Here is a 1,035,232-nt window from a genome sequence, read left to right as displayed (position 1 = left end):
GCTGGAGACACAGAGGACAAGGTGAGAAGAATAGCAGGTACCTATTCTTTATATGTTCCCAGCTTTTTTGAAATATAATTGACAAATAGAATTGTATGTATTTAAAGTGTACAATGTGATGATTTGATGACTATGTATGTTGTGAAATGACTACTACAATTAACACATCCACCACCTCACATAATTACCCTTTTTGTGGTGGTGTCTTAGTCACTAAGTTGTGTCCAACTCTTGCGACCCCATGGACTGTACCAGCCGGCCTTCTGTCTATGGGATTTTCCAGGCAAGAATACTAGAGTGGGTTGCCATTTCCTTCTCCAGGGGATCTTCCCAACCTAGGGGTTGAACCTGGGTTTCCTGTACTGCAGGCAGATCCTTTACCGACTGAGCTACCAGGGAAGCCTGTGAAGTTGCTCAGTCATGTGCAACTCTTTGCGATCCCATGGAATGTAGCCTACCAGGTTCCTCCGTCCATGGAATTTTCCAGGCAAGAGTACTGGAGTGGGTTGCCATTTCCTTCTCCAGGGGATCTACCTGAGCTGGGGATTGAACCTGGGTCTCCCACATTGCAGGCAGACTCTTTACCCTCTGAGCCACCAGGGAAGCCCAACTTTTGGTATATGTTTTGTAATAATGTTTCTCATCTACTGATGTGTACAATACAATCTGATTGATCCACAGAACCATTCCTCTTACAACTGGAAGTTTGTATTCCTTGACAAACATCTCCCCATGTCCTCTACCCCCCCAACCCATGGCAGCCACAATTCTCCTCATTCTGTGTGTTTAGATTCCACATATGAGTGAGATCATATAGTATTTGTCTTTCTCTGTCTGGTTTATTTTCACTTAGCATAATGTCCTCTAGGTTCGTCCATTGTCACATATGGGCAGAATTTCCTTGTTTTTTATGGCTGAACTATATTTACACATATATATGTATATATCCTATACATGTATATATGCCTCTCACATTGTTTTTGTCCAGTCATCCATGAACAGACACAGCTTGTTTCCATGTCTTGGCTATTGTGAATAGTGCTACAGTGAACACAGGAGAGCAGTATCTCTTTGAGATACAGATTTTGTTTCTTTCAGATGAAGGCGCACATTGAGGATTCCCAGATCACCTGATAATTCTATCTATCTTTTTATGCACTCCCCCAGTTTGACAATAACATCATATTAATAATATTCCACCTTCCTAGTAGAACAAATACTGGTTTCAATTTATTGTTGACACAGTTTAACCACTTACGAGTCCACTGAGTCGAGACAGAAGTAGGAGCTGGGTTTTGACGGTAACAGAACATGCCTTGTGCCTGGTCTTACTTCAAAGAGTATTGAGAACTCTGATCTGTATTAATTGGAGCACACTGAAATTTCCTTTAGGCACCTTAAAATGCCCTTGTCCTAATTTGGTGCTTCTTTTATTTCTTTGGCTGTGCTGGGTCTTTGTTGTGGCAAGTGGGATCTTCAGTTGTAGCATGTGGACTCTAGTTCTCTGACAAAGATTGAACCCAGGCCTCCTGCATTGGGAGCACAGAGTCTTAGCCACTAGACCACCAAGAAAGTTCCCTAATTTGGTGCTTCTTAATCAGGGGTGATTTTCTCCCCTCCCCTGAGGATAAAAATGTTTGAAGACATTCCTGTTTGTCACAACTAGTGGTTCAACTAACGTTCTAGTGGATGGAGGTCAGGGATGTTGCTAAATGTTCTATAATTCACAGAATGTCTCCGTGACAATGAACAGTTATTCTGCCCAACATATCACTAGTGCCAAGGTGGGGAACCCTGTCCTAACCTATGCTGCTTATTTTCTCTTCTCCTTCAAATTACTTTTTTGGAGTTAGTATGATCTAGACTCTAGAGTGCTACATCATTTAGCACAGGTCTGTAGGTAGCAACTCAGAAGGAAACACACCCTGAACAAAATGGAAATTTTGATGCACAAGAAGTGTAGTAAATATTGATACTATATGTAATATAGATAACTAATGAGAACCTACTGTATAGCTCAGGGAACTCTACTCAGAGCTCTGTGGTGAACTAAATGGGAGGGAAATCAAAAAACAAAGAAGGGATATATGTGTATATATAGCTGATTCACTTTGGTGTACAGCAGAAACTAACACAACATTGTCAAGCAACTATGTGCCTGCGTGTTCAGTCATGACTGATTGTTTGCAACCCCATGGACTGTAGCCTACCAGGCTCCTCTGTCCATGGGATTTTCCAGGCAAGAATACTGGAGTGGGTTGCCATTTCCTACTCCAGAGGATCTTCCCAACCAGGGATCGAACTGGTGTCTCCTGCATTGCAGGCAAATTCTTTACGATTTGCACCACCTGGGAAACCCAAAGCAACTACACTCCAATAAAAATTAACTTAAATAAATAAAAGCCAAAGAACCATGAAAAACGTAGACCAATTTGGCTGAAGAATTAGTTTCCATCAGACATCAGAGGTTAAGTAAATAAATAGTTAATGTAAACACAGAACACATATAATTAAAAAGTTAATCAGTCTACTTGTCCCACAACTGATGCTTATTATTGTTCTGGGCAGTCATCATGTCCTGAACCATCTCTAAATCATCAAGAAATATCAAATGATGAATGGTCTAGTTTTACTTCTAGTTGTGTTTATTGTTTCCCAAAGACCCTGATGCTGGGAAACGTTGAGGGCAAGAAGAGAAGGGGATGACAGAGGAAGAGATGGTTGGATGGCATCATCTAATCAATGGACATGAGTTTAACCAAGCTTCAGAAGATAGTGAAGGACAAGGAAGCCTGGAGTGCTGCAGTCCATGAGATCTCAAAGCGTCAGACATTGCTTAGCAACTGAACAACGACAAATGCTTTCAAGTTAACCGAATTCATTTGGAATATAAATAACTCTTGAAATATTAAAATAACTGAAACTCCTCACTTATAAGGGCTTCTTTATTATAAAATGGATTGAGGGAGAAATATCACTAACTTCAGATATGCAGATGACACCACCCTTATGGCAGAAAGCAAAGAAGAATTAAAGAGCCTCTTGATGAAAGTGAAAGAGGAGAGCGAAAAAGTTGGCTTAAAACTCAACATTTGAAAAGCTAAGATCATGGCAACTGGTCCCATCACTTCAAGGCAAATAGATGGGGAAACAATGGAAACAGAGCCTTTGTTTTTGGGAGCTCCAAAATCACTGCAGATGGTGACTGCAGCCATGAAATTAAAAGACACTTGCTCCTTGGAAGAAAAGTTATGACCAACCTAGACAGCGTATTAAAAAGCAGAGACATTACTTTGCCAACAAAGGTCCATCTAGTCAAAGCTATGGTTTTTCCAGTGGTCATGTATGGATGTGTGTGTGTGTGTTATCGATCAGTCATGTCCAACTCTTTGTGACCACATAGATTGTAGCCCACCAGGCTCCTTTGTCTATGGGATTTTCTAGGCAAGGATACTGGAGTTGGACTATAAAGAAAGCTGAGTGCTGAAGAACTGATGCTTTTGAACTGGGGTGTTGGAGAAGACTCTTGAGAGTCCCTTGGACTGGAGGATCAAACCATTGAATTCTAAAGGAAATCAGTCCTGAATATTCGTTGGAAGGACTGATACTGAAACTGAAACTCCAGTACTTTGGCCACCTGATGTGAAGAACTGACTCATTGGAAAAGACCCTGATGCTTGGAAAGTTTGAAGGTGGGAGGAGAAGGGGACAACAGAGGATGAGATGGTTGGATGGTGTCACTGACTCGGTGGACATGAGTCTGAGTAAACTCCAGGATTTGGTGATGGACAGGGAAGCCTGGCGTGCTGCAGTCCATGGGGTCGCAGAGTCAGACACAACAGACTGACTGAACTGAACTGATTATAAAATGAGTCTTTGGCCCTATAACTATTTATATCACTGCTATGACATGAAAAAAATGAAAATGTGACATCAGTGTAGGCCAAAGTCAGAAAAAATAACACCAAACTCTTACTGTTGGATATCTCTGGGGAAGGGGCGGGTGAAGAGGAAAACACTACTTTTTACATTTGTAGAATTGTTTTAAAAGTAGTGAGCTTCTTTTCATTTTCAATATTTTCCTAATAATTTAAAAAATAATACTAAGATTCAAAAGGACAAATGTTTTTATACCTTGAACTCCAAGGGCGATACCACGAAGAATCAGTTTCTATTATTCCCAGACCTTGGTCCCTATTATGGGAACAAATACACAGGGAGAATCCTTTCTGTCTTATATTTTATATCAGAGTCCACATTGGTCCCACTTTTCTGCATAGACTAAAACTTTCACAGTTTTGAAATCAAGTTGGAAGAGAAGTTTGAGTCAGGGGACGTCTACTCCGAGAGACCGAAAATAATGCCTCTACTTCTTTCTCTCTTCTCACTTTAAGGCTATTTTCACAACTCAACAAGGTAGGAAAATAAGATGGTGGTTTGGCCATCTTCCCAACTCTGCCACTTGGGAACAGGCTGAACCACAAGTGTTGTATTCTATTCCACCTGTTAGGAAGAGAGGCCCATGGGATTCCAGAAATGAGCCCTGATTAACTTGATGAGGTCAAAGTGAAGAGAGTGGAGAGTGGGCCCCGGTCTACTGCCAAGATCCCTCCGCAGAGCTTTGTGTCAGTCAGGCTTCTAGCAATAAATGAAAACACACTTGGATACAATTCTGGATCGTGTGTTTATAAGCAGAGTTGTCTCATCTATTCATCACATCACAAACTGTTCCCCAAATTTAATGTCTTAGAACAATAAGCATGCACTGTTTCTCTGTGGGTCTCTCCTGGGGTGTTACTCAAGCAGCTGCATTGGCTGATGGGTCAACTGGTAGGTCTTCCAGGGCCCAGGATTGGCTGAGTTACTGCTCCTCTCTCCACCGGGTCTTTCAGCTCAGGTTGCTTGACAGCCTGGTGGTTACAGGGTTCCATTAGAGTGAGTAGAAGGCACAGGCTCTTGAGGTCCAGCAACATTATTTATTCTACTTTCTGTTGGCCCAAACATCTGGCAAAGAAAGCTAGACCTGGTTTGAGGGGAGAAGGTATAAATAGGCTGTATTTCTTGTTGGAAGGAATTAGAATAGAAACACAGGAATTAAGGGCATCAACCAAGGGTGTGGAGGTCCTGGGTGACCATCAGAGAAGCCACTAGCATCCCTGAAGGAGCCACGAGAAGCAGGAGTGTGAGTGCTGGAAAGCAGCCCTGGGAACACCAGGGCAGAAGGGAGGAGGCCGCCTTGCAGGAGCTGGACTCAAGAGATGGCAGAACTGCCAGAACCCTGCTGCTCCCCAGGGATGCAATCTGCTCACTCCCCTCCCCCCGACCCATCACTTCTCAGAACCGCCTGGCAGCCAAGTGTGAGTGAAAGCCAGAGGTCAAGGGAGCCAGGTGATATCATCCAGGGAGGCTGGCTTTCCAGGACAGGCAGGATGGGGAATGGATCTGGTGGGGCAAATGAAGAGTATCCAGCATGCTCTTATTAAATTACTTGGTAGAAACACCAGGATCTATTAATATTTTCCTCTTAGTACAAATAGTCTTCTAAATGCTAAAACCCCTCTTCAATCCCAAATGGCCTGTATGTGAAAGTTTCTAGTGATAGAATGCTCATCACCTACCATAGCAGCTTCTTAGTCTTTGAACTGCTGTGACTACTAGAAAGTTGTTTTGTTTTTTTCTTTTTTGGTTGTGCCTTGCAACATGTTTGATCCTAACCAGGGATCAGACCCATGCTCCCTGTGTTGAGAGTGTGGAGTCTTAACCACTGGACCACCAAGGAAAGTTCTTCATATTCAGACAAAATCTTCCTTCATGGAGCTTTCATGTGCTGGTTTTATACTATGTCCTCAGGATGACCAAACATGTACACTCCCCTTTTCTGCTCACAAGTACTTGAAAATAGCTATAGTACATGTCCTGAATCTTCTTTCTCCATTTGAAACATAACCAGTTAATTCAACTTTTGTCCACAAGCCTCATATTTCTTCAGCAATCTAGCTTGTTATTCTAAACACATGCTGCATGCTAGTTTGACAATAACCCCAAACCAACTGAGTATCCACATGTGATACAACCAAGTGAAGTGAAACACTTACTTCTCTTTTAGAAGTTCCACTAAAGAAGATCAGTTTCTTTTCTAAAGGCCACCTCACACTGTTAACTGTAGCTCTCTCTACCTCTTTCATCTACTATTGTATGAGCTCCTGGTTAGGGTTTGCTATAATTCCCAAGTATTTATTGAATAAAGAACAGATAAGTAAATGCTTGAATGGATGCATGCATGGATGAATTCATGGATGGATGTGTGGATGGATTTATGTAATCATAGATGAGATGAAAGGATGGATAAGAGTGAAAGGCATTACTTTGCTTTTACTGTTCAGGGACTTCAGTATCAGAGAAGAATGAAGAAATGTACATGTTTTTAAAAATGTCGTCAGGCTTTTTCACTGAAAAATTTGGAAGCCCTAAAGTGATGGGAACTTGTTTAAAAAGCGAAGTTAAAATAGCAAGAATAAACCTTTGGAAATACAGCAAGTCACTGTATCAAACCAAAGCTCATCATCTCTCTTCATTTCTAATGAAGTCTATTTCTCTTTAGACAAAAATACCATTTATCTGCTGATTTGAGTGAAAACCTTGAGAAATCTGGTGAAAATAAGTGATTTATGCATTGTATCAAACCACAAAACTAAATATGCCCTTAACTGACATATAAATCCCTGTGTTTTGTATGATGGGAGTATCTAGGAGTAATCTATCAAATAGAAAAATATCATTTAATCCATTTTCTTTTTTAATTAATTTTTATTGAAGTATAGTTGGTTTACAATGTTGTGTTAGTTTCTGCAGCAGAGAAAAGTGAATCCATTATACATAAACATGTATCCACTCTTTTGCAGATTCTTCTCCCAAATAGGTCATTACAGAGTATTGAGTAGAGTTCCCTGTGCTATGCAGTAGGTTCTTATTAGTTTTCCATTTTATATATAGTAGTGCATTTACGTCAATCCCCATCTCCCAGTTTTCCTTCTTCCACGTTCATCCTTGGTATCCATGCTTGTTTTCTACATCTGTGACTATTTCTATTTTGTGATTCCACATATAAGTGATATCATGATATTTGTCTTTTTCTGACTTACTTCATTCACTATGACAATCTCTAGGTTCATCCATGTTGCTGCAAATGACATTATTTCATTCTTTTTTATGGCTAAGTAACATTCCCTTGTGGGCTTCCCTCGTGGCTCAGTGATAAAGAATCTGCCTGGTAAAGCAGGAGACATAAGAGATGTGGGTCCGATCCCTGGGTTGGGAATATCTCCTGGAGGAGGGCATGGCAACCCACTCCCATATTCATGCCTGGAGAATCCCATTGACAGAGGAGCATGGCAGGCTACAGTTCATGGAGTTGCATAGAGAAAATTGCGCAGAGTCAGACATAACTGAAGCGACTTAACACACACACTTGCCAATGCAGGAGACATAGTTTTGATCCCTGGCTCAGGAAGATCCCCTGTAGAAGGAAATGGCAACCCACTCCAAAATTCTTGCCTGGAAAATAATACGGACAAAGGAGCCTGGTGGGCTATATAGTCCATGGGGTTACAAAAGTTGGACAACACTTAGTGACTAAACAACAACAACACTCCCTTGTATATATGTACCGCATCTTCTTTATCCATTCATCTATTGATAGACTTTTAGGTTGCTTCCATGTCTTGGCTATTGTAAATAGTGCTGCAATGAACATCGGGATGCATGCATTTTTTTCAAATTGTGGTTTCTTCCAAACGTATGCCCAAGAGTAGGATTGCTGAATCAAATGGTAGCTCAATATTTAATTTGAATGGAAGCCCCAAAGACCCCAAATAGCCAAAGTAATCTTGAGAAAGAAAAATAGAGCTGGAGGAATCAGGCATCCCAAGTTCAGACTATACTGCAGAGCTACAATAATCAAAACAATGTGGTACTGGCACAAAACCAGAATTTAGACCAATGGAACAGGGTAGAAAGACCAGACAAATCCATGCACCTATGGTCACCTAATCTATGACAAAGTAGGCAAGAGTATACAATGGAGAAAAAACCAATCTCTTCAATAAGTGGTTCTGGGAAAACTGGACAGCTACATGTAAAAGAATGAAATTAGAACATTCTCCAACACCATACACAAAAAGAAACTCAGAATGGATTAAAGACCAGAACGTAAGACTGGATACTATAAAAATTCTTAGAAGAAAACATAGGCAGAACACTCTCTGACATAAATTGCAGCAAGATCTTTTATGATCCACCTTCTAGAGTAATGAAAATAAAAGCAAAAATAAACAAATGGGACCTAATTAAATGTTTCCTCCATTTTCTTCTTTAAGATTTGGAAAAGAAGATCCAAGCTTTGAATCTTAATAAACAAGAAAAAGCTGATCAGCTGAAACAGTTGGAAGATCAAGTCATTGCCATTAAAAATGAAATTGTTGACCAAGAAAATAACTATGCTACCTGATACAGTTAGGTGGAGTTAAAGTGCAAAATCATGTGAGCCTTCATTTCTGGCTTCTGATGAGCAAACCTGAGGAGCTGTGCTGAAGCTGAGAAGCACAAATGACCAGCCTTTTCTGCCTCCTCCTCTCAGCCCTCTACTTGCCCAGCATGGCTGAGGAGTGAAGTCTGGCCAAAGAAATGCCACTTCATATGGAATAGAAATGGAGTAGTAAGGAGATCATCTCTAGTTTCAGAAAACTTTGCTTTTGCCTTCCTTTCCTTTCATAGCTTAAAAATGATGACTTGCATGTTACAAGTGTAAATCTATAAATAAGTACGTATTTATACTCATTTCAATCCAGTGGCCTAAGTGTTAAATAAGTTGCCAGCATTTGGGGTTGGGGGAATGGGGAGTTCTAATCAATAGGCAAGATGTTTCAATTAAGCAAGATGAGTACGTTGTAAAGATCTATTGCATATTATAGTCAGTGATAAGAGTCGGATACAGCTGAGCGACTTCACTTTCACTTTTCACTTCATGCATTGGAGAAGGAAATGGCAACCCACTCCAGTGTTCTTGCCTGGAGAATCCCAGGGACGGGGGAGCCTGATGGGCTGCCGTCTATGGGGTCGCATGGAGTTGGACATGACTGAAACGACTTAGTAGCAGCAGCAGCAACAGTGATAACATATTGTATATTTAAAAAGCAAAGTGTAAATCTCATATTAAATGTTAACACAATAAGATAAAAATAAATAAATTTAAACAAATTAAACCAATATCTCTAATACTAGAATGGCATAAATATGGATGGCATGTACTAGATTGTCCTATATTTTATTTGGATATGCTTTGTCTGTAAAACTCTTATTCTATTCTAAATAAATGCATACAATTCAAAATGTAACTTGTTTTTACACCCACTTTCCTATGTATTCACTCTCTCAACCAAAGGATTCTGTTTTCCCCAAATGGCACTAGAACAATATTCTAGTGTTGGAATATTGAGGAAGGAAGATAAATATTGAGCTACTTTTCATAAGTTGTCTGCAAGCACATTTGCTGTAAAAATCTGCTTATTTTTAAAAGACTAGTGATCATGTTATGTTTAGTATAAAAGATCAGATTGTTTCATTTCAAAATGGATCTGTTATTTCATATTAACCTGTTTTGCATGTATGTTATATAACAGAGCACATTGTGAAAGCTCTCCTTCAGAGGAATTATTTTAAGGGAATTTGGTCCCACATTTGTGAAACAACCATCCCAGAAATCTCTCTTGAAATATATGATTATAATCCTTCACACATTTAGCACTTGGACTTTTGGAAATTTCCACTAACAGCACACAGAATGAGCCAGAGTCAAAGAACACAGCTATTACAAAATATCTCTATCCAATAGAGAGAGTGGAACATGCTCCAACTTTCCCACTGGGATACTGACTTTCAACTTGGTACAAATGATAGACTTAATTTTGCAAGCATGGTGATCTGTTTGCAATAACCACGTCAATTGCTCTACCTTTTCAGTGGGCAGACTGTACAAGTAATAGACCACAGAGCAAAGAAAGGATTAAAGAGGGATGAGCTTCTATCCTCTGACTGGGGAGGCTGTTGAGTTCTGGAGAGACTGAAAATTCCCCAGTCATGACAAAAGCACTGTGATCTGGGGAACCAAGTGTGAGTGCAAAGGCAAAGATAAACCCATCATCTCTGTGGGCCTCCAGGGAGTGCAGCTTGATGAGGTTAGGAATTATGTGATGGACTTTAGACAGATTGTGATTAAAAAGTGGTTATGCTTTCAAAACTTTGGTGTTGAAAATAGTAAGTTTGATTATCTTTTTTTAAATGTACATTGGTGGAAAATCTCATTCCTCAGTTGCTGCTGCTGCTGCTGCTAAGTCGCTTCAGTCGTGTCCGACTCTGTGCGACCCCGTAGACAGCAGCCCACCAGGCTCCGCCGTCCCTGGGATTCTCCAGGCAAGAACACTGGAGTGGGTTGCCATTTCCTTCTCCAGCACATGAAAGTGAAAAGTGAAAGTGAATTCGCTCAGTTGTGTCCGACTCTTCACGACCCCATGGACTGCAGCCTACCAGGCTCCTCCGTCCATGGGATTTTCCAGGCAAGAGTACTGGAGTGGGGTGCCATTGCCTTCTCAGTAATGTCGGATAAATCATCTTCACTTCTATTACTTGCTGTATCCATTGTTCAAGATGTGACCAAAGCAAAGATTCAGTGAAAACAGTATCTCTTATACATTGCAAAGTAATTTGACAATGCATAGCAAGATCTAACCTAAGACCAGTTAAACTTGTATATTAAGAAAAAAATCTTAAACACAAGGGTGGGAGGGAGAGTTTTGTGGATAGTCCACTGCAGCACTAATGGTAAAATGCAATCCAATAATTAACAGCAAAAAAACCCAAATGCTCTGATATTTTCCAGTCTGAGTTGCCTTGATCGCAAATGCTGAAAACCAACGATAGTTTATCAAGCAGGAAGAGAATTTTGCCGAAAAGATATAGCACAGAAAAATGAAGAAACAGCTGGAGAAAATATACCCAAGGACAATTATCATCTGGACGTACATTCAAGATCACACTTCAGGTGACTCTCAGGTGAGGATGCTCAGGCTGGCCCTGATAGACACTCTCCACCATCCTGTTCATTTCCAACTGTCTCTGCACCTTGAGTCACTTTCTCATGACTCAGCATCCCTGGTGGAAGTGTCCAATTGGCTGAGCCTTTTCATGTGCCCTGGCTGCCACGGAGTGAGAAGAGAAAAATGTCTGCCCCCTTGGGCTTTGGTAGTAGAAAAGGAATTTGGCCTCCATGTCTTTGAACTCTTCCAGAGTAAGAAGAGTTTTGCTGCCAGGCAACAAAGAATCACAACTTTCCATTCTCAGTTCAGTTCAGTTCAGTAGTTCAGTCGTGTCCAACTCTTTGCGACCCCATGAACCACAGCACGCCAGGCCTTCCTGTCCATCACCAACTCCCAGAGCTTACCCAAACTCATGTCCATTGAGTCGGTGATGCCATCCAGCCATCTCATCCTCTGTCGTCCCCTTCTCCTCCTGCCTTCAATCTTTCCTAACATCAGGATCTTTTCAAATGAGTCAGCTCTTCGCATCAGGTGGCCAAAATATTGGAGTTTCACCTTCAAAATCAGTCCTTCCAATGAACACCTTTCCATTCTAGCTTACCTCTTTGGCTTTCTAATACAATCATACATTCTTCATCCCATCTTTTCTTCTAAAATACAAGCATTTGGACCAAACACAACGTTACATTCACTCAGCCGTCTGAAAGTACATCCCATGTCTTCAGAGGAACCAACCCAAGGTCCCCCATCATGCATTCAGTGCATCCAGCTCTCAAGTTGGGTCTCCAGCTGAACTCCATTTCTTTTCCACTTCTGTTATAAGTCTGTCTTGAAGTACTGAACTCATAATCAAAATAACAAATTTCACCACCAACATATGCTAAGTACAGAATAGCAGGGGTGGGGGAATAGATTAAAAAGTTAAATATATTTCGTATTTTATTATACAAAATACAAGTATTTATAAAACATCACATATTGAGAAACACAGATTGAGGTCACAGTCTTCATTTTTATAACTACTCAAGAAGTTGTAGTTGGGATTTCTGATTTTTCTTTATGTTCTGTCTTCAGCAAACATCTCTTTGCCAGGTAGAATCACCCAAACCTTCTTTCCTGAGGATTCTGAGTCTTGGAAGGTCCGGCATGAATAGGGGAGAATGCTCTTATGTTTTTCTCTGGGACAGGGCAGGACTAGACTGTCCAGATTCTAGCCACTGTGTCCCAACAGCTCTATTTCCCTTTAAAAATCAAGATCCAATTGAAATTATTATATAATCCACCCCCAACCCACCCCCATTTTTTGCAACCTGTTTATCATTTAGCATGAGGAGCATGAAAAACTGGAAATTGATATGCATTCCAATTCAGTAGAACAACTATTATGTTATTAAGTGAAAACATACTTCCTTAGAGACAAGAGCCTAATGTCATGGGTACAGAAAGTAAAATTTTGCCTTTGAGTCATTTAGGCATAATTGTGAGGAGCATCACATATATTTCCACTCTTGATTTTAGATCCATGGATTCTGCCTAAGCAATGCTTCATCAGCTTTCCTGGTAAAAGGCATGGCTCAGCCTCCTATCTAAGAAAGATAATTCGATGTAAGTACCCAAAAAAGAATTAGAGTGTGTAAAGCACCCATAGGTGAAAATATGATTAGAAGAAGATACATTTTAATCCTTCCTGTAAAATGCTTACAGGCATCAATATGTATCAATTTCCTTTGCTTCTATTATAATTTTTTCTTATACTTTCCTAAATCATCCACCCAGCACTTGGAGGTCTGTTGATGTATGAGGGACCAACATAGAGAAAGCTAGGCTGAATTCTGACATCAAGAGGAGGGGTTGGAAGAAGGGCGGGAGCTGGGAGCCAAAGTTACTGGGAGTATTGACCAGATTAGTAGAGACAGACTGGAAGATTCAATAGCAGCGGTGGGCAGATAGGATCTAAGATGCTGGATATGGGAGGTAAGGCAAGGTGCTGAACCATGGACTGGGTGGGTCACACAGGACGTGGGTGGGCCAGTAAGTGTGAGGAAACCTTTTTACCAAAGACCAGCTGGAAACACTTATAGCTCATCTGTGAGTTCATTATGAAGATCACGAAAATCATTATGACGATCAGGAGAAGACTGATGATGAGGTATCCGATATGGTCCATTTAGGAAATAGTTCTGTGTCTTCTCCTAAATTAGAAACTACAATTCCAGGTAAAGGCTGGCTCAGGGCCTGTAGGTGAGTGCAACTAGCCAAAGCACCAGGGGGCAAGATGAAGTGAAGGGAAACGGGAAGTAGAACCTGGCAAGAACCCAGGAGCCTGATATAGGGCGCAGGCTAGAGAGTGCTGTTCATTACCCCACTTCTTTCTTTTGGTAACAGAACTCTCCATGGTTTAACCAGACCCAGGGCTGCCTACTTAGACTATATTTCTCAAACTCCCTTGGAGTTCAGTGTAACCTTTGGACTAAATTCTGTCCAACAGGATGTTGGTCAGATGAGTGTGATTTCAAGGATACAGCCGTAAAAGGAAGCTGTTTAGAAATAGACTCACAGACATAGAAAACAAATTTATGGTTACCAAAGGGGAAAGGGAGGGGAGGATGAGATAAATTAGGAGTTTGGATTAATAGATACAAACTACTATGTATAAAATTGATAAACAACAAGGACCTACTGTATCACACAGGGAACTATATTCAGTATCTAGTAATAACCTACACTGGAAAAGAATCTGAAAAAGAATAGATTTATGCATATATGTATAACTGAATCACCCTGCTATATATTTGAAACTAACACAACATTGTAAATCAACTACAATTCAGTTTTTAAAAAAGGAAGCTCTTCATCCACTGATAGGCAGAATAGGTTAGGTTAGTTAGTGAAGTCTCTCAGTTGTGTCCGACTCTTTGCAACCCCATGGACTGTAGCCTACCAGGCTCCTCTGTCCGTGGGATTTTCCAGGCAACAGTACTGGAGTGGATTGCCATTTCTTCCTCCAGGGGATAGGCAGAATAATGACCCCCAAAAGATGTCCACATCCTCATCTCTGTAACCTGTAATACATATATTATATGGCAAAGAGAAATTAGGAGTACAGTTGGAATTGAGGTGCTAGTCTGCTAATCAGCTAATCTTGACACGGGGCAAGCAGCCTGGATTACCCAGGTGGGCTCAATGTAATCATAAAGACTCGAGAGAGAGAGAGAGACGCCAGCTGGGGAAGGTCTTGGCTGACACTGGTGGTTTTGAAGCTGGAGAGAAGGCACCCTAGAAGCTGGAAACAACCAGGAAGGGAGCTCTCCTCCACTGGTTGCAGAAAAGAACACAATCATGTGACACCTTGACTTTAGCCCAGGGAGACCTGTCTTGGACTTGGAACCCACAGAACTGCAAGGTAAAGTCATGTTGTTTTAAGCCCTGTGTTTGGTGATTGGTTACTGCAACCATAGGAAATGAATACAGCTTCTGTTTATTTTTTCATTTGGGCCAGAATATGGTGAGTCAGAAGTAACCATGTAGATGAGGATAACACTGGTGAAACAAAGTAGAAGCGGTGCGGGTTCCTGGAAGGTTGTGCTGGTCAGGATCCCAGCAGGAGACAAGGGTATGAGCCAGACAGTTTAATAAGAAACTGCTGACAAAGATGTGGACAGGGAGGAGGAAAACCATAAAGGATAGCATCCCACATCCAGCACCAGTCAGGGGGCTCTAGCCATCTTTGGCAGGGCTGAGGGACAGAGGGTGAAAACTATAGACTAAAATGGAGTGTGTAGAAGGGGCACTCAACATGACCTATAGGGACTTCCCTGGTGGCCCAGTGGTTAGGAATCAGCACTTTCACTGCCCTGGCCCAGGTTCAGTCCCTGGCTGAGGAACTAAGATCCTGCAAGCTTGAAGGCATGCACCACCAGCGCCCTCCCCCACCCCCCAAAAAAAACAAATCAAAAAAGAAAGAAGGGCCTGTAATCTTTGATTAAAGGATGCAGCCAGCTGTGACAATCTGCAGAGGGTCTTGGGACACAAACACTGCAGTCACTCTCCCCTTATCCCAAGTCTAATCTGTTGCTAGTGCTTCCCATTAGCTGAACCAAGGGACCAGGTTGATAGATGTGTCCAGATAGCCCAGCCTCCTGGGGCACAGAGAGGGCCAATGACCTTGTGGATTACAACTGCCTGTACCTGACTCCCCTGGACTACCTGCCAGCTTGAACTTGTGTGCAATAGAAAAGCAAAGTCCTATCTATGGCACTGGGGTTTTGAACTCGGTTAAAGCAGCTGAACCAACATCCTTATTAGTATCTTAAGGGTCCTAAGTGAAAGTGAAAATCACTCAGTCATGTCCAACTCTTTGTGACCCCATGGACTGTATAGTCCATGGAATTCTCCAGGCCAGAATACTGGAGTGGGTAGCCTTTCCCTTCTCCAGGGGGTCTTCCCAACCAAGGTATTAAACCCAGGGATCAAACCCAGGTCTCCCACATTGCGGGCAGATTCTTTACCAACTGAGCCACAAGGGAAGCCCTAGATGAATTCTTTACCAGCTGAGCCACAAGGGAAGCTGTAAGGGTCCTTTAAATTCTGTCTAAACTGCTACAACTGCCCCCTCTCTGCCCTGTATTATGGGGACAGGGGACCAAGAGTCAAATGACAGATGCAAATCCTGATATGTCCCTTACATGACCCTAGGCGATTCATAGTCTCTTGAATCTCAAGTCCTCATTTCTTTCATCTTTAAAAAGTCAATAAATAAACCTGGCCTACACCCTCCCACCCCAGGGTCACAGAGTCAATTCACATGAAAGGGCTTTGAGAAGAGTGAGATGTGACTGAAATCCTCTAAGACTCCAGTCCCAAATCTTTTGGGCATCAGGGACCAGTTTTGTAGAAGACAATTTTTCCATGGACTAGGGGGTGGAGGATGGTTTCAGGATGATTCAAGTACGTTACATTTATTGTGCATTTTGTTTCTATTATTATGACATCAGCTCAGATCCTGAGACGTTAGATCCTGGAGGTTGGGGAGCCCTGCTCTAAGACAATCTCTGCCATATTATATGTGTTACATATCTTTTTCCCTTCCATCATTGCTCCTATAGTATTGCCCTCCTTGAAACCTCAATTGTTCTCTCTCCTCCAAACCTGACATTGCCTTAAGGGAAGCTCACTTTGCCCTGAAGGTCTCTCTGTTTCTAGTCTGGTTCAAAGCCCTTTCTCTGAATTGTTCTCTTATTTTGCCGGTTGGCTGATAAATTCTACCTGTCTAGCCAGATAGGAAGTTCCGTAAGAACACAGAGTATATCTTCAGTCACTTCTATGTCCCTCATAGAACTTGGCATAATGCGGAACACACTAATTTGTCCACTTACATGTTAGTTCCATAAACTGACTCCAAAGTGTTGCAAGTCAAGCATTCTGTAGACCACTGCTGAATTAGAAATTTTTCAACCGTAATATGAAACCAGCTCACCATATGGTTCAACTCTCTAAACATGTATTGGGTTGGCCAAAATGTCGTTCAGTTTTTCCATGCTATCTTACAGAGAATAAGTCAAATCTTTGCTTCCATATTTGCAGGGGAAAGTGTCACATGGGAATAGAATACATAAGACAAAAGAAATCTTTTCCGCATCTCTACCACTCTCATTAGGTAACCCACCTCCAGAGCAGCTATTGAAAATCCTCTACAAACTCCTCCCCCACACCAAGCTCACAAGCTCTCTTATGAACCCTTCTTTTGCCTCTCAAAATCTAGTCTCTTCACCTTGCAGTTGGTCACGGTCCTTTTCCTCCTACCATGTACGTGTGTTTACAAGACTGTTGCCATTTTCCAAGTCACAGGGCCTGAAATGAGGGTGAGCCACTCCCAAATGAAGGTCATGGCCTCGCAGACAGGCAGCAGCGCACTTCCCAGGCAGAGCCCACTCAACCAGGGAGAAGGACAGCCTCCCCTTTTCACTTGTTCAGGCTTTGCTCAGAAAAATCGATTGCATTAAGTGACTAAGCATAAAGCACTAAAGGACACATTTGAAAACATAATTTTATAAATATCAAATACTTGAAGGTTTATACATTTATATATGCTTAAGACATATGCAAAATTTATATATTAATAAATACAACTAGAATTGGTAAGTTTCTGAGTAATCCTAATCAAACGAGTTTAATCAAACCCTCCTGCATACAAACCCTTCCCCCTGCCCCTACTCTCTGACTCCCTTATCCCCACTACTCCCTGACACCTCCGACCCTCATACACATCTACAAGCCCATGCTTCTTTCCCCCTTGCCACACTCCTCCCAAAACAAGCTTGAATAGAACTTTTTAAAAATTCACTATGTTTCTAACTAAAAGTTCTTTTCCAGCCTTGATTCTGATGCTTCAGAAAGTGAGCAGTTTTTAAACTTTGAGCAAATTTCTTGCAGGCATTTTCCATTATAAGCTTTAAGGATTTTAGTAAGGAGCTGCCAGCTTACAGTTTATCAGAAAAAGGTCCCCTGTTTCTTCTTTCATGTTTCCTGCCCTCAGCCCTCTGCTCTCTTGTGAGAGTGAAAGAAGAAGCACTTTATTTTTTATGCTCCAACATAAAGCAGCCAAAACAGAACTTCTCTTAATACTTGCTCATCTGCCAGCACCTAGCTTTTTCTTCTCTGGGGAATAAATTGACCCTATATATAATCTTTTTTAAAAAATGAAGTATAGTTGATTTTACAGTATTTCAGGTATACAACAAAGTAAGTTACTCATATATTTGGAGAAGGCAATGGCACCCCACTCCAGTACTCTTGCCTGGAAACTCCCATGGATGGAGGAGCCTGGTAGGCTGCAGTCCATGGGGTCGCGAAGAGTCGGACACGACTGAGCGACTTCACTTTCACTTTTCCCTTTCATGCACTGGAGAAGGAAATGGCAACCCACTCCAGTGTTCTTGCCTGGAGAATCCCAGGGATGGCGGAGCCTGGTGGGCTGCCGTCTATGGGGTCACACAGAGTCAGGCACGACTGAGGTGACTTAGCAGTAGCATGTATATATTCTTTTTCAGATTCCTTTCCATTATAGATTATTATAAGATACTGAATATAGTTCCCTGTACTATACAGTAGGTTCTTGTGGTCATCTATCTTATTTATAATAGTAGTGTATATCTGTTAATCCCAAGCTCCAAATTTATCCCTCCTTCCTCAGCATTTCCCCTTTGGTAAGCATAAGTTTTTTTTCCCTGTCTGTGAGTCCATGTTTTGTAAGTAAGTTCATTCAAGCCTACATATAATCTTTAACCTGACTCATCAAATTCTATGAGTGCCATGGTAGAAGGTTCCTACTGCTCTACCAGCATACTTCTGAGTCAGCCTGATCACTGAACAAACTTTGTTACATGAAGCAACTTTCCACAATCTATATTAAACATATTAATCAGAAAGTATAGGAATGTAAAGTGTTTTCCTCATGGTCATAGAATTTGTGATTTACAGTGATATCTCACTTAGTTCCATGCCCAGCCATCATACTTCTGTTGATGACGGTTGGTTGCATTTTATCTTATGTTTACCATGTAGTAATAGATTAAGGATAATGCATTTCAAAGCTCTCTCTATTCATCCCAACGTGACATTAAGAATTAATATCTAATCTTTAGGACTGGTACTTTCTTGCAATGAAGACTTTGAAGTATTTAGCCCACAAAACGTTCACAGTAGTGTTAAAAAAGGAATCAAACTAACAGCAGCTAAAAAAAAAAAAAACCCTCAAACAATAAAATCTACCAGTGGAAGAGATTACCTCTTGTGTGGAAAGATGTAAAATGACTGTCAGGAGTCTACCCTGGTGGTCCAGTGGTTAAGACTCCATGCTTCCACTGCAGGGGGCATGGGTTCAATCCCTGATCAGAGAATTAAGATCTTATGTGCAAAAAACAAAAAACAAAAAAATTTACTGTGATATATATTTTAAGAATTCATTTAATTATGTAGGAAAATAAAGTAAATCTAACTACTGAAAGAACTACTTGTTTGGGAGCATTAGTTCTATGTGATATAAAATTTTCTATAATTGTATAGTAACCAAATAGCCATCCAGATTATTACCTTTGTCAAAGTGACTATCTAAATTAGTCCATGTTTTTTCTTTTTTAAATTGATTTATAATGTGTTAATTATTGCTGTACAGCAAAGTGATTCTGTTATACATATGTGTACATTTTTCTTTTTTATATTATTATCCATTATGATTTATCATAGGATATTGGATATAGTTCTCTGTGCTAAACAGTAGGACCTTGTTCTTGTCCATTCTATATATAATAGCTTACATCTGCTAACCCCAACCTCTCACTCCATCCCTCTCTGAACCCCCTCCCCCTTGGAACCACCACTATTTTCTGTGTCTGTGATTCTGTTTCTGTTTCACAAATAGGTTCATTTGTGTCATATTTTAGATTCCATGTATAAGTGATATCATGGTATTTGTCTTTATCTTTCTGACTTCACTTACTATGATCATCTCTAGTTGTATCCATGTTGCTGCAAATGGCATTATTTCATTCTTTTTATGACTGAGTAGTATTCCATTGTATATATACACCACATTTTTGTCCACTCCTCTGTCAGTGGACATTTAGGTTGTTCCCATGTCTTGGGTATTGTGAATAGTGCTGCTGTGAATATAGGGCTGCATGTATCTTTGAGTTATAGTTTTGTCTGGATATATACCCAGGATTGGGATTGCTGGATCATGTAATTCTATTTTTAGTTTTCTGAGGAACTTCCATACTACTTTCCATAGTGGCTGTTCCAACAGTGTAGGAGGGTACCTTTTTCTCCACATCGTCAGTATTTTCTTGTAGACTTCTTAATGATGGCCATTAGAACTGATGTGAAGTGGTACCTCATTGTAGTTTTGATTTGTATTTCTCTAACAATTAGAGATGTTAAGCAACTTTTCATGTGCTTACTGGCTGTCTGTATGTCTTCTTTAGAGAAACATCTGTTTAGGTCTGCCCGTTTTTGGATCCAAAAGCATGGGATATCTTTCCATTTCTTTTTAAATTTTTATTTGTTCATTTTTGGCTGTGCTAGGTTTTTGTTGCTACATCTGGGCTTCCTCTTGTTGCAGAGAGTGAGGGCTACTCTTTGTTGTGTTGCTTGGGTTTCTCATTGCAGTGGCTTGGTGCAGAGCGTGGGCTCTAGGCACACAGGCTTCAGTAGTTGCAGCACGTGGGTTCAGTAGCTGTGGGGCACAAGCTTAGTTGCCCCATGGCATGTGTAATCTTCCCAGAGCAGAGATCAAACCTGTTTCCCCTGCATTGGCAGGCAGATTCTTAACCACTGGACCACCAGGGTCCATTTCTTTGAATCATCTTTAATTCTTTCACCTCCTTGGTCAAGTTTATTCCTAAGTATTTTATTGGGAGGGGTGTGATTTTTTTATTATTATTATTATTGTTTTGGAATATTTGTTTGGCTGCACCAGGTCTTAGTTGTGATATGAGAGAGCTTCCCTGAGGCACACAGGATCCAGTTCCCCAACCAGGGACCAATCCCAAGGCCCTTGTGTTGGAAGGTAGATTCTTAGCCACTGGACCACCAAGGAAGTCCCGGGAGGGCAGGGTACAATTTTTAAAAAAGATTGTTTTTTATATTCCCTTTCTGATACTTTATTGTTGGTGTTCAAAATGCAACAGATTTCTACATGTTAATCTTACATCCTGCTACCTTGCTAAATTCATTTATCAGCTTTAGTAGTTTTAGTGTGGTGTCTTTATGGTTTCCTATATATAATATATGTCATCGGCACATAATGACAATGTTGCCTCTTTCCTTCCAATTTGGATACCTTTTATGTCTTATCTGATTGCTGTGGCTAAGACTTCCAATGTCATATTGAATATAAGAGATGAGAGTGGGCCTCCTGGTCTTGTTCCAGATTTTAGCAGGAGAATTTTCAGCTTTTCTTTTTCTTCTTTTTTAATATTTATTTATTTGGCTGAGTTGAGTCTTAGTTGTGGCATGCAGGATCTTCATTGCATTATGTGTGTGCTGAATTGCTTCAGTTGTGTCCGACTCTTTGTGACCCTGTGGACCGTATATCACCAGGCTCCTCTGTCCATGGGATTCTCCCGGCAAGAATACTAGAGTGGGTTGCCATGCCCGCCTCCAGGGGATCTTCCTGACCCAGGGATCGAACCGACATCTCTTATGTCCTTTGCATCGGCAGGAAGGTTCTTTACCACTAGTGCCACCTGGGAAGCCATGCAGGATCTTTTGTGATGGCACATGGACTCTCTAGTTGTGGCACACAGTCTCCGGAACGTGTGGGCTCAGTAGTTGGCAGTGCATGGGCTTAGTTGATCTGTGGCATGTGGGATCTTAGTTCCCCAACCAGGGGTCAAACCTGTGTCCCCTGCATTGCAAGGTGTATTCTTAACAACTGGACCACCAGGGAAGTCCGTTTTCAGCTTTTCAACACTGAATATTATGTTGGCTGTGAGTTTGTCATAAATAGCTTTTATTATCTTGAGATATGTTTTCTTCTATACCCACTTTGAGAAGAGCTTTTATCATTAGTGAAGGTTGAATTTTATCAAATGCTTTTTCTGCATCTACTGATGATTATGTGGGTTTTGCCTTTTCTTTTGTTGGTGTGGTATATACATTGATTCTGGCATATGATGAACCATCCTTGTGAATGTGGGATGAATCTCACTTTGTCATTGTGTATAATCTTTTTTATGCATTGTTGGATTCAGTTTGTTAATATTTTGTTGAGAATTTTTGCATCTATTTTCATCAAAGATAATGGCCTATGGTTTTCTTTTTAGTTGTTTCTTTGTCTGCTTTTGGTATCAGGGTGATAGTGGCTTCATCAGTCTTTGGGAGCGTTTCTCCCTCTTCAGGTTTTGGAAGAGTTTGAAAAGAACTGATGTAAGTTCTTTGTATGTTTGGTAGAATTCACCTGTGAAGCTATCTGGTCCTGGACTTTTGTTCATAGGCAGTTTTTTTTAATTACAGATTCTATTTCGCTTTTAGTGATTGGTCTGTTCAAATTATTTCTTCTTTTTTCAATTTTGGTGGGTATTTGTTTCTAGAAACTTCTGTATTTCTTCTAGATTGTCAAATCTGTTGACATTTAATTGTTCATAGTATTCCCTTACAAATTTTTTGTATTTCTGGGGTATCAATTATGTCTTTTGTGTGTCATTTCTTATTTTATTTATTTGAGTTCTCTCTTTTCTTCTCAGTAAGCCTGGACAGAGATTGTCCATTCTGTTTACCCTTTCAAAGAACCTGCTCTTGATTCATTTTTTTTTTAAACTATGGTTTTTATGTATGCATGTACGTATGTATTTATTTTGGGTTGCGCTGGGTCTTCGTTGCTGTGTGCCAGCTTTCTCTGGTTGTGGCAAGCGAGGGCTACTCTTTGTTGCAGTGCACGGGCTTATCATTGTCGCGGCTTCTCGTGTTGCAGAGCATAGGCTCTAGGCACACAGGCTTCAGTAGTCACAGCATGTGGGCTCAGTAGTTGTGGTGCATGGGCTTAGTTGCTCCAAGGTATGTGGGATCTTCCCAGATCAGGGATCAAACCTGTGTCTCCTGCATTGGCAGGCAGATTCTTTACCACTGAGCCACCAGGTCAACCTCTATAGTGTCCTTCTTTATCTTTCTTTATGGCCTTTGTTTAAAGTCTATTTTGTCTGATATGAATATTACGACCCTCACTTTATTATCTTTTCCATGTTTGCATGAAATATCTTTTTCCATCCTTTCATTTTCAATCTATGTGTGTCCTTTGCCCTAAAGTGGGTCTCTTGTGGGCAGCATATTGTAGGCTCTTGTTTTTCAATCCAATCTGCCACTCCGTGTCTTTTGATGGGAGCATTTAGTCCATTGACATTTAAGGTAATTACCGATAGATAGGTATTTAGTGTCCATTTAAACCTCATTTTCCTATTGATTTTACATTCTTCTTTGTCCATTTCTTTTTCCTTCTGTGGTCTGATGATTTTCTTTTGTATTATACTTATGTTCTCTGCTTTTGGGGTTTTTTTTCTCTGCCTTTTTATTTTTGTGACTCGATTGTATGTTTCTGATTTGTGGTTACCCTTTCAAGTATGTTAACCCCTTCCTATCTCTAATTGCCTTCAACTGATAGTTTTATAGGCTCTAACTGGTAGTTTTATAATTTTTCACATTCTGGGGGAAAAAAAAATCTACATTTTCTTACTCTCTTCCCCCACATTTTATGATTTTGATGTCCTCTTTTACATCTTCATATTCATCCTTTTACTGTTCAATGTTTTTTCTTGATCCTCAGTTAACTGAGTCTGTTAAAGTTATCACCATCCTGTGAAAATTCTGAAAAGAGTAGAATTGGAAGTTAAATGGAGCCTGAAAAATCTAGCAAGCAAACTCATGTTTGAGAATTCCAGGGATTCATACCCTGGGAAGAAGCTCAGATCTTGGAGAAGCTGTATAAACACTGCATATCTAAAGATAAACACTTAGGATCTTATGACCTTCAGGTTTAGGTTTGTGTTGGCCATTACTGCATTATGACTCATCTAGGGAAGGCAAAATATGAATGGGAAAAAACAGATATCCAGGATTAAGGGAATAATTGCTTTCATTTGAAAAGATGACATATAACATTTTGTATGAATAAATAAATGTAAAAAAGCCAATCTATTTCGATATGATTGATATGTTAAGTTACAAGTTTTTCTTTTTAAAATCCTGGTTTTGCCACCATGAGGTACCATCTCATGCTGGTCAGAATGGCTGCTATCAAAACGTCTGCAAACAATAAATGCTTGAGAGGGTGCAGAGAAAAAGGAGCCCTCTTACACTGTTGGTGGGAATGCAAACTAGTACAGCCACTATGGAGAACAGTGTAGAGATTCCTTAAAAAACTGGAAATAGAGCTGCCATATGACCCAGCAATCCCACTGCTGGGCATACACACCAAGGAAACCAGAATTGAAAGAGACACGTGTACCCCAATGTTCATTGCAGCACTGTTTACAATAGCCAGAACATGGAAGCAACCTAGACGTCCATTGGCAGACAAATGGATAAGAAAGCTGTGGTAAAAATAAACTAATTAAAAAAAAAAAAAGTAAAAAATAAAAAGAAAGCTGTGGTACATATACACAATAGAATATTATTTAGCTATTAAAAAGAATGCATTTGAATCAGTTCTAATGAGGTGGATGAAACTGGAGCCTATTATACAGAGCAAAGTAACTCAGAAAGAAAAACACCAATACAGTATATTAACGCATATATCTGGAATTTAGAGAGATGGTAACAATGACCCTATATGCAAGACAGCAAAAGAGACACAGATGTAAAGAACAGACTGTTGGACTCTGTGGGAGAAGGCAAGGGTGGGATGATTTGAGAGAAAAGCATTGAAACATGTATATTATCATATGTGAAATAAATCGCCAGTCCAGGTTTTATGCATGAGGCAGGGTGCTCAGGGCTGGTGCACTGGGATTACCCTGAGGGATGGGATGGGGAGGAAGGTGGGAGGGGGATTCAGGATGGGGAACACATGTACACCCATGGCTGATTCATGTGAATGTATGGCAAAAACCACCACAATATTGTAAAGTAATTATCCTCCAATTAAATTTAGAAATAAATAAATAAATAAAAAATAAAATCCCGGTTTTGGGAACTTCTCTGACAGTGCCACTGGTTAAGACTCTGCACTCCTCTGCAGTGGGCCAGGTTCCATCCCTGGTCAGAAAATTAAGATCCTGTATGCTACACAGCATGGCCAAAAAACATTAATTAAAATACCGTGTTCTGTTCTTCAATCTGATACAGAAAAATGTGTATCTAAATTTTCTCCTTATACTCAGTTTCTTTAAACCTACTTTGGGAGGCATATTTACTATACAGACAGTTTCAAATATTTAAACTTTGATGTAAACAAAGTTCTGATTTTTCTCTAAGAAAAATCAGCTTATAACTGGGAACACAGTTCACCATACTTTGATTAGAATGTAGAAGCAAAGGAAGTAGTTAAAAAAGTCATCCTGGCTGCTGTAGCATTGCATTCAAACACAGGCAGACCATGACACTTCCTACGGAACTCAAACTCAAGTTTCTATCAAGTACCTGCATATTTTAAGGGATAGTCACAAGGTTGATTTGTTTTGCCTCAGTCTAGGCTGGTCAGAAGACAGGCCCTTTTCTTCAATGTGAGCATTGTCCAGTATCTTCATCTAGGTTGGAAAATCTGTTAACAAGAACATATGTCTAAACATAGAGTCACTCTTTTTTTGTGTGTGTAATTTATTTTTTTTTAATTTTAATTGGAGGCTAATTACTTTACAATATTGTGGTGGGTTTTGCCATACATTCACATGAATCAGCCATGGGTGTACATGTGTTCCCGATCCCATCTCCCTCCCCTTCCCATCCCTCAGGGTCATCCCAGTGCACCAGCCCTGAGCACCCTGCCTCATGCATCAAACCTGGACTGGTGACCTATTTCACATATGATAATATACATGTTTCAATGCTATTCTCTCAAATCACCCCACCCTCGCCTTCTCCCACAGAGTCACTCTTTCTTGCAACCACAGGAATGCGACTACTGTAAAATATTTTAAAAACTGAATTTTTAGAACAAGGCTATGTACATTAATAATGGAGAAAAAAGATGAAGCTATCATCTAATATTTGAGGCTGTATACACAGATAATTCCTGAACGATAGCTCTTCTTAATCTCAAGAAATAAAGCATATGTATACTTTTTTCATAATTGGAGCCTAGTTTTTCGTTCAGGTATAAAAATCAGTTCAGTTCAGTCACTCAGTCATGTCTGACTCTTTGCGACCCCATGAATTGCAGCACGCCAGGCCTTCCTGTCCATCACCAACTCCCGGAGTTTACTCAAACCCATGTCCATCGAGTCAATGATGCCATCCAACCATCTCATCCTCTGTCATCCCCTTCTCCTCCTGCCCCCAATCCTTCCCAGCATTAGGGTCTTTTCCAATGAGTCAACTCTTCGCATGAGGTGGCCAAAGTATTGGAATTTCAGCTTCAACATCAGTCCTTCCAATGAACACACAGGACTGATCTCCTTTAGGATGGATTGATTGGATCTTCTTGCAGTCCAAGGGACTCTCAAGAGTCTTCTCCAACACCACAGTTCAAAAGCATCAATTCTGTGGCACTCAGCTTTCTTCACTGTCCAACTCTCACATCCATACATGACCACTGGAAAAACCATAGCCTTGACTAGACAGACCTTTGTTGGCAAAGTAATGTCTCTGCTTTTAAATATGCTATCTAGGTTGGCCATAACCTTCCTTCCAAGGAGTAAGCGTCTTTTAATTTCATGGCTGCAATCACCATCAGCAGTGATTTTGGAGCCCAAAAACAAAGTCTGACACTCTTTCCACTGTTTCCCCATCTATTTCCCATGATGTGATGGGATCAGATGCCATGATCTTAGTTTTTTGAACGTTGAGCTTTAAGCCAACTTTTTCACTCTCCACTTTCACTTTCATCATGAGGCTCTTTAGTTCTTCTTCACTTTCTGCCATAAGGGTGGTGTCATCCACATATCTGAGGTTATTGATATTTCTCCCGGCAATCTTGATTCCAGCTTGTGTTTCTTCCAGCCCAGCGTTTCTCATGATGTACTCTGCATATAAGTTAAATAAGCAGAGTGACAATATACAGCCTTGACATGCTCCTTTTCCTGTTTGGAACCAGTCTGTTGTTCCATGTCCAGTTCTAACTGTTGCTTCCCGACCTGCATACAGGTTTCTCAAGAGACAGGTCAGATGGTCTGGCATTCCCATCTCTTTCAGAATTTTCCACAGTTTATTGTGATCCCACAGTCAAAGGCTTGGCATAGTCAATAAAGCAGAAATAGATGTTTTTCTGGAATTCTCTTGCTTTTTCGATGATCCAGCGGATATTGGCAATTTGATCTCTGGTTCCTTTGCCTTTTCTAAAACCAGCTTGAACATCTGGAAGTTCACAGTTCACGTATTGCTGAAGCCTGGCTTGGAGAATTTTGAGCATTACTTTACTAGCGTGTGAGATGAGTGCAATTGTGCGGTAGTTTGTGCATTCTTTGGCATTGCCTTTCTTTGGGATTGGAACGAAGACTGACCTCTTCCAGTCCTGTGGCCACTGCTGAGTTTTCCAAATTTGCTGGCATATCGAGTGCAGCACTTTCACAGAATCATCTTTCAGGACTTGAAATAGCTCAACTGGACTTCCATCACCTCCACTAGCTTTGTTCGTAGTGATGCTTTCTAAGGCCCACTTGACTTCACATTCCAGAATGTCTGGCTCTAGGTGAGTGATCACACCATCATGATTATCTGGGTCGTGAAGATCTTTTTTGTACAGTTCTTCTGTGTATTCTTGCCACCTCTTCTTAATATCTTCTGCTTCTGTTAGGTCCTTACCATTTCTGTCCTTTATTGAGCCTATCTTTGCATGAAATGTTCCCTTGGTATCTCTAATATTCTTGAAGAGATCTCTAGTCTTTCCCAATCTGTTGTTTTCCTCTATTTGTTTGCATTGATCGCTGAGGAAGGCTTTCTTATCTCTCCTTGCTATTCTTTGGAACTCTGCATTCAGATGGGAATATCTTTCCCTTTCTCCTTTGCTTTTCGCTTCTCTTCTCTTCCCAGCTATCTCTAAGGCCTCCTCAGGCAGCCATTTTGCTTTTTTGCATTTTTTGCATTTCTTTTCCATGGTATAAAAATAGGTCCCATCTTTTTAGGCAACTGAGTATTCCATTACAGGGGTCCAACATGATTATTTAACTAATCCCCTAGTGAGGACCATTAAAGTTATTTCCAGTTTTTCTTTTGTTACAAAGGGTGTAAACATGTTTATATGCTTAATTTGAAATATTTTTCCAGAGTCAATTTGATATATATATTAAATATTAATACACATTTCAAATATTTATTTATTTGGCCCCACTGTGTCTTAGCTGCAGCATGCAAGATCTATTTCCCTGACTAGGGATCAAACCCAGGGCCCCCTGCAGTGAAAGTTCAGAGTCTTAGCCATCAGACTACCAGGGAAGTCCCTAATACATGTATACTAGTGCTCCAGAAAGACACAATTTTACCTTCCCAATAATCACTTATACTAGTGCCCTTATGAGCTTGATGATAGATAAGACTTGGGGACATTAACTCAACCGTCTATATAATCACCACCTTGCAGCTTCTTGTGAAAGTCACTCAGTCGTGTCCAACTCTTTGCAAACCCATGGACTATACAGTCCATGGAATTCTCCAGGCCAGAATATTGGAGTGGGTAGTCTTTCCCTTCTCCAGGGGATCTTCCAAACCCAGGGATTGAACCCAGGTCTATCCACATTGCAGGTGGATTCTTTACCAGCTGAGCCACAGTGCAGCTTCTTACATGATTGTGAAAGTGCAGTCACTTCTTGGTCATCCTTGTGTAGGTTTACACTCTCCACATAATGGTACAGAGCAAGTTAATGTTGAGTTAATACTGTACATTGATTAATTCTTCATGTATCTAGATCACAAACCACTCACTTTTGTATATTTCCCATGGAAATGAAACATACTACATGCTCTTTTAAGTACTAATGTGTATTGGATATGATTCATTTTGCTAAAGAACTACCTGTGAATGATTTGGTCCTCCCCCTTCCCCCCGCCCAAAACACCATGGATTAATGCCAGGTGTTTACTGAACAAATACATGCAGCAAACACCTGATGGGGTCTGTGCTCAGTGCTGGGAAAATTAAGATGCTCTGAGGGCACTTGGAATTCAATCTACACAGAATCTATTCATGCACTAACCAGTTACTTCCTTAATACTCTTTATGCACCTACTGTGTGCTCTGTGTGGTTCTGGTATTGGGGGTACAGTAGTGAGTGGGAGAGAGGGTTGCCTGACCTCAGGTGTGGCACATCTATTCTAAAAATCTAGGAAGACCTCCTCCATCCAATAGGCATATGTCTAAATATCATACCTAGAGAATAGAATTGAGAAACTTCCACTGGTGAGCTATCATCACGTAAACTATGAGCATAAGTAAAAGCTGGCTTGGCAGAGATGAGAGAGAGGCATTGCAGGCAGAAGGAATGGGATGAGTCATAAATTAGGGTGTGGGTTTGGGGAATGGTGTATCTATGGAGGCTTAGTAGGGGTGGGAGACTGATATGCTGAGAATGCAGAAATGAGAGAGATTGTATAGGAGCCAGATTACAACGAGCCTGAATAGTGTGCTAAAGCATCTGGACTTTTTGTTTTTTTCAGTCTATTTGTTTGGCTGCACCAAGTCCTAGTTGCAGCATGGGGGACCTTTGATCTTCATTGCAGGATGCAAGATCTTTCAGTTGTGACTTGTGGGATCTACTTCCCTGACCAGAGACTGAACCCGGGCTCCCTGCATTGGGAGCTTGGAGTCTTAGCCACTGGACCACTAGGGAAGTCCTGGCACCCAGACAGTTTCAAAAATTTTTTTAAACTGAAGTGTTTTTGATTTACAATGTGTTAATTTCTGCTATACAACAAAGTGATTCAGTTATTTATAGATTCTCCTTCATATTCTTTCCATTATGCCTTACTACAGGATATTGAATATAGTTCTTTTTCCCTGTGCTATACAGTCAGGCCTTGTTATTTACCTATTCTATATATACTAGTTTGCATCTGCTAACCCCAAACCCCCAGTTAAGTACCTGAACTTTGTACTCCTTTTACAGATAAGGAAATTGAGGCACACAGAAATGTGATTTATATGGTCCCAATTTAAGAGCCTTGTAATGTCATTCGGTAAACTCATTTGTGAGAAACAATTTTAATTCTATAAGTCTTTAATTCTATAAGTCTATTGAATCATATCCAATACACATTAGTACTTAAAAGAGCATTCTATAAGAATATCTTCTTATATTTCAAGATAAGAACTCTGACTTATTCAACATTTATAGCACATTTTATTCAAAATAATAGCACTTTGTATGTCAAAAAAGACTTTTGGTTAGGTCTGTTTTTTAATTATGCTATTGATAGTTGTACAAATAGTCTCCTTATTTTAAAAAAGAGTTAAAATATTACAGATAATGCAGAAATTCTCTTTAACTCCCAAACCAAGTACTTGCCATCAAATTACTCACTATTATCTGTTTGCTCGGCCTCCATCTGTAACTTCATCACTGTCTATTCATATGTATATATTTTGCTGATCTTTACCAATAGTGTATACAATTTAGACAACCCTGGCCTCAGAATGTAGAATATGTACCATTAGTGCATAGCAGTGCTTGGCACATAGTAAATGCTCAAGAAATCTTAAAGAATAAGAGAGATATGTTGCTGCTAAGGCTTAAGGTACTAATTAGGCAGATGGGGGAGTTGCCAAAGTCAGAGGTCAGCCAATTAGTGGGGATTATCACCACCTGGATTAAAAAGTCCTATGAGTTTTTAACTCCATTGTCAGCTCCATATTCCACAATTTCCAAATAGGATCACTGAGAAATCCATGCAGTCCTAGAGGTTAATAGCAGTATTTTATTAGCTATCTTGAAAAGGGCAAATGCATGCTGCAACTTCTTTGTCTGGCAAAAGGCCAATTCGTGAGACAGCACCTAATCCTGGAGTGAAACCTAGTGCTAACTTACCTCTGATGTGATAAAAAACGCAGCCACTGCTCTCTGGGTGGGCTGGCCTTCATAAATCTGATTAGCTGCTTTGGTGGTAAGAGCACAACAGCCATGATGAGATAAATGCTCTCTTTCCAGAAGAGCAGGCTTATTCCTTTAGAGGAACTGCAGTCGTGTTAATACTTCTAGAAAGCCAAGGGCACTGGGGTTGGAGAGATGAGGCAAGACTGCGTGTCTTGGAAAGGAGAGATGGCTTTTACTAGCTTTTCCATCACTTCTGAAATGTGCTCAGAGCAAAGACCCCATTTTCCCAGGGAGAAAATACTGAATAGAGGACTTGGAACCGTTCCTAGTACAAGCCATGAATATTAGTGGAACATTAAACTAGCTAATTAAATCTAGTTTCTTGGATCACCCTATATAATAATTAACAACCCAGAACTATGAGATAGGTTTGCACCCAGGCTATTGGTTCAAACCTCTGGTAGCCTGAACCTGCTAGGTTCAAAATATAGGTTAAATAAGAAGCGCTTTGTCTCATATTGATGTTTGGCAGAAACCAACACAATTCTGTAAAAAATAATTTAAAAATTTTTTAAAAAGCACATTTTCATTCCATAAGCATTTTCGTAAGGACCCACAAAATGCCAAGTATAGGAACTCATGGGGAGATGTAGCAAGGATTTAGGCCCACTAGGAGCTGAACTTGACCTTTCTTTCTTTTTTAAAAAAATTATTTATTTATTTGGCTGCATTCAGGATCTTTCATTGCGGCACACAGACTATTCAGTTCTGGAGTACAGGCTCTGTGCAAGCACAGTAGTTTTTGTGTTCCAGCTTAGTTGCTCCATAGCATGTGGGATCTTAGTTCCCTGACCAGGGATTGAACTCCTGGCCCCTGCATAGCAAGGATGATTCTTAACCACTGGACCACCAGGGATGTCCCTGAACTTGACCTTTCAAATGGAGAAAGAATCTGAGGTTTTTTTTTGTCTGGCTACTCTTGATTTAATGTTTATGTAAAATGGATGTGGTTTTGGATTTCTGACTCATCAGATACAATTGAAATATTGAAGTAATTCAGCCTCTCAAAGATCCAACCATGAAGTCTGAAATACCAGTGTTCTCAGGGCATCAGGATTAGCAGCCTCTACCTTCTTAATGAACTGATATGCTGTACTTTCTCTGGGATAACTTCTTTTCTTAAGCTAATATGATTTTGTCTCTTGGAAACCCAAAGCTGTGGTTGTATTCTATTTCAGGATATGACACTGGAGCATGCTTAGTCGTTCAGGCATGTCTGACTCTTTATGATCCCATGGACTGTAGCTTCTCTGTCAGGCTTCTCTGTCCTTGGGATTCTCCAGGCAAGAATACTGGAGTGGGTTGCCATTTCCTTCTCCAGGGAGAACCTGAATTTTTTTTAAAGAGTAAAGGAGAATTAAAAAATTAAAATATTGTAATACAGAAAGTGCTTTTTTCCTCTTCTGGCTACTGGTGAATTTCAGCATCTTTAAAAGGCCGAGGAAGTAATGCCACCAGCTGAAATAAAAGTTTCAAAATAATTTTTAAATATGATTTTAGGTGGATTGCTAGAAGAGGTGAACTTTCAGTTCAGTTCAGTTGCTCAGTTGTGTCTGACTCTTTGTGACCCCATGGACTGCAGCAAGCCAGGCCTCCCTGTCTATCACCAACTCCCAGAGTTTACTCAAACTCATGTCCATTGAGTCGGTGATGCCATCCAACCATTTCATCCTCTGTCATCCCCTTCTCCTCCTACCTTCAATCCTTCCCAGCATCAGGGTCTTTTCAAATGAGCCAGCTCTTTGCATCAGGTGGCCAAAGTATTGGAGTTTCAGCTTCAGCATCAGTCCTTCCAATGAATATTCAGGACTGCTTTCCTTTAGGATGGACTGGTTGGATCTCCTTGCAGTCCAAGGGACTCTCAAGAGTCTTCTCCAACACCACAGTTCAAAAGCATCAATTCTTCAGTGCTCAGCTTTCTTTATAGTCCAACTCTCACATCCATACATGACTACTGGAAACACCATAGCTTTGACTAGATGAACCTTTGTTGGCAAAGTCATGCCTCTGCTTTTTAATATGCTGTCTAGGTTGGTCATAACTTTAAGGAACATTTTTCTAAAACTTAGTAACCATCAACCACTGAGTGTTAGTTGCCTTCTTAATTTGACACTGATGACTTTCAATACAAATTTATTTTAAAGCACATTTTTATTGGTGTGCTGGGTCACTTGCTGTGTATGGGCTTTCTCTAGTTGCAGCAAGAGGGGGCTACTCTTCCTTGCAGTGCATGGGCTTCCCTTTGTGGTGGCATCTCCTGTTGCAGAGCACAGGCTCTAGGGATCCTGGGCTTCGGTAGTTGCAGCACACAGGCCCTGGAGTTGTGGTATGCAGGCTCTAGGGTGCGAGGGCTTTAGTAGTTGTGGCGCATGGGCTTAGCTGCTCTGAGGCATGTGGACTCTTCCCAGACCAAGGATCGAACCCATGTCTCCTGCATTGGCAAGTGGATTGCTGTCCACCATACCACCAGGGAAGTCCAAAAGCACATTTTAGATGCCAGTGTATTTTTGTCTAAGTATCTACTATAATATATCTTAAGTATTTCTATCGTAAATTGTTGTTGTTGTTCAGTTGCTAAGTCATGTCCGACTCTTTGTGGCCCCATGAACTGCAACGCACCAGGTTTCTCTGTCCATCACTATCCCCTGGAGTTTCCTCAAACTCATGTCCATTGAGTCAGTGATGCCATCCAACCATCTCATCCTCTGTCTCCCCCTTCTCTGCTTGCCCTCAGTTTTTCCCAGCATTAGGATCTATTCCAATGAGTCAGCTCTTTGCATCAGGTGGACAAAGTATTGGCACTTCAGCATCAGTCCTTCTAATGGATAGGCACGGTTAATTTCCTTTAGGATTGAGTGGTTTGATCTCCCTGCTGTCCAAGGGACTGTCAAGAGTCTTCTCCAGCATTACAGTTCAAAAGCCTCAGTTCTTCTGCACTCAACCTTCTTTATAGTCCAACTCTTATATTCATACATAACTACTGGAAAAACCGGACCTTTGTCGGCAAAGTGATGTCTGCTTTTTAAAACACTGTCTAGGTTTGACATAGCTATTCTTCGAAGGAGCAAGCATCTTTTAATTTTGTTGCTGCAGTCAAAGTTGTAGTCATTTCTTAAACTTCCACTTATACAAACAAAAATGTTTGAATGTAACTATTACAGGTGACAAAAGCTGACCAAAGAAACAAAAGCTGTTACTTTTGATAGCCTTGAATCTTATCTGTGAATTGGCAAATATTTGCATTTTTAAAATTCTTACCACTCTTTTTTTTTTTAATTAATTTTTTGGAGTATAGTTGCATTATAATGCTGTGTTAGTTTTTGCTGTACAGCAAACTGAATCAGCTATATGTTTACATATATCCCCTCTTTTTTGGATTTCCTTCCCATTTAGGCCACTCAGAGCACTGAGTTTGCTCTGCTGAGTAGTTCTCATTAATTATCCATTTTATACATAGTATCAATAGTGTATATACCTCAATCTCAATCTCCCAGTTCACCCTCTTGTTCCCCCTTGGTATCCATATGTTTGCTCTCTATGTCTGTGCCTCTATTTCTGATTTGCAAATAAGATCATCTATATCAATTTTCCTAGATTCCACATATTTTACTGCTCTTCTTTAGCTAGGGCATTCATGAATGAAGGTAAAGATAAGATACACCAGAAAAATGAAACTTGAACTCATGACTAGTATTCAAGTCTTAAGGTGAACTACACTGAAGTTAATCCTGCTATAAATCTGATTTAAAAAAAAAAAATTAAAAGCTTTCTTGAGGCTCTGTAGTTTTCCCTCAGACATTAATCTCTCCTACTCATTTTTAAATGAGGTTAGCAACCAAACATTAAAATCCACAAACAAAAAACAGTGAACTGAATCATCTTGCTCTGTATTAGGAGGTAAAATGCAGTATGTGTGCAGCCTTGCAGAAAACCTGTGATGAGCGTGGATGAGGCCTTCTTACACCTGTTTTAGTAACTATCTTAAAACACTCAAATATTGACTTGGGTCCTCTCTTACTTGTGACATTTCTTTTGCTATATTTGAGAATAGATGACTATTTTTAAGACCATATTGATAAAGACCTGCCTGAGCCAGTCAAGATAAACTAGGCTATGTTACAGTCAAAACAAAAAGACAAAGACCTCCCAACTCTCAGGCTAAAAACAACAAAGGTTTATACCTCCTCTTATACTACAGATCCAGAAAAAATTATTGACGAAGGTAATATCTGCTGGCTTCAGGCACAGCTGGATCAAGAAACTCCAAGGTGGCTTTTTTCTTTTGTTTGTTTTTTATTTTTGACCACATCAGGTGTCAGATGCTGTACACAAGATCTTTGTTGCGGCATGCAGGATCTTTGGCTGTGGTGCGTGGGTTTCTCTCTAGTCCTGGTGCACAGGCTCCAGAGTGCAAGGGCTCTCTAGATGTGGCACATGGATTCCAGAGCTCCAGGGCTCTATAGTTTTTAGCATGCGGGCTTAGTTGCCCCACAGTTTGTGGGATCCTAGGTCCCTGACCAGGGATCAAATCCAGGTTCCCCTGCATTGGAAGGCAGATTTTCAACCACTAGGCCACCATGGCAGTCCCTTTAAGGTGGTCCTTAAGGATTTGCCCTACAACTTCCCTTAGTTTTGCTTTCCTCTGTGTTGGCCCCAATTTCAAGCAGCCTCTACTAGTTCTGGGCAGATGTCTAGAACTCCAAATCTGGAAGAGATATTCTTCTCTTCCATGAAAATCCCAGTAATTCCCACAGAAATCCCCAAAGTCACCCTAACTGGAAAACTTAAGTTCCATACCCATCCCTAAACCCATTAGTGCGAAGAGGGAAATGGGAACTCACTGAAATCCATGGAGGGATGATCCCCATCCAGTGATGTGGGCTGAAAATATGGTTGGACTAGTCACCTCAGATCTAGGAGCTGTTTTCTGATAAAGGAATGTTAATGTAAGCCTAAGCAACAGTTTCTATTGTATGGGTCCCAGACTGGAAATACCTGACTCAGGCCCTGATGTTTTCTGTTTTACTTTACGTTGCTGGTGACAGTAATGACCCCTTTGTGCTCTCTTAATGGTTATTCAATTTTAGTTACTTATCCACATTCCACTAAAATACAGTCTTTACCCTCCAGTAGCTGGTGGGGGATGGGGATAGAGTACACTTGAAACTATTGATACAAATTACTATCCTGTATATTATAAAAATATGTAGAAAATACTGTGACTTTTGTCCTAAAGTTTACTGGTCATTGAACTTGCTTTTTTAGACGAATTCTGAAGCTTACATTTCTTTTTTTTTTTAATATAATAACTTTGAAACTTGCTTTGTGAAAAATTTATAAACAGAAATGTCAATAAAATAGATTCAAAAGACCAGGGGAATGGAGTGGTTCTCACATCAGGTAAATGGAATACTTATCTCAATTGTTATTTTAAGGCCTCCCAAAGTGATCAGGAGTGTAAAATTGCCTCTCTGCAAAATAAAAAATTAAGATTAACTGAGGCAACAAACTATTAAAGAAAGATAAAATGACTCCAAAAGCCTCAGCTATTCTTTCTTGACTTTGTCTCAGGTTCTGCCTTCAGCACCATCTTGTTTCTCTCCCATGACTCTTTTTTTTTTTTTAATTAGTTTATTTATCTATTTTTTAACTTTACAATATTGTATTTGTTTTGCCATATATTGACATGAATCCACTCTGGGTGTACATGTGTTCCCCTTCCAGAACCCCCCTCCCACCTCCCTTCCCATCCCATCCCTCCGGGTCATCCCGGTGCACCAAAACCTGGACTGGCGATTCGTTTCACATATGATAATTTACATGCTTCAGTGCCATTCTCCCATATCATCCCGCCCTCACCCTCTCCCATAGAGTCCATAATACTGTTCTATATATCTGTGTCTCTTTTGCTGTCTTGCATACAGGGTTATCTTTACCGATTTACTAAATTCCCTATGTATGTGTTAGTATACTGTATTGGTGTTTTTCTTTCTGGCTAACTTCACTCTGTATAATAGGCTCCAGTTTCATCCACCTCATTAGAACTGATTTGAATGTATTCTTTTTAATGGCTGAGTAATATTCCATTGTGTATATGTACCACAGCTTCCTTATCCATTCATCTGCTGATGGGCATCTAGGCTGCTTCCATGTCCTGGCTATTGTAAACAGTGCTGCGATGAGCATTAGGGTACATGTCTCTCTTTCAATTCTGGTTTCCTCAGTGTGTATGCCCAGCAGTGGGATTGCTGGGTCATATGGCGGTTCTATTTCCAATTTTTTGAGGAATCTCCACACTGTTCTCCATAGTGGCTGTACTAGTTTGCATTCCCACCAACAGTGTAAGAGGGTTCCCTTTTCTCCACACCCTCTCCAGCATTTATTGCTTGTAGACTTTTGGATAGCAGCCATTCTGACTGGCGTGAAATGGTACCTCATTGTGGTTTTGATTTGCATTTCTCTGATAATGAGTGATGTTGAGCATCTTTTCATGTGTTTGTTAGCCATCTGTATGTCTTCTTTGGAGAAATGTCTGTTTAGTTCTTTGGCCCACTTTTTGATTGGGTCATTTATTTTTCTGGAATTGAGCTGCAGGAGTTGCTTGTATATTTTTGAGATTAATTCTTTGTCTGTTGTGAAGCTTACATTTCAATACAGCAAGAACCTCGTAATTTTCATGAGAATAAATGTTACATAAATAGCCAGGTTTAGGACTTAACGATGAAAGTCTAGAATGTGACATCCTTGTTATATCACTGTCAACTCAAGGATTTAAAATGAAACACATAGGTGGCATTCTAAGATGATAAAGGTGATCTTGAAAGCATATCTTGGATTTTTTTGAACAAAAAATAATGCCACAGGGAGACAACTATCACACATTCTTTTGAGATGGAACAGCCAACAATTGGCAATCCCATCTGTCATTCAGAATGCTGTAGAACTCTCCAGAGAAACCTGCCTTAGGCTGAAGCAGGTAGCGCCAGGTATGTACAGGTAGGGGACAAGAGGCTTCTGTCAGCAGGAGTAAAGCATTGACAGGCTTCACTAGCAAATGGGATTCATTTGCCCTAAGCTTATAAGATCTTCAGAAATCAGAGGAAGTTGTATGAAATATAACAGAGAGGAAAATTTTGTTCAGGAGTGAGATTGGGAAGCATTCAAGTCTGGTTGTGATTATTCTTTTTGTCTTGGATTAGAAATTTGTTAGGCAAAAGTAGACATTTAAGATTTAAGAAGGTTTTTACAACATGGAAACAAGTCTTGATTTACTTTGATTCAAGAAACATTTATTGTGCACCAAAGACGTCACATGAGACAATGTTTTTGCACAAAGGAACGTTACATAACACTGGTATTTGTCTCGATGTCTATTGAGGGAGATAAGGGGGTAAACAAATAGTCACAGGATTATGTCACGTATGCTGTAACAGGCTTTTACAAGGTGCCGGTAGACAGACTCGGGTTTGCAGAAGATGGAGGGGAGGAAGTCATGTTTAACTAGAGGCGTCAAAGATGTGTGCCAGCTCACTAAGTTGAGGTCAAGAAGGGCAGAGAAATGAAGGTATAAGTAGTATGTCGTATCTAGGGCTTCCCTTGTAGCTCAGCTGTAAAGAATCCACCTGCTGATGCAAGAGACATGGGTTTGATCCCTGGATCAGGAAGGTCCCCTGGAGAAGGAAATGGCAACCCCCTCCAGTATTCTTGCCTGGGAAATCCCATGGACTGAGGAGCCTAGCAGGTTATAGTCCATGGGATCACAAAGAGTTGGACATGACTTAGTGACTAAACAACAACATGTCTAGGGAACCTCAGGAGGCTAACATGGGCAGAGGGAAACCATCAAAAGCTTTTGAACAAAGGAGCAATGTGATCAAACCTATGCTTCTGGAAAATCCTTCTAGCCATGTTATGGGGTGTTAGACTGGAGTAGGGTAGAGTTTGGCAGTTGGAACACCAGCCAAGTGGGTTTTCAGGTCATACTAGAAGAGAGACGACTAAGGCAGGACGATGAGGTTGGAGCCATGGGGCCATGATGGTTAGTTGCTAGTAAGTAGAAATAATGGCCCAAGTGGTGGTAAGAGATGAAGATGGAAATGTCCAGTGTGATTCCCAGGCTGAGCTGGCTTCAAGGGTATTTATGATGTGTAGCCTCACGAGGCCTCCTCCTCAGAAAGATCCCATGATTGGTTCAATGCTCTATTGGCGTCAATGTGAAATCACTGAATTTGTAAACAAGGGGCCCAACATAACTCATTTTCATTTTGCATTGGGTCTGCGAATCATATAGTTTCTGTATGATGCAGTATGAGCTCTGTATGAGCTAAGGGGGGAAATCAAGGTAGAAGTAACTGCAACTGGAAACAGAAGAGATGGGTAAAGCAATGAGCTCAGTTTTGTAGCCCATGCATCTATGGTCATCAAAGTAGTGATATTCAACAGGCTGTTAGAATCTGAGTGTAAATTCCAAGGAAGGTACATGCTAGAGTTATCGATGTGGGGAATAGCAAGTCCAAGGTGGTAGAGCCCAGGGATGTGGATTATGGTGGGTAGAGAGGAAATCAGCTGGAAAAGAAGCATAATGCATAAGGGATCAGAGAAGGCAGAGAGAAGTGGAAGGATGGGGAATTGAAGTCCTGTGGGACTTTTTAAGAGAGACTGGTATTCTGGAAGCCAAGAAAAGGTCTCAAGAAGGAAGGAATCATGAGGATCACATGCCACAGAGTAATCAAATACAGAGAACATCCGTTGCATTTGGCAGTTAGAGGGTGGAGATGGGAGCTGCTTTCCAGTGGGATAGAGGAGAAGCCAGGAGGAAACAGAGTGAGTGCAGACTATCCTTTCAAGAACTTGGGCTATGAAGTCAAAGGGAGGAATGGAGTAGAGGGTGTGCAGAATAAAGCTTCTTGGTTTTGTTTTTGTTTTGCCTTTAAGATGGGGGACTTGAGCAGGCTTGCGTGTGAGAGAGCATTGCTCTCAGGAAGTGAGAGGAGGACACACGTTCCAGGGCAGAAGCACAAAAGATAAAGGTGAGAATGAAGACAGACACATTCATAGATCAAGTGGTCAGAATATATGCATGCAAAAACAAAACCCAACAAATCTATTTTTTTGAGTAAAGGTAAGTCTCCTACTGAAAGTGAAGTAGTAAGGAACACAGGGGGCTTTAGAGGAGTGTTGAAGGTGTCTGCCCTCTAGCAGAGGACACTGACCAGCGACAGACAGAACCACCAAGTAACAAGGAGGGGCTCCCAGAAGAGGCAGAACCAGAGATGCCTGCAGTTTCTACAGATGAAAAACTAATAAGCAACTTCGGCCCAGGGTATCCAAAGTTCCACAAAGGGAGAAGGCATTTAGCTGTGAATCTTTTTAAGTTCTGAAGACCCTCCATCACAATATTAGACCCTCACAAGAGCACCAGCTTTCTGGGTGCTTGGGGCTGCCCAGAAAGCACCAGGGATCCTAAGCATCAGGTAGAGGCAGAAATCTCCAGAGGCTACAAGCAGGGCAAGGTGCTGATTTGGTGAATAATTAACGTATCACCACAACCTAAGGCTCCCCACCTCCCTCAGTGGAAAAGGATGTAGATAAACTCACAAAGCAGCTTACTCTAGGTCTAATGATTAAACTTCCCAGAGCCCTATTTCATTTCAACCAAGTTAAAAGCTGACCAACTGGCCACTTAAACCCTTCTGCCGGGGTGATTAATTAGAAAGTAAAATCTCCTGACTGGACTAACAACTAACATACTCCCCTCATTTCAGGGGGCACTTTTGCCCAGAGGACTAAAGAAAGCTCAAGCTTTGATTCCAGCCATTGCTAAGGCAGCAGAACTGGGCTAGTTTACCTAAAGGGGGGGACAAAATGACACCACCGGCTTCTGTTCCCTCCCCAAATTCCAGGGTGAGCGTGTATTTACACCTTATTTAACCAGACAGGTCACACTCAGGGCTGCTAGAGACCCGACATCAGAGGCCCTCTCTTCCACCCCACCATTTGTACGCCATGTTATTCCTCCGGAGAATTTGCGAAGTTGTGCTTTTGTGGAGATTGTTAGGTGCGTCTCTTGAGAGACTTCCTTTCGCGGTGAGATGGAGACAAGTGTCAATAAACCAACCTATATCGTTGTTCGAGAAGTTACCCGAATTCGCACCTTACGTCTGCATTTGGATTTAAAAGTCGATTTAAAAAAACAATTAGATGGGTAATTCAATGCTGTGGCCACCTGGGTGGCAGGCCCCACAGGCAGGTCCTGAGTTGGTGCGCAAAGGCAGCGGAGCGAAGAGCACTTTGCTTCCTTGGAATGAAGACATCCGAGGTCGCGCCCAGTCCGGGTTCAGCAGTACAGGGTACTTCCCCGCTTTCTCGGCAACAAACCTGCCAGGTGACCCTCTTTCTAAAGGGTTAACCAGCCCTCGCCTAGCGCTAGAGTTTACAGCCTTGGGCACCTCTTCGTGACTCACTCCTTATAAATGCAAATGCAGGAGCAAGCGGTAGGTCCTGACCAGCCCCCTTGCCCGCCAGGCGATCTGAACACCTACCTCCCAGACCTGCCCGAACGCCTCCCGCACCCCAGCGCACCGCTCAGGACACGCACTCGGCGGCCACCCCGCAGCCCCTCACGGAACTGGAAGAGCTACTACCCATCGCATCCGCGGATGCAGCCTTAAAACAAAGGAGGCGCGGAGGGAGGGTGGGTGGGACCGAACCTCACCCCCTCCCCGCCAAGCAGGGGCCGTCCGGCCCCCTCCGCCCTGACTCCCCGTGTGCGCATGAGCAGAGGCGCCTCCCTAGGTTCCTCCCAGGGCGAAACTTTCTAATTCCCTTCTTTGGGCTCGGGGGCTGCCAGGCGCCGAGAGAGCGCTCGTCCCGCCGGGTGAGCGGGACACAGTGGCGGCGCGATTTTTCCCTCCCCACCCTCCCACTCTTCGCTTCCGTGGGAGCGGCAGGAAATGCGAGGGCCCCCTCTTCTCTGAATATTTGCCTCTTTTCTCTCCACCTCTCTAGAAAAGAAGACTGCGAAAAACAGCCGGCGTCTCGGTGGCCGTGTTCCCTGGGCTGCAGGGACTGGACATGGGGCGGCTCCAGGTGTTCGCGTTCAGTTTCTTAGGTAATTCGGAGGAAAAGGGGCGGGGAGGGGGAGGGGAGAGGTGTGGGCTTGGACTTGCAGGAAGAATAAACCAAACCGTTGGACTCAGCTTTGGGGGAAGCCTGTGGGGAGAGGGACTTGATAGAAATCTGCGTTGGAATTAAACGCCAGCGCCCTCGGTGGTGGCCGGGGACCGCATCCTGGGGTGTTTGTGCCCAGAGCTCCGGGTGCTCCCGCTCTGGGCTTTGCCTCTCCGGCCCTTTTTCGGTGGGTCTCTCCATCTCTGGGGTCAGGCTTCATGGGGTAGTGGGCTAGCCGCGGAGGGCTCCTCAAGCCCATCTGGGGGAGTGCCTGAGCTGAGTGCAGGCTTCATCCTGGGAACAAATTGGGGCCATGTGGCTTTAATTAACCATCGCTGTTTGCCCCCGGATGGCGCCAGAAACAGCTAGATCACGAGCTTCCCTGGAATGACGAATCACTGAAGCCAGTCCAAAGCCTCAGAAACTGACCACTCGCCCCTTGTTCGGGACAGTGGCGTTCCCCGAGAACCCCATGATCCCTCGTCCCCGACGAAGCGTAGGCGACCTCCGAGTGTGTGGACACACACACTTACGCGTCCTCATGCTTACAAATTTCCGCGCACACACTTGCACAGTCACCCAAGGATGCACAGGCTACCGTGTGCGTGAGAGTTCACCTACAAGCGGGTGTGCGGCGTTTGGCCACCTGCCTCCCAGCGCCTGGGTCCAGGAACCTCGAAGTGACCGGAGCTGCTTCCCAGGGCTGATCAGGGTGGGCACCGAGGGTACGTGGGCTTCCCAGGAGTGATACTCTCAGTAGCTGGACAAACCTGCTGTATCTGTTTCTTTCTGAATCCTCTCCACGTTCTGCCTTCCCGGCCTCACTCCATTGTGTCTCTTTCCTGTGTATCTTACGTTTTTCCCCCGAATCTACTCTGTCCCCTCCCCCTGCTTATTCTCTTTGCCTACTCCCTGCTTGTGCCCTACGCTGTCCGTCTTCCCCTTCCACAGCCCTGTGCGGAGTCGGAGTGAGCGCTCAAGAACCCGATTTCAGCTACGGCTGCGCGGAGGGCAGCTGCTACCCGGCCACAGGCGACCTTCTCATCGGCCGAGCGCAGAAGCTCTCGGTGACCTCGACCTGCGGGCTGCACAAACCCGAGCCTTACTGTATCGTCAGCCACCTCCAGGTGAGGGCAGAGAGATGGCTCCGCGCACACCTCTTCCAGTCCCCACCGAAGGGGAAGGCCTAGGGGACCCCGTATCCTGCCAGCTATCCAGATAGGAAGCTCGGCAGCCAGGGAGTCCCGGGATTAGGCTGGTAGCTCACCCTTTTGCCTCATCTCAGTTTGCACAGTTGCATCCGCCAAACATTTCCTGCCGCCACTGTATAGAAAAGCAGAGCTGCAGACAGATCTTGGGGCCCCTGCCCCAGGGTCTCCAAAATCCCATGTTTTTTTGGTATTTTTTCTTTTAATTTTGTTTTTCAATCTTTCCCCTTTGGAAAATGTGTGTAAAAGGCAGTTTATCCTCTTCCTTTTTTATATACCAAGTGGTGATCTTGGGCTTTCCCTAAGTCTTTCACTTGGATAAAGGGTATTCCAGCCCTAACAAACACCTTGCAAGGTCACTCCAATCATGGAGAAAAGCACTCCAATGTTTTTCTCTCCTCATTTGGTGCTACTCCCATCCATCTCCATTAGATATCAGGATAAGATGCTTGCTTTTTCAAAATGCCCTGGTTGCCATGGTACCCTGATAGCGGAGGACCAAAATGAAATATCAGAGTGTTTTCTGTTTCTAAAAGTGGATCCAGATCGTAGATTTCAAAGGTCACATTTTTAAAAAGACTAATTTTGAAAGAAGGTACAAAACATAAACTACCCAGAATCAGAATCCGTTCCCTTGATTTTTTTAAAAGACTGATATCTCTGGCCTCTAAAGCAAACAAAAGAGTTTAGTCTCCTGTACAGGGCAAGTTCCAAGTCAATTGCTCTGAATTTGGTCACTCCTCCTACATGTAGATCTGCCCTTCAGGAGTGGGACAGAATATTGTGTGGTTTGCATACAGATGCCTTCAAATGGAATCACTTTTAAAAAACAGAAAGAGAGCCCATTCTGGAAACCTGATAAATTAAACCAAAGGAATGTGGTAAAGTGGATTCCACTTATTTGCTTCCAGGTTTATACAGAGATGTCTAGACTGCTTCCTCCTGATTAGAAGGGAGGCTATAATTACACTTTTTTAAAGTTCTGGTAATTGTTCTCTGGTATTAGTTTCCTTGACTACAAGTCACCAGAGGCAGTTGATGTTACCTTTTCTAACATTAGCATGTAAATTTCACCTAAAATATTATGCTAACATTTACCTCCAAGGCCAGGACATCCTGTAAATGAATGCCAGATCCTGAAAATGGCTTTGACTAGAATGAGAATTGGACTGTTTGTTTAAAAGCAACTAGAGCCAGACTCTGTAGTTTATATGATTAGCCATGAAATTGTGGGGCAGTCTTCAGATATCAGGGTTTCCTGGTGGCTCAGTGGTAAAGAATCCTTCTTCAGTGCAGGAGACACGGATTCGATCCCTGGGTCGGGAAGATCCCCTGGAGGAGGAAATGGCAACTCACTCCAGTATTGCCTGAAAACTCCCATGGACAGAGAAACCTGGCAGGCTATAGTCCATGGGGTTGCAAAGAGACACAACTGAGCACACGTGGAGGCATGCTACGCTTCAGATACAGAGCCTAAAGAAAGGAGCTGGGCGTGTAATTCTCTCAAACACTGAACAGGTGTAAAACTTGAGGCAGGAATCAAAAGTATTGTGTCCAGGGTTGCCCTGCATTCCTGACTCCTGGTTTCTGTTTTCTAGTTAGTATATCTTGCCAGTCTTAAAATCCCTTTGGGAGGAAGGTGATAACTATTAGCTAGCTGCTGCTGCTGCTGCTAAGTCACGTCAGTCGTGTCCGACTCTGTGTGACCCCATAGACAGCAGCCCGCCAGGCTCCCCCGTCCCTGGGATTCTCCAGGCAAGAACACTGGAGTGGGTTGCCATTTCCTTCTCCAATGCATGAAAGTGAAAGGTGAAAGTGAAGTCGCTCAGTCCTCAGTCGTGTCTGACTCTTAGCGACCGCAGGGACTGCAGCCTACCTGGCTCCTCCATCCAAGAGATTTTCCAGGCAAGAGTACTGGAGTGGGTTGCCAGTGCCTTCTCCGTAATAGCTAGCTAAATACATACAAATGTAGTATCGTCGGTTGATACTTACAAGGATATCACCTTTGCTTAATGACTTGCTGACCGGAGGTCCAGAGACATATTAATCCATCCTTCATTACCCAAACATTATTGACTGGAGTGTTTCAGTATTCACTTACGTAACAAATTGCCAACCACAGGCATTACTTGCTGCAAAAATTCATAGGTGGATAATGTGTTAAATGTTGTTTGTAAGATGTGTATAGGGTCTCAACAGATTTCTGCTTCGACATCATTTTCAGACTTAATAAGCATTTCAGAAAAACTTGAGTAGAGAGCCCAGCCTCATGTGGAAAAGGGAACCATTAAGTGATCCTGCTGTTTACAACTCACCATGATGGAGTGCAAAGAAGGCTCTTTTGGCCGTGACTCACATTTTAGGTAGAAGGAAAATGTTAAGCCAAAAGTACAAAGCTGCTCTAAAACTGAAAGTAGTGGTAGATTTTTCAGTTCAGGTCCTTGGCATTCTTTGACTTGGTCCCAGTTTTCAGTGCTCCCAACTTGACAGGACAGCCTGGTGTCCCCTTCCTGGATGTTCTGAGCAGTTTGTGAGCTAGCCTGCACGCTGCTACCGCGAATTCACTGTCGGGGCTGGGGAGAAGCTAAGAAGTCTTGATCTGTAGTTCCCAAAGCTTCTTAAATATATCTGACTAATACTTGGTTTCTGCCTTATATAGGTTTTGGAAAATCAGGCCAGTTGAATTGTTCTCTTTTTATTTTCAGTTTGCTTTATGTCAGCAAAAATTCTCTAAAACCTCCTCTGCATTTTGCCTCGAGTAAGCTTTTCCAGCTACTCATTGAGATTAAGGCTTAAGCCTAGAAATTTCATTTTGATTAAATTAATAGCTTGTGGAAACAATGCCTTCTTTCACTTTTGACCTTGAATTTGCAAGAGAAGAGGAAAATTTCAGGAGTATATCATACTCCGTTAAGTTAAAAAATGAAAGACATGTGCTAGGTCATTTAAGTAATTTTGGCACATTCATTTTTCTTGAAGAAAGTAGGTTTGATTTTTGTATTGTGGGCTTGATTTTTGGTGTGCATGTGAGTGTGTGATTGCTTCCCATACTCGTGAAACTATCTTTGCTTTCAGGAGGACAAAAAATGCTTCATATGCAATTCACAAGATCCTTATCATGAAACCCTCAACCCTGACAGTCATCTCATTGAAAATGTGGTCACGACATTTGCTCCAAACCGCCTTAAGATCTGGTGGCAATCCGAAAATGGTATGTGTGGTGTGGGAATAACTTCCATGGAGTGTGATTGGTTACCTGGAAAGTGTTTACAGGTGCCTGGGTGTTTGTAATTACGATTGGTTTCTCTATCCTGGTATTATGGCCTTTGACAGATTTACTGCCCAGAGCACTGACTTCTCTTGGTAAAATCTGATCCTTCTTCTTGAAGTATGTACTTCATATAAGAAAAAAGTCTTTCATGTGAAACCAAAGGAGGATTTCGTGGTCTTCATCCTGAGGGGCCCTTGGGGAGTGTGGCAATGTGCTGGGGCAGTCTGGGGAGGGCATGGGAAGGCCTTGCCCCACTCAGGCCCTTATCCTTCCACAAAACAGCCATCTTTCATTTTAATCAATCCCAAAAGAAAGAGCAAAATCAGCACCCACCACCTTCCTTCCATCTAGAGAACATTTAGTAATAGTACTGTGAATACACACTAGACATAATTTCTCAGACACTCAACATGGATAATGACCCTAAGTCACCTTTTCCAGTGAGTATGTGAATCCAACCCTTTTTCCTTTCTTTGCCGTTTGGGTTGGGATTTAATAAATTCATCAGATATGATGTTACTATTGCGATGCAACTAAGCTCAACTTAGTTTTACATTTGTTTCCAAGTCAAATGCTGAAATTTGGGGACTAACAGTAGAGTTAATGTGTTTGTTGTTAATAATGAGTTACCTTTATATCTTTTTTTAAAAAGCATTTGTTAGAAAGGACTCTCAAAGAAGTGAATCTAAACTTGGCCAGAGGAAGCCTGGGCACTACTAGATCCCTTTATTATGTGCTCTATGCCCAGGAAGCTTTGGGGTGCTTTGCAGTTATTTATCAGTCTATAAAAAGGAAGCATTTTTTGTGCCACAAGGCTTTCAAGATCCTAGTTCTCGACCAGGGATCAAATCTGGGCCCTCTGCAGCAGAAGCATGGAGTCCTAACCACTGGACCCCCAGGGAATTCCCAGGTGGAAGTCTCTTCGCAGACTTATTTCTAATTGATTACGAAAGTATACATGCTTTCTAGAAGACTATTGATTTCTAGGGAAGGTTGATTATTCATTGGTAAGCTTTGGGACTCCATTGGTTATCAACTTGATAGAGATAGACTAGATGTCAGAAAGCAATTTATCAGTTAGAGCCTTGTTAATTCTTATAGGAGGGTATCTGAGTTGAGAGTTCAGGGTAAAAGAGAAGTTTCTGTAAATCTGCTCTTAAGTCACAGGGGCCTTGTGAAATAGCATAGATCTGATTACAAACGTGGGACCTATCTCACTGTCCACGTTTTTCCAGTGACACCAAAAGACAATCAGAAGGATGCCTTGGGACTTCCCCAGCAGTCCCGTGGTTAGGACTCCATGGTTTCACTGCTGACGGCACGGGGTTCAGTCCCTAGTCAGGGAAGTAACATCCCTGCAACTAGGTGTAGCGTGGTGCGGCCAAAAAAAGAGAGAGAAGGGTGCCTCGACATCAGTATCAAGTTGATAGACAGTAAAATAGCTCATCAAATCCTGTAGATCTCGAGGAGGGTTTTTCTTGGTTACATCAGGTGATAATCAGTTTCCATAACTCTGAGTTTGTGGGACAAGAGAGGACAAAGGCCGAAAAGAAGGGATTTTTAAACTGAGGAGCTTGAGGGCTCTGTCACTGTTATAAGAGATTAGATAGGATTAGATGGATGGAACTTAGTCTTTAGAAAGTCAGACGGATTGTTGCTGTCTCCTATCATCTCTCTGCTCTCTGATAGTTCACAATTGAAGAGTTTCTTGATGAATGTGATTTTTATCTATTTTCTGTGTGTTTTATCCAAGTTGAGCTTTACATGATGCATTAAATTATCAGTGCTCAGGCCCAGAAATGGGCTTGGAATGTGCAGCTGCTTTTAACTTAGCCCTCACGATGCTTTATTCCCAGGTCTGACAGAAATCAAATGCACCATAAAAGAATGATCTTGGTTCTTTTATCCATGGATTTTTCTTCCCATATTTAAAAAAAAAAAAAACAAAAACAACCTGTAGCACTTTATCAGATTAGGAATCTAAAATGGAATGTGCTTTTCAAGCCCACATCGGCAGATACATTCTTATGTTACAGAACTGGTCCTAGTCTTGCTCTGACTTCACATTATTTTGTTATCTCTTCATTTTAAACAAATAGTGCAGGTACTTAAAAGCCTGGGAAGGGAGAGACAGACAGTTGCTTAACTACCGTTGCTCAGAAAGAAACCTCGAGAGTCGGTTTGTAATATGGCTCTTTTTCAGAAGTTAGATAAGGTTTGTAATATGGTTCTTTTTCAGAAGTTAGATAAGGTTAGTTAGCATGACGATACTGTTTTTCTTTAACATTCCAACTAACTCATATCCGTTCCAGTGACTACTTTCCCTCCCTCCCCCACCCCCACCCCCAATTGACTTGGCAGTTTTCCAGTGGGAGAGTTTATTTCAAAAGTCTTACTGATTTCCTGAAAATACACCAGCCTGTGACATGATTCATTCTGACACATTCCTGTCTTTCTGCATTTAAGACTGTTCTTGCTCCGGAAGCTGAACCCCCAAAAGCTCTCTGGAGCACAGGAAACATGGAAAGGTCTCTTTCACCAAACCGGCAGGCTCGAGGGCCCAGGGGATTGTGGAGGAGGTGCTGTCCATCCCTGGAATTCCAGTGGCCTTTTTAGCCTTTTAACGTGGGATGACTTGACCCCCAGGGCATAGTGCAAAGGCTCATTTGTTTGTTCAGGCTTTCCCCTGAAAGGGAAGATGTTAGTATTTGTTCTGGGGCAGTTTATTTATTTGACCCATTCTTTGTCTCTTTGGCATTGTTTCTCCATTGTGGCAATGCACCCAAAGGCTTCTCCATCAGGGATAGGTTTTTCTAAATTGGAGCGTAACTCACATTCGTGGTGGACTCCTGTTTTCTTTGCTGCTGCATAAAAACAAAAAGGAATATTTGTGTTTCTCGACTGGATTGTGTCCCTGTGCTTCAGACTGCAGAGCTGAACCCCTACTGTGCACAGGAAATGCCCCCTCTCCTTTCCCCTTGGAGAGTCCGTTAGCTTAGAGAGTTGGAAAGACTTTTCAGTTTTTACTAAGCAAAGGATGTCTTTCTTGACAGCAGCTAAAGGCATTCCTCCAGATGTCTTGTTCCAGGGAGCACATTCAATACGTTGAACTCCAGAATGATTTGTGACCAACTGAAGAGTCATCCTGAGATGTGCTTTATCACCTCAATCAAGCCAGGGGGTTATTGTTATTATCTTATCTTCAGATTGAGGTGGACTGCAGAGAGAATTTCTATGAGGAGCATAAAGATAGCTGAAGAAAATAGACTCAATTGTTCACAAATGTTCTTGTTTACCTTGCTATTTCCTTTTGTCTTTTTTAAAAATATCCTATAGGCGTGGAAAATGTCACTATCCAACTGGATTTGGAAGCAGAATTTCATTTCACTCATCTCATCATGACCTTCAAGGTAAGGAATGCCTCCCTTTCTCACAAATGAGAGCATTGTGTAATTCCCCCTTTCAGAAGGGATGGCTGTTGTGAGTTGGCCTAAGTGGGAACCTAAACATTATTTATTGTTGCTTAAAATTAGGATAATTGAGCAGCTTTTAAACATGGGCATGGATAACTACACTTAACAGATACTGTATCTTTGTGGCAATAAGTAGAGAGAGCCACTGTTCTATGATTCAACTGTAAACTTTTAATTAGATATCTGTTAATTTCCCCATGGAGAGGGACAGCTTTGACTCACTCCCAAACCACAGTAAAACATCTGGAGAGTAAATCCCTGCTCCCTTGGGTTGATGTTTTAATGCTGACTTTGGTAACTGGAAAGGAAGTGTGTTATCTTTAATTTTCAAGGTTTTGCAAAATTTGTGGAAACGGTTTTACAGTTCTTTAAGAAATGCGCCTGCTTTCTTCAGTGTGGATTTTTTCCCATCCTTTCTCTTTGAGAGATGTAAAATGACTCCAGGACTAAGGAATGGCTCTGTACAAAGTCTCTTTGTTTCTTCATAAGCAGCTGCCTGGAAATGATAGGCTTCATATGGCTTGAAGTACATGTTGGTGCACTCAAAACCCATAATTTACTTATTGCTTCTCAGATTAAAATCACTTTTGAATCGTTTTCTGTTGGGCATGGGGGCCTTATCTCCACCCTTGCAGGTTTTGGAAAAGGTGCCCAGGGTAGATTTGATTTCCGCTGTAGGCAGGTAACCACTAAAGTCTTGCTTGTGTCCTCTGCCTGAGCCTAGGAGGCTGAGGGTCAGGGGTGGGCACTGAGGTCAAATGTGACTAGGAGAGATGCTGGGCTACCTGTCCCCAGGCCTGGGTTCATGCCCTTGCTTCTCCCCAGGAACCCTCTCTTGCTGCTTGGAGAAAGGGTAGGGTGAAGGTTTACACTGTGACATCTGCTCCTATGAGGCGGGGGAGGACTTCCCCTAAACCACTTTGTCCCTTCATTGGCCATGAGCTCAACCTGGCAGTTAGAATTAAGACTCAGCCTCAGATGTTGCCTGCATGTTGTTCAGTTGCTCAGTTGTGTCCAACTGTTTGCGACCCCATGGACTGTAGCCCACCAGGCTCCTCTGTCCATGGAATCTTCCAGGCAAAAATACTGGAGTGGGTTGCTATGCCCTCCTTCAGGGGAAATCTTCCCAACCCAGGAATTGAACCCGTTTTTCCTGAATTGGCAGGTGGGTTCTTTACCACTAGGGCCACCTGGAAAGCCCAAGGGAAGAAAATATACTTGCAAATAACTTGATACAAGGCAAGATGTACTTATGGCTATAGCAGAAGTTCAGACAGTGTACATCAGCATGGAGGATGAAGAGATTCATTTTAGCCTGGAATAAAGGGGAAAGCTTTACAAGGAGAGGACTGTGATTGCATTTGACCTGGGTCAGGAAGAGTAAGCAGGATTTTAGGAGGAAGAGGTAGAAGAAAAGTCCTTCTTGACAGAGGAAACAGTATGAGAGCAAATCCCCAGTGGTGGGACAGTTTGGGCAGAGTTTGTTCAGCACGTACTATGTAGACATGCCTTGAATGTCTACACTTGGGCTAGTGAAGGGAGCAACAGGAAGTAAGACTAGCCAGAAGGACCTTGCTTCCTTCCTGAGGAGTGTGAACTTCATAGGAGATGGGGAGCCGTGGACAGGAAACGAGACCTGTGTTTCAAGAAATGAGGGAGCCAAGCGGAAAAGCAAAGGAGGGCCTGGGTCATGGAGAAGAGAAGGCATAGAGGCAGGAGGCTCTCAAGGTCCGCGGTAAGGGGGAGCTGACTTAGGCAGGGCTGTGGTTCTTAACTAGGAGGGAGCCACCTCCTGCAACTAGTGTCCCGTCAGACTGACGGGGAGAGCTTTTTCTAATCACACATCACCCCTTGCTGCCATACTCTGCTACCCTCTGCGACTGCTAACTTTGAGAGTCATTGCCCAGAGAAGGAGCCTCTGTTTGCTAAGGGAGTCAAAGGCTGAACCATGAACTGGAGAAAGATTAGAAGCAGAAGTCAGGGTTAGGAAAGGGATGAATCAAAGATTCCTGAGATGTCCGAGCTGGGGAACCTGGAGGCTGCTGATAGCATTAAGAGTGGTGAGGACAGGAAGGGGGTGAGGAAGAAGAGTGTGTTTATTCCTTTTTAAAATTTATTTAAAAAAAAATAAAAAAGATTTATTTTATTCAGCTGTAGTTGATTTACAATGTTGTGCTATATAACAAATGACTCAGGTATATATATGTATACACACATATATATATACACATTATTTTTCATATTCTTTTTCATTATGGTTTATTGCAGAATATTGAATATAGTTCCCAGTACTATATAGTAGGACCTTAGTTATTTGGGTAGCATTTCCCTTTTCCACTGGCACCTTCCTGACCCAGGGATCGAACCTGGGTCTTCTGCACTGCAGGCAGATTCTTTACTTTTGGAGCCACCGGGAAGTGTGACAGTGAAAGTGTTAGTCACTCAGTTGTGTCTGACTCTTTGTGACCTCATGGACTATAGACTGCCAGGCTTCTCTGTCCATGGAATTCTCCAGGCAAGAATACTGGAGTGGGTTGCCATTCCCTTCTCCAGGGGATCTTCTCAACCCAGGGGTTGAACCTGAGTCTCCTGATTTGCAGGCGGATTCTTTACTGTCTGAGCTACCAGGAAAGCTGAGCCACCAGGGAAGCCCACATAATAGCTACATCTGCTAATCCCAAACTCCCAATTTATCCCTCCCCTACTTGCCCTTCCTTTTGGCATCCAAAAGTCTGTTCTCTATATCTGTGAGTCTGTTTCATAGATACGGTCATCTGTGTCATATTTTAAATTCCATACAGTAAGTCATCTATGTACCAACAAGTTCTGTTCTGAGAGTTCATAGGTCCAGTTTATTCGTAAGTCCAACAAAGTTAGCCTAAGTACCTAACTAACACAATCAGCTGTGTAGTACTGTACTATAATTGGTTTATCATACTTTTCACACGAATAATACATAAAAAACAAGCCAACACAAAAAGTAAAACATTTTTAATCTTACAATACTTTGGAAAGTACAGTAGTATGGTACAACAATTGACATCTAGGGGCTGGCATCAAGTGAATAGCAAGAAGAGTTACCAACTGGAGGAGGGAAAGGAGGTGGGAGATGGTAGAGCTAAAGGATCATCAACAAGGAAGACGGAGGGCAAGCTGGAATTTCACCCACGCCTGATGTTGATGGCACAGGTTCTGGTTCCTTGATGGATCCAATTCTGTCTATTCTCTTGAAGAAAAAAACGATCCAGTGATGTCTGGGTATTAACATGTTCACATCTTTGAAAATTCAGAACTTGAAGGTTCATATGTGGGGGACTTACTGTGTAAGTGATATCATATGGTATCTGTCTTTCTCTGTTTTACTTAGTATGATAATCTCTAGGTCCATCTGTGTTGCTACAAATGGCATTATTTCTTTCTTTTTATGGCTAAGTAGTATTCCATTGTATATATGTACCACATCTTCTTTATCCATTCATCTGTAGACTGACATTTAGGTTGTCTCCATGTCTTGGTTATTGGAGAAGGAAATGGCAACCCACTCCAGTATTCTTGCCTGGAGAATCCCAGGGACAGGGGAGCCTGGTGGGCTGCCATCTATGGGGTCGCACAGAGTCGGACACGACTGCAGCGACTTAGCAGCAGCAGCAGCATGTCTTGGTTATTATAAATAGTGCTGGTGTGAACATCTTTTCAAATTATAGTCTGCATACATGCCCAGGCTTGGGACTGCTGGATTAAATAAGAATGTTTTCAGGGAGATAGATGCTTACTAAGTGGATTGGATTTTCTTAGGCTTACATAATCTAGTTAGCATATCGACGGTGTGTTTTTGTGCATAGCCAAACGTTTCCAAGCTCACAGCTTTTTTATTTAGTATAAATTCAGAGACAGCTGTGCAACAGTGTGAGGCCTGAGAAGGTCAATGACTCAGCAAACAGCACAGAAAGGCTTCCCTCCTGTAGGTAAAATGACTTGTCCTGGTTTCCAGCAGCTTCCTAACCTCACAGGAAATTGGCCTTTTGGGACTTGGAAGGTTCCAGAAGGGAGGAATAAGGAAGCACAGCCAAGACGGCTGTAAGACTCCCTTGCAACATAGAGACATCAGGCTAGTCTCTCTCCAGGTGTCACCACCCAGGAGGTATGTCCCGTGGGAGGGTTTGCTGTGGTTCAGTTAGTTATTGGGGTTTTTTCCCCCTTATTTTAAAATTCTTAGCCTAATACTCGCTCGGGTTTAATATAAAGCATCATTTCCTTATATTTTTGAATAGGTAAAAAATAAATTAAGCCTGAACAACTAGTAAATGTATAAGTCAAAGAATCTATCAAAATATGACTTTCCATTTCCTTATCCTTGCCTCCTTTTATCAGTGAGAAAGACCGTCAAGATTATTAAGGAAGGTGCAAGGGGATCTGGGCATATACTGCTTTTCACTTTAGTTGTCACCCAGATTTCTGTCAAGTTGTCACCCAGATTTTATTTTTATTTATTTATTTTTTATGATCTTGTTCAAGTTCTTGGTCATCTTGGCCTGCAACATTTGATCTCTGTGAAAAAACTTTTCACTTCTATATAATTTTTAAAGGTCACTCTCCAGTAACAGTTATTACAAAATATTGGCTATATTCCCTGTGTTGTACAATACATCCTCAAACCTATCTAACACCCAACAGTTTGTGCCTCCCAGTCCCCAGCCTCTACACCGCCCCTCCCCTGCTCCCCACCGGTAACCACTAGTTTGTTCTCTGTGTCTCTGAGTCAAGCACTGGTTGGAATTCGGAAGTGTCTTTGTTCAGATTCTGTTTGCTGAGTCAGCTTACCTTTCATTCATCACTGTTGAAGCATTTGCTTATTTTTAATGTTCATTTTGTTTCATCTCATATTTCCAGTTGTCCCTATTCACCACAACTTCCTAAATCTCCACCCTGCTTGTTTCCAGAATTCTTGTCCTTTTCCTCCTTCTGACATCCATTTTTCAGGCTGCTATTACACCAGTAACCAGAGAGGCAGAAAAGATCTTCATTCAGCCTGGATTTGATAGGTCTTCATTCAGGCTCAATTGAAGTCTCTCTGCCAATAGCTGGTGAGTTAGGTGATGTTGCTGAGCCTTCATTTCCTCATCTGTCAGACAAATGTGTTGTGAAGGTGTGTTAGTGTGCTAGGACTGCCATAGCAAACTACACAGACTGGGTGACTTAAACAACAGAAATGTATTTTCTCAGGGTTCTGGAGGCATGTAGTCTGAGATGAAGGTGTCAGTAGAGTTGGTTTCTTCTGTGACCTCTTTCTCTCCTTGGCTTTGTACATCACTGTCTTCTCCCTGTGTCTTTACCTCTGTACCTATCTATGTCCTAATATCTTCTTTAAAGACATCAGTCATATGGGATTAGGACCTACTCCAATGACCTCATTTTACTTTCAGTTCAGTTCAGTTGCTCAGTCATGTCCAACTCGTTGCAACCCCATGGACTGCAGCATGCCAGGCCTCCCTGTCCATCGCCAACTCCTGGAGTTTACTCAAACTCATGTCCATTGAGTCAGTGATGCCATCCAACCATCTCATCCTCTGTCGTCCCCTTCTCCTCATGCCATCAATCTTTCCCAACATTAGGGTCTTTTCCAATGAGTTGGCTCTTCATATCAGGTGGCCAAAGTATTGGAGCTTCAGCATCAGTGCTTCCAGTGAATATGCAAGGTTGATTTCCTCTAGAATTGACTGGTTTGATCTCCTTGCTGACCTAGGGACTCTAAAGAGTCTTCTCCAGTACCATAGTTCAAAAGCACCAATTCTTTGGTGCTTAGCCTTTTTTACAGTCCAACTCTCACATCCATACATGAATACTTGAAAAACCATAGCTTTGACTAGATGGACCTTTGTTGGCAAAGTGATGTCTCTGCTTTTTAATATGCTGTCTAGGTTGGTCATAACTTTCCTTCCAAGGAGTAAATGTCTTTTAATTTCATGGCTGCAGTCACCATCTGCAGTGATTTTGGATCCCCCAAAAATAAAGTCTGACACTGTTTCCACTGTTTCCCCATTTATTTCCCATGAAGTGATGGGACAAGATGCCATGATATTAGTTTTCTGAATGTTAGAGCTTTAAGCCAACTTTTTCACTCTCGTCTCTCACTTTCATCAAGAGGCTCTTTAGTTCCTCTTCACTTTCTGCCACTAGAGTGGTACAATCTGCATATCTGAGGTTGTTGATATTTCTCCCAGCAATTTTAATTCCAGCTTGTGAGTCATTCAGCCTGGCATTTAGCATGACATACTCTGCATATAAGTTAAATAAGCAGGGTGACAATATACAGCCTTGATGTACTCCTTTTCTAATTTTGAACCAGTCCATTTTACCATGTCCAGTTCTAACGTTGCTTCTTGATCTGCATACAGATGTCTCAGGAGACAGGTAAGGTGGTCTGGTATTCCCATCTTTTGAAGAATTTTCCACAGTTTGTTGTGATCTACAAAATCAAAGGCTTTAGCATAGTTAATGAAGCAGAAATAGATGTTTTTCTGGAATTCCCTTGCTTTCTCTATGATCAGATATTGGCAGTTTGATTTCTGGTTCCTATACCTTTTCTAAATCTAGTTTGTACATCTGAAATTTCTCTGTTCACATACTGCTGAAGCCTAGCTTGAAGGATTTTGAGCATTATGTTGCTAACATGTGAAATGAATGCAGTTGTACAGTAATTTGAACTTTCTTTGGCATTGCCTTTCTTTGGAATTAGAATGAAAACTCACCTTTTCCAGTCCCGTGGCCATTGCTGAGTTTTTCAAATTTGCTGGCATATTGCATGCAGCACTTTAACAGCATCATCTTTTAAGATTTTAAATAGCTTAGCTGGAATTCCATCATCTCCACTAGCTTTGTTCAGAGTAATGTTTCCTAAGACCCACATGACTTCACAGTCCAGGATGTCTGGCTCTAGGTGAGTAACCACACCTAGTAATGTTTCCAAAGCTCATCCATGTCATAGGAAGTATCTGAATTTCAATTCTATTTATTGCCGAACAATAATAGTCCATTGCTTATGTGTATCACCTTTTGTATATCCATTATCCATGGATAATGATGAACACTTGAGTGATTTCCACCTGTTGGTGATTACGAATAATGCTGCTCTGAATGTTTATGTATCAGAGTCATCTGAGTCCCTGCTTTCAGTTATTTTGGAGTGTGTAGCTGGACTTTTGGGATTCTCCAGCTTCTTGTGTTAGTAATTCCTTCCCCTTGTTTTTCCAAAGCATACTGCATGTGACTCTACTATAGAGTGTGATGGATATTTTTGTAAATGATTTCTACCCATTCCTAGGCCTTATTGGACGAGTTACAGCACTTAGACCATTGTCTGGTACTGAAGTAGCTGTCATTACACAACTACTGAATGATTAAGGAACAAGCACTCAACCTCAGCTGTCATGTCATGGGTATGGTGGCTCGATGCGCCAAAACTTGTCTGCACTAAGGCCTGTTTATAATCAGCTCCTAAAGAGAAACAACTTACTAGTCTCTAATAGGGTGGGAGAAAGTGCAATATTTAGAGACAGGACACTTTCCTGCAAGAAGAGGCTCCGTGGAACAGCTTGAAGTATTTGAAATCCAGCCACAGTGAAATACCAACCACATGCAGTCAGGGTTTGTGGCACACAGTTGAGTGATATTTTCCTCTGGGATTTAAAAAAATATAGATAACCAATAAAAGCATGCAGTGAGTCTCTTCCACCCTGCCTTTAGACATTCCGTCCAGCTGCTATGCTGATAGAACGGTCGTCCGACTTTGGAAAAACCTGGGGTGTATACAGATACTTTGCCTATGACTGTGAGAGCTCATTTCCCGGCATTTCCACTGGCCCCATGACGAAAGTCGACGATATAATTTGTGATTCCCGATATTCTGACATTGAGCCCTCAACGGAAGGAGAGGTTTGTTTATACTTTTTATTTTCCATGCTATTTACAAATCCAGTTTTTGATCATAACAACAATATCAATTACTCTTATGTCTATTTTTAGGTGATATTTCGTGCTTTAGATCCTGCTTTCAGAATAGAAGATCCTTACAGTCCAAGGATACAGAGTAAGCCTGTTTTCAAATAAAAGCTTGGATGGAAAACAGCAATCATGGGAGAAAGTTTACCCAGAATCTAAATACTCAGTGCTAAATCCACCCTCTTCATTTCCTTCTTTCTCTGCAGTGCTCTACCAGAAGCTCTTGAAATTGGCAATAATCAAAGTCCTCACTGACAGGAACATATTTTGATAAGAGTAAAAGGTTGATGTCCTCAAACCATTATGCTGGTCATATAATACCTTATTTACTTTTTTGTTCTATATATATGTATGTATATATAAAAATAATGTATGTGCTAAGTTTCTTCAGTCATGTCCAACTCCTTGCAACCCTGTGGACTGTAACCCACCAGGCTTCTCTGTCCATGGGGTTCTCCAGACAAGAATACTGGAGTGGACTGCCATGCCCTCTTCTAGGGAACCTTCCCGGCTCAGGGATCAAACCCAAGGCTCTTAAGTTCTCCTGAATTGGCAGGTGGGTTCTTTACCACTAGCACCAACTGGAAAGTCATATATGATATGTGTGTGTGTGATACATTAATATATATCCTATATATTATGTGTATACATATATATAATTATGTATATGTATAATTAAGGCTTCCCTGGTGACTCACCTGGTAAACAATCTGCCTACTAACGCAGGAGACACAAGAGACGTGGGTTCAATCCCTGAGTTGGGAAGAGACCCTGGAGAAGGAAATGGCAACCTGCTCCAGTATTCTTGCCTAGAAAATCCCATGGACAGAGGAGCCCGTCGGTTTGCAAAGAGTCAGACACCACTAAGCTCACATGCATAATTAAGGTACAGGTTAGCTTCCCTGGCAGCTCAGTCGGTAAAGAGTCTGCATGCAATGCAGGAGACCTGGGTTCAAACCCTGGGTTGGGAAGATCCCCTGGAGAAGGGAATGGCAACCCACTCCAGTATTCTTGCCTAGAGAATCCCATGGACAGAGGAAGGAGCCTGCCTGGTGGGCTATAGTCCATAGGGTTGCAAAGAGTCGAACATGACTGAGCAACTTTCCCTTTCACTTTTAGGCTGTTGCTAACAAAGTGTCCCCCAAAATGCAGTGTCTCAAACAAAAAAGTTTATTTCTCTCTTACGGAATCACCCAGAGGGATTTCCACATAAAGTACTGTTCACCTGCCACAAGCAATCAGTCTTATCAGATAAAATACAGGCTGAAACCTTGTTCAGTATGAATTTTCAGATAAATGATGTTATTGTTTAGCATAACTATATCCCATATAATATTTGTAACTAGTATGAGCATATTTCATGCAATATTTGTGGGTGGGGATAACCATGTCTCATGTGGTATTTGGGACATAATTGTACCAAAATGATTAGTTTATCTGAAATTGAAATGTAACTGAGCACCTTGTATTTTTATTGCTAAATCTGGCGCTTCTAACCATTAGATCACCCAAGTTCCCAAGTTCCTTCTGGCTTATAGTCTGTGTCCACATGGTTAGACCTGGATCAACCCCACCTTGTCCTTGTACCAACCTGCAAGAGGGCACAAGTAAAAGGCAAGTGGCTTAGAAGCCATACATCACATCTGTTCACACACCATTGGCCAAAGTAGTCCCCTGGCTACACTGCGGGAGATGCTGGGAAACCTCTCTAGCCGGTGGCTGTGTGCGTTCTCAAACTCTTGACCAGGGCTCTTATTGTCAGAGGAAGAAGAAAAGAAAGAATCCTGGGGGAAATCATAGGTCTCAACCTTGCTCAATATGCTCAGTGAGGGTTGTAGTTCCATTTTCCAGATGAGTTAACTGAGGCTCAGAGGGTTGGACTCACATGCATAAAGTGACTTGGCTATATAATGTCGGATCCTAAACGTTCTTGTTATGACTGTCAGTTCAGAGGGCTTTCCATCATTCAGTAACCATGCTTATGTCTTCACAAAAATACATTTTGATCTTCTTGGGAGGCAGAATGTGCACTAATTAAAAGAATGGGCTTTGGAGTCCAACAGAGCTGGGTTTAAGTTCTAGCTCCAGCGTATTCTGTGATCTTAGGCAAGGAATTTATTTAAAACTTTTCGTAGTCTTTATTTTTTCATCTGTAAATGGAGATAGTCATATTGACCTTATGGTTGTTGTGGAAGGAAAATGAGTTAATATGTATAAATGACTCACCAAAGCGCCCGACACATAGAAAGTGCTGGATCCGTGAAGCTGCTGCCACTCTTGGCGTTGTTGCTGCCTTCAGCTGTCACTCAGACCTTTACTAGACTGGGTCCCACACCTCAGAGCGAAGGTGAGGCTCCCTCTCTCCAGCTGCTGAGGTGCAGTCAGTTGAGCAGAGGTGGGGCAGGGTCTTGCTGGTCTTCCCCTAATTTGAACCAAGCCCCCGTGGCACACACACACACCCCCTTACCCCCCAGCTCACAGCATGAAAGAGTAGAATTGAAGGACTCCAGGGAAGATTGCCAGAAAAGTACTGTTTCCCCACTTAAACTAATTTTACAAGTGGCCCAGATCATCTCTGGTCCAGAATTTATTCATCCTGTTGTCAAACACATTTTTTTACATTTTAAAATTTTATTTAAAAAAAAATTTTATTGGAGTACAGTTGGTTGACCATGTTTTATTTGTTTCAGGTATACAGCAAAGTGTTTCAGTTATACATATGTTCATTATTTTCCAGTTTGTTTTCTCATATAGGTTATCCTAGAATATTGAGTAGAGTTCCTTCTGCCATATACAAGAAGTCCTTGTTGGTTATCTATCTTATATACAGCAGTGTTAATCCCAAGCTCCTGATTTATCTCTCCTTCCCCTCAGCCCCGTCCCACCATGTTTCCCTTTGGTAACCATAAGTTTGTTTTCAATATTTGTAAATCTTTCTTTTTTATAAATAGTTCATTTGTATTATTTTTTTTAAATTGGTGGTGGTGGTTTAGTCACTAAGTCGTGTCTGACTCTTGCGACCCCATGGACTGCAGCCTGCCAGGCTCCTCTGTCCACGGGATTCTCCAGGCAAGAATACTGGAGTGGGTTGCCATTTATTAGGTTCCACATATAAGCGATATCCTATGATATTTGTCCTTCTCTGTGTAACTTCACTTAGAATAATATCAAATATTTAATGACACGTTCAGCCTTGTGTCATTTCTAAGTGTGCTCTGGGAGACCTGTGCTCCCTGCTCTCAAAATCCAGTTGGGAGAAGTGTCCACACAAGTTCCTTGACCAACACCTCCTGGATCTCTCAAAGGACTCCAAGTCTGTTCCTTTTGGGTGGTACTTGTTTTACTTGGGGAATGTGCTGCCATTAGAATTCTATTGTGTTTGGCTGTCCAATGGCATCAGAAAACCTATTTCTATATTAAACAAGCATCCATTGTAACAGATCACGCTTTGGATTTACTTTGTGATCAAGGGAACAATATCTCTTTAGCTGTCCCTATTGTTTGAGTCCTCTGAGACTCACTTCAAAAGTGATTGTGCCTCTTAAAGCAGCAATCAATTTGAGGCTTAGATGTCATTAAATATGGCAGGAGAGCTCAGAGGGAGCACAGTTGCTCTTCTGAGGACTTCCACAGAGATCAGCTCAAGGGTTTCTAAATACTCAAGCTGCTCTTCAAGTTTGTTTTTTGGCCTCTTGTCAATAGGCACTTGTGCTCATTCTGTGCAGAAGAAAATGCTGGCATTCAGAAATGCCATTCAGTGTAGTAGTACCACAATTTCTCTGTTTAGTTTTTGATTTTACAAAGAGCCTAAGTTGAATGCATGGCCTCATAGACTTTCTCTTTCAACCCACAGCTATTTCTATAGTCTTCATTGTACGCTGTACATATGTTATAAGTATTTAAAATTGTGTCTAGGCTTTGAAAGTATCTGATGTGTTGGGCCAATGCCCCATTGTCCTGTGTTGTAAATTGTAAGAATCCATCAACAGAAATGAAAGGAAAGCTTAGAAGCAGTTTTAGGCTATGGAGCTAAAAGGAGAGGGCAGGTAGACTGTTTAATAATTAATGTTTAGCAACTTAGTGATTAATGAAAATACTGATGGAGAAGGCTATATGACTGTTGGTTTATCAAGTTACTAGAGAATGTAATTGACAGCCCCACTTCTGTAATAAGCATTGGTCTATAAACCCAGGAAAAGGAAGGAAAGTTCAAGTAAGAGACATTTCTCTACAAGAACCTCTATTTAGGAAAGCAATCTGCCCCAGCATCCCAATACTAAACTCCTCTATCTTCATGCTACTGTATTATATTGGTAAATTATATTGTAAAACAAGGACCAGAAAAGTTGTAGATTGTAATGGTGCTTCAAAACTTGGTTGAGATAGTCAGTCCCTTGATTATGGTTATCCTATCATGTCAAATCAGTTTTAGTAACTTGTATTTCATCTGATTGGTAGGAAATTTCAGGTAGCTTTTTTTTCCTTCAGAAATAAACACAAACATGTTTTCTAACTATTTTATAATAATAATGACAATTAGGGTGCTTTGATAAATTCTTTCCCACCTGAATGGAATTTTCTAATTTTGAGACTAACACTAATTGCTGTGGGAACCAGATGGTATTGCAGTAGTTTAGATTAGTGTGTGCCAGTGGCTTCTGGCAAGCATACAACTGCATTCTTAAATTTCTCTACTTTCACACTTCTTTCTACAACATCAGTCTGCCACCAAATCCATCACAGAATAGATGTTCTTGTTAAATGGTGATGAGAAGGGAGTAACCTTTCTTCCAGAGACTGTCACATTAGGCTAAACCTTATTATTACATGCATCTAGATCATGAAAGGGAAGTAAACTTTACATAAGCTATTTTTATTTGTCATGTGTTTCTCTAAAGAAGAAAGGTGTTGTCTTAACTGCAAACAAGGTCTTGCTCCTTTGATCAAACTTTTCATCTTCTTGGTGACCTTTGTAGATCTCTTAAAAATTACCAACTTGAGGATCAAGTTTGTGAAACTACATACTTTGGGAGATAACCTTTTGGACTCCAGAATGGAAATCAGAGAAAAATATTATTACGCAGTTTACGATATGGTGGTTCGAGGAAATTGCTTCTGCTATGGCCACGCCAGCGAGTGCGCCCCGGTGGACGGAGTCAGTGAAGAAGTCGAAGGAATGGTAAGTACTTGCCCCAGGCAGTCTTCTCCTTTGTACAGATGATTCTTAAAAGCAAATTGAAGCTAGTCTTGCTGTAAGCCTTTTTATTTTGAGTTTTATTTGTCTAGAATTCCCTTTATTTAATAGCCTTTTGTACCATTCCAGTGGTTGATTTTTTTTTTTCACTTTGTTTGCTGATTTTCTTGGACTGCAAGAGTGTAAGGACTACTCATTTCACAAACACTGAATGAATTTTTGAAAATTGTGGCTGCAGGCTGCCTCTGTGGTAGACATTTTATACAACAAGGATTAAAAACTTTTCTCAACTGACAGTCCCATCTTCCTTCACTTGAGGGAAGATTAAAAACCACAAGCATTCCAGCCTTCATGCCAGAAAGCATAAATTGATACCAGCCCAGAGAAACTGGAAATTTGAACCTAGGACCATGGGATACCATTTAGGAGTCAAATGGACTTTGTATCTTGATCTTCTAGTTTCATTCTTTTCCCACTTTTATGTTGTGTTTGCAAATTTTTAAAATTAGTTTTAATCAGCGTTTACTTGCTTTTCAATGTTGTTCTACTGTGCAGCAAAGGGCATCAACTATATGTACATATATACACGTGCATGTATGCTAAGGTGTTTCAGTTGTGTCAGATTCTTTGTGACCCCATGTGATCCTCTGTCTGTGGAATTCTCTAGGCAAGAATACTAGAATGGGTTGGTATGCCCTCCGTGTGTGTGTGTGTGTGTGTGTGTGTGTGTGTATCTCCCCTCTTCTTTGGATTTCCTTCCCACTTTGGTCACCACAGAGCACTGAGGAGAGTTCCCTGTGCTATTCAGTAGGTTCTCCTTAGTTATCTGTTCTATACATAGTATCAGTAGTGTATATATATCAATCCCAAACTCCCAGTTCATCCTACCACTCCTCCTTGGTGTCCATACCTTTGTTCTCTGCCTCTATTTCTGTTTTGCAAATAAGATTATCTATACTATTTTTCTGGATTCCACGTATATGCATTAATATATGATAATTGTTTTTCTCTGTGTTTTCAAATTATGTAATTTTAAAAAGGGGGACTTGGATACTTGCCAGCTGGATAAAGTTAGGGTGTTTTTCCAGTTTCTAAATGAATTGATAATTCCTGTTAGAAGAGACCAGAGTTTCAGTCTTTTGCCAAAGGGCCTTGAGTAAGTACATGGCAAATGGAAATTCACATCTCGCTCTCCTGACTGTGCACTAGGGCCTCCACTGGACCATGGGCCTCACTTCTGGATGAAAGGTGTGCCTTGCTTAGTTGCTGTTGACCTTTTCAAAGAGTGTTAGTCCTCACCTAAGAAGGTGAAGATGCAGTATTGAGTGTGTTCAATTGTCTAAAACTTCTGCCTTCCCTTTCCTCCAGTTAGAACCTTTATTAGACAGAAAAAGTTGAATTTTTAACAGAGCCTAAAGGGAGAATAGGTCCTTCTGATCTTATTGTTCCATCTTACAGAGAATGCCAGGTAGATGATAATTACTCCTCAGTGTAACAAATCCTGTGTGTAGCTAACCTCTCGTAGTCCTGTCACTACCATGCGTCTAATGGTACATTGTACTCTTGATTCAGATGCTATAGGGTCCTGTGGTATGGGCTTTGGGACTTTTTTTCAGTCTATGCAAAACCACCTTGTAATTAGAGGATTTTAGTCTTCTGCTAATTGCACTCCTGTCAAGGTGGGTTCAGGGTGGACCTGTCTGTCCTGTTTCTGAATTCCATTCTGTAAAAACTAGTGTTAGGTGAGGGAGGGGTGTACGTGCATATGTGCTGGGTGAGAAGAATTGATTTATCATTGATGTGCCTCAGGGGCTCAAGTGTGACAGGTGGTGTGTGCAAAAGAGCACACTGAGCCCTTCCTCAAGCAAAATAATGTGCTTCTTTTTCTGACTTTTTTTTTTTCCTTGAAAATGTAAATATGGCAACTGATTAATTCTTAAAATCTCATTTTGGGTTGAAAAAATGTTTTTTAAGTGCTGAGCCAGAAGTCAAAAACCAAGCAAAGCAAGCAGAGAAAACCTGTCTTTTGTATGATGTGGGGTAAAAGTTGCAGGAAATTGAGTTGGTGTCTGGTGATGTGTGCACATTTAGTTATCCATTATAACTTTTGTTGAATTCTATTATAATAGTTTTTTTAAAACTTGCTCTTCTGTGTTTTTTTAGATTAGTACTTCAATAAAAATATTTATTGAGTACCTATTATATAGTAGAAACTGTTCCTAGAGATGGGAATTAAAGCCATCAAGACAGGACTCACAGTGGGAAGGGACAAAATAAAAACAAACCAGGACTTTCCCTGATTGTTCAGTGGTTACGACTCCATTCTTTCACTACAGGGGACATGGGTTTGGTCCCTGGTCTGGAAACTTAAGATTCCGCTTGCCTTATGCAGCCAAAAAATAAGGGGGAAAAAATTAAAACTGAAAAAGAAAATTAGAAAATAAAAACAAAGAAACCCTCATTGTAGTGAGGTAGGGATGAGTATGAAAAAGGTATGATATTTATGAGTATGATATTTTCCACTGCTTGTGGGGAAGGTCTGGCCATTAGTGTATCTCTTACTTGGCTCTTTCCTGTTTTTGTAACTTTCAAGGTTCATGGACACTGCGTGTGCAGGCATAACACCATGGGCTTAAACTGTGAACAGTGCACGGATTTCTACCATGATTTACCTTGGAGACCCGCTGAAGGTCGAAACAGCAATGCCTGTAAAAGTAAGTCTCAGGCAGGGAATTCCCTGGTGGTCCAGTGGTTAGAACTCCAAGCTTTCACTGCCAAGGGTGGTGAAAGTCCCTTGTTGGGAAACTAAAGTCCTGCAATATATGCAGCAGTACCAAAACAACAAGAAAAAAAGAAGCAAGTCTTAGGCAAAGGGATGTTTTGAATCAATTCAGACCCCAGTATCCATCTTCTGAGTAGAGGTGCTATAATAGTACACTATTTTGCAAAAGGAAGAAAAGTTACTACCCTTTTCCCATCCTCACCCTAATACTCCTAGGAAGCCATTATCCACTCAAATTAATCAATTAGCATTTATTAAGCAGCACCCATGTGTTTGGCAGACATGTGCCACCCCTAACATTGCACTTTTTTTAAGGCCAGATGACTATGAGAGAAAAATGAATGAAAATGATGGTGTGGTGGATCCATAAGGTCTAAGAGAGATGGAGTACTTGTCAGCCTTGTTCTGTGCCAACCCAGGTTCAGCCTGTAGCCTCCTTTCATCCATCCATCCACCATCCCTCTGGTGCTGTTCTCTGGGCAGAGGGGATGTTTGAAAACCACCACCCTCCCCACCTCACACAGTGATTCTGATAGATGATCATCCCTGCAAGCAGGCCTGCCTCTGACCCCACTGAGGACAGTTCTAGGAGCTCAGAAACCAGTGAGGGCTGGAGTGGTCAAGGTTTTTGTTAGTAGGGACAACCAGCGAGGCCCTAGCAAATAGTTAGGATTGTTTAGGTAAAGAGAAGAAAGCAGGGGGGAGGTGGAAGGGAGTTCAGATAAGGAGAATACAAAAAACAAGTCTAAAAGGACATTCTCATGATACCGTGGTTTAATTCATGATTCCATGATTCCAGAGTTTAATTAAACCAATGCACCCAAGGCAGGATGACACAGTCCCTCCCTTTAGGATGGATAAGACCAGTTGTAGAGCCCTTTGAGAACCCAACTGAATTAAGCTTCCCTGTGAGAGGACAAGAGGAGTCGATGAGGATAGTTGAGCATGAGAGGGAGATGGTTAAAGCTGGGTTGGACCAAGAGAACTCTGCCAAGCAGGCTAGAGGAGAAACAGACTGACCCAAGAAGACTGGCTTGATGGCTGTTAAGGGTATGATTCATAGAGCCTGGCCTACTGTGGTGGTAGGAATGGGGAAGAAGAGAACCCAGCCTTCATACCATGTTCCTCAAAGCCAAGAGCCCAGACAGGCTTCCCCGGGAACATATCACCTGGAAAACCCTCTGGAGTGATGTATTCCTGTCCCACTCTGTGCATGACCCAAACGTGCCCGCCGTGCAGTGCAGCCTTCCTGTGGGTGAGCCTGCGAGGGGACTTCCCTCAGAGCTTTTACACTTTTTATAGCCCATTCTCTTCCAAAGAGGGCAAATGAGGTTATTTCATAAAGGTCACACTTGGAAGGTTTCCAGCATGATTTAGGATTTCAACTGATGTCATAAGCAGATGTGTTTTTTTCACCGCCAGTGCCTTCTTGTTAATTGCCGTTTTGCCTGAACTTCATCCCCCGTTTCCAAAATGAACTTTCTTCCCACCAGTCCCATCCTCCACTGGTTTTCTTCTTCAGTCCCTTAGTTGTATCTGACTCTTGGCGACCCCGTGAACTACAGCATGCCGAGCTTCCCTGTCCTTCACTGTCTCCTAGAGTTTGCTCAAACTCATGTCCATTGAGTTGGTGAAGCCATCCAACCATCTCATCCTCTGTCGTCCCCTTCTCCTCCACTGGTAAGCAGATTGAAAAGGTTTTTCCTGATGTAGGTCTTGTTTTGCAGGGTGTAACTGCAACAAACATTCCAGCTCATGCCACTTCGACATGGCAGTCTACTTGGCCACTGGCAACGTCAGCGGAGGGGTGTGTGATGACTGTCAGCACAACACAATGGGGCGCAATTGTGAGCAGTGCAAACCGTTTTACTACCAGCACCCGGAGAGAGACATTGGAGATCCTAATGTCTGTGAACGTACGTGGGAGAAGGTCACGACGGGGCGGGGAGAGAGGCGGACCTGTTTGGGTCACCTTTCAGCTTGAATAGTCGAGTAGTAACCATCCTCCTCTCAGGACTCAGACCTAGCCTTATTTTAGCCGCTATATAGGTTGCTGGGAGTGGAACTTAGTTGATAATCCAGCCTTCTTTAGTCTATTTTTGTGACATTTGGAGGGATGAAGGAAACATAGGTATTTCTGCAGACACACACATTGTGTTACCTGGTGCTTCTCATCCTTCTTAGAATGTACATGTGACCCAGCTGGTTCTCAGAACGGGGGAATCTGTGACAGCTACACGGACTTTTCTGCCGGTCTCATTGCTGGTCAGTGTCGATGTAAATTATACGTGGAAGGAGAACATTGTGATATCTGCAAAGAAGGCTTCTATGGTTTAAGCACTGAAGATCCATTTGGTTGTAAATGTAAGCACTTGTGTTAAAAAGTTTGGAAGTTCTCATGTGCACATAATTCCCATTTTACCTGGTAATTCTTTATCATGTTGATGACTACAGACTCACTTGGCTTGTGTTTCTTTGCTTCATTTTATCTTTAACGAAGCTTGTGCTTGCAATCCTCTGGGAACGATTCCTGGCAGTAATCCTTGTGATTCTGAGACTGGTTACTGCTACTGTAAGCGTCTGGTGACAGGACAGCAGTGTGACCAGTGTCTGGTAGGTAAATCCTAATTACATGGGATGGGTGGTTTGTGAATATGGTGTTCCAATAGAGAATGATTTTCACAGTTGTTTTGTAGGTTCTGCCATCACCCTTTTATGTAAATAATAAAAGCCACTAGTAGACAATTCACAAAAGAGAAATTACGAATGAATAATTTTGTCAAGATATTTACCATTGCTGCTAGAACTGTAAAATAAAACCAGAGTGAAGTACTGTTTTTACAGACAAAACTAACAAGTGTTTTTTTTAATGGTAATGCTGACTAATAAGTGAAGTCATAGTGAGAGGCTGGTACTCGGGTGCTGCTGATGGAAATACAGATTGGCTCATACTTTGCAAAAAGCATTTTGGAGACGTGTATCTGCTGCCTGTAGAAATGTGCATACCCTTTGACCCAGTAATTCCGCATCTGGGGATCTATCCTAATGAAATAATCAGAAAATTGGTCAAAGGTGAATTCACTAGAAGACTCATAGCATCTTTTATTAATAGCAAAAACACTTGGAAGCAACAGTAGGAAAATAGTTAAATAAATTTGGGGGTTTCTATAGAGTGTGATGGTTTCCCTGCTGGCACAACATTAAAAAAATCCGCTTGCCAGTGCAGGAGACACCAGTTTGATCCCTGGGTTGGTAAGATCCCTTGGAGGAAGAAATGGCAACCCACTCCAGTATTCTTGCCTGGGAAATCCCATGGACAGAGAATCCTGGTGGAATACAGTCCATGGGAAAGCAAAGAGCCAGACAGGGCTTAACAACTAAGCAACAACAAAACAGTATGATATTTTGTTGCTATTGAAAATGACCATAACACAAGGGGGAAATGCTTATGCTGGTGTGAAAAAAAGCCACAGGATGTGAGTAGTATCTTGATTATGTAGGGAAAAAGTTCATCAAGAAAAACAAAATCTGGAAGGAAGTAGACCAAAAGTTCACTTTGGTGATCTGGAGAATATTTATGAAGGTAATTTTTAAAATTATTTTATGTCTTTTAAAACATTCTTGTGATTGCTTTCATAATTACTGACTTACTGCCAGAGTAATTCTAATGAAGAAAATTGGCACATTTGCTGCCAGCTCATGTTAATTTTTGGATGAAGGTTATTTGCAGGGCAAAGAAACCGCTCTGATCTGGGGTTACCGTGTGGCCCCCAGTGACCTGCAGCTTGGGGTTCTTTATTCTAGAATACTCATGCCTTGTGTAGGCTTTCTGCTTTCACAGTACAAATGAACGTTTGGTGGAACATCCAAAACACGCCATAACTCGTCTCTTGCTGGGTCCATTGTGTAAATTACAGGAACCCCTCTTTAGATGTTTAATCTTTTGTTCCGCAGCCGGAGCACTGGGGCTTAAGCAACGACTTGGATGGATGTCGACCTTGTGACTGTGACATTGGGGGAGCCTTGAACAATAGGTGAGTGGAGCTGCTCGGTCACCCCCAGGGTCCTCATGACCTCTAGGACAAGGGTGACGCTCCGTGTTTTCCTGAGAGACAGAGTGCGTTTATCTTTGCTTTGAATGCCTGATAATCACTTTCACCTGTGTTCTAAAGGTTTTTAAAGATTGATTCATTCCAAGAGTTAGCTTTGACGCCTTCTCTAGTCTGTTTATGTTTCCTGGTTTTTAATAGTGTTACTTGTTTTGTATTTTACTTTTCTGTTTTTTTTTTTTTTTTCATTTTTATTTTTGGTCACACAGCTTATGGGCTCTTAGTTCCCTGACCTGGAATTGAACCCAGGCCATAGTAGTGAAGGTATTGAGTCCTAACCACTGGACAGCCAGGGAACTCCCTTATTATTTTTTAAATTATAAACACAGCACATGCCCATGGCTTAAAAAAATTCAGACAGCTCATACAGGTATCCTGCCTTTTTTCTCCACTGAGTTCCATTGCCTTAAAGTGCCACTGTTAGCAATTCCTTGTGTGTCTCTAGAAAATAAAAATGGTGCTCAGAGTACCTCTTAAAACTGACAATTTCTTTTCTCTCATTTCTTTTGAAATAATATGTTGGGTGTTATTTTTTAAATAGACAGTACAAAGGAATAAAAATAGTCCAGGATTTCGTACTTAGTTGTACAAACTTTTTTTATAAATCAAAGTAATATGGGTATGTACGTTACTCTGAAACTTGCTTTTTTAATCTAGAGATCTGTTTTTCATATCAGCATCAATTTATCTCCTTTTTTTTGTATTCTGTCTTGTGATAGTGCTATGATTTATTGATTTTATTATTATTATTATTTTAAATGTTGTCGAGACTTCCCTGGTGGTTCAGTGATTAAGACTGCGCTTCCATGGCAGAGTGTGTGGGTTTGATCTCTGGTCAGGAACTTAAATCCCACATACCACGTGATGCATACCAAACAGAAATGTTTTGGTTAATATCCTTATGGATAATCTTGATGAATGTTTGTAGACATGTCTGTAGATTGGATTCCCAGTGATGGAACAGCTAACTCAAAGTACATGTGTATTTTCTATTTTATTGGAGATGTCGGGTTGTTCTCCAGACAGATGGTGCTAATCTGTTTCCTTCTCAACCGGTTACAAAGTACTGTTTTCTCCCATCTCTACCAGCAGCTGGTATCATCAAATCTTTTATTTTTCACCAATCTAAAAGACAAAAAGTAGGGTCCCATTTTGATTTGTGTAAAGACTCTTCATTTTCTTCTTCACTATTTCATTTTTTTTTTTACAACTTGCAAGTACAGTAATGAAAATTACATAAAATAATTTTAGGGACTTAAATATATTGGCATTCCTTGAATCAATGAGATATGATACTCTCCCCCAAATGATCGAAATACACATTTTGGCGAGATGTTAAATTTGTGGGAGTTGGATTTATTACCTTTGAGTCAGAGAGAATTCTGGTCTCTGTGTGTTACTGGATCAGATTCAGAACATCTGGTAAAAATAGTGTAAGTGACTGTTGGGAGGATAGACAGATGTTTCCTTGTGGCCTTGAATCTTGCCTGGGAGAATGTGCTGAGTTCATTGAGTAAGCCTCATGGATTCAAAAATTGACTCTCTAACAAGAAGTTTTCCCAACACTGTAGTAGTCTGCTTGGGAAAGAATGAGACTTTAGGCAGCAAGAACATGTTCTGTTTGGCCTCTGTAGTTGACTTGTTCTGTTCCAGATCATGTAGTAAACTCAGGACAGCATGTAGCCTCCAGAACTCAGAGTGAATGTCCATTCTTAGAAAACCTCCAGAGGGGAGGAAGCGAGGATAATTCCCTAAAAGCGGAAAGAGACCAACTGCTCCCTCTGTTAATGAAATCACTTCTGACTTTCCTTGGTGACTCCCAGAACACATGCTGATAAATCATTCCTTTAGTAACCAATTCCTCAATTCAAAGCTGTCATCACTACGAAAATCCTTCTTAATTAGAGGAAAGCGGCATACTTAGTTCTCCAAATTATGTCCTAAACTCAGGAATGTCCTGTGTTCCTTTATGTCCTGTTCCTAATGTCCTGTCTCTGTCTCTTCCACACCATGCTTCCTGTCTCTAAATCCACCCACACACAGCCCGTGGCCTACCCTTCCAGTCTCCTGCGAAACTGTATAAAAACAAGAATGCGCTAGTCAAGAGTTTGTGAAGCAACACATTTCAGTTAAGTTTTGTTTTTGTCTTTTTTATTGGAGTATAGTTGATTCACAGTGTCGTGTTAGTTTCTGCTGTACAGTAAAGTGAATCAGTTATACATATACATATATACTTCAATGAAGCTTTTAAAGCGGGTAATTTGATCTTTCTAGGGTGATGGATGAGATAGCTGCCTTACCTTTTGGCATCACTGGTGGGGAAAAAAGAAACTTTAAAAAAGCCTCTAGTCTTGTGATTCTTCAGTATTTTGTAGTGATCCTGTTCGTTTTTTAAATTTATTTATTTGGCGGCGCCAGGCCATAGTTGTGGCATGTGGGATCTAGTTCCCTGACCCAGGGTTTGAATGCAGGCCCCCTGCATTGGGAATGAGGAGTCTTAGCCACCCAACCACCAGGAAAGTCCCTGTAGTAATCCTTTTCAAGGCTGTTTTTCCCCACAAGGACTTGAAGAATCTCACAGGGGCGATAGAGGCCCTGCCTTCTAAAGCATGCACTCGACTAGAATACTCAGTGCATAGTGGATACTCAGAATTATACTTTCTGAATTGTTTTGTTACAAGCACTCAAATATATTCCACCTGACAATATTACTTTGCTCTGCCTCAGACCCATGTTCCCATGTTGAATAAACATTGATCGAGTCAAAGAATTTGAGAAACAAAAGATTTTTATGATATAAAAGTTAAACGCACTCTCCCTGGGAGAGGCAGTCTCTAAATCAATCCCAAACATTCCTTAGTTACTTTGGCCAGGGCCAGAGTAAGTGTAAAGTCATGAAGTGGAAAAAGTTTTTAAATGTTTTTGTTTAATGAGCCGAATGACTTTTGGTAGAACAATAAAAGTGTAGTAATCCATGTCTATTATGTTGACAGCTAGTCTCAACTTTTGAATATTTTAAAGTAAGATCCAATTCGTTTAAATAATGTGACTCAAGCCAGGTTAATGACGTTTTGCCTAGTAGATAACCCGCTTTAATGAATAAACAAGAGTGCATGCTAAGTAAATGCTACTTGTAAATGTTTAAAAACACTGAAAAATATAAATATCTTGGCAGCATCCTTTGTAATTATTTCATCAGTGTAGTTTAGGACTTTGGTATCTGGCTTGAAGCCCACCACTTTTTTGAAGACCTCTCCTTCCTAGGCTTAAGTCCTCCAACCTTCCTCTGATGTGAAAACATGTTACTTCTGTATCTGTATTAGCACTAATTCTGCTTTGTTATAGCTGCTTGTATTTAGAAGATCTCTTTGAACAGGGATTGTGTCTTACCTGTTTTTGCATCTCCTTTTGCCCCCAGCATAGTGATACGTGCTCAGTAAATGAAAAACTGAAATTGATTGTACTCTGAAACCAGAGCAGAAGTCAGTAGATGTTTTCATCAGTGTATTGAATGATCCTGATGTATTAATTAACCCTTTGTTAATTGCTATGGCAGCTGGGCATAGAGAGGTTATAGAACACAGCTCCTACTCTTTAAGAAAGTATTCTGTTGGGGGCGGGGATTGGTTGAGGGGGTAGGAAAGCTACTCGGGATAAATGTATGATGCTGACTGCTCATCACTGTGGAACCAGTTCTTATTTGTAATTCGAATTTTGGAGGAGATTTCAGTGTTGAACAGAGGAGTGGTACTTATGAATGATGCTTTTTGTCATTTAATGCTTTTCTTTTGCTTAACTTCTTAGTAGTAAGGTTGAGATTGCACAGTATTTTCCCTGCTCATCACTGTTTAAATGAGTTTTCCTTCTACTAGTCCTTAATTTCTACATTTATGAGAAATCTGTGTTTTTGAGAAGTGATCTTTTAAAAAATTTTTATTTTATTAAAGTATAGTTGATTTACAATGTTGCATTAATTCCCACTGTACCGTAAAGTGATTCAGTTATATGTGTATATATACACATATATATACAGACTCTTTTTCATTTTCTTTTATGGGATATTATGGTGTATCCCAGGATACTGAATATAGTTCCCTGGGATACAGTGTGATCTTGTTTATCCATTTTATATGTAATAGTTTGCGTCTGCTAATCCCAAACTCCCAAAGCATCCCTCCCCTACTACCCTCTCCCTTGGCAACCACAAGTCTGTTCTCTATATCTGAGAATCTGTTTCTGTTTCATAGATAGGTTCATTTGTGTCATATTTTAGATTCCACAAGTGATATCATATGATATTTGTCTTTCTGTCTGACTTACTTCACTTAGTATGGTAATCTCTAGGTCCATCCATGTTGCTGCAAATGGGATTATTTCATTCTTTTTATGGCTGAGTAGTATTACATTGTGTGTATATGTGTGTGTGTATATATATATATATATATATACACACACCACATCTTTATTCATTCATCTGTCAGTAGATATTTAGGTTATTTCCATGTCTTGGCTATTATGAATAGTGCTGTTCTGAACATAGAGGTGCATATATCTTTTTGAATTATAGTTTGTCCAAGTATATTCCTAGGAGTAGAATTGCTGGATCATATGGCAACTCTATTATAATTTCCTGAGGAATCTCCATACTGTTGTCCATACTGGCTGCACCAATTTCCATTCCTACCAACAGTGTAGGAGGGTTCCCTTTTGAGAAATAATCTTGGCCTTTATCCTTTGAGGAAAAAATAGGGCTTTATTAGGTTTCTGTTGGTGCCATAACAAATTCACCACCACCACGTAGTGGCCTAAAGCAACATAAATTTATTATCTTTGTGTTTCCACCTGAAGGCTCTGGGGAGGCTCTCCTGCTCACTTGCTCTATTGGCAGAATTCAGTTCCTTCTGGTTGCAGGATGCAGTTCCCATTTTCCTTCTGGCTGTCAGCTGAGGGCCGTTCCCACCTTCTTGAGGCTGCCCACATTCCTTGACTCATGACCCCTTTCTTTCACCTTCACAACCAGTGAAAATGGGTCAGATCCTCCTCGTGGGACAGCTCTGACCTTCTCCTCTGCTTTTAAGGATTCATGTGATTCGCTTGGGCCCACCTGGGTAACCTAGGGTAATCTCCCATCTCAAGGTCCTTAAGCTTGGTCCCATCAGGAAAGTCTTTTGCACCACATGAGGTAACATATCCACAGAATCCAGGAGTGAGGACATGGAAGACATGGACATCTTTGGGAGCCATTATTCTACCTGTCACAGGCCCTGATTTATTCCGTTTTATGTCATTATTCTACCTAACTGGCCCAATGAATTGCATCTGTATCTAGTTGCAGAAAAATTGGTGAAGGGAACTTGTATAATTATCAAGTGTATATTTCTATCTGAAATGATTTTTGCTTGAACACAGGAAAGAACAATGACACATAATAAATCTTTGTCTCCACTCTGGAGGAGGTGATATTTGAGCTTCCAATGAAGGCACAGATGGGATGAGTGTGGTGTGGTCAAGACCTGGTCTGACCTTGGCCGTGTGTGCTCCCGTTCCTCCACTACCCCTCTTGGCTCCCATCCTCCTATCTTCTCTGGGCCACCTCTGTCCTGGTGTCAACTCGGCTCCTCACTCAGATGAGCATTGTCTTTGCTGTTAGCTCTGGGTGGGCACTTCCTGCATTTTATTTTGCTATATTGGTCAATTGCTCTTTTTTTGTCTATACCACCAATTAGATTGGAAGTTCTTTAGGACAGGGACAATTTTTTCTCCCCTTTTTCTTTCTCTGTTTCATTTTGAGGGAAGTAATGGACTTAACAAGCAAGGAAGGATTGGTTCAGAAGAGAACTGACAGGGGCTTTCCCGGTGGTGCAGTGGTTAAAACTCCATGCTTCCATAGCAGGGGGCTCTGGTTTGATCCCTGTTCGGGGAACTAAATCCCACACGCTGCACAGTGAGCCAAAAAGAGAGAGAGCTGACAATGAACTAAAAGGGGAGAGAATCAACACCAGGAAGCACAGCTGCCAGGGCTAATATTTGCTCAGTAAATATTTATAAAAGAGTATGAGGAGTGTGACTCGGCAAAGCCAAGGACGGGCACAAGGAAGAAAAGCAGTTGTTTTCAGAGGAGAGGTTATAGAGGCTGCTGGAAGTCAGGTAGAGACCCCGTGACTTGGTAGAAGAAGAAACAGTGGTAGGCTTTGTGTTATGGGCTTTTGTGAAGTGATGAAGGTGGGGCTCTGGGAAGACTGGTTTGGCTGCGTAAAAGGATGGACTGGGCGGGGGAGAGAGGAGCTGGAGAGGTCAACTTGGGAGGTGAACAGAGTGGCAGGTGTGGAACAATGACATAGGGTACTAGCATAGCCACGGTGACAAGAGGAAATGGCCGAGTCGAGAACCATCTTGAAATAACATGTGTTGTATTAAGGATAAAGGAAAGGGAAGATTATGTCTCACCTACATCAGACATTTTTTTAAATTGAAATATAGTTGATTTACAGTATTGTGTTAATTTGTGCTGTACAGCAAAGTGATTGTTATACATACATACAGTCTTTTTCATTATGGTTTATCATGGGCTGTTGAATCTAGTTGCCTTTTCTATACAGTAAGACCTTGTTGTTTATCCTTTCATGTAACAGTTTGCATCTACTACCCGCAAATTCCCAATCCATCCCACCCCACCCCACCCCCCCTTGGTAACCATAAGTCTGTTCAACAACAGAGGAATTTTAAATCTGCTGATAGAAATAACAGAGCTGAAGGTAGATCAGTGTGTGAGGGGACAAATAGTTTGGGACAATATGAATTGGAGGTGACAACTGGACAAATCATGGAAATGCCCCATACATGACTGAAGATGTGCAACCAGAGCAAAGTTCTGAGGAGGTGAGGGCCACCTGCATGGGGGCAGGTAAAGCCTTTGGCGAATGAGTTCACCAAAGGAATGAGTGTTGAATGGGAGCCACACCTGCTGGTGACAGGAGTTCAAGTGTACAGACACAGGCGTGTGGCTGTGGGGCTGACATGAGGGGAATTCCCTTCACAAGGTCAGGTTCTCATGAGTTGTTTCTTCTTTAGAATTGTGCTGTGGATAAAAGTACTTCAGGAGTGTTCCACCTCTCTATCCTTACCTTCATTTGCTTGTTCTCTAGTGATGGATAGCATAGAAAGGATTTGTGTGTTTTCTTGGGTGGTTCATGTTTGAGACATTTGTTCCCTCAGTAAACATCTGCTGGGAGGAAGGCATTTTCTTTTGTCCGTATGATGTCATGTCTGATGCCTGAATTTTGGAAAATGGATGTTGTTGGTTGGATTATGTTGAAAGAGGGTTAGATCCTAATTGGAACAAGCTTTCTTCCTCTCTGGGAATAGATTTAAAGTAACAATTCCAAATCGCATCTTGATTTTAGTGAAGTAAAGATGGATCCATGTAATTCAGGGTTTTTTCCCTTTTTTTATTGAAGTATATTTGAGTTACAATGTATACTGCAAAAATGATCCATATATATATATATATATATATTCTGTTTCAGATTCTTTTCCATTATAGGTTATTACAAGATAGTGAATATAGTTCCCTGTGCTGTAGATTCTTGTTGTTTACCTATTTTATATATAGTAGTGTGTATCTGTTGATCCCAGACTCCTAATTTATCCCTTCCCCTCCTCTTTCCCCTTTGGTGACCATAAGTTTGCTTTCTGTGTAATTCAGTTTTATCTTGCACACAAAATCCTGTTACCAGGAAAAAGATAGACAAACATAGGCTGAGGACAAAATGAGTATGTTACAGTTGAGGCCTTTATTACCTAAATAATGACCAATAACACAAAAGCATTGCTTCCGTTAAATAGTATTTTTCTTTTTAAAATTCAGAACACCTATCTTTCATGCATTTATTTCTTGAACCAATGTTTGGGTATGTCTGTGTGCTGAGCACTGGGCCAGCTGGGGGGTCAGGCAGGGTAACTGAGGTGAGTCAGGCACAGTCCAGGCGTTCAAGGAGTTTCCTGTCAACTCAGGGGTTAGGTAGGTCTATCAATAATTGTACAACAAGAGAGAAAGTAATAAATGTCTTAGTACAGAGCACAAACAATTGAGGCCTCAGAAAGCACCATTTGAGAACAGTAGAGGGAGGGAACCAAACAAGCCTTCATGAAAGGATGATGGTTGAAAAATTAGGAGAATTTGAAGACACAGTACCTCACATGTAATGAACCCTACTTCATGACCAGCTTAGTTGTTGAAGTGGCGAATATATGGTTTCTCCTGCAAGGAGGTGATGCCATGAAGGAGAAGGTAGTTCCTTCTATGGGATGGGGAGTGATAATCAGGAAATATGATGCGTGAGCTGAATCTTGAGAGAAGAATGGGTGGATCTTTGCTGGGTAAATAAGGGAGCAGGACATTCCAGGCTGCAGGAACAGTAGAAACAAAGGGAAAGGGTCATGCGTCCCCCAATGCACTGGAGAAACTCAGTCGCTCAGTGTGGTGGGAGAGGTGAGGAGAAGCCAGAAAGGTAGAGAAGGGCCAAAGTGGGGGCAGGGGACAGCAGGGCCTGGTGCACTGCCCCAAGGCCATTGTGCCTGGAAGTGTTATGGTTAATGCATCTCAGAAAGGTCATTTGGGCAGCTCTGGGGAAGGTGGAAGTTCTAGTTGAAAGTTGGAAGACTGGTGATAAGGATACCAGTTAGAAGACTTTAACTGCTTTTACCATGAATGAGAGAGGGAAGAAAGGCATAGCCTAGTCAGTGGGAAGTGGGGAGAGACACCCAAGATGCTAGGAGGGACTATCACAGAATATGGCCCTTGACTGGCTACAAAGAGGGAATCTAGAGAATACCTTCTGATTTCTGACATGGCTAATGAAATGGGGGGTGGTGTCTTCTCCCAAGGCAGGGATTGGGTGCTGCCCTCTTGGATCCGTGATTAGCCTCTAGGACCGCTAAGTTGGAGCTGTTCTTCTGAGAGTTGGATATTTAGATGTCAGGCCCAGGAAAGGGGTTGTATTTGCCAAAGACAGAAGACACCAATGCAAAAACATATGTGATAGCTACAGAAACACCGCCATGGCACATATGGAGCAGGGTGGAGAACAGGGGAGATAAAACTGAAAGGCCAGGTTACTGAGACCTTTCAACCTCAGGTGCTGTGCTTGGTTACTCAGTTGTGTCCAACTCTTTGTGACCCCTATGGACTGTAGCCTGCTAGGCACCTCTGTCCATGGGGATTCTCTAGGCAAGAATACTGGAGTGGGTTGCCATGCCCTCCTCCAGGGGATCTTCCTAACCCAGGGATCAAACCCAGGTCTCCCGCATTGCAGGCAGATTCTTTACCATCTGAGCCACCAGGGAAGCTCAGGAGTTTGGGGTTAATTTGTAGGCAATGTTTTTTCCATGTACTTACTTTCAGAGTGGAGTAAGGATACCCTCCTGAGTATTTCACCCCATTTACCGTTTAATGGCAAACATGGATCTGCTTCCAGTGGGCTCACTGATGGATGTGGTGAGCACTGCTGACCCTCTCTGCTTCCTTGCCAGTTGCTCTGCAGAGTCGGGTCAGTGCCTGTGCCGACCCCACATGATCGGACGTCAGTGCAGCGAAGTGGAATCTGGCTACTACTTCACCACCTTGGATCACTACATCTATGAAGCAGAAGAAGCCAACTTTGGGCCTGTAAGTAGGGATGTGCTTGCCAGGTGGGTAAAGCAGAGTTGGGGGAGGGGGCAGTAATGTGATATACACGTTTTGTAGAGAGACTAGGTAAGGAGCATCTTATCAGTGAGCATGAAGCAAGGATCAGGACCAGGCCTTCTTGAGAACAGTCCTATTTAAAACTAGGTAAATCCATCACTCAGGAAGACTTCAAAACATTCAGTAATAAGGCTATTGATGTTTTTAAGGGAGTTTGTTGGGTTTTTCTTCTTTTTTCTATTCTCTACTGACACTCAAAAGTTATTGAGCTAGTATAGTTAACATTCAGAGTATATTGCTTCAGTTTTCTGTTGCTGTATAACAGCTATCCCAAAAGTTAGTGGCTTAAAATACATGTCTGGCACTTCAGCTGGGGTGGCAGAAACAGCTGAAGGCTGGTGAGCACCGTTCTCTGTCTTGAGCTTCTTCACAGCATGAAGAGTAGTGAGACTTCTTCCATGGCATCTGGCTTCCAAGAAGGAGGAAACGGAAACCTCCAGGTCTCTTAAGGTCTGGGCTAAGAAGACCCAGAAGGTCATTTTTTCACGTTTTGCTGGTCATAAGTCACAAGGCCAGACCAGATTTGATGGCAGGGGAACATAGTTTTCACCTCTGGATGGTGAAGCTACACACACGTTCATTATAAGTGATGACAGACTTCATCTTTGGAGGTGACTAATCACAGGTATTATATGTAATTCTGTGAATACACTCAAAGGCACCCTTGAGTTAAGCAACTCACATTGATCCATTCTCAATCTCAGTGACCAGAATTCACTCATCAGAAGTGAACATTCATGACTATTAAATTTCCTCATTTGTACCTGGAGCTTGAAAGAAATGCCAATGAGGATGACAGAAATGCATCCATAGATATTGGCCCAGTCTTGTAGAAATGCAGGATATACCTGGTCACTCCTAGCCTTGCTCATAACAGCATTTGGGATGTTCTCTTTCCTTCCTTCATGCTCATTCCCCTGGTTGTATCATAGAAGGTATATCCTAAGCCTTAAGCCCATCTCCAATGTCTCAAGACTACTTCAACCTAAAAACTAAAAAGAATCAAAATTACCTGTTTATATTCCAAAAAATTATAGAATCTACTGGGAAAATGTGTTTGCAAAAAAAATAGGTTTCATATCTACAGTTTTGGACCTTTGGGTGCCTTCAGATTTCTTTGACTGTTAACATCAAATTCCATTTCAAGTAAAGCATCGCTCCTGTCCCCCTGTCCTTAGGGGGTCAGCATAGAGGAACGGCAGTATATCCAGGACCGGATTCCTTCCTGGACTGGAGCGGGCTTCGTCCGAGTGCCTGAAGGGGCTTACTTGGAGTTCTTCATCGACAACATACCATATTCTATGGAGTATGACATCCTAATTCGCTATGAGCCACAGGTAACCCCTCAGTGGACTAATGGGGGTTGGGGGATATTGGTAAAAGTTTTTCTTCTAATGGATACTGTGTCTTTGTGAAATGTGCAGGCTGCCTTGGAATAGAGGAACCTCTCTGACTTTCTGTTTTCCTCGAAAGTGAAAATGTACATTTTTCTTAAATTCAGTTTCACAAACATTTAGTGATCTCTTTGTTAGGCACTTAGTCTTGCTGAGAACTGAGGTGGTGATAAGAACGTGCCAGGTCCTCTTCTTGCCCTCATGGCCTGCCCTGCCCTGCCCATGGACACGTGTCCCTAACTGGCATCAAAGGTGGAAAGTGTAAGAGCAGAGACACAAGCATTGCTGCAAGATGAGAGGTTCATACCAGCCAGACTGCCCAGGGGCTGCCAGAATGTTTCCTAAAGAGTCAGTTGTAGGTGTTAAGATGGAGACAGAATTTTGACACAAGCGGAAGTGGGGAATAGTATGAGCAGCAGACAGAGGGTTGGTTGGAGTGTCCTTCCATATAGTCAGGAAAGGGTGATTGGAGATGCTGTTAGGAGAACTGCTGGGATCAGTAAATGAACTTGGAGTCTATATTAACAGGAAGCTTTTGAAGGGTTTTGGGCAGGGGATTGTCATTATCTAAGCTGTGGGTTTGGGTTTTTTTTTCTTAATCTTAATTTTTGCTTTTAAGTCAGAGAAAGACAGATAGTCATATGATACCATTTATATGTGGAATCTAAAATATGGCACAAATGAACTCATTTGCACAACAGAAATAGACTCACAGACAGAGAAAACAAATTTATGATTACAAAAAGGGAAAGGGAGAAAGGATAACTTAGGAGTTTTGGATTAACAGAGGCACACTGCTGTATACGAAACACTGAAACAATAGGACCTACCATAGAGCACAGGGAACTATATTCAATATCTTGTAATAACCTGTAACAGAAAAGAATCTGAAAAAATAGATATATGCGTATGTATAATTGAATCTCTTTGTTATATCCCTGAGACTAACACAACATTGTAAATCAACTATGCTTTAATAAAAATAATAATAATAAGGTGTGTTTTAAGGTGGATGGAAAGGGATATTGGGAGAGGCAAGGAGAGCTGTGGGAGGCTGTTTCAGTGTCCAGGTGAGAAGAGATTTGGACTGGAACTGGGGTAACAGCCAAGAAAATGGTAAGTGGGAAGGGAAATGCAAGCGAGTGTTTCCCATTTAAACTTGGCAAAAGATAGGTGGATGGAGACTTCCAAACAAACAGGCAGCAGCAGTCCAGCTCAAATCGTCCTTCTGATCCTCTGCTTCTTACTCTAGCTCCCCGAGCTCTGGGAGAAAGCTGTCATCACGGTGCAGCGGCCCAGCAAGATTCCAACCAGCAGCCGGTGTGGAAACACTGTTCCCGATGATGACAACCAGGTGGTGTCCCTGTCACCTGGCTCCAGGTCAGTGTGGCAGTGGTTTGCAGCTCAGTAGAACCAACACGCAGATTAATTATTTTGCTGGTGTCTCACCTTGTGAGTTGTACAGTAACTATTTCAGAGCCAAAACCAGACACAGACTGTTCCTTCCTTCGGGATCTACAGGGAGCTTTGATAGATTGGATGCTTAAAGGTTGACCTTTGGTTGTTATTTTTCTTTTCTGTTTCGGGGCAGGTATGTGGTCCTCCCCCGCCCCGTGTGCTTCGAGAAGGGTGTGAACTACACCGTGCGGTTAGAACTGCCCCAGTACACCTCCTCGGACAGCGGTGTGGACAGCCCCTACACCCTAATTGATTCCGTAAGTGGAGGTCTTTTCCGATGCGAGCAGGGAGGACTGGGCAAACAACATGCATCTGCTTCCCTAGAGGGCTTTGTGGAGGATAATGCTGAGAGGTGAGGCAGAGTCTTTCCTGCCTCCAAGGTTACTTTGCTTGTTTACTTTAATAAAACACCCTCTGGAAGAATCTACTCAAGCTGATCCTTCCTGAAAAATAGGAAGTGTCTGAACAATGACATTTCAAAACCATCAAACTATGTAAGGGGTATCTATACTTTTTCTGGCAAGAATGTTTTAAGAATGAAAAGATTTCCACTTGACGCCATGAGTCTGGGTTTTTTGTTTCTTTTTCTTTTCAAGAATCAAAGAAGCACTTGGGGTTTTTATGTGTTGATTTGTGTTAATTGGTGACCCCAGACAGCCACCTAAGAACTGTGTTCTTATGGTTTCTTCCTAGCTTGTTCTCATGCCATTCTGTAAGTCACTGGACATCTTCACCGTGGGAGGCTCAGGAGACGGGGTGGTCACCAACAGCGCCTGGGAAACCTTTCAGAGATACCGATGTCTGGAGAACAGCAGGAGCGTTGTGAAGACGCCGATGACTGATGTTTGCAGAAACATAATCTTTAGCATTTCTGCCCTGTTGCACCAGACAGGCCTGGGTAGGTATCACTGCTGCTGCTCCTGCCCCTTCTTTCTCAAAAGTTCCGAGGACACTTGGCATCATGAGATACATTGGCAGGCATGTCCGATGGTTCTGTGTTAGGCATACAGCACAAAGGAAAGAGTCGCTCAACTGCAGTTTATGTTTGTTTTTTTAAGAGTGTGTTAGTGGTAAAGCATCTCTGACAGTGGACTCAGTCATCGAGAAATACACAAAGAATAGGGGATGAGGGAAAGGTCCCTGAGACTTGCCATATGCAGGGCAGGAAGTGGAATGAAATCAGGAGCATCCCATAACTGAAATTGATGTTTTGCTCTTTGAAAGGTCACTGGCCTTTTGTTGAAGGTTCTATGATATTTGAGCTTTGAAGGCAAAGAGAGAAAACATTAGTGACCTCCTTCCTAGAAAAACTGCTTTTATCTGTCAACTTGCTCCTGCTGCTTCCCTCACACCCACCTGGGAATTCTGAATCAGCCAAGGTACCCGTGAGGAGTCAGGGAAGAATCTGAGCAAAAGGACAAGCCTGTGCAGAACTGGACGGGATGTGCTGGGCTTATCGCTGTGGCAGGCGTGGCTGCCCTGGGTCATGGGCTCTTGCTTGTCTTCCCTGCAGCTTGTGAGTGCGACCCTCAGGGCTCCTTAAGTTCCGTCTGCGACCCCAACGGAGGTCAGTGTCAGTGCCGGCCGAACGTGGTGGGAAGAAGGTGTGACAGATGTGCTCCTGGAACCTTTGGCTTTGGGCCAAATGGATGCAAACGTAAGTTGATGAGAAGAACTGTAATACAGTCATTCACATCATAAGTCATGCGGTGGGTGTTCCATAGCTTCAGAAGACGTGCTGCACTCTGGAAATTGATCACAGAGGCCCATGAGCATTCTGCACTGAAAGGAGGGGGCCGGCCTGTATAAGAGATGTGTTTGCATTTAACCAGTTTCTCAACGTGGTCCCTTGGTTGCCTCTTTCTTCAGCTTGTGAGTGCCATCTGCAAGGATCTGTCAATGGTTTCTGTGACCCCATCACTGGCCAGTGCCACTGCTTCCAAGGGGTGTACACGAGGCAGTGTGACCGGTGCTTACCCGGGTTCTGGGGCTTTCCAAGTTGCCAGCCCTGCCAGTGCAATGGCCACGCTGATGACTGCGACTCAGTGACAGGGGAGTGCTTGAGCTGCCAGGACTACACCGCAGGGCATAACTGTGAGAGGTATGTGCCGCCTCTTGAAAGAGAACAAGATTGTTTTTGACTGAGCAAACAGCATCTTAGACAAACCGCAGAATGAATCTCTACCAGGCTCCAGGGTTGCTCATTCATTTCTAATCACCTTGGTATTTTCTAGGAACTCATTCATTTATCCAGTACAGATTTAGTTTATACATTCTGTGTGCCAGGCATTGTTTGAGGGCAGGGGAGATACAACAGAGAACAAAAACTGGCAGGAATCTGCCCTCTTGAAGAGTCCTTCTAGGCTGTACAGGAATCATCTCTCTGGCTTGGCCAATTCTGGCCTAGGGTGAGAGTTGTGAGATGTTAATTCCTAACTTGGGTCAAAGTAGAAACCAAATCCAAACGGGGATTAGCCACTTTAAATGGCTTTGTTGGTCGCAACGCTTTATGCAGCTAGCGTTTCCAGGAGCCCATGTAAAATGTGCACAAGCAGATCTGTTCTTCAGTTAGGAGATGTTAATTGAACAATTATTATGGATGTAGTGCAGTGCACCAGGGATAGGAAGAATGGGACATAGAATGTGCCTCTAATCACATTACAGCCCAGCTCAGTAGGTAAGAAACAATCTGTATGAAAAAAATTACATCCTGACTTACATCATTATTACTAATTTAAAAAGGCATACATGCTCTTAGAATCTGCTGTTTTTGGAATACTAGTCTCCACCTTTCAAGTCAATAAACCTCTCCTCATATCCACACTCTATGAGACTTTTGTTTTTTAAAAAAAATATTCAGCAAATGCTTCAGTTAGTGCAAAAGTTGCTCATCAGATGAAAGAAGTTTTTAGTGAAAATTGAGTATGTGATTACAGCATGAGGATGTGCAAGGCAGCAAATACATGGCTCTTGGTTGTATGCTGGATGGTATTCAAGAATTTGGAGAGTTCATTGACTACTCCTTAGAGTAAAAGTCAAGTATTTCCAACCATAAGATTGTGCTGTAGAAAGATAGGAGGCAGTTATACAAGATTGAAAGGAAGAAATTAAAGTACTGGTGTCATTTTTTGTTTTCTGCAATTGATTTTTCATTACCATTGTTTCAGTGGACATGGAGAATAAATTCAAGACAGACAGATGAGAAAATCAGATGAAAAAGGTGAAGAACGTGGGGAACACCAGTCAGCAGAGGTGGTTGTCCACAAGGCCGATGTGAAATCATATTTCTAAAGCATTCTGATTGCTTGCAGGAGAACTCAAAAGGGTGTAGGAGGAGGAAAGGTTTTCAGCCCTCGTTTGGATGACAGAATTTAATGGAAGTATTTCAGATGCCACTACTTAGTTTGAGTTGGTTTCCCATTCTCTTCCTCTTCTTGAGATGATCAACTCCAGTCCTGTGAATTTAAGAAGCTCTAGACTCAGATTACTGCCAAGGGGCTTAGAGAAGGAGGAGGCAGGAAGTGAGCTCTCAGTTTCTATCATGTGTTTGGACGCACTTCACCTAGAAAAGCCTCATAGGAAATTTTCTCAAACTGTTGCACAGAATTGCTTCATTCCTGTTGATTTTCCAGCATGTAATTGGGACATATGTTCTTGTATTGTGTCTGTGTCTAATTAAATAGAAGGTTAATGTCCTCTGAACAACTTTCCCCTTCTAATTCTTCATCCTTCCCCACCCCTCATTTAAAATAATCCTCTGCCTCAAAAAGAGAAAAAAGAAAAACAAACTGAACTAGAAGTTCCAGACAATTCTGCTCCTGACCTGCTCTATCTTGGGTGATTTAGCTCACTTCTGTGAGTATCCAACTTTATAATAGTAGGATAACTAAGTTGGATTAGAGATATCCAAACTTCCTTCAAGCTCTTATGCTATAGGAAGTTTAAAAAGTAACCTAATTGCCAGTCATGTTGAAAAGCACCTTGGCATACTAAAAGAATTCCTTGCTGAAAGTCGGGAAGCTGAATCCAAATCGTCGCTTATTACTAACTATTTGTTTGAGCTTTGCAAATCATTTCAACTCCATGGCTGCCTTATCTGTAAGGCAGGGAGGTGGGACCTGTTGGGTCTGGGAACTGATAAATACCATCTCTCATCCCTGAGAGAGAGACACAAGGGGCATGCATCTAGGGAGCATCTTTAGCTACTTTTCACTGTTAAAGGCTGGATTGGAGAACAAGCCACCATGGGCTTACTGACATATCGCCCCTCCCAGGCATGGGCAGAGACCAACAACTACAAGCTCTCTTTCCCCAAAACTCCTTAATGCACAGAAGGAGCTGACCAGAATGCCTAGGACAGGCAGCTGTTAGATAGCATGCGCTTGGGCAGAGGTACCTCTTTAGGGAGGAGTGAATGAGAGTCCAGGTGAGGCCAGGAATGTAACTTTAATGCAGTGGTCCTGCTGTGGGATCCCCAGACCAGTGGCAGCAGCGTCACCTCCTAAATCAGGAGAGGGAACCCGGCAATCTGTGTTTAAAAGCCCTCCAGGGAATTTTGATTGAAAGGAGTGTTTAAGCCACTGCTCTACTGGAAAGTCCTTCATGTGGAAACATGAGGAATCAGGAATGATGTTCCTAAACAGAGAACATGGTTTCTTAGACTTTTTCTTGTAACATATTTCTTATCACTGTGGTTCATGACCATCTCTCTCCTGCATCTGATACAGGTGCTTGGCTGGTTACTATGGAGACCCCATCATTGGGTCAGGAGACCACTGCCGCCCTTGCCCTTGCCCAGATGGTCCCGAGACTGGACGCCAGTTTGCCAGTAGCTGCTATCAAGACCCTGTTACTTTACAGCTTGCCTGTGTCTGTAATCCTGGATACATTGGTAAGTGATGTGCAGACTCTCGGAGGAAAAGATGTGTCTTCATGAGGTTAGTGGTTAAGAAAGAAGAGAAGCTGAAGAGTGAGCCAATTTAGTTGCTTTTTTTTTTTTTTAAATCTTTATTTAAAAGTGAAGGGAATCTGAAACATAGATGTTCTTTTCCTGTTTGGTATGTGTGACAGACTCAATTCTCATGTCTCTGATAAAAATGTTATAATACAGAGCACAATAACAAGTTCATTTCAAGTCCCTGTGAAGTCTAATGTTCTTAACCAGTTCTGTTCCTAACCAGTAGAAAGATTAATTTATATTTCACTTCTTCTTTCCCTTACCCAACGCCTAGTAGGAGAGTCTCAAAAAGTAAAGTAGCCAAACAGTGGGCAGAATGAAGAAAAGAATACCATTATGAGTCCCAGACAACAGAATCGATCAAAGCTAGAAGTATTCTTCATTATTTGTTGTACTCACATTATCTGCCAGCATTCATGGAGTGTAGCAAGTTGTACATACAGACTCCCTTTATTTCATCCTTGATGCCACTGTTTCAGATACTCCTTATGCTTATACACAGCTCAGCCAATTTGCACTTTTCAGGATTTTTTTTCAATTTATTGAAGTGTAGTTGATCTACAATGTTGTTTATTTCCACTGTGCAACAAAGTGACTCAGTTATACATATATTTATCCATTTTCCTGTTCTTTTCCATGTGGTTTATCCCAGGTTATTGAATATAGTTCCCTGTGCTATACAGTAGGAACTTGTTTACTCTTCGAAATCTCTTAAGAAGGGAAATTGGTCATCACAAAGGGCCCCATTTTTCAGTTTGCTCAGGGAGGAGCCAGAGTTTTTCAATGAATATAATCCTTGGGTTAAGAATTAACATCAAGCTAAGCTTTTTGCTGTGAAACCATTATTTCGCTCCTGATCTGTCCATCCCTGTGTAATGAGCTGAGTCCATGGGATGGAACTCTCCTGACTGTCCCTCCCCGACCATGACCGCAGAGCTGAGGCTGCAGCACCATCACTGCAAAGAGCCTGCTGCCTTTCACGACTGACAGCCCGTTCCCTGAAAGCGTGGCCAGCCTTGGCCCAGTAACTAGCACCCGGGGGATCGAGGCACCACCTGGGTGGGCTCTCTGGTTGGCAGGAATGTCGGGGGACCCAATCTTGCAGTCAGCAAGCCAAAGGCCCCATGCTGGTTTTATTGGACAACAGGCTCCAGATGTGACGAGTGTGCCTCAGGCTTCTTTGGCAATCCCTCAGATGTGGGGGGGACATGTCGGCCTTGCCAGTGTCACCACAACATCGACACGGCGGACCCGGAAGCCTGCGACAAGGAGACTGGGAGGTGCCTCAAGTGTCTGTACCACACGGAGGGGGAGCACTGCCAGCTCTGCCGCTTTGGATACTATGGCGACGCGCTCCGCCAGGACTGTCGCAGTAAGATGCACGTTCCCTCTGCTCCGTCCTTAGAATGACTTTCACTCTCCTGCTCCTCCTCCCCTGCCTCCTTCTTGGGGGATTTTATTCTTAGGGGATTTATCTCATCTGTTTTAGTCATTCAATTCATGTCTGACTCTTTGTGACCTCTTGGACTGTAGCCCACCAGGCTCCTCTGTCCATGGGATTCTCCAGGCAAGAATACTGCAGTGGGTTTGCCATTCCCTTCTCCAGGAGATCTTCCCGACCTAGGGATTGAACCCATGTCTCCTGCATTGCAGGCAGATTCTTTACTGACTGAGCTACCAGGGAAGCCCATATCTCATCAGGTAAAACACTTCTCAGAAAGAGAAAATTTCACTAGCCACAAGAGAAAGATAAGGATGATTTTTTTTTTAACAGCCTCGTTCCTGGCACTGAAGTGTTGAGCTGTGGCTCAGCACCTGAGAAGGAACCAAAAGCTCTTCCACTGTCCCCATGATAAATGCCATCGATAGGGCAGATTGATTTTTTTTTTAATTGGAAACAGTTTTATTAAAATAAGCACAGTGCGTCCTTGCATTGCATAAACATCTGACATATGCAGGTCGATTTTCTCAGGTAACCAAGCAGCTCAGCTATCTGAGGCTGGATATGCCTTTGTGCTCACCAGCAGCCGGCTCCACGTACCTCAGACCAGAGTGGCCGGGCAGCCTCTGGGCCGGCTCCACAGCAGGCGCAGAGCTCCTCACTGCCCAGACCCGCCCGAGGGAGGAAGCAGCAGACACACTGTCTCCATCAGTCTAGAGTGGCTTGATTTTATGTTCTGCCCGTGGACTTGTTGATGGGCTGAGACTTCTGCATCCTAAATACACACTTTGGTCTACCCTTTTGTCAGTGATGGATAGAGCCTTCCAGCTTAAGGAAAAGAAAGAAGTAACATCTCTGAAATATCTCTTTCAGAACTCATTATTTCTCTCTTATCGCGAGATCAGCCAGTATTTCCTGCTGCCCCTGCACGGCCCCCAGGCCCCTGTCTTTGTTGATACAAACACGTGCGGAATGTTGAGGACCAGCAGGACTGGATTCCTTCAAGCCTTCCTAGTTTAAAGGGCTGTACCTGCCATGGTTCACACAGCCGTGACTGCAGTTTCCTGCCAAGAGTTTGAAATCATTAGGTATCTCTGCTCCCACAGCCTGGTTTTTATTTCCAGTTAAATCCTCAATCTTATAATGATTCACCAGCCACTTATTAAATCAAGTATTTTTTGAAAATACATGCCAGCCATTTTGCATGTCTGCCTGAGAAATGTCAGAGCTGTGTGGAACATCATAAGATGAAGAACCACAGTTTTAGAATTTCTTTTTTTAATCCCCTCCATTCCTTTCTCTTCTTGTTTGCATTTCCAGGCTGAAATCTAGAGAAAGTGGTAGTTGTTTGATGTAGCTGACTTTCGCATTGTCTGTGTATCTGCTGAGTGGGCCTCTGTAAGTACACCTGACCAGGTTGTTCTTTTTCAGAGTGTGTCTGCAATTACCTGGGCACGGTGCAAGAGCACTGTAACGGCTCTGACTGCCAGTGTGACAAAACCACCGGGCAGTGCCTCTGCCTCCCTAACGTGATCGGCCAGAACTGTGACCGCTGTGCGCCCAACACCTGGCAACTGGCCAGTGGGACAGGGTGCGACCCCTGCAACTGCAATGCTGCTCATTCCTTCGGGCCGTCCTGTAATGAGGTGAGGCACTGTCGCCCAGGGCAGCCATCACAGCATAGGGAAAGAGGACTTTGAGTCCACATGACAGCTCTTTGGTGGCTGGGCCCCAGTTAGAGAAAGGGACCCCTCCTTGTGGTTACAGCCTTGCACCAGGACACACAGCTTGGCACACACAGCACAGACTGGAAATCCGCCCTCACTTGCCCCCGTGGGCTGGGACAATGTAAAGTAATGTGCACAGAGTCCTCACTGGATACCACCGGGGCACAGCAGCCTAGGACCCCACCAGCAGTGGGAGCAGCTCACTTTAGAATGGACCAGGGGGGCCATTTTTTCCAATACCTGGCTGCTGAATCAGACTTTTTTTTCTTAGCCACATAGCCTGAAATGGGCCACATAACAGTAGCCAACATTATAGAAAGTTCTCCTATTCCCTGACACGCACAGAACGGTGTGTCACACACAGTCACAGGTGGTCCAGGCTTGTGAGTGATGTATGAGGATACGAGTGAGGAAACATGTCAACAAAAGGGAACATATCTGGGCCTTCCCAGCCCCACTTACAGAGGAGCATTTAGGAGATGCAAGCCTGGGGCCCTTAGCACCCACGATCGGGGTGAGGTTCCCTGTTCTCGGTCAGGTCAGGTGTGAGGCCTTCTCGGGCAGACCCTTAGGTCTCCTGGCCTTGCAGCTGACCTGACACAGGTCTGTCTTTGGCCTCAGTTCACAGGGCAGTGCCACTGCATGCCTGGCTTTGGAGGCCGCACCTGCAGCGAATGCCAGGAGCTCTTCTGGGGGGACCCCAGCGTGGAGTGCCGAGGTGAGCATGGGCGCCGGACTCGCGACTGGAGGGGCCGGGTGTCTGTGGGAGCTTTCTGCCAGTATAGCACAAATGAACTTGTCTATAAGAACTAGGCTGAATTACAAAAGAAACGCATGCTTATTGTTTAACAACAACAAAAACTGGAAGCTATCTAGCCCTAGAGACATGCAGGTGGTGAAAGTGCACCTGCTGACTGCTGGCTTCGCTCCCCGGGGCTGAAGTTTGTCTGCTTCAGCACAGACAAGCATACATACACACCCTAGATCACACAGAAGGGCTTTATTTTTTACTATTTTTTAAATTGAAGCATAGTTGATTTCCTTGGTGACTCAGACGGTTAAGAGTCTGCCTGCAATGCAGGAGACCCGGGTTCAATCCCTGGGTCGGAAAGATCCCCTGGAGCAGGGCATGGCAACCTACTCCCGTATACTTGCCTAGAGAATCCCTTGGACAAAGGAGCCTGGTAGTTGTTTGATGTAGCTGACTTTCATAACCATGGGGTTGCAAAGAGTCGGACACAGAACAACATACATGTAGTTGATTTACATTATTTCAGATGACTATCATAGTGATTCAGTTATATATATATTTTTCAGATTCTTTTCCTTTATATGTTATTACAAGATACTGAATATAGTTCTGTGCTGTACATAGGTCTTTGTTGTTTTTCTGTTTTACATAGAGCAGCGTGTATGTGTTAATCCCAACCTTATAATTTATCCCTTCCCCACCACTTTCCCCTTTTGGTAACCATAAGTTTATTTTCTCTGTCTGTAAGTCTTTTTCTGTTCAGTAAATAAGTTCATTTGTACTGTTTTTTAGATTCCACATGTAAGTGATTCATAGTCTTTGTCTTTCTCTGACTTAGTATGATCATCTCTAGGTCTGTCCGTGTTGCTGCAAATGGCATTATTTCGTTCTATTTTATGGCTGAGTAATCAGAATGGCTTTTTGAAATGCTTTTAAGCAAAATGAGCTCATATTCAGCATCAAGTTCTGCACATTGATTCCCCCCGAACAGTATTTTGGGGTAAACTTCCTTGTCGGCACAAGCAGAGCTAAACGTTCTGGTAAGATGGTTTGATCCCGGTGAAACAAGCAGATGGTGCTGACGGTTAAAGCCCTCAACTGTCACTCCCCACCAGTGGGAACTTGGAGGGTAACATCCTAGAACTCTCATGTGCAACAAAGGAGCAGGTGACGGGAGCACCACATGTGTTAAATGTGATGAAAACCCCGATTCTCCCTTAGGCTTGTGACTAACTAGGACTTTGAGGGCAAGCTTGATGTCTTCTTAAGAACAAGATACTGCTACAGTCATGTGAATCAGAAGGATTGCTTAATTTTTATCTGTTGCAATATTTTACCTGCCAGGTTATTTTTCAGATCTTAAACTAAAAGCATTCTTGGAGAAGATTTTAGTAGACTGTTCCTATACTGTTTTCCTCTTCTTTCTTTCCTACTTGGGTTTTCTTCCTTATGTTTTAAGTTTATAACTATGGATAAATGTCTTCTGTACTTTCTTATTTGCTCTTTGATATATTTTCTTCATTATACATATGACATTCTGGGTCCCTGTTAGACACTGCATTTTTAAAATATCTCTTTTTTAGAGTGAACTGTAGTGAGAAATAATATAGATTTTTAGGTTAGCAGTTCATTCAGAATCTTCTGTTGAAAGTCACAAATCTAGAAACTGCGTGTTGTTTCAGAGTCAGCTCATATGTTCCTTAACAGTCCAAAGACTCAAGCAGTAGACACGACCAGAGCCAATGGCCTGTGATTTGTTTCTTTCATCCGCTGTGTAGCCAGAAGGATCTGTGCCAGCATCTTAGATGAGATGAATGTTTGCTCCACAGAGGAGATGACGAGGGCTGTGTCGATACACAGATGTACTCGTATACATCATTCTTCAGTCCCCGACATTGGTTCTTAATGGGATCTGATCTTCTCACTCCCTTTAGAAGGTCCATGACGTTCAGTGGACCACTTGCTCTAGGAGGTCCCCTGCGAGTAAAATCTTGCTCAAAATCTGGTTTCTTCAGGGCTCTCACCACTATTCTGTTAAATTTCTCAATCTTATACTGCCCCAGGGGCTTGATTTTCTCCAGATAATGGTTCTATCATGCTTATAGCCTGATTCTGTCAGCATGTGTCATTGGCAAAATAGCTTTGACTGCCAAAGCTTTCTGACCTTTTGCTCCATCTAAGCTTTGTTAGCTAGCATGAAAAGCCTGTTTCCCAGAGTCGGAGTCAAACAGAGAATTGTTCACTTAACACTCAGAACTTTACCCCTTACCCTTTAATCTTTAAACTTTCACCTCTAAATCTGCCAGAGCAATTGTGGCTTATAAGTACAGTATCAACTTGTTTAGGTCAAAAGTGAGATCATGTTTTAGAAACTTTGCAAGAAAAGAAATCCATGGCATTGATGTTCGCCAACTTCTTTTGTTTGTTTTACGCAGAGGAAAGGTCAGCCTGTTACATAAGAAACTGTGGGGACCCAAATGCTTTTGACACCCCATGAAGGAAGTTCATAACTGACAAGGCACCTAGAAAGGGCAAGAATTGACTGCAGCCAGCAGTGGGGGAGTTCTGGCCAGCCACAGGCCCTGTGCGCACAGGATAGCCATTGGAGCAGGACCAGAATAATCTGATGAGGGCAAGGACAAGAATGCAGGAGCAGATCGAGCTCAGGAGCACAGTCACCAGTGGAAATGGGAGGGCAAGAGTTTGAAGGGACAGGGTCCAGCAACCAGCGGGAATACAAGTAGGTGTTATCTGAAATTAGAATGAACCATGGGGAATGAAAATGTGAACAGTCTTCTCAAATTAGGTCACTCACTGCCCAGGAGTGAATTTCAAATCTTTCGGTTGAACAAGGCACAAGTTCAGACTTTCTGGAGCCACCTCGCTAACAATATGCTTATAGAAAGACTTAAGTCATAGCTAAGTACTCTCCTTATGGAAAAAAATGGGGTTATGTCAAAGACAAACGAGCTGAGCCTCCAGCTCGTGAATTGTTGAATGTGCCCATTGTCCAGGCGGGTTGGGGCTCTTGGCCGACAGGCCTGAGTCTGAACAAGCCTATCACTGTGCTGGTTGGAGAGGAGCTCACCCACCCAGTCCTGAACGTGCCCGAGAAAAACCTCGGCCCAGAGCTCTGTCCCGTGCCCTAAGGAGTCAAAGGGTCACAGGAGGAATCTTCTGTTGACTGGCAGACTGCAGAGGCAAGGCCTCTGGCTCTTGGGAAAGGCCAGGCTGATTGGAAATATGGGCCATAGGTGAGAGGCTCTGGCTGTTTTTTTCATCCTGCTTGTTTCTCATTTCCAGTAGTTTTTGGTAGAAAATCGAAATACATTTTTGCTCAGACATAATTTGTTTTTTTAATGCTTGTCATCTTTTCTCAGGCTGGGATTACTTTATAATCACTCACTTTTTTGCTTTATTTCCAAGGTGGCTCAGGAAGTCAGATTTAATTTGACTCTTTAGAGAATTGCAGATATTCTTGTTAGTAGAGGGAGGGCTTGTCCATAGCCATGTACCAGATCCAGCTCACAGCCCACTTCAGTAAAGTTTGACTGGAGCACAGCTATGCCCAGTGTGTCCATATTGTCCGAGCTCCCTTTCTGCTGCAGTGCCAGTGTTGAGGAGTTATGATGGAGCCTTTTATAGAAAACATTTACCAACTCCTGGGCCAGACAGCCAGCTCATTTCTGCAGGAGAATACTATTCATTCTCCAACTTCCGTTTCAAAACTTGAAACTTCCATTTAAAATCATACTACTGAGGCCAAAAAAAAAAAAAAAATGTGGGACTGGAGGAGGTTAGAGAATTTACAGAAAAATAAAATCACATTTCAGAGATTAGAAAGTACTGAAATTTCCCTTAGAGCAAAATAGAAATGCCGAAGTAAAGCAAGAATTAACCTTTGGCGTGAGAGCACATCCCTGGGGATCTATTGAGGCAGGTTCATGACAAAAAGGAGTAAACCCTGTCCCCTGATTTGAGGAGAGCACTCTCTTGGTCCCCAGGCAGCTTCAAGTTTCAAAAGGAAAGGTGCGGGGACCAACACAAGCCTGAGTGACTGCCCAGTGTGCCCAGGGGCAGTGGGCACTGTGGAGGAGAGCCGCTCCCCGGTCGGGGCCCCTTGCAGGCTCTGGGGGGAAACAGCCGGTGGAGCAGCAGAACAGCAGGAAACAAGAGGTGCTGAGCTCTGCAGGCATCAGAGGGGGAGCCAGGAGGGACCGGAGGCCTCGGCGTGTCATGGGAACTGTCTTCATGGAGAGACAGAGGAGATTCAGTGTCATCAGATGGTGGAAAGCCCTTGAGGATGGACTTGCTTCGGGGGCAGAGGAGGTCTGCAGACAAGAAGGGAAGGATACGAAGAAAGCAGAAAGTGACACCTGCTAAGAAAGAGGCACGTAGGCTGTTTCCCATTCTGCTATTTCCTTGCTGACATTTTCCTCCAGATCTCAGAGTCTGTAAAATGGGTATACTATTTTTCATCTACCTACCTCTTAGAGATCATGTTTTATTAATTTTTTAGTTGAAGTATCACTGCTGTACAATAGTATATAAGTTACAGGTGTCCAATATAGTGATTAACAATTTTTAGAGGTTATACTCCATTTATAGTTGTTTTTTTTTTTAAATAGTGGCTATATTCCCTGTGTTGTACGATATATCCTTGTAGCTTATTTTACGTACTTATTTATTTGGCTGCGTCGGGTCTTAGTGGTGGCAGTCTTCTTCTTTGGGTCATCTGGGGTCTTTCGTTGTGGCATGTGGGCCCTCCAGCTGTGTCATGGTCTCTGGTTGCTCAGGCTCTGTAGTTGTGGCGCACGGGTTCCAGAGTGCGCCAGCTCAGGAGGTGTAACACACAGGCTCAGTTGCCCTGCAGCATATGGAATCTTAGTTCCCCAACCAGGGATTGAACCCATGTCCCCGGCATTGCAAGGTGGATTCTTAACCACTGGACCACCAGGGAATCCCTCCTTGTAGCTTATTTTATACTTAATAGTTTTATACTCTTGTTTTAAATGAGGAGAAAACTTAGTAAAAATAGAGACGACCCACTGCTCACGTAACCAAGAATATATTTGTATATGAAGGTGGAATTCTCATGGCTCATTAAAATGATGACAGTCTTGTTTTTAGAATGCTGTTCTTCATCTTCATGATTTGTTCATCTTAAAAATCAGGCAACAACCTTCACTATATATATTGCTTTCCAAGAGAAAGTTTTTGGTCCTCTACCTAATAATGCCATTCTTTAAAGCCACACTGAGTTTCAGGTCCCCTGGACTCCTATCCCTTCCTCTGAAAAGAGGAGAAAACACAATGGCCCTGTCGGAGACAACCGGTACAATTACTTCATAAATTTTCCCAGTCCCAGTGAATGTGAGGTTGGAGAGTCTCCTTCACAGCTTTAGTGTCTGTAAAGTTTTAAACTGTCAGGTGAGAACCAACCTTTCTGCTTCAGCAGAAAGGAAATACTCTTAGAGGGTATTTTTTACAAGGTCGTAAGTTTGGGCCTTTTAGTACTTGCCTCCAAGGTGACCTCATCAGAGAAGCAGTTCTGGAAGCTTAATAAAAGAAGGAAGCACATGTCTACTGGTGCTTTAACAGTTTCCCAGCTTCAGTTTGAAATGAAAACCTGATGCGTTTTGGGGTAGTCAGACTTTTTCAGTGATGAAACTGCAATCCAGCCATTTATGAAATTTGACTCTGCTTTTCAAATGGAAGAGAGGAATGTGGTCGGCAAACAGCTCCTGGTCTCTGGAGGTGCCGGAGCTCTGCCCGCCCTCTGGGATACTGGTCTTGAGGGGCAGGGTCCAGAGATCAGCTGGGATGAGAATTAGGTAGATTTTGGGGAAAGAACATGACCGCTTTTTTCACATTATGTAATTATTTGCCAAATATGCCTTCCATTGCTAACCTTTCTGTTGAAGTGACTTGTTGGAGGGCACAGTTTTAGACTTTCTGCTATTGTCTCATTAGCAATATGCTTCTGGAAAGACTTAGGTCATAGCGAAGTATTCTCCTTATGAGAAAATACGTAGCTGTGTGAAAGACAAGGAAAGTCTTAATGAGAGGCCACTTGCCTTTTAAATCCCGCAGTCTGGGACCAATATTTTCCCCCTCAAAGAGGCCATGACAGAATGAGAGCAAGACATGCCTATTCCAATGACATAAATGAACAATTGTTAGAGAAATTAAAAATAAACCCAATATATGCACACATCCCTTGCCCCCAGCATGAATTCAGTGAAAACCTCTTTGACTGTACCTTTGCATTATCTTCGGGAAAGAAAGATTTTCTAAGCAAACTAAAAGCATATGCACCATCTGGCACTGTTGTCCCCATCCTAAGCATAACAGTAAAGCAGGACAGATCTGGGGCTTCCCTGGTGGTCCAGTGGTTAAGATTCTCTGCTTCCAATGCAGGGGGCTTGGGTTTGATCCCTGGTCGGGGAACTAAGATCCTACATCCTATAGTGTGGCCAAAAAAAAAAAAAAAGTAGGACAGATCTGCTGGGCCACGTGAAGCCCCATAGAGGGCTACCCACTGGGGCCTGCAGGACAGTAGCAACTGACAGTCTCATTCATTTCCAATGACATCACGAAGGCCCTCTATTTACACAAGTCCTTAGGTCCATTCATCAGCTTACATTGGTGAACTTGAAGGTCATGATTGCTCCACCCCTACCCCCACCCCCCACATACACATACACTTAACATGCAAAAGGCAGGTGAACAGCTGGGAAGATAATATGGTCAGTACTTCTCAAAATGGGGTGTAATGACCCTCAATATCAGCATTTCCTGGCAACTACTAGAAATACAAATTCTCAGGCCCCACTCATTCCAGATCTGTGGGGAGAGATGGGGGGAATGTGTTAACTGAGCCCTGTACGTGATTCTGATGCCTGCTGGAGTTTGAGAGGGTAGGACTTAGATGACCTAGGTAACTTACAGCTTTTTGGAAGATGACTAAATTCTATGAGATGATATGGAAATCCGTTCCTGAAGGCTAAACAACACAAACCTTCCGATACAAGCATTAGCCGAGTCCTTCCCAGTCTCTTTGATTGTAGAAACTGATGGAGGCCGTGGTTTTCCCAAGTCTTTCCCTTTTTTAGGGGGGAGGAGGCGTTGTTGTCATTAGGTATTCTGCTAGAAAAAGATCCCATAGTCTAATGAGTTTGGGATATGACTGGGTAAAAAAAAAAAATGGAACAAGATTTTTAATGCAGAATTCTTCTGAGTCGTTAACATGCTGTTTGTTTTGAATTTTCAAAAGGAGAACGTAGAATTTCCCAAACCTACTTGATCACAGAACTCTCATTTCATCCTGAAAGCAATCCTAAGAGTGGCTAGGTATAATCATTATCCCTTATAGACATGGAAAGCATGACTCAGTTTTTGTCCCACCTAGGTTCGAGTAGCTGGGTGTGGGGAAGACAGGATTCACCAGCAGGCAGCCTGAGTTTTTATTACAACACCATTATACTCAGACTTGGTGCTTGAGATCGTGGATTGTAGTTGGCAAACAGAGGCCAGGAAAAGCTAAAGCAACAATACAAAGCAAGGTGTGAGGAGAGTCAGGTGAATGGTCCAGGCCACAAACACACATCTTTCTGGCTTCGGAAGGTAGAGTATTTTGTTTCTCAGGACCATCCATGAAATTGGTTCTGGAAAACGTTTCATTAGAAAGTCTTTTGGAGACAATACTATTGACTCAGGAAGGATTTTTTGTTTTTAACTGAAATATAGTTGATTTTCCAATGTTGTATTAGTTTCAGGTGTACAGCACAGTGATTCAGTTATATGTATATTTTCAATTATGTATATTTCCTACTATGCGTTATTACAAAATATTGTATAGTTCCCTGTGCTATATAGTAGGTCCTTGTTGGTTATCTATTTTATATATAGTAGTGTTGCAGTGAACATTGTTGTGCTTTGCCACAATTAACATTGAGTCCTAGGAAGATTATTTTCTTTTGTAGGGGTGTGTTGATGTCTCTTGTGTGCCTGTATCAAAAGTGAGGGTAGAGCCTCATTTGGCAAAGACAGTTGAACTCCAGTTTGAGAATTAACCCTGTACACAGAGCTGAGAATAGAAAGAGAGTTAAAGGTGTACCTCTGCCCTTGGAGTCCACAATCTACTTAGGGAAATAGGATCTTTGTTTTTATTTTTATTCCCACCTTTTTCCAGAAGGGGTTTAAGGCCAGGGATAAGGGGTGTGTGTGTGCGCATGTTCAGTTGTGTCCAACTCTGCAATCCATAGACTGAGGTCCGCCAGGCTCCTCTTCCATCGTATTTTCCAGGCAAGAATACTGGAGCAGGTTGCCATCTCCAGATCTTCACGACCCATGGATCAAACCCAAGTCTCTTAGTTTCCTCCATTAGCAGACAGGTTCTTTACCCCTAGTGCCACCTGCAGGCCTTTTGTTATTCAAACACTGAACAAGTACAAATGTCAAGTGTTGATAGAAAACTAAGTTAGTCAGCTGAGCTTTGGGACTCTGAGCCAGGGTTCGATGGCACAGGCATTGTGGTAAGTAATCTCAGCCACAGTCCACTGACCAAGAACACAGATTTCCCCCTTGTACCATTTGATTCTGCTTCAGATGCCAACCCTACCGGGCCAGCGAGAGGTTGGGACTGAATGGGTCCCAAGGCCTCTGCACTTCAGATGTTTTATGAGCCTGTGCTCTTAGTGCTAGGGGTGGTTATCACAGTGGCTGACACCCACAAGTTAGATGATACTTAATTGAAAGCCTTCTAACCAGACACTTAGAATTCCTGAGACTTCCTTCTCATTTAGTTTTCTCTTTATCAACCTTATTGCATTTCATCAACCATTCACTGCTCTGTGACCAGGTAGAGGGATGTTGGTATGTTGCTTGCTCATTACTGCTCTATCTTAGGCCAGAGGCCTCACATCTTCAGGGTGTCATCTGACAGAACCTGTCCTGCCCTGATAAGATCTACAGACAGATAAAAAAAAGGGGAGCAGGGGCAAGACAGAGCTTAAAAGCACCGACTCTGGAGCTGCAAAGTGCTGAGTTAGACTCCTGGCTTGGCCATTTCCTTGCTGCAAGACTTGGCAGTCACGTAATCTCTCTAGACCTCAGTTTTCACATCTATAAAACTGATGATCATAACACTTGGATCCCATAGGGTTATGTGAGGATTAAGTGAGACGATACATGTAAACCATTTGTACAAAGGCAGGTACAATGATGCACAATGGTGTTCACTTAAAGAAAAATTTATTATCACTATGATTGTTGAGCAGCGGTTAGCCAGAGTTGAGGTACCACGTGTTGTGGAGGGAGCAGCTGCAGTCTCTGGGAGGGTCATTGGTAAACTGTCGTAGGCCATTTACAGACCTTCCTGTTGTAACAGTGGCTGAGGGTTAGGCAGTTAGTGTTTGGGCTCTAGTGGCTCAGCCAGCATTGCTGTCTCCCTTCTAGCCTGTGACTGCGACCCCAGGGGCATCGAGACACCGCAGTGTGACCAGTCCACTGGCCAGTGTGTGTGTGTGGAGGGTGTGGAGGGTCCACGCTGTGACAAGTGCACCCGGGGCTACTCGGGCGTCTTCCCCGACTGCACACCCTGCCACCAGTGCTTTGCTCTCTGGGACGTGATCATCGCCGAGTTGACCAACAGGACCCAGAAGTTCCTGGAGAAAGCCAAGGCCTTGAAGATCAGTGGTGTGATTGGGCCTTACCGGGAGACTGTGGACTCAGTAGAGAAGAAAGTCAATGAGATCAGAGACATCCTGGCCCAGAGCCCAGCTGCCGAGCCACTGAAGAACATCGGGAATCTCTTTGAGGAAGCAGAGTAAGTAGTTGATAAGCCAGAGTAAAACAGCTCACGATCTTGTTTCAACTTGGTGAATCAACAGCGTGGTGCTTCCATCAGGAGGGGTGGTCAGTGCTGTGAGTGAAAATAGATGCTGGGCATTCATTTTCTGGCAGTCACTGCTCTGGGCTTGGGGGCGAGTGGACACTGGTGCATCACTGGGCCCACAGTTGCAGAGACTGCAGTGCAGAATGTGTGCACATTATATTCAGCACTTTTCTCTGCAAACAATAACTCATGGGCAGTAGAATGTCTCTGGATCCAGAGACAAAGGATCCCTAACAGTCACAGCTGGGTTACTTGCTAGGCTTGTGAACTAAAATGACTCACACACTTCCAAGCCTCCCTTCTCGCCTGCGGTGGAGGGGAGGATAATCTTTACTTTTCCCTTACAGAGTAACAAAAGGATTGATCTATGAAATGGTAATGTAATTGCAGAAAACATTATAAATATAAGTTGTTGTCATATGTTTTGCTACTTCCAGGGAAATTCCATTACCACAAGTTAAGACTCCTATTTCTAGGTTATTTCTACTGCTCAGCTGTTGGTCCACTAGAGCCGTGCTTCATTCATCCAATTTTAGCAGATTCCCTACGATGAAAATTCCTCTTCTTAGTCCTTCTCTGGGTAATCATATCTCTGATTGGAGAGTGTGTATTTTGCCAGTGAAAGCAGAGAGAATTGAGCTGAGTGATGCTGAACTTCTATGAAATGAGATTATTTTTCTCCCATTTCTCCCAGTTATCTTCCCTGTTCTCAAACATTCCAACTCCCTTGGCCAGAAAGGACCCCCAAAACAGCAAAATAAGATCTAGGCTAAAGGACAAAACAGGAAAGGATATGGAGCATATGTGCTTCTCCAAATGCTATGGGTTTTTATTAGAGACTCCCCATTTGGCAGGAGCAAGGGGGCTGTTTCATGGCTAAATCCTATACATTCAGGCAATAGTACATCATGCCAGAACTGCAGGAGCATTTCTGTGTGATGGGACTTTAATCAGCATCTCGAAGAAGTCAGACGGACTTTTCATTGATCTCCACACTGTGTATGAGAAGCAGGAAGCTAACAGCTGACATTAGCTCAAGTACCTTGTAGGAGGTCCTTCCTACAACTTCTAGATTGAAAGTAACTGGTCCCTTGACTTCAAGCCTCAGATCTTGTGCCCAAGATCATGTGGTTGATCAGGGTGCTAGGAGATGTCTGATGTGAGGCGATAATGCATTTAATGAGGAATTTTACCTCATTAAAAAAAAGACCACAGTACAGCTCAGCCTTCTTACATGTAGCGATAACAAGCCTTAAAAGGCCCTGGTCTGAATGCAACCCCACTTAAGAAATGATTTCTTGGCCTTGGTGTCATGCATCTTAAGGGAGAACAGAAAACTCGGGTGTCCTTCGGGAGCCTGCCAGAAGAGCGATTGCCTTCCTTCAACAGCTCTGGTTCTACCTTCACTCTTCATCTAATCACACAGATTGTAATCATCTCAGGAAAACTAATTTCATTAATCTTTTTTCAACACAGTATCCAAGGATGCATGTTCTAGGATCCCAAGTGGCATTATTTAAAACTCTACAATGTAAGGTTTGACTTTTTTTTTTTTTTAATTATAACATTGTACGAGACCTGAGGAGAAATGAAAGCCTTCTGGGAATCAACAGATTAATAAAAGCAAAGCACTGGAAAAAAAGAAACTAGCCTCAGGTCAGGAAAAAAAGCCATCAGGTTTACAAAATGTAATTTAACCCACAAATCCTTTTAAGCACATTTCCTTTGAGTTGGGTCATGGTATTATCTCAGCCTTAAATATCATTTTTCGAATGGCCCCCAACCTTTCAGCATCTCTACATTTTCCCAGTTTTTTATATGATTATATCCCTGAGAAGACAATTACACTCCATTAGGTGATACCCAGAGCTGAGGTCTTCTTGATTTGTACTTTCTTTGTGATATGTACACACATGCACACTGTATATGCGAGTAATTTACAAAGATGCCGAAAGTACAGCTTTGGAGACAGGAAGATACAGAACAAAGGCAGTTGGGTTTGCGTTCCAAGTGAAATATTGTGCAAACTAAATGGTTATCATATTCCATCCTCAGTGATGCTGCTTTCTTTCTCAGGAAAAGTGAAAGGGTTGCTTTGTTGGTGGAAGGTGGCTCCTTTGATAGGACTTTGTCTGAAGGGGGGTGTGTATGAAAAGCTTCTTTGCCTTGTTTCCACTGTCTTCCTGGTGGCCATGGGGCTTTCTTTCTGCATGTCTCTTCTTGAAGGAAATCCCTGAAGTTCAGATAAGAGTATTTCTGGCAGGTGGCTGGGAGCCATAATTGTACATGGGAGTCACTTATGTCTTTTGGGTTTGTGGAATTGTATGGGCTTGCAGCTGCTTATGTTACACAGTGGGACGCATGCTCTGGATGTGTGCTCCTGTTACATCAGATAGTCTGACTCCCTCAAATAGCCCATCTGTCACAACACAGCTGAGTGGAACTGCTGTGTTTTCCTTCAAAGCGTTGAAGAAAGAAAAATCATTAGATTTAACATAATCTCTTAATGATAAGATTAAAACCAGTACTTGAAGATGAACTGTTACAAACTACTGAATTGGTTTGAAATTACAGAGTAATGAATACAGTATTAGTGGAAAATGTAAAAATGAGACTTCAGTTTCCCTTTAGTTTCTTGCCCTTAAGTTCATTTACCTTCTCTTTACAGGAAACTAACTAAAGATGTCACAGAAAAGATGGCACAAGTAGAAGTGGATTTGTCTGACACAGCTATGCAAAATAACAGCACAGCCAGACAACTAGATGCTCTACAGGCAGAAGCAGAAAGTCTAGATAACACAGTGAAAGAGCTTGCTGAACAGTTGGAATTTATCAAAAATTCAGATATTCGGGGTGAGCATTTTTTTAATGCAAATACTTAATCCTAGACAATGGATTTTACTAACTAACCTTTTAATGGAGCACTTTCAGAAGAAAAGTAAGTGCTTTGTAATAATTTTAAAGCTTTTCCTCATTGAGTCTCTGGCACAAAGGAGGATTAAAGTCTTCATTTTATCAGTGTGGGATGTGGGGCACAGAAGAGATTGCATGGAGTGGGCAGTGGTCTTTGCGGTAGAATGGCATCCGTTTCCTGATTTTTTTTTTTTTTTTTTCCATTTAGTGGTTTACCTCCTTGGTATGACTTGAAAAGGGACTCTTATAAAAAGTTAAGAAATCAAGTTGATACTTCTGCAAATCATTTTATATTCAAGAATGTTACTTGACCAGGAAATCACATTTGCAAATCATTTATTGGTATCGTAGGCCATATTATATAGGACCCTCTCCCCTCAAAGCAAAAGAAAGTAAAATATGTCAGATCACTCTATGCATCATGTTTTATGCATGATTATTTTTTTTTTTTAGCTAGTTCCTTAAAGCCAAAACATGTCAGGCTGTTTTATGTATATAACATTAGCCATTTGAGTGGATATAAATAGTTAAATGAGAAAAGGGAAAACTCATCTGGACATGTAATCTACAAGTTGCTTCATACCAGCTATTTAGAAAGAACTGGATGCTTGCCTGTGTAGGAACAAAATCTTCATGATTGATTTAATTTTTTAATCCAGATGTTTGGCATCCTCCAGAGCCACAGTTAGGTGCCAATGGAACAAAGTATATTCATTGATCCTGAGAAGAAAGTTATATTTCTTTAAGGTTTTTATTCTTTGAATTTTAAAACAAAACCATATGGTCAATTTAGGGAGATTGGGTACAAGGGGATTAACTGTGGGCAATTTCATCTCATGCTCTAGGCGCCTTGGACAGCATTACCAAGTATTTCCAGATGTCTCTAGAGGCTGAGGAGCGTGTGAATGCCTCCACCACAAATTCCAACAGCACGGTGGAGCAGTCGGCCCTCACTAGAGACAGGGTGGAAGATTTGATGCTGGAGCGAGAGTCGCAGTTCAGAGAGAAACAGGAGGAGCAGGCCCGCCTTCTGGATGAACTGGCAGGCAAACTACAAAGTCTTGACCTTTCAGCTGCTGCCGAAATGGTAAGGTTTGAGAGTGTGGCCCCCAGGCTGCCATGCTACAAGAGAAAAAAGACCCTGCTTTGTCTTTAACACTGTCCACTTTGCAGATGAGTCAGCAGGAGGGAAACCGGTCTCTGGCCCAGTCTGGGGTATCCGTGACCAAGCCATATTAAAAACAGCAGCATGTGAGTTTCTCTGTGGTACAACCAAAGAATCAGGACTACTCTCCCATGCTGCTGAATTGACTCACTTCTTATCTAAATGGGATTATTTTTATACTGTGGACATTTTTTTTTTAACTTTGCTCTGACTTGAAGTGCAAACTGCATCCCAGTGAAGCAATTCAGAATCATTCTTGGAGAGACTTCCTAAAAAAAATAAAGGGAGCTAAAGAATTTTTTTCATGGATAGGTATTAGTTAAAATATTCCTTTGTCCTAGTAACTTTACCTAGTTAAGATTAACCTGAGACCAGCCTAGAAAGTAAATTTATTTCCCAGAAGCTTTTAAAAAATAACTCTGGAGTCAAATGAAATTGAGTAGTGGGTTTAATGGAAATCAGGCAGAAAGCCAAAAAAAAAAAAATCCAAACTAAGTTTTTCTTCCTCTTGCTCCCTTATTATTTTTCATAGAAGAATACTTATCTGAGAGAAGCTGCAGGGTGTTGTTTATATACCTTTATAAGGCTTCTGCTCTCTTGGCTTTAGAAATAGAGGATCAGTACAAGAAGGGGTAAAGTGGATTCATGGGAGGCTGGGAGTTCAGACTTCATTACAATTTTGTCTTGGTGACAGTCCTCCCTTCCTGAAACAGACAGAAACACTGTGCTGTATTATGACAAATTTAATTGATGCCTACAAGATTATGTTTTCATTACCTTAGGAAACTTGATAGCACCTAATGGAAAGTTAGGAGATTTCTTACCATTGGTTTAATACAGAAACAGTCCTAGAGCAATACAGACTTGCACCTAACATAAGACAGAGCTGCCATACACAGGCATGAAACACCAACTCTCAGCCTTTCTTCAGTATCGACTCCTTCCTTATAAATCCTAATTAAAACTAGTCATCACCAATTTCTCCAAACTAAAATGAAAAGCAGCTAAGGATGCTAGAGGATGTCTGCTTTGCAGCAAGGGGCATCTTGGGAATAGGTGGCCTGCGGCAGGTTCCTCAGGCTGTTAAGAACGGGAGCCCTGCCCTGAGCTGCTTTCCATCAGGTGAGTGGCCTAGACACTTGCCACCTTCTTCCCATCTCTCATTGTATGTGCTTGTTAACAATCTTGTGAGAACTCCCTTTTTAGGTTCCACACCACCAATTTTTGCATAGAAAGATTTTTGCTCCTTTGTGTTTTTCAGGGACCTTTGGTTCTGTCTTTGTGTATATTCAGTTAGACTGACGATGTTTTTTTCCAGGCTTGCCAGGCTGATGAAATAAAACAGATCTTCTGGGGTGTTAGAATGTTTTTAGAAAGTATCCCTGAGGTCTTAAGCCTTCTTGATTAAGGCTTGTGTTCTTGTATAGCATGCAGAATAAACTTTATTTTCTGAAGATTTTTATGTGCTATAAACCAGATACATGAAAGAGTATTATTTTAAGAGATAATGTGATAATTATCACAGAACTATGAAGTTAAGAGAGTAGACTGTATTTTGAAAAAACTACTCTTTTACTTCTTAAAAGAAGTACTTGCTTTGTTTGGGAGTATTCTGTTAACTATTTTTCACTGTAGTATAGCTTTTCCCTCTTTTCAACGTGAGCATTTTCAACAAAATAGCTCTAAACACAGTTTGTCTTCCTGCTCAGCCTTTCCCATCATATAGCAAACCTGTAATTTAGCAATTTGCCATATATATTCTACAACCAAGCCTTTGGAAGTTTCTGGCAGGTGAGAGAGGATGAGTCTGGCAGGCGCTTTGGGGGTTATTTGGAAAAGTTATACCCACCTTTATTTTCTCTCTTCCTCTCCCATGTGGAATGTTCCCCACTTCTCCTGCTAAAAATCCCACCAGCCCACTCCTCAGTAATCTCCGTCTACTTTCCTTCTTTCTTGATCTGACCTATTTTTGGCTGTTTTCCCTAGAGTTTTCTTGTCTTCCTAACTAGACAGAAAGTTACTAAAAGGCCTGATTATGGGTCTTTCATATCACCCTTTTTACCAGAACAGTTAGCAGGCTGCTAGGTCTAAAGAAGGTTCTTAATACCATTTTTTCTTTTGGTAAATTCAACCAGTTAGGAGAAAGGGGACGCATTCTTTGGCTTTCATATCAGCCGACTTCAACTTGATGGAACAGAGCCCCTATGGTATTAGGGCAGAAGGTACTGAAAGCATTGATGCAGGGTTAAATCACCATTTCCTTGGAAGGAAGCAAGCTGGCTTATCCCTAAGCTCTTTGCTTCTCACTCCTAAACACTTTTCCAAGCACCCTTGCCGAGGACCACCTACACACTCTTGGGCCACACAGGCCCTGCACAGCTGTTGGCTACCTCGGACTCACTCTGCACCCCGTGCTTGTTCCTTGGCTTTGTTGCAGACGTGTGGAACGCCTCCAGGGGCCTCCTGTTCCGAGACTGAATGTGGCGGCCCAAACTGCAGAACTGACGAAGGAGAAAAGAAGTGTGGCGGGCCTGGCTGTGGTGGGCTGGTCACTGTTGCACACAGCGCCTGGCAGAAAGCCATGGACTTTGACCAAGATGTCCTGAGTGCCCTGGCTGAGGTGGAACAGCTCTCCAAGATGGTAATTCAGTGGATGGCCTATTTTTGTTTGATTTCAGTTATGGAGGACCTGAAAGGGAGAAATCAATCTCAAATGCTGAGTAATAAGAAAAGGCAAAAGTTTTTGTGAGGTCAGGGATATGAGGTTTTATTCATAGGTGGGCTAAGAATTTGCTTATTTCTCATTATGATAATTTGAAATATCCATGTTAATAACCATGGGTCCAGGGTTATGAATACATCCAGCTTTTATTTCAGTTGAGCCTTTATTCTTCTGAAGTGACATGAAGTATTAGCTTCATGTTAACTGAAGTATGTATGTCAGTACCTGAGAAAAAGACTAAAGAACATCTTACAGGTCAAAAAACTGGGGGAAAAAATTGTATATGCTAGCCCTAGCTATGTAAGACCGCTGTTATAGGAATTGATATACTGATTACTCTGTCTACACAGTAGTATGGTTGAATGGGAGACGTTTCTAAAACCCATGGTTCCAAATACTTAGTTTTTCACCATCTTCTGAACCATTTATAGTATTCTCATCTGTTTGAGTAACATTGTTCCCATGCCCATATATAGGTCTCTGAAGCAAAACTGAGGGCTGATGAGGCAAAACAGAATGCTCAAGATGTTCTGTTGAAAACCAATGCTACCAAAGAAAAAGTGGACAGGAACAATGAGGATCTGAGAAATCTGATCAAGCAAATCAGGAACTTTTTGACCCGTAAGGAATTTTTTCGTTTTACTTTTAGACATTTCTTCCTATCTTGGAATATAAAACAATTTTTAAAGAGTGTTGGAGAGGCCATAATTCAAATCTGCAGTTTTGATAAAATCAACTTTTTGCAGGGGATAAAATACTTCCAAATTTTAAAGTATTTCCATATTAAGAAATATTTTCATTTCTTAACGTTTATGTACCTGTATGTAAATAATCTCTAATTCATGCAGATATAAGACATACTTGATGTGATACCCAAGTAGTAAGTCAAGAAGTCACACATGTACTGTGAGAATTGAATTTGGAACTTGTGTTAGAGAATACATGTAATGTCATTAGAACCTTAATTATAAGGATTTTTTTGGCATTGTCCCCAAAGCTTTGCAATACTGTTGTTTTCAGGATATTTTATTTATGGTTAGATAGCTCTATACCTTAAGCATTCTGTACAGAAATAGAAAATCTCCAGGATTTGTGGTCCAGCTCATAAATGTTGCTGGTCACAGTTTGAGTTCCATCAGTGAGGATAGTTGTGGTCGCAAGTTAAAACTCTCAACTGAAATGGACGTAATCAAAACAGAGATGTCTTTTATAATACATAAGTTCAGTAGTAGCTCCATGATTCTGGCATCCATGCATTTCTCATCTTTTTGCCCTGTCATTTTAATTAAGCATATCAACTCTTCTCAGGCTAGCTCCTCCTCATTACAAGGTGGCTGCCAAAGCTCCATAGACACAATAATAGCTAATGGAAAAAGACACCAGCTATTTCTTTATTGTATCATTTTTAAATAGAGGAAATCTTTCCCAGAAGCCTTTGAGAAGTCATTTCCATAAATCTCACTGGCCAGAAATGAGTACCATGTATAGATGTCACTAATACAGTAATTCCATACAGTAATGGGATTACTGTAATTGGCAGGCTAATCAGTATTTAACTCTGAGCTGATAAGCTTACCTTAACTTACAGGTTAGCACCTGAACAAAATCAGTATTCTGTTAGTAACGAAAAAGGGAGAACAGCTTAGTAAGTAAGGAGCCAACAGTATTTGCTAAGAATATCTTATGGAATATTATGTGATGGTCATCATTCAACCATGTATTTCCCTGGGCTTTATAATTTTAATATTCTTTTAGTTTAAAAAAAAAAAAAAGCTTAAAAATCAATGACATACTTAGACTATGGTATTTTTTCCTCTCTTTTCACACTTGACATTTGAAACTCCTTGAAGACAACTATATTGACTCTCGACTAGATTCTCTAATTCCCTGAGTCCAGATAATTCATTAGAGATTTCAACACTTAAATCTGCATTTACAGCAGTAGTCTTTCAACTGAAAGTTTTCATTACCTTTTAGGATCAAGTTCCAGCTTTTTACCTTTGCCTGTACAGTTTTCTACAATCTGAACCGTTCACTTCACTCAACTTCCACATAACGTGCTCTGCCCATCCTGTCTCTCCATCCAGAGATGTTCTTTCTTCTCTCAAACCCTATCATCCTTCAACACCCTCCAGAGTCTTCCCTGACAACCCAGCTTGTCACCAACTCCAGTAGTATGCACTGTCTGCATTACTTTTCCTGTGTGTAGGTCTCATATCCCCAACTCAAATTTAAAACCCTTAAATAGGAAGTACCTTTGCTTGGTATAATCCCACCAGGCTGAACACACAGTAGCAGATGACCATTATGGTTGAAAGAGTGAACCATGTTTGCTTTTTACTTTTAACAGAAGATAGTGCTGACCTAGACAGCATTGAAGCAGTTGCTAACGAAGTCTTGAAAATGGAAATGCCTAGCACTCCACAGCAGTTACAGAACTTGACAGAAGATATTCGTGAACGAGTTGAAAGCCTTTCTCAAGTAGAGGTTATTCTACAGCAAAGTGCTGCTGACATTGCCAGAGCTGAGCTGTTGTTAGAAGAAGCTCAAAGAGCCAGGTATCTGAACACAGTATTATATGCCATTTAGCGGAGCTCATTTTGTGTATCTAGCATGGAGTAAAGTCTTTTCTTTCATCAGTGACATTTCTCACTGAGTGACCCGTGGGAGTCTCTCTGCATCACTTCAAGAAAGCTGGTCTTTAAAAGAAAACCAAGTACTTTTTTCTTGTTCACATGTATCAATAATATATCACCTTGTTCTTTTTACTCAGCAAAAGTGCAACAGATGTTAAAGTCACTGCAGACATGGTAAGGGAAGCTCTGGAAGAAGCAGAAAAGGCCCAGATTGCAGCAGAGAAGGCAATTAAACAAGCAGACGAAGACATCCAGGGAACCCAGAACCTGCTCACTTCGGTAAGGGACTGCAGTCCTTGTTGTGTATGGGAGAAAACACACAGACATACACTTGTCAGAAAAGAAGCACGTCTGACAGTTACCTATGAAAATTCTTACAGCTGAACATCAAAGGAGTCCTTTAATAAATCTGAACTACTCCCTTAGCACAGATGCTAAAAGTCTTGTTTTCTAGGGGAAAAAAGGAGCCTCAAAACAAACATTAAACCCCCTTTCATTTGCATCCCCATAAAAAGCCTTAAGAAAGATAATAAGAGTTTCCAGTTCCTTCAAGGAATAAGATTCTATTTAGTATGAAACATACTATTAATTAATTTTCAGTTTTAGAACATCTCCAGATGGAGAGACAGGATGGGCAGAGCAAGCTTTTGCAGCCCAAAAGCAACTACATAGTTAAGACTAGATTTATGAGGTGATCATTCACAAAAACTTTACTGTAGTTTTGAAAACCACTGGAAAGCAATGAAAGCCAAAATGTCTGCTTCTAATACCTAATTTTAGATGAACCTGATAGATCTCTTACTTCCCAGATGGCGCAGTGGTAAAGAATCCACCTAGCAATGCAGGAAACATAGGTTCGATTCTTGGGTCAGGAATATCCTCTGGAGAATGAAATGGCAACCCACTCCAGTATTCTTGCCTAGAAAATCCCACGGACAGAAGAGCCTGGCGGGCTACAGTCCATGGGGTTGCAAATGAGTCAGACATGACTTAGCAACTAAACAACAATAGAGCTCTTACAGCTAGACAATCTGTTTTATGCAGAATGCATGGGAAACTTACACGCAAAATGCCCTTAGAGCCTACCAAATATTAAAGACATTCACTAAAAAAAGAATTATTCACAGCCTTAAAAACTTAAACTCTGAAATTAGATGCTTCTCTTACTTGCTGCCAATTCCCCTTCTCAAGACAACAACCCATATTTAAAACCAGGGAGATGGTTTTTCAATCTGCTTTCCCTACCATTAGTTAATATAAGCCCATCTTCCTCTATTCCACTACTCTCAGTAAAATGAAGCCAGACAGTTCCTCAGCCACTTTGAGTATATATATAAGGCCCTTTCTTCGGGCTACTTAAGTTTAGAAAAATTATGTTTTCCCACCAGATTATGTTCTAACCCTTTGCTTTATCTCTAGGTTTTTCATTCTTGTCAGTGTGTTGTTAACATGTAAATGAACTTTTAAGTGACTTTTTAAAAAATGACTATTTTGAAAAGCAAAATGGAAACTATTAATCGAATTGTAGGCTAGATATTTGGCTTGATGATGCAATTTATTTAAAGATGAAACCTTGGAGGATAGTTAAGTGTTTCAGGTAAACAGTAAGAAAGAGAACCTCTAAACCATACTAATGAAAGCTTGACACAAACTATTCACTTACTTACTCTAAGGGTTATCTTCTAAGAATAACTGCTGCTGCTGCTAAGTTGCTCAGTCGTGTCCGACTCTTCACGACCCCATGGACTGCAGCCTACCAGGCTCCTCCATCCATGGGATTTTCCAGGCAAGAGTACTGGAGTGGGGTGCCATTGCCTTCTCCTAAGAATAACTACTCCCTAAGAATTGTTTTCTAACTAATGGGTGAACTCTCAGATCAAGAATCATTTGGTTTGAAATAGTTACAACTTTGAGCATATGTGTATACTGATCCATTAGTTATGACATTATTCTTCAGAGTTATTCTACAGAATAGAACCATCCTTAAAGATCATTTTTAAGAAAAATTAGATGCTCAATGAAACTGGTTCTTCTGTCATGAGTCACGCTTACTTTGGCTAGCTTTAAAAAAAAAAAAAATCAGTGTTTATTGATTATACTTTGAAAAGAGATCAAACATGGACCCTCCCCAGTTGCCCAGATGAGATACTTTTTCCCTAAATAATTCTTGAGTACTTACAGCTTCCAGTTGTAACTTTCCCGGATCTATGCCACGTCACAATCCTATAGTAATTTTTCATAGTTTTAACATTCCTCCAGCTCCCAGAGTGCTTTAATCTCCACTACTAGAGCTTAACATTTACAGTTGATAGAAAAAAAACTAAAATTGACTGGAAGTTACAGTTTCCCCACCCACATTAATTTAGAAAGTTATGTGGCTATTCCTTTGCTTACATCAGCTTCCTTGGGAACACTGTTTAGCTCACAGAGTTTACAGGTGTCCTTAAAATGCTTTCTTGACACATCAAACTGCCTGGGAGTGGTTCAGTAAGAAAAAGTTTACATAAATTTCAGCCTAGACTGTCAGAAGTACTGAAAGAATAAAATATATGAGATGTGAGATGTAGCAGAGACTATTTTGAAGTTGGGCACTTTATATCAGCTTTCTTGAAATTTTTAGTAATTACTTCTATTGTTCTAGAGCAATAGAACAGCACAGCAGCCTTTTAAATCTTCCTCTACACTTGAATTCATAGCACTTGCTACCGCTTCCTGAATTAATGGCTTGCTGAATATAATCCATTATATACTTTCAGATAGAGTCTGAAACAGCAGCTTCTGAGGAAACTTTGTTCAATGCCTCCCAGCGCATCAGCGAGCTAGAGAGGAATGTGGAAGAACTTAAGCGGAAAGCTGCCCAGAATTCTGGGGAGGCAGAATATATTGAAAAAGTAGTATACACTGTGAAACAAAGTGCAGAAGATGTTAAGAAGGTAAGAAAAGCTTTGTTACTGCACAGCTGTGTGGACAAGGGAGCAACTGCTCTCCATCAGAAACATCTTGGGTGACCTGTTTTGAAACAGCAGTCTTTAGAGACAAAGATGGAAAAGAATGGGAGTGGATATGAAAATATCCATACATGAGATGTAGGCCCTCAAATCCAAACTTGGATAAGGGTTTAGAAAAATGAAATTAATTTAACAAGCATAGTGAACTTATATTTCAATTAGGAAGAGCTTTGTGGCAAACAGTAAATTACCTGGCCATTTGAGAATCTTTAAAAGCAGGGTAGAAAATGCTTAACAATCTCTAACAGACAACAGCTAGTAGGGAACCATATCTCACCTCTTCTGTGCTCATTTGGAATTAACCACCCCTTCCTTCTCACTGGAAGGTACTATATTTTGCAGAGAAAAGTCTCAAGCCCCAATTTTTCACTAGAAGCCACGTAATCACTGAAACACATTTAATTTTTAAATTTGTGTCAGTAAATATTTATCACTAAAGAAACCTTTTTAAACTTTTCAGGGGAGTGTTGAAACTCTTAATAGTAGGAAGCTATAAACAATGAAATCAAGACTTTTCCGAGAAGCTACTGTAGTTTTTAGGCAGTACGTACAGGTAACTTCCCTATACCTTGACTTTGGGAAAGAGAACAGTAAGTTCACTGCCACATCTTTTTCATTGTGGGCTAGTTTCCTGCAGGTCTAAGAACATAAATCAGCCAAGTAGTCATCTTACAGGACATTCTGCATAAATAGCAAACTTGATTATGTAAACAGTAAAACCCTGACAATGAAATTCTTCTATGAATAGCTATTGTTTGAACAGTGTTCCTAAAAAGAATGACTAAAATCTTGCCCTTCTTTTTGTTAAATCTGCCTTTTCCCTCTGGTTTCCTGGTATCAAGTGGGGTGCCATTGCCTTCTCCGATCAAGTCACTATCAACCCTAAATTAGTCAATGGTCCTCCCACTTTTTTCTGATGTCTAAATATTTGGATCTCAGCACACCTACCTTTGAGAAAATCTATTTCTCTAACTCTCCTTCCATGAATTTCTCCTACAACACCTCCAAAGAAAAAACCAGTCCCCCAGGGACCTACAGCAACTCCACCATGTCTCTGACATCTTTTCATTTTAAAAAATCATGTCAGGAACAAAACTCGGTCATTTGTGGAGACATGGATGGACCCAGAGACGAATACAGAATGAAGTAAGTCAGAAAGAGAAGAAAAGAAAACAAAAAACGTTGTACATTAACACAGATGTGGAATCTGAAAAAAATTGATATAGACAATCTTATTTACAAAGCAAAGAGACACAGATGTAGAGAACAAATGTATGGATACCAAGGGAGAACGGGGAGTTGAGGGTGAGATGAACTGGGAGATTGGGATTGACATGACATATATATATACTATTGATACTGTGTATAAAATAGATAAGGAATGAGAACCTGCTGTATAGCAAAGGGAACTCTCTACTCAGTGCTCTGTGGTGACCTAAATGGAAAAGAAATCCAAAAAACAGGGATATACACATACATATAGGTGATTCACTTTGTTGTACAGTAGAAACAAACACTGTAAAGCAACTATACTCCAATAATAACTGAAAAATATATAAAATAAAAAATGCTGTCAATGTTATATCTAATTATACCATTTCAAGTTAATGTTTTCAGTTACTTACTATTGTGTAGCTTGAAACCTGAGTACCCGTGGTGATGGCCTGTAATTAATTCAGAATGCTAGCTGTGCAAGTTAGCATCTACATGATCTAAGATTGCCACAGTTACATTACTGACACTAACATTGTTACCTTTTTCTACCAAAATGTGGAACTGCAGACTCTGGACAATGAACTTGATGAAAAGTACAAGAAAGTAGAAAATTTAATTGCCAAGAAAACCGAAGAGTCAGCAGATGCCAGAAGGAAAGCAGAAATGCTACAAAATGAAGCAAAAACACTTTTGGCTCAAGCAAACAGCAAACTGCAACTCCTGAAAGGTAGATTTTTTAATTTTTTTTAACTTGTTATTTTCTTAGAGTTTTTATTTAAAAGGTCAAGTACCATTCACTCTGTCTCAAGCACTTAAAGCCTTATAATAAAAGAGGATTAGTCTTTGATTTTGAGATCATGATAGTATAACTGCTCAGACCTTTTATTTTTATCTCCCATAGATTTAGAAAGAAAATATGAGGACAATCAAAAATATTTAGAAGATAAAGCTCAAGAATTAGTAAGACTGGAAGGAGAAGTTCGTTCACTCCTAAAGGATATAAGCCAGAAAGTTGCTGTTTATAGCACCTGCTTGTAACAAAGGAGGGGGAGCTGTAAGTAAAAGATGGCTGAGGTGACCAAAGCAAAATCATTACCTTTTAAAAACTGACTTAATGATCTTCAAAATAAAACTCAACCTATTTAATGTTTTTAATCGCCACATTTTGTATGGAGTTAAATAAAGTACAAAGCTTTTATATAAATATATATTGAGTATATTTTTCCTGATGTAGTATTCATGAATTCCTTTAACAAAGAAGGCTATTTTCGCTGTAAAGATGCATTTATAAGCTCACTGATTGTCTCCATGGAGATGCTAATTTCTGTTATGTCTATAGGCCAGTATCACTCATCTGTTTGGGTCAATATCCTCCACAAATCCACCCCAAAAATCACCTCCCAGTTGGATTCCCAGATAGAAAGGAAGGAAGCACCCTGAGCTACTTTCACCATTTCAGTGGCTGCTCAGTTGATCCAAATCTACTGTAAGTATTCCTTACTCTAGAAAAGAGAACAAAACAGCAGCAACTTTTAGGGAAGTGTAGAAACTAGAAAGGCATGAATCTAGAAATCAAGCACAGAAAAAGCATCAAGAAAAAAACAACTGCATGCAGACTAAACAACATACTGAAAAAACCAACAGGTCAAAGAGGAAATCCAAAAGGAAATTTAAAAATACACTGAGAGAAATGACAATAAAAAAAAAAACCATACAAATCTATGGGACGTAATAAAAGCAGTTACAGAAGTTCCTAGTGATACAGGCCTTCTTTAAGAAACAAGAAAAATCGCAAAAAAACTTAACCTACAACCTAAAAGAATTAGAAAAACAACAAACAAAACCTAGTCAACAGAAGGAAGGAGATAATATAAAGAAATCACTACTAATACCACAGATTTACATGCTAAGAACTATGAAATATTAATAAAGGAAATTATGATTCAAAGAAATGTAAAAATATCCCAAGCTCTTGGATTGGGAGAATTAATGTTAAAATGGCAATACTATCCAAAGCAATTACAGATTTAATAATAGTGGGAGACTTTAATACCCCACTCACACCTATAGATAGATCAACTAAACAGAAAATCAACAAGGAAACACAAAGTTTAAATGATACAATAGACCAGTTAGACCTAATTGATATCTATAGGACATTTCATCCCAAAACAATGAATTTCACCTTTTTCTCAAATGCACATGGAACCTTCTCCAGGACAGATCACATCCTGGGCCATATATCTAACCTTGGTAAATTCAAAAAAATCATTCCAAGCATCTTTTCTGACCACAATGCAGTAAGATTAGATGTCAATTACAGGAGAAAAACTATTAAAAATTCCAACATTTGGAGGCTGAACAACATGCTGCTGCTGCTAAGTCACTTCAGTCATGTCCGACTCTGCGACCCCACAAACGGCAGCCCACCAGGCTCCACCGTCCCTGGGATTCTCCAGACAAGAATACTGGAGTGGGTTGCCATTTCCTTCTCCAGTGCATGAAAGGGAAAAGTGAAAGTGAAGTCGCTCAGTAACATGCTGCTGAATAACCAACAAATCCCAGAAAATCAAAATATGCGTAGAAACGAATGAAAATGAAAAAACAGCCCAAAACCTATGGGACACAGTAAAAGCAGTGCTAAGGGGAAGGTTCATAGCAATACATGCTTACTTCAAGAAACAAGAAAAATGTCAAATAAATTAACTCTACACCTAAAGCAACTAGAAAAGGAAGAAATGAAGAACCCCAGGGTTAGTAGAAGGAAAGAAATCTTAAAAATTAGGGCAGAAATAAATGCAAAAGAGACAAGAGAGACCATAACAAAAATCAACAAAGCTAAAAGCTGGTTCTTCGAGAAGATAAATAAAATTGACAAACCATTAGCCAGACTCATCAAGAAACAAAGGGAGAAGAATCAAATCAACAAAATTAGAAATGAAAGTGGAGAAATCACAACAGACAACACAAATACAAAGGATCATAAGAGACTATTATCAGCAACTATATGCCAATAAAATGGACAACTTGAAAGAAATGGACAACTTCTTAGAAAAGTACAACTTTCCAAAACCGAACCAGGAAGAAATAGAAAATCTTAAGAGACCCATCAAAAGCACAGAAATTGAAACTGTAATCAGAAATCTTCCAGCAAACAAAAGCCCAGGACCAGACAGCTTCCCAGCTGAATTCTACCAAAAATTTAGAGAAGAGCTAAATAACACCTATTCTACTCAAACTCTTCCAGAAAATTGCAGAGGAAGGTAAACTTCAAAACTCATTCTATGAGGCCACCATCACCCTAATACCAAAACCAGACAAAGATGCCACAAAAAAAGAAAACTACAGGCCAAAATCACTGATGAAGATAGATGCAAAAATCCTTAACAAAATTCTAGCAAACAGAATCCAACAACATATTAAAAAGTCATGACCAAGTGGGCTTTATCCCAGAAATGCAAGGATTCTTGAATATCCGCAAATCAATCAACATAATACACTACATTAACAAATTGAAAGATAAAAATCTTATGATTATCTCAATAGATGCAGAGAAAGCCTTTGACAAAATTAAACATCCATTTATGATAAAAACCCTCCAGAAAGCAAGAATAGAAGGAACATACCTCAACATAATAAAAGCTATGTATGACAAACCTATAGCAAACATTATCCTCAATGGTGAAAAGTTGAAAGCATTTCCCCTAAAGTCAGGAACAAGACAAGGGTGCCCACTCTCACCACTACTATTCAATATAGTTTTGGCCACAGCAATCAGAGCAGAAAAAGAAATAAAAGGAATCCAGATTGGAAAAGAAGCAAAACTCTCACTGTTTGCAGATGACATGATCCTCTACATAGAAAACCCTAAAGACTCCACCAGAAAACTGCTAGAGCTAATCGATGAATATAGTAAAGTTGCAGGATATAAAATTAACACACCAGAAATCCCTTGCATTCCTATACACTAACAAGGAGAAAACAGAAAGAGAAATTAAGGAAACAATTCCATTCACCAATGCAACAAAAAGAATAAAATACTTAGGACTGTATCTACCTAAAGAAACATAAGACCTATATATATAGAAAACTATAAAACACTGATGAAAGAAATCAAAGAGGACACAAATAGATGGAGAAATATACCATGTTCATGGATTGGAAGAATCAATATAGTGAAAATGAGTATACTACCCAAAGCAATCTATAGATTCAATGCAATCCCTATCAAGCTACCAACAGTATTTGTCACAGAACTAGAACAAATAATTTCACAATTTGTATGGAAATATAAGAAACCTCGAATAGCCAAAGCAATCTTGAGAAAGAAGAATGGAACCGGAGGAACCAACCTGCCTGACTTCAGGCTCTACTACAAAGCTACAGTCATCAAGACAGTATGGTACTGGCACAAAGACAGAAATATAGATCAGTGGAACAAAATAGAAAGCCCAGAGATAAATCCACGCACCTATGGACACCTTATCTTCGACAAAGGAGGCAGGAATATACAATGGATAAAGGACAATCTCTTTTAACAAGTGGTGCTGGGAAAACTGGTCAACCACCTGTAAAAGAATGAAACTAGAACACTTTCTAACACCATACACAAAAAATAAACTCAAAATGGATTAAAGATCTGAATGTAAGACCAGAAACTATAAAACTTCTAGAGGAAAACATAGGCAAAACACTCTCCGACATAAATCACAGCAGGATCCTCCATGACCCACCTCCCAGAATATTGGAAACAAAAGCAAAAATAAACAAATGGGACCTAGTTAAAATTAAAAGCTTTTGCACAACAAAGGAAACTATAAGCAAGATGAAAAGACAGCCTTCAGAATGGGAGAAAATAATAGCAAACAAAGCAACTGATAAAGAATTAATCTCAAAAATATACAAGCAACTCCTGCAGCTCAACTGCAGAAAAATAAACGACCCAATCAAAAAGTGGGCCAAAGAACTAAACAGACATTTCTCCAAAGAAGACATACAGATGGCTAACAAACACATGAAAAGATGCTCAACATCACTCATTATCAGAGAAATGCAAATCAAAACCACAATGAGGTACCATTTCACGCCAGTCAGAATGGCTGCCATCCAACAGTCTACAAGCAATAAATGCTGGAGAGGGTGTGGAGAGAAGGGAACCCTCTTAACTGTTGGTGGGAATGCAAACTAGTATAGCCACTATGGAGAACAGTGTGGAGATTCCTTAGAAAACTGGAAACAGAACTGCCATATGACCCAGGAATCCCACTGCTGGGCATACACACTGAGGATACCAGAATTGAAAGAGACACGTGTAACCCAATGTTCATCACAGCACTGTTTATAATAGCCAGGACATGGAAGCACCCTAGATGTCCATCAGCAGACAAATGGATAAGAAAACTGTGGTACATATACACAATGGAATATTACTCAGCCATTAAAAAGAATACATTTGAATCAGTTCTAATGAAGTGGATGAAACTGGAGCCTATTATACAGAGTGAAGTAAGCCAGAAAGAAAAACACCAATAAGTATACTAATGCATATATATCGAATTTAGAAAGATGATAATGATAACCCTATATGTGAGACAGCAAAAGAGACATAGATGTATAAAAGTCTTTTGGACTCTGTGGGAGAGGGCGAGGGTGGGATGATTTGGGAGAATGGCATTGAAACCTGTATATTATCATATGTGAAATGGATCGCCAGTCCAGGTTCAATGCATGAGACCGAGTGCTTGGGTCTGGTGCACTGGGATGACCCAGAGGGAAGGGATGGGGAGGAAGGTGGGAGGGGGGTTCAGGATGGGGAACACATGTACACCCGTGGCGGATCCATGTCAATGTATGGCAAAACCACTACAATATTGTAAAATAATTAGCCTCCAATTAAAATAAATACATTTATATATTAAAAAAAAGGATGATTCAAAGAAATGGAAAAATATCTCAAGCTCTTGGATTGGGAGAATTAATGTTAAAATGGCAATACTATCCAAAGCAATTACAGATTTAATGTGATCTCTATCAAGATTTCCAAAGAATAGCAAGGAAAGATAAGAAAGCCTTCCTCAGTGATCAATGCAAAGAAATAGAGGAAAACAATAAAATAGGAAAGACTAGAGATCTCTTCAAGAAAATTAGAGATACCAAAGGAACATTTCATGCAAAGATGGGCACAATAAAGGACAGAAATGGTATGGACCTAACACACGCAGAAGATATTAAGAAGAGGTGGCAACAATACACAGAAGAACTATAAAAGATCTTCATGACACAGATAACCATGATGGTGTGATCACTCATCTAGAGTCAGACATCCTGGAATGCGAAGTTAAGCGGGCCTTAGGAAGCATCACTACGAACAAAGCTAGTGGAGGTGATGGAATTCCAGTTAAGCTATTTCAAATCTTAAAAGATGATGCTGTGAAAGTGCTGCACCCAATATGCTAGCAAATCTGGAAAATTCAGCAGTGGCCACAGGACTGGAAAAGGTCAGTTTTCATTCCAATCCCAAAGAAAGGCAATGTCAATGAATCCTCAAACTACTGCACAACTGCATTCATCTCACACGCTAGCAAAGTAATGCTCAAAATTCTCCATGCCAGGCTTCAACAGTACGTGAACCATGAACTTCCAGATGTTCAAGCTGGATTTAGAAAAGGCAGAGGAACCAGAGATCAAACTGCCAACATCCACTAGATCACAGAAAAAGCAAGAGAGTTCCAGAAAAATATCTACTTCTGCTTCATTGACTACACCCAAGCCTCTGTGTCTATCACAACAAACTGTGGAAAATTCTTCAAGAGATGGGAATCCCAGACCACCTGACCTGAGTAATCTGGATTCAGGTCAAGAAGCAACAGTTAGAACTGGACATGGAACAACAGACTGGTTCCAAATTGGGAAAGGAGTACATCAAAGCTGTATATTGTCACCCTGCTTATTTAACTTATATGCACAGTACATCATGTGAAACACTGGGCTGGAGGAAGCACAAGCTGGAATCAAGGTTGCCAGGAGAAATATCAATAACCTCAGATATGCAGATGACACCACCCTTATGGCAGAAAATGAAGAAGAACAAAAGAGCCTCTTGATGAAAGTGAAAGAGGAAAGTGAAAAACTTGGCTTAAAACTCAACATGCAGAAAACTAAGATCATGGCATCCAGCCGGTCCCATCACTTCATGGCAAATAGATGGGGAAACTGTGGAAACAGTGACAGACTTTATTTTGGGAGGGCTCCAAATCACTGCAGATGGTGACTGCAACCATGAAATGAAAAGACACTTGCAGAAAAGTTATGACCAACCTAGACAGCATATTAAAAAGCAGAGACATTACTTTGCCAACAAAGGTCCATCTAGTCAAAGCTATGTTTTTTCCCGTAGTCATGTATGGATGTGAGAGTTGGACTATAAGAGTGCCAAAGAATTGATGCTTTTCAACTGTGTTGTTGGAGAAGACTCTTTATGTTTTTACTTTACAATATTGTATTGGTTTTGCCATACATTGACATGAATCCGCCATGGGTGTACATGTGTTTCCCATCCAGAATCCCCCTCCCACATCCCTCCCCATCCCATCTCTCTGGGTCATCCCAGCACACCAGCCCCGAGACTCTTTAGAGTCCCTTGGACAGCAAGGAGATCCAACCAGTCCATCCTAAATGAAATCAGTCCTGAATATTCATTGGAAGGACTGAAGCTGAAACTCCAATGCTTTGGCCACCTGATGCGAAGAAGTGACTTATTTGAAAAGACCCTGATGCTGGGAAAGATTGAACACGGGAGGAGAAGGGGACGACAGGATGAGATGGTTGGATGGCATCACTGACTCAGTGGACATGAGTATGAGTAAAATCTGGGAGTTGGTGATGGACAGGGAGGCCTGGCATGCTGCAGTCCATGGGGTCGCAGAGTCGGACACGACTGAGAGACTGAACTGAACTATCAAGTTACCCATGACATTTTTCACAAAACTAGAACAAATCCTAAAATTTACATGGAACCATAAAAGACCCAGAATTGCCAAAGCAATCTGAGGAAAAAGAAAAAATCTGGAGCTATAACCCTCTCAGACTTCAGACAGTGCTACAAAGACACTACTACAGTAGTCAAAAAGATATGGTATTGGTACAAAAAGACATATGGATCAATGGAACAGAATAGAGTCCAGAAATACACCCACACAGCTACCATCAACTTTCGACAAAGGAGGCAAGAATATACAATGAGAAACCAGTCTCTTCAGCAAGTGGTGTGGGGACAGCCACATATAAATCACTGAAGTTAGAACACAGCCTCACACCATACACAGAAATAAAATGGCTAAAATGAAATAATGCTATTTGCAGTAATATGGATGGATCTAGAGATTATCATACTAAGTGAAGTAAGTTAGAAACAAATACCAAATGATTATCATTTACATAGGATGAGATGGTTACAGAGGATGAAGATGGTTAGATAGCATCACGGACCCACTGGACATGAATTTGAGCAAACTCCAAGAGAGTGGAAGACACAGGAGCCTGAGGTGCTGCAATGTATGGGACAGCAAAGAGTCAGACACGACTTAGCAGCTCAACCACCACCACCACTTACAGGTGGAATCTAAAATAGTATACAAATCAGCATATGAAACAGACTCAGAGATAAAGAAGAGACTTATAGTTGCCACAGCAGAGGAGGCGTAGGGAGGAAAGGAATGGAAATTTGAGATTAGCAAAGGCAAACTATTATATATGGGATGGATAAACAAGTCCAACTGTATAGCACAGGGAACTATACTCATGATCCTGTAACAAGTCATAATGGAAAATATGTATAGGTATAACTGAGTCACTTTGCTGTACAGAAGAAATTAATACAAATTGTAAATCAACTATACTCCAATAACATTTTTAAAAAATACAGGGTTGCCACCTAAAACAGGGCTAGGGTTGCTGAGGGGAATGTTTAAACTGAGCCAACGTTTAGGGACACTGCTTATGCCAAGTGGGCAGGGCTACTTAAAAGTACAGAAGGATGCTGTCATTTTTCAGATCTTACATTGTATTTTATTTAATTTCACAATCCAGTAACAATCACTTATTCCACAGGACAAAAAAGATATATGGAACACAACTGTCAAGGCTTTGTCAACTTTACAGCTGAGTTAGATGGAAACAGGCCTGGCCCTAAGTGACTTTTTCACACCTTCTCCTTAGAGCAAGGCTATTATTCTGTGTTCCACTTAACAACCACCCACACATCTAACACAGCTGCATTTGAAGCTGGGCCCAAACATAAGTTAGTTATGTAAACAGCTGTAATTTCAACAATAAGGCAACTTTCTTCTGGTTCCAGGCATTTGTCACTCTTATTTAGGTAGAAACCCTAATAATTAACAAAGTGGTTGTACCTCCTTATCTACTAGAGCATCTAAATCTTTTTCCCCCTTGATTATAAGTATTTTACTTACAATTAAGTAGAAATCTTCACTACTCCTCATTCCTTTTCAGCCAAATGACTAAAAATCTCACTTTGAAATTACTCATTTTTTTTAATTGAAATTACTAATTTTAATCAGCTCAATGAACGGGACAACTAACAGCCCCATCCTTCACAAGTCAAGAGAATACTTAGAACTTAGGACATAACAATAAGTGAACACTTAAAATTTGTTTTATACAGGACTTCATTCCCAGATATATTTTCATTCTCATATTGAATGGGAACCTTTAAAGTTGCATTTAACTATTATTTTGTGTCTCTACTGCTAGTAGTCCATATTAAATTATATTTCACTATTCTTTAATCAGATCTTTTTACCTAGAGTAGAGGACACATTTGAAGTTTAAATAAATTAGCCCTTCACAGGATATTGGGATTTCAGATTTTAAAAAGATTCAGAGTTCATTACCAATAACAGAGAATAGCACATTCAGACCAACACTCCAATAGATTAACTGAAAACTATGAATAAAATATATTTTAAAAAAGTAAAGTTACTGGACAGCAATCATAAGCAGGTGGGGGTGGGGTGGGGGAGTACCACTCAAACAACAGCTCTGGGTGGACTTCTCATTTTTAATAGCTTTTCACTTAAGGGCAAGTCCCAAGAAGTGGCAACTTGAGCAGAAGCCAAGTTTTACTGTTTAAGGAATCGGAGGACAGAGTTTGGGGCAACCAACAGCAACTGAAATGAGGGGAAGAACCCCAGAAAAGACAGGTATAATAAATTCTGCATATTCCTTGTCCAACCTCTGACTCACCTGTACACTGAACGTGCATGGTGCAAACTTCAAGCAGCCCAGGTGAAGCTAAAACAATTGAGTAGAGATTTCAGCTGCCTTCCCCTCCACCCCACACGCATAAAGACAACAAGACTTTGGCGTTCAATCAAGACAACTGCTCACTAAAAAATTCAATATTTTCCAGAGGTAAGAGAATCCAGTCTTTAGAATGTATTCATTTATAATGACCATAATACAATTCAAGACCACTGAACATGTGAAAAAAAAGGAAAATGTGACCCATATGTAAATAAATTAAAACCTGAAGGTTATTAAACATTTTCCTTTAATCTCTGATCAACTGATATCTTATTCTGCATAGCCTTCTGCTTATAAACTATATTCTCCAAACTTTCCTTAATATATGTACCCTTTAAATTGCCATCAAGTGCACTGCAATTTGATGAATAAATGTGAAATGGCTTATAATATGCAAAAGTCTCTTTAGTATTTAACACTTATTTAAGTGTTTTAAGAAACAGTCATTTTAAATATTTATCCATAAATATTACTTTATAGCACTCTTTAAAGAAAAAGTCAATTTTACCCAGCCAGGATAAACTGGAAATCCACTTAGGAAAAGAAAGCCAATTAAAGATTCCCTTACATTGTTTCTCCAAAAATAAATGCTTAGCATTTAGTAGGTATTGCTAAAACAGATGAAAGGATAATGACCTTTTAAATACCTTAGTATTGTCCTACAATGTGGAAAGAAAAGATACATCCCGGTCTATAAAAGCAATAATAAAGAGTAACAAAGCAGAATATACACTAGAGGTAGTCAAAAAAAAACTAGGACCATCTTGACATACACTCAGAATAACCAGTAAATGAATATTTAAGACATATTTATTTCCATGTCTTCATTTTCCACTATAATACATTGCTTCTCCAACTGATATTTGATTTTTGTATATACAGTGCCTTACTTTGGTTAACTGTATAACTTTACTTTAGACCTCAACAGAACCTTAAAAATCTAAACACAAATTTTACCTCTAACCACCAAGACACTGGGGATTAAAATAACTGAGATCATCATTTTTTATTTACATCAGTTTATATATGTTTCCAACTTATTCTAATGACTGTTTCCAATGTGAAAACCAAGTTTCAAATAACCTGATCACCTTGGTTCAAACAGAGCTGTTCACATACCATACTCCAGCTGCATCCATGTAAGTAAATCCTGTATCAGAGGTAAAAGCTACTTAACATAAATTCAGTGATGCTGAACCCTTCATAAACAGCATGAAAATATGGGTTTAAGAAAATTTTCCAGGAAGCTACTAGAAGTAGCTTTTTTCTGCAGATATTAATGCAGTGAAATAATATTAAATTTATTTAAAATATAGATAAAGAGACTATTCAATTCTGGCCAAACCTATTAAATACCTTCCAAAAGTTTCATAATTCAGTCCTAGAAATTTTTGCAGCTGTGAGCATTTCCTGTTGAGAAATGTGACCTCTACAAAAGTCCCCAGGAAATTTCAGAAAAATATAATCTTCTAGTTTAAAAGTTGATTGATTTGCCAAATGATGCAGCCAAGTTTGCTTCTCTAAAAGCTTCTGATAAGGTCTGAAAGGGAAGAAATTTAGAATTAAAAACCAAGTATTGTGGGTCAGAAGAAAATTTAGGTAGCCATTAATTGTGTGTGTTGTTACCGGATGTGCATGACAGACTCTAGCTATATCTTCACAGGATGCTCCATATTCCAATGCAAGCGCAGCTTCATTTATCATTTCACCGGCACCCTTTAAAATAATAAATCAAGGAGTAATTCTGTTTCTATGGCAAAACAACTACCATCTAATAGGAGAGATTAGAATAGTTAACTGCCTCCAGTTGGAAAAATCCCAACAGAAAAAGTAGCACAGAAGAGCTTGGACACAGCTCTTCTCAAGAGAAATGGCCTGGATTCAAATCCTACCACTTACTACCTCAATTACTCACTGATTCCGTGCTTCATTCCATTTACTCACCTCAAAAATGGGATAAACACCACCTACCGCACAGAGTCCTGAAAACTCAAGTTAATGCATGTATTTAGGAAAAACTGTTACAGAGTAAGCACTCAAATGTTCTATTATCATCATTGACACATCAGATACCTAGGGGAGGGCATACTTAAATGCAGTGGTAGGAAAGGCTTCTCTTAGAAGGTAACATTTGAACCAAGCTAAATAAGCCAGTCATACAAAGATCTGGAGACACAGGATTCTAAACAAAGGGTCTATAGGCATGAAGGCTTTAAAATGGGAACAAGTTTTGGCCTATTAAGAAATTGCAAGAAGGTGCTCTCACTTTCTGAGATGGCCTACACTCTGTGGAGTATGTTTCTCTCTAAATAAATCTGCTTCTTACCTATCAAAAAAATACAAAGAAAGAAAAAAACTGAGAGAAGGCCCATGAGACAGGGAATTAATGAGCAAAGAGAATGAGTGGAAAGAGATGATGTCAGAAAGACAGTCAGGACCAAAATTCAGTGGAGCCTTGGGTGTAAGTCTTGAAGTGGAAAGGACCACCAGAGAGTTTTAAGCAGGCAAGTGGCCTGGTGTGTGTTTTAAAGGGATATCTTAGTCGCAGCACAGAATACAGATGATATGATAGGCAAGACTGTCAGTGCTAGAAACAATGCACAAAGAGGCTATGTTCAAACTTCTGCTAGTAAATAATAACCTCAGAATGTAACCACTAGGTGGTTTTAAATTAATGTACTAAATAGCAATGCTTTCCAGAAATCCTAATGGGATTTCTGGCTTTACAATACTCACTGGTCCTAGAATATGTGCTCCCAATACTCTGTCTGTTGATTTCTGCCCAAGAATCTTCACCATGCCATCTGTGTCAGCGTTTGTCTTAGCTCTGCTGTTAGCAGCAAATGGGAATTTCCCAACTTTGTATTCAATACCCTGTGAGAGACAGAAATTGAGAGCTTACATAAATTCTCAAAAAATTCATTTCCATTTGCTGAAATCATCTACCATTTATCAGAACTAAATCCCCAAAAGGCAATTCTTCACAAAGCATAAAAAGGAAAGACCAAAAGGTTTATCACAGAAAAATATTTTGGAAACAAACACAAGTAAATACAAGTGTCAGCCCACCTGGATATACTTCAAAGCCAAATATAAGACCTCTAGAATTACTAATTTTTAAATATAGGCAAGCAAATACTCTCCTTTATGATACTAATAAAGTAAAAAATTATTCAAACTTACCTATAATGTTCTACATAGTTATTAAAATGCATTAATGCAATAATGAAAGGGTTCTTAACCACCATTGTCATTAAGTCAAATCACACGTTAGAGTAAAGCCACCCTCATAGAGAATTACCTCTTCTTTCAACTGCTCTTCTGATTTGCCAACCCAAGCAACTTCAGGGTGTGTGTAAATCACCGATGGTACACAGTTGTAGTCAATGTGTACAGCGCCACCAGCCATCCCTTCAATACAGATAATGCCTTCATCCTCTGCTTTGTGAGCCAGCATTGGACCAGCAACCACATCACCAATTGCATAGATACTGCCACAGAGACCAAAAGAAACCGTGAACTTCTGAAATCAGAGACTCTCATCTTCTGTTATGTCAGAGTCAAAAACTATGAGTTTCCAGTTAGTAAATCACTGAAAAATAAATACAGCTCTTCCAAGTTCAAGTTCTACACTTTGGGTAATGAAAAATTCAATTAATTATTTTTCTTTTACAGGTGATAATTTTACTATTCCTCCCCAACTCAATGCATTTTTAAAGCATGACACATGTTTATCTAAAATTATTGAAAATGTAGGTAGGTATGAAACTTACTTTGGAATTTTAGTTTGGAATCTGGTATTCACTGGAATTCTACCTCTAGGATCCAGCTCAATTCCAAGCTCTTCTAGTCCCAAATTCTGAGTAAAGGGTCGTCGGCCAATGCAAACCAGCAGTACATCGCAAGTGATAACTTCAGCTTTACCACCAGAAGCAGCCTCAATACTAGGTAATTGTAAAACACATCTACATGAATATCTGACAGATATTGGAAACTTAAGACCAGACATTACTCAAGTATTAATGACACTTCTGACAGTCTATTTTATCATAAATAAAACATAAACAGGGTCAGGCAATGAAAAATGTGCATATCCTCTAAAGGTCTATCATCTGAACCTCACAGCAAAAGGCTGTATTAACATGGTTTAAGAACATAGATCCAAGCTCAAGTAGTGCTTCTGCCCCCACCAGCTATGAGACATTAGGCAAGTTGCTTCAGTGTTGAATAAGTAGAGTATCAGGCACATAGTAAGCAATCTAATCAATAATCTTACTGATTTCCCCATGCATCTGTCTAAAAATGATTTTACTGAATGTTGAGAGTTTAAATTTTTCTGAATGTATACTATGAAAAAGTACATTACAAATGAGAACATTGGATTAATTTTTCTATCATCAACGCAATCATGAATTTCAGTGGGTTGACTGGATAAGCAATACTGAGCTACACTACACAATAAAGTGGTATTAAGTTGAAAAAAAAATCTGATTCTTAAAACTAAATGTTTTTCTTAAAGAAACACAGGATACCATATCAAAAACAAATGTAGCATACTTACAAAACATCAATTTTTCCATCTGATTTCTTAGTAGCACCAGTAACTTTTGTGTTTAATTTAAATTTAAATCCTTGTTTTTGAAGGATACGTTGAAAGTTTTTAGATATCTCCATATCAATTCCAACACCACCAACATGACCCAAAAACTCAACTGCTGTCACATCTGCACCAAGCCTTTGCCAAACTGAGCCCTGCAAACAATAATCATGCAAATAAAAAAACAATAATCATGAAAATAAAGGCTTTGATAACAAATGTTTAAAAAATCATCTTAAACAGTTTATTGTAAGGTATTTTCCTAGGTTACTATGTTCCTATTAGAAACTCTGAGGTTTAAAGTTAACACTGTGACAAACGTGTATAACTTCATACATTTATTCATTCAGCATTTACTGAACACCTACTATATGCTAGGCACCATTTTAGATGGCAGGTATACGTCAGTGAACAAACCTCTGCCTTCAGAGACCTTAAATTGTGACAGAGAAGACAAGTAAGTAGAATTTATGCAGAGGATAGTAAAGTGTAATGAGAAAAATAAAGCTGAAGTAGAACCAGGGCTACTGCAATGAGAAGGTCTGCAATTTTAAATAATGTGGTCAAGGGGAAGCCCTCATGGGGAGCAACAACTGCACAAAGACTTGGGGAAAGAATGAAATATACTGATAACTGCTTCAGAAAAAGGAAAGACTGTGAAAAGGAAGGCTTTGAGGGGAAAGAAGTAACCTCTTTTTGCTAATTACTGATGCTTGCAAAATATTAATCTAGCTTCATATTTTATTTTCTCAAGATAAATGCTTACTTTTTTCATTCAAATTATAATTTAAATTTTAAATATAATTTTAAATTTTATTTTAACAATTATAACTTGTGAATACTTATATGTCAAATTGGCAATATGAAGATTATTTTACAGCATTAAATAAACTATGAAAAGCTATGAATATATCCTTTGCAAGAACTTACATTAAAATCACCTAATAATTGAAAATTCATTTTAAGACTTTCTTATCAACTAAATTAAGTTCATGGATTTATTTTTACAATTTCATGAATTTTGGGGGTGAGAACTGAGTTAACTAGAGGCAATACAGTGACACTAAAAATTCAATAACAAGCATATACAAAAAATAACTCCAAATTATGGACCTAAATGTAAAATCCAAGACTGTAAAACTTTTAGAAGAAAACAGGAGAGAATCATTGTGACATTGAGGTAGGCAAAGATTTCTTAGCTATAACACCAAAGCACAATCCATAAAAGAAAAAAGTAAATGAGACTTCATCAAAATTAAAAACTTCTCTTTACAAGACAGTATTATGAACACAAAAAAGAGAAACCACAGGCTAGGAAGAAATGTTCCCAAAACAACTATTTGATAAATGTTTGCAAAACAACTACTTGATAAAAAAAAATATTTGCAAAACTATTTGATAAAGAAATGTTTACAAAAAAACTATTTGATAAAGATTCTATAAAGAACTCTCAAAACTCAGTAACAAAACAGATGGACCAAAGAAAAAACATACAAAACATTTAAACAGGCACTTCAAGGATATAGAGATGGCAAAAAGCACATAAAAATATACTCAACACTGCAACACTAGAGAAATGCAAATTAAAACCACAATGAGATACTACTGCACACCCATTAGAAAGACGCAAAAAAAAAAAAAAAAAACACACCACCAACTACTGGTGAGCAAATGGAACAACTGAAACTTACAGTGCTTGGGGAGGGAGTTATAAAATGATGCCGCCCTTTTGGAGAACAGAGTTCCTTGAAAGGTTAAACACAGAATTATTCCTAGGTATATACTCATTTGGAGAAGGCAATGGCAACCCACTCCAGTATTCTTGCCTGGAGAATCCCAGGGACAGGGGAGCCTGGTGGGCTGCTGTCTATGGGGTCGCACAGAGTCGGACACGACTGAAGCGACTTAGCAGTAGCAGCATATACTCAAGAGAAATGAAAACAGATGTCCACACAAAAACTTGTACAAAAATGTTCATAGCAGCATTATTCATGTTAGTTCTGAAGTGGAAACAACCCAAATGTTCATAAACTAAAGAATGGATACAGCACATTTTTAAAATTCATTGAATGGAAAATTATTTGGCCATAAAGTGAAATAAAGTGTACCTGAATGTTGAGAACATTATGCTAACTGAAATAAGCCAGACACAAAATGCCATATTGCACGAATTCCATTTACATGAAATGTTCAGAATAGGCAAATCCATAGACATAAGAAGCGGATTAGTGTTTTCCAAGGACTGGGAAAACGGAGAAATACAGAATGACTGATGGTTCAGATGGTAAAGCATCTGCCTGCAGTGTGGGAGACCCAGGTTCAATCCCTGGGTCAGGAAGATCCCCTGGAGAAGGGAATGGCAACCCACTCCAGTATTCTTGCCTGGAGAATTCCACAGACAGAGAAGCCTGGCGGACTACAGTCCATGGAATCACAACAAGTCGGAAACGACTGAGCAACTTTCACTTCTTTCTGGGGTGATGAAAATGTTCTGGAATTAGATACTGATGACAGATGCATAACTTTGTAAATACACTAAAAATCACTGAATTGTATACTTTAAATGGGTGAACTACAGGATATATAAGTTATATCTCACTACAAAAAAAGGAATCACTCCTCTGAATCTAAATCAGAATAGTAAGAAACAGTTAAGAGTAGAAATGATAAGAAGCAGCAGCATTTTGAGAAAATAGTGAGCATAGCTAGACAAGTGCCCTATTCTTTAGGAAAGCTGATTTCAAAATCCTTATATAGGAAAACTCCAGTAATATCTACCATTTATTTAGAGCTTATTAAATGCAAGGCACTAGGTGTTTTAAATGTATTAACCTTATTAAATCTCAACAAAATCTTATAAGGCAATTATTCTTATCCTCATTTTTATGATGGATCAATTAGTTCAGAGAGGGTAATGAATTTAACAAAGACATAACATCATTAAGAGACAAAGCTAAAATTCAATTTTAAATCTGATTTGAAAGCACTACATTTCACTGTAATGGAAGAAAGAAAATGAACTGTAAAAAATAAATCATATGAATAATCTTTATGAGAAAGTAGAGAGATATGTATGTCGACACAGTAAGTTCTCCATAAACCTAAATTTTTTAAATGACATGTAAACATTATTTTAATACAGTAACAGACACCTAAAACATTGTGTCAAGATGTTTAAATGACTTGAAGCTTGCAAAAAATCTAATGCAAAAGTGCAGAGATGGAGGAAACAGAATCATGGTCTTGGGCTATTATTATGCTAATTAACAAAAGGAAGTAAAGCTATATGATTCCTTTTTGTTTGTTTGTTTTATCCATCAGTGAGAACAATTTTCAATGCGGTGTGAAAAGAAGAAATATCATTAAAGAAGTGAAGCCCAAAATAAGAACTACTAATTGTTTTGGATGAATTAACTCCCAAATCGAATAAATTAGATCACAGAGTTCAGGTAACAGAGGGTCAGTCAGTGAACTCTGGGAACTTAATTAGCCTAAGAGCACTGTCAGAGGTGGGAAAGAATAGATTCTAAAAAAGAACATTCCTGGAGATTAGCTCAAGATGGTGGAGTAGGATATGAGTTCACTCCTTACAAAAACACATCTAACTGCTAAACAACCACTGACAGAAAAAAAACAAACTCTGGAACCTTCCAAAATGACAGCCTACATCCAAAGATAAAGAAGAAGCCACAAGGAACCAGAGGAGAGGCACAACTGCGATAAACTCAAATCACAAACCAGTTGGGTGGGCAACTCACCAATCTGAGGACAATTATACCATGGAAGTTATCCCACAGGAATAAGTTCTGAGCCCCATGTACACCTTTCCAGCCTGGGGGATGGGAATGGGAGGAGTTCCCAAAGAATCTGGCTTTGAAGGCCAGTGGGGTTTGATTACATTACCAGAGTGGAAGGGTGGGCAAGAGGGATAGTTATGAAGTTTGGGGCTGATATGTACACACTGCTGTATTTATAATGGATAACCAGTGAATAAGTTAGAAAGAGAAAGACAAATACTGTATATGAATGCATATATATGGAATTTAGAAAGACAGTACCGATGATCCTACATGCAGGGCATCAAAGGAGACACAGATATAAAGAACAGACTTTTTGAACTCAATGAGAGGTGAGGGTGGGATAATTTGAGAGAATAGCATTGAAATATGTACACTGCCATACGTGAAACAGATAACCAGTACAAGTTCGACGCATAAAGCAGGGCACCAAAAGCCAGTGCTCTGGGACAACCCAGTGGGATAGGGCAGGGTGGGGTGGGGGAAAGGGGGGGCCGGGCCAGCACACATATATACCTGTGGTCAATTCAAGTTGATGTATGGCAAAAACCATCACAATATTGTAAAGTAGTTATCCTCCACTTAAAATAAAGTAACTAATTTTAAAAAATGTTTTTAAACAAAACAAAATGGATAACCAACAAGGATGGTCTATATAGCACAGGGAACTCTGCTCAATATTATGTAACCACCTAAATGGGAAAAGAACTTGAAAAAGAAAAGATACATGTATATGCGATAACTGAATCACTGCTGTACACCTGAAAATAACATAACACTGTTAATCAACTATACCCCAATATAAAAAATTTTTTAAACAAAAATAAATAAAAACTGAAAAAGAATAGATTCTGAAGTGTGGAACAGAGGTCAATCCCTGTTAAATACTAGAAAGTAGAGATTTTTAAATAGCCGGTTTGACAACCATTAGACACTACCACAAGTGTTTCAAACAGGTCATGTAAACTACCCAAATTTTATTTCTGAAAGTTCTTCTGGGCTGGTTAATGCAGTATATTTTGATATTGGAAAGGTAACCAGTTATGTTCGTAACTGGTAAAAGACTGTAGTATCAGGGACCTCCCTAGCAGTCATCCAAGATTCTTGCTCTTCCATGGAAGGCGGCGTGAGTCTGATCCCTGATCAGGTATCTTAAGAATCCACATGCTGTGTGGTGTGGCCAAAAAAAAAAATTTTAATTAAAAGCTTTGTAAAACTAAAAAAAAAATAGATTGCAGTATCCGATGTTTTTAATATTTTGCATTGACAACCTGAATAACACTAGAGAATGCTTGATTAACCAATTTCAGATAAGATCAGATGATGGACCACACGCCTTAGTTAACATACTTCTCCAACTTATAAACAAGACAAAGCAAGAAAGAACAGTTAAGTGTAAAAATGACAGAATCAAGACAAAGAACTAGGCTGGAAATAATGAGTGCAAGAGAACAATATTAAATTAAAAGCAAGGATAAGGTTCAAAGTCCTTTATTTAGGTTTTAAAAAAAAATTAGAATTGCTCAAGCAAAAGATGTGAGGTTTTCATCTGCCCACAAGCTCAATACGTGCTAAAAACAAATGAACAAACAACAAAAAAACTGATCTTAAAGGGTTACACGAAGTATAGTATGCATATCAGAATACTAAAAGACATTCTCTCCAAAACCCGGACTATTTTGCTTAGTTTGGAACATCATTTAAAAATGACAGACTGGACTGGATCAAAAGGATGATGATGAAATAATGGATCTGTTATCTAAAAAACCTAAGTAAAAGTCATTAAGAAAAGCAATGGAGATTTAAATGTAACTAAAACTCAGTCTCTGCCTTTCAGGAGCTTATGATCCTATAAAGAAGAGAGACATAAATAAATGCAATATACACTATTATCAGTAGATGATGAAAACATGTAGACAAATTATACTAGACTCAAAGAAGGAAGGACCAGAGTTTTCTTAAACAGAAGTCTCCACTAAAAAGGTAACTTCTTAGCTGACATTTGAAAGATATTTATTATACCAACAAAAGTTTATTAAGCAATAATAACAAAAGCTAATATATGAGTACTTATTATATATCAACCACTATGCCAGATGCTAAAGACACACAGTAAATGAAACAGACGGCATCTCTAGCCTCACGGAGCTTATGATTTAATGAAAGAGAGACAAGTGAACAAGTAGTATCAAGAAAGTAAGATAAATGCTAGAACAAGGACAGGGTGCAATGGAACACTCAGCAAGAGTACCTAAGGACATCCACGGTAAGCAGGGAAGGGCTCAGAAAGCGCAGAAACTCACAGAGGGATGAAATGTTTCAAACAGAAGGAAGGCCTGACTACAGATAAAATACAAAATGCAGCTTGTTCAGGAACTGCTATCTCAATATCTGATCATAGTTTGAGAGGGAGAGGGCTTAGAAATGAGGTTGGAGACTTGAGCCAGCACCAAACAATATTTAAGAGTTTGTACTTATCCTAACAGAGGATATACTCATGAGTTACCTAACTGGTAGTATCACCACAGACTGACTTAATATGGGGCACAAAGAAATGGGAGAGGTCACTTACAGTTCCCAAATGTCTTGTTTAGGCCTCTAGATAGATGGCAGTACCACTCACTGAGGTGGAAAATGTTAGAAAATAAACAGGTTTTGTTTTGTATTTTGGTAAGTGAAGGAGGGAAAGACAGGTTAAGTTACACATTCACTGAGTGCCTGTGAGACCTACAAATGAAGATACTGTAAGCATTCACATACAAAAGCTCAGAGGCAAGGCGAAAGGATTAACTGCACATATTTATATAAAGAAAGCTGAGCGCCTAAGAATTGATGCTTTTGAACTGTGGTGTTGGAGAAGACTCAAGAGTCCCTTGGACTGCAAGGAGATCCAACCAGTCCATCCTAAAGGAGATCAGTCCTGGGTGTTCATTGGAAGGAGTGATGTTGAAGCTGAAACTCCAATACTTTGGCCAACTCATGCGAAGCGTTGACTCATTGGAAAAGACCCTGATGCTGGGAAGGATTGGGAGCATGAGAAGGGGACGACAGAGGATGAGATGGCTGGATGGCATCACCGACTCGATGGACATGGGTTTGGGTAAACTCCAGGAGTTGGTGATGGACAGAGAGGTCTGGCGTGCTGCGATTCATGGGGTCACAAAGAGTCCGACACGACTGAGGGACTGAACTGAACTGACGAGTCTTCAGGTAATTGAGGTTAAGAGTGAACAGAATATTCTCTGAAAAGACAAAAAAATCTAGGAGAGAACCTTAAGATAGAATCTAGAGCAATAGTAACAATTAAAGGGTAGGCTGAGAACAGGAAGAAATAAAATCAGCCCAAAGGGTAGATGGAAAATCCAGAGTGCTGTTTGCAGAGAGGGTAAGGGAAAAGTTTCAAAGGCAAGAAAATCAACAATGCTGTTTGCTACCAAAAAAGCAGTGAAGAAAATAGTCCACTGGATTGAGCAATAAATCCATACATGCTCCGTCAAGAGCAATCTGATGGCACAAGAAGCCATGGATGAAGAGGTTAAGTGAGAGCTGATGAAACAAGAGTGTGGGCATCTTGTCCAAGAAGTTTGGCTATGGAGAGAAGGTGAGAGGGAAATCAGGAACTTAAAGAGGACACAGGATCAAGAAAAGGCTTATGTTTGTGTACAAAGTCTGTGTCTTCGAGTACAAAGGCATCTTAGCATGTGTGAATGCACACAGGTGCCCTCAGAGAAGCAGGTTTAAATGTAAATGAGAAGGAAGCAAAAATAGGAGCGGCTAAAGGCTAAAAAAAATACAAAAACAAAAATCACAAAACAAAGTCACCAAGAAGGCAGGAGACAGTACACTACCAAGCACAGGTGAAAGGCTGAGTCTCAGGGAAAAAACCATGTACACAGATATAGCAAAGAAAGTTAAGAGAACAAGTATAACAATGGGTAAAAATATTTTCAAATCTAGGGCATCGGGTTGAGGGTGTGTGTCTTTCTCCTGGTGTAGTCAATACCCTGGGTGTAGCATAAAAAAAGGAAGTTGAATTCAACCAGGATAGAGTTTTGCCAAGCAGATATGACAGAACAGCAAGGCAAGGGACTCAAGAACACTTGTAAGGAAGTCGTTAGTGACGCACTATGGAATCTAAGCTGCTTGGGAAAGCAGCCAAGATGGGATAAGGGCACAGAGCAAAAACACAGAGGAACCTAGGGACTAGAAAACATGATAAACTCAGCTATTCTTCAGCTAGATAGGCTCTCTGAGTAAGAGGAAAGGAGTTTATGGTTAGAGAATAAAATGTCTGGATTTGTGATTTTAGAAGGAGAGGTAAAATGGCCCTGGGAAAAGACTCCTAAAACAGAAAGAAGAGGTCACTGGACAAACATAAAAGTTGCCAGATGGACAAGAAGGGAGAACAAGATAGGCAAAAGGTATGAGACAGCACAGTATTCAGAGAACGCCAAGTAATTTGCCATTTCTAAAACTTGAGTTAGAGGGATCAAAATGAGGATGGAGATGCAAGGAAGAACCACATCATGTAAGTCACGTCTTTATCTGAAATGCAATTCACTCAGAATGCTGAAGGGCTGGAAGATTTAAATATCTGAAAGGCTGGTAGATCTTTAAAAATCAGTCCAATTCTAGGGAATAGGAAAGCTGGAAGATACAGGGAAGCAGATTTCAAACCAAAACAGAATGTTCTAATGAGTAACGATGACATAAACAGATTATCTTGAAAACTATTACTAGACAATATTTAAACAAAACTCAACGCTAATCTGCCTGTGATGTTATACAAACAATAAGAGGAACGCTAAGTACTTTCCAACTCCACGGAAGTAATAAGGGACAGAAAAAACATCACTCACCAATTCTACACCTATTACCCCTGCACCGATGACAACCAATTTTTCTGGAACTTTTTTTAAAGACAAAGCACCTGTAGATGACACTACTGTATCTTCATCAATCTGCAATTTAAAAGAAAAAAAGAGAGATAATCAAAATTACTCAAAAAAACCTACTGATTTATAAACTGTGATCTTAATCCCTAAAAATACTAAGTAATTTATTTGCTTTGAGCTATTTATGACTTTTATCCATAGACTTAATTTTATCAAAACCCATTAAAAATGGCTCACTTAAAAGGTTATCATGTAGCATCTCAAAATAGAATGGTCAACGTTAACCTCATATTGAATTCAAATATATCATCATCTAAAGTGTTCCATTTCTGGTCAAGATCACTGCAGAATAAAGACAGGCAAATTCCCAAAGCTGAATGACTGTCGACATACAGTACTTCAGTCAGGTATATCTCATTCGAAGTTCATAAAGAACATAAAATATATTTAAGCAGAAAGGCTGTATAGTTGTAAAACATGTAAATACCGTAATTCCAGGAAAAGGAGTGACTTCTGAACCTGTGGCTATAAGAATGTTCTTTGTATCGATAACCTGAGTGCTGCCATCAGCTTTCGTGGCGGTGACCTGATTTTTCCCAGTTATCTTTCCATATCCATTTACATGAACAACCTTTATAAAATAATGTTTAAAAATTCACAAAGTTTAAAAATTATTTTTTTGGTAAACAAATATGATTTGTAAGAAAAAACTATTAAATAATTTATCCAATACAAAACACTTCCTTGCTTGGTAATGCTACATATGGAGCAGCAAAAATTTTGTTACATGCATCGGGGAAATCTATTTTAGGCTAACATATTGTTTCAAATTAAATATCCTCCAGCAGCCAATTTCTAACAGCATCACTGTCAACATAAAGCAATGTTTATCGTGTATATAAAATAATGAAAAAATCTGAACATAAAACGCACTAACCTTATTCTGTTTGAATAAGTGGGCAATTCCACCCGTTAAAGCTTTTACTGCATTACTCTTCTGCTCCATCATCTTCTCTAAATTCAAACGAACTTCAGACACTGTAATTCGTTAAATAAATCTTTAGTCCATAGCTAAATTCCTGAAGCAACAAGTGATATTTTTCACTAATCAAGGTCTGAAAAATTGCAGCCTAAATGCATATAAAACTGTATAAAAGGCTGTATTAAAATTTTGAAATCTAATAACTGATATAATAATCATAGCTGGCAAAAGGCCAAGAGCATCCTATCACAATAACAGAACACATCACACAATGTAAAAAGTTCACCTTCAGGAAAAATTAAGTCCAAAATAAACCATTACATTCCACTATGGTAATACATTCTTTAAACACTTTCTGACAATTGCATGTCTGGAAGAGACTTAAGTAAAAATGACAAAGTAAAACATCACTGGAAATTTTAAACCAAAGAAAATGCTAAATTTCATGAAACAAAAGCTACTAAAAAATCACATTTGAAAACTTCAAATATAGTTTAATATATAAGAGTTTAATCAACTAGATTTTACTCAGTCATTTAATTCACAAGAAAACTCTGAAGCAACAATATAAGAAAATAAAGAAACTCAAATTCCAAAAGAACTTCAGAAGCAAGAAGAGTATGTCAGAAATCAGCTCATGCAACCAATACATATATTAGAGATGAGGAAACAAAGGCCCTAAGAGATGTGATCTACTTAAGGTCACAGTGCCAGAACATGAAGCTTTGCCTACAATGCACATCTCTGATTAACCCCGTCTCTTCTTTCCTTAGTAGGTACGGAAAGTAAACTTCGATTCTACTTTTCATCTAGTTTAAAATATTTGCTTTAATGTATATACATCACTCCTATACCTGTCTGCCTATACTACAGCCCAAGCTTTCAGAAACCTACTACAAAGAAATAAAAATCAAATTAGCCTCCCCCCATCACAAGGTGTGTTTTGACCTTTCCTAGGACTATTCTCCTGGATGTATCTGTAAACAACAATAATTGGAGAAAAAGGACAAAATGAAAACAGTCCAAAAAGAATGATAGGAGATAGGACATAGCAAATTAAAACTATGAAATGTCCAATTCCACTATGCCACATCCTTCCCCCTCTCCTTTCATCTCTTTTCACTACCAACAACTCAAGTAGACCTTCCTTCCTTCACCACTATTTGTCCATTGTACTAAGGAATCCAGCGCCCCCCTAGTGGTCTCTTAGTGATCTCTAAGTTTTAAGGAAACAAAAACTGAGTCTTCATACACACACACTCTGTCTCTCTCACACACACACACTCACACATGCGTTAGCAAAGGAACAGAAGATGCCATAGTAGAAATATGGATTTAAGCCTTTTTAAATAAATCTCACATTGTTAAGATCTGTCTCACTCTTCCCTCGCTAACCATATATTACACTGTCATTAGACACAAGTCCTCCTTAGCCAAAAGAGCCAAGTGATGATATTGCTAAATATGAAAGGTATACATACTTTCAATTCCCCTAGATGCAAAATCTTTTCCATGGGCCAAATGGTAAAAGTGAGAGTTATTCAATAAAGCCTAAAGGAAATAAAAAGACTAAATTATCAAATTTCACAAACTATATACATGCAAAAACCACTTACAAAATGACATTCTCTACACAAAATAGCATACAGGACTACACCAATTCAGTTTCCGTTCTTACATATTTAATGTAAGAAAAACAATAACAACTTAACCGTTCAACAAAGAAGAATGAAAAACAACTTTACTTTCTTTAAAAGCAAAGGATTAAGTATACAACTTCAGAATGGCAGGTTAAAAAGGCAGTCATTTTTCATACATAAAGGGCTTAAAAGAAGAATTTACTGCCTATTAATTGTTTCACTGTAGAGGAAAAGCCAAAAAAATGGAATCAGATTCTGTCATCAGAGCCTAGCTCAAAGGCTAGACATTCTGAGACAAGGAAGTTATTTCAGGAATGTATGGCAGAATAACGACAGTAACCTAAGTTTTTACAAAGGAAAAAATGTGTTTTTATCATCTCTGGGTTATTTTTTAATAACTGTATTGGTTTAACATTCTAATCTCAATATATCCCTCCAGTTGGCAGCTAATGAAAAAAATTTCTGCACTGTACAAAACATATGCTCACCTTAGAAGGAATACAACCAACATTCAAGCATGTTCCGCCGAGTGTTTCATTTTTCTCAACACAGACTGTCTATAAGCAAAGAAAACATTATTTATTGCACATAACCTGCAATGTTTCAGTTCACTAAAATTTCAAATGTATGTCTTAATTCTTCTACAAAACATGCTACTGAAAGTGTTTGTGAGAATGAAATATATAGACTCTTTTAAAATTTATTATCTGCATAATACTAACACAAAAGTGAATCATTCTGAAAGCTATTTGTTTAAAAACCAAATCATGTTTTTATTTAGCTCTATTACTCTATCTTCCAAACGGTGTGCGTGTACACGCTAAGCCACTTCGGTCACATCCAACTCTGTGGGACCCTACAGACGGTAGCCTGTCAGGTTCCTCTGTCCATGGGATTCTCCAGGCAAGAATACTGGAGCGGTTGCCATGCCCTCCTCCAGGGGATCCTCCTAACCCAGGGATTGAACCTGCATCTCTTAAGTCTCCTGCATTGGCACACAGGTTCTTTACCACTAGCGCCACTTGGGATTCCCAGAGTGCGATTAGAAGCCAAAACAAAACAAAAAGTATGGGGGGCTGGGGGGGTGGCGTGCAGCGGGGAGGGGATAGTGACTCCACTTTCCATTTCACGAAAACACTACAACCGAATAAATACTCTTTCTTCATAAGTTTCAGATCTAAATATAATTTATAGAATTAGGAAATTATTTATCATTATTAATTACCTGCAAAGTATTTTGTGAATGTGCTCAACCCTTCCCAAATAAAAAGGAAATCAATGCCTAATCTGAGCTTAAACCTTACCTTGAAGCCTAACTGGGCAGCTTTAATAGCAGCAACATATCCTCCAGGACCAGAGCCAATTACTGTCACATCAGCATCAACTACAATCAAAGCAAATTGATACAAAACAATAAATTGCTTATTACTTACCAAAAGCACTACAGTTAAAAAAAAATCTTACATTTTATACTTCAAAAAGGTGCAAATAACCAGCATTTTCTACACAGTACTATTCATTCCGAATTACCCGACATTCTCTGACATAACTGAAAATGACACAGATTTTTAAATTTTGTTTTCTATTTATTGATCATGGTATATCAAAATATAACTGAGTTCTATACCCACTGTATCCACTGACTCTGCTAAATTCCATAGTTTTATTGAATGTTAATGGACAGACATTTAGTGACATATCTATATGAAGGAAAGAGCCCGAGCTTCACAATCTGTCATACCTGGCTTCAAATCTCAGCTCTTATCTTTTATTAGCTGTGTGACTAAGTGACTTCATTTTTCTGTCATATAGGAACAATAACACTGTCGTAAAGGACTGATGTTTAGATTAAATAAGATAATTTCGTATAATACCTTAGTTCTTTCAATAAATTTAAAACCGATTATATCCTTTCAAGGTACTTAACTTCTAAAATAACAGGGGGAAAATTCTGCTTCCCTATAATACTCAGCAAATACATTCTGAACTATTTGAATAATGATAAATTTTGTATAGTTTAATAGGCTAAACAGAACACTCAATGAACTATTCTGGACATTTATCATATAAAGATAAGAAGCTGAAAAGTAACTTTGACCAGTAGTCTTAGGAGTATAATAATTATGAAACAAATCTAAAAATAATTATTCCCAGTCTTCTCAATACAACAGCAAAGCAACAATAACCATTAAGAGTTAGAGACAGTCTCCCTTTCCCCCATCCACTGTCCTTACAGTCTCAGTGACTCTAAAACTTAGTAATTTTAACACACTTTCACATATGTTTTTCTCAGAACTTCCTAGGAGAAAGGTAAAGATGGCATATATATATATATATCACAGGTAAAAAAACACTAGGTTAAAAAAGAAAAAACCCACTAGTTTCAGACAGGTCAATTAAACTTGCCCAAGGTCATCTAGCAGCCATGTGGCAGAGACAAAATTAGGCTTTTTGTCTCTCCTTCCAGTGGTCTATTACTTACTACTACTCCGTTCCTTAATTTCAACTACCTCCAAGAGCAATGATCAAGCTGCATAATTACTAGCTATCTAACCTTAGGTGAACAATTTAATCTGCTTCACCTTCAGTTTTCTCATCTGCAAAATAAGGAGCACACACAAAAAAATCTACCTCACAAGGCTGTAATATAGAACAAATAACATATGCAAATAGCTTAGCACAGTACCCAAATGTATACAGTATTTGCTATATAATAGCTATATTCTGATCTACAAAGACAGCAATTTTAATTTCTTATCATCCCCTTCCCCACAAAACACATACCCGCTAGAGGATGGGAGTGGAATATCCTTTAAAAGACTTTTGCTGACCTCAACAGAATCACAGGAGCTATGTTGCAGGACAAGTAATAGGTTATCCAACCCAGTTATCCACAAAATCATAAGAATCACCCTACTGAATAAATTAAAGTACTGATTATCCTTGGTAATAATTTGGTTACTCAATACACGAAAAAAATATAGCTAGACCAACACACGATAAAAAGCATTGTATCAATTCTGATCCATTTGTGCTTTTGGCCATACTGCTTAGTTCACTCATTTATGTTCAGAATTAAGTATATAATAAAATACATTTTGATTTTCAAATAGAAATTTCTATAAAATACATTTCTATTTTCAAATCTTGAACCAAATGAGGACCTAACCAACATCCCTTAGTTTGGGTCTAATTTTTAATTTCACAGTAATCTAAATGCAAGCTAAAAAACTTGTTTCTTGCCTAAATTTTTAACGTATTTTTAATTATAATATACAGGTTTATTGAATAAACAAATACAAAAAAGTCAAAAACTTGTATTTTCCCAATTTACTATGTGATCTTAGGTCTTTTTCAAAGCTACAGAAAATACCAAGAAACTGTTCAGCTTCCCGGAGAAGGCAATGGCACCCCACTCCAGTACTCTTGCCTGGAAAATCCCATGGACGGAGGAGCCTAGTAGGCTGTAGTCCATGGGGTCGCTAAGAGTCAGACATGACTGAGCGACTTCACTTTCACTTTTCCTGTTCATGCACTGGAGAAGGAAATGGCAGCCCACTCCAGTATTCTTGCCTGGAGAATCCCAGGGATGGCAGAGCCTGGTGGGCTGCCGTCTATGGGGTCGCACAGAGTCGGACACGACTGAAGCGACTTAGCAGCAGCAGTAGCAGTTCAGCTTGCAATGAAGATATTACATGTTCCATTCCATGAGAAGTCCACTAACATGCTAAGAAGCACAAAGATGAAAGGAAAGAAGAAAAATCTTCATCTAAAGATCTGTCAGCTGAAGTACAGGAGGGCATTCAGTTCGGTCACTCAGTTGTTTCCCACTCTTTGTGACCCCATGGACTGTAGCACGTCATCATATGGATAGGATTCAGGGCAAAGATTTAAAAATAAGCCATTATTTAGGTAAAGTATACCAATGGCTGCAATTTACTTTGAAATGCATCAGAAAAGTAAGATGAGTGAATGGATACGTATATGAATGAACAGACATGTGATAATGTAAGTACAGAAAAATGTGAAGAATCCATGGGTATTCACTGTAAAATTTTTCCAACTTTTCTAAATATTTGCAATTTTTCAATAAAATACTGGAAAAACAAGCCAGCTGGCATTCATCTTTAGCAAAGGCTGCTTGCAAGTGAAGGGTTACAACACATGATTCTGACTCACCATCTCCTTGTCAAAAAGTATTTCTCAATTTGGTTCCTACACATAGTTTTAAAAATTAGGATAAGGAAAAGTAGTTAAACAAAATACATTAATTCAGAGAGCATTTGACAGAAAATTTTAAAACTAGCTTCAGCCTGTAAAAGTGAAAAAGAAAAACAGAAAAGGAAATACAAATTGATAGCCTAAGAGAAAGATGACTAAAGCCAAAACAGCAAGAGACAACTGGATAGTAATCTGCATTTCAGGTGGCAGTGACATACCAAGGGGAGGCGATCAGGCTGATACTTTAAACAAAAAAATACTGGGTACAATAAGAGGTGACCACGCTAGTCAATACCATGAAATGAATGGAAAGAAAAAGCAGGCAACAGTGCTCTAGGAGTTACAAAATATTGCTCATTACACCATTAGGAAGAAACTAAGGATACCATGTAAAATAAAGGTGTCGGGTTACAAACCAATTATAATCATCAACAAATTGCTGATACAACGTGTGTTAAAAAGTCAGTCTGCAATATTATTTACCACTTGGATAATTTACTACATGCCAGGCAGAGAGCTAAATGCTTCTGGTTGTCTTATTTAAGGCTAAGGACATCGTTACATAACTATTACTGCCATTTAACAGGGAGAAAATAAGGCTGAGGAGAATTAAATAACCTGCGTAAGGTTACACAACTAGTAAGTGATCCAGCCAGCATTTACGCCAAGTTGTTTAGATTCTGAAGTCTATGTTCCTGTACCATTATGCCTTTCAAACCACTCAGATGGTCCCATAATCTCCAGGGCAATCAGGAATTCCAACCAAAATGACAAAAAATTCTTCATTATCAGAATGAAATCAAATTTCATGAATGCCTACCCTATGAGGAAATCATCACTATCTTCAGAAATCTCACAGTATAGTTAGGGAAAACAGGTACATATCAAAATGTAGATTAATCAATTGTAGAAAACAATTAATAATTGTTTTTTAAGGAACAGGAACAAATATCATAAGGCAGTAATCATTAATTGCCAAATTCACTAAATGAATATAAGAGCTACATGATAAGGTTTATCATGTTTTGGTGTGTGTTGTGGGGAGAGAGACTTTTTTTAATGTATTTATTTTTTAATTTTTGGCCACACCCACAGCACGTGGCACCTCAGCTCCCGGACCAGGACTCCATTGGAAGATGGAGTCTTACCCACTGGACCTCTGGGGAAGTCCCTGTGTTTTAAACTTATCAATAGCCTTAATCTTCAGCCTATTTCCATAGTCACATTCTATACCTTCATCACCCAAAACTGCTCGGATTCAAAGAAACTCTTGAATTTTAATACTTTACTTTCTGATCATAACCCTACAACCTCCTGGTCCATGAGGAAAGAGAAACACAGTAAATGAAGAAAGAATGGTGAAGTAAAACAAATCTGAGTTCAAATATAAGCTCCACCATCTCTTCAATTCTTGGGCAAATCATTTAATCTCCCTGGGCTTTGATGCAACATACGCATAATAGTGACAGTGATACCTACATCTCAGGGTTGAAAGGCCAGAGATAAAATATGTCAAGACCCTGGGAGGATGCCAGCTACCTACTGGGCACTCAACAAATGTTTCTTCTCTTCTCAGATCCATCTCCCATCTTTGGTCTTGCAGCCTCCAGTCTCATCCCCACCCTCCACAATACCCTACATAACTACCACGGTATTACTTCCTGACAAAACCCAACTCAGACCTTATTCTTTTGCTTCTCAGTGGTTTCCCTATTTCTTGTTAGATAAAGTTCAAGTTCCTAAGTACACATCCAAATCTCTTCAATAACTTTCTCCAGCCTCATCTCCCATCACATTCTGCTCATCCACCAGTATCATGTGGTTTATGCTTTGGCAATAATGAATTACTGGTACCTTACACCCAGACTTGTGTTGGTCTACCCACATACATTCTGCCCCACCTACCTGGAAAACAAACGCTGACAGCATACACTTCACATTACAGACACTATTCTAAGCTATTGCGCTACCAATAGATGACAGAGCCCTGGTTCTTACAGTATAATGAGAGAGAAAGAAAAAGTATAAAAACTCCAAATGTGCAACCAGAATGAGCTTTAAAAACAAATATGATTATATTATGCCCCTGCTTAGAACACTTCAGTGACCTCCAACAGCCTTTAAAACAGAACGTCTTTTGTAACCTGGAAACATCAACTCTCAACTATCAACATATTTCGTCCACACAGGCCCTTTCAATCTCCTCAAATGCACTATACTTCTCACATCAAAATATTCCCACATGCCATTTCTTCTACCTGGAACACCTCCTTCCACACATGCTCCCACAACCCTTTTCAAATATCAACATTAATTTCCTTAGGAAAATAATTGTGACCAGTTTCAATCCATACATAGCTATCATATATAGCTATATGCTCCATCAATGGAGTCTTCATCACAACTGTAATAATTTGTTGGATGTTTATCTTCCCCCTGCCAACTATAAAGCTGCATCTTGTCTGTCTTATCCACTAGTGTATCCCAGCAACTAGTACAATAACTAGGACATAGCAGAGACTTCATATCTGTTGAAATAATGAATGAGGAAATGAACAGATGAGTGTAACAAACGTGACTAAGTGCTGTAAGTATCTGTCATGAAATGGGTCATACTGATAATAACACAACCCGATGAACTTGGCCCATATTCAGAAATCACCCAGATGCTGTAACGGGGACTGTATCATAATAAGCTCGAACTCCTCAGGCTGGTCAACCAATACTCATCTAAGGAGACAGGTCAAATAGATCAGTGATTAAAAGTGTGTAAGTTCTAGAGTCAGAAGAATTTTCCCAGCTACACAGCTGGGAAATGACAGATTTCCTAGCTCAGCTCTCTAAACTCAGTTCCTCAATTTCATAAATGGAGAAAACAGCAGTACATAACTGGTGGGAAAGGCACAAGGATTAAAGACTGTGCTTGAGACAGAGTAAGCACTCAATGCATCAGTTAATATCACTGTTGTTGCATCAGTTAATATCACTGTTGTTTCTGGAAACTTACTGTGTACCAGGCACCATATTGGATGCTTGTGATGGAGCATAATTAAAACAGACATGATCCCAGGGTTTATTCAGTAAATAAGAACTGAGTACCAACTGTCTATTTTTGGTGATAAGCAGTCACATTCAGTCCTTTCCCTAAAGAAGTGTGCACTCTTGAAGAAAGGTCAGCCATTAAATAAATAACTCAGACAAATATAAATATATGTAGACGTATATAAAATGCTTGTTACTTCATCCAACCAAAGACTTTATACACAGTACCTACACGAGTACTAAGGGATTTATAATCTACTCAACATGAATGCTTAGTTATGTCTATATAACATTACAATATAAGTTCCTGCTCAGGGACTGCCTAGCAGATAGAAGGTACTAAATGAATCTTTGTTGAATATGTAACACCAAAGGTGCAGAGTGAGCCATGAAAAGTCTTTACTTGCATGTTTTGGAAATGAAAATCCCCTGCTGAATTAAGAATTTCCATTTAACAAAGAAACAAAGAGTGTATACCAATTATATCTCAGTGAAACTGAAAGGGAAAGGGGATATAACGGGTTGAACTTTCTCCTAAACCAAATCTGTATTTTTTAAAGGACATTTTGACCTGTTTCAAAGCAAGCGTAAATCACCCACTGTTGGTCGTTAGTGACCAGAATCCTCCTCCTACCCTCTCTCCTAAGACTAAAATATACACAATGACAGTAGTCTGACAACAGTTTAAGGATACAGGATAAAATTATTTCACGGAATGCAGGAAGACCAATGGTCACAGTCCCCTCGGGTAATGGTTTCTATAATGAAGCTTTAAGACATCAACATGCAACTTTACTTATGATTATATGAGAAATTCCAAAAAATGTCAAAACATGATTTCAAATAAATCAATAGTCTTGGTACTGGGAAGCCAAAGTATCTTATTATAAATCCAAGAACTTCCTGTTTTAAATTTTTTTTTAAGTACATATCCTTTATAGAAACTTCAAAAATACAGAAAAGTATAAAAGAAGAAAGTATTCATAATCTATAGCTTCCTTTCAGGGTACATTCTTCTAACCTTTAAAATGCGCTTTTGATAAGCCCATTAAGATTTCCATTCAGCACAGAAAGAAATGTCTCATCATTCTAAACAGTGTTAAGCAACTAACACACTCAGTCTTACCAGAGGACAGAATTAACTTTTTATTTTTTTTGCGCAATATGTGGGCTCTTAGCTCCTAGCCCAGAGGCTGAACCCATGCACCTTGCAGTAGAAGTACACCACTTTAAAATGGAAACAGAAAATCAGTCCCCTTGCCCAGCACCCTTCAGAGATTTCCATTCACACTTGGAGTAAAATCCTGGCCTGGCTTACAAAATCTGCCATGATCTGATCTCTGCCTACCCTCTCTGATTTTACACTCTATGGGTCTCTACTCTAGCCACACTAACCTTCTTGCAATTCCTTAAACTGCACAACTGAATTCTTACCTCAGACCCTTCTCATTGCTGGTTCCCTCTGTCTGAAATAACCTTCTCATACCCTCACTTTACTCAGGGCCTTGCATAGAAAAGGCCTGATAAACTATCTAAAATAGTCTCCTTACCCTCAGTTACCAGATTTCATTTTCAATCACTTCCCAAATTATTTCCCTGTTTCTTGTATACTGTTTGTATTTTACCATGAGACTACAAGTTCTGTAACAGCAAGGCTTTTTCTTGTTCACCACCTGGAACACACTAGGTGTTCAACAGAACACTTAAGTGAACAAACAACATTTAAGTGAACAAACATTTGAACAAATGAATTCTACAGCTAATTACTTTACTATTAGTTACTCTTAACATTCACTTGCTTTTATATTTAAATATACAGGAAATATGGGCAGAACCTGTTTTACTAAGTACTTACTTGGTTGATCTGCATAAGTTCTTAGTGGCACTACAGAAACTCCTTGCAGACCATGAGATATTCGATTGAAATGGCCTTTCTGAAAAAAGGAAAGAAAATGATCCTATTATATAAAATATGAATTCAAAACATAGAACTACTAGAGATCCATGAAATCAACGATGAGGCAAATGTATCCAGCAATGATTGCTAATGTATCTTCCACTGTCACAGGGAGGTTACACAATTTCTGCTTTTGTAAAAACAATCAGCTTGCCACACTTTTTATTATAAATGTTTTTTTACCTAACTAAAACATGTTATTAAATGGTGCTTATGTTTTATTAAATTTTCAGAAGGCATGGCTAACTTTTGGGGCCAGAGATCATTTTAATGTCATTAACTAAAGCATTTAAAGTTCCAGCTTAAGTACTTGAATAATCTACATTATGATAATCCGTTTACATGTAATTATTGTTTCCTAAAATCAAAACTACCATGTACAATCTATGGAGATGTACCTGAACCATACAAAAGGAACAGAAAATTAGACAAGATGTCTTAGGAAAATGCACCAAGTAATGTACTCAGATACAAGAGCTACTAGTGTTACAAACTGCATCATAATCTCCACAACAATCTCTAAACATGGATGGCTACTATTTTCCTAAGAACAGTGAGGCACAAAGGAACAATTGCAAATAGCTCCTATCAAAGTAGGCAGTGAAAAATCCTACACATTGATCTACCAACGTTGTCTACTTCAAGGCAAGGCTTGCACCTGAGGTCAGAACAGCGGACCAAAGAACAGCAGAGTAGAGATCAGCGCTGAGTTTTAGTCCCAAATCTCTCACTGAACGTACAACTTCTAGCTTGTTACATTAACTTCGCAAAACACAGGCTACTCATCTTGAAACAAAGGAGTCTAACTTCTGTATTACTTTTAAGGTCTCCGACAATACTGTATTCAGTCACAAACCCAAATACATACGATTTGGCGGTATTCGGTACATTGATGAAAAGGGAAGACTATCTTGATAACGCGCTACAATTAAAAATACAAGCTCTAAGAGGGAAGTCAATGCAAGCTCGCTTAAAGCTGCAAACACTAAAGGGACCTTTGAGGAATTCCCGGGGCTAAGAGTTAGGGCTCAGTCTGAATCTTCCAAGCGGTGGCCCAAGATTAGCTGTCTACTGCAAAAGGCCACTAGGGCCGGAATTAGAACTAGGAAAAAGTCAACTACAACGCGCAAGGGTGACTCCTACTTTCTCCGCGAGGGTCGAAGGGCCTATGCGGGACCCCCAGGCTCCAGGCCCAGGTTTGGGAAGGGACTGTGAGACTGCTGGCAGTCACACAACCGGCGGAGCCTCTCCACGGCCCAGGCTTCTGCCTCCAAGCCGCCGCCCCTGATGAGCGGGTTCAGGGGTGGAGTCGCAGGTGGTCCCGGCCTGGCCGCCGGTCTGTCCCACATCCACACTTAGGCCGCGTCCCAGATCCCGTCAGTGGGCCTCTATGGGCCTGATTCAGCACGACCCCACCCAGTCGACTCTCACCTTGACCAAGGAACAGTACACACGACTCCAGCTCTGCATCTTGCCGCTACACTTTCCTTCCTGCCAAGGGTTTCACCTCCGCTACGCGTCTCCGCCGCCTCCCCAAGGTCTCCCCGCCCTGCGCATGCACAAGCGCGGCCTACGTCATCGGTCGGACGCCGCACGATTGGCCCGCGTGGTGCGCGCCTGTCAGGCCCGGCGTCGTACACTGTCGTAAAGAGCGTAGTGCTTTGTGGCACCGGGGAATATGGGACTTTTTACGGGTATGGAAGTGGGCGGATTTGCAATCCAATCTAATACTTGAAAGGCAGTACAAATAAACAAAACTGTTGTTTCTTTAAAGCACGCAACAGAAAGTATAGCTTCACCAGTTCTTGACTGTGCTAGGCTGAGGAATCTCGGCACTTTCTGGGCATTATCTCACTTTATCCTTAAATTATATGAAGGATTCCAAGTATTTACACTTCTTGGATGAGATCCTAAGAGGTCAAACACCACCTTCAAAGTCTTACCAACAACAGATAACTGGAGCCCTGAGGTTAAATCCTTTAGGCTTATTTACTGCTTTATAATCTCTCCCTCAGCTCAAAAACCCTATTAGTGATGGGGTCACAGACTTTGGTATCACCAGCATCCTGCTCTAAGTAAACTAACTAGCAATATGTAGAAAACACATTATCTTCTGTCTCCTCAGCTGGTTAACACACCTCCCTGTTAGAGTAAACTAGAATGTGTGTGGTGGTGGGTGAAATTATAGGTTTTTATAAGAGATACTGAAAAACAATGTCTTCAAAATTGAGCACAGAGACTTCCCCCACAGTTTGTGTGCTTGTGCTTAATCACTCTGTCGTGTCTGACTCTTTGCAACCCCGTGGACTGTGGCCCGCCAGGCTTCTCTGTCCATGGGGATTCTCCAGGCAAGAATACTAGTGTGGGTTGCCATGCCCTTCTGCAGGGGATCTTCCCAACCCAGGGATCGAACCCAGGTCTCCCGCAGTGCAAGCAGTTTCTTTACCGTCTGAGCCATCAGGGAGGCCCTCCCCCGCAGTCTAGTGGTTAAGAATCTGCCTTCCGATGCCAGGCACGTAAGTCTGATCCCTGATGGGGAACTAGGCTACCACATGCCAGAGCTGTGGGACCAAAAAAACAAAAATTGAGCACAGATTTACAAAGTCTGATCTTTGCTTTGTAATAACTATTTAGCATGGATAAAACTTAATTCTACATTTCTTGAGTTTACTACCCAGGCACTGTGGATTTAAATACTACTTAGAAATTACTGAGAATTCCCTGGCAGTCCAGTGGTTAAGACTCCACACTCTTAACTGCCAAGGGTCAGGGTTTGATTCTAGGGCGGGGAACTAAGATCCCATAAGCTTTGTGGCACAGTAGAAAAAGAAAAAGAAATTACTCCTTGCCTCGCTAAGCTGTTTTGGGAGAGAAGATAGGAATGATATTTAGCGTTTATTTCTAGAGACTGCCACTTCGCATTCAATGTCCATTTTCCCTGTTCTTTCCTCTGTACATGAGCATTTTGGCCATCTTAACCATTTTCATGCCTTTAGCACCCACCTACATACACTGAAGGACCCAACTTAGCAACTAAACAACAATGTACACTGATAATTCCTAGATCCTTAGCTCCTGTCTCTACATCTCTCCTGGTCTCCAATTCCATATTTTCAACTCTCTACTGAACATGTCCAAGTGGGTGATTCTGCCAGCACTACAGTTTTAATTATCTAATATCTAAAATATTAAATACATATTAGCTTCCTTATACTTATGATTCATGATACCTGCAGTCATCCATAATGAAAAATATTACAGCCATTCTCAACTCCTCCCTTTATCCCAATATCTAATTAGTCACTGTTGTAGTTGACTACAGCTAGAAGCAGACCTGGAGATAAGCATTTGAGTACAGCAAGTTTGTTGGAGAGATTATCCAAGAAAACATCAGTAGGGGATGGAAAAGAGATGGAAGTGATTTCAGTTACATTAATGAGATTGTTGGATGGCATCACCCACTCAATGGACATGAATCTGAGCAAACTCCAGGAGATAGTGAAGGACAGGGAAGCTTGGCGTGCTGCAGTCCATGGGGTAGCAAAGAGTACGACACGACTGAGTGACTGAACAGCAACAATGAATAGATTACACATGTGGGCAATTGGGTCCCAGACACATTGGAGACCTCTGGAGAGCAGCATAGAGCACGCTTCAGAGTTGTTCTACCCAAAATATATCCATCAACTTCCATCAAGCTTTGGTTGAGGACTGCTCCCAGGGATTTTTAACTACATGGAACATCTGGCCTGTCCTATAAGTGGGCTGTGTGAGCACTAACAGAGAAATCTCTCAGGCAAAACATCCCTAGTGCTTCCAAGAAGGCGGCTTTGGGTGAGCATGAAAAGAAAAAGTGAATGCTAAAAGCATACAGGTGAGACACTAATAAGGTTGGCTATAATCACCAAGTTCTATCAATTCTGAATGTGAGAATAAGACTGAAGGGAACACCAACAAAGAGTCCAAACTTTTACCTTAGATGGTGGGGTGTTTAGTGAAACCAGTACAGAAATAAAAGGAAGTACAGCTCTGGGGAGAAATTGGAGACAGACGGCTCCCCTAAGAAAAACAAATATCATATATTAATGCATAACTGTGGAATCTAGAATAGTACAAATGAACCTATTTGTAGAGCAGGAATAGAGACCCAGATGTAGACAACAGACACAGGAACACAGCATGGGAAGGGGAGGGTGGGACAAACTGGGAGATTAGGACTGATGTATATACAGGCTTCCCTGGTGGCTTAGGCAGTAAATAATCTGCCTACAAAGTGGGAGACCTGGGTTCAATCCCTGGATCAGGAAGATCCCCTGAAGAAGGGAATGGCTACCACTCCAGTATTCTTGCCTGGAGAATTTCATGGACAGAGGAGCCTGGCAGGCTGAAGTCCTTGGGGTTGCAATGACTCGGACATGACTGAGCAACTAACCCTAACATACTACATGTGTAAAACAGATAGCAGGTGGGAACCTGTTGTTTAGCACAGGAAGCTCAGCTCAGTACTCTGTGATGACCTAGATAGGTGGGCCAGGGGGTGGGATTGGAGGGAGGTTTTAAAGGAAGGGAATATATGTACACATATAGCTAATTCACTTCATTGTACGGCAGAAAGTAAAGCACAATTGTAAAGCAATTATACTCCAATTTTTTAAAAAAGTGATGCTTGACCTAAAATCCAAACCATTCAAAGGAGTGCTCCAGGCAGTAAGCATTATCATCATACCCATTTTACACTTGGGAAAGAATGTAGTGAGGAGAACTAGAATAACAATCAGGAGACCAAAGTTCTAAACCTGAATGCTCTTCACTCTCTGTGTAACCTAGCGTAAGTCATGTCTTGGGAACTCGGTTGTCCAGATTTTCAAATGAGGGGCTGCAAGCTCCTTTCCAGATATAAAGCTATTCCACTGAGTTGCAAAGAGTTTGCTTCCAGAGAACCACAATACAGTCACATCTGTAACAGAAGTTCGTTACTTTGGGGACCGTTGTCTAGTGGAACCCTCATTCCATGTTTGAGGGATCTAGCACAGCGTGAGATCACATGGCACTAGGAAGCCCACATGGCCAGCCCTGGCTCTTCTGACCCCAGCGGGAAGAATGGGCACAAAACCTAAGCCAAGCAGACGCTCCCGCCAGGACCACCATCAAAAGGGGTGGCACAAAGAAACTGACAGCTTAGAATCCATTCCACTGGCAGCTGCTGCGCCTCCAGGGTCAGTGGCCAGTGGTGACAGTGGCAGTGCCCCATTCAGATGCTTCCTGTGGAAAATCCCAGCTGGGGCCACCTAGCTGCTTGCCGGCTTCTCAAAACCACATTGGTTGTTTCACTATCAGATAACCTTGCCAATAACTTCTTTTTCCGAAAAGTGAACCAGAGATTATTTCTCGGAGGTTACTTTCAATCCAGAAAGTTGAGGTGCACCACACACCTTAAATGAACCTAGTAATCTTATAATATTATATGAAAGGTATCATAAACTCAGTTTTTTTTTTAAGCAAAGGAAACTACCTCAGAGAGCTTAAATACTATACCTAAGGTCAAGCAATCAATCAGCGGTAAACCACAGTGAGTCCCTGCCCTTTGCACAATTCTGTGCTACATCTGTTCATGGTGGATACAACACTAACCAGGAAGGAAGGGAGTTCCTTGGCTCTTTCTTTGTACCACCTCATTCTCTTACAGAGAACACCTCATCTCTGGTGTTGGCTGGCCTTGATTGTTTGCTGGGGTTGAATGTCTCCATCTGTTAGAACACAACGCTTCCCTCATAGCTCAGTTGGTAAATCATCTGCCTGCAATGCAGGAGATCCAGATTCGATTCCTGGGTCAGGAAGATCTCCTGGAGAAGGAAATGGCAACCCACTCCAGTATTCTTTCCTGGAGAATCTCATGGACAGAGGAGCCTGATAGGCTACAGTCCACGGGATCGCAAGAGTCGGACACGACTTAGCGACTAAACCACCCAACTGCCCACAGAGCCCTTTCACCTGGGTATTTTGTGGGTTTACTGTAGCCAAAATTCGGCCTCTGTGCACAGTATCGAACTGTATCTCAGAGACAGAGTTTGGGGGAGGTTGCAAAGAATAGCTTTATTGCTTTGCCAGGAAAGGGGGCCACAGCAGGACAATGCCTTCAAAAGTGTGTGTCTCATCTGAAGGGGGTAGTGAAGAGTTTCACAGTAATGGTTCACAGAGCTCCTGGACGTTCTTCTGACTGGTTAGTGGTGAGATACTTGGGAGGCAGCATCATCAGCATGTAGACCTTTGGTCTGGGGTTGATGTACCTCTGGGCAGCAGACTGCTGCTGCTGCTGCTAAGCCGCTTCACTCTGTGTGGCCCCATAGACGGCAGCCCACCAGGCTCTGCCATCCCTGGGATTCTCCAGGCAAGAACACTGGAGTGGGTTGCCATTTCCTTATCCATTGCATGAAAGTGAAAAGTGAAAGTGAAGTCGCTTCAGTTGTGTCCGACTCTGCAACCCCATGGACCGCAGCCCACCAGGCTCCTCCATCCATGGGATTTGCCAGGCAAGGGTACTGGAGTAGGGTGCCATTGCCTTCTTCTTTTATCCAGTAGGGGTTTGAGTATCTGCAGAACTGCTTAAAAATAATGTTTTGTGTATCGCTTGAGGTGGGGGTGGGGGGCTTCCCTGGTGGCTCAATGGTAAAGAATCTGCCTGCCAATGCAGGAAATGCAGGTTAAAGCCCTGGGTCAGGAAGATTCTCTGGAGAAGGAAATAGCAACCCACACCAGTATTCTTGCCTGGGAAATTCCCAGGACAGAGGAGCCTGGAGGACTACAGACCAAGAGTCTGACATGACTTAATGACTAGAGACTAAAAAACAACAACCCCTTGAGGGGGAACCAGGACCCTGCCCCCAGGCTTCACTGTTGTTCCTTGACTGCTGCTCTCTGTCTCCACAGTTACCATTCACTCTGAGATGCCTTTTGAAAAAGAAGGAAACTCCAGAAAAGAAATGTATGTGTTGGGGTACAGATGACAGGATATACCATCCTCTGCTTCAAAATGACTCTAAATACAAAGATATTATAGATCACTGATGTGCAGAATCAATAAATCAACAGTTACCAAATGGTCTTTGTTGAAATATTGTGCAGGATATTGAAAGGAATACAAAAATGTTGTCAGCAAATCTCTGTGATCTCAAAAGCTATTTAATTGAGGAAATAAGGCATCTCCTGCAAGCAGTGAAGAATATGTGACAACAGGCCAGCTCAGGCTGGGCCCTCTGTTCATACTTTTTCACCCCAACCACAATTAGTCAAACTCACACCCTTGCCTCCTCTGAGTCTTCCATCAAAAGTCACTTTCTCAACTAAAAATAAAATTACCATGTGATCCAAAAATTCCACTTCAGAGTTTACATCCAAATGAAAGTAGAGTTCTAAAAGATACATGCATCCCAGTGTTCATAGCAGCATAACTAACAATAGCAAACATGACATCCATGGACAGATAAGAGGATAAGAAGTCAGTTTAGTTCAGTCACTCAGTCATGTCCAACTCTTTGCGACCCCATGGACTGCAGCACGCCAGGCCTCCCTGTCCATCACCAACTTCCAGAGTTCACCCAAACCCATGTCCATTGAGTCAGTGATGCCATCCAGCCATCTCATCCTCTGTCGTCCCCTTCTCCTCCTACCTTCAATCTTTCCCAGCATCCAGGTCTTTTCAAATGAGTCAGCTCTTTGCATCAGGTGGCCAAACTATTGGAGTTTCAGCTTCAGCATTAGTCCTTCCAGTGAATATTCAGGACTGATCTCCTTTAGGATGGACTGGTTGGATCTCCTTGCAGTCCAAGGGACTCTCAAGAGTCTTCTCCAACACCACAGTTCAAAAGCATCAATTATTCGGCACTCAGCTTTCCTTATAGTCCAACTCTCACATCCATACATGACCACTGGAAAAACCATAGCTTTGACTAGATGGACCTTTGTTGGCGAAGTAATGTCTCTGCTTTTTAATATGCTGTCTAGGTTGGTCATAACTTTTCTTCCAAGGAGCAAGTGTCTTTTAATTTCATGGCTGCAGTCACCATCAGCAGTGATTTTGGAGCCCCCCAAAAATAAAGTCTGTCATTGTTTCCACTGTTTCTCAGTCTGCCACAGGGACAGGGGCTCTGGGTGCAGCAGACTTGGGTATGGCATAAGCCCTCTTGGAGGAGATCGCCATTAACCCCGCCGTAGAGCTGCCAGGACTTACACAGGACTGGGAAATAGGCTCTTGAAGGGCACAACAGAACCTTGTGCACCAGGACCCAGGAGAAAATAGCAGTGACGCCACAGGAGACTGTCCCAGACTTGCCTGTGAGGGTCCAGGTGTCTGCAGCGGAGGCGTGGGTTGGTGGTGACCTGCTGCAGGTTGGGGGCACTGAGTGTAGCAGTGCATGCATGGGATCTTTTGAAGGAGGTCACCATTATCTTCATTACCTCCACCATAGTTTGGCCCCAGGTAAATAGCAGGGAGGGAACACAGCTCCACCCATCAACAGAAAATTGGATTAAAGATTTACGAGAAGGCACTGGCAACCCACTCCAGTACTCTTGCCTGGAAAATCCCATGGACGAAGGAGCCTGGTAGGCTGCAGTCCATGGGGTCACACAGAGTCGGAGAGGACTGAGCGACTTCACTTTCACTTTTCACTTTCATGCATTGGAGAAGGAAATGGCAACTCACTCCAGTGTTCTTGCCTGGAGAATCCCAGGGACGGGGGAGCCTGGTGGGCTGCCGTCTATGGGGTCACACAGAGTTGGACACGACTGAAGTGACTTAGCAGCAGTAGCAGCAGAGCATGGCCCCACCCATCAGAACAAGACCATGGGGTCACAAAGAGACGGACAGGACTGAGTGACTCAACTGAACTGATCGTCCATGGGGTCGCAGACACTGACTAAGTGACTTTTACTTCACTTCTACTGAGATTGAACCCTATGCTACTGCAGCTGTTGACTTTCAACACTCCCTAAGGGAGTTCAGGGTGGAGTGAGGCACTCTGTGCTCCAGGGAATCTAGTGAAGCAGGTCTTTAGATAGTTAGGTATTTTCAGGAACTGATTTCATGATCCCAATCCCTGTATCTCTTCATATCTAAAAAAGCACTAAATCCCTTCATGATGACATCAGCTCATGGACAGGGAATCCTTGAGTGCTGCAGTCTGTGGGGTCACAAAGAGTTGGACACAAATAAGTGACCCAACAACAACAAGCTTTAATATATAGAATGGATATACAACAAGGTACTACTACATAGCATGTGCGTGCATGCTAAATTGCTTCAGTCATGTCCCTCTCTTTGCAACCCAGTGAACTGTAGCCCGCCAGGCTCCTCTTTCCATGGGGATTTTCCTGGCAAGAATACTGGAGTGCGTTGCCAGGCCTTCCTCTAGGGGATCTTCCTGACCCAGGGACTGAACCTGCATCTCCTGCATTGCAGGCGGATTCTTTACCACTGAGCCAGTGAGGAAGGACAGGGAGCTTTATTCAATATCCTAGGATGAACCAAAATGGAAAAGAACATTCTAAAAAAGAATGTACATGTATATGTGTGTGTGTGAATAATTTTGACGTACAGCAGAAATTAACAACATTGTAAATTAACTAAATTTCAATTAAAAAAAAAAAGGGTCATGTTCTCAGTGAGGCTTGTCCTGACCCTAATAAACACCATCCGGGCCCTTCATTCTCATTCTCCCTGATTCCACGTTATTTTTGTCCACAGCACTTACCATCTTCTAACATATGCTATAATTCCTCTAGTGTGTTTATTTTATTAAGTTTTCTGCTGCCAGGATCTAAGCTCTATGAGGGCTGATTTCTGCTTTGTTCACTTGGTTTCCAAAAGCCTAGAAGAGTGCCTTGCACATAATAGACACTCCAGAAAGAAAAAACAAAACAAAAAACTGTTGAATCTGAGAAATGGAATATTTCCTGCCATATCCAGAAACAAGGATGTCACAGTCATCCGTGATTACAGCCCTTCAGTGTGAGCCATGAGTCCTGAGGGTTCACAGGAAGGCAAAGAATACCTGACATTTAGCAACCATCAGACTACAGCCACTCCCTACAGTGAGGCCCAGGGAAGCTCAGGATTTGAAAAACACAAGACACAGTCCCCAGATGGCTGAGATGCATATCCAAGGAATGATTTCGGTGAGCCCAGACTCTCGCATCTTCCCACGTGTAGTAAACGGCTAGCTAAATTCCCTAACTTGGGTCATCTGGTTTTCTTTAATTAACAACAATCTTTCAATGTTTAGACTACCTGCCCTTTGCCCTTTGCTGCAAAACTTCCATATAACTTGGCTCCTCCTCTTGCCTTCTCCAGAGCAGTTCTCTCAAGGTAATTTGAGATGCTATCTCCCAGGCTTGAAGTCTCAAAAATATCTGCCTAATAAAATGTAACCCTCAACTTTTAGGTTGCTTGCACTTTTTTCAATGGACAAATTTATGAAAGTAGACAGAAAAGGTAGTAAACGCTGCAGGAATGTTAATGGGGAGAGGTTATAATGAGCTGAGGACCTGAGGGAAATCTTTATACAGAAAAACAGTTATTTACACTATTGTTTTCCGTGTGCTTCCTATCAAAGTGTTCGGTTTCCGGGAACTAAGATCCCACAAGTCACGCAACATGGTCAAAACAAAAATAATGATAAATTGATGTTTGAAAAGTGGATAGGATTTTAACAGCGAAGAGTAAAAAAAAAAAAAGGAAATGTAATTTCTGAGTCATGAAGACTTCTAGGCAAAGAAGATTAAAGGACAGAAAAGCATAATAGTTTACAGAGTGCTAGAGGGAAAAAGGTATAGACTTTGTAGTCACCAACTCTCCTTTGGCAATTCACTTGCTCAAGTCCTTGGAGAAGGACTAATCTCTCTAAATCTTTTCCTCATTTGTAAAGTGAAGAGAATGATACTATCACTGAAGACTATGTAAAGGATTTTTAAAAACTTAAATGATGCACCTGGCACATAGTCGTTCCTTAGAAAAACAAATTATTACACTGTTCTTACACATTGACATTTATCAAACATACAGTTGAATTCACTTTCAAAATAATACAATTTGAGTCACTTGACCTAAGCCTCTACAGGTATGCCACTGAATCTTCCATAAAATGGGTTAGGGTGGTGCTCAAGCAGTGTGGTGGAGAAGGGAATGGCAACCCACTCCAGTATTCTTGCCTGGAGAATCCCATGGACAGAGGAACCTAGTGGGCCACAGTCCATGGGGTTGCAAAGAGTCAGACATCACTGAGCAACTGATCACAAGTAGTGTGAAAAATTCCCTCTCTCCCACACACACTAGCCATCGTCTGCAGAGCGACCCTGTGTTAGTATCATCAATTTGGATGATAAAAAAAGAAATTCCTGCTCAGTGAAATGCAGTTATTTGTCTAAGTGAGCAAATCTATGAATTGAAAATGGCACCACGCATACACAGGATTTCTAATTCCAGGTCTATTACTCTTTTCAATAAATTCTCTATTTCTAACCATTTTTATGGATTTGAGCCACACAATTCTATTGCTGATCCATTCAGTCAATGAAAAACCCCTGATGTTTCTGAAATCTGTCATTGAAGAGACTTCATTTGATACTTCTCTCTCTCATCGAGAGACTAAGATAAGAAGAACGGAATTGCTGGAGTGTACCTCTCAAGGCCACTTTATGCAGCTTATTGAAGATGTCCTCTACGTGGTTTTTTCTTAAAGAAGTTGAACCTCTGCTGGTGGAAACAGTACTTAAGGGGAACTGAGCTGGAAATACCCTTTACTTGATTTCACTCCACACATTTATGTAATGATGTTTCCAGTTTAAAAACAATTTACACTAGCCATTGAGAAATTGATAGAAAAAGAAGTTCAACGACCAAAAACACTTAAGATATGTGAATAAATACACAGTGAGGTGAAAGGGTTGTTGCCACATCCAGGGATTAACAGAGCAAGAAATACTGTGGGAGAGAATGGTGGGAGGGCACTAGGAAATCACTTAAGCAGAGAACACCTGGATCTACTTCTGAGCATGACAGGGTACGAACAGGGACACAGGACAGCTCTATACACAAGCTTGATCAAATGGGCTTAGATGAAGAGTTGGGAGAGGGGTGATTACTGGAGAAATACAGTGATAACTAGATTAAGCATTTACTCTGAGTAACTGTGCTAAAGAATATAATCATTGTCCGTGCAAAATGGGCATTTCTTTGTTACTGTCTACAGGCTAAGAAAGATATATTTTTTAAAAAAAAATTTTTAACAGAATCAACAGAAAAAGATACTCCAAAGATAATATCCGGAATTCACATTTCTGCATCTCTTAAAGAACTGCCAATTTCCATCTGCTGAAGTACTCTTGCCTGGAAAATCCCATGGATGGAGGAGCCTGGTAGGCTGCATGCAGTCCATGGAATCGCTAAGAGTTGGACACGGCTGAGTGACTTCACTTTTCCTTTTCATTTTCAAGCATTGGAGAAGGAAATGGCAACCCACTCCAGTGTTCTTGCCTGGAGAATCCCAGGGAAGGGGAGCCTGGTGGACTGCCGTCTATGGGGTTGCACAGAGTCGGACACGACTGACGTGACTCAGCAGCAGAAGGTATTATACTTTATAATTATTTTTTCTGCAAAATGAATCTTAGTTGTTAGACTGAAACATGTTTGTATCTAAGATATTTTAAACAAAAATATTTATCTTTTAATATTTTTCTTCAAATGAAGAATATCTGTTTTCTGGAGGTATGCACTGTTGATCCTTTAGAAATCTTTCCTTTTTTTTTTTTTTCAGATTCATCTTTTTAAATAGAATTTAAAAACTAACAAGAATAAACCAATAACAAATCTCTCCAAAATAAGCCAAACTTCTTTGCCATCATACTAGCTAATGATGAATGCAAAAAGTATGTTTAATCCACATGCTAACCAAATTTCACTACCCTGTAAGGAGAGCCTTCCCAGGAGAAGCAATTCATCCAAAGTATGAAGAGTTAAGGGAAAAAAATATACTTGCCCTTAGGTGTTTATTCTGGCACAATCAACTCTCAATGACAAGCCACAGACAGGGCTTTCACTAGGCTCTGGTGCCACAATACCCAGAGGATAGTGGGAAGGAAGAAATCCTGCCACCTTGTGACCATTGATTTTTCATAACAAGAACTGTTAAACCTATAAATGTGGCGACTTATAACTTATAAGGCCTGCAAGGCTGTAAGTGACTCCTGCCCTGAAAAACTGGCCTGAAGTCCCTTATCAAATAAGAGTATGAAACAGGCAGGGTTTCAAGAAGCAAATTTTAATATGTACATTTAATTCACACTGTGATTTAAAAAGGAAGACAAAAACAGACAAAAGCTTATAAATAGATCCTCTTTAGATATAATGTGAGAGTACCTGAAGAACAATGGACAGAGGTCCATAAAATTTTACAGGAGGTAGTGAACAAAACCATCATAAAGAAGAAGAAATGCAAGAAGGCCAAGTGGTTGTCTGAGGAGGTCTTACAAATAGTGGAGAAAAGAAGAGAAGTGAGAAGCAAGGCAGAAAGGGAAAGGTATACCTCAATTAAGTGTAGAGTTTCAGAGAATAGCAAGAAGAGACAAGAAGGCTTTGAATTGCAAACAAATAGAGGAAAACAACAGAAAGGGTAAGACTAGAGATCTCTTCAAGAAAATTGGAAATATCAAAGGAATCTTTCATCCAGAGATGGGCACAATAAAGGACAGAAATGGTAAAGACCTAATAGAAGCAGAGGAGATCAAGAAGAGATGGAAAGAATACACAGAAGAACAATACAAAAAAGATATTAATGACCCAGATAACCACAATGGTGCAGTCTCTCACTCAGAGCCAGACATTCTGGAGTGCGAGGTCAAGTGGACCTTAGGAAACATTGCTGTCAAAAAAGCTAGTGGAGGTGATGAGAATTCCAGCAGAACTATTTAAAATCCTAAAAGATGATACAGTTAAACTGTTCCACTTAATACGTCAGCAAATCTGAAAGACCCAGCAGTAGCCATAGGACTGGAAAAGGTCAATCTTCATCCCGATTCCCAAGAAGGGCAGTACTAGAGAATGTTCAAGCCACCAGACAATTGCACTCATCTCCCATGCTAGTAAGGTTATGCTCAAAATCCTGCAGCTGGGCTTCAGTATCACATGAACCAAGAACTTCCAGATGTTCAAGCTGGATTTAGAAAAGACAGAGGAACCAGAGATCAAATTGCCAACATTCGCTGGATCATAGAGAAAGCAAGGGAATTCCAGAAAAACATCTACTTCTGCTTTATTGACTATGCCAAAGCGTTTGACTCTGTGGATCACAACAAACGGTGGAAAACTCTTAAAGAGATGGGAATACCAGACCACCTTACCTGTCTCCTGAGAAACTTGTATGCAGGTCAAGAAGCAACAGTTAGAACCCTGTATGGAACAACTGACTGGTTCAAGATTGAGAAAGAAGTACAGAAAGGCTGTTTAATGTCTCCCTGTTTATTTAACTTATATGCAGATCACATTATGTGACATGCCAGGCTGGATGAGTTACAAGCTGGAATCAAGATTGTCAGGAGAAATATCAACAACCTTATAAATGCAGATGATACCACTCTAATGGCAGAATGGGAGGAGGAACTAAAGAGCCTCTGGAAGAGGGTGAAGGAGGAGAGAGAAAAAGCAGGGCAAAAAATCAATATTAAAAAATTAAGATCATGGCATCTGGTCCCATCACTTCATGGCAAATAGAAGGGGAAGAGGTGAACGCAGTGACAGATTTCCTCTGTCCCTCTAAAATGACTCTGTGGGCTCTAAAATCACTGCAGGTGGTGGGAAGGGGGACTGCAGACATGAAATTAGAAGATGATTGCTTCTTGGCAGGAAAGCTATGACAAACCAAACAGTGTGTTAAAAGGCAAGGACACCACTTTGCTAATAAAGGTCCATCTAGTCAACGCTGTGGTCCTTCCGGAAGTGATATACAAATGTGAGAGCTGGACAATAAAGAAGGCAGAACATCAAAGAACTGATGCTTTTGAACTGTGGTGTTGGAAAAGACTCTTGAGAGTCCCTTGGACAGCAAGGAGATCAAACGGATCAATCCTAAAGGAAATCAACCCTGAATAATTGTTGGAATTAAATTGAAGAAAATAGGGAAAACCACTAGACCATTCAAGTATGACCTAAATCAAATCCCTGATGATTATACAGGGGAAGTGACAAACAGATTCAAGGGATTCGATCTGATAGACAGAGTGCCTGAAGAACTATGGACGGAGGTTCGTGACATTGTACAGGAGGCAATGATCAAGACCATCCCCAAGAAAAAGAAATGCAGAAAGGCAAAACGGTTGTCAGAGGAGGCCTTACAAATAGCTGAGAAAAGAAGAGAAGCGAAAGGCAAAGGAGAAAAGGAAAGATATACCCATCTGAATGCAGAGTTCCAAAGAAGAACAAGGAGAGATAAGAAAGCCTTCCTCAATGATCAATGCAAAGACATAGCAGAAAACAATAAAATGGGAAAGACTAGAGATCTCTTCAAGAAAATTAGAGATACCAAGGGAACATTTCATGCAAAGATGGGCACAATAAAGGACAGAAATGGTAGGGACCTAACAGAAGCAGAAGATATTAAGAAGAGGTGGCAACAATACAGAGAAGAACTATACAAAAAAGATCATCATGACCCAGATAACCACGATGATGGGATCACTCACCTAGAGCCACACATCCTGGAATGCAAAGTCAAGTGGGCCTTAGGAAACATCACTATGAACAAAGTTAGTGGAGGTGACAGAATTACAGTAGAGCTATTTCAAATCCTAAAAGACGATACTGTGAAAGTGTTGCACTCAATATGCCAGCAAATTTGGAAAACTCAGCAGTGGCCATAGGACCGGAGAAGGTCAGTTTTCCTTCCAATCCCAAAGAAAGGTGATGCCAAAGAATGTTCAAACTACTGCACAACTGCACTCATCTCTTCAAATTACTCTGCAAAGTAATGCTCAACATGAACCATGAATTTTTAGATGTTCAAGCTGGATTTAGAAAAGACAGAGGAACCAGAGATAAAATTGCCAACATCCACTGGATCATGAGAAAGTCAAGAGAATTCTAGAAAAACATCTACTTCTGCTTTAATGACTATGCCAAAGCCTGAATATTAATTGGAAGGACTGATGCTGAAACTGAAACTCCAATAGTTTGGCCACCTGATTCGAAGAACTGACTCATTGGAAAAAACCCTGATGCTGGGAAAAATTGAAGGCAGGAGAAGGAGGGGATGACAGAGGATGAGATGTTTGGATAGTATCATCAACTCAATGGACATGAGTTTGAGCAAGTCCAGGAGTTGGTGATGGACAGGGAAACCTGGTGTGCTGCAGTCCATGGGGTTGCAAAGAGTCAGACATGACTGAGTGACTGAACTGAACTGAATCTTTGGAAGGACCGATGCTGAAGCTCCAATATTTTGGCCACCTGATGTGAATAGCTGACGCACTGGAAAAGACCCTGACACTGGGAAATCGAAAGCAGGAGAAGAGAGCGACAGAAAATGAGATAGTTGGAGGCATCAGAAATTCAATGGACAGGAAATGGGGAAAATTTCAAAAGATGGTGAGGGAAAGGAAGGCTGGTGTGCTGTAGTTCAAGGAATCACGAAGAGTCAGACACAACTAGGCGACTGAACAACACACTGCTCACTTGATGTTTCTCTCGTTTCCTGAGGTAGGCTTGTTTTTGTATGAAGTTCTCTCTTACCACTGCATTTACTGATACTTTGGGTGATTGTGTTTTTATCATCATTTGTGTCCGTGCAAACTTTGATTTACTTCTTGATTTCCTCAGTAATCTGCTCCTTGTAAACTGGAACAACTTTCGAGTCAGAGGGTCTCTCAGTCTCCCAGTGGTGTAGATCGTTCTGCCAGCTTCCTCCTAAAGACTGGCCTCACTAACAGAATACAGAACCCAGAGCAGGGCAAAATTCAGGGTAGGGGTTTGTGAGAAGGGGAGTTGCGGGAGGTTAATTGGTAACACGACTTTAACCAAGGCCCTTGTGTCCTGCTGGGCACAGCCGGGAAGGAGCAAGTGCTGCTACCTTGTGGACATTTGTAGTAACTACAACCTGAAAACACCTGCTCAGGGAATTTCAAACTCATAAGGCCTGTGGGGCTGTAAAGGACTCCTGCACAGCAGAAATGGCCTGGGTTAGGTAACAGAATAACTTTTCCAAGTAGGGCAGGCTTTCAAGAACCCAATCTTCAAAGTTCAATTTAACAGACTCTCTAACACCATTCCCTGCAAAAAACCCAGCACATAACATGGCTTTTTATTAGATGAACTGAAATCAAAATTACTAGGAGGCAATACCTCACATTTGACCTGATGGTCACCATCCATAGTCTGCAAAACATGGAGGACAGAGAGAGCATGGAGAAAACCAAAACCTCCTTTGCCTCTGTTGAGAATGCAAATTAGTCACAGGCATTGTGGATTACAACATAGAGGTTTCTCAAAATCCGAAAGACACAGAGAGCTTTCCAGCAGGGAATCATGCCTTTTAAGCTGCAAGTCAAGAAAATAACAGGTGAGAAAGACACAGGCACAGACGGTTCACTGCAGCACAGCTTACAACAGCCACAACACGTAAGCAACCCGTGACGTCTATCCACGGATGAACGGACGGAGAATACACGCTACACAGATACAAGGGAAGGTTCCTCAGCCTTTACGAAAAAGAATAAATGCCACTTGCAGCACCACTGATGGATCTAGAGACCGTCTGAGGGAGAAAAGTCAGAGAGAGAAAGCTAAATATCCCGGGACATCACTTATAAGTGCAATCGAAAAAAGAATCCTAGCACTGAACACACTGAGCGAACCCTAGAGACTCACAGAATTACAGAATGCACGTGTGCCTGCCTCGGGGGAATGTTGGGGAGAAAAGACAACTGTGGAGGTGGGAATCGACAAGCCCACACAGCTATATTTAAGATGAATGACCAACAAGGCCCTAGTGGATAGCAAGGGGAGCTCTGTTCTATGTTAGGTGGTAACCTGAATGGGAGGCAAGTGTGGGGGAGAGTAGATATGCGTATACAAATGGCTGAGTCCCTTTGCGGTCCTGAGGTTCTATCACAACATTTTAATTGGGTCTCTTCCCATATAAAATAAGAATTGAAACGAAAATAAAAACACTACAACTGAAGATCACCACCCAGCCGACAGAATGGGCATCATCCACAAGTCGGCAAACAGGAAAGCTGAAGGCCTTCAGAAAAGGGAGATTCCAGTGTCTACCCTGGGAAGGTATTAATAAAACTGGTTCCCAGCCACTGTCTTTAAAAGCCTTGAGGTTCTTCCACACCTAAAGAAAGACGGACTATGAGAGGGCACTCCCACCCTCGGCCTCTTTCAAGTACAAACCTCTACTTGAAAAGCAGAGGTGCACCCCAACCTTTAGTGCAGCAGTGCTTCCAGGCGCCAAGGCAGGGAAGCAGCTGAACATCCATCCACGGCTCAGGGCACAAAGAGGAGCTGATACTTATATTCAAGGGAATGTCACTCAGCCACAGAAAAGAAGGAAAGAACGCTATTTGTAGTAACATGGAAAGACCCAGCAAGGACCCCAGGAAGCCAAGTAAGGCAGACAGAGGAAGATGAATCTCATCTGGGATCCTTTAGAGGAGGAATCTCAAAATGGATACACAGGATGTCATTTTCAAAACACACACAGCTTAGAGACTTGACAATCAACTTGGTGTTCCCGAAGGGGACATATCAGAGAGAGGAATTTAATAGGACCTTGGGATGATCATAGACACATAAATATAAAAATAAACCATAGATCCTGAATGAGGACCTACAGAATGGCACAGGAAACCCGACTGCACATCCTCATACTAACCTAGACATGCAAATTGTCTGCAGAAGACTAGATACACATCCAGGGATACCTGAATCAATTTGTTGTTTCCTTACAACTCACACCACCTGGGAAATCCACTATATTAGAAAATACACACTATCTTGCACGTTAAATGGAAGGCCAACGTTATTCACCTCAAGCCTGGGTGACTGGGGCTGCGGTCCCATCCCTGGAGCCTGAGCTGCCTTCGGTCCCAGGGCTGCACCATCCTGGGGCTGAAGGTGCTGAGAAGGATGTGCCAGCCAATGAGCCCCAGCTGGACCTGTCATGTTTGTCTCTATTGGATAAACCCACAGTTTCCAGACTGGAGCCGGCCTTGCAGAGCTAAAGCCATCTCTAGTGCTGGTTCCTGGGAACTGGAAGAGTCTTCCAAAGTCAGGGCGCCTCCCAGTTTCCAAGGGGTGAGGTTTTTTCCGCCAACTTCCTTCTAAAGAGTGGCCTCGCTTAGACAGCACAGCTCTCAGAGCAGGGCAGGACACAGGTCTGGGCTTTGTGAGAAGTGGGCAGGGGAGGCTGAAGGTTAATGGGGCACGTGACTTTTGCTAAGGCCCTGGTGCCCTCAGGAGGCAGGCAGGAGGCCTCCTGCCTCTTGAGAAACCTGTATGCAGGTCAGGAAGCAACAGTTAGAATTGGACATGGAACAACAGACTGATTCCAAATAGGAAAAGGAGTGCATCAAGGCTGTATATTGTCACCCTGCTTATTTGACTTATTTGCAGAGTACATCATGAGAAATGCTGGGCTGGAGGAAGCACAAGTTGGAATCAAGATTGCTGGGAGAAATATCAATAACCTCAGATATGCAGATGACACCACCCTTACGGCAGGAAGCGAAGAAGAACTAAAGAGCCTCTTGATGAAAGTGAAAGAGTTGAGTGAAAAAGTTGGCTTAAAACTCAACATTCAGAAAACTAAGATCATGGCATCTGGTCCCATCACTTTATGGCAAATAGATAGGGAAACAGTGGAAAGAGTGGCTGACTTAATTTTTGGGGGCTCCAAAATCACTGCAGATGGTGATTGCAGCCATGAAATTAAAAGATGCTTACTCCTTGGAAGAAAAGTTATGACCAACCTAGACAGCATATTAAAAAACAGAGACATTACTTTGCCAACAAAGGTCCATCTCGTCAAGGCTATGGTTTTTCCAGTAGTCATGTATGGATGTGAGAGTTGGACTATAAAGAAAGCTGAGCGCAGAAGAATTGATGCTTTTGAACTGTGGTGTTGGAGAAGACTCTTGAGAGTCCCTTGGACTGCAAGGAGATCCGACCAGTCCATCCTTAAGGAGATCAGTCCTGAATATTCATTGAAAGGACTGATGCTAAAGCTGAAACTCTAATACTTTGGCCACCTGATGCAAAGAGCTGACTCATTTGAAAAGACCCTGATGCTGGGAAAGATTGAGGGCAGGAGGAGAAGGGAATGACAGAGGATGAGATGGTTGGATGGCATCACTGACTTGATGGACATGAGTTTGAGTAAACTCCGGGAGTTGGTGATGGACAGGGAGGCCTGGCATGCTGCAGTCCATGGGGTTGCAAAGAGACACGACTGAGTGACTGAACCGAACTGAACTGGTGCCCTCCAGGCACAGCTGGAAATGAGCAAGTGCTGCCGCCTTGTGGACATCCTTGGTACCTACAACTTAAAATCCCCTGTGCAATCGAACTTCAAACTCACAAGGCCTGTGCGGCTGTAAAGGACTCCTGCGCTGCAGAAATGATATGGGTTTAGTAACAGAATAACATTTCCAAGGAGGGCAGCCTTTCAAGAACCCAATCTCCAAAGTTCAATTTTACAAACTCTTTAACACCACTCCCCGTTAAACAAACAAAAAAACCAGGCGTATAAAAAGATGCTTATCGTGGCTCTCTATTAGAGGAACTGAAATGAAAACTACTAGGACCTAACACCTCCCAGCAGACCTGATGGTCATCATCCATATGTCTGCAAGCCATGAAAGTGAAAGAAAACCAAAACCTCCTTTCCTCTGTTGGGAATGCAAATTAGTTCCAGGCATCCTGGAGAACATAGAGGTTCCTTAAAATCTGAAAGACACAGAGAGTTGCCTAGCAGGCAGTTACGCCTTTTAGCTACACTGTAAAACCACAGTTGAGAAAGACACAGACACCCAACCAATCACTGCAGCGCCACTAACAATAGCCATGACATGCAAGGGACCGTGATGTCTATCCCCAGATGAATGGACCGAGATGTGGTACATAGACACTGGGAAATGCTCCTCAGCCATTACAAACAAAGAATAAATGCCACTTGCAGCATCACTGATGGATCTAGGGATTGTCTGGGTGAGAAAAGTCAGACAGAGAAAGCAAAATATCCTGGGACATCACTTATAAGTGTAATCGATAAAAGAATCTTAGCAATGAACAAACTGAGAAAACACTCACAGACTCACAGATTTACAGAATGCACTAGTGCTTGCCACAGGGGAATATCTGGTGGAAGGGAAAACTATGGCGCAGGGGACTGACAGTCCACACAGCTATAAGTAACATTGACCAACAAGGCCCTAGTGTGTAGCTAGGGGAACTCTGCTCTATGTTCTGTGGTGGCCTGAATGGGAGACAAGTGTGGGGAGGACACATGTGTGTATACCAATGGCTGAGTCCCTTTGCTGTCCTTGAGATTCTATCACATTTTAATTGGGTCTCTTCCCATATAAAATAAGAATTGAAACAAAACCAAAATCACTACAACTGAGAATCACCAGCCAGCAGACAGAATGGTCATCATCAACAAGTTGGCAAGCCAGGAATGCTGGAGAGGGCCTTCAGAAAACAGAACCGTCCAGTGCCTTACCCTGGGAGTGTACTAAGAAATGGGTTACTTATCACTGTAAATAAAAGCTTAGATGTTCCCTCCACACTTAAAGAAAAATTGGCTACATTGGGGACTCCTACCCTTGGCCTATTTCCAGAGAAACCTCTACCTGAAAAATACACATGCACCCCAATGTTCATTGCAGCACAGCTTACAGGAACCAAGACATAGAATCAAAAATAACATCCATCAACAGATCAATGCAAAAAATGAGGTGATATTTATATACAAGTGAATGTTACTCAGCCACAGAATAGAAGGAAAGAATGCTATCTGTAGCAACATGGAAGGACCCAGCGAGGATCCCAGTAAGCCAAGTAAATCAGAGAGGAAGATGAATCTCATACGGTATCCCATATAGGAGGAATCTCTTAACTGATACTCATGAAGTCATCTTGAATATACACACTGACTCAGAGACTTTGCCAACCCACTTTGTGTTCCACAAGTGGAAATATCAGTGAGAAGAATGAAACAGGAGCTTGGAATGATCATAGACACATTCAACTATAGATATGAAAATAGATCCTAACAGGACCTACAGAATAGCACAGGGAACCCTACTGAACACTCTTGTGATAACCTAGACGTGACAGTCGTCTGCCAAAGACTAGATACACTTTCATGTTTCCCTGAATCAAGTTGCTGTTTCTTTACAACACAAACAATATGGGAAATCAACTACATTCTAACACAAAACACACACTGTACTGCAAGTCAAATGGAAGGCCTTCTGTATTGACCTCAGGCCTCAGGGACCCAGGCTGTGGTCCCATCCCTGGAGCCCGAGCAGCCTTTTTGCCCAGGGCTGCACCATCCTGGCGCTGAGGGATTCAAGAACGATGTGCCAGCCAATGATCCCCAGCTGGACCTGTCGTGTGTGTCCCTTCCGGATAAATCCACAATTTCCAGATGGGGCCGGCCCTGCAGAGCTAAACCATCTCTAGAGCATTCAAAGTATGGTGGTCCCTGGGGACTGGAAGAGCCTTCCAGAGTCAGAGGGTCTCCACGTCTCCCCGTGGTGGGTTTCCTTCTGCCAGCTTCCTCCGAAAGAGTCATCTCACTTACACATTACGGCACCCAGAGCAGGGCAAAATCCAGGGCTTGGGATTTTTGGGGAGTGGGAGCAGGGGAGAGTGAAGGGTGACGGGGAACACGACTTTCAGTAAGGCCCTGGGGTCCCAGCGGTCACAACTGGGAATGATAAAGTGCTGCCGCCTTGTGGACATTGTTGGTAACTACAACTTAAAAACCCCTGTTGAACGCAGCTTCAAACTCAAAAGGCCTGTGGGGTTGGAAATGACTCCCGCGCTCAAGAAATGGCCTGTTAGGTAACCGAATAACATTTCCAAATAGGGCAGGCTTTTGAGAAGCCAATCTCAAAGTTAAATTTTACACAGACTCTAATACCACTGTCAGGGAAGAAAAAAAAAAATATGGCATATAAAACAATGCTCCATGTGTCTCTTCATTAGAGGAACTGAAATCAAAACTGTTAGGAATGAACACCTCGCAGCCGACCTGATGGTCATCATCCAACAGTCTGCACACAGTGAAAGACAGACAGAGCCTGCAGAACACGGAAAGCTCCTTTGCCTCTGTTCAGAATATATAGTAGTCACAGACATCGTGGAGAATAGCATACTGCTAAGTCACTTCAGTCGTGTCTGACTCTGTGCGACCCCATAGATGGCAGCCCAGCAGGCTCCGCCGTCCCCGGAATTCTCCAGGCAAGAGTACTGGAGTGGGGTGCCATTGCTTTCTCCGGAGAATAGCATAGGGGTTCCTTGAAATCCTACAGACGGAGCGAGCTGCTGATCCGGCAATCCTGCCGTTTAAGCTTCAACAGGAGAAAACAATAGCTGAGAAACACACAGGTACCTGACAGTTCACTGCAGCACCGCTTACAATAGCCATGACATACAAGCAACCATGATGTCCATTGACCTAGAATGGACTGAGAAGATGGGGTACATATACAAGGGAACATTCCTCAGCCCTTACAAAATAAGCATAAATGCCACTTGCAGCACACAGATTGACGTAGATAGACGTTGTGATAATGAGAGAAGCCAGAGAGAGAAAGGTAAATATCCTGTGACATCACTTTTAAGTGCAGTCTATAAAAGAATCTTAGAAATGAACACACTGAGCAAACACTAGCAGACTCACTGAATTACAGATTGAACTTCCTGTTGCCATAGGGAATAATAGGTGGAAGGGGTAGTTAGAGAGCTGGCGATCAACAAGTCCACTCAGGTTTATCTGAAATGAATGACCAACCAGGTCCTAGTTATAGCCTGGGAAACTCTGGCTCAGTGTTATGTGGCAGCTTGGATGGGTAGGGAGTTTGGGGGAGAATGGATACGTGCATATATATGGCTGAACTCCTTCTGGTTTACCTGATTCTGTCAAAACATGGTAATTGGCTCTCTTCCAATATAAAATAAAAATAGAAAGAAAAAAAATGCTACAACTAAATATCACCTTCCCGCCACCAGAACGGTCATCATCAACAATTCGGCAAGTCAGAAAAGCTGGGGAAGGCCCAGAGAAAAAGAAACTCTCCTATCCCTTTTCTAAGAATGTGGATTGGTTAACAGTCATGCTAAAGAACATTATGGAAGTCTGTTAATAACCTAAAGAAAGAGATTGCCTATGATCAGACCCTCCCACCCTTGGGCCTATTTCCTGAGAAAACTCCCCTTCAAAAAGACATGTGCACCTGATGTTAATTTCAGCACTACTTATAAGACCCAAGACATGGAAGGAACCGTAATGTTCATTGACAGAAAAATGGACAAAGATGATGTTGTATTCATATACACGGGAATTTTACTCAGCCATAAAAAAGAAGGAAGGAATGCCATCTGCAGTAATATATATGGACTTAGCCAGGATCATAGGAAACGAGCAGTCATAGGAAAGCAAATATCCCACGCTGTCACTTATCAAATGATGCTATAAATTGATACACATGAACTCATCTAGGAAACAGAACAGACTCAGATCATTAGAGAACCCACTATATGTTTCCACAGGTAAACCATGGGGAAAAGGAATAAATCAGAAGGTTGGGCTTAATATAACCACACAGATTTTACAAAATCAGATCATCAGTAAGGACCTACTCTATAGCCCAAGGAACCCCATTGGACACTCTGTACTATCCAGAGGGGCATAGCTCCCAAAAAAGACAAGATAAACATCTACACCTACCCAAATCACTGACTGCAGCAAACACATCCTTTGAAGTCAGCTATGGTGGAGAGTTCTGATGAAACGTGGTCCACTGTAGAAGGGAATGGCAAACCGTTTCAGTATTCTTGCCTTGAGAATCCCATGAACACTATGAAAAAGAGAAAAGATATGACACTGAAAGATGAACTCCCAGGTCGGTAGGTGCCCAACATGCTACTGGAGAAGAGTGGAGAAATAACTCCAGAAACAATGAAGAGATGGAACCAAAGCAAAAACAACACCCAGCTGTGGGTGTGACTGGTGATGGAAGTAAAGTCTGATGCTGTAAAGAACAATGTTGCGTAGGGACCTGGAATGTTAGGTCCATGAATAAAGGTAAATTGGAAGTGGTCAAAGAGGAGATGGCAAGGGTGAAATTGATATTTTAGGAATCAATGAAATAAAATGGACTGGAATGGGCAAATTTACTTCAGATGACTGAAGTCTATCTACAACTGTGGGTGAGAATCCGTTAGGAGAAATGGAGTAGCCCTCATAGTCAGCAAAAGAGTCCAAAATGCAGTACTTGGGTACAATCTCAAAAGTGAAGACTTGTCATCATGAACAATAATGTTTATAGAGTACTTCCTGTATGTCAGTCACTGTGCCAAACATTTTACAAAGAGTATGCAATTCCATCTTCATCATGACACACTGTAGGAGTTAGTGTTATCCTACATTTTACAGTTGAAGGAACTAAGGCTTAAAGGTGGCAAGAAATGTGTTTTGGCCATTGGCTTTAGAAGACATACAAGAAAGAACAGCAAGAGAAACAACCTACAGAAACAGAAAGCAAGACCGATTACAATTGATAAAGATAGATAAGGATATAAAGGAGGAGAAAATATGTGTGCCATAGCAAATGAAAAACACATCTTAGTAAACACAGATCTGAGAATCCATCAGACAAACTATTAAGACTTTCCATGCTCTGGTATGAATGGACATTCCAAAGTCATTTCAAGATGCACAATTTGTATGGAAATACAAAAAACCTCAAATAGCCAAAGCAATCTTGAGAAAGAAGAATAGAACTGGAGGACTCAAACTGCCTGGCTTCAGACTATACTACAAGGCTACAGTCATCAAGACAGTATGGTATTGTCACAAAGACAGAAATATAGATCAATGGAACAAAATAGAAAGCCCAGAGATAAATCCATGCACCTATGGACATCTTATCTTTGACAAAGGAGGCAAGAATATACAGTGGAGAAAAGACAATCTCTCTAACAAGTGGTGCTGGGAAAACTGGTCAACCACCTGTAAAAGAATGAAACTAGAACACTTTCTAACACCATACACAAAAATAAACTCAAAATAGATTAAAGATCTAAACGTAAGACCAGAAACTACAAAACTCCTAGAGGAAAACATAGGCAAAACACTCTCTGATATAAATCACAGCAGGATCCTCTATGACCCACCTCCCAGAGTAATGGAAATAAAAGCAAAAATAAACAAATGGGACCTAATTAAACCTAAAAGCTTTTGCACAATGAAAGAAACTGTAAGCAAGATGAAAAGACAGCCTTCAGAATGGGAGAAAATAATAGCAAATGAAGCAACTGACAAAGAATTAATCTCAAAACTATACAAGCAGCTCCTGCAGTTCAATACCAGAAAAATAAATGACCCAATCAAAAAGTGGGCCAAAGAACTAAACAGACATTTCTCCAAAGAAGACATACAGATGGTTAACAAACACATGAAAAGATGCTCAACATCACTCATTATCAGAGAAATGCAAATCAAAACCACAATGAGGTATCATCTCATGCCAGTCAGAATGGCTGCTATCAAAAAGTCTACAAACAATAAATGTTGGAGAGGATGTGGAGAAAGGGGAACCCTCTTACACTGTTGGTGGGAATGCAAACTAGTACAGCTGCTGTAGAGAACAGTGTGGAGATTCCTTAAAAAACTGGAAATAGAACTGCCATATGACCCAGCAATCCCACTGCTGGGCATACACACCGAGGAAACCAGAATTGAAAGAGACACGTGTACCCCAATGTTCACCGCAGCACTGTTTACAATAGGTAGGATATGGAAGCAATATAGATGTCCATCGGCAGATGAATGGTTAAGAAAGCTGTGGTACATACACACAATGGGATATTACTCAGATATTAAAAAGAATGCATTTGAATAAGTTCTAATGAGGTGGATGAAAATGGAACCTATTATACAGACTGAAGTAAGTCAGAAAGAAAAACACCAATGCAGTATCAGTTCAGTTCAGTCTCTCAGTCGTGTCCGACTCTTTGCAACCCCATGGACTGCAGCATGCCAGGCCTCTCTGTCCATCACCAACTCCCGGAGTTTACTCAAACTCATGTCCATTGAGTTGGTGATGCCATCCAATCATCTCATCCTCTGTCGTCCCCTTCTCCTCCTGCCTTCAATCTTTCCCAGCATCAGGGTCTTTTCAAATGAGTCAGCTCTTCGCAATAGGCAGCCAAAGTCCTGGAGTTTCAGCTTCAACATCAGTCCTTCCAATGAACACCCAGGACTGATCTCATTTAGGATGGACTGGTCAGATCTCCTTGCAGTCCAAGGGACTCTCAAGAGTCTTCTCCAACACCACAGCTCAAAAGCATCAATTTTTTGATGCTCAGCTTTCTTTATAGTCCAACTCTGACATCCACACATGACTACTGGTAAAACCAGAGCCTTGACTAGATGGCCCTTTGTTGGCAAAGTAATGTCTCTGCCTTTTAATATACTATCTAGGTTGGTCATAACTTTCCTTCCAAGGAGTAAGCACCTTTTAATTTCATGGCTGCAGTCACCATCTGCAGTGATTTTGGAGCCCAGAAAAATAAAGTCGGCCACTGTTTCCACTGTTTCCCCATCTATTTGCCATGAAGCGATGGGACCAGATGCCATGATCTTAGTTTTTTGAAAGTTGAGCTTTAAGCCAACTTTTTCACTCTCCTCTTTCACTTTTGTCAAAAAGGGCTCTTTAGTTCTTCTTCACTTTCTGCCATAAAGGTGGTGTCATCTGCGTGTCTGAGGTTATTGATATTTCTCCCAGCAATCTTGATTCCAGCTTGTTCTTCATCCAGCCCAGCGTTTCTCATGATGTACTCTGCATAGAAGTTAAATAAGCAGGGTGACAATATACAGCCTTGACGTACTCCTTTTATTAACGCATATATATGGAATTTAGAAAGATGGTAACGATGACCCTATATGAGAGACAGTAAAAGGTGGTTAAGAGCTTAAAGCGTCTGCCTGCAACGCGGGAGACCCGAGTTCGATCCCTGGGTCAGGAAGATCCCCTGGAGAAGGAAATGGCAACCCACTCCAGTGCTCTTGCCTGGGAAATCCCATGGATAGAGGAGCCTGATAGGCTACAGTCCACGGGGTCGCAAAGAGTCAGACACGACTGAGCAACTTCACTTTCAAAAGAGACATAGATATAAAGAACAGACTTTTGGACTCTGTGGGAGAAGGCGAGGGTGGGATGATTTGAAAGAATAGCATTGAAACATGTATATTAACATACGTGAAACAGATCACCAGTCCAAGTTCGATGCATGAAACAGGGCACTCAGAGCCGGTGCACTGGGACAACCCTGAGGGATGGGATGGGGAGGGAGGTGGGAGGGGGGTTCAGGATGGGGGACACATGTACACCCATGGCTGATTCATGTCAATGTATGGCAAAAACCACTACAATATTGTAAAGTAATTAGCCTCCAATTAAAATTCATTAATTAATTTTAACAAAAGATGCTGCTGTTTATTTGTTCAGATGTGTAGGTGTCTGCAATGTGTCTTAAAACCAACAGATGGCAGCAACATGCAAGCAACAGAATGTCACTCATCCTCTCCTTGTGCTAACCAATTGAGCTAACTCTGCCTTCAGTTCTTAACTGCTCAAATTTCAACAGATCTCTCAGTATTCCACCATTACAAGTATGATTTGAGGAGCACAAATGATGTTTCATAGACATCCCTCCCCACACATTATCACCATATGGAAGCCTTGTAAGAATGCTGACTTTGAAGACAACAGAAGAATAGAGTACAAGAGCAGCTCACCTTTGGAGAAAGGAAATTCCCCCAGTGGACCAGATTGTGCTTATGGCTCCTTCCACCAGCAGTACTGGCTGGATGGGAACATCATTGCTGTGGGGGTGATTGACACCCTTCCATACTGTATATTGTCTGTATATTTGTACTACGATCTGGATTATTCATTTCTGTCTTTGAGTGTCTACTCTGCACTCCAAGAAATTGCTTTTACTAGGCAACTTCACGGAGAAGGCAATGGCAACCCACTCCAGTACTCTTGCCTGGAAAATCCCATGGATGGAGGAGTCTGGTAGGCTACAGTCCATGGGATCGCAAAGAGTCAGACAGGACTGAGTGACTTCACTTTCATTTTTCATTTTCATGCATTGGAGAAGGAAATGGCAACCCACTCCAGTGTTCTTGCCTGGAGAATCCCAGGGACGGCGGAACCTGGTGGGCTGCCGTCTATGGGGTCGCACAGAGTAGGACATGACTGACGCGACTTAGCAGCAGCAGCAGCAGGCAACTTCATGATCAGTTCAGTTCAGTCGCTCAGTCGTGTCTGACTCTCTGCGACCCCATGAATTGCAGCACGCCAGGCCTCTCTGTCCATCACCAACTGCCGGAGTCTACCCAAACCCATGTCCATCGAGTCGGTGATGCCATCCAACCATCTCATCCTCTGTCGTCCTCTTCTCCTCCTGCCCCCAATCCTACCCAGCATTAGGGTCGTTTCCAATGAGCCAACTCTTCGCATGAGGTGCCCAAAGTATTGAAGTTTCAGCTTCAACATCAGACCTTCCAATGAACACCCAGGATTGATCTCTTTTAGGATGGATTGATTGGATCTCCTTGCAGTCCAAGGGACTCTCAAGAGTCTTCTCCAACACCACAGTTCAAAAGCATCAATTCTGCGGCACTCAGCTTTCTTCACCGTCCAACTCTCACATCCATACATGACCACTGGAAAAACCATAGCCTTGACTAGATGGACTTTTGTTGGCAAAGTAATGTCTCTGCTTTTAAATATGCTATCTAGGTTGGTCATAACCTTCCTTTCAAGGAGTAAGCGTCTTTTAATTTCATGGCTGCAATCACCATCTGCAGTGATTTTGGAGCCCTCAAAAATAAAGTCTGACACTGGTTCCACTGTTTCCCCATCTATTTCCCATGAAGTGATGGGACCAGATGCCATCATCTTAGTTTTCTGAACGTTGAGCTTTAAGCCAACTTTTTCACTCTCCTCTTTCACCTTCATCAAGAGGCTCTTTAGTTCTTCTTCACTTTCTGCCATAAGGGTGGTGTCATCCGCATATCTGAGGTTATTGATATTTCTCCTGGCAATCTTGATTCCAGCTTGTGTTTCTTCCAGCCCAGCGTTTCTCATGATGTACTCTGCATATAAGTTAAATAAGCAGGGTGACAATATACAGCCTTGATGCACTCCTTTTCCTATTTGGAACCAGTCTGTTGTTCCATGTCCAGTTCTAACTGTTGCTTCCTGACCTGCATACAGGTTTCTCAAGAGACAGGTCAGATGGTCTGGCATTCCCATCTCTTTCAGAATTTTCCACAGTTTATTGTGATCCACACAGTCAAAGGCTTTGGCATAGTCAATAAAGCAGAAATAGATGTTTTTCTGGAACTCTCTTGCTTTTTCGATGATCCAGCGGATATTGGCAATTTGATCTCTGGTTTCTCTGCCTTTTCTAAAACCAGCTTGAACATCTGGAAGTTCACAGTTCACGTATTGCTGAAGCCTGGCTTGGAGAATTTTGAGCATTACTTTACTAGCGTGTGAGATGAGTGCAATTGTGCGGTAGTTTGAGCATTCTTTGGCATTGCCTTTCTTTGGGATTGGAACGAAGACTGACCTCTTCCAGTCCTGTGGCCACTGCTGAGTTTTCCAAATTTGCTGGCATATCGAGTGCAGCACTTTCACAGCATCACCTTTGAGGATTTGAAATAGCTCAACTGGAATTCCATCACCTCCACTAGCTTTGTTCGTAGTGATGCTTTCTAAGGCCCACTTGACTTCACATTCCAGGATGTCTGGCTCTAGGTGAGTGATCACACCATCATGATTATCTGGGTCGTGAAGATCTTTTTTGTACAGTTCTTCTGTGTATTCTTGCCACCTCTTCTTAATATCTTCTGCTTGTGTTAGGTCCATACCATTTCTGTCCTTTATCGAGCCCATCTTTGCATGAAATGTTCCTTTGGTATCTCTAATTTTCTTGAAGAGATCTCTAGTCTTTCCCAATCTGTTGTTTTCCTCTATTTCTTTGCATTGATCGCTGAGGAAGGCTTTCTTATCTCTCCTTGCTATTCTTTGGAACTCTGCATTCAGATGGGAATATCTTTCCTTTTCTCCTTTGCTTTTCGCTTCTCTTCTCTTCCAAGCTATCTGTAAGGCCTCCTCAGACAGCCATTTTGCTTTTTTGCATTTCTTTTCCATGGGGATTTTCTTGATCCCTGTCTCCTGTACAATGTCACAAACCTTTGTCCATAGTTCATCAGGCACTCTGTCTATCATGATAAAACACCTCAACTCAGCTATTACTGTTAGGTAGTTAGAATAGGAAATAGGAGTCCAGAATGGCGGTGGCTAAAAGACAGAGAAAGGAAAAGCCCACAAAAATAGAACAAAGAAAGGTCCGAGGACTGGAGTGAGGACCTCAGGTGAAACAAACAGTCCTCCTGGCTAGCCCAATTTACACAGGGCAGGCTCAGGGGGAGGAGAAAAAACATATAAAAAGAGGCGCCAAACTTGAGCCGGGGGCCTCTCTCCTCTCCATCTTTTGGGTTGGCCCGCCCTCACTCCTCAAGTGTGTACTATAGTTTGTTTTTCCTAATAAAACTGAGCTGTTGTTGTAGCCACGCGTTCTGGGAAACAAACTCACTCAGAAGGACAATGTAGGTAGTGGAGTGCAGTTTATTACACCAGCGGGCCCAAGGCAGAGTCTCCTCTTAGCCAAGGACCCCGACCAGCATTTGTGAAAATCTTTTATACCTCATGTGTACGTGTCTCAACCCCCCACCCCAAATTCCTTGAGACTTACATAAACAAAGGAAGGGTAAATACAATCACAATAACCCCATCATTCATGTGTTATAAGACTAGATAAACAGTGGACATTTATCAATAGGCCTGTGGTCATCCTGATAAACATAATGGAATTTATGACTTTGTTCTGTTACAGAGATAATTAGCATATTCTTTCAGGCAACGAAGCGTCCAAGTACAAGTCCTAAGGCTGTTTTATCTGGGGGGATCTGGTTTTCCATTGGTATGCCATTTCTATAGACCCCGGGCACAAAGTTCAGAGTCCATTAGGAGGGTGACTGTGCGTGTAGCCTAATGTTCACAGCCTGGGCTAGGATGGAGTCCAGCTCTGTCTGTTTCCTCCTTCCCTGTAACACGGAGCCGTAACACTGGTCTGTTCGAGGAAATTTAACAGGGCTGTAACGCTGGTCCATCCATTGGTTCAAATTTTTGTTGTGATGAGATAGAACCGAGAAAATCACAAACTCCCCTGACATCTACAGTGCTTTCTCAGATTTAACTTGGCTGAAACAACCTCAGCTTGGCCCCCGCGAGCACAGCAGAAGTACAAGTCGGCAAAAGCTCCCACAGTGGAAGCTGAACATGAAGAAAACCAGAGCAGGGGAAGCGACAAGAAGCCCAGGGTGCTGGAAACCAGGACAGCAAAAACAAACTTTGCAGAAAGCTCACGCGGCTCAGTCTCAGATTCCAGAAGACCTCCAGTTGGGGTGGGAAGTCCTCGCTCCTATGGCTGGAAGGACATATGGCTAACAAAACCTTAATTCCTTTACAACCTCTCATTTCTTGTTTCCTTGAAGCCCCTACAAACAGGCGAGCGGCAGTGGGTGCCCCAGGATGTCCCGGAGGCTCTACCATCTGCTGTGCCTTAGTAGCTGTTGCCCAAGTGTGTATGGGTTCTTCTGTCCTTAACTTCTTTGTGCCAAGGATCAGGCCAATGAAAACTGTGAGCACAGGTCAGGTATTTAGCAGATTTTCTGGCAGGTTATGAAGGGGATTCCTCAGCACGTTTTTCCCACTGTTTTTTTCCTCCCGTCCTTCAGCTCCTCTCTCCATCTGTGCTACTGCTTACAAAGTATTGGGCAGGTTATCATCTTTCCATTTCTGAAAGTTGTGCTTGAAACCGTTTACCGAAGATTGGGACTCAAACCCACGTGGTTGGGACTCTGTGCTATGTTTAGTCACTCAGTCATATCCAACTGGGACTTGAGCCTGGCCAAAACCCATGGAGCCTGGTTTTAGGACCTAATGAGGCTCAGGCTCTTGATGTCTCATTGCAAAAAATTCAGTAAGAGACACAGCAATAGGTAAGAGGTGAATTTGTTTGGATTTAGAGAGAAGCACAGTCAACAGGGTGTGGGCCATTGCAGAGGGCGATTGCAGCAGCCACAGAATGTGGTGTGGTTATTTCCCCGCCTCCCCCAAATCTGGGTGATTTCATATGCTAATGAGTGGGAGGATCATTCCAACAATTGGGGAACCACCCAGTCCTTGGTCTTTTGATAGTGCCTTGGAACTGTCATGGGGCCTCTGGGTGTGTCCTTTAGCTTGGAGATTGAGGATCAAGGTTTAGTTGAATTTGACTTGTCATCTTGGATCCATCTGATTTTAATCAGTTTATGTTATGGCCTTGGGCTATGCCATTCTTTCAAAAGTTGTGCCCTGCTCCCCTCCCTCCTGTTTCATGCTCTTTTCCTGAGCCCCATCCAGGCCCTCAATGTTGCCTCTACAATCTTCTGGAGGGACAACCAGAAAATAGTTGGCCTTTGGGAGAGAAATGCCATACAATATCCAATCCCTCTAGATATTTAGACCTTAATCTTTCATGTTTCCTACAACATGTACAACAACAGCATCTCTCAGTGAACCCGCTGGAGTGGGTGACAGGCACACAATGCCTGCTAGAAGTCCATCTGTTGGTGGCATTCCTTCAAGGGCAGTTGGCTTCTGTGGATAATGTTTGCCACTTTGGGAGTTAGCTCTGCAGGCCATTTGGCCCAAACCATTGACATCCTTCTCCTAAAGTTACAAACATATCCCCGGATCAAAACTCCACTCCACTTTTATGGAACATTTGGTCTGTTGCCTTTTATCAATTTGTTCTTAAGCCACTTACTAACTCCTATAACCAGGACCCTGCCCCCTTATAGGCAACATTGCTCCACCCTGCTTATTATTAAAATACTCTTAATGTCCCTAACCAGTAATGCTGAAGAAGCTAAGTTGAATGGCTCTATGAAGATCTAGAAGACTTTCTAGAACTAACATCCAAAAAAGATGTCCTTTTCATTATAGGGGACTGGAATGCAAAAGTAGAAAGTCAAGAAATACCTGGAGTAACAGAAAAATTTGGCCTTGGAGTACAGAATGAAGCAGGGCAAAGGCTAACAGAGTTTTGTGAAGGGAACACACTCTACACATGGACATCACCAGATGGTCAATACTGAAATCATATTGATTATATTCTTTGCAGCCAAAGATGGAGAAGCTCTATACAGTCAGCAAAAACAAGACTGGGAGCTGACTGTGGCTCAGACCATGAACTCCTTATTGCCAATCTCAGACTTAAATTGAATAAAGTAGGGAAAACCACTAGGCCATTCAGGTATGATCTAAATCAAATCCTTATGATTATACAGGGGAAGTGACAAATAGATTCAAGGGATTAGATCTGATAGATAGAGTGCCTGAAGAACTATGGATGGAGGTTCATGATATTGTCCAGGAGGCAGTGATCAAGACCATCCCCAAGAAAAAGAAATTCAAAAAGGCAAAATGGTTGTCAGATGAGGCCTTACAAATAGCTAAGAAAAGAAGAGAAGCAAAAGACAAAGGAGAAAAGGAAAAATATACCCATCTGAATGCAGAGTTCCAAAGAATAGCAAGGAGACATAAGAAGCCTTCCTCAGTGATCAATGCAAAGAAATAGAGGAAAACAGTAGAATGGGAAAGACTAGAGATCTCTTCAAGAAAATTAGAGATACTAAGGGAATATTTCATGCAAAGATGGGCACAATAAAGGACAGAAATAGTATGGAATTAACAGGAGCAGAAGATGTTAAGATGAGGTGCCAAGAATACACAGAAGAACTACACAAAAAAGATCTTCATGACCCATATAACCACGATGGTGTGATCACTCACCTAGTCAGACATCCTGAAATGTGAAGTCAAGTGGGCCTTAGGAAACATCACTATAAACAAAAGCTAATAGAGGTGATGGATTTCCAGTTGAACTATTTCAAATCCTAAAAGGTGATGCTGTGAAAGTGCTGCAATCAATATGCCAGCAAATTTCGAAAACTCAGCAGTGGCCACAGGACTGGAAAAGGTCAGTTTTCATTCCAATCCCTAAGAAAGGCGATGCCAAAGAATGCTCAAACTACTGCACAATTGCACTCATCTCACATGCTAGCAAAGTAATAGTCAACATTCTGCAAGCCAGGCTTCAACAGTACATGAACCATGAACTTTTAGATGTTCAAGCTGGATTTAGAAAAGACAGAGGAACCAGAGATCAAATTGCCAACATCTGTTGGATCACAGAAAAAGCAAGAGAGTTCCAGAAAAACATCTACTGCTGCTTTATTGACTACACCAAAGCCTTTGACTGTGTGGATCACAATAAACTGTGGAAAATTCTTCAAGAGTTGGGAATACCAGACCACCTGACCTGCCTCTTGAGAAATCTGTATGCAGGTCAAGAAGCAACAGTTAGAACTGGACATGGAACAACAGACTGGTTCCAAATTGGGAAAGGACTATGTCAAGGCTGCATATTGTCACCCTGCTTATTTAACTTCTATGCAGAGTACATCATGAGAAACACTGGGCTGGAAGAAGCACAAGCTGGAATCAAGATTGCAGGGAGAAATATCAATAACCTCAGATATGCAGATGATACCACCCTTATGGCAGAAAGTGAAGAAGAACTAAAAAGGCTCTTGATGCAAGTGAAAGAGGAGAGTGAAAAAGTTGGCTTAAAACTTAACATTCAGAAAACTAAGATCATGGCATCTGGTCCTATCACTTCATGGCAAATAGATGAGGAAACAATAGAAACAGTGAGAGATTTTATTTTTTGGACTCCAAAATCACTGCAGATGGTGACTGCAGCCATGAAATTAAGGACGTGCACCCATGGAAACAGAAGGAAGCCTATTAGTTGTGGGACTATGCCTGGTCTCAGCAATAACTCGGGAGCCCAACAAGAACCCCATTGCCTTTCTGGAAAGTTTAAAAGAGGCCCTCCATAAGTTTACCAATCTTGACTTAGACTCTTACAAGGGACAGGTGATTTTAAAGGACAAATTCCTATCCCAGTGTGCATCAGACATCGGTATAAAGTTACCAACAGCTACAGCAGCAGGATCCTGTTGCCTCTTTAGATGAGATGGTCTCGAGAGCCACCAATACTTTTTATAACAGAGAACAGGAGAGGGAGGTGAAGGTCCAGGAAAGGGAGAAAAGGAGAGAGACAAGGCATGCCCAGATGCTGGCCACCCTCCAGGGAAGCCCTATGGCAAACCCCAAGTCCTTGAAGGACAAGGTACAAGGCAAATGCCTAATGTGTAGACAGGAGGGATATTGGGCCAAAAGTGTCCAAACCGTGACAAGTCTTCTAAAATGGCTTGCTACAAAAGCCATCAATTGGGACCTTGGGCAGCACTCTGCCCTTGGGAACCAAGAGCCTCATGGTGAAGCACCAAGCCTTCCCTCATGATGGTTCAATAAAACTGAAGCGGCCCACTCCAGCCAGCCCACCGGTCACAGATAACCATCACGGAGCTAGTGCAACTGGATGTGGCAAGTAGATCTGAGAAATTTCTTGGTTGACACAGGGGCTACCTACTCTGTCCTGGCCTCCTATTCCGGAGCCTTCTACTCCCAAACCTGTACAATTTTGGGTCTACAGGAAAAACAATTACAAAAACATTCCCCCGTGCACTTCTATGTTGCTGTATGGACAAATATTTTCCCACCAGTTTCTGGTGGTCCCTGAGCTTCCTACTCCCGTATTGGGAAGAGATCTTTCCCTGACTTTGAAATCTTGCAGCTATTACAGTCCTGATAGAAGATGCTTTAAAACTCTCTCTTGGGGGCAAACTATTTTTACCAGCCACCAAGTGAAACAACTCCTGAATGGGAGAGGCCATTTATGGATGTCTGATAAAAGGATCCTGAGATATCAAGTAGTACTGATGGAAAATCCAGGCCTGACTATATCCCCTTGTGAGGTTCTTAACCCAACTACCCTCCTGCCTACCCCCAAGGACTCTCTCCCTTTTCATTCTTGCCTAGAAACTTTGGACCACTGGACAAAAACCCCGAGAGGGATTGTCAGAAGATCCTCTAACCGATCCTGAGGAAATCTGGTACACTGATGGAAGCAGCTTTGTCTTGGATGGAAAAAGAAGAGCTGGAGAAGCAGTAGTCTCCAATTTCGAGACCATAGAGGCTAAACCTTTGCCACCAGGTACTTTAGCCCAATTAGCTGAGCTCATAGCCCTGATTTGAGCTTTAGAGCTAGGAAAAGGAAAAAGCAGCCATTTACACCAACTCCAAGTATGCCTTTCAGCTGCTACATGCACATGCTGCTATTTGGAAAGAAAGAGGCCACTTGACCACCTGAGGGTTCCCAGTCAAATATGGTGATCAAATCTTTAGGCTCTTGGAGGCAGTCCATCTGCTTGCTGAGGTTTCAGTCTCCCACTGTAAAGGACACCAAAAAGGGAGCTCGGAAGTGACATGAGGGAACCAAGCAGTGGATCAGGCAGCTAAAAGAGCAGCATTAGAGAACAATGACCTAATAAGGGTTGCCACCTTAGTTCCACAGACTAACTTGCCAGAAACTCCTTCATATATTGAAGGTGAGACTCTTAAAGCTAAGAGTGAGGGCTTTCAAGATCATATGGGGTGGTTCCAAAAGGAAGGACTCCTTTTTCTGCCTGGAAACCTCCAATGGAAGTTAGTTAACTCCTTACATGCCACCACTCATTTAGGGGAAAAGGCCCTCCAAAGATTACTAGAAAGGTCCATCAGAGGAGCAGGCCTCCAAACGACTACAAGGCAAGTGATCTCTGCTTGTCCCACTTGCCAATTAAACAACCCCCAAGGAGCTCAAAGACCCCAGCTGGCCCAGCCTGTCCAATGACATGGGACCTACCCAGGAGAGGAATGGCAGATGGACTTCATCCAGATGCCAGTTTCTCGAGGATATAAATACCTATTAGTCATCATAGATACATTCACAGGATGGATTGAAGGCTTTCCCACCCGGACTGAGAAGGCTGAGGAGGTGGTAAAAAACTGCTCCATGAAATTATTCTGAGATTTGGTCTGTCCAGGTCATTAAAAAGTGACAATGGGACATCATTTACTTCTAAGGACACCCAAGGGGTCTCTAAAGCATTGGGCATTACTTATTATCTCCATTGTGCCTGGAGGCCTCAGTCTTCAGGAAAAGTAGAAAGAGTCAACCAATTCTTAAAATCAGTGATAAAAATGATAACCCAGGAGACCTCCCTGGAATGGAAGGAGGCTTTACCAATAGCTCTCCTCCACACCCGTATTGCCCCTAAGGAACAGGTTGGTCTTAGTCTTTATGAGATACTATATGGGAGACCTTTTGTTTATGTCAATGACCACTTCCTAGATCCAGAGGCTTAGACCCTCTAGTCTTATACCATGGTCATTGTACAACTCCAACAAGATATACACTTTTGGAGTGTCAACCAGGACGCAAAAGATTCTAAAGAGCCACCACTATATGCTCCAGGGACTCAAGTCCTAATTAAAGTCTGGAAAGATGAGTCCCCAAAGGTTCAATTCCAGTCCACATAGAAGGGCCCCTACCCTGTAATACTTTCTACCTGCACAGCAGTAAAGGTATCAGGACGTGACTCCTGGATTTGCTACTCATGAGTCAAGCCACGGAAGAAAGCAGAAGAGGACACTCAATACACCTGTGAGCCCCTGGGAGATCTCAGATACCTATTCAGGACTACAAATGAGTGCCATTCTAATGAACACCCACAAAATTAAGTTTCTGGGGATAAGATTTCTCAGAATAGCTCTAAAGAGCCAATGCAGTTTGGCAGGGGTTGTACTCCAAAATAGACAGGAGATAGATCTTCTGATCCCTGAACAAGGAGGGACTTGAGCATCTTGAATGAGACATGTTGTTTCTGGGTAAATACCTCCAGCTAAGTTTAAAAACGTCTCATAGTCCACAAGAAAAACATTCAGATCCTACTGGATCTCAAAGAACGAGCTAGAGAGTTCTCAGGGTGGCTACAATCTCTCTTTGGGGGATCCTTCTCCTGGTGAGGGGAAATTTGGAGTTGGCTAATGCCCCTACTAATCCCTGTCATCACCATATTGATGCTGCTTATGACTGCTCCATGTATTATCAATTGTCTAACCCGTCTTGTCTCAACATGCAGTGCCAATTCAACAAGGATATATAAAACTACAGCTGACCACAGGAAATGTCACTCACCCTTAGAGAGACACCGCTATAAGGGCTCTGAGGCTTGAGACCAGCAAGAGGGGAAGGACCAATGCCCCTCACCATCCAAGTTCAGCAGGCAGTAGCCAGAGAGACCTCAACGTCTCTATTCCCAAAGAATTGGGCCTCTCATCTCTTGAGGGAGCAATGTTAGGTAGTTAGAATAGGAAAAAGGAGTCCAGAATGGTGGTGGCTAACAGACAAAGAAGGGAAAAGCCCTCAAAAATAGAACAAAGGAAGGTCTGAGTACTAGAGTGAGGACCTCCGGTAAAACAAAGAGCCCTCCTGTCTAGCCCAATTTACACAGGGCAGGCTCAAGGGGAGGAGAAAAAACATATAAAAAGAGGAGCCAAAATTGAGCTGGGGGTCTCTCTTCTCTCTGTCTTTTGGGTCGGCCCACCCTCACTCCTCAAGGGTGTACTATCCTTTGTTTTTCTTCATAAAACTGAACCGTAACACAGAGCTGTAACACTGGTCTGCCCAAGGAAATTTCACAGGGCTGTAACACCGGTCCGTCCGTCGCTTCAAATTTTTGTTGCAACGAGACAAAACCAAGGAAATTACAAACTCCCCTGAAATTACTATATGGGTTTCTACATTCATTCGTGTCCCAAGATGAAATATAAGATAATATTGCAGTCAACAAAGATGTGCATGTATCTTTTTGAATTAGTACTTTTCTTTGGAAAAATACTCAGAAGTGGAATTGTCAGATTGTATGATGGGATTACAAGATGGCAGAGTAGAAGTATGTGTGCTCATCTTCTCCTGCAAGAACTCCAAAATTACAACTCACTGCTGAACAACCATCGACAGGAGAATGTTGGATCCCACCAAAAAAGATACCCTATGTCCAAGGGCAAAGGAGAAGCCCCAGGAAGATGATAGGAGGGGCAAAATCACGTTTAGAATCAAACCCCATACCCACCAGAGATGCTCAGAGGGCTCAAACAAACCTTGTGCACAGCAGGACCCAGAGACCACACAGAGACTGAGCCAGAACTGTGTCTGAGTGTCTCCTGTGGAGGTATGGGTCAGCAGTGGCCTGTTGCAGGGGCAGGGGCTCAGGGTGCAGCAGACCTGGGTATGGCACAAGCCTTCTTGGAGGAGGTCACCATTAACCCCACCACAGAGCTGCCAGAACTTACACGGGACTGGGGAACAGGCTCGTGGAGGGCACAAACAAAAGGTATGTACCAGGACCCAGGAGAAAGCAGCAGTGACCCCTCAAGAGACTGACCCAGACTTGCGCATGAGTGCCCAGGGGTCTCTGGCAGAGGCATGGGTCGGCAATGGCCTGCTGCAAGGTTGAGGGCACTGAGTGCAAGAGTGTGTGCACGGGACGTTTTGAAGGAGGTCGCCATTATCTTCATTACTTCCACCATAGTTTGGCCTCTGGAGAAGGCGATGGCGATCCACTCCGGCACTCATGCCTGGAAAATCCCATGGACGGAGGAGCCTGGTGGGCTGCAGTCCATGGGGTCGCGAAAAGTCGGACATGACTGAGCAACTTCACTTTCACTTTTCACTTTCATGCACTGGAGAAGGAAATGGCAACCCACTCCAGTGTTCTTGCCTGGAGAATCCCAGGGACGGCGGAGCCTGGTGGGCTGCTGTCTGTGGGGTCGCACAGAGTTGAACACGACTGAAGCGACTTAGCAGCAGCAGCAGCATAGTTTGGCCTCAGGTCAAATAACAGGGAGGGAGCACAGCTCCAATCAACAGAAAACTGGATTAAACATTTACTGAGCATGGCCCTGCCCATCAGAACAAGACCCACTTTCCTCCTCAGTCAGTCTCTCCCATCAGGAAGCTTCCATAAGCCTCTTATCCTTACCTATCAGTGAGCAGACAGAATGAAAACCACAATCACAGAAAACTAACCAAACTGATCACATGGTCACATGGAACACAGTGTTGTCTAACTCAGTGAAAAAATGAGCCATGCCCTGTAGGGCCACTCAAGATGGACGGGTCATGGTGAAGAGTTCTGACAAAACGTGGTCCACTGGAGAAGTAAACAGCAAACCACTCCAGTATTCTTGCCTTGAGAACCCCATGCTGCTGCTGCTGCTGCTGCTGCTAAGTCGCTTCAGTCGTGTCTGACTCTGTGCGACCCCACGGACGGCAGCCCACCAGGCTCCGCCGTCCCTGGGATTCTCCAGGCAAGAATACTGGAGTGGGTTGCCATTTCCTTTTCCAGTGCATGAAAGGGAAAAGTGAAAGTGAAGTCGCTCAGTCGTGTCCGACCCTTAGCGACCCCATGGACTGAAGCCTGCCAGGCTCCTCCGTCCATGGGATTCTCCAGGCAAAAGAGTACTGGAGTGGGATGCCATTGCCTTCTCCGGAGAACCCCATGAACGGTATGAAAAGGCAAAAAGATAGAACACTGAAAGATGAACTCTCCAGGTCAGTAGGTGCCCAATATGCTACTGGAGATCAGTGAAGAAATAACTCCAGAAAGAATGAAGAAATGGAGCGAAAGCAAAAACAACACCCAGTTGTGGATGTGACTGGTGATGGAAGTAAAGTCTGAGGCTGTAAAGAGCAATATTACATAGGAACCTGGAATGTTACGTCCATGGATCAAGGTAAATTGGAAGTGGTCAAAGAGGAGATGGCAAGAGTGAAATTGACGTTTTAGGAATCAGTGAACTAAAATGGACTGGAATGGGTGAATTTAACTCAGATGACCATTATATCTACAGTGGGCAAGAATCCCTTAGAATAAATGGAGTAGACCTCATAGTCAACAAAAGAGTCTGAAATGCAGCGCTTGGATGCAATCTCAAAAACAACAGAATGATCTCTGATCGTATCCAGGGTAAACCATTCAATATCACAGTAACCCAAGTATATGCCCCAACTAGTAATGCTGAAGAAGCTAAAGTTGAATGGTTCTATGAAGACCTACAAGACCTTCTAGAACAAACACCCAAAAAAGATGTCCTTTTCATCACAGGGGACTGGAATGCAAAAGTAGGAAGTCACAAGATACCTGGAGGTAAATTTGGCCTTGGAGTACAAAACGAAGCAGGGCAAAAGTTAACAGAGTTTTTCTAAGAGAACGCATTGGCAATAGCAAACATCTTCTTCCAAAATCACAAGAGAAGCCTCTATACATGGATATCACCAGATGGTCAATACCTAAATTAGATTGATTATATTCTTTGCAGCCAAAGATGGAGAAGCTCTATACAGTCAGCAAAAACAAGATCAGGAGCTGACTGTGGCTCAGATCATGAACTCCTTACTGTCAATCTCAGACTTAAATTGAAGAAAGTAGGGAAAACCACCAGACCATTCAGGTATGACCTAAATCAAATCCCTTATGATTATACAGGGGAAGTGACAAATAGATTCAAGGGATTAGATCTGATAGAGTATCTGTAGAACTATGGACGAAGGTTTGTGACATTGTACAGGAGGTGGTGATCAAGACTATCCCCCCAAAAAAGAAATGCAAAAAGGCAAAATGGCTGTCTGAGGAGGCCTTACAAGTAGCTGCAAAAGAGGAGGAGCTAAAGGCAAAGGAGAAAAGGAAAGATATACGCATCTGAATGCAGAGTTCCAAAGAATAGCAAGGAGAGATAAGAAAGCCTTTCTCAGTGATCAATGCAAAGAAATAGAGGAAAACAATAGTATGGGAAAGACAAGAGATCTCCTCAATCTCCTGTGGATATCCAACCATTCCATCCTAAAGGAACTAGCCCTGAATATTCACTGGAAGGACTGATGCTGAAGCTGAAACTCCAATACTTTGGACCCCTGATGTGAAGAACTGACTCATTTGAAAAGACCCGGATGCTGGGAAAGATTGAAGGCGTAGGAGAAGGGAACGACAGAGGATGAGATGGTTGGATGGCATCCCTGACTCAATGGATATGAGTTTGAGTAAACTTTGGGAGTTGGTGATGAACAGGGAGGCCTGGTATACTGCAGTCCATGGAGTTGCAAAAAGTTGGACATGACCGTGCGACTGAACTGAACTGAACTGAGAGATCTCTTCAAGAAAATTAGAGATAACAAGGGAACATTTCATGCAAAGATGGGCACAATAAAGGACAGAAATGGTATGGACCTAACAGAAGCAGAAGATATTAAGACGAGGTGGCAAGAACACACAGAAGAACTATACAAAAAAGATCTTCATGACCCATATAACCACGATGGTGTGATCAATCACCTAGAGTCAGACATCCTGGAATGCGAAGTCAAGTGGGCTTTAGGAAACATCACTACAAACAAAGCTGGCGGAGGTGACAGAATTCCAGTTGTGCTATTTCAAATCCTAAAAGATGATGCTGTGAAAGTGCTGCACTCAATATGCCAGCAAATTTCGAAAACTCAGCAGTGGGGACAGGAATGGAAAAGGTCAGTTTTCATTCCAATCCCAAAGAAAGGCAATGCCAAAGAATGCTCCAACTACTGCATGTTTACACTCATCTCACATGCCAGCAAAGTAATGCTGAAAATTCTCCAAGCCAGGCTTCAACAGTACATGAATCGTGAACTTCCAGATGTTCAAGTTGGATTTAGAAAAGGCAGAGGAACCAAAGATCAAATTGCCAACATCCATTGTATCACAGAAAAAGCAAGAGAGTTCCAGAAAAACATCTATTTCTGCTTTATTGATTATGCCAAAGCCTTTGACTGTATGGATCACAATAAACTGTTGAAAATTCTGAAAGAGATGGGAATACCAGACCACCTGACCTGCCTCCTGAGAAATCTGTATGCGGGTCAAGAAGAAACAGAACTGGACATGGAACAACAGACTGGTTCCAAATTGGGAAAGGAGTACATCAAGGCTGTATATTGTCACCCTGCTTATTTAACTTCTATGCAGAGTACATCATGAGAAATGCTGGGCTGGATGAAGCACAAGCTGGAATCAAGATTGCCAGGAGAAATATCAATAACCTCAGGTATGTAGTAGATGACACCACCCTTATGGCAGAAAGTGAAGAAGAACTAAAGAGCCTCTTGACGAAAGTGAAAGAAGAGAGTGAAAAATTGGCTTAAAACTCAACATTCAGAAAACTAAGGTCATGGCATCTGGTCCCATCACTTCATGGCAAATAGATGGGGAAACAGTGGAAACAGTGTCAGACTTTATTTTGGGGGGAATCCAAAATCACTGCCGATGGTGAGTGCAGCCATGAAATTAAAAGATGCTTGCTCCCTGGAAGAAAAGGTCTGACCAACCTAGACAGCATATTAAAAGTCAGAGACATTACTTTGACAACAAAGGTCTATCTAGTCAAAGCTATTGTTTTTCCAGTTGTCATGTATGGATGTGAGAGTTGTACTACGAAGAAAGCTGAGCGTCAAAGAATTGATGGTTTTGAACTGTGGTGTTGGGAGAAGACTCTTGAGAGTCCCTTGAACTGCAAGGAGATCCAACCAGTCCATACTAAAGGAAATCAGGCCTGAATATTCATTGAAGCTGAAACTCCAATACTTTGGCCACCTGTTGTGAAGAACTGACTCATTTGAAAAGACTCTGATGCTGGGAAAGATTGAAGGTGGGAGGAAAAGGGGGTGACAGAGGATGAGATGGTAGGATGGCATCACTGACTCAATGGATATGAGTTTGAGTAAATTCTGGGAGTTGGTGATAGACTGGGAAGTCTGGTGTGCTGCAGTCCATGGGGTCACAAAGATTTGGACATCATTGAGTGATTGAACTGAACAAGAATAGAGTAGAAAATATTTCATTAGTAGTTTTTAATACTGATGAATGTTGAAATGGTAATAGTTTGGATATACTGGGTTAAATGAAATATAGCATTACCATTAATATCTCCCAGTTTTGCTTTTTTAAATGTGGCTACTAGAACATTTAAAATTACATTTTTAAAATTACATATATGGCTTCCATCTGTGTCTCATGTTTACAGTTCCCGTTGTATTTCTACTGGACATCTGTGTCCTGAATACTAGATATTGAACATGTGACTCAAGCCTGGCCAGTCAGAGCAACCTACTCCCTTGGCCACAGTGATTGGTTCAGGGACATAGGATACCACTAGCAAGCGAAACACACTCTTGTACTTCCTAGATGTCTATCTAAGTGGATATAGGAACTGGGCCCGTTGCAACTGTTCTGATCCCATGCATGGCCCTAAGATGGAGCAAACACAAGGACCTAGAGACAAGACAAGGAGAGAAATGACATTTCAGTGACATTTTTTGAGCCTTGGGTAAAAAACCATGTCTATCCTTTGGACTCTTCAGTTATAGGAGCTCATAGATTCTCTTTTTTGCTTAAACCAGTTTGAGTTAGAATTTCTATCACTTGCATCAGAAAGGTTCCTAGCTGTTACACCTTTGTATTTGGCACTGGAGATCTTTGAGAGCAAGTTTCAGTCAAAAGAGGCAGATATCAAAATCAAAGGACTGAAAACTGGAATGGTAAGGAAACGGAGGAAGAAAATGAAAATATGATATATTGTGGTAAAGAGAGAGAAAGGTCAGGTTCTACTCAAAGAAGGAATGGGTGAAGGGGGCCGGGAATTCTGTCCATTTGGGTGTAGTTGCTTGGTTTGGCTTGGAGAGAACAGGAATATTCTCACTGCCTGGTTTCCCTGGCTTTGGGGTCAACAGGAACTGGGAGCTTCCGCCCATCACTCTCTCAGAAGAGCAGCCTTAACACGGGGGCTCTCCTCACCCCACAGGAAGGACCTCTGGAAGTAACCCGAGCAAGAGGTGATGAATGCTTGAGGTGGAAAAGAGAAAAAAGAAGGAAATAGTAAGAATACAGAACTACAGTGCTAGGGGTTGATAGGATAAAGGAATGAAAAAGGAAAAGACGATCATGATGCAAAATTTCATTATCTGGAACATGGGGTGGTTTGTGGTGATGCCTTTCACCTATGAGGACACATGGGAGACGGAACAGGTATGATGGAGGAGGTGATTTCAGAGGACAGAGGCAACAAGTGTAATGGAGGAGGGTGGTTTTAGAGGATGCACAGGAGAGGCAGCAAGTACGATGGAGGAGGTGGTTTCAGAGGACGCACGGTAGAGACAGTAGGTACGATGGAGGAGGTGGTTATAAAGGATGCATGGGAGAGGCTGCAGGTCTGATGGAGGAGGTGGTTTCAGAGGATGCCCAGGAGAGGGCAGCAGGTATGATGGAGGAGGTAGTTTTAGACACGATAGTCCATTTCTGTGCTCTTCAAGAACCACAGGAACTAGGGTGAGGATGCTCCCTAACATTTCCCTCCCAGTCATACCCCACTAGTCCCTTCTTGTTCTTCCCAAAGGCATCTAAAAAGGTCTCTGCCTCTGGAGATCTTGAGACAAGAATCAGACTCCCATCTTCCTGAGACAGGAAACCCCTCACCTTCGGAGGACTCACCAAGAAGGCTCAGCTAATGCTCCACCCACCACCGCTCCGGAGCCGACCTCACGCTTTGCTATCCAGCCAGTGTCAAGCCCGGGATCAAGAAGCGGGTCTCCTCATCTTGTGGGACTCCCAGTCTCTGTGAGTGATTCTCTTGGAGCCCCACAGCACTCTGCTTGGGAGTGAGGTGGGGAAGAACCTTCCCAACAGGTAGAAGAATAAACTCACCAATCAAGGCTAAGAACTCTATTTTATTTTGGGGCACACCACAGAGCCTACAGAATCTGGACCTTGCAGTGAAAGCACAGCGTCCTAACCATGGGACCACGAGGGAATTCCCAAAGCTAAGAGCTCTTGGCCCTACTCTTCTATAAATCATCTCCCTTGCCCCCACCTTCCCTTATTTAGAGGATGGGCAGTGTAGGAGTCAGTGGTGGTTAATAGCAATAGGCTGATCAGGCTGCCTCTCATTACACTTACATAAAATTATGTATATGTATCTATAAACATTTATTTATGCACTGAAAGCTCTCTAAAGTTTATTTACCAAAATGCTTACCGTGATAATACTCCTAGATAGCTTTAAAAAAAATTCCTTTGGAAACAAAGGTTTTAGATATAATAGTGTAAAAAGTGTTAGAAGATATATAGGTGCAATATATGGAGGTATTCTTATGCCTTGTATGCTTAAAAAACCAAAATCATATACGAATAGATTGAAAACATCAACTTTTGAAATTTCTATACAGGATAAATATCATAATCACCATTGAAAGGCAAATGGAAAGGTAGGAAAGATATTTGCAATGCATATGACAAAGTTTTAATATTTATAATATTGAAAGAATCCTTAGAAAACAACTTGAAAGAACAGAACATACCAACAGAAAAACTGGTGAAGGCAGTTTACAAAAGTAAGGCTATAAATGATGAGAAAATACATGAACCAAACTATAGACTCTATCATCCATTCAAAGTTATTGATTGGGACTTTTTTTAAGCTCATTTAAAGATTAACTCATTTAATCCTCAAAACAAACCAATTTAATGTTGTTATTTTTACTACTTATATTATGATTATATGTCATAATTGTTATTTCTCCCATTTTATAGACAAGGAAGTGGAGATACAGAGAGATTGACTACCTTCCTAGAGGTCACACAGGTATTAAGTGATGGAGCAGGGATTTGAATTGAGAAAGTCTGGCTCCAGAGTTCATCTCTTAAGATTTCATTATTTGTAAGCACAGATCACCAAGCAACATTTAATAACACTGCCTACCCCTTCACACTCATCTCACTTCATTACTCCCCAGTTCTCTAGCCACACTGGCCTCCTTCCTGATCCATGGACATGCTAAGATCTTTTCTACTGTGGAATCTTTGCATTATTGGTCCTTCTGCCTGGAATACTCCTTCCTCACTTCTAGTTTTATTCATTCATTCGCTCATTCTTGCATTCATTTATAATACATTCAAACTTTGTCCCAGGCATTGTTCTAAAATCCTGGTTCTGTCCCATGCTGTAGGGCTCACTTCAGATGTTACCTTTTAGAGATTTTTAAGCAAAGTGTTCAAGGGGGCAGCTTGGTTTCTCCTGATCACTTACAGTGACATGCAAAAGGAGATGAGTCGAAGAAGAATGCTGAGACTTTGTTTAATTAACATTTGTTAAGTAGTGCCCAGGGGTGTCAGATGGTGAGCCCCAATGCGAAATACTGCAAGGAAAAGTGAAATAGACAAGTTTATTACTCAAAGGTCCTTGGGGACGGACACAGCACGTGTTGAGGAGCCTCTTGGGGAGGTCAAGGCAGAATGTGGGTAGAGACCCCTACAGAACCTTGAACTCTTGCCTTATTAAGGTGGAGGGCTTTTAAATTCTCGAGCTAAGGTCAGATTGGTCAATTCAAACCAAGAGTGAGGTTTTGGTAAGTTTTGCAGGAGTCTTATCTAAGGGGTGCACAGGATAAGGCTGTGGGCTATGGGGGCGAGCGTTTATCACAAGGGTTATTGGAGAGTCATATCAGCAACTTCTCACATTTACTTGACTGGAGGTTGTTATCTAAGGAGGAGCTACTATCAGTACAAGCCCTGTTCAGGCCACGCAAAATGGATGCTGAGTCAGCAATACTATGGAGCAGTTTAAGCTCTGGACAACGGAATTGTTAAGCAAAAAAGAACCAGAATTTAAAGACTTAGAAAATTCTCGGTCTGTCTAGATGGCAGAGAATGAGAAAGTTCATTGTTAAAGAGAATGCTAAGGGTGTGGCTGAACAACCGTTTGATAAACTTACCATGACCATGAACCATGATTTCATCACCCATCTCAGCAGAAGCTAGGAACAGAGATGAGGCCTTACCAGCAGAAACCGCAAGCTGCGATAAAAGGAAGCCGAACAAAGGGGAGGACTGAAGGAAGGCTGCAAGCTCTGTTATCTTTCAAGAAAAGGAAAGAATGAAACCAAAGGTGATCATGGAGTTGCCACTCCCACCACAGCCCCAGGGAGCAAGGCTGCTTCCTTCTACCAGAGGCCCCAGCAGGGACTGCAGTGTGGGAGGTGGGAGCCCTGCTGGGCAAAAGGGACTGGGTGCCCTGCTGAGCCCTGGGTATGACGGTGCCACCCTAATGAGCCTGGATGACAGAATATTGAACTAAAATGGATCGTTCTTGAGCCTTAAGACCTAATGCAACTAATTTCTTCCCATTTAGGTAACCACAGAGTCCTGAGTTGAGTTCCCTGTGTTATACAGTAGGTTCTCCTTAGTTATCTATTTCATGTGAGTGTGCATGCATGCAAGCCCACTAGGTTCCTCTGTCCATAGAGTTTTCCCAGGCAAAAATACTGGAGTGGGATACCTTTTCCTACTCCTTTATACGTAGTATCAATAGTATATATATATGCCAATCCCAGTCTCCCAATTCATCTCCCCACCCCCCCTTCCCTTTTGGTATGCATACATTTGTTTTCTATGTTTGTGTCTCTACAGTTTAGCAAATAAGATCATCTATACCATTTTTTCTAGATGCCACGTTTATGTGTTAATATACGATATTTGTTTTTCTCTTTCTGATTTACTTCACTCTACATGAGACACATTAGTCAAAAAATGTATATATGTAAATACATAGCTGATTCAGTTTGCTGTAGGGTGGAAATCAACACAACATTGTAAAGCGATGATACTCCAATAAAAATTACTTTTTTTTAAAAGATTTAATGGGATTTACATATCTAAGTTTTGGACTTCCTTGGCACCCACCACTCTTTGCACCTACCACTCTGTCCTTTTCCCCCAATTTCTCCCTTTTTTACAATGGGAGTGTCTATCCTATGTCTGTCCCACCACTGTATTTTGGAAGAACATAGCTTGTTTGATTTATACATAGGATGGATAAACAACAAGGTCCTACTCTATAGCACAAGAAACTATATTCACTATCCTGTTACAAACCATAATAGAAAAGAATATGAAAAAGAATATATATATATATGCATAACTGAGTCACTTTGCTGTACAGAGTAAATTAACACATTATTGATCAACTATACTTCAATAAAATTTTTAAAATTAAAAAAAATAACTTGATTTTACACATTCAAAGTGAAGAGGAACTTTGCCTGTGAATCAATGTAGCTAGACTCTCACCCGTACCTGATTTAAGTGATATGAAGATAAGACTTTGGACTTCAGGTTTCTGAGTTAGTTAAGACAGGGGGAGCTGTTTGGATAGAATGAATGAATGTATTTTGCATGTCAGAAGGACATGAATTTGAGGGGACCAGAGGTAGAATATTATGTACTGAATTGTGTCTCCCCCAAATCATATAGTAAAGCTAAAACACCAGTATGATGGTATTTGGAGATGGGGCCTTTTGGGAGGCACAGTGTTTCCACCCTATTTGGAGGCTTTGTTTTCAGTAGCTTCAGTTACCCAGGGTCAACTGTAGTCCAAACACAGTAAATGAAAAATTCTAGAAATAAATAATTATGTTTTAAAGTGCACACCCTTCTGAATAGGATGATGAAATCTCATACTGTCCTGCTCCGTCCAACCCAGAACATGAATTGTCTCTGTGTCCAGCATATCTACCCCTTAGTCACTTAGCAGCCACCTCAGCTATCAGATTGACTGTTGCAGTATTGCAGTGCTTGTTTTCAAGCTACCCTTATTTTACTGAATAATGGCCCCAAAGCACAAGCACAAGAGTTGTGGTGCTGGTAATTCTGGTATGCCAAAGAGAAGATTTAAATGCTTCCTTTCAGTGAAAAGGTGAAAGTTCTCAACTCAATGAGGAAGGAAAAAACAATTACAAGCTGTGGTTGCTAAAATTTAAGATAAGAATGAATCTTCAATCCATGAAACCGTGAAGAAGGAAAAAGAAATATGTGCTAGTTTTGCTGTTACACCTCAAACTACAGAAGTTATGGCCACAGTGGTTGATAAGTGCTTAGTTCAGTTGGAAAAGACAGTAAATTTTTACAATAAGATATTTTGAGAGACAGAGATCACATACAATAACCTTTATTACAGTATATTGTTATAATTTTTCTATTCTGTTATTTTTGTTAATCTCTTACTATACCTAATTATAAATTAAACTTTATCATAGTTATGTATATATGAGAAAAATATAGTATATCTAGGGTTCCATACCATCTGCAGTTTCAGGCATCCCAGTGTGGGGGTTCTTAGAACATATCTCTCACACAAATGGGGGACTACTGTGATTAAGTTTAGATGAGGTCATAAGGGAGAGGCCTTCATGATGGGATTAGTGCCCTTATATGAAGAAATACCCAATCCCTTCTCCCCAACCCACTGTGTAAGGGCACAGTGAAAAGGCAACCATCTATAAGACAGGAAACCAGCTCTTACCACTAGAACCCGACCATTCTGACATCTTGATGATGGAATTCGAGCTCCCAAAACTGTGAAGAAATAAATTTCTGTTCTTTAAGCCACCTAGTTTAGGGTATTTACTTATGGCAGTTCAAGCTGAATAAAGCAAGGGGTCTCCCCTCTTCCTCTTTGTCACATAACCTCTGTGTTTTCAAATTAGTTATCATTCTCTGTAACTATCTTATTTGTTTTTACTTTATTATCAACTTCATTAGGATAGGAGCTCTAAGATGACAGGGACATTTTCTGTTCTACCCCCCAAGCCTAGAACAGTGCCTGGTATGTAACAGCTGTTCAATAAATGAATGAGTAAACAAGGAAAGAGAAGAGCTGAACACTTGCATCTTTACTTTTTCAGAAACACCTGCTGAGCTTTTTTCTTAGGCTGTAGACTCCCTATGAGCCTCACTTTCCTCCTTTCTCCCATTCCTTTCTCTTCTGCTTTCAAGAAAAAATTTAAATCAGATTCATTTGGAGTGCCTCCAACTGGAAAGCAGAAGGAAATAGAAGGGTCACTGTTATCCTTCTCTGTTTGATTTTAATTAGAAAAAGAATTTTTTCCCCCAGTTCTGAAGAAAGAGAACAAAAGTCAAGAGTCATGAAAAGGCCAAAGGTTACAAGTTATATAAGCTACAGCACAGTGTAGTTTGTGTTTATTGCATAGTTGTATTTGTTAAATTAGGATCAATAAACAATCATTCAAAAGTGTATTGTTTACACTTTGCACTAAATACACACAGGCTAATTATAGAAAACACAATGATGTCTTGGAAAGAAGTCAGAATTCAGAACTATTTTTTCATCTGGGTCAATCTTGGCCAAAGGCTATTCAAAACAAATGAGAAATTTCTGTGCTTTTTCCAATGAAAGGTCAAGAATGAGCAAATTGGCAGCCCTTGGGCCACACCCAGCCCGGACAGTTGTTTTTCCAAAAATCCAAATTTTGAGATTCTTTTCAGTCTGCATTCCAATGGCAATAATCTGCTGGAACTATTTCAGTGCTATCCTCTGGGCACGATTTTTGAGCTTTAAAACCTGACTGGATCTCACTAGTTTGTCTTACTCTCAGCTCCCATCCCTTATTTACATCATTTGCTTGCTTCCTGTATGTGTTCAAGATTAAAATCTCCATCTTAAAATAGAAATCAAAATGTCCTAATTTATACCAACTAAAATTAAGCCAGTGTTCATCCAGAACACAGCAGAGTGGTTGTATCTATTATTTATGGCCAATTATCATTTGATAGGTCAGTTCTCATACTGTACAAATTGTTAACTTTTTTTTTTTTCTGCAGAGCTGCCAAGCTTGTGGGATCTTAGTTTCCTGACCAGGGATCGAACCTATGCCCCTTGAAGTGGAGTCCTAGCCACTGGATCATCAGAGAAGTTCCTAAATATTGTGATTATAATTCTTGCCTAAAATTTTTCTGGAAAAAAGCATTTTTAAGTTGGAATTATATATATATATATATATATATTTAGGTTGACAGTTGTTTGAATTGGTATTACAGATATTCAAAAAATGAAAAGCTATTAATATAATACAATGGAGGCAAAGAAACTAGACTTGTAGGCAGTCAGGTTAAACTTTGTTAGATCTGAACTTAAAAAGAATGTCAAACTATGGGTCAGTAAAAAATATTTATTAAATGGAAATAATCCAATAATATATAATTCTTTAGGTGAATCCTGTGCACATTTATCAAGTCAGTAAATGTTACAATTAATGGTAAACTGACAACTCATTCTTGAAAAATTAATCTCATAATCACAAAATATTTGCAGTAATACATAGGAGTTTCACCTACTTAGTTGGGTTTCATTACTGTGATGAAACTTTTTCATGAGCAATAAATTTGTGCCTGTCTCCCATGTCTTTGCTTCCCTTGTGGCTCAGCAGGTAAAGACTCCACCTGCAGTGCGGGAGACCTGGGTTCGATCCCTGGGTTGGGAAGATCCCCTGAAGAAGGGAAAGGCTATCCACTCCAGTATTCTAGCCTAGAGAATTCCACAGGCTGTATAGTCCATGGGGTCGCAAAGAGTCAGACACCACTGAGCAACTTTCACTTTCACCTACATCTTTGCTAAATGAATTGGTGAATGATTTATGTTCCATGTTTTTGTGGAATTAACTGGTTTCAAAGCCACAGATACTCTCAGCACTGCAAGTGCAGGAGTCACCATAATCACAAGACAGATTGCAGTGCAAATCCCAGAAAAAATATTCTAATTAACCCAAGACAGTCCCAAGCGATCCCTTTCCATTTTGTTGCATGCTGGGAGCCACGGCTGCCCTAAGACGTTTGGGTAGTCTGTCTTTTTAGCAGGGAAACTGGTGATGATCAGCCCTGGAAATGGCTTTAGTGGCCATTGGTATCTTAGCCCTGTGCCTCTTTACAGCCTGGTCCACTACAGAAATCCAATCACTCTCCTTTTTCTGTTCAGTCTTGTCAGAAGAAGCAAACAATTCAGGGTGAGTGGTTTGGACCTATTTACAAATGGGTACAATCATTGAATTATGGAATATTATGGAAGCAAGGAGCCTTTCTAGTTGATTAATCTCCTCATCTCATTTATGGTGGAGGAAACAGAGGTTCTTAAAAGCTGGTAAACTGCAGTCAGTTTAAGAAGTTATCCCTGTTGTTTCTGATGAGCATAACAGCATCGCTATCTTGAACTGTAGTATCAGCACAAGGAAACTTCACAATGGTAAATATACTATATTTCAGAAAAGCTATACTTTTCACTCTAAGATATCACATGTCACTGTCTTGCTAAGTAACTTGAAACTGAGAAAGTGAAAGTCTTTCAGTCACGTCTGACTCTTTGAGACCCCACGGACTATGCCGCCCGTGGAATTCTCCAGGCCAGGATACTGGAATGGGTAGCCTTTCCCTTCTCCAGGGGATCTTCCCAACCCAGGGATTGAACCCAGGTCTCCCACATTGCAGGTGGATTTTTTACCAGCTGAGCCACAAGGGAAGCCCAAGAATACTGGAGTGGGTAGCCTATCCTTTCTCCAGCGGATCTTCCTGACCCAGGAATTGAACCGGGGTCTCCTGCTTTGCAGGCAGATTCTTTATCAACTGAGCTATCAGGGAAGCCCCTATTTTTAAATAACAGGATTCTCATTAACATGGTACTCAGGTTTGATGTTGAGAGTCAAGACTTCTGGCGAGATTTAGGAGAAATTTCAACATATGCCCAGTGTGATATGAAAAAGAAAACAGGAGCCTGGTGGTTGACTGTGATCAGTGTGAGCCTCTCAGAGGTGCACCCGACACAGGAAATGCCCCGTTCCCCTCTCTTGGATTCTGTGTGGATCTTGTTTCCCATCCTGTCATCTAGATTCTCACTCTGCCTCTAGCCTAAACTCCAGACTCGGGCATCATCTCTGGACATTTCTAGCTGCATAAGCATATTAAAAAACCAAAGGGCTCCTCAACTAAGCCCATGCACCACAACTGTTGAGCCTGTGCTCTAGATCCCAGGAGCCAAATATTAAGTACACATTCCGCAACTACTGAAGCCCACGTGCCCTAGATCCTGTGCTCCACAAGAAAAGAAGCCATTGCAATGAGAAGCCTACCCACCGCAACTGGAGAAAAGCCCCGCTCTTGCCACAACTAGAGAAAAATGTGAGCAGCAACAAAGACCCAGCACAACCAAAAATAAATAAAATTTATTTATTTTTAAAAACCCAAAGGGCTCAGCAGTTCTTAAACCATGTCTACCATTGTCCCCATCAAAGATACACTCTACTATCTGTGAAACAATTTCAGTTGACTGTTCCCAAAACACATCACACAGAACTTAAGTCCTATTCCTGTCCACCTTCACCACAGTCCTGCTGTTCCTCCTGGAAATCTCTTCCATCCCAGTGAATGGCTAAACCAGCCCTCTAACTGCTTGAGCCCCAAACCAAGGAGATAGAATCCATGCCTTACCTCCTCTCTGCTTTCAATCCTTCAGAAAGCCTTGATAATTTTAGCTCTGACTGTAACTCAAATGCATCCACCAGCCTGCCCCACCTTGAGCCCCTCCACCTCACTTCTTATCTAAAGTGCTATAAAGGCCTCATTTATGTGTTCTCTCCTCTTCCATTCTTGCCTCCTTTTCATTTCCTTCACAAACCAGCACTAAGAGTGACTTTCTTCAAACACAAGTTAGATACGGTTATTTCTCTGCATAAAAATCCTCCCTGGCTTCCTGTTGTGTTTAGAATAAAGTCAGTGTCAAACTCTTTACTATGGCCCTGAAGGACATCGCAACTATCCAAACTTAATTAAAGCCACTCTTCCATTCACTCACCACTCCCAACTCCAGTCTCCCTCCCCTTCCTCAATATGCCAAGCTCATTCTGGCTCAGGGCCTTTAGACACACTGTGGCCTCTGCCTGGAACTCTCTTTTCCTTCACTATTCCCATGGCTGACTCCTTCTCATCTTTAAGTCTTGGTTTAAATGACACTTTCTCAGAGAAATCTTCCCTGATCACTCTTTTAAAAGTATGATCCCCTCTTACACTCTATCTCAGCACTCTGTTTTCTTTGCAGAATTTGTACCATTTATAATTATTTTATTTGTGACTTTCTTTGTTTTCTCTGTTTTACTAACCTGTAAGCTCCAAGAAGTCTAGGACCTTGACCATCTTGTTCATCCATTTATCTCTGACTCTAAGCAGAGGGCCTGACCCACAGGAAACACTCATCATGTGTGTATTGAATAGACCAATGAATGAAAGCCTGTTTACTTCTCAGCATCCCCTTCCCGCCCAGGAGAATGTAAATTCTATTGAGGTAGGAGACAGATGGGCCCCTGGGCTGAGTTTGTCAAGTAGAGTAAAACTAAAGCTTTATTCTCACCCAGACATTCCAAGGACAAAGCTAGTGGCAAAGCTGAGCTCTGCTAAAGCAGAGCGATAAGGTACCTATTTCTGACTTCAAGAAAGATTTCCCTGTCTGCACACATGCAGGAAGGCTTTTGGAGGACTGAAAAGGGGAGGGGCCCCACCCCATAGTAAGTGTGGACATGTATCCATAGGCCTCTGCGGTGGAATCCATCTTAGCAAAAAGATGCGCATGCATCTTGGCAAGGGTCTTAGAACCAGTCAGGTATGAAGAAAGAAACAAGATAACTGGCCACATGTAAACAAAGACCTGGAAGGACTGTCCTATACAAGTGATTTAAATCGCCTCCTTACTGTGCTCTTCTTCATTCAGGATGCACTCTTCTCTGGGTATGCATTTCTGCCTAGCTTCTGACTTCAACAAACTGTTTCTCTGTGTGCTCCCCTGTGCTGTGTCTCTAATAATAAACTTTGTACCCTTTTACCTCCTTGAAACATTCTTCTTTCAAAGAAGGGAATGAGCCAGCGTCACTTTGCTTCTGGCCTCTAGCACCTGGTGGTCTAGTGGCTAAATTCCCAGTTTTCATTCAGGCTGCCTAGCTTAGGGAAGTAAGATCTCTCTTCAGGACCGCTCACTGCAGTCTCTCTGAGATCACTGTGGCAACTCTATCTAGCCTGTTGTCAGCACCTCTATCCCCAGAACCTAGTATGGTGAATGAATACTCAATAGATATTTATTGAGTTACAATGAAAAACAGGAGACCAGTTAGGAAACAGTGGGAAGAATCTTCATTGGAGGCAATGGAGAATGAATTAAAAAGGTGGAAGGCAAAATAATTACATTGCTATTTTTGGTACAATCACCTGTTACATGTGTCCTTTACTATAAGTATGCAAATATTATGCATTGTTGAGTTAATATTAGCCTATGGTTACATTGCCTTTATTGTCTTTTTCTTTTTTCTGAAGCTAATAATTTTTCTTTACATAGCTCTCTGTGCAGCTATCATTAAGTTCTTCCAAAACTCTCTCTCTCAGAATTTTAAAGCACCTCTAAATACTCTTTTCTTTACCATGTGCTCAAATCCATCAGATGACCATTAGTTCTGGGTCTTCCCTTGCCCCCTCCATCCTCCTGCTCCTCTCTGCACCCTCTAGTCTTGCTGCCCAAGATTTCCCTTTGCTTTTCTTCTAGCTTGGATCTCTTATTTCTAGGATCCTATGTCTTCTCCTTTCTTAGTTTATCCTCTCTTTTGGCAAAGCATCTCCTGCAAAAGCTTCTTGAGAGAGAATGGAAGGGAAGTCTCCTCCCTGCTAAGAATACCACTTCTCATTTCTAAGGATTAATCCTGCTCCCTTACAATCTCCTTTAAGGCAGGGGCTAGGAGTTATTTTTCTTTTAATCTCCTAGTCTGCACACGACTATTCCCCTACCAGTCCCTGTTCATCACAGATCCTAAAATTATCCTAGTTATTTATCTGTTTACCAGTATATTATCTTTCCACCTTACTCCATCAATGTATCTTCAGCACATTAAAGTTGCTGGTCCCACTAAAACCACTGAATAAATAGACAAACGAATTAAAAAAAAAAGGGGGGGGGGTGGAAGGGAGAGTGGAAAGTCGAGGACACAGGCCACCACTTACTACTGGGAAGACTACCCGGGTACTGGTTTTGCCTTTTCTAGGCACTATTATGTACAGAGTCAGACAAAACCAGCAGAATTACAGAATCTAGGGAAGGCTACAGAAATGTTTCTTTCTTTTAGAATAATTTTAAACAACAGATCTCAGTGTGTGGATTATCCTGTAGAGAGAAAACGAATGCTGATTCTAGAATACAGATGCTTACAGCACTAAATCAAACAGGAGAATTGTACAAGTACACATTTATCTTGGTAACTGTGACAATTATTTCTTTCTACTCTGTGGCCCTGTGATGTTGGTGTAGACCAGGAGAACTCTGCCTAGGCAGGAAGAAGTTACAACCTCCTGTATCCCCCTCACCTGACCCTTCCTACTTCCATGCTATTAATCTCTTTAGGTTAGAAAATGTTCCTGGATATCTTTTGACTGTTTAAGTGTCCGATTCAATATGTTTCCACAAGTGTACAAAGATGTATGTTCAAGGATATTCTCTGCACTGTTGCCTCTATTAGCAACCGTCTGGATACCCACAGTGGAGGCTGGTTCCTTTATACTTCCCAGTGCTAAATCCATGTGGGAAATCTCTGTTGATGAACTCTGCTGATTTGAAGGCTACCAAGACATGCTTGTAAGTGAAAATAGCAAGATGAAGAATGATGTTTGTTCCTATTTCTATAGCTACAGAGTTTGTGTAATTTAAAATATATGTCTCATGTATAAAAAGTTTAAAGATTCTTAAGATGCTGTTAATGCTTGCCTTTAAGGAAGAAAACATCTATTTCTGCTTTATTGACTATGCCAAAGCCTTTGACTGTGTGGATCACAATAAACTGTGGAAAATTCTGAAAGAGATGGGAATACCAGACCACCTGACCTGCCTCTTGAGAAACCTGTATGCAGGTCAGGAAGCAACAGTTAGAATTGTGTCGACATGGAACAACAGACTGGTTCCAAATAGGACAAGGAGTACCTCAAGGCTCTATATTGTCACCCTGCTTATTTAACTTAGATGCAGAGTACATCATGAGAAATGCTGGGCTGGAGGAAGCATAAGCTGGAATCAAGATTGCCGGGGGAAATATCAATAACCTCAGATATGCAGATGACACCACCTTTATGGCTGAAAGTGAAGAAGAACTAAAAAGCTTCTTGATGAAAGTGAAAGAGGAGAGTGAAAAGTTGGCTTAAAGCTCTACATTCAGAAAACTAAGATCATGGCATCCGGTCCCATCACTTCATGGGAAATAGATGGGGAAACAGTGGAAACAGTGTCAGACTTAATTTTGGGGGGCTCCAAAATCACTGCTGATGGTGATTGCAGCCATGAAATTAAAAGACGCTTACTACTTGGAAGGAAAGTTATGACCAACCTAGATAGCATATTGAAAAGCAGAGACATTACTTTGTCAACAAGGTCCATCTAGTCAAGGCTATGGTTTTTCCAGTAGTCATGTATGGATGTGAGAGGTGGACTGTGAAGAAGGCTGAGCGCCGAAGAATTGATACTTTTGAACTGTGGTGTTGGAGAAGACTCTTGAGAGTCCCTTGGACTGCAAGGAGATCCAACCAGTCCATCCTAAAGGAGATCAGTCCTGGGGATTCATTGGAAGGACTGATGTTGAAGCTGAAACTCCAATACTTGGGCCACCTATTGCGAAGAGCTAACTCATTGGAAAAGACCCTGATGCTGGGAAGGATTTTGGGGGCAGGAAGAGAAGGGGATGACAGAGGATGAGATGGCTGGATGGCATCACCAACTCGATGGACATGAATTTGGGTAGACTCCGGGAGTTGGTGATGGACAGGGAGGCCTGGCATGCTGCGGTTGATGGTTTCGCAAACAGTCGGACACGACTGAGCAACTGAACTGAACTGAACTGAAGGAAGAAGACAGGAGTCATATTATTTAAGGTTTTTTTTTCCATTGGCCATGTATTACTTTTTTTTTCAATAAAAAATACTATTTAATTTTTGAAATTGACAAATACTCTCTCATGAATTGTAGACTCCAATTCTTATCAAGCTTAGAGTAATTAACTAGAATAACTAGAGTAATTAACATCAGGTCTGATTCCTTCATGATTAATTAAAATACTGATAATATTAGGGTGGTACTTTGCAGTTTCCAAAACACTTTCACATATACAATCTCATAACAGCCCACTGAAGAATGCATTAGCAGTAGTAATACTAACCACTTTTATCAACAGAAAACAAAAACAAAAACCACATTCAAGGTAAATAGGAAGCTGTGAGTTCAGGACTTGAATGAGGTCTTTGAACATCAAATGCTGTGATCTTTGCCTCAAATCCAACTTCTCCTCCCTTAACCAAATCATTTTCTAAAAGAACAACTCTCTACATCAACTTCAAATTATAACACAATTATTGGGATGTTTATCATCTCTTTAAAATGCTGTTAAATTTTAGGTTTCTTGGAAAGCCTGAATAAGAATTTTTCTATTGTTGATGGATGCCATTTTCTGCTTCATGGGAAAAAACATATGAATAATGTAAGACTTTTTTCTCTCTTGTTTATCCATCTATTATCAATATTTTATTGCAGGCAGGAATAGGGCTATGGGCATAATCCTGATGTTGATCCCAGAAAATTGGTTCTTATGAGCTTTTCCATAGCCCTGATGGGACCAGAACAGTAAAAATATACACTTGACAGAATTCTAATCATAATGATATAAGATAGAGGAGGGAGTTCCCAGGATTCCCCTCCTCCATGTTGATCTGAGTAACTTAACATAGCCTTTTGATGAGCTGACTAGATGGCTCTCTGTTGCAATAAGTAGGAAAGGGGCCTCTCTCTTCCCTCCTCACCAGAGATTTTCAATCTTGTATGCACAATGCAACCATCTGGAGAACTTAAAAAAATACTGGTGCTTCGGCCCAACCCCCAGAGTTTTATGGGTTAATCAGTCTGAGCTGGTGCCTGGACATAGATATTTTTTAAATCTCTGTAGGTGATGCAATATTAATAGGTGTTGGGGCTGTGTTTAGGAGCTGTCTTCTCCTGGATCTATTGGGATGCAGCTTTCCCCTAAAGCAAAGAGCAGCCCCAGCCTTATCAAGGTCCTTAATGTCCCTCAGTGGGCTTGGCCAGCACCATCTCTCTCACTCAATGAGGCTGAACTCCGAGCTTCCAGCTGAGAACTTGTTCAGGCATTTGAACAGATTCCAGACAGTCTCTTAACAGAACACTAGCCTTGCCTATATCCTCTCACTGTGCCCTGTATGATGTGAGAAGGCTCCAGATCCAGGCAAGAATTCAGGTCTTTTTATTTGTCACAAGAAGATATAGACTTTACCCACTGGAATTTAAGCTGGATGGATCTATTTCAAATCAGTAACAGAATTTCTATATTTCAGGACTTGCTAGGGAATACAGCCTGGTACTCTCAGCTCTGTCCAGTGCCTGAGAACAAGTCTCACTGAAATCTTAGAGTTCAAGGTCTGTGCAAATCACCTTCTTATCTAGAGTCTATATGTTCCATCCTTGCCTGGAGCAAACAGGGAGTGTCAGGCTTGCACACCATTACTTTATTTTTATTAAAAAATTTTACTGAGGTAGAGTTGATGTACAGTATTATATTAGTTTCAGGTATACAACAGTGATCCAAAACTTTTAGAAATTTTTTTATAGATTATACTCCACTTAAAGTTATAATAAAATATTAACTATAATCCCTTATTGTATAATATATCCTTGTAGTTTGTTTTATATTTAATAGTTGTTCCTGTTAATCCCCTACCCCTATCCTGCTCCTCCCCACTTACCTCTCCCCGCTGGTAATCGCTAATTTGTTCTCTATATCTGTGAATCAGCTTCTTTTTTGTTATATTCACTATTTTGCTGTTTTTAGATTTCACACGTAAGTGATATCATACAGCATTCGTCTTTCTCTGACTTATTTAACTAAGCATAATACTCTCTGAGTCCGTTCATGTTGCTACAAATGGCAAAATTTCCTTCTGTAGTATTTTCATGTACCTGTTAGCTATCCCTTATGTCTTTTTTAGAAAAATGTCTATTCAAGTCTTCTGCTCATTTTTTAATCCAGTCTTTTTTTTAAAAAAAATACTGAGTTGTACAAGCTGTTTATATATATTGGACATTAACCCCTTGTCAGTCACATCGTTTGCAAATATCTTCTCCCATTCAATAGGTTTTCTTCTAGAAGATCTAAATGTAAAACTGGAAACCATAAAACTCATAGAATGAGTTCAAGAGTGTTCTTTCATCTGCAATTTTTTGGACTAGTTTAAGAAAGGTAGCGTTAATTCCTATTTAAATGTTTGGTAGAATTCACCTGTGAAGCCGTATTGTCCTGCACTTTTGTTTGCTGGGAGTTTTTTTTTTAAACTGGTTTAATTTCATTACTGGTGATTGGTTGGTTTATATTTTCTATTTCTTCTTAGTTTAGTGTTGAGAGATTGTACATGTATAGGAATTTGTCCATTTCTTCTAGGTTGTCCACTGGCATTTATTTTTTATTGGAATTTAGTTGTTCATACTAATCTCTTATGATCCTTCATACTTCTGTGGTTTCAGTTGTAACTTCTCCTTTTTCATTTCTGATTTTATTGATTTTGGCCCTCTCTCTTTGTTTCTGGATGAGTCTGGCTAAAGGTTTATAACTTTTGCTTATTGTTTCAAAGAACCAACTCAGTTTCATTGATCTTTTCTATTTTTCAGTCTGTATGATAATTTATTTCTGCTCTAATCTTTATCATTTCCTTCTTCCTACAAATGCTGGAGAAGGTGTGGAGAATGAAATCTTCCTACATTGTTGGTGGGAATGTAAGCTAGTGTAGCCACTGTAGAAAACAGTATGGCGATTCCTCAGAAAACTAAAAATAGAATTATCATATGATCCAGAAATCCTACATGCTTCCCAGGTGGCCCAGTGGTAAGGCATCCGCCTGCCAATGCAGGAGACACAGGTTTGATCTCTGGATCAGAAAGATCCCTGGAAGGAGGAAATGGCAACCCACTCCAGTATTCTCGCCTGGAGAATTTCATGGACAGAGGAGCCTGGTGAACTGCGGTCCATAGGTTACAAAGAGTCAGACACCACTGCACACTCATGCAATACAGTACACAACAGCAATACCACACCTGGACATATATTCAGACTAACTATAATTCAAAAAGATCTATGCAACCGTATGTTCATAGCAGCACTATTCACAATAACCAAAACATGGAAACAGCCTAAATGTCCATCAACAGATGAATGAATAAAGATGTGGTACATATATATAATGGAATACTACTCAGCCACAGAAAAGAATGAAATAATGGCATTTGCAGCAACATGGAAGTAACTAGAGATTATCATACTAAGTGAAATGTCAGAAAGAAAAAGACAAATACTATAGGATATCACTTATGTATTGAATCTAAAATACAACCCAAATGAACCTATCAGTGAACCAAACAGAATCATGGGCATAAAGAACAGACTGGTGGTTGCCAGGGGGGCGGGGGTTGGAGAAGGGATGGAAAGGGAGGTTGTTGTTAGCAGATGTAAGCTTTTAAATAGAGAATGGAGAATGGATAAACAACAAAGTCCTATTGTATAGCACAGAGGACTATAATCAATATCCTATGATTAAACCATAATGGATTAATACATATAAATGAATCATTTTGCTATACAGAAAAATTAACACACTGTAACATTGTAAATCAACTATAATTCAATTAAAAATATTGATTAAGAAAAAATAAAGTCTATCTTGTCTGATATAAATAATGCTACCCCAGCTTTCTACTGATTTTCATATGTGTGGAAAACCTTTTTTCATCCCTCACTTTCAGTTTATGTGTGTCATTATATCTGAAATGAGTCTCTTGTAGGCAGTGTGTGTGTATATATATTGTTTTTATATCCATTCAGCCACTCTATGTCTTTTGATTGGAGCATCTAATTCATTTACATTTAAAGTGATTATTAAGAAGTATGTACTTATTGCCATTTTGTTAACTATTACTTTAGATTTTTATACAAATGTCACTACAATGGTAACATTGAATAATATAGCTTTGAGTTTTTATGGCGATTTAATAAAAGAAATAGCCATTGAAATACCAGTCTTGATTTCAAGTAAAAGTATATTTGAAGATAGTTCAGTTCAGTCACTCAGTCGTGTCCGACTCTTTCCGACCCCATGAACCACAGCAGGGCAGGCCCCCCTGTCCATCACCAACTCCCGGAGTCCACCCAAACGTATGTCCATCGAGTCGGTGATGCCATCCAGCCATCTCATCCTCTGTCGTGCTCTTCCCCTCCTGCCCCCAATCCTTCCTAGCATCAGGGTCTTTTCCAATGAGTCAGCTCTTTGCATGAGGTGGCCCAAGTATTGGAGTTTCAGCTTCAGCATCAGTCCTTCCAATGAACCCCCAGGACTGATCTCCTTTAGGATGGACTGGTTGGATCTCCTTGCGGTCCAAGGAACTCTCAAGAGTCTTCTCCAACACCACAGTTCAAAAGCATTAATTCTTCAGTGCTCAGCTTTCTTTATAGTCCAACTCTCACATCCACACATGACCACCGGAAAAACCATAACCTTGACTAGACGGACCTTTGTTGGCAAAGTAATGTCTCTGCTTTTTAATATGCTGTCTAGGTTGGTCATAACTTTCCTTCCAAGGAGTAAGCGTCTTTTAATTTCATGGCTGCAATCACCATCTGCAGTGATTTTGGAGCCCAGAAAAATAAAGTCAGCCACTGTTTCCACATCTATTTCCCATGAAGTGATGGGACCGGATGCCATGATCTTAGTTTTCTGAATGTTGAGCTTTAAGTCAACTTTTTCACTCTCCTCTTTCACTTTCATCAAGAGGCTCTTTAGTTCTTCTTCACTTTCTGCCATAAGGGTGGTGTCATCTGCATATCTGAGGTTATTGATATTTCTCCCGGCAATCTTAATTCCAGCTTGTGCTTCTTCCAGCCCAGCGTTTCTCATGATGTACTCTGCATATAAGTTAAATAAGCAGGGTGACAATATACAGCCTTGACGTACTCCTTTTCCTATTTGGAACCATTCTGTTGTTCCATGTCCAATTCTAACTGTTGCTTCCTGACCTGCATACAGATTTCTCAAGAGGCAGGTCAGGTGGTCTGGTATTCCCATCTCTTTCAGAATTTTCCACAGTTTATTGTGATCCACACAGTCAAAGGCTTTGGCATAGTCAATAAAGCAGAAATAGATGTTTTTCTGGAACTCTCTTGCTTTTTTGATGATCCAGTGGATGTTGGCAATTTGATCTCTGGTTGCTCTGCCTTTTCTAAAACCAGCTTGAAGAGTAGCCTATATTTTGTTCAGTGGATGAAATAGTAACTTTTTTTTTGCTCATTTTATTCAATCAGCAAACACTTATTAAGCGCCTCCTTTGGACAGATAGGTACTGGCCATTTACAGATAAATCAGGTAAGTGTCTGTATCTCCAAGAATTCACAGAATAGTGTAGAGAAAGAGTATAAACAAATAGTTACAAAGCCATCAGCCAAGTGCAATAAAAGAGTTTAGTGCAAGGTGCACAGAGGGGCCCCGGTTTCAGCCTTGTCTGGGCAGTCAGAGAAGCAGGTCTGAAGGGAACGACTGAGGTTCCCCCAAGTTGAAAGTGGATGTTTAAATTTTAGAAAGATAATTCTGGAAGCTACAAGGAGGTAGATGTATTGAATAAACATATATTGTGTAGCACTCACCATGACCCACACACTCTTCTAAGTGCTTACATGGAGTAATACGTTTAATCCTCATAACAACTCTCTGAGGAAAGAACTGTTATCCCCATTTACACATGAGGAAACAGGCACACAGAGATTATGTAACTTGATTGAGATTGTATGGCTATTAAGGAACAAAATCAAGATTTAAACTCAGACTGTTTGGCTCCAGAGTCCACACACTTCACTATTACGCTACACTGCCTCAGGGAGAGAGACAGAGCAAATGGGAGACAAGTGGACCAGTTACAAAACTGATGTCAGGGGGAAATGGATACCCTGTATTTAGCAGGCAAAAACAACAGTAAAAATAGACTGAAACTCACTCTGTGGTTTCTAGCTTGGGGAATTAGGAAAATTAATCAGCCTTTGAGTAAACAAATGCCAGAGGTATACGTTTCAGATAGGACAAAAGTTAGAGGAAAAGGGAAACATTTATGAAACAGAATTTATGTTCTAGGAACTCTAAATATTCAATAGACTAGTTAACATGTTTAATTCTTATAACTTTAAGAGTTGGTGTTTAAATATGAGCAGACAGAAGTTCAGAGAGGTTAACTGAAGTCACACAATACATTAGACATTTGCTGGTCTGGGCTGCCTAGAATCCTAACACCCTTCGGTTTTCTCTAGGGGAATCACATCCCTCCCATTACATGTAGTCTTCTTGGTGGGGCATAATCTCAGGTACTCACCTCCCAACAAAAGTTGAAAAGCTGTGTCATTCCTCTTTCTGGTTATTGGTGTACTCAAGGGGAAGACAGGCTGGTCAGAATTGATTTTGTTTGCTTGACGCTAAGAAATCCTAACTGAAATCCACAGTAATTGTCAAAGCCAAAATTGTCAAACCCTGGTCCCTCTAATGCCCATCTAATGGACATCTAATGTTCATCTAATACTTTTAGATTGTAGAATGATACCTTGCTGCTCCCAAGATTTCTGCAAGCGGAATACATGGTGATTGTTCACTACAGGTTCAATATGAGAACTTTATTTATTTATTTTTTTTACAAACCATTAGGTGCTTATTCCAAGTAAACTAGTGAAGCAACCATGGAAAACATTGAGCTGTATGGAGTTCCTCAGAAAACTAAAAACAGCTCAGCCATATGATTCAGCAATTCCACTTTTGGGTATTTACCCAAAGAAAACAAAAATACTAACTCAAAAATGTATACACACCCCCATGTTTGCTGTAGCATTATTTACAATTGCTGAGATATGGAAACAGCCTAAATGTCCATCGATAGATAAATGTGGCATATTCCATATATGGAATATTATTCAACCATAAAACAAGAGTGAGACCTTGCCATTTGCAACAATATAGATGGACCTTGAGGGCATTATGGGTAAGTGAAATAGGTTGGACAGAGAAGGACAAATACTATATGATCTCACTTATATGAGAAATGGGCTTCCCTGGTAGCTCAGAAGGTAAAGCCTCTGCTTGCAATGCGGGAGACCCAGGTTTGATCCCTGGATTGGGAAGATCCCCTGGAGGAAGAAATGGCAACCCACTTCAGTATTCTTGCCTGGAGAATCCCATGGACAGAGCAACCTGGTAGGCTACAGTCCACAGGGTTGCAAAGAGTCGAACACAACTGAACAACCACTTCACTTCATATACGATATATGAGAAATACAAAAAGAAATCAAGCTCAAAGATACAAAGAATCAGTGGTGGTTGCTAGAGGTGGAATGGGAGATGGGCAAAATGGGTGAAGGGGGTCAAAATATACAAAATTCCAGCTATAAAATAAATAGGTCAGGGGACTGTAACGTACAGCATGGTGACCACAATTAATAATATTGTATTGCCTATCTGAAGGTTGCTAACGCCTTTTTAAGTAGATCTTTAAAAGCCTTATCACAAGGAAAAAAAACTTTGTAACCATGTGTGGTGACAGGTATTGACTAGACTTACTGCTGTGATCATTTTGCAATATGTACAGATATCAAATCATTACTTTGTACACTTGAAATTAATCTCAATTACACCTCAATAAAAATAATAAAAAGGTGCTTATTCCAGGGTGAGTGAAGAACTTTATCAGGCAATTAAAATAAGGCTTATTGAGGTATAATTGACATACAACAAAATTCATCCTGTTTAATGAACAGGTCTATGATTTTAACATATACAGTTGTGTAATTCCATCAAAATCAGAATTCCCTTATATAGAATTCCCTTATACCCTTTTATAGTCAATTTCTACTACCCCAACCCCAACCCCTGGTAACCACTGATCTTTTAAAAATCTCTATAGTTTTCCATTTTCCAGAATGCCACGGAAGTGGAATTTTACAACATGTGGCCTTTTGAGTCTGCAAAATGAATTTAAGTTATCCATGCTGTTTCATGATCATTAGTTCACTTATCAGGTAAGTTTTACTGAATGTTAAACTTATTAAGTTGTCAGACAATTAATAAGGAGTTCTTAGCCTAGGCACTATCCCAGGTCCAGGGAGTACAGCAGTGACCAAAAGAATCTTAAGTTCCTGCCTTTAATGAGCTGATATCCTAGTGCTGGGTAGGGAGGCAGACAGGCAATAAATACATAAACAGGGCTTTTAAAAGAATTTAATTTCAAAGATTTGCAGGTGCTAAAATAGGATAAGGATAGTGTGGCAGAGGTGAGCATAGGGGTGCTGATTTATCTAGGGTGAGCTTTTAAGGTCTCTGTAAGAGATGGAAATTGGGATCCACATAAAGAGATATGGGCATCCATGAAAAGATCTGGGAAAAGAGCAAATAACCAGAAGAACAGTAAGTGCAAAAGCCCAGAAAGGAACCAAGCTTGATGTGTTCAAGAGACAGGAAGAAGGTTGAAGGGACCAGTACGCTGAGGACCAGGAGCAAATTGTGGGTTAATTGGGAGAGCCAATCAGGAAGGTTTAGTAGCCTAATGTGAGAGTATCGGTCTTCTTCTAGTTGCAAGGGGAAACCTTGGGAGAGATCTGAATCAGAGTGATGTGCCATGATTTACACTTTATAAAGATAGCTCTTGTTGCTATGTGGTGGATGGACTGTGTTGGGTGGGTATGGGTTAAGAGTAGAGGAAGGGAGATGGGTCTGGAAACTTTCTCAGAGTTTCAGAGACAGTTGGCAGTGGCTTGAACCAGGACTGCAGCAGTGCAGATGGTGAGAAGTCTTGAAATTTTCCACTTTTGTGGAATGGTAGGAAAAAAGAACAAAAATCTCCCAACCTGTCACATTTTAATATATCTTTGACCTTAAAAGTCTCATAGATGCAAATTTGGAGAAATATACAAAAGTTTAAAGCATTCAAGGTAACATAAAATAGGCTAGTGACTAATCTCTATGTGTGCGTGTTCAGTTGCTCAGTCGTGTCTAACACTTTGCAACCCCATGAACTGCAGCCCACCAGGCTCCTCTCATCCATGGAATTCTTCAGGCAAGAATACTGGAGTTGGTTGCCATTTTCTTCCTCCAGGGGATCGAACTTCATCTCTTGTATCTCCTGCATTGGCAGGCAGATTCTTTACCACTAACACTACCTGGGAAACCCAATCTGTACAGTGCAAGTAAACTAGTCTTGATGATTAAGGTCAATATATGCTAAATGGGGGAAATTCGTTTGATTCACTATGGGCACTGATGAAATCAAGCCAGAAGCTCACCTTGATCTACTCTGTTGTCATAACAACAGGCAAAGAACTCACAAGGGCCATAATCTAAATACATTCACATGAACCCCAAATTTGAAGAGCTAACTATGTGGGTTGGATTCCAAAGTAAAAAGAGTAGGAAGAGATTCATTGCTGAGGCTGTATCTGGTCAAAGTCCCATCACAGTCACACTTCTCAACCTTTAGGCTTAGAGATGAGAAACATTGTAAAGTTGAATCAGAAATATAGTGATCCTCTAACAATAGTAAACTGAAAAAAAAAAATCATGTTTACCTACTGCTTTCAGTTTTTATTTCTTTATATCCTCCATTCCATCAGGACATGCAGGTCCTCAAAAGGCACTTGGTGCTATGGTCTGAGATCATCGTTTGGCTTTATCATTTTGATCTACAACTGATTGCCACTTTTCCAGCCAAGACCAGCCTCCATTATAAACAAAGATCTCAACTTCAGAGAGAATGAAGAAATGTATCTTAATGGAGTGTTCTGTTCCTTTCACTGTTCAAAGGATTTGAGAAACTTGTGTGTTTTGAAACAAGTAACTGGCCTCCTCCACCTGCATATTACTAACCCCCCGGGGGCATGGTGCAGACATGAAGAATTGAGTGACCCTCTGTTGTCATCCTATCCCATTCTTGCCCTGCTTCCTGTTTACTTATTTGGTTTTGGTTTTAAACTGAGTTTATATCTGACATCAGCATCTTCTATTCACCCTCAGACTTTCAGTTAGGGTACAATATACGGCAAGTGTTTGCCAGGGAGGAGATACAGTGTGTTAGTTAATCATCACAGAAATGCAAATTATAGCCACAATAAGATATCACCTCACACCTGTCAGAATGGCTATCATCAAAAAGACTACAAATAACAAATGTTGGTGACAATGTGGAGAAAAGTGAACACTTAAGCACTGTTGGTGGGAATATAAATTGGTGTAGCCACTGTGCAAAACAGTATGGAGGTTTCTTAAAAAATAAATAAATAAAAATAGAACTATTCAACACCATGTTGTTGTTGTTTTACTCACTAAGTCATGCCTGACTCTTAGTGCGTCATGGATTGGGGCCCGCCAGGCTTCTCTATCTGTGGGATTTTCCAGACAAGAATACTAGAGTGGGTTGCTATTTCCTTCTCCAGGAGATCCTCCCAACCCAGGGATAGAATCCATGTCTCCTGCTTGGCGGATGGATTCTTTACCACTGACCACCTGGGAAGTTCAGCCAATGCCACAGGACCCAGCATTTCCACTCCTGGATATGTATCTGAAAAAGTCGAAAAGCACTAACTGAAAAGATAGACACACCCCAATGTTCATAGCAGTGTTATTCACAACTGCCAAAATATGGAAGGAAGCAACCTAAGTGTCCATCAACGTGGATAAAGACAATGAATGAATAAATACTGCTGCTGCTAAGTCGCTTCAGTCGTGTCCGACTCTGTGCGACCCCATAGATGGCAGCCCACCAGGCTCTGCTGTCCTCGGGATTCTCCAGGCAAGAACACTGGAGTGGATTGCCATTTCCTTCTCCAATGCATGAAAGTGAAAAGTGAAAGGGAAGTCACTCAGTCGTGTCCGACTCCCAGCGACCCCATGGACTGCAGCCCATCAGGCTCCACCGTTCATGGGATTTTCCAGGCAAGAGTACTGGAGTGGGTTGCCATTGCCTTCTCCTGCTTAGCCATAAAAAAGAATGAAAATTTGCCATTTACAACAACATGGATGGACTTGAAGGATAATATGTTTAGTGAAATAAGCCAGAGAAAGGCAAATACTGTATAATATCACTTATATGTGGAATCTAAAACAAATTGTGCATGCTAAGTTGCTTTAGTTGTGTCCAATTCTTTGTGACCCTATGGACTGTAGCCTGCCAAACTCCTGTGTCCATGGGATTTTCCAGGCAAGAAAACTGGAGTAGATTGCCATGCCCTCCTCTAGGGGATCTTCCTGACACAGGGACTGAACCCACGTCTCTTACGTCTCCTACATTGGGAGGTAGGTTCTTTACCACTAGTGCCACCCGGGAAGCTCCAAAAGAAACTAGTGAATATAACAAAAAAAAAAAAAAAGAAAGAAACAGATTCACAGATATAGAGAACAAATGTTACCAGAGGGGAGGGAAGGGGGAGGGGCAAGATATGGGGAGGGGATTAAGAGGTGCAAACTACTATGTATACAATAAATAAGCTACAAGGATATATTGTATGACACAGGGAATATAGCCAATATTTTATAATAACTTTGAATGGAGTATAACCTTTAAAAATTGTGAATCACTATGTTATATACCTGAAATATATATATATAACATTGCACACAACTATACCTCAATAAAAATTTTTCTTATTTAAAAAAAAAAGATGCTGTGTCAATGGTGTTATTCAGTCAGGAGGCAGGAAGGTGGAGGATGGGAGCAGAAAATTAAAGAGGATCGTCTCTACAGCCTTCTCCTCCTTTTCAGCATGAATCTGTTCCAGGGGAAATGTCTTGGCCAAGATTCTGGACAAAATCTGTGGGGCTTAGGAAACCCCAGAAGAGGGCGTTTCAGAGAAGATAGCACAGATGTGAGAGCATGGTGGCAGCTTCTCTCGCTCTTTTCATACAGTTACACAAGTATACTCTATCACTGGCTCCTGTGTCCACATCATTAAAAACAAATATGGTCAACCATGTCCACAGGGAAGACTTCATCCTTCTGAAGCCTATTCATACCTTAAGAAGCGTTTTTTGAAAGGCAAACACACTTGTAACTAACATCATACCATTGCTAATCATCCTTCTTTGTATAAAGTAACATCTAGCTGAGGACAAGAGTGAACTGCAAGAGATAACTCCAGAGAAAGAAAGGAGAGAGAGAAGTATTATTACTTTTTATTATATGTCTCTTTAAAAAGAATTTATTGTATTAATTTTTACATTTATCTTTTTTAACTATTTATTTTGTATTGGGATATAGCTGATTAACAAACAATGTCATGATAGTTTCAGGTGAACAGCGAAGGGACTCAGCCATTTATATACATGTATTCATCCTTCCCTAAATCCCCCCTCCCATTCAGGCTGCCACATAACATTGAGCAGAGTTCCACGTGCTATACGGTATGTCCCTGTTGGTTATCCATTTTAAATATAGCAATGTGTATGATGTCACTTTTTTTTAATTGGAGGATAATTGCTTTACAATGTTGTGTTGGTTTCTGCCCTGCAACAACATGAATCAGCAATATCAACATATCAGTATACATATGTCCCCTCCCTCTTGAATCTCCCTTCCACCCCCTACCCTATCCCACCCCTCTAGGTTGTCACCAAGCACTGGGTTGGGCTCTCTGTGTTACACAGCAACTTCCCACTGTCTATTTTACATATGGTAATGTATACGTTTCAATGTTACTATCTCAATTCATCCCACCCTCTCTTTCCTCTGATAGTTCCACAAGTCTCTATGTCTGCATCTCAAGAAAGGGTATTATTGATGAAGTAAGATGCTACTAAGGTTTCTGCTGGGTTGCCTGAGACACATTATTCAAAAATATATTGAGAACAGCTCTTGGTATACATTCATCTGTTCATTAAATAAATATCTCTTTTGTACCTGACAAGATAATGTAGCCGTTTGGCATGCAGTAGGTGCTTATAACTAACTGTTAATTATAAGCATTATTATTACTATCCCTACTGGTATTAGTACTACTGCTACTATTACTCTTTGGCATGTTAGACATTATACTGGATTCTGGGAACAGAGAGGAGCAAAACCTAGCCTCTGTCCTCAAGGAACTTACAGTCTAGGAGAGGGGACAGATGAGTGAGCGCAGGCTGTGACACAGTGTCACTAGTGCTGAGGTGGGGTGGCCAACACACCTAGGAGACCGGCACAGGATGGAACAGGGCTGAGTACTGCTTCCAGAGAAAGTTGTAACTGAGAAGGGTCCGGGAGGATAGATAGAAGCTAGTCAGGTATAACAGTCAGTGTCTTAATTGTGAGTAACAGAAAATATCTCTGACCAGAACCTTTGGAAATGACATCAATTAGTCACACAGTTTCAGGGAAAGCTATGGAACAATTTGGCAAAGTGGTACCGATGTGATGTGGATGTTGGTGGTGGTGTGGCTTCACAGACGGTCCCAGGAAACTGCATGCCACCCCTGCCATGGCCAAGTAGGGTGTCTTCCCTATTCTGCTTCTTGGTGGCTTTACTTCCAGAGTCCACATTCCAGATCAGTTCAGCTGATAGACCAAGGCTGGCTACCTGTCCACTCCTCAGGTACCAGGGTAGCTGGCAAATTGAGTATTGGGTCCTTTCCACTTCTGTCAAGAAAGACACTTCTTGTTTCCTGACAAGACTCATAATGTGAGGATTGTCCTCACATAGGCAAAAGGTTTAGAGACTGTGAGTCAAAATGCATCAAACGTTTTCTGTTCCAGGTAAAGCAGGAAGGAAAGGTCACTGTGGCAGAGGACCCAACATATGCAAAGGCCTGATCTGGGGTGAGAGGTGGTACTATGAGTTTGCAGGCCTATGATACTCCAGTTTGACTGGAACATGGACTGGGGTAAGGGAGGTATCTAAAGACAGAACCAGAAAGGTAATCAGAGTCTAGATCAAGGGGAAGCCTGCTGTGTTTTGTGTCCCCTAAGGACTTTTGTCTTCAATTTATGAATGAAGTATGGTAAGGTTTTAAGTTTGGGAGTGAGGGACAGGGTAGTTGAGATGGGATGGGGACTGGCAGGGAAGATCAGATATTTGAAGTTTGAGCTGTGTATTCATAAGGCTTTTCAGAAAACATCTTCTTTATAGTGTTAGATCAGAGGTGTCTATTCACTTTTGCGTCATCTGGTCAATCACAGCTCTCCATTCTGCCTTTCTGTGTCATAAATTAGGTCCACTTATCCCAAATTACAACTATCACAGAGGACATTTCTGGGTTGTAAATTCTTACATTCAAGCACAGTGTAGACACAAGCAGATTAAAAACTGGCCAGGCTTGCAAGAATTGTGTTTAGATCCAGTACAAACTCCCAACTATAGTAAATTTTCCCAATGGTATAAGCAATGTGCTAGATCATGGAGGCAAATCACCAAAATCAGACATCCTTTTAGTCACCTAACCCACAGGAGATGTTTTCTTCAGATAACATGGAGTAAACTGGAGGTGTGATGATAATCTGGCCAATTCAGGGCTAATGGTCTGATGGAATTTTTTGGCTAGTGTGTAAATCAGGAGAAGGAAAGAAGTTTCCAGGCATCTGGAGTGTTGCAGCTCACTGGCTCTCCAACCAGGAGAAACCATGAGAATGAATAATGCCTAGGGGAGGTAATACTCTGGGTGACGTGCTGGGAGTCACAAAGGGGAAAACCCATTTCTGTCCTTACTTCTGGGGTGGTAGGGAGGAGGAAGACATAGAAATTCAGACTTGGTTCAACTTGCTTTTCCAGTTTACCGTCTCTGCCCTACATCTCCCATCACACCTGCTTATAGAACAAACTATGGCAGCAATCTCTGCAAAATCATCGACAGCCCCTAGCTCTTGAGAAACAGAAGTTCTGGGGTATGTCGCTAATGGGCACAGGGCTAAGAACCCAATCCAATGACACCTTCTCATCGAGCCTTGACCCTTAACTAGCAAGTTGTTTACCAGTGAGAATGGCCACACTAGTTAATACCTGGAATTCATTTGAAGTGTGGATGACAGGATTGCAGCAAGTGACAATGGTTTTTACACTGTTTTTGGCAGCAAAAAGATACCAGGACTATTGTCAATTTGAATCTAGAAAACTGTGTGATTTGTTGGTGAAATCTCAAAGAAACTTACAGTCAAAATTCTGTGGATAGTTATATGACTACATATTTTTGTATGATTTAGTGTTTATGAATTTTAAAGGAATTTTGAAAACATAAACCAGGATTTTAAAATAATGAGGCGAGTCTTCCCTGGATGAATGTCTTCAGGTCTGATTGAATTATCCAGTTAACTAATGTATGTAGCTAAGATTTCAAATGTATTCTGGGGGAGTAGGGGTTGAATCACTTGGTTTCTTATTAAACCGCATTCTCTAGATAAATGTCAGATGTGCACTTAAATGTATCTGTTGAGAAGCACCTTGAAAAAACATACAGAGAGGGTAAAAGAGGCCATCATGATCACTGTTACTTATCATCAAGGGTAGAGTGGGGCTTAAGGAAATTTTGATCCCACTGTCAAAACACGTTACAGTGACCTTGAGGGAATATGGCTTGTGTCATATTCACTCAGGCAGTTTTACAGACACAGGCACAGCTACATGAACAGAGCTGTTTCTTTGTTCCATCAGAGTAAGAAGCAATCACTCCTCTGGAACATTCTGAAGAGAGGAATTGCTGAGCTTTGGGGCGATTTAGACAACAAACCACCTCTGGGTGCTTTTTGTCATTATGCAATTTTTTAAAAATATACGTTTATTTTTTATTGTATACTTTACATTGAACACTTCAAGAAAATAATTACAATGATTTCCACATATAGTCCTTAAACTCAATAGGTATTCTTTATAATTATACCCAATCAATATCTAGAAATGTAGAAGACAATGTCTAGGAATGGCAGTAAGCCAATTAATGAATAAAAATAAGCAAATAACTATATAAACTATAAATCTTGGGGATTAAAATGAACACTATCAGTTAAGTCAATTTGCCATTTCCCACTGTGTTTTGTTTGTTTGTTTTTGGAAACACAATTCATGGATTTATGTGCGTATGTGTTTCAATCACATATACATCCAATGCAAGAGTTAAATTAGACCATTAATGTCAACAACTACAAATTGAGCCTCAACATAATGTTGATAGTAGCATTATTCAAGATAGCCAAAAGGTGGAAACAAGCCAGCGTCCATTCACAGATGAGTAGACAAACAAAATGTGATCTACATGTACATTGAATATTATCCAGACTTAAAAAGGAAATTCTGACACATGGTAAACCTTGAAACATTATTCTAAGTGAAATAAACCAGTCACAAAAAGACAGATATTTTAAGATTTCACTTTATGAGGCACTGCTGCTAAGTCACTTCAGTCGTGTTCAACTCTGTGCGACCCCATAGATGGCAGCCCACCAGGCTCTGCTGTCCCCGGGATTCTCCAGGCAAGAACACTGGAGTGGGTTGCCATTTCCTTCTCCAATGCATGAAAGTGAAAAGTGAAAGTGAAGTCGCTCAGTCATGTCCGACTCTTAGTGACCCCATGGACTGCAGCCTACCAGGCTCCTCTGTCTATGGGATTTTCCAGGCAAGAGTACTGGAGTGAGTTGCCACTGCCTTCTCCTTATGAGGCACTAGAGAAGACAAATTCAGAGAGACAGAAAGTAGAATGGTAGTTGCTTGGGGTTGGGGAGACAGCATAGTAGGGAGTTATTTTTAATGGGGAGTTTCTGTTTGGGATGACAAGGAGTTCTGGGAATGGATTGCGAAGGCCACATAACAATATGGATACATTTAATGCTACTGAATTACACACTTAAAAATGGTGAAAATGATAAAGCATGTTATGTGTGAAAGAAAGTGGAAGTGTTAGTCACTCAGTTGTGTCCAACTCTTTGCAGCCCCATAGACTATAGCCAGGAGAAGGCAATGGCAACCCACTCTAGTACTCTTGCCTGGAGAATCCCATGGAGGGAGGAACCTGGTAGGCTGCAGTGCATGGGGTTGCTAAGAGTCTGACATGACTGAACGACTTCACTTTCACTTTTCACTTTTCACTTTCATGCACTGGAGAAGGAAATGGCAACCCACTCCAGTGTTCTTGCCTGGAGAATGTCAGGGACAGCAGAGCCTGGTGGGCTGCCATCTGTGGGGTCACACAGAGTCAGACATGACTGAAACAACTTAGCAGTAGCAGACTATAGCCCACCAGGCTCCTCTTTCCATGGAATTCTCCAAGCAAGAATACTTACCATTCCCTTTTCCAGGAGATTTCCTGTGCCAGGGATTGAAGCCAGGTCTCCTGCATTGCAGGCATAGTCTTTACCATCTGAGCCACCAGGGAAGCCCCATGTTATGTGTGTTTTACCACAATTTAAGGCAAAAACAGGATAGAAACCCCAGAAATAAACCCACATATCTATGGTCAATTAACCAACTACAAAGGAGGAAAGGCTACACAATGGAGAAAAGAATCTTCTTCAATAAGTGGTTCTGGGAAAACTTCCCTGGTAGCTCAGATGGTAAAAGCATCTGCCTACAATGCGGGAGACCTGGGTATGATCCCTGGGTCGGGAAGATCCTCGGAGAAGGAAATGGCAACCCACTCCAGTACTCCTGCCTGGAAAATCCCATGGATGGAGGAGCCTGGTAGGCTACAGTCCATGGGGTCGCAAAGAGTCAGACATGACTGAGTGATTTCACTTCACTTCACTTCGGATGTTGAGCCACATGAGCTGTTTGTAAATTTTGGAAAGAAATCCCTTGTAGTTTGCATTATTTGCAAATATTTTCTCCCATTCTGTGAGTTGTCTTTTGCTTGTGGTTTGCTTTGCTGTGCAAAAGCTTTTGAGCTTAGTTAAGTCCCATTCATTTGTTTTTATCTGCATCACTCTGAGCGATGGATTGAAAAGGAAATTGCTGTGATTTATGTCAGAGAGTGTTCTGCCTGTGTTTTCCTTCAAGAGTTTTGTAGTATCTGGTGTTATATTTAGTTCTTTAATCTAATCTGAGTTTATTTTTGTGCGTAGTGTTAAATAATGTTCTCGTTTCTTTCTTCTTTTTTTTTTTACACGCAGCTGTCTAGTTTTCTAAGAACCACTTATTGAAGAAGATTCTTTTCTCCATTGTGTAGTCTTGCCTCCTCTGTAACTGATTAATTGACCATAGATGTGTAGATTTATTTCTGGGCTTTCTATCCTGTTCCATTGATCTTTATTTCTGCTTTTGTGCCAGTACCATATTGTTTTAATGACTGTAGCTTTGTAGGATGGTCTGAAGTCAGGGAGCCTAATTCTGAGAAGGAGAACTTGAGTGACACCTAAATATAAATCAAGATGGAAACAATTATGTGAGGTGCTGGTTAAGAGTATTTCGGGATGACAGAAGAGCAAGTATTAAAACCCTGAACCAAAAGAAGCCAGGTGGTATTGAGCAGCAGAAAAAGGGCCATCGGGTTTGGAATCTTCTCATAAGACTCCAGTTTTGTCTTAGTAGTGTAGTGTAGTGAAGTCGCTCAGTCATGTCTGACTCTTTGCGACCCTACGGACTGTAGCCTATCAGGCTCCTCCATCCATGGGATTTTTCAGGCAAGAGTAGTGGAGTGGGTTGCCACTGCCTTCTCCAGGGGATCTTTCCAACCCAGGGATTGAACCTGGGTCTCTCGCATTATAGGCAGACGCTTTACCATCTGAGCCACCAACATCTGAAAAACAACCCAATCAAAAAATGGACAGAAAACCTAAACAAACATTTTTCCAAAGACATACAGATGGCCAAGAGACACATGAAAAGATACTCAACATCACTAATTACTAAAGAAATGCAAATCAAAACCACAATGAGGTATCACCTCACACGAGTCAGAAAGACTATCACCAAAAAAACTACAAACAATAAGTGCTGGAGAGTGTGTGGAGAAAAGAGAACCCTTCTACACTGTTGGTGGGAATGAAAATTGCTACAGCCACTATGGAGAACAGTATGGAGTTTCCTTAACCTAAAAATAGATCTACCATGTGATCCAGCAATCACATCCCTGGGCATATATCTGGAGAAAAATGTGGTTCAAAAGAAAACACGCACCCAATGTTCACTGCAGCACTGTTTGCAGCAGCCAAGATATGGAAACAACCTAAATGTTCATCAACAGAGGAACTGACAAAGAAGATATGGTACATGCATGCAATGAAATATTACTCAGCCAGTAAAAAGAATGAAATAATGCCATTTGCAGCAACATGGACAGACCTGGAGATGATCACACTAAGTGAAATAAGACAGAGAAAGACAAATGTCATGTTATACATTTATATGCAGAATCTTTTAAAAAATGATACAAATTAATTTACAAAATAGGTTACCGGGGGGAAAGAATACCATGATGATGTGATCACTCACTAGAGCCAGACATCCTGGAATGTGAAGTCAAGTAGACCTTTGGAAGCATCACTATGAACAAAGCTAGTAGAGGTGATGGAACTCCAGTTGAGCTATTTCAAATTCTAAAAGATGATGCTGTTAAAGTGATGTACTCAATATGCCAGCAATTTGGAAAACTCAGCAGTGGCCACAGGACTGGAAAAGGTCAGTTTTCATCCCAATTCCAAAGATAGGCAATGCCAAAGAATGTTCAAACTACTGCACAGTTGTACTCATCTCATATCCTAGCAAAGTAATGGTCAAAATTCTCCAAGCCAGGCTTAAATAGTATGTGAACTATGAAATTCCAAATGTTCAAGCTGGATTTAGAAAAGGCAGAGGAACCAGAGATCAAATTGCCAACATCTGTTGGATGATCAAAAGAGCAAGAGAATTCCAGAAAAACATCTATTTCTGCTTTTTGATTACGCCAAAGCCTTTGACTGTGTAGATCACAACAAACTCTGAAAATTCTTCAAGAGATGGGAATACCAGACCACCTGACCTGAGAAATCTGTATGCAGGTCAAGAAATCACAGTTAGAACTGGACATGGAACAACAGACTGGTTCAAATAGGGAAAGGAGTATGTCAAGGCTGCATATTGTCACCCTGCTTATTTACCTTATATGCAGAGTATATCATGTGAAACGCTAGGCTGGATGGAGCACAAGCTGGAATCAAGACTGCCAGGAGAAATATCAATAACCTCAGATATGCAGATGACACCACCCTTATGGCAGAAAGTGAAGAAGAACTAAAGAGCCTCTTGATGAAAGTGAAAGAGGAGAGTGAAAAAGCTGGCTTAAAACTCAACATTCAAAAAACTAAGATCATGGCATCTGGTCCCATCACTTCATGGCAAATAGATGGGCAAACAATGGAAAGAGTGAGATATTTTATTTTTTTGGACTTGAAAATCACTTCAGATGGTGACTGACGCCATGAAATTAAAAGACGCTTGCTCCTTGGAAGAAAAGCTATGACCAACCTAGACAGCATATGAAAAAGCAGAGACATTCCTTTGCCAATAAAGGTCTGTCTAGTCAAAGCTATGGTTTTTCCAGTGGTCATGTATGGATATGAGAGTAGGAGTATAAAGAAAGCTGAGCACCGAAGAATTGATGCTTTTGAACTGTGGTGTTGGAGAAGACTCTTGAGAGTCCCTTGGACTGCAAGGAGATCCAATCAATCCATCCTAAAGGAAATCAGTCCTGAATATTCATTGAAAGGACTGATATTGAAGCTGAAACTCCACTACTTTGGCCAACTGATGTGAAGAACTGACTCATTTGAAAAGACCCTGATGCTGGGAAAGACTGAAGGTAGGATGAGAAGGGGATGACAGTTGATAAGATGCTTGGATGGCATCACCGACTCAACGGACACGAGTTTGAGTAAGTTTCAGGAGTTGGTGATGGACAGGGAAGCCTGGCGTGCTGCAGTCCATAGGGTCGCAAAGAGTTGGACACAACTGAGTGACTGAACTGAACTGAACTTTATGGTGAATTTTAGTTCATATTAAATAAGAACACTCCAGGAACAAAGAGGGTGTAATGAAGTAAATTCCTTGAGCCAAGTTTTTCCTTCTCCAGTCTGCATCATTCTATCCTGTTATTCATGTTTTTCCCTGTCATTCATTTACTTACTTATTCTCTGTCTCCCCTCACTACAATGTAAACTTCCAAGAAAACTCCATCTGTTTTGTTCCCTAATACTTAGAGTCTGACCCTGAGTTGGTGCTCCATAAATAATTGTTGAAAGACTGAGTGACTGAACCAGTGACTTAAAGCATGTTTTCTATAAACAGACCTTATTTGAAGTCAAGGGCAACGAGTCTTCATCTTTATATTATCTTTTCCTTCCTATCCTCTCCTCCCAATTTTCCAAACCCTAATTCCAGTTTAATATCACTTGAGTGACTAACACCAAGCCTCTACACACTAACCTCACCCATGTTAATGTCCATTTGGTCCACACCCGCCATTCTGCCCTGCCCATACTGGAGAGGCAGGGTCTTTTGAGGGGTGTAAGTGTTTTGAAAGGTGACAAAGTCAAATATTACAGTACACTGGGCCTTGTGGGAGATTCTGGACTAAAATGAAGAAACAGCGAATCTTCCTTCCATACTCACATTTTATTATAGTCATCAGCTGTTAAAAGCCTCACTTCTAGCTGTGATGGGCCAAGGAAGCCATCAGTAGGAAAAACCAGGAGCCATCTGACACTGACATGCTTGCATCTCCAGAGCAGTGCATTAATTACCAGGCATGGGGCTTCACCACTGGAGATGTACCTGAGAGCTGGGGCTGGCTTGGGAAGACCCAGGGGACTCAAAAGCTCTGAGTTACTGGAAGTATTTTTGTCATTTGCGCTTAATTCTTCAAGTTTTACTGGCAGAAAATTCTATTTATCTATAGCAGCTATTATAATCACAATCACCAGGTACCCTATGTAAGGTCAAAGATGCAGATCTCTTCTGCCACCAGTGAGTGATAAGTAGTAGGTAATGTGAGTGAGAAATGACATTTAGTTCTTAGAATATACCCTTCTCTGACCTAGGGGTTTTACCTGATCTCATTTAATTTACCTATGGTCTTCATTTAGTTCTTTAGCCAAGACTACAAATCATCTCTAGCCAGACACACTGCAGATATAGGTTCTTTGTCACATATAGTAGTAGAAGAAATATGAATTCAAATGTATCGCTCTTGAAAAGAAACTATCCAAGGAACAGACTGGAAGAAGAAATAAACAATAACACCCATATATTTTTATTAGAGTAGTGAAAGAATGGTATATGATGAAAACATGTGTTTTTGTTTCATTTTGCCCTAAGGTGTGGGATTACTTAATGTATTTACTCATATACAACCCTTCCCATAACTGCCACTCATCTTTCTGCCTCTTGTTTGTTTTCTCCATGAAGCAGGTTTCCGTGACTATTCAAGGAAGCAGGAACTGCCTTGAACTTTTGCTAAAGCACTTGAAGAGAGAAAAACAATCTAATTTTTTTCTGAAAAATAAAAGCAAGTACTGCCTTCTCCTCTTCAATCACCTTGACTGAGCCTTCTCTACTTCTGTCAGCTTCTCTCAGTTTGGGATCCAGTTATTATATTTTCTACTGTTAGTCCCAAAATATACAACATTCTCTACCCACATCCAAACAACATAGAATCAAATCTAGAAGTGAATGCTAAAAATTGAGTGAGATAAAAAAGAAAGAGAATCAATTATCTTTCAACAAAACAAACTCAAAAAAACTTGTGCTCACTGATTTGTTCCTGTGATGACTAGAACTTTCCCATGTTAAAAGTAGGAATGTAAAATGGTACACTATTTTGAAAAACAGTGCAGTACTTTCTTATAAAGGTAAACAAAATACTACCATATGACCTAGCAATCCTACTCCTAAGTAGTTAGCCTAAAGAAATACAAAAAATAAACTGGGCAGAAATGTTGACAGTGGCTTTATTCGTTATTGTCAACACCTAGAAACCACCCAATGACCTTTGTCAACATTTAAAGCAAAAAGGTAAGTGGTTTAGCCAGCAAAACCCAGTTTGTTTGGGAGTAGCAGAGGAATTGCAATTTGGGATATGAGAACTATGATGAATCATAGGCAAGTCCAGAGGACAAAGGAGAGGAGCATTTCTTTTATAAAAGAAAGGAAGTTGGGAGGAGCTGTTTGAACAAAAGTTTATTGGAAGAGAACAAGAATTTGGGGTTGTGGTGGCTGCTCACTGGCTGAGTTGTTGCTAGGATAGAAGAAAATCTTCCTTCTTCCTGTTGGGCTATTTAAAGTAAGCTGCCACACTGGTACATGAGTGACAGCTTCCCTTTCAGGGCTTCCTGACTCCATTTTGAAAGATATTTTTCTTTATTCATTTTTACACCTTCAGTTGTGGAATGGTATGAAACATGATACATCCACACTAAGGAATATTACTCAGCAATAAAAACGAGTAATCTACTAGTACATATAAACATGAATAAACCTCAAATATGTTATGCTAAGTGAAGAAGCCAGACTCAAAAAGCGTTATGTGGTATATAATTCATTTAGGCAAAAACTGTGGGAACAAAGGGGCTTCCCAGGTGGCTTAGCAGTAAAGAATTTGCCTGCAATACAGGAGACATTGGTTGATCTCTGGGTCAAGAAGATCCCCTGGAGGAGGAAATGGCAACCTATTCCAGTATCTTTGCTAGGATAATCCCAAGGACAAAGAAGCCTGGGGGCTACAGTCCTTGGAGTCACAAAGAGTCAGACATGACTGAGCGAAGGAGCACACAGGAACAAAAAACAGACTAGTGGTTGCCAGGAGCTGGGGGTGGAGGAGGAAGTCACTACAGAGGGAATTCTTCTGGATGATAAAACCATTCTTAATCTTGACTGTGGTGGTAGCTACACACCTTACGTGTCTGTCAAAACTTACAGCTCAGATAGTAAAGAATCTGCCTGCAATGCAAGAGACCTGGGTTCAATCCCTGGGTGGGAAGATCCCCTGGAGAAGGAAATGGAAACCCACTCCAATATTCTTGCCTGGGAAATCCCAAGGACAGAGGAGCCTGGCAGGCTATAGTCCATAGAGTCAAAAAGAGTTGGACACAACTGAAGTGACTTAGCACATTAAAAAACATACTGTATGTATATGACATTCCAATTAGTCTGACATAAAGAATATCTATATATATAGATAAATATATATATATATGTATATCTATATAAAGATAAAGATATCTATATATCTTTATATAGACAAAGATATCTATATAAGAAAAAGGCAGTTTATCTTATTCTTAGCTCCTGCAAGTACTTTTGTATCTGTGTGACCCAGACAACCAAAGGAACACTGCTGCTTTTGGTGCTTTTATGAAACAGCAGTCATGTCATTCTTTGCAAGCTCACTGCACTCTGCTCATGCTGGCCTCATGCAGTCCTAGACACACTGCAGCCTCCACACCACCACCCCTCTGCAACACCAACACCCCTCCACTAGGGCTGCTCTGCCCCAACTGCTCCCCGCACTAGCTCCTTCTGATGCTGTAGGTCTCTGATTAAGCATTACCTCCTTAGAGAAGCTCTCCTTGATTCTTTCAAGCTAGAGAATCTGTTATTCTTTGTCACCATGCCCCATTGGTTTGCTTTGATAGTCATAATCTTCCACTTTTTACTGTTTATTAATAAACTTTTTAAAATCACCTAAACAGACCTCCCGCAACTTATGATGGGGTTATGTTCCAATAAACCCATTGCAAGTTGAGACTATCATAAGTCGAAAATCACACCTCACCTACTGAATATCATAGCTGAGCCTAGCCTACCTTAAACATGCTCACAATGTTTGGGAAAAATCATCTAATGCAAAGCTGCTTTTATAATAAATTGTTGAGCCTAATCCCCAGTGTTATGGTATTAAGAGAAGGGGCCTTTGGGAGGTAGTAAGGTCATGAGAGTAGAGTCCTCATGAATCGGATTAGTGCCTTTATGAATGAGACCTCAGAGAGTTCCCTCTCCTTTCCAGCCATGTGAGGACAAAGCTAGAAGACCTCCATCTACGAATCAGGAAGGGGTCTCAGACACCACATTTACAGGCACACTGACCCTGGATGACCCAGCCTTCAGAACTGTGTGAAATACATTTCTGTTGTTTATTAGTCACCTGGTCTATGGTAGCTTGTTATTGCACTCAGAACAGACTAAGACAACACGTATTCAATAAACTTTTGTTGAACCCCGGAGCCTAGAGACCCTGCTCAGAGTGAGCAAAACCAATCAGCAGCAGCAGCAGAAGTCAAGAGAGTATTATGATTACCTATAAAGCCAAGAGCTGCTATTATCTCCTAGTCTAGAGGCATAAGATGTCTGTACCATATTGAATTACACTGAAATCCAAGCTATATAAAACAGTTCATCCCTTCCTCACCAGTACATTTCTTCTCTTCATTGAAAACCTTCTGGGGTGAATTCCCTGGAGTTTGGGCAGAACCAAATCATGTCTATTGTGCATTGGACCATTATGATGATAAGCATGTGCTTACAATACACCTTTGCCCTGTGCAACACCACGGCGAGAACTCAAACACAATAGGAAAGGATCAGATTTGATCAATATGTGATGCAAAAACCTTCTCAAACTCAGTAAATTATTAATTGTTAAGCTAAAGCTTTTCCTAATGAAAACGCAATTTCAAAGGATCATTTCCTACTTAAACCACAGTCCAAGATTCAGAGATTGATTTCTTCTCTGGTAATAATGGACCAAATGCTTAAATTGTAGGCTCATATAGTAACTACATATTTTTCCCCCTGAATCAAAATCTATGTCTGCAGAAACCACCAAACAACTTGTTTACTTGGGGTTTTCTTAAACATGTGTCATTAATGTTTTAGGCAAATTTGGCCTTGGAGTACAGAATGAAGCAGGGCAAAGACTAATAGAGCTTTGCCAAGAGAAGACACTGGTCATAGCAAACACCCTCTTCCAACAACACAAGAGAATACTCTACACGTGGACATCACCAGATGGTCAAAACCGAAATAAGACTGATTATATTCTTTGCAGCCAAAGATGGAGAAGCTCTATACAGTCAGCAAAAACAAGACCAGGAGCAGACTGTGGCTCAGATCATGAACTGCTTATTGCCAAATTCAGATTTAAATTGAAGAAAGTAGGGAAAACCACTAGTCCATTCAGGTATGACCTAGATCAAATCCCTTATGAGTATACAGTGGAAGTGACAAATAGATTTAAGGGACAAGATCTGATAGACAGAGTGCCTGATGAACTATGGACAGAGGTTCATGACATTGTACAGGAGACAGGGATCAAGACTATCCCCATGAAAAAGAAATGCAAAAAAGCAAAATGGCTGTCTGAGGAGGCCTTACAGATAGCTGGGAAGAGAAGAGAAGCAAAAAGCAAAGGAGAAAAGGAAAGATATTCCCATCTGAATGCAGAGTTCCAAAGAATAGCAAGGAGAGATAAGAAAGCCTTCCTCAGTGATCAGTGCAAAGAAATAGAGGAAAACAACAGATTGGGAAAGGCTAGAGATCTCTTCAAGAAAATTAGAGATACCAAAGGAACATTTCATGCAAAGATAGGCTCGATAAAGGACAGAAATGGTATGGACCTAACAGAAGCAGAAGATATTAAGAAGAGGTGGCAAGAATATACAGAGAACTGTACAAAAAAAGATCTTCATGACCCAGATAATCATAATGGTGTGATCCCTCAGCTAGAGCCAGACACCCTGGAATGTGAAGTCAAGTGGGCCTTAGAAAGCATCACTACGAACAAAGCTAGTGGAGGTGAAGGAATTCCAGTTGAGCTATTTCAAATCCTGAAAGATGATGCTGTGAAAGTGCTGCACTCGATATGCCAGCAAATTTGGAAAACTCAGCAGTGGCCACGGGACTGGAAAAGGTCAGTTTTTGTTCCAATCTCAAAGAAAGGCAATGCCAAAGAATGCTCAAACTACCGCACAATTGCACTCATCTCACATGCTAGTAAAATAATGCTCAAAATTCTCCAAGCCAGGCTTCAGCAATACGTGAACCGTGAACTTCCAGATGTTCAAGCTGGTTTTAGAAAAGGCAGAGGAACCAGAGATCAAATTGCCAATATCCGCTGGATCATCGAAAAAGCAAGAGAGTTCCAGAAAAACATCTACTTCTGCTTTATTGACTATGCCAAAGCCTTTGACTGTGTGGATCACAATAAACTGTGGAAAATTCTGAAAGAGATGGGAATACCAGACCATCTGACCTGTCTCTTGAGAAACCTGTATGCAGGTCAGGAAGCAATAGTTAGAACTGGACATGGAACTACAGACTGGTTCCAAATAGGAAAAGGAGTACGTCAAGGCTGTATATTGTCACCCTGCTTATTTAACTTATATGCAGAGTACACATGAGAAACGCTGGGCTGGAAGAAACACAAGCTGGAATCACGATTGCCAGGAGAAATATCAATAACCTCAGATATGCGGATGACACCACCCTTATGGCAGAAAGTGAAGAAGAACTAAAGAGCCTCTTGATGAGAGTGAAAGAGGAGAGTGAAAAAGTTGGCTTAAAGCTGTAACATTCAGAAAACTAAGATGATGACATCTGGTCCCATCACTTCATGGGAAATAGATGGGGAAACAGTGGAAATAGTGTCAGACTTGATTTTTTTGGGCTCCAAAATCACTGCTGATGGTGATTGCAGCCATGAAATTAAATGACGCTTACTTCTTGGAAGGAAGGTTATGGCCAACCTAGATAGCATATTTAAAAGCAGAGACATTACTCTGTCAACAAAGGTCTGTCTAGTCAAGGCTATGGTTTCTCCAGCGGTCATGTATGGATGTGAGAGTTGGACAGTAAAGAAAGCTGAGCGCTGCAGAATTGATGCTTTTGAACTGTGGTGTTGGAGAAGACTCTTGAGAGTCCCTTGGACTGCAAGGAGACCCAATCAGTCCATCCTAAAGGAAATCAATCCTGGGTGTTCATTGGAAGGACTTATGTTGAAGCTGAAACTCCCAATACTTTGGCCACCTCATGCGAAGAATTGACTCATTGGAAAAGACCCTAATGCTTGGTAGGATTGGGGGCAGGAGGAGAAGGGGACAACAGAGGATGAGATGGTTGGATGGCATCACTGACTCGATGGAAATGGGTTTGGGTAGACTCCGGGAGTTGGTGATGGACAGAGAGGCCTGGTGTGCTGCAATTCATGGGGTCGCAAAGAGTCGGACACGACTGAGCGACTGAACTGAACTGAACTTGGTATCTGACATTCCCTCTGCCCAGAACACTCTTCCCATATATCCTCATGCTTTACTCCTTCATCTCCCTGGAGACTTGGCTCAAAATTTATCATATCAATAGGTTCATCCTAACTACTTAATAACACACCCATCATCTTCCCCATCCAGCCTCTGCATTCCCCTTTCCTCCATGGTACTTATCCCCATCTGCCATATGGTAAATGCTATATGTTTTGTTTATTGCATGTGTTTCCTCATATTTATTGATTATGGTATCCCCCTGGCCTAAAACGGTGCCTGGCATATGTAGGTGATCAATAAATATGTGTTGAATGAATACTAAATAGATCGTTATACTATCAACCATTTCCCCCTAGAAGATATATATTTACTTTCTCAGTTGCCAGGTGGGAGTTCATAGCTCAGGAACTGCAAAGTCCAAGGGAAAACTAACATTTCTTAGGCTTTATGGGGTTCCCAAGCTATCCTCACTGATGAGGACATTTCTCTGAAATTCTCAGGACAAACCAAGCAAGTCTCAGGGAGAAGCAACATGATGGAAAGACCAGTGTCCTGGGCTCCAGGACTCACTAAAGCCATGGTGTCAGCCAATTCATGTGACTCTCTGAGCCTCAATTGCCTCCACTATAAAAAGGAGACGTGCTTGCTTCCCTTATCAGGCTGAAATGTGGGTGAACTGAGAATCTTTCCCCTCCCAGCCTCGTCTTCCCCTACTTCCCCATGCTTCCCTGCCTACCTTACCTTCTGGGCCCTATTCCATTGCAGAAATGTGATAAACTAACCAGAGCTGATAAGTGTTAATGTGCCTGGATTTTTATTTTTTTAATTTTAAATGAAGGTTTAGAAAGTCTTCAGCCTTAATCTGGATGAACAATTTTAGATTAAATCAAGAAGGGAAGAATTTCAGCTAGAGTTGGGGGGGTTGTGGTTAATCACTTAAGGACCAATGTTCCTTCTGGTATGCCCAAAATAATAGACTTCAAAATGATTCAGGAAGCAACAGCTACAGGCCTTGGAGAATTATTCCTATGTCTCCAGTACTCCATGAGCAAGAGGCTTCTCCTGGTTACTCTACCTTAGGTACACACATGCTTTCTAATGGAAAAGTTTGTAGTAGTTTCCAGTTCAGTATTCTTTTGCTGCAAAGCAAATCACAGGGCACGTAGAGAGAGGAGCCCTGCCCTGCCCTGCCCTCAAAACCCCCTCAGCATTGTCTCTAAATTGATAGATGTTCTGTCTCCAACCCTGATGAGTATTACTGCTGTCCACATGTATACGGAGATCAGTGGTTAAAATTGACTTAGCAGCTTCTACATTCCTGTCCTTTGTGTCATGTCAGCATTCCCCTTTCCTTCTGAGTGTTTTCCTCCTGTGTCTGAATCTAGGTTGGTGGTTGATTAATGCTGGGACGAGTGTGGTGGTGGTGGTGTAGAGGGGGTGTTTAAAATCACTGTACATTGTTTCCCTGTGTGCCTGGTAAAATCCAGAACCTTCGTGTGGTGCTGGGTTCAGGGCTCAGCTTCTTGCATTCTTGGCCAGTTCAGTCTGTGCTTCATAAGGAATGTACCAGATGTGGGTTTGTGATACATGTCTTTGCCCTTTATTAATCTTCCCCAGAATATTTAGTTAGAGCCAAAACTTCCAAGACTTTCCCTGAAAGAAAAGTTTAGGAGAAAAAAAAAAAAAAGAATGCAGTGTCTCTTCCCTTAGTCTGTAATATTTTTGTTTACAGGGGGAAAAAATTTATTTATTTTTTTAGCTATAAACCTCACTCTATCCTGGCTTTCTGGCTGGCACACACACACACAAATGTAATCTTTGTATACAGAGCCTCAAAATCCAAGTTCTTTTGTTCACTCAACAAAAATTAATTGAGGTCTTCCTTTGCACACGCAGAGGCTTCCCTGGTGGCTCAGATGGTAAAGAACCTGCCTGCAATGTGGGAAACCCAAGTTCAATCCCTGGGTCGGGAAGGTCCGCTGGAGAAGGGAATTACTACCCACTCCAGTATTCTTGCCTGGAAAATTCCAGGGACAGAAGAGCCTGGGGGGCTACAGTGCATAGGGTTGCAAAGAGTCTGAGATGGCTGAGAAACTAACACATGCAATTGAGTGAATAAGAATGAAAGGCAGCCACCATCACCCTAATTCCAAAACCAGACGAAGATGCCACAAAAAAAGAAAACTACAGGCCAATATCACTGATGAACATAGATGCAAAAATCCTTAATAAAATTCTAGCAAACAGAATCCAACATCATGTTAAAAAGATCATACATCATGACCAAGTGGGCTTTATCCCAGGAATGCAAGGTTTCTTTAACATCCGCAAATCAATCAATGTAACACACCACATTAACAAATGGAAAGATAAAAACCATATGATTATCTCAATAGATGCAGAAAAAGCCTTTGACAAAATTCAACATCCATTTATGATAAAAACCCTCCAGAAAGCAGGAATAGAAGGAACATACCTCAACATAATAAAAGCTATATATGACAAACCCACAGCAAACATTATCCTCAATGGTGAAAAATTGAAACCATTTCCCCTAAAGTCAGGAACAAGTCAAGGGTGCCCACTTTCACCACTACTATTCAACATAGTTTTGGAAGTTTTGGCCACAGCAATCAGAGCTGAAAAAGAAATAAAAGGAATACAGATAGGAAAAGAAGAAGTAAAACTCTCACTGTTTGCAGATGACATGATCCTCTACATAGAAAACCCTAAAGATTCTACCAGAAAATTACTAGAGCTAATCAATGAATATAGAAAGTGTCAGGATATAAAATTAACACACAGAAATCCCTTGCATTCCTATACACCAATAAGGAGAAAACAGAAAGAGAAATTAAGGAAACAATACCATTCACCATTGCAACAAAAAGAATAAAATACTTAGGAATATATCTACCTAAGGAAACAAAAGATTTATATATAGAAAACTATAAAACACTGATGAAAGAAATCAAAAAGGACACAAACAGATGGAGAAATATACTGTGTTCATGTATTGGAAGAATTAATATACCCAAAGCAATCTATAGATTCAATGCAATCCCTATCAAGCTACCAACGGTATTTTTCACAGAACTAGAACAAATCATTTCACAATTTGTATGGAAATATAAGAAACCTCGAATAGCCAAAGCAATCTTGAGAAAGAAGAATGAAACTGGAGGAATCAACCTGCCTGACTTCAGGCTCTACTACAAAGTCACAGTCATCAAGACAGTATGGTACTGGCACAAAGATAGAAATATAGATCAATGGAACAAAATAGAAAGCCCAGAAATAAATCCACGCACCTATGGACACCTTATCTTTGACAAAGGCAGCAAGAATATACAGTGGAGAAAAGACAATCTCTTTAACAAGTGGTGCTGGGAAAACTGGTCTACCACTTGTGAACGAATGAAACTAGAACACTTTCTAACACCACACACAAAAATCAACTCAAAATGGATTAAAGATCTAAACGTAAGACCAGAAACTATAAAACTCCTAGAGGAAAACATAGGCAAAACACTCTCCGACATAAACCACAGCAGGATTCTCCATGACCCACCTCCAGGAATACTGGAAATAAAAGCAAAAATAAACAAATGGGACCTAATTAAAATTAAAAGCTTTTGCACAACAAAGGAAACTATAAGCAAGGTGAAAAGACAGCCTTCAGAATGGGAGAAAATAATAGCAAACGAAGCAACAGACAAACAATTAATCTCAAAAATATACAAGCAACACCTGCAGCTGAATTCCAGAAAAGTAAAAGACCCAATCAAAAAATGGGCCAAAGAACTAAACAGACATTTCTCCAAAGAAGACATACAGATGGCTAACAAACACATGAAAAAATGCTCAACATCATTCATTATTAGAGAAATGCAAATCAAAACCACAATGAGGTACCATTTCACACCAGTCAGAATGGCTGCTATCCAAAAGTCTACAAGCAATAAATGCTGGAGAGGATGTGGAAAAAAGGGAACCCTCTTACACTGTTGGTGGCAATGCAGACTAGTACAGCCACTATGGAGAACAGTGTTGAGATTCCTCAAAAAACTGGGAATAGAACTGCCATATGACCCAGCAATCCCACTGCTGGGCATACACACCGAGGAGACCAGAATTGAAAGAGACGCGTGTACCCCAATGTTCATCGCAGCACTGTTTACAATAGCCAGGACATGGAAGCAACCTAGATGTCCATCAGCAGACGAATGGATAAGGAAGCTGTGGTACATCTACACAATGGAATATTACTCAGCCATTAAAAAGAATACATTTGAATCAGTTCTATTGAGATGGATGAAACTGGAGCCCATTATACAGAGTGAAGTAAGCCAGAAAGAAAAACACCAATACAGTATACTAACACATATATATGGAATTTGAAAGATGGTAACAATAACCCTATATGCGAGACAGAATAAGAGACACAGATACATAGAACAGTCTTATGGACTCTGAGGGAGAAAGTGAGGGTGGGACGTTCTGGGAGAATAGCATTGAAACATGTATATTATCATATGTGAAACAGAACACCATTCCATGTTCGATGCAAGAGACAAGGGCTCAGGGCCGGGGCAATGGGATGACCCAGAGGGATGGGATGGGGAGGGAGGTGGGTGGGGGGTCCAGGAAGGGGAACACATGTAAACCCATGGCTGATTCATGTCAATGTATGGCAAAAACCACTACAATATTGTAAAATAATTAGCCCCCAACTAAAATAAATAAATTTATTTAAAAAAAAAAAAAAGAATGAAAGGCGGGGATGAGGAGAGGGGGTAGAGTGAGGGTGTGTGTGGCTGGAGAAAGCAGAGCAGCGTCAGGTGAGGTGGAGCAGGCAGGCTCTCCAGAGATCTGCCTCTGCTCACCCCCACCCTCCCCAAGCTACCATCACCAACTTCCTCCCAGGGTCTTTAGATGATGGCAACTGTGGTGAGACAGAGAAGTATCTCCTGTCCCCATTTTTTTTTTAAGGCAACATTGATCTCTTCCCTGCAAATAAAGTTTCCATGATGACACATCCATTTGGTGAGAATATGAAAGGAATACAGGGCACAGAAACAAAGGAAATGTGCAAGAGGCATATTTTTTAAAATATTTATTTATTTATTATGTGGTCACACCATGTGGCTTGTGGGATCTTAGTTTCCTGACCAGGGATTGAACCCGTGTGCCCTGCAATGAACCTGCAGAGTTATAATCACTGGACCACCACGGAATTCCCTGCAAAAGACATTTTGATGCATAAAATTGAAGCATCAGTTCAATTCCAATTTCACCTCACACATGCATGCTAAGTTGCTTCAGTGTGTCCGACTTTTTGTGACGCTATGGACTGTAGCCCCCCAGGCTCCTCTGTCCATGGGATTCTCCAGGCAAGAATAGTGGAGTGGGTTGCCATGCCCTCCTCCAGAGGATCTTCCCAAGCTAGGGATCAAACCTTGTCTCTTATGTCTCCTGCATTGACAGGAGGGTTCTTTAACACTAGTACCACCTCATTGAAACCAAAACACACCGTTAGCCTGGTAATATATCCTATCACCTGAATTTCCACTAACTCTACTCCCCCAGACTCTTTCCACACCTCCAACAATTATCTTTTTATTTCCCCTCTGACTAGATCTTATCTCTAAATGTGGTGTCAGGAGTATATGAAGTTAGTGTGGCTTGCTGAGGTCAAATCCCTAAAGACCTGACAATTCTTGACTACTACCACTCCTACCTCACCTGCAGGTGACCTTGGGATATCACCAGGAGAGAAGCAGAAGCCAACTTTAAGAGCAAGGAGACGCTCTCCTGGCTAAAGGCTTCACTAGTCTGTCTGGAAGGCAGAAAAGTACATGGGACTGAGTAACACCCTACCATCTCCCACACTCTAGTTTGGACTTGGCAAGTGTTAATAATCCTCCTCTTTGGAGTTTGCCTCCAGAAAATGTCAAGGTTCCTCACTCCTTCTTTGGACAGCTCAGGCTTCCACTTGGAAGATGAAAGAGACAGATACTTACTAAAATGGTTAATCAGTAATTCCAAGCTAATTGACATGTGACCTTGACGGCAATTCATGAAGGATAACCTGGCACACAGTAAACACTTAAAAGAGATAGCCATATCCTATTAAAGTCCACGTGATTAACACATTGCTACAGTTATGACAAACTCTATTTCTCCTGCACCTTAAGAAAAGTGTTTACCCATACCAAAGTAGGCAAAAGACTTTCTGCACAGTTGGCCTTCACCTCGAGCTATTGAAAACAATAGCAACTAGGTATTAACTGGCAAGCGTGAGTCAGAGCCTGGGCTAACCTCTTTGTCTCATTTAATCATCTTGCCTACTCTACACAGTAACCCTATAAGGTAGGTTCTATCACCATTTCTATTTTAGAGATGAAAAAGATGAGACAAGAAGAAGGTTTAAAACTTCTGCATTTTATATCCCTAATAAGTGGTGAAAGTGGGAATCAAACTCCGGGAGTTTGATGCCAGATCCATGTGCTCATCCCCTTTAAATTACCTAGTGTCATCTATATTTGCTGGCACTAGAGGGGATCTGTTATGCTTTCTTCCATTCCCCTGAACTCAGGGCAGGAGAAAGTAAATGGGATGCAGCCACCATGGAAAACAGTATGGAGGTTACTCAAAAACAAAAACAAAACAAAAAACTAAAAGGAGAACTACCATAGGCTCCAGCAATCTCACACCTGGACGTATATCTGGACAAAACTATAATCCAAAAAGATACATGTACCTTTATGTTCATTGCCACACTACTGACAATAACCAAGACATGGAGACAACCTAAATGTCCATGACAGATGAAAGGATAAAGAATATGTGATACATATTATACATAATGGAATACTTGTTGTTGTTGTTTAGTCGCTAGGTTGTGTCCAATACTTTTGGGACCCCATGGACTATAGCTCACCAGGCTCCTTCTATGAGGAGGATTTCCCAGGCAAGAATACTGCAGTGGGTTGCCATTTCCTTCTCCAGGGGATCTTCCTGACCCAGGGATCGAACCCATGTGTCCTACATTGGCAGGCAGATGCTTTCCCACTGAGCCACCAGAGAAGCCCATAAAAAAGAATGAAATAATGCCATTTATAGCAACATGAATGGACCTAGAAATTATCATGAAATAAGTCAGAAAAAGAAACACAAATACCATATGATATCACTTATATGTGGAATCTAAGATATGACACAAATAAACTTATCTATGAAACAGAAATAGACTCACAGACATAGAGAACAGACTTGTGGCTGCCAAGAGGGAAGGTAAGTCAGAGAGGGATGGAGTGGAGTTTGGGATTAGCGGCTGCAAACTATTATATATAGAATGGATAAACAGCAAGATCCTACTGTATAGCACAGGGAACTATACTCAATACCCTGTGATAGAGACTTCCCTGGCGGTCCAGTTGTTAAGATTCTGCACTTCCAATGCAGGGGGCACAGGCTGGATCCCTGGTCATGGAGCGAAGATCTCACATGCCTCACAGCATAGGCAAAAAAATAGATAAAATAAAATAAATGCAAATTGTTTCACAAAAAGAATATCCTATGATAAACCACAGTGGAAAAGAATATGAAAAAGACTGTGTTTGTGTGTGTATGTGTGTGTACAACTGAATCACTTTGCTGTGCAGTAGAAATTAGCATAACATCATAAATCAGCTATAATTCAATAAAATAAAACATTTTTTAATTAAATGAAAATCACAGGAGAGTAGAGGTGATCCGGAGACTGGGAGAAGTGGAGGGAGGACTCGTGTTTTTCCCTCATGTACAGCTCTCCACTGTCATTCATGGATGTTTCTCCACCCAGGATTTATGCCTGTCCAATTTTTGACTTTTGGATGGTAAGCATTGTGCCAAGCATGGGAAGAATAACTTTTTTAAAACCATGAAGTTTGGTTTCATACAGCTGATGAATTGTGTGAAAAGAAAGGGTGTGTTCCACCTCCATTAGTTTGGAACGGGGCAAAAACACTTGCCTCACTCTTACTCTACACGCTGCACTCAGTTCATACACAAAAGGATGAACATGGCAGTGACTTTCCAGTTCCTGATCTTCTACCAATCCTGAGTGTATTTTCTGACCCCCTTAATCTCTCTTCTGGGTTACTGTTTTAATCAACATACCAAGCATATGCCACATGGACATTCCAGAAGTTTTGAGCTTTGGAAGCTGTTGAAAAGTTAACTATGAAATTATCAGACCATTTGTCACTACTCTTAAGATTATTTTAGAAAAAAAAAAAAAAGCTTTTTTGCTTTGGTGAAAGCAGACTATGAATGAGGGATTGGAAGAGCCTAGTCCAAGTGGACTTGGATGCACCCTGATGGAAAAAGAGGAGCTAAGGAAACAGTCATTCTTCTAATCTGGGGCTTCTGAGGAGTTGAGACAGGAGAAGATGATCCACAGTTTATGAGTCTCTCCATGAGCCAGGCACTGGGCTAGGAGCTTTTACATGTATTTTACAACCTAATTGTTTATAATTTTATAGCTAAAAGCTACCACCTTCTAGCACATTCTTCTAAGAACTTTACAAGTATTAACTCATTTAAGAGTCACAAGAACTAGATAGAGATTCTGTTATCCTCACTTTAAAACATGGGGAAATCAAGTCATTAAGAGGTTAACTAACTTGTCCATGGTCCTGCAGCTGGTATGTGTTAGAATCAGAGATTAAACCTAGTTCCAGAAACACAGCTCTTCCTCTTTGGACCACATTACCTCTCAGGATGCTCAGAGAGGTTACCTGGTTCAATGTTGCACAGCTAGAATGGCAGAACCAGGGCTCAGACCCCAGGTTTGTCTGGCATCAGAATGTAAGTTTCCTACTATACTTCTCTGCTACCTACGCCTACTACATCTTTCCTGTTTGGTCTTGTGATGGCAGCAAAGTTTCCATCCTACCCTCAAGGAACAAATTTAGATACACCACTTCCTCTTTTGTTTCTCTTCTCTCTACTTCATCTTTTCCCTCCACTTGCCTCTCCCCCTTTCTCTTTTTCTCTGGTATTTTTTCCTTTCCTTGGTTTTCCTCTTTCTTTTTTTTCTTTCCTGTTTCTTGCTCGAGTCTTCCAGGTAACACACAGAAAGGGCAAGGAGGACACAAGAGGTTACTAAGCTTTGACCTCATTAGTTTAAGCCCAACTTACCAAGGTTAAGAGTAATTGCAATCTGACCAGAAGCTAAAATGAAAAATTAAATCCTTATCTCAAGAAACATGTACATGGAGAATTGGTCCAAATGTTGTGACAAACGGGGCATTTTGAATTTTAATATGTTCAACCTATTGACCAATTAGATGGATCATTAAGTGTTCACTATATTAATTGTTTAATGATTCTAGCAAGGGTTTAGTTATTGATGTTGGTGTTCAGATTAACCGAATTACACAGCCTTACCCTTAGGCTAGATCCTAGGAAGCCAGCAGGCTCAGATGTACAGAATGCCAACAAGTTTCCAGTTTATTGGCCTGGAGACAGCTACAGTTTCTGAGACATCCACAAGTGCTTCAAATAAAGGCATTTATAGAACTCATTAACACCTCAAAGACTCCATAATACTCATTCATATCATTACCTTTTTGGTATATTATACAGTGTGTGTGGATCACAATAAACTGTGGAAAATTCTGAAAGAGATGGGAATATCAGACCACCTGACCTGCCTCTTGAGAAATCTGTATGCAGGTCAGGAAGCAACAGTTAGAATTGGACATGGAACAACAGACTGGTTCCAAATAGGAAAAGGAGTACGTCAAGGCTGTATATTGTCACCCTGCTTATTTAACTTATATGCAAAGTACATCATGAGAAATGCTGGGCTGGAAGAAGCACAAGCTGGAATCAAGATTGCCGGGAGAAATATCAATAACCTCAGATATGTAGATGACACCACCCGTATGGCAGTAAGTGAAGAAGAACTAAAGAGCCTCTTGATGAAAGTGAAAGAGGAGAGTGAAAAAGTTGGCTTAAAGCTCTAACATTCAGAAAACTAAGATGATGGCATCTGGTCCCATAACTTCATGGGAAATAGATGGGGAAACAGTGGAAACAGTGTCAGACTTTATTTTTGAGGGCTCCAAAATCACTGCAGATGGTGATTGCAGCCATGAAATTAAAAGACGCTTCCTCCTTGGAAGAAAAGTTATGACCAACCTGGACAGCATATTAAAAAGGAGAGACATTACTTGGCCAACAAAGATCCGTCTAGTCAAGGCTATGGTATTTTCAGTGGTCATGTATGGATGTGAGAGTTGGACTATAAACAAAGCTGAGTGCCGAAGAATTGATGCTTTTGAACTGTGGTGTTGGAGAACTCTTGAGAGTCCCTTGAACTGCAAGGAGATCCAACCAGTCCACCCTAAATGAGATCAGTCCTGGGTGTTCATTGGAAGGACTGATGTTGAAGCTGAAACTCCAATACTTTGGCCACTTGATGCAAAGAACTGACTCATTTGAAAAGACCCTGATGCTGGGAAATGGATGAGATGTTTGGATGGCATCATTGACTCAATGAACATGAGTTTGGGTAAACTCTGAGAGTTGGTGATAGACAAGGAGGCCTGGAGTGCTGCAGTCCATGGGGTCACAAAGAGTCAGACGCAACTGAGCGACCGAACTGAACTGAACAGTATGTATTTCTTCTCCTATTCAAGGGTTAGATCTGTCCAGGGCTCTGATGGGGATCTTCTCTTCTCTATCTGTTCATGCTCTTTCATGCCTTCAAGTCCCATCTCCTGCTGATGACCTCTAGATCAGTGTCTCTAGACTCTCAATAACTCTAATTATCTCTCCGAAGTCCCTAATTAGCTATCCTTCTGGCATCTGAAATTGACCTAGAACTAGATTCCTAGGATTTTCTCCATACAAGTCTGCTAATAGTATTTCTCCACCACACAGCTAAAATCCTTCATTCGTCCTGAGTCCTCCCTCTCCTACATTCCATATTCAGTAGGTCTCCAGGTTCTGTTAGTTTAAATACCAATGTCTTCCAAATATCTCCACTTCTCTATTCCTACTGTTATGGCCTTTGATTTTCATCTCTTCCAGGATTACTGCCACAGTCTTATGCATCTGGGACAGAGTGTGTCTTTGCTTCCCTGTATGTTTCGTCTCACAGTCTCTAAGTTACATCTGTCTTGTGCACCTTGAGATACAGTTACAAGCAGAACTGAGCTGGCCTCACCTCACTCTAGTCCACTGTTCATGACACTGCAGAACTTTATTTCCCACACACAAGTTATCCCTGTATTTCCATTAGTTTCCTATCAGTTACAGAAAAGGTAAAGCACATTGATATGGCATGCAAGGCCCTTCACAACTTGCTCACAATTCTCTCCCTCTCTCCTTGTTTTCTATCATTCTTCTCCATCTACCTGACATTCCAGATGAATGAACCCAGATGTTCCCTGAACATGCTGCTGGGGCCAGTAGGTGACCCCAAAACATGCCTCAATGGCATATTGATTATTCCACATTAAAGTTACTTAAGAAATGGTCAGTGCAAGAGGGACACTCTGACCTTTCCATCTCCCCAAAAGCAGGAAATCAATCTCTCATGTGAAAAGTACAGTCACTGTATCTGGAGGTAAAATGATACCCTATCACCAGAGGTTGAGAACTCAGGCCAAAGGGACTTACATACACAAAACTTGCTACTTCTTTAATTTATTAACCCATTCCCAAACTCTGTTTGGATGCTTCACTAACTGTATACCCCAAACTTAAGTTTCTTTGTCCTGTCAATTCCTCACAAATGCATTGTTTGTCTAAAAAGTATAAAACCTGCCTGTTTTGGCCAGTTCTCAGGTCTCATTTCTATAATACCTCTGTATGCATGAGTTAAAATTCATTTCTTTTTTTCCTGTTAACCTGTCTTGTGTCCACTTTATTAGGTCCAGCTACCAGAACCTAAGAGTGATAATGGGGGATATTTTTCCCCCACAATAATGCCATACTCTGTGTATCCTTGGGTCTTTTTTTTGTGTGTGTGACTATTCCACATGGTATATGAGATCTTAGTTCCCTAACCAGGGTTCAAACCTGTGCCCCTTGCAGTGGAAGTGCAGAGTCTTAACCACTTAACCCTGGCAGTCTTCCACTGCCAGGGAATTCCTATCCCCAGGTCTTCACACATGCTGCAGTTCTGCCAAGAATGACATCCCCTTGCTCCAGCCCTAGCAGTGCCTGGAAAATGCTTATCTTTCAAAACCCAATTCAATGTCTCCTCTTCTGGGACACCTTCCCAGACAGCTCTTTTCTCTGCAAACATACACCACCTGGATCTCCACATAAGATGCTGTTTTTCAAGGATTTATTTAATTTTGTCACCATTTATATTGATTTCCTGGGGCTGCTGTACCAAATTATCACAGACTGGATGGCTTAAAGCAACAGAAGTGTACTTTCTCACAGTTCTTGGGGCCAGAAGTCCAAAGTTCATATACCTGGACTAAGGTAAGGTGTCAGCAGGGCCACACTCTCTCAAGAAGATCTAGAGGAGAATATGTTCTTGCCTCTTTCACCTTCTAGGGGCCGCTGCCACCCCTTGGCTTGTGGCCACATCACTTCAATCCCTGCCTCCATCTTCACATCACCTTCTCCTCTGTGTGTTTTAAGATCTCCCTCTACTCCCTCTTATAAGGATAATGTGATAGCCTTTAGTGCTCACCTCACCTGGACAATCCAGGCTAATCTCCCCATCTCAAGATTCTTAATCACATCTGCAAAGACTGTTTTTCTAAATAAGTTAACACTGAAAGGTTTGAGAATTTGGGTCTAATATTTTGGGGACCAACATTCAGGCCACTACACTGTCCCAATAGTCTTGGACTTCAGAACAGGTAAAGGATATGTTTTATTCCTTTTTTATTCCCAGCACTAATAGAAATTCAATACTTGTTTACTGGATGACTAGGGAATAAACAGAATTCAACATTCTCATCTTACAGATATTGGCTCTTTATTCATTCAACAAAGCATTTATTATTATGTACCAGATACTACACAGGAGGTACAGTGACAACACAAAACAAACATGACTCGTCTCATAGAGCATATATTCTAGTGGAAGAAATAGGCATTCTAAAAAGGGCAGATATTGGGACTTCCCTGGCAGGTCAGTGATTAGGATTCCAGACTTCCATTGCAAGCATCATGGGTTCAATTCCTGGTCGGGGAACTAAGAATATCAAGCCACACACTGAGGCCAAAGAAAGAGGGTCAGCTATTACAAAATAAATAATTATGGAGTGTAATCAGGGTCAGGAAAGGAAAGAGCAAGGATCAACAAGAAAGAAAAAGGAGTGCATATCAGCAAGTGTTTGTTTATGGAAGTAACATTGTAAGCTGAGATCGAAGGATGGATAATTGGAAAGTGAAGAGTCAGGGGTGGGGTGCAATTATTCCAGGCAGAGGGAACAATATATGCACAGTTGTTTTTACACTGTAAAGAGCTTGGTGAATTCAAGAAACAGGATCCAGAGAGGCTGGAATGTAATCATCTAGAGGCAAGAAAGGGAAGATATTGGCAGGACACATCATGCAGGCTTTGGGACTGTCTTAACAATTTTGAATTTATCCTTGAGGCAGTAAGAATTTAAGGCCAGTGATGAAATGACCATATTTTAGGTTTAAGAAGTTGTCTCTGCCTGCTGACTTGAAGACTGATTGGAACAGTCGAGAAAAGAGAGGGAAAGCATGTGGTGAGGCCACTGGAGGGGTTCAGCGAGAGCTGCTGCTGGCTTGGACTCAAGTGATAGCCCCTGGTAAGGACAGAAGTACACAGACCGGAGATATATTTGGAAGTACAATAGACGAGCTTCACATGTTAAACCAGAAATGGTGTGTGTGTGTGGTTTTTGTTTTTTTTTTGAAGGTGAAGTTCCCATGTCCCTCTGGTCTGGGTAGAGAAAGTACAAGACTTAATGAACAATATATTTAAGGCCTGTTGATTTTTGGAAAGGGTTTAAATATCTTCCAGGGGGGAAAGAACAGTCTTTTTGACAAAAAGTGCTGGCACAAGTGGATTTCCATAGGTGAGAAAATAAAGTTGGACCTTACATTATACCGCATAAAAAATTTACACAAAATAATCAAAGACCTAAATGTAACAGCTAAAACTACAAACAGAAAAAAAAACTCAAGGATAGATCTTTATAACCCTGGATTTGGCAATGGATTTGTAGATATGACATTTCAGGCATAAACAACAAAAGAAAAAATAGCTAAACTGGACTGCATCAAAATTAGAAACCTTTTATAAAATGTTTTACTTTGGAACCCTCAAATTTCTAGTTACATTGAGAAACAATGATGTCATAAAATGGCATGAAAAAATCTTAGGAAAGAATAAAGGGACTGAATATAGAGGCTGGTAGAGATAAGAATTTGTTGACTTGACAAAAGAATGAGAGCATAATATTCCAAACTGTCAATGGAGGGGGGGCAGGAGAGGGGTAGTAGTCTGCTTCTGTTACCAAATAAATACACAGAAGTTTCATTGCTTAAGGGTTTGGGATGGGGGAGTCACAGGGAAGAAGAGCTGCTACAGAGGAGGGCCGAGCATTGAAGACAGATGCTTACTTGTTTTTAATTCTATAATCTTCTCAACTGCTCAAAGTCATGTCTAGTTCAGCAAAGTTTTAAAAATAGTTCAGTTTAGTTGGGAAGTCCTGTTCAACTCTTTGCGACCCCATGAACTGCACCACTCCCACCTTCCCTGTCCATCACCAACTCCCGGAGTTTGCCCAAACTCATGTCCATCGAGTCGGTGATGCCATCCAACCATCTCATCCTCTGTTGTCCCCTTCTCCTTCCGCCTTCAATCTTTCCCAGCATCAGGGTCTTTTCCAAGGAGTCAGTTCTTCACATCAGGTAGCCAAAGTATTGGAGTTTCAGTTTCAGCATCAGTCCTTCTGATGAATATTCAGGACTGAATTCCTTTAGGATGGACTGGTTGGATCTCCTTTGCAGTCCAAGGGACTCTCAAGAGTCTTCTCCAACACCACAGTTCAAAAGTATCAGTTCAGTGCTCAGCTTTCTTTACAGTCCAACTCTCACATCCATACATGACTACTGGAAAAACCATAGCTTTGACTAGATGGACCTTTGTTGGCAAAGTAATGTCTCTGCTTTTTAGTTTGCTGTCTAGGTTGGTCATAGCTTTTCATCCAAGGAGTAAGTATCTTTTAATTTCATGGCTGCAGTCACCACCTGCAGTGATTTTGAAGCACCCAAAAACAAAGTCTGTCCCTGTTTCCCCATCTATTTCCCAAGAAGTGATGGGACCAGATGCCATCATCTTAGTTTTCTGAATGTTGAGCTTTAAGTCAACTTTTTCACTTTCCTCTTTCACTTTCATCAAGAGGCTCTTTAGTTCTTCTTTGCTTTCTGCCAGAAGGGTGGTGTCATCTGCATATCTGAGGTTATTGATATTTCTCCCTGCAATCTTGATTCCAGCTTGTGCTTCTTCCAGCCCAGTATTTCTCATGATGTACTCTGCATATAAGGTAAATAAGCAGGGTGACAATATACAGCCTTGACGTACTCCTTTTCCTATTTGGAACCAGTCTGTTGTTCCATGTCCAATTCTAACTGTTGCTTCCTGACCTGCATACAGATTTCTCAAGAGGCAGGTCAGGTGGTCTGGTATTCCCATCTCTTTCAGAATTTTCCACAGTTTGTTGTGATCCACACAGTCAAAGGCTTTGACATAGTCAATAAAGCAGAAGTAGATGTTTTTCTGGAACTCTCTTGCTTTTTCAATGATCCAATGGATGTTGGCAATTTGATCTCTGGTTCCTCTGCCTTTTCTAAATTCAGCTTGAACATCTGAAAGTTCATAGTTCACACACTGTTGAAGCCTGGCTTGGAGAAATTTGAGCAATACTTTGCTAGCATGTGAGATGAGTGCAATTCTGTGGCAGCTTGAATATTCTTTGGCATTGCCTTCCTTTGGGATTGGAATGAAAACTGATCTTTTCCAGTCCTGTGGCCACTGCTGAGTTTTCCAAATCGCTGGCATATTGAGTGCATCACTTTAACAGCATCATCTTTTAGGATTTGAAATAGCTCAACTGGAATTCCATCACCTCTACTAGCTTTGTTTGTAGTGATGCTTCCTAAAGCCCACTTGACTTCACACTTCAGGATGTCTGGCTCTAGGTGAGTGATCACACCATGTCGTTATCTGGGTCATGAAGATCTTTTTTGTATAGTTCTGTGTATTGTTGCCACCTCTTCTTAACATCTTCTGCTTCTGTTAGGGCCATACCATATCTGTCTTAGGACAAATGCTCAGTCTGATTTTTACTGAGTGCATAAAGAAAGACAGCAGAGCATAAGCAAGATGTGGGGCCAATCTAAGAAAGATTTCCAGCAACCCCTTCATTCATTATTTCTGGTTCAGTAATGAAAAAGGATTAATCCTGCCTTCAGCTATTTTTCTAACTAGTGAAAACATTTGTCAAGCACTTATTATATACTCAGGCATTATACTAAATATTATCCATACAATATCTTCTTTTACCCTGTCAAATCTCCTTTTAGGTAGATATTAGTTATAAGCTCACTTTATTTTATTTGTTTTATTTGTCTGTTTAAATTTTTATTGAAATATAATTGATTTACAATGTTGTGCTAGTTTCAGATGTACAGCAAAGTGATTCAAATATATATTCATACACATATATTCTGTTTTAGACTCTTTTCCATTATAAGTAAATTGGACTTCATCAAAATTAGAAGACAAATTACAGTAAATTACAAGATATTGACAATAGTTCCCTGTACTATATAATAGGTTCTTGTTGGTTATCTATTTTATATACAGTAGTGTATATATGTTAATCCTAAACTCCTAATTTATCTCCCTCCCTTTCCCGTTTGATAATCATAAGTTTGTTTTCTATACAAGCTCATTTACAAGTGACTAAAGCAGAGCAGTGGGTAAACAGCTTGTTGACAGTCAGAGAGCACAGCCTGAATTGGAACCTGAGAAGCAGGATTTTAGAGCATTGCTCTTAAAGCCACTTCCCTGTATGGTCTACTCTTTACTTTTCAGTGATTTCAATTTTACTTAGCTTCTCTAAAGAACACTAAGATATGTAATAACAAATGAGAAAATATCTTTTCTCTCAGAGATTCATTAAAATTCTCCATTTCAAAATTACTATAGAAAATTATTTAAAATAATCAGTTTATAACCCAAAGAATAAAAGCATGTGAGTCAATACTGATATAAACACTTGGATGACTGAAGAAATGGAGGAGAAGGACTAGCTCTTCCTTACAGAAGATTTCAACTAATATTGTAGGACAAATGAGGGAAATAGAAAATCATCATTAGAATACCAGAGTAATAAATACTATTATTTATACCATAGGCAAGATCCACAAATTGATACTAAATTAACATGTGCAGGTCAAGAAGAAACAAGATATTTGCATAGTCTCAAATTATCTCCTTCCCAATCCCAACGAAAAGTTATTAATTATGAAGACAAAAATAGAAACTAAATGATAACTATACAGTGGAGAAACCTGGCAGATACCATCTTAACCTCATGATCAAGGTTAATGTTATCAGTAATAAGATGTATCTGTATCATGTACCCCAATATGATACAGAAAGAGACATTACTTCTATGGTAGTCTCCCCAATAATGCATAACCTCAATCTAAGCCTAATATCAAACAATATCAGAAAATACCAGACAAACCAAACCAAGGGACATTCTGAATAACTGACCAGATGCTTTAAAAGTCTCAAGGTCATGAAAGATAAACTATCACAGATTGAAATAAACAGTCCTTATGGCAGAAAGCGAAGACAAACTAAAGAGCCTTTTGATGAGAGTGAAAGAAGAGAGTGAAAACGTTGGCTTAAAACTCAGCATTCAGAAAACTAAGATCATGGCATCTGGTCCCATCACTTCATGGCAAACAGATGGAGAAACAATGAGAGATTTTTTTTTTTTTTGGACTCCAAAATCACTGCAGATGGTGACTGCCGCCATAAAATTAAAAGATGCTTACTCCTTCAAAGAAAAGCTATGACCAACCTAGACAGCACATTAAAAAGCAGAGACATTACTTTGTCAACAAAGTCCATCTAGTCAAAGCTATGGTTTTTCCAGTAGTCATGTATGGATGTGAGAGCTGGACTATAAAGAAAGCTGAGTGCTGAAGACTGATGTTTTTGAACTGTGGTGTTGGAGAAGACTCTTGAGAGTCCCTTGGACAGCAAGGAGATCCAACCAGTCCATCCTAAAGGAGATCAGTCCTGAATATTCATCGGAAGGACTGATGAATATTGAAGCTGAAACTCCAATACTTTGGCCACCTGATGCGAAGAACTGACTCATTTGAAAAGACCCTGATGCTGGGAAAGATTGAAGGCGGGAGGAGAAGGGGACAGCAGAGGATGAGATGATTGGATGGCATCACTGACTCAATAGACATGAGTTTGAATAAACTCTAGGAGTTAGTGATGGACAGGGAGGCCTGGCGTGCTGCAGTCCATGGGGTCACAAAGAGTCGGACACGACTGAGCGACTGAACTGAACTGAATATTTTGTGACAAGTGAAAATTACATGACATTCAAATGTTAGTACTCATCAATAGTTTTATTGGTATACAGCTATGCTTGTTCATTTGCATATTGTCTATGGCTGCTTTCAGCTCCCACAGCAGAACTGAACATTTGTAAAGGTGACCCTATGGTCCACGAAGCCTAAAGTATTTATTATCTGCTCCTTTACAAAAAAAGTGTGCTGAGCCCTGGTATACATGGTTGTCCACATCAGCTCCTTACAGGTATACAGTTGTGCATCAAAAACACTTTTCTTAGTGCTACAAAACAGGTCTGTGTTAGTCACAGAATCATAATTTCATGCCTGTTCTATAGAAACTTGAAAAATTTTAAATGAATAAACTATGTAAACATCTAAATTGTCCATTAAAGATTCCCACAATAACCACACTGCCTTCACATTATGTGTAGAAGGATGTTTTCTACATAAGGATTACAGCAGTCTTCATACTTGTCAATCAAGCTAGTACCAAAGATTGTAATAGATTATGCAGTTTGTGTCTACCTCCTTTTCTCCTTCCCTTTGTACCTCCCTCCATTTCTTCCTTTTTCCTCCTTTTCCTTCCATTCTAGCTTCTCCACAGCTCAAAGAGGAGTACGGCCACCTCCACCTGACAAAGATGTCCCCAAAGACGCAGAGATCTCATTATGCACAGTCTCTAAGTATTGTAAGGAACTGTTAGGAAGCAAAATGCTTGAAAAAGTGGTTTAATAAATCACAGAGTAATATTTTCTTATGGTATCAACTTAACCTAATCCCGAGCAGACACTACATGGTTAACTCAGGAACAATATGTATAGAATCACCAACATATATGCTCTTGGCTGAAGGGTGAGTACATAAATGGGATTGGCAAACAAGTGATAAGCATGTGCACCAATAATATACTAATAAACATTTATGGAACACCTACTATGAGTTCCATAAATGTGATAAACATATGCACTAATAATACAGTAATAATTAGTATTACCCTCACAACAAATCTATGAGGTAGATACTGTTGTTTTCTCTGCACAACAAATAAAGAAGCCAAAAACTAGAGATGTCAACCTACCCAAGGGCACATAACTCATAGGTAACAGAGTCAGGATTCTAAGATAGGTTTGTCCATGTCCTGGGACAACCTTATTAACTGTATGAATGTGTCCCTTCTCCCCCTACATACGTATTTTCATGTTGCATACTTTTCTCTCATATGTATACAACCTTCCTCCTACAGTACCTAGGGCATATCAAGGGCATGAATGAGTAGGTGAGAATGTGAGTTTGGGATTGTTATACCAGAAAGAAGTCCAAAAAAAAGAGAGAGAGAGTTAATATTCAGCTTCCAATACCCAAAAATCAGATTTTCAATTCCTTAGCACAACAAGAGGTTTAAAGGCAGACTTTGCCAAGAGAAAAGTATTTTTCTAAATTATCTTACCTCTTCAAGAACCGTATCTGGAAGACTTAATCACAGCTTTAACAGAGGGGTAGGTAAATCAGAAAAGCCTCCTGTCTCTTCTCTCAGTGGCCTGTGGAAAGAAGAGCAGAGTTATAGAGTCAGGGAAAGATGCTGCAAAAGACCCTGAAGCTGGGAAAGATTGAAGGCAAAAGGAGAAGGTGGGCAGCAGAGGATGAGATGGTTGGATAGCATCATCCTCTCGATGGACACGAATTTGAATAAATCCCAGGAAATAGTGAATGACAGGGAGCATGGCGTGCTGCAGTCCATGGGATTTCACACAGTCAGACATGACTGAGTGACTGAACAACAACAATCTTCCCTCTCTGTGCCAATGCCCCTCCCTGTGAGAAGAGTAATAGTAGATAAGGTGAAGGGAAAGCTTGGATTTGAGAGTTTCTGCTTTCTGCTGAGAGCGCTGAGAGGTGGAACAGCCTATGAATTGCCCTGTAGCTGCGTGGAAGCCACCATATTGAAATAAATTCAGGAGGTGGCTCGGTTAGACAGCAGGAAAGCTGCACTCCACTTTCCACAAGGTTGTCAGTTCACACATGATATTTTTGGGGTTGGGGGACAGGGATGTGTGTTATGGATATGAGTTTAGAGACTGGTTGAGGAATTTGCCTGAAGTGTTGGTGTGCAAAGGCCCCTCAGCCCAGTGAAGACCAAGGCAGGGTCCAGGTGTTAGCTGTGGTAAGGGCTGCCTAAGCAAGGCAAGAGAGAAGATCCCTCCCCCACTTCAGCTCCGGACACTGGCGGAGTACTGGGGTGCTGGTCCATCACCCTTAGCAGTTGCCAGTCCAGGATGTGGCTCTGAGGACCCCTTCTCCATCACAGACACTCCCTCACACTCCACACTCAGTCACCCAAAAGACTTAGCACCATCTGGAAGAGGGGGGATAGAAGTCTGACGGACTGAGCACCATTTCCAAAGAAACAGAATGTGTAAGTCTAAAGAGACTATTCAATGTGACTAAAATAGTTTTGTTGAATGCAAAGTAGATTTTTCCCCACTAACGTGTATAGTATGGGAGGTTATAAAGGCTAGCATACAGGTTATAGGTTAATCGTGAGGGATATCAAGGATCTCAAGTAGGTTATTTTTCATCATGAAAAAATCTGAGCATAGTGTGAGTAAATTTGTCCAACCCCACAGCCTGTGCTCTGAACCATCACATTTTACTGCTAGTATATGCTAATGGTAAAGGTTTCGTCAAAATTAGGAAAGTGAAATGTTTTAATTCTCCAAGTATATTTCTTGGCTGAAGTGGAGACAGAGGGTGTATAATCTGTTTATATAACACATATTATTTATATAATAAATAATAATACCTTTCTCATTGAGCAGCTATGAGAATTGAGGTTTAGAACAGAGCCTGGCAGGACGTGCTACATGTTTGCTATCATCGTCATTATTATTTTCTATGGTAATTATGATGAATATTGTTGGCTGATTCCCTAGCATCTGTATGTCCCTTTCTCCCACTGAGTAGCAACCACACAGTTTAAGTGGTATAAAACCCAACCCCAGGCATGGGTCCTGATTACTGAATGCATCAGGGTAAATGAGCCCCTTCTCAGAGTGATTGGTTTAAGAGTAGGCAGAGATCCTAAGTTGGTTCAACCAGAGTAAAAGTTGGGGCTTCTATCTGATGTTTTTTGGGGAAAGTTCTCTCTTTTCTTTGTATAGTATAGTGAATGAATTTGTGATTTAAAAGTGCACCAGCCAATTTTGGTACTATATTATTTGGGATCTGTTAGTGGGTCTCAATATTTTTTGGTTTAAGAATCACTTTGAATCCTTAAAAGCTGAGAACCACAGAGAGCCTTTTTATGAGAGTTTTTATGTGTGTGGATTACATTTATCAGTATACACTGTATAAGAACTTAAAACTGAGAATTTGAGAAGTATTAACTCACGTAAATAACAATAAAAATATTTCTTCGAGATTAATGTAAAGAACATAGCTTTAAACTTTAAAAAAATGAAATTTCCAAAACAAAAAAATCAGTGAGAAGAGTGGTGTGTTTATATTTTTTTTAAACGTCTTTAGTATTCAGCTTAATGAAAGACAGCTGGATTCTCATAGCTGATGCACTCAGACTGTTTGATAAGATATCTATCCTCTGGAAAACTTCACTGTTTGCTTAGGATAAAGGCAAATAATGTCTAAGCATTTCTGTCAGTTTCCTGTGGTTACTGTAACAAAATAACATAAACTTAGTTGCTTAAAACAACAAATTTTGCCTTCTACTAAGTCCAAAATCAGCTTTGCTGGGCTAAAAACACGATGTCATCAGGGATGGTAACTTCTTGAGGCTCAGGGCTCCCCAACTCCTGGTTAGGAAGCCTGCCTGCAGAGCAGGAGGCAAGCAGCGACCTGAACCATCGTTGGCATATTACTGCCTGCACCATACCCCCTATTGTTCGCATTACTGCCTGAACCTTCCCCCGCTCCACACCTCTGTCCACGAAAAAATTATTTTCCACAAAATTTGTGCCAAAAAGGTTGGGGACCACTGCTCTAGTGGACACTCCACTTCCTTACCTTTGCCAGCTTCTAGAGGCTGCCCACACTTCCTGGCTCGTGGAGCTCTTCTCCCTGCTCCAAAACCAGCAACTCTGACTCATCACAGCATCTCCTCCAACTCTGCTCTCTTGTGTCCCTCAGTGATTATATATATATCCCACCTGGATACTCCAAAGTAACTGACTCAGCTTAATAGCTTTAACTTAATAACACCTGCAAAAGCCCTTTGGTCATGTAAAGTAACATAGTCACAGGTTCTTAGAATTAAAATGTCAACATCTTTGGGGGAATCATTATTCAGCCTACAACAGCATTATTACAAAAATAGACTTGACCTCAGAGATCCACTAAAATGGTCACAGGGATCCCAGGGATTCTAGATGGCTGCTCAAAATAATAATAAGGGTATAAACCATGGGTCTCCAACCTCTGGGATCTAATGCCTGATGATCTGAGGTGGAGCTGATGTAGTAATAATAGAAATGAAGTGCACAATAAATGTAATTTACTTGAATTAATCCTGAGACCATCCCCACCCCACCCACATTCGTGGAAAAACTATCTTCCATGAAACCAGTTTCTGGTTCCAAAAATATTGGGGACCACTGGAATAAACAAACACCCCATATTTTAGTTAAGGCATAAGCAGTTCAAAACTTTCATGGAAGTTCCAGTCCCAGGGACCCAGGATCTTTTCCTCTGATTCTGTCATAATCTGTAGGGTTCAAGATAGTTTTGTCCTCACAAGTGTTGCCTTCCTCTGTATTAATTCAGTGACTTGTTACCACGAAGAAATAGCTATCCATTTCCCCACTCCCGCTTCTGAAAGTAAGACTGAGAATCACCTACATCACTTCTGCTCATATCCTGTTGGCCAGATCTCGTCTGTTCATGTAGCCACACCCAGCTACCAGGGGGCTTGGAAAAGTCGCTATGGCGGGGTCATCATGGATCCAGCTAAAAATTCTACTAGAATCGAATAATCTCTACTTCAGTTCTCATAAGGAAAATCTAACCTGAAGATGAAGGACAGCAGAGCCAAACAAATGAAGCCAGACCAAACCTTAACTGGGTCCTACCTCTGAACTTTTCAACTACTTGGGCTATTACTTTTTTTTTTTTAATGATAAAATCTATTTGACTTGGGGTTTCTATAATTTGCAGCCAAGAGTTATCTGCTTCAGTAACTGCATAGTATTTTCCTAACCAAAAAGTGGGAATACAGGATTTTATAGTTTTGTCTGCACTACAAGAACAGTGAGACAGGTGATTTGAAATTGGAGTCATGGCAAAAAAAAAAAAAAAAAGATTCAGGGGTAGAGGATGGGATACTCACTAGTTATTAATCCTAGTTGCAACACAGGCTCCTCATTAGCTAAAACCCCAACCTTAGAATTTTTTAAGATGATTTGAACAGCGTGGATTAGTGAATCAAACTTTCTTTTACCTGGATAAGCTGTACAATTATAAAGTGGCATCATTCAACATAAAACTAAGGATGTCATTGGGGCTGATGCAGTCTTGTTGTGGTATCAGGAACCTGGACTCCTTCCATCTTGTTCTACTTCCCTAAAGTAGCTGCTGTTATCCACATAATCCAGACCAGCTCACCATCACATCTTAAGTCTTCCCAGCAGGAAAAAAGGAAAGGAAAATCATTCCCTGGCCCTCTAAGGGGCATGAATCATTGTCAAGGAAAATCATCTATCACTGCTAGTCCTTTAGGTTTGACTGGAAAATACATAAGAACATAGATAAGGATGATCACTTACATAATTTCTTTTGAATTTTAAAATACTATTTTATTCTCAAAGCTATAAATAAAATATCAAATTACAATAGATACGGGTAAATGTTGAGACAAAGGCACATTTTAGGCACTCAAACAACGTTGGATAATGAGATACAACATTGGATAATAAGAGACAAATCTTAGCAAACTTACTAGAAAATTGCACCCAAATAGTGAGATTCTGATTTCTGTTAAATGAGCCGCAGATCTTGAATCTGGTACCCATGAAACTCACAATAGATATGGGGATGTCCAGTTCACACTCTTGGATGTCAAATTTTTCCCTGTACAGACACAGAGAAAGAAAATGTCTAAAAACCTAAATAGGAGAAAATAAGTTTTCTCAAGTTAACAAGGAAAGAAAGAATAAGGACAGAAATGAACATTTGCAGGCAGGCAAGGTTAACAAAGTGTCCTTAACCTTCATCCCTGAGCCTGGTCTCACTTAATAGCCTTCTTTTTTTCCCCCTTTGTCCCTCCCACCTGAGGCATGAGGTATCTTAGTTCCCAACCAGGGGTCACCCTGCACCCCGTGCAGTGGAAGAATGAAGTCTTAACCACCGGACGGCCAGGAAAGTCCTTCATGTTCCTCATTGAATATCTATTAAGATAGCATGCTCTGGGAAAGGGACCACATAGTCAAAACTTCTTTTATGACAACGCTATGTTGGAGAGTGAAAAGAGAAGCCAGTGGGACCAAACACAATTTGGAATTTTTTCAAAGCTTTATAAATGTTCAAAGAAGTAGAAGATGATGTTTGGGGTTGATAGCTAATTTAAACTAAATGTAAGCTAAATAATTTTTGAGCTAACAGTTATGTCTCTATGGTTCACAGTAGTCTGTCCTCTGATCATGGGCTGTGATATGTGCTGGGTTAGCTTAGATCAGAAATGTGTAAAATACATTTTAATGTTACTGGAACAAAAGACAAAAGCCGACAGGAGTCCTGTTTCCTATTTTGAGAAATAGAGCAATGCAGCAAAGTCAATTATTAATTAGGACTAGTGAATTTTGTCAAGAAAAGACCTTTTTCAATAAAAGAAGTCGTTTTTCCTTCCCTTTCATACCCAGTTGCCCATGATTTATGTGTTCTTTCCGTCTGTTTCTCATATGTTGATTACATGGTAAAGAACACAGTCAAGTTGGCAGTACTTGCCTATTCAATCTCTTCATAATGAGCTCAAAAAACATCCAATGGTGATAAATACTAACCATGCTAGAAGCAGTTCTTAAACTTACAATGGGCTGTTTTACTCAGAAAGGCATAATAAATGAGCAGATTGTGAATCAAATCTGATTTTCTCATAGGAACAATGCTGTAAGAGCAGGGTTATGTTTGTAACCAGATGCCTCATGCTATACATTATTTTTTCTTTTAAGGAAATGACCCCAGTATCACATCTAATCAATTCTGAATCATAGGCTTGTATACAATACAATGGTACACTTTAATGTGTACATATATCAGTTGCCATTGCAGTCCAATAACCAAAGTATCAGATTTGTATTTATTCATGAAGTCCTATGGAGAATTTTGGCAAGATGAGCAAGGAGGCTCTGACAGAACAGTTGAGCATGCCTAAAAATGATTGTTCTTGGGACTCAGGAGACAGGCTCCTGAGAAATGAGCTATGTCCAGTGAGGTAAGCCTCTCACACTAGAATAGGGAGCATGGGTGGGGGAGAGAGAACCCCCCCTCATGTGAGGTTCTCACCCCCTCTGGTGAGGGGGGCATGAGAAAGGGAGAGAGAACCTGAGGTCTTAAATACATGGTCACTCCAGATGGTATCTCCTTTCACTCAAGCATTGGTTGCTTTTGAGAACCTCCCCTATAAAGCTTCTCTGCTTTATTCTTTTTACCTGCTACTGGGTCCTCTGTTGGGCAATAGAAATAGCCACGTCTGCCTCTGCCATGAGCACATGTGGAGGAAAAATGCAACATTTGCATCACATCCATGAAACCCTTTAAAAATTTTCAAAGGTCAGTGCTATTTAAACAGATACAAAAGGTAAAAGGTTCTTATAGTTTCTCTTCTTATCTAAATCCATCGACAACAAAAAATTCCATCTTTACTATCTCTTGATTGCCTTTGTTTGTTAACAAGTAAACTTGGGGTTGTGGAAGGGGACTAGCATTTTTATTCTGTATATTTCCATCAACTGTATATTTTGTTTACAATGTGCATGTGTAACTTTGTGCCACAGGAAATAAAAATAAAAGATGAACCTGAGAAGGACACTATAGAAATGGATTGACTAGGGCCAAATTAAGGGAAAATTTAAAAGAACATGATATAGATACGATAAAGCAAGATTTGTTTCCTTGGAGTTTTATTGAGATGATGTATCAGTTTAAGGGATACAGCAAAATGATGTGACTTGCATACATCACAAAATGATGACCACAGTAAGTTTAGCAACATTATCTCATGTAGATATAACGTTAAAGAAATAGAAAAAAATTGTTCCTTGTGATGAGAATTCATGATTTACTCTCTAAAAACACTTTCATATATAATGTATAGCAATATTAATTATATTTACTGTGCTATACATTACATACCTAATACTTATTTATCTTATAAATGGAAGTTTGTACCTTTTAACTACCTTCATCCAATTCAATTTCCTCCCACTCCTACTTCTGGTAACCCCAAATCTGATCTCTTTTTCTATGAGTTTGCTGATTTGTTTCTGAAGCACAATCGACTTACAACATTATATTAGTTTCTAGTATACATTTCAAAATTATCACCATAGTAAGTCTAGTTGCCATCTATTACTATACAAAAATATTACATAATTATTGCCTAAATTGCCGACATTTCAGACTTGTGACTCATTTATTTTGTAACCGAAAATTTGTACCTCTTAATTCCTTTCCCCTATTTCTCTCCTCCCCCAATTTCTCCCTTCTAACAAACACTTTATTCTCTGTACATATGATTCCATTTTTGTATAGTTGTTTCATTTGTTCTTCTGTTTTGTTTTTTTAGATTCCACATATAACTCATACAGTATTTTCTTTTTCTGTCTGACTTATTTAACTCATACAGTATTTTCTTTTTCTGTCTGACTTATTTCATGTTATCACAATGATAGGATTTCACTTTTTTAAATGGCCAAGTAGAATTCCATTATATATATGTACCATGTCTTCTTTGCCCAATTCATCTATTGATGGACACTTAGGGTTGCTTTTGTATCTTGGCTATTGTAAACAGTGCTATAATGAATATAGGGGTGCATATATCTTTTCAAATTGGTGTTTTCATTTTCTTCAGATAAAAACCCAAAAGTGGAATCCTGGATTGCATGGTAGTTCTACTTTTAGTTTCTTGATCAATCTCCATGCTGTTTATACATATATAAGTATTAGTTTTCATATTCTTTTCCATTATGGTTTGTCAGAGAATATTGAACATAGTTCCCTGTGCCATACAATAGGACCTTGTTGTTGATCTGTTCTTTATATAATAGCTTGCAACTGCTAACCCCAAACTGTCAATACATCATTCCCCCACCTCAAACCACCCCCTTGCTATTATTGTCTGCAACTACACAACATTCCTGCAATGCAAATTCTTGTATGCAATTATTTTTACTTATTTACAAACACATATCACTAAGCTAAGTTCTTAGAAGAATTAGGTCAAATAATATTTTAAAATTTTAATAATCTTTTAAATGTTGATAAGTACTGCCAATAAATAACACGTACTAATAAACACCTGTATTCACAGAGCACTGCTGCTGCTGCTGCTGCTAAGTCGCTTCAATCGTGTCCGACTCTGTGCGGCCCTAATTCTCCACACTCTCATTAGAATGAATATTTTCAAGCTTTTTGTCTTGGCAGACTGATGCAGGAATAATGTGACTGTATTATAATTTTAAGTTCTGCATGAAATATTAGACATTCTGAGTTTGGAAATCTGCAGGGTCACTTCAAGGGAGCATTCATGTAGGTGGCTAGGAGTACAGGATCTGCATTTGAATGAGTGGGAAGTCAGTATAAATGTTGATTTTGGAATCACAACCATGCAAAGAATAAAGTTCTCTCCAGACCTGCAGTTGTTGGAAGGGAAGGTGGTGAGATGGAGTGGGAGTTTGGACTTACCATATGCAAACTATTATATATAAAATGGATAAACAACAAGGTATATATGGGCTTCCCAGGTGTTGCAGTGGTAAGGAATCTGCCTATCAATCCAGGAGATGCAAGAGACGCAGTTTTGATCCCTGGATCAGGAAGATCCTCTGGAGTAGAATCCCCAGTATTCTTGCCTGGAAAATTTCATGGATAGAGGCACCTCTGTCTGATTTGACAGACAAATGAAAATGGATTAATTCAGTCTTATTATTATTCAGGTGTTGTAACTCTTGTGGACAAGTTATAACATTTACTCTTTACTAGAAAATTCTAGTGTTAGTTGCTCAGTTGTGTCCAACTCTTTGCAAGCCATGGACTGTAGTCCGCCAGTCTTCTCTGTCCATGGAATTCTTCAGGCAAGAATATTAGAGTGGGGTAGCCATTCCATTCTCCAGAGGATCTTCCCAACCCAGGGATTGAACTTGGGTCTTCTGCATTGCAGGCGGATTCTTTACCAGCTAAGTCACCAGGGAACTTTGATGAAGCTGGTACAAAACCCAGCCAGCTCTTTAAACGCCCCTAAAGATAAAGTTGACTCATATTCAAAATATTAAATAATGTTGGCAATAAAGTAGAATATAGTTTCCAAATGACCAGTTTGGCCATCCCATCCCAATATACTGTGCACACTCATTCTTTTACTGGGAGTCCCACCTTGGAAATGAAGACCAGCCATGGGAGGGAGGTTGAAAATGATGAGGACGCAAGGTTGTAATGCTCTATTTAAACACATAAAATGCAATCCTCCAGTCCAATATTGCTGTAAGAAATCTTATACTACCACACATAATAAAATGAGTTGAAATAACAATAAACAATAAAGGAAATGTGACTTACGCTTGAAATGAGAGTCATGAACCCTAGGTGACTCTTCTCAAATTTGTACAAAGTGTACTTCCTGCAAATGTTTCAGAATCACCTCCCACTCTCTTTTTCTACCACCCCTTCCTCCCCTCATTTGTATCTGAGGATGACTTTGCCTCCACTAGGTCACTCTAATCGAAAATCTTCCAGAGGATTATATTCTACAGGATTGCTTCTTGTTTCCTTCTGTATTCTTTTCTAAATCTGATTGGTGATCACTGGTTTGTTTTATTCTTTTCTCTCTGTTTTAAAATTTGAGTTTCCCTCCGGGGTCTGTCTCATCTTGACACTAAGAGGAATAAATAGAGATTCATATTGTATCAGGAATTATTTTCCTTGATGGACTGGAATCCTTTTGGGGTCAATCTTTATGAAATGAAAGACAGTCTCATTTCCTAACTCCTCAAGGAAACAGAAAAAGATGATCTGCATGGGCTAATTGGAATTTTGAAAAGGCAGCCTGGGGTTCTATTAGAATCAGAATGATTTGATGTCTAGACATAACAGTAGATCTCAGGGAGGTGAACTTTTGTTGTTCTCTCCATGACCAAGAGATTTGCCTCGTGGTAGAATTTTTTTCCACTTTATCAGTGATGACTGGGGATGCACCTGCACTTTGCCAGGGAATTTGTTTTGATTTATTCAGGCAAACACGTGAATGGCCAACTTAGAAGAAGAATAATCGAATTAATTGCTTAATGTAACGAGTCAACTCACTGCTATGCACATACTGACATCACTGACAAGTCAATGCAGCCACCATATTAATTCTATTAACTCTGCTCTGTAATTTTTCGTGTTTCTTGTCTTTTGAACATCTGATGTAAACTGGACAATCTTCCCTGAAAAATTCACACTCACACACACATACACATTTCTGTAGAACTTTAATAGGATCCCTGAGTTCTAATCACAGATCTGGAGGTATCACCCAGAGCACTAGGATTTAGATTGAGTTTGAATCATGAAAATTTTATCCAGAGGTTTTTACCTCTTGTAGAATTCAATACAGCTGGAAGATCATGCCTTTTGGTGTTGTAGAGTCAGGTGACTCCAGGTTACTAAAAATAATAACAGCCATTTAAAAGCATTGTGAGTCACAATATATCAAACCTGAAACAACCTTGTGGCTAGAAAATGGATGGTTTAGGAGAAGATGGACATCAAATCGCTGATTTTTTTTTTTTTTTTTTTTACAAATACTAATTTTCTTCTTACTGGAGAAGGCAATGGCAACCCACTGCAATATTCTTGCCTGGAAAATCCCATGGACAGAGGAGCCTGGTAGGCTCCAGTCCATGGGGTCGCCGGAGTTAAACATGACTGAAGCAACTAAGCACGCAATTTTCCTCTTAAGCAATTTTTTTTCCCTTTAAATGAGAAATAGAATAAAAAATATTTTGCTGCTGCTGCTGCTGCGTCGCTTCAGTCGTGTCCGACTCTGTGCGACCCCATAGACGGCAGCCCAGCAGGCTCCACTGTCCCTGGGATTCTCCAGGCAAGAACACTGGAGTGGGTTGCCATTTCCTTCTCCAATGCATGAAAGGGAAAAGTGAAAGTGAAGTCGCTCAGTCGTGTCCAACTCTTGGCGACCCCATGGACTGCAGTCTACCAGGCTCCTCCGTCCATGGGATTTTCCAGGCATATTTTATCTTAATCCAAATTTGTAGCTAAGGTCAAACTAAGATTTAAGCACAAATTTGAAACTGGCTTTCTATAAAAACAGAGGTAAGTATTAATAATTATTATATAATACTATAATTGTATAATTAATAATTATTATACATTTATATAATAATAAAAATAATTATAATAATTATAATATTACATAATATATGGGTATATTATATAAAATCAATATATAATACATATATAACATATTAATATATTATATATTATTATAATTTTATAATAAACATTATATTATATAAATATAATGAATAATATTATATATTTAATATATAATAAAATTATATATAATAAATACATGCATATTATATATATTATATACAATATATGTTATATATAATATATAGTTACACATCATTATAATATTATATATTAGATATTTTATTATATATAATAAATAGATATATTAACTATATAATAAATATTATATGTATAATAAATTATTATAAGAAATATATTATATATTATATTATCTGTGTAATAAATAAATATTATATATGTTTAATATATAATAAATATTATATATATAATGAATATATATACATATTATATATAATATATATGTTGTATATATCATATACAACATATATATTATATATTATATTCTATATTATACATCTGTATATTATATATAATATATATATTCTATATTATATATAGAATATGTTACATACTTACATACAATATATATTATATATTATACATATTATATATTATATTATATCGGAGAAGGCAATGGCACCCCACTCCAGTACTCTTGCCTGGAAAATCCCATGGATGGAGGAGCCTGGTAGGCTGCAGTCCAGGGGGTCGCTAAGGGTCGGACACGACTGAGCGACTTCACTTTCACTTTTCCCTTTCATGCATTGGAGAAGGAAATGGCAACCCACTCCAGTGTTCTTGCCTGGAGAATCCCAGGGACAGATGAGCCTGCTGGGCTGCCGTCTATGGGGTCTCACAGAGTCGGACACGACTGAGGTGACTTAGCAGTAGCAGTATTACATTATATATGATATATATGACATTATTTATATTATATATATTATTTATATTATATATATCCTGTATTATATTATATATATTATATATTATGTATATATTATATATTATATTATAATTATTATATATATTATATTATATTATATATTTATTATATTATATGGTATTATATATAATATCATATATAACATAATAAATATTGGATATATATTATATAGTTATACATTATTATAATATTATATATTATATATAATAAATAAATATTATATATAATATATAATAAATAAATATTATATATTTAATATATAATAAATAAATATGATATATAATAAATTATGATAATATATAATTTATATATACTTTATATATATTATTATAATAAATTAATATATTATATTATATATAATAAATGAATATTATATATGTAATACATTATTATAATATATATAACTTATATATACTATATATATTATATATAATAAATAAATATTATATATATTTAATATATAATAAATAAATATTACATATAATAAATATATGTATTATATTTATATATTATATATTATTTGTATTATATATAATTATATATAATATATATATAATCTATTATATTATAAGAAATATAATAAATTATTATCGTGATTGTAAAATATTAATATATATTAATATATAATATAATAATATATTATATAATTAATAATTATTATGTTTATATAATCAAATATAATAATCATGATTATTATCATTATAACTGCTTAATTATGATAATATCATATAATAATTCTAGTCTTTCAACCTTATACTTTACATCAGTATGTTTATTTACTTGTTTATGCACTCAACAGCCTGAACTGAGCACTGTGCTAGGTACTAGAGATAGAAAGACAAATAAATAAAACACAGCCTATCTTTAGGAAGTGGACGAATGTTGAAAAACCAGGAGAAGTATTTAATTTAAGGCATCAAGTCAGTCAAGAGAATAAAATTTGACAGGAGAGAAAAAGGTTCATTTCCTAAGATATATCTATATCAATACATTTGTTATGTTAAACCTCAACTGTTATTTATTTTTTAAAGACTGCCTCTATGTTACAATTATACAATGGCTATAAAAACAGCTTGCTAATATATACTATTAAAGGTTTACGTAATGAAACTTGGGCAAACTTTTTGAGAAATATTCCTTATTTTGTTGTTTGAGGGGGAAACTTCTGCTCCTTTTTTTTCAAGATATAACTCACCTAATGGCTAAAACTGAAAAGATCGATTATACCAAATGTTGGCAAAGATGAGGAGTAGCTGAAATTCTTATACATTAATGATGGGAGTTTAAATTGGCAAAACCAGTTTGGGAAAACAATTTGGCAGGTTCCTATAACGTTAAATATATTTCTATCCCCTGACTCAGCAATTCACCTAGATTTTTACCCAATAGAAATTAAAACATGCATCCAAAAAAGACGTGTACAAGAAAGTTTATGATTTCCCCAATCCTGGGAAAAAAATGCAAATGTTTATCAAAAAACAGAATGTATAAACAAATTCTGGTATATTCATACAATGGAATATTATTCAACAAGAAAAAAGAATGGGCAACTGATACATGTACAACATAGATGAACCTCAAAAATATTATGCAATGAGACAGAAGCTATACACAACAGAGAAGATACTGTAAGTCCCACTTATATAAAGTTCTAGAAAAGGCCAATCTAATTGAAGATGATAGAAATCAGAACAGTGTTTGCCTCTAGGGGTTGGTTGGGGTTGACAATAGAAGAAAGAGCAGAGAGATGTAACATTGCTGGCTTTGAAGATGAACTAAAGAGTTATGAGCTGAGGAATGTGGGTGGTCTCTAGAAGCTGGAATAGGTAAGGAGATAGATTCTCCTCTAGAGCCCCCAGAAAGGAACACAGACCAATCAACACCTTGATTCTAGTTCAGTGAGCTCTATCTCACACTCTGACCTATAGAAGTATAAGGTAAGTTTGAGTTGTTTAAGCCAGTAAGTTTGTAGTAACTTGTTACAGGATCACTAGAAAACTAATACAAATGGGTATATGCATTTGTCAAATCTCAGCAAAATACACATTTTAGATCTGTATATTTCACTGCATGTAAATTATATCTTGTGACGGATTGAATTGTGTCACCTGAAAAGATATGTTCAAGTCCTCGCTCCCAGAACTTCAGAATGACCATATTTGAAAATAGGATAATTGCAGATGTAATTAGTTAAGATGAGGTCACAGAAAATAGGATGGACCCTTAATCCAAAGTGAATATCATCCGAATAAAAAGAGGAGAAGGGACTTTTCTGGTGGTACAATGGTTAAGAATTTCCACTTCCAATGCAAGCGGCATGAATTTGATCCCTAGTCAGGGAAACTAGGACCCCACATGACATGGCCATAAAGTAAAAATTTAAAAAACAAAGAGAGAAATTAAAAATAAAAAGAGAAGACAGAGACACACAGAACACCAAGTGTTGACAGAGGGAGAGACTTGAGTGAAGCAGCTGCAAGACAAGGAATGCCAAGGATTGAGGTCACCAGAAGCTGGAAGAGGCTAGGGGGAGTTCTATCTAGAGTTTCATAGGGAACAGAGCCCTGCAACACCTTAATTTCAGACTCTTGGCCTCCAAAACTGTAGGAGAATAAATTTCTGTTGTTTTAATCTACCTAGTTTGTGATGCTTTGTTAAGGTGGCACTAGAAAACTAATGCATATTTTAAAAGAAAAGAAAGAAATCTGCAGCAAAAAAATAAAATATTACAGATTCAATTGAAGCCCTCTTCATAGTCCTCCCTGCCCCCGCTGTGAATTTCCTCCCCCTTGCCACAGAGTTAACCACTATCCTTAATTTCTTATTTATCATTCTATTGTTTGTTTTTATATATTTCCCACGTATCTATGAATCATAAGCATTCTGTGTGTCTTTTAACTTTATATGAACAGAATCATATTGTATTTATTCTTTCATACTTTTTTCCACTTGATTTGTGCTTGTCAGATAAGTTTGTGTCATCACGTGTAGCTCTGATACATTAATTTTTATTATGCAGAATTCCACTGTATGAACAAAGCATAATTTTTTATTCATTGTCTTGTCAATAGACTTTTGCTGCTATGCACATCTTTGAACACGTTTCTTAAAGATATATACCTAAGAGTAGAATTGCCAAATCTTAGAAATTGTGTATCTTTAGCTTGATAAGACAGTGCCAAGTGTCTCTCTGAAGTGATGCCCCAATTTACATTCACACCAGTAGTACAAGAGTTCCTGCTGCTCCACATTCTCTGTAACCTTTGGCATTTTTAGGCATGTCAGGTAAAAGAGATCTCAGTTCAGTTCAGTCACTTAGTCATGTCTGACTCTTTGCAACCCCATGGACTGCAGCATGCCCACCTTCCCTGTCCATCACCAACTCCCAGAGCTTGCTCAAACTCAGGTCTATCGAGTCGGTGATGCCACCCAATCATCTCATCCTCTGTTGTCCCCTTCTCCTCCTGCCTTCAATCTTTCCCAGCATCAGTTCAGTTCAGTTCAGTTGCTCAGTCGTGTCCGACTCCTTGCAACCCCATGAACTGCAGCACGCCAGGCCTCCCTGTCCATCTCCAACTCCCAGAGTTTACCCAAACTCAGGTCTATTGAGTCGGTGATGCCATCCAACCATCTCATCCTCTGTCGTCCCCCTCTCCTCCTGCCCTCAATCTTTCCCAGCATCAGAGTCTTTTCAAATGAGTTAGCTCTTTGCAGCAGGTGGCCAAAGTATTGGAGTTTTAGCTTCAGCATCAGTCCTTCCAATGAATATTCAGGACTGATTTCCTTTAGGATTGACTGGTTGGATCTCCTTGCAGTCCAAGGGACTCTCAAGAGTCTTCTTTCTCCAGCACCACAGTTCAAAAGCATCAATTCTTCAGCTGCTGCTGCTGCTGCGGCTAAGTCGCGTCAGTCGTGTCCGACTCTGCGCGACCGCATAGACGGCAGCCCACCAGGCTCTCCCGTCCCTGGGATTCTCCAGGCAAGAATACTGGAGTGGGTTGCCATTTCCTCCTCCAGTGCATGAAAGTGAAAAGTGAAAGTGAAGTCGCTCATCGTGGCTGACTCTTCGCGACCCCATGGGCTGCAGCCTACCAGGCTCCTCCGTCCATGGGGTTTCCCAGGCAAGAGTACTGGAGTGGGGTGCCATTGCCTTCTCAGAATTCTTCAGCACTCAACTCAGATCTACCATGAAGCTTAAGCAAATGAAGCTTAAGGACCTCCCATTTGCTTAGACTCCTTCAAGATGTGCATAATTAATTTTATATTTGTAATTTTATATTCTTTTTCTTAAAATGAGCCTCATAAATCACATAAGCTTCAGATTCCACCAAATCTAGCTCCACCCCTACTGATTACAGATATGAAATGGATCTCATTGTACTTTTAATTTACTTTTTCCTGATTGCTAGTGAAATGGAATATCTTTTCATATGTTAATTGGCACTTCAAGTTTTCTGTAAGTTGACTGTGCTGGGTTTTTGGGCTTCCCAGGTGGCTCTGTGGTTAAAGAATCCACCTGTCAATGCAAGAGACACAGGAGACACAGGTTCCATCTCTGGGTTGGGAGGATCCCCTGGAGAAGGAAATGGCAACCCATTCCAATATTCTTGCCTGGAAAATTCCATGGAGAGGAGCCTGGTGGGCTACAGTCCATGGGGTCACAGAGTTGGACACGACTAAGCACACTGGGGTTTTGCCTTTTGTCTTATTGACTTGTAAGAGTTCTTTATATATGCTGACATTAATCCTTTTTAATTGCCCATTTTGGAGTTTGTCTTCACTATTGTTATCGTGTCTTTCATGTTTTAATTTTAGTGAAGTAGGATTTATCAATCTTTTTCTTTATGATGAGCACATTTTTGTGACTTGTTTAAGAAGTACTGCTAGCCCAAAATTATAATGGCATTCTTTTTTCTTATAAAGATTTTCAAAACTTGCTTTTTACATTGAGATCTTTAGTCAATTTGAAAAATTTTGTGTGTGTATGGTGTGAAATTTGACCTAAATTTGATTTGTTCCATGTGGATCACCAGTTGTCTCAGGAAAAATTATTGAATGCTATTTAATAATAATAATCTTTTCATTAATAAAATACATCAATTGTATATCAAATTTCAATATGTTTCTAGGTCTTCTCTTCCACTGGTATATTGGTCTTCCATAGCACAAGAGAGCACTGTCATATTTACTAAAGCTTTGTAATAGGACTTTATACCTGCCTTAGTAAGTCTCTCTGCTTTTTCTTCTTCAAAATTGTCTTGACTTTCTTGGTTCTTTGTACTTTTATATAAGTCTTATGATGAAGATTTCCTATTAAAAAAAAAACCTTTAGATTTTCATTGCAATAGCATTTAATATAATTAATTTGGGAAAAACATCTTTGTGATACTAGGTCCTCACATCCATGATGTATGGCTTCGTATTTTTCTCAGATTTCCTTTTTGTGTGTTAATGATGTTTTGCCATTTTTGTCCATAAGGTTCTTATATGTCTTCAGATTAAAATTTATTCGTACTTATCTTCGTATCTTTTATTGCTATTATCAACGGTATCTTTCTATTATATATTTTTTATTTGGTTATTGTTAGTATATAAGAATGCTTTTCTCTTAATTCTTTTTTTAAAAATTTATTTATTTTTAAATGGAAGATAATTGCTTTACAATATTGTGTTGGTTTCTGCCATTCATCAACATGAATCAGCCATAGCAATACCTATGTCCTCTCCCTCTTGAACCTCCCTCCCACCTCCCACCCTATGTCACCCCTCTAGGTTGTCACAGCACCAGGCTGAGTTCCTTGTGCTATACAGCAACTTCCTACTAGGCATCTATTTTTCACACGGTAATGTATATATTTCAGTGCTACTCTCTCAATTCGTCCCACCCTCTCTTGCCCCAACTGTGTCCATAAGTCTGTTCTCTATGTCTGAGTCTCTATTCCTGCCCTGCCAATAAGTTCATCCATTTTTCTAGATTCCATATATATGTGCTAATAAACAATATTTGTTTTACTCTTTCTGCTTTTACTCTGAATAAGAGGCTCTTGTTTCATCCACCTCACTATAACTGACTCAAATTCATTCCTTTTTATAGCTGAGTAAAGGAATTCTTTTGACTTGTCTTTGTTCAGCTTGTATCCAAAAACCTTACACAACTCTTATTTGTTCTGAAATAAATAATTTTTAACTAGATCAGTGGTTCTGAGATTTTATCTTTACATGCAATGTTTTCCAGTTCTTTCAGCAACCAAACCTAAAAACACAATTTGATCAATGCACAATAGTTCTGAATAAACACCATACATTTTTTATTGAAGTATAATTGATGTACAATATTATATAAATTTTAGGTGTACAACTTATTAATTCAATTTTTAAGGGCTGTATTCCATTTATTGCTATAAAATTGGCTATATTCTCTGTATTGTACAATAGACATATTGTATAATATAACTTATTTATTTTATACATAGTAGTTTGTACTCTCAGAGAAGGCAATGGCACCCCACTCCAGTACTCTTGCCTGGAAATCCCATGGATGGAGGAGCCTGGTAGGCTGCAGTCCATGGGGTCGCTAAGAGTCGGACACGACTGAGCGACTTCACTTTCACTTTTCACTTTCCTGCATTGGAGAAGGAAATGGCAACCCACTCCAGTGTTCTTGCCTGGAGAATCCCAGGGACAGCGGAGCCTGGTGGGCTGCCGTCTATGGGGTCGCAAAGACTCGGACACAACTGAAGCGACGCAGCAGCAGCAGCAGCAGTTTGTACTCTGTATATTTTTTAAAACAAAAAGCAGTATTTTGTGTTTTAAATAATGCCATAACTAATTCAGTTGCACCGTTAGTGCATGTTTGAGCCAAAGTTAAAAATACAGGTTAGATTAATTTAGAATAAACATTAATGATTTGTTCAAATTATTTTGGAATTCAAAAATTGTACCACATATAATTCATTCATTTAACCGTCATTCAACCAGTTCTGTGGTAGATTCATTCTAGGTATTGGAGATAGAGTCGTGAATGAGATAGTCAAGATCACCGCCTGTATGGAGCTTTTACTCTAATGAGGGAGCCAAACACTAAACAAGCATTCACACACACAAAAAAAACTGCTTATTTTTTAATTACGATGCTACATTAGGAAAGTTGGTTAGTCACTAAGTCGCGTCTGACTCTTTTGCAACCCCATGGATTGTAGCCCACCAGGCTCCTCTGTCCGTGCGATTTCCCAGGCAAGAATACTGGAGTGGGTTGCTATTTCCTTCTCCAGGGGATCTTCCTGACCCAGGGATCGAACCTGTGTCTCTTGCATTGGCAGGCATTGGCAGGTGGGTTCTTTACCACTGAGCCACCATAGAAGCCCCACATTATGAAAGTATAAGACACTCTGAGAGAACATCATGAAAGGAGTTCACTTAGATGTGGGAGTCAAGGAAGTTCTCTTTGAGGAAGTGATGTTGAAGCTAGTTAACAGTCAGACAGAAAGGAAACAGCCAGGCAGAAGCGGAAGGGAAGGAACACTGAAGCAGAGGAAACCATGTCTGAAAGTGGCGGGCAAATTCAGGGCACTGAAGATGTCGCTGTGGATGGAGGGAAGAAAACAATAGCCAGAGCAGAGCTAAATAGGGTTGTGGAGTTGGGCAAGAGTTATCATGCAAGACTTTGGAGGCCTTTTATCCTAAGTACCACCATTAGCTCTCTGATGAGACCTAGTATGAAAAAAATCAGTCTAACTATTGGGTAGTGAAAGGGCTGGAAGGGCTAAGAGAGGAAGAGAGAAGTGCAGCACAAGTCTATTGTGAGAGATGGTGGTGATTTAGGCTAGGAGGCAAGAGTGAGATGAAACTTTGTAATATATTTTGCAAGTAGATTCAGCAGGACTTGGTGATGATGCATTGGCTAGGGGTTGGGCAAGTGTTTGCATGAGAAAGTAGCAACATGACTCTTGGACTTCTGACATCAGTAGCGAGGGTGTTCTTTACTAGAATGTGGAAGATTAGAGATGAAGCAGATTTAGGAGGAAAGATCAAGGGTTCAGATCCACATGCGTCAAGTGTGAGATGCCTGTGGGACTTCCAAAGAGAGATACCGGGTACACAGTTTAAATATGTGGATCTGGAGGGCTGAAGTTAGAAACATGAAAGTCCCTCCAAGCCATGGGACTCTTATTTAGTGTCGAGAGAATGACATGGGGTGGGGCGGGGGAGGACCTGGAACTCACTACAGAGAGCTTGCCCTTGCATCTGAACAAATGTCTCCTCGAGTGGCAGAATACAAAGAAACTATAAGGAACTAAAAATAAGTACACACATGCACAGTTGGGGCAAATTATGAACAATAAGATACAAAGAAAGGCCACAAACCAGCTGCCACTTCCAAGGTTCTGGGAATAAAATCAGGGTACTACTAGGCATGATCCCTGCAATAGCACTACCAACGGGGTGGGCAGACCACCTAAGCCAGCCCTCTGGTCTGACCCAGATGCATCAACTCACCCCTACCTTCACCACATTGAAGGAAGCAGCCCACCCTCCTCAGGGAGCAAGCAAAGAACCCGTTACTTGTTCTCACTCCCTCGTGCAGCAGCACGAATCCCAATAAAGCTTGCCTGAATTTCTCACCTTGACTCTTATCAGTTTCTATTGATTCCAGAGTCCAAGGACTCAAACTTGTAACAATAAGAAAAGGGAGTCTAGGACAGAAGGGAATGCCAAGCAAGGAGTTGGATAAAGGTGGAGTTGGCAAAGACGCATCAGGTGAAAAATGGAGACAGGTGTGATGAAAAGAACTAACATTTTAAAAAGAGAGAATTCCTTGGAAGAGTAGTCAGCACAATCAAATGCTAACAGGTTGAGTAAGATGAGGATTCAAAATACCCACTGGGTTCAGCAACATAGGGTTTGCTGCTCTTAGTAGGAGCAATGGGCCGGATATATGTTAGAGCCAAAACAGAGGCCTGTTGCCTGGAATTAGAGCTTCCTAACAAGGGCCTTTATCACACCACAAGTTAGCCTGTACACCACTCTCTTGCAGCTCATGAACATTCCATGGAGTGATCCAGCCAAGAAGTAATACCTCTGAACTCCCATCCAAACTGCTAGGGAAAGTGTCAGGAAGATAACCCTCACTGAGATTTTTTTTTTTTTTTTTTTACTTCTACATACACATCTGCTGTGCAAATCTCTGCAAACCAATGAAATGCACACACACATACAAGTGCAATGAGAGGTATAATCTCACAAGGAACTTGAGGAAGCTGTTGTAATCATCCCATCTGCTGATCAGAGTCTCAAAGGTCAAGACTACACTGGAGTCTTTTCATTGTTGTAAAAGTTAATGAAAGTTAATTATTAAAGCTGACAGAAAGGTGATTTCCCCACTGCCTTACATAACCTATATATAGTCATCAATATACATATGGATGCATGCAGAACCTATAAAACTAAGTGGATGGACACTGCCTCTTAGAACTGGGCTATATTTCACCATCGCTGAAGGGCCTCAATGACTGTGTATCAGGTAGGAAATATATTTATGATTATTTTACTCAAATTGGTTTCCTGTTTCTTGCAAATGGTATATTTTCTTACTGAAACATATTCAAAAGTTAGGGGGGCATTCTTGAGTTTATTCCATGATCAGGAATATTTTAAATCATACCTAATAATAGGCTTATGGATAAGGAAGTGGCAACCCACTCCAGCATTCTTCCTGAAAAATTCCGTGGACAGAGGAGCCTGGTGGGCTGCAGTCCATGGGGTTACATGACTGATTACGCATGTATGAGGAGGGTGGAGGTAGATGGGTTGGTAGCAATAAACTGGAAGAACTAAAAAAAAAAAAATTATACCTAACAATAGGCTTAAAATGTAAGTCTGGAGTCATAGCAATGTGATGTAAATATTTGAGTAGATTTTGATATGACATTTGAATAAATGTTTGTATGCATTTTTAGGATTTAAAATAGCCCTTTCAATGATAGCAGGGTTTTTGTATTCGTTATTCCCATATTCCTTTTATTCTATACCCAAATCTGATTTTACTAGTAGATCATCTATTCTGAAGTTTAGCAAATAAAGCAGGCTTTTAGGAAAAGTTCTTCCAGGAGATAGGATGATCTATTAGAAGATGTTGAGAAAAGTCTTTTGGTCCAGAAGTGAGGGATTTAAGTGCCAAACTCCCCAGAAAATCCAAGAAGGTAAAATGGGAGTGGAGCTTCTGCTGCTGCTGCTAAGTCGCTTCAGTCGTGTCCAACTCTGTGCGACCCCTTAGACGGCAGCCCACCAGGCTCCTCTGTCCCTGGGATTCTCCAGGCAGGAATACTGGAGTGGGTTGCCATTTCCTTCTCCAATGGGAGTGGAGGGGGGGTGGTGCAAAAAGGGAATAGAAACAAGTAGGACAGATTGTAAAAAGGAAGAGAGAGAGAAAAAAAATTGCCATTGGAAAGCAGCAGAGTGTCATATGCCACAATTAATACTATACTGTGCAGCAGTATTTTTCCTATGGATTACCAGCCCTAACAAAAAATTCATTTCATTCTTTAAAATGTCAGAAGATTACACAACATTCTCCTAAATATGAGCATGAGAAACAACTTATTAAATTTCTGGATTAAATAATTTTCTTTTCCAAAGAAAATCTGTCATTCAGAAAAACAGTGTAATGAAAGTTGGCCACATAAAGATCATTTCTACTGAGAAATGAGGAAGCAACTATTTGATTTCAGACAAAAGTAGTTTTAGAGTGGGTTAGTTTTACAGTGGGTTAACACATATCTTGCCTCCTCCATCTTGATAAATGAATGAGTAGGTATATAAATAAATAAACAAATGTCTCAATGTCTATTAAACAGATTATATTTGACTACGGAACAAAATTCACAAAATCAGAATGGATGTTTTTAAATTCCTGGAATAAATGAGTAATAACCTGGTTCAGCTTCTCTCCATGATGGAGGTCCTTGGTTCTCCAAACAAGAAGAAAAGAGCCTTCCTCCAGCCTCTGTTTCACTTTATTGGGTAGTAATGGGGAGAATAATCAGGTTCACTTCAATGAGATTGAACTCCAGGCTACCTGGGCTCACATTTTGTGTATGTGATATTGAGAGCAGGAGCGTGGCAGAGGGGCTCTTCTGCACAAGGACAAGAGCACTGTATGTTTCTCATCTGGAATTATGTCCTATTGTCTCTCAGGGATTCAGGGCTCATGGGCGCCCCTACATCAAAAGGCAGAGAAGAGTACATACTGGAAAGAATTGTTTACAAGACCTGGCTTCTTGTCCTAGCCCTGTCACTTGCTTAGCTGTGAGACTTGGGAAAGTCTTCTATCTTCTCTGATCTCAATTTCTTAATCTGTAAGTTAATGATAATAATATCTACCTTCTCTGCTCAATGGAGAAAAGTGAAAGTGCTTAGAAAAATGCAAAGCCTTAGAGAAAGTCAAGGGATTCTCTTTAATTTTGTCAGCTTCATGGGTCTGAGATGCCTTCTTAACAACTTAACACTTAACATTTTTCCTAATAGTTCAGCCTTTTGGCCAACAAAATCCTCTGTTTCGGTATTTGTCTCACTAGCCTTTGAACATGATGTCTTAATTCCCCATTGCTTTCTTATCTCTTTCAAACTTATCTGTTCTTTAAGGTCTAACACAATTCCTAGATGAAATCTTTCTCAATGCCAACCCACACTCACATCCGTTCTTCTTACAATTTGTTATCTGTATCACTCATATTGGGCGCTCCTTCTATGCAAGTCAATTTTGGAATTTAGAACTACATCATTTCTATATCTTTTGTTTATAGTTCAATTTATCTCAAAAAATCTTCCTAAGTAATGACTACTTTACAGGTACTCTGCAAAAGGGAAAGAAATGATTAAGTTTGGGCTTTGTCCTTGGGGAACTGAGTCTTATTGGCAAGAGAAACTTATAAACAAATAATGACAATACAGTATACTATGGGAGAGAAATGCATACCAGGAAGTTTTCCTAACAAAAAATAGATTAATAAATGCTTGTTGAAGGAACAAATCATTGGTCATTGACAGCCGAGTATTTTAAAGGATGAATTGGAATTTACCAGGTGTTGGAGGAGAAAAACACAGATAAAGGAAAAAGTGCATGCAAAGGAATGGGGGGGAGGGGATGTTAAATATCACTAGTTTGTTAAGAAACTGCTGTAATTAAGAAGGAGGAATGAAGAAGCTTGTGAGATAGGCCAGAGCCAAAATATGCAGGGTCTTGTATACCATGCTAGGAAGCTTAGATAGGTAGACACTTTAACATTACGTTGAAATAAATGGGTGAGAATGGAAAACTGCCAATTCTGGAGAAGTTCAGAATAAATATGAAGTCATAGAAAAGATGGTAGCACTAATGTTTTCAGACAGGTTCCAGCTGACTGGGTCATGTAGAGTCTACTGGTCAATATTAAACTCAGTCCTGAAACTGTTACCTATGCAATTAAAGCTAAGAAGTCTCTCCTTATATACCTCAATTTCAGTCTGTACAATGGCCCTTTGTTGTTGTTGTTTAGTCGCTAAGTACTGTCTGACTCTTTTGCAACCCCATGGATTGGAGCCCATCAGGCTCCTCTGTCCATGGCATTTCCCAGGCAAGAATACTGGAGTGGGTTGCCAATTCCTTCTCTAGGGAACCTTCCCCACCCAGGGATCAAACCTGCGTCTCCCACCTTGGCAGGCTGATTCTTTATCACTGAGCCGTCTGGGAAGCCCTTACAATGCCCTTACAAAGAAGGTAATGACATTCCCTTTCACCATGAGAAAAACTAAGGATTGAAGCACTTGCCCAGAGCAACTCAAACTATGGCCAAGTAATGATGTGAAGGCAGGTCTACTTGGCTGCCAAATTCTCACTCTTTTCTGCTGCACCTCCTGACTGAATTAGGCTTGACTTAGTTTCTCAGGAGTAAGACTGATAATAATGATTGCCAATAAATTGAGCTGTCAATAATAATAATGTTTATTGCCTGAACTAAGATGAAAACTGAACTAAGTTCCTAGAAGGTGTTATAAGACCACTATAAATCAGTTATATAAACAAACTTCTTGACTTGGCAATACAGGATGCTCTTACATTCTTGCCCACTGAACTAGAGTTGTGTGCATCATCCATATTATTTTAGCAGAAAAACATCCAAAATATTTTTCTATAGCCATTTGCTTTGGGACTCTTTAGAGACACTGCCCCATACCCTCAGGATCCTCATTCCAGTCCCATCGCCTTTTTTTTTTTTTTAATAATATTTATTATTTTTGTCTGTGCTAGGTCTTCACTGCTGCGTGTAGGCTCTCTCTAGTTGAGGTGAACAGGGAGCTATTCTCTAGTTGGGGTGCAAGGGTTTCTCACTGCAGTGGCTTCTTTTTGTTGCACAGCACAGGCTCTGGGGCATGCAGTCTTGAGTAGCTGTGGCTTAGGATCAGTAGTTGCAGGGGCTCCAGATTGCAGGCTCATTAGTTCTGGTGCACAGGTTCCTCTTTGGCTATGGATTGGATTCCCTCTGAAAGTGTTCATTGGACCCATTATTCTGCTTATTCTCCCACCTCTCCCCCAGGTGTAGCTATTAAGACATAGCTATATTTCCATTGTCCAAAGACCAATTCATAAAATAAGGTTGGCTTCCCTCTGGTTTTCCGCTGACTGGCACAGCGGTATTTTGAGATCCGGCACAGGGGTGGAGTCAATGACAGCCAACCTTGCGCAAGGGTGGTGGAGGTATCTGCCGTGACTGGGGAGAGGCCAGGAAATATTCAGCACACCTGCTTGCCTCCTGGATTCAAATAACCACCAATTAAAGAAAAATACTAGCATCACTTATGCCTATCTTAGTTCAAATTAGTTGCCCACAGAAAGGGCAGACGCTGAAAGACTCAAACACCAAATGGATAAATGGATAAGTGCTGAGCTATGCAAAGGTTAGGGCTATGGACACTTTTCAGAGGAGCGGGGCAGGCAGAATGGAGGTGCCCGGGTAGCTGGAAGCCCGGTGGTGACAGTTTTGCACAGCCCATTGTGGATGGGTGGAGTTTAGGGGGGTTGGAGGGGAATGGATAATGTACACGACTCTCCCTAATTCCTATAAATATCAAAGTGTTATTACTAAATCAAAATAGTTAAATTGGAAAAAACTGAACTCTATAAAATAATCCCAGGACTAAATTTGTGCTTGGGGCGGGGGTGGGGTGGGGTGGGTGGTGGTGGCGGGGAAGCAGAGAAAGACAAACTTGTATGCCTAAGTCACAGGACCAAAGAATGGAGGTATATGTATATATGTGTATGTGTGTCTGTGTATGTAATCAGTATGAAATAAAAGCCGAAAAATTAAAAAGAACACATCATAGGAAAGGAGGTAGGAGTGGAAATGTATACAAATGAGACTTAAAGTTCAAAAATCATTAGGAGGAAAAGTGCCTGAGAATGAATTTCAATCCCCCAAAACCTTAACGAAACACCTTAACGAAACCCAGAGAAAAATCTGAGGCATGAAGATAAAACAGAACATGAAAAGGTTGTACATTAATATGGGTGTCATATTTGAAACTCGAATTGTGACTCCAGGAACCAAGAAAAAAGTTTTCCAATAATTTCTGAGGTAAAGGTAACATGTTCAGGTTGTTTTGTTTTTAAATTAAGAAAAATCACTTTTGAATTCCTAACTAAAGTAGGTCATTCTCAAGAATCCCAGAAATGATGGACTAGGGAATGACATTAATTTATGTGTCAGGAGATTTTTTTCAGCAGAGGCACCTTGGGGGGAATGATTCAGTGGCTCAGATGGTTGGTTACATGTGGACTGCGAGGGAGCTGCTTTCGGGAGCAGTGATAGCGGCCTAGGGAAGAACCACAAGATTGGAATTGTGGCCCTCAAGCTCTCTCGCTCTAAATTCTATAAACATTTCTTAAGCAACCCTGACTCCTGCCCCCAAGCACTCCCTTTGTAGTCTGCGCCTTTGACCTACAAAAGAGCCAGACATGGTCCTCCTCAGGGAAGGAAGCTTCATGGAGATGGAGATGTAATCATATCTGCCATCCTTGTCACTCGCAAAAAAGATTAGACCGTGAGGTAGCAGAGAGAAAATATATAGCAGCAAAAGGAAGGAAAAAACAAAAACAAAAACAACTAAGGAAAAGAACTAATGTGCTTCCATCAACAACCTGGTGAAAATATGAGTAAAGCAACAAAATGGTGGCTTTTTTCTTTTTCTTTTTGGTCCATGGCAGCATCTATCATAAATAGAATGCACAGTACCTGAGTCATCTTCATTCTAAGGTTGGCTAGATTGGGGACATTCCTGGCAACCCAGTGGTTAAGACTTGGGGCTTCCCCCATAGGGGATGTTGGTTCAATACCTGGTTGGGGAGCAAAGATCCCACATGCCTCGTGGGACAGCCAAAAAAGAAAAAACAGAGAAATTTTATTTATGGGACTTCCTTGCTGCAGTCCACGGGGTCTCAAAAAGTCAGACATGACTGAGTGACTGAACTGAACAGAACTTGGCTGTCTAGTGTTAAGACTTCAACTTACAATGCCGGGGCGCGGGTTTAATCCCTGGTCAGGAAACTAAGAGCTCGCATGCCTTGCAGCCAAAAAATCAAAACATAAAACAGAAGGAATACTGTAACAAATTCAATAAAGATTTTTTTAAAAAAAATCTTTGAAAGAAAAAGAAAGAATAGCGAAGAGGGTCTCACAGTCATAACAAAGTTCACAAGGACCCAATGCTAGAGGTCAAGCCAGAGTTTGGGGCAGAAATGATAAGAAAATAACTTAAATGGGCAATATGCTTTTAATTTCACAGATTAAAAGCATTTTAAAAGATATTACAAAAATTCTGATGGATAAAATGGAATAGCTTTGGCTAGAGTTAGCAGTAATGAATAAACTTTGATTTAAATCTTATCTGTCCCAGTACCCACAATGCCATAACTTTGGAAACTTTATTGAAAAAAAAAAAAAGAGTAAATTCTTTTCTTGAGATCTCGCTTTACAAATCAAAAATGCACCGACTGGTTAGTAAACTGAGTCACTTCCTATTGTTCTTTGGCAATCTCTTAAAAATCAATCAATCAAAACCCTTGTTTACTTTACCCAATGAATCCATGTCCAGCTCATTGCAGTAAAAAGAGCTATCACTGTCACAAAACACAGTCTAGGTCCCTTAATCCAGCCTCTTTTGATCTCAAAAGGTGGTAACATTCAGTTCAGAGCTCACTCATCTGTAAATTGCATCACATTATCTCTGAGTTATTTAAGAAGCAAGCTCTGTTTGGTTTCAGGCATTTTAACCTGCTAAAGGCAAGAAGGGTTTGCTACATAGTTTCAAAGGTCTTCCACTTACTACAACCGTCAGAGAAAGCAAAATGATCGAACCCATCGGGAATCAGTATGTTGTGGCCAGGCCAGTGTATTCTGCAAATGCTTTTGGGGAAGAACATAAGAAGAAAGACAGACATCATAAGACACTTCTGGATCATCTCAAAAAGTTGTGCCGGTAAGATATTTTCTAAAGTACTGGCATTAGAAGTAAATGAAACACTTTATCTGAAATTTTTAAGCTTCCAAGTTCTTCTTTCTAGCCCAGTCTCCAGAGTCAGTCTTTTCATCTTTGATTTCCAAACCTCCTACTCCAGGGCTAGAAAGGTAGTCTCTAAAATGAATACCATCTCAGCTCTCAACACAATGTTTCCAGAAAACTGATAGATGAGGGCAGAGGAAAATTTTCCATCAAGTGTTGTACAAGTCAAGCTGAGGATGACAAATAAGTTCTATTGTGGCTAAAGAAAAGAAATATTTTTCTTTAAAAAAAAAATCCTTTGGTGGTAGTCAGGGCAGCTAGTATGTGTAAAGAGATGAATATTAGCGGGAAGATTAGTGAAACGATATCATCTTTACCAAATTTCCATCTACAATAGGTACTAAACTTAAAATTGGATATTAATTAACTGACCTGTGGTTTTCATTGTTTCAGCTGTTCTGCACAAAAGGCCAAGAAAATTGCCTTCTCTTTGTTCCCCATAGCATCTTGGTTGCCAGCATATCGCATAAAGGAATGGCTCCTCAGTGACATTGTTTCTGGAATCAGCACAGGGCTGGTGGCTGTACTGCAAGGTAACTTGTTTTTTGAGATGTAATTTATATATCACAAAATTCATCCTTTTGATGTGTAAATTCAGTATTGGGTTTGTTTGTTTGTTTTGGATATTTACAAGGTTGTGCAACTATCACGGCTAAATAATTCTGAGACATTTTCACCATATCCATCCCCCCAAATCTCTTGCAAATCACTTCCCATCCTCTCTCCACCCAGGCCCTTGGCAACAACTTTCTGTCTCACTGGAGTTACCTATTCTGGACATTTCATGCAAACAGAATCACAAAATGTATCAATCTTCTATGTCTCATTTCTTTCACTTAACATAATGTTTGCAAGTTTCTCCCGTGATGTACAAGTCCTTCATGCACTTTTATGTACAAGTCCTTCATGCACTTTTATGGATGAATAAGATCCTACTCTGTAGATAAACCACGTTTTGTTTGTCCATTCATGAGTTGATGGACATTGGGTTGTCTCCACCCTGTGGCTTCTATGAATAACACTGATACTATTATGAACACTTGCACACAAGTTTTTGTGTGAACGTATGTTTTAATCCTCTTGGGTATATATCTAGGAGTATAATTGCTGTGTCATATAATAATTCACTAGCAATGGTGAAGATTCAAATACCTCCACATCCTTGTGAACACTTGTTACTGTCTGCCTTTGTTATTTTAGCTATCCTACTGAGTATGAAATGGTATCTCATTGTGGTTTTGATTTGCATTCTTCTAATGACTAATGATGCTGAGCATCTTTTCATGTGCTTACTGGCCATTTGTATATCTTTGGAGAAATGTCTATTTAAATCTTTTGTATATTTCAAAATTAGGTTATGTGTCTTTTATTTTTGAGTTGCAATGGTTACTTACACATTCTGGATAATAGACCCTTATCCAACATATGATTTGCAGATACTTTCTCCCTTTCTGAGGGATGTCATTTCCCTTTTTCATAGTATCTTTGAAGTACTCATTTTTACATTCTGATGGAGTCCAGTTTATCTGTTTTAAATTTGGCCACTTATGCTATAGGTGTCACTAAGAAACCCTTGCTTAATTCAAGGACACAAAGGTTTATAGCTAAGTTTTCTTGCAATAGTTTTATAGCTTTACTCTTACATTTACATCTTTGATATATTTAATTTAATAAAACAAGTTTTAAGGTGCAATCTTAAATACTAGAAGACCCTAATGAAAACTTCTATGATTCCTTCGCACAAAATAAAAACACCGATGCTTGTATATTTACAGGTTTAGCATTTGCTCTGCTAGTCACCATCCCCCCAGGCTATGGACTATATGCAGCCTTTTTCCCAGTCATCATCTACTTTTTCTTGGGCACTTCTAGACACATATCTGTAGGTAAGTGAATTACTGGGCTAATTAATGCTCATTGCTTTTTCTTTATGAATGACGTTAGCCATGCATTGTGTATGCATGTTAAGTTGCTTCAATTGTGTCCGACTCTTTGCAAACCTGTGGACTGCAGCCTGCCAGGCTCCTCTGTCCATGGGATTCTCCAGGCAAGAATACTGGAGTGGGTTGCCGTGCCCGCCTCCAGGGGATCTTCCCAAGCCAGGGATCAAACCCACGTCTCTTATGTCTCCTGCACTGGCAGGTGGTCTCTTTACCAATGGCACCACCTGGGAAGCCCCAGTCATGAATTGTATCAATTCCATATTGTGCAGCATCCAGTAGAGGAGTCATAATTTCTTGTAATTACAAATTAGAACTGGGGCTTGAGAAGGAAACCAGAACTCCAGATGGTAGTCTTTCTACATGCTTCATTTTGGTTGAAAGACAACTGTGCTATGGGGAAGCATAATGACTACAATTCACCCTCTCTTTCAGGTCCATTTCCAGTTCTGAGTATGATGGTAGGAGCGGTAGTCGTGAGATTAACCTCAACAGCTGATACCGCTGACTCAACAATCACTAATAGCTCAGTGACTAATGATTCATCAATAGATGAGCAGAAGGTGATGGTGGCTGCAACAGTTACAATTCTTTCTGGAATCATCCAGGTGAGCATTTTGTCAGATAATCTACCCTCCCCAATCTATATGTCCTGACTGGTACACATCTTTCTGGTTTTTCTCCTTCTTGCCCCCCCCCCAACTCTTCCTGTTAGTTTGTGTGCCTCCTTCAGTGGCCCATTGGAAATAATTTAAGAAGAGTCACTCATGGCAACCATAAGAGGAGGGACAGATCCACTTTGCAAAGAGGAATGAATGTGGGTCTGGAGAGTAGGAAAAATGAGAACATGGAGGCACATGGGATGACAAGTAAATGCTGAATTCAATAAAATACCTGGGAATTGGTACACTCACAGTTCTTACTAAACAGAACTGCATGCAAGTAATAGAGAAACTGGCAGCTTGGAAATTTTTTCTCATTTCTCATTGTGTGTGTGTGCTCAGTCACTTCAGTTGTGTCTGACTCTGCCACCCCATGGACTATAGGCTGCCAGGCTCCTCCATGGGATTATCCCAGCAAGAATACTGGAGGGGGTTGCCATTTCCTACTCCAGGGGATCTTCCCAACCCAGGGATAGAACTGGTGGCTCCTGCATTGGCAGGCAAGTTCTTTACTACTGAGTCAACTGGGAAGCCCAATTTCTTATTGAAAGTGAAAGTGTTAGTTGCTCAGTCGGGTCCAACTCTTTGTGACCCCATGGACTCTGTCCATGGAATTCTCTAGGCAAGAATACTGGAGTGGCTTGCCATTTCCTTCTCCAGGGGCTCTTCCTGACCCAGTGATCCAACCTGGGTCTCCCACATTGCAGGCAGATTCTTTATTATTTCAGCCACCAGGGAAGCCCTGCGCTTACCATATGAGCCACCAGGAAAGCCCCAGTTGGTAAAGAATCTGCCTGCAATGTAGGATAACCAGGTTCGATCCCTGGGTCGGGAAGATACCCTGCAGAAGAGAATGGCTACGCGCTCCAGTATTCTTGACTGGAGAATTCTATAGTCCACATAGATTAGGGAGGGGCTTAAAGACTTACTCCCAAGCCACTCCCCCACCACCATGCTGCTGCTAAGTCGCTTCAGTCATGTCTGACTCTGTGCGACCCCATAGAGGGCAGCCCACCAGGCTCGCCCATCCCTGGGATTCTCCAGACAAGAACACTGGAGTGGGTGGCCATTTCCTTCTCCAGGAGATCTTCCCGACCCAGGGATTGAACCCAAGTCTCCTGCATTGTGGGCAGATGCTTTACCGTCTGAGCCACCAGGGAAGTCCTCAATATGGGAGTGGGTAGACTATCTCTTCTCCAGAGGATCTTCCCGACCCAGGAATCCAACCGGAGTCTCCGGCATAGCAGGTGGATTCTTTACCAACTGAGATATCAGGGAAGCCCCCACCACCATGACTGGATTGTAAAAAATGTCCCTGTTCTCAAGATGTTAGATAGTGATAATATCAAACTCCTCAAGGTGTTGCCTAAAGACAAAAGGGTAAAAAAAAGTCAATTCAAACCAAGACATAGTGGTATGTCAGTTCAATGATGGGGTCTGAGTGCATCTCCGATTCCAGCGCTTTTGCAAACTCACAGCTCAGGCTGCATTCTGGTGACAGGAGTGGAGAGTCAGGCTAACTTTCTGTATCCATTTACATTATTGCCAAATCCTAAGGCTTTGGGGGAACGAACCAGTTTTGCTCTCAGTTAAAATCAAGCAGTTTTGATGTCATAAACAGTTATGTATTTTCCAATAAAAGTCGACCAACTTGTTTGAGGGAACCTGAATGGATACTTGCCCACGCATGCAACAGAAACCAAAAAAAGGTAGCTGACAATTCCCTGGAAAAATTTATGACGGCTGATGTTAGATAAAATTCTGCTATGAAAAGTTTATGGGTGAGTCTCCTAAAAACACCTTGCCTTCAAAAGAGAGAAGAAAAGAAACATGCTAGTTCTTGGAGGGGTACTGAAATGATGTGCTATTTGAACACCATGTAACATTTGGCGCGGGGTGGGGTGGGGGGGCGGGAAGCAGAAGGAGGTACCTTAATGGGAGGTGTTCCAGGAGGCTGAGACACTTTTTTCTTCCAGACCCAAGAGTGGAGGCTGAACCTCCACAGTTTGAACCATTTCGGTGGTTGATCTTTCAGATTGCCGAGGTGTATTGTGAATCTACACTAACAAGGCTCTGCCCTCTCTTTGCAGTTGCTGTTGGGGGTTCTACGGCTGGGCTTCGTGGTGATTTATCTATCTGAGTCCCTAATCAGTGGCTTCACCACAGCTGCCGCTATTCATGTTTTGGTTTCCCAGCTCAAATTTATGTTTCAGCTGACAGTCCCGGCACACACCGATCCATTTTCACTTTTTAAAGTGAGTATTCTTTTTGCTTCAAAGATAAGGAATACACGAAATTCACTATCATGTTTCCCAGAGAACTTTCCTTTTGTACCTTTGCTGGGGGGCTTACTTAACAACTTCCAGGAAATCAACAGGCTGTGAAATGTATTCACAGGAAGAAAAAGTTAGTGGCAAAGAGAACAACACTGAAAATCTATCACAACTCCCATGCAGCTGATGTAAACAACAGAAATTAAGTACCACTTCTTTTAGATTTGACTCTTCAGTATATTTTAAAAGAAAAAAAATGATGGTGCACATGATGAAAAGCTTTGTCCCGAGTTTTAAAATCTTTCTCAAAATCTTATGTTGAAAGAAATGTGCTAATTGGATGGCACTGCTTCCCTGTTTCTAAAAAAGCAGGTCTTGATTTTTAGAATTGAAATTCTTCTGACTCATGTATCCTTGTTCATAAAGCAAAAGGAAATTGGCCACTATGTAAATAGAACAGTGGTTCTTCTCCCCTCTAGAGGATGTACTATAGAACAGACAATGTTCTTAGTGCCTCTGAATTTATGTATTTAAGTCCTCACTCTTTTTTTCTTTTGTGAGTCTAGCTAAAGGTTTGTCTCCTTTGTTTATCTTTTCAAAAAGCCAGCTTTTAGTTCCATTGATCTTTTCTTTTTTTTTTCTTTTAGTCTCTGCTTCAATTCTTTCCTCTCTGTTCTTTGTTATTTCCTTCTTTTTCCTGACTTTGGGGCTTGTTAGTGCTTCTATCAAGACAGTGTTTGGGAGTCTGAGACAAAACTTGCTCCAAGTTGGAACCAGACCTCTCTCACTCCCATTCAGAGCTATTCCAGAAGTAGAGTCTTTCGGGAGTCATTTGGGATCCAGTCTGGGCCTTCTTGAGCTGTCCAGATCCCATAGATGTGGAATCAACTGGCCTCAAGAATTAAGACTGTAAACAGTGCACAGCTAGCCAGGAAACTATTTTCCAAAGTGACAGAGGGAGTCAATGAAGCAATATAAGTGGTCTGAACCTTAAAAAAAAAAAAAAAAAAAAAAGCCAGGAATTAAGGGGATACATGCTAAGAAAAACTATCAGAGGTGAAAGATGGTTCCCTGGACAGCAATAGTGTTGATTATGAAATGAAAAACGAAGTATACATATAGCTGATTCACTTCGTTGTACAGGAGAAACTAACACAGCATTGTAAAGCAATTTTACTCCAATAATAAAAACAAGAAACAAAAAAAAAATGATGGCAATGAGACCTAAGAGTAGAAGAGACCAGTTACAAAAATGTGAAAAGCATCCCAGAAAATTTGACACTAGATGAAGAGCATCACTAAAGCAGTGTGATGACAATGCTATGCTAACTTACTCTTCTCATATCTCCATGCTAGTCTCTACAATTACTAGTGTTTAACATGAGCAGAACAGGCAATTGGTATCCATCTGTCAGTCCTTTCATGTCTTACGTTTATTTTTATGTATTTGGAATTAAGTGTTGTATCCAAATTACACATTAATATAGCACTTGGGTTTTTAAATTTTTATACTTTCAGGTCCTAGAGTCCGTATTCTCACAAATAGAGAAGACTAATATTGCAGACCTTGTGACCTCCTTGGTTATCCTGTTGGTGGTATTTGTGGTTAAAGAAATAAATCAGCGCTACAAAGCCAAGCTTCCAGTGCCCATCCCAATTGAACTCATTGTGGTAAGTGATCATCTTCAGGTTTCCTTTCATAATTCGTTTGCCTTGTGTGTTTTTTTTATTTTTTATTTTTAAATTAATTAATTTATTTTAACTGGAGGCTAATTACTTTACAATATTGGGGTGGTTTTTGCCATACATTGATATGAATCAGCCATGGGAGTACATGTGTCCCCCATCCCGAACCCCTCTCCCACCTCCCTCTGGGTTGTCCCAGTGCACCGGCTTTGAGTGCCCTGTTTCATGCATCAAACGTGGACTGGTGATCTATTTCACATATGGTAATATACATGTTCCAATGCTATTCTCTCAAATTATCCCACCCTCACCTTCTGCCTTGTGTTTTTATGTTGAAAGCCGTTCCCTCTCTGTAAATTAGGAGGTTTTAGTGAGATAGGCAATTTCTCTGCAGTTTCAGGTATGACATTTAGTATGGTATTTCTCTTCATTCATACTTTAATAACTTGCTTTGATGATTTGGGGTTTATTCTTTCCATGTAAGGCAAAAGAGCAGACCTCTGAGAAGCCTGGTGATAGACTCATTGGAATGAAGCTGTGGTTCTGTTTCAGCAGTATATTAGAATTGCCTTGGGACTTTTCAAAAAGTAGCCAAACCTGAGCTTGAGATTCCTATGTAATAGGTCAAAGGGTGGCCTTTGGCAATGATACTTTTTTTTTCAAAGCAAGACTCTTAGTGACATCTCCCATTTCTAACTTGGGCAATTTGCAACTTTCCAGACTGTGATCGCAACAGGTGTGTCCTATGGCTTTGACTTCAAAACCAGGTTTAATGTGGCTGTGATTGGGGAGATGAAACCTGGGTAAGTGTCTTTCTCATGATGGCATCTCCAAGCACCAATTAGAGAGTTAGCAGTAGTGACAGAGGACTCTAAGCTGAAATGCATTAACCCAGCTCAGCACTCTCCCTGTATCTGGCATCCATCACACACCCAGGAGGAAGGCTCACTTCTGTCCTTCTAGGAATAAGTCACGAAGGACATCAGGTCTGCAGTTCTTAATATCAGAAAGTGTCTCCATGTGAAAGAACTCACAAATCAGAGAAGGGACTCACATGCAGGTAAAAGCGAGATAGTAGAAGTAGAAAAAGAGGTTAAACTTGTTCCTTCTCGTAAAAAAGAACCGAGAGAAACCAGATTTCCCTGACCATTAATTACCATAAACATTATGTAGTGTTTTGTTTGAAGTTACTGGAGCCAAGTTCCAATAGTTCAAAGGAGACACTGAAGGAATACCTGCCACACACTGCTTGAGCAATCCAGATAGGCACACTCTGTCCTTTCTCAAGATCAAGTTCAAAACAAGCCCAGAGCAACTCTTACCACTCCAAAAGTCTGGGAGGTGCAGTTTGTACAAGGAGTTTGAAAATGTAGTTCATTGCCTTTATTCAATTGTTGAGGGAGATCCAGTTTTGTGCTCTTTCCTCTCTCTGCCTTCTGACCATAGCATCAGTTTCTTCCAGCTTGCTTACCAAGGAAACATTGTATTCCTGGTAATGAAACAAAATGAAAACAAAACAAAAATGAAAACCTTCCCTCCATCCCATACCTAGGAATATTTAAGAATTATTCTAGGAATAAGAATTTATATGCATTGCATTGTTGACTTAAAAATAACTAACTTCTAACAGATAGTGAAAAGTGAAAGTGAAGTCGCTCAGTCATGTCTGACTCTTTGGGACCCCATGGACTGTAGCCCACCAGGTTCCTCCATCCGTGGGATTTTCCAGGCAAGAGTACTGGAGTGGGTTGCCATTTCCTTCTCCAGGAGATCTTCCGGACCCAGGGATTGAACCTGGGTCTCCCGCATTGTAGGCAGATGCTTTACCATCTGAGCCACCAGGGAATTTCTATTAGAAGCAAATATATATTTTTAAGCAAAAGACATTTTTATCACCAGATATAAATGTGTTATACTTGTGATATTTAGATCACAAATATCACTTTAAATGGTAGAAATTAGGCTGAAGTTGAAAGACTATTTCTAGGGTTTCTCTCCACTCTGCAACTTTCAAGTGATTATACTTTATCTTGTCAGAAGGATTTTGGAAATAAAAGATAAACTTAAGATCACTGAGTTACAGTGACATTACTTAGTAAATGTATTTTAAATGTCAACGGACCTCTCTCCACAGTATGTGTGAGTGAAGAAGGGGGTGACATATTTATAGATCGTCACACCCTACAGAGAGGCAGTGTAGCCCAGTAAGCAAATTCATGCTTTCTAGAGGCAGAGTACCTGGAATTTACTCCAGACTCACTTCCTGACCCTGGGCAAATAATTAAACTCTGTGCCTTAATATCTTTGGCTGTAAAAAATGGGGCTAAAAATAGTAGTTATTACATAGGATTCTTGTAAGGATTAAATGAGTTAATACATGTGATGTCCTGAAGTGCCTGGCCTACTGTAAGTGTTCAAACTGCACTACTGCTATTCTTAATTTATCACTTAAATTACTGTACCAGACACTTTACATGCTTTTTACACTCCCACTTTTTCTGAGTGATGATTGAGTGAACATTTTAAATGCCCGCTGGTGTTTGCAAATAGAATATAAGTGAAAGATAATGATTATTAATTATTGCTAATCTGCTATTAATGAATATGACATCTTAGAAGTGACTTTGTGAAGTCATGTACACTGAACGGAAATACTTGGCTAAAAGAGAGAGATCATTGAAATAGTAAACAGAACACAAAAGATATATTCAGATTCCAGAGGGACACTGTAATAGTAGCTAAGAGGCACTTTGTACTTTACAGTGTGTGAATAGTATTCACATTCATTGTTTTGTTTGACCCTTCCACAAAAATTATGAAGAAAAGAGAACAAGTGTTATTATCATCACTTTAGAAATGAGGAACCTGGGTAAGTAGCATAGCCAGGAAATCAGTCCAGTTTTCAGACTGCAAATCCCCATCACATCATTCTGCCTGTGACGTTTAGAGGCTAGAACAAAATAATAATAGCAGGCTTCTGGGTATTTTGGTATAAAATGCAAATTGTATCACTCATTTTATATTTTACATATATAATATTCTTAGCTAACTTTCTGATTTATAAAAGCTGCAGAATACGAAATAATAGTATTCCTTCAAAATTATAGCTAAATCTGTATTAACACTTACAAAACCTGAACAGCAATTAAAAAATAACTGAATGGAGCCAGTTAACCCAGTTGTAATAAGTTTTACATCAGAAACAGATGTTTATAGGAGCTGAATATTTTAGTAAATGTTATTTAACTGCTCTAAGTCCATGTGGTATAAACATAGACATATCCTCTGTAACTTCAATGTTTCCCTGACACAATCTCACTTTAAATGGAAACCCGCTCTCCATCACAGCCACAGTTGGCTCTAGCCGATAGTGGAGCTCAGGGCAGAGTCCAGTGCTTGTTTGCTAAGAGTTTCCCATGAAAGGTTATTGTTATCAATGGAGGCAAGTGTATCTTGCTTTCCTTGTCTCAGAACTGTATTTGCTCAAAGAGCCTTCATCCATGGATAACTATTGGAAGCATCATGAGCGATGCTTTGTAACCCAATGTAACAATACAACTGGGATCTGAGATGTTTTGCAGGAAGCTTATATTGATCTAAATGTTCACTGTAATGTAGCTATACTAGCAAAATCATATCAGATTTATCACTATCATTGGACTAGTTTTACAATCTTATATCAAATCCAGGCAGCATTGCTTTTCAACATTAAAATACCATATTGCAAGGTATTCAGTGGTGCTAAATTCTTGCTAGTCATACTTGAAAGGCACAACTCAGCCTAGAATGCATTCATTCATTCATTGACTTGCTCAACAAATACTGACCACCTGATATATGCTGTGAAAAGCATTTGGTCCTGGTCATAGAGCAGTGAACTAGTCATTGTCCCTGCTCTGGGTCTGGGTGGAGAGTTTTCGGTTGGGAGGGAGGATAGAACCAGGAGGTATCAAAAACTGGAGAAGCAAAGACAATCCTGCCTAACCCTGACCTTGGGGATGAAAAACGACTTCCTGGAGGGAAGGATGGGAATGAAGGGAATGGTTCAGGCAGAGGGTACAGCAAATTAGAAGCTTCCAAGGTGGGAAATGATGGGTGATGAGAAACAAAGAAAACTTGGTATAGCTGGAGTCTAAATTCTGAGAAATGGTAGTAATTAAGCAAGATGTGGGGGAAGGGGCCATTGGAGCCTTGCTAAGGAATTTGGACTTTTTCCTGAGGATACGTGGATGCTGTTGAAGGCTTCTAACCAGGTGGGCAACATTCTGACTTGGTTAATTTCAATTTCAGGTTTCAGGCCCCTATCACACCTAGCAGGCAGACTTTCCAAGATACCATCGGAGACTGCTTTGGCATTGCCATTGTTGGCTTTGCAGTGGCCTTTTCTGTGGCTAGCGTCTACTCCCTCAAGTATGATTACCCCATTGATGGCAATCAGGTAAGTATACAACCAACAATAGGTCTAATTAGGCAACTTGAAATATTACTTTGCATACATAATATTGATGATGCTGCCTCTAAAAAAGATTCCTCCTTGCTCTCCTGTCAGGAGTTGATCGCCTTAGGAGTGAGTAACATATTCGGTGGATCGTTCAGAGGATTTGCAGCAAGTACCGCTCTCTCCAGATCGGGGGTCCAGGAGAGTACAGGAGGCAAAACTCAGGTCCTGGAGGGTCTTTGTTAAGAGGCCCATCCTTGCATGAGTCACTGGGGATTCGGAACCCTGGGGGAAAGTTGAGTTTGTGATGAGAATGTTCTCCTCTCCACAGATAGCTGGCCTTATCTCTGCTATCATCGTGCTGATTGTCATCGTTGCCATCGGATTTCTCTTGCAGCCTCTACAAAAGGTAGCACTCTTCCCTCGGGCTGACATCTCTCTCCTTTGGGTGATGAATCGAGAACCCTGGTTCTTAAACTCAGGAGGCATAAATTAAACTAGGGAAAATGAGTATTTACAAACTCTCAAGTACTCTTAGCCAATATTCTATGGGCCAAAAATATTTCTTTCTCTCCTGGCACTATTCTATAAATGTTAGGAATGCAAATACTCAACAACGCTACTCTTAAAACTCTACACTGCCTTATCAGTTCTACTCTGCTATTCAACTCTACTCTGCAGTCTCTATGTGTTTACCCCTGATGTGATTAATGTTTAGATTGGAAGGCACCCTGGCACTGAAGCTTCCATATGGGTTGACTAAAGTGAAGAGTTTCTTAAAGGTTGATACCATTGAGGCCTGTATGGAATTCAGGGAATGGTAGTACCAACCACACACCTTGTTCTTAGGAGTACACCCTGCAGCTCCCAGAGTGTGGTTTGACTCCAAGACCAAAACTGTCAGATTGGTGGGTGGGAGCAAACGGCTAGACTTGACCTTGCACCTTTACCCTCATGCTCCTCTGCCTACCTCTCCAGAACTGTAATTTTTGAGGGTGTAGTTTTATGCTTTGTCTACCACTGCAGTACCCAGGTTACAAAAATAACAGTGGGCCCTAGGAAACACAGGATCTGTAGGAAACCAAATGATGGTCACTATTTTGTTCTTTGCGGTGTTAATGTGATTTTGAGGTAGTACAGAGGGCACTGGCTCTAGTCCTATAGACCTTCTTCCAATCTTGTTCTGCTGCTTATTATCTCTGTGCTTTAGGCAGATTACTTAACCTCTCTGAACCTCAAGTTGCCCATTTGTAAAATAGAGAGGGAAATAGTACCCACTTCACAGAGTTGTGAAAATTAAATGAAATAGGGCATGTGAAGTATTAATATTTAGTCCAGGGTGTGGCACATGATAAACACTTAACCAATGATACCCTTTATTGGGAAGATTATTATTGTTGTTATTCTACAAACATCCAATTATACCTCTGACTACAGAGGACATAGACATAGGACACAGTCCACCAAAGTCTGTTGGTTTTTATCTAGGCCTTTTTATTTGTTGGTTGGTAGCAGCTGGAACATGAGTTTTATCCCAGGTTTCTGGTGTCCTGATATGATTATCCCAAACCTGGCCAAACAGTGCACAGTATTTATTGTCAAAATTATGCATTCTTACTATGCTAACCTGATTTCCAAAGGAATGGCATAAAAGGAGTCAAAAAGTCACCACTGAAGAAATACTATATGTAAAAATGTATATCTCAATAAAAATAAATGCACACACAACCCCCCTACATAGAGAATTCAGCCCTGTGTACTTCTTCCTGTGTGTATCCTTGGTCTCTACCTCACCCACTTCAATTTGGAGAAACTAAAAAAAAAAGCAGTTGCCACTTAAAATCCTATCTCTTTCATGAATAAACGACACCAACCGCACTGGCCAGGATGTTAATCAAAGGCCCTACTTTGTAAAGGATCCATCTGACAATTACTTCTTAGATCATTGTATCTATAATGTTTTTGTTTCATCTAAATAACTGGTCTGCTTTTATCATATGAAGGCAAAATAACCTTTCATGATAGCTAAGAATGAATGCTCCTTTAGCACTTACAAAGTATCAGTGGAGTTCTAAGCAATTTTTTTTATAGTTAATCCTTCGTATCAATTACAGTCTGGATAGCCAGTTCCTGGTAAAATGATCCCCCTTTTCTTGTTTATAGCTTCTCAATGCTCTGTAATCTTTATTTTTTTAAGGGTGTTATTGTGTACGTATTTCATTGTAAACTTACAAATTTTTTTAATTAAAAAAATTGTAATCGAAGTATAGTTAATTTACAATGCTGTGTTAGTTTCATGTGTACAGCAATGTGATTCAATTATACATAGATATTCTTTTTCAGATTCTTCTCTCTTATTACAAGATACTGAGTATAGTTCCCTGCGCTATACAGTAGGTCCTTGTTATTTGTGGATGTTTAGTCACTAAGTAGTCACTAAGTAGTTTAAGTCCAACTCTTTTGAGGCCCGCATGGATTGTAGTCTGCCAGCCTCTGTCCATCGGATTTCCCGGGCAAGAATACTGGAGTGGGTTGCCATTTCCTTCTCCAGGGAATCATCCTGATCCAGGGTTCGAACCTGAGTCTCCTCATTGGCAAGCAGATTCTTTGCCACTGAGCCACCAGGGAAGCCCCTTTGTTATTTACCTAGTTTCAAATTGTTTTTCCATGGAATACTGACTAGGTGCAAATTAATGAAAAGAAAAAAATAACATTTCTCTTCTGCAAGTCGCACTTGCATTTCCCAAAGCAGGAGGCTTATTGTACAGAGTTCTATGAACCCTTCATCCAGCTCCCACAGGGGTGGCATCTTAGACAGCTACACTGCAATATCAAAACCAGTACATTGACACTGGAAGGACAGATGCTGAAGCTGAAGCTCCAGTACTTTGGCCACCTGATGCAAACAACTGACTCGTTGGAAAAGACCCTGATGCTGGGAAAGATTGAAGGCAGGAGGAGAAGGGGATGACAGAGGATGAGATGGTTGTATGGCATCACCAACTGAATGGACATGAGTTTGAACAAGCTCCAGGAGGTGGTGATGGACAGGAAAGCCTGGTGTGCTGTAGTCCATGGGGTTGAAAAGAGTTGGACACAACTGAGTGACTGAACTGGATTGAATTGAAGCTTTGAATTCTATTCCAAGACCCCCAAGCTCCCTGAGTTTTTTTTTTTTTTTTAAACAAAGAGCAACACCCCTCTCTACTACAGTAAATAGACATACACTAGACTATCTCTGATTAGGAAGAATTGCTTTCAGTCACAGGTCTTCAGATCTGCCTTCCTCTGTCCCCAGGTACAGATGAGTAAGTGCTATCAGATGGCATGTCCCTGTCACTGTGGTGGAGCCAAAATCATACCTGGGGACAGGTCAGAGTTCCAGGGCTTGCTGTGCTATGCATGGCATTGCACACCGGAAAAGGGTGTATCGTTTGATAGGCTTTGAGGCCCTTGAAAGGATTCACTTATCTACAGCCTTCACCTTTGCTTCTATATGGTTATTGGATTATCTCAAAGTACATCTGCTCTTCATGTTTTCCACAGTCTGTCCTGGCAGCTTTAGCCCTTGGAAACTTGAAAGGAATGCTGATGCAGTTCGTGGAAATACGAAGATTGTGGCGAAAGGATAAGTATGATTGTGTAAGTAGAGGTGATATTATCTGAGAGAGGAATTGGAATCGCATTTTAATGCTGATGTAAAATGTGTATTTATATTGTAAACAAAGGGAAATTTTGTTTCTATCTACCTGTGCAAATAACCTGAGTTTGTTTTATGTGCTGTCTTGAAACTGCACACTCTGATGATTATTCTCTGGGATTTTAATGTAAAAGGATGAGTTACTTACAAGTAGGAAATAGCCCATGAAGCACAAAGAGAGAACTTCTTAGATCTCTTCTCAAAATTCTTGTAGTCATCTCTAATGCCACAGAAACTCTCTGAATCTTAGGGTATTCTTTGCTCCTGTTCTTCATTACCTCATATGGCAGTGTCCAAAGAATCTATGAAGAACTCAAATTCTGAACATTCCTTTTGGAAACACTTTGTAAAGGCTCCCCTCACTCTCAGCAAGCCTTGCTCTGAGAAGCTGTGTCCCTAATCATATCAGGGTCAAAGTCTGTGGTGTAAAAAGGCTTGTTAACACAGTCTATGGTTCTTAACAAGCATAAAGTAATAAGCCAGGTTTAGTTTTGCTGCTGCTAGATCAGTGTTAGGGACTTTTACACTTTTTGGGCATGCTAGGAGTCTGGTAGAGATGAAAGTGTTAGTCGCTCAGTCATGTCCAACTTTTTTTGACCTTATGGACTATAGCCCACCCACTAGGCTCCTCTGTCCATGGAATTCTCCAGGCAAGAATACTGAAGTGGGTAGCCATTCTCTTTTCCAGGGCATCTTCCTGACTCAGGAATCGAACACTGGTCTTCTGCATTGCAGGCAGATTCTTTACTAGCTGGGCCCCCAGGGAAGCCCCTGGCAGAGATAGTAGCCTTTAATTAAATCAGCAGACCAAAAGTAAGAGATTAGTCCAGATTCTACTGATTAATAACAAACAGCAACTGGTTCTGGAATTTTAGCTGGGACAGATTCAGTCATTTCCTTAACTGGTTCAGGGATGGGATTAGAAAATGAATACACTCTCTTGGAATTTTTGAAAAGATTTGCTTGTGCTTCTGCGGCTTCTGAACCTAAGCCAGCAGAAATGACCAGAAGGCAGCTCCCTTCTACTGTGTACTCCTGACCTCTGCTTTAGGCCCTAGAAGTTCATGCTTTCTTATAGCTCTCAACCTAGGACACTGTATTTGAATCAGAGTAGTAAACAGTAGTGTTTGTGTTGCTTTTTTTTGACAGCTCATTTGGGTCATGACCTTCATCTTTGCCGTTGTCCTGGGGCTCGGTTTAGGCCTGGCAGCTAGCGTGGCATTCCAGCTCCTGACTATCGTCTTCAGGACTCAGTTGTAAGTGCTCATTGTGGTCTGCATCCTTGCAGGCTTTGACTTGCCCGGGTCAGAGGAGAAAAAAAACCTGTCACTGGTTAGGGGAAAAGCAGTTTAGTTGATAGGTATGCAAATCTATCAAGATTGGCCAGACTGGGACTTCCCTGGTGGTCCAGTGGTTGACTCTGCACTTTCAATGCAGGGGGTGTGGGTTTGATTCTTGGTTGGGGAACTAAGATCCCACTAGCCTTACAATGCACACCCCACCCCACTAAAAGAAAAGAAAAGAAGATTGGCCAGTCTATTCTGCCTCACTCCAAGGCCTGAAGGCAAAAGATGGCCCAACCTTACAACATCAGCCGAATCCCACCAGTTGTTGGTCTGCTTCCTTCTTTGACAATTCAAAGAAATCATAAATCTCTGAGTCTGTTTACCTAGCTGTAAACTGGAAGTAATTCTGAGCAAGTTTACTGTCTTTGCCTCAGACTTGTTCAACACAGAGCAAGTGTTCCTGAGAAGATTCTGAGATTCTCTGTGTCTGAGGGAGGGTTTTTCCTCTGGGCAGGTTGTTAGATTGGACTCCCACCTGGAAATCGTGGAGCTGGATTAGAGATCTTTTCAAAGGCCCCTTTCAACCTAAAATGCCACAAAAGCCACTTAGAAGTCTTGATTTTTTAACAGAATTCAAGCAGATTTCCCATCCAAACATCTTCTGGATTCTTAAATCTGTTATATAATATCACCACCATGTGGTCACTCACCCTTTGATGGATTATATGACGTGACAGAGAGAGAAGGCTTCTTGGGATCTAAGGTGTTCTAGAACAGAAGGTGTCATCATACTTAAGTTTGATGGACTGATGGAATACATTTACATTGAGATGTTCCATACTCTTCTATTCACTTATATTTTCATTCATTTCTTGGTGACTTACCAAACATAAGAGACAAATTGAGTGGTTGTAGGCAAGTCATAATACTTCTCCATGTTCTCATCTATACAACAAGGTGATTGTATCTGCCTTATTTCACTCAATAACTGTAATGTTCACAATCAAAATGGCAAAGGCATATGGAAGTGCTTGGTAAACTGGATGTGGGAGATGGGGAGGAGGCACAGTTTTGGAGCTGTGGGAGGGTCAGTCAAACAAGGTGTTTGTCCTCCAGAGCATGATGGCATGAGAATTCTCCAACCTTTAAATTTTGGATAAGTGAGCCTGCTTTGGGATGCTAGGAAAACACCAGCGTTAGCCTTATAGGCCTAATAAATATACATGAATGATTCACTTGGTGTTGATTTTCCCTACAGTCCCAAATGCAGCACACTGGCTAATGTTGGAAGGAGCAACATCTATAAGAATAGAAAAGATTATTCTGAAGTAAGGTTCATTTTTTTACTCTTATTTGCTAAGTAATATTAACATAAATCTAATGGGCACCATCTAACATGATTTATCTGCCTTACAGATATATGAACCAGAAGGCGTGAAGATTTTCAGATGTCCATCTCCTATCTACTTTGCAAATATCAGTTTCTTTAAGCAGAAACTTATCGATGCTGTAAGGTTTGGGGTTATTAATTTTTTTTTAATTCCACTGATACCTAGGAATGAAATGCTTGTTCTATAACAAGGAGGAGGGTCACTGATTTCACATATACTGCAGATGGGTAGTGTTCACATTTTTGTATCCTTTGTCCCAGGTGGAACTACCTTATAAGGGGCCCATTAACATGTTAGGAAACGAGTCTTTATAGAAGGTCCGATATAGAGACTCTTTTTATTATATATTGCTGTAAAGTAAAAAGATTTACCATAAGATAGTTGGTCTCCTATAGAGTTTCCTTGGGAATCAACTTCAGAAACAATAGGAGTCTTTAATATTTGACTGCATCATTGAAGAGATTCAGGATATCAAGTGAATACTTATAAGAGACATGAATAAGTAAAATATAAATGAATATTTAACACTAAATAACAACTAGTGTCCCTGGTGGACTGGAAAGAAGCTGACATAAAAGCAGACTTTAAGGTTAAGAAACAAACGCTCAGCACTCTTTCACGTGCCTTCTGGTCCACTCTGTCCCTTGCAAAGAGCTTGCCTTAAGCCCTAATTATTTTTAGTCATCTGTTATGCATCAAATATCTTTCTACCCAACTTTTTTTTTTTTTTACAAAAATGGGATCAGATTGTCTATCTGGCTTTAGATACTGTTCTTTTCACTTAATCTAGTATCTTTTTATCTCACTACATTTTTTGGTCAAGGGTTTTTTATTATATAATTTGATCCTCCTTATTACTCTGGGCTTCCCAGGTGGTGTTAGTGGTAAAGAACCCTCCTGCCGATGCAGGAGACATAAGAGATGAGGATTTGATCCCTAGGTTGGAAAAATCCTCTGGAAGAGGAAATGGCAACCCACTCCAGTATTCTTGCCTGGAGAATCCCATGGACAGAGGAGCCTGGTGGGCTATAGTCCATGGCGTCGCAAAGTCAGACAAGACTGAAGTGACTTAGCATGCACACATGTACTTATTACTCTGGAGCTAAATATTACTGCAGTAAGAACACATTTGTTTTGGAAAGGGAAAAATGAAGGTTACCCTCAGATCTAATACTAAAATTATAAAAGTCCATATAATAGATATTATAAAGTATAATTATATAAATTCTAATAGAATAAAATATATCTAGAAGCAGGATACTAATTAGATGCCACTCATATTCAACAAATGGGAAAAAAATTAAATGAAACTCCCTAAGGGTTGTGTGGAATAAACACAAAAACTTCAAATACAGTTTAGATCCATTTGTGGTTACTCTAGGGATTAAAACCTGGATGGTACAGAGGTTTTTGAATGTTAGTAACTGCACACAGAGTAGCAGACCATAGGTCTGATACAATGCCCTCAACAATGATGTTAAATTTTGAATTTCAATGCAAATTTAAATTTTAATTTTAATGTAAATATCTTTGATATATGTCCCAGTCCCTCAACCTATCCCATTTAATTATGCTATAATTATCCCATTTAATTAAGTAGAATTATGCTATAGCTAGAATTAGGTTATATAAGTAGAATTATGCTATACAAGTAGCAGAATATCCAGCATTCTTGTAACACAGCAATGGGTTTTTCAGATTGGCTTTCGTCCACTTCGAATTCTTCGCAAGCGCAACAAGGCTTTGAAGAAAATCCGAAAACTGCAGAAGAAAGGCCTGCTACAAGTGACACCAGTAAGCTTCTTTCCCACATTTCTATGTATTACGGCTAAAAGCTTAGTAAAATGTAGTTCGAGTGGTTGGTTCCATTCCTTTTAATGAAATGGCAGATAAACAAGGTACTTCGTGTGTCGATTAGTGTCACTTTTTTAGGGATCTCTTTAAAATTGTATTCTCCAGGGAAAATTTTTATTCTCCAAATAAAAGAATTTATAATTCCATCACTTGATCCAACTTTGACTCTATGCTTCAGAAATTCCCTGGTTAACCTTGACATTCAGTGCTTTTCTTGGTCAGAGTTCTTATGCATGTTAGTATCCTCTCTTGCAGAAAGGATTTATATGTACTGTTGATGGCTTTAAAGATTCTGATGAAGAGCTGGACAATGATAAGATAGAAGAGCTGGATCAACCTATCAACACCACAGACCTGCCTTTCCAAATAGACTGGAATGCTAATCTTCCTCTCAACATTGTGGTCCCTAAAATCAACCTCCACAGCCTCATTCTTGACTTTTCAGCAGTGTCATTTCTTGATGTTTCTTCAATGAGGGGTCTCAAAACGGTAATTTCTTTTTTTCTGAAAGAAAACAACTAATCAGTGACTAAAGGTTAAAAAAAAAAAAAAGTTGTATTTGTGGACGGATGTCCCTTTAGATAACACATGCTTAAGCAGAAGTAAATTTTAATCTTAGAATATTTCATGGAGGGAGTGCAGGTGGGGCATGTTTGGAGAACTCTTTAAAAGTGCATTTCCCATGAGACTGCATATAATTTCTAACATATGCTTACAGACATTACTGCTCACAATCCTATTAAATTCCAATTCTGCTGTGCTTCAGATCCTTGTGAGTGTTCTATCTAAATTGTCCTGAAATAGAGATCTTGCAAGAAAGTAGAATAGTGGTCCTTTTATTTTTATCCTCATCTGTCATAAGCCACTTAGCTTTAACTTGGCTATGTAACAATTTGTCTTTTTTTCTTAAGTTAGATATATGAAAGAATATGTGTCACGTATGATTTTAAAAAACAGAACTATAACCATCAGGTTGTAGGCTGTTTTCTTACCACAGGTTTGTCAGCGTTGCTAAGAGTTTCTAACAGAAATGCAGAAACAGATGCAAAGAAAATTTAAGAATGCCACATCCCCCTCTCTTGCTTTTTTTTTTAAACAGGAATCTGCCTACATAAAAACTGAGCTAAGATCTATTAAGTATAGTGAACTGGATATAAAATTAGAAAACAGGATTAATTTCATCTCCTTCAAACTTAACCTTTAAAAAAAAAAATCTTAGTATCACATGACCTTTGAGACTGCTTTTTCTTTGCTTTGTTTGCTTTTGTCTATTTATTTTTGTTTTGGAGGAGAAAATACACATAACATTTATTTTTTGATCTTGGCATATAGCACAAAGGACAGGGACTCTGCCTTAGGTTTCCTGAAGGTCCTAATTCTTACTTCAGCCCAGTAGAGCCTCCAAAAGTTTTTACTGATGATAATAGTGATATTAATGATCACTATTGATATTAATGTAAATGGGACAAGCTACTTTCCTTACCTTTTATGACCTTACTCACATCACTACTGGCATTTGTTCTGAGCCTAGAGACCAGGAAAATGGATAAAGATTCTTTGGTGCTAGACACATTCAGGCACTGTGGACAGGAATAATGAACAACGCATGGGTTATGGGTTTTTTAAAACTTTTATATAGATAGAAAGCTCTAGTAAAGATCATTCCATAGAAGAAATTGTTTAAAAATTAAATCAGAGTTCCTCTTGTGAGTCAGAGCAGACATTTTTTCATTATACTTCCTTCGAGAATGATCATCTTTAACTTTTTACTGAAGAGGAGAGTTCTTCCCTTTAGATTTCTTTTTGTCATAGAGTCTTGTTATTAATTTTAGTATCTCTATAGTATTATCTCTTTTCAAAATGTAAAGGGCTCTGAAACCAACATATTACCATAAGACACAATTATGATAGTTTTCTTTACGTTTCTGACAAGTGAAACTGTTCCCTAAGGAAGATCTGTTTTCTTTTTAACAGATTCTGCAAGAATTTATCAGGATCCAGGTAGATGTGTATATTGTTGGAACTGACGGTAAGTTGTTTTATTTTTATTTTCTGACAATCCCTTTATTGCTAGTTCTCAATCTAGACAGCTTCTCCAAAGAACAGGCATTTTTTATGATCACCAAGGTCTAATTTGCAGATTTCCAACAGGAATCTGCAGAGAAACAGCATCTTTATATTTGACTTGACACATAACTAACTTTACGATTTGAATCCTAGTTTAACAGGCAGCAAAGGAGTGAATATGTAACCACAGTTTACTCTAAACTTCCTAAAAAAGTAGGTTTGTTTACTCTCTTCCTTGCCTCATTGAATCAGCAGCCGATAATTACCTGGTTTCTGCTTCACTTCACTGATGAGGCTGCCCTTGCCAAGGTCATCAATGATATCCCGGTTGTCAAAGATCAACCACCCCCATCCCAGCCTCATTCTCTTGGAGCTTTAACAGCGGGCTCTTTCTTTGGCCTCTGTCTCCCTGACTTTTGAAAGACCTTTCTTCTGAGTCCCTTCCCACCACTCACAGAGCTCTGCAGTATCTCACATTGGTTCCGACCCACACTGCTATCTATATGTTAATGAATCCACAAACTGTATCTCCAGCTCAGGCCTTTTTTCTGAGCAGCAGACCCATGTATTCAACCATCTGGATGTCCTCCAATTACCTAAGATACACATATTCAAAACTAAATATATACATCCCCCCAACTACTACTCCTTTTCTATCTTGGTCACTACATCACCACATCCCCACCCAGTTGCCCAAAGTACAAATTTGGAGCCATCTTTAATCTCTCCTCCCCATTCCTCTATATTCGGTGAGTCACCATAAATATTTCATATTGAATCAGTCTCTTCCTCTCCATTTCTACAGCCTTAATCCAGCTCCTTATCATTTCTCATCTAAGTCCTCTGAAAGAACTAATCAGTGTCCTTGTCCATCCCTAGAATGTTCTCCCATCCCATTTTCTGACTCATTCCATTAATCTTTCTAATGAAGCTGAAAATAAACAAAGCCTGATAATAAAGCTATTTCAGGTAATGATAAATGCTGTGAAGAAAAAATCAGGGTTGAGACATAGAGCAACAGGGGTAATGCTATTTTACACAGGTCATCAAGGATGTCCAGAAACTCAACATTTGAGCAGAGACTGGAATGAAGTGAAGGAATCAGTCTTGACAGTGTCTTGAGAGAAAGCATTTTAGGGAGGGGAGGACCAGTGAAATTGAGGGAGGTGTGAAATTGGCATTAATTTTTGCTCTGTACTGGCTCCTGTCCATAAAATCTACAGATATACTCTAGTTTCAAGTGTTCCTTATAATTAAAAATATCCTCTTAATCTCAGTAATCCTTTAATCTTAAACAATTTTACTCTTCCATCATCCCAGGTTTCTTGAAAGCATCTCATTCTGCTGCCTCTGCTGCCTGGCATCCCTCTAGGTCCTTAACTAAATCATCACCCTTGCTCACTGAGTGCCACCTGCATCCTGACAACCACAATGCCCTCATCTCCCTCTACTGCAGCTACTGCTAGGTCTTGTCCATGTTGAAAATTTGCCTATGAACAGACTTCCCCACCTCCACACTTTCATACCTTCTCTTTCTCCTCTTTCTACAAATCCTAGGCATTCTTTTAAATGGTATCTGCTTCATTAACTTTCCCAGAATCCTGCCAAGAGGAAACAATCTTTACCCTTCTCTCTCTGAAATTCCATAGCACATGATCTGTGCCCCTCTTATTCATTCGACAATGTGAAGACCTACTATATGCTAGGCATTATTTTAAGAACCAAGAAAACATTAATTTAAAAAATTAGATTGCTTCCTGCCTCTATGATTCTACAACACTTTTCATTAAGATAGTATATATGTGCTCTGTCTTCTTCAAGGGCAAGATTCATGTCTCTTTTATCTTTTGATCCTACCCAGCCAGAGCTTTGCATATAATAGACATGAGGCAATATTTGATTGACTGATCCTTGCCAATGATGCTGGTTAGTTCTTCCAAGAACAGTAATTCCTCAAAGATTACTGGAGAGGTAATGGAGGGAGTCAAAGAAGATGTTTTCTGATGGTACCCAGAAGCTTTGGTAAAATGGACTACAGTAAGCTAATTGGTAAATCCAGAACCATGACATTGGTTCATGACTATATCTTCTATTTTGGCAGAATCTCCATTTTTAGTAATAAGCCACCTTTGAAGCTCCAGTTATTTAACAAGAGAAATTAACCCACAAGGCCCCTGCCTAAAAGTGTTTCTCATTTGATCCTTTTTGTTTACATGAAGGTATTCTACATATAATTTTATTAGAAAGATGTCCTTCAGTTCCAGAAGACATTGTACTAATGGTACACTAATGGTACACTAATATTGTACTGCTGCAACTCCCAAACATTTAACCAAACATCAGTGAAATGCACGTTTGCAAATAGAACTTCAAAGTCCCCAACCTCAAGGAAAAACCCATGGTCAAACACTTAACTTCTTTCTGTTATTCTCTTTCCTCTCTTCAGATGACTTCATTGAGAAGCTTACACGGTGTGAATTTTTTGATGATGAAGTCAAGGACTCAATATTTTTCTTAACAATCCATGACGCTGTTTTGCATATTTTGATGAAGAAAGATTACAGTACTTCAAAGTTTAATCCCAATCAGGTACCAACTTTTTGGCAACTTTCACGTTTGTATAAACAATCACCTGTACTTCTTAAATTTCTTTTTATTTTTCAACATTAAAAAGCATATTCCTAATTCTTAATTCCATCCTGGTTTTCTCAGGAAGTAGAAGCAAAATCTGATGATTTCACCATCAATACAAATGGAGGATTACGTAATCGGGAATGTCAGGTAAGAATCTTCAGCAGGTTTATGTATACATAGACAGTATGACGAAGAACTTCCAAAAATGCTGAGGCCTCTTTCAGCACGCTACAGAAAGTCCAGCACCTGTTTGAGCCTCTGTGCCTCATTCCTAGAAAACCGAAGCAATCCCAATCTAACAGAGACATTACGGGAAAATAAACTCAGATCAATACAAAGAGATGGAAAACAGTGATACTAGACCTCTTAGTGAAATACTGAGCATATAGAGAGAGAATGTTTTATGTTTTCCAAGTATTTACAACCAAGATCTTATTCTGGTCTTGTCATAATCCATGAGGCAGAGAAGGAAATACTATTTCCACCTACAGATGAATTCGTGACGGAGCTGAGAAGCAAAGTACACCTCCTGACCCCTAGAGGCATGAGAAGCCCCTAGCCAGTATCTAGCTCAGTGCTGAATGTTAGGTTCCTTCACTTCCTTACTAGAAACAGTTGCCAAATCATTTAACTGGATAGTGCCATTTCATTCTAGAACATTCATTTCTAGAATGTTCAGTCCTTTAAAGGTCTGTCCCTAGTTTGGGAAAAGCAGAACTACAAATCAAAATGAGTATCCCCTATAAAGCAAGTATATGGTAGGTGCATTACATTCATGATCTCAATCTTTACAACAACAGGCAAAGAAGGTATCTTCATTTCACAAATGAGGAAATTAGAAGGGCTCATAGAGTTAAACTAATTTGCTTAGGGTCATGCACCAAATTGACAGCAACAGGATTTGAAGCAAGATCTGTCTGATGTCAAGATCTATGCTCTACAGACTATATTATACTGGCTGTATCCTTTGATGAAAAACTATTGGAAGTGAGGGTCCCAAGGAAGAATCCAATGCTTGTCTTCTTCTCTCATATGAAAAAAGGTCTAAGAAGAGTATCAAAAAGGAATTTAAATTAGAAGCAATGTATAGCATAAGATAACCCTGTGTGATTATTAAGAGTTCAAATAGAAAAATCTTAGATAAAAAAGCCATTCCAGAAATTTAGATAGACCTGAGGGGTGAGGGGAACCATGATTCTGCTTCCCAGGGCTGTTTTCCAGCGAAATGCACACCTAGCACCTTGTCTGAGGACTTATCAGAAACCCTCTGCCCAGCAGCTGGACTCAGAATTGTCACCAAGTTTTAAGGGATAAAGTAAAGAAACAGAGTTTCAATCCAATGTCTGATCAAAGCTTTAGAACCAACTGTCAGACAGAATGTAGTCAATACCATCCTGTATGTATTTCCCTATATTAAAAAAAAAACAAAAGCAAGCATTTAACACAAGCCCCTTGCAATACTTAGAGGAAGATAAATTGGCGGTTGTGGTTAGGCCACCTGTGGTGATTCATGTAAAAGCTGAGTGTCCATGGCCAGCATACATAAGCCCTTGGAGTTTGTGTGGCCCCTGAAACAAATGTGAAGAAATAATTACTACAACACATTATATTATTTTGGTTAAATTAGGCCTTTGAAAAATACACTTATACTACAACATGGTATCACATGGGTCTACATTAACCAAATATCCCTAGAAGATGTTTGATCATTAAAATTGAAGACAAATTTGTTGGTGAATCTGGTAAATTCTAGCTCCCAATTTTAATCAGATTGATCATGTTTACTCCTTTTATTTTTTTTTTTTTTATTTATATATTTATTTTATTTTTTTATTTTTTTAATAAATTTATTTATTTTAGTTGGGGGCTAATTACTTTACAATATTGTAATAGTTTTTGCCATACATTGACATGAATCAGCCATGGGTTTACATGTGTTCCCCTTCCCGGACCCCCCACCCACCTCCCTCCCCATCCCATCCTTCTGGATCATCCCATTGCCCCGGCCGTGAGCCCTTGTCACATGCATCGAACATGGAATGGTGCTCTGTTTCACATATGACAATACACATGTCTCAATGCCATTCTCCCAGAACGTCCCACCCTCACCTTCTCCCTCAGAGTCCATAAAATTGTTCCATGCGTCTGTGTCTCTTATTCTGTCTCGCATATAGGGTTATCGTTACCATCTTTCAAATTCCATATATATGCATTAGTATACTGTATTGTTGTTTTTCTTTCTGGCTTACTTCACTCTGTATAATGGGCTCCAGTTTCATCCATCTCAGTAGAACCGATTCAAATGTATTTTTTTTAATGGCTGAGTAATATTCCATTGTGTATATGTACCACAGCTTCCTTATCCATTCGTCTGCTGATGGACATCTAGGTTGCTTCCATGTCCTGGCTATTGTAAACAGTGCTGCGATGAACATTGGGGTACACGCGTCTCTTTCAATTCTGGTCTCCTCAGTGTATATGCCCAGCAGTGGGATTGCTGGGTCATATGGCAGTTCTATTCCCAGTTTTTTAAGGAATCTCCACACTGTTCTCCATAGTGGCTGTACTAGTTTGCATTCCCACCAACAGTGTAAGAGGGTTCCCTTTTCTCCACACCCTCTCCAGCATTTATTGCTTGTAGACTTTTGGATAGCAGCCATTCTGACTGGTGTGAAATGATACCTCATTGAGGTTTTGATTTGCATTTCTCTAATAATGAGTGATGTTGAGCATCTTTTCATGTGTTTGTTAGCCATCTGTATGTCTTCTTTGGAGAAATGTCTGTTTAGTTCTTTGGCCCATTTTTTGATTGGGTCGTTTATTTTTTGGGAATTCAGCTGCAGAAGTTGCTTGTATATTTTTGAGATTAATTGTTTGTCTGTTGCTTCATTTCACCAAACTCCTGGCCGCCTGGGCAGCTCCGACCGGGAATGTTTACTCCTTTTAAATACAAGATATGATTATTAAAAGGGATAAAACTTAACAAGTTTTTTAAAACAAGAACTTTCTCTCTTCTTCCAGGTACCAATTGAAACAAAATTCTAAACAAAATATAATTCAGAGGGATCCTCATCTGTCACATAAAGATGAACTTTATACCCAGAAAGTTATTGATAAGTTCATACATTGTATGAAGAATATTTCTGACAGAAATTATGTTTCAAACTTTGGAACGAGATTGTTCTAGCATGGTATATTTTTCACATATCTGGTAACCAATTATGTAAATACTCTTAACTTTCTACCTTGTAGATTAATCAAAAGAAAATTATTTTGTAAGTATTTTTATAGCACCGACAGATTTCCATCCAAGTCACTACTTTTGTGCATATTTTGCAGTGCATTTGCACCATTGCTTTGAATCTTGTAATTTATATAGTTCATACTAATATATATTCATTTAAAAAAATCAATCATACAATAGGTGTGTCTTGCTTTAAGTTTCTTATTAGCTTTCTGAAACATGCTCGCTGAGTCCTCTCTACAGTGATCTGACTGGAAACCTGCTACATGAGAATTCTTCTAACCTTTCTGCAATGAGACTTGTATTTTATAAATTTGTTATTTATTGTATGTAACAGAAATTAAACATCATCACCAACAGTAAAAGATTCATTAGCCTCTGTTCAACATAAAGCCACTCTGTTAATGAGAAAAGTCCCAATTGTTTTAGATCTCACTTCTAAATGTTTATTGTCAAAGTACTCTTTCATCCTTTATTAATAGTCTTACTGAGAGGGCTTGTCTACTTGACTTAAAACCAATTACAGAAAGATAAAGGCTTATTTACATATCTTCTCAATTAAAAACTAGAATCTCAACACTCTTTATAGCAATGTATCTTAAACTTTTTGAGTCATGGACATCTTATAGAGCCTCATGTACCCTATGAACTTTGGGGAAAAACACATACACATTTGTGTATGAGGCTCTATGAATCTCAGGTTAAGAGCTCTTCCTTTATAGAGGGCAGGGAGTAGAAATTGAAAACATGAGCCTATTTAATTGATCATTTGCCTTGGGAGTGGGACAAATGCCTTACATAGAATTGACATAATGTCTGCATCTTCCCAAGCAAAGGTGCCCTCTATGCTCTTCTTGCCAACCAAAATATCATAAGAGCAGGAACAAGCATTCCAATTACTGCACCCCCATCACAGTCCATTCAACCATAACATTTTGAGGTTCACTTACCTCATCCTTAAATGTTTTATTTTCTCTGGGGCCTCTAAGGTGGATATGCTTTGAGTAAGGAGTATGCATGGAGCTGGGCCTTGAGTTGCCTGCCTCAGAGCAAATACTGGAAATTGATTAGGGCAAAAACTCTGATCTTTGACTTAGGAAGAGGCCAAGAGGTTGGTGCTGGGAGATAAAAATAAAACTTACACAAATCAGAGCAAGACTGAAGGGGAGAAGACATCCAATGATCAATTAGGAGACAGATTGTCAACCACTTGTCAAGAAGCAGCTATATTACTGAAATTAAGAAAGGTTGGAGCTCATACATGTCGAGCAGGTTTATCTTCAAAATCATTTTCTAATACTAACTCATGCATGTGATACATATTCTTGTTTAAACACAGTAATTTCTCACTAAGAAATGTAATGTCTTAAATGCAAGCTTGACCACCCACTGCATAAACAAGAACAGAGAAGAGGAATATTTCATATTTGCCTGCCATCTTCACCTGGACATCTATATGCCAAAACTGATCTACTGATCTTCTCCCCCTCATTAGATCTACTAGCATCTTTCCACCCCAGTCAATGCCAACTCCACAGTCTTCCAGCTGATCAAGCTGAAAAATCTGTCAGGAAATTCAACTGACTCTATCTTATATCTAGAATCAACTCATTTAACTCAAAAAAGTCCCCATAAGGTAGGTTCTATGTTATTGTCATTTTTCAGAAAAGCAAAATAAATCAAGGCTTAAAGATTTAAGTAATTAGTCTAAATTGCATATACTTGCTAGTTCTATAGGTAGTAGAACCAGAATTCAGTCCAGACAGTCTTGACTCCAGAGCTCATGCTCTTAATCTTTAGGAAATATTATCTCTCCAGAGAAACAAAAACCTATCTAAAATCTGATCTAGCACAAGGCAGGACTAAACTTAGGAACAATATAGATGCATGCTACAGATATGTTCCAAAGTCACTTCTTTAGCATTGCACAATATAAATATTAATTTATATAATTTATAATTAATCATATAATTTATACATATATAATTAAATTATATATAATTTACATATATAAATATTAAATATACCCAGAAAAGCAGTTCAGTTCAGTCACTCAGTCGTGTCTGAGTCGTGTCCAACTCTTTGTGAATAATATAGATACATTCAACAGATATGTTCCAAAGTCACTTCTTTAGCATTGCACAATATAAATATTAATTTATATAATTATATAATTTATATACATAATATACAATTAAATTATATATATAATCTATATATATAAATATTAAATATACCCAGAAAAGCAATTCAGTTCGGGTCAGTCGTTCAGTTGTCCGACTTTGTGACCCCATGAATAGCAGCACGCCAGACCTCCCTGTCCATCCCCAACTCCCGGAGTCTACCCAAACCCATGTCCATCGAGTCAGTGATGCCATCCAGCCATCTCATCCTCTGTTGTCCCCTTTTCGTCCTGCTCCCAATCCTTCCTAGTATTAGGGTCTTTTCCAATGAGTCAACTCTTCACACGAGGTGGCCAAAGTATTGGAGTTTCAGCTTCAACGTCAGTCCGTCCAATGAACACCCAGGACTGATCTCCTTTAGGATGGACTGGTTGGATCTCCTTGCAGTCCAAGGGACTCTCAAGTGTCTTCTCCAACACCACAGTTCAAAAGCATCAATTCTTTGGCGCTCAGCTTTCTTCACCATCCAACTCTCACATCCATAAATGACTACTGGAAAAACCATAGCCTTGACTAGACAGACCTTTGTTGGCAAAGAAATGTCTCTGCTTTTCAATATGCTATCTAGGTTGGTCATAACCTTCCTTCCAAGGAGTAAGCGTCTTTTAATTTCATGGCTGCAATCATCATCTGCAGTGATTTTGGAGCCCCCCAAAATAAAGTCTGACACTGTTTCCACTGTTTCCCCATCTATTTCCCATGAAGTGATGGGACCAGATGCCATGATTCTAGTTTTCTGAATGTTGAGCTTTAAGCAAAGTTTTTCACTCTCCTCTTTCACTTACATCAAGAGGCTCTTTAGTTCTTCTTCACTTTCTGCCATAAGGGTGGTGTCATCTGCATATCTGAGGTTATTGATATTTCTCCCAGCAATCTTGATTCCAGCTTGTGTTTCTTCCAGCCCAGCGTTTCTCATGATGTACTCTGCATATAAGTTAAATAAGCAGGGTGACAATACACAGCCTTGACGTACTCCTTTTCCTATTTGGAAATCTGATCAGATGGACCACAGCCTTGTCTATCTCAGTGAAACTAAGCCATGCCATGTGGGGCTACCCAAGATGGGCAGGTCATGGTGGAGAGGTCTGACAGCATGTGGTCCACTGGAGAAGGGCATGGCAAACCACTTCAGTAGTCTTGCCTTGAGAACCCCATGAACAGTATGAAAAGGCAAAAAGATAGGACACTGAAAGATGAACTCCCCAGGTAGGTAGGTGCCCAATATGCTACTGGAGATCAGTGGAGAAGTAACTTCAGAAAGAATGATGGGATGGAGCCAAAGCAAAAACAATACCCAGCTGTGGATGTGACTGGTGATAGAAGCAAAGTCTGATTCTGTAAAGAGCAATATTGCATAGGAACCTGGAATGTTAGGTCCATGAATCAAAGCAAATTGGAAGTGGTCAAACAGGAGATGGCAAGAATGAACATCAACATTCTAGGAATCAGCAAACTAAGAGGGACTGGAACGGGTGAATTTAACTCAGATGACCATTATATCTACTACTGTGGGCAAGAATCCCTTAGAAGAAATGGAGTAGCCATCATGGTCAACAAGAGAGTCCGAAATGCAGTACTTGGATGCAATCTCAAAAACAACAGAATGATCTCTGTTCATTTCCAAGGCAAACCATTCAATATCATGGTAATCCATGTCTATGCCCCGACCAGTAATGCCGAAGAAGCTGAACTGGAACGCTTCTATGAAGACCTACAAGACCTTTTAGAACTAACACCCAAAAAAGATGTCCTTTTCATTATAGGGGACGGGAATGCAGAAGTAGGAAGTCAGGAAACACCTGGCGTAACAGGCAAATTTGGCCTTGGAGTACAGAATGAAGCAGGGCAAAGGCTAATAGAGTTTTGCCAAGAGAACGCACTGGTCATAGCAAACACCCTCTTCCAACAACACAAGAGAAGACTCTACACATGGACATCACCAGATGGTCAACACCGAAATCAGACTGATTATATTCTTTGCAGCCAAAGATGGAGAAGCTCTATACAGTCAGCCAAAACAAGACCAGGAGCAGACTGTGGCTCAGATCATGAACTCCTTATTGCCAAATTCAGACTTAAATTGAAGAAAGTAGGGAAAAGCACTAGACCGTTCAGGTATGACCTAAATTAAATCCCTTATGATTATACAGTGGAAGTGACAAATAGATTTAAGGGACTAGATCTGATAGAGGTCCTGATGAACTATGGACAGAGGTTCGTGACATTGTACAGGAAACAGGGATCAAGACCATCCCCATGGAGAAGAAATGCAAAAAAGCAAAATGGCTGTCTGAGGAGGCCTTACAAACAGCTGTGAAAAGAAGAGAAGCGAAGTTGGTGGGAATGCAAACTAGTACAGCCACTATGGAGAACAGTGTGGAGATTCCTTAAAAAACTGGGAATAGAACTGCCATATGATCCAGCAATCCCACTGCTGGGCATACACATCGAGGAAACCAGAATTGAAAGAGACGCGTGTACCCTAATGTTCATCGCAGCACTGTTTACAATAGCCAGGACATGGAAGCAACCTAGATGTCCCTCAGCAGACGAATCAATAAGGAAGCTGTGGTACATATACACAATGGAATATTTCTCAGCCATTAAAAAGAATACATTTGAATCAGTTCTATTGAGATGGATGAAACTGGAGCCCATTATACAGAGTGAAGTAAGCCAGAAAGAAAAACACCAGTACAGTATACTAATGCATATATATGGAATTTGAAAGATGGTAACGATAACCCTATATGCGAGACAGAATAAGAGACACAGATGCATAGAACAGTCTTACGGACTCTGAGGGAGAAGGTGAGGGTGGGACGTTCTGAGAGAATAGCATTGAAACATGTATATTATCATATGTGAAACAGAACACCATTCCAGGTTCGATGCATGAGACAAATGCTCAGGGCTGGGGCAATGGGATGACCCAGAGGGATGGGATGGGGAGGGAGGTGGGAGGGGGGTTCAGGATGGGGAACACATGTAAACCCATGGCTGATTCATGTCAATGTATGGCAAAAAACACTACAATATTGTAAAGTAATTAGCCCCCAACTAAAATAAATAAATTCATTAAAAAAAAAAAAGTGAAACGCAAAGGAGAAAAGGAAAGATATTCCCATCTGAATGCAGAGTTCTAAAGAATAGCAAGGAGAGATAAGAAAGCCTTCCTCAGCGATCGATGCAGAGAAATAGAGGAAAACAACAGAATGGGAAAGACTAGAGATCTCTTCAAGAAAATTAGAGATACCAAGGGAACATTTCATGCAAAGATGGGCTCGATAAGGGACAGACATGGTAGGGACCTAACAGAAGCAGAAGATATTAAGAAGAGGTGGCAAGAATACACAGAACTGTACAAAAAAGATCTTCACGACCTAGATAATCACGATGGTGTGATCCCTCAGCTAGAGCCAGATATCCTGGAATGTGAAGTCAAGTGGGCCTTAGAAAGCATCACTACGAACAAAGCTAGTGGAGGTGATGGAATTCCAGTTGAGCTATTTCAAATCCTGAAAGATGATGCCGTGAAAGTGCTGCACTCAATATGCCAGCAAATCTGGAAAACTCAGCAGCGGCCACAAGACTGGAAAAGGTCAGTTTTAATTACAATCCCAAAGAAAGGAATGCCAAAGAATGCTCAAACTACCGCACAAATTGCACTCATCTCACACGCTACTAAAGTAATGCTCAAAATTCTCTAAGCCAGGCTTCAGCAATACGTGAACTGTGAAGTTCCAGATGTTCAAGCTGGTTTTAGAAAAGGCAGAGGAACCAGAGATTAAATTGCCAACATCCGCTGGATATCAAAAAAGCAAGAGAGTTCCAGAAAAACATCTATTTCTGCTTTATTGACTATGCCAAAGCCTTTGACTGTGTGGACCACAATAAACTGTGGAAAATTCTTAAAGAGATGGGAATACCAGATCATCTGACCTGTCTCTTGAGAAAAGCAATTAGAAAACATTAATTCCAGAATCCAATAAATTATCTCTCATTATGGTTGTATATATGTAATATTACATTTTTGTAATACTTTAATTTTTTTTTCCACCTGGCCACTGTATTTTGAAAAAGAACATAAAATTTTTGAGGAAAACGTAAGGGCTACTAAATTAAGGGGTTAGAATATAAGCTAATTGGCAGGGATCATATTTTGTTCATCATTATATACCCGTGTTCATCATATATGTGTTTAATTTACATGTAGAAACTGACCCCAATCATTACATTCCTTTGCTCAGAACCTCACAATGGCTTGCTATGTCAGAGCAATAAGGTCCAAGTCTTTACAATGGCCTAGGAAGCCTGTGATCTTTCCATTCCGCTGCCATTACCTCTCTGACCTCTTCTTACTACTCACTCATTTCAGTCCAGTCTCCTTGCCATTCCTCAGATAATGCCAGGCTTCTTTAAAGCCTTCATAGACTCTGTCCTCTGCTTGGAAAGTTCTTCCACACATAATATATGTGGTTAACTCTTACCTACTTCAAATCTTTCCTCAAATGTCAACTTTTCAATGAATTCTATCCAGACTGCTCGATTTAAAATCGCCAAGCTATCAACACATTATTCTTACTTTCCCTTTATTCTTATTTTCCTGACAAGTGTGATTTTATCACACTTCTAGCATGTTATATAATTTAACGAAATTTATTGGTCCTCTGTCTCTAAAGACTTGTGTATCCCAAGTGATTAGAATGGTGTCTGATCAAATAGCAAACATATCATGTATCACTTATATGCAAAACCTAAAAAAAGAAAAAATGAATTTACTAATCAGAAAGAGAACAAACTTACAGTTACCAGTGAGGAAGGACAGTGAAAGCTGCTCAGTCGTGTCTGAGTCTTTGCTATCCCATGGACTATACAATCCATGGAATTCTCCAGGCCAGAACACCGTGAGTGGGTAGCCCTTCCCTCCTCCAGGGAATCTTCCCAACCCATGGATCGAACCTGTGTCTCCCACATTGCAGGCGGATTCTTTACCAGCTGAACCACTAGGGAAGCCCAGGAAGGGTAGGGGTATGTACAGGCTGGGAGCTTAGATCAACATGTACACACTGCTATACTTAAAACAGCTAACCATCAAGGACCTACTGTATAGTACAGGAGCTCTGCTCAACATTCTGTAATAACCTAAATGGGAAAAGAATTTGAAAATGGATATATGTACATATTTAAGTGAATCACTTTGCTGTATACTCAAAACTAACATAACATTATTAATCAACAATACTCCAATATAAAATTTTTAAAATTTGAAATGGCATCTAGCATATAAATGAATGAATATATTTCACATGGTGGGTGTTCAGAACATATCTGAGTACAGACCACAAAACACTACATTTACCATGGATTATTAAGGTGCTTAACCAGAGCATGAAGCCTATTATTTAGTTGTCAGCTCTGCAACTAACATGATTTGTACACCAAAGTTATAACAGTGGTTATCTCTGGAAGGGAAAATTATGGTAGTGGTCACGGGGATCTTTACTTGTAATATGACATATTTCTCCCCAAAACTTACTGCTTATATAACTGAAATGAATACAAATTTTAATACAAAAAAAATTATAAGGTTTTGAAAGCAACACATAGGAAGAAAAGTAAAAGGGAGTCAGATTTTTCAATCTGAAGACAGAGAACAATTTCAAAGGTAGATTAATAGGAAAAAGTGAAAGTGTTAAGTCACTCAGTCGTGTCCAACTCTTTGTGACCCCACGGACGGTAGCCCACCAGGATCCTCTGTCCATGGGATTCTCCAGGCAAGAATACTGGAGTGGGTTGCCATTTCCTTCTCCAAGGAATCTTCCCAACCCAGGGATTGAACCTGGGTCTCCCACATTGTAGGCAGACTCTTTACTGACTGAGCCACCAAGGAAGACTAAATTAATAAGAAATGGACTTAAATACAGTATTAAAGTTGGTGCTTACAACTTAGAATAGAAATAGGATATTCTGAAGACATAGGCTAGATTTTTAGAAAGACATGGTCCTGCCCAAGTGATAAAAACTCATGACCCACCATTGTTCATTTAAATCCTGTGATTTTGTAATGCCTAAAAATTCAAATGGGAGATGAGGAAATTAAATACTAAAATATTGCTTTAACAATTCTGCCTTAACACTTTTCCCCTCAAAGATAGAAAACTGAAGGGGCATGAATCAAAACAAAAAAAGTTTGAAAATTCAAATATTTTTATTAGTATCATTACCAAGTATTTTAACTGGCTTACCTCTCTTTCCCCTGTAAGTCTAATATACCCAATATTGCTTTATTAGATTGTGCATATACTGTAGTAAGTAAAGTCTGCTTGGTCTAGGCCACAACTGAACAGATTACAATTACAAACCAGTAAAGAAAAATAAATCCACTTCAATTAGAATATAGTATGATTATGTCAAGCTTCAATTAACATCAATATACCAATTTGATGGTTGATCTAATAATCAGAAAAGTGTATTTTTGTTTCAGGTACTTGAGATTTTTCCACATTTTTTCCTTTAACGCTTTTTCAAAAATAAGTTGACATGGTTTTTCCAAAAAGATGTATGAAAGACACTCTTCCAGTACATCAGAACAAAGCCAAAAGCAGCTCTGTATATGTCATATCATAAAATGACCTAATTCAAGTTTAAAAATATGGTCAAATTATCTCTTCCATTTGTATTTTAGTGTTAGACTCTTATACAATAACTTGAGCAAGTGGTTCTTTACAGGGCAAAATGAATACTAAGTAGTTTCTTACAATCTTTCCAACTGATAATTTTCCCCAATACTATATATTATACTCTAAACAAGCATGTCACTTTAGAAATATTAACGTTTACCTTGCTGGTTTTAATCTCCAAAAATGTGAAATTTTGCTGTAAAAGTTGTATCGACGTGAAAAATTCTGCATTCTCCCAAATGTGTTATCATTAGATAAAAATTCATCTAGGCAAAATAGTATTTATGCTTTCATTTTATTGTTTTTAAGAATTAAACTGCCACCTCAGTAGTCTTTTAAGAGCAATATAATGAAACATACATACATTTAATTTAGACTTATGTCCATCATAGCTTCAAAGGCTTCCCTGAAATAAGGCTGGGATTCACATCTTTTTCCTTAAGGAAAGAAACACTAACAGTAATTTTGTTATCCTTCTACCCACCCACCCTCATTCAAACAATAACTGGATGAATTCAAGTCTAACACCATTAAAAAAAAAAAAACTGTCTGCTACAACACATTCATCTGAACTGCCTCCCTGCATAACACGTATTTCTTAAACCTAACCAAAAAATTTTAAAGCCTACGATACTTAACATGTGGAATTTTACCGTGATAACATTTTTTTGTTCAATACATTCAATTCTAGTGAATTTCAATTAAATCAGGTGAGCTCTTCATAAATAGCTGAGAAGCTTTAAAGTGAGTTTTGTTATTTCCTATTACATGAAACCAAAATAATGGTACTGAATTTTCAATAATATTTTAACAGCTCCTAAAGAGGGCCATTAAAGGTAATCAAGTTTGCACCAGTCCAAGTACCTACAGTAATATGATAGACACACTCACCACCATTTCACACTATTTCACTCCTATGCTTCTAATAACAATTTCTCATTAGAAACACCGCATTAACACTGAACTCTCAAATTGCTAGGTGTGAAAAATCACGTACTTTCACTTAAAAAAAAAGTGTATTATTTTCAGCTGGTCATGGTTGAAAGGGTCATTTATATTATTTCAGCTCTAAATTTATAGATGACTTTGCATCAGATTATCCAAAGTGAGAAACTGCTTTGCCTGTTCCTGACAGAATTAAATGGTAAATTAGCCATCAGTTCACCTCTTGTCAAAAAGAAATGTTCTAAATTTATACACTACGAACTATTTAATAATAAATGGTATCTGTATACTACACATTTCATGTTTATGTTGTGCACCATTTTAGGGGGGAGGAAGTACTTCACAGGGGTGTATTCAAAGGATATATAGTAATATCCTAAGAATGTTGATTTATACATATGAATTCTGTATAAACTGTAAGTGGTCATCTTAGCTGGACTGTAATAAGCCCCTATAATGCAAAAGCTGACTCTGAAGGCACCTTATAATGCACTGAAATTCACAATTTAGACATTACTTTTCTCTTCAATACAAAATCATCTGGTAGTCTTCACTGTTGACTCTATGCTAAAAAAATGTTCCAAGTTTTAGACTGCTTAACCAATAAAAGAAACAGGAAGTCAGTAATAGTTTTTAAATGTCAAGTTAGAGAAAAACACCTTATCATACAGTAATGAAACCTGAGCAACGCAAGTATGTGATTACAAGAACATCCTTCATTAATACAGTATTCAAATTCCTCCATGGCATCCAAATTATACTTTAAAACCCAATAAACAAGAATCCACTTAAGCACAGGATTAAATTCTACCATGAAATGAGGAATTACATAAAGCCTATTCAGCCCTAAATATTTAGTTTCAGACAATGAGCAGAGAGGAACACACTTCATCTAAAGAATACCACTTACACAGTTCTATAAAATGTTACTTAAGGTTAATAAGTGTGATGCATCATGTGACTCCAACCATTCGGTAAAAAGCATTAATGAGTTAACAGCATCCCCAACAGCTTGGAGCCTATAGAGTTGATTACTTTGGCCCTATCTTCCAAAAATACAAGCAATGCCTCTTAACATTACAGACATAAATATTCTTAGTACTGGAATTTCAATGTATTTTGGTGCTCCTGAGGCTGCCTATAAATGAAAGGCATCCAAGTGAAGTGCATTATATACCTAATATACCTCAAAATTTCAGTGCCTAAAATGTGAAATAATTTTCTACCATTTAACAGTCTGGCTTACAGTAAATTCTATTAGATTTTTACTTTTAGGATTTTATTGTAACTTTGGGAAATTAGTGGTAAAACATATGGTTTAAAAAACAGTATGTGGCTGCACTAAAGTTCACATAAAAATAGCGTTTTTACAACCATATTGAAATTTAATCCTTTTACACAGGTTAACAAAATGTATCACAAGAAAAACTTAAAACATTGGGTTTAACAAAAGACGTACTTTTGAAAGTGGAACGATGGAAAAACGTTTTCATTTTTTTTTTTTTTTTTTTTACAAATGGTCACCTCTGGGTCAATTTACCACACTAGGGGAACAAAGTTCTTAAAATATAGCTGTGCTCAACTGAGCCACTTAACTGCACTACAGTATAGTACTTGAAATCAATCCTAAGGTCAAGATTTAAAACCATTTTAAGAGACAAGACCCTAAGTGTTGTACAGCCACCTCAGTAAGAGGCGCTTTTTCTTCCCCGAACAGTCAAAGCTTAAAGAAAAGATTGACTATACGTGTAAGTTTTGTTTCCTCATCATATCATCAGTTCAGAATACTATTATCATTGGTAATACGGTCTGTATCTTGTCTGATCTGGATGATGTGGTCCAGGAAGTGGGGTTTGAGAAGGCGGACCCTGCATTCGTGGAGGAGGAGGTGGCCCTCTTGGTGCAGGCCATATACCAGGACTCATTCCCCCTGGTTGTGTAAATGGAGGGCTCAGAGTTCCTTGATCTTCAGTGAACTGGGGTAAAGAGTTGGGGTTGTAATGGTGAGGAGGGGGTGCAGTTACAGGTGGACCACCATGTTGAGGTGGGGGAGGTCCTGGAGGAGGATGATTCATATAAGGTGGCATCTGGGCAATAATATGTCCAGGGGGAGGGGTAATTGGTGGTGGAGCAGAGGTCATTGGTGGAGGTGGAGCTTGGCTATACACCAAGTGAGGAGTACCTGCAGCCTGGGGAGGATGTGGCATTGGATGGCTTATTGGTGGTGGAGGAGGTGGGGGTGGTGCATAATGTTGCTGTGGAGGCATAATATGATGAGGGTGCGAGACCACTGGTTGACCCTGATATTCAGGATGATGGTGAGCAGGTGCAGGGGCAGGAGGTGGTGGTTCTCTAGCACCTGGATTTGAGTCATCCTGAATAGGGACAGTTATTAAATTGCTGTGTTTTCTTGTTGAAATACGAAAGGTTTCCTGACTGACTGAGCGAGGTGGAGGTGGAGCCATGGACAATTCAGCTGGAGGAGCACGAATATCCTCATGTGGCTGATTATAGTGCTCGTGGGGCACATGTTGCAAAGGAGGTGGTGGCATCATGATGTGCTGCTTTGGCGGAATATGGCTCATATGGTGCTTGTCTGGCGGCATGATAAAACGATCGGGGATTTCAGCTGGTGGTGGGGCAATAGGAGGAGGATGAACATTTTCAAGTGAAGCCCGGGTAACAGGTTTTCCAGCTCTCATATGGCGGTGGTTGATATGAGCCTGTAAGTCTCTCTGAGACAAGTATGTTCTCTTGCACCCTTGAACAATGCTACACATGAAGAGAGAACCTCGTGTACACTGCTCAATTCGCTGCACAGGATCACTACAGCTAAATTAGAAGGGGAAAAAAGTTTGATTTACTAAAAACAGACTATAAAAATAATGCACTAAATTTCAAAGATATGACTAGTTTTAAATTTTATTATGGAAAACACTGCAAAAAGTTCATAATTAAAAGTTATAGTTAATGTAAGTGAACCTTTAATCTTTTCCACTTTGTGGTCTGTTTGCTATTAAGCATCAGCATTTCTGTCAACATCAAAACTCTTAAGAAAAAAATTTAAAGTGTTTATCAAACAGAGTATGTTTGAAGCAAAGACCTTTTCTTACCAAGATTTAGAATTTATCTGATTTTCACAAACAATTCTATGTTTTGCATCTGTGTGCAAAAAACCCCCAAAATCCAGGAAGGGCAAACCAAAGGATCTGTCAGCATCACAGAATGCAAACTTGTAGAGTATTTATTGACCAGTAAGCAATTTTCTGAGCAAATAATACTAAGTAGAAGATACTAAGTGAAAGGTGTTGTAAGAACTACAAAAATAAACAGGATCATCCTAATCATCAGGTTCTTAATATTAAACAGTATTTTAAATTCAAACCATGAATGCCAAGAATCCTTTCAAGGAGGGGGTCTTCCTGAATTGTCAGACAAATTTACTACTACAAAGTATTACACACTCCTACTTTTCTAAATTATAAACACTAAATTTAACTCAATTATTTTCTTAATGAGTCAGAGTCAAATTGTAACTATTCTTCTTCATTCACTGTCTTTTAATCCACTTTTGCCTTTAGAAGGCTTCTTAAAACAGTAGAAAGAAAACTGAACTAGGAATTGGAACTGGGATCTAGTATTGGCTCTGAGATCTTGGAGAAGTCATTTAAACTTTGTTTCTTTATCTGTAAAATGGGTTATAACCTCTAATCTAACTCATAATGTTTTTATTTAGACTTCACCCTACTTAAAAGAACATTTGAAACATCAATGAAACAGTGAAAATGACAGGACTTAATGATTAGTTAAGCACTAACGGTGTATAAGCTATCATCATTGAATACGTGGGTCAGGTCATATGACCTGTATCAAATGGCTCCATATTCTTGATTTTGAGTGGTGGCTGGTGTTCCTTCCTCACTGTAGGCTGGTACTACTTCTTCATACTTAGGAGGCTTCCCTTTAGTGGCCATTTGGCACACTTTTCATTTTTTGCTTCTAATTTGCTGTAAACTCTGAAATAGCTCCACAGTAACAGGATGGGAGGGAGGGCATTTCTTTGGGTGATGCTTAAGCATTAGTATATAATATTTACATTAATTTGGATTGTCATTTCTTCACTTCCTGACCCAGGTCTGTAAATCCAGATAAGCTTACGTTTTAATACACCTAATAGCCAACCAGTGATATGCTTACTGAAGTTACACTGAAAAACTTGAAAACTAAATTCTCTTTTTTAAATATTAACATCAAAACACTTACATAAAAGAGAAAATCTTTGATGTCCTCTACATGGTGTTTTACAACATCCAAAATCCCTTATCTCAACGAGGCAATCAAATTTACTATAGAATTTAAGTGGATGTACACTGTGTTGGAAAATCGGGCACTACAGAAAATGAGGCAAATAGTGAATATGCACTTTTAATTTCCTAATGCTTCTGAATTATAATTCTATTGAGAAAATATTCTTTAAACTCACACTGTAAAATTTATAATATCTGACTTTAAAGGGCTAATAAAAATATGCTAAGAGAAGAACTAATTCTTACTGGTTTGTTAATGAATCATTCATTCTTTCTCACAGATGCCAATCTTCCTACACCATAGAAGAAAATTATCCCTTACAACTGTCCACATTTTTGTTATCAACTAATACTACAACCCTTGGGATAGGTTCTAACTTAGGGAAAGCCTACAGTTGTTCCAAATAAGTTTCTAAGTTTTTCTTAAATCTTCTATCAGGGGCTCTGAATTGATATAAAAATTCATAGTTTATTCTGGATCCTTCAAGACCATCCCCAAATAGATCACTATCGATCAACACCTCCCAATGTCTTAACTTGTCTGAGCCTGTCTTAGAACACGAAGGGGTTCTAAGATGTACTCAAGACATTATCAGATTTGAAGGCAATAAATAAGAGTTTATACTTAAACAGTACTTGCTATCTGCTACTCATTTACTTCTAATAATAACCCAGGGAGGTAAGTACTATTATTAGCTCCATTTTACAGATAAAGAAATCGCCTATGTGACATAGCTAATAAATCACAAAATAGAGATTTGAATCCAGGAATTCTAATTCCAGAGTCTTTGCTCTAAATCACTACGTGATACTACCTGTCTAGCATCCCATTAAAATAAGAAAATATTTTTTGTTTATAATGCTAACTTTGTGATGTATTTATTATTGTTATTTTGGCCAATGTGAATTAACTGATAATAGCTAATTAGCCCTATCCTAAGAAGGTTACGGTCAACTCGAGGCTCACAGAGAAACATTAGCCAGGTCTACACACTTGGCATCTTGCCACTGGTCTATATCATATCCTCACCTTTAACCTAGATTATAAGTCATTATATTACAACCCTTATTATTTAAAAATTTAATGATGATCTTACCCTGGACACATCTTATCTCCCTTTTTTTCATGTAAAATAGCACAGTCATAGCAAAAAACATGCTTGCATGGAATCTGTGAACAGAGACATGTTACAGTTAAGTATTCTAGAACAAATTAAAATACTTCTATAAAAAGCAACAGTAAGGGCAGTGACCTAGACATAGAAGGCACTTGAGAACTGTTCGTTAAAATGAACATTTATTAAGTACTAATTACATAAAAGCAACAGTTAACCTTTTTCAGTCACAAAGCTCTTTGTGAGAATGTAGTGAAAACTTTGGCCCTTTCCCCCAAAAAACATACACATGCACGTTCATGGTCCCTACAGGTTAAAAGCTCCTGAAGAATCTAATCCTGTTATCTCCAGAAAGTATTTCATGGCAGTGAAAGAACAAGTATCTTCTACATTTAATGTAAGTAGACTTCTTCCCTGGTAGTCTTAAGTTAATGAACTCACAAATATTTAAAAATAAATCAGAAGGACATAGTAAAATAATGTTACACTATTTTAAAACTCACAATTCATTACTGTTATTTAGTTATGCCACACAGCAAAGCAACAATGCAGAATCCACGGCTTCTACCACCACAGATTTAACAGTGAATTTAATTTTTTTCCAACAAAAATGTAAAACTATCTTTTTATATATCAAAATTACTATAAAATTACAGTTAGGGCTGTATTTTAAGTGCTTAGAATTCAATTCTCAGAAATCATAATAATATTTAATTAAGTTTTATATTAAAAATTTTAGCCTTTAGAAATAATTGATTTCTTCTGTTAAAGAAAAAAAAAATTTTTCCTTCAGGATCAAACCATCCAAAGAAATTAGTTTTCAGAATTAGTTTAATTAATATTTTACAAGCAATCCAAGAATCTGTGAAGATAATTTTATTAAATGCATATTATCCCCACGCTTTCCTTAGCTATTTTATACTTATTTGTTATAAACTTTATTGTTAAACAATAATAAATCTATCTACTTAAATTTCAGAGTCCTAATCTCTACACAAATATATAAATTTATAAAAACAGAATTTAACTTAGTTATACTTACCATTCGCCCATAAATTTTAATAGGTAATCCACATTTGTCACAGAAATGAACTGGAGTATCATCCTTTTCACCTAAGATGTTTATCTGTTGAAACGATATAATTAAAATTTCCTTAAGCATTTCTAAAAATTATATCTATAAATTACACGATGAATTGGTTAGTATAAAAGTTACTAAAACAATTAGAAATGAAGGTCTCGATATAATTTCCACATATGCCACATTATTTGGGCCACCATCAGTTTGGGGTTTTTTCCCCCTTTGACAGTGTTATTACTTATTCATTTTACTTGACGTCACTGAAAATTACTTCAGATTATTTTTAGAAACAGTGAAATAGGGCATTAACAAATGATTTATGGGTACTGAAAGATATAATTATAATAGAAGTTCACACTATTCTTTATGCAATCTAAATTGTCCTAATAAAGTATTTAAAATGTTTTATTGTTCTAATAAATTTTTTTATTTTTAGTTATACCTGAAAGTCCCAAAAAAGGTGTCCAGGAAATCTTCGTTGATTTCCAAACAGTTCACCCCCTTTACAGTCATACCGTTCTTCTTCATTATAATCAAATCCTTCTGAGAAAACAAAATGTTACCTATTAGCTTTTCACATCTCAAATTTCATTTTGGAAATACAGGTACATAGACCTGTATTTCTATTTTGTACATGGACCTGTTCACTGACACCTTTCAAAGCTCCTCTAAGAACAGCATAATCAAGTCTTAATAAACAGCTGCTAGAAATGATCCTGGGACCCATGTAGTCCAATTCTCATGCCTGAGAATACTGCAGTACTGGAGACCATAACAACACACAGAGGCGGAGCTAGGAAGGGATCTCCGATCTCTCCACTCCTATTCAAGAGCTCATATTAACCCACCAGACTATTTCTGGTATAAAACTACTAATAATTATCATCATGATTATTACACAGATTACTGATTGTCATTTATTCTGATCACCTATAAAAGTGGTATTACGTTGTAACTGGTATTAGTGCCAAAGGATTAACAAAGAATTCTGAAGGCTTTCTTCTTATGACTTAGAAAATTAGGTAACCTCTTCTTCAGCTTTAAACTGAACCTGATTTTAGAAACCTCAACATACTTATACATCATCATTTCAATTAAGACCTTTCCCTGGTTATTCACCCAAACAGCAAAATTTATATAATATCTACAAGTCTCCTCCCCTATAACGTATGTATCAATATCAATAAACTTCAAGATGAAGATCAAATGGGCTCAATTTCTCTGACCTGATTAAAAAGTTGATGGCAATCCTCTCATCTTATACAAAAGAAAAGAAAGCCAGTGAACAGTCTGATGGGGATTCTAAGTAGAATCCAATTACCTAAAGTAAAGCTGAAAAGACAAATCTATCCCTTCAATATGCCAGGCTTCTCATGACTTTTGGCCCTAGAACTGGTTAACATCTGCAGACAGACACACAGGAAGAGATGCAATAATGTCTTGAAGCTGATACTGATACACCAGTGTATTGCTATCTAATTACCTGCAACACAAATACAGAGTTCTTCTAAGTTACATCTGAGTGACCCTAGGCTCTTATATGGCCCATTTATATCTTATAAAAGCTGCTGTCATCGAAAACTCAAAATACGGAAAGTTAATTTTTCTACTCATCTAAAACTCAGAAAATTATTGAGCAGAACAAGAGCCAAGAAAATCATGAGCACATTATCATTATCCAGAGTGGTTCAACCTATACTCCCATCATTAAACTCTACATGTATCTGTATAGATAACAAAGCAGCAGCTGCTGTTCCATCAATAACCTAGGGTACTCCATCTCTGGCCTTTCTAGTTTTAAAATAATTTTTTAAAACTATACAGTAATGTATAAATAAATTATTGTGTAACAGTAAAACAATGCAAAAAAGCTAAAATCCCCTTTCTAGCCCTTTCCTCTCAGATCTCTCTTCATCACCTCCCACTTCAAGTCACACCCTATTTTTGTTTTAACAACCAAACATACATCCATAAAAGTTCCAAAGCAGCAAACTTTATCTGCCTAAAGACCAATTAAGTAAATATTGCCATACCTGCAATTACTCAACTATGCCAATATAGTGTGAAAGCAGCCATGTGTTGTGTGCCCTAAGCTCAGTCATGTCCAACTCCTTGTGACCCCATGGACTATATACAGCCCATCAGGCTCCTCTGTCCATGGGATTTTCCAAGCAAGAACACTGGAACAGGTTGCCATATCCTACTCCAGGGGATCTTCCCAACCCAGGGATGGAACCCGAGTCTCCTGTATTGGCAGGTGGATTCTTTACCACTGACCCACCTGGGAAGCCCGAAAACAGCCAAACAATACTTAAAAGAATGGGCAGGCATGTGTTCCAATACAACTTTATTGATAAAAAACAGCACTGGATTTGGCCCATAGGCCATAAAAACTGTTTTATACTCACAAAATGGTGAAAGGCCTTTCTAAGGATGACATAAAACCCAGAAGTTCAGTAGAAAAGACTGAATGTCTGACTACAAGAATTGTCAAGCTTCTCTACAATAAAAATTTTATACATAAAGTTTAAAAGACAAATAGGGAATATACACAACATATAACAAAAGCCAATTTTGTTAATCTACAAAGAACTCATAAAAATCAAGAGAAAGACAATCAAACAGAAAAAAATGGGAAAAGAATATGAACAGATAGAGCCTAGAAAAAAGAAATGACCAATACTATGAAAACATACAGCACCACCCTAAATTAAAGAAATGTATATCAGTACAAAAATCTGTAAAGGATAATAGTACCAACATTGGTGTGGGAGTATAAAGTGATATACTATTTTTGAAGAACCATTTGACAACATCTATTAAATTTTAAAATGCATAAATTCTAAATCCACCAAGTTCTAAAATGCCCAAATTCATGCAAAATTTAAATTTCAAAATATACATACTAGGGTGTGTAGTCTACAAAATATACATACTAAATAAATAAGGACATTTACTGCAAAATTGTCTTTAACAGCAAAATGTTTTTAAAAAATTGTTAAAATAAATTATGGTATATCCATAACTGAAATTACTAAACCCATTTTCTTAAATAAGATACACCTGAATCTACTGAGAAGGCAGAATCTCACAAGCATCTTACAAAAAAAGGGGGGGGGCAGTTTTAAAGCAACTATGAAAAAGTCATACCAGGGATTATTTGAGGGGAGAATAAAAATGGGAGGAGGACAATTTTACTTTAGCGTTACGTTTTCTGCAATATTGTTTAGATTTTTCTAAACAATAGTGTTACTTTCAACAACAAAAGAAAATAAATCAAAAACATTTATAAAGGGATAGAAAGTAAAATATGTCAAAATGACAAGTCAAAAGACTGAAGAAGAGCATATTTAAGATAAAAAAAGAGGTGGCTAAAAGTAAATAAAATCACATGGCTTATTTGGTGGAATCAGATATAAAAGACTTTTGGACCTGTTAAACACATTACCTTCATCACCAGCTGGAGCCTTTGCAGGCATCCTGTTTATAGTCCTTGGAGTTCGAGGTGAAGCTTTGGCTTTGTTCCCTTGTTTGGAGATGAGCTTTATAGGAATTCGTCTTCGAACATCAAGACCACCCAATGATCCAGAACTATTAGTGCCTTGTAACTCATTGTCTATGTTAGGGAAAAAAGTTGTAATTTCTTTTAGGTTTTCTTTTTGAAGGTTATTCTGCCACAGGTATTAAAAAGCAATATACCCAACATTATGAAGGGCTGAGTATCTGATTTTAAATACTAGGCTATGTAAGTTCAAGTACTAATTTTCTCTACTTTGGATAAACTCTTAAAGTGATGCTTTTTAAGACATGGAGCCCTTTAAAAAGTTGACAAAGGTTCTAGAACCTCTCCCTAAGAGGATGGACAATAAAATTTTCCATGTAATTGCAGAGAGGTTTATAGAAACATAAAATCCTTCATGAGCCTAAGGTAAGAAACTCTGTCTAGCAACTGTAAGTTTTTTTTTTTAAGAAGAAATAAAAGGTAAAGAAAGAACAGCAGAAAGAAAGAAAACTATCATTTCCATCAAGCATGCAAAGTAGGCACTCAATGAATTTAGTCATCTGCATCTACAGGACAATCAATAATACTGGAAACACAAAACTAACACTGACAATGGTAGAATTAAATAAATAATGCCCTGAAAATGAAATTAGTTTTAGGGATGTGATTATCCTCTTCGGTGTAAAACAGTTTTTCTAAAAAGCATTCAGGAACACAGTAAAAATTACCACACCTGCTGCTGCTGCTAAGTCGCTTCAGTCGTGTTCAACTCTGTGCGACCCCATAGACAGCAGCCCACCAGGCTCCCCCTTCTCTGGGATTCTCCAGGCAAGAACACTGGAGTGGGTTGCCATTTCCTTCTCCAATGCATGAAAGTGAAAAGTGAAAGTGAAGTCGCTCAGTCGTGTCTTTAGCGACCCCATGGACTGCAGCCCACCAGGCTCCTCCGTCCATGGGATTTTCCAAGCAAGAGTACCAGAGAATTACCACACCATTTAGTAGTAAACACACACACTAATGTACTTGTACTATAACATTGTACAGGTGACTGCATTATTCTTAGTCAGCACTGTAATGGTAAACTATAGGTGAGGAGGATGCAAGATTTCTGTACTTCAACTAGGCCTAAATAACTGATACCTTCTATGTCTCTGTTATTAGCTTACGAAATAAATTTACTCATGTCCTATGAGTAATAGGAGCATCATTTCATACAACTGACTCTATTTTAAGATTAAAAGCCACTTTTTTCAAGTCCATGACGACATATTACAATCCAGAAAATATTTACCTTTACTGCTAAAAACAGAAAGGGAAATGCCCTAAAGTAGGAAATGCAAATAATTTAAAATAGTAATGTTTTAAACATGACAATTAGTGAGCAACGCTGTGTAACTGCCACTGCAGGACAGCACAAACATAACCAAACTATCCACATTAAATTCACTAAAGCCAAATTTGGAAGTAGTATCCTATCCAGCAGTAACGATTTCCAAGGATACTAGAATTACACATCAGTTTGCACTCTTTCTCAATAATACACAGAACAAAATTCAAAATCGTTCCGTAATTATTTACATATCTTTCAGTCTGCTTTCTATTATTATTTTCGTAACTGCTAATCTGCAAAAAAAAATCATGGGAATGGGAATACATGGACAGTTAAAAGTCTTAAACTAGGATAAATCCATCTTGATTTAACTCTCAATACTTCACAAAATGTATCAACAATCATAATGTATTTCATCTGCTTCACTCTAGTTGCTTATTTAGTTGCTAAATATCTACAAGCAATGAAGTAGCAAAAAGATAATAATGTATTTCATCTGCTTTGACTCTAGCTGTTTAAAATACCTACAAACAATATAATAGCAAAAAGGTATGACAGAATGAATTTTTTTTTGCTTAGAAGGTATTCCTGATTTTTCAATGAATTAAAAAAATAGCAAGTTATCAGAGACAGTTCAATGTCGTCTTTCCGACAGTGAAAGGACTCTGAACGGTTTTACGTTGGTGAACGACACTTCATTACTACAAGTCCTTTTCACACTACCCTAGACACCTGAGGTCAAGATTATGACTTTCGAGAGCCTGCTGCCCTCTAACATCTTGCAGCCTGCCTCAGACCCCAAGCTCATAAGCAAAGTACAGCTGTTAACAGTGACATCACTCTGGGTTTATCTTGGGGCTTGGGGGGTTTATTAAGAGTCAAAATATACAGCACAATTTCCTTTTGAATATCACAACTAAAAACCCTAAAGCCCCTAACAACGAAAGTCCTTGGATATTACAGAAAGTGAGAATTTAGGATATAACCGCCCATATGAAGTGAAATCCACTGTAAAAGGCCTAATATGGAATATTGTATTATATAGGTTTTTAAAAGATTTGTGCAGAATTTTATCTTGAATTAAAGGAACCAAGAAATATTTTTACAAAATTTAAGTTACAGTTACAACTAAGTGCTAATTTTTAGAATGGCCAAAGACTCAATTAAGTGTTAATTAGGAGTTTCTTGGAGTAATTTTGTTACAAAACTACAGGATAGCCTTCATTTTATGACTGACAATTTCAGCACGTTCACAAAACCAGTCATTTTTGCATAACATTCGAGAGTTCCATCAATTTCCCTAGGGGCCTCATTTAATCCTTTGATATTAGAATTTTCCTTTTGAGATGCCTATGCTGACATAATGTCTTCAATTTACTGCCTATCTGGCACTTTCTCATTTCCCAATGATTTTACTTGTGATTCAAACAATTACCAAATTCACATTTATGAATTTCATGAAAACTTGAACATTTTGTAAGGTTTGTAATCACAATCAGTGTACAACATTTGATACCATTTTCTGACATGAAACTGGTAAGGACACTGCCTTATAAGGAAATTAACTAAAGATAAAAAAAATAGAAAAGAGGCTCATGTTAAGCAGCAGGGATATCTGAGCAGGAACTATTTTTTCAAGTGGTCAGTTCATTAGTGAATATTTCCATGTTAGGATGAATTTTACTTTGTTAGGCAAACTTTTAACTTAGAAAAGTAGAATAATAAATACTCAGATACACACCAACCCACATTACAATTTCCTAACGTAACATTCTTAAACTGTGAAAAGTGCTTGACTCCCAATTCCAATAACAGGCTCAAACGAGAAACATTTCGCTAACGTGGCACGTTTGCTACTCTAACACCAAGATTTCAGGGTTTCAATTCTATAAAACTTCCAAACACTAGAGTTCCCTAGAGCCTGCTGCTAGGCCCTCTTCTCTACTGTTTTCCCTTTCCTTAAGTGATCTCATCCATCCTCATGCCTTAAAATCATCATATGGTACCAAGTCCCAAACAAACTGCCCTATGATTTCCACTTGACATCTCCCCTTCTATGTCCCAACACACACCTCATACTTAGCAGTCCAGAGTCTTGTTGCCAAATTCCCACTTGGCACCTCTACTTCATTTAAAAAAAAAAAAAAGGTATTTTTCTCCCAAGTCTCCCAATAAAGGACACCATTCAAACTAGAACCCTATGCACCTTTCCTTTCTCTCACATGCCTCCAAACCAATCCACCAGGGCCTGAGTTCTACCACCAAAAGATTCACTGAATCTGCCCATTCCTGTTTTTACTAAACCAAGCTTCTCTTCTGGTCTATTGCAATCACTTTCTAAATTTTCTGTTTAACTTGCCTCTTCTCTTACACCATTCTTCATACAACAACCTATTATCCTTTTAAAAAGAGATTATGTTCCTCCTCTACTTCTGTTCAACGGCTTCATATTGCACTTAACAGTCAAATCTTTACCATGGACTTCAAAGTCTTGCACCACCCGACTCCTGCCTTCCTTACCAATCTTATCTTAGGGCTCTTTCCCTCTACCTAAGCGCAGCTGATTGCTTTTCTCTACATTTTCCTCCCTCAGAGTCTTAGTACGTGTTATAAACACTTTCCACGTGATTTATGCCAAGCTGGATTCTTCTCATCCATCAGATCACAGCTTACAAATCTTACTTTCCTAAAAAGACTCTTCCTGACCACCGTCTCTGAAGCTTCCACCTAACAGTCTTTGTCACAGCCCCATATGTCTTCTTCAAAGCCCTCATAATAATCTGTATTTCTAAAAACTTGTTCATTGTGGTTTTCCCAATAGAACGTAACCTCCATTAGGACAGGGACTCAGTTCATCTTGTTTACCATTCCACCTCCAAGCCTAGAAAAGTATCTGTATATACATATATATGAAATTAAGTAGACAGTTGATGACTGAGGAATCCTAACTAATACTTGATACTGGAAAAAGCCTTTTATCACCCTACTAGTAATACGGCTGATACAACTGAACGGAGCAGTATCTAACTCCAAATGCACTCATTCAACATCAAAAAACTGCAAGGAAGCAAAAGACAAAAAACACTTAAGAAAGAGTGGAGCCATTCTTACTTGGATAAAGTGATGAGAATATCTTGGTTTTAAGCTCAAGACTGGTGGTTAAGGACCACAGCTGAAGCGCGGGGCCTGCTATAGGCTTAAGCAGAAAAGCTGCTCCCGGTATCATTCCCAAAACCATATCCGACTCCCTTCTCCCACTTCTAGTCCAAGAAAGACCGGAGAAACAACAACGACAGGCAGTGACCACCGCAGCACCCGCCCAAAGCTGACTGAAACAGCAGGAAGTCTCTAACCCACTCTAGCACATCGACTCCCAGCGTAAGAGACTTCCCAGACTCTCTAGCCGCCAGTCCCCCTAACATAGGGCAGAGCAGCCAAAATGAGGAAAAAACCTGCCGGCGCTCTCTCCTCTCTGCGAAGCCCGCGCCCCCCGCGGTGCCGGCTCCGGGCTCAGAAGGAGCTGCCGTTGCCGGCACCGAGGCTGTAGGTACCACATCGGAGAGTAGGCCAGGAAGTAGCAGGCCCTGGCCGGACACGGGAAGGGGGTCTGTGAGATTTCTTCCTCGCCGCCACACCCCAGTGCTGTAAGGCGAGTGTAACCCCTCTATGTTCGCGGGGCGACTAGTCCCAGGCCGGCCAAGGGGGCATGGAACCTGGACCCCCACTGCCTCCGCCTCCTTACCAGTGTGATCCATGATTCGACTCGCAGGGCACAGTGGGAGCGGAAGTCAACCGCGCCGGAGTCGCAGGGAGCGCGTGCGCGGTACCTTCCGGAGCCCGGGAGGCGGAAGTGTGACCAGGTGGCCCAGGTTGGTGCCTCCGAAAGTTCCCTTGTCTTGAGTCCGCTAGCCGACTCCCATGAGGGAGTCAGGCACAGTTCGGGCAGAGAGAGAAAAAGCGAGTACGCGGGGACGTCAGTGTAGAGGTTGCTAAGGGTTCCTCTCATGTGCTTCCAGAGGAAGTAGCCTTTTAACGCGGAGAGGAGACTGACGAGAACGGGGGAGGGGGAGAGCCGGTAGTAGCCGGAGGACTAAGCTCGCGGCAGGTAAGGCGGCCGCCGCGCCCCCCCCCCCCGGCTCCTCCACCCCGCGCGGAGCTTTGCCTTCTGGGACTTGTAGTGCGCCGGGACCCTGGTGCCGACCTGGCCCAACTGCGCAGGCTCAGCCGTTGGGCTTTCCCCACCCCGGCGGGCGGAGTAACGGTTTGGAATCCCCCAGAGTCCGCGAGCGATATTCTCCGGCACCCCCGGTCCAGGGAGAGTGTAAACACGCGCGCTCCAGAAGGCGTCCTCCAGCGGGAGGTTGCCTAAGGGACGGTTGAGCTGTGTAAGGCTCCCAGCTAGAGAGAAAAGCTCTGTGCATGTATGTCTACATTTTGCTTTGTCGTGATGAGCTGCACAGACCCACGCAGAGCTGACTTGGGTATCTACCCCGGTTCTCACCTCTCAAGTTGGTAACAGTTGAAACCCATTGCTAACGCTTGATTACCGTTCATGTTCTAGGGAAACCTCCCCCTCCCCCTAGAACACCTGTCCTAAGGACTGTACGCGGGGCCAGGTGGAGGACGGATGCAGCGCAGCCGCCTTTTACAAAGGTCAGCGGGGACTCCAGTGCGGAGTAGAGCTGAGGATGGGGAGAGAACGTTAGGGCTGGCCGCGAGGGAGCCGTGAAAAGGGGGAAAGGCCTAAAATGAAGAGACAAGTTACCGCCACGGGCAGTACCTAGTTCCAGTTCTTGGTCCCAAGGGTTGGTGGTTGCTGCAGCTTTCATCGTCCTCAGCCGAAACAAACGACAAGTGCCAAGGAGTGATTCCTGAGGACCTTCTGGACTGTCTCCACCTTGCGACCCTGGCGCATGTGTCCACTCCCTTCTCCAGCCCTTCACACTTGATGCTCTCGAATGAGTAAAAGGAGCACAATTAGTGGAAAACACAAGCTGGGGAGTCAAGGGATTTGGGTTCTATTCTTGTCGTCCCTCGGTGACGACATCATTACCTTGTGTTATGCACGCTTTCAGTGCCAGAGTTCCTAGATCAATTAAAGATTATTGTGTCGACCTCTTAGAGAAGCGGTTTCATGGTGCTGAATTCGGAGTGAAGTATGTGTGTAGCGATGTGCTCTATCTGTATAGTTAACCAGTGAGAGCTTGAAATAATAATATGATGAGTAATACTGTAAGTGTTCTGGGTTATTTGGTGAATGTTTTGGTGGGATCTTTCAAAAGACTTACCGTTTGTGCAGCTTTATAAACAAGTTTTTAGGTGCATTCACAACTAAGGACAATTGTAATTCAAAGTTACTCCTGCTTTTGTTAAAATCTAAGTTTCTGTATCCCTAAGTGGTTTGCAAGATGCTTTCAATTGCTGGGCATTTTTTGTGTTTTGCAAGTTGGGAAAAACAACCTTTCTTCCATACCTTCCTGTTTCTCTAAATACAATACTCATATGAAAATCAGGCATTTTCCACCAATTTTGTGTATAAAAGAAAGTTTTCACCTAGAAAGTGTTTTGTTTTTTTTTAAATTTTTTCGATCCTCATATTTAGCCTATCAACCATCCTTCAGACAAGGTCAGTTGCATTCAGGGTGGTATGGCCGTAGACTCAGCCATACTTCAGATTGATGCAGATCCAGGTTCAGAATAATAATATTAGTGTCTGCTGATTCTAATATTTAAAGAATTAAAATTTAAAAAAAAGTCTTCAAACTGTGTTTTATGTAATTTAATATGTAAGTCAGAAGTTATGTCAGCATTTTATGGTGCATCAAGTTATGAAAATTTACTAAAAGGAAACTCACATGTTTAGATTTCTTATTGCTAAAATGTTAGGTAAACATTTAAATTATTTGATTTGACTTTGTGCTTTTATGCATTGCTATAAGCATCTGTGCTCTCTATTCACTTCCCCTTAACTATAGCCTCACTTTACTAGTACAGTGGCAATATGACAAATTAATTTTTTCCCCTAAAATGATAAGAGAAACTGTATGTAACATTTTATTACTGCCCTCGGGTATCCATTGTTGCTAACCTTTGTGCTGTAAGCAGTCACAATTTTACTGAAAGTCAACATTTATACTTAATTTATAGCTTGGTACTGTCCTAAGGTTTATAAAAATGAAACATCATGGTAATGGACAATCAGAAGCACCAAGGTGTATATCATATTTTCATCTTATTGACAGACATCTGCTAGTCAGTGCTCTTCAAGGTGTTCTGATGACCTTGAATTTAAATACATAGCATTATTTACTTACAAAAAAATAGGATGGGTGTCAGAGAGCTTGAGACTCCTCAATACCAGATCAAGGGCAATAACTTTCATTTCTTTAATGCTTTTTTTTTTTTTTTTTTTGCCCTCACCGCACGTCTTATGGAATCTTAGTTCTGGAACCACATATCAAATCCGTGCCCCCTGCAGTGGAAATGCCAAGTCTTAACCACTGGACTACCAGTGAGGTCCCTCCTTAATGCTCTTTTAATTGTAACACTGTAGTGCCTAAGACCACAGGAGGAAAAAAACGTATAAATAATGGTTCCTATATGCAGAACCATATAGCCTAGCATTTATAGAAATAATTAAAAACATGGAGTTACATTCTGTGCCTTTCAGGAGAATGCAGTGCTACCTACATTCAGAGAAAATTATGAGCAGTAGAGCTGAGGGCAGTTAGGTAGACTGACTTTATCTTGATGAACAGGATAGTATTTGAAGGTGAGGAGAGGAATGAAAGAGGCACATCAAACCAGAAAGAGCAAGGTCATAGATGTCATAGCTTCTATAGAGAACAGTGATCAGCTTCACTTGTCCATGTTTGGGAATACTGAAAAATAAGGTTTGATTATAGAGAACCTTAAAGAGAAGATTTCATAGTAACAGTTCAGAAAGAGCATATAAACAAAACCTATCATGATATGTTTATGAAAACAACACAATTCAGCAAGGTAGATTCAGAAACAATGAGCAGATCTTAAGTGTGGGTAGGAGGAAGTCAATACTATTAACCTGTAAGAACAATTGACCAGGAAGCCTGAGACTCCCTGTGATGGCCAAAATGCCAGCAAGTGTGAGTGAGCTGTTAAGAGAACCAATCAGGACAGTGTCCACTAAACGTGAACAAGTTTGATAAGTAGATATGAATATGAAAATTAGTGGACTGCAGTGATAGATATATGGACTTGGGCATTAAAAACTGGGTTCCAAGCCCAACACAGCTGTGAGACTTGAGGCAGATTACCTAATCTCGTGGCTGGCTGGCTTCATTTATAAAGTGGGGATGATAATAGTACCTACCTGTAGGGCTACTTTGAGAATTAAATATTAGGCACCCAATAAGCCCTCATAAAATGATAGTTGTCATTACCAGAGTAGTTACTGTAGTCATTGCTTGAGGAGGTGGTTAAGTGAGATAACAATATAGCACCTGGCCCATTATTAAATGAATGTTAAATTTTAGCTGCAATTTCATTATTGCCTATAAATATGGATTGGAGATAGGTTTTGAAGGTAGGGTCAGTAGGGCAGTTTTAGACCTCTTAGCATACTGATGCACACACAAAGCAAGCCTGATGTTTAGCCAAGGCTCTTTGACTTTCGTTTCTTGGAGTAAATTGAGTGATTGGCCTTCAAGCATCATTAGCAGACTTAACTAACTCCAGCCTCTCATGGTTCCAGCTTCCTCCTCTCCCTACCAGCTGCTAAAATGGCCCAAACATGTTACCACATCTGAGTCTTATTAAATTAAGTATGGCCCCCAGCTTTCCAAAAACCATCAAAAACTGGGCAAGAGACAGATTTGGGGAATAAGAAGGAAGCAAGACTACAAGGACTGAACATTACTGATTGAAGGCACTTCCCCACTCTGTCCTTTGAAGCCTGGTGATGTATTTACCCATTTGGATAGGAACATTTGTTCTAGAGAACCCCTGCAGCCTTCCTTCTCTTCTGAGGACAGTTTTGCAGTGGATATCCTTTCAGCTTATAGGCCTGCTCCTCTGAACCACTCCTCTACTAAAAGATTCTTGTCTTGTTTTTTTCTCTCCACATCTCTGTTCAGCTCACACCTAAAAGAGTGTTTAGCGGTTTTACACTACTCTGAGCAGTGTGTCATACTGTTTCCTAGACTTGAACAGATCGCCAGCTGCCACCCCATGCTGGTTGAAAGGGGCCTTCAGGCCTCCCTGGTATATTTGGTTTGTAAATAGGCCCTGTTGCAGTTAAAGAAATGTCCCTCACTATCAAAAATATATTTTATACCATTGTTCAGTACAGAAACTTACACGCATATACATAACTATGTGTCATGAAACTATACTTACCCTTACTGTATGCAATTTTCTCTATTTCTATTCTGTCCCTTTTTTAAAAAAGTTGGTTATAACTCACTGAAATGTCCAAGTGCACTGATGGCATGGAATTTAAGTTTGAAAACCACTACTTTATATACTCCATTGTGTTTTGTAGAGCTTACTTTTCTAGAAATGTCCAAAAGGAAGAGTAACTCTGCATCAGAAGATTTAATCCTTGTGTGGCTGCGCTGAGGGTAATGAGGGATTAGATATCCAAGATCAAAGAAAACCAGATCAAGATCAGGCACTACGCTATGTGGTATTTGATATTAATAATATTTGATATATCAAATATTTCCAGTATTTGATATTAATAATATCTACCCTCTTCAGATCTAAGTCTCCAAGTACATGAAAACAGTTTTTTGACAGTAGATTTGACACCCACCTGTCCCTCAGTTGAGAAAAATACTAGGCATGAATTTGCAGTTCTTACTCCCACCTTAAAACCTACCTACCTATCAAGGCTTCTGTTCATATGCCACTTTCCCCATCAAGGCTTCTCTGACTCATGCTTCCAATAGGTAATATATGTAGTAGAGAAAGAGCATGAGCTTTGGAATCAGGCAAAATGGGGTTCAGATCTCAACTCTCACTGTGTGATACTGGAGGGTTACTCAAGCTCAGTTTCTATGTCAGTAAAATGGGGACAATAACATTCCTGGCAGAATTGGTCTGAAGATCATAGGAGATACATCTGAAGGCTCCTTATTGCTTGCTAAATAACAGGCCCTCAATAAATGTTCATTTCCTTCATTCCTCTTGGTAATTACTGCTCTTTCAGATCTACATTTAAGACATCACTGTCTTAATTCATATTTTAGAAACATATTTTATCCAAGTATGCCCCTAGAGGATAGCATCCATTAGTAGTTGATATTTGTATAATATACAGTATTTAGCAGAAGGCGCTCACAAAAATATTTGTTGACTTACTGAAGAATGCCATCAAACATAATATGACCCTGTCAAAAAAAATTTAAACTTTTGAGCACAAATGGATGTGGCCAACAACTGGATAAAACCTTGCAATAAAAAAATAACTGCAATAGGATGGCAATGACCACTAGAATTGTAAAGAATTAGTGACAATTTATTACACCAATTTTCACAGTTCGTTCAATAAATGAGCAAAGAACATTTAACGCCAGAGGACAACAACCCATATCTGCCAACATGAAGAAACTCAAGCAGTACAGCGAGCCTGAGGTTTTCTTGAGTGAGAAAAAAATATATTGAATAGTAATGCATATATGTGGAATCTAGAAAAATGGTACAGTTAAACCTATTTGCAAAGCAAAAATAGAAACATAGATGAAGTATACAAACATAAACACCGGGGTGGGGGGGAATGAACTGGGAGATTGGGATTGACATATATATACTATTGATACAGTGTATCAAATAGATAACTCATGAGAAACCACTGTATGGCACAGGGAACTCTGTTCTGTGGTGACCTGAATGAGAAGGAAATCCAAAAAGAGGGGATATATGTATTCATATAGCTGACTCACTTTGCTGTACAGTAGAAACTAACACAACATTGTAAAGCAACTACACTCCAATAAAAATTTTTAAAAAACAAAACTATGTGTAGGTATGTGCTTGTTTAAACATATACATGTTTTGTTGTTCAGTCGCCAAGTCGTGTTTTAACTCTTTGCAACCCTGTGGACTGCAGCATGCCAGGCTTCCCTGTCCTTCTCTATCTTCCAGAGTTTGCTCAAACTCATGTTCATTGAGTCAATGATGCCATCCAACCATCTCCTCCTCTGTCGTCCCCTTCTCCTGCCCTCAATCTTTCCCAGCATCTGGGTCTTTTTCCAGTGAGTCAGCTCTTCACATCAGGTGGCCAAAGTATTGGAGCTTCAGCTTCAGTATCAGTCCTTCCAATAAATATTCAGGGTTAGTTTCCTTTAGGGTTGACTGGTTTGATCTCCTTGCTGTTCAAGGGACGCTAAAGAGTCCTCTCCAGCACCACAGTTGGAAAGCATCAATTCTTCGGCACTCTGCCTTGTTTATGGTCCAGCTCTCACATCTGTACATGACTACTGGAATAATAGCTTTGATTATACGGACCTTTGTCAGCAAAGTGATGTCTCTGCTTTTTAATATGCTTGTCTGTGTTTGTCATAGTTTTCTTCCAAGGAGCAAGTGTCTTTTAATTTCATGGCTACAGTCACCATCTGCAGTGATTTTGGAGCCCAAGAAAATAAAATCTGTCACTTTCTATTTTTCCCCATCTATTTGCCATAAAGTGATGGGAATGAATGCCATGTTCTTAGTGTTTTGAATGTTGAGTTTTAAGTCAGCTTTTTTACCATTAATTGGTCCTAGCTATATGTCAGTTGGCACAGGAACCAGGGGAAATGCAGTGCTGATGGAGCAAAGGCAGGACAAGAAATGGACACATAGGCCTTGCATTGAATATAGGCTACTGTATTGTCTTTATGAAAGTATTGCTACTGATCTACTAGGTGTAGAGAGAGATAGCTGAGCAAGCTGTTCAGCTGTGTTAATGATTATTTCTGTATAGACTGATATTGCTGCTGCTGCTGCTAAGTCGCTTTAGTCGTGTCCGACTCTGTGCAACCCCATAGACGGCAGCCCACCAGGCTCCGCCGTCCCTGGGATTCTCCAGGCAAGAACACTGGAGTGGGTTGCCATTTCCTTCTCCAGTGCATGAAAGTGAAAAGTGAAAGTGAAGTCGCTCAATCATGTCTGACTCTTAGCGACCCCATGGGCTGTAGCCTACCAGGCTCCTCCGTCCATGGGATTTTCCAGGCAGGAGTACTGGAGTGGGGTGCAATTGCCTTCTCCAGACTGATATTGAGTGATTCCCCCAATTTTGTCCTTGTGTTTCTTTTGTTTTGTTGGAAAAGTTTTAGTTGGAATTTAAAAAAATTTGTCATCCATATAATTTGGTGAGCTGAATCATTAATGAACATAAGTTGAAAACTATGGCAAATTTAGGCAGAGTTCTAGAATTATGAACATACAGTGTTCTTTAGTATTATCACCATATCACAGTATGTTAACTACTGCAGTTGATAAACCTTCTGATTCCACTCAGGTAAGAAGTTTAAATCTGTGGTCCATTAATTATACACTGTATTTTTGTAACAGTGTTCCCCCATTGGTCAATATTTCTGTACAAATCTCTAAGAGATGATAAAGTCACAATGCCATTATCACACCTCAGCCTCTTGAGAAAGTCAGTGTCATGGGGAAAAAAGGGATAGGACTTTTCTATATTTATAAGATTAAGGAACTATAATAACTAAATGCAATTCTTGCAGCTTCATTGGATCCAAACTCTGGAAAACAGCTATAAAAGATATTAGGGAAATTTTAATATGGATTGGCTGGAATATGACATAAGGGAATTATTTTCTTCAGAGTAATAATGGTATTCTGGTTAGGAGATGCATGCTGTCATAGTTGGAGGTTGAATATCATGTCAGCAAGATACTTTAAACAAAATATATAGCTAATAAGCACAGAAGAACTGTACAAAAAAGATCTTCACGACCCAGATAATCACAATGGCGTGATCACTCACCTAGAGCCAGACATCCTGGAATGTGAAGTCAAGTGGGCCTTGGAAAGCATCACTACGAACAAAGCTAGTGGAGGTGATGGAATTCCAGTTGAGCTATTTCAAATCCTCAAAGGTGATGCTGTGAAAGTGCTGCACTCGATATGCCAGCAAATTTGGAAAACTCAGCAGTGGCCACAGGACTTGAAAAGGTCAGTTTTCGTTCCAATCCCAAAGAAAGGCAATGCCAAAGAATGCTCAAACTACCGCACAATTGCACTCATCTCACATGCTAGTAAAGTAATGCTCAAAATTCTCCAAGCCAGGCTTCAGCAATACGTGAACCGTGAACTTCCAGATGTTCAAGCTGGTTTTAGAAAAGGCAGAGGAACCAGAGATCAAATTGCCAATATCCGCTGGATCATCGAAAAAGCAAGAGAGTTCCAGAAAAACATCTATTTCTGCTTTATTGACTATGCCAAAGCCCTTGACTGTGTGGATCACAATAAACTGTGGAAAATTCTGAAAGAGATGGGAATACCAGACCATTTGACCTGTCTCTTGAGAAACCTGTATGCAGGTCAGGAAGCAACAGTTAGAACTGGACATGGAACAACAGACTGGTTCCAAATAGGAAAAGGAGTCTGTCAAGGCTGTATATTGTCACCCTGCTTATTTAACTTCTATGCAGAGTACATCATGAGAAATGCTGGGCTGGAAGAAACACAAGTTGGAATCAAGATTGCCGGGAGAACTATCAATAACCTCAGATATGCAGATGACACCACCCTTATGGCAGAAAGTGAAGAAGAACTAAAGAGCCTCTTGATGAAGGTGAAGGAGGAGAGTGAAAAAGTTGGCTTAAAGCTCAACGTTCAGAAAACTAAGATGATGGCATCTGGTCCCATCACTCCATGGGAAATAGATGGGGAAACAGTGGAAACAGTGTCAGACTTTATTTTTTTGGGCTCCAGAATCACTGCTGATGGTGACTGCAGCCATGAAATTAAAAGACGCTTACTCCTTGGAAGGAAGGTTATGGCCAACCTAGATAGCATATTGAAAAGCAGAGACATTACTTTGCCAACAAAAGTCCGTCTAGTCAAGGCTATGGTTTTTCCAGTGGTCACGTATGGATGTGAGAGTTGGACGGTGAAGAAAGCTGAGCGCCGCAGAATTGATGCTTTTGAACTGTGGTGTTGGAGAAGACTCTTGAGAGTCCCTTGGACTGCAAGGAGATCCAATCAATCCATCCTAAAAGACATCAATCCTGGGTGTTCATTGGAAGGTCTGATGTTGAAGCTGAAACTCCAATACTTTGGGCACCTCATGCGAAGGGTTGACTCATTGGAAAAGACCCTAATGCTGGGTAGGATTGGGGGCGGGAGGAGAAGGGGACGACAGAGGATGAGATGGTTGGATGGCATCACCGACTCGATGAACATGGGTTTGGGTAGACTCCGGGAGTTGGTGATGGACAGAGAGGCCTGGCGTGCTGCAATTCATGGGGTCGCAAAGAGTCAGACACGACTGAGCGACTGAACTGAACTGAACTGAACTGAATAAGCACAAAATCATATAGATAAAAATATATAGCTAGTAGGCATAAAGTCATGTAGATAAGGCAGATGAAGCAATTAATGAATCTAGGTGTGGTGTACTACTGTCTTTCAGTTTTTCTGGTGTTTGAAATACTATGTAATAAAAAGTTGGATAAACGCTCTGTAAAGACTCATTTGCAATAAAAATAAATGTACACAAAAGAAATTAAATATCTGGTACTATGGACTGAATGTTTGCATCTTCTCAAAATTCATATATTGAAGCCCTAAACCCCAGTGTGATGCGGCCTTTGGAAAGTAATTAGGATTAGATGAGGTCATGAGGTTGGGACCCTGATAATGGGATTAGTGCTCTTATCAGAAAGAATCCACTCGCCTATGCCAGAGATGTCAGTCCTTGGGTTGGGAAGATCCTCTGGAACAGAGATGGCACTTCACTCCAGTATTCTTGCCTGGAAAATTCCATGGGAAGAGGAGCCTAGTGGGCTACAGTCCATGGGGCCTTAAAGAGGCAGACATGACTGAGCGACTGAGCAAAGAGCTGAGAATTCGTTCTCTCTCTATTCACGTGCACACCCCAAGGAAAGGCCATGTAAGCAGACTGCAAGAAGGCAATGAGCTAGAGATCTCTCAGCAGAATCCAACCATGCTGGCACCCTCAGAGACCTCAGAGGTCCAGGTTCCAAAACTGTGAAGAAATAACTTTCTATTGTTAAAGCCACCCCATCTATGGTATTCTGCTATGGTGGCCCAAGCTGACTAAGACTGAATTTGGTACCAATGAGTGGGGTGCTTCTGTCACAAATACCTAAAGTTGTGAAAATGGGTGATTGGAAGAGGCTGGAAGAGTTTTGAGATATGTACTAGGCATACAGATATTAAGAAGAAATGTAGAATGTTATTGCAGAAACATGCTTACAGGAAAAGGCAGTCCTCATTATAAATTGGTAAAGAACCTGGCTGCACCGTAATGCTTTGTGGAAGGTAGAACTGATGTTTAGCTAAGGAGATTTCTAAGCAAACTATTGAAGGGACAGCTTGGTTCTTTCTGACTGCATATAGTAAAATGCAAAAGGAAAGAATTGAATTGAAGAAGGAATTGTTAAGCAAAAAAAAAAAAGCCAGAACTTGAAGATTTGGAAAATCTTCAGCCTATTCATATTGCAAAAAATGAAAAAGCTTGTCCTGAAGAGAACACTAAGGCTATGGCTGAACAACCATCTGGTAGAGTCATAGACTCAGTCGGCCATCTCAACAGAAACCAGGCAGAAAGATGGGATTATACAGCAGAGACTGCCAGTTTGAAGTAAAATGAATACAAAAGATGGGATGGAATGAAGGAAGGTTGTTGGACTTGGATTTCAGAGGGTGGGACCATGGAACTATCCTTCAAGAAGCAAGAAGGACTCCTAAGGTGACTACACAGATCCTCAAGGCTGCCTCGCCCATCACAGATCCAGTGCACCCAAGGCAAGGCTGAACAAGGCAGCAAGGCCGCCTCCATCTTGGTTTCAAAGGGCAAGGCTGCTGCTCAGCAGAGCTGCATAGACAGGTCCCTCCCAGAGAGCCATGAGGGCAGGGCTGTCCTGCTGAGCTGTGGGGCTGGAGGGCAAGAGCATCAAACCAAACAGCCATAAGATCTAATGGAGGGAATTCCCTGGTGGTGCAGTGACTAAGACTAGGGGCTCTCAATGCAGGGGGCCCAGGTTCACAGTGGCTAAGACTCTGTGCTCTCATTGCAGGGGGCCCAGGTTCGATCCCTGCTGGGGGAACTAGATCCCACACGCTGCAACTAAGAATTCTGCATGTCACAACGAAGACTCAGGACAAATGGAATTTGCCTTGTGGAGTTTTGGACCTGCTTGGTCCTGCCTTCTTAACTATTTCTCCCTCTTGGAATGGAAGTGTCTCTCCTATGCCTGTCCCACAATTATATTTTGGGAGCACTTGTTTGGTTTTACAGCTGGAGAGGAATTCTGCCTCAGGATGAATCCTATCTATAGTTTCACTTAGATTTAGATGATATTTTATTTAGATGATATTTAGGTGAGACTCTGGACTTTAGACTTCAGAGTTGAGAAGTGTACTGAACTTCTCACTAAGAGGTTTCTCACTAACTTCTCTCACTAGAGAGATATATACTCTTCCTTCATCAGGAAAAAAAGAGTCCAGATGGTCAGGGTAGAATCTGAGCTTTCTAATTGGATATGGGGGGAAGGAAGGTGCCAGTCTTTGCCCTACTTCAGCTATCCCATTTATTGTGTTTGTTTATCTCTTGGAATGAAAGACGATAAAAGTGATGGCCTGGCCCACCTGTGTTCTTGCTTAGCGCACCAGAGGAATTCAGAATGAATCCTGTCTGCCCAGTGTCCAGTGGGGGGCATATCTTTGGTCTCTTTGTATTGCCCCAGGGGATAGCTGAGCTGCTTTCTTGGAACCTATCTGTCATCTCCCAGGTGCTAAATCACACCACCAGCATCCACTCACCTCCCAATGTATTAACACCTCCCTGAAATTTATTTCCTGAGCAGCCTCAGTCTCCATAGTCTGCAAAATGGTGTTGGCTGTTTCCAACTAATAGATAACAAGCATGTAGTGAATGTTATCCAGATCTTCATCACCACCTTTGCCAGGTAGATAAAAATCCTGAACTCAAAGCCGTTTCAGAGATGATGTCCACTAGATGGCACTATTCACAGGTAAATAAAGTCTCACATACATTGTCTTCCATCAAAGGTTTGGAAGTCCTATGTGAAGAGAAATAAAAGTGTGGTAATAATAATAAAAAGTGTGGTAATAAGGCAATGTGCATATATTGTGCCCCCAAAACTAAGCATTTGATCCATAATAATTATTAAAGCAGTTGTCCAAAATAGTTACAGGTCAAAATGTGTTCTGGTTTTTGATTCCCAGACTCCAAGAGATTCTGATGCAGTGTATCAAATCTAGACCATTTGAAAGATAATTCTCTCTTCATTTAGCATCTTGTAATTGCTATCGTCTCCTTTCTTCCCTTTGCAGCCACGCTTCTAGAAAAAGCAGTCTCCCTGGCTCCCCTTCCTCTCCTCTCTTTCTGTGCCCTTCCTGCAATCAGACCATTTTGCCAACACCCAATTGCAAATACCCCCACGCAGGTTATCAGTGAAATTCCTCATGTCAAGATCTTTGGGTGGTTTTTGGCGCTGATCTAAGGAAGCCAGCTGCAATATTTGCAGCTGTTAGCATTTATCCAATAATTACCTAGCACCTGCTATGCATTTGACACTGTTCCGAGCACTATGATGTATAGCTAGATAAGGCTCTGTCTTGAGGGTGCAGCCAGGTTAGAACATTCATCAGAGATATCAGGCCCCGGGCTTGGGCAGATGAGCCCCACTATTTGGATGAATAGGACAGCAAGCTCTGATAAAGGTGCCCACTTTTGACTCACTTCTCTGCTTTGCATTGCAATCTGCCTTTCAGACCACTTGCTCAAATATTTTCATCATATTCTTTTTAATATTCCTTTTATTTATTTATTTATTTGGCTGTGTCTGGTGTTAGTTGTGGCACACAGGATGTTCATTGCAGTCTGTGGACTCTTAATTGCAGGATCTAGTTTCCCGACCAGGAACTGAAGCCTCCTTTCCCCCCATCCCTGCATCAGGACCATGGAGTCTTAAGCCACTGAACCACCAGAGAAGTCCCTCATCATATTCTTAACAACTCTCCTATCAACATAGCATCTTAAAATTGCTGAAAATATGATATTTTAGGAGGAAATGATCACTCCTTAAAGAGATCCCTTTGCCCCTTCCCCCATGTAATGACACAGTGAAAAGACACCTTCTGTGAGCTGGGAAGTGAGCCTTCACCAGACACTGACTCTGCCAGAGCCATGATCTTTGACTTCCCCCTCTCCAGAACTGTGAGAAATGAATGTGTGTTGTTTACAAGTTACTGAGTTTTTGGTGTTTTTGTGACAGCAGCCCAAACAGACGAAGACAAGCACCTATGGCATAGGGAGAGCTGCTTTACATAGTATGGACAAAGAAGGCCTCTTTGAGAAGATGCCATTTAAGCTGAAATGTAAAAATTGCAAAAGAGGTAATCTTTAGAAGACCCTGGGAGGAAGCCTCTAGGCAGAGGGAACAGTAAGTGCAAAGGCACCACAGAACTTGGAATGTTGGGAGACTGAAATTTGCCTAGCCATTTGCCTAGAGGTTTGTGATGACAGTGGCTAGAGAGGAGGCCTTGTTTTATCAGAGGGGAGATCTCACTGGAGCATGTTTAAGAGCTAACATAATCGATTCAGTAAACAGAGGAATCGAGGTACAGACGGGGTGGGGCTCCATCATCAAAGTGGAAGCATTTGCTTTGATAAGAGCAGAAATGTGCATACTTTTTAAAGCTTTTAGTCTCCTTTCCAGACCCCCCTTTAATTTTCACTGTCAGCAGGATTCTATCCATGACTGTCTCCCAGTCATCCTCTCTAAATCTTCCTCATGTAGACACCCTCGTGCCTACACCACTCTCGTGGACTTCTCATATCCAACTGCAGGTATATATATTTTAATCTCTCAAATTATAGCTCCAGCCCAGACCTGTCCTCTGACCTGATTTAGCTGTTTATTTGACATTTCCACTTGGATAGAGGTATCTTTAATGTATGCAAAATACATTGGGGTTCTTGAGTGGGTGGGATCTTCTCCATACACAAAACACAGCACACTACAGAGGGTCGTAGGTGCTCATTGATGACCCAAGTTCCACCTCTCCTCTGATCTCTACCCCTATTCTTCAATACAGATCTTTGAAGTGTTTTTATTCTTATGTAAGATATAATAGTAAGCATTACTAGAGTCATCAGCACTTCTGGATCTCCTTCCTTTCCTAGACATCATATTTATTTATATAAAAGGATTATGTTTATCTACCTCCTTGAAGGTAGGCTTAGCTCCGGCTCTTATGTTAGCCACTGAAATGTGGTTGAAAATTACATGTGTTGCTTCCGGGTGGAAAATATTTAAGATTAGGTGTTCAATTCTCCTTACTGTCTTTTTTTCCCCTTCTTTATCATTTGTTGAGATAAAGATACCTAAGATTAAAGCAACCTGGAATGCTGAGCCATCACGTGGAAGAAAATTGCCCAGAGAGTCATTTGGACATACAGCAAACTTTGAGCAAGAAGGAAAACAATAAAAACAACAAAAAAAAACCCAAAAACCTTTGTTATATAAGTCACTGAGGTTTTGCTTTTGTTTTTTTTTAGTTCTCATGTGTGTGTACCTGTCTGTATCTTGGGGTTACTATGTATAATGTGACATACCCTGACTGATTAAAAAAAAAATGCTATGAAAATTCACTGTTTAAGGCAAATCTCTTCTAGCTACTACTTCAACCAGCTGGACACTCCTAAGCCTCTTTTAACTAGAAATTCTGGAGCTGCCAGTGCTCCCAAACTGTGCATCTTCAACTCTCCCCAATTTGTTATCATCACCATCTACTTTGTCATTCAGTCCTAAATCCAAAAACACAGGATCAGCTTAATTCCTCCCCGTTCCTCACTCCCACAGTCTCATCACCAGATTTTTTTTGTCTGTCTCAGATTTGTCCCAGACATCTGCAATAGCTTTCTTCCTATTCCTGTGTCTAGTCTTAGAATATATAATACTTTCAAAATCAGAAGTGAACAAAGGGTCTACAAAACTTCTTCCTCCTGCTCTTGCCCCCAGTCACCCCTAGTCCCTCTTCCTGAAGGCAACCAGGATGACCAGATCCTGTGTATTCTGAGAGATACTCTCTGCACATGGAAACAAACAATTCATCCAGAGTAATCTTCTGAAAACAAAGCTGGCCATCCCTTACCCAGGTGAAAGCCTTCTATTTACAAACTCTTGAGTATCTAGGACCTTCCTCCATCCTGCCGATCTTCTTTCCGTCCCAAATGACCGTCCCAAATGACCGCTTCTCAGCTGAGATCAATCCTGCCTCGGGGCTTTTCTTGACCTGTTCCCTCCGCTTGGACAGTTTTCCCCCAGGTCTGTGCTTGCTAGTTCCTTCCTCAAGCATTACCCTCTTGGAGAGCACACACAGCCTTCCCAAGCCAGTCATCCCCCCACGACAGAAGGCCCTTTGTGTGTCGCCTTCAAGCCTCCACCACAAGTAAAGCTGTCAGCCTCTATTTACCAGGCTCTTGGCCTGGTTATTGACCATCTCCCACATTAGACTTTAGCCCAGGAAGATAGAGATGGGCTCAATTTTGTTGCCCACTGAATGTCTACCCAGCTGCTAGTTCCGTACATGTCACAGAAAAGGCACTTGATGAATAAGGAGCTGATGGAAAAGCTAGTACCCTGAACAAAATAAAGATGAAACTAAAAAGAAAGTAGCCTCAGCTCTTTAAGCAGGCAGATCAGGCCTGCATGCTGTTTCTCCTCCAGATCTTCATCCTGAGCATCTTCTCGCTGAGTGGCTGGCCGTATCTCTGGTTGGGCCACCACTCAGTGTAGAGGAGAGGTGATGAGGGAATAAGAAAGGAGGCCTCATCCCCATAGCTTGGAAGCCTTAACTTCTTCTGGAGCAGGTAACAGCTAGCACAGAGTACTTGTTTGCCACCCTTGTATTTTGTCACAGACATTTAACAACTGCTTTAAACAAATATTAAGCAATCACTTCCTCCTTTGTTTTAGGGACCAAAAGTTCTTTTTTTTTTAAAAAAAAAAAAAAAAAGCAGGTTAAACCAGAAAATACAGCGACTCCTGCATAGAAACAGCAACATGTTTATGAGGAAACATTGACTCCTCAATCTCAAATCAGTATCTACTTCTGCCTTAAATGTTTTAATATAGCACATACCTTCCTAATCATAAAAGTAATGCCTCATATCATTGTAGATGATAGAATTCTGAAATTGTCTTAAAAAATCACTAAGGTTAATCCTTCATCTGTTACTCTGTCTTTGGAAACCAACAACAAAAGCTTCATTCATCTCTACTTTAATTTCACCTTCTGAATTTATTTCCAGGTATCCAGGTCAGCTGATTGGATTAGCTAAGTAATGTAACCCAGCCATTTTGCTTTTATCTCTTACCAGAGTTGAGGATAGATAAAATCCAAGCTCCTTAATGTGGTATACGAGGTCCCTCGTAATCTGGCCCCAGTCCACCTCTCAGCCTTATTTCTCACCACTTCCTTCCTTTACCCACTTAACTGAGAGCTTACAGGAGAAAGGGCATGGGCACACCAATTGTTCTACTGGTCCAGACCGTGCCTATTCACCTGAATACTTCTGTGCCAGGGAATCGAAGGATGCCCAGGCCTCCTTTTGTATATGTTGTAAGCTTGGGGGGAGTGGGTTAAAGGATCCTGAAGTGCTATACTCACTGAATTGATGAGCTCAGAAATGAATTCACCTGGAAGGGGTCCGGCTGACTTCTCTGATCAACACACAGAGATCAGGACCCATCCTCAGGTGTGTAGCAATGCCACCGAGTTCACAGGTCTCTTGAAGAGAGCTGCAATGAACTGAATGTGTCCCTCTCCCAAATTCAGTTGTTGAAACTGTAGCCCCAGAGTGATGGTATTTGGAGGTGGGACCCTTGGGGGGTAGTTAGGTCAGGAGAGTGGAGCCCTCATGATGGAATTAGTGTCTTCCAAGTAGGGAGCTAGCTATGTGAGGACACAGCAAGAAGACAACCCCCTGAGTACCCTCTATAAACCAGGAAGAAGGCATTCACTGACCATGCTGGCACAAGATCTCAGACTTCTAGCTTCCAGAACTGTGAGAAATAGAAATAAACATTTGTTGTTTAAGCCACTCCATCTATGGTAATTTGTTTTAGTAGCCTGAACTGGAGAGGGTTGCCATGCTCTCCTCCAGGTGATCTTCCCAATCCAGGGATCGAACCCAGGTCCCTCGCATTGCAGCAGATTTTTTACCATCTGAGCCACCAGGGAATCCCAGACAAAAGAATACCATTTAACAATGAGAATTAATGAAGATTGTTATATACAATAACATGGATGAATCTTATATTTGTAATACTGAGTGCAAGAAGACAGACACAAAAGAGAAAGGGAAACAATCTTATGATTTTGATAGATATCTTTCTATTTTGATTCCATTTATATGAAATTCAAAGAACAAGTGTTAGAAGTCAGGACAGTAATTATCCATTGAGGCAATTATGGGGAAAGAGCATGAGAGGGCATCTGGGGAGCTGGCTATTTCCTGCTCCTTGATCTGGGTGCTGGCTGCACTGGTGTGCTTATTTTGTGAAAATTCATGCAGTACACTAGGCTTTGCATCATTTTGATGTGTATTTGTACCAGAAAGAAAAGTTTGCTTGAAATAATGAAAATCATTGCACAGAGCAAGCTGGAAGTATTTGGGTAAGAATTATAAGATTGAACTGTGATATTTATGTGACATTGTTTATTGCATCAATAAGTCTGTTACAAAAAGAAATTACACACAAAACAAATGGAAGTAGAGCTATGAAGAATACATCAAAATGATGACTGATAAGAATACTGGCACACTGCACAGCACAAGAAACCATTGACAAAATATACTTGCAAATTCTATGATCAACAGGAATTATTATTAAAAATATATAGACAGTTCATACAACTCAATATCAAAAAAACAAGCAACCCAATCAAAAAAAAAATGGGCAGAAGGGTTTCTCTGGTGGTCCAGAGGTTATGAATCTGTCTGCAGTTGCAGGGGACATGGGTTTGATCCCTGGTCCAGGAAGATCCCACATGCTGTGGGGCAACTAAGCCCATGGGCCACAGCTACTGAGCCCACTCATCACAATTACTGAAGCCCACATGCCTTAGAGCCTGTGCTCTGCAACAAGAGAAGCCACCACAGTGAGAAGTCTATGCACCAAAGCTAAAGAGTAGCCCCACTCGTCGCAACCAGAAAAAGCCCATGCACAGCAATAAAGACCCATTGCAGCCAAAAACAAAGGAGGGAAGGAAGGAAGGAAGAGAGAGAAAGGAAAGAAACTGGGGTCTCAAAGGTAAATATTTTTTAAAAAAATGTGCAGAAGACCCAAATAGACATTTTGGCTAACGAAAACATGCAGATGATCAATAGGCACATGGAAAGATGCTCAGCATTGTTAATCATCAGAGAAATGCAAATCAAAACTACAGTGAGATATCACCTCATACTTGTCAGAATGATTATCATGAAAAAGACCACAAATAACAAATGTTGGTGAGGATGTGGAAAAAAGAGAACATTTTTACACTGCTGATTGGAATGTAGAGAAGTGTAGCCACTGTAGAAAGCATTATGGAGGCTCCTCAAAAAATTAAAATTAGAACTACTATATGACCCAGAAATTCCACTGCTGGGTATTTATCTTAAGAAAATGAAAATACTGATTCGAAAAGAACATGCATCTCAGCGTTCACAGGAGCATTATTTGTAATAGCCAATATGTAGAAGCAACCTAAGTGTCCAAGAATAGATAAAGAAGACATGATGTGTGTGTGTGTGTGTGTGTGTGTGTGTGTGTGTTTGTGTATAATGGAATACTATTCAGCTGTAAAAAAAAAGAATGAAAAAATGCCACTGGAGCAACATGGATAGACCTGTTAGGTATTGTGCTTAGTGAAATAAAGTCAAAGACAAAAATTGCATGTTACCACTGAGATGTGGAATCTAAAAAATAAAGCAAACAAATGAATATAATGAAACAGAAGCAGACTCACGGATAAAGACAAAAAAATTAGGGGTTACCAGTGGGGAGAGTAGAAAGGTAGGCAAGATAGCGGTGGGGACTTCTGAGGTAAAAACTACTAGGTATAAAATATATAAGCTGCAAGGATATATTGCACAGCACAGGAAATATAGCCAATATTTTATAATAACTTTAAATGGAGTATATTCTATAAAAATTTTGAACTAGTATATGATATACCTGAAACTAATATAATATTGTAAATCAACTATATCCCAATTAAAAAAAAGTATGGGCATACTTAAAATTTAGCATTTTTATTATATTTAATAGTTTTGTTCAGAAGGGACACATCAGAGTAGTTTAAAAGGTAACATTATTTTTCATAAAAAACATGTGCAAATATTTCCATATGTACATGATTTGACTTTTTCACTTGTTGAAATTCATATACAATAGTAGAATCTTATCCTATAGGTTAAAAACATAACAAAAGCTTCAATTTCAAGTAAAATTTCTACTGAAAATATAGAATTAAAATTATGTTTACTATTCACAAGATGCATAAAGAGACGAAATTACCAGAGTGTGCTTGGGAAATAAGTCAAATAGACTGTGGTCTTATATAGCCACAAATGGACCCAAGATCTTACAAAACTCTAGCCTTTAAAATATAACTTTGGTATTTCCTTTGACTAAAAAAAAAAAAGAGAGAGCAGTGCATATTTCCTCTATTGAACAGAGGTATTCATCCATTTTCTGCAAGACTATTACATTCAGTCTTTAGAGCTATGACTTGTTGCCATTATAGAAAAGTATTACTGTAAAAATGAGATAACATTACAATCCTGGTTATGTTGTACCCAACTAGGTGAGAAATCTGTTCCCTATCAATTAAAGACAGTAAAACTCATGAGCATCAAAGACTATTGTAACATCACAGGCCACTATAACTCACTGAAATTCTAATATGTAGTGGGGGTAGAAGGAAGAGAAGGATGCTTTTTAGTCAGCCAATTTGATCTGATCACTAATGACATTTCTTCAGAAGTAGATAAGAGACCTTATTTCTGGTTATATTTAAGAAGAAAACCAGAGATAAGATATGCTGCCATTGGATAGCCAAACGCCTTTAGGAACTCCACACATCTGTGCCAGAGGTACAATACCATTCTCAGTCAAGACATTATCTCAGTTAAAAACCTGAGTATTTTTTTCTAGAAATGAAGTACAACTTCATTCAGTCCAGTGTAAAATGCATGCAACCAGTCCACAGGACCAAAGCCAATATATTATACACAATGCCTAGAAAATTGTTGGCCCTCAGAAAAGATTAAGTGAAAAATATTTTTTGGCTGAACATATGGATTTTTAAAAACATATATTTTCAATGTGTATATTCCAAACCAACTTTTTTCTTTGATACTGAGCTCATTTAGAATGCTTTGCCTTAATCAATATGCACATATATATACACATAAGCAGTTCACTTTTTAGATTTTTTGAAAGGTGTTTAGAATTTAGTTAAAGATCACTTCACATACTTTCTAACATTTTAACAAAAAATATAAACTTGTTTTAGTCACTACAGTCTTATGGACATATTAAAATTGATTTTTGTTCAAAATAACACAGTTTTTCTGTTAGATTTTAACTAGACCATACTTAAATATACTCTACACAATGCTCATTTCTATAAACTAAGGTAAATTAAAACTGCGTTTTTCAACTAAAGATAGTGTATCATATATTTTTACTGGATCTTATTTGTGAGCTTTGCTTATTATATCAAAAAATGATATCAATAAACCACAATAATCTTATCACTTCACTTACCTGAGTCAATTCTATAGCTTTTAAGTGAACATTTCCTTTATTCTAGTTACATATCTGGTCACATATAGTAATACTTCATTAACCAAAGTATTTTTAAAACTTTTTGGATGCATTTGCCAAAAGGGATTTCTAAAGACCTTTACTGATAAGTACATTAATAATTCTATTTCAGCCTTTACTCACTGTGACCTTACACTGTGATCAGAGCAGCTCATAGGTACCAAGGCCAATCAGAAATAGATTTACAGGATAATCGTTCCTGACTCACCCTGCCCACAGAGACTGTTGGGTGACCCTTACCCCAGCTGCACAGAAGTACACATGTACCCACATGAACACTCCTAGTAAATCTGTTGTAGGAGCAGCAGCATGGTTCCCTCAGATCCTGCAAACTGCTAAACCCTCTTGACCATGTTGCACATTTTAGAAGTAAGCTATTCATTTTATAAATAAAGCCTAGAAACAATCTTTGTGCTTCTCTTTCAGTGGTTAAGAGGTTAAAAAAAAGATTTTTTAAAGTCTACTGGAAAAAGAATGAGTGTTTCAAGTTCAAAGAAAATAGTCAATGCAGAAAATATTTGCATAGAATTACATGGTGGGGAAATTCTGCCATGCAGTCAGTCTTTGCTTAGAGTGACCTCCTGAGCTCAATTTCAGGAAGCAAGTCTTCGCATAGCCTGTGGAAGCAAGGGGAAAACAGTGTTGATATAACAGAATTCTCCTTAAGTCTACCTTATCTTTTTTGCAAATATGTCTTTGTAGTGTTGGTTGCTTACATTTACTCAGGCGTATAGCACCACAATAAAAGTAGGGTAAAAACTAAATTTTGTACCTCATCATACGCTAATTGGATATAGTTTAAAAGCAATCATTACTATTTCTTGAGCACTTACTATGTACAAGACTGTTTTATTCCTTTACATGTACCCATTAATGGTCACAACTCTGTAACGTATTATTTCTATTTTACATGAAGAAACTAAAATGAAGTCAGGATAAGTAAATTGTCCCAGGCTACTCAGATGGTAAGCTGCAGAATCAGGGCCAGCACTCAAGTCTGTTGGTCTAAAGTTCAACCTCTTAAAACCACTCTGCTTTACAGTTTCCTTATCTACAGGAGCCCTACCTGAATGATGCTTTTATGTGGCATCAAAAATACTTCTATATCATGGCAACTTCTTAAGTTCCAATTGTGATATATGAGTTTTCATTCAACTAAGTTGTTCCTATAGCCTTAATCATAAACTAGTAAGCCGGAAGGACTTCACAACTTCATAATGACATTCCTGGGCTCATTAGGCTGATGGGCTAAAATGCAGAACCCCTGATTTTCACTCTACTTAGTGATTTCTTCCCTAAAAATCTTCTCTGCCTGTAATCTAGCAGAAAATACGTAGTTCTGCATTAAGGTCAAAACCAATTCTATAACTGTAAATGGGGCGCCCACCTAGACCACAGTTCATGTGAAAATGCTCAAGTCTTTAGTGGACCCCTGCTCAATAGAAGCAAAAAATTTGATGTAGCTGTTATGAAAATAAACCCATTCTTAAGTCACAGTAATGTAAATATCTTGATAAGACCAAAGGACATCATAGTTGACCCTGTCTGGGATTTTGTATCCCCTTCTTGTTCAGAGAAGAACTAACAAATTTCTTATCTGTAAGGAACAGTAAAGAGAACAGAAGGAGTCTCACCCAGGGTAGAGTCTGCTGTAAACATGAAAGCTGCTCTCAAATAAAGACTGTTCAGAGAAGGCAACCAGAATGATCTCAGTCCACTGGATGATTCTTAGAGAAAGGGTGAATCTAGTTTGCAAGCACAGCTGACACCTGGGGACTTCCAGCTGTGTAGCAAATCCCCTTAAAAAGCTACTAGCTGCCAACGTCTAGAAACATTCACACAAAAGCTGAGAGAACATCCTTAGAGATGGGGTAGGAAGGATGTCTGCATAGCTGAGGATGTGGGGCTACTTGATTTTGAAACATCTTTCAACTTGAATCAGTCTCTTTCTAAAGCCATCATCAGTCAGAGGAAGGGGTTCCTACTCTTCACATACAATTAAGTTGGCCAAAAAGTTCTTTTGGTTTTGTCCCTAAGAGCTGGCAAACTCGAACTAACTTTTTGGCCAACTCAATATTTCTGAGGCTTATGACACTCCTGGTTTAAAAATTCCCTCCATTCACCTTTCTCCTATCCCATTGGCCTTAGATCTCTGAAAGAGAAAGTGTGCAGAAGTTTAGGTATAAAATCAAGACAAATGTGTTGGCTGCTTCCAGTTGCTGATCACATCTGTAGGCTTGGGGCAAAAGGCACCTCCCCATCCCCTGGTACTTAATGTCTTCAATGGAGAATCCTTGTTTCCCATTTTACCCTCTTGGTATTTTCTTAAAATTATTTTCCCTGGATAGTTTTTATCAAATATTTTTAATACTACAAGTATTATTCTGTTAAATTCAAATTCTTTTCTTTGAACAAAAATAATGATCATACCTCATCTTGGACATCAAGTTCTTCTTCGATCATTTCTGCTTCCATTAATTCAAGAGGATCTTTACAGTCTTGGATGAGGGTGATCTTGACAAAGAGAACACAGAGACTATTTATTAGAGGCCTAATACCATCAACCTACCTGGTTCTTCACTGAAAATGATTTGCAGCTTTGCTGGTGCCTCTCATCTAAAATCTACATACTTCAAAATCCTTTTCAGCTTTCTTGTTCTTTCATATTTCCCACTTAGAATTCTCCCTCCACCATTTTTTTCACATTCAAGTGCGAACTGGTATAGTTTATTGTCTAACCTCCTTCGCAGCTCTCTTCCCCAGTCTCTGAAGTGTACACTTAGCAAGTCATCCGGTCCGTCTAAATGATTCTGCAGTCAATGGTCATTTCTTTCAATAACCAAGCTAAGAGCACTTAGTAAAGCATTGAGCATTCAAGGAACTCGAAGTGAAGGGCTCCTGACTGACAACAATAAACAATCTCAAGTTGAATTGAATGGGAATTAATTTTATTGGAGATAGAAACCAACATCTATGGACCAAGTAGGTTATTCAGGAAAATTCTGCTTTTTAGCCGTGATGTGTAATTTAATCTATACACAGAGGAAACCAGTAACAATCTTGACTTTGTCTTACCCATAAAGCATATTCCCAAAGCAATGCTTAATGTATATCAAGGTAAGAGTAACATTTCATTTTAGCTACTTTTAATCTCACAAATAAATAACTCAATTCTCTTTGCACTATCCTGCTTTGTTGTTGTTACCTACAGGGAAGAAGACAATAAGTCAATTCTCAGTTAGATTAAAAACATTTTTTTTCATTAATTTATTTATTTGGCCACATCGATCTTAATTGTGGCTCACCAGCTTCTGGCACAAGGGCTCAGATGCCTTGTGGCATGCAGGAGCTTAGTTCCCTGACCAGGGATCAAACCCATATGCCCTGCATTAGAAGGTGGATTCTCACCCTCTACATGCCTGGGAAGTCCTTAGACTTTTGAAAAATGTTTACAAGTTTTCAAAGCTGAGCATCTTGAGTGTAGCACCTTTTTATTTGGATTTAAGATCCACATCTTGGTATTTAGAAGTAGTATTTTCTCTAACAGCATTAAGTAGAACAATCTTTCTACTAACAATAGGTGAATTGAAAAATGTACTATTGTTTTCTAAATTAGTTTCACTTCAAATAGTAACTTTCAATCTACACTAAGAATCTACTTATTCTACTTTTAGAAAGTTCAGTTCAGTTCAGTTCAGTCGCTCAGTCGTGTCCGACTCTTTGTGACCCCATGAATCACAGCACGCCAGGCCTCCTTGTCCATCACCAACTCCCGGAGTGCACCCAAACCCATGTCCATCGAGTCAGTGATGCCATCCAGCCATCTCATCCTCTGTCGTCCCCTTCTCCTCCTGCCCCCAATCCTTCCCAGCATTAGGGTCTTTTCCAATGAGTCAACTCTTCGCATGAGGAGGCCAAAGTATTGGAGTTTCAGCTTCAGCATCAGTCCTTCCAATGAACACCCAGGACTGATCTCCTTTAGTATGGACTGGTTAGATCTCCTTGCAGTCCAAGGGACTCTCAAGAGTCTTCTCCAACACCACAGTTCAAAAGCATCAATTCTTCAACACTCAGCTTTCTTCACCGTCCAACTCTCACATGCATACATGACTACTGGAAAAACCATAGCCTTGACTAGACGGACCTTTGTTGACCGAGTAATGTCTCTGCTTTTAAATATGCCGTCTAGGTTGGTCATAACCTCCCTTCCAAGGAGTAAGCATCTTTTAATTTCATGGCTGCAATCACCATCAGCAGTGGTTTGGGAGCCCAAAAAAATGAAGTCTGACACTGTTTCCACTGTTTCCCCATTTATTTCCCATGAAGTGATGGGACCAGATGCCATAATCTTAGTTTTCTGAATGTTAAGCTTTAAGTCAACTTTTTCACTCTCCTCTTTCACTTTCATCAAGAGGCTCTTTAGGTCTTCTTCACTCTCTGCCATAAGGGTGGTGTCATCTGCGTATCTGAGGTTATTGATGTTTCTCCCGGCAATCTTGATTCCAGCTTGTGTTTCTTCCAGCCCAGCGTTTCTCATGATGTACTCTGCATCTAAGTTAAATAAGCAGGGTGACAATATACAGCCCTGATGTACTCCTTTTCCTATTTGGAACCAGTCTGTTGTTCCATGTCCAGTTCTAACTGTTGCTTCCTGACCTGCATACAGGTTTCTTAAGAGACGGGTCAGATGGTCTGGTATTCCCATCTCTTTAAGAATTTTCCACAGTTTATTGTGATCCACACAGTCAAGGGCTTTGGCATAGTCAATAAAGCAGAAATAGATGTTTTTCTGGAACTCTCTTGCTTTTTCGATGATCCATCAGATGTTGGCAATTTGATCTCCGGTTCCTCTGCCTTTTCTAAAACCAGCTTGAACATCTGGAAGTTCATGGTTCACATATTGTTTAAGACTGGCTTGGAGAATTTTGAGCATTACTTTACTAGCATGTGAGATGAGTGCAATTGTGCAGTAGTTTGAGCATTCTTTGGCATTGCCTTTCTTTGGGATTGGGGTGAAAACAGACCTTTTCCAGTCCTGTGGCCACTGCTGAGTTTTCCAGATTTGCTGGCATATTGAGTGCAGCACTTTCACAGCATCATCTTTGAGGATTTGAAATAGCTCAACTGGAATTCCATCACCTCCACTAGCTTTGTTCGTAGTGATGCTTTCTAAGGCCCACTTGACTTCACATTCCAGGATGTCTGGCTCTAGGTGAGTTATCACACCATCGTTATTATATGGGTCCAGAAGATCTTTTTTGTATAGTTCTTCTGTATATTCTTGCCACCTCTTCTTAATATCTTCTGCTTCTGTTAGGTCCATACCATTTCTGTCCTTTATCAAGCCCATCTTTGCATGAAATGTTCCCTTGGTATCTCTAATTTTCTTGAAGAGATCTCTAGTCTTTCCCATTCTGTTGTTTTCCTCTATTTCTTTGCATTGATCACTGAGGAAGGCTTTCTTCTCTCTCCTTGCTATTCTTTGGAACTCTGCATTCAGATGGGAATATCTTTCCTTTTCTCCTTTGCTTTTCACTTCTCTTCTCTTCCCAGCTATCTGTAAGGCCTCCTCAGACAGCCATTTTGCTTTTTTGCATTTCTTTTCCATGGGGATGGTCTTGATCCCTGTGTCCTGTACAATGTCACAAACCTCTGTCCATAGTTCATCAGGCACTCTGTCTATCAGATCTAGTCCTTTAAATCTATTTGTCACTTCCACTGTATAATCATAAGGAATTTGATTTAGGTCATACCTGATATTGCATAGGAATCTGGAATGTTAGGTCCATGAATCAAGGCAAATTGGAAGTGGTCAAACAGGAGATGGCAAGAGTGAACGTCGACATTCTAGGAATCAGCGAACTAAGATGGACTGGAATGGGTGAATTTAATTCAAATGACCATTCTGTTTACTACTGTGGGCAGGAATCCCTTAGAAGAAATGGAGTAGCCATCATGGTCAACAAAAGAGTCCGAAATGCAGTACTTCAATGCAATCTCAAAAATAACAGAATGATCTCTGTTCGTTTCCAAGGCAAACCATTCAATATCACGGTAATCCAAGTCTATGCCCCGACCAGTAACACTGAAGAAGCTGAACTTGAACAGTTCTATGAAGACCTACAAGACCTATTAGAATTAACACCCAAAAAAGATTTCCTTTTCCTTATAGGGGACTGGAATGCAAAAGTAGGAAGTCAAGAAACACCTGCAGTAACAGGCAAATTTGGCCTTGGAGTACAGAATGAAGCAGGGCAAAGGCTAATAGAGTTTTGCCAAGAGAACGCACTGGTCATAGCAAACACCCTCTTCCAACAACACAAGAGAAGACTCTACACATGGACATCACCAGATGGTCAACACCGAAATCAGACTGATTATATTCTTTGCAGCCAAAGATGGAGAAGCTCTATACAGTCAGCAAAAACAAGACTGGGAGCGCACTGTGGCTCAGATCATGAACTCCTTATTGCCAAATTCAGACTTTTAGAAAAAAGGGAAGCAATTTAAAATATAGTGGACTGTGTTATAAGAATAATTATTATTGTTGCCATTTTTATGGACATTTGTTTTAGTTTCCCAAATTCATGGTGAGACGGTCCATGAGAGATGACATTCTTGTATTAAGTAGTAGGCCCAGCCCAATGATGCACATCAGAATCCTCAACTGTCCTGGGTATTTTACAGGAAAAATGATAAAATAAGGAGGCCTGTGGGAAGTTAGGGTCTATCCTGTTTTTTGGAGAATAAACTCTAGGATGATTTGTGATTTTCAATTTTTTTTCTTTTTTCAAAGATCATTTATGACCTAATGAATCCTATTTAAAAACATTGATAGGAAATTTCCTGGCAGTCCAGTGGTTAGGACTCCACACTTCCAATGTAGGGGGCACAGGTTCAATCCCTGGTCAGAGAACTAAGATCTCATAGTCACATGGTGAGGCCAAAGGGGGGGAAAAAACTGATAAGAGTTTACAGACTGCTGAGAATTTAAATTACATTTACATACAAATCACAGAAAATCCAAGATTTGGTGCCTTTATTCTTAAAAGTCATTACAGCTACCGCCTACTTACATTAATAAACCCCCACATTGTGGAACTAATAATGTACTAGTTTCTATCGGGTGCTTTCCTATAAACTGTCCCATTTAGTCTTCATATCTACCCAGCAAGGGGAATGTTTTACTCCCATTTTACTGATGAGAAAACTGAGGCTCTGAAAAGTTAAGCAGATGGCTTAAACTTCACTGGGCTGGGATTCAAATTTAGGTTTGTGGAATTTTATGCCATTTACAGAAATCATGGTAGTTTAGGAAAGCTATGCATGTAGAAAGTTTCAATGTTTACCGTTTCTAAAATGGAATCTTGAACCTCTTGAGATTTCACCTGGTTCTGGAGATGGAGGACAGCATCATGGACAGTCATAAAAAATATGTCCTTCCTGATATTATCATTAAAGAAACCACATTTCTCCAGCTTTTCTATCACATGATCTTCAAAAGAAAAAGATAATGTTTAGTTAGACTCTAGGAAAAGATATTCTTATAACATCAACCAATGCTAAGTTTTGGAACCTCCTCCTTTTAAATCTTTTTTTATTTTCTCATTTCCAGAATGTGATCCTGCTCTGTCAGTTTCTTTTCCAGTAGCACGTGGAATGATGACACCATAACTGGTTGTAGTATTAATAGAGGTCTTGTTTCCCAGCCATATCTCTTTTTCCAGGGAACCCATTCTCCTGCTGCTGTGAGTCTGGCTGCTAATAGTTCACAGCTGTACCCTTCTCTGGAGAACATTCTTTGGCCAATGGGAACTGTCTCACCTGAAGAAGGCCTAGGAGGTTTCACTCCCTCCCTTGGGTGGCCCTCAGCCACAGCTGGACTGATCTGGAGGTAAAAGGGCCAGCCCCCTTGCCTCAAGAAAACCGTCTGGTGCTCTTCTTGAGGTATTCTCCCTGTGAGACCAAGCTAAGTAGATTCTGAAGCCATCTCTTTGTCTTCTCCTCCTGCCCTATCCTGCTCCCCTCAGTCCTTGATGAATTTTGCAGTGTACTGCCTTAATAAATCACTTGCGCTAGAATCCTTATCTCAGGCTCTGCTCCTAGAGAACTCAGTCTAACCACAACTATATTCCTATACACCACTTGTACATCGACAGACACAGATTCGTGCCCTGCAAGTTCCTCTACTTCTCAGAGATATGAGTCATTTCCAGCTCTGCTCTCCCCAGGACAGTTTTTCCCCATTGATCCTCCACTGCTAAGAGGATGTAGGTTTCCAGGTGTTACCAGCTCTATGACACAAGGGAAGAAATCTTTCTAGATTCCAAAAGACCTTCAGAGTAATTGTTTAATGGGTAGAGTTTCTGTTTGTGGTAATGGTATTTTTGAAAATAGATAGCTGTGGTGATCTTTGGGACACATAAATCTTTTTGAATTAGTGTTTTTGTTTTTTTCCAGATATATACCAAGGAGTGGAATTGTTGGATCCAGTGGTACTTCTATTTTCAGTTTTTCGAGAAAACTCCAAATCATTTTCCACAGTGGTGGTACCAGTTTACATTCCCACCAACAATGTACCAGGGTGCCCTTTTTCTCTACATCCATACCAACATTTTTAACTGTAGACTTTATAATGACAGAAATTCTGACAGGTATGAAATGATATCTGATTGTTGTTTTGATTTTCATTTCTCTAACAATTAGCATTGTTGAGCATCTTTTCATGTGCCTGTTAGCCATCTGTATGTTTTCTTTAGAAAAATGCCTGTTCAGGTCTTCTGCTCATTTTTTTGATTGGGTTGTTTGGTTTTTTGATATTGAGTTGTATGAGCTGTCTGTATTTTTTCCAAATATTTTTATTGAAGTATAGTTGATTTACAATGTTGTGTTAATTTCTGCTATACAACAAAGTGATTCAGTTTATGTATATATATATATCAAAGAATATTGAATATAGTTCCTTGTGCTATACAGTAAGACCTTATTGTTTATCCATTCTATACATAGTAGTTTGCATCTGCTAACCCCAACTCCCAACCCATTTCTTTCCCACCCCTCATTCCCTTGGCAACCACATGTCTGTTCGCTATGTCTATAAATCTGTTCTGTTTTGTAGATAGTTTCATTTGTGTCATATTTTAGATTCTGCACAAGTGATGTCATACAGTACTTCTCTTTCTATGACTTACTTCAATTAGTAGGATAATCTCTAAGTCTATCCATGTTGTTGCAAATAGCGTTTTTCATTCTTTTTATGGCTGCACAATATTCCATTGTATTTATGTATTAATACCACATCTTCTTTATCCATTCATCTGTTGATGGACATTTAGATTGCTTCCATGTCTTAGCTATTGTGAATAGTGCTGCTATGAACATAGAGCTACATGTATGTTTTTGAATTATAGCTTTGCCCAGGAGTGGGATTGCTGGATCATATGGCAACTCTGTTTTTAGTTTTTTGAGGAACCTCCATTCTGTTTTCCATAGTGGTTGCACCAACTTACATTCCCACCAACAGTCTAGGAGCATTCCCTTTTCTCCACAGCCTTTCCAGCATTTGTTCTTTGTAGCTGTCTGTATGTTTTGGATATTAACTCCTTGTCAATCACATAATTTGCAAGTGTTTTCTCCCACTCAGAAGGTTGTCTTTTTATTTTCTTGATGGTTTCCTTTGCTACTCAAAAACTTTTAGGTTTAATTCGGTCTTGTTTTATTTACAATAGCATGGAAACAATCTAAGTGCACGTCAACAGATGATTAGATTAAAAGATGTGGCATAAATGAAATGGAATATTATTCAGCTATAAAAAAGAATGAAATTCTGCCACTTGCAGTAATGTGGATGAACCTAAGGAATACTATGTTTAGTGAAATAAGTCAGACAGAGAATGACAAATGCTTTATGGTATCACTTATATGTGGAATCTTAAAAAAATACAAATGAATGTGTATGCAAAACAGAAACAGATCCACAGACATAGAAAACAAACTTATGGGACTTCCCTGGTAGTTCGGTGGTTAGGACTTCACCTTCCAATGCAGGGGATTCGGGTTCAATTCCTGGTCAGGGAGCTAAGATCTCAAATGCTTCATGGCCAAAAAACCAGAACATAAAACAAGCGAAGCAATATTGTAACAAATTAATGAAGACTTTTAAAAATGGGCCACATTAAAAAAAAAAAAACTTACAAAAAAAAGAAAAAAAACAAACTCCTGGTCAGCAAAAGGGAGGTAGAAGGACAAATTAGGTGTATGAGACTAACTGATACAAACTACTAAGTATAAAATGGATAATCAACAAGGAAATCCTGTATAGCACAGGGGATTATAGCCATTATCTTGTAATAACCTATAATGAATTATAATCAGAAAAAATACTAAATCACTATGCCATATACCTGGAACTAATAAAATATTATAAACCAACTGAACTTCAATTAAAAAAAAACAAAAAGTAACAACAGCAACAACAAAAAGTGTGCAGTAAATGTAAAATATACACTGGATCTCAAAGATGTAAACAGAAGCAAAAAGTGCAACATATCTCAGTAGTAAATGTTATACAGACCAAAAAAAAGGAAAGAAAACAAGAAAGGATAGTTGTGATTAATTGCACAACATGGTGAATGTACTCAATGCCACTGAATTAGTTGTATTCTTGACTAAAAGCACAAGTCTTATATATCTTTTACCACAATAAAAATAGTTTTTGGAAAAAAAGGCTTTTGGACATTATGTACTCACATTCCAAGGTAGGAGAAAAGGCTTAAGGAAAAGTCTTATAGATAGATATGTATATATGCAATTACCTTGAAGTGATGCAAAGTACACATTTACATCAATTCTTTGGAATTCTTTGACAATCTAAAAATTTAAAAAGGAGAATTGGTAACAATGAGTAACTTTACCTGCCTATAACTCAGTAGCATTCAACTACTTCCTCAGAAGAAACTTTGAACACTTTCATGATGAGTCAGGAGTCTAAAGAAAGTTCATTGTTAGAAATTGGAAAACCACAGAAGTTTCAACATACAGTGATGATGCTTAGGATGAAAAGACCGTGTGTCTCAAGAGGTGGCAACATCCAGTGCTCAATAGCCCAGCACTGGATAGCACACAAGTGCTTCGTAAATATTTGTGGAAGGAAGGAAAGAAGGGAGTACAGGAGGCTTCCTAATGCAACCTCTGCTGATCGGAAAGAAGAGTATGAGTTTATGTCTCTGAGTGGAAGAGATATGGCTGTGGATATGCGGCCACCAGACACCAAGTGTAAACACTGACCTAAAAACTAGGGCCTCTGTATTTTGACTGTAGCAGTGTCAGTATAGTGATTGTGCTCTTAAACTATAGTTTTGCAAGATGTTACACTGAAAGAAACTGGGTAAGTGGTACTGAGGATCTCTCTGTATTATTTCTTATAGTTTTATGGGGATCTACAGTTATCTCAAAATAAAAAGTTTAATTAAAAGAATTAAGATGGAAGACCTATGGACAAAACAAAAGACCCATGGACAATAATAAAACAGAGCCTAAATTTTCTGGGGAAAAAAGATCAAGACCTCTATGCAAATATAAAGTTTTGAGTTTTCAAAATTGTCATTTAGCATTTGAAAGCAACAAGAAGCCCCAGCAAAGTTAAACCTCAGTTGAGCGTAGTTTGATATTATTACATAAACGTGATCGTCGGTGCCTTGAACCTGCCTGCTTTTCTGCCCAATCCTCTTGATACCTACGTGAGGCTTCACTTAAACTTGACACTCCTGGTCAAGTTGACATCCAGTTAGTCTGTTTTGAGCACTTAATACAATTGTTATTTAAAAGATTATTTAACATTTGCCTTGCCCCCTAGATCGCTTAGTCCCAGGAGGGTAGGAACTATGGCTACTTCATAATTATTAATAGTTTCTGGTCCCCAGCCAAGAGCTTGGCACATCTGAGGCATTGCACATCTATTTATTAAAGGAATCACTGAAATTGAGCTTGCATACCTGCTTTCTGATAAGAACGTTTCTGTCCCACATGCTCTTCATTCAATTCTTTGCCTAGATGTCTGGCCTACTTCCTGCAGATCTAACCCTGATAATGCCTGGCTTTTCCAGTCCTACCGTGTTTCTCATTCTGCTGCTGTTCACATAACAGATAAAAACATAATACTTAAAATTTTTCCCATTTTTCTTTTCATATTCCATGTTATATATATTCTCAGGAAAAGAAAACGTAACAAACGGTAATACTTGCTGACGGGTGACCATGTGCCAGACACTCTTCATTCTTTTCATTTAATCCTCATAACAAGCCTATGAAGGAGGTACCATCACTATCCCCACATTCAGATGGAGAAACTGATGTGCAGACAGATTAAGTTATTTGCCCACAGTCACACCACTAATAAGTGGTAGAGCCAGGATTCAAGCCCAGGGAGTCCAGCTCTGCAACCCATGCTTTAAAATAATACTTTCCATTGCAAAAGCATTCCCCTAGAAAAATTACAGAACCCGTGCAATCAGTTACCCTTCTGCAAGACCAGGAAACCCACATTGTTTTACTATTACCAAAGCTCCAAATCTGGAATTCGAAACACCAGAACCTTACCACACGCAATGATCTCACTCCAACAACATCCAAGAAAGAGACAGCTCCACAGTCAAGTACGAGGCTATGGATTGGCACTTTGGGAACATTCACTTTGACTGGAAGCTCAGAGTTCCAATCCACCTGGATCTCTATTTCCTTGGTTGGGATATCAGGTTCTTCTGGATTTTCAATGTCTTCATCAGGCTCAAAAGCATTATTTGATGAACCAGCACCGCTTATAATGCCATTCTAAACAAAGAACGCATTGCCAACTTAATTACCAATTAGCTGGGATGTCTTTCAACAATTAATCTAAAATGACTTAACAGTCCTACAAACTGTTCCTTGGTAAGCAAAACATCAAGAGGATGAACTCTTAGGGAATAAGATTTACCTCAGCCCAAATTTTGATGTTCTCTAGGAAGAATAATGGAAGAGCAGGAAATGCTTGATTTTTGGAAGATGGTGGAACTTAGGCAAGAGACATATTGGCAGGAAAGTTTGAATAAAAGGTAATACCATAGCTCTAAAAGTCTATGAACCTATAACTGTCTTCTATTGTGAATAATTTTCTGGTATTGAATTAGCACTTGTTTTGTTCCTTTCAGTAAAAATAAGGTTTATTTCATGAAAGAAGAAGATAAATCACACCCTGTGTTTCCAAGGAGCTCTGTTGATTTCATTTTATTCTTTCCCATTCTCTCTTGCCTAAAAGAACAATTCAGCTGTTCTCGGACATACATGTGTCATCTGCCTGTAACACATCTGGGTACCAAAGAGGGTACATTTAATTTTAGACAATCTAACTGCTTTAATGTCATCTGAGAAATGAGAGAATTTCAGAGGGGGAGTGGAAAGGATGACGTTGCCTTACCTTTGTTGCTCTTAACTGCCCTTTCTTGATGAGCTTTTGTATTTTTCTCAGTGCTTTCAGCCTCTTATTATATACTCTAATGGCATCAAATCCAACCTTTGGAAATAAATGTTAGGTTAGTTAGAACATTTGGTTTCTAATGCTCATTAATGACTGTTTTTATCTGGAAAGGCTATATCTCAAGCAGTATTACTCCCTTCTATATCCTGCCAAGAAAGAAATTCTGAGGTATGATGGAGGTCTCCACTACCAGGCCATCCTAACCCGCCCACCCAGAGACTCAGGGAAAGTGAAAGTGAAGTCACTGAGTCGTGTCCAACTCTTTGGGACTCCATGGACTGTAGCCTACCAGGCTCCTCCGTCCATGGGATTTTCCAGGCAAGAGTACTGGAGTGGGTTGCCATTTCCTTCTCCAGAGACTCAGGAAAGGTGATAGCATATTGAAGACTTTAAGACTGTGAAAAAAAAAAAAAAAAACAGCAAAAAATAACCTTTTTAGCTTTAAGTCTTAACAAATTTCCTTAACATAACAAAGCCCTCTTGTTGCAAAATTTAGGAACATTCCTTTGAACCTCAGGAAAACACTGATCTAGAGGCAAATTCTACCTTCAAAGCATAGCATAGAATTTAAGACCAGAATACCCTGCTTATATAACCCACTTATACTTTTTACCCTTTATTCCAACTGCCCCTCACCCCTTACCCAATATACATTCCCACATTTTCCTCTCAGCTCATATAGTCCCCAAACCCCTGCATTAATCTCCTTCCTTCTGCCCAACTGCCATGCAAAGCCTGATCAGTCTACCTGACATGGATCTCTCCCGTCCATGAAATCTTAACACTCACTGTCTACACTTCTTATTTGGAACTTACTCAGATTCTGCCTGGAGACATCTCTTGTGGTTTTGTCCAGCACAATTATTGCTACCTGAATTTTAACATATGTGTTATTATTGTTTTTTTCCTGTTTCCAAATATTAATAGATTAAAAGCTATTTGAGGGCAAGGGTGTTATAATTATTAATGCCCTGTACAAAGGGAACCAGGCATACGGCCAAATAAATACCTGTAAAATGAATGAAGTCTCAAAGGTGGTTAGAAACCAAATTTCTAGGGATAACATACTTACTGTGGACTTGATACATTTTTTTAAACCATCGACGTTGCCATAAAAAATAGGACTAGAAAATCTCAGAATCTTCACGCCTTCAAGTTCTTCAATCTAGGATTTAAAAAAAAAATTGTCTGAGTTTAAATCATTTAAATATTCAATTAAGCTTTTGGCTATTCAGCTAGGAGCTGAGTTAGAATTGCTCCAAGGAGCTAGGCAGTGGCACTCAACTTTCCTTGAATAGAGCCTAGATCGCAGCTGGGAGACAGAGTTACACAAATTCCTGAACTTCCACAATCACAGAGAAGGTCAGAATAGAAACGGTCTTAGAAAGCAATTATTCAACCCTCTGATTTTCAGATGAAGAAACTGAGACTCCAAAACACAGATACTGTATGTCCATTAATCCCACTCCTGGGCACAGATTCAGAGAAAAACATGGTCCAAAGAGAGACATGCACCCCAATATTCATTGCAGCACTGTTCACAACAGTCAAGACATGGAAGCAACCTAAACGTCCATCGACAGAGAACGTCCATCAACAAAGAAGATGTATTACACATATACAATGAAATATTACTCAGGCATAAAAAGATTGAGATAATGCCATTTGTAGCAACACAGATGGACTTAGAGAGTGTTATATTGAGTGAAGTCAGTTAGTCAGAGAAGGAGAAATATCATATGACATCTCTTATATGTGGAATCTAAAAAGAAATGATACAAATGAACTTACAAAACAGAAACAGACTCACAGACTTTGAGAATGAGCTTATGGTTGTTGGTGTGGGGGAAGAATGGAGGGGGCAGGGATAGTTAGGGAGTTTGGGATGGGCATGTACACACTGCTATATTCTAAATGGATAACCAGAATTCCATAGCACATGGAACTCTGCTCAATGTTACATGGCAGCCTGGATAGGAGAGATGTTTGGGGGAGAATATATACACGTATATGTATGGCTGAGTCTCTTTGCTGTTCACCTGAAACTATCACAACATTGTTTGTCAATCAGCTATATCCCAATACAAGATAAAAAGTTAAAAAAAAAAAAACTGAGGCTCCAAGTCGTCATATGAATTGCCTCAAGTTTATATGACGGGCTTTCTCCCCATCTCCCCCAGCTATTTTAAAATAGTGAGGGGAAAAGAAGGAGCAAAATCTAAGGGACTTGCAGAAACTGAAGCCTATTATGTCATTTGCTTGTTCTTACCCTGACACACCGTGGCCAGACAAAAAGTGAACTTAACAAAATCACGGACCTTTCTACCCTTTAGGAATCATAGCACTTTTCATCCAGCCCCTTCAGATGAGAAAACTGAGGCCCCGAGAGGCCGACTGACTTGGGCAAGGTCTCCACAAGTCAGAGCCTAGAACTCAGAACCCCCAACTCACCAAGGGTTCCCTGCCTCAGAGCATCGTAGAATCATTTCTAGCTCTTGACAGCACCTGGCTCAACACAACTACCAAAATTGTGAAAATAAATGAAGTAGTAGCTGCTGGAATTTTAGATTCAGTATCTAATATCTAAAAAAATTTTTTTCTTTGCTTTTAAAAACTATTTGTTGCTAAAATCCATGTTTTCTTTATTTTGTTGTTTCTTTCTTTACTTTCTTTCATGCCAGATCTACTTCCCACCATGAGAAAGTTTTTAAATTAAGATAAAACTGGTATATAACACTATATTAGTTCTGTATATGCAACATAATAATTCATTATTCATATACACCACAAAATGATCACCACAATAAATACCCTCTTTGCCCCCTTCATCCATTTCACTGAACCTCCAACCCGCTTCCCCTCTGGTAATCACCAATCTGTCCTTTGTATCTGCGAGTTTTGTTTCATTTTGTTTTTATTTGTGTTTTTTTTTAGAATCTATGCCTCTAATGGTATTTGTCTTTCTCTGTCTTATTTCACTTTTCATAATAACCTTAAGATCCATCCATGTGGTTACAAATGGTAAGATTTTCTTTTTTATCGCTGATTAGTATTTGTGTGTGTACACGCACACATGTGTGTGCATGCTCATTTCTTTATCCGTTCATCTATCAGTGGACACAAGTTATTTTCATATCTTGGCTATTGTAAATAATACTGCAGTGATCTTAGGAGTGCATACATCTTTCTGAGTTAGTGCTTTCATTTTCTTCACATAAATAGCAAGAATTAGAATAGGTGATAGTTCTATTTTTAATGTTTTGAGGAACCTCCATATTGTTTTCCCTAATGCCTGCACCAATTTACATTCTCATCAACAGTATGTGAGGGTTCTGTTTTCTCTATACTCTTTCTGACACTTCTTATTTCTTGTTTTTTGTTAATAGCCATTCTGACAGGTGTGAAGGAAAATCTCATTGTGGCTTTAATTTGCATTTCTCTGATAATTAGTGATACTGAACATTTTTTCGTGTGCCTGTTGGCCATCAGAATATCTTCTTTGGGCAAATGTCTTGTTAGAGTCTCTGCCTATTTATAACTGAATTGCTTGGGTTTTTTTGCTATTGAGTTGTTTGAGTTCTTGGTATATTTTGGATATTAACCCATTATAAGATACATAATTTGCAGTTATTTCCTTCTATTCAGTTGGTTGCCTTTTCATTTTGTTGACAGTTTCCTTTGCACACAGAAGCTATTTAGTTTGATGTAGTCCCACTTCTGCTGCCTTTGCTTTTGGATTCAGATCCAAAAATTTAACACCAAGACTAATGTCTTGGAGCTAACTTTCCTTATTTTCTTCTAGTTTTATGGTTTCAGGTCTTATATTCAAATCTTTAATCCATTTTGAGTTCATTTTTGTATATTATACAAGATAGTGGTCCAGTTTCATTCTTTTACATATGGCTGTTCAGCATCCCTAACATCACTGACTTCTGCTTTATTGACTATGCCAAAGCCTTTGACTGTGTGGACCACAACAAACTCTGGAAAATTCTTAAAGAGATGGGAATACCAGACCACCTGACCTGCCTCTTGAAAAATCTGTATGCAGGTCAGGAAGCAACAGTTAGAACTGGACATGGAACCACAGACTGGTTCCAAATAGGAAAAGGAGTATGTCAAGGCTGTATATTGTCACCCTGCTTATTTAACTTAGATGCAGAGTACATCATGAGAAACGGTGGGCTGGATGAAGCACAAGCTGGAATCAAGATTGCCGGGAGAAATATCAATAACCTGAGATATGCAGATGACACCACCCTTATGGCAGAAAGTGAAGAAGAACTAAAGAGCCTCTTGATGAAAGTGAAAAAGGAGAGTGAAAACTTGGCTTGAGGCTCACCATTCAGAAAACTAAGATCATGGCATCTGGTCCCATCAGTTCATGGCAAATAGATGGGGAAACAGTGGAAACAGTGGCTGACTTTATTTTGGGGGGTACAAAATCACTGCAGATGGTGACTGCAGCCATGAAATTAAAAGACGCTTGCTCCTTGGAAGGAAAGTTATGACAAACCTAGACAGCATATTAAAAAGCAGAGACATTACTTTGCCAACAAAGGTCCATCTAGTCAAAGCTACGGTTTTTCCAGTAGTCATGTATGGATGTGAGAGTTGGACTATAAAGAAAGCTGAGCACTGATGAATTGATGCTTTTGAACTGTGGTGTTGGAGCCGACTCTTGAGGGTCCCTTGGACTGCAAGGAGATCCAACCAGTCCATCCTAAAGAAATCAGTCCTGAATATTCATTGGAAGGACTGATGGTGAAGCTGAAATTCCAATACTTTGGCCACCTGATGCGAAGAACTGACTCCTTGGAAAAGACCCTGATGCTGGGAAAGATTAAAGGCAGGAGGAGAAGGGGACAGATGACAGACGATGAAATGGCTGGATGGCATCACCGATTCAATGGACATGAGTTTGAGTAAACTCTGGGAGCTGGTGATGGACAGGGAGGCCTGGTTACTCCATTTCTTCTAAGGAATTCTTGCCCACAGTAGTAGATATAATGGTCATTTGAGTTAAATTCACCCATTCCAGTCCATTTTAGTTCGCTGATTCCTAAAATGTCAACGTTCACTCTTGCCATCTCCTATTTGATCACTTCCAATTTGCCTTGATTCATGGATCTAACATTTCAGGTTCCTATGCAGTACTGCTCTTTTATAGTATCGGACCTTGCTTCCATCACCAGTCACATCCAAGTGGGTGTTGTTTTTGCTTTGGCTCCATCTCTTCATTCTTTCTGGAGTTATTTCTCCACTGATCTCCAGTAGCATATTTGGCACCTACCAACCTGGGGATTTCATCTTTCAGTGTCCTATCTTTTTGCCTTTTCATACTGTTCATGGGGTTCTCAAGGCAGGAATAATGAAGTGGTTTGCCATTCCCTTCTCCAGTGGACCACATTTTTTCAGAACTCTCCACCATGACCTGTCAGTCTTGGGTGACCCTACATGGCATGGCTCATAGTTTCACTGAGTTAGACAAGGCTGTGGTCCATGTGATTAGATTGGTTAGTTTTCTAACCATGGAAACCATCCCCATGAAAAAGAAATTCAAAAAAGCAAAATGGCTGTTTGAGGAGGCCTTACAAATAGCTGTGAAAAGAAGAGAAGCCAAAAGGAAAGGAGAAAAGGAAAGATATATCCATTTGAATGCAGAGTTCCAAAGAATAGCAAGGAGAGATGATAGAGGATGAGATGGTTGGATGGCATCACTGACTCTTCGGACATGAGTTTGAGTAAACTCCGGGAGTTGGTGATGGACAGGGAGGCCTGGCCTGCTGCAGTCCCTGGGGTCGCAAAGAGTTGGACATGACTGAGCAACTGAACTGACTGAACTGAACGTCAGTGATTGAAGAGACTATCTTTTTTCCATTATATATTCTTGTTATAAGCTGTCTATGCATATGTGAATTTATTTCTGGGCCCTCTATTATATTCCATTGATCTATATGTATTTTGATGCTAATACCATATTGTTTTGATTATAATAACTTTGGAGTAGAAAGGGGAAATATTTATATGATCTGAAGAGAAACTAGAGAATATGACAACAGCTTTGTAGCAGAGCTTGAAATCAGGGAGCATGATGTCTCCAGCTTAGTTCTTTCTTGAGATTGCTTTGGCTACTCAGGGTCTTTTGTGATTCCATAGAGATTTTACAGTTATTTGCTGGGCTTTGTTTCTAAATATATACCTGGTTAATCTACCTTTACTATATATTTGCCTTTACCAGTGAGATTTTTACTTTTATATGTTTTCTTGTTGCTAGTAAGCAGCTGTAGATTGGGTGTGCCCTTAGGGGGAGGGGAGTTCAGAATCTTCCTGCTCCAGAATCCACCTTGGACTACCCCTTTGAATTTTCTTTCTCTGCTTTTCGTCTTTGTTCCTTCTGGTCACTAAGCAATCCTTTTTTTTTTTTTGCAGGGAATATAAGCCCATCAATGGAATGTTCATTTCCTTCATTTTTGATTTTCTGTATTATGTAATATTTCTTCCAATGCCAAGGATAAAGATATCAGGTAAGGTTCTTTGTGACAGAGAACATGATTTCACAGGGATTTCAGACAATTTCATAGAGGATAATGATAACATAGAGAAATAGAAATTTTTTCCTCTTGCTGCTTAAAAAATTTTTTTTATGTCATGGCTTTCAGCCCTATCACTGTAATATTTCTAGATATGGATTTTTTATGTGTAAATTAACTGGGTTCAGTGGGCATTCTGGATTTGTACATATTTTTCTTCTAATTTGGGAACATTTTGATACTTATTCAAATATTTTATCTTTTTTTTCTCTTCTCCTTTTTTGGGACTGCTGCTACTCATATGTTGATATATTTTATTTTGTCCTAGAGTTCTCTGAGGCTCTGTCTTTTTAAAGTTATAACTAACATATTAGTTTAATATGTTCACATTTTACATATTATGTACAACCTGATATTTGTATGTATTGCAAAATGATCACCACTATAAGTCTAGTTAACATCTGTCACAATATGTAGTTACAAAATTTTTTGTGTGATAAGGACTTTTTAAGATCTACTCTCTTAGCAACTTTGAGATATGCTATATAGTATTATTAACTTTGGTCACCATACTGTATATTACATCCCCATGGTTTATCCTATACCTGGAAGTTTGTGTCTTTTGACCCCATTCACTCAGAGAAATAGAATTTTGATTCAACTTTTGGAAATAATTGAATTGCCTGTTTTTAAAAACATACCTCTTACAGTGGTTTGGCATTAAAATGACATCTTAACTAGCATGAACAAAATTCATATCAGAGAGCTTCCCTGGTGGCCAGAGGGCTTCACTGGTGGCTCAGACACTAAAGAATTTGCCTGCAATGAGGGAGACCTGGGTTCAACTCCTGGGTTAGGAAGATCCCCTGGAGGAGGGCATGGCAATCCACTCCAGTATTCTTGCCTGGAGAATCCCCATGGACAGAGGAGCCTAGCGGGCTACAGTCCATGGGGTCGCAAAGAGTTGGACACTACTGAGAAACTAAGTACACACAGGATATCAGAGGGCACATTGGAACAAAAGTTTTCCTAACACACCCAGTATACTTATGGACTGTCTCAACAGAAGTAGCCTCCCTTTTTGGCTACCTTATCCCTAACACACTAGAAGAGAAATATGCAACCTCTAAAAATCCAGCTTAGTAAACCCAAGTCCAGCCAATGTCTCCCAAGGGCACTCACATTTTTGTAATTCTTGGTGCTTTTGTAGATGTCTGTGCTAGGGATACTTCCAAGGCTGTTCCAAGACGGACTAAAAGAAGAAAAATTAAGGTCAGGATTTTTTGGAACAGGCATATTTTGGAATAAAAAGTTAGAAGAAATGACAGATTCTAAAGAGCCCATAATTTGGATGTCTTGGGACTCTGTCTTTATTGCAGATGACATTTTCTGGTAGCTAACTCTGAAGTGAACAGCTGGTATTTGTGCAAGCCTGGGGGTAAAAAAGGAAGTGTGCCTCTTTTCCAATGCCTGCAAGAAGTAATGAGCATTGTACTTTCATATGTGTAGCACTTTATAGGATAAGCAAAGAGCTTTCACACATATTAAATCTTATTTGAGCGCTGAATGGTCAACAGTATTATCCTCATGTTTAAGGGTGAGTAAACTGAGGTTTAGAGAAGTTCAAAAAGGCTCTGGAGGGAAGAGAAGCACAGCCTCTATCTTTAACCTGTGGGTCTTCATGGCCTGGCACAGTGCCTAGAACTACCTTGTGAGTTACAGCAACTTTCTGATGAAGTATGGAAAGTCTGCAGTGATCCAATTAGTCTCATTTCATAGAAATAGGAGCCTGGGAGGACCAGATTGTTGATTTCCTGTTCCTGACGCAATCACATAAATTCCAGGATTCCTCAACTGTAACTAGGGACATGTGCTAAATACTATGCCTGAAGAAAGAATGTCTGTTTGGGGTGCTCTCAGCAATGTGCTCTCTGGACAGGCTTATAATTAATGGAAATTAAATTCTGGGGAGGATACTGCTTTTGGTTGGCTCAAAGCCTCATTACCAAATCTGCAGGTAAACGGTTTCACCCATTTCTCCTTGGCTTACTGTGCCATGCTGATTTTTAACTTAAAGCTCAGAAACTGTGTAGTCTTTCTCTAAAAACCCTTCTCCCCCTCAATCACACACAAGTCATAGTAAATACGGAGGCAGCCAGAGCGCAGAAGACATCATCTTCCAAGGAGAGTTTCTTGGGTGTTTCCCAGAAGAAAACTGGGTGCTTTGGGAGCTTGAGAAGTCTTTCAGGTCCCTGGGCAACCACTTCAGGGTACTGAGATGGTAAACACAAGCCTTTGGGTAGGCTCCAACATGTCAGGGCAGGGAAGGAGAATTGCCTGGTGGAACGGGAAAGGTGGACCTAAACTAAGCTGTAGACATCTGTGTTAGGTTTACCCAGGTTTTTCATTCCTTTGTGGCCCAAGTGCAGGCCAAGAAGGAGCCAGAAGTCTGGGAAGATAGCAGAGACTTCGAGAGAAGCTCTCTTTGACTCTCTGTTCAGAAAATGCCAGAGACATAGAAAGGTACCTACCGAAGGCCTCTCAAGACCCCGAACAAAACAAACACACCTCCAAGCTGCCTCACAGATTGTTTTCTGTTACTTTGAACTGTGTCTCTGCTGCTTTCACTCTCTATATGACCTGATTATATCTATTTTACATTATTGGTATGGCTTACCAGGTACATACCTTATTTGTCAGATTTGAATGAATTTTGGCTACAATCAACTGTCTTAAAGTCTCCTATTCTGGGTTATTACATAACTTCTGGGTTACTAACTTCAAAAGAAAATGAGCTATAATATATTTAGCAGCTGTCTGGGCCCAAGACTTGGGTCCCCAGTGCCTCTTAGACTTCATCTCATTTGAAAAAGTAACTACACAGCAACCTCAGTCTTTTGCTGATCATGTATCTTTTAGTCTTACCAGGACTTGGAGGTGAACACAGCGGCAGAGCCTGTGAGGCAGCACAGAGATTTGGGGATGGGATACATCTGGGTTCAAATGCTGGCTCTGCAACATACTAGCTGTGTGATCCTAGGAAACGTTCTTAACCTACTGAGTTTCAATTATCTTACCTATCAAATGAGAATAATAAAACATATTCACAGGATTTTTTTGAAGACTAATTATGATAGTGTTTAATTTGTAGAAGCACTAATAAATAGTAACTATTGTGAAAAGGAGTAGTTTTACTATACTTATCAAAATTGTAGAAGAAATTTCAGGGTGTGTTGTCCTGTTTATAGATAACTTGGATCTTATATTACTCACAATTGAACTCTCAGGACCACAGTGAGAAATCCGAACACAAGGCCAGCTAGTAAACCGAGGTCCAGTCCCAGAATGATGGATGCTATGCATGTAAATACCCAGATAACCTAGGAAAACATGAAAATGAAAAATGCTAATTCATCAGGTACCATGAGGTGAGTGATTACCTGTAAAAATAATAAGATCAATTGTCCATGAACAAATTATAGCTTTGTAAAATATTCTGACGTCCTTACATATTTTAAGTGGAAACTGGCCTTCCCAATACAGGCCAATTGTCCCATTAAAATATTTTTAGATTTAATTTTTGAATAGGTGTTATATTGTTGTTTTAGTCACTGAGTCATGTCCAACTCTTTGCGACCTCATGGACTGTAGCCTGCCAGGTTCCTCTGTCCATGGAATTCCTCAGGCAAGAATACTAGAGTGGGTTGCCATTTCCTCCTCCAGGGGATCTTCACCACCCAGGGATCAAACCCCCGTTTCCTGCATTGGCAGGCAGATTCTTTACCACTGAGCCACCAGGGAAGCCCTGATATATATTAACATAGTTCAAAAATTGGTATTAAAAAGGTATGCAGAAGCACTTCCCTGTGGTTCTGCATACACAGGGTTAAGACTCCACACACCCACTGTGGGGGGTGTGGTTAAGACTAAGTGGTTAAGACTCCACACACCCACTGTGGGGGGTTCAGGTTTGAATTCTGGTCAGGGAACTAAGATCCCACAAGCAACATGGTGTGACCAAAAAAGCGTGCAGTGAAAAATCTTGGTTGCAACCCTCTCCTTTCTCCATTCATTCCCATCCTCTTTTCTCTCTTACATCCTCTTTTATTTCTGTGTGTGTGTGTGTGTACACATGTGCACATTTTTCACCAGCATTTTTTTTTGGCAAATGCAAGCAAATACCACCGTAAAACATAGATTATCTTCCCTTCTTTTAGTGTGTTATACACACTCTTCCATTTTGAACTGGTCTCTTTTTACTTAACAATTTGTCTTGAAGATCTTTCCATATAGATATATAGGGAATTTTTTCCCATTCTTTTTATCTGTTCTGGTTTAAATTATAGCAGAACTCTGAAGGGTTTAGCTTCTTCTTCTTCTTCTTTTGTGTTTTTACAATTCCTCAGAAGAGTTGTAAAGATTACTTTAATCAAAATTATAATTGACATGGGGTATTGCATTTTGTTTCTGCTTTGTTTGAGTTTTGTTTTATTTGTCCTTCTAGATTAGAGGGGGTTTTTTGTAATTTGTTCTTTGGCTTTAGAAGGCCAGAGGTATATGGAGGAGCTCATATGGGATTCTTGTACAAAATGGATATTCCCAGAGATATAGGACCTTCACAAATTGTAGCTTATGTGGAAGACTTCACAGTTTTCGTTTATCCACAAAATTCTAATTTCTGCTCTGTTTCCCAAAATGCAAGTAAGAATCAGGAGATAAGGGGACATAATAATATGGCAAGAAGCACATAAGTAATTCCTATTTCAGAAAAATTTAAAAAAAGGATGGCAAGCAACTTACAGCATCAGTCTTATTCTGCCTCCACAGACGAGGAACGTCACACACTTGCATAAACATCCCCTTCAGGTTGGCAATTACAACAGCTGCCAAGACCGACTGCCAGGAGAGATGGGGAAGTCCGGGTTATTCAGGGGAATGGTTTGCCATGTGATGACTTTTAAATCCCCTGCTATTTCCTGGGTAGCAGAGCAGTGAAGGGAAAGTATGCAATCGGTGTGACAAGAAGCAAGGTTGTACCTTCTGCAGGGGTTCCAGCAACTTCCCCAGGGAAACGATGGCGATCATCACGACCCCAGCCGAGATGACGCCGGCAACCTGAAAGACACACACATCTCCCATAGTCAGGGTCTGTGCTTCCCACTCTGAATGTGTGCTTGCTGCACGCATGTGTGCAAGAGCCTGTTCATGGGCACACGATGCTTCCCCACCTCCCTCCTTCTGCTCAGTTCTGTTGAGAGAAATAAGAATTATTTGCTAAAACCAAATACATTTAGTAGCTATGGCAGAGAAATTAAAAGAAAATGTGGAGGCTGAGTCTGCTAGAGTAAAGCCAGTTTGGTTTGATTGCACTTGGATACATGACAGATCTCTATTTTTTTGGTGTCATTTTAAGAGGCCAATCTTCCAGTCATCTGTCATTCCAGGAAACCCAACCCATCCTTGTTCCTGGACAACAAATCCTTGAAGCATTCTTGGGAAATAACTTCTCATAGCACATAACTGATTCTTCTGCATTATTGAATAGGTAACCTGATAACAATTCTAATAACACTTTGCAGGCATGGTTGCCATGATAATCTCAGAGAAAATAAATTCACCAGTCCTGCAGATTAAAAAACACCACATGAGCCTGTTGAGAGGTAGAACCATGTCACCAGCATCCTCCTACAGCATCCCATGTGACGGGGCCAGTAGCAGGAGTAAAGGAAGCGTCAGAAACTTTACCTTCACTGGCAGAAAAGCTTTCCTAAGATTCACAACTAGCTAGGACAGAAGCTGAGGGGGTGGGGACTATGCTGTGGTGTGATTAGATGACCAATGGATTCTCTGCTGAGACAGCCGGGGCCTGGCCAAGGTGAAGCCTAGAAACTCTAAAACAAAAGAGAAGAGAGAAGGAGCCAGAAGCCAAGAGAGCAGAGAGGAAGCAGTAGAGAAGGTTGTATTGGGCCCTGGTACTGCCTAATGCAAGACGTTTGCATTCAAGGAGACACATAAAGCCAACACAGATAAAAATCCAAAAACGTAAGGAAATGTCATAGCCACACTCATCCACTCCATCTGGCAAATTGATCAGTCATGTTCAGAGGATAGCTAGGCTGGCCTGAGGCCATATTATGTATATGATATACTGAAAAGTCTGTTCTGTCCATCCAGATCCCCATTTCTAGGTAATCTGTATCTTGCAGCACCACACGTCCAGGTTCCTAGTACCTTAGTGAGATTTCCCCCCTCTCCTATCTAAGCAGAGAATCTGGTATCCTTCCCTCCTTTCTTTCCTTCCTTTAGTTCTATGGAATTACTTAACCAATATTTATTGTCTATCATGAGCCACTTGCCTCTCACTGTGGATGTAGGGCTCTGTGGATTGGAGAAAGAGATGGAGATTTGGGAACAGGGACCAAAGCCAGCTGCCCAACTAATGCCAGGAGGGTGGCCACCTACTCACCAAGGATAGGGAATAATTAGCCCTCAACTATGGGGACAAAGACTAATTTTGGTTACTATTTTTAAAATCTCCAAGGGGGCCCACTACCTGTACTTAATTTATAAGGGAAGATTACTTGTTTGACAGGAAATGCTGTATATTTTGTACCTATGAGCAGATTCAGTTGCTAGACAATTAATTCTTCTGTTAAGTGAGAGGATAACCAGGGCTAGAGAATAGTTTGTCATCAGAATTACTTTTTCATGAATCATTAGGAGTCAAATGGGGATGAGAGAAAGCACAGGTTGCAATGTTGAGCATCTATAGATGTGCTGAAAACAGTTCATATCCACTGACACTCATGATTCCATCCATTCATTCAGCAAATATATGTTTGTTATGTGTCAGGTACAATGTATGTGTCATAGGTACTAAAGCATTATTCTTACCTTGAGAACTTAATGACCGGAACAATCAACAGTCAACATGTATGTGACAGAATTTTACAAACATTTGCTTATTTAATCTATACAATGTCCCTGTGAGGTGGATACAATGATTACCCCCCATTGCATAGATACTGAAACTGAGGCTCCAACATGAAAAATGCAGGAAAAGTCAAACAACAAGGGAAGACTTGCCAGTTTAGTTGGTCATCAGTTCCTGGATTTTAGTCCAGACACTTAGACTTTTGACCCCAGAACTTAGTATACATTTCAGTAATTAAATACCAAGTGATTTCTGTGCTTGTTTCATTCTTCAGTACTGAAATCCTGGCATCCTTCATTCCTAAATATAATACATGCCAGTGTGTGGCAGGGGGTATTAGCTTACCAGAACACCAATATCCCCAAATCTTCTGCCAAGGGATCACTTTGCATGGGCATTCTTGGGGGGAAGGAAGTGGGGAGAGGGCTGTCCCCATTTGAGCCTGGAGTTAGCAGACAGTGAACATCAGCTCTTGGGGATCTGCCTGCACCCACTTATAGCCATGTGCCTTGGGGAGCTTGTCAGGTCTCCGTGTCCAGTGGAAGCCGCAGAAAACTTCACTGCTAACAGCTGCCCCTGAACACAGGAGCAACTTTGGCAACACCTCCAACCTCTTCCCCTTGACCACAGATCTCAGGTTATGCTTCCTGTTTGAGGTTGTATTGTTTTATTTGCTCTCTCAGAGCTAGAAACGTTTTCAGAAAAATGGAGAAGGAAACTCGATCTTAAATAGAGTAATTCTGAAAATTAAAACTAAATGTTTGTTCATTGGGAGCCAAGAAATTGGAGAAGGCCAATTCCTCTGACTCTATCACAAAGATCTGTTATGAATGGGAAAGGAGCATCATGGGCACCTTGGAGACAATTCAAACTCTCCCTGAGCCACTCACTGTTGGAGTCATTCATTTTCTCAGTTACTCTCTTTTATATTTATTTGTGTCTCTATCTGGAAAAAAAAATCCTATTTGAAGACCGTGTGTAGATTGTGTGTGTTAAACTATTTACTTTGGATTGCTGCTCCTTATAGTCTCAAAGTACTGTTTACTCTTAAATAATAGTTCTTTCTGTGCTGGGAGGAGAAAACTCACCAGGCATAACAGAAACACAATCCCTGAGCCTGCCTCTCACCCCCATCCATTTGGTTTGGTATAGCTGACTCATGTCCTGCTGAAAAGGATAGCCTGAGTACAGATCCTGAGCTTTCTGGCCTAGTGAAGGAGTTTTCCAGAGATTAACTGGGATGCTGGTTTGGAGGAAGGCCACAGCTTAAAATCATAGTTAAAGGCAAGATCAAACCCACATTCAGAACTTCAAGAACAAAAGTCTTTCTCAGGAAGAAATGACAAAGTGTTTAACAGAAATATGCTTAGCTAGCAAGCTGTGGTTCTGTGGGATGCAAGGCCTCTGGAGGAAGCTCCTGATCCTTGATAAAGGAAATGTAAATAGACAGCTTTTCATTTTCCTGAAAACAGAATAACTCATTAAGCCACAAAGAGATCTTACTAGGCCTTCTCTATTCCCAGATAACAAATAGAAAAAAATCAGCACCTTCATTATCAACCGTTATCATCCCTGCAAAAGCAAGTAAGTGGAGCTATCTGCCAGCTAGGCAATGACACAAAAAGGTTTGAGACTTACTGCATCATCAAACTATAAAGAGAGGTTCACAGGGAGGGGGCAGATCATCGTCACAGAGATGGAGAGGTTCCAGGTGGAATCAGAACAGGATGTGCAAGTTTTACTTTTCTCAAAGGCTAATTGTCCTGAGTTCTTGTGCAAGCCTTTCTGCACCACCATTCCCCCGACTCATTCTTTACATCATTCTAGGTGGATATTACCACACCGCCACCCCGTACCTGTGTCTTTCCCCCAGTACTCTCCTGGACAGCGGTGCGGGACAGGGCAGTGGTAGCCACAAAGCAAGAGAATAATCCAGAAAAGATGTTGCTGATTCCAAAGGCGATGAATTCCTAAGAGAGAGAGAGAATGAATGGTAGTGATGCTACAAATCAAATCTTTGGAAGACTCTCACCAAGCAAAGAGCATTAAGAAAGCAAACTCCCAAGCCCAGCCTGCCTGGGAGTCCCAGTTTAATTCTTACCATTAAAGGTGCTTGGAGACCTTGAAAGACATGTGGAATCTGGGCTCCATAAAGCCTAAGAGAGGCTTCACTGCTCTCAACTGTTCTGACGATTGACTTATCTTTTGCTGAAATGCTTTATCTTACTTCCTGGTGAGTGGCCTATCTGTAACTCTCACATAAAATATTTTTTCTGAGGTTGGATATTTGCTAGGAAGTATATTATGACTTGGATAATGATTATTCTGACAGCTAATCATTTAATTGTGGAATTGCTATGCTGTGTTTATAGACACAAACCAGACTTGCAGATTTGCAAGCAGTGGAAAATCAGCGTGGTAATGGATCAGATGCTACAAAACCCATCTTGTATCTGTTACTGGTATCCCCTGCTTTTGAAAAGTTTGATTTACACCACTTGGCTTTTATAAAAGACCTATCTAAGTTAGTTACCTGTTTTTGCTAACTCAAAGAAGTCTCAAGAGAATTTTTGCTATTATGAAAAAGGGTGAAAAACGTTTGTTTTTGCAGCAACCCCTTATAGAGGCAGCATGCTCCCCAAGCAGAGAGAGTGGCAGCACCAAGCTCCTTTCTGGGAAACTACACTCAGCATCTCAGCATCTCTGCATGGAGCCGCCATTGCTCTGAACTGTGTTTGTGAGCACTTGTTCATCTCAGTGTATTTTGTGCATCTGTTTGCAAGATGTGTCTTAAGGTAACTGCTTCTTCACTTTACTGCCATTTCAGCTTAAGAAGATTTTCATAGGAACTCTCTACTTTTGGATATGGGGGAAACCTGTAATTAATTGCACGATGAACTACCTCAGTTTAAAGTGGTCACAACTATTATCATTGATGTTTGTGGCAAGCTTTTGCCATATTATAACTGCCTTAAAAATAAATTACCAAGAAAAAAAATTTTTTTAATTACCAGGAGATACTAGATTACATGAAGAATTCTTATTCCAACTTGCTCCTAATATGTTAAGCTTAAATGTTATTTATGATCTAACTGAATTAACTTTTTAAAAATTAGGATTACTTTGACTTTTTTCTTAAAAGGTAAAGTGACGCATACAGCACAGGGAATATAGCCAATTATTTTCTAACAACCATAAATGGAGTATAACCTTTAAAGCTTGTGAACTGCTATGTTGCACACTTGAACTTATATAATATAGTACATCAACTATACCTCAATTTAAAAACATAATTCTTTAAAAAATGTAAAATAAAAAAGAGATGTATCTAGCTAATCTAACATGTGGAGCTTTTTTGGATACTTAGCCAAACAAATCAACTGTTCAAAAAACTTCAAACAACCTAAAAACTGACTAGACAGTTGATGTTATTAAAGAATTACTGTTCATTTTTTTAGTTGTGATAATGATATTGTGGTTATCTACCTAAAAACTGACTGGATATTAGATGATATTATGGAATTATAGCTAGTATTTTTAAAAATATAATGGTGTATCATGCTTATTTTTTTTTTACATTCTTATCTTTCAGATATATAATAAAATATGGATATATAAACAACAAAATATATTTTAAAAATTAAGTGATATAGCATGCATATTTCAAAATAACTTCAAATCAGCACATGCGGGAGACAAACCAACTCAGTAAAGATGGATGGGAGAAACCAATCCCTTCTTTAACAGACAACAAATTCTTTCCCATGTTTTCTTCTTATTTTCAGTCCTGCCAAACCAGTTCAGCAAAAGGGTGATCATACCTGGTTCCCATCAATGGTGTAATCATGCTTGATGGCGTATACTTTTCCTACAGACACTGCAATGGCATAAGCGACCACAGAGATGGAAAATGATGCAGTCAGCATCTCAGAAAACAGACTCACAGATGGCATTGCCGGAGGCAAAAACCTAGTTTTTAAATGAAAAATGCTGTGACAATTTGATTACAGTGCTCCTCCCCCACCTCACCAAATGCCTCATCAACCCAGCCTGAGTCAGACATGAAAGAATTTAATCCAAGAGAACAAGAGGTACATAAGATGGACAAGTAGTAGTACTTGCTTTTACAATTTTCAGTCAGAAGTTGGTGCTATCTCACTGGCTGGTTCCTTTGTCCTCTATTTGAGAGACTATGGATGCTGCCTTATCTACACTCTGACAAGAAGAAACCTGTCATTACTGATTTTTTAATACCACATAATCCTATGCTGCACCATCTCACACATTAGTGTTTCTCCTTACAATTTCATCTTAGAGGTCTTTGATATCTTTAATATCAAAGGTCTTTGATATCTAGGATATCTTTAAAAGATATCCTAGCCGTTAAATGAGATTTACCCTGTACAAGAAGTAGCCAGGTCTGTTTCAGAGACAAAGAATGTAAGATGCTGAAACAGCGAAATGGAAAATCCTTATCGAAGAGCCATGATACGTAAAATCTTCTTGAGTACCCCAAAAGATTAAATGTATATGGTTATCAGAATGCTCCATAGTCACTATGGTTGTGGGATTAAACAGTTACTATTTGACAAAACCAAAGCTACTCACCAACCATATAAAGAAATAAATCTACAAGTTTATAAGTATGCAATCATCCCCAAGTATGAAAATCAGAGAGGATTCCTTTCTTGTGCCTGCATCTTGATAATTATCTGTATGGCCAGTTCCCTGGCCAAAAAAAAAAAAAAAAAATCTCCCTGACCTACCTCACACCTGAAGCTCCTTTCATAGGAAACTACACTTTTTCCCCCTATAGTTAGAGGGAAGTGGTAATGTAGAAAAAAGGTTCTTATAGAAAGCCATAGAAATCTAGAACCTGCTAATATCTTAATATTATCCAAAGTATTATCCTAAATCTAATATCCTAGAAATTGTTGAATCTACCTTTCTCTTTTTGTTGATTAGGGAACTGAGGCCCAGAAGAGTGAAGTATTTAGTAGGTCCGAGTGTGAATGTTAGATATTAGATGATTTCCTGAGTAGCCAGATCTGATTTGCCCTCTTAGAGCCTGCTGGTTAAGAAAAAGAGTTAGTGAGAGAATAGGGGGCCCTGGTTTGGGTGAATCCCAGTGGGATGCTCAGAAGCTGACCAGACTTGGAGAAATTGTATATTTGGCCAAGAAAGGCAGTAGGGGGAGTAGGGCAAGTGGTTATGGTTTGGGGGACAGTGTCATTGGACACTGAGCAATAGTGACACATGGCATTGACTCTCAGTGGGATTAAAGAAGACTTCCAGTAGTGGCTGTACTTTTACTCCCTTATTGGGGGATTGACATGGGGAGGAGATGAAGAGGCGGGAAGGCACAATTCATATTTTTTTGTTTTGTTTTGGCTGTGCCACACAGCATGTGGCATCTTAGTTTCCTGACCAGGCATGGAACCCACACCCCCTGCATTGAAAGTGAGGGGTCTTAACCACTGGACTGCCAGGGAAGTTCCACAATCATTCTTTTGTTCCTCTTCATTTCACCCTACTCATCTCACGCTCCTTTCCTTGCCCTTTTCCAATCTCTCCACATCATGCTTTCTTTTTCAGTTTTTGTTAATGTTATTGCACTTATTTCTGGGGTATCAAAGAGCTGAACAAAATAAGTGAGATCACTACCCTTGGGGAAGAGCTTATATATATGCCGGGGGCCAGGCAGGTGAGGCAGACCAACCAATCACAACAGGTGGCCTGTCAGAGCATTCAACTTGACTAACCCAATAGGAAGAGGCTAGAGAACCATTTTCAGCAGGAGAACATCCAGGAAATCTCTTGATAGGGCCAGAAAGGATCACTTGTGGCAGTAAAAAGGAGTGCCCAAAATCTAGTAATAGAACATGGACTTAGGGGACAGGGCATTTGCCATGGACCTCCTCTAAGAGTTACACCTTAGGAAACCTGACAACGTGGATCTATAAAATATATTTTTAATGTAGCTGTTTGTAACTACTCAAATAATCTAGTTGTTAGGGTGAAAACACTGTAACTCAAGTAGCCACACTGCATCTTTTCATTACTAAATTTTTACCAGCATTAGGATTCACTATCAAAATGTTGATCCTCTAATGAAAAATTTCCCAAACTTACCTAGTCATTAGAATCATGTAAAGCCCCTTTGAAAAATATTAATTAGGCTCAGGATGAGAACCAGGAAGGAATTTGTGTTAACAAGGCCTCATGTGATTCTTAGAAAAAAGTGAGTTTGTGAAACACTGGAATGGATGATACATAAATTAAGCCCCCTGTAGCCAGTTGTAACGTTTCTTTCCTGTTTTTTTAATAGATTAGAAGAAATCATACAATTAATCTAATGTCAAGGCATCAGTTCCCTGTAGAATAAGCCCCGGGGCTGGGCTGGCCTGAGGAATTTCTATTAAGAGCATGAAAAACACAGAGTGTTACATGTCCCTCAGCTAGTATTTAATGGAAGGGAAACCAGTACTTACTTGTCATCTAATAGCAAGTCTAGTCATGAATACTGTAAGTTAATGTTACAAATCTAATAAACATTTGGGTTTCTTTTTCACTGTCATTTGATCAAATTATGCTGTAGGGCCCTTGGTCCACTCTGCACTTTATGAGGGATCTCACTGGTGTTTTACAAGAAGCTCAAGTTGAGATTTCAGTGGTTTGTCACTATCTTTGTGTTGCTAGCTCAGATAGTAAAGAATCAGCCTGCAATGCAGGAGACCTGGGTTTGATACCCGGATCGGGAAGATCCCCTGGAGAAGGGAATGGCAACCCACTCCAGCATTCTTGCCTGGAGACCTCTAAGGACAGAGGAGCCTGGTGGACTACAATCATGGTGTCACAAAGAGTCAGACATGACTGAACGGCTAACATTTACACTACAGGAGAACCCCCCTCAACCCCAGGGCCACAGAACTAGATGATGACAGAGAAGGACAAAGACTCTTAGTTTCTTACTCTTTTAATTCACCAAACTACCAAAATATCAAAACTTCCTTAAAGATCATGCATTTTATTTATAGGAACAAATGATATAATTATTATCTTAAGCTGAATATGGAAGAGAATTTAGGCCAGATCTCCCTTTTTCTTTAAGCAGATTGTTCTCAATACAATAAGCGATACACACCATGATTCTGCGTATGCTGCTGCTGCTGCTAAGTCACTTCAGTTGTGTCTGACTCTGTGCGACCCCATAGATGGCAGCCCACCAGGCTCCCCCGTCCCTGGGATTCTCCAGGCAAGAACACTGGAGTGGGTTGCCATTTCCTTCTCCAATGCATGAAAGTGAAAAGTGAAAGGGAAGTCGCTCAGTCGTGTCTGACTCTTCGCGACCCCATGGACTGCAGCCTACCAGGCTCCTCCATCCATGGGGTTTTCCAGGCAAGAGTACTGGAGTGGGTTGCCTGCGTATAGTATACTGTAATTGTATATGTGAGTTTAAATCAGGAGTCTGGAGTTAACTGTGCATGTCCTGCCATGCCTTAAGAATGTACAGAAAAAGAGAGAGCATATAGTGCTGCTTTTAAACAAATGACTTGATCTTACTTGATAGTCTGCACAAATGGGATATTTCTTTAAAATCATACACATGAGACTATTGAAGGATCACCAATGGAATGAAGTTTGTTTCATTTAAACAGGAAGTACTGACAATGTATTATTATTGCCTAAGAGGAACTCCATACTCACCCACTTGGGATGGATTTAACAATGCCAGCATTATAATTTTTTTCCAGGTCAACTCCATACGAAATGGCAGTAGCTGCTATTGTCTGAAATAAAAGAGGTTTTAAAAAAGTTCATTTGTTTGAACAGTTCCTTTCTTACAAAGCTAATTAATGCTGAATTTTCTAATTACACATTCTACTTACCACAATCACTTCTATAGGAATAGGGACTGGGATTTTGTGTTTAAATCGATCATTTAATTCCTTAACCGCCATACAGATGATAATGGTGAGTAATCCAGCAATGAAATCAGCAAGATTAGTGTTACCAATATTTTGAAAAATCTCAATCAGTGTCTGTAAAAAAAATAATTTCATACACCCCCTGTATGAAAAGTCATATCATTATCAAAGAGCACTTAAGAATTTCATGTAAAATTTAAAAAATTTTAATTTGTGTTTGTTAATACAGACACCATTAACGTCCAACCCTTGCAATATAAATACCAAGTTACTAATGATGGTTAACTTGGAGTGGCAAAAGTATGGGTGATTTCTTCTTTCTTATTTTAGCTTATCTGTATTTTTTACAATAAAAATGAGATCTTTTAAAAGAAAGTATATCATTATATACTATCTTTTGCTTGCAGAAAAGCTTTAAAAGTTTATACCTTAAGTGGTTTTACAGGTGCTACTAAGTGACCTAATTTTATCATGTTGATATGTATTATTGAGATTAAAAACAGAAATCAAAAGTCCTGGTTAACCAATATTTTAGGTAAAACTCTTCACTAAACATGAATGATACAGATGTTAATAAAAATTCCTAAAATTCTTCATATGTAGATATACATGGACTCATCCATTCTTTACGGCAAAGAAAAGCTATTGAATTGATATATAGGTCAAGTAGAAATTTTTGGAAATTAATTTGGTACTTAGTTCAAACTTGAACTACGATCATTTAAATAAAACTACCTCTTTCAAAAAAAAAAAAAGCAATAGAGTTCCAGAAAAACATCTATTTCTGCTTTATTGACTATGTCAAAGCCTTTGACTGTGTGGATCACAATAAACTGTGGAAAATTCTGAAAGAAATGGGAATACCAGACCACCTGACCTGCCTCTTGAGAAACCTGTATACAGGTCAGGAAACAACAGTTAGAACTGGACATGGAACAACAGACTGGTTCCAAATAGGAAAAGGAGTACATCAAGGCTGTATATTGTCACCCTGCTTATTTAACTCATATGCAGAGTACATCATGAGAAATGCTGGGCTGGAAGAAGCACAAGCTGGAATCAAGATTGCCAGGAGAAATATCAATAACCTCAGATATGCAGATGACACCACCCTTATGGCAGAAAGTGAAGAAGAACTAAAGAGCCTCTTGATGAAAGTCAAAGAGGAGAGTGAAAAAGTTGGCTTAAAGCTCAACATTCAGAAAACTAAGATCACGGCATCTGGTCCCATCACTTCATGGCAAATAGATGGGGAAACAGTGGAAACAGTGGCTGACTTTATTTTTTGGGGGTCCAAAATCACTGCAGATGGTGATTGCAGCCATGAAATTAAAAGACGCTCCTTAGAAGGAAATTTATGACCAACCTAGACAGCATATTAAAAAGCAGAGACATTACTTTGTCAACAAAGGTCCATCAAATCAAGGTTATGTAGCCATGTATGGATGTGAGAGTTGGACTATAAAGAAAGCTGAGCACCAAAGAATTGATGCTTTTGAATGTGGTGTTGGAGAAGACTCTTGAGAGTCCCTTGGACTGCAAGGAGATCCAACCAGTCCATCCGAAAGGAGATCAGTCCTGGGTGTTCATTGGAAGGACTGATGTTGAAGCTGAAACTCCAATACTTTGGCCACCTGATGCAAAGAACTGACTCATTGGAAAAGACCCTGATTCTGGGAAAGATTGAGGGCGGGAGGGGATGACAGAGGATGAGATGGTTGGATGGCATCACCGACTCAATGGACATGAGTTTGGGTATACTCGGGGAGTTGGTGATGGACAGGGAGGCCTGGTGTGCTGCAGTCCATGGGGTCGCAAAGAGTTGGACACGATTGAGCAACTGAACTGAACTGAACTGAACTCTTTCCAAGTGGATATACAATCCAGCTCAAGAAAAATTAGTTTTGTTTTGTAAATAGGAGGTTTCTGGGAATCAAGGGAGATTAGCAAGGAAGAATCTCAAGAGAGAACACTAATACCTTTGTTATAGGAACTTCCATAGAAGGCATGACTTTAGAAGGTTCTTCCAGACAAGTAATCTCCCAGTGAGGGTTACTTTCCTTTGAATGAGTCCTTTTATAGATATATATTTTATATGAAGATAAAATATTACTTAAAATAATTATAACAACAATCTGGTAACAATTATGTATAGTGATCACCAAGTAATGTAGGAGTCATCTTGCCAGCAACCTCATTCTTTGGAAAACATTCAAGAGTAAGGGGATGAGAGGAGAAGCCATTGTGTAAGCAAAATACATTCCACCAAGTGCTTGAACTCGAGTTCAAGAATCTGACTTGTGGGAAGTCTCTTGGATTTTCACTGAGTATTTTTGTCCTTGCTTTAAACCCAATACTAGCATGTTTACTTTGAATATTTTCCAGAGTCAGTAAAAATTGCTAGAGGCAGATACATTGATAGTAACAAGATGAAGCCAGTGATAGCAAAGTGAAAAAGAAAACAAATCAGAAACTATAGAAGCAGACACAACAACTCAAGAATTTAAGGCATCTACCATAGCAGTACAGGCTTTCCATGTAGTGCTAGTAGTAAAGAACCCTCCTGCCAATGCAGGAGACATAAGAGACGTGGGTTCAGTTCCCTGGTCAGGAAGATCCGCTGGAGGAGGCAGTGGCCACCCACTCCAGTATTCTTGCCTGGAGAATCCCATGGACAGAGGAGCCTGGCCAGCTATCGTCCATCAGGTCAAAAAGAGTCAGACACGACTGATGCAACTTAGCACATGTGCACGCACCATAGTAGTTCAGTTCAGTCGCTCAGTCGTGTCCGACTCTTTGCGACCCCATGAATTGCAGCATGCCAGGCCTCTCTGTCCATCACCAACTCCCAGAGTCCACCCAAACCCATGTCTATCAAGTCGGTGATGCCATCCAACCATCTCATCCTCTGTCGTCCCCTTCTCCTCCCGCCCCCAATCCTACCCAGCATCAGGGTCTTTTCCAATGAATGAGTCAACCCCTCGCATGAGGTGGCCACAGTATTGGAGTTTCAGCCTCAACATCAGACCTTCCAATGAACACCCAGGATTGACCTCTTTTAGGATGGATAGATTGGATCTCCTTGCAGTCCAAGGGACTCTCAAGAGTCTTCTCCAACACCACAGTTCAAAAGCATCAATTCTGCGGCGCTCAGCTTTCTTCACCATCCAACTCTCACATCCATGCATGACCACTGGAAAAACCATAGCCTTGACTAGACGGACTTTTGTTGGCAAAGTAATGTCTCTGCTTTTAAATATGCTATCTAGGTTGGCCATAACCTTCCTGCCAAGGAGTAAGCGTCTTTTAATTTCATGGCTGCAATCACCATCAGCAGTGATTCTGGAGCCCAAAAGAATAAAGTCTGACACTGTTTCCACTGTTTCCCCATCTATTTGCCATGAACTGATGGGACCAGATGCCATGATCTTAGTTCTCTGAATGTTGAGCTTTAAGTCAACTTTTTCACTCTCCTCTTTCACCTTCATCAAGAGGCTCTTTAGTTCTTCTTCACTTTCTGCCATAAGGGTGATGTCATCTGCATATCTGAGGTTATTGATATTTCTCCCGGCAATCTTGATTCCAGCTTGTGTTTCTTCCAGCCCAGCGTTTCTCATGATGTACTCTGCATCTAAGTTAAATAAGCAGGGTGACAATATACAGCCTTGACGTACTCCTTTTCCTATTTGGAACCAGTCTTTTGTTCCATGTCCAGTTCTAACTGTTGCTTCCTGACCTGTATACAGGTTTCTCAAGAGACAGGTCAGATGGTCTGGTATTCCCAGCTCTTTCAGAATTTTCCACAGTTTATTGTGATCCACACAGTCAAAGGCTTTGGCATAGTCAATAAAGCAGAAATAGATGTTTTTCTGGAACTCTCTTGCTTTTTCGATGATCCAGCGGATATTGGCAATTTGATCTCTGGTTCCTCTGCCTTTTCTAAAACCAGCTTGAACATCTGGAAGTTCATGGTTCACGTATTGCTGAAGCCTGGCTTGGAGAATTTTGAGCATTACTTTACTAGCATGTGAGATGAGTGCAGTTGTGCGGTAGTTTGAGCATTCTTTGGCATTGCCTCTCTGCAGTAGTACCCAGCCCTAAATAACTCAGAATCGTCAAGGTATTGCTATCCAGTTCTTTATATAATCAAATGTCCTGATGATGACCCTCATTAATTCATGAGCTAAACATAATACTTCAATTAACTGTCTACACAATAAAGGTTTATTTTCAATGCAAGATGGAAAAATTCAATGTGAACAACTATCCCAATCCTAAAAATTTTCACTTTACAAAAATGATCACTATAGGATTCTCATGTAATCTATGAGACTCACCTAGACCTTCGAATAAAAAGCATCTGTGAGTGTATTAAAAATGTAATATGAAAAGAATAAAATAAATGTAATGTGAGTTGCAAAAACCAAAATCAGTTTACATTACACAATTATATCAACCAAGGCTTATGAATATATCAGTTGCCTATATTGAATATTTATTCAGAATCTCTTATGAAAAGTTATACAAAAGAAAGCTTAATTTATGTGGAAATAAAACTCACCCATATAAACTGAAGTAGTCAGATTGTATTAATACTCCAAGATACAGAAATGAGACTTAAGAAAGCACTGAAAAGTAATTCTAATTTATTAATAGTTTAATAAATTAAATTAAAATACTAACTAAAATATGTTTAAAATATGGATACACTTACGATTCCATATTTCAGCCTAGTATTCTGACCAGGCAAATCAAGATAATAAAACTTTTCAGAAATGGGTAATATTTTATTATATTTCCTACTATGCTTGGAGAATTTTAGAATCATTTCATTTAAAGAATTTCTTCCTACTGGGTGTATGAAGCCATAAGTTAAAAATTATACCTGTATTACATATGAGGAAATTCATTAGTTAACTTTTGGTGCCAAATTTATTTTAATTCATCTTGTCTCTATGAATATAACAAACCCCTTGCTGTCAGGAATTTCCTCCTACCAGAACTTCTGTGCATATATAAGATCAACCCTTAAAGTGTTATTTTTGTTTTATAATGGCTTCATTTTTACATACAGAAATAGGTTCTAAGTAATGAATCTGATCAAGCTTGGGGGTAGCTTTCAAAACTCTCACCATCTGGGCAGAACTTTTCAATGTGGTCTTCCTTCTCGTTAGGGAAGAAATGGGGACACAGAGCCAATTTAGTCAGCAAGCAGAAAGACTTCCCTTGTCTATCAAGACAAACCATTCAGAGTGAATGGTAGGAAAACATAACGACTTTGAAATGGACTGCATGATTCACTTACATAATTGAGTAGCTACACGGTAGCTTGAGTATTACTAATTCTGAGTTCTGCCAACACCTTGTCATTTTCCTTCTGCAGCCTCTATCTGTTTTTTTTTTTTTTTTTGGCCACACAGCATGTGGGATCTTAGTTTCCCAACCAGGGATAGAACATGTGCCCTCTGAACTGGGGACATGGAATCTTAACCACTGGACCACTAGGGAAGTCCCTCCCTTCTGCATCCTATACCCAGCATCTCTGGCATTTGTAAACTGAAGTTTCTGTTTTTCTTTGTTTCCCATTATTTCCTCCTCCAATTATTTATATTCATTATTTCCTTTTTCTTTTTTTTGAGAGAGGAGCAGGCAGATGATCCAAAGCACAAGTTTATAACAAAAGGGATGTTCCGTTCCAGGGAAATCCATCTTACAACAATCTTACAGTCTTTCCTGGAGGAATCCACAAATGCCCTGCATTTGTTGAAGGATTCTTTCATGAATAATCACAACTGGTAATATTATAAGCAGAATTCTCTGTTCAGGTACTGAGCAGCTCATTCAACCCTTATGCAATTATTTCCAGATCTGCTGTTTCTTCTTTTTTCAGAAAAGCAAGCTTATATTCACCCTCACACAAAAAATGACTGAAGTATCTTTATCCAACTTGGCTGACCTGGGAGGAATGGCTTGTAGAATTCTCTAACACATTCTAACCTGAGGCTTCAAGAATAATGTTCAACACAACATAAGGCACATAATAGTTTAATAATTATTTTTGACCTTGTTCTATCTAGCGTTTCCTAGTTTACTTTGGTCTCTGTTGAAAGTGGGGTTATTTGCAGCAAGCTTTATCTTAAACATGTCCTAAGAGACCAGAAAAACTGTGAAATTTCATTTCCCCCATCTTCAGAAGTCCAAAAGTGACCAAGGATCCAGATTACCTATCAGGCTAGGCCTCCTATAATCTGTGAGGATGCAGGCCTAGCAATGTTCATACAAGGAGGTGAGCACACTCAGTCAGGGGTGTCTTGGTGGATTCAGGGGTCAGTGGGTTTGTACAAGGAGTGAAAAGTCCCTGGCACATGGCAGGTTTCAATAAATACTTATTGAAAAGATGAATGGATGACAATAAAGGGATAAATGAATGAACAGTTGATAGAGAAAGTAAGAAGGCAAAAAACAAACAATAACAAAAACCACAGTGCATAGGGACTGCAAAAGTGAGAGAACCTGTCAGAAAAAGGCAGTCAGATGATCTCAGAACAAACCTAGGACTTGGTAGGGAAAAAGAAGTCAAATATGACATGCCCAGAATCACATCATATTTAATCAGAGGATCCTAAGTGGTAGAACCAAGACTCCAAAGTCCATAGTCTTAATCACTATGTTAATCTGCCTCCTCTACCTAGTCCTGGGCTTCTCCAATGGCTCAGCAGGTAAAGAATCCACCTGCAATGCAAGTTTGCAGGTTTGATCCCTGGATTGGGACAATCCTCTGGAGGAGGAAATGGCAACCCACTCCAGTATTCTTGCCTAGGAAATCCCATGGACTGAGGAGCCTGGTGAGCTACAGCCCAAAGGGTTGCAAAGAGTCAGGGATAACTGAGCTATTGAGCAAGTATGCATCTAGTCCCACTGCTCAGCATAGTATGTGGCTCATAATAGACACTTGGTGATACTTGTTGAATGGATAAAGTAATGCTAATGTTGAATGGAACTATGGCAATGCTGCAAACTTCAGCAAAGCCTTGCTGCTGCTGCTGCTGCTGCTGCTAAGTCACTTCAGTCATGTCCGACTCTGTGCAACCTCATAGACGGCAGCCCACCAGGCTCCCCCGTCCCTGGGATTCTCCAGGCAAGAACACTGGAGTGGGTTGCCATTTCCTTTTCCAATGCGTGAAAGTGAAGTTGCTCGGTCGTGTCCGACTCTGCAACCCCATGGACTGCAGCCTACTAGCTCCTCCGTCCATGGGATTTTCCAAGCAAGAGTACTAGAGTGGGGTGCCATTGCCTTCTCCAGCAAACCCTTGACCACCTCACTAATTTTTAGATAAGTATGCACAGCCTTACCTCATTTTAAAAGCTATATGGATCATTAAAGAAATTAAAGGTCATTAGAATACACAGGTCATTAAAGGACTCCATTCTTAATGCTAGCACATTGTATTTGGTATCATTCTCCCCAAGCTAGGGTGACATCATGTTACTATTATCACATTTTTCAAGCATCGATAATATGCTCTATATAGAACATATATTTAGATCCAAGAACTTTTTCAAATCTAATTAGTGTGAAATACATCCTTCTTTTGCATCTCTTTTGCATGTTGAATCATCTCTGAATCTAACGTTCCTTTTCATCTATAATTGCTGGGACATTTACATTATGCATTTTATGGACTCTCAGAGTTAAAAAAAGGCTTTAGAGATACATCTCCAATCATTTCACTTTATAAGTAAAAAAGAAAAGAAGTCTTGAGATGTGAAATAATAAATAATTTCAGCTTAGTTTCCCAACCAGAGATTGTACCCACCTCCCCTGCAGTATAGGCACAGAGTCTTAACCTATGGACAGCCAGGAAAGCCCCTCAAAATAACAGTCTTTTTTTGAGTACTTTGTTATTCGCCAGCCCCTAGGCCATGGGCTTCTCATACAGCCTTATTTAATTTAATTTGTAGATATTATTACCAACTCCATTTTGCAGGGGAGGAAGCTGAGGCATAGCAATTTGCTTATGCAGTAGAGCAAATAATAAATAATAGAGTCAGGATATATGTGAATCTTGGTCATCCAAACTGAGTTTTCAGCCACTCTTCTACACCCTGTGTCCAAGGTCACTTAGCTTGTCAGAGACAAGGTTGAGAATGGAACTCAAGTGTGCTGCCTCCCAGACCAGTCTTCAGTGTAAAACTTTGCTTGTATTTATATTTTGAAGATTGATGACACTTCTGAAACCATATTGACCCACTGAAAACAATGATTTGCAAACTCTGCCTTCTTTAATGTGACTCCTGATGCTACTGCTTCTTTCAAAGAAGAATGTTTTCAATGGCTCCCAAAGCATGGCATGGAGGAGCTTATACTCTCCAGACTCAGGTTCAGTAGGAAAAGTGAGCCATCCCTGGAGAGAAGCAACACTTACATAGATGATGGAGAGAATTCCGTTATAGTTTTTGGTTGAAACATTGAGGACGATCTTTAGCTGTGAGACCAACACTTGGAAGGCAGCAGCTGTTGTGAATCCACCAACCAAAGGATCTGCCAGATACCTCACTATGAATCCAATCTGCAAACCCCCAAATATCAACTAGAACAAGAAGGAAGGAAAAAATTACACGCTTGCCTGGGAGAAGGACCAACACTTTTGAACTATTAATGAATTCAACTTAATACCAGCTAAAACTCTGGCCCTATCTCTCCCATCCACCATTCTAAAATTTGAAAACCATGTGTAGTATGAACCTTAAAGTATTTCTAGATATATAATAAGAAAAATTCATGTAGGTTTTTTTCCTGTGACTTGTAGGTTTCATGGCTCCAGTGACCAGAATATTTTTTGTCTCTTTATGGGTTCTGGCACAACTCCCTTCTCCTATTCTTATTCTAGTCGCACATGTTCCTCTCTCTTGCTTTTCCTGTCTCCGACTTTGATGATTAAGTGAGCCTTAATAAGTGGAGGCTTGCTGACTATTTTAGCATCTGACCTAAAACAGTATAACTTAAAAAATAGCTTTGAGAGTCTTAAATTGATTTGTTTTGCTTTTAAATGAATTTTTAAGTCCACATGCTTAACAGTTCTTTCAGATACAAATCCTGCCAACCTCTATATCGCTTGTAAGCCCATTACCTGTATGATTCCAACCAAAAGAGTAAGGGTGCTCGCAATCAATACTCTTGCTGCATCTCTAGCTGCAAAGTCTATTATGGTGGTATTCAGTGCAGTTCCATTACTGCTGGATACGAGAAAGTGTTTGTCGGGGGCCATGCTCAGAACAACAGATCCCACCATTAAACTGACCACTGGGAAAGGTCCTGGGGGAAAAAAGTTGTTGTCAATTAATAATTGTTAATCACTTGTAAATCAACTATACTTCCATAAAAAAACTAAAAAATAATTATTATTATTAATTGCAAATGTTTAGGTGCAACAAGTCTACACAGGATTAAAGATGCATCTGAAGTAATTAGCTGTGATTGGGAAAATACTGTTCACAAAAGAAGCTAAAAAGCAGATGTTTCAAGGCATTCATGACCCAGTAATGAGCAAGAGAGACATGCAGGTGGATCACTATAATTCAGCTTTCGGACACTTTGTAAGTACACAGGAAGGCTGTCTAAACTGTGTGATCTTCTTGTGTATGGGGGGGAAAAGGGGGATGGAGGAGGGAGTTGTCAAGAAAGGTTTCCCGGCAGAAATGGCATATTAGCTGAATCCTTGCTTGTTCCATCTTATTTTTATTCCATGTAAGTTCATTTCCTAGAGCATCCAGTGTCCTGATCTCTGTGGAACGGAGGACCTTGATCAATATCACAAGGTTAAAATTTGGTTAAAGAAATAGCTAAAGTAAAAAACAAATTTAAAAAAAATAGCAAAGGTAGTGTAGAGTGTCTCTTTTTCTTTTTCCAAGACAAATTATTTTTTCGTATCAAATATCACTCTGCAAGATTCTACATTTCAAAAGTACTTTTCTTTCAGCAGCTGCTCTATCACTACTGATATTTTTATCTATGATGATGAGGATCCTATCCTTTGATCATGGAAGGCTTTACCAGTTAGAAGGACTCAGCAGCAAAATCCAGTAACCTGAAGTGTCTAAATATATAGAATACCAGAGAGAAAAAAATCAACTTCCATGTTCCTTACCTTGTCATGCATTTGGTACTGATCAACTCTCCTAGGTAAGGAAGTTCTTTTAATCAATAATCTCCTCCTGATCTCCCTTTATAGACAAGGAAATATTCCAGACACTGGGGGAAATATTATACAACTAAGGATAAGGATAAGGGTTGGAGATAGAGCAGGAGATGGCTCTATTTGTTTCAAGAAGATTGCCCAGGTAGACATGTCTAGCCAGCAGATGGATGTAGGCGAAAACTTATCTCAACTATAAATGTCAACGTTGCAAAATAGCATTAAAACATTCATTTACTAGAACATTCTAGCAGAAGAAAATTCAAATTTTAGGAACATCAGGAAATAAGCCTATTTGGGGCTATACCAAGAAGGAAAGCCAAGCTTAGTTTCTAAATTGTTTTGGCACAGTTTTCCCAGTCTTCAAATATTAGTGACTTAAAATAACTATGTTCTTTAATAAGACAATGAATATGTATTTGATGAACATAATTTAGTAAAGCTAATTTAATCTAGTAAAACAGGTTCAAAGACCTCTTGAAGATTATTTTCCCTTATCATTTTTTGTTTTAGAACACTTTCTAAATAGAGTCCAATGTATTAACATTTTTGCAAAGCCAAACATGCTAAGATTTGAAGGTAGTCTATAATTTTTTAACCATCTTTCAATTTTCTCCTCTTCATTAGAAAAAAAGTTAGATGTAAAGCTACCTAATAGCCCAGTATTTTGAAAGCTAAGAAGAAACCTTTGCATCACTCAATAGGAAAAGCTCTATCTTACTAGAAAACAGTAACAAAGATATGGAAGCAGAACATACATAATAAAGCCCAAACACGTTCAATGTGAACAAACAGAATTGTATATGCTTATAATTACCAACTGAGATGTGTCTTGATGTTCCAAAAATAAAGTACGTCAGGATAGGAAAAAAAGCAGAGTAGAGACCATATCCAACAGGAACAGCAGCTAGTAGAGCATACGCCATGCCTGAAAACACATCCAAAACGATCAAGTTCAGAAACAAAAGCTATGCTTTGTGTCTACTGTACAGAGAAAAGCCTTTTCATAGGTCTCTTTAATTTGCAGCTCATCTTCAGTGATCTCCTTATTTTTCACACGGTCTGTGGCTATGCTAGGATGCAGAACGTGATTCAAATCACCTACTCAAAAGAACTGACACAACTGATCAGTAATTCAACCATCCACTCAGGTGAGTGGGGGAAAAAGCTGTTGATTAAAAACTTGATCAATTCTGTTCAAAGGTTTAGCCTGACTTTGTCTGAATTCAGTGTTTCTCTGAATAATGAGGAACATATGTACTTTCTCCTTTCTTGCTGGGGAACAGAAGTTAGATCCAAACAAAGAAAAAAATCTGACCTTTGTACATAGCACTAGGAGATCAACACCTTTGCTAGGCTTCCCCAAGTGGTTTCTGGGTCCATGAATGTCACACTGTATGGAGAATCTCAGCCTTCCCCTGTACGTGGCAGTTGGAAAGCAACAATGTGTTGTGGTTTGGGAATTTTGTTTTTGGCCTTAAACAATGAACATTTATTTCTTAGAGTTATGAAAGCTAAGAAGTTCAAGATCAAAGTACCAGCAGATTTAGTGTCCAGTGAGCACCCTTTTCTGGTTTGCAGATGGCTGCTTTCTTGCTGTAACCTCACATGGCACAGATTTCCTAAGGCCACTAAGCCTACCATGAAGACTCTACCTGATTGCCTTCCAAAGGCGTGTGTGTGTACTTAGTTGCTAAAGTAGTGCCCAACTCTTTGTGACCCCATGGACTGTAGCCTGCAAGGCTCCTCTGGCCATGGGATTTCCCAGGCAAGAATACTGGAATGGGGTGCCATTTCCTTCTCCAGGGTATCTTTCTGACACAGGGCTTGAACTAGAGTCTCCTGCATTGCAGGCAGATTCTTTTACCACTGAGCCATGTGGGAAGCCCTACCTCCCAAAGGCTCTGACCTCCAAATACTATCATACTGGGGATTAAGTCTTCAAGAGATGAATTTTGGAGGGATGCAAACGTTCAGTCCATAGCACTTTCCTTCTCCTGTGGGTTGTTTTTTTAAATACTTCATAGGTAGTCAGCATATCTTCTACCTCCCCACATTTCACTCACTCACAATGACAGAACATCAATTTCTTTGACCTTTAGGTCATTAATAAAGGGTTATATCTATAACAGTTTAAAAAAAAGTGATGGAAGCAGCTTAGATGTCCATCAACAGATGAATGAATAAAGAAGTTGTGGTACATATATACCGTAGAATATTATTCAGCCATAAAAAGGAATGAATTTGAGTCAGTTGAATTGAGGTGGATGAACCTAGAGCTTGTTATACAGGGTAAAGTAAGTCAGAGGGAGAAAAATATTGTATATGAATGCATATATATGGAATCTAGAAAAGCAGTGCTGATGAATCTATTTGCAGGGCAGGAATAGAGATGCAGGCAAAGAGAACAGATTTGTGGACACAGCAGGGGAAGGAGAGGGTGGGAAAATTGTGAGAAATTGAAATATATACATTACTATATGTAAAATAGATAGCTAGTGGGAAGTTGCTATATAACACAAAGAGTTCATCCCCATCCTCTGTGACAACCTAGAGGGGTAGGTTGGGGGGCTGGTAGGATAAGAGGGAGGTTTGAGAGGGAGGGGATATATGTATACTTATAGGTGATTCACATTGTTTTTATGACACAAACCAACACAACATTGTAAAGCAAGTATCCTCCAATTAGAAATAAAATTTTTTTGAAAGTGGCAACAACTTAAATTGGTGCCCTAAATGATTTATTTATCCTTGTCTCAAATCAGGAAGTGGTTAACTACACTATATTTCATATACTGTAATCTATGAAATGAAGTTGATGTGCTGTATAGAAATACTACTAATAGTAATTTACCTCTCTCCAGTACAATACAGTACATATAAGAAATAAGTGGGAAAAGGCGGAATTCAAAATAGTGATCAGGGAGTGCCCTAGAAGTCCAGTGGCTAGGACTCAGTGCTTTCACTGCTGTGGTCCAGATTCAATCCCTGGTGAGGGAACTAAGATCCCACAGGCCAAGCAACATGGCCAAAGAAACAACACAAAACAGTAATCAGTATTCATGCTTCCACTTTTGTTAAAGTAAACATGTTTGTTGTATGAATTTTAAAATATGGGAAGATGTCATACAATTTAGATATGTAAAAAGCATAATATAATAAACACCCAAGTATCCAACATCTAGTTTAAGAACTAGATCATGGCCATGCAGTTGAAACTTCCTATATACTCTTTCTCAATCACATCCCTTTTCCTCCCTCCACCTTCAGGAGTCAACACTCTTTTGAATCTAGTGTTTATCATTCTCAGACATTTTTTATACTTTTAAATAGATACTTATTTATGTGTCTGGTAGGATATTTATTAAAATTTAGGTTTAGTGGACTGTCTACACAGCAGAATCAAAGGAGACATCTGAAGAGGTATTTTTCATGTTCCTTATAATGTGTTTTCTAGTTTCCCACAATAAGCATTCATTCACTCAACAACTATTGATTATGTACCCTTCATGTGCCAGGCACTGTTCTAGGCTTGGGGGAATATAGGAGTAGACAAAACAAAGTCTCTGCCCTTAGAGAGCTTGCATTCTAGAACAGTCTGTATTACTGATACAATTGTTTTCATATATAAATTACAACAAGCAATCATCCCAAGGACATAGATTAGAAAGGTGAGATCACAAAGGGAAGACAAGAAAAGAAGGAGCAAAAACAAAAGCAAAAAAAAAAAAATCCAAATTAAAAAATATTAGAAAAGAAGGAGCAAGGAATGAGAACAGCCTATTTCCCATGTACATTTTTCAAGTCCTTCTCAAACTTCCATTTCTCTAAACTGGGCTCTGCAGTCCTCACAGGCCTGGAGAATGGGGGCTTTTTCAGTTTTCACATAATATCCTATTTCAGGACAACTGCTACTCAAATATACTGTAATCATATTGTAAGGGAATTTGGTACAACAATTTTGAAATTACACATAATTTGTAAAGAAATTTGTCATTGATTTAAACTATGGAATCTCTATGTTGGTGCTCCTCCTATGTAGGATGTTGGCATGTATTGATAAAGGTGGTGCTAACAAACATTCAGAAGCATCTAGAAGGCATAAGTAGGAAGTAAGAGAGCAGGTTCCCCATACCTATAAATAAAAAATAGCAATAAAAGGGCTGCATTGATTTCTTGCTGCCTGGAGGGAATTTTTTGTTAATAATAAAAGTGAAAAAGATCCCATGGCAGCACTAACCTTCTGAGATGGACCACACTCTGTCTGCGGAGTGTGTGTCTCTCTAAGTAAATCCACTTCTTAGAAAAAAGCAAAACAAAACCCATGATCCTTAGCATTTCTGGCTTCTCAGTAACATTATTGATGTGTTTTTTTCCCTACCCCTCAGCTGCCCAGCCATTGGCTATATTGCAGCCTTTGCCATCCCTAGAAACTGCAGCTCTGAAATCTCAACATTGAGCCTCCTTTTCTCCACCTACAGCCACGTAGCCTTTCCACTCACCTATCCAGAATCCTTAATGCAACATTTCTTTGTCCTCATGAGGCTTCTAACCCATGAACTGATCCACAATCCTTAGCACCCTCCCATCTTCATTTGCCTCCTTGTCCCTAGAATTTTCACAAATACTCTGAATTTCTTTGCTTCACTCTCTTTTTCTCCTGTCTTCTCTGGTAAATCTCCAGTCTGGCCAAACTCAAGCATCATCCTTTTCCATGCCAGCATTCAAACAGCTGAATAACTGAACTAAAGACATCTACATTTGGGCTGGCCAATTTCATGCAAATTTCACCATAGCAAGCCCCAGATGGAATGCCACACCGACTGGCCATCCAATTACATTTCCTCAGCAAGTGTGCTTTTCTTCTTCTCAAGACAGCTACTCAGGCTTCTCCTCCTTTCCTCAAACTCTCCATCCCCCTTCCCTATACAGACATGGTTCAGAGATGAACTTTAGACTTCGTCCAAAACCTGGAATCCATGAGATGCCCATTGGTTTTTTACAATGCAGTGCTTGTCTGCCTTTTCTCCTTTGAAAATGGAGGAAATATCCCACATATCTTTAAGGAGTAGCCTTCCCACTTCTATCCTTATACCCATTTACACTTGTCCCTTCTTGTCACTTCTCTTCTTCCTTGTGGACCACAGATTTTTCTATCAGCTAGGTCATTCCCACTGGGTTACATCTATGTTCTAGTACCTCCTATATTATAAGAAAAATAAATCTTCCCATCACTTTACCATTGTCTTTTATGCCTCAGCAGCCGTTTCTCTACTCTGCTTCATGGCAAACTTTCTTAAAAGTATTGCCTGTGTTCCATCACCAAGAGTATTCCACACTACAGACACCCCCCTTCCACCCCATCCTTTAAAATAGAGCAGAAAACAATTCCTCTCTTGGTTTTGGAACCCGCGTCCTTCAGATTGTTCTTTTTCTCTATCTTCCTGAGCCCAACATCATGTTTCTTTGTGGCCCCTCCTCCTCTCCCCTGACTTTTCGTACTCCAGCCTGATTCTTCTCCCCATCTACCTTTCTGCCTAGGTAGTCTCAGGGATTCCCAGTCCTTTGAATATCACCTCTAGAGTGATGCTTTCCTGACTTTTATGTCTAGTCCAAACCTCTCCAATGTCCTTCCTTCTTCTAGTAGCTCCAACTCCATATCTGGCATCTCAAATGTGGCACATGCAAAAGGAAAACATTTGGTTCTCCATCCCAATTCTGCTTGTTAGCCAGTCCCTATCCATCAGTATGTTACCTGTGATTCATGCTCCAAAATATATTTCAGATTTGTGCAGCTCTACCTCCTACTTGATTAGCTTCAAGCTGAAATGTCTGTCTTCAGGGCTGGGACTAGGGAGAGGCAAGTGAGGTGCCTGGGGCACATTATTTAGAAGGTCCCTGGAGGACTCACTTACCTAATTTTAATCCTGGCCCTGCCTAACCTTATCTCCTCCTGCTCACTCCCCTAAACTGCTCTTTCCTCCATCCGTACCAGAATTCTTCCCGTTCCTCCCTTGAAAATACTATGCTCTATTTGACCTCAGGGACTTTGCATCTTTGCCTGGTACACCCTGTTTTCTCTTTCTTACATGGCTATCTCCTTCCCATCTTCCTAACCCTGATTAAATTTCACCCCCTCAGAAAGGCCTTCCTTGACCATTCTAAGACAAACACTCCCTCCCCAAATTAACCCCTATTAAAGCCTATTTGATCCACCATAATAGATATCACAATCTGTAATTATTTTTCTATTTATCTGCTTATTTAATTCCTGAAGTCTCCCACTTAAAATGAGTGCTATGAGGTCAGTATCCAAGCCTGTTAGTAAACCACTGAAATCCCATGGCTGGCCTACAAATATCGGTGGTGGTTTAGTTGCTAAGTAGTATCCAACTCTTGTGACCCCATGGACTGTAGCCTGCCAGGCTGCTCTGTCCATGGGGTTCTCCAGACAAGAATACTGGAGTGGGTTGCCATTTCCTTCTCCAGGGGATCTTCCCAACCCAGGAATCGAACCCGGGTCTCCTACATTGCAGTCAGATTCTTTACTTACTGAGCCATGAGGGAAGCCCAGCCTACAAATATTAGATGAATGGATTTATGAATGAACCACATTAACCTCCCAGACATTCACCATACAGAGATAACTTCATAGAGACCATGCTTCTGGAAAACATTATCACTCATAAAGTGAGGAACTGCATCCTTTATAAATTAAGACCCTAGGAATTAGACTCTGGGTTCAAATCCCAGCTCCATCATTTACCAGCTCCATGACCTTGAGCAGAATTTAATAGATTTTTTGACTACTGAAAAAGAGCTATTAAGAGCTGTTGTGAGGATTAAAGAGATAATTTGCCAAAGCCCTTAGCATAGTGTCTGATACTTAAACAAAACTAAAGTTAAAATTAATTTGTATAAGATATTTGTCTAGGGACATAGCTTGAAATACCATTTTTCATGTATAAGGATGACTCATTATTCAGTCCTCTTCACTAAATGTTTACCAGCCCACCTACTTGGTGCCAGAATCATGCTAGCCATGGCTAAACATGAATTAGACAGTTCTCATCCCCCAGAAGCCGCAGGAGGTTGCCATACCACGGTTCTTAAGAGTCTACTGTGTACACTTGGCACCACTCACTGTAGGAACCACCCCATCCTGTCCAGCTCTCCCATCTACTTCTGTGAGAGAGAACACAGGCTGCTGCTCCACACGGGGGCCACAGAACATCCTTCTTCTCTGTGGGACTCTCCCTGGCATGCTCTGAGTAATCTTGAGAGTTCTATAGGCAAATTTTAGCTCAGAACATTGCTCAACCACTGTTACTAACTTCCGAAACAGTCCATTTCAAGCCATCTCTCTACCCACATTTCTACCCCATCCTACTTCCCATCACTTTGCAAAGTGAGACTTAAGCTTCAGGGAAACAGCTCTGACGCGTCTTCTTCCAGGAAGCCATTCCCAGTCCCCTAAGGCCAAGCTGAGTGCCCTGTGTGCCCTCCTGTCCCAAGCAGTATTACCCCTACCCCGACAGTCGGTCCTTCCATTGAATTGTTGTCTATTTCCTCATTGGACTATGAGCTCCTTGAAAGCAAGTGGTGCATCTTATTCATGTGAGAATACCTAGAGGCTGGCACCTACTAGATACGCCACAAAACAATAATAAGTAAACTAGATTTCTGTTTTCATAGTCCAGAGGTTTTGTGAAGTTGAGGTGAGGGCAGAAGCAAGATGATGAGGATAGAGTACAAAGGAAAATGCCCATAATGCTATTCTCCAGCTCTGCAATGGAGTTCCAAGATGTTCATGGAAATAAGGCTTAAAGGCCATTTAAAAAATGTCCTGTGTTGGGACATTCTGCCAGAAGATTAAAATACAGGGATGGATTTAAAGTGGGGAGGGAGAGGCAAGAGCAGAAAAAAACCATTTACATGTAGTCTAGGCTACCATACTTCCTTCCCTTTCCTTTAAGAGAGTTTCAAATGGCATGTCAAGACCATGTATGAAATGTAAAATAATTTAATGAACTGTAATCATCATTTTAAAAATCTAAGCAGAATAGAATAGGACAGAATAGAAAATATTAGAGAGTATTACTTGTAGTGAGGATAAGTATTATTTCACAAAACTTGAGATGCATGTGTACATATCATGATGTCATACAGATTTCTTACTGTGAGCTGTGGCCAGTGAAAATTGGGAAGCAGCTGCTTAGGTGACAGGGCTCTAGTTGGAGCCAAGCAGATAGAGAAGCAACAGGGTTTCCTAAGAAGAGAAGTGTAAGGAAGACGAGGAAGAAGGGAATCTCACCAGTAAGGGGCAGGCTCTGGAGGAAAGATGCAGGCTATGATGGGTGAGCAAGACTTTGGTGCAGACCCATGGGAGGGAGGGGGGAGTTAGGAATGGCTGTGATTCTCCATCGCTTCGGAGCTAGACCACCATTATCTTACCTTGAAGTGTCCCCACTAGACCAGTACTAACTCCCGAAATGATATCACTAAGTAGCCATTCCTTGATCCGGTATTTGGGAAGCCAGTCCAAGATGGGCAGGAGAGTCTTTACCATGCGAAGGGTTCTCTTTCTTGAACAACTGTCAAAAGGCGAGAAAAGGAGACTTCCAATCCAATCTTGGTCACAACCCACTGCAAATCACAAAGTTTTGAACTGAAGTCTGCTAATGTCTCTAACTATTTAGAAAAAAGCATAGGAATTGCATGAAAAAATACTAACAGTGAAGTGCTTACCATGTCTTTGCCAAGAACTCTATTTACCCTTTTAAATGCACTGTACTAGAAAACACAGGATTAAGTGTTACCCACCCCCCCCTTAATTCTCTGAGAAAATACCCCCAAACAAGAACCCATTTTCTGGTCCAGCCACAGATTGATCAATGTGGAGTCTTTAAATGGAGATTACATTTGGACTTCTAACCTAGGCATCTTCTTTTTCTTTCAAGAAACAAACTCTGTATATTCTGGCAATAGGAGCTTGGAGCCAACTCTTAACATGATGAATACATATCTTGTTGTACCTTACTACCTAGTTTTTAAAATTCAATAACCTATAGGTAAAAGAAAAAAACATATTTGGGGCTTTCCTGGTTGCTCAGATGCTAGACAATCTGCCTGCAATGCAGGAGACCCAGGTTCAGTCCCTGAGTAGGGAAGATCCCTTGGAGAAGGGAATGGCTACTCCAGTATTCTTGCCTGGAGAATTCCATGGACAGAGGAGGGAGCCTGGAGGGCTACAGTCCATGGAGTCGCAAAGAGCTGGACATGACAGAGCAATTAACATTTTCAGTTTTTCAAATACCATTTGACTCTTGATTCAAATAAATTATTTTAAAAATTATATTTATGAGACATTTTGAAATTTTGTTGAGTTACTTTTTTAATATTAGGGATCGCTTCATTTTTGTGTGTGATAATGGAATTGTGGGTTGCATTTTTTAAGAGTCCCTAAAGATAAATACTGAAATAAATACAATCCAAAAAAAAAAAAAACCACTATATGGAATTTGCTCCAAAAAAAAAAAAAAAAGTGGAGTGGGGCAAGTATGTGTGGTAAGACAAGATTAATTCTGAGTTAATCATCCTTGAAGCCCTGTGATGGGTAAAAACATGGGAGAGGGTTCATTGTGCTACTGTGCCTGCTTTTGAATATATTTGAAATGTTTTTTAAACGGTTTGAAATGTTTTAAGAAGAGGAAAAAAAAAACAAAAAAAAAACCCATCTAGCAGCAGCTGACAATTCCTTCCGTTTGCGGTATCTACTTACGGGTGGCCCGAGTGGGTTTAGAGACTGATGGAGGTTCTTCTCAGAGAGCCCTACTTCCTGGACAGTGGACAGCTCTGAGCACACCGTGCTCTCCTGTGTCCTCGCCTTCATTCCATGCCTCTGAGTGTCATTTTTCCCGGATGAGCTTGGGGCTTTCAAGGACTCTAGGTCAGGTGACGAGTTACCCACTACCTCTTTGTAGTAAAGTCACTTGTTCTCCCACTCTCCTCAGCCTAGCCTTCACAAGAAGACCGTAGGGACCCGCTGTATCCCAAGGCGCACTCCAGGTGCCCTCAAGAGAGCAGCACAAAGAGACAGCGCTCCCCGAACACACCCTCTCCAAAGTTGAGTTTCTGAGACTAGGGTCGATTCGGGCCGAGAGTGATGGAGCCACCTTCCCACCAGGGAGGCCAGAGTTCGTGACCTGACCGAAGCCGTCCCTGCAGGGCGGGCGCGGCATCCCACTCTCAGCCGCTGGGCATGCCGGCGGGTCTGCGCGCCCACATTCCCGGATTCACTGCGCCCCTCGCCCCGTCCGCCGCGGGCGCTACCTGCAGCCCTGGGCCAGGTTCTCTCTCAGCGTCTTGCGCTCTTTCGGGCGCTGCTCGTACTGCTGTTGGAAGGCGAGCTCGTTGTAGACCGGCCGCGACACCACATAGCTGCAACTGTACTCGGGGAGCGGCGGCGGCTCCAACCTGTCGCCCGGCGCTGCCATGACCTGCGAGGCGGAGGGCGACGAGCAGGGAGGAGATGGGGCGAGGGAGGAGAAGAGGAGGTGAAGACCACTAGTTAGCTGCCTCCCGGCCCCACCTGCTGCAGTCGATCCCCGAGAAAGGGGTCCGCGCTCTGCCACACTCTCCGCCTAGGCCCGCCGCGGCTGGGCGCGCACCTCCAGCCTGCAGGAGGCCCTGAGGACCTCCGGTCTCGAGCCTACATCTGCTGCCCGGGGCTCCCGGACTCTTAAGAGAGTGAGTCCTGCGCTGGGGGGTTGCCGGAGCCAGACTCACTCCCCTCGGATGAGCAGCCAGGGCGCTGTCCGCGTCCTGAAATCTCCCCAAACCCGGGCTGGGGCCCGGGACGCGCGCGCGGCGGGCAGGAAAGGGCCCCTGTGAGAGTCCCCATCTTCCTAAACCCGAAGCAGCGCGCAGAGCCAGGAGAGCCCTGGGAGAGAAGCACAGCCCCCCGTGCCGGACGTGGGGCCTTCAGGCCACGTTCCCCGGGTCCCAAGGCTGCGCGCACGCTGCAGGAAAATTCCAGCAGCCGGGCGCGCTCTTCCGGGGACAGAACTTTGGGGAGTGGAGTAAGTCTCACACCTCGGCCTGTTTCCTAGCTTCCTTCTTGCTCTCAGCTTCTCAGAAAGACTGTACTGTCCCCTGCCGGGCAGCTCCATAGCCTGTCCTCCCCTCACCCCGCCCCTCCCGCCCCGCCATCTCCACTAGTCCCATCCCCAACCAGCGATGCCTCCCCAGGAGTTAAGGCAGGGCGGCGTGGCGTGCGTTGCATCTTCAGCGACGATCTCACCTGCTTCGACTCACGACCAGCCTGGAATGCCCCCGGGACAGCCGTTCCGCCGCCTTTATAGCGCTCTCAGAAGGCAGTGAGACGTTTTATTTACGGAGCAACAGAGACACCTTAGTCCAAAAAAGGGACACACAGGCAGCTGTCTTTCCCCACCTATCCTACCAGGAAAAAAAAAGAAGTCTACCCCTCCCTAATTCTTTCCCTTTCCCGAAACAGGAAGGCTGAGAATCTTACTGGCTCTCACCCAGAGGCCACCCAAATCCACCGCCCCTCAATTGCTAACGTGGGCTACGAGGTCAGGGGCGGAGCAGGCCCTGGGGAGCTTGTTACAGGAGACCAGAGCCCAGCGTGGAAGAAGAGGTCAGTGACTGCGAGGAGCGCTGGCCTTGACTCCTAGGTTGTATGAATCCGGAAGCTCCACGGTCTGGCACACAGCTCTCAAACCAAGTGGGGAGGAGGAAAGGAGCAGTGGCCAGTTTTGCATTTAATAAGGCTTTGGATTTCTAGAAGGTCTTTCTTTGGAAGTACCCAGTGAGTGGTGGTTATAGACAGTTAAGCAATTTATTCATCAAGCTTAGATATGAACTTTTCTGTGTTTATGTGTGTTTCACTTCACAATCAAAATCAAGTGCCCAGGTGGCCCCCTTTCTTACTTGACTGACCCTTTGGTTCTTTTATCTTTCTTCTCATTCGTCTAAACTGTGAAGGGGGGAATACGCTGAAGTAAACAAGAATCAAGACTAGAAGGGCCGGAGCGGGGAGTAGGAATCTATCCTATCTCCTCAATATTTTGTCTTCTGCTAGGATGAATCTTGTTAAAGCCAACTATTCTGGTTAAGATGAGGGGAGGGAGAGTTCAGTAAACAAGAAAATTCTCTCCTGATTATCAACACCAGCCTTCAGTTACCCAGCTGGAAAATTCAGACAGTGGTAATTTCATAAGCATTGGGAAATAGAATCCTCTCAGGAGAACCCTGGTGTAAATCCTCTGAAGTTGTATTTGACACGGTATTCTCATGTGTGTGTTTTTCTGAGGGATGAATAAATCAGCAGCTTTCAGCAGATCTTCCAAAGCTTGTGCTCAGTCATTCAGTCGTGTCCAACTCTGTGACTCCATGAACTGTAATTCGCCAGGCTCTTCTGTCCATGGGATTTTCCTGGCATGAATACTGGAGTGGATTGCCATTTCCTTCTCCGGGGGAAAAAAAAATAAGCTGGTTCAGTGGTAAAGAATCCGCTTGCAATGCAGGAGATGCAGGTTCGATTCCTGAGTAGGGACAATTTCCTGGAGAGGGAGATGACAACCCACTCTAGTATTCTCGCCTGGGAAATCCCATGGACAGAGGAGCCTGGTGGACTACAGTCCATGGGGTCACAAAGAGTAGGAAATGACTTAGCGACTAAACAACAAGAACAACAGACTAAGGTTAAGAACCCTTGAAAATACAATCTAAAAAGAAATTCCAGGGACTTCCCTGGTGTCCAGTGGTTACGATTCTGCACTATCAATGAAGATGTGGTTTGGATCCCTGGTTGAGGAACTAAGATCCCACATGCGGCACGGCCAAAAGAAAAAAAAAGGAAAAGAAAAAAGAAAATCCACGTCATTAAATTTAGAATTTTTATCCATCTGCAGAGAATAATGTATTTGTATATAGGATTCCCCCCACCCCGAGACATTTGGCAATGTCTAGAGACATTTTTGGTTGCCATGCTCAGGGGATGCTACTGAGATCTAGTAGAAAGAGGCCAGGGATGCTACTAACCATCCTATGATAAAGTTTTCAGTCCCTCTAAGTTTCCGTATGTTATTTGAATGCACATTTATTAATAAATCGTTATGTATACTAAATATATGCATCTCTTTCCATATTTATAGTGTACATTCATTTTCTGTAAGTAGTACATTTATCATTGGATATCAAATTCAACTAGACTGAAATGGAGGCAAGTTTTTAAATGTCCCCACCCCTCACACACCCACAGGTACCTTCAAGATTCAGTTAAAGCTCCTTCTCCTCCATGAACAGTGCTTGATGCTCTCAGAATTAATCCAATTACTTCTCTAAATTCTCTTGGCACCTTATCTGAACTTCTCCCTCAAGACACCTCTTACTATCTACCTTAGGACCATAATTTTATTTACATACAAGTTTTATCTCCCTCACTAGACAAAACTTCTTGAGGGCAAGCACGGTGACTCCTTATATGTCCTATATTACCTTCCATAATGTATTCTAAAAAGATAAATCTTTGACCCAAACATATTTTTTTAAACAACTAAAAATTATAGTATGTATTGGTCAACAACTTTTTTTTCTTTGAGGTTAAAGCTGTGTCATGGATATTTTTCCAGGTGAGTACATATAGAAATTCCTTAATTTTGTTAATAGCTGCCTAGGATTTCATACTATAACTCAGTTCCATGGTAACTCTTCTAGATGATTCACAATTCTTTAGTGATTTAACTTGGAGGCATACTGTGCAAATATAAATATAAACCATGTCCCATTCTGGTAGGCCTTTCTGTTCATTGTCACTTGCTGTTTTGAACATTTTTTAGTCTACTTCATTCAGCTCTGTGGACCACTTTGTATCAGAACTTGGTGATCACGTGTTGATGGTAGCAATTCAAAGGAACAAGGGATAGGGTAGAGGTCTCAGAAGGATGAAGGACAAAAAAAGCTATCGAATAACACTAGGAGTCAATGGTATAACTTTCCTTGGAGAATAGATGGAGTTCTTCTTCGAAATGCATTTTTCTAGGTAAGGATTCAGTTTAACAATTATCAAAATATAATAAGACTTGCATGTATCTGGATGAATATATTGCCTTTTTGCTTGTTTGTTTGTTAAATGCCTTTTCTACTGAAGAAATAAGTGGTGCATGGACAGAATGGCCTCTCCCTTACAGGTTTCTATAAAAATATAGAACTACTTCTCTCATTGGTCTGAATTTGGCCGTCCTTTAAAAACAGAGAAGAGTAGGAGGTGATAACAGCTGGCTCTCTCCACTCAATTTATTTGTTATATTAAACAACTCAAATTACTCACTTTAGAATTCACCTGTTTCACATAGAGGTGGGTGGTTCTTATTTACCAGAATTTAATCATTTCCAGAACTTCTTCCCAAAGAGATAGATGTGTCGTTTCAAAATAAATGTCAGACAATATTATTGTTACTTTCCAGCACTTATTTAGCAGTTAATGCTGATTTAAAATGCATTTCTTATTTATATACTTTAAGCATTTAGTGTAAGACAGAGTGTAAGACAGAGTCCTCTATAAGATCTACACACTCTTTCATTCATTCATTTGTTCATTTACTCATTCAAGGATTTATTAAGAATTACGTTGGCCATGATACAATGATAAAGAAAGAAGTATGGACCCTCATCTTATACCTGTGGGTGCAGCGAACATTACTACATGGTCACAAATTGTATATTATGTTTCACTGATTCTAAAATGCACATTTTTTGCAAGTCAAAACCACAATGAGGTACCATCTCACGCCGGTCAGGATGGCTGCTATAAAAAAGTCTACAAACAATAAATGCTGGAGAGGGTGCAGAGAAAAAGGAACCCTCTTACTGTTGGTGGGAATGCAAACTAGTACAGCCACTATGGAGAACAGTGTGGAGATTCCTTAAAAAACTGGAAATAGAACTGCCATATGACCCAGCAATCCCACTACTGGGCATACACACCAAGGAAACCAGAATTGAAAGAGACACGTGTACCCCAATGTTCATCACAGCACTGTTTACAATAGCCAGGACGTGGAAGCAACCTAGATGTCCATCAGCAGATGAATGGATAAGAAAGCTGTGGTACATATACACAATGGAATATTACTGAGCTATTAAAAAGAATGCATTTGAATCAGTTCTAATGAGGTGGATGAAACTGGAGCCTATTATACAGAGCAAAGTAAGTCAGAAAGAAAAACACCAATACAGTATATTAACACATATATATGGAATTTAGAAAGATGGTAACGATGACCCTATATGCAAGACAGCAAAAGAGACACAGATGTAAAGAACTGACTTTTGTACTCTGTGGGAGAAGGCGAGGGTGGGATGATTTGAGAGAATAGCATTGAAACATGTATATTATCATATGTGAAATAGATTGCCAGTCTAGGTTCAATGCATGACACAGGGTGCTCAGGGCTGATGCACTGGGATGACCCTGAGGGATGGGATGGGGAGGGAGGTGGGAGGGAGGGTCAGGATGGGGAGCACATGTACACCCATGGCTGATTCATGTGAATGTATGGCAAAACCCATCACAATATTGTAAAGTAATTAGCCTCCAATAAAAATAAAAATAAAATAAAATGCACATTTTTCATGTTTTATAAGGACTCATAATTGATGATGTATTATAGTTCAATTAGCACTTTTTTCTTAGTGGTTCATAAAATAATTGTGAATTTTACAATTATTGGCATTATAGAATTGATAAAATATGAAATATAAAAAATCATAAGTGAGCTATATTTTTGAGTGATTTCCTGTTATACGAGAATGATTTTTGAGTCCTATGTTAGTTTAAATTGAGAGCAGTCAGTCTTGCTAACTTTTTCTGGTCTAGAGGGCAAATTTTTACATAGTTTCTTCTTCCTCTTTTTTTTAACTTAAAAATTTCTTTAGTCAGAAGAATTGCAAAATAACGGAAATACACAAATAATGCCCCAAAGTCTGTTTTTAAAAGCAATCTAGATTCTGATTTTTATCATTTTCTACCTTTGAATTGTCATGTTTGTGGCTTGTTTCTTTTTTTTTTTTTTTAATGTAGAATTGAATTGACTCACTTCCTGTTTGGATGCAGCATTTGACCCACTGTTAATCACATTTCAAACAGAAGCTACACCCTCCCTCTTCACACTGGCATTGGTGAAAAACCAGTTGCCCAGGGAAATCATTTTTCCCTGGGAAATTCAACTCTGATCCTGTGTTTTATTTTTATCAAGGCAATGGATGCTAAGTTTCTGCCATATTTAAACAGAAAGAGAACTTTAACTTTCTCTTTTTCTGATCTCTCCTCTGAACAACGGATTTGGCTTGCTTTCAGTAATCATACAGCTTTGTACACTATTGTTTTCTATTTATTTCCTGTATGTTATCTTTTTCCTCCTCTCCAGATATAAGATCTGCTCCTTAAACTCAGAAATAGCATCTTATATGTCTTTTATGGTATTAAAAAATTACATATAGCTTTTAGTGAGCAAGTTGGAAAATATAGCAATCGTTTCTTATTGCACCATGCAGATGGTCTCTGTTAAGTTTTTTGCTTATTTCCTTCTTGCTTTTTTTCCCTATGTGCACATATGTGTATATTTCAAGCAGGTAAGATTATAATGTTATTCTTAATGCTAGTCTTGTTTTGTGTCTTTACACAATACCTTGGTAAATTATGACAATGTAATAAATAAGAAAATATTTTTTAAATTATTGATTGACTTATCATTTAATGAAGGATCTTGAGAAACTATTAGGTAGAAATGAAACTTATTAAAAAAAAAAGAAGATAATTTAGGCTTCTAAATGAAAATCATTCAACAAAAGAATTCTTTCCAAACCAATGTTGCAGTTCATTCCAATTTAAAGCAACTTCCACTGTTGATAAAAATTTGTTTGTATATAATTCAATAAATTTTCAGATAGTGGAGGAAACACCACATTCTTTAATATAAATCCAAATTTGATATTGTTTTAGTAAAATTATCTTTCATTAGATAAATGAAATAATGACACATTTTTTTAAGCAAAGAGTAATTCGAGGGCCCACTCAAGTTTCTTATGATATTTGTCTTTCTCTTACTTCACTTAGTATGATAATGTCTAGGACCATCCATATTGCCACAAATGACATTATTTTATTCCTTTTTATGGCTGAATAATATTTCATTCTATATATCTAATACCACATCTTCTTTATCCTTTAACTTTTAAAGTTATCTTTGCCCACCTATTCTATGGACATGGTTTTTCAATGGAGAGAGAAAGGGAAACTCGAGAAATGTTTCAAGAAAACACTAATGTGCTGTGTCATCGTGAGTTGGATGTTTAAGTAATTCCATCCATCCATTCATTCATTCATAGATACATAGGTACATTTATTGATTCAGTGAATACTTATTGTCAAACACTGTTTTAAGTTTTGGGGATACGGCACTGAACAAGTCTGACAAAGTTTCTGCCCTCAAAATGTTACCAAACCAAAACATGTTCACAGTAAAGACAATCTGCTGACACGGGGTTGTGATGAAGGGAAGAGCAGTGTTTCTTGCAGGGCCAAGCAAAGAGTCCAGGCAGCTGAAGTTTAAAAGGCCTGAATGCGGGGTTTCCCAGGTGGTAAAAATCCACCTGTCAATGCAAGAGACAGGGTTCGATCCCTAGTGGGAAGATGCCACATGCCACGGAGCAACTAAACCCGTGTACCACCACTGCTGAGCCTGTGTTCCAGAGTCAGGGAGCTGCAGCTGCTGAAGCCCCTGTTCCTTGGTGCCTTAGAGCCCCTGCTCCACTCAAGAGAAGCCACTGCATAGCACCTAGAGAGTAGCCCCTACCAGCTGCAACTAGAGAAAAGTGCAGGCAGCAATAAAGACCCAGCATAGCCAAAAAAATGAATAATAAAAAAATTTTTTTTCAAAGGCCTAAGCTCTCCAAAGGTTTTCAGGGAAAGCTTTTTAGGGAGGAAGTTCTAGGGTATGTGATCAACTCATGGAAATTCTTCTGACTGGTGGTGAAATAATCCGGAAACAACATCATCAGCCTTCTGATTCCAACCAACCTGAGGTCTATGCGCTTAAGGGCAGCATACAGTAAATTTCTTCTGCCTGGTGATGGTTTTGGTATGTGCTAAACAGCTCAAAGGGCATGACTCAGCATATTATCTGTAGCACTTGAGGAGGAACTAACGGTCCTTGTCTTTGTTTAATGACTAAACTATTTGTTTAGTGACTAAACTATTATTTGTCTTGTTTGACTTGTTCTTTCTGCATTGTCTCACTTCTATAATTAAATTCATTGTTTGATTAAAGTTTTTCTATAGACTGAGTAACTAAACACAGCACACAGACAAAAGGCAGGCAGAGGACATTGGTGAGGAGTGAGGGAGGCGGGTTCTGTTCTGGGAAGGCCCATAGGGTGCTGCTCGGTAACAAAAGAATTTATAGGGTAGTTGATGACTGTCATATACACAAATAAGTAAATCAGATAATACTCTGTGATGATAAAATTCTATTAGAGAAACAGAACAGTGTCATGTAGAATTATTGGTGAGCAGTGATAGCAGAGGGAGAAGGAGGAAAGCTTTAAATGGAGTGGTCAGGAAAGGCCTCTCTCTCAGTAGGTGACCAGTCTTCTGGAAAAGGAAACTGCAAATGCAAAAACTCAAAGTCAGGAAGGACTTTGATGTGCTTGAGAAAATAAAAGGAAGGCAGTGTGATTGAGATCCAGATAATGCAGATCTGGAGATACCAGAGTGAGAGACCTCAGCAGCATGTGAAAATGACAACTCGGCACTTGGGGAGAGAGGACAGACAGATGAAACAAGGCCAGTGCAAGTCCCTGAGAGGTCACAGGAGGAGGTAGAGGGGCTTCTCTTCTTCTGTAAAATGCAGATAATTGAACTCAGGTGGTGAGGGAAAAAATAATACAGAATACTTTGAATGGTTTGGAGAACTATTCTCTCAATAAAGAGGTTTTTGGTAGCTATGTTTTTAAATAATATATATCAAGTAAAGGGGAAAAAATTAATATTTAAAATGTATGGACTTCCCTGGTGACACAATGAATAAGAATCCACCTGCCAATGCAGGGGACATGGGTTCAATCCCTAGTCTGAGAAGATCCCACATGCTGTGGAGCAACTAAGCCCATTTGTCACAAGTACTGAACCTATGCTCTAGAGCCTGCACACTGCAACTAGCAGCACCTGTGCATCTAGAGCTTGTGCTCTGCAACAAGAGAAGCCACTGCAGTGAGAAGCTGGAGCACCGTAACAAAGCCCTCCCCCACCCCCTCACCCCCACCCGCATCTAAAGAAAGCCCTGGCACAGCACTTTAGACCCAGTGCTGAACTCTCCCCACCACCAACAAAATGTGTCCTCTTGTTTCTAATTATTGCATGTGTGATTAATAATTTTATTGTTTTGGGTACTGGTAATGGCTTATGCTCAGGAAGTTTTCAGTAATCAAGGTAACTCCTGTAGATCTGAACAGAAATTGATCCAGGTAATCACACTAGATTCTTTTGGTGGAAAACAACAGCCTATTGTCTGAGGCCATTTGTCTTTCTTTTGTCGGGGAGGGGCACTGGCTGACAGGTGCTTTGCTTTATAAAGAATATGCTTTTAAAATTCGTTCCTATCTCTACTGATCTACAAATTAGTAGCAGCACAATGAATCCTAGAATCTGCTGTCTAATTTTTCATTTAAGAATGAATCTTAAATATCAACAGAAAGAAAGCCTATCAAGGGACAGACAGGTTGATGAGGAGGAAAAAAAAAAAGGAAAGGATGAAGCTGAGGGAGGCTGAAGAGACAGAATCAAAGGACTGGGATGGGAGAGAGAGATGGGAGGGGGAGACTCATGGCATTTTTTCCACTGGATGATTTGAAAACTCAACTGCTTTGGAGCATAAGTATTACCTTGAGGTGAATATTGTTATTTCCATTATACAGATGAAGAGATACATACAGTTAAGTAATTTGCCAAGGGTCACACAGCCTAGCTGAGCTGGAATCTGAACCTAAGCAGTTTGACTCCAAAAACCACTCTCTTAACTTCTGTGAAAATAACCTGGGGCTTTAGCAACATCTGCTCACCTCCCCACCCCCCACCATAGCATAGAATTTCTAGTTGTGTATTAGCAGCCTAGGCTTCATGGTCCCTCTGCTAGTTTCAGCTTCTGATTCTCCCCTTTTGATATGATATTTAGAAGTATGATATACTTCTGTATGATATACACAGACAATGGTATACCATGGGATACTAACAAGGTGGGTTAATGTATAGGATGTATAGGAACACAGCAAGAAACCCAGAGTGTATTGTAGATGAAAAAAAAAATGAGGTGCAAAAAAATGTGTAGAGTATACTCATATTTGCATTCCTGAAGGGCATATACATTTGCATATGATCTTAATCAGAGTCCTAGGAAGAGAGAGAGAATACACTGAGATAGAGTTAATGAAGGCACTGTTTACAAAAGTGTGGGGTAGGCTCAAGGAGAACCAATAAGGCTTGGTGAAGCCCCTTGGGGTTACCTGAAGGGAAGTGTTAAAAATCTGGAGAAAAGAGCAGTCAGCAGTCCTAGCCTAAGGGGGTGGTGAGGAAGGAGCTGTTACTAGAACCAGAGTGTGGTTGGAGAGGGTTGCTCCACAGGTACTGGGGCTTTTAGTACAGGAACAGGGCCTGCTGGTTCCAGGTCCAAGGAGGAAGGAGCCAAGGACATAAGTACCTCTACTTCTTCCCTCCCATCTGATTGTCCTGCTGGTAGGGACTTCCCCAACCTCCCTTCCTCCATTGCCCAAGTTCTACTGGAAGAAATTAGAGAGCTGAGAAACCTGTTGGCATTACCCATAAGGTTAGTCTCCAGGGCACACAGCTGAGCAGAGAAAGCTGCAGAGAAGATAGGGAGGGGTCCATGGAGATTCCATATATATAAAAGTAGAATGTTTCTGGAAAAATTCACAAGACATTAGGGTCTGATGGAAGCAAGGGTGTTTTTTGTTTTTTTTTTTCCCTCATGGCTTGATTTTCAGGACCTCAGTTGCCCAACCAGGGGTTGAACCTGGACCCTTGCAAGGCCAAGTCCTAACCACTGGACCACCAGAGAATTCCTGCAAGGGACTTTTTAAAAAGTATACTTTATTTTAGAGCAGTTTTATTTTATGTATTTATTTTTTGGCTGCACCACATGACATATGGAACTTCCCCCACCAGGGATTGAACCTGTGTCTCCTACAGTGGAAGCTTAGAGTCTTAACCACTGGACCACAAGGGAAGTCCCAGAGTAGTTTTAGATTTACAGAAAATTTAAGAAGATAATATGAAGAATTCTCACATTAACTTTCACCAAAAGTCAATAGTTTGTTCGGATTTCCTTAGCTTTTAGCTAACACCTTTTTTTGTTCCAGGATACTACATTGCATTAAGTTTCATTAGGCTTCTTTTGGAACTAAGCAGGATCCTGTGGGGCCCTCCTGGATACAAAAGCCCCTCTAAGCCCCTCATTTCTGGTTTGTTGAAAAAGATTTGGTCTCCTAGACATTCCCTGAGTTTCAAACACCAGACTCAAACAATTACTAATTCTGGAAGGGCGGGAATGCAGAAACAAAGAAAAAGTAGTCAAGAAAAATAGTTCAAGGATAGCTTTCTTATCTAGTGTAAATCTGTGCTGCTCTGTTCCCCCTTACTCCTTCCTCAGGGTCTTGGAATTGTAATAGGAGGGAAAGGGGCAGAGCATAACTTTTGAAAAAATGACATAGCCCAAGGACACAACATAAACCAGTTAGAATCAAATGGGACCAAGAACAACAGACTGGTTCCAAGTCGAGAAAGGAGTATGTCAAGGCTGTATATTGTCACCCTGCTTATTTAACTTACATGCAGAGTACATCATGAGAAATGTCGGGCTGGATGAAGCACAAGCTGGAATCAAGATTGCCAGGAGAAATACCAATAATCTCAGATATGCAGATGACACCACCCTTATGGCAGAAAGAAAAGAGGAACTAAAGAACCTCTTGATGAAAGTGAAAGAGAAGAGTGAAAAAAGCTGGCTTAAAATTCAACATTAAAAAAATGAAGATCACGGCATCCAGTCCCATCACTTCATGGCAAAGATGGGGAAACAATGGAAACAGTGACAGACTTTATTTTCTTGAGCTCCAAAATCACTGCAGATGGTGACTGCAGCCATGAAATACAAAAGACGCTTGCTCCTTGGAAGAAAAGCTATGACCAAACTAGACAGCATGTTAAAATGCAGAGACATTCCTTTGCCGACAAAGGTCTGTCTAGTCAAAGCTATGGTTTTTCCAGTAGTCACGCATGGATTTGAGAGTGGGACTATAAAGAAAGCTGAGCACTGAAGAATTGATGCTTTTGAACTGTGGTGCTGGAGAAGACTCTTGAGAGTCCCTTGGACTGCAAAGAGATCAAACCAGTCAATTCTTAAGTCCTGAATATTCATTGGAAGGACTGATGTTGAAGCTGAAGCTCCAATACTTTGGCCACCTGATGCAAAGAACTATCTCTTTGGAAAAGACCCTGATGCTGGGAAAGATTGAAAGCAGGAGGAGAAGGGGACGACAGAGGATGAGATGGTTGGATGGCATCACCAACTCGATGGACATGAGTTTAAGTAAGCTCCGGGAGTTGGTGATGGACAGGGAAGCCTGGCATGCTGCAGTCCATGTGTTCACAAAGAGTCAGACATGACTAAGCTACTGAACTGAATTGGGACCAAGATGGCAGAAAAGACTAGACCTTAATCCTCATTCAGCAAGTGAAATGACACACTCAGAGGTGCCATGACAATTCCAAGGCAATGTCAAAAGACCAAGAAGTAGATGGTGGCGCAAATCCTGGAACTCTCCACCCCTTCCCAAAAATAGTTGGAATAATTCTCCCACTCATTAGCGTATGAAATTATCCAACTTATTTCCTAGTTGCACTCGCCCTCTGCAATGGCCCATACTCTGGAGTGTGCTTCCCTCTGAATCTGAATAAATCCACTTCTTACCTATCACTTTGTCTCTCACTGAATTCTTTCTGTGATGAGACATCAAGAACCTGAGCTTCATTAGGTCCAGAAACTAGGTACCATGGGTTTTGGCTGGATTCAAGTCACAGCCATGTGGGTTCAAGTCCCAAACTGGGATTTGGCTGGGTTAGAGTCCCAGCACATGGGTTCAGGTCCCATTCAGTGGTAAATGGTTTCAGAGTCACTATGAACACTAAATCCCCATACCTGAGCTTAAACCCCAGTAAATCCAGACCTCACCTTTACAGGATAGACCTCTAAAGACTCATGATGCCTGACGAAGAAGCCTGGAAGAGAAAGAAGAAGAAAGAAAAGGAGTCAGAAATTAATCTTTCTCAGTATAGTATCATGTTGAGAACTTCTCTGGTGGTACAGTGGATAAGAATGCACCTGCCAATGCAGAGGACATGGGTTCAACCCCTGGTCCAGGAAGATTCCACATGCCTCAAAGCATCTGAGCCTGTGCACCACAACTACTGATGGCTGTGTGCCTAGAGTCTGTACTCTGCAACAAGAGAAACCCCCACAGTGAGAAGCCCACACACATTAAGGAAAAGTGGCCCCTGCTCGCCACAACTAGAGAAAGCACAGGCACAGCACTGAAGACCCAGTGCAACAAACATAAAGAAGTAAATAAGCTTTTTAAAAAGATAATGTTGACAAACAAGTACAATTGATTCATTTTCATGGTCCCAATGATGCTGAAATACATATTAATAAAAATAATGAGAAAATCATTCAAAAAGAAAAAGAATAATAGTTCAAGGATAAAGCAGAGTCCTAGTTCCTCTTCAAGGGATATGCACAACAATTTAAAGCACATCGTGAGACCACCTCTTACTCCCCTACCCCCACCAGGTGGAGGATGATGCCTACTTGGAGAGCCTAGATTGGTTGGAACCAGAAAGTTGATTATTGAGATTTCTGAAACACTGCCCTGTTACCTCACCACCAACCAAGCAGAAGGAAGTCATGCACCCTGCATCCCTCTAGCCAAATGTTGACTTTGAAAACCCTTCCCAGGGGGAATTCTGGAAGGGTTTGAGCACAGACCACCCATTCTCCTTGCTTGGTGTCCTGCAAATAAATGCTTTCATTTACGACTTTCATTCACCACAACCCCGTGTCTGTAGATTGGCTTTGTTGTATAGCAAGTGGACCCAAGTTCCCTTTGATAATACTCTTGGCTGTGACAGACTTCCCTTGGGTTTGATGACGTTGAAAGTTTCGAGGAGTGCTGGCCAAGTATTTTGTAGGTTGTCCCTCTATTGGAATTTGTCTGGTTTTTCTCATACTTCAACGGGTGATATGTTTTTGGGGGGAGAGGAAAACCACAGAGGCAAATAGTCATTTTTATCACCTATCAAGGTTGCATAGTATCAACATGACTTACTGTTGATATTGACCTTGAGCACCTGGCTGAGGTGGTGTTTGTTGGGTTTCTCCACTGTAACATGACTCTCTCTTACCACCGTTTCCCTTTCTATGCTGTACTCCTTGAGAAAATTCACTACATGCAGCCCACACTTAAGGAGTAGGAAGCTAAACTCCACCTCCTCGAGGACAAATTATCTACATAAATTATTTGGAATTATTCTGCAAGGGAGATTTGTCTTCTCCTTTACCCATTTATTCATTTATTCAGTCAATCATTTCTTGATGTCTTTGTGGAATTATGAGTATTTACTTTATGTGTGTGTGTGCTCAGTCACTTCAGTCATGTCCGATTCTTTGTGATCCTATGGACTGTAGCCTGCCAGGCTCCTCTGCCTATCGAATTTTTGAAGCAAGAATATTGGAATAGGGTGCCATTTCCTACTCCAGGGGACCTTCCTGACCCAGGGATCAAAGCTGCATCTCCTGCGTCTCCTGCACTGCAGTCAAGATTCTTTTCCACTGAGCCATTGGGGAGGTCCTTGCATTATAACTCAGTGCTACTTTATTTGTTGATTACATTGTTCCTGCTTGGTTATTAGGAGATCTTCAGTTGCTCCTGTGCTCCTTTGACATGCCCCATTAATGCAGTGGTTTTTTGTTTTTGGAGCATTCTCTTACTTTCTGGCATTACAACATGTTCCAGGCTTATCTTATATATTTCCTGTGTCAGTCCTGAAATCAGCCATTTCTCCAAGGAACTCTGGTTCACTTTATTGGGAAATGGTGATAGAAACCAAGATGTAGGTAATGGTTGTGCTCTTTGCTACTGGAATATCATTGCTTACAGTCCCTCTCAGCTGACAGAACAAAGAAACATATTTATTATATTATTAAATAACATTTTATATTATATAGTATGAAACATGTTATGTATCTGTTTGGTTCAGACTCTCAGCTGTGTCTGACTGTGCGACCCCATGGACTGCAGCAAGCCAGACTTCCCTGTCCATCACCAACTCCCAGAGCTTACTCAAACTCATGTCCATCAAGTCGGTGATGCCATCCAAACATCTCATCATCCTCTGTTGTCCCCTTCTCCTCCTGCCTTCAATCTTTCCCAGCATAAGAGTCTTTTCAAATGAGTCAGTTCTTTGCATCAGGTGGCCAAAGTATTGGAGCTTCAGCATCAGTCCTTCCAATGAATATTCAGGACTGATTTCCTTTAGGATTAACTGGTTTAACCTCTTTGCAGTCCAAGGGACTCTCAAGAGTCTTCTCCAACACCACAGTTCAAAAGCATCAATTCTTCAGCGCTCAGCTTTCTTTATAGTCCAACTCTCAAATCCATACATGACTACTGAAAAAATCATAGCTTTGACTAGACAGACCTTTGTCGGCAAAGGAATGTCTCTGAATTTTAACATGCTTTCTAGTTTGGTCACAGCTTTTCTTCCAAGGAGCAAGTGTCTTTTAATTTCATGGCTGCAGTCACCATCTGCAGTGATCTTGGAGCAGAAGAAATAGTCTGTCACTGTTTCCATTGTTTCCCCATCTTTGTCATGAAGCGATGGGACTGGATGTCATGATCTTCATTTTTTTAATGTTGAATTTTAAGCCAGCTTTTTTCACTCTTCTCTTTCACTTTCATCAAGAGGCTCTCGAGTTCCTCTTTGTTTTCTGTCATAAGGGTGGTGTCATCTGCATATCTGAGGTTATTGATATTTCTCCTGGCAGTCTCGATTGCAGCTTGTGCTTCATCCAGCCTGGCATTTCACATGATGTACTCTGCATATAAGTTAAATAAGCAGGGCAAAAATATACAGCCTTGACATACTCCTTTCCCAACTTGGAATCAGTCTGTTGTTCCATGTCCAGTTCTAACTATTGCTTTTTGACCTGCATACAGATTTCTCAGGAGGCAGGTCAGGTGGTCTGGTATTCCCATCTCTTGAGGAATTTTCCACAGTTTGCTGTGATCCACACAGTCAAAGGCTTTGGCATACTCAATAAAGCAGATGTTTTTCTGGATCTCTCTTCCTTTGTCAATGATCCAGTGAATGTTGGCAATTTGATCTTTGGTTCCCCTGCCTTTTTAAAATTCATATTGAATATCTGGAAGTTCTTGGTTCATGTACTGCTGAAGCCTGGCTCGGAGAATTTTGAGCATTACTTTGCTATTGTGTGAGATGAGTGCAATTGTGCAGTAGTTTGAATGTTCTTTGGCATTGCCCTTCCTTCGGATTGGAATGAAAACTGACCTTTTCCAGTCCTGTGGCCACTGCTGAGTTTTCCAAATTTGCTGGCATATTGAGTGCAGCACTTTCACAGCATCATCTTTTAGGACGTGAAATAGCTCAGCTTGAATTCCATCATTTCCACTAGCTTTGTTTGTAGTGAAGGCCCACTTGACTTCACACTCCAAGATGCCTGGATCTAGGTGGGTGATCACACCATTGTGGTTATCTGGATCATTAAGATTGTTTTTGTATAGTACTTCTGTGTATTCTTGCCACTTCTTAGTATCTTCTGCTCCTGTTAGGTCCGTACCATTTCTGTCCTTTATTGTGCCCATCTTTGCATGAAATGTTCCCTTGGTATCTCTAATTTTCTTGAAGAGCTCTCCAGTCTTTCCCATTCTATTGTTTTCCTCTATTTCTTTACACTGATCACTGAGGAAGGCTTTCTTATGTCTCCTTGCTATTCTTTGGAACTCTCCATTCAGATGGATATATCTTTCCTTTTCTCCTTTGCCTTTTGCTCTCTTCTTTTCTCAGCTATTTGTAAGGCTTCCTCAGACTACCATTTTTTGTTTTGCATTTCTTTTTCTTGGGGATGATTTTCATCACAGCCTCCAAGATACAAACCTCCATCCATAGTTCTTCAGGCACTCTGTCTATCAGATATAATCCCTTGAATCTATTTGTCACTTTCACTGTATAGTTGTAAGGGATTTGATTTAGGTCATAACTGAACGGTCTTGTGGTTATCCCTACTTTCTTCAATTTCAGTCTGAATTTGGCAATAAGGAGTTAATGAGCTGACTGTGGCTCAGTCTTGTTTTTGCTGACTGTATAGAGCTTCTCCATCTGACTATATAGGCTGCAAAGAATATAATCAATCTGGTTTCTGCATTGACCATCGGGTGATGTCCATGTGTAGAGTCGTCTCTTTTGTTGCTGGAAGAGGATGTTTGCTGTGACCAGTGCGTTCTCTGGGTAAAACTCTGTTAGCTTTTGCCCTGCTTCATTTTCTACTCCAAGGCCAAACTTGCCTGTTACTCCGGGTATCTCTTGACTTCTTGCTTTTGCATTCCAGTCCCCTATGATGAAAACGACATCTTTCCTTGGTGTTAGTTTGAAATGCAGTACTTGTGTGCAGTCTCAAAAACAACAGAATGATTTCTGTTTGTTTCGAAGGCAAACCATTCAATATCACAGTAATCCAAGTCTATGCCCCAACCACTAATGCCGAAGAAGCTGAAGTTGAATGGTTCTGTGAAGACCTACGAGACCTTCTAGAACTAATACCTAAAAAAGATATTACGTATATAGACATATATATATAATATTTCTATATGCAACCATCTGTAATTATTAAGATAAAATGTGCATGCGTACATGCTAAATTGCTTCAGTTATGTCCAACTCTGTGTGACCCTATGGACTGCAGCCTTACAGGCTCCTCTGTCCATGGGATTGTCCAGACAAGAATACTGGAGTGGATGCCATGCCCTCCTCCAGGGGATCTTCCCAACCCAGGGATCAAACCTGTGTCTCTTACGTCTACCTGCACTGGCAGGCAGGTTCTTTACCACCAGCACCACTTGGGAAGCCCATTAAGCTAACGTAAGTTTGAGCGACTAAGCACACATTCACAATGAACTAATACTTTTATTTTGCAGTGTTCAGTGCAATTTGAGTTTATTTTTTAGTTCCATATTTTAAGTTTTTCAGTTATTTGAGAAGAAATAATATGGGAATTCCCTTGTGGTCCAGTAGTTAGCACTCCACTCTTCCATTGCAGGGGCCATGGGTTCCATCCCTGAGCAGGGAACTAAAATCCCACAAGCCATGCAGTACAGCCAAAATAATAATAATAATAATGTTTGAAATTCCCTAGTGGTAAGAAAAATTGTACGTATGTATATATATCTGTCTTGATAGTTGTGGATTACTAGATGCAAGAAAAAAAAGTTCTATCAGAAAGACCGTATAATCAAAATTTTGTGAATCAAGCTTTTTATTTTTTTATTTTTTAATAAATTTATTTATTTTAGTTGGGGGCTAATTACTTTACAATATTGTAGTGGTTTTTGCCATACATTGACATGAATCAGCCATGAGTTTACATGTGTTCCCCATCCTGAACCCTCCTCCCACCTCCCTCCCCATCCCATCCCTCTGGGTCATCCCATTGCCCCAGCCCTGAGCATTTGTCTCATGCATCGAAACTGGAATGGTGTTCTGTTTCACATATGATAATATACTTGTTTCAATGCCATTCTTTCAGAACGTCCCACCCTCACCTTCTCCCTCAGAGTCCATAAGACTGTTCTATGCATCTGTGTTTCTTATTCTGTCTCGCATATAGGGTTATCATTACCATCTTTCAAATTCCATATATATGCGTTAGTATACTGTATTGGTGTTTTTCTTTCTGGCTTACTTCACTCTGTATAATGGGCTCCAGTTTCATCCATCTCAATAGAACTGATTCAAATGTATTCTTTTTAATGGCTGAGAAATATTCCATTGTGTATATGTACCACAGCTTCCTTATTGATTTGTCTGCTGATGGACATCTAGGTTGCTTCCACGTCCTGGCTATTGTAAACAGTGCTGCGATGAACATTGGGGTACATGTGTCTCTTTCAATTCTGGTTTCCTCGGTGTGTATGCCCAGCAGTGGAATTGCTGGGTTGTATGGCAGTTCTATTCTCAGTTTTTTAAGGAATCTCCACACTGTTCTCCATAGTGGCTGAACTTGTTTGCATTGCCACCAACAGTGTAAGAGGGTTCCCTTTTCTCCACACCCTCTCCAGCATTTATTGCTTGTAGACTTTTGAATCAAGCTTTTTAAAATATATTAGGAAAACTAAGTGATTAAAATGGCTTATATGAATTATTCTTTTTTAAAGTAAAAGAATGATCCCTCTTTGTATCCATATGTTGCACAAGAACTTCCACACAGTTCAAATGGAATTTATTATCTTCTTTCAACCCCATTCTTGAACCTGTTCCTCTTTCAGGGTCTTCCACCTTGATGAATAGGTTACCCCTAAGGCAATAGCCTATCAGATCTCCCTCATCCTCTTCCTGCTCTTCTCAAAAATCATTCTCCAAACCAGTCAAAAACAGTTCTAGAAATGCAAATCTAGTTAGATCTATCTTTAGCTAAAATCTTTCAAAATAACTCTTCATTGCCATTAGCCCTCTCCTCTTATACACCTAAGATACTGATCTCTCTTTTATCTCTGAGCTTGGAGATCTGCTTCTTCCTCTGCTTGGAATTCCTTCCCACTTTGGCCATTCCTAGCTTCTGCCTTGGTTTTGTTGTTCCTTTCATGAATCCTTCCCCAGGAGCCAAAAGCAAGGTTAGATGATCTCCCTACACTGGCCCTTAGCAGTCTTACCACACTGAAGGGTACTTGTCTGAATTCACTATTAGACTCTAAACTCTTTTGAAGGTAAGGACTTCATCCAGAGTGTAATGGAGTCAGACTGAGTTTCAGCCAGAGCTCTGTTGTTTTCTACCTTTGTGACACTGGACAGTTGTTTAGCTTCCCCTTGATTGTATCTCATAGTTTAAAAAATAAGGTTATGTGAGAATAGTACCTAATTCATTATGTTAGTGTGAGAATTAAATGCACTGCCTGGCACATAGTGAACACATGATAAACGTTAACTCTTATAACTGAGTTTTGGAGCCTTGGGGAGCAGTTTGAGTTAGATCTTGGTATATTTTGAGCTTCATTTCAAAAAAAGGTACATGAGTGTATATATATGCTATTTGATGTTGCCAGGAATTGCTAATTTTATCTGTCAAAAATTTCTTCCTAGCACGCTCTTTTGAGTCATGGATTTTGGCTTTTAAGTAAGCTAAAGGTTGTTAATTGGGAGAATGGCCAGAAAAACTTATCCATGGCTTTTGAATCACACGTTGAGCAAATCTGGCATCACAAGCGTCAAGCTGCCTTCTGTTTCTAATCACTTCTCTTTCTAATTTAGTTTCTCCCACCAAAAGGGATTATAATTGATTTTCATTGCAGAGTCCGTGGAAGATGTCACAAGATGTAAAGGCAATTATTTTCCAGTAGATGGAACCCATATTTGCTGAACGTTGCTGTTGGCTTCATCCCAAATGCTAAGCAGTGGCAACACTTTCCTAGACTGAGACGACGTGCCATTTATCTGGAGGAAATGCACACATCTTGGCTGAGAGAAAGCTTTCATCTCCCCTACATCACTGAAATTCTTTTTTTTTTAAGTGGCAGCACTTTATTATTTATGAAAATCTCTTCAACAGCATGGAGGTCAATGGTCTGGGCCACAAAGGCTTTGCATCCAATTCTTGTCTCAAGATAGACTTCCCTCAGGGGATCGCACTCCCCCCCATACTCTGAATTTTCTTTTTCTTCCCTCCCTTCGTTTCTCAGCATGTATCCTTTCCTTCCCTTTATGTTAACCTTAAGAGAACAGCCTCCTGTCTCTTAAGTTTCCATATTCTGCTCTTCCAATCACGCTTTTTATTTTTTTTAATTTTTGAATGTATTCCACTCATGCTTATCATTTTCTAAGCTTAGGCATTTGTCTCTGCTTTGAAATTCCTATAAAAAGAGAGGCATCTGGAAGTGAGATTTTGGTCATCAAAGCCAATATCGTGAAAAATAGCGAACATTTCCAAAAAGAGGAAAATTGCAAGTGCAGAAAAAAACAATGCTGTTCTCCCCTTCTGTCTATCAGAAATTGACACATCAAGCTTTTGTTCATCAACTTCCTCTAGGAAGTCTCCCAGCCTCTTCCTTGGATTGAATGCTCCTTCTTTGGAGATCTTATTATATGTTTTTTTCCTACCACACATTTGACATCATTTGTGGTTGAGCCAGTTCCTTCTCTCTCTGTGTGTTAACTCCCAGTAGAAATAGGTTTCTTGAGGGCAGAAGCTTATCTCTGTGACCCTGGAAAAGTTTCCTAATCTGTCTCACAGATATAAGGAAGTAGTTATCTTTCACAGTATTGCTGTGATGATTAAACACAAGAGAACTTTCTAGACCTTGGTAGTTCATTCCTTTCTCTTTCTGCTTTGGTTTTGTAGTCCCTTCCATGGTGCTCATGCTGGATTCCAGGGATGAGATTTGGGTTTGAGACCCTGCTCTGCCATTCCTTGGGAAACTCAGGAGACATATTTAACTTCTCCAAGACTTATTTTTCTTGCTTGCAAATTGGGGATAATAAAAGTATTTGCATCATAGGATTTCTGCAATAATCAAATGAGGAGTGGGTAAAGCAATGAAAACTCAGCATACAGTGAGTACTCATTCAATGTTGGCTGTTGCTATTATGATAATGCTCAGTGTAGTTTTGGTGCCTAAAAAAATACTTAAATTGGGGAAAAATTCATAGCACGATCCTTTTAATAGATCAGCGGAGGTTACCTTGGTTACGATTTTCTACTCGATGGCTGTCTTGTATTTAGTTTGCCAATTCATCTGACACCTGGACCTTGTAAACCATTTGCTGGATCAGTTCAAACCTCATTCATGTAATAAAAATCAAAAATTGTTTGCAAGACAAAAGCCAGAACGAATTAGTAAGTGAAATCATAATCAAATAGGAAAGGTGTTTAACAGAGGGTGAATGAGAGATTCCCACTGGTATACATTGTCTTTAAAATCTTAATTAGAGTTCTGGAAAAGGCAAAGTCATATGCTGATATAATGTTAATCTAATTATACTAGGAACAAATGGAGATGCTAATATGGGCGGAAGACCAATATAAACAAATCTAAATAAGGCTTTCTCTCAAAGAGTTCATAATGTATTATAAACATTGCCTTCATCTCAACAGTACTTCTAGAAAAGTGAAATAGATTCCTAACTTAGCAATACTGTTTTCTTTTTTTAAACAATATTATGATTTTAGGAATTGACTAGTTCTACAAGGGTGCTTCCCAGGCAGCACTACTGGTAACAACTAAGCACCAGCACTTACCACATGCAATATCTAAGTTACCTGAAAAAAAAACCCAATCGCTGCTACTTTAAGAAAGAGGAAACTGAAGCTCACTGTGGTTAAATGATTTGGCTAATGTTACACAGCTAATATGTGCTGATGGTGGGGTTTGGAGTGAAAAGGCTCCAAATCCAACCCAAAGAATGAGGATTCACATTATCATAATTCTGCTTTCTATTCAGAATGAACTATATGGCAAGCCTCTATTACTTTTTATTTCCTGGTCTTTTTTTGGATGTGTTCCTTTGAGTTTTTTGGTTTGTTTTTTTTAAAGATTTATTTATTTATCATTGGTTGTGCTAGGTCTTTATTGTTGTGCAAGGGCTTTCTCTAGTTGCAGTGAGCAGGGGCTACTCCCTAGCTGCGGTGTGTGGGCTTCTTACTGCCGTGACTTCCCTTGTTGTGGAGCACAGGCTCTAAGGTGTGTAGGCTTCCATGATGTGGCTCATGGGTTCAATAGTTGTGGCGCATGGGCTTCGTCACTCCTGAGCATGTGGGATCTTTCCAGACCAGTGATCGAATCTATGTTCCCCACACTGGCAGGCAGATTCCACTGGACCACCAGGGAAGCCCCTTGCTTTCAGTTTTTATTTTGGGGGGTATTTTTTAGTTTCCTTCTCTTGTGTTATTTGTCTAGTTTTCCATGACCACTGAAACATCACCATTTAACCTCAAACACTCCTCCAGCATAGTCAAAGTCTCCTTTCCATTTGTTCATTATATCCAGTATGTTCATTCACATCAATTTAGTTCAGTCGCTCAGTTGTGTCCAACTCTTTGCGACCCCATGAACTGCAGCACACCAGGCCTCCCTGTCCATCACCAACTCCTGGAGTCTACCCAAACCCATGTCCATCGAGTCAGTGATGCCATCCAACCATCTCATCCTCTGTCGTCCCCTTCTCCTCCTGCCCCCAATTCTTCCCAGCATTAGGGTCTTTTCCAATGAGTCAACTCTTCACATGAGGTGGTCAAAGTATTGGTGGCCAAAGTATTCAGCTTCAACATCAGTCCTTCTAATGAACACCCAGGACTGATCTCCTTTAGGATGGACTGGTTGGATCTCCTTGCAGTCCAAGGGACTCTCAAGAGTCTTCTCCAACACCACAGTTCAAAAGCATCAATTCTGCGGCGCTCAGTTTTCTTCACCATCCAACTCTCACATCCATACATGACCACTGGAAAAACCATAGCCTTGACTAGATGGACCTTTGTTGGCAAAGTAATGTCTCTGCTTTTAAATATGCTATCTAGGTTGGTCATAACCTTCCTTCCAAGTAGTAAGTGTCTTTTAATTTCATGGCTGCAATCACCATCAGCAGTGATTTTGGAGCCCAAAAATATAAAGTCTAACACTGTTTCCACTGTTTCCCCATCTATTTCCCATGAAGTGATGGGACCAGATGCCATGATCTTAGTTTTCTGAATGTTGAGCTTTAAGCCAACTTTTTCACTTTCCTCTTTCACCTTCATCAAGAGGCTCTTTAGTTCTTCTTCACTTTCTGCCATAAGGGTGGTGTCATCTGCATATCTGAGGTTATTGATATTTCTCCCGGCAATCTTGATTCCAGCTTGTGTTTCTTCCAGCCCAGCGTTTCTCATGATGTACTCTGCATCTAAGTTAAATAAGCAGGGTGACAATATACAGCCTTGATGTATTCCTTTTCCTATTTGGAACCAGTCTGTTGTTCCATGTCCAGTTCTAACTATTGCTTCCCGACCTGCATACAGGTTTCTCAAGAGACAGGTCAGATGGTCTGGTATTCCCATTTCTTTCAGGATTTTCCAGTTTATTGTGAACCACACAGTCAAAGGCTTTGGCATAGTCAATAAAGCAGAAATAGATGTTTTTCTGGAACTCTCTTGCTTTTTTGATGATCCAGTAGATGTTGGCAATTTGATCTCTGGTTCCTCTGCCTTTTCTAAAACCAGCTTGAACATCTGGAAGTTCATGGTTCACGTATTGCTGAACAGGAATTTGATTAACAACATCTTCCTGAAAAAGCCTCTCCCAGAGTCATCTGAGCTGCTTCCTAGCTAAGAATCTCCCTTCCCCATCCTCCTGCCCTCTGTCTCTCCCTGAGCTGATCTCCGTTTTTGTGGTTCCTGGCTTCCTCCTTCTCAGTTTACTCATCACTTAGGTGGAGCACATCCTCTAGCCTCAGTCTCCTGAGGAGGGGTGTGGGAGAGGTAAATTTTTTGAGAATTTAAGAGCCTGAAAATGTTTTTATTCTTCCTTCATACTTGATTTATAACTGGGATGAGTATAGAATTCTGGGTTAGAAATACTTTTCTCTCAGACTTTTGAAAGCCTTGCTCTATCATCTTTTACCTCCCAGATTTCCTTTTGAGAAGTTTGGATTCCCTTCACCTTTGTGTGTTGGTTTTCTCACTTGAAACTTGTAGAATCTTCTCTTTGAACTCAGGTCATTTGAGTGGGTCTATTTTTAGACAGTATGCTAGGGATATGATGATATGATGGGCTCTCCTCCGTTTTTCCCTAAAAGGGCTCATTTCTATTTTCTGGAAAAAAAATTTTTTTTTTATAGCTTCCAATTCTGATTTCATGGGTGTATTGAAATAAGAACTCAGTTTCTCTGAAGACATTGAGTTATTATTTTTACTGTACTTTTCTTCTTCCTGCACATTTTGTATTTTTATCACAGTTTTTTTTTTTTCCAGCTTGTTTTTTTGGTTTCTATTTTTTTCATATCAGAGGCTTTTCTTAGGTCTCCTCAGATTTGAATGCCTCCTTGTATTTACAAGTAGGGGCCTCAGGAGCTGCCCAGAATCTCTGAGTGAGAGGGTGAGGTGTCCTGCAGGGAGAGTTGACTGGGAAACCCTGATGTCAACACTCATGGCTGTGTCATAAGGTCTTTCCTCCAGGGTCTGAGAGATCCTCACCTAGAAAAAGACTTGTTTGGTCTTCTGCCTGGAAGTGAGGGACTGGCTGCTGTCATGGTGGGTTGAAGGAGAAGTTCTGCAATTAGTATGATGTGTCATTTACTTAACTGATGTGTTTTCTCTTTTGCAAAAATATCTTCTGCTTTACCCTCTTCAAAGAGACGAAGTGTCTCTGTTGGGGTACGGGAGGGCCATCACCCAGCGCTGCAGGAAGACGGGGCATCTAGGGATCTAAGTGCTTTTCAAACAGCTTTCAACCAACCCTCCTCGTTTCAGCCTATGCCCGCCCTCCTTTGCCGGGAGTAGCTGGTGCCATCACTCCCAGAGCTTCTGTTATTTGACCCTTTTCTTGACTTGCCCCTGCTCCCCCACCTCCTCCCTCCTCCGAAAGTAGAATTCATTCTTTTTCATTTCTACCAAGTCAGTCCCACCTGTTCATCTGCTCTGCAGCTCCTAGAACATTGGTGCTGTTCCTTCTCATACTCACTTTATTCTTATAGGTTTATGCCTTAAAAACTTTCTTTAGTTTTAGCTAATGATGAGTTTTAGCGCAGTTTATGCCTTAAAAATTTTCTTTAGTTTTAGTGCAGTTTAGGAGAGAGTAAATGTGTATGTTCAACCAGCTATCTTTTTGAAATTCTGTTTTCTTTAGATAAAATCCTGCATCTGATATCTTCTAGTGTTGACAGAATTTTGCAACTGCCTTCCTTAGGGAAAACCAAAGGCAGCAGGCTCTGGGCATGGTGAGCTCGGGTCCCACTCTGTTTCAGTTTTGAAATGTACAACTGCGCTGTGGATTCCCTCATAGATAGTCTAATTAAAAGTATAAATTCTCCCGGGAACTATACACAGTATTTTATAATAATCTTATAAGGGAAAAGAATCTGAAAAATATGTATGTATAACTGAGTCACTTAGCTATATACCTGAAACTACACATTGATTTACACACTGAAAATCAACTAATACTTCAATTAAAAAAATAAAATTCCCTCTATACTCCACCCCCCCAACACCCCACCAAATTTTCCACACTAAGAACTAATAAAATGTTATGGGACTCTGATTACAAATCACACTTTCAAAAGTACTTGGCATTCACATAGTTTCCTCACTGTGGTAGCTAGAACGATAAAGTGAAGTGAAAGTGTTAGCCACTCAGTCATGTCTGACTCTTGCAACCCCATGGACTATAGGCTGCCAGGCTCCTCTGTCCACGGAATTCTCCAGGCAAGAATATTGGAGTGGATATTCTCTTCTCCACGGGTTCTTCCTAACCCGGGGTTGAACCCAGGTCTCCTGCATTGCAGGCAGATTCTTTATCATTTGAGCCACCACAGGAGCTCAGATAGAACAATAGCACCACCCTCCCCGAAAGATGACCATATTCTAATCCTCAGAAACTGTTAAGTTGTTAAATTATGTGGCAAAGAGGAATTAAGGTAGCAGGTGGAATTAAATCAAAAGCAGATGGTAAGCAAATCAATTGCCTTTAAGATCAAGATTATCCTGGCTTCTCTGGGTAGGACACCATGTAATCACCAGAGTCCTTAAATGTAAAAGAGGGAAGCAGAAGACAAATGTCAGAGTGCAACGTGACATGAGAAGGACTCCATTGGCCGTAACTGGCTCTGAGGACAGAATGGGGCCAGACAAGTGCAGAGCTCGAAAAGGTGGGAAACAGATCATCCACTAGAGCTTCCAGAAGGAACCTGCCCTGCTAACACTTGGATTTTAGCTCCCTCACACTTGGAAGAAAAGTTATGACCAACATAGAAAGCATATTAAAAAGCAGAGACATTACTTTGCTAACAAAGGTCTGTCTAGTCAAGGCTGTGGCTTTTCCAGTGGTCATGTATGGATGTGAGAGTTGGAGTATAAAGAAAGCTGAGCACTGAAGAATTGATGCTTTTGAACTGTGGTGTTGGAGAAGACTCTTGGGAGTCCCTTGGAATGCAAGGAGATCCAACCAGTCCATTCTAAAGGAGATCAGTCCTGGGCGTTCATTGAAAGGACTGATGCTGAAGCTGAAACTCCAATACTTTGGCCACCTGATGCGAAGAACTGACTCATTGGAAAAGACCCTGATGCTGGGAAAGATTGAAGGCAGGAGGAGAAGGGGATGACAGAGGGTGAGATGGTTGGATGGCATCACTGACTCGATGGACATGAGTTTGAGTGGACTCCAGGAGATGGTGATGGACAGGGAGGCCTGGTGTGCTGCAGTCCATGGGGTCGCAAAGAGTCGGACACGACTGAGCGACTGAACTGAACACTCATTGCAGACTTGTAATCCCAGGAATCTTAAAAGGATACACTTGTTGTTATGAGCAACATTTGTGATAATGTGTTGCAGCAGCCCTGGGAAACTAATATACGTATTATGAAGTAAAACAGCAATTGTGATGCATGTTCCACTAAATTTTGAAAAAGTTGATTACATTAACTTTTCCTTCTCATTTCTTGCCTAGAGGCAGATTTGCTTACTTTAATATTTACTTATTTGGCTGTGCCAGATCTTAGTTGTGGCATGAGGGATCTTGGATCCTAGTTGTGGCATGTGAAATTTTGTTGTTGTTTAGTTGTGGCATGCAAACTCTTAGTTGCAGCATGTGGAATCTATCTAGTTCCCTTACTAGGGCTTGAACCCAAGTCCCTTGTATTGGGAGCACAAAGTCTTAGCCACTTGAATACCTAGAGGTAGATTTGTATGAAGTTTAAGCTTTGGGCCTCTCACCTGACACAGGTACCCTTGGAATACTGGAGTGGTTGAGCACAGCCAGGAAGCATTCCTGATAAACTGACCAGGGAGACCCTAGTAGAAAGGGAGCTGGGTCTCCAAGGCTCTAGCAATTTGTTGTCATTTTTGTTCTTATTCTGAAGAAATTCTCATGTTCAAACCTAATTTTGCTTTGGTACTTTTATATTGTTTTTCTTACAGAGATTTCCACAAATTTTATCTGCTCTGGGCAACCCCACACTCCACCAATTGTAGACCTGGTCCTACCCTTGCCTTCCTCTTATTTTTCAAAGAGCTAGAAATATCCATGAATCAAGGCAAATTGGAAGTGGTCAAACAGGAGATGGCAAGAGTGAATGTCGACATTCTAGGAATCAGCGAACTAAAATGGACTGGAACGGGTAAATTTAACTCAGATGACCATTATAACTACTACTGTGGGCAGGAATCCTTTAGAAGAAATGGAGTAGCCATCATGGCCAACAAAAGTACTTGGATGCAATCTCAAAAACGACAGAATGCTCTCTGTTTGTTTCCAAGGCAAACCATTCAATATCACGGTATTCCAAGCCTATATTCTGATCAGTAACACTGAAGAAGCTGAAGTTGAATGGTTCTAAGAAGACCTACAAGACCTTTTAGAACTAACACCCCAAAAAGATGTCCTTTTCATAATAGGGTACTGGAATGCAAAAGTAGGAAGTCAAGAAACACCTGGAGTAACAGGGAAATTTGGCCTTGGATTACAGAATGAAGCAAGGCAAAGGCTAATAGAGTTTTGCCAAGAGAACGCACTGGTCATAGCAAACGCCCTCTTCCAACAACACAAGAGAAGATTCTACACATGGGCATCACCAGATGGTCAACACTAAAATCAGATTGATTATATTCTTTGCAGCCAAAGATGGAGAAGCTCTATACAGTTAGCAAAAACAAGACCAGGAGCTGACTGTGGCTCAGATCGTGAACTTCTTATTGCCAAATTCAGACTTAAATTGAAGAAAGTAGGGAAAACCACTAGACCATTCAGGTATGACCTAAATCAAATCCCTTATGATTATACAGTGGAAGTGACAAATAGATTTAAGGGACTAGATCTGATAGACAGAGTGCCTGATGAATTATGGACAGAGGTTCGTGACATTGTACAGGAGACAGGGATCAAGACCATCCCCATGGAAAAGAAATGCAAAAAAGCAACATGGCTGTCTGAGGAAGCCTTACAAATAGCTGTGAAAAGAAGAGAAGTGAAAAGCAAAGGAGAAAAGGAAGGATATTCCCATCTGAATGCAGAGTTCCAAAGAACAGCAAGGAGAGATAAGAAAGCCTTCCTCAGCGATCAATGCAAAGAAATAGAGGAAAACAACAGAATGGGAAAGACTAGAGATCTCTTCAGGAAAATTAGAGATACCAAGGGAACATTTCATGCAAAGAAGGGCTTGATAAAGGACAGAAATGGTATGGACCTAACAGAAGCAGAAGATATTAAGAAGAGGTGGCAAGAATATACAGAAGACCTGTACAAAAAAGATCTTCACGACTGAGATAATCATGATGGTGTGATCACTCACCTAGAGCCAGACATCCTGGAATGTGAAGTCAAGTGGGCCTTAGAAAGCATCACTACAAACAAAGCTAGTGGAGGTGATGGAATTCCAGTTGAGCTATTTCAAATCCTGAAAGATGATGCTGTGAAAGTGCTGCACTCAGTATGCTAGCAAATTTGGAAAACTCAGCAGTGGCCACAGGACTGGAAAAGATCAGTTTTCATTCCAATCTCAAAGAAAGGCAATGACAAAGAATATTCAAACTACCATACAATTGCACTCATCTCATACACTAGTAAAGTAATGCTCAAAATTCTCCAAGCCAGGCTTCAGCAATATGTGAACCGTGAACTTCCAGATGTTCAAGCTGGTTTTAGAAAAGGCAGAGGAACCAGAGATCAAATTGCCAACATCCGCTGGATCATCAAAAAAGCAAGAGAGTTCCAGAAAACCGTCTATTTCTGCTTTATTGACTATGCCAAAGCCTTTGACTGTGTGGATCACAATAAACTGTGGAAAATTCTGAAAGAGATGGGAATACCAGACCACCTGACTTGCCTCTTGAGAAACCTGTATGCAGGTCAGGAAGCAACAGTTAGAACTGGGCATGGAGCAACAGACTGGTTCCAAATAGGAAAAGGAGTACATCAAGGCTGTATATTGTCACCTTGCATATCTAACTTAGATGCAGAGCACATCATGAGAAATGCTGGGCTGGAAGAAGCACAAGCTGGAATCAAGATTGCCGGGAGAAATATCAATAACCTCAGATATGCAGATGACACCACCCTTATGGCAGAAAGTGAAGAGGAAGTAAAAAGCCTCTTGATGAAAATGAGAGAGGAGAGTGAAAAAGTTGGCTTAAAGCTCAACATTCAGAAAACTAAGATCATGGCATCTGGTCCCATCACTTCATGGGAAATAGATGGGGAAACAGTGGAAACAGTGTCAGACTTTATATTTTTGGGCTCCAAAATCACTGCTGATGGTGATTGCAGCCATGAAATTAAAAGATGCTTATTCCTTGGAAGGAAAATTATGACCAACCTAGATAGCATATTAAAAAGCATTACTTTACCAACAAAGGTTTGTCTAGTCAAGGCTATGGTTTTTCCAGTAGTCATGTATGGATGTGAGAGTTGGATGGTGAAGAAAGCTGAGCACCGCAGAATTGATGCTTTTGAACTGTGGTGTTGGAGAAGACTCTTGAGAGTCCTGTGGACTGCAAGGAGATCCAACCAGTCCATCCTAAAGGAGATCAGTCCTGGGTGTACATTGGAAGGACTGACGTTGAAGCTGAAACTCCAATACACTGGCCACTTCATGCGAAGAGTTGACTCATTGGAAAAGACTCTGATGCTGGGAAGGACTGGGGGCAGGAGGAGAAGGGGATGACAGAGGATGAGATGGCTGGATAGCATCACCGACTCGATGGACATGAGTTTGGGTAAACTCCGAGAGTTGGTGATGGACAGGGAGGCCTGGTGTGCTGGGATTCATGGGGTCGCAAAGAGTTGGACACGACTGAGCGACTGAACTGTCCTGAACTGAGAAATATCACACATGCTCAAGTGCAGAAAGGAAAGGAAAGGAAAAATAAGTGTGGCAATAAAGGTTCAAGTGGCTACTAAAACAGCTCAGACCCAGGCCCTTCCACAAGATCAAATCTGCCAATGGGATTTGAAGGGAAATATGTCACTGGTCTGGAACAGGGATGTATTAAGACAGTTGGTCAAAATTGTAATTAATTTTGTTGTAATCTTAAAACAATAGGATATACTCTAAAGACACGGAATGGGAGGAATTATCTGACGAGAATCTGATACATTAGAAATAGAATTAAATCCAAATAAACATTTATTGCATTTCTATGCAAATGAGACGCTGAGCTTTGCCTGGGGCAGGAGGAGGGGTGTGAGGAGAATGACAACCCATAATTGTCAGGAAGAAGTTCTCAGAAACTGCCTTATGCTGCCTTTTCATTGTGTAGAACTAGGGGGTCCACTTTTAAAGCATATTTATAAATTCTCTTTTCAGATTATCTTTTTCTTCCTTTCTCTCCTTCCATCCCATTCTCTTTCCTTCCCTCCTGTTCTCTCTCCCCCTCCCTTTTCCCCCTTTGTTTTTGTCTTTCTTTCCTTTCTCCCTTCCTTCTCTTCTCTTCTTCATGAAGGCAATTTTCCATTGGGTACCAGTTTTTGTATAATATTCAGAGTCGATTTCTTCCAGAAAAAGTTGTTTTACCTCATCTAATCCTCTAAGTCCCCAAGGTGGAGTCTTGGTGGTTGTTTAGTTGCTCAGTCCTGTTTGACTCTTTGTGACTCCATGGACTGTAGCCCACCAGGCTCCTCTGTCCATGGGATTTCCCAGGCAAGAATACTGGAATGAGTTGCCATTTCCTTCTCCAGAATCTTTCCCCAACCCAGGAATAGAGCCTGTGTCTCCTGGATTGGAGGTGGTCTCCTGCTTCGCAGGCAGATTCTTACCCCGAGCCACCCCAGGTGGTGAGGTAGTCTTTCTCGTTAAAAATGAAGAAACTAGGAGTCAAAGTGGGATTTGATTTCAGGTGATTTATGCATATAATAATTATGTTTGTCTGCTTGTAGAGCATTTTCTGCCTATAAAGTTTCTCATTAAATGTCCAACAGCAGGGGATGAATCACATGCTCTTTGTTGCAGGACTGTGGCTTTCATCTCCTTTTTCTGTCCTCACATAAAGGGTGGTTATGGCACAGTCCTGTTGCTTGGGTGGGTAATTCTCAATGGTGTAGTTAGTAGTGAACGGGGCATATGGGTACGACTGTACGTAACTTGAAAAAACCCTGACCCATCAGGTGATGGGTGATGTTTATACACCCTATTGGAGGTCCTGCTGTAGGAAAATATGTATTGATGTGGAAGAATAAAAGCAAGTCACAAAATAGTAAATTTCTATCTGTATCAAAATGAGTAAAATACATTACATCCATAAAAAGGAAAACTATGCAGCAAGTCAAGAAGCAGGGAGGATCTATATCCATTAACCATGACCAGCTCAAAAACCGTGCTGAATGAGAAAAACAGCTAAATGTACATTCAGTACTATAAGCTACCAACGCACAGTAACAACTGAAAGGAGCCTAAAAGTGTACTACACAAAAACTATGCAAGACGTTTTTGAAAAAAAGCATAAAAGTATTCTAAAAGATATTTTCTTAAAACCGCAATAGACACACCCTGATCAAATTAGAATTATCTTTGGACTCAGATAACAGAAAACCCAAAACAACAACAGTTTAAACAAGAGGGTTTGTTTCTCTCTCATGTATGAGAAATCCAAAAGCTGGCAAAACCTCTGGTGTGCACAGCAATGAGTGGTTCATCAAGGAATTCATCTGCTTCATCTCATTAGATACTTGTAAAACCCAGAACAAGACAGGTTAACACCATTTTGCAGATGAGAAAACTGAGATTTCAAGAAACCTTAACCTGCTTGAAGTCACAGACTTGAGACCAAACCAGTGTGACTGCCTACAGTCCCTAAGTCACAGCCTCCTGTTTTGGTTGGTTGGAATCCCCATATCCTTAGACTCAGATGAACACCCAGAAAATCTCAGATAACCTGCTTGGGACCTTTAGTTAATATTCCTAGAGTAAGAACTATGCTAACACAGTGTTAATTGGGTCTGTCAGACATCAGTGCTTTGAGACTTCCAAAAATGTGTACCTTGAGAAAGCAATGATTAGGACTAACTCAGTCTCCTTGTTCTTTGTAGGCCTGGCATTGGTGAGGGCTCATCTCTTTTCTGATGACAGTATCTGTCTGTCATTAACAACATAAAATGTTTTGTCCTAGAGTGGGTTGCATTTGAACTTCCTTTCTTCCAGCTATATTTTTATTATTTTGTCAATCTTTATAATCAACTATCATTTCACATGTATTGATATCAAATAATAAATAACAATGATTTTCAAGAATCTAGGACAAAAAGATTTATCGGCTCTGTGTTTTGAGATCCAATTAAACATTTCTGAGGAAAAAAAAAAAAAAGCAAGTCACAAAATAGTACGTATGGTATGATTTCATTTTTGTAAATATTTGTATATGTATAAATATATACACGTTACAAATGTATGTAAGAACATTAACTGAGCTGTATTTTTTTCTGTCTTCTATGTTGTGTGTCAGTTTTGTTTCAAGAGAAAAACTTGAAAAAAAAAGCTTTCAGGAAGTAAATCCTTGTAGAGTGTTATTTCAGGAAGTCCTTGGCTGAGATGTGGCAGGAAGTCATCAGTGCGCTGAGAATGAGAATGAAATTCTTTATCATGGTGTTGCTTCAGGAGGAACAAAGATTTCTGAAGGAGTGATAATACAGTATGGAGAAACCTGGTTGACCAGGAAGGCATCTGGCTTCGGGAGCAAAGCCAAAACTTCAAATATGTTCTTTGCTCAAATTTAGAAAACCGGTGACCACGAAGAACAAAAAACCGTGTAGGAACTTTAGTCTTTCCTAATTTTGTCACAATCAGAAGTCAAGCTCTTATTTCTGTGTGTGTGTACAAGGGGTAACTGAATGCTCTTGTGTTTGCGTGCTTTGTCCTCCTTGTGGTGAAAGTCACAGTAAAGATAAAAAAGGAGAGACCAGAAGTCTACTTCCCTTGTAAATTCTTCCTATGTAAAATGCACAGATATTGTGGGGGCACACTGCATGCTGCTGATGGACTAATAACGGTTACGTTAAATATAAAAAGCTGGACTGTAGAGAAAGTAGAGGATGTATTTAAAATCATGATCCAAATGTAAATGGCAGGCATGATGAGACTCTTTGAGTAGGAAAGAGATGGGCGGTCCCTCCCATCTACATACCACCAGAGCTGAACTATGAAATAATAAAATGCACTTAGTAAATTATTATTTATCACTAGGTCGTGTGCGACTCTTCTGTAACCTCATGGACTGTAGCCTGCCAGGCTCCTCTGTCCATGGGATTTTCCAGGCAAGAATACTGGGGTGGGTTGCCATTTCCTTCTGCAGGGGATCTTCCCAGCCCAGGGATTAAGCCCATGTCTCCTGCAATACAGGCAGATTCTTTACCACTGAGCCACTTGGGAAGCCCCAGTTAACTGATTTAAGAAATGCTAAAACAAAGAGCAAACTGAATTCTCATTAGTGGGGGTCAAGAACTCTAGGAAGGGTAGGCTGAAGAATAAAAGAAATTCAAAAGGGCTTCATGGACTTCAGATAACTCATTCTAGACATGAGCAAGGCATAAAAAGCCTGCTGTATTTACACATTGCATCATGGGTCCTCAAACACGTGGTGCAACACATGTTGGTTGGACCAGGCATGGCCGTTCAGCTCTGGTGGTATGTAGATGGGAGGGACAGAGAAGGCAATGAATCTTCTCTGGGTGGGAATGCAGAACCAGACCAAGCCACAGAGGTGGAGCAGAATAATGGGAGCAGGTGCATCCAGGACACTGTAGCTGTGTGGTCCGAGAAGGCAAAGCTCTCAGCAGGAGGCAAGCAGAGCCCCACCGGGACTACAGCGTGGGAATTTACAGATCCAGGCAGGTTGGTGGCATCAAGACAGCACCATAGGAAGCAGTTAAATTCCAGGCTCTAGACTGGAGTTCCTAGTAATCTAGTTACCAGTACTGGGGTCCAATATAGAGTCAGACAAGCAATGAAGATGACTAATGCCAAATTCTAGATGGAACTTCTTTCTTTTTTTGGCCACACTGAGTGGCATGTGGGAATTAGTTTCCCAATCAGGGCTCGAACCCATGCTCTTTGCATTGGAAGTGCAGTCTTAACCACTGGACTGCCAGGGAAGTCCCTCAGCTAGAGCTTCTTATAGACTTTCTATAACCTGGAACTTCAAGGTACATTTGCAAGTAGGGAGAGAATCTGACAAAACTATTAACTGATAGAAAAGGGTAAGTGTAACCCTTCTGTTTGAACCTATAATACAGCCTAAGATATAAGGAAGTCATTACTGACAGGAGGAACTTAATACGCCATTTGACTAGGTCCGTGTTTATTTATAATAATAGGATTTGCTAAACATCCTCACTGACAAGGAGAGTCAAAAGAATTAACAAGCAGAGCTCAAGAGGCTTCAGCGTGGTGTGAAACAGACACACTCGGGAGCCCGACTCCATGGTCCAAACCTTGGTTAGTACATGGCAGTATTTCATTTAGTAAATTATAGCTAATTTGTGTACAAAAACTGGAGTAATATCTGGGGAACCAGGACACCTAAATTCTAGACTCAAATCCTAGCCCTGGATCTAACTACTCATGTTAACTTGGGAAAACTGAGTGCACTTTTGAGGACTGTTTGCAGACCTGTACAATTGTGATGAGGCCTAAGACTACTTGAATGTATAAAGTGGTTTCTGGGAATCTTTCAAATCCTTACGCTCTTCAAAGAGCACCTGGTCTTTCCCCTTGCTGTACAGTCTGCACAACCTTTGAGAATCACTGTGTTATCTCAGTTTATATATTAATCCCGATCTAAATGTTATGATTCCCATTTCAGAGATGAGGAAATGGAAATCTAGCAAGTTTGATTTATCTGTGCAAAATCCCATGGCTAAATTAGTGGTGAGAATAGGATTATTATTTGGTTGTCAGTTCTAAAGCTGTGTAATTTCTATTTTTCTGTATGTTATTCTGTCATTAGACTAGATTTGTTGACCAGGCCAGGATCATAAATACTCAGAATCTATATCTCACTCTGGTAGGCTGGCACGTTGATATTTTTAAGTTGCTACTTGTTCAGTTCTCTCCTCTGTCAGCATTCCCTTGCCTTGTTATTTATGGTTCTGTCAGCCCATATGGCCTAACTCCCATTTCTTACTCTGTTAAATGTCTCCTACATGTCTGTTTTCCAGCAGTAACTACTTTTATCTGAAATAAAATTCTTATGTACTTGCTCATTTGTTATGCACTTGCCACGTTACAATGAAAAAAACTAATTATGCATGAAGTTGGTGCTAAAATGATCATAACAAAGGATAAAACAAACATCAGGGAAGTAAACACTCCAGTAATTATTTTCCATTTTCTTTTATATCTAGGTCTTTAAGAAACAAGGAAGATAGCTTTCAAGTCTAAACACTGGAACAACCTAAATCACATTAATATAACAATCATCCTCTCCTAAAGGAAACTAAACGAATATATGAATGGAAAATAGTATTTAATATGTAGCTTTCAGAATATAGAAACATCTCAGAGAAACTGTGACACCAGTGTATGCATATATGAGGTGAAGTGAAGTTGCTCAGTCATGTCCTACTCTTTGTAACCCCATTGACTGTAGCCTACCAGGCTCCCCCATCCATGGGATTTTCCAGGCAAGAATACTGGAGTGGGTTGCCATTTCCTTCTCCAGGGGATCTTCCCGACCCAGGGATGGAACCTGGGTCTCCTGCATTGTAGGCAGACGCTTTTACTGTCTGAGCCACCAGGGAAGTCCCATATCTGTATAATTAGCAACTCTCATAGCAATGGGAAACATGGCTTTTTGGATACATTATACATAAACTTTCTATCTCAAGAATTCCACATTGTTGTAAAATAATTTCAGTTCAGTGCTATGGCAGTTATGCAAATAGATGTAAACTCCATTCCCAGATGAACATTAAAAAAGCAGAATGCCTACTAATTATGTGTTATTAACACAAATGTCAACAAAAATAGTTTAAAAGGTGCAGAAACACAATACTGAAAATGTAATTATCAATATAGCTGTCTTAAAAGAGTTACCTAGTACCATCAGTTTTAAAAAAAAGCACTTAAGGTCACTGTTTTCATGTTTCACTCTTTCAGCCACCATACACCAGTGTTACTATCAGTATCTAAATAAAGTGTTTAACATGCTTATGTTTTATTTAGGAGATGGAATACAGGCTTTACAATATATCTGAAACATCAATACTGCGATAATGCCATTATGATAAGTCTATGTGTGTGGCATTAAAAAAATAATGGCTGGTCATAGTATGTTTTTCGGAACTGAATTTTATATTTTCTAGAGGCTAACATGATAACAAATTTTTCTTCTTGACATGGTGTATTCACAATCTTCTTTCATAAAGTTCACAGGCATTTCTTGTCTTTCCCTGCAAGATCCTGTAAGAAAAAAACATGACTTGGGAAGTTATAGAGAAACATATTCATAAATATGACAAGGACTTTTAAAAAACATTCTCTTTCAATTCTGGTTTCCTTGGTGTGTATGCCCAGCAGTGGGATTGCTGGGTTGTATGGCATGGAAGCAACCTAGGTGTCCATTGGCAGAAGAATGGATAGGAAAGTTGTGGTACATACACACAGGAATATTACTCAGCTATAAAAAAGAATGCATTTGACATATATATGGAATTTGAAAGATGGTAACGATAACCCTATATGCGAGACAGAATAAGAGACACAGATGCATAGAACAGTCTTATGGACTCTGAGGGAGAAGGTGAGGGTGGGACGTTCTGGGAGAATAGCATTGAAACATGTATATTATCACATGTGAAACAGAACACCATTTCATGTTCGATGCATGAGACAAATGCTCAGGGCCGGGGCAATGGGATGACCCAGAGGGATGGGATGGGGAGGGAGGTGGGTGGGGGGTCCAGGAAGGGGAACACATGTAAACCCATGGCTGATTCATGTCAATGTATGGCAAAAACTATTACAATATTGTAAAGTAATTAGCCCCCAACTAAAATAAATAAATTTATTAAAAAAAAAAAAAAGAATGCATTTGAGTCAGTTCTAAAGAGGTGGATGAAACTGGAGCCTATTACACAGAGTGAAGTAAGTCAGAAAGAAAAACACCAATATAGTATATTAATGCATATATATGGAATTTAGAAAGATGGTAATGACGACCTTATATGCAAGATAGCAAAAGAGACACAGATGTAAAGAACAGACTTTTGGACTCTGTGGGAGAAGGTGAGGGTGGGATGATTTGAGACAACAGTATTGAAACATGTATGTATGTTACCATATGTGAAATAGATGACCAGTCCAAGCTTGATGCATGAAACAAGCACTCAGAGCCAATGCACTGGGACAACCCTGAGGGATGGGATGGGGAGGGAGGTGGGAGGGGGGTTCAGGATGGGGGGCACATGTACACCCATGGCTGATTCATGTCAATGTATGGCAAAAACCACCACAATATTGTAAAGTAACCAGCCTCCAATTAAAATAAATTAAAAAAATAAAAAACATTCTCTTTTCTGTGTATAGTTATTAATTACAAGGATAATCAAATGAAAATACAAAGTCTCAGATTTTAAAACACTACAAAATGTGTAGTTTTACTTGAAAAAGTGTTTAAAAGGAGAAGAAATAACACTGTTGTTAAGTTCATCTTTTCCCTTGCTTTAATCTATTTTGCTTTCATTTCACAGGTTATACAAGGAAAACAAAATTTCTGAAATTCCCCTTTTGCAAACCTAATTAAGATTTTTGGCAAAGAAAGAATGAAGGAAACAAAAAAATCCATATGGGTGGCTTTTTTTGTTGTTGTTTCTCTGACATTTGCCAGTAGAACTGGCTTCCAAATATACTCTTTGCTGATCATAAGACGACTATAATACATCATTTAAAACTGGAGAAAAATGGGATAGAAATTAACCATAAGAGATCATTTTCTACATTGAGAAAAAATAAAACAAACAATGGAGTTGTGTGGTTATTGCTGCAACAGAGAAGCTATCAAGCTCTCTTTTGGGCTGAGCATTCTTGCTTTCAGGGCAACTTCAGTAACATTAACTTAAAGCAACTGAGTCAGAGGACAGCATTAGAGGAGGCATCTGAATAACAAGGTATAGCTCTTATGTGTTTACATATATCTTACCACTTTAGATAAAAATCATAGCTTTAATGCAGCTGCTACCCTGACGAGTCCCTTAAGAGAAGGGTGCCATTTTCCAAAATGAAACTTTAAAAGTGGCTAGTGCTGACAAGTCTGTGCTGTCAATGACCTTGAGTACGTTCTGTGCTTTTTTTTTTTTCTAGACGAGAGTCAGGGCAAACAAGGAAAGGCAAAGACTACATGTTTTGAAGGTACTGTTTTCTTGTATTTATTTAGTGCCTATAACAGGCAGGGGATCAGATGGGGAAATCCAAAGAGGTTTAAAAGATATAAAGTGGGATTTGTTTACAACAGAGAAACCAGTTTCCCCTCTTCCACCTGTTTCCTTAATATTTTAACAGTCCTTTATGTCATGATTTATTTTATTTAAAGTAAATAAAGTATATAAAACTGAAAAGTTAAGTTTCCCTAATGAACTTTATGGTGTAATTCAATTACTGAGGTTGGTCTGACATCAGAAGTAAAATTCATGAAGGATAATTTGGTACAGCTTTTTACTGTGGCTGGTCTAGAGCAATCTTTTGCTTCTCAAGTGGGTTCAGAAGATGAATATCAAAGTGGTTCTGGCAAAGAAAGAATGAAGGGAACCGAAAAACCCATGTGGGGTGGCCTTTTTTTGTTCTTCTAATATTAGCCAATAGAACTAACTGGCTTCTCAAATTATACCCTTTGCTGATCATAAGATGACTATAATACATCACTTTAACTGGAGGAAAATGGGATAGACATTAACCATTACAGATCATTTTCTACATTGAGAAAAAAATATCACAGACAATAGAGTTGTGTGGTTACTGCTGCACTGGGGAAACTATCAAGCTCTTTTTTGGGCTGAGCATTCATGCTTTCAAAACAACTTCAGCAACATTAACTTCAGGACAAGTCAGAAGATAGCATTAGAGGAGGTATCTGAATAACAAGGTTTCCTTTGTGTTTTTACACGTATCTTACTTTAGAAAAAAACACAGCTTTAATGGAGCTGCTACTCTGACAAGCCCCTTAGCGAAGGATGATTTTCCAAATGAAATTTTAAAAGTGGCTAGTGCTGACAGGTCTGTGCTGCCAGTGACCCTGAGTATGCTCTGTGTTTTCTTTTCCAGAAGAGTGTCAGGGCAAACAAGGAATGGCAAAGACCATTAATACATATTTCCAAGGGACTGTTTTCTATTTTTTTTTATTTAGTGCCTATAACAGGGATAGCTCAGTGGTAAAGAATCCACCTCCAATGCAGGAGACATGGATGCAATCCCTGGGTTGGGCAGATCCCCTGGAGAAGGAAATGGCAACCCACTCCAGTATTCTTGCCTGGCAAATTCCATGGACAGAGAAACTTGGCGGGCTACAGTCCATGGGATTGCAAGAGTTGGTCACGACTTAGCGACTAAACCACCACTACCACCTTAACAGGGAGAGGATTGGATGGGGAAATCCAAAGGGATTTAAAAGATGTAAAGCGGGATTTGTTTACAATAGAAAAACCAGTTTTCCCCTCTCTCATCCTTAGTATTTTAACAGTCCTTTATTTTATGATTATTTTATTTAAAATAAATCAAGTATATAAAACTGAAAAGTTGTTTCCCAATGAACTTTTTGATGTAATTCAATTATTGAGGTTGGTCTGACAACAGAAGTAAAATTCATGAAGGACAATTTGGCACAGCTTTTTACTGTGGCTGGTCTAGAGCAATCTTTTGCTTCTCAAGCGGGTTCAGAAAGTGAATATCAAAGTGTAAGAGTGACTTCTAAGAAAATGGTTCTCATATAGTGACACCTAAATCTCAGAATATTATTCAGGCTCTCATACTGGATAATCAGAGGTTAAGTAGGTGAATGGGAAAAAAATGTGTCCAATTAATAACTTTCCCACAAGTAGTAGATATAATGGTCATCTAAGTTAAATTCACCCAACCAGTCCATTTTTGTCTGTTGATTCCCAAAGCCATCATAATCAACAAAAGAGTCTGAAATGCGGTACTTGGATGCAATCTCAAAAAGGACAGAATGATCTCTGTTTGTATCCAAGGCAAACTATTCAATATCATGGTAATCCAAGTCTATGCCCTGAGCAGTAATGCTGAAGAAGCTGAAGTTGAATGATTCTATGAAGACCTACAAGACCTTCTAGAACGAATACCAAAAAAAGATGTCCTTTTCATTATAGGGGACTGGAATGCAAAAGTAGGAGGTCAAGAAATACCTGGAGTAACAGGCAAATTTGGCCTTGGAGTACAAAATGAAGCAGGTCAAGGGCTAACAGAGTTTTGCCAAGAGAATGCACTGGTCATAGAAAACACTCTCTTCCAACAACACAAGAGAAGATTCTACACATGGACATCACCAGATGGTCAATACTGAAATTAGACTGATTATATTCTTTGCAGCCAAAGATGGAGAAGCTCTATACAGTCAGTAAAAACAAGACCAGGAGCTGACTGTGGCTCAGATCATGAACTCCTTATTGCCAAATTCAGACTTAAATTGAAGAAAGTAGGGAAAACCACTAGACCATTCAGGTATGACTTAAATTAAATCCCTTACGATTATACAGAGGAAGTGACAAATAGAATCATGGGATTAGATCTGATAGACAGTGACTGAAGAACTATGGACGGAGGTTCATAGCTCAGAGGCTGTCATCAAAACCATCCCTAAGAAAAAGAAATGCAAAATGAAAAATGCTTGTCTGAGGAAGCCTTACAAATAGCTGAGAAAAGAAGAGAGCAAAAGGCAAAGGAGAAAAGGAAAGATATATCCATCTGAATGCAGAGTTCCAAAGAATAGCAAGGAGACATAAGAAAGCCTTCCTCAGTGGTCAATGCAAAGAAATAGAGGAAAACAACAGAATGGGAAAGACTAGAGATCTCTTCTAGAAAATTAGAGATACCAAGGGAACATTTCATGCAAAGATGGGCACAATAAAGGACAGAAATGGTATGGACCTAACAGAAGCAGAAGATATTAAGAAGAGGTGGCAAGAATATACAGAAGAACTATACAAAAAAGATCTTCATGACCCAGATAACCACAATGGTGTGATCACCCACCTAGAGCCAGACATACTGGAACGCAAAGTCAAGTGGGCCTTAAAGCATCACTACAAACAAAGCTAGTGGAGATGAGGGAATTCCAGTTGAGCTATTTCATATCCTAAAAGATGATGCTGTAGAAGTGCTGCACTCAATATGCCAGCAAATTTGGAAAACTCAGCAGTGGCCACAGGACTGGAAAAGGTCAGTTTTCATTCCAATCCAAAAGAAAGGCAATACCAAAGAATGTTCAAAACACCACACAATTGCACTCATCTCACACGCTAGTAAAGTAATGCTCGAAATTCTCCAAGCTGGGCTTCAACAGTATGTGAACTGTGAACTTCCAGATATTCAAGCTGGTTTTAGAAAAGGCAGAGTAACCAGAGATCAAATTGCCTACATCTGCTGGATCATCGAAAAGCAAGAAAGTTCCAGAAAAACATCTACTTCTGCTTCATTGACTATGCCACAGCCTTTGTCTGTGTGGATCACAACAAACTGTGGAAAATTCTTCAAAGGATGTGGATCACAACAAACTGTGGAAAATTCTTCAAAGGATGGAAATCCCAGACCACCTGACCTGCCTCCTGAGAAATCTGTATGCAGGTCAAGAGGCAACAGTTAGAAATGGACACGGAACAACAGACCGGTTCCAAATCGGGAAAGGAGTACGTCAAGGCTGTATATTGACACCATGCTTATTTAACTCATATGCAGAGTACATCATGAGAAATGCTGGACTGTATGAAGCACAAGCTGGAATCAAGACTTCTGGGAGAAATAACAATAACCTCAGATATGCAGATGACACCACCCTTATGGCAGAAAGCGACGATCTAAGAGCCTCTTGATGAAAGTGAAAGAGGAGAGTGAAAGAGTTGGCTTAAAACTCAACATTCAGAAAACTGGTCCCATCACTTCATGGCAAACAGATAGGGAAACAATGGAAACAATGACAGACTTTATTTTTTTGGGCTCCAAGATCACTGCAGATGGTGACTGCAGCCATGAAATTAAAAGACGCTAGCTCCTTGGATGGAGAAGGCAATGGGACCCCACTCCGGTACTCTTGCCTGGAAAATCCCATGGACGGAGGAGCCTGGTAGGCTACAGTCCATGGGGTCGCTAAGAGTCGGACACGACTGAGCGACTTACTTTCACTTTTCCCTTTCATGCACTGGAGAAGGAAATGGCAACTCACTTCAGTATTCTTGCCTGGAGAATCCTAGCGACGGTGGAGCCTGGTGGGCTGCCGTCTATGGGGTCGCACAGAGTTGGACACGACGGAAGCGACTTAGCAGCAGCTCCTTGGAAGATAAGCTATGACCAAACTAGACAGCATATTAAAAAGCAGAGACATTACTTTGCCAACACAGGTCTGTCTAGTCAAGGCTATGGTTTTTCCAGTTGTCATGTATGGATGTGAGAGTTGGAGTATAAAGAAAGCTGAGCGCCGAAGAATTGATGCTTTTGAACTGTGGTGTTGGAGAAGACTCTTGAGAGTCCCTTGGACTGTAAGGAGATTCAACCAGTCCATTCTAAAGGAAATCAGTCCTGAATATTCATAGAAGGGCTGATGCTAAAGCTGAAACTTCAATACTTTGGCCACTTGATGCAAAGAACTAATTCATTTGAAAAGACTCTGATGCTGGGAAAGATTGAAGGCAGGAGGAAAAGGGGATGACATAGGATGAGATGGTTGGATGGTATTACTGACATGATGGACATGAGTTTGCATAAGCTCTGGGAATTGCTGATGGACAGGGAAGCCTGGCATGTTGCAGTCCATAGGGTTGCAAAGAGTTGGACACGACTGAGCAAATGAACTGAATTGAACAAATAACTTATAACACCTTACAGATGTAGAGAGTTTATCTTGTTTAAAGACATTTGAAGGGCTTTCTTACTCAGTATTTGATTTAATGCTCATGAGATATTAAAATCCTCATCTAAGCATTAAAGAAGCCAAGGTGCATGAATGTCAAATGATTCACCCAAGGTTTATAGAATTGTTTAACCATGGGGGCTAAGAGTTTTTTTTTCTTCAAATAGATATTTGTTACAGGGAATTGGTTTTATAGGTGGTAAGAGAGTAGACCCTGAAACAGGATGGCAAGGCACCTCAGGAATTAGCAACAGGAGAAAACCACTCTTTGGGTTGGAGGAGACAGTATTACAGATCCCAGGAATGAGGGATACCAAGTGGAAGCGAACTGGGACTGTGGAAAGAGATGAGGCTGCTGTGGCAGATGCTGCCCAAAGCTGAGAGAGCAGGGGAAGTTCCTGGCTTTCCCCTTTTCCTGCCTTTAGTCTTTTACCCATGCCTCCCTTTGGCTGAATCTGCCCAGAAGCCAGAGAACAGATCCCAGAATCGATAGTTCAATGACCAGTAGGTGAAAGAGTATAATCTTAATGATGACGATTTCTTGACTTTGAATCCAGTTGTGAATGCTATCACTTTTCAGTTAGTGACTTTGGGTACATTATTTAACACCTATGGGTCTCATTTTCCTCATTTACATAATATATATTTTAATTGATAAGCTAGGACAGAAAGTACGAGGATAACATATATGAAGCCATCAATTAAGTGCTCGGTCCAGGGCACATCCTTAATAAGTACTATCCATTAAATATTTCAAAAACCTGGATATAAGGCCTAAATGCATCAATGCCCAACTCTCAGCCTGGTACTTGGCATATTTGGGATGAGGTCATTTTTTTCAAAGACACAGATTTAACAGTCACTTTCTTGGGGGCAGGGGATTTCTCATAAAAGCTTTTGAATACTTTTATCAAGAACGTTTAAGCTGAAATTCTTCGGGAAAGTTTTTGGGCTGAGTGAATCTCAGTAACATACATTTTTTAGGGATTAAGAGAATCACTGGCTGCTGCTACAATGGGATATTCAGCCATGAAGGAGTCTTCCTGCTACTTCTCCATCTAGGGATCTAAATGTTTCTGACACCTAGGCAGAGTTCACTGGTGTAAGATACTCATCTTTATTGCCTATACCCTGACCTCACACACGGGAAGGTGAAGAAGTTCTTTTTCCAGGCAAGAGGCTTCTAAAGTGTTTCTCCACTTTCCATGGAGGATTCTCATCTCATCATGACATGATGAAGCCAACAATTTCAGGACCTCTGTTTTAGAGATGGGGAAAGGGTGCTCTTGCTGAAAATCTAACTGGTTTCTCCAGACCCTGTGAACTGAGCTTTGGGTGTCCTGAGTCTGGAGCACATAAGGTATCTATCTGTCTCTGGTTGTCCTATTGTCAAAGTAGATTAGTTAAACATGCAACTTGGCTGGGAATAACAGATTGCCAATGTGCTTTGGACCTTCTCTTGACTGGCTCTAATCAAGGCCAGAGTGCCTGGATAAGAGTAATTCATTATTTCAGCAAAATTTCTACAGCGGAATTAATACCAATAATGGTGATAATTATGGTAAAAGCTCTCATTCCTTGGGTGTTTACTGGCCAGGTACAATGCTAAGTGGCCTACACATTTTCTTTAATCCTCCCAACAAGCTGGTGAGCCAGGTGCTATTATTGTTTTGATTCTACAGATGAAGAGAAGTGAGCCCCGGAAGGGTGACATAAACTGCTTGGGATCACAAAGCTAGCATGAGAGTTAAGAGTTGTTCCAGTTGTCTGACTCCAAGGCCTATGAGTAGAGTGCTTGCTTGTCTTGTACCAGGCACATTGCTAGACCCTGAAGATACGATGACCACTGACAAACAGGGAAATGAGTCCTGGGACTAAGGTTTCTTGTACAGTGAAATAACTGTAGATCTGTAATTGCTAAAAAGCCTTGATTAAAGGCCACACCAAATTCTAAGGAAAAGCCCAACCTGAAAGCAGAAGAGCAGAGACAGTCCATTTTGGGAGGAACTGGGAAGGCCAGGGTTGCCTCTGGAATGGGTGGGTCTTCCCAATGGGCTGGGAAATCAATTCAGGTTATGACCTGGCAGCCCAAGAGGTAAGGAAGACAAGCCCATTCCATGGGTGAATGTAAGGAACTGGCTCTTGCTGAACTGAAGGGGAAGAGAAAGAAAATCACGGCCCCAACTTTGTGACTTCAGTGACAAAAAGGTTTTCCCTATTTGCATCTTTCAATTCAACTCTGGAGGAAAAACGTATATTTGAATGCTTCAGTGTTTGTCCTAAGATGTTTAAAACAGTAGGACAGAAGAGTAGTGTGATTTAGGACTTTGATTTTTGGTTGTATTTTGACATGCATATGGCAAACATTCCAAATTCAAAACTAAATTATTTCAGGACCAGTCTTTTTTTCAATGCTGCTGGATTCTTTTGCTTAAAACATTACCGCAAGAGTGCTTAAGTTAGCATGCTGGAAATCTCTATGTCATGATTATCTTGCATATTTATGCAATGTCCCACTATTAAGCCTCCAATTAAAAATTGGCTTAATCATTTAGCAAAGTCAGAATTAAGAACACCTTGACTTCGGAAGGTGGACAGCCCAAATAATTGACTTAAGTAATTATTTTTTAAAAGCTGAGGCTCATAAAGTGGATGTCACCCACCTGAAGTCCCGAGTGTTCTCTCAGGAGCCGGTTGTACTCTTTTGAAAGTCTCTCTGATTGCATCTTCATTATCATCACGTCATTTTGTGCCTTAGAAAGGGCTAGAGAACATTGAATAGAATTAAAAAATCTTGAACTTCAAATTATTTCAAATTTATGGGAAAGTTGCAAAGAGAACTCCTTTGTAGCCTTTATTTGATATTGTATTCTCTCTACAAGCACAGTTATTTTCTTGAACCATTTGAGATCCAGTTACAGACTTCATGCCTTTACCCTTAGGAAATCACTGTGTATTTCCTAAGAACAAAGACATTCATAGTACAGTTACCAAATTTAGGAAATTTAACACCAATATAATACTTTTTATCTGATCTACCATCCATTTCCAATCTTCACAACTATAACACTTATGTCCTTTTTATCATTTTTCTCAGTTCTAGTCCAGATATCTAGTCCTATATTGAAGATTAGCATTAAGATGTCATGTCTCTTTAATTTCCACTAATCTGGGATAGTTCATTATCTTTCCCCCTTGCCTTCTTCTCCCTACTCTTCAATGACACTGATATTTTTAAGAACACAGCCCCCTCTTTTTAATAGAATGTTTTCCATTTTGATTTTGCCTGATGTTCTCTGATTAAATTCAGATTATACCTCCCTCTTACATGCAAATATGACATAATGTTGAATATATGTTGATGTTGAATGTATCTCAAGGTTATCACATCCAGAGGCCCATCTGCCTCTGTTTTTTCCACTTTTATAGTTATTTTCCTCCTGTAACTAAGAAGTGTTTGGACAATTAAGACTATGTAATGACACCACTTTATGGCAGAAAGTGAAGAGGAACATAAGAGCCTCTTGATGGAGGTGAAAGAGGAGTGAAAAAGCTGGCTTAAAACTCAATATTCAAAAAACTAAGATCATGGCATCCGGTCCCATCACTTCATGGCAAATAGATGGGGAAAAAATGGAAACAGTGACAGACTTTATTTTCTTGGGCTCCAAAATCACTCCATTCGGTGAATGCAGCCATGAAATTAAAAGATGCTTGCTTCTTGGAAGAAAAGCTATGACAAACTTAGACGGTGTATTAAAAAGCAGAGACATCACTTTCCTGATAAAGGTCTGTATAGTCAAAGCTATGGTTTTTCCAATAGTCATGTATGGATGTGAGAGTTGGACCATAAAGAAGACTGAGTGCTGAAAAATTGATGCTTTTGAACTGTGGTGCTGGAGAAGACTCTTGAGAGTCCCCAGGACAGCAAGGAGATCAAACCAGTCAATCCTAAAGGAAATCAACCCTGAATATTCATTGGAAGGACTGATGCTGAAGCTGAAGCTCTAATACTCTGGCCAACTGACACAAAGAGCCAACTCACTGAAACACTCTGATGCTGGGAAAGATTGAGGGCAGGAGGAGAAGGGGGCGACAGAGGATGAAATGGCTGGATGGCATCATAGACTCAACGGAAATAAGTTTGAGCAAACTCCGGAAGATAGTGAAGGACAGGGAAGCCTGGTGTGCTGCAGTCCATGGGGTTGGGACATGACTGAGTGACTGAACGACAAAACATCCTGTTTCTTGTCAAAACTTCAAGTTTATATTCAGCATCTACAGATCATTCTTTCCCAAACCAATCTTTGTTATGATGATTGCAAAATAGTGATTTTCCAACTTCACCACTCAATCCAAATTTATCAGTCAGCACTGTAGTATAAAGAAGAGAAATCCTTTCTTTCATATCCATCCATCCACCATCAGTATGAACTAAAAATAGATTCCTATTTTTAAAAATGATTTATAACTCATTAATATACTTAATTTCCCTCAGGTCTGGCCAGGGGGAACCCCTTTCAGGCTGGCATTTATGTCCTTTGACTATTCTTCCAACAGTTTCTGGCAGAAGATGTTCCAGATTTACCCTAACCTTTCCCAGGCTCAGCCTGGACTCAAGCATTACCGAATAGAATTTATCAGAAGGGTCTGCTTTTGAAAAAACTGAGGGTGGAAAAAATATTTTATCATTTTTATTAAGAGATGGGTGACCCTATTTCCTTAAGAATGATCACTTTCTTATACAAAGTAGAAAAATATGGGGTGTATAAGTGGCATTTAAAGACATTACTTCAAGGTGATACACGAATATGGCTATATATTAGTCTTTGTCTACCAAGGAGCTAAGTCAGCAGATTAGATAAAAGTTAAAATATATATATAAAGATATACATTTAAGTCAACACTTTGTATAGAAGCTAGTGAGAAAATGTGCAGAAGGGAAGAGTTGTGTAAGATGGACTGGAGAAATTCTGGAATCCTGAACTAGCTCTACATACAATTCTGCACATGCAGCCTTCAGAAGTTCTGCATTTGTAAATCTTTGAGGGTAGGATTTGAGGAAAGAAAGTGGGATTTATAAAATTTAAGTCACTTTTTTGCAAAATGAAATTAAATTTTATTTTCTTTATAAACAGTTTGATTGTCTTCCCACCTGAGAAGCCATCATATGGGCATTTTTATATATAAATGTGTAAGTCACTATCAACTGAAGTACCTTTTGTATCAATATTTTCTTGACTATTTTGTCTAATTAAACTCTGCATTGTTCTACATCTGTGCTGTCCAATATGGTAGCCACTAGCTTTATATGGCTATTGAGCACTTTATTTAAAAAATTTTTGTAACTGGAATATAATCACTTCACAACGTTGTTACTTTCTGCTGTACAACAACATTGTATGAATTGGTTATATGTATACATATACGCCTTCCCTTGTGAGCCTCCCTCCTACTCGCTCCATCCTACTTCTCTAGGTCATCACAGAGCACTGGGCTGAGTTCCCTGTGCAACACTTTAAATATGGCAAGTGCAACAGAAGAACTGGGTTTTAAATTAAATTTAAATTAAATTCTGATTTATATAGCCATACACAGCTAACGGCTAGTGATATTAGATAGCATAGCTTTATAATTTCCTCACATTACTTCTATAGATCCATAAATCTAAATTAGGTATTAAAAACTGAATTTGACTTTAATGTGTCACTTAGTAAAGAAAGGCATGGGTTGGATGTGGAAGAGAGATTTCTGGTAGTTAGATTTCGTAAGGATCATAGCCACAACATAAAGATGATGCATTAGTTTTCAATTTGGGCATAAGGCATTTCCTAGAAGATACTCGAAAAATAGAGCATGGTGTCATCTTCAGGACCGTCCTTACTAAAAATGTTTAAGAGTCTGGTCTCGGGTACATAAAAAGCAAAGAAGATTCTACAACCTAGTATTAATAATATCTGAGTAGTCTGTAACAGTGGTTTTAAAAATGTTGATCAGGAGCTTATATCAAACAGTTCTTAATGTTAAAAATGACTTATACTTAAATTTCTGACATGAATAAATTAATTAGGAGATTTAATAAATCATATATCAACTCATTAAAAAATACTACAATTTCCTTATTAAAAGATATTATTTTCTTATGAATTGAGTGAGGAGAAAGAATGAATCAGGTGACCCTACGAATCTGTCAGAAAAGCTAGAAACCACGGTATAGCCTTATCCAGAAGTTTCTTTTGATTATGAAGAAAGTACAAAGCTATAACAAAACAACTGCAGGCAAATCCTGTTTTTCTAGCACTTATCAAGCCAAGGCATGAACTGTGTTTCTTATTTTATTTTGTATTTCAGTGGATATTAGTAAACCTAATGATTACTAGCTTACTGATTTACTCCAATTAGAAGAGGCTGTTACTGTCTAGGAGCCTTCTGGACTGTTTCCCAGTCCTTTCTTTACCTCTCATTTTATAAACACTACAATATTCTGTTTTGGTTGTCTTCTACCTCCTTCTGGAACTGCCTTTATGACTAAGCGATTACATAAAGTTGTTATCTGACATTTGAATATGCTTCTTGTTTTATTTCAAACCATGTTATTTTAGAAACAGCATATATAGGGAAGACATCAGATGAGGAGGCTTGAGGTGATACATCTAAGTCACTATTTCAATTTTCCCATCTGCCAAAATGAGCTATCACTTTCCAGTAGTGGTATGGAAATGTTGAGATATTTCATGAGATTACTGGACAGGTTCAGTTATGCTCACTGGGAACTTTTAGAGGCACAAATCATTAATATAAAGAAAAACTCTAATTAATGTTACAGTGACATGTAGTAAGCCAAAATGTTTGTGTAAAATGACATGTAAGCAGGCCAAAAATATCTGTGGTTTTCCAAGAGCCAAACTTACATTTATTGAGCTATTTGCACAGTGGGAGGAGTTGGTGAGACCGATGCACTGTGTAAATGTATTGCTATGATTTCTATCCGAGATAACAGACAGTATCAACTAAACTCTGCCAGGAACATAAAAAAACATTTTTAGACCTATTGGCAAGAGAGCTCAAGATAGCTGTGGTATATGAGATATAAGGACTGCACTAGAGGAAAACTAATTTGAAAAGTGTTCATACATCTGGTTTTGATTTCTTTTCAGTCCATTTGGTTCTATTTTTGAGAACTTGAGAGTGACATTCCAGACTATTCAGTATACTTAATCCTTATATGCACTATTGCTTTACAGGGATCATCACTGGACCATTAATCTACAGTAATACTTCCAAAATACTTGGAAAGGACACACAAACATCTGTTCAGTAAGGGATGTAAGTTGTGGTTTTAATTATATTATGCTTATTTTTGTGTGTGCCTATCTTGTCAGGTACATGCAGGTAAGGTCGGTTTTATTTACTACTTCAAACATTACCTACCTTCTTTTAACCCCACACCCATATGTTGATAAGGTGTGTTGGTTCTACTTCCTTTATATCTCTCCAATCTATCTACTCCACTCAGTCACTATTACCACTCTCTTCATCTCTACTGAAATGGATTCCTCACCTTGTTTCTTGGCTACTCTAGTTCATTGTTCACAGTGATGTCAAAGAGACTGCTCGCTCCTATGCCTAAAAACCCCACAACAGTGCCCCTCAGATGTAACATGTAAACATGGCACACGAGACCCTTTATGATGGATCTTAGACCTACTTTTCAACTTGCATCACTGCCTCCATCTTATTTTACGGTCCAGTCACAGTGAGCTCCTTGTAGTATTTCAAAAAGTACTACTCTCTCAGTTGCATGCTGCTCATTTTCTTAAAACATCCTTGCTCATCTCCTTTAACGTCCTTGCCTGACTCATTCTCTCCTACTTCATCTGGCTAATTAATACTTATCCTTCAAAATGTCAAGAAATTATTCTTGATCTCTTCTGTTGGTTTCTACTTCATCTTGAGCTTAATTTTATTATATCACTTATGCTGAAGTGTAACTATACCCCTGGGCTTCCCTGGTGGCTCAGTGGTAAAGAATCCGCCTGCAATGCTGGAGATGTGGGTTTGATCCCTGGGTCAGAAAGAACCCCCTGGAGAAGGAAATGACAACCCATTTCAGTATTCTTGCCTGGAGAATCCCATAAACAGAGGAGCCTGGCGGGCTACAGTTCATGGGGTCGCAAAGAGTTGGACATGACTTAGCAATTCAACAACAACAAACTATGTCCCCAGCAGACTGTGGACTACTCAAGAAAAACAGTTGGACTTCCCTGGTGGTCCAGTGGTTAAGAATCTGCCGGCCAATGTAGGGTATATGGGTTCAATCCCTGGTCCCAGGAAGATTCCACATGCCGCAGAGCAACTAATAAGCCTGTAAGCTGCAACTACTGAGCTCATGTGCCACTACTGAAGCCCCTGCACCCTAGAGTCCATGTTCCGCAACAAGAGAGCAACCCCTGCTTGCCACAACTAGAGAAAGCCTGAGTGCAGCAACAAAGACCCAGGGTAGCCAAAAATGTTTTTAAAAATTAAAAGAAAAAAAAATGCAGATGTGTCTTGTCTTTCTATTCTGAGCACCCAGCACTGTGCCTAGCGTTTGTTGGGTTCCTTGAAGGAATTACAGAGCAGATAAGTGACAAGTCTAAGCTTTAAGCATGTGAAAAATCCATTTGTGTGAAATCAGTTCAGTTTTGAAAATATGATAAATGTCAGGTAAACAATGGAGGACCATTTTAATCACTTGATAGGAATCTTGGTTTCAACTAAACCCAATTATATCCTTAATGAAAAAAAATTCAGACTAGCTGGAAATTCACAAAGCAAACAGACTACTCTTGATATTTTGATAAAAATATAATTGTTACAAATATCTCATGCTAATTCACAATTGCACTCATCTCACATGCTAGTAAAGTAATGCTCAAAATTCTCCAAGCCAGGCTTCAGCAATATGTGAACCGTGAACTTCCAGATGTTCAAGCTGGTTTTAGAAAAGGCAGAGGAACCAGAGATCAAATTGCCAATATCCGCTGGATCATCAAAAAACCAAGAGAGTTCCAGAAAAACATCTATTTCTGCTTTATTGACTATGCCAAAGCCTTTGACTGTGTGGATCACAATAAGCTGTGGAAAATTCTGAAAGAGATGGGAATACCAGACCATCTGACCTGTCTCTTGAGAAACCTGTATGCAGGTCAGGAAGCAACAGTTAGAACTGGACATGGAACAACAGACTGGTTCCAAATAGGAAAAGGAGTATGACAAGGATGTATATTGTCACCCTGCTCATTTAACTTAGATGCAGAGTACATCATGAGAAACGCTGGGCTGGAAGAAACACAAGCTGGAATCAAGATTGCCGGGAGAAATATCAATAACCTCAGATATGCAGATGACACCACCCTTATGGCAGAAAGTGAAGAAGAACTAAAGAGCCTCTTGATGAAAGTGAAAGAGGAGAGTGAAAAAGTTGGCTTAAAGCTCAACGTTCAGAAAACTATGATGATGGCATCTGGTCCCATCACTTCATGGGAAATACATGGGGAAACAGTGGAAACAGTGTCAGACTTTATTTTTTGGGGCTCCAAAATCACTGCTGATGGTGATTGCAGCCATGAAATTAAAAGACGCTTACTCCTTGGAAGGAAGGTTATGGCCAACCTAATAGCATATTTAAAAGCAGAGACATTACTTTGCCAACAAAAGTCCGTCTAGTCAAGGCTATGGTTTTTCCAGTGGTCATGTATGGATGTGAGAGTTGGATGGTGAAGAAAGCTGAGCACCGCAGAATTGATGCTTTTGAACTGTGGTGTTGGAGAAGACTCTTGAGAGTCCTGTGGACTGCAAGGAGATCCAATCAATCCATCCTAAAGGAGATCAATCCTGGGTGTTCATTGGAAGGACTGATGTTGAAGCTGAAACTCCAATACTTTGACCACCTCATGCGAAGAGTTGACTCATTGGAAAAGACCCTAATGCTGGGTAGGATTGGGGGCAGGAGGAGAAGGGGACAACAGAGGATGAGATGGTTAGATGGCATCACTGACTCGATGGACATGGGTTTGGGTAGACTCCGGGAGTTGGTGATGGACAGAGAGGCCTGGCATGCTGCAATTCATGGAGTCGCAAAGAGTCAGACACGACTGAGCGACTGAACTGAACTGAATTCAGAATTAAAAACCAAAAGCAAATAGTATCACAGAATCCAGTTGAGTTAAAAAAAAAACAAAACACAGAAAATACTTATTTTAGTAATGGGGCAAGATATATACAAGATAAGCCTGGAGTATCTTGTAGAGTTAGAATGATGTACTCAAAAAAAAAGCAAAAAAAATCCACGATGATGAGGATACATCAAGGAGACACAGGAGTCAATTGATGGAACGCTCCCAATGACTAAAGCTGAAAAAAATGACCTGAGCAACAAAACAAGTAGTATTAAATTATAATCTGAAGTATAAAGTGGATATCCATGAGTTTTTCTGATATAAATAAATAGGGGTAAATAGAAAAATCTGTGCAGAAGAGCTTCAAACATTTATTCAGATACTCTGTCCTCAAGGAGATAGGGCATAACCCCTTACTTCTTAATCTTAGGCTACAAATAGTGACTTTCCTTCCAAAGACTACACTGTGGAAATAAGGGGTTAAAAAAGTAGCTTTTTTTTAGTGAGGTAGTGTCAAACACTACCTCAACCAGAAAATCAAGGTCAACATCAACGGTGTAAATCATGTTGATAATATATTCTTGAAATCATGTAGTAAAAATGGCATTTTCACCTCCGTGACTTTCCTCTCAAGTCCCATAACCCCAGTCTAATCATGAAAAACATCAGATTCCAATTGAGAAACATTCTGCAAAAAGCCAGTACTTCTCAAAACTGTCAAGGTCTTCAAAGATAAGTCTGAAAAATTACTGTAGCCAAGAGAAACCTAAGGAGATATGAAACTAAATGTAATGTGGTATCCTGAATGAGATCCTAGAATACAAAAAAGATCTCAGGTCAAAATTAAGGAAATTTGAATAAACTATGGATTTTTTTCAATAATAATATATCCATATTGATTCATTAATTATATAAATATACCATATTAATGTAAGACATGAATATTAGGAGACACTGAGTATGGGGAATATGATAATTCTCTGTACTATATTGCCTATTCTCTATACTATTTTGTATAAATCTAAATTATCCTGGTGGCTCAGATGGTAAAGAATCTGCCTGCAATGCAGTAGACCCAGGTTCAATCCCTGGATGGGGAAGATCCCCTGGAGAAGAGCATGGAAAGCCACTCTAGTATTCTTGCCTGGAGAATCCCATGGACAGAGGAGCCTGGTGGGCACAAAGAGTCAGACATGACTATAGCGACTTAGTACACAGCATACACATCCTAACATAAAGTTTAGTTTTAAAAAATTACAGTGGGAAAAAAGCCCACATAAAATATATGTATATGGGATAAGATATAATAAAATTCATTAGGTTATAAAAAATATCTTAGTAAGAACCTATCTAATATGATTTTTTAAATTCCTTTGCTTAAAGAAAGAAAAACGTACATTTTTCTTTAGTGTAAAATCTTCTGATGTTTTAAAATTATTATATTATATATTTTAAAAAACCCACCAAAGTGGTAATATTAAAAAAGTCACTGAGTGGGGAGTGAGGAAGTAGAGAAAAGCAAAAATTCTAGTAAAGAAGCATGGACGTAATACATTTCAAGAATAACAAAGTATAGGTTTCTTCATCTTCATGAGTAAGTCTCACATATAAAAGGTTTAAGTTACTTAAGAGGAGGGTTGAGGGACAGTATGATTATAAACATCTTAAAGATATTTAAAGTGAGGGCTTATAAAAATAGTTTTTATCAAATCTACATTAGAGTCAGTATGTACAACAAATATAGAAGGGTGGTGAGAATTAAGCTCCTTAACAATAATGATAAATCTTTACTATTTACATCAAGAATATGAAGAAGGAAAGTTTCTTCCAGTCTCTAATTGCTGAGAGTTCATGAAACCTAAGAGCCCCTCCAAAGATTCCTAGTCTTCATGACTAGAGAAGATGAAGCTGTTACACAGATAAAACTGTCATAAGACAAGGGAGTTATCCCTTCATCTATCCATTCATCAACATATGGAATGCCTACTAGGCCTCAGACTTTCTACTAAGTGCTGAGGATGAAAAGATAGCTGGGGTCTTTGTTCTCATAATACTCATTTTCTAGTCAGGGAGGAAGACACTCAATAAAGAACCCAACCAACCATACAATAGTGAGTGCTAAGTGTCACGCAGAAAGTTTGAACAGAGTGCCAGGATGGAGCACATGCAGCCACACAGAGATGGGAGCACTCAGGAAGTGTCTCTGAGGTGGTGAAATTTAAGCTACTATCAGTTCTGTCTGCTAAGGGCACCTAGAAGCAAAAACACGCCAGTAGCACACTGAGGGTCCAGATCTTACTTTCTATATACCATTCTTCACTTTAAGGCTCACTAGAGAAATGGTTGACTCAAAGGATGGAGGAGGAAAAGTACAGGATAAGCTCGAAATATCTAATGTTATACCAGAATGGAAATGCTTACAGAATGGGGGCATGACAAAATGATAGGGGACCCAGCTTGAAAAGACTCCCACTGGCCAAATCTGAGACAATCTGAACAATAAAATAAAATCTACTGAATATATCAAATAGGCAAATCAATAAATAACTGTGGGAAAAATGGAAAAGCTCCTCCTTTAACAATAGAATGGCATTTAATAAATGGAGAAGGAATAAGGAAATTAGAAAATCACCATTTGGAAACTGTAAAAATAATAATAAGGAAAATATGAAGAGAGAGAAAAGGATAGGGCAAATATAAGATTTTATCTGAGTGAGGGCTATAGGGCTTTTCTTGGTAGTATTTCTGCATCTCTTCTATGATTTGAATTTATCATGTCTGAATAAAAAGTTAAAAGAAAAAAAAATCTGCTGTGAAGCAGAACAGAGAAATGGGGCAGTAAGTAAAGGAATATGAGACAAAAAGAGGTTTTTACTTTTATTTTTTGGGATAGGAGGTGTCAAGAGGATGCCTGTAGGGTGACAGGAAGTGAAGAAGTAACTGCAGAAAACAAGAGCCCTTGGGAAGGATAATGGGGTTGAGAGTCACAGCAGTAGAAGAGGGACTAAAACTTGTAACCCAATGACATTCAGAGTTTGAGTCCAGTTGGCAGAGGATGGTAGTTTCAGTGGTAAGAAGATGATTTTTTTTATTAATTCTCTGAGTTTAATGAAGTAGGGTGGATTTAGAATTTAGAAGTGAGATGAAATGATCTAAAACAGTTCTGGAGAGTGAAAAAGTGAAGAATTTAGAGAAGTGCAACAGGACTGTCACAGGGCTTAGGGACCATTTGAATGCAGTGACTGTATATTTAAAACAAGAAGTTAGTTCTTTCAGCAATGTTGAGATGCATGTCTGTGGGTATAAAGTAGATGGATAAGTAGACTATCAACAGGACTCAGACCTTGAGAGACACAAGAGAAGTAGACAAGGAAAGGGGCGGGAGGAGGGGGAGAGAGATGGGAGGAAAAAGGAGATAAACGGTGGGCTGCCGTCTATGGGGTCGCACAGAGTCGGACATGACTGAAGCGACTTAGCAGCAGCAGCAGCAGCAGTCTTGCTTGGAAAATCCCATGGACGGAGGAGCCTGGTAAGCTACAGTCCATGGGGTCGCTGAGTGACTTCACTTTCACTTTTCCCTTTCATGAACTGGAGAAGGAAATGGCAACCCACTCCAGTATTCTTGCCTGGAGAATCCCAGGGACGGCGGAGCCTGGTGGGCTGCCGTCTATGGGGTTGCACAGAGTCGGACACGACTGATGTCACTTAGCAGCAGTAGTAGCAGTTTGCAAGAGCCTAATTATGATGAACCTTGAAATCTAAAATGAGTAAGGAGGGAAGAGAGAGCATCAGTATTTGGGGGTGAGATTTATTAGTATCTGTTAGCTACCAGGCCTGGAATACTATGTGTGTGCTGGGGACAAACAGTTGATTTAGACGTGGCCCTGCCTTCCCAGCACTTACAATCTAGTAAGAAAGATAAAAAATGAAAAATAATTTCTACAGAGTACAGTACTAAATACATATCCACACAGAACTATGGAGGTCCAGAAGGAGGCCATTCAACCCAGCTTGAAGGGTGGGAGTTTCAGGGAGGCTTCTTAAAGGTGTTGATGGGGAAGCTGAAGGATGAGGGCAGTAGAGGCAGACAGACCTGCAGTCCAAAGGGTCAAAGGAGAAAGATGGTGAAATACCACTGTTAGGACAACTACACGCTCCCATACTTAACAGAGTTCAGTTCAGTTCAGTTCAGTTGCTCAGTCGTGTCTGACTCTTTGCGACCCCGTGAATCCCAGCACGCCAGGCCTCCCTGTCCATCACCAACTCCTGGAGTCTACCCAAACCCATGTCCATCGAGTCGGTGATACCATCCAGCCATCTCATCCTCTGTCATCCCCTTCTCCTCCTGCCCCCGATCCTTCCCAGTATCAGGGTCTTTTCCAATGAGTCAACTCTTCGCATGAGGTGGTCAAAGTATTGGAGTTTCAGTTTTAACATCAGTCCTTCCAATGAACACCCAGGACTGATCTCCTTTCGGATGTACTGGTTAGATCTCCTTGCAGTCCAAGGGACTCTCAAGAGTCTTCTCCAACACCACAGTTCAAAAGCATCAATTCTTCAGAGCTCAGCTTTCTTCACCGTCCAACTCTCACATCCATACATGACTACTGGGAAAACTACGGCCTTGACTAGACAGACCTTGTTGGCAAAGTAATGTCTCTGCTTTTTAATATGCTGTCTAGGTTGGTCATAATTTTCCTTCCTAGGAGTAAGCGTCTTTTAATTTCATGGCTGCAATCACCATCTGCAGGGATTTTGGAGCCCCAAAAAATAAAGTATGACATTGCTTCCACTGTTTCCCCATCTATTTGCCATGAAGTGATGGGACCAGATGCCATGATCTTAGTTTTCTGAATGTTGAGCTTTGAGCCAACTTTTTCACTCTCCTCTTTCACTTTCATCAAAAGGCTTTTTAGTTCTTCTTCACTTTCTGCCATAAGGGTGGTGTCATCTGCATATCTGAGGTTATTGATGTTTCTCCCGGCAATCTTGATTCCAGCTTGTGCTTCTTCCAACCCAACATTTCTCATGATGTACTCTGCATCTAAGTTAAGTAAGCAGGGTGACAATATACAGCCTTGACGTACTCTTTTTCCTATTTGGAACCAGTCTGTTGTTCCATGTCCAGTTCTAACTGTTGCTTCCTGACCTGCATACAGGTTTCTCAAGAGACAGGTCAGATGGTCTGGTATTCCCATCTCTTGAGGAATTTTTCACCGTTTATTGTGATCCACATAGTCAAAGGCTTTGGCATAGTCAACAAAGCAGAAATAGATGTTTTTCTGGAACTCTCTTGCTTTTTCAATGATCCAGCAGATGTTGGGAATTTGATCTCTGGTTCCTCTGCCTTTTCTAAAACCAGCTTGAACATCTGGAAGTTTATCGTTCATGTATTGCTGAAGCCTGGCTTGGAGAATTTTGAGCATTACTTTACTAGTGTGTGAGATGAGTGCAATTGTGCAGTAGTTTGAGCATTCTTTGGCATTGCCTTTCTTTGGGATTGGAATGAAAACTGACCTTTTCCAGTCCTGTGGCCACTGCTGAGTTTTCCAAATTTGTTGGCATATTGAGTACAGCACTTTCATAGCATCATCTTTCAGTATTTGAAATAGCTCAACTGGAATTCCATCACCTCCACTAGCTTTGTTCGTAGTGATGCTTTCTAAGGCCCACTTGACTTCACATTCCAGGATGTCTGGCTCTAGGTGAGTGATCACACCATCGTGATTATCTGGGTCGTAAAGATCTTTTTTGTACAATTATTCTGTGTATTCTTGCCACCTCTTCTTAATATCTTCTGCTTCTGTTAGGTCCATACCATTTCTGTCCTTTATTGAGCCCATCTTGTCATGAAAGCTTCCTTTGGTATCTCTAATTTTCCTGAAGAGGTCTCTAGTCTTTCCCATTCTGTTGTTTTCCTCTATTTCTTTGTATTGATAGCTGAGGAAGGCTTTCTTATCTCTCCTTGCTGTTCTTTGGAACTCTGCATTCAGATGGGAATATCTTTCCTTTTCTCCTTTGCTTTTCGCTTCTCTTCTTTTCACAGCTATTTGTATTTGATCTCTGTTCGTTTCCAAGGCAAACCATTCAATATCACAGTAATCCAAGCCTATGCCCCAACCAGTAACGCTGAAGAAGCTGAAGTTGAATGGTTCTAAGAAGACCTATAAGAACTTTTAGAACTAACACCCAAAAAAGATGTCCTTTTCATATAGGGGGCTGGAATGCAAAAGTAGGAGGTCAAGAAACACCTGGAGTAACAGGCAAATTTGGCCTTGGAGTTCAGAATGAAGCAAGGCAAAGGCTAATAGAGTTTTGCCAAGAGAATGCACTGGTCATAGCAAACACCCTCTTCCAACAACACAAGAGAAGACTCTACACATGGACATCACCAGATGGTCAATACCAAAATCAGACTGATGATATTCTTTGCAGCCAAAGATGGAGAAGCTCTATACAGTCAGCAAATACAAGACCAGGAGCTGAATGTGGCTCAGATCATGAACTCCTTATTGCCAAATTCAGACTTAAATTGAAGGAAGTAGGGAAAACCACTAGACCATTCAGGTCTGACCTAAATCAAATCCCTTACAATTATACAGTGGAAGTGAGAAATAGATTTAATGGACTAGAGCTGATAGAGTGCCTGATGAACTATAGATGAAGGTTTGTGACATTGTACAGGAGACATGGATCAAGACCATCCCCATGGAAAAGAAATGCAAAAAAGCAAAATGGCTGTCTGAGGAGGCCTTACAAATTTAATACAGTAGGGATATAAAATTAAGACTGGACAAGGGTGGGGCTGGCAAAACTGGAGATGACGCTGGGGGCAGATCACAGAAGACCACGTGTGCCTTCCTGAAGCACTATAAAGGCAACAGGAACTAATACAGAGTTTTAAACACCGAAGAATACAAATCAAATCGATGGTGTTGCAACTCTAGTGGCAAAGTGAAGATGCTAAACTAACAGGAGTGATATTCTTTAGAAGACTGCTTGCTTTGCACGAGAAGGAGTAAGATATTTTTTGGAATGGAAACAAAGCTGCAAAAATAATTATACTAAAGAGTAAACATTAATGAATAAAACCAAATATAGCTCTATTTTTCATATACAGAGAGAAAGGGGAAATGAATGATTTTGTGGTGTGTCTCAATTTTTCTACCTATCGTTACGTATATGGTGCCTGCCCCTATTCTCTAGGGGACTATGAACATGAATGAGGTTTGTGAGTGAAGTGCTTTTGGGTTTTAGAAAAGACATGAATGTAAGGCATGATGATACTTATAAATATTACTGGGACTCTGGACCAAGGAACCAATGAGCAGGCTTTATAATTTAATAAATAAAATCAGACCTATGTTATGCTGTTGGCAAAAGAAACAATAAATGCATAAAGACATCTTTCATGAATCTTCATCTTTCATTACTTGCTAAGTAATGTATTTAAGAAAATGTTGGCTATGTTGCTTAGCAAAGAATAATTACAAATTATGTAAATATGCTGGCTTTGCACATGAAAATCAGGGTGTATGTTTTAGGCAAAGCACTGTATAGGTATAGCTTATAAATACTGCTTCGAAGAGTATGTTTTATAAAGCAATTTCATGTGAAAGCAGAAACAACACGTGAAATCTCTAATTTACAAATCATCATGTATGCAGAACTGAAGTTATCAATTGACTCTGACTATAAAAAAAAGAACTAGTTTTACTATATATAAGCATACATAATTCCTTAAATTATCTGATCAACATTCATTCAACGAGTACTTAGTTGTGCAGCAAATTTTATAATAATATTAAAGCAGAAATCAATCTCTTCAATATCATCTCATTTATACTGAAAAAGGTATTCTTTATTTAAAGACCCCTAACAGGAGTCAGTAAGCACCAGACTGCAAACATTTTTAGCTTTCTAGGCCATGCAGAGTCTGCCCAGTTTGCTTACCTCTGCAGCCCAGAAAATATGTAAAGGAATGAGCATGGCTTTGTTCCAATAAAATTTAATTTCTAAAATCAAGGCAGCAAATTGGAGTTGACCCATGGGCCACAGTTTGCTGATCCCTATCCTAAAACACACTTCTAAGTCTTATCAGTTTCTCTTAGATTATCAATTTATTCAAAAGAACTATAAAATAAACTATCAGAACATGAGAGGAGAGGACTCAAATTACATCTGAAACTTTAAGAAACTGCCTAAGAAGTTCCCCATTTATCTATTTTGCTTATAGAAAGAACAAACACTATATAGATATAGGATGCTGCAATGAGATTTCGGTTTAGGAAGAAAAGGTTTTCTTCTTTTTTCAGCTCATTTTCCTAGTTGAATGCTTTCCATCCATTTTGAAAGTGTCTTTAGAGTAGAGCTGTCCAGCTTAATTTCTGTACCGCACTCGGCAATTACACATAAACCTGAAACAAACTGATTCAATCAATATGCCTATCGACATATTCAGAGAATTATGCTTGATTACATTTTAATCATCTGAACACTCCATTATTTGGTATGCATTTAGCACTCTCTACGAAAGAGAGCAAGAAGGAAGGTGGACAATGTAGCTGCCCCAGACCCTACCAATTTACTAAGAAAATAGATGTGAGATTTGAGGGGGAAGAATGCGAGGAGTTCTGCCTCTGAAGAGAACAAAGAAAACCTTAGGCTCAGCTGGTAAAGAATCTGCCTGCAATGTGGGAGACCTAGATTCGATCCCCAGGTCAGGCACATCCCCTGGAGAAGGAAATGACAACGCACTCTAGTGCTTGTGCCTGGAGAATTCCATGGACAGAGGAGTGGGACAGGCTGCAGTCCATGGAATCACAAAGAGCTGGACACGACTGTGCAACTAACTTTCTATTGTATGGATTGTGGTCCACTGGAGAAGGGCATGGCAAACCACTTCAGTATTCTTGCCTTGAGAACTCCATGAACAGTATGAAAAGGCAAAAGGATAGGACGCTGAAAGATGAACTCCCCAGGTCAGTAGGTGCCCAATATGCTAATGGAGATCAGTGGAGAAATAACTCCAGAAAGAATGATGGGATGGAGCCAAAGCAAAAACGATACCCAACTGTGGATGTGATTGGTGATAGACGCAAAGTCCGATGCTGTAAAGAGCAATATTGCATAGGAACCTGGAATGTTAGGTCCATGAATCAAGGCAAATTGGAAGTGGTCAAACAGGAGATGGCAAGAGTCAACGTTGACATTCTAGGAATCAGCGAACTAAGATGGACTGGAATGGGTGAATTTAACTCAGATGACCATTATATCTACTACTGTGGGCAAGAATCCCTTAGAAGAAATGGAGTAGCCATCATGGTCAACAGAAGAGTCCGAAATGCAGTACTTGGATGCAGTCTCAAAAACGACAGAATGATCTCTGTTCGCTTCCAAGGCAAACTGTTCAATATCACGGTAATCCAAGTCTATGCCCCGACCAGTAACGCCGAAGAAGCTGAAGTTGAACGATTCTATGAAGACCTACAAGACCTTTTAGAACTAACACCCAAAAAAGATGTCCTTTTCATTATAGGGGACTGGAATGCAAAAGTAGGAAGTCAAGAAACACCTGGCGTAACAGGCAGGTTTGGCCTTGGAGTACAGAATGAAGCAGGGCAAAGGCTAATAGAGTTTTGCCACGAGAGCGCACTGGTAATAGCAAACACCCTATTCCAACAACACAAGAGAAGACTCTACACGTGGACATCACCAGATGGTCAACACCGAAATCAGATTGATTATATTCTTTGCAGCCAAAGATGGAGAAGCTCTATACAGTCAGCAAAAACAAGACCAGGAGCAGACTGTGGCTCAGATCATGAACTGCTTATTGCCAAATTCAGACTTAAATTGAAGAAAGTAGGGAAAACCACTAGACCATTCAGGTATGACCTAGATCAAATCCCTTATGAGTATACAGTGGAAGTGACAAATAGATTTAAGGGACTAGACCTGATAGACACAATGCCTGATGAACTATGGACAGAGGTTCGTGACATTGTACAGGAGACAGGGATCAAGAAAATCCCCATGGAGAAGAAACGCAAAAAAGCAAAATGGCTGTCTGAGGAGGCCTTACAGATAGCTGGGAAGAGAAGAGAAGCGAAAAGCAAAGGAGAAAAGGAAAGATAGTCTCATCTGAATGCAGAGTTCCAAAGAATAGCAAGGAGAGATAAGAAAGCCTTCCTCAGCGATCAGTGCAAACAAATAGAGGAAAACAACAGATTGGGAAAGACTAGAGACCTCTTCAAGAAAATTAGAGATACCAAGGGAACATTTCACGCAAAGATAGGCTCAATAAAGGACAGAAATGGTATGGACCTAACAGAAGCAGAAGATATTAAGAAGAGGTGGCAAGAATACACAGAACTGTACAAAAAAAGATCTTCACGACACAGATAATCACGATGGTGTGATCACTCACCCAGAGCCAGACATCTTGGAATGTGAAGTGAAGTGGGCCTTAGAAAGCATCACTACAAACAAAGCTAGTGGAGGTGATGGAATTCCAGTTGAGCTATTTCAAATCCTCAAAGGTGATGCTGTGAAAGTGCGCACTCGATATGCCAGCAAATTTGGAAAACTCAGCAGTGGCCACAGGACTGGAAGAGGTCAGTCTTCGTTCCAATCCCAAAGAAAGGCAATGCCAAAGAATGCTCAAACTACCGCACAATTGCACTCATCTCACATGCTAGTAAAGTAATGCTCAAAATTCTCCAAGCCAGGCTTCAGCAATACGTGAACCGTGAACTTCCAGATGTTCAAGCTGGTTTTAGAAAAGGCAGAGGAACCAGAGATCAAATTGCCAATATCCGCTGGATCATTGAAAAAGCAAGAGAGTTCCAGAAAAACATCTATTTCTGCTTTATTGACTATGCCAAAGCCTTTGACTGTGTGGATCACAATAAACTGTGGAAAATTCTGAAAGAGATGGGAATACCAGACCATCTGACCTGTCTCTTGAGAAACCTGTATGCATGTCAGGAAGCAACAGTCAGAACTGGACATGGAACAACAGACTGGTTCCAAATAGGAAAAGGAGTACGTCAAGGCTGTATATTGTCACCCTGCTTATTTAACTTATATGCAGAGTACATCATGAGAAACGCTGGGCTCGAAGAAACACAAGCTGGAATCAAGATTGCCGGGAGAAATATCAATAACCTCAGATATGAGGATGACACCACCCTTATGGCAGAAAGTGAAGAAGAACTAAAGAGCCTCTTGATGAAGGTGAAGGAGGAGAGTGAAAAAGTTGGCTTAAAGCTCAACGTTCAGAAAACTAAGATCATGGCATCTGGTCCCATCACTCCATGGGAAATAGATGGGGAAACAGAGGAAACAGTGTCAGACTTTACTTTTTTGGGCTCCAGAATCACTGCTGATGGTGACTGCAGCCATGAAATTAAAAGACGCTTACTACTTGGAAGGAAGGTTATGGCCAACCTAGATAGCATGTTTAAAAGCAGAGACATTCCTTTGCCAACAAAAGTCCGTCTAGTCAAGACTATGGTTTTTCCAGTGGTCATGTATGGATGTGAGAGTTGGATGGTGAAGAAAGCTGAGCGCCGCAGAATTGATGCTTTTGAACTGTGGTGTTGGAGAAGACTCTTGAGAGTTTCTTGGACTGCAAGGAGATCCAATCAATCCATCCTAAAGGAGATCAATCCTGGGTGTTCATTGGAAGGTCTGATGTTGAAGCTGAAGCTCCAATACTTTGGCCACCTCATGCGAAGGGTTGACTCATTGGAAAAGACCCTAATGCTGGGTAGGATTGGGGTCCGGGAGGAGAAGGGGACGACAGAGGATGAGATGGTTGGATGGCATCACTGACTCGATGAACATGGGTTTGGGTAGACTCCGGGAGTTGGTGATGGACAGAGAGGCCCGGCGTGCTGCAATTCATGGGGTCGCAGAGAGTCGGACACGACTGAGCGACTGAACTGAACTGAACTCCAGTTTTTTTTTTTTTTTTTTAGTAAACTAATTCATATGTCACACAGAGGAAGAAATAAACTGTAGTCACTTCATGTATATATGTTGGATCCATCCATCAAGGCTATAAGCTCTCCAGGGAAAAGAATATTTCCTCTTGCTTTAATGCCCCTTTTTAGAGCTAAGGAAAGCTTTTCTTCAGGTAACATCACTTATACTTGGTGGCTTCCCGGGTAGTTAAGCTGGTAAAGAATCCACCTGCAATGCAGGAGCCCCCAGTTCGATTCCTGGGTCAGGAAGTTCCCCTGGAGAAGGGATAGGCTACTCACTCCAGTATTTTGGGGCTTCCCTTGTGGCTCAGATGGTAAAGAATATGCCTGCAATGTGGGAGACCTGGGTTTGATCCCTGGATTGGGAAAATCCCCTGGAGGAGGGCACCATTTCTTGCTTGGAGAATCCCCACGGACAGAGGAGCCTGGTGGGCCACAGTCCATGGGGTCACAAAGAGTTGAACATGACTGAGTGACTAAGCACAGCACACATTGTCATGCTATGAAAGTCATCCTTGAGTTTCTGTCTTCAGTTACTATTTTCCCTGGAGCTATTTCTCTTGGTCACTGTATAATAATTATATAGTTTATTTTACATGAAAAGGGCCTGGAAACAGATAAGAAGCTCACAAAATGGAAAACATTACAACTAAATGGGAATGTGATAGGGAACCAAGCAGGAGAACGTATCACCATGACATAATTGTTTCAGGAAATAGTCCACAGCAAGAAAGTCTCCTTCTTCTGGTTTGATAATAATACCAACTGCATGTAGAGATAATATACACTAATAAATGGCAATACACCCTTTATTTAAAAATTAAAAACCAACCTAAGAGTTAAAAGTTGACTAAAGGGATGGGTCATATATTTTATTTGATTTAAATAACTGATGTACTGTTAATAACATATGGTCTATTGCCATATCCATCAAATAAACTATGCTATTTTTTTTAAATATGGACTTTGCTTCAAAGGAAAAGAAGGAGATATTAAAGAAGCAGAAATTTCCATATAAGTAAACAGAGGAGAAACTACATGCGTTTTCTTATTCAAAGCATAAAAACATTTATTAAAAAGTCATAAAGCAAAAAACATAATACGACTAAACCTACCAAATTTTAAAAAAGCATTGCAAAGTTAAAAATAAGCTGGTGGCTTTGATATAAGTGCAAGTTAAAGATAGTTGAAATTACACCCACAAGAATTTACAACTGTAAGATATGCTTAGTTTGGACTTCGAGAATTTATTTTTAGATAGATAGATGGCTCAAATAGTTCCTTTGCAAGAAACTAGAAACCCCACAGTTTTAAATCTGTCTTATTCTTGTTTAAGACTCAAGAGGCAGAAATAAAGGGTTACTGATATACAGAATAGTAATTTCTCTATTAATTTTCTCTTATCTTGATCTTCAATTTCTCTTGTAAAGCACTTCAACTACTTTTACTCTCTGGTCCCCATGTTAGTTATGACTTGTGTATTACTGGCATTAGAGGATGATGATTTTTTTTTAAAAAACTCAAACATCCTAAGGGTAGAGAAATTGGTCTGTAAAAGGAAATGCTAGAATATTATTTCTTTTCAAGGTAAGCCATGGTGAAATGGAAGCATTTATCCAGGAACAGAGTTGAGTAAACTAGTTGAGAGTTGAATAAAATAACTAGTTAATAAACTTGAAGTTTACATAGGATTAGAAGATTCTGGTTCCTGATTCAAATCTAAGGTCCCCGTTATATGCTGCCAATACTTAGGAACACAGAATGGGTCTTTACACTCAGTTTCTGTTCTGTTTGTATAGACTTCAAGTAACGTTTAAAATTTGCTTTATCTCCAGCAATAGCACTCCTCTGAAGAAAACTAAAACACCAATTAGAGAACATAAGATACATGTACCTCACTGCAGCATTAGTTACAACAGCCAAGATATGGAAACAACCTAATTACCCATCAATAGATAAATGGGTAAAAAAGATGTGACACACACACACACACACCCAAACACACACACAATGGAATATTTGTTGTTGTTGTTTAGTTGCTAAGTTGTGTCTGACTCTTTGCGATACCATGGAACTGTAGTCTGCCAGGTTCTTCTGTACATGGGATTTCCCAGGCAAGAATATTATTATTACTCAGCTATAAAAAAGAGTGAGATCTTGCCATTTGTTACAACATGGTTGGACCTAGAAGGTATGCTAAGTGAGATAAGTCAGACAGAGAAAGACCAATCTGTATTATTTCACTTTTATGTGCAATAAAACAAACAAACAAATGAACAAACATAACAAGATACAAAGTTATATATAGAGAGAATAAACAAGTGTTTGCCAGGGGTGGGAGTGGGGGAGGGGGAAGTTAAGGAAAAGAAAGAAACAGGTGAGGAGATTAAGAAGTACAAATTTCCAGACTTCCCAGGTGGTCTAGTAGTTAAGACACAGGCCTTCCATTGCAAGGGGCATAGGTCAGATCCCTGGTTGGGGAGCTAAGATCCTGCATCCTGCATTATAACAATAATAATAATAATGAGAAGCCTAGAAGAAACTTAAAAAAAGGAAGTACAAATTTTCAGCTGCAAAATAAATGAGTCGCAGGTATGAAATGTACAGTGTAGGGGATACAGTCAATAATTATGTGTTATCTTTGTATGGTGACATGGTAATAAGACTGTGGTGATCAGTTTGAAATGTATAGAAACATCACATCACTATGTTTTGTAAAAGGAACTAGTATAGTGCTATAAGTCAATTACACTTCAACAAGACACTCATGGAAAAAAAGAGCAGAGTGAGGGGAGGGGGAATTAGAGGAAGGCAGTCAAAATGTATCAACTTTCAGTTATAAGACAAGTAAGTTCTAGGGATGTAATGTACAACATGATTAATATAATTAACACTGGTGTATGTTAGATTTGAAAGTTGTTAAGAGAGCAAATCCTAAGAGCTCTCAACACAAGAAAAAAATTTTTTTTCTATTCTTTAATTTTGTAATGAGATGAAGGATGTTCACTAAACATTGTGATAATCATTTCATGATGCATGTATCGATAAATCAAATTATTAAACTGCACACCTTAAACCTGCACACATATGTGCTCAGTTGCTAAGTTGTGTCTGACTCTTTGTGATCCTATGGACCGTAATCTACCAGGCTCCTCTGTTCATGGAATTTCCCAGGCAAGAATACTGGAGTAGCTTGCCATTTCCACTCCAGAGGATCTTCCTGACTCAGGGATCATACCGGTGTCTCCTGCGTCTCCTGCACTGGTAGATGGATTCTTGACCACTGAGCCACCTGGGAATCCCATACCTTAAACTTATACAGTGCCATTTGTCAACTATATTTCAATAAAACTAGAAGAAAAATAAATAAAAATTTGCTTTATCCTCAATAGGTTGCTTTTTAAGGATAGTTATGCTCCATGTTAAACGATCTTACAATGAATAAGTTATGTGAATGGGCTTCCCTGGTAGCTCTGCTGGTAAAGAATCCACCTGCAATGCAAGAGACCCCGGTTCTAATCCTGGGTCGGGAAGATCTGCTGGAGAAGGGATAGGCTACCCACTCCAGCATTTGTGGGCTTCCCTGGTGGCTCAGCTAGTAAATATCCATTTGCAATGTGGCGGATTCTTACATTCAACCTTACAATGAATGTTATTTAAATAGTTCTCACCAAAATTGCTGATGGAAAGAAAAAGAAAGGAAGAAAAGGAAGAAAGAATAATGGCAAGGTCAAGGAATTTGCTTTAGTCACTTTTTTTTCTTCTTTCTCTTTTCCCTTTATGTAGGAGAAATACACTAGTACTCAACTTCTACTATTAGACTGCCAGTTTTGGGAACTTTCAACGTAGCATGCTATAGATATACTTCTGCTCCTAAAGGAATGAGGAAGAGACATTTTCATATACAACTCAATCACACTTAAAATCATTGCCTGGATGCATGCAATGACTGAATGATATGTATTTCCTCTAGTTTTAAGAATAAGTACTGAGAAGGTATTAAGCATAAATCCTGGGAAGCTCTCCTGGGAAGAATTTTTTGAAATCAATCTCCTTGGATATCGGAAAGTTTTCTGCTACATACAAAGTCTACTTTTATTATGAGGGCTTGTGAACTTTGTAAATTCTTCAGAGCTTAAGTTCTCATTTTTCATGGCAGTGCCCTTTCCCAATTACTCCACACACTGGGACATCAGAGTTACCGTTAAACAGATCATTAAAAATGACAGATCAGGTCCTTACACCTGACTAAGTTAGTCTTGAGTGTAAATTGGATGTTTGGGGACATGCACGCTCTCCTTTGGCTCACTAGGGTCATATGACTGCACTGGAGCACAGGTAATTTACTAACTGGCAAAAAATCCGAGCTGGTGGTTAAAAACTGATGGAGATTTTGGCACTGCTGATAGAGTGAGTGCTCTTAATACCTGTTTTCAGAATAATACTTTCCCAATTTGGATTGAATCAGTTTAAATAGACATTTGTGTCTGTGCTTCACTTCCACTACATATTTGGAGAAAATGTTTCACTAAGATTATAAAGAAACACTAAGGGTAAGACCATGCATATGGACAATATTCTCTTTACCTCTTTTAAAAAATATACCACAGTGCCTTTATACTCAATTTTGAAATATAAGAGAACTTCCTGAAACATTTCTTAAGCACCATCAGTCTTAATACTCTCAATTTTTAAAAATCTATGAATATTATTTGAATGGTACTATATACAAAGCATTGTGCTGCTGAACTCATCCAAACCTTGAACTACTAATTTATTTCTTAGTTCTTGTCTTAATGACTTTGACTAGTATAGGTCAAGAGGACACAGCCAGGGTTATACCTCCATTAGAAATGGAACTTGGATCTTCTCAAGGTCAGTAACAATGTTATCTAAAATAAAATGTGTTCATAAAATACTATACCCCTTGCAGAAACCAAACAGAACATACTCAAACAGGTAAAATCTGCTTTTACCTCAACCTTGATTCACTTTGAAAGTAGTTCTGCAGTCTACACTTCAAATAGGAAACTTGGAATCGCTTGTTATCGGATCATAAACAAAATGCCTATATTATAAATGAGTTTATTTTCTCGAAACATCTGAATTGTCAAAGAAATATTGAGCTTCTTTATATTACTCAAAATAACACTGAGTTTAGAGTTATATATCAGACTTGTGAAGTTATAACTCAAAATCATGAGTTGGATTTTTTAAAAAGCAACGGGAGAAAAAAACTAAGCTGGCCAGGGTTAAGAGAGGTAGCTATGGCACACAACCTACTCTTGTCTTTTATTTCTGTCCTACTCTGCTTACAACTTAAGGAAAAGGATCCTTGGCAGATATTAAAAAAAAAAGCAGGAATTTAAAATAATTTTTTAAACTAATTAAAGGTATTTTGGAGATAGTCTCTTGCATTCTTCAGAAGGATTACCAGCAATATTTTGTGTTGGGTAAAAAAAGAACACTATTTGTCTTTTGAAATGTCTGATTACTGAATTTATTTTCATACAAATGTTAAAACTTCGTGATCATGTTCCAAATTGTGGAACTGCAGAAGAGCCAAAAGTACAACTATGAGAAGATTTAGAATTTTGAGCTATATTATACCAACCACACCATCTATCACTTTGTCTGGAAGAGTAAATTATTTTTTAACTTACTGCTTCTAAATGATTTTCTTTTCTTTTTTTTTTTTTTTACTTTAAGAAGTAGGAAAGAGACTATATATTTTATATCAGATGAAATATCCTACTGATTTTTTAAAGCAATTAGCTTTTATCTTCAGGCTTTCCATTTCAAATGCAAATACATCTTGATGAACTCAACTCTGTCCAAACAATGTACATAATCAACAATAGCAAGGTGTATTACAGAAACTTATACTGAGGCCTATTTTTTTTTTTAAATCTAAACTTACAAACGGCATAAAGTATTTTTTATTCAATCACTAAATGTTCTCCAATTTATCTGCAACACAAAGCAGTGGAAGAGATCTGAAATTGGAGAAGGCCTATGCATTGATCATTATCTTGACTCTGCCTGAGAGGTTCCCCAGCATCTGGACAACATCAAGGACTACCTGTCATATACAGGAATGTTGCTCAGGGGTCAAGCCATCAACTTTGAGGCATTTTCCTGGATGACATCAGATTTACAACTTTTCAGTGCTACGCAGCTGCAGGCAATAATAATTTGTTCCTTGTCTGAGAATAAGAAGACACTAAATAACTGTTTTTCAAAAAAACAAAAAATACAGAAGAAATAGCTGTCTTCAGGGAAACGGGAGTTGGGACGCCTTACCCCAAGTCCTTATTGCAATGTATTTTGGAATGAGACACTGAACTCTCTATTGACATCCCAGTCTGTGGCTTACTCTGTCTGTACCATTTCTTTCAAGGAACATTTTTCCTTATATCTGGCAGGTAGAAAATATTAGGGCTTATTTCAAGCCCTAATATTATAACCTTATAACCAAAACTTTCCCTGTCATTGCTTCTTTTAGCAGCAATGTTCTATGATGAAAAACTATGATATTTTCCAAACGTGTTTACAAGCAACTTTTCAGGAAAACAGGTTTTTTGCTAAGGCAGGAACATTTGTGTTTACAACACAGATCTGAAACACCTACATGTTTGTTTGTAAAACAGAGCGTGTTTCTCTTGGCTGAAACAATGTTTTATCTTCATATTTGAGCAGGAATTTGTAAATAGGTCACCCTTGGTATTTTAGCCAGAACATGTAGCCACTGGTTTTGTTTTAGCAAAAACAGTGAAGTTTAACAGCATAAAATATGATACTTTTTCTACTTTTGTGCAGGCGTACAACGTTACCATCTGAAGTCTTCTTTAATTCAGTTTCCAGTTTTTCCTTGTCTTCTTCTAGTTTTTTATTTTCTGCTTCCAAAATGTGTTCTTCTTCCTTGCCATAGTTTTTCAAGAGCTATCAGAAAAGAGAGTTATAGAAAGAAGTAATCTTAGATTGTAATAGCTAGACATTCTTTTAGGAAAAGAGCTAAATAACATATTTTAAATTATTGGCCTTTATTCTTTGTCCTTTTCAGTGCTTTATATTTTTTTACAGTGTAAACTTCTGTTAACAGAAACTTGATATTTGGCAAACACACACACACACACAGACACACAATTTCTTCTACGACTGAAACCTCTGACACGAAAATAACAAGAGTTTCTGGTTGGGCTACAATTAAAATTATATTTTCAAAAGTATTCAGATAAAAAATATCTTTTCCTTAATATGTGATGTTAATCTAAGGAAAAAAATAGTTCTGAGGATATTACTTGGAAAGCCTTTATGTTCCAGTTGCAGAGCTGTCTACTCAGACTACTTTTATATTGATGATTTGTAAGAAAAGAACATGTTTTCAGGATAGAAATGGGTAAGTGGAGTATGACAGGGCCACCTCTATGCTTGGACAATTCTACCTAATTTACACTGAATGGTCTCCAAATTACTTTTATCCAGTTAATCTTTCATAATATTCTTTGTATTTTCAAATCTATTCTGGCTTTTAAAGTGTTTGTTTTATGTTTGTAGCTTATCTTTTCTAGGCAAAAAAAATTAAGATCTGAATAGTAAAATATTTGACTAAAATAAAAACATCATGGGGTAAAAATTTCATAGCCTGGATGGAAATCATCAGTGTTAATAGAAGTAAGTAACTGACATCAAAAAGACATTTTAAGATGTCTAGTTAAAGATGTTAAGTTAGATTAATGTTTGAAAAACAGAACATGTACATATTGACATGGGTTATTTGACTAAGTAAAAAGACAGCAATTTGATACAGAAAATTCCACAGTCAGAAAAAAAAATTCACTCACAACAATTTAAAACATATTGACATAGAAAAGAATTTCTACTGCAGGGTGATTCCTTTCCTAATGTAAACTGACATATTCAAACACTGATATATTAAACAAAACAAAACAAAGTTCTACCTAGCACTGCTACTACTACATGCAAATATTCTACAATACTATGTAGTATAAGGAGTAAAAATATAACAGAAATACAATCTTTTGCTCTCAGGTAAACTCAGGCTAGTGGAAACGATGAGATGAGCATAAATACCGTAGCACAAGATCAAATACAATACTACTGTGTTATAACAGAGATAAGGCTGACCCAAAGGAGGAATTAAAACTCGAATGAATATATAATTCCAAGAATATTTTTTTAGGAGATGAAGAACTGAAGTACCTACTAAAGCTGAAGAAGTCTCATATCTTTAACATTAAAAAAAAAAAAAAACTTTTTTTTTTTAAGAGCAGAGTCTAGGGGAAAAAAAATCCCTCTAAATTCTACACGTCTGTTGACCACTTCAACACAATCCTTGCTATTACTTCACTTGAACTCATTTCACACAGTCTTCAGTGATTATCCAAATTGGAAGAGAACCAATGAGTTACAGGAATGCTTACACTGACTGCCTGAATTAATATGCCACTGACTTGGAAAAGTTGAATTTGGTGTTGGTCTTGTAAATAAGCTTTCACTAGTGCACCTATAAACCTGTTCAACTTTATTATTGAATTATTATTATGTGTAACTTGATGCTAGAGAAAGACCAAGAGCCCTGGAATCTGAAATTTTATAGCTACTAGCTACAGTAATGCACACGTTAACTGTCCTACCCACCTTACCCCACCTGGGTAAGTGGCTGGGAAAAAACAAGTAAGAAGTAAAGCTCCATCACTGTTGTTATTTTAAACCAGTCATATATAAGTTAATTAGTCTTTCATAATTATTTCATTAACTGACTATCATAGCAGAATGGGGTCCCATGCACCATCTGCAAGTCATTTCATGGACTAGCATATGATTGAAGGGAACAAAACAACGTGTTTAAGAGTGTGGATTCTAGAGGCAGGCTGCCTGCCTGGATTCAAACCTTAGTTTTGTCTCTTATTAGTGGAATGATTTTATACAAGATGCTTAACCTTTCTGTGCCTACATTTCTTCATCTATAAAATGCAAATATTAACAGCACCAACCTCCTAGGGTGGTTGCAACAATTGAAAGAGTTAATACCTTACTGTGAAGCATGTGAACAATGTTAGCTATTATTTATAAACTTGAGACCCAGAACAAATGTGGTGACTTGCCCCAGATCACAATGCTAATTAATTACTGGTAGATTTGGGACTGGCACCCAAATCTCTTAAACTTTAGGGTAATACACTTTCCATTAGATAACGTGTCTCTTATAGAGAATTAAGAGATTTTTTTTACCATTATAAAATAGATCAAAGGACAGAAAATGAAGCAAATAATATTAACGTACAAAATAAGTCTGATTGTGTTGCTGAAACACTGGTGACATACTGCTTGCTTCTGAACACAGAAACACTGACACAGCTTGACAACCAACAGAAAGTTACATGACGTCTATGGACCAAAGCTTTTTTCAAAACAGAACAAAACAAAGTAAAAATACCAACCAGTGCTTGTTTTCTTAAAAGATGCTGTTAAAATCTACCCAAAGAAACATTTCTGAATCCTATTTGTGTAGTGGAAATAAGGCAGACATCATAAATAAAACATGGGTTTTTGAACAGGTGACCATGATACTGTAGCATCAAAAATATTTTTTTGCAATGAGTTTTCCCTTATTTAATAGGTGGTGGAGAAGACTCTTGAGAGTCCTTTAGACAGCAAGGAGATAAAACTTGTCAATATTAAAGGAAATCAACCCTGAATATTCATTGGAAGGACTGATGCTGAAACTGAAGCTCTAATACTTTGGCCACATGATGTGGAGAGTCAACTCACTGGGAAAAAACCTGATGCTGAGAAAGACTGAAGGCAGGAGGATAAGGGGATGACAGAGGATGAGTTGGTTGGATACCGTCACCAACTCAGTGGATGTGAGTTTGAGCAAACTCCAGAGATAGTGAAGGACAGGGAAGCCTGGTGTGATGCAGTCCACGAGGTGGCGAAGAATCAGACACGACTTAGCAAATGAGCAACAACAATAGTTTTAGAGAGCTTTATATTGTACTAGTTAATAGGTAACTCTTTTAGAATTAATAAAAAGTGACGCTTAAGAGTTCTTTCTGTAAGAGGCTGGGCTTTAGGATTTGAGTAATTCTCTGTTATATTTACAATACTTTTTACATAAATATGAAAAGTGAAAGTGAAAGTTGCTGAATCGTGTTCAGCTCTTTGCGACCCCATGGATTATGCAGTCCATGGAATTCTCCAGGCCAGAATACTGGAGTGGGTAGCCCTTCCCTTCTCCAGGTGATCTTCCCAATCCAGGGATCAAACACAAGTCTCCCGCATTGCAGGTGGATTCTTTACTAGCTGAGCCACAAGGGAAGCCCAAGAATACTGGAGTGGGTAGGCTATCCCTTCTCCAGCAGATCTTCCCAACCCAGGAATCGAACTGGGGCCTCCTGCATTGCAGGAGGATTCTTTACCAACTGAGCTACCAGGGAAGCCGTTACATAAATATAATTTAATGTAATTTATAATTGATTGCCGGAGAAGGCAATGGCACCCCACTCCAGTACTCTTGCCTGGAGAATCCCATGGATGGAGGAGCCTGGTAGGCTTCAGTCCACGGGGTTGCTGAGAGTCGGACACGACTGAGCGACTTCACTTTCACTTTTCCCTTTCATGCACTGGAGAAGGAAATGGCAACCCACTCCAGTATTCTTGCCTGGAGAATCCCAGGGACGGCGGAGCCTGGTGGGCTGCCGTCCATGGGGTCACACAGAGTCGGACACGACTGAAGCTACTTAGCAGCAGCAGCAGCATAATTGATTGCACTTCATTAATCTATAATAGGGAAATAATCTTATTGCATTATGTTAGGAATTATTTAAGAAAATGTTTCACTTCTGAATGGTTCTTTTGACTTTTTTTCCTAAGAAGCAGAATTAGGAAAACTTACAGGTTATAGGGCTTAACATAAACTGAAAGCACTCAAGCTATGAGATCTGACTCCTAAATTTTAAAGTTAAGGAAAAAAATACTCAAAGTAATTTTGTACCTTCCATTTTCCCATTTATTCTTTTACTTAACATGGAGAACATCGGTACCTGATTTTCAGTCTCCCTGAGTAGCAGGGGAAAGACAGCATAGGGTTCTCAAAGAATTATTAGCAACATAACCCAAATTAGAGACTGAAAATATTATATGCAGTTTTCAATCTGTATCAACTGTTTTTCTCTGCTTCTTACATAAACATTATTTAAAGAAAAACACACACACACACACACAAAGTCTTAACAGTAATTCAACTGAATGGGAAATGGAAACTTAAGAGAGACTTATTAAAACTTGCTTTATGTTATAAAGTAAAATTAATGGTAATAAAGGAACTAAAATTCATATTCCCAGAACTGTTTTCTCCTTGAATCATAGGAAGTAGGTCCAATAGCATTAATCTACCACTGAGGGAAATTGTGAGAACACACAAATCTAAAGATGATAAAATACTTCTGGAACAATCATATTGTAGAATACTGTTATTTATGGTCATTTTCTGCTTATAAAATATAAAAATGCTCTTTTTGATGCTGAAAAAAATATACCACCCCTTGGGAATACCAAAAACATTTACACCAGTTTTTAAAAAGAAAATTTAAATACCCGTTTCAGTCTTTCATTTTCTTCCATGAATTTTTTGGCAGCCTGGTTAATATTTTCTGCTTGACGTTTAAGTACTCCTTTGTTTGACAGCTCTTTTGCCAGTTGAGTAATAAGGGTAACCAGACGTCTCAACACTCTTAAGAAAATAAAAAAAAGTCAGAGTAGTGTATAACTAGACTAATCCCCAAGAACTGTGACTTCAAGCACTAATTATCCAGTAACTCCCCTTCAGGTGTGGGTGTGGTAATGTTTAAGCAAGGGAGGATGTTTAAAGCAGTGTGTGTTCAGTCACTCAGTCATGTCTGACTCTCTGTGACCTCATGGACTGTAGCCTGCCAGGCTCCTCTGTCCATGGCATTCTCTAGGCAAGAATACTGGAATGGGTTGCCACTTCCTCCTCCAGGGTTTAAAGAAGACAGATACATAATCCAAGTCCTTCTAGTTAAAACAAGCCTGTGTCTCATTTCTTTGAAATTTTTGCTAGAAGACTAACTTTTGGAATGTGGGTTCAGTGGGACTTATTTACTTATTTTTGTCTGTAGAGGACTCTGGCCAGGAGGAGCAGAAAGAGAATTTTGGACATTGTGGAAGGGCCAGGAAGAAAATTTCCCCCTCAGTTCAAAATTTGCTATGTAAAGAGCACTGTGCAGGATTTTCCTTGTGGTCAGTGGTTAAGACTTGAGCCCCCGTGCTTCCAATGCAGGGGGCATGGATTCAATCCCTGGCTGTGGAAACAAGATCCCACATGCCTCTTAGTCAAAATAAATAAATAAAAAGAGCGGAAGGCTGGCTAAACCTAAAAACTACTCTCCTATTTGTATTGATGGGTAACCTCCATTGTTACTAGTAGTAATCGTTATCTTCAAGTATTCAATTCAAGAACCGCTAAGTGTTAATTACTGTGCCAGGCATTGGGGATATAAGTGGAAACAAGACAATGGCCCTGCTCTCAAAGAGTCTAGGCTCTAGTTGGGGAAACGAGAGTTAAAACAGTATTTAATTACAACCATTAAGCAATTAAATGACACTTGGAAGAAAAGTATATACACTACATATTCTATGGGAGTGTACAATAGGAGACCTACCTACTTTGGGGAAATAATGGTCACAGGTCTCAGCTTACCTTAGAAAGGAGCTAAAGGATGAGTAGAAATTAACCAGGGAGAGAGGGAAGGGAAGAGTGTTTTGGCAGAAGGGAAAGTTGGTGTGAAGACCCTGAAGTAGGAAGGAGTTGGGTACACAAAGGAACTCAATAAATATTTGTTGCAATAATGAATGAATGAAAGAAGGAGCAGCAAAGGACAGTGTGGGTGCAACGGTGGTATATGTGTCAGAAAAGAGTACAAGAGGAGGCTCCAGAGAGCAGCACGGGCGAGATCCTGCAAGACCTTATGGGCCTATCAAATCTATAAGCCAGGATTATTATTTGTTTTTTGGGTCTGCCATCTGAGTTCTTTCAAAAAAGATGTTAGTGTGCTAAATAGTACAGAAGAAAAATCTACACTGTAGGTGGAAAAAATGAGAAACATAAATCATGTTTTAAAATTGTGCTTAAAAAAAACTTACAGCCAGAAAAATAATGAAAATCCAGAAATGTAAAGATTTCTTTGAGACCTAAAGAGTTTCATTTGTGTATGTTCATAGGCAGCAGGTCTGCTGGCTGAGCTCTTTTCAATAGTATGAGTTGAGGAATATTTTCTTACTTCTCTCACAGCATCTATTAAAGAAAAAGAGGAAATACATTGCTTTTGGCTTTTAAGAATATAAGATTATTAATATATAATGGAAAGCAGATTTAGCCCAAGTGACCTAACTTTTAGATAATCAACTTTAGCTAGGGGGTCTCTTTATAATACATGGGAGGATATTATGCTCAAAATAGATGCCAGTGGTAAACTTTTAATGTAACAGTATTTTGCTTTTTTACTATTCATCTAGGAGTTACCATCACTGCACTGTCTCTAATATCTGGCTACACTGCATTAAAATTCAACCTATTGACAATAACATATATAGGTCATATGCCATTACAATCAAATTCAGGCTAACCCATTTCTCTTATTGTACTAGCATTTTTATTACATCTACTATACTTTTTTTTTTTACAGTGGAAGTGACAAATAGATTCAAGGGATTAGATCTGATAGAGTGCCTGAAGAACTAGGGACGAAGGTTCGCGACATTGTACAGGAGGCAGTGATCAAGACCATCCCCAAGAAAAAGAAACATCAAAAAGGCAAAATGGTTGTCTGAGGTGGCCTTACAAATAGCTAAGAAAAGACAAGAAGAGAAAGGCAAAGAAGAAAAGGAAACATATACCCATTTAAATGCAGAGTTCCAAAGAATAGCAAGGAGAGATAAGAAAGCCTTCCTCAGTGATCAACGCAAAGAAATAGAGGAAAACAATAGAATGGGAAAGACTAGAAATCTCTTCAAGAAAATTAGAGACACCAAGGGAACATTTCATGCATAGATGGGCACCATAAAGGATAGAAATGGTATGGACCTAACAGAAGCAGAAGATAGTAAGAAGAGGTGGCAACAATACACAGAACTATTCAAAAAAGATCTTCATGACCCAGATAATCACGATGGTGTGATCACTCAACTAGAGCCAGACATCCTAGAATGTGAAGTCAAGTGGGTTGTAGAAGCACCACTATGAACAAAGCCAGTGGAGGTGATGGAATTCCAGTTGAGCTATTTCAAATCCTAAAAGATGATGCTGTTAAAGTGCTGCACTCAATATGCCAGCAAAACTGGAAAACTCAGCAATGGCCTCAGGACTGGAAAAGGTAATGCCAAAGAAAGGTAATGCCAAAGAATGTTCAAACTACTGCACAATTGCACTCATCTCACACACTAGCAAAGTAATGCTCAAAATTTTCCAAGCTAGGCTTCAACAGTACGTGAACCAAGAGCTTCCAGATGTTCAAGCTGGATTTAGAAAAGGCAGAGGAACCAATTGGCAATTAAATTGCCAACATCCACTGGATCATCAAAAAAGCAAGAGAGTTCCAGAAAAACATCTACTTCTGCCTCATTGACTATGCCAAAGCCTTTGACTGTGTGGCTCACAACACACTGTGGAAAATTCTTCAAGAGATGGGAATACCAGACCACCTGACCTGACTCCTGAGAAATCTGTACGCAGGTCAAGAAGCAACAGAACTGGATGTGGAACAAAGGACTCTTTCCAAACTGGGAAAGGAGTTCGTCAGGGATGGATATTGTCACCCTGCTTATTTAACTTACATGCAGAGTGCATCATGAGAAACGCTGGGGTGGATGAATCACAAGCTGGAATCAAAATTGCTAGGAGAAATATCAATAACCTCAGATATGCAGATGACACCACTCTTATGGCAGAAAGCGAAGAACTAAGAGCTTCTTGATGAAAGTTAAAGAGGAGAGTGAAAAAGCTGGCCTAAAACTCAGCATTCAAAAAGTAAGATCATGGCATCCGGTCCCATCACTTCACGGCAAGTAGATGGGGAAACAATGGAAACAGTGATAAGACTTTATTTTGGGGGGCTCCAAAATCACTGCAGATGGTGATTGCAGCCATGAAATTAAAAGATGCTTACTGCTTGGAAGGAAGATTATGGCCACCCTAGATAGCATATTTAAAAGCAGAGACATTACTTTGCCAACAAAAGTCCGTCTAGTCAAGGCTATGGTTTTTCCAGTGGTCATGTATGGATGTGAGAGTTGGACGGTGAAGAAAGCTGAGCACTGCAGAATTGATGTTTTTGAACTGTGGTGTTGGAGAAGACTCTTGAGAGTTTCTTGGACTGCAAGGAGATTCAACCAGTCCATCCTAAAGGAGATCAGTCCGGGGTGTTCATTGGAAGGACTGATGCTGAAGCTGAAACTCCAATACTTTGGCCATTGGCTACCTGATGCGAAGAACTGATTCATTACAAAAGACCCTGATGGTGGGAAAGATTGAAGGCAGGAGGAGAAGGGGATGACAGAGGATGAGATGGCTGGATCGCATCACTGACTCAATGGCCACGAGTTTGAGCAAGCTCCGGGAGTTGGTGGTGGATAGGGAAGCCTGGTGTGCTGTAGTCCATGGGGTCGCAGAGTCGGACATGACTGAAGCATTATTCTTTTTAAAAAAACTGAAGTATAGTTGATTCGCAATGTTTCAGGTATACATAGTAGAGTGATTTAGTTATATAGTTATCTTTTCCTTTTTCAGATTTTTCCCATTATAGGTTATTATAAGATACTGAATATAATTCTGTGCTATACTGCGGGTCCTTGTTGTTCACCTATTTTATATAAAGGCTACTATTATTTTAAATTATTGAGATTTTAGAAGTATTTGGTTACACTGAGATTTCTACTGGCAAAGATTTGTTGAAATGGGATTGCCCTATGGTAGTATATGATCCCTCAAGTGTCCTGTGGATGGTACCTGTTACTGAAAATGTTCAGAGAGCTGCTCTTTTGATATTTTCAGTTCTGTTAAGTCTCAGATTCAGGGGAATCACTTTTCTCTAGTGGGAGACAGATTTCAGATTATTACCATCTTTATTTGGTGTACTCTTAGTCATTGGATTCTTGTAGTTTCCTGGGAAGGTATCTGCCTTCAATGTCACCAAGACCAGTGGCATATAAGCAAGTTAGGTTGCTCCTTTCATGTAGTCATAAACATTCCTAGGGAAGAGTTACTGCCATATAGGAAAGAGATTCTAGTTGAAAAACAGCTAATTTTAACCCCTATTTTACTTAATTTTTTTAAACAGCACTTTGAGCTAAAATTCACATAACATTTACCCTTAAAAGCATATTTGGTGGTTTTGAGTATACAAAGTTGTGTAACCAACACCTGAATATTTTCATCAACCCAAACAGAAAGCCCATATCCATTCTTGCCCTCCCTGCACCTCCTGGCAACCACTAATCTACTTTCTGTCTCTATGGATTTGGCTACTCTGGACATTTGATATAGATGGAATCATATTTGATGTGTTCTTTTGTGTCTGGCTCCCTTTACCTCGCATAGTATTTTCAAGGTTCATCTATGTTGCAGCAAGTTACACAGGTGAACTTGCTTTATTAGTTTTTGTAACTGAATAATTCTCTGTTGTACAGCTACACCACATTTGGTTTATCCATTCAAGAGATGATGGATATTTGGATTTTCTCCATTTTTTAGCTATTATGAACCATGCTGCCCTAAAGATTCATGTACAAGTTTTTATACTGACATATGTTTTCATTTCTCTTGGTATATACCTATGAGTGGAACTGCTGGATCACATGGCAACTCCCAAGTGGTGCTAGAGGTAAAGAACCTGTCTGCCAATGCAAGAGATGTAAAAGAAGCATGTTCAATCCCTGGGTTGGGAAGATGTCATGGAGGAAGGCATGGCAACCCACTTCAGTATTCTTACCTGGAGAATCCCATGGACAGAGGTGCCTGGTGGGCTACATTCCATAGAATTGCAAAGAGTTGGACATGACTGAAGTGACTCAGCATGCATGCATAGTAACTCTATGTTTAACTTTTTGAGGAACTGCCAAACTGTTTTCTCAAAGCAGCTTTACCAGTTCACATTTCCAGTGTAATGTAAACTGGGATGGTTCCAATTTCTCCACATCTTCATCAGCGTTTGTTATTATCTGTCTTTTAGATTATAACTATCCTAGTGAGTATGAAGTGGTATTTCATTGCAATGATAGTGAGTTTTTGGAGTGAAAAAAAATCTTCGTTTATTTCCATTTTCTTTAATTCCTTCTAACAATGTTTTTGTAGCTTTAAGCGTTGAGATCCTATACATCCTTTATAAAGTTCTTTTCTAAAAATAAGAAATTTTTAGGCTTCTTGTTGTACTTATAAAAGTAATTTAAAAAATTTCAATTTTGAATTGTTGCTTATAGCATAGAAATGCACTTTGTTTTGTATTGACCTTGTATTTTGTGATGCACTATAGTTCTTTGACACAGCATTTTTCTTGTAGACACTTTAGGATTTTCTAAATAAATAATCATGTCATCTTCAAATGACTGTTTTACTTTTTAATTTAAAATCTTAATGCTTTCTATATTTTTCTTAACTTGTTATTATCTTGGTTAGAAAATCTATTACTTAATTGAACAAAAATAGTCAAAGTGAATATCCTTGCTTTGTTCCCAACCTTACGGGGCTAACTTTCAATATCTGACTAAGGATGATGCTAGCTCTAGGCTTTTGTAGATGCTCTTCATCAGAATGAGGAAGCTTCCTTCTATTTGTAATTTGCTAATTAAAAATAATGTTTGTATGTTTGTATATACTGAAAATAGTTACAAGTCCATCACCATACAGTTACAGAATTTCTTTTTTCTTGTGATGCAAAACTTCTTTCAACATCTACTCTCCTAGCAATTTTCAAATGTGCAATACAGAATTATTAACTAAGTCATCATGCTGTTCATTATATCTCTATGACTTATTTATTTTATAACTGAAAGCTTATATGTCTTGACTCCCTTTACCTATATTGCTTACCCCCAACCCTGGCAACCACCAATCTGTCCCCTGTATCTATGAGCTTGATTTCATTTTTTAAGATTCCACAGATGAATGAGATCTTACAGTATTTGTCTTTCACCTAGCATAATATCCTCAAGGTCGATTTATGTGGACACAAAAGGCAAGATTCCCTTTTGTTTTTTTTTTGTCATTTCTAAGATTGCCTCAAAACAATAAGAGCATGCCAACCACTACAACATAACTAAAAAAAAAAAAAGTCTTTATGAGTTATTTTGAGCAGACCAGAGTAACCAAACAGTTCTATGAAGTCATTGTTGTTTTCCTTGTTGTTTAGTTGCTAAGTCGTGTCTAACTCTTGTGACCCAATGAACTGTAGCCCGCCTGGCTCCTCTATCCATGGGATTTCACAGGCAAGAATACTAGAGTGGGTTGCCATTTCCTTCTCCAGGGATCTTCCCAACCAGGGACAGAACCTGTGTCTCCTACATTGGCAGGTAGATTCTCTACCACTGAGCCACCTGGGAAGTGTGATGTCATTACTCCTTGGCAATTAAACAGGAATAACACTCCTGGATCCGTTATGCAGAAATGCTAAAGATTAAGCAGTACTACCAAAGAAAAACACAAACCCATTTGTAGAATGCACTGCTTGCATAATAGTAAAGAAACTGTGTCTGAAAAGTGGGATGGGGGCAACAATAAGAGGAGGATGTGACACTTAGTCGATTTTCTATAAGGCACATGGAGATGATCTTTTTGTGGGGTCAATTCTGTGCTTACAGAATTCAAATTCCCGAGAAGCATTTCTGCTGACACTAAATAAATTCTCCTGGGTTTCCTACTTCCTTTCTGCCTGTTTCAACTTGCTAAATCACACACACACTTTTCAGTTAGTATTGGCTCTAGGAGTATAAACATCTAGTAATGATTATTAGACAAGAAAAAAAAATCCAAAATAAAAGATGAATTATGTTGAGTAATTCAAACCTACTGGGTCTGCATTATTTACACCAATGTCATTTTAGTGGATGAGAACAGTGGACTACGTACTTTACATATGTAACTGCATGTTATTCTTTCAACACCTCAGTGAAGTAGGTGTTATTCCCCTGTTCTGAGATGGAAACACTGAGGTTTCATGGGTAAGTCCCTGTTTGACTGTCTTTTATCATCTAGGGTTAAAGGCCCCACATTAATCATCCATGATGAAAAAAAAAATCATCCATGATGTTCCTATTCTCTGGGGGTTAATTACTTCTTCTGCTCATAAGATGCAGGCTCCTGCCAGCAACCATGATTCTGCTCTGTGATCCTGGCCCCTGGCCATAGCTTCTCAGATGAGGATTGGATACCTGGTGTTAGTTGGTCAGATTTTTTTTCCCTTAGAACTGGAATTTAGGAATGGCTAGTTAATCCTTGCATATGGCTGGAATGATAAAACTTAGCAGCTGTATATAATTCTGGCCTGGAGATTGCGTATCAGAGTCTGTAGAGATAAGGAAGAAGTAGACAGAGGGAGAAACACGGGGACACTAAAAGGACACTTCACTTCCTATGAATTTGGCTTCCTTCATTTTTCAGGCCACACTGAAACAACCCGTTATTTTAATTTTCCCTTTCATGCTCAAGTGAGCTGATGCTGGTTTCTGATTTATATAACCAAAAGAACCTTGGCTAAAGTTGTCATTCTTTATATGGCTATGTGGCAGTTTCAGTAGAAATTCTTGTGATAATTTTAGAGTCAGAAGGACACAGTTCACTCTTAGAGCTACTAAGAGCTGTTGAGATTATTCCTTCTCTCTATTTTGCAAATGGCTAAACCAAACTCAGAGAGATGAAATGACATTCCAAAGGTCATTTAGTTAGCTGGTGACAAAGTTGGGACCTGATTTTCCTTATTGTTTTTCACCTGCTTGGTGTGATTTCTTTTATGGCTAGAGATTCAATCAGTAACATTAAGAACATACCATGAGAAAAATACAGTTTGAAATGAAGCGCAAATCCATTCACATCCTGATGCAATGACTTACTCATACCTTCTCATGCCATTTATTTTCAGTTTATAAAGAGGATTCCCCTCCAGAGGCTAGTAATATGGAAGACAAGAAACATTTTCTCACAAGATAGTGGTGTTTATGGCCCTAGGCCTAACTCACAACACAACTCTGAGGGAATTCTGAGGGACAATACACTGCAGTGGTATCAAAAGCTGAATTGCCAAGTAGTAGCTGGGTGATCTCAATTATTTTGACTAATGGAATTTCTAATTTGACAAAAACCTTAAAAGTCTACTTCAAGAGAAAAGTAGTGTCTGGGATGCTGCAATACCTCTGCCAGCATCTGGACAAACATAAAGGAGGTCTGTCACCAAGGGACAGGATTTATACCCATGGCAAGAAGCTGAATCACCCTGGCATCAAGGGACATATATTTTGACTATTAAGAGTTTTCTACTGATGACCTATAATCAAATGGGGAAATGATGGAAAAATCTGCACGTTTTTGAGACAGACACCGAACCCCTCACTAGGTGAAAGAGGTTAACTGTGTGCTGCGCACAAGCATGGAGACCCTAGACTGGCTGGAAACAGAAGGTTGATAATGCTGACTCCCAACTGCCTCACCACCAACCCATCAGAAGGATGTCCACAAGCTGATCATGCCCTCTTTCAAACATTACTATAAAACTCCTCACTACCCCTTTTAGGTTGGGACATGCAGTTTGGAGGGCATTAGCCCACCGTGGCCCCCTCCCTCTGCCTGGCAAAGCAATAAAGCTATTCTTTTCCACTTCAAAAAAAAAAAGTCTGCCTCTAATTTCTAAGGTATTTGTTATGAAAATTTCAAACATGCTGAAAAACTAGTACAATAAACATCCATATTTCCACTACCTAGATTCAACAATTATTAGCATTTGCCATATTTGCTTTTTTTTTTAACCAACTGAAAGTAAGTTGTAAATATCATGAGACTTTACTTCTATGTATTTCAGCATGCAATTCCTAAGCATAAGGATATAATCCTATGTAACAGGTGTTGGTAAACTTTTTCTGTAAAGAGCAAGTTGTGTATGTTAGGCCACACGGTCTCTGTTTCAACTATTGTACTCTGTAGTTGTTCATACATAGACGACACATAAACAGAATGGCATGGTATGTTCCAATAAAACTTTATTTACAAAAATAGGCAACTGGTCTGCAGGTTATAGGTTGCTGACTTCTGCTATATAATAATAACATTGATATCATAACCAAAGTTAACAAAAACTCCCTAACATTATCTAACAGTCTATATTCAAATTTTTGCAGTAGTACCCAAATGTCTGTGCTATAGTTGTCTTTCAACCAGGGTTCAATCAAGATTCACACCCTGCATCTAAAACTTCTTTTGAGGGCCTAGAGATTCTATTGCCCTGTTTGTCTCCCAAACAGTTAAACCTGTAGATAACTAAGACACCACAATAACAAAGGACTGTATAACTGCTAATTCTGAAAATTAGGCTATGCATCGCAGCATTTAAATCTTAAAACAACATAAAAGAGATTAAGAACCACTGTACTCTGCTGCAATTTATGCTTGTATATATATAACAGTAATCATATCTATCAACATATCAATTATCTACTCCATATACTATCATATACTATACAAAGTCAACTGTATACCAATGGCAGCATCAACTTAATTAAAAACCAATCATTAATAATAATAATTCATTAATGATAATAATAATATAAAAAATTATAGTTAAGCTTAGTCAAAGAAGGACTCTAGTACTTACCTAGAAACAGAACAATCAATAGGATTATAATAGTAAGAAAAGCCTTGTTCCAGAAAGTTGCGATTTTACCCCAAACGCTAAAGGAAAATATCTTCTGCCATCTGTAAAGCAATACAATTACATCAGGTATAAAAAGTCAAGAGAACACTTTGAGACACTTTCTAAATACTAAATTAACATTTTGGCAATTGTGTAGTGAGTGAAAAGAACTACAGAAATTTAATTTTTTGTCATGTAACAGAATTGTCAATTCTTATCAATAAGAATATCTCATGAAATAAAGAACAAGTTTCAAATTTAATAATAATCCGACATGTGATAATCTTCTGTCTGGTGGCTTAAATATTCTTAAGTAAAAGTAACTTCTGAAGTAAATACACATGATCAAAACCTTAAATAGGAATTCTCATAGCAAAAATGTTAAACTACTGATAGAAGTTATCACTTTATATCATTTTCCTTATCAGGATAATAACTCAGAAATAACAAAGATCTACTGTTCTAACAACTAATAACATTTCAGCATTAAGGGGTCTGACTTTCTAAACTATTTATTTTTATAATAAAAAAATAGATACAGTTTCAATGTTTACTCCAAGTAAAAAAGTTTTTCTACTTTTACCATAAGAAAATTAAGAAAATCATTGGGCTATTATACACACATTGAATCACTGAGCTATTACATACACATTAAATCACTGAGCTATTATACAATGTGTGTGTAATACTGTGTGCCACATACATAGTAAATACTGTAAAGAGCAAAAATCTTAAATATATAGCTTGAAAGGGAATTCCCTGGCTGTCCAGTGGTTAGGACTCTGTACTTTCACTGCCGAGTGCCCAGTTTCAATTCCTGGTTGAGGAACTAAGATCCCACAAGATGCATGGCGTGGCAAAAAAGAAAAAAAAAAATCTATCTCTTGAGGGATTTTTATGTGTGTTTATACCCAAGTAATTACATTGAGATCATTACTTGAACATAGAGAAAATGAAATAGGGAAACAGTCTAGATGGAATGAACAATATGAGCAAAGACACAGGTAAGAAAGCATGAGTTATCAATGGCAAAGAGTGACAAAGTAATCTATCACACAACTGAAAAGGTGACAAATTTCACACAAGGGCGTTTTAAATGAGTAACACATTAACTGAGTCAAAAAGAGATATATAAAGATAAGCACTTAAGTAAACTTCAAATTTCCCTTCATGGACCACAGCCTTGTAGTGGTGTGTGGGCCACTACACAAGTGTAGGGCTTGTGTAATTCAATGAAGCCATGAGCCATGCCGGAAAGGGCCACCAAAGATGGATGGCTCATCGTGAAGAATTCTGACAAAACGTGGTCACCTGGAGGAAGAAATGGCAAACCACTCCAGTATTCTTGCTGCAAGAACCCCATAAACAGAATGAAAAGGCAAAAAGATATGACACCGGAAGATGTGCCCCCCCACCCCCTGCCCAGGTTGGAAGGTGTCCAATATGCTAGTGGGGAAGAGCAGAGGGCAATTACTAATAGCTCCAGAAAGAATGACGTAGCTGGGCCAAAGCAGAAATGATGCTCAGTTGTGGATGTGTCTGGTGGTGAAAGTAAAGTCCGATGCTATAAAGAACATTGCATAGGAACCTGGAATGTTAGGTCCATGAATTAAGGTAAAATGGACGTGGTCAAGCAGTAGATGCCAAGAGTGAACATCCACATTTTAGGAATCAGTGAACTAAAATGGACGGGAATGGGCGAATTTAATTCAGATGACCATTATATCTATGTGGGCAAGAATCCCTTAGAAAAAAGGGAGTAGACCTTCATAATCAACAAAAGAGTCTGAAATGCAGACTTGGGTGAAATTTCAAAAATGAGGAATGATTTTGGTTCATTTCCAAGGCAAACCATTCAACATAACAGTATTCAAGTCTATGCCCCAACCACTAAATGCCAAAGAAGCTGAAGCTGCATGGTACTATGAAGACCTACAAGACCTTCTAGAACACACACCAAAAATAACGTGCTTTTCATCACAGGGGACTGGAATGCAAAAATAGGAAGTCAAGAGACACCTGAAGTAATAGGCGAAACTTGACTTGAAGTACAACATGAAGCAGGACAAAGGCTAACGGAGTTTTGTTAGGAGAACACACCGGTCATAGCAAACACCCTTTTCCAACAACACAAGAGATGACTCTACACATGAAATCATCAGATGGTCAATACCAAAATCTGGCTGATTATTTTCTTTGCAGCCAGTGATGGAGAAGCTCTATGCACGCTCAGTCGCTTAGTTGTTTCTGACTCTTTTGCTACCCCATGGACTGTGGCCCCCCAGGCTTTTCTATTGCAGCAAGTGAGTTCAGTAGTTGTGGCTTGCAGGGTATAGAATGCAGGCTCAGTAGTTGTGGTGCATGGGCTTAGCTGCTCCGTGGCATGTGGAATCTTCCCAGACCAAGGATTGAACCCGTGTCCCCTGAAATGGCAGGCAAGATTCTTATCCACTGTGCCACCAGGGAAGTCGCTTAAGATTATGTTTTGAAAACAACTCTAATAATAACCTGAAGTTTGTGGGGAGACAGAGCTGATATGGATGTAGTTTCTTTTGCCTCTTTGCTTCCAACTCCAAGAATACTATTCAAATTTTACATTACAAAGATTTGTATTTTTAGAAAGAAAACTAGCAATACCTTCATCTAGGTCCACATGTAAATTCACATTTCAAGTAAATCAACAGTATAAAAAGGAACACAAAAGGAGACCTGCCCAGACCAGAGGGAACAATTAGCAGTTTATAAGGCTTGATTTAAGGAAAAGCTAATAACAGCTACTATATAGAGTCCTTACTATACTTGCCTTCTAAGCACTTGGCTTAGCTCATTTAATCACCACAAACCACCATATGAGGTGGATACTAGTATTACCTCCATTTTACAGATGAGGAAACTGGCCAGAGATGGTAAATAACTTGCCCAAAGTCACACAGCAGCATGCAGAGTTTCGATATAATCCCAGGCAGTCTAATCTCTGAATATGTGTCTTTCACTAATGGGTTATGTGAGAAAAAAAGTAGATAGCCAAAGTATGATAAATGAAGACTGAAGCCTTTTCTTTGAAGAGTAAGGTGATTACATATGTAAAAGGATAAAAAGATGTGAATACACACAGTAAGGACATATTGTAAATGATCTGTGGACATACATATATATATATGTATACCATGTTTTTCTAGTATATATTTGTCCAAGAGGATCTATTTATATAATGTGTGTACATGTACTCAAATCTACCAAATAGCTACTTTATCAGGATGGAAAAAATATATATTTGACACGAAGAAAAAGATCCATAATCTATGAACCATTTTGAGGGAGAAAAGATCAACTGACAAAAATTTTTTTGCAAATCCTAAAGCTTTATAAGTTAGATGTTAGATGTTTATAAGTAACATCTTTCTTTCTCTTAAATATAGGATTCTAATGTTGCAAGTATTACCAAAAAGCTTAAAAGGGCCAGAATTACTGAGGATTTGAAACAAAATCAATAGGATAAGAGACAGGGTGATGAAATAGAAAGAGCACTAGACTGAAAGGCAGATTCTTGTCCTGAATCTGCCAAAGCTCAACTAGATGACCTTAGGCCACCTTCTCATAGAATGAATAGGTTGAATAAAGTTCAAAAATCTCAAAGGCCCGTTCCTATATTATAATTCTATTTTTTTCTTTCATAAGCAAGAAAATAGTGATGGCACAGCTGAGAGATAAAAATGGAAGTGAGTAAAAATCCAGGTAGGTAAGAAGAAAGTTAAAAGTTGTGGAAGACTACTGGACCCTGAAGATGAACCAACCTGTCCGCAGGGCAAGAAGAGAAATGCAGATGCAGAAAACAGACTTGTGGACACAAGGTCGGGGTGGGAGTGGGGTGGGGGAGTGAATTCGGAGATTGAGATTGACATATATATTCACTACCACTCGTCAAGTAGCTAGCTAGTGGGAACATGCTAAAGCACAGGAAGCTCAGCTCAGTCCTCTGTGGTGATTCAGATGGGTAAGAAAACGGGGTGGGGCGGGAGAGAGGCCCAAGAGGGAGGGAACATATGTATACATATAGCTGACTGACTTCATTGTACTGCAGAAACTACCACAATATTGTAAAGGAATTATACCCCAATTAAAAAAAAAAAACTTTCATAAGTCTCTTCAAGTCAAGGAATATTACTAAATTTCAGTGGGTTATCTGTAGGATCTCATTAATGAATGATTTTCTTTTACATGAACAAACGTGTTGCAACATTTTTACACAAGAGTATTTCATTATTCACACTGCCAAGTCTGGATCTAAAACTGAACTCCTAACAAGTAGGTTACAATACGGGTGGAGAGAGTTAAGGCTACAACTGAAACCCTACTGAAAGACCTTTGACAGTCTTTGACTAAGAAACTAATGTTAAGGAATGGTTCTGATACTTTGCATATTCAGCACTTTTAATTTATACTCATTAATTCTGCATAGGGATAAAGTAGTAAAACTGCCATTAAATGAATACAAATGAATTATGTAAGATCAAAACTAACAATCATTTATTGGCTTAAGTTTCCAAATTGTCTTTCCACTGCCCCAGTGAAATATTTCTGCATCACTGTGTACTATAAACATCATTTATCCATTGACTTTTATTTGGCTCACTATTCCAACTCAGGGCAATAAAACAAAGGTAAAAGCTAACAACAAGACATGTAAAAAGGATGACCATCACTTTATTACATTAGAATTAACAGAACCAAAAGGAAGAGGGACGAGGACCTTCTCCTTTTAGAAGGGAGGGGGAACAGTTATTTGTACATATGTGTGTGCTCATTTGCTCAGTCGTGTTCGACTCTGTGCGATCCCATGGACTGCAGCCCACCAGGCTCCTGTGTCCACGAAATGCTCCTGGCAAGAATACTGGAGTGGGTTGCCTTGCCCTTCTCCAATTTGTACGTATAATAAAAAAGCTTTATGAAGTGATACTTTAATGTGGTCATTAGCTATTACCTAATTGGCGTGTGAATTTATTTTTAAAGAGCACCTTTTATAGAATCAGCACTGAAAATTCTTTTAAGAAAACTTTTTCCGTAACTCACTCAGCCGTCTAAAGAGCTCATCATATATGTTGTTGCAACGATCTGGAGGGTTCCTACCTCTGAGGAGGAATAAAAGGTAGACAGAAGATTAAAATGAGTCCTATTTCAGCGTAAAGAAAAGTTGCAACTGCCGCCCACTGGAGTGTCATTGTTTTTCTTCACACCTAAATAGAGAAACACTTATTTTACTCTGTTGTCTTTCAAAGAAAATTCTATTTAAGGAGAGGCCCTTGAGGCGCGAGGTTTCCGGCCGAGAGGTTTCCGGGGTCCGACACTCCCCTAAATGGGAGGCGCCCGGCAGTGACCCGGGGCGGGAGGGGAAAGGGGAGAGGAGGGAGCGGGTCGAGGGTGGGCCCAGAGGCCCGGGTCGGCACCTCCCCGGCGAGCCTTACGGAACCGGCCAGGCGGCACCGCGGTCGGGCTTTCGGTCCAGGTTCACGGCGTCAGCAGCCCAAAGCCACCCTCCGCTAACGCCCGAGCCCGGTCCCCACCCTCACCCCCGCTCCGCGAACGCGCCGAGGGAAGGGCCGGCCCCGCGGACCAACCGCGGCGATAGCTGCGCGACCCCGCGCCCCACGCCGCCTGGAGGCCCGCGGGGCTCCCGCCCAACCTTACCCCGCCTGCGGCCGCCCGGCTCCCCGCGCTGCTCCGCGGCCGCCGACGCGCGGGACGTCACACGCCGCGGCGGGGGGAGGGGAGCGTGCCCCACCCACACCGCCCCCACGCCGGACCCTTCCCGAACTCCGGCCTCCGGACGTGCCAGGCGGTGCGAACACGATGATTAGCATTAATTGTTTTCTAATTGGGTGGTGGAATTACAGGGTGACGAAGACTCTTCGATCTGGTGCTTAGGGGCTCCCAAGGGCAACTTCTTCTGGGGAGCCAGCTTAACATTATTCTAATAAAGTGTGGTTTGGGTGGGAGGCGTGCGGTTAACCGACGTTCTGAAAGAGCTTGTGGGGTCGGCGACGGAGTGGCATCGGGGCGGGCGGGTTAGACAGGGTGCTGTCAATTTAGTGAACGTGGTTAAAACACTCCTTCCTGGTCTGTATTTTACCGTAGACAGTTTCGTTGGCCGGAACAAGCTATTAGTTACATATTAGAAAGGCCAGGATCTGGTGATTGTGCCGCATTCTCTGAAAATGTAGAATAGGTAGCGCCCAACATTTCGTGTTAGGATTTCTCCTTTTGTCCATGGGCTCGGAAGAGGAAGTACACTTTAGGGATTGGAAAGGAGAACAACGTGGGTATGGATACATTCTTTGAATTACTCTTTTCCGGGTATTCAAATTACGTGAGTACATTCAAATTATGACAGTCCCCCCCCCATATTAACAACATATTAGGAATGCACATCAAAGTATTCTCCTGTAGAGGATTATTTTGGGAACATTAAATAAATGATAAAAATAAGAGGTGGTTATTGAATATAAAAACACATTTAAGTCAGTGTTTTCTCTTTGTCACAAATATACTTGATGACATAGAAAAGACAACATAGGTTAACCATAAAGGACTTAGAAAAAAAAAATTAAGCGCGTTTAGAACTCCTTGCCCTTTACATTGGCTCCTTGGAAACGCTGTGCACCTTACTCTAATTATGCCATTGTCCTCACAACACATATAATTCACCTCAGAGTTAATTAACAAATTTAAAAAGGACTACGTTTTGACTATAACTCCCTATGTGCTAATATGCTACTCATATTTAATGAAAGCAGTTATCTTTAAAAATCCATTAACTGAAAAATGAAAGCAGAGTGTACCTTAAAAAATATAACACGGTGCTTATGTTAAAATGGATTTATCTCATATTCCCAAATTCATGAATTAACCAGTTCTAGATAACTGCTTGTAAGTTTTGATGTTGATGATATAGACCACTATCTTAATTTTAGAACTGTTTTAACAAATTGAGGTAATTCTTGCAGTGGCACCTTCACCACCAACAAAATTCCGTTAGCAGTATCTCCAAACCATGTAACTTTTTTTTTTAATTTTCAATTTTTTGGCTATGCCATGCCATTTGGCTTGTGACAATCTTAGTTCCCTGGCCAGGAGACTGAACCAGTACACTTGATAGTGAAAGCCGGGAAAACTAACCACTGTACTGCCAGGGTATTCCCTAAGCCATGGAACTCTCAAGTTAAAATTATCCTCAACTGCTGGGAAGCATAAAAATAACATTACTAAAAATGGTATGAAAATTAGGTTTTTTAAATAAAACCTGGTTACTCTTCTCCAGGAAATAATATTTCAAGTACACAGTTGTCTTTTGGTATCTGTGGGACATGGGTTCTAGAACTCTTGCAGGTGCCAAAATTTGTGGATACTCAAGTCCCATATATAAAATGTTTTAGCACCAAGGGCGGAGAAGGCAATGGCACCCCACTCCAGTACTCTTGCCTGGAAAATCCCATGGTGGAAGAGCCTGGTAGGCTGCAGACCCATGGGGTCGCTAGGAGTCAGACATGACCGAGCGACTTCACTTTCACTTTTCCCTTTCATGCACTGGAGAAGGAAATGGCAACCCACTCCAGTATTCTTGCCTGGAGAATCCCAGGGACGGGGGAGCCTGGTGGGCTGCCGTCTATGGGGTCGCACAGAGTCGGACACGACTGAAGCGACTTAGCAGCAGCAGCACCACCAAGGGCCAACTATGTAATTATCTCTAGATTATTGACCAAATTTTTATATTTAAGATGTAGGAGATAGATATTAATAGTATCATTTATATACAGGACTGATGCTGAAACCCTAATACTTTGGCCACCTGATGTGAAGAACCGACTCATTGGAAAAGACCCTGATGCTGGGAAAGATTGAAGGCGAGACAAAGGGACGACAGAGGATGAGATGGTTGGATGGCATCACTGACGTGACGGACATGAGTTTGAGTAGGCTTTGGGAGCTGGTGATGGACAGGGAAGCCTGGCGTGCTGCAGTCCATGGGGTCGCAGAGACCTGACTGAGCAACTGAACTGAACTGTTATTTACCAAGCTCTCAGTCTTCTAAGAATTTAGAAGGCTTGAAGTGTAACAAATATAATGTCATTTAAAGAATTTCATGGAATCTTAGCTTTTTTTAATAATGATGTTTTTATTTTTGATGTAGATCATTTGGGGTTTTAATGACTGCGAGGCATGTGAGATTTTAGCTCCCAACCAGGGATCGAAGCTGCACCTCCATACACTGGAAGAAGTATTAACTACTAGATCACCAGGGAAGTCTCCCTTAAGTTACAGAAAACATCCCATCTAATTAATTTGTTACATACAATTTAAAACAAATACCTTGAGGTGTGTAATTCATGAATTAGGCAGTAGCAGTTTAATTTGCCAGTCTAAACTTTGAATTTAAGCCCTGAAAGCAATTCTATACAGAATTTCTTTTTCCTTTTCATTTCATATAGATGTTGGCACTTGCTGTCTCACTTTTCTGCACTGATTTTCATTTAAAACACTTCATGTTAACTAACAGATACCATATGAGCCATATTTTTGTATTAAAATAAAAGTTTTACTTAAAAATGTTAAAAATGTGATTCCTTTAGGAAAAAAATTCTCACATTTACATTCATAATAGGATTCAGAGCAAGGTCTGTCAATGTTTGAAACACCTAGGATCTTTTTTAAAATTAAAATTTGGGTCTACCCTAGAGATCTACTGAACCAGAATCTCTGAGGACGTGGTCCAGGAGTGATTTTTAAAAATTCTGTCAAGGCATTGTTTTTATACTAATGTTTCAGAGTCACTGATTCAAAGTAAAAACCAAGATGTGACCTTCAGTGGTTTCACTGCAGATAGAAAATAATTCAGGAAGTCCGGTCAATCCCATAATGGTCTGTAAGATAATCTAAGACGGCTGATGTGCTTGACAAAGCATTAAATATTCTTTTTTCCTGCCTTGAAGTTATCTTTTCCATCATATACATTAAATGTTGATGGAAACACATATAAGGAGTTCCAAGTTCAAGAGCAATGTCAACCCAGTCCCAGATGCATTTCAGTGGGGTTTCCTCATATCCAGCAAACATGGCCGGGTTTGCTAAGAGTCCTCTTGCAACCATCACACCTACAAATTAAAGCATATTACATTTGTCCACACATTAAGAACTCATAGTTATGGGGTCAAACTCAATGAAACAAACTGAGAATATTAAAAAATAATTTATTACAAGATTTTACAATAACCTTAGTCTCATTCTTATTAAACAGTTCATTTTTATACTTTTTATAAACCAATCAAGTGTAAATGAACTTATAAGACTTTTTTTTTAATGTTTTAAATACTTCTACATTAAAAATTAGTTTTGGGTGTTTTTTCAGGGTAAACTTGGATTGTTATAAATTGGATTTGCTTGAAGTTAAGTTTATTTGCATTCTCTCATCTAGCAATAGGTATCACAGGGCTTGATATGCCAAAGTTGAGGTGGATGATGAAACTGCATAGCAGTCTGGGGTTTCTTTGGCTCCTATAGCCACTGGCACCCCACTCCAGTACTCTTGCCTGGAAAATCCCATGGGTGGAGGAGCCTGATAGGCTGCAGTCCATGGGGTCGCGAAGAGTCAAGACACGACAGAGTGACTTCACTTTCATGCATTGGAGAAGGAAATGGCAACCCACTCCAGTGTTCTTGCCTGGAGAATCCCAGGGACGGGGGAGCCTGGTGGGCTGCCATCTATGGAGTCGCACACAGTCGGACACAACTGAAGCGACTTAGCAGCAGCAGCCACTCTTCCATTCACAAATTCTCATTCTATTCTGTAGGCTCTACTGGTCACTCAGTGGATGAGATGATGGCAGAGAAGTAACTGAACTAATTCACCCCAATTAAAATAATCTGTTGTTCTTAAATTGAAGGATTAACATTTTAGTAAATTGCTTAGCTTAAATTGGTACAACAGGAAAATATGGCTCCATTTGAAAGAAAAATAATGAAAACCACATTAACATTACTCTCCCACCCCCATTTTTTAATTTTTCTAATTAAAAAAAAAGTCAAAGGAGTTATTTCTTACCATCTGTCCCAGTAATATGCCACACGTTTTCTGCTTCTTTTAAGCTTCTGATGTCTCCGTTAGCAACTATAGGTATAGACATACTTTCCTTAATTATTTTAATGGCCTCATAGTGAACTGGCTGATGTCTTTCCTCGACAGTTCTTCCATGGACTGTAATCCAGGAAACTCCTGTTGCTTCAGCCTTTCGACAGAGATCTACAGTTCTTGTAAGGTCATCATGGATCCTATAATTTCAAAATAATATCTATCTTTTTACAGCACACAAATCTTAATGCTAATATCAATAAACTAAACAGAACATTATTTCATCTACTACATTATTTAGTTTAGCTATGCTGTTGATATTATCACCACATACCACTAGCAGTAAAGTTTTGTTCAGGTATCAGTTCCCATTCAAGATCCTGAATTTAGCTATTTCACTATTGGCAACAACAGGATGACAAAGAACTGTTACCTAGTGTGGCTCTTTTTTGGTTTTGATAACTGAAAGATTCATCAAAGTACTATCACAGATGCGTTGAAAGTTGCTATCGTAATATTTGCTGTGCATGCTCCAATCCACAAGTGGGAGAATTATAATAATTTATCAAAATATGTTTTTAACCAGTCACCAAAAAACTATAGTTTTTAGTTTTCGATGTGAAATTTTAGTGCAAATATAATTCCTATTTTCCACTCTTGGTATCAGAAATGTTTCTTAGCATTAGTTATTTCAATAGTACATGGAAAAAGTTGTTTCTTTTGGGAGTGAGTTTTTTAATAATAAAGGGATATTTTGATTTTTGTTAAATATGAAGAAATTGTTTTGAATTATAAATAAAAAATATGCTATCTATTAATTCACTAAGCATCTTTGTTTCAACATTTTTCATATTCTAGATGCCTATGTGGGGCTTCCCAGGTGGCTCAGTAGGTAAAGAATCTGTCTGGCAATGCAGGAGACATAGGAGACATAGGTTCGATCCCATAGGGTCAGGAAGATCCCCTGGAGGAGGGCATGGCAACCCACTCCAGTATTCTTGCCTGGAGAAATCTCATGGAGGAGGAGCCTGGTGGGATACAATCCATGAGGTCACAAAGAGTCACACATGACTGAAGCAACTGAACATGCACGCAGATGACTGCATACTAAAAGACATCTCCACATCTCCAGACAAAAGGAATATTCTTTTATTTCCTGAGTAGTGGATGGACTATCATACCAAGAGATTAAAATATTACCTTTACCTTATTTTAATAGATACTGAAAATCTGGGGTTTTCCACTTGATTTCTTACTTGTTTCACCATGTCTCGAACAAGCTCTGGCTTGTTTATTAAGCAAGCTCCATAACCTTCTGCCAATGCCCACCTTCATAAAGGAAACATAACAACAAATAAATGGTAAACAACTGGAAGAGAAGATGCAATTCTAAAAGCACAGTAAGTGCATTTATTTATTTCTCTACCTAGCAATCTGGAATGGAACCATAATTTTTAAAATTCATAGATCCAACATTTATAAGTATATCAAGATTAGGAAAACATGTTCCCAGAACAAGAAGTATTTAGGGGAAATGGTTTTCACTGGCAAGTGAGAAAATTAAAGTTCATTCAACCAAAACAGATTTAAGTATTTGCAATTAATTGTAATTACTTCAGATTTTTTCAACTCCAAATGTGATGTTTATTATACGTAACAAGAGGTCTTATTAATCTTAAGAGTAGAAAGATATTTTTGGCTTATAGCATTCCAACACCACTAAACAGCTTATTGAACTCTACTAATGAGCATACAAACATGTCTAATCTGATTTGGATTATGCTATATGTAAAGCCTTGACTTTATTCTTTGAACATATTTTGAATTATTGACAGATAATCTAGTATGGTGCCAAGAGATAAGGATATTATCAAATTAAGCACATTCTATCAACACCCAGTTACTCAGACTCAACGAAGTAACTGTAGTATAAGGAGAAAAGGTAATTATGAGAAGGTATTCTTATAACTGAAATTAAGTAAGAAAAAACAAGTGGTGAGCTCCGAAATCATAGAATCACAGTGCTTGGAGCAAGTATGTCTAACATAGCAGTAAGGGGTTGCTATAAACATCAGAGTCTCACATAACTACTTATGGATGAGGTTCAAGGCAGATCCACACATAAAAAAATTCTAGTGGTGAGGTGAGACAAAAACTTGTCAAGGGTCTATACAATGCTGCAGCCATCAGAAAATATCTTTGCATGTGTGTTTCTAAAGAATATATCCTTTGTTTTTCTTGCTTCTTAGAGCCCAAGTTCTTTAAGTATTTTTCTTACTTTTCAGTTTTTGGAATACCAGAATGATAGTTTACCATGTTTACTAGTTTTTCCTAATCTTTTGAAAATTCTTCCAACTTCTTTGAGCTTTACCTCTGAGGGCAACCACAGTTAATGTCTATTCCATTCGCATAAGGACAGACTATACGAGCAGCATCAGATAAAAGTCTTGCATCATTAGCAGCAAACTGAACAATCAATGGGCAATCACCTGATAAAATGAATAGCTCAACATTAAAATTCACAGAAACACACACACACACGAGATAACAAATTTTAATGTTTGTACAGGATAAAATTCTATTTTTAGACTAAGAAGCATGTGTTCAAACAAGATAGCATTAAAATAATTTAAAATAATTTAAATTATTACATGCAATTTAGACTTGGTACAAATTCAAACAGTACAAAATTTGATAAAATGAAAAGTATAACACTTTTGCCAAACAGACTCCTTTCCTAAAGGTGAGATTATACTGCATTCTAAAACATTACGAAATTTGTAAAATTTAAGCAAATGTGAACATTCTAAATACACTGCTATCCCTATGGTGTTTTCCCCTGGTGTACCTGGGATCTATACGCAGACCTATTTTCCTCTTTTTAGTGCATATTCCACTATGACGGGTGAACTACAGACTGTTTTTTATTTGAGGCTCTTGCAAACAATGTTGCAATGAAGATACTCTTACATACACATTTTTGTGCGTTTATTCATGAAGTAAATTCCTAGGACTATAACTGCTGGGCAGGCATTAACATTTCGAAAGATACTACAAAATTTTCTTAGAAGAGTTTACCGATATACATATACATCAATATGGATGCCAGTTCTGGTTTCCTTACAACTTATCCTACACTGTATATGTAACAACATATTTTTTAGTTGTAGCCTCTCTCTCCATACTTTTTGCAGAGTTCTCTATGTGCAATTTTTCTTTTGGTTGCTCCCTTTTTATTATTTAAGTTTAAAAATAAAACAATTAGCTCTGCTATCTATCATAAACATCAAAATATTCTATTTTCTCCAGTTTTTAGTTTGTCTTTGAGCATTATCTGTGCCCAAGGCTTCCCTGGTAGCTCAGATGGTAAAGCGTCTGCCTACAATGCAGGAGACCCGGGTTTGATCCCTGGATCGGAAAGATCCTCTGGAGAAGGAAATGGTAACCCACTCCAGTATTCTTGCCTGGAAAATCCCATGGACTGAGGAGCCTGGTAGGCTATGGTCCATGGGGTAGCAAAGAGTTGGACACGGCTGAGCGACTTCACTTTCACTTTTCTTATATATAACAATCTAAATTTTAATATAGCCAAATGTATCAGAGCTTTCCTAGGTTTTAAAGGACACATTTTACTCATCTTTGGATGTTATAGATTTTGAATAGATGTATTTTGAATTTTCTAAAGGTTTTTTTTAAGATTACCTGTATGAGATTTACTGGGTCTTTACCAAAATGCAGATTTCTTGCTATGGCTCTAGTTCCACTGACTCAGAAGTTCTACGGCAATCTAGTGATTTATAGGATTATCAGAGGATAGGAGAATAAGCTTTTTCCTGAGGATATAGGTAAGGTTCTTTCTGCTTCGTAACTCAAGAGAGTTATAAAATTTCAATTTAACAACCATTTATTGGTCAAATATATTTTCAACGCTGGGCTAGAAGCTGAGGATACAAATGCACAAGAAAAAAATTCCAACCCTCAAGAAGCCCATAGTCCAGTGGGAGAGACAGGCACGTAAGGAGGAAATCACAGTACAGTACAATTAAGTACAACAAAAAGCCTGTGCTTAGGAAACAGGACACGAATGGAGTGTGATTAGGAAAGTTCCTTGGTCACAACTTTGGAGCATTAAGAAGTATGAAGTGTCCTTTCCCAGGAAGACAGAGATGGGGGGCAGGCCTGACTAAGAAGGATACTCTAGGTGGAGCAGTGTGAGAGGTTAGGGGATGTTCAGGGACTTAAACTAACTTAGTATTTCGAAGAATAAAGTTGGCGGGCCATGGAGAAAAACTGATGGAAGATAAAGCTGCAGAACATGTGTTCAGTGTTCTAGATCATGAAGAACTTTCCATATTATCCACACGTGCTGGAATTTTCCTCTTTAGGTCAGTGGCTCTCAATCTTTAGCAAGCTCAGAAGCATCTTAAGGGCTTTTAAAAACACAGATTGCTTGTGACATACCCAGAGTTTCTGATTAAGCAGGCTTGGAGTGAAGTCTGGAATTTCCATTTCTAATGAGTTTTCAGATAATGCTGATGCTAACTGGTCTGGGAAATCACACTTTGAGAACCACTGCTTAAGGTGATGAGAGGTCTAAGGAAGATTTTGAGTTAGGGAAAAGAAGTGATTAAATTTAAGTTTTACAGAGCTCACTCGGAGCTGTCTGCAAGACAGTTTGGGATGGGATAAGGCTGGCGGCACTGAGATAGGAATCTGTCAGGTGAGAGAATGGGGGCCTGAATGGAGGCTGACTTACACTTTGATAAATTATTCATAGTTTACAAGGCACTGAGGAAAAACACATTGTAAAAAGCTTATTAAAAATTTACAGAAAACCAAAAGATTTTAAAATAAACTCTCCGAATTCTGTTGTCCGATTAGACAAGAGTGTTGAGTTTTTTTGTTGTTGTTGTTTTGTTTTTTAAGTTTTACAAAGACAGAAAACTCTGGCTTTCACATACCTTGATTTGTGGTAAATTCACTGTCTCTGGCTTTTGCAGATCTGACAAAATCAGCAGCAACTATCATTGGTGTATAGCACAGATCACAATCGTATTTTCTGACTAGTGTTCTAAAAGACAACCTGTGAGCATATAAAACTTTAATTAGGCATTCAGAAAGCATGATAGCCTATCTTCTTCAGAGTTTAGTTATTCATTAAATACTTATTAAAGTTCTGCTATGGAAAAATGCAGTAGATGTACTCTTCCTATTCCTCTTGCTTAGTGTTAACTAAAAACTCTGGATATTATATACAAAACAAACATAAGGAAACTTATGAAAGGGGGAGAGAAGAGAGCAGACAGGCTAGTGACCTTGGGCAGGACCTAAGGAATGACAATGGTGAGTTCTCCGAGTTTTGTTTTTCCCTCAGATATCCTAGGTTTGAAACAGAAGAAGCTGGCAACCTGGAAACAGCAATGGATGCAAACAAAAACAGCCTCAGCAAAAGCCTGCTCATTCTACCCCAAGGACCAAGAAGGGGGCAGCCCAGCAAGCTTTTAGATAATAACGGCTCTACTCTAGCCCAACACCAGAGAAAAATCTGTGGCCTGCACCTCCACAAGCAAAGCTTGAGTGGGGAGCCTCGACTTCTGGCCTTCCAAAGCTGTCACAAACTCTAACCCCTCCACAGTGGTGTTAGAGAATGTCAGGTAGGGAACTGGGACTTTAATCCTTGCTGGCCAGAAACAAGGAGGCTATCAGTGGAGACCAAGTGGGGAGCCTGGAATTCCACACCAACAGTGCAGCAGCAAGGTACCCTTCTCCCTCACCCCAGGAACAATGTTAGAGAATGCTTAGTAAAGAGCCAGGCCTTTCATCATTGCTCAGCAGTTACCAGGCCACCCCCTGCATGGGGAGCTGGAACTCCTAGCCCCACTCAGCGGTAATGAGGAGCCTTATGCCCCTGGGGTGTCAAAGGAGACCAAGTGGAAAACCTAGACTTCTACCTCTACCTGAGGGTAATGAGGTGGTGCTTTCTCATTCTTCCCCTGCTGTGGTGGTATCAGAAAAAGCTAGTTAGAGCAGAAGTTTCAATATTCAGAATCAAGCACTGTAATCCACCATATTAACAGGTTAAAGAAAAAAAAATCACATGACTGTATCAACCGATGCAGAAAAAGCACTTGACAAAACAGCATTCAGGATTAAAAACTAAAATCTCCAAGAAAAGCAGGAATAGAGGGAACTTTCTCAACTTGATGAGGAACATCCACAAAAAATTCTACATTTCATATTATACTTAAAACTGAAAGAATACTTTTCCTGCCAAATCAAGAACAAGGGAAAGATGTCTGCTCTCATCATTCTTATTCAGCACAGTGCTGGAACTTTGGTCAGTGCAATGAGGCATGAAAATGAAATAAAAGGCATCAGATGGAAAGGAAGAAGTAAAACTATCTCTGTTTGCAAGTGACATAGCTGTCTACTTAGATAATCCTAAGGAATTTATAAGAGGAACCTCCTAGAAGTAACAAGTAAACACAGCAAATTCACAGAATGTAAGAATAAAACACAAAAAGAAATTTTAATTCTATATACCAGCAATGAACACATGAACACCAAAATTGAAAGTATGATAACTGAGTGTAAGACAGAATTTGTATGCTGAAAACTATACAACACTGATGAAGGAAATCAAAGATGTAAATAAATGGAGAGATACTGTGTTCATAAGGAGACTCAACACAACAAAGAATTCAATTCTACCCAAATTGATATGCATATTTAATACAATTCTTATGAAAATTCCACTAAGATTTTTTTTGTAGGTAGAGAAAAGATCATCCTAAAATTCATTTGGAAAGGCAAGGGAACTAAACAGCTAAAACAGTTTTGAAAAAGAAAAGTGGGACTTATCAGATTATTTTATTTCAAGACTTATTACATAGCTACAGTAATCAAGACTGTGTGGTACTGGTAGAGGGACACACAGATCAATAGAACAGAGAATGCAGAAAAAGAACCATATAAACATGCTCAGCTGAGTTTTGATAAAGATGCAAAAGTAATTCAATAATGGAAAGACAGCCTTTTCAACAAATGGTGCTGGAATACACAACTGTCAGCAAAAACAATAAACCAACCAACCTGAGCCTAAGTTTCACACTTATATAGAAACCAGGAATTATGAACTTAAATGTAAAACATAAACTAGAAGACTTTAAGGAAAAAAGTGGGACACAATCTTTAGTATCTGCTGCTGCTGCTGCTGCTAAGTCGCTTCAGTCGTGTCCGACCCTGTGCGACCCCATAGACGGCAGCCCACCAGGCTCCGCCATCCCTGGGATTCTCCAGGCAAGAATACTGGAATGGGTTGCCATTTCCTTCTCCAGTGCATGAAAGGGAAAGTGAAAGTGAAGTCGTTCAGTCGTGTCCGACTCTTAGCAACCCCATGGACTGTAGCCTACCAGGCTCCTCCGTCCATGGGATTAGTATCTAGAGCTACATAAAGATTTCTTATACTTGAAAACAAAAGCACAATCTGCAAAAGGAAATATTGATAAGATGGACTTCATCATTAAGTAAAAACTTTTGCTCTGCAAAAGACATGGTAAGAGAATGAAAAGACAAGCTACTTGCCGGGGGAACACACATGTAAGCCACCTATCTGACAAAAGATCTGTCTATAAAATATAAGAGCTCTTAAAACTCAAGAGCAAGCAAAACTGGGACAACAAAAAAACCAAACAATCTTGATTAAAAAATGGGCAAAGGGTTTGAAGAGATTTCTCCAAAGAAGATACACAAATGGCCAATGAGCACAGGAAAAGATGCTTAACATCACTAGAAAAATACAAATAAAAACCACAATGAGATAATTCACATTCATTAGGATGGCTATTAAAACAATAACAACAACCCCAAAAAACAATGTGTTGATGAGAATGCTGAGGAACTGAAACTCTTGTGCACTGCTGGTAGGAATGTAAAACGGTGTAGCTACTATAGTAAATAGCACAGTAATTACTCAAAAATTAAAAACAGAATTGCCACATAATCTAGTAATTCCACTTCTGGGCAAATACCCTGAAGAACAAAAAGAAAGGTCTCAAAAAGATATTTATATATCCATGTTCATGGAAGCATTATTCCCAAGAGTCAAAAGATAGAAGCAACTCAAGCTGGGCTGAATGAATGAATGGATAAACAAAATGTAATATATACATACAATGGAATATTATTCATTCTTAAAAAGGAAGAAAATTCTGATACATGGTACACATGGGTGAACCTTGAGGATTATGCTCAGTGAAATAAGCCAGTCTTAAAAAGACAAATACTGTGACCACTTAGACCGTACACATGCCAGGCAGGTAACAGCACCAGGACTCAAGCCTGTATCCTAGTCCCAAAGCTAGGTGTTTGAAGATCCATGTGGTGGCGTGGTCTTACTTTTTAAAAAGTCAGAGCATAAGAAGGAAATCACACCTAAGCTCATTAACCATTTAACAACACTTACTTTGAATATCGCACCATTGGGGCGCAGACTTTTACCAGCTGCCCAGAATGAAACATTTCTATTGGATCTTTTCTTTCTTGACATGTTGTAGTTTGTATGCAGTCACTCTTCATGAAAACAGATTTGTTTCAAATCTGAAAAAGACAATCAGTTTGCATGGAGGAAGGCACTTTCACTTGAATCCCATCATTCTTACAATTTCAATTGCCAAGAACATGAATTTTTCATTAGGTTTTGTAGGCTTAGGAATCTTAGTTTCTTTTCATAGTATCGAATAGGATACTAGCGAATTCTGACTTTATTTATATGTCATGGATAGTTTTTAGCACACTGTAAAATTGTAACGTTTATATTTTATATAAATTATGCTTGTTCAAGTCAAAAACTAACAGTTTTGAATTCTATACTTAACTGATTATAGTAACAGTTTCTGCTCAAATTAATAAGTGCTCAGGATGTGTAAAATTAAAAGATGTTTTCCTAGAATACATGTTATTATTTTCCATGTTATTTTAGTTTTTCCATTTTAGTTTCTTTGGCATTGATTTAACCAAGAAATCTGATTGAATCAATTCATATATAGTACTAAGTATGTCTGGCACTTTGAAATATCTTTTTTTATCCAGGAGAGTTAAATGGTAGTAACAGAACAGCTTAAGTACCGAGCATTTCAAAAGATATACTGGTATGTTTAATGTTTATTCTTATTCTTAAATCCTATTCTTTTTATTTGAATCAGAAGGCAAACAAACTTTTAATTATACTTTTAAACATTTAAATGTTTTGTGAACATTGTTTCATGAAAATCTCAATTGTAATCACATAGCTGCACAGTTAGTTCAGTTCAGTCGCTCAGTCGTGTCCGACTCTTTGCAACCCCATGAATTGCAGCACTCCAGGCCTCTCCGTCCATCACCAACTCCCGGAGTCTACCCAAACCCATGTCCATCGAGTCGGTGATGCCATCCAACCATCTCATCCTCTGTCGTCCCCTTCTCCTCCCGCCCCCAATCCTACCCAGCATTAGGGTCTTTTCCAATGAGTCAACTCTTCGCATGAAAAAACAGCAAGGAACATCAGCTTCAACATCAGACCTTCCAATGAACACCCAGGATTGATCTCTTTTAGGATGGATAGATTGGATCTCCTTGCAGTCCAAGGGACTCTCAAGAGTCTTCTCCAACACCACAGTTCAAAAGCATCAATTCTGCGGCACTCAGCTTTCTTCACTGTCCAACTCTCACAACCATACATGACCACTGGAAAAACCATAGCCTTGACTAGACGGACTTTTGTTGGCAAACTAATGTCTCTGCTTTTAAATATGCTATCTAGGTTGGCCATAACCTTCCTTCCAAGGAGTAAGCGTCTTTTAATTTCATGGCTGCAGTGATTCTGGAGCCCAAAAAAATAAAGTCTGACACTGTTTCCACTGTTTCCCCATCTATTTCCCATGAAGTGATGGGACCAGATGCCATGATCTTAGTTTTCTGAACGTTGAGCTTTAAGCCAACTTTTTCACTCTCCTCTTTCACCTTCATCAAGAGGCTCTTTAGATCTTCTTCACTTTCTGCCATAAGGGTGGTGTCATCTGCATATCTGAGGTTATTGATATTTCTCCCAGCAATCTTGATTCCAGCTTGTGTTTCTTCTATACCCAGAGGGACAAGTGATTAAACTAGGTAATTCCTAAGTGTTTTACAGTTGCTATATTGTACTTAAAATCTTATCATTTCATAGTGTTGGCTGCTTACTATATTCCAATTTTGGCCTTAGTAATTTAAAAACAAATATTGGCCAACCTTAGAAAAGTCTAATTGCTCATCATGAAATTTTTTGGTTGTCTAAATCTGAAAGTATTGATATAACCTAAATATAAACTAATAATTTAATTTCCTTAGGTATAATGTACAAGTGGAATAAGATAAACTAGTTTTACTGATCACTGTTGACAAGTTTATCACCATTTATCATCTGACAATAAACATTTAGAGGTGTGTCAACTAAGTGGTACCTTTAATTAAACCCTGAGCCCATCTTCATTGGCTCATAGTCCCTGTATTCTTAATTCTCCATCCTGAGGACCCTGACAATCTTCTTGGAATCCCAGTTGATCTTATTTTTATCCATTCAACAAAGATTAAGTTCCTGCTACATGCTTAGAACACAGATGAAAATATTTTCGGTGTCCTTAAAAATGTAGTAAACAAACTTACACAATAACGCTAATACACACACTCAGACACAATTTCAGCATTGTAGAAATAACTGCCTAGAGGAATCAGTGAAGTTGGGGAAATGTCCAATTACAGAGAACAGTACAAAGGATGCCATGTTGCTAAGTTGCTAAGTCACTTCAGTCGTGTCCGACTCTGTGCGACCACATAGACGGCAGCCCACCAGGCTCCGCCGTCCCTGGGATTCTCTAGGCAAGAATACTGGATTTGGTTGCCATTTCCTTCTCCAGTGCATGAAAGGGAAAAGTGAAAGTGAAGTCGCTCAGTCGTGTCCGACTCTTAGCGACCCCATGGACTGTAGCCCACCAGGCCCCTCTGTCCATGGGATTTTCCAGGCAAGAGTACTGGAGTGGGGTGCCATTGCCTTCTCTAAGGACGCCATAGCAGCATGAAAATACTTGACGTTTTCAGTGAACCATTAAACCATTAATAGTTTAGCACTGCTTGAGCTGTAACTAGACAGGATGTGAGAGGACCTATATAGTAATGGGCTTTATACACCAGGTTAAGACTTTTTAGATTTATACTCTAGGGCCTTGGTTCTCAGACACTTTTCCTCTTCTGTGGGTAATTTTTACATGTGCACTCAACATGTTAACATGTGCATATGACATACTTCCATGGGCATATATTCTTGTGTAAGTTGTTTGTCTCTCCTTGTAGACTAGTTATAATTGAAAAAATTTAGCAGGGAAATGAAGCATGATCAGATTTCTGATTTAGAAAGATTTCACTGGAGCGGTTAGGGGTGTTGATAAAATATCAGTAAGGAGGCCACTGTAGTAGACCAAGCCATGTGTAATGAGTCTTTGATCGGGAGTCTAGGAGTGAGGAAAGAGGAAAGAGAATGCATTTAGGAGCTATTTAGAAATAAAAATAAACTAGCAAGGCATTTAAGGGTTGGAAATCACCTGATGACAGCATGAGTTATATGTGGTAAGAGAGAATACTAGTTTGATGTCAACATTTTTGGCTTTAGAGACTGGTGGATGACAATTCCAATCAATGAGACAGAGAACCAGAAGGAAGAACAGACAGGCTTTGGCAGGGAAACCTGAGTCAACGCTTGGGCACATCAAACAGGTACTCAGCTGATTTCCAGGTGGTGATGCCTCGTACAGGTTATATAGATATGGTTCTCAAACAAAAGCTAGCGATATAGATTGAGAGTCTTTAACCTCTAGGTTAAACCAGAGATCAAATTGTCAACATTCGTTGGATCATTGAAAAAGCAAGAGAGTTCCAGAAAAACATCTACTTCTGCTTCATTGACTGTGCCAAAGCCTTTGACTGTGTGGATCACAATAAACTGTGGAAAATTCTTCAAGAGATGGGAAAACCAGACCACCTTACCTGCCTCCTGAGAAATGTGTGCAGGTCAAGAAGCAACAGTTGGAACTGGACATGGAACAACAGACTGGTTCCAAACTGGGAAAGGAGTACGTCAAGGCTGTATATTGTCACCCTGCTTATTTAACTTATATGCAGAGTACATCATGTGAAATGTCAGGCTGGATGAAACACAAGCTGGAATCAAGACTGCCAGGAGAAATATCAATAACCTCAGATACGCAGATGACAACACCCTTATGGCAGAAAGTGAAGAACTAAAAAGCCTCCTGATGAAGGTGAAAGAGAGTGAAAAAGGTGGCTTAACACTCAACATTCAGAAAACGAAGATCACAGCATCCGGTCCCATCACTTCATGGCAAATAGATGGGGAAATAATGGAAACAGTGAGAGATTTTATTTTCTTGGGCTCCAAAATCACTGCAGATGGTGACTGCAGCCATCAAATTAAAAAGACGCTTATTCCTTGGAAGAAAAGATATGACCGACCTAGAGCAGCATATTAAAAAGCAGAGACATTACTTTGCCGACAAAGCTATGGTTTCTCCAGTAGTCACATATGGATGTGAGTTGGAGTATAAAGAAAGCTGAGCGCCAAAGAATTGATGCTTTTGAACTGTGCTGTTGAAGACTCCTGGACTGCAAGGAGATCAAACCAGTCCATCCGAAAGGAAATCAGTCCTGAATATTCATTGGAAGGACTGATGCTGAAGTTGAAACTCCAATACTTTGGCCACCTGATGTGAAGAACTGACTCTTTGGAAAAGACCCTGATGCTGGGAAAGAGTGAATGCAGGAGGAGAAGGGGATGACAGAGGATGAGATAGTTGGATGGCATCACCGACTGGATGGGCATGAGTTTGAGTTGGTGACGGACAGGGAAGCCTGGCATCCTGCAAGCCTGCAGTCCGTGGGGTCTCAAAGAGTCAGACTGAGCAACTGAAGTGAACCTCTATGTAATATGTTGAAACTAAAAACATGGACAAAGTACTTATGGGTACCATATTGTGTAGAAATCATTAAAAGCACCAACATTTAAGTAAAAAGGGAGAAAAAATTTGAATATAAAGGAGACAGCGAGATGAACTTGGGAGCTGGAAGGAGTAAACCTTAAATGTGATATTCAGAAGCCAAGAGAGGGGTATGTTATTACAAAGGAAGGAGGGGATGAGCATCTTAAACATCACAGAAGAGTCAGGTGAGGTAACGACTAAAAAGCTAGCCCAATGGCAACTAGGTCACTGTGACTTTAGCAGGAATAATTTCATTCTTATTCACTCTTGTTCCCTTACATGGCACAAAGAAGGGTTCCCTTAATAATGTTTTTGCTGAATGAAGAAATCAGTAGTTCTCAATCTTGGTTGTACATTAGAATGATGTAGGGAGATTTTAAGCAGGATGCCCAAATCATACCCCGGAGCAATTACATGTGAATACCTGGGCTTAAGATACAGGTATCAGTGGTTGTTAAAGCTTTCTAGGTGACTTTAATGTGCAGTCAAGCTTCGGGATAAATAAATCCACATCCTCCAAAGCATGTGATACTATTGTTTTGTTTAAATGGGTTTACATGTACCTGTTAGCTCCTTCTGTATAAGACAGGAATTCAGTCTAATGTTTTACACTCATGCTGGTATATACAGGTAGAGATTCAAAATTCTTCACTGAGTGAATGAATATTCTGCAATTTTTCGATGTAAAAGCTAGGAAAGGAAAAATGATCTATAATTCAAAGACAGTGTTTATTTAAAAATTATTAGTCAAATTTTGTGTATTATTGATGGTGAAAACTGTGACTCTGAGCACATTGCTCTTGGCAATTTGTGAGACCTCCATTCAGAACAATCAATCCTATTCACATCAGGATGGATATCAAGTATATTAGGGAAGAACACCCGTGACAAACTCAAGGGTAAGCATAAGAGTGAGCTGAGACTTGCTTGAGTTCTTACGGGTATCTAATACGTTTAGATTTATAAAATACCTCCAACGGCGTTTGGCACGGTTAAGTATTTCACATTCTCAAAAATCTGTTAGCAGAATCAAGAGAACCTGTAGCTCTGGCACTGGGAAAAACTGGTTCCCTGTGTACACACTTACTGCACGCAAAGGAAAACGTATGATCTTTTTACAAAGAAATGCTTAACCTTCTTGCACACGTGTGGCTGACCTGTTAACTTACTATTAATTTATCGAGGGAGAAGTAGAGATGAAAAGTGCCGATGTAATGGGAACTAACTTGATCTTACAGCTCAAAAAATGGAAAATTCATCAATTTATAATAAGGAGAAGTCTGGTGTCGCTCACGACACGTGGCTGAAGCTAAGCAGTAGAAAAGTCCTAAGGTTACTGTCTCATGGGAGAGTAGGTAATGACTGAGTCCCACTTATTTTTGTTTCAGTTGTCCTACTTCATTGATTTTCGGCTCTTCCTAATTGTTCCCAGTATTTATTCCTGGCAACTTTCCTCCCCAAACTTTCTCCACCTGCCTTTACTCCAAGAACGCGAAGCAAGGCATGTGGCAGATACAGGTCACGTGAAAGTCGCTCAGTCGTGTTCGACTCTTTGCGACACCATCGACTTGTTCAGCCCATGGGATTCTCCAGGCCAGAATACAGGAGTGGGTAGCCTTTCCCTTCTCCAGGGAATCTTCCCAACCCAGGTCTCCCGCGTTGCAGGCAGATTCTTTACCAGCTGAGCCACAAGGGAAGCAGATACAGGTAGGTAGCTATTAACACCCGCCAGCTGTACTTGAGGCGTGCAAGCGAAGTTCCCAGAAGCCTCCGCTCTCTTGCCTCCATCAAGAGGCCTCTGTTCTTAGGTTAATTAAATACTTGCTTCAGCGGAAAACCACGCGGCCACGTCCCGGCGCTCACCTTCTCCTCCGCCTGGAGAACGCTGCTAGCACCACGGAGGAAAGCGCCGGTCCCGCGACCTCGGCTTCCTCAACGCGCTGGGCCCTCTGCTCACTAGATCCGGGCCCCACGCCGCTCACAGGTACGTTCGGTTCAGCACAGAAGAACGGATCCTCCTAGTCCGCCGGGAGCAGCGGACGGGGCAGAGCGGGCGGCGCCGAAATTCTGCGTCATCATCTGGGCGGGGCGCGCCGCCGCTGACGGCATCACTCTCGCACCAGCCAACATGGAAGGTGGCGACGGCGGCGTCTCTATGGCTGGCCGTGGGGCTCCGGGCTCCGGAGCGGCTGCAGCAACTGTCCGAGAGCTCCTGCAGGACGGTAAGGGGGGCCGGGCTGTAGTCGGGCCTTGGGGCTTGTGAGCTGTCTGCTCCGCACCTGGGCCTGGGTGGTGGATTCAACCTGTCTCTTTGCAGAAAGTTTTCCGTTCTCGACGTGACCACTCCCCTCCGCCCGGCCCACTGGCATCTGGGTGCTGGCATTGCCAGCGTGTTTCCCCAGGGACTTGCTGACCCGTTTCTTTCCGGTTGCCCTGGGGACACCTGGTTTCTGCAGGCTCCTCATTTCAGCTCTACCACGCTCCTGGGGCACTCGGTGACCTATTGCTGCCGCAGTTCTTGACCTAAGGGTGAAGCGTTTAATGCCATGAAAAGTGTAAGAACTAGGACAGATGACAAGCGCTTAATGAAGGGGGGCTCTTTTTATGTAGATTTGGAAACATCCGCCCCTTTGACAAATTCTTGGACTGCACAGGTGACCCCGTTTACAAGCTCGCTTGTTTGTTACTAGTGGTTTATCCACAACCATACGTGGGGAAAGGTTCGGAGCATTCATTCAAGCTGGGATTAACCATATGTATTGAATATAGCAGTCACGTTTATTTATAGTTTTGGACAAATTGCTAGGAATAAGAAAAGTTAGACATACTACATTTGAGAAGCGCACGTAATTGTATTAGTGACGTTAACATACTCCAAATCTGTTTTCTTTCATAATAAAGTTCAAATTTCTAAAGACCCTTCTCATCTGTTCTTAATTTCCTTCCCAAATCGACGTCACGATCTACCTTGTATAAAAATAATTTGTGTACTTAGTCTTTTCTACTGCATTGTAAAATCCCTTTTTATATTCTGCAGAGTTACCTATGGTAGGTGCAGAGTGTTTTTAAAAACTGAACATCACACTGAGAAGCATATGCACACATTTGTAGAACAAAATAGATTATAAATGAATGAAATAAAGTTCTAAATTGCTGTTTATTTTCTTTGTTGTATGTTTTATTATGGCCCTTAGTTTCTTGCCTTCTGATTATAATTTACATAGTCATATTATAATTTACATATAATTTACATAGCCAAGATTTACTAACGATGTCATTTTCTGAACTAGATCGTGTTCTCTAAGATCTCTGGCTAATGCATCTTTGTATCTTGGTTTAAATTCAGTTTTACGAAGTCTTGACTACTGATACACATACAATTTCCACTCTTAAGTAACTTACGATTTTGGTAGGGGAAATAGTCCTATGAAGTTATGAAGTTAGACACTGTAATGCAGCATTGTAATGGTAGCAGTAGAATTATATATGAAGTAAAACATGAGTACAAAAGTGGATGATAACTGATGGTGGTTAGGGAATGTCAAAAAAGACTAGTTGGAGTTAGTTTTGAAGTATAAATAGAACTTCTCCAGGTGAAGTGCACAGAAGTAGTACTGCCACACATGGGTATTGATTTCAGTAGGTTTCACTCCAGAAATTGTAATCAGTTTTTGGAGGGTACATAATCCTCAGTTCTGCTTTCTGTGTTTTCCTGTTTAGTTCTCTTTCTCATCTTCAACAGTAATTATTTAAATCTTCTTTACTTTATTCAAGCCACTCCCTTTGAGCTCAACAAATGGTTTTCAAGTTCCCTAAAAGAGAATCTGATACGAGCTTCCTCCATTTCTTGCCTTTAAGTCTGTGAACTAGCCTGAACCTGTCGCCATTCTTTCTTCTTTTTCATGGTATTTTTAATTACAAAAGAAGTGTACTGCCTCCTAAAGACAATCCCTCCTCTTGGTGTTCTGGATTTTTTTCCTGCCTCCTCAAGGACCAGTGACTCTCATTCTGTGCCGTTGAGATCGCTTTGCCTCGTGGATAAATCAAATGGACACTGTTTTGGCCCTTATCTTACTTGATCTTATGAAAGGTTTTGATTTTTGAAATACTTGTCCTCATGTGGCTTGTGAGTTGCATGGTTTTTGTTGGTTTGTTTGTTTTGTTTTTAAATTTCCTTATTCTTTAAGTGCTCTTTTTCTGCTTTCTTTAGATGCTTGTTGTCTTCGTTGTGTCCCAATTCAGTGATTCACTCCACTCTTCCCCTCACAACATTCCTAAGGAAGTAAATATTCCCATCAATAAGAGTTATTCACTGTGTCAGGGATCTGCCAGTGATGGAGGATAGGATTGATAGGGCTGGTGAGTAGAGGCACAGTTTGAAGTTTTGTGAGATGTTTCTGATGTGACATCTGTAAGAATGAGAAAACTATAAAAGAGAAGCATTAGGGATATTCTATCCTCCCATTCCAAACCCAGTGATTAGTATTCAGCCTTCATTGTATTTGATTTTTATAATATCTTTGACACTACTGGCCACTTACTTTCTTTAAACTGTCCATTTTGGTTTTGGTTATTCTTTCCTGTTTTTATTTCTCTCTGAACATTTAATTTCTTTGCTTTCATTCTTTTATATTTACCCCCAAATTTTGGTGTTTCCCTGCTTCTGAATTGTTGTCCCCATTTTTTTGTGCATTCTAAAGTGGCTTCCTAAATCATCTGGTCTTTTTTTCATTGTTTGACTATTAATATCTTTGTACACAAATATACACATACATGGTCCTTACCTCTCTTCTGAGCTATAGAACCACTGTCTACTGGACATTTCTATCTTGATAGTGAACAAGCACTACTAATTCTACATATAAAAAATCTGCATGTGATACACACTGCTATATTTAAAATGGGTAACCAACAAGGACTTATTGTATAGCATATGGAACTCTGTTCAATGTTATGTGGCAGCCTGGATGGGAAGGGAGGTTGGGGGAGACTGGATACATATATATGTGTGGCTCAGTCCCTTTGCTGTTCACCTGAAACTCACAACGTTGTTAATCGGCTATACCCCAATACAAAATAAAAAGTTATTAAAAAGGCCCATGTATGAACAAATAGTATAGATTCTGCACATGAAAAAGTGAAATCAATTTTTTTAACCCCTCTCTTCTAACCCTTTGCTCTAATAGTCTCTGTTATCATTAATTGTATATGGTAAGTTAGGTGTGTGTTTGTCCTCCTATAGGTTATGAGTTCTGTGGAGGCAGGGGTACATTCATGTTCATCTTTATACAAAGATTACATGTCCGTTAATCAAGAAACTTGGAAATCATCTTTTAATTCTTGGTCTACCGAATCACCCATTTTCAGCTTGTGTCTAAGTCCTGTACATTGTAGTGTCTCAGTATTTGTCACATTTGTCACTTCCTTGACATTCTTAGTGCCACTATGTTTGGTCTCCATCCTGTCACTTGGGCTGTTAACATAGCACCCTACTGGCTCCTGTGGCTCTATTCAGTGAGAATGCTGGTAAACCAGCTTTCTGAAAATAGCAAAATCCCTGCTTTTGTATTATATGCCAATTTTCATGGTATAAATACCCTTAGCATGGTCAGTTTGAAGATACCTACATGAGATGTCAACTGGCTCACACAATTCCTGAAAGTTTAACAGTTGGCTCTCAGGAGTCAGTCTGAGCCAGTCCAGTACACCACTGTGTGGCTAATCCCTTTTCAGTCATCCTCCATCCTGCTGCCAGAAACTGTTCTACAACACAAGGCTCACAGCACTCTTTCTTGGCTGTAAAACAAACGGGGTATAGTCTGAACATTTTGCTTGTTTTACCAGCCTCTTTTCAAACTGCACCTCAGCCTTCCTTTGGAACCTCAAATCCTGCCATTCTTTACCCTTACTGTCAATATCCATTGTGATCTAGACAGACTGAAGTCAGTAGTATCCTTATTCCTCAGAATATACCATTGTATTTCCTGCCTCTAAACCTTCGCTTTTGTAATAGCCTTCTCCACTTGTCTGCCTGGCAGGATCCTGATTCTGAGAATTGCTTGGCAAACTCTAGGGAAATAGGGTTCTCAGGATTAAAGCCAAAATAGCAGTTTGCTTCTTTCACTCCACTTCGAGAGTAGTCAAGAATGAATATCAGCTTTTAGCAGAATGATACTTGTAGCTGATATATAGATTAATTCATTCAGCTAGTATTGAACACTGGCTGTGTGTCAGCCGTTGTTCAGGCTCTATGGTGTGGTAGTACAGAAAACAAAGACTTTGCCCTTGAGGAGCATATGTTATAGTGAGGAGCATATGTTATAGTGAATATAGACAATTGAAGTTTTTGTAAAAGTACTCTATATTATAGCTTGTTTTATAATCTCTTGTCAAGGCAGTCTTACCTATATGTACCATATGGCTAGAGATAATCATTTATACCTACATTGACTTCACTTCTGTATATCTATATCTATTTTTAATTCATAATTCCATTTTCCTTTCACACATTTGTGGATTCTGTACAGACAGTTATCTTAACAGCTATATTCACTCCTTTTTTCTTTCTCTTAAGGGCCTACATTCAACATGGTTTCTGCTTCCTTTTACTTATTTCACTCATAAATCCAAAATTTCAGTAATACCTGTAAGTTTGTATGTGCCTACTTCTTTTAAAATTTCAGATTCACTTTATTGTAACAGTATTTGTGCATCGATCTGGAGATACTGGAGACCATAATTTTCAGATACAGTCAATTTTCTTATTGTTACTAACATTATTTTCTTGTGTTAAAAACTGTTGCTAGTATTTTTTTTCAATCTTTTCTCAACATTTTCTTTTAACTTACTGATAAAACTAGCTTTTTTGTTGTTTGCTAATCATGTCCAACTCTTTGAGACCCCATGGACTGCAGTATGCCAGGCTTCCCTGTCTTTCAGTGTTTCACAGTTTGCTCAAACTCATGTTCTTTGAGTCAGTGGTGCTCTCCAATCATATCCTCTGCTGCCCTCTTCTCCTCCTGCCCTCAATCTTTCCTAGTATCAGCGTCTTCCAGTGAATTGGCTCTTCCCATAAGGTGGTCAGAGTATTGGAGCTTCAGCATCAGTCCTTCCAATGAATAGTCAGGGTTGATTTCCTTTAGGATTGACTGATTTGATCTCCTTGCTGTCCAAGGGATTCTCAAGAGTCTTTTCCAGCATCACAATTTGAAGGCATCGATTCTTTGGTGCTCCTTAAGAACTAGCTTTTAGGAATATACATAGTGGTCCAGAGGTGGGCTCTGGAACTAGACTGCCTTGGGTTCAAACAATGGGATGGTAAAAGTTTCATGCCTTGTCTCTGCCCGTCTCTTTACCCGTGAAATGGGGAGAATGATATTTCCAAAAGGGTTGTGTGCATATAGAATAAGTTAGTATGAGTTCCGACAGGTCTGTGTGCATATTGAATGAGTTAGTATGTATAAAGTGCTTAGGTCAGTATGTGATGTGTAGGAATATTCTTAGTAAATATTGCCACTCTTTTGCTATTGCCGCCACCTCTTCCTCCTTCTTTACAACAGAGAGGTTTTTTGTTAGTTTTTGGTGTATAGAAAGATCTCAAAGTATGTTAACTGTGGTTACAATTGTTCTGTCGTTTAATTTCTGTGGTTTTGTTGTTTTTCAGTTGCTAAGTCGTGTCTCACTCTTTGTGACCTCGTGAACTGCAGCACACCAGATTTCCTGGTCCTTCACTGTCTCCCAGAGTTTGCTCAAACTCATGTCCATCGAGTCAATGAGGCCATCCAACCATCTCATCCTCTGTCCTTTTCTCCTGTCCTCAATCTTTCCTAGTATCAGGGTCTTTTCCAATGAATGGACTCTTTCTGTCAGGTAGCCAAAATATTGGAGCTTCAGCATCAGTCCTTCCAATGAATATTCAGGGTTGATTTCCTTTAGGATTGACTGGTCTGATCTCTTTGCTGTCCAAGGGACTCTCAAGAGTCTTCTCCAGCATCATAGTTTGCAAGCATCAGTTCTTTGGCACGCAACCTTCTTTATGGTCTAACTCTTATTTTTGTACATGACTTCTGGAAAAACCATAGCTTTGACTGTGTGGACCTTTGTCAGCAAAGTTGTGTCTCTGCTTTTTAATACACTGTATAGGTTTGTCATAGCTTTTCTTCCAAGAAGCAAGCATCTTTTAATTTCATGGCTGCAGTCACCATCTGTAGTGATTTTGGACCCCTAGAAAATAAAATCTGCCACTGTTTCTTTTTTTTCTCCATCCATTTGCCATGAAGTGATGGGACTAGATATCATGATCTTTGGTTGAATGTTGAGTTTTAGGCCAGCTTTTTCACTCTTTTCCTTCATTCTTATCAAGAAGCTCTTTAGTTCCTCTTCGCTTTCTACCATTAGAGTGGCATCATCTGCATATCTGAGGTTGTTGATATTTCTCCCAGTAGTCTTGATTCAACTTGTGATTCATCCAGCCCTACATTTTGCATGGTGTACTCTGCATATGTTAAGTAAGCAGGGTGACAATATACAACCTTGATGAATTCCTTTCCCAATTTTAGACCAGTCTGTTGTTCCATCTGTGGTTTGGTGCAATGTGATTAATAATTTTTCTTATATTTTCCCCAGAGTGTTATAGTGATTTTTTAAATGAAGACTTTGATGTAAAGACTTATACTTCTCAATCTATTCATCAAGCTGTAATTGCTGAACAACTAGCAAAACTTGCCCAAGGAATCAGTCAGTTGGATAAAGAACTACACTTACAGGTAATTCCAATCTTCTGGATCATACAATTTATCCAAGAGTGATTATATATCATTTTATAATCCTTTTATTATTTAATCTAAATGCAGATTTATATGAACAAATGTATATTTTTCCAAGTATATATATATTTTTTAATTTTTGGCTGCACCACACAGCATGTGGGATCTTAGTTCCCCAACCATGGATTGAACTCACGTGTCCTGCCTTGGAAACATGGAGTCTTAACCCCTGGACCACCAGGAAAGTCCCTCCAAATACGTTTTTTAAAAGTCTTATGGAAGCTACTTTTTGTCAGTTGAAAAATGGATATCCCATCTCTCCAAAACCTTTTATTCATACTTTGTTTTCATCATCTCATCTGATATGGAGGGAATATAAGTTGGCAAAAAATAGGATGTGTTAGGGCTTTCCTGGTGGCTCAGATGGTAAAGAATCCACCTGCAATGCAGGAGACCCAGGTTCGATCCCTGGGTCAGGAGGATCCCCTGGAGAAAGAAATGCAGCCCACTCCAGTGTTTTTGCCTGGAAAATTCAATGGATAGAGGAGCCTGACTAGCCAGTCATTTCTTGGTGTTGCAAAGAGTCAGACGCAGCTGAGTGACTAACATTCGATAAAGATAATAGAAAAGGGAATTTTAGATGCAGAATAGTGTGAATAAGGAAAACTGTTCCCATCAGGAGTTCATACTTCATGAGCACAAAATGTAACATTTGATGAAATTGCAGGTAGTTGATAAATTTGTGGTGGATAGGACCAAAAGGGGAGTTAGGAGATAGGTCCGAGTCTCAGTTATGCTGTTACCTTTCATATTGTATAATACCTTTGAGTCTTGGCTTTTTTTTTCTGAGTAGGCACTTAAACATTTAAATTAATGAACAGTTGCATGAATAAATGAACTATTTACCAGGAAACCTAGATCTGGTATAACATGAGACATATTCCCTTAAACTTTTTTGTGTCTTGCTTTATTAATTAAAAGAGCTACTTGTTTAGGACTGGGATGACTTCTAAGGTCAATTTAACTGTAAAATTCTGATTATATAGTTAGAGATCATTTATTTATTGGGAGACATTTATAGTCAGTTTTTATAGTCTGGCTTGCTGTAGTCAATGGGACTAGAAAAATGAACATATTTCCTGGCTCTCTAAGCATTCACAGACCAGTGGCAGATACAGACAGAAATAATGACAGGCAAGTGATGCCTGTTTTAGATAGAGTAGTACACATTGTTTATGGGGACAGGGGGAAATGCTTTTAATTCTGCCTATATTTCTCGGGGTAGCTTTTTGCAAAGCCACCTGAAATTCTTTCTGCCTTTTTGTGGTTGGCATTTTCCTTATCCTCTGCATGTAGTAACTTCTCTGAAGGAATCAGTAAACACTAACATCTCCCAGAGAGGGCAAGTTATACTTAACAGTAGTTTTGGATGTGGGATTGAGAAAAATCTTAGTCCTGATATGAGATCGGAACCTGCTGTAATTGTTTTTCTGCAGAAGCAAAATTGGGATAATGCTGACCAAACTCATAAATAAAATATAATCAAAATAATTTAAAATATCAGTGAGATGAGTTAAATTACAAAAGATGTACAGAGATATCTATCAGTCAGGACTTTAGTACAGGAAACAGAAACCACTCTAGGTATTTAAAGCAGGAAGATACTTAATACAGAGGATTGGATGGACAGCTAATAGACAGGGTGGAAGGATCTACCATGGATGCAGCCCAGAGGCCTTCAAGCACCTGCTGTTAACTCCCGTGTCCCTGCTGAAGTTCAGCTTCTGGGTGCTTGAACTCTGGTAACTGAACTCTGGAATGGTCAATAGGGCTGTCTCAGCTGTCTCTAAAGCCTCAGGTCCCAGGATAAACAGTAATGGGAAAATAGCTTTCCTCTTCTGTCTTCTAAATCTCTTGGAAATTCATCCAGTTGATTGCAGGGGAGACTATAACAGTGTAGTTTCAGGTTTTTCAAACTTTCCGCAGCATCACAAGGGACAAAGAATAGAGAATTAGAAGAAAATCGTTGTATTAGGATGGATGCATTAATCACCATGTCAGTGGACTGGGGAAAATTGAGAAGTCTTCCAGATAAGAGACATAGGAGACCAAAAGTAACAGTTATGTGATAGAGGAAATTGCTAGAATGACAGTGGACACTGGACAGAGTGGCACTGGACAGAGTGGAGGATTTAGGGTTCCAGTGAATAAATCTTTGCTGATGAGGAGCTTCAGTTTACAGATTAGACACGAAACTTCTTATTCATTGTAATAAAGGATTCCTGGATTATTCTAAAGATTTGCTTGATTTCTTGATGTTTCTAGGATTCTCTTGCATGTAGCCTTTAATTCCTAACTTTTTTTTTTTGACATAACATTTCACACTGCCCTAATATTCTTAAAAATATCAGTCTTCCATAGGAAAGAGGATTTGCTGTGACATGGGGAAGCTGGAAACAGAGAGATGTTCAGGGAGGTGCTGATTCTGCTTTATCTTTGCAAATTAGAATGTGGTTGTGATGATGCTGATGAAGTTCAAGAACTAAAAGAACCTGCTGTTTGAAAACACTCTTTAAAAGGAAAACATGTATTAATTAGTGTGGCGAGAATTAGCAGGTTTTTGTTGTTCAGTTTTGGCACATCTTCCTTTTGCACATCCTACTAGGAAAACATGGGGCTAATGAAAAGACTTCTTTGGCACCATGTCAAGCTGTAAGCATGTTTATGTTCCTGCCAATCAGACATCTCAAGCACACCTTTTTTACTTGTATTTTTTTCTTTTGTATTAGCATTTTTCCCCTTTCCATATAGAGAGAGACCTTCAGTTCTACATTGTGGTTACAAATTAAAATACCTAATACCTGCAATGCTGATTATTCATTCTTGATTTTTAGGTTGTTGCAAGACATGAAGATTTATTGGCACAAGCAACTGGAATTGAGTCCTTGGAAAGTATGTTTCCATTAACTGTTATACTTTATATAGAGCTAGCCTAGGGCTTGGTAACTTTTCTTGTGAAGGATCAGAAAGTAAATAATTTGAGACTTTGCAGACCATATTGTCTCTGTTACAACTATTAAACTCTGCTGTTACAGAGTGAAACCAACCAAGTAATATGTAAATGAATGTGTGTGGCTGTATTCCAACAAAACTTTAGTAAAACTTTGCGGTTTTATTAGCATGTGTGTCCGACTTTTTGTGACCCTGTGGACTGTAGCCTGTAAGGCTGCTCTGTCCATAGGATTCTCCAGGCAAGAATACTAGACAGGGTTGCCATGCCCTCCTCCAGGGGATCTTCCTGACCCAGCGATTGAACCCGTCTCATACGTCTCCTGAGTTGGCAAGCAGGTTCTCTGACCTTTGAGCTAAATTCTCTGGATTTAAATCATTGTTTAGCCTCCTACTAGATGTGTGAGTCTGGACAAGTTACTTTCTGTGCCTGTTTTGTCCATAAAGGAGTGTTAATATGTACTAATATGGTGCTAATTTGAGTTAACAAAAGGCTTAGAACAATTCCTAGCACATATTTAGTGCTTTTATAACTGAGTTAATGAAAACAAGCAGAGAATTCCAGTGGTTAGAGGTTAGGACTCTGCAGTTTCACTGTTGAGGGTGCAGGTTCAATCCCTGGTCAGGGAACTAAGATTCAGCAAGTCACATTGCCAGGCTGAAACCACTGGCCGCCCCTCCCTCGCTCCCCGCAAACCCCAAACAAAGTCAGCTCCACCAAAGTAGTGGAAATATGCTTCAATTCTTTCATTATGTTTGACTTCTTTGAAATGCTTTTCAAAAATGAAAGTATAGTAGAATGATGCATTGGATTTTTATTATAAATTCTTCTATTTTTGTTTGACTACTTATTTTATGAATTTTTCATTCTGTTAAACTACATCTCATAAATATGCAATGCTAATACTGTTTTCCATCATCACTCGTGTTGTGATTACGTTATTAATCACTACACATCAAAAGAAAGCTAAATGATTTTTCCCTTTGTTGGTTGAATTCTTGAGGAAGAAGGATATTGCCTTTTGTGAGGCAGTATTCTTTAATGCTTCCCCAGTATTTCTTACACTCACTCAAAGGTATTATTCTCAGCATGTACACTGTTTCTAATGCATCCTGATGAAGAACATAGTATTTTAAAAATAATAGTTTGTTACTTGAATATTTAGGATAGATACTAGACTATGGAAAAATTAAGAGGCTCTAGGTACGGAGAAGGCAATGGCACCCACTCCAGTACTCTTGCCTGGAAAATCCCATGGACGGAGGAGCCTGGTAGGCTACAGTCCATGGGGTCGCTAAGAGTCAGACACGACTGAGTGACTTCACTTTCCCTTTTCCCTTTTATGCACTGGAGAAGGAAATGGCAATCCACTCCAGTATTCTTGCCTGGAGAATCCCAGGGACGGCGGAGCCTGATGGGCTGCCGTCTATGGGGTCGCACAGAGTCGGACACGACTGAAGCGACTTAGCAGCAGCAGCAGGTACTGACTTACTATTGGAAGTTAATTTTTTTAATCTCATAGTATTTTATAAGTTTCTGGAAGCAAGAAACAATACCTTGTTTTAAATGGTAATTTTTGTAAACAAATGATAAATGATTTTTTTCCTTTATAAAACCTATAGGGATGTCATGGTAGTATGTTGATTTTGAGTGTAAATATGTGTAGATAAATCATCACAACAAAAATACTTCTTACTGTGGTTTTCGTATATATGCTTAGTTCTTTCTATTTTTTTTAATTGGCTGCATCATGCAGTTTGTGCGATCTTAGTTCTCCAACTAGGGATTGAACCCTGGGCTACGGCAGTGGAAGTGCTGAATTCTAGTTGTCACGGTCTGTGCATGGATTGGAAGATAATTTTCAGACATGAGGCAGAATGAGAGAATAGAGTTTATTACAGCGAGAGACACTTAGAACTGCAGGCCAGCTCAAGGGTGAGCCGATGGCTTTTGTGTGCTAGTAGCCAATTTTATAGCCTCAAGACCAAGTTCTTGCTGGGTGGCATTAGGTGATTGTTTAGGGTGCTATAGGGTGGTTCGCAAAGGGTGTGCTCTTTGAGCACAGCACCCACTGGGCACAGCACAGGGTGGGTATTTTTTTTTTTAAGTCTAACATGGGGTCAGGGAACTGGAACTGGCTGGTTTAGACGGGTGGAGGCTCATGGCAACAATTGCTGTGGGGCTTGGTCAGTTCCGGAGATGACCTTGGTACAAGGCTCCACATTTGTGACCTTGGTCAAAGGCTTTACACCAGTGACTTTGGTATAGAGCTCCACATTAACCACTGGCTGCTGCTGCTGCTAAGTTGTGTGTGTGTATGTGTGTGTATAGTTAGGCAGATATAAAGAAAATGTGGGTACAGGTACATATGTGTATGTCTCACATCAGTGTTTTATTGGATAGATGGAGATTTCATTCGGTCCTCATGTTTTAAATACTAAGAGACTCTGTATGGAGAAGAGAAAATGACTGAGGATCCCCGCTGGGAGCACTCCAGCACATAGAGATCTAATGGAGAAGGAGCAGGAGCAACTATTGTGATCGGAAGGAACCCAAGGCTAGAGAACATGTTTCAGGGAGGGAGTGGTTCAACATGAAATGAATTTTTGAGAGTTTGAACAGGATCAGGACAGAACTGATAATAGAAATTGGCACCTTGGAGATTTCTGGTGATCTTGACAAGGTGTGTTTTAGTGGAATATGTGTGAAAGCGCTCACGACTGGGTTGTGGAGAGAAGAAGATGTGAGGAAGTGATGATAACACGGAAGGCCAGTACATTCTTGAAGATTTCAGATCAGTGAACCATAAAGCCAGCAGAAAAGCGTAATCTCTGGGTCCAGAAAGGATTCTATTGAACTGAGCCAAATTAAAACATATTTGTATGCTGATAGGAATGTTAATTAATCTTAAAATTACCTCATCTAATAGGTGACAACATTCTATACTTAAATTTATTTATAGAATGCTGTGTTTCAAAACTACAGCTATGTCAGTTGAATATAGAAACTGAGTTTTAAAGAATGGAGTACAAAAAAAAAAAAAGAATGGAGTTCAAAATAATTAGATCTGTAACACTGGAAGACCCATTTTTAGGCATATAAATAGTCAAATTTAAGATCTGTCTTCCTGAAAATAGTTCTACAATTTTATAAATGGTTCTTCATCATGTTATGTAAATAGAGAATAAAGGCAATAATATACTTGCTCTCTGTATATATTATTTATCTCTCATTGGTAGTTAAAGAGAGTATACCGGGAGCCGAGTATGTCACCCAAATTCTTCAGGGCCTTGGAGAACAAGCTGTGGACTTTAGTTTTAACCTAGGAATGAAGGGGAGACTGTGGATAGATTTTAGCAAATGAGTGCTAAGATATAATTTACACTTCTAAAGATCACTCAGGCTTTTTTTTTTGTGATTATAGTACAGTGCACATTAACAACTGGTTTCCCTGGTAGCTCAGCTTGTAAAGAATCTGCCTGCAATGCAGGAGACCACCATTCAATTCCTGGGTCAGGAAGATCTCCTGGAGAAGGGATAGACTACCCAATCCAGTATTCTTGGGCTTCCTTGGTGGCTCAGCTGGTAAAGAATCTGCCTGCAGTGCGGGAGACCTGGGTTTGATCCCTGGATTGGGAAGATCCCCTGGTCAGAAGGAAATGGATACCAATCCAGTGTTCTTGCCTGGAGGATCCCCATAAACAGAGGAGCCTGGCAGGCCACAGTCCGTTGGGTCACAGAGTCTTAACATGACTGAGCGACTTTCATTTTCACTTTTCACACATTAACATGGAATTTACCCCTTTAATCATATTACTGCTAATTCAGTGCCGTTAATAAGCATCACTCTCCAGTTCCAGATTTTTTTCATCACTCCAAATGGAAACCTTGTAACTATTAAGCAGTCACTCCCTATTCCTTGTGGTGGCGCTAGTGGTAAAGAACCTGTCTGCCAATGCACGAGACACAGAGACTTGGATTCCATCACTGGGTCGGGAAAATCCCCTGGAGGAGGGCATGGCAACCCACTCCAGTATTCTTGCCTGGAGAAATCCCATGTTCAGAAGAGCCCTGTGGGCTACAGTCCATAGGATTGTAAAGAGCTGGACACAACTGAAGCAACTTAGCATGTGTGCGCCCTATTCCTTGTAAAACTTCTTTAGTGAAGTAAGATTTGGAGTAGCGGAAGACTAGTTAGAGGTTTTTGAATAGTCTAGGTAAAAGATGTGGTTCGATTATGATGATAGCAGAAAAAAATGGAAAATTTCTTCAATTTTTTCCTTTTAACTTTTTACCCAACTTGAAACCCTTGTAAATTTGTAAAGTAATGTAAGCTATTATGTTTTCCCAGGTGTCCTTCAGATGATGCAGACAAGAATTGGGGCTTTACAAGGAGCTGTTGATAGGTACTGTTGTTCATTTTGTAAATAAGTGAAATGGAAAGATTTTTATCCATTGATATTTTGAGGATGATTTTATCTCTCCTCTTTTTGTTTTTCCTTTAGGATGAAAGCAAAAATTGTTGAGCCATACAATAAAATAGTAGCCCGTACTGCTCAACTAGCAAGACTTCAGGTAGGTCCTCATTTGTCATTTCTTTGTAATTTTAGTTCATTTTGTCTTTATAAGGGGGTAAGTTTCAAGAGAATGAATTCTGAGGAAGTAAGAGAATATGAAAGAAAAAGAGAAAATATTCAAGTGCTTTAAAAGAAGATGTTCAGTTTAAAAAATAAAAATAGAAACTACTATTCAAGTGAATTATTTTCACTCTTATAGTGTATAATCATTTTACTAACTTTATATAGAGTTCAAAATTATTTCTCTTGATAGAGAACAGGAAGAAACCTAACTTTTATCCTTACAGTTTTCTATGGTCAAATGTAAATAACCTAGTCATATAACTTTTAGAATAGATGGTTGCTGTTCAGTCACTAAGTCCTGTTGATTCTTTTAAATCTGTGGACTGCAGCATGCCAGGCTTCTCTGTTCTTCACTATCTCCCGGAGTTTACTCAAGAACTCACATCCATCGAATCAGTGATGCCACCCAACCGTCTCATCCTCAATCGTCCCCTTCTCCTCTTGCCCTCAGTCTTTCCCAGCATCAAGGTCTTTTCCAATGAGTTGGCTCTTTGCATCATGTAGCCAAAGTATTGGAGCTTCAGCTTCAGCATCAGTCCTTCCAATGAATATTCAGGGTTGATTTTCTTTAGGATTGACTTGTTTTATCTCCTTGCAGTCCAAGGGACTCTCAAGTCTTCTCCAGTACCACAGTTTGAAAGCATCAATTCTTCAGCACTCAGCCTTCTTTATGGTGCAACTTTCACATCCATACAGCTAGTGGAAAACCATAGCTTTGGCTATACAGATCTTTGTCGGCAAAGTGATGCCTCTGCCTTCTAATACACTGGATAGGTTTGTCATGCTTTTCTTTCAAGGGGAGCAAGCGTTTTTTCATTTCATGGCTTCTGTTACCATCTGCAATGGTTTTGGAGCCCAGTCACTGTTTCCACTGTTTCCCCCCCCATCTATTTGCCATGAAGTGATGGGCCTGGATGCTGTGATCTTAGTTTTTTGAATGTTGAGTTTTAAGCCATCTTTGAACTTTCCTCTTTCACCCTCATCAGGAGGCTCTTTAGTTCCTCTTTGCTTTCTGCTATTAAAGTGATATCATCTGCAAATCTGAGGTTGTTGATATTTTTCCTAGTAATTTTGATTTCAGTTTGTGATTCATCCAGCCCAGCATTTCGCATGATGTACTCTGCATAGAAATGAAATAAGCAGGGTGACAATATCAGCCTTGACATACTTCTTTCCCAGTTTTGAACCAGTCCATTGTTCCATGTCCGGTTGTGTTTCTTCTTGACCTGCATACAGGTTTCTCAGAGGAAGTAAGTAAGGTAGTCTGGTATTTCCATCTCTTTAAGAATTTTCCACAGTTGGTTGTGGTCCACACAGTCAAAGACTTTTGCATATAATAGATATTTCAGTGATTTTTTTTTTGATATTTCAGTATTTTAAAAAATTAATTTTTTTGGTTGTGCTGGGTTTTTGTTGCTGCACGTAGGCTTTCTTTAGTTGCCGTGAGTGAAGAATACTCTTTGTCTCGGTGTATGGGCTTCTCATTGCAGTGGCTTCTTTTGTTGTGGAGCACAGGCTATAGGTGGATGGGCTACAGAAGTTGGAGCATGCAGGTTCAGTAGTTATGATGCTCAGGCTTAGTAACTCCATGGCATGTGGAAGCTTTCTGGACCAGGGATTGAACCTGTGTCACCTTCACTGACAGATGGATTCTTATCCACTGTACCATCCGGGAATTCGTACTTCAGTATTTTAATCTTTGCTATTTTTGGGTCAGTTTTTGTCACTTGACCTTTCTTCTTGTTATGGGTTTTGTTTTTATGCTCTTTTATGTTTTTTATGCTTCTTTGCATGCTGGGTATTTTTTTATTTCATAGTGGAAAGATGTGTTTTGTGTTCAGGGGTGCTGGGTTTTAAAAATTTCCTGATGTAGTTCTGGACTTTATTCTTGTTTATAGTTAAGTTACTTGGAATTAGTTTGATCTTTTTGAGGATTGGTTTTAAATCTTTGTTACTGCAAGTTCAGAGTGTCTTTAGCCTAGGGAGAGTTTCAGTTCAGTTCAGTCACTCAGTCCTTTCCGAATCTTTGTGACCCCATGAACTGCAGCATGCCAGGCCTCCCAGTCCATCACCAGCTCCCGGAATTTACCCAAACTCAGTCCATTTAGTCGGTGATGCCATTTAACCATCTCATCCTGTGTCGTCACCTTCTCCTCCTGCCCTCAATCTTTCCCAATATCAGGGTCTTTTCAAATCAGTCAGCTCTTTGCATCAGGTGGCCAAAATATTGGAGTTTCAGCTTCAACATCAGTCCTTCCAATGAACACCCAGGACTGATTTCCTTTAAGATGGACTGGTTGGATCTCCTTGCAGTCCAAGGGACTCTCAAGAGTCTTCTCCAACACCACAGTTCAAAAGCATCAGTTCTTCGGTGCTCAGCTTTCTTTGTAGTCCAACGCTCACATCCATACATGACTACTGGAAAAACCATAGCCTTGACTAGATGGACATTTGTTGGCAAAGTAATGTCTCTGCTTTTTAGTATGCTGTCTAGGTTGGTCATAACTTTCCTTCCAACGGGTAAGCGTCTTTTAATTTCATGGCTGCAATCACCATCTGCAGGGATTTTGGAGCCCAAAAAAATAAAATCAGCAACTGTTTCCACTGTTTCCCCATCTATTTGCCATGAAGTGATGGAACCGGATGCCATGATCTTAGTTTTCTGAATGTTGAGCTTTAAGCCAACTCTTTCACTCTCCTCTTTCACTTTCATCAAGAGGCTCTTTAGTTCTTCTTCACTTTCTGCCATAAGGGTGGTGTCATCTGCATATCTGAGGTTATTGATATTTCTCCCGGCAATCTTGAGTCCAGCTTGTGCTTCTTCCAGCCCATCGTTTCTCATGATGTACTCTGCATAGAAGTTAAATAAGCAGGGTGACAATCTACAGCCTTGACGTACTCCTTTTCCTATTTGGAACCAGTCTGTTGTTCCATGTCCAGTTCTAACTCTTGCTTCTTGACCTGCATACAGGTTTCTCAAGAGGCAGGTCAGGTGGTCGGGTATTCCCATCTCTCTAAGAATTTTCCACAGTTTGTTGTGCCACACAGTCAAAGGCTTTGGTATAGTCAATAAAGCAGAAGTAAATGTTTTTCTGGACCTCTCTTGCTTTTTTGATGATCTGACAGATGTTGGCAATTTGATCTCTGGTTCCTCTGCCTTTTCTAAATCCAGCTTGAGCATCTGGAAGTTCACGGTTCACGTACTGTTGAAGCCTGGCTTGGAGAATTTTGAGCATTACTTGGCTAGCATGTGAAATGAGTGCAGTTCTGCGGTAATTTGAACATTCTTTGGCATTGCCTTTCTATGGGACTGGAGTGAAAACTGACCTTTTCCAGTCCTGTGGCCACTGCTGAATTTTTCAAATTTGCTGGCATATTGAGTGCAGCACTTTCACAGCATCATCTTTTAGAATTTGAAATAGCTCAAGTGGAATTCCATCACCTCCACTAGCTTGGTTTGTAATGATGCTTCCTAAGGCCCACTTGACTTCACATTTAAGGATGTCTGGCTCTAGGTGAGTGATCACACCATCGTGGTTATGTGGGTCATGAAGATCTTTTTGTATAGTTCTTCTGTGTATTGTTACCACCTCTTCTTACTATCTTCTGCTTCTGTTAGGTCCATACCATTACTGTCCTTTATTGTGCCCATCTTTGCATGAAATGTTCCCTTGGTATCTCTGATTTTCTTGAAGAGATCTCTAGTCTTTCCCATTCTGTTGTTTTCCTCTATTTCTTTGCATTGATCATTGAGGAAGGCATTCTTATCTCTCCTTGCTGTTCTTTGGAACTCTGCATTCAAATGGATAAATCTTTCCTTTCTCCTTTGCCTTTCGCTTCTTTTCTTTTCTCAGCTATTTGTAAGGCCTCCTCAGACAACCATTTTGCCATTTTGCATTTCTTTTTTGGGGCTGGTCTTGATCACTGACTCCTGTACAATGTCACCAACCTCCATCCATAGTTCTTCAGTCACTCTATCAGATCTAATCCCTTGAATCTATTTGTCACTTCCCCTGTATAATCGTAAGGAATTTGATTTAGGTCATACCTGAATGGTCTAGTGGTTTTCCCACATCCATGTTATAGCATGTGTCAATACTTCTTTCCTTCTTGTGACCAAATAATAATCCATTGTATGGATATGCCACATTTTTGTTTATCCATTTATTTTACTTACCTATCAGTTGATATTTGGGTTGTTTCCTCTTATTGGCTATTATGAGTAAGAACTCTTAGGAACATTTGTGTATAAGTTTTTGTATGTACATTTTTTAAAAAACTGAGTACGTATCTGAGATATGCTAGGTCATATAGTAACTCTATGTTTAATATTTTAATGTATCAAATCATATACATATACCTAAACAGTGTGTGTGCTCATTTGCTGAGTCATGTCTGACTGTTTGTAGCCCTATGGTCTGTAGCCTGCTAGGCTCGTCTGTCCATGGAATTTTCCAGGCAAGAGTACTATGCAGGTTGCCATTTCCTTCTTCAGGGGATCCTCCCAACCCAGGGATTGAACCTGTGTCTCTTGCATCTCCTGCATTGGCAGGCAGATTCTCTACCACTGTGCCTTATATGTCAATTATATCTCAATACAGCTAGAAAAAAGAACATTTTGGGAGTGCCAAAGTGTTTTTCAAGGAAGGTGTACCATTTTGCATTCCTATCAGCTATGTATGAGGGTTTCAATTTTTTCCTTTCCTGCCAATACTTCTTTTCTTTTTAATATAGCCATCCCAGGAGTTATGAAGTAGTATCTCGTTGTTTTGATACAAATTTTCCAAGTGACTAGTGATACTGAGCATCTTTTAATTGTGCCTGTTGGTCACTGTATCTTCTCTGGAGAAACGTCTTTTCAAATCTTTTGGTCCCTTTTAAGTTATTTTTCTGTTTCCTTCCTTCCTCCCTCCTTTCCATCTGTGTCGTATATAATTCAGTTCTGTTCTGGCTTCCAGTTTAGTTGTTGAGAAACTGTCATTCTGATCTGGTCTTTTGAAGGTAATCTGTAGATTTCCTCTGGTTTGTTGTAGGAATTTTTCACCTTAGCATAGTGTTCGATGCGTGTGTGTGCTAAGTTACTTCAATCGTGTCTTACCCTTTGTGACCCAATGCGCTGTGGTCCGCCAGGCTCTTCTGTCCATGGGATTCTCCAGGCAAGAATACTGGTGTGAGTTGCCATTTCTTCCTCCAGGGGATCTTTCTGATGCAGGGATCAAACCTGCATCTCTTATATCTCCTACAATGGCAGATGGGTCCTTTACCACTGGTGCCACCTGGGAAGCCGTAGAATAGTGCTATGTACCGTGTTAAACGGTTACGAGATGCAGCATCATGCACTTCATTTCCCCGATTTGTTGAGTACAGTCTTTTGACAGGAAGTTTTAAGAATCTCATTTTTGCTACCTCACTTCGTATTCATAATAAAAAAAATTTTTTTTTCAAATTTATCTGGGACTTTAACGTATGAAAAATTTCAAGTATTCTAATTCAATAATTGTATTTAGAAGTTACACATCTCATCATTTTATGGGTGAGTAAAAACTTAGGTTCTGAAAGTTACTTGCTGAAATTCATATAGCCAATATGCAGCAGTGTTCAGACTGAAACAGAATTTCTTTCGCTAAATTTAGTATTCTGTGATTTTGATTCCATGGAATATGTAAAAAAGTAGAAAGCATGACTCCTGGTTTTCAGAAACTTGCGTGTAGGTAGAAAAATTAAAATCAAATCTAGATTCATAAAACATGGATGAAGAGCACTGAACTAAGCATTATGAGACCTGACTACACTCTTCATCCTTCTAGGTTCATGGTCACGAACAAACTTTAGTATTTTTTTGTTTGCAGCTTTGAAGTATAATCGCCATATAACGTGTACATTTAAGATAACACAGTGTGATAATTTGGTAGATATATATATTGTAAAATGATTACCACAATAAGGTTAGTAATACACATTTCACTTTACATAATTACTATATTTGTGGTGATGTTCTTGGTGGTATAGTATCTTTATACAATGAAAGTTTGAACTGGATCTTTGAATTCTCTTCCAGCTCTAACATGCTGTGATTCTGTGACACTGTGATAGTTTCTCTTATGAATGCTTTTATTCTTACGGTTATGTTAGTGTGAGGTCAGGATTATTTGTGTTTAAAATAAACACTTTTTATATTTATTACTGTTATTTTCTATACTCTTATCATAAACAATACTATACTACTGTATAGCAGCAACTGAGTTGAGTATCTGGTAAATTTATCATAAAGGAAGGAAGAGAAGAAGGGAGAGAAAAGAAAAGAAAAATATGCCAGGTACATTTTGATATCTTTATTTCTAGTATTTAATTTTTCCTAAGTTGACTCCTACCTTAGGATGAGTTTTACCTGTAAGAGGGATGTTCATCATGGAAATTCAAACTGCTTTGAAGTCCAAGGGCTCTTTGGAAGTTTATTTATATTTTAACCATTTTTATTCTGTTTACTTGTCTAGACATTTCCATTTTAAATTTTGGAGAAACTTTAATGTTCCTGTTTAATCTTTTTATTCTTTGAGCTGTTAATTCATTTAAATGCATGTGATATAAGAAGAAGAAAGAAATAGCTCTGAACTTGTTTTTGCCTTGAACATAAAATCACTATGATGTACCCTCTATTAGAAGAAAGTACTTTTACCTTTAATGTTTTTTGCTTTTTATCCCCGCTTCACTCTTTCCAGAAGGCTTTTTCTTTCTCTGAGCAGAAGCTTCTGACTTCATCTATATACATGAAAACGAGTTGAATTTAATTATCACCCCAAGAGTCATCTCATCTCTATCTTAGCTCTTTTTAGTAACGTTGTTTGCTTATGAACTGCCTCAGAGTTTTTCAGAAAGAAAAATTTAAGAGCTTATTATCCCTTACATAGAATATATAAACTTTTTTAACTTTAACGTTATATAAGAAAATGAGTTTTTAAACTTTCAAATCTTATGTTTTTAACACTTTTAATCATATGTTTTAAAAAGTACAACAGCTTTATTGGGGTATAATTCACATACGTGCATATAAGTTTATCTTTTTAATTTTTTTCACTTTTTAGCTTTTTAAGCCACATATATTAGCTTTCCAATTTAAGGTTTTTAATTTAGTTTTTTAACTTTGAAATTAATAAGTAAGAAAGTTTAAGAAAATGTTGATATGAAGGAGGAGGAAATGGTTCATAAAGCCTTTTCTCTTTTTATGTTCATGTGTTTTACATGTATGTGGTTTTCACCATATACTTTTATAGGATACTTTATAGTTTTCAGTTGATAATGATGTCAAATAATTTTATCTGCATTGTTCTGTGTTATGATGATTTAGTTAACTGGCTTTATAAATAATTATCCACCAAACAATATACCAGAAACGAAGGAAGGAAGGAAGAGGGAAGATAGCAACACCAGCGTAAGACGCCAGTGTGCCTAAACACTTTGCAAACACTGAGAGTAGGCAGCACACTGGCACGGGAGAACCGCTGCTGGTGGGAGGCACGCTGGGCTAGTTGGGAGCTAGCATTCAAGGGGCTCAGCAGCTTTTGTTTGTGCTCTGGGAAAGCCACTCTCCGTTGAGAGTCCAGTCATTGTGAGACCATCACGGTGTGAAAGCACATGCTGGTGGCGGGAGGTGAAGGTAGAGAAGCGCTGAGGCGCCGGACGGGGGAGTGAAGCCTCGTGGTTAGCAGGGGGTGGCGGGGTGAGTAATCCCGGGGATACCGCATGAAGCACATGAACCCTGCCTCAATTCCTGACTCACAGAGTTGTGTGGAAGAACCAATTGTTTAAAACCACTGTGTTTTGGGCTGGTTTCTCATGCAGCAAAAGATAATGGATTTAACAGCTGAACTGATTTTGATGTATGGAGATTGCCGTCCTCAGAGAATCCGGGGACTTTTGCTCCTATAACCTTTTATTAGGACTCTGATAGATGATATACCTAAGACAATCAAAATGACTAGAGAAACTTGCAAAGGAAAAACTAGCAGTGACAGTAAGAACTAGGTTTAAATGAGGGATATAAAGTAGTATGTAATGGCTGTATGTTACTTTTAAAAAATATTTGTTGATTTAGTTTTGGCTGCATTGGGTCTTGTGGCACATGAGATGTCTCCATGTGGCGCGCAGGCTTCTCTCTAGCTGAGGTGAGCAGGCTCAGGAGTTGTGGTGCGTGGGCCTGGTCGCCCCGCAGCGTGTGGGATCTTAGTTCTCCTAACAGGGATCGAACTGCTGTCCCCCACGTTGGAAGGCAGACTCCAAACCACTAGACCTCCAAGGAAGTCCCTGGCTGTATGTTTTGACAAAGAAATAAAATTCACCTGTAAGACATCATGGGGAGAGTATGTGGGAAACAGTTTTTTTAAACTATCTTCAGTCATATTTTTGTTTGTAGTTTTGGTTTTGACTTCAGGTAATGTTTGTATCATGCAGCAAAGCAAATGAATAATTATACATATTCTAATTCTGTTATCTCTAATGTCTCTGGAGCCAGGAGTCTCTGTGGAAGAAATAATTTACAGATGTAATTTAGAAGATTAAGTAAATACCCTGTGTTCCTATTTAAGTGGAAGGAAGTATCAGTGTGAACTCATGAGATGTTCTAATTTTATCTTAAAATAGTGTACACATCATATGTGTATATTTTTGTATATATGTATAATGTTAATCTGAGACTGTTTTATGTGTATCATGGAATCAAGCAAATGAATATTTATGTGGTATTTTAATTTTAACATTTCCTAACTATGTCTACTCCGAAGTCTCAGAAATGAGCAGATCTGGTTCCCCCAACATGGTCTTCAAATGCTGCTGACTTCTAAAGGAGATCAGGGCTTCTTTGATAAATCTTTGATTCCAGATCTGGGGCATGAAATACACATTATAACATTTTTATACCTGTATATCCCAAGGAAACTATCAATAACCACTAAGTAGAGTCATGAAAAAAGGATTCAGGAGCCAACTTGAATAGGCTCTAGGGTGACCAACTGTGTCAGTTTTAACACTGCAACACCTGTATCCCAGGAAACCTCTCAGTCTCGGGCAAATCAGTAGAAGTGATCAGCCTCAGAGGCTCCCATGGCCAAAAATGGGACACACTGAGCACCTGTAAGGCTAAGAGCCACAGTGGCTTCACATCTTTTTATTATCTTTAAATCTATGAGTCCATAATGATATCTAAAACAGAACTTAATTGTTCATCTTTTGTGGCTGTTAGGAAGATAAACCATTGATAAACCAATGGAAGGAACCCAGTGATAATTCTTACTTTTCTGTATGAACAGTACCACTGTGTAAACTAATATAGATGAGGTAAAGCATCTTCTAATAGAGACATTTTATATGCTAGCAGATAAATACAAAATGATAAAACTGGAGTAACACCATTTTGCAGTCATAATTATTATTATTGTTATTTTTTATAAATTGGAGTATGGTTGCTTTATACTGCTGTCAGTTTCTGATGTTCAGCAAAATGACAGCCATACATATACTTGTTGGGGGGGGGTTTACTTGCTAAATCGTGTCTGACTCTTTGCGACCCCCTGGACTGTAACCTGCCAGGCTCCTGTGGCCATGGGATTTCCCAGGCAAGAAAACTGGAATGGGTTGCCATTTCCTTCTTCAGGGGATTTTTCTGACCCGGGGATTGAACCCGCATCTCCTATGTCTCCTACTATATCCCTTCTTTTTTGGATTATCTTACCATTTAGGTCACCACAGAGCTCTGAGTAGAGTTCCCTGTGCTATACAGTAGGTTCTCAATAGTAATCTGTTAGTTGTGTATATATGTGTCACTCCTAATTTCCCAACTCGTCCCACCCCCTCTTTTACCCTTTGGTATCAATACATTTGTTCTCTACATCTGTTGTCTGTTGTAAATTGTGTTTTAATGGATTTTGATGTTGAGTATCAGTGTTGCTAACAACAGTAATGAATAAATTTGCCTAGACTATTAACCTGAATCTGATGAAGCTGCTTACATCCAACTACTAATGTTTAGGGAATATAGAAGATACAAGGACTTGTTAAACCAGAAGACAGTAATCAACTAAACCCAGTCTGTGGGAAACTGTATAGGACAGATGATCCAACATATTTAGCAGATTGCAAAGGAAAACAGATGCTAAGGGGAACCTATATAAATTTAAAAAGAGCAAAATTGAACTACAGCATTTAGGTATCTACACTTCAGTGATGAAGCTATAAATGAAAATAAGGACATGATTACCACAAAAGCCACAATGATGTCTCTCTCGGGCTGGGGAAAGTAGGGAGGTTGGATGGAGGATGTCATGACTGGAATGTAAAAGTAGGAAGTCACGAGATACCTGGAGTAACGTGCAAGTTGGGCCTTGGAGTACAAAATGAAGCAGGGCAAGGGCTAACAGTTTTGAAAGAGAACGCATTGATCATAGCAAACACCCTCTTCCAACAACACAGGAGACGACTCTATATAGGGACATCACCAGAACGGTCAATACTGAAATCAGATTGATTATGTTCTTTGCAGCGGAGATGGAGAAGCTCTATACAGTCAACAAAAACAAGACTGGGAGGTGACTATGGCTCAGGTTATGAACTCCTTATTGAAAATTCATATTTAAATTGAAGAAAGTAAGGAAAAACACTAGGCCATTCAGGTATGACCTAAATCAAATCCCTTACAATTATACAGTGGAAGTGACAAATAGATTCAAGGGATTAGATCTGATAGACAGAGTGCCTGATGAACTATGGATGGAGGTTCATGACATTGTACAGGAGGTGGTGATCAAAACCATTTCCAAGAAAAAGAAATGCAAAACAGCAAAATGGTTGTCTGAGGAGGCCTCACAAATAGCTGAGAAAAGAGAAGTGAAAGGGAAAGGAGAAAAGGAAAGATATACCCATCTGAATGCACAGTTACAAAGAATAGCAAGGAGAGTTAAGGAAGCCTTCCTAAGTGATCAATGCAAAGAAATAGAGGAAAACAACAGAATGGGAAAGACTAAGAAATCTTTTTGAGAAAATTAGAGATATCTAGGGAACATTTCATGCAGAGACAGGCACATTAAAGGACAGAAACAGTAATGACCTAACAGAAGTAGAAGATATTAAGAAGAGGTGGCAAGAATACACAGAAGAACTATACAAAAATGGTGTGATCACTCACCTAGAACCAGACATCTTTTGGAGTGCAAAGTCAAGTGAGTCTTAGGAAGCATCACCATGAACAAAGCTAGTAGGGGTGATGGAATTACAGGTGAGCTATTTCAAATCCTAAAAGATGATGCTGTGAAAGTGCTGCACTCACTATGTCAGCAAGTTTGGAAAACTCAGCAGAGGCCACAGGACTGGAAAACTGACTCTTAGTGACCCCATGGGTCAGTCAGTTTTAATTCCAATCCCAAAGAAGGTTCAAACTACCACACAATTGCACTCATTTCACATGCTAGCAAAGTAACACTCAAAATTCACCAAGATAGGTTTCAACAGTACACGAACTAAGAACTCCCAGATGTTCAAGCTGGATTTAGAAAAGGCAGAGGAACCAGAGATTAAATTGCCAACATCCATCAGATCATAGAAAAAGCAACAGAGTTCCAGAAAAACATCTGCTTCATTGACTATGCCACAGCCTTTGACTGTGTGGATCACAACAGACTGTGGAAAATTCTGAAGGAGATGGGAATACCAGACCACCTGACCTGCCTCCTGCAAAACCTGTATGCAGGTCAAGAAGCAACAATTAGAACTGGACATGGAACAATAGACTGGTTCCAAATTGGAAAAGGCGTACGTCAAGGCTGTATATTCTCATCCTGCTTATTTAACTTACATGCAGAAGTACATCATGTGAAATGCTGGGCTGGATGAAGCTCAAGCTGGAATTAAGAATGCTGGGAGAAATGTCAATAACCTCAGATACGCAGATGATACCATCCTTATGGCAGAAAGCGAAGAGGAGCTAAAGAGCCTCCTGATGAAAGTGAAAGAGGAGAGTGAAAAAGCTGGTGTAAAACTCACAATTGAAAAAAACTAAGAAAATGGCATCTGGTCCCATCACTTCATGGTGAATAGATGGGGAAACAATGGAAACAGTGACAGACTTTATTTTCTTGGGCACCAAAATCACTGCAGAATGTGACTGTAATCATGAAATTAAAAGATGCTTGTTCCTTGTAAGAAAAGCTATGAGAAACTTAGCATATTAAAAATCAGAGACATTACTTTGCCAAAAAAGGTCCATATAGTCAAAGCTGTGGTTTTTCTAGTAGTCATGTATGGATGTGGAGAAGGAAATGGCAACCCACTCCAGTGTTCTTGCCTGGAGAACCCCAGGGATGGGGCAGCCTCATGGGCTGCCATCTATGGGGTCTCACAGAGTCGGACACGACTGAAGTGACTTAGCAGCAGCAGCAGCATGTATGGATGTGAGTTTGGACCTTAAAAAAATCTGAGCGCCAAAGAATTGATGCTTTTGAACTGTGAAAAGTTGGAGAAGACTCTTGAGAATCCCTTGCACTGAAAGGAGATCAAACCAGTTAATCCTAAAGGAAATCAACCTTGAATATTCATTGGAAGAACTGATACTGAAGCTGAAGCGCCAATACTTTGGCTACCTGATGCGAAGAACTGACTCATTTGAAAAGACCCTGATGCTGGGGAAGATTGAAGGCAGGTGGAGAAGGGGACGACAGAGGACAAGATGGTGTATGGCATCACTGACTCAATGGACATGAGTTTGAGCAAACTGGGAGACAGAAGGACAGGGAAGCCTGGCGTGCTGCAGTCCATGGGGTCGCGAAGAGTTGGACACGACTGAGCAACTGAACAGCAGCAACAACAGCATGGAGGGCTTATGTGGTGGCAGAGATAGTTTTGTTTCCTGATCCACATGGTAGTTCCAAGTTGATTTATTTAATTTCTGTATGTAAGTTTCTATATGTATATATATCTAAATATATTTTTAAATACTGAATTTTTTTAGAGCAGTTTAGATTCATAGCAAAATTGAGAGGAAGATATAGATTTCCCATGTATCCCTTGCCCCTACACATGCATAGCCTCCCTGGTAATCAACATCTGTCACTAGAGTGGCACATTTGTTAAAAATGATGAACTTACATTGATGCATCATTATGAAAGTCCATAGTTCTCTCTTAGTATATATTCTATGGCTTTTGCAAAATACATAATGACATATATCCATCACTAAGGGGGTTCCCTGGTGGCTCAGCGGTTAAGAATCTACCTGCAGTGCATGAGCCGCTGGAGATGTGAGTTCGATCCCCTGAGTTGGGAAGATCCCTTGGAGGAAGGCGTGGCAACCTCTTCTAGTATTCTTGCCTGGAGAATCGCATGGACAGAGGAGCCTGGTGGGCCACAGTCCATAGGGTCGCAAAGAGTCAGACACAACTAAAATGACATTGCACACATCCATCTTTATATAGTATTTTCAGTGCCCTCAAAATCCTCTATACTTTGACTCTTTATTCTCCCAACTCCTGACAACGGCTGATCTTTTTACTGTCTCCATAGTTGTGTCTTTTCTAGAAAGTCATATAGTTGGAATCATATAATATATAGCCTTTTCAGATTGACTCTTTCCCTTAGTAAATGCATTCAAGATTCCTCTGTGTCTTTTTCTGTCTTGATAGATCGTTTCTTGTCAATGCTGAATAATTGTTTGTATTATATTTGCTGATAAAAGTATGAAATAAAAAATAAGGAAGAAAAGGAAATTGATTGGAGTGGAAGCAACTGTATTAGGAAATGGTGTGAGTTGGCGCCTTATAGATTATCTAAGATATGTTGACTGAGGATTTTATTAAACGCTGTTGAATTCAACATAATCTGTTAGTAGAGAGCCACTGAAATTGATTAAAAAGGGGGGCTGAAGTGTTGAAAACTGTTTTGAAGACGGTAAAGCCAGCAAGATGGATTTCAGCAAGAGATTGAAAAGCTACCCAGGAGACCACAGTGTTAAGATAAAAATGGTAAAGGTTTGGATTAGGGTGATGCCTTTGGAAATAGAGGTAAAATTACTATTGTATTATGAAACAGAAGAATAGTCAGTAAGACTTGGTGACAGATTAAGTATGGTTAAACAGAAAAGCATTAGAAATAAGCTCAAAGCTTTCATATTTGAGGGCATATCCTTTATTGGTTAGGTATTAGGGAATTCTGGAAGGACAGTTCGTGCTGATTTGGCTAAAGTAAGATCTGGTATTTCTCCTCATGATATGTTTAGAATCTTAAGAGGAATGATTGTTTGGGATTTTACATTCCAAATAGTACATCTAAAAATAGAATTCTGACAAGCAGGAAAGTGATAATAGTGGTTGTTTTTGGTGACTACATAGTTGAGACATAGAAATATGATGGTGAATTTTTATCTTCTGATCTTTTGAATTTTGAATTATGCGCTTCCATCACCTATTCAGAAAATAAATAAAATTAAACTAAAAGATTAAGATGCCTAAATCTTCCAGTTTGCAGGGGGGGATTTTTACTTGACATTATTTTGTTATTTTAAGTACTTCAGACTGTTGTTACTCAGAAAAGCAGTCAGGTAAACATGTTTAGTACTTGGCTGCCTTGAATTACATATGTTTGTAAACATATATTTGACTGTACATTTGTGTATGTTGTATGTGCACGAGTGTGTGGCTCTGAGGTGTATGTGTATTTCATTCAGAAAAAATGTTTATAGTTGAGGCCTCAGGGACCCTGTCTTCCTAGGGCTTTTAATTATTATTGCCACCAGCTAGGATTTTCCTCCTTAGATGGGAGATGTTGTTGCTTCAGCCAGCTTCAGGATCATGCAAAGATGGCTGTGATATAGCAACATAGACTGTCTCTTTTTTCTTTATTGTCACAACTGAAGCTGAAGGTAATTACATGTATGTTACTCCATGAATCTCCTTTCTTGTCATTCTCCCCTGGCAGTCACCCTGGATTACCTCTGTCTAGAAATACATGAGTCATTATTTCACGTCTTAGTCTTTTGGGTAGGTAAAGACCCAGGATTGGATGTAATAACAGAAAAGGGAATAGAAGGTGACATACAAATGATAGGTTTATTTTTAAAATAGCTTTCTCTTTTACATTTAGTCATTAATGATAAATTCAATTCAGTTCAGTCGCTCAGTCGTGTCCGACTCTCTGCGACCCCATGAATTGCAGCACGCCAGGCCTCTCTGTCCATCACCAACTCCCGGAGTCCACCCAAACCCATGTTCATCGAGTCGGTGATGCCATCCAACCATCTCATCCTCTGTCGTCCCCTTCTCCTCCCGCCCCCAATCCTACCCAGCATTAGGGTCTTTTCCAATGAGTCAACCCTTCGCATGAGGTGGCCAAAGTATTGGAGCTTCAGCTTCAACATCAAACCTTCCAATGAACACCCAGGACGAATCAATTAAGGGAATGCTTATTCTTTAAGGTCTAGTAAGTCTGTTCCCCTAGGGACCTAGGAACAATAAACTAAGATTAGAAACAATAAGGAACAGTAGTGGAAGCTAAGCAGCCCTAGCACAGTGGTTATCAACCTTGGCTGTACACTGGGACTGCATAAGGATATTAAAAAAATCAAAAACAAAAACTGATTCTGTTTTAATTGGTCAGATCTCTGTCTTGCCTGGACATCGGACCTCTAGCATCTGGAAAGATTAGACAGATTCACATAATCATAAAACTTCATGGATTGACTTTACTTACTTAACATTTCACAGGTTGCCTGTGATTTGCTTCGGAGAATCATTCGCATCTTATATCTCAGTAAGAGACTCCAAGGACAACTTCAGGGGGGAAGTAGAGAGATAACAAAAGCTGCTCAGAGTCTCAATGAACTTGGTAAGTCCTCTTGTTCATCGATTCACTGGTTGAAGGATATTTGTGTTTCCAGTTTTTGGTGATTATAAATTTAAGCTACTTTAGCATTTGTGTATAGGTCTTATGTGAACTTAAGTTTTCATTCCCTAAGGGGAAATGTTCAGGAGAAGTGCTGTTTTTTAGGTCAGAGGTCTCATGTTGATACGGTGCCTAGAAGATCTTTTGAATTCATTTCTCATTCATTATTATTTTCTCAAACATTCAGAGCAGCCTCTTGACATTTGAGGGTTTAATAGTCACAGCTTTGACTATTTACAAGTTGCAAGGTCCATGATGAAGGAGTTCATAATTTTTTAGGCAAAATTTTGAATATCTTCTAAGTACACAAAGAACCACCTAACACCTGCATTTTAATGAGGCTTTGTGATTTTCTTCTTTTCATTGGGTACCCAGTAATTTTTCTGAAGTGGATGTGTTTAGTGAAATTTGTACCATTTTAGGTTCAGAAAGTCTTTGATTACATCCATCTCAAATATTAAGAGTCTCCTTACTCTTAGTAATGTGCTTTGAAAGTAGTTGTGCCAAAAGAATATAAAAAAGATGTGCATTTTATGTTCTTTTTGAATTTTCCTGTCTTTGATATTTCAATTATGTAGTCATACTGTAATGCTTGTTGCTTGTTTTTGATTATAGAAATGTAATACCCTTCACAAATCATGCTTCAACAGCATTTCAATTTATAATGCTCAAATACATTGGTTAGGCACATCATTGGGAATATATTGAACTTGTAATTTAGTGTGCTTGGAATATATTAAAGTTAATTTTTAAGCAGTGAGGAATACTTTAGGGTTTTTTCACAATATGTGCTAAATATAAAAGTGTAAAAAATCCTAGTATCAGCTGTTATTTTTTGCTTTGTCACATTTAATTTCTGTGCTCCAAAAAATAAACTGTAGGGTGATAGAATCATTAAAAAGCAAACACACATTATTCCAAGGCTTATTATATTTATCATCACTGACACTCTTCCATAATAAAAAATTGCTAGATTTTGATTTTGATTATCATCTCTTCTAGAAACAACGTATGCTGTGAGGCAAATGGTGATGTCTTCTTTTTTCTTCATTAAGGCACAATTATTCATCATAATGTTCTAAGTTGGTGCAGTGCAGAGTATAAACTCATTATCTTTCCAATGAGGTTTTGGCTTTACCCAAAGTTTTATAAATGTTAAGTGATGACGAGTTGTTGAGAAAGTGTAGTAAATTTAGCTGCTGCTGCTGCTGCTGCTAAATCTCTTCAGTCGTGTCCAACTCTGTGTCCAACTCTGTGCAACCTCATAGACGGCAGCCCACCAGGCTCCCCCGTCCCTGGGATTCTCCAGGCAAGAACACTGGAGTGGGTTGCCATTTCCTTCTCCAATGCATGAAAGTGAAAAGTGAAAGTGAAGTCGCTCAGTCGTGTCCGACTCTTAGTGACCCCATGATCTGCAGCCTAGAGGCTCCTCCGTCCATGGGATTTTCCAGGCAAGAGTACTGGAGTGGGGTGCCATTGCCTTCTCCGAGTAAATGGTAGAGGTATCTCAAAATAGATTGTATTAATTTAAATTTTCAAAGCTTTGCAGATTATGTGCTATTCAGAAATTTCAGAGGCATCACGTCTTCATCATTCACCATTGTAGTTTAATTCTTGGACAGTCCTGGCATTGATAATCAGGAGAGCGAAGAGGGAGATAAAGTTTCTACATTTGGAATTAATGTTTTAATAATGTTAATAATTTAGTAATCACTGTTACAGGTATACATGTACACTATAAATGACATTTCTATGATTGGAACTTCTGTGAAATTATCATGTTTATATTTGTATGGTTCTGGTTCTCATTAGAAAGAATACAATGATAAACAGTATCTTGAAATTAACTTAAAACCAGTCTCTCAAACTTGAAAGGTCTTGAGGCTTGAAATGTAGTGACCATATGAAATACATCATCATCTGGAAATTAATTATATTCTGAGGGACTGGGGGGAATGTCAGTGACTGCTAATGGGTGCCACTCTTTGGAGTGGTGAAAATGTTCTGGAATTAAATACTGGTGATTGTTGTACAACTTCTGTCACTACAAAAAGCCACTGAATTGTGTGCTTCAAAAGGTTGAATTTTATGCTATGTGAATTATATATCAATTTAAAGTTATTTATCAATTAAAAAGTTTATTCTGGGACCTAGCATACTGATACATTTTCTTTTTTAAAAAATTGAGGTCTAAGTGATATACAGTAAACTGCAGCATATTGAAAATTTACATATTGGCAAGTTGTGACATGAAGCCATCAGTATTAAGATAGTGAACATGACTATCTCCCTCAAAGTTTCCTTATGCCCCTTGATAATTTCTTCTCATGCATTTATGGATTTGCTTTCTATGGAATCAGATAGTTTGTATATGGATTTTTTTTTTGGCTTCTTTCAATTAGCTTAATTATTTTGATTCATCTGTGTTGTGTGTATCAATAGCTTGTTCTGTTTTATTGCTAAGTAGTTTTCCATTGTGTGGATATTCCACAGTTGGTTTATTCATTTACCTGTAGATTTGTATTTGAGTTGTTCCTAATTTTTGGTTATTACAAATTAGGCTATTGTGAACATTCATATAAAGTTGTTTTTATAGACACTTACTTTCATTTCTCTTTGATAAAAAATATAGGTATGGAATAACCAGATCATATACTAGGTGTATATGATCTGAAATTGCCCAGGTATTCTACCCAAAGTTGATGAAAACTGCACTTTCTCTACATCCTTGGTAACACTTGCTACAGTCAGTCATCTTAATATTAGCCATTCTAATAGGTATGTAGTAGTATCTTGCTTTGAGTTCACAAGAAGAAGTTAGTAGAACTAATAAATGAATCTAGCAGGATTTCAGGATATATGATCAATATATAAAAATTACTTTTATTTCTGTATAATAGTATTAATTGAAATTAAAAAATACCACTCATAATAACATCAAAAATATGAACTACTTAAGGTTGAATTTGACAAAAGATACACATGACCTGTATACTTAGGGTTGAATTTGACAAAAGATACACAAGACCTGTATACTGAGAACTAAAAACGTTATTCAGAACAATTAAAAAAGACCTAAATAAGTGAATAAATTTTGTCTGTGAATTGGAAGACTTGATCGTTTTTAATATGCCCAGTCTCTCTAAATTGATTTGTATAGATTCAACACAATTATAGTCTGAGTCCCAGCAGGCTTTTATTAGACATTGACAAACTGATTTTAAAATTCAAATGCAAATACAAAGGATCTAGAATTAGCCAAAACTTTTAAAAGAAAGCAAAGTTGGAGCATTAACCATACCTGATTGGAAGACCTATTGCAATGACTTCTACTAACCAAGACAAAGAGATAGTCAGGTCAATGGAATGGAGTAGAGAGCCCAGAAGAAGATCCACACATGTAAGAAAAATGGAATTTTGGTACATTTATTGAAGAAAAGATAGTGTTCTCAACGGATGGTACTGGAACAATTGGATAGCCATATGTAAAACAGGAAACTTGTATTCAGATCTTACTTCATATTAAAAAATAAAGCAAAACTGAAAATGGATCATAGTCCTAAATGTAAAACTTAAAACTGTCAAACTTCTGAAAGGAAACATAGGTATTTTTATGACTTTGATTAGAAAATGATTTCTTAGATGTATAACTGAAAGCACAGTCCCCCCCCCCCACCACACACAAATTGGTAAATTAGATGTTATCAAAATTTAAAACTTCTATGAGTGATTCTGTTAGAGGAATGAAAAGACAAGCCACAGACAGAAAATGTTGCAGAGTATATATTTGATAAAGGACTTGTGTCTAGAATATATGAAAAACTTTAAACATTGATAAGAACATAAACAACCCAATTAAAAAATAGGCAGAATCTTTGAACAGACTCTTCATCAAAGAATGTATGTGAATGGGAAATATACATATAAAATTCTCAACATCATTAGGCATTAGGGAAGTAAAAATTAGAATCAAACTGGTAACTTATTGACAGAATAAGCAGAATTTTTTTAGTGCAGACTTACATGTAGTTTTTCATTCAGATTATTATGTATGGTTAAAAAAAACTACACAGTGCAGATTTTAGGTTTAAATTTTATCACGATGATTTGTGACTTCTTCAGGAAAAGTCTTGGGAGTAGATAATTTAGGTCTCTTTTTGAGCATTAGTTAAGGCAATACACCTAAATCACATTTAAGATATACCATGTTTATACAGTGAATGTATTTTATGCTGTGTGGCACAGCCAAAAAAAGAAAGTATATCCTCCATTAATTTTCATCGTGTCTGGTCTTTTCTCTGAGTTTTATAATTTTGTTGCTAAGTTGTAGCATATTAACACCATATATCATGAGAAAATATTCTTAAAACCAAATTTATCACAGAAGCATTTTGTGAAATATTTATTATGGAAGGAATGGATAGCCTATTTTATCAATTAATATTCTTATTATAACTGATACTTTCTCAATCTGATAAAACAATACTTACATGCAAACATTTTTGGTTTATTCATAGGTGGGAAAAAGTATGATTTATATAGTCTTGTCACATAACAGGTGATTAATTAATGAACTAATTAATTTTTTTGAGATGTCTGTAAGATGATATAATTGATGAAAATTTTAGGAAGTTTTATTTCAGGCTTTTAAAAATTGTTTATTAGTAGGAAATTTGTAAATAATCCATATAACTGTTTCCAGGATTAAATTAGGTCTAAGGTGACTTCTTTTTTAGTTGAAGTATAGTTGGTTTGCCTGGGAAATCCCATAGACAAAGGAACCTGGCAGATTATAGTCCATTGGATGGCAGAAGAGTTGGATCCAACTTAGCTACTGAACAACGACAACAAAGAGTTGTTTTACAATGTTGTGTTAGTTTCTAGTGTAGAGCAAAGTGATAGAGTTATACACAAACACACACACACACACACATGTTCTTTTTAATATTCTTTTCCATCATGATTTATTTCATCATGGTTTATTGAATATAGTTCCCTATGCTACACACAGTAGGACCTTGTTGTTTATCTGTTTTATACGTAGTAGTTTGTATCTGCTCATCCCAGACTCCTACTTTATCCCTCCTTCTTCCCCTTTCCTGTTTGATAACAGTAAGTTTGTTTTCTGTGTCTGTGAGTGTGTTTCTGTTTCATAGCTAAGTTCATTGTGCCATATTTTAGATTTAACCTATAAATGATATCATATAGTATATGTCTTTCTCTTTCTGACTTAATTCACTTAGTATGATAATCTTTAGGTGAGATAACATCTTAAATGCATTTAAAACATATATAGCTTTTTGTGACAGCTTCAACATAGCATATTCAATATATGCCTTTTTAAACCTACAGTGTTAGTCACATATAATGACAAATGTCTTCAGTGACTGTGTTTGATTTATTTTTTTTGGATCACTAAGTTGTGTCCGACTCTTTGTGACCCCATGGGCTGCTGCACACCAGGCACCTCTGTCCTCCACTGTCTCCTGTAGTTTGCTCAAATTCATGTCCATTGAGTCGGTGATGCTATCCAACTATTTCATCCTCTGCTGCTCCCTTCTGTTGCCATCAGTCTTTTCTAGCATCAGGGTCTTTTCCAATGATTTAGATGGTCTCTGAAAGTGAAAGTGTTAGTCACTCAGTTGTGTCTGACCCTTTGTGACCACACAGACTGTAGCCCTCCAGGCTCCTCTGTCCATGGAATTCTCCAGGCAAGAGTATTGGAGTGGGTAGTCATTCCTTTTTTCAGGGGATCCTCCAAACCCAGGGGTCCATTCCAGGTATCCTACATTGCAGCCGGATTCTTTACTGTCTGAGCCACCAGGGAAAATACTTACATATGTGACTGGATTCAGCTACCACCAGATGGAGGTGATGCTGTGCTCAAATCCAGAATAATGGGTTTATGCTGATGTCTATGAGCATGAATCCTGCACCATGTGTTGAAAAGACTATTTTCCCCACATGAATCATTTCGGCATCTTTGTCAAAAATCAACTGACCCAAAATTTGAGGGTTTATTTGTGTAATCTGACATCTGTTCCAGTAATCTAAATGTCATCCCTTACACTTTCATCTAGTCATTTTAATTACTGTTCTTTTTTTTTTTTAAACAGTTTTTTTAAAACTGGAGAAGGAAATGGCAACCCACTCCAGTATTCTTGCCTGGAGAATCCCGTGGACAGAGGAGCCTGGTGGGTTGCTGTCCATAGGGTCGCACAGAGTCAGACACGACTGAAGTGACTTAGCATGCATGCATGCTGAAGTTTAGGGTTGCCAGTAGTTGAAGACATATGCATGTTATCAATAAAATCACACATCGATAAACCCTCATTTTTTTAACTAATTGAATTTAAAGTTAGTCAAATTTATATTTAACAGATAATACCCATACGGCATTTTTAAATCTTATTTTACTAGTTTTATCTTTCATCACATAGTGTCAAAAAACAAGAATAATATCCAGACAAAAACAGGCAGCTTAGTTTTTGTAAACTTTAGTATGTTATTTGTAACATTTCAAAGTTTTTATACATTTCGAAGTAGTATTTTTTGGTGTATAATTTATTTCATATGGTCAAGTAATGCTTATGGAAACTGTAGTTTACCTTATTATTTGTCACCCCGTGTTGGAATATTCATCATTGTTTGAGAAAAATTAATTTAGTGTAAGATTCTTCAACGGGTAAAATTTTTGTACCAAATTTTTGATTTTTTTGTTCCTTAGGGATTTATTTCCTATTTGGATGTTTAAGCCAGAGTATGTAAATTTTTTAAATGGCAGTGTATCTTGAATATAAACAATGCCCCAAATACCAGTATCTTATTTTATTGACAGTTCCTTTTTATTGATTATTTTATCGATTGTTCCTTAAAAATGGCATCAGCCTGCTTCTAGTGAATTTCAGCTTTGAATTTCTAAATCTGATATTTTGGGGGAACATTAGGTGAGCTGTTCTACTTTTCATTGCCATTATACTTGATTGCTTTATATATAAAAATTCTAAGAACTATGGTAAACAGGTTTTATCAATCTTTGGTTTAGTAAATTGAGATTGGCTATAGGCGAATTTAGAGGTTCAATGTATTTTTATGATCATAGTTATACTTCTAGAGTTCTTCATTTTAATACCATGTAAACAATAGGGCAGGTAGGCAGGCATGATCTTTTGAGAGACATGTTTGGTAAGACAGAATACAGTTTTAGTCATTTGCTTTAATTTTTGGTTAGGGACTTGAAATCTGTTTCAACAAATTAGAAATATATATTTTTTAACCATATGTAAATAGAAGATAATGCTGATAATACAGTTTTATTATCACAACTAGGAATATATTCAGAGGTAAGTGGTGATGATCTGTATTATTTTAATATTAATTATATTAAAACTGAAATAATTTCCATTTGAGGAAAAGGAATTCCCAAGTCATTGTATCTGGCAAATCGTTCTCTAAAATCCAGTTGAATTACAGCATATAACTCAAAAAGGCCAAGTTAGTTATCTAAGGATATATCTGACGTATATCGCTAGTTTATTCTGGTGAGTACCTCAGAAAAGCATGATGGTCAGAGTGAGGTGATACATAGAGATTTACAAAGAATTTTTTGCAGCGTTTATAGGGATTGATAACATTCAGTCTGCTTTGAAAAATATCCATGTCTATGTTATATGTTCTGCATCACTTCTCAAGTTTATCCAGAGCAGCTTCCTGAAGAAAATGCTGAATTTATCAGCACCTGAAGACATCCTTCATATATTGCAGGAAAGAACAATTGGATGGGATCTTTATTTTTCAAAACAGGATGCCAGCCTTTAAATTTTAATTTGGTTTCCAAAGTGTATGAATCTACACTTGGTCAGTCTAACATACCATTACTGGTGGACTTCCCAGTTTCTTTCTCATTCATCCTTTCTGGCAGAGTTCAGTATTTGTTGAGTTTTCATCTTCTTAGTAACATTGAGCACAAGGATGGGACTACTCCTCTGCTCCAGGACTTAAATCATGATTGGTCCTGATAGTTTCATTCTTTTCTGTTATTGTTTAGATGTAGACACGTGGCCTCATCTGGGCTGAGGAAACTTGAGGAAAGTGAACTGAAAAGTTCCGAACTTTTGGGAAAAGTTTTCTGTGCAAATAAATGTAGATGAAAAGGAGGAACTAGGTGGAGACTAGACACTATTCCTATTTCTAAACTTATAAGTTGAGATATTCTACTTAACTATTTGCACCAAATAAACAGTTTCCAGATGTCTTTACCATATCATTTAGTTCTCTCACTTTATTTCACAAACTTAAGAAAAAAAAAACAACCTTCTTCTGGATATGTTATTAATAATAGTAATAATACTTTATATTGATATGGTCCTTATATGTTCGCTCATGTAGTCTTACCATATCTTCTCCCTTCTTTCATTTCTCTTTTCTTCTCTAATCATCCTTATGTTCCCCCTTCTTCTGTCTTACCAGGTTTCTCAATCTATTCTTTCCTCTTTTTCCCTGCCCCTTTTTTTTTTGACTGTATTGTGCAGCTTGCAGTACCTTAGTTCCCCGACCAAGGATCAAACACGCCCCCCATCTCTCACCCCACAGGTGAAATTGTGGAGTCCTAACCACTGAACTACCAGGGAATTCCCGCATCTGTATTTATAAGAGATATTGGCCTGCAGTTTTCTTTTCTTGTAGTATCTCTGTCTGGCTTTGATATTTGGAAGTATTCCCTTCTCTTTAGTTTTTAGAACAGTTTGAGAAGTTTTTGGTTTTTATTCTTCTTTAGATGTTTTGTAGAATTCAGCAGTGCAACTGTCTGGTCCTGGGCTTTTCTTTGTTGGAATTTCTTTTTTTCTTTTTTTGTGTGTGTGCTCATCAGATAGCTTTGTATATTCCGTTTTAGTTTTTCTCTGAACTTTTTAGCTATAGGTTTGCATTATTTTTTTGTAGGAATTTCCCTAGGGATTACAACATGCATCTTTAATTGAGCACAATCTACTTAGTATTTATGTTGAATTACTTCAGGGGAAATCAGGTGTTTTGAAGTCATTGTCTATTAAATCCCTTGTGTGAGCCCACTTGCAGAGTCAATTCCTATGGTCTGCCTTTTAATTTTTTCCCCATGAGTATGGGTTATGTACACCCATTTCTGTGCACATGGCATAATTTTTTTTTATTGAAATATAATTGATTTACAATATTGTGTTAGTTTCTGATGTACAGAGAAATGATTCAGTTTTATATATCTATATAATATATTCTTTTTAACGTTCTTTCCCATTATGGTTTATTACAGGATACTGAATATAGTTCCCTGTGCTATATAGTAGGATCTTGCTATTGATATGTTTTATATATAGCAGTTTGTATCTGCTAATCCCAAACTCCTACTTTATCCCTCCACCATCCCCTTTCCCTTTTGGTCACCATTAGTTTGTTTTCTGTGTCTACAAGGCTGTTTCTGTTTTGTAGATGAATTCATTTGTGTCGTATTTCAGATTCTGAATATAAGTGACACAGTATTTATCTTTTTCTTTCTGACTTCACTTAGTATGGTGTTCTTTAGGTCCATCTGTGTTGCTGCAAATGGCATTCTTTCTTTCTTTCTTTACCCAGCAGTATCTCATTGGGTATATATACCCATCTTTACCCATTCTGCTGCTGCTTCCATGTCTTGGCTGTTGTAAATAGTGCTGCTGTGAACATTGGGGCACATGTACCTTTTTAATTATATTTTTCTTTGGATATATACCCAGGAGTGGGATTGCTGGATCATATGGTAACTTTAGTTTTTTAAGGACCCTCTATTCAGTTCTCCACAGTGGTTGCACCAATTCACATTCCCGTTAACAGTGTAGGAGAATTCCCTCTCTCCACACCCTCTCCCATATTTGTTACTTTAGACTTTTTAATGATGGCCCCTCTGACTAGTGTGAGGTGACACCTCATTGTAGTTTTGATTTACATTTCTCATTTTTTAAAAAAATAATTAGTAATGTTGAGCATCTTTTCATGTGCTTGTTGGCCAGTTATATGTCTTCTTTGGAGAATTGTGTTTAGGTCTTCTGCTTGTTTTTTGATTGGATTGTTTGGGTTTTTGGTTTTGAGTTGTATGAGCTGTTTGTATATTTTGCAAATTAAGCCCTGGTCAGTCACATTGTTTGCAAATATTTTTTTCCAATTTGTAGGTTGTCTTTTTTTTTTTTTTTATGGTTTCATTTGCTGTGCAAAAGCTTAAAAGTTTATTTTCCATTTGTTTATTTTTTTAAAATTCATTTGTCTTTGGCTGTACTGGATCTTCGTTACTATGTGGGCTTTTCTCTAGTTGTAGAGAGCAGGGGCTACCCTCTAGTTGCTGTGTGGGGGCTTTTTAATGCAGTGACTTCTCTTGTTGCAGAGCATGGGCTCAAGGATATGTGGGCTTCAGTAGTTGCCACACATGGGCTTTCGAGTACAGGCTCAATAGTAGTGGTCCATCGGAGAAGGCAATGGCACCCCACTCCAGTACTCTTGCCTGGAAAATCCCATGGATGGAGGAGCCTGGTGGTCTGCAGTCCATGGGGTCGCTAAGAGTCGGACACGACTGAGCGACTTCACTTTCCCTTTTCCCTTTCATGCACTGGAGAAGGAAATGGCAACCCATTCCAGTATTCTTGCCTGGAGAATCCCAGGGATGGCAGAGCCTGGTGGGCTGCCGTCTATGGGGTCGCACAGAGTCGGACACAACTGAAGTGACTTAGCAGTAGTGGTCCATGGTCTCAATTGCTCTGTGGCATGTGGGATCCTTCCAGATCAGAGATCAAACCTGTGCCTCCTGCATTGGTATGCGAATTCTTCACAGAACCACCAGAGAAGCCCCTGTTTTTGCTTTTATTTCTGTTGCATTGGGAGACTGACCTAAGAAGACACTGGTACAATTTATGTCAGAGAGTGTTTTGCCTATGTTCTCTTCTAGTAGTTTTATGGTATAGCATCTTATATTTTTCTTCAAGCCATTTTGAACTTATTTTTGTATATGATATAAGGTATTCTACATTTATTTACATGTGGCTGTCCAGCGTTCCCCAACCACTTGCTGAAGAAACTGTCTTTTTCCCATTGTGTGTTCTTATCTCCTTTGTCAAAAGTAGATATGTGGATTTATTTCTGGGCTGTCTGTTTTGTACCATTGACCCAACATACGGAGTAATTTTTGGTTGAAAACTGGACATTGTGGATAATATATTTGTCACTTTAGATTCTGTTATGTTCTGTGAGGATTGCTTTTTTGTTGTTGTTATTGTTACAACTGGCAGTTAACTTGTTGGTCTCAAACTACACAATCTTCTTTCTGTACTGTGATCTTCATCTCTGCTGTGTTCTTTTGGTTTATAGCTATTGCTTTATTAACCTGATACCTTACAGATCTCCCTTGTACCTCTATTTAGATGTCACCAAGAATTTTGGCAGAATTGATACTAAGATCATGGGCCTCAACTTTTGTGTTTCTTTTTTTCCTTGGAAGTTTCCTTCGTAAATTTCCATCTGCTCTTTCAGCTCTGAGCTCTGTCCTGTGATACTTCAAGTTATAGTAAGGCTCCAGGTTTTTGCTGCTTGAGCCATGTAGTGTTTGGAGAAAACCATCAGTCTAAAAAGGGGCTTCCAAAATGGTGCTAGTGGTAAAGAACCCATATGCCAATGCAGGAGACGCAAGAGACATAGGTTCAATCCCTGGGTTGAGAAGATCCCCTGGAGGAGGGCATGGCAACCTCCAGTTTTCTTGCCTGGGAAATCCCATGGACAGAGGAGCCTGATGGGCTGTGGTCCATAGGGTTGCAAAGAGTCAGACATGATGGAGAGACGGAGCATATGGCATGAATGATCCGTCTAAAAGATGGAGTAAACTCACGTCTTGCCTATTTTTTAATGGTACACACCCCTCTGATTTTTGCTTGCTTTTCCTTGCACCCTCCTGGATCCTTCTCACCTACATGTATTATTTTAATGTTAAGCTATTAAAAGGGATTTGGGTCTTGCTCCTGCTGTGGGTCTGTTCTTTTTAGGATTTTTTTTTCTAAATTTATAGTTAATCTGTTTACCTTAATTCATGTTCGCTACCATCTCTGGACTGTAAACATGTATTTTTCTGCTGCAAGAGCTATGGGCATTGAAATGGGAGTTGATGGCAGTAATGGCAGTCAGTGCCCTTAGGCAAAAAAGCCCAAACTTCGAACTCTTATCCTTTGCAATTTATATACTTTAAATGTAACCCTTCCTTTGGTATGTTCCTGCTTTTGGTCTCTTTCCAGGGCCTTTAACGAAGTGTTTTTAAAAATGGCTTATCTAGACCAATAAACACATGAAAAGATGCTTAACATCACTATTAGAGAAATGCAAATCAAAACTAAAATGAGGTATTACCTTGCATCAGTCAGAATGACCATCATCAAAAAATGTACAAACAGTAAATGCTGGAGAGGATGTGGTGAAAAGGGAACCCTCTTACACTGTTGGTAGGAATGTAAACTGAAATAGTCTTTATGGAGCTACCTTAAAAAACTAGGAATAAACCTACCATATGACACAGCAATCCACTACTGGTTATATACTCTGAGAAAGCTGCTATTCTAAAAGATACATGTACCCCAGTGTTCATTGCAACACTGTTTACAATATCCAGGACATGGAAACAACCTAGAGTTCATCTGCAGGTGAATGGATAAAGAAGATGTGGTATGTGTATGCAGTGGAATATCCAGTCAGTTCAGTCACTCAGTTGTATCCGACTCTTTGTGACCCCATGGACTGCAGCACACCAGGCTTCCCTGTCCATCACCAACTCCCGGAGCTTACTCAAACTTGTGTCCATCCAGTCGGTGATGCCATCCAACTATCTCATCCTCTGTCATCCCCTTCTCCTCCTGCCCTCAATCTTTCCTAGCATCAGGGTCTTTTCAAATGAGTCCGTTCTTCGCATCAGGTGGCCCAAATATTGGAGTTTCAGCTTCAGCATCCGTCCTTCCAATGAATATTCAGGACTGGTTTCCTTTAAGATGGACTGGTTGGATCTCCTTGCAGTTCAAGGGACTCTCAAGAGTCTTCTCCAACACCACAGTTCAAAAGCATCAATTCTTTGGTGCTCAGCTTTCTTTATGGTCTAACTCACATCCATACATGACTACTGGAAAAAACATAGCTTTGACTAGATGGACCTTTGTTGGCAAAATAATGTCTCTGCTTTTTAATATGCTGTCTAGGTTGGTCATAACTTTTCTTCCAAGGAGCAAGTGTCTTTTAATTTCATGGCTGCAGTCATCATCTGCAGTGATTAGAAAATAAAGTCTTTCACTGTTTCCATTGTTTCCCCATCTATTTGCCATGAAGTAATGGGACTGGATGCCATGATCTTAGTTTTTTGAATGTTGAGTTTTAAGCCAAGTTTTTCACTCTCCTCTTTCACTTTCATCAGGAGGCTCTTTAGTTCCTCTTCGCTTTCTGCCGTAAGGGTGGTGTCATCTGCATATCTGAGGTTATTGATATTTCTCCCGGCAATCTTGAGTCCGGCTTGTGCTTCACGCAGCCCAGCGTTTCTCATGATGTACTCTGCATATAAGTTAAATAAGCAGGGTGACAATATACAGCCTTGACGTACTCCTTTTCCTATTTGGTACCAGTCTGTTGTTCCATGTCCAGTTCTAACTGTTGCTTCCTGACCTGCATACAGGTTTCTCAAGAGGCAGGTCAGATGGTCTGGTATTCCCATCTCTTGAAGAATTTTCCACAGTTTGTTGTGATCCACACAGTCAAAGGCTTTGACGTAGTTAATAAAGCAGAAGTAGATGTTTTTCTGGGCCTCCCTTGCTTTTTCGATGATCCAGCGGATGTTGGCAATTTGATCTCTGGTTGCTCTGTCTTTTCTAAAACCAACTTGTAATGGAATAGGGGTTGTAAAATATCCTGCATACTCTTCTGATATCATGGCTAATGATGTATCTTTTTCCCTGTTGCTCTTAAGAAACAAATAATGGCCTCAGGCCACATTAAAGATTTTATGGGTAAATAATTTGGGTGTAAAAGAAAACTGCTGTTTATTCTAATCAAGCTTCTGTATGGCTTCCCTGATGGCTCAGCAGTAAAGAATCTGCCTGCAATGCAGGAGATGTGATTTTGATCCCTGGGTGGTGAAGATACCCTGGAGGAGAAAATGGCAACCCACTCCAGTATTCTTGCAGGGAAAATCCCATGGACAGAGAAGCCTGGTGGGCTACAGTCCATCGGTTGCAAAGAGTTGGACACAACTTAGCACATACACAGAACGCATACAAGCTTACATAATCAATTCTATACTGATAAATGTTTTAAAACCCTACTATGTGCTTGCCTCTAAGACTGTTTTAGAGTTATTGGACTGATTAATAAATCCATTCTTGGTCTTTGGGATACTTGTAGGATGTTATTCCAGATCTGATTATAGGCACATGATGGAGCCTGGTTATGTGACATAGTTACTTCTAACAGAAATAAGAATAATGTTTAGTCAGGATCTCAATATGATAAACAGGGCATTTTGCATAGAATTAATTTCCTAGTAAAGTTAGTAATTCAAAATCTTGTTTGCTTTTAAACTGTGTTATGAGGAATTGTGCTTGGTCTTCTCCATAAATGCTGAGCTGTGGTAATTGCTGGACAGAGGGTGGAGGAGGGAGAGAAGGTATTTTTTGTTTTAATAAAGTTTGGCGATGCTTAAGAATGGCCATCTATTTGATGTAGAGACTTTCTACCTAAAACAAAGGAATGAAAATGATATTGCAGAGTGGGTTAAAATGTAGCAATGAAAATAAAAACCGAAAAGGAGTAGCCGGGAAGACTTCTGAGGATAAATGACTTAAGAACAAATCTTGTTGAATGGGCACTTGCAGGCTAGTTCTTTTAATGTAATAACTGGAACAACATAGTATTCACAAATTTTTCTTTCATAATAGTAATATTCTCTTTACTGACACTTTAGAGACTTCAAAACATCCTAAAATTGTACCATAAAATACCATAATTGTTTCTGCTGTGTATATAGTTCATGATTAAGAGACAAGAGAACGTAGCCTTTGAAGCCATCTAGAGCTTGATTTGAATCCCATTTCCATCCCTCTTGCTAACTCTGTTAGTTTTGACAAGGTAAATTCTCCCTCAGATTTCAAAGGACCGTTGGGTAGATTTAATGAGACAAATTGATAGATTGTCTTCGACCTTGCCTAGTATATAGTAGGTCCCCCCAGTATTGATTTCCTTTTATCCTTCTTTCTTTGGAAATAGAACTAAAGGATGAATTTGTTAATATATATTTTGAAGTCACACTGGTTATTCATCATTATCTGTGGTTGTGTGTTCCACTTTTACGTGTTCAAAAACGCCATCTTTTTCATTCATTTTTTAAAATCACATAATATACATTTCTTATGCATTTTTTTTCTGGTAACAAAATAGTGAAGCATCACTATAAAAATGTTCAAGTTAAGGATGGGCTCTATGTCTCTGTGTGTTTGTGTGCTCAGTCGTGTCTGACTCTTGGCGACCCCATGGACTATAGTCCACCAGGCTCCTCTCTCCATGGAATTTTCCAGGCTAGAATGCTAGAATGGGTTGTCACTTCCTATTCTGGGGGATCTTCTCAACATAGGAATCAAACCTGCATCTTTCGGGTCTCCTGCATTGGCAAGCAGATTCTTTAGCACTAGCGCCACTGATGTGGTGAATAAACACATCTAAACACATCAATCTCATATACTGAGGTGAGAAAAAGTATTTTTTTGAGTAACTAGACTAATCAATACATAGTGTTTTTTTTTTTTTTTACAACTGTAACACATCACATAATTGAAAACACATTAAAAAATAAAATTTCAGAAAAATGATAAAAGCTGTCATTGCTTGTGGCAAGTAGTGTGCTAACCATTATATATATTTTATCTCATTGAGGTTTCACAACCTCAGTGAGATGAAGTAGATGCTATCATTTTGCAAATGGGCAAACAGCGCTTTGATGAGATTAAGTAGCATTCCTAGGATCACACAGGTAGTAAGAAGAGGATTTTGACTTGCACTTATTTATTTCTTCTATTTGTTCCCTGGTGGAGGTGCTAATGAGAACCACAGAGCTATAAGACAAAAGAATTTTGTCAAGTTGGGACTTTTGTAAATTTTGGATACAGGCTTTAGTTCAGTTGCTCAGTTGTGTCTGACTCTTTGTGACCCCTTGGACTCCAGCATGCCAGGCCTCCCTGTTTATCACCAACTCCCGGGGCTTGCTCAGACTCATGTCCATCAAGTCGGTAATGCCATCCAATCATCTCATCCTCTGTTGTCCCCTTCTCCTCCTGCCTTCAATCTTTCCTAGCATCGGGGTCTTTTCCAATGAGTCAGTTCTTTGCATCAGGTGGCCAAAGTATTGGAGCTTCAGCTTCATTATCAGTTCTTCCAATGAATATTTAGGACTGATTTCCTTTAGAATTGGCTGGTTTGATTTCCTAGCAGTCCAAGAGACTCTCAAGTCTTCTCCATCACCACAGTTTAAAAGCATCAATTCTTCGGCGCTCAGCTTTCTTTATAGTCCAACTCTCACATCCATACGTGGGTACTGGAGAAACCATAGGGTAGCAGCTATAACAATATTATTTGTGAGTAGAAGTTGAAGGACTTTTACAGCTTAAAAACAATTTAAAAAATTTTAATGGCATGTTCTTCTTCTCCATTGATGCTGCCTACATTTTTCTTTTGAGATATGAGATTGGTCTGGGATTTAAATGTGTTCATTCTGAATATTCTAAGAAAACAAAAATATATCTTAGCGGTTTGTCTTTTGCTTCTGGTTATCCTAGAGAACATTAAAGAGCATAAAAGAGGCATCATTTAAAGAGATGTCAGTTTTATTTTTAACATTTTATTAAAGTATAAAAAAGATGCAAAAAGTATACACTTTAATGAATATTTTTTAGATTTGATAGCCTGACCTAATTAAAACTTATAAAAGGTACATACCAAAAGCTAGAGAAATTGCAGTTAATGTGCAATGTTTATGGATTTGCCCAGAATTTTTAAAATGAAACATGTTATGTTTCATATATTCAACATTTTAAATTTGGGAAAATATGTTGTTTTAAATGTAGGAGTATTTTATAAAGTACGCTCATAAATTAAGGTAACATAAAGCTGAAGAGAAACAAGATCTGAATATTAAAAAAGCAGTCTCAATCTGCATAGTACCTTTGTGAAGATAATGACTTTTTAATACGTCCTTGCCGAAGAATTGATGCTTTTGAGCTGTGGTGTTGGAGAAGACTCTTGAGAGTCCCTTGGACTGCAAGGAGATCCAACCAGTCCATCCTAAAGGAAATCAGTCCTGAATATTCATTGGAAAGACTGATGTTGAAGCTGAAACTCCCATATTTTGGCCACCTGATTCAAAGAGTTGACTCATTTGAAAGGACCCTGATGCTGGGAAAGATTGAGGGCAGGAGGAGAAGGGGACAACAGAGGATGAGATGGTTGGATGGCATCACCGACTCAATGGACATGGGTTTGGGTGGACTCCGGGAGTTGGTGATGGACAGGGAGGCCTCGTGTGCTGCGGTTCATGGGGTCGCAAAGAGCTGGACAGGACTGAATGACCAATTAATTTGACTTTCACAGTCTCAATTTTACTTGTGTAAGTTTCATTTAATAATATTTAAAAATAATTTTATTATTTTTGTTCATTTATTTCTGGATATGCTGGGTCTTCATTGCTGCGCAGGCTTTCCTCTGGTTGTGGAGAGCAGGGGCTATTCTCCAGTTGCAGTGCACAGGCTTCTCACTGTGGTGGTTTCTCTTGTTGCAAAGCACCGGTTCTAGGTGTGTGGGCTAAGTAGTTGTGGTTCCCCGGACTGTAGAGCACAGCCTCAATAGTTGTGAGGCACAGGCTTAGTTGCTCCACGATATAGTAATATGATTTTATACTTATATTTGATGACTATTAAGTTCCTAAATTTGACTGAGGAAGGAATTTTGATAAGGCCTGCCATAGGCTGTATAGTTTTATTTTTTTCAGAATAGTCAGCTCAATTCTAGTGTTATTTAAAAAATTAAGTACTGCTGTCATACTACTATCAATGGTTTAATAGAATAATCTTTGAATTTTTAAAATTATGATATTTGTGAAAACAAGAAAGTTCAGGTATATATTAATTTCTGAAAAACTAGAAAGTATAGGTAGATAACACCTAGGAATTCATTTTGGGAAATCTCCCAACTATTTCCTTGTACATTACAGCATCTATTATATATGTTCTTTTATATTAATATTACATTACTTCCATGTTAATAAACATAAATACATCATTTTGATGCTAATTAACATTCAGATGAAAACTTTCTAAAAATTTCTGTAAATAGTCTATTATTGTTAACAGCTTTGGACATTTTAATATTATTTACTGGTATAACTATCCTTTGATGACCATGCTTGGAGATATATTTTTGCACAATTATTTCATCGTTAGGATAAATTTAAGAAGTTGAATTCCTGGTCAGAGATTATGTTTAAGATTTTTGCTTAATGTTTCAAAATGAAACTTCTTTCTTGAACTAATGTGAGAGAATATACCTACAACTTTATCATCATTGATAGACATTAGCATTTAAAAATTATTTGCCAGTCACATATGTGAAAAACAGTATATTAACTTACTTTTTAACTTATTCTAATTTGCATTTTGTTTTTGCTGTGTTTGTCATTTTCTTTTTATTGATGAATTAGTTGTTACGGGCCTGTTTTCCTGTTGCTGTATTGGTTTGTAGACATGTATTCTTTGCAAAATAGAGGTAAAATTGCTCTGCTTTATAGACTAAAAGTATACTTCCCAGTTTATCCTACTCTTTCCTTTAAGTATAATTTTTACAACTTTATTGTTACACTTGTTACTGTCTATCAGCTAGTCTTATTCCTCAGTCAGTTGTTTCAAGGCTGTTTCCTTTCTGCTGCTTATCCAGGGACATGTGCTCCATTGTTCTTCCTTTTCACTGTTTAAAAAAAATTACTTATGTATCATTTTTGGCTGCACTGAGTCTTTGTTCCTTTGCACGGGCTTTTTCTAGTTGCCAGCAGTAGGGGCTATTTCTTGTTGCCATATGTGGGCTTCTCATTGCGGTGGTTTCTCTCATTGTAGAGCATGGGCTCTAGGCTCGCAGCCTTCAGTAGTTGCAGCCTGTGGGCTCTGGGGTACGCAGGCTTCAGTAGTTGTGGCTCACAGACTCAGTAGTTGCAGCTCGTGGGTCCTAGAGTGCTTGGGCTTCAATAGTTGCAATACACAGGTTTGGTAGTTGCAGTTCACTGGCCCTGCAGTGTGAGCTAGTAGTTGTGGTGCACCGGTTTAGTTGCTCTGAGGCATGTGGGATCTTCCTAGACCAGAAATTGAACCCATGTCCCCTGTATTGCGGAGAAGGCAATGGCAACCCACTCCAGTACTCTTGCCTGGAAAAATCCCATGGATGGAGGAGCCTGGTAGGCTGCAGTCCATGGGGTCGCTAAGAGTTGGATACGACTGAGCAACTTCACTTTCATTTTTCACTTTCAGGCTTTGGAGAAGGCAATGACAACCCACTCTAGTGTTCTTGCCTGGAGAATCCCAGGGACGGGGGAGCCTCGTGGGCTGCCGTCTATGGGTCGTACAGAGTCAGACACGACTGAAGTGATTTAGCAGCAGCAGCCCCTGTATTGGCAGGTGGATTCTTATCCACTGTACCACCAGGGAAGTCCCGTTTACACCCTTTGTAGTTATATTTTGCGTTGTGATATCGATGCTGACATTTTAGTCTTATTACCACTACTTTTGTAAGTGCCTGCAACCCAAACCTTTTATGAAATGTTTGGGCAAGTGAGGGCTAAGTGCTGTTATAATGAGCCTTATAAAAGTGCTTTTATGATTTAAAAAAAATGCTTATAAGATAGGTGACTTATTTATCATGGCAACTAGGATTTTATGCTATTGCTGCTTGCCAGTTTGACTGGGCGTTTTATGACCTGTCTACTAGATCCTGTAACATATGTTACTCATTAACATTTTAAAAACGTTTATGTAGTTTGAAAAGTTTGTTGTGTTATGGAACCAGTAAGACTATTTGTTAACATAAATGATAGTGATAGAAGAAAAGAAGTAGAAGCTTCTCATCTTCTTTCTTAGATTTAACAACAGTAATAAAATATTTAATGGTGTCCTTTATCATGTGTTCAAAGTGCAGTTTTATTTTTGTTTGTTTTTTAGTTCATTGTGATTATTCATATTGTATCTTTGAATCATCAATAGGTAAGATGTTTTAATGAGGACTAGAAATTTTGGGTAAAATAGATTTATCTTAAACTTAGTTGATGAAAATTCAGTTTATTAACTTTTCATTTTGGAATTTTCTAGCAGCCCTGATAAGTGTCATTCTCCTGATGTTAGTCTTTGCCTCAGCTCAGGTAACTCTTTTGGTTTGTGGTTTTGCAGTTAACCATTTTTCTGCTACCGAGTTTTTCTAGAACTTTGTTGAGAGAGAATATTTATGAAAGATTTTTCTGAAAGTAAATCAGTTTTTCTGTTTCTCTTAATCAGTGAGTCTTTGAAAGTTGGGAAGTGAGGATGAAAGGAATAAGTACGTCATAATTACCGGGGTGCCTTTTTGTTATGTTTTCGTTTTTAAGAATATCTGTTTTCTTATCAGTTGGAAGTGCCATCTTTCTCTTCCAACTGGCCTGATCGGCTCCATTGTTGTTATTGTTCAGTAACTAAGTCATGTCTGACTCTTTGCGACCCCATGGACTGCAGCATTCCGGGCTTCCTTGTCTATCACCAACTCTCAGGGCTTGCTCAAACTCATGTCCATTAAGTTGGTGATGCCATACAACCTCTCATCCTCTGTAATCCCCTTTTCTTCCTGCCTTCAATCTTTCCCAGCATCAGGGTCTTTTCCAGTGAGTCAGTTCTTTGCACCAGGTGGCAAAAGTATTGGAGTTTCAGCTTTAGCATCAGTCCTTCCAATGAATATTCAGGACTGATTCCCTTTAGGATGGACTGGTTTGAGCTCCTTGCAGTTCAAGGGACTCTCAGGAGTCTTCTCCAACACTGCAGTTCAAAAACATCAATTCTTCAGCTCTCAACTTTCTTTAAGGTCCAACTCTCACATCCATACATGACCACTGGAAAAACCATAGTTGACTAGATGGACCTTTGTTGGCAAAGTAATGTCTCTGCTTTTTAACATGCTGTCTAGGTTGGTCATAGCTTTTCGTTCAAGGAGCAAGTGTCTCAATTTCATGGCTGCAGTCACCATCTGCAGTGATTTTGGAGCCCAAGAAAATAAAGTCTCTCACTGTTTCCATTGTTTCCTCTTCTATTTGCCATGACATGATGGGACTGAATGCCATGATCTTAGTTTTTAGAATGTTGAGTTTTAAGCCATTCTTTTCACATTTCTTTTTCACTTTCATCTAGAGGTTCTTTAGTTCCTCTTCACTTTCTGCCATAAGGGTGATGTCTTCTGCATATCTCAGGTTATTGATATTTCTCCCAGCAGTCTTGAGTCCAGCTTGTTCTTCATCCAGCCCAGCATTTAGCATGAGGTACTCTATACATATAAGTTATATAATCCGGGTGACAATATACAGCCTTGACGTACTCCTTTCCCGATTTGGAACCAGTCCATTGTTCCATGTCTGTTTCTAACTGTTGCTTCTTGACCTGCATACATATTTCTCAGGAGGCAGGTCAGGTGTCTGATATTCCCATCTCTTGAAGAATTTTCCACAGTTTATTGTGATCCATCAAAGACTTTGGCATAGTAAATAAAGCAGAAGTAGATGTTTTTCTGGACCTCTCTTGCTTTTTCTATTATCTAATGTATATTGGCAATTTGATCTCTGGTTCCTCTGCCTTTTCTAAATCCAGCTTGAACATCTGGGAGTTCTTAGTTCATGTACTCTTGAAACCTATCTTGGTGAATTTTGAGTGTTACTTTGCTAGTGTGTGAAATGAGTGCAATTGTGTAGTAGTTTGAACTTTCTTTGGGATTGGAATGGAAACTGACCTTTTCCAGTCCTGTGGCCACTGCTGAGTTTTTCAAGTTTGCTGGCATATTAAGTGCAGCACTTTCACAGTATCATCTTTTAGGATTTAAAATAGCTCAGCTGGAATTCCATCACCTCCACTAGCTTTGTTCATAGTGATGCTGCCAAAAGTCCACTTGACTTCACACTCCAGAATGTCTGGCTCTAGGTGAGTGATCACACCATCATGGTTATCTGGGTCATGAAGATCTTTTTTGTGTAGTACTTCTGTGTATTCTTGCCACCTCTTCTTACTATCTTCTGCTTCTGTTAGGTCCATACTGTTGCTGTCCTTTATTTTGCCAATCTTTGCATGAAATGTTCCCTTGGTATTGCTAATTTTCTTGAAGAGATCTCTAGTCTTTCCCATTCTGTTGTTTTCTTCTATTTCTTTGCATTAATCATTTAGACTTATCTCTCCTTGCTTTTCTTTGGAACTCTGCCTTCAGATGGGTGTATCTTTCCTATTCTCCTCTGCCTTTAGCTTCTCTTCTTTTCTCAGCTGTTTGTAAGGTCTCCTCAGACAACCATTCTTGACTTTTTGCATTTCTTTTTCTTGGGGATGGTTTTGATCACTGCCTCCTACACAGTGTCACGAACCTTCCTTCACAGTTCTTCGGGCACTCTATCAGATCTAATCCCTTGAATCTATTTGTCACTTCCACTGTATAATCATATGGGATTTGATTTAAGTAATTGACCCCTTTTCTCTCTTATCCGACCTAACAGAAAGTAAAGGGAACAACCTTTTCCCCACCTCTTGTAAGTATGCAAGACTTAATGATTAGTGTTTTGCATTTTTATTGTATACCAGGATTAATTTTAATTTAACTTTTTTCATTCTGTTTGCTCTGATTCTTATTTTCTCATTTCATTTAATTGTATCTAAAGTTGGATGCTTTAAAATTTGTCTTGTATTTTCCTTAGGATGACATAGGATATAAATAATATTTACCAATTTTCCTTTCTTACTTCCTAACTTGAAGAATAGTTTTAGTTCTGGGTTACTTGCTTTTGTGAGAATCTTTTTGAGTTTGTAGAGATTTGTTCCAGAGAAACACATGCATACATATGCCTGTTAAATTTTGCACACAGTTTCAAGGGACTTAAGAGACCCCAGGAAATCCTGCACCAAAGTCATTGTTTATCTGAAATGTATTTTTGGGGAGATGTTTTTCTGTATGGTGGCTATATTCAGTCACCTGAACTTTCTTTGTATATTTAAATTGTATTCATTAGCACATTTTCAGTAATATTAGCTTGCTCTGGAGTTCTGTGATTCACTGAAAATGCTAAAAAGCAAAAGAATTATAGCAGTAGATAATATCAGTGTTATTGGAAAGAATTCTTAGTGTAAGGTTAATAAGAAATGTCCCCAGAGTAGTGTTTTTGTTCTACTCTTTGAAGTATTTAAATAACACTGAATACCAGTGTTACTTAAACTGTCATAGAACCAAATAGGAAATTAAAGTTGTCATAAACTACCAAAGAGTAGCTGATATTTCCTAAATTGTATTGATGGCACAAACAAAGGAAATTTTAATAATAAAGGAAAAATATTTGTAACCATCTACCTAATTTGAGTGACATCTGTTCAAAAGATACACAAAATGAATTTTTTAGTATTTTCCTTGTGAACTTATTTTAGAAGTAATAAATTTTGTATTGAAATGAGTAAAAACATGCAAGTATAGTGCTTACCTTCTGGTCAGAATAAGGTAACATTATGACAGACAGTAATTGTGCAATTTGTAATTAACTGAGTATAATGGCTGAATGAAGTAACACTTGACAGTGTCTTCTTTGTGTTTGGTATTATTTTATCTTCTGAGTGTATGATTTTTAAAGGAAAATCCTCTGGAGGAGGACATGAATACTCCAGTATTCTTGCTTGAAAAATCCCACAGGCAGAGGAGCCTGGTGGGCTACAGTCCAATAGGTCACAAAGAGTTGGATGTGACTAAGCACGTATGCACATGTTGCCTAGAAAACTTTTTAGAAAATAAATTTTTTTTCCCTTGGTCATGCAGCACAGTTTGCAGGATCTTAGTTCCTGCCCCAAGAATTGAACCTGGACCCACAGCAGTGAGAGCACAAAGTCCTACCACTGATCCGCTAGGGAATTCCCAAATTTTAGTTCTTAAGGAAACAAATGTCCTGGTGAACTGTAGTATTGTTGCAGGAAAAGGGACCCCTTCCAAGAAACTTGGCTCTTGTCTAACACTCAGAAATGAATTGTCCGAGGTGACACATGTGCTGACAAAGCAAGAGATTTTATTGGGAAAGGGCACCTGGGTGGAGAGCAGTAGGAGGGTAAGGGAACCCAGGAGAACTGCTCTGCTCACAGACTCATGGCTCACAGACTCAGGTTTTATGGTGATGGGATTATTTCTGGTTATCTTTAGCCAGTCATTCTGACTCGGAGTCCTTCCTGGTGGTGCGTGCCCTTGTTCAGCCAGGATGGATGCAAGAGAGGATTCTGGGAGGTGGTCAGACATGTGGTGTCTCCTTTTGACCTTTCCTGAACTCTTCTGGTTGGTGGTGGCTTATTAGTTCCGTGTTCCTTACCAGGACCTCCTGTCTTAAAACAACTCATGCAAATGGTTACTATGGTGCCTGGCCAGGGTGGGCAGTTTCAGTCAGTGTGCTTCCCCTAACGGTATATAGGTCCAACTAAGAATTTTATAAGGTAAAATGAAGTGTGCTTAATTTTTTTTTCCTTAAGAAGGCACTGTGGCCTGAATTGAGTTCAAAGTTGCTTCTGTATCTTTTCATTTAATAGTTATTTGAATGTCTGTCTCTGTGATAGTCTATCTTCTAGTATATAAAGTAATGGTTCTTAATCTTTAACATACAAATCATCTAAGAGAACTTATTAAAACTTGTTATTTGGCTGCAGCCATAGAGGTTCTGCTTCATTAAGTAAAAGTAAGGCCCAGAAATTGGAGTATTCAGATAAACACCATGGAAATTCTGATAAAGGGGGCTATATTTTGAGAAACTCTCTCCTAAACAAGATGGATGGGGAAGCCTGACGTGCTTACAGTCCATGGGGTTGCAAAGAGTTGGACATGACGGAGCTACTGAACTGAACTGAAACTGAAATAAGATTAATAAGTTTAAAAGTTGTTCCTTTCAATTTCTCAAATATTTACTCATCCATTGGTATTTATCAGTCACTTTTTCTACGGAAGCATTGTGAAAGGTTACATTAGTATTACAGACTGTTATTGTATTATGTGGGTTAAAGACAGTTTATAAAGTTAGGTAGCTACAGTTTGCTAGCATTTCGTTGTTTGCAAGAAGTGATACTTTGAAGAAATTTAATAGCAAAAGAAAGACTGAGGTTTTTAAGAATTGGAAAGAAAATTCTTAAAGTGTAGAAATGTAGTTTGAGATACATATCTTTGTTTCTTCTCTACCCAATCAGTATTCCACTATACTGGTGAGTAGTATGACATGTGGAATTGTGTGTAATATTAATGGCTGCTGTGTATATGTGTCAGTTCCATATATTAATATATTTCTCATTCCTACAGTCTGTGTCTCATATGGCCTTAACTCTGATTTATTAGTATTAACATTAAAAAATTTTATGTTAAATTAATATGTTTTCATTTTGCATCACTTACTAGTATTGTATGTCCTAAACTGTCTCTGTGGAAAGTGATTCCTCATAACCTTATTATCTTCTCTGGTTCCTTTTTCTTTTCTCCCTGAAAAGTTGGTGATGTGTTTTGGTAGTCTGCCTTGCTGAATGTCTCTCAGAAATATATGACATTAAATAATTGCTTACATGGAAGCAGGGTAAGGAAAATGACCTCAATCCCAGACAAACTCAGCTCTCCGTTTCTATCTTACTTGATGCTTCAGGGTTTGATACTGGTGTGAAGTTAATATTGGTGGCCCTGACAGGAGTGACAGCACTTTTTACCACTTGTTGGTGTAAATACAAAGCTGTCATCCTTGAAAGCCATAGATACAGTGTATAGAGGTCTGTTAAAAAAAGAAAAGTGTGAATAGAAGGGTAGAGATACTTAGGGTTATTTTCACACGTTTTTTTATCACGAGCCAGGGAAGAAATATTACTGTGTTAAATTTGCTCATCTTTTTCTCTCACAAAAATGAGTATTCTTTAGAAGGTGATAGCTTTCGTATAAATGATCAACCCAGTGTTCCATTTGTTTCTACATCTCAGTACTATTTTGTTCCAGATGTTTGTGAATTGTTATAGTATTCTTTCATTCTGCTTATTATAATGTAATATAAGTTATCATATTACTGATCTGTCTAGTCTGTTGACTGCATTTTAATTCTTTCACTGTTTTGAATGCATTTTAGAAAAAGTCTTCAAATTAATTGTCTTTTGTGAACTCAAATCTATAATTCTATTTTCTCTTTGTATTTCTCTAAGAGTTAAGCATCTCTGAGTTTTTTGGATCTTTTTCCTAGTTTTTCTGAGTTTAATTATCTCCTTGTATTTCTTGTTTATAATAGGATCTGAGCTTCTCTATTCCCTAACATTTATTATTCGTCATCTCATGTTTAGCTTTCTTTGAGTTCACTTTGGTCCCATAGGCAGCTGTCCCATTCAGAAGGGGTATATATGGGTATCCATCTCTGAAATGTAAAGAAAATAACTATCAAAAATTTTCTATATTTCTTATCTTACAGAGTGGAAATGAAGAAAAGAAATAGATTATTTTATGTGTTTTTCCCTTGCTTTTAACTTCCATTTAGAAAACTAAGCTGCTTCACAATTTGTTAAGTAAGTTTCTTACTTTTTGAAATGTAATTTGAAGCTATTTAATTATATTATAAAAAAGTTTAAGTACTTGATATGTTATCAATATTGTTTTTCAGAAACTTTGCTTACATGAATTTTTTTAATTTTTAAAAATTATTTTTATGTAGCCATTGACAAAGAATGAAGGTGATATGTATATAATGAGTTGGGTGGATAATTTATAATAAATTATTAGGAAGACACAAAGGATCATATTTATATTTTTTACTTTGTATATGTCAAATTTTGCCAGTGTTTAAAATTTTTTATAATTAAAAAAATTACCAAAGAAGAAAATAATGTGTTAAATGGAAAAACTCAATAAAACAATATGTGAAAAATATAAAGTAGATAATTTAAAACATCGAATTGGAGTTTTTATTTTGAATATTCGTAATAACTAGAACATTCTTGAATAATGTTATTTATTTTACTTAATTGAATTTTCTGCTTTGCCAGAAATTCTTGTTTCTGTCCTTGTTACCTATGTATTAATGCTTTGTTCAAAGCATAGTTTAAAAAGTTCTTAGATCATTGAGGAAATCTCACTTCTTGTGGTCCTTCTTATGGCCATCATTTTTAATTCTTCAGTCTCTTATACCAGTTGGCTTTCTAGTCAGTTGGATACTTCATTGATTCTTCCTTTATGTTACCTGTCACATGTATATACTCCTTTGCAGAGCTGCCAGCACTTTTTGCCAGGCCTTTCATTACCTATCAAGGTGATGGCAGCAGCTTCCTATCCTCTGTGTTTTACCCAACCAACAGTTTGGTTTTTCAGTTTCCCATTGCTGTGTCTTCATCAACTCTTCTACATATTGCTTTTTTGTTGTTGTTGTTTGTTTTTTGTAGCTCACTTCCTATTGCGTTATTCTCTTGCTCAAATTTCTCTGCTGGCATTGAAGACCTCCATCTTTTGGTTCTAATTTAACTTACCAGATAAGTTCTCACTGCTGTATTACTTTTCTTCTACAGAGAACTGTATTTTCTGTTTCCAGAATACGCTTTAGTAGCTTTCCTCAACAATCCTTTTATTTATACTGTTCTTAAATCCAACATAATTCTTTTCTTATTAAGAATTTGACTCTTTTAAAATACCACATTTTTGCATTGATTTTTTTTATAGGTATTTTCATACTTTTTACTGCCTTGATTCTATTTTTTAAGCTCTGAGGGTAATATATATAAGTTTCTGTCATATAAATATCTTCCATAATGCCTTCTACTTTGTAAAGATTCAAATGTTAATTGAATTACAAAGCTTACTTGAATGTATAGTCATAAAATATAATAAAGCCAAAAGTTTTATTGGCTTTGGAAAGTAGTCTTGAAGTTACTGTGTTGAAGAAAGCCCTACAAATAAAGCACTTGCTTTCTTATACATTTAGGTTTTTGCATTTAAAAGTCTAATCTCAGTGAAATCTCAGGAGTTTGATTTTTTAATGTCCAGAGAGCTGAATTTTGCTATAATTTTATTTGGGGGATTAAAAAAACAGACCACATACCTAAAAATTGACTTATCATGAGTGAGAAGTACAAAATTATTATGAATGGCATTTTTAATTAAAGCATAATTGTAAATAATTCTTTTTTAATATGTTTGAACATCTGCTGGGTACAAGTTAGTAGAATAACAATGACCTTAAATTAGGAAACAAATAAAAAAACAGTAGTTCCATATCTTGTTGAGTGCTCTTCTTTAGTTAGTTTTTAAAAATAATAGTTGTTTCTGTAGTTTTTAGGGACTAACACAGCTGTATAGAAATTGATATCTGTGAATGTGATTTGTGGCAAGTGGGTAAAAAAAAAAAAGATTTTAAGAAGATCCCATATTGAATTTATTGTTACCTTTATTGCTTTTGCATTTAAAACTTCATTCTAACATGAAAAATTTGCATTAATTCTTTTAAAAATAAAATTATTTGAAGTAAAGTAAAAAATTTACATGTTATGGTAAGAGCCATTATAAGAAGAATAAAAATAATTCACCTTTTCATTGAATAAGCATTTAAAAAAAGATTGTCTAAGCTTCTCATTCTCTCCTTTTAAGCTGAGATCAGCTATTGCAAACATTTGTGACTTGTTTTTAAAAACTGAAGTTTTAACATAAATGTTATTTTAGTTTACAAGTTACATATTATTTAACACTAACAAGCTATCAGAGGTTATCTGGTAAATATGAATATTCTTGATTACAGATCATTGGGTACACTTCTGTATATCTGAAAGATCACTACAGGTGGGCAGAAATGCTTGTTAATTGTTCTTGTGTCAAGTGCAGAAATGGTAATAGTTTAGAGGGAAACATTATAATATTTGCTGTTTATTTCTTATTTTGTTAGTTTTCTTATTACAGAGAACAAGAAGGCAATAAGGCAGTTTAGACAGATTTATTAGAAAAATGGTTTTTAACTGAGTTTTTTGGCATGTTTGAAGATGAAAAATATTTAAAACATAAAGGGTTTTTCTTAATATGAAAACTTTAAAAATAATCTGATTTTCACTTAGATTAAAAACTCGATATTAAAATATTTATGTTCAGAAATCCAAGTATAAAATTAGTTTAAAAATTTTAGGAAATATGTTAAAGATGCTCTGTGCTAGATATACTTATCTAACAAAATTTTTCTTGATGTCTTTATGAAATCCTGATATCTCTTTAGAGTTTCAAAATATTAGTCCTACTTGTTTATGCTTCATATTGTCAAATTGAGACATTTCTTTAATTCTATTAAAGAGTACAAAGTAAGGCAGAAGGAAACTGTTCCTTTGCTAAGATTTGACATTATGTCAAAATTATTATCAGAAATATATCACGATTAAATTTCTCATGTAGTCTCAGTGAATTCAAGCTATTCCATGGTGCTCATTTCCTCACAGGGTATAAGATAGTTCAGTAAACTAGATTGGGTGAATTTCATTTATTTACACAAAAATGGTGTATTACTGTTTTTTTTCTTAACAGTCCAACATTTAATTTTTAATTATAGAAGACCAGCTGATGAAAACAGTTTCTTTCAATGAGAGATTGTTATTGAATTGTTTGACAAAATTTTTTTATTTAAAAATGAGTTGCTACTTGATTTAGTGAATACAGTATGAAAAAACAGAATAAAGAATTGTCCAGTTAACCAATTACAAGGTAGCAAGTATTTGCCTACTTTAAATAACTTATTGCTAGTTTTCATATACAGTGATGATTAGCACTTACTGATAGATTATTAGATTATAACAATTGGAAAATCCTTGTTTGATATAAGATTCTCAAACCTGATATCTATAGTTGGGATTAGTAATTTCATAGTTTTCTAATATGAATTGAGGATTGGAGGCAAATGCTTTAAGTTTATGTGTTGTAGAGTAAAAAACATTTGCAAGATTTATTGCCACTTTAATGATTTTCAGAGTTAAAAAGAACTAGGTATTTTGAAACACTTAGGAGCTCTGATAGTGTAGGAACATTGTATAAATTGTACTCTGAAGTTGCTATATATCTAAAATAAGTAGGTGACTTTTCTATAATGACATAAAGTCTTTTTTCTCCCCTTCCTAGAATTCAGATTTTAGTGGTTAATTTCTGTTATACAAAAAGTCCAACTTGAATATAAAATTAGGATGTCAGTTTATTTTAATGTACTGGTTTTTGCTTGTATACTGTATTAATCCAGAGCATTTTGTTTAACTCAACCAAAGTGAGGAAGGAAGAAAGCAGCTTTGGTTTTCTTCCTTCTTTTTATTGTCAGTTCATTTGTATATTATAGGCATAGTGCCCTTGATCTTAAAAAGTCAAACTTTTCTTCATAATAAACTTGAATTTCAAAAGTTTCCCTGTCTTGATGTACATATACAGAGTTGTTTATTTTTTGCTTCTTGAATTTTAAAATCCTGATAAATCCTGCAATTTCCTACATTCCAAAAAGGATAAAGTTTCATATATAGGTCATTATTTTTGATGCATCAAACATTATAGCAAGTAGACTACGTTAGAAAACATAATATAGCAGGTATAGAAAATCCTGGTTTGTTTTGATTGTTTGGAACCCATAATTTTGGTTTCTACATTAAAACGCTATTCCAGTTATTAACATATAAATATATCTATAGTTTGTGGCTTAGAAACAATACACTTTATAAAAAAATGCAAGGATACCTGTGTTAGTTATATTTTAAAGTTATACAGTGTTTTAAGGCTATGTATTTATTCTTTAGAAAATATGACTTACATGAATATCTTCTGATGGACATAATATTGACAAAATATACACATGATATTACCTTAACAAACTGCCATGCAACAAATACATTAAGTAATGAAGAAAGTGAATATATATGACCTAATCTAATCTTGACATTTACATTGAAAGTTTACAACATAACCTATACTTAAATTGTTTTTCTTATATTTGGCAGTAATTCATTTTTTACAATTTAAAAATTTTGAATGTGGGTTTGGTGAAACTTGGACTTTCCCTAGTCTGTGACAACCTGAGGTACTAAACATTTTTCTCTTATTTCACTATCTTCAAAGGTGATTTTTTTGTTTCTTTTAGGATCTATCCAAGAGTTGTGTATTACAGCATTATTAGGCATGGGATCAGCTTCTACTATGGAAACAACTCGCTTTTTCATTTTACTTTTTAAGACCTTTTGAAATTTTTGTCTAGTAAATGCATATAATAGAGGGTGAAATATAGTTGTTCCATAACCCATGACTAGAAAACACAACCTTAATTTTACTAAAAGGTCACTTGGGCCTAAACATAAAATGGTGGTATTTAAAACAGAAATTGGTGTCCAGCAGAGAAGAAATGTAGAAATAATCAATAAAGACATTTTGAAGACTCTTTTTTGCCTTTCTCGTCGTTCCCGGTGTCGTTTCATAGCTCGCCGGAGAGCAATTATTACAGACACTGAAGTTCTAACACCAAAGACTACATTTCTCCCACCACTGCCTTGTGACATGTCTGTAGTCTCATGTTGTGTGGTTAGCGAAATTGTCTTTTTCTTTCTTGCTTTCTTCTTCTGCCCTGTTGAGAATCTTGTGCCTATCCGAATATTGAGAGCCTGAAGTATTTTGCTGTATGTGATTAACATCACTATGACAGTGAAAAAGAATATTGGAATCTGTACTAGCAGGTGATAATACATTCCCAGTTCAGTGTAGTATTCATTTGTGCTGACACACAAAAGTGTCTTGTTTTCCCATGTATTTCCACTTCGAAGGCTGAAAAAATTTACCTCAATAAAGGGAATCAGGAAAGAGAAAAAAGAAAAAATCCAAATGGATATCATTAGCATTGCAGCTCTGCCCATTGTCAGAATTCGGTTTGCAGGCTTTACAGAGATGTCGTATCTGTCCAGAGTGATAGCAAAAACGTTGATTGCTGTTGAGACACTTGCAAAAGATACACAGGCCTCATGGAAACAGCAGATGAGAGCAGTGTTACTCTCCAGTGAAAGCAGAAGGATAACTATAGTTAGAGGAATACATCCCACACAAATGATTACATCAAGTACATGAAGATTCATTGTAATAATGTTACTGACAGAGTTGATTAAGTTGGATTTCATGCAGTAAAGTACCAATACGGTGAGGTTGCTGCCAAGTCCCAACACAATTTCTAACATAAGAAATCCGGTGAGAGACACTTGAAAGCTTAATGGATATGATAGTGGTTGGTACATATTGGTGTTGATGTCATCAATGTCATCTCGCACTGTAATGTTAGATTCAGACTGCATGTTGATTTCCAGAATGGGAGAAAAACACATTCTTTTGGAGCAGCTGTTTTTTCCCTAGAAAGTGAAATAGAATAAACTATTTGATATTCAGCAATTTAAATGACAAAACCTGTGTTCATTGTGAAAAAAAATTTTATTGTGTACTTAGTTTAATGTTTAAATGTATAAACTGCTAATGGAAAATGTAGAAACATCAAGGTTACATTGTTTTGATGTAAAAGGAAATTGGCCCATTTGAAGAAATAACTATTGGGGATTGCTTCTATATGGTTTGAAATTATTTAACAAACCAAAAAGATTTTCCTTATTAGGGTTTTTCAAGGTTATTATTTGAGATACAGTGTATTTTTGTATAATAAAACTACCCAGTATGTGAAAGTAATTTTAGCCCAGTGTTTTAAGATTTCATTTTAAATGTTGTGAGTAGGTGGAAAATAAATGCTGTTTTAACATGTTGTGGCACAATTAGTGTAGGTGTAATTATTCCCATGAGATTTCAAATGAACAGGACAAATGTTCATTTAAAATGATAAATGGCACAGAGCCCTAGTTTGTTTTAAATCACTTTGTCCTTGTTCCTGATTGAAATTCATGTTCAGAAGTCTACAGTGTGCTTGGGGATATCTGGAGTTTTTTTCCCACCGAAGTAGGAAAATGATAAATATTTCATATTTTGCAGTGAAAGTGCTCACTGAACTTTACAACAAGCAAAAATTGGAAGAAAAAAGACAGTATTTTGAAATAAAACACCACAAACCTTGGTAAAAGAGCACTAATCACTCCTATGAATGAATGATTTATTTTGTGACCACACCCTTTCATATCATGTAGAAGGAGAAAATGGAAATTTAATATCACTTAAGAAATAGCCATTTTTGCGATGGTTTAAAAGAATATATCAGTTGATTTTATTAAGCAGGATTTTTTTAAACAAAAAATGAAATTTTAGGGAAAAAGGAGTATCTGAAGCCCATTTTCTGAGAAATCTATTAAATTTACACATTCCCTATGAAACCTTTTGTATAAATCACCCAGTATGTATCATTTTGAGGAAAATTAAAAAAACAACTCTTGCTAATTCATGCATATTTATGTTTTAATATAGAAGTTTAGAGTAATTTATAAAAATAATGTCTGACTTGCTGGGCTAATAAAATGTCAGTAATTTGTATATTAAAATATAAATGATACAACCAACTATATTTCACATTTCAAGTACAGCATTTTGCCTGCAAAATCATAACAAATTATAAAAGCTAACAATTTTCAGAAGTTATGTTAGCCTTTCACGTGTAACCTTTGACAAGTTTTAGAATACAGTTTTATTTATGCATGTTATTTTAGAGGTAGTATTTCAGAAACACAAATGCTGATAACATTATTAATTTCTTTTGACCTTGATGTAAAGTATTACTAAAGGCATATATTTGAGTAAGTGAAAGTCTTAGCCAACATTGAAATGCTATAAAAATGAGAAATTTTAAAGTGTGCCAAATTTTCTGAACTGACAGATTAAAACATCAGATCTTTGTCACAGCAGTTAGAAGTGTCAATTTTAGACAATAACTGAGGGAAATGAATTGAACTGTAGATCAAGATTCTTTTCTCTTGTAAATGTTAAACAGTGCTGTGGGCTGCATGCATCTTCTGACCTACCTGTTTGTTGTTGCCTTATGGGCCTTTTGGCTCACTATAGCAGTTTTCCACAATATGATAACATGATGTCATTGACAGATTTGGACATGATTTTTTTTACCTGACAACAGTGAAGTAGCTGTGTTTTATTTCATGTCTTGTAGGAATTCTTTCATTTTTCTCTTCAGTACTTCAACTGCATGAATTGTAAGATTTAGTTGGCTGATGGATTTCTAAAGACCGGTACCAAATACTTGTGTTTGTTTTACCTTAAAAAGTCACAACTGAGAGAAACTTCCTCAAATGATAGGCGTTATGTTTCCCTTTGAGAGAGTTTATGATGATGTTTCTTTATTTTCCAGAACATGTGAAAACAAAAAGGAAACATAAAGTTTCTAGCTTCTAAAATGTTTTTAGACATCCTTTTGTTACAAATGTAAAACTGTTTCTATAGCAGTCCTCATTACTTTGAAATGATTTCTTGGTCACATAACTTGCTTTGTAAGTCCAGTCCATGTTCTCTTGATAAAAACCATCTGCTATTTAATTTGGTTTGTTTTCATTAGAAGAGGACACATAATTGGTCATAAAACTCCGATGGAAAAATTCTTTAGTAATATTAATTGATATGACTATCCAAATATTTAGTGCAGAAAAATACTTGGTAAAGCTTCATTAGCTTGCTGGTCATGTATGTCATTTCTTTTGGCAATCCATGTTTCATTGTTTCTTCAAGAATTGGTGGCTCCACGATTCTGGTAATGTTCTAGTATAAAATTCTCCTTTAAAAATGCTTACCATTTTGTTTGAAGGGTTTTTCAGTTAAATTGTTTTTCATTTTGTGGTTATTTTATATGGCATCTTCTTAGGATTGTTGCTATTGATGTGTTATAATCCCAGCAGTCTTGTAGACTTCTATTCTCCGGTTTTAACTCCTTAATGTCTTAAAATCATGTGTTGCAAGAATATCCAGCAGTTTATGGTTCAGACAGCTAGGGAGATGATGGATCAGATGCATTCTTCATATTGTCAGTTGTAAATACTGAATTAGCTGCTTTGAGCCCTTGTGAAAAAGAAAAAAGTAGTTAAGGCATAGGGTTCCTAATAATTTTCAATTAATTGAAAGTTACTTTAGTTGTGCTTATTTAACAACATACATAGTATTTGTTATCAAAGGAAGGAAACTGTATGTATTTTTAGAGCCATAGCTTATGCATAAATTTAAAGGTTTCTTTAAATAAAAATATTCTCTTTTCCTAATGAAGACTAAAAATTATGTTATTCAGTAACAGAGTTAACATTACAGACATTGTGTTTTTTTTAAACCAATTTCTGCTATCATTTTAGAAGTTAAGGTGTATTTTCAGAGATTATGAGCAATTAGCATACACTGAAAGTACCGTCATTCCTTCTTGTCTTTATAATAATTTAACAGTATTTCCTGCTGTAAAATATTGTAGCTTGCTTAATTATTAGCACATGCTTTGAATTTTAACTGGTTAAAACAGATTCCATGATAAATACTATAAATTTCCTTGATGAACTGTTCATGTAGTTGAAATATAAAGGGTGATATAAAATGTAACTGCAAATTAAAAAATTTTCAATGAACATGCCCGATAATAAACTTAAGCTAAAATTGAGTAATAATAGCTAAATAATAAACCTGATTCTTTCAAGAAATATAATAATTTTTTGAACACTTGAAAAAGACTAGTAATGACATTAGAATATTTAGTGATCTGAAGTGACTTAAAAAGCTGATATCTTCATCGTGATTCAACAAAGAATATTCTTTATATTTAACATACCACCCTAAAAAATTACATTTAAAACATATCATATCTTAAATAGATCTGAAAGATACATGTTTAGCAATAAGTAGAATCAAGCAAATCAACTCTTAAAATTTAGGCTGAAATTTTTCAAAGTAATTTTACCCCACTATGCTGGTTCAAAAGCAGCTGAATACTATAATAAGGAGCACAGCTTACCTCTGCTAAAGATTTGAAAAATTCTTGATGTAGTTGAAGCATTTCCAGTTTTGATTGATTCATTTTGTTCACTGGTTAGTAGAGGACCGGGAAAGAGGGTCATAAACACCTCTTCGGAAGAGACCTTAATGAAAATATGTGTCTGTACTATGCCATTGTTTCAGCAGTACTGCTAATGTATGGAACATGTAGTGCTGCTTGGAGGCTGCTGCAGTCTCTCACTCTTCCTACTGTGGAATCAATAAGCATCTGAAAATACATAATGAAAGTAATTTAACATACTGAAGGCTTCTTGTCTCCAGAGACAACACTTAGATTCAGTCTTTCTAAAAAGGAATGGCACTGCTTTTCAGAGGAAAGCCTGTTCTGGGCAGCTTTTGCAGAATGACAGCCTACCTTGTCGCTTCTCTCCACTGCAGAGAGATGCAGTGCATTCACTAATTTTGATTGGTCAGTTGTATTGGGCTTAAATTGTACTTCATATGTATAGCAGGGATTTTTCATCCCCCACTGTTTTATATAAGGATGCGTTTTTAAAAGGCTATATTTATAAATGGTTGTGTGTTGCTCTTAAAAGAACATGAGTGAATCAGTCTTTAAAAATGCATATTCCTTTCTGGTTTGTTGTTCACTTATGCCAAACATTAATAAATAAAGGAAGGTGGCAGGGGGAGGGGGTAAGAAAGAATTACATAGTAAAATGTATGCATTCTTTTTACAGCCTTGGATAATTGCACTTGAAAATATTTTAGTTGTATATATGTTTTAGGTTGAGATTCTTTGTTCTACAAATAGAAAGCCATTGCATCTTTACTGTGAACCACATTGAATTTCAACTAGTTTGTTTGTATTCAAGTCATTTTTCTCTGTGTATTCCAAATTTTTGTGAACATCTCAAGGTGTTAAACATTATTATGACTGTAGTAGTCATTCATTCAGGTATTCATTCATTTCATTCATTCATTCAAAATATCAATAAAACTTGATTTAAGGTTGTTTTACCCTACAAATATTCTTTAAAATTCCATTACTGTTTTAAAAAGTATGTAAAGATTTAATCGCATGCATTACTTTTGTTATTGCTACTCAGCCTTCACCTCTGGTAACCCATTTTGCTCAGTAGATACATACTGATCATGTGCCATTGTATTTTATTTCAACTGGCTGTTTCTGTTTTTAACATGTGTTCTTTTAGTGGATTGCTATACCTTAAATTATATGCAGCTGCATGTTAAAGTTATTGGGTGAATATATTGGTAAAGGAAGTTAATTACATATATTCATAAGTTACAAAGCTAAGTTATTTTTAGGATATTCTGTCAAAAGAATTAAAAGCAATGATGTAAGTAACTTAAAATATTTAAATTTAAATTTATATTAGTTTTGGTTGTTCAATTGTTAAGATGTATCAGACTGAATAATTTTCTGTTTTCAATATTGAACACATTTTATTGAGGAAAACTGTTCTTTTAGACTTGAATATATGATATGGCTGGATTATGTATCTCAACAAGACAGAAGACATGTTTCAAATCATTGAATTATTAGAATATCGATTACCTGCTTCCATTATTTTAGGAATATTAATGGTCTACATTTTTAAAAAAATGTTTACTAGGTTTTTAATTTATAATTGAAATTATTCTTTATAATTTTGAAAGTCAGTATACATTTTAATAATCTTCCACTGCTAGTGGTTAAGCTGCACATGGAGCTGGCTAAATAATAATGTGGATTGTGAGTTGGATTTCCATAGAAGTTGAGAGTAATGTGGTAGAAAATTTTGCTGTGAATTTCTAAAGTTTCCTGCACAGCTTTGGGTGGCAGAACTTTCGTAATGATAAAAATTAAAATATTGTGCCACTTTTTGTGCATTTTGAAAGTTGGAGAACAGGATCTTAGAAAGACAGCCATGTTGAAAGGTTGTGCAGGCGTGCGCACACACACACAGACAATGTTGTTTGAAGCTTAAACCTAAAACCATAGAAAAGGTAGCATCAGTTGAAACTTATGGTAGAGCTAAGAAGTTTACTAACATACTGGAATACATATAGTGCTTTCCTGCCAGAGAATTGAAGTATTTGTTTATATTTATCCTCACAATATTACCATGAAATAGAGGAAACAAAAGCATAGAGAAGTTTAATGACATGAAAGGCAAGTTAGTAGTAGAGCTCATGTTAGAACTCTGCAAACCCCCCTCTAACTGAATATAGCTGGCCTTCTCTCTTTGGAAACTTCTGAGGGTTCTTTTGGCTTAAAATTGGATGGTTTGGGTTCAGTCACTACTGAATAGTTACATGACTTTCAAGTCATATATTCTCTGTGTCACCATATAGCTTTTACTTTTTAAATTAATGTTTATTTATGTGCTTTGTTTAGCTCTCTATGAGACAGTATTTGTAAGTTACACTCAGACTATTTTGAAAAAAATAAATTCTGGAATCTCTCTAAGACATAATGGCAACAAGAAAGTTCAGGTCTAGATAACACTTTTTATTTCCTGTGACTTGTGGTTAGGGATACACAAGATACTACAAATAATAATTACTTCTTACTGCATACATTGCTTGGTATAGTTTTCTTTTTGTTTCTTATTTTTTGGTTGTGCCCCGCAGCTCGTGGCATTTCAGTTCCTCTACCAGGGACTGAACCTGGGCCAGGATACTGATGGCCGAAATTGTAACCACTAAGCCACCAGGAAACTCCCCTATAGTTTTCTTTTTAAAAACCACAAATTGGTTTGGTGAATATAAGGTTCTCTGATTTCTTAGCAGGATAATTCTAAATTCCTTTGTTTTTAACAAAGAAGAAAAAATCTAAACTCCTGGATCGAGAATCGGATTTATTTTTTCATGAAAAAAATGAACATCAAATTATAAATGTCAGAATTTACAGGATTCCTATTTCCATAGCAACAGACTTTCACAGTTTTTAGTATTTTTTGTGTTCGTATAGGATACGAATTTTGAAAAATGCTGCAATTAGTGATTTAACACCAAATATAAAATTTTTAAAATTTTGTAAAAATCATTTTATAGATTACTTAATTAATAACCTGGAAAAGCAGTTTAACTTTCCTAATAAAAACTAAGCAACAGATATGAATCTAACCTTGAAATAGCTCTATTAAAATCCTTTTTCACAAGTTGTATTTTTTCTTTTGTTTAAAAGCATTTTAATTTTTATTTAGTTTAGGAACTAAAATTCCTGATATGAGAGTCTTTGATTTCTAGTTTTATATATTTGCCTCCTTAAGTTTGGACAACTTTGAGTATGAGAGAGTAACTTACTGTTCACATTTAAATTTACTGTTCATATCAGATCATTCTTATCTAGCTTCTGTCTGGTTCTGATGCTGCAGAATTTTTGATGATTTTGAAATTATAAATAAAAAACTCAGTTTTGTGAAATGTTGGAATTAACCACAACTGATGGTACTTTGAAACTGTTTGCAAAGTATGTATGCAATGTGCTGTGCTCAGGCGTTTCAGTTGTGTCTGACTCTCTGCGACCTATGAACTGTTGCCCGCCAGGCTCCTCTCTCCATGGGATTCTCCAGGCAAGAATACTGGAGTGGGTTGCCATGCCCTCCTCCAGGGGATCTTCCCAACCCAGGAATTGAACCCATATCGCTGGAGTCTCCTGCATTGTAGGCAGTTTCTTTACCCACTGAGCCACCTGGGAAACCCATTAGCACACTAAGACCCCCTAAACCTTGTTCTCATTAGCTCATGGTGTCAGAATATAGAGAAGCAAACCTATAGATCTGTCTCCTGACTGCCTTCATAAGGCATGTAACTGGTCTGTTATCAACTGCACACAGGCCTCCTAAATGCATGGTTTCTCCAGTCCTGCAGAGCCCCTTAAACTGCTGCTGTAAGTAATACATGCAGTAAGCAAGGGCACTGGTATAAAGACAAACACTAACTGAATAGTGTCAGAGCAGCATTTCACATACTCCCATCAAGCACAGGATATGAAGTAAGTGAAGAACAGAACCGGGAGAAATCATGTCCTAGAACAGGGCTGGGAGGCACTGCGAGTGGGCGGTGCAGTAGTGTCCTGTGCACTAGCAGGAAGTCAGGAGATGCACACCACACTATGTTTCTACCAAGAAATGGTAAGAATGGGGTCTGACAGGAAAACATTCTATCCCTGAATAAAAATAGCGTGGTTCATGGACTCTGAGTGCACATTTATGGTGTAAAAGAATTTCAGTTCTCTGTTTTCATAAAGCAAAAATCTCAAGTCTTTGTGATTGAGTTTCAGATTAACTGGCACTTTATTTTGCTTAAAACCTAAACGTTGACAGTTTGAGAAGAAATCCGCTGTGATATATAGATCTCCCCATTTTAATTCTAGGATTTCTTCTTTTGATCCTTGGTAAAATTTTTCATCCAAGAAACAGAATAGATACTTACATATAACATGAACCACTAGAGAATGAAATAGGAAATCAAGAAAGATTTAAGTTTTGGCGGACCTTGCTTTTTTTTTTTACGTTCTTTAAAGACTGTAGCAGAATAAAAGGATCACTGGCTCTGAGTCTCCTAGAGATAACAAGTGATAAAACTAGAAACAAACAAACAAACAAACCCACATCCCCAAACAAGATCAGGAAACCTCAATTCCCTGCCCTGCCTTACAGTAAAAAAAAAAATGAACACCTTTAGAAGCAGTTCAGAATTCATCTTTTATCCTACCTGCCCCATCAGTGAAAGTTTAAAGTCATGATTTTTTTAGACATCCATATTTTTGTATATAGAATATAAACTTGTGTTAGATGACATCTGATTTTTTTTTTTTTAATTCAGGTAAAGAAAGAAGCAATAACTTTTAACTAAAACCTTCTACATTTTTTGATTGCCATTCAACTTGCTCCCATTTAGCAAAAAGCAAAATTTTCATAGGGTTTACCTCAAATCTTCTTGCTTTACCACTGTGGCATGCTGCTGCTGCTGCTGCTAAGTCGCTTCAGTCGTGTCCGACTCTGTGCGACCCCATAGACGGCAGCCCACCGGGCTCCCCCGTCCCTGGGATTCTCCAGGCAAGAATACTGGAGTGGGCTGCCATTTCCTTCTCCAATGCATGAAAGTGAAAAGTGAAAGTGAAGCCGCTCAGTCGTGTCCAACCCCTAGCGACCCCATAGACTGCAGCCTACTAGGCTCCTCCGTCCATGGGATTTTCCAGGCAAGAGTACTGGAGTGGGGTGCCATTGCCTTCTCCGACCACTGTGGCATACCCTCCATTAAAAATAAAAAGATGAAGCAGTCAATCCAGTGATTAACATGGCTTTCATTGAGAAAAGGGGGGAGAAGGATGAGGAGGTCATGACGAAGAGGAGACCAATAGGCAAAAAACATAAACACACAATGGTTTTCTTTAAAAAAAAAAAAAAAAAAAGAGAAGAAGAAAATGTTATTTTCAACAAGAGGGGGAAAAAAGCATTGAAAGCCCATGAGTCAAGCAATATTCTGTCTTAAATAGCTTTTCTTTCTTTTTCCCTCTTTTTTTTCTTTTTCCTTTTCTCTCTCTCTCTTTTTTTTTTTAATAAAATCTCTCCCCAAACCATCATCACTTTTAATATTCCCCAGACTGGGCTTCATCTTCAGACCCTTCATCCCTAGATTTCTCAGGTGGAGGGCTTGAAGATGTTTTCTTTTCCAGAGGACTTTCTGGTTCCTCATCTTCTTCTTTGGGAGGAGGAGTCTTTTCCTTTGAGCCTTTGAAGCTATGGGGCGACCCACTTTCCCCTTGCCTTTCACAGGACTTGGTGTCACTGTGGCCTTTATTTATGTATGCAATAGCAGTTCCTAATTGCTGAAAAATCACTTTTAAGTTGCATTGTTTCAAGGGTACTTTTCAGCAAATACTTAATGTACCTAACTCTCAACTCTCTAATATTGGAGGCCAAGGTAGAAAGAATTATTTCAGTATACAGCTAATTCAAAATTTTCATTTGGCTTCTCAACTTTAAATTTCTTTCACAGCAAATGTTTTATCAGAAAAATAGAAATAGACCATCTGCTGAAAGCTCCCCATCAAATGAGGAGTAACCAGGGTAGTAGAAAGTCAACAGTATTGGTGATTCATTACTCACAAAGGAGGATAATTGAAAACTGATTATAACTGAATAAAGTACTTGCATCAGAATTATATATCTGAACTGAAAAACTCCACAAAGCCTTCTTTCGCATCCTTCCCTACCTCACCTAAGTTGGGCTTTTCAATTTTTGATTTTTATTTTTCACAATATGTAATTGTAAGTCATTTGCCAGCATCTATTATAAAAATAAATATGTGGCTTTTTTTTTGTTTTTCTCATCCAAACCTTGATTTTGGACCCTGTGATTATTACTACTTTTTAATCTCTGTCTGTTGTCCTACTGTTGGCATGTTACTGTTGGCATGTTGTTTTGGAGGCCTTGTCCAAATCATTACCACCCCTGACCCAGTTTTCTGGCTTACTCTTATCACTGCCTGTATCCCTTTTTGCCTCTTTAAATATTATGGATTTTGTTAACATTTTTCTCTTATATTTCAATCAAAGAATTACACAAACATATTTGTGCTTTTTTTCACTTCGGTCTCTTTCTTTCTTTTTTTTTTCCCCTGTTGCTGCTTCACATATTCTTGTAATTCTGTAGGTTATACAGAATCAAATTCATTTCTGTGTTCTGAAACCAAGTCAGTTGATTAACTAGATGCTATATTTAACAAAGCTATGGCAGATCCCCTCTTCTGTGCTGTTATGGGTCCTTCGCTTATTTCTTCTTCTTCCCTTTTTTTTTTTAGTATGGAGAAATGTAGTTAGTTTTTGTATATTGACCTTGTGTCCTGAAAATTTACTAAACTCATATGTTAGTCTTGAGAAATTATTTTGTGAATTGCATGTATTGTCTGTACAGACAGTTAACGTCGTTTGCAAATAGAGAAAGTTGACTCCCTTTTGAACCATGTATAACTTTTATTTCTTATCTTGCCTTATGCTGTGTAGAACATCTGTTACTAGATTTTATAAAAGTATGTTAGGAGAAGGAATCTGCCATGGGCTCTGAGCATTCCTGAAGGTCCTAGGACATGCTGGTGTTGCTGGGCATACTAAGAATGAAAAGACCTGACTGTTCTTTGCTTGATCCATTTCTCAAGGATCAAGGAGTTGTGTTTGAAGCTAGCATCCTTAAGTGATGCAATAATAACTCCGCAAAGAGCAGACTTTCTTCTGCTTGTTGTAAAAATGGTAAATTGTCCAGGTTAGTGTTCTTTGGCTGTGATGCAAACCCACTGTATCCAGAGTATCTGCCTAGGCTCCTCTGTCAGGAAGAGTTGGATGGGAAGGTGAACTGTCAGTGACATGATCCCTCATGATGCTTGCTGTGTTTTGAGTCCTTTCTGTCTGATCCATGCATCTTAAGTTTTCTGCCAGCATACATGACAGAAACAAGCTAGCTTTCATAGCTTGCAAATAGGGTAAAAATCTAGATCCTTCATGATTTTTGACAATTTTGGCAACAAGAGCATAATATTAACTGAAACATGGCTTCCTACAAAAGAGAAGACAAGGGCCCTTGTGGGCTGGTTTAGAGAGCATGAGATCTGGTAGCAAACGCTCTTGTTTAAGTGGTGGGCTAGGCCCTACTGTCTTACCTGTTAATGAGTTTTTAGAGGCTAAGCAGTGAGAGAACTAAACAAAACTGCCCAAATGGTACTTTGGTTTTTGCTCAGGCTCTAGACTGTAGGAAGAAAGAATATTATATCAATGAGGCAGCAAGCCTCTCGGCCTAGACAAAAGGCAATATAGCTGTAGCTGCTGATTAAGGGCTCCCTAGAGCTAAAATAAAAGGTGTCAGCAATGAGAACAGAGCTTTGGGTAGACTTAATACATTTTAAGTTCACTTGTGGATTCTAGGTAGGCAGCCACTTGAAATTGAATGTAGCTGTGAAGTCTTAGGGGGCAGAGCTACTTTGTGCCCTTCGATTCGTCTCCCCCCTCGATTCCAACCTCAGCTGCTTAAAGTAGACACCAAGTGTGGCAGGGACCTCAGGGAGAGGGGAGAGATTCAGACTTCTATAGCTCTGTTGGATAGAGGTCCCCAAGCACTTTCCAACCTGGTCCTGTGGGGGAGAAAGTACAGTAGGTGGCAGGGAGGCTGAAAGCACTGAGAACTGCAGGGTGGAGCTGTTGCAGTGTGCACATGGGCAAATTAACAGCCCTTAGGCTCAGGGGCTTAAAAGAGTTTGGAGGTAGGTGGAAGGAGGCGGCATTGACTCTGGGGTGAGGAGCCAAGCAGAAGAAAAGCCTCCCACCAGCTCAGGCTGCTTCTACAAGCCTGCCTCCTCCACTGCCCTGTACTCCTCCTGTTCCTGGTCAGAAGGTAATGTCTCCTGGCAGCTGAGGCTGTAGTCTCTTTTGTGTCTGTGTTTAATTCCTTGGTTTGTGTTCCTGCACGGTGCTGAGTGTGTATGTGGGGGGCACGATGACACTCAAATTGAAGAAAAGCTAAAGTGTGGGTGGAGCCTCTGGTCTTATTTAATGTACTGTTGTTCTGGTTTCCTGTGCCAAATGTGTATTTGGTATTAACATTTTTCACATTCTTATCTTGTGAGTGTTTATAAATTCATGGGAGATTGACCCATTCATGGACTCCTGCGTGATGCCCTCCCTGGTGATCTGGCACAATGTATCATCCTAGGAGGAAAGAAAAATACCTTAGCTTTAGTTTAAGAATTTGAGGCTGCTAAAGTGCTCAGGCCATTTCTCAGCACAGCAGTGCCACCTGCCTGACCCAGCTGCCAAGTGCACCTCTTTTGAACAGGCCTACTGCTTAAGGAGTAAGCGTCTTTTAATTTCATGGCTGCAATCACCATCTGCAGTGATTTTGGAGCCCCCCAAAATAAAGTCTGACACTGTTTCCGCTGTTTCCCCATCTATTTCCGATGAAGTGATGGGACCAGATGCCATGATCTTAGTTTTCTGAACGTTGAGCTTTAAGCCAACTTTTTCACTCTCCTCTTTCACTTTCATCAAGAGGCTCTTTAGTTCTTCTTCACTTTCTGCCATAAGGGTGGTGTCATCTGCATATGTGAGGTTATTGATATTTCTCCCGGCAATCTTGATTCCAGCTTGTGTTTCTTCCAACCCAGCGTTTCTCATGATGTACTCTGCATCTAAGTTAAATAAGCAGGGTGACAATATACAGCCTTGACGTACTCCTTTTCCTATTTGGAACCAGTCTGTTCCATGTCCAGTTCTAACTGTTGCTTCCTGACCTGCATACAGGTTTCTCAAGAGACAGGTAGGATGGTCTGGTATTCCCATCTCTTTCAGAATTTTCCCCAGTTTATTGTGATCCACACAGTCAAAGGCTTTGGCATAGTCAATAAAGCAGAAATAGATGGGGTCGCAAAGAGTCGGACACGACTGAGCGACTGAACTGAACTGAACTGCTTAAGGACTTGTTAAAACCAGACACTTGACCCATAGTTGCCTTGTGACTCTCTGGTCCAGTGTCACCATTTGTGGGTAGGTTAACTCAGACATGACAGCTAACAAGGAAAGGGTCCAATAGACTTAACTGAAAGAAACAAATGAAAGTGGTTTGTTCAAGTGTGCAGCTGGCCTGGTCTTAGTGTACTTTTGGTTTTGCATAAAGGAATAGAAGTGAACCCTTTTGGGGAAAACCTTTTCTTTCATTCCACCACCTGAAGCAAAGCACTTGTTCCCTGGAGCCCTTGATGCACAGAAGTTCCTGTAAGTACATGGGCCTGGCTCACTGAAAGTTTGGCCAAGTTATAAGCTGATGATATTCATTGTGCTGCTGTAGCTGTTTAACCTCAGTGCCAGCTCCAGAAAACTGAGACTGGATATGACCACTCTATTCCATTCTCATAACTCTGGGCAGTGTTCCTCTTGATTAGTGTTGTATTTTTACTGACTCCTGGGCTGTTGCCTATAGCATAGCCTTCAGGTGCACCACTTGGAAGATGGGTTAAAAGCATCTTTCTTTGGGACTGCAAACCATGGAAACAAATTGCAACCACCAGTCAGTTTTGGTCGCTGGAGTGTGTATTTCCCAATAGCTGTCATTTCCACTTGGATCTATTATCAGAAACAGCAAGATATCTGCTTTTTCCTCCCCTAGGAAAATAGTTTTTTTGCCATTTCCTTTTCCTACCTTGAATGTGTTTTCAACAATGGTCAGAAAATGAGAGGTTTTTTGTACCCCAATGGTTTTAGGCTTTTATTCTCCCTTATATTAGAGATGGAAGAAAGGACTAAGGCTGAACTTCATGCCTTTCTCTCATTAGCTGCTCTTGTCGTTTCCAAGCATGAGGAATGCTTTCTTAGACCTCTCACTCTGCACCTGGTCTTTTTTTTTTTTTTTTTGATGCAAACCTGGTGAGGCTCTGAAGAACCCGTGAACGGGTTGTGGTCTCCATGGGTTCTGTGTTTTCTTGCTGGCACACCCTCAGCCTTTAGGAATTTATTAACAGTTTTAGCTGAATTATTCTTAATGGTATCCAGGATTGTCTTCCTACGGTATTCAAGTGCTCATGTCTACATTTATTCTACAAGGCACCCGTTTTTCCTTAGATTTTGGGTTGGTTGGTTGGTTGATTACCTTGTTACCTCAGCTCTCCGGGCAGCTATTTACTATGATGATATAGATTACCTTAATGACTCTATTTGGTAGATTACCCTTTTAGATATTGCATGATTTTATTTATAGTTATTTGGACAAGGTATTTTGCCTGTATGTTCATGAGGGATATTGGTTTGTTTTTTTCTTTTATTGTATTTTTTGGTCTGGTTTTGGAATCAGGACAATAATGTTGGGTTCATAATGAGTTGAAAAACGTTCCCTCTCCCATTAGTTTTAAAAACATTTGTGTAAGATCGGTGCTAGTCTTCCCTAAATTGTTTAATAGAATTCAATAGAGAAGACAATCCTAAAGGAAATCAACCCTTAATATTCCCTGGAAGGACTGATGATGAAGCTGAAGCTCCAGTACTTTGGCCACCTAATGTGACGAGCCGACTCATAGGAAAAGACCCTGATCCTGGGAGAGACTGAAGGCAAAGGGAGAAGGGGGCGGCAGAGGATGACATGGTTAGATAGCATCACCAACTCAATGGACATGAATTTGAACAAACTCCAGGAGATAGTGGAAGACAGAAGAGTCTGGCGTGCTGCGGCCCATGGGGTGGCAAAGAATCAGACACAACTTCGTGACTAAACAAAACAAAGAGAGAAAGCATATGAGCCAAGAGGTTTTATATTGTTTAAATATTTTAATTATAAGTTCAAGTGATTTAATAGGTAATAGATACAGATTTTCTATTTTTCTTTCATCTGTTTTGATGATAATTATCTTTCAAGTAAATTATTGTATCATTTGGTTTGTCAAATTTATTGACATTGATTTGTTTTTCTCATATTTTAGTGTTTGTTCCGTTGTACTGATACCTTCCCTTTCATTACCAATATTGAAAATTTGTATCTTCTTTTTTCTTGGTCAGTTTGCCTAGAAGTGTATCAGTTTTGCTAATCTTTTCAATAACCAGCTTTCGGCTTCATTTTCTTAATGAATAGTGTTCTTATGGTTCTTATTCTGTCTTCATTTTTTACTTATTTTCATTTTACATAGAGAGCTATACTGACTGTTTTTCTTTTGTCATTAAAAAAAATTTTTTTTTTCCTGTAGGCATAGTTTCTGATGAGAGGTCTATGATGCATCTTACCTTTTGTACATTGCTATGTAATTTGTCTTTTTTCCTCCAGTCATTTTTAAGATTTTCTTTTTATTTCATTGTTTCCATAGTTTCACTGTGATTTACGTTGGTGTAGTTTCTTTGTGTTTACCTTCCTTTGTGTTCACTTATATTCTTGGGTTTGTGTTGTTGCTGCTGTTTTTGCTCTTTGTTGTTTTTTTCCATCAGATTTGAAAAAAAGCCAGTCTTCAAGTACTTTTTCTTTTTGATGTCTTTCCTTTTCTTCTGGGACTCTGATAACATGATTTTGGGCTCTTGGTGTGTGTGTTAGTCGCTCAGTCATGTCCGACTGTTTGCGACCCCATGGACTGTAGCCCGCCAGGCTCCTCTGTCTATGGGCATTCTCCAGGCAAGAATACTGATGTTCCACATATTATTAAGGCTCTGTTCGCTTATAATTTGCAGCTTTAGTTTCCGTAGTTTTGTTGTCTCTGATTTTAGGTTCATCGGTTTTCTCTCTCGTAGTGTCTAATCTGTATTGAGCTCTTCTAGTGAATTTTTTAGTTCAGATACTGTTTTTTCCAGCTGTAAAAGTTTTATTTGTTCAATTTTTACAGTTTCCATTTTCTCTTCATTGTATTTATATTTTTTAAAAAAACCTGTGGACATAATTATAATAGATATGTTAAGATCTTTATTGCTTAATTTCATCATTCTTTTGCATCTTGGTGTTTCTAATAATTTTTGATTGGATACTGGCCATTGTGTTTGAACACTGTAAATGGATTTTGTTTTCTTCTTTTAGTGAATGGTATATTTTGTTCCTTCAGGTAGTCAAGTTATTTATGGATCAACTTAATTCTTTAGAAGTTTGTTTTTAAGCTATATTGAGGCAGTTTTAGAGCAACCTTTAAAGAAACATTTGAGAACCTTTAAAGGAACATTTAGAGGAACTTTTAAAGGAACATTTGAGGAGCATATGAGGAACATTTTCTCATATTTTAGTATTTGTAGGATTGTACTTTGATTACCAGTATTGGAAATTTGTTTAGCCTTACCACTAAGGCATAATCCTTCGTAGCTTTGTAATGAATTCCCCTGTGTTCAGTGATGTCTTTTCATTTTGTCTTTCCAAGCTGGAATATCATGCGGTGTTCTCTCTTTGAGCCCGTAGAGTTGATTGGTTTGCAGATTTTCTAATAGTTCTTCACTTGACCCTTTTGAGTCTTACCTTATATCTTCATAGCATAATATTCCTTTGAATATTCAAGAAGCCCTATATAGAAATTTCTGGAGCTGTCTCTGCTTAGCTTATTTTTTTCTGTCTTAGCTTCCGGCTTCCTCAGCCTTCCTTAACTCAGATTCATCCCTTCAACTCCTCTACACGCATTGTACTCCACTAGGGTTTTCTCTTGTGTTGTAGAAGAAAGTCTATTTAGGCAGAAAGGCTCGAGCATTATAGTTTCAGTTCATTTGTTTCCAGAAATTATAGTCTTGCATTTGCTGTTGTCCAATATCTGACGATAGTATTTTCATAAATTTTGTCCAGTTTTCCAGTTTCTAGGGTAAGCCTTGTACTTATTACTCTTTAGCTTGCAAGCAGAAATTCCAAATTTGTTTTAAATGTTAATTATCATGGAATTTTTCTTTTAGCAATTGATTATGAACTGTCTTGTGGCATTCCTTTTATCACAGTCTTAAAATTATTAAAATCTTTGATTTTTACTTTCATGCTTAATTTCTTAAATTATAGTCTTAATTATAGGCTGATAATATTTTGTATCATGTAATTCAGATTCTTTCCATTTAAGATATCTCTCCTGCACAGTTTTCTTTTCATAAGTGCCTCTGTTAATTTTTTTCCCTGTTGGAGAAGAAGATAACACTGCTGGAAAAGAGATCACATAGCTATGGAGATTGATGCTGTTGCATCAGTCTAATCTCTAGTCATTTCCCTGCTTTCACAGGTGCTATTAGATAGGACAGGGATTGATACTTTTTCTGTAAAGGGTCATATGGTAAATATTTTAGGCTTTTGGAGCCACATACAGTCTGTAATGTGTATTATTTTTTTCTTGTTGGCTCTTTAAAGATGTAGCTTATATGTTTGCCCCATGGGCCTTAGTTTGATCACTCTGGACATGGACCACCACAACTTTGTTCAAGAAACTTTTCCCTCTGCCTCATTTTTACCAAAAGACCTTACTTCTTCACTGAAAAAAAAAAAATGGAGACTTGAACTTTGTCACCTTCTTCCGTCCATCTAAAAGCCTTCCTAGATCTTCAGTTGTTTGTCTGCCTTTCATTCTGTGTCAAACAAAGAATAATTATGCTATTATTCTTTCATTTAAGCCTAAACTTACTACGTGGATTCCTGTTTCATCCTCTTCCAAGTTCATTTATATCTTGTTCCATCTTGCTCTCATATGTTATCTTCCCGCATTCTTCCAACTGTACTCAATCAGTTTGTGCATATTTGCTATCTATCCTGCTGTTTTGAATTTGTATATTAAAATGTTGATTTTTAAGGGAAAAATCCAAACCACTGGGACAGTTTATCTTAGGACTTTTAGTTGAACTTAAATTGCAAATATAAAAACTTGCTTTTACATGGTAATAAAGTATATAGATATAAGGTGTTTTTATGGTACATACTCATTTCTGGGTCAATTTTGGCCATGTTTTTCTTCATTTTGTAAATTAACAGCTCCTCCCTGCTCCCCCAGTGACAACATAAGACTAATAGATTAGAACATCTCAAGCAAAAATGTTCTGTTATGGGTAGGGATATAGTTCTTTAAAAAGCAAAACATCAAGTACAGAATTTTTTTATTAAAAAAATTTGAAATCAGACTAGATCTAGGCACATTGTGTTGCAAGCATCACCTCACAAATCTGCCAACGCACGTCCTTTCTGAGATTCAACACAGCTGCTGTCCCCACCAGTTTCTCTTCTCTCCTCTTCTTGGTAGTGGATCGCATTGGTGTTTTGGTTTATGACAGGGAAAGAAAGAATACAGAAGAATCCTTTCCTCATTTTTCTTATGATACTACAGGTTTTAAAAAAACAGTCATATGAGTTAATTAGCAGTGACTTCTGGCTCATTCTCATGCTAAGAAACGTGAAGGGCATTAGGTGTTTTAAATATACATGAGTCCATTAATGTAAAAAATAAACATTAAAGAATAAGGTTACTTATAAAGAATGAAGACATTTAAAAACTACATGTTCTTACAACAATTTGTTCTATTCTTTTTTCTGTAACACAGTTATTCCTCCCTCGCTCCCCACACAACAGATTTGTAATGTAAGAATAGAATCATGGTTCAGCCTGCAACTCGCAGAGGTAAAACGCACAGTACTAGACTTCCATCTGTAGATGTTACTTTTCAGATTTCATGTCATTTTTTGTGTTAAATTAAAATTTGAAATCATCTTAAGCTTTCAAGGGCTGTATTTATGTTAGGTTGTTGTCTTAAGTGACTACCTTAAGTGGTAGAGTGGTTATTTATACTTTGTAGTAAGACTTTGTATTTGTTAGGTGTAGTTATTCATTTGTCATCTTTTAGCAGTCATATATACTACAGTTTGGCAATGCTTTGTGTCTTTTCAATTTTAATGGCTTGCTTTTGTCTTATCTGATTATATTTTTCTTTGTAATAGTCTTTTACTCTTGAATTTTCCTGTCCCTTCCTCTTTTTAATGGATGTGTAATAGCACTGTTTATGACTATTTTATCTATTTGAATAAATTTCTAAAATTTGCTTTGAATTAGATGTTTTAGGTATGTAAATATAACTCAGAGTTATTAAAAATTGAAGAAAAGTGTTGAGTGACCTGAAAGGAATCATAATATAATAATTCAACATTTTAAAATGCATGTTTGACCTTACTCTTGGATTTGAGAGTATTTGAGCCTAGAATAAAGAAACACATTTACCAATATTGCAATAGATTTGTCAGAGATTTTAATCTGTTGACTCACAGATGAGCTCTTAAACTAATAGAATCAAAATGTGTGCCATGCTGTTATGCTTTTTTTGAACATGTGAGGTACTGAAGATATTTCAGATTAAGTTAAAAATATGGTTGTTTTCACTAGTTTTCAAAAGGAGACCAGTAAAAGGCTTATCACAATGACTTAAGTTACCTGGGGAAATTGCTCTGTGAAAACATTAGATGACTTAACACATTAGGTTGTAAATGTTTTTTACTGTCTTGGAAGATTCCTTGACTTTAAACTGATTTGTTTCTTTATTGACACAAGTGTATGAAACACATGTTGGAGTTCCTGATGTTCAGGGAGTCATTTAGTTATTAATATGTGTGCATCTCCTGCATTGGCAGGTGGGTTCTTACCACTAGTGCCACCTGGAAAGCACTTGAGTTAGTATGTGAGCCTAGCCCTGCCCTCCTACCCAGTCTCATCTTGGTTAGTTCTTTATATTTGCCTAATTTTCATTAATGATATTATATGTAGTAACTCTCCTAAGAGTCATATTTAAAAACTAAGGACTTCTTAACATTCCTATCATTTATATCTTTTGAATGTACTATATTAGTAAGAGAGATTTTACTCCTGTACCTTGAGCTATAATCCTTACTTTTATTCATGGAGACTGGACTGGACTGTTGTTCAGGAGGTTATTTTAAATGATATCAAAATCACCATAGGCAAGTCTGATAACTAAGCTAGACATTTAACAAATATTATTTAGTACATTCTGTCTGTCAAATAGTACCTAAAGTTCTAGGGAAACAATGATAAATAAGAAGTTTGAAGCTTAGTAAGAAAGACAAATAAAATACACCATGATGGTACAAAGTAAGTACAGTGTAAAAGGTCCAGTATGAGGTACTATGGAATCAAGAGGGGTGGTGATATGGTGGAAGATGATTAGAGAAAGCTTCCCAGAGGAAGTGGATAAGCTGACATAGGATATTCAGGTATTAGCCAGATCAAGACAATGGGTACTGGTCCAGATTAGTGAAAGCATACCAGACAAAAGAGACAGCCTTTCCAAGAAGAGGTTAGAGGAAGAGAAGACAAAGGAAGAGGAGAGGAAGAGGAAGGTGTTGAGAGATAAGGTCAGATAGTAGTAAATGGTCATGTAAATTGCAAGCCTTGAATTTGAACTTCTACAGGAGAGCAATGATGACTTCAGTAAAGGCTTCTAAGTATTAGTAAGAGAATGACATGACAAAAAAAAAGAATAACATGGTCAGACTTGGATTTTAGATGGCAATGTCAAATGGATAAGAAAGTGAAGATTGGGAGTGTAATTAGAGACAGGAAGATGTAGTATGTTAGGCAGGAGTTGATGGTGGTAAGAATTGTTGGAGTATTGAAGGTGGAACAAAGTAGTAGGATCCATTTTAAGGAGACACAGAAGCATTGAGATTTAGTGAGAGGAGTAGGGCTGTCTTGCCAAGTTAACTGGGTAGTAGGGCTACTCACTGAGTTGTGACTCTTGTTTTATTGAGGGGTAATTTTAAGTGTACATTGGAACTTGTTAAATTTGAGGTGCTTGTTGGACACCCAAATGTAGGTATCCAATAGAGAATCGTATGTGTGGATTTGAAGCCCAGGGGAAAAAAAAGGGGCATAAGGCACAGATATGAAAGTTAATTCTACATATAGTTGGTGATTGAATATGAAGAAGTGTGGAGCTGGATCCCCCAAAGGGAGTGGAAGTAAGCCGTACCTCTGAGAAATTATAGTATGAAAGAGGGTGGATATAGGAACAGAAGACCACAGAGAAAACAGAGGCACTTAGAAGGCAGAGGCACTGAGATCAGTTGAACACTGGTGTAAGCATAACTTCCATATGACCCCTTCCAATGGAGAAGTCATTTCAGTTGTCAAGTGCAGCTATAAAGCATTTCATGAGTGGTGTCAGAATAAAATAAATTTATGGAAAATTATTTTTGAAGACTTTGTACTTAGAATAAAAATCTGGTTCTTGAAATGATCAAATTTAAAACTTTACAAAAGACAAATAGGTGTCATAAGTACAGTTTGGATTTGTAATAACTGAAATTTAATCTAACTCTACCAATTACTGAGACTTCTGTTTTATAGATAATAATGTATGATTATTGACACAAGTTAAATAACATATGAAAAAATAGTTAGCATAATGCCTGACCAGGTGTATATGTGTGTATATGAATATGTGATATATTGACCACCTTATATGTAATCATATATTACTGGTTAGTAATTTCAGGATACTTTTTCTCTGTTATCTATTGTGTAATAAATTAGCTAAACGTTTAAAACAATCAACATTTATTAAATCACTCTGTTTCTGGGGATGTGGTAGGCAGAATGATGGCCCCTGAAAGATGTTCATATTGTGTTTCACAAAACCTGTGAATATATTACTGCTGCTGCTGCGTCGCTTCAGTCGTGTCCGACTCTGTGCGACCCCATAGACGGAAGCCCACCAGGCTCTGCTGTCCCTGGGATTCTCCAGGCAAGAACACTGGAGTGGGTTGCCATTTCCTTCTCCAATGCATGAAAGTGAAAAGTGAAAGTGAAGTCGCTCAGTCGTGTCTGACTCTTCGCAACCCCATGGACTGCAGCCTACCAGGCTCTTCTGTCCATGGGATTTTCCAGGCAAGAGTACTGGAGTGGGGTGCCATTGACTTTGCAAATATGAGTAAGATTATCGACCATGAGATGGAAAGATTATCCTGGCTTATCTGGATAGACTCAGTTTAATACATGAGCCCTTAAAAGTGAAGAACCGGTCCCAGCTGGAGTCAGAAGAGATTCTAAGCTATCCATGTCCTGCTTCTTCCTTTTTCAGAGACTTAGTCCTTGAAATTGTGCAAAATTTCCTTTCCTTACATGTCAGATAACACATTTGCTCAAATCATGGGTCATAGTTTGGTGTAGAGGAAAAGAGTCTTGTTAAATTAATATAATGGTAAACATCATTTTGAGGAGTATTTTGAATTTTTAGAAGTTCACTTATTTTGCTAAGTAAGTTTCTGGTTGATGGAATTTAAAATGTTTTAGTGAGTGAATAACTTTGGGCAATGGGGGAGATTATTCAGCATTAGTCGTTAAAATTTAGCACATATGGTTTTAAGTAAATGCCAGAAGAAATACAAGTAATATGCTGTGAAAATTCAGAAGATAAATTATTTACAGTTTAAGAGAGTAGAAAAGATGTATGTAATTAACACCAAAGATAGGATTTTATCAAGATTTTGGAAATTGGAAAGGTGTAAGCATTTAGGGTTAGAGTGTTTAGTATTCTAGTTTGACTAAAATGTAAGCTCTAGATTACTGGTTAAATACAGTGGATTGAGTGTGTACCTTTATTTCTGCCTCCTCCTTAAAATTCACTAAAATGTCAATAAAGGACTAAAAAGAAATAAACTCACAAGGAGAATGCATACAAAAAGTGATACAGTAGATGAGAGAAATTAAAGAATTTTGAAATATGAAAATCAGATAGCTGAGGGGTGATTGAATTTTTAAAGGGTATAAAGTGGAAATGTAAATACCTGCAAAGGGTGAAGCCAGGAAGAAGTTTGTCAACCCACAGAAATCTGCAAGACTTAGGGTTAGACGTGACCTAGCTCTTGAGGATGGAGTGAGGGATGGTGGGACTAGAAAGAAGGGGCTAAGTTGAATTTTTTATAAGTCACCACTTAGAGAAAAGCAGTTTGGTGTTGGAAAATAGGTGCATTGACCAGTAATATTCCCTTTATTAGCAACTAAACATTCCCTAAGATCCATTCGTATGGTCATTTGAAGGTTATCAGGACAGATATGGAAAAACTGCAAAATAGGTATGTTGTATGTACTGCTCAGTCTTGTCTGATTCTTTGTGACCCTATGGACTGTAGCCCGCCAGGCACCTCTGTCCATGGGGATTCTCCAGGCAAGAATACTGGAGTGGGTTGCCATGCCCTCCCCCAGGGGATCTTCCCAACCCAGGGATTGAATCCATGTCTCCCTCATTGCAGGCAGATTCTTTCCCAGCTGAGCTACCCAGGATGCAAAATAGGATGGTTGCTCTAAATCTAGGGAAGATTAAAGAAAATGAAGTAGCATTCTGGCACTCTTTAGTTCCCTGTGGGGTAAATCGTTTCTCCTCCTTAATGGCGAAGCCCTCTTGGTTTTAGCCCTGGGTTTTCTTCTTACAAGAATCTGCTTTGAATAAAGTGTTTGCATGGTAAATCTCCTCTCTAATTGTGTGTTGTAAGACTATAATCTTGTTAAAGCAGTTCTGGGCTCATCCATCATGATAATGGCCACAAATATATTTCAGTCACTTTATGAGTGTGTATGTGTGAGAGAGATGTGTGGGAAAGATATGGTGTGTGTGTGTGTGCGCGCGCGCTTAATAAGGGAAACTTCTATTTTCTTCATACTTTTCTACCCTGTTTTCCTCTCTGCTTCATACTGAGCATATGCATACACATTCTTCTTTGCTGCTTTTACCAGAAGGAAGAACTAAAACTAGTCTATCTTGTAGCTGCCAGAAGTTTTAATTCCTTTACTGATTTCTGTGGAAGAGTTTAGAATTAAGACTTAGCAGAATTAATCTGGTAATTAATTTAAACAAGTATTTATCGAAGTTCTCCTCTTAGATATAGTCCTAACCTCTGCGAATACCCTGGTGGCTCAGACAGTAAAGAATTCGCCTGCAATGCAGGAGACCCAGGTTTGATCCCTGGAGCAGGAAGATCCCCTGGAGAAGGGAATGGCAACCCACTCCAGTATTCTTGACTGGAGAATTCCATAGACATAGGAGCCTAGAAGGCTACAGTCCATGGGGTTGCAAAGAGTCGGACATGGCTGAGCAACTAACGTAACTAGGAATATCACAGCCACATTTCTACTCTCAAGGGGATTACAGGCATGATGTATGAGGCAGTTCGATAAGTAAATAATACAATACAGTGCTTTTTACTGATATGGGGAATACTGAGGGAGGAGCAGATGTATGGGGGAAATGACAGTTCGTCTTAGACATAATTAAATTTGGAATATCTTTTAGCTACCCAAGAGGAGATGATTCAGTAAGGGAATTCAGTGGGGAGTTTGGGGCTGAGAATATAAATTTAAAGTCAGTACTCTTGCCTGGAAAATTCCATGGACGGAGGAGCCTGGTAGGCTGCAGTCCATGGGGTTGCTAAGAGTTGGACACGACTGAGCAACTTCACTTTCTCTTTTATGCATTGGAGAAGGAAATGGCAACCCACTCCAGTGTTCTTGCCTGGAGAATCCCAGGGACGGCGGAGCCTGGTGGGCTGCTGTCTATGGGGTCGCACAAGTAGGACACGACTGAAGCGACTTAGCAGCAGCAGCAGCAGCAGCAGCAGCAGCAGCAGTGTGTGGATGGTAATGATCCTAGAAACTGAACTCTTCCCCAGCGAGAGGATAGGCCTGTTTTCTGGTCCCCTCGTCCATAGTCTGTCCCCTTTGCAGTTCACTTTACCAAACTTAGGCTGCTACTCTCTTCCTTTCCATCACTCTTCTCTCTCTGCTCTTCTTCCTCCTCCCCTTCCCCTCTCCTCCTTGTTTCCAGCCTATCTCATTTTGAAATCATTTTGGCACACTTCCTCTTTTGCTCAGTTTTTTAGATTCTGGTAGAGTACTGGCAACCCACTCCAGTCCTTTTGCCTGGAAAATCCCATGGACGGAGGAGCCTGGTAGGCTGTGGTCCATGGGGTCACTAAGAGTTGGACACGACTGAGCGACTTCACTTTCACTTTTCCCTTTCATGCATTGGAGAAGGAAATGGCAACCCACTCCAGTATTCTTGCCTGGAGAATCCCAGGGATGGCGGAGCCTGGTGGGCTGCCGTCTATGGGGTCGCACAGAGTCGGACACGACTGGAGCGACTTAGCAGCAGCAGCAGCAGAGTACAACCCATTCTGACTACTCTCTCACGCAGGATCCTGTGCCTCATAATTTCCAACCTGTTACCACCGTCTGTGTGCTCAGTTATGTCCGACTCTTCACAACCCCATGAACTGTAGCCTTCCAGGCTTCTCTGTCCATGAAAATTTTCCAGGCGAGAATACTGGAGTGGATTGACATGTCCTTCTCCAAGGAATCTTTCCGACCCAGGAATTGAACCCATGTCTCTGCTCTCCTGCATTGGCAGGCAGATTCTTTATCCCTGAGCCACTTAGGAAACCCACTGTGATTTTAATTAATGCCTTGAGTTCAGAATGACATTTTCTCTGGCCTCAACACTGTAAGACTCTACTTTCTGGAAACCTTGTGGATAAAGGAAAGGAATAAAACATTCTGCCTGTATTGGATGCCTTATGGATACTTGATAGCTCAGAAAACTCTCTCCTTGGGTTAGAAATCTCGGAAACTGTGGCTTTGGGAGTGAGAGGGGGAATAGTGAAGCATCTAGCAGTGTTTAAAAAGGACATAGCATCATCACAGGAAAGTTGAGTTTGAGGACTGCAAATTTAATTCAGTATTGCAATAATCATTTAATTACATTTGACAATTAAAATGACAAAATAAGTGACAAAACGTTACATAGATGAAGAAAAACTATTCAATATATTAACATCTTCTTAAAAAGTTATGCTAACAAGAAATAGTAGGGGGCGTCCTTAATCTATGATGAATATCTGTAAAACAAATGGGAGGAGAGCTAAGCTTCAGTTGGAATAATAAGGTATAAATTTGTTTTCTTCATACAGTTTGTGACTTTCTATATTTCCTCTCATGGTCTTTTCTTTTTAAGTACTTAAATCATAGTTTGTAATTACTCATTTGTCAGTACCATGTATCAACACTTTGTTTGGCTCTGGATAACATACACCTTGACATGGCTGTTGTTCAGTCACTCAGTCAAGTCTGACTCTTTGCAACCCCATGGACTGCAGCACACCAGCCCTGTCCATCACCAACTCCTGGAGTTTGCTCAAACTCATATCCATTGAGTCAGTGACGCCATCACTTCAACCATCTTGTCCTCTGTCGTCCCCTTCTCCTCCTGCCTTCAATCTTTCCCATCATCAGAGTCTTTTCCAAAGAGGTGGCTCTTTGCATCAGGTAGTAGTAGAGCTTCACTTTCAGCATCAGTCCTTCCCATGAATGTTCAGGACTGATTTTCTTTAGGATTGACTGGTTGGATATCATTGCAGTCCAAGGGACTCTCCAGGGTCTTCTCCAACGCTAGAGTTCAAAAGCATCATTCTTTAACTCTCAGCTTTCTTTCTGGTCCACCTCTCACATCCATACATGACTACTGGAAAAACCATAGCTTGGACTAGACGGACCTTTGTCAGCAAAATAATGTCTCTGCTTTTTTAATACACTGTCTAGTTTTGTCATAGCTTTTCTTCCAAGGAGCAAGCATCTTTTAATTTCATGACTGCAGCTACTGTCCGCAGTGATTTTGGAATCTAAGAAAACAAAGTCTGTCACTGTTTCCATTTTGCCCCATTTATTTGCCATGAAGTGATGGGACTGGATGCCATGATCTTAGTTTTTTGAATGTTGAGTTTTTAGCCAGCCTTTTCACTCTCTTCTTTCACTTTCATCAAGAGACTAATTCCTCTTTGCTTTCTGCTGTTTGGGTGGTGTCATCTGCATATCTGAGGTTATTGATATTTGTCCTGGCAATCTTGATTCCAGCTTATGCTTTATCCAGCCTGGCATTTTGCATTGATGTACTCTGCATATAAGTTAAATAAACAGGGTAGCAATATACCAGAGAAGGCAATGGCACCCCACTCCAGTACTCTTGACTGGAAAATCCCATGGACGGAGGAGCCTAGTAGGCTACAGTCCATGGGGTCACTCAGAGTCGGACACGACTGTGCGACTTCACTTTCACTTTTCCCTTTCATGCACTGGAGAAGGAAATGGCAACCCACTCCAGTGTTCTTGCCTGGAGAATCCCAGGGACGGCGGAGCCTGGTGGGCTGCCATCTATGGGGTCTCACAGAGTCGGACATGACTGAAGCGACTTAGCAGCAGCAGCAGCAGCAGCAGTAGCAGCAGCAGCAATATACAGCCTTGACATACTCCCTTCCCAATTTGGAACCAGTCCGTTTTTCCATGTAAGGTTCTAACTGTTGCTTCTTGACCTGCATACAGGTTTCTTAGGAGGCAGGTAAGATGGTCTGGTGTGCCCATCTCTTTAAGATTTTCCACAGTTTGTTGTGATCCACACAGTCAAAGGATTTAGTGTAGTCAATAATGCAGAAGTAGATGTTTTTCTGGAATTCCCTTGCTTTTTTGATGATTCTGCGGATGTTGGCAATTTGATCTCCTGTTCCTCTGACTTTTCTAAAGCCAGCTTGTACATCTGGAAGTTCTTGGTTCACATACTGTTGAAGCCTGGCTTGAAGGATTTTGAACATTAGCCATACATACCATGGCTAAAAGTAACAGGTACATCATTCTCATGTAGTAGTTCAAAAGTGGTCTAAAGCAACTGTGGATAGTGTCGAGGAACCAAGTTTCTTCTGTTTTTCTATTCCACCATTCTTATTTTTATCCTTAGGGCCTCAGTAAGATTGCTGCAGTTCCAAATATTACATCTAGGTTCCAGGCAGGAAAAAGAAGTTTACAAAGGAAAAGGTGTAGTCTATCTGAGGAAGTAAAACTTACCCAGCAATCCTTGACAGATTGGGTAACTCACTGCCCTGAACAAAACTGAAGTTCTGTTAGTAATGAAGAAGGGAAAAGTAGATACTGGTTTGGCAACCTGCAGTGACTGTAGTTAACAAAAATCAATACTTAATATACTACTGTTACGGGAAAATAGGAATTGTCATTTCCATGAGGAATATCTGATTCTGTTATTATTTTAAACAAAAGCATTTTAGGATACATGTTAAAATGAAGCTTTTAATCTAATAAATAATATTTAAGACATGATAAAGCAAATAGGCATATGCTGCTGCTGCTGCTGCTGCTAAGTCGCTTCAGTCGTGTCCGATTCTGTGCGACCCCATAGACAGCAGCCTACCAGGCTCTGCCGTCCCTGGGATTCTCCAGGCAAGAATACTGGAGTGGGTTGCCATTTCCATCTCCAGTGCATGAAAGGGAAAAGTGAAAGTGAAGTCGCTCAGTCGTGTCCGACTCTTAGCGACCCCATGGACTGAAGCCTACCAGGCCCCTCCGTCCATGGGCTTTTCCAGGCAAGAGTACTGGAGTGGGGTGCCATTGCCTTCTCCAAATAGGCATATAAAATCATGTTAAAATCTTACAGTTTCTATCTCAACAGTGAGATCTAGAGGTGCAGTTTTTACACAGTGGCTATTCAGTAATAATTATCCAGCAAAAGGAAAGACGTGTTCAATTCTGTTCATTCACATTAGGTGTGGGTAAGAATTTCCTTTTTAAAAATTGATTTATTTTTTAATTGAAAGATAATTGCTTTACAGAATTTTGTTGGTTTCTCCCAAACATCAACATGAACTAGCCATATATACACTTGTCCCCTCCCTCTTGAACGTCCCTCCCACCTCCCTCCCCATCATACCCCTCTAGGTTGTTACAGAGCCTCTGTTTGAGTTCCCTGAGTTATATAACAAATTCCCATCGACTATCTGTTTTACATGTGGTAATGTAAGTTTCCATGTTACTCTCTCCATACATCCCACCCTTCCTTTTTAAGGCTGAATAATATTTATGTACATACCACGTTTTCTTTATCCCTCTACCTCTTTGAACATTTGGGTTGCTTTGCTATTTAAATATTGTAAATAATGCTGTTGTGAGCATAAATATACAAATATCTGTTCAGGTTTCTGCTTTAGAATCTTCTGGGTTTATACTATAGTTGGTCAATTATATGGTAATTTTATGTTTAATCTTACGAGAAACTGCTGTGCTATCTTCCACAGAGGCTTCCCCAGTTTGTATTCCCACCAGCAGTGTAGAAGGGTTGCAGTTGTTCCATATCCTCTCCAACAATTGTTATTTTCTGTTTTTTTTTCTTCTTTCAAAGTTGTGGTAAAAAACACATAACACAAAATTTACCATCATTATCATTTTAAAGTTTATAGTTTAGTAGTGTTAATTGTGTTCTCAGTGTTGTGCAAAATAAAATTCTATACCCATCAGACAACTTATTTCAGTCTACCAACTCCCCCGGCAACCACCATTCTTCTTTCTGTTTCTATGATTTTTAACTGTCAGTGGAATCATATAGCTTTTGTCTTTTTGAGTCTTAGTGTTCAAACCATATCCATGTTGTAGCATGTGACAGGAATTCCTTCATTTTTTTTTAAAGTCTGTTTCATATTTTAGTCTATGTATATACCACATTTCCTTTATCCATTCATCCATCAGTGGATGCTTGAATTGCTTCCACCTCTTGGTTATTGAGAATAAGGCTGTAGTGAATATGAGTTTGCAAATATGTTTTCTAGATTTTTTTTTCAATTTTTTGGATATAGTTCCAGAAATTAGATTACTGGATCATATGGTAATTCTATTTTTAATTTTTTGTGGCTCTTCCATACCATTTTCCATTGCAACAGTCCATTTTCTGTTCCCAGTAATGGTGCACAAGGTTTCCAATATCTTCACATACTTGCCAACACTTATTTTCTGTTTTTTGATAGTGACCATCATAATGGATATAAGGTGATATCTCATTGTAGTTTTGATTTATATTTATCTAATGGTTAATAATGTTGAACATCCTTACATATGCTTATTGGCCATTTGTATATCATCTTTGGAGGGATGGCTACTTAAGTCCCTTGCCTTTTTTAAAATTGAGTATCTTTTGGTTATTGTTGTTCAGTTGTAGGAGTTCTTTACCAATTTAAAATAATAATCCCTTATCAGATACATGATTTACAAATATTTTCTCCCATTCTGTAGGTTGCCTTTACACTTAGTTCATTGTGTCCTTTAATGCATAGAAGTTTTTATTTTTGATGTAGTCCAATTTTATTCTTACTTGCCTGTGTTTTTGGTGCCATATCTTGGAAAGCATTGTCAAATCCAGTGTCGTGAAGCTTTATCCTTTGTTTTCTTTTAAGAATTTTTATAGTTTTAGCTCATACCTTTAGGTTTTTAATCCATTTGGAGATAATTTTTGTGTATTATGTAAGATCAGGGCCCAGCTTCATTATTCATGTGAATGTCCAGTGTTCCCAGTTTCATTTACTGTAAAGACTGTTCTTTCCCCGGGCTTCACTGGTGGCTCAGATGGTAAACAATCTACTTGCAATGCAGGAGTCACTGGTTCAGTCCCTGGATCGGGATGATCCCCCAGGAGGAGGAAATGACAACCCACTCCAGTATTCTTGCCATGGACAAAGAAGAAATCCCATGGACAGAGGAGCCTGATGGGCTACAGTCCATGGGGTGGCAAGAGACTTAGCGACTACCATTCTTTCCCCACTGATAGCTTTGGCACCCTACTCTTGTAAATAAATCATTTGACCATATGTGTCATGGTTTATTTGAGGGTTTCTATTTTATTCACTTGGTCTGTATGCCTATTTTTATGCCAATACCAATAGTTTTGATTAGTGTAGCTTTGTAATAAGGTTTGAAATCAGAAAGTATGAAAACTCCAACTTTGTAATTCTTTTTCAAGATTGTTTTGGCTATTCAGAATGCCTTGAGATTCCATATGAATTTTAGATGACCTTTTCTGTTTTTGCAAAGGTGCCATTGGAATTGAGATAGGGATTACATTGATTCTGTAGATCACTTTGAGTAGTATTTATGTCTTAACACCATTAAATCTTCCAATTCATGAACACTCATATGTCCTTTCATTTATTTTGTGTCATCCTGAATTTCAGTAGCATTTTGTAGTTTTCAGAGTATAAATTTTTTTCTCCTTCATTAATTCCTAAATAATTTTTTTTTTTCTTTTTGATGCTAGTGTAAATAGGACTGTGTTTTAAATTTCCTCTTCAGATTATTCTTTGTTGGTATACTGAAATGCCCTGATCTTTGTTAATTTTATATCCTTGAACTTTGGATATTCATTTATTAGTTCTAACAGGTTTTTTGGTTTTAACACTTCAGGGTTTTATATATCAGATCATGTTTTTTTGAGCAAGATAATTTTGCTTCTTCCTTTCCAATTTAGATGTCTTTTATTTCTTTTTCTTGTCTAATTGCTTTTTCTGGGACTTCAGTACTATGTTGGATATAAAGTTTTTTGTAGAATTTTTGCTGCAAAAAATGATGCATATGTATATATATGTAGGTACAAGGTGGCAAGCTGTGGTCCGTAGGGTTGCAGAGAGTCAGACAAGACTGAAGTGACTTAGCATGCATGCACAGAGTATATGTAATATGGTATACTTCATTTTGTTGTGCTTTGCATTAGTGTGCTTCACAGTATTGTGTTGTTTTTTTTTTAACAGATTGTCAAATGATGGTTAGCTTTTTCTTTTTTTAGCAGTGCATTTTTTTTTAAGTTAAGGATATGTACATAACTTTATATGCATTGGAAACCTAAAAAAATTTGTTTGACTCCCTTTATTGTGATATTCACTTTATTGTGGTAATTTGGAACTGAACCCAAAATATCTCCAAAGATTGCCTCTCTAAACATTATATCACTTTCGAAATCCTCATTTTTCTAGTTTGACTTGTTATTTAAGGAGGAAAGACATTTTTCATCAAGAGGCAGCTTTTCTTAACAAGGCTAGTTGGATATCTTTTTTGAGAGTAATTCTTGATTAACTTGAGATAGTTACACTGAAACTGTTGCCTTTTAGTATGTGTATTATAGTATTTGCCTTCTGGGCTATCTTCCAGGTATATTGTTTTAGTATTCTAAGATTATACCCCTAGTGCGTTTGATGGTTCCATCTTGTTTACGCCATATGTGCATGTGTGTGTATGATATATCAGTTTCGAACTGACATAATGTTTCCTAGCATGGTGTATTTTATCAGCTTAAATTTTATTTTCTTCTAGTAGTGTTTTTTTGTCTGCTCTCCTTATGCTTAATTTTTCAACTTTCTTTGACTAAAAGCAACTAGTTTTATAGCATACTTTGGGCTTTTCACTTGACATATTCTTCTTGATAATTCTTTTTGTACTTAATATTTAATGCTTCTGCTGAAGTATATCGGAGAAGGCAATAGCACCCCACTCCAGTACTCTTGCTTGGAAAATCCCATGGACAGAGGAGCCTGGTAGGCTGTAGTCCATGGGGTCGCTAAGAGTCAGACATGACTGAGCGACTTCACTTTCACTTTTCACTTTCATGCACTGGAGGAGGAAATGGCAACCCACTCCAGTATTCTTGCCTGGAGAATCCCAGGGACGGCGGAGCCTGGTGGGCTGCCGTCCATGGGGTCGCACAGAGTCGGACACGACTGAAGCGACTTAGCAGCAGCAGCAGCAGCAGCTGAAGTATATATGGGGGAAATAACTTGATTTCTTAGATTTGCTTAAAATGCTTCAGCAAAACAAATAAACAATGGAGTGGGGATATGGACAAAATAAAATTGGTTAGATAATGAGAGTTGCTGAAACAGGGGGCTTGTTATATCATTTTCTCTTCTTTTTAAGAATTTTCATGATAAAATGTTAAAGAAAATCCACAGAATTGCTGTCCAAAATAACAGTTCTTTAGACTTTGTTTGGAGGTTGAACCTTGTTTAAAAATTAGCAGAGACATTACTTCGCCAACAAAGGTCCGTCTAGTTAAGGCTATGGTTTTTCCAGTGGTCATGTAGGGATGTGAGAGTTGGACGGTGAAGAAAGCTGAGTGCCAAAGAGTTGATGCTTTTGAACTGTGGTGTTGGAGAAGACTCTTGAGAGTCCCTTGGACTGCAAGGAGATCCAACCAGTCCATCCTAAAGGAAACCAGTCCTGGGTGTTCATTGGAAGGACTGATGCTGAAGGTGAAGCTCCAGTACTTTGGCACCTGATGTGAAGAGCTGACTCATTTGAAAAGACCCTGATGCTGGGAAAGATTGAGGGCAGGAGGAGAAGGGGATGACAGACGATAAGATGGGTGGATGGCATCACCGACTCGATGGACATGGGTTTGGGTGGACTCAGGGAGTTGGTGGTGGACAGGGAGGCCTGGTGTGCTGTGGTTCATGGGGTCGCAAAGAGTCGGACACGATTGAGCGACTGAACTGAACTAAGCTGAATAGCAAATAAGTAGGACTTTTATAGTAAATAACAATACCTCAATGGTAAGATAGTTGACTTTGATGATGCTCAAAATGAAAGTAGGCTGTCTTTTATATATTATATCTTCTTTACTTCAGTGAACATTTTTCATCTTACTATTTTGAAAGTTTTCAAAGTAGAGCAAAATTGAGGAAATAATAAAATGAGTCCCCTTATTTTATAACCTGGATTTCAGTTGAGTTCAGTTCAGTTGCTCAGTTTTGTCTGACTGTTTGCGACCCCATGGACTGCAGCATGCCAGGCTTCCCTGTCCATCACCAACTCCTGGAGTTTGCTCAAACTCATATCTGTTGAGTTGGTGGTGCCATCCAACCATCTCATCCTCTGTCATCCCCTTCTCCTCCTGCCTTCTATCTTTCCCAGCATCAGGGTCTTTTCAAATGAGTCAGTTCTTCACATCAGGTGGCCAGAATATTGGAGCTTCAGCCTCAGCATCAGTCCTTCCAATGAATATTCAGGACTGATTTCCTTTAGGATGGACTGGTTGGATCTCCTTGCAGTCCAAGGGACTCTTAAGAGTCTTCTCCAACACCACAGTTCAAAAGCATCAATTCTTTGGTGCTCAGCTTTCTTTATGGTCTAACTCTCACATCCATACATGAATACTGGAAAAACCATAACTATGACTAGACAGACCTTTTTCGGCAAAATAACATCTTTGCATTTTAATATGCTGTCTGGGTTGATCAAAGGTTTTCTTCCAAGGAATAAGCATGTTTTAGTTTCATGGCTGCAGTCACCATCCACAATGATTTTGGAGCCCAAGAAATTTAAGTCTGTCACTGTTTCAATTGTTTCCCCGTCTATTTGCCATCTAATTACTGGTAACATTAACCTTGATCATGAGGTTAAGATGATATCTGCCAGGTTTGTCCCCTGTATAGTTAATATTTATTATTAATAACCTGGATTTACCAATTGTAAAGAATTGGCAATGTTTGTATTATCTCTCTCTGTATAGATATCCTTACTGATTTTCCATTTACTTGGTCTGTGACTTACTGAGAAAAGGATATAGAAACATCTAAATATAGCTGTAGTTTTTTTTGTGTTAGTTTTGGTTACATGTATATTGAACTCTTATGTGCAAAAACATTTGGAGTATGTTAGATGTGTTAGTTTATTAGGGCTGCTGTAACAAATTATCACAAATTTTGTGGGTTAAAGCAATACCAATTTATTACAATTCTGGAGAAGTTGAAAATGAGTGTTATGAGACTAAAAGTTTTAGCTGCTAGTTCTTTCTACATGCTAAAGGAGAGACTCCATTTTCTTGTCTTTTCAAGTTTCTGGAGGCTCTCTTCATTCCTTAGCTCATCAAAGTGCTTCCTATCACCTTTACCTCCCCTTGCTTCCATTCTCACATTACCTTCTTCTATAGTCAAATCTCCCTTTGCCTCCCTCTTATAACGACACTTGTGTTTACCATGGGGTCACCCAGATAATCAAGATAATCTCCCCATCTCAAGATTCTTAATTTATCACAGTAGACTGCACAGTCCCGTTTATTGTGGAAAGTGGCATATTTACAAATTGTGAGGATTAGGATATGGATATCTTTAAGACACCACTGATGGTCAAACTCTCCAAATTAATTGACAGATTAAATGCAGTCCCTATCAAAATCCCAACTGATGCTTTTGTAGATATTGACAGAATAATCCTGAAATTCATATTGAAATGCAAGCAACCCAGAATAGCTAAAACAAGTTTGAAAAAGAATAGTCAAAATAAACTTGAAAAAGAACAAAGTTGGGGAACCTGAGCTTTCTGACTTAAAAACCTACTACAGAGTTACAGTAATTAAGATAGTTTGGCACTGCCATAAGGATAGAACTCTAGATCAGTAAAGTAGAATTTCAAGTCCAGAAGCAAACTCTTACATTTATAGATTTCTTACAAAGCTGTAAAGACAATTCAGTGGGTAATGAATAGTCTCTTTACCAAGGACTATTGGATAGTCACCACTTGCCACCAAGGATAAATGGATATCTCTATGCAAACAAATAAATATGTTCTTCTTTCTTATACCATGCAAAAAAGAAACTCAAAATTTATCATATACTTAAATATAAGAGTTAAAGCCAAAAACTTCTAGAAGAAAACAGAAGTAAATTCTCATGACCTTAGTTTCTTAGATGAGCTACCAAGAGGTTAAATGAAAAGAAGAAAAAATAGATAAATTATACTTCATCAAAATTAAAAACCTTTGTCCATCAAAGGACAGCATCAAGGAACAGAAAAGGTGAGACACCATTTAAAAAGGATAAACATAACAAGTGGTGCTGGGAAACTGGTCAACCACTTGTGAAGGAACAAAACTAGAACACTTTCTAACACCATACACAAAAATAAACTCAAAATGGATTAAAGATCTAAATGTAAGACCAGAAACTATAAAACTCCTAGAGGAAAACATAGGCAAAACACTCTGACATAAATCACAGCAGGATCCTCTATGACCCACCTCCCAGAGTAATGGAAATAAGAGCAAAAATAAACAAATGGGACCTAATTAAACTTAAAAGCTTTTGCACAACAAAGGAAACTATAAGCAAGGTGAAAAGACAGCCTTCAGAATGGGAGAAAATAATAGCAAATGAAGCAACTGACAAAGAATTAATCTCCAAAATATACAAGCAGCTCCTGCAGCTCAATTCCAGAAAAATAAATGACCCAATCAAAAAATGGGCCAAAGAACTAAACAGACATTTCTCCAAAGAAGACATACACATGACTAACAAATACATGAAAAGATGCTCAACATCACTTATTATCAGAGAAATGCAAATCAAAACCACAATGAGGTACCATCTCACTCTGGTCAGAATGGCTTCTATCAAAAAGTCTACAAACAATAAATGCTGGAGAGGGTGTTGGGAAAAGGGAACCCTCTTACACTGTTGGTAGGAATGCAAACTAGTATAGCCCACTGTGGAGAACAGTGTGGAGATTCCTTAAAAAAACTGGAAATAGAACTGCCATATGACCCAGCAATCCCACTGCTGGGCATACACACCGAGGAAACCAGAATTGAAAGAGACACATGTACCCCAATGTTCATTGCAGCACTGTTTACAATAGCCAGAACATGGAAGCAACCTAGATGTCCATCGGCAGACGAATGGATAAGAAAGCTGTGGTACATATACACAAGGGAATATTACTCAGCTATTAAAAAGAATGCATTTGAATCAGTTCTAATGAGGTGGATGGAACTGGAACCTATTATACAGAGTGAAGTAAGTCAGAAAGAAAAAGACCAGTACAGTATATTAACACGTATATATGGAATTTGAAAGATGGTAACGATGACCCTATATATGAGATAGCAAAAGAGATACAGGGATAAAGAACTGACCTTTGGACTCTGGGAGAAGGCAAGGGTGGGTTGATTTGAGAGAATAGCATTGAAACATGTTTATGACGATATGTGAAATAGATTGCCAGTCTAGGTTTGATGCATGAGACAGGGCACTCAGGGCTGGTGCACTGGGATGACCCTGAGGGATGGGATGGGGAGGAAGGTGGGAGGGGGATTCAGGATGGGGAACACATGTACACCCATGGCTGATTCATGTGAATGTATGGCAAAAACCACCACAATATTGTAAGTAATTAGCCTCCAATTAAAATAAATTAATTAAAAAAAAGAAAGTATAAACAGCTCATAGAATTGAGATAATGTTTATATATCATATGTCTGACAAGGAACTTGTATGCAGAATATATAAAGAGCCTTTCAATTCAAAAGTTAAGAAAGAGAACCTAACTAAAAAATGGACAAAGAAGTTGATGTTTCTTGAAAGAAGATACACAAATGGCCAATAAGCACATGAAAAGATGCTCAACCTCATTAGTCATTGGGGAGTTGCAAATCAAAGCCGTGCAGAATACTACTTCATACTCCCTGGAATGGCCAAAATTAAAAAGACATACTCTAGTAAGTGTTGGTGGGAATGTGAAGAAATTGATACTCTCATATCCTGCTGATGGGAATGTTAAATGATGCACCCACTTGGAAAAGAGTTTGCTTGTTTCTCAAAATGCTAAACATAAGTAACCATACACCCCATCAGTTCCACTCATAGTACCTGAGAGAAATGAAAGCGTAAGTCTGCACAAAAACTTATATATGAATATTCATAGCAGCATTATTCATAATGGCCCCAAATTAGAAACAGTCTAAATGTCCATCAAATGGTAAATAAAGAAACATGGTACATTCATATGTGGAATATTATTTGGCAGTAAAAAGAAATTAAGTACTGATACACGCTGCCTTGTGGATAAACCTTGAAAACATTATGCTTAGTAAAAGAAGCCAATCACAAAAGACCAAATTATATCATTCTATTTATATGAAATATCCAGAATAGAAAAATCCACAAGAACAGAAAGTAGATTGTTTCAGATTGGGGCAGAGTGGGTTGGCAGGGAAGCAGAAATAGGAAGTGACTGATAATAGGCATGGAGTTTCTTTTTGGAGGTGATAACAATGTTCTAGATTTAGATTGTGGTGATGGTTATACAGCTCTGAATATGTAAATATTGGACATATATATACACATATGTCATTTACATGGGTGAATTTGATGGTATGTGACGTAAATCTCAATAAATAGGAAAAACGAAACCAAAAATACCTGAGAGATTATCTTATAAAATCATCTGGAAACTGTACCATTACTTTACTCATTTTTTGGTTTTTTTTTTCAAATTTTTCGTTTTGTACTGGGTACAGCCAATTAATAATGTTGTTAATAATAGTTTCAGGTGAACAGTGAAGGGACTCAGCCATATATATATATATATACACACCCACTCACCCTGAAATTCCCCTCCCATCCAGGTTGCCATATAACATTGAGCAGAATTCCATGTGCTATACAGTAGGTCCTTATTGCTTATCCATTTTAAATCTTACTATACTCATTCTTAAAGTGGAGGAATCATTAGAATATTTTGGTTTTTGAATTTTCTTTACCTCTTATAATGGGTAACAACTTGTGTACATAGTTTATTTGATATGATCATGGTTTAATGTATCATCTAGTCACCGAAAATTGCCTGGGACTATTGGAGGACTAATTCAGGACTTTTGTAATTAGAAACATTCTGCAGCTAAAGCGACTTAACACACATGGCATGCACTTAGTAATATATTCTAGTACTTAGTATCTTTCATTGTTCCAGTTGGTTTTTTACACATAATTGTTGATTATTTTCTTGCAGTATGAAGCAGATGGACAGGAAACACTAGTACTGGAAATGAGATCACGATCTCCATTTTATTTATGCAAAGTGTCTGATATGTGTTTTAAGCCTAAACAGTTTTCTGTTCCATTTTCCTAATTCCTTTTTACAAGCATAATTCATTCATTGTGAAAATTGTATTCAGTAGCTTAAGAGCTCTTAAGCTAAGAATACGGGAACTTGCTGGTAATGGGCCAGTGTACGTTGTGTAGAGGATTAAATGGCTCATCCTGCAGCTGCTCTGCTTGTGGAACCTTCATTGACTTCAGTTCTCAATTAACTTGTTAGGTCTATAGCTTCAGGCCTAAGTTGGGGCTTGATTAAAGATGGGAAAAAGTGAATATATTGGAGAGAAGATTTATTAGATGCCTAGGGCTACTCTAACAAATTACCACAAAACAAGTGACTTAAAACAACAGAAAATTATTCTCTCACAGTTCTGGAGGCTAAAAGTCTGAAATCAAGGCTATTTACATGGCTACGCTATCTCTGAAGATTCTTCCTTACCTTTTCTAGTTTTTGGTTGGTGCTGGAAATCCTTGGTTTTACCTGGTTTATAAATGTGTCATTCTCTTCTTTGCCTCTTTCTTCACATGATTCCCTGGTGGCTCAGACGGTAAAACATCTGCCTGCAATGTAGGAGACCCTGGTTCGATGCCCGGGTCAGGAAGATTCCCTGGAGAAGGAAATGGCAACCCACTCCAGTACTCTTGCCTAGAAAATTCCATGGATGGAGGAGCCTGGTGGGCTATAGTCCATGGGGTCGCAAAGAGTCGGACGTGACTAAGCGACTTCACTTTTCACATGGCCTTCTTCCCTGTGGGTCTTTGTTTTAATGTGGCATTTTCCTTTGTGTGTGTCTGTGTCTAAATTCCCCTCATTTTAGAAGGATTCCGGTCATTGAAGTGGAGCATATCCTAATCCATTGTCACCTTGTCTTAACTTGATTACATCTGCAGAGAACCTGTTTCTGAATAAGGTCACATTTATAGGTACTGTGGGCTAAGATTTTAACGTGTCTTTTTGTGGGACATAATTCAGTCTATAATAGAATAATATGTTTTGTTTTAAAATATGTTTAACTGTCAAGTTGTGAACTAATTTTTGGGCACAGTGTTTTCATAGGGAGTTGAAGTGAATTAGATTAAGAGCATAAAAGACAAAAAAGAGAAGAAATTATTAGCTTTGGGACATTGTTAACTTTGTTGTATAGGAAAAGCCAAGCTGTAACACTGATCTCTAGTCTCCCCTGGTAGTGTGAACCTCTTCATTATTCTCCATTGCTCCCCACCCGCCTCCTCTCAGTTGGTCTATGTATATATAACCTTGCTTTTAGAGAGAGATCTAAAAGTGTTTATGGTCATAATAGATGAAGTGCTTTGAGGTCAGTCAGTCAGTCAGTTCAGTTCAGTTGCTCAGTCGTGTCCAGCTGTTTGTGACATGGACTGCAGCAAACCAGGCTTCCCTGTCCATTACCAACTCCCAGAGCTTGCTTAAACTCACATCTATCAACATGGTGGTGCCATACAACCGTCTCATCCTCTGTCGTCCCCTTCTTCTCCTGCCTTCAATCTTTCCCAGCGTCAGGGTCTTTTCCAGTGAGTCAGTTCTTCACATCAGGTGGCCAAAGTATTGGAGCTTCAGCTTCAGCATCAGTCCTTCCAATGAAAATTCAGGACTGATTTCCTTTAGGATGGACTGGTTGGATCTCCTTGCAGTCCAAGGGACTCTCAAGAGTCTTCTCCAACACCACAGTTCAAAAGCATCAATTCTTTGGCACTCGGCTTTGTTTATAGTCCAACTCTCACATCCCTACACGAGTACTGGAAAAATCATAGCTTTGACTAGATGAACCTTTGTCAGCAAAGTAAGGTCTCTGCTTTTTAATATGCTGTCTAGGTTGGTCATAGCTTTTCTTCCAAGGAGCAAACGTCTTTTAATTTCATGGCTGCAGTCACCATCTGCAGTGATTGTGGAGCCCAAGAAATTAAAGTCTGTCACTGTTTCCATTGTCTCCTATCTATTTGCCATGAAGTGATGGGGCCGGATGCCGTGATCTTAGTTTTTAGAATGTTGAGTTTTAAGCCAGTTTTTTTCACTCTCCTCTTTCATTTTTAACAAGAGGCTCTTTAGTTCCTCTTTGCTTTCTGCTGTAAGGGTGGTGTCATCTGCGTATCTGAGGTTATTGATATTTCTCCCGGCAGTCTTGATTCCAGCTTGTGCGTCATCTAGCCCTGTATTTCTCATGATGTACTCTGCATATAAGTTAAATAAGCAGGGTGACAATATACTACCTTGACATACTCCTTTCCCAATTTGGAACCAGTCTGTTGTTTCACGTCTGGTTCTAACTATTGCTTCTTGACCTGCATACAGATTTCTCAGGAGACACATAAAGTGTTTGGTATTCCCGTCTCTTTAAGAATTTTCCAGGTTGTTCTGATCCACACAGTCAAAGGCTTTAGCAAAGTCAGTGAAGCAGAAGTAGATGTTTTTCTGGAATTCTCTTGCTTTTTCGATGTTCCAATGGATATTGGCAATTTGATCTCTGGTTCCTCTGCCTTTTGTAAATCCAGCTTGTACATCTGAAAGTTCTTGATTCACGTACTGTTGAAGCCTAGCTTGGAGAATTTTGAGCGTTACTTTGGTAGTGTGTGAGATGAGTGCAATTGTGTGGTAGTTTGAACATTCTTTGGCATTGCCTTTCTTTGGGATTGGGATGAAAACTGACCTTTACCAGTCCTGTGGCCACTGCTGAGTTTTCCAAATTTGCTGGCATATTGAGTGCAGCACTTTCACAGCATCATCTTTTAGGATCTGAAATAGCTCAACTGGAATTGCATCACCTCCATTAGCTTTGTTCAGAGTGATGCTTCTTTTTTTTTTTTTAATTAGTTTATTTATCTATTTTTTAACTTTACAATATTGTATTTGTTTTGCCATACATTGACATGAATCCACCGTGGGTGTACATATTTTCCCCTTCCAGAAAACCCCTCCCACCTCCCTCCCCATCCCATCCCTCTGGGTCATCCCTGTGCATCAGCCCCGAGCACCCTGTATCATGCATCGAACCTGGACTGGCGATTTGTTTCACATATGATAATTTACATGTTTCAATGCCATTCTCCCATATCATCCTGCCCTCGCCCTCTCCCATAGAGTCCATAATACTGTTCTATTTATCTGTGTCTCTTTTGATGTCTTGCATACAGGGTTATCTTTACCGATTAACTAAATACCATATATATGTGTCAGTATCCTGTATTGGTGTTTTTCTTTCTGGCTTGTTTCACTCTGTATAATAGGCTCCACTTTCATCCACCTCATTAGAACTGATTCGAACGTATTCTTTTTAATGGCTGAGTAATATTCCATTGTGTATATGTACCACAGCTTCCTTATCCATTTGTCGGCTGATGGGCATCTAGGCTGCTTCCATGTCCTGGCTACTATAAACAGTGCTGTGATGAACATTGGGGTACACGTGTCTCTTTCAGTTCTGGTTTCCTCAGTGTGTATGCCCAGCAGTGGGATTGCTGGGTCATATGGCAGTTCTATTTCCAGTTTTTTGAGGAATCTCCACACTGTTCTCCATAGTGGCTGTACTAGTTTGTATTCCCACCAACAGTGTAAGAGGGTTCCCTTTTCTCCACACCCTCTCCAGCATTTATTGCTGGTAGACTTTTGGATAGCAGCCATTCTGGTGGGCGTGAAATGGTACCTCCATAGTGATGCTTCTTAAGGCCCCTTGACCTCGCACTTCAGGATGTCTGGCTCTAGGTGAGTGATCACACCATCGTGATTATCTGGTCATTAAGATCTTTTTTTAGGAACTAATTTTTGTGGCTATGTTTGTCAGATAGGCCCTTCACTACCTCACTGCAAAACTCAAAACCTATATGACAAGCTGTAGTTAGAAATCACTTGGATATTTTTTGAGTCTTTGGCCGCTGCCAGATTTTGTAATTAATTCAGCTTTCACCATCACTCCAGTTCCTAATGGAAATCTCCTTATCTATCAGTAGGGTTCCTTGTTGAGGCCAACTGAATCTACTCCTACTCTTTCAAGTAGAAAGAAAGAATTAGAAGATTTTAGAGAGTATATGACGAGAATAAAGCTTTGTAGGGCCAGAGATTCGAACTTGGATGTTGTTAGCCAGAGAGTTGAAATATTCTGCCATGCTACAGGATACCACCATTTGTGTTACTTCCCTAATCTCGCGTTTGAAACCTAATAATTGTGAACTTGGGCAAGATACTAACTGCTCTGTGCCTCAGTTTTGATGTCTATAAAGTGATAGATGAAAATACCTAGCTGAAGGGTTGTTGCATTAAATGAGTAATATACAAGTTCCTGTAACAGTGTCTGGACACCTGGTATCGTATGTTAGTGTGCTAGAGCTACTTTAACAGTATTGCAAACTGGGTGGCTTAAACAACAGAAATTTATTGTCTCACATATCTGGAGGCAGGAAGCTGTAGGAGAGAGAAATTTTTCCCTTCTCATTTTGGGTTCTTTGGCTGGTCTAACAATTAAATTAGTATAGAACAGGGGATTTATAGGGGAGTGATTTAATTTCATATGTAAGAAACCCCCAAAAGGTATGAGGCTCTCAATCAGGCAACTGAGGCTTATATGCCATCATTAGCTAAGGAGGAGAGTAGAGGTCTGAGACTTCATAGGAGGAAGGCAGTTAACAGGAAGATGGGAAGAGCAAATGTTTGCGAAATAAATGTTTCCCATGCCATGCAGGTAAGCTTTTCCAATGTAAAATGTTATGTCTGGTTTTAACTCTCTTCTGGGTACAGACTCTCTGCCTAAAACTTTGAGGTGGTTAAGGGAAGGGTAAAATAAACTCTTCCCTAGTCTGTTAGGTCTTGTTTGCCTTCAGCTCAAAATGATCCACATGCCTGGAGGCACATTTTGGGATCACGTGTTCTGGTCCTTCTGAGAGTCAAAATCAGGATGTTGGTAGGGTTCATTTCTTACTAGGACTTTGAAGGAAGAATGTTATGTGCCTCTCCCCTACTTATGATGGTTTATGGCAATCTTTAGAGTTCTTTGGCTTGTGGAAGCATCACCCTGATCTTTTCCTTCATCATTTCTTACTAGGACTTTGAGGGAAGAATGTTATATGCCTCTCCGCTACTAGAGTATTTAATGGATCCTCTAGTCACAAAGAATAGAATACATGGTTATGTATCTTATTTATTTATATTATTACTTCTTTGTGCTTTATACAGTGTAAATAAGGTCCTTTATTGAGATTTTTAAACGGTAAATGAAAGTTCTATCAGTGGATTTAGATGGATTTTGTTTCTTTAGTATTGTACCTAAACCACTATGGTCAAGTTACTGTGTTTTCTTAAGTGTGTTCTGTGAGTGCTAGTCCTACTAGATCTTATGTAATTTGGGGGATGGGGGATGAGAAATAAATAAATTTGGGAAATATTATATATTATTGTATATGCCTCCTTTGGATGATTTTAGTGCATATTAATAGTTACAAGGAACAGTGTAGTGAAGAAACCAGCTTTATTTTGTTTTTAACTCAGTATTTCCTAAATCTATCATAACATCTACTAATATAGTGAAGTCACTGTCCACCAAACATTTAATCTTGTGGAGTGCCAGGGCCATAGAGAAGTAGTACCTCTTATATCCACAGTTAAGAATTATATAATTATTTTTAGCTCTCTGGGGAAAAAACCCTTTTAACGTGTAAGTTTATTGTTAAGCTTTTTGGTTAAGTGAACTGCCTGGATTGTAGTTCTGTTTTGCAGTTTGTCAGCAAAGCTATAATATAAATGTTCTGAAGGTGGGATTAGTGTCTGTTTTCTATGTATATATGCAAAACTTACCACATACGAATCATTTAGATGGCAGTTTGAGAGGAAAAAAAATATCAAAGTTGTACAGATAATTCTTGATGTCTTTCATAAGTAAGATGAAGATGGGAAATTATTTTTTGGTTGTTGAATAAGCCCTTTAATTCTGTTTGATGTATTTCTGTTGCAGTTTTTCTTCATTAAAAAAAAACACAACAATACAGCTTTATTGTGATATAATTGATGTAAAATAACCAGAGCATCTTTTCATGTGCCTTTTGGCTATTTGTATGTTTTCTTTAGAGAAAAGTTTCTCTAGGTCTTCTACCCTTTTTTTTGATTGGATTGTATGTTGTTTTTTTTTTTCTGATATTGAGTTGTATGAGCTGTTTGTATATTTTAAATATTAATCCTTTGACAGTTGCATTGTTTGCAGATATTTTTCTCCAAGTCTGTAGGTTGTCTTTTTACTTTGTTTCCTTTGCTTTTATCGTTATTGTTGTTGTTGTTCAGTCGCCCAGTCATGTCAGACTCTTTGCAATCCCATGGATTACAGCATATTAGGCCTCCCTTTCCTTACCTTCTCTTGGAGTTTGCCCTTTGCTGTACAAAAGCTTTTAAGTTTGATTAAATCCTCTTTGTTTATTTTTGCATTTATTTCCTTTGCCTTGGGGGACAGATGTAAGAAAATATTGCTGTGATTTATGTCAAAGAATGTCTTGCCTATATTTTATGTTCCCTTCTAGAAGTTTTATGGTGTTATGTCTAACATTTATGTCTTTAAACCATTTGGGGTTTATTTTTATATGTTGTATGAGGGAATGTTCTAAACTCATTTCTTTACATGTAGCTGTCTAGCATTGCTAACACCACTTGTTGATTAGACTCTTTTCTCCATTGTACATTCTTGCTGCCTTTGTCATAGATTAATTAACAGTGGTAGTATTGGTTTACCTCTGCACTCTCTATTCTAGTGCATTGATCTAGTATGTCTGTTTTTGTGCCAGTACCATACTGTTTGGTTACTGTAGCTTTATAGTGTAATCTAAAGTCTCGAAGGCTTATGCTTCCCTTTGTTGTTTTTCCTTAGGATTGCTTTGGTAAGTCTGGGTATTTTGTGGTTCCATATAAATTTTAGGATTATTTGTTCTAGTTCTATAAAAAATATGTCTTGTCTTGGTATGGATTGCATTAAATCTTAGATTGTCTTGGGTAGTATGTCCCTTTTGACAATATTGTTGCAGTCCAGGAGTATGAGCTTTGAATCATCTTCAGTTTCCTCTATCAACACTTTATACTTTTTGCAGTATGGGTCTTCCACTTCCTTGGTGAAGTTTATTCCTAGGTGTTTTTTTTTTTCCATAATTTTATATGCATGTGTTTTTTAACTTTCACTTTCTGATATTTCATTTTTAGTGTGTAGAAGTGTACTGGATTCTGTGTTTTAATCTTGTATTTTGCAACCTTGATGATTCATTTATTAGTTCTACTAGTTTTTGTATGGAAGTTCTGGGATTCTCTGTATACATTATTACATCATCTGCAAAGAGTGACAGTTTTACTTCTTCCTTTTCAGTTTGAATTCCTTTTTTGTTTTGTTGTATTTTTCTTCTCTGATTGCTGTGGCTAGGACTTCCAATACTGTGTTGAATAGTAGCAGTGAGACATCTTTGTGTTGTTTGTGAATTTAGCAGGAAGACCTTCAGCTTTTTACCATTGAGTATTATATTGGCTGTGGGTTTGTCATAAAGGTCTTTATTGTGTTGAGATATGGCCTCTCTCTTTCCACTTTGGTTAGCGTTTTGTCATGAATGGATGTTGATTTTTGTGAAATGCTTTTCCTGTATCTATTGAGATAATCATTTGGTTTTTGTCTCTTTTTTTGTTATTGTTGTGTATTATATTGACTGATTTGCATAGTTAAGCCATTCTTGTGACCCTGGAATAAATACAGCTTGATTATGTTGTGTGATCCTTTTTATATATTGTTGGATTTAGTTTGCTAATATTTTATTGAGTTTTGCATCTATATTCATCATAGATAGTGGCCTATAATTTTATTTTTTTTAATAGTGTCTTTGTCTGTCTTTTTTTATCAGGATGATGGGTAGCCCCAGTGACTTAATTTTTGGGGATAGTTTTGAGAAAGATAGTTACAAGTTCTTATTTATATGTTTGATAGAATTCTCCAATGAAACCATGCAGTCCTAGACTTTTGTTTGCAGGGAGTTTGTTTACAGATTCTATTTCACTTTTAGTGATTGGTCTGTTCACATTATCTATTTTCTTTGTGACCCACTGTTGGCAGACTGTATGTTTCTAGAACCTTTTCACTTCTTCTGGGTTGTTCAGTTTGTTGGCATATAACTGTTCATCATATTCTCTTATGATATTTTATATCTGTGGGGTTAGTTGATTTTTCTCCTCTTTCATTTCTTATTTTGTTTATTTGGGTTCTCTCTCGATGAGTCTAGCTAGAGATTTGTCAGTTTTGTTTATCTTTTAAAAATATCAGCTCTTGACTTTATTGACCATTTCTACTTTTTTAAAAATTCTTTTCTTTCTGCTCTTTATTTCCTTCCTTCTGCAGAGTTTGGACTTTGTTTTCTAATTCTCTGAAGTGATGGTTATTTGTCATTTTTCTTGTTTCTTGAGGAAGGCCTGTATCACTGTGAACTTTCCTCTTAGAATTACTTTTGATGCATCCCATAGATTTTGTAAAGTTGTGTTTTCATTTTCATTTTTTTAAAGGTATTTTCTGGTTTCTTCTTTGATTTTGTCATTGACCCATTGTTTCTTAGTAGTGTTTTCTTTAGTCTCTGTGTGTTTGTTCTTTCTTCATTTTTTTATCCTGTGGTTGATTTCTAATTTCATATCTTTGTGATCAGAAAAGTTGGTTGAAATAATTTCTATCCTTTTAAATTTGTTGAGGCTTGCTTTGTGACCATGTATGTGATCTATCCTAAAGAATGTTTTATGCCTCCTTAAGAAGAATGTATATTCTGCTTTTTTTTTTGGATGTTGTGTCCTGGACATATCAATGAAATACAGCTTACCTGTGTCATTTAGAACCTCTCTTGCCTTATTGATTTTCTGTCTGTATGTCCATTGATGTCAGTGGAGTGTTAGTCTCCTGCTGTTATTGTGTTATCGTTGGTCTTTCCCTTTATGTCTGTTAGTATTTGCCTTATAAATTTAGGTGCTCTGTATTGGGTGTATATATGTCAAGAAGTATATGTATCCTTTTCTTGTGTTGATCCCTTTATCAGTCTATAGTACCCTTCCTTGTCTGTCTTGATAGCCTTTGCTTTAAAGTTTGTTTTGTCTGATATGAGTATTGCTACTCCTGTTTTCATGTTGTTTCCATTTTCTAGTTTAAGGCAGTAAACAATTGCATTGTTGAGAATTTTTTCCCCTAATATAAATCTTTTTCTAAGAATACCTTTATTATTAAATTTTTTCCAACTCCACTTTAGTTGAATCCCAGAGATTTCAATGTTGATTTTTCATTTGCATGTAGTTAAATATTTAAAGAAAATTTCCTCTGAGAGCCTTTGAGGTCCCTTGATTATTTGGAAATGCGTTGTTTGATTTCAAAATGTTTGGGAAATTTATAGGTATTTTTCTATTACTGATTTTTAGTTTGATTCTGTTATGATCAGTTGAGTGTATGATTTCAGTTCTTTTAAATTTAAAATGTTTGTTTTGTGACCTAGGACATGCTTAGTTTTGATTAATGTTCATATGTAGTTGAACAGAATGTATATTCTGTTTTTATTGGGTGGAATGCTCTCTTGATGTTATTAGATTCCCTTGGTTTATGGTGGTTATTTTTTCTATTCCTTGTTGAGTTTATCTAGTGTTTCTCAGTTGTTGAGGGAGAGGTATTGACTCTTACCTCTGGTTAGATACTGAGTGGAAGGTAGGCAGTAAATATAACACCTGAAATACCTTTCTAGAAGGGAAAAAAAAAGGTTAGTTTTCTATAAATCCTAGTTTTAAAATTCTAATACCATATCAAGAGCACCATGGTTAGAAAGTCAGGGGAAGGGAAAAGGAAAAAAAAAAAAACTATGTCCAAAGGAAAGATAATACTCTGTCTTATTTATTTATTTAGGCCTTGAGCAGTTTTTTGGTGCTAGCTGAAAAAAAGGGGTAAGACTTTGGAAGGGAAAAACCAATCCCCATTTTAATAGTAAGGTTTTTCTCCACCCTAAAGTGAGAGCCAGGACAAAAATAAGGCATTTGATAATAAATTTTCCTGAAGCTTTGAAGAACAAGAAAGGTCAACGTGCCCTGAGAAGTGCTTTGGACTTAAAGTATAAAGATTTCACCCAAAGGGGTTTACTTAAGTGTGAGGCTTATTTTGTGCATAGTTCAAGCAGTAGTATTATTCATTGAGGGTTGGTTAGAAACATGTAAATTTCACATTCATGTTTTTTGGTGGGTTTTTTTTGGGGGGTGGGTAATACTAAACTTTAGATTATGTTTCTCAAGGTCTTTTCCCCTTCATTTTAAAAAGAAAAAAAGAGATTAGTAACTAAGACCCCATTTATGAGAATAATAAGTTATCAATATTTACATGTTTTTGGTGGTTTACAAAACATTACTAATGCATATTATCTCATTTGATCCATACAACCCTGTGAGATTTGTAACACAGGTTCTTTATTCTTTAATTTTGGAATCTCAGAAAGGTTAAGTGATTGTTTCCTCAGGTCATGAAATTGGGTAGAATAAAATTTAGGTATTCTCATTCCTAATTAGCCTTCTTTCTGTGATACACTACCTTTGAAAGGATATATCTGTTTTCTTGAATAGAATTGACTTTACTTAAAGTATATTTTTATTGATTTTTATATGTACTCCAATGATCATGTATTATAATGTTTAATTTTACATAAGAATAAATTTCAGAGATTATTAGAAAGGTTTAATAAATTTTCAGACATTTGCCTCATCCTGAATTTTCTCTTACATGAACTTGTTTTTAGATATCCTTTGATTATTTGCCCATAGATAACTATGACTTCTTATATGTTTTTACCTTTATGTGTTAATTTCAAATTATTTTTATTCTTTTTCTGATTTTATTTTTATATTAGAAAAAGTTAGAAAATGTATATTTTAGTATTTGTGAAGTTTCTCTTGTAATTTGTTTGGTTCAGTAATTACTTTCCCCTATAGTAGAAACAGATATTTTAAATTATTTAAATTTTTCTTCTGTGATTGGTGTGAGATAACTTTTTAAAAATAAATTTTCCTGTTTAGTTGTATTTTCATTATTGTATATTAAAATCTTATACCTTTTAAACCCGTGTTATTTTGTTGTCTGTTCTGTCAGTTTTACTTTTATGCAGATAGCACATTACATTTGAAAAATTTTGCTTTATAATTTCAATTATATTTTCATATATTCAAATATTTCATATTTTAATATAATTATGTTTTCAATTATATCACACATTATTGAAATCACTGTGTATGTATGTATTAAACATTTTTCTTGAAAATAATTTTTCTTGTACACCTGTTTTGTCATCAGATTCGTGATGTAAACTTAAATATGATTAAAATATGTCAAATATAAACAAATCAATGAAAATCAATATGGGTATGTAGATGTCATTGTTGAAGTTTAGTTGGAGTTTTTGACTTTCTCCTCTAACTTTATGTCTTTTCTAAGATTTCTTTAGTGAAAGTTTTTTTTCTTATTGAAGAGGGAGGGACTTTTAAAACAACCCTATCTTAGACTTAGCCATTTGTAACAAGTAAAAAACTAGTATTCTGTGATGAAGATGATGTTGTTTTTATTATGATGATGGTGATGATGATACCTTCAGTAATTGGACAGTAGATCTCATTATTGATTGGACAAGTTAATTTTATCAATATTGTAACTCTGCAGCATCCATATTGTTCAGTGTTTTGTAGTGGTTGTTTGTTTTGTCTTAATTTAAATTTGTTATTGAGCTCAGTATTCTCTAAGAACTGTGTTTTGATAAAACATATGATATGGTGGCAAGGAAGATTGATGTTGCAGAACAAGTTAAAATGAAGTTGTTGTAATAAGCCCTAATCTTACAATACTATTTGTTTTAATTTAAAGATAAACTTTTTGTTGAATGGAGTCTACAATGACAGCTTTCCTCTCCAGATTATTATTCATCAGTCTGCCAGATAACTCTTTATAAATCATAGCCTTACATGTTGCTATTTGGTTTTGTAAAAGGCAGGCTTTAATCTGAAGTTTCTAAAAAATCAGGGCTCTGTAAAAAAATCTAATGCAGAGCTTTTTAGATAATATAATTGAATGACTGTGTTCTGGAAATGGTGTTAGGAAGTAATATATAAATGAATAAATTAACATGTTGCCAACAGGCTGGGAACATATTTATAGCAAATATGATAGGCAAACAGCGAATATTATTATATAATTAATACACAGCGATGTAATATAAAAAGATAGGGAGTAAAAATTACATAAAGATTCCCCAAAGAAAATACAGATAGTAAAAGTTACTCAGCCTCATCATTTAGAAATTCATGTCAGACCATCAATAAGAACCTTCTAGCAGCATATGAAATACTCAATACAGTGGTAATATCCTGTGCCATCCATGATGAAGTAACTCCCATAGATTATTGGGAGAATGTTTGAAGTAGTACAGTCATTTGGAAAAGTAGTTTGATAATTCGTATCATCAGGCTTAAAATTGTTACTTTGATCCGTTAATTCTTTTTCATTTCCCAAGGAAATAATTATAGATATTTAAAGTTTTATATGTATTTATTATAAATAGTTATTACATTTAGGCAGATGATTAAGTTAATTTTTGATCATTTGTTTGATGAGATATTGGGCAGTCATGAAGAGCTGATATTTATAAGTACTATCATATTATGGGTGAATGTTTATAACATTGTTAATAAAGAAGACATTGTAAATATAATTACAGATAAAAACAGGAACACAATAACTTGTGGGTGGTTTAAAAAGTAGGGTAAGAATTTAAAGGAATATAGTAGACCTTTTATTTTAAGCACAAACAAGATTTTAAGTATTTTAAGAACATCTGAAGGTTGCTTGAAATTTCTCTCAGGCACTTATCTGCATTGTGCTCTTTGCAAAGTTGGTCTGTAGGAGGGAGTCACTTTCATCAGTGTACCAGCTGCCCAGTTCCTGTATGTCAATTTTTGCTTTTTCTGCTCTTTTTTACATAAATACCCGGGGGGGGAGGATATATGCTATTTTAATGCTGCTTGAGAATTTGAGGATTCATAAATTTCTCAGACATATTCATGTATATTCCAATAATCCACTTGGCAGTTGTGGCCTGTGTGTTCTTGGGTTATATAATTTCTCCCTTTTGAAATAGTTTCCTTGTTTTCAAAAATTCTTTCAAGAGCATGATATTTTTGAAGGAAAAGAAAACCCTTTATTCAGTTATCAGTTAAGTATTCTAGCATCAAACTCTTCTTCATGAGACAGTATATTCTGTTTTTCCTGCAGTGTCTCATATGCCATTAATCCCTTCTATAATTTGAACTTATCTCTAGAAGTTCAATTTGTGCCTTACTTTATTACCCATGTTTTTACTAACATGTTTAGTCTTTTCTGTTTTGAACACATGAAATACAGTTATAACTCTTGTAAGTTCTTGTTTATTGTACTGTAATCTGTGCCACTGGTTCCTGTATTTTAATATTCAATAGAAAAATGTAAAAATGCAAAAAAACTTAACATGTATAAAATACAAATACTACCTAACAAGTTTGTTTTAGAATATTATAAGCATGTTGTATCGCCTATCTCTGTAACTTTTCTAAATGTCGTTGTTTGTATGTGTATATAGTATATTGTTTAATGATACATGTTTTACTATAAATTACCTCTGGCTGTGTGTATTCTTCTAAAATGTTTTCTTCTTCCTTAATATTATGTTATTGAGAGACACATTGACATGTATACTTGTCATTGGTTTTACTCTTCTGTAGTAGTATTTTGAAGGAATGCTTTTGTTTGTTCTCCAGTTGATTTCAGTTATACACATTATTTCAGTGTAACAGTGCTGTTATGAACATTCTTGTGCATGTCTTCCAATGTACAAACCTAAGAATTTCTCTCAGTTATATGGAATGAGCTTAGGAATGGTATATTTTAGTAATGGAGTATTCATATGGAATCTTACTAGATTATCCAGGTTGATTTCCAAAGTGATTTTATCTCATTTACAATGTTTCTTTTTATATGTATATATACACAACACGTGTATATATATGCATGTGCACATATATTTATATGTATATATATTTATTGTTTCAGTTAACAGTATAAAATATTTTTTGGCTAAATTATTCACTTTTTTCTTTTTAAATATTACTTATTTTAGAAACAATCATTAATTTAGAGGATACAAATTTTTTATTAACTAGCCATCTTTTTTAAACTTCTATTTTTCTTGACTTACCATGTACTCTTCCCATGTTTTATTTTTTATGAAAGTTATGCATGTATAACGTACTCAAATAGTTCTACAAAATTTATTGTTAAAAATAGCAATCTCTTGTCTTGTTTCTGCCCCATTTACTTTTCCCTGAAGGCCACCATTTTTGCTGACTTTTTGGTATTTACCGCCATAGTTCTAAATCACCTGCCTGTATTTCCATTTCTTAATTTTTATCTTCTTTGGCTTCTCACTTTGAGACATGAAAATTTAGCCTTCTTTGTTTCTTCCAGCTTCGAGCACCATCCAAACTTCACATGTGTACTCTTCCCTCATCTCTTTTATCCCAAATAAATAATGTAGTGCTAACATTATTAGGAAAAGTAAACGCATAGCTGAGTTATTTAGCAAACTATAATTTCTCTTCTTTTTACTTTCTTTTAAACAGAGGAGGATGCTAGTAAAAGAAGAAGCAGTAAGAATTTTGAAATCTTAGAGGGAATTTGTATTGCAGAGGAGGATTTGTGGAAGGAGATAATACTAGTCACTAAGGAAGCCATAGATTCCATAAATGGGAGTGGAACAAGATGAGTAAGAATTAGTAACCATCAAAAAGTACCTCATTGTGTTTTGATTTCCATTTCTCTAATAATTAGTGATGTTGAAGCATCTTTTCATGTGCTTGTTGGCCATCTGTATGTCTTCTTTAGAGAAACATCAATTTACGTATTCTGCCAAATTTTTGATTGGTTTGTATGTTTTTACAGTACTGAGTTGTTTGAGCTGTTCATGTAGTCTGGATATTAATACCTTGTTGGTTATTGTTTCCAAATATTTTCCCCTGGTCTGTAGGTTGTCTTTTCATTTGTTGATGGTCCCTTTTCTGGATAAAGCTTGTAAGTTTGATTAGATCCCCTTTGTTTGTTTTTGCTTTTATTTATTTTGCCTTGGGAGACTGATCTAGGAAACTATTGCTATGATTTATGTCAAAGAACATCTTGCTTGTGTCCTCTCCTAGAAGTTTTATGGTGTCATGTCTTACATTTAGGTCTTTAAGCCATTTTTAGTTTATTTTCAAATATGTTAGAGAATATTCTGATTTCATTCTTTTACATGTAACTGTCTAGTTTCCCCAGCATCACTTATTGAAGAGACTATCTTTTCTCCATTGTACATTTTTCTTTCTTGTTGTAGGGTAATTGACCATAAGTGCATGGTTTTATTTCTGGGCTGCCTATCCTGTTCTACTGATCTATGTGTCTGTTTTATACCAGTACTATACTGGACTTCCCAGGTAGCTCAATGTTTAAGAGTTCTCCTGCCAATGCAGGTGACACAGAGACAAGGGTTTGTTCCCTAGGTTGGGAAGATCCCCTGGAGAAGGAAATAGCAGTCCCCTCCAGTATTATTGCCTGGAAAATTCCATGGATAGAGGAGCCTGGTGGGCTACAGTCCATGGGGTTGCAAGTGTCGAACATGAATGAGCAGGCATGCATACATAAACTGTTTCAGTTACTATGACCTTGTAGTATAGTCTGAAGTCAGAGAGTATGACTCCTCCAGCTCCATTCTTGTTTCTTAAGATTGTTTGGTATTCAGGGTCTTCTGTGTTTCCATATAAATTAAAAATTTTTTTGTTCTAGTTGTGTGAAAAATGCCATTGGTGATTTCATAGAAATTGCATTGAACCTGTAGATTGCCTTGGGTAGAATAGTTTCTTTAACAGTATTGATTTTTTCCAATTCAAGGATACAGTATATCTTTCCATCTGTTTGTATTGTCTTCAATTTATTTTACCAGCATCTTACAGTTTTTGGAGTTTAGATCATCTGTGTCCTTAGGTAGATTTATTCCTAGGTATTTTATTCTTTTTGGTGCCATGGTAAATGGGATTGTTTCCTTATTTCCTCTTTTGATAGTTCATCATTGGTTAATACAGATTTTTGTATGTTAATTTTGTATCCTGAAACTTTACCAAAATCATTGATAACCTCTTGTAGTTTTCTGGTAGCATCTTTAGGGTTTTCTATGTATAGTATCATGTCATTGGCAGACAGTGACATTTTTACTTCTTCCTTTCCAATCTGGATTCCTTTTGTTTTTCTTCTCTGATTGCTATGGATAGGACCTCCAAACTATATGAAATAAAAGTCTTATTCATTTTTTTGATACCTATGTCAGGTCATTCAGTTGAATCTCTTTTTCTTTAGTCTATTAAATTAGATTTTCTCATTTTAAGTAAACATGGAGTTGAGTAGTATCATTTCTGCTAAAATTACTAGTCTTATCATTTTCTTACTAAAGAGAGGATAAATATGTTAGATCACTTTCGTTTTCTCACATATATTCTTGGTACATAAAACGATTCAACAGGTATTACTATTAAGTGGCTAGAAAGGTAGTTCTGGCTTTCTATTCCACACTTATTAAGGTTTAATTGTTAAGTGTGAGTAGTGGTCTCATATTTCAAAATTTGGCATTTTAGCACACTTTATGTGTTTTAAAACTTTTACATGTTACCTTTTTTTTTAATTTATTAAACTTAGAATGAAAGTGAAAAGTGTTAGTTGTCCAGTTGTGTCCAACTCTTTGTGACCCCATGGACTGTAGCCCACCTCTGTACATGGAATTCTGCAGGCAAGAAAATTGGAGTGGGTAGCCATTCCCTGTCATGCAACTTGAGAAATTTCAAAGTTCATCAGGATATTTATTTATAGTAATTTGGCACAGTTTTTTGGTAACCTGTTGACATTACTTTGAATTTGTAATAATAATAATTCAATTCTTGCTTTATCAATTCTATAATGTTTGAAACATTTTCCTCCAGAGTAAAGTTCTCATTAGGTAGAGAATGTTTGGGTAATTCTATTTCTTAAAATACAGATTTTGAAAGGGAATAGTGTTCAACAGCAAGTTTTTAACATTTTGCAGAAGTTAGACATGATGTTTTGATACCTTTATATTTATTCAGTATTGAAATATTTAAATGTGTGTATTTTTTTACATAGATTATCTTTCTCAAGGAATAGACCTTTCTGGAATAGAAGTGATAGAAAATGATCTACTTTTTGTTGCAAGAGCTCGACTTGAAGTGGAAAATCAAGCTAAGCGCCTACTGGAGCAGGGTGTGGAGACTCAGGTAATAAAAATAATATTACTTTTTTAATGTGAAAAATGTCATAATATAGATGAACGTTTGATTTTGTGTTTAAAATAATGTATGTCCTTATTACTGAGGAACTACATCTATGATTTTAATTTGAGAGTAGGCATAATGGAAGAACAAGAAAAATTTTAGAAGTATGTTTATTTAATTCTACTTAAAATAGATTTTAAGATTTCTAATGTGCATTATATGTAATATGTAATGCATTTTAGATATCATATGTATATGTAGATAGATGGTTAACAGATGTTGAGTAGGCTTCCTTTGTCCAAGTCACTGGTACTCATTGAAGCTTTTCAACGACCCAGTTAGGATGGTATTATTGCTATTTCCATTTACAAATGGGGAAACTGAAAGCTTGATAATTGGTCAAAGGTCATACATCTAAACGGTTTAGTTTGCCACTCTTAATAATCACAGTGCCAGAAATTTTTTTAGAAATTTCTCGAGATTTCTCCTAAGATACCATTTTCCTGATGCTTAATTTTCTGAATTAGAAGAGCCTAATGGTATTGATGTAGTAGAATCAGCAAATTAAATATAAATCTCAGTTCTATATTTGCATTGCACCCAGATAGTTGCTCCATTTGTACTGGACCCAAATTTTTAATTCATATTCTTTAAACCAAAAGCTTCATTTGGAAAAAAAAAAATTCATTTTGTGCATTTGTATTGGACAGAAATAATTTTATAAATATTCAGTTCTTCAGTCTCTAAGTCAGGAAATATTTGATTTCTGATTCTCAGCTGTTGTTGTCAGTTATGTTTAAATGAACTTTTAAAGTTGATTATCATATATATATAATGAAAAGTGAACAAATCATAGACACACATGTAGAATGAAATACTTCAAAGTGAGCACACTTGTGAAATCAAAACACAGGTCAAGATACAGGACATTACCAGCACTCCTGGTGTCTCTTCACTCTCACTCACAGTCACTACTCTCGCCTTTCCCACAGTTAACTTTGATTCTAACTTCTAACCCCAGAGTTTAGTTTTATCTGCCGCCAATTATGTGTTAACTCTTGGTCTCACTATGAAGATAAAATGCTCATACTGTTGAAAAATACTTGTCTACATCAAGTAACAGGGATACCTCATTCTTAAAGAAATATTCAAGGAATTCCAAGTCAGTTTTGAATTAACATGAATATTTCTATAGAAAATTGGTGCTGGCCCAGCTCATTTAGTTACAAGAAGGGAAGTAATTAATATTTCAGAAAGGGCAGTGTCACAGAAGTTTTGTATTCCTCTAATGTTCATATTATTACTACATCAGAGATTAAACCTTTATTTATATATACTGTTTAATATTTTTTACCTGTGAAGTTTTTATTGCTGTGTATATATGTATATGTATGCATGTCTTTGATTTATGCAATTCTTATTATTTTACTGTATTTTAGAGTCATGGAAATGAAAACCAAAATGGTAGAAAGGAAATAGTATCACAGTTTGTAGAACTCAAATACTGTTTTAATAGAGATGGGGGAAATGATTATCATTTAAAGACTAATTTGTTTTATTATATTCTCATATATTTAAAGCAGGAAGATATTTTCTAGGATAGTAGTTCCTGAGCAACTCTATTTTATGTATGTTGTTACTTTATGTCCATTTTAATAATTGTCAAATATGACTTTGCTTCAGTTTTTAAATCACATTGAAATTAAACCGATCAACTTTTAAGAAATTAATATTCCTTAAATATTGGTAGTATTGTATATGCAGATTTATGAAGTTAATCAAAAGATCACTTAAGTGGGTAAGTGTTGTTTAACCAATTGCCTACATCTAATCAATGAAATTATGAGGATAAAGAAGAAAAAAATTTTAAATGTTGTGCATCTACATGGGTAGATGTGGAATGATCTGCATGGAACTAGAGAACTATAATTTTGTTGTATTTTTCAGTGTGATTTGAAGGAAAATAGATTCTGCTTAGTGGATGGGATATCGTCTCTTTGTTAAGGCTATGCTGTGCTTAGTCGCTCAGTCATGTCCGACTCTTTGCAACTCCGTGGACTGTAGCCCTCCAGGCTACTTTGTCCATGGGGATTCTCCAGGCAAGAATACTGGAGTGGGTTGCCATGCCCTCTTCCAGGGGATCTTCCCGACCGAGGGATCGAACCCAGGTCTCCCGCATAGCAAGCAGGTTCTTTACCATCTGAGCCACCAATTATGTTATAGTTCGCTGACATTAACCATTAATATTTTTAATTCATTTTTCTTGTTAAATTTCATAGATATAAAGTAACCTTCTGAGTATAATTGGGCTTTCTCCATAATTTTCCTAAAGGGAGAAAGTGTACTGTCTTGCCAGTATTAGCATTCTGGTTCATTTCACAATTTCACAACATTCCTCATGTGTAAATTGATACTTGTATTTATAGCATTATTTATGTCTAAATTTAGTCATGTGTGTCTATCTCCCTCAGATCTGGGTCCTCTGAATTATCTTCACAAAGTCAGGTTTCTGGCTTAGCAGTATGAGATTATACCCTTATCAATAATGGTGTCCCTGAGATAATGTTCTCAGGAACCAGGATGTCTTAGCAGAAAGTGCTTGTGTTTTGGAGCCTCTTTCCTTTTCCTCTTATAAAGCAGCACTTCATAGGTGTCCTACAGCTGTCCCAGCAGGCAGTTTAGGAATTCAGGGTGAAACTAACCTTTATTGAATGCTCCTTCTCTGCCAGGCTTTGTGTTAGTCACTTTACATTTGTTGTCTCAACCACAGTAACAAATAAGTGAGGAAGATATAATTATCCACTTTTTAAGTTAAGGAAACAATGTCCTGGAAAGGTTAGGAAATTAGCTGCAGATGAGTCAGCTGTCAAGTAGTAGAGTCATGGTCTGGGGTCACTGCTTTTCCTCTTTCTTCAATAGGACCAAGCAGTTTATTCTAATTATGTTAAATAATTACATTTTAAATTGTCTGACAATTTGTGAAGCAATTTATATTAAAACAGGAATTTTTATAGTGTTAAAGTTTCTTTGGGAAGCCTCCATGGAATGACTAATCTAAACCAACTCCTCAGAATTTTTGATTTTCTCTGGCCAGCTCTCTTTTTTCCATTCTCTGAAATGACTATTTTAGACTCTCCACTTTCCATCAACCTTCCCCTCTCACCCCACACACCAACTAAGGCAGATGCTCTTAATTTCTACTTCACAGAGGTACCTCTCTATATCCCATTTTTTGGATCCCATTTTCTTGGGAAACCTATCTCCTTTATATTTCTGTCTCTCATGTCTTCATTCTCTTTTACTCTATTTCTTCTCGTCAGCATTTAATTATACTCCTTTTATGCCACTCTCCCCTGTATTCTCTGTTTTTCAGTCTCACAAGCTTTCTTTAGTTTTCCACATGTGCATTTTCCTTCCTCCTCTAGGGATTTTGAGTTCTTTTTATGCCTGGAACACTCTTTCTACTTCCCATTAAAACAGATGCTGCAGGTTATATATATTGGATTCTCAAAATATATTTTCCCATTTACAAGAAACCATTGAAATAGTGAAATAGTTAAACCCTTTATTGTTAATATTTATTATAAACATAGACTAAAATAACTACAGCATTTTAATATTGATGTAATACTGCATACCTGAACTGTTACTTAGTTTATAGGCTCATAACCTGAATCAAGGTGTTCAGTAAACATGTGTCATTACTTGCATTTAATAATCAACTTCTGACATTAATTTGGTTCCTCAGAAAAGTTAGTTATCTTCTTTTATTGAGTATATAGTTGGTGGCCATCATTTTTAATATCAATTAACTGTAAAACTTAAATTTACTAAAAGAAAATTAGAGTAATTTCTTGTTGTAGCATTCTTTCTCTGAAACCAAAATTTTTAAAATAAATGCAGATAACCTCTTTTTGATCATTACTGTTTTTCCCTAGTTAATTGCTTAATTGTTCTGTATTCATTTGTAGGTTTTAATAGCTTCGTAGTGTTACAAAGACTCTACTGCAGTATTACAAAATGTTTGTCTTGGAAGACATAAACTAAATAATTATTTAGATACTGAGGAACTGTGTTTTCTTCTTACAGTACAAAACTGTAAGTAAACTGGTGACCTCACAAAGTCATGCTATTTCTATATGGAAAAGATTCGTAGTGATACCACTGTCACATTCTTTCTGCAGTGTTTAAGATTGATGACCCAGAGTACTTCTGGTGAAGCATACCATTACCACCACATAAGAAAGAACATTCTTCAATTTGACAGGCAGTTTTTGTTCCAAATGTGGAGCTAGGTAAATGATTATCTGCAGCTCCTCCTTGACTCCTGTTTCTCTTTTTTACTGATCCTGAAAATCTCTCCTTGAAAGAAGCCAGACAAAGAAGAAGAAAACCTTATGGTATTTTCAGGATTGCAACAGACTCCATTACCTCAAGCTGTAACTAGCTTTCAGGATAGGTGACAGAGATTTTGATCTGGATGAGTTCCTGCATCACCATAGATACCAGGCCCCCACAGTGAAATGATGACATTTTAATTAGAAAGATGGCTTTTGCTTGTGAATTACAAGCTTTTCTGGTAAACAAGTACAGGGCTTTCTAGAGGTTCTAGGGTGGAAGGGGATCATGTGCTTACTTGTCTTTTAAGATTATCAGGAAGAGAGTCTCTCAGCTCCATTCCTGGCTGGAATCTCCCCTGTGGTAATTGTTGCTAGTACTAGGAGGTAAACATCCACAATCTGCCTTTTCCCTGAGTCAGAAAGCCTCCTTGGTCAGGTCCACACAAAGTACTGGTGCTTATCAGTTGTCAGCTAAAAGTACCATGACAACATGATCCAGACAAAGTCTCTCTAAGAGGACAATGTGGAATTGAAGTTCACTAAATAAATGTCTACATAGCATACAGTAACTGATAATGATGTTATGAACCCTTTTAAATTACATTGTTAAAAATTCTGAATTGTTTCCAGCACAGCTGTTGCTGCTGCTTAGTCGCTTCAGTTGTGTCCAACTGTGCGACCCCATGGACTGTAGCCTGCCAGGGTCCTCTGTCCATGGAATTCTCTAGGCAAGAGTACTAAAGTGTGCTGTCATGCCCTCCTCCAGGGGATTTTCCCAACCCAGGGATCAAACCCACGTCTCCCACATTGCAGGCAGATTCTTTACTGTCTGAGCCACCAGGGAAGCCCAAGAAGGCTGGAGTGGGTGGCCTATCCCTTCTCCAGATCTTCCCAACTCAGGAATCGAACCGGAGTCTCCTGCATTGAAGGTGGATTCTTTACCAGCTGAGTTACCAGGGAAGCCCCTTCCAGCACAGAGAGGGTACCAATTCAGATGTATTGTGTTGAAGATTTATGGAAGTTAACCATTTTTCTAAGCTACAAAAGGAACTTTTGGCAAAGTTGAACTTGATTACTTCCATAATTAGTTTTGGGAGTTCAGTTTGCAACAGGTTTTTTTTTTTTTTTTTTTTTTTTAATGATTCTTTTCTTCTCTGTGTGCCCAACAAACACCATAGTTGACTCAGTGTCAGTTGAGTCAAGCTGAATACCTGCTTTAAGAGGGCTAACTTTCCTACTGTTAGTTGCTAGTTTTCCTGGCTGGTCACATGAATTCTAGAACAGATCTCATTATTTGAATCTACAGGAGCTCCTTTTGTATATTTGGTCCCAATGTTTTTGCTGTTTACTAAATATAAAGTTCCAGTAATTTTTCAAAAATGTATGAAGCATTTTTCTTGACACATAATAAACAATTTGAGAGAATGGGCAAGATGGGTGAAGGGGGCCAAAAACTTCTAGTTATAAAATAAACAAGTCATGAGGATATAATGTGCAGCATGGCACCTATGGTTAATGCTGTGTTGTATATTTGAAAGTTGCTAAGATCTTAAATGTTCTCACCACAAGAAAAAGCATTTTTGCAACTATGTATGGTAACATGTTAACTAGACTTATTGTGGTAATCATTTTGCAATATACACAAGTATCAAATTATGTTATATACATGAGACTAATATAATGTATGTCAGTTATATATCAAATTTAAAAATATATAAAAGATGATTACAGTAAGAGCTCTTCAAGTTACACAGATCCAACGATTTCATTTATTTTTTTTATTTTACCAGCCACAATGGATAATTTGCCACCCACTCTCATCTGTTTGCTCCTATCACTGTAAGCTCTCCTTAGGTTTTACACTGATCATCTAAATGTTTTCCCTAAAGCTTAATGAGTCTTGTTTAGTGTATATTTGCTATTTTATCCTTAAATTTGAGCGGACAGTAACTTGAACTCTTAACTTTCTAAATCAAGGGTTGGAGATACTACCGTCTTTGTATTGTCAAGTGCTAATTGTTCTTACATTTTTGTATGGTTGGGGGAAAAAAATGAAAGAACAATATACAGTAGCGACCGTATGTGGCCTGTGTGGCCGCCAAAACATGAACTATTTGGTATCTTGCCCTTTAAGGACCTTAAGTGTGTGCTGAGCCCTGCTCTAAATGATTGTATTATCTTCATGATGGATGCTTTATCATGTTCCATCCTTACATCCTTTCTTCCAGCTCTGTTTCCTCTCTTACAATATTTTAATTATCACATGGTATTTCTCTGTTTTTGTTTTATGTCAGATGTAAAGTAGTAGTATTTTTCTTGTTTTTATATTTTTCAGTCATGTTCTTTTCTTATTCTTTGATATAATCTCTTGTCATGAACAACCCATAGTAACATTGGTTGCTTTGTTATTTTACTGCTATTTTTCAGTGTAGATTCACATCTAACTAACTGCTTTCAGCCTTAAGGTCTTTTGGCATTATTGCTTTCCATAGTTTTTCAGTTCACTGAACTGTGAATAATTTTTTTCAATAACTGCCTGAATTTTTATTATATTTCATACAGAATTCTGTTGCTACTCTTTGATTAAAATTTGGTAATCACTCTTTATGTGTAATTGTATATTCTTCAGAAATTCAGAATTTTTGTGCTTGGATAACTCTATAATTTATTTTACTCAGTTTAAACAATTCTATGCTGACTTTTTATAAGAGTAGTAAATACTAAAGTTTTTATTTTGTAGTTTGGAAACTACAAAGAACCAGAACCAGATAACCATTTTGCATCAGTTCAGTTCAGTTCAGTTGCTCAGTCGTGTCTGACTCTTTGCGACCCCATGAACTGCAGCACACCATCACCAGCTCCCGGAGTCCGCCGAAACCCATGTCCATTGAGTCGGTGATGCCATCCAACCACCTCATCCCCTGTCGTCCCCTTCTCCTCCTGCCCTCAGTTTTTCCCAGCATCAGGGTCTTTTCACATGAGTCAGCTCTTCATATCAGGTGGCTAACGTATTGGAGTTTCAGCTTAAACATCAGTCCTTCCAGTGAACACCCAGGACTGATCTCCTTTAGGATGGGCTGGTTGGATCTCCTTGCATCACTGTGGATTAATTTGCATTGTCTATAGTTTTATATAATTGGAGGCATACAGTGTGTTCTTCCTTGTGTCTGGTTCTATCCATTCAATATATTTATTTTGAGATTGATTCCTTTTCTGTATACTGGTAGTTTTGTGTTGTTTTTGTTGCTAATTAACATTGCATTGTATTTAAGTTGCATTTACCTGTTCACTTACTGACAGACATTGGGTTATTTCTCGTTTAGGGCTACTGCAAACAAAGTGGCCATGTACAGTCAGGTGCATGTCTTGGTGTCAGCGTGTTTCCTTTTCCTTGAGTAAACGTCTAAGGCAAAAAATGGTTGGGTTTTTGCAAGGAATGATATGTTTACTTTTTATAGAGACTGATAGGTTTCCAAAGTGGTTCCATCGTTTTACAGCCCCACGTAAGTAGGTTAGAAATTTTGTTCCTCTAGATTGTCACCAAAATTTGACATTGGCAGTCTTTTAAATTTTAGCCATCTTAATGGCGTTGGCAGTCTTTTAAATTTTAGCCATCTTAATGGGGGTATAAGATTTTCACTGTAGTTTTAATTTGTGTTTTCTTAATTACTGATGTGACCAACTTTTCAAATGCCTAACGGTGAAAGGTATTTGCCTAACATTTAAAGACTTTATTGTCTTCTTATTGATTTGTAAGAATTCTTAATGTATTCTGGGTACTGGTCTTTTGTCATACATGTGAACTGTAAATATTTTCTCCCATCCTATGGCTTGCCTTTTTTTCTTTTAGCATTGTTATTGAGGTGTAATTTATATTTCATAACATTTGTGCACTTAAGTATATAGTTTGATCAGTTACTAAATTTTTGCATTTGTGCAACCATTTCGCAGGCCAGGTATTTTTTTTTTGCTTAAGCTACTGTCACCACCAAATAGTTCCCTCATGACTATTTGTAGTCAGTTCTTCCTCCTGCCCTCAAACCCAGGGAATCACTGATTTGCTTTCTGTCTCTCTACATGGTTGCCATTTTCTAAAAGTGTCATACAAATGGAAACATACAGTAGATCATCTTACATATCTAGCTTGTTTCACTTAGTATGTTTATATAGGTTCATTTGTGTTGCATGTATGATGGTGGTGGTTTAGTTGCTAAGTCATGTTTGACTCTTGTGACCCCATGGACTGTAGCCCACCAGACTCCTCTGTCCATGGGATTTCCCAGGCAGGAATACTGGAGTGGGTTGCCCTTTCCTTCTCCAGGGGGATCTTCCCGACCCAAGGATCTGTATTGCAGGTGAATTCTTAACCAACTGAGCCACAGTTCTTTCCCACTGTTGCATGTGTAAGTACTCCTTTTTACTGCTGAATAATTCTTACAGTTTTGGGCTGTTAAGAATAATGCCGCCTTGTTTTTCCTCTTGACATCATGTTTAATTTTTTAATTTTTTTCTTTTGGACTGTGTCTTGTTTCTTCTTCTTTTTTAAAAAATAGTTATTTATTTTGGCTGCACTGGGCTCAGTAGTTGAGATATGGAGACCCTAAGGCTTAGTTCCCAGACCAGAGATTGAGCTCGTGTCCTCTGCATTGCAAGGCAGATTCTTAACACTGGATCACCAGGGAATTCCCCGTTTCTTGTTTCTTTTTAAAAATGTTTTAAAAATTGAAGTATAGTTGATTTATAATATTATATTGGTTTCAGGCATACAACACAGTGGTTCGGTATTTTTATAGATTATACGCGATTTAAATTTATTGTAAAATAATGGCTATTTTCCCCTATTCTGTACAGTATATCCTTGTTGCTATTTCCTGTTTCTTGATCAGGCCTACTAGGCTTTTATTTACTTATTTTTTTTTTTCCAAAAGATGTCATCTTTTATGAAGAGCAAATTTTTTTAGTTTTGATAAAGGCCAGTTTACCTATGTTTTCATTTGCATGTTATATAAGAATTTTTTCCCTACCCTAATGTTGGAAAGCTTTCCTCCTGTGTTTTCTTTTAGAAGTTTATAATTTTATGTTTCAAGTTTAATTTTTATGTGATGTTTAAGGTTCATTTTTTTCTTATAGACATACACAATTGTTTGAGCACCTTTTGTTGAAAAAGATTATTTTTTTCTTCCATTGAATTACTTCATTGTGAATTTGAATGTATTTTGGCACCTTGAGAATATTTAATTCACAGTCTTTCTCCTAATGGTTTTAATATCTACTGATGATTTTTGCCCAAATCTTTTTATTTTTTTCAATAGAGATTGTGAAAGGTAATTTTGTGTTTTTTATTATTAGTTCGTACTTGTTAGCTGTGATTCTTTTGTAAAGAAGAATTTTTCTCACTAATTGAAAGGGTACTTGGTAACCTTGAACTGAAGTTCCTTTTTAAAATGTTGGATAAATATTTAGATTTTGCACTTTTATTACCAACTTACAGAGTAAGGAGTTTATATATTAAGTCACCTCCCTGGTAGCAAATGGGGCATAATTTTATTCTCTTTTGTTTTTCTTTTATTTTTTTTCCAAGTATTGTTATGGATTCACGTGTTTTTAAATATTGTGTTTTCATCAGTTTGGTGCTGGACGAAACTGAGAGTACTGTAGCAAAAAGCTAGGCTAACAGTGTTTTAAACAGATAGGGGTTTGTCTGGATGTGGGTGGTGCTAACATTGTTTCAGCTACTTCACAAGCATGCAGGTCTCTCTTTCCATTCTGCCTTCCTTAGTGTCCCCTTGCTTGTCATATCATGGTCACAAGATAGCTGTCACACTGCAGGCATTAATCCATGTTCACAGTATTGAGATGGAGCAGTGTCAGCTGCCAGCCAAAAGGCATGTTACAGAATCCTTTTTCAAAATTGCCTCAGCAGACGTATTGTTATGTCTCATTGACCAAATAGGTCTCACAGTTACCCCAAGTGTCAGGAGGACTGTGAAAACAAGAACCTGACAAAGAGGAACAAAATTGTCAACACTGGCTTAAGCTACTCATGAAGCATGTGCACATTGACATCCATGGAGAAAGTTAGGTTTTAATAATAAGAAAGAAGGAGGGAAAGAATTTTTAGAGAATACCTAATAATGGCTGCCATAAATATATTCGGTAAAACAAGGAATGACTAGAATTATTATATTGTATTGCTTTATTTAAAAGTAAGCCACATATGCACATTTAAGTTAAAAATTTGTGGTTGAGTAAGATTTGGGTACTTGCAACATTAATGTCTCATGATTGCTTTTGTATATTATTGAACACATTTTTAGTGTCCTTGAAATGTCCTTGAATCTGCTATTATCTAATGTGATGAGAATATTATTCTGAGTACTGGCATCACTTTAAAACTTTTATTTAATGCCAAACTATAATTTGTGTGGACTGTGCACTCCAGATTCATTTGATAAAAAAAATTTGAAAGTTAAAAAGACCTTTTTTTGTATATTGATCTTTTTTACCTTCTCCATTTTTTAAGGCTCTCTCTGTGTTATTCTTTTTTGCAGAACCTTCCTCTTCCAGTGCATGTTCACTTTCATTCTTTTTTCTCCTTTTTCTTTTTACGCTCATTTTCCCAGTCCTTTTTCCCTACTGCTTCTCAAAAAGGGCTTATAAAGTTGATTTTTGGTTGATAAGATCATACTGCACTATTAAGTGTTCTTCTTAGTTTCTTAATTTCATTTGGGTTATGCACTGTTGACTGCTGATTGTTAACAGGTTCTGAAATAATTATATTAGGTTAGCTGAGAAGTACATATCAAGCATTAGTGGACTGCATGTTACTGAATCAGAAAAGCCTCTGGTAAGCTCTGGATCACCACTGACATAGTTAATACAATTCTTACCTTTAAATTGCATTATTTAATGTGATTCTCTCTTCCTTCAATACTTGTAATCTTCCTTGGGGCTCCATTAAGTCTTCAATGTTTTAGACATAGCTTCAAAAAAGTATCCAATGTATGTAAAATGTTAGGGTACAGAGATATTATAAATTGCTGTAAATATTTTGACCCGTTATATACTTGTTATCTATAAAGTGTTGTGAATTTATTAACACTACTCTTGAGAAATAAAATATTTGGATTTTAGAATTCCTCAGTTATTGTGCATGATTGAGGTGCTGTGCTTTTTACTGTATTCAATTTGCCTGAAAACTAGCCTACTTCTATTAAATACATATTCTACGGAGGGAGTGGTTTAAAGAATTATCTGCTTAGCGATAAAAATTCTTAGATTTGTATCCTTTCTATGCTATAAAAAATAAAATAATAAGCTTTTTTTTTCAGCAGTAAGGATTTTCTATATAGTGGAAGATACTTGTTCTTTAAATTTTTGCTTGAACTGGCTTTGCATTTTTCTCACTATAACCTCTGTGTTTTTCAGAGATTGAGGACATGTAGATGATTTCCCTCCCCACCTCCCTCCCCACCTTTCTCCATCACTCCCTCTTTTAAATGTGATTCTGGGGGTTCTTATTTTTGTCTTATTTTAGTTGAGCATGAAATGGCTTACTAATGAAACTTTGAGGAAATCCTGTAGTCCTGAAACCACACTAATAACCAAAACAGAATAGCAGCAGGAAATTTTATTTTCTTTATTTGTCGTTTTCCTTCCCTCGGCTCATTGTATTTTTTTTTTATATATTAAACCTGTGGCTCAGACAGTAAAGAATCTGCCTGCAATGCGGGATACCTGGGTTTGATCTGATCTCTGGGCTGGGAAGATCCCCTGGAGGAGGGCATGGCAACCCACTCCAGTATTCTTGCCTGGAGAATCCCCATGGACAGAGGAGCCTGGCAGGCTACAGTCCATGGGGTTGCAAAGAGTCAGACACTACTGAGTAACTAAGCACATCTATTAATTATATGAAACCTAAAGAAAGAGAAGTTAACTGCTAAAGAGTTCATTAGGGAAAAAAGTAAAATGTGATGGTTAGTCTTTTTGGCACAAAGATTATTTGATCCTGGCAGAGTGGAATCCTGGTCTTAAACATTTATATGATTTTTGCATTTTGTTTTTAGTTAAATCAAACTGTCACCTTTTCCATTTCTAATTTCAGTTGTATGAAGCTTTTAAAATCCTGTCATACTTTTGATTTAATACTGTATTTATGCTCACAGAGGTCACCTCGTATTATCTATAGTTTAGTTAACATGAGAATGTTGCTTGCTATATTATGGCACAATCTTTGCAGCAGTCTTGCTGTCTCTTCATTCCATTAGCTCAGCACCAGCTGTTACTTTGGTTACAGTGTTCCTGTTTTGGCAAGCTTTTTAGGGATCCTAAACAACTATGCTTGTTTCCTGATTGTATTCTTGTGGGTTTTTTTTTTTTCCTCCCATGTAATGCTAAGGAGATGTTGAAAAAGAAAGAGAAAAACTTACATCACATGTATTCGTTTCCAAAGCAGAAGAAATAACTTTAGTTTAATAAGAAAATGCCATCTTCTGAAATGTTTTTGAAAAGGTAGAAATCTGTTTTGATCTACTTCTGAAATAGATCTACTTTATTATATTGTCTTTCATCTCATTTTATATTACAGTTTACAAAGTTGGAAAATTTCATACATGGTTAAGTGATTTATTGAAGGTCACAGTGACAATTTGTAGAAAATTACTCTTAGAATATTGACTCTCATTTAAAGAGAAGACATTGTCTGTTAGGTTGGTGCAAAAGTAATTGCAATTTTGCATTGTTGAAGTCGGCCACTTTGTTGAACTTGGCCATTTCTCACTTTGTTTTTTGGCTCATGACTAATTATTTGCTATTCATTTTATATTCATTTTAGACTATAGAAATGAGGTTAGACAAAAAGCAGATTCGAGCATTTTTTTTTAATTTTACTTCAAAATGGATCGTAAAGAATCAGACAACTTGCAACATCAGCAATGCATTTGGCCCAGGAATTGCAAACAAATGTACAGCACAGTGGTTGTTCAAGAACTTTTGCAAAGAAGGGGAAAGCCTTGACGATGAGGAACATAGTGGCTGGCCATCAGAAGTTGACAGTGGCCAATTGAGAGCCATCATTGAAGCTGATCCTCTTACCACTGCATGAAAAATTGCCTAAGAACTCAATGTCCGCAATTCTATGATCATTTGGCATTTGAAGCAAATTGGAAAGATGAAAAAACTTGGTAAGCAGGTGCCTCTTGAGCTGACCAGAAATCAAAAAAATCATCATTTAAAGGTGTCATCTTCTCTTATTGTGCACAACAACAGCAAACTATTTCTTGATCAGGTTGTGAAGTGCAATGAAAAGTGGATTTTATGTAACAGTCATCAATGACCAGCTTAGTGGTTGGACAGAGAAGAAGCTCCAAAGCACTTCCCAAAGCCAAACTTGCACCAAAAAAAGGTCACGGTCACTGTTTGGTGGTTTGCTGCCCATCTGATCCACTATAGCTTTCTGAATCCTAGAGAAACCATTACATCTGAGAAATATGCTCTGCAAATGGATGAGATGCACCGAATGTGGCAACACCTGCAGATGGCATTGGTCAGCAGAAAGGGCCTGATTCTTCTGCATGACAACGCCTGGCCACATGTCACATGACACTTCAAGCATTGAATGAATTGGGCAATGAAGTTTTGACTCATCTGCCATATTTACCTGATCACTTCTTCAAGCATCTTGACAACTTTTTGCAGGGAAAACACTTCCACAACCAGCAGGAGACAAAATTCTTTCCAAGAGTTCATTGAGTCCTGAAACATGGATTTTTATACTACAGGAATAAACCAACTTATTTCTCATTGGCAAAAATGTGTTGATTAATAAAGATATGTTTGAGCCTAGTTTTAATGATTTAAAACTCACGGTCCCAAACTGCAATTACTTTTGTACCTAATAGACATTGCTCCTTGTCATTAGTTTATTTCTTTCTAGAAAGCATGGTATTTTTCAAATTTGTTCATTTTATTTTGAGATCTCTTACAAATACCTGAAAAACTGGTATATCTGGAGATCTAGAGTCAGGGGGCGACAGGGTGAGCTGTGGAAGAGTATAGAATAGGGAGTGAAGGGACTGAGGCCTAAAACTGGCCTACTAGTAAGCCACTTTGGACCTGTCTTCTTAGTATCTTAGTTACCTAACTGTAAAATGAACTTTGTAATATTTATTCTACTTATGTTGACAAAAGAAAATAAGTGGTAGATATGGAGGCCATTTTAAACATTACTACTTAGGGGACAAGGCATCTTCATGTAGTATGCTGTTTCCACAGATCAGGGTGGAACCTGGCAATGAATGTAGACTTCCTAAGAAGTACCAGGAATGGGTCTGATTTTGTAAAGAGGGATGGATTTGGGTAGGCGGTGTAAGGAAACAGAGAAGTCCTAGAGCTAATCTTGGAACGTTGGGAAAATAGGCCCAAAGAATAGGCAGCTCCGAGATGAGCAGTGACTAGTTCACGTTGTGTCTGCACAGTTTGCCTATGGGATGAGAAGGTGTCCTATTAAGGACAGTTTATGATTGTACTGATTTCAGCTTTGTTGAAGTTGGGATTTGCAGCAGAGCATGTGGAGCCAGGTGAGTGTGGCAAGGAGTTAACTGTTTGCCGCTGAATTTAAACCATCAAACTTCAGAGAGAACACAGTGGCCCTGGGTACTAGGAAAGAAGGAATATTTTTATGGGCAATTTTCAGGGAAACTTGAAACTTGAGGATATTGTATGCAAGCAAGATTGGCTAACCTGCTTATTTGTACAGAAAGATAACAGAAGTACTAGTTTCCAAACACTGTAGGTTGGTAGCAGTCATGCTGAGATTTTATCAGTTCCCATTAAAATTCAAAATGAAAACAAGGCAACTAGTTACTCTGACAATTTTCCCCTGTTTTCCTTGTTAATTTAAACAACCTTTCTTTTATGAAGTGATGATAGTAGATAGTGAAATTTAAAAAATGTCCTTACTTAGCAAGCAATGTAGAAGACCCCAGTTCGATTCCTGGATTAGGAAGATCCCCTGGAGAAGGGATAGGCTATCCACTCTAGTATTCTTGGGCTTCCCTGGTGGTTCAGCCGGCAATCCGGGAGACCTGGGTTTGATTGCTGGGTTGGGAAGATCTCCTGGAAGAGGGCATGGCAACCCACTGCAGCTTTCTGGCCTGGAGAATTCCATGGACAGAGGAGCCTGACAGGCTACAATCCATGGGATTGCAAAAAGTCTCAGACACAACTAAGCAACTTTCACTTACGTAGTAAAGTAACAGCACTTATTGGCCATTTTCCTTAGTTACTTTCAAATTTTACTTTATTGCTTAAAGAAAGTCAGACTTTAATTGGTACTAATGGTTATTTTGTTGTTATTTGGAAAAAGCATGAACTTTAAAATCCAGACGTTTTAATGTTTGAATCCCTACTCTACCATTTATTCTTTGTTGTCTTGGAGCTTCTGCTGACTTCTCTATTCCCCAGTTTCCCTCTCTTTCAGTAGGGAACAGTACACCTACTTTGAATGTTTTGTTGGGGAGGATTAGACCTCACATGTGTAAAAGCCCCTAAAATAATGCTTGGTTCATAATAAGGCCTTACTGGATGACTGCAGTAGAAAAATTAGGTTTATCGTAATTATCCGAATTCCTTGGCCTCTTTCCTAAACCTATCAAATTAGTGTATCTGAAGTTGAGATCCAAGCATATTTGTTTTTAAATTCCAATGAAATACACCTAATACAAAATCGATCATCATCAGCGTTCAGTAGCATTAGGTATGTTCGTATTAGTTCATGTCACACATCCAGTTTCCAGAAGTCTCTTCATCTCACTGGACTGAAACTGTGTCTATTGAACAACTCGTATCCCTCTCTGTCCCCGAGTCCCTGGCAACCACTGTTCTACTGTCTCTATGAATTTGTCTGTATATGTACAGTCTTCATATAAGTAATATTAAATAATTTGTAAATAATATTATCTTAATAATATGTAGCCACACAGTATTTTTTTGTGACTAGTTTATTTTGCATAGCATGATATGTTCACCCATGTTGTAGCATGTGACAGGATTTCTTTTTAAGACTGAATGATATTTCATTATCTGAATAGCACATTTTCCTCATCCATTCAGTGGACACTTGGGTTGCAAGCATGTGCATTTTTTTCCCTGATGCTCTTAACCCTCTTATTTTAGACTGAATGGTGAAAATGTAATCAACAGAAAAGTACATACTTCATAAGAGTACAGCTCAATGAATTTTTCACAGAGGGAACAAACATACATAACCAGCGTTCAGATTAAAAAAAATGGAAACTTACCAGCAATCTCAGGTCTTCCTTATGTGTCCCTTTTTAGTTAACAAGCTCCCTGAGGTAGTTCTTTTATATTTACCAAAAGTTTGAGATTGACTGATAGGGGCACCTGCACTGGTTTAGGTATTTGTGTAGTTCTCTTGGAGAAGGCAATGGCGACCCACTCCAGTACTCTTGCCTGGAAAATCCCATGGATGGAGGAGCCTGGTAGGCTGCAGTCCATGGGGTCGCTGAGTCGGACATGACTGAGCGACTTCACTTTCACTTTTCACTTTCATGCATTGGAGAAGGAAATGGCAACCCACTCCAGTGTTCTTGCCTGGAGAATCCCAGGGATGGCAGAGCCTGGTGGGCTGCCGTCTACGGGATCGCACAGAGTCGGACACGACTAAAGCGACTTAGCAGCAGCAGCAGCTTACCTATCAGATATTATATTAGTCAATTTAATTTCTACAGTGTGCTCATTCACAGGCTTTTGTATGTGCTATTCCTCTGCTTGAAGTGATTTTCCTTTTGTTTTCCTGACTCCTTCTGTAAATCTTTGACCCCTCCTTATCTCCGGCTCCCAACACCTTCCCATGACAATTTCACTTTGGGTCTTGGCTGGGCCTTCTTCCTTTAAGGAAAATTTCTTGACTCCTCTATCCCTCTTTCCCTCCCCAATTCTGAGTTAATCACCTCTCCTATTAAACTATCCATTTCTCCTCTAATTTATCATAGTACATTCTAATTGCTGCTTTAATTGTCTTTATAGCCCATCAGACCATAGATATTGAAAGGTCAGACGGTACAGTATTTGCTTCAGGTTTTTTAAATCCCCAGTACCTTGCACAGTGCTAGCACGAGTAAATGATGTACACTGAATGATAGTACAATCATGTGTTAGTATTGGCGAGGGTACTAGAATTCATCTAGTCCAATCCCCTCATTTTACAGATAAGGGAACTGAAAGCCTGATGTTTATTACTAATAAGGACCCAGAAAAATCTGCTGGTCAAAATATGTGGTATTTGTCTGTGATGAGAGAGAATGTTGGGAAAAGAACACTAATTTTTATTATATTTAGGAGGTATTCTTTGCTGGAATCATAGCTAGATCAAATGATTTCGTTCCCAGTTTTTCTAATGTTCCCAGTGGTTACTCTGATTAGAGTATTCTATCACCCCATTTCTTTTTTCTCACTCTCACCAATTCTGTTCTTTATTCCCTTTGTGATTAAAAGTTTCCAACATTCTGTATTTTATTATGTATTACATCAATTTAGCTTGCTACTCAGTCTAGGTTCCTATGATTATCCAGTTCAAAAGTGTTCTCATCTCCAACTGAGAACGCCCCGTTGGCACCTGAGACTCCGCATGTCTCACAGTGAGCACTTCATTAACAACAGCCGTTCACCCTCTCACCCCACCACTCCTCCACCCACTTGCCCAAATGATCTCCTTCTTTTGGTTTTCTTTTTTCTTTTTCTGTCCTTTGAGGCCCCCACACTTGAAGAAACTTCCGTATATGGTAGACTCTTCCTTCCCTCTTGTCCATCATAGTCAGTCAGTAGACAGTTTCTTTTCAGTGTTTCAGAATCTCTCCTATCTGTCCTGTTCTTTGTTTTTAATTGCAACTCCCTAGTCCAAGCTATTTTTCCTTCTTTTTTTTTTAATTATTGCCAGAGCTGATGTAATTGTTTTTATTTCCTCAAACATCTTAGATTATGATAATTTTATTACATGAGTCATTTTTCTGTTACCAGTAATATTAAATAGAAATTTCACAGAATGCAGTTCAAGCTTGTCAGTGACCAGACCCTTATTTGCCTGTTCAAGGTTATCTTTTTTTCCCCAACATATGCAAAACTTCTGGCAGTAAAATCTATATACCACTCCTTAAGCATACTCTTGTAATTTTCCTCTGTCATTTCTCTTTGTATTTAGTTCTTTTTACCAGAAAATCCTGTCTTTCACATGAACAAATGATTCTCATTTTTCAAAGTCTGGCAGAGTCATCTAGTCAAGTGGTTTCCAAATGTTGGTTCCCAGGTGGCTGCACCTGAAGAACTTTAAAATATAATAACTGGGCCTCAGTCTGATCTAGCCGAATCAGAATTTTAGAGTTGAGATCTTGTTGGTTACATTTTTATTTAAAAAAAAAAAAAAGGAACTTCAGCCAGCTTTGGAAATCTATCTATCCTCATCATTTTAAAATTTATGAATTCAGGATACAGAGGGGAGAGCTGAGTTCCTCACAGTTACTTACATAATTTTTTGAGGCACCCCCATAGTGTTTTTCATAGTGGCTGCACTAATTTACATTCTCAACAACAGTACATGAAGGTTCCCCTTTTTCCACATCCTTGCCAACACTTATTTGTTGTCTTTTTGATGATAACCATTCTGATACTGGATGCTTCTTTAATGTTGCCCTGTACATGTTACTATTTTGAAAGTTTTCAGTAGTTAATTTTTGGAATAGAAACTTAGGAAGACTGATCAATTTTGACTAGATCGCTCAAGTAAAATAAGACTCCAAATGTTTTCAGTTAACATATGCATATAACTTGCAATGTACATTCTTTGTAAGCTATTGAAGTTACATAATTATTGTAAGTTACTGAAAACCTGTATGTTGAGAAACAGTGATTTTCAGATCCTTTGAGGATAATAAAGGCAATAAATATAATGTTATAATATGTGTCTATATTCTAGTTTTTAAGGTGAAGATAGTCTTTGAAATTGGTCAGGTAGTGCTTAGATTATATAGACTTGAATAGTGATAAGGGAAATGTCTTTACAGCTGCCTAATTTTTATTCTTGATATCTACTAAAAGCAAAAGCATATTTTAATATGAAACAATATCCATTTGCTACTTTTTCTTGTTTAATTAAAAAACAATCTAGAATGGGTGTTCACCAACCATGTTTCCTGATCTTGTCTCTAAGCTGATCCTACCCTGCTTCTGACTGTGTGTGTGCGCCATGTACTCTTACTATCGCCGGTAGACTTCAGAGATAGCATTTTGTGTTATTTATACTCAACAGTCAAGAAAATGTTAAATAATCTGACTTTTTAACTGTGTGCCTTTAATGATAGATGCTGAATCATAAATGAAAGAGGAATTTCGGCTATTTAGACCTATAACTGTGTTGGTGTAGATCTACCTTGTTAATTCAGTCATTTGCTTAATGACAAATCCAGCAGCTTATTTATATCACTGTGGACTGAATCTACTCACTGGTAGTGTTTCTACTTCCCCCTCGTTGCTTACCCCTGTCTGCTTCAGTCACTCTGCTCCAGCCACCACTGTGGCCTGGTTGGTCTTTCACTAGCTACCAAATACATTTCCACCTCGGTTCCTTTGTTGATACCCCTGCCCAGATCTGTATTTCCCCATATTTTCCAGATGTTGATCTCTGTTTAAATACTACCTTTGAGATGCATTCTCTGACTCTTCCCTCTATAATAATACACATCATTCTCTATTTTTATTCCCTGCTTTCTTTTTTATAGCATTTATCACTATCTGATACTTTTTTATAATTCTTTTTTATATATTTCTCAGTAAATAGAAGTTCCATAAGGGCAGAAACTCAACTGGTTTTATTTACTACTATATTTCTAGCAGATAGAAGCAAGATAGACCCCATAGTGGGCACTCTGTATATAGTCGTAGTTTCAGTGAATGAATGAAGGAAGATAATATAATGAATAGTAGTATCAGTTCACAAGGCTCAGCCCGCAGTTTACTCTGCACAATTTATTTCTTTCTAAACAAATATAGGGTTGTTAGTTCTTACATGGCTCTCTTTGTAGAGATTGATGGTAAATTTCAAGTAAGCTCCAGTAATGTAACAGATTCTTTATTTTGTGATTATCCTTTAAAGGAGGAGGAAAAGGGGAAGGGAGGAAATCATACACATGGTATTTAACTTTGTCTTTTAAGAAATAAGTAAATGACTAAAAATAATACTTGTTCCAAATGCATTATTTTTGCTCTTGTTTGTAATAATTTAAAAAATATTATAGTAACTGCTCAAGTACCACTTAGACTTGTAGATTTATATTTATTTTGTTTCTTTTCCTATTTATATCTTTTCCCACCCCACCCCACCACCACCTTTTTAAAGAATCCAACCCAGGTCGGAACTGCTCTTCAGGTTTTCCATAATCTTGGAACTTTGAAGGACACTATTACCAGTGTTGTGGATGGATATTGTGCTGCAATAGAAGAAAATATCAACAGTGCATTAGATATCAAAGTTTTGACTCAGCCTTCCCAGTCAGCTGTGAGAGGTATGGATGTGGTTTATATTTAGCTTCATTTATTTATTTATAACTGAAAAGTCCTTTGAATAGTATGTGAAGCATTCAAGTTTCAAAGTAATCTAATGACTCACTTTTTAGTAGACAGAAAATGAGAGAAGAAATTTTGTTTTAGAATTTTATTTATAACTTTTGTCTAATCAGTGAGTTGAACTGGCCAATTGGTATATTCAGAACTTCTAGATAAAAACTATAAACTGTGGCTTTATTTAGTTCAGAGGAAACAGATGCAAGGGAAAAAAAGGAACATATTTTTCTTTCTGAAATCCTTATCCTCACATGTACTTCTTATTGAGGCAGAAAATATTTTTTAAGGAAATACAATCTCTATTATACTTTATCTTTCTGGGCATGTATAATTCTGGTACTCAGGAGCAATAACAGCTGAGTGTGGAGATAGATAGATGCTGATAAAAGCTTTGGGAACATTACAACTATAGCAAAGTCTAAGGAAAACCCAAACAGGTAGATTCAAGACAGCAGTCCCCAACCCTTTTCCTACAAAACCATGCCTGATGTGCCATTCATGTATATAATACACTTCATTGAGAGGAGAGACTGCATGTTCTGGGTGCCTCTCATTTTCCTAAGCAACCCTAACTTTGCATTTCTCTCCTTAAAATCTTTCCTGTTTCCTGTTAATATGGATGAACTGTACTTGCTCCTAACGGAGGCAAATACTCTACTTTTGCGTTAGATCCCATCACTCAAAGAAAGGCATTGCTTTCATAGATCCCTTCTCCCACATCGTTAGTTTTTCATTGTATCTCTTTCCCATTACATACAATCATGCTATTTATTTTCTTCTACTTAAAGACAAACAAATCTGTCCTGACTCCATTTCTTTCTTCAGTTTTACTGCCTTATTTCATTCAGACTATAGAAAAAATTCCCCAGTGTTTTTTAATGCCTGTTGTCACCAGTTTTCTCCTCTTCCCATTTTTGTATTGAACAGGTTACTTTAATATCATAGAATTGTCCATGTAAACTTACTAACAGTTCTTGATGCAGAGCTAATACTAAAACATTTTCAGCCATTGATTATTATTTTTGTGTTTGCTATATAAACATAACTTTAAATAACAGAGTATGTCCCTCATAAATAATTTGTACAAGATAAAAAGAGATAAAAGAATCTTTGATCTTAAAGGGATTTTTAAAGGTTAGCCCTAGCCTCTGAATAGGTCTGTATTAAGACCATCCCAGGAGGACAGCTTTGAAAAGAAATTGCCAGAGGAGATTTCCCTCTCAGCTTTTCCCAGCAATTATTCTCAGAAAGTTTGATCTAATGTTTAAATTTCCAGGAGTTTAATCTCATTCTCTATTGTGTTGTCAAGAATAGGGGGAAAAAAAATGAAAGTTGTTATTCACCTGCTGTCTGTCCTAATGTATGCTCCCCTTTTTGGAAAGAATGAAGCGTTTTCAAGCCTTATCGTCATCTGTTGAGGAGTGAATACCATGATTTAGTGTAGAAATACTATTCTTTATTGTTTTTAAAAGAATAATCACTGTTATTTTTAAAGATATTACATTGGCAGTGTTAATGTTAATTGCCTAATCTTGTTGGTTATGTTGAGATTATGTACAGCACTGTCATTTTTGTTGGAAATACACATTAAAGCCTTCAGGAGTGATAGTGCATCATGTCAGTAACTGATTCCCTAATGATTCAAGAAAAAAAAATTTACTATAGTTTCAAATTTTCTGTATGTTTAAGATTGTTTCAAAATTTAAAAAATAACATTATTATAATTACATGGGAAAATATGCTACCCAAGATGTACCTGAAAGTTTGTAATCCACTAAAAAAAAGATAAATAACTCAGTTGAAAAATAGATAATGAATATGAATAGGCAGATCACAGAAGAACACATCCAATAAACATGAAAAGATGTTTAGCCTCTTTTTAGAGGATGTGAACTAATTATTAGAGAAATACAAATGATTCAAGATTCTATTTCTCTGTGAGATTGGCAAAATCTAAGACCAGAACTAAATATCCAATGAGAGCAAAAACTCTTATACTCTGATTGTAGGAGAAGAAAATATTTCAACCACTGTATTCAGTTTTATCGTACTGATCACTAAGGTTAAAAATGAGTATACCTTATGATCTTATAATTGGCTTTGTAAGAGTATACCCTAAAGAAACTCTGTCACATATGTGTAAGAATTTTTATTTTTCTATTATTCATAATAGTTTAATAATGAAAGCAGTCTCTCCATCATTGGAAAATGAATAAGCCAGCTTATTTATTAATTAGACTACTATATAATATTTATGGTAATAAATTTTATCAATATAAATAATTCTCAGCATCCTTATATGAAATCAAGAAGTCCAGCTTATCAGTTATTTCTTTCATATCATGTCTTTGGTATTGTATCTAGAAAGTCATTGCTATACCCAAGGTCATCTGGGTCTTCTCATATGTTATCTCCTAGGCATGTTACAGTTTTACATTTTACTTTTAGGTCTGTGACGTATTTTAAGTTAATTTTGGTGAGGTATATGAGGTCTGTGTCTTGTTGTTCAGTCACTAAGTCATGTCCAGCTCTTTGCGAGCCCATGAACTGTGGTGTGCCAGGGCTTTCTGTTCTTCACTATCTCCCTGAGTTTGCTACAACTCATGTCCATTGAGTCAGTGATGCTATCCAACCATCTCATCCTCTGTTGCCCTCTTTGCCTCTTGCCCTCAGTCTTTTCCAGCATCAGGATCTTTTGAGTCAGCTCTTTGTATCAGGTGGCCAAAGTATTGGAGTTTCAGCTTCAGCTCAGTCCTTCCAATGAATATTCAGGATTGATTTCCTTTAGGATTGACTGGTATGATCTCCTTGCAGTCCAAGGGACTCTCAAGAGTCTTCTCCAGCACCACAGTTGAAAGCATCAATTGTTCGGCACTCAGCCTTCTTTATGGTCCAACTCTCACATCCATACATAACTACTAGAAAAACCATAGCTTTGACTGTATGAACCTTTGTCAGCAAAGTGCTTTTTAATACGCTGTCTAGTTTTGTCATAGCTTTTCTTCCAAAGGATCAAGTATCTTTTAATTTTGTGACTGCAGTCACTGTTTGCATTGATTTTGGGGCCCAAGAAAATGAAATCTGACACTGTTTCCACATTTTTCCCGTCTATTTGCCATAAACTGATAGGACTGGATGCCATGATCTTAGTTTGTGTCTAGTCTGTGTCTAGATTCACTTTTTTGCATGTGGTTTTCCAGTTATTCCAACATCATTTGTTGAAGATTCTGCCTTTGCCCAATTTATTGCCTTTGCTGCTTTGTAAAAGAGCATTTGACTGTATTTATGTGGGTATATTTGTGAACTCACTATTCTGTTCCATTGATCTATTTGTCTCTTCTTTTGCCAATACTACCTCATTGTGTTGATTACTGAAGCTTTATAGAATGTCTTGAAGTTGGCTAGTCAGTCTTCCAACTTGGTTCTTTTTCTTCAATATTGTGTTAGCTGTTCTGATTCTTTTTCCTCTCTATATAAACCTTAGAATCAATTGTTGATATAAGAAAATTTTTTTTCCAGAATTTGGATTTTGATTGCATTGAATCTATACATCCAATTGGAAAGAACTGACATCTTCACAATATTGATTCTTCTGTCTATGAACATGGAATATCTCTCTATATATTTAGTTCCTCTTTTATTTTTATCATCAGAGTTCTCTAGTTTTCTTCATATAGTTATTGTCCATATTTTGTTAGGTCTATTTATGCCTAAGTATTTCATTTGGAATGGGGAGTGATGTAAATGGTATTTTGTTATCAAATTCAAATTCCCCTTGTTCATTGTTGATATATATGAAAACAGTTGACTTATATTTGTGAACCTTGTCTCTTACAACCTTGGTATAATAACTGATTAATTCTAGGACGTCTTTGGCCGATTCTTCCTGAGTCTTTCAGTCCCACTTGATTATAGTATAAAATTCTTTTTAAGCATTCTTGGGTTTTAATTGCTAATATTTTCTTGAGTTTTACATCTATGTTCATTAGGTAGTGGTCTCTAGTTTTATTTTTTTGTATTATCTTTATTGTCTAGAATAACAGTTCACCATTTTGTCATTTCCTTCTACTTTTGGAATGATTCTTGCCTCAAATTTTGAACCATTCTAGAGCTTATTGTGATTCTCAGTAAAGCCATTCAAACCGTTTCTTGTGGAAACCTTACATTCTTTTCTTTCTTTCCTCTTTCACCTCATTTTACCTCTCATAGTTTTCCTACCTTGTTGTTGTAGAGTTGCAAAGTCACATCCAGCTCTTTGCCACCTCATGGACTGTAGCTTGCCAGGCTCCTCTGTTCTCCACTATCTCTTGATTCCAGCTTGTGATTCGTCCAGCCTGGCACTTTGCATAATGTGCTCTGCATGTAAGTTAAATTAGCAGAGTGACAGTATACAGCCTTGTATTACTCCTTCCCCAATTTTGAACTAATGCATCGTTCCATGTCTACTTCTAACTGTTGCTTCTTCACCCACATACAGATTTCTCAGGAGACAGGTAAAGTGTCCTGTACTCCCATCTCTTTAAGAACTTTCTGCAGTTTGTTGTGATCCACACAGCCAGCATTTTATGAAGTCAGTGAAGCAGAAGTAGATGTTTTTCTGGAATTCCCTTGCTTTCTCCATGATCTAGAAAATGTTGTCAGTTTGATCTCTGGTTCCTCTGCCTCTTCAAAACCCAGCTTGTACATCTGGAAGATTTCGGTTCACATACTGCTGAAGCCTAGCTTGGAGGATTTTGAGCATAACGTTGCTAGCATGTGAAAGGAGCACAGTTGTATGGTAGTTTGAACGTTCTTTGGCATTGCTCTTGTTTGGGATTGGAATGAAAACTGACCTTTTCAAGTCCTGTGGCCATTGCTAAATTTTCCAAATTTTCTGACATGTAGAGTACAGTACTTTTATCAGTACAGAGTACAGGACAGTATCATCTTTTAAAATTTTAAATAGCTCAGTTTCCTTATGTTAGAGGGCTAATTCTTTTTTTTTAATTAATTTATATTAATTGGAGGATAATTGCTACATTGTGATGGTTTTTGCCATATATCGACATGAATTGGCCACAAGTATACATCTGTCCCTCCCATCTGATCTGCTCTCCCGTGTCTCTCCCAACCCTATCCCTCTAGGTTGTCCCAGAGCACTGGCTTTGGGTGCCCTACTTCATGCATAATTCTCATACACTATAAATGTCATTTTATAATGGTTTCTCCTTCTGCTTTTCTCTCTTCACCATTCTGCAACATTGAACATTTTTCTGGCTTCTCTCCTGGCCCATCTATGACTGTCCCTTTTCGCTCTAAGCAAAGAATCAGTGGATAGCTTATCTAAATTCTTACAGTTGATTTTAGGAGCAGATTGTTCCTTGCTAATGATCTAGGATGTCAGCTATCTGCTTCCTTGTTCATTTTGATTTATCTATAGCATTTGGCATATATGCTTCATAATCTTAAGTTTGAAGTTTTTAATAGACTTTTTTGTTTCTTTGAAATTGACATTTTTTTCTACTTTTTTTTTTTTCTTTTTTCCATTGCCCTTTAAGGGACAAAGGCAAGAAAATGATTTTATTCCATTAACTAGAAGTTACTCCAGTATTGTTTCTTTGAGTACCTCTTAGTTTCTTCTGTCACATTAATAAAACTTAGTTTAAAACACTTAATTTTGTTTTTTTGAGGTTCATAAAGCTAGTGGATAATGGCATCAGTTTTTGTTTTAGTTATTCTTGCTCCCTTTATACAGCTGTTCTATGTTTAGTTGATTATTTTTTATCATGTTTATTTCTTTAGCAAGATGTGTTTAGTGTATGAGGATAAAAGTCCTGAAGTATTAAACTATAAACATGAAAAATGAAGCCACTGGAACTAATAGAACCAGTGACTGTGATCTTAGTTTTTTTTGGTGCCTCAGTTCCTCCAAATAATTGCTAGCAGAAAATAATACCTTTTTGTATTTCTGCTCTTACCTATTGTAAGAGTAGTAGGTTGATGCATTCCATAATTCTTTATAATAAAACAAAGCTATACATATTCCAGTAATTTGATTAACATTTTCTAATTTTTACAAATGCACTGCATGCCTTTTCCTCACTGTTACAAGTTCATTCTTTATGTAACATCTAAGATAATTGCATATTGTTTCAGTATTATCTCTCCAGTTCATGTACACTTTTACTTAATATTCTTTGTACAACAATGTGAATATTTGAAAAATTAATTAGACCTAGATTTTGAACATGAGTATTCATATTTTAAACTCCTGAATGTTTCTCTTTGTTACTGCTTTCCACTATTATCAGAGTGAAAAAATAATAACATCTCTTTACTAATGGAGCATGTAGGTAATTCCCTGGTGGTCTAGTGATTAGGACTTAGAAGTTCCATTGCTGGGGCCCGGGTTCAATCCCTGTTCAGGGAACTGAGATCTCACAAGCCACAGGGCAAGGCAAAGAAGAAAAAAAAAGGAGCATGTAGTTCTTTCTAAACTTGGAATTGTTGAGAAACTAGAGTGAAAAGCTTACAAACATAGCCTCTGGTTTTTTTGATTCTTGCCCTCTGTAAAAGTATGATAGACTCTAACTGTTGATGGGCTCTTGTACTACCTAGTCTTTAAGCTTAGCTTGAATTGAAATGTGTACTTTTCACTTTGAGGTTAAAATCCTCATTTTGTGTTGAAACATTCTAACATGTGCAAAGAGCTGTGCATGTATATCATATCCAGTAACATTCTTAGGCATCAGCCTCAAGAAATTTCACACTGATACATTAATATTATTTTGTATGTAGTCCACATTCAGTATTTTTAAGTTATTTCCATAAAATATTCTTTATGGCTGTTTCCCCTCCTAACTGGAACCAATTAGTGATTATGCTATTCCATTGGTTGTCTTGTTTCTACTCTGCTTTAATAAAAAAAAAAAAGCACTATCTTTTTTATCTTTTATGGCATTAACATGTTCAGCAAACCCCACACTCAGGATTTGTCTGATTGTTTCTTCATTATTACATTCAAGGTAAAAAACTGGTAAGATGATGTGTATTTCCATTACATCATATCAGGAAGCACTAAAATTATGTCAGTCTGTCTCATTGTTGCTGGTTTGTTATTATAGTGTATGCCAGATTTCTGCTTGCAAAAGTACTCTTCTTAGTAATTAGTAAGTAACTTTGGGTGCATACTTTGCACCATGTGGAATATCCTGTTGCCCATAACATTTTACCCACTGATAATCATTCCCTTGTTTCAATATTTTACTAGTTGGTAGTTGCAAAATAGTGATTTTTTTCCTAACATTATCATTTCTTTTGCACTTATTAACTGATAGTCTTCTGTAAACAGCAGTTCCCACCCTTTTTAAACATTTGAGTTTTTAACTCTGAGCTCAGAGAATATTTTTTTAATCAGTGTTTTAGAAACTATTATCATTGGTATTATTTTGACTCACCAGATACTCTCACATTTGTTTTGTGGAAGCTTCCTAATCTCCATTGGTCTTTAAACACTTTTTTGCTCTCTGGCCCATTGTACTCCAGGTTGACTTTCTATTTTCACTGCTCTGGGGACAGAATCACTTTTTTATTCAGTAAGCCTTGTATTCTTTTATTGGGGAATGTTGCATAGAGATCAGAATTTGAGTCTCAGACATGTTCATTTCTAGTGAGGACTTGTCTTCTCTCTCTCCTTTACTGAGCAGCAGTAGGAGAGACCTCTAATCCCGATTACACATCTGTCTTTGTTCTGTTTGTGGAGAGAATCTTCATTTGCACCATCCTAAAATATATCTAGTTTCATTATTGCTATGAAGCAACACAGTTCAGTTCAGTTCAGTCACTCAGTCGTGTCTGACTCTTTGCGACCCCATGAACCGCAACATGCCAGGCCTCCCTGTCCATCACCAACTCCCAGAGATTACCCAGCTCATGTCCATGGAGTTGGTGATTCCATCCAAACATGTCATCCTCTGTCATCCCCTTCTCCCCCTGCCCCCAATCCTTCCCAGCATCAGGGTCCTTTCAAATGAATCAGCTCTTCACATCAGGTGGCCAAAGTATTGGAGTTTCAGCTTCAACATCAGACCTTCCAATGAACACCCAGGACTGATCTCCTTTAGGATAGACTGGTTGGATCTCCTTGCAGTCCAAGGTACTCTCAAGAGTCTTCTCCAACACCACAGTTCAAAAGCATCAATTCTTCGGCACTCAGCTTTCTTTATAGTCCAACTCTCACATCCACACATGACTACTGGAAAAACCGTAGCCTTGACTAGATGGACCTTTGTTGACAAAGTAATGTCTCTGCTTTTTAATATGCTGTCTAGGTTGGTCATAACTTTCCTTCCAAGGAGTAAGCGTCTTTTAATTTCATGGCTGCAGTCACCATATACAGTGATTTGGAGCTCCCAAAAATAAAGTCAGCCACTGTTTCCCCATCTAGTTGCCATGAAGTGATGGGACTGGATGCCATGATCTAAGTTTTCTGAATGTTGGGCTTTAAGCCAACTTTTTGACTCTCCTCTTTTACTTTCATCAAGAGGCTCTTTAGTTCTTCACTTTCTGCCATAAGGGTAGTATTATCTGTGTAACTGAGGTTATTGATATTCCTCCAGGCAATCTTGATTCCAGCTTGTGCTTCTTCCAACCCAGTGTTTCTCATGATTTACTCTGCACACGTAAGTTAAATAAGCAGGGTGACTATATACAGCCTTGATGTACTCCTTTTCCTATTTGGAACCAGTCTGTTGTTCCATGTCCAGTTCTAACTGTTACTTCCTGGCCTACATACAGGTTTCTCAGGAGGCAGGTCAGGTGGTCTGGTATTCCCATCTCTTTAAGAATTTTCCACAGTTTATTGTGATCCACACGGTCAAAGGCTTTGGCATAGTCAATAAAGCAGAAATAGATGTTTTTCTGGAACTCTCTTGCTTTTTCGATGATCCGGTGGATGTTGGCCGTTTGATCTCTGGTTCCTCTGCCTTTTCTAAAACCAGCTTGAACATCTGGAAGTTCACGGTTCATGTATTGCTTGGAGAATTTTGAGCATTACTTTGCTAGTGTGTGAGATGAGTGCAATTGTGTGTTATTTTGAGCATTCTTTGGCATTGCCTTTCTTTGGGATTGGAATGAAAACTGACCTTTTCCAGTCCTGTGGCCACTGCTGAGTTTTTGCAAATTTGCTGGCATATTGAGTGCAGCACTTTCACAGCATCATCTTTTAGGACGTGAAATAGCTCAGCTTGAATTCCGTCATTTCCACTAGCTTTGTTTGTAGTGATGCTTCCTAAGGCCACTTGACCTCACATTCCAGGATATCTGGCTCTAGGTGAGTGATCACACCATCGTGATTATCTGGGTCATGAAGATCTTTTTTGTATAGTTCTTCTGTGTATTCTTGCCACCTCTTCTTAATATCTTCTGCTTCTGTTAGGTCCATACCATTTCTGTCCTTTATTGAGCCCTTCTTTGCATGAAATGTTCCCTTGGTATCTCTAATTTTCTTGAAGAGATCTCTGTTCTTCCCCATTCTGTTGTTTTCCTCTATTCCTTTGCATTGATCGCTAAGGAAGGCTTTCTTATCTCTCCTTGCTATTCTTTGGAACTCTGCCCAGTTGTGGATATGACTGGTGATAGAAGCAAGGTCTGATGTTGTAAAGAGCAATATTGCATAGGAACCTGGAATGTTAGGTCCATCAAGGCAAATTGGAAGTGCTCAAACAGGAGATGGCAAGAGTGAATGTTGACATTCCAGGAATCTGCAAACTAAGATGGACTGGAATGGGTGAATTTAACTCAGATGACCATTATATCTACTTCTGTGGGCAGGAATCCCTTAGAAGAAATGGAGTAGCCATCATAGTCAACAAAAGAGTCCGAAATACAGTACTTGGATGCAATCTCAAAAACGACAGAATGATCTCTGTTTGTTTCCAAGGCAAAACATTCAGTACCACAGTAATCCAAGTCTATGCCCTGACCAGTAACGCTGAAGAAGCTGAACTTGAACGGTTCTATGAAGACCTACCTACAAGACCTTTTAGAACTAACACCCAAAAAAGATGTCCTTTTCATTATAGGGGCCTGGAATGCAAAAGTAGGAAGTCAAGAAACACCTGGAGTAACAGGCAAATTTGGCCTTGGAAATCAGAATGAAGCAGGGCAAAGGCTAATAGAGTTTTGCCAAAGAACACACTGGTCATAGCAAACACCCTCTTCCAGCAACACAAGAGAAGACTCTACACATGGACATCACCAGATGGTCAACACTGAAATCAGATTGATTATATTCTTTGCAGCCAAAGATGGAGAAGCTCTATACAGTCAGCAAAAACAAGACCGGGAGCTGACTGTGGCTCAGATCATGAACTCCTTATTGCCAAACTCAGACTTAAATTGAAGAAAGTGGGGAAAACCACTAGACCATTCAGGTATGACCTAAATCAAATCCCTTGTGATTGTACAGTGGAAGTGAGAAATAGATTTAAGGGACTAGATCTGATAGACAGAGTGCCTGATGAATTATGGATGGAGGTTCATGACATTGTACAGGAGACAGGGATCAAGGCCATCCCCAGGAAAAAGAAATGCAAAAAAGCAAAATGGCTGTCTGAGGAGGCCTTACAAATAGCTGTGAAAAGAAGAGAAGTGAAAAGCAAAGGAGAAAAGGAAAGATATAAGCATCTGAATGGAGAGTTCCAAAGAATAGCAAGGATAAATAAGAAAGCCTTCCTCAGCGATCAATGAAGCAACACATCTCTTAAGCAAATAGACGTGTAACTCTTTTTGCCCCTAAAATGTATCTTATTAAAGTCAGAATGCTGTAATTAAAAATTCCTTGAAATAATTAATTTCCTGGATATGGTTATCTTACTAATTTGACGTACCACTAGTTTTATGTGTTTCTGTATTTGTTTGTGTTTAGTTTGCATTTCCTTTTTCATTCCTGTAAATTTAAATTTACTTTGAAATATGTAAAACATTTGTATGATTCACAGAGACTCACTGCTTCTATCTCTGTTCTTCTCACCTGGTCCTACTTCCTACCACTGCAACTGCCCCCTCTCGGAAGCCATTTTTATTAATTCCTTTTTTGTGGAGGGGGGGAAGAAACATTTTCTGCATTTGTTAGACACACAGTATATCAATTTATATGTTTTAGTAACATTCCTTATTATGAAGACAAGATACAAAGAAAATCTGCGTTTTTGAAACTATAAGTGTTAGTTGTACATAAAATATAACTGAAGTCTGAACAAAAACGGAAACATTCCTACTAAGAACATAATGGCAAGGGCGTCTTTCATTCCTCCATGACTTCATTAAGGGACTTCTTCCTCATACCAGCAACATACTGAATAGTAAAACTAACCACATACAAATTCAGCAGGTAATAACCTGAATCCAAACTCACTTGATTAATGTGCCATACTCACTGTCCCTGTACTTTTCACTTTTTGGTCAAGCACAAATAAAGAACATAGCTCAAGTAAGATAGCTTCTGAGAAGGCTAGAACTAGACTTGGTGACTTGAATCCGCCTGTGTCCAAGCTCGTTTCTTTTTATAAATATGTGTATTTTATTGAAGTGTAGTTGACTTACAGTGTTTCAGATGCACAACAAGTTGATTCAGTTACACATATACACATATATTAATTTTTGTGTATGTGTATATATGTATAAAGCAAGCTTGCTTCTAAATATCAAGGAACATCAGAACCTGGTATGATGAAAAACTAAACACGAGAGGTGGTTTCTCAAATTTTTGAATGATAGAAATTCATGGCTCCTGTAGAATATCATGGAACAGGAAGTGTTCTCTTTTAGTGTTACTGAGTTTTTGTTTCTTTGACAGAATGGTGAGCTGGGGCATAATCAAATGGATTCAAAAATACGTGATAAGTTTTCACTGACATGTGTTGGAGGCTGATACCAATGCTAGTATCCTTGGTCACATTTTCATGAAGTTATTATATATCTATGACTTTGGGGGCACAAAGTTATATTTAAAACTCTCTCACCCGTGATAGCGATCTTCTCGCTTGTTTTACTAAAAAATTTCCTCTTTCTCTACACTTTTAAGATTCTGGCTTGTTCACTGTTTATGTCGGAGAAGGCAATGGCACCCCACTCCAGTACTCTTGCGTGGGAAACCCCATGGACAGAGGAGCCCGGTAGGCTGCAGCCCATGGGGTCGTGAAGAGTCAGACACGACTGAGCGACTTCACTTTCACTTTTCACTTTCATGCACTGGAGGAGGAAATGGCAACCCACTCCAGTATTCTTGCCTAGGGAATCCCAGGGACGGAGGAGCCTGGTGGGCTGCCGTCTATGGGATTGCACAGAGTCGGACACGACTGATAACGACTTAGCAGCAGTAGCAGCACTGTTTATGTTAAAGGCCAGAAGATCCCAAAAAAGAAAAAAAACAGCTATCCAAAATTCTTATTTATTTTCTAGCTTTTGTGGCTTTTAAGACCTTCCTTTACTTTGAGTAAGTACCAATATATTTCTACTGATTCTACTTCAGATCTGCAAGGCCTCAATCCATTTGTGAGTGGAAAACAGTGAAATGACATTATCTGAAATTAAGCCGAAAATCAGATGTGTCATATCCCTTCATGGGATGTCAGGTAAGAGTAAACAGGAGAAGTTACAGAAAATGGGAGCATAGTCTTAATTTGCAGGGGTTTTAAGGTTCCCTTTAAGAGTATTTTATAATGGAGAGCTAGTCTGATTGGGGGAAAAAACTGCTATAAAGAATTATAGGATAAATCAACTATATTCAAATTAAAAATATTTATAGAATATTACATTTATCAAATAATTTATAGAGTCAAGATTAATACTTTCATTTAACAAACGAGATATCTAAACTGCAGTATTTTGTTCTTTTTGTGGAGAGTGTTAGTGAATGCGTACTCAGTCATGTCTGACTCTTTGTGACCCTTTGGACTGTAGCCCGCCAGGCTCCTCTGTCCATGCGGTTTCTCAAGCAAGAATACTGGAGTGGGTGCCATTTCCTTCTCCAGGGAATTCCTGTTTTCTGTATTATCCTTGTTGGGTGTGAGTGGGTGTGTGTGTGGGGGGGGTGTGCGTGCGCACATGATTTTATTTCCTTTCTTAAACACAAAAGGTTAAAATCCTTTTTTATATCACTCATGATAAAGTATTGTTTCTTCATAAAGAAACTTCTCATATGTTAGTCTATATGTGCTTTTCATAATAACATACATTTTGTTAAATTTGAAACATTTTATTTTGCTTGTTTTTTTGTCTCTCATAAATAGGGGGACCTGGACGATCTACCATGCCAACCCCAGGGAACACTGCAGCTTTTCGTGCTTCCCTCTGGACCAATATGGAGAAACTTGTGGATCATATTTTTACTGTTTGTGGTCAGGTAAATATTTGAGAGAGTGAAAAATAGCATTAATTATGAGTTAGCGTACTGTGTGCTTAGTTGTGTCCGACTGTTTGCAACCCTTTGGGCTGTAGTACAGTAGGCTCCTCTGCCAATGGGAGTTTTCGTTTCAGTCAGAAATACTGGATTGGGTTGCCATTTCCTCCTCCAGGGATCTTCCTGACCCAGGGGTTGAACCTGCTTCTCCTGTGTCTCCTGCATTGCAGGCAGAATCTACCTACTGAGCTGTGGGTTAATTCTTAGTTATTCAAAGTATGTGATCTTCAGCAGCTTTCTTAAAATTTCTGAAAGTTCAAAATACCTCCTTAACTAATTATATAATGTATGTAAGGGCTCTAGCAAAATGCCTTTGCCCTTCCCTTACTGTTTCTAGTACCTGTACTCTATGCTTGTTTCATTTGAAAATACTCAATTATATACGTTTTCCCTCTTTTCCTTCCCTTTAGGTGCAACATCTACAAAAAATATTAGCCAAGAAGAGGGATCCTGTCTCTCACATTTGTTTCATTGAAGAAATAGTTAAGGTATGTCTAAATGAGAGTATTTTTGTCTCTTTATTACGGAATACTGGAAGATAATTAGCCAGTATTATTTGTGTTCTTGTCTTACAGAGAGACTACATGTCAAATAGCTAAAAGAAAATGTATTTCTTGATAGCCACAGATTTTCTTTGCATGTTTGTTTATTGAGTAGATACTAAATGATACTATTTATAGACTAATTTCTGAACTGCATATAGTAATTTCCCATTTTCTGTCATACAAATGATGTGAAATAGATCACCACTGCAAGTTCAATGCATGAAACAGGGCACTCAAAGCTGGTGCACTGGGACAACCCAGAGGGATGGGATGGGGAGGGAGGTGGGAGGGGGTTCGGGATGGGGGACACATGTACACCCATGGCTGATTCATGTCAATGTATGGCAGAAACCACCACAATATTGTAAAGTAATTAGCCTCCAATTAAAATAAATTAATTAATTAAAAAGTTTTCAGAGTCCTGATAGAGACTAAGATGAAAATTCTTGGTGTATGAGAGATTTAGTTAGTGGTTATTAACCTATCATATAATGTCTTTTCTGAAGATGTTTTGATCCATTCAGTTGTTAGTGTTTCCTATAAAGCCCATTAATGTATGATTTTTTTCGTATTGTAGTTTCTCTTCTGTCAGTTATCAATCTCCTGGCCTCATAGTTCACAAGAGTTCCCTCCATGCATAGAAATCCCTAACTCTACATATTATTCATTCATTTTGATAATGATGAATAGAGTAACTAATTATTCTATTTATTAAATCTTAACAGTGCTCCAGAGAAAAAGGTTCTCTAAATTTCTAGCACCGCGGTGTAGATAGTTTCCTTTGTAGTTCACAATTTTAAATATTTGACTTCCTGTGTTGGGGATCTCCGAAACCACCCAGGTTTGGTGATTTGCTAAGAGGATTCTAGCACTCAGTACATAGTCATGTTTGTGGCTGTGATACGTTACAGTGACAGTATATGAAGCAAGTCAGACAGAGAAAGACAGACACTGTTTGATTTCACTTATATGTGGAATCGAGAGAACAAAACAAATGAACAAACACAACAAAATAGAAATTAGGGTATGGATACAGAGAATAAAGCAAGTGGTTGCTAGTAGGAAGGAGATGATGGGAAAATGGATGACGGTACAAACTTCCAGTTACAAGATAAATAAGTACTGGGGATGTAATGTGTAGTATGATGAATGTCATTAACACTGCTGTCTGTTACATTTGAAAACCATTGTAATGTTATTGCATTGGTTAAAGTTTCCACATGAAAACTCAAGTATCAGTTCTTATCAACAATCAGTTACTATACTGAGTGAACACTGGTAACTTACATGGCCCAGGTTTTAAAGGCAAGTGAATTATTACTAATTAAAAAGGATTATGAGGAATAGGGATACGTACTTTCATTGTATTTGTCCTTTTCTTTTACTTAAAATTTTCTTATCTAATTAAAATAAAGCCAGTTAAGATTGCTTTTTCAACTACTCTTTAAGTTTTTCAAGACTACACTAATGTACAGTACACACATACAGTTGATGTTTATTCTTGTAAGGTAGTATTTATGAGTAAATATTTAGACCCTTTCAGAATTCACTGTACTCATCTATATTAAAAAACAATTCAACCTGTTTTAAAAAGTCTAAAATAACTTTTGACCCTACAGTTTGGGGAATTCTAGAACAAAAGAGAAGTAAAATATACTCCTAAGTAAAATTTCTATAATAAATTGCAGAGATAGCACATAAATTTTATTATATTTACTATAACTTCTTTAAATAGACTTTTCCTTTGTTATAAAGCTATAAACAAATATTTGTTTATTATATAACTACAACGTAAGACTATTATTTAGTTAAAATAATTATGAATGGCAGTAGAACCTTTGTAAAAAATATAGGATTTTTAGAATGATTTGAGGCCCAAATAATAATCCTTAAACTTTTCTGAAAAATTTAAGCTGAAATCAAGGTCTCTAAATAATTTTGTAATGTTTTTGAGGAGAAAAGGTTATAAACACAATGTTCTTAACTTTCAGTTCAGTCACTCAGTCGTATCGGACTCTTTGCAACCCCATGGACTGCAGCACACCAGGCTTCCCTGTCCATCACCAACTCCCAAAGCTTGCTCAGACTCATGTCCATTGAGTCGGTCTTGCCATCCAACCATCTCATCCTCCGTCGTCCCCTCCTCTTGGCTTCAGTCTTTCCCAGCATCAGGGTCTTTTCCAGTGAGTCTGTTCTTCACATCAGGTGGCTGGAGTATTGGAGTTTCAACTTCAGCATTAGTCCTTCCAGTGAATATTCAGGACTGTTTTCATTTAGGATGGACTGGTTGAACCTCCTTGCAGTCCAAGGTACTCTCAAGAGTCTTCTCCAACACCACAGTTCAAAAGCATCAATTCTTCGGCACTCAGCTTTCTTTATAGTCCAACTCTCACATCCATACATGACTACTGGAAAACCATAGCTCTGACTACATGGACCTTTTTAGGCAAAGTAATGTCTCTGCTTTTTAATATGGTGTCTAGGTTGGTCATAGCTTTACTTCCAAGGAGCAAGCATCTTTTAATTTCATGGCTACAGTCACCATCTGCAGTGATTTTGGAGCCCAAGAAAATAAAGTCTGTCACTGTCTTCACTGTTTTCCCCATCGATTTGCCATGAAGTGTTGGGACCGGATGCCATGATCTTATCTTAGTTTCCTGAATGTTGAGTTTTAAGCCAACTTTTTCACTCTCCTCTTTCACTTTCATCAAGAGGCTCTTCAGTTCCTCTTTACTTTCTGCCATAAGGGTGGTGTCATCTGCATATCTGAGGTTATTGATATTTCTCCTGGCAGTCTTAATTCCAGTTTGTGCTTCATTCAGGCTGGCATTTTACCTGATGTACTCTGCATGTAAGTTAAATAAGCAGAGTGACAATAGACAACGTTGACGTACTCCTTTCCCAATTTGGAACCAATTTGCAACCAAGCTGTTGTTCCATGTCTGGTTCTAACTGTTGTTTCTTGATCTGCATACAGATTTCTCAGGAGGCGGGTAAGGTGATCTGTTATTCCCATCTCTTGAAGAATTTTCCACAGTTTGTTGTGATCTACACAGTCAAAGTTCTTACACTACTAGATTTTTTTGCAGCTTCAGAATTTTTAGGGATGTATCTTGATACGGAAAGTTTATTCTAGTTTAGTGGTTTAGCCTTTTAAACCTCTCAGTATATTTTTTAAAAATCAAAACCATATAGATAATTTAAAATGAAGTGATTTAGAATTTATGTCATATGCTTTCTATAATATCTATTTAATGCTTTTTACTAGGAAGGTAATTTCTAGAAAATGTATTTTTAGATCATAATGTACCAGAATAGACTTTTTAAATTTGTGTATTAAATAAGTTGTAGTCCATATTTTGAAATTCACTGAAAGCTAAATTAATACATATTTTCTGTTTGGTTTATAATTTGAATATAAACCAAATTATGCTATTAATTTCATGTCAGGTAAGAAAATTAAGAATTAACTTTCTAGGTTTCTTTGCTATTAAACCATTTGATTCTAATGTAAAGTCAGATGTAATTTCTGTCTTTGACTTCTTGCCAACTTGTTTCTTTTCTATAAAAGCTGTTAACATTTTCCTGTGTTAAATAAATTTTATAATTAATTATTCTTTTGTTGTAGTTCAGTACCTATAGATTTCGTTTAAAATTAATGGTCTTTGTTTTTAAGACAGCTTTAGGTTTATAAAAAATTGAGCAGAAATTATATCTGATACTTACTAGACTATCATAACATCTCTTATGCATTATGCAAAACATAACTACAACACAATGAACTAACCCTAATGTAAACTGTGCACTTTAATTATTAATAATATATCAGTCATGGCTCATCAGTTGTAACAAATGCACCACACCAATGCAGGATGCATAAGGCATTATGCAAATATGTAATTTCCTGTCTGCACCATTATTGTTGTTCATTGTTCAGTTGCTAAGTCATGTCTGACTCTTTGCAACCCCATGAACTGCAGCACGCCAGGCTTCCCTGTTCTTCACTATCTCCCTCAGTTTGCTCAAACTCGTGTCCATTGAGTCAGTGATACCATCCAACCATCTCCTTCTCTGTTGCCCTCTTTTCCTTGAGTCAGACTGAAGACTGACTGCCTTCAATCTTTCCCAGCATAAGGGTCTTTTCCAGTGAGTCAGTTCTTTGTATCAGGTGGCCAAATTATTGGAGCTTCAGCTTCAGCATCAGTCCTTCCAATGAATATTCAGGATTGATTTCCTTTAGGATTGAGTGGTTTGATCTCTTTGCTGTCCAAGGGACTCTTAAGAGTCTTCTCCAGCACCGCAGTTGAAAGCATCAATTCTTTGGTGTTCAGCCTTCTTAATGGTTCAACTCTCACATCTGTACATGACTAATGGCAAATCATAGCTTTGACTACAGACCTTTGTTGCGTAAGTGAGGTCTCTGCTTTAAATATGCTGTCTAGGTTTGTCACAGCTTTTCTTCCAAGGACCATGCTTCATTTTTTTTTTAAATAATTTTGTATATTTATTTTAGGCTATGCTAGGTCTTTGTTGCTGCACAGGCTTTTCTCTGGTTGTGGCGAGCGGGGGCTACTCTCTTGCAGTGCGTGAGCTTCTCATTGCAGTGGCTCCTCTTGTTGTGACACATGGGTTCTGGGGCACATGGGCTTCAGTTGTTGAAGCTCCTGGACTCTAGAGCACAAGCTTAGTAGTTGTGGCACAAGTCCCAGTGCACGTGAGATCTTCCCGGATCAGGGATTGAACCTGTGTCTCCTGCTTTGGCAGGCAAATTCTTTACCACTGAGCTACCAGGGAAGCCCAGCAAGCATCCTTTAATCTCATGGCTGCCATCACTATCCACAGTGATTTTGGAGCCCAAGAAAAAAATCTGTCAGTGTTTCCACTTTTTCCCCATCTATTTTGCCATGAAGTGATGGGACCAGATGCTGTGATTTTTGCTTTTTTAATGTCAAGTTTTAAGCCACCTTTTTCACTCTTCTCTTTCACCTTCATCAAGAGGCTCTTTAGTTCAACTTTGCTTTCTGCCATTAAAGTGGTATCATTTGCATATATGAGGTTGTTGATATTTGTTCCTGCAGTCTTGATTCCAGCTTGTGAGTCATCCAGCCTGGCATTTCACACGATGTACTTTGCATGTACATTAAATAAGCAGGGTGACAGTATACAGCCTTGATATATACCTTCCCCAATTTTGAAGCACCTCATGCAAAGAGCTGACTCATTGGAAAAGACCCCGATGCTGGGAAAGACTGAGGGCAGGAGGAGAAGGGGACGACAGAGGATGAGATGATTGGATGGCATCACCAACTCAATGGACATGGGTTTGGGTGGACTCCGGGAGTTGGTGATGGACAGGGAGGCCTGGTGTGCTGCAGTTCATGGGGTCGCAAAGAGTCGGACACAACTGAGCGACTGAACTGAACTGAACAATTTTGAACCAATCTGTTGTTCCATGTCTAGTTCTAACTGGTGCTTCTTATCCTGCATGTACATTTCTCAAGAGACAGGTAAGGTGGTCTGGTATTTCCATTTCTTTAAGAATTTCCCACAGCTCATTATGATCCACATAGTCAAAGGCTTTAGTGTAGTCAGTGAAGCAGAAGTAGATGTTTTTTGCTTTTTCTGTGATCTCGTGGGTGTATAGTATCATACAAAAAAGGTACACTTAGAAATACTAGTGCTCCACCTTTGCATCCTTTCCACAGTTCTCTCTTAACCCCTGGCAACCACTGATCTTTTTTCTGTCTTTAGAGTTTTATCTTTTATAGAATATCATATAATTGGAATCATACAGTAGGTTGCCTTTTCATACTGGTTTTTCTTAGTAATATCATTTAAGGTTTCTTGATGTCTTTGTTGCTTGATTGCTCATTTCTTTTAGTCACTGATAATATTTTACTTTGTACCTAAATAGACCTAGTTTATTTACCCATTCACCTATTGAAAGACGTATTGTCGCTTCCATTTTTTGACAATTATGATTTAAATTGTTATAAATGTTCATATGCAGATTTTTGTGTGTGTGTAAACTTTTAGCTGATTTGAGTAAATACCAAAGCACATGATTGCTGTATATTATAGAGTATTTTTAGCTTTGTAAGAAACTGCCAAACTATCAGTCATCATGGCTGTATTATTTTACATGCCTATTAGCAAAGAAACAAAGTTGCTATTGCTCCACATCTTCGTCAGCATTTGATATTGTCAGTGTTTTGGATTTTAGCTATTTTAGCAGGTGTGTAGTGGTATGTCATTGATTTATTTTGTATTTCCTATGAGTTTAAAAAAAAGTATATTTATAGGAAAAACTTGATTAGTTAAGTTTCTGAGACTTTATATGAAGAAAAATGAACTGCCTTGCCATGTTCATTATTTAAAATTGGTCTCTTATAGTCAATAGAAGTGGTTAAAAAAATCTTAAAATATTCTAAAATAATTTTTATTGGATTAAGTATAGTTTTTCTTTTTTTAATAATTTGGATAGCCAGATATTTTAAAGGTTATCTTTCTGAACATTTAGTCAAGTAATGTTAAAGGCAGGACAATACAGTGATTAAGAACTGGGTCCTTGGACTTTAGTATCAGACAGAACTAAGATTTCCTTTGTTGATTGTGCAACCTTGGGTAGGTCTTATAATCTTTCAGAATGTCAGATATCAAATGAGGGTGATATTATTACCCATTGAGGTGAGATTTTCTGAGGGAAAATTAGATAATATAGACTTAATTCAGAACTTGGCTCAATAATTTGCTATCCTGATTATTATTTCAATCTTTTTTAAACTTTAAAAGTTAGATTATTTAGGGGTTAGAAATTTTCCATGTGCATTGTAACAAAGAACTCTAGTGTGCAAGAAGATCAGTTTTTTTTTTTTAACAGTTCTGATAACATGATATGCAAGTATATTAATTTATGCTGAGTGTCAGAAATTTAATTTAAGAAATGTTGCTTCCTTAAATAAGACAATAGCAAGGATTCACTATAAATGTGTCATGATTACATGGCTCACTTGACTAAAGAATCATGGGTTTATGATCTAACATTTGGTAATTCTGTAGTTGTAGAAACAGTGATGATAATTTTCCTTCATTCAGTTCTGTGAGGTTTTGTGAGAATTGTCAAATCGCTTATATTTTACTAGACAAAAGAAAAAAAATGGGTTTACTTTTAAAACTTTTAGTTTTGAAGTTAATATTGCCAAATGTGCTTTCTTGTTTGCTGTGATATCGATTTTAGTTGATAGACCTGTACATAGTTTCTGGAATGCTTTATTAGTTCAGAAGGTTTTGCAGTAAATGTTCATCGTGCTATAAATAATACATCATAGCGTTAAAAGGGCATAAATATACTGAGTATAAAATAAAATTGGGCCAGTTATATCAGGTATAAGGAATCTTAAGAATATATAGTTAATGTAGAGCCTTTTGAAAACTTTTCCTTAATTAAGATAACTAATTCTGCTTCTGCTTAATTGAATGAATGTTCTGGTTAACTTGTAAAATTAGCGTGTTAATTTCAGTTCATTCTATAAATTTGAAAAGACACATTTATACTTAGTTATATTAATTATTTATATGATTTAACTGTGGAAAATACTTCTTTTCTCTTATTTTTATTTCCAAAGTTTACTTGAATGGGTATATCTTCTCAGTTTAAATAAGATTTCTAGACTGTTGATTAGACATCAAAAATTCAATTTTGGCAACTTTTTAAAAACTTTTAAAACTTTTAAAGTTAAAAAGTTCTGGTATTGCTATATACTCATCAATATTATATGTTGCACTTAGTTTGAAAGTGAATGTAGCAAGGTATTGACAAATTATTCAGGATCCAAACAGTAGCAAACAGGTTGTAGATTCTTTTCTGCAGAATTAAGCCAGTTTAGCTGTATGTGGGGGTGTAGATATGATACTTTCATTTTCTAAGCCAGCATTTTTTTTTTATCATTGAACAGAATCTTGTAATCGTGTGTGTAGGATGCATTAGGCTATATTTGGAATGTATTCAGCATTTTGAGGAGCTGTAGTACTAACAAGGATTTTAACTATGAAAAAGGACGTGTTTTCTTTTGCCCCTTTTAATGTATTAAATGACTTGATAATAGCATTTAAGACTCAAAAAAATTTTAGGACACCCAAAAATGAAATATTTTTAGAGGAAAAAAGGAGCAAAATGTTTAACTCATTTATCAATTGCATCCCAATTTGATTAAAAAAAAATCAAGTGGCAGTAAGCCAGTTTACATCTCTAAGTCATTTATTATCAATAAATACTCTTACCTGTAAAGGTAAGAAGATTTTTGCTTTACTACCTTGAGGATGAGCTATTTTTAAGAGCCCTCTCCCTGCAGTAAAACAAATTTTAGATGTTAGAAAAGCATAATTTTTAATGCACTTTTGGCCCTGCCAAAAGTAAGAGAATCTCTGAGGGGCATATGCATATATAGGTACACATAAGCCGATAAAGTAGTTGAAACTGTAATGGAGATTTGTGAGCTCTAAGTCTTGCCTGGAAAATCCCATGGATGGAGGAGCCTGGCAGGCTTCAGTCCATGGGGTCGCTAAGAGTCGGACACGATTGAGCGACTTCACTTTCAATTTTCCCTTTCATGCACTGGAGAAGGAAATGGCAACCCACTCCAGTATTCTTGCCTGGAGAATCCCAGGGATGGCAGAGCCTGGTGGGCTGCCGTCTATGGGGTCGCGCAGAGTCGTACACGACTGAAGCGACTTAGCAGCAGCAAGTCATTGCAAATGCTGAAGTTGCTCTGCAATCAGATGTTCATGTCAATGATGGGGTCAGTCCACTAAGCTCTGCGTCTCTAGCATGGTGGGAGAATGAACTTTGCATTAAAGCTCCTGAGATCTTGAGACCTGTGACTGTGGCTAATATGGTCCTTGATTGGTAACAGTACCTACTCTCACAAAAACCAAGTGCAGATCCTCTGTGGAGGAAAGCATTTCTAGTTTTAGCTGTCAGAATTCTCCACATGTTAAGGTCATCCAACTATGAGCTCATAGTTGAAAATCACCAGTCATATAAATAGACTAGAATCTGTGATTGAGAGTCCGCAGGAAAAATAAACACAATGCAAAACAGGTTTTAGACTCCTAAAGAACTTCTGAAGGACGCTATGGACTTCGGATGTTAGAATTAATTGATAAGGAATCTAGAATACCTGCATATGTTTTAGAAGTAAAGAATGGAATAAAAAAATGACAAGTGACAGTTAAGAAATGATCAGGTAGGAGGACAAGTATTCTTTGTGCTCTCACTGCTTCTGCTTAACATTTTCTTAACTAGCGCAATGAGAAAGAAAAAGAAATAAAAACTTCCAGTTTAGAAGTGAAAAGTTAAAATGGTCTTTGTCATTTAAGTACATATCTAAAAGTTTTCATTCCAATCCCAAAGAAAGGCAATGCCAAAGAATGCTCAAACTAACACACAATTGCACTCATCTCACACACTAGCAAAGTAATGCTCAAAATTCTCCAAGCCAGGCTTCAGCAATACGTGAACCGTGAACTTCCAGATATTCAAGCTGGTTTTAGAAAAGGCAGAGAAACCAGAGATCAAATTGCCAACATCTACTGGATCATCGAAAAAGCAAGAGAGTTCCAGAAAAACATCTATTTCTGCTTTATTGACTATGCCAAAGCCTTTGACTGTGTGGATCACAATAAACTGTAGAAAATTCTGAAAGAGATGGGAATACCAGACCACCTGACCTGTCTCTTGAGAAACCTGTATGCAGGTCAGGAAACAACAGTTAGAACTGGACATGGAACAACAGACTGGTTCCAAATAGGAAAAGGAGTACATCAAGGCTGTATATTGTCACCCTGCTTATTTAACTTATATGCAGGGTACATCATGAGAAATGCTGGGCTGGAGGAGGCACAAGCTGGAATCAAGACTGCCAGGAGAAATATCAATAACCTCAGATATGCAGATGACACCACCTTATGGCAGAAAGTGGAGAGGAACTAAAGAGCCTCTTGATGAAAGTGAAAGAGGAGAGTGAAAAAGTTGGCTTAAAGCTCAACATTCAGAAAATTAGGATCATGGCATCTGGTCCCATCACTTCATGGCAATTAGTTGGGGTAACAGTGAGAAACTTTATTTTTTTGGGCTCCAAAATCACTGCGGATGGTGACTGCAGCCATGAAATTAAAAGGTGATTGCTCCTTGGAAGAAAAGCTGTGACTAACCTAAACAGCATATTAAAAAGCAGAGACATTACTTTGCCAACAAAGGTCCGTCTAGTCAAGGCTATGGTTTTTCCATTAGTCATGTATGGATGTGAGAGTTGGACTTTAAAGAAAGCTGAGTGCCGAAGAATTGATGCTTTTGAACTGTGGTGTTGGAGAAGACTCTTGAGAGTCCCTTGGACTGCAAGAAGATCCAACCAGTCCATCCTAAAGGAGATCAGTCCTGGGTGTTCATTGAAAGGACTGATGTTGAAGCTGATACTCGAATACTTTGGCCACCTGATGCAAAGAACTGACTGATTTGAAAAGACCCTGATGCTGGGAAAGATTGAGGGCAGGAGGAGAAGGGGATGACAGAGGATGAGATAGTTGGATGGCATCACCAACTCAATGGACATGAGTTTGAGTAAGCTCCGGGAGTTGGTGATGGAGAGGGAAGCCTGGTGTGCTGCAATCCGTGGGTTCACGAAGAGTCGAACACGACTGAGTTACTGAAGTGAACTGAACCTCATAGATGGTGGTCAAAGCCATAGTAATCGGTAGGGTTGACTATGGAGAGAAAAGAAATGTACCTCGAAAATGCAACGTATAAAATTTATATAGAGCTCTGTTTTTTCCAAAGTGTGTATACAATTTTACATGGAAAAAGAGTTATAATTTCTACCCATCCTTTTTTTAAGTTTCATCCTTTAAACTATTTTTGTACATTTTGTATTGCACATATTGTATTAATATAGTAGTATTTATTTATAATTTTGGAGAAGGAAATGTCAACTCACTCCAGTATTCTTGGCTGGGAAATCCCATGGATAAAGGAGTCTGGTGGGCTATAGTGCATAGGGTTACAAAGAATTGGACATGGCATGGCGACTAAACAACAACAGATATATAATTTTAAACAAATAAGTAAACATATATTAGAATGTGTATTTAAAAATATTTTAAAATATTCCTAAGTTTAGGAAACATTGTAACAGAGGAGGCCACAGGGAGTACCTCAAGAGAATGAAGTCAAATGGAATATGATAAAGGAAGCCAAGGGAAGAGTTTGAAGGAGAATATGATTCATACTAAATCTAATTTGCTGCTGCTGCTGCTAAGTTGCTTCAGTTGTGTCTGACTCTGTGCGACCCCATAGACAGCAGCCCACCAGGCTCCGCCGTCCCTGGGATTCTCCAGGCAAGAATACTGGAGTGGGTTGCCATTTCCTTCTCCAGTGCATGAAAGGGAAAAGTGTAAGTGAAGTCGCTCAATCGTGTCCGACTCTTAGCGACCCCATTGACTGAAGCCTACCAGGCTCCTCCGTCCATGGGATTTTCCAAGCAAGAGTACTGGAGTGGGGTGCCGTTGCCTTCTCTGAATCTAATTTGACTGACAGTCTATTTAAAACACCAGTCCACCTGCATTCCCAACAAGGGCAGTATTCACCTCAAGAGGGAGAAATAGTTCTGTTTTTTGGGGAGAAGGATAAACACAAACAATCTTATATATTACAATGGTTTGTGCCCTCCAGAGTTCAATTCTACTGCACCAAATCTTATTCCTTAGTATTTAGTATCTGTCATTAGGGAAAAACTGAGTTGAGTTTAAATTAATTTCAGTTACATTGTATAATTATTTTAGTATAATATATATTACATATGTATAATTAATTAGTTTTCATTTTGGAGGGGAAATAATGAAAAGAAAGGTTGAGAAACACTACAGTAAACTATGTGGAAAGAGTTTTAAAACTCTTTATTTTATTTAATTTTTTTTAGCTCCTGTAACTTTAAAACCTTTTAACTTGATGATCTCTAGGAGAAAAGTGTGGGATAAGGGATTTGAATTTGAAGAGGAACTTTAAGTTTTTGCCATGTATATTTCAGCACTGAATTTTTTACATCAAGAATTTATTCTTGCCTTTAGAATTAAGTTAGATTATCTTAATTACTCCTCCAAAAAATTAAAAAGAATAAAAGAAGCATCATGTTTAAGCCTGTCACTCAGAGATAACTTATGTTAACATTTGTGTATGTTTTTTCTATTTAGCTCTACATTTTCTTACATTTTAACAAGTCCTATCTGTTCAATCATCAGAAGTTAACTGAAATCTGTCTGCTTTTCACTTCTCCCACTACCACCTTATCTAAGCCCCCATTTCTTAAAACAACAAGTAGATCGTACCATAAATATTCTTTTATTTTAGAACAATATGCATATAAAACCCAACATTTTGATTTTAAGTGGAATTCTTTAGATTGCATAGGTGTTCTCATTTTGCTTTTTTGGTGTTCATCTTAAAGTCCCTATTGAATTTCTTTACCTTCGTTTTTTGTAATGAGAACAAAATGTTGCTCACTGAGGGCTCTTTTCCAGTAAAGATAACTTTTTTCTTTGCTTTACATTTGCTTCCCTAGGCTCCCTTTGCTTTCATCCAGAAGATGATTTAGAGCTAATATAAATTCATATCTGTTTGGGTTTTTTAATCGAGTCTTCAGGCTTTCTTACAACGTGATCTCTCCATAGAGATCTCTGGGACAGACTTGTTGCTAAACCTTTGACTTCCTCTTGTCCTTTGATTGTAACTTAATTACACCTGGTTCCCTCTCAGCTTGTCTCATCCAGTTCATCCGTCCATCTGTCCTAAGTCGCTTCAGTTGTGTCTGACTCTTTGTGACCCTATGGACTATATAGTTTACTGTCTTAAAAAAATCTCTTTGAATCGGTCCTTGCCTTCCCTTTCTGTATCAAAGTTTGTATCATCTTCTTTGAATTGTATTATGTTGTTGGTTGTATCTTCTCTTTTCTTAGACTTGTCCCTCTACTTTTTTGTGTTCTACATTTTATCCGTGTCTGGGACATGCTCTGCTTTCTCCAGTATCAACCTTTCCCACTTCCTTCCTTCCATCTAAACCCAAAAGCAGAGCAAAATCCTTGGTCCTTTACCTCTCTGTAAGCATTTCTTCCCTTCATGCCAAGGTTTCCATAAATTACTTGGTATCTCTACTTCTTACTTGTTTTGTTCCAAATCATTGAAATTAAGCTTCTGCTCCACTGAAACAGTTCTTACTAAAAGAATTTTAATGTCCCAACTACCAAATCCTTGTGCTCACTCCACTTTGTTCCTTTGAGGTAATAATGACTTCTGCTTTCCCCTTTCACAAATACTGCATCTTTTCAGAATCCTTCATCAGTTCCTCTACCTCCACCTACCCTTCTTTTAAAAACATTTTATTATTAACATTTCAAACAAAAGCTAAAATAGAACCAAAGTATAGGGCAGTGACTCCCTATGTATCCCTCATTCACTTTCGTCAATCACTAACTTGTGCCCAAGCTCTACCCTCTTCTCTCTCTCCACTCTAAATTATTTATTTCCCAACCTTTAAGTAGTGTTGTTCCCCTTGGTCCTATCCTTTTCTTCTTATGCCATATGCAATCTATAGAAAAGCTCACACATTCTAATAGTTTCTACCACCTCCAAATGCTGATAACACCTAAATTTCTTTCTCCAGCTTAGATTTTATTCTTAAGCAAGAGAGTTGTATCTTTTCCATGTCCTAGATCATCTTCACTCAGATGCCCCACAGGTTCTATCACTAGAGGTGGTAGAGTCTGGATTTGAACTTTCAGTACCCTACTTTCAGGCTTCCTCTTCTTGACCACTGCTCTGTTCCTTTATTTAAATGGGAAAATGTAATTATGATGGGGAATATGGGGTGCAATAGATGTAGTTAACAGAACACACCAAACATAGAGGAACCAAGAGAAATGATACCTAAATTGACTGATGAAGGTTCTAGTTTAAAGGCTAATAACTGGGAGAAACTACAAAAGAACCTTCAAAAACCTGAAAGAATTGGAATGTGGTTGAATCTTTGATCTCAGTGGTGTGTAACAAGAGAAATAGACTGGAACAATCATACCATATAAGGCTTTTTAAGTCAAGTTAAAGGAGGCTAATACTTTAATAGGGGCTTCCCAGGTTGCACTAGTGGTAAAGAACCCACCTGCCAATGCAGGAGACATTAGAGACGTGAGTTTGATCCCTGGGTCGGGAAGATCCCCTGGAGGAAGGCATGGCAACCCACTCCAGTGTTCTTGCCTGGAGAACCCCATGGATAGAGGAATCTGGCAGGCTGCAGCCCATGGGGTTGCACAGAATCGGACATGACTGAACCAACTTAGCACACACAATACTTTGAAGCAAACAGACTTTAGATCCAATTCCAGCTCTACCACTTTCTGTGTAATTCTAAGCAAGTCACGTTTTCTCTTTGACCTTTGCTTTTACTCTGAAAAGGTACGTAAAAATGTCATCCACTCATTCTCAGAATAAATACTTATTGTGTACCTTTATGTCCAGGAGAAGGCAATGGCACCCCACTCCAGTACTCTTGCCTGGAAAATCCCATGGACGGAGGAGCCTGGTAGGCTACAGTCCACGGGGTCGCGAAGAGTCGGACACGACTGAGCGACTTCACTTTCACTTTTCCCTTTCATGCACTGGAGAAGGAAATGGCAACCCACTCCAGTATTCTTGCCTGGAGAATCCTAGGGACGGCGGAGCCTGGTGGGCTGCCGTCTATGGGGTCGCACAGAGTCGGACACGACTGAAGTGACTTAGCAGCAGCAACCTTTATGTCCAAGTCACATTCTCAGTGTTGAAATTAGAGTGGTAAAAAAGACAAAATGAGGCCTCTACTATCGTGGAGCTTATACTCTAGTGGTTGTTGTAAGATTTGAGTGAGATAACATTCAGCAATGCCTGTTACATAATGGATATTCAGAAAACATTAATTTCTTAGCCAAGGTTCACATACATTCTAGAGCATGGACACTTTTGAGTTCTGTGAATAAGTTAAAAGTAAATACTTTCTGGCTTTGAAGTTTTAAGTGACTTGTCACTAAAAAGGAAGAAGTAGCCAGATTATCTGGGACCCTATGTTTGCTTTTAAAATGGCATGTCCTTGTCTTAGAATTTTCTTGTTTACTTTGGCAATTCTAAAAAGCCTTGAAGATTTCCTGTTATTTCTAGGAATCTATTTCAGTAATTCTTTGGAATTACAGAGATGATTTGTCTCAAAGGAATTTATGGTTAGTTGTAGGAATAGATAATGACACATCCAAAATGAATAAATGAAAAGCCTCTAGAGAAGATAAAAGCAAACAAAAATAATCCACAGAACAAACACAGAAAATAAACACAATGAGATGATAAAAGCTGAAACAACCTATTAGTTAAACATACTGGGTTTGTAGTTTCCTTATTAAAAGACAAAACAACATTTAAAAATTAAAATACATTTATACTAGTTACATCAAAAAACAAACAACTTGAAAGAATAAAATAAATGGATTGATAAACATTTCTTAAATGAAAGCAATAGTGACAGTATTAATTTCAGATTAAAAAAAGACAAATAATGGTATGTAGAATAAAGAGGGTCACACAAACTTTGTATTACTAGTCTCTTCTAGAAATTGGATGTTCATGTGCAAAATAAATTAGACCCTTATCTTAAACTGTATTAAAACATTAATTCAAAATGAATTAAAACCCTACTGTATTAAAAAATGAATTCAAAATGAATTAAAACTCTAAATGTAAGAACTAAAATTTTAAAACTCATAGTAGAAAACGGGGAAATCTTCATAACATTGCACTTGGCAGTGATTTCATGGATGTAACACCAAAATCACAGGCTAGAAAAGTGAAAATAGGACTACATCAAACTTTGAAACTTCTATGTGACAAAGGAAACAATAGAATGAAAAAGCAACCCACAGAATGAAGAAAATATTTGCAAGCTATATATTTGATAAGGGGTTGATGTCCATAATATAGAAAGAACTCCTACAACTCAACGATAGTAACAAGAAACCAAGTAACTCAACTAAAAAAAGTGTGAAGGACTTGAATAGACATACAAATAGACATTTCTTCAAAGAAGACATGCAAATGACCAACAAACAAATTAAAAGATCATCAGCACCCCTAATCATCAGGAAGTAGAAATCAAAATCATAATGAGATATCACATGCACTGATTAGGATGACTTTTCAAAACAGAAAACAAGTGTTGGTGAGGATGTGGAGAAATCAGAACCCTTGTACATTGTTAATAGGAATGTAAAATGGTGCAGCTGCTAAGAAAAACAGTGTAGAGTTTTCTCAAAAAAAGTAAAAATAGAATTAATGTATAATGCAGCAATCTCACTTCTGGAGATAAGAGATTGAAAAGAATTGTAAACAGGATCTTAAATAGAGATTTTCCCCGCCGGGTTCATTGCAGCATTATTCATAATAGCCAAGAGATAGAAGCAATTGAACTGTCTGACAGTGGATGAAGGGATAAAGAAAATCTGTTACAGGCACAGACATACATGTATACATATATACAATGGAATATTATTTAGTCTCAAAAAAGATGCTAAAGATGGTTGAAACTTGACATCATGCTAAATGAAACAATCTGATCACAAAAAACACACATATTTTGTATAGTTACATTCTTGGAAAGTAGGTAGTTTGCAAGGGCTGGGGAAGAAAGAAAATGGGAGTAATTCATTAGTTATAGAGCTTCAGTTTTGCAAGATGGAAAAGTTTCAGAGATCTGTTGCACAACAAGGTACATGGAGTTAACACTACTGTCATCTTCAAAGTGGCTAAGATGGTAAATTTTGTGTTTTTTTTGGCCACAATTTTAAAAGGACAGGAATCATTTTATGCATTGTTTTCTATGAATTTTTTTTTTTTAAATGAGGACTGAGTGTTAAGTATTTTGTTAATTTAAATGAAGGGTATTAATTGTCATTTATTCACTCAGCTACATGATTCTGTAGATTTCCTTATTGGAGACATTGGGCTATTGCATTAATACATTTCCTAATATTTAATGATACTTACATTGTTGACATAAATCCAACTTGTTTAGGTAGATAATTCAAAAGGATACCAAAGTCAATTTACTATTATACCTGAGAATTTTGTATTTGTATGCTTTAAGCAAGACTGACCCAAGTTTTCTTATATAGTCACCAACTGTTCTGCATCTTAGCTTTCAGATTTTTATCATTATGATGTTACCTGTGGACTTGTTGTATATGGCCTTTATTACGTTGTGATAATTTCCTAGCTTGCCGAGTGGCTTTATCATGAAAGTGTGTTGAACTTTGTCTAATGCTATTTTGTGCATCAGTTGAGATGATCATGTGGTTTTGTCCTTCGTTTTGTTAATGTGATGTATTATACTTCTTTGATGAAAAAGTCAGTTTTTTAAACTAAAGTTTAATCAATTACAGTGTTGCGTTAGTTACAGTACAGCAAAGTGATTCAGTTATAGTTTTATATATAGTAGATACATATACTTTTCCAGATTCTTTTCCATTAGAAGTTATTCAGTTCAGTTCAGTTCAGTCGCTCAGTCGTGTCCGAGTCTTTGCGACCCCATGAATTGCAGCACGCCAGGCCTCTCTGTCCATCACCAACTCCCGGAGTCTACCCAAACCCATGTCCATCGAGTTGGTTATGCCATCCAACCATCTCATCCTCTGTCGTCCCCTTCTCCTCCCGCCCCCAATCCTACCCAGCATTAGGGTCTTTTCCAATGAGTCAACCCTTCGCATGAGGTGCCCAAAGTATTGGAGTTTCAGCTTCAACATCAGACCTTCCAATGAACACCCAGGATTGATCTCTTTTAGGATAGATTGATTGGATCTCCTTGCAGTCCAAGGGACTCTCAAGAGTCTTCTCCAACACCACAGTTCAAAAGCATCAATTCTTCGGCGCTCAGCTTTCTTCACCGTCCAACTCTCACATCCATACATGACCACTGGAAAAACCATAGCCTTGACTAGACGGACTTTTGTTGGCAAAGTAATGTCTCTGCTTTTAAATATGCTATCTAGGTTGGCCATAACCTTCCTTCCAAGGAGTAAGCGTCTTTTAATTTCATGGCTGCAATCACCATCAGCAGTGATTTTGGAGCCCCCCAAAATAAAGTCTGACACTGTTTCCACTGTTTCCCCATCTATTTCCCATGAAGTGATAGGAACAGATGCCATGATCTTAGTTTTCTGAATGTCGAGCTTTAAGCCAACTTTTTCACTCTCCTCTTTCACCTTCATCAAGAGGCTCTTTAGTTCTTCTTCACTTTCTGCCATAAGGGTGGTGTCATCCGCATATCTGAGGTTATTGATATTTCTCCCGGCGATCTTGATTCCAGCTTGTGTTTCTTCCAGCCCAGCGTTTCTCATGATGTACTCTGCATCTAAGTTAAATAAGCAGGGTGACAATATACAGCCTTGACGTACTCCTTTTCCTATTTGGAACCAGTCTGTTGTTCCATGTCCAGTTCTAACTGTTGCTTCCTGACCTGCATACAGGTTTCTCAAGAGACAGGTCAGATGGTCTGGTATTCCCATCTCTTTCAGAATTTTCCACAGTTTATTGTGATCCACACAGTCAAAGGCTTTGGCATAGTCAATAAAGCAGGAATAGATGTTTTTCTGGAACTCTCTTGCTTTTTCGATGATCCAGTAGATGTTGGCAATTTGATCTCTGGTTCCTCTGCCTTTTCTAAAACCAGCTTGAACATCTGGAAGTTCACGGTTCACGTATTGCTGAAGCCTGGCTTGGAGAATTTTGAGCATTCCTTTACTAGCATGTGAGATGAGTGCAATTGTGCGGTAGTTTGAGCATTCTTTGGCATTGCATTGGGATTGGAACGAAAACTGACCTCTTGCAGTCCTGTGGCCACTGCTGAGTTTTCCAAATTTGCTGGCATATCGAGTGCAGCACTTTCACAGCATCACCTTTGAGGACTTGAAATAGCTCAACTGGAATTCCATCACCTCCACTAGCTTTGTTCGTAGTGATGCTTTCTAAGGCCCACTTGACTTCACATTCCAGGATGTCTGTTAGAAGTTATTACAAGATATTTAATATAATTCCTTGAGCTATTATTATAGGTCCTTGTTGGAAAAACATCCACTTTAAGCTATATGATACACAATGCATTTGCTTACCAGTGCAGGAGACATAGGAGATGCAGGTTCGATCTCTGGGTCCGGAAGATCCCCTGGAGGAGGAAATGGCAACCCATTCCAGTATTCTTGCCTGGAACATTCCATGGACTGAGGAACCTGGCAGACTGCAGTCCATAGGATTGCAGAGTCGGACACCACTGAGCGACTGAGCATGCACACATACAATATACATGTTGCATAAAATCTTGGTGATCTGAATCCCCTTTGTGATCCCTGAGTAAGAAACTAGCAGTTATTTTATTTGCCTCTTTTTGTGATACACAATACCCATTTGAAATCAAAACAAAAGACTTACTAAAGAAACAAATAACAAGGAAAATAGATATGTGTGTAGATATAGAAGTGAGAAATCAGTATTTTTCATAGTTCATTTTCTTTATAACCTTGAAAAGTAGAATTTCATTTTTGCAAGTGCAAAACTAAAACAGAATTAATGAATTTCTTAATTCTTTTTTATGAGAGTAGTCATATTTGAACATTATACATATTTATGTGACTAAAGTGAACTGTGTGAAATTGGCATTCTTGTACTTCAAAAATAGAATATCAACAATTTGATATTATATACCACACATGTAGAAGTACCCTAAAGGACTTGGTAAAATTTCTAGAAGTGCCTTTTTGTTTTAACAGTATTAAAATACTTTCTTATTTTAACAAATGATACTTAACTAATGTTTATCCTTTCTTGTAGTAATTACTTTCTAAAATATGTATTAATAGTTGAATGATAGTATCCTGCTAAGCTGAGTAATAGTAATTTGTACTCAGTCGTATCCTACTCTTTGTGACCCCATGGGCTGTAACCTGCCAGGCTCCTCTGTCCATGAAATTTTCCCAGCAAGAATACTAGAGTGGGTTGCCATTTGTTATTCCAAATAGTAATTTCTGTGACTTAAAAAAAAAAAACAAAATGATATCTATTCTTCAGGCAGTTCTCTTTTATAATTGGTGAATTATATCCTGCTGGTCAATCTTAGTCTAAGTATGCTTATTCTTCATTATCTTATGGTCACACAAATTGCCTTTTGTATATAAAATGATGATGGTAATTGTTATAGTAATAACTAACTTTCACAGAGGGTTTATTATATGTTAAGAACTGTCCCAAGAGTTTACTTTTATAAACTTTAAAAATCCTCTTAATAATTCTGCAGTGTAGGTACTGTTATCATAGTCATACAGTGATTTAGCAACTTGCCCAGGCTCACACAGCTAGTAAGTAGCAGAGAAGGATGGTGACTGATTATCTGAACATGAGACATGATTTGAATCATCTATATATTTCTACTTAGTTACTTAATAATTTCGTTGTTTGATAGATGTCTTAGGAATTTTGACTTAAATATATTTTTAATACATTGTCAATGCTGTATCTTATCCATTATCATTTAAAAATATAATACACCCCCCTTTTTTTGGGCCACAGGATGGACAGGCTGAAATTTTATATACATTTTGGAATTCAGTTACTCAAGCACTTTCTTCTCAATTTCAGACAGCGACAAATTGTAAGTATAGTATTTATTTTGCAAATTGATTTCAAAGTTTTTCAGTTACTTCAAGAAGTTTTGATCTATTGGTTTATAGAACATATCTTTCAGAAACTCTTGGGTAATTGTCATTTCTTATGTTACCTGTATATTCAGTTATATAAGCAATAAGTTCTTTTCTACACTTTTAAAACACTTAGGATATGAAATGAAATTCTTCAGAAGAATAAGTTAATTCTCCATAATTCAGTCAGAGGAACTCTGAATTTTTCCTGTGTAAAAGGATGTTTGATGTTGAAGAATTTTATTAATGCTTGTAGAGTATTTTAATTAGAGTATTTTAGTTCCTAACTAAGAGATATTAACATGCAGAGACCTTATAGCTTTTTCCTTTTTGTAACAATGAAGATTTGATGAATGAACAGATGAAATGCCCACATCATGAGTTAAAAGTTGCTTAACCAAATATGATCCAAAAATTTTCTCTGTTTTTATCATGAAATAACATCAGAGTAGTTCTAAACAATGAAATATACAAACTAGCTAATATCATTGAAGTGTTTTTGTCTAATCACTGAATGTAAGAGCATTAATTGTACGGAGGCTTTTTAAAAGAATTTTGAGAGTTTGTATGTAGTTAAATTTTTATTCATAAACATTTACTGAAATTACTAGTATATGTAAACATTATTTAGTCCCTGGCAGTCCTGGGTGAATAAACCACAGTACCTGTTTCCCTGCTTCTATTTGTAAAGAACTGTGCAGCAAGGTAGTGACCACAGAGGTCTTCATTCCTGTGTGGCCAGACAGAACTTATGCAGACGGTTTATTTAGGGCTGATTCTCTCCATTAATGTTCTTCTCCAAATCACTCTACTCTGAGAATACTGTGCTTTTCTCTGCTTTATGTATCTGTTTGGTCATCTTTTTTAATATGTAATTTACATGTATTTACCAACTTTGAGCAGAGGATTCTATGAGTTTTTGACAAGTGTTTATATCCTTATAATTGCCGTTACAAGACATAGAACATTTCCATCACCCCCAAATGTCCTTCATGTACTCATAGTTAATTTCTTATTCCTACCTCTTGGCTCCTGGCAGCTAATGGTAAGTTTTCTGTCAGTGTAAGTTAGCTTTTCATAGATTTTTATAAAATTGGAATCATGCAGTATGAGAACTTTTATAGCAATGTGTAGTTATTTTAAGATTTATTCATGTTGTTGCATGTTCCAGTAGTCTAGTTTTATTTCTGACTAAACTTTCATTGTATAGATATATGCTATTTGTCTATTCCCCGGTTGGAAGATAACTGGGTTATTAAAGTTGGAGGTTATTATGAGTAAAGCTACTGTAATCATTTATATACAGATCTTTTGTAGACATATGTTTTCATTCTCTTGAGTAAATACTTGAGCAGAATTTCCCAATCATTCAATACGTATATGTTTACCTTTAAATAACTGCTGAACTGATGATTGTATGATTTTTCATCCACATCAACGATGTATAATAGTTCCTCTACCTTTTTATCAATCCATGATATTGTTATTTTACTTTTAGCCATTCTTGTGTTCAGTAGATTTTCATTGTGGTTTTAACTTCCACTGGCCTAAAGACTAGTGATGACCATATTTTCACTTTTATTTTCCATCTCTATATCTTTATTAATCAAGTGTTTGTAAAAAGTATTGACTTTTTAGCTTTATTTAATTTTTTAGCTTATTGCTTGTCCTCTTCTTCACACTTCCCTGGTGGCACAATGATAAAGAATCTGCCTGCAATTTGGGAGACCTGGGTTCAATCCCTGGGTTGTAAAGATCCCTTGGAGGAGGAAATGGTAACCCACTCCAGTATTCTTGCCTGGAGAATTCCATGGACAGAGTAACCTGGCAGGCTACAGTCCATGGGGTCACAAAGAGTTGGACACGACTGTGACTAACACTTTCACTTTCACTGTCTTCTAATTATTAAGTCTTAAGATAATTTTATATATCTGGATTCAAAGTCCTTTCTCAGATGTTTGTTTTGGAAATACATCTGTCTGTGTTTGCCTTTTCATTTTCTTAACAGTATCTTCGAAATGACGAAAGTTTTATTTTTGAAACAGTGTAACTTATCAATTTTTCTTTTATAACTTTTGAAGGATTTTTTGATCTAAGAAATCTTTGTCTAACCTAAGGCTATAAGTATTTCCTCCTATATTTTATTGTAGACGTTTTACTAGATTCATTTGGAGTTAATTTTTGTGTGTGGTGTGAGATCACAGTCAAGGTTTATCTCTTTGCATGTGGATCTGAGATGTTATGCTTTGCCTGTTGGCTGGCCCGGCACGTCATGTGGTTATAAGTGTGTAAACTGTTTTGGGCTCTGCTTTGTTTCATTTTTTTTAATGCGCATCCATATTTGTATAAATACCGTATGATTTTCAGTCACTAAAGTAGAAATGATCTTAATTTATTTACTTAATAATTTTGCTTATTCTAGTTTCTTACTCCATGCATGAAATAGTTTTTCATGAAACCAGTTATCATCATGAAATTTTCTTTAATACTTTCACACTGTAAGCCAATTATGTTCAAAGGAATACATTCATTAATACCTACATACCAGTATGGAAACACAAAGATGTAAATTTGCCTACAAAATATGTAAGAATAATTACAAAATTCGTTAAAATCTGATTTTCAGAATAAAAGAAGGCTAATGTAAAAGCTCATTTATGACTATTACAATATTCTGCTTTCAAGCATTCACTGAAAATGTACTTTATCACTTTAAAGCCTTTACAGAAACCTTGGAGTTGTTGTAGACCATATTTTACTTTCTTTATTTAATGGGCAAATTTAAATTTCATTTATGATATTTTTTCTCTCAATATGGAAGGAGTGTACAAAGAAATGCCTTAGCATTATTGGAAAATTTCAAACCTTTAATCGTTACATCTTCCAGTATTGTTTATGATTGGTTTACTTAGCACATTTTTAGTAGAAACTGTATGAGGTAAGCTTCATCTCAAAACTCACACAAATACTAAGAGAATGTAACTCTGATGCCGAAAACTCAGCCTCTGTACACCTGTATTGAATCAAATCTTAAAGACAGAATTTTGGGTGAAGTAGAAAAGAATTGGAGAAGGCAATGGTACCCCACTCCAGTAGTCTTGCCTGGAAAATCCCATGGACGGAGGAGCCTGGTGGGCTGCAGTCCATGGGGTCACTAAGAGTCGGACACAACTGAGCGACTTTACTTTCACTTTTCACTTTCATGCATTGGAGAAGGAAATGGCAACCCACTCCAGTGTTCTTGCCTGGAGAATTCCAGGGACAGGAGAGCCTGGTGGGCTGCCATCTATGGGGTCGCACAGAGTCGGACACGACTGAAGTGACTTAGCAGCAGCAGAAAAGAATAGCATTATTACTTTGTCAGACACAGGGCAATGCAGTGGGCTCATACCCTGAAAAACTGTTTCCCAACCTGGAGGTATTTGATGAGGAGCTTTATAGCAGTGGTTCAAGAGCAGGGTTGCTGATAAGGGTCAGGGTATGTGCAGGGCCTGGATTCCTTTAATCTGGTGGTCTCAGGTGGTCTCCCCATAAGCTACGGTTCTTTTGTTGTTGTTTATTTTCTGGTTGCACTGGGTCTTCACTGTTACACGAAGGGGCTACTCTCTAGGTGTGGTGGGTGTGTTTAGCTGTCCTGAGACATGTGGAATCTTTCCTGACCGGGAATCAAACTCATGTTCCCAGCATTGGCAGGTGGATTCTTAACCACTGGATCACCAGGGAAGTCCTAAGCTGCTCTTCAGGTTATCAAATTGTGACCTTTCTGCAATGAAGAATGCTTCATCTTCCATTTTTGGGGTGTTTTAGTTCTGTAGAAGAGTTCAAGGATACTGTTACATGTATGCCTTAAAGCAGACCGTGCTTCAAATCTGCATGATTGTTTCTTGGAAGCTCCTCCTTTGTCTCTGCATCTTCTCCCTTCCCTGATTAGCCACTGTTCAAACCTGCCCTCTAGAACTCAGGGAAGGTTAGGGAAGCAGGAGTCTACTCCCTACAAACACAGAATGGGGGACCCAAAGGGTTCCGTGCGTTGGAGCCCCACATGGTTCTGCTCATTTTCAACTCTAGGGAGTGGGACTCAAATGGAAATGCCCTTGACTATAATTCAGTCCTTTGTCACTTCTGGGTCTGGTTGATTGAATTTTCTTCTCATCACTGATGTTTTTCTCTACTTTTTTGTATATCTAATAATTTGTGATTGAGTATCAGACTTGAATTTTACCTTGTTTGGTACTAGATACTTTTGTCTTCCTGTCAATATTCTTACTCTCGAGTACTGTCAAGTTGCTGAAAAATAATTTTGATCCCTTTGAGTCTTGCTTTTTAGATTTATTGGCAAAACCTGAGCAGTGTTTACTTTGGAGCTAATTATTTCCCACTGCTGAGGCTAGACTCATATTACTCTACCAAATAGTTTTGGTTTTTTAGTTTGGCTTTCGGGAACAGGCACTCTTCCCAGTCTTGCGTGAGGAACAGGTATAGTCTCTTTAATCCTTATGCTTGTTTTTACCCCCCCAAACGCTGGAAGTTTTCTCTCACATATACTGATTAGTGTTTTGCTGAATACTCAGGGTGAATCATTTGCAGATCTTTGCAGTTCTCTCTTTGTGCAGCTCTCTCTGGCGTGTTGTCTTGTGAATTCTTGTTGTCTTCCTGGTCTTGAGGACCATAGAGGGAGAAAGATCGCTTCCTCTTTCCTGTGCCATAGCCTGGAAACAACTGCCGGCAATCATAGGGTCCACTCATTTGTTTCCTGTTTCTCAAGGATCACATTGTGTTCAGTATTTTAAAAACCATTATATCATATATTTCATCTTGTTTGTTCTTTGGTTATTTCAAAGAGGAGAGTAATTCTTGTTCATCTTACCAGATCTTACCACATCTTACCAGAAGCAGAAGTCTTTCATCTAGCTTTAAGAACAGTTTTTGTAAGTGCATTTCAAAATACTGAGTTGGCCGGAAAGTTCATTTGGGTTTATCTTAAGAAGTTATGGAAAAACCCAAACAAACTTTTTTGGCCAACCCAATATTATGTAGGGTATGTATGTGTGTATGTGTGTGTGTGTGTGCACTTAATGGTACCATCATCTACTTATCTTTGGTCATCTGCTTTCTTATTTTCTGTGACCATTACAAACCCTTGGCTCTTTCCACATACACTCCTTTTACCTATCTGCTCACTTTAAGTAACTAGCCTTTTCTCCTGAGTCAGCAGGACAATTAATGTCATTAAGAAACTCAGAAGTCTGTAATTGTCCTCCAAAGAAAAGCCTGATTTCCTCCCTGTGGGCCTTGAAGAATAAGATAACTTTCTTCTTCAAAGCCACCCATTTACTGGTGGATGCCTGATCTTTTGTTTACTTCTTCCTCTCAGCAACATTATTCTTTTTTTTGGTTTTGCATTTCCACTTTTCTTTTGATCTTTCCCCCTTTGATATAAACCTATTTCAGTTGCTCTAATGTAATAAAAGCTAAAATAAAGCTGTAGAGTTTCTTTTTAGTTACTGTCTAATCTCGCTTCTTTTATTCTAACTTCTCAAGAGAGTAGTTTACATTTTTTGTCTTTAGTTTTATTCCATTGATTTCTCAACTTGGTGAACTCTTGCATTCTACTGAAATTGCTCTCAATGAAGCAAGCAATGACCTACCTCTTAATTACCAAATCCAGTGGATATGTTTCACTTCTTATCCTATGGAACCTATCCGACTTGTGTAGTCAAAGAAGCTAGTGAGAGTAAATACAATATTTGTAGGCAGAAAACCCCATTAATGTTTACATTCGGAGTAGTTGGTTGCTTCTAATAACATTATTACTGTAACAACTTCCTTTGGGAGAACTCTTTGTGGCCCAGAGGGTAAAGAATATATCTGCAGTGCAGGAGACCCAGGTTCAATCTGTCTGTGGGTTGGGAAGATCCCCTGGAGAAGGGAATGGCTACCCACTCCAGTATTCTTGCCTGGAAAATCCCATGGACAGAGGAGCCTGTTAGAGTACAGTCCCTGGGTTGCAAAGAGTTGGACTCAACTGAGCAACTAACACAACATGAAATAAGTTAAAAAAACCTTTTTTTAAATAAAAGTTTTAGGAAAATATTACAAAATAATAAAGTGAGAAACACTTAAGAAGCTGTTGGGCTGCACGCTGCAGGCCTACAAGGCCTGTGCTTGCTGAGTTTCAAGACTAAAGAGAGAGCTGGAGTCTATTTATATGTAGCATAAACAGTCCGTGAAATGTAATGTAGTAATTGTTAAAATTATAGACAGGCAATATTAAGAAAATGCAGCCATCTGCAGAGTTGAAGATTATACACAATGTAATAGATTGTATAAGTAAATAAGATTTTGGCAGAAAATGCCTAAAGGAAAAATTTCCTAGTTAGGAACATGTTCTTTCTGATTATAAATGTTCATGCTTAGTAACAAGAATTTCTACTTGATATAATAAGATATATCTATGGGTTTGACAATGAATTTACTTTTTTAAAAAGGAAAGGGGCCTGAACTTGTGATTATGAAAATTCAGAGAAGCTTCTGCCAGACATGTGCAGCTTTAATTGTCTATGGCTGATAGTTATTTCCAAAATGATTTCTAAGATTTATGTCTGTTACCTCTCTATTGTAGTTTCCAGATAATAACAGTTGTTCACCAGCCTGTTGGGTTATGGCACACATATTTTCAAGTCTCAATAGAAACAAGCAAAATAAATATTACATTGAAAAGATGCTAGTGTCCTTTTATAAAAGCTTAAAAAGATTTTTTGAAATATGCTTAAAATGTTCTGGCAAGTAAACCTGTTTTAAAATATTTAAAACCCTTTGTGCAGTTTTAGTCTCTCAGAAGTCTTAAGTAACCAAAGGACTTGAGTCATAGAATTAAGAGAACTACACAGCATATATCTCTAGTGCTTTGGAAAATCGTATGTGAATTGGAGAGACACTTTAGGAGATATGCACATTTGAAGATTTAGAAAGCTTTCAGACTTAAAATGTATGCTAAAACTCATTACTTTTACTTTTAAAAAATACAGTAATCAGGAGTCCAATCTTGCCGGGAAATAGAGGGATAAACAAGCTTTGCAATTATAAATACTTTATTTAATGTAGATTTTTTAAATGTTAGAATAGTTTCCCAATTTGTCCCACCTATGCCTACCCCACTGTGTCCACATGTCCATTCTCTGTGTCTGTCTCTCTATTCCTGCCCTGCAAATAGATTTATCTATACTGTTTTTTTCTAGATTCCATATATGTGCATTACTATACAGTGTTTTTCTCTTTCTGACTTCAGTCTGTAGGACAGACTCTAGGTCCATCCACATCACTACAAATGACCCAGTTTCTTTCCATTTTATGACTGAGTAATATTCCATTGTATGTATGTACCGCATCTTCTTTATCCATTCATCTGTCAGTGGACCTTTAGAATGCTTCCATGTCCTGGCTGTTGTAAATAGTGCTGCAGTGAACATTGAGATACATGTGTCTTTTGGAATTATGGTTTTCTCAGGGTATATGCCCAGTAGTGGGATTGCTGGATCATATGGTAGTTCTATTTTTATTTTTTTAAGGAACCTCCATACTGTTCTTCATTTGGCTGCATCAATTTACAGTTCTACCAACAGTGCAAGAGAGCTCCCTTTTCTCCACACCTTCTGCAACATTTATTGTTTGTAGATTTTTTGACGATGGCCGTTTTTACCAGTGTGAGGTGGTACCTCTTTGTAGTTTTGATTTGCATTTCTCTAATAATGAGAGATATTGAGCATCTTTTCAAGTGTTTGTTGGCCATCTGTATTTTCTCTGTTTTGTTTTAGCCGTTCTGGTGGATGTTGAGTCAAATCACATTGTGCTTTAATTTTTATTTCCTTTGTGATTAATGATATTATTCACTTTTCCATATGTACATTGGCCATCTGCATACAGTCTTTTAAAAATGTTATTTTCTACAGCATTGTCTGTCTTACTGATTTATAGGATTTCATTTACATATTATGAGATATTTTGTTTGTTTCTTTTCTCTCCCTTTGGCTGACGGGTAACTGCTGTTTTAATAAGACAGTCTGTCTCTAATTCTCCCCTTTACTTAGGCATGTTTCTCCCAAGTTTTTTTTAATTTTCTTTTTAAGATTTTTTTTTTTGACCTTTTAAAAGTCTTCATTGACTTTGTTACAGTATTGCTTCTGTTTTATGTTTTGGTTTCTTGGCTGTGAGTTATCCAAACCAGGGATGAAACTCCCTCCCCCTGCAGTGGAACGTGAAGTCTTACCCATCAGATTGTGAGGGAAGTCCCTTGTCCCAGGCTTTTAATTGAGAGATTGGAGGGTCTTTGTCCCCTCAGCCCTGAAATATTGAAGTTGATTGAGCTCTGTTCTCCAGAGGTTTCCAGACAAGCTCTTTAGGCTCTCACCAGAATCTGTTGGATGTCTTCATGGGAAGGAAAACCTGCCTCTCTCTGTTGGTAGGCGTGTTCTCTCGTCTTAGGTTTCCTATGATATGTTTCCACAAATATGAAGGATATTTTAACTTCTGTTCTTTGAGGCTTTGGACCTAGTTCCCCAGCTTCCCTTGCAACTGCATAACTGAGTAGGTCTTCTGTAGGCTACTCAGGTTGAGACTTGTTAAGTTTCAAAATGTTCATTCCAGTCTCATAAATCACCAAAAGCCTTGCCAGTTTTCATCTTCTCCAGCAAAGGTTCTCTGTATGGGGCAAGCTTGACTTTTTAAAACGGCTTCTGCCTTCTTGAGCTGTTCCCTTGGGAGCGCTGGTCTGCCGCCACTCTTCTTCCCCCTGTCTCCCTCAGGATACAGTCCCAACATGATTTTTTTTTTTTTTGGTTCCTTCCTATCCGCCTAGCAGTATTTTTCTCCCTTCTAATTTTTTTTTTTGTTTGTTTTAAATTTCTGACCTGGAGCTTTAGTTCTTGAATGAATCACCCTCTTTCTTCTCAGTATTTACAAATACTGAAGCACCTGTCTGTATCCTCCTCTTCATCTGGATAACTCACGTTTCAGCCTCAGCTTAGAAATAAAGTGTTCCTTGATGTCTCCCTCTTCATCATTGTACTCAAATATGGGTATGGCATCCTCTATCTGTTCCCACAAAACTCTAACATGTTCCCAGTCTTAATCCTTATCTCACTGCATTGTTATGGCTCACCTCCTTGCTTGTCCGTATCTCCCACTAGGCTGTAGAGAAACCATCTCTCTGTACCTCTGTTCCATGTTATATTCCTGTCACTCACATGGCACAGTGCTCAATACAAAATAGACATCCTGTTGAAATGTATTCCTAAAGTGTTACTTTAATAGTAAAGGCTTTATGTATTAGGAAATCGGAGGAAAATGCAAACTGTGTAATAGAAATACTTTTCATTAAAAATATAATGAGCACGTATAAGGTAAATGAGACCCTAAAATATGAAATACTTTTAGTATTTCAAACAGTATGTATGTGATAAACAAGGATACAAAAGCATGATTATTATAGGATAATAGGATATAAAATAATTTTTAGTTTTTTCCTTATACCTTCATTTATTTGATATTTTAAAGTATTTTATATCATTAGTTATAAACTATGAAACAGTTTTGATTGAGGTAAAACAAGACTAGGCTACTTAATTAAATTTTCATAAAAATGTATTGAATGGATAAGTGTGATCCTGTAATTACGGGAATGAGTAAAGTGCTCAGGGTTGAAGAGTAGATTGAGATAAAAAGAGCTCAGAGGAGAAAATCCCCACTTTACCTCACATAGCAGGGTAAATTTCAAGTAGACCAGAGAATGAAATGTAAAATATAAAGCTATTCAAATGCCAGAAGAAACACAAGTGAGCAAGCTAGGTATAGGGAAAACTTCTCTGATTTAATTTCCAGAAGCAATGATGAGAAGATGGATAGTTTGACTGTGTCAAAAAATTTACATGGCCAAAAAACTCTTAAGCAAAATAAAATAACAAATGAGAAAAATATAACTTACCTCAATGAAAAAGTGTTAGTATATAAAAAATCTTCTAAAATAAGAAGAAAAAAGACCAACAACCCTACCAAAATAGTATAAATATATCTTGTTTGTAAAAGATTCTCAGTGTCACCATATATAGAAAAATGCAAAATAAAAATGTACAGAAACATCATTTCTCATCTATCAAATTGTTCAGTCGCTCAGTCGTGTCCTACTCTTTGTGACCCCATCAAATTAGCCACAAGTAAAAAGAAATTTGATAATACACTCTGCTGGCAAGCCTGTAGGGAAATAGTCACTCTCACACATTGTTCATTAGCATCCAAACCTTAGAGGCGTTTCTAACAAAATCGTCTAACAAAGTAGGTAGGACCTAACAAACTTATATAAGCAGTTGTTTGGCGTCCCTTGTGGCTCAGCTGGTCAAGAATCCGCCTGCAATGTGGGAGACCTGGGTTCAGTCCCTGAGTTGGGACGATCCCCTGGAGGAAGGAAAGGCTACCCACTCCAGTATTATGGCCTGGAGGATTCCATGGACTGTATAGTCTATGGTGTCACAAAGAGTCGGATGTGACTGCGCGACTTTCACTTTCACTTTTTCTTTTTTGCATTCAGCAGTTCTACTTCCATAAATACACTATCAAAAATATGAAGAGACATATTCTCAGGGCTGTTCATTGCATCATTATTTGGAAAAAACTGGAAACAGCCCAAATGTTCATCAGTAGGGGATTGGTTTAACTATGATGCATCCTAGAATGAAATGTCATGCACCTATAAAAAGGAATAAGAAGCAAAAAAGGAATGAGGAGTATCTTTATATACTACTATGGAGCAATCTCCAAGTTATATTGTTAAGTTTAAAAATATAAAAAAAATATGTCTACAGTGTGCTAATAAGAAAGGCAGTGGTATAAGTAAATATACATTTTTGCTTGTATTTTAGAAACAGAAGACTAAATCTTAAAATCCAGAACAAAATGGTTACCAATAGAGGGGGATTGTGTGAAGAATACATTGGAGAGGCCAGGGATGAAAGCTAGACTCCTCTGAATATACAATATATTTGTGTAATATATATATACACACACAATACACATTCTTTTCCAGATTCTTTTCCATTATAGGTTATTACAAGATATTGAATATAGTTCCTTGAATATAGCTATGTATATACTGAATATAGCTATATAGTAATAATAGGTCCTTGTTTATCTGTTTGACTACTTTACTTTTAAACAGAGTAATTTGTTTTAATAGCCCTACTAGGATATTCTTATAGGATAATAAGAACTTCCCCCCAAACAGTGTAGCTCTTCTAAACAATCATGTTATTGTTATACTCAGACTGCTGTTTGTACCGTATAGTGTGAAAGTTGCTCAGTCATGTCCGGCTCTTTGCAACCTCATGGACTATACAGTCCAAGAATTCTCCAGGCCAGTATACTGGAGTGGGTAGACTTTCACTTCTCCAGAAGATCTTCCCAACCCAGGGATCGAACCCAGGTCTCCCACATTGTAGGCGGATTCTTTACCAGCTAAGCCACAAGCGAAGTCCAAGAATACTGGAGTGGGTAGCCTATCACTTCTCCAGAGGATCTTCCCAACCCAGGAATTGAACCAGGGTCTCATGCATTGCAGGTGGATTCTTTACCAACTGAGCTATGAGGGAAGCCTTTGTGCCGTATGGTGTAGTGTAAATAAATACACTGGTATCAGACTGAATCTGGATTTTCAGCATTGGTGAAACAAGATATAAAAATGGGTGAGATCAACTGATATCTTTTCTTTAAAAATATATAATTTGATCTGCAAACATTTCATAGCTCTGTCCACTTGTAAAGACCTGAAAATAGTGACCGTTTCATTGGTACTGAACCTCTCTAAAACCAATGCTGTGGATTTAAAACTTGATTTCTCATTGAAAGAAATCCCAGTTCTTTGAAAACATGGCTAATTTGGGGTTAGGGGTAAGAAATGTGCAGGATAATTTTCTAACCCGGTGTACTAGAAAGCAAGGAAGATATGGAGACCAAGACTGTTAGGATTGAATTAGTAGGACCCAGGAAGCAATTTGAATAGATATCTACAAGAGAAGGAGTAAATTTAGCATCAATAAGAAGATAGTCACAGGTGGTTAAGTCCATCAAATCCATGGGCTAATAATGATGTGAGTAAAGAAATAATTACTGATTACCCTTGGTGATACTGTGGAAACCTACTCCTTGCTTTGAAAAGTGGTAAATAAAGGGGAAATAACATTTTTACTGTCCTTCTTACAAATGATAAATTAGAGAAGCTGAATAATTGATGGCAGAAGTTTTATTTGTAAAAATACCATTTGTAATAAATGTACAAAGAATGTTACAGATATTCAAAGAACATTCAAAGAATGTTATCTTCATCTTGAAATCTTTTAGTAGAACTGAGCAATGATTGTTAAATGGATTGTCAATATAAAAAAGGCAAACAATATACAAATTAATGGTAGAGAATCTGCCTGCCAATGCAAGAGATGCAAGAGATGCAGCTTCAGTCCTTGGGTTGGGTAGATCCCCTAGAGAAGGGAATGGCAGCCCACTCCAGTATTCTTGCCTGGAAAATCCCATGGACAGAGGAGCCTGGCATGCTATAGTCCATGGGGTCGTAAACAGTTGGACACAACTGAGTACACATTATATTTCCATACAAATTCATATGATACATATGTAGTAGGCTTACCAGAAATTATAGACTGTGGGAACAGATCAAATCTCTTAACTGCTACAGTGGTTTTCAACTTAGTTGCATACTAGAATCACTTAAAGAATATTTAAAAATCTCACAGCCTATACTGCAGTTGCATTAATGTCTCTGAGTTGAGACCTAAGCATCAGGACCTTTTTTTAGGCTTCCAAAGTTGTTTCAGTATGCAGCCAAGGTTGAAATGTATTGTTTTAGATCCAGCTGATAATTTACAGGAAATGCAGGGATCCAAGGGTGCAATAAGCAAATTCAGACTGTGGGAAGCTCTGTAGGATATATGACCCAATTTCTTAAATAAAGAATTAAAAGGAATAAAAAAGAGAGGAACTATAGATGGGGCTTGATGATATATCAGATAATTATAATATATGGACTATTTATGGGTCCTAAATAAATAAGCTAAAAAAAAATCATAAGTCAGTCATACAGGTGCTGTCGCTGATTGTTAATTTTGTAAAGTGTGATAAGAGAACTATGGTTACTTTTTAAAAATAGTCTTTACTATCAGAGATACATGCTGAAATATTTATGGAAGAAAAAATATGATGTTGTCATTTGCTGCAAAACAACTGGCAGCAGTTGAGGAAAATTGGCTAGGGTTATATAGATAAAACAGCATCAAGCTGGTAAGTGGTGATAACCCCAGATACACAGTCTATCCCTCTCCTTCCCTGCTCCCCCTTGGCACCTGCAAGTCGTTGTCTATGTCTGTGAGTCTGTTTCTGTTTTGTAGATAGGTTCATTTGATACTGTTACTTTTACCAAAATAGTTTCAGTGGCATTGTGGCAGTTGGAAGTCTGGTTACAGCCTGGAGAGGGCAAGGAGATGTATGCAGACTATGATTATAAGCAGTGACAGGACAGTGGCTACTCACTAACTGTTGGAAGGTCAAGGGGAAGTGTTTGCCATATTATTTGTATTTTTGGCTTTTTATACAATGAGAGTATGTTCAGTCTTTTTATAAAAAATTAATTGGAGGCTGAAAATACAGGAGAGAGTAATAGAGGAGGAGCTGAAATAGAATGAAATTATGTGCGGAAGTTGAAGAATTGGTCATGTATAGAATGGACACTTGTTCCTATGAAGAAAGTTAAAGACAAACATTTATAGGGGAGTAGAGGGTAAGAAGTTGAAGGTGACCTTTATTTTTGTTGCAACTTTTATTGTGAGATAGTGAGGTTGGTCATCTTCGTATCATAAATGGATTCAAAGTTAACTAGTTAGTTTGGAGAAGAATGTGTATGCTTTGTATTCCTGTTAAAAGGGAAGGGTGTGGTATAGAATGCATACCCAGTTGGTATTGGATACCATACTTTGTATTACTGTTATTATGAAAAAACAAAACCTAAAGAGTCTCTTAGGCACCGTATCTGGATATTTTCAAACAGTTATTGCATCTTAATTATGTGTGTGTGTGTGTGTGTGTAGTGTAGTTTGTGCAAGTGGCTAATATTAGATTGTGCTTTTTTAAAACTCAGTTTCTTCATTCAAAGCTTAATGTTTTAGGCTTTGGTCAGATTTTCCATCTAAAGCTTTCATTTTAATATCTGTTCATCTTAAATAGGGTTTCTCTGAGCTTTAAAAAGGTCTGTTTTCTATTCTGATTTTAGTTTTATTAAATCATAACTTTTAAATTAAATCAAAAGACATATTAATCCTCAATAAAATGCATTTATAATTAGTTTTAGGTCATATAAACATTGATTGCTTTTAATATATAACTTGGACCATACATTTCTGGAACTTAGAAGGAAAAGTTCTTTTCATGAGTAATGGGAAAATTCATTACCTTGGGTGCAATTAACTTGCCATTATTTTATTCTGGAACTATTTCTGTAGTGTGTTTGGTCTATTTTTCAACAGTACTTTAAATGATTTTTTTATATGAAACTGTTAATTAGGAAGGAGTAATATAGTCTGTGTTAGTCACTCAGTCGTGTCCAACTCTTTGCAACCCCATGGACTGTAGCCACTAGGATCTCTGTCCATGGAAATCTTCAGGGAAGAATACTGGAGTGGGTTTTTATTCCCTTCTCCAGGGGATCTTCCTGACCCAGAAATGGAACCCGGGTCTCCCACATTGCAGGTGGCTTCTTTACTGCTTGAGCCACCAAGTCTATAATATATCAGTATTTGAAAAGTAGGCCTTTGTCAGACTGCTGTGTGGCCCTCAGCATTTGACTTTTTGTAATTTTTATTGATATGAATGAAGTATCGTTCATTTTATCAGGGCAGATAGATTCTAAGATGGCCCCCATTGATCCCTCCCTCCTGATATTTACACCCTTGTGTAATCTTTTCCCCTTGAATAAAGGTACAACTTGTTTGTAATCTATAGACCATACAAAGGAGAGGTCCCTTGTATGATTAGGTAACATAAGAGCGTAATTTCCGTTTTACTAGCAAGCACTCTCTATTGCCTTCTTGGATTATAAGCTTTGATAAAATAAGCAGTAATATTGAAGTGGTCCACTTTATATGGTTGACCCCTTGCCAACAGCAAACTAGGAACTGAGACCCTCAATCCAGTTCAGTTTATCAGGAACTGAACCCTGACAACAGCCACATGAGCTTGGAATCTTCTCCCTGAGTTAAGCCTTCTGAGGAGCCTCCAGCCATGGGTGACAGCTCGATTGGAGTCTTATAAGGAGACCCTGAAGCAGAGGACCCGGCATGTCTGACTCATAGAAACTGTGAGATAATAAGTGTATGTTTTTTAAAATAAGCAGCTACATTTGTGGCAGTTTATTGTGTAGCAATATATATCTAATGCAACTATGAAACAGAAAATACTTTCCAAGACATACCAAACTCTCCTTTACTTTCATAGTTCAGTTCAGTTCAGTCGCTCAGTCGTGTCTGACTCTTTGCAACCCCATGAATCGCAGCACACCAGGCCTCGCTGTCCATCACCAACTCCTGGAGTTTACCCAAACTCATGTCCATCGAGTTGGTGATGCCATCCAACCATCTCATCCTCTGTCATCCCCTTCTCCTCCTACCCCCAATCCTTCCCAGCATCAGGGTCTTTTCCAGTGAGTCAACTCTTCGCATGAGGTGGCCCGAGTATTGGAGTTTCAGCTTCAACATCAGCCCTTCCACTGAACACCCAGGACTGATCTGCTTTAGGATGGACTGGTTGGATCTCCTTGCAGTCCAAGGGACTCTCAAGAGTCTTCTCCAACACCACAGTTCAAAAGCATCAATTCTGCAGCGCTCAGCTTTCTTTATAGTCCAACTCTCACATCCATACATGACTACTGGAAAAACCATAGCCTTGACTAGATGGACCTTCGTTGGCAAAGTAATGCCTCTGCCGATTTAGGTGCAAGGCAGGTTTTGGAAACTAAGCCGATTAGGAAAGGAATGAACTAGAAATGAGTAGCAATGTACTTAAAAAGGAGGGACTTAACTTAGCTATGGAGGCTCACTCTCAGGCCAAAAGCATGGCAGGTTGTTAAAATAAGAGCAGCAGCCTCTGCTGGGATTGTCTACCTCACATCTTTTGCATTTGCTATTTCTTCCATCCAAATCACTCTTTCCCCAGGCATCCAAATGGGTCATATCCTTACTTCACTAGGAGAGGCCCTCCCTGTCATCAGTAAATAAAATGCTACTGCCTATCCCCAGATTACTATGATGGTGTGGTCAGCCACACAGAGTCAGACATTCTGGAGTATGAAGTCAAGTGGGCCTTAGGAAGCACTGCTGTTAATAAAGCTAGTGGATGCGATGGAATTCCAGTTGAGCTATTCAGAACCGAAAGGATGATGCCATCAAGGTGTTGCATTCAATATGTCAGCATATCTGGAAGACCCAGCAGTGGTCATAGGACTTGAAAAGGTCAATCTTCCTCCCAGTGCCTAAGAAGGGTAGTACTAGAGAATGTGCTAACCATTGGACAATTGCACTCATCTCCATGCTAGTAAGGTCATGCTTAAAATCTTGCTTGCTAGGCATCAGATTTATGTGAACCAAGAACTTCCAGATATCCAAGTTGTGTTTAGAAAAGGCAGAGGAACCATAGGTCAGATTGCCGACATCCGCTTGATCATAGGGAAAGCAAAGGAATTCCAGAAAAACATCTACTTCTGTTTCATCGACAACAAAAGTTAAAGCCTTTGACTGTGTGGATCATAACAAACTGTGGAAAGTTCTTAAAGAGATGGAAATACCAGACCAATACCTGTCTCCTGAGAAACCTGTATGTGGGTCAAGAAGCAACAGTTAAGAACCCTGTATGGAACAACTGACTGGTTCAAGATTGAGAAAGGAGTATGACAGGGCTGTCTGCTGTCACCCTGTTTGTTTAATCTGTATGTGAGCACATCATGAGAAATGCGGAGCTGGATGAGTTACAAGCTGGAATCAGAATAGGCAGGAGAAACATCAACAACCTCAGATACACAGATGATACCACTCTAATGGCAGAAAGTGAAGAGGAACTGAAGAGCCTCTTGTTGTGGGTGAAGGAGGAGAGTAAAAGAGCCAGCTTAAGACTAAATATTAAAAAAGAAAACAGATTATGGCATCCAGCCCCATTACTGCATGGCAAATAGAAGGGAAAAAGATGAAAGTAGTGACAGATTTCCTTTTCTTGGGCTCCAAAATCACTGCGGACAGTGACTGCAGCCATGAAATCAAAAGACTATTGCTTCTTAACAAGAAAGCGATGACAAACCTAAACAGTGTGTTGAAAAGCAAAGACATTACTCTGCTGACAGAGATCCATATAGTCAAGGCTATGGTCTTCCCAGTGTCACGTACGGTTATGAAAGCTGGACCGTGAAGAAGGCAGAATGCCAAAAAATAGATGCCTTCAAACTGTGGTGCTGGAGAAGACTCCTAAGAGTCCCTTGGACAGAAAGGAGAACAAACCAGTCAATCTTAAGGGAAATCAATCCTGAATACTTGTTGGAAGGACTGATACTGAAGCTGAAGTGCCAATATTTTGATCATCTGATGTGAACAGCCAACTCACTGGAAAAGTCCCTGATGCTGGGAAAGATGGAAGACAGAAGGAAAAGGGGACATCAGAGGATGAGATGGCTAGATGGCATCACCAATGCAGTGGACATGAACTTGGGCAAACTTTGGGAGATGGTGAAGGACAGGAAGGCCTGGCATACTGCAGTCCATGGGGTTGCAAAGAGTCGGACATGACTGGGCTACTGAACAACATCACTATTCTCTAACCTTGATATTATGTTACATACTAATTTGTTTACTGTCTTTCTCCTTCATTGGAGCATAAGCTTCTCATGGTAGGAACTTTGCTTCTTTTGTTCACTACTGCGTATGCACCATTTACAGCAGCATTTGTCATATAGTAAATGATCAGCAAATACGTGTTGAGTCGATTAGTCTACCTTCCATATTTCACACTGACCAGGATTTGGTTGTCTGGAGGTTGATGGAAGTTTTCAGGAGTGATGCCCTTTCTTGGTCAGGACTCCAGTCAGTGGCTGAGAGATGAGGTGTTGCGTCTTCACACAGGTAGATGTGCTGGCAGAGTCAGATACACAGGCTGAGATTAAGCACGGCTACTCAAGACTAAGGCCAGATCTGTGAGAGCTGCAGCTTTGGGATAAACTAGGGGGTCTAGGAGGAGTGAGGTAATGAAGTCTAGGCTATTAGAATCTAGGGAAAAGATTTAATTCCATACCTAAGTCCTTCTTCATTCTTTTTTCAGTTTGTTCATTCAGTAATTCAATGCCTGGTGTTATTCTAGGTAAAGGAAATACAGAGACAAATCAAATAGTATCCCTGTCTCATTAAACTTGCATTCTAATGAGGGAACATAGACAGTCAACACAAACTAATAAATAATTTCTTACAGTGTTCATTGCTATGAAGAAATCTTCATAAAACAAGGTACTGAAATAAAGATGAGTTTCATCTCCATGTTAGTGTCTATGTTGGAGTCACTAGTATTGCCCAAAAAGAACAGTTGCTCTCATGAAGGCATAATCTGAGTAATGAATTACTTAGTAACTGAGAATTAGTAACCTGTCATTTTCTATCTGTAGATGATTTGTTAGATTATTAAGATATGCAGTTAAGTTCTACAGACATTTATCAAATAAATAATTGATTGTATTCAAGTTTATAGGTAATTTTGATGTGAACATTTTAAACCTACTTATAAAAGAAAGTAAAGTAGAAATTAACTTCAGGAATTACCACACAATATTTATTTGTAAACTTTAAATGTATTTGATTTAAGTAACTTAGAATCGATGTGTCAGTCATGTTTACTGAGATAATATAGTCAAAGTTTGGCTCTCTGAAACCCTCAACAGTGCATTGTTCTGCATAGATAAGATGTCTGTGAAAGTGAGCATACTGTCCATTGAAAAGCAAAACTTAATTTATTCTGTCATTAAGAGATACTTACTTAATTTCTACTATGTCAGGCACTGTGTGGGGTACCAAATATGCATTGAAGAAAACAAGTCTTGTCCTTGTTCTCATGGAGTTTATAGTCAAGTATGGGAAATATACGTTACACAAATAAAATTGTAAATTGTGGTAAATGGAAAGGCAAAAAGCAGATTCCTAGAATGAAAGGAATATGATTTAGCTTCAAGAACTGTGAAAGATCTGAGATTTTTACCCTACTTAGAAAGGTTAGCCTGCCAAAGTGCTCTGGATATTGTTAGAAGACACGAGACTCCTGGGTCAGAGCAGAAGGACTTTATTACTCACAGCATACCAAGCTGCGTGAGCATTGACATCCTTGTTTGTTGTCTCCCTTAAGCTGGGAGAATCTGCCACTTTTGCTGTAAGCAGTAGCAAGCCTGCTGTTTGTGTGCTGAGGAAGTTACTTCATCTTTCAAGGCTACTTGCTCCAGATGCAAACCTAGCTACAGATAAATGGCCTGGATAAAGAGCAGCTAGGGCCTCTCATTGTTGACATACCCTGCAAGAATATGTGGGAACACTCAGGGCCATGGTGAATGGCTTTTTCATTGGGGAGGAGGGATTTCAAAGAAGGCCTCGCTGAGATTTTTTTAAACAGTTTTTTACTAGAGTGTAATTGGTATACAATAACCTGAACATAATTTTTTTTGTTTGTTTTTTTTGTTTGTTTGTTTTTAAATCAATTTATTTATTTTAGTTGGGGGATAATTACTTTACAATATTGTAGTAGTTTTTGCCATACATTGACATGAATCAGCCATGGGTTTACATGTGTTCCCCTTCCTGGACCCCCCTCCCACCTCCCTCCCCATCTCATCCCTCTGGGTCATCCCATTGCCCCAGTCCCGAGCATTTGTCTCATGCATCAAACATGGAATGGTGTTCTGTTTCACATACGATAATATACATGTTTCAATGCTATTGTCCCAGAATGTCCCACCCTCACCTTCTCCCTCAGAGTCCATAAGACTGTTCTATGCATCTGTGTCTCTTATTCTGTCTCGCATATAGGGTTATCGTTACCATCTTTCAAATTCCATATATATGCATTAGTATACTGTACTGGTGTTTTTCTTTCTGGCTTACTTCACTCTGTATAATGGGCTCCAGTTTCATCCATCTCAATAGAACCGATTCAAATGTATTTTTTTTAATGGCTGAGTAATATTCCATGTGTATATGTACCACAGCTTCCTTATCCATTCGTCTGCTGATGGACATCTATAACCTGAACATAATTAATGTACACAGTTTTGTTAAGTTTTGACATACGTGCACATCCATGAAAGCATCACAGCAGTGAAGATCAGTGAATATACTTGTCATCAGCAAAAGTTTCCATGTACCCCTTTATAATTTCTCTCCCTGCCATCTCCCTTCTCCTTCCGCAGGAAAATTCTTGACAAGCTTTTTGTCACTTTGAGCAAGTTTACTTTTCCTGGAACTATGTACAGATTGAATGATACAGCATGTATTATGGATACTTATTTGCCTTTCAAGCAGCATGATTGTATTTAGAGTCATCCATATTGTAATGTGTACTTCTGTATAGTATTCCGTTGTGCAAGTATACTACAGTTTGTACATGCATTCACTTATGGATGGACAATTTGGGTTGTTTCCAGTTTTTGGCTATTATAAATCAAGGTGCTTTGAGTGTTCATATATAAATCTTTATATGGACATATACTTTTATTTCTGTTGGATAAACATGGAGAAGAGGAATGGTTTGACCATATGGTAGGTATATCTTTAACAGCTTAAGAAAATGCGAGACTTTTTTGCAAAATGACCAGTTTTGCTTTTCTACCAACAGTATATAGAGTTTTAGTATCTCTGTACTCACCAACATTTGATTTTTGTAATTTTATCAGTCTAACAGATATATAGTCATATTCCATTACAATTTTTTAAATTTGACTTCAAAAGCAAAGACAACAAAAGGAAAAATAAACAAGTGGGACTATATCAAACAAAAAACCTCTATACAGCAAAGGAAACCATGAACAAAATGAGAGGACAGCCTACTAAATGTAACTCAAAATGTAATTTGAAAATTACATACCTGATTAGGGGTTAATATCCAAAATATATAGAACTCATACAGTTCAGTTCAGTCACTCAGTCGTGTCCATCTCTGTGCGACCCCATGAATCGCAGCACTCCAGGCCTCCCTGTCCATCACCAACTCCCGGAGTTTACCCAAACCCATGTCCATCGAGTCGTTGATGCCATCCAACCATCTCATCCTCTGTCATCCCCTTCTCCTCCTGCCCCAAATCCTTCCCAGCATCAGGATCTTTTCCAGTGAATCAACTCTTCGCATGAGGTGGCCAAAGTATTGGAGTTTCAGCTTCAACATCAGTCCTTCCAATGAACACCCAGGACTGATCTGCTTTAGGATAGACTGGTTGGATCTCCTTGCAGTCCAAGGGTCTCTCAAGAGTCTTCTCCAACACCACAGTTCAAAAGCATCAATTCTGCGGCACTCAGCTTTCTTCACCGTCCAACTCACATCCATACATGACCACTGGAAAAACCATAGCCTTGACTAGATGGACCTTCGTTGGCAAAGTAAGGTCTCTGCTTTTAAATATGCTATCTAGGTTGGCCATAACCTTCCTTCCAAGGAGTAAGTGTCTTTTAATTTCATGGCTGCAGTCACCATCAGCAGTGATTTTGGAGCCCAAAAAAATAAAGTCAGCCACTGTTTCCACTGTTTCCCCATCTCTTTCCCATGAAGTGACGGGACCAGATGCCATGATCTTAGTTTTCTGAACGTTGAGCTTTAAGCCAACTTTTTCACTATCCCCTTTCACTTTCATCAAGAGACTCTTTAGTTCTTCACTTTCTGCCATAAGGGTGGTGTCATCTGCATATCTGAGGTTATTGATATTTCTCCCGGCAATCTTGATTATCCAGCTTGTGTTTCTTCCAGCCCAGCGTTTCTCATGATGTACTCTGCATCTAAGTTAAATAAGCAGGGTGACAACCTACAGCCTTGACGTACTCCTTTTCCTATTTGGAACCAGCCTGTTGTTCCATGTCCAGTTCTAACTGTTGCTTCCTGACCTGCATACAGGTTTCTCAAGAGACAGGTCAGATGGTCTGGTATTCCCATCTCTTTCAGAATTTTCCACAGTTTATTGTGATCCACACAGTCAAAGGCTTTGGCATAGTCAATAAAGCAGAAATAGATGTTTTTCTGGAACTCTCTTGCTTTTTCGATGATCTAACAGATGTTGGCATTTTGATCTCTGGTTCCTCTGCCTTTTCTAAAACCAGCTTGAACATCTGAAGTTCACGGTTCACGTATTGCTGAAGCCTGACTTGGAGAATTTTGAGCATTACTTTACCAGCATGTGAGATGAGTGCAATTCTGTGGTAGTTTGAGCATTCTTTGGCATTGCCTTTCTTTGGGATTGGAACGAAAACTGACCTTTTCCAGTCCTGTGGCCAGTGCTGAGTTTTCCAGATTTGCTGGCATATCGAGTGCAGCACTTTCACAGCATCAACTTTGAGGATTTGAAATAGCTCAACTGGAATTCCATCACCTCCACTAGCTTTGTTCATAGTGATGGTTTCTAAGGCCCACTTGACTTCACATTCCAGGATGCCTGGCTCTAGGTGAGTGATCACACCATCATGATTATCTGGGTCGTGAAGATCTTTTTTGTACAGTTCTTCTGTGTATTCTTGCCACCTCTTCTTAATATCTTCTGCTTCTGTTAGGTCCATACCATTTCTGTCCTTTATCAAGCCCATCTTTGCATGAAATGTTCCCTTGGTATCTCTAGTTTTCTTGAAGAGATCTCTAGTCTTTCCCATTCTGTTGTTTTCCTCTATTTCTTTGCATTGATCGCTGAGGAAGGCTTTCTTATCTCTCCTTGCTATTTTTTGGATCTCTGCATTCAGATGGGAATATCTTTCCTTTTCTCCTTTGCTTTTCGCTTCTCTTCTTTTCCCAGGTATTTGTAAGGCCTCCTCAGACAGCATTTTGCTTTTTTGCATTTCTTTTCCATGGAGATGGTCTTGATCCCTGTCTCCTGTACAATGTCATGAACCTCTGTCCATAGTTCATCAGGCACTCTGTCTATCAGGTCTAGTCCCTTAAATCTATTTGTCACTTCCACTGTATAATCATAAGGGATTTGATTTAGGTCATACCTAAATGGTCTAGTGGTTTTCCCTACTTTTTTCAATTTAAGTCTGAATTTGGCCATAAGGAGTTCATGATCTGAGCCACAGTCTGCTTCTGGTGTTGTTTTTGCTGACTGTATAGAGCTTCTCCATCTTTGTCTGCAAAGAATATAATCAGTCTGATTTTGGTGTTGACCATCTGGTGATGTCCATGTGTAGAGTCTTCTCTTGTGTTGTTGGAAGAGGGTGTTTGCTATGACCAGTGCGTTCTCTTGGCCAAACTCTATTAGCCTTTGCCCTGCTTCATTCTGTACTCCAAGGCCAAATTTGCCTGTTAACGCCAGGTGTTTCCTGACTTCCTACTTTTGCATTCCAGTCCCCTATAATGAAAAGGACATCTTTTTTGGGTGTTAGTTCTAAAAGGTCTTGTAGGTCTTTGTAGAACCGTTCAAGTTCAGCTTCTTCAGCCGTTACTGGTCGGGGCATAGACTTGGATTACCGTGATATTGAATGGTTTGCCTTGGAAACGAACAGAGATCATTCTGTCGTTTTTGAGATTGCATCCAAGTACTGCATTTTGGACTCTTGTTGACCATGATGGCTAGTCCATTTCTTCTAAGGGATTCCTGCCCACAGTAGTAGATATGATGGTCATCTGAGTTAAATTCACTCATTGCAGTCCATCTTAGTTCGCTAATTCCTTGAATGTCGACGTTCACTCTTGCCATCTCCTGTTTGACCACTTCCAATTTGCCTTGATTTATGGACCTAACATTCCAGGTTCCTATGCGATATTGCTCTTTATAGCATCGGACTTTGCTTCTATCACCAGTCACATCCACAGCTGGGTATTGTTTTTGCTTTGGCTCCATCCCATCATTCTTTCTGCAGTTATTTCTCCACTGATCTCCAGTAGCATATTGGGCACCTACCGACCTGGGGAGTTCATCTTTCAGTGTCCTATCCTTTTGCCTTTTCATACTGTTCATGGGGTTCTCAAGGCAAGAATACTGAAGTAGTTTGCCATGCCCTTCTCCAGTGGACCACATTCTGTCAGACCTCTCCACCATGACCCATCCGTCTTGGGTGGCCCCACACGGCATGGGTTAGTTTCTGAGACAGACAAGGCTGTGGTCCGTGTGATCAGACTAGCTAGTTTTCTGTAGTTATAGTTTCAGTGTGTCTGCCCTCTGATGCCCTCTCACAACACCTACCATCTTACTTGGGTTTCTCTTACCTTGGACGTGGGGTATCTCTTCATGGCTGCTCCAGCAAAGTGCAGCCATTGCTCCTTACCTTGGACAAGGGGTATCTACTCATACAACTCAGTAGCAAAAAACCAAAGTATCCAGTAAAACAAAATGGACAGGATCTGAGTAGACATTTTTCTATAGACAACATAAGGAAGGCCAACAGTACATGAAAAGATGCTTAGTATCATCAGCAAAATGCAAATAAAAAACACAGTTAGATATCATCTCACATCTGTTAGAATGACTAGTAAAAAAGAAAAAAAATAAGTGCTGATGAGGTTGTCGTGAAAAGGGAACCCTTGTACCTTCTTAGCGGGAATATAATAAACTAATGCAGTCACTATGAAGAACAGTATGGAGGTTTCTCAGAAAATTAAATATAGAACTGGTCTAGAAATTCTACTTTTGGATTTTTATCCAGGATCATTTAAATATATCTTTCTGTTACTGATTTCTTATTTAAAACTGTTTTGGCTTTCATAATTTGTATGATTTGAAGCCTTTCAAATTTATTCAGATGATTTCCTGGCATCAGCAGTTGTCATTTTCGGTAAATATTTCATATGTACTTGAAAACAATGGCTATTTTGCTGTTTTGGATGAAGTATTCTATATATGTCAATTTAAGTAAATCATGGGTGGTTGTCAGGTTTTTTTATGCTTCCTGATTTTCTGTGTATTTTATCAGTTTTTGAAAGAAAAAATTAAAGTCTTCAACTTTGTTTCCTTATAGATTAAGTTTCAAAAACCAAAGGGACTTTGTGGCCAACCCAATATAGGGTACATATATCAAATGCAGTAAATAATTTGGGAGGAAAATTACTGTTACCGGCATTATTTTGAAAAGCCTTATTAAAACACACCTTTTTTTTGTCCTGCGGTATAGGCTATTTGTAGTACTGTTTTCATATACAAAAGAAACTTTATTTGCTACATTTTATTATTTTATCATTTATCTAATCCATTTTATTGTTTTGCTTGGCAGCTTCTATGTTTTTGAAACAGGCATTTGAGGGAGAATACCCAAAATTATTGCGGCTTTATAATGACTTATGGAAGCGTCTTCAACAATACAGCCAAAATATTCAAGGAAATTTTAATTCAAGTGGAACTGCGGACCTCTATGCTGACTTACAACACATGGAAGATGATACACAAGATGTATTCATACCAAAAAAGCCAGATTATGAGTATGTTTGTGTAATCAAATCTGTTTGTTGGCACGTTGAGGATTTTGTCCTTTATTTTTATTACAAGTTAGAAATTGGGGAAATGTTAATCTTTCTGAATACTTGTAATGATTAGTATTTATTTATTTACCTTAAAAGATTTCACAACACTTTTGACTTAAGGAGTTGAACTTTTATCCTTAGTTGAGCAGCCTGATTCCTGCTGAGAATTTATCTTAAAGGCTATCACCAAGTAAGGTGAATAGAAGAGATGAGCATGTGTAGTCACTGTCCTTTAACTGATACTATATTTTAATTATATAGCATCATTATTGATGGGCCACTGGCATAAATGTGATATAAAAGGAACTAATATGTTCAGAAACTATAGTGGAGACAAATCTTATGCTGGGATAGGTTCTCAGTCTGATGGGCAAAAACTAAGTACTGTCGAAATTAAACCTGAAATTCTCTTAGATGAGTCATGAAGTATAGTATATGTAGTTATATTTATAAGCCACAATGGAAAACAATGTACCAACTCAGTAAGTTTAAACCCGCCAGCTTTCCTCCTAAATTGAAAAGAAGTACTGTTTTCATATTTCTCTGTAAGTACCAAATCAATTGATTGGTTTGCACACTTCCTTTAAACACTTGAATCATTTATTGTGATGAGATTGGCTCAAGTAACAACAGATTCTTATCACCTACCTTGTAAGAGAAATGATAGATTTATGAGTGCTTTTTTAATGTTTGTCTCAACTTTTTTTTTATCCTGAATACTTATAGTTGAATTGTATCCACTGTAGTAAGAAGTTCTGACTGGTAAACTACAGATTGTAAAAGTTCTGACTGGTAGAGTAAGTGGCATAAGAGTAAGCTGGGGTCATAGCAGGGACTTGGTTCTCTTCAGTTGCTCTTTCACATTAAACATGAAGTAAACCCGAACAAGCTTTTTGGCCAATCCAGTATATTAAGGTTTTGTTTTTTTTTTTAAGTATATGAAGTAAAATATATAGTATCATTCTATTTCTGGCTTAGTTTTATTTTGAAATTCATATGCTTGTACTGAAAAGCTCTGGAAACACACATAGCAAAAAGTAGTAATGCTTTATCTCCAATAGGTAGAGTTTTTATTTTGTAGTCCTGCTTTTATTTAAAATGAGCATATGTTACTCATGGGGGTAGGGGAAAGACAGTAAATTCAATGTAGAGAAAAAAATCAGAATGAAAAAAACCTTTTATTTTGACTAGTGGGATATCATTGTCACCTTTTGGAGACTAACTTCAGTAAAGTAGTTGATGTGGAAGAGGAGTTGTGACCTGTACCCTAAGAAACCAAAAAATAATGAGAATAGTGAAGAACAATTACGTTATGTTTTACATATTCTTTTGAGGAGTGAGGCAAAGAATCAAATATAAATTTGACCATGGTAGCTGCGCCGAAGGAAGGCTTTTTTGTTGTTTTTAATTACAGAGGGAAAACTGAGAGTGTTTATAGATAGAAGTAGCCAGTGGAGAGAGCAAGAGGTAATGAACAAGATCTTGGAAGAATCTGAGTAGAGTCAAGGCACAAATAACCAGGTTAGCATTTTTCATCATTAAGTATTCATGCTGAATTTGAGAGCTGTTCTTGTTATGAAGAAAATGTAACAAGTGAATTCCCTGATGGTCGAGTTGTTATGACTCAGTGCTTTCACTACTGGGGCCTGGCTATAATCCCTGGTTGGGGAACTAGGGTCCTACAACCATGCCCCCCCCCCAAAAAAAAAGAGACAAGACAACATGATAGAGCGCCTTATATAAGATGGTGAGGGAAGACCTCTATGAGAGGATGACTTTGACCCAAGACCTCGTAAGAAATCAGCTGTGGAAGATTTGGAGTAAGATTTCTGCAGGCAGAGAGAACAGCAGATGTAGAGTCTTTGAGAAAACTAAGATGGAGATGTTGAGGAATAGAAAGCTGGACCACAGTGAAAGAGGGAGAGTTGGGGCTATGAAACTGGCTCAAAGAGGGAGGGAAGTGTAAGATCAAGTAAGGCTTTATTCACCATGATATGGGATTTGGAGTTTATTCAGAACAGTAGAAACCATTGCTTTTAAACAGAGGAATGATATGAACTGATAAACACTTTAAAATTAACACTAGGGCTTCTGTGTGGACAAAGGGAAAGCATCACCACAGGGAAAGAGAAGTGGGAAATGGAAGCTATTTTGTTTATCCAGACAGGAAATGACAGCAGCCTAAAACAGGATGAGTGGATGAGGTGGTGAGAACTGGTCAGATTGATTCGAGATATAGTTTAGCGAGCAGTATAACTTGCTAGTAGATTGGATTTGAGAGGAAAAGAAGAATCAAGGATATGTGTGGACAAGTTGGGAGAAGACCAAAGATTGGAAGCCATTGTCTCAAGTAGTGTTGAACAAAGGGTTTTCTTTTGAAACTGTTGAATCAAAGATGCAAATAGAGATGTTATAGACTTGTTGAAAAGGTAGTTGACTGTGAATCAGGGCTAGAAATGCATATTTGAGAATCATCACTATGCAGATCCTTAAAAATCATGGGACTGGAGGAGATTCTATAGGGAAGATATATGTAAAGAGAAAAGGGAACTTTGGCCCAAGATATGCACTCCAGAATTTATAGCTTTCTTGGAGGAATAGCAGTCTGCAGGACTGAGACAGAAAAAAATTGGTGAGATAGGAGGAAAACTCAAAGTTGTGTGGAACTCTAAGGAATGAGTTCATTTAAGTCAGAGGAGGAATGGTTAACTGTGTCACATGCTGTTGAAAAGCTGAAGAAGCTTAGGACTGAGAATTGACCTCTTGCTGTAGCAAAATAAGATGGTTCAAGGCCTAAGTGTGGAATGGTGGATACAAGAGCATTATTAGAATTTATGAAAGGCAGAATGGGAGGAGATTGACTTCTGCAATGACAGCACTCCCCATTCTGCTGACCCATCCCCAATGAATCTGGTGAAAACTATTACAACAAAAACCAAACAATTCAATGCCTCTGGAAATGATTTTAAAAGCAAACAGCAAATGAAAAATCATCAGTGCAAGAAAGTTTATGAAAATTTGGTAGAAAGAATTCCATAAGAGTCTATGATACTAGAACCAAGACAGTTGTTTCCTCCCTTCCTCTTCCCAGCTCAGCAAGGCACAAGCTCCACTCCAAACTGTGGCAGCCAAGAACCAAGGGCTCCCTCTCCCACCATTCCCAACCAGAGGGCTTTCTGCCTAAGAAGAACAGCACTGAAGTATTTCTCATGCTGCTCTCAGCTGCCAGTTAGCTGAAGCCAAGTGTCAGACAAATGAGATCAATATGTGGGTGCTTCCTTATTGTGCACAACACTCACGTGTTATGTATGTTATCGCAAGAAAAACTAAGCATATAAAGTGAACTTTTTAAAGTATATTCACACACAAATTTTTAATGAATGTTTATAGCAGTATTCATAGTTACCAAAAGATAGAAACAAGCCAAATGTCCATCAGCAGACAAATGGATAACCAAATGTGATCTGTCCACACAGTGGAATACTATTCAGCCATAAAAAGGAATGAAGTACTAACACTTGTTACAGCATGCCTGAACTTTGAAAAAGTTATGCTAAGTGAAAAAGGTAAGATACAAATGCATATACTGTATGATCCTATCCATATGAAAGTCAAGAACAGCAAATCTCTAGAGATATAAAGCCTACTGGTAGTTGGATAGGGCTGGGAATGGGGTGAGGAGGGTAAATGTTTTAAAGCTAAAGGGTATGAGGTTTCTTCTGAAGGTGATAAAAATGTTCTAAGTTTGAGCATGGTGATGGTGTCACATACCCATGAATATACTGAAAACCATCAAATTATACACTTTAAATGGTTGAATTGAATGTAAATCTCGATAAAGCAGTTTCTAAAAAAGAATAGAAAAGGAGGAGGTAGGTTCAATTCATCTGAGAGGTCTTGATATCAACAAAGGAATAAAGCTACTCTTTCTTTCAGATAAGAAGAAAATCAGATGTAGGTGAAGTTACAAAGGAAAAAAAAAAGTTGGTATCAAGTTGACAAAGATCATTGTAGTAGTTCTGGTCTTTGTCTAGAAACAAATGGTCTGCTATAGAGAGTGAAGGACTGCAAAGAAGGTTTTTAATACCTTGAGCTTCAGGTCTCTTGAAATCAAGGGGTTTGTATCAGTGTTCAGTAGAAACAATTTCCTTTTTCTCTGGAATGCTTGGGCAGCCTAGCAGCAGGTACAGAGACCATCTAAATGAGATATTTCTTACAACTTTGAAAGGAAGGTAAATTAGAAAAATCAGGATGCTCATGAGAGCACCTTGAAATGCTGGGCTGATGGAGGATGAGCACAGGAAAGGATTTCACAGCACTGATCCCAGTCAGGTCAAAGAGCAAGTTCTTTTGAGTAAAATGTAGCACTTTCATTGATATACAAAACCCAGCATGTTTTGCTCCACCTGTTTGCTCTTAGACCTCATTTTGTACTGTTCTCCTGTCACTTAAGTGCTCTGCTCCTCTCACTCTTTGGCATACTCGGCCAGGTATAAGTCCCCTCTCAGGGCCTTTGCACTTCTTGTCTCCTCATAAAAGTGCCTGCTCTGGAAATCTATGTAACTTGCTCCCTCCTTTTCCCTCATATCTTCCCAGGAAGCCTTGCCTTGCCTCACTCTATCTAAAGTTGGATAAAAACTGCTCTCTGGCTTCTTTGCTTCCTTCTTCTCTTAGAATTTCTTACTCTTCGTTATATTCCACAATTAAGTCATTTAAAAGCTTTATTTCTTCTTTTGTGTGTCGTCTCTTTAAGAGGGCAGGAAATTTTTTTAGCTGACTTCATTGCTACATTCCTCACTTCCAGGAAGTACCTGGCAAATTGTACACATTAAAGAGAGTTTGTAGGAGGGAAGGGGGTAGGGGCAAGTGGAGGTGTGGAAAGTTGTCTTCAAGGTTGGAGACCTTAGAGGTGGAGATGACTCAAATATGGAAACCCCATAATAAAGCTAAAATAAAAGTAGACGTCTAGTATAGGACAGGCTTCCCGGGTGGCTCAGCGGTAAAGAATCCTCCTGCAATGCAGAAGACACAGGTTCGATCCCTGGGTCGGGTGTGTTCCCCTGGAGAAGGGAGTGGCAGCCCACTCCAGTATTCTTGCCTGGAGAATGCTATGGACAGAGGAACCTGGCGGGCTACAGTCCATAGGATGCAAAGAGTCGGGCACAACTGAAGTGATTTAGCACGCATGCAGGCACAGGATAGGTTTTAGGAAAGCTGTCTGTTTTGACATAATCACCAAGGATCCTACACCCCCCATGCCTAGTTCTTCAGTTTCTCCAAAACTAACAGGGTAGAACAGGGTAGGGAGCAGGGGAGGCAGGCTGCCTTGGGAGCAGGGCTAGGGTGAGGCTAGGCTTCTGCTTCCACCTGAGGCTGGACCCTGTCACGTTGTTCTTCTGTCACATCTCTGTGTCAGTGGGTTGGTTTCCTGCAGCTACCACAGGCCTTGGCCTTGCTCTCCCTCTCAGCCAGCCTCTCAAACATAGAGCATAGGGCTGCTTCTCTTGTGCGACCACTCACAGATCTGCTGCTGGCAGATAGCCACCTAGGCCCTGGCAGCTTTGTTTCTGGAGTAAAACTGTAGGACCTTCTGAGCGAATCCTTGGAGAACAGGAAGAATGTCAGTACTTATAATTTAGTGCTGAAATTCCTGTGGAAGAAGGAAGAGGCTTCTTGCTACTGCTGCTGCTGCTGCTAAGTCGTTTCAGTCATGTCCGATTCTGTGCAACCCCATCCCTGAGATTCTCCAGACAAGAACACTGGAGTGGGTTGCCATTTCCTTCTCCAGTGCATGAAAGTGAAAAGTGAAAGTGAAGTCGCTAAGTCGTGTCCGACTGCTAGTGACCCCATGGACTGCAGCCCACCAGGCTCCTCCTTCCGTGGGATTTTCTAGGCAAGAGTACTGGAGTGGGTTGCCGTTGCCTTCTCCAGAGGCTTCTTAAGGGCAGTAAATGATCAGAGCAGAAGTAGGGAAGACGTTTAAATAGCTGGTGTGGACCTCAGTAGAGGATTGACTCAGACAGATTTAGGTACTAGTTCTTCCCTGTTCCTACTGGGCACTTGCATCATCTATTATAAAAATTATTATAGTTAGAACTCCACCTACACAGTTCTTCACTGGGCTGTAAAGCAAATTTCATCTCTATCTTCATGGCACTTAACAAGGGCTGGTACATAGGATTCTCAGGAACTATGTGTTGACTGAAATACTTACATTGAGTGAGAAAGTGTTGAGAGATAACCATGGAATTATGATGTAGGAGCCAAGAGCGTTCTGACCTCTAGGTCTTGTCATTTGACCAACAAGGCTGGAAAGGAGAAAGTCAAGTTTCTGATACCAAAGGAGCAGGTCAGATGTTTTCAAGATGAACATTTAGGGGGATTTGTTTTTGTTTTTTAAGATAATGGAAAGGTTAGTAGAAGGATCATAATCAGGGTTGATGTGAGAAGACACAGAGTTAATTATATGGTTATAGACATTTGATAATAATTTTCAGAGGTAAAATATAAGGTCCAGTAATTGGACAACTAAATGAAAATCAACAAAAATAACTGAAAACATTGGAGGTCTGGGGGAGAAAGAAGTGTTTAGTAGGTTAAATTTTAGTTTGTAAAGAATGTTATAAAAGTAGGAACTCCAGTTGGGAGATTTTTTGTGATTTTGTGGAACTTGTACAAACACTTTTTATTTTGTCCTCATTCTTGTTAGTATCAACTTTGGTATCAGAAGGCTGATAAAAACCTACATTTGTATACTTCCCTCTCAGACGCTGAGCTTATGAGAGTGCATCTATGTGTGAAAAGGGTTGAACTGGTGGGAGCCAGTCTTTGCAGACTTGCCTCTCTTGTATGTTGTGTAGAAACATGTTAAGTGAAGACATGGCCCCATTAGAATTAATTAGATTTTACAGTGTTACTCTTACAGTTTCAAGTGACAAACTGCTACAGTAGGTACTGAGGCATATTATTTTACATTTATACCCAGGCATTATGTATAAATTAAAATGTTTAGTTCTTAGTAGCATTTAATTATCAAATGTATATAAATATATTTATAAATTTTTAAACAAAATTTCTCTTTAGTCCATATAAAGTTACCTTCTATAGAAGAGATGTATTTTTTCTTTATTTTTATTTTTAATTGGAGGATAATTTACAATGTTGTGTCGGTTTCTGTCGTACAACAATGTGAATCAGTCATAAGTGTATATATATATATCCCTTTTTCTTGAGTCTTATGGAGGATATGTTTTTAAGACAGGTATTTACAACCCGATACCATAGTATTTAGTCTTGTATAATTTAAGTTCATTTTTAATAAACTTTGTTCCTACAGTCCAGAAAAGGCTTTGAAAGACTCGCTACAACCCTACGAGGCTGCGTATCTATCAAAATCATTATCTCGACTCTTTGATCCTATCAACTTGGTTTTTCCCCCTGGTGGTCGTAATCCTCCTTCTGCTGATGAACTTGAAGGTATCATTAAAACTATAGCAAGGTATGTGTTTTTATATAATGACGTGCCATAAAATGCCCACCACATTTGTTAGTGATGTCTGATGGCAGTACATTTTAAATTTATCTCTAGTTGTTCAAGTAAGTAGTGCAGCAATTAAATCAAGAGTTTTGCAGTGAATGAGTGCACATGTCCTAAGTACTTGAGATTCCAATTAATAAAACCATTTAAATACAGTCTGAAAATAGTCAGTTATAATTGTTCTTTATCTTGTCAAGGATGCAGAGTAAACCAACCTAATTCTTTATGCCATAGTAAATTTCTGGTATTATGTAGGACAGTAAATATAAAAATAATTTTACAGATTGAGAGTAATGGAGAGTAATTTTTTTTTTTAATCTTAAATCCAGAACGTACTTCATGGTGTACAAGTATTATAATCCTGATGAGTCAACTCGTGTTTGCTATTTTAAGCCTTCTAAGTTGAATGTGACAGCTTTTAAAACTCTTAAAAGGGAAGATATCCTAGCAGAGGTGCCACCTGAATGCTTGCAGACAATGTAGTTATACTGTTGTCTTTAGACATTTTATGGTCACCCAGGTGACCCAGTCTGCAATTGAGACTCTCAGTTCCTGTCATAGTATATAAGTTGTCATAACAGTAGTTCTGTACATTTAGGTGAACATTTTATGAGTGAAAATAGTTGTTAGGCAATATAGGACCAGGGTGTAGAAGTCTAAATTCTTTTATATCACACATCAGATAATGATTCTGAGGCATCTGAGAGTAAGACTAGAAAGCCACAGGTATAATCTGCAGAAGCACATCTCCTATGTATACAGTGTTGAAAGATCCCAGAATATTGATCCTAAATCTCTCCACAGTTACTTTGATTTTCAAAGGCCTGACTCTGGATTGTTAAACTTTGATTATATCTCCATTATTTGTTTAGTATAGTAGTGATCAAACCAGTCATGAATTCAACTCGATCTGTGACCTGTTTATGGAAATATTAAAGCAGTATCTCCCTTTCCCCTGTGCAACTTGACCACACTGTGATCAGTTGTAAGGTGGGACTTGAAAAAGCATACTTATGCCACTGTTCAATAGAATGTGAATACGAGGGTTAATAAGATTGTGTCTCACTGTTAAATGAAAGGGCATTTTTGATGCACATAGTAAGCACTGTTAAAGTCTTTCACTTTCTTCAAAAAGAGAATCTGGGAAATACCAAGATTCTTTCTGCTACTTCAGAGACAATAATTACTTTTCTTGCTTTCTGCTTGTATATGCATTTTCATGCAGTTTTTAACTGCTGGTATACTTTACATGGTCTTTATAAATACTTTTTTTGGAGCAGTGAGCTGAAGTGTCCCAAATAATCCAGTGTAAAAAATTGAAAATAAGCATGGCAAAGAAATACTTTAGGAGTCTAGATTTTTTAAATTTCCAGTTAAATCCTTGTTGTGCTTTTGATATAAAAAAGCTACGCTATCAAAATAACATGAGTTGGCATAATTTCTACAGAAACTTAGTATCTTGATATATCGTGTAATTTATATTTTTAGCCTATGTCCTTCCGAGGTCATCATTTCCATTCAAGAGCTGTCATTTCCTTGCAGATGTCTGTGATATGCAGTGTCTCTAATTGCACTTATCAGTATGAACAAGAGTGCTACTTGAAAAATCTGTACACAATTTACTCTTCTTAATCACAGCCTGAACCCACACATGACATGCTTTTATTAATGAGAAACTGGTCATTAACCAAACCGTCTCAGGGCACTTTTTCTTAATGCTGAATTTAGGAGGGAAAATGAAACAATCCAATCAATTCTTGGAGGCAACCAGGGAAATCTATAAAAAGAATCACCATGTTGTTTAATGGGTTTAAGTTCATATACTTGTCTTTGTTGATAAACTGTATTGCTAAAGTCTGTTTTTGTTTTCTTCAGTGAACTAAACGTAGCTGCTGTTGATTCAAACCTCACATTAGCGGTGTCAAAAAACGTGGCAAAGACCATCCAGTTGTATGGTGTAAAATCAGAGCAGCTGGTAAGTGATAACCACTTCTGTAAACCTTCATGATTTTGTTTCAAATAACTAATTATACAATACTTGACTATAAATATTGAGTTGACTGAATAGTAATTTACTGTAAAATTTTAAAGTGAAATTTTGAAGCTCTCTTGTGAATTTAAACCAGAAAAAAGTGTTATATCTATTAAAAAATGGCCCTCCTATCATTGCTACACTTACAGAACGCAGGCAGATTTTGTAAGACTTTTTAAGAAATCTATGTGCCACTTTATAAGTTAAATTATGTATATTTTTAAGTATATTAATAATTATTTCAAATTGGTCAAATTTCCTTTCCCGTGATCACTCACTCCAGGTATCATTTATGTACTGTTACCTAGTGTGAAATTAAGTTGAACCATTAGAAAATGATTGGAGGATGTTAAGTGCTTAAACTGTAAAAGAGAAATATTGATTTACTTTCTAAAGTTTCTAGACCATGAAAATTTAACTCCAAATTTACTCTATTTGAGACAGATGATTGCACATATTTAAACTAATAGCTACATGACTGAATCATAATCTTAATTCTCTACATTAATGTTTTAAAGTTAAGTATACATATTTAACTAGTAGGTATGTATGCTAATTGAAATTCAAGGAATAAGACTTTAGTATATCTTTAACTGTCATTGATGGAAGAATTTCAGAGTATGTGCCAAAATGTGATATCTCTACTGTCATTGTAGGGATCACCAACCATGGTTTTTTTGGGTGGCCTCCCTTACTGCTCCAATTGAAACATGGTAAAATGAAGTACAGTTGACCCTTGAACAGCTTGGGGGTTTGGGGCACCTACACTCCCTGCAATCAAAAAATCCACGTATAATTTATAACAACATTTTCATTGTTCCTCCTTATCATCCCTTCTACTTCAGTGAAGTCAACCAACTGTGGATCGTGTAGTATTTACTATTTACTAGTACTTAGTATTTAGTATTTACTAAGTACTGTAGTATTTACTATTGAACAAAATCCGCATGTTGGTAGACCATTGCAGTTCAAACTTGTGTTGTTCAGGGATAACTGTAATCCAATTTTATCTATATCCAAATGGTTCAGTTGATTCTGGTATAATTTTTAGAGTTGGTTGGTAACAAATTGAACTGAAGGATTTTGCATAAAATGATCCTTGGTGGTCACTGTCATATCCTGAGGCTTGCTGCTTTCAGTTCCAGTGGGTGGTCCCTTGTGTTTGCATGTTAATACGATGCTCTCTTCTATTCAGTTATTCTTGCAACCTTGACAGATAATTTACAAGCATTTTTTAAAACATTATTTATTGAGAACTGGCCCCACAGAGACCATGGAAGCTCTTTGTAGGTAATTAGATCATTAATTTTTCTCTCAGTCTTTGCTATAAAAGCTTTATTATGATGTTTATTACTTTAAAAATATGGTTTATTATTATAAGTGAAATTCAGTATGATAGCCAATAGAATTCAGTATAATTACTGAAAGTGTCAGGAGAAAAATAACTTCATGAGATGATCCCAACTGAAGATAACACAAGGAAGAGCCAACATATACACTGAAAATATTTCACTTTTCCACATCAGGCAAGAGCAGTAGTAAATGGAACATGTGACTTCAGTTAAGGCGGTAATGACAAAAAGCTTTAACAAAATTAAGATATATCAAAAACTTATGATTGAGTTGATGTTCTTGGCCAGATTGTCTGTGATCCTAAGTTACTCAGGCCTACCATCCTAAAGTGCTAAATTAAGGGTAAGAAAAAGTCACTAAATTAAAAATTTTTGAGTGAATTTTTTCTGTTTTTTTTCTAAGCAGTTTTACTTTTCTACTTTCATTTTAATTTTTAAAGAAAGTTTAAATATTACTTAATAGTACAAAGAGCATTGTTTATTTTTAAAAAAATGCTATTGAGCATTGACAAATAACGTTTTAATGTTCATCCTTATTTTTTGGCTGTTAATAACATTATTTCTGCCACTCCTCTATGTTTTTATTTATTTCAGTATCAGTTCAGTCGTTCAGTTGTGTCTGACTCTTTCCAACCCCATGAACTGCAGTACTTCCCTGCCAGGCTTCCCTGTCCATCACCAACTCCCAGAGCTTACTCAAACTCATGTCCATTGAGTCAGTGAATGCCATCCAACCATCTCATCCTCTGTCATCCCCTTCTCCCCTTCTCCTCCCACCTTCAATCATTCCCAGCATCAGGGTCTTTGCAAATGAATCAGTTCTTTGCATCAGGTGGCCAGAGTATTGGAGTTTCAGCTTCAGCATCAGTCCTTCCAAAGAATATTCAGGACTGATTTCCTTTAGGATGGACTGGTTGCATCTCCTTGCAGTCCAAGGGACTCTCAAGAGTCTTCTCCAACACCACAGTTCAAAAGCATCCATTCTTTGGCACTCAACTTTCTTTATAGTCCAGCTCACATCCATACATGACCAGTGGAAAAACCATAGCTTCAACTACATGGACCTTTGTTGGCAAAGTAATGTCTCTGCTTTTTAATATGCTGTCTAGGTTGGTCATAGCTTTTCTTCGAAGTCGCAAGTGTCTTTTAATTTCATGGCTGCAGTCACCATCTGCAGTGATTTTGGAGCCCCCCAAAATAAAGTCTTTCACTGTTTCCATTGTTTCCCCATCTATTTGCCATGAAAGTGATGGGACCAAATGCCATGATCTTAGTTTTCTGAATGTTGAGTTTTAAGCCAGCTCTTTCACTTTCATCAAGAGGCTCTTTAGTTCTTCTTCACTTTCTGCCATAAGTGTGGTGTCATCTGCATATCCTAGGTTATTGATACTTCTCCCAGCAGTCTTATTTCCAGCTTGTGCTTCATCCAGTCCAGCATTTCAGTTAAGTAATTTATTTTTCTCAACCACTCACTATATCCTTGAACTTGAGGACGTCCTTTGCATCATTATCCACCCTCAGTAAAACAAAAGAAAGTCATCTTAACCAAGTGTATGTTCTTAAACACAAGCCACCCTTCCCACTGTCCTGGCCACACTGAGCTGCTGTGCTAACTCTACAGATAATCCATATTGCGTGGTCTGTGTTCTCTGTGTTTTTTAATTTGACAAGTTTTATTCTTTGATCTTGACGTATTTTTCTTTATAATTATTTTGCTGAAAACATTTAGCAGAAAATAGACAAGTATTAAATCTTTAGTGGGAGAAAAATTGAAACAGATTTTAAAGTAGAATATCTGTAAGTGAAAATGTCAGCTTGAAATTTAGTATAACTAAGTCTATAAATGGAGAATTCTTTTTATAGATGAGATATTTAGGCCTCAAGTCCACAAGGTTGAAAAGAGACAAAAATTAGATCATTAATGAATGGTTAAGTGGTGAGATAGATAAAGGAAAGCTAGAATTTTAGTGACAGTGTGTTTCCAAAAAGGGTGACTTGAAAATACAAAACTTGAAATGTAAAATGAACAGCTTTCCAGGATCCTAAGTTTATTTTCCTAAAGGTTACTTGTGGAAGTTTCTTGGCTATCAGAACATTTTAGTATGCTTAACCATAGCCTTAATTCACAACAGGAGAAAGAATCATAAAGTGATTTCTCAAGTTGGTCCTTTCTGTGGACCATCTTTATGGTTATCTAAACTCACTATGTGTATTTGGATATATTCCTCTATATGCCTACAAAAGCTATATGTTACTTCTTTTCAACCTTATGATTTGAATGTTTTAAGATATAATAGAATATATCATATGTGGATTATATGCTAAGTACATGTATTTGCTTATAATAATACGAAATTTTTTTTATCATTACACATGTGTTATTTTTTTCTAAGCCTTCCTTTTTACTAATCACCAGAATTACGTGTTATAAGAACCTAAAGTTCTATAGGGACAATTTCTTACATCCTTTTTCTGACTCTTAAATGGTACCAGAGAATTCATTTTTTACACTTAGAGTAGGGCCATAAAAATAACTGCCGTTATTAAACATCTACAGTGTCTTGGATTGTGCCATTTATTTTACAACAACCCTTGAAAAGAAAGTATCTGCCACAGCAAAATTTGGAAATTGAGGCTGAGAAAGCTTTGTAGCCTGCCCACTATAGACTGCTAAAAAAAACAGTGCCAGCTAGCAAGTCTTGAAACTAGCATCAGACTCACATTTGAGTCTAGACCATGCTAAAAGTCTCTTGTACTACAACACAAATATATCTTTCTTTTTTACTTAGGTATTATTTTGTGATTTACTTATTCACTTTGCAATATAACATAGAGATTTGTATCTACTGTTTTAACATTGAGTTGGCCAAAATGTTCATTTTGGTTTTTCCCAAATGTTTGTTTGTTACATCGTGTGAAGAAAACCTGAATGGACCTTTTGGCCAAACCAATACATGCATAGTATGCTTATGTATCAGTTTATTTCTTCATTCTTAATGGATAGTGTCTTAGTCCTTTTGGCCTGCTATAACAAAATGCCATAAACAGGGTGACTTATAGACAACAGCAATTTATTTCTCACAGTTTTGGAGCCTGGCAAGTCCAAGAACAAGGCACCAGCAGATTTGGTATTTGGTGAGATGCCCTTCCTGCTTCATAGATGCCTGTCTTTTTTCTGTAAGCTCATAGAGTGGAAAGGGCAAAGATGGCTTTCTCAAGCCTCTTTTATAAGGTCACTAATCCCATTCATGAGTGCTCTGCCTTCAAGTCCTAGTCACTTCTCAAAGACTCCACCTCCTGATAAATACCACCACCTTGGGCATTAGGTTTCAACATATGAATTGCGTGGGTGCTTAGTCAGTCAGCCATGACTCTTTGTGACACACCTCGGACTGTAGCCCATCAGGCTCCTCTGACCATGAAATTTTCCAGGCAAGAATGCTGGAGTGGGTTGCCATGTTCTACTCTAGGGATCTTCCTGACCCAGGGATCAAACCCACGTCTCCAGTATTGACAGGCAGATTCTTTATTGCTGCACCACCTGGGAAGCCCTTTAACATATGGGTGGGGAATTACAAACATTCAGACTATAGCAGATATTTAGATGTTGCAGTTATTTAATTTAAAAATAACAGGGATTTAGCCTTGAATTCTCACATGTGAGTTATTGGTCTTGGGGTTTAGTTCCTTTCACTTATATTTGATTTAGTATGTGTCATGTAAATATCAGCCTTTAAGGTGCTCTTTTGTGAAAATGAGATCAGTGTTTTAGATTGTCTTCATTTAAAAATTCTAATTCATTTGTCTTGACAGCAATTGTGAAGTTATAATTAATTCATTAAGCTAAGTAGAATTTTATGTTCCAAATATACACACACCTGTAGATGTTTATATTATAATATCTTATGATTGAGTTGAACAAATTGATTAATGGTAATATAGTGATAATTTATATAGGTCTGAAGTGTGACCATTAGTAGAAAATGTCACTAGACCTTGCTATCACAAGTTTGAATCAATGTTTTCTTTATTCTTGATATGTTTAAAGGAAATTAGAATATTAGTATACAAGGAATTTTTATGGCACCTTGATAATTTATAGACTTACAAACTATTGTGATAACAAAATTATAGGCAAACATTCTTTTTAAAAGGTAAATTGTTAGGGCATTTTCTAATGATAACTATTATCTGATGGTTTTCAAAAATGACATATAGAATCTTAGTGTAAATGTCAAATGTTATAAACTATAAAAAAAGTAGATTGGCATTTAATTAAGTTGCAGACCATTTGAAACAGTAATAGGAATGACATTTAAGGGGAGGTTTCAACTTCAGTGTGGGTCAGTAGCTGTGTATGATGAGGTCAGTAGCTCTAGATGGCAGTAGGGTTTTTTAAAAGCTTTGTAAATATATGCTTTATTCTTTGTATAGTTAATAAGTTTTTGGAGACTTGACATTCTTATAATGAAAGAAAGCCTACATGATATAGAAGCATAGGACTTTAACTATTTTAGTTTTAAAAGGATGACATACCTGGGTACTGCTCCATATAGCCTTCATATGGTAGTAGCCTATGTTATTAACATTCAAGTAAAAGATTTTTTAAAGTAGAAAATCACTTGGTTGAAAGAGTTTTCATATTATGTGCCAACAGGAAACATACCAGTAGATTCTCTTGGACCAAATACAGTTTAGCTGTGATACAAATACACTGATCCCTTTGGGCTTCTTACTCACTTGATTCTTTAGACAGCTTTCCACTCTTTTCTACCTCTCTTCTTATGTTGGACTTGTTTTCTTTAAGGTAGCTTTCTGACCTGCTTCCCAGACTTGTAAGACCTTGATTTTCTGGGTCTGTGGCATATCAGTAGTAAATGGTCAAGTTGTCTAAGATTCAGTTGGCCATGGTGAAGACAGAGACAGATATCAAGTAATGGTTATTGTAATTAGGAAATATTTTCAAGAGAAAGTAAGCAATTCAGTTGTCACTTAATGTCTGAAAGTCTGCATTATCTGTTGCCACAAAAATGTTGTATGATAGACAGCCATGAAATCTGAGTGGCATGCAGGAAGCATTTACTGCTCATACGTCCTGGGACCAATGAGGGGCAGCTAGATGACTTTGCCAGTTTTGGCTGGGTTTACTCCAGAGCAGGCTGGCTGCTGGTCAGGCTGGCTTTAACCATAGTTAATCCTCTGTTCTTCACATCTCTGATCCTGCAGCAGGCTTTTCTGAACTTGATCTCATGGTGAAGGCAGAGGCACAAGAGAGAAAGGAGCGCCAGAAGTCTGGCTCACCAAAGCAACCCAGCTAAGGTGCAGTATCAGACAGCAGAGGATGTGGATGCAGAAAGAGATGAAGGATTGGGGCCAGTTATGCCATCTATCACAAAGTGAGACTGGGAACTTGGCAAGAAAAAGAGAGTTCATTAACTTTTCTTTTTTAATCACCAATTAATCTTAATGCCTGATCTTCCTGCTTGAATCCTAATAATGTGTATTACATTTTTAAGGTACCATGTATGTATGTATTGGGATATAATTGACACATAACATTATGTTATTTTAAGGAGCACAATGTAATTTTTTTTTCTTGTGATGGGAACTTTCAAGATTTACTCTTTTTTTTTTTAATTTATTTCTTTTAGTTGGGGGCTAATTACTTTACAATGTTATAATGATTGTTGCCATATATTGACATGAATCAGCCATGGGTTTACATGTGTTCCCCATCCTGAACCCCCCTCCCACCTCCCTCCGAATCCCATCCCTCCGGGTCATCCCATTGCCCCAGCCCTGAGCATTTGTCTCATGCATCGAATCTGGAATGGTGTTCTGTTTCACATATGATAATATACATGTTTCAGTGCTATTCTCTCAGATTGTCCCGCCCTCACCTTCTTCCACAGAGTCCATAAGACTGTTCTATGCATCTCTGTCTCTTTTTCTGTCTTGCATATAGGGTTATCATTACCATCTTTCAAGATTTACTCTTTTAGCAACAAAAAACTCGCCACATTCAGGTATGACTTAAATCAAATCCCTTACAATTATACAGTGGAAGTGACAAATAGATTCAAGGGATTAGATCTGATAGAGTGCATGCAGAATGATGGACGGAGGTTCATGACATTGTACAGGAGGTAGTGATCAAGACCATCCCCAAGAAAAATAAATGCAAAAAGACGAAGTGATTATCTAAGGAGGCCTTACAAATAGCTGACAAAAGAAGAGAAGCTAAAGGCAAAAGAGAAAAGGAAAGATATACCCATTTAATGCAGAGTTCCAAAGAATAGAAAGGAGAGATAAGAAAGCCTTCCTCAGTGATCAGTGCAAAGAAATAGATGAAAAAAACAGAATGCGACAGACTAGAGATCTCTTCAAGAAAATTAGAGATACCAAGGGAACATTTCCTGTAAAGATGAGCACAGTAAAGGACACAAATGATACGGACCTAACGGAAGTAGAAGATATTAAGAAGAGGTGGCAAGAATACACAGAAGAACTGTACAAAAAAGATCTTCACGACCCGGATAACCACGATGGTGTGATCACTCACCTAGAGCCAGACATCCTGGAATGCAAAGTCAAGTGGTCCTTAGGGAACATCACTACAAACAAAGCGAGTGGACGTGATGGAATTCCAGTGGAGGTGATGGAATTCCAGTTGAGCTGTTTCCAATCCTGAAAGATGATGCTGTGAAAGTGCTGCACTCAGTATGCCAGCAAATCTGGAAAACTCAGCAGTGGCCACAGGACTAGAAAAGGTCAGTTTTCATTCCAATCCCAAAGGAAGGCAATGCCAAAGAATGTTCGAACTACCACACAATTGCACTCATCTCACATGCTAGCAAAGTAATGCTCAAAATTCTCCAAGCCAGGCTTCAACAGTACATGAACAGTAGATTTTCAAGCTGGTTTTAGAAAAGGCAGAGGAACCAGAGATCAAATTGCCAACATCCATTGGATCATCGAAAAAGCAAGAGAGTTCCAGAAAAACATCTATTTCTGCTTTATTGACTATGCCAAAGCCTTTGACTGTGTGGATCACAACAAAGTGTGGAAAATTCTGAAAGAGATGGGAATACCAGACCACCTGACCTGCCTCCTAAGAAACCTGTATGCAGGTCAGGAAGCAACAGTTAGAACTGGACATGAAGAACAGACTGGTTCCAAATTGGGAAAGGAGTACGTCAAGGCTGTATATTGTCACCCTGCTTATTTAACTTATATGCAGAGTACATCATGCGAAATGCTGGGCTGGATGAAGCACAAGCTGGAAATAAGATTTCTGGGAGAAATATCAATAACCTCAGATATGCAGATGACACCACACTTATGGCAGAAAGCGAAGAACTAAATAACCTCAGATATGCAGATGACACAACCCTTATGGCAGAAAGTGAAGAAGAACTAAAGAGCCTCTTGATGAAAGTGAAAGAGGAGAGGGGAAAAGTTGGCTTAAAACTCAACATTCAGAAAACTAAGATCATGGCATCTGGTCCCATCATTTCATGGCAAATAGATGGGGAAACAGTGCTGACTTTATTTTTCTGGGCTCCAAAATCACTGCAGATGGTGACTGCAGCCATGAAATTAAAAGACTCTTACTCCTTGGAAGGAAAATTATGACCAACCTGGACAGCATATTGAAAAGCTGAGACATTACTTTGTCAACAAAGGTCTGTCTAGTCAAGGCTATGGTTTTTCCAGTGGTCATATATATGGATGTGAGAGTTGGACTATAAAGAAAGCTGAGCGCAGAAGAATTGATGCTTTTGAACTGTGGTGTTGGAGAAGACTTTTGAGAGTCCCTTGGACTGCAAGGACATCCAACCAGTCCATCCTAAAGAAAATCAGTCCTGAATATTCATTGGAAGGACTGATGCTAAAGCTGAAACTCCAATACTCTGGCCACCTGATACGAAGAGCTGACTCATTTGAAAAGACCCTGATGCTGGGAAAGATTGAGTGCAGGAGGAGAAGGGGATGACAGAGGATAAGATGGTTGGATGGCATCACCTACTCAATGGACATGGGTTTGGGTGAACTCCGGGAGTTGGTGATGGACAGAGGGGCCTGGCGTGTTGCTGTTCATGGGGTTGCAGAGTCGGACACGACTGAGCAACTGAACTGAGCTTACTGATGCGAAGAACTGACTCATTTGAAAAGACTCTTATGCTGTGAAAGATTAAAGGTAGGAGGAGAAGGGGACGACAGGATGAGATGGTTGGATGGCATTCAACTCTGGGAGTTGGTGATGGACAGGGAAGGCTGGCATTCTCCAGTCCATGGGGTTGCAAAGAGTTGGACAGGACTGAGTGACTGAACTGTACTAATACCATCCAGTTTTGTTAGCTGTAGTCCCCCTAGTGTACAGTAGATCCCCAGACTTATAACTGGAAGTTTTTACATGTTGACAGTCTTTACCCATTTACTGCATCCCTTACACCTCATCTCTAGCAACCACCAATCTTTTCTCGGTATCTGTCAATTTGTTTTGTTTTGTTTTTTGGATTCTACATGTAAGTGAAATCATGTGGTATTTGTTTTTCTCTATCTGACTTATTTTACTTAGCATAATGCCCTCAAAGTCCATCCATGTTGTCATACATGGCAGGATTTCTTCCTTTTTTTGTGGTTGAATGATATTCCATTATACGTACACACCACATTTCCTTTATCCATTCATTTGTCCATGGACCCTTAGGTGGTTTCCATGCATTTGCTAGTGTAAATAATACTGCAGTGAACACTGTGTTACATATGTCTTTTCCAGATAATGATTGCATTTTCTTCAGATTGCTGAATCACAGATTGCTGAATCAAACAATCATACAGTTGTTTATTGTTTTCCCTCTGAGTGAGAGGGAAGCCCTGTAATGGTTGAACACTGAAGGAGGAAATGTAACTCTAAAGAAGGCTTGAAATGCAAGAAGGAATAGTAAGCACACTTGATAAATATATAGGTAATTTTAGTTGCCTAAAATAAGAAATAATAACAACTAATTTGGCACATGGAAACAAAAACTCTAAAATACAAATTCACATTAAAATTTATAGTGATGAAGAGATAATAAGTTTGAAAGCATTCTAAAATCCTTGTGTTATTCAGGAGGAGTATAAAGCTATAGATACTTTGACCTAAGTTGAGCATGAATTTTAACAGCTTAATTATGGCCACTGAAAAAATAGAAATAGAATGTGTATCTTCATAGATAATTGATGGAAAAAATGGATATAAAGACAATTACCAGTTCAATAAAATGCTAAAAAGTAAACAGAATAAAAAGCAAAATGAAAAAGTGATATGCAAGTTGATAGTAAGATGAATTCTAACCGTATCATTGATCACAGTAAATATAATTACCTCAGTCAGGTAATTAAACTTTTTTTTTCTGGTTTGACATTATAAACACTGCTATTAAGATTAATATTCAGAGAGCCTCATTAGCTTGGAGCTCAGTAATACAATTTTTTTACTATTAAGATTTCAGTTAAATTGAAAATTATCTCTAGACCATATAAAGAACTTCTTGCTATGAAAATTAATAATGCATATGAAATTATAGGTTTAATTACATTAGACTTTATATCAAAAACTGTGAAAGTAGTAGTCTGTAATATACAAATAAATAAACAACTAATTATTTTTAAAAATCTTATTGACTAGCTTAGGTCTTAATAGTTGGATGCTGAAATTTTAGTTTTTCTATATCCCTAAGGGTAATAAATTTTACTAGAAATTCTATGGTTTGAATTTCAGTCTATACTAAACCTAAACTACCATAAATCAAAGAGATCTTATTCTCTATATATTCAAAGAGGTTTTCTGTCAATAAATTAGTCTTAGTATTTATTATTGGAAAATGGAAAAAGCTCAGTATAACTGACAGTAAACCATTTTCTCTTCTTCAAAGAATTAAAAATATAAAGACTTCTAACTCTAAATTTAATTAACAAAGCCAGTGCTTTAGGAACCAGTGATCGGGTATGGGTAGGTGGAAACTCCATCTGTTGTTCAAAAGCATAAGGTTCTTTGAAGAAAAATAAAGTAAAAGTTCCAAGTGATCCATTCCTAGCAAACTGTGTTTGTCTTCTGGACCCACTGTAATTACCAAATCCCATGTGCTGGATGGAGGTTTTGACTTAAAGGACAGGAGCATGGGAGGAGATCTAGAGGAGGTTGATGAGAAAGCTAGATTGGTAAAAGGGTCTTAAAGTAATCCAGGGTGTCTGAGCAATGCAGCTTTGAATTACAAAGCTATGGTTGATTCCTGTGTGCTGGTTTTACTCATCTATAAACAAGATTTGATTTCCAGCTTTTTATTTATATGTTAACTGTCGAAAAGGGAACCCATCTCAAGTTGTCATTTCTTTGCTACCAGATCTGTGTGATGTTCTAGTCTGATGTCACGATGTAACATCACCATTGAATCTATTCTGTAGTTGAATGGACTTGTCCTTATTTTTAGCTAAACAGATGTGTAGTAACAACTGTTTTTTTTTTTTAATCAAGTAGTCAGATATATGAGAAATTCAGTAGTCTGAAATATAAGAACCAGGAAAGAACTGAAACCATCCTCTGAACTAGAGTTGATGTCACAATGTTCATGCGCTAAAGTATAAGCTCACTTCATGGAGAAGTCTCCCAGGTTGCACGTAGTCCGTCCTCTTGCTTCCCAATTTAAAGCAAGTTAGACCAACCAAGAGGAGGGGAGAGAGGATCAAAAAGAGGAAACTTACATCTTAAGAGTAAGAGAAGGATTTGTAAAATCGTCAAATTAAAAGGAAAAAGAAACACAAAATCTCAAAAGATGTAATAGTCTAAAGCTGTTTAATGAGTGAAGAGGCAAGCAGCCATATAGACCCTATGAAGATCTGATGGAATCACTTTTAAAACAAAGATGTGTAATAGCACAAAAATACCAGTCACTAGTGAACATCCAGAAAGGGAAAGTAGAATTTGCCTTCTTAAGGTATATGCTCCCGTCTTATTTATGAAACCAGAAAGTGTTGACAGACAGTGTAGCAAGATTTTCATGAAAGTATTTTCTGATAGTTTTAACACCTAAGAAAATTAATTTTATTTGTCAAACAAGTTCAGTTAGGTTAACATGCCAGGAAAATGAAGAATTGCTGTGTAAACCTGTGGGTTTATCCTTTGCTGTATACATTGCAGAAACATGCCCTATCTCTGAATTTCAAATACAATACAATTTCTAATATATTACAAACTATGTAGTATTAGAGATGTTAGATAATTTAATTGTGAATGTGCATCTGTGTATAGATTTTTAATAAGATAATTGGCATGTTATAATAAGCTTAGTGATATTTAATTATGATTCTTCTTTACTCTAAACCAGGTAATTATAATGAAAGCATTTGATAAGTAAATATGAATAAAAATTAGTTATTTTAACCTGTGTCACAGATAAGTAGATCAAATGAGATTATCTTTCCCAAAAACCTTCTGGGGAAGTAAACAGTAACCAAAGCAGTTTATTTTCTCATATTATATTAGATCTTTCAGGAATGGAATTGTACATCTTTCGTTTTTACAATGGAGGAAATTGTATGACAGTTTTGAAGTGTGTTCTGTAAATTAAGCTTTTAGATACTCTATGAAATTCCATAGTGCCTTTTACTAGTATATGGTAATCTTACACATTATATAATCCCTCATGCTACTGTTTAACATTTTTGCTTTTTTCTTCCCAGTTTTTTTGTGTGTGTTTGTGAGAGCAAACTGCTACACAGACAGATCTTTGTTTTTGTTTGTTTTATACAGTTAACACTATAATGTAAGAATCTTCCATTGTTATTTTTTCCAGCTTGTGAATTGCCTGATATACCCAACTGTTCTCTTGTTCTTAGACATGTAGGGCTTTCTAGTTTCTCTGTTTCATAAATAATATCATCCTTTTGTGTATAGCTTTATTATTTTCTTAGGATGCATTTCTAACAGTAGGCTATGAAGGGGCACAGCAGTTTTGAGACTCGTGGATTATATTGCTCATCAGCATCTCTTGACCTCAAAAGTGTTTAGATGAATCACAGGATACACTTAGACTCACTGGTCCATATGTCCAGAAAAACTAATATGACGTCACTCAGGGATTACAGATAGATTTCATCTCCTGTGTCTAAGAGATCTGTAGTGACTGGCTAGAACATTGTCTTACAAGGCTGTAACAGGACCACAGTTAATTGCTGATGTCTTCTCTGTTTGGGAGCAGGGAGTGGCAATCTGAGAGCTAGATATTTGCCCTTTATACACTCCTTTTTGTTGTTGTTGTTAAAAATATCAGTAGTAATAATACTTTGCCTTTTGTGAGTTTTTTTTTTCTTTTTTAAAAAAATTTTTTATTGGGGTATAGTTTTTGTGTTTGTTTCAGGTGTACAGCAAAGTGAATCAGATATGCTTATAGACCTATATTCACTCTTTTAAGATTCTTTCCCTTACAATTCATTACAAAACATCGAGTAGAGCTCCTTTTGCTATACAGTAGCTGTTTATTAGTTATTTATTTTATATATAGTAGTGTTTCTGTGTCAGTCCCAGTCTCCCACTTTATCCCTCCTCTGTTTTCTTCCTGGTAACTCTAAGTTTGTTTTCTACCCCTGTGACTATATTTCTGTTTTGTAGATAAGTTCATTTGTACCCTTTTTATGGATTCCACATAAGCAATAGCATATTATATTTGTCTTTTTGTGTGTAGTTTTTTTAAAAAAACATTTTGTGCTGTGAACTCCAAAATGGGATAAAAAGCAAATTCAAGAGAATTTGAGAATTTGTTTTAATATAAATTTCACATTAAATTTTAAATTCAGTAATTGTCATCCAAGTACATTCACCACTTTCAGAAAAACTAGTGTAGATGTAACTATAACTGAAGGTTCATCAGAACTTGTTTCAAGTTTCTGTTAAAAATATTTAATATAAAAATGTTTTGACTTTTTTTTCACTCAGGAAGCATTGTAGGTTAGTATACATTTTGCATTGTTCTAAGTCTGTGAAATTCTAATACATATTTTCCTCATTTGTTTTCCATGTGATTGCAAAGAAATATTTAAAATTATTATGACCAAATCCACATTAAAAAAAAAAGTTATCCTGAACCCTTGACATATCCTTAGCAGTAATAGAAATTGCAGATGAAAAGAACACTAGAACAATAGAATATCTGGAAGGTAACTTAACTGTATGCAATGCATAACTAATCCGTAATATATTTTCTTGTTCTTTTTAGACATTCTTCTAAGTCACCAACGTTATAGTTCCCCAAAAGTAATTTTCAGTACATTATCTGAAAGAAATTTAAAGCTCTCATCCAACTCATCTCTTGAATTGTCAGTTTTCTTTCTTTTACTTGTAGTCCTCAACTGTGATCATAGGGCGGTCTTGGGATCATTTCGTCTACAAGTTAAAAATTATACAGAAATATTCTTCATGTTAACATAACTTATCATTGTTTCAGCACTTCCATCTCAGTTGTTTCTCATACATTGAATTCACACAAAGTTCCTAGTGAGCATATTACAGAATGTCTGAAAAATGTTTTCTTCAGATAGTTAAAAAGAAATAATAAATCTTATCATTAGCACGTAGGAATCATTTTATTTATTAAGAGTTCCTTTAGTCTTTGAATTCCCTTTCTTTCCATGTGATTTTTAAAACTCAGATGCTGCTCTTTTGCTTTCTTACATCTTTCCAGGCTGTATTAAATAGTATAACTTATTGCACTGGTATGTACATTTCTCATAGTTTAGAATATTGACTCTTTTACTATGTTTACCTTTCTAGTTCACTAATTCCTAATGCTTCACAGCCAAAACTATGTTTTTCCACCTCCATACGATTTTATTCACCTCAAATAAGGTGGACTTTGAAAAAGCAACAATGAAAAACCATTACTCTGACCCTTCAGTTGTTCAACAGATACCTAACAAGCATCTTCTACATGTTGAGCATGTATGTGAATTCCCGAAAAGTAAGTTTTAAGGAGATCACCTGAAGGAAATAGTTTGAAACAATGAAAGTTAAAAGGGCTTAAGATGAGTGGAGGCTTCTGAAATAGAGAATGCCTACACAGATGGTCAACACCGAAATCAGATTGATTATATTCTTTGCAGCCAAAGATGGAGAAGCTCTATACAGTCAGCAAAAACAAGACCGGGAGCAGACTGTGGCTCAGATCATGAACTGCTTATTGCCAAATTCAGACTTAAATTGAAGAAAGTAGGGAAAACCACTAGACCATTCAGGTATGACCTAGATCAAATCCCTTATGAGTATACAGTGGAAGTGACAAATAGATTTAAGGGACTAGACCTGATAGACACAATGCCTGATGAACTATGGACAGAGGTTCGTGACATTATACAGGAGACAGGGATCAAGAAAATCCCCATGGAAAAGAAATGCAAAAAAGCAAAATGCTGTCTGAGGAGGCCTTACAGATAGCTGGGAAGAGAAGAGAAGCGAAAAGCAAAGGAGAAAAGGAAAGATATTCTCATCTGAATGCAGAGTTCCAAAGAATAGCAAGGAGAGATAAGAAAGCCTTCCTCAGCGATCAGTGCAAACAAATAGAGGAAAACAACAGATTGGGAAAGACTAGAGATCTCTTCAAGAAAATTAGAGATACCAAGGGAACATTTCATGCAAAGATAGGCTCGATAAAGGACAGAAATGGTATGGACCTAACAGAAGCAGAAGATATTAAGAAGAGGTGGCAAGAATACACAGAAGAACTGTACAAAAAAGATCTTCACGACCCAGATAATCACGATGGTGTGATCACTCACCTAGAGCCAGACATCCTGGAATGTGAAGGCAAGTGGGCCTTAGAAACCATCACTACAAACAAAGCTAGTGGAGGTGATGGAATTCCAGTTGAGCTATTTCAAATCCTCAAAGGTGATGCTGTGAAAGTGCTGCACTCGATATGCCAGCAAATTTGGAAAACTCAGCAGTGGCCACAGGACTGGAAAAGGTCAGTTTTCATTCCAATCCCAAAGAAAGGCAATGCCAAAGAATGCTCAAACTACCGCACAATTGCACTCATCTCACATGCTAGTAAAGTAATGCTCAAAATTCTCCAAGCCAGGCTTCAGCAATACATGAACTGTGAACCTCCAGATGTTCAAGCTGGTTTTAGAAAAGGCAGAGGAACCAGAGATCAAATTGCCAATATCCGCTGGATCATCGAAAAAGCAAGAGAGTTCCAGAAAAACATCTATTTCTGCTTTATTGACTATGCCAAAGCCTTTGACTGTGTGGATCACAATAAACTGTGGAAAATTCTGAAAGAGATGGGAATACCAGACCATCTGACCTGTCTCTTGAGAAACCTGTATACAGGTCAGGAAGCAACAGTTAGAACTGGACATGGAACAACAGACTGGTTCCAAATAGGAAAAGGAGTACGTCAAGGCTGTATATTGTCGCCCTGCTTATTTAACTTCTATGCAGAGTACATCATGAGAAACGCTGGGCTGGAAGAAACACAAGCTGGAATCAAGATTGCCGGGAGAAATATCAATAACCTCAGATATGCGGATGACACCACCCTTATGGCAGAAAGTGAAGAAGAACTAAAGAGCCTCTTGATGAAGGTGAAGGAGGAGAGTGAAAAAGTTGGCTTAAAGCTCGACGTTCAGAAAACTAAGATCATGGCATCTGGTCCCATCACTTCATGGGAAATAGATGGGGAAACAGTGGAAACAGTGTCAGACTTTACTTTTTTGGGCTCCAGAATCACTGCTGATGGTGACTGCAGCCATGAAATTAAAAGACGCTTACTCCTTAGAAGGAAGGTTATGGCCAACCTAGATAGCATATTTAAAAGCAGAGACATTACTTTGCCAACAAAAGTCTGTCTAGTCAAGGCTATGGTTTTTCCAGTGGTCATGTATGGATGTGAGAGTTGGACGGTGAAGAAAGCTGAGCGCCGCAGAATTGATGCTTTTGAACTGTGGTGTTGGAGAAGACTCTTGAGAGTCCCTTGGACTGCAAGGAGATCCCATCAATCCATCCTAAAAGAGATGAATCCTGAGTGTTCATTCGAGGGTCTGATGTTGAAGCTGAAGCTCCAATACTTTGGCCACCTCATGAGAAGGGTTGACTCATTGGAAAAGACTCTAATTCTGGGTAGGATTGGGGGCGGGAGGAGAAGGGGACGACAGAGGATGAGATGGTTGGATGGCATCACCGACTCGATGAACATGGGTTTGGGTAGACTCCGGGAGTTGGTGATGGACAGGGAGGCCTGGTGTGCTGCAATTCATGGGGTCGCAGAGAGTCGGACACAACTGAGCGACTGAACTGAACACAAGATGCTTTGTTACCACAACCAAAAAGGAAGCAAAATAATTCCATCTGTACCTGCAGACAGTTTCATTGGCTTTTGGTTCTGATTCCTCAATCCTAGTGTGTGCCTGTGGTCCCTTGCCAGTACTGAGGTAGGTAGAGCTTGGAGGAGTGGATTGTGGAGGAAAGGACTAAGCAAAGGAAAAGTGAGAAGGACATGAGAACAAGACAGAATTGTCTGGAGATAAAAATGGTAATGCCTTACATTGCTAAGACACTTTGCAGTTTACAAAGCATACTTTGATATTGGCTAGATTGTTAGTTTCATGTTACAGTGAAGAAATTGAAGCCATATATTGAGCTAGCAAGTGGTAGAAATACGTCTAGATGCCTTAAATCTGTTGCTGTTAATGTAGTTGCTAACTCATGTCCAACTCTGCAGCCCCATGGACTGTAGCCCGCCAGGCTCCTCTGTCCCTCCTCTGTCCATGGTATCTCTGTCCATGGATCTCAATCCAGTATTCTTGCCATTTTCTTCTGCAGGGGATCTTTCTGACCCAGGGGTCGAACCTGACCTTGCGTCTCCCACATTGCAGGGGGATTCTTTACCAATGAGCCACCTTCCTAAGTCTAGTGTTCATTTTATTGCAAACATTTTAGAAACAGTAAGAGAATGGGTAAAATAAAATCAGATAAATTCATATAGTGGAATAGCACACAGCAATATATAGGAACAAAAATGTGTGAAAACCAGTAATACTATGTTGAAAGAAGTTTTATACTTATATACACAAAGACTTTATATAAAGATGTAGAATAGACAAAACTGATCATCCATACATAGTATAATCCTACACAACTTTCTTTTTAATCTACAAAATAAAGAGTGTAATGCTCTCTGTTTATCTCTCATTTCATTAGACTATTATGACTGTCAAATGTCAAATAGGATGTAGGTTTATTTTTATTACTCCCACCCTCTCTCCTTTCTTTTTTCTTTTTTTGGGGTATGGGTTGTTTTCCTGAGTTTTTGAATAGAAAAAAAGATGATTGGCAGAAGGTGTTCCCCAGAAACACTAAGCTGATGTATCAGAATAACAGCACATCCTGGACTTTTGGGTCACACTTGCCTGAGGAATCCACCAGCTATGAAGGACTGATGAAGGGTGTTCTTCCTGTGTGAGACTAATTAGGCTTCTAGGCTCATCATGTTATCTCTGCAGAGGTTCCTGGCTATGCCTGAAGTCCAGAGCTTGACTTGAATATTTTCAGTTAACATTCGCTTTGTCAGAGGATCATAAACTTCCCCCCAGTTAAATATGAGCTATCATTTTGGTAATTTCTTTTGTGTTGAATTCTTACAGCTCTCCACACAAGGGGATGCAAGTCAGGTGATTGGACCTCTTACCGAAGGACAGAGAAGAAATGTGGCAGTAGTAAATTCACTATATAAGTTGCATCAATCAGTAACAAAGGTAACCTTTATTTTAATTAAGCTCTATTGACTTAATTTCAAGTTCTTTCTTCTTGCCTCGAATTTAGACAATCGTGAATTATTATTTAGTTTTTTGCCAAGGAATAAGGTGAAAATGTGATTGTAAACTAATCTGAGGGCTGAACTCTTTCTAAACAGTCTTCGATCCTGGCCTTTATTATTTGTCTGTACAGTTAGTTTAAAATACATGAGGTACTCAAGGTTGCTTGATATAGTCAAGTTTATTGAACAGTTGATTTAAGGGTAAATTATATGTGTTTTATACCTATTAAAACATAATTTGATACCAAATGGGTGGTAGCAAATTATAGCCAAGGTAGTAACAATATAAGAACTCATAAGCTCCCTAACATGTCAGAAAGCTTCTATCTTTGCCCCCCAAAATGAGGGAGAAGATGCATTAAAAACAGTGATATATAATCTTACAATATATAACCACTGAAGACTACTTGTGAGTAGAAAAATTTTTTTGCTGTTGTTCTACTAACACTTTTTTAAAAATGACTGAACTTTAACTTGTTTGCCATCATGTATTATGTCTAAGATGAACTGTAAATATAACTAAGTATTAGGAAAGCAACATTTTCAACTCCATCTTTGATTCTTGAGTCACTTGTGTTTACTAATGATTTTCAAAATATTTGGTAAGTAGGGAGATAGTTAGAAGACATGAAGAAGCCAAAGGTTAGTTGATATTCCTAAAAACTTGATCTCTAGTATGAGCTTTTATGTGCTAGACTGTATTTTAGAATACTTGTAATGACTTACTTGTAAGTATATTTTCCATTTACTTAAATTTTTTAGCAAGTGATTTTTATCAATTAGGGGTTTCCAAACTGTGTATTTGGTACACTAAACAAAATATATTTTTAAAGAGTTATTAACAGGTAAATGTCAGAAAAGTAAATAACAAAAGTAAATAAAAAGAATATATATTTTCCATTTCTTTTCATTATTACTCTGTAGACTCAAAAGCAATGAAAAGTTGTATTTATTTAGCCTAATTTAAATGTCTTCATTGATACTTTCAGAATTTTCATAGTGTTTGTATTGATTTGTAGAAAGGGAAACATTTGACATTTGACTTGTTAAAAATTATAGTCAACTTAGAAAAGGTGATTTTTTTTAAAATAAATAAATATGGCTTTAAACTGATCTTTTCAAGTTAAAACTATATCATTAAGGAAAGCTAACTTTTAGGATTCTTAATGTTTTAATTATTTTAAGTAGATAATTGCTTTATACAGGAAAACATTTAAAAACCTGTCCTAACTACTGCATACTAATGTACTTTTAAAACATGTATGAGATGCTACTCTAAAGTAATGATAATGTGAAAACAGTTTTATCATGTTATGATCAAAATTAGTATTTATAAAAATAGATAACTTACTCAAAATATAACTGGATTTGTTCTAGGTGGTTTCCAGTCAGAGCTCATTCCCACCAGCAGCTGAGCAAACTATAATTTCAGCCTTAAAGGTAAAAGAATTTAATTTAATCTTTGACTCTGTAGATCAGAGTCAGTTTTAGAATTGTTTGGATGAGTGGGAGATGTCACATTTAAAAATAATTCAGAATCTTCTCCATATGCCAAAAGTAGCATGTTGATGATTATCCTAAAGAGAGAGGCTACTTGTGTGTTTATATTTTCTACAATTTAAAAATAGACCCTGTTGGTGTCTACAGATTGTGTTCCAGTTATGATAATCGTATCATAAGCAAGAGAAGCGAGAGTCTTATAAATATTCACTGTGTCTTAGGGCAGTGCTGCCCAGTATTATCCCAACAAAGCAGCGGTTCTCCGTTAAGGCAATTTTGTCCCCTCGGGGCATTGAGTGATATCTGGAAACATTTTTGATCATCGTGACCGGGAGCCGGGCACTACTGGCCTCTCGTGCCAGGGATTCTGTCACGCATCCTGCAGTGCACAGTCCCCCATAACACAGCATTACCAGGCCCCACGTCTCAGTAATGCCAAGGCTGGGAAACCCTACTGTGTACCTGTAAGGTGTGACAGCAGCGCACATTCCCATTTTTTAATGTACTAATGTAAGTTTTGCCTTGAGAAGAGTAAGAGAAGATGCAGTCAGTCCAAAGCCTTCCTGCAGTGACCTTGCCAAGTACAGACTGAATTGCTTATGTTAACAGACCTCAGTGAAACAGTTTTGGCCTTGCTTTTTAATTAAATTTCATTAAAAATCTTTATGGCATAATAAGTGAAGAACAAACAGAATCCTCTGACTCAAAGGGAAAAAGAGAATCTTGAATTTTCCTAAGATTGTAGGAAGCTTACTACTTCACTTTGATTTAGGATGTTATGATGCATAAATGCAACCCAAGAACCAAAAATCTCCATGCTTTTATTATTTGACGGAAAAGATATTAAACATACATTTTTACTTATTAAGAATATAAAGACACATAGTAGTCTTCTCTACCTTGTTGAGATTTTATCCAAAATTAAATGTTATTTTAGGTTCAAAGTTCATCATCTCATATTATCAGCATTAACTCCTATGTCATGAATGACATAATTAATGATTATACATTTAGAGTCATTTTATTATAACCACCTCAGCTATAAGTAGCATTTAAACACCTTAGACCAATAGTTCTGATGCATTTATTACTGAGATCATCTTGCACAGATAGTATATTACTAAGTTTATATAAGTTTTTACTGTGTGGGTTTGATATTCTTTATATTGAAATATTTTGCATTGTCGAGAGTTCAGTATTTTTGTAATCTTAATTATTTTAGGTAAGTACTTCCCTTACCAAAAAAGCATTGTTTTGTGAAGAGCTTGTGAAATATAATCTAACATCCTTTCTCAGTTTCCTCTGGCAGTTACCAGTCCTGTACCCATCCTTTCCATGAAGGCATTCTCCATAATGCTGTCTTCTCTGTTTTATGTTTTCCATGAGTTGGAAAACTCACCTTACTGTAAAGTTCTCTGAGTACACCATCATATTATAATACAGATAGAGGCAGTTTTATTTCTTCCTTTCTGATCTTGATGCCTGCTTTCCATGCTTTTTTTCACCTGCTAGAACACCTAGTACCACGTTGCCTAGAACTGGTAAGAGTGGACTTGTCTACTTGTTTCCAATGTGGGGAAAAGCACTGAGTATTTATTTTACTATTTGAAGTAGGATATTTTCTTAGATGGCTTTTATCAGATTAAATGGGTTCTTTTTTATTCCTGATTTAAAGAGATTTTTTTTAAAGTTATAAGTGGTGTTGTTTTCATCAAACAGCCTTTCCTGTATAAAATGATCACATGGTTTTACCTCTTTATTCTGTTAATAAAATACTGAATTTATTTTCAAATATCAAACCAACCTTGATCATGATGTATTACCCTCTCTATGTATTTCTTTCTGGATTTAATTTACTTAATTTGTGTTGAAGATGTTTGTATCTATAATCATAAGTGATATTGGTTCTTTTTTGTAGTTCTTTGTCTGGTTTTGAAACTGTTTTCTCCTTTCTATTTTCTGAAAGAATTTGTGTAGAATTTGCATTGTTTTCTCCTTAAATGCTTAGTACAATTCTCCAGTGCAGCCATCTGGGCCTGTAGGGTTTTTTTTTTGTAGGAAGTTTATAACTACAAATTTAATTTGTTTAACAGATAGAGGGCTGTTCAGATAATCTGGTTTTTTTTTTTCTGAATTGAGCTTTGATTCTTTGTGATTTAGGTATTTGTTCATCTAAATTACCTAATTTGTCAGAATAAAGCTGTATATGATATTCTCTAACTGTCTAGTTAAAGTCTATAGGATCTATGTGATAATCTCTTTTTCTTACTGATGATTTGTGTTCTCTTATCTTTTTTTAGTCAGTTTAGTCATGGGTTTACCAATTTCATAATCTTTTTAAAGAAACATCTTTGGGCTTTATTAATTTTCTCTACTGTTTCCCTGATTTCTGATTATAGATTTTTTTTATTTCCTTCTTATTTTGAATTTTCTTTGCCTTTTGTTGTTTGTTTTTTGGAAACCATATGCCATTGATTTTTAGACCCCTCCCATCCTCTAAATTTAAAGTTGTAAACTTCCCTCGAACTCTGATATGTCATGCTTTTATCTTCATTCATTTTGAAATATTTTTTATTTCCTTTGTGATTTCTTCTTTGATTCATTTTTTTTAATTTCTAATTATTTGTGGTATTTCTAGATATCTTACTGATTTCTTTTTTCTTATCACTTTTTTATTGAAATATAGTTGATTTGTGATATTGATTTCTGATTTAATTCTGTTATCATCAGGAAACATATTCTGTATGATTTCAGTCCTTTTAAATTTATTAAGTATTAAGGTCTAGCATGTGGTCTGTCTTGATGAATGAACCATGTATGCTTGATGCTGCTGCTGCTGCTAAGTCGCCCCAGTCGTGTCTGACTCCGTGTGACCCCATAGATGGCAGCCCACCAGGCTCCCTCGTCCCTGGGATTCTCCAGGCAAGAATATTGGAATGGGTTGCCGTTTCCTTCTCCAGTGCATGAAAGTGAAAAGTGAAAGTGAAGTCGCTCAGTCGTGTCTGACTCTTCGCGACCCCATGGGCTGTAGCCTACCAGGCTCCTCTGTCCATGGGGTTTCCAGGCAAGAGTACTGGAGTGGGGTGCCATTGCCTTCTCCGTGTATGCTTGATAAAAACTTGTAATCCTCAGTTATTTAGTATCTTGTTTGTAAATATCCATTAAGTCAAAGTGTAGTGATGTGTTCAGATTTCATGTGCCTCTATTGATATTTTTATAGTTGTTCTATCACTTGCTGAAAGATAGGAATTACAATTTTCCATGGTTGTGGACTTTCTTGTATCTCCCTTCCATTCTGTTGATTCTTGACTCTTCTTCGGTTTTGAAGCTATATAACTAATTGTGCTGAGGCTCTGTTCTGTAAGTATTTATCATTTTTATGCCTTCTGATGAACTGACCCTTTTGTCATTAGGAGATATCCTTCTTTAGCTTTGTTAATACTTATTGTCATGCATTATTTTATCTGATATTAAATTACTCCAGTCTTTTTATTCTTAATGTTTACAAGGAAGATGTATCTTCTTTTGTCCTTTTACTTTCAACTCCTCTGTGTCTTTAGTTTTTAAATGCATTTCTTGTAGACAGTATAGAGTTGGGTCTTGCCTTTTGTCTGTTCCCATAATCTCTGCCTTTGAATTGGAGTGTTTAGTCTGTTAACATAATACAGTTATCAATAAGGTTTTATTTAGGTGTATAGCTTTATTGTTTTTTGTTTGTTCCCTTTGTTTTTTTATTTCCTCTTTTCCTCCTTTTCTGCCACCTTTTGGATTATTTATTATTTTTTTGAATGTCACTTAAATTTATTTCTTAAATCTTTGTCTATTTTTGTGATTTTTTTTTTCCATTGTTCTTCTGTGGATATATGCATTCTTAACTTACCACAGTCTTTTAGAGTTAATATTGTACCGTGTCATGTAAAATCTAGAAACTTTGCATTAATTGAAGTACATTTACATCTGCTTGCATGGAGTATCATTTTTTTATTTTAAAATTTCCATGTTGGTTCTTTTTTACATTTTAAATCACTCTGTTGAGATTTCCTATTATTTATGATGGACGTTTTTTTCTTTATCTCATTGAGGTTCTTGCCTGATAACTGTAAAGTGGATCATTTCAGAATTGGCAGCTATTGATTGTCTTTTCCCTTTAGAATTGATAACATCTCCTCAGTTCAGTTCAGTCTCTCAGTCGTGGCTGACTCTTTGCAACCCCATGGATTGCAGCACACCAGGCTTCCCTGTCCTTTACCAGCTCCTGGAGCTTGCTCAAACTCATGTCTATCGAGTTGGGGATGCCATCCAAACATCTCCTAGCATTTTGTTATTTAGTCGTGTCCTCACTTTCACTTTTCACTTTCATGCATTGGAGAAGGAAATGGCAACTCACTCCAGTATTCTTGCCTTGAGAATCCCAGGGACGGCAGAGCCTGATGGGCTACTGTCTGTGGGGTCGCACAGAGTCGGACACGACTGAAGCGACTTAGCAGCAGCAGACAATGTAAACATTATGTTTTGTAGACTCAGTATTTTTATATATTGCTCCTGTAACCATGTTGACCATTTCTTTAGCAGAGAAGTAGCTTGTTGAGACTCAAATTGTACAGTCAGACCTGCAGTTGGCCATGTCGAAGATCTCAGTTCTTTAAGCCTTAGTTGCAAGCCACTTGTTGTTTGCTTTGCACACACATGGTTGAATCAGCTGAAGACTAGTGCTGAGTTCACACATGGAAAAATAGGCTTGTTTCTTTTCTGGCTCTCTCCTCTCTAAAATTCCCCCCTTACTCTCAGCAGCCCTGGTTGAACCCTGTTCCTTTGACCTGAAAGACTGCAGGTTTGTTTTCTCTCAGCATTTTAGCCACCTAGGCTTGCCACTACCATGACTGAAGTCACTCTCATTGCAGAGGCACAAAAAGGAAAACTCTGTCTCTTCTGATTGTTACATATTTCCACACTCCTCTAAAACTGCTTGCTTTTTTCCCATCTCCAGAAGCCTCCAGTAGATTTTTTGTTTTGTTTTTGGTATTTTTCCACAATTATGTGTAGGAGGATCTGTAGTTAGGCACTCACTCCTTCATACTGTGTAGAAAACTTGCCCTTCCTTCTTGAAATCTCCTGTCTATTTATTTTCACTATATTCCAGGATCTCTTCTTACTTCTCTGCCCAGTGGCAAAGAATAACAAAAAGCTCATTGGAGTCAAATGCACCTAGAAAATCCCAGGTTTTCCACTTGATGGCTTTGGACAACCTTCTTAACTTGACTTTAGTTTTCCTGTCTACTTTAAATTCTGCATCAGTAAGTTAGAGATTCTCTTAATTCTTAGAAGAAGGAACAATTGAGTTTTCAGTGGCATGGTTACTTGTGAAACCCAAAGCACAGTGTCCAGCACATGACATCTACTAAATAAGTACTACTACCCCTCTTAATCTGTCAAGGGCTCCTCTTTTGCATGACATGAAAACGGTATCCCTTACTTTATGAACTGTCCTCTGGGATCTCAATGACTCACTTGGCTTCATCTTCTCTTTTAAAAGCCAAAGACAACCATATCTAGTTAAAACATGTTAGAAACTACAACTGTGAAGCCCTCAGTCCCTGCTGGAGAGCGCATGTGTGTTTCCCCTTCCAACTGTGTCCAAAACTAAGCTCAGTGTTTCCTCCCTCCATCCCTAAATCAGCCAATTGCTTTGCATTTACACATTCAGTTGATAATGCCACCAAGTCATTAAAGGAGGAAAAAAATCTGAGTGTACCCTCCCATCTTTCCATTCCGTATTTCTCACATCTGATTCCCGAGTCCTCTCTTCTCCTTTCCCAGTGTCTCTGCCTTATCTCATCTCTGTTCCTGCTGCCTCTGATTTGGTTCAGGCACTCATCGCTTTGCCTCTTACTATGTCCTCTTGCCTTTAGTCTAATTTATCCAGTCTGCTGTCCCAGCGTGATTTTTCCCAAATTCAAATCTTTAACCACTTTTTTTTTTTTCCATTGCTTCAAACCCATCATTGGTTTCCCAGTCCCTTCAGGATATATTGCTGTCTCCTTAGCAGCCTGCACAGAGTACATGTGCTCAGCCTCTCTTCCACATCGGTGGCCACCGCATACTCTGTGTTAAACTCCTTACAGTTCCCCAAATGTATCACCTTCCCCAGGCTCCTGTGCTCTTGACGTATGTTCCCCCCAGTCTCACACCCTCCCTCCCAGCACATACACTTGGCTTTTAACTTCTTTTAACCTTTGAAATTCAGTTCCTGGAACACCTTTTGATTTTTAATCCTCTAGGTATAGTTTGGGTGTCTCTCCCGTGTTCCCTGGCTCTCAGAGTGCTGATATCACCACAGCTTATGTCTTGTCACCAGATTGTGAGCTCCCTGAGGGCACACTGTGTGTGTGCAGACACACGCACATTCTCTCTTTTATCTTGTTTCATTTTCATCCTTTATTTCTGAAAGGAGAGCCGAGGGATTGTGGGGCAGAAGGCTTAGAGAGAAAACACAGAGCCCATGTCTCTATCAATCCTGTATACATATCTTTATTTTAATCAGCAAATTAAGGCTTGAGATGACATTTAGGAATCTAATGAATAAGGATCCTATTTAACCTTTTTTCATTGATTTCAATTATTTGTATGAGCCAAAGTCATCCATCTTCCTTGTATGTAATCATGATTGAAGCATATATAATATATTTAAAATTTAGATTTTGAAAGTTTACTGAGGCCCAGTCATATTTTCACAAAAACCATAACTGTGGCCTAGGATCATAACATAACTGATGAGTATACTTCACAGTAGAAGAGTTTCTCAACCTTAGCACTATTGATGTTTTTGGCTGGATGGTTCTTTGTCATGGGGGACTGTCCGTTGCATTGTGGGGTGTATAGCAGTGTCTCTGCTCTATTCACTGGATGCTGGAAGCGTACCCCTCCCCCACCCCAGCAATGACAATCAGAAATGTCGCTCAACATTGCCAGGTGTTCTCTGGGGAGCAAAATTGCCCACAGTTGAGACTCACTGCTGTCAAACTCTAAATAGAAATCTGATCCACGAAATGCCTAACTGTTCTGCCCTTTGAGAGTCACTAATATATTTATTATATCCAGTTTGGTCTAAAGCATACGATGTTGCTCCAGTTTTGAAGAATTGCTTTTGGTCTTGTGTCAGTCTTTCCAGAAACTTTAAAAAATGTGTTCATATGATCTTTGCTTCATAAGTGACATTACCCCTCTCTTCTCCTTTCTCCAGAGGCTCATTTGAGTGTTAAACTTTTTGAAAATATGAGAAAAGCGGGGGAGTTGAAATTTTTCAGTGCCGTGTTCCACATATTTTAAACTTTAAAAATCATTACTGACAGCAGTTATGAGAAGAGCAGACTTCTGTTGGGTTATTATAGTTAAACTGTATATAGTCTGAATTTGATATAATGTGAAAACTTTTAGTCAAAATGCTTCTCACACCTCAGATTTCTTTGTGTTTGATCTATTTAAATTTTGTCTCTTCTTAATGTAATCTTCTTTTCAGGCAATCTATGTTCTTATGGGAAATGCTGTGCAACCCTTGCTGACTTCCGTGGGTGACGCCATTGAGGCTATCATCATCACTATGCATCAAGAAGATTTTTCTGGGTAATGACTTCCAGCCAAAGGTTTTGCTAACCTTCATAGCATTTGTTTTTCATTCCCACCTCCACCTCTACTCCCTAAGTCTCTAACATCTAGACCATTCAGAACTTTGTTCCTCTTGTGATAGAATTGGCCTCTACCCTTATCCTGCTTTACTCGTTGGGCGCCATTAACTGATTTTTTTCAGTCTTTCTTGTCATCATTTGTCTCCTGTTATTCAGACATGGAACCATCAACATCGTGGAAATCAGCTTGTTATTAATACTTCAGGACGTTTGGTACCATCTTGTTTTTGCAATTATCTTTTTTTCCTTACTTCTCACAAATAGCCTGTACTTGAGCCTTTGGTGTTGGTATGGTATTCCTTGTATAAAATGTCCTGTCTCTATCGCTCTGCTAGTCTGATTCCTACTCTGGCTTTGAGGGCAAGGTCCTGCCCAGCCCTCTGCAAAAACATGATTTCCCTTCGTCACAGTCTTAGTGCAGTCTGATCTGGTCATATCACTCCTAGCCATAAACACTGGTATTATTCCACAGCTATTTCATATATGAACTGCCTATCCATATCTGTGTGTTTTGAGAATAAAAGTCATAGTTCCTAGCTTAGTGTTTACTGAAATCTTTTTAAGTAAAATGGTTTTGATTTAGTGTATTAGAAAACTGGAGAATTTGAAACAGTTTGCACATGCTCAAAGTGATTAAAAACAACATAGTTTAGAACTAAACATATATTTTGTATGTATATATATATATTCTTTATTTCTAGTTTATAGTTAATTTTTATTTTTAATTGCCCTGTTTCTTTATATTCATATTGTTTAATAGAGTACCTACTTTACTGAATTTCTAGCCACTGGTCTGTTTATAGAAAAATTATGTGACTATTGCACTGTCTTTTAGTTTTTCAGATCACTTATTATTTCATTAAGAAAGTATCTTTTGAAAGGTGAAAAGGTCAGTCTATTTTTAATAATAATACGAAGCACAGAAAGGTAAAGTGGGTTCTACACAAAAATGCTGTAATATTTGGATACAGGAATATGAAACTACTGATTACCAGTATTTGGAAATAAATGAATTTTGTTCAAAAGTGATCTGAAATGTCCCAGTTAGACCAATCATCATTGCCTCTGACAAGGAAGCAAAACTGAAGTAATTTTTAAAGGCTTGTTCTAATAAGAGTGGTTAGATACTTCCTTCAGTAATTGTGTTGATGAGCCACGGCTGGTGCCTGCGGATAACTGATTAGACATTAAAAGTTAATTTCCCAAAGAGATACGTTTTTATTAGTTTGCTTAAATACCAGTGAACCAGATTGGTCCTTTAACTGATAGGTAGCCCCTAGGAGGACTCTAGGTCCTTGACGTGGTGGACAAGCACCTCAGAGGAGGGGAGAGCACACACAGACCCCAGACTGCCGGGTGCTGCTTCTCAGGCATGCATTCGTTTACAGGCCTCCTGCCTTCTGCCTCTGTATGCGGGCTCGCCTTCTGCCTCTGTATGCGGGCTCGCCTTCTGCCTCTGTATGCGGGCTCGCCTTCTGCCTCTGTATGCGGGCTCGCCTTCTGCCTCTGTATGCGGGCTCGCCTTCTGCCTCTGTATGCGGGCTCGCCTTCTGCCTCTGTATGCGGGCTCGCCTTCTGCCTCTGTATGCGGGCTCGCCTTCTGCCTCTGTATGCGGGCTCGCCTTCTGCCTCTGTATGCGGGCTCGCCTTCTGCCTCTGTATGCGGCTCTGATTACAAAGACCCTGACGTTGCCGCTCACCTTTCTGCTGCACTTTATCATTTGAGACCCTCTTAACTAAAAACTTTTGACATAACTGGGAAAACTGAGTTTTAGCAATCGCCAAGCAAGGTTTATATTCTACTAAATTTAAATCAGGCTTCTAATCCGCATTGAAAATCAGTGATAACGTATTTCAGAATTTTGCCTAATAGAGCATTTTACTTACATTGACACATGTTGATGAAACTTGTTTTAGTGAGTTATTTTCTAATCCTCAGGGAAATCATATCACCTGGCCAGATTAAAATTCTTAAAGTAGTCCTCCCGAGTAGTACCAAGATAATGACAGTGCTTCTGATAAAGCATAAGAAGGTTAGAAAGAGATTGGTGCCTTCCCGCCCCCCACCCCCAGCATAGCCTTTTAGACTGACAAAATCTGAATAAAGATAGGCCATGATGGTATGAATCTGGCAAAACCAAACCCCGTGTGAAGATTGCCATCACCTACTGAGGCTGTGCCTTTGCTCTGTTCCAAGCAGCACTCCGGCCTGTGATACTGCAAACACCAGTGTTCCACCAGGCCCCTTCCATGGCCTGTTTCTTACACCCAAAGAAAATCTCTTCCTGCTAGAACCTAGCCTGTTTTCTCTATTGCTATCTGCTTTCTGGAAGTGCAAGACCTTCGGTTAGCATTCCACTTATAATAACCATTGTTGTATTTTAAAATAATTAAGTTCACCTCATCCGCTTGCTCTAGGCATTTGAATCATGTCTGTTGTTCTTTCCGAAACCTTTGCCAGTTTCGCTACATCATTCTCAGAATATGATTTATTTTTTGAAAAAGATTCAGCATTATATAGCCAGTGATCTCATTGGCTCTCTAATTAATATCAGGTGATTTCTAATTTTGGTATAACTCTTCTTTCCTATAAATATTACACATTCTTTTCATATATTCTTTAAAGAGCAATTATAAACACTTATGAATTATAAATAGTATTTCATGGAGCATCAGCTGGCATCATCTGTTGATCCAAATTAAAGCCTTTCCAAACATCTTCTGGGAGGAAAAAATTGCATACCATGTGTATTGTTACATAACCAGTTCCACAGTCAGAATTCTACTATTGGACTGATTGGATTAAATAGCACAAGAGCAGAGATATTTTTGCCAAGAATTTGTTTGGGGAAGGCAGTGTTTTCTGTTGCTACCAAGTGTAAAATCCTGTTTCAGTATCTAATATTGATTTATTCACTAACCAGGCAAACCATGTGAGTGGATGGAGAATTGTAAAGCTGCAAGAGTCCTTGAGAGGTCAGAGTGCATAAGGCATTCTGTGAATTATCCGAGACAGATGGTTGTTGGTTTCATTCTTCATAGTGTTTCAGTAAACAGATTCAAAGATTCCTTCAGTCATATTCCTAGCATCCTAAATCAGTCTTTAAAATATGATTTAAACATTGTATGATGCTTTTTAACTCTTAACAAAAATAAACAATGCCTTTTCTACCATTATGGAAAAAAATTGCTTAGGAGTGAAATAGCAGGCAGAGGGGGAAAGGAAGTGCCCAACAGCGCCTTTTAGTGAACTGGCCGATTTTTTTTTCTTTTGCAGATCATTACCCAGCTCAGGAAAGCCTGATGTTCCCTGTTCTCTCTACATGAAGGAGCTTCAAGGTTTCATTGCCAGGGTTATGAGTGACTACTTTAAACACTTTGAATGCTCGGATTTTGTCTTTGACAACACTGAAGCTATTGCCCAAAGAGCCATCGAACTTTTTATCCGCAACGCCAGTCTCATTAGACCTCTTGGTGAAGGTGGGAAAATGCGACTTGCTGCTGATTTTGCACAGGTAAAAAGGGAAAATGTTTCAACCTCAATATTATCCATTTAAATAAAAGACCATCTGTGTATTATTCAGTGTTTAAAGAGTTGAAACATGAAGAAAAGTAAACCTAAACCTAATAGGTAAAAAAGGAAAGAACTTAAAGGTACTTTCTTACAAGATATTTTTTTACTTTAACAAAAGAATTGTCAGTCCTCTTTGATAGTTCAAGGTACATTAAGTATCATTCCACAGTAAAGTAGCATTTCCCATTTTTCATAATATGGGACTTTCTCACGATTTTATTATCCTACCAGGTCAGTAATGATAAGAATAACTGATTAACCTTGTTGGAAAATAATGAAGAGAATGAAATTTATCCTTCAAGGAGTGGGAAAGGGCAGTCTGCTCTCATGTAAAGAGGAGCTCCAACACATGTGTGGTCCTCCAGGGTCAGCTCAGCATTCCAGGGCAGGTTCTAATTCGTTTACATGTACAGAGGTCCAGGTAGATTGTTTGATCCTCATCTGTTAAATAAGAATACCTTTCTTATGCACAGCCAGCCTTAAAGTCATTCCACACTATCCTATGTGAATGAAGTAGAGTCACATTAAAATAGCAGAACAATAATCAGCTCTTATTGAAAGGGTTTTTTTTCCTTTGTCCTTTATACAGACTTTTAAAAAGCCTTATAAATATAGTATCAGAAGCAGATAAGAACTACCTCACACATCTACTTTCATTAAAAAAAAATTCAGAAATAAATAATTCGTATTTACATAACATGTCAAAGGTGAACTCATTTTGTAAGCCTTTGAAAGCTGTTAGCCCTACTGGTCTAAACAGTAATCCAGATGGATTATTCCCAGTGGTGTGCCCCATCCTCCCTGTTTATAAAGGTAGACAATTTTTAATGTCCCTCTTTATTCCTGTGTGTATCTGGGAGCAAGTCTTGGTTCATCATTCCTGCTCCCAGGAAAGAATGTGGTGGGCTACTTACACCAGGCAGGGGATGTAGAGGCTCCTCCGGACCCAGCAGTTACAATAAGGTGCATACCCTGATGTTTCAAGAACCAGGCTCTCTGCGTGTTAATTGGTGTAGAGTTAGTCATTTTCATCCCCAAGTGATATGCCTGAGACCACTAAGTCAGAGTAAGGAGCCTTCCTTTGTAAAATACGCCTTTAGTAGTCTCAGCATGAGAATACTTATAAATGTCACCATTTGTGTGGCTCCTTTTACCCTTCCCATTTTTGTCAACTTAATTCTTAGGCATCTGTACATTTTGTTGTTACAGGTAAACTTCAGCTTAAAGAGAATTATATGTCGTGTCATACTTGTGGGTATGACAAGTTTATTGGGGTTACAGGGGTTACAGGCTGATTATCAAATGAAAGCACAGTGATGTACCAAGACCTGCTCTTATTTGTTAAAAACACTGTGAGCTGTACCCCAGTGAGTGTCTGTTCTTCTTTCCTGCTTTCCTCCTTCATTTTGTTTTTCTTTCCCTGTCCTCTTCCCTCTCCTGGGCTCCCTCCCCCACCGGTTTATTTGCATTCTGCTCCAGCTGGTTCTTGAGTCACTTTCCTGGAGGCAGCACTTCAAGTCCAATTAGAGTGGCAGCCGAGCAGGAGATGGCCGACATGAGAGTGCTGTGGGAAGAAGGCTTTTTGTTTTTTATTTTAATGATATATCCCCTTATGAGTCCCGAGAGCTTGAGAGTGCTATCCTGTGACCCTTGCTACTGCAGCTGGCACCTGCTTAAAATGCGTAGTTTCCAGGGGCAGGGTTGAGCTTCTACCTTCCTGACAGCCACACATTCAGAATTTTATTTGACATTTCCTTCTTTCTGAAGACATGTTGCCTATAAATCATACCTTATCCCAGGTCCCTTCTCTTAAGATAAATGAAACTCATCAATCATTGTTATATACTAACTTATTATGCACCAAGGCCACCTCTGTTTTCCATGTCTTACTCAGTGTTAGAGTATGTTTTCCAGCCCTGCAGTGACACTGGTGGCTGCACCCTCTGTGGGCTGATTCCTTCACTCCTGGACAGTGTCCCTGCTTCACAACACCCTGCCCCTCACCATGTGGCTTCTTGCCAGCCCTGTGGGTCGTGGGCAGTGGAATGACAGGCACAGGCACTTTGGAAGTTAGTCATGGTTGTGGCCAGTAGCTTTGGCAAATATTATCCAGCTGTTGTGTCTTCCCCTATATTTTAAAAATATTAAAGTGAGTTTGGGGCTTTCATTTCATTTAATATAGTTTCTTACTACAACTACAATTGCGTGATATTCTACCTCAGCTTTTGTACTTGATTAGAAGTATTTTTCTGAGTTAAGTCAAAACACTTAGATGGCATTACCCTGACATTTATATTCATGACAGGCAGCACCTGGGACTAGAAAGCCTTTTGGCTGCCTCATTGCTGAAAGTTCTATCAATTTGTATTCAAAATTAAATAAAACCATAGTGGCTATTGGAATCAAGAACACACTTATCCTTTATGGGTTTCAAAAAAAGTTCTTGTGATAAAAGTGCCTGCTATTCTGGCATAAATAACAGAAAGAGAAAGAACTCAAAAGAGCGTAGGTTTGGGATTACTGATTATTTGTCATCAAGTCCAGTTTGCAAAGGCAGATAATGATATATTTTTAAAGATTTATGTAGGAATCCTAACTTCTCCCCACTGGCACTATTACACAGGTGAAAGAGAAAATATTTTCAGGGAGCCATCTGGTAGGTTCATGATGAGGAACGTGCGCAGCGCACAGCCCCTTAGGAATCAGGTCATGGGTATGAGGTGGTTTCCTCATGGTAATTAATTCCCTACTGTGACCACATGGTCTCTGTGTTTACACTAATCACACAGCAGTCCTCAAGCACTAGGCTTGTCCAAGCCACTGGGGTTCTGCTGATTCAGAATCTCTCTGGGGACCTGTCTACACTGTCCTTTGAACCACACATTCCCCTCTGCTCCTCAGTTGTGTTTCTTTCCCGGAGAGAAGGGTTTTGTTTTTTTTTTTTTTTTAAACACTAACATTTTATTTATTTATTTTTGGCTGTGCTGGGTCTTTATTGCTGCACAGGCTTTTCTCTAGTTGTGGCGAGTGGGGGCTTCTCTCTAGTTGCTGTGCTTCTCATTGTGGTGGCTTCTCTTATTTCAGAGCACAGGCTATATAGCTTGTGGGCTCAAAAGTTGTGGCTCCCGGGCTCTAGAGCACAGGTCCAATTATTGTGGCATGGGCTTAGTTGTTCCGTGGCATGTGGGATCTTCCCAGATCGGGGATCGGGCCTGTGTCTCCTGCATTGGCACACAAATTCTTAACCACTGAGCCACCAGGGAATCCCTAGAGAAGGATGACTTTTGATGTTGGCATTAAATGATTTACTCAGTGGCACTCCGAGCAGTTTCTGTTTATTTCTGGTTCCCTTTAAATATATATTTATATCTCTCTTGCTTTTTGTCTGAAAATTATAAATTTAGGGGAAAAATATGCAAGTAATCAAGATTCTAATTCCTCTTGCCTTTTCTTCTGAACAGTGTCAGGGCAGGAATGCCCAGGAGTATCTGAAGATGCCCTGTAGTTAGCCAGATGTCCGCGGTGGGCACGGAGCAGCTATGTAATTAGTTAACCGTGCCTGCTGCTGACTGTTTGTTGCCTCCAAACAGGAGAGCTGGAGAGAGGCAGTTGCAGGTGCTGTTTTGTATCCACAGCTAATGGCAGAGTCACCTCCTCTAAAAGGAACACTCTTGCCCTTCAGAAGCATGGCCTTTACTGTTTAGTGGAACTCTGGCAGAAGAAGATGGTCTTTAGTACTCTAGGGGTCCCTGATGGATGAAAAATTTATGTTGAACATTTAACATTTTGAAATTGTCGTATGGCATAGAAATCTCCTGCAGTCATCAGAGATGACACAGCCATTCGAGGTTATATTCTCATACTGTAATTTTCTCCTAGCTTTTTTATTTAACATTCAGTCTTGCTCAAGGGCTAAGGCAAGGGTTGTTTGCTGAAATCTTTGAAAATGATAAAGCCCACTGAGGTAACTGAAAAAAAATTGACAAAAATATTTCGTAAAAAACCATTATAAATGCACATCCACAGAAAAACAGACAGGCATAGGCACATGTTAATCACATTTTTACTTTGTGCTTACTGTAAAATAAGTACCGCATTCTGTAGGAAACCAGAAACTCCTATCTCGTGAATAAACTAAATAGGTCCCAAGGAACAGCCCATCGCCCACTGTCGTCAAGAACATTGGCTTGAAGCTGCTCTCTTTTGTAATGTTGGAATGAGTCTGACTTTTCTTCCTCAGATTTCTCTTTTTATTTACTTATTCTTTTGTGTTTTAGAAAGTTTTCTGACCATGTAAGGTTTCCCTCTAGGACGTACAGTACACTCTGTGTCTTCTGTATGCTGAGAGAGAAATCCACCAGTCACGAGTCACCCTCAAGACCATCTGAAGAAAGGAAGCTGCTTTGTATTCTCCCCTGACACTCAGTTCACACAGTCGATTTCACACTTGTTGTTTCTTTTAATAATAATCAATATATGTGTGCGTCTGTGTTTACACACACAGATCTCTCATAAGCTAGATGAGTGAAGATTATATTATTTAAATAAATATGTATCCTCTTCAGTAAACTTGAGAGCTCCTCAGAAGTAAGACTGTCTAATTCATCTTCTTATCTCCATGTCTAGTTTGGTGCCTGACAATTAGTAGGGAGTAAAAAATGTTTCTCTAATGAGTGATTATGTCTCCATGGTCTTCCAATGGCAAGAAGATTTGAAGTTTTTCAGAAAGATGGCCAGCAAGACAGATACCCCATTTTTCGTTCATATATTTTTCTTGAAGAAAGATGTTGATTTACAAGAGAGCAGGCTTTTCTCAGAAATGTTCTAAACTATTCTTTACCAGGGCTCTGTTCATAGCAAGTATAGTGAAATGGCTTATCATCTGCCATATATGCAAAAACTTTGCATATTCCCTTGGTAGATAAAGAACAGGTAACCTAAAACTCCAATTAATGACAAAATTTCTAGTCAAAGGAGGAAAATAAAGAGAAGTAGTGGTTGCTGAATTCTTCAGTCAGGAAGCAAATTAATCCACTAACAATTTAAAAGGGAAATTTTTTTTAAAAAATGATAGTAATTGCTGACACTTAATAAGCACTTACTATATGCCATGCACATAGTGCTTTGTGAAATTATCTATTTTGTTTGCATAATTTTATGATGGGTATTATCTGTGTTTGACAGATGAGGAACTTGGAACATAAACAGGTTAAGCCGAGAGCCACACAACTAGTCACTGTAGATCAGAAACTGACACACATGTGCTGCCTCCAGAGTCAGTGCTTTTAATCACTTTTCACCAGCCTGGTGAAAACTGTCATCATTTCTGTTTAATAGAAAAAGGCTTGTGATGCTTGGTTAAAGTACAGGCACATAGTCAGTCTTGAAAACAGTTCTTTTTTCTGATTTTTCAATGGAAAAAAAATATAAACCTTCTCCTCATACACAACAAAAACTGCTTTTCTATTCTTGAAGGAATTATCTTATGACCCTTTTAAGTAAATAAGTGCAAAAGCTATCTAAGTTCTTGCCTTTTAATAAATGTGACATTCAAAACTGCCTTACCAGATCCAGTTAAGTTTACTTCAAGCTACACCTTTCTGTGATCCAAGTGGGTCCCCAGTTCACTTCAAGATTCTGATATAAAAAGCTATGGGATATCTTTTAATATTTCAGATGGAGTTGGCTGTGGGTCCATTCTGCAGAAGAGTATCTGATTTGGGAAAGTCCTATCGAATGCTGAGGTCATTCAGGTGAGCCATAATTCTGTTATCACTGTTAACATAACCATACCCTATTAGCAGATAAATCCTTTCCTATTCATGTTGATCTACATGAAATTGCCATTATTCAACCATTTTGTGATATACAACAAATGATGGCATTTTCATATGGTTCATCTTGAAAGTTATCCAAACCAGAAATTTATAATGTTATATGCAATAACGTGTGTGTGTATGTGTGTTGCAGTTCACAAGATTAAGCTGTTAAATTTTTTATTATGCTCTTTCTAGGGGAATTTTTTAAATTCTTCATTCTTACAGAAATATATTGAATAATACCAGGCAGTTCATAACTATATAGACATCTTTTTCTGAAAATGTTATTGGTTCATTTATCATTTCCAACCCAGTCTACTTCTAAAAAGGTCATAGGTTGCATGCCATTAAAAAAAAAAAAAACCTATTAGAGGATTTGAAGAACCGAGTTTAGTGTTGAAATGCAGAGAATGACTGTAAATGTAGTAGATACTTTAAGGTAACCATGGTTAATGCAATTGAGCACAAAATGTGGGATTGAGCTTCCTAGAAATCAATTCAAAAAGAAAAATGAATTAATTCAAACCCATGATCTAAGAATGTATCAATTTAACAGGAAAATCCTTTTCAGTGCTAAATGCTTAGGCAGACCTAGGCATTACCAACTCAAATTTTAAGGACCATTGAATAGCTTAATGTCTAGGTCTTAAGTATCAGATTTTAGAAAATAAAAATATGTTGTGCATATGGCTGTTTATTCAATAAGCCAGACTTCCCAAACTTTTCACATCATGGCACACATAGAAAATGCATATGTACAAAAAGATGACCAACCCTAAGAGCGACTGAACTGAACTGAAGAGCCAAGGGGATCAACATAATAGTTACAACTTGTGACTGAAGCATGCCAGATGGGAAACCTTGATGTCAGCTATCCATAATATCCTGGAGCATGATGTTTTTTATTATTTCTTTCTAAAGATAGGTAAGAGAGTCCAGGCATGTGGCTTTCTATAAACTAACTCAGTACTAGAAACTAGAGTAATCAATAAGTAGTATGTTCTTTAAAAGGTTGCTTCACTCTCTTATGTCACCCAAGATCTTAGTAGAAAATTCAGGTATAATAGCACTTGAAATATAAGAACCTAAGGTTATTGATTGAAAGGGAAGGCTTATCCTTTACTTTGCCTATGTGTACTTGGCAAAGATATTTTTAATGCCAACACAAGAGCCTGAACGTGTATTTTTCTCAAATGCCTTATGTGTACAAAGTTGGATTTCAGAAAAAGTGGGGTCACAAGTGTTTCAGATACCTTCTTTGAATTAGCTCAAACCTTTTATAAGGATTTAAATATTATGGAAGCCTTTGGGTTTGGCACTACCCAATATGGACAGATTGAAAGATTAAGAGGCACTGAGCTTACTGATCTTCCAGTCATCTCTATGTACCATCAAAAACAACCTTAATAAAACTCCTATAAAGAGATGGTTGGAAGGCATCACTGACTCAATGGACATGAGTTTGGGTAAACTCTGGGAGTTGGTGATGGACAGGGAGGCCTGGCATGCTGCAGTCCATGGGGTCGCAAAGAGTTGGACACAACTGAGTGACTGAACTGAACTGAAAGTTACTTACTCTGAGTAAGATGGAAACACAGCGGTCCCAGTTGGATGATAAAATGCTGCCCTGAGTCACAGAGTCTTAGCATGTTAGAGGACATTAACCAGCTAGTTATTTTAAAAGGCATGGGAAAAACCATGATTTGGAATTTGCTAGTTTTAAGATTAGATAAATATTTTTGATAGTCTTGCCTCCTGTATTTGGTTGTTTATTCCACGTGCATGTATTAAAACAGTGCTTATCTTCCCATTTGCTAATGCAAGACAACCTTTATCCAGGTGCTTGCTTTTTTTTTTTTTCTTTAACTTTTTGGCCCTACTACGCAGCATGTGGGAACTTAATTCCCCAACCAGGGATTGAACCTGTGCTCCCTCCAATGGAAGTGCAGAGTCTTAACTGCTGGATCAGCAAGGAAGTCCCTATCCAAGTGCTTTTAAACTTGTGTCACAGTATGGAGATACATGTGCTGAGGGTTTCACATAAGAACAGTTCTTTTTTAAGTCATGTAAGATTTTCTGTCAACCCACCCCAGTTTCCACATGAGAAAAAGAATCTTTAAAGGAGTGTTTAAAGTTTGAATAGTAACACCTTCTAGTATCTATTTAGGGAATAAAAAATTAATGATTGATTACTGTATAATTTTTTTAAATCCTAGGTTTTTTATAGCTACCTTCTGTCATAAGGCAATGGTCAATCTAGATGTGTTTCAAAAGTTCAACTCTGACTGACAGTAAGAGAGATTTTATGTTACCATCTAGCATATACTTGCATGCAAGCACCCTGAAAACCATGCACACAAACGTGTGCCATGAAACAGAAATTGCTCTTCCTTCATGTGATAGTCTCTGGTTTCTTTTGCATTTGGTTATTTTAACCCATTTAATTGGTTTCATGACACACTAATGTTTTGCATCCAGTGGTTTCTCACCCTTCTCTCCGGGCCCTCTATTCTTGAATTTGAGCTGCTCTAGTGCTAGGGGAGGAGTTTTGTTCCTTTCTCCATCTGTAAAGATGTGCGCCCTTTTCTCCTGAAATGTTGGTACCTGAGCTTCCTCCCACAGATCTCTCAGTTCCCAAGGCATTGCCACAGATATAATCAGAGTAGTTGAATCTTGCCTATGGAGCCTTCTCCATATCTTTAATTCATTGAAAATTTCTAAAAGAGACTTATCTACCAATGTATTCTGACAGTTGTTGGCTTAAAACTCAACATTCAGAAAACTAAGATCATGGCATCTGGTCCCATCACTTCATGACAAATAGATGGGAAAACAATGGAAACAGTGATAGACTTTATTTTGGGGGGGCTCCAAAATCACTGCAGATGGTGACTGCAGCCATGAAATTAGAAGATGCTTGCTCCTTGGAAGAAAAGTTATGACCAACCTAGACAACATATTAAAAAGCAGAGACATTACTTTGCAAACAAAGGTCCATCTAGTCAAAGCTATGGTTCTTCCAGTAGTCGTGTATGGATGTCAGAGTTGGACTATAAAGAAAGCTGAGCACCAAAGAATTTACATTTTTGAACTATGATGTCGGAGAAGACTCTTGAGAGTCCCTTGGACTGCAAGGAGATCAAACCAGTCAATCCTCAAGGAAATCAGCCCAGAATATTCATTGGAATGACTGATGCTGAAGCTGAAGCTCCAATACTTTGGCCACCTGATGCGAAGAACTGACTCATTGGAAAAGATCCTGATGCTGGCAAAGATTGAAGGCGAGAGGAGAAGGGGACAACAGATGATGAGACGGTTGGATGGCATCTCCGACTCAATGGACATGAGTTTGAGTAAACTCCTGGAGTTGGTGATGGACAGGGAAGCCTGGCGTGCTGCAGTCCGTGGGGTCACAAAGAGTAGGACACGACCGAGCGACTGAACTGAACTGATTCCTACAGATATATTGAACCTACAGAAATCTTTTGGATTGATTCTCGTGTTTTCTCAGTTGTTTGAGCGGTTTTGGATACCATTTGATAAAGATTTTAAGATTAAGTGGATTAGGAAATAAAGTGAAAGCATAGTATGTTCTGGGGTTCAAATCTAGCCCTAGGCTGGAAAGGTTTTAGGACCTGTCTTTGGAGAAGAGAGATGACAGTTCTGCTGCCTCTGCCTGTAAATGTGGTTGGGCAAGGCCCTGGCCCTGCCAGTTTCTCTGCAGTTGTCCTGAGAGGGGAGTTGACTTAGGACAGCATGCCCATGTGAAAGTCCTGCAGAGGCCCATCCTAGAGAGGAGTCAGTCAGTACAGTGTCGTCTTTATTCCAGTAACTCACTTCTAGGCCCTCCTCTTGCTTCCTGCAAAAACTTGTTAAGAGGTCCGTCTCTTCTCCAGAATTTAGTGCTGAGCAGTTTCAGTGGCAGGGCCCACTCTTGTTCATCTTGTCTGTGCTGTGACAAGGAAAAGGCATCATCTAGTGGTCATTTCCATAATTGATCTGGACTCTTGTTCCTGGACTGAAGGTTCTAAGTCATATCCAAACCAGCTCAGTGGCCATCAGTAGGAAACTGGCTAAAATAGGCCACATTCATCAGATCAAATATATGCAGCCAATTAAAAATTTATACTGTTAACGTCCAAGAAAAAGAAAAATACTTCCTGATGTATCAAAAAATGAAAAAAACAGACTACTCACCAGTATATACAATAGGCATCCCTACTATTTTAAAAATAATGACCTGTGGTTTTGGAGAGGAGAAGTCAAGGATGAGCATCAAAATGTTACCTTTGGAGAGTAGCATTGTTTCTAGTGGTTTTTTTTAAAGAGGTTTCTTAAATTTTTCAGATTTTTTGCTTTGGTTGTTATAGATTTGTAGCTAGAAATGTCAACAAATATATTTAAAATTCCTCTTGCAGTATTTCTCCCATTTAAAAATAACAAGTGAGCCTAAAAATAACATAAAATATACTAAAATATTATATAGTAAGGGGTTGGGGTGCAAGAAAGACAGCCAGACAACCAAAGCCCCAGCAGGTTTAGAGGCAGTGGCTAAAGGAGGGGCAACAGGCCCAGTGCCAGGGAGGGTGACAGAACCAGGTGGGGCGCCTCCAGTCCCGACCTCAGGTGCAGCCTTCCCTCTCCCCTCCCCAGACACCCTCACCTTGGCAAGCACCCCCTTCCCCCATCAGGCAGCCATCTGCCTCAGGGCATTCCTCTTGATGGTGATATTAGTGGACTCTTTAATTAGGCCTGCGAGCTTCTTGCATGCATTTACATTTTCCTGTCTACATTAGAGTTTCTCAGGCAGCAGGAATCTTTTACCCCGGAGAGAATGCTGCCTCAGAAAGCTGCTGACATTAGGGACTTGCCCCTGGGTATTTGTGTTGTACTGCACACAGGACACACGCACCCCCATCCCCCTCCATCCCTCTGCAGCATGGTGGTGTCCCCCAAGTGGTGTTCGTGCAGGAGGTTACCTTCCCTCCACCTGGCCAGGGGCTTGTCCATGCAGATCACTAAAGACCCTGCCTTCTAGTAGGCCCCAGCGTCCCCACCCCTCAGGGAACAGCCTGGTCCCTGAATTACATCCACAGCCTGCTCTGCTGAAAGCCTCCTCAGATTTAATGAAAAAGCACTGAGAGCTGTCAAGAGATAGGGGCTGTTCTGATGGGTCTGTTAGCATGCGGGGCACTGGAGAAGGGAGACCATCAGTAACTACAGAGTGTAGCATTCACGTCAGCTGTCTTCAGCTGGAGGAGTGGTGAGGTTTTCCCATAGCTACAGTTTACCTCCTTGATTACCTGATGTTTGAGATTCAGAGCAAGGCCTGGCCGGTGTGTCTGCAGACCCAAGGGTGGCCGTCTCCACAGCCTCCAGGATGAGCGCTCCCAGCCCCAGGACCCCAGATGGCTTCTGTTCCTTCTTTCCACTTAGACCATGCTCTGCAGTCACGATTTCCACACGGTTTCCGGGTTCTTAATTCCAAGTTCTAATGTCAGCGTTGGAGCCAGAAGGCAGCCACATCTGGGGCTTGGTTTGCGTTGCTGTCTGCCAGTACTTCAGCAGTGCCGGGAGCTCCAGGGTGAACGTGTAGGGCTGGACGTTTCATTTTTGTCATCTTTATTCTAGCAGTCATTGTTTGGTCGTTTATTGTAGGTTAGCCTGTGTTGAGCGTTGTCCTGGGATTTTCTCCTTCCATCTTCAGATGACAGTTAAGAGTCAGGGGCTCGTTCGGGGCTGAGGGGTCAGTTTTCAGACTGCACGTGTGAGAGCTGTGAGCTATGGGGCTGCATTTGAGACGCCCGGCCTGCCTGACTCCACCGCCTGTGCTCGCAGCCACCATGCCCGACGTCTTATTCCAGAAGTTCTCATTCGTTCTCACTGGGACAAGTCCTAGAACACCATGTGAAACATCCAGGAAAACATTAGAAAGTGTTACAGACCATCTAGACTCCCCACTCTGGCCATGCCCTCCTGATCTGAAATGTCCTGTCTCCCTGATTTCCACTACAGACAGCCTGCCAGGAGATGCCTCAGGAATCTTGAACCACGTGTGCACTTTTATTCCTAGAGAATGTCTGAAATCCCTGCCTCCTTTGCATCCTAGTCCCCTGGGACAGACAACCTTGGACTCCAAGACAGGAACCTGGGGGGCCTCGCACCTCTGTGCTCTGAGCCCTGACTCACCCCCAGGCGTCAGCCTCCTGCTTTGTTCCCTCCTGGGACACACACGGCCCCTCCAGCCACCATATGTGGACCTCTTCCCGTCTCTCCGAAACCCCCACATGTCCAGTGCAGGGAGAAGGCCTGTGTCCTCCCCGCCCCCTCATTTCTCTGTTGATTCCGGGTCTCAGTAGTCTGGCCTCCTTCCTGGCCCCTCACCAAGAGCAGCTGTGGAGTGGGGGTGGCGGCAGGCGGCACGCAGCACACACCACCTCGGACACTGGCTGTGGACATGGGAGCAGGAGGACTCGGGTCTCACTGCACTTCAGACCTGGCCTTAACAGAGACTGACAGCTTCACAGATCCCTTAGATGTGGAGATCTCTACTAGAAGCATGATTTTTTTTTCTAATGAGACCTAATACGTGATTAATTAAGACTACTAGCTGCCTATGAAGTTTAACCTTGAAAGCGCTGCTATTTGGAGTATTTTTTCTCAGAATGATTTTGTGGCATTGGGCTGTCTGCATTCTGTAACACCTTAATTTGTTTCCTTTTGTTCCTTGTATCACCTCAGATGGTGATACATTTTTTGAACTCGCTGGTATTTGAGATTCCACCTGCAGTCAGGGAGGATGGGGGTTTTCATGCTGTGTTCTTTCGGCTTCTTAAAACAAGCACCAGAAACAAAATGTCTGCAGTCAGTGTTTACAGGTAATTGTGTCAGTGAGGCATAATACCAAATCAAATCCAGTTTTGCTTCCCATGGCTTTTTTGGCAGTCCTGTTAGTGGCTACATTTGGTCTTGGCAGAAAAAGAACATCTGTGACTCAGAGCTCCAAAGGGACAGATGATTGACCAAAAGATGCTATTTCAAAATGAGCTGGTTTCTCCCAGCTTTGCCCTACGCTGGTGTCACCAACAGCAGCCGCGGTGCATAGCTCAGCTGGGCTGCTGGACGGGGTGCTGGACGGGGCACGTTTCAGACTTTTTCTCCCTCCCTGTCTCCTTCCCACTCCCTTTCTCACCCTTCTTCCCTTTCCACCCTTGTAGTGTTTGTATTGATGGATGGGACTTCCCTGGCGGTCCAGTGGCCAGGACTCAGCACTATCACCGCTGTGGGCCTGGGCTCAACCCCTGGTCAGGGAACGAAGATCCTGTAAGCCACATGGCACAGCCAGTGTGTGTGTGTGTGTGTGTGTGTGTGTGTGTACAAACACAGATATTCAAACTGCAAAACTAATTTAATTGCTGTAGATAAGTTTCAAATTTGACTTTAAATTTCCTGAAGCCGAAGATAAAAGAGGAACAGAATCAGCTATGTAATTCTCATTTTGGGAAAGAAGAAAAGGTATCAGTTCTTTGGAAAATAGTTCAGTGTTTCTTAGTGTTTCATTCTAAACCGTTTGTACGTGGGGCTTCAGATAATGAGCACCGAGAGAGACTAAGGACCAAAATGCCTGGTCATCTTCCTGTCATAGTGGCAGAAAGGATTCCATCTGGCTGCTTTTCAGTGAGTTGAGGACTGTCATACAGGACTGGGCCCTGCCCTGGGTCTCCTGTCATCAGCCAGGGTTCCAGGTGAATCCTACCATGTCACCTGCCATAGCAAAGAGTGGGCTTTACTGGGGCGGGGGAGGACCCTCACCGGACCAGGGGTGGCTGGAGAGAGGGGAAGGCATGAGCTCCCCTGTCTCGGCACGTGGCTCTGGGTGACCTCTCACGTGTGCCGGACCTGCAGGGTGAGCCCATGACCCAGTAGAGGAACCCCCTCCCCACTGGCTTTTCCCCCTGTTTAGTTCTAACCTGGAAGCAGTCACGTCACTGGTGCTCTTGGCCCCTGGCTGGACTTGGAGGATGGGAATGTCAGCTGCTCAGCACCCACGGACCTGAGGCTGTGAGACATTTTCCACTTTCCCTGCCAGAACAGGGGTCTGCTGGCTATACGAAGTGGAGCTCCGGGGTGCAGTGTCATCCCCTCCACCCAGAGTCAGCTTCCAGAGGCCTCTGAGACCATGCCAGTCATCACCCCACAGGACCTTCAGGTCATGCCAGGTGAAAATAATTCCACAAGAGAGTGTGATGAGATGGTTTAAGTAGATGGGTGACTGGAGATCCACTTTGACCCATAGAGAGAATCTGGGGTTCCTAAATAGATACTAACTGCAGAGCCTTTAGACAAGGTACTGGAAACATTCATTTGCTCAGGTTATCACATAGGAGCTGTTGACAGTTTGAAGTTGTGCTTTCTCCAGGGGTCTTTGTTTCTCTCTGGGAATAAGTCTGTTCTAAAAATAGATGCATAGTCACTCCAGTTGATATACTAAAAGAGGCTGCCTAACAAAATGAAGTTTGAGTCTGTGTTCTGCCCTTTCTTGGCTTTTACTTGCTCTCTTCCTCCTAGTTTACTTATCTGTAAAATGGGGATGTAACAGTGCCTACCTCATAGGGTTGTTTAAAGGAATAAACGAGTTCACATTTATAAAGCTTTTCATAAGTGCTCTATGTGGTTAAAACTGGGAGCTTTGCTCCTGTGGAGATGGGATCTTCCACACACAAGAGAATGACTTACAGGGATGCCTCCAGGCAAACCAACAGTTCCCGCAGCAACGTTTTCATACCTGAGTAGGTGCTGAACATGTTGCCTACAGCTCTGCAGCATAGAACTCTGTGAGATGACTGACCTTGAGAATCTTTGAGGTGAGCGTACCACTCAAGGCCATGGGAAGACCCTAGTCCTGCTCCCACGGAGGACCTGGTTCAGAGCTTTATGGATGTCTGCTAACAGCGCAAGTGAACTGAAGAGTTTCCAGAGTAGCTAGAGACTATAAATTACAGAATGATGTTATTTTTATAGAACAGTTGAAATTAGAAAAATTCCTACAAGGAATAAATTTTACTTGTTTAGTCACTCAGTCATGTCTGGCTCTTCAGGGACCCCATGGACTGTAGCCCACCAGGCTCCTCTGTCCATGGGATTTCCCAGGCAAGAATACTGGAGTGGGTTGCTATTTCCTTCTCCAGGGGATCTTCCCCACCAAGGGATTGAACTCACGTCTCCTGGTTGGCAAGCGTATTCTTTGCCACTGAGCCGCCTGGGAAGCCCCAAATTTTACTTATAGAATAATTAATATAAAGACATTCTTTCCAATAATCTGGATCCAGCCAGAACCAGCTGTCTGGTGAGAGCTCTCCTGACTCTTGAGTGAGCCGTCAGTGTGGTGAAGAAGCTCGTCCTGCTTTGTGCAGGCCCTCAGCTGTAGACTGGAGTAAATAACATCGGGTGAAGTGCGAAGCCAGGGTACAGAGCTGTTGTACAGGCTTCAGAGTCTCTGCTTAGTCAGATGTTGCCATCTTACCTCTTGAGATTTAACCTCTACAGCTTGGCCTTTATCAGAGCCCAAAGCCAAGGAGGAGTCAGTGACAGTTTCAAATTATTTTTGCCAGCATTTTGACAAGGTAGTAGGTGGTTAGTAACAGGGTAGATTTGCCTGCAGGTTCCTGTAAAATGCAAGCAAGCATACCCTGGAAATACTACAGGTTCAGTTCCAGCCCACTGCCTCACAGCAACTCTCAGAGTAAAGCCAGTCACATGAATTGTTTGGTTTCCCAGTGCATATTAAAGCTATGTTTAAACTATCATCTAGTTAATTAAGGATGTAGTATCATTATGTCTAAAAAAATAGTACATATCTTAATTAAAAATATTGCTAAAAAAAAAAGATGCTAACCATCATCTGACACCACAGAGCAGGGTTTGCACAAATGTTCAGTTTGTAAAAAAAAAAAAAAAGCAAACACAAAAAACCCCCACCAAATCTGTGAAACACAGTAAAATGAGATGAGCCTATCTTGGATGGTGACACCTAGACACACAGTGTTTTAGAAGAGAGGGATGTCCAGCGAGGTAATAATTTCATATATAAGGATATGATTGCCCTTTGAAAAGCTGTATAGAAAATGGTTGAATTTATCCACATTAGCTTATAGCCCATGTAAGGATTATATATAAAATAAAAGCTGAAAGTTTTGGCCACCATTAGAACCTTTTAGGAGAAGGCAATGGCACCCCACTCCAGTACTCTTGCCTGGAAAATCCCACGACTTCACTTTCACTTTTCCCTTTGCACTGGAGAAGGAAATGGCAACCCACTCCAGTATTCTTGCCTGGAGAATCCCGGGGACGGCGGAGCCTGGTGGGCTGCCGTCTATGGGGTCGCACAGAGTCGGACACGACTGAAGCAACTTAGCAGCAGCAGCAGCAGCAGCAGAACCTTTTAGTTAGAACTACTTGAAGGCTTTAACTGTGTGCTTTCATTTTAGCCTGTTATCAGATGAGCTCTAAGAGGGGTTTTTGCTGAATCACTTTGAAGTAAAGTCAGACCCCAAAGGCAGTGAGCTGGGGGCCAAGGAAGGAGCTGAAGGGAGGGTCAGCCTATATGTGTCTGTGTGTGTGTGTGTGTGTGTGTGTTTGTTAGGCTAAGAAATGGTTAAGAATTATCCAGTCTAGGAAGACTGCTATTATTCATTCTACTATGTATTATGCTGTTACACTAATGCTAATATGCTATTATGATTCTTCTATTGAATCACCTCTTTCCATATTGAACAGCATTAAATGACTTCTGCATTTCCTTCATTTAGACCACTGCTATTCCAGACAAGTGAACACGTGGCCAGCAGCCCTGCACTGGGGGACATAATTCCATTCAGCATCATTATTCAGTTTTTGTTCACAAGAGCACCCCCTGAGCTGAAATCCCCCTTTCAGGTAAGGAGGTGAAGCTAGAATCCTCTTACTTGTCTTCCTTCTGAACTCAGTGAATGCGGGGGACTCCCCCCACCCCACCCCTAACTCACTGAAGGTTCTGGCCTTCTCCTGCCGAGGGAAGTCATGAATTTGTGTCTTAGCAGCGAATGATTCAGGAGGGAAGATCCCCACTACTCAGGCCCTACTTTCTCATCAATGTGTAGATCACCTGCCACATCTAGAATTAGCCCTTTAAATAACAGCGACACGAATAATTTTATGTTCATAAAGCTTTTTTCACAGAGGCCCCATTTCCTTTGCTGACCCACCTTCAATTGACAAACCCAAAAGGCTCCCTGGGGTTGGGAAGATGCACCAAGGGCCGTGCTGCCCACCTTTAGGGCTGGTGTCTGGGGTCCTCTGACCTCGGGAGTCCCAGAGATCCTCTCCGGACCCGCGAATGCCCCACAGGACAGGACAGGGTGTAGCCGCTCTCCTCTGACTGTGTTTCCACCCGCAGAGGGCGGAGTGGTCCCACGCACGCTTCTCCCAGTGGCTGGATGATCACCCTTCTGAAAAGGACAGGCTCCTCCTCATCAGGTAAAGCCATGTGTGGCAGGCACACCTGTGTGTTCTCGAAGCCCAGGGCCTGGGGGACGCTGGGGAAGAGTGGGGCCCAGGTAGGTGTGTCCATATGGTGCACCCCCAGGCCGCACCTGCCGGAGCGCCACCAGGGGAGCTGGGGGCCCCATCAGGGTTTGCTTTCCATGTCCCTTGCATCCGCTAGTGCTGTCCTGTGCTTGATGCAGCCCTAAGAACCTTGCACTTTGAAAACCATCCTCAGCTATGAAACGGCTCCTGGCCTTGGCTCCACATTTTCTGCTTCATTTCCACGTGGGGCAGTTACTGAAGTGGTGGAGTACAGATGTGAGTAAATGTGATACAGTTGTTAGCAGACACCCAGCAGCCTGTTGCCTCCCAGGTGTGTTTATGCACGTGTGCACGCACATGCAAACACACACATCCCACACCCCCACACACACACACCCTGTGCACACCTGCCATGCTCAGGGAGGGATGTTTCCACCCTCACGTATGCACACACCCCGTGCACCCCTGCACACCTCCCCTGCCCCGCCACGCACACCTGCCATGCTAAGGGAAGGATGTTTCCACTGTCACATATGCACAGACACTGCGTGCCCCTGCGCGCGCACACACACACACACACACCCTGCGCACCCCCACCATGCCCAGGGAGGGAAGCTTCCACTGTCACATATGACTTACTAAGCATCTCTCTTGCATCAGCACCGCTCCTTTGAAATTTCTCTCACCGAGACCTGCCGAGACCTCTTAGCCACCAAATCCCAATGTTTCTGTTCTCTCAATATCACTCTGCAGCTTTAGCTGAAAGTGACCACCACTTCCTTCTTAAAACTCATCCCGTAACCAACTCCACACATTTTTGTTAATGCCCACTATGTGCAAGGCCCTTAGGACACAAAGCAAGCCAAGACAGACCCCGCCTTCTCAGATCTTTCCTGACCCCGTGATCATGTGTTCCTGCTCTGACCTCTGTGACTGTCTTTCCCTCAGTCTCGTTTGCTGAATTGTCTTCTTCTGTCCACTCCTTGAATGTCATCGTTTCCCACGGTGTGTTCCTGGCTCCTTTTCCTTCACATTCAGTCTGTATTTCGGTTCCCCAGTGAGCTCACCCAGACTGTTGACTCTAGTGACTCCTCTGTCCTGTGACCCCAGGACTGTGGTTCACCTTGGTTGCTCGGGGTCTCAGGCCGCCAAACTTGCTGTTTCATGTCACCACTCAAAATCCCACAGAAATCTCAACCCCAAAATGTTAAAAATAAATCATCTTTCCTCTCAAACCTGCTCATTCTCCTAGACTCACTATCTTGGTTAGGTTATCACTGTCACTTGTATTCAGCCAAACTAGAAAACCTTTAAGCCATCATTCACCTCCTTGGTCACCCTCATTCTCCAAAGCCCATCAGCTGTACTTCTTAAATCACTCTGGGAGCCATCCTCAGCTCTTCGAAGGACTCCTAATGCTGCTGGTCTGGGAAACAGCACCAAACACGTTCGCTTAAGCCTGAACTCAGGGGTGAGTTGGGTTGTCCAAGGGCAGTGTGGGGCTCATGTGTGAAGCGATTCTCAACTGTGTTTGCACCCGAGTGTCATTTACAGAGCTTTGAAAAATCCTGGTGTTGAGACCACACCCTCAACTCCCTCAGAATCTCCAGGGTTGGGCCCTGGCATCAGGATTTCTTAAAGTGGTTGGGCAGCTCTTTACAGCATAGCCAGGACTGAAACCGAGTTGCCAGGTGAGAGACCCCACAGAGGAAGGAAGCTGTGGGAGGTCCCGGGAGGAAACATCAGCCCACCGGGTCCTGGGAGGGGAACCGAGCTCAAGCATGATGACTGGATCCCAGGGGAGCCCCCGGCCCTGCCAGCGCCTGTGTGTATAAAGTGGAGGTTGGCCCTCACCTACTCTTCTTCCTTACTGGTCTGTTACCCTCTCAGTTAAGAGCATCTGATCTAGAAACCGGGTGGGACATGCGGTGATCCTGTCACCGTCAGCGCAGTGTCTGGTTAAGCTGGTTTCAGAAAAGGCTTCAGGTGCGAATGAGGGACTCTGCTTAGGGCTGCTGTGAGGGTTGTGATGTCTGTGAGTTTCCCCTGAGGCCCATAGACTCGCCCATCTGCAGCTCACCGGGTGATAGAAGTGGACTCAGGACTCAGTTAATCGAACAGGGTGCATTTTTGTCTTCTTAAAGAGTTGGATGGAGTTCATCTACAACAGTTGTCCTGCTGTGGGCACATCACAGATCTGTTTTCTTTTGCTTCTTTTTAAAAATGTCTCCTGAGTGATATCATCAGCAGTGCTGTTGCTAAGCGCATATTTAGCAACCGAAAATCACGCTCAGAAATACTGTCATGCTTTCTGAAGAAGGCCTGCCCATCACTGCACACAGGGCTGCTATTAGAGCCTTCCACCCTGAGCGGGGAATGAAGCCCTCCCTGAGGGATTTCAAAACACTGCTTCTCCTCTGGCCCAGGCTGATGGCAGGGAGGGGTGCTTTGTCCTAGAGAACACCCTTTCTTGTCTGTCATTGCAAAACTGCTTTCGTCCCTGCATACTGAAGCACCACTGGATGAATTTCTTGCCCCTGTAGATAAACCTAGGGTGAGTATTGTCCTTTAAATGTCAGTAAATTTGTTTTAGCCTTGGGGCAAACCTTGCTGTAGACTCCTCTGCTGCTCCTGGCACGGTGTGTTGGGTTGTCATAAGTAGGGCAGATCGAGGGTACAGCAACTACTGCGGAGCTAATGGCAAGTAATGACCTCTCTTCTGCCTTCCTTTCTGCTTCCTTTTGACACCAGATATTTCTCTAGAGCTTGAATGAATCGTAGTCAACTTAATAAACCAATGGCTCTCAGGGCCATGTGGGGTAAGTGGGGAAAGGGGGGGAGATGGCACCTCCCCAGCCCCCAGCAGGCAGGCGTGTGTGTGCCCTCGGGGGGAGGGCGGCAGCGGGAGAGCCTGCAGGCGTTGCCTCTGTTCTCTGCAAAGATGAAGGCTGAGGTTTTGATGCAAAGATTTCTCAAGCTCTGCAGAAGAGGTAGGATTGGCCGCAAATCCCCCGGATCTTGATACTGGCAGTGGGGCAGCAACTCTTCCGACTGTGGCCTCCTCGCCTTTGCTCCTCCTGAGTCTCAGTAGGGGAGCACCATTATGGTGTCACAACTGTCTACAGACTTTATTTGCCAATTGGTACTTTGCATCTGTACAATCGTCAGACAGTTCTTTGTGCCAAGTGCATCCTTGGACCACCACCTCCCCCACTCACCTTCCCAGGACCCACAGACTGGGAACCATTCTCTCAGCTCCTCCACTTCTGTAGGACCACAGGACCCCTATGGATGGAGGGTGAAGTGTGGTCTCATAGGAGCTGATGTTCCGGTGGCACGAGATCCCTACCCATTCTGGGAATTGGGTGCCTAAGATGAGATCCTGGGGTGGATGGAGCCAAGGGAGAGCCTGTGAAGGTACAGGTATTTTTTTAAGTCATGTATGTGTTTTAGTATTAAGCACACTGATATTTCATGGCTGGCAAAAATCAGTTTTGTTTTCTTTTTTTTTCAGTTCTGTTTTCTATAAAAACCTCCACTTATATCACAATGCAGTATTGTCAACACAACCCCTTCCTCTACTAAATGTTTGCAGAATTCCTATGCTACTTTTTTTCCAATGAGGATATCTTTAATAATCTTCCTATTTTGGATACAAACCAGAGTTGAGAGTCTTACATAATGTTTGGCCCAATTTCCAAGAAAGCTGATGTTTTTTGCTCAGGCAAATGAAGTAATATAATAATTGCTTGAAAATCTTGCTCTGATTTTACGTGGGAGGGCAGCTTTAATCCTTTCTCTCTCCATAGTTCTCATAGTGTTTTTGATGAACAAAATCAAAAGCACTAACCACGCTGATTTCTGTTCTTCCACATACTGTGTGGTTTTATGTAATGTCTTACCATTCTGAAAGCAGACGAAACTGCTACATGGATTTTTGTCCAAATATTAGATAAAATGACTCTAACCCTCTAACCCATTCACTGCAGAACGATGAGTCTCATTCACAGTTTCTGTGCTCTGATTTCTTAGACTGATACAGCCACTGCTACTGCTAAGTCACTTCAATTGTGTCTGACTCTGTGCGACCCCATAGATGGCAGCCCACCAGGCTCTGCTGTCCCTGGGATTCTCCAGGCAAGAACACTGGAGTGGGTTGCCATTTCCTTCTCCACACCATCATCTCAAAGACAGTGGGCCCTTGGGGGTTTCTCTACTGTCTGCGAGTCTGCAGGGCCTGCATGGTGGGAGTGGGCCGAGTGCCTGGGATGCCATGGCAACTTGAATAGTATCACTAAAAGAAGCACGTTTTCCTCACAGAGAAACAGCTTCCTTTAAGCCTCAGCTCTGACATGAATAAGGCATCTCACAGAACATTGTTCTCTAAGGGCATTCATTAGATTCCATTTTGCGTGCATGTACTTTTGAGGATCCCCTACACTCATGCTTCTCTTTTATTTACTTTCTTCGGTGCTTTTGTCCTTTTCTTCATAGTCCTTCCTATCTTCCTGTATCTAATTCATTTTTAAAATTCATTCACTGTGCATTTGTCAAGCACTAGTCCTGGGGCTACATTCATGCGTGAAACAGTTGTTACATTGTAAGAGTGAAACTCCCCAGCACAGAGATCCTTACACTGCAGTATGACTGTGTGGGCAGAAGGGTAAAGACCTGCTCTTTACGTAGAGAATCCGAGGCCATCAGAAGTGCAGTGAGGGGACCTCCCTGATGGTCCAGTGGCTAAGACTCTGAGTTCCCAATGCAGAAGTACAGTGGGGAAAACCGTGTTGGAGGGCTTCATAGGTTCAGAGGTGTACCTAGAAGAGAGCCAGGTGCCTCACAGGACAAGCCTTTAATTCTAACTAAATCTTGTGGGTATTCTTCCCACTTTACCGATGGACAGGCTCAAGACACAGTCTAGATCACACAGCTTGGTCGGGGGTTAGAGCCTAATGTACCAGCTGTGCTTTTTTTAAAAAAAATTATTCATTTATGGCGGAGGCTGAGTCTTTATTGTTGTGCATGGGCTTTCTCTAGTTGTTGCGAGCAGGGGCTGCCCTCTAGCTGCGGTGCCTGGGCTTCTCAATGCTACGGCTTCTCTTGTGGCTCGCGGACTCTAGAGTGCAAACTCAGTAGCTGTGGCACACAGGCTTGGTTGCCCTGCGGCATGTGGGATCCTCCCGGACCAGAGATGGAACCCACATCTGTGTTGGCAGATAGATTCTTTTTTTTTTTTCTAATATGCTATGAGTTTTTATTAGAAATCTATAAAAGTTACTTAATATTTATATTAAGTTTTCATTGGTTTCAAAAACAGTGCAACCCCCCCCCAAAAAAACCAAAAGACCTAAATAACAACACCCCCAGCTAAACTAAGTAATATTTTTATTAATTTAATCCTGAATTTTTTGGTTATTTTAGGGGAGTTGACATTTTGCAACTGTTTGTTTCTTTTGTAACTTTTCTTAGCCCTTATTTTGCTTAAGATATTCTTTGCTATTTAAATATTTCTAAATTTTATGCAGTCAAAAGTCTTCACTTATGAAAAAAAATTGCACATGCTCTCCTGCCAGCAGGCGGACATTGCTGAACTGTCCCTCACAAAAGGTGACAGTCATTTCCTCCACACAGGATGCTCTCCTGTGACTCCCCCTCCCCACCATCACAGACAGTTGGCCATATGTGAAACAGAGCGCCATTCCAGGTTCGATGCATGGGACAGGTGCTCAGGGCTGGGGTGGTGGGATGGCCCAGGGGGGTGGAATGGGGAGGGAGGTGGGAGGGGGGTTCAGGATGGAGAGCACCTGTGGACCCATGGCTGATTCATGTCGGTGTGTGGCGAAAGCCACTACAATATTGTAAAGTAATTAGCCCCCAACTAAAATAAATAAATTTATAAAAAAAAAAAAAAGAATCCACGTGCAACGCAGGAGACCTGGGTTCGAGACCTGCAATTCTAGGAAGAAATCTTTGGATCTAGCTTGAATCAAATACAAATACTTGGCAGATAGATTCTTAACCACTGGGCCACCAGGGAAGTCCCCAGCTGTGCCAGCCAGGCGTCCACCCCCGCCCATCCCCACCCCCTGTGCTGCTGGTTTCTGGGTTGATTACTTTATTGTGAGTAGTTAAGTATGAAGCCAGCTTTCAGAGATCCATCCCCAAATGCTGGGGTCCTGCTAAGCTATGCTGTTGGTGCAGAAGTCCTAGACTTTTCCACTTCTTGTGACTCCAGGGTGGTTTGTTTTGTGCTGCCTGGAGTTAGGAAAGGCTTTATCAAAAACAAGGCACTTGAGCTGGTCCTAAGTAAAAGCTCTACAAGGAAGAAGCCGGGTGGGGTAGGGGAGGGATGCATGTTGGCATTCCAAACATAAGGACAGCCAGTCCCAAGGAAGGCTCTCACTAACTTAAAGACTAGCTGTCACTAACAATGAGATGGTGTGGACAAAGGGAAACAGGCCTTTTTTTGTAGCTTGACTTTATTTTAGAGTATTTGCACAGGCACCCCGGGAGTCTCTCAGTGGGTGGGCATAGGGGTTGGGCTCTGCCTGTGTTGGTAACACAGACAACAGAAGTTAATGATTTGAGGGTCTTTTTTAGGGTATAGCACACAGTCTGGGACCCAGCAGTGACACAGTTGGGGAAGGTTGACGATGAAGCTGGTGTGCAGTGGGGTTGTGAACGTAGACAGTTCCGGGGGTAGGAGGGCACGGCAGGTGGTGGACCACAGGTGGCTGCCCTGGTTATAGTGTGGCAGGTCCTCTAGCGCAGGGCTGATGGCACTGGGGTGACCACCACCCACAAGGCTACCCCAGTATTAGGGCACAAAATGGCAGGATTCAGACTGAAGCAAAGGTGAGAGGAGGGACCAGATGTGGAAATATGTTGTTCAGTTGCTAGGTCACGTCCGACTCTCTGTTTCCCCATTGACTGTAGCACACCAGGCTCCTCTGCCCTTCACTATCTCCCTGAGTTTGCTCAAACTCCCATCCGTTGGGTCAGTGATGCCATACAATCATCTCATCCTCTATCGCCCCTTTTCTTCCTGCCCTCAGTCTTTCCCAGCATCTGGGTCTTTTACAGTGAGTGGGCTCTTTGCATCAGTTGGCCAAAGTATTGGAGCTTCAGCTTCAGCGTCAGTCCTTCCAATGAATATTGAGGGTTGATTTCCTTTAGGATTGACTGATTTGATCTCCAGCACAATTCAAAAGCATCAATTCTTGGGTGCTCAGCCTTGGTACAACTCTCACATCTATACATGACTACTGGAAAAGCCATAGCTTTGACTATACAGACCTTTTTTGGGCGAGTGATGGCTGTGCTTTTTAATACACTGTCTAGGTTTGTCATAGATTTCCTCCCAAGGAGCAAGTCTTTTAATTTTGTGGCTGCTGTCACCATTCACAGTGATTTTGGAGACCAAGAAAATAAAATCTGCCAGTTTCCACATTTTCCCCCATCTATTTGTCATGAAGTCATGGGACTGGCTGCCATGATTTTAGTTTGTTGAATGTTGAGTTTTAATTCAGCCTTTTCACTCTCCTCTTTCATCAAGAAGCTTAGTTCCTCTTTGCTTTCTGCCATTAGAGTGGTATCATCTGCATGTCTGAGATTGTTGATATTTCTCATGGCAGTCTTGCTTCCAGCTTGTGATTCACGTAGCCTAGCATTTTGCATAATGTACTCTGCATATAAGTTAAATAAGCAGGGTGACAATATATAGCTTTGACATACTCCTTTCCCAATTTTGAACCAGTCCTTTTGTTCCATATCCAGTTCTGTTGCTTCTTGACCTGCATACAGGTTTCTCAGGAGACAGGTAATATGTAGGGTAAATTAATAGGACTTGAAAACTGGTTATGTGTAGGACTGAAACAGTTTAGATATAGACTACGGGGAGATGATGGTCACTTAACTGAAATAGTAAGGGGGCAACTACTACTCTTCGTGTAGGTTTTTTACCAGAGGTTGGTCTTTTTTCATTTCTTATGGCATTTTATTTTTTAGAGCAGGTTCAGGTTCGCAGCCAATTTGACAAGGTGCAGAGATTTTTGCCATATGCCCCCTACCCCTACATGCACAGCCTCCTCCATTATCAGTAATCCTCCTCCAGAGTGGCCTTCATGTGACAGCTGACTAACCCACACTGACACCACTGTCACCTGGAGTCCGTAGCTTACACTGGGGTTCCCTCTTGGTGGTGTACACCTTGTGGGTTTGGATGGCCCTGTTTCTGACAGGGGAGTCTGAGGGAATCCTGGAAGGAATCAGATAAAGATGTCCAGAATGCAGATATGAGGAGAGAGGTCGGGACAGGAAATTAAGAGATTCTCCAATCTCTTAATTCAGTTCCATATAAAACCATGACAGTGGGTAGTGAGGTTGAGGGGTGCCATGGCCTGAGCACTGAACTGGCCACACTCCCATCAAATATAGTCCCTATAGTTGAATGAAAGTAATGACCAAACCTGACAGAGGACTATTTTTTTCAGTGTTTGGGAGCAAATAAATAAAACAGGTAAGAATTATGTATTAGATGAGACTTGAGGCGTACGTGAGCTATGATAGCTATGGAAATGCTCTGGAGTGTGTGATTTCATAACAAAAATTTGATTGTTTTACTTGGAACTTAAATAGACCAATAATGAAAAGTATGCATAAATGAACAAGCATAGGGCTGGACTTGATCTGTGCTGTAGTTTGCTGACCCCCTGATCTAATTAACTGAGAACATTATCATACCTATTGCTAAATTCAGGCTGTCTTATCACAATCTGCCAACAACTGGAGCCTACCAACAGTTTACCCTACTTGTGGGTTCACATTCTTTAAGTAACAGGAATATAAAGCCCCTGCAGCGTTAGTGTGCAGTGAGGGCCCTGCCCACAGCAGTGCAGTCCACACTCTGTGGTGCAGGGCGCCCCCTTGTGAGCTCTGTGCACAGACACAGGTTGCACTTTGCTCCGCAGAAGTCTCTGCACTAGGACTCTGGACTCTTAGCTGCTAGAGAGCCTCCGATTGTGTGATTAGACCACTAAGTGCAATGCAGGTTGAAAACTGTGCACACCTCTGCATCTTAACCACAGGAACCCTACTGACAAATGTTTTGAGGGCCATTGGTTGACTCAGCAAAGCAGAAATGAGCTTCTTTTAAACGTTGGCATCCTCCGAGCTGTTTTCTTTCATTTGTATAGCCCTCTGACATTATTTTCCTTTGGTTTTCAGGGGTGCCCTGGAAGCTTATGTTCAATCAGTAAGAAGCAGAGAAGGCAAAGAATTTGCACCGGTTTATCCCATAATGGTTCAGCTGCTTCAGAAAGCTCTGTCTGCTCTTCAGTAAGAATGTGAAGTATGTCTTAATCTCCATTTTGTGCTAACCCATCCAGGGGTGGCAAATACATACTCTAAAAGACAGCTACTATCTACTCTTTCATAAATGTAATTGACTTTTCTGTATTTCTTTGTTGACCTCTTCTGTTTACCTCTTAAGCCCTTCTACCTTAAGTAGCAATAAAATGTCAAAATAGATTCATCACCACCTTGAAACTCTGCAGAACTTATTTTTCCAAAAAGATACCCAACTCTTTTCTCCCATAAGGCTTTTCTATGAGGCTATCTAAAACTTCTTTCCCATCACAGAATCCCCACAGCTTAAGGGATAGGGTCAAGTTATATAGTAAATACGCTGCTTCTCCCCAACTGGCATCCTTTCTTGATGGGTAAGTAGTTAACTCAGTAGTTTCCATTCTTTGGCTGCACATTAGAATCACTGGTAGCTTTACATAATCCTGATGCCCAATTTGTACTCCATGTTAACATGTATGGGTGTAGGAACCAGGCATTACTATTTTTTGTTAAATATCCTGACATGTTTCCAATGTGCAACAGTTTGGGAACCACTGGCATATCCCGAAGCTAGGATGCAGGGCTCAGTGTTGTTTACCGGTGTCTTACTGTATCTTTAATAATAGAGCAAGGCTGTCTTTATCCTTTGTGTGTCACTTTATTAAGAGCAGACTTTGGTGGCTGTTCTCCTTTATAACAGAGATGCCAAGTTAAAAATTAACTTTTACTCTGAAAGGAGTCTCATAAATAGTAATCTGGGTCCTTCTATTGCCCTTGCCTTGTCATTAACATTTTAAAGTTTAAAATCCTACAAGTACAAGCCACTTGTAAAATATTTTCCATTTCCTGAACCTATTATTCTGATGACTCATTCATCAAGTTCAGTCAGGATAAATCAGAAGTCAGAGATAAACAATTTTTTTCATTTTATTTGAAATAATATACAAGAATATAGTGTGCAAAATTTAGGGGCAACATCAAGAAGTGTAATGAACTGAAATCAATTTTATAGCTGTGATTCCTAACCAGAAACACCACTTGGTGAGTAACAGGAAAAGCCATGATTGTAGCTCAGAGCGAAGGCAGCTCTATCGCCAGCGCGCTGGCGCTCGTTGGGCAGCTGGAGGGAAGTAAAGTGCAAGTGTCGCACCACTTGAGTGCAAAGTCCGCCCCCACCGTAGATACGATGACAGATAACGATATGAAGATACGTGGCTGAGGAGATATGGGACACAAAGCTAAAAACACAATGGTGTCAACTGTTAACAGCACCATTACAGTGACTATATCCCAATGCTATTAACTAACTTGACCTTGGCCTGGGCTAGGTCTCCATCAAAGTCAAGGGTGGGTGCCGCTACCCGGTGTGTCCGACTCAGCATTCTCCAGGCGCCGTGGCAGGTGGCTCTTAGGCTGGCACTGACACCATCCACCGGCCCTGTGTCCTGGCAACCTCTTGGCACTGGCCAGACTAGGAGCCCCCGTGTTTGGCACAGATGCTGAGCCATGTGGTGGTTGCTCAAGGAAGGCCAACTCCCGGCTTCTGCTTCACCCCATTATGTGTACAATACAGATTAATAAGCAGTAAGGAGCCAATGTATAAACAGCAGTTACATATTTTTAAATTCCCCTTTTGTACAATTTAAAATAAAACATGTATACACTTCTCTCTTTACTACTGTACTTTAGCACCACAGGATATCAATTTTCAAGCCTATATTACCTGATAGACATATATGAAGTTTGGAAGAAAAATAAGGCAATTTGGTTTACAATGTTGATAGTTTTAGCTTACTTAATGCTCTAATGGAGAAAGCAAATCCTCACTCATATTATTAAATCATTTCAAGACTCAATGCTATCGGTATCTTATGGTCACACGGATTCAGGACAAATGGTGAGACCTTCATCTTCTTAAATCTTTCCATCAACAGTCAATGTTTAAGCAAATACAGACTTAAGAACATAAGCATCCTGTTTAATGTTGTTGTGAGCCCTGTGGAGATAAAATTAAAACTCAGTGAATGTTTACAAATCAATACATAATTAATTTTACAAATGAAAGCTAAGATAGATAACATATTAATAACTATACTATTAAAAAAGATTACTTTCTCAAAAGTGGTAGGTTTTTTAAACTTTGGTAATACCCAGTGGTCCAAGCAACCAGAAAATTTATGAAAATGAGACGAGAGAGATGGACTAGGATGAGCAGAAATGAAAGGGGATCCAAGCAAAGTTCTACCACATGGAATCCTAAGGTAATAACTTAAAAAACCCAGTCCAGTCACATTCTTATATTGCAATCTACTTTTTTAAAAGACATTCTTAAGTAGATGTGAACTACGTGTTACTATAACAGAAACAGACAAATACATGGGATGAATTAGAACATCCCTGGCCAGCACCCCTGCTACAAAATACTGTTGTCCCTTTGTTTTTAAATGATATTTCAAATTAAGCTCATTCTATCAAATTAAGCTCATTCTATCATGTGAAGTTTTCTTGTAATTAATCAAAAACACAACTTAAGAAATGCCAGTCTAGTAATGCAGAAGTTCTAAGAATCAACTCTGCCCGATATGGTGTGAACTTGTTTACCAGCCTTGCCAATTTTCTATTTCTTCTCCATCTTGAGATTTTTTAACCTAGAAATTCTGGGCAAATGTTAGAAGTCCCCATGAAAGTTGGTTAACTTATCCCTACCTCCACCATCCTTACCCATCACCAACTAAGAAAAGCTGTTGAGACATACCACACCAAATTAGAAAAATTTTCTGCTGTGATATTGAGTTAATAATCCCTATCTTTCAACCCAACTAGAAATACATTCTGTATCGTTCCACTTTGGCATTTCCAGCAAACATTTCTACTTTTCCATGCTAAAAGAGTGAATGGCACTAATGATGAAAAGCAGCCTGCCTTACACGATGATGGACAAACATTATTAGGCTTTGAAAGATAAAAAGGCTGAGAAACAGCTTCAACACCCTTTTAAAGGTTTTAACAGAAGGCAATGGCACCCCTCTCCAGTACTCTTGCCTGGAAAATCCCATGGACGGAGAGCCTGGTAGGCTACAGTCCATGGGGTCGCTAAGAGTCAGACATGACTGAGCGACTTCACTTTCACTTTTTCCTTTCACGCACTGGAGAAGGAAATGGCAACCCACTCCAGTGTTCTTGCCTGGAGAATCCCAGGGACGGCGGAGCCTGGTGGGCTGCCGTCTATGGGGTCACACAGAGTCGGACACGACTGAAGCGACTTAGCAGCAGCAGCAGCAGCAGCATGATGATAGTACAGTTTTAGAGGTAAGTCAGGATCACTTTAAAGAACTACTTGTTGAAACATACTGAATTGGTTCTTTTCCTTTTCCAACAGTCAGGATTTAAACGTTTTTGTTCTTCAGCCAAAGCCTTTGCTTCTAATGTATACATCCTCCTCTCTTCATTCTTCATTTTCTTCCACCTGTCACCAAGGATCACACTTATGGCTCTATAAAAGAAACATTTACACAACGTTAAAGGCAAAAATGTTTCAGAAAACTCATGTCAAGTGCTTCTACTTCAGGAAGAAATACAAAGTTGAAAAAAAATCTTGTCCAACACAGAGAATAGGAAAGGTCAAGACTATAGCAGTCATTTCCAGTAAAATCCTAAGTCATATGGTCCATTCATCATAATCTTGGCAGTTAGAGCCTCCTGGAGTAGGACCAATATTTCTAATTGTCAGAGAACATCTGAAATGGCTAAAAATTGGGTATTTTACACAGCTTTGATTTGAAGAGGAAAAAAAAAAGTATTTCAAAGAAACAATTTAAATTATCATTGGGTACATCAGTTTTTCAAAAATGTTTGAGATATTAAGTAAGGCAGAGTGTTTAGTATCAGCAGCATAAAGTATTCACCTTGTATTAAAAGCTCTTCTTTTTCTTTATGCCCATAACCCATCAAGTAGTCTTTTTTCTTTCATGCAACCATAGTGAAAATACAATGGCATTAACTATACACTTACTGCTTATCTCCAAAAGACACCACCAAATAAACCTTAGGCATCATTTGTACTTCAAAATGGATAAATTCAAGGAGGAAAAAAATCAAACTAGTAAGACATCAGGATTGAAATATGAAGCTGTTTCCTATTTACTAATTGAAGGGCTTCCCTGGTAGCTCAGATGGTAAAGGATCTGCCTGCAATGCAGGAGACCCAGCTCCAATCTCTGGGTGTGCCCTGGAGAAGGGAATGGCAACCCACTCCAGTATTCTTGCCCGGAGAATCTCATGGACAGAGGAATCTCATAAATGGGGTCGCGAAGAGTGGGACACAACTGAGCAACTAACACTTTCACTTTCATTTACTAATCTGCTCCCAAACCTACTAAAATAGTCTCATCCAGAACAAGCAGACATAACTATCTGCCTTCTGTGAAGAGCTTAACCCTTAGTTAACTCTCAATTTCACGACACTCACATGAAAAAGAAGTCTGCAATGACTGTGTAGTACATACAAAAGATTTCACAATGGCTGATATAGGAGGCTAGAAAACTAGCCTCTAAACTTTAGAAAAACAGTCACCACAGATGCTCTACTCCTTGAAATTTAAAATGTTATAAGTGTATGTATTTTTTAATATAATAAGTTGATGCAATTAAACATTGTGTCTTTGATTATTTGGGATGGGCAAAATGGGTGAAGCTGGTCAACAGGTATCAACTTCTAGATATAAAATAAGTGATGGGCTGTAATGTACAGAAGGGTGAGCACAGTGAGTAATAAATACTGTGGTGTATTTGAAAACTGCTAGGAAAGCCGATCTTAAAAGTTCTCATCACAAGAAAAAAAATTCCCAATCATGGTGAAGTATATTAATTAGACTTATTGTTGCTATCATTTTATTGTATACAAATAGCAAAGCATTATGCTATACACCTGAAACTTAGTATGTAATATGTCAGTAGCAGCTCAAATATATGTATATAAAATAAAAAGAGATGAGTCATTCAAACCTGATTCAAAGCTGAATTACTCTGTGCATAATCATTTGACTTTTCTCATAATATTAATATGGGTAAGGGAACTAGGAAGAATGGGAAAGATAATTTGTGGAGAACTTGGTTTGAGGAAGTGAATAGTAGAGGATTCCAAGATGAGGTAAGGGTACAAGGAAACAGTAGGAAGGACTAGCATTAACTTTTATTCCCGAGCTCTACTGAGGATACCTCTACGTTTAGTCTTCTGGCAAATCTGGCAGTCATTAGAAACTGCCAATGCCTGCACATCTCAGGGTATGACACAGTTATAAAGTACCTCCTTGAGGTCTGACAAAAGAAGGTGCTAGTCTCTCCTATAAAAGTAGAACAGCTGTTAAAACTAAGTCCTCTAAGAGGCAAGTGACATATTATTTTAGAAGGCAGACCTCTTAGGTAACCTAATTATCTTGTCTTAACTTTCACTTTAAAGCCAACCGGGACAACAGAATTCAATCATGAAAGCTACTGAAGAATAAGTTGATTTAATTATCCCAGTTCCTGTGAACTCCATAGAACTATTATTCAATTATCAGTCAGAATCATCACTATTTTTACCTGTTGTCTTTCCCTGGATACATCTGAGTATATTCAACTCTGTATTTTTTGGCAAAAAGCATGAAGGCATTCATTGGTCTTTTACACTTGTTAGGAGAAGTGGCACTCACAGTCCCTGAGCTGTGGGTTTTGACAGCTTTAGCGTACAAAGAACTGGAAGAGAGCTGTGATGATCCCGGTGAGCCACAGTTTTTACTGAATCCAGATCTTTCGAAGTCTTGACCTCCAGGTCCTCCACAAGACAAAGATGCACGACGCTGACGAGCCATACTACTTAGCACGTAAACGGCAGAAGAATCCATAGGCGTGAAGTCATAGCTATAAAGAAAGAAGTTTAATTCAGTACAATTATCTGATCTGTAAAAACAAGATTAAAAAAAAGTATCCTTATGATATGATTGGAAACTTCAGTGTATTTTACCTGAAATACTACCAACACCACTTTAACAACTTCACCTTTGACAGTTGCTTATAAGATGAAAGCTTATGTGTGCATTTACTAAAATTAAGTTTTTTAAATCTTGAGAATACAAAAAGTTATTTTTTAAAAAAGTACTTCACCCTTCCCCACCCCAAAGGAATACATTATAATCCACATACTTTATACATAACAAACACCTCCTTCTGATCCCATACAACTCACTTATTCCTACTTTAGATTCATTTTGGGGGAAATTTGACAATCTATTTTGTTGACCTACAGAAGCCTGAAACTAAAAAAATTTAAACAGTAGCAGGTATACATACCAGACCTAAGGACTAACTGCTACAAAAGATAAGATGTTGGCTAAGGACAGGGAGAACTGGTTAAACGTAGCTAAAGGAACTTAAAATGCACAGTAGCCCGATCATTTGTTTAGGTACAAGCAGTCATACATGCATAAATCTCCCCTAAAGGCGATCCACATAACACAGCGTAGAACTTAAACACCCACACTTGTCAGAAAGGCTACATTTCATCTGATATATTCAGTTTATAGAGGTATCAAAGTAAGTTCTTCATATTATCTCTTACTTTCTCAATTAGCTTGCTTGGTGATTATTATCCTCTCTATATGAAGAAACAGGCTAAAAAAAGGTAAAGTATCATTCACCCACAGCCTCACAGCCATTAGCTCTAAATCCTCATGTTTGTCCATCTCCAAAGCCCCAGGTTGCCTCAGCAATACCATAGTACTCTGTACCGTTGTTGGCAAACCTCCAGGTGAATAATCATCAGATTTACTGAAAACACTGTCTGAAAATTAAGAGATAATGAGGACCATAGCCTAAAGACAACTTATTAAAAGAACTCTCTTGTTCCAACCGTGTAAATTTTTTTAACTTACCACTTACATTTTTAATCTTAGCAGAAAATCTTTTACTCTAAACCAACTCTCTCCCCCTGAAAACATAAACTCTGGCAATACATCAAAAGGTTGAGATGAGCTACAGGAATAGTATCTGCCTACAGGTAAAACAATATGAGATTATAGATGATTTTAGACACAGATGGAGAGCTACATGAATGAGGTCCACACCATTCACTGCACACAATAAAAATGACTTTTACCAATTATCACAACATCTGTTTTAAAAGGTATCACAACAAGCAACAATGGTTTACTGTATAGCACAGGGAACTAGTCAATATCTTGTAATAACATATAATGGAAAATAATCTCAAAATTAAGAGTATAACTGAATCACTTTGCTGTGTACCTGAAACATTATAAATCCACTGCACCTCAATAAAATATATTAAGGAAATAAAAGGTATTATATGAAATAAGTGCACTTGAAGAAGTATGACTCCAAAAATCATACAATAAATGCTTAGCAATCAGTATTATGCCAGAGAAATAATTTTTGCTACCTTAATCCCCTCGTATGTAATTCAGAAAAACAGCAAACCTAACCATTGTAAACAAACCTGACAAAATTATTAATCTCTACTGTGCTTGCGTGCTAAGTCGCTTCAGTCATGTTTGATTCTTAGGGATCCCATGGGCTGTAGCCCACTAGGCTCCTCTGTCCATGGGATTCTCCAGGCAAGAATACTGGAGTGGGTTGCCATGCCCTCCCTTCAAGGGAATCTTCCCAACCCAGGTACCAAATCCCTAACTGAAGCAAAATATTTAATTACAATTTGAAATACCAAGAGAATTAAAAATAGGGTAAGCTAACTGACTACTGAAATTTGAAAATACCACCATCTAGTGGTACAACCAACCATCCATTTCCATTATGGATAAAATCTGTAGTTTGAAATATTCAATCACAGAATTCAGATTTTGGCATGACCATAGCATTACAATATTACACAAAATCAATCTTAAAAGAGTTTAATTTTTTTGCTATACTGAACATTCACTGCCTTCACAATCTGTAGTTCCTAAAATATGCTTTTATTTCACACCTCACCTTTTCTACATGCCATTCCTCAAGCTTACAACGCCCTCTTTCCCACCATCAATGTTTATTACTCCTAAAGAAAATCTCTACAATATTGTAGTGTATATTAAGCAAATCACAAATATTAACTCATTTAACCCTTTTACAGCTGTTTTTTTTCTTTTTTCAAAGACCCACAGAAAAATTAACTTACCCCAATTTCCACAGCAAATCTATCACAAAGCCAGGACCTGAATCCTGGCAGTCAGTTCCAGAAAACCAAGTTGCTACCAGACTACACTGCCTCTCAACCAGCACATCACACACCATACACATGGACTCATTCATCCACTTCTTTCTTTAGACTGGAAGCAGAGAGGCAAGCTTATGTTTTAACTGATTTTGAAGTCCCCAATGCCAGCATATCCTAGGCTCTCAAAATGTCTGATGATTGACCAAGAGGGTAAAATAAACAAATCTGGAGAACGTAATAATATAAAATTTTAATTAGGCTCAAAGTCCATCTCTGCCACTTACCAATAATACAACCTTGGGCAGGTAATCCTGTAGCCTGTTTACTCATCTCTAAAATGAAGATAATACATGCTATGCAATGCTGCCTAGCTGGAAGAATAGACTATATAAGACAGAGGCAAGCTCACAGGTACTCAAGTGAAGTATTAATTATTATTGAAAACATAACCTAGATTGGTAAAGTGACTATCCCTAAACCTGCCCAGGGATGCCTAGAAGATTGGCCTCAATGCTGAACTGTCTCAAATGGGCTTCTTCAAATCAAATTCTCACTTGGAAGCTTCCTTTCTACAGTAGAGCCACAAATAGTGTTTAAGAGCTCATCAGTTTATTGCTGACTTCTGGTCCTCAGCAAGCTAACATCTACTCAAATGCTCTTCCCCGACCAGCACACCTACTGTGTGCCAGCAATTCTCAAATGGGCTTCTTCAAGTTCTCTGGAAACTTCCTTTCTACAATAAAGCCACAAATTGTGTTTAAGAGCTCATCAGTTTATTGCTGACTTCTGCTCCTCTGCAAGCTAACATCAACTCAAATGCCCATCCCCAACAAGCATGACCCAAAAGCACCTATTGTGTTGCCAGCAATGTCTAGCTGGGTACTATAATTTCTAGTCTTCACAACAAGGAGTAGAGTTAGGTGGTGTTATTACTTCCATTTTACAGTTAAAGCACTGAGGCTTGCATTTGCAAAGAGAGTAATCTCAAATACAACAGGGAATTCTTTGGCGATCCCGTGTTTAGGACTCGGTGATTTCACTGCCTAGAGCCCGGCTGGGCACTAAGATCCTGCAAGCCGTATGGCATGGCCAAAATATAGAGAACAGACTTGTGGATGCCAAGGGGGAGGAAGGGAGTAGAAGGGAAGGATTGGGAGTTAGGAGATGCAAAAACTATTACATACAGAATGGATAAACAACAAGGTCCTACTGTATAGGACAGGGAACTATATTCAATATACTGTGATAAGCCATGTGTAAAAGAATGTATGTATGTATAATAAAACAAAAAAAAAATAAAGAAATAGGATATTTCTAATATTACTGAAGTTCTACACTGGCCACCTCCAGAGATAACCACTCTCCTGAACTGTTTATCATTACCCCTTCCAGTAATTTTATTATAAAATACATTCATAAACGATGAAACTATAACAACACTGTTAAAATGGCAACTATATTAACATGTTATATTACTTAGAATGTTTCATTGTGCAGAAAAAAGAACATCACAGGCTTGCTGTCCTTTCAAAGGGTTACTTACAGGCTGGCAATGACTAGCATTTGGAACTAGGATTTCAAGAGGGTTCCCCTCATTCCTACAACTGGTAAAGTGGCTCACTGTTCCTAAACTGTGGGTACTGAAAATACTGTTTACCCTAAACACCTGCTTTTGTTCTGGAAGCTTTTGGTACGTGCCAGGCAGAGACAGCCTGCACAACAGCTCCCAATAAAACCTCTAGTGTTGCATGTCTAATAAGCTTCCTGGCAGATGACAATTCCTACGTGTTGTCATAACTCCCTGCTGAGGGAAATAAGCTTATCCTGTGTGACTCCACAGGGTGAGGACTCCTGGAAGCCGGGCTTCACCAGACTTAAGCCCACGCCTTTCCTTTTCACAATTTTGCTTCATATCCCTTCACTGTAAGAAATCATAGCTATGCATGTGACTCAGTACTGAATCTTGTGAGTCCTCCCAGTAAGACACTGAACCTGGGGGTTAACTTGAGGATCCCTAACCTAACTGTATAATGTATATTTTATATACAATGTGTGTTAGTCACTTAGTCGTGTCCAACTCTTTGTGACCCCATGGACTGTAGCCAGCCAGCCTCCTCTGTCCATGAGATTCTCCAGGCAAGAATACTGGAGTGGATTGCCATTTCCTTCTCCAGGGTATCTTCCTGACCCAGGGATCAAACCTGGGTCTCCTGCACCGCAGGCAGATTCTTTACCATCTCAGTCATAGAAAGATAATTTCTACTTAACAGTTCTAAAGTTGATCCATGTTTAAAAATGTATGTCTAAGGTGGCACTAGTGATAAAGAATCTAGTTCAATCTCTGTGTTGGGAAGATCCCCTGGAGAAGGAAATGGCAACCCACTCCAGTACTCTTGCCTGGGAAATCCATGGACAGAGGAACCTAGCAGGCTACAGTCCATGGGGTTGCAAAAGAGTCGGACACGAATGAGCACACACAAGATTCATTTCTTTTCCACTGACAAAAAGAATTCCAGTGCATGAATGTATCACATCCAGTTTCCAGTGAATGAGTACTGATACTGTGTCCATGTTTTTGCTATCATGAGCAACACAGCTATGAGCTTCACACATCTCCTAGTGCACGTCTACAAGCATTTAGTCTCTTTGGTGTACATACAGAGGAATGGAACTGCTGATATTCAGTGGCTGACAACAAAGCCAAATTTATCTTCAAAATTTTTTTATCAGTTTACACTCTCACCAAAACATTAGAGGTATCATGAATCTACATCCTAAGAATACTCTGAGTATCAGACCTTAACACTGTCTTGTTTTTCAAAGATGACTGTATATGAAAGAATCAAACAGCATTTAGATTCCCATCTTAGGGACGTTTAATGAGCATACAGCCTAGGCCAGGCCCTGTGCTGGTTACCTCCCTGTGCTGGTTACCTCTTTTTCCTTTTTAGCAGTCTCACTTATGCTTTCGAAATAAAAACATATTAACCTTATATTATATTAAACTGAATGAAATGAAATCGTCAGCCCAGCAAAAACTCTTCAAAATTCTCTACTTAAATGCTTATGAATTTGTTAATTATCACAAAGAAACAATGGGTCTTAAAATCCTATATATGATATTCAAACTTTCTCTGCATTCCTTCTGGGAGAAGGGTGACCCAATTGCCCCTGTCTTCCCAAGACTGAGGGGTTTCTAGGGATGCAGGACTTTCAGTGCTAAAACCAGAAAAGTTCCACAAAAATTCAGACAGTTGGTCAACCTTCTTGAGTGTCAGCACACATGGGTTCTTATTCTATTCTATAACTTATTAAACAAGGTGATCTCAGGGAAAAAATCACTTTCTTCAAGTCCTTCCAAATCAGCTTTTTTGCTAGTCTCACAACTGTTAATCTATACAACTAAAGACCTTGGTCAAACCGAGTATTAAAGAGTTAACTGAAGGAAAAAGGATACAATTAACAGATTAATGAACTGGTCAAAACAACTGGCCAGATTTAACAATTTTTTTTTTAACTATCAAAGCTGATCTATTTCAGTAGGACCTTGTTGTTTATCTATTGTATGTATACAATTTGTATCTGCTAATCCCAAACTCCTAATTTATGCCTCCCCATGCCCCTCAGGTAACTATAAATTTTTCAGTCTGTAAGTCTATCTGTTTTGTAGTAAGTTCATTTGTATCTTTTTTTTTTTTAAGATTCCACATATAAGTGATATCATATGGTATTTGTCTTTCACTTACTTCACTTAGTATAATCATCTCTGCATCCATCCATGTTGCTCCAAATGGCATTATTTCATCCTTTGTAAAACTTCTCTAGAATTACCATTTTACTTTAATTACCAAGTATTTTTTCATTTATTCATATACAGTTGACCCTTGAACAACGTGGGTTTGAACTGCATGGGTCCACTTAAACATGGATTAATTTTTTTCAATAGTAAATACTACTCAGTCCATGGTTGGGTGAATCTGCCTACACGAAAAGCTGGCTGTAAGTTATGTGTGGATTTTCAACTGTGTGGGGTCAGTGTCCCTAACGCTTGTGCTGTTCAAGGGTTGACTGTACATACTTCTTCTAAATAGTCCTTTTTAATTCTCACATCTTTAAAGGTTTAATCTCCTAAATAGCAATCATTAGGGAGATTAAGAGTTAACTTTAACAGAGGAAAAAAAAGAATTATTTACTATTACCTTTTAAATGTATCAAAAACACCTGAATCATCAAAATTAATGGCATCGGGGTGTCCAGGAGGTAGACATACATCACCAATATGAATTTCACAACATGGAATACCATGCTGTACCACAGTCAAGCTTGGATAAAATGATGACCAACCTAAAGTTAAATCAAACAATTATTACATAAAGGATAGAGACTGATAGAAAGCACCCAAATTATTTCTTAGACTTGTCACCTCTGAGTCTCAAAAATAAAAAGTTAGTATTTCAGAGATTTGTAACACAAGTCATGTATCTTTGCCACAAACCAAATCCAAGTATTTTATTTAAGCAATGCAAAAGCCCTCCAAAACTAGTTTAATTCAGCATTTTACTAATGTATCAATTCTATCAATCAGTACTCCATCTACCTACAAGATAGTAAGCCATAAATGATGATGATTGAAACCATGAAATAGTCTCTGCATCATTACATTTGATAGGGTGTTAATGTGACTCAGGTATAACGCATATTTGGCCTAAACCAAATTTCAATTACCAGAATATTTCATTCCCCAAATTATATCTAGACAATAGAGACCTTATTATAGTATACACTACATGAATCCACAAGTTCATACCCACAGGAAGTAGAGCTCCACCTGACTACTAAGTGATTTAAACATCAGTAGGTATTATAAGGCATTTCCTATGGCAGTTTTAGTGTGAAAGATTTCCCTTCAAAAGTTTTTTCTTAATCATCAAAAATCACGCTGTAAGACATAATTATAGATTTAAGAAGCTTTCTTTAAAAGTTATGACAAATTCAAATTGAAGCCCTACCTTTATTTTTAACATAGAAAGGGTGGTCCAGTTTACACTCTACAGTAAGTAAACCATCTTCCACTGTACCAGGATCAAAAGTCAACTTCAGTACAGACTCACCAAATGATACACTTTCTTCATGTGATAACAACTTTAGACCATCAGAACCATAGCCCTGGAAATACATGCACAGAGCAAGTAAATTGGCAATGTTCAGTTCAACATGGAGTGATGTTCCTATTACGTGTAAGACTTTGTAGAGAAGGTAAAAATAAGATGGGATTCTTGCCATTGAGGGGCTATCAACCCAGTAGCGAAGAAAGGCATATATAAATTACTACACTATAAAGCAGACTGGAATCAGTACTTCAATGTAAAAATAAATAGTGCTATATGGAGTTTAAAGGGAGATATTAACTCCAAGAGATTAGGGGGGCTTTCAATTCCCATGTGAAATGGAAATCTAGAAGCACTCTCCTTCCACCAGCAATAGTTTTAACTAGCAACTTCTTTGGAGAGTGCTGAGCATTTGCTAAAAATACAAGATGAATTCAGAGTTGGGGCAAATAAGGCTGCAAAGAAGGGCCCAGTTAGTAAGTAAGTAAAGGGGTCTTAAAGACTGGCAAAGTACTCAAGCTTTCCTTTGAGAAGGAACTGGGAAGTCAATTAAAGTATTTTTATTAATGACTCAATTTCATGATGACGACAAAGACTACAGATAAAATATCTCTAGTATTCAATTTATTTGAAGATTCAACAAGAGAAACCCACTACAGTCTTGAATTGACAACTGCAATGGTGGTAGAACTGGGCTGAATTTAAATTCAACCAGTATTTATTGAGTGCTTAGTAGATGCTAGGTGCTAGGCTCTGAAAACACAGGATCCCTACCCTTAAATTCACAGAGAGACAAAGGAGACAGACATGCCAATGGCTAGCTATAATATCCAATCAAAGTTAACTAATTAAAGAAAATGATAAACGTAAAAAATCTTGAAGGAAATAGAATGGATCAACTGAATATAAAGGGAGGAAAGGAAATAGTCAACTTCATGTTTTGAATGCAGCAACCAGGAAAGATTTTGAATCTGGCAATCAAGAGAAGATAATAATACTCCTAAAAGAAAGGAGGAAAATAGCCTGGAGTGGAAGAAAAAGGCAGTCCAGTGTTGGTTATACTAATAACTAGATTAAAGAATCTTCTGATTCTTAAAGCTATAAGAACTTAAAATCAATCTAATTCCATCTTACAGATCAGGAAGCCAACACCCAGTGGGTCAGACAAACTGTCCAAGGCCAGTCACACAAATGTTAATAGCTTCTGGCAGAGCAAAAAAGAGGAGCACAGCTCTCCTGACTCCAAGACCAGAGCAGTTTCCACGGGCCGCAAAGAATTGCTTTGAACATTATCATCAGCGAGGAAGTGGTAAATAGAGTGAAGAGGGGTAGAACCTTATCGAACATTCAACATCACGGGCAGACAAGTCAACAGCAAAAAAACCCAAGACATCAGAAGGAAAATAAGGGCAGTACCATGCTACACAAATCAAAAGAAGACAATCACTGTGCAGAATGCTGCAGAAATGACAAAACAAAACAAGCAGATTTCTAATCAGAATGAAGCTAGTAACCTTTGACAGGGAAAACTGAAGGCATCAAGACTATCTTTCTCAAGGACTCAACAGTAATGGACAGCAGGATAAAAACAGGAATTTTTAAACAAGCACACTTCACAGGCCCATTTTCTCAGCCCAAAGTGGAGATGGAGAAATTGAAGATTTCAAAGATAAAGGGTTCATCAGTATTTATCCACTGCTACCCATTACTGCCTTTGCTTACCGACTCAGAAAATACCAGCATTTTACTGGGTCATTTTAAAAGTAACTCAACTCTATCCATGGGGGAATTAACCACTTTGTAGATTACCTAAGATAAGGCTTTGGTTTATTTATTCATTTTATGTTTAATGTCAGTTTAGTTTTCCCCAAAATGCAATGTGTAAAAAGTGCTAAGAAATACTCTTGTCTTCCCATCTAAGAAAGCTTCATTATCAAGGTAAGATCTCAAGTCACTGTTGCTCTCACCAAGAAGATTCACAAAAGCTCCTCCCAAGACGTAGGATGGCATTTAACGTAAAGCAAGTGGAGGATACCTCTGTAGATTAATAAAAAACCTGTGCTCCCTTTGAAAGGCTTGGAAAAGTTTAAAGAATTTTAAATCAACCTTGTGAGTGCCCATCTGGAGATCTTCCTCATTATCACAGCCTTCGGTTCTAGCAAAATCTTCTACATTCTGCCATTCCTTATTGCTTCCCTTATGAAAGCACAGTCGTGTGCCTAAAGTTGAAGTAAAAAACAAATATTAGATGTGTGATCAGTGTGTTTGTTACACAAGTAAACTAAAGAATTCGAGCCTTTTTTTAACCTTTCAAAAAACAGTGCCAAGCAGTTGAAGGCCAGGAATTGCACCACCCCAAGTCATCATCATCTGAGAGGGAGGACATGCAAAAAATGCCAGATTCCGACTCACTGTTTGCCTGTGGAAAAAAGTATTACAAACTTTTTAGTTTTTATTTTCAATGTATTTTGTTAATATGTGTCTTCAGACTTTATTAGTAGGTAACTTACTTATTTTAAACTGTGGAAGAAAAAACTGCCTTCTGAAGTTTTGGGAAGTTTTAGTTAAATGCATTTTCTTACTGGTAATGAATTTTTCTAACGGTTATTAGAGCTGTACCTATAAAATCGAACTCAGATCACTAGCAGAAAAACGAGACAGACTATTTCCCATCTGTGTGTACTTCAGAAGACAGTCTTAGTGAGGGAAAAGTTAATGTTTTTCAGCTGCTGTGCAAACGTCATAAAAGTTTAATTTCATGAAGGAACTTACCCTTTCATGTCTGACTGGTGTTTGCTCCTTCCAGTGATGAGGGAAGGCCGGCTCACCCTTAGAAGAGGCCACCGGTGGAGGGCGCGCATAGGAATGTAAACTTTTGCTAGTAGCTATGATGTGTACAGGAGATGATCTAAAATAAATCAGCCACTTTAGTCACAAAGCAAAGGTCCTTAAACTAGGGCTTTCCTTTTGATGAAAAGAACTTCACATTCACAACACCAGTGTTATTACATGTAAGACACCTATGGGAAACACTGGTGAAGATATAAAAATTTTATCTATAGTATGTTGTTGCATAACTTTTCCCCCTTCACACATTTTAAACACTTTTTTTCAGATGAGATAATATACTTTAAATTCCAAATTCATTTATTTATTCATTCATTTTTGTATCATTAAATACAAACAAATATGCAGTTCCCTTCATGAAGGATGATGTCCCCTCGTGCAGGGCTCCCTGTCCCTTTGTTTTACTGTGATGTGGTCACTAAATCTCAATCTGAACAGGGCCTCCAAGCTCTATGTGACAAACTCGGAACTCTTTAGCTACCAACCACCTGCAGATTCAATGAATTACCTGAAGCTGAAATATTTAAACTTATTATAGTAGAAAACAGCCTATTTGAAAAGCATCTACACATAAAAGCCAGCTACTTCAACCCCCAGGATCACCTTAAAAAGTAAGCTACCTCTTCCCGCTCTTTCCTGTCAAAGATCTCTTCACCAGGCAGCACTCCCTTCAGAGTACCTGGGGCTCTCAAGAACACACTAAGATCCTTCCCCCACAAACATATGGGAGGGGTAAGAATAAGCAGCAGGCCCATAAAGGGCAAGCACTAACGTGTACCGATTCAGGAGATTGGAAAGCAGCAGAGAAGACTTAGGGTCAACTGAAGGTCCCAAATCAGGATAATTCTCCATGTCAACTAGGGATTTGGTCCTTAACAGAAAAATGTTTAGTGTCGGTACTAATCCTCTTTCTAACAAGAGGAGGGCATCTTACTTTCCAATTTTGCCCTTACTCTGTGAGAAATCTATTAGTCCCCCGATTTTTCTCATCTTAATTAACATTTATTATACCTTTGCAGAAATTACTCTATATATAAAACTGTACTTTGTTTTCATGTTCACATCACTCAAAAACCCAAGTTAGTTTCCACGTATTTTAGCATACTCTCCAACCAATTTTCAAAATATAAATACTTAAATGTTTCGTCTTTTATTTCTTCCTTTTATTACCCATTTACATATTTATTGAGCGGCCAAATTGTAAAAAATTCCTTAAGCTCGTCCCTGCTTTCTTAATAAAAGAAAATCAGTTTATCAGTTCTTCTGTATAACCATGTAAAAGAGAACAACGTAATGTTCTAAAATGTGTATGGTCTAAATGCTCTATAAAAATTAATATGCTAGATGTGTCTGAATGACTAACATCATGGTCTCTTCATCCTTCTATCTATGCAAGCAAAATACAAATTTTATCTGTCCTCAACCCCTGGATACTCTCCAGTTACAGACATCCAAAAGCTCAATAACTAACAGTTTGACAATCTACAAGAAGTCATAGAGAACAGCCATGGACCACTGACAGGGTTAGAAGCCAGGCAAAACAGCAGAGCATTACCTTGTCTTGTTCCTGAGGAAGAAGGGAAGCATAGAAAATGCAGTGGGGAGTAATTTACACCTTTAAGCAGCTACTCCTTTAGTTCTGAGGGCTTTACTCAGCTTTCCATGAATTAAAGTATTAATCAAGTTTGTTGTGAAAAATGAAAATTACTATCTCAACTAAAATTGGCGGGAAAAGGAAGTCCAATAGTAAAATCTGGATTTTCTTTTCTTAATTATAAACGAATTTTTCAAAAAAAAAATAAATAAATAAAACGAATTTTTCATTTTTTGACTATTAAAGATTACAATAAAAAGACTGGGACAATAAAGGAAGAGATACTTTGAAAAGTCAACTTTTCATCCTTGTGGAAATTTTCATGGACTTAAACTGAAGTTAATTAAATTGAATTTGCTCCAGTCAAGACCAATATCCTGCTGAATAGAAGAAAAGCAGGAAAACTTGCTGGGATGCAAGAAAACCAAGGCTCCACACCTAACAAGTTTATTTTTTAGTGAAGAATTATACTGATGTACGAATACTACCAAAATTCAGTTATTCCTACATCACTGTATATGGACCCTGGTCTACCCACCCACATGAGTGCAAATCTGGGTTATTTGTCTTTCTTATAAACTATCATATTTATCTACGTCTTTTTAAATAGTCAACTTTATAATCTGGGGGATAATTAATAAAATATTATCCATTTAGGTCTCTCTAGGAATACTAGTTGGAAGATTCCATAATTTTATAGCACAATAACTCATTTTCTTAAACTCTGGTCTAGGTATACGAAACAGTGGGTTTTTTTTACCAATGGGAGTTTACTTTGAGAAATTCAAGATTTCAGTATCAGCAAACATATACATAACATAAGGCCACATACACTGTAAAAAAAAAAATAAACTTAGACCAAAAGGAACCAAACTCAAGGTTGACTAAGTTTAAAATATAATGTTTATTTTAATTATGGCTCTTTAAAAAACTTTCATTTCTCTAAGCAAAAAATATAAAGAAAAGTATTCTTGGTCTGATGTACTTCTTGATGACTTTAAACCATTTGAGACTGTTCTCATATCACTTTTATCTAATCCTCAAAGTATGAAATAATGACATGGGGTTAAATACCTCTTTGATCATTTTAAGATAAAGAGCTTAATTTTAAGGACTTTAATAAAACATCTTTATTTAGATGATCAACAGCATTATTACTTTTAAAACTAGGGAGGAAAAAAGTGTTTTGTAATGACAAAGTTTTCAATTAAAATACAGCCAATGTTCCCACCTGTTGTAAAATGAGCACTGCATAAGTGGACTTTGTGGGCTGGTGGCAATATTTGCTAGTTCTGTTAGCCAATCCACTTCATTTTCACGGTAAGTATTTTCTGATATTTCTGAGGTATTCTGGTTCCAAGATGGTCTTGGATATTCTTGATGTGACACATCTGAACTTAGTTGGTATATGGCAGATTGAGTAGGATCACTCTGAACAGCCTGAAGTTCAGGAAGATCATCTGTAAATAAGCACACTCAAGATTATCAGAAGGAAATTACTAATACAGAGGACAACACTGTAATCACAGCTGGAAAAGAGGGCCTCAAATTTAGCTAGTTAATTTTGTGAAAGGAAAAGTGTAAATTCAAAATGTTTTCTTGAATGAAACAAGTTTCAACTGTAAAAACAATGACATCTTATACATTTAAGAGTCAACAAAGCCTAACAGAAAAGTAAATTTAAATATAAATGGATTAACGACTTCACTACACAAACCAAACCATGTATTTACCACAACTGTTCACAAACTGTTCTGTTTGTGTTTTCTGACTCCCCGCCCCCAAATTTTCACAGGCTCACCTGGGAATAATCCATATGCTACTCGGACGTTTTTATGTCACCACGTTAATGAGGAAAAAGGCATTTTATTGGTGCATATGTGTACTTATTGTTCATACAACCTGAATCTGTTAGACAAGATTACTACAATAAATGGAAACAACAATTTTCAAAGATGAAACTTAGATCATAGAATTTTTAGGTACTACTTATTCAACTTTATCTACACCAAATTATTTCTTTTTAATGAGAAAGTATTTTCCGAAAAGTGTGTTTTCAAAAGGTAGTTCTTGACAGACTTTCAGCTACCCAAGAAAGAACACCAGAAAGAGTACCCAAGGACCACTCCTGTACCTGCCAAAACTACACTGTAAGGTAGACTGAATCCTAAAAAAATAAACTGGAAAAAAAAAGCCTCTTGCAGGCCTTAAAAACAACAAAATCCCTTTGTGAAACACATGCCTATAAACTCTATGGATCCAATGGGTCTCTTCAATATATAAACCCAGAAGCTCTTGTAGACTTGAGAGCTCTCCTAAATTGTCACAGTAAAAGCAGATACTCATTCCTATTCAGGGAATATCCCAGAATAACTCACTAAAACAGAAATGTCTTACAAGTACTAATTCAGGATATCCATTCATAAAACCTACTAGAAGGTATCCCTCCCTTCCCAAAGCAGCCAAATACACCAACTTTAGATAATTCCACTCTGTAATGCCATGGTGGTGGAGCTATTTCCCTTCCCTCATTGCCAATATCATTTTTTGACTATCACCTCTGTATTTACTGTGAAGGGTTCATTTCTGTCTTTCAAGTTAAGGAAACTACTTTTAAATTGAAGTCATGAGGGGTTGTAAAAGTTTTTGACCTCCTGAGCCCTAGGTTCCTGATTTCCTTCTGAAACCAACTAAAATGTCACAATGGAGAACCAAGTACTTGATGGAGATGATACTTCTCGCTCAATAGTAACCACAACTTAATAAATATTTTGAGCTTAGCAAACCCTTAGCATTCCAACAGGTTATGTCTCAAGACCTTTAAGCTCTTCAAATTCCCAAAGAAGACTCTACCATATAACCTCCTTTATTTCATCATTTATAAAATGAGGACAATCACATCTCGGATTTTGTGAACATCAGGGGAAAACGCATGTTAAATGGGGACAAAGCCAAGATGAAAAGTCGGCAGCAAGACAAGCTCACTTCATTGGCTGCTTATTCTCTTCAACACTTACCTCAAAGCAGTAACATTCAAAGTCATACCTCAACAAACCTACACAGTTCTATATATCATGCATCTTTGGAGTAGCCCAGCAGTACGATCATTACAAATGTCTGATCCTCCAGTTTCAAGGGTCCACTGGAATTTCCCCCATCATACCAACAAACTAGGCATAAAGGCATAGCCAGCATAAGTCACTGAGCTTATAAGGATGTTTCAAAAGTAACATCTTTTGAAAAGCCACACCACAAGGTTTTTCATAAGGTGTTTAAAGACTCATCTTTACCCACAAAGACAGGTGAGTCTGAATTTGTAAATGAGTCTCTATGATAATCATAAATAGCCCAAAGTTATGCTGGTTTAAATAATACTTTACAAGCAATAACAAGAGAACACTGAAAATTCCTAGTGTACAAAACTTAACATACTTTTTAGCAATTCAAGGTATGTGGAAAAGTTAGCTAAACACGAAAATTAATCCGAATCTCAGTGAAGATCCCTAAAAACTTAATTTTGTTTACCAAGTTCCATGTGTTCATCACAAGAGTTGTATCCAGGTGAGGATGGCAAATTTTCATTACACTGCAGCAACTCCAATGAGTCATTCATTCCTGAAGCTCTCTTGTCCATTACTAGCAGGAGTTTCTGTACTGCATTAGGCATCTGATTTGTCTTCACTTCCCACACCATGTTATGGTGCTCAGACTTAAAAATAATACAAGAGAAAAAAGTTAAGTCATGTGATCTGGAATAATGAAAGTATAAAATCAATCAGAGACATCACAATGTTGTATCTTTAATCATATATTGTTATCTGTATCCCCCTCAAAACCGCTACACATGGGACGACTGAAAGTCTATTCTATTTGGCACCTTTTGGGGAAGATTCTAATTTCTCTATTTATCAATTGTGTTCACTATTTTGTTTTCTCATCTTCTGAAAGTGAACAAGTTTAATGTTACAGTCTCTAAAGAACATTTAAGAAAAAGTTTCTTGGGACTTCCAGTGGTTAAGACTCCATGCTTCCATTGCAGGGTCACAAGTTCAGTCTCTGGGGATCTAAGATCTCGTGGCCAAAACAAAAACATAAAGTAAAATAGAGTTTCTTAAAATGGACATATATTATACTTCTCATAAGAATAAGAATGTTTCCTTAATGAGAATTTGGAATTTAATCATAATAAAAAGGCTACTATTTTTACAAAGATGTATAATAATAATGGGAAATTTAGCTAAACAAACAATAAATCTACCATTATCTCAAGCTTACAAAATTGAAACAATGAAGGAAACAACATAAATTGACACACCTAAATAATTTCTCAGCTAAGTCTACCAACTAAATTGTTATGAAAATAAAATGTGATACCTTTTACATTCTTGCCTTTCAACAATGATCAAATTAGTTATTTAATACAAGTGACAGCAGCAGGAAGATTTCCTGATTTCTCAGGCTCTACCCCAAATTTCATTTTTAAAAGTTCTAATGAAATATACCAACACAAAAAATTCTAACATAACATAGTTTTTTTCCTCGAAATAAAACAATAAAATATACTGCTGTTAAAAGTCACTTAAAAAACTAAAGTTGGGAATTCCCTGCCAGTTCAGTGTTAGGAGTCAGTGCTTTCACTGCCAGGAGCCTGGGTCCAATCACTGGTCAGGGAACTAAGACCCCACAAGCCACATGTGGCATGGCCCCAAAAAACAGGCACTAAAAGTCAAGTACCACAGCTCAGGCTAATCAAAAATGCAGTGAAAAGATATTTAAACCAAAAGCTAAGTCACGACATAATCACCAACAAACACTGACATTTTTTCTACAAAGTCTTTTTTCATGAATTTTCTTTTTATTATGAAATGTTATCCTGACTATAAAACATATGATCACTGTGAAAAAAAAAAAAAAGAGCTTTTCTTAGGAAAGAAAAAAGGAATATAGTAATTATTTCTCATCCCACCAACCTGAGTTACTGGGACATTCTGATGTTATTATCTAATGATCCAATGTCTTTTTCACACAGACATCTACATTTTACCTAACCAAAATCATTTCTTTTTCTTCATACGTCATGTTATATATGAGACCTTTTCTTAATACTAAGTTCATAAGCATTTGCCTGTTCATAAGCATTCTTTCAAAGATCTATTTTTAAAAACTAAATTATATATAATCACAAGAATTACCAAAATTTACTTATCCCTCCTACTACTAAACATGTTCTCAGTTTTTTCACTCTTACTTTACATTCTTTTTTTTTTTTTAAGTATTTGCTTACATCTGGTTATGTCTTTAGACTTCCAGGAGATAGATTAGTGGTTGGATGGCAATTAAACATCTTCTAAGGCTTACTCCTTGGAAGGAAAGTTATGACCAACCTAGACAGCATATTAAAAAGCAGAGACATTACTTTGCCAACAAAGGTCCATCTAGTCTAGGCTATGGTTTTTCCAGTAGTCATGTATGGATACGAGAGTTGGACTATTAACAAAGCTGAGCGCCGAAGAATTGATGCTTTTAAACTGTGGTGTTGAAGACTCTTGAGAGTCCCTTGGACTACAAGGAGATCCAACCAGTCCATCCTAAAGCAGATCAGTCCTGAGTGTCACTGGAAGAACTAATGTTGAAGCTGAAACTCCAATACTTTGGCCACCTCATGCGAAGAGCTGACTCATTTGAAAAGACCCTGATGCTGGGAAGGATGGGGGACAGGAGGAGAAGGGGACAACAGAGGATGAGATGGCTGGATGGCATCACCAACTCTATGGACATGAGTTTGGGTAAACTCCGGGGATTTGTGATGGACAGGGAGGCCTGGCGTGCTGCGATTCATGGGGTCGCAAAGATTTGGACACAACTGAGCGACTGAACTGAAGTCTTTTGACACATACAGCTAAACTGACCATTGCCTTACTTTAGCATTTTATTTCAGCTTTCTGCCTGTACTCGTCAAATATGACTCACTTCTTGGGCACTTGGAGCCTGGCACAATGTAAACTGTGAGATGTACTGTGGAGCAGTGAAGAGGGCCCTGGGTTAGGTGTAAGGAAACACGGGTTTGATTCCAGCTTGATCACTTACTAAATCTATGACCTAAATGACTGAGCTTCTCACTCATTCAGTATCTCCATATGGAAACAGGGCTCATGACACCTGCTCTCTCTTCTCCCCAGAGCAGTTGTAAAGATGAAACAAAGTGAGCAAATAAAAAAAGTAAAATGATCTTTAAAAAATTTTTATCCCTAGACTGACACAGGGCAATATTATGCACACTTTGGATACTTAATGTCCTAAACAGAACAGTTACTTAAAATAATTAACAATAGGAGCCAGACAGCTAGCTATTCAGCTTTGGTAATTTCCTCCCTGCAAAATATGACAAATTATCCAACACATCTCAATAAAAGTCACAGATCATACCATTACTTTAAGCAAATAACAGTTTCTCTAAAAGATGTTTGAGGCATTCCCAAAAAATGAACACTTTTCAGTAAGTACAATTATGTAATAATCACAGTCTTATGATATAGTTACAGCAAATATGCTAGTATATAACAAATAGCTTCCTACAAAATTGGTAGCCAAGAGATGTGGCTAGTAACACAAATTGACTTCTCAAGCATAAGTGGCCAAATCCTGATTCTGAGCCTCCACTTTCTCATTGAAAAAGCTAAGCAAATGTAGCTTGATCTGTGATTTGCAACCCTGGTGGCACACAGAACCATGTCTGCTTCAAACCAATGAGGCCCAGGCCCCGTCTCCCAGAGTATGTGATTTATTTGATCTGAGGTACAATCCTGTGCACTGGTGTTTACTTGTTTTCATTCAAACAAACTCCTGGTGCACTGGGAGAACCAGCAGGCTAAAAATGATTGCCGTATTCCTTTTTTATCTAAATATATATATATTTGTGTGTGTATATATATGTATAATATATTCAGTCATTTAATACATATCATGTACACGGCACTCTACTAGGTACAATGTTGAAACTCAATGATGAACAGTTGATCATGAATCTCAAGGAATCTACACTTGAGTAAAAAGACAGAAGCAAACAACCGCAGTTCTATGGAGCCAGGGCTTGGCTATGAATGGGTAAAAAAGGAAGGAAGGGAGGCTCCTAATGAGAGAAACTCACATGAGCAAACTCAGAATTAGCCAAGTACTGGATGAAATCAGAAGAACATAGAAGCCAGAGGCTAGGATATCTCCTGGTTGTCAATAATAGGGCTGGAAGGTAGACTGGGAACAGAATCTTCAATTCTAGTTTAGGAAAACTGGTTTGCCACTTTTTTTTTTGAAACTAGGCTCCTGCGTTTATATATTTGCTACCTGCCAGCTATGTGCCCTGGACAATTTATTTAAAATCTTCATGCCTTGTTCATAAAATAGAAATAATAAAAGCACCTACAGTGAGCTCATAAATGTCAAAAGCTTACAATAGTGCCTAACAGAGCAAACTCTCAATGTAGAGTGGCCAGTACTATTATTAGCGACTAGCAAACAATGGGAGCCACTGCAAATTTTTGAATAGAAGTCTAACATAATCGGAACTATACTTCAAACATTTTTTGTCTATTTTTTAAAAATCATACTGAAACACAATGAGTATGCAAGAACATCTATAATAAATACTTAAGGGAGAGTGTTTTGAGAGCATAATATATTCACATTCCCAGTTTCTGTCTATGCCACTCACTCCCAGCTTCCTTTGCAAAAGTACTCATGAGGGACTTCCCTGGTGGTCCAGTGGTTAAGACAGTGCTTTCACTGCAGGGGGCACAGGTTCAATCCCTGGTCAGGGAACTAAGATCCCATAAGCCACAGGGCAAGGCCAACCCTCCCCCCAACAAAAGCGAAATAAGGCCCCCCAGTGGAAGTCCCCTCCAGAAAAGCAACAAGGCGCTCCCCACACCCCATGAAATAAGTGGTAACTGGTAGTATTAGTGCAGGTTCCTCATTTAGTAATGCCCCAACAAGAAAGAACTAGTTATTCTATGTGAGTTGTTGGCACAGCTAATATTAAGTTTAGTCGAGTTTAATCCTCTCCATAAAAAACTTTCTGACATCCTAAGGATACAACACACAATTTAACCTGACTTAATGACTCAGAAGTGATCGGCATAATCAGTCCAAGCTGCAATCTCAAACATGAAAAATTTCTCACTTTTTCCCAGAGTTGCACTGCACATGTATACCTCCTCAGCAGAGCTACAGTTGCTTTGTCGTGCCCCAGCGCCTGCAGAACTCCTCCCAGCTAGGTCTGCTCTCTCCCTCAGCAGGTCCCAGGAGCCCAGTCACCATTCACAGCACTCACATCTCCTTGCCACTTAGAGCATCTCTTCAGCACTCTTAGTTATCTACCAACAGCCCAACACAATACACCTTAAATGAAGCTGGAAAAAACATTTTGGTTTCAAAACAAAGAACAAAAATATCAAATACTTGTTGAACTTGAGTTCTATGTGTTTCTACCTCTCACTGTTTGTACCTCTTATTGCTCAAGGCTATCAAAAGTTTGGTCTTGAGATAGTGGAGATTCTCCTTCTCTCAACCTGTATACTAAACAGGAGCAACAGACTTGAAAATCAGATCATTTTCTCTTAAAAAAAAAAAAATGAGAAAAAGGTAATCTGAGGTAGGTCGCTTAACCTCAAGGTACCTCTACTGATCTCACAGAGCTATTTCGAGGAAAAAAACAAACACATGAAACCAAAATTCAAATCAAACATAAGTTTTTTGCCTGTTTTTGGCAAACTATTTGGGAGAAACAAGGCCTCTGAGACTGTAAAGAACACCAGAGAATCCATATTCAAAATAACTCCTCACATACGTCACACCAATTAAACATTCATTTTGAGAAACAAGCTTCTCTTTCAAATTTCTCCTGGTCAAGCTAACACTGTTGTTCATTCATGCTATTGTATACTGCTTTGGTATTATAGGATTCAACATAGCTCATACTGTATTTTAGTTATCTCTGCACATGTCAACTCTCACTAGACTGGTGATTTTCAAAGAGTAAAATTCTCCAGCAGTTGTACTCTGAAATGTCATGGTCAATATTACAACTTTTTACTGGGTGGAGATGAGACAGCCCTATTCCATCTGTTTTGCAAACTTTCAGAAGTAAATATCCACAAAATCTCAATGAAAGGAAAGGAAGAGATGACTAGAAATAACCAAGTTTCAGTGAATGAAAAGGAAATTAGGTTTTACTAAATGCCTATCTGCTATTTGTCAAGCATTTCCACATACTTCATCTAATTTTGTATAAACTTCAAATCATATAAAGCTCAGAACAAAGTACTGTTCTGGATGAGGAGTGACGTCCCTGGCAGTCCAGTGGTTAAGACTTCTGTGCTTCCACTGCAGGGGGCAAGGGTTCAACTGCTGGTTGGGGAACTAAGATCTCACATGGTGTGTGGTGTGACCCAAAAAAATAAATACTATTCTGGATGAGGAAAACAGGGCTCTGATGATTGAATCAGATCATTTTCCCTGCCCCCACAAAAAAATGAGAAAAAGGACAAAAGATATAGACCAACACAGATTGGACATCTAATTTCAATTACATTCAAGTGTCTGTTCTTTCCTCAATCTTTATCTTTTCATTCTCATTACAGATAAAGGAAAAGGATCTTCTCTGTGCCTCCCATAATCCCGAAGGACTTCTGTATGAAGCTCCAACTGTTTGGGGGAAGGAGGTGAAGTAACAGTAATTTGCAATTATTTTAAATCTCTAACATGAGAAACTGAGGTAGTATTTAAAATGTATTACACAACTGCAAGCTAAAATGAACCTCTGTAACAAACTAGATTAAACACAAACTACACCAAAAGCAGTTGAGGGCCTCTAAGCAGTTCTTTCAGAAGCTTCAAACAAGAGTTCAGAGAGAGGTTTTGACAACTCTAGTGTGCCGTAATGTTAACAGGGAAAAAAAATCCACATCCCAATAGTGGGAGGTATTCTTTCCATAAAATGTTACTGTAGAGTATCACTTATACTGTCACTTCTACATATAAAATAGAAAAAATAATTTTCTTCTAATTTAGTTGACTGAATTTTTTACAGCTATTGGTATTAGTTTAGAAAAGCTATATGACTATGAACAATTTAACTTCTATGCCTGTTTTCTTTTTTGTAAAATGGGACCAGTCTACCTGTATCATAATGATCAGAAGTATTAAAGACACTACGTGAAACACCCTCCTGATGGTTCCAAAGCATCCCCTTAACTCATCAGTCACTGCTGCCCAGTGTTAAATACATCTATACAAGTTCTTATTCATTTTGTGCTGATCTGACACAAAATACTGAGACTTGATGAAGAGAACACCAAACACACCACTGCAAGTCATCGGTAAACCTGTTTAAAAGAATACTGTCAATATAAATAGTACATAAGATGAGTCACTGTAGGAAAAAACTTGAATCTTTACATCATGTGTAACAACCTGTGAGAAAAGCTTTTCTAAACCACCGATAACTTTAAAAAATTCAATAAACTAAACTAGAGAAGAAAATTATTTTTTCTATTTATGGAAAATGACAGTATAAACTATAATATGAAATACCAAAGTAAATGCAGGTCAAAATATGAAGGTATATGATTACTGTTGATGAGTTAGGCACAAACAAGAATATAAAAGAATATCATTAAGAGAATATCATTTTTCCTGAATTTTGTGATATACAAAGTATTTGTCAGCTTAAAAATATCTGGTGTGATTTATTTTCTCATTCCAGGTAAATCTTCACTTTCATACTTAAAAGATAATACATGTAAAATACCTTGCATCGTTTCATTAACATGGTACTAACTTAAGATAATTTATGGCAGAAAAAAAAGTATTAATATTTTCATTTCAAACAGAAATACAGGAGACCAGCTAGCTTCTCCCTCATAAAGCCCAGGTTATTTGCCTATATCACTGAGCATTTGGGTAGTGAGGAAACGGTCCGAAAACATTAAAATACAGTGGAGGAAACAACTCTTAAAGTAATAGTACCAGTTTTGAAGTCTGAGAAGGAAGCATTGTGAAACATGGAAAATTGTGGGAAATCCCGGGAGAAGGTAACTCTGAACTAAAGGGAAGATTTTCCTAAGCTGAAAAAGGTAACTGGGGGGCCAGTGGTTCGGGCTCCGCACTTCCACCGCAGGGGGCAAGGGTTTGATCCCTGGTTGGCGTGGCGGGGGAGCCAAATAAATAAAATCTTCGAATTTTTTTATAAGTAATTGGGCTTATAAAACAAAGTAAAATGGAAACTAGGAAGTGAAATCAATTTTTCACTCTATAAATAATGTACTGTCAACTTAGAATTTAAATATTTTGTTTTGGCTTCCTCAAAAGTATAAAACAGCTCCAAAATCTATTGGGTGTTTTGAATTCTTTTGAATATAATTCAGATTTCCTTAAAACTTTGTCAACTATTACCTACTCTGCAAGAACTGAGTAGTTCAATCGTGGAAATTCAACAGTTGACCCTAGTACTCAACAAGTTAAATCGGAAAACAGCAGAAACAGTAACAACAAAAAGCAGACACTGAAAGAACTAGCAGTACATCACAAATGTAGATCATTATCAGTAGTTACACAATAGACAAATATTTACAAATGTTACAACTATTCTAATTCTCCAAACGTAACTTTAATTTCACTAAGTCATTGTTAGGAATCACTCGTTACTGCTCGTTAAGAGGGAAATAAATCTATAGCAGTCAGTCGAAATTGTTGGTAGGACTCCCAACACTTCCTGGTATATACACAACTAACTTTTAACCTCCTCCCTTAGCATCACTGGCTCCCAGAATTAAAGACTCTTGAGTGTTTCCCTGCAGTCAGAGCTCCCTTTACAAAAGATTCTTGCTGAAAACTCCTAAAGAATTAACTCTAGGTGATGTGTTCAAAAGAATGCACGGCGGCGAGCGAACTACCCTAGACAGCACGCAGCGTTTGAAGGATCTACAAAAACTCGGTCCCGACAGTCGATTTCGCTAGTCTTCTTTTTTGTTTTAATCCGCCTGCGGCAGCAGCATAGGTTGGAAGGCGGAGACTGAAATCGCCTGCCAAGCCTCGATCTCGGTCACACAGAGGCAGTGCCTCCCGGTTCACGCCAAGTCCATCCCCCACCCTCTTTCGCCATTCATCGCGTTCCCCTCCCCTCCCCCCATCATGTGACCGCAGCCTGGACTCCAGGCTTGTTTTTCCCCTCAGCTCAACTCCACAGCGCAGGCGCCAAGGAGCCCATTCATTCGAACTGCGTAACAATGAGCCCCGCGGCCCAAGGGCTACGCGAGCTTCCCAGTTCAGCCTGAGCCCCTCTTGGCCCCCGAAGAGGCGGCGCCTCACAGGAGTCCTCCACCCGCGGCCGGCCGCCCACCCTGGGCCAACCTCCGACCCTCCGCCCACTCGCGGGGAGTTGAAGTCAAACTTTCCTGGGCAGCCCCAGAGTCGCGTCGGCCCCCTTTCCCCCGCCCAGGCCCGCCCCATCTCCTCACCCGGCCCGGCCACCCACCGCGCCACCCGGCCCAGAGCGCTGTCCTCGCAGACGCCTCCCAGCCCCCGCCCCAAGACCCCCACGGACCGCTCCGACGCGAAGCCCAGGTGAGCTCGCGGGAAGCGCCAGTCCGGTGGGTTCGCCGCAGGCCGGTATCGGACGGTTAACTGCCCACGCCGCCAAGAAGAGGAGAGCCGACCCGAGTTCACCCGGCCGCCAGATACCCTCGGGATCCTGCCCCTCCCTTCCCCACCCCCACCCCTTCCCGAACAGAAAGACAACAAACCCGCCGCGGAGTATAAGCAGCCCCGGCGCGGGCCGCCCCAGCCGCGACAACACCACCAGCAACTCGCGTATCCCCTCTCCAATTGACGCCAGCCTCCCCGGGGCGCGTTACTGCTCCCGCCGCCGCTCTTACTCCTCCACCGAAACTTTCCTACTTACCAAACCCGTCGCCATTACCAAGTCTTTCAAGCTTCGTCTTCCCCCTCCCCTCAAACCCCCGGGGGGTTGAGCCTCCGCCCAGCTCCTTCGCCTTCTTATTGGCCCGCAGCACTGCCATTCTATCATTTCTCCTTGCTATTGGGTGGTACCGTGGTCCGTCTCGGTGGGCGGGCTTGTATTGACTTTTGTGTTGTATTTATTGGGGAAGACGGAGTGTCAATCACCAGGGTGAGCGCTTCGGATTGGATTGCTGCCGAGACTCCCGGGACCCCAGCCAAACATTGCCCCCGAAATGGATTGTGGGTTCGTAGTCTGGGTCTGGCTGTGTTTCTCTCCGAGAGTGCACGTCGGAGGAACGGGTTGGACTACATATCCCAGAAGTGCGTGCACGGTGCAGTCTTGATAGTAAACAAGAGTCATAGGGACACGTGTATCAGCTCGTTTGTTTTGGTGTCTGGGACAAAAAGGAGGGGGCGGAGGAAGGGAGTGTTTTAAAACTTTGGCCCCTTCTCTTCCTCTGGGCCTGTGCTAGCACTCAGAGCAGCCTCAAGCCTCTCGCAGCACCCATTCCGGGCCATAAACAGCCAGAGTTGCTTGCAGCTCAGAATTTGGCAAGAGGCCAAGGTATTGTTTTAGTGCGAGGGGAAGGAGATGACTGCACAAGCGGAAGCAGTGCTGCCTCGAGGGGGACCCAGTCACCCAGAAATTACGGCCCCAGGCATGATGGGGATAATAAAGGTGGTACTGGGGTCCAGTGGGAAGACTTAACATTCCTTTATCCTGAGCTTGGCTTCGCCCCTCCCTGGACAGCAGCTTGAGATTTCTCTGGCGACTCTGTTCAGTTCACCCGAGATTTTTTGAATGCCGGCTGCGTGCCAGGCACCGAGAGGCTTGGGGATGAACAATGAGCGAGAAGCTCGGAGGTCTGGACAATTTACAAAACTGTAAAGCGGGAGGTGGGGTCATTACTGTTGACTTTGGAATTGAGGAAAGGCAAAGCGATGTTTTCTATATTGACCAGCTTACTCGTTGTTTAAGGTAGTACGGAAGGGTGTAATGTGTGACTTAAACTGATGTAATTTGTGAATCGTTATCACGGTTTCTCTGGTGAGTTTCTGTTTAACCATTGTTCCCCTCCGGAGGTCTTCCCATTGATGAAAGAAGAATGTCTTCCTACTTCGTTTCCACCAGGAGTTCCTCCTTGAGTTACGAATTTTCTGACTCAAGAGAGGAGGATGGCTTCTCTGGCTTTATAGTTACCTTCATTTTAAACAAGGCTGTCCAGTTCCTAGTCTATAATTGATGTTTTTACCATTCCCATTACAAAGGCATTATTAAGCTTTTTTTTCCTTTGAACTTTTCGTGTTTAGTCATTTAAGCTATGGTTTAGGTTTTATATCTTTAGATCACTATATGTATGTTTAAGAGGAGGAAAACATACTAGAGAGAAATCTATAAAGTCAAACTTTTGGAAAGGAGCCTTAAATCCTTGCTGGTGATTCCTTTAAAACCCCTACTTTTCGGGAATTTTTAAATCTGAAAGCCACGGAACAAATATGGAAATCCAAAGTAACTTTCCCATACTGAAACAAGTTTTCAAATTCTTTTAGGGATTCCTTGTTTGAATCCTTAAAGGGAATTATTTATAGAATAGTCCTCCCTACAATGTGATCAAAGATGCACATTCTGTATTCACAGATAGTAATCAAATTATTCTTTTGGTTCTTAAAAATAATTCAGAGGGCCAATAAAATGCCTAAATTTTTCCCTGAGTAAAAAAGACAATATTTGTATTTATCTTAGTTCAGAGATTAATGGAGTGACCCCAAGACTCAACTGTGGCCCTGCTCTTTTGTGTATTTTTATTTTCTTTCTTCACTTTTTTTTTTTATAGTGGAGGTTCATTGCGCCTCAAAATTGAAAAATATGAATTCAAGTGTTTTAATTTCCTGACAAAAAGAAAAATCCATGGAATTCACTTGATCATTGAAAACTAAAATCTGAGCTATTAATGACTAGCTCCCTCCAGGAAACTAAAAACCTTTCCCACCACCCAAAAAATGAACTCTCAAGAGCTGGTACCACACCTCCCCCCCGCCCCCCAACACACATACACTGCATGAACCATGAGATCTGCTTTTGGCTGAACCTTAACTTATTTTAAAAGGTTTTCTATTTCAAAGCGTTTACTAAAAGCCTTAGTGGAAATACTTACTTGTGAACACAGTGGTAAGAAGAATAGCATCTTCAGATCAAGCTATTGTACATTATTAGAAGTGATTATCTTTTATTAGCACTATAAAGGTTTTCCTATTCATTCATTCAGAAATACCTATTTAGTTCCTACTATTGGTTGACCACTGTGCTAATTCATATGGATACAAAGATATAAAATATTTTCACATACACTTATTTTTGTCCAGGTCATTAAATAGAGTAAAATTCTCTTGAGTTAGTTCAGTCATAACTGATTAAATGTCAGTGTTAGAATCTCTGTACCTTTAAGTGGACAATTAGTCCGTCTTTGGACTCTCCTGGGAAGCTAAAGGCTTACCTTGCGCACCTTATGTATATTTTACAGGAACCTCATTATTCATTTTTGGGTGACTAAGAAAACCAGCCAACTCAGCCAGAACAAAGATCAAAGTACAAAACCAGTAAGATCTCCTTAGAATTCTTTACGTATATAAATTCTACTCCTTCACTAAAATATATATAAAGAATTTTTGTACCAGTTACTTATTATTTATATATGATAAAATATAAAATGACATTTATATTTTATATAATATAAAATATTTTGGCTCAGTGGGAAAGAATCTGCCTGCCAATGCAGGGGATGCAGGAGACCTAGGTTCCATCCGTGGGTCAGGAAGATCCCCTGGAGAAGGAAATGACAACCTACTCCAGTATTCTTGCCTGGGAAATCTCACGGTCAGAGGAGCCTGATGGGCTACAGTTCATAGGTTTGCAGAGTCAGACACGACTGAACCTGTAAGGGATTTTTATATATACTAAAAAACATTTGATCATAACATACTTCCGTGATAAAACTGACATTAAAAAATCAATTTTGGGAATTCCCTGGCAGTCCACTGGTTAGGACTCAAAGCTCTTACTGCCAAGGGTGTGGGTTCCATTCCTGGTCAGGGAATGAAAATCCTACAAGCTGTAACCAAAAAGAAAGTTCAAAAATAAAATTTTCTACTTCTGGTCAGTGCAAATACCATATACACACATACATATTCCACATAAACTATGCCCAAATATGTCAGAAGTTGTCATCCAAAATCAAAATGTCTTCAGCAATTTGTAAAATACTTCTGTTTTCATAAAGAAACATCAAATTCTTATTTGTTTTTTAAAAACTAGATAAAACTTATTTAGAGGTGAAATTACTGTATTCCAACACAGTTGGCATACCAATGACTACTGGGCTAAGAAACATAGAAGTTAAAGTACATGGCATTGCTTAAATATTTAAAATATCGCTGTTCAAAATGTTAAAAGGTAAGCAAGTAAATGAAGTCAAGTACTCAAATTAGGAAATGGAGCACAAATTCTGACACATTTTCTCTCATGTCTGTTTGGGATGCTAGGCCTTCCGCTGTGTATTTTCTTTTAGTTACCAGTCCAAGGTAGCTAATTTTAGATAAATAGCCATTAAGATCACGGGAGTAATAGGTACTTAAATGTGCACTGGGCGCTCAGTCACTCGGTCTGATTCTTTGCGGCCCCATGGACTGTAGCCCGCCAGGCTCCTCTGACTGTAGGATTTCCCAGGCAAGAATACTGGAATAGGGTGCCACTTCCTCCTCCAAGGGATCTTGGTGACCCATGGATTGAACCCACGTCTCTTTTGTCTCCTGCATTGACGGGCGGATTCTTACCCACTACACTGAGCCACCTAGCAAGCCACTTAAATGTGCTACACTTAACCTTTATGGTTATATTTACCTCCCCCCAAATTCACATTATTTCTTCCTTCCATATTTCTTATTCATCTTTTTGTCTGGTCCATATCATATGCATCATTTTGCCCAGGCAATCAATAACTATTATAGATACCTGCTGAACAGATGAATAAAAGGAAATAAGATACATTTTCTTATTAATATATATGTTGTTTTGAATGTCATAAGTTGTTTTGAACATATGCTTTATGTCACTTGCTGTGTCTACTCATCACCATTTTTTTGAGAACAGATCTCATCTTACTCTCATAACAACTATCTTGTAATTCATTTTGATTCCCTTATGTACCAGTCACACAAAGGCAGACAGTATTTGTCTAATTAATACACTCCAGTTCCTTCAAATTACATAGCATATCATAATGTGCAGTATAGTAATAAAAAAGTGGAGGATATTTCGGTTCAGCTTTGAAAAGCAATTTAAGAAAGAAAAGACTTGCCAAAGATGTCTTTATAGTGAGCACCTCTCAATTATGATATTTGGCTTTTAAAAATGTCATTTGTATATATTTCAAGAATACAGTCATGTTGTAAAGAGAGATTCACTTGTATTAAATGTCAGCCTTCCACCTAAAAGCGGCAGTGCAGTTCCAGGGATCCAGGATTCACTCTCTTGTTCTTCAGCAGGACTGTGGTCCTGGTAGGTTTTAGGGCAGAGATGGAAAATCAGCAGTTAGAAGCAACTTTATCTAAGGTTGTGCCTGGGCATATTTACCACTCATGAACTCATTCAAAGGTTCTGCTTGGTAAGCTTTTATCATGTGAAATATAAGACATTGAGGGTTCCATTTCTAGGTGGTTACAGTCAAAAGTGAAGGCAGCTTTTGTTATTTCAAAGTCCATTTCCAGCTCGTTGAGCTTCTCGGCTCAGTAGGTAGAGCCCACCTGCAATGCTGGAGACCCGAGTTTGATCCTGGGTCAGGAAGATGATCTGGAGAAGGAAATGGCAACCCATTCCCGTTTTCTTGCTTGAGAAATCTCATGGACAGAGGAGCCTGGCAGGCTACAGTCTATGGGGTCACAAGAGTCAGACAAGACTTAGCAACTAAACCACCCTAACCCCCTCGTGCCTGGGGAATAAAACCGTTTTTCCCGAAGGCAAGTGCCTGACGCACAGTGAGACCAAAGGGGTTGGGAGCAGAGAAAGTTTAAGGTTTACTGCAGGCCAAGCAAGGAGAATGGGCACCTCATGTTCAAAGAACCCCAGACTCCCTGGTGGGGTTCAGGGAAGAGTCTCTAAGGGCAAAATTTAGGGTGAGGACATAGGGTGTGTGACTTTCCACTGATTTGCTGGTGGTGAGGTAACAGGAATCTTGGGTTCAGCCTGAAGTTACCATCCTCCCCCTGGGAGGGAACCTTAGTTCCTACAGAAGAACTGAGATGTATCAGATGGTTATGAATGTATCTCCAAGAGAAACCACAACCCTGCCCTTTGTCTGCACTGTTATTTCTTCACTGCTTTTCCTTTCTTTTGGCATTCCCTTGTTTCCCTAATGAGTAACTTTGAATCTGCCCTCTGAAAATCAGGAAAGATCTAGGAAGCTGAAGCTTTTTCCTACAAACAAGAAACAGGACACAAAAAGTTTCTGTACCCCACAGGTTCTGCTTAGTTTCACAACTGAGAATAATAAATGCATCTACTTTAAAGATCCAGTTATAATTGGTACTAACAAAACATTTCATGTTATTTACGTGTTGCAGTGGCTTGAGTTTTTCAGGAAAATGGCAAGACCCAAGCTGTGGGTAAATCAAAATGTGGGAACATCAGCTAAGAGATGGCACTTCATTTTTATGGCGGAGACAGTTAGTTCCGTAAGGTCCACCATCACATCTTTCCATATATAAATGTTACCTTTTCAGGATTTCCTTAGCAACTTTAAATTTACAAACTTAAAGCATAAAAAGGGACAGAAAGACCCAGATCTGTTGGTTAAAGAAAGTCTTCCTTGGAAACTTTGTACACATTTCTCTATATACCAGGCTCAATTACATCATTATTCAGAGAAAGTGTGTGGACCAAAAAAAAAAAAAAAGTTACCTACCATTTCAGTAAACAAAGAATTTGCTTGCCCTCAAGCCAGCAGCCATTGCAGTCACCCCTGCACCCTGAGAGGAGTTCAGGATGGAAAAAAAACAGGATACTGGCCCTAGATGGTTAATATGCATATCAAAGCAGTAATTTCAATGAGCCAAGACTCTTGTAAACCCCCAGATATAGAAAACCACTAAAATCTTTTAAATTGAAATATCTATTTTTGTGTATGATTAGCAATGATCTTTTGATATCTGACTACATTTTTTTTTGGGGGGGGGCTCTTTTTCAGCAAAAACTCCTATGTATCCTGGCTCCTCCCTTACCTCTTTGGAACAGTCCCTCAGGGTTATCTGAAAGGCTGTTTCCCCAGGCTATAGTCCTCAGTTAAATTCCCCAAATAAATATATCTCTCAACTTTTAGGCTGTTTCGGGCTTTTTTATTTTTTTTTTCCAGTTGAAGTATGAAGCCAAGAATTGCAGGGGAGAAGCAAGAGAATCATGATTGCCCATGAGTTCTGCTATGGATGCACAAAGTAAATGATTTTGGTGGAGTCATGGATTTTTTTCACTTATACAAATGAAACTGATTTAACTTCTTGTAGTGACTAATGGCAGAGCAGGAAATGGCACCCCACTGCAGTACTCTTGCCTGGGAAATCCCATGGACGGAGGAGCCTGGTAGGCTGCAGTCCATGGGGTCACGAAGAGTCGTACAGCACTGAGTGACTTCACTTTCACTTTTCACTTTCATGCACTGGAGAAGGAAATGGCAACCCACTCCAGTGTTCTTGCCTGGAGAATCCAGGGACGGGGGAGCCTAGTGGGCTACCATCTATGGGATCGCAGAGCTGGACACGACTGAAGTGACTTAGCAGCAGCAGTAGAGGCACACAAGTCCTCCACAAACACCTGGTTTACCTTACTGCTTTCATTTCCGTAATTCATTTTACTTTCAAGGTGTTTTTTTTTCCTCTAATACCCGTAAAGACTATCTACTAACAACTGTATAGTTTCAGTTGCTCAACCAGTTTTGCTGCCGTGAAAAGTATCCTGGAGCAAGTACGAGTTTGTCTCAACTCTTGCTCCAATTTCTTTTTTTTTTTTTTTGCTCCAATGTATTAGAATTCTTTCTGATACTCAACATGAGGCTGTACTTAACACATTTATTTTAGAAGCCAGCATTCCTTATTATTCTATTTCTCCCTTACATATCTTCTCCCACATGTGTTAGTAATTCTATTTCTCCCTTACTTATTAACATTCTATTTAGATTTGAGACTCTTTCCCAGTTGTTTAAGCTGGATAGTACAGCTCATCCAGATGTGTTACTTAGCACTCTAGGCTTATACATTATTAATGTTCTTTAAGAATACCAAAGGCCATCTAGTCCTTGTTAGAAATGTAACATTTCTTGAAAAAAAAATAGGAAAAATTTTATCCATATTTTAAAGATGCTTTAGAAAGAAAAAGAACTCAGCACTTAATCCTACGTATTACGATAAAATCCGAAGTTCCTTGCTTCATGCTGTATGTTTCACTTGCAGAATTTTAAAGCATTTTAAAGAGTCTGCTAGCCAGGTTTATAAGAATAAACCAAACACATTCACACAGCATGTGTCCCAGGTAGTGTTTTATGTTTATACGCACCAAGCCCTAGTTTGTATCAACAGGACACACACACACACACACACACACACACACACACACACACAAAACAAAGGAAAGCACCTTTGTATTAAAATTGAGAGTCCTCCCAGAATTCTTAGTCATACATGATGCATGCTTGAAGGAACCGTCAACAGAGAATTTCCAAACAGAAAGTCTCTTGGCTAGTGATTAAACAGTGGCATCCACAACTTAAACTTGTGGTGTTTTAATTACTTTAACACATACATTCCCTAGTTAGCCAGACTTACTTGGTTATTCTAAATGGCTGAATGAGTACAACATATCACAACTATCTATATCACATATAACCAATAGTTAAGATTTTTAAAAACCTATTGTCCTACAGAACCACACTTTCTTGCTGCAAGATGCCCAGATCTTACCTTTCTTTTCACATATGCCGTACTTCTGGCATGCATTTCACATAGTATAATGTGCACTATGGAAGTCACATTAAAGAAACAGAAAAAAAAACCAACAAACACCTCAATAATAACATTTTATTATAAAATTGCTTTATTATAAGGAAATTTTAAATATAACCAACAATACTGAAAATAATGTAACTGGCATTTACAGCCTTGGTCAGAGTTCTTTATTAAACAGGCATTTGTAGTTAACAATTAGCTTATGCAACAAAATAGGTAACTTGAAAAAGTGAAGGAAGTTGAAAATACAGAATGATGAACCAAGAATTTGGGATTCTTTGTGTTTTTTTCTTGTTCAGTAGACATGACTTTTAAAATCTGAAATATTATAGAAAACAAGTCTGCACACAGTAAGCTCTCGTTTGCAAAGTAGTTAAAACTGTCCTAAAATGTGGCTGAAGGTATACTTTACATACTTCTTATATATACATTATCCAATTCACATATCTTAACCACATTTTCATTATACAAGACCAGAAACATTCTCTAATAAGACCACACTAGCCACAGAATTTTTTTACCCATGTATATATTTCATTGAAACATATTTCCCAAAATGAAATTGCTGATTTAAAAAGGAACAACTGGTTAGAATTAATGTCTCTAGACACTGGGGTCACGTAGTCCTAGAACTCATGTAAGAGTATACTGCTTTGGTGGAATATAATTAATTCATTTTATGTAGCAGGATAACAAGCATTATCAATTATCAACAAAAATCTATTCAGCTGAGTTCATTCTGCATTTGCAGAATGAAATGAATGCAGTTGAGAGTCTGCATTAAAGCAAGTGGCGAGGCCTAATGGTATACTTGGAATGGGCAGAAATTCCTTTTATCCTTATATATGTTTTACTTACAAGAATTTATTTCTCCCACTTTGGAGGAAACCCATGGGAGCAGATGTCTGCAAGGATTTTATTACACATGTCTAGTGAAGAACAAAGAAATATCTATGGGCATGTTGATAAGGACCCCAAATATTTTTGGTATAGGAGACTTTTTTTAGCATATATAATAAGATCTTAGGCTTTTAGAAGACAACAATTAAGTTTAAAGAGCATTTAAAAATATTTGTGACATTAAATGTCAAACAAATTTTTAAAGATAACAAATAGAACTGCAAAAATGAAAAAAGGAAGCATAGATAGATGCTTTATGAGGAAAATAATGACCTTTCATCTAAAGACGTTTTCCTGTTGTTGTAATGACTAAACTGCCTGTCCTTAAAACCACTGGAATATGTAGGTTACTGACATTATACCAAAGAAGTCAAAAGGTACTTTATTGCAAAAATATAAAAGGTTTTAAAATTGCATATGATGTTTTATACCATTTCACCAATAGGCCAAGGCCAGCACATAACTTATCAAGCCAGAAAAACTTTAAAACAAAAATGGTTAAATTGTACTTACTATATATAGTGAGTTGTAAAAAGAATGTGATGCCACGCTGTATAGCATGATTCACTGCCAAGTTCCCTTTTACATGAGTGTAGTCATAACATATCAATCTGAGTAAGTCAAAATGAATACATATCGCCAATGATAACATCCTTTAATTATCTTCTTAAACACAGATACTTTCAATATATTACAATCATCTGAATAAGTCTTTCAGTCAAATCATAATTTTGTGGAGTAGAAAGTCATTTAATCAGTATGTTGATATTCTTTTGATCTACTCTTTTTAGAAAGTGATGTTAAAGCCTATTGACTATTAAATATCTACTCTGTTTACTGATACATGGTAATGTAAAAAAAGGAAAAAACCTGAAATCACAGAAAATGCTTGGCATCTACACAAACACATTCTCAGTGGACTAACCACTACTGTGTAATTTTGTCACTAGAGGTCTTCTTGCTCCAATACTTTTGCTTCATGCAGTGGGTTCAACAATATCCATGTTTGTTCCAAACAGGGCAACTAATTGCTCTTCATAGGTAGCGATGTTCCTTTTCATAATTTCCATGCAAGGTCCCAAAAGCCTTTCAAATGCTTGCACATCCATGGCTAAGAAGAGGAGAGAATAACATTCTTTACAAATCTTGAATTTCTAAGTCACTTATGGTACCTATTTCACATATGTCAATGATGCAATGGCATTTTTGGATAAGTATCAGATACAAGAAAAAGGCATAAAGATAAAAACATTCCACTTCAAAAAGGAAGCAGCCAGTGGCCCATAGCCATATGACGTATTGGAAGTTCCTGATCCAGGTTAAAAGAATGAGGGATTGTTATGGCAAGACCTTGGAATTTTAGAAAATAAATTCATTTTTATGTCACCACTTTAGCAGTATGAACTCAAGGGTGGCAAGGTAGTGTTTTCTATCTTGTTTTCCCTCGTCAGGGTTTACAATGCAATGTTGTGAAGACCAAATGTTGCCTTTTATAAAAATTTTTACTCTTTTATACCAGGGTCTAGTCAATTCAAAATGGCAGCCCAAGTCATGACTTTGTCTGCTTCTGTAAGTATATGCTCTATGTTGCTTCGATTGCTTGTCTCGAGCATTTTTAAAAACTCAATTTATATGAAAATATAATCATACTATCATTGAAATACAAATTAAAGTTCTTTTTTTTTTTTTTGCTTCTAAATTTACAGAACTAAAAAGGGCAGTGTTTACAATAGAGTGAGTGGAAATTCTTGCACTGCTGGCAGCATGTAAATAAGTGCAAATACAAGTGATCTGGCAATAGCTATCAAAAACCATAAAAAGAAAACCCACTTCCAAAAAGCATTTCTCAGGAAAAATCCTATTATGTGAAAAAGTAGTAATATGCATACACCACCACAGAAAAGCTCTCCCCCACCCTGCAAAATGGAGCCAAAACTCAAAAATTATGTAACAGTGGGAAGTGATTAAATAATTCAGTGTGTATTTAACCAATGTTACAATTTGATGCAATAAACATGAGAAAATGCCTAAGCTATAATGAATGAAATTAGCAGTTTACAAAACTGATTTAAAACTGAGAACTCATACAAATAAACAAGGATGATAAGGAATTATAATAGGATGTGGAAATTGCTGGGTGGCGGTGGTACTGGGTAACTCTTAAGTTTTTTCTACCTTTCTGTATTTCTCAAATTTAATGTGAATATATATTTTATTATAGAAAAAAAGTAATGGGATTTCCCTCACATCATCTTTACTCCCTACTGTCTAACACCTCTACTCAGAGAAATTACCTGTCAGCTTCTAAATTTTTCTTTTTCATCCAAGTGTAACACTAAAGTAATATTATACTTACTTAAAACCATTTAAAAAACAACTTCTCTAAGAAAATTCTGGGGATACTTGCAAATCTTAACACTGAAGCTAAATTTATTCTATTGAACTGTGGATGAAGAGTACAGGGTAGCTAATTACTTTTGAAAATTAATTTTTATTGGTATATCATTGATTTCAGAGAAGGCACTGGCAGCCCACTCCAGTGTTCTTGCCTGGAGAATCCCAGGGACGGCAGAGCCTGGTGGCTGCCGTCTACGGGGTCGCACAGAGTCAGACACGACTGAAGCGACTTAGCAGCAGCAGCAGCATAGTTGATTTACAATGTTTATTACTTTCTGCTGTACAGCAAAGTGAATCAGTTTATATGTATATATATATATTCACTTTTTTAAGATTCTTTTCCCATACAGGTCATTACAGAGTATTGACTAGTTTTCTTAAAGAAAATGTCATCTGTGTTAATATCTCCTGAGTTATATTTTTCATTACTAAAATAAGTTATTTCTCACATATAAAATCTCTGCTATATACAGATGCCTTCCAGCTGAAGATGGCACTTCTGTTCACGGCATTTCTGTGTGGTACACAGAAGTAATAAACAGCTGAACAAGATTTTTATTGTGCTGTGACAAACTTGAACTTTTGCTTCCTAATCCTAGGATGAGTAAGTATTCCTACAGACATTCCAACTTCCCCTGCAGAGCTTAGTATACCTTATAAAAGTGCTGTTTGAGGGGGTTTTTTTTTAGCAGAAATGGAACACAGTGCATGTTGTTCATTTGAAAAATTAGATGCAAAGCTTGGTATTCAGAATTCTTAACGACATACTAAAATGTTATTTCATGCCTATAAAAAAGAACAATATGTATGTCTGTGAAAATTTTCTAAGAAGTTGGCTTCTACAAATTGACTTTACAGTGCAATGAATCCTAATTTTGTATTTTGTTGGGACTGTAAAACCTGTGAACCCAGTAAAAGAATCGGTGTGACGCTGAATACGTACAATGCACACAGAAGGATTTCAACTGGGGCAAGTGTGCCCTGGGCCGTGAGTCGTACCTAAACATTTGACGGTCCCGATGGCGTGTGCGGAAGCGGCTCGGGGCTTGTTCGTTACCAGAGCCAGTTCGCCGAAGTACTGCCCTCGAGAGCACCGAGCGATTTCAACTGCACCATTCTCCTCCACCTCTGACTTACCCTGACAAGGTGATGGAAAATGTTAGCTTTCACTCAGCTTAAGAAAAACACAAGAGAAGCTTAGTCAGGGAAGAAAAAAAAAGAGTCTATTATGTTACTTGCTAATATTTCATGGATTTTTAGCACTTACCTTCCTTTTCATGGTAATTTTCACTTCTCCAGATTCTACAATGAAAAAAGAATCAGCCAAGTCTCCCTGTCAAAATAGAACAAAAACAGAGGGTGAAAAATGCAACTTTAGTTGACAGCAATCCTGCTGCCCCACCATACCTCTGAAATCAATCCCATGCCAGTTTACAGATCATCTCCTGAAAGGTGAAACCCCACAGAACAGGTTATAGCCCCTCCTAAATTGAGATGTTATGATCAACAATTATAGTATAACAATTTCATTTGTAAAATCATCTGAAATGATATACTATCTACTATAGCATTTCTTGGAGAAGGAAATGGCAACCCACTCCAGTATTCTTGCCTAGAGAATCCTAGGGACAATGGAGCCTGGTGGGCTGCCGTCTATGGAGTCGCACAGTCGGAGACGACTGAAGCAACTTAGCAGCAGCAGCAGCATAGCATTTCTGCTAAAACTAGCAAGAAAATATAGCAACTAACACGAAGGTAAGAATTTCACTCAAACTGCAGCCTGGATAAAGCACAGACATGGTCAGAAATGTGAGCACTGTTTCCCAGTAGCGTCGCCTCTGTCAGCTGCTCCTATGCTGAAATGTGCCACACTGGGTTGTTCCTAACCTACGAAGCCAGAGCAGGGCAACTGAAGATAACCCAGCAATTCCACAAGTGGAGAAAGCAGGAAGACTAAGCAGTATGTGGGGGCTCTGATGCCTGTCCTGCAGGTGGCTAGGGACCAAATTTTAGATGCTGGGTTACTGACAGCCCACCTCAAGGCCCAGAAAGACTTCTAAAATAAAGTGTTGCCATTTCTAACTACATAGCTGCATTTTCTTGTTTTCTTTTTTGAACAAACTTCCTCGACTTCCAATGATGCCTTATGAATTAAGTAATGTAATAACGAAAGATGACATTGACTTTCCTAAGCCTCTCAAAGTGATTCTGGAGAAACTCAGGTATTTCAAAACTCTCTACTACAATTCAAGAAATACAGTATCAGATTATAATACATCATAAGGAGTGCAGAGTTTCCATTATACTATAGTGCAGACATGCATGTTTATAAACGCTTAAAAGATAACTATCTAAACACACCTTTAATAAACTCTCAGTATACATATGTCTTTTCCCTTACCTTTTTATCAGGCTTTCTATAAGAGCTTCATGCTAAATATTGAAGTGTCTTAAATCATAAAAGGTCTATCAACTGCCATGTAATTTCATTTTTAAAACATGCTCAAATTGCATGTAAAACTAATGAGTTAAGTTCTGTTAGTTGTGTCAATGTCAGTTTGCTAGTTTTGATGTACTAGTGATACAAAACGCCCTGGGAGAGATTGGGTCAAGAGCACATGGGACTTTTTTTTTTTTTGCAGCATGCTGTGAATCTATAATTATTTCAAAATAATTGGAAAAAGTCATTTCAAAAGTGCTCTATGCTTTGCAGTTTTTCAATTTGTATCATGGAATCTCAGCCTTGTTCTCTAATTTGACAGATTGGGGGTGGCAGTGGGGAAGGACTGACGATTTACTTGTTTATTTGCCTTCTAAACTCATTCTTTTCTCAGCCTCACACACCTTGAATCTTGTTTCACATGTATGAAAAGAGACAATATTTCAGATAAATACTACAATATAGTATAATGTTGATAGGAAAATTACAGAATTTGTTAAAAACCTGTTTTTTATAAAGTCTTTATTGAATTTGTTACAAACTCAATTTGTTATAAATTGCTTCTTTTTTTTTATGTTTTGGGTTTTTGGCCATGAGGCATGTGGGATCTTAGCTCCCCAACCAGGGATTGAACCCGCACCCCTAGGTTTGGAAGGTGAAGTCTTAACCACTGAACCACCAGGGAAGTCCCTAAAAAACCTGTTTAAATCATGCAGTCAATGCTTCAAGCTGTAACTAGGAAATTAGTAGTATCATCGATATGCTTTTATCTGTAAACTTTAACTGTCTCTATAAATCCTACTGCTGGGTGGGTCTGTTCTAACCAATATATGTGTGTATTGCTTCAGGTTCCAAATGGGATTTGAGAAACCATTATGGGTTCAAGAGCATGCCAGCCCCGTCAGTGCCTGGCAGCCAGTGAAGTACAAGGTGCAACGTGTCCCCTTCTTGGTTAATTTCACCAGGAAGCAGCCTCAGGAGGTTTCACCAATGAACAGATTGTGCAAAACTTTACACCTTCCAGTGCACCTTCTGGGTCCTTATTAATAAATGTTATGGAATGATTACCAGTTTTCTTTCCCTGTTATAAATGACATCTTAATTCTCTATATACATGTGACCTTCATGTCTGGTACAAATATAAAATTATGCCTAAATCCATTGGATGATTTAATATATATTCCTTAAGATTCAATTAAAAAAAATAAAAAAATTCAGATAGCTTGATGGCTATAAATTAAGCCGTTTGTAATAGATTTGGCAGGAAATAATTATATTAATCCATCACCACATACTAATTATGGACACACGAAAATTTTATTAAGACTTAGAATATATGAGAATCTTTTGGAAAATAACCTCAAACTGAGCTCCATAAAAAGTATTATACCTGAGCAATGATTTGTTCTCCATCGTTGTATACTTTGGTGCCTATCACATCTACCACTTTCAGGCGTTCGGAAACCTATAAAGGAAAAAGAATACAGTTGACCCCTCAATGATATGGGTTTGAACTGTGCACAGTCCACTTATGTACAGATTTTTTCCAGTAACTATACAGTTGCCCCTCCATATCCACAAATGCGGAACCCAGGGCCACAGAGGGTCTACTGCAAGGGACTTGAGGATCTGCAGACTTTGGTATCCACCAAGGTCCTAGAACCAATCCCTGTGGAAACAGATGAACAACTGTATGAAACAAACTATCAGGTAATCTTAATTATTTCATGGGTTTAAAAACGGTAGCTACAGGCCAAATAAGCTGATCAATGTGTGTGTTTATATTAATAAACCTAATTAATATAAAAAGCACAATCGCTCAGTGGTGTCCAACTCTTTGTGACTCCATGGACATGAGGCTCTTCTGTCCATGGATTTTACCAGGCAAGAATACTGGAGTAGGTTGCCATTTCGTACTCCAGGGGGATCTTCCCAACCCAGGGATCGAACCCATGTCTCATGTGTCTCCTGCATTTGTAGGCAGATTCTTTACTTACTGAGCTATCAGGGAAGCCCCATTATATGAATTACTTGCCAGCATTTTAAACAAATTTTTCATAAAAACTTGAATTTCCAGCTTCTCTTGAAAAATCAGAATTGTCAGCAACACTCAGCCCATATTTCCATGTGGCATAAATAAACTCTGGTGGACTAGCAGCTGTTTCTTAAGATGGAGCACATGCTCTCCAGTTTACCAAAGTCCCATCCTGGCTTGGTTTTCTTCTTTGTTACTTGCCTAGCTCTGAAGGCATTTGAATTTCCAACTCTGACCTATTTTTACTTAAAGAGATCTGCCGCTGGAGAAGATGAGCTGCCCAATATGCATTCTGAAATGAGGCCCGAATTTCTACCAGGTGAATACTGACAAGCCAACACAGGGACATGTCAGCAGGTAGGTCTGTTAACCCCAAGGATTCTGGGTGAGAGGCTGGAAGGATGGTATTGCTATCACTCAGCTGGGGAAGAGAAGGAAGGATGTTTGGGATGTGTCGGTTTGAGATGTCTTTTAGATATCCCAGAGGAAATGTTAAATATGCAGTCAGGTAAACAAGCCAGGCATTCAAGGGTGGGGCCTTGCGCAGTGATGTCAATTTTAAGAGGCATCAACAGACATTTAAAGCCAGGGGATTTGACAAGCACAGCAAGGGAGTAAGTGCAGCCTGCAAAAAGAAAGAGAGGCCTTGGGATGCCAACTTTAAGAGGGAAGGAATAAGGAGGAGAGGCCAGTGAGGACGTTCTGTATTTAGATAACCTCTTCCTGTAAAGGCTACTGCCTACATTTATGTGATTAGTTTACACCTGCTTTTAGAAAGAGACCTCATATAAATCTGCTATAGCTGCTCCCAGGAGTCTATTACTTGCAAACAACAAAATAGATGCACTTACAGGAAGTAAAAGAAATACCAAGCTATTAAAACAATGTAATCTTTTCAAGTGAAAATATGGATAGATTATTATTCAAAGAAACCTTCTGCAGAGCTAAGCATTCCTAACAAAACAGAAGCTGTTAAAGCAAAATAAAATAAAAGCACAAACATATACTTACTTCCAAAGATTTAAGGAATGGCAGTGACTCGATAAAGCTTTCATACATTTTTCTCTTTTTGGCATTATTTTTTACAATTATCCTCCTGAAGGTTACCCTGTCCTAAAGGCAGAATATCAAATACGAAGACAATTAAAAGGTAGACTTTATGGGGAAAGAAAGTTTGAAGAGATAGTTTCATTTTATTCCCTGTAAGAAACAAACAATAATTGAAGATTTTCAAAATAAAAAGATTAACATTTTATACTTCTAATACAACTCATTTCAGATTTTTATTTCCTTATACAAGTGGTTGTGGATGTGACAAATATAAAATGTGTGTTATTTTCATATAACATGAAATTTTATAAAATTTATAAAATAAATATAAAATGTTATTTTCATGCTTTTGAAAGAAAGCAAGTTTACTTAATTCAGAACAGAGATCTGATCAACATGTAACTAGCGGTCTAAACCCACGAGGTGGCGCTGTTGCACAATTTTAAAAAATACCAGCTTGTTTTTTATTTTTCTCCCCAGCTTTTCGAGATCCAGTTGACTTGTAATATTGTTTAGGGTATACAACATGTTGATCTGATATACTTATATACTGTAAAATTATGACAACAGTAGAGTTAGTACTACACATAATTGTCATTTCTTTTTTTGTGGAGACATTTATTCTCTTGGCAGCTTTCAAGTATATATTGACAGTATTGTTAACTATAATCATCAGGTACACTGGGTCTTCAGAACATATTCACTTTATAACTACGCCCACCAGCCCTTGGCAACCAACATTCTACTCAGTTTTTATGAGTTCAACCTAGCACTCAGTTCGTTATAGATAAGAGCCCTGGAGTGTTAAAATTCAGTGGGACATGATGAGCATTTTTTTTTTTAAGGTATAACACATACAACATCATACTAGTTTCAGGCGTAGGACCTAATCATTCAGTATTTGTATCTGTTGTGAAATGATCACTACAGTAAGTACTTAACATCTATCTCCATAAACAGTTACAGAATTCTTTTTCTTGGGATGAGAACTTTAAAGATCTACTCTCATAGCAACTTTCAACTATACAATACAGTATTATTAACTGTAGACACCACACTATATATTACGTCCCTAGGATGTATTTTTAACTGGAAGTTTGTACCTTTTGACCCCCTTCACTCATGATCAGCCTTTTATTTAAAAACCAAAACAAAACAGAAAATCTGAGTGTTCATCCCTTTTAGTAAAGTGTTGTTATATATTTGTTTCAGTTATACACAAAAGCACACACACATATGCACTGGTTGTGACATTTCTTCATGTGTTTCTTGTGGGCTGCAGTAAAAAAAAAAAATACATGGAAACCAGTAGTATTAGAAAATGTTTTTAAATCGTGCAGTTACAATGTAAAGAGAGCTTGAAAAATTATTGACTCTAGGATTCTTTGTAACATCCACATATCAGAGTTTTTAAAACCGTGCACAGAGAAACTACAGTTTTCTTGAGAAGACTTCAATTCCAGTGTTTATCATGTTCATTGTCCTCAAATGTTCCTATGTTTATACAACCTCAAGGATGCAACACTGAATTGAGGAACGAGGGAAAACTTTAAAGGTAATGGCTCAAGAAATGGTCTTTCTACAAATTTTACATTTTTAAAACTCCTACAAACATTATATTAGTTCTCAGTTAAGAGCTCTCAGAATTATGTTAGTTTGGCATACGCTGATCAACAACTATAGTATTTTAATACAAAATAAAATTAACAGGGGTATGTTCTTTAATTAATAGACTACTATGACAACATATTAAGGCTGAATTTAAATGAATTGATAGGATAGAGAAAAATGGCAGTTTGGATCTAAGTATCTAGGAAATTAAACATCCTGTTCTCTAATTCAGTTTACTACAATGTTATAAGGGCTGTGATTTGGATTTGCACTCAATCATTTTTTAAAAGAAAAAAAATTTTCAAGATAACAAGTAAAATTATTGAAATAATTTCCAAGCCTGGCTCTGCATTGGAATCAGTTGTTGTGTTTTTTTCCAAAGAGGTTTCTAAGATCCCAGACTTTAATGACTCAATAGGGCTCTATAATACTCTGCATTTCATGAAAGCTCCCCAAGTGACTCTGATATATAAACAGGTCTGGGAAGCAGCTGCAACACCATTTTATGAACAAGGTTTATTGCAAAACAGAGAAGAAATAGGTTAGCAATTTAAGAAATTAACCACGGCAACAAGCTATGTGTCTCAGGAAGAATCTACTAGTGGCCCACCTCTTCACACTCACTGTGACATATCAATAAAATCCAGAAAGTCTCATTTCAAATGTTTTCACCCTAGTCATTTCAGTCGTCACCTCTCTGAATCACGAGCATGATCACGTAGATCAGTTAATCCCCCAAGGCTAACAGTGACCTAGACTTATTTACAAAGTTGGACTAGTCTACAAAGGACTTTTCTCTTGAGATTTGCTTATCTTTGCACCTGCACTTACATGGCAGAGCTCCAACCTGTTGGTCTCAAAAGCAAAATTCCTTCTCTATTTGACTTTGTCTGAAAGGGGGGGCTAGTTAGGCCAGCTGCTAAGAAAGCAGATTTGAAGTATTAATTATGTTAATGACTATAATTTTTTAAAAAAACACCCACTTCACTTATACACATACCCTAAGGTGATCATCACAAACTGCTCACTTTCACAGAGCTTAAAACAGCTGTGTGCTTAGTCTCTCAGTCACGTCCGACTCTCTGCAACCCCATGGACTGCAGCCTGCCAGGCTCGTCTGTCCATGGGGATTCTCCAGGCAAGAATACTGGAGTTGGTTGCCATGCCCTCCTCCAAGAGATCTTCAAACAGGTACAGATAAGTTAAAAAAAAAAAAAAAATCTATGAAAAATCCTTCATCCTTCCTGAGAACATGAGTATCACATATACCTGGAAATTGCTGGACCACTGTCCCTAGTTTAAGGTTCCTTCCAGGGCTAAGAGCTATCAATACCCAAAGGGCCAACCTGCTAAGTATGTGACCTTGTTCCAAGGATGTGCATGAGGAGCCTTCCTTATCGTGACAATCTGACCCTGCCTGGCAACCCCATCAAGATGATTAAATTTTAAATGGTACCTTCTTTAATGAAACAGATCACAACCCACCCTTGTGACAGTGGGCAAACACTTCCTAAGGGCCAAGTCTACTCGGTTTTGAGTGTTTATTTTGTTGGCTTTTGGGTATTCAAATCTCTGATTATCCTTAAGACACTTCAGATGACAAGCTCCCTTCTACCTGAAACAATTCCAGTTTTGCTCGCACCACTTAAAAAGTGACTCATAACATTTTTAGAAGTAAGCAGTAGCTGCCTGGGTCTCAGAAGAAGAAATGCACAACAGGTCTTGTTTCTCTGATCGAGAGATATTTTATTGGCTGAATTCACCTCGGAGTCAAAGGCTGAGTGGTGACTGAACCATGCGTTAACTTCTGTGAGACTACAGTTCTTGAAAAGGAGGTTTTAACAAACTTCCTGTTACTTCAACCTCACCTCCTTCCACAAAAGAATTTGAGAGAAATAACCAAATAAACTCATGTCAGAACCATAGAGTAGGATGTTATCAACAATTTTGAAAGAAAACACAAGCAGTATCAACATTCCCTTAAATCAGCGCTCCTTAAAGTGTGTTCTGGGCCCCTGCAGCCACTCCACTGGTGCCTCCCGCAAGCGTATGAGAAATGCAGAATCACAGGCTTCAGGCCAGACCCCATGAGTCGCATTCTGCTTTTTAACTAGATTTCCAGGTGATCCCTAAGCACTAGCTTAACCAGAGTCCAGAATCAGCTTTACTCGGATCTGCTACTTTTGTCTCCTAAGATCATTTATGAAAAGAATGTCCCCCCCGCCCCCACTCAAGTCTTTAAACCAAATTTTAAGCCTTATAGAAAAGGCATCATTAAGAAATTTATTTTTCTTTTTGGATGGATTTTTTTAAAATTGGAGTATAATTGCTTTACAATGTTGTGTTAGTTTCTGTTGTACAACAAAGTGAATCAGCTATAACTATACATATATATTCCCTCCCTTCTGAGCCTCCCTCAAGAAATTTACTTTAAAAGCCCAAGTCTGAGAGTTCCAACCCTGAGAGTTGAATAAGTTTGTCTGTAATGGAGCCTAGGTAAGAGAATTTCTTTTTTAACACCTCTAAGTAATTCTGACGTGCATCCATGTGAGTATTTTTTCTCTACGCAGCTGCTTGTCAATGCAGAGTTGTTACCAATCAATTTATACTACACAGAGAGTCTCAGTTTACAGTGGTTTCTCAAGCATGCGTGAGACTCATACGATGGGCTTGCTCCAAATACAGATCGCAGAGCCCCATAGCCAGTTTCTGAGTCAGCAGGCCTGAATCAGTAAGTGGGGCCTCAGTGGGCATTTCCAGCAAGTTCCCAGTTGATAGAGATGCTACAAGGCAGGGGACCACACTTGGAACCACGGATATTATACCTACCACAGAAACCTACCAGAAAAAACAGCACTGAAGCCTCTGTTTATTTATGTGACTGGCTGGTTTTTAAGAATGGGTAAAAGAGGAGCATTTAGGAGCATCTATTAGTTGCTTAATAAATTCTCCGATGACCGATGCTGACCCCCAAACCATCTACCTATTAAAACTAAAATACTGCAGCTACCTGGCTGCTAGCATAATGATTTTTTACAAATGACATTCAGATCAAATAAATACTTCACTCACCAAACCCCACAGAGCACCAGGAGAGGTAGCAGTGATTGTAGCTGCTCTGGGTGTGTTGTACATTAAGGCCAGTTCGCCAAAACTCCCACGATTGTCATAGTTGCCAACACACCGTCCAACACCATCGCATTTCACATAAATATCAAATGTTCCTCTGATGGATGCATGAAAAAGAAGATGTAAAAGTGATTCAAGTCAAGTCTCATCACAACAAAATATGAGCCTTTGGCAATAAAATCTCATTCTTTTTTTTGTTGTTGTTAAAGAATTACTTATTGCTTGGTCTTCTTGCTCAGACATCATAACACATTCACTTGATTAAAATTTTAAATGTCTAGAAGGATGAACAGTGGAAGTTCCCTTCTGCCCTGGTCCATCCATTCAGTTTTCTCCAAAAAAGCCACTGCTCCCAGCTTCTACATCCTTGCAGAGGTCTTTACACCTGGGAGCAGCGGGAGCTGGGTGGATGCACTGGAAGCCTTCCAAAGGTGCAGGAAGTAACAGGAGCCGTCCCTGAGACTGAGGGCACATCCCCAAGGGTGACAGCTGGGGATGGGCTCTTACTTTCCTTTCCTCTCCGATGACAAACAGTAATAAAAGGGCATCAATACATGACAAAGACACTGCCTGTTCTGGACAAGCAGGAAGAAGAGACCATCAGTGGGACTAGGGTAAAGTCTGTACATGGGCCTGCTAGGGGCAAATGAGAGTAAACAACACACATTTAAGATAAAAAAAAAATAAGGGATGAAAATATAACTGACTGCAACCAAAGAGAACAGGCAAAGAAAACCATCTGAAGGAATGCATGTGAATCTGCTGACCTCAATGAGCTCTGAGTTTAAGAATCATGGAGGCTAGCAACATTCACTATGTAACTGAAAAGTGTTTGTTTCCAAAACGAACAGGCATTACTTTTGAGATCAGAAGAAAATAATCTTAAAAAAGAATATAGCTCTAACAATCTGGTCAGCCATTACTGTACAGTACCTACAGGGTCCTTTATGATCTAAAGGTGGGGCCGGCAAGCTGGGGCCCAAGACTGGTTGCCTGCTGCTGTAAATCAAGCTTCACTGGAAAGACAAACACGCTGGCTGTTTCCACACCCTCCGTAGCTGATGTGTGCTACGAAAGCAGACTCGAGTAGTTGCAACACAGACCTTATGGCCTGCAAAGCCTGCAAAATTTATTCTCTGGCACTTTATATCATCTGGCCGTGTATGTTAGACTGACCACCCATCTAAAGGTGGTAGAAATTCAGACTAAATATCTGATCCTGGTTTTCTAGATTTTTTGTGCTTATCTTTTAATTGGGTTCCTTTTTCTAGCAAATAAAACGCTGTTTGCATGTCACTGCACTCCAGATCCTTTATTTCTATTAACTTCATTCTCTCTGTGGAAGACTGTCTTTTCATGTACTGTATCTGATCAGGGAACATGGCTTCAAGGCTTGCTGCAACACCTGTGAGGTCAGACAGGAGAAATTCTTTGGCTTTATTCTATTGGCTAAAGTCTAGCAAAGACAAAACAGGGAGTGCTTTTAAGATTAGAAAAGGATTACAGATGGTAAAGATGCAACAAAAGCAAACACATGAGGTATTGAACAAAAGATATTCATGAATAAGAATAACTAGTTTTTAATATAATCCATGACTAGAATGGCTGTTTCAGGGATTCCTTCTAGAATTTGTCTCATGGACAGTTATTTTTCAAGTCTAGATTAATTTTTCTATTTATACATTTGCACTAAAACCGTTTTCTACATTTTTCTACTTTGAGTAGGATAAAATATACAACAAATGTGCTGATGAGAAGTGCAGTGAGCTACCGGTCCTGTTAAAATCACATCAGTCTAAAAATCGGCTAAAACACTACGTGCTGCTTTTCCTATAGATTTCTCCCCTGAGAACATGAATCCCCGGGCAGTGCAGAGTCACAGAAAGAGCACACATGGTGGCCAAGAGACCCGGGTGCTGGGTCGGCCCACACTCATCTGCGTGACCTTCCAGACTCACATCACTTTTGTGTGCCTGAGAATTTTTATGTGTCAAAAGGGTGAAGAGGAACTAAGGGAAGGCACTATGCACTAGTGTAAGGAGGTTTTATCGTCAAAATACCAACTAAACCAAAGCGATTCCTGTACGGTATTTGAGGTTCTCATATACTCCTACTGTTTAATACAATTAAACAGCTGAATGAATTTCTGAGGTGTTTCGTTGATGAAAGCTGCTAATGGTACCAGAATCGTGACTTTAATTTACACGTGAGACCATTCTAAAATCAGAGTCCCCCTCCAGCCCTGGGTAGTGCAGCCCCTACAGGTCACCAAGGTCTAAGGGATGAGGGGCTGAAGGATTCACCGAACATGCAGTACTGATGCAGGAAAGGTACCTCCCACAGCCCAGAGCAGGGAACAGAGCTGACAAAGACAGGTGAGAGGGGACTTCCTGTGAGGCCTCTGAGTAGAACACAGCTGGGCCCAGAGAAGCCAGTGTAACCCAACAGATCAGACTGGGAGATGATCCGTGTTCTACACCAATGGGAGAGGCTAAGGATTCCAAACATCTCATAAACACTTCCTCACTGCTTAACAGAAGTGGAGAAACGAAGGCTGAGCTCAGGCTACCCTCCTTTAACATTTCAGGGCTGTTACCCAAGTGGTCCACTAGAGAAGGGCATGGCAAACCACTTCAGTATTCTTGCCTTGAGAACCCCATGAACAGTATGAAAAGGCAAAAGGATAGGACACTGAAAGATGAACTCCCCAGGTCAGTAGGTGCCCAATATGCTAATGGAGATCAGTGGAGAAATAACTCCAGAAAGCATGATGGGACGGAGCCAAAGCAAAAACAATACCCAGCTGTGGATGTGACTGGTGATAGACGCAAAGTCTGATGCTGTAAAGAGCAATATTGCATAGGAACCTGGAATGTTAGCTCCATGAATCAAGGCAAATTGGAAGTGGTCAAACAGGAGATGGCAAGAGTGAAGGTCGACATTCTAGGAATCAGCAAACTAAGATGGACTGGAATGGGTGAATTTAACTCAGATGACCATTATATCTACTACTGTGGGCAAGAATCCCTTAGAAGAAATGGAGTAGCCATCATGGTCAACAAAAGGGTCCAAAAGGCAGTACTTGGATGCAATCTCAAAAACGACAGAATGATCTCTGTTCGTTTCCAAGGCAAACCATTCAATATCACGGTAATCCAAGTCTATGCCCCGACCAGTAACGCCGAAGAAGCTGAAGTTGAACGGTTCTATGCAGACCTACAAGACATTCTAGAACTAACACCCAAAAAAGATGTCCTTTTCATTATAGGGGACTGGAATGCAAAAGTAGGAAGTCAAGAAACACCTGGCGTAACAGGCCAATTTGGCCTTGGAGTACAGAATGAAGCAGGGCAAAGGCTAATAGAATTTTGCCAAGAGAACACACTGGTCATAGCAAACACCCTCTTCCAACAACACAAGAGAAGACTCTACACGTGGACATCACCAGATGGTCAACACCGAAATCAGATTGATTATATTCTTTGCAGACAAAAATGGAGAAGCTCTATACAGTCAGCAAAAACAAGACTGGGAGCAGACTGTGGCTCAGATCATGAACTGCTTATTGCCAAATTCAGACTTAAATTGAAGAAAGTAGGGAAAACCACTAATCCATTCAGGTATGACCTAGATCAAATCCCTTATGAGTATACAGCAGAAGTGACAAATAGATTTAATGGACTAGATCTGATAGACAGAGTGCCTGATGAACTATGGACAGAGGTTCGTGACATTGTACAACAGACAGGGAACAAGACAATCCCCACGGAAAAGAAATGCATAAAAGCAAAATGGCTCTCTGAGGAGGCCTTACAAAAGCTAGGAAGAGAAGAGAAGCGAAAAGCAAAGGAGAAAAGGAAAGATATTCCCATCTGAATGCAGAGTTCCAAAGAATAGCAAGGAGAGATAAGAAAGCCTTCCTCAGCGATCAGGGAAAAGAAATAGAGGAAAACAACAGATTGGGAAAGACTAGAGATCTCTTCAAGAAAATTAGAGATACCAAGGGAACATTTCATGCAAAGATAGGCTCGATAAAGGACAGAAATGGTATGGACCTCACAGAAGCAGAAGATATTAAGAAGAGGTGGCAAAAATACACAGAAGTACTACACAAAAAAGATCTTCATGACCCAGATAATCACAATGGTGTGATCACTCACCTAGAGCCTGACATCCTGGAATGTGAAGTCAAGTGGGCCTTAGAAAGCATCACTACGAACAAAGCTAGTGGAGGTGATGGAATTCCAGTTGAGCTATTTCAAATCGTAAAAGGTGATGCTGTGAAAGTGCTACACTCGATATGCCAGCAAATTTGGAAAACTCAGCAGTGGCCACAGGACTGGAAAAGGTCCGTTTTCATTCCAATCCCAAAGAAAGGCAATGCCAAAGAATGCTCAAACTACTGCACAATTGCACTCATCTCACATGCTAGGAAAGTAATGCTCAAAATTCTCCAAGCCAGGCTTCAGCAGTACGTGAACCGTGAACTTCCAGATGTTCAAGCTGGTTTTAGAAAAGGCAGAGGAACCAGACATCAAATTACCAATATCCACTGGATCATCGAAAAAGCAAGAGAGTTCCAGAAAAACATCTATTTCTGCTTTATTGACTATGCCAAAGCCTTTGACTGTGTGGATCATAATAAACTGTGGAAAATTCTGAAAGAGATGGGAATACCAGACTGTCTGACCTGTCTCTTGAGAAACCTGTATGCAGGTCAGGAAGCAATAGTTAGAACTGGACATGGAACAACAGACTGGTTCCAAATAGGAAAAGGAGTACATCAAGGCTGTATATTGTCACCCTGCTTATTTAACTTATATGCAGAGTACATCATGAGAAACACTGGGCTGGAAGAAACACAAGCTGGAATCAAGATTGCCGGGAGAAATATCAATAACCTCAGATATGCGGATGACACCACCCTTATGGCAGAAAGTGAAGAAGAACTAAAGAGCCTCTTGATGAAGGTGAAAGAGGAGAGTGAAAAAGTTGGCTTAAAGCTCAACATTCAGAAAACTAAGATCATGGCATCTGGTCCTATCACTTCATGGGAAATAGATGCGGAAACAGTGGAAACAGTGTCAGACTTTATTTTTTTGGGCTCCAAAATCACTGCTGATGGTGATTGCAGCCATGAAATTAAAAGACGCTTACTCCTTGGAAGGAAGGTTATGGCCAACCTAGAGAGCATATTTAAAAGCAGAGACATTACTTTGCCAACAAAAGTCCGTCTAGTCAAGGCTATGGTTTTTCCAGTGGTCATGTATGGATGTGAGAGTTGGACGGTGAAGAAAGCTGAGCGCTGCAGAATTGATGCTTTTGAACTGTGGTGTTGGAGAAGACTCTTGAGAGTCCCTTGGACTGCAAGGAGATCCAATAGATCCATCCTAGAAGAGATCAATCCTGGGTTTTCATTGGAAGGACTGATATTGAAGCTGAAACTCCAATACTTTGGCCACCTCATGCGAAGAGTTGACTCACTGGAAAAGACCCTGATGCTGGGTAGGATTGAGGGCAGGAGGAGAAGGGGACGACAGAGGATGAGATGGTTGGATGGCATCACCGAACCGATGGACATGGGTTTGGGTAGACTCCGGGAGTTGGTGATGGACAGAGAGGCCTGGCGTGCTGCGATTCATGGGGTCGCAAACAGTCGGACACGACTGAGTGACTGAACTGAACCCAAGTTTTGCTTAAAACACACTGTTCTTTGGTGAAGTGAAACACAACTTCAGTTTTCTGAAATTGTATTTTCAATATAAATACAAACCTTCTCACTTAAATAATTTCTCTTCAGAGTTGTTTAACAAATAGAATAATGCATCAACAACTTCTGGAAGGACACTCAAACTACTCACTTTGCTGATGAGATGATGCTAAAGCAGTAAAAAGAGAGACTAACTTTCCACCTTACGTCCCTCTGAATTTGAATTTTTTAAACCATGAGCATGCTTCACTTCATTAAGCAGTAATAAAGGAAACTTTTTAGAAAACATAATAACAGATTGAGTTATATGGATTCAATATCTCAGATGCTGTAGTATCACACTGCTGTTTTCATGTCAACAAGAGTATCCAATTCTGTGACAAGTGTAACCAGCCTTCAAGTAAACTTAACAAATGAGGAGGCTCCCAGTAAATGACTGAGATTTATTGATTCACCAAAAGTCAACAGTCATGCATACATTATGCCTCTTTCCTTGATCCAGCACAGTTTCATTGCACAAGTTCAAAGCAGGTTTATAGGCTCAGTTACATAGGAATAAGGGTAGACAGGCAATAGCAATTATTGTATGTTAATCCATCAATCATTATAACACATTGAGATTTTCACAAAAGGTTCATTACATTTCAGGAGCAAAGTCACACAAAACTTACCTATCAATTACATAAAAGTTGTCGCCATCATCACCTTGATCAATTACATGTTCCCCTTCTTTAACCAATTTTTCAAACATGGCATCTAATACTTGAGACATCTGCTCCTATTTTTCAAAAATAAAAGACATAATCTTTGTTTATCTAGAACATGTTTTCTTAAAGAACCACAGTTAGCTCTATATTTTTGTGAACAAGCTCAAAGAAATGGAAATATCATGACTGCCATTGAGTCTTGTAAGAAAACCTACAGAACAGTCCCCTCCTCACCACATACAAACCAGATGATTATATATTTACTCTCATATTCAGTACCTGAATAAAAGTAATTATAATTGGTCTATTTCAGAATATTTGCAATTATCACCACTTTAATACAAAAGGAAACTAACCACCAAATCATCATACAACTTGTGAAATATAACCGTAGCAACTAAAATTATCAGGTTAATAAATAACTATTACAAATGCCTTTTAAACATACCTAAACTTTAAAAAAATCTTTCCTATTTTAATCATCACTGTAATTTATAAATGTTTAGCCAATTTAAACCCTGACTCCAGTCCTTCTTGGTTTAGCACCAAAAACAATACAGAATACACCAAAAAAAACAAAACAAAAGCAAAACCAAAAATGATTGTAGCAAACATTCCATCCATGTCCTTTATCACTAAGGTTCTCTTTAAGAAGCAACCATGTACCTCTCTAGGACAGATGTATTAAAACTGAAGTGAGAGACATCAAGCCCATCAGTCAACAACTATCTTGAAAGTTTGTTCTTCTGAGGTGTGCTTGACAAGGGTTAAGAATAAACCCTGGATAGTGAGAATGAACTAGAAAGCCAAAGAAATCTTTCCTCAGAACAAGTCCTGGAACAATTCAAAGGTCTTTGGGTAGTTAGAACAAATGGGTATGGAGAAACAGTATGGTGATAGTAACAGAAAATTCAGAAGATGTAGGAAGGTGTTAAGTCACTCGCTATGCTCCTTGGAAGGAAAGTTATGACCAACCTAGACAGCATATTAAAAAGCAGAGACATTACTTTGCCAACAAAGGTCCGTCTAGCCAAGGCTATGGTTTTTTTATTAGTCATGTATGAATGTGAGAGTTGGACTGTGAAGAAAGCTGAGCGCCGAAGAATTGATGCTTTTGAACTGTGGTGTTGGAGAAGACTCTTGAGAGTCCCTTGGACTGCAAGGAGATCCAACCAGTCCATCCTAAAGGAAATCAGTCCTGGGTGTTCATCGGAAGGACTGATGTTGAAGCTGAAACTCCAATACTTTGGCCACATCACGCGAAGAGTTGACTCATTGGAAAAGACCCTGATGCTGGGAAGGATTGGGGGCAGGAGGAGAAGAGGACGGCAGAGGATGAGATGGCTGGATGGCATCACCGACTTGATGGACATGAGTTTGGGTAAACTCCGGGAGCTGGTGATCGACAGGGAGGCCTGGTGTGCTGCGATTCATGGGGTTGCAAAGAGTCGGACACGACTGAGCGACTGAACTGAACTGAACTGAACAGATGGATATAAAAAGACAGCAACTCCAACCTCCCAGGCCAAAATCAATTATTACTATAAACAAATTAAGGATCTGAAGATAAGTTAGAGGGGGGTGGGGGGAAAGATGAAAGTGGAAAACACAGGTTGAAGAAACAAAATATTCTGGATCAAAAGCACAAACAGACTACATGTGATTCTCTTCTTCTTGAGATCCCATTAATATTTCACAGGTCCCATGAAGGTACGACTCCACAAAGATGAGAATAGGAAGAGGAAAACTGGAGGAGAGATTTCTAGAGCAAAGAGAAGTTACATGAGGGCAGAGAGAGGGTGCCGCCCAGAGATGGGCAGGGGGCCTGCAGCGTGGAGAGGCCGACCACCTGTCAGAGCACCAGATGCTGCAGACTGGGAAACACCTGGCCTGGTCAGAATGGGACTGAGACACTGCTGAAAACAGAGGGATTGATTCGAAGTCCTCCATGATCAGTTGATACTCTCCTTCCAAATGTTTGCATCCTGAACACAGAACACTAGCAACCAAGTATTAATCCCAACTCTTCCCAGACAAGAGATCAGAGTCAGGTTTTTAGGAGAAACTAAATAAATAAGACAAAACTAGAACAGCTGCTGTGAAGACTGGTGCCCTGGAACAAGGACCTTCACCTGCTTGGATGAGAGGTTCCTCCACGTGAACAGCTGGCTCCTTGCCACCCAACCAGCAGGACACTGGTGGACAGGCCTGCCCTGCTTACTCACGGGTCCTTGTCAGCTTTGCATAGCCCCTCTGGGAGCCTACAAGACTAAGATAAACAGCAGTATAACACCAATGAGCTAGAAGACTCAAGAACAGTGATGGTTAAAAAAAGTTTAACTTTTTTTACTCTGAAAGTTTTACTCTGTATACCCAGAGATGTTCAAGATGATGTCATAATCATGAGATGAAAAACAGGATGACTAGAAAAAGTGCAAGAGAAAAATGGGTAAGCTCAAAATTGAAAACATCATTACCAAATTTTTTTTCCTTTCAAACATTTTATCTTTTAGGTCAGTTTTAGGTTCACAGCAAAATGGAGCAAAAAGTATAAAGAATTGTCCTAAACCCGCTGCCTCCCCTTGCCTCTCCTCTATTAACATGCCCCAGAAGAGGGTACGCTTATTACAAGTGATAAACGTACAATGACATCAATATCACTCAAAGTCCACAGCTGACATCTAGGTTCACTCTTGGTGCTATACACTCAGTGGTTTAAACAAAGGTACCCGCAAAGGTAAAAATGTACCCACCATTACAGAATCTTTTGTAAGTAAATAAAGAACTAAGAAGGTAAATTAAAATAAAAAACTTCAAAGAAAGTCGATAGATGAAAAGATAGGAGTCAGGAACAAAGTGATATCAGAGACAACAAATGAAATAAAATAATTAGGACAGTAAAGAATGAATTTCCCAGTACCAAAGGATGTAAGTTTTCAGACTGAAAGGGCTCATTCACAGGCCAGCATCTCCACACTCACACGACAGTGTAGCTTTAGAACATCAAAGATACAGAACCGACAGCAAGGCTTCCAGCAAAAGGGGAAGGAACTCTTAAAAATATAAAAAGATGTTCCGACTTCTCTCAGAGGAATGCAAATTAAAATGGAAAGGAGATACTCTTTTTTTACCTGTCAGATTCAGAAAGATAAAAATGTTAGACTGTTGGAGATGGTGCGGGCAGGAGGAGTCCTCCTGAAGATGGTTGATGGAACAGGCCTCCAAAGGAGTGCTGGCAACAGTCAATAACATTTTGAAGGTGGTCCCTGTCTAGGATGTTATTATATGCACATTTTTGAAATGACATGTGCACAGGCATTTTTTCATAGCAAAATGTGCATCGTAAGAGCAAAGAATTGAAAAAGCAAGTTTATCTGCAAGGCTCTGGATAAATAAGTTCGGTATATCCACACATCAGAAAGCTACGCAGCTAATAAAAAAAGAACATGAGGCTTTTAAGATCCTCGTCTTTTACTGGAGTTGCTGACAAGCATGAGAACACTCAGTGAAGGGCAACCAGAAGTCTGCAACCCTGCCCTAAGAGGAACTCCAGTGAACGCATCTGCTATCTGCTGTCACACTGATGATGTGCGTGATTCCAGAGGCCAGAACTGGCGTGGCTGGGTAGACATTTCTAGAGATTTTGGAACAATGTGAAGACCTCCCTAAGGAGGAGAGCTGTCTAGCGGTGATGGAGCAAAGACATGAGTTCCCTGCTCCCGTCAAGGCAGGCTCCCCGCCTTGCACATGCTGTCAAAAGGGCTGTGTTTTTCAAACTGTTTATTGGAACTCAGGACTTTGTAGAGGCGCTTCAGGGATCAATTCTGTAAACAGCTTTTTAACCATTTTTAAAAATATTGAAACGTAGCTGATTTACAGTGTGGTGTTTGTTTCAGGTGTACAGAAAAGTGATTCAGGTATACATATATATTTCAGATTTTTTCCCCTCATTGGTTATTACCCAGATATTGAATATAGTTCCCTGTCCTATATAGTAGATCCTTACTGATTATCTCTTATATATAATAATGTGTACATGTTAACCCCAAACTCATTCTTAAAATGTATTCTAACCATTAAATATTAAAACTAAAGTAAATGAACACATTCAGATGGCTATATACATTAATACAAATTTTTTTATAAAGTGAAATTTCATATAACATAAAATTAACCATTTTAAAGTGAACATGTTAGTGGCCATACAGTTGTGCAACTACCATCTATATCTAGTTCCCAAACATTTTCATCACCCCAAAAGGAAACCCTGTGTCCGTTAAGCAATCAGTTCCCATTCTTTTCTCCTACTAGGCCCTGGCAACTACCAACCTGTTTTCTGTCTGTTTTGGATATTTCATATGATGGGGCTTTTTTTGTGGCTCAGACAGCAAAGAATCTGCCTGAAATGCAGGAGACGCAGGTTTGATCCCTGGGTTGGGAAGATCCCCTAGAGAAGGGAATGGCTACCCACTCCAGTATTCTTTCCTGGAGAATTCCATGGACAGAGGAACTTGGCGTGCTACAGTACACAGGGTCACAAAGAGTCAGACATACAGTGGAATCACACAATATGTGACTTTTAGTGCCTGGCTTACCTTACTCATTATAAGGTTTTTGAAGTTCATCTATGTTGTAGCATATATCCTTGTTGTTTAGTGACTCTTTACAACCCCATGGACTGGTAGCCCTACCAGGCTCCTCTGTCCATGGGATTTCCCAGGCAAGAATACTAGAGTAGGTTGCCATTTCCTTCTCCAGGGGATCTTCTTGACCAGGGATAGAACCCACATCTTCTTGTTGGCAGGTGGTTCTTTACCACTGAGCCACCAGGGAAGCCTCATTCCTTTTCATGGGTGAATAATATTCCACTTTATATATGTATATAAAATGGAGTGTGGTAAAAATACATACACATATATATAAAAATACACACACACATATATATGTAAACTTGCTCTATATATATATATGCACACACACACACCACAAATCACTTTTTCATTCATCTTCAATGGGCACTCAGGTTACTTCCACCTTTTGACAATTGTGAACAGTGTGACTATGAACAATCATATACAACTATTTCTTGGAACACCTTTTTCAGTTTTTCTGGATTTAAACCTAGGAGTGAAACTGCTGAGTCATATGGTTAATTCTGTGTTTAACTCTGAAAAGCCATCAACCTATTTTCCACAGTGCCTGAACTATTTTACTTTACCACCAGTAATGTACTAGGTTCTGATTTCTCCACATCGTCACCAACGCCTGTTATTTTCCTTTTTTAAAAACTGATACCATCCTAGTGGGGGTGAAGTGGTATTTCACTGTGGTTCTGACCTGTATTTTCACTTGTGACTAACCATTTTAAGAATGTTTTCATGTGCTTATTGGTTATTTGTATGTTATCTTTGGAGAAAAGTCTATTTAAGAACTCCACACATTTTTTAAGTTAGGTTGTCTGTCTTTTTGTTGTTGAGTTACTAGTTCTTTCCATATTCTAGATATGAGGCCCTTATCATTTATACATGATACAAATACATATATATTTATTTGTGGTGTGTGTGTGTACATATGATTTGCAAATATTCCATTCTGTACATTGTCTTTTTACTTTAGTGCATGATGTCTTTTGATGTACAAAATTTGCTACCTTTTATGAAGTCCAATTTATCTTTTTTCTTTTCTTACTCTTGACTTCAGTGTCTGTCTAAGAAACACTGCTAACTTCAAGGTCATGAAGACTTACTTACCCTTGTGTTTTCTTCTAAGAGTTTTATAATTTCAGAGCTTATATATAGATCTTTGGTCCATTTTGAGTTAATTTTTCTACATGGTGTGAAGTAGGAGTCCTACCTTGTTCTTTTGTGTGTGGAAATCCAGTTGTCCTTTCACCATTTATTGAAAAGACCATTCTTTCCCCAGTGAGTGATCTTGGCATTTTTGTTTAAATCAAATGACTACTGATATATGGGTTTGTTTCTAGACCCTCAATTCTATTCCACTGTTCTATATGCCTATTTGTATGCCAATAACACATTCTTTTGATTGCTGTAGCTTTGTAGTAAATACTTTAAAAACTTTATTTTATAAAAGTATAGTTGATACACAATATCGGGTTAGTTTCAGGTGGTAGAGTAAAAGTTTTGACATTTGCAAGTGTGAGTCTTCCAACTTTGTTCTTTTTCAACATTATTTTGACTTCTTGTATGGGGCCCCTCTTGTATGTACAATGTTAAAACATTAGACAATAGCAAAACATAATGTGTGTCCATGGATTAGCTTTATATACATAAATGTTACCAATTTAAACTTTTATAAATAATTTTTTAAAATAATATGTAATCTCTGTAAATATAAATATACTGTTTAGTAAAAAAAAAAAAAAAAAGAACCAGGCAGAACACAATGTAGAGTTTGCTGCCACTAAAATTTTTAAAAGAATTACCTGTATATACATAGCATAACCCTGGAAAAATATGCATCTTAGTGCTAAAAGAACTTGACTCCTGAGAAACTGGATTGCTGGGAAACAGGGATAGAAGGGAGATTCCCTTTCACTGACTATTTTTGTTCCTTTTGAATTTTTGTAAATTATATATGAGTATGTTGTTGCTGTTGTTTAGTCGCTAAGTCGTGTCCTACTCTTTGCAACCCCATGGACTCTAACCTGCCAGGCTCCTCTGTCCATGGGATTTCCCAGGCAAGAATACTGGAGTGGGTTGCCATTTCCTTCTCCAGGGGATCTTCTCGACCAAAGGATTGAATCCCATCTCCTGAGTCTCCTGCATTGTCAGGCAGATTCTTTACCATTGAGCCACCAGGGAAGCCCATATATGCATAGTGATTTAAATTTAATTAATTAAATTACCAAACTCTCCATTTGAACCCAGAATGTAATATTGTGTCTTTATGTGAGTTAAGAAAAACTTTTGGAAGAAAGATGGTGATCGGTTTGCAGGCAGTGGCTTTCATCCCCTTCCTGGGTCCCTGTGTGAGCTCTGGCACCTACTTGTGAAAGAACAGCCAGGGCTGGAGATGAAGCCAGTGGGTCTGTAAAATAGTGCTTTCTTGATGTGATGCTAATTGGTCCCACGGGGACCAAATGAGTTCATCAATCCAGGCAACATATGGTCACCTATCAAAATTACAAAGTTTGATTAAATGGTTTACGAATATTTTATTTTTGCTTACTATTTATATTTCAACTTGTTTACAGCAGGTGGAGGGGGAATATCAGCTTCATTGATTAGCTCTAGTCCTGGATGTTAAATGTAAAAAAGGATGAAATATAGTGCGATATAATAATTTTTCATTATCTTGAATTAGCTGCATTTTAAAATATTATAAAGCGTAAGAATTCATACATGGATGTATGAAAAAGTAATCCCTGCTAAAATACAGAACAATTATTTCTTTTAGAACTTCTCTGTGTGACAAGTGTTTGTTCTAGTCAATCAAAATGTAATTTCCCCATAATTATGCACAGACTGCAAAGAATGTAGGAAATATTTAATATGCAGAGGCTTATCTTGGGGACTGACAGCTCCTGTAGGAAAACCACATCTTATTCGCCTACAGAATGCAAATTCGAGACTGAGCTCGGTAAAAGGGCCCTGACTCCCTTAAAAAATAACAATTTACTCTCCATTAATTAAAGAGCCTATCATATAGCGTAGGACAATTATTTCAGTTTGCCTCAAATTAGAAGTATTTCAGAAGAAAAATGGCCTACTGAGTTGAGCATTAAAATATTCATGAAAAGAATATCTTCAAAGAGATTCATAATTATAAATGCTGGGCTCAATGTATGAAAATACAGAACTCCAAGAAAAAATGTTCTGAGGTCTAGGAGGTGCTAGATTTTCAAGCTAAACAACGCCTTTAAGAAAGTCAAATGAGATGGTGGATACAAAGCCACAACTGTGCTTCTCGTTAATTCGTAATTATGGCTTCCCCTTCCTCCTTCCAAGTTTCTCCTTTTCAGGGAAAGGCACCAGACACTGGGGGTCATCCAGGACTCTTTCTGTTAGGTCTCAATTCATTTGATCACCAGGGACCAACTTCTGCTCCTTCTGAGCACCTTATGAAACCATTACTTTCTCCCCTTCCCTAGTTGAGCCTCTTTTCCCCTTAACGAGGCATGGATCTCTGTTTCCTCACTGAGCTCCGTTCTTTTGTTCCTGACCTGTCCCTCTCTCACCTTTAATTCCACCCCTACACTGTCACCATAGTGACCTTAGACACCCCTGATTGTTACTGGCTCTGCTTAAAATGCCACTGCCTACACAGACTGTGTGTCCACTGCTCCTGTGTGGCACTCCGCACTGGTCCTTCCCAACACAGCACGTACATCTCAGCCCCCACTGATGGATGTCTTCCACTTCAGAATCCAGTGTTGACACTCCATTGGTTTCTTTCAACTGGCGATTTCTGACTCATTTTCCGAGGCTCAGTTCAGGTGTCTCTCTGGCTTCCTGGATCCTCAGGTGGGGCTGAGAAGCCTTCATCCTTCCCTAGCCTGACCATTTTATAGCATTTATCACATTTTACCGAATGGATTTTTATGTGTATTTGAATCCCTCACCAAGTATAAGTTCCAAGAGCACAACAACTATGTCTAAGTATTTTTGTGGCATCCTACGCTTTATACAGGCCCTGGAACACAGTGGGTGGTCAGGGAATTGACCTGAAAGGAGCTGCTATATGATATGCAGATTATATAAGTGGAATATGTAATTCAATTTAAATGCATTTGGGTTATGGCAAAAATATATATATGATAAAAAAACTGGAAATTTGCTTAAAATATGAACTTAAAATCTTCAACCTGCTATGTTTGGGGATAAATTTATTATTTCAAGTGGTTATTTTCTGAGAAAAATTAATTTTTACTTATTTATATTCTATATTGTTCTTAGAAGGATTTAAGATAGTAGAGAAATAAATCAAGATGGTATGAGATCAAATTCAAAAAAAGATCTTTTGGAAACAACTATTTAAATACATTTACTTCTTCCCTATAAAATATTCAACAATGGTAATTTATGAACTTGGTAATTTCATGAACTGACTTTTTCTTTTTTGTCCTTACAAACTGTGACCTTTAAATATATATATATATATATATAAAGACCTTCAACAGAGCAGTAAAACCTTTAAAAAGTCTAAAAAAATTCCTATGTTTATAAAAATAACCACTGTAATTAAGTAAAGATGCTCCCTGCCAGAATATACAGGAAAAGTTTTATTATTATTTAAAATGCAATCAAACTTTTCACAATGCTTTGAAAGAATTAAAGTTGCAATGGTAAGAAAACTCAACTTTCTTTAGAAGATAGAACAGAACAGGCAGCATCCGAGGAAACTATAACTGGCAGCTATTTCACTGATGCCTGTTATCACTGCTGAAGCATTAAAATACTGGTTGAAATGAATAGGAAAGTAAACAAACAAAACAACATATGGTAGTACCAAAATACTGCCCTAGAGTGTCTTCACATTGGGTTCTAGTCCTTCCTACTCAAAGTGTGGCTGAGAGAGGAGAGCACTGCTATCACCTGGGAGCCTGGGAGAAATACGAAGTCAGGCCCCACCACTGATTTACTCACTAGAATCTGCATTTTAAACAAGATCCTCTGATGATGTATAGGCATATTAAAGCTTGAGAAACTGTTTTTGGTGACCCTGAAATTTTCCCATGCAAAGTTCTGGCCTGAAAATAGAATCTCCTTGCTGAAGCCTACCTCTAACGATAAAACTAAGGGTTAATTTCATAGCTGTCTTCTGTGTCTATCTGAAGCAAAAAATTAAATACTAAATTAATTTAATTCCAATACCAAAATTACCATCTTAGACACACACACAGACAATGTTGTATCTTTTCACTAACAATTATTTGAACTTGTTTTGGTGAAAGATCACTAGAGATCGTAGTTTCCATGTCCTTTGTTTCATAGCATCATTAACATTCTTTAAAAGAAATCTAAGATTATCTGGAAACCCATCAAAATCTTTTAGTTCCTTATTCTACTATTTAATACTACCAGGAAATTTTTCCACTCATAAACTAAATTCCTACACTTTCTATCTTAATTCCATTTCTTATTCTTCCATTATTAGTTACCAGCAACCCCATTCTTTACAGCTTTAGTTTTGCAAACTCGGTGGTAATTCTGGAGGACCTAGATCAAAGTGGACAAAACCTGTACTATGTGGTCCTAAAATAAAACCTCCAAAGTTACAGAATGTAATCTGTGATCCTGGAGGATATAACATAAACATAACTGGTATCAGAAACAAGGAGCTTTCAAAAGTAATTTCAGGGTATAATATGACCCAGCATAGAAGACTTGGTATAATGCATCATAAAATGTATTATAAAGTATTCTTTATAAAAATGGCCTTCTAAAAAAGTCTCAGGCATCAATCTGAAAACTATTAAGATGTTCAGTTTGACCAAAAAAAAGAACTGAAATAAGTTATAAAAGTTGACTCAGGTTTCACATGAGAACATGGTAGCAAGGGTTCCTTCCCAAACGACCATATAGCAATGAATAAGCATAATCTGCAATGAAGGAAGCAGGGCATTGAGGTCAGGGTGCAGGGCAAAATCTGAACAGCATGATCACTCGTTCTGAGAGAGTGGATTCTAGAAATACATACCAAACCAAAGATGAGAGATTTCAAAACTTCTATGAAGAAAAAAAAATCCTCCTACCTTTAAAGTCAAGTAGAAGTTTACTTTTAAAATATGTATAATATAAAAGTCATACATTAAAATATAATACTGGCTGGTGAGAGAGGCACTCCCCCATGGGTCCTGCATACCCCTACTGAGTGGACAAAGAATGCAGTCTTAGCCCTTTATCCGGGCCACTTCTCAGGGCTGTGTCTGCAGTAACCTTTGATGGATGACCTAATGCCTTCCCCCGACACACAGCAGGCACTCACACTTTCTCTAACAGCAGTGATCCCTCAGCAACCATAACACAACCCACTGCACATACAGGCATCCATGGTGGGGCCTTTACATCACGCTGGGTGATGTCAGCTTGTAAAGAGGGTGCACAGTTCTTCTTCCAAAACCCTGAACAGTTCTTCACATGGACGCTGAAAAAAATCGTCTCTATTACTGAGATTTATCTTACCGGATCCAGGTTCTTAAATAGCAGGATGTCTTTGCAAGCCTCTTGCAATCGATTTCTTTGATCGTCAGTTTTGGGATGTATAATCTACAAGAATACCAAGTCCACAATTAGACTATTCCCCTTACTCATAACGGATAAAATTTCCTAGCAGGACATTAGAAGGAAGAATGGTTACGGCTGAGGTTCACTTTAGGTGACTAGACATTAACTACCAGGGAAAGTAATACAATTTGTCTCAGGGAGGTGGTGGACATTAATCAATACAGCACTTGAATGTTTTTCAAAGAAGTGTTTCCCCCAGGTTAGCAAGTTCATTCTGTAAAGGTCTGGACTGGCTAATCACTAAAGACTCTGAAGGTCCAGCGGGAACATAAAAAAGGACTAAGTGTTATAACAGTTATGTTGAAAATCTACAGACTGTCTTTATTCTGTTTGCGTGCTAAGTCCCCTCAGGAGTATCTGACTCTTTGCGACCTCACCTGGAAGCCCATCAAAATCTTTTAGTCCATATTCTACTATTTAATACTACCAGGATATTTTTCCACTAATAGCCTGCCAGGCTCCTCTGTTCATAGGATTCTCCAGGCAAGAATACTGAAGCAGATTGCCGTGCCCTCCTCCAGGGGATCTTCCCGACCCAGGGATCAAACGCTTATCTCATGTCTCCCACATTGGCAGGCAGATTCTTTGCCACGAGCGCCACCTGGGAAGCCCTTATGCTGTTTAATACTCTTTTAATATTCTTTAATACTGTTTCATACTTTTTACCACTAAACTTAATACTCTTTCAGAATGTACCCCCTTTCTTCAAAACTTGATAAAATCTCTAGATGTGAGTAAATTCTTACCTGTATATTAGACATTAAATACATTTTTATGCACAACCCATGTAACCGAGGCCACAGGGACTGATTTTCGACAGGGAGCAAGCAATCATGTACTGTCACATCAGGAGACTATGGATTCGAGGGAAAATGAATCTAACACTCCTGGTGCGCTCATTTGAGAATGAGCTCAAAGAAGACCACTGCAATAGATGCTCAAACTTTCAATCTGGAGGGTGAAGGCCAAGAGGATGCCCTCTTTAAGTGAGCGGGCCAACTCTTCAGAGTCCCTTCTGACCATCAGAAGGCTCAATTGACTTGGACCCAAAGGCCCATTCTTTTGTGAACATGGGTACCATATAACTATAAAATGGGGTAACAAGGCAAGAGATGGTCCTAAAAGCAGAAGACACCTAGTGGGTCTCCTGGAGACCCACACATCACCTTTTCCTACTCTAATGTCACACACACAGTGACCGGAGGACATGATGATGAGTAGGGGCCCCACCATCAGAACAACCAGGATTGGCCGGTGCTGAGCTTTGTGTCCATGACTATATCAAAACTCACAATGGGAAATTAAAACCAGCATTTCAAACCCATCTCAGATGGCTAAAAGCCAGAGGCCCAAGAAGACCTGAGGAAATGTACAATTTATGTGTACTATTTATATGTGTACTGTTCACATACTATTAGCCAGTAAGAGAAAGAAGCTGTTGCAGATTTTTCTTTAGGGTAAGGGATATACAAACTACTATTTCCTATCTAACAAATATTCACATCAAACTAGATTCTATTATGGCATGTGGACCTAGAAAAAGCAGATTCTGCTGCCTAAGAACTCACTGCTATTTAAGAAACTTTAACAATTTGGATATAAACTAAATCATGTCAACGAAAATTTGTATCTGCCTACGTCAAATAAGGATGACTTTAACACAATCAAACAAAATAAAACAAAAAGTTATTTCTCACTTCACAAAAGCCATCTGGAACTTCAAACTGAAGTGATCATAAATGTCTGCCTACTGAGAAGCTCTCTCCTCAGAGAGAAAAGGTCGGGGATACCATGTCACTGATGTTGAAAATAATTTCCTGAGCCGAAGATGGAGCCACCCCTGCCCAGGGTGCCACATCAACAAAGCAAAGCCTAGATCACTCCCGTGTCTCTAGAAATGCTCCACTTCACCAGCAAAACAGTATATCCAGTCAGCCGATCCCCAAACGCCAAGCCAAATTTGGGCTCTAGGCTCGCTTCCTTGTTCCTCATTCACTTTCTGGTTTTCTCTTCCTTGTTCCTTATTCTTTATCCTCTAAGAGCTTCCTGCCCTCCACCCCATTTTGCAATTCTCTGGACCCTTGGGAATGGAGACTGCCTGCTTCATGCAGCATTAAATAAAATTTATATCACCTAAACTGTCTTCTTTAATCATTTTCAACACCATATTGCACCTGATTTACTTTTGTCATCAATTTAAGTCTTTCTCCCCCAACCCATTCACTTTGTATGAACACCTCACACAAAAACCCATCTTCTTCTTCTCTCTCTCTCCTGCCACTTCTCTTATGAATTCACAGTTCCAAATTTTGTTTCTCCACCCTGCCACCACTGCTATTGCGTACTGCTCTCCTCCCTGCTTTCTTTTTTCCCCTCTCTTCCTTCTGCCTGCCATCACTCATCAGGGTCTTTTATCTATCATAGTCGCCCCTCACCCTCAACCTCTGTCATTAAAAATCCTGCTCTGCATCCTGAAAAGCAAACAGTCAGAAATCAGGTGAATCTTTGAAGCTCTGCCCTCCCTGCCCTGTACCAACTGCTCAGATGCTCTCCTCCTCCTACAGACTCATTTCCTCCTGTTGGGTTTGGTGGGATCTGACATCTGAGATCTGCATATGGACAATTAAGGTCTTCTGCAATGTGCCCAAGTGTGATTTCTACAAGGGGCAATTTTGTTTTTTATTAAAGTATTCCTATCTGATTTCAAGATAACAAGCTTATTGTTCAAACAAATATTGATGTTCAAGATAAAAATATTATTGTTCAAACAAATATTGATGTGGCATTTACCATGTGCCAGGCACTGTTTTAAGGGCTTCACAAATATTAACTAGTTTTATTCTAGTAAGAGGGAGTGTAGATGGCACAGTGGTAAAGAATCTGCCTGCCAATGCAGGAGACTCAAGAGACATGAGTTTAATACCTGGGTTGGGAAGATTCCCTGGAGTAGGAAATGGCAACCCACTCCAGTATTCTTGCCTGGAAAATTTCATGGACAGAGGAGCCTGGGAGGCTATAGTCCATAGGGTCACATTCCGTTGGATACAACTGAGCGCGCACACACACACATCCTAGTAACAGGCCCCACGAAGCAGGTGACTGCTCAGTGAAATAAGTCAGACAGAGAAAGACAAACACCGCATGAACTCTCAAAAGAAAAAAGGTAAGAAAATTAACTTGCCCAGGCAACTTCTTCAATGGGACACAGTTCAGAAGTTGTAGCGCTGGGATTTCACCCCAGGCAGGCTGGCCACAGAGTTCTTAAGCCAAGGTCAGCACACCATTGCCTAAAGGCCAAATTTCTTTCTGTATGATCCCTACACTGAGAATGATTTTTTTTAATGACTGGGGGAGGATAATCAAAAGAATGTTTCCTAACACATGAAAATTATAAGAAATTCAAATGTCCACAAGTAAAGTTTCATGGGTCACAGCCACACGTGTTCATTTATGTATTGTCTATGGCTGCTTTTAAGCTGTAACAGCAGAGCTGAAGAGTCGTGACAGAAACTGAATGGCCCCCAAAGCATGAAGTATTTATTATTTGAAAACAGAATTCCCAGGAAAAAAAACTTTACAGGAAAAGTTTGTCAACTACTGCTATAAACCTCTGTTGCCTTTCAAATAAAAAAAATAGAAGAAACAATAAGACTGACTGACACATTTCCTTTAAAGAAAACACTGTGCATCTATTTTGTTAAGCAAGGGAAGTCTGTACAAGATGTTTTCGTATCTGTCCAATAGGTTCTCCACACAGAGCTGAAAGTAATCTTTTAAAAGTTTAACTCAGAACACCCCATTCTCCAGAGTAAACCCTCGAGGGGGGGGGGCATCACAGTCCCACCTCCTCCTCCCCCTTCACCTCAGCCACTCAGCTCCAGCCACACCAGCCCTCACTCAGAGCCTCCAACTCTTCCTACGCTGATGGGCTTGGGTCAACCCAGAATGCACTCCCAGACTTTTGGCAAGATTCTCTCCATGTTCATCCTCTGGTCTCACTTCAAGGAGCCCTTCTCCCACTATTCTGTTTCATTAGGGACCTAGTTGATCTGGGGAGTTTGGTTTTAATTCCTACACCCTATCACACTGTCCTTTCAACAGTTCATATTTTGTGACTGCTAATTTACTAGCTTTCTGTTAGCTTCTGTTATTAGACTCTGAGCTCCAAGATGGCAAGGACTTGTCCATCATGTTCACCACTGTATACTTAGCACTCAACCAGATATGCAGAAAGCACTCCCAAAACATTTCATGGAGTACAAAATGAAGAAGTACTCCACTCTTAAATTTACTAGCTCTTCTCTGCCTGTTTCTACATGCTAGATGTACATAACCCTTACAGTTTCATTTATTAAAGGTATTCCAAGTAAAATCTAATTTGTTATTTTCCAAAGTCAATCTTAAGTACTTAAATTTTCTTTGAATACATATTATTTTATAAAATAATAAATATCTATTTGCATAACTCTGAGATTACAGGTTGTTGTTGTTGCTTAGTCACTAAGTTGTATCTGACTTTTCATGACCCTACAGACTGTAGCCTGCCAGGCTCCTCTGTCCATGGGATTCTCTACGTAAGAATACTAGAGTGGGTTGCCATTTCCTTCTTCAGGGGATCTCTCAGACACAGGAATCAAATTTGTGTCTCCTGCTTGGCAGGCAGGTTTGTTTTTTTTACCACTGACCCACCAGGGAAGCCCAATAAAATAAACAGTCTTTGAAATAAGACAAAATGTCCAGATGAAAAGTTAATTTATCAAAATGCACTGTATGTTTTCCTTATGGACATTTTCTAAAGCTAATTAATTTTGAAATCTGTAATAATCATTTCTAAAGGCTATGGTACAAACTGCTTATAGTATCTATTAGTAAGACAAAAAATTGTACAGTTTTTAGCAACATGTTTAGAGAAGAGTCAACTTAATGAAAACCCTAAGACACTTTATTATAATGATCAATCATTAATTAATTACCAAAAATCTACTAAAGTGACATCGAAGGGTGTCACAGGCACAACTTGGGTTGAATGTCCAACCCACAAAGATGCCTCCTTCGCTAGGAGCTGCCCTTATCTATCTATTTATATACCTTTCAAAAAATTATAGTTAATTTACAAAGTTGTGTTAGTTTCAGATGTAAAGTAATTGTTTTATATATATATATGTTTTTCAGATTCTTTTCCATTAAAGGTTATTATAAAATATTGAATATAGTTCACTGTGCTATACTGTCGGTCATTGTTCTTTACCTATCTTATAAATATATATATATATACATATATATAGAGTAATGTGTATATGTTAATCCCAAACACCTAATTTCTCTCTCCCCCCACTCCCGCTATCTATACAGTAACCATAAATTTGTTTTCTATGTCTATGAGTCTATTTGTTTTGTAAATAAGTTGATTTATACAATTTTTTAAGATTTCACATACAAGTGATGTCATATAGCTGTCTTTGTCTTACTTCACTCAGTATGACAATTTCTAGGTTTATCTATGTTGCTACAGATGGCATTATTTCATTCTTTTTTATGGCTGAGTAGTATTCTAGTGTATATATTTACCACATCTTTATCCATTAATCTGTTGATGGACATTTAGATTGTTTCCATGTCTTGGCTATTATATAAAGGGTTCTGCTATGATGCATCTTTTTGAATTAAAGTTTTCTCTGGATATATGCCCAGGAGTGGGATTGCAGGATACCCTCATTTATAAGTGAGGCCCCACAGTTAAGTCTGTACTCCTTGGCCTGGCCCCCAACCCCAAGGTCAGGTCTGTGAAAACTCTCCACAAGGAAACTAGGATTGTGAACTGAGAGAGACAGAAGAGTTAGTGGCAGCTGAGTCCCTTTCAGTGTTGATACTCTAAGTGCTACACCAGTGCTGTGAAAGGACCCCAGAGGGGGCTGACTCCTGCCTGCTAGCCACAGCCTGGGGTTTTCTTTAACTCCTTCAGGAATTCTGTAAGATCTCCAAGCACATGTCCAATAATTCCCCAATTTTTTTTTTTTATCTCAATGTGATTAGGGGTTTCTTTCCCCCAGCCAAATGATTCTTATCTGGTATACCCCTCCCAACAAGACTGTTAGCAATTAGTTGGAGTGATCCAGTCAAACCACTTTACCTATGGCATGGACCAAATGGTAGCTAACAGTTGTCAAGTCCATGAGATACCATATATTGCTTTCAAACTATATTTTTAAATGTTCTTTTTAATTTAAATTTTTACTAGGTCAAACCAGCTCATCAAACATCTCAATTACTAAGCTTTATCATGTACATTTATACACAAATACAAAGAATGATTAGAGTAGGAAATGGCAACCCACTTCAGGATTCTTGCCTGGAAAATTGCATGGAAAGAGGAGTCTGGAGGGCTACAGTCCATGGGGTTGCAAAGAGTTGGACATGACTAAGCACATATACATACACACACACACATACACACAAAATGCTGTCTTCAAAGTAACCTATTATTGTTTCATTGAAATACATAAATAAAGTGTAGGATAGGGTAGGGTTGTTTGGACCACATTGTAGTGGTTATAGCACATTAAATATCAGTGATGATACCCTGACCCTAAGGCAACATAATTTTCAGACTGGAATTTATGGACTTCATAAAAATATGTAAGTTTTGGTTCTCAGAAGTGAATACCGCAAATCTGGTACTGTCCCCATCATCGACAATTGTGAAATGGAATTTCCTTCAAAATCTTCTGTGTCATTTAAGGTTCCTGATCTTTCTACCACTGGATTTTACTTACATTTCAGGGAGCTTAATGATGTAATGACTTAGGGACCCAGTATTCTGCTCTTCTATAAAACTCAACCTTATTGAAGTATTTTTCAGAGCTACAGAAATAGATTTTCTTTTCATTTTTTAACACCAAATAAAAAAAGAAACTTTTGCAATGTACTCAAAAATACATAAATAAATGATTACTTTCCATTTCCAGGCTCAGTAATCTCCTATTTAGTTTACTGTTTACTAAATAAGTAATAGGAGAATGGAGCAAAAGGACACAGCTTAAAAAGTGTTTCAAACCAGACAAATTCTTGCAAAAACATTAGGCCCTCTAAATCAGTTTCTGAGAAAACAATCAGATACATAGACTTTAAAAAATAATAACTGCTGTACTGACACTTTAGATGTAATTTTATTGTATCTGTTGTTATTTCAGAGTAAGCATCTGTTGTGATAAATTAGTACGAGCAGAAGTCTTTTCCCAGTATTTTTCTTTGCTAGAAATACTTACTTGTCTAAGAAAAATAACATTATCACTTTGGGAAAGACAGCTAAAAACATTTTTCATCACAGGCTATATTTTTGCAAGAGAAATAAAAGCACAACTTCAGTGAGTTATTACGTCCATCTTTCCTTTTACCCAAAGAGAGAGATGCTTTGGATCAAAGTAACTACACAGAACATGAAGCAGTAAGCTATCAGAGAGAAGACTAGGAAAAGAAACAGTCAAAATAATTCCATTATGCTTTCTGTTAATCTATAAGCCTGTTAACATCTTTTCTATTGCTGTTTTCCAAGACAAGAGTATAATGTAAAATTAATGTATTCAGTAAGTTACATACCCTGGATTCAGCATCGTCTTCTTCTTCATCAGGATTATAAGCTTCTGCACATACTGTGAAGATAAACATGGAAATTTTAAAGATTCTTTCACCAAGAAACATGCTACAATAAATATATCTTTAAAAATTAATGAACAAAAAGAATGCTGTGGTGTAAAAAAGCATGAATTCACCTCATCCAGGGCAAGTAATCTACCCTCCAAAGCCAGTTTGCTATTGCAATTTATAAGGAATTTACTAAAATATAAAGCTGTCCTTTTAGGTACTGATAACTTCTTTCCTTTCTTTTACTCAGAGAAACATAGCTAACCTCTTTCACTTTCATTTCCAAGCTAGAGAAATGGTTAAGATCAAAAATTACCAGAAAGAACAGGCACACACAAAATCTAAGTCTGCTTTGAAATGGTCAGTTTAATCATGCAATTATGAGTAACTTGCATAAATTATCCATAATTCAATATTCTAGGAATAAATACTATTAATATTTTGCATATTCCTTTCCAGTCTTTATTCTGAGCTGAGTTCATACTGCATTCAAAATTTTAAAACTTGCTTTTTCATTTAACACTGTAAGAATTCTGCATGCCATTGGAAACATTTTATAAATATTTTTTAAAGACTGCTAATTATTTATCATAAGCTCCAATTTACTGGTCCCCTAATGCTAGACACAAAACTGGCTTCCATTGAAACAACCTTGCAGTAAATATCTTCATGCACAAATATATGTCTACATTTCAGATTATGTTGTGGAATTATTCCCAAATGTTATTTTGGGGGCTAAAAGGTATGACAAGTTTTAAGGCATATTTATCATGACATTTCTTCACAGGGGGATTATACCCATCCAGTGTTCTATAAGGAATGTGTGAGGAGACTCCCCTAAATGGTACCACAGAGTTAGATATTATTGCCAATTTAAATGAAAAAAAGATTTAAATTTTTAAGTATTATTGAATTTGAATAATTTTCAAATGTTTGTAAGCCGACTGTATATCACCTATGCCTGAGACATTTATTTTTGTATTTTATTTTCTTTTTGATTTACACCGGTTTCTCGATACCACTTTTAACATATTTCTTATAATCATTTTATCCAATTTGCTTTTTTTCTTTGGCCGTGCTATGTGCTTGCAGGATCTTAGTTCCCAGACTATGGATTAAACTCAGACCAAGGCAGTGAAAACATGGAGTCCTAACTACTGGACGACAGGAAATTCCCTCCAGTTTGCTTTTTAACTATAATTACTAGGTCTTTTTTTTTTTTAACCAATTACTCACGTTTTTTGTTTTTAATGTAATGACATCGAGAAAAAAAATTCCCCAATATGATTTAAACCCGACGTTAAACATCACAAAAGTATCACTGCTTCTGAGTTTGGTATTTGCAGATTTACAGATCTGTAACTTCTCTTCTTTCAGTTTGTAAAGGGAGGGCTTTTTACATTTATCCTTTAATCAAGGTGGTGCTAGTGGTAAAAAACCCACCTGTCAATGCTGGAGATACTAAGAGTCATGTGTTCAATCCCTGGGTCAGGAAGATCCCCTGGAGGAGGGCATAGGAACCCACTCAAGTATTCTTGACTGGAGAATTCCATGGACAGAGGAGCCTGGCAGGCTACATTCCATAGGGTCACAAGGAGCCAGACACAACTGAAGTGACTTAGCACAGACACTTTAATCCATGTGGACTTGATTCTGGCATCGACATAGAAATTTAACAAGCAGAGGACAGGTGAAAGGCTGACAAATGTCTTTCCAGGGGCCTCAGAAGTACTGTCATCTATATCTTTAGTCCAAGGATTGTCAATATTATTATGAAATCTGCCAGTAGCTGTCTTTTTACAGGCATTGTTCTACACACCTTGGGCAGTGAGTGATTCTTAACCAGGGCCTATTCTGTCCCACAGCATGACATTTAGGCAGCATCTGGAGACATTTTGGCTGTTACATCTGTAGGGGGTTAAGAGGAAGCTGCTGGGGGAAGCTAGGCGACACCCCATCATGCACAGGACAGTTCTCCCTCTTCCCTCCTTCCAACAAAGAATGATCTGATCCAAAATGTCAACAGTGCTGAGGTTGAGAAGCCTTGACCAGGTGTATATCTTCTCCTTCAGTCTCACAACAGCCCCAGGTGTCATATCACCGCTTGGGAGATGAAAGAACAGGGCATAGTTATATATCTTGGCCAAGATCAGACAATGCGGTACCAACCACAGGACTTGATCCCAGGGCTGTCTGGCTCACTCCAAATGCCCTGTTCTTCTTCTTCTTTTTTAATGTTTTAAAAAGCAGCTTTATTGAGATATAATTCATATGCCATACAATTCACCCATGTAAAGTGTACACTCAATGTTTTCGGTATATTATTAATTTGTTGTAGCAGGTCCTGGAACTTCATTCTTTTTTATGGAAAGGCCTTGTTCTTAACCACTGTTCTTCCCTTGCTGGCTTTGGTGAATTCACCAACACAATGCCTGGACCTCAGCCTTCTGCCTCAGAAATCTAACAGAAGGGGGCCTTCTACCAGGGACAGGATCCCATTAAAGAACCTCATTGATGAATATCACCAGGATGCCAGCTTAGTAACTAACTTCCTGAATTATTATGGAGTCACCATAACCAGCCAGCTCTCTCCCTGCAGGAAGCCCACAGAAGCCAAATCACAATTAAAAGCTTCCTTGGTGAGAAGGAGATGGGAGGAGGAGAGAGTCTGTCAAGTAAACTATTTAATGCATCAGTCTGGGACAGCCCAAGGCATAGACATGCAACCCATACAGTCCTGCAAATGTGGGCCAGACTCTAGAATTATGTTGCTGCAACTTTCCTAAAAGCAGGAGAGTGTCTACCTCTAAAGCTTGGCTCTGTAATTTTCTTTTTCCCTGTCTGACCAACCTCACAGGCAGTACTGATATATAACTTGCAGGGCTCAGTGCACAGTGAAAATACAGGCCCATTTTAATAAATTAAAAAATTTAAGAGGACAAAAGGAGAACATTAAACCAAACCTGAGGCTCTTGGGAGTGTGGGGACCACAAAGTCAACCATTCTAATGGTGTCTATATGTTCAGTGAGGTGATATTGTAAGATATTAGGTTCTTCAAGGTAACCTGTTATATATAGCACCTTGACCCATTAGTGTTGCTCTTCAGTTTTAATTCACAGAAGGAAATCTTAATCCTCTAATTTCTAAGTTTCAAGCCTGTAAATGCTGACTAAAAATCATCACTAGCAAGACTCTATTCTCTTTCTAAATAATTTATCAAATGCTTCAGTATTATTACTTAATACCCTTCTGGTCTGTGAAACCTATCTTATCACATATTTATTTCTTTCTGGACTATCCATTCCGTTGAATCATTTGTTGTGCCAATATTACAAGGTTTAGCTCTTGGCACTGAAGTGAGGTAGTTTCACTATATTAAAACTCATCTACTGCACCTCCTATACTGCCAGGGGACCCTCACACTTGCTTACTTTCACTGACACAGTCTCCTCTGATTAGAATTTCCCCCATGTCCTCCTTTCCAAGCCATCCCTTCTCTTTAGCCCCAGCTGAAAAATCAGATCAATGGCAGAGTTGTGAGTTCCAACAGAGACTTTATGGCCTACAAGCCTAAAATATTTACAATCTGTTTTTTAAAAGCTGGATTTTGTCCCTCCAAATTTTATATATTGAAGCCCTAAACCCTAATGCCTCAAAACGTGACAATATTTGGAGGTAGAGCCTTTAAAGGGGTGATTAACTTAAAATCAAACAATTAGGTTGGGCCCTAATCCAATCTGACTGGTGTCTTTATAATAAGAGGAAATCTGGACACAAAGACACATCAAGGATGCACACTAGTGGAGGAAGGACCATGAGACAGCACGGTGAGAGGTGGTCTTCTGCACACCAAGGAGAGAAGCCTTATGTGAAACTAAATATGCTGACACGTTGCTCTTAGCTTTCTACTCTCTAGAACTGTGAGAAAATACATTTCTGTGGTTTAAACCAAAAAAATAAAGTGAGGTCAAGAGTCAAACATTGACCTCTCGCTTGGACAGGGCTAACTTAGGACACCCCACTGCTATGCTTCCTTTGCACTGTCCCCAGAGTGTGGACAGAGTCCATTACCATCACCTACTACACTTTACCAAACAGGTTACCACCTGTGCCCCACCCAGGCCGAACTGTAGCCCTTCGGAAACTATGTTCATTTCTATATGTCCCTAGTACTTACCAGTGGCTTAGTGGTAAAGAATCCACCTGCAATGCAGGAGAAGCAGGTTCAATTCCTGGGTTGGGAAGAACCCCTGGAGAAGGAAATGACAATCCATTCCAGTATTCTTACCTGGGAAATCCCAGCAGGTTACAGTCCATGGGGTTGCAAAAGAGTCAGACACAACTTAGCAACTAAACAACCACAAAAAGCACCGACCTGGCACAGTGGCTGGCTCAACGCACATTTTTTTTGGAATGAATGATTGACTGATGAACAAACAAGCTTGAAAGTCCTTGAGGGCAGAGATAATGTCTCTTTTAAATATCACCCAATAATCTACCTGTATTACAGACTCTCAAACAAAAATACATAGAATGAATGAATAAAAAGTTGTTTTGTATACTATTTGTCCAAAAAAATGGGAACAGAGAGAATGAATGAAAATGAGAACCTTCCATCTTGTTCACCAAAGGACCTGGCACAGAGATTAGGAGCTCAGTGAATATCTATACAAGGAATGAATGAATGAAAGACTCTATATCTGAATAGACCCTTAAGCCCAAGCTTCCAGATAACCTGAGCTGCCTTGAATTTTTTTCTCAAGTGTACCCCATCCCTCCTGGGGAATCTGAAATTGAGCCTGAAACTATATACTCTATTCGTTTGGCAATTATACAGTTAAGAGGAAAAGAGCCTCTTCTTTATGTGAACCTCACGTTGAGTTTTCCTGCCATATTGTGTATATATGTATTTGGATAATACATTAGTAATCTAGAATGCTCCAAGAATTTAAGTAGTTTCCCACATTGCAGACAGTATAATGTGCACTAGCGTAGCCAGACAAATATTAGGGTTTGCAGGACAGAAAAGTGAAAACTATATATTGGGTCTACGTCTTGTGGGACTTGGCCCTCAATCTTTTCATGCACTACACACACATGCACACACACACACACACACACACACACACACACAATGTGACAGACAAGGGCCAAAGGTTTCTTTTTCCTACATTTAAAAGCATGTTGTCTTTCCCAACATCATTTCCAATAGGGTGTCCAAAAACTCATTTCGATTCTGACACTACCTACCCAAAGTTAGCATTATATCCCAAGAGTTGAAGCATTAGTTCCACAAACTGCCCCCATTTTAGGCATCAATCACAATTCCCAGGCAACCATACTTCTGACCAACTGGCTATAAACTGAGGATTCCCACAACACCCTCCTCTAGTTTGATAATTCAGTAGAATGACTCACAGAATTCGGGAAGTACTTGCCTTTCTCTTACTGGTTTATTATAAAGAATACAACTCAAGAATAGCCAAATGGATGAGAAGTGTAGGGTGAGATATGGTGGGAGGGGCGCAGAGTCTCCGTGCCCTCTCTGGACGCCACCCTCCCAGCTTTGTGCTGTGCTCCCCAGTCTGCAAGCTCTCTGCAGCCGGTCATTTAGTGGTTTCTATTCACAACCCAGATAATCACGATGGTGTGATCACTCACCTAGAGCCAGACATCCTGGAATGTGAAGTCAAGTGGGCCTTAGGAAGCATCACTATGAACAAAGCTAGTAGAGGTGATGGAATTCCAGTTGAGCTATTTCAAATCCTAAAAGATGATGCTGTGAAAGTGCTGCACTTAATATGCCAGCAAATTTGGAAAACTCAGCCACAAGATTAGAAAAGGTCAGTTTTCATGCCAATCCCAAAGAAAGGCAATGCCAAAGAATGCTCAAACTACTGCACAATTGCACTCATCTCACACGCTAGTAAAGTAATGCTCAAAATTCTCCAAGCCAGGCTTCAGCAATACGTGAACCATGAATTTCCAGATGTTCAAGCTGGTTTTAGAAAAGGCAGAGGAACCAGAGATCAAATTGTCAACATCGGCTGGATCTGCTGTGGAAAAACAAGAGACTTCCAGAAAAACATCTATTTCTGCTTTATTGACTATGCCAAAGCCTTTGACTGTGTGGATCACAATCAACTGTGGAAAATTCTGAAAGAGATGGGAATACCAGACCACCTGGCCTGCCTCTTGAGAAACCTGTATGCAGGTCCGGAAGCAACAGTTAGAACTGGACATGGAACAACAGACTGATTCCAAATTGGGAAAGGAGTACATCAAGGCTCTATATTGTCACTCTGCTTATTTAACTTCTATGCAGAGTACATCATGAGAAATGCTGGGCTGGAAGAAGCACAAGCTGAAATCAAGATTGTCGGGAGAAATATCAATAACCTCAGATATGCAGATGACACCACCCTTATGGTAGAAAGCAAAGAAGAACTAAAGAGCCTCTTGATGAAAGTGAAAGAGGAGAGTGAAAAAGTTGGCTTAAAGCTCAACATTCAGAAAACTAAGATCATGGCATCCGGCCCCATCACTTCACGGCAAATAGATGGGGAAACAGTGGAAACAGTGAGAGACTTTATCTTGGGGGGCTCCAAAATCACTGCAGATGGTAATTGCAGCCATGAAATTAAAAGACGCTTACTCCTTGGAAGGAAAGTTATGACCAACCTGGACAGCCTATTAAAAAGCAAAGACATTACTTTGCCAACAAAGGTCCATCTAGTCAAAGCTATGGTTTTTCCAGTAGTCATATATAGATGTGAGAGTTGGAGTATAAAGAAAGCTGAGCACCAAAGAATTGATGCTTTTGAACTGTGGTGTTGGAGAAGACTCTGAGAGCCCCTTGGACTGCAAGGAGACCCAACCAGTCCATCCTAAAGGAGATCAGTCCTGAGTGTTCATTGGTAGGACTGATGTTGAAGCTGAAATTCCAATACTTTGGCCACCTGATGCGAAGAGCTGACTCATTTGAAAAGACCCTCATGTTGGGAAAGATTGAGGGCAGGAGGAGAAGGGGACGACAGAAGATGAGATGGTCAGATGGCATCACTCGATGGACATGAGTTTGGGTAAACTCCAGGAGTTGGTGATGGACAGGGAGGCCTGGAGTGCTGCAGTCCGTGGGGTCACAAAGAATCGGACACAGCTGAGCAACTGAATTGAACTGAACTGATGGAGGTTTTGTTACATGGGCACAAACCAGTGGCCTTTGGTTAAATCAGTGGCCATGGATTAAACCAGTGGCCTTTGGTGATTAATCTCCATCTCCAGTCCCTCTCCCCTACTCCAAGGCTGGATTGAGTTCCAAGCTTCCAATCGTAATTTGATCATTCTAGGACCAGCCCCTATTCTGAAGCTATCCAGAAGCCCCTCGGCCAAGAAACTCTGGTGAGCACACCCAAGAAATCAGGAGATCCCCAGGGTTTTAGGAGCTCTGTGCCAGGAGCCAGGACTAAGTATCTTTTTCTTTTTATACTGCACAAGGGATTACAGCAACTCCCAGGATTTTTCACCAAGTGCCCACTATACTTCGTTGGGAATGTACAAAAATCAGTACAGTCAAAACAACTGTGCCCTGGACAAGTTTACCCTGTAAGTTCTGAAAAAGCCAACAAAGAATAAAGGAAACAGGCCCAGCTCCATGAGCCACTGGGCCTCAGCACCTGGCATGGAGCCTTGCACACAGTACAGCCTCAATAAATATTTGCTGAAGGAATCAAAAGCAAATGAGGCCTGCAGAGAAAGACTGCATGCTTCAGAGGTCTAAAACCTAGGAAAAAACGGACTTCTGCAAAATGTGTAAAATTTACTTCCCCAATGCTCTCAACGCACTAAGATTTCAGCATACTTATTTAAATGATAATCAGCTTAAAATAAAGCTGTTATAAAAGCACAGGTGTATTAGACAACAGACTTCTGATGCAATGTGGTTAAACTTAGCTTACTGAAGTGGAAATGAGCTCCTACAAAGGGAAAAAAATATATACCTTTTACAAATACTAGTTTAAGGCATGCATTTTCAAACAAGATTAGTTGGGGGAAGGGGCAAAAAAAAACTTTACTTTTCTTCCATATAAACTATAGACATACATACAATTGTTGTTTAGTTGCTCAGTAGTGTCCATCTCTTCTGTGATCCAGCCCACCAGGCTCCTCTGTCTGTGGGATTTCCCAGTCAAGAATACTGGAGTGGGTTGCCATTTCCTTCTCTAAGGGATCTTCCCAACCCCAGGGATCAAACCTGGGTCTCCTGCATTGACGAGTGGATTCTTTACCACTGAGCCACCAGGGAAGGCCCCTTTTTTCCATATAAAGAATAGGTATTCATACAATACTTAACCAGATATACAGTATATCTGTTGTACTAAAATCTCATGGAAGGAACAGTTAGGGGGAAAAAGACTAAAAAACAACTTGGGGGCAGAGGCAATAATAAAAATAAGACTGAGACACACTGGTATATGAGTATACTAGTTATAACTAAGTAAAAGGAAGAGGCACAATGACAAACCACAGACACCCCTCTCCCCTCTTCACTAACATTTTTGCCCAGGCAATCTGGTACCTACCCACTGTGACACATCAGTGATCATCTTAACATGTAATTCACAAAGCAAAGACATTTAGAAAACATGTCCCAAAACAGAAGTTCACATTTTGATCCGAAATCACTTTCAAGCAAAAGGACCTACAGGAAGTCTGAACTTATTCACTTAAAAAAATAGTTTTTGAAATGTGGGAGGTGATGCAGAGAGAACGATGCAAAGTATCTGTATTATCACTCTAAATTATACTATGTAATTTGCTACATCTATGTATTTATATTACTTTTTAAATCTTTACTGAAATACAGTTGATCTATAATATTGTGATACTTTCAGGTATATAGCAAAGTGACTCAGTTATATATGTATATATATATTATTATATATACATAATTATATATTCTGCATATATTACTTTTTAGATTATATAAATTAATCTAAATGGAATCTTTTTCCGTTATAGTCATTAAAAGTATTGAGTACCATTGCCTACGCTATAAGTAGGTCCTTGTTTCCTTGCTGGTAAATACTACATATAACTATGTACCATGTATAAACTACTTGTTCTCTAGATGATCACAGCCTAGAAAGCGAGACAGAATAACCACGATACCATCAATGCCACAATGAAGGTATGTACAAAGTGCACAGAAGCGAGGAAGAGAAAGAGGTGACCTGCTGCTCAGAGAACAAGGCTTTGCAGGAAAAGGGACTCCCTAAACTAATAATGAAGAATGGGAAGAAGTTTCTTGAGAAAAGAGAAGATTTTGTTCACTGCTACATTTCTAGCACTTGGAAGAATGAATGGCACCTAGTAAATGTTAACAAAAATAGTTGAAGACATAAATAGTTATTCTAGTATCTCTTTTTTGACCCTTACATCTAAGGAAATTGTATCTGTCAGGGTAGACTGGCTTATGCTACAGTAACAAGCATCCCCAAATCATCATGACTTAAAAAAACAGAAGTTTACATCTTGTTTACCCTGTGTGTCTATCTCAGGACGGTGGGAACACCCTGTGGTCTTCACACAGGCCTGAAGGTCCACAGAGCTGCCACCATTTAGAATGTTACCAGTCTCCAAGACAGTGGCAAATTACTCACTGGCCACTGATGGGGTTCAAGCCATGGCATCCCAAAACACAGTACCTCAAAACATGGCACCTTGACATACCATTTAAGGCTGAAGGAGTTTGCGAAAATGTCAAAAGCAGGAAAGTCACTCTGACCTTCACCCCTCTCCCCAGCCCTTCTTCCCTGAAAGAAGAGATAACCTCCCAAGTGAAAGGTACCTTCTTCTGCCTGTACCAGGAGGAGAAGAAACATTCTTATTAGATGGGCAGAGAAGGCTGTATAAACAAACCTTGTTACTCCTTCACCATTTACTGCCCACAGCTCAAATTCCTCTGTCATGTCAACTCTTCACAGATTTATTGGTTCTTTGTCTAAAAGAAATTCAAGTCTCCTGTTCTGGTCACTTCTTTGGGTCTTCATTTTCTTCTAAAGGCTCCTACTGCAGCTAAATTGCTTCAGTCGTGTCCAACTCTTTGAGACCTCATGGATGCCCGCCAGGCTTCTCTGTTCATGAGATTCTCCAGACAGGAATATTAGAGTGGGTTACCAGGCCCCTGCAGGGGATCTTCCCGACCCAGGGATCAAACCCGTGTCTTTTATGTCTCCTGCATTGACAGGTGGGTTCTTTACCACTAGCACCAACTGGGCAGTCCCAAAGGCTCCTATGTATATGTAAAAATTCAATAAAAATTTGTATGCTTTTCTTGGGTTAATCTTGTATCAGTTTAATTCTTAAGCCCAGCCAGAGATTGAAAGAGGGTACTGGAGAAAGTTTCCTCCCCTATGTTCCCAAAGCTTCAGTGTGGAAGTGACATGTCACCTCTGCCAAGAAGGTATGTACACCACATTTCACAGGACAAGCAGCATGATCTTTCCAGAGAGACAGGGAAGTGAAATCCTACCTTGTAAAGGCCCTGAACCCAAGCCTTCCTATCCCTATTTCTTTTTAGGGGCTTAAAAGGAGAGAGAAGAGGTATTGAAATCAACCTCACAGTTTACATACAAATAGAGAGAAAAACTTCTTAACTTAAAAATCTACAGAATAAGGATCATCAACTCTAAAAAGAACCATTATCATTTCCTTAAAAGTGCTTTTCAAATATTAATTGACCATTCAGCTATTTAATGTACAACTTAATATCTTACTATTTGCTGCATCAAAATATTAGAAGTTGTTATAATCTACCATGTTACTGCCTAGATTTTAGCTACAAAAAACAGCAACATAAATGCAACCTGTACCTATCTTGCAGTAATGCTGGCAGGCTTCACTGAATAGTACTTAAGTGAATATTTAATTTCCAGATCAATTATGTTCATGTTAGAAAAATTAATTTAAAGATTTTAGCCAAGGTACTTGACTGTATAATCCTGTCTTGGTGAAATGATTAAACACACACCTTCCATTTAATCTAGTCAGTTTTACCTCTCCCCAAGGATATCAACAGGGCTTTAAAAATCAGCCCCTCAAAACCACCTTCTGGTTCTCCATAAATTCCTGAATTTAAAAAAATTTTATTTTATATTGGAGTATAGTTGATTTATAATGTTGTCTTAGTTTCAGGTATACAGCAATGTGATTCAGTTATACATATACATACATTTATTCTTTTTCAGATTATTTTCCCGTGTAGGTTATTACAGAGTATTGACTAGAATTCCCTGTGGTATATAGTCAGTCATTGTTGATTATCTATTTTATATATATAATAGTAGCATGTATTTGTTAATCCCAAGCTCCTAATTTATCCCTCCCCCTTCTTTCCCCTCTTAACCATAAATTTGTTTTCTAAATCTATGAGTCTGTTTCTGTTAAATAAGCAGGGTGACAATACACAGTCTTGACGTACTCCTTTCCCAATTTGGAACCAGTCTGTTGCTTCATGCCCAGTTCTAACTGTTGCTTCTTGACCTGCAGGCAGATTTCTCAGGAGGCAGGTCAGGTGGTCTGGGATTCCCATCTCTTGAACAATCTCCCACAGTTTGTTCTGATCCACACAGTCAAAGGCTTTGGTGTCATCAATAAAGCAGAAGTAGATGTTTTTCTGGAACTCTCTTGCTTTTTCGATGATCCAGCGGATGTTGGCAATTTGATCTCTGGTTCCTCTTCCTTTTCTAAATCCAGCTTGAACATCTAGAAGTTCACGGTTCATGTACTGTTGAAGCCTGGCTTGGAGAAGTTTGAGCATTACTTGGCTAGTGTGTGAAACGAGTACAATTGTGCTGTATTTTGAACATTCTTTGGCACTGCCTTTCTTTGGGATTGGGATGAAAACTGACCTTTTCCAGTCCTGTGGCCACTGCTGAATTTTTCAAATTTGCTGGCATATTGAGTGCAGCACTTTCACAGCATCATCTTTTAGGATTTGAAATAGCTCAACTATTTCATCATCTCCACTAGCTTTGTCCGTAGTGATGCTTCCTAAGGCCCACTTGACTTCACATTCCAGGATGTCTGGCTCTAGGTGAGTGATCACACCATCATGGTTATCTGGGTCATGAAGATCTTTTTGTATAGTTCTTCTGTGCCATCTCTTCTTAATATCTTCTGCTTCTGTTAGGTCCATACCATTTCTGTCCTTTATTGTGCACATCTTTATATGAAATGTTTCCTGGGTATCTCTAATTTTTTTTGAAGAGATCTCTAGTTTTTCCCATTCTACTGTTTTCCTCTATTTCTTTGCATTCATCATTGAGAAAGGCTTTCTTATCTCTCCTTGCTATTCTGTGGAACTCTGCATTCAGATGGGTATATCTTTCCTTTTCTCCTTTGCCTTTAGCTTCTCTTCTTTTCTCAGCTATTTGTAAGGCCTCCTCAGACAACCAATTTGCCTTTTTACATTCCTTTTATTGGGGATGGTCTTGATCACTGCCTCCTGTACAATGTCACAAACCTCCATCCATAGTTCTTCAGGCGTTCTGTCTATCAGATCTAATCCCTTGAATCTATTTGTCACTTCTATTGTATAATCGTAAGGGATTTGACTTAGGTCATACCTGAATGGTCTAGTGGTTTTCCCTACTTTCTTCAATTTAATTCTGGTGGCACAGTGGTAAAGAATTGGCCTGCCAATGTAGGAGACACAAGACTCGGGTTTGGTCCCTGGGTCGGGAAAACCCCCTGGAGTAGGAAATGGCAACCTACTCTCTAGTATTCTTGCCTGAAGAATTCCATGGACAGAGGAGCCTGGCAGGCTATAGTCCATGGGTTCACAAAGAGTCAGACAGAACCAAGCACACACAGGCTGGGCTATTACCTCAACACATTATTATTTCACAATTTTGGTCACTGGAAATGCATCCCTTCCATTCCCCATCTCCACGTGTCAAAATCTTTCTCTTCCTTCTAAGCTCTACACAAATGCCACATCCTTCCTGACACTTGCCCAAAACACACAAGTTAGAATTAAAGTCTCCTTTTATGCAGGAACATTGCACCTTATTTGCATCTTCCTTTCAGTGGAATCAAGTACTATGTGGGGGCTAAATTCTAAACACAATATATGAAGCAAAATCTCCAACAGTAAATGCTAGTCTTGAAAATCTCATAAAAAGCCATTGCCAAAGACAGTCAAGTGGTCCTGCAATAAGTCCACAACAATGGGTTTTCCCTCCAGCATTCTTGCTTTTTCTTCTGTTGAGTAGCAGAAGTTGTTGTTGGCTACATTCAGAAGCCATGTTGTGTAGAAAATGAATATCTTTAAACCCCTAGAAATGGTCTTACTCTGAGAGGCATGTAAGAACTGAACAAGTCAGCATGAAGGGTAGACTTCCTTTTCTTTCTCACTCACTGAGGGTACAAAATCCCTGGGTGGACTGTGCATCTGTTCCTTTGCACGCATGCTCTGTGTAGAGTGTGTACTGTGAAATCACAGTGGTGGCACCTGACCCAGTTCTGCTGTGCTGCCCTACAACTGTCCAGTAGGTCAGTCATGTGTACACGGTCAGTTCTTCCAGGGGTTTGGGCACAAGCTAAATCTTACTCATCTTTAGCAGTCTCTCTGAACAATGTTGTAAATGGTGAGTTAATGATAAATGCTTTTAAATTTAACTGAAGTGACAGCACAGCCAACCAGATAGAAAGCCATCTCTTCCAGTTATCAGAGTATAAACATTTCCAAAACCAACATTGTTGCACAAAAAAGCAGTTCTCTCTGAAATTAAAAACCTTTGCAAGTCTAGAAAAAAATCCAATCTCATTTAAAAACACAGTTAGTTTGCAGAATATGAGTGAGCCAGGTGGTTGGCTGCTCTTAATGTTGAGAAGAAACCAACATCAATAAAAGTCTGTGAGGAAAATTACAGTGACCTTTAGCCTCCCACTTGACCTCTTTGAAAAACTTGTGGTATAAATGTAAAGTATTATTTCTTTTTCGAGGCATTTTCCATTAGTACTCAGGTGAACTGATATGCAAGATAATAGTTACGTTCCTTTGAAGAGAAGCAACATTTGTCTGCTATTGTTATTTATTGTCATTCTGTGTGTAAAGCATTACTCAATCATAAAATGGAAATTTTCTCAACAGAAAAAGACAAATCCAAATGGGTCACCTGCAGTCATACAGGCAGGTGGTGAAACAAACGACAGAGCATCCCTCACACACAGAGCTCAGGGCTCATCAACTGTCTCTGATTCAAAAAGGTACTGAGGACACTGCAGATGTCCACTTAGGCTGGAAAGGAAGCTCAGGAACCAAGGGAAAAGCTACCTTCAACAAAGACAGAGGGCTTCCTTGGGGCAGCCAGTCTAACCTAGGAATCAGCTAACAGACAAGATCCTATAACCCAAAATAGGGCAGACAAACTTATTCCCCAGGCAAGGTCAGGGTTTCAAGTCCTGTGTCCTAGCAAATGAGACAACTTCTAGGCAACTTCCCAGGCAAATGAGACAACTTCTAGGTCAGTCCAGGATGACTGGGCTAATTAACCAGAAGATTTTCTTGGGATCTTCATGGGGCTTGACTCAGAGGGAATGAGGGTGGCTCTCTTTCTGGTGGCTACTGCTGTAAAGTGGAGAGCTGTGGTGGTCATATTCCCATCACATGGAGAAAGTGGCCTATAGTAGAGGAGAGAATTGGAGGCAAGAGATGGAGCGATCCCTACCTGTGTTCAAAACCCAGGTACCCAGCTGCACTCCTGCCCTCCGCTTGTGGCTGGATGATTTTGTGAGAATCACCCCCCTCCACCATCATTATTTCAATAAACTTCCAAATTTCACTTAATGGAATCCCATGTGCATTTCAGTCACTTACAGTCAGGGAGACATCAGAAATTAAGGGGAACACTGGTACAGAAAGATTAGGACAAGAAAAAAAGATAATAAAGGTCCAACCACTAGCAAAAATAATTAAAAATAAAATCATATGCCTGTCATTAATAAGGAAGTAGTATTTGCAAAATAACAAGTTCAAATTCTAGTGAGTTCAGTGGAATTCTAACAACAAAAGTGAGTGATACTTAACTCAGGGACCACGTACGGTTCTGACAGGAGTACCCACAATTCTTTATCTATGATATTGGAGAATGTAAATGATAAAGTAGTCTGCAAAACTGATGGAGAAGGAAATGGCAACCCACTCTAGTATTCTTGCCCAGAGAATCCTGTGGACGGAGGAGCCTGGTGAGCTGCCGTCTATGGGGTCACACAGAGTTGAACATGACTGAAGCGACTTAGCAGCAGCAGCAGCTACAAAACTGAAATTCTTTTCTTCCACCAAGTTTTGCTGTTTTGCAGAGCAAGTAAGGTTGGCCTGTGGTCTTTAGTTTTTACGTTTCATGGATTTCAGAATGACTGGCTGGTCAATAGTTTGATTGTTTTTATGATGATGATACATGCACTCTGCAAACAACTCATTTTTAACTATTAAAATTTTGTTTTACTGTATGCAAAATGCCTCTAACTTTAGTGAAACTAATACATGAAACAACTCAATTATTAACTCTTTATTTGTAAAGTTGTGGTTGGTGTTCATGACAATAAAAGTACTACAAAGGGTCCCTGCACTCTGGTTAGGGAGATTAATCATCTAAGGCAGGAGTATAAATTATTATTCAAGGTTATACACAGTGGCTGATCTGCAGTGTGGGGAAACAGCATGGGATTCAGACAAACTGAGGCACATCCCAGCTCTGCCATTTTTTTTTCCTGCTACTTATTAACTGTGTGACCTTTGTACATTACCAAGTACTATAAATCTCAATTTTTCTCAGCAATAAAGTGTGGCTATTAAGATCTACCTCAGAGAGTTGCTGTGATTAAATAAATGCCAGCTGTAGAGGCATCACAAGAGATATAAACCCTAAAAAATAGACTGAAATATTTGGCTTAAGCTATCAAAAGACATAAGGATGAAGTAGACTAGATAAACATTCACACTTGTGAAGGAGACTAAGTTCGGGTCCTTTGCACACACAATCCTCCTGGAATGCTACCCTCCAAGACCCACTAACTTCTTCCTACATGTTGACTGAAACGTCACCTTCTGGGAGAGGCATTCTCCCTCAGGCCACAGGTGTCATAAGCCACTCAATGAAGAACCCAGTCACCCAAAGATTCTTATACAGGATGATACCTGAGTTGGGCTTTAGTCCCTAAAAGAGTCTGTGCTGAAGAGCACGCATCCAGCGGGAAACTCACTAGGTTCAAGCTTTAACTGCTCCCTAGAAAACCTGAAGAATTGTGGACCAGTTATTTAACTTCCCTGGGCCTCAGTTTCCTTGTCTACAATATGGGGTTAAAATAATACCTTACTCACATGACATTTTAAATCAAAGAATGTTTAGAATACAATAGGGAGTCACAGCTTGACTGGATGGGAAGGTTTATGGTGTGGTTAACAAAAGACAGGGTTACAGAGTAATTGAGTCTAAGCTCTTCAGGGCCTCGAGTCGAATATCAATTTAAAATGTACAGACTTCATGATGTATAGGGTATCATGACAGAAATCTTCCAGATGAATCAGAAAAACAGGGGAAGACTAAAGCAAGAGAGATTACCTAGCCTTGCTACAGCAACCTACATGTGTTGTAATTGGTACAGGTGCCAACAGAAACAGAGAGGAGGGGAAAGCAACAGTAAAAGTCGGCACTAACCCAGTGACAGACGAGACACAAGGCCGGAGTTATTCAGTGTACACATTAATAATTTAATTAACACGTATGGTTTCCATCAAGAACTCATTATAGAACAATAAAATTTGATTGTCACATTATACTGACTGACTATCAAGAAACAAATGTGGGTATTACCAGGTACAAGCAAGTAAGAAGCAATATCTTTTTAAAGCAAGATGAAATTAAAATGTATTATTTTTATGGTACAAAACACAGAAGTAAATTCTAGCATACGAATGTAACATACCAATGGAAATTTTGAGAAAATAGGCAGTTAAGATGCATTTTTTTGTACTTAACTCTCAGGAAGATATTTTTATGAATATTAATTGTAATTTATTCTGCAACATTGACTGTCAATGTTTGCCTAAATAATAATTTCAAACAAAGATTACTTGACCAAATATAGCATTCTGTTGAGAGAAAAAAGTTAAACATTGATAGGTAACTCAATTGACTACCACTACCTGCATTTTCATCTTTCACTGAAAAATATTAAGACTAGAAAATGTATAGAAAGTAGGAAACAAATGATCTTTCTATATTATACCTGAGTTCATTTAATCGTAGGGACCTAAGTTCATTTCGTAACAACCACTGTAGAGAGCAGGGCAGCCAATGCCCAGGTTATAAATGAAGACACCAAAGCTCAGAGTTCACACACAGCTAACACACAGTGAAGCGCTGGGGTTCCCCCCACTCAGGGCTTCAGGTGTCAAAGCATAGGAATTTCCCCCTACACTGCCCAATCTCCTGGGTCTACATAAGAACACAGTGTATCACAGATAGCCAAGACAGGGATGTCATGAAGCAACTAGGTAAATGGAGAAAGGGGAGAAAACATTCATCATTATTGTAAAACAGCTTTGCAAAACACAACTGGCTATAGTGACGAAGGACTATGAAGTTTGTACCTTTATTTTGCTTCCACAAGAATGTACTCTTCATGACAGCAGGGAGCTTGTGTGCCTTGCTCACCATGGCAATGCCCTAGATCTACAATTAAGAATTTCCAGCACACTGTTTACAATAGCCAGGACATGGAAGCAACCTAGATGTCCATCAGCAGACGAATGGATAAGGAAGCTGTGGTACATATACACAATGGAATATTACTCAGCCATTAAAAAAAATACATTTGAATCGGTTCTACTGAGATGGATGAAACTGGAGCCCATTATACAGAGTGAAGTAAGCCAGAAAGAAAAACAACAATACAGTATACTAATGCATATATATGGAATTTGAAAGATGGTAACGATAACCCTATATGCGAGACAGAATAAGAGACACAGATGCATGGAACAATTTTATGGACTCTGAGGGAGAAGGTGAGGGTGGGACGTTCTGGGAGAATGGCATTGAGACATCTGTATTGTCATATGTGAAACAGAGCACCATTCCATGTTCGATGCATGTGACAAGGGCTCAGGGCCGGGGCAATGGGATGATCCAGAAGGATGGGATGGGGAGGGAGGTGGGTGGGGGGTCCGGGAAGGGGAACACATGTAAACCCATGGCTGATTCATGTCAATGTATGGCAAAAACTATTACAATATTGTAAAGTAATTAGCCCCCAACTAAAATAAATAAATTTATTAAAAAAAAAAGAATTTCCAGCACACTGAAGACCCTTGATAAATATTTGTTGAATGGCAGTAGTTCCATCTTTGTCTGTAGAACGGGGCATTTAAAAGAGTACAGGATTGGCAGACAGAATGCCTGAACGTGAGTCCTATCTCTGCCCCTCTGTCACTGTTACCTCGGGCAAAGTTTTAACCTCTATGTATCAGTTTCCTTAGTTGCAATGTTAGAACAATACAGTAGCTGTGCTACGAGCTCAGTTGCTCAGTCATGTCCTACTCTTTTAGACACCATGGAATGTAGCCCACCAGGCTCCCCTGTCCATGGAGGCTATTATGATCATTCAAAGGATTTCTCAGTGGAATTCTAGGTTCTAGTTCTGTACACAGAATGGATCTATAACATGGAACCTGAATTCTAACTTTATCAATACAGAAAATCTTTACCTCATGTATATTACATTTCTAATGTCCTTAGTACTTCTGAAGTTAAAAAAGAAGAATTTTTTAAAAAATCAGTATTTGATGAGTGAAAATGATTTTGGAAGCAAAACCAGGAGAAGTCGTTGACACAAATGCTCCTTATGTATTTATTTCATTTCTCTGCTGGATTCTCAATCTAATATTAACTTTAAGCAACAGAGTTCGAGTCACTGAAACAATATAACATACTATTTCAGAGTTACTGTTGCGCTGCACAAGCCCTTGAAAGGCACAAATCAGAATGTACTCTACTTTCCTATATATGAAAAAGTGTTCTTATAGCTTTATAAAATATACTAAAGTTATTATTGTAAAAACCCTAAAGTATATATAATCTCAATGGACAAGAAAATATGATGCAGAAACAAAATGTCATTTCCCTATGCCTTTTTTTGCTCCATAGTTTAGACACAACCGTGGTGACAGAGGACGAGATGGTTGGATGGCATCACCAACTCAATGGACATGAGTTTGAGCAAGCTCTGGGAGATGGTGATGGACAGGGAAGACTGCATGCTGCATGCAGTCCATAGGGTCACAAAGAGTCGGACAACTGAGTCACTGAACAATAACAACAACAAAGTACATGTAAATCATAATAAATGCTTCTTGTTGGGGTTTCTAAACAGATCATTCCTAGCTCTGATCCCTAATTAGTCACCCAAAATGGAAAGCATATTCAATAATGTTGTCTGAAGTATATCCAAAATCCAGATCTTGATTCTATGTTAAAAAATGTGTTTTAATTTGTACTAAAATAATAGTTGACAGTGTTAGTTATATTTAAGAATACAATTAATAATCAATGCTGTGACCAAGCAGAGTTCATTCTAGGAATATAAGGATAGTTCAATATTAGAATATCTATTAATACAATTTACCATATCATTATGTTAAAAGAGAAAAACCAAATGATTATATGAATGATATGAAGGCATTTGACACATTCTATTTTAATTTCTTAAGATTTTTTTTAAAAATCTTTTTTAAAAATCTTAATCTTCTTCAAAAATCTTAGTAGTATTAGTAATACTACTAGGAAACATATTACTATATTATTATATATAATATTATATTATAATGTATTATTATATTCCTACCACGTTATTACATTCTACTATTCTCCCTACATGGTGGCTCAGATGGTAAAGAATCTGTCTGCAATGCGGGAGACCTGGGTTTGATCCCTGGGTCTGGAAGATCCCCTGGAGAAGGAAATGGCAACCCACTTCAGTATTCTTGCCTAGAGAATTCTATGAACAAAGGAGCCTGGTGGGCTACAGTCTATGGGGTAGCAAAGAGTGAGACTAGACTGAGCAACTAACATACAAACACACACACACTATTCTTTAGGAAATGGGTTAAGTATTCTACATTGATTATCTCATCAATCAACAATAACCCATGAGTAAGGTACTCTCATAGCCCCAGAAAATGAACTGAAGTTCAAACAGCCTAAACAACCCTCTCAAGGTCAAACAGCTGTTGAATGGCAAAGCTCAAATTTGAACCCAAAGCTCTGTGACCTTAGAGCTCAAACATTTAATAAGGCAGTAAAGGGGAAAAAAAATTGAATAGGCAGTTAACAGAAAAATACATATGGTCAAAAAAAAAAAGTAATGCCAACTCTCACTCAAATTTTTACAAATGCCAACTAAAACATACTGATCTGTTGAATTGATACACAATTTAAAGTTCTGTAAGTATATGTTAAACATAATTTGAAAGTATAAATTAGTATACTATTTTAAAGGGCAACTAGATAATGCCTACACAAGTGTCACATGCTTATACTTTTGACTTGTAGAAATATATCCACTTCTAGAAATATATCCTATAGATGTACTTGCACAATTATGCAAAGATCCTGAAAGATGATGCTGTGAAAGTGCTGCACTCAATATGCCAGCAAATCTGGAAAACTCAGGAGCGGCCACAGGACTGGAAAAGGTCAGTTTTCATTCCAATCCCAAAGAAAGGCAATGCCAAAGAATGCTCAAACTACTGCACAATTGCACTCATCTCACATGCTAGTAAAGTAATGCTTAAAATTCTCCAAGCCAGGCTTCAGCAATACGTGAACCGTGAACTTCCAGATGTTCAAGTTGGTTTTAGAAAAGGCAGAGGAACCAGAGATCAAATTGCCAACATCCACTGGATCATCGAAAAAGCAAGAGAGTTCCAGAAAAACATCTATTTCTGCTTTATTGTCTATGCCAAAGCCTTTGACTTGTGGATCACAATAAACTGTGGAAAATTCTGAAAGAGATGGGAATACCAGACCATCTGACCTGTCTCTTGAGAAACCTGTATGCAGGTCAGGAAGCAACAGTTAGAACTGGACATGGAACAACAGACTGGTTCCAAATAGGAAAAGGAGTACGTCAAGGCTGTATATTGTCACCCTGCTTATTTAACTTATATGCAGAGTACATCATGAGAAACGCTGGGCTGGAAGAAACACAAGCTGGACTCAAGATTGCTGGGAGAAATATCAATAACCTCAGATATGCAGATGACACCACCCTTATGGCAGAAAGCGAAGAAGAGCTAAAGAGCCTCTTGATGAAAGTGAAAGAGGGGAGTGAAAAAGTTGGCTTAAAGCTCAACGTTCAGAAAACTAAGATCATGGCATCTGGTCCCATCACTTCATGGGAAATACATGGGGAAACAGTGGAAACAGTGTCAGACTTTATTTTTTTGGGCTCCAAAATCCCTGCAGATGGTGATTGCAGCCATGAAATTAAAAGACGCTTACTCCTTGGAAGGAAGGTTATTACCAACCTAGATAGCATATTTAAAAGCAGAGACATTACTTTGCCAACAAAGGTCCGTCTAGTCAAGACTATGGTTTTTTCAGTAGTCACGTATGGATGTGAGAGTTGGACGGTGAAGAAAGCTGAGCACCGAAGAATTGATGCTTTTGAACTGTGGTGTTGGAGAAGACTCTTGAGAGTCCCTTGGACTGCAAGGAGACCCAACCAGTCCATCCTAAAGGAGATCAGTCCTGGGTGTTCATTGGAAGGACTGATGTTGAAGCTGAGACTCCAATACTTTGGCCACCTGATGCGAAGAGTTGACTCATTGGAAAAGACTCTAATGCTGGGAAGGACTGGGGGCAGTAGGAGAAGGGGACAACAGAGGATGAGATGCTTGGATGGCATCACCGACTCGATAGACATGGGTTTGGGTAAACTCCGGGAGTTGGTGATGGACAGGGAGGCCTGGCGTGCTGCAATTCATGGGGTCGCAAAGAGTCGGACACGACTGAGCGACTGAACTGAACAGAACTGAAAATGGAAACACCCTTGTTATTTACATAAACTTTAATACATTCATATAGTAGAACACTATTCAGTCATTAAAGTAAGAATGGGGTACCTCTAGATGTAAGGACATGAAAAGTGGTACAGGGCACACTGTTAAGTGAAAAAGGCAATGTACAAAGCTGGATATAATTTTAATTCTAACTAAATATGTATGTGCATAAAAATGCCCAGGAAAGTACTCAAGAAATCATTAACTGCATTACCTCTAGGACTAGGACTGGGAATGATGGGAGAAAGAAGCACCTTTAGTGTTCACTTTGTACTTCTTTGTACTATTTGCCTTTTTACCATGCTGCTGCTGCTGCTAAGTCGCTTCAGTCGTGTCCGACTCTGTGCGACCCCATAGACGGCAGCCCACCAGGCTCCGTTGTCCCTGGGATTCTCCAGGCAAGAACACTGGAGTGGGTTGCCATTTCCTTCTCCAAAGTATGAAAGTGAAAAGTGAAAGTGAAGTTGCTCAGTCATGTTCAACTCTTTGCGACCCCATGGACTACAGCCTACCAGGCTCCTCCATCCATGGGAGTTTCCAGGCAAGAGTACTGGAGTGGGGTGCCATTGCCTTCTCCGTTTTTACCATGAGCACGTACCAATTTAATAATAAAAAAACTTTAAATGATATAAAAGGTACATGTACACACTGATTACAATATAAAACATGGATACATATAAAAACAGGGATACTGATCCATAAAGGTTCTGTTTTAGAAATATTTTAATAGTTGAACTTAAAATAGTGGGAAATGACTTTATCATTAAGAAGGCCAAAAAAAAGAAAAAAAGATACTGACTTTCTGTTGCTGAAGATAGAGGAGAGCAGGAAATGATTTCAAATTAACACAGAGAAGACGAACAAGCCATGGCCAGTCAGCCACGTTTCTCCGCGCTTCTCATTTCACCCTCTCCCTTCCGAATCACCACGAGGCGTCTCACATACTGTTTTTAGACTGCTCAGAGTGCTGGACTCATTGGTTTCTAGTTTATACAAATAAATGTAACTAGATCTTTTTTATTTATAATATTCATAATTACAATAATAAAATTCTGCAAACCATGAAAATTTGGCTCATTCAGTTCTAAGCATATTCCTTAGGTATACCTGCATCATTAATCTTCCAGTTTGATTTGCACACATCTAAAAAGCATATATATGGTGGTCATGACAATATAAATTAAACTGATTCTTCCCAGTATTAAGAGTTTTTTTCCCTTCTCCAGGGAGAAACAAAGAGAAATAATAAAAATCACTAAACTTCAAGCAAATTATTTCTAACAATGTAGTTAATTGTATGTAAAAACAAGTAGTATTATAGTTTATAATATTTCTGGATACTTATCCATTAATTTGAGTGGTAACATAGTATTTTCAGGTACCTAGTTGAAATGGAAAGGAAATACTTAAATTTAGATCAAAATTAATCTGAATCAAGATGTCAGAGGCGAAGGCAGAGTGCAAGTCACATCAGGAACTGCTTTTTATATATTTTGTATAAGGACCACTTTGGAAAAGTTGATTTTAATAAATTGTAGAATCACATGCTACACCACCAGTTCAGGGTGAGGATTTTTTTTAATAAACCTTTTCTGCTACTAAGAAGGAAAAATAAAAGGAAAAAAAATTTTGAACCATGTGAATTGACTGCTAAAAGTATCAGAATGTAAACCATTTCTAATTTGGGGCACAGAAAACTTGACTAACCTTGGCTGTCAGAGAACAATAACAATAAATGCTTCATTTGCAAGTATGTGTAGAAATAATGCTCGTACTAGAAACCATTGCTTTTTCTTTCCTTTGATGGAATTTGGTGTATAAAATATTTAACATAATTTCAAAATTCAGGATGAATTATAAAGGAAATATAGCTAGTTGTTCGATTGAGTGTTCTCCAGAATCCTCACAAACAAGGGGATGATTTGGCTGTGACATAGCCAAAATTTTTATAGTTCTACTAGCCTACATCTCTCATTTAATAAAACTATTAAAAACTAGTTTGATTCAATTTTCAAGTATAAATTAATCATATTTTAAAAAGTGAAAATATGACTTTAGGCATGACCTTAGACTCTTTGTGCCTCAGTTTCCACACCTGTAAAATGGAGACCAAAAGAAAACTTCCTTCAAAGACGGCAGCAGTGATTCTTGCAGGTTATCATGAGGAAGGCAGCTAAAACGCAGTGCCTGGCACATGATCCATCCTGCATAGATTTTAGTATCATCATCACCATCTACTTTCACAAGAAGTTAGACTGCTAGGGCTCATAACCAAAGCAAGTGCTCCTTACTCAAGCTCCCTTGTCAGAGAAATTTATTCTTTGAAAAAAGCAAAGGGGAAAGCGTGGGGAATTAAAAATTCATGAGAAACATTTAGCACTGGTAAAAACAAGACAACAGGCCCAAAATGAAGTTGCTTCTACTAAGCCTCAAGTCATCAAACTGAGACATAATTACAGTTTCTGCTCTCCCAGAAATGGAATCTTAAACCAGCCAATCAGGAGTCACTTGGTCTGCCTCACAGACCCTGCTACTCCCTTAAGGAAAGTGACCTTGCAGTAATAACGAATTCACTTTTTTCCTAGTGTAACTTCCTTGGCTCCGCTCCATTCTGCCTATAAAAAGTGTTTCATTTCATGCAGCTCCTCAGGGCCCCTTCCCATCTGCTAGATGGGATGCTGCTGCTACTGCTAAGTCACTTCAGTCGTGTACGACTCTGTGCGACCCCATAGACGGCAGCCCACCAGGCTCCCCCGTCCCTGGGATTCTCCAGGCAAGAATACTGGAGTGGGTTGCCATTTCCTTCTCCAGATGGGATGCAACCCGAGTCAAATCCATCTTTGCTCAAGGTAACTTTTAAAGTGTTTAGTATGCTTCAGCTTATCTTCTAACAGGATGCACAGGCTGCCTTCAGAACATACGATCTCTGCTTCAGAATCTCTGTCCAGGCTGAGACAACCAACCAAGAAACACCAGGACCTCTGCCTACATGGGTTAACAATAAGAATCCCTTCTGCTGCTGCTGAGTCACTTCAGTCATGTCTGACTTTGTGCGACCCCATAGACGGCAGCCCACAAGGCTCCCTCGTCCCTGGGATTCTCCAGGCAAGAACACTGGAGTGGGTTGCCATTTCCTTCTCCAATGCATGAAAGTGAAAAGTGAAAGTGAAGTCGCTCAGTCGTATCCAAACGACTTTTAGCGAGCCCATGGACTGGAACCTACAGGCTCCGCCATCCATGGGATTTTCCAGGCAAGAGTACTGGAGTAGGGTGCCATTGCCTTCTCCGAAGAATCCCTTCTAAACGATGTAATTCAAGAAATGATTTAACTAAAGAAAAACTCTGATTTTATTTAACTTCTAATTTAATTGCTTAGGTGATACAATATGAATGCTTATTTTAATCAATAAAAATATATAATTCTGGATTATAAGCCTTTTTTTATTATTCTCATTCCAAGAATAGCTCTCAACTCTAAGAAAGGTACTTAAAAATAGATTAAATTGTCCCTTTCACATAAATGTGCTGAAGAAAAGAAAATCAACACTGTAACGGTCACAGAATCTGAATTAAGTGAAAATACCAAATAAAAAGGTAACTTAAAAGTAGCAGTTTATTTTTAGAAACCCACAGAGTTGAAGTTTTCAGTTTCTACTGCAACACACCACTCTGAGCAACCTGTTGAAACTCAGCTCTGAAAATAACCCCACAGCATAAAAGTCATGTACATTTTCTGGAGCACCATGGGTCTGGTACCCCATCTACGTTATGCAATGAGCGTATCAAACTACCTACATCTGCTTTTAAATGGGAACTATAACTTGGAATTCTCTTTTAAAATATCTAAGGAGAGGGTCAGTTCCACCTTTTTTGATGGAGGCCAGTAAAGATGACTAATATTCACAATTCCTTGAAACAAGTATAATGATATAATTATTTAAGCTGCTCAGTCTTTCAAATGAAAGGCGCTTTTTTACCATCCTGAAAACAAAAACTATTAATTTGTGTTTTCATTTTTTTTAGCAATTTGATTATACTATCTTATGTAAAATAACAACAACAAAACCAATAATCTCAGGTTTTAATGCAAAACCAAATGAAGCAAAAAATGATGGTAGTGGTGGTGAAACCCACTTGTTAATGTTTTCAGTTCCACCATTAATTTTCAGAAAACATGATCAAATGATTAGGTGGTATAAAATACACTGTTGGGCTCTTGGTCTCAGAATGCAATGACAGGAACATTCTCCAGTAATCAGCTCCCAGAAGCAGCTGGTTCAATCTGATTAAGAGGGTTGGGGGGTAGGGGTGGGGAGGCGAAGGCTATACACACACCCATCTAAAATTAAAGGTTAAATCTTAAAAAGTGGGTCAACTTATTTTCAAAATAACCATCTACAAGCACAGCTTATAATTTAGGGGAGACTGAAGTTGCTTTCTGTTTTTACCTGAAGAGCTAAAGGATGTTACATTTGAGAGAAATCTCTCCCATCTCCCCACAAATATTGACATGGTGTTAATTAAGTTAATCCACATTTGCAATAAGGGAATTACCTGTAAGAGATACACAGAATTATGCACTTAGGTGAATTAAAACTAAGTGGGAGGGATTATCAGAGAAAACACCATAGATACTAATATTGTGACATTCTGATTAGATTAAAATTTGACAAATTGAGCCTAAAGATATATAAAAGTTTATTTAGCACCCATTGTGCATCAGGCACCATGCCTTTTTTTTTTTTTTTTAAAGCTTTGCCTACATCTCTTCATGAATTACACCAACCCCGTTTTACAGAAGAGGGTTTAAGGAAGTTGTCCATGGTCACACAGCTAAAAAGTAATGCAACTGAAATCCTAAATTACATTTATCGGCCTCTGGCCCAGCCCAGTGCCAAACACACTGCAGGCTCTTGTTGAATATTTGGTCAATAAATGGAAGAATGGCCTCAAATACAAGCTCTTTGCTTCTATACCTCCTGCCTTCTGTAATCATGATAAACATGAGGTTAAGACTCTCACTGGGAACCTGATAGAGTTAGCCTTACAGAAAGTTCAGTTAAACAAGCATTCATAATAAATTATAACCAAAAGACCCTCCATCCAACTCTGTCCTCGTTGTTCTGTCATCCTTGGTCATCCACAAGATGCAAGACCATCTAGACAACCAGCTTTCCCCAATTTCATCTCCATGCTTCTCTAAGCTTCCCCATTGGTCCTGGAAGGCATAGCATGTTTACTGCTGCTCTGCCCAGCGCCCAACACCATGCCTGGTGATGCTAAGTGCTCAATAAATATCTACTCAATAGCTGACCTGTGGGACAGCCCCTGCCCCCAACCACTGTAAGAGCACCACTACTGTCAAAGGTCCTATGCCCTGCACACAGTGGGATCCAAATGATGGTGAGGGATGGCCCTGGCTCCCCACTCTGGCATCCAGACCATACGTGTACTCCCTGTTGATGCCCTGCTTCTGAGATTCATGACATTCTGGCACCCTTGGACCAGCGTCTAGCTCTGTCTTATTTCCACTCCAGTTCTGCCATAGTCACAGAACACACCAATGTCCATGTCCACCCTCAATTTTTTTCTGCTTCCTCAACCCCAGTAAAGCTTCATCCAATATCCACTTTAGCAGTCTCACTCCACAACTGATGCACACTGGTCCCAACTCCTCTGGAATCTTAAAGCACATTACAACACAGCTGACCCAATCTTCCCATCCTTCTGGGACTCCCATTTCCTTACCTCCCATTCTCTTTTTTCTTCAACTTCACCCAGAAATGCCCTTTTCCCACAGTTCACTAATTAGCATGCTCATGGTTTAGTAGAGGAAAAGAGACATGTGAACAGCCATGATATCAAACAATGTGTAACAGTAACAGCAGCTTGGGTGCATACATAGATGGCGCCTAGAAAGAAAGAGTGCTGAGGGGTGGGGTACATGGCGCGGGGTGAGTTGCCACAAGGCCAGACAAGCAAACCCCATGGAGTGTTTCCAACGTGAAGAGGCACATGGATGCCAGGAAGAGAGGTAAGAACACACATGCCATGAACCAGGGCCAGGGGCCCCCACATACCAGCATCCTACCTCTCCAAGAGAGCCGCTCTCGTTCAGTCTGCTCTCATAAAAATGCCCAAATGGTAAAATATCCTTTTTGGTTTCATTTTAATCATCAGTTCCTATAGATAAATGTACAATTACCCTTTTGAAAAGCTTCTTATGAGAACTTTCATATCTCATACAGACCACACCAAGGTCATGACACCTAAACCTCAGCATCCATAGTGAGATAAGTCCAGACAGCAGGAGCTTCTAGGAGCTATTACAATTATTCAATAGTACAGCTGTGTGATACCGCCCTGGCAATTTCACTACAGTTTACAAAAGGGCAGGTCTGCAATGGATCGGGGGTGAAGGGGCAGGGAGAACTGGTCCTTCACACAGTTGTGGAGTAGTGACGTCCACTCTGATCATCCTTACAGAACAGCTGCAGTTAGTTCAAATGTCCACCCTATCTCCTCCTGTCTGTTTCACAGGCAGTGTCTAGGGACCTGACACACAAGGGGCTCAGCAAGCTGCACAGGCCTCCCTGCCGTCTTCCAAGCATTTGGCATCTGCTGGCCCCGAGACTAAGGACACATTTAGGAGCAGAAGGAGATACCCCACCTGGCCCTGAACTACAGACCAAGGTTTTACTATTGCCTTTCTCTTTCCCTTCCTGGGGGTCTCCAAGAGAACTTGGGAGAAATGGCAATAAAGGTCAGGAGCTAATCTCCCACTGGCCATAAGACAGTTTATCAGCATTCCTGGGCCTAACAAAAAAGAACCAGAGACGGAACATCTGCCGTGGTCCACTTGGCTGTCTTGCACTGCAAGTCAGAAGTACCAGTCAGCTAGGAGTGCCAGGGAGGGAGGAGGCGGGGAAGAAACTGGGGGCACAGAGGGGGCAGCACTGGCTCTGGTCACCTCCTCTGACTTGTGACGAACCCCAAGGGAGAATCCGTTTTAACACAAGCCTGAGAACACAGAGAGAACAAGTGGCTTGCAACTACTCCCCCCACAAGGAGTCCCAGGGCCTGTGCACTGGCCTCTCAGAGAACCCCCCCACCTCACGCCCAGGTCCACCCTCCGCTCTCCCCTCACCTCCCTGCCTGGTGCTGGCACTCTGGTTTCATCTGGCTGCCTCCATGGAGCTGTCTGACTCTTGACTTCAGCCCCACCCCTGGGTGTTATCTTTCTAAACAATTCTTGGTGTCCCACTGTGCAGTCTACAAGATACCTCTGGCACCCTTAAGTCCACTCCAGGCTCCTGGAGGCTGCTGCCTATTCCTAAGACTCATGTGAACCTCAGGCTGAGATTGTGGAACCAAACTGGGGTGAATACTGTATCAAATGATTTTCATGTATTATCTACTGTTTAATCATTACAATCTTTTTGTGAGATAGGTATTATCTCCATTTTATTTTTTATTTTTTTTTTTTTTAATAAATTTATTTATTTTAGTTGGGGGCTAATTACTTTACAATATTGTAATAGTTTTTGCCATACATTGACATGAATCAGCCATGGGTTTACATGTGTTCCCCTTCCCGGACCCCCCACCCACCTCCCTCCCCATCCCATCCTTCTGGATCATCCCATTGCCCCGACCCTGAGCCCTTGTCACATGCATCGAACATGGAATGGTGCTCTGTTTCACATACGACAATACACATGTCTCAATGCCATTCTCCCAGAACGTCCCACCCTCACCTTCTCCCTCAGAGTCCATAAAAATTGTTCCATGCATCTGTGTCTCTTATTCTGTCTCGCATATAGGGTTATCGTTACCATCTTTCAAATTCCATGTATTATCTCCATTTTATACCTAGAGAAACAAAGGTACCTAAGACCAACACCAACACACACACACACACACACACACACACACACACACTCTTTTAATAAGTGGATATATGAGTAGAGTAAATGCTCCAGCCTAGGTCTATCTGAAAGCAGAGCCTATACGGCCTCCCCTAGTAAGAGACCCTAAACATTTTGCAGCAATGGTTTAGTTAAAGGCAGAAATAACCCCTGGCCTTCAAGCCTCTGCTGTCCATGGCCTTGAGCATCTGCTTACTTCAGGCCACAGGTGCCTGATGGCAGAGGTCAAGTGTAGAGCACCATACTATAAAAAAGGATTTATAATAAAAATAGCTAGCTACTAGTGATAAAGTACAGATACTGCCCTTATCTACCTGCTGAAATCTACATCATAAGCCTTAAAGACCAGCTCAAAGGCACCTTTCTGTGAGCCCCACACCCTGGAAGAACTGTACCTTTTCTCCTTTTCACTCTTTGGATATTGTGGTACTAAGCACACGCCTGCTAGACTCTGAACTTCCTAAGGAGCCCTATCCTGCTCTTTTTTTCATCTCTAGCATTATAACTGGCACAAAATAAAGACTTGGTAACATTTGCTAAATGAATTAGTAAATGAAAGTAGGATTCTCACAGAATGCATTATCTATTGTTTTTGACTATCAAGCTTGAAATGAGCTTCTAAGAACAAAATATAAATGTAAATATATTCATACAAGCAAATTAGTTTGAAAATACGAGAATGACCTCTGGGAGAAAATAATTTGGGGGCTAAAAGCTCTCATCAAAAAACTTTAAAATAAAAACAATGAACACCAAGGCTACAAAATATTTTCAAAACAAAACACAAGGAAGCATATGCTCCCTGAATCAAGGAAGCATATGTTCCCTGAATCAGATTCAAGACGAGATCTGAACTTCTGCTATTTCACTACTTTTCTTGGGAACTAATCATGCTCTGTTTGGGGGTGAGATTACTGAGTTTTTAATGTGCCATTTTACACAGTGGGTGTGTGAGATTCAAAGACTTAATTTCACCTCTGAATTATTCCACACACTGGTTTAGGGAAAATTAGATCTTAGCTCTGTTAAAAATATACTATAAAATTCAGTGCTCATGTTATGGCTAAAATTGAATAGTGGCTAATTCTCAACATGAGAAAAGAAAATTAGCTAATTCATAATTTGGAGTTTCATTTTCACTTCTATTTTAAGAAAAAAAATGATGTACTAGATCAAGTGATGCTCAATAGCTGTTCACGAAAGCAATACTAAATGTCCATGCAAAGACTTCATGGTCTTCAATGGGGCATCGTGACCAGACAGTGGATGTGCCCGTACAATCTGAGAACAGGTCGTAGGGGAAAGTGCCTCACTGTTGGGGGCAACTGTCAGAACGCTAAAAAAGCAGTTTTAAAATTTCAGGGAGCCAACTTATGAAAGACAAGAAAAGTGGAGTCATGACAATTAAATGCAATGTAAAATCCTTGAATGTGCTTGAATGAAGAAAAAAAAAGACTTACCAAGACAACTGAGGAAATCGGACTCTAGATGGTAGATTAGATAACAGCATTATATCAAGGTTAAATTCCCTGCATGTTCTATTATGTAGAAAATGTCCTTGTTCTCAAGAGATATGTATGAACTATTTATGATTCCTAAAAGGTTCAGTTAAAAAAACATAAAGGTACGTATCTGGGCATGTGCAAGGAAAAAAAGAAAAAAGCATATAAATGTGGCAAAATAGTAACACCTGGGAAATCTAGATAAAGGTGTTCATTGAACTATTCCTCAAACTTCTCTATAAGCTTGACTTTTTCAAAATGAAATTCTGAGGTTAAAAAAAATTCAGAGAGGTTTGACCTCCTGAGAAGGCATTGTCTCAAGATTAATGGGTCATTTCAATTTGTTTTTCAATTCAGAGCCAAAACCACAGAGGAAAACCATTAAGCTCTTAAAAGAAACCCTGCAATGTCTAAACAATAAAAAGAGAGGCCCGTATTAAAGGATGAATATCAAGTACCGTTATGACTCTTTAAGGATTTTTTGACAGACTAAGACAGAGAGTTGAGCATTTTATTGTTTCGTTTTAAACTATGTTCCAGGGGGCTGACCACCAACTTTTTTGAGAGCCTAGGTACTCTGCTTTAACAAAAACCATCTAACTTAACCATAACAAGGTGACTATTGCTGCTATGATCTCAAAGTGAAAGAAAATGAAAATAAGAAAGAAACACTCGATGAGATAAATAACTTATCTACAAATTCACACAGTAAATGGGTGGTTTGAACGCGAGTCTGTATAACTCTACATTCTAGGGTCTTTCCCATACAATATACTAGATAAAAATCAATGCAATAGAATTGCTGTTTGCTTTAAGTTTTATTCTTCAAAGATTTATTCAGCCACTATCTCTACTACTACCACTAACTTCAATAGTAATTAAGCAATAAATGGGCTTCCCTGGTGGCTCAGTGGTAAAGAATTCATCTGCCAAGCAAGAGCCACAGGTTTGATCCCTGAGTCAGGAAGATCGCCTGGAGAAGGAAATGGCAACCCACTCCAGTACAGTATTCTTGCCTGAGAAATCCCATGGACAGAGGAATCCTGGAGGTCTACAGTCCCTGAGGTTGCAAAGAGTCGGATATGACTTCACAACTAAACAACAACAACAAACAATAAATGGTATATTTCCTTTTTTTTCCATCTAGAAAATAATCTTCCGAAACAAAGTCCATAAGCTTTAAGAAAACTAAACCCAAACTGTCAGTGTTATTTCTATCAAAAGTCTACAACAGATTATATATATGACTTTCGTGTATCTGAAAAGACATACCGGTAAGAAGTGATTACTCAGAGGAGAAACGGATCATAAAAGAACAAAAGAACAAAACAAAACAAAAATTGTTTAAAAATAGGGTTAGGATCATGGGATGTTGTTTAAAAATAAGTTTATGGCTAATCATATGATAATATATAAGTGTATCGAATCAACACGCTGTACATTTTAAACATACACAATGTTACTAATACATGCCTTTCATTCCTGAACCAAATGGAAAACTAGTTTATGAAACTTCTAAAAACTCTTTAAAATTCTAAGAATTCTGTTTGAAAACTGAGTGAAACTAATTCCTTTTATTTATAGAAATAAAAACCAACAGGTTTACGGGCAGGCACTGCAAACACATGAGGACAGTTCAACAGATACAGTGCCGCTGAAAGTATAAAGATGATCCAAAATCATGTGTCTGCTAAACACATTCTGATATAAACCGTCCCCTCATCCTCCTGAGCCATAACAAGAGAAAAAGGCATAAAAAGGAAAAATGTTTTGTCTGAAGCATTCAGGTTGAAATATCTACTGTTGACAGATGCAGTATGAATCAAAAAGCCAAAACCTCAAAGATTTAGGAAACTCAGTCAGATTAGGACTATGTATATAACAGTCCTAAACTTTCATTCAATCAAAAGTGACTGAATACCTAGCACTAACAAATTAGTTTTATTGTTGTAACGTATACACACAGTATCTGTTGTTATAACTATCATTTAAAAATAGTAGTAGTAGTGTTAGTCGCTCAGTTGTGTCCCACTCTTTGAGACCCCATGGACTGTAGCCCATGAGGCTCCTCTGTCCATGGGATTTTCCAGGCAAGAATATTGGAGTGAGTTGCCATTCCCTTCTCAGGTAACTTCCCAATCCGGGGATCAAACCTAGGTCTCCTGCACTGCAGGCAGATTTTTTACCATCTGAACTACAGGGAAACCCTCATTTAAAAATAATAGATAAATAAGTAATAAATTCTTGTATCCTATATGTCTGGTTGATTTTACCTGATGTAATTTTTTTCCCTTAAATTACAGGTCTCACATTACAAATTTAAATTTATAGTTTATTTCTGAAAAGTATTTCTGAACTAAAATGTCATCAAAAAAAGATATCCCAAGAAGTAGTTTTAATTATCAAATATGAATTTCTCTATTTTAAGTGGGTATCTAGTTTTTTTATTTTTTGGAAATGCTATTTTAAAAGAAATTGAAGTCTATCTCTACTACTAAATTAAATTACTTTTAGCCACTAAATTAAATTTACAAAGAGAACTAAAGAATTTCCTCCTTAAGATGCCTTAAGACTGTTTTGTTTTCTTCTTTGTCAAAAAAGTTTTAGTTAGAGACCATTGTTCTTTTTATCTCAGGTAGTAAATATTTCATTTCCCTTGCCTGAAAGACTGAACATGTGTATAAGATGCTTAGCATAGCCCCTGACCTACCAGGGTACTCCATAAACCAGTTCTCTTTTCCTCCCAATAATCAGTGTCAAAGTTCATTCCTACAGTGCTCTCCAGCATGTTATATTATTAGAGTTATAAAGAGTCAGACACGACTGAGTGACTAAGCACAGCACAATACTTATACCTTTAAAAGCTTTTGTAACATGGCTCTGAACTTGATATCATTTCATTTTTCTTTCAATTGCTTCCTCCTGTTTTCACATTTCCCATTACCTGTCACTCTAGGGAAAAAAATGCAACATTTGACTTGAGTGTGTATTTCTTTGCTGGTGTTCCATCTTATCTGCATTTCCAGCCAATTTTGCTGAGATACAATGGACACAGATTTAGCCGTGGTGGTAGGGGCTGAAATAATGTTGTTTCAAAATTAACCTACACTGGGACTTCCCTGGTAGTCTAGTAGTTAAGACTCCACTCAGGAACCTACTGAGCCCTGGATCTACAACCAATGGTAAGTATACTGAACAACAAATGTTAATGGAATTTGCCCAGAAATACTGTCTCATGTCAGGCAGAAAGGGAGATAATTTATTCTGAGAGTCTTAATTACATTTCTATGGAAAGACTCTCACATCATGAAAACAAGATATCACACTACTGATTCTCTCTTACTGTTCCTCTCTGTTTTCACCACTGTTGACAAAAGACTATGTATTATACCAGAATAAGATCACTCTTGATTGCTCTACTTTGGGGTAAAGTCTGACTGATGCTTTACTGACAAAAACATAATTTCTTACTCCACAAAAGGCATTATAATCTACTCTTTGTTTCCAACATTTAAAATAGATATGCCTTGACGTTACAAAAAGCTCACAAGGATGAAGCAGATACCATCCCAACAGAACATATTTTCCTAATCTCTGTCTTATTCCTTATAGACCTGGTCACCACATAATAAGAGTGAATTATACCAGAAACTGTTGACAAATTAAATACAAAACTCAATTTTAAAACACCTTTAATAATATAAATATAGCACATATGGAAAGGAGGTAATTTTATGAAATAAATGAATCATTTGTATTGTATAAATGTCAAAGATGATCTGTTTGAATTTTATCTTGTGTTTTTCAACCAAAAAACTTAGTTATAAATAAAAGAAAGTCATTTTTTCCAAACCAAACATGGTAGTACTTCATTTGTCCTCTATCTTTGGAGAAGAAGGTATTTCACAGAGGTGAATTTCCAAACAATAATTTATCCATTTCAATGCCCAAACTCACTTAGGATAGAAATGCTTTCAGCTGTGTCCTGTACTTACCTACTCATGTAATGTAGGTGGCACCCAGTATGAGTGAGTGTTAAGTTGCTTGAATCACATCTGACTCTTTGCAACCCTATGGACTATAGCCCACCAAGCTCCTCTGCCCAGGGTATTCCAGGCAAGAATACTAGAGTGGGTTGCCATACCCTCCTCTAGGGGATCTTCCCGACCCAGGGATCAAACTTGCGTCTCCTGCATCGCAGGCAGATTCTTTACTGCTGAGCCATGGGGGAAGTATCCAGTGTAGGGAACCAAATTTAAATTCTTGCCAACGGCTAATGTCTCCCTCAATGTGAATATGCAGGAGGTTACTAAGGTATCTCTAGGACACCAATAAATATAAAGCAATTTGCTCCTATTCTAAATGGCTCCATGATGACAAGTTCTTATATCTCAGTGTTATGAGTTTTAATGTCTTTATTAAAAACTATCATCCCTTCCCATTTTGAGTCTCCTTCCCTGGTGGTTCAGACAGTAAAGCATCTGGCTGCAATGCGGAAGACCCGGGTTTGATCCCTGGGTGGGGAAGATCCCCTGGAGAAGGGAATGGCAACCCACTCCAGTATTCTTTCCTGGAGAATCCCATGGACAGAGGAGCCTGGTGAGCTACAGTCTGTGGGGTCACAAAGAGTCAGACACGACTGAGTGATTTCACTTTTACCTAAGTTCTAAATCACTTCTTCTAAACTGTGTCTGGCAAACCAGATAACCATGTAATTAGTAATTTACCAAGCGCAGAAATAAACAAATTTGGGTAAGAGTCTCCATACGTTAGCCACAGTGCGATTTTAAGTTTAGCCACTCAGAGGATATTTCCATTTACTTCCTAGTTCTTGATTTTATCATATGGCTGTTTTCTGGGAAAATGACTGATAAATAAGTTATTACTCTATAGCAATTATTCTTTTCATACCTTCTTATCCAATCCCTTTTTAAAATGTCACCATTAGTAAGCAAAATCCATAAGGAGACTTACCTGAGGCACGCCTTGTAAATCGGTTTATTACTGGAGCTGAAAGAGAAAAGTGGGATAATATGCTTAGATAAAATTCTAATTTATCCAAAACCCGGAAAAGGAACTAAATTGTTAATGATCCCATAAGTTAAATAAGAGAAAGATATGAATGAGTAACAAGTGCTAGAAGAAATACATAAATATATGAAAATTAAATGTTTAAATTTAATACTAGACAAGGAAATATAAATTAAAACCAATATTTCATCTGTGAAATAGTGCCTCCAAAACTCTTTAAATGAAAATCCCTAGCTTTGTGTAGCTGAAATTACTTACCTAGTACAGTGCAAATCTATATAATATTTTTATAAACAATTTGGCAATTACATGAAGTATCCTAAAAGGTTTGTCTCCTTTAAAAAAGTAATTCAACTTTTAAGAGAGTTATCCCAGAGAAATATTACTAGAAAAGGAAAAAGCTATTTAACAGCATCATTTTCACAGTGAAAAAATCTGGAAACAAAACTAATGCTCATGTATGCTGATATCATTATTAGGTAAAGATAGTATATTGTTGATATTCTCAGATTTAATATTTGTAGTGTCGACAATTTTGGGGTTCAACCCAAAAGTCCATGACATGCAAATCTGTCTGCAGAAGGCTACAGTTTCAGGCTGGACGTGGGAGTGTACCGCTCTACCATAAGCCCACCCTTGGCCCACTTCCCACACTCAACTTAGCTCTGTTGTTTCTTCTTGGTTTTGTTTATAACTATCTCAAGAAATGAGGTAGAGGTATTTTCTTGATAGAAGCAGGTAAGTTTACAGTTCATATTATATACAGAAAGGACATCAGGCACTAACTACACAGTGTATTTTAGTAGCAGGATGTCATGGCTCTACTGTAATACTTTCTAATACTTCAATACTTTTAAAACAGTCGTTATAAAGACGGTTTACACTATGGAAAGAGGTCAAGTAAAAAAAGAAGACTAAAATTTTTGGCAGCATTATGTCAAACAGCACAAAAATTACAGATGCTTAGGAATAAGTACTAGAAGAAAATTATGTCAGATGTTTTACACTAATCCTTGCAACTATGCCTTTAAATATCAGCACCTCCACATTACTGATGACAACATTTTATAGTAAGGCTTGGAGATACTGATTAGTTTGCTTTAGACCACATAGCCACACTGTGGCAGAACTTGAGTATTTGAACTTAAGCACTTCTAGCACCAAAATGCTTCCCACCAAGAGCAGAAAGCAAAAATACTGACACCTGAAATCACAAAGTAATAGGTAAGTATTTCCTCCCATATTGATTTCCACTTTTAATGAGGATTAATTCTGTGAAATAATCCACAAACCCAATTATTAAAATACTATAGTTTATAGCAAAATTATATCCTCTCAAATGATCAAGATACAAAATTTCCACTATTTACATACCAAATTAATTCAGCCACATAGCTGCAAAGTCACAAATCACTTAAATAAAAATCTTTCATCAGATAAATGGTATATTTTAGATATCACACACACACACACAAATGTCCACCAGTTTTCTTGGATACTTTCAAACCTCTTTTTCACAATTCCTTCAGGACCTAGTCTAAAGGAAGCCTCCCCAAGCCAGCCATGAGGATGGGAAAGGAGAGAGTGCAGAAAAATTCAACCACAAGAATGCAAGATAGACAGTGCAGGCTGACCAGAGCAAGATGAAGGTAAAAAGCATATCTCAGCTCTGGGGTGAAAACACAGGAGATACTTTCTGCCTGCTGCTCCAGCCTCTCCTCTAGACAATGAAGTCACAGCACAATGAGCTTCTGGTTTGAAGTTCTGGGATGTCTTTGTTCCCTTGGGTTCCCTCAGGTTTGTGCGTCTTTCTGAAGTGTTGGAGGCAGAGACAGATTTTCAAGGAAGTGACATTGCCTTCTTGTAGGTGTACTCTAAGTTTGTGGGAGCAATTTTTTCAACCATCTTAATAATTCAGAGGACATCTTTGACATTTGACAGACGATGTACAGGACAGTTCTATACAACAAAGAACTGTCCTGAATCCCACAACGTTCATGCTTTCACATATCCAACTGGATATTCACGTTGGCAAGCAAGTCAACTTACAACCATCTGAGACTAGATTCCAACACTGTTTACTATTTAAGTACAGGGCTTCCCTGGTGGCTCAGTGGTAAAGAATCCATTCACCAATGCAGGAGACACAGGTCTGATCCCTGGTCCAGGAAGACCCCACATACTGTGGAGCAACTAAGCTCATGCACCACAACTACTGAGCCTGTGTTCTAGAGCCCGGGGCTCAACAACAAGAGAAGCCACCACAAAGAGAAGCCTGCACACTGCAACTAGAGAGTAGCTCCTGCTTGCTGCAACTAGAGAAAAGCCCAGCCCATGCAGCAACGAAGACCCACCCAGCACAGCCAAAAAATATATAAGATTTTTTTTAAATATAAAGTACAATTATTAGATGCAGTTTTAACATACATAAAATTTTCAGCAACACAAATACGACATAAATCAAAGGAATTGGGTGGGCTTCTGGTATTTTGTTTTGTTTGGAATTATACTAACATTTGTTCATCATTTCAAAAAATCATGTCACTACTATAATCGGGGTATCTGAATGGCCAGTAGAATACACCTGATTAGACTACATTTGCAGCTTTCATATTCTTAGTGACTCTACAAGTAAGTGGGAGAATCTAACTATGTTTCCCTGTGTACATGTAAGCACATGCCTACTGCAACACATTACTATAAATTACTTGCCTTTGTTTCTCCTTTATATTTTTGCTAGAAATTACGTAAAATTTTAAATTGTGGGTAGAGAGGTTCTATGACAATGACTTCTGTCGCCATAGTAAATGGGGCACGGGCCTGGGTAATTAAAAAGATGGGGGCACCAAGCATATGTTACGCAGTTGTCAAGGTAAGCACTGGGTTTTGACAAAATTACCAAAAATTCAATCCCTCATAAACCATATCCCTTCATATCCACTGGCAGGGATAAAACACAAGCGTTTCCTGCATTAGCTCTTGGCAAACCAACAGTAACCGTCACAATTTTTCTTGTTTTTTTTAGTCCAGCAGCCAAAATAGGGAAGAAGGTTGAGATTCAGGGTGGAGGCCTCGCTGGAAGTAAAGCGATGTGCATCTGGGCAGGGTGTGCCTGTGTTTTCTCTCGCAGGAACCCAAGTACAGGGAAGAGGAGCAGGAGGAAAGTGAAGAAGGACGCACCAACTAGGGTCAGGAGGCGTGGGCTCCACTGCCAGCCCCATCGCCTTCCAGGGAACCGTGGATGAATCATGTAACTTTGAGATAAATTCTCAGTTTAAAAAATATGCAAGGTAAGATCTGCCCTCCTTAATTCAAGAGGGTTTTAAGAAAAAATAGACATCTTTGAAAGTGCCTATGAACTATAAATTCCTATTCAACTATAAAAGATTGATGTTTATTTATTGTGAGCTAATATTACCAATTTTAACATTACCACTTTTTAAATATACAAAGAGCAGAACAAATCCACAAAAAAGTTAACAGATGATGTTTTAAAATCTGCTAAGTCAAAGCAATGGCACCCCACTCCAGTACTCTTGCCTGGAAAATCCCATGGACAGAGGAGCCTGGTAGGCTGCAGTCCATGGGGTCGCTAAGAGTCGGACACGACTGAGCGACTTCACTTTCACTTTTCCCTTTCATGCACTGGAGAAGGAAATGGCAATCCACTCCAGTATTCTTGCCTGGAGAATCCCAGGGACGGCGGAGCCTGATGGGCTGCCGTCTATGGGGTCGCACAGAGTCGGACACGACTGAAGCGACTTAGCAGCAGTAGCAGCAGCAGCAAGTCAAAGCAGGTTTTCCCAGACTCTTGGTTTCCACCTTTAGATTTTCTTATTCTATGGATCCCTGATAGCTCAGTTGGTAAAGAATCCGCCTGTAATGCAGGAGACCCCGGTTTGACTCCTGGGTCGGGAAGATCCACTGGAGAAGGGATAGGCCACCCACTCCAGTAATCTTGGGCTTCCCTTATGGCTCAGCTGGTAACGAATGCACCCTGCAATGCGGGAGACCTGGGTTCGATCCCTGGGTTGGGAAGATCCCCTGGCGAAGGGAAAGGCTACCCACTCCAGTATTCTGGCCTGGAGAATTCCATGGACTGTATAGTCCATGGGGTCACAAAGAGTGGGACATGACTGAGCAACTTTCACTTTCTTACTCTATGGATATTCTGGGAGTGTATTTATACACCCCCCCCCCCAATATTAGGAGACTATAGGAGGAAAAATATAGCAAATGTACTATCTACCTGGAGAAACAAACAAATATGATTTAAGAATATATTAAATGCCTCTAACATTTGAAAGAGATATAACCTATGATCTTAATGAATCCTCAAGGGAAAATACAGAAATGTTTATATAGGTTTACTTTCTCCCAAGTGCCATTCCAGCAGAATACTGAGAGTCCTGTGTTCCTATGAATATCTTCGTGCTTATCTAACCAGAGATTCTGTCAGTTTCCAAACTAGATGGGTCTTAATTCCCTCCGCCCCCAGGAGACACAGAAGTGTAGCTGATTCAAGTCGTCTTTAATCCTGGAGCATCCTTACAAGAAAAAACGCTCCATTACTTGAGATGGCTGAATAAGCCTCTCTATTCCTAGCAGGGAAAACAACCTCCCACACCTGTGACTCCCCACCAGTGCCAGCGGGACCTGCTTATCTTCTCACTTCTTTTTGCCTGAAGCCCAAGATAACCAGTGCCTGGCAGATAAGAGGCACTGAATCAACAGCGGTGGGTGAATCCATCCACTCTGTGAAGTAAACAGAGCAAGTCTCCTTGTCCCACTTCCTCTGCTGTTTATTGGATGTGGGTGCCGGGCACTGGGAGTGTGACAGAGCCCTTGCCTCTGAAGAGCTTGACCAAGTCGGGAGGTATTTTCAAATACTACGGCTGCAAGGGCTTACACCACACAAGCAGCTACTCTAACAGGAACATTTAGATAAAAGAGAAATTTCACAGAAGACTAGAAAACTCAAGAAATTCTATGAAAACAAATGCAGTCAACTGAAAGCATGAACCAATGAGTTTGGCCTTCAAAAAGAAAAGCCAGGTTGATAGTCATACAGACAGTCTGCATCTCTGAGCATAATGCTGGGGAAGAAGTCCCATCCAACTTAAAGAAATAAGAGCCCTGAGCTGTGATTTACAGTCATTAAACACACACACACACACACACACACACACACACACACACACACACAGCCACCCTATCTATACTGTAGCCACGTTGGTTAAATACTTTTTGCAGAAAAAAGTTCATGTACCCTGAAGTAAGATGTACACAACAGTCTTGGAGTCAGCACAATAATTAACATCCCCAGTCTCATGAGTCACCTTTTCTAGAATAAACATTTTCCAAATCTGCTCTCTAAATAAAAGATTCTAGAAATTATGTCAACTGAAACCATGCTAGGTAATTATTTTTGACAGAATAAATACTTGGCTCAGAGTAAATTTCTCTTATGCCTGAGCTATAAGGCTCACCTTTGAAGGAAGGAAAATTTAGCTTGTTTAAAAGATCAACAGCAACAAAAGCAAATAAACAACAAAACCTGAAATACTGTGCTAATTAACCAAACAAACACAATTTTCAAACTTCTTTATACATGTTTACTTTCTGACATTGCAAAGGACCATTTATTTATATTCTGTGTCTTTGTCAAAGCCACATCCCCTCAAAGTACTTCTGATCAGACATCATGGGAACCGTTTGAGAAGCAAGTGTTTGAGGGACCAGTTTTCTTTTTCCTTTTCGATTATATAGCATGAGATTTAGGTGTCCTATCTACCCATATACGTGGAGCATGGCTGGAGTAGGGCAGAATGAGATGAAATACAGACGTTCAGCTTTTTTAAAATGCCACCTTTAAGGACCACTAAAGAGATGCACAGGCTCATTCTTTCTATTCACAAAGCAAACTCCTCAAAATATAACTGATATTCTAAAATACTGAGATAATAGAATATAACTACTACTCTAGGTGAAAAAAACACTCTTGGTTTACTTTTGCTTATGAATAAACTTGATTCTCCACTTTTTAATTCATGAGGACTTTACCAAAAATGCCCTCTTAGGACCAGAAAGAAAAATTCAACTTCAGCTACAAGAGTTTTAAGGTAGCTAAGCTTATAAAGCCACACACAGAGTTGATGTAATAACAATGTCCAGAACGAGGCTCCCAATACTTTAAGGATTTTGAAATGTGGGTTCCGAAGAAAAACTGGAGATGGGAAAGGCCATTGTCAAAGCTGCTGCTGCTGCTGCTGCTGCTAAGTCGCTTCAGTCATGTCCGACTCTGTGCGACCCTACAGACGGCAGCCCACCAGGCTCCGCTGTCCCCGGGATTCTCCAGGCAAGAATACTGGAGTGAGTTGCCATTTCCTTCTCCAGTGCATGAAAGGGAAAAGTGAAAGTGAAGTCGCTCAGTCGTCCGACTCTTAGCGACCCCATGGACTGTAGCCTACCAGGCTCCTCTGTCCATGGGATTTTCCAGGCAAGAGTACTGGCGTGGGGTGCCATTGTCAAAGCTACATCAATGCAATCTCTGATTCTGCATATGCTAAAACTGTCTCTTCTAAACCTGTAAGATCAAGTATGTGCAAAGGGCAGATGTACAGAGACTAATGTTTTGTTCCTAAGAGTGAATAATCCAGACTAGACCACTAAGAATACTACAAAAACCAAAAGCTAGGAGAGTTCAAATCTTCACACATCCCTGAAGGCACAATAAAACCAGACCCAAAAAAAGAGTAGTTAAGAAAAATATAAGGGCTCTGAAATGAAGACCAAACCATCAGGAAATGTGATTAAGGTCGGCCTAATCACAAAAGTATGGTTTTGGAAAACACCACCTTGTCTTCACAGAATGATGTTCCTGCTATTCTAGGCTCAGCTCAAATGCCTCCTAAAAAAAAGAGGACTTTCTCTGAATACTCAGTTTAACCCCATGCAGGTCCTCTCAAAACACATCATTCTTTGTCTTCCAAGTGGTCAGCACTATCTAAAGATACCTTTTGTTGCTGCTGTTCAGTAGCTCAGTAGTGTCCAACTCTTTGCGACCCCATGGACTACAGCATGCCAGGCTTATCTGTCCTTCACTATCTCCTGGAGTTTGTTCAAACTCATGTCCACTGATTTGGTGATGCCATCCAATCATCTTGTGTATTATGTTTACTGTGTGTTTCCTCCCATGCTACCGAGAGGGCAGCATCCTTCCTTGTCTGTTTCACTACTGTATATCCCAGTACCTAGAACTCTGCTTAATACGTATTTGACTCAACAAATACTGAATGAATAGTACTCTTGAAAAATTAATATAATAAGGTTATTCCCTGATACTTAAAGATTATTTGGACAAATGTAAGTGATAATTTATACACACATTAAATTTATGAAACTCATAAAATACTGTACTGGCTGGAACATAAAAATCAACTTTAAAACAGTAGAGTTACACCGGCCTTTGACTTTTTGTACAAGCAGTAAAATGCAATCCCATTTATGACCCATAATTAGAAAAATTCAACCCAGCTGCTAGTTTCCAACAAAAATAATGAAAAATTTCACAAGTTAATCAGTGCAGAAAGCAAAGGCACTTTTCAGTTAAAATTTGGGAAAGAGGCTTTTAAGAACATCTATGTTTCAAACAGTTTTATTTTTAATCAAGGTGAAAATGACATACAATGAAGTGCACAATTCAGTGAGTTCTGACAAATGTATACACCTGTGTTACCAACACTCCAATCAATATACAAAACATTTTCAACACCCTGGAAAGATTCCACCAACTCCTTACAGTCATTTCCCACCATCCCTCAGGAAACTACTATTAGTATTTCTACCACTATAGCTTAGTTTTGCCTGTCTATGAATTTCATACAAATGTGAGATTTATTCTCACTGCTGAGAAGATCAATAGTTTGTTCTTTTTTGCGGAGTAGTATTTCATTGTGTGAATGCACTACAATTTGTCTATCCATTCTCCTGTTGATGACTTCTTCCAATCTGGGCCATCATGAATAAAACTTCTATACATATTTTTATACAGATCTTTTTGTGAACATATGCATTTCTCATGTAGATACCTAGAAGGGGCTTCCCTGGTAGCTCAGCTGGTAAAACATCTGCCTGCAATGCAGGAAACCCTGGTTCAATTTCTGGGTCAGGAAGATTCCCTGAACAAAGCATAAGCTTCCCACTCGAGTATTAATGGGCTTCCCTGGTGTCTCAGATGGTAAAGAATCTGCCTGCAATGTGGGAGACATGGGTTTGATCCCTGGGTTGGGAAGATCCCCTGGAGGAGGGAATGGTAACCCATTCCAGTATTCTTGCCTGGAGAATTCCCATGTACAGAGGTGCCTGGCAGGCTATGGTCCATAGGGGTTGCAAAGAGTCAGACACAACTGAGCCATCCAGTACAGCACAGCACAGATACCTAGAGTGGGACTGCTGGGTCATAGGTAAATAAATGTTAAACCTTATAAAAAACCTGTTGATTTCTTGTTTGTACCATTTCATCCTCTCATGTAATAAACAAGAATTTCAGTTACTCTATATCTTTGCTAACATAAGATATGTCTTCTATTTTAGCTATTCTTGTTTGTTTAGTGGAATCTCATTATGATTTTAATGTTAATTTCCTTAATAACTAAAGATACTAAGCACTCTCCCATGGATTTATTGGCCATTCTTATGTCTTCCTTATTAAACTGTTCAAGTCTTTTGCTCAGTTTGATTAGAGGCTTTTTATTGTTGAGATTTAACAGCTCCTTATATATATTCCAGTAAAAATAAATTAGAATATGTAAGGGAAAAAAATCACAATTATAATAGCAACAAAAAATAATAAGTAACTTAGAAATAAAGTTAAGAAAAGACAAGAAAATCCTTTATGGAGAAAATTACAGAACACTGAAGAAATGAAAGGAAAATTGAATAAATGGAGATATGCAATGTTCATGGACAGGAAGATTCAATATCATTTAAAGAAGTTATCCTAAATGTTCTGTGGAGTAATAAAAGCCCATGAGTAGTTAAACAATTCTGAAGAAAAATAAGGTAAAAATTACTTCAGTTCAGTCGCTCAGTCGTGTCTCTTTGCGACCCCATGGACTGCAGCATGCCAGGCCTCCCTGTCCAACAACAACTCCCAGAGTTCACTCAAACTCATGTCCACTGAGTTGGTGATGCCATCCAACCATCTCACCCTCTGTTGTCCCCTTCTCCTCCCACCTTCAATCTTTCCCAGCATCAGGGTCTTTTACACTGAGTCAGTTCTTCTCATCAGGTGGCCAAAGTACTGGAGTTTCAGCTTCAGCATCAGTCCTTCCAATGAATATTCAGGACTGATTTCTTTTAGGATGGACTGGTTGGATCTTCTTGCAGTCCAAAGGACTCTCAAGAGTCTTCTCCAACACCACAGTTCAAAAGCATCAATTCTTTGGCGCTCACCTTTCTTTATAGTCCAACTTTCACATCCATACATGACTACTGGAAAAACCATAGCTTTGACTCAATGGATCTTTGTTGGCAAAGTAATGTCTCTGCTTTTTAATATGCTGTCTAGGTTGGTTATAACTTTTCTTCCAAGGAGTAAGCGTCTTTTAATTTTATGGCTGCAGTCACCATCTGCAATGATTTTGGAACCCCAAAAAATAAAGTAAAAATTACTTACCCTACCACATATCAGGACCATATAAAGTCATATTAAGATAAAAATATTAAAATGAAAGAATGGACAAATGAATAGAATAGCCTTTAAGTACATTCACATAAAAATGAGAAACTGATGTTTAAAAATCAGTGAGGGAAGAAGTAAAAAAATGATGCATATTTTTAAAAAATGAAATGAGATTCTCATCTCACACCACGCACAAAAGTAAATTATAGATAGATTAAAACCTCAAGTGTGAAACTCAAGACTTTTTCATTTTTACAAGAAAATGAAGAGATTATCTTCTTAATGTGGGGCAGAGATGGATTTCTTAAGGCACAAAAAAGTGTAAGTATAAAGGAAGGGATTAATGTTAGCCTATAATAAAATCAAGAAATTCTGTTCTTGAGTGAAAAGGCACGAACATGAGTGAAAAGAGTGAAACAAGTGAAGGAAATTAAGAGGCAAACTTTCATTTACAAAACAAGTGAGTCATGGGGATGAAATATACAGCAAGGAGAATATAATCAATAATAATGTATTGATAATATCTTTATATGATGGCAAATGGTAACTAGACTTATTGTGGTAATCAATCTGTAACGTGTAGAAACATCAAATCTCTATGTTATGCACCAGGAACTAACAGAGTGTTTGCTGTAGGTCAACTATTCTTCAACAAACAAACAAACAAACTCATAGAGAGATCAGATTTATGGTTACCAGAGGCAGAGGTTGAGGGGAGGAGCAATTGGATGAAGATAGTCAAATGGTTTAAACTTCCAGTTAGAGGATGAGTAAGTATTAGGGACGTAATGCACAATAAGATCTATATAATTAACATTACTGTATATTATATATGAACGTTGTTAAGAGAGTGACTCCTAAGAGTTCTCATCATAAGGAAAAAAATATTTTTTTTCTTTTATTTTACATCTATATGAGATGATGGATGTTCACTAAACCTAGTGTGGTGATCATTTTATGATGTACATAAATCAAACCATTATGCTGGACACCTTAAACTTAAACAGTGCTGTATGTTGATTATATCTCAATAACACTAGAGGAGAAAACAAAGAAAACTCTGTTCAACCTAAGTTACTGTAAATAAAATGAAAAGACAAGCCCAAGAATGGGAGAAGATATTTTTTAATGCATGTTACCAACAAAGAATTAGTAACCAGAAGATGGATGGATGGATGGATGGAAGGGGAAAGAAAAGGAATACCCTTACAAATCAGTAAGAACAACACAGTCAGATAGGAAAAATGGCAATAAAAATTGCTTTTCACAGAAGATGAACTACAAATATGATCAGTGAACATAAAAAAGATGTTCAAGATCAACAGTAATCAAGGAAAAGCAAATTCAGTTCACGAGATCGCAAGGTAACATCCATCCTATTGGCAAAGCTGCTTAAAATCCGACAACATCAAATGGTAGCTTGAATGTGTGGAACTAGAAATTCTTACACTACTGCTGAGGGTGAAAACTGGATAATAGCTTTGCAGAGCAAATAAGACAAAATGAGGTACAGTGAAAGCTGTGTGTTCCCTCCAACCAGCCTTTCTACACTTAGATATATAACCTGGAGCAGCAATCCTTGAACTTCAGTACAAAACCTCTTTACATTCTTAAAAATTATTTGTTTATATGGGTGATAGTCATGAATATATATTGTATAAGAAATTAAAATTGTTTTAAAATTATTTCACTTAAAAATGAACAGTAAGACAACTACACATTATTATAAATAACATATTCTTATGGAAAATAACTACACTCTCCAAAACAAAAAAAATTAAGAAGAAGAATGACTATTTTACATTTTTTACAAATCTGGCATAATAGAAGACAGTTGGGTTCTCATATCTACTTCTGCATTCAATCTGCTGCCATAGCATACATTATGCACCCTCTGGAAAATTCCACTATATACTTATGAGAGAATGAGGGGGAGGGCAAAGAACTTATTATATATTATTATTATTGTTATTTTCAACCCATAGACTCCCTGAAAAGGTCAAGGAGTAGGAAAGGAATGGTCCTCCAGGGGTCCCCATACTTTAAAAAACTCGAGTATATTTGCACAATACACATACATACACACACACATTATGCTCATCACAGCACTGTAATAACAAATAATTAGAAACAAGCAAAATATTTATCGAAGAACAGATAAACTGTCTATTTACATAAGGGTATACTAACAGTTTAAAAGAACTAAACAAGGGCTACATGAATCAATGTAATATCATCTCAAACACTGTTCTCAAAAACAAGCTGAAGGATGATAATTTACATAACTTTTATAAGTGGCACAATTATACAAACTTTGAATATATGCAAAATAGCATTATTCCTAATCTATAAATAGATGCCTTTGTAGTAACAGTACAAAAACAAAAATAGGAAATACAGACACCAAATTCATCATAGTGGTGGTTATCTATGGAGAAGAAAGTTAAGAGAATGGGATAAGAGAGGGACACACAAGGAGACTCCTACTGTATGTATAATTATTTTCTTAAAAAAAAACCTGAAGGGTTAAAATGTTAGAATCTGTTAGAGACAGGGGATGGTTTATATGAGTGTTCATTTTTGTATATTGGAAACACCTCAGAATTTTAAAAAAGAGAAAACGAGAGAAAGAAAATTTCTGCTCTACTTGGTTTTGGAGATAAAAATCTCTCAATACTCTCAGGCCAACCAGATTAGTTTACACTGCATTTTTTTTTTTCTACTTTGTTACCTTTGACATATAAAAACTATATATGTAAGGCATGCAACTTGATATTTTGGCATATTTATACACTGTGAAAAGAATCACCACAATGAAGCTAAACAATTTAACTATCACCTCTATATAGTCACCATTCTGTATGTGTGAAGATTTTAATTAAGATCAACTTTCTCAGCAAATTTCAAGCATCCAGTACAGTACTGGTAACTGTCACCCTGCTATATACTTAGATTCCCAGAACTCATTCATCTTGCATAACTGAAGCTTTGTACTCTTTCAATGCTAAATGTGCTCCTAAAATATATTTCACAAAATATCCTTTTACAAATGAGTTTTTCTTAAAATTTGAACACTAAAATATCTTTTGAATTCTTTTTAAGGAATTATTAGGAATCAAAGATCCTAATGTTGCTTAGTTAGTAAACTGTTGTTAATGACAGCCAAATAAGATATCAAAGACCTGTGAAAAACTCCATGTAAAAACAAAGATCCAAAAGAACTGTCTTTTTCTTTCTAAAAATCTATTAAGATAGTAATTTGTAGTGGAGCAAGCACAGAATGATGAGTTTTCAGAATAAAATCATTCTAACATAAAACTTAGGTATACAAGTTTGTCCCACCATAAGCTTTCTTTCATAAATATTATGACATAAGGAAATGGCAACAAGCTGTCAATTTAATGCAACCAATTTTTCCAATTTATATTTCAGGCACACAGTCATGTTTTTACTATAAGCATCTGCCTCATTTAAATAAAGTACCTATTATCAATATCCCTACCCCACTCTTTTCCAAGTTGTTTTAAAATGACTTATTAAAACTTGAATAAAACCTAAACTGGGAGATTTTACACACACAAATTTATTTATTCTACCAGTTAAACACTGATTCTCAAGGAAGGAGATGGTGTGAAAACAAAGCAAAGCTTTATCCCATTGCTTTTTTTTCCCTTATTTTTTTAAAAGTCAGACTATTTACCTTGCATTTCAAATAGAATTAAAGGAGGACTTAGGATTTAAAAGAGCAAGGGGTTTTAAAGTTTGAAACACTTAGCTGAAAGATCTAAAACTTTAGTTTTATACTTTTCATTAATAACTTTTTAAGTACTATTACAATCTGACTTGAAAGTAATCTCCAGTGTCTTACATTCTCAGTCAAGCTTCATTTTTTTAAAATTTATTTTTAATTGAAGGATAACTGCTTTACAATGTTGTGTTGGTTTCTGCTGTACAAAAATGTCAATCAGCCGTAAGTGTACATATATCCCCTCCTTCTTGAGCCTCCCTCCCACCCCGCCCCCCATCCTATCCACCTAGGTCATCACAGAGCACCAGGTTGAGCTCCCTGTGTTCAAACTTCATTTTTAAAAACTGTCATGTTCTGACTTCTAAAACTTGCCTTTCCTCCCTTCCTTCCTTTTCTTATTTTTTAACAAATCCATATATAAAGCTAGTATATGTCAGACGCTGTTACCTCATTTAACCCTCTGAGGTAAGTACTGTCATAATTCCCATTTCACAGATGAGGAACCTGAGGCATAGATGATAAAATAACTTGCTCAAGGTTCCAAAAGTTATAAATGGCAGAATCAAGATTCAAATCCAGAGCTTATGCCAAAGCAAGGGCATATTTTTAAAAAGTTTTCACTGTTTCTGATTTTTCAGCATTACTTTAAAAATTTTCAGCACTAAAAGCAATCTGTTTTCCATAAACTACCAGGCTTAGGAAGTATGAGGCAGAGGAAAGGGGCTCTACTGACCATGTTTATCAAATTAGTGGAGGGGAAAAGTGGAAGGAATAACAATTGAGGGAGATGACGGTAACACATTCAGTTTAGGGCAAAATTATTTGAGTTGCTTGAAGAATATGCAAGCAGAGGTGGCTGGTAAGCAGGTAGATACATCGAATCTTAAGGAGAGGGGAGGTCTGTGCTGGAACTACAGTTAAAACTGGAGGGCTCCAAAGAGCAAGTGTCAGCCCTGGGGGGTGAGCAGGATTCTCGTAATAAAGGGAAGAAGGCAGCATCTTTCAAGGTGGTAGGAATGAGGCAAGATGAAGAGAAAAAAGGGCAAAGCAGGTTCAGGGCAACAGAGGCATTTGAGATGTAACACAGGGCTCACAGAAGCAGAAGCGGTGACATGGTAAGTGCAGCGAGATCAGAACGTCTACTCAGTGAGAATATGCAATTCTCAGCTGCAAGACAAGCCTGCATGCTTGTGTTCTTTGCATTTTGCAGAATGATCACTTATCAGGCCAAAATATAATGCCGCCTTACTTTGTTTAATATAATGAAGTCTAAACCTATGAAACTGAAGACTAGCAAAGGCTTTTACATTTCATGAAAACACTTTAAAATGTTTAAAATATAAAGGATTATCAAGAGGCTATTTTTAATATTCACATGCCCAAGAAGGTTTCGATCACTTCAGAAATATACGCTTACAGACATTTACTATTATTAGACATTCAGTATTCAACTTGAGGTTAATTAAGATGTATTTGGCCACCTAATGTGAGCAAAGTGAGATGTACACAGGAAAGTCTTGGAGGGAGAGAGCTTATTACTGCATATCCCTGCCTGCCTGTGCCGGGCACATCTGACAGCCACCGAGCTTTCTTCCTGCCATTTTGACACCATTCATGTCAACCAGAGAATTTTGTAAGGGTGAAATGAAGCTAACCTTTGGAGAAAAACTGGGATTTGGCAGAAAGCTAAGGAAAGAGGACTGGGTACCTAGGACCAAGAGAATAATTCAAGCAAGCATATCTGACTACATCAATTTTGAACCACACTATATGCCTCTACAGCATTTTATCTACTACTCAAGGGCTGTTTACAAACAAATCGACTTTCTTTCATGCCTTTTTCCACTTAAAATGTACTTAATAGGTAATACAAGTATATGATAAGCTTTTTATCAAAAGTTACAAAAAAGGAGACAGTGAAGAGTCTCCCCTCTCAACAACTGTCCTCTCCAGAGACTGCTTTCCTGAGATACCCTGTGCGTGCCTGCGTGCATGCGTGCATGCTAAGTAGCTTCAGTCATGTCCTACTCCTTGCGACCCTATGAACTGTAGCCTGCCAGGCTCTTCTGTCCATGGGATTCTCCAGGCAAGAATACTGGCGTGGGTTGCCACGGCCTCCTCCAGGACATCTTCCAGACCCAGGGATCACACCCACGTCTCTTGCGTCTCCTGCATGGGCAAGCGGGTTCTTTACAGCTATACTCTACGTAACTGTATTTCTTTCAAATTATTTTATTTTTAACTTTTTTCTCCTTAGGGTGTTGCCTGGCCCTAATCTTTTAAAAATATTTTAAACTTTAGATCTTCTTCTAATTTGGACAGCATTTCCATGACTTAGTGATTCTTAACTAAACACCTATAACATGGTATGATTCTGTTTGTCACATCCCCAAAATGTGTACCAAGAACCTTAGTACTCTATAATCTAGGTGAAGTTCAAGGTACAGATAGGAATACAAATTTAAAGGAAAAAGCCTGGATCTTATCTGTCACGTAGTATGATTTTATTTCCTCTTTATAAGACAGAATTTTCCTCTTTATTCTGCCAAACTTCGGTTGAGTTAAACAATTAGCTTACCTAATGAATGTCTATTTAAAAAGACAAACACACACACACTAGGACCCTATAATTCAAGAGCTTAAAAGAGGAAGCCAAAGTTTATTACAGCTAGCTTATATATTAATAGAGTATCAGTTTAGTTGAATTGTTAGGACTGTGGTCTCCAAAATGGGGTCATGCACCCCAAGGCAGAGTATAAGGCAGTCTTTAAGGATGTAGGAAAAAATTAGAACTTGTTTACAATGACTTCTTACATCTCCCTTTCAAAGTTTATATTGCAGAATGCTTTCTCATGGGACTCCCCTGATGGCTCAGTGGTAAAGAATCTGCCTGCAATGCAGAAGACACAGGTTCGATCCCTGGGTTCAGAAGATCCCCTGGAGGAGGAAACAGCAACCTACTCCAGTAATCCTGCCTGGGAAATCCCATGGACAGAGAAGCCTGGTGGGCTAAAGTCCATGGGGTCGCAAAAGAGTCAACAACAACAACTCTTTCTCATATACCTAGTAAGTTAACATACTGGTACCTGCACAACATTTATAAAGACATACCTGGGATGTGTATATTCATTATGTTCCCTCATTAGCAATTTTGCTAATGAGGGTACATAACCCCCAAAAAACTGATAATTAAACAGCTCAGTGTATGAGGTGTTCATTTCTAAAAATAAATATTTTATTGAGTTTTGAAAGTACACCAAGTACTGGGGCTTCCCAGATGGTCCAGTGGTTAGGACTTTGTGCTCTCACTGTGGAAGGCCCTGGTTTGATCCCTGGTTAAGGGACTAAGATCTCACAGGCTGCAGAGCACAGCAAAATAAAATAAAATAAAGCTCATGTAAGAAAAGTATACCAAGTGCTAATTTGGGTAGAACAGAGAGAAAAAGCAAATTGTAAAAGGGACAGATCAATGCTGAGCTAGACTAAATTTTTAGAGGGAAAAGTAGGTGGCTTATTTTTTGATATGTGGGTCTTTTCAGCCATGTTATTGCTGTAAGAGTTACTAACACTGAAGTGTGTGGTCAAGCAGATGGACTTTGAACTCAAGACTGTCAGGTTCGAATCCTGACTCTACCACTCACTCCAGGGAGGGCTGAATGATATGTATAATAGCCTTATTCAGTGCCTGGCAGTTAAGTAGCCTAAAATGTTAACAATGATTAAATAAAAAGAGTATCATTTAACAGACATTAGCTTTCTATAGCAACTGAAATGAAACAGCTGAGTCATGTTTTAATTAAGAACCTTTTGGAAAGATGCTTTTTGAGTCTAACTAAAACGTATTTAAACAAATGGAAGTTTTTCCTTCTTTTTTATCCAAAAAAAAGAAAAAATCCCCTCAGTAAAACTCCCATGAACTATTCTATCTTGGAACAGCTAGTGTAAATTAAACAGTGTCAGTCCCCAGCCAAACGGATACCGGAATCACTGTATACAGTATATCTTTTTGGCTTCACTTTTATGTGGAACATGTGTTTATATTTTGACCTTTTGTCTTTTTTTTTAAATACAGAAACATTTTTAAACAGCAGCAACTGGAATGATTTTTTTTTTTTTTTAGCTTCCAAACATACTAAGCTACACATGGCAAAGCCTATTGCTGAAACATTTATAAATGTTACACCAACTGTGTTTATATTTCTGATTTTTTTAGATTGTTGTTTTCATGTAAGCCATGACCTGAAAATTTGAGCTCAAATTCTTTCCACAAAATAATTACATAATGGAACAGTCTGAGTCATTCTGAATTTCCGAAACACAAAAACTTGCTGCCATAAAATAAAGATAATAATCAGTATCACAGTGAAGTTTTCGTATGGGGTTTTGCAACCATGACCATCTCAATGACAGCTATGTAGTAAGGATAAGGCTGGAAGGACAACAAGAACAGGACCAAGAACACAATGACAACAACTCATCCAACTCAGAAAATTCACTGCACTCTTTTCTTTTCCATTCCCTCTTCTTAAGCAATTGATACAAAAATAAAATCTAATATTAAATTTCACTGCAATGAAAAAATAAAATCAAAGAGAAAAAAAATTGGTGACTTTGAAGGGAAAAGTACAAAAGTACTTCTTGTTAGCCTGGCCTTTTAGATCTTATCTATCACCTTGATGGAAAATAGAAAGGATTTATAGTATGTAAGTTAATATCAATAGCACACAAAATGTTAAGTGATAATTTTATGAACAAAAAGACCAAAACGGACTAAATCTGGGCAAGGAATGTCTCTGGCTCTCAGCTGCTCCATCTGTTAAATGATATAGACAACATATTCTATCTATGAGACAGTCTGTGACAAAAGGATTGTCTCTTAAGGAGTCTAGAGATAGTAAACTTAAAAGAATAATTACTTCTTTTTTCTTTAAAAAAAAAAAAAGGAGTTGGCTCTCAGTAAATGTGTCTGCAGTGGGTGAATGAGCAGAGGATCCTACCTCTCAACTTATACATGTTCTTTCTCCTCATGGGCTGTCCCAGGTCTCAGACCCTTTACTCTGTGACTCTGAACACTGCTAAGGCAGACCCCAAGATCAGTCAACTCAAACACCTTCGTTGAATCCCTTACCTCAAACATTCCATCAACCCCTACTTTCACCATAGGCTTTCTCTATTCCTACTACTCTCATTAAGATTTCTCTTTTTAGGGGATCACAAATAAATTCCTCCTTGACAGTTTCAAAGATCTTCTGTTAGTATCCACATGGTTGAAAAAGATACACAATTTTTTTTTTTTTGACACAGCTATGGACATAATTTTTGACAGCTGTAAATTTATTGGAATCCAGGGAATGAGATTTGCAACAATGAATAACCATTAAATATTTACTCTGTCCCGCCCAGACACAATACATAACTTTATGTACAAACTCAAATGGAAAGCTTACATGCCTTCAAATGGAAAGCTTGTAACAGTCTTAAGTTAAATAAAAGCTACAGTTTGATCTTTAAGATAGGTAGGTAAACATATGAAAGTATCCAATGCTTCAGTTTTTGTTGAGATGCTTTTATTCTATGCCACTGCTTAAGAAAAGGTAACAGTTTCTCAAAGAACTCTTCACAAGTTGCAACTGATTTTACTCCTCTCCCGCCTCATCTCTTTTCCCATCCCCCCCTCCTCCCTCCCTTTTCCCAATCGAAAGTAATAGATGGATAAAAGTTTGAGAAAGGACACCCAAAGTCCTTTGATTTCCCAATTTCAATTCCTAAAGTAATCCATTTAATGCTACTATTAAAATGAATAATGTTCTTAACTGTTCTTTGAAAAATCATAATTGCCATCTTTAACTCAAAATATTTTTTTAAAAATCTTCTCTAATGTTGTTTTAAGCTCCTAACTAAAATAATGGCTTTAATATTTTAGCCATTGTCATGAATGATGTAATCCATTTCAGGAGGAGGATTTAAAACTACTATATAATTTCCAATAGCCAAAAACCAGAAAAGTCTCATTAACAACAAAATCTTAGAGTGCTTAGCTACAAATTATGAGTTGAAAGGATGTGGGTTTTATTACTATGCAACATAACTTCATATTAAATCCTTAGAGAAACTGACCAGCAAGCTCATTTCCTATTTTATCTGTGTAAAAAGTGCAAACATTAGATTCATCTCCACCAAACACAATGAAAGCCTTACTGTGAAAAAAATACTTCTGGAAGGCCTCTTGTAAATGAGATTATTTAACAGGTAACCGATGCTTGTTGGGTGCAGTATCCTAAGGGCCTTGCAAATATTACTCTATTTATCCTCACTAAAACTTCACAAACCAAGGACTGTTATTATGATGACATGTCAACATGCTGAGCACAGCATTTCATACACTAAAAAAAAAAAAATAGACATTGTCTAAGTTGCAAGTTAACCCTCCAAAATCAACTTCCATGAATGCTTTTCAGACTTAAATGGATTTAAGAGGCTGATTATATACTAAAAAAATATTTTAACTTTCAGCCCATTGCACAAGTACCATCACTAAAATAAATTTCTTTCTTTAGCTGTATGCTGATGGCTACATGAAGTGGGAGACTAAGGACTGGCTGCTTTGTCTCATAACAGTCTCCAGGAGCCCTCCACAGAGCAAGTTCTTAAAAAAGGGCTCACACAAATGAGCCTAAAAAATCAACCAAAGCAACTCTCCTTTAAAGCTGTAATTCCTCTCTACAATTTCCTACTGTCGGTTAGGCCATGAACGTCAACATGTTTTTTTACTTCCAGTATGAGCATGGTTAAGAACTTTTTCACAGCAGATTCTTAGGAAGTCAATCTATTACCCTCATTGCTTTGTCATCTCATTTTTTAGGAAGACCACACACGTCATTCCAGACAGATAAATTTCTGACTTTTATTCAAGTTACAATGAAGCTTAGCTCTTCCAATTCTGTATTTAATAGAGATGAAGAACATTTGCTCTTAATCCTCTTAAGAAAAATTTTCAGACACATGCATGCTATTCTCAGCTCTTTCAACCATTTCCTCTCATGCTATGTACCTTTGTTCCCTTAATCTCTCACCATAAGCTCCAACTTTCCAATATTTTGCATAATTTTCAAGATCTCTGGTAAACTCTACACAATCCCCTTAAATTGTAAAAATGTAAAGGTAGATAAAGTTCTCCTAAAAGATTTGATGTCAATCAGAGTTAAGAGGATTAAGTCACAGATTTTACATGCTAAATTTCTATTTATATACCTCTGACATCCAAGCTTATAAGCCATGGTTCTATAGTTCTGCCCTGTGAATTAAACTGACCTTAAGATCTTTGCCTTCTGTAATTTAGTATATTAGTTCTTCCATATTTTACATTAGTCTATTTTTCTTCCAGTTTGATTCCTCTTCATGGGCCCATGTGTAATTTGTTTCCAACTACTTGTCCATTTTGGAGAAGGAAATGGTAACCCACTCCAGCATTCCTGTTGTGATAATTCCATGGGCAGAGGAGCCTGGCGGGCTATAGTCCATGGGGTCGCAAAGAGCTGGACATGACTGAGCAGCACTTGTCAATTTAGAATTTTATTTACTTCATTTTGTAATTTGAGTTATTTCACTTAAGAAATAATTGAGCAACACAAGATCTCCCAATGATGCCTGTATTAATTGCCACAGATTTCACTCCAAATTGGTATTGATCCAACTCTTTGGCTTATTGCAACCCTCCTAATAATTCCAAGCCTGGGGACATGGCCCTTGCAGAAGAGACATGTCAAGTTTCATTTGATTTCTGTAGGATGGGGAAGAGGGAGGCAGAGTTTCAATTATAGCTTTTTTCAGGACTTTAAGAGTTCCCAGAAAGGGGATCACAATATGCCACTATCATTCTAACACTTAAAGGTTGCCCTTTTAACAAGAATTGACAGCAAACTGGAAGTAAACATCAGAAGTGATAAACTTAGAAAAGAACAGGAGGGGAACAAGAAAGCAATCAGCAGAGGAAGAATCCTTTGGAAAGGGAGGAGAGAAGTAAAGACCACCTTCACTCATCAGACTTTTGGCCAAGGTCCCAAATGCTGGTTCATTTGCTTGATTCAACCACCACACTATGAGTTCGAGGTCACATGCTTGATCTCTCTGGGGGAGTCAATGGCAACCAGTTTCATGGTCAAAAACTTGCTTTTTTGAATAACCTCTTACAAATACCATCACTTGTCCTAAGGGATTCGTGAGAGTAGGTATGAATTAATCAATGCAAATTCATCACCATTACTGGAAAAAAAAAAAAAAACAGGAACACTTGACCTCTGATTCAGCCAGCTGGACAAATTTCATTAAGGGAGAGACCTCTGATGATCTTAGGTCAGACAGATGCGAGTAAGAAACCAGGCTCTATTCCTCACTAGTCCTGTGTGTGACCTTGCTGCTGCTGCTAAGTCGCGTCAGTCATGTCCGACTCCGTGTGACCCCATAGACGGCAGCCTACCAGGCTCCGCCGTTCCTGGGATTCTCCAGGCAAGAACACTGGAGTGGGTTGCCATTTCCTTCTCCAGTGTGTGACCTTGGACAAGTTTATTTTTCTAAACCTTAAAGACAAAATATATTAAGTGCCTCAAGCAGAGCTTGACATAAAAGGGATGCTCAAGGGATGCCAGGCCCACCCCCTTCTCAGAGATAAAACGCAGGACTTAAGAGCACAGGCATGGTGCCAGGCCCACCGCTCTCACAACCTCTGCAGCCTACCAGCTGTGAAACACTGAACAACTGTCAGTTTCATCTTTCTTACAAAGCTGGGATAATGAATCCAGGCATTTAGATAGTGCTCAATAAATGGCAGCTATTTTTTAACTGTTAATAAGAGAAAGTGATATTATAACCATCATTATTATCATTATCTGTTGACCACTCTTTCTCAAAGTAGGGTCAGGGAACAGTAGATATCATCTGTTAAAAAAAGATCCCAAGTCTGCCCCAACCTATTCAAAAAAAGCTCCAAAAGTGCAGTACCAGGTAATACTCATTTCAGAATCAAACTTCCTTGAGATGTATACTAAAATTTAAGAATGACTTCTCCTTTTCATCTTGTGCTATGTTTCAGTAAATTAAGACTTGTCTTCTAGTACTTTTCCATTCTTTAGTACTTTTCTTATTCTTTACTATGTCATGAGGATTACCCAGTATCAGGTGTTTTTTTTTTTTATTTCAGCACTTATTTAGACTTAGGCATTAAACTGATAGGCTCATTCCCTCCCTCTCCCCAAGAGTATTATTTTGACCTTTTTCCCTCCTCTGACTGAGGGTTGACAGACTATGGCCTTGATCTGTGGCCAGTTTTGTACAGAGGGTGTATATGTTTAAAGGACTGTTGTTGTTTTTTTTTAAAAAAAAAAAAAAAGAGAGAGAGGAATATGTGATGGAGACCATATATTGCTCACAAAGCCGAAAATATTTACTCTCTGACCCTTTACAAAAAAGTTTGCCAATCCCTTGGTAGTCTAGAATTCTCTTTAAATTGGGGGTCTCAACACAAATTACTTTTAAAAAATTGAGAAATGATTAGAATAGAAACTACTCTGAATATATATTTTTCACTGCACCTAGAAAAGGGAAGCACCATTGCCAAAGTTTCTGTTATACATAGACACATATGTGTGCAATGGATAATGACCAAACTGGTTGCAGTCATAAAAGTCTCGGGGGGTGTGGGGGGATAGGAATGGGGAATAAATTTGGCAATCGCTTAACCAGTATTTAGTAAAACGGACACTGAGTAATTTTTACAATAAAAGTGCTTTGGAGACTATAAAACCATATTAAATGATCCCTACTACTCAGAAGGTAATAGCTTATTTCTTCATTGCTAAATGGAAATGAAATCTGTTCTGTGTACAATCTACATTGTTTTAAAGAGAAAACAAAATCATAAATGCAAAGTGCTTCAAAACATTACACAAGCAAAATATTTAGTTATACTAACAATATATTGCACTGAACAAATACAGGCTCTTTACCAAGTCCCTTAGTCTTTGGTTTTCTTCAATCTGGGAAACTAGTCCTTTTCGTTTTCTTTGTGTGTGTCCATGTGCATGTGGATGTACTTGTGTGTGGATGTGTGTCTCAAGCATAAAAGAGGTATTAGATGTCTCTACCCTTTGTGTCATTCATCAGTGGCTTCTCCAGCCCATCTACTTAAAATGTGCACTCTTTCCTTCTCATGTCATTTCTAATAAGAAAAGCATTCAATTAAGTTTTTGTGCAAAATGAAGACTATGATTATCCTACCCCTGGAAACATTACAAAGTCCAAAATCAGAATTTTTAAAGTAACAATGTTCCATTTTATCTTTAGAGAGCATTAATTTACAGGGCTTTCTGTGATTGCTTCAGATAAGCTAAAAATACCTTAATTTTATAACACATTTCAACAATTTTGCAAAGAAAAGAAACACCTTCTTAGAAACGTACACAAGGAAATGACACTTTAAAATATGAAATGCATTGCAGACACACAAACCACGAGTAGTGTAAATAAATAAAAGCTGGTGTGATGCTGAATGCACGTTTGTCTTATACCACAAAGAAAAAGCACCTGCACATTTGCACACCCGGGTATTTTAGCTTGGGATGCCACAAAGATGGGATTTAGGCATGCTGTGTAAATGCAGGAGGCTGTTAATGTGTAATCATGTCTGCGTGTGTCAGGGAAAGAGGGTTATAAGCGGGAGGGGTGGGACCTGCCAGGAGCAGCTACTGGAGAAACCCCCCTTTTCTTTCCCATTCATTCTTTCTAGCTTCAGTGTCTGGCACAGTCCTTACAATTACTCATTGCTTTTCATTCTAAAGACAACCAACAAGCTTTCAGAACTTCCTACAGTGTTTTTCCCAGGTTTTTTTTTTTTAAGGCATCAAATCATCCAAATTTTGTTTTAAACCAAACCATTAGCCCGTTTCCTCATCCCAGAGACCCCATCGGTTGCAGGCTCAACAGGATCCTTTGTTGTGTGTCCCAAAAGAATACAACACTCTATCAGTAAATTGGAAAATAATAGATGACTCTTGTTTCCAAGAATGCCAAAGCTATCACCATAAATCTATTCTGCCCCGTGAGTCCAATTTCACGCTCCTTTTAGTGAATCTGCCGTCCTAACAAGAGTGAAGCCAATGCGACTGACCACCCCTCCGCCTCTTCGTTTTGGACAGTCCACTAATACACGTAAGGGCTGAAAGAGGATGCCAAATGGGCCAGCTTCATTTATGCAACCCCAGCGAAAGTTGTTTCTCAGATGCCCACTCCAAACCTGCCGGCCTCTGCCTCCAAGCCCAGGAAGAGTGGGCGGCGAGTGGGCAGAGAAGCCTCACCTTTCGGCTCCCCACCTCCCGAGGAGGGAACGCGGGGGAGGGCACGACGAGAGCGCGGAGGAAGAAAGTGGGCGAGTGGAAGAGACAGAAATGGATGCTGAGGGGGTGGGCGCGAGAGGAAGGTAGGGAAGGCTGGGAGAGGTGGGTGAGCATAGCTCCGGGATCTAAGGACCGCGGGGGAGCGGCAGGGGTGGGGGCCCGCGCGGGGGATCCGGTCCTCACCGTTGAATGCCCCTGCATCCGCGGCCTCTTCCTCCTCCTCCTCGCCGTTCTCCGAATCGCTGTGCCTGGGTTCCTCGGCGAAGTTGACCCCCTTGCTGGGAGTGCCGCCCCCGCCGGCGGCGCCCGCGTCCCCCCAGGTCCTGCCTTCATGGCCGAAGCGCGCGGCGCCTTTGCGCTCGTTCTCCTCCTGCAGGCGCGTGAAGTGCTGCAGCGCGAACTCCAGCAGGTCCGCGGGCTGGTGCCTCAGCACCTCCACGGTGAAGCCCTGCAGCAGCTCCGTCAGTCCCGCCGGGATCTCGATGCTCATCCTGCCTCCCCTGCCGGCGGACGCCCGGGCGCCGCCCTCGCCCTCTCGCTGAACCGGCCTCGGGCCCAGCGGCGGCCAAGCGAGCGCAGACGGGCGCTGGCGGGGCTACCGGCTGCGAGCGCAGCGCACTGGGCCCCGGCAGCCAGGCTGGCCCGGCCCGCGGCTCCCGGCGCGCGGCTCCTCCGTGCGGCGGCGGCGGCTGAGCGAGCTCGGCCTCGGGAGGGCTGGCAGCATCTCCGGCTCCTCCCGCTCCCGCCGCGGCCGCTCCTCTCCCCCGCCCGGGCCGCCCCGCCCCACTGCTGCACGCGGGAGGGGGCGCCGGCGCGCCCCCACGTGACCCACGGAAACCATGGCAACCCTGCCAGCGGGCGCCGAGCACCCGCCACTTGCACAGCCGAGGGGCTGAAGACGCAACGCAGGCCGGCGCCAGCAGGCTGGCGGGGCCCTCTCCTAGGGGGCGCGGCCCGGGCGGGTCCACCCACCTCCCCCAACCCGGCACTCCCCGGGTCACCCCCGGGCCCAGGCGCGCCTGGTAGTCCACCTGTCCGCACGCCCCGGAGAGGACGGGCCACTCGGCCGAATTCCCACGCCTCTTTCACCACCCTGAGTCCAAGCAGAACTGGTGCCACGCAATTTGCCCTGAAACTTGGGCCTCCACCCTGTTAGCGGCATTTTCTTTTCCTCTGAGAATCTAGTTGTAATACGTGCGTGCGGGTGATGTCTTTTGTTTGAAGTCGTGTAGTACTGGTTCTTTTGGACAAAGAAATAATGCTCCATCTTTGTGACACCTTTCTTTTTCTTTCGCCACGTGTTATACAGCCTTTCTCCACTCAACCTGTTTTATTGTTTTGCTTCACTGATAGTATCCCGTTGTCCACTTTGTGCAGTTACTACTCTTTAAGACAAATGCACGATTTATTGTGAGGCCCTTAGAAGTTAGTCCATGGCCTTCAAACAGGATAGTGCAGCAATTTGAATAAAATGTCAATGTCAGGACAGATGGCCCTCAAGCAAAAGAACCTTTGCCTGATTAAACTGTTATTGTTTATTTTAAAACGTTCCCTTATGCTTTGAGTGGTTTTGAATTGTATCTCCAAAAATAGGAATACGTAGTTCAATATAAAGAGAAATAGAATCCGAGATGTGTGTTTTCAAGAAGTCCTTGGCTTTGAAGCAAGGCTTATTCTGCGAATGTTTACAGTTTCGAACTAGAAAATGTCTTTTGCCGATTAAATGGTGTTTAAAAACATATTTCATTTTTCATCATGACCATCATTGTAAAATAAAATATCTTAAGAGCAAGCTAAGTTATTGTGATTTCTATCAACACACAAAAAGGCAAAATAGATGGTTCAGAAACCTCAAAGACTACAAATCAAGATGTAACAAACTAGTCCCTTTAATAAAAATACATTTTGAAAATCACACTTTGTTTATAATACAACTGATAGTCACTCCATGAGTGACTATTTTCTTTATTTGCATTTCTTAATCTCATAATAATTTTAAACACAGTAAGGTACTTCCAATGATGAGGGTCAAACATTTTAAGAAGTATGCTTTTATAAAGCACCATGATCCTTACTGCATGGTCCACAATATTAGTCAAACTTTAACCAAATAAATATATAGACCATGTAAGCATTATCATCTTTATAGACCCAGTAATTTAAGACAAGTTTGCATCATCTATATTCATTTATGATGATTTTTTTTTTTAGGATTAACAAGAAAATGATAAATACAGTAACTTAAACAAGACAGAAGTTCATTTCTCTGTAATGTAAATGTCAGCGGTTCAGGGCTCGTGTGGTGGTTCTAGGATCATTAGGCACCCAGCCTCCTTCCAGCTTGTTGCTCTGTAATCCTCAGTTTGTTGTCCAAATTGCTGCTCTACCTCCAGTCTATTCATCCATATTTCAGTCAAGAGGAAAGTAAAAAAGAGAAGGGAACTTCTCCTCTCACCACATGAGTTAGTTCAGTCTCTCAGTCGTGTCCGACTCTTTGCAACCCCATGAATCGCAGCACGCCAGGCCTCCTTGTCCATCACCAACTCCCAAAGTTTGCCCAAACCCATGTCCATCGAGTCGGTGATGCCATCCAACCATCTCATCCTCTGTCATCCCCTTCTCCTCCTGCCCCCAATCCTTCCCAGCATTAGGGTCTTTTCCAATGAGTCAACTCTTCGCATGAGGTGGCCAAAGTATTGGAATTTCAGCTTCAACATCAGTCCTTCCAATGAACACCCAGGACTGATCTCCTTTAGGATGGACTGGTTGGATCTCCTTGCAGTCCAAGGGACTCTCAAGAGTCTTCTCCAACACCACAGTTCAAAAGCATCAATTCTTAGGCACTCACCTTTCTTCACCGTCCAACTCTCACATCCATACATGACCACTGGAAAAACCATAGCCTTGACTAGATGGACCTTTGTTGGCAAAGTAATGTCTCTGCTTTTTAATATGCTGTCTAGGTTGGTCATAACTTTCCTTCCCAGGAGTAAGTGTCTTTTAATTTCATGGCTGTAATCACCATCAGCAGGGATTTTGGAGCCCAAAAAAATAAAGTCTGACACTGTTTCCACTGTTTCCCCATCTATTTCCCATGAAGTGATGGGACCAGATGCCATGATCTTAGTTTTCTGAACGTTGAGCTTTATTTAAGCCAACTATTTCACTCTCCTCTTTCACTTTCATCAAGAGGCTCATCCCCTATCTAAGAATACTTCCAAGAAGTTAAACACACCAATTCCTCTTAAATCGTCTTGTCCAGAGCTTGGTCAATGGCCATACCTGTAGTGTGACCAACTGCATGTTCCAAACGTGACTGCAGAAATCTCACCTGTTCCATATGCTCTTCAGCAGTGTGCCTTGCCATATCCCATTGAGAGCTGAAGCCTCAATTCCCCTCCTCTTGAATCTGGGTGAGCTCATGACTGCTCTGATAGAAGTCATGCCAGAATGACAGAAGAAGCCAGCCCTGTGATGCCCCATCACATATCTTTGAGCATAATAAAAACTCTGTTTTCAACCTCTACATTTTAAGGTGATTTATTACACAACGATAGTAACTCAGATGCATGGCTATAAGGAAAGCTTGGGAATGGAAACTCTATTTTGAGCAGTTGTGTGCCAAGCAAATATTTGGAGATGAAGTAGAACAAATTCTGGGAGCAATAATTAGTGTCTGCCACAATGCTTAACACCCAGGAATGACAGAAGGAAAAAACACTACTTTCCCAAACATTAACAAGAGCCATATTTCAAAGTAGCATTCTTTATTTTTGTTTCAAAATGCCATTATTCTTCCTTGCAGTTTTACTGTGTGAGGCATGGTAGATGACTCTGTTATGAACCACAATGTGAGGGTCATGTGGCTGTCATTTCTTTAGGGGTATAGAGGTGAGTCAAGCATGAAATACATGATTGGGTTAGATGACCTCTATGGTCTCTCCCATCCTAGGATATTCTGCAATAGTATAACAGAAGACATATCAGATTTAAAGCATCTTTGCAAACAGCTCTCTGATAACATTTTTTTACTTCTGTCAGTCTTTAAATCAATAACCATGACCCGAAAAAAGTAAAGTTTGATGCTGATATTCCTATTATGTTAATACTGTTCTCAGAACACACATTCACTTCTCAAATCATATTCTTGCCTTTATTCACTACCCCAAAGCCCTTTTGGTAATGTTATATGCTTTCCCCTACTTTCATTTTCAGAATATTTCCTTTTGAACCTTGGAGTGCAGTGACAGTGACTTACGGGGACTGTTTATCTTTGAATTCTTTAAAAGAACATCACTGATATTGATTTTTTGATTGTTGATTTACACAGCAATCTGCACTAATTTCTCAGAAAATCAGAAGCAATTGTAAAAGAACTCCAAGAGTTCAGGACTGGAATAAAATAAGTGTGCTACAAAATTTATTTTCACACACGGGAAATGAAACATATTGGACAGGAACAAAAGTGTGTTGATATGTAGCAGCTAAAACAAGACAAGAGCATGGATAAGCCAATAGTTTGGACAACTTCTATAATGCATAATAATAACTATGGCCAATCCTTTGTCCTACTGTACAGCAAAGGGAACTACATTCAATATCCTATGGTAAACTTACTGGAAAAAAATAAAAATAAAAAAAATAAAGCAGTCAGGTAGTATAAATATATGACAGTCTGCCTCTTCAGTGGAGAAGAAAGTCCCAAACACAGTCACTTGGTGGTATAGGAACCTCACACTTGTTTGCTGAAAGATGTTCATCTCATAGCCTGAAAAATCTTTTCAACGTTCGGGCTGAGACTAAATAAATGTTTAATTTCTAGATGCAGCTTTACGAAGAATTGCGTCTAGATGACTGATGGTTCTCCAACTTTAGGGAGCACCAGAAGCACTTGCAGGACCTGTTGAAATACAGTTGCTGGCCCCAACCCCAGATTTTCAGATCAGTAGGTCCAAGGTCGGGCCTGAGAATTTGCTCTTCTCTCAAACTCCCAGGTGATGCTTATGCTGCAGGTGTAGGGACCACCCTTTGAGAGCTTCTACACTAGATTACCCAGGGAAGAGTGTATACACATATTATATGTATTCCAAGAAGATAACTATTTGAAGTACCCTTTTTGCTTAACGTCAAAGTGGAAGTTCTTCTTTGCTTAGATGAGGACAAGAAGCAACTTCATTATTCTTTTCTCCTTTAAGGAGTCTTGCAAAGTCTTGAGATTCTCAAAAGCTACAGAGAATGTATCCTTAAATGCTAGTTTTCATAAATGGAATGTGGGCTTCTTAGGACTAAGTTGGACTCACAAGTTTATCTCTGCTTTCTGAAAGTCCACTAAGCTAATGGCTAAAGGAAAGGGGAAAATAAAACAAAACTATAAACTCATAGGAACAAAAGGACAAGTGAATCATAATAAAAATATAAAATAATAACACAAAATTTAAATTATTCAGCTTTAAAAAGGAAGGAAATTTGTACACATGCTATGGCATGGGTGAACCTTGAAGACAGTACACTGTGTGAAATAAGCCAGACACAAAGGACAAACACTGTGTGATTCCGCTTACGTGAGTTACCTTATTATTGTTATTATTTAGTTGCTAAGTTGTGTCTGACTCTTTGAGACCCCGTGGACTACGGCCCGCTAGGCTCCTCTGTCCATGAGACTTCCCAGGCAAGAAGACTGGAGTGATGACTATTTCCTTATCTAGGGGATCTTCTCGACCCACGGATCGAACCCAAGTCTCTTGCATTGCAGGCGGATTCTTAACCGCTGAGCCATCAGGGAAGCATCTAGAGAGTCAAGATTCATAGAAACCGAGAGTGGAACAGTGGCTGCCAGGAGCATAGGAGAGGGGAAAATGAGTTGTTTAATTGGTAAGAGTTTCAGTTTAGCAAGATGAAAACATTCTGGGGTTGGTTGCACAACAATGTGAATATACCTGACACTACTGAACTATAGGCTTAAAAATGATTACAATCGTAAAATTTGATACCTGTATTTTACCACAGTTAAAAACTTAAAAAATATTCTGTTTAGAATGAAAAAATGGGAGAAGAGACAAGAGCAAATGACTGTTGTCTACTAGAACTTTGGAGCTTACTGAGCAAACTAGAGAATGTTGGAACACAAGCTTGGGTAAACACAAATCAGCAAGATGCAAGAGCACTTCTGTGTCCCAGGGCTCAGAAGCAGAGAATTTGAAGACTCTGGGTGCTCCTAGAGAGGGAGAAGGAGCAAGAGTTAGTGTAATGTTTGTAACAGGTGCTGAAAACACTGTCCACCTGCTGGCCACTCCTCTGTCCTACAGAGGTGAGCAACTGCTCTCCTTCACTCCCAGCAGGAGATGGAGGAGTTGACTTTCTATAGTGGTTGGCACAGCTGATGGTGAAGATAAATTCGGTTCAGTCACTCAGTCTTGTCCGACTCTTTGCAACCCCATGGTCTGCAACATGCCAGGCCTCTCTGTCCATCACCAAACTCCCGGAGTTTACTCAAACTCATGTCCATTGAGTCGGTGATGCCATCCAACCATCTCATCCTCTGTTGACCCCTTCTCCTCCCGCCTTCAATCTTTCCCAGCATCAGGGTCTTTTCAAATGAGACAGTTCTTCGCATCAGGTGGCCAAAGTTTTGGAGCTTCAGCTTCAACATCAGTCCTTCCAATGAATATTCAGGACTGATTTCCTTTAGGATGGACTAGTTGGATCTCCTTGCAGTCCAAGGAACTCTTAAAAGTCTTCTCCAACACCACATTCAAAAGCATCAATTCTTTGGCACTAAGCTTTCTTTATAGTCCAACTTTCACATACATATATGACTACTGGAAAAACCATAGCTTTGACTAGATGGACCTTTGTTGGCAAAGTAATGTCTCTGGTTTTTAATATGCTGTCTAGGTTGGTCATAGCTTTTCTTCCAAGGAGTAAGCAACTTTTAATTTCATGGCTGCAGTCACCATCTGCATTGATTTTGGAGCCCCCCAAAATAAAGTCTGTCACTGTTTCCATTGCTTCCCCATCTATTTGGCATGAAGGAATGGGACCAGATGCCATGGTCTTAGTTTTCTGAATGTTGAGTTTTAAGCAAACGTTTTCACTCTCCTGTTTCACTTTCATCAAGAGGTTCTTTAGTTCTTCTTCACTTTCTGCCATAAGGGTGGTGTCATCTGCATATCTGAGGTTATTGATATTTCTCCTGGCAATCTTGATTCCAGCTTGTGCTTCATCCAGTCCGTCATTCCTCATGATGTACTCTGCATATAAGTTAAATAAGCAGGGTGACAATATGCAGCCTTGACGTACTCCTTTCTCGATTTGTAACCAGTCTGTTGTTCTATGGTGGGGATAAGATTCTCTGCTAAAAAGAAGGGGACTGATACAGGTGGTGCTAGTGGTAAAGAACCCTCCTGCCAATGCAGGAGATGTGGGTTCCATCCCTGGATTGGAAAGATCCCCTGGAGGAGGGCATGGATGGCAACCTACTCCACTATTCTTGCCTGGAGAATCCCATGCAGAGAGGAGCTTGGTGGGCTAGAGTCCATAGGGTTGCACAGAGTTGGACACAACTAAAGCAACTTAGCATGCACGCACTGATTTGGTGAACTACTTATTGGTGGCTTCCTCCCCTACTGAACTCTCCAGATTCTGATTTGGAGCTTTACACCCTTCTAGGCAAGGATTTGTTTTTAGAGGACCAACCAACCCAAGAAACAAGATATACAGATGCTGACATTTGAGGCTCCCCCCATGAAACACTCAGCTCTCTTTTTACCCCATTTTGAAATTCATCAGTGAATAACCACATTCACCCCTACGTATCTCATAAATGTGAGATCAGGTAGGAATCATTGTTTCCAGGGAAAACTTTCAGTATGAAAGACTGGGATGAAAAGAAATTAACTAAAAAAATTAACTCAGAGATGTAAAGACTGCAGTGAATGGAAGAAAAATCAAGAAGCACTTTAATATCTTCTGATACACAGTAATAGAAAAATAATTGTGAACATTTACTTATCAGATACTGTTCTAAACACTTTATGAGTGTTTAGACACTTAAATGAGTCTGCCAACTCATTTAATATTCACAAAGACTCTATCAGATGCAAATATTATTATCCTACAGATGAATAAACAGAAAAGTTAGGTAATAGCCTGAGATCACACAGCTCACAAATGGTACTGGGACGGGACCCTAGGCAGTCTGCCTCTTTAGCTGTTGTTCTGTGTTTGAAGGGAATAAGACTCAATGAACTAAAACCCCATATAGAGGAACCAGGGCCTCCCTGAAGGGAGATAATCTCTTTGCTGGCTCCACTAAGCAGGGAGCCATCTTGAGAAAGCCCAGGTAAAACATTTTCTTCACTTAGTTTTCAGGACATTGCTTTTCTTGGTTCTCTTCCTACCTCCCTGGCCACATACTCTCAGTCTCACTTTCCTGGATATGTCTTATCTTCCTGACCTCTAAATGTTGAAGCACCCCTGATATCTTCTTTCTCCACACTCACTTCTCCAAGGAGCAAGCCCAGGGGCATTCAATACCATTTATATCTGAATGATTCTCAAATTTCTATCTCCAGTCTTTCTGAACCCTTTATCTTTCTCTGAACCCAATATCTCTATATCCAATTGCAGTGAGATGTCTAATATGAATGTATGTGCACACTCTGTTGTGTCCAACTCTTTGTGACTCCATGGCTGTAGCCCACCAGTCTCCTCTCTCCATGGGATTTCCTAGGCAAGAATGCTGGAGTGAGTTGCCATTTCCTCCTCCAGGGGATCTTCTTGTCCCAGGGATCGAAACTACGTCTCCTGTATCTCCTATATTGGCAGGTGGATTCTTTACCATTGAGCCACCAGGGAAGATGTCTAATAGGCATCACAAACTCCTGCTGAACTCATTATTGTTAGGTCTTCTCTATCCATGACACCTAGAACGATGCCTGGAACATAGTGGGCACTCAATATTTATTGAGTAAAAAGAAGGAAGAAAGGGTAAAAAACGGAGGATATTGTCTCAGGCAAGGGAATGAACACAGAAGAAAGGCTAAGAGAATTCTTAGAATAGTGGTGAAGAGGGCCTGAGATAGCAGCTGTGTGCAGCCCCGGTTGAAAAAGGAAATCAGAGGCATACAGAAGGAAGTTCCCAAAGAAGAAGAAAGCCCCTGACAAATTATGTAATGTGCTTGAATTTAGCTTGGTATATTTAGAAAACTACACCTCTAGAAGAGAGTTCCAGAAATGAATGAATAATAGTTTAACAGAAAACTAGACAATTGAAGACAACAGTGAGATCCTCTCCAGGGAAAACAGAAGTTTGAAAAAGAAAGAAGATAAAATCAAAGTGCATTATGTGGCTTAGCCATGAGCAATATTTATGTAGTCATAACAATGAAAACAATGAGAATTCATTCAACCAATAAGTGTGGTATGACTATATTGGGCAGAAAAAGAAAAGGGAAGAGTGTGTGTGTATGTCTGTGTCTGTATTCTTGGAGGATGGAATAAGAGCACTCAATGCTGACATTTCATAACAGGAAGTCAATAGAAATATCCAATTGGAGAATCAAGAAATGGTAACATACATATTATTTAGAAATATGTCATTATCTAACAAAAGAGCTTAAATTTAACTGCAAGTGGTTGATTCTGGGAACTGGGAATGACCTACACATATTACTTTGTTAAACTAAGAAGTATGAATTTTTATGGCAGGTGCTAAGTTACTGGGATCCCCACATTTCATGGAACTCTTTATTTTCCTCTGGGTCTGCCGCTGCTGCTAAGTCGCTTCAGTCGTGTCCGACTCTGTGCGACCCCATAGACGGCAGCCCACCAGGCTCCGCCGTCCCTGGGATTCTCCAGGCAAGAACACTGGAGTGGGTTGCCATTTCCTTCTCCAATGCATGAAAGGGAAAAGTGAAAGTGAAGTCGCTCAGTCGTGTCCGACTCCTAGCGACCCCATGGACTGCAGCCTACCAGGCTCCTCCGTCCATGGGATTTTCCAGGCAAGAGTACTGGAGTGGGGTGCCATCGCCTTCTCCTTTTCTCTGGGTCAGGGGAACCATATAGCTGTGACTTTCCAGTCTTTGTTTAGTGGGCTGAACATTCTGTGAGAAATCCCAAGCCTGCATCAAGTCCTATGAATTTTAGAAATCGGTTGATCCTAAGACAGGTAGCTATTTTTTTTTTAAACAGGGAGGACCTTCAAGGTATTCATTCTCTAAATATCCTATTTACTGCATCATTGAGTTAAATGTTTATGAAATCTTCCTTCGTTTTATAACATCTTATTCTACTTTCATTATGTCCTTTTCTTCTTCCTCATGTTCTGTTCTCCAATTTAGTTAATCCATTGTCACTTGGGAAATTCTAGAACCAAGATTCCCAGGTGTGGAATTCTCTTGCTAATTAGCATACTTCTGGAATTGAATGTTTCATTTTTGCTTTCAGTCCTCTTAGAGCTAATGTGTACTTTATTTGAAGAAAAGTTCACCCTTTACCCTGCTTCAGGGTCATAGTATCTTTTATTTGCTGAACTGTCTGGTCAAGTAAATTCTGGTTGGTCTTTTTCTTGCCAACAGAAACAAATTACACATGTATCAGAGCAGAAGGGGATACTTGGAAGTGTTTGAACTACATTTATTTACCATTTTAAAAGTAGATATTCAGTATTTTCTCAATCTCTTTTACTGCCCAAGTTCTAGAATTTGTAAAAACACATTTAAGCCAGGCCTACATGGAAAACATAAAGACAGGCATCATTTTTGATAGACTTGAGGTCATTCAGATTCTTTTGTGCATGAATGTTTTTGTTCATCCATGAGCAGTCCTTGATGTTATCCCTCTGTAGAGGACTCCAAAATGGATTAGATTTTTAGTTCGGGCATCTCTCTTAACCACCAAACCCACAGTTTCATTTATCTGCTAGAAGACTCTGCACAGCTATATTGCCAATGCCTCAAATTCAATCACCAAACATGTAGAAACAAAAATTAAGCTCTGCCCCCTCAGAACTGTTCTTTCCCTTCTGTTCTCTCTATCTATAAATAGTATCAGAACACCTTCGAGTCACTGGCTTATAGTCACTGTTGACCTTGCCTCCCACATCACAAAGTGGATTAGATGTCAAATCCTGTTGATTCTATTTCCGTGGCATCTTGCTGACATTTGTCCACTCTCTGCCATTCCTAATGTCACCATCTTCATATGCTCAGGCTGCCATCACAAAGTAGCTTGGACTAGATGGCTTAAAAAACAAGAGTCTGTTTTCTCATAGTCCTGGAGGCTGGAAGTCTGAGATCAGGGTGCCAGCATGGTTGGGTTCTCTGAGAGATCTCTTCCTGGACTGCTGACAACCTTTTTCTCACCAAGCCCTCCCCTGGCCTTTCCTCAGTCTGTGTGCTTGGAGAAAGACAATGATTTCTCTCTCTCTTTCTTTTTATAATACTACCTGATCCAATTGGATTAAGATCCCATCCTCATGACTTCTTTTAACCTTGCTGCTGCTGAGTCGCTTCAGTTGTGTCTGATTCTTTGTGACCCTATGGACTGTTGCCCATCAGGCTCCTCTGTCCATGGGATTCTCCAAGCAAGAATACTGGAGTGGGTTGCCATTTCCTTCTCCAGGGGATCTTCCCAACACAGGGATTGAATCCAGGTCTCTTACGTCTCCTGCATTGGGAGGTGGGTTCTTTACCACTAGTGCCACCTGGGAAGCCCTTAATGACCTCCTTAAAGTCCTGTCTCCAAATACTGTCACACTGGGAGTTAGAACATCAACATATTAATACATAATTTTGGGTGACATATTTTGGTCCATAGCACTGTGCCCAGACTGGGTCTCCATCACTTCTTGCCAGACAATTGTCTTCTTTTTTTTTTTTTTTTTTTTTTTTAATTTATTTATTTTAGTTGGGGGCTAATTACTTTACAATATTGTAATAGTTTTTGCCATACATTGACATGAATCAGCCATGGGTTTACATGTGTTCCCCTTCCTGGACCCCCCACCCACCTCCCTCTCCATCCCATCCTTCTGGATCATCCCATTGCCCCGGCCCTGAGCCCTTGTCACATGCATCGAACATGGAATGGTGCTCTGTTTCACATATGACAATACACATGTCTCAATGCCATTCTCCCAGAACGTCCCACCCTCACCTTCTCCCTCAGAGTCCATAAAATTGTTCTATGCATCTGTGTTTCTTATTCTGTCTCGCATATAGGGTTATCGTTACCATCTTTCAAATTCCATATATATGCATTAGTATACTGTATTGTTGTTTTTCTTTCTGGCTTACTTCACTCTGTATAATGGGCTCCAGTTTCATCCATCTCAGTAGAACCGATTCAAATGTATTTTTTTTAATGGCTGAGTAATATTCCATTGTGTATATGTACCACAGCTTCCTTATCCATTCGTCTGCTAATGGACATCTAGGTTGCTTCCATGTCCTGGCTATTGTAAACAGTGCTGCGATGAACATTGGGGTACACGCGTCTCTTTCAATTCTGGTTTCCTCGGTGTGTATGCCCAGCAGTGGGATTGCTGGGTCATATGGCAGTTCTATTCCCAGTTTTTTAAGGAATCTCCACACTGTTCTCCATAGTGGCTGTACTAGTTTGCATTCCCACCAGCAGTGTAAGAGGGTTCCCTTTTCTCCACACCCTCTCCAGCATTTATTGCTTGTAGACTTTTGGATAGCAGCCATTCTGACTGGTGTGAAATGATACCTCATTGTGGTTTTGATTTGCATTTCTCTAATAATGAGTGATGTTGAGCATCTTTTCATGTGTTTGTTAGCCATCTGTATGTCTTCTTTGGAGAAATGTCTGTTTAGTTCTTTGGCCCATTTTTTGATTGGGTCGTTTATTTTTCGGGAATTCAGCTGCAGAAGTTGCTTGTATATTTTTGAGATTAATTGTTTGTCTGTTGCTTCATTTGCTATTATTTTCTCCCATTCTGAAGGCTGTCTTTTCACCTTGTTTATAGTTTCCTTTGTTGTGCAAAAGCTTTTAATTTTAATTAGGTCCCATTTGTTTATTTTTGCTTTTATTTCCAATATTCTGGGAGGTGGGTCATGGAGGATCCTGCTGTGATTTATGTCGGAGAGTGTTTTGCCTATGTTTTCCTCTAGGAGTTTTATTGTTTCTGGTCTTACGTTTAGATCTTTAATCCATTTTGAGTTTATTTTTGTGTATGGTGTTAGGAAGTGTTCTAGTTTCATTCTTTTACAAGTGGTTGACCAGTTTTCCCAGCACCACTTGTTAAAGAGATTGTCTTTTCTCCATTGTATATTCTTGCCTCCTTTGTCGAAGATAAGGTGTCCATATGTGCGTGGGTTTATCTCTGGGCTTTCTATTTTGTTCCATTGATCTATATTTCTATCTTTGTGCCAATACCATACTGTCTTGATGACTGTGGCTTTGTAGTAGAGCCTGAAGTCAGGCAGGTTGATTCCTCCAGTTCCATTCTTCTTCCTCAAGATTGCTTTGGCTATTCGAGATTTCTTATATTTCCATACAAATTGTGAGATGATTTGTTCTAGTTCTGTGAAAAATACCATTGGTAGCTTGATAGGGATTGCATTGAATCTGTAGATTGCTTTGGGTAGAATACTCATTTTCACTATATTAATTCTTCCAATCCATGAACACGGTATATTTCTCCATCTGCTTGTGTCCTCTTTGATTTCTTTCATCAGTGTTTTATAGTTTTCTATATATAAGTCTTTTGTTTCTTTAGGTAGATATATTCCTAAGTATTTTATTCTTTTTGATGCAATGGTGAATGGTATTGTTTCCTTAATTTCTCTTTCTGTTTTCTCATTGTTGGAGTATAGGAATGCAAGGGATTTCTGTGTGTTAATTTTATATCCTGCAACTTTACTATATTCATTGATCAACTCTAGTAATTTTCTAGTAGAGTCTTTAGGGTTTTCTATGTAGAGGATCATGTCATCTGCAAACAGTGAGAGTTTTACTTCTTCTTTTCCTATCTGTATTCCTTTTATTTCTTTTTCAGCTCTGATTGCTGTGGCCAAAACTTCCAAAACTATGTTGAATAGTAGTGGTGAAAGTGGGCATCCTTGCCTTGTTCCTGACTTTAGGGGAAATGCTTTCAATTTTTCACCATTGAGGATAATGTTTGCTGTGGGTTTGTCATATATAGCTTTTATTATGTTGAGATATGTTCCTTCTATTCCTGCTTTCTGGAGGGTTTTAATCATAAATGGATGCTGAATTTTGTCAAAGGCTTTTTCTGCATCTATTGAGATAACCATATGGTTTTTTTCTTTCAATTTGTTAATGTGGTGTATTACATTGATTGATTTGCGGATGTTAAAGAAACCTTGCATTCCTGGGATAAAGCCCACTTGGTCATGATGTATGATCTTTTTAATATGATGTTGGATTCTGTTTGCTAGAATTTTATTAAGGATTTTTGCATCTATGTTCATCAGTGATATTGGCCTGTAGTTTTCCTTTTTTGTGACATCTTTGTCTGGTTTTGGAATTAGGGTGATGGTGGCCTCATAGAATGAGTTTGGAAGTTTACCCTCTTCTGCAATTTTCTGGAAGAGTTTGAGTAGGATAGGTGTTAGCTCTTCTCTAAATTTTTGGTAGAATTCCGCTGTGAAGCCGTCTGGTCCTGGGCTTTTGTTTGCTGGAAGATTTCTGATTACAGTTTCGATTTCCGTGCTTGTGATGGGTCTGTTAAGATCTTCTATTTCTTCCTGGTTCAGTTTTGGAAAGTTATACTTTTCTAAGAATTTGTCCATTTCTTCCAAGTTGTCCATTTTATTGGCATATAGCTGTTGGTAGTAGTCTCTTATGATCCTTTGTATTTCTGTGGAGTCTGTTGTGATCTCTCCATTTTCATTTCTAATTTTGTTGATCTGATTCTTCTCCCTATGTTTCTTGATGAGTCTGGCTAATGGCTTATCAATTTTGTTTATCTTCTCGAAAAACCAGCTTTTAGTTTTGTTGATTTTTGCTATGGTCTCTTTTGTCTCTTTTGCATTTATTTCTGCCCTAATTTTTAAGATTTCTTTCCTTCTACTGACCCTGGGGTTTTTCATTTCTTCCTTCTCTAGTTGCTTTAGGTGTAGAGTTAGTTGATTTATTTGATTTTTTTCTTGTTTCTTGAGGTACGCCTGTATTGCTATGAACCTTCCCCTTAGTATTGTTTTTACAGTGTCCCATAGGTTTTGGGTTGTTGTGTTTTCATTTTCATTCGTTTCTATGCATAATTTTATTTCTTTTTTGATTTCTTCTGTGATTTGTTGGTTATTCAGAAGCGTGTTGTTTAGCCTCCATATGTTGGAACTTTTAATAGTTTTTTTCCTGTAATTGAGGTCTAATCTTACTGCATTGTGGTCAGAGAAGATGGCTGGGATGATTTCAATTTTTTTGAATTTACCAAGGCTAGATTTATGGCCCAGGATGTGATCTATCCTGGAGAAAGTTCCATGTGCACTTGAGAAAAAGGTAAAATTGATTGTTTTGGGGTGGAAACTCCTGTAAATATCAATTAAATCTAATTTGTCTATTGTATCATTTAAAGTTTGTGTTTCCTTGTTAATTTTCTGTTTAGTTGATCTATCCATATGCGTGAGTGGAGTATTAAAGTCTCCCACTATTATTGTGTTATTGTTAATTTCCCCTTTCATACTTGTTAGTATTTGCCTTATATATTGTGGTGCTCCTATGTTGGGTGCATATATATTTATGATTGTTACGTCTTCTTCTTGAATTGATCCTTTGATCTTTATGTAGTGTCCTTCTTTGTCCCTTTTCACATCCTTTATTTTAAAGTCTATTTTATCTGAAATGAGTATTGCGACTCCTGCTTTCTTTTGGTCTCCGTTTGCATGGAATATGTTTTTCCATCCTTTCACTTTCAGCCTGTGTGTGTCCCTAGTTTTGAGGTGGGTCTCTTGTAGACAGCATATATAGGGGTCTTGTTTTTGTATCCATTCAGCAACCCTTTGTCTTTTGGTTGGGGCATTCAACCCATTTACATTTAAGGTAATTATTGATAAGTATGATCCCGTTGCCATTTACTTTGTTGTTTTGAGTTCGTGTTGAAACATCCTTTCTGTGTTTCCTGTTTAGAGAAGATCCTTTAGCATTTGCTGGAGAGCTGGTTTGGTGGTGCTGAATTCCCTCAGCTCTTGCTTGTCTGTAAAGCTTTTGAATTCTCCTTCATATCTGAATGAGATCCTTGCTAGGTACAGTAATCTGGGTTGTAGATTATTCTCTTTCATTACTTTAAGTATGTCCTGCCATTCCCTTCTAGCCTGAAGGGTTTCTATTGAAAGATCAGCTGTTATCCTTATGGGGATCCCCTTGTGTGTTATTTGTTGTTTTTCCCTTGCTGCTTTTAATATTTGTTCTTTGTGTTTGATCTTTGTTAATTTGATTAATATGTGTCTTGGGGTGTTTCGCCTTGGGTTTATCCTGTTTGGAACTCTCTGGGTTTCTTGGACTTCTGTGACTATTTCTTTCCTCAATTTAGGGAAATTCTCAACTATTATCTCCTCAAGTATTTTTTCATGGCCTTTCCTTTTATCTTCTTCTTCTGGGACTCCTATGATTCGAATGTTGGGGCGTTTCATATTGTCCCAGAGGTCCCGGAGGTTTTCCTCATTTCTTTTGATTCTTTTTTCTTTTTTCCTCTCTGCTTCGTTTATTTCCATCATTCTATCTTCTACCTCACTTATCCTATCTTCTGCCTCCGTTATTCTACTGTTGGTTCCCTCCAGAGTGTCTTTTATCTCCTTTATTTCATTATTCATTCTATATTGATTCCTTTTTATTTCTTCTAAGTCCTTGATAAACATTTCTTGCATCTTCTCAATCTTTGTCTCCAGGCTATTTATCTGTAACTCCATTTTGCTTTCAAGATTTTGGATCATTTTTATTATCCTTATTCTAAATTCTTTTTCAGATAGATTCCCAATCTCCTCCTCTTTTGTTTGGCTTTGTGGGCATTTCTCATTTTCCTTTACTTGCTGAGTATTTCTCTGCCTTTTCATCTTGTTTAGATTGCTGTGTTAGGCGTGGCCCTTCTGTATTCTGGTAGTATGAAGTTCCTCTTTGTTGTGGAGGTTCCTCACTGCGGTTGGGGTTGGACAGGTGGCTTGTCAAGGTTTCCTGGTTGGGGGAGCTTGTGTCGGTGTTCTGGTGGGTGGAGCTGGATTTCTGCTCTCTAGAGTGTAATGGAGTGACCAGTATTAATTTTTGAGATGTCTATGGATTTGGTGTGCCTCTGGGCAGCCTGTATATTGATGCTCAGGTCTATGTTCCTGCGTTGCTGGAGAATTTGCGTGGTATGTCTTGCTCTGGAACTTATTGTCTCTTGGGTGGAGCTTGGTTTCAGTGAATTTATGGAGGCTATTGGATGGTCTCTTATTAATTAATGTTTCCCCTGGCTTTCAGTCTTATTCTTGCAGTAGCCTCAAGACTTCTCCTTCCATACAGCCTCAATAATAAAACTTTTAGGTTAATGGTGAAAAGATTCTCCACAGTGAGGGATACCCAGAAAGGTTCACTGAGTTACATGGAGAGATGAGGTGGGGGGGGTGGGTTGAGGTGACCAGGAGGGGAAGAGGGGAATTCAAATGTGGAGAGAGCAATCTAGCCAGTAAGCACTTCCCTCTGTGCTTTCCACAGTTTGGAACCCTCAGAGTGATTCACAGAGATACATAGAGAGGGGGGAGGAAGGTAACAGAGGTGAGCATGAGTAGAAAGGGAGGAATTAAGAGGGGAGAGAGAGATCTGGGCAGTATCCTGTTCCTGAAGTGTTCTCCGGTACCCAGAACACCCTCAGAGATTCACAGAATTGGGTTGAGAAGAGAAGGAGGAGGGTGGGAGATAGAGGTTCCCTGGGGGAGAAGAAAGAGCATCAATAGGGGGAGAGAGTGATCAGGCCAGTGATCACACTCCTGAGTAAAAATGGGTCCTAAAGATTGGGTTCTTAAATGTACAAAGTTGATATCAAATATGTAAAACAAAGATTAAAAATCTAGAGTAGAGGTTAGACTCTTATAAAACTTACAATCTAAAAAAAAAAAAAAAGAAAAAAGGAAACAGTGTAAAAAGAAAAAAAACAGTAAAACAGTAAAAAAAGAAACAGTAAAAAAATGTAGAACAGGAAAAAAACATTAAAAAAAAGAAAACACAAAAGGTATAAGATATATGTATGTAGTTTGCTTCAAAAATAGGGTTTTTTTTTTTTTTAAGTTAATAGTGGGTTATGAAAATGAAAGTTAAAGGTGTAATAGAGGACTTGAAGAAAAAGGAAAGAAGAGAAAAAAAAATTTTTTTTTAATTAAAAAAAAAATTAAAAAAAAAAAATAATAATAATAGTAAGAAAAATATATATCCCGGACTTTCTCTGGAGCTGTTGTGAGCAGTGTGGGATCTGCTCAGTTTTAGATAGATCCTTATTCCTGCTTATACTTTTCAAGATCTATAGGTCCTTTTTAATGCAGTCGGTATTAACTACAGGGATCTTAATCTGTTGGCCTGTCCCTTCCAAAGCGCTTCCCTCTGTTTATTTGGCTTCTGTTTGGAGATCTCTTCAGTATCTAATTTCCGCCCTGCAACAAAGCGGTGGAGGTGATCTCTTTAGGTTCGCTTGTTCAATCGTGCTGTGGGGAGGAAGGAACACTGCAATTCTGGCGTGTGTGTGGTAAGCTCGCAGTGTCTCGGCTGCACTGGATTCGCCCCCGCTCACGGCGTGTGTGCTTTCCCCGTCTACCCTGCTCAGGCTTCAGGTTACTCGGCCGGGGAGCGGGCCCTGAGCTGCGTGCACTTCCCAGGTCTAAGCCGCTCAGGTTCAGGCTCCCGGTTACTCCACAAAGGCGCAGACTCGGTTTCGCCCGCGGCTTGTGCCGTTCCCGGTCGGAGCTGCCCAGGCGGCCAGGAGTTTGGCGAGGGCGCTGTCCCCTGTTGGGGCGGTGCGGCTTATCACCTCCCTGGTCCCCGCCTCGGTTTACGGGCGCGCCCGGCTCCGGTGTGCTTTGTGTCGGTTCTGGGGAGCTGGTCTCTGGCTGCGACCCTCCCGGCGGCTGTCGACCCTCCGGGATCTCAGGCAGTCTTTGCTTAGAAACTGGGAGCCTGTTTGCAGTTTGGTAGGGGGTGCCCTCTCTGGAGCCGAGTTTGCCCCTTTCCGGCTCTGGCGGGCCCCGCCTGCCCGCTGTGTCCGGCGGGGGATGGGGCGGTCCGCAGCCGGCTAGCTCTCCTCTGGTATCGCTCAGTCCTTTGTTCTGTGAGCGGGCCGGCAGTGCCTTAGAGTTGGGCTTTTCGCGGGATAGTTCTCTCTTTCTCTCTCGCTGTCCCACAGTTTAGGTTACTATCTCACGTTAGCTCCCTCAGATTGCCCTCGGGGCACTCGGGCCCGGTCCTTACCCTAGGCAGTGCCGCCCGCTCCTCTCCTTTCAGCCCCCACTTGCTGGTGGCGGATGATGCGAGCGTCTGGGGTTCTTTGCTGGGAGTTGCTTTAGGCACGTAATCTGTGGATTTTATTTATTTTTTCCTCCCAGTTACGTTGCCCTCCGAGATAAAAAATCCTCCCCCACACCCGCCGGTGAGAGGGTTTCCTGGTGCTTGGAAATTCCTCCTCTTTTACGACTCCCTCCCCGGGACAGGTCTCCGTCCCTAACTCTTTTGTCTCTCTTTTTATCTTTTATAATTTCTCCTACCTCTTTTGAAGATAATGCGCAGTTTTTGTGAAAGCCTGACGTCCTCAGCCAGCCTTCAGAAGTAGTTTTGTGAAGTTTGGTCAGCGTTCAGATGTTCTTTCGATAAATTTGTGGAGGAGAGAGTGGTCTCCCCGTCCTATTCCTCCGCCATCTTAGCCCCCCAATTGTCTTCTAATTAACCCTCCTGTCTCCAGTTTTTTTCATTTCTTATTATACCTTATTCTGAAAAATATTTTCTAGGTACATTTTTATTTATATCACCTTCTGCTAAAAAATATTTTTCCCCCCAATGGCTATTTGTTTCCTGGAGAATAAAAGCAAACCTCATTATTATGAAATTTAAGGACTTTGATAATCTGATTTCAACCTAATTTATTAACTTTAGCTTTAAGTCCCCATTATGCCATTTACACCACAACTAATGGTTGTGCCTTTCTCTTAAACTGCTTTTCAAATTCCTGCCTCTACACCTTCACTTACCATGTTTGCTCTACCAGGAAACCCTTACATATCTTCCCCAGTCAAAAACCCTACCTCTTGGTCAAATGCCACCCCACATGAAAAATTCTTCAATCCCCTGGCTAGAAGTAACCACTCCCTATTTTGTGTATCCTTTTGTATTTGTATCATAACTTTTTATTTTATTTATGGAATTAGTGTTCTCCCTCTGGAAAATAATCTGCTAGGAGGAACAGGTCATGGCCTGGCTTGCATAAGCAACAGTAGATCATTGCAGGGCTTAATATCTGCAGATATTCAGTGAATATTTCTCAGGATGAACCACGAATATATCAGTGGGAATTATAATATTTCATAGTCAAATTGACATAAGATTAAATCAGTGATTTTCAAGCTATGTTAATTTGGGCCATATTCTATTCCATACCTTAGGCTTTGACAAAATAGTTTATTTGAAGAAATATGTTAACATAATTAACAAATATGTTAAATCATTGATCTTTTGCAACTTCTTTACTCTGTATATCAGGAAAATAAGGCCAGGAGGAAATTAAAATGACATTTCCAAGGTTTCCCAGCTATTCAATAGCAGAAACAGAATCAGCAAGATTATATACATAAACTGTATCAATTGGAAAGATGTGTTTTTAGAGCAGCTTAGTGACCTCATCTTTTTCTAAGATATTACTCTGCTACTGGGAAAATGAAGATAACATCTGAAATGATTCATAATAACTCAGTGAGGGCACCTAAGGTTAAAGCTTGTTAAATCATCTCTTTAAGGCTCTATTTGGTACTTCAAGATGAAGAAAGATCTTGTTTTCTCAGGAAATGTGTTATTCTCCATGGATCCTAATAGAATAAGCCTGTTGTCTGAAAAGGCTGGACACAAGGTGAAAAATCACATGAACTCTATAAAATGTAAGGATTGAGCAAAGATTTGAGCATATAGTGTTCCTGATGATTTCTCAGACACTGTATCAAAGTAAGATCATGCAAAAATTAGGAAATCAAATGTATTTACTGCTTGTGTATGCTTGCGTGTATGATAATGGTAATGTTATAGTGGCATTTCTAGCTGTTGCTTAGTTCTTGATTTTTAAAAAATTTCTTTTAAGGCAGGCCCAGAGTTCACAAGGTCTCCAAAAAATGAGGAAGGAGTGAAGGAATATGAAAAGCTACCAAAAGTATTGTTTTAACTGCAAAGTTGCTTTATAGTAGTACTGTACTCTTAATACAGCACTGCCTGACAAGGCTTATCTATGTATTTAAATAGAACCTGCCGCTTAAAGGATGAAGAGCTCTGTGAAGCATGCCTTTTTTGGTATGAAACAATCCAGGGAGGATGGGAAGCTATTGGGAAGAGAGTTTATCATCAGTTAGAATTATAATATATTCAAGAGACTACTTCCTGGTCCAATTTATGTATTTAGATTTGATTTCCTATTTTTGGAGTACATCCCAATGAATCAAGAATCCTAATGCTGAGAGTTGCACCAAGCAAAATGAATAAGCCTTAAAAGATATTTGAAATGCAACCATTTTCCAGGAGTAAAAAAATGTGGCAAATTACTTGTTTGACATAGATTAAGGAACATTTCTTTTCAAAGCTGTACTGGCTCTTGGAGAGAATTCTTCCTCCATGAAGTCAACATTACTGAAAGGACCTAATTTGTGCCAGACACTGTAGCAGGAGTTACGGTTACACAGATGGACAATCAGGATAGAAGTAAATGATTCCCGTCCTTACTTTCTGATTAGGGAGATTGACACTATATAAGTAAATAGAAAACAAATTACATAATTATGAAGAAATACAAGATGAATCTGAGAGCATGTAAACTGGGAGACCTGCTCAATCTGGAGGTAAGTACAACTGCATCCTCCTAGTAGACTGCTGGTGTTTGGGATGCCATCTTCTGCTGTTAAACAAAGGCAGAGGATGTTAGCAGTGGGCCCAGAGCAGCTGATATCATTGCACAGATACTTGGTTCAGAGCCAAAGCCCCCGAGACAGCAGCCGGCAAAATGTAGCTATCTTCCCTAAAACTATCTCCCTTGAAATACATCTCCCCTCAGTGTGCAGGGACCCTTTAAAGTCCCCCCTCAGCTGGCTTTATTGGATAATTGCAGGAGCCTCAGAATCTAAGGAGAAGTGGGACAAACAGGTCAGCATTAGTCATGAAAAAAATACTTGACAATTTTTTTTTAAAGCTGGCCAATGCTTTAGTCACAAAACTTCATAAATATTTTTAATTTAAAATAATTTTTCTGGGTGATATAAAAAGAGAAAATTTGAAACACAATTGTAATATTTATTCAAAGCTAATCTCTTCTCCTTTCAGTATTTATACATTGATGAGTTTCCTCCATGAAATTCCATTCATTTTTATAGTTCATATTTTATAAATGTTAACTGTGTGAATCATAACAAATTGTGAAAAATTCTTAAACAGATGGGAGTACCAGACCACCTCACCTGTCTCCTGAGAAACCTGTATGCAGATCAAGAAGTAACAGTTAGAACTGGACATAGAACAGTGGAGTGGCTCCAAACTGGGAAAGGAGTATGACAAGGTTGTATACTGTCACCCTGCTTATTTAACTTATATGCAGAGTACATCATGTGAAATACTGGGCTGGATGAATCACAAGCTGGAATCAAGATTGGTGCAGGGAGGGACATCAACAACCTCAGATATGCAGATGACACCACACTAATGGCAGAAAGCAAAGAGGAACTGAAGAGCCTCTCAATGAGGGTGAAAGAGGAGAATGAAAAGTTGGTTTAAAACTCAACATTCAGAAAACTAAGATCATGGCATCTGGTCCCATCACTTCATGGCAAATAGAAGGGGAAAAAGTGGAAGCAGTGATAGATTTTATTTTCTTGGTCTCTAAAATCACTACCAATGATGACTGCAGCCATGAAATTAAAAGATGCTTGCTCCTTGGAAGAAAAGCTATGACAAACCTAGACAGCATATTAAAAAGCACAGACATCACTTTGCTGACAAAGGTCTGTATAGTCAAAGCTAAAGTAGTCATGTACAGATGTGAGAGCTGGACCACAAAGAAGGCTGGGTGCCAAAGAATTGATGCTTTTGAACTGTAGTGCTGGATAAGACTCTTGAGAGTCCCTTGGACTGCAAGGAGACCAAACCTGTAAATAATTAAAGGAAATCTATCCTGAAGATTCATTGGAAGGGCTGATGCTGAAGCTGAAGCTCCAACACTCTGGCCACCTGATACAAAGAGGCAATTCATTGGAAAAGCCCCTGATGCTGGGAAAGATTGAGGGCAAAAGGAGAAAGGGGCGGCAGAAGATAAGATGATAAGATGGTTAGATAACATGAATCTGAGCAAACTCTGGGAGATAGTGATGGACAGGGAAGCCTGGTGTGCTGCAGTCCATGGGGTCACAGAATCAGACATGATTTAACAAATAAACAAAAACAATGTAACAAAAACCTAAATTTAAATATCTCTACCCACCCTCTTGGGATGTTGTGCATTTTTGTTTCTGCTCAGAATTTTCTCCCTAAAGCTTGGATGCACTATTTTATGTCAAATCATTCCTTAAAGGGCTTCCCTCGTAGCTCAGTCAGTAAAGAATCTGCCTGCAATATAGGAGATCCGGGTTTGATTCCTGGGTTGGGAAGATCCCCTGGAGAAGGAAATGGCAACCCATTCTTGCCTGGAGAATCCCATGGACTGAGGAGCCTGGTGGGCTACAGTCCATGCAGTTGCAAGAGTCAGACATGACTTAGCAACTAAACTACCACCACCAATTCCTTAAAAAGCCAATTTATTTCTGTGTTCAGTGTTGGCACACACCTCTTGATTGACCTACCCTCTTTCTGCTTCCTATTTTTTATTTGTCGTGGTTCCCTGAACAGAAGAACTCCATTAACACTTTGTTCTCATTCATGACTTCCAGAAAACTTTGCTACTTGGCTTTGCATGAAAAATTATTTCTGATTCTATCCATCTTTTTACAAACATAAACCCTAAACACCTACAATGTCAGTGTTTTTACCATCCAGCATTGTTCAGTAGGGAGCTGCCACATTCTACCCTTGATTCAAGGTCAATCTCAGTGGGCTGATCTCTTTTACTCATGCTTCCCAAGTTGTGTCTGAGGTCACTGATATCTCTCATGGCCACCCCACCATTCTCCATTTTCTCCATGTAATTTATAAGTAGCTTACCTTTTTCTTTCAATTACCTGTCAGTTATCCAATCCTCTTCAGTTTTAGAAAAGCTGAACACATCCCTTTAAATATGCACTATTGTATCATAGCCCAGCCCTAATGAATGTGCCTTCTCTTTTTTGGAAATTGTAAGAGGAAGACTGCAGTGCTCACATAGGGCATAAACCACAGTAGAACAAGACAAAATGAGCACTAAATGCTGACAACTAGGTTTGGGGCACTTTGCCTTTCTGGATCTTAGTTTCTTCTATGAAATGAAGGAATTAGATATTAGATAATCTCTAAGATTCTTTTAAGGCCTAGAGTCCTATGATCCTATGTATGTTTCAGTAGAAATATTTCACATCCTGTTCAAGGTACATACATGTTTGTAATTTTCAACTCTATAAGAAATCAACTCTGTATGACATTCTCTTTAAAACTTCTTCTAATTTTGTTTTGCTTCCTTTCATGTTTTTTAAAAAATCTTACTTTTAAGATTATAATGAGAATTTAATTTATTTAAAAATATTATAAAAATACTTTCTCATTTTAAAAATATTTTTTCCTCTCCTCTGCCTCAATCACTCTAAAGCTGCTTACACTGAATCTAGACCTATGTATTTGTCACCAAAATGAAAACAGAATCCATCTGTTCTTGTCATCCTTATAAAAATATTATTTTTGTAGGTTACAACTTACATATGGTCTTTCCCTTATTTATACAGCGTACTGACCTTAAATCTGCAGCACAATTTTAAAAAATATTATTTTAAATAATAATACATGCTATTATTTGAAAAGTAAAAAATACAAAGGAAATATTAGAATTTATATATTCCATATATCCAGAGACAACAGCTGTTATTTTTTTAAAACAAAACTGGGATCACATTTTCGGAGAAGGCAATAGCACCCCACTCCAGTACTCTTGCCTGGAAAATTCCATGGATGGAGGAGCCTGGTAGGCTATAGTCCATGGGGTCGCTAAGAGTCGGATACGACTGAGCGACTTCACTTTCACTTTTCACTTTCATGCACTGGAGAAGGAAATGGCAACCCACTCCAGTGTTCTTGCCTGGAGAATCCCAGGGACGGGGGAGCCTGGTGGGCTGCCGTCTATGGGGTCGCATAGAGTCGGACACGACTGAAGTGACTTAGCAGCAGCAGCAGCAGGGATCATACTTTATGTATTCTTTTCTCCTGATTTTTTGATCTACCAAAAAGATTGCTTGTACCATTTCTAGTCCTGTCCTCTTTATTTATATAGCTGCACTCTTCCCTAATAAGAGATTTCTAACCCTTATTAATGCTCTACTTTCACTGATCATGTACAGAAAATTTTGCTTATTTATGTTTCATTAGCATTTTACCATGGAGTATATTTTCAGACTTTCTATTGTTATGTATATTACAGAGGGTTGCATGAATATTCTTGCCTTATTTCAAGCTTTATCCATAATGTATTGGAATTCTAATCATATTTTCCTAGTGATTTTATACATTTCACACAGTTAGAAGACAACCCATCTGCTGACTCTATTTTTAAAAGATGTATGTCTCAATGTATTGACGACTGTCTCTTCAGACCCAAGCACCATTCAAGCTCTTTCTGGTCATTCCATTATTGATTTTAAGATACTGGAACGTCTAAGTCTGTCACCTTTTTGCAGCATAATTTTAGACATGAGGTATTATTCTGTCACTTGCTAGTACTAGACTTCACAATAAAATTATGTAAAAAATTTTCATCTGAATCAAAAATTGTGGAGCACCTCCAATTACTGCTATCTTTTATTAGCTTCCTTCAATGAAATAGTCAAAAGCACTGATGTCATGGATTTTATTATTTCCCTTTTTTTCCAGAAGCAAACTGAATCTGTCTGCCAAAGGCGTGTTTTAACAGTAGGGGAATTATTTGTAAATGCAATAATGGTAAGCCAATCTGTTCCAGGAAGTTTTTTTTTTTTCCCTCCTGAACTTTATTATGCTTTCTAACTCTCAGACATTTGCCTTTGCCACTGAAAATACAGTCTCTCATTAGGAAAATAAACGGTACGATCTCAGAGCATTAGAAGGAGTCCTGTTTCATCCCCTAATACTTGCATAATCCTAAGAGGCTCTCCTCCCAGAGCCGGACTGCATGGTCATGAAGCATCCCCTAGGAGTCTTGGTGTCTTGTCACTCACAAGTTATTGCAGACCTCTCTTTTCTCTGGGGGGAAAAAACCAACATGAGGTCAACTCTCCTACTTTTTTCATTTTCTCTTTTAACTGGTATTTATTTATCTATTTACTAATGTAGTTACTACTTTCTTCCTCATTCAGCTATCTATCAAACCAAGGACCGTTTTCTCCTCCATCTGATTTATATATATGTTAGTCTGTCTCTCAGAAAAACTTACTCAAGTCAGTGACCTCTTTCACCTTTCCCAAACCTGCTTGACTCAGTTCTTCTTTAATTTTGGAGATTTCTTCTTCTTGATTGATCCCACTCCTTTGGCTGCCTCCTCCAGGCCATGTGCTCAGACTCCTTTCCCTAGTCTGCCTGCCTTCTCCTCACCGTCTTTGTCTCACAACCTGCTCCCCTCTCCCCCACACCCCAGTCTCACACATGTGAGATTAGGCTTGGTACTCGCTGACTTTTCTGAATTCAAGCATAAAGTGTGGCTACTCTCTTATCACATGTCCTTGCTTGTTTGGGAACAAGTTATTATCTTTTATACAACACTGTTCAAAAAAATTTAACTCTCGTTTTGATGATATTTATTCTTCTTTAATTTTGCTTTCCTCCTTTGATGTTGGTCCATTGTTGAGTCTGAGAAGATGAAAGCTGAATGGAAAAGAAATCAGAGACTAAAAAAGAAATAATCCACATTTAGGATGAATGACATCCACAGATATCAGAGTCAGCAGAAAGTTCAGAGGGCTCCTCATCCTGTATTAAATATAATGTAAAGCTACAAAATGGTAAGTGCATAGGGAGGTATTTATACGTAACAAGAAGGACTTGCGTCTTTCATGAAGGCTCAAACTATTGAATTAATTGACAGGATGATCAACTGATTTTCATTGAGATTAAATCTTTCGTTGAGATGGGTAATGACTGCAACTTTGGTTATATCATGGAGGCTTATGTCTCTGACAGCCAACCCCTCCCCAAATATTATCACTGAACTAGCAGAGCTTCCTTTGCCTCTGAGCTCCCAGATCTTCCTGCAAAGACTATTGTAAGGATTTTAGATGGAAGGATCAACTCTTGGAGCTTGGAGGCAGTTTTAAGGAAAAAATAAAATGATAGAAAACTCAAATTTTTAAAAAGTCTCTAAATAAACATACATGTGTGCATATGTGTGTATGTACGTATATTTTAAACATATGAGTGAAATTAGAAATAATGAGCATATTCTCTTGACTTCAGAGATTAGTGCCATAAAGAATAATCATATTCTCCAAAAAAATCTTCTTCTACCCCCATAAATAGAATATTGGGCTTGTATACATCTGATCAATATGATCAGAGTGGTGCTTTCCATGATTTTAAATTATACAACATTTTTTGGATGTATTCTTACAGAAAGCATGACATTCTGGGCTCCCAATACGTTGATTTGGCACCTCCCTAACTCATCAGGCTTCTGTGGTTTTTAGTTATTTTCTGAACATTTTTTGGCTGTGCTGTGTAAGAATGCTTTATAAGTAGCATTTTTTTCTGATTACTCTTTCTCCCTTTTCTTTTCTGCCTTCCTTCCTCTTATCTACTGTATTAACTATTGCTATTTAATGAATTACCCTCAAACTTAGCAGTTTAAAACAGCTAGCATTTATTATCTCATAATTTCTGTGGGTTCAAAATTCAAGAGAAGTTTAGAGGGGTGGTTCTGGCTCTAGACAGAAGTCAAATAGGGCTGCAATCATCTGAAGGCTGTGCTGGTCTGGAGAATCTGCTTCCAAGATAGCGCACTCAAAGGACTTTTGGCAGTTGGTCCTAGTTTCTCTCCATAGAGCTACTTCAGTGTCCGTACAAATGGCAGCTGGCTTCCCTAGAGCAAATGTCTCAGAGAGAGAGATTAATGGAAGAAGTCACATTTCCTTTCATGACCTAGTCATGGAAGTGATACACCATCTCTTCTACCATATTTTGTTGGAAGCAAGTCAACTCCTCTACACTCAAGAGGAGAGGAATCTAGCTCCACCTCATAAAGGGAGAATCATTGACAGACACTGAATCAGACTTGGGTCCACTCACTTCAGCACAGTAAAGCCAATCTACTGACACTGGGTTATGGTGAAGGAAAGTACAGCTTTTATTATAGGGTGCTTTATGAAGAGACCAGGACAGTTAATACTGTAATTGTATTAATTATTAACTGTATTATTAATACAAAAAACCTGAGCTCCTCGCTGAGTTTTAGGAAAGCATGTTTAAAGGCCAGGTGAGGGAGATGGGTTCTGGGGTATCTGATTAGGTTGTGGACAGTTCTCTGGTTGATGGTGAAGTAACAGGGCAGTGTCACAGGGGTTAACATTATCAATCCTCATGCTCTAGTAGCTCTGGGTGCTACACACTCTGGGTCTTCAAGTAGCTAAAACTTTCCATTTAGAGAAGTTTTAACATCTGTAGAACAACCCAGGAAATGTACATCAGATTCTATGATCTAGGTACTTCAGAGAGGAGCTACAGCAGAGGATATGGGGGAAGAGTCTGTCCTGGGAAGGCCTCCATAGGGTCCTGTAAACAAATTGTGGGCATATTTTAAAATCACCATGTCTACTTCCTGTTCCCTCCCTTTTTATGGAATTCTTGTTTGATGAAAGACAGTTCTAAGACGTTCATGTTGCTTTCTTCTCTTAGAAACTAAAATTATGTTCCTGGGGGAAACAGAGTAGCAGAAGACTAAGAATCAGAAGGCTGATTTACTCTTAGTTCTCTAGTTAAGGAGCTTTGTGATCTTAGGTGGGCCACTTAACCCTGACTTGCTTCAATTTCATACACTGTTAAGAAACTTGAGACTCTTTAAAGCCTACTTTTAAATTCAAAATTCTAATTTACTGCAGATGGCCAATAGGCATAAAAAAAGAAGCTCAGCATCACTAATTATTAGAGAAACGCAAATCAAAACTACAATGAAGTACCACCTCGACAGGGGTCAGAATGGCCTCATTAAAAAAAAAAAATCTACAAATAACAAATGCTGATGAGGGTGTGGAGAAAGGGGAATCCTCCTACACTGTGGGTAGGAATGTTAGTTGGCACAGCCACTATGGAAAACGGTATGGAGGTTCCTCAGAAAACTAAAAATACAATTAACATGTGATTCAGCAATTCCACTCCTGGTCATATACCCAGACAAAACAGTAATTTAAACATACATGGCACTCCTATGTTTATAGCAGCACTATTCACAATAGCCAAGACATGGAAATAACTTAAATGTCCATCAACAGATGAGTGGATAAAGACATGGTACATATATACAATGGATTACTACCCAGCCACTAAAAAGAATGAATTAATGTCATTTGTAGCAACATGGATGCAACTGAAATTATTATACCAGGTGAAGTAAGCCATAAAGAGAAAAAGACAAATACCATATGATATCACTTATATGTGGAATCTAAAATATGACATAATGAACTTATCTACAAACAAGAAACAGACTCACAGACACAGAGGACAGACTTGTGGTTGCCAAGGGAGAGGGAGGTATGGAAGAAACGGAGTGGGAGGTTGGGATTAGCAATGTAAGCTTTTATATATAAAATGGATAAACAATAATGTCCCACTGTACAGCACAGGGAGCTATACTCAATATCCTGTGATAAAACATAATGGAAAAGAATATTAAAAATGTATATGTGAATCACTTTGCTATACAGCAGAAATTAACTCAATATCGTAAATCAACTATACTTCAATAAAAAATTGAAAAAAACTATATTTTATTTCTTTTTTTTGTTTGTTTTTTAGGAAAGTAATACCTAACATTTGTTCTTTCACAGCCCAAAGATTAAATTTCTGGATCTTTGGGTTTTTATTACTATATAACTAGTTGGCTACACATCTGTGCTCTAGTCTTATTTACCTTTATCTATTGGTAATAGGAGATAAAGTTTTTTATTGGGTTTAAAGTCGACACCAACCGATATCAGCATCCCAACAGGGAAGAGATGGCATGTCTAAAGTCTATAATTGAGGAGTATTTAATGAAGAGACTTTACAATGGTGTGGACAGGATTTAGGGAGACCAGCAAGGGAAAGTACACTGTCTTGGGCCTAGCAACACCAGGGAACTGTTACCACCTCAACACCAAAAGGGGAAAAGGAGGGAAATGTTCAATTTCATTTTCCTCCTCTCTAATCGCTGAGGTCCCATTCATTGGCCAAATACAACCTTACCTGGTTAAAGAGTAGATTTCATAAACGGAAAACAGGCAGCAAAGTCTCCAAAATGAAGTTAAAATTATACTTTGAACTGGTAGGAATAATTAAAACATTGCAGATAAAACTAGGCCTCTTAAAGAGGACCCAACAGACTATTAATTTCACAAATATGATCTGGATAACATCTGTATCACCTTAGGGGGGCAAGACTGAATGGTGATTATATCTAAAAAAATTATATTTAGTTAATTATTTTATATTGTGTCTAGAGAATGAATGCGTAAATAGAAATAAATGGAAAGATAGAATGTACAGCCTCTCTAAGAGTGGCCAGAGGGGATAGTGCTGTGACCCATGAACACCAGCATCTTCTGTGAGGTAGATAATGACTGTCAGGTGCACACGCATTCACTGGGCTACCGCAGCTTGGTGACACTGGGCAGGAAGAACGTCCATCTCATGCACCTTTGCTGTGACTGATTCTCTTTAGCAATCCTTTGATGATAATGTTGTGGGAGAAAAGGGAACGAGAGAATGAATGGTCACATTCCAGGTCTCTAGCAAGTTCCTCAGATGGGCCACCAAGTGAGGGTCCTTGGCTTCTGGGCAGGAAAGAATGCAAAAGTGAGGCAAAGTAGAGTGAAAGTGGATTTACACAGGGAGATACTCATTCTGCTGATACAATATGGGCTGTCTCAGAAGGCGAGGTGTCCCCAGGGCCTGGGGTTGTTTTTATGGCTCACTCTTGCATTCTTTCCTGACCAAAGCCAAGGACAAGACTGTATATTGTCACTCTGTTTATTTAATTTATATGCAGAGTACTTCATGTGAAATGCCAGGCTGGATTAATCACAAGCTGGAATCAAGATTGCCCGGAGAAATATCAATAACCTCAGAACTGGAGAGCTTCTCGATAAGAGTGAAAGAGGAGAGTGAAAAAGCTGGCTTAAAACTCAACATTCAAAAAACTAAGATCATGGCATCTGGTCCCATCACTTCATGGTAAATAGAAGAGGGGAAAGTGGAAACAGTGACAGATTTCATTTTCTTGGGCTCCAAAATCACTCTGGACAGTGACTGCAATCATGAAATTAAAAGATGCTTGCTTCTTGGAAGAAAAGCTATGACAAACCTAGACAGCACATTAAAAAGCAGAGACAACACTTTGCCAAAAAAGGTCTGTAGAGTCAAAGATATGGTTTTTCCAGTAGTCGTGTACAGATGGGAGAGTTGGACCATAAAGAAGGCTGAGCACTGAAGAATTGATGCTTTTGAATTGTGGGGCTGGAGAAGACTCTTAAGAGTCCCTTGGATTGCAAGGAGATCAAACCAGTCAATCCTAAAGGAAATCAACTCTGAATACTCATTGGAATGACTGATGCTGAAGCTGAAGCGTCAGTACTTTGGCCACATGATGTAAAGAGCTGACTCATTGGAAAAGACTCTGATGCTGGGAAGGATTGAAGGCAAAAGGAGAAGAGGGTGGCAGAGGATGAGACAGTTAGCATCACTGACTCAAAGTACATGAATCTGAGCAAACTCCGGGAGATAGTAAAGGACAGGGAAGCCTGGCATGCTGCAGTTAATGGAGTCACAAAGAGTCAGAAACAATTTAGGGACTGAAAAATGAGTGGGTGGATTATTCCAACTATTTTGGGGAAGGGGTGAGATTTCTAGAAACTGGGTCACTGCCTACTTTTTGGCTTTTTATGTTCAGGCTTGGAATTGTCTTGTTGCTGGTGGGTGTGTCATTTAGCATGCTAATGTTATTACAATGAGCCTATAATGAGGCTCAAAGTCTACTGGAAGTCAAGATCTTCCATCATCTTGACCCTAGTTGGTTCTAACCAGTTTTTGTTATATTTTGTTTTTCTTTACTCTGTCCCTCTCCTCATTCTTTAAATGGTTGTGCCCTGCTCCCCTTTCTTCCTGTTACATTAATTTGACTCCCACTTAGATTTGTCTACCATGAAAGAATGTGTTCATCAGAGAAAACAAATCTCCAAATGTTTCATAGTTGTTTCTCTTACTATAAATCAATAAATTTGCCTTGAGGTGGTTATGTCTTTGTGACCTTGGCTAAAGTGTGTCTGTCACCAAGAAATTGATGTTGGGAACAGATCAGGTTTCTGCACCTACAAAGCCCAAGAGCCAGCCAGTAGACCGGGGGAACCTCTGCATGGAAACGGAGGCAGCTCTGTGAGGATCTACCATGTGTACTTACCTGTCTTGGCACTACCACAGTTTATTATAATTGTTTGCTTAGTTGTTTGTCTCTGCTGCTAGGCTCTAAGCTCAGTGATTGACAGGTCCATCTTACTTCCTTTTTTGTCACCAGAGAAAAAGATTAGTAACTACTTGTTGAAATGGAGGTAAGGAAGGAATGAACTTCTCAAGGTGTCTACATGGATCTTCCCAAAAGTAACCCAACTTCACTATGAAAATTTACACTGCAACACCTCAAATCAACAATGTGCTGTGTAGCTTATCTGAACTCTTACTCTCCCTGAGTACCTGGTTTCCTCATGGATCATCCTTCTGCTTTATTTTTCCCATTCCTCATTTGGACAACAATCCTAATTTCTTTTCATCTCAGATAATAATTTTTTGCTTGTGCCTTTACCTTTGTTATTCAGCTTCACCATAATGCTTTCATCTAGGTCTGCTTTGATCATATTTTGTTTTTTCTTTCCTTCCTTCTTTTTCTTTCTTTTTTCTTTTTTTGTTCTTTGTAAGTGGGTGTTCAGAATTTCTGATTTTTATTTGTTTTTCTCCTTTTTGCTCCCACTTGTGTTTCCATTTCTATCCCTTTCCCCTTGCTCTCTTTGCCTAAAGTGGTCTTTCTCAAGCCTCTACCCCTCACTCTATTCTATTTACTCCTCTGTCCATATTAGTTCAGTTCAGTTCAGTCGTTCAGTCGTGTCCGACTCTCTGCGACCCCATGAATTGAAGCACGCCAGGCCTCTCTGTCCATCACCAACTCCCAGAGTCCACCCAAACCCGTTCATCGAGTCGGTGATGCCATCCAACCATCTCATCCTCTGTCGTCCACTTCTCCTCCCGCCCCCAATCCTACCCAGCATTAGGGTCTTTTCCAGTGAGTCAACCCTTCGCATGAGGTGGCCAAAGTATTGGAGCTTCAGCTTCAACATCAGACCTTCCAATGAACACCCAGGATTGATTTCTTTTAGGATGGATTGATTGGATCTCCTTGCAGCCCAAGAAACTCTCAAGAGTCTTCTCCAACACCACAGTTCAAAAGCATCAATTCTGCGGCGCTCAGCTTTCTTCACCGTCCAACTCTCACATCCATACATGACCACTGGAAAAACCATAGCCTTGACTAGACGGACTTTTGTTGGCAAAGTAATGTCTCTGCTTTTAAACATGCTATCTAGGTTGGCCATAACCTTCCTTCCAAGTAGTAAGCGTCTTTTAATTTCATGGCTGCAGTCACCATCAGCAGTGATTCTGGAGCCCAAAAAAGTAAAGTCTGACACTGTTTCCACTGTTTCCCCATCTATTTCCCATGGAGTGATGGGACCAGATGCCATCATCTTAGTTTTCTGAACGTTGAGCTTTAAGCCAACTTTTTCACTCTCCTCCTTCACCTTCATCAAGAGGCTCTTTAGTTCTTCTTCACTTTCTGCCATAAGGGTGGTGTCATCCGCATATCTGAGGTTATTGATATTTCTCCCAGCAATCTTGATTCCAGCTTGTGTTTCCTCCAGCCCAGCGTTTCTCATGATGTACTCTGCATATAAGTTAAATAAGCAGGGTGACAATATACAGCCTTGACGTACTCCTTTTCCTATTTGGAACCAGTCTGTTGTTCCATGTCCAGTTCTAACTGTTGCTTCCTGACCTGCATACAGGTTTCTCAAGAGACAGGTCAGATGGTCTGGTATTCCCAACTCTTTCAGAATTTTCCACAGTTTATTGTGATCCACACAGTCAAAGGCTTTGGCATAGTCAATAAAGCAGAAATAGATGTTTTTCTGGAACTCTCTTGCTTTTTCGATGATCCAGCAGATATTGGCAATTTGATCTCTGGTTCCTCTGCCTTTTCTAAAACCAGCTTGAACATCTGGAAGTTCACGGTTCACGTATTGCTGAAGCCTGGCTTGGAGAATTTTGAGCATTACTTTACTAGCATGTGAGATGAGTGCAATTGTGCGGTAGTTTGAGCATTCTTTGGCATTGCCTTTCTTTGGGATTGGAACGAAGACTGACCTCTTCCAGTCCTGTGGCCACTGCTGAGTTTTCCAAATTTGCTGGCATATCGAGTGTAGCACTTTCACAGCATCACCTTTTACGATTTGAAATAGCTCAACTGGAATTCCATCACCTCCACTAGCTTTGTTCGTAGTGATGCTTTCTAAGGCCCACTTGACTTCACATTCCAGGATGTCTGGCTCCAGGTGAGTGATCACACCATCGTGATTATCTGGGTCGTGAAGATCTTTTTTGTACAGTTCTTCTGTGTATTCTTGCCACCTCTTCTTAATATCTTCTGCTTCTGTTAGGTCCATACCATTTCTGTCCTTTATCGAGCCTATCTTTGCATGAAATGTTCCTTTGGTATCTCTAATTTTCTTGAAGAGGTCTCTAGTCTTTCCCAATCTGTTGTTTTCCTCTATTTGTTTGCACTGATCGCTGAGGAAGGCTTTCTTATCTCTCCTTGCTATTCTTTGGAACTCTGCATTCAGATGAGAATATCTTTCCTTTTCTCCTTTGCTTTTCGTTTCTCTTCTCTTCCCAGCTATCTGTAAGGCCTCCTCAGACAGCCATTTTGCTTTTTTGCATTTCTTTTCCATGGGGATTTTCTTGATCCCTGTCTCCTGTACAATGTCACGAACCTCTGTCCATAGTTCATCAGGCATTCTGTCTATCAGGTCTAGTCCCTTAAATCTATTTGTCACTTCCACTGTATACTCTTAAGGGATTTGATCTAGGTCATACCTGAATGGTCTAGTGGTTTTCCCTACTTTCTTCAATTTAAGTCTGAATTTGGCAATAAGCAGTTCATGATCTGAGCCACAGTCTGCTCCCGGTCTTGTTTTTGCTGACTGTATAGAGCTTCTCCATCTTTGGCTGCAAAGAATATAATCAGTCTGATTTTGTGTTGACCATCTGGTGATGTCCACGTGTAGAGTCTTCTCTTGTGTTGTTGGAATAGGGTGTTTGCTATTACCAGTGCGTTCTCGTGGCAAAACTCTATTAGCCTTTGCCCTGCTTCATTCTGTACTCCAAGGCCAAACCTACCTGTTACGCCAGGTGTTTCTTGACTTCCTACTTTTGCATTCCAGTCCCCTATAATGAAAAGGACATCTTTTTTGGGTGTTAGTTCTAGAAGGTCTTGTAGGTCTTCATAGAATCATTCAACTTCAGCTTCTTCGGCATTACTGGTTGGGGCATAGACTTGGATTACCGTGATATTGAATGGTTTGCCTTGGAAGCGAACAGAGATCATTCGGTCGTTTTTGAGATTGCATCCAAGTACTGCATTTCGGACTCTTTGATGACCACGATGGCTACTCCATTTCTTCTAAGGGATTCTTGCCCACAGTAGTAGATATAATGGTCATCTAAGTTAAATTCACCCATTCCAGTCCATCTTAGTTCGCTGATTCCTAGAATGTCAACGTTCACTCTTGCCATCTCCTGTTTGACCACTTCCAGTTTGCCTTGATTCATGGACCTAACATTCCAGGTTCCTATGCAATATTGCTCTTCACAGCATCGGACTGTGCGTCTATCACCAGTCACATCCACAGTTGGGTATCGTTTTTGCTTTGGCTCCATCCCATCATTCTTTCTGGAGTTATTTCTCCACTTATCTCAGTTAGCATATTAGGCACCTACTGACCTGGGGAGTTCATCTTTCAGTGTCCTATCCTTTTGCCTTTTCATACTGTTCATGGGGTTCTCAAGGCAAGAATACTGAAGTGGTTTGCCATGCCCTTCTCCAGTGGACCACAATCTGTCAGACCTCTCCACCATGACCCATCCATCTTGGGTGGCCCCACACGGCATGGCTTAGTTTCATTGAGATAGACAAGGCTGTGGTCTGTGTGATCAGATTAGCTAGTTTTCTGTAGTTTTAGTTTTAGTGTGTCTGCCCTCTGATGCCCTCTCGCAACACTTACCGTCTTACTTGGGTTTCTCTTACCTTGGGCCTTGGGTAATTCCTCTTGCCGCCGCCACCGCTGCCGCCGGCCCCAGCCCCCGGCCTGGCCTAGCCCCTCTCGACTGCCGCCCCCAGCCCTCGGCCCCCAGCCCCCGGCCCGGCCTAGGCCATATCAGCCACTGCCGCCGGCCCCCGGCCCGGCCTAGCCCCTCTCGGCCGCCACCCCCGGCCACCGGGCCCCGGCCCGGCCTAGGCCCTCTCGGTCGCCGCCCCCAGCTCCCGGCCCCTGGCCCGGCCTAGCCCCTGTTGGCCGCTGCCCCCAGCTCCCGGGCCCCGGCCCGGCCTAGGCCCTGTCGGCTGCCGCCCCCGGCCCCGGCCCGGCCTAGGCCCTCTCGGTCGCCGCCCCCAGCTCCCGGCCCCTGGCCCGGCCTAGCCCCTTTCGGCCGCCGCCCCCAGCCCCCGGGCCCCGGCCCGGACTAGCCCCTCTCGGTTGCCGCCCCCAGCCCCCGGCCCGGCCTCGCTTCTGCGCCGAGCCGTCGCAGCCGCCTCGCTTCTGCGCCGAGCCGTCGCAGCCGCCTCGCTTCTGCGCCGAGCCGTCGCAGCCGGCAAACAATTTTCTCAGTTTTCTCCTTTTGTCTAAACATCTGTATATTCCTGGTTATGGCTGCTGCTAAGTGCTTCATTGCCTCATTTGCTCTTTTCTGGCTCTAATAAGATTTCAATTGCCATTAAAAAATGTTTTAATTGCAAATCTTCAAAAATACGTAAAAATAGGGAGAATAATAGAAAGAATCCATATCACTCAGCTCCATCAATAATTAACCTTTGACAGTTTTGTTTCTAGAAGTGATCTTCTAAGATTATATGTTACTGAACTTTTTACCTCCAATCTGCAAATATGAAGCTGATTGTACTGAAATGCCATCTGGAGCCATAGAATGTTTAGGCAGAGTCGGCTGCTCACTGCTCTGTTCTCATCACACACTCTGAAGAAACCTTAGGTAGTTCTCTTCATGCTGCTGTGATATCATTTATATTTTTCTTTCTCTGTCTCTCACAGACTGTGACTTGTTTGAGGCTGGAAGTTTTATCTTTGTCCTTCTATCCCTAGCACCTTTTATGTAGTGTCTGGCACTTACTTGCTTTTAAGAAAAAATTTCTTTTTTTTTTTTAATTTTTAATTTTTTATTTTTTTATAAATTTATTTATTTTAGTTGGGGGCTAATTACTTTACAATATTGTAATAGTTTTTGCCATACATTGACATGAATCAGCCATGGGTTTACATGTGTTCCCCTTCCTGGACCCCCCACCCACCTCCCTCCCCATCCCATCCTATGAATGAATGAAAAAAATATACTGCAATGCCATTTCTATTTCAAGTAAAATATTCAGGTATTCTGGTCTAATCTCATTTACTTCTCAACCATTTTTTTTTCTCAGAGGCAATGTAGTTTTTCACTTAATTTAGGTTTCATGTTTTGATATCATTCATACAGAATCTATGTAGTATCTATCAATCATTTTGTTTCTAAATAATATGAACACCAGTATTTATGTACCTCTATTATGTGCTGGGCACTGTACAGAGTCCTTTGCAAATGTTATCTCTATTAATCCTAAATCATAAAAGTCCATGAACTAGAAATAGTTATCATTCTCATCTTCCACACGAGGAAACCAAGGTCCTGGGTGAACCAGTAACTTGTCAAAGTTATGTCATGAATGAATGAACAAGTTAGTATTTAAACCTATATTTATTTGATTCCAGAGTTTGAGCATCTAACCACTTACTATGCTATATTACCATGGAAGTAATCTTTATATTTGGTTGGCTTAATGATATTTGTGTCCATCCAACAGCTCTAACTCTTTCTCTCTAGATACTGTGTCCAAAATAAGTAAGAAATTGCTTTACTCCTAAGGCTCAAGTCTTGCTTTTTCTGCTCTTTCACCCTTGGCCTCTGAATCCTTGCAAAAATGTCTCTTGAAGTCTTCTCCAATGAGTTTACAGTCTGAGTTCCCACACAGAATCCTCTTGCAGGTCCTTGTTGACTACTTTTCATCTTTTGCTGATGACAACTATTCCTTTGGATGGCTTCACGATCTCTTTGCGTTCCCTCCAGGGACTGAAAGTCTTTTCCTTCTCCTTGTGGAAGCATAAGTCCACACTACAAACAATACAATCCTTCTGTCTTCTCTCTTTCCTTTTTGTTCCTGAATTCTACTACTGCCTTTTTCTTACATCATCACTTCAGTCAGTGTGGTCTTCATATCTCCCTTTTCTGGGCTCATCACGATCATGTCTCTGAGCAGTAGAGTGGACATGCTTTTCTGTGCTTGGTATTATCTTTCACACCCATTCTTCTTGATCCACATGTTCTGGTAGAATTGGCTTCCTCCCAGCTCTTAATGGTGAGACCGTGAACCAGCCCTGACCAACCATTTTCTTAATTACTCCAATCATAGTGCTGCTGCTGCTAAGTTGCTTCAATCGTGTCCGACTCTGTGTGACCCCATAGACGGCAGCCCACCGGGCTCCCCCGTCCCTGGGATTCTCCAGGCAAGAACACTGGAGTGGGTTGCCATTTCCTTCTCCAAAGTGTGAAAGTGAAAAGTGAAAGTGAAGTCGCTCAGTCGTGTCCAACTCTTTGCGACCCCATGGACTGCAGCCTACCAGGCTCCTCCATCCATGGGATTTTCCAGGCAAGAGTACTGGAGTGGGCTGCCATTGCCTTCTCTCCAATCATAGTAATTGGATTGAAATAAGCACATCACTGATGATAAATCAATCAAATCCTTTAAGGAGACTCGTGCTACTAAGAAAGAGTCACTCTCCTGAGACTGTAGGGGCTGAGGATGATCAAAGCCTGAAACTGCTGGGATTCATCTCTGCCACAAGTATAGAGAGCTTGTTTGAGAATGGAGTCTTTACAGAGAATGCAATGTCAAAAAATGGAGAGTTGGATATTCCTGACCCCATCGTTTAGAGACTGAATCAAACCACACCTAAGGATACCTCAGCCTCTGACTTCTGACTGTGTTAATCACCAACAGGAAAACATTCTACAGAGTAGATATTTATACTGTTATTACAAGAAAGAGAATAGTCCCCTTTATTAAATATACATAGTATGGTTGAGGCAGAAATATGAGCAGAAACTTTCAAATCATGCACTGAGCTAGCCTAGGGGGTTCCATAAAAGTTTCTTAGGGGACACCATGGAAGTCAGAGACTGGGGCTAAGAATAGCTCTGTATTTGTTTTCTATACTGGGCTTTAAAAAAAAATTTCTGAAGAAAGGCTCTGTTGCTAACAAGCAGAAACAAAAATCCTTTGAAAATTGTTAATGTATTGTTTATGTTAGTTCTCGTAGAAATCCAACTTCGTCTACTCTGACTCCTGCTTTCCAACCCACTTTGGCTGTTTATACCCTCAACTGTGCTGTACAATCATTTAATTGCATTTCATACTTCTTTCTCTTCTCCTTCTCAGGGGTGATATATCAGGTATTTCCTCCACATATTCTTCTTTCTTTTCTCAGGGCTATCAGCCAGTTCAGATGTTCAACAAAATTCAAATTCAGCAAATATTCATCGAGGGCAAGGTAGTGCTATGTGCTGTATTTTGTAATATTCATGAATTCTTTCAACTCCCTGAGAGGTGGGAAGCTATTTATATTTGTGTTTAATGAATGAGGTGAAGTGATCATCTCAAAGGTCACAAGGGAAATTGTTGATAGAGCTAGAAATGTTAATACATCCTTTACCATAGCCAGGTATACTATAAAGAGCCTGAAGTTTGGGAACAGACAGGCTTGGATTTGAATCTTGGTTTATCACTTAGGAATTTTTGGAACTCAAACAAGTCACTCAAATTCCCAGAGCCTCAGTTTTCTACCCATAAAATGTAATATTCTCTATCTTATAATGACTTATGTGGATTATATTAAATAATGTATGAAGCACATTGGTGTAAAGTTGGCTCAGGAACTGTTAGTTTCCTTCTACTCTACTAGGAAATATGTATATTCCTTTCCCCAGGATGATCTACATGGAAAACAGTTCTCTGTTACATGTTTAACTCCCTCTAAATATTGTTTTCTGTTTAGACTGCTCAGATACGCAGAACAATATTTGCCATAAATCCTAATATTTAGTCATCTCATTATTGATTATGACCGTTGTCAGCCAGAAGAGAGCAAAGGTCTGTTACTGTGGATTCTCAACGCTAAGATTTGTAGTAGGAAAGAATCAACAACAAATTATTTTAAAATTTTGAACAAGGAGGGTGAAGGGAGGAGGATTTGAAGATTTTCCACAAATTGCAACTTCTCTCCAGGATTCTGAACCTAGCCATCATTTACTGAATCAACAATTATGGATTTAGGCCTAATGTGCACAAGGCATTGATCTAGGGGCTGGAGACACAGTGTGAACAAGCTGGACCACATCTATGCAGAGGATCATGGTGGGTATGGATGATCCATCCATTCTGCCCTCCGGCCTTTTATGGCCCTTACGCTTGCTGCAGTAGTATAGGGCAGGGGTAGCAAATTATGTTTTGTACAGCTGAGTTAAGAATGATGTTTACATTTTTAAAGAGATCCTTTGTAGCCTGCAAAACCTAAAATATTTACCATCTTGCCCTTTACAGAAAATATTTGCTGACCCTGGGTTAGAGTGACCTATTAACTCTTCCATCAAGACCAGAGTAAACAGTTTCATGGTTAAATATCAGTCTTCTAAGTAATAATTTATATAAAGTATTATTAAATTTTACATACTATGATTGTTAAAAAGTATTAAAGAATACAAAAGTAATGGCTAGTGGGAGGAATAGGCTTTTTATATCAATTTTGTAATTAAATAATTCTTTTTTGTAAGTCAGTTGACTGTAACATTTTTTCCCTAGACTAACTGCCACATAAAATGTGGCCCTTCTCTATGTAGCTTCCCTGGGCTTTTTCTATATTTTTTTCTTGTACCAAAAACAGAAGATTAGAAGATGACCTAAAGAAGGGCTACCATGCCTGTTGATGCTAGGGAAGACAGAAGTTACTCTGCTGTCACTAGTATCCTTTGACAATTGCTACTTAAAAATCTCTTAGCCTTTCCATCTAAATATCTGCATTTCTTCCCTGTGCCACATTTATTTAAAATGAAACAGCCCTCCTTTTACTTGTCTGTTTCTCAGGACTCCCACTTTCTTGCACATGTACATTCCTTTCCCTTCCTGCTTGCCCTGGCTTCTCCTCCTTGGGCAAAGCAAGGGTCACTGACTGGCATTCACCTTCTCAGTGCCTTGGTTTGCTAGCTTCACGCTTAAGGGTAATGCAGAGCCTTGGAGTTGCACTGCCTTCTTCCTCTTGTAAACTGCTTCTAGTTATTACACCACTTCCCTGGTGGCACAGATGGTAAAGAATCTGCCTGCAATGCAGGAGACCCGGGTTTGATCCCTGAATCAGGAAGAGCCCCTGGAGAAGGAAATGGCAACCTACTCCAGTATTCTTGCCTGGAGAATACCATGGACAGAGGAGCCTGGCGGGCTACAGTCCATGGGGTCGCAGAGTTGGACACGACTGAGCCATAGCTGTCCTGGTATCACCCTAGTATTGAAGAGTCTATGCCAAGCCAAACTCACAGTGCACATGATTTGAGAATGCTCCCAGCTCCAATGTCAGTGTCCCCACTTAGGTGTCAGCAGGCTAGTTTCTGCTCTTCCTCAATTTGTTGTTGGATTTTAGCCAGCTACTTAGCTTTTGAATGCCTAAATCCTCACATCTGTAGAGTTGAGATAATGCCGACTTTTATTTCAGCTTTTGGGAACAGAATTAAACTGTATATGGACATTGATGTTCCCATAGTAACAGTCACGTAGAGTATCTAGCATGCCACGGGAGGCAATAAATTATTTATGATAAATACTTGTAAAAACTCCTGTCACTATAATAAAAGATTCTTACAGGAAATCCTGGGGATATACTTCACATTAACTTGCGTTCATTATTTCAAGGACAGTTCATTATTCTGCTCCAAACTACTTAATTCTAAATTCTCAAAATATAATCAATTAGCACTTGCTGAAGCTGCTGAACCCAAAACCAGTACAGAGTGCTCCCAGGCCCTTGTAAAGGGAAGGAAGAGACTGACTTCCTGGGGCTGTTTGTTAAAAGGAGGGAGGAGTTAATGGGTGTGGCTTGTCTGCCTAGGGCCATTTGCCAAGCTCAGTAGCTCAGTTCTGTCCCACTCTTTTGCGACCCCATGGACTGTAACCCACTAGGCTCCTCTGTCCTTGGCAAGAATACTGGAGTGACAGCTCCAAATTGGGACTGCCTTGAAGAAAACAAGAATATTAGGTAGCTCTACCAAAACAAAAATTTTGTGCTATTATTATAATCATTATTTTGGAAAAATTAAAATATACAATAAAATACAGAAAATGTAATAATAAATACCCATAATCAACATTTTTGGTTTATAGCCTTCCTATCTTTTTCCTATACTTATATTTTTCCGAATACTGTTTTGTAACCTGCATTTTGATTTGTGAGCATTTTTCCAAGTCATTAAATATTTTTCCAGGTCATAATTGACAGAATATGCCATTGTAAGGATGTATTCATTTATTTAACCAATTTACAATTGTTAAACAGTTAAGTAGTACCCTTACTTGTCGTTTAAATAAAATCAATTCATGTGTCAACTTGAGATCTCATATTAACTTAGCCAACAAATCTTAGACTTAAAAATATCTTGATCCATCTGCAATGTTTCCATTACTACCAACACTCCCTTTCTTCTTTCAATTTTGCTATCAGCCTACTAGCACAAATAAACCCAAATTCCTCTTTAAAAGCAAATTCCCATGTAAGTCTCAAAAGGAGAGGTCAATGCCTGAATTTTGTCTTTCCACATCCTTTGGTCCTTGCATGTGGATTTTTACCTAAAATATTTTTTTTCCTTAATCTTGCTGAAACTATCTTCTTTCTGAATTTTTTCTTCCTTTAATTACAACATTGAACTCTTTATTTAAATTTCAAATCCATCCTTCTTATTCTCTTTTGATAATGGAATTTGATTTTCTCTTTTAATGGAATTTTAGTCCCTCACCTAGCAGATCTTAAATGTTTTAGTATCACGGGACTTCCCTGGTAGTCCAATGGTTAACATTTCACCTTCCAATATAGGAAGTGTGGGTCTGATCTCTGGTTGGGGAGCTAAGATCCCACATGCCTTGTGGCCAGAAAACCAAAACATGAAACAGAAGCAGTATTGTAGCAAATTCAGTAAAGACTTTAAAAGAGGTCCACATTAAAAAAAAACTATTAAAAAAAACTTATTGAGGACTTCAAAGAGCTTTTGTTTATGTGAGCTATACCTATTGCTATTTACCACATTAGAAATTAAAACTGAAATTTTAAAATACTGTTTCATTTTAGAGTAACAATAATATGTAATGCCTATTATATATTAACATAAATAACATATTTGACAACATATAACTGTACAGTTTTTTATAACTGTATCTTTATTATTTAGCAAATAAGTCCCTGGTGGCGAATGGTAAAGAACTTGTTAAAATGCAGGAGACAGATTTGATCCCTGGGTCAGGAAGATTCCCTGGAGTAGGAAATGGCAACCCACTCCAACATTCTTGTCTGGGAAATCCCATGAACGGAGGAGCCTGGTGGGTTACAGTCCATGGGGTCGCAAAGAATTGGACATGACTTAGTGACTAAACAACAACAACTGTATTTTACAGAGTGAAAAAAATTCAGTGAGAAGAAGAGCATTGTTTTATATTTTACAAATTTCTATAATGTCTAGGCTAACAAAAGCAACTGGATTCTCCAATCTGCTTCTACATTGAACCATAGCCATATATAGTGTTTGTTGAAGTATCTGAAGAAAACCCTGCTTCACATAGACATGTGGTTGGAAAAGGAAGGACCTGGCAGATCCTCTGAAGGGTCTTGGGGACTTGCAGGGATCCTCTGCCCATACTAACAAGCGCAGCTCTAAACTGACTCTAACTGCTGGACAGTCTTTTCATGCTTGAGTTTCCTTTTTGTAAAAATATGGTGGTAATAATAGTATTTCAAAATGTTTTGAAATTATAAAATGAAAAATTCTGCAGTGACAGAAATCTCGACCCACACATAAAACAGGAAATCATTTCCTATGGGGCATTTGGGAGACATGATGCTACTGAAACCAAGCAGAACCCTGTTGGCTCCTGGGCATGGAAGCCTTTACATGTCTCCTGTTTTTGTTTGTAGGGAACAGACTCCAGCCTCCATGACCTTCCTTGAGTTCCAAAGGGCAATTCAAACAGTTGCTCATCAAGGGAATGAGGAGATGCAGAGACAAGGGAGGAAGAGCCAAAAAACAAGAGTGCAGTCTTGTGGTAGAGTTCTGATTCCACCTAAAGGGATACACATAATAATATCTTTGAGCCCTTTTTTCCAGTAGTCATGTATGGATGTTGAGAGTTGGAGCGTAAAGAAAGCTGAGTGCTAAATAATTAATGCTTTCCTGTGGCACAGTGGATAAGAATCTGCCTCCCAACACAGGGAACATGGGTTCGATCTCTGTTCTGGGAAGATTCTACATGCCATGGGACAACTACGCCCATGTGCCACAACTACTGAGCCTGTGTGCTGCAACTAATGAAGCCCAAGTGCCTAGAGCCTGTGCTCTGCAGCAAGAGAAGCCACCACAGTTAGAAGCCCAAGCACAGCAATGAAGAGTAGCCCCTGATCACTGCAATTAGAGAAAGTCCAGGCAAAGCAACAAAGACTCAGCACAGCCAAATATAAAACAATAATAAATTAATTTAAAAAAATTAATGCTTTTGAATTCTGGTGCTGGAGAAGACTCTTGAGAGTCCCTTGGCACAAGGAGATCAAACCAGTCAATCCTAAAGGAAATCAAACCTGAATATTCACTGGAAGAACTATTGCTAGCTGAAGCTGCAATACTTTGGCCACCTATAGAGAGCTGATTCATTGCAAAAGACTCTGATGCTGGGAAAGATTGAAGGCAAAAGGAGAAGGGAGTGGCAGAGGATGAGATGGTTAGATAGCATCACTGACTCAATGACTTAATGATGGAACAACAACAGCAGCAACTGTAGAGCACAGAGAACTATGTTCAATATCCTATGACAAACTATAATGGAAAATAATATTAAAGAATGTATCTATATATGCATAACTGAATCACTTTGCTGTACAGCAGAAATTAACACATTGTACATAGACCACACTTCAATTAAAAAAATAAAAAAGAATAAGTAACTGAATATTGGAACAAACTCCAGGAGATAGTGAAGGACAGGGAAACCTGGTGTATTACAGTCTGTGGGATCACAAAAAGTCAGACACAACTTAGCAACTGAACAGCAGAAATAAAATCCCCAATAAATGGAAGATGTCAGCATTCTTCATTCCAGAGAAGACCACCTGAGTTCAGATTAAAGGAACCAGAGAAGCATCAAGAGATTACCTGAGACCAAATTAAAGGAGTGCAGGCCCTGCACACATCCTAATCTTGTTAGTAACTCCACCCTTGAACCATTGCTATAAAGCTCCTCACCAAATCCTCCTGAGTTGGGACACAAGAGTTTTGAGGGCAAGAGCCTGCTGTGTCTCCCTTTGCCTGGCGAAGCAATAAAGCTATTCTACTTCACCCAGGACTTGGTCTCTGAGATTCGATTTGGCACTGGTGTGCAGAGGCCAAGTTTTTGGCATCACAAAGTAACATGGGAGCCAAAGCAAGCTGGTGATTCCAATGGTCTTTACTACACCCTTTACTACTGTAACCAAAACTAGGAATTTTCTAAAGAAAATTTTAAAGTTTCTTATAAAGTTTTGGTTAAAAAAACAAATCTCTTTTTCAGGAGGGTAAGATGTGAATTTTGATTCAATTTCAAAATGAAGTATATCTCTCTGACCCCCTGCCAGTTGTTATCTCAGTATTCTTTGATCTATCAAATGCACTTATGCTTTATTTTTTGGAAAATGTTGAATGTGTTTTGTTTTAACTTAATTTAGGACAGAGGTGAAACTAACCTCTATGGACATTTTGGAGTAAGAATGTCCACTTTCCCATGGTGGACCTTATAATGGGTTCTGTGTGCTACAACCGATCCAGTCTGAGCTACACTGACTGTTGTTATTTAGTCACTAAGTCATATCCGACTCTTCTGTGACCCAATGGACTGTAGCCTGCTAGGCTCCTCTGTCCATTTCTCTAGACATACTCTGCTGTGGGCTTGACTGTACCCATTCTGTGAAGCTGGAATGTTGGGACACCTCATATAGCCTATTTCACAACAGTATACATTCCATTTAATCTGACACAGTGTTTCAGCCTACAAAGTTGGGATGGAGGAGGCAGGAGAGCACAGAAACTTCTGTCCTTAATCCCCACCCAGAGGTCCAGTAGATTGTCCACCTTTGTAAGAACCTCACACTGATGATCCAAAGGTTGTAGCTCTGCTCTCTGCCTTCTAGAGGCCAGGGGTGAGCGGTGGGCACAGATGTTTTTCTCCTATCTGCCCACAGTTCTGGGTTGTATCTCAATATGGTGCTGAAATAGGGTTGCAGCCTGGATTTCAGAGAGACTGAATGTGCCTGCATTTGGTAAAAGGAGATAATGGGCTGGGTGAGGACAAAAGAAGAGATGATATGATAGTGTTTTGAAAACACTTTAAGTCCAATCTGAGTGTAAGAACTGTTGTTTCTAAGTGCCTAAATCATCCTTAGTGTGAGGAATAGTAGTGAATAGAGACACACAAGGCCTGAGGAGACTCTTTCACTTGCTTCTATCAGATCAGAGGAAAGAAGATGCTGATCCTTCTCAGTTCTTCTCATTACGCTAATCCTCTCTGTGGAGTTCCTGAAGTTAAGTGGATCTTGGCTAAAAAGCCTGTGGTTGATCCCCCACACCTTCCCTCTGTCACAAATGAAAGGTATAGTCTAGTAATGAACATTTTTATTTCCCTATCTAACCGAGTAACTCCTTCTGCCACACATTGATTGCAGCATTCTTTATCAATGACTTCATTCTTCAAGTCTTTTACACTTCTCTGACATCTAAAAGTGGCTAATAAAATCCCTGCATATATTTTTTATGAGAATATATCAAATACTTCCATGTGCATGTTCAACATTAAAAAAAAATTATCTATTAAGTATTTTTCAATTAAATGTAAGCAGAGCTTTGGTGCTGAAATAAATTTTGGATTTAGAAATTGATTCTTAAGTGAAATTAAGAATGTGCTTAATTAGACTTCAATTGCTCCACTTAAAAAAGGTCACCTAAATTTGGAAAAGATAACTGATTCTAATTGCGACAACCTCATGCTTGTTGAATTCTATCAGAAAGGAAGGAGCATTTATCCTCACTTTTGATAAACTCATTTTGTTGAGCATTGCCTCATTTATACTTTCACAGTGAAGGCCCATCCACAAAATCTTGGGTTCTGAGGAAACAAAGCAATCACATTTTAGTGCATTAGTAGGCTTTGATTCCTCGTTTCAGAAGATTTAACAGCTTGATATGTGCAAATACTTTCGACCGTATGTACTTAATTTTCTCTGTTTGCAATAATGGGACTGTGTTTCCCCAGGGTCTATTAGAGGTGTTGCTTGTTGAATGAGAAAATGTCTCTAAAGCACTTGGAATTCCTAGAGATAGCTGGGTCATAAATTAAAGTAACCTATTTTCTAGAGAGTCAAGGTAGAATAAACTGGTGGCTTAGGGAGTAGGCTCAATAGGAGTCAAGGCAGAAGAACTTGAAAGGAGCTCTGAGCAAGCTACACAAGAGTAGCATGGGCTTCTTTGGTTTCCATGTTTCCTGTGGCAATGTGAAGCTCTTAGGCTACATGGTATTCATATTGTTCTTTGGTTCTATGGACAATGGAGATGGAGGAAGTTCAAGTTCATGGTTGAGCAATGGACAAAAGGTGCCAGCTATCCTGAGAACCATGTCAACTTAGTTTATATCCAAGTATTGGACAAAATGAGAAAAATAATTTGGTCAAAAACTATATTCCAGAACATCTCACACAGACCACTATTCAAGCATCAGCTGAATTATTAGTGTGATTTTTGACTCCTTACAATAAACAGGGATTTTTCCAGCTTTATTAAGGTATAATTGATATATAACATTACATAAGTTTAAAGTTACAGCATGATGACTTGACATGTATTGTGAAGTGGTTACTATAACAAATTTAGTTAATATCTATCTTCTCATATAGTTATCAAAAAAAATTTTTTTTTTCCTCGTGTTCAGAAGCTTGAGGATCAGTTTTTTAAGAGCAACTTTCCTATAAACCATACAGCAGTGTTAACTTTAGTCATCTTGCTGTATATCACATCCCCAGGACTCATTTATCTTATAACTGGAAGTTTATACCTTATGACTAACCCCATCCAACTACCCCCTCCCCCTACTCCCTGACTTTTTTTTTCTCTTTCTGATGAGAACATTTAAGATCTACTCTTCAGGAATTTTCAAGTATATAATACAGTATTGTTAACTACAGTCACCATCAGGGACTTTTTAAAGCAGAGATCACCTTCATTTAGGTGACCTTTCTCACAATCCATAATATGCGAGATATAAATACAGTAATTTCAAATACCGTGAAATTTATTACAATGCTTAAAACGTAGTTTTACATTACAGCAAAATAGCAGCCTGAGCTGTCATGTTCCTATAGTTGTGTCTGAGAGGAAATGGTGATCACATCCAAGTTTGGAATTAGGAAAAGAGGGACGGAGATCGGAGATCGGGAGGGCTATCAAAGCTGCCACCACTGTAGCTCCTGCTGCAGTCACACTGATAAAGACAGGAGGAAGTAAGCCAGCTTGAGTCCTGAGCCTTAAAGAACTTGATCTACAAGTAGGAGAGGAAAATAGAAGCACTAAAGAAGTTATCAGCAGTTTCTCCAGAGCAGTTGAACTGTGTTGAACTGCTTTCTGTTCTCCAGTATTTCTAGCAAAAAAAAAACTTGCACTTCTGGTTAAGACTTAATGACCACACTAAGAATGCAGACTATCTCATAGGGATATCCTTCCAAAGCCTCTAGGACGTGAGTCATTATATCAGCATCTTGAGCAAAGGACAACTTAGTTATGGAGGACTTGCAGAAAATGACATTTCATCTCCAAGTCTAGCTAACACAACAATTCCTTTAAAGGACTAGTTCTAGGATTCTTTGCTAGTTAATAGTGAGAACATTCCCAGGACAGAGGGAACTATTTCACATGACCCAAGAAAAGCTGACAAGTCATTTTTCCCTCTTCTGTTTTCTCCTTACCGAATGGTCCTTATTCACTATTTCACTGCTCTCAAGAAAGGATTTGATCAAGTCCTTTCTCCTAAGAGTCAGAAAGAGAAAATAATGAATAAAGGTTTGATGTGTTTTCTTTCTCAGGGGTATTCTAACTAAGGGATAAAACTCTACTTGGTGAATTTTAAGCATTTGCTAGCCCAGTGTCAGGAGTTCAGGGTGGAAAAGAGAATGTCATCTATTCTAACTAGTTTTCTTTTTGCCATTAGCAAGGCAAACCCCAATGGGTTCCCACAAGCATGGTGGACATCTCTCTTACAGCCTCTCAGAAATCATACTTGTCTATGTCGTATGTCGGGAAGGAGGCATTTCCTCATGGCTTGTCTGGCCACTGCCTCAACGACTGGGTCTAATGTGACTCTACAGCAGTTATGCTTTTATATTTTTATGTGTAAGACACACTAAAAATGTAATTGCATTTACTTCTCTCCAAAAATCTATGAACTAATTATTATTCCTGCTTTATAGATATAGAAACTGAGGCTTAGATAAATGAGTTGTGTAAGATGACACAGGTGGAAAAGGTAGACCCAAGATGTTGAGTTTAGCTCTAACATAAAAATTCATGTTCTTTCTGCTCTGTCACCATACATCTCAGTAACAATGCCACACATATTGTAGAGGTGTCCACTTTTGAGAGACATTTTCCCTGATACTAGCTGTGACTCTGTGGTACCTCCATTGCCACTCAAAGACCACTGAGATGGGGAGATAGGAGCCCAGTGCACCAGTAAGAGTGAGGTCTTGTGGAGAACTCCTCTCTAGTCTGCTGGGACTCGGATGGACCTGGTCACCTGTCCTACCAATAGCAGCAAGCAGAATTTTTTTCTTCTCTTTAGAAAGGATTAGAGAGTGAGGAATAACTCCGTCCAGATATTTCCAAGGGCAAACCAACTAACGGAGACTTAATACACATACACAGATTGTTTGCATTTTATGTTTTCCTTACTGTAGCCTTTTCCTTCTAATATCTCTTAGGAGACTCTCCCCAGAGAACAAAGTAGGCACATTGGAATCATTCGTATATTTTAAATGACTATTGTTTTTTAAGACACATATTCAGGATAAAGGATTTTTCCTGATTACTGAGCTTAATATATGAAAATTCTTGTAAATAAATAAAAACTACATAACCATTTAGCTATGGTTATACATCAATTGCTAATATAGTAAAAATTACACGACAGTGGAAGGGGTTTGGGACTATGCTGTATTTACAGTAAGCAAAGGGAACTTAAAATCTGATGGGATATTTATCATCCTAATGTAAAAAAAGTAACGAACAATATACTCTGATCACATTATTCTTATTTTAAAATCTGATTGTGTAACAGAGTGTGGCCAAGCGCAGCCCTTACCGCAACACAGAGACTATGCCGCCATTACTCCCCACCCTGTTACCAGGCAACAGGTCCCGCTCAACCATTGGTCAGCGCTGCAGTGAGCCCCTCCCACAAGCCACCAACTGTCAAGGAGCAACCGTTACTGAGAGACCCAACCAACTGTTGGCGGAATGGTGGTCATTAGGTGGAGAATGAGGTAAGAGGCAGATCCTAGCATTCTTCCTGGGGCCCTCCAGCTCACCCAGCCTCAAGCTTGCAGCCTTGGGGGGTGGGAAGGAGGTTGCCCAGAGACAGTCTGGGGCTGTGTCCTAAGGGCTCCAGCCCTGGCCAAGGCTGCCTACTGGACTGGCCCAGTCCTTGAGGTGGTGGTGAACCTCCCCCTCGACCCTCGCCTCTGTGACCTAATGGCAGCAGCAGTCTGCATAGGACGCAGTCGACGGGACCTGGCCTCCAGCTTCTCGGCGGCATGAGGAGCCTGAGGGCCAGTTGGGCTCTGGGTGCCTGGCTCCCTCAGCAATGACAGCCAGGAAGCCTCCGGCTGAGATCTGCTTCCTCTTAGCCAGGACTGGACCTCAGAGGGTGAAAGCTATGCCTGGGGGCCTGACTCTTTCTCATCATAACAGAGAATAACATTCATTTGGTGGAAATTTACAGGAACTTTGTTACCTGACCATGACCTGACCTCATAAATAAAGGCTCTCACACCAAGAAATCTGCAACAACTAACCACACCTCACCATCACCTTTCCTAGAAAAGAACTTTGCTGAAAGCTTTTAGGGAGTTTGGGGTTTTTAAGGTATGAACTACCCATCTCCTTGCATGGCCCTCAGTAAACCTCTCCCTGTTTCAAACTCTGATGTTTTGATATAGTTTGGCCTCCCTGAGTGTGGGGCACTCAGAATTGCCTTTCAGTAACAACAGCAAGAAAAACTTTTGATCCATGGAATAAGATTTTAGAAACATTAGCACACAAGAAATTGTAATTAAGGAATGATTCTTTTGTAATCAGCACAAAACCTAAGGTCAGTGGTGTCTGTATGATTCACTATTAGTTTATTAAAAACTGAAAACACTGAGAAACTTTTCTTTTTCCAGTGTGGTCAGTAGCCTGAGTTCTCTGAAGCTCTGGTCACCAGGATAGTTCCAAGATGACTGCCACAGCTACAAAAAAATGATAAAAGATTCTACTGTTACCATTTTTTAAAGTTTTATGTTAGCCCTTGTCATGGAATTCAAATTGTGCCAGCCATCTTTTATTAGTCAATCCCATGGGATTTTTATTGTTATTTTGAACAAGATCTATTTTTGTTTAATTCTATGGGAACCACACATATTTTGTACATTTGCCAGGAATTTATTTTCCAATGACTATTACTCAACTCTTAAATAAGTACATTCTGCATTTTTATGCTGGGACAAAGTAGGATGAGTTCTATCAGGAACACCATTTAAAATTATACAAAGTAGCTTGGGCTTTTTTGTTACTCTAATATTCTGGTAACTAGAAGTGAGTTTGAGTTTTGTTTACTGTCTTTCAAAGTGACCCATTTTAAACAAAACCATCTTCTTTTTAAAAGTTAAGAACTGATCTGGTAACAACTTACTGATAACAACAGTAAGGCTTATTTGTTGATTTACATAACAGCATTGATTTGCATAGCTTCTCGCTGTGTTTACTCATGCCCGGAGACAAACATTATGTTAACTATAATAAGCAGATAATATCACATGTCCAGTTTATAACAGTAAAAAAGGAAACATTTTCTTATGTGACTTTTGATGGGTGGTATATATGGAAATACTGAGCTTCTTTCCAGAGGTAGGAAGGCCTTATGTTCTGCTGCACCGAATGTTAGAATACGGATATTAAGACTATGTTGTTTTAACCCGAGAAAAGGAGAATATTTTCACTTGTGACAAAGTTTAACTCCCAGGACTAGGAGAAGTGAAAGTGGCAATCTTATTACAAGACAACCTTATTGCAAGGGCCATCTTCAAGTGTCTCATATCCTGAGGGATCCCTTGATATTATATTCTATTCAAGGGAACAATAGAATCTTTGAGTAAAACTGTCTAAGCAAAATCTATAGAAAATGATGAATCTTGTACTAAAGCTTAAAAAAGTAATAAAATTACATAGTTTCTATAGAGACAGTTTGCAGAACATTAAGAAGGAAATGGGATTTTTAATAAATGTCATTTATTGTCTTGTCAAAAAAGAAAATACAGTTTTCTTGGTTGATTTAGTTTGCTTTGTTTTTTTTACTGTAGAGACATAAAACATGGAAGACTACATGGCTTAAACTGGTTATGAAAATAATTATTTGCCCAAATATCTAAGTTATGAAATAAAATTTCATGTTTTGTTATATTTTGATTTTCATATGAACAGAACTTTTAAAAATATACTTTATATAAAGAAAATGATAAACAGTAAAGTTTAAATGTTCCATAATCTCATTGACCAGATAACTATGTTGATATTTAAAATACTTTTAAAGTAATACAAGCCTATGTTTTAAAAAATTCAAGTTGTACTGAGAGGTATAAATGAAAAACAGGTGTGTTCCTTCCCTCTGACACCCGTCCCCAATCACCAGCCTATTTTCCAAAGGGGCAATTGTTAACAACAGCATGTTTATCCTTCCAGAAAAGAGAATATATTCTCAGATACCAATATGTGTGTATGTGTGTATGTAATTACATTTTTTTACATTCATTTCATTATATATATTTAAAATAATATACTTGCAGATCTTCTCATATCAGCACATACAGAGCTATCACCTTATTTTTAACAGTTGTATACTACCTCATTGGGCTTCACTGGTGGCTCAGTGGTAGAGAATCTGCCTGCCAATGCAGGAGACCTGGGTTCGATCCCTGGGTCAGGAAGATGCCTTAGAGAAGGAAAAGGAAACCCACTCCTGTATTCTTGCCTGAGAAATCCCATGTATAGAGGAGCCTGGCTGGCTATAGTCCATGGGGTCGCAAAAGAGTCAGACACGACTTAGCAACCAAACAGCAAGAGCCATAATAGTTCATTATATAGTATACTGTAAACATTTAACCAGTCCCCCATTGATGAATGATTAAGTTGATTTTATTTTTTGTGAATATATCTGTAAAAACTTGGCAGTTGAATAGTCACTGAAAAGATATCTACATTTTAAATTTTGATACAGATTGTTTAATCTGTTGAACTGATTTTCTCTCTCACTGATATTTGACAGTTACTATTTCTCTAGCATGGGTATTACAAAACTTTTAGATTTCTCTCAAGAGAAATTCAATTTATAGTATTTCATTTTTATTCTTTTTTAAACAGACATTTTACTTAAAGAAAAATCAGAATGTACTTGCTTTTGGAGTAAGTGATGTCTTAGCTCAGTGATATGTGGACCAATCCAATGACATAGAAACTATTTTAATTTTGTAAGAATGGGCTGGCAGATGTGGCTAAAACCAAGTAGACCAATGAATTTTAGGAAACTTTTAAAAGAGAAGATTAAACTGATAACTCACCTGTTTAAAAGATAATGTGTAGCTGTGGGGAGGGGAGAATGGGAATTTGTTGTCTAATGAATAAGAATTTTAGTTTTGCAAGATACAAAGAATTCTTGAGGTTTGTTGTACAATGTGAATGTACTTAATGCTATTGATCTGTACACATAAAAGTGGCTTAGATAGAGCATTTTATGTTATGTGTATTTTACCACCATTTAAAAAAAGATAATGTGCAAAATTACACATTTATACAGAAAGATGGTTATCTAAAGCCTAATTTCAAAAGCATAATTGAAGAACCTTTACCAGAAATGCAGTCTAGTACCTTCAGGGGCCAATTAATATCATCATATAATCAGATAAGGTCCAGAGTGCAAAAATCCCTGGTAATGGACTTCAATTTAATCTAAGGCACAAATGGCTAATATTAGCAGAGTAATTGTCCTTCTCATATGGAGGAATTGTCTGCTGTACTTGATAACCACCAGGACATCTCACCAACTGGGAAGCACTTGTTTTCTGGGTTCTGAGCAAATATGTCTTCAAATAAACTTGTACTCATCATCTTCACCTCTAGTGACCAGATTTGGTACCTAGTGACCAGATTTGGTACACCAAGAATAGGAAGACCACAGCAAGGACCAAGGGGCTCTGACATACACATCGTTAAAAAGCATTCTATAATCTTTTTCTTTATCATACCTCCCAGTCACTGTGTGAGGAAAACCAGAATGAAAGGGAAAGTAAGGTCTGCAGAACTGAGAAAATAATAACTTTGTTCACAATGACTTTGAGTCTCAGGTCCTGATTAAGAGAACAGACAAATCACTTATAAAAATAAAATGCATTTATGTTGAAAAGATGATGCAATGCATGTTAAGGAATTATCTAGTTAAAGTGTTTACAAACTTAATAAACATACTTCTCAACTATTCAGTGGAAGTTGGACAATTGCTTGCTGGCATTTGTACGTTATATTTTAGCACAAAGCAGAGGTTGTCAAACTTGGGTGTACACTACAATCATCTGAGGAACTTTTAATTTGGGTGTCTTGAAGTTAGCCTAGACCAATTAATCAGAATCTCTGAGAAATGTCTCCAGGTATTTCCAATGTGCAACCAAGGCTGAGAACCAGTGACAGAAATATTCTCCACTTCAGTGCATATAATCCTTGTGGGGCTTTCCCCTCCCTCAACAGAAACTTGGTTTTGTAGGTTTGGGCTTTTCCCAAGATTTGTATTTCTTACATGCATCTCAGATGATGCTGATGCATATGGCTCTGGTGCACACTTAGAGAAATACTACTATAGTGGCTGATATTCCTGGTTTTTTCATCCTAATCACAGATCTCTTCTGCTTCTCAACAAACCCTGTCCCCCTGGGCTTTGCTAATAGGGCTCTTTACCCAAGCTAATAATTTTTATTGCTTGGCCTCTGGAACTTGCTCAAGATCTTCACATATGACTTGCATGACTCTAAAATGGCCACATAATCCAGTGAAGTCCTGACCAAGGTTAAACAGAGTGGGAAAATTACATCACGGTCTCTCCATGTCGTGCTTTTGTTAATAACTCCTTGAGTCATACTTTAGAAAATGACAACACAATATTCAACACTATTACCAACATCAAAATGTATCATTAGTGTTCTACTGAGTCATTATGAACCTGAGAATATTTTTAAACATTTGCATAAATAACCCTCTGAAGTAAGCATTTGTATTTTTCCTTCTGAAGTTTCATGTTTATTAAATTTTACCATGATTATGTTTTACTGCTGCTCAATGAATCACCTTAATGTCATTGGCAAATGATAGACATATGTCTGTTTCATGACTCAAGTTGCAAGAGAAATATGAAATATTCTGATGCTCAGAGCAGGTCCTGTACATTCACACTTTCTATTCCCAACTTTATCATCAAGATGGTGGAGTAGAAAGACGTGCGCTCATCTCCTCCTGCAGGAACACCAAAATCTCAATTAACTGTTGAATAGCCGTTGACAGAGGCCTATTGGAACCCACTGAGAAAAGATAAACCACATCCAAGGACAAAGGAGAAGCTGCAAAGATGGTAGGGGTGAAATCACGATAAAATCAAATCCCCTACCCACCAGGTGGGTGACCCATAAACTGGAGAACAATAATACCAAAGAAGTTCTTGCACTTTTGTGAAGGTTCTAGGCCCCACATCAGTCTTCCCAACCTGGGGGATCCAGCAAAAAGACTGAGAATCCCCAGGGAATCCGACTTGAAGGGCAGTGGGATTTGATTACAGAACTTCCACAGGACTGGAGGAAACAGAGACTCTTGGAAGGCACAAACAAAATCTTGTGTACATCAAGATCCAATGAAGAGAGTAGTGACCCCACAAGAGACTGAGATAGACTTGACTGTGAGTGTTTGAGGGTCTTTTGTGGAAGTGTGGGTCAGAAGTGTCCTGTGGCAGGGACAGGGGCACTGGCAGCAGCAGTCCTGGGAGGCACATATTGGCATAAGTCCTTTTTGGAGGTCACCAATAGCCCTACCATAGAACCTGTAGACTCCAGGACTGAGTTTACAAATAGCAAACAACAAACAGGGTGGGAGCATAGCCCCATACATCAGCAGATAATTAGATTAAAGATTTACTGAGCATGGCTCTGCCCACCAAAGCAAGATTCAGTTCTTCCCACATCCAATCCCTCATCAGAAATCTTACCCAAGCCTCTTATCCTAATCCAGCAGAGTATAGACAGAAGAAGCAAGAACTGTAAACCTACAGCCTACAGAACAAAAATCTCAATTACAGAGATATAACCAAAATGACCACATGGATCACAGCATTGTGTAACTCAGTGAAGCTATGAGCCATGCCTTCCAGGACCACCCAAACCACATGGGTCATAGTGGAGATTTCTGACAAAATGTGGTTCATTAGAAAAGGGAATGACAAACCACTTCAGTATTCTTTCCTCAAGAACCCCATGAACATTATGAAAAGGCAAAAAGATATGATACTGGAAGATGAGCCCCCCAGGTTGGTAGGTGTCCAATATGCTACTGGGGAAGAGTGGAGAAACAGCTCCAGAAAGAATGAAGAGGGTGGGCCAAAGCAGAAATGATGTTCAGCTATGTCTGGTGGTAAAAGTAAAGTCTGATCTGATGCTGTAAAGAACAATATTGCATAGGAACTTGGAATGTTAAGCCCATGAATCAAGGTATGTTGAATGTGGTCAAGCAGAAGACGGTAAGAGTGAATATCAGCATTTTAGGACTCAGTGAACTAAAATGATGGGAATGGGCAAATTTAATTCAGATGACCATTTTATCTATAACTGGGCAAAAATCCCTTAGGAGAAACGGAGTAGCCCTCATAGTCAACGAAAGAGTCCAAAATGCAGTACTTGGGTGCAATCTCAAAAATGACAGAATGATCTCAGTTCATTTCCAAGGTAAACGATTCAGCATCAGAGTAATCCAAGTCTATGCACCAACCACTAATGCCAAAGAAGCTACAGTCCAGTGGTTCTATGAAGACATACAAGACCTTCTAGAACTAACACCAAGAAAAGATGTCCTTCTCATCATAGGAGATTGGAATACAAAAGTAGAAAGTCAAGAGATACCTGGAGTAACAGGCAAGTTTGGCTTTGGAGTACAAAATGAAGCAGAGCAAAGGCTAACAGTTTTTTGCCAGGAGAATGCACTGGTCATAGCAAACACTCACTTCCAACAACACAAGAGAAGACTTTACACATGGAAATCACCAGATGGTCAATGGAGAAATTAGATTGATTATATTCTTTCCAATCAAAGATGGAGAGGCTCTATACAGTTAGCCAAAACAAGACATGGAGCTGACTGTGGCTCAGATCATGAACTCCACATGGCAAAATTCAGGCTTAAATTGAAGAAAGTAGGGAAAACCATTAGACCATTCAGGTATGGCCTAAATCAAATCCCTTATAATTATAGTGTTCAGTTCAGTTCAGTTCAGTCGCTCAGTCGTGTCCGACTCTTTGCGACCCCATGAATTGCAGCATGCCAGGCCTCTCTGTCCATCACCAACTCCCGGAGTCTACCCAAACCCATGTCCATCGAGTCAGTGATGCCATCCAACCATCTCATCCTCTGTCGTCCCCTTCTCCTCCTGCCCCCAATCCTTCCCGGCATTAGAGTCTTTTCCAATGAGTCAACCCTTCGCATGAGGTGGCCAAAATACTGGAGTTTCAGCTTCAACATCAGTCCTTCCAATGAACACCCAGGATTGATCTCCTTTAGGATGGATTGATTGGATCTCCTTGCAGTCCAAGGGACTCTCAAGAGTCTTCTCCAACACCACAGTTCAAAAGCATCAATTCTGCAGTGCTCAGCTTTCTTCACTGTCCAACTCTCACATCCATACATGACTACTGGAAAAACCATAGCCTTGACTAGATGGACTTTTGTTGGCAAAGTAATGTCTCTGCTTTTAAATATGCTATCTAGGTTGGCCATAACCTTCCTTCCAAGGAGTAAGCGTCTTTTAATTTCATGGCTGCAATCACCATCTGCAGGGATTTTGGAGCCCAAAAAAATAAAGTCTGACACTGTTTCCACTGTTTCCCCATGTATTTCCCATGAAGTGATGGGACCAGATGCCATCATCTTAGTTTTCTGAACGTTGAGCTTTAAGCCAACTTTTTCACTCTCCTCTTTCACTTTCATCAAGAGGCTCTTTAGTTCTTCTTCACTTTATGCCATAAGGGTGGTGTCATCTGCATATCTGAGGTTATTGATATTTCTCCCAGCAATCTTGATTCCAGCTTGTGTTTCTTCCAGCCCAGCGTTTCTCATGATGTACTCTGCATCTAAGTTAAATGAGCAGGGTGACAATATACAGCCTTGACGTACTCCTTTTCCTATTTGGAACCAGTCTGTTGTTCTATGTCCAGTCCTAACTGTTGCTTCCTGACCTGCATAGAGTTTTCTCAAGAGACAGGTCAGATGGATACAGTGGAGGTGATAAATTGCTTCAAGGGATTAGATCTGGTAGACAGAATGCCTGAAGAACTTTAAACAAAGGTTCATAACCTTGTATAGGAGGTGGTGACCAAAACCATCCTTAAGAAAAAGAAATGCAAAAAGGCAAAGTGCTTGTCTGAGGAGGCTTACAAATGGCTGAGAAAAGAGAAATAAAAGGCAAAGGAGAAAGGGAAAGATATACCCAACTAAATGCGGAGTTTCAAAGAATAGCAAGGAGAAATAAGAAAATTTGCTTAAGTGAGCAATGCAAAGAAATAGAGGAAAACAACAGAATGGGAAAGACTAGAGATATCTTCAAGAAAATTTCATGGGAATATTCCATGCAAAGATGGGCACAATACAGGACAGAAAAACAGAAAGTACTTAACAGAAGCAGAAGAGATTAAGAAGAGGTGGTAAGAATACACAGAAGAACTATATGAAAGAGGTCTTAATGACCTGGATAATCACATGGTATGATCACTCACCTAGAGCCAGACAACCTGGAGGATGAAGTCAAGTGGGCCTTAGGAAGCATTACTATGAACAAGTTAGTGTAGGTGATCGAATTCTAGCTGAGCTGTTTAAAATCCTAAAAGATGATGCTGTTAAAGTGCCACACTCAATATGCCAGCAAATTTGCAAAACACAACAGTGGCCATAAGACTATAAAGGTCAGTTTTTATTCCAATCCCAAAGAAAGACAATGCCAAAAAATGTTTAAACTACCATACAATTGTGCTCATTTCACGTGCTAACAAAGTAATGCTCACAATCCTTCAAGCTAGGCTTCAGCAGTATGTGAACTGAGAACTTCCAGATATACAAGCTGGATTTAAAAAAGGCAGAGGAACAAGAGATCAAATTGCCAACATCACTGTGTCACAGAAAAAGCAAGAGAATTCCAAAAATAAAAATCTATTCTGTTTCATTGACTATGCAAAAGCCTTTGACTGTGTAGATCACAACAAACTGTGGGAAATTCTTAAAGAGATGGGAATACCAGACCACCTTACCTCTCTACTGATAAACCTGTATGCAGGACAAGAAGCAAAAGCTAGAACTGGACCTGGAACTATGGACTGGTTCAAATTGGGAAAGGAAGTACATCAAGGCTATATATTGTCACCCTGCTTATTTAACTTCTTTGCAGAGTACACTATTTGAAATGGTAGGCTGGATGAATCACAAACTGGAATCAAGATTGCTGCCAGGAGGAATATCAACAGCCTCAGATATGCACATGATTCCGCTCTAATAGCAGAAAGCAAAGAGGAACTAAAGAGGGTGATGAGGGTGAAAAAGCTGGGTTAAAACTCAGCATTCAAAAAACTTAGATCATAACGTCCAGTTCCATCACTTCATGGCAAATAGAAGGGGAAAAAGTGAAAGCAGTGACAGATTTTATCTTCTTGGGCTCCAAAATCACTGTGATGGTGACTGCATCCATGAAATTAAAAGATGCTTGCTCCTTGGAAGAAAAGCTATGACAAACTCAGTGTATTAAAAAACAGAGACATCACTTTGCCAACAAAGATCTCTATAGTCAAAGTTATGGTTTTACCAGTAGTCATGTTCAGATGTGAGAGTTGGGCCATAAAGAAGGCTGAGCACCAAAGAATTGATGTTTTGGAATTGTGGTGCTGGAGAAGACTCTTAAGAGTCCCTGGGACAGCAAGGAGAGCAAACCAGTCAATCTTAAAGGAAATCAACCCTTGAATATTCACTGGAAGGACTGATGCTGAAGCTGAAGCTCTAATACTCTGGCCACCTGATGCGAAGAGCTGACTCATTGGAAAAGAACACAATGCTGGGAAAGATTGAGGGCAAGAGGAAAAGGGGGAGGCAGAGGGTGAGCTGCATAGATAGCATCACTGACTCAATGGACATGAGTTTGAGCAAACACCAGGAGATAGTGAGGGACAGGGAAGCTTGGCATGCTGCAGTCCATGAGGTCACAAAGAGTTGGACACAACTGACGACTGAGCTACAACAGCAGCATTTCCCCAAGGCTCACCTAGAACTCTATATGCCTGTTTGAATAATCATACCAGAATGGAGTGGTCAGTTAGTTTAACACTGTGGAGTGAAAGAGAATGGGCTTTGGAAAGAGATGAACCTGGTTCATATTTCCTGCTCCACTTCTAGCTATGTGATCTTAGGCAATAACTTCATCTTGTAGTGCTTGTTTTTTTTCTCCTGTAAATCTTCAGCTAAAATACCCCTCTCAAAGGAGCATTTTGGCAAGGAGTAAATGAAATGCAGAAGTGTTTAACGCATTGGCTGACACATGGTAAGGTGCTTGATAAATAGGGTTTTTTTCCTTTCCCGCTATATATGATCAATAACATGAACAGCTGAGAGTATAAATACAGATATTTTTCTAATTTAATGAACTCAAAGAAATTATGGGAAAGGAAGAAAAATTCAAACTAGTGTTGGAATAACCCTCAGAACAGAGAAGGCAATGGCACCCAACTCAAGTACTCTTGCCTGGAAAATCCCATGGACGGAGGAGCCTGGTGGGCTGCAGTTCATGGGGTCACAGAGTCGGACACGACTGAGTGACTTCACTTTCACTTTTCACTTTCATGCACTGGAGAAGGAAATGGCAACCCACTCCAGTGTTCTTGCCTGGAGAATCCCAGGGATGGGGTCGCACAGAGTTGGACACGACTGAAGTGACTTAGCAGCAACCCTCAGAAATTCACTCAACCAAGTGTGACTGGGTTAAGTCTAGCATCAGGTGATGTTGGGCAGGGGCCATTTTGGGTCCTGGCTGGGATTTAAGCCAGGAGACCTAAGGCCAAGGCTGAGAATGAGGCACAGTGTGAAGCCAAAGAGATCAACCTGAGCCAAGGGGAGACAGAGGCTGGTGCTCAAGGCAGCAGAAGTCAACACTGAGTGACAGCCAGTCCTCAGAAAACCTGGAAGAAACCTAGAAGGAGGCAAAGGGTTGGCCTCAAGGAATAAACCAGGAGCCCAAGATCTTCATGGGGAAGGTAGCGGAGCCTAGACAAGGTGGGACTCCAGAGTAGCAAGGCCAAAGCTAAGATCATTTATGAGATAGCTTATAGTCTTCAAAAATCACTCTTGTCTTTTTATATTAGCCTGGCTAAACTTTTCTGTCCTCATCATAGTCTCTCTTTCTGGTAGGCTTTCTTTGATGGGCATAAAAGTATCCTTCTATAATTAGACCCTATCCTAGGAAGTACAGGTTAAATTATGTTACTCCAAAATCTCAGTGGCTTAACATGATAAAAGTTTATTTTAAGCTCCTATCACAGTTTCACCATAAGTCTGTGGAGGTGGGTAGGAAGGGGACTCTGCTTCATGTACTTACAATAGAACATTATCATTGTTCATTCATCCTATGTATAATGCTTTGCACCTGCTAATCCCAAATTCCCATTCTAACCCTCTCCCACTTCCCCTCCCCCTTGGCAACCATAAGTCTTTTTGTCTTCTATGTCTGTAAGTCTGTTTCTCTTTTGCAGATAAATTCATTTGTGTCATATTCTAGATTCATACATAAGTGATATCATATGGTATTTGTCTTTCTCTTTCTGACTTACTTCACTTAGTATGATAATCTCAAGATCCACCTACGTTGCTGAAAATGACATTATTTCATTCTTTTTTATGACTGAGTAATATTCCATTGTTTATATATATATACACATATATACACACATACATACACTACATCTTCTTTATCCATTCATCTGCTGATGGACATTTAGATTGTTTGCATATTTTTGGCTATTGCAAGTAGTGCTGCTATGAACATAGGAAAGGATGTATCATTTTAAATTATAGTTTTGTCCAAAAATATGCTCCAGGAATGGTACTGCTGGATCATATGGTAACTATTTTTAGTTTTTTAAGGACGCTCCATACTGTTCTCCATAGTTGCTGCACCAATTTACATTCCCACCAACAGTGTAGGAGGGTGCCCTTTTCTCCATACTCTCTCCAGCATTTATTATTCATAAACATCTTAATGATGGCATTCTGATTGGTGTGAGTGGGACCTCACTGTAGTTTTGATGTGTATTTCTCTAATAATTAGTAATCCAACAGGATTCTTAATTTTTTTCCTTATTCCTTTTTATGTCACATATTCTTTTGGAAGTTAATTGAAATTGTATGGACTTTATCTCAGCATAAGGTTCAGTTCAGTTCACTTCAGTTCAGTTGCTCAGTCGTGTCCAACTCTTTGCGGCCCCATGAACCGCAGCACGAGAGGCCTCCCTGTCCATCACCAACTCCCGGAGTTTACCCAAACTCATGTCCATTGAGTCAGTGATGCCATCCAACCATCTCATCCTCTGTTGTCCCCTTCTCCTCCTGCCTTCAATCTTTCCCAAATCAGGGTCTTTTCAAATGAGTCAGCTCTTCACATCAGGTAGCCAAAATATTGGAGTTTCAGCTTCAATCAATCCTTCCAATGAACACACAGGACTGATTTCCTTTAGGATGGACTGGTTGGATCTCCTTGCAGTCCAAGGGACTCTCAAGAGTCTTCTCCAACACCACAGTTCAAAAGCATCAATTCTTCGGCACTCAGCTTTCTTTATACTCCAACTCTCACATCCATACATGACTACTGGAAAAACCATAGCCTTGACTAGATGGACCTTTGTTGGCAAAGTAATGTCTCTGCTTTTTAGTATGCTGTCTAGTTTGGTCATAACTTTCCTTCCAAGGAGTAAGCGTCTTTCAACTTCATGGCTGCAATCACCATCAGCAGTGATTTTGGAGCCCCCAAAAATAAAGCCTGACACTGTTTCCACTGTTTCCCCATCTATTTCCCATGAAGTGATGGGACCAGATGCCATGATCTTAGTTTTCTGAACGTTGAGCTTTAAACCAACTTTTTCACTCTCCTCTTTCATTTTCATCAAGAGGCTCCTTAGCTCTTCTTCATTTTCTGCCATAAGGGTGGTGTCATCTGCATATCTGAGGTTATTGATATTTCTCCCTGCAATCTTGATTCCAGCTTGTGCTTCATCCAGTCCTGCGTTTCTCATGATGTACTCTGCATATAAGTCAAATAAGCAGGGTGACAATATACAGCTTTGACGTACTCTTTTTCCTATTTGAAACTATTCTGTTGTTCCATGTTCAGTTCTAACTGTTGCTTCCTGACCTGCATACAGGTTTCTCAAGAGGCAGGTCAGGTGGTCTGGTATTCCCATCTCTTTCAGAATTTTCCACAGTTTATTGTGATCCACACACTCAAAGGTTTTGGCATAGTCAATAAAGCAATAGTAGATGTTTTTATGGAAGTCTTTTGCTTTTTTGATGATCCAGTGAATGTTGGCAATTTGATCTCTGATTCCTCTGCCTTTTCTAAAGCATAAGGTATTTAATTATATAGAAGAAAATGCACAGTATTATAAAGGAAACCAACTAAATCCTAATACTGTTATCAAAATAGTAAGAATACAAAACTGTGATAAAAGTAATATATGTGCTTCTTTATCAATGTGTGATATCTTTCATCCAGGGTATCAGCTTTGGAGGTCTTCCAAAGAGTCACTGAGTGCTCACTGCTAAACCTAAATCAGGGTCAGCCCCACAGTTGAGTATTTAGCACATGCTTCTGTCTACTGTTCTGATTATCTACCACTGAGTAAAACTACCCTTCACCCCCAAAAACTTAGTGACTTAAAACAACCATTTTATTGTGTTGGGCAATTTGTCTAGGATCTACATGGCATCCTTTAGGGAAGCTGGGGCTTCCACTGGGCATCTTCCAAGATGGCATCTGTATTCACATGTTTGGCATGACAGTGTTCCTCGACCCCCATCTCCACAGAGCTTAGGCTTCTCACAGCAAGGTGGTCTCACAGTGGTCATACTTCCCAGATGGTACCTGGCTTCTGAGATCAAGTATTCCAAGAGACAGAAGTGGAAGATGAGAGCATAAATAAGGATACTTTGCTAACAGTCTAATTCTGTGAAATTATGAGAAAGGAAAAATAATTCAAGCTAGTATTATACTACTCTCAGAAGTTCACTCAGTCAGTGGTAACTTGGTCAACTCCAGCATCAGGTGATGTTAAATGGGGGCCGCAGCCTCACTACTTCCATAGTTTCCTGGTCAAAATAGTCAAAGGACTAACCTAGATTCAGGGGGAAATGAACACTGACCTCACCTCTCAATGGGAGGGATGTCAAAGAAATTGTGGTCATCTTTAATCTGCCATATATTGAATATATAAAATCTCATTTAATCTGTGTAATAACACTATGAAGTAGACATCACTGTCTGCTTTTTACTGATGAGACAGACCACAAAAAAGTTAAGCATTTTGTCCAAAGTCACAAACCTAGTGAGTTTGAAGCTAGGCTAGTCTGATTGCAATGACTGGGCTCTTAACTACTATGTATTCTTTATTCCACTTGGCTTAACTCAAACCTACTACTTGAAAAGCAACACAGACTCTATCAGAAAAGTAAAACAGTAGTGCATTGTAGAAGAACCGTTGGTTGCCTACCCAACATTCATTCTCTCCCTCCTCCCAAATTTATTTGGAAATGCAAATCATATCAGTAAAGGGCCATATTCAACAATTAGGTTTAACCGTTTTTTGTTCAATGAGATATAAGAAGTAGAATTGTGTAATTTTCAGACAGTGTCATTAAAGAGAGAGTTCTTGATCTTCTGGATGTCATGCAGATGTGATTGCTGGCACTCAGTAGCAATTTTATAATATGAGGGAACTTGCTAAAGTGACAGAGTACCAGGTGGCACTAGTAGTAAAGAACCCACCTGCCAAAGTAGGAGATGTAAGAGATGTGGGTTTGATCCCTGAGTCGGGAAGATTCCCTGGAGGAGGGCATGGCAACCCACTCCAGTATTCTTGCCTACAGAATCCAATGGGCCGAGAAGCCTTGGCGGGCTTAGCCCATAGAGTTGCAAAAAGTTGAGTTGGACGTGACTGAAGTTACTTAGCATGCATAGAGTGAGAGAGTAGTAACACAGTTGAAGCTTGAATCTTGGTGATCATGGAGTTGCCATACTGGTTTTGGGCAGCTGCCTCTGGACTCTGTTAATTGAGGGAGAAACAACTTTATATCTTGGTCTGCATGCTCAGTTGCTAAGTTATGTCCAACTCTTTGTGACCCTATGAACTGTAGCCTCTGCCAGGCTACTCTATCCATGGGATTCTCCAGGCAAGAATACTCCAGTATTCCATTTCCTTCTCCAGAGGATCTTCCTGACCCAGGGATTGAAACAACATCTCCTGCATTTGCATGTAGATTCTTTACCACCAAAGCACCTGAGAAGCCCATATCTTGGTCTATGCCACAGTAACTTAGAGTTTTTCTGTTTCTTACAGTTGAACCTAATCCTAAATAATATAGAAGAGATATGTGTATAAATATAAACTTAGTCATGACAGCTTAACCATAATGGAAGTTTAAGGATGCAGGAAATCACCAATAAACCAAAATTGCATTATAAAGAAGAGGTGTTTGAGAGTAGCTCAGGAAAGATTAGAACACTCTATATATTTGTCCACTTTAAAATATTACAGAGTGATGAGCATGTTTGCCAAGAAATTGGAGATAATTGGAAGCAAATGCAAAAGCCATGTTTGTTTTCAATACATAAAAATAGGGCTGCCCTGAGGGAAACGTATAAACTGTCTCCCTCTCATGTTTATTGACTATTGGTGATGTTTTCTTGGGATTGGTTCTGGGTCCAATAGGCTTTTTATTTCCTTTGGTGGTTTATGTAATGGAATACAGAAGTACCTCATTATATTTCTAAAATAAAATTTCAGTGTAAGAAGAGATAGGCCCTTAATTTGGAATGGTTTTGATTTAGTTGGAGAAGTTATCAGAGACCATGCATAGGAATAAATTTCATCCACTGAAATGAGAAAACCTCTTTGTGTCTCAGTGTCCCTTAGTGAAGGAACTAGACAAGATAGTCCCCAGGATTCATTCTAGTCTTAGTCTTTAGTATGAGGATGAAAAACCATGTGAATATGATAGTCAAAGTTGAAAAATATTCAGTAGCTTTTAGCGGTTATATGGATATGTTATTAAGCTGAAACAGTTGTAAAAGAAAACACATACAGAGGTTTTTTTTTTTTAACCATAATTGTGTGGCAGCTCTCCCCTGAGCATATAGGTCAGCAGTCTTAGTTGCAAATGGGAAATGCTGCCTGATTTAAGCAAAAAAGCAATTTCTCAAAAGCCTCTTGGAGTAAATCAAGCATCTCCAGGTAGGCCATGCTTAAAACCCAGGTAAGAATCAGAGCCCGGATCATGTCTAAGGACATATAATAGCAACATGTCTGCTGCTCCCACTATATGCTTGGGTGCCCCTGGAGGCTCCAGAGGGCACAGATGAATTCTTGACTCTTCTAGCTCCTTTGCTTCACTCATTCCAGATTTAAGTCTTGAGCAGAAGCATTTGATTGGCCAAGACTGGATTATATATCTGAGCCCAAACTTCCAGAGACAGTGAAATCAAGGATCAGAATCATTCACTGAAGTCTACAAAATAGGGAATTCCCCCAAACACAGGAAAGGGCTCCTTCAAATTCTCTACACATTTCCACTAATCTGCTATACTTAGGGTTATCTCTATCAAGTGTACCAACAGATGTATTTATTATATAGGTTCTACTGTATATGTCAGAGACTCAAAGTAACTGTGACTTACATAAGGTAGAAATTTATCTTCTCTCATGTTACGGTCAAGAAATAGATGGTTTCAGACATGGCATGGAGCCATAAGGTCATTGAGGGATCCAAATTTTTTGCATCTCATTGTTCTATGATACTTAGGATATTGCCCTTACCCAAACAGTCCAATATGACACACCAGCGCATCCACACCCACATTGCAAGCAGCATGATAGAAAATGGAAGAAAGATGGGCCTGTTCTTCCATTAAGACACATCCCAGAGTTGAACATACCTCCTATCATATGTAATTGGCCAGCTCTTAGTAACATGACCATGCTTAATGGTACAGGAGGTTGAACAATGCCATCTTTATACTGAACTTTATACTGGACGTCCCATGTAATGTCCATCAATCAGGGGTTCCATCACTATAAGAGAAGGGGAGAAAAGATACTGGAGGACAACCAGTATTGAAGCAATCTCTCCCTCGACAAATAGCAGGTTGAAGTTTTAGTGAATAAGATTAGGTAAGAATATAATAGAATTTTCTGTGAAGGTTGCTGAACACCGTTAATTTAAAATGTGAGAAATGCTTCCAAATGTCTAAAAATTGGATAGTGTTTCATTTGTAAATGAGATGGGTTGAGAAAAGGGACAGTTCATGCTCAGTCTCAGACTTAATGTTTGTATTCAGAAATGACAAAGGTTAAAAGACTGAACTAAATGAAAGTTTAAGGGTCTTTCTTGAGGCAAATTGCTATAGTCAGAATTGTATGCTTGGCAGAATGTAGCGTGCCAATTCAAATGTCCCTCTGGGTCTTTGTAGAAATGCAGCAGCCCCTAAGGAGGTCAGAGAGACCTTGGGGTTAGAGGAAATGGAGAAAATACTGGGAGAAATTCATAGATGAGAAATACATGGGCAAACTGGGTGCAAGTTCAAAGCTGTGGAAATAGTATGGAGAGTTAGAGGGTGCTTGTATGTCTGGGTCATCTTGCAACATGCTTCTTGAGGCAAAGAGTAATGGGGCTCTAAGCCACTGGTGACAAGGGTGGAGCGCAGTGCCCAGGGAATGACAGCTAGGTCAGAACCTCCCAGGACTGCTGCTGCCTGGCTCAGAGGCTCCTGGGCTGATTATTCTGAACCATACTTTCAGAAGCAGTCTTCAAGGAACTGATTCCCTAGGATACCAGTAACACTTGGCTCATTTCCAGCACTGTACGTGTCCCAAAAGCTTTTCATAGACATTCTCTATTCTCAAGATTTCAGGTTTATTATAAAGATATACATGTTATCCAAGCAAACTATGTATGTCATAGGGAGCTTTGGTTTAGTATTGGTGTTTTGTTGCCTTCTATCCTTTTCCCACATTATATAAATGTATTGAAAAACACTAATAAAAGCATAGGTTCCTGGACTGATACATTTCTAATAATAATTATAGTATTAATACTAACTATTATTTGTTTATTGACTTAGTGCTTTACATGTACTTTCACATTTTAAAAAGTTGAGGTGTAATTGACATGCAACATTATATTAGTTTCAGGTGTACAACAAAATGATTCTATAATTGTATACATTGGGAAATGATCACTACAGTAAGTCTTGTTCACATTCATCACCACACACACAGAACTTTTTTTTTGTGTGTGATAAGAACTTTTAAGATTTACTCTCTTAGCAAATTTCAAATGTGTGATATAGTATGATTAACTATAGTTACCATGCTTTACATTATATCCTTATGATTTATTTATTCTATAATTGGAAGTTTGTAACTTTTGTCTCCCTTTACCCATTTGGCCCACTCCCAACCCCTTCCTCTGGCAACCACCCATCTGTATCTATGAAGCTGCGCTTTTAGATTGCACATAGAAGAGAGATCATATGCATTTGTCTTTCTCTAATATTTCACTTAGCGTAGTGCCCCCAAAGTCCATTGATGTTGTTATAAATGGTGAAATTCTGTTCTTTTTTATGGATTAATAATCTTCCATTGTGTATATATACCCCATTTTCTTTACCATTCATATATGGATGGACATTTAGGTTTTTATGTATCTTGGCTATTGTAAGCAATGCTGCAATGACCATGGGTTTCTTCTACTCTTGGTCTACCGCAATTAGTTTAAGTTGAGGCAAGTACAAGGAGCATTTTTCAGGAAAAGATGGATAATGACAATGGCCTATTTATTGCTTTTCCTAGTAAATAAAATAACATGTTTTAAATTCTTCTCTATTCCACCACTGAATAATAGCAAATCAATAGCCTTGTCCATTGATGGATGAATGGATAAGCAAAAATGTGGCAGGTACACACAATGGAATATTATTCAGCCTTAAATAGGACAGAAATTCTGACATAAGGTATGATGTTGATAAACCTTGAAGGCATTATGTTAAGTGAAATAAGCCAGTCATAAAAAAACAAATACTGTGTAATTTCATTTATATGAGATACTAGAGTACTAACATTCACAGAGACAGAAAGTAGAATGGTGGTGGCCAGGACCTGGAGAGAGGAGGGGAATGGGGAGTTAGTGTTTAACAGGTATATTACTATCACCGATTTAATGGACAGAAATTTGAGCAGACTTTGGAAGACAGTGAAAGACAGAGGAGCCTGGCATGCTACCATCCCTGGGATCACAAAGAGCTGGATACAACTTACCAACTGAACAACACAAGATGAAAAGAGATTTGCAGATGAGTGGTGATGATATTTGTACAACAGTGTTAATATACACAATAGCACTGAACTGTACACTCTAAAATGGTTAAGATGGTAAATTTTGTATTATGTGTATTTTACCACAATAGCAAAAATTTGGAAAAAATTATCAGTAGCTTTATCTTAGTTACCCATGGATACAATGGACTGGTCTTCTACATTATTCTTTTCTAGTACCTACCTTTGGACTCCTTCAAGCAGTGTTTTTATAGCACTCTAAGTGCCTATAAGTGCTATAATATCACAGGGTTTAATAGATTTATACTTTCTTTGTGGGGATTTATTCAACCTTCCTTTGTGGCTTTCTTTCAAACTCTGTATTTTTTCTTAGTTGATTTTATCTTTATTTCTCAAATGTCTACTCAGATCCTACGTCAGTGGTTGAGAGCACTCTGCCTGGACGAAGTCCTTGCTCTACTGCTTCTTTTCTCTGGGCCCTTGGATGAATGACTTAACCTATCTGTGTCTGTTTCCTCTTCTGTATAAGGGTGATAATAATAGTATCCAGACATGCTAGGAGATTTAAAGATTTAATACATAAAGGGCTTAGGACAGTGCCTGTCACATAGTAAACACTTAACGAATATTCTCTATTACTATAATTAAATTAACTATTATTATTTCCAGAAGTACTTTCAGGGAGTCTTCAGTAGGAAGCATCTCTTGATGTTTCTAGCAGCTCTGCCTGCCCTTGTTCTGGTAAGAACACTTATCTTTACTCTGGATATCTGCCATCCTAAGTGATTCTATTAATCCTGGTCCCACCTAGATTCCCAAGCACTGTGTGAACATTTAACTCAGGCCTGGCCAGTCATATAATATTTCATCCCTCTAGAAGCAGTGACTGGTTCAAAGTGTGGTTCTGGGACCCAAGAAGGGTCAATCAGAGTTCTTCTTTGGTCATGACAAGGAGATTCTGGGATATAGTAGTCTGTGTTTATTCCAGGGCTGCCAAGCTGAGACAATGGAAGCTTTGCAATATAGGCAGCCATCTTTCCTGTCTTCACAGAGGAAACCCATCTGAGATGGGAAGCAGTAAGGCCAACACCCAAAAGGAGAAAGAACCGAGAGATAGTGTGGTGGGGTACGGAGGAGGGGGTGAGATATGGGTCTATAACTTTGAGTTTTGGGGGATGGCAACCCTCTGTCATCTCCTATCCTGACCTTTCCAGGTCTGGGAGCCCACAAAGTATCTTTTTGCTTAAGGTGGTTTGAGCTCAGCTGTTGTCACTGTAACTAAGAGACTCACGGCTAGGATGCCCTTTACATTCGATTTGTCCTTCTCCCTTCTCTTCCCTCCCTTCCATTTCTTTCTTCCCAGATCCCCGAGTGACAAGGCCCTTGTCGTGAACTGGGACTGTCAGACTCCTACCCTGCAAGACTCTTTCCTTTTCTTGGTTCTGGAGTTTTCCACCTCTGGCTAATTTTCTAATTTTCTTTGCTGGGATCACTAGCTGTGACCTAAAACCTTCATTTCTTCTTAAGTCTCTCCTCCACCCTTTTTTTTTCCACTTCGGACAACTTCTCTATTTTCCTGTAAGCAGATGTACCAAGTTTATTTTTTCTTCTTTGCTTTTATTCTGCATCTTTGCAGCTGGTACCTTTATGCCCTTCTTCTCTTCTGACGTTAATCTTGGGATATTTGCATAAATGTGTTTCTTTTTACTATAGAAGACACTTCTGTTTTATGTTTCATACCTGAAACACTTCCTGACTCTGCATTCCTCATCTCTGGCTATTCCCTATAGCAAGTCGAATTCAGTTCAGTTCAGTTCAGTCGCTCAGTTGTGTCCGACTCTCTGCGACCCCATGAATTGCAGCACGCCAGGCCTCTCTGTCCATCACCAACTCCCGGAGTCTACCCAAACCCATGTTCATCGAGTCGGTGATGCCATCCAACCATCTCATCCTCTGTCGTCCCCTTCTCCTCCCGCCCCCAATCCTACCCAGCATTAGGGTCTTTTCCAATGAGTCAACCCTTCGCATGAGGTGGCCAAAGTATTGGAGCTTCAGCTTCAACATCAGACCTTCCAATGAACACCCAGGATTGATCTCTTTTAGGATGGATTGATTGGATCTCCTTGCAGTCCAAGAAACTCTCAAGAGTCTTCTCCAACACCACAGTTCAAAAGCATCAATTCTGCAGCGCTCAGCTTTCTTCACCGTCCAACTCTCACATCCATACATGACCACTGGAAAAACCATAGTCTTGACTAGACAGACTTTTGTTGGCAAAGTAATGTCTCTGCTTTTAAACATGCTATCTAGGTTGGCCATAACCTTCCTTCCAAGTAGTAAACGTCTTTTAATTTCATGGCTGCAGTCACCATCAGCAGTGATTCTGGAGCCCAAAAAAGTAAAGTCTGACACTGTTTCCACTGTTTCCCCATCTATTTCCCATGGAGTGATGGGACCAGATGCCATGATCTTAGTTTTCTGAACGTTGAGCTTTAAGCCAACTTTTTCACTCTCCTCTTTCACCTTCATCAAGAGGCAAGTCAAATTATTGGTCCCTAAATGAAAACCACCAGCATGTACCTAATTTCCCTCTCCTCATACCATCAGTTCTGTTTCTCACTTATTCCTTTAGTCAAGCCTCAAACCAATACCTTTATCTAGGGCTGTTAAACTCTCAGAGGTATTTAAAGACAAGTTTAGCTCTTAGATTGTGATTCCAATTGATAAATGTAGAAGGAATGAAGAATACAGAAAGTCAACATTAGGCCAATATCTAGTAGTGAGTGTTATAGGTAAGAACAACTGATATGTACTAAAATCAATGAGCAAAGTATAAGGAGAAACAGGGTATTTTCATAGTCTCAAAGAATCTCCCCACAGGATATATATTGGTTACACAGGAGAAAATTATAACTTCACACTAGAGAAACCTAGAAGACACCACCTTAACTAGATGATCAAGATGAACATCACCACTAGTAAGACACATCAGCGTCATATGATGCACTGAGAAGTGTACAATATTTTTTCTGAGATGTTCTTGCCAAAAGTGTACAACCTCAGTTGAATCATAAAACATTATCAGGCAAACCCAAACTGAGTCACATTCTGTAAAATAACTGGCCAGTCCTCTTCAGTAGTGTCAAGGTCATGATAAGGAAAGACTGAGGAACTTATGCAGATCGGAGGACATGAAGGAGTCAGGAGAACTGTGAATACATTTGACCCCAGATTGCATCATGGACAAAAAAAGGATAGGAGAGGACAAGTGGGAAAATTTGACCAACATCTGCAAATTAGGTAACGCTGTTATTAATGTTAATTTTCTAACATGTCTTCCCCTCTGTAGACAGTTCAGAGGAGCTTTACATCAGTTCTTCGGAAGGTCTGGGCAGGAGAAAGCACCAGTTGTCCTTAGCAATTGTCAGCTCAGTTTCATATCCTTGTGTTGATTCTCTTTCCCTCCCTGTTCCCCTTCCCTGTGCTGCCCTATTGCTCTCCAAATCACATTCCTAAATAAGCAACTTACAAGTCCCAGGAAAGATGGTGGCTGCAAGACAAGAATGTTTGGATGTGTTATGGATGTGAGGGAGAAGCTGATCTTGGGGCTTCTTTTATCTTACAACATTGCACCCTAATCACATATCCACACCAGTGCTTCTCTTGAAATTTCTCAAAAATGGGAGAATAATAAAATTATGTATCCTTCACAACTACCTGGAGAGCTTTCTCAGATACCAGCTGAAATCTACCATTGTTGAAGACAAAGTACAGCAAAGATGTGGTATTTGGCAAAATTGATATGAGGAATGTCCTTTGACCAGGCTTTGGCTCAACTGGAATTCAGTGACCAAAAAAAGGGGCGCAAATAATGAAAGAGGTTCTCTTAAAAGCCCAAGATATAACAGTGGGAGATCACAATGTGGAATTCAGATCCAACTTATATATGGCTGGGTCCACTTCAGAGCAAGGCCAGTACTTGATACACATCGATACCACCATGGGGGTGGCTTTGGAATCATGGGATTATTTTGTGAAGTTGGTGGATGGCCCCTTACCTCCACATGAGGCACCAAAGACAGAGTAACCCATACCAAAGAAGATATTCAGGAGCTTTGAAACCCGACCATCACACACACACTGTATGATGGGGGAATTCAGAATCCACAGTATATACTTTACTATTGGTTTTCTAAAAACAAACAAAAATTAGTTTTTATGAAATAAAACAACTTACCAGTTCCAAAGTCTTCATTTTTCAGAGAACCAAGGCCAAGATACCTTTGGTGAAAACAATAAAAGGACACAACGTTGAGACCATCATGGAAGCTCCAGGATGTCTGATAAGATTCTCTTCTGTTCTTTGTGCTCTCTGTCCCTCTTGCTCTTCTTTTTTATGGAAGGCTAAAATGGCTAGTCCTTTTTGACCAGTCTGCCCTAATTCTTAAACTTTCCTCTGCTCGCCCTTCTCTTCCCTGGCTCCATTTGTAGCTGGTAGCTCATCCTCACTAGGCTCTAGGCCAAAGCCAGCAAAAAACTGGCGGCTTAAACAGCCTTCCTGCTCTGGTTAAACAAACTCCCTTTGGTTGGCTGCCGCCCCCACTGCCCTTGCCACTCTCCTCTCCTCTAGCATGTGTGTTCACATGTAGCTCTGGCCACCCTTCCCTTCTGACTAGTAAAACTTCCACCGCAACGCCCCATCTGTACCTTCAGGCCTTGCAGCTTTCCTCCAGTGCATCGCCATCGACATCTTATCAGCTTCTTTTCACACAATGCCATTCAGGCACTCATGCTCTTTGGACAAGGGTAGCAATGCTGTGGGGCAAATAGGGAAATAATCAGTGAAGAAATAGTCCCTAACGGCTGTCTGTTTGACTTCTTCAAGACACCAATAATATATTGATTCACTTGGAAAATATTTTTTCAGCACCTAATATGTACCACTCATTGTGCTTCAGTGCTGGGAATACAGCAGTGAGTAAAACAAACAAAAGGCCCTGCCCCATACAGCTTACATTTCAGTGAATAAGGATAACCAAGGGACAGAAGTGGGGCTGAAGTGCTACGTCTCTCTTTCCCCCTTTTCTTTATACCTTTTTTCCTCAGTGGCAGGCAAAGCACTCATTTTATATCATAGAGCTAAACTTTGTCTTATGACTCAAGATTAGAATTTATGTTTGATCCACTACCCACAAGCCACCTGGGTTCTCCTCTGTTGAGAGAAAAGTTGATACCTAAATGGTCTTCAGCTGTAAACTATTTTTTTTTTTTTTGGAGGGGGCACCCGGATAGCTGTAAACTATTAAAGGCTGTTCAACCTACCTTTCCCTGCCTCAGCTGGGACCGCACAACCTGAAGGCCATAAATTGTCTCTTAGAGCAGGAGGGAGGCTCAGTTCTCCAGTGTTTTCACTCTGAGCTGCAGCTCTTTTTCATTGATGCCTCTTCTGTTTGTGGTTTTGAAAATATTTGCCACATTCTCAGCTCTGTAACTTAATATTTATTATAACAACAGAAGAAAACTCTTCCTTACATAACAGCCTGCTTTAAAACCATTGCTATTCTTAGTGGAGAGACAGTTAGTTAATGAAACCATGAATACCTGTGATATCTGCATTGGAAGCAGTTCAGCTTCAAAGATGGGCAAGCTGGTTCAGAACGAGGCCAAGGCAGAGACAATCTTTCTTATTTCCCCTCATTCTCTGCAAAGGTAATGGAAAATGACTGGTTGCTTTTTCAGTTTGAGGTGCTCTCTCTTTGGGAATTTACTGTTGTTGTTTTTGAAGAGACATGAATTTGTACTGCAGGCTCCACGTATAATGCTATCTAACTTTTCTGTTTCAAACATAATCTTGGGGAAGGGCATTTCCATTTCTCAATGGGATTTTAACAGTAGAGAACTCTGCAGCTGAGTGACTCATCTTTACAAGATTTATCTTTCCAGGGCTTACATTCTAACCATCCAAGATGATTTGGGGGGTGGAAGATCTCCATCAGGGAGATTTGGCCCTTGAAAATTTACCTTTACAGATCACTTATGTTGGATTAACAATTACCTTTCTGTTATTAACAGCTTCTTAAATATAAATATTTTCTGGAAGGAGGTGTAGCAAAGGAAAAATTATTTGCTCTCTATCCTTCTATTTTCTTGGCTGAGAACCCCTAGTAATGAAAGACATATTAACAAGAGAAAAACAAATTTAATTACATATGTACAGTGATGTACCAGGGCTGCCTTCTGCCCTCCTGCTACAGGGTACCTTTTGAAGTGAAGTGAAAGTCACTCAGTTGTGTCTGACTCTTTGCAACCCCATGGATGGTAGCCCACCAGATTCCTCTGTCCATGGAATTCTCCAGGCAAGAACACTGGAGTGGGTTGCCATTCCCTTCTCCAGGGCATCTTTCTGACCCAGGGATCGAACCTGTGTCTCTTGCATTGCACGTGAATTCATTACCACCTGAGCCAAGAGGTAAGCCCACAGGGTATCTTTTACATAGGAGATTTGTTTCTTTCAGGAGGTCATATGTAGGTCAGACTGTTGTTCCTGCACCAAATCTCAAGTACCTTAATTCAAAATAATCAGGATGCCAAAGTGACATATTTGGAGGTGATATATTCTGAATCCCCACAGAGGTAACAAATTGCTTTTTTAATGCACTAGTGAGTTCTGTCACATTAATTTCCTCAACTTGAAAGAACTGAGCAGAATGAGCCTTGAAAATCTCTCTTTTGGGGAGGGAGGTAGAAAGCCTTGAATGCTATGAGGGATAGGCACTGAGACAAGGTATGAGAGTCCCAAGGACAAAAAAGGGCCGGAGTGGCCTTGTGTGATTATCAAGGATGTCAATAGGGTGATGTTTGGAGGATAGGGGAGGCCCTGGGGATGTTGTCTTTTCTGTCCTAAGGATTTTTGTAAAGAAGTTTAAACTGAGCGAATTCTTTATGTGATGTTCTAAGGATTTTTGGTTTTTGATTTTGTTTTCTTTTATAAAAAATTTATTGGAATACAGTTAGTTTACAGTGTTACTTTCTGTGTACAGCAAAGTGAATCAGTTATACATATATCCACTCTTTTTAAGATTCTTTTCCATATAGGTCATTAAAGAGTAGTGAATAGAGTTCCCTGTGCTATATAGTAAGTCCTTATTAGTTATCTTGTCCTAGGGATTTTGATGGCTCTCCTTCCTCTGTGGATATGTGTTGCTGCTTCTGGGAGTGAACCCCCCATAATGCTACTCCCCAGGGTAAACTGTGTCTCTCAACCTTTTTACTCACTGAGTTAGTCCAGACGATAGAAGCTTATCTGGGTTTGAGAATAAGCAATACTGTAATGGCAATTTGGCTTATGTATGGCTAATTTAACTTTGGTTTCCTCTGAAAGAAATGAAAAAGGCCAGCACAAAGGTTATAAACAAGGTAAGTTTACCAGAGTGTGACAGTGTTTTCCATTGTCTCCCTATATCTTTTAGATGCCTTTCTAGAGTTCAGGGGGCTTGACAGTCTGCAAAAATGCCTTTTTTCCCCAAGTTAGAAAAAACTTACTCTTGCAAACAAGCCAATAATTTTACAATCCAGAAAGTTGCTTCTCTCAAACTGCTTATCTGGTTTACAGCCTTGAAATTCTTATTACATCAACCCAGGGACAAAGCTCCCCTTATCTGTGCTTATGCTTCTGGGCTGAATTTTCCATTTATGTCCTAGGGATGATGACCACCACACATTCCCAACCTTCAAGGAGTGGGATGCACTGTGAATAACAGCAACTCCTTCTAGAGGGGACTTAATTGGACAGAGAAGAAGGAAAGTGTATCTATTGCCCTTTCTGGAATGAGGGAGCTTCTAATGCACCCCACAAGAGAGGGAGAGTTCTTGAAAGTATTTCTTTTAAAATTTACACTTTAGGGTTAATGGAACATGACAAAACAAACTTACATACAAGTTGCTTTAAAAAGCTTAAATTAGTTTCCATTGCTGTGACATGTAATGAAGGTGATAGTAAGAATATTTATAATAAATTCTCTTTAATTTCATATATCTGAATTTCAAATTCTTGAATTTGCAATAATTTAGGAATACAGATTGCCTTTAAAATTGTGATTTTTAGAGCTGATTTGTTTTTCATATTGATAAACTTTAAAAAAATACCTTCAGCAGTCTAGGAAACTATCTTTTCTACTTAGAGGGTAAAGCTGTGATGACAGTTTATCTTCTTTATAACTTCCCTATCTTTTTGGAGCAGGTTGTGATTGTGGGTGGATTATTCTGATACTATTGCTTTGTCTTGGCAGTATTTTGCAGCTGAAAAGTTTTCTCTGTTATCATTAAACATGTATCCTTGCTAAACATGTGATGGTAGTTCTCTAGATATAAATGAGTTCTTTAGATTCTGTTATTTCAGGTCAATAGCTCTTACATTTTAGCATGCATTAACATCACCTGGGCAGATTTCTAAAATGTACATATCTGAATGTTACTCACAGGGCCTAAGACTGAGTAGCCTGGGTGGGAACCCAAGGAGCTACATTTTAAGCTTTGCATGAGAGCGACATTCTGGAGGTGAATCAGTGCCTTAGAGCTGACCTATCAACCTCAGCACTATTGTCATTTTGGTTGGATGAATATTTGCTGTGGGAACTGTTCTCTGCATTATAGGAATCCACCTGCAATGTGGGAGACCTGGGTTTCATCCCTTGGTTGGGAAGATCCCCAAGAGAAGGGAACGGTTACCCACTCCAGTATTCTGGCCTGGAGAATTCCATGGACTCCACGGGTTCACAAAGAGTCAGACATGACTGAGTAATTTTCAACTAGCCTCTGCCCACTAGATAAATGCCAGTAGCATTCCCACCCATTGTGATAAACAAAAATGTCTCCAGACATTTTGCTCTTCCTCATTCAAACATCCTAGCCACTTAAGCATTCTTGAGTCTTATGGGACTTAAGATTCTTAAGATTCTTATGGAACTCTGGTCCAAACTTGGTTTTCTCAGAACTCTGTAGGATAAAACGAATCTTTTGTCATGGAAGGCTCAAGCTAAGGGTTCTCAAACCATTTCCAGCCCCCAGACAATTCTTATTTGGCCTTATTTTTCTTGTAATTATTAAAATTAGTTGCTAATGTTTACAATTTGAAATAAACCTATTTCTGGGTTTGCTTGAAAATTCGGAAATTCTGACCACACCAGTCTGCATTGGTGTGAGGTAAGAACCAGCTTGACCAAAGGAATAGCTGTAGTAGAGACCCAGAAGTGCTCTCCAGTTTCCTGAATCCTCAGCTGGCTGACCTCACTTATCCATGTCTGGCTCCTAGAGGTACCGGATTTGCAATTCCCAGTTTAAAAACTCCATAACTACTGACTGAGAATGGGACACATCATATGGAATAATTTTGCTAAGGTTGGCAGCATTTAAATTTTTTTTTAAATTTATGTATTTATGGCTGCTCTAGGCCTTCACTGCTGTCCTTGGGCTTTCTCTGCTTACAGTGAGTGGGGGCTACTCTTCATTGTGGTGCACAGCCTCCTCATTGCAGTGGCTTCTCTTGTTGCAGAGCATGGACTCTAGGGCTCAGGGCTGCAGTAGTTGCAGCACTCAGGCTCGCAGTTGTGGTGCACAGGCCTAGTTACTCCTTGTCATGTAGGATCCTTCCTGGACCAGGGATAGAACCCATGCTCCCTGAATTGGCAGGAGGATTCTTAACCACTGGACCACCAAGAAGTCCATGGTTCGTTTTTCTAAAATTGAAGAATAGTTGATTTACAATATGTTTCAGCTGTATAATATAATGATTAATATTTTTTACAGATTGTACTTCATATAAAGTTATTATAAAATATTGGCTATATTTCTTATGCTGTATATTAAATCCTTGTATCTTATTTATTTATATGTTATTTATTTTTACTGAGGTATAGTTTACTTACTATATTAGTTTCAGGTGTACAATATAGTGAATCAAATTTTTATAGATTATACTTCATTTATAGTTATTATAAAATATTGGCTATTTTCATGTGCTGTACAATATATACTTTTAGCTTATTTATTTTGTACATAGTAGTTTGTACCTCTTAATCCCCTACCCCTATCTTGCCTTCCCACCCCTTTGCCCACTGATAATCACTAGTTTGTATCTATGAGTTTGTTTCTGTTTTATTATATTTGTTTTATTTTTAAAATTCTACATGTAAGTGAAAACATACAACATTTGTCTTTCTCTGTTTGACTTATTTTACCCTCCATAATACCCTCCAGGTCCATCTGTGTTGTTGCAAATAGCAAAATTTTGTTCTTTTTATGGCTGAATAATGTTCCATTTTGCATGTATGTATATGTGTTTGTGTGTATACATGTTTAAAATGTTATTGAATCAGTCATGTCTGACTCCTTGCAACCCCATGGACTATAGCCTGCCAGGCTCCTCTGTCCATGGAATTCTCCAGGCAAGAATACTGGAGTGGGTAGCCATTCCCTTCTCCAGGGGATCTTTCTGACCCAGGGATTGAACCAGGGTCTCCTGCATTGTACACACCCACTTCTCCTTTGTTTTTCTAGTCCCTGAAAGTGGTTCATTTGTCTATCAAGAACCAGCACTTGACAGTGGTTCAAAAAATATATACACCCCAATATTCATAGCATTATTTACAATAGCCAAGATATGGAAGCAATCTAAATATCCATCAACAGATGAATAGATAAAGATAACCACTTTCCATGAAGAAAGGAGTAAGTGTTTGATGCACAATTACCCTTACTCTACCCAAACCTATGCTCTTGTGTGACTAACAATTTCATATGTGATGATGAGAAACTTGGACTTAGGATTGATTTCAAAAGAAAGGTAGCTGAAAATACTGCAGGTAGGGGCTTGGCTGGCTTCATGGACATGTGACTATACATTTACAGAAGACCTTGTGTGTAGAAGGGCCCTGTACTTCACTTAATGCCCTGCTGTTGCCATCTTGAATTCTTTTTTTCTTTAATTTACTATAACTCTATTGTAATAGCAGAAGACTAGAAACAGGGAAGAAGTCTATCAGCATAGAGTGGGTGAATAAGCCATATAGTAGAGGACTCTGAGGCTGAAAAAGGAATGAGGAAGATCTCAACATATTGCTGCAGAGAGATCGATGGAGTGGGTTGTTCTCTGAATAATGCAAGGTGGGTGTCCAAAATGGGAAATGCTTACTGGTTTATCATAAAAGGATTTAGCTGAGGAATGGCCAGATGGAAGAGAAGCATAGGGCAAGGTATATAGGAAGGAGCTTGGAGCTTCCATGATGCACCACTCTCTCCAAATCTCCATGTATTCACCATCCTGGAAGCTCTTAAAATTCTTAATAATTTTTGAACAAGAGGCCCTGCAATTTCTTTTTGCACTGAGCTCTGTAAGTTATGCAGATAGATCTGCCTGGAGGAGGGGCTTTTACATTTTATTTCATTTTATTATCATGAGAGGTAGAAGGGTTCAAAAATACTAAGTTCAGGAATATATCATTCTAAAGAAAAACAGGTCCTTTTCCCTTGATGAAATTGGAATACATTTATCCAAGAAATTAATAGGCAACCCCTCAAAATCAGCTTCATATAGGGAATTTCTAGGAGGCAAGGAAACAGAAGACAAAGAAGGCAGTATGATGGTGTGGAGAGTCTGCTACAAATGGATTCCAATGAATTTAGACAAACCACACAATTTCTTCAAGGCTTAGTTTCTTTATTTGTAAAATGAGGGTAATAGTTCGGATGGTATAAAGTTGTGAGGTTTAAATGAGATAGTGTGTGAGTATCTTGTACAGTGATTGGCACATAGTAAGTCCTCAGGACATGACAGTTATGTTAATTTGGGACTTTGCTCTTAGGAGTCTACAATCCAGAAGAAGAGAGAGATGTATCAAGTCATGACAGTGAAATCTGGTCTATTAGCTTAGGCTGTCATAACAAAATATCATAGACTGGGTAGCTTAAACAATAGAAATTTGTTTTCTCACAGTTCTGGAGGCTAGGAGTTAAGATCAGGGTACCAGCATAGTCAAATGGTCAAGTTCTGGTAAGAACTCTCATCCTGGCTTTCGAACAGCTGTCGTTTTGCTGTGTCCTCACTTGGCAGAAAGCTCTGGTGTCTCTTCCTTTTCTTGTAAGGGCACCAGTTTTATTGCATCAGGGCTCTACCCTTAAGACTTCATGTAATCTTTTTTTAAAAATTTATTTTATTGAGTTATAGTTGATTTACTATGTTGTGTTGATTTCTTCTGTCCAGAAAAGTGATTAGTTACACATATATAAATACACATATATATTCTTCTTAATATTCTTTTTTCCATTATGGTTTATTATAGGATATTGAATATAGTTCCCTGTGCTATACAGTAGGACTGTGTTGTTGTTCATTTAATCTTCATTCTTAAAGGCTCTAGCTCCAAAATATAGTCACATGGGGGGTTAGAGTCCCTCATATGCATTTTTTGGGGGGGATACAACTTAAGCCATAACATCTGGTATAAGTACAACCAGGGCATAGATGAATGACTAGCTCTGCTAGTATACTGAGGGAGGTCAGAGGAGGCATCACAGAGGAGATGATTTCTGAAATGTATGTAAAATGTTTTAATCAAAGAAGTATATGCTCAAAATAAATCAAGGAGCAGAGAGAAGTATATAATAAAAAACAATAATCTCCCCACCTCTCTCCAGCCTCAGGTTCACTTTCCATAGCTGATGCTAGGGAGTGAATGTTTATGTCCCCTCAAAATTCAAATATTGTAACCCTAATCCTCAGTGTGATGGTATTGGAAAGTGGAGCACTTGGGGGTTAATTAGGTCATGAGGGTGGAGCTGTTAAGATGGGCTTAGTGCCCTTATAAGAAGAGAAAATAGAGGAGAGAACTTTCTCTCCCCCTTACTCTTCCACTTCCCTCTCTCCCTCGCCCATGAGGATACAGCCCTCAACAAACCACGAAGAATACTCTCACAGACACTGGATCTGCCGGTACCTTAATTTTGGATTTCCCAACTTTCAGAAATGTGAAAATAATTTCTGTTGTTTAAACCTACCAATGCCAATGTATGATATTCTGTCATAACAGCCTAAACTAAAGACAATATGTTAAAATGTTTCTGTTTTAGTTCTCATACTTGACATTCTTCTCTACTCCTTCCAATGCTAGGTGTCTATCTTGTTTTCCCGCTAGTTCTTCTATTGGTTATCTTTTTGACTGTAAATGATTTACTTGCACCTGTCTGTTTCATCATCACTTTTCCATGTTATCTATCGACTCCCAGCTTTATAAAAAGAGAGTCATGTTCCATCCTTTTCTCTAGCTTTCTTCCTCCTACCTGGCCCGCTTTTTTAAAATTTTAACCTTTTACATTATCAAGATTACCAATTTGTTTTCTGTTCTGCTACTACAGTCAAGTTTTCCTTACAAATCAAAAAAGCAGCTTTTGTTTTATTAGGGCTATGCAAATGCTGGTCTAAGTTACATGCTTGAAATACTTTCACTTCTTTACTGAGCCAAATGATACAAACTCAGCACCAGTAGGAGGATATCTTTTCCTCAAAGTCAAATGGAGTTCTCTTTTCTTACAATTTAGAAAATTTTAAAAACCATTATATACTTGAGTTTGCTACATATTTAGATATATTTTTCTTGTGGAGTTTTATTTTTAAGTTTCTAAATGTCTCTTTCTCTGTTTTTTCTTAAAGGATTGGCTTGGACAAATTCTATTCCATCTTACCATCTGTCTTAGGCCAGGCTGTTATATCAGCATATTGTAGACTGGGTAGCTTAAACAACAAAAACTTATGTCTCTCAGTGCTGGAGGTTAGAAGTCCAAAATCAGAGTGCCAGTACCACTGAGTGCTGATGAGGGCCGGCCCTCTTCTGTGTTGCAGAGTACAACTTCTTGTTGTGTCTTTACATGGTAGAGAGCAGAGAAAGGAAGCAAGGTGTCATGACTCTTATAAGAACACAATCCCATTCATGAAGGCTCTACCTGCATGATCTCATCTAATCCTAATTACCTCCCAAAGATTCCAACTCTGAATACCATCATATTAAGGGATGGGATTTCAACATGTGAATTTTGGAGGACACAAACATTCTGTCCATACACCATCTTTTCCATCAGGATCACCCTCCTAAAGACCTTTCTTTCTTCCAGAAAACTCCATCCTCCTGCTTCTACAGGAACTGCTTATTTTCTAGGCCTGCAGTACAGCAATCATTTTGGGAATACTTGAACATCTTTCCTTTACTGCTCCTTTGTGGTGCATCTACTGTTTCTTAAATTCCATATTTTCTTTCTTGATTCTGTTCCTCATTTTGATAAAACAGATCAAGAAACATCTTAAGAATGGCATAAAACTAAGATATAAGTGTCTCAAATTATGTTTCATTAATGCATTTGATGGTTTGATTGGGTATAGTATTCAAGGATGACCAAAATACTGAAATTTTCAATTGGTTTTGTCCAGCCCTGTCTTTAAATATTCATGTTACCAACATCCCACAAAATGTGTTAAGTGTATACCATCAGAGTGTGGATAAGCCATTTATATTAATGAGTGTTCCATCACATCAGACACTCAATAGATGATGACCAGCTATCAGATCACAAGGGTAGAGTTTCTCACTGGAGACTGCAACCAGTGTGCACAACTCAGCAACAAATCAGTTTCCAGGCAACCAAACTTACCCCAACCCAATTCCTCTCAGAGTTTTTGTCATTCCTTTCTAAAGTGGTCCCTTTGCCTCTTTTTTCCCCTTTCCTGGATCCATCTTTTATCTAGGCTTTTGAGTGGAAAAACTAGCTCTGCAAACATGAATATACATCTTTCCATCTGACTCTTTGTCTAAAGGCTTTTTATTTTTAATTTTATAGTCTTTGTTGCTGCTTCCTAAGTGGGTGACTCATGCTTACCTGAGTAGAAATATGTGGAAAAATATAGACCCTTGGGGTTCACGTTAAGTAAAGAGGTTAAAGAAATAGGAAATATCCAGATTAATACTTCAAGATATAATCTCACCACAACAGATTGGAAATTATTTGCCCTTAAACTTTTGAAAGTGTAACTCTACTGCTTTTCATCAGCCACTGTACTAATGAGAAATTAGATGCCAGGTTGGCTTGTTCTCTTGTGGCTGACTTGTTTTGGAAGATTTGAAGATGTTCTTTTTATGCTTGATGTTCTGAAATTTCATAGTAACATGTTTAGGAATAAGTATTTTTAAATTCTTGAATTAGGTATTTAATAGATCCTCTCAACTGAAGGTTTATGACCACTTGGCTTTAAAAGATTTTCATTATTTCTTTGCTAATTTACTCTTTATCATGGTTTCTGTGCTCTCTTGGAAGTTGATTTGTTGAATGTAAGACTTGCTGAATTAGTCTTTTCTCAATTTTAAAAAAATTTTTTATTGTAGTAAAATACACAAAAACATGAACTTGTCTCAGCTTTTATCTCACTTTTAAAATCTCTATTTATTCTAAGACCTGAGCAACACCTTGACTTTTCCATTCTTTTACTGTGTTTTTAAAAATAATAGTAACTAATAATTTCTAATGATTAATTCTGTCTTTTGATTGCTTCTTGGTGATAGTACCTTCACCTTGGTTTACAGATAGATAATCTCTCTGAAGATTTTAAATGTAATTGCTTTGTTTCCTGAATTATTTGTTTCCCAATTACTTATCTTGGTCTTGATTTCTTGTTGCTAGTTTTCTTCCTATGCCTGGCAATCCTAAATTGTCTATAGAACAAGTAGAGACTAAAGAACCAGTGTGGTTTTCTTCTGCAGTAATGTAAGAACTCTTCAAGGTGACACACTGCATGAGGTAACATTGAGAAGGCAGGGCTGTGGCTCATAGTCTTTGCTCTCAGATGAGCAGAGGTGGGACTATTCCTCAGTCTATGGATCCTTCCAAGCAGTTGAATGTAAAGGGTTTCACTCACAGACACCATCATCCACACTAGAAACCTTAGCTTCTGTCAATTAGTTCATGTGGAGTTAGGTAGGTAAAATGGTTCAAGTTTGAAAATATAGTACAGATCTTCCTGGACTTATGAAGGGGGGTTACATACTGATAAATCCAAAGTATGTTGAAACTATCATAAGTCAAAAATGCATTTAATAGCCCTAACCAACTGAATATCATAACATAGCATAGCCTGAACATGCCCAAAGCACTTGTGCATGCTAAGTCACTTCAGTCGCGTCCAACTCTTTGCAACCCCATGGACTGTAGCCCACCAGGCTCCTCTGTCCATAGGATTCTCCAGGCAAGAATGCTGGAGTGGATTGCCATGCCTTCCCCCAGGGAATCTTCTGGACCCAGGGATCAAACCTGTGTCTCTTATGTTGCCTGCATTGGCAGGTGGGTTCTATACCACTAGTGCCACCTGGGAAGACCCCAGAACACTTACATTAGCCTACAGTTTGACAAAATCATCTAACACAAAGCCTATTTTATAATAAAGTTTGAACATCCCATGGCATTTATTGAATATTGTACAAAATTTTAAAAAAGGACAGTTGTCCAGATAGAGTGGTTGTAAATGTATCAGTTGTTTACCCTCATGACTGGGAGCTATGCTTCTGATCTGACCAGCATCAAGACAGAGAGTTTTTGCACTGCACATCGTGCCTGGAAAAGATTACAGTTCAAAATTCAAATAATGGTTCCAACTGAATGTGTATCACTTTCACACCATTTTAAAGTAAAAAAATCCTAAGTCAGGGACTGTCTGTATATACCAATGAGGTTTCTACAGTGTGAATGCTTTGTTTTAAATTAGTGAGCTTTAAACTATCTTTTTTGGAGAAGGCAATGGCACCCCACTCCAGTCCTCTTGCCTGGAAAATCCCATGGACGGAGGATCCTGGTAGGCTACAGTCCATGGGGTCGCTGAGAGTCAGACACGACTGAGCGACTTCACTTTCACTTTTCCCTTTCATGCACTGGAGAAGGAAATGGCAACCCACTCCAGTATTCTTGCCTGGAGAATCCCAGGGACGACGGAGCCTGGTGGGCTGCCATCTATGGGGTCGCACAGAGTTGGACACAACTGAAGTGACTTAGCAGTTGCAGCAGCAAACTATCTTTTTAAAATAGGATTCAAAATAGTTTTTAAACGTTGAATATGAATTTACTTGCAATCAAAAAACTATAGATGAAAGACTATATTTAATGCCATAATTGGTTTCTTTAAAAGATTATTCACCAGTTCATATTGGGCTTCTACAGCTGTTCAAGTAGACATTTTTGTAGTAATTAAACTCAAATTCTGGAGTTCTTACCCCCTTCCACTTTTATTTGGATGTTGTTTCAGGCTATATACCTAGCTTTATTTTTTGGCTGCATCTCAGAGCTGTGGGATCTTAGTTCCCTGGCCAGGGATTGAACCAGTGAAAGCACCAAGGGGATGGACCACCAGGGAATTCCCTGTGCCAAGCTTTTTTCTGTCTCCAAATTAAACATTTTATTTGTGTGTGTGTATATATATACATATATATTTATACTATATATAAACTATGCCTTTATATTTTCACCAATTAGTCCAAGTAGAGTTGAGTAGCTTCAATGGTTCGACTTAAAAAGGAAGTAAAACTCTAGTACATCCAAAAGAAAAAAACATTTCCCAGCCTTTCAGCTTTTCCTTAGTTTCTTCTTCCTTCCTACATGGAAGTTTAATAATGGTTCAGAAAATGTCTATTCAATCAATTCTTTTCAGAATCCACTATGGGAATCCTGAATCCTACCCAACTTTATCTTGTTTCTACATTGCAAAATTTAAGGCGGTAGGATCTTTGTGGCACCAAATTGGTACATTGTCCTTTTACTTATCTGGGTTGCCTCTACTTAAGTCCTAGACTTGAACTTTGGGTAGGTCCCGGGACATGTCATATCTTTTCCTTCCTGGGGTTACTCTGGAAACTGAAGAGAAGACCCTGCTAACTTCACAGAGGATACTGGCGTTTTCTCCTTTGTGATCAGCATGACTCTCAATATGGTGCTTCAGGTTCAACAATCCCAGACTCATTCAGCAGAATCTTAAGACTCCTCTTGAAGGAGGAAACAGAATAGGCTCTATCTTGAAAGCAGGACTCCATCTCGGGCCGGACTGTGGACTTTGAGCTATATGCCCAGTATCATGGAAACGACCTACCAACTGGAAAGCCAGGCCCCTGGAAGGAAGAGCCCCAGGACTCTCCCTTGCCTAAAAGAATACCCTAATTATCTGTGTAACAGAATAGAATCATATATTCTATTATGCTCATTGGGGTATGCTGCTGCTGCTGCTAAGTCGCTTCAGTCGTGTCCGACTCTGTGCGACCCCATAAACGGCAGCCCAAGAGGCTCCACTGTCCTTGGGATTCTCCAGGCAAGAACACTGGAGTGGGTTGCGGTTTCCTTCTCCAATGCGTGAAAGGGAAAAGTGAAAGTGAAGTCGCTCAGTCGTGTCCGACTCTGAGCGACCCCATGGACTGCAGCCTACCAGGCTCCTCCATCCGTGGGATTTTCCAGGCAAGAGTACTGGAGTGGGTTACCATTGCCTTCTCCGATTGGGGTGTGACCATAGTCCTATTGATAATTGTCCACTGTTAACTACCTAGGCTTAAGGCATATGAATGACAGGTTAACTTTGATTGTTATCTTTCTTTTCCTTTGCTCAGACTAGTTTCAGGGAATTTGGGGAAGTGGGTTTGGGCACTTAGGGTATATAAGGTTTTCACAAAAACTGGTCGGGGTCTTTGGCTAAGAGGAGACTCTACCTTGGGCCCACCGGTATAATAAACTGCACTCCACTATCTGCATTGTCCTTCAGAGTGAGTTTGTTTCCCAGAACGCGTGGCTACAACACTTTCATTTAGATGGGATGCCCAGTTTCCTGGAGATGGCAAAAGCCCACCCTGGAGTTCTGCAAACCTTCCAATGGCTGCAGGGCCCCCCAAATGCCCCATGCAGGCCACTCCAGGAGTCTGCTGTCTCTTGAGGGTGGAGGCTGAATGCTGAACTCACACTTTCCACAGAAATCTTAATGGTGCCCCTGCAGCCAAGAACTAGTAGCCTCTGCTTCACCCCGGGAAGTGCACATGCTGAAAGTAGAGTTAAGGGTCCAAGGGCCTGGGAAAGTGGAGCCCAGACCTCTCAAATATGTTCCCACTCCTTGATGTGCCCACCTCACACATCTCTCTTGGAATCTATGGATTTGTCACTGGCAAAGCCCTCTGGAATCCCTGGGGAAAATACAATGGAACCTGGGTGGTAAGGTCTAACCTCTTTAGGGCTTAGTCTAGTTTCACTTGCCTGTAGGGGTTTGTGTGCAGAGGCCTTGCATCTAACATATTGCATTAGAGTTCCCAGCATGGAACTGCTGTGCCTGACACTTCAGCTGGGTGGGTGGGCCTTGTGGAGAAATACAGCCAGAGACATGGCAATTCAGGATGCTGGTGGCAACAGGCTGTGTGCAGAGATGCTGTGCCAGGTATTTCAGTCTGGAGCTGTGAGCAGGGTTCTTGTGCCAGACCCAGAACTCTGTCCCCTCCAGCTCCCTAAAAAAGCAGCCCCACCCTCAGCCTGTCTGGGACCTAACTGAATGGTCTTCTGTTGGCTGGAATGACAGGGGGCAGAAGGACCCTTGTAGGACATAGATTAGGAAGGGAAGGTAACAGGCTGAGTGGCCTAGTTTATCTGTTTTTTTGTTTTGTTTTTTTACATTCTGTTTCATTTCCCTAAACTGATCCTTTGTTTCTGGATGGTAGTTTCATTCCAGGCTTAAACTTTTAGAAGAACTTGGTTCCCCAGCTCCTTTCCCCTAGTAACCTAAAGAGTAAAGAGAGCAGATGGCCTCTCAGTTCAGTTCAGTTCGGTCACTTAGTTGTGTCCAATTATTTGCGACTCCATGGACAGCAGTGCACCAGGCTTCCCTGTCCATCACCAACTCCCAGAGCTTACTCAAACTCATGTACATTGAGTGGGTCATGCCATCCAACCAGGTTATATAAAGTGCATGTTCCCTCTTTCCTTCCATTTGGTAGAATTTATTCAAAAATGAGTAAGTTAGGTGCCAAATCAGGTACATTCATTCAAAAGATGTTCAGTACAACAAATAAAAGTATTTTAGTAGAATAAATTGAAATAAATTCTATAACTGGTCTGTTTGCTGCCTCCACAGACAGACCCAGTGGACCTATGTCCCTCTCTGCACACTCTTGCTCAGCCTCTCCTTTATTCTCCTAACCCCTCAGCTGCCTCTATTCCTTCCTCTCAGTTTAGGAGACAAGCATTCACCTAGTGGGTAATGGACATGGGGTAACTAGGGCAGAAGACACAAGGACAATAAGGATGGTGGCTACTCTTAAGCAACCAACGATGCTCCTACAATGGCATTTGATGGTGGCTTGACCCAGCTCACTCTCAGAACCCTGCTGAGGAAGAAATGATTTGTGAATTTATTACTGTCTCCTCAAATACAAGCTGGAATCAAATATGAAGAAATGTAACACTGTACTCAGATATGTTGCCCACCTATTGGGAGCTTCAGAGCAGTTGCTCTTAAGAAACTGAATTAGGGTATCTGGCAAAGAGTTATTAAACTATAAAATCAATGCAGCACAGAATACAAAGCTGTTTAAAAGATGTTTCCTCCCCTACTCCCAGCCCCAGTTCACGAAACAAGACAGTAACCCGACTGATGTTAAGCAGAACCAAAGAAATAATATGCAAATCAGGAGCATGGTGATCAGCTTGGGAGCATAGCAAATTGAGTCATCAGGAACAGTTAGTAAGGGCCTCCAAAGCATTGTCCTGGGGAGAGGGAAAAATCCCCTCCCACTGGCCAGACCAATCCCATTTTGTAGGTAGAAGCATCAGGCTATCTCAGCCTGATGCTATTAAGCACTGGATATGTCTGCAGAACTCTTTGTTCTGATTTCCTGCTCTCCAGGCAATCTCTGATCATTATCCGACTTCCTCTTTGGTTCTGCCTACAGAAATGAATCTGTTACAAGGGCTTTTAGCATCCTGTGCCTTATAATGTTATTTCTTTTTTTTTTATTGTAAATGAAAAAAATGGCATTTTGACCACTAGATTATTTGGCTTCCCCTCTAGGTTGACCGACCAGGGAAGAAAGGGCTGGTTATATAATATGCATGTTCCTGTCTCTCTGAGTTGTACTTCTCATTATCAGTGAATGATCTGGCATTCTATGTTGGGGGTTTTGTTGGTGTGAGTCTGCCCCTGAGGAGATGAGTATACTCAGGGAGCACCTGGGTCTCAGAACCTGGAAGGGAGAAGGTCTGATTCTGGAATGAGGAGAGTTCCCTTGGTGAGGACACAGCCCACGGAGGCTTGTTTCTTATATGCTAAACACATATGCTTATAGCTGCTGCTACTTTACCATTTTTAGACGAAGATAAAATGTTCAGTTCATAATGTATGATACAGTGCTTACTGTGCACGACATGCCCAACATTAACTTCTGGGTTTCTAGAACAAAAGTGTGGCACTATTTCCCCTGATATTCATCCTTTAAAACATTCCTGTTAACTCATGTAAAATAAACATTTTAAAATTTCAACTTTATATCCTGATGCAGATGAATTTATAATTCAGCCTATTGATTTTAAGAAGGGAGGAGAGGAGGGAAAAGGAATGATTTTAACCCTAAACTCACCCTCTCCTATTCCTCTCCAAGCCAGAAGCAAGATGAGATTTGTGCCAAAAGATGAGAATTTCCATCCTGTTTGGATTATGCTGAGATGCTTTTGGAAGACATGTAAGAGAAGAAAACACAGCGGCAGGAAGGCACAATTCCCTGTTTATTTCTCTTTTGGATACACATTTATAAACCCTCAGAACCATGCCCCAAGAAAGTGGGATTTCCTATTTGAAGCAAGCAGAAGCAGTAGCTTTTAAAATAGAACAGCAGGATTGCTGGGAGGGGATTCTATCTAGTGATAATGGCTGCCGTTTCCATGGCAATTGCAAGCAGAAGTCATATTCACCTGCAACATTGGCATCTCTGCTCCTTTTGTTCAGAGTGAACTACCATTAAGTAGCAGACAGCACTGGTAGCGAAACACACACTGAAGTGAACTGGATGCCACCTCTCTGTGTACAGATCTTTTGTCTAATGAATCTGCAGCTCCCTAAGTCCTTTGTTGTTAACAAGAGAGAGCTTGAAAAAAAAAAATTCTGCTCTGAAAATGTTTGCAGTCTCACTTGGGCTGAATTTTTCTGAGAAAGGGTTTAAGTCTTTAATTCTCAAATCCAACAATTCCCAAACCATCCCATGCCTCAGAAACCCCTAACTCTGCAAAATGCAAATTCCCAGGTGCCCAGAAAATCTGATTTAGTAAGCCTGAGATGAGGCCCAGGACTCTGAATTCTTAATCGGTACCCTAGCTAATTCAGATACAGATGGTTCAGGCTGGTACCCTAGCTAATTCAGATACAGATGGTTCAGGCTATAGTTCTGTTGCAAGAAGGGGGACCCCTTCCAGGGCCTAAAACTGGGCTCTTGTCTAACACTTGGAAATGAATTGTCTGAGGAGACACGTGCTGACAAAGCAAGAGATTTTATTGGGAAAGGGCACCTGGGTGGAGAGCAGTAGGGTAAGGGAACCCAGGAGAACTGCTCTGTCATGTGGCTCACAGTGTCTGGTTTTATGGTGATGGGACTAGTTTCCCGGTGGTCTTTGGCCAATCATTCTAATTCAGAGTCTTTTCTGGTGGTGCATGCATCGCTCAGCCAAGATGGATGCTAGCAAGAGGGATTCTGGGAAGTGGACAGACATGCAATGTCTCCTTTTGACCTTTCCCGAACTTTTCCGGTTGGTGGTGGCTTATTAGTGTCATATTACTTAACAGGATCTCCTGTCATAAAACAACTCATGCGAATGGTTACTATGGTGTCTGGCCAGAGTGGGCGGTTTCAATCAGTGTGCTTCCCCTAACAGTTCTAAGAAGCCCTGTTTCAGGATACTGTTCCCTTACTGGAAAATTATGAATTGAATCTCAAGGGATTTCTTCCACGAGGAGTCTACTTTGAATGTATTCAGGCCATGTAGCTTTAGTCAGGCAGCAAAGTGGTTTTAGAGTAGTCCTGAGCTTTTACACTGTTTGCTTGGGGGCTTATTTCATTATAATTAAGTGGCAGTACTCCCCCAAAAGGCACCCCATGCCTGCTGTTTTCATCTAGAGAAGAGGCAAGGAACACTCTTGTGCAGCACCTGGCCAGCTGGCTTCAGAGGATAGGCAGCGGAGCTGTCACTTCCAAGTTCAAGACAAAGAGATGAAGTTCTTATAGCGTACTGCCCTTCTCATAACAGTTAGTGTGGGCTGCAGCTTTAGGAAGGCTACAGATTCACAACTGTAGCTATGAAGGGAGAAAGTGTCCATTTGAGTTCCTGTTCTCACTGATGTGAGGTCCCCACTCCTTGGACACGTCTTCTTGTAGCAACATTTTCCCTCATCCTTTTATTTTTCTAGCCTCTCAGCTTTAGATGTGCAAGGAATCTTTCTCCATTGCTTTCATTCAGTTTCTAGGTTGCCCTAGATGCTTCTTTTGGAGAAGGCAATGGCACCCCACTCCAGTGTTCTTGCCTGGAGAATCCCAGGGATGGCGGAGCCTGGTGGGCTGCTGTCTATGGGGTCACACAGAGTCGGACACAACTGAAGCGACTTAGCAGCAGCAGCAGCAGCAGATGCTTGTTTTAACCATATTCTGTTTGTTAAATAGATACAGAATCCCCACAAGCACCTGCCTCCAGGGATAGCCTGGGAAAAGGGTCTGGCAAAGATAGGAAGCCTTTCTGTGCAAAGCCGGCATGGAAGGCAGACAGAACACAGACAATGGCTCAGACTGAAATTCAGAATACCCTAAGTGAAACTTTGCAGAAAGAAAGATGCTCCCCTTGCCCCAAGCCCACAGTCCTCGGTTCAGAAATAACTTCATGTGCACGTGCCAAAGCGCTGCAGGTGGTACTGATGCTTTTGTTCAAATGTGGTTTCTCTTTGAAGGAGAACAAAGTAGATCTGAATAAAAGTCCTATTTTTGGAAAAGTAAGTGATGCACTGATAGATATTTGCAATGTGAAAACGCTTTCCTCAGGCTTTATCCTCAGTAACTTAACTTTTCTTATAGCAGGAGGAGCTCACATCACAGAGAGGACTTGGTGACCGCTGTGTCACTGACACTTTGTGGCTTTTCTCATTTTCACAGAATGGGAACAACAGGAGTGGTTTTCAGAGCCATGAAAATTCAAAATAAAATAACATATAGGCAATTGTTGTCAACTGCTTTATTTTTTAATCTACTAACTCTTGTAAGCTGGCACTTCTCTTGCTGACAACCATAGGGCCAGCTTTGTAAACAAGTCATAGTTGAGGGCAGAGCACAGGGGTTCCTTGTCAAAGGAACTCCATGGAGTTCTACTAAGAAGGTGACAGTAACAAGAAGCAGTAAAATGTGGTAGTTAAGCTTGAAAGCTTTGGCACTGGTCTTCCTGAATACCAATCCGTGCTCCTCACATACTCAGAGACTCCTTGTTCATAAAATGGGAACCATGAGAGCTACATCCTATGACTATGGTGAATATCAGGCAAGGGGATGCGTGTTAATCTTCTAGCAGAGGGTGGGCATGTAACCAAGTTTGCTATTCTAAATGTGGAGAATCAAATGTGTGATTTGATATCACTTCATGGATTGCTTGAATTTATTTGGAAGATCAAGGAGACAGAGCTGTCAACACATAGACTGGAAGAATTAGCTCTCTGGTCACCATCTGTGTCTATGGGATGGAGCCTGGAATTAGCCACCATGAATGCCTTAATCAAGCAAATGGGAGAGAACATGTCAATAGCCTTGGACTTGGCTCTAGTCATTCCTATTGCCTGTGAACTATGACCTCCCTTTCCTCTACACCCAGCTTCCATTACCAGATCCTCTCTAGCAGATCTTGTGCCTCGTCCCTTTAATATCCAAAAGGCCTATTTCTTCTCAAGATCTACTCACTGTCTAATGTAGAATGAGGGGACACTATGCCTCAATGGAGTCATTTCCTCCTTTGCAGCTGAATAAGGTGGAGAGATTTGAATAAACAAGGACAGATCCAGCTCTCCTTGATGCCTCCCATCCCTTCAGCTCTTCAGCTCTTCTCTGCTGCCTCATATTCCTTGAGTGGAGTCATGAATGCTCAGGGCAATATGGTGGTGAGGAAAATAGATGCAGTGCCTGTTCTCATGGAGCTTACAATCTAGAGGGAGAACAATCACAAGTAAAGGACAAAGAAATAATTTCATGTTGTTGCAAACAGTCTCATGAAACACACAGTTACATTATGACTCTAGAATTGCTTATGGCTCTAGTTGCTTTCTGGACTATAGAATTAATATGAACAATTTTAAAATAGAACATTATCATTTCCTTTATATATATTCTATCTTTATTTCTCTAAT

At 39.2% G+C, this 1,035,232-nt stretch overlaps 11 protein-coding genes, 8 long non-coding RNA genes, 1 other non-coding gene and 1 pseudogene across 64 annotated transcripts; 9 read left to right on the top strand and 12 right to left on the bottom strand.

The window, feature by feature from the left end:
* The first annotated feature begins 41,569 nt into the window (after positions 1-41,569).
* LAMB1 (laminin subunit beta 1) lies at positions 41,570-116,258 on the top strand. Its single transcript, XM_081535993.1, has 34 exons — positions 41,570-41,696; positions 41,828-41,930; positions 42,941-43,116; positions 46,273-46,408; positions 49,805-49,878; positions 57,685-57,873; positions 57,964-58,027; positions 62,916-63,118; positions 65,727-65,847; positions 67,643-67,831; positions 68,100-68,279; positions 68,416-68,528; positions 69,870-69,949; positions 79,556-79,691; positions 80,948-81,106; positions 82,416-82,543; positions 82,755-82,878; positions 83,315-83,519; positions 84,135-84,278; positions 84,491-84,722; positions 87,349-87,512; positions 88,726-88,950; positions 90,451-90,665; positions 91,368-91,464; positions 100,957-101,326; positions 104,064-104,248; positions 105,154-105,395; positions 107,911-108,114; positions 108,672-108,816; positions 110,546-110,753; positions 110,969-111,110; positions 113,588-113,764; positions 115,622-115,781; positions 115,956-116,258. The coding sequence occupies exons 2-34, from the start codon at positions 41,894-41,896 to the stop codon at positions 116,090-116,092; spliced, it is 5,361 nt and encodes a 1,786-aa protein (XP_081392119.1). The 5' UTR covers positions 41,570-41,696; positions 41,828-41,893; the 3' UTR covers positions 116,093-116,258.
* Positions 116,259-126,169: 9,911 nt separating this feature from the next.
* Positions 126,170-152,065, bottom strand: DLD (dihydrolipoamide dehydrogenase). Of its 4 annotated transcripts, none has more exons than XM_081535989.1 (14): positions 151,940-152,065; positions 150,407-150,485; positions 142,593-142,672; positions 141,777-141,845; positions 141,130-141,199; positions 139,604-139,704; positions 139,154-139,297; positions 138,631-138,732; positions 129,939-130,129; positions 129,151-129,321; positions 128,645-128,868; positions 128,114-128,274; positions 127,004-127,093; positions 126,170-126,917 (listed from the first exon to the last, which is right to left on the bottom strand). In XM_081535989.1, exons 1-14 carry the CDS (start codon positions 151,976-151,978, stop codon positions 126,852-126,854), a joined length of 1,587 nt encoding a protein of 528 aa, XP_081392115.1. In that variant the 5' UTR covers positions 151,979-152,065; the 3' UTR covers positions 126,170-126,851. The 4 variants fall into 4 exon arrangements, with proteins under 4 accessions (XP_081392115.1, XP_081392116.1, XP_081392118.1 ...); XM_081535990.1 differs by having other exon boundaries at positions 128,114-128,251; positions 128,679-128,868; XM_081535992.1 differs by lacking the exon at positions 139,154-139,297 and having other exon boundaries at positions 128,114-128,251; positions 128,679-128,868.
* Positions 152,066-285,270: 133,205 nt separating this feature from the next.
* Positions 285,271-315,443, top strand: SLC26A3 (solute carrier family 26 member 3). The gene is made up of 21 exons (XM_081535988.1): positions 285,271-285,591; positions 287,611-287,825; positions 288,303-288,442; positions 289,685-289,795; positions 290,285-290,457; positions 292,602-292,766; positions 294,303-294,455; positions 295,191-295,273; positions 298,761-298,908; positions 299,020-299,133; positions 299,240-299,317; positions 302,455-302,550; positions 303,758-303,864; positions 305,153-305,222; positions 305,311-305,403; positions 306,984-307,079; positions 307,395-307,628; positions 309,114-309,168; positions 311,653-311,795; positions 311,919-311,987; positions 314,862-315,443. Exons 2-21 carry the CDS (start codon positions 287,695-287,697, stop codon positions 314,883-314,885), a joined length of 2,283 nt encoding a protein of 760 aa, XP_081392114.1. The 5' UTR covers positions 285,271-285,591; positions 287,611-287,694; the 3' UTR covers positions 314,886-315,443.
* On the bottom strand, positions 308,754-312,423 carry LOC145524179 (uncharacterized). The gene is made up of 2 exons (XR_014067276.1): positions 311,617-312,423; positions 308,754-309,294 (listed from the first exon to the last, which is right to left on the bottom strand). It is a non-coding gene; the product is annotated as an uncharacterized LOC145524179 (long non-coding RNA).
* Positions 315,444-324,226: 8,783 nt separating the features above from the next.
* CBLL1 (Cbl proto-oncogene like 1) lies at positions 324,227-340,004 on the bottom strand. 4 transcript variants are annotated; one of them, XM_081535983.1, is made up of 6 exons: positions 339,973-340,004; positions 334,847-335,014; positions 331,841-331,941; positions 331,360-331,443; positions 330,300-330,373; positions 324,227-327,727 (listed from the first exon to the last, which is right to left on the bottom strand). In XM_081535983.1, exons 1-6 carry the CDS (start codon positions 339,983-339,985, stop codon positions 326,689-326,691), a joined length of 1,479 nt encoding a protein of 492 aa, XP_081392109.1. In that variant the 5' UTR covers positions 339,986-340,004; the 3' UTR covers positions 324,227-326,688. The 4 variants fall into 4 exon arrangements, with proteins under 4 accessions (XP_081392109.1, XP_081392111.1, XP_081392112.1 ...); XM_081535985.1 differs by having other exon boundaries at positions 331,841-331,938; XM_081535986.1 differs by having other exon boundaries at positions 334,856-335,014.
* A 571-nt stretch (positions 340,005-340,575) lies between these two features.
* On the top strand, positions 340,576-341,790 carry LOC145524177 (uncharacterized). The gene is made up of 3 exons (XR_014067275.1): positions 340,576-340,651; positions 340,792-340,883; positions 341,035-341,790. It is a non-coding gene; the product is annotated as an uncharacterized LOC145524177 (long non-coding RNA).
* Positions 341,791-358,140: 16,350 nt separating this feature from the next.
* On the bottom strand, positions 358,141-429,796 carry SLC26A4 (solute carrier family 26 member 4). Of its 3 annotated transcripts, XM_081535981.1 has the most exons (22): positions 429,750-429,796; positions 417,722-419,262; positions 416,752-416,918; positions 414,874-415,013; positions 407,237-407,347; positions 405,355-405,539; positions 404,650-404,814; positions 396,185-396,337; positions 396,003-396,085; positions 392,117-392,264; positions 390,152-390,265; positions 386,399-386,476; positions 386,162-386,257; positions 384,635-384,741; positions 382,544-382,613; positions 375,901-375,993; positions 374,769-374,864; positions 373,913-374,143; positions 372,130-372,184; positions 368,665-368,810; positions 363,746-363,829; positions 358,141-361,932 (listed from the first exon to the last, which is right to left on the bottom strand). In XM_081535981.1, the coding sequence occupies exons 3-22, from the start codon at positions 416,913-416,915 to the stop codon at positions 361,909-361,911; spliced, it is 2,343 nt and encodes a 780-aa protein (XP_081392107.1). In that variant the 5' UTR covers positions 416,916-416,918; positions 417,722-419,262; positions 429,750-429,796; the 3' UTR covers positions 358,141-361,908. The 3 variants fall into 3 exon arrangements, 2 of the variants coding, with proteins under 2 accessions (XP_081392107.1, XP_081392108.1); XR_014067274.1 differs by lacking the exons at positions 372,130-372,184; positions 417,722-419,262 and having other exon boundaries at positions 360,910-361,932; positions 429,750-429,790; XM_081535982.1 differs by lacking the exons at positions 414,874-415,013; positions 416,752-416,918; positions 417,722-419,262.
* A 24,365-nt stretch (positions 429,797-454,161) lies between these two features.
* On the bottom strand, positions 454,162-510,916 carry BCAP29 (B cell receptor associated protein 29). Of its 16 annotated transcripts, none has more exons than XM_081535978.1 (9): positions 510,627-510,916; positions 510,310-510,416; positions 505,144-505,244; positions 499,410-499,554; positions 496,439-496,589; positions 494,873-495,008; positions 490,084-490,192; positions 463,764-463,864; positions 454,162-454,430 (listed from the first exon to the last, which is right to left on the bottom strand). In XM_081535978.1, the coding sequence occupies exons 4-9, from the start codon at positions 499,495-499,497 to the stop codon at positions 454,398-454,400; spliced, it is 618 nt and encodes a 205-aa protein (XP_081392104.1). In that variant the 5' UTR covers positions 499,498-499,554; positions 505,144-505,244; positions 510,310-510,416; positions 510,627-510,916; the 3' UTR covers positions 454,162-454,397. The 16 variants fall into 16 exon arrangements, with proteins under 16 accessions (XP_081392104.1, XP_081392102.1, XP_081392101.1 ...); XM_081535976.1 differs by having other exon boundaries at positions 510,645-510,916; XM_081535975.1 differs by having other exon boundaries at positions 510,750-510,916.
* LOC145524973 (small nucleolar RNA U109) lies at positions 487,029-487,158 on the bottom strand. Its single transcript, XR_014068001.1, has one exon. It is a non-coding gene; the product is annotated as a small nucleolar RNA U109 (small nucleolar RNA).
* LOC145524172 (uncharacterized) lies at positions 510,572-516,117 on the top strand. The gene is made up of 2 exons (XR_014067271.1): positions 510,572-511,018; positions 512,994-516,117. It is a non-coding gene; the product is annotated as an uncharacterized LOC145524172 (long non-coding RNA).
* Positions 513,333-530,412, bottom strand: DUS4L (dihydrouridine synthase 4 like). 3 transcript variants are annotated; one of them, XM_081535960.1, is made up of 7 exons: positions 529,536-530,412; positions 523,767-523,900; positions 520,264-520,385; positions 517,674-517,791; positions 516,509-516,631; positions 515,276-515,502; positions 513,333-514,328 (listed from the first exon to the last, which is right to left on the bottom strand). In XM_081535960.1, exons 2-7 carry the CDS (start codon positions 523,877-523,879, stop codon positions 514,069-514,071), a joined length of 963 nt encoding a protein of 320 aa, XP_081392086.1. In that variant the 5' UTR covers positions 523,880-523,900; positions 529,536-530,412; the 3' UTR covers positions 513,333-514,068. The 3 variants fall into 3 exon arrangements, with proteins under 3 accessions (XP_081392086.1, XP_081392085.1, XP_081392087.1); XM_081535959.1 differs by having other exon boundaries at positions 530,230-530,412; XM_081535961.1 differs by lacking the exon at positions 529,536-530,412 and adding an exon at positions 525,781-525,847.
* COG5 (component of oligomeric golgi complex 5) lies at positions 516,366-799,439 on the top strand. Of its 9 annotated transcripts, none has more exons than XM_081535940.1 (22): positions 516,366-516,702; positions 536,992-537,131; positions 540,026-540,083; positions 544,493-544,547; positions 544,647-544,716; positions 560,519-560,639; positions 649,340-649,470; positions 670,216-670,381; positions 683,711-683,823; positions 684,291-684,368; positions 705,100-705,181; positions 730,739-730,943; positions 738,322-738,483; positions 740,398-740,497; positions 759,589-759,699; positions 761,139-761,201; positions 768,778-768,881; positions 772,221-772,458; positions 778,194-778,270; positions 789,145-789,271; positions 789,771-789,850; positions 799,127-799,439. In XM_081535940.1, exons 4-22 carry the CDS (start codon positions 544,504-544,506, stop codon positions 799,239-799,241), a joined length of 2,187 nt encoding a protein of 728 aa, XP_081392066.1. In that variant the 5' UTR covers positions 516,366-516,702; positions 536,992-537,131; positions 540,026-540,083; positions 544,493-544,503; the 3' UTR covers positions 799,242-799,439. The 9 variants fall into 9 exon arrangements, with proteins under 9 accessions (XP_081392066.1, XP_081392060.1, XP_081392064.1 ...); XM_081535934.1 differs by lacking the exon at positions 516,366-516,702 and adding an exon at positions 530,483-530,588; XM_081535938.1 differs by lacking the exons at positions 516,366-516,702; positions 738,322-738,483 and adding an exon at positions 530,483-530,588.
* On the bottom strand, positions 581,059-584,671 carry LOC145524174 (uncharacterized). Its single transcript, XR_014067273.1, has 2 exons — positions 584,479-584,671; positions 581,059-584,069 (listed from the first exon to the last, which is right to left on the bottom strand). It is a non-coding gene; the product is annotated as an uncharacterized LOC145524174 (long non-coding RNA).
* GPR22 (G protein-coupled receptor 22) lies at positions 590,603-595,033 on the bottom strand. Its single transcript, XM_081535962.1, has 2 exons — positions 594,958-595,033; positions 590,603-593,359 (listed from the first exon to the last, which is right to left on the bottom strand). Exon 2 carries the CDS (start codon positions 593,333-593,335, stop codon positions 592,034-592,036), a length of 1,302 nt encoding a protein of 433 aa, XP_081392088.1. The 5' UTR covers positions 593,336-593,359; positions 594,958-595,033; the 3' UTR covers positions 590,603-592,033.
* On the bottom strand, positions 772,694-783,790 carry LOC145524173 (uncharacterized). Its single transcript, XR_014067272.1, has 2 exons — positions 783,640-783,790; positions 772,694-772,958 (listed from the first exon to the last, which is right to left on the bottom strand). It is a non-coding gene; the product is annotated as an uncharacterized LOC145524173 (long non-coding RNA).
* Positions 799,440-800,157: 718 nt separating the features above from the next.
* On the bottom strand, positions 800,158-830,009 carry HBP1 (HMG-box transcription factor 1). 11 transcript variants are annotated; one of them, XM_081535953.1, is made up of 14 exons: positions 828,953-829,235; positions 826,589-826,703; positions 825,181-825,409; positions 822,289-822,388; positions 820,530-820,713; positions 818,236-818,464; positions 815,336-815,471; positions 814,871-814,982; positions 814,670-814,782; positions 812,465-812,621; positions 811,655-811,799; positions 804,830-805,147; positions 802,598-802,739; positions 800,158-801,242 (listed from the first exon to the last, which is right to left on the bottom strand). In XM_081535953.1, exons 5-14 carry the CDS (start codon positions 820,696-820,698, stop codon positions 801,225-801,227), a joined length of 1,539 nt encoding a protein of 512 aa, XP_081392079.1. In that variant the 5' UTR covers positions 820,699-820,713; positions 822,289-822,388; positions 825,181-825,409; positions 826,589-826,703; positions 828,953-829,235; the 3' UTR covers positions 800,158-801,224. The 11 variants fall into 11 exon arrangements, with proteins under 11 accessions (XP_081392079.1, XP_081392077.1, XP_081392076.1 ...); XM_081535951.1 differs by lacking the exon at positions 825,181-825,409; XM_081535950.1 differs by lacking the exon at positions 826,589-826,703.
* A 248-nt stretch (positions 830,010-830,257) lies between these two features.
* Positions 830,258-844,865, top strand: LOC145524171 (uncharacterized). Its single transcript, XR_014067270.1, has 5 exons — positions 830,258-830,339; positions 832,541-832,616; positions 840,484-840,533; positions 841,835-841,965; positions 844,650-844,865. It is a non-coding gene; the product is annotated as an uncharacterized LOC145524171 (long non-coding RNA).
* PRKAR2B (protein kinase cAMP-dependent type II regulatory subunit beta) lies at positions 838,135-939,124 on the bottom strand. 2 transcript variants are annotated; one of them, XM_081535957.1, is made up of 11 exons: positions 938,528-939,124; positions 913,468-913,503; positions 876,889-876,941; positions 869,191-869,274; positions 858,008-858,114; positions 851,570-851,723; positions 846,848-846,949; positions 845,192-845,266; positions 842,625-842,694; positions 842,361-842,489; positions 838,135-840,075 (listed from the first exon to the last, which is right to left on the bottom strand). In XM_081535957.1, exons 1-11 carry the CDS (start codon positions 938,832-938,834, stop codon positions 839,942-839,944), a joined length of 1,251 nt encoding a protein of 416 aa, XP_081392083.1. In that variant the 5' UTR covers positions 938,835-939,124; the 3' UTR covers positions 838,135-839,941. The 2 variants fall into 2 exon arrangements, with proteins under 2 accessions (XP_081392083.1, XP_081392082.1); XM_081535956.1 differs by having other exon boundaries at positions 842,361-842,499; positions 842,629-842,694.
* Positions 939,125-990,047: 50,923 nt separating this feature from the next.
* LOC145524159 (uncharacterized) lies at positions 990,048-1,034,061 on the top strand. Its single transcript, XR_014067263.1, has 3 exons — positions 990,048-990,129; positions 1,031,469-1,031,549; positions 1,033,920-1,034,061. It is a non-coding gene; the product is annotated as an uncharacterized LOC145524159 (long non-coding RNA).
* On the top strand, positions 1,000,436-1,003,709 carry LOC145524163 (uncharacterized). Its single transcript, XR_014067267.1, has 3 exons — positions 1,000,436-1,000,974; positions 1,001,090-1,002,496; positions 1,002,631-1,003,709. It is a non-coding gene; the product is annotated as an uncharacterized LOC145524163 (long non-coding RNA).
* On the top strand, positions 1,013,550-1,013,997 carry LOC145523933 (large ribosomal subunit protein uL22m pseudogene; annotated as a pseudogene).
* Positions 1,034,062-1,035,232: the final 1,171 nt, after the last annotated feature.

Source organism: Giraffa tippelskirchi, chromosome 10, assembly GCF_054371585.1.
Source record: "Giraffa tippelskirchi isolate mGirTip1 chromosome 10, T2T-mGirTip1v1.2.pri, whole genome shotgun sequence".
NCBI lineage: Eukaryota > Metazoa > Chordata > Mammalia > Artiodactyla > Giraffidae > Giraffa > Giraffa tippelskirchi.
The sequence above is the reverse complement of the archived record's forward strand: the minus strand, read 5'-3'. Positions and strand labels throughout refer to the sequence as shown.

What these genes read in the sequence shown, in the direction of transcription:
- LAMB1 (XM_081535993.1), top strand. Translation starts at nt 41,894, where the DNA reads ATGGGGCGGCTCCAGGTGTTCGCGTTCAGTTTCTTAG. An exon ending in TGGGCCAAATGGATGCAAAC is followed by an intron (nt 84,279 to 84,490) that starts GTAAGTTGATGA and finishes CTCTTTCTTCAG; the next exon opens with CTTGTGAGTGCCATCTGCAA. An exon ending in GCAGGGCATAACTGTGAGAG is followed by an intron (nt 84,723 to 87,348) that starts GTATGTGCCGCC and finishes CATCTGATACAG; the next exon opens with GTGCTTGGCTGGTTACTATG.
- DLD (XM_081535989.1), bottom strand. Translation starts at nt 151,978, where the DNA reads ATGCAGAGCTGGAGTCGTGTGTACTGTTCCTTGGTCAAG. An exon ending in TGTACTGTTCCTTGGTCAAG is followed by an intron (nt 150,486 to 151,939) that starts GTGAGAGTCGAC and finishes TCCTTTTTTCAG; the next exon opens with AAAGGCCATTTCAATCGAAT. An exon ending in ACTTATTCAAACAGAATAAG is followed by an intron (nt 139,298 to 139,603) that starts GTTAGTGCGTTT and finishes TATTTTATAAAG; the next exon opens with GTTGTTCATGTAAATGGATA.
- SLC26A3 (XM_081535988.1), top strand. Translation starts at nt 287,695, where the DNA reads ATGATCGAACCCATCGGGAATCAGTATGTTGTGGCCAGGCCAGTGTAT. An exon ending in AGCAGAAACTTATCGATGCT is followed by an intron (nt 305,404 to 306,983) that starts GTAAGGTTTGGG and finishes TGGGTTTTTCAG; the next exon opens with ATTGGCTTTCGTCCACTTCG. An exon ending in CAATGAGGGGTCTCAAAACG is followed by an intron (nt 307,629 to 309,113) that starts GTAATTTCTTTT and finishes TCTTTTTAACAG; the next exon opens with ATTCTGCAAGAATTTATCAG.
- CBLL1 (XM_081535983.1), bottom strand. An exon ending in GGCTCCAGCTGGTGATGAAG is followed by an intron (nt 331,942 to 334,846) that starts GTAATGTGTTTA and finishes TTGTTTTCTCAG; the next exon opens with AAGGATTTGATTATAATGAA. An exon ending in ACCTTTTTTGGGACTTTCAG is followed by an intron (nt 331,444 to 331,840) that starts GTATAACTAAAA and finishes TCGTTTCAACAG; the next exon opens with ATAAACATCTTAGGTGAAAA.
- SLC26A4 (XM_081535981.1), bottom strand. Translation starts at nt 416,915, where the DNA reads ATGGCAGCGCCGGGCGACAGGTTGGAGCCGCCGCCGCTCCCCGAGTAC. An exon ending in AACCTGGCCCAGGGCTGCAG is followed by an intron (nt 415,014 to 416,751) that starts GTAGCGCCCGCG and finishes GCCTTTTGACAG; the next exon opens with TTGTTCAAGAAAGAGAACCC. An exon ending in GTGGTCCTGAGAGTTCAATT is followed by an intron (nt 382,614 to 384,634) that starts GTGAGTAATATA and finishes TTCTTCTTTTAG; the next exon opens with TCCGTCTTGGAACAGCCTTG.
- BCAP29 (XM_081535966.1), bottom strand. Translation starts at nt 510,401, where the DNA reads ATGACACTCCAGTGGGCGGCAGTTGCAACTTTTCTTTACGCTGAAATA. An exon ending in ATTGATTGTTCTGTTTCTAG is followed by an intron (nt 496,590 to 505,143) that starts GTAAGTACTAGA and finishes TTTCTTTAATAG; the next exon opens with ATGCTGTGAGAGAAGTAAGA. An exon ending in ATTAAAGAAGACTTCAGATG is followed by an intron (nt 463,865 to 490,083) that starts GTAACGTTGTAC and finishes AATGTTCTCTAG; the next exon opens with CCCTTTCTAAGGCACAAAAT.
- DUS4L (XM_081535960.1), bottom strand. Translation starts at nt 523,879, where the DNA reads ATGAAGAGTGACTGCATACAAACTACAACATGTCAAGAAAGAAAAGAT. An exon ending in TGAATTTACCACAAATCAAG is followed by an intron (nt 517,792 to 520,263) that starts GTATGTGAAAGC and finishes TCATTTTATCAG; the next exon opens with GTGATTGCCCATTGATTGTT. An exon ending in TCAGTATCTATTAAAATAAG is followed by an intron (nt 515,503 to 516,508) that starts GTAAAGGTAATA and finishes TTGAAATTATAG; the next exon opens with GATCCATGATGACCTTACAA.
- COG5 (XM_081535934.1), top strand. Translation starts at nt 530,495, where the DNA reads ATGGAAGGTGGCGACGGCGGCGTCTCTATGGCTGGCCGTGGGGCTCCG. An exon ending in TTACAAGGAGCTGTTGATAG is followed by an intron (nt 544,548 to 544,646) that starts GTACTGTTGTTC and finishes TTTTTCCTTTAG; the next exon opens with GATGAAAGCAAAAATTGTTG. An exon ending in TCATTGAAGAAATAGTTAAG is followed by an intron (nt 684,369 to 705,099) that starts GTATGTCTAAAT and finishes TTTGGGCCACAG; the next exon opens with GATGGACAGGCTGAAATTTT.
- GPR22 (XM_081535962.1), bottom strand. Translation starts at nt 593,335, where the DNA reads ATGTGTTTTTCTCCCATTCTGGAAATCAACATGCAGTCTGAATCTAAC.
- HBP1 (XM_081535944.1), bottom strand. An exon ending in CAGTGCTCATTTTACAACAG is followed by an intron (nt 815,472 to 818,235) that starts GTGGGAACATTG and finishes GATTTATTTTAG; the next exon opens with ATCATCTCCTGTACACATCA. An exon ending in TTTCTATGTTAAAAATAAAG is followed by an intron (nt 811,800 to 812,464) that starts GTAGGGCTTCAA and finishes ATTTAACTTTAG; the next exon opens with GTTGGTCATCATTTTATCCA.
- PRKAR2B (XM_081535956.1), bottom strand. Translation starts at nt 938,834, where the DNA reads ATGAGCATCGAGATCCCGGCGGGACTGACGGAGCTGCTGCAGGGCTTC. An exon ending in ATTTACAAGGCGTGCCTCAG is followed by an intron (nt 876,942 to 913,467) that starts GTAAGTCTCCTT and finishes TTATCTTCACAG; the next exon opens with TATGTGCAGAAGCTTATAAT. An exon ending in AACTTTTATGTAATTGATAG is followed by an intron (nt 851,724 to 858,007) that starts GTAAGTTTTGTG and finishes TGCATCCATCAG; the next exon opens with AGGAACATTTGATATTTATG.